Here is a 1,123,157-nt window from a genome sequence, read left to right as displayed (position 1 = left end):
CAAGATATATGTATAATATATTCCTATACAAATAAAAAATCTTTGTTTAACTTAATCTTTCAAATCGTAAAAGAATTACTTGATGACTCAGGATAACTAGACTAAATTGGGATTAGGAAATAAATTAATATTTGAAGTTTACGTGACTTCTGATCGTATTTAAGCATTGTCTAGTGTGAGCGATTGTCCAGTGGAGCCGGACCAATATGCTGCCAAGCATTTTTATCTTCTACTAGTGGTCGCCTAGTGGTCGATATTCGACCATATTATACGATTTAATTTACAATACCACTTAACATACGTTCAAGGATAATTTGTATTTAACGAATTGCTATTAGTTTTGTAAAATTCAAATTAATATATTCCGGCACATCATGAATAACCAAACCTCCTTCAATTAGAAACCTCTTTTCATATGAGACGTGAGAATATCATCGCAATGTCTATCGATTTTGACGTTTTGTCAAATACGATCAGATACTATGCATGTGTGTGTAATGTTTTATTTATTGATTTAATGTACTTTATAAGCAATTTTCGTAAAAAGCGGTCCAAAGTTTTTGCATCACGTATTAATATATAGACTAGTGGTCGCCTAGAGGCCGAAATTCGACCATATACGATTTAATTTACAATACCACTTAACATACGTTCAAGGATAATTTTTATTTAACTCAAACTCAAACAAACTCTTTTATTAAACTCTATTCATATAAGACGTGAGAATATAATCGCAATGTCTGTCAATTTTGACGTTTTGTCAAATACGATCAGATACTATGCATGTGTGTGTAATGTTTTATTTATTGATTTAATGTACTTTATAAGCATTATTATTGAAAAATATTAGCGTTCTCAACTTCTCCTACACATAAACTATAAGTGTACCAAATTTTATGCTCCTACGTCCGCGGAATTTTCGTAAAAAGGGATATAAAGTTTTTGCATCGCGTATTAATAATATACAATGTGATAGGGGCGAGACTTCTAACCCGTTAAGGCTGAGTTCTACACCTAATTTTATCGACAAAAGTCGGGGGTCGAAGTGGTCGAATCCCCTCCCCTAAAAGTTATGGCTATTTTAATATTTTTTTTACTTTTTTTGATATCAAAGGTTGTATGCGTCGTAGGAACAAAAAAAAACGACAAACGGTAGCTAATAACCTTGGCTAACTAATTCATTACTTTTTTCATATGTTTGATAATGTTTTGGTGAGAAAAAAAATCATTTGTGAATTATTTTTACCGAAAACATCACTATTTTTCAATATTTTCAATTAGGGGTTCAACCCCCATATTATTATTTTTGTCGATAAAATTAGATGTAGTACTCAGCCTTAACGGGTTAGAAGTCCCACGCCTATCACATTGTATAGATATAATCTGACAGTTTATAATATTATACCTGTTTACATAGTTCACGCTTTATATAAGATTTACATTTATTTTTAATTTTAAATACTTATAGGTAAATACAGCAAACGAAACATATGTAATAACGGTATTGAGTTTGGTTTTATATTTCGTACTCAGAATGCCATTTTAACAGCTACGATTGGAGTTGTTTTGACATTAAATAATTCTTGAGATTTTATTGAATTGAAATCGCATTGACATTGAGATTGGTTTCAAGAGTAAGCGCCCCGAACGTTTTATTATTATTTTTTTTTATGATTTAAGCCGGTAATCGAGCAGACGTATTACCTGATGGTAAGCAATCGCCGCCGCCCATGGACACTTGAAACACCAGAGGCGTTACAAGTGCGTTGCCGGCTTTTTGGGAGTCAGGAATTTAAGGGTTGTTGTTCGGGAATCGGGGATGGGGAAGATTGGGAAGGGGAGAATTGGGCCTCCGGTAACCTCACACACACAATGAAACACAACGCAAGCGTTGTTTCACGTCGGTTTTCTGTGAGGCCGTGGTATCACTCCGGTCGAGCCGGCCCATTCGTGCCGAAGCACAGCTCTCCCGCCGGTAAAGTACATTTTTTATCTACGTGAATCAGTAATTGGCGCCTTAATCCACAAACAGTAGATTGATGCAAATCAAAACTTATAATCGGAACTCAACAGATAAAATATTTATATAGAAAAAAGTTTATCTATTTACTGATAACTTTCTTTATTTTTTCCTGATTTATTGTATTGTAAATAATTATGTTTGATAAGATACTCCATAGTATAGTATTTGGAAATTGTGTTCAGAATGCGGTTACCGTACCATATTTTTTGTTCACCAAACAAACCTTAAGCTACATTTGCGCTATCTGGTGGCTAATAAACGGTAGCCCAAGTTTACGACTCGTCTCTACCTAGTGAAGAAGTTGAACTTTTCGTATCGTAAACTTGTGGCCTCTTAATTAATTATTATGTTATCGGCTTACTCACGTAACTGTTTGACGAGGAACTCGACTAGTTTCAAGCCATCCTAGAGGCTCATAAATATAATAATTAATTTAGTATGTCTTACGAAAGTTATAATAAAATTGTGGCATCTTATATTTTCTTCTAGTATTAACAAAATTTATTGATTCTACAAGTCCATCGTTCAGTTGTAGGAACTATAGTAAGTGCGGAACTAGTTAGCCGCTCATTAGGTGGTGAACACGGGCAAGGGGGCGGTTTGCCTACTGCTTAAACGTCATGGGCGACAAAAGTGGTCGGCGCTAACGGAGGATTTGCCTTCAACAGATTATATATTTTTTGGCAGTCAAAGTTTTAACTAACGTTGCAGTCAAAATGTAAATAAAAAAGGTGTACATTGAAAAAAAAAAACTCAATAGAATTTTAGATAATTTTTATTTTTGAATAACCTTAAAGTCAATGTGTTTACTGTCCCAGAGGATTGCCCAACCATGGGTAGACATTCGGGCACACGTTGCAGAGTTGCATCCAGTACGTCATCTGAAAAGAAAAAGAAATCAGTGAATTTTTATGTAAGCAATAAGTTTTTAAACGTTGTCCTACTCATACAAGTTCACATACACATAACACGCAGACCCGAAACCACAATTTGTGAATCACACAAGGAGTTGCTCCATGCGGGAATTTAACCCGCTACACGTCGGGTGGTAGCCGGTCGCCCAGACACCGCGACAACCGTGCAGTCAAATTCTGGTATGGTAGTAATTAGATTCAAGACAATTTTGGTATTTTTGGTCATTTAAAAAATAAATTGTTGTCGTCCAAATACGTATTTCTAAAACTTTCATCACCATTTCGTAACAAATACCACTTCTGACACACAGAAAAGACTGGAACTTCTGCAGTGGGTTGACGATTTCAAACATGTAATTAGAAATTATAAGTCTAGGTTTCCTCAACATATATTCCAACTACATGTCTGTAGTGTGTGAATAATCTTCGTAAGTACATAGAAATCAGAAAAATCCCATTAGCATTTGCCAGCTTTCGGACTCGCGCCTTCATGCGTGACTAGTGAATGTTTTAATCTAGGGCCCTAATGATATTGGCCACCACGACCAGCAGACTGTCTAAAACGTTGCATTCATAAGGCTACTGTGGCGACACCTGACAAGTGGCAGATGACAGAAGTCGCACATAGACTATCGACGAGCAAATCAACGGATGACGTCACAAATATCCTGCATCGCACATATGAAGTTTACATGCGAATTAACACGAATAGAAAATCCCAACGAACAACAGTTGGGCAGAAAGCCCGCCAGGCTGATCACCTCGCCTGGTCGGAGGATCCTCCTTTTCTTAGGGAACTTTACTACTAGCTCCTGTCAGCGGCTTCGCACGCGATTCCGTGGGATAAAAACTAGCCTATGTTCTGATCCCTTCAGCCGGTTTTTCGTGATTGGTCAACAAACATACACAAAGACTCTCTTATAAGCTTTCACATTTATAAGAGACCTTGTTAAGTGAGACATCAGGGGGTCTTTTCATTTAATTTTCACTTATAGAGGTATTCCACCAACCCAGTGTCTCAGATAACCAGGTATAAATAAACATTTGTCTCATTTACAGAGGGTTCCATTAATAGAGGTGAAAATAAAGGTTATTTCAGATAAAGAGGTGTGATTCTTAAATAAGACTATGTGTTATGTGCACATTGTAATTGAATAAGTCTTAGTTATTGAGGTTCATGTATTTAATATTCACTTGCTGTCTCAGTTACAGAGGCAACTACGATGATAAATCGAAAGAACGAATCCCATATAAAGAGGATTGTTTTTCCCACTAATAGAGGTCAGCAGTGCCAATGTATTGGGACCTCAGTATGAGTTCCAGTTGTGGAGGTTTCCCACTTATCCAGGTCCCACTTAACCAAGTTTCACTGTATTAGTAAAATTGAAAGAGGTACTTACTCCATTGTGGCTAGCGGTAGCAGAACAGCTACTAGCGGAACAGTGGGTTGGGATGAAGCTGCGACAGCTTTGTTTCTTGTACTCATCAACTGGAACAGGGTTCTTTACCCAGTCAACGACCTCGTGAGCGTTAACCTGTGGATGTAAAAATAATTTATTTAGCAAATAGCTTCTACCAGTGTCACTCGCATATTTGTGGAATAAAAAGTAGCCTACATGTTATTCCAGACCGTAATCTGCTATTGTTTCAAATTTCATTACAATTCCTTCAACCGTTTTGAAGTTATTGAGTAACAAACATACACAGAAATACACAAACTTTCGCATTTATAATATTAGTAAAATTTGGCTTATGTTAGGTTTTGATTAAAATCTTGTGACTAACTATTTCATACGATTTCTAAGACATATTGTTTGTCATTAGTACTTTTGAATTCTCGAATGTTTAAACGCTAATAAAAAACTGGTCGATCGTACTAATTATGTTACTAAATTACTTAACTTTGACTTTGGTCAATGTAAAACAATCATCTTCATTCAAGATTGAAGTCTATTAACAGCTGACTAAGCTTCAAACTTCTAAGATAACAAATATACTAAGAAGTCAACGTAAATATTACCATGAAGACGTCTTCCAAGTTGTTGATGACATCCATGAATCGGACAAAAGCACGGCGAACAGCGGGGTAGGCAGAGATGAAGGCTTCGTGGACGAAGAAGCCGAAGGGAGCGCGGTTACCGAAGTAATGCCTCTCGAAGTTAGTTAGGATGAACTGGAACCAGTCTTCCTCATTGTTGCGGTCGGGACTGTAATAGAACGGGCGAATAATGAAAACTTTTATTAAACATTTCAAGTTATAGAGGGCTAGCCAGTTGACTCATGTATAAACAAGTCAGGAACTCCTCATACACATATCTACTAAGAATTTTAAATCGAGTTTTTTGGCTGATAAGCTCGATCCAATCATTAAACTCAAGAACTCCTTATCAGCACTCACAACATTAAATCAAGTAAATTCAACCAAAAAATAAAATAATGTTATGCTTATAGATCCTATAGATTACACAGTTTTGATAAGTAATAGAAAAAAATACTTACATGAAGAAACAAGCATCCACCATGGAACAAGCGACTCCTTGAAGATCAGACCATGCAATCATAGGCTTGACCCAGACTCCAGGAATGGAAGAGGTTGGGCAGGGTGGTACAACGCAGTCCTGGGTAGACCTGTAGTCCAGAGTGTAGGGCCAGAGTCCAGGGTTGGTTTGAGTGGTAGTGGGCCAGGAGCAGTCGTACTCCAAACCATAATCAGCCATAACTTTGAAACTGTTGTCTCCAGCCAATTGGAGGAAGGGAAGACGCACGCCTGGAAAGTTATTAAGTGGACATATAAAAATGTTGTTTTTCTATTCGTGAGAACCGGTAATTAGGGCTTTGCCACTCATCGCATTTTTGTTAGTCAAAATGAATAGTGTAATGTAATAAAGAAAAAGAAACATACCTTTGATGGAATCAAGGGGGATATTGGCGAAATGAGCCATTTGGACTCTCTGGTCAGCTATTTCCTTCTTAATGTCATCATAAGTGGCTTCTTGCCAGTAGGTTTGAGGAGTCTGATGGGTGATGGAGTGGAGAGCGATTTCAAAACCGCGGTTGTAGAGTTCATTGACGAGGACGTAGTTGGTGTACTCATGGCTGACGTAGAAGGTAGCTCCTGCGGGGCAGCCGTTGGTGTTCACTCGGTTGTACAGGATGTCACGGTAGGTCATGATGTTGTTCACATTGACACCATCGTCGAAGGTAACAGTGACGAACTAGAAAAGTACAGTAATCATTATTCGATATCGTAGTTTGAAGATATAATTTGAGGAGAGAAAGAAATAATACAGAGAGAGATAGAAGAGATTGGAAGAGCTAGTATTGTGACATACCTATACATATATCAAAATTGATTGATATATAAAAATATCAATTTATGATTGTATTGACATTAAGATATAATAATAAATTAAATCAAATCCGAATCATCCAATTTATTTGTTGCAACTATGTTATAATATTGGTAACATAGCAGCGTTAAAAATATAATTTAAGATCCTAATATGTTACGTATGTTTACAATTTATAAATGAATTTGAATTTGAAAAGAAGGAATTAAAAATAGCTGTGATTGTATAATAATCTCTGAAGGAAAACGAAAATGTAGGTGAAAGATAAGAATAATATGTTTCTGATTTCATTTTTATCGTTGCTGTTCCATAATAACATGATGATGATGATAAACGTCACGCCTTTTATCCTCGAAGGGATAGGCAGAGGTGCACATTATGGCACATAATTCCAATTTCACCACATTTCACAATAATTTATGTTGTAAGTCCCATGTAATAGGTGGTGAGCCTATTGCCATGTACTGGACAGAATTCGAGACTCGAGCTCCTACTGAGAAATTTTCGAAAAGCATAATAATATTACATCGAGAGGTTTTAAAACTTATTCAAGAAGTTATGAGCTTTTTGCATTAGAATCCAATAGATAAATAATTTTTTTAGTTCGTAGTTAAGAAAATGTATGCAAAAGAAATAAAGGTAAGTGTAGACAGAGGTGCATGGCAGATACAATTTGACAACCTATTTTTATGGCATAGACCATTCGCCATCAACACCGCCCATTAACACCCGAAGAACCAAATGAGTTGCAGCCGTGGTCTTTAGAAAATTTAGGGATATGGTATCTGTTACCTTTGCATCCCAAAAATCTATAAATTGTCAGGGTATTTGAACCCAGAATCAAAGTAAAGTTCTTCAGCAGACGTAGACTGATTATGATGCTGATGGTGATGAGGTGACAAAACGTATTCTTTCAAACTTACCTGTGGAGTGTCTCTGGGGGCCAAACCTCCAGGAATGGCTTGGCTGGAACATCTGCAGGTTGGAAGCTTGCAAGCTTCCGGATCACACTGCTCAGCTTCTACAGGATCACCGTTTGCAAGTGCCACAGCGGACACAAGCAACAATGCGAGTAGACTAATGAACTTCATCGTGCCGGCTCCACCAGAAATGTATTCAACAATCCTGGTTGCTTCATTATATAAAGAACTGTGCTATCTTTCTGTATCAATCAACGCCTTTTGATACACTTTTCATGTATCTTATCTATATGCGACAGAGTTTCCATTAGTTCAGTTTCCGTTTAGGTAAAAGATTTTTGTTTTTGATTTTCGGCATCGTTTTTGATTTTACCGGCTTTTTCCTTGGAGGTTTCTGGAAAAACCACAGAGCGGCTTTTTTGGTCTTCTTCACTTTTAGTTGTTGAACCACAATTCAATATATTTTGCTCTTTATTATCCATATTTGCTGTATTTTATTGATCTGTTTCAGTGTTTTTATTTTGTGAACTCTCTTGACCAAATGAGCGCCAGCCTTTTGCACTGCGATGCATCTTTCATTTAATTTTATTGTGTTGTCAGTTACTTGTGTTCCTGTATTCTCAGTTACTTGTGTGTCGTAACGTAATAATCGGTTGGTTTTTTCTTTCTTTCTTTTTATCTGAACTTTCGAACCATATGACATAAATTACATTTTACAATTTTGCAGATGTGTGTTGTTTGGATGCAACTGTTACCTTAGTAGTTGCTTCTATCACACCAATCAACCGATCAGTGGTTAAAATAATAAATATAGCTGCTTGATCTCCCCATATTCAGTCACTGGCAACCCAATCAACGTCGACCGCTGGCGATTGATTGACTGGTGTGGGAACATTATAAAACTTATTTCATAACTATGTAATAGGGATAGAGATTTCAAATTATTGCTCTGAAAATAAATAGAAATATAAAAACATTACAAACTTGATTATAATCACATACAGTTGGATTTTCCATACCAATATTAACTTTTAACGTTAACAAAAAGATTTCTGTTATAAACAGCATTGATTAATTCGAAGAAATAACTATAGATTGCCAGATAACTTATAATCTTTGTATTGGATCTGATTGACATCGATAAATACTTAAATAAAATGCGCATACTCTCAGTAGAACTTTTCTTTTGTAAATTATATTAAGTTGATTAAACCTCTGATCAGATCAAAAATGGCTTTCAAAGGCTAGTTAAATCTGTTGAATATAGACTTTGGACAATTTAACGGGCTACAGTGGCTTCGGCTCGAAGCAGAAGTAGGAATGGGGTGGTTTTTAGTCAGTAAGAGTTTGACACTTGCCTCACCCCAGGTGGGAGAAGTCATTGGATGATTTTCCCCTCTCAAAAAAGATCAGTTGAGTGAGTGAATAAAAAAGTGCGCCATATATGCGATTGACAATACACTATATTACTGATGAATATATCAGTAACTACTGATGAATATGTAATATAGTGTACTCCCGCGCAGTTTCAGGCGCATATTACTTGTGACGTGAATTTTATAGACAAATGCTTTTCTCAATAAATTGAATTCAAGCCTAAACAAGGAGTCATTGCTGTAAATTCTCGAGGAGGCATTATCAACTGCCTTTTGGCTCCATCTCCAGATCTTATCAAGTTGTAGTGGTTTAAAAATACTTACATATACTGATCCGGAGCTGCGGACTACTTAGCGGGTTTATCGGGGCTCGGGCTCGAAAAGCGGGAGTAGGAACGGAGTGGTTTTTAGTCAGTAGGAGTCTGATTTTCTCTCGACTCGCCTAGGGCGGGAGAAGTAATTGGATGATTTTCCCCCCTTAAACAAAATCGTCATCATCAGTTCATCTACATTCAAATTTCTTCGCGCACGCTGATATTTCACTGTGAAAATGTCATTCGATGCATTGGTATACGTTACCCGTTGGTAACATTAAATCTACAAAATTGCATAATTATTTTATGATTCAACTCAACTGCGGTTCTTTACATTTATAATTATCTTGATCGAGATATTGATACGAGACTACTTAGTCATATGATACTGGGTCAATTTGCACTACGTCACTAATTAATGATGAATGGCCCTGAAAGATTACATGCAGGTAAAGGAGATTGTACTAGTTAAATCTGGTAAACGACAGTTTGATTCTATTAAGTAACCTTTGTTCACTTAATTGGATCTAATACATTTTGTACCTGGGTTAATATTAGATCGGTTGATACACATAATTATTACGAGTATGCATAGACGGCCTTGATACGCGGCGCTTACCATTAAATGTTCTATCTGCTTTTTTGCAATAATAAGTATGGGAGAGCCATACTTCGGCACGAATGGGCCGGCCGACCGGAGTGATACCACAACTTCACAGAAAACCGACGTGAAACAACGCTTGCGTTGTGTTTCGTTGTGTGAGTAATGTTACTTCACTCCCTTCTCTTCCCAATCTTCCTGATCCTCGATTCCCCAGCAATCCTTAAATTCCTAACCCCCAAAAGGCCGGCAACGCACTTGTAACGCCTTTGGTGTTTCGGGTTTCCATGGGTGGCGGCGATTGATTACCATCAGGTGATCCGTCTGCTCGTTTACCGGCTTACAGCTTAAAAAAACCTCCCTCACATGGCGAAATAGAACGCTAGCATTGTACGTTATTGTATTTACGCCGGTGTACTGTGAGGTCGTGGTACCACTCCGGTCGAGCCGACCCATTCGTGGCAAAACATGTGCTTATATCATTATTATACGTAGTAAGATAATATTATTCCTGTAACTGCTACTGATACCAATACAATATAATTAAGTTACTGATTCTGATAACGAATTGGTTTACTTCGTAGAAGTGAGTTTGATAATAATATTTTTATTGAAAACTGTGATTGGAGCGTTCAATTGTTTTGTGTTGTTTTGTTATGATTGCTTATAGTATTCGAAGACTGGAAATGACTCAAAAAGAAGTGTTTGTCACACAAATTTTTGTTGTCATAAAAGAGGTCCCATGAAAGATGTTTGGTCCCGTGCAAAGCTGATGGAAACTAAAAATATTGTAGTGAACATTCATACTATACAGTATGGAGATCACTCGAATATGACTTAAATGAAGCTACAAGTATTACTAGTCCACAGAAGCATAATACAACTAAATATTTTAATGAATCGAATTAAGAAATGATCAAACAAAATAAATAGCTCCAGCGTTTTCGGTATCGCATAAACAAGAACTACTAGCGTTCGTGTGTTTTGTAAAATATAAAACCCTTTATCGGCTTCTCCGATATTGCACCACACCTTCAAGAGGTGATAAAATAATTCTAATCAAGCGTTAGAGTAGGAATCATTATTTTGCTGTTGACGATTTTATTTCCAGCTCTCTACGTCATATTTATTAATACTTAATTATCTATTTATAATAATCTATTATCGGATGTTTCGTGATGTCATAGTATCGCAACTGGAAATCTGTATTGATAACCCGTAATATCATTTTCGTGTTTAGCTCTTTAGGTATCCGGTTGCATTGATTTGATTAAAGTAAATTAAATGCTGATTTCTTGTAAACGATATCTTAATATCTATGTGTGTATACAAACACCTACGTTGTTGTTGTGAACTCCAAAACAACTGGAGCGATTTTGTTTTTTTCTATGGTATAAGCCGGTAAACAAGGAGATGGATCATTTGATGGTAAGCAATCGCCTCCGCCCTTGGATGCCCGAAACACCAGTGGCGTTACAAGTGCGTTGTCGGCCTTTTGGGGGCTGAGGAATTTATGGGTCGTTGGGGAATTGGCGATTGGAATGATTGAGAAGAGGGGTAATAAAGTCTCCGCTAACATTACTCTCACAACGCAAGCGTTGTTTCACGTCGGTTTCCTGTGAGGCTGTGCTATCAATCTAGTCGAGCCGGCCCATTCGTGCCGAAGCATGGCTCTCCCACCCTTGTTGCATCGCATGTACAATGATGGTAATGATACCTATATTGCATAGCAATAAAAATGCAGTAGTCATTCTTATATCGCTCAAGATAATTAACATTATAAGTAGTCATATAATCGGTTGTTTTCAATCAACACGGCTAATTAGGCCAATCAAAATTGTTTTGATAAATATTGACGCTATAAATTGATAGTGGGTGTGTTCTTAGAATTTCGCCTGAAACAGTAATTTCGGGCTAGTGACAGATAAAATAGTAACTGCATATAACTGGTTGGTGCTGCTGCTGAGCAGCCGGCTACTCTAAAATAAATAAAAAAAACTTTGTTCAACATCAAAAGTATACAGATACATTCATGGAAAGATTGATTGAGTGTGACTTTGAAATCGACGCATTCCTCTCGGGAGGTGATAATACAAATATTTTTCTACAAAAGAATTTACATTGCTATTTTAAAACGATAAATATATCTACCATATTTATAAGTGTTAATAAATGTTTATTGATGTTTTGGCAACTGATGAAAACTAAAATAACTTAAATTAAACCAGTATTTTTTAATTTATTGATGTTTTTGTTGTCAGTTCGGGATTTTTTGACCAAAACCAAAAATGTTGAATATCTCAGTAACTAGCCACTTTCAAGGACGCTCGAAAGTGGTTAAGGACACCCGATGGTTTTAGGGTACTCCTATGGCCTATTTCAATATCAAATTCCTTTATTACTTCAGCAGTAAACGTAACCTGCCAAACTTTTGCATTTACAATAAATAGGATCGCCTTTTTTATTCTTTTGAGGGGGGAAATTCATTTTATGACTTCTCTCGCCTTGGGCGAGGCGAGACAGAGTGTCAGACTCTTACTGACTAAAAACCACCCCGTTCCTACTCCTGCTTTTCGAACCGGAGCTCTGGTAAACCCGCTAGGTAGTCCGCAGCTCTGGATCAGGCATCAGCCCTACTGGGCCCCATCTGTGGTGGTCTGATGGCTCTTTGAGGCGCGCGCGGAACGCGACGCGCCGCACGCACGCGTCTGGATCTGGTCGGGCGGCGAGCAACCCCTACTCGCCGTCCGCAGACCCGCACTTTCGGTGGCCGGAGAAAATAGGATCGCCTAAAAACTTGATAACTGTTATTTTTATTTTCGGTGAAATCAAAATTTCATTTCGAAGTTACCAAAAATATTATTCGTTTTAAAATAGAGAGCAAATTCTTATCAATTTTGATTTCTGTTACTAATTTGGTCAACATAATCATGGATTTATTAAAAAAAATGATATTACTCTAAACGTACAAACTATAAGGAAAACTTTCTTGGTTAATTGGCTACCCAGAGACGTTAAATTATTACGTTAAATTATTACATAGATGAGATAAGGACGCGTGTAATGCATTCACACGCTCACGGGGAGGTTACTGTAGATGTTTTTATAATAACTATCGTGAGACATACTAATTTAACTAAAAAACATGGTTTATTCGCGTAAATCAATGGAGTAAACTCTGTTCTCTGAGCAACGTCTGAAGAGTCGCCGCACATGTTTCCTTGTTCTGGATAAAAGCCCACGCAGGTTTGGAGGGAAATGAAAGGGCCGACTACCTGGCGAAGGAAGCAGCGCTGCGATCGAAGAGGAGGCCGGATTATGACCGATGCCCCGTCTCATTCGTCAGAGGGAGAATCCGTATGGACACGATCAGCGAGTGGGACGCGAGGTATAAATCCGGTGACACCGCCTCAATCACCAAGATATTCTTCCCCAGTGCAGCCGCGGCGTATAGCACTGTAAGGAAAATTGAAACCAGCAGCATCACCACCCAGCTGTTCACCGGGCACGGTGGATTCTCCGAATACTTGTACCGTTTCAAGCTTCGGGGGAATCCATCGTGTCTCTGCGACTCCGCCGTGGAGGAGACTGTCCCGCACGTCATATTCGCGTGTCCGGTGTACGCGCGTGCCAGACATGAGGTCGAACAGCGCCTGGAAGGAGAAAAGTTTAGTCCACAAGACATTCACGAGCATATTAAGAAGGCCAAGACAAGAAATGTAGTACCGGTAAACTATGGCAACTTTACCGGGCCCTTGGCAACTTTACCATACTATAGGTATTCGGTATAAACTCATTTATCTAAAAATCTACCCACTAGAATTCTGTTTTGTAATAGAAGTATTTTTTAGACATTAAAAGGAAATATTTACTATATTTTGCGTAGACGTAAGACTGCTATTATGCCAGTAATGGCCGTCACAATGTATGCGTGAAAATGAGCTAAAAGTTAGTTGTTCCTAAATTGTGCTTACAGAGCCTTAACTATTTGTCACAGGTGAGTGAAATTTTGATCTTGTATGTATATTATAGTTGGGATTACTGTTGTAATGTCAGCAATTGCTTTTTCTTTAATTTATTGATAAATAATCGCTTCGGTAATCTTGACACAGGTTAGGTAAAGTTGCCACGGCCTGCTTTGTGGCAACTTTACCTACAGTTAGGGTTGGCAATAAATGTTTTTTTCTTGTTTGTGTGTATGTAACCATTTTCGAATACCTAAATTTCACAGCATAATAGTGAATATCCTGGATGATAAGATATAATGTATTTAATAATACCTCTTGTTTTACAGCCAAAATGGCTCCCATGAAACAAAACCGCAGAAAACTCGGAGCTAGACACTATAAAAATTATACGGAAGTGATGTTATAATTAGCTATGGAGATAGTGAAGTCATAAAATTAAAAAGTCAAGGATTAAACATTATTTTGTAGCCTTTTTTACAATTTTAAACATAAATACTTAAAATTTTAGAACTTAATTTAGTTTAAAAGGGAATAATATTTATGTTAGAAATTTGTGCGTTTTTTTACTTTAGGTTTAAGGTTTATTATTTTTTTTTTAAATATACATGTCATAAAAAAGTTCCTCCTTTTTTGACAACCCCGAGCGTAACAAATTATTTGTATGTAAATTACGATGAAACCCGTGGCAACTTTCCCTAATGTCTGTGTAGCCGTTATCTTTATAGATTTCCTCATATTGTTTGCATTATAATACGAAGAGGTCCTAGATGAAGCCCTCTGTACCTCAACAACTCTTTAATATCCAATACACGATGAATACGGCGCGTAGGTAAAGTTGCCAAAAATTTGGTATCTTTACCCATGTTGTTTTTTCTTTACTATGGCTAAAATAAGTGTTTGTATTTAATGACGATTACGGTAAAGTGAGCCAGATAGACTACAATTCTAAATATATAGTTTTGGTTTCTATGCGTCTTATGGTTAAAAATATATTTCGTGTTTTGTTCTAAAATATGGTAAAGTTGCCATGTTTTACGGTACTTGATTTCTGTAAACAGGTAATCAGTCAAGTAATAGCAAAAAACAAAACATAGCTAAACATGTAACTAATATATTATGGTAACGTATATTGTAAGCGTATTGTACTTTGTTAAGAAAGATACGTTATAAATAAAAATCTTTGTAAACACTGACCTTGACCACGTCAGAGGTTTCAGAAACAGCAGGAGGGTTTTTAGCCGGTAAGAGTCCGGCAGTACTCACACCTCTCTACTCGTGGAAAGGTGTGAGTCTCCATGAGGATTTTCCCTCCTGCTGTACATAAAAAAAAACATCTTTCATTGCAAAATTTTATTCTGAGTAACCTCCCCGTGAGCGTGTGAATGCATTACACGCGTCCTTATCTCATCTATGTAATGGACACCCTTACACTTATTGAAATTGCCCTTTCCTCTTTACACTCTACTTATCACCAAGATTTTGATAATTTTATAAATAATTTAACGTCTCTAGGTAGCCAATAAACCAAGTATTACCGGAGGCCCAACCCCCACCTTCCCAATCTTCCCAATCCCCGATTCCCCAACAACCCTTATTCCTAACTCCCAAAAGTCCGGCAACGTACTTGTAACACCTCTGATGTTCCAAGTGTCCAATGGGCGGCGGCGATTGTTTACCATCAGGGGGCCTACTCCGGTTCTCGAATCCGAAGTTTCGTTTAATTTTCGGCCGTAGGTTATATATTATTAAAACCTATTTATTTATCTTCATTTCATTCGTTAATTTTTGTTCACAAAGGTTCGCAATAAATGAATTGTAGTACGAAATTAGCGAACTTTCGGACGAAACTTCGTTTTTCGTTGAATTAGAGTAGACCCCCTGGTGATACGTCTGCTGGTTTGCGTGTTGCATAAAAAATATTATCTTGATAAAATTTTTGATGGAATGATTGACGTTCGATTAATTTATTTCTAAATGCGTTCTCGCGTTAAACTATCTATGTATCTAAGATGGCGATTTAAGCAATATAGCGTGTTAGATGAAGATAATCAAATAAAGATTAAATCATGAATTGAATAATGCATTGAGTAAACAAAGTCTTAGTTTTCAAAGGCATAATATCTTTAAATTAATTGCTTGAGTGATTTTGATCTACAAATTAGATTGCAAGTGATTATATAATTATTTTGGAAATGCATTAATATGTTCTGGAGTTTCCGTTGCGTAAAATAATTAAAAGAAAATCTTGGGATTGTTTTATGCAGCTGTTCATAATTATCAGGATCTTAAAGGCGTCCATCGATCATTAGATTTGGCTTTAATGGTTTGGAGGTTTCAATTTGGGTGTTTAAGTTTTGTAATAAAAAAAAACCTTGCCCCACGCTAGGATTCTCTCCTGTGTCTTGGGTGTTTTTACAAACATACAAGTCACGTATATAGCAGAAAACTCGGAGCTAGACACTATAAAAATTATACGGAAGTGATGTTATAATTAGCTATGGAGATAGTGAAGTCATAAAATTAAAAAGTCAAGGATTAAACATTATTTTGTAGCCTTTTTTACAATTTTAAACATAAATACTTAAAATTTTAGAACTTAATTTAGTTTAAAAGGGAATAATATTTATGTTAGAAATTTGTGCGTTTTTTTACTTTAGGTTTAAGGTTTATTATTTTTTTTTTAAATATACATGTCATAAAAAAGTTCCTCCTTTTTTGACAACCCCGAGCGTAACAAATTATTTGTATGTAAATTACGATGAAACCCGTGGCAACTTTCCCTAATGTCTGTGTAGCCGTTATCTTTATAGATTTCCTCATATTGTTTGCATTATAATACGAAGAGGTCCTAGATGAAGCCCTCTGTACCTCAACAACTCTTTAATATCCAATACACGATGAATACGGCGCGTAGGTAAAGTTGCCAAAAATTTGGTATCTTTACCCATGTTGTTTTTTCTTTACTATGGCTAAAATAAGTGTTTGTATTTAATGACGATTACGGTAAAGTGAGCCAGATAGACTACAATTCTAAATATATAGTTTTGGTTTCTATGCGTCTTATGGTTAAAAATATATTTCGTGTTTTGTTCTAAAATATGGTAAAGTTGCCATGTTTTACGGTACTTGATTTCTGTAAACAGGTAATCAGTCAAGTAATAGCAAAAAACAAAACATAGCTAAACATGTGTAACAAATATATTATGGTAACGTATATTGTAAGTGTATTGTACTTTGTTAAGAAAGATACGTTATAAATAAAAATCTTTGTAAACACTGACCTTGACCACGTCAGAGGTTTCAGAAACAGCAGGAGGGTTTTTAGCCGGTAAGAGTCCGGCAGTACTCACACCTCTCTACTCGTGGAAAGGTGTGAGTCTCCATGAGGATTTTCCCTCCTGCTGTACATAAAAAAAAACATCTTTCATTGCAAAATTTTATTCTGAGTAACCTCCCCGTGAGCGTGTGAATGCATTACACGCGTCCTTATGTCATAATTATGTAATGGACACCCTTACATTTATTGAAATTGCCCTTTTCTCTTTACACTCTACTTATCACCAAGATTTTGATAATTTTAAAAATAATTTAACGTCTCTGGGTAGCCAATTAACCAAGTATTACCGGAGGCCCAACCCCCACCTTCCCAATCTTCCCAATCCCCGATTCCCCAACAACCCTTATTCCTAACTCCCAAAAGTCCGGCAACGTACTTGTAACACCTCTGATGTTCCAAGTGTCCAATGGGCGGCGGCGATTGTTTACCATCAGGGGGCCTACTCTGGTTCTCGAATCCGAAATTTCGTTTAATTTTCGGCCGTAGGTTATATATTATTAAAACCTATTTATTTTTCTTCATTTCATTCGTTAATTTTTGTTCACAAAGGTTCGCAATAAATAGATTGTAGTACGAAATTAGCGAAGTTTCGGACGAAACTTCGTTTTTCGTTGATTTAGAGTAGACCCCCTGGAGTAGACGTCTGCTTGTTTGCGTGTTGCGTAAAAAATAATTATTATCTTGATAAAATTTTTGATGGAATGATTGACGTTAAACTATCTATGTATCTAAGATGGCGATTTAAGCAATATAGCGTGTTAGATGAAGATAATCAAATAAAGATTAAATCATGAATTGAATAATTGCATTTAGCAACAAAGTCTCAGATTTTTCAAAGGCTTGTCTTTTATTTAATTGCTTGTGTGATTTTAATCTACAAGTTTGATTGCATTTGATTACCAAATTATTTTGGAAATGCATTAATATGTTCTGGAGTTTCCGTTGCGTAAAATAATTAAAAGAAAATCTTGGGATTGTTTTATGCAGCTGTTCATAATTATCAGGATCTTAAAGGCGTCCATCGATCATTAGATTTGGCTTTAATGGTTTGGAGGTTTCAATTTGGGTGTTTAAGTTTTGTAATAAAAAAAAACCTTGCCCCACGCTAGGATTCTCTCCTGTGTCTTGGGTGTTTTTACAAACATACAAGTCACGTGACACACAGACCCGAAACAACAATTTGTGAATCACACAAAGAATTGCTCCGTACAGGATCGAACCAGCTATGTACACGCTGCGCGGTAGCCAGTTGTCCGGCCACCACGCCGACTGTGCAGTCAATTCAATAAGATTCTCTAAACACAAAAGTTTAGGGAATGCTGCTGCCCATCTCGGTAGTTGGACTTATTTATTATTGTTTTACTTAGAATCACGTTTTTTACAATAGCTAAGCTAGGATACGGTAATATTTCAACGATAAATTATATCGTAATGCACTAGGTGCCATTCGAGTAGGTATAATGTAAAACAAAAGTTTCTAATTTAGGTAAAGCGCCCTCTTTTAATATTCGTAGGACATTCAATGGACGGTACTTAAACACAAAATATTTAACTAACTCAACATCCCTTCAGTTTACTGTAAAATCATATAGTAACGTCATGTTTACCATAGATGGCGTTATTTTTGTTACTGCCATCTAGCGGTTAATTGTGGTAGCTACCCTTTGGTAAGTCATAGAGAGTGGTGAAAGAGGGTTGGATTTGTATGAGTTGTAGTACTCTTTACTTACGTCAGATGGCACGTTTTAATATAACGGACACTAAACTTGCAGTACGTGAATTTTATAATTAATGCCGATATGTATAATTTTTAATGTTGATACGAGTTTGCAAGACGGTAGGTTGAAGTAATTCTTTTTGAATTCAAGAAATAATTCTTTTTGAATATTCATTTTGAATTCAAGTGTGACTGCATGCTTTTAAACTCCGAAGTGGTAGATAGAGATCCACATACTTACAATGATACACATAATTTTCAACAGTTAAGTTCTGACTCCCATGTATGTAATAGCAGAATAGTAGGGCTTCTCGCCTATCATCATCATCATAATATTAGTCATAACACGTCCGCTGCTGAACATAAGTCTCCCCAATAACTTCCAAATAGGCCAGTTGGAAATAACCTGCATCCAGCTGATCCCTGCGACCTTAATCAGATCGTCTGTCCTTGCGGGTGGATGTCCTACGCTGCGTTTGTCGGTACGCAGCCTCGCCTGTACTGGACATAAATCCAGATTTCTTTGACCGACCTGCGAATAGCCCCCTAGAGTTTAAGTTGGCTGACTAGCGACCACTTAATCAACGAGACCCAGTAAATAATTAACCTTATTCTTAAATTTAATCCTAATTTCACTGGACTTTAATTTTCACTACATACTATAAAATATCGCTTTCTCTGTCCCTATATCCCTTTGTATGCTTAATTCCTTAAAACTACGGAACGGATTTTGATGCGGTTTTTTTGATTCAAGAGGAGGGTTTTTACGTATAATATATCACCATTGCACCCATGCGAAGCTGGGGCGGGTTAGTTAAAATCCTCCCACAAGAGTAAAACCGCAATTATCATTCGGAATACCAATATCAGTCCGACCACGTATCAGTAAAGTTTAATATCAACCGCACAATAAATCCTCTTATCTATCAGAACAGAACATTCAAATTATGTCAGGAGCTAATAATTTACGGCCACAACTAAATACCGCTCCCTCTAGACTTATAATGTACCAAATAATTTTTATTACCTACATTTTTGTACTAAAAATTGGATCAGATTCATTAGATCAACCTATAAGTGGCACACTGCTGACCAAAGGCCTCTTCTCATACGGAGAAGGTTTGAACATTAATCACTATGCTTACTCGGGTTGGCGTTTTCAAATTTATAAATAGAAATTATAAGCTCAGGTTTCCTCACGATGTTTTCCTTCAAAAATGGTATTTGTAATTTGTCGTTGGTAGGTTTCGAATCCGCACTCTCATACATGATACGCGTGTCTTAAACCTACGGGCTAGCACGACACAAAATTATGGGAGTAAGAATAAATGGGATTGCCTTGTTGGTCATGTAGCTGCGATTGCCTAGCAACAATTCCAGGATCCGGCAAAGTATTATTAGAATCTATTCGGCTTTTTGGGAAAAAAATCTGTTGTAGTATGGAATCAACTCTGATGTAATATGACTAAATAGCATATTCATTTTTAAAAGGTCGTCAACGCACCTGTGTCTTCTCTGGTGTCACGAGTTTCCATGGGTGGCGCTGTTCACTTACCATCAGGTGACCCGTTTGTTCGGTTTCCCCAATTCCACAAAAAAAAAAATATTATTACTAAATATGTACAAATCTCTTTAGACTTAAAATGTACCAAAATAATTTTCATTACCAACATGTTCGTCCCAAAGACGGGACATCAATTATTTTGCCGTTTTATTGGGCTTGAAAGGAATGTGGATAGTGGGTATAAGGGTTTACACCTGGGACATCGTTACGGTGTGGCCAAAAGTCCTCGTTTCCTTAGAGATTTCCGGAATACTCTGATTGAAAACTAGGGATGTCAACTATTTGATAGTATGGGTATCTTTTTGTGTTGTAACATTGACTGTCTCTTTACTTATTGATGGTAATTTATTATGTGAATTGAAAACAAAGTGTTATCGTGCTTAATCGTGCAGTGTCGTTAGAGCTGCATACGGAACAGCATATTTGACAAATGCCTAGCAGCAATCTGATAAACCAGAATATTTTAAATTTCACTCTCCTTCTTTCATGGAAAGCGAGCAGATTATAACTTACCCCTACCTAGTTATGTAGAGGAGGCCCATGGTCCAGCAGTAGATTTATGTTGAATAGTTTATACAATATACAAGTATGGGGTAAAATACCAACAAACGACTTTCGGAATAGCTTTTATGCACATCATAATAATATAGTAGCCCAAAAAGGTGTGATATAAAAATACGTGAAATATTTTGTTGGATTTCAAAGACGTTTTTTCTAGCATTATTTTATACTGAAGTCATATTGTTTGGGTTTTTATAAGGTTATAACGTAAAGGAAGGGTTCTAAGCGCTGTTTATTTGCACCATGAGTTATTCATTCAATTTTCCACATTGCCGCCTAAACCGTCCTCTCCTATCATTTCGTATAACTTTGGACTTTATTAAAACAACCTGGTTGCTTTACGATGGGCCTTGGAAGTTTATGGCCTTATTTATATAATATTGTAATCTTACTGCTTCGTAAATCTTAGTACCTGTTGCTTTTGATTAAAAAGAGTTTCATAATTGATTGATTTTTTGAGTTGGTTGCTTGTCTTTTTCAGAAGTTTTAACAATAAGGAGTTAATTATTTTGATATCATCCAGAAAAGTGGCAACTACTGAACAAAAGTCTACTCTAAGTCAGCTACATCGTCCGGAGGTGCGGACTACCTAGCGGGTTTACCGGGGCTCCTAAAAGCAGGCTTTAAAAGCAGGAGTAGGAACGGAGTGGTTTTTGCTAGTAAGACTTTGATACTCCCTCTTGCCTCGTCCAAGGCGGGAGAAGTCATTAGATGATTTTAACCTTTAAAAAAGCAGCCACATCGTACTGCAATATACCATTGGCTTACATTACTCTCTACAATTCGGATGGAGTTGTAATTTTATCTCTCATGGTGTCATTAGATAATTAATTATTATTTTTTGTTTCATCAGATGGTGCATGTATAATCTGAGGTATTGTTCTCCAATTACTGTAGTTGTCAAAAATGTAATAACCAATGCAGTGTTTTGGTTCTAGTAAATATTTTATTGGGGAACAGAACTTAGTTTCTAATTCTATTAAAAAAAATTGGCGCTATAGTTTACATTGGAATACTTTAAAATTGGAAATTCTACGTACTTGTGGATTGAAGTATGAAATTGATATTTTAGGTGCTTGATCGGAGGTGGATCTCAAAATCAATTAACTGTCTGGAGGGCGAACCTAGGATCTCAATTTTTATGTCTAGACTGGGAACTAATATTAGTTTTTTTTTTATCTCAGAATTTTTCGTGATAGTCCTCAAAGAGTAAAATGTGTTTGCCCTATTGATAAAATTAACATCTCATCTGGGTTCCATCTCAAGAATAGTTCTTTCTACTTACGGTATTTTTAGTTTTAAGAAGTCATATTAATTATTTTTCACAGTATCCTCTAAAAATAAAGTGAGAATTATATTGTTTGTGCAAATTAATGTTCGTGCATGACAACTAAATCGATCTTTAATTTGGATACCTTTACCAACTAGCTTTTCTTCGACCACATTACACATCAACAGCCTATAAGTGGCCACTGCTAACCAAAGACCTCTTCTCACACAAAAAAAAGGGTCATCATCCTCACTCAATGCGGGTTGGCGATTTCAAACTTATAATTAGAAATTATAAGCCCAAGTTTCCTCTACCGTTTATCAGTGGTGTCTGAATAATCTTAGAAAGTATAGTTATTTCCGTATAGTAGTAGTATATTTTCCGAGTTGCCGCGATATGATGCGGACGTTTTAAACCTCCAGGCCACTACGACATATCATTTCTTCAACTACGCCCATTACAAATAATGGCGTATTATGCTTATATAAATCCTTTGTTATAGAGTCAACCCTACTTACGTTCGAAATGGTAGTCTAAGTGCCTGAATATAAATAAACTCGTATCGCCGATTGTGGATTGTATGCGTACAAAAGCGTCTGATCAATGCCAGTTTTTGGAGTCCCGCAGGGAACCCCGTAAAGTTTGTTAGAACTCGCATAGTTTGTGTTAGGGTTGTTGTGCATAGAACATTTTCGGATCCTGTTACGATTTTGGATGTTAGGATATTTTTGTACAACTATCAGAATGTGAGCTGTTCTGGTGGTAACTGGTGGACTTAGAAGTCTTGTTTATGAAAAATAATTGAGTGTTAGTTTTTTTTTTTAGCTTTATATATTATGTCTGTGATTGGCCACCAACCCGCTTTATGCTTGAAAGGCGAAGCAAAGAGTTTTTGTTCTGATTGGATTTTTCGGAAGTTGAAGATCTTCTTTTACACAATTGATTATTACACATATTTTAATACAATTACGGATTTATTGCAGGATATCTATCAGATACCATTCATATTTGCTACTGAGAAGATTTAAAACTTCGAAAGCCTTCTGACTTTCTTAGAAAGAATAATCTATCGGAACATGTGTCATTTAGTGTACATCTCTATCAATAGTCATCCTAAGCTAACCGGATCCAGTTACGGAAAGCATTTCATTTTCGGTTACAATCACGGATCTGTTCGACATCCTTAGTTCGATACAACTAAATGTAGGCTAGGAACAAAGGAAGATATAATGTTCAGAATGTATTTTAACTGTTTTAGTTTCACTTTTGTTATTTGTATACTTGTTTCTACTGGTATTTGATTTATTTCCATACTATGGATTCTACTATGAATGAATTATTTTGAAGTTTTAAATTGTTAGTAAAAGGAAGATTGTTATGATTTGGTAATTGATATTTATTATAACTTTCGTAAGACATACTTAATTGATTATTATGTTAACGGCTTACTCACGTAACTGTTTGACGAGGAACTCGACTAGTTTTAAGCTATGCTAGAGGGTCATATTCTTGGGCAGCATTCCTTACACACGACGCTGTGATGCTACAGTAGCAGCGCGATAGTCACCGCGTTGAGATAGCCGATAATATAATAATTAATTGATGTTGATAGATGTATACGTAAAATCTTATAAAATATTGTATTTCTTGTAGAAATAAGGTAGCTATGTTATATGTCATTCGACTGATTGTTTGCAAAAATGCCGCCTTCCAAGGAATGATTCTAGGGTTTGAACCTTAGATTCTAAAAGTATTCCGAAATTATCGGTATCTCACAGTACGGAGTTTAGAATAAAGCCCCATGTTTGGTTCGGTTCATTAACTCAACATTTTAGGGGCTAATTGGGTGCTATATGTATCTACATTCGGAGAATAAGAGGTGTGCTCGTATATGTATGAGAATATAATGAAATAGGAAGCCTTTATTCCAAAATATCGAGCGCTGTTCTAGGCTTTTAGTCGATTCAGTTCCACGAATATTAATGGGCTCGTCCACTATTATTTGGATCGAATAGCTGGCCAAATATACATACATACATAGATATCTGTATAATGCAAATATACATGTACGGCGTGTTTACCTTTTCAACAAATAAATGCGTGTTGTTTTGTTAAAACTGTCACAATATCCTGTTGTAACATACTATAATAGTCTCTCTGTATCTGTTGAAAAATAAAATAAATAAAACACAAAATCCCCGCACAAAACAAACAAACAAACACACACAAATAAATAAACAAAACGGTACTTATCGCACGCACGGAACACAATCCCCCAAAAAAATAATTCGCACGGTTTATAAATGACAAATGTAATATATATTTTTTAAGCAACAACGCCGTAACAGAATTCAACAATCTCGCAGGAACCGTGTTATAAAGGGGAGTACTAAATTGCGAACAACAAAAATTCGTAGCAAACGTTTCCCGTGCCCAAAGGGGGGACAGACAAAAAGGCTATGTTCACAGTGACACCGTGTTTTTGTCTCGTCCGTCATATGGCTGACAAGGGTCTCGGATAAGCCCGCCTGTGTGAGCACCTCTTTAATTATTCTCCCTTTTTGCACGAGTGATTTCAAATATGGGACGAATGAACTGTGAAGTTCGGCTTACTATGTGCTAGATTTTCGAAATAGGCTGAAGGGTTGGTCCGAGCTCAATACTCAAATTATGATTTCGTTCACTGAATTCGTTTGATTGTTATCGAGTTCTCTGGAGCTTCCATATTGTTTTCTGGTTATGTTAAAGTGTTTGTGATGTTGATTCTGATTAATTTTCACTGATTGTTTAGTATGTAGGATAGGGATCTTGCTTATAATGGTTTTTAGAATAGTGTTGTTAAACGAATATAAGATTTTGTATGGAAAAAAATGTACACATGTCTCGGTATCTGATTGTGCCCGGTATGTGACAAACATAAGTTACAAAAAGTGAATATTTCGGAATGTCACACCCATCTCTCATCTCATCATCTCTGCCCATTATTTGCTGGGAGTGGGCAGAAACCACAGAGCGCTGTACTACATACATCTATTCATATATATCTTCTTCAACTTCCTCATATTCATGACCGGAGCTGTGGACTACCTAGCGGGTTACGGGGCTCCGGCTCGAAAAGCAGGAGTAGGAACGGGGTGGTTTTTGTTTAGTAAGAGTCTGACACTCCCTCTCGCCTCGCCCAAGGCGGGAGAAGTCATTGGATGATTGTTCCCCACCAAAATAAATTAATATTATGATGTGTCACAGTGTTATATACCATCTTTTTACTCTCAACAGTAACAAAAAACTATACATATAATTACAATTTCAATCACCCAAACTTTTGCTTTCCATCCATAATTTCTCTCAACTAATATGCACTATAAACATAAAACCAGATGACACAGTTAATATTTCGAGCATAAACGTCGACCTTTCGAACTCCATATCACCTGTGTTAAACTATCAAACTCTCGCTCAGTTATTTAGAGTACATTAGCGCTATAGAGACCTCAATTTGTGAGTTCGCGAACAGTTTAAAACTACTGTGGGGCCCCAAGGCGCGGGTTGATGTTTTAAACAGGGTTGCAGGATAGGGTGGTGCGGAGATGTTGTTGTGTATTTTGTTTCGTTTGATTTTTTTATTTACAAATATTTTTAACAATGTTAATAATATCAAAGTCAAAGTCTAAAATATTTATTTCAAATAGACAGGAAAGCACTTTTCAAAGTTAAAGAAAATATTATAATTTAAAAATGTCTGTCTGTCGGCTGTGTGAGGGAAATGAGCAGCTCGAGTATGCGATGTATCAATAGTAGGGTTATCATCCATAGCACACATTCATAACACGCATCTTTCCATATAAAACACAGCTTAGCTGAGTCCGTTTTCATCAGTACTAAGCACGAATGGATATGATCTCTGGAAGCCAAACGCATCCACAGCAACGTAGCATAGGAAAAGCACTTTTGACAATCAATAAAAATCATATTATATGTATATCAAAATATTTGCAACCAACACCAAATAGCATCTCCACGCACCCCCCAAGCCGGGATGTCCGTACCACTTTTATGTGGTAACTGTTTAGTGTTTAATTTTAACAGTATTAGATTACCGCGAAACCGTAGTTACTATTATTTAACCAATAAACTTTAACGATGTCGGTGTTATTTCTTTCAGTTGTTGTAAAGGTTGTGATAAAAACGAATAGCGCTCATTATGCAGGTAATGTTTGAAGTTAGGATTGGATTTGGTTTTTCATTTGACTCTATTTGGGTTTGTTTTTTTTTAAATATGGCTACTTTATATGTTTGGGGTCTAGTGTTAAGTGACTAAGAGGGGTGTTTAGGTTTTTCTTAGAAATTATAATTTATTATTCAAAAAGCGAACTGACTTCAAAAAGTCTATTGTTTTATACTATCAGTTCTGCTAAAAGCGAGATAATCACGCACAAAATACATATCGTACATAAGTACAGGTCAAAGTGAGAACCTCCTTCTTTTTAAATTGTTTAAAAATTTATGTATTAATGGCAAAGTTTTTAGTAAATATAAAGGAATCTTTCAAAGATTAGATTGCACGGTGGGCGTGGTAGCTGGGCAACCGGCTACCGCACGTGTAACGGGTTCGCACTGAGCAACTCTTTGTATGACCCACAAATTGTTGTTTCAGGTCTGGGTGTCATGTGTATGTGAACTTGTATGTTTGTAAACGCACTCACGACACGGGGGAATATCCTAGTGTGGGACAAAGTTTTTGTCAAGAGAAGAGAAAAAGAGAGAACAAATGTAACAGGCTAGAAAAATAATTACAAGATTTTTTTCCGGACTACAATTTCTAATTAGAGAACAATGCGTTAAATAAAATTAAACTTAATTTTGTATACTTAAAGACTTAATTTCGTCTAACCTCATTTAGACATGTTTAGTCTAATATGTACCTACATGTTAATGTGTTGTTTTAAAGCATGACATGGTATTTCAGAGAAAGTATTTAGGATCGACCAGTTGATGATTTCGGGTCCGAGTTTGAAATGCGTAGGTTAAATTATTTCAGTAATTACAGTCTGTTTGTTATATGTAGCCGGCTCTGCAAGCTATATGTTATGTGCCTATTTCTTTTAGATTTTAAATCAATCTTCTGTTTTGGCAATAGAGTTCAAAATTTGAACCACTGGAGACTGAACTTCAGTAATTTTTTTAATGCTATGCTTCTAAAATTGTACCGAAAATCACGGTTAGCTCACATAAATTGATGGAGAAAAGCTCTAATAGTTTCAAGTCATAGAGGGACTCTTCGTCATAAGCAGCGTGCATGAGGCTTCCGTGCAGGGGGCGATGCGTCGTCTCTAATTGTCTCGCATTTAATCTCGAGTCGGGCAAAGTACTGCTGGTTTTTTTCCGGTTGTTAGAAAATTTCTCAGCAGAAGCACGGTGTTTGGAAATGTGCCCAATATATTTATGGCAATAGGCTCACCCCCGATTACATGGGACTTATTACATAAATAATGGAAAGTGAGTGTACATTGTATTTGTCTAACGGTATTGTCATAATGTGCATATCCGTCTACTCCTTCGGAGATAAAGCCGTAACGTATTTATACCTATTAGATTATACTATATTTTATATTATAGGCAGGCCTATATAATAAAGTTCTTTAAATTCAACACCTTTTTCAGTGCCCCTCAAATAAATGTAAATTCCGTTAATTACGGTAACTTGTCACTTTTAATCGCTGCTGTGGAGATTTCTTTTGGCTAAGTTTTATGCAAATCTCCTTCATAAACCCTGTATTTATCAGCGAGAGAAGAATTAGCTTAAAATCTGCCAGGATAAATATTTGCCTTGTAAGTTAATGTTTTAGTCTGATTTTCTCTTCCTAGTCTTTTTTTAGTTGGCTACGACAAAACTAAATAATGTTTTTTTGTATATACATAGGTATGAAAATGTATGTCAGTGAAAAATTTACTAGTACCTAGTCAGGTGAACTATTGTTAGTCGCTTTTCTATAGTATAAGCTAGTACACGAGCAGATGGATCACCTGGTGGTAAGCAATCGCCACTGCCCATGGACACCCGAAACACCAGAAGCGTTACAATTCTTTGTCGGCCTTTTGAGGATTAGGAATTTAAGGGTTGTTGGGGAATCAGGGCAATTGGGCCTCCGGTAATCTCAATTACACAACTTAAACGTTATTTCACGTCTGTTTTCTGTGAAGCCTATCACTCCAGTTGAGCCGGCCCATTCGTGCCGAAGCATGGCTCTCCTACACTTAACTTAGTACTTCACTAACAAAAACGATTTCAAAATTAAAATTGTGTACAACGCTATCTATGGTGACATAACTAACTTAATCTAGACCTTGCAACCATTTTGCAACCAACCTGCTAGGAATAATCAGTCCTAATCCGTAGTCCTAATGCTATGTTTATGATACAAACTTTTACTTCAAGAAAACTTTTTTTAGAACTTTTTCCGCCTGTCGTATAATTCGACTTTGATTACTGAATATCGTCACGCGAAATCAGAATAAATAACGTTACGTCTAACTAATGTGGGCTGAATGTTTGTTGTTAGTTAAAGTTTGAATTATTGTGACTACCTCATTACCTACCTGGTAGTAGGTATTTCTTGTTGGGTAGGTAATTTTGATGTTATAATAAAACTTCATATGTTTAATTTGATATACGTTTTAGGAAACTGGGAGTAAGGTTCCTAAGAAACGGATCTTTCGACCAGGCGAGGTGAACATGTCTGGCGGGCTTACTGCCCAACTATTCTTTGTTAGGATTTTCTATCTATGTCTTTTCGCATATAAACTTCATATGTGCATCATTCATTGGGGGATGGGCTATGTTCAGCAGTGAACATTGTATGATATATGTAAAAGTTCTAAAAGGCCTTACTTTTTTCCTTGGCAAATAGGTCGGATCAAGTTGAGGCTTGCATACTATCACGTGATCACCTACAGGAGAGTAGTTGTGAACGTAGGAAAACTATTCAAAGTCACTATTTCATATGGACGACGTCGCGAGTGTAGCTCAAAAGTCAGGGAATATTTTGCTATATTACGTTTACACATTCAGACATATCAAAAAACAAGATCATTCTTATCACAACCAAATCTAAGCTCTAAACACTCTCCTAAGAGGATAAAACTCAAGAGAAAAGCCCCGAACATTACACTGATACCTTCGATCTTCGATCAAAATCAACGGGCGAACTGATTCGTTCCCACACTAAGTTACAGCCTGTAATGCCTTTTGAGTTATTCTTGAGAATCGCACGCTTCGCCCGTGGGCCCACTCATTTCTCATTTGCTACGAAGTGAACAAATTACCAGTAGTTACTGCCGCACTAACGTCCGAACGATGGCCCTACTATTGAGTTTCTTTTTTGTTCTGTAGTTGTTTGAGGTGTTTATTTTTTTATGTATAAGCTGGTAAACGAGGAGACGGATCACTTGATGGTAGGTAATCGCCACCGCCCATGGACACCTGAATACCAGAGGCATTACAAGTGCGTTGTCGTCCTTTTGGGTGTTAAGAATGTAAGGGCTGTTGGAAAATCGGTGTTTGGGAAGATGGGAAACCTCCGGTAACCTCACTCACACGTTGAAAAACAACGCAAGCGTTATTACACGTCGGTTTTCTGTGAGGCCGTGGTATCTCGCCGGTCGAGCCGGTCCATTCGTGCCGAAGCATAGCTCTCCCATACTTGATGTTGGTCAATGATAGTTTTTTGTTATCTAATCAGTGATGCTGAATAAACTTCCTATGCTATTTCTTTGCATTTATATGCGGCCGTTCTAAGTTTTACAAAATACTTATACAAAAAAATTCAAAGTAACCAATACTCAAGAAAAAAAAAGAGGAATCAGTGAAAACCAAACGAGTTCCAATCGTAGAAGCTGTTGCCCTGAATGATGTGGAATAATGCGCGCAGGCTTCCGTCATTACGGAACCCAACGAGATTGTTTAGGCAATGAGTGGCGTATTGTTTGTTTGTTCGCTACTACAGCGGTTTTTTCTCAGGTGGAAATGAATGAGCCACTATTGTGAAGGTTTGTTGGAACTCTAGTTCGAATTAGTCTCGTCTTTTTACGTCAAATGTGGGAATGGATTGGACATTCCATACGGTTTTAGTGATGTGTGAGTATATTATTATGTGGAAGAGTCAAATAACATAAGGTATTTACTAAAAATTACGGTTTACTCACGTACATTAATGAACGGCGCGCTGCCTACTCCGGACGTCGCCGAGTCTGAGCATGCTGCTCATGATGAAGAGTCCCTCTGTGACTCGAAACTAGTAATTTTTTTCTCTATTAATGTATGTGAGTATACCGTGATTTTTAGTTAATTTAGTATGTATCACGATAGTTACCATTAGGTATTTCGGTATGTTAAGGAATATAATTCCTTGTCGTCAGTGTTTCCTGTAAAATTCAACTTGGGTGTCTTAAAGTCCCGAGTAAGAAGGTTGCTCATAGGCAAAAAAAAAATCGGAAAAGATTCAAGAGAAAAGGAAAATCATCTGGAAAACAGAAAATCATTTTTCACATACCGCGTCATCTCTGATACAAAAATAAGCGAAGTCATCTGGTGGCGAAACGGAGTTCGCCAAGGTTTGCTAATTGTAAATAAAGTTGTCTAGTTTAGTTGCAAATATTATGTTGTAGTATATTAAATGTAAATAGAATTAAATTAAAATTATAGAAAGTAAATAAATAAACACGTGAACTTAAAACTAGAAAACGTGAAGTAATAAAAAGTGGGCGTAGTGCCACGTCCTACGTTGTCCCTTTGTCGGCTTAACACACAACAATACTCCGTTCAAAGAGACATCTCACACGATATAGGGTAAGAGTCCCTAATACTATCCACGTGTAAGTTATGAATGTCTTAATTTTCCCAATATTTAACCCTTTACCGCACACGTGCTTTGTATTAATATTACTGATGCTTCCAACGCACGAATGGAATTTCTTATTAGAAGAAGTCTTGTGTGCTATTTACCGTATTATGTGAGGCATTGGCCCTGTATGCGTAGCTTTTAGTAATATCTGTTGTGACGTGATAAGTTTGTGTTATAACCTAGATTCTGTGTTTCGTGGTTATAATGTTGTAGTTTCGGTTTTGGTGTGAAAGTGAGTTAGTTATCGCTACACGTAATAGGACCTGGTGTACCGTTGATTTCTGATTGGTTGCTTATTCTAGTAGTCGCACTTATGATTGGCGAATATCAGATTAAAGAATTTGGAGTTGGAAATGAAAATCAAAGTATAAATCATATTCTCTATGTACTCTTTTTTAAAAGGCCGGTAACGCACCTGTGACTCCTCTGGTGTTGCGGTGTCCATGGGCGGCATTGATCGCTTATCATCTGGTGACACGAATGCTTGTTTGCTCCCTATTCCATAAAAAAAATAGAATTGTACCTGATGTTAGATAGACTTTCCATTTATTGCACAATAGGGCTTCTCATAAATCAAAATTGGTAAGTGTAATTTTGTTTAAACTAAACCTTACGATTATCGACCCTAAAAGAATTGTAAATAAAGTACATTTTATACAGTCAAGTCAATATTTATGTTCAAATTACATAGAAATTCTAAACTATAACGCTGCTCTTGACACTTCAAAGTTTAAACATATCCGCGCACTATAAGTGCATGTCTACCGTAAAATTGAGTTCCTTTCCAACGGAATGCAGTCGACGTACATCTACCAACATAGATATACACTTAAAAGCACTCTTAAACCATTATAATAAAACTCAGTTTACTTTGATCAAGTTACAAAATAACATTGCTTAGCGCTGGAGACGGTCCTAAGGACCAGTAAAGGTTGGTCCTTATTTTGGTCCTACGATCCCTTGTGACGCCTTGTAGAGGTTGTTTTGGGACGGGTGAGGTAGTTCAAGTTACAGTGGTGGTTCTAAAACGTTTTATAGTACACATGTTTGACACTTCAGCAGTGAATGACGTTAGGATATGGTCCGTATCTGGCGCCGGTCTGGAGTTTCCATGTGCTAATATTTTTGGACGGATTTTCCTATCAATGTTGAGAAGTTAGCCATTGTCGGCCAAACGGCGGTCGACCCTTTGTGGTTTGTTTTAGAGATTAATTTTAAGTAAATAATATTTTAGGAGTTGTTACGTTTTGGGATTGTAGTTAGGAATTTATTTTTATGTGAAGAAAAAATAAATAGTTGCTAGAAATAAACTTCATGTGTGATCATACTAACTTGTCTGTATGATACGTTTACAATACAAAAAAAAAAAAATACAAAATACATATTTTTTTTGTATACGTTTAATGTCATAATTTGAATCCTGAATTACAAAATAATAAATAATTAACAAACAAGAATTGTTGGACTCTTTTCGGTTTTACGAAAATTTCTCAGTAGTCAATATAGGCTCACACTGTAATACATGGGACTTATAACAGAAATGGTAAAAACTGTTTGTACATTGTATAGCAACATTAAGTGCCGTAATGTGTACCTCTGCCTACACCTTCAGGGATAAAAAGCGTAACGTTGCAAGCAAGAATTGTAGAACTATAAAGAACGACTTTGTCTAACACATTTGGAGGCAAGATTTACGAAATTTACACTATTTTATTTGCTAGAAACTCAATATCAACCGAATAAACTAAAATAAGACCAAAGTTTTCCAGCAAAGGATATCTATTCTAAGCTATTACTATCTAGAACATTTTAAAAAGAGAATTCAAATTGGCTCACTCACACTTCACATCCAGCCAATAACTGTGCCAAGCTTCCAATCCCTTTGAGCACCAAAGAGGCGAATATTAAAAAGTATACATTAAAGAAAAAAAAAGGGGGGAAAACTTTGTAATAAAATAGACGAACTTTTTGACAGCTGATGGTAGATTGTGAGGAAAAAATGTATACACAAAAAAAGGTTCTGTACAATTTCCGCAAAATAGTTTGGACGTATTTTTTTCTGAGTTTGATGGAAATTGATGGGCGTTATTATATAGGTATGTTGGTATAATGAGTTATACTATATTTGTTTGTTTTGATGATGTACTAAGATATAAAACCGTTTTAAATTTGTAATTTTCGTTCAGCGTGCATGACTAAGATCTCTTAGACCATTGTCCAGTAGTGGAGACCTTTGTCTAGCAGTGGATACCTTCTGACTGTTGATGATGATTATGTCAAATGTGTAGTACTGTGTCAAATATGTATTCAAGTTAAAGGTAGTAAGAAGGGTATGGGTCGAAGATACATATACTTTAGTCAGCACGGCCGGAGTGGAGTTAGATTTGTACGTCGTCGTGGAAAATAGGTCTGAAGACAAATTGGTCGTTGTATTCACTGGACCCTAAAATCTACGTAATTAAAGGATAGCAACAATACTTATTTTGTCCTTTCATATTTTTCTTAGCTAAAATCTTAGTCAACAAAGTCGAGTTTGAAAAGATGGTCGTAATCTTCGAGATACTTTGATGAGAGTTTTAATTATTTTCGTTCCCTAGTTAGGGCTTGCGATAAACTTTTGTTTTTGTTAGTAGCGATGGTCTTTTGGAGATAAGAAATTTTGATGTTCTAATCTATAGTAATAAATGTAATAAATGATCCCTTTTATTGTGTTTGTGATTTGATCTAATTTATGAGGTTTAATTACTGTTTTAAAGGACTGATTATTGTAAGTCGGTTGAAGTTTTTAGTGTTAATTCCAGGTTGAGTAAAAAATTTAAAACTTTTGGACGTCGTTGGTCAATTACGCCCACATTGATCGTTTCGGAGTACTATCTCGGAGCCTTTTTTCATTCAATGACTTCTCCCGCCTTGGGTGAGGCGAGAGGGAGTGTTGGACTCTTACTCCTACTCCTGCTCTTCGAGCCGGAGCCCTGGCAACCAGTTAAGTCATTCGCTACTCCGTATCGGGCGTTAGCCTTACTGGTTCCCATCTGTGGTGGTCTGATGGTTCTTTGAGGTGCGCGCGATATCTCAGGGTCTATGATTGTGTCAGCTGTATGGCAAGACTCATTCCCTATTACATGAATTACTTGACTTAAGGTTCTATGTCTCCTAGATGGGGCAGAGGACGTCCAAAGAGATCTTCCGTTTTGATCGGTTTTGAGCTTCCCAATTCACCTCGCTCCACCTTATGCCGATGCCCACCGCTTCCGCCATTACAGTACGGAGACGACATTTCCAATTACGTAGAACTCATTTAATGATTAGTGAAAAGTGGGCACTATATTGAAAATATGCACATATTGAATATTCGATTCTTATTTACTTACAAAGCAGCAAATACTTGCAGCATCCTACCGGCCCATTCTTCACGGCCTCAAATGTAAAGCACAGTATAAAAAATGCCTACACTTGACTTAGAGAATTTGTGAACATCTTAAACATTGTTTCAGATTGGATCCCTTGCTCCTATTATTTACATCTGTACCATAAATTGTGCAGTTACCAAATACAGTTGCGTGCAAATGTGTGTGAACAGTTGTGTTTATTGAAATAAATTAATAATTATGTGTGGGGTGCGAGGTTTTTAAATTAATATCTGTTTTTTTTATATCGGGATTTTTAATGTACAAATTTTAGTGAAAATACGATTTTATAGATCGTATAAATATTATTTCCATAAGGAAAAAATTATTGATTAATTTATGCATTCATTATTCTATTGCTTGTATTTTGTTTAATTATCAAATAAAACATAACGTAAATCTCCATCCTTCTTAAATAAAAAAGGTTTATTAGTATTCTTATTAATAACTAGCTTTTGCCCGCGGCTTCGCTCGCGTTAAGAAGTATTATTATTAATTAGTTATAGTTTTTGCGCCTTTACTTTTGTTTAGCGTGTGTAAAAAATTAGGGCATACAAAACTTCTTTGTACACAATATTCTTTGCTAATCTGTCATTAGGCGCTACGCCATAGTAGCTTTATGCATGCAAAGTCTCAGTCCGATTGGTTTAAAATTGACAAAGTTTCATACAAACTTTCATCCCCTATTTTATCCCCTTGGGGGTAGAATTGATCAAAATCCTTTCTTAGCGGATGCCTACGTCATAACATCTACCTGCATGCCAAATTTCAGCCCGATCCGTCCAGTGGTTTCAGCTGTACGTTGATAGATCACTATGTCAGTCAGTCAGTCACCTTTGAGTTTTATATATTTAGATGAAGAAAATTCACCGCTCAAATATCTTTGTCCGCAACTGTACCAACCAGTGAAGACATCGTTACATTAAAGTGAGTCATTTTTTAAACTCAACGATGTACAGATTTTATTTCTTTATTGCTGTACGTTCTGTTTTCATTTCATTAGGCGTGATGGGCGAAGTGAGGTTAACATTTTTATTATTTATGAAAATGGCCGCCTTTCGATGCTTGAGGCTGTATAAGGTATTTGTGATGTAAATCATCATTGTTTTTGTGAGGAAAATAAATTGTGTTTATTGACTTAGGTTAGATATTTTTTGCTCGTAAGGGTAGATTATGATTTGATTCATTTTTAATCATTAAATAACTATTATACAGAACTACTTCTTTTTCTTTTAAAAATCGGTGCCCCACACTAGTATTTTCTCCTGTTTCGTGGGTGCGTTTACAAACATACAAGTTCATATGCACATGACACCCAGTCCCGAAACAACAATTTGTGCGTCAAAGATTTGCTCCGTGCGGGAATGGATTCCGCTACACATTGCACGGCAGCCAGTTACCCAGCCACCGCACAAAACGTGTAGTCAAAATTATCTCTTACTTATTTTTTTCTTATATTCCTGTAATCAAATATTTAGTAGAAAACTGCAAAATTTACAATAATAAAATGAAACGAATATACGAGACGTAGCGTAACACTAAATAGAAGCACATGAATGCCACATACATTCAGTAATAATAAAACAAATAATAACAGTTAATCAAAAACGAATTTTGTTAACCTCACATTAGAATCTACATTCATTCAAACATAAAAATAATGGAACTCTAACTAGTTTTCTTCTAAACAAAATCCAAAGTTTTCTAAGGCAAAAAACAGCCCCACACCTGACTATCGGCCGATAGGATCTCTGAATGTGCCACTTTATTTTTATCAGAAAACATTAAGGACATTACTCCAGCCCTTACCCTTTCAAAGGTCTAACAAAGCTCTTACTGACGAAAGTTTGTTAGCTGCGCCCTTGAGTTTAGCCCTTAAATTTTCCAAAAGGGCACTTTGGAATAACAGTAATAAAACTGCCTTGTTGCCTCTGTGGTTAGCAGTAAAGCACATTAACTACTTAAAGCATTGTGACGGAAAAATAAAATAATCTATTCTATTATTTTATTTATATTATTTTCAGCCATGGTTGTCCCACTGTAGGGCAAAGGCCTCCCTACCCTTTTTCCACTCGTCTCTTTGTAGAGCTTCCTGTGGCCGATCCTTTTTATAGGCATCGAGTTCGGATTTATAAATAAAATTAATGCAACTGTCGTGGTTGCCCGGAGGTTTAAGACATCTATTCCTTATGCATGAGGGTGTGGTTTCGAAACCTACCAACGGCAAGTACCAATGTGACTTTTTCCGATTTATATGTAATTACTTTGAAAACATTGTGAGGAAACCAAGGCTTCTAATTTCTGATTATAAGTTTCAAATCGCCAATCCTCATTGAGTAAGCGTGGTGATTACGTAATGCTCAAACCTTCTCCGTGTGAGAAGAGGCTTTGGTCAGCAATGGTCATTAAAAGGCTGTTGACGAATTAATTAATTTGACGTGTCAGTTTGTAACATTCAAATACTTTTTACTACATGCATATGAATAAACGTATGATACTTTGATATATTACCAAAATATATTTTTTAAAGAACATCGGGCATTTTTGTATGGGACACTTACCTACGGCGAACAAAAATAAAATTAGGTACGGTGGATAGGCAATTAAATCTAGTTCACAATGGTATAGTTCCCATATCTGTGGGTCGTGGCAATAAGGAGAAATTGGACATTTAAAAAATATTTATAAATGTTTTTGGGCAATAATTGAAGAGGAAAAAGGGAATCAAAAATAATTAAAACAACATATTTTTCTCTTAACTTTTGGCGAAGGACTGCGATGATGATGACGAAGGACTGCGATGTAGCTAGCTACCTGCGCGAGCGCAACATATGTATACCAGTTTTAGGACTATGGGCGAGAGTGAGAACGAAACATGCACATCAACTTGACGGATTTAGTCTGATTGGGTTTATAAAAATACCACGGAGTGATATTTTAACTTACTGAGCGGTCGTTTAGTAATTAGGAAAAATAGTCAACTTAAAATATCATTTTCATTTTACTAATTATTTCCATTTTCCCATTATTGTGAATCAAAATAACTACACAATATTAAATATGATTGCAAACACTATCATTTAAAAATGTTTTGGTTTATGTTCGCGACTTTTAAAAAATCGGGTAAAAAACGCCCGATGTCCTTTTTGTCTGTATGTCTGTTTGTTCTGTGAAATGGCTGAAACGATTTCGACTGAATTGGTAGGTAGCTAATGTACTAAGAAGTCATTTAGGCTGTTTTTATTAGTCACAAAGTCCGTCATTCACGCTAGCGAAGCCGCGGGCATCAGCTAATACCAAGTAAAATAAGACAATCGTTTTAACCATAAGAAGAATGCAAGGATTTAATGCTTTAGTTTAGAATTTCTAGAAGATTCCCGGAATAATAAAACCACAAGGTATCGCGGCTCGAGTTCGATCCTGTGTGGTTTTCTTTGAACTGGGAGCGATGCAAAAAACTTCTTTTAATTTTGATAAATAATTAATTATCTTATTCTAATCTTATGTGATAATGCTAAGAAGCTGTTCTTAAGTGGTTGTTTTTTTTATGGTATAGTTGGCAAACGAGCAGACAAGTCACCTGATGGTAAGCGATAAGCTCCGTTTATGGATACCCGCAACACTAGAGGAGTCATAGGTGCGTTGTCGGCCTTTTTAAAGGGAGTACGCTCTTATCTTTAAGGTTTGAAGGTCGCATCGGATCGAAATTTTTATTCATGTCCTAAGGAGAAACTTTTCTTTTTCTTTTTAAAAAAAACGTTGCCCCACATTAGGATTTTCTCCTGTGTCGTGGGTGCGTTTACAAACATACAAGTTCACATACACATGACACCCAGACCCGAAACAACAATCTGTGGATCACACAAAGAGTTGTTCCGTGCGGGAATCGAACCCACGACACGTTGCACGGCAGCCAGTTGCCCAGCCAATGCGCCAACCGTGCAGTCCTAACTTATTTTAGTTTTACTTAAAAATAATAATACTTACTTATTTTAGAAAAAAATCAAAAACCCAAATTCAGTTGGAAATCATTATTCTATACAGACTTAGTCGCGGGCAATATCTAGCATTTATATACATAAAAACTAAAACACCGAACACTAATATATCCTTACTTAGGTGCACACCTCATTGAACTTTTCAGTCCATAAATATAGAAAATGAAAAATGAAATATTTTACTACGAAAAATTTTATATTCTAAGTTAGAAGAGTTTCTTTGTGTTCAGTGCAATGAACGAATGCAAACTTTTCTGCAATTTTCATTTCAAACGTGACGATATATTGTTTCTTCTAAGTATAGGTATATACGCGGTCACATATCGAGCTGTACACAACCAGTTTATTAGGGTATCGCTTTGTATGACCTATTCGTACAGTCAAGGATCACTTTATACTGGTTATATATACCTTGAGTCCATTTCGTCTTTTGTTTGTTAGTTTTATATTATTTTGACTAGACGACAAAGATGTGGATACTATAGGGAGTGTATATTAGAAGCAAATAAAATGTTAATATTTATTTCTGTGTATGTTACAAAAAGGGTAGCACTTTTACAGGTTCATATTTTTAAAAGTGCGGGAAAGCCATGCTTCGGCTCGACCGGAGTACCACGGCCTCACAGAAGACCATCGTGAAGCAACGCTTGCGATGTGTTTCGTTGTGTGAGTTAGGTTACCGGAGGCACAATTTATCCCTCTTCCCAATCTCCCCAAATCGTTGATACCCCAACAACCCTTAAATTCCTAACCCCGAAAAGTCCGGCAACACAATTGTAACGCCTCTGGTGTTTCGGATGTCCATGGGCGGTGGTGATTGCTTACCATCAGGCAATCCGTCCGCTCGATTACCGGCGTGTTCCATAAAAAACAAGAATATTATTCTCAAGACAACTTTTAGAAGTAAAACTACTAACAAAAGCTAAGAAAGTTGAATTCCACGGTGCGTTAGTTACTTCTCCATTCTACAAAGTACTGTTAACTATTATACAGGAACAAACATACCACTAAACATTATGACAAGAACCACACAACTCTATTCTACCTTAATTTTCTACACAAAACCTTGCCTTTTACTAAAACAAACAGGTAACTTAGATTTTAGAGTAAAACCAGCTAATGTACTGACGCACGCAGATCAATCTACCCTTTGCTATCTTATTCAATTTTCAACTCTACAACTTTTGATCTAAAGTCGAAAGTTGAATAAAAGGTTTGTAGTTTGGTGTAGGTTTATCTGCAGGCCAGTGTTCCGCTTTCAAGTCGAGGCTGGGCTAAATGCTCGGATCTCGAGTAGACGGACCGTGCATTGGTCGTTCAGCTACGAAGTACTTTGGATGTACTGTAAAGCCATGTAAATGTTAATTGCTGCGGTGTTAGTATGTTGTAAAAGATTTTGTGATATTTGTTCGTGATGCCTCTCTATGACGACACCTATGTTATAGTGGCCCAGAGGTTTAAGAAGCCCGCTTCTCATACATGAGAGTGCGGGTTAGAAACCAACCAACGGCAATAAAGTGACTGCTTCCAAGTTATAATGTACTTTCTAAAATTATTTAGGCACCACTGATAAACGGTTAACGATATTTTTTATATGGAAAGATGCGTGAAAGCCAAACATGTATCGATTTACATCGCATACTCAAGCTACGCATCTTTCTCGCACAGGTCTGATGGTAAAGCACTCTAAGACACCAATATTAATGAAGACCCAAATAGAAAAATATTAATCAAAGATCATTAAAAAAAAATTGCTGGAAATTAAAAATTGCTTAAACCCAGACAAACAGTAAAGCATCGACTGGACTTGTAACGATCGCACTGGGTAAATACAAATCGATAAGACTGCATTACAGACGTTAAAGAATTCGGAATAACCCCACGAATCGATTTGATTGTCGGAATTTACGTGATTCGAAATTCTAACGCGCAACACTATGGCTTTTAGCTTTACAGTTCTAAGAAATACTGGAAACTGGAAATTCAGGTGTTTAGAATTCTATGAAAATTTTGCTGTGATTGATTTGATTTAAATTGATTTCTAACATGGGTAATTATTTTAAATTGTCTTGATTTCAAGGAATTCTTAGATAAACCCTAAATGGGTTTGAAAACTGATTTGGTCATGCCTCCTCTGGAATAAGATTATAATAATTACAGTAAGTAGTTTCTTTTCACTTTTCCTTCTAAGATATTCTTGAAGAGACAATGCTTTGTGTTCTCATTTCGATATAAAAATATCATAGAAAAAAAAACTTGGGTGAAAGGATTTTTATCCCACGAGAACACAGGTAAAGCCGCTGGTAAAAGCTAATTTACATTAAATCAAAATTATCTCAATTTTTGAAACAAAAATCAGTAAAAGAAGAACATGAAACACGAACAATTAAACGAGAACATTTCGCCGTCCACCCACTTCCTATCTCCGGGACATCATTGGTCCGTCTCAGTTCATTAACGACGATTAATCACACCGCCCTCCCGGCCTTGAGCCACGCCGCTACTAATCTACTAAATGAGTGTTAACTTCAACTAATATTCCAACATACATCAAGATCTTAGCCATTTAGAACATTGATGTATTGGTCTTTCGAGTCGAACTGAACAACTATTTAGTTGCAAAATGGTCCTTTTGTTTTATTTTTGTTTTAGTCCATGGTCCTTTTAGCAGTGGGCTTGTTAGTGATAGTCTTTATCGCTTGTTATTTTGGTAGACTGTGTTGTGACCGCTGAGTAATAGATATATTTGTCACCATAATCCTCTCCTATGCTTGTCACAGGAGCCCAATAGAAATCACATTTAAAAGAAATCGGACAACATTTTAACCCTTTGATTACCAACCATGTAATATGCAATTTGCAACTTAACATACACACATCACACTAGTACACGGCTTAAAAATTTGGGGACTACACAACAAGCTGTTCCATGTGGATACTAAACGCGTAACCTGAAGCCAATATCCAAAGCGTTGCGTTTATAATTTGGTCACTTATAAAATTCCATCAGTAAATATCAACACTATAAATTCTAAATGTAAAGACAAGCGCTTAATATATTAGATTTACTTTCCACATAAGTAAATAAACTCAATTTAAACATGAACTAGTTATTCAATTTATATATTTTCTATTTTATCGCGTTCATTTAGCGAAAGAAGTTAGTATAATAAAATTTTATTTTTGCTGGAAAACCTTGGGAGTAATATTATATCTACTGTTAGCTTTGCTCTAGTCTATTCCTAATTTCACTTTAGAAATTGGACTCAGTATGAAGGGAAATAAAAGAAATGTCAATTTTATGATAGAAGTTTTAAGATTATTTTAAAAAGGAATGGATATTCTATCATTTGGTCTTTTTGATATTTCAGCGTTAAGTGACGACCCCTACTCAAACCACAATTTGTTTTGTTTTTTGGACAAACCCGCATCAATCTACCAACACCGCTGCAAGTCCTGTAAGCCAGGATCTACAGTAGATACAACCATAAAACACCGGAACACTGAAGTCCGTCGCGTGGCAATTACAGTAGGCCATATATAGCTCTTAGTCCACCAGAGATATAACGACGTACGGGGTAACACAAAATAATGTAGATTCTACTTTACATGCTTTAAGAAAATCGAAATTCAAATACTCTTACAATCAATTGTTTGACAAAATTATATAGTACTTATTACCAAAGGAATTGGTGAAGAGCTTTTTTTTTTTTAAAATACGTTAGCCCACATTAGGACTTTCTCCTGTGTCGTGGGTGCGTTTACAAACATACAAGTTCATATACACATGCCACCCAGACCCGAAACAACAATTTGTGGATCCCATAAAGAGTTGCTTCGTGCGGGAATCGAACCCGCTACACGTTGTGCGGCAGCCAGTTGCCCAGCCACTGTGCAGTCTATGTATACCACACATCTACTCAACCCCCACCGTCTTCTATCAAACCGTTACTAGATCCTACAATTTGCTATTAAACTGACAATGTAATTGTTTCTCGTAGTTACTTCCCTAACCGAATAATATCTAGACAAACAATTTAATTGTCATAGTTCAACAAGAACCGTCAGCCTCTAGCTATTGTTGACGCTCACAAATCAAAATATTGTAGTTCGATTCCTAGGAATCTGATTATTGCGTTGCTTGATAGGTATTTAGTTAGTATAAACAATTACAAAGCAATAGAAATGATGACGGGGTATGGAAATTAAAAATCTAGTCAGTTCGTTTGGTAGGTAATGAATTAATATTAGACACGTATTTTTTTTAAATTTTGTCGTATAATATAGCAGTACTTCAATAAAATAAATCAAAGTTTAGAAGTGGGAGTAAATACGTAATTTCTACGTATAAAACGTACCTAGAAGTGCCGTTATGTGGTAATTTAAATCGATATATCTTCGAAAGTTTTTGTTTCATAAGTAAGCTTAAAATACGACGTGTTTAGTGTTTTAAAATAATCTACAAGACGGGCATTAGAATAAAAATTAGTCACCTACCCTATTGTAAGATGTTGAATGAATTATCAGTACAGTCTGACTGCACAATTAAAGGATGATCCTTCAAAAATCAAAAAACATACAGAAAGTTAACAATACTGCCAATTGAAACACAAAATTTGGTTTCAATAAATAAGGCTTTGACACTGCTCGCAACCAATCCAATAAAAATAAGGATGATAATAAGCTACCACGATGCTTAATGACGCGGGAGAATAATGATTTGTTAAATAAAAGTTAAAGTTTTTTGAAGAAACACCCTAAAACTGTGCAGTTACGTACACTGCTATCTTCTACACGTCTGCCAAGGTTGGATATCAAACCTACTTAATAAAGGAGGCATATAGACCAGACAAGTTTGAAGCCCTACATAGTCAGATTGTATCTCCATTACAAATATTACACGTATACATTACAGAATTTGCCTCCAGTAATTAACTAGGTCAAGTGACAATCAACCTAAAAGGAAAGTATATAAATATCAATATGTATTGACAGGTTTCTATTCCAATAATTACGAACATTTCCTTATATTATTTTCTTTTCCATTCTTACTTAGCTTCGGTCCTAATGTACGGAAGTCATGTTTTGGTAATGATAGACGGAAAATGATATTTTCATACGTTCTGGGTTATGTAGAAACCGCAGTGCACCTAAGAGTAACCTCACGGGATATTTCAAATCGATATATCTTCGAAAGTAATAAAAATGCGTGTCTAATATTTTAAAATAATCTACAATCCGGAGTTGCGGACTACCTAGCGGATTTACCGGGGCTCCGGTTCGAAAGCAGGAGTAGGAACGGGGTGGTTTTTAGTCAGTAAGAGTCTGACACTCCATCCTCAAAAAAAAGACAGACATTCAAATAAAAATTAGTCATCTACCTTATTCTAATCTGAAACTTCTGGTTCAGCAGACCCACATGGAATTTACTTATCAAATCCAGTACAGGGGGGCACAGAATTCGCATATTATGTCCTTATTTTAAACAACAACCGAAACACTACAGTATTACGACCGCATATAAAAACCAGCCCTCACACAATTCAATTCCCTTCCCATATTATAATAGAAAAACTCCGTCCTTACTAACTCAGTAAACGAAACATTAGATTTACATACACACTAGCTCGCAACGGCGCGCGGTGGAGACGCGGTCGGGCAATCATAACGTCGTTAGGGAAGATGGACAGGCGACGCGATGCTTAGAGAGCTAGAGTAACTTGCAGTAGTACCAGTTGTATGGCGTCTTCTAAACTGTACGAGTAATAATAGAAACATGTTTTTGTAAGTTTTATAATGATTTACTTATTTACTAGCTGTTTGTTACCCGTTTCGTCCGCGTAGACAGCTGTTAATTGTCTGACTACTTACAGAACTTAGATTTGTTATTTTTATTTGAAAATAAAATATATTTAAAAATATAAAAATAGCCTGGATGCACGCCGGAGCTGCGGTCTACCTAAGGGTTTACCGGAGCTCTAGCCGGGGGCTTTAGCTGCAAATAGGAACAGGGTGGTTTATAATCAGTTTGGGTCTGGCATTCCCTCTCGCCTCGCCCAAGGTGGAATAAGCCATTGGATTATTTCCCCTTCCAAAAGAAACCTAAGAATCCTCCTTAGTACAAGGTCCAGCTACCTAGCAATAAAAGTTCAGTTAAAATTCATCTAGCCATATCAGAAATTACTTTGGTGAGTAAAAAGTATTTAAGATACTGTCAAATTATAACACATCATGCACATCAAAACGGTAATTGTAATAAGACATTAGGCTCTAATTGTAAGGACGAGAACTCCATATATTTGGATTTGGATAGTGAAAATCTCAATGAGACTTGACAGGACTCGAAGGGCCAGGAAAAAACAATTACGTTGTACGTATTAATATGCTTTCGTTTCTTTGCTTGAATGAATGAAATTTTAGTTACTCGTAGATACCACAAAGGGTACAATTAAGACTTTGACTCCATTACAGATTGTTTATACGTCCACTTATCATGTAGACACTCTTTCAAACATACTTAATACACTCTTTATCACCACGTCTGCGGTTTATTGGTAGAGAATGTTATTCAGAATTAAGCCCGTTATATTCGTTTTAGAAATTAGCGCCATTCACTTTTGCCCCCCATAGCGTTTAATGTGGTAATAATCAATCACATAAAACTATACACCCATTTGATCGGTCTACACTTACAATTCTTCTGTTAGTGTAAAATCTATTTCAAGACCGACTTGTCCCACTGTATCTCCATCACAATGTCCGTTGCCTGTCACATCTGTTTTTATTTTTTAGTCCCTCCGCACTTACTGTTTATGTTAAACGTAAACGTTCCCTACATTAGGCTCTTAAAGGGAGTAGGAAAGGACGATAAGGAAAACGATTGCAAGATATTTTTATTGTGCTATATACTTGTTGCAAAATTACCGAGGGATCGAACTTTTTAAAGTAATGGAAAGGAATGCATTGAATGTGAAGGGAATTCTTTAAGAGATCCGTGAAACAATTCAAATAATAATGCTGAAGTTTTTTTTTGTACTTTGGAAACAATGAATGAATGAAATATTTTTTGAATTTGAATACTTTTTTTTTTTTTGTTGGGAATAAGTTTGTGGAATCTTTGAAGGTCTTTAGGAGTTTTGTTTCCTATTACACGGTATTGTTTATAACTGGGTTTTGATTGTATTGTGGAATTAGTAGTCGAAATTGGAATGACTTGTAATGTTAAGGTATACTCTAAGGTTTGTTCGTTATTTTTTTTTTGTAATACTAGGATTTGTTATCATTAATTTACATGATGAAATTTTTTGTTTATAATAAATGGTTAAATTAAAAATTTTATATTTTTCTATCTTTTTATTCGTTCACCTTTTTAGTTTCACTTTTTTTTTTGTTAATACGAAAAAATAATATCTTTCAATATATTCTTTCAGTGCGGTTTAATTTGAGACCCCATCCCAGTATATTTGCAGACCTTCGGCTAATCTCCCCACTTTCACCGCCCATAACTTTAAAACGGCTCAACCGATTTTCATCAAACATGTCTAAAAACACTCGCACATAAGTCCCCTTTCATACGAAAAAAACTAAATTGAAATCACTCCATCCGTTCGGGAGTTATGATGCCACAGACAGACAGACAGACAGACAGACACGTCAAACTTATAACACCCCTCTTTTTACGTCGGGGGTTAAAAATTGTCTCTATTAGGAACCATTACCTACAATCTAACCACAGCCATAACCCTTTCTATAATGGAACTTCTATGACAATAGTTATTGTCCCCAACTCACCTTTTTGGTGACAGCACAAGCCTTGGTACCACCAAACCTTGAAGCCAAATGCACTGCAAAATATACAAAGCCTGTTCATCAAAATACACCACCTATACACCGTTAATCGATTGTAAACTTTATTTCTTTTGTGCTAACGGTGCCAATTCTTTAAAGTTAGGTTTGTGTTTTGGTCTAGGTTGATGTGCATTCGTCTGTACATTACACTTCATTTCTTTCCTTAGTTTGCGGAGTCGCGATCAAATTATATTGGAGCACGTCTGGTATCGATTCTTGCCTTCACGGAATTAGGGACCAGTGGGGTTTTGAAGCAGTTTGTGAGGTGGTTGGGTATTAACCTGTTTTTTTCCTGAATAGAGGTCCAAATTAAAGGTAAGCCGTATGTTCTCGTGAAAGTCGTAAGTGTTAGTAGACTACAAATTAGACACAGACTACGCACCAACGTTCTCTTGATAAATCAGAACTTTTTAATTACATCACCAATCCGTCTATCAAGAGTGAAGATAAATAAACCTTCTTTTGCATAGAAGACCATAGTGCAGTGAGCGAGAGTAAGTAGTAGTAATACATAAAACAGTTTAGCTTATGTTATTGGCAACTGCGTACTACTGGAGCTCTAGCTCGAAAAGCAGGAGTAGGAACGGCGTGGTTTTACGTCAGTAAGAGTCTGACACTCCCTCACCCAAGGCAGGAGAATTCATTGGATGATTTTCCCCACTTTAAAAAATGTTATTGGCAACACAAATGTTATGTAATTAACATCACGCGGTCTGTCTTCCTGGCCGCTACTGATACTAATATAAAAAAAGAATAGTTTTAACTATATACACAGATACAGTAGGAAAACAGACGAAAAATAAAGCAAAATAAAACTATAAGATTTTTTCACGCCAAAACTATTTCTTAGTATATTATCCTTGAATCTTATATTTTAATGGAAAAAACCTTTCTTCGCAAAAAAGTGATTTCCGAATAAAAATATTATTACTTACTTACATACATATATTATTTTATTACTATCCGTCCGTCTATTGAAATAAGTCTTGGCTATGATATCATATAGAGAACCAAATGAATGGACGTCTGTAGATAACTTAATACTGCCTTTAGTAATAAATTAGGCTTTCCCTGTCGGCTGGGTATAGGCGGGACGGGATTATTAAAGGAAAATCTTTTAGCCGTATATGGGAGACTAGATATGTCTCGCGGTTTCGTCTATTAATTCCGATGGATTAGACTCAAGATGCTTTTGGTGATCGATGTAGTTTGGCAATTAAATTGTTTAAATTTCGTCTTCATTATGATTGACGATTTTATAATCGTTAGTCTATAACAAGACGTTTCGTTATCCTCCCTCTATATGACAATTTATAAGTCTATCACAGTCTATAAGTGCCTACTGTTTTTTTTAGCATGCTGCTGCTTTACTACTAGCATGTTGCTAGTGGCTGACGCCTAATCCTGAGTTGCGGACTACCTAGCGGGTTAACCGGGGTGGTTTTTAGTCAGTAAAAGTCTGACACTCCCTTTTGGCTCATCTTGGCGATTTTCCCTCCTTAAAAATGCTGCAGCCTGCCTTGCAGGAATCAGGATTACGCTTCTTCAAGGCATGCGGAAGATACTACGTGACTGCTGCACATTGGTATCTTTTTGAAAATGACTTCCTAATCTGACGATTTAGAAGCATTCTGCACTTAGGAGCACTACAGATCTTTAACCAATCATCTATACCTTATGGACAATTTTTGTTTGAATCTAGTTGGAGTGGAATAGAATATTGTTAACAATTTACATATGACGATGATTAAGAAGAAAGATAACTTTTCTTTAAAGTATAGATTTTTTTGTCTATAGAAAGACATTCGGTATTTAGTATTAGTGAAGATATCATAATAGTGTTAATAAATTGAGTATATTCGTGTGAACGAAAAGTGATTTCATGAATCGAATACCGAAGATTTGGCTGGTCTCTCTATATTCAATCTTGCTTAGACTTGTTTATAGTATTGTTAGTATTGAGTGGATTGGAATGTGATGTCATGGTAGCAGACGAATTATTGTTAGTATTACAGTATATTTAAGAACTAAAACTAGTACATACTTAGTACATCTTTAGTGTGTGAGAGCCATGCTTCGGCACGAATGGGCCGGCTCGACCGGAGTGATATGGCCTCACAGAAAAGCGACTTGAAAAATGCTTGCGTTGTGTTATGTTGTGTTAGTGAGGTTACCGTAGGCCCAATTTCCCCATTTCAATCTTCCCAATCCCCGATTCCCCAACCACCCTTAAATTCCTAACTCCCAAAAGGTCGGCAACGTACTTTATACGCTACACTTGTAGGTACAAAACCTTCATATTCATACATCTAAAACTATACAACCAGAGGCAATTGTGTGCAAAAATGTATGTCAAAATGAATATCATTATAAATTAAAATCGTTTCTACCATTTTTATTCTCAAATTAAAAAACGTACAGAACCCTTTCACGCCAAACATTAAACTATTCTTCGTTGGAAGTCATTTTACTTGATTCCGTGCAAACTTTTATGAACGCCTTGCCTCAGTATTGATTTATTTTCTTTTTTTTTCGCTTCCCCTATTGAACGAAGTTCGGCAAGTCAGTGTGGCGTGCTGTGCTGTGTATGGTGGAGCGAATACCATTTTATTTTGTTTGCGAACACTGTATAAGTAAATTGGTAGTTTCGTTGCCGGTTCTGGAAAATTTTATAAGGTAAGGTGAGGTATTTGAATTTCTAGGTTCATATAATTTCATTTCGCAGTCGTTGCACGATTGAATGCATATTTCATTTCATAAAAGACGCCACGTAGTTTATAATAAATCTTTGTTCAATTCAGTGATCACTAGAGTAATTTGTATCTAGTTGGCCATCACTGTCTTCTCGGTCAATTGACTGTAAATGCCACTGCTGACCATGCATTTAAAGAGAGAGCAAATCTATCGCCAATTGCAGACACCATACTTCGGTAGAGATAATTGTAATTGTCTACATTTATTGCATGTGGTAGCTTGCAACTTGCAACCATTCAACGAACGAGCAACGGGATAATCCTAACACGTGCACCTGCCTACGTAGTCTGTGTTGACGGAGGTTAGCAAAACATATTACATTTAAAAGTTTTATGTCGTAGCCCAATAGAACTCTTAATGTCTCTTTTATTTTGTCAGAATTTAGGACGAATTCAGTAAAGTAAATTCACCGTGCGAACTGGAAACTATCGTTTTCTTCTCCTCTAATAATATGTTACGGGATCCAAGACAGTCATTCATGTCTCTGGGATGCGCCGGTCTTCAGTGTTCCGGTGTTTTCATGGTTATATTAACTGTAGATCCTGGGTTACAGGGGTTGCAGCGGTTTTGGGAGACTATGGCGAGCTTGTCCCATCAAAAATAAGACCAACAGAACTCTCAATGTCCCTTTAAATTTTCTCAGAATTTAAGACGAAAGTGAGTAAAATAAATTGTCATTAGCAACAACGGCCTTTTAAGAAGTGTTTCCTCGAAATAAAGATTTTCCAATTAATTATGTGCTTTATAATTATTGTTAAACGAATCATAATTGCAAAGCTGATTACAGATTCAATTTAAATCTTTTAGTCATTTTCTGTTCGTGTTCGTATCATTATCATTTTTTCATTTATAATGGCTTGAAGTTTCATCAAGGTTGTATCAGAAAACAAGTATAGAAAACAGAAACGTAATACAATAACATGTAGGCTCAAAATCGAATGGTAAAGGTGTCAAGGTCGAACTAAAGTGTGTCAGTCAACAAACATGATGAATCAACGTGCCCTAGCTTAGTATCCAATCAAAACATTTTAATCAATCTATCAATCATCGAGCACGCGTTGGTAACTATGATTGTTGTGCAATGTGCAGCTTATTAGAGTGGTGTGCTATTGGATAATGATGTAGAACACATGACTTTAACAGCCTGTAAGTTACCACTGCAGACCAAAGGCCGTACGGAGAAGGTTTGAGCACTAATCACCACGTTTGCTCAATGCGGGTTGGTAATTTTAAACTTATAATTGGAAATTATAAGGCCAGGTTACTAAAATCAGCTAAAAAGCCTATATATCTAAAATCAAAACATCGACAACGTCCCCCCATCGATAAAATTAAAACCCATCCCTACATCAGTACAGAAACTTTGGCATAGAGTAAGCAAACAGCGAGAATAGTTCCAACAATGATACCCTTATTTAATCAGACGCACCTGCTTGTCTTGTAAACGGTAAGTAGTATAGATAGGGTAATTGGACAAACATTTTCCTATTGTTTTGGGTAGAGGTGGTAATTGAATCTTATGGTATTCTTGGGTAATTCGGTGATTGTTATGGTGAGAATGGAATTTGCTGATGGTGGGATCAAAGTGCTTGTATGTAGTTATAGTTTGCATGATGTCGTAATATAACTCGAGTTAGAAAAATCTTTTGTCATATTGATATATGCATTGTAATGGAAAAAAACAGTATGAGGAAATGTTTTTTTTTATATTTTCTTATGTTTTTTATCATGGTTTCTTTGGTAAATTGGTTCATTGGCTTATTCCCAATTGATATTTACTTGTAATTTTCATACTAATACTGGCGACCCACCCTAGTTTCGCATGGGTGCAATGGTATTATGCATGTATTATACGTATAAACCTTCCTTTCGAATCACTGTATCTACTAAAAAATAAACCGCATCAAAATCAGTTGCGTAGTTTTAAAGATTTAAGCATACAAAGACACATAGGGACAGAGAAAGCAACTTTGTTTTATACTATGTAGTGATAATAGCCAGAGTTTTCATAGCTTCAAATCCTAGGATGAAGGATATAGGATACAAGGAAGGCAAAAGAGGCCACCTAAAAAGGTTTTGTTTAAAACAAGGCTTCATGCTCGTTTTTTTAATCATTCCATAAAAATCTGAGCAAAAGTCACATTGTCACTTTGACTATGTCATTTGAATTTGTCAATAAATGACATAAATAAGTAGGTTATATTTTAGGTTAGATTAATCTATTTATTGGTTTAGTTTCTTTATATTATTGAGCTAAATATTTCATGTCAATACTAGGAAAAATCTGGTAACGTTAGGTTATAAATTTTATGGAAGAATATAAATAAAAAGTAAAAGTGAATTCTTAAAATTTATTTAAAACGGGTTGGTCTAGTTTTTCGTGTGTTGGTCTAGACTTTTTGAAGATAAGTGTAAGTTGCTTATTATTCTATGTTACTATTTTTCTGATGTACGTTTTAAATTAGTACTCATTAACTTTAAAATAAAATTAGGTGCAAAATATAGCACTGATAAAACATGACTTAGCACGTTTGTTAGCTATGTGACCGTTTTCACTGATATTAAGCTCTGTAGCTGTATGAGGTAGATATGCAGCTCCAGTATGCAATGTATCAATACTAGGGAAGCCATCCATAGCACGCATCTTTCCACATAAAAAACATAGCTTAGCTTATTCCATTTCCACCAGTGCTCAGCTATGTGTACCAATGAATATGATCGGTGGAAGCCAAACGCATCCACAGCAATCTAGCATAGCACATCTCTGGCGGAAAAGCACCCTCATGGGCGTGTTGTTAAAGAGACCGATGACCAGGTAGACATAATACGCCAATGACACAAATGTTGAAACCCATTTTAATTAATTTAAAGGTATAATTATTTCAAAGGTGTATTTTATTTCAGCTAAACAATCATGGCGGTCAAAAACGACGCAGAAACATTAGAGAAAATGAAACTTCTAGAAGAAAGGATAAAGGCTCCGTCCATATGGGGCCGGGTTCCTTGTGGGATCAGGTTTGAAGACCTTCAGGATAGAAGATATGATGACGCTGTACGATTACTGAAGAAACACTATTTGTCTGAAGAGGTGAAGTAGTAATATTTATAGCATACTAGCAAATTGGACGAACTCTGTCTCGCCACAATGATTTTCCCTATTTTTCTGCTTTTTTCTTGATTTTTTCTGATTTTTTTTGCTATAGCAATAATTCCTTTATTTAAGACAACACAAGTTCAGTTTGTTAGTAACAATACATATTATAAACTATGTTAGTAAATACATACACTACACAATATTTACAACTTTAAAATACCTAAAACAAAACATAAAAATATAAAAAATAACTTAAATCTCGAAAAAAATAATTCTCTTTGGAGTCGCGTTAGTGGTTCTGGTGCTCAAAAGACAGGCAGCATTGCCATTTCTTACTCATTGGATTAGTCATCTTCTAAATTAGGAAAGACAATGAGTTCTTTAAAACTCTTTTATGTTTGTTGATTGGGTATGAATTAAACACCCATTTATGGCAGTTATATCGTGAATTTCATGTGAAAGAAAGCCTATTATGAATGAACCAATCATGTCTTATTAAATATCTGTTAATTTCAATCCAATCCAAGGCATTTTGCTCTATAACATCGCTTGAGACTATTCGATAATCAAGGTACACAACTAATAATATATAATTCCTTAGAATTTCAGCATTTTGATAAACATGGTTCAATACTACGCACTATAAGAGCTGTCACTCCTCATTAGTTTTCAGTTGTCGCTTAATTACATTTAGCTGTTCAATCGACTTCGTACCAAACTAGAATTGATAATTGTGTCAGGTGTCAAATAATCTTATGGAGTTTCTTGCTCGTTCTTCGAAGCTACTCTTTGGAACGAGCGCCTAGCTAATGTGCTTCATTAAGGATTAGGTGAAATAAATGCTTTGACTTTTAAGAGAAAATTTTCACTTTTTCCATTGAAACAGAGATAACATAGATATCATGGAATTAAAATTGAATGAACGAATTTCCCAATAAAATATTTTTTTCTATGATACACAAGGTGCTACGCCGTAGCTCTGTGCTACGAAAACGTAGTCATGTTTTTGTCATGCATGGTTGAATTTTTGAAGAAATAATTTTAAAAACGTACCGGTAACATCGGGTTAAGTAAGTAAGTAGTTAAGTATTTTGTTTCTAGCAGTGCTTAGAAAAATATATGGCCAACTACTTGGCCATGGTTTACCCAAAAAAAAAAAAAATGTTTTGTTCAAAGAATGTGGCAATCGGTTCGCAGCTGACAATTTAATTAAAGGCTAAAAACAAAAAAGATGAATCACCCCTTCGGAAATCTTAATTTACTTAATTAAAGCTTTGAGCAGACGCCACTAGGAATGGGAGGCGGCAATTTTATAGCTATTCTGTTAAAATTGATATTTTGTTAGAACTACCTTAATTAGAGTTGTTATTTAATTTTATTATTTGTCTGCCTCCTTGGTTAATTTGTGAGGAAAGTACTATTGAGAATTTTTCGATTCTTAGACAAAAATGGTTTTACTTTGCAACATATACCTACCATTTCATATGTCATTTGCCTGTGATGATGTCATTTGGCTTTAGTATAGTCCAAATAAAAAATCTTTAATTCAGGCGCCAGGTGGAAATTATTTCTTTTAAATCTAGAGAGTTTACAATAAACTATTTTCCTCCAAACTATTTTCACTCCACAGGATTGTCTCTTGTGTCGTGGGTGCATTTACAAACATACAAGTTCCCAAAAATACTCCCAGACCCGAAACAACAATCTGTGGATCACACAACAAGGAGCTCCGTGCGGGAATTTAACCCGCTACACGTTGCACGGTAGCCAGTTGCCCAGCCACCGCATCTACCATGCAGTCTAATTAATACAATATTACTATTATTAAACCAAATTACAAATTCAATGAGCAGCAATTTTTTAAGTCGGTTAAATGAGATGAATTGACGTGATCACAGTAAGATCCCGCTTACAATAGGACCACGTAACTCGTTCAAAAAATGATTGAAAAATACTTTAGAGATTTCTTTAATAAACCTCGCTTTAAACTTTATTAAATAAGCCTGTATACATTTTTATTTCTATGTCCAATTTCAACAATTCGCTTGGAGAATATTTTTTTATTTGATTAAAATACTTTTCGAATTAGACTATGTTGTTGTTGAAATTAAAAGTATTTTGCGAAGAAAATGTTTTAGAGTCTTAATCTTTATTTAATTTACTTTGGACTAATACTGTCTCAAATTTGTACGAGATTAAGACGAATAAATGCCAGTGGAATGCATTTAGGGCGTTGAACTTTGCGACTAGGGTCTTGTTTAATAGAAAATGTAACTTAAGTGAGTGACAATACAGTTGAAATTACAATGATAACGAAAGTGTCTGCATAGTTATTAGATCTCTATATTCTTGACATGTTGTACATAATGTGTATTTTAGTGGAATTTATGTCAAGTTGTAGAATTAATATTGCCAAAAAATCTCGGCACTGCCATTTCTTTCGTCTCCTTTTTTTGCCTTCTTGGGCTCATAACACCCTCTCGTATCGTACGCAACGGGTTTTAGTTTGTCTTGTATAGAAACTCATACAACTGCGTCCATTGATCCGCATCGTACGGACCTCATCATTAGCAATACCTACATGCGTTGCGTACTGATGACGTCATATGGAATGCGTACGATGTGGTCCTATGGAAGTTTCCTTTTAATAGACCACACAGTGCATTTAACACAGTTCCCATAGAAGCAAGATTCGAAAGTCGAAATTGAAGGATTTTAAACTCTTTCCCATGTTATGAACAATCAAAATCGTTTGACAGCCACTAACAATTACTCCTTTATTTGCAGATTACATACAGATCTGTGAAAATAGTAGATGATAAAGAGGGGACGGATGAGTTTGTACATAATGTCAGGATTTGGATGAAAGACAAGATGTCCATCGCTGCTGTTAAAGAAGGAACTGATAAACTGGTTGGAGTACTTATTATGAGGATTCAGGAGAAAAGTAAGTTATACGTTGTACATGTTCAAACATAGGTAATGCTTTTTCTGTAAAGTCAGAGCGTTATGTTTCAACAATCACCTCAAGTGCCATAGGGATGATGCCTGATCCGGAGCTGTGGACTACCTAGCGGGTTTACCGGGGCTTAGTAGGAACGGGGTGGTTTTTAGTCATGAGTCTGACACTCGTTCTCGCCTCGTCCAAGGCAGGTGAAGTCATTGGATAATATTTCCTCCATAAAAAAGTGCCTTAAGATTTCTCAATCGATCGTTTCAGTTTTCTTAGTATGTATAGTTTAATTTATATCTAGACTTGCTTAACACTTAACGAGTTGAATTCATCAAGTTGGTAAGGATAAGCCCATTATATACAACGGTCACAATATCTACTGCTATCTGAGAATTTCCAAAGAAGCTGTTACTCTGTTAGTATTTTACTTCACCTCTTATATTTGTGCCTATTATATTTGTTCTTTGATTTCAATAGTGCCTGTAACCTTTTCTACACAACCAGACAGTCGTACATATAATTCTCCTTACATTCTTACAGTAAGATCTTCTAAAAAATTACTATTCACTGAATAGTGTCGTCTATTCCGAATCTATTTGCGTATCAATCGGAACGAATCGAACTCGTTTCGGTTCGAACCGATGGCAGTAACATTAGGGGGCAGATTCTTTGAATGCTTCGAGCCTAAATTTTTACTGCATCCGTAAAAAGAATTCCCGATTCAGCTACAGGGGTCTTTGTTTGGTACAAGTTTTGAGAAAGGTAATTTAAATTTATTGGGCTTTAAGATGCTAGGTAACAAAAATCTTTTGAAGGCATATTCTGCGCTAGAGCCGGTCTCTTTTGGCATTTAATATGACCAGGAGCTGCGGACTGCCTAGCAGGTTACCGGGGCTTCGGCTCGAAAAGCAAGAATAGGAACGGGGTGGTTTTTAGCAAGTAAGAGTCTGACACTCCCTCTTTCCTTCCCTAAGGCAGGAGAAGTCAACGACTGATTTTCACACCTCAAAAAAAAAAAATTTGAATAAATAGAAAGATCAGCTGTATTGTGAAATAATCTTGTTCCTGCATATTTCATCGTGACAGTGAAGAATTCCAATAGTGAATTCCAGAACAGTTTTTGGGTACAAAATTTCGACTCTGGAAGTTTAAACATCACCCTGTCCTTCCCGTAATTGGAATTATTTGTGGATAACTTGCTCTTTCTGGAATGAAACAATATTTTTTTTATTTATGGGACTAAAAACTCGAATATCAAAAATCCTGAACCTCTTTTTTCAACAAAACACTAATTTTATTTTGGGAGTATCACCAAACGCTACCTTCTATCCCTCAAACCCTGTTTCTTGTACGTAAATTGGATTCCAAGTAGTAGATACGGGTAGGTCTATATTAGGGGCGATGATGCTATCAAGGCAAATACAGAACTACTGACTACAAACTCCACGTGAGGTGATGTTACGTCCCAATGCAAAGCTATTAGCCAAACAAAATAAACAGGCAAGCAACGTTTAAATTCTGATACAGCTGAATTGGAAACTGATGGCATTTTGAGCTTGGCTTTTCTGGAATGAGACTTGTCGATTTTAGTTTAAAACATAAGTTGCTAGAGAAGGTATTAGTGAGAAGAAAGCTGGAAGGGTTAGAAGTAACACAGTTTTAGGTTTCTTATTGTAGTTAAACAATTTTTTTATCCCCATAACTAGAGGTGTACATTACGGCACGTAATGCCGCTATAGAATGTACAACCACTTTTCACCATTATTTTATTTTGTAAGTCATGTACTGGGCATAGTTCCAGACTCCGTGTTACTATTGAGAAATATTTGAACAACCGAAAAAAACTCAGCAATACTTTGCCCGAGAATCGAACCCGAGACCTCTTGTCCAGCTGTCGCACTTGCGTCATTTCTACGTATAAAACTTAAAGTAATTTTTCCGTAAGAAACTAAAAAATACGTGTCTAATATTTTAAAATAATCTACAAGATAGACATTAAAATAAATACCCTATTTTAATTGCCATGATACTAAACTTGTATTAATATGTAGTAGTTCATTAAAACGCCAAGAGATGGCGCTTAACTATCATAAGTCATCTATTTTCTTCGTACTATTTATTAATTATTTTTTTGTCATCAGCTGCCTTCTCAAGGACATTCAGCCGCGTCAAGTTAACCCACAACCCCCTGTATTCCACTGTGATGAAGTTCTACAATGAAATTGAGAAGCCAGTTTGTGTCTTCGATAGATTGGGCGTCAAGAGATACTTCAAGATTTATATTGTCGCTTTGAAGAACAGGTATAGGCATCGAGGTTCGTTAAATAACTAAAAATATCATTGTAACTGCTTTGTTTTACCAAATAGAACTGTAGCTTATAGATGATAAGAATTTGTTTCAAATAACAAGTTTGGTTATACGAATATAATGTTTGATGTTTTCTATTGCCAAAAATATGTTTCTGAGATTTCAATAAAAGTTTTTTATAGGGCAGCAAAAAACGGACAGATCACTTGATGGTAAGCAATCTTCGCTGCTTTTAGACGTCAACGGAACCCCAGAGGAGATACGAGTGCATTTTTCTTATTAATAAAACGTTGCCCACATAGAATTTTTTCCTCAGTCATGGATGCGTTTACAAATATACAATTTCACATGCACATGAGATCCAGACCTGGAACAACAATTTGTGGATCATACAAAGAGTTGTTTCGTGCGAAACCGCGACAAGTCACACGGCAGCCAGTTGGCCAGCCACCATGTCAACACTACTCTCAATTGAACGGGCGTTGCCGTCCATTTGAGAGTAGGGATTTGAGGATTGGGAATTTGGGCACTGAGCATGTCTGGAGGGTGTGCATTGGGCCTGGATTAACCTTACATACACAATTTTAATACATCCTGGTTTTAATATGATAATTTCAGGCATCGCAAAAGAGATGTTAAAAGCAGCAACGTTACTAAGTGCAAGCGCTGGTGTGGCCGGGATCTGTGGTATATTCACAACAGCGAGATTGCACACAGTCGCCCAAGAATTAGGCTTCACGAAACTGAACGAAATTTACTATGTGCGGTACCTGATTGATGGGGAGGTAAGTCTTAGTATATTTGGTGTTGTAAGCAATTTTCAGTTCTATTTTTAAACTAGTAAATATCATTTTTGTAAACGTTAGTCAAGTAGCAGTAAGGACACTTATTGCTAATCGAATATCTTGCTTTGTTGTTATATATCTTATGTCATTTTCAGTATATAATAGGAAGCTAAAATGTTCACAATATATGTCTTGCTTATTGTGCTACATCTTCTTCGTACATAGTATAAAACAAAGTCGGTTTCTTTGTCCCTATATCCCTATGTATGCTTAAATCTTTAAAACTATGCAACGGATTTTTATGCGGTTTTTAATAGATAGAGGGATTTAAAAAAGGTTTACATGTATAATACATGCATAATATATCATCATTGCACCCATGCTTGGGACGGGTCGCTAGTAGTACAAGAAGCAAAGTGTTGCTCTAACACATTACTTGATCACTATCAACTGCAAATCAATTTTTACTCTACAAATATTGTTATCATACTTCAAGTAGAATTCATAGAACAAAATCTGAATGAACACACCATGTAGATTGTATGTCACGCCGTCATTCACAGTGTACTAGTGAAAAAGCTAGTAAAGCGCAACTCGTTCCCAGTTTACAACATATGCAAGTCTTTCATCCTATTTCGGTACTTACCGCTCCTATCCGTCGTTCCAAGTGATTGGTGGGCGCCACGGTGTTTGCCCATCAGATTTTTTGCTCTGGATTTAGTATGCATCGTTGATACTGATTGATTTCAACAGGTTGTGGATAGGATAGAGAAAGTTGGTGGAAATATTCTCCCTTTTTCTTTTTGTTGGGCGTTTACTTTTAGCTGACTGGTTTGTTGGGCTTTTGGTTCAGGGCTGTAGATTTTTTTTATTGAATAAGTAGGTAAACGAGCAGACGGATTACCTGATGGTAAGCAATCGCCGCCACCCATTGACTCTTGAAACAACAAAAGCGTTACAACTGCGTTGCCGGCCTTTTGGGAGTTTCGTATCGGGGATTCGGGAGATTGGGAAGGTGAGTAATTGGGCGTCCAGTTGTTGGTTGGTTCATGTCGGTTATCTTTGAAGCCGTGGTTTCTCTTCGGTTGAGCCAGCCCATTTGTGTCGAAGTATGGTTTTCACTTAACTAAGGCTATTCTTATAAGATATACGCTTTTGCCAACACCAAAAACATAGCTCATGTTATAATTCTAAACAAAATACTAAAGATTTTCTTCTATCCACAGATTGTCTTCTGGGACACCGGGCTCGGTAACTATGGAGCAGCGATCATGGCGCTTCGTATACCAAACGTGGAAGAAGTCCAAGAGTTGCAGACTCAGCACTCGTCCAGGTTCAATATTCCTATCAAAATGGATGATGAGGAGACTGAGGAGGATAAAGCACAAACTCCCGCGCCATCTGATGCTGCAGACACTGCTACTACCAAATCTGAAGCGACGCCAAAGAAATAAATTGTTGATTGATATTTTTTGGGATTTTTCTTTCCTCTCAAGTCAAAGTCAAAGTCAAGTCAAAGCATTTATTTCAATTAATCCTAAATAAGGCACTTTTGAAACGTCAAATAGAATTGTCCGTCAGTACGTCCGTCAGTGAAGCTAGGCGCTCGTTCCAAAGTTTATGTCAATTGAAATTTAAGCACGTATGACATCATTTGATAGGTAAGATATGGATTTTAGATATTTAAAATTGTATGTATATGTTTGTCGTGGAGCGAATTAAGTTTTGATTATGAATTAGAATCATATAATAATTGGGCCTCCGGTAACCTCACTCATACAACGCAAGCGTTTCACGTCGGTTTTCTGTGAGGCCGTGGTATGACTGCAGTCGAGCTGGCGTAGTATCACTCCTATCGAGCCGGTCCATTCGTAGCTGAAGCATGGCTTTCCCACACTTAAACTCCAACAATTATACAATTAATAAATCCTACAAAATTAGGACCACTTACAACGAAACACAATAAAGCAACCAATGTAACAAATTGTGACATAACAATACCGTTCACGAAAGCTATTTAGAGCCCGCGGTACGTGTTGGCAATTAGCCCCAACAATATAGTATCATATCACTTCACTCTACATCCTCACGCGAATTTTCCCGATGTAAAAAAAAAGATATTTAACGTCAAATTACACGCCATTTTATTACATGTTACGACACGTTTACGAGACGACCTTTTATGTTTAGGTATTGGTGTAGTGAAAGCGATTGGAAGATTTTTGTGTAAAAAAGATGCATTTTTTATGGTATAAGCCGGTAAACGAGCAGGCCTATCATCGACCTGATGGTAAGCAATCGCCGTCGCCCGTGGACACCCGAAAGATCAGAGGCGTTACAACTGTATTATCAGTCTTTTAGGGGTTAGGAATTTAAGGGTTGTTGGGAAATTAGGGATTGGGCAGATTGAGAAGGGCGGTAGTTGGGTCTCCGGAAACCTCACCCACACAACGTAAGCGTTGTTTTACGTCAGTCATGTTTGGATATTTGGTTGTCAATTACGCTGAAACTACTAAACGGATTTTGATGAAGGTATACAGATCGAGTATGTGCTGACTTGGGTGATAGGAGAATATTTTTTATCCCACGGCAGCACGGGCGAAGTCGCTGGCAAAAGTTATATATAAGCTATTGTAGCAGATAAAGAGATGGCATGTAGCTATGAAGGTACATGCCATCACTTAATGGAAGATTTTGGATTGGATCTGTGGCCAGCAATAGTATTCTAGAAAACTTAAACCAAAATACAGATTGTCTCACAAAAACTATCGCATTGCATATCTTCTGCAAGGCTTGTGTACAAAGCCCTAACAATTTTATGACACGTTCATAAAACTGGTAATCGTTGGGAATGAACGGATGGACGCTACTGCCAGTCGCCATTTTGTTTGTAATGCTACAGGTGGTGCTTACAGATGTCATCAAGGAATTTGAGTTACAGAAAAATGTAAAGAGCAAATTAGAAAAGTTTTGTAATGAGTAAATGTTTTAACCTGTGTCGCTGGTGTTTGTTAGTGATGAAGGGAAATTGTGTTTTGTTTTAGAATTTTCGCAAAGTAATATTGGTGTTATTTAGGCAATTAGACCTATTATTGCGTAACGACACTGTTATGAGAACATACATATTATTATTATCTAAAATGTTTTTATTTTGTTTTAAAAACCGTTGCTCTACATTAGGATTTTCTCCTGTATCGTGAGTGTGTTTACAGACATACAAGTTCACATGCACATGATACCCAAACCCGAAACAACAATTTGTGGATCACACAAAGAGTTGTTCCGTGCGGGAATCTAACCCAGTAAACGCTGCACGGAAGCCAGTTGTCTAGCCACCGCACCATTCGTGCAGTCATATTATGACACCTCTTCTTACATATTTGTTAAACGTTTTACTTTGCAATGGTTGGTACAAAACTATCTTTGATCATGATCAAATCATTGTCACTGGAAAAATGTACTCTGAAACTGAATTAAACTTTAAACTCAACCCTCTATAAAATGTCAATTTCTGCCTATCCATTTCAAGAAAACAACCATGGTGTTTCTTTAAGTATGCTTATTGTCTCCAAACGTCTTCCTAAACAGTAAACGATCGATTTCATACCTTCCTCCTCTCGAAATAAATTCCATAATGAGCTAAAGATGTTTATCTCTGACGCCTGTCCGAACTTTGATTAAATAAGTTATTTTTTTTATTAAACTTTAAATTGTTTTGACTTTTGATTTTGTTTTCGAAATTTGTAGTAATAACACGGAGTCTGTAGAAATGTTCGGCTCTTTACATGATAATCGCAATTTGAGTTACGTAGCTGTTAAATTTGTAAGTAATATTTTTAAAAAATGCTGAAATTTTTCGATAAACAATAAAAAAGCAACTGTTATGTTGTAATAATAGTATAGACGTATTTAGTATGATAAGTTTATTGTAGTTTTTTTATGGTATAAGCCGGTAAACGAGCAGACAGATCACCTGATGGTAAGCAATCGCCGCCGCCGGTGGATACCCGAAACACCAGACGCGTTACAATTACAAGTGCGTTGCCGGCCTTTTAGGAGCTAGAAATAGTGAGGGTTGTTGGGCAATAGTGGATTGGGATGGGGGGTAACTGGGCCTCCCTTAGGTCCAATGACTTCTTCCGCCTTTGGCAACGCGAGACCCGTGTCAGACTCGGACGGACTAAAAACCACCCTGTTCGTACTCTTGCTTCTCGAGCCAGACCCCCGAGAGTCCGCACCTCCAGTTTGGTGTCAGTTCTGCTGGGCCACTACCACTACAGATGGGCATCTGTAGTGGTCTGATGGGATCTAAATAATATTTACAGGTATCTTCGCAATATGGCAATAGATAGACCATTTCTCTCCCCTATAGCATGCTACTCAGTACAACATTAAAGTTACGAATAAAAAGAAGAGATTATGTAATATGCACCACTACCTACCTCTTTAGGGAAAACGACGATACCTTATGAATACATCGAAATGCCGGAAAATATATTTTATTTTTGGATAGAGACTCTATAACATTTTTCCCGGAAAAAAAAACTTTATCTTTCCCTAACGCGGCAGAGTATTTATTTTATTCTTACTCGATCAAATAATTCACTTTCCTGTTACTTATCGGAGCAATATTTTGTGACACACATCGTGAACTTTTTGAAGTTTCTCAGAAACGCAAACGATCATTATATGCTTTGTCAATACAAATACATATTATTGTGTAAGTATAAAGTAATCTTTAAATGTGTTGCTAAGCATAAAACTCAATGATTTTATTACCTTTCTGTCCGCAGCTTTATACGCACATTTTTAAGGGCAGATTTCCACAGATGATGCACAATTTTTATGTTGGTCAATATAGTCCACATACCAATTTTATAATAAGCTTTCTATCTTGATAATTGCGGAATGTTCTATACAAAATTTCACCCTACATTTAAGAAAAGTGAGGGTTAGAAAGAGACAAAAAGCAGCTTATATGACTCTCTAGCTCCCCAATTAACTTCACACAAAAAATCATGTCATGAACTCGTTCCGTTGCCATGTGAAGACAGGACAAACAAACATACTTTTCCATGTATAATATTAATATTACTATGGACAGTAATGAATTGATTCATAGTCATAACAATATAATAATTATAAGCACACCTACTTACCCCTTTTAGGGGCCAAAAGGCACAATATTTAAACTAACTGGCTAAGAAACAACGAATTTTGTAAAGTACTTCTCAGGAATCAAAGGGAAACAAACCTTAAACATTTAGCAAAGTAAATATACAGTTGCCATTCCTACTCAAAATGATCTTTTAGGATGATCGAGTGAGATAGCAACATGGAGAATTAGTTGGTTAGACAAGGACGGAGGATCGAAAGTTTAATCAAAAACAATCCATTTCAATATTATTAATTAGGCTCGCGAACGAGGTTTTGTTAGCTATGATGTTGGAAATTTTGGATGCGGTTTCTTTATTAATATTTTTTTACTACTTTACCGTCATGTTCATAAAAAAACCCTTGAAAACTCTAAAATTTCTCAGTAGTAGCACGGAGTCTGGAAATGTGCTCAGTATATGGCAATAGGCTTACCCCCTATTATATGGGACTTATAACACAAATGGTGAAAAGTTGGTGTACATTGTATAGAAGCATTATATGCTTTAATGTGTACCTCTCCCTACCCCTTTGGGGATAAAAAGGCGCTTTGATTGGTTGGTTTATTCGAGCCGGCCAATCAGAGTGCCGAACGCGTTCTCCTTTCGATTACTTTAAACGTAAAGCAAACTCATACTATAGGTACTGCTGTCATAACGAATTGGATGGTTGCCGCATCCAACCTCTAAAAATATTTAGACATCTCTAATGAATTTCTCAATTTATGTAAATTGATTGTATTTCGTTTTGCCCGAAACTGTCTGTCATTATTACGGAAATGATTCAATTTCATATTTCTATATTGATTGCAGACTATCAATTTGTTAGGCATAGGCGGCTTAGTAACGCTTGGAACCTGTATTAGATTTAGAACTTTATGTTTAAGTTGTCAGAGTATATATTTGTCTGTAGTTTCTTGAGAGCCTGTAAAGTATTGATTTGTGTAATAGATTTCGCAAATTCTGTCTTTATTTTTACCAATTTTCTCACCAAATAGATTCTCTTGTACTGTAGCAAATATGACAAGTAACAGATGACAGAAGTCGTACATACGATCGACGAATAAATCAACAAATGACATCATAAATCGTACATAGCACAGTATATGAAGTTTATATACGAATAAACATGTATAGAAAATCCCAACGAACAACAGTTGAATAGAAAGCCCGCCAGGCACGATTACCTCGCCTGGTTGGAGGATCCTCCTTTTCTTAAGGAACTTTATTCGCCGTTCCAAAAGCAGTACAGCTAATTTTAAAATATTTTTAATGTACCAATTAAAATTACCTGAAACCTATTTCTCCTCCCTACAAAGGCCAGCAAAACACTCGCAACACGTGTAGTATTGCCATGGGCGATGCCGATTTTTTTCCATCACTACCCTTACTACGATTTTACTTTACGTTGAACGAAAACAAAGCAAGACCGCGGTCGTTGCTTTAATTGGCCGGTACGAATGAACCAACCAATACGAGGGCGGAACGTGCTCTTGATTTGTTTTCGTTCAACTCAAAGGAAACACGTACTAACCCTTCAGGTGATAGGTCTGCTCTATTGTCACCTCATTACATAAAACGGAAAACCAACACATCTTTCCTCTTTCTAAAATTAAATGGGAAATGATTACGTGAACATTATAGCTATGCAAGTACGATTATACTCAATTACGTTAGAGTATTATTATCTCGAGGTATGTTCAGTAGATCGGATTAAGCTTAATTTAGAAGCTTGTTACTAGAGCTAGGTACAATCGACAGGATTGAATCGTGACCCAGTTCTACGATTAAAATGTTTTATATTGCCAGAAAAACAAAGTTTAAGTACCTACAGGATATTTGGATCTGGAGCTGCGGACTGCTTAGCGAAAAGCAGGAGTAGGAACGGGATGGCTTTATCAGTAAGAGCCTGATACTCCCCCTCGCCTCGCTCAAGGCGGGAGAAGTTATTGGATGATTTCCCCCCTCAAAAAAGGATATTTGGATGACGATGTGATAATTATCATAATTCATCAATAGTATATTATTTTACCCCTTAAAATGTATCTAAATACGTCCACAACATTTGTTCAAATAAAAATGATGTAGTAGATACCTAATAATAGTGAAAACATTAAACACACGCCCCAAATACCAAAATAACGTTCTAATAATTTTATCTACCCACCGATCCATAAACGCGAGCCCCTATAAAATCCATCCCCGTTATAATTCTGAGTAAATTAGTCCAGCTCAATGAGCATGCGTGACTCGATAGGGATGCAATTCTAACAGTTTGCTGTTTTAGCCTGCCTATGAGCTTGAAATATTGACAGTTCAGTTTTCACTGGGTGGCTTTGTTAACCCGCCATTGGTGACCTATATGTCTATGAGACCGGGTAATTTAAAAACTAAGAATAATTCTTAAACTGTTTATCAAATTAGGTTGCGATTTCGAGTAGCTGCTTTACTACACGCCCTCTACCATTAGTCCACCCCGCAACAGCAATGCGGGCGTTTTATTTTTTATGTCCTTTCTATGAAATTTTATCTCTTTTATTTTCTATTTGTATATTAATGTCATTTTGTGTCCTTCCAATGTCAATGTCCTATTTTATATCGTTTCTAATTCAAAATATCTATCTAAAAAATCTAATAATAATAAAAAAAAATACATAAACCACAAAATCACGGTGCAGGAGACCAGGGTCACTGACTATGTAAGACAAATACACGTCACCAGTGGCGGGTTAATCTAGATATTATCGGGGCAATTGTTATAGTGAATTTTAGTGGCAAGATAATAGGGTTGAAAATAATGTTGTGAAAATGTTCATTGTTAGAACGGGATGGAGTTGGTGATTGTACTTGGTGTACCTATTCTAATAGACCGAGTATATACTCGTATTTGATTTCTACAGTTAACTTGTATTATTATTAGTAGTAGTAGTAGAAATGCTTTGTTGTACTCTTCCTCTACTTTGCTTGCGGGTATCATATAAGCCGACTATGGTACTACTCATTTGACAGGGCAATAGAGCTCTCTGTCAAACGCTTGTCTTAGCTCCGCTCGGCTCTACTTCACCTAGCTACATAGCACAGCTCTACACCGCTTATCTCTGCGCAGCTTTAATGGAAACACCTATTACCCCGGCTCTGCTCAACTGAATTCTGCGCAGCTCCACATCTGTGGAAACGCACTCTTTTTTTTTTTTAGTTTCGAAGAGTATGATTAAGAATTAAAAGGAGAAGGTTTGAGCAAACCGTTTCCATGTGAGAAGAGGCTTTGGTCAGCAATGGTCATTAATAGGCTGTAGATGATGATGATTAAGAATCATTCGTTTATTGTTACGGCCTCACCGAAAACCGACGTGAAACAACGCTTGCGTTGTGTTTCGTTGTGTGAGTGAGGTTATCGGAGGCCTTATTCCCCCGTTCCCAATATTCCCAATCCCTGATTCCCGAACAAACTTTAAATTCCTAACTCCCAAACGGCCGGCAATTCACTTGTAAAGCCTCTGGAGTTTCAAGTGTCCATGGGCGTTGGCGATTGCTTACCTTCAGGTGATACGTCTGCTCTCCATAAAAAAAAACTCTAAACGAAAGATCCTTAGCAGAAATCTTAGTCATATATTTTCAAACCCATATAAGTTTCGTCCCCGTGTAAACGGTGTTTCGGTAGGTAATATATAAATAATATTAACGGTGTAATTCATGTCACTACTAGTAAGTTATGGTCCAATGTTGCCCTGTGTATTGTCAACGCTATACTATGGGTTTTTTGGGGATATATTATGTATTGTTATTATATTGTGTTGTAATATTTAGGTGTAGGTATTTAGTTGAACTGTTGTAAGCGAGGGATTGAGATCTATTTTGTTGTATCAAGTATTAAGTCCTAAATGAAACTTACCTAATTTAAATATGTACCTATGTAGACTTTGCGTCGGAGTCACATGTCATAGGGATAATGACGGGGTACAAAAAATCTAATTAGTCCGTTAGTTAAGCAATGAAAAACTATTAGACACGTATTTTTTATTTTGTCATAATTATAAGAAAACGATATTTAAATAAAACGAATCAAAGTTTAGGAGTGGGAGCAAATACATCATTTCTACATATAAACCGTTCCTAGAAGTGGTGTCGATATGATATTTCAAAGCGATATATCTTCAAAAGCCTTTGTTTCTATAAGAAAATTAAAAATACGTGTATAATGTTTTAAAATAATCTACAAGACGGACATTAAATTAAAAATAAGTCATCTCCCCTATTACTCCTGCATTTCCTTTCCTTTTAACCAGAGTACTACATACATCAAGTACCAGTTGACAATTCTATCAACACTACGAGATTGGTTGCTTGATTGGCCCAGTTGCTGAGTGATTGCTTATTGCACTGCCGGTCGCAGGATCAATTTCCGTACGTGCAACAAATATGTATGTCAAATTGTTTATGTTGGTCTGTCGGTTTTGGGAAGAAGGTTATACTTTTGTTGCTTTTACAATTGAAGGGTACAGGAAAAGAAGGCGCTCATTAACATTCTCATTGTTTTGAGTAATCAAGTAATTAGACCTAAAATCTCAATTTTCTCATAAAAAGTACATAGAATATCATATTTAATCATGTACACAATGAACCCCACATATATTTCTCAATTGCTGATATTTTTTTTACATTAACTTAGTTATTAAATTACACTTTAAGTTTTCATTGCCAAAGTCCCAAATGTAACTGGAAAGAAGGTGTTCATTGTCGCAATGAGCTCCTTTTTGTATATTATTGAAATGGTTATCACAAAAAATGTTATTGATTTATAATAAGGTAAAATGAAACAAAGTATTAAATGGCCACAATATTAAATATAAAAACAATGTTAAATATTAAATATTAAATAAATAAATATTAAATATATATTATATATCAAATATTAAATATATAACATATTAAATAAACAAAATGGCCACTATTGAGCGCGTTCTTTATTACAACCGGTGCAATGGTCGCGTTCTAACATTGTTTCATAGACAATGAGCGCCTTTATATTTGGTTTGAAATGAAATGAGCGCGTTTTATTCTAATGTTGGATATTTTTATATGGACTTAACGTGGAATCAGCCCCTTTTTCCATTTTTAAGATAACGTAGTTAGATTGGCCGTTTAAAAACAAGGTCATTGGTAAAGTTTAATACAAAATGGAAAAATTGTCGATGAGCTCCTTCTTTTCGTGTACCCTTCAATTACAAAGGGTAATTTACATCTTATACCTATCATACTTCTTGAAGACAGGAGAGATATCTATATAATATAGAATCTATTACTATACAAAGATACAGTTCCAGTCTTCGTCCTACCATCCGGAGCTGCAGACTACCTAGCGGGTTTACTGGGACTCCGCAGGAGTAGGAACGAGGTGGTGCTTAGTTATTAAGATTCTGACACTTCCTCTCGTCTCACCCGAGGTAAGAGATTGGATTATTTTCATACCTCCAAAAAAGAACTTCGTACAGTTACATTCTTTTTTTAAATCGAAAAAAGCACTATATCACTTTGATGCAGACAGAAATAGCGACCACCTGCTCGGTAGTCAAGCTTGTCACCGCTCGACCAACAAAACAGTCTTATAAAACTACTGACATGCCCTCAAAAATAATCTTTAAAGTGCACCTACAATATTTAAGTTTAAAACAAAACAGTGACTCAACGACAATGTCCCTGCATAAAGCTCTCATACAACTGTTTTAGAAAGCGTTACGTATTTGTATTCACTTTTCCATTCAACGTCTAAAGCAAACAAAATATATTTTGGACAGAAAATATTGAAATAGGATTGTAACGACATTTCGAAATTGTTTAGTTTTGAGAGAAGTTAAATCACTGTACTTTTGTATTGCAGACGTTCGGATGCTATGGTTACCGTTTTCCATCAGAAAAATAGTAAGCTTTTTTTTAAAGGGGGATTATCATCCAACGACTTTTCCTACTTTTCGAGTCGGAGCCCCGATAACCCGCTAGGTACTAGTAGCTTTTTAAAGGGTTCAGTTTTATCAGAGAGTGGTACTATCCGGTCTATGTCAAAGATGTATCTCCTTACAGCTGATTCCCTTAGTATAAATCCACCAATCTCTATTTAGTTATATGATGTTTCTGTCCAAAAAATATACAAATTCTGAGATATTTCCAAACTAAATTAGTTGATGCAGTTGGTGGGCATTTGGCTGCCGCATAACGTGTAGCGGGTTAGATTCCCGCACGGAGCATTTCTTTGTGTGATCCACAAATTATTGTTTCAAGTTTGAGTGTCATGTGTATGTGAACTTGAATATTTGTAAACGCACCCACGACATAGGAGAAAATCCTAGAGTTCGTCAAAGTTTTAATTAAAAGAAAAATAATCAGTAAACGTCTATAGAAACACAAAAACAAAGAAAATAACTACACAGGATAACATATCGCTAGTATTCCCAAAAGGGCTTAGCAGAGTTTACGACACTACATTTCACCAGATATAAGACCCATGGCTGTTTGGTTCAACTTATGGCTGCCATGGGGCTCGAGGCCTGTATCACAATAAAAGCCGAACTAAGGAATTATTTATTTGGATCCTATGGACTGATAACGTTAGTCAAGTTCTCAGTATAAAGGTCGGTTCACATCTGATGTAAAATACGACAAGCGTATCATCAGTCGTAATGACGTATCATCGGTTGAAAGTGAATGGTCAATTGTTTTTGTATACATTTGTCTGTTCTGGCGTTACGCGACCGATGATACGCGACGCATAGAATAGAATAGAATAGAATCAGTAACAGTGAAAGAAGGAAATTATAAGCTAGAACCAGGACTTAAATAAAATACTATGGTTGTCTGTCTTTTTCGAATGACTCAGACTAAGCCAGAATATGAGCCTCTAGCATGGCCTGAAGCTAGTCGAGTTCCTCGTCAAACAGTTACATGAGTTAGCCGATTTCATAATGATTTTATTGTAACTTTCGTGAGACATACTAAATTAATTATTATGTTATCGGCTTACTCACGTATTGTCTTGACGAGGAACTCGACTAGTTTCAAACCATGCTAGAGGCTCATATTCATGAGCAGCATTCCGCGACACACGACGCGGCGATTGTCGCGCTGCAAAACTAGTCGAGTTCCTCGTCAAGACAATACGTGAGTAAGCCGATAACATAACGATTACATAATAATTAATTTAGTATGTTTCAAGCAAGTTGTAATAAAAGGTATTGACTATATCAAAATTATTAAGAAATAGCTTCTGCAAGTGGCTTTGCCCACATTCCTCTGGGATAAAAATTATTTTATCACTAAATAAAAGTCAGCTCAAAATCTCTCTGTATACCAAATTTTATCAAATTCCGTTCTGTAGTTTCAGCGTAATTCACGGACAAACATTTAAACATCTAAAAAAAAATCACATTAGTATGATTGTGTGACGAAAACAACATTTTATAGAACATAAGAATAAAAATTAATTCCCGTTTTCCTATTTTTGTTATGATAATATCAAAGTCACAGTCAAAATTAGGACAGTACGAGTACAAAAAAACACCGAACATTCTACATGACAAACGAACCCCGAATCCAGGTCAAACCAATCAAAAAACTACCTTAACACAGTGAACATAAAAACGAAACTTATTAACGTTAGAGCTAATCAAATTAGTAGGCAATGGATCTATTCGTCACAGGGTTACGATACGAGAAAGAAGTTGGTGACAATAAAATGGCAACAGTGACTGAAGCAATAAAAACCTCGCCGATATCTGATAAGGGTTGTCAAGGAAAAATGTTCCTTTTTTTGTTGGGGATTAAGCTGTTTTTTGGTTATAGGGAAAATTGTTATTAATATGCCATTGAAATGTCTGTTATTGTGTTGAGTAATTGAAGGGGTATCTCGTGCTAGGTGTACTTGTATTGCATTTTTATGAATGAGAAAGGATTAATGTTAAGGATCTAATACACCTGGAATGACGCACACAGAAGATCCTTTCTTTTCCTAGTTTTTCTAGGGGGGAAAATCATTCAATGACTACTTAACTCCCACCTTGGGTGAGGCGAGAAGGAGTGTTAGACTGATTAAAACCACCTCGTTTCTACTCTAGTTTCAAGCCAGAGCCCCGGCAACCCGCTAGATTCTGTTTTTTAGCTTATAAAACATCACACCCTACATATTTATTAAATTACTACCTACATATTTTTAGGGATAAGCTGATTGATTTTTCTATAGCAATTATATCTGGCGTATTATTCAGAATCACCATCAATTGATCATTACATAACCAGCATTTTTCCTGGTGTTATCTCAATATAATAAAAAAAGCCTAAAGAAAAAAATATTTGAATATCGCCAACCCTAACACGGAACGTTTTGAGACAATCTCACAAGATTTAAAGGTATATTGGGTTTATGTAAATGTGGACATTGCAGCGCAGTAAAGAAGGTTTATATTTGACTGCAGTAACGAAGTGATGATTATTGCAATGTTTATTAGAAGGTTAAACGTGAGTTTGTTGTTATTTGAAACTACAATGTTTTGGGGTAGGCAGAAGTAGACATTTACTTTTCGCTAGTTAAGTTAAAATGTAATAGAACTGGAACTAAATAGTAAGTATTATTTCAGACTAGCTTCTGCCAGTGACTTTGCCCACGTTCGCGTTGGATAAAAGGTAGCCATTGTATTATTCCAGACCATAATGTACCCCTGTCCCAAATTTCATCCTTCAGCCGTTCTGACACGATTGAGTAACCAACATACACACAAATTTAGAAACTGTTGCATTTATAATATTAGTAAGATTTTGTGCTGTTATTGAAAATTTTAAGTTGAAAACTGCGCCCGTACTTTGTTCGAGCCCAATAGGCCTGATGCCTGATCGGGAGCTACGGAATACCTAGCGGGTTTACCGGGGCTCCAGCTCGAAAAGTAGGAGCAGGAACGGGGTGGTTTTTAGTCAGTAAGAGTCTGACACTCTATCTCGCGTCACTCAAGGCGAGAGAAGAAATTGGATGACTTTCCCCCCTTTAAAAAACGTACTTAGTCCGATCAGGAAAGCGAATCCGCAAGAATCGTATTATGTACTTCTAAAATAATGAATGGGCATAGTGTACCATATTCCAGCCTTTATTTTTAGTAAGCCTATTATTCATTATTTCTCCTTCCTTATCATTTTATTATTCCTATTTATAAAATAGGAATTTCTACGAAAAATAATTATAGCATGTAACCATTTTCATTTCTCAGAAAAAGTAATAAGACAGAGTTCTTAATTTAAAAAACATATAATCGAAATCCTTTAAAATGTTTAAAAATATTTCTTTCCTTGTTAATTTGCTTTGAGTTTTCCTTCCTGTTATAAAATCGGCCCTTAATGGTTTTGAGAAGGGGAAATATACATACTTTGGCTAATACGACTATTAATATTTTGGTTAACAAGACTATCGGTACAATGATAACCGAAACCACATTGCACATGTCGATAACCTCTCGAATCACGTTAAGATATTTTTAACCGACTTCCCGAACCGCAGGAGGTTCTCAATTTTTATGAATGAACATAGATTTTGTTAGACGCGAAATAGCCCGTGGTTGACCACATAAATAGTTTTGTTTAGAATGGGAATCGAACCCGCGACCCCTTGTCCAGCAGTAGCACTTGTAACCATTCAACCAATGATGCACTAAAAAAACTTAATCAGTATTTATTTCCATCTCTTAGCACCACGCTAAAACAAATCTCATTAAAAAAAAAAACTAATCCCAAACCTTAATTAAAGAAAAATAAATCCAATAACTTGGCAAATACAAGTCATAATTCGTTATCCAAAATAGATATAATTACTATGGGTCCTGTTTTGGCTTGGAACTGCAATCCTTATCTTGTCTTGGCACCGTTTGGGGTTAACTTCGGTTGTGAAATAGGCCACATATTTCAGTCTCCCCCATTAAAGGCAACCCCTTGGAAATCTGGAATTGATGGCACTTCATTTATATCTTACATCTGGCTTTCTAGGCTTACTAGAATGTTCTTTGGTACGTTAATACGGTATTTAGTGTTGGTTTTAAGTATTGAGTCTTAGATTTGTATGAGAATAATAATAATACCGATTTGATCGACCTATCCGTCATATTTATAGTAGTACTTATGACTACATGCTTATGATCTAGCTTCACTGACGGACAGACTGACAGATTATTATTTATTTATTTCTTTGTTGACGTTGATAAAGTATTAAGTACAAAAAAAGTTTGTAAGTAAGTATCCCACAAAAACATTTCATGTTAAATGTTGCCAAGACGAGACCATATAGCTCGCACTGTCAAAAAGTAATCAGATCCCGTGTAGAGCCAAGTTTCTAACCCTATACTTTTGAACTGGCGAGTCGGCCGCACGGACTTTTTGCTATTCGTCATATGGGCTTGAGCTTAAAAATCTATTCAATCTTCTAAACTCTTTCCGTGCGGCCAACTCGCCAGTTCAAAGTATAGGGTTAGAAACTTGGCTCTACACGGGATCTGATTACTTTTTGACAGTGCGAGCTATATGGTCTCGTCTTGGCAACATTTAACATGAAATGTTTTTGTGGGATTTCATTTCTTTTTGTAGGTTGCTTATGATAGAAAGATAAAATGAGCGACAAATTCACCTACTAAACTACTAAATTTATAAGAAAATTGCAAACGTAATCCTAATACTTTTTATCAATGAAAATTAAAACACTAGTATCTAAACCTTTACCTACTAAACTACTAACAATTAAATATTAGGCAAATGGTTTTTTTCTCCGCGATAGCAAACTTTTAAATCACCGAAATATTCCGAAAACTTTTCATTCAACGAGACAACCGTCAACGACGTCTGCCCTCGCGCGTCTGCCCGCGTTCGGGTGCCGCGCTCGCTGACGGGCCGATTATTTTTAGCTACTGTGCGGGGACGAGGGGCAGGCGGCGGGCGTTGGCGCATACTATACTTACGATGCTTATGTTCAAAAGTATAGGTTGATTAATAAACACTTACCGAAGTGAAGTGTAGTAATATTATTCATATCGAAGTACTTATGGGTAGGATAATGTTTTGATTTGATGAAAAGTTTGTGTTCTATGTACTTGTGTATAATTTTCAGATCTCAAGCAGGAAATAGGGAATTAAGTTTCCCTATTTCAGATTTTTACCCTCCGCGGCCGCATTCAGACCTCTAGCGTCAAAAGTTGCGGAAGTCTCGAACAAACTTTCACCCCCTAGTTTAAGGGGTTGGGGGTAAAAGTTCCAAGTTTTAGGATTTTTTTGTTGTTTGGGTACTAATACTAGCTTACATACCAAATTTCAGTTTTCTAGGACTTCAGGAAGTACCTTAAGAATTTTGTTGATCATCAGTGAGTGAGTGAGTGAGTGAGTGAGTGAGTGACGAAATCGGGGTATTTTAGATATCAATAAAATCTAAAGTGTAAGAGCTATGCAATTGAAACTTTAGAGGTTTATTAAGTCTACCACTGACATTATATCCTGAAAATTTTGTTTATCTGGTATAACCCAAACTCAAGTTATGAAGGTTCAAAAATACGACGAAGCGCTTCGAGAAAAGGTAGGTAGTGCCCTTGCGCTTGCGCTTCGCTTGGCTCGTCTTGGCGGGGGCACTACCGTGCCCCCAGATTTATGGTTTAATTGGAATAAATTTCCTGATATTTTCTATACTTATTTTATGGTCATTGTCCTATGTTACGCTTTTCTTCTGTGTGATGTATATAAAACATACATTACATAATTTCATGTACGAATAACGCTCAGACCTAGAACAAAAATCTGTAGATATTATTGTTTCGGTTTTCGTTATAGCAAGTTAGGACTAAGGCCGCGTTTCCATTGACGCGGAGCGGGGCGGAGAAGAGCGGTGAAGAGCGGTGAAAAGTTGTCAGTGTTTCCACTGACGCGGAGCTGGGCGGAGAGGGGCGGAGAAGAGCGGTGAAAAATGGTCAGCGGAGTGGAGTGAGGCGGAGCGGAGCATACTTTTGGAATCATATTGAGAGATTGACCATGTCTAAATACAATAGACCCTTTATCGATCAAATATCGCAATCGATATTTTCATTTAGAGTTTATTGTTTTTTTTTATATGATATATTAAATTAAATAAGATTTACAAATATAGTTAATTTTATAAACGATATTTCGACATGAAAATAAAACTAAAAGAAAGTATTTTCTCAATTGAAAGTTATGATTTACTTGAATATCAATTATCATTAACGACTATTTGAGTAACGACTGTTTAAGAAAATTTAAAACATCAATATAACATTGTTGTTGTTGAAAATAAATATATTTTTGTTTGATAAGTAATTTGTTTCGTAGTAATCGATTTTAAGAAAATCGAAAAACAACACCCTCACACACGCTACTTGGAATCCCTTTTTGGTTACTTCGTGAATCTTCGTGCTTATTCCACAATACTCGGTACTCGATTATATGTCTCTGTCACACGTTAGCATTGGCGTCGTGTTAGTGTCACTATCCTTGTCTTAAGTACAGTACAGTACCGCACCGCGCTGCTCCGCACCGCCCCGCTGTCCTCCGCATAGCACCGCCCCGCTGCCCTCCGCACCGCATCGTCTCGCTATATATTTTTATGAATATCCGCTCAGCTCTGCGCTGCCCCGCTCATGCTGATTCCATTGAAGCGGAGCGGAGATTTCGAGCATAGTGATTGGTCAATTCGTGCACCGCTAAGCTCTTCTCCGCCCCGCTCCGCTTCAATGGAAACGCGGCCTAAAACGTGATTTTTTTTTTATTATAATTGATTTCATCACTCGTGGACAGAGCACTTAATCTACACCATTATTCAAGTAACGTCAAAAATTCAAATCAATTCATTCATTCACCTAATCTAGCTTTTATCTTAAAACCACTTCCATTCCTTAAAACCGAACACATTATCTCAGTCAATACAATTTATATTTGATTCAAGAAACATAAAGGACCGGATTTCGTAAAAAAGGACCAGTTTTCTTTCGATCCGCGCAGATTGATTCTAAACAAGAAACTCCCTACTTAAGCCACATAGATTGTAGTACGTTCAAAGTAATATCCGGACTAGAACAAAAAAGATACGGCGCCAATCTCCCTTTGTTTTCGTTTCCTATTGATTGCTACGCTCATAACAGTTATGATGATGAGTTCATGACCTCTAGTTACGTTGTTATAAGGACTAGTTTTCTGAGGTTTTAGGAATTTTCTGGATAGTGTTTTGTTGGTGGTGAATGGCTGCGAATAATAATGTGGGAATGTTAGGTGGTTGGTATTAGATACACGTAACAAAGAAAATAATATCATGATTTTTGCTACACAACAGATATCATGGTAAGGATAGCAGTATGTGTGATTGTTTTCGTATATACAGTACCAAAAGACCAGGTTTGTTTAAACTTTTCAACCGCAATAGCAAAAGTAACTAATCTGTAGAAATCATCAAACAAACATCGGGCTGGGCTTCACACTAGATTTTATTCCTACGCGCTTACAAATCGACACCAGCAATTTATACTACGCTAACTCAAAAAAGCGTACTTTACAGTAGAGGCGTTTAAAGGGAAAAACGTGATAACTTTTACATTAATTAAGATACTTTTTTGAAATTTGGTATGCTTAATATTTAATTTATTCATTGTAATATCTCATATTTATATTTCCTTAATTATTTCTATTTTTTGATTTAGCGCAAGTTAGCCGTATATAAACGTAATTCATCAAAAAAATGTTACATCTTATACACGTCTAACTAATGTTAGCGTAGTGTAGTACGGGAGGTCGTAGTGCATGATCAATCATCTGATGCATATTTCAATAATTTTATAAATAACATGTACTTACTTACAAAAAGAATAGTCAACGTACCATTAATAAACTAATTAATACGTAAACACATAAGTATTTACCATTTAAAAGTCGCTAAGTCGTTCATTTTACATGCGATCAAGTATACACCCGAACGCACTAAACTACGCTAACTATGAGTTAGTGCAGTGTTGCACGGACTTTGACCAAAGTGATCGCCGCGCACACTCCGCTAATATTAGTTGGCGTAATATAAATCGAGTGATTTCAAAAAGTACCTTTACTTAGCGTTTTATAAGATTTGTAACTTTCTTATTTTTACATATTTTTTCTCAATTTTTTTATGACGTATGTAAACACACATTTTAAGCAACTTGGCATAAAAAAACGTTTTTTCCAAATTTCGAGTTAGCGCAGTATAAATTGCTGGTGTCGAAATATAAAGATTCACATACGTATCACACCCAGACCTGGGACAACAGTTGGTGGATTACACAAAGAGTTGTTCCGTGTATGTCGTTTAGTTACTGTGACACCGATGCCATCGAACATCCCAATTATCGCTATCATAGGAGAATAATCCAAACTACTAAGACATTAGGACCAATATTCAATAGCACAGTTTACCAAACCATAATTTGCTACCGAAACATTTTTCAAAACCTTCACTTGCATTCTGAAACCAAATGGAATTTCCAATTTGAACCTAAGCGTACGAAATAATTCTACAAATCCAAGATGTCTGCCTTGAATTATCGTTCGTTTCTGTTCACAAAAAAAGGGAATCGCACGTGTTACGATTGCACCTGCCACACTCCCCATATTCTACGTTTCCGTAGCCAGTGAGACGGTTAACCACATTGTAGGCAGCAACTACATTGAAAACTAAACTCCCTATATGCTCTGTTTGTGTCACGCACACAAGCTCAGTGCACATGTACAGGCAGCTGAAGAGAGATTTGAGGAGAATTCCGTGTGGCTTGATCGCTTTTATTCTGTCTTTCTATGTGTGTGTGAGCTCAGCATCTATAGTTTGTAGTTTCATTCGAACATTCACAGTTACACCCATGCATGGCACTGCAAACAAAGTACCAACGATATCAGATATGCAATGATAGATGTCTGGCAACTTGTTTGTGCAATTCTGCTAAATGCTAGATACAGGAGTTGCTTTCTGTCGGAATTTTGGCTCACATGCTTTCAAACCTCGGGCGGAATGTTTTACGGGAAAGTTTGTGTAGTTTTGATTTTGGTTCGGCGGATTGTGAATTGGGTGTTTAGTGATTACGAATGCAAAGGTAGTTATGGTACATGCTTTTTGGTAGTAGGACGAAACTTAGTTTCGAAAGTTAGACGATTTTAAAGTTGAAAGATTTGTTCGACGCTGAATACTGTCGCTGCTGCCAATGTAAATCACTTAATTTCTTACGGTCCCACTACACAAGAGAACATCCTAGAGTGAGGCAACATAAGTACCCAAAACTTGCAGTATTCGACGAATTTTGTCAAAACAAACAGATACTTCATTCCGATATACGTATATTGGTGTTCAGTATATTACTTGTAAGTATTGCGATGTATATGCATCATAAGTTGTCGAAGTGTTAATGATGATGTTGCAACCAATTTTAAACGGTCGAATGATTTTGAAGATAGAATTTAGAAAAATAAGTAAACATATCGACGGCCCCTACGTAAACTATCGAAACTACAAAACCTCTACTTTACAGGAGAGCGATTCTAAGTTTCGATTTAGATTTTTGTTAAACATGAAATTCGTATATTCAATATTACCAGTATATCTAACGTGGAAAATATTAGTGTTTTATACTATCTACTGTAGTTTTTCATAATTATCATACTTTTTCTAATATTACACACTCGATACTTTTCTTGGTTACTTCTGGTTACTTTTTTATCGAATGTGCCAGTTTCGATAGTGTTCTATGACAAAAAATTTTAATCTACTATCGAATGTGCCCGTTTCGATACTTTTCCACGACAAGTATCTCTAGTAAACTATTGAATGTGGTACTTTCGATTGTATTCATTGTTACATTGCTCAAGTCAAGGTAACATAAGACTAGTTTCGATATGAGATACCTTCCAACTATTTATTTATGTCAAGCTTTTACTGCTATTTTTTCTGGGGAATTAGTGACAAATGAAGAAAATCAATCAAATATTGTTAATCAAGCAATTTGTATTAAAAAATAAAGAACTTAAAAACGTAGTAATTGCACGGTTTTGCACTAAAGTTGAATCGAACTTCTGCCGCCCTTTACTCCCACCTCTCCTGGGGCCTAACGGGACGCTGGCACACACCGCGGTAGAGAAAACAAACCTGTTTGCTTCTCTATTTGCGGAATCTTCACGTCTTGATACTGGTGGCGCTTTGCCTCCTTCTCTCCATAGAGTTTGCGAGACGAATATGTCAAAAATTCGCATCCGATAGAAGGAGGTATATAAGACGTTGCGTAATCTTGACGTGAACAAGGCCAGTGGACTCGAAGGAATCTCAGCTGTGGTTTTAAAAACCTGTGCGCCTGAGACTGGTTAAGTGCCGGTGGCATGGAAGCAGGCCAACGTGCAGCCTGTGCCCAAAAAAGGTAGTCGTGCCGACCCTAACAATTACCGACCAATCTCAGTCACGTCGGAACGTGTACTTAACAACAGGCTCCTGGCATACCTTGAAGGTAACGACCTCCTCAGCGATCAGCAGTATGGGTTTCGCCGCAACCGATCCACAGAAGGTCCCCTTCTTGCGTATGCCACCCACATTTGGAGCGAGGCCATCGAGAAGCACGGGGAGGCATTAGCGGTATTGAAGGCCTTTGACAGGGTTTGGCACGACAGCCTTATCGGCAAGCTTCCTGCATATGGACTTCCCGCTGATCTGTGCAGATGGATTGCTGACTTCCTTAGGGGTCGGTCAATCCGAGTAGTCATTGATGGCTGCTCGTCTGACCAATTTGGCATCAACGCCGGAGTCCTCAGGGGACAGTACTTTCAGCAACGCTCTTTTTGCTGCATATCAACGACGAATTTGGGTATGCAGATGACAGCACAGTTGTTGAAAGGTATGTGTCCGATGCGCGGACTAGCGGAACACAGATCCAGTCTCTAAGAGAATCCATGGTCGAATGGTTGAACTCCTCCTTGAAGGCGGTCTCCGATTGGGGTGACGCCAACTTGGTCAAGTTCAATGCTACCAAAACCCAGGCGTGTCTATTCTCTGCCAAACGGAGCCAATTTCCGCTGACTCCTACTTTCCGAGATGTATCCGTTCCAATATCGGATCATCTTGAGCTTCTGGACGTAACTCTATCGCCTACCCTAAACTTCGGCTCGTATACAAGGTGTAACAAAATACCCATATACATCAAGAAGCCCTGATGAATACAGGTTGAATAGAATCTCTAGACAAAGTTTCAGCAAAAAATATGTTTAAAAAAATTAGTACCAAATACTTGGTATCGCATAGTTCTTGATTTCAAATCATACAAACGTGTCACACGCTAATATTACGAAACATTTTTTCTGTCATTCTGATCACCTAGTACCTGTCTACCTAATTTTGATTCGCGCGTCGGCGCGATTAGAAAAAATTCATAACATGGTACCATGAAAACATGAGTTTAAAAAACCCTTCCCGTATCGTTTGTTATGTTATCTAGAAACCGTGCAATTGATATGTATACCCTCTTTTTGTTACACGTTGTATAAAGTCGAAGGCGCATCTGGCTGGTAGGAAGTTGGGCATCCTCTGGAGGGTGAGACGGTATTTCACATAGGAACAGCTACTGAGCCTGTACCAAGCGCAGGTTCGGTCTTGTATGGAGTACTGTTCTCACCTTTGGGACGGCTCGGCTAAATACCAGCTCGATGCGCCAGAACAAATCGAAAGGCGTGCCAAGAAGCTCATCAACGATGATGCGCTTGTGGAGGCCCGGCTTCAAAGCCTCGAACACAGGCGTAAGGTTGCAAGCCTTTCCGTTTATTACCGGATACATTTCGGAGAGTGTGCGGGGGAATTGCACAACTTGATTCCCCCTAGTCCTTTTCATCATCGAACCACAAAACCACCGCTTCATGGTAGATATCCCACCCACTCGCACGAAGCGCTTTGCTTCAAGCTTCCTTGTGCGAACTGCTAGGGAGTGGAACTCCTTGCCGGAGTCTGTGTTTCCTGATGGGTATAACCTGGGTGTCTTCAAGGCCCGAGTGAATAGGTTGCTTATGGGCAGACGTGCTCCACCGTAGGCCGCATCATCACTTACCATCAGGTGAGATAGCAGCCAAACGTCTACCCATCAAATGTAAAAAAAAGGTTTGGTTTGTTGGACAATAAAAATCTTGGACAGATTTAGGAGATGGAACGATTTCAGAATCGTTATACAGAAAATCCCCGTCAACCGCATCAGTTTCTTTGTAAATATCATTTAAATATCTCCACTCTTCGTCGGTGAATTGACGCACAGGAGATGCTGAAAATCCAAGACAAACATATTATATCTATCGAAATTGTAGGACAATCTATTACTTTGCCGTAGTAAAGTATCGAAAGTGGTACATTCGATGTGTTCATAGCAGAGAAAAGTATCGAATGTGTCACTTTCGATAAATTGCTCAGTACAAATACCAAGGAATACTATCGAATGTGGTAGATTCGACAGTACAAATTTGCTCTTTGTACTAGAACAGTATCGAATCTACCACTTTCGATAGTATATTATATTTACCATGTGTATACCTCTCCTATTCATTTTGAATTAAAAGTAAAAAAAAAACACTAACGTAATCCTAACCTCAAAATACACGTGCGTCCTCACTCACATTTCGGGGAACACTGACGAAACAGGCAGTTTCGTGTCTCGCTCGCGCAGCGCTGACCGCGTATATCATCGAAAACGGCAGGTTCGATGTTTTAATGTGTTCATTTTATGCAGTTACGATTCTGTTCGATTGAAAAATAGTTGTAGGTATACAATTGGAACATAATTTATATATATAATAATAGATCTTTATCTCCACATACTATTAGTGCAATAAAATGAAAATGGTTTTTTTGTAGTTTCGATAGTTTACGTAGGGGCCGTCGATATATGATTTTGGATAGACAACGATACTACTAGCATTCAATAAACGACTTAATCCATAATACAGCCTAAATATCATAAAAAATATCATAACTCTCACTAAATACAACAACATTTTGAACTACACCTACCACATACATACTTCAGATCACGCCAAAAACTAACATAGTTTCAAATGAAAGAAATTCGCTCGCACAAATCCGGCTCTTGATTGGGGTTGTTGTCTCTAGTGCGTCCAGGGACGAACCGGACGCCGGACACGGCAGTCGGACGTGATCGATGGTGGTGTTGCGTCTGTGAGGTCTAAGGGACATACTTCCAAAGTTTTTGTGAACTTCTGCCTTCGATAAGACTGTGATTGAAGGGAATTTTGTTGGTGTATTGAGATTTATGTTATGGGGTTATTGTCTATTTGTGTGTTGGAAGATTTTGTTTGATTGTTTTCTCTGACTTAAAATTATCGTGAGATATATTATATTTTGTTGTACGGCTTGTTCACATTATTGTTAGACCAGACTCAACTAGTTTCAAACCACTCAAGGTCTCATCATTATGAGCATCAGATATTCGTAATTCTCACCGAGTCGACTGTAGAGACTTGGTGAGACTTGCGACTAGTTTCAAACCACTCAAGGTCTCATCATTATGAGCATCAGATATTTGCTTAGTAATTCTCATTATGTCGATTATAGACTCTTGGTAAGACTTTAAACTAGTCAAGTAACCGTTTCGATTAGATGTTTGATGCGCGTGCCTCATGGAACCATTAGATCACTATAAGCATCCGAAGACGCGGCCGAAGCATTTCTCTTTCGCCCTAAAGCTCTTGGTACCAGAGCTGCAGACTGTCCTCTGGCTCCAAAAACAGGAGTAGCAACGGGTCGATTTTAGTCAGTAAGAGTCTGACACTCCCTCTCGCCTACCTCAAGGTGGGAGAAATAATTGGATGAATTTCCCCCTCAAAAAAACCTCCTATATATAAAACAACATGTAAATAGAGATACCTGTGGTAATTGACATTTAAATAAATACTTGTTCGTCCTAATATTCTCATTCTTGGTACTGAAAAGTAATTATAAATCCGCCCAAAGCGACCGATTCATAGAATCTCTTGAGTTTAGCTTACAAGTGCCCTTAGTTAATATTATATTATCCCTGGAAACTGGTCTGTTTTTGTGTTCAGAAGAATGTTCCTTGAAATTGGATTTGCTTAATTGTTTATCCATTTTATGGCAAATTACTCTTCATACTTGTATCTTTGCGTTATCTCCTGTTTTGTTGTTGACTGGGTTTTCTTAATTAGCATGGGATCAGAATTGAGGTCGATGGATGCACAATAATATTGATGTGAAGCAATCCTTAACTCTTCGGCATTATTGTGGATATTTGGTTCAGCTTATATTTAATACTTTTTTAAATGCATTATATTACCTATAGTCCTTTGCGTATCAAAAACTGGCTGTTTGGGTATTGTATCTATTAATAAACTTACATTACGAGTATTATGACCGTGCCTAGACAATGAGTTACTGATTGAATTTTGAAATCTATGATATTAATTTTTTTCTTAAGTATGAAAGTTGTGATGTTTTTTTCTACGTAGTGTGGGAGAGCTTCCACCATGCTTTGGCACGAATGGGCCCGTTTGATCGGAGTGATACCACCAGTTATTCGTTGTGTGGGTGAGGCCTAATTATCCCCTTTTCCAATCTTCCTAATCCCCGATTCCCTTTTAACCCCCAAAAAACCGCCAACGCACTTGTAACGCCTCTGGTGTTTCGGGTGTCCATGGACAACATCTATTGCTTACCATCAGGTGATCCGTCTGCTCGTTTACCGGCTTATACAATAAAAAAGCAAGTGAAAAGCATGTTACCACCAAACGCAACTGAGAGATCACCAACAGTGAGTAACCACAAAGCCCAGTGTGAACCTGGGACCAACAAAATTGTGCATATATCCTTCAAGGATTCTTTTATTTAACATCTTCTTCAATATTTCTCGCGATCAGCTTATAAATTGAGTACAAATCTTTCTTGACTACGTAAGGATTATGAAACAAACCTTTACGTTGGCTCGTGACGTTGCGTCGCCTGTCATATGTGGAGCCTTCCGTTACAATCTAATAGTTGTAGCTGTAGCTGTGTTGCAATTTGTTGCTTGCTTCTACAATCTTGCTTACTGTAGTGGATTGAAAATTTTAATGTTTCTGCGATATATGGGTGTATAAAATTTTGTTGCTTTTTCTAGATTAGTTGAGTTGTGGTATGTGCGTATAGTGTTTTTTATATGCACATGCATAACGTTTCACACATGTCACGCTTTTAGTCCCTGAAATTGTAGACAAAGTTGTAGAACATAAGTATTTTTTTCTTTAAAAACGTTGCCCTACATTAAGATTTTCTCCGATGTTGTGGGTGCGTTTACAAATATACAGGGTGTATTTTTAAAAACGAGACGCATTCAAGGAGGTGACTCGGCTATCGATTCTGAGTCCAAATCAATAAAAAAAATGGGAATTTATTTTTTTGTAAAATTCGCAAATCCGTAAGTGAGAACTACGCCTATCACATTTCGAACGTTATGTAACTAGCTTAAAACGCGGCATTACACGCACACAAACTCAAACACGTATTTGACATTATTACCAATTCCCTAAAATTCCAATAAGAAACGCGAACGCACCACAAGCTCCGCCCCCTAGCACCCTCACCCTGTGGCGCGCACGCACACGCATTCAGTTTATGTTTTGGCACTGCCGGTGGCAGTCGCTTGCGAAATCTCTTATGCATGACCTTGAACTCCCGTCTTATTAATTATCAAAGTTTAGTGTTTATGATGATAACAGACACTTAGTCTAGGTAGTTTACTTTCCCGCCACCGGTAGAAAAATTCTCCGTCGAGTTATTCAAATGTTCGTCTTAACCAGAAAATACCTACACAGGCATGACAATTACGTATGCTGACTATTACCCAGTGACTGTAAGAAGTTTAGTGCTTGAAACACATTCAAAATAAGTGTCTTAGTGTTACAATAGTCAATCAGTGACGTAGTGCATACCTATGTTACTGTGCATAGGTAGATTACGAAGACGAACAAAATCTCCGGACTCCGAGTGACACAGGTAGATATTTATGTAATTTATTTACTTGTACATTCCGTCCCTAAGGATACCCACTGGCCCATTACTAAGTTTGAAATTGTTTATTAGTTACACCAATAGGAAACGCATTTAGTATGTACTTATTACGAATCAGCTGATCAGCTGGTAACTATCGTAGGTATGTATGCGGAATATCAATGCATAAATAGGAAAGACAAATCCGCCCCTAAGGCTACCCACTGACCGACAATTTTATAATCCACCGATTTAAAACACGAATAAACATTTGGACACTTACCTACTCGTACAATGCGTATTTTGATATTAACTTTCAAATTACGGTACATTAGTAGTTTTGGCTCTCTAAATATCAATTTTTACATAACTACTGAATTCACATAACTACGTCTCACCCAGACCCGATACAACAAATTGTGGATTAGGTACTTATACAGAGTTGTTCCATGCTGGAATCGAACCCGCGACTCGTTATGGTATCGGTTGTTGCCCGCCACTGCGATATTCTGATTAAATAGCTAGACCGCTAGCAGAAACTAGTTTATTTTAGATCGGATTAAGAACGCATCAATAGGATCGATGAATTTAAAGAAATTGTTCCAACACACAAAAATGAAACAAACAGCTGAGCGATATTCAGCAGGATTGCAATAAGACGTAATAAGCAAATCTTTACTTAACTAGTACCTACGATGAATCAGCTGATAACTACCGCAGGAACATACATGAAATGATAATAAGTAGGTAAGTAGTATACTAATTGTTAGAAGTTAGTTAGGTAATAACAAACTAACAATAAAGTAGGTGATAGGTACGTAGTACGTACGTAGGTTATGCGGATGAAACCATTTTTAGATTTAAAACTTTGAACTGAATGTATCTAGGTAGACAGAATACGTTAGTAAACTACTTATCTAACATCACGCCCGCAAACAGCTGAGCGCTTGGACTACCTACTTACCTATGTGTGTTTATTATCCCGATCTTACGATTCTAAGTTTGAAATTGGTTGTTTTACGTATTCAGCAGGATGCCAATAAAATTTAATTAATACATCATAATTCATTAGCTATTATGAATCAACTGATAAATACTGTACCTATGGCGCAGAATAATAAGTAAACTTATAGTCAGTTACTAATTAATGGTTAATAGTAACGACTTAATTCAAATAGGAAACAAAATTTTACATCATTCGATTTAAAACACGAATAAAACTTTGGGTTGAACTTACCTACGTACCTACAATGTGTTTGTTGATATTAGTTAGTAGGTAGTGGTACCTAAGATTATGCTCGCAAACAGCTGAGCGTTTGGATTAGATCCCTACCTACCTTTTCGTAGCGATGTGTTTTCATAATTCAGACCTTAAATAACTAAGTTTTAAATTATTAGTATCCAACAGGATTGCAATAAAACGTAATAAGTAAATCATTAGGTACGTAAGTGTTATGAATCAGCTGATACCTACGTTTTCTTTGAAGATACGAGTACTACTTTTTTATTGATTGTTTCTGCACTCTAAGATTATTGAAAATGTGTTAACAATCAAATCATTAATAAATGTTGGTGATTATTTTTCTTTTCGCTTTCTAACTGCCTACTCGCGCGGCGTCTCGCGTAGCCCCGCCCACTGACCTTCGACGCTGTCTTGTTACGCTGTGTGCGTGACATGTTGGGCGATTCTGAAATATTCAGAATCGCCGGTGACGAATTATTCTGAAAGACGGCCAATCTTAAATAATTTATTATAGCTGTGTTTTTAACTATTGGCCAGAAACCTTATTTTAAATTGAACATTTTTTACTTCCGTAACATGCTCCCGAGTTCTGTCATGGTTTCAAATCTGCACCCTGTATAAACCCATATACACAAAACACCCAGGCTCGAAACAACAATGTACGGATCACACAAAGAGTTGCTTCATTTGAGAATGGAACCCACTACTCATTGCGTGGCAGCCAGTTGCCCAGCCATCGGACCAACCTTGATTTTAAACCAATTATTATATTATAAGCATCCACTATTTGCACCAGTTATGTTATAAGTCCCAACAAATAAAGGGTTAGCTTATTGCCAACGGGCACAATTCTAGTTCTCAATTTCAACCCTAATAACAACGGAGTTTAACTTCCCGAACAAAATGCCAGAAGGGATTTTGGAAAACAAATTAAGTACTACAAAGAAGTTATATTCAAGCTTTAACATGACGTATAAATAGATTTTTCCGCTTCTTGAAGTAATTTCTACAAATTTTATACGGTACCAGCAATTGCCTAGCAGGTTACCGGGGCTCCGGTTCAGAGAGCAGGAGTAGGAACGGTGTGGCTTTTAGTTAGTAAGAGTCTGACACTCCCTCTCGGTTCACCCAAGGCGGGAGAAGTCATTGGATGATTTTCTTCCCTTAACAAAAAACAGTACCACTCGCAACTGCATGACATTGAAGCACAGGTTTCAATGTAAAGAGATGGGTCTTTAAATAATCTTTTAAACATTACCTCTAAAAATATAACTCACCAGAATCTGTCGTCAACATGCAGTGTAGTCTTTAAGTCTACGTCAGCGCTTTGTCAAGCAAACTTAATGTGTAGTGCTGTAACGACCGCGGGAATCCACCTAACTAGATACATTTACATATTCCGACAGTCTATTGTAGTGTTGTCAACATTGTGCTGTAAGCTAGTAATGTCGTGTTCACATTACTTTCTAGTCTTAATGCTTCAGGCTTTTTTGAAGGAGTATCAGACACTTTCTGACTGAACGCCGCCCTGTTTCTACTCTTGCTTTTTGAGTCGGAGTCTTAGTAGCCTGCTAGGTAGTCCGCAATTCAGGATCAACATAAGTGTTACTGGGCCCCATCTATATATGATGGTCTTTGAGTACGAATAGACCTCGTACCATGGCCCGAACCATTGCCTGATGTGAGAGATCGCCGTCGCCGACCAAATCCCTTAGGAGAAGGCAGTGCTCAGTCCTCGTTGCAGGCCGCATCGCCACCGTATGCTCCACCGTGTCTGAGAGTAAAATATAGAATAGAGCACTTTGGGTAAGACTTCGAGTATTGTATTTTTTTAAATACAGTATACCAGATATACCATATGGATATTCAGGTAGTAGAGTGATTTACACCACCCATGGACCAATGAAGTTACAAGTGCGTTACTAGCCTTTGAAAGGAAACCAATTTTGGAACTGACATGCATTAGAGTTTACTATGGCACCGTCCCAACGTTATTTGTAATTGTTGAGCTTCGAATTCTGAGCTCAGATAAATCAATAGGCATGGATAGGGTTAAAGACAACTTCGGGATTATTTATTTTACTTTTTACCATTTCTGGATCATTTATCTTACTAATATTATAAAAGCCAATGTTAGTGAGTTTGTTTGTATGTTTGTTACTCAATCAAATCAAAATGGCTGAAGGGATCGTGATGAAATTTGGAAAGGACGTTTTTTCCCATGAGACTGGGGGTGAAACCTCTGACAGAAGCTAGTTTTTACGTAAAATTGAGAACGATTCTCCTAAAATATTCCATCTGAACCAACCAGAATATGTTCACAATGGAACGAAACTTTGAATCACTTAGCGATTTCCCATTAACTTGCTACTAGTTCAGAGTTATTTCATGACGTCATAATTATTGCCCGCATTCAGGCAATTATGTGTACAATACTGCCAGTAAAGTATGCAGCGTTTTGAATACACAAACTATTCTGAACACTATTCTGTTTAAGTTTAAGGCTGATATTGGCGTGAAAGGAGAATGGTTATACCAGCCAAATATTAATGTTGATTTCACGAAAGCTGTTTCTGAAATTTGTTGAACAAGTATTAGAATCGACAGTTTAACAAGTGTACTTCTATTGTGTTCATTTTCATTGAAGTCTGGCTTTGTTTAAGAAGTTTTTCAAAGAATACTATGTTATACATCACTTCTATACCTTTCTGAAAGGATAATTGATAATTTAGTGTCTGTTTGTAATATTGAAGTAACCGCTTAACCGTGTAGTAATACGTGCAAATGAATATGTATACATACGATTCATACACCCAATTCACATTTATTAAAAAAAAATCTATGTTTGTCTGTTTCTTCCGGCTAATTTCTGAAATGGCTGCACCGATTTTGACTTTTATTGGCATATAGCTGATGAACTAAGGAGTAACTTAGGGGGCAACAGCTAGTGTACTATAATCTTTATGTATTCATTACACATAAATAATAGTATACAACTCATTTTACGAACCCCCTATTACATGGGACTTGTAACACAAATGGTGAAAAGTTGGTGTACATTGTGTAGCGGCATTACGTGCCTTAATGTGCACCTCAGCATACCCCTTCGGGCATAAAAGGCGTGACGATAAATAATATATTTATAAATATATAATTATATCATTTTACGAACTCTCTTACCAAAACATTAACACACATATTATTTCTAAGAACACATATATTTTCTGTAAATGTAAACATAAACCTTGACATTTGATATTACGAGTAGATCACAGCTAACACAGGATCATTTTCTAATATTTGTCCAAGAACGACCTTTTACAAAGGTTAATCAAATATATAAAAACATGATCTTAATGTTAGCTAAACTCTCTAGATCGTGGTTCCGTGGAAATACTTTTTTTTTCGCAAATTACTGCCTCGCGGCGCTTTGCTCTGAGCTAATGTTAAGTGAACGTTGTTCTGCGGATAGGTAATAATTATCATATATAATATCATCCCTCAAATTTTACTATGCTTACCGCCTTGTTACCGCCGTACTTAGAATCATTTAATGGTTACTTAACCCAGTCCTTTGCAAGTCGCTTTTTTCCTAGTCGATTTCGGAAAAAAAACATTTATCATCATTATTATATCAGCCACAAGACATTAATCAAATAATTAGTAAGGAGTAATTGAAATGTTTCTGAATACAGCGGTTGCAAACTCAACATAAAACAAATTATGTATATTAAAAAACACTATCAATCTCAAAAATATGATAATAAGTAAATAACGTTTTAGATAATATGTGCCACCATTTTTATTCTAATACTTTTCCAACGATTTTGACGAATTAAAATTTTCGAAAAACCGAAAACAGCCCTGTCATACATACTTTGCCCGACTCAGGAATTGAACCCAACGGCCGTCGCGGCAGTCGCACATGCCACAACTTATTGATGATGTTCATGAAATATAAACATTTGGTGCTAAACTAACGAAAGGTTTATTTATTTTCTTTCAAGAGACGGAACGCTAAAACTATATTTAGAATATTTACTATTTGTATACTTAGGATCGCTATACCGTCTTATTCGTTCTTACAACCCTATACCCTCCCTTGAAAAGGTATTGTACGAAAATGATATTGAGGCATCCACGGAATGGTAGGACCTGCCCATTATATGAAATCTTTGGAATTAACACAATTACATCAAATTCTTATTTCAGTATTAGTAGGAAATATTTCGGCCATGTAGTATTAGAAGTATGGGCATAGCAATGTATTTAATTGTAACGTAAAATACAACTAATACCTAAAAACATGATTCAGATTTAAAAATTATCACCCTTATTCCCTTGCTACAAAGTCATACATTTTAAGTGTGGTATAGCCATGCTTCGGCACGAATGGGTCGGCTCGACCGGAGTGATACCACGGCCACACAGAAAACCGACGCGATACAACGCTTGCGTTTTGTTGAGATTGCCGGAGGTCCAATTACTTCCCTTCCCAATCCCCGATTCCCCAACAACACTTAAATTCCTAACCCCCAAAATGTCGGCAACGCACTTATGTTCTTCAAAAATTATACAAATTTATATTTTATTATTATTTTAAACCATTTTACTATATGACAAACGTTACATTTTCTGAATACAACTTTGTACCTCCGATTCACACAGAAAACAAGCAACGAAACTAAAGCAACGTTTTACCAAAAAGACTCCGTTCCATACAGCAAAATATGCCATTACAGCTAAAAGCGCTGCATCGTTCTTTAAAAAGCAGCAACATCTAACAATCGCACACAGTATTAACCTCGAACGTAATAGTGAACATTAAGCGCTGTAGCGCTTTACTTAATTACGACTGTGTTTACGAGTTGAGTGCAGTTGAATCACATGCAAAATGCCACGATTATTTGGGAGCCCGAGAGCGAAGTTGTTTCGCCATCAACAAAGGTATACAGGAACATACATTTTGGACAGTCAACTTTACTAACTACATTATAACTAAATATTTACATAAGCTGCAGTTTCCTTTTGCAAATTAATTCACATAGAGAATTCATTTACCTTTATCTGGGGGCACGGCAGTGCCCGCCAAGTCGAGCAAAAAAAAAGCGGCACGGCCGTACCATCCTTTTCTCGAAGCAATTCGGGCCTTTTTCGACCCCCTATAATTCGGTTGTGGATAAAGCAAGAAACCTGAATCTTCAGTAACTAATCCGGCATTGTATAAACACGGAATATTTAAAATTTCAGTCAATTTGAACCAGTAGTTTAAGAATGACAACTTGTTAAAGTTTCTAAATTTTGTCACTCACTGACTCACCGATCATCAAAAGTCCAAGGCACTTCTAGCAGACTTAGAAGCTTCATATTTGTAATACATATAGAGTTTAGTGTCTTAATCATGGGAAAACTTAAATATTTTGTAATTTCGGTCCAGTTTTCCAAATACACCAACTGCATCAATAACTTTGTAATCCCATATAAATATATGGGATTACAAAGTTATTTATGCAGTTGGTGGTGGTTATAAATTTAATAGGTGTAGATAGGTACCTACCATATGAGGCAAGGGAGGGGGTATAGGGTGGGTAAGGGTGTGTTTAGCCCATGAAACTGAACAACATTATTACTTGTAAAATGGTCGACGTAATGAAAAACACATGATTGGACATGTCTTGAAGTACGAAAATCTAATAAAACAATATATTATGAGACAGGGAGTGGGCTTTGAGAAAAACTGTGGCTGAAGCTCAAGAAGTAGTACCGGAAAAGAAAAAGAGGAAGACTACATATAAAAATAAGAAAATATCATAAGACCTTTAACAAAATTCGTTAGAAGTAGATGGTATCAAAAAGAAAGGCTCTACAAAAAGAAGTGAGATCCCATCAAAAACATCCTGTAAAAAACCCAAGTCTCGCAGCTCAGTCTTTCTACCGTCAAAAGTTGTGAGATCCATGTAATACCAAGTCGGTTAATCTATTTAGTGTCTACTTGAAGGACCTTCTGTCTTAAGTTATTACATAAGTTATTATCATGCCAATATTAAAAATATTTAACGTTTTAAACAAATAGATCGACTTGGACATCGCATGAAAACAAAATGAATATTACAATATTATATTAGATTCTTTAGTCTCTCGCGCCTCACGCGATTGAAACTCTCGTTCCTGTTGGTCGCTGGCCCGTCGTGCTGTGTAGTGTGATACATACTAATAATCAAATCAAGCGATGTCCAAGTCGATCTATTTGTTTAAAACGTTAAATATTTTTAATATTGGCATGATAATAACTTATGTAATAACTTAAGACAGAAGGTCCTTCAAGTAGACACTAAATAGATTAACCGACTTGGTATTACATGGATCTCACAACTTTTGACGGTAGAAAGACTGAGCTGCGAGACTTGGGTTTTTTACAGGATGTTTTTGATGGGATAAATTGTTCTCAAAGTCTTGCACTGTGATGTCACAGTTTTCGAAACAATTCTCTGTCTCTCAAACGTTGTTGGCGTTTAGCTTATCAAACAAATGACAGTTGCTGTATGCAAACAGAAAACTGGGATAGTGTGAAAATGGGTGTCTAAGAATTTAATTTGGAAGTCTCTTTGAGATTGTTAACGGGCAAATCTAATACTGACTGGTCGATAAGGCTGAGTCATGTAATTACAGTTATTGAAGAAGAGTACTTAAGTATCAGGTTAGACTTTCTTGCAATCAGGTTTCTTAACCTTCACACACTTGAACGGTACATGCACGTCGTACAAGGGCGTTAGAATGAGACTCAATGTCGCTATCGACAGAAGAAGCACCACCACACAGTAGGATTTGAAGGCTTGAGGCGTTAATTACAGAAATCCTGATAAATAGCATAGTTTAAACTCTATGCTAGTATACGATTGCTAAAATTGTAAATTTTTAAACATGATTTTGCCAATCGTTTAAATCACACACAAATAAAAAATCCTCAAAAAAATTCTAAACCAAATCCTCAACTAAATATCTTAAGATGAAGTAACATTAAACGCATCAGTCTCCTAGACTATAGCCTCGAGCAATCGAGTGCACATGATCACTGCGCTCAGTCAGACGCGCCGGTATTTGCGAGGCAGATGAGATAAAGAAGTACTGTTTACTTGCTGGAAACGTGTGAAAGAATGGCTATACTACATTCCTTCAGTGGTAGCAATTTGAATATTTGCTGTGGAAGTGATTTTAAATTGGGTTATGGAGCTTTAACCCTTTAACCGCCTGTTTATATTTCTGCAACAGAAAACATGCAATTTTTTTTCCCAACAACCCCTAAATTCCTAACCGCCAAAAGACTTGTAACGCACTTCTAACGCCTCTTGTGTTTCGGGCGTCGATGGGCGGTGGCGATTGCTTGCCGTCAGGCTAATACCATAAAAAAATACTTCCTCTCACCTCACTCATGCGATTGCTCACGCAGTCGATTCACCAAGGATTACAAACATCCCAAAAACTTTTTGCACCGTTATTATTTCTTCAAATCAGACAGTTAGGTACCTACTAGATAACTACTCTACCATCCAACCACGGAAAAAGATGTTTAACTAATAAATAATAATATTATAAGTAATATCTAAAGGAAGCTCGATGAATAATAGTACGGATCACATTATTGAGGAAGGGCGAGGCCATTCATAGCCATACGTCCGTTTATTTGGCCGAATAAGGCCACATCTGGCTTTGACCAATTGGCCTTCGAAAGGCTCTGTCAGTTTATTTCATACGGTGTAATTTTGCGTAGTAAATAGCTCACATAATAAATTCGGATACGTAAATCAACCAATGACGGCTAAGTTTACAGTATTTTGCGGTTTTCCAAATTTTTTAATGATTGTCACGGAATCTAAAATTGTGCCCGGCTCATCCTCTATCATATGGGATTCATCACATAACTGGTGCAAGTTGGTGATACATTAAAATGTTCATGTTTTCGGGGCACAGAAAGCCATCCTGTTCCTACTCCTGCCTTGATTCGGAGCCCCGCTAACCCGATAGATAGTCCGCAGCTCCGGGACACAGACGTGACACATTGTTATATAGGTTAGTGTTATATATATCCCATCAAAAACATCCTGTAAAAAACCCAAGTCTCGCAGCTCAGTCTTTCTACCGTCAAAAGTTGTGAGATCCATGTAATACCAAGTCGGTTAATCTATTTAGTGTCTAGTTGAAGGACCTTCTCGCTTCTCGGAGTATCGCTTGATTTGATTATTAGTATGTATCACACTACACAGCACGACGGGCCAGCGACCAACAGGAACGAGAGTTTCAATCGCGTGAGGCGCGAGAGACTAAAGAATCTAATATAATATTGTAATATTTATTTTGTTTTCATGCGATGTCCAAGTCGATCTATTTGTTTAAAACGTTAAATATTTTTAATATTGGCATGATAATAACTTATGTAATAACTTAAGACAGAAGGTCCTTCAAGTAGACACTAAATAGATTAACCGACTTGGTATTACATGGATCTCACAACTTTTGACGGTAGAAAGACTGAGCTGCGAGACTTGGGTTTTTTACAGGATGTTTTTGATGGGATCTCACTTCTTTTTGTAGAGCCTTTCTTTTTGATACCATCTACTTCTAACGAATTTTGTTAAAGGTCTTATGATATTTTCTTATTTTTATATGTACCCCCTCCCTTGCCTCATATGGTAGGTACCTATCTACACCTATTAAATTTATAACCACCACCAACCACCAACTGCATAAATAACTTTGTAATCCGATATATTTATATGGGATTACAAAGTTATTGATGCAGTTGGTGTATTTGGAAAACTGGACCGAAATTACAAAATATTTAAGTTTTCCCATGATTAAGACACTAAACTCTATATGTATTCCAAATATGAAGCTTCTAAGTCTGCTAGAAGTGCCTTGGACTTTTGATGATCGGTGAGTCAGTGAGTGACAAAATTTAGAAACTTTAACAAGTTGTCATTCTTAAACTACTGGTTCAAATTGACTGAAATTTTAAATATTCCGTGTTTATACAATGCCGGATTAGTTACTGAAAATTCAGGTTTCTTGCTTTATCCACAACCGAATTATAGGGGGTCGAAAAAGGCCCGAATTGCTTCGAGAAAAGGATGGTACGGCCGTGCCGCTTTTTTTGCTCGACTTGGCGGGGGCACTGCCGTGCCCCCAGATGCCCCTCAATGCATACTTCCTTATAGAACAACAAACGCGAAACAAAATAAATCAGCGTCCATACAATTTGCTTGTACATTTCAATCTGAATTCCCCGTTAGGGAAGTGGCTCCATCTATCATCGAAACCCCTGAACGTCGATACGTTACATAGGTGTTGAGGTGTAGCGCAGTGCTTAACATTGATAGATGAACGCTTGCTTGCAATAAAATAGTACGGAGTTTACAATGGAGCGGTGGTGATTTGTTACTATGTTGCTTAGTGTATTTCCTTAGGTAAGAGGTATAGAGGAATGTGTTATAGGTACCAAAAATTTCTCGATCCTAAATTCCTTTGACAATAATTCTATTCTATTCATCAAATGGTTTAATAATTCTTATTATATGCTCCATCACAATGGTTTAAAGTACATAATCTGTTTGCATGTTTGATAAATGTATTTTATTAGATACACACATATTTTTTATTACATATTTTGTCAGAGTCGCGAGGAGCCAATGGATGTAGGTGGCTAGCAGCAGCTGTCGTTCTAGTGGAAAACCAAGTGGGAGGCTTTTGTCTAACAGTAAACGTTTTCCGATTATTGACGACGCGACGGCAATGATGATATTTTGAAAATAATACTAAATTATTTCCCGTCACTTATTTGTAAAAGTCCAAAAACCACCATAATGATAAAAACTTTTAAAATCCTCGAGAAAAACAAGCACAAACTAACAACTACATATATTTAACACAAGCTCTCAGATTCGCTTGCAATCTCTTACGTAACTCACAAAATACTTGATAGATTTACCAGTTCTTCGCAAATACACAGAGCGATAGATTCCAACGTTTTACTACCGAAAGTTTAAATGAGACAGCATTTTATGTTGCTCCACGGGGCACAGTTTTTTAGGTACTTTGATAGAAGTAGTTGGATGGAGTTTTGTCTCCTAACATGTAACATTTATAGATATTTAGTTTTTTTATTTTCGGTCTGGAGAAATTGGTGTTGTTTTTGGATGGTATAGATTAGGGTTTTGTAGAGTAAGTGTGATAATGTTTTTGGAAGTTAGGTAATGAGTTTTTTTATGATGACTTCAACTCATTATATGCCTGCTGAGGACTGCCTATCGGGTTACCCTATAGTCAACGGGTTACTAGCGGGTTCGGTCGGTAACCCTTCGGTAGCTAGAGCCTTCAGCTCGAGAAGCAAGAGTAAGAACGGGGTGGTTTTTAGTCAGTAAGAGTCTGACTGACACTCGCTCTTGCCTCACAAAAAGCGGGAGAAGTCATTGAATGATTCCCCCGTCTCAAATAAAAAAACACTACGATTTTCTCCTTATAGATCCTTTCCTTGATTGATTTCTATTGATTAGCGCGTTCAAACTAACAAACGAACAAACAAACTTCTCAGCTTTATATAATAAAAAAACTATAAGAATATGCGCTATTTTTTATTCATCCCAATACATTTTCAATCTTTGTAATCAGTGTACGTTATACAAGCTAAGTTCATCTCAGGAGACAAAACTAAACCAGAAACTTATTTCTTCTGGTCCTTTGAGACTCAACTTGTAATAGTGTTGAGACTAAAGACCAAATACTTAAGTCATTAATTAATTCTAATAGTAAATAAATAATATGAAAATAGCGTTGTATATGGTGATGGTGCATTTTTCACCTTCTCCACTCTTGTTGTGGGTGTGTAAGACTGACTAGGGGTACACATTTATCAAAGACCTGGCGGTAGCGAGCAGCCATCTAAAATTTATGATCTGAAGATGAATTATTTATTTTATTCATTATTTTAGTTTTTTTTTTTTTTATTAAACATGTAATTTTAGATTATTTTAGATGAATATAATATATGAATACTTAAAATGATATAACGTTTTCAGTTACTATTTAAATAAAATTAATTCTCAACATTTAATTAAAACCATCTTAAAATAAATTAAACCAAATTAATATAAACTAGAATAGAATATTCCTTTGGTAATAACGAAAAATATTCATTATATTTCTAATAATAGATCAAAGGGAAAAATCGTTGCGAAACGAAATCCAATTATTTCGACGTCCATTGCAAATCTTAGCATTTAACTTAAGATAAATTTTACGTGGGTCGTAGTCGTAGGTACTTCAAAACGAAAAATAGAATTTTGTGAAACTTCAAACTAGAAGTTTTTAACAAGAGTTCTATTTTTATAAGCAATGACGAGATCAAGTTTATTCTGTTCATCTGAGATTTGGTTGCAAACATCATTAAGGTAAAAAAGGACTTTAACAACAAGTTTGTTTTTGAGATTGGTTTAAAATAGATATTAAATAATGAGTACTGTTAAGAATTTGGTTACTTTATGTGGGCGCCAGCTCATTTCAGTTTTTTTCTTAACTATTGAGGAGATCATTTAAAAAACTCCACGGTCTAATTTGATAAAAGTTTGATCTAATTTCCATGTGGTGGTGGAGATTGCAGTTTAACTGCTATACTTAAAGACATTTAATGATTACATAAACTATTCCTTCATAATGATTTTGTATCGAAAACGTTTCAGAAAATGGCAAGAGTTTCAGGTTTATTAAACACCGCTGCTTCTCGGTTTCAGTCAAAATATGCAATTTCTTAATTAGTTCTGACGATACCTGTGAACAGAGCAGAGAAGTACAAAAGCATTACTATCTGCCATCCATTACAATACTGCTCTCTTATGACAATATCGTTAGTGATTATCAATACACTAATCACAATAAGAATTCATAAAATCAGTCAAATACAGAAAAAATACACAAATCTTTTTTCAAAACCTCATTCCATTCGAGATATGCTAACAGAGCGATCAATAAACCCAGTTTCGAGCTAAGAAACCCATATGGTCATATATTTACATATACAGCTTAATCTGGGTTTAAAATTGCACTCGAAAGCCGTATATAACGTAAGTTCTGTGGTTGGTCCGACGCTGTGCGGTTCCAATTTATGAGACTTCGTTGCAAGAGAAGCAAGATTTGTATCGACAATGATTTGATTAGTCCCGGGCTGGTGTAAAATTGGAATAGTTGTTTGAAATATGTAGTGAAGATTATAATTATAGAATTTGTTATAGTAACTTGTGATATACTTTTTAGAATATATAACTTTCTTTTGGGCAGTTAAAACTGTATTGATCTATTTATAAGATGGTAAAAAATTGCTTTGACAATAAAATTGTTGATTGATTTAGTCTTCATCAATGACATCATCATTAGCCGGAAGACGTCCACTTTTGAACAAAGGCTTAACCTCTTCCTCTCTAAGTTCTTCTTGTAGAATTTTAATCTCAACGATATAACACAACGGTTACTCACGCGCTACTCATGATGAAAAGTCTTTCTGTAACTCGAAACTAGTAGAGCTTTTCTCAATATATTTACGTAAGTAAACCGTTTAATTTAGTATATCTTCTTTTTTTAGTTTTTAGTAAACAAAAAAGTAAATTTTACTACTACTAAACTAAATTTAAATTACTACTTAAATACTCATTTACTTAAAACACAGTGTAAGGGTATCTTAAAACGCCCACACGAAACAGACCATTTTTTGTTCACAAAAACCTAATGAATACCAGTTTAATATATTCATTATACTTACTAACGAAAGCAATGTTGGTAATACTCTGTAGATTTATTAATAAATCAACCGAGTTTCTTGTTTAATGGACGCATAAAAAATTGCCAATCACCCTCCTTCGCCGCCTTCAAACTTTATAATCTTCATTTTAATTCAGTGAGAAGTTTTATCGTGGCTAATGAATTTACAAATCCTTCTGGATTATGTCTGGAGTTTCAGAACTTTGGTAACGCTTATTCTGGTCCTTTTGATACACTGCGACCTGTTTTTGTTATGGTCCTTTGATACGTAATAATTTGGGATTCGATTGTGATTTAATTTAGGACTGTTTTTGATGGAATGGGTAGCAATATTTAAAGCTGGTGCTAAATAAAAATAATTATGATTGCTCTAATAACAAATCGCTTAGCAAGATTATAATAATGATGAATAAGTAACGTGATGTTTACTTTTGGACTAATATGTTTTAGCTGCCACTGAATGTGAGTTCAAACCAAGCTAAACAAATAGTTTTTCTAATAAAACACAGGTGTATACTGTTTGAATTACAGTACTTTGAATTCTTACCATTTATATAAGGACCACGTATTCGGTAGTTAGTGACCAGCAGACCGTTTCATTGCTAATATCGTTCGCAGTTTGGAATCCAAAGTTTCTTTACGTGTCATCATCCCTATTATCATCTTTCGAAAACAAAAGCGATTGTACTCAAGTAATATTATGACTGTCTACATCCCTTCCCTACTATTATGACTCCAAACAACTAAGCTATAAGGTCGACTTTCGCTTGAAGCTTCAATAATCCATTTCCAATGTCCATCTCCTATTTAAAACACTTCATTTCTCTCGTCCCATAAACAGAGCAACGCCATTCCTTAACGTGATTACTTTTACATTTCGAATTGCAATTCTGAGATGAAAACAGCTATATATCCTCATAAAAATGTTACAAGTATCAATATATCAAAGGTTGGGGGGTGAACAATCTAATTGCTGGGAAAAACTAGGTCAAATGAGTAATGTTTGGCACAATGGACTTCGTTTGTTATCTGATTGAGTTTATGTTCTAGTATTTTGGTAGTTTTAGGATGTCTTTTTTGTTTTTGGTGTTTAGATACGGGGTGAATGTTTTTGGTCCTTTGAGTCGTGATTTGATTTTAGGGTAATAAGTAGTTTTCTTTGATTTTCCAGGCTATTATTTTATTTTTGTACAAAGTAGAAACGATTACTACATCTAGTAATTGCCTCATAGTATGACCTTAAGAGCGACCGTCAACATCAAAGTTTTGTGTTGAATACGAAAATCAATATAATTTAAAACTGAAATGGGGATTATTTTTAATTACAGCATGCATCACTAATTAAAAGCAAATTACCAAAATTATACGTCCAGTAAAAGAGAATACAGATACAGAAATCCCATTTCAACAAAGCAAACTAACAAATGAAAGTCCAAGAAATCAAAACCGTACATACAGAGCACACATTCACACCCCGACTGAAGGATTTGTTATTCAATTTCCTCTCTCTACTACTGACACATATTTTCTCCATACCTTTGTTATCCGATACTCTCTCAAGGATATCGACCTCAGAAAGCAACAAAAGAAAATATCCTTTATTCTTATACCCAAAAGATTTAAACTCAATTGCTTCTTGTTTTAAGATACTTATTCTGATACGGTCCATATAATTATTGGGCTTATGTGTGGCTAGTTAGTTCCACTGTTTGGGTCTACATTTGAGCCTAAAGGTTTTCTAGAAAAAGGTTTTGTTTTTGCTATCGCAGTCGCAATTAATTTCATGTGTACAATTTAGCATTATAATCTACATCATTAGCCCTTTAGACATAGTCATCGCCATTTACAAATCGTCTTCAGCTCTCTACTAGTTGGTGGTGAAGGATTGCCTTAGTGTTTTCTCCACTCCAGAATATGTCAACTCTAACGATTTACTTCTCTGTTATATAAGGAACCTACTTCTTTACTCACCAGTCCACTTAAAAGATACCTTCTTATACCTTACAAATCTCTTATGGTTGACTGTTAGGCAAATGCCATCAAACACTAAATCTACCAGAGCATATTTTATCTCAAACTGTAAAATAAATAAAACATACCAAGATACATTTCAGTTCCCCTTCCAAGTATTCTCATGATCCAAATAAAATGCAATAAACTAAAAAGGTGGCCCATAAAATGAGAGACAGAAACTGTGCCAGTATATACTGCTCTTTATAAACAAAGTTCTGACAGCGGTGCGACTCACGGATTAGATAAAGTTAGTTGGCCTTTGTATGTGGTCGAAGGTGTAGGAGGAAGCGGGTATTGGAGAATATTTTTATGTGAATAGAATATAATGGATTTATTGTGAAAACATGAGTATTTTAACAAGTGTGATTTTTCTATAGTATATCCTTCACAGGATAGAATGTTATTTATATTTTTGCAGGGGCTTTTTTAAGGAGGGAGAAAGATGCAATGACTTCTTAAAAATCATCCCGTTCCTACTCCTATTTTCGAGCCGAACCCCTCGACAGCCCGTTAGGCAGTCCGCAGTTCCGGGTCGGCTTCAGCCCTATTGGGTCTGGATATAATCGGCTGAAGATTCAGTAGCGTATTATTCAGTAGACGTGCCTACGTCCAGAATATGCTGATAATGAAGATGATGCTTGTTTTTCTTCCTGTTCTTAAGCTAAGTTACTTGGAGCCGGTAAATCACGTTACCTTTTCCAATTTCCCCTATGGAACATCAACTCAATACTAGCTCGTGTTTTTGGATCTCATCATGTTTAAATTAATAATTACTTTCTAAATCCTCTGTTGAGAGTAAATTCCCAAAACTAAACATGATATTCCCGTTATTTACACCACACACCTAAGGTACAAACACCATTCTGCCTTGAATCGGATGGCTACGGAAATTGAAAAGCAAGGGTCATCCAAACTTGATCCTTAACCGTTTGACAAGTCATTGTTGAATCGTAATGATTACAACACATGTGAGATTTAAGGCTACACGACGTCATGGTTTTACTTTTAAAAAGGTAGGGTTGACTATTGTAGAATGCTCAAGTAAGATAAAATAATAAAATGGTTGGTAATTAAATTCTGTTGTCCTTAATTTCACAATTTCTTTTGTGAAAATATAAATTATGGAAAGTCGTCTGATTTAAAACATTGTTGTATTATCCCAATGTGTTGTAAAATAAGCAAATTAGCTATGACGTCACGCGCAGTTGAATTTTTATATGGAAGTTGAAAGATCACAACGAAGTATGTTAGTCCTCTATTATACATTGTAAATGGAAGATAGTAAAACTACTACAAATAAATAATAATCTACATTCAAGTGAGTGAGTGAGTCTTAAATCTATAAAATATTTTTAAGAGTTATTATAATCGATTTCCAGTCCAATCATTCAAAAATAAGTACTTAATATACCAAAATATTATGTTCATCATCTTCGCTAAAATTAAAGTCGTTTTTCTGTGGCCGTAAAGGCACAAGTATGTTTGTAAGGAATCATATAGGGTGATGTTATTTCAGAAATCTTTTACATTTTATGTTAGCTGTTATTTTTAGAGGCTTTTCGGGGCTAAGGTTATATAAGAAGGGATATGAAAATATTTGAACGTTGTTAATAACTGTTGAGTATTAGGGTTCGGACTAGATTTAGAGGATCGGGTATGTTATTATAATTAAGGTTTATCTAGATTTAATAATTCAAATATAACACATGCAAAATAGCATGGGATTAAGAGGAATGATTGGTAATTTAGATTCTGGAAGTTTTCGAATTGAACTGTAAGATTTCGGGATTACATTTTGTTATGCGTCATAGTTTAATAATAATTTAATAGAAATACAAAATTCAGAACGATATCTCTGATTTCTGCTTACCTAGCGGGTTACTGGGACTCCGGCTCGAAAAGCTGGAATAGAAACGGGGTGGTTTTTAGTCAGTAAGAGTCTGACACTCCCTCTTGCCTCGCTCATTGTGAGAGAAATAATTGAATGATATTCCCCCATTTATCTTTTTATTTATAATTGATAATTTGATGTATAATCAGTGTTTCTATTTGAGTTTAAATAACATCGCACTCATAGCTATTTTACGAAGCGAGCCTATTGCCAAACACCGTTCATAATTTCAGACATCACTGAGTATATCAAAGTCCATGCATCTTTCTGTGCAATCCATCCATACTTCAAAAGGACTCAACTCAGGTGGAAATATTAAATTCTCGCGTCATACGTATTGGGAGCAAATACTTTAGCAATAGTTGTAGACTTGGTATAGGTGCGATCGAAGTATGCAAGTGTGTAGGAATATGTAATTTGTTGTAAAACTTGAATGAAGCATTTGAAAATTGTACGATGCTGATAAAGTATTTGTATACGAACAGACGAATCACCTGATGGTAAGCAATCGCCACCGCCCATGGACACCTGAAACACCAGAGGCGTTACAAGTGCGTTGTCGGCCTTTTAGAGGTTAGAAATTTAAGGGTTGTTGGGGAATACGGGATTGGGAAGATTGGGAAGGGGGATAATAATTGGACCTTCAGAAACCTCATTCACACAATGCAAGCGTAGTACTACGTCGGTTTTTTGTGAGGCCGTGGTATCACTCCGATCGAGCCGGCCCATTCGTGCCGAAGCATGATTCTACTTTTTAATAAAAAATCAAACTAAAAATACTATATTTAAATAAAGAATTCATCATCATCATCATCATCATCAGCCGAGAGACGTCCACTGCTGAACAAAGGCCTCCCCTTGGTCCTCCACGTAGAACGACAAGCCGCCACCTGCATCCACTGGCTCCCCGCCACTCTGACGATGTCGTCGGTCCACCTAGTGGGAGGTCTGCCCACGCTGCGTCTTCCGGTCCGCGGTCGCCACTCAGTCACCTTCCTGGCCCAGCGGCCATCAGTCCTCCGAGCGACGTGGCCTGCCCATTGCCACTTCAGCCTGCATATTTTGAGAGCTATGTCTGTAACTCTTGTTCTTTGGCGAATTTCCATATTTCGGATTTTGTCGCGCAAAGATACTCCGAGCATAGCTCTCTCCATCGCGCGCTGGGCGACTCTGAGCCTTTCTAAAAGGCCAGCAGTTAGGGACCATGTCTCGGTACCGTACGTCATCACTGGCAACACACACTGGTTGTACATCCTGGTCTTCAGACACTGCGGGATTTTTGACGAGAAGACTTCATGCAACTTCCCAAATGCTGCCCATCCGAGTTGGATTCTTCGAGCGACCTCTTTCTCGAAGTTGGACCTACCTAGCTGGATGATCTGACCCAGGTATGTGTAGTGGTCTACAACTTCGAGTATATCGTTCCCAACGACAACCGGTATAGGTGCAACATGGACATTTGACATGATTTTCGTCTTGTCCATGTTCATTTTAAGGCCCACCTGTTGGGAAACGGTATTGAGGTCGCTGAGCATGGTGTTCAGCTCTTCCAGCGACTCTGCCATTACGACTATGTCATCGGCGAAACGGAGATGAGTGATGTATTCGCCATTAATGTTGATGCCGCGTCCGCTCCAGTCCAAGAGCTTAAAAACGTCCTCCAGTGCGTTTGTGAACAGTTTCGGAGATATAACGTCTCCCTGTCTCACGCCCTTCCGCAACTGGATTGGCCTCGTAGTCTCTTCCTGGAGTCGGATGCGCATGGTGGCGTTGTTATACAAACACTTCAAAACCTCGATGTATCTATAGTCGATGTGGCACCGCTGGAGAGACTGCAGCACCGCCCAGGTTTCGATTGAATCGAAGGCTTTCTCATAGTCCACAAACGCCAAGCATAGTGGCAAGTTATACTCCTCGGTCTTCTGTATAATCTGCCGCAGCGTATGAATGTGGTCTATGGTACTGAAACCTTTTCGGAATCCGGCTTGTTCGGGAGGCTGGAAGTCATCAAGCCTGCGTTCGAGACGGTTCGTGATGACCCTCGAAAACAGCTTATACACATGGCTCAGAAGTGAGATAGGTCTGTAGTTCTTTAGCAGACAGTTGTCGCCTTTTTTAAAGAACAGAACCACCACACTCCGTTGCCATGCTACCGGCGTGGTTCCCTCGAGTATGACGGAATTGAATAGCTTCTGGAGGACTAAAAGTATCGGTTTTCCACCCGCTCGCAGAAGTTCCGACGTGATTCCGTCATCGCCCGGCGCCTTGTTGTTTTTAAGCTGTTTGAGAGCCATCCTAATCTCGTACAGGCTGATGTCTGGGATATCCTCAGTGTAGTGCCGCGTCAGTTTAGCTCTTGGGTCCCGAGCTGTACCGACGATGGGTTGCCGTGTTGAGGTGTATAACTGTCCGTAAAACCTCTCGAGCTCTCCGAGGATCTCGGACTTCGACGAGATGACGCTGCCATCCTCGGTCTTCAGCCTCGTCATTTGGCTTTGCCCAACAGACGAATTCTTTGCGAAGACTTTTGAGCCCTTGTTTCGCTCAATTAAGTCTCTGACTCTTGCGGCGTTATAGGCCCGCAGGTCACGTCGCATGTATTTCGAGATTCGTCTATTGAGCTTGCCGTATTCAGACATATCGTCTGAAGACTGCAGCCTCATCTCGCTACGATCCTTAAGAAGTTTTAAGGTTCCGTCGGAGAGCTTTTGGGGCCTGTTTCGGCGGGGGTCTTGAAGAAGTCTGACCCCACTGCTCGGACAGTTTCCACCAACCCATTATTTATCTCGTCCACGTTTCCACAATCAGCTAGACACTGGAAGCGATTTTGCAGTTGGAGTTGGAACTGCTCGGGGTTTTGGATCTGGGCACGTCCAGGGCGGAGCGTGGACTTCACCAGGCGTGACCGCTCTAGTTTTACATTGATGTTCAGTGTGCCCCTGACAATACGGTGATCGCTACCGGTTTTCACCTTCGCTATCACAGAGACATCACTGAATATACGTCTTTCGGTCGCCATGATGAAGTCGATCTCATTTTTGGTAGAACCATCAGGGCTTATCCATGTCCACTTCTTGGCCGGTCGCTTCTGGAAGAAGGAGTTCATCAAATAGAGTCTCTCCCTCTCCATAAAGTCGACCAGCCGCTGGCCCCGATGGTTTCGCTGCCCATATCCAAATGGCCCTATTCTCAACTCATCGCTATTCCGTGTGCCCACCTTTGCATTGAAATCCCCCATCACAACGGTGAAGTGTGTTTCGGAGGAGTGTATGGCTTTTGAAATTTCCTCATACAGAGCCTCTACTTCGTCGTCACAATGTGTCGAGGTCGGCGCATATACCTGTATGACCTTCAGCGAATACCGGTTAGATATTCTGAGTATAAGGTACGCTACCCTGTTCGACACACTGTCGACCTCACACACGTTGTTGACGAGAGACTTGCGGACGAGAAATCCGACACCACCCTGGGATTTACGGTCTCCTTCCCGGAAGAAGAGCAAGTTGCCGGAATCTAGGATTATCGTATCCTGACCCTCTCTTCGGATTTCAGATAGTCCCAAGATGTCCCACCGCATTTTGCTCAATTCTTCCTCCAGCTCGACAATCTTCTCATCAGTCCGCAGTGTGCGGATGTTGTGCGTTGCCAGGGCCAAAGTTCGTCGGGGGTGGTAGCGCTTTCTCTGCCGGGGATTCTTAGCACCCCCTGCTCCGCCGTTACCTGATCCGCTACCTAGATCAGGAATAGCGGAGCTGCCGGGGACTGGGGGCCGTGTAATTTTGTTGTCGCTCATAGTGAAAGGGGGGGGGTTGCCATAATCCCCACGCTTGGCAGGCGGCTTGGGGATCGCAGTTAGGTCACCGATAAATTTTGAGAATGCTGCTGCCCATTCCTCGGTGGCTGGTCGCAGTTTTAGGACGTACCCGGGTCCAAATAAAGAATTACTCATATTCAAATAATGTTTTTCAGAATGGCTTAATATCCTTGAGATTGAACACTGTGATGGAAAACTTGTGAAACGAATAACTTACACGCATCAAACCGTTTTATCACATTGAACGACGAATTTGAAACGATTTAAAATTCTAAAAGAGTTTTAAAAGAAAGCTCTTACGGATCCTGAAGGAGATTTGTCTAACATTGCAAACTCAACGAAAATAATGCATGTAAGTTGTCTTGTAGTTACAAATTGACTAAAATGTCAAAATAGATAGAAGATAAGAGTGATATTTTTTTTGTTAAATGTGTGTGGCTTTTTATGGGATTTATGTATGTACTGCTGATGAAAGTGAGAGAACTAATGCCATTTACCATAGTTTTAAATATGTGCTATGAAAATTTTAACAATATCTCGATTAATTTTGTTCGGCTCAAAGGACCAAGTTAGAAATTAAGGTATGTTTTTCTAGTCGAATTTCTTTAGTTTTTTTTCCGAGAATAGCCAAGACATTTTACTAGGTACTTGGTATCTATTTAAGATTTCGAATACCTTATGTCATTCAGTACAGTTCCAGATCTCCTAGTATTACTGAACATTGTAAGGTGAAAATCTCAATATTATTCGAATCAAAGGACCACATTCATACCAAGTCTTGTGCTCAATAATCGCATTTGCATCAACTACATCGTCAATAACCTTCTGCTTCTAAAGTAAACACGTTTTTGCTATTCAGTGCAGAGTGAAGCTTTTAATTATTTAAAAAAATATTACAACGCTTGTACCATAGACAAGTAAACTTACACTGTTCTATAAATCTATAGCCATTACAATTCACATTTAATATACTAGATGGCGGTAGTAGTTACATTTTGATACACAATTATATGCATTATCAACACCCCCACTTATCAAAATAAACTAAATATTACAATGTGCAAACTTAACATCTAACTTAACATCTTTAGAATACCCAATGATTCCATAAATTTGTAGTGTTTAACAGAACCCAGGCCCTTTGTCAACAAATCTGCTGGCATCTCATTTGTAGACAAATAAGTGATTTCTACTTTTCCACTTTTGACAGTTTCTCTTACAAAATGATGTTTAACATCAATATGTTTTGTCCTGTTGTGCCATTGATGATTAGAAGCCATCCGCAATGCACTTTGATTATCACAATACAATCTAATTGTTAACAAAGATCCAGTGAGTTCACACAATAGTTCTCTAAGATATACTGCTTCCCTACAAGCTTCCGAGAGTGCAACATATTCACTATCAGACATACTCATCTTTACTATCAGAAAATATAAGAAAGTCATCAACATAAACTGCTAATATAATTTTTACATCTTTACTCTTCTTCTTCTTCTTTCTACAGCCCATTACATCCACTGCAGGATATAGGCCTCCTCCAATGCACTCCATACACTTCGGTCTTTTGCCTTCCTTCTCCACATCGGACCTGCGGCTTTCGCGATATCATCGCTCCAGCGAGCTAGCGGTTTCCCTCGGTTCCTGTGGCCCGATCTTGGTCTCCAGTCAAGCACCTTTTGGCTCCATCTTCCGTCCTCCCTACGGCTTATGTGCCCGGCCCATTTCCACTTAAGCGAGGCTACTCTTTGAGCTATGTCGGTGAGTTTTGTTCTCCTTCTGATCTCGGTGTTCCTGATCCTGTCTCTCAGTGATACACCTAACATAGCTCGTTCCATAGCTCGCTGTGCCACCTTAAGTTTTTCCATGGCTTCCACTGTGAGGGTCCAGGTTTCACAACCGTACGTCATCACGGGGAGGACGCATTGGTCGTACACTCTCCGCTTTAGGCTCATAGGCAGTTTCCCTTTCAGGACATCCTCCAGTTTATTGAAGGCTGCCCATCCTAGCCTGATCCGCCGCTTTATCTCTTCCTTTTGAGCATTTTTATCGAGGGAGAGCATTTGACCTAGGTAAATGTAGTGTGGAACTCGCTGTATTTTTTGCCCATTTACCTCAATATGATCCACACCGTCCTGGGTCATAAATTGGGTTTTATTGATATTCATTTTTAGGCCGATTTTACACGAGGCTTGCTGCAAGTCCTCGAGCATACTTTGAAGATCTTCTACAGAGGTGGCTATAATAGCAATATCGTCAGCAAACCTTAAGTGTGTTAATTTCCCTCCGTTTATATTTATGCCTTTGTTGGACCAATCTATTGTGCGAAACATATCCTCCAGTGCCGATGTGAACAATTTTGGCGAGATGGTGTCACCCTGTCTTACACCACGAGACATTTTAATTGGGTCTGTCAACTCATGCAGGCTTATTTGTAGGGTAGCCTTGCTGTATATGTCTTTGATGACTTGAACATATCGATCGTCCACGTTGGATCGCTTGAGTGCATGAAATACAGCCCAATGTTCCACTGAATCGAATGCCTTCTCATAATCAACAAACCCTACGTGCACCGATAAGTTGTACTCCCTACATTTCTCGAACAGCTGCCTCATGGTGAAGATGTGATCAATTGTTGAAAATTTGGACCGGAACCCAGCCTGTTCTACTGGCTGCGCAGCATCTAGGCGATTGGCAAGTCTTGCACAAACTACTTTGGTGAAAAGTTTATATATGTGGCCTAAGATACATATGGGCCTGTAGTTTGCGATTTTAGCCTTATCTCCTTTTTTATGAATTAAGGTCCCTATGGCGTTTTTCCATTCATCCGGAGTAACTCCCTCGTGGATAACTTTGTTAAATAGGACCTGTAATTGTTTGAGTATAGCCTTGCCACCGTACTTTAAAAGCTCACTTGTAATTCCATCTTCCCCTGGGGTCTTTCCTGACTTCATTTTCTTCAGAGCATTTTTTATCTCATATATGCTTATGTCTGGCAAGTCCTCAGTGAGATGACGAATAAGCTTGGCTCTTGGATCAGAGTTCGATGGTATCAGTTCTTCGGTCTGACTGGAGTACAGTTTGTGATAAAATTCCTCCACAGCTCTGAGTATAGCTGGTCTTTCGGTTACTGTGGTTCCGTCCTCCTTTGTTATTTTATGTATCTGGGCATTTCCTTTTTGCAACTTTCTTCTGAACACTTTTGGGCCGCGATATTTCTCTATAGTGTCTTTAATGATGTTATAGTTGTTCTTCCTAACGTCATGCCTGATAGAAGTTCTAATTAATTTATTAAGATGGTTAATTTCTTGTAACGATTGTTGAGGAGTAAGGTTTCTTCTTTCAATAAGTTCCTTTGTAGAATCACTGAGAATCGTGCCATATTTCCCTCTTCGACTCGGTTTTTTCATCGCCTTAGCTACATCTGTTATCGCCTCATTGATGTTTTTACTAATTTCGTTCACTGTCTGGCCCAGGGGTAAAGTTTCAAACTTGCGTTCTAGCTTTTCCTCGAACACTTGTCTCTGATCTTCAATTGAACGATAGTCCCATCTTTTCGGCTTGTTGTAGCATAATGTTCTACGCTCCTTCCTTAGGTCGAGTTTGATCTTCCCTCTTACGATTCTATGGTCACTTCCAGCAGTAATTCGATTTAGAACCTCTACGTCCAGAAACATGTGCTTTTTGTTAGACAGGATATAATCATACTCGTTCAGAAGGCCATCTGGGTGTCTCCATGTCCATTTGTTTTGGGGCTTTTTCTTGTAGAAGGTATTCATGGCGTACAAGTTTTGGCTTTTTAGGAAATGAACTAGCATTTCACCCTTTCATTGCGCTTTCCAAGCCCATAATTCCCGATACAGTTCTCTTCCTCCGATCTTTCTCCTATTCTGGCATTAAAGTCGCCCATGATGATAGTGAAATGGCAGTAGTCCTGCTCGGTAGCTTTTTTGATGTCATCGTAGAAGGTTTCTACCTCCGTATCGTTATAGCTCATTGTTGGTGCGTAGGCTTGGATGACTTTAAGCTTGTATCGCTTGTTTATGGATAATGTCGCGTAGATAACCCTATCTGAGATGTATCCAGTCGATACTAATCTATTTGCCATGGATCTGTGAATAATTAGGCCTACTCCTCCTTCAGATTTGTCGTTATCTTTGCCCTTATAGTAAAACAAGTGTCCAGAGTTCAACTTAAAAAGGCCTTCTCCTCTCCAACGAGTTTCACACAATCCAAAAATGTGCCAATTTATTTTATTGAGCACTTGACTTTCTAGCTCAACTAGTCTTTCTTCACCTAAAAGAGTCCTAACATTATACGTTGCCAAGTAAATCGTTTTGTTTTGGCAGCCTGATCGAACCCAGAGATTCTTAGCACCCCCTGTCCTGTTGGTTGACCGACCGCTGCCTTGGCCGGGCCATACAGGACTGCTGGGGACTAGGGGCCTTTCTTTATTTGTCTTGTGCATGAGGGTTTTATTTGGCCTTGAAACACCACGCTGGCCACTGCGGGTTGGTGAGTCCACCTATTTTGAGGATATTTCCATGCCTCACGGCTTGTGGAAGCCGACCTGGTCGCTTCTGGTACCAAGTTGGTCAGGTTATTTACCGCCGCCCGATACTCGGCGTTTGTCTTTCGTTTAGCACCACCCGGGGGGCACGTGTAGGGTAACATTGGGTTTTCTACCTACGGACGCGAAAGACTCCACCCCCCACATCTTTACACATCTTTGTAAATAAACATGGCTCTTGTGTACAGTTTTTGTAATTATTTTTACATAAAACATCCCTAATTCTCTCATACCAAGCTAAGGCGGATTGTTTTAATCCATATACTGCCTTTTTGAGTTTAAGTACTTTCCCTGACATTTCAGATACAAAGCCTTCAGGTGCACACATATAAATGTCCTCTTTCAAATTACTATTTAGATAAGCAGTCTTAACATCTAATTGAGTAATGTCCAGTCCTAATTTAACACTTATAGCGAACAATAATCTTAATGTTGAGTGCCGCACCACTGGTGAAAAGGTTTCACTATAGTCCAGTCCATATTTTTGGGTAAAACCCTTAGCGACTAATCGCGCACGATATTGCACTTCACTATCACTATTGACCTTTCTCTTTAACACCTAACGACACTGCACAATTGTAGCTCCTTTTGGCGGATCGATGAGCTCGAAAACTTCATTCTTTCTGAACGATTCTATCTCCTCATCGATTGCCTTCCGCCATTGCTCACTTTCAGGACTTCTTAGAGCTTCTGTCACCGTCAGTTCTGTCTCCTCCATAGCCAACAAGCCCGTCTGATTGTACCTTGCTGGTTTACGTATCACCCTCTTTGGTCTATTTTTGATGTGTTCTGGTGATTCAACTGGGCTGCTATTTGATGATGAGTATTCAGGAACATAAGTCTCATCAGCTTCATAGAATGTTATCTGGGATGAGTCACTGTCATGGTTTTCTTCAGTATCTAGTTCTGATCGTTCTAGGCATTCCTCCCCCACTGAACGATTATTTCCTACAGGAACAGTTGAGCCTTCTTCTATACACCATGTTGTTTCATCAGTGGTGGACATTCCTGATTCAATTACCACTACATCTCGACTTGTAGTAACCACCTTCTTGACAGGATCATATACCCGGTAGCCCTTTACATGTTCTGAATAACCAACAAGAATGTGTTGTTGAGCTTTCTTGTCCCACTTGGTTCTTCTTTCCTTGGGAACATGTACCATAACTGGACTGCCGAAGATCCTTATATGGCTCAAGATTGGTTTTCTTCCATGCCACACCTCATATGGTGTCTTGTCATGGAGGCCGGACGCTATTGATCTATTTTTTAAGTACACTGCAGTGGACACTGCCTCTGCCCAAAACTTTTTATGTAACTTTGCGTCAAACAACATGCATCTTGCTTTTTCAACAATTGTTCTGTTGTTTCTCTCTGACATACCATTTTGTTCTGGTGTGTATGGGTTGGTTTTCGGGTGTATGATGCCAAATGTTTTCAAAAATCCCTCCATTTCCTTCGAACAAAACTCTCCACCATTGTCCGTCCGTAATATTTTAATATTGACATTTTTCTGGTTCTCCACCATGGATTTGAATTCTTTGAAGTATTTGTAAACCTCATTTTTCTCTTTCATGAAGTAGACGAATGACATGCGACTGTAATCGTCCACAAAAAGGAGGAAGTATTTCGACAATCCGATAGATTTAGTCTCCATTGGCCCACATACATCAGCATGCACAATTTCCAGCACCATTGTAGCTCTTGTGCCTGTGGGGAACGGTAGTCGGGATTGTTTGCCCTCACAACAAACCGCACAGTTTGATTTTGTCACTTCATAAGAGTCTTTATACTCAACACCTTCCACAGCACCACTCTTCATTTTGATTAAGTCTTTTGTGTTTATGTGACCTAACCTCCTGTGCCATAACAAAGCGTTATCTCTGGCAATCAAACATTTTGTCACTGGTGTTTTACATAAATCTAGTTTATAGACACCATCAATGAGGTTAGCAACAGCCACTAATTCATTATTTGCATTGTGAATTAAACACTGACTATCGGAGAAAGTAACACTGTTGTTGTTTTTTATCATTTGGCTTACTGATAATAAATTTGTAGTGAGGCTTGGTACACACAGAACCTCTTTAATTGTAATGTCATAACCTTGCTGTGTTGATATTTCTATACTGCCTTTGCACACTACCTGAAGTTTCTCATTATTAGCAATCATAATTTCTGAGCATGTCTTTGGACTTGATACATCCTGTAACCAACTTTGGACAGCAGTCATGTGAACACTGGCTCCTGAGTCCACGTACCACTCGTCTTTACTGTATCTAGCACTCAAGAATACAGCACTAAATGCATTAGACGACTTATTTCTGCTTGATTTTTCTAACATTGGACAATGATTGCGATAATGACCAGTATTTTTGCATTTGTAGCAGGTTATATTACTTTTATTTGCCACTTTGTCGTTTGAGTTTGATTTCCGACCGTTTCCGCTTTGATCGGTGTTGCCAGCTCTGGGTTTTGATTTCGCCCATTTTGAGGCAAACGCCGCTTCATTTTTCTGCGTTTCTTTCGCGGTCACTCCCATCAATTCTAACGGCTCTGAATCTAGTAATTTTGTCTTAATAACGTCAGCCGTAATCGCAATACCCGAATGTTCAATAGCCATGATCATAGGTGTGAATTTATCCGGTAATCCTGCTAGCATTAACGATCCAATCCATTGATCTGTAATTTCGAAACCGGTTCCACATAACCTTTGCGATGTCTCCACAATTTGAGTCACGTATGTGGTCATATCTTCACAATTTTCCCGTCGTATTGAAATCAAATGACGTAATAACGAAATCTTCCTCGAAAATCCTGAGTCGTCAAACAGAGATTTGAGTTTATCCCACAACTCCTTCGAAGTTTTCGTCGTCTTGATATGCACGTACAAAGTCGGGTCGATGGTTAAGCATATTTTGGCCCGAGCCTTCAGATCATCTTCGGGTTTAATGTCTTTTCCTACCACCGGCTTTACACAATGTAGCATGCCTTCCAACACGAGCACATTTTCAACTGCAAATGTCCACTCATCAAAGTTTTCCCGGCTTTTTAATTTAGGCACACTGGCTAAATAGTTCGTTGACATCTTGCACAGCACAATCGTGATCAAAAAACTAACTTCTATTACTATACTTTTATGAAACGTTTAAGCCCATAACCTCTAAAGTAAACACGTTTTTGCTATTCAGTGCAGAGTGAAGCATTTAATTATTTAAAAAAATATTACAACGCTTGTACCATAGACAAGTAAACTTACACTGTTCTATAAATCTATAGCCATTACAATTTACATTTAACATACTAGATGGCGGTAGTAGTTACATTTTGATACACAATTATATGCATTATCAACACTGCTAACTATCAGTTACAAAGCCGATTATACACAGATTTTGGAAAATTGGCTCCTAGTAGCCTAAATAGTACTTAAGTACCTATCACCATATACCGATGCCAGCAAATCAACCTATACTTTTCTGACAAATTTCTTTTTCAGCTTTATTGTATATGGCTATAAAGTCGAAAATCCAATGAATAAAACTGACAGATTGGAGTAAGATGATCTGCTAGCAACTATACTAAAATCCAGACCGAATATTCACTTGATAGTTTTGGGACCTAACCGAACAAGATTGTTAGGGGATGCCACTTCTATAAAAGTTTTAATTAACATTTCTTTACTTGATTTTTTTCTATTAAGAGCTTGCCTTTTTGTTATGGCATGTTTGTTGTAACAAGTTGGGTACAATAATAATAGTTTAACATTTTAATTTTATGATTTTATTATAACTTTACGGAACTGTTTGACTAGGAACTCGACTAGTTTCAAGCCATGCTCGAGGCTCATATTCGACGCGCGACAATTGCTGCGTCGTGTGATGCGCTTAATATACCTTAACCACTAAAGAACTGTAATGTTGTGTGTGCACTTTTTGGCTTACCTTCTGGGCCTACTTCGCTAATTTTTCATACATTGTCAGTCAAGATGATAACAAATATATGGTTTAAATTAAGTCATAAGATTTTGCCCCATACTGTATATTAATAGACCACATCCATCACCTCATTACTGCACGTCAGTTATTCGAAAACTGTACTATTATACATACAAGTTTACGGTAAAGACAGGTACATAATATGTATAAACAAGCCAAGCTTATCGTACAATTATATCGATGAGTTCCAAGTCCTCTGGGCGTCGTTTGTTTGACTTAATTAGTGTGCTATGTAGATGTGTAACTTCCAAGGGTTGTCTGTGAAGTTTCATACTAATAATTTGAACGGAAATTGTGAGTAATGGGTGCGAAGGGCCAGTGGATCGGTTTGGAAATGGATGGGTCTTGTAAGACGGGGTAAAGATGGAGATATTGCTAACTTCGTATAATGTTCGATGGATTTTCTTAGAGCAAGAATATTTGCCAATGTATTTATTGAGTGCGAACCCCTGGACAAAGGGTCTATTCCCGGCTCAGGCAAACTATTACTGGGCTTCTTTCAGTTTCGTAAATTTCTCAGTCGTAGCACTGAGACTGAAATTGTGCCCAGTAAATGGCAATAGGCTTACGCCTTATTACATGGGACTTATAACACAAATAGTCAAAAGTGGGTGTACATTGTAAAGCGGCTTTACGTGCATCGAAGTGCATCTCTGCCTAACCCATCGGGGATAAAAATCGTGACGTTGCTTATGTATTATTGAAAGAGGTGTTTTATGTGATTAATGAAAATATAGCTTAATAGTAAACATTTAAGATTTAGTTTTCAATAATAATCATTAGAATTTACTCAAGGTACAAGAAGATATAAATGAGAATTCAACCTTATTATGACAAGACTTTAAGGTTATTTATCGCATAACACCACCAACTCATAAAAACCAATGAGATCCAGTAGCGCTAAATGAAAGTGACGCAGTAAATAAAACAAATGTCCTGTGACGTCGTATCGTTATTCTCTTCTAGTATTCCTTTAAACTTTATACCATCAAAAACATCTTGTAAAAAAGCCCAAGTCTCGCACCTCAGTTTTCCTACCGTAAAAAGTTGTAAGATCCATATAATACCAAGTCGGTTATTTTATTTAGTCCCTATTTAAGGGACTTCTGTCAGAAGTTATTATGTAAATTGTTATCGTGTCAATATTACATTTATTTTACGTTTTAAATAAAATAAATCGACTTGGCCATCGCAGGTTATCATGTAATAGACCGTCGTAATTCGTAATCATGAAATAGACTAAACAATACAATACGAGAAATGTCAATAAAAGTAGGTATACTTGTGTTTCCATGCGTTATTTTTGCTCGACTTGGCGGGGCACTACCGTGCCCCCAGATGCATCAACAATTTTAATTTAGCGAACGAAACGTAAAACATTTCCCTAATTTAAAAAGCGAAGGAAACCGATATCCGTCCACATCCGACTTTAATCCAATTAGAATGAAAACTATCGAGAGAATAATATTCGATTCTCTGAGAAAATCCATCGGATGGAATAATTTCGGTTTCAATACGAATTAATATACGGACAGCTCTTCCTTCCGTTGGGTCAAATTTTTTTAAATTAAATTGCCTCGTACTGTCGCCTAACTTTTTTAATAAAGGTCCCACGACAGGTGGGCAGTGAACTGATTTATTGAGTTTTCAAATTCACTATGAAAAATGTCCGATCAACTGTTTTCTTATACGTTGGGAATTAATATTGAGTTTTTGAGGCTTTCAAGTTGTTTCAAGTGTGTTGTTGGTGGTTGTTTTAAAATTATGTTTAGAATAAATTGATGAGCGTGGAATGTTCCCTGTTGATTATATACTTTTGGGAATAAAGGTTATTCCTCTTTTTTTTCATCCAATGACTTCTCCTGCTTTAGGAGAGGCGAGAGGGAGTGTCAGACTCTTACTGATTAAAAACCACCCTGTTCTTACTCCTGGTTTTTGAGCCGTAGCTCCGGTAAATCCGCAAGGTAGTCTCCAGCTGCGGATCAGTGATCTGTGGTGGTCTGACGGTTCTTTCAGGCGCGTAAAGGCACAAAATTACAATAATCTATTTTAAAAAAATCTGTCGATATCGGACAATTTGTTGCTAAGGTTATTATGGGAAATAAGACTGATAACAAATATTTAGTTGCGTTACCTAACTGTTAACATGAGAGTTACCTGTACCTTTAGTACGAGTTTGCTATACGTTGAACGAAAACCAAACGAGAACGCGTTCAGTGCTGATTGGCCGGCGTGAATGAACCAACCAATTAGAGCGCCGAATGCGCTCTCGTTTTGATCTCGATAAACGTAAAAGAAACTCGTATTAAGCCCTTTAAATTTTAATTGTTTCTAGTATTAGTTCTAATTAATTTTATTATGGTATGCATCATAATTATGATAATTGTGATAAACCTTTAATACATTTCGCACATATTACGATATCTAATAGTACTAATTACTGCTACTTAGGTAACAATCAAACATTTTCTTCATCAAACCTGAAAACGTACTATCTCTCAAAATATAAGCAAAGAAAGATAACTCTTACCTCAAATGATTTAAAGATCAAAGTTACATGTAACGAGTAATGTGTAAGTTGTAAATCACAAGTTGAGCGTGGAAATACTCCAGGAGTAAATTTATGTGATGTTAATTAACTAGTTTAAATGTATGCACTTAATAATTTTAATAGTATGAATAATTAGTTTTAAGTGGTAGAACATAAAGTTTAAGATTGCTTGGCTTAAGCTCGGGAGAGATGTGCAGGAGATAATATTAGCATACGTGGAAGAGTTTTGTCTTAAAATGTGTTTCTAAGCGTGTAGTTGTTTAACGCTTGTTTTTTGTTAATAGATTGTTAAGATTAAAATTATTTACCTATTTTGTACTTACATGCAGTTAGTAGATGTAGCTTTTCCTCACGCAAAAAACTAAATCTTTTACACATTTCAGCTTATTGTCATGATAGAAAAATAAATGCAATATTTATAGAGGAATTAGCTAGCAGCCTCCGAGAATAAAAATGTGTTATTCCAGAATATAAATATGTGGTATCTCTATTAGAATCTCCATCCAAATACATACATCAGAAATTTTACCATTTTTCGTCAATGAGTAACATACATGCATACATCCTATCCTATAAATGCGAAAAATTTTCGCATAAGATTAAAAGTCCTTCGTCTGAATACAAACACAAATTCAGTTCTTTTGAAATAATTACAACTCGATCATTGTAACAATGGCTCTATTTTTCAACAATAAAACTGCATACAGTTATGAACTTTCCTTAACTCATTACTTTTTTAACTATCTGACGTTGCCAAAAAGTTTACATTTTGTCTGTTCACGATCGCCTTTGATCAGTTATTGATAGTGTTTTTATGTGTACGGTATATTGTATTTTGTTGCGGCTCATTGGTTGCATTCTTATTGTATACAAATTGCATATTCTCTTAAAAATACTTTTGCTTGTTTATCTTTGCTCTTTCAAATATATGCTTGTTTATCTGTCGATCTAGAAAAATGAAAGAGGGAATAAATTTCCATATGTTGTTCCCAAGTCATCCTGAGTAATTAATTCCCACTCAAAATTAAAACGTTAGGACATTCGCGAAGAACCATCAACGTCTTAATTGTTTAAAAAAAAAAGGAAATCTACCCCGTTCATACCCATATACATTAAAGAACCTTTTGAAAACGACAGGATATGTAATACATATACCAGAAATCTCCGCTTCTCGCCCACTTATATGAACAAAACCTTTTAAAGTGACGGGATAATATGTAAAACCCTCAAAAATTACGTCATGTCTAATGAATAAAATTTCACCAAACAGAAATACGAAATGAGAGAAAGTTCACGACAATGAATTACAACAAAAACGGCCAGAAATAGACGTTTAATTACGAAGCTCGTGCGCCATATTTAATTTGGAGCGTAAATCCAATGTGACGATGCGCATTAAAACATACGTTTTATGATATGTAACTCAGTGGGAATGACTGACACGGTTATGGAGGATTTCGTACCGAAGGACCAATAAAGATTGAATTTGTTAAATCTCAAAAATAAATTGTGTAAATGTCATAAGCTGACAAGATCAGCATGAATTGGTTAAAATATGAAAATAAATGTTGGAAATATCATCAACTGGCATGAAAATTATTATTATTATTATACGAAAAAAAAACATAAATTTATATTAACTTTTTTATATATATATTTTTTCACATTCATAATCATATTATGATTATCTTGCCCGATTCGAAATTCAACAAATGATAAACTATTAAAACTTAGTGGACTAGTAACAGCAAAAAGATCCGCCCAACGTGGGGCTCGAACCCACGACCCTGAGATTAAGAGTCTCATGCTCTACCGACTGAGCTAGCCGGGCATGTCCTAACATTGTTGTAATTGTCCACCTATTGATGCAATAGCTACAACTGTAAACCTATTTGGTAACTTATTCTTGTATTTTTATTATACTAGTAACAATGAAATCTGTTAAAACATTGTTTGCGGCAGTAAGTCTACACATTCAGTTGTAATGTGTAGTGCAATGTGAATAAAATAAAGAATTACAACGCTTTGTAGTTTGTAGTATACCAAAAGACTAGCTATTATACAATATAGCACTACTTATACTTAGTTTTAGTTTGTTCGCATATAAATTAAAATACGCAAAATATAAGGTTGTTTTAGATCAAAATGCTTAGAATTATTAGCAAAATTGCAAAAAGAATGCGCCCAACGTGGGGCTCGAACCCACGACCCTGAGATTAAGAGTCTCATGCTCTACCGACTGAGCTAGCCGGGCATGTCTAGTACTGATGAAATTGCCAACCACTATCGTACACCGCTGAAAACTTTACTTTCTAGTAATAATAATACCAATTGACATAATAGATCAACCATTTTCAACTGTTGGAATTACATATAAAGATTTATAGCAACATTTAAAGAGAAAACCTCAGGTTCTCAGGCATTCCGATTTTCTGCTGTTTTGAAGATAGCTAAAGGCTCGCTTTTGTAATATAATCAATATTTTTTCATGTAAAACTATCCTTTTTTCATCTGGTTATATTAATTACAAACACAATTACTATAAACAAAGCCATACAATTCCACATTAACACACACAGAGCTGCCTCATAAACTACACTTACATGCTGTCAAATTTTAACCACTCGCTGGTCCAAAGACATTGAGATATCGTACAAACAACTGAGTCACCTGCGTTCTGCGGTACGAAAATTTACGGTTGCAAAATGTACGCGGTCGACATGCAAAATGCTACCAGCTTAAATTTTAACGAGGAAAAACGTATGCACGCGGAACCAAGGACCACAAGAAAATAAGTGTTGTTACGTTAAAATTTTATTTAATGAGCATTTTAATTGAGTTGTTTAATTAAAATTTTATATTTTATTTTTACTGTGAAGGTACTTTTATTGGTTATGTTTTTTATAACTGTGTAATTGGAAAGTGTAACAATGAAGTCATTGTTATATCTACATGGAGAATAAAGCGAAGCTCTACCCTAATATAATAGAAAAATCCAACTTCTCAGGTACCAGTCTACAGTCTATTATTTGTATCTATTGTTCATTAGTCCCTACTACAGTCAAAGATACCGTCAGCTCCTCTACGATTCAAAAAGAAGTTACCTATTTTTTTACTGTTCCCGTTTTGTGGGTATCATCCAAATATCTAACTAAAAAAGTAGCAGATACGTGTGGTACAAAGTGGAAGTTGTTTACTTAACAGATTATTTAGAGACATTTTTTTTAAACGTTGATAATACTGCCTTTGGCCAACAACCCGCTTACTGCTAGGACGGCGAAGCGAAGATGTGGCCGAAGATGGAGCACACAGACTTAGAAAGTACTTATTCACTCTGACCTTGAAAAGACCCGGGTGGAATTTCTCAGAAAAAAAGATTAAAGAAAGATTTACAAATTTGCAGAAAAAGACTACTTGGCGAACTTTTCTATTGAATAAATTGACTATCATGTTGACCTTTACAACTGTTCAACAGATGAAACTAAATTATTTTTGCCTATTTTCAGTCTACGTAAACGTGTGTAAAAACTAGATTTGCCTCCAGAGAAACATATAATAGTTTTACTCTGTTATGAAATTACCTGCCTCCAACAAAGGCTTAGATTAATTGCCTCGTGTTGCCTAGTTCATAATTTCGCTCTAATTTAGGTTAGTCAAAACATGTGTAGGCTACATTTTGTAAAGGAACGCTGAGTGATATGAAGTTGTTTTAAAATACAATACCTTTTTGTTTAATTGACGGGCGCACTATCATTTGGTGGATTAGAAAAACAAAATATGTATGTATTTATTTAAGCTTGAATGTATAGCAAAACAAGTTAGGTGATGGTACTTAAGACATGAATGCCATATGGAATTCTCTACCAGTCAGAGGATAATCAGTAAATATGGGCACGTGTAATTATAAAGAACAATTATTAAACATAAATAGACTTTATAAAGGACAATGCTCAAAAATATGTGGAGCAAAAATATAAAATCCATAAAATGTAATAGTTGATTAATCATAACAAAATTAGGTATTGAATTATTTCACCTTCATTAGGTTCAGATTTGTGTACACAAGTGGTATACATTTGGTAATTTAAATAAGTAGTCTTAGTTACTATTTACTTTTAAAATAATAAACTACGAACCCAAACATATGGCGATATACAAACATCATTTATCGATTACCATCTTTTTCCGATAACAGAAGAAACGGGAAAGCAAGGAATTTTATCTCTCTAAAACCTCAAAGCACCAAGGTGGAAGGGAGAGATGAGTCTTTTATTTAGACCAGCTCCGGAAAAGTTCAAAAGTAGCAGTTTATTATTTAACTGAAATGAAAGCTTTGACTTAGGGATTAGCACCTAGCTAATGTGATTACTAAATTATGTCTACAAGTATATTGTGATCCCAGTAGGGCTGATTCGGAGCTGCGGACTACCTAGCGGGTTTACCGTGAAAAGCGGGAGTAGGAACGGGGTAGTTTTTATTCAGCGAGTTTGACACTTCCTCTCGCCTCGGCCAAGGCGAGAGATGTCATTGGACGACTTACACGCGTCAAAAAAATAAAATTATCATATATTCCCTAAAAATTTAAAAACTGTAAAGTTGTCTATGAGAAACAAATCTGCCTACCCTTTAAAATAACAACAGGCGTGACTTTATTGTCCAATAATTTCTAACAAAAGAACTCGTCCAAACAATTTGTACTTTTTATTCTATTTTTGTTGGTTTGACCCACTTTTATTCTTGTTAAACGATTGTGTCTATTTTTACTCTCGGCTGAATATAAAAACAGTTCATTTTGTAATAGTTTCTATGTCCATCGGTATTATTATTATTAGAAAGTTTTCAGCGGTGTACGATAGCGGTTGCCAATTTCATCAGTACTAGACATGCCCGGCTAGCTCAGTCGGTAGAGCATGAGACTCTTAATCTCAGGGTCGTGGGTTCGAGCCCCACGTTGGGCGATTCTTTTTGCTGATTTTAATGATTTTTGTGTACATTTTAATGTAAAAATCATTAACTTATTTTACCTATTTAATAAGATGAACAAATACTGGTAATTAAAATGGTTGGCCTTTCGGTACGCAAAAAGCGTGATGATATTTTAATTTTATTTTAAACTTCATGGCACATTAAAATTGAATAGACAGATTTACTCCTTTAAACCTTTCTCTGAGAGTCAATTATTAAGTAACGCAGATACCAAGGAAGTCTTTTTTGAGGGGGGAAAATCATCCAATGTCTTCTCTCGCCATTGGCGAGGCGAGAGGGAGTGTCAGTCTCTTACTGACTAAAATCCACCCCGTTCCTACTCCTGCTTTTCGAGCCGGAGCCCCGGTAAACTCGTTAGGTAGTCTGCAGCTTCAGACCAAGGAAGGTTTAAGACATATATTCAGTGATACCAGAAAAAAATGTATAAAAAGTGTTTTTGTAGCTATTTAATCAATAGGTTGACAATTACAACTTAAGTAAAACATGCCCGGCTAGCTCAGTCGGTAGAGCATGAGACTCTTAATCTCAGGGTCGTGGGTTCGAGCCCCACGTTGGGCGCATTCTTTTTGTATATTTTTACTAATATTGTTACTTAATTTTTTTTTTTTCTTGTCAATTTTTTTAAAAAAATTACAAATTATTGTTAACACATTAACCGCCCCGTCGGTTACTGGTGACCGACGCTTAGCGGAAGATTTGCCTTCAATAGTGTTCTTTTGGCAGTTAATGCTTTAATGATGTTTGATAAAATACTTTTACTAACAAAAACAAAACAAGTATGTAATCAACAATCCGGAAACGTCCATGAAAGTTTTACAAAATAGCGTAATATGTATAAGCACTATTATTATATAAACATTTGGCTGAATTGGTTTGTTCTTCTTGTGTCCGTGTGAATCAATCATTTGTTGTTTTATTTTTAAGAAGTTAAGTATTTATTTGAATGATATTATCAACATATAAGATTTTATTCAACTTATAAATTTTTTAGACTAGTGAGTCACCAGAAGAAGTGAGAAGAGGCTTTGGTCAGGAGTGGCCACTTTTAGGCTGATGATGATGAAGTAACGAGTTTTTATAGACATCACTAGTAAATAAATCTCCTGGTGGATTCCGATCATGGTGGCCAGTCTGTCTAACGAGACACCCACTACGCAGAAGATATTCTAGTGCACAAGTGTGTGCGCAAACACAGGTGTACTCACAGTTTACTCACTCTCATAACCCAATGGAACGGCAGACCGACACGAACAGAGAGAAGACAGACAGAACTAACGGCTTTGGACGCTTTCCGAGGTTTCCGAAATCGCCTATTGGTCTGGACCATGCGTGGTGTTTAAGTACTTTTGCTGTTCATATATTATAGGATGTCTTTGTCCAACACTGAGTTAGTGACAGACTGATCATGGTGGTGATTAAAGACACATTAATATTATAAAAATATTCGGTTTAAATTATATCATCGGAGAAAGCCGAGTACTACTATAAATATTCTAAAATAATATTAAATCAAATAGGTTTTTTGTAAGAATATAACTTTGTGCCATTTAAAAATACTTTAGTAAAAATGTAATATCATTTTACTTTTTTTTTCAAATAGCTCGTAATATTTTCGCCCGTAACCTATTTACCATTTTAATATAGACTCTTTATTACTATATTATTTTTAGCTACAAATACTTGGCAACGGAATTTTCTTCACGAATTTTAGTTCAAATTGCTTCTGAATATTTCTAAAACTCCTTCAAATATACTTACTTATCTATAAAAGTATACTTCAAGTAATGTATTAGAGTAAATAAAATTATATAGTTGCTTTTTCAATCTCTTACATAAAAAAAAAACTACTGAACAAATCGAAACGAATATTTACACAGAGATACCGAGGTATACCACTTAACAAAAAGGCTTTTATTTTATTGATCACAGTAACCATGGTATATTTGCAAAGCTTTGGCAGAATTTATTAACTTGACAATTGATGCTTCACAATAAACAAGAAGATTTTTAATCTCAAGATACTCAAAATCTTTTTGGTCCTTTAATATGTGGTCCTAACGTCCGCGGTTCAAAAGGACCATTCCATTTTGCGGCAAATTACGGGCCAAACTTCAAGAGTCGTTAGTGCACACTACCCCTTATCTTGTGTGCGCACCATCTTAGATATGCTTTTTCGACAATAATGAATGCAAGTTCCCCAAAGTTTGTTTAACTTTGGTAAAATTTTCGCTCGAAGAGTTAGTAAGGTTTTGTAAGAAAATAAATACATACACATGTATAGTAATAAGTACTTATATGGTTATTGAGGAGGTATATTTAGAGAAAATATCGTATATAAAGTAGGCATGTCGTAACAATAGTATACTATGAATATTTATTATAATTACACTATATATTAGTACGCGTTGTCGCGATTTCCATTCCAACGTGTAATGTGTAACCTTTTTTCAATAAGAAAACATGCAGTATTTTAATCACATAATCAAAATGACACAAGTAAAAGTATTAAAATATTCATACCAAAGAATAGATTATAAAGAAAAAAATATAAATTTTCGGCCTACTCACGCAATTACTTGACAAAGAACACGACTAGTGTGTATGTGATTCGTGTGTTGTGGATGGTCATGAATATGAGCCAACAACATAACTTGAAACTAGTCGATTTCCCCGTCAAATAATTATTCGAGTAAGCCGAAAACATAATAATTAACTTACGTAGTATGTATTACGAAAGTTATAATGTACTCGAAAATAAAGAAAATAATCAAACCTGACTCAACAACGTGTTTTCTTTCGGTACAAATAACATAAAAAGAAAATAATGTGAACACAAATAACATGTTCATCTGAGCACACTTTGATAGGAATCGTAAGTCATATAAAATGGTCTATGTATTTGGTTGGTTTCCATTCCCGTCCTCAATTGAATATGGAAAAAATAGTTCCGAGGTGCTTGACGATTGAGCTCCTCCCAGTTGTGTAGTCTCTTTTGTGCCTTTAGACTTAAGTCATTCTGTCTCCAGTACCATCACCGAGCGAAGTAGAAACTATTGTTTCTTTTGGCTGGTGTATCATGGTTGTATTTACTGTAGATTCTGACTTACAGGACCAGTGGTTTTAGTAGGTTGTAGCTTGTCTCACTTCAAAACAGAAAAGTAAAATCAAGAATAAATGTTGCTGGTTCTTATTATTCAGTTTTTGAAAATTCTCACTTAACGCATCAAATTTTATAAGTTACCGGGGCTCCGGCTCAAAGAGGTGGTATTTAGTTAGTAAGAGTCTGGTACTTCCTCTCACCTCGCCCAAGGCGGGAGTAATCATTGGATGATTTTCCACCCTTCAAAAAAAAAAGAGTAGAGAATTATTCAATAATTATTTTTCAATAATTATTCAATAATCTGAGTACGAGCAGTTAAAGGCATAGCAATAAATCACATCATAAAAATAAACCATCACATATATTATTCGATATACCCATAAAATACTCATACATCACCACAAATAGTCATTTTCAGACTTTATTGTTGAATTCTACGTTTTTAATAGGACATACAGACCATTTAATATGACATGGTCCGGTATAATTTCTCGTAGTATCTCCATGAGTTATGTGGGTAGATGACAGGTACAGCTTCGGTGTGTAATGCATTCACGTCTTGACTGTAATTCATGGTGTTGAAGTGGTTGGAGTATGGAGTTTACAGAGGGTGATTTGTGATTTAAAATCCTTAAAAATAATAGGGAGGTCTCAGTTAACATATATTATTATGATGATGTTGTGAGTCCCATGTAATTGGTGATGAGCCTATTGTCATAAATACGGGATATGGGTAATTAAAATCTCTAGGTTTATTACAAAGGTAAAAGGTAAGTAAAGTCTCTGAGCTAGTCTCTATTACATATATTTTTTTAAATATTGAGAAAAGAACATAATTGATTAATTGTTCTCCCTTTGTTACTTAATCATGGCACATTTCAGCTCAAAGCTAGATGGTGATACAATTGTAGTTTCATACGTGGTGCATAGGGTATGAATTTACTATGTGTATCATGTTATCATGGTTTATACGGTATCAAAGTAAGAAAAAAAGGCTTATAAAAATCGACTTAAAAAAATTGAGAGAAAAGAACCATTTATTTCATACTCTAAAACCAAGTTACATGTATCTACAGTTCATACAAAGATTTGATACGTAAGTCAGCGACGAAATGGGGCCAGTTCAGCATATACGAGACAGACAATCAAACATTATGAAACAAAGAATAACTATTATAAATAATTATGCTACAACCACGTACCAAAAAGGCTTTTGGTTCCTTTAATCTATTAGATTTTTGAAATTGTGGTCATATTTTAGGGATCTCTTATTTTGCGCATGATTCACAAGCCTCGGTGGCGCAGTAGGCAGCGCGTAAGTCTCATAATCTTAAGGTCGTGAGTTCGATCCTCACCCGGGGCATATCTTTTTGTAAATATTAAATTTTATGTATCAGAATTGATCTTACTCAAAAAGAAATCAAAACTAATGTTTGAAGTATAAAACATTACCGCAGTTTTTTTTATATAATTTATAAACTAAAATTGTCTGATTATAATCATGCAATTAAAAATTACTTGACAATTAGTGACAGTATCTAAGGACCAAATTGGTCCTTGCATTCAGAAACTTTTTGCACTTTTCAGACATCTAGCAAACAAGAATAGGAATACTATTTTGAAACATTTTAAAAAGCCATAAATCTTAGTCCAATACCTCTACCATGAGTTTGAAGCAATAGTATTTGTCGATAGTCGCTAGCGACGACATAAATTTTTGTATGTCAAATTTTACAACGCCTCTACCGGTCAACTGTAGAACTATTTGCCATACAAAAAATTTACGTCGTCGCTAGCGACTATCGATAAATACTATTGCTTCAAACTCATTATAGAGGTACAGATCTTTAATTTTAGTGGTTTCACCCTAAAATCAATCTCATTGACACAACAGTTCATTCTCAAAAACTATTTATCAAAACAAAAGCTAGCATTGTCAGCCGTAAACATTATATAGAACAATCCAGCAACTCTGATTACTTCTATTAAAACAAACTAAACACTATCTCACTTTGTTCCAAAGAGAAAATTTAATCTAAAGCAACATTCATAAACCGACCAATATTCAGAGACCGCATTAAAATAAAACGGGCATCTTAATCACGAGACTCATCTCATTATAAGCAAAAGACCTTTCATAAAATCTTAACCCGTTTAATAACTACGTTGGAAATGCACTCCCAAAGAAACCAAGGATATTAAATTAAAATAAGAAACGTAATATCTTTATAACGGGATTAAACGTACCGGGATTAATTTTCGAAATTAGTCGACCACTCCGTTAGTATAAATATTCTCGCAGTGATTAAAGGGTTAAGGGGTAATGCTTTAGATTCTGTGAATTCACTGCGGTTTGGCTTTAAGGCTAAGTAGTGGTTGGGAGTATTTACATTGGATGATTGTGGACCGATTCGATACCTTTAGATATAGGTGGCGTTTGTGTAGTTTATGAGGATTTGGGGCTTTTTTTGTTATTGAGAGTGTTTTTGTCTGCGAATAAGAGATTCAAATGAACGATAAACAACGTCTGAAATGACTAAAATAAAGGTGATCTTTAATGATTTACTGTATAAGCTGGTAAGCAATCGCCGTTGCCCGTGGACATCCAAAACACCAGTGGCGTAATTGTAGTGCAGTAATTTAAGGGTTGTTGGGTTGATAAAAAATTTAAGTGTGATTTGATTTGAATATTTTATTGTATTGAAAAGTCGAAATAATTTATTTTTGACTGAGGAAACTATCCAATTAGATCTACATTAAATCCTAAACAGTCTATTGCAATTACGTAACACTAAAATAATACGAAACCCATACAATTATTTTTATAGGAAACCACTGGCCAAACATTTTATATTTCAAAACACAGAACGAAACTCGAAATGAACTTAGAAGGAACCGCCAACTTCAGTCGACTTCAATTTGAGGGCCTTCCGTACCAGCATAAATATCAAATGTCCTTTTCTTTCTATACTGCAAAGTCCAGTAAAATAAAGTCGACTACCAAAGTTTTTGTAGATACTTTAAAAAGCATCTAAGAAACACCTTTCAATGTGCTGCAAGATATCGGGCAAAGTTTAAGACAACTTTAACTTGTCTCAAACAAGTTTCATAGTGTTGTGTTGGGTGTTATCGATGTGTATTTGGTTTGTGTTGTTTATTGAATACAAGCTACTTCCACACGGTTTCACCCGCTCTGCTTGGCTCCTATTGGTCATAGCGTGATGTTTTATAGCCTATAGCCTTCCTCGATAAATGCACTGCCCAACACAAAAAGAATAATTCAAATCGGACCAGTAGTTCCGGAGATTAGCGCGTTCAAACAAACAAACAAACTCTTCAGCTTTATAATATTATATATAGTATACATAATATTAGTATAGATTCACTATCACTGGTGACAGCAATACAAGGCCAGGATAATGGGATATCTTCTATTGTGTTGTAAAATTATTAATTAAGTCAGTAATAAAATTATTTAACTAAGAAGCTTTTATTAAAGGTGACTCATATAAAAAAATAAATATAACATTTACCATATTTTTTTTAAAATAGTTTAGTAGTTTCTTTAAAAATAGTCTTATGCATGTTTACAATCACTTGCATTCGGATAACAAAATAAATGATATCATCAAAACCAAACTGTTTAACCTTGCAAAGTTTTATAACCTTGACACATCGATAACCGAATATCGATAAGCAAATATCGAAACAAACACATCACTGGTTGTGCAAATAGAAAAAGATAACAGGGAATAGTGGCAGAGACATTTTAATGGAATTCCCCTCCTGTTCTTACAAACATCGTGGATAGAACAATTTATCTTAGCACGTTCTGTTTCAAAAGTATAATGCTGTATGTCAGGGGTAAAGGGTTATAAGGGAATTGTTTTTTTGGTTTCATTCGCATAACATATTTGATTATTAGCGTTATGTCGGTTACAGCTTTCAATATTTAGATTGTGTGTTCTCTTCTGTATGATATAAATATGGTAAATGAGCGGACGGATCACCTGATGTTAAGCAATTGTCGCCGCCTATGGACACCTGAAACACCAGAGTTATAAGTATATATTATGTATCACGTTATTACAAGTACGTTGCCTGCCATTTGGGGTTAGGTAGGAATTTAAGGATTGTTGGGGAATCGGGGATTAGAAAGATTGGGAAGGGGAGTAATTGGGCCTCCGGTAACCTCACTTACACAATGAAACACAACACAAACGTTGTTTCACGTCGGTTTTCTCATCACTCCGGTCGAGCTGGCCCATTCGTGCCGAAGCATGGCACTCCTACACTTCAAGATTTGCAAAGGTATTCAAGGAATGCAAAGAGTTAGCAACATTCTTTTTGACTTGACGTTTTCTACCAAATATACAAATAAATATTACAGGCAGTCTAGATTAATTTGAAACTGAGAAATCAGAACACATCTGCCCCACCTGATAACCTAAAAAAAATATCCTATAGGCATACCTACTTCCTCAAGCAAGCTACAATCGATTTTCACCTTTACCTCTTTTGGTATAAAGTAAATTTTACAACGACTCAAAGGACCAACGGCCTTGATGCTAATAATTTGGACTGATTAAACTATAATTTAACGTGATGATGGATTGGCTTATATCAGCTGTCCTTTACACCGGGGCTACAGCTGTTACATTCGACAATTTAATTTATTCCTGAGTGTATAAAGATTTATTACTTAGTAATTATATACCTAGGCTTTTGAGGTATTATCTAATGCATCATTATATTTTTAAAATTCCATTAAATAAGTACCTAGTAAATTATTATATTTTTTTTTTTGCTATGAATCACTTATCTAGTTGCCTTTATAATGTCATTTTCAAATTGCTTAACGTTATGTATTTTTATTCTTTTGTTAGTATAAGCTGACAAACGCGATTGAAAGCGGCCAGAATGGGATTCTTAACGAGCAGTTTATTACATTGATTATATGTTATTATATGTTTAGATGTCCTGATAGATTTCGATCGTGGTAGGAGATGCTATAGTGCACAAGTGTGAATGTAAACACAGGTGCACTCTGTTCCTTCACTCTCTGAACCCGATGGGAAGGTAGACCGGCACCGCCGGAGTGAGGATACGAACCAGCGGAACCGATTGGTCCTTCTATCCGAGTGTCGAACTCCCCACTTTGTGCTTAAAAGTGGATATAGAGACAAAATATTAAACAACCTAGACAAATAAAGTACATCCAAAAATAACTCCAGTTTGTTCAAAACACAAATAACTATATAAAAGACTTCCAAACACATAAAACCATTTACTCATTTATATACAAAATTAAATAGCTGTAGGGACATAGGCTCTAAACGAACGAAGCCTAACAAAATTGTTTGCATATTCATGAGAGGAGAAACGACGACTCTCATTAAAGAAATTAATTCCGTAAGATATTATTCAGTTTAAGACAATTTATTTTATGTCTAATAATAATTATAATATGTACTTTCTTTAAACATATATTTAACCTAGACGATCCTACTAAAATTATACATGTGAAAGATTGTGTGGATGTATGTATGTAAAAAAAAGTCTACCTAGTTACTAGTCTTCCGATAACGCGGGCGCGGACGTCTCGCTGCTAACAGCTGATCATGCGAAAGCATATGCGCGCGCGATATTTTGTTGTTTTGTTAGGGTACGCGTCCACAGGTCCGCATCGTACGCATCGCACACAACGGATTTTTGTTTGTCTTGTATAGAAACTCATACAACTGCGTCCACTGATCCACATCGTACGCATCGCATCATCAGCAATGCCTATATGCGATGCGTACTGATGACGTCATAGGGAATGCATACGATGCGGGCCTGTGGACGCTTACCTTTATTGTGATAAAAATAAAACTAATGAGTATACAAAGAAAGTTTCTTTGGGAAAGTTGTTTGTAATCATAAGTACAATTACGTGTTTAAATATCGTTCACTAATTACCAGTCACCCTATATACAAGACCAAGGAAAATAATTTATCACAGAGTTGATAATGGCTCATTCATTATGTTCCAGTTAAAAGGAGTAACTTTGAAAGGCCTAAGTTTTTAAGTTTTGACATTCAACTTCTTCTTGATGAATAAACAAAACTCCTTACTTTAGATCTCTTTAGGACATTAAGGTCGTCGCGTGACCTAGAAATTTCTTTTTCTAAAGTTTACGACTTATAAATAAGATTTTGAAGACTTAAGTGATTTTTAGATATGCCACTTTTAGTTTTATTTGCATATGATTTACCTAATCTTAGTTTAATTTTGTACAGTACCTATTTAATATAAGATAACAATACTTAGATAAAACGAATCAAAGTTTAAGAGTGGGAGCAAATATGTAATTTCTACGTATAAAACGTACCTAGAAGTGGCGTCACGCGATATTTCAAATCGATATATCTTCGAAAGTATTAGTTTCCGTAAGAAAATAAAAAAACACGTGTCTCATGTTTTAATAATAATCTACAAGACGGACATTAGAATTAAAATTAGTCATCTACCCTATTAACAAAAGTTCCTTAAGCAAGTCTCGGTAGACCTCATTCACTTAAAATGGTACCTAGCAACATTAAAATATTATCAGTAAAAAAATCTCTTTGTACAATCTAAAGTAGGTCACCAGTAGGGAACTTCATAGCACTGAGATAAGATTACTCTGTGACCCATAATATCATTGTGAGGCAACATGAACTTCTTACTATAAGTATTACAGTCAGTTTGTTCTTTTCTTGTGCTTTTGTTTGGTATTTGAATTTAAGTTCTGCAGTGACGGATAGTCATACATGTAAATTGTTTGCGATAATTTTTCCTATAGGGTAGTAGTAGGTTTAAAAATCTCATAAAAAAATAAGCTTTTTTCTTGTCTCAGTAGTAGCACGGAGTCTGGAATAGCGTCCAGTATATGGCAAAAAGTTCACCCCCTGTTACATGGGACTTATAACACAAATGGTGAAAATTGGAAACATTGTATAGAAGCATTACGTGCCGTAATGAACACCTCTGTCTACCCTTTCAGTTACCGTCCCTTACCGTTGCAACGTTGTGTATCTTATGTTAACAACCACTAGCAACACCAGACAGATATAATGTAGGATGTAATTATAATATAAAAAGGATAGTATTTAGTTACTGAGTACTATTCATAGGAATAAATATATTAAACCTCTTTCATCATTTCATAGACAATATAAACTGTTTTAAAATAATTGTTAGCTGAAATGGAACGTCAATTTTAAAAAGATGGCGGGAAATAATTAATTCGAATATTGGTCTATGAGACGGATTATTGTTTTATAATTGTTCTGTAAATATAAATTGTAATTCCTGAAAGTTATGAATTTCATTTAATCGTCTTGCATCTTGAAATAACACTTCAGAAGTGGGATCTTTTCAAATTGTCTGGACCTTACATCGGTGGATTGGGGAAAGGACAAAGAAAGTACAAGACAGAAAGTTCGGAAGATGAAAACAATGGAATTTTTTTTTCGGAAGACCATGAACCACGCACGAAATGTAGCATCTACGGTGAAAATACAATTTCATGTATAATTCGAGATGAGGGCCAATGCAAAGGCATAGTTGTGAAACTCCCGAACAACTGTACTATGGCTACATGTCGTCACTGGAGAACCTGATACCCGTGGGTTCAACTAGTACACGCAGAACTTCATTGTGCCCAATGGAACTTCGACTGTTCAACAACAGCCCAAGATTTACTACGTTTGCCGGCGTCCAGGACACGAAGCAAAGGATTGCAGACAACAACAGCGCTGCGAGAACTGTCGGCGCAGCGGGCACACCACGGCTACGTGCTAGTTTGCTCCGAGTTCTTCACACTTAGCGACAAAATGTTACCCAGGTAATGCTAACTTATAACTTATGACACATTTGTTACATTTATAAGAGAATTGTGATCGTAAATAATTGCCAGATCATTAGCAGCGTACGTTGATACAAACTGAATAATATGCTTTAAATTTTGCGAGCAAAAGATTTACAATTAGAGATTCAATCTAGCACTACAGTTATGAAAGGTTTTGGCGGCGCCTGTGTGAATTTATTATGTACATGTTATCTGTGTGTTTCAATAGACAATGTCGAACTAAAAGTGCAGTAGAATTGACTGGCTGTCTTACATTTGATGCTGATTTAATAATTGGTCAAACAATGATTAATAGTGACAATATAAGCTAAATAACTTCTGCTGCTTCTATTCGTTTTGTGCAAAAGAATGCCGTACAAGAAATAATTACTGACATTAATTTGAAATCATCCGACTTTAATAGAAAATACCCAATTTATTTAAAGCACTCCGTAAATATCCCTGTTGTAATATTATGTTGATTGTGATATAGAATTACGAGCAGAGTTCACATTTTTTATTGAACTGTATGGGTGCAAATAGTGACTTAATATACCTAACGTATTTCATACCTGCAGCTGTCATCAAACCGCACAATACTTATTTGAAAATTCTTAACTTAGGTAATGTTAATCTGTCGTGGGTGGGGCGTTGATAATAATTAGTAACCATGCCAGAGACGAGTAGTGAGCCTGTGGTCCTTAATATAGACAAGTATCATACAGATTACAAATTGATCTCTCAGACACAAACGTGGACCAAATTACCAACACAAAAAGAATTATTCAATTCGAACCAGTAGTTCCGGAGATTAGCGCGTTCAAACAAACAAACAAACAAACTCTTCAGCTTTATAATATTAGTATAGATTAGTATAGATAGATTTAGGATGCACAGACCTTATAAAAATGCATATTCGTACTAGTAATGACCAGCCAGTACATTGTAAGCCTTATACACGGTGTAACAAAAAGGGGGTATACATATCAAGTGCACGGTTTCTAGACAACATAAAAAAAAACATATGGGAAGGTTTTTTTTTAAACTTATGTTTTCCTGGAACGTAGTTATGAATTTTTCCAATACATAAAATTCCAAAAACCGAATATCAGAATTAGGTAGATACAGGTACTAGGCGATCAGATTTACAGAATAAATGTTTCGTAATTAGCGAGTGACCCCTGTAGTGTTGTGATACGTTTGTATGATGATTTTAAATCAAGAACCATGCGACACCAAGTATTTGGTAACAATTATTTTTTTAAACGTATTTTATGCTGAAACTTTGTGTAGAGATTATATTCAACCAGTATTCTTCAATGCTTCTTGATGTATATAGCTATTTTGTTACACGCTGTAGATTTCACAAGGAGAACGAAATAGTAAATAATTAAAAAAAATATTAGATGCAGGTATACTAAGGGAGTCAATGTTACATTACTCTAGTCCCGTAGTGTGTTAGTGTTAGTGAAGAAGAAGGGAGATGATCATAGGCTTTGTGTAGACTATAGGGCTCTTAATTCCAACACTATTAAGACCGTTATCCATTACCTCATATAGTAGATAAAGTAAATAAGCTGTCGGGAAAATATTACTTTACGACACTAGATTTAGCCCAAAGTAGGGATGCATAAGGATTCAACACATAATGCAATCGCATTCGTAACTCTGTCGAGTCAATATGAATTTCTTAAGATGCCGTTTGGATTGGCTAATGCCTCGGTTATATTTTCCCGTTTAATTCAAAGTAGAGACACTTGGTAGAGTAGATCAAAATATTGCCCTATATCTTGATGATGTTTTGTTGCCAACTGTATCTGTACAGGAGGGATTAAAGTTTCTGGAAAAATACTGCAACTACTAACAAAGGTTAATTTAAAATTGAACCTGAGCAAATGTTCTTTCCTTAAAAGTACTGCTTACATATTTAGGTCACGCAATTTCGGCTGGAACTATTCAACCAGGCGAAGCTAAAGTTATATGTGTCGCAAGATCAACCCGGTACTTTAGGAAATAAAAAAAAAAATGCTTAGGTTGCACGTCCCCTTACAGAACTGACTAAGAAAGATGTTAATTGGCATTGGGATGTTGATCATGAAAAGGCTTTTCAAACTCTTAAGCAACGTTTAATTTTATTGAAAGACCGGTTTTAGCCGGAAGCTAATACTGAATTACATACAGACGCCAGTATAATAAGCTTGGGCGGTATACTAATGCAATATCAGTCAGATGACAGTTTGAAACCAATAGCGTATTTCAGTAGAGTGACAAGTAAAGAGGAATCTAACTATCATAGTTTTGAACTTGAAACACTAGCCGTCGTAGAGTCCCTTTAAACGTTTCCGTGTCTATTTAATTGGTATACTAGTCAAGGTCATTACGGACTGTTCAGTATTGAGAACTACCATTATTAAAAAGGATTTAATCCCTCGTATTGCTCGACAGTGGCTCCCGATCCAAGATTACAACTTAGAGATTGAGTACAGGCCAGCTAATCGCATGAGACATACAGTCGCATTAAATAGAAATCCCATACCAAATACCTACTTACAGTGCTAATGATTAAAAATTCAAATTGGTTAGATACTCTTCAATTTTTCTTGATAATATCCAAAATGATACTAGGCATCGCGATAATAGTGATTGTAACTTGACTGCAAATTATATCGTTAAAGATGGGATCTTATTTAGGAAAACTGTTGCTGGAGAACGTTAAGCTTGCCAAATATGGGCTATTGCAGAAACTACATGATCAGATAGGTCATCCAGGACTTGAGAAATGTGAACAATTTATTTATTAAAGGGCATTTCTGGTTCGAAGGCATGGCTAAGTTTATTTGAAAATACTTTAATTCATGTTTACAATGTGCTTTTAATAAGAGAAATTATGGGAGGTTACACGATGAGCTCCATCTATTTGAGAAATCTACAATACCTATGCACACGATCCATGCCGACCACGTGGGTCCTTTCATTAAACGCAGACGCTTTTAATAAATTCGTGGTTGCCTGACCTGCTAAAAATTGTAGCTCAGTAGAAACAATTAGACTTCTTCTTAAATTATCATACAGTTTGGCTATCCGGTTAGAGTTATCACTGACAGAGGTTAAGTTTTTACTAGTAGGTATTTGAAACAGTTCCCCGAAGAAAACCAATTTAAACATGTTTTAAATGTTATAGGCAGCCCCAAACTCTGCTGTATTATTGGTGTTATCAGAAATATTTCAGCTAAAAGTCCATCCATTAAAATTTAAATCACGTTATTCAGTCTTTCTTCGTAAAGAAATTGTTCTGTGTGAATGAGGAGGTAGTCTTTTGATCTAATCCAGTCAACATTGGAAAAAATAACTGGGTGCTAGTCCTAAGCTAAAATAATATCTGCTGGATTAAAAGGACAGCTGTGTGATCAAGTCCATAATTAAAAGGACAGCTGTGTGATCAAGTCCATGATTAGAAGGACGGCTATGTGATCAAGTCCATTATTAAAAGGACAGCTGTGTGATCAAGTCCATGATTAAAAGGATAGCTGTGTGATCAAGTCCGTGATTAAAAGGACAGCTGTGTGATCAAGTCCATGATTAAAAGGACAGCTGTGTGATCAAGTCCATGATTAAAAGGATAGCTGTGTGATCAAGTCCATTATTAAAAGGATAGCTGTGTGATCAAGTCCGTGATTAAAAGGACAGCTGTGTGATCAAGTCCGTGATTAAAAGGACAGCTGTGTGATCAAGTCCATTATTAAAAGGATAGCTGTGTGATCAAGTCCGTGATTAAAAGGACAGCTGTGTGATCAAGTCCATTATTAAAAGGATAGCTGTGTGATCAAGTCCGTGATTAAAAGGACAGCTGTGTGATCAAGTCCATTATTAAAAGGATAGCTGTGTGATCAAGTCCGTGATTAAAAGGACAGCTGTGTGATCAAGTCCATAATTAAAAGGACAGCTGTGTGATCAAGTCCATTATTAAAAGGATAGCTGTGTGATCATGTCTTTCATTAAAAGGACAGCTGTGTGATCAAGTCCATTACTAAAAGGACAGCTGTGTGACCAAGCCCGTGATTAAAAGGACAGCTGTGTGAACAAGTCCTTGATTAAAAGAATGGCTATGTGAACACTGTCCGCTGCATTAAAGTGATTTGATTTAGATAGCTGTATTGTATGTAAAATGTAATTTACCAGGTTGGCCTCTTAAACTATTAGTACGATATACAATAGATACTGCTGGATGTTTTATTTGTTTCAGAAATTTGCATCTGCAACCGAAAATCACAGCGAAGACCGTGGGACACGTTCTGCACAGGATGGCCGAGTGTTAACAACCACTAGCAACACCAGACAGATATAATGTAGGATGTAATTATAATATAAAAAGGATAGTATTTAGTTACTGAGTACTATTCATAGGAATAAATATATTAAACCTCTTTCATCATTTCATAGACAATATAAATTGTTTTAAAATAATTGTTAGCTGAAATGGAACGTCAAATGATATTTTTAAAAATGGCGGGAAATAATTAATTCGAATATTGGTCGATGAGACGGATTATTGTATTATAATTGTTTTGTAAATATAAATTGTAATTCCTGAAAGTTATGAATTTCATTTAATCGTCTTGCATCTTGAAATAACACTTATGTATTAAGAGAGTACTAAATGTAACTTCAAACAATAAAGTTGTTTCTCTAATATCTCCGATGCATCACCTTACAATAATCCTAATTGTATTCGAAGAAATTTAACCCAAATCCTTTACTACCAATACGGACACTATGGACAGTGTAACAGTCCGTATTATTCCTTGTTCAGCAATCTATGTTACTGATATTCTAGTATTGTGTGCATTCATGTTTTGCTTTCGACGTTCCACTCGCCAATTTGCGTCTTGCCAGACTAGAACCATTGTCCTACTGCTGCATAGAAGTGTCTAGTGATGGTCGGATGTCGATGAAATTATTTGTAAATGTAATTTCGAAATTACATTTAACGTTTGCATCATATATTATTAGCTTTTTAAATAGACAATTGTGAATAGGTTGCTTATGGGCAGACGTGCTCCATCGTAGGCCGCATCATCACTTACCAGCAAGCGAGATAGCGGCCCCATGGCCCATCAAGTTTATGAAAAATGCAATAACTTTTTTATTTTACAAACCTCCCCAATCCCCAACAATCCTCTGACTTCTAACACCCAAAAATTATATGGCAACGAACTTATAACGCCTCTGTTGTTTTGAGTGTCCATGCGCCGCTGCGCATGTTTCTTGCACAGCTATATAGCTTAGTATCATCGGAAACGGTCACATGTTTTCAGAGCGTAGCTATTACACCTTCGTAGCATAGCTACATAGCATATCACAGTTACATAGCACATCTCTGAAGGAAAAGCAGCCTTATACGCATAAACTTACCACAGTCCCACAAAAGTGGCCTTATACCTTATACCACAGGCATGCTAATCTCCTGTCAAAAACATCCATTACCAAAACAAATTTCATTTCTTCACCTTTATTTTTGTCCACACTTTCATCGATATCATCTCCCTTCACTACTTAAGTTACATCTCGCGTGCCATAGGCGACACTTAATGGCCCGCTACTTCGCTCATTTTCTACACCACGTTATTTTATCGTGTCAAGAGCGTCGCATTCTTACTATTTCATTGTTCAAAATGTTGAATTTATTCTGGTCTTTTGATGTTCTTCCTGTATTCTTATGTTGAGTTATGTTTTTAGTTCGTACCTGCAGTAGTAATGGTTTCAGGAAAGAGGTTTCTTGTATCTTAATAGTCGTATTAATTATAAGAAAAGGGAAACCCGCCTTGAATTTTACTGTCTCAATTTTTTTAAGTCAGGTAATAAAGTCTGAAAAATACTAAGCTGAAAACCGCATCAAAATTGGTTCACCCAAACGCGAGATAATCAGGCACAAACAAACATACATACATACATGTCAAATAGGGAATCTCAAATTTTTACGTGGTTTAAAAAAGATTTTAAGACAGGGTAATATGAGTCTATTTTTGATTGACAATAAAGTTTGTATAGTAATTTGAAAGCTGCATAACAACTGCTGCTTTTAAAATCTAACAACTAGTGACAACGATAAGAGACCAAAGGATAATTTTTTTACAGACCAAATCACTTGAACTCCTTATTACTTCAACAACAATCAAACCATTATAGCCTATAGAAGCTCATCAAAAATACTCCCACAGACCTAAACTCCTAACAGCAACTCTAATAAAACTACACACCAAATAAAAACACGAACAAGCTGAGCTCCAATTTGTAACTCTATGACCTTAGCAAACATAGGACCCAGTACTTTGCCAAAGTTCGCGGTCCCATAGTACTACGAACAAATTGTAACTACGAACCGTTTATACGAGAAGTTTCCCTAACATGGTGCAGTTTTAGCACACAATTGTTTGCTGAAATTACATCGTAATAACTGTTCGTTAGTTATTGCTTATTTGATTTTGTAATAACATACGTTTCATATAGGAACCGGGTAGTTCGGTCCGAGTTTCTGAATGTAGTAGCGTTTGGTTTAGAGAAGATTGTTTGTTCTATTCTGTGTTCTGTTGTAGTGTTAGTTCTCTTATTTGGTAGATAATAGTTATACATGTTTTATTGCTATTTGTATTTGATTCTTTCTAGTTGCGTTTAAGTTTTAGTTTCTAGTTCCTGTTCCATGTCGTGTGTAATCAAGATTAATTGGAATTTGATGGCTATCCTGGTTTTTAGTAAATTAATCATGTGGGTTTGCTACGTTTTGGCTACTAATAAAAAAACAAGAATTGTATTGTGAACCTGATTGAAAAAGAGTAACCTATGGAGTTTCCTTCTCGTTCTTCTCTATAGGAATCTACACTTTGGAACGAGCAAATAGCTTCAGTGGAGGACTGACGGACAGACGGACATATTGCTTTTATGCATAATTTATAAATTATAATATTTGCTTAGACGTTCAAAAGTGCCTTCCCGGTCTATCTAAAATAAATAATTTTGACGTTGACTTTGAAAATTCTCCCAATTTTATAACTTAGCACCAACATGAAGAACAGTCCACAATAATGACATGAACCAACACAAAACTTGTAGTGCTTACACATTCAAAAGAGAATCCGAGCATTTTAAAAATACATAATTCAGACTAGAATTAATTCCAACTACGAAGGAGAATTTGAATGAAGTTACAGGTGGATGTTGCAAGGGAATTAGACTAGCTACCTGAACGGGACTCATTTAAATTTCATATTGAAGTTGCATCCTTTATTCCAAGACAAAGTTTGCCCGAGTTTGCGTTAGGACGAAGTGACTTTCTTTTTACGAATTCCTTTGCATAATAATTGGCTTAGTAATACTTTAAGACGTAGATTAATTCTTAGCGGTAAATGCGTTTACTGTGTTTTGTATAATCATTTAAATTCGCTTTAATTACTTTAAAGCAACGGTTTTAAATTGCAGATTTCTTTTGTTTGGATTTTTGGGATTCTTAAGTTTAATTTTGGTTTCAATTTTCTATTGGAGTGCTTTTGAAATTTTAGTTGGAGTAAGACTATTCTTGCGTTAGAAAGTCATTGATTAAGAGCACTCAAGTTTTGCAAGAATTGGCAAATAAATTCATTGTTATCAATTTTAGTTTGTATTCAATCAAGCGTTTCTAGGTATTCGATTTGGAATATATTTTTCGAATGTTATTTTTGTATTAAATGATATCAGTTTTCTATTTTATCTCTAGTACTTGATTTCATAAGTATTCTTAGGTCTTTAAATTTTATGAGTACCATTTTGTGTCTTAGTGCAACTTTAAAACCTAAAGAACCGAAAATATTGAAGGGTTCACTTGATAAAAGAACCCTTTTGTATTGTTGCTTAATTTTATCAGCCGTTTCAAAAGTCAAAGCTAAAATCTGAACCATCCACCACCATCCAACATCGTACTGAAGGATTTTACGCAATGCTGCGAAAAAAAAACAGCTTCTTTATTAAGAAGGGTGAGAGACAGTCAAAATAGCACCCTAAAGAACTGTAGCGGTGAGTATAAATTTTCCAATCTCGAAGCGTGATCGGCACCAACAATAGTTTCTAAGTATTTTTTTTTCTAACACTAACAAATTATTTATTATATATTTATTATAATAGTCAAACTTAATTATATCAATGCAAAACCAACAATTCACACATAAAAAATTGCTTATCAATAAAAAATACAACTAACTAAGTAATTTTCACATTCACAACAACCACATTAACTTTCAAACACAATTCATTCAACAATAACTCCACAAACTCCGAAATCACAGAAACACTCGACTCACTTGTACTTACAAAAAGATTTCTCAAAAACAACATGCACAAAGCTAGCATTCGTCAAGTAAAACACGACGTGTAATCCATTAAAGCGTTGTATGTTTTGGTAGAAGTTGGAGGAGAGAACTTCCGAGCAATTTGAGCGCCCGAGTCGTGTGAGCGCTCGCCGTAACGCGTGGTAGAAACTCGAAGAGATTGCGTGCATGCTACTCTGGTTTAAGAAGTAATTAGTATTTATGTTTAGTTATAATCACAATTATTGGTTTTTTCTTAAATCAAAATTATTGGTTTCTTCTTTCTCTCTTGTTGGTATAAGCCGGTAAATGAGCAGACGGATCACCTGATGGTAAACAATCGCCGCCGCCCATGGGCACCCAAAACACCAGAGGCGTTACAAGTGCGTTGCCGGCCTTTTGGGGGGTTGGAATTTAAGGGCTGTTGGGGAATCGGGGATTGGGTAGATTGGGGTATACAGGTAATAGGGTCACCGACAACCTCACTCACACAATGCAAGCGTTGTCTAACCCCCCAAAAGACCGACAACGTACTTTTAACGTCTCTGATGTTTCAGGTGTTCATGAGCGGCGGCGATTGCTTACCATCAGGTCGTTTACCGTCTTAAATTATCAAAAAATATTATAAAATACTTTCACGAAAGCACGATCAAAATATAGTACGGTATTAAAAATGTTCATTGTAGCTAAAAGCAAACTACAAGACTTCAATATTAGCTTTGATGGATTTTCTTTTATTTTACGACACTTGTTCAAAAGCGTCTTATTACGAGTATATATTTTTTTACATAAAAACGATTTTTCTTTTTATTTTTTATGAAACATTCATTTTTATACGCCTTTGGGTTATTTTTATAGTCTAAGTCTATCGTTGTTTTAGTTTATTTAGTTACACTTTCTTTGTACATATTTGTTTGACTCTAATAACATTTTATATTGTAATCATATGTGTAACATACTTGGAAGTAAAGAAAGGGGACCATTTGCAATCTGTATAACTTTAAAAATAAAAAATTGTTTTACAACAAAAAAATCTAATTTTAAAGGTAATACATTAATTTTTATTCAATATACGTTATCAATTAATATAATACCTACTTGTTTCACTAAATATTTATTAAGAAATAGTCCAAACGATACTAGACGCTTGATGAATATACATAAAGAGTCAAACACTGATTTGTGTCTGTCTTGAATCTATTCATATCTTCCATTAATTATACATACATACATGTATAAAGTCTATTTGATCATAAATAGTTTCCAAAATTACTTACTTGTTAAATTAATACCAGCGATATCACAATCAAACTGTCCGCCAACTCTCCTTGCGTACCCCATACGTGACAAACTAGATAAGTTAATATTTGACCCGACTGTAAGGGTCTGTGTACCAATGTCATAGGCAGGAATCCAGCTGATGCTCTTCTGTTTTCTATTAATTATGAAATGATGTTTGTTTTTAAGACATTTTGGTTTCGATTTTGTTGCTTTGCTAGTCGTTAAGGTTTATTTTTCTTGTTCAACTGTAATAAAAAAATTTATACGCTCGCTCTTTTCTTGAAGGTTTGATTGTCGTAATGGTTCGCAAAATACTGCCGTTTGCTAGACGATCTTTTTTTAAGTTATCAATTGTCCTACTGACAATTCAGTTACTAGTTAGTCGTGGTGGCCCAGGCTTTTTATGCATGAGAGCGCGAAACAATGTGACGTTTTCCGAGTTATATGTACTTTCTAAGATTATTTAGACACGACTGATAAACAGTGAAGGAAACCTGGACTGATAATTTCCAATTATAAGTTTAAAATGGCCCACCCGCATTGAGCGAGCATAGTGATTTATGAAAGTCAACATTTATTTGAATTAATCCTTAATAAGGCACTTTCGAAACGTCAAATTGAATTGTCTGTCAGTGAAGATAGGTGCTCGTTCCAAAGTGTAGCTTCTCAAACCTTTGTCGTGCGAGAAGAGACCTTTGATCAACAATTGTCACTTATATGTTGTTGATAATGATGATAGAAGCAGAAGCTGAAGAAATGAAAAACAAGTTAAATTAAAATTAAGAACCTTATATTTACTGAATTAGTATCTTACAGCAATTAAATAAAATCGTATGATTCAAAGGCGCCCAGTCGCTTCCAATTTGAAGACAGTTAAAAGATTAACGATCATAAGTTGTTATTGCAGAGTCAGTACGTGACTGTGGTGTATAAATCAGACAAGAGAGCATCGGACAACGATAAGTATAATGTACTGGATGCGCCACAAAAAAATTTAAGGCTCCGGCTCGAAAAGTAGGGGTAGAACGGGGTAGGTCTTAGTCAATAAGAGTCTGACATTCCCTCTAGCCTTAGCCATATATAATGCTCCGACTCTCTGTCTGTGAACGCAGGTGTCCCTCAAGGCTGCGTGCTATCACCTACCCTGTTCCTCATCCATATCAATGATATGTTGCAAATCAGCGGCATTCATTGTTATGCGGATGACAGTACAGGTGATGCCTATTATACCGGCCGCGCTAACATTTCTCGGGAAAACGTCATCGAAAGCCGAAACAGACTTGTGTCAGAAATCGAGACTTCTTTGCAGAGAATCTCAGATTGGGGTGAACTTAATCTGGTCCAGTTTAACCCTACTAAGACACAGGTCTGCGTGTTTACCGCTAAGAAACTACCGTTGGTCGTCTCACCTCAGTTTCAAAGTACCCCTCTGACTGCCTCAGCCGGTATTGGAATACTTGGCATCAACATTTCGAGCGACGTCATCTGGAGGATAAGGCTAAATTAGCCTCGAAAAAGCTTGGTGTGCTCAACAGATCGAGGCAGTATTTCACTCCAGCCCATCGCCTGCTTCTATATAAGGCGCAAGTTCGGCCCCATATGGAATACTGCTCTCATCTTTGGGCGGGGGCACCCCAGTACCAGCTTCATCCTCTGGACCGCGTTCAGCGGCGTGCGGTTCGGATTGTTGAGTGTCAGGAAGTTTTAAACCGACTTGACACTTTGGCAATGCGTAGAGATGTAGCTTCGTTGTGCATTTTCTATCGCTTATACCACGGGGAGTGCTCTGAGGAATTGTTTGGTCTTATTCCTGCCGCTTCTTTTCGCCATCGACCCACACGACAGCATTTCCATCCCCACCATATAGATGGTTGGCAGGCCACAACTGTGCGCTTCTCGCGCAACTTTCTGCCTCGCACAGCAAAACTGTGGAATGAGCTGTCGTCGGCGGTATTTCCGAACCGATACGACCTTCAAACCTTCAAGAAAAGAGCATACTCCTTTTTAAAACGCCGGCAACGCACCTGTGACTCCTCTGGTGTTGCGGGTGTCCATGGGCGGCGCTGATCGCTTACCATCAGGTGACTCGTTTGCTCGTTTGCCTCCTATTCCATAAAAAAAGCCAAGGCGGAAGAAATAACTGGACGTAGTTCCCATTTAAAAAATACTGCGCCGTTGGCCCGGTGCGTGGCTGCACGGCTGGGTAACTGGCTTTTCTTCATTAATGTACGTAAGTAAACCGTGATTTTTAATTAAATTGGTTTCCGATATTCTGTTAGTTAATAAAATATTATGGATTTGGCAAGTATTTTTCTATGGTATTGTACCAAAAGTTGCGTCATAGTAACATAGTACAGATACCCAAAACGATTTAATACCAGCAATTTTAGAGTCACGAAAAAATATATCTTATCTTATAAGAAATAAGTTGCACATTCGTGTCACTTCTTGTACCTATAAATCTGCAGCGAACTCTAACAAGAGTACACAATTAGGGGTAGCGACTGGCGCGGGCGACGCCGCGTGCTGCACTTGTGTTTTATCTCGTTATGTCGACACGAACAGATTTACTGCCTTCTTACACTAACGATATCAGTTGTTCAAGTTTACTTTATTAACTACATTTTAAACGTGTGTTTTATTTTCATACTAGTTTCTAACAGCGGCTTCAGTCGCGTTTCTGTGGGATAAAAGCAGCCTATCTGTTATTCCAGACTTTATTCTACCCCTGTTCCAAATTCCATACCGATCTCTTTATTAATGCTCTTACTTATATTCACTCAGATACTAATCTTGCAACTTTATTTTGGAATAAAACGGTAAACGAACCGACTTATCACCTGATGGTAAGCAATCGCCGCCGCCCAAAGACATCCGCAACACCAGAGGCGTTACAAGTGCGTTGCCAGCCTTTTGGGGGTTAGGAATTTAAGGATTGTTGGTGATTCGAGGATTGGGAAGGGAGGTGATTGGGCCTTCGGTAATCTCATTCACACAACGAAAAACAACGCGAGCTTTGTTTCACGTCGGTTTTTGTGAGGCCGTGGTATGACTCCGGTCTAGCCGGCCCACTTGTGTTGTTTGGCAGTTACACTCAAATCTATGACTGTTAAAGCAAACAGTTACTAGTAAATTCTTCTGAATAGTCCTTATTTGTACCTTTAGAATGAATTTGCTTTACGTTCAACGTAAAACAAACTCACACTAAGGATATATTGTACACAATTTGACAATATTTAAAAATAACTCCGTTAAAATAAATTCACACAAGTCTGGAATGCTATCAAAGGAATTTATCTCAACAACTTTCGACATTTAATACAACAATAAGAAGTTTTGCGGAAGTCAGTTCAGAACAGTGCTGCGATGAAATTCGGTACTTATAAATACTGGGCGAGTTCGCCAAGTTACGGGGTGGGTGTGAATTATAAATTCATTCATTATTATAACCTAAATATTGATAAAGATTTACTTTTTAAGAATGTTCTACGTAACATAATGTCACATGTCGGCAAATAGACCGACCGACAGGTGATCAGTACCCTTTTTATTTTTGAAGGGCGAAAATGATCCAATGACTTCTCCCGCCTTGGGCGACGCGAGAGGGAGTGTCAGACTCTTACTGACTAAAAACCACCCCGTTCCTACTTCTGCCCTTCGAGCCGGATAGTGTGAGCTTGCTTTATTTTCAAAGTAATCAAAACGAGATTCCGTTCAGCATTCTAATTGGCCGACTCGAATTAAGTAACCAATCAGAGCACCGAACGCGCTCTCGTCTCGATTAAATGATAAATAATAAATGATATTTATTTTGCAAATAGGTTATAAAATAACACGTCAATCTCTTAAATAACTAGATGAGGCCGGCATTTCCTATCCGACTACTCTGAGAAGAAATGCCGAAACAAACTCAGAGGTCATAGTCTCTTTTAAAGTCCAGACAAAATCAATTAAAGATTACTTTCATCACCTGATGATAAGCAATGGTTTGTTTTTATTTTAATTTTATTTATTTATTTTTAAAAAGCTTTATGCACAAATACATCGATGGACATAATGCCATTGGCAAAAAGAATCATTTTCAAGTTTTTTTGATTAATTGATTTGAAAAAAAAAACAGATTATTTTCAGTTTTGTTTTCAGGATTATTTTCAGTATTGTTTCATTCCCAGAAAACATCCACTGAACTTGTTTTAATGTTTCCCAAAGTAGTCCAGTCATTTGGTAGATAAAAAGGGGGTTACCTGGAATGTTTTCCGGGAGTTTTGAAAATTGGTGAATTTACAGATTTGGGTATGCTCTTTTCGAATTTCAACTTTGCCACCTCGTACACCCGCCGCTCGCGCCGCCATATTGAAAAAATTGCGCCTAAAAACGGTTTTTCATTAATATCTCCGTTCCGACGCATTTTATGAAAAAATATTTATCTACAAAATTAAACTAGAAAAAAATTCCTACAATTTATGTATTCATAACTTTTTCATAAAATCAATAGTTTTTGGCGTACGAGCGCCGCAAAGTATTATTAGTCCAGTCAAATTAGGATTTCACCTCGGAATTTGAGATACCCAGCTGTAATTTTGTATATACTTGTATATTGACTGCCTGAAACTTGTCTCAAAACCTACATATAGTAGGATGTAAGCAACTATTACATTTTAAGGTCCAAAGGTCCCAAAAAACGTTTTTTGCGGTTTTTTGGAAATATCTCATTTCCTATGGGTTTTTGGTATTTAATACCAATATTGTAAAATACAAAATTCTCTACAACTTTTGTCTAAACTTTTTTTATACGGTGCTCCGTTTCCGAGATAGAGGGCGGAGAGCGCGCGGTCACTGCACCTCTTGAAAAAATTTTTTTTCGTCTAACCTATCCGTGATGGTTGTCTATGGATAGGCCATTAAAAATACGTCATGGTTCCTAAAACCATTTTTCGTCAAAATCAATTGTTTGAAAGATAGACACTTCCAAAGTGGAAAAATGAGGTCTATCGAATGTGTCCTGCCCTCTAACTTTTAAAATAAGTGAGTAAGAAAACTAAAAAAAATATATGCTGTAGATTTTAATGGAAACTTTCAAAGAAAATTGGTTTGAACGAGATATCATAATTAGTTTTTAAGAATTGATACATTAAAAAAAAACACATTGTTTGTACACGTGGTGGTGCAGATGAATAACACTTTGCGGTGCTCGTACGCCAAAAACTATTGATTTTATGAAAAAGTTATCAACACATAAATTGTAGGAAATTTTTTCTAGTTTAATTTTGTAGATAAATATTTTTTCGTAAAATGCGTCGGAACGGAGATATTAATAAAAAACCGTTTACAAACAATGTGTGTTGTATAAACAGGGGAGTTTCGGTAGGTTCCTGTTTCTGATGTTATATGTGCTATGTTATATGTTCCACTGTGTCCTCCGGGCGGTCTTCGCAGTGATGACACCCGGGCGTTTCCTCCCGCCCAATCAAAAACAGGATCCTACCGAAACTCCTGTGTCCGGTAAGCACCTGTGTCAGGCGGTAGGTGAGGACGCCATGGCGCCTCTCTAGCCACTCCTCAAACAGGGGACTTACCTCTGCAATGACAGCGAGCCCAGCCCTCGGTTGCGACAGTCATTGCTGCACAACACACATTGTTTGTACACGTGGTGGTGCAGATGAATAATACTTTGCGGCGCTCGTACGCCAAAAACTATTGATTTTATGAAAAAGTTATGAATACATAAAATGAAGGAAATTTTTTCTAGTTTAATTTTGTAGATAAATATTTTTTCGTAAAATGCGTCGGAACGGAGATATTAATAAAAAACCGTTTTTAGGCGCCATTTTTTCAATATGGCGGCGCGAGCGGCGGTTGTACGAGGTGGCAAAGTTGAAATTCGAAAAGAGCATACCCAAATCTATAAATTCACCAATTTTCAAAACTCCCGGATAACTTTCCAGGTAAAACTACCAAATGACTGGACTAAAGGCTTTCTTATGTTATGTTGCATTAAAGTTAGTTTGTTTCCAAATATAACTTTGATTGCCAAGTTTGAAATTTTGTTTCTGTTAGTTTATGAAGTTTATTATAAATCACATTATTTTATTCCTTCGATGCAGAAATTGGAACACCTAGTTTTTGGACTATGTCACTATAGTAATGGAGGTAATAGGAATGATGACGGGATATGAAAATTAAAAAACTATTTAGTCCAGTTAAGTAATGAAAAAATATTAGACACGTGTTTTTTTTTATTTTGTCATATAAGATAACAATACTTAGATAAAACGAATCAAAGTTTAAGATTAACGGACAATACGGATAAAGTACGTCATTTCTACGTATAAAATGTACCTAGAAATCAATATATCTTCGAAAGTATTGGTTTCCGTAATAAAATAAAAAATACGTGTCAAATATTTTAAAATAATCTACAAGACGGACATTAAAATAAAAATTAGTCATCTACCCTATTAAAAAACTTCAATACGCAGCCCAACGCCAGAATCTAGTCTGAACCTCACAGCAGCTACACTCTGAGCCATCACAGTCACAATATGTCAGGCTTTCAAACATTCAAAACCGTTGAAGACGTACTTTTGTTTATTTATAGCACTTTGATGGAGTTTTAAGTCTATAGCCTACTAAAATTTGTCACATAACCAATTTAGATAGACCTCCCGATTTCTTCACAGCAGTTCTTTGATGTTTGTGATTTTGTTCGGTTGAAGGGGGCGGGGAAGGTCAAGTTAGTGTGGTGGTGATTTTAGAGTAAGGACAGAATCTGCGGATTGTTTGTTTCTCAGCGGTTTATGGTAGTAGATAATGGGGGCGTAGGAACTGCAGATGGGTCTTGATTGAGGCTATGAAATGTGCGGAAGAACTTAGTGTAAGAGTTGAAGGATTATTTTTGTGTGTTGGTTGAGTGACGCTGAGAGTGGTGTCCGTTTTCCAAGTAAAAAATTAAAACCAAGACTTTAAGAATTATAAGGGAGTAAATTATACGAATTTGTTTGATTTTCTCTACCACAATTCTAAACTTCATGCTGGAAACTGGCGATTTTTGGCAGTTACAATTACAACCCAGCTTCACTAACGGGCACACTGACAGACTATTATGTATTTCTTTATGTGTTGAAATTTCAAAGGTACCTTTTTATGGTTTAATTGGAATAAATGATTTAACTTTGACTTTAACTCACACCAAATTTCCTCTTACCCAACCAGAGAGGATGTATTATAATAATAATTTTAGGCAGTACTTCTGGACACGGCGCGTATTGTCCGGAAATTCGTCTCTTTAGAGCCCTGACTGCCGGTACCTTGGATTTATCCTGTCACTGGTGGGCTACTGCTTTTTATATTTTTAAATGTTTTTTTTCTAATTAAATATTTAAAAATGTAATCAACAAGTAAGGTAAATAAATAAATGATAATATTTTTGATATCAGCTTCCAATGCTCCCTCTCATTTCATGGCTCCAACCGCGAGATGTTAGTACATGCCTCAGCCCCGCACTGTTGGTCTTTATCTAGAACTTTCTTGTTTCTTCACTGATGTATTACTTGTACAACAATATCTTATGTAAAGATCTGCGTTTTCATTTGTTAAATACGACTAAATGTAGAACTATATGTCTTCGAAAAGATGGAGTGTAGTTTTCCCACACTATAATTTATAAGTTTAAATGTTATATTGACATGTTATATTGACAACCTATTTTCTTAGAAATAGGTGCTCTGCGGTAGTTTTGTTTTGATCCTTTTCTATTTTATATATATCCTATCTTAGATATTCTGTAGTAGCACAGTCTGTATTGAACCGAATACTCTAAAATTTCATTTCAATTTATATAATAGGAATCGGGAACCGCCATGTAAAATCGCTAAAGGATTGTTCTTGATGACAAAAACAACAAAATTCTAAAAATAACCAGTATCAGTACTGATAGGTTACCCAACCCACTGATAGATTATTATAAGTCGGTGGATGGGATGACTTAGGTGACGATTCATCCGCAAAATTTTTCATCCGCGGATGAAACGTCACCCTTTGAAAATTGTAAGGCGTCGAATCATCCGCAAGTTCGGATGAGTCGTCGCATAGTTAATATTGATGTGGTCATTTCGGCCAAATAGACAAACAAATATTTGTGTATAGGAACATTGTCTGTTCTTTGGTTTCGCCGGTTTCGCTAGCAGCTATGTGTAATAATATCGTGGTTAAATCGAACAAAAATACTTCTATGTATAAGAATCGTTTTTTATACTGGTAAATCAGAATAATAAGCAATTTACCTAATAATGAAATTAGCCTCGGACATCGTATAGAGAAATTATCGTATTAGTGATACACATAGTTTACTTCGAAATGTTTGATTTTTTGGTTATAAGTCGTTTATTTTGTACCTTAATGCTGAGATTTAAGTTAATGGATTTTTCGTTATTAGTAAATATTTTCTCCATAAATGTATAATTCTTAATACCAATATATTTGAATGTACTCATATTTATAACAACACTCAGTTTTCACAGTAAAACAGTAACTACCTGTAATTTATTTAGGTAAATTGCTTATTATATACTGATTTACACTGGTAAATCAGTAAATACTTCTATACATAGAAGTATTTTTGTACGATTTAACCACGATATTATTACACATAGCTGCTAGCGAAACCGGCGAAACCAAAGAACAGACAATGTTCCTATACACAAATATTTGGGAAATGACCACATCAATATTAACTATGCGACGACTCATCCGAACTTGCGGATGATTCGACGCCTAACAATTTTAGAGGTGACGTTTCATCCGCGGATGAAAAATTTTGCGGATGAATCGTCACCTAAGTCGATGGGATACCCCTTAGTTTCTCTAGGATTCCATTATCAAATCCAGACTTGGTTAAAATAGGACCCTCTCATGTCTATAAACTTTCAAAAAACATAGTACCTTCTCAATTTCTTTTAAAGTTGGTAAAAATCAATTTATACATTTATAATATGTTATTTAGGTGTTAAATATTGAACGTTCTTAAATTAAATAAAAGAAAAAAAAATATAAAAAGTAGGATAAGTTTTCATCCTAAAATTGAACAAAAGCATCTGATCAATGAATCAATACGAGTATTTGCTAATGTGCTGGAAGATGTCCAATGTGGTTGGTTTATTGGGAGTTTTATCCTTCTGCTGGCTATATCCCAAGTAGGTTAGAGGTCAGCTCAGATGTTAATGTATTCGATTGATTGTCAGTCTCTTTTAGACTGTATTATGGTTTAATGTTATGGGCTGAAAGCGTAAGGGTACTTTTATACCAGAGACGTGCTATGCTAGGGGTTGTGGATGCGTTTGGCTTTTACTAATCATATTCATTGTTAAAAATACCACAGTATATGCATATAAGCCATGTTTTTTATATGGAAAGTTGCGTGCTACTATGCTGCTATGAATGGCTTCTCATTTCTCACACAGCAACGTTGTTTTCTTCCTAGTAGTGGAAAGATGCGTGCTATAGGTGCGTCCTGTAGATGTGTGCTATGAATGGCATCCCTACTATCGATACACCGCATACTCAAGCAGCGCATCTTCCTCGCACAGCTACACAGCTTAGAATCAGTGGAAATGGTCAGATAGTTCCAAAGCTTACATCTAATTTGCAAATTTTAGTTGTGTGTATGTGTTTCACGAACTAAACAGAAGATATTTTGCTCCATATCTGAAGAAATTGAATATTTAATGAATGCATAATTGGATTTGAAATAAAAAAAAACTATACAGTTTTATTTAATTAATTTATTATTTGCAAAAAGCTGTTTAGAACTAATTAGATCACTAAGAACACTTTTTGGTTTCGAAACCTATTTACAATTTATTTACATTAAAATTACAGTGAAGAAAGGTATTGTACAAAATCGATTTCAGTTTTCAGTTTTAATACAATCAAAGTAAAAAAATATTTTTGTTTAGATTTTTGTAATTTTTTTTTCTTTATAGATATACCTAAAATACAAAATTATAAAATAACTAGCTGATAGTAATTCATTGTTTCCGTAACCTATTTTGTTCATCATATCATCCATTTAAGACGTCAACTGCTGAACACAGGTCTCCCCCAATGACATTTAGATAGGCCGGTTCGAAGCTACTTGCATCCAGCGACTCCTTGCAACATTAATCCGATCGTCTATTCACCTTGTGGGTGGACGTCCTACGTTGCGCTTAGCCAGAGAGCCTTTCTGCCAGCAACGGACGTCGGTTATATGCACGATATGTGTCCTGATAGTCATTTCAGCATTGCTTCTGTCACCTATTTTTTATTACTGTTAAAATAAAATATAGATGGCTGTGCGACCTCGTTATATACTTTTTTTATTTATAAAATCCAGCATTTTAAAAACAAATATATAAAAACTCGAGCTTAACAACTTAAAAATAAATAGCACAAATCTTGTAACAACACATCACTGTACAAGATCATTCAGCAGTGATTATTACTTTAGTCTCTAAATCTATTAACATAAAATTCAAATTCACTTTCATTTAACTTTACCCAGACAAGCATACAAGCACTTAAATACCTACTAAACTACTATAATCTTCCAGATCTGCTACTAGCACAACCACTCTGCCTCTTAGTTTGTTCCATAAAACAATATTTTCACCACACAGAGCTCTGCAATGTTATATCTGGAAGACATGTACAAACGAAAATTAAATCTTATTACATTTAAATTAAAGTTCTAATTATAACCAATCTTCCTTGATCATATCAGAAGCCTTTTCAGCAATCATTATCGTGGGAGCATTAGTATTACCTCTTACAATCAAAGGCATGATAGACGCATCAACTACTCTAAGCTTATGAATCCCATATACTTTCAATCTTGGATCCACAACTGCTTCTTTGTCCCATTCTGGACCCATTTTACATGTCCCTACTGGATGGTAAATGGTAGATGTGTATTGGATTAGGATACAAGTGTAATATTCATCTGTACCCCAAATGTACTGCGAACAAGCTTGAACTGGTATTCTCACATACCTAGCACCACTTGCTCTGAAGGCATCTGTCTCTTCTAAACTCACAGCGAATTTGATTCCTTCTATTAGATCTTCCAGATCTTCTCTCTCAGTAAAGAACCTTGAGTAAATCAAAGGTTGACCGTATATTGGATCAGTATTATTCAAAAGTATATAACCTCTACTTTTAGGAGTCAATAATAAAGGTCTGGCTGATAGTCCATCGTAGAATGCTAAAGGAAATATGTTTGTAGACAAATAGGTTGTGGGGTCCGAGTAAAATTCTCTAACATTTCTACCGTCGAAATGGAATTGTATGTTTGGTACGTCTTCGTGGTAATGTGTGCTTATGAATGCTGTACCTGTGAGAGTACCGGTAGCTGACAATGGTCCTTGTTTAGGCAAGTGTTGGCCATAAAACTCATGTACTTCATCCATTAGTTGATGTTCATCAACAGCTGTTGCAGTTTTGTTTGACAAAGCTAGAGTAAGAGCGTCGGTAGTAATATGGTCTTGGAGATTAGCACCAACACTTAAATCAGCCAACACGGGAATGTTTAAACTTTGCAAGTGATATTTCGGTCCAATACCAGACAACATCAACAATTTTGGAGAATTGATCGCTCCAGCGCTTACTATAACTTCTTTATCAGCGAACGCTCTAAATATTTCTCCATTTTTAACATATTCGATTCCATAAGCAGTCTTTGTAATAGGATCGATGAGGACCTTAGTGGTATAAGCGCTGCTAATAACACGAAGATTTGGTCTTTTGTATCTGATGGGAGTTATATAGGCTCTGTTGGCTGAATTTCGTTGCCCTTGTTTAGTTGTTGTTTGGGCTATGTCTGTTCCCATTTGGTTTTCTCCATTGAAGTCAGTGATTGGTAGTCCTTTTTCTTAAAGGCTTGGACTAGCATCATGACGTTGACGTCGAGGTGGTTTAGACGCTCGACGTTGATTGGTCCGCCAATACCGTGATGGTAGGTGTCGTGAGCTTCCACGTCTTGGTTGTTTTCTGCTTTCTTGAAGTATGGGAGAACCTGGAATGATAGTTTAGAATGATATTAATATATTATAAAAACTCTTCTCATGTTAAAATTCAGTAGGGATGATGACAGGGTATGAAAATCACGTATCTAATATTTTAAAATAATCAACAAGACGGACATATTGAAATAAAAATTAGTCATGACTGCCTCGTCGGTCGAGTGGTCGCAAGTGTGACTGCTGGGCAAGAGGACTCGGGTTCGATTCCCGAATCGGGCAAAGTATTACTGGGCTTTTTTCGGTTTTTCGAAAATTTCTCAGTAGTAGCACGGAGTCTGGAATTGTGTCCATTATATGGCAACAGGCTCATCCCCTATTACATGGGACTTATAATACAAATGGTGAAAAGTTGGTGTACATTGTATAGCGGCATTACGTGTCGTAATAGGCACCTCTGCCTACCCCTTCAGCTATAAAAGGCATGACGTTGCTTAAAATTAGTCATCTTCACGATATTTGGGATTGGCTAAATATTGGGCATAGGTTAATTTTCATAAAATTCTTGAAAATATTATCACATTTAAATTCAAAGAGAGTTTTTGCCGTATGAAATTAAAACATAAAGCTCAAAAAATATACCCCGCCGGTTTAGTCGCAAATTGGAAACAGAATTGTACACAATATTGTACGAAAAAATATATTTGAATTCACCAATATAGTGGTCTGTTGATAGTTTTCGAAACCGGAACAAAAATATTTTTTGAAAAATTTGAAATAACTTTCATCAATGGGAATGGAATCAAATCCTAGCTCCCTTACTCTATTCGACCCAAGACAGTAGTATTAATTATTATGTTAATATGCAAATATAGCATTAACGTTCTTATAACACAATTTTGTTTCCAACACTTTCATCTTCATCAGCCTATAAGTGGCCGTTACTGACAAAAGGCCTCTTCTCACGAAAAAGGGTTGAGCATTAATCACTACGCTTGCTCAATGCGGGTTCCAATAGAATTTATAGATACAACATGATCAAAATAGTCTCTAATAATTTATTACTATTGTCTTAAACGGCATTATCAACTTTCTATAACTCCATCCATGGTTGCCAAGTTCTGCCCAACTGTCGTAATCCCTCCTGTTCCCTCTCATATATATCATGTAGTTTATGGCACTCGATCCTCCCATAGTTTTCCCTCTGAAACAGTCAATTTCAAAGTTATTTAATTAAATATCACACAGCTTGTATTTGTCAAATTATGAAATCGTTGCCTTTTGTATGTATTTGTTTTTATGTGAAATGGTAAGGTTTGCCATATATTATGGCTACTCGTATTAAAACAAGATAGCATGAATATTAAAAATGTTGTATCTATTTCTAAGATGTGAATCATTTTATGTTAATGGATTTCATAATTTGACTGACAAGCTTATTTCGTTTGGGGTTAGGTAGATGGACAAACAAATAATAAAGTGCAGTAGTGAGATCTAAAACACAACATAAAACAAAACAAAAAATAAAAACACTGTCTAAGACTACAAACATTAATCACTACGCTTGCTAAATGCGGGTTCCAATAGAATTTATAGATACAACATGATCAAAATAGTCTCTAATAATTTATTACTATTGTCTTAAACGGCATTATCAACTGACCTCTCTATAACTCCATCCATGGTTGCCAAGTTCTGCCCAACTGTCGTAATCCCTCCTGTTCCCTCTCATATATATCATGTAGTTTATGGCACTCGATCCTCCCATAGTTTTCCCTCTGAAACAGTCAATTTCAAAGTTATTTAATTAAATATTACACAGCTTGTATTTGTCAAATTATGAAATCGTTGCTTTTTGTATTTATGTATGTATTTGTTTTTATGTGAAATAGTAAGGTACAGTAACCATAATCGATTATCAAACTAAACCTACGTATTAAAAAAAACCAGATAGCCAACAAATAAACTTATTAATTGATATTAAAAAACCAATTTAGAATTGAAACAGCATTTCTAAGATGTGAATCACTTTGTGTTAATAGATTTCATAATTTGACTGACAAGCTTATTTGGTTTGGGGTTAGGTAGATGGACAAACAAATAATAAAGTGCAGTAGTGAGATCTAAAACACAACATAAAACAAAACAAAACATAAAAACACTGTCTAAGACTTATCTACTCCGTTAACACAAAATACTAAATGTTTTATTATACGTGATATTACTTTTTTCAATACCTTGCTTACTATTTATTTACTTTTTTCGATGAATTAAAACAATAACATGAACCGAAGTCGTGTAACGATCGACATAGAATTATTTATAAATAATTTATTTCTTATTTTTATTTTTTGATTTTTGAAATAAAAATATATCTATGTCCTTTCTAAGGTTCTAAACTATATCTGTACCAAATTTCAACCAAATCCGTCAAATAGTTGCGGAGATTAATGGTATAAGCATAGAATGTTCGACGTGATTCTTTAATTTGACATAACTTTTTTATTTATGAACCGATTGACATGAAACAAACACTAAATGTAAATTTAAGCATCCCACAATATATTCGTGAAAACCGCATCCAACTCGGATCAGCCGTTTCTGAGATTAGCGCGCACAGACGAACAGACAAACAGACAAACAGACAAACAGACAAACAGACAAACAGACAAACAGACAAACAGACAAAAAAAAGTTAATTACATTTTTGGGTTCGACATCGACATAACAATAACCCCTGCTATTTTTTTTATTTTTATTTTCAATGTACAGACAGCACTTTTCTACGATTTTATTATATGTATAGATATCAAAAACATGTTCAAGTTTGTATTCTTCTAGAAAATGCCCTTTTTATATTTTTTTAATTGGGAGAAATAACCCAATGTATTGGGCAAGGGAGTATCAGATTCTTACTGACTAAAAACAACCCCGTTCCTACTCCTGCTCTTTCAGCTGGAGCCCTATTAAAACCGCTAAGCAGACCACAGCTCCGCCCTTAGAACTCTGTCAGTAAATTTCTTAACAGTAAAAATACGGATATTTGATCTTGAATCATAATAATATTTAGGACTTGTTTCACAATGCTTGGTTAGCCACTATATATCGGATAACTTTGAGTTAAGAACGGAATTTGTATGCACTATCTGTCATTTAAGTTTATCAGGCACTATGAAGGTGGTTAAAATTAAATAAGCGCCAAGTCTGGTTAAGTAGGCGTATGACTTTATGTACTATAGCCATAAGAGAAATGGCATTCATAGATAAGATAGTTTCTTGATTCAGACAATTGTTTCGCTAACGATATAACCAATCATACTTCATCAGTGATCGTTATTTTGACCACCACAAAAAGTATTTTCACAACAAATAATTAAATTAAAGTTATTGATGATAATATTGACAATATATTGGTCATGCTATTCATTATTTATTACGAATAATATATTTGCTGTATATCTACAGAGTCATGTGTTAAATTATTTTTTCCAATAAGTCGCGATCTTATAGGAATTTGGGAACAAAAAGAACCCTTCGTTATTATCTGTAAAGTAAACTTTTCATTATTAAACTGTCAAATTGGTTGTTGGCCCTTAGTTTCAAATTTGTCTTTAATGTAAACAAATAAACAATTCTCCCGTCTTTATAACATAAATACAGGATGTATAAAAAACGATTTAGTTAATGGCATTATGTCAAAATGTAACTGAAACGGACACGTGTATCCGAATATGAAGAAAAACACGAAGTTCTCTAAAAATTTGACGAAATCACGTCGTGCACCGAAGTGGCGTTTTCCCAATTTAAAAACTGTCAGCGCCAGAAGAATTTTGATGCAAAAACTTTGGTGTTGTACAGGTTAGATTCAATAGGTCCATTTAGGTAATTGACAATGGAAATAGTTTAAAAAGCATAGGATCTTAATACAACGATTTACAATAAAAGTTACGAAATTCATTGAAAAATCACGTTTCATTAAATGTTTAGTCAAAATCAAAATTATTTATTTCAAATAGACCTGGAAGGCACCTTTAAAAGTCAAAGCAAAGCATATAAAATTAAATAAAAATGTCTGTCTATCGGTCGATCCTCTATTGAAGGTATTTGTGAAGCTATAAAAATGTCATCTCTGAAATTCATCAAAAACTTCTTTTTATTATGCACATTAATGAACAATAAAATAATCAGTACAATAGAATAACAAACGTGCTACGACAATAGACAAAATTAGTAAAACACTAAACAATTCAAACTGATACTTCTACATCTTACCTGCAATATACTTGTAAATACGACACGTATTCTAAATTCTAAACACATTACGTAAAGTTAGAAAGCCCAAAAACATTTAGTAATACGTATACAACATAAATTACTTCTTCTACTAACAAAATCTAAGATTCTAAGATACTTCGATAGAAGAAGCTTCGTATTCACTAGGCAACAACAGATCAGCTACATTTTTCAAATAAAACTTTGTCCCGCACTAGGATTTTATCCTGTGTCGTGGCTGCGTTTACAAACATACAAGTTCTCATACACATGACACCCAGACCAGAAAACAACAATTTGTGGATCACACTAAGAGTTGCTCCGTATCGGAATTAAATCCGCTACACGTTGTGCGGCAGCCGGTTGCCCAGCCACCGCGCCAACCGATATTTGACGGTCAACATTTTGGGTAATGTTGCTGTGTTGCTAGTCGACATGCAACATCACTTGCACGTTTTTGTATGTTTCAGTGCAACATGTAGTTGAGCATCTAATATGGTTGAGTTGATACATGATGCTCATCATTAGTTTTCCTGGCGACATAATTGTGTGTAGATAAACATCTTTGCTGAACAAAACTTCCGCTCTGCTTTTAACAGGTAAAGTAGAGCAAGATTTTGGTCCTCAGGCCGCGCATCAAATGTTGCCTAGTAAATACGAACCTTTTTCTAAAAATACCAATTTTATTCTTTGACTTACCATTCCTTATAATCTCTTTCGGTTAATAGAAGGGGGATTTAGGATTAATTAACAAAATTAAACTCACAAATTCTTTGGCAATCTTTTTTTATTTTTATTATTAACAACGAATTGTTCTATTTAAAAATAGCTAGGCAGAAATATAAACGTAAAAAATCTCTAGATTAAGACTTCTCAGTAAAAATGAGGAAGAACCTTTGTAATAGAAAATAAACCTTGATTAACAAGAAACACAAACTATTTTCGAATGAGGTGTACCCTTATTTATTCGACCTTGTTCTTGTTCTATTTTCTTATTTTTGTCTTACGGTGCCAATACTGATCTCAGTTTTTATAGCTTTTAAGTCAAATTCTGTTTCTTACTCATAAAAACATGTTTTGATGTAATCACTGAACAATAGTTTGAAATAATCGAATGAAAACTTTATATGTAGCATGAGATCCAGCTCAGTGGTATATGCTATTCGAAATACCAATATCCAATATTACACAATTCATTGACAATCTTTGGTGAACAAAATACACATGAAGCGATAGTCTTTCACAATCTAAAAAAGGCCTACGAAGATACGAAAGAACTATTAAGACAAAAAGGTTGAATGATAATAAGACACTCGTTGTCATAAGTCTGCCATTATCGCCTGTATATATCATTGTACTAGGTTTTAGATACTAAAACGCTCCCTATATCTCCTAAGGCTGTCTGTACATTGTACCTAAATTAAAGTGTAGTTTCCATTTAACTTACATTAACAAAATTTGCTACTAACTATTTTCGCGCTAATGATTCGAAAAAGACAACATTCCAATCCTCTTTGATCATGTCAGCGGCTTTCTCTCCGATCATCATGCAGGGCGCATTTGTATTGCCTCTTACAATATGAGGCATGATTGACGCATCAGCGACTCTTAAATTTTGTACACCATACACTCTCAGTCTAGCATCAACTACAGCATTTTCATCGTGTCGTGGCCCCATCTTACACGTTCCTGCTGGGTGATATATCGTCCCAGTATAACTTTTAAGAACACAAGAGAAGTACTTAATAGTTCCCCAAGGATGATCATTACATGGTTCAACTCTTCTTCGTATAAACTTAACATTATTTTCTTTAAATGCTTTCGTCTTTTCCAATTTGACGACGTACTTTAACGCTGCTACCAAAGTGTCTAAATCGTCTTTCACAGTGAAAAATCGTGGGTAAATTAATGGCTGGCCAAAAACTGGATTAGTCCGGTTTAGTGTAAGGTATCCTCTGCTTGCTGGTTGTAGGAGAATTGGTCTGACGTTTATACTGTCGTATGAAGAAAACGGAAAAATGTTTGTAGCTAAGTATGTAGGAGGATCCAAGTAAAAATCTCTTCTGTTTCTGCCATCAAAATGGAATTGTATATCAGGAATGGTTTTATCATTTCCAGCAAATTTTGTTCTATAAAAAGCAGTAACTTGTAAAGGACCAGTAGCAGAAATTTCGTCAAACTTTTTTCCGAATTTTGCAAAATTGCTTATAGTTTTTAAAAACTCTTTTTTTGGTAGGAGTGTTGACGTCATATTTGTTAGTCCCATCAAAACAGCTTCTGTTGTTACATGGTCTTGTAGATTATATCCGACTTTTAAATCCATTATAACTGGTATTTTCATTTCGTCTAAATCTTCTTTTGGTCCAATGCCTGACAGCATTAAGATTTTAGGACTATTTAATGCCCCAGCACTAATAATTACCTCTTTAGAGACATATGCTTCATATATTACGTCTTCTTTGACATAGCGGATTCCGATGGCTACCTTCTTTTTGAATATTACTTCTGTTACTTGAGCACCTGTTAGTATGGTGAGATTTCTCCTTCTGTTCCGAATAGGTTTAATGAATGCATCATTAGCTGATACTCGTCTACCATCTTTTGTTGTTGTTTGAGTTGTCATAGTTCCTATTTGCTTATTACCATTAAAATCGACCAATGGTAGGCCTTTCTCGTGAAACGCTTTTACAAGCATCACAACGTTTGGATCGGTGTAAGCAAATCTTTCTACATTTAGAGGGCCTCCCACTCCGTGGTGGTCGATATCTTTGGCCTCAATGTTCTGATTGTTCTCGGATTTCTTAAAGTAATATAAAACCTAAAAATAAAAGAAAACTTTAACAAAAAATCAACTCAAGGAAAAATGTATAAATAAATGTTTTGCTTTGTATGGGAATATGTATTTTGTGTAGCAAACTGATTACGATTTTAAGCTGCCATGCGATATTAGACTTTATATGAATTATGCGTTAAGGTATGTCTTATAAGTTTCAAATGATCCTGTTCCTAATGTTTTACTCACTTCTCGATAACTCCAACCTTCATTACCGAGTGCGGCCCACTGGTCATAATCCTTTTTATTACCTCTCATGTATACCACATAATTAATAGCACTGGATCCCCCCATAACACGGCCACTGTAATGTCAAAATTAATTAGTAGCATTACATTGTATGATACCTGTTTGTTCCCGGAAGGGCTAAGATGATCTGTTGTCGGTTATGTTATCAGTTCCATATATTATGTAATAGAAGGTAGCTGTAATATAATTATGAAATTGGACTGTAATAGATAACTAATATATATGACACTAAAACTAAAGATACGCCTATAGTTTTTGCAAGCAATATGCAGCTCGCTTGCACTTTGCAATACCTAAAATGGCAATAAATTTTTGACGGACTGAGGACTACATGTTAAACCTGACGTCTTCTGTTTATGACGCAACCATGCTATAATATTTTCTTAAATAAATTATCACAAACCTCCTTTTGCTGGAGATATCTTAGTATAACGACAAATATGTGATCAAAAATGTCGATCTATAATATTAGTTTAAAGAGAAAAATAAAATAATTTGTTTGTAAAATTAACTTTATCATCATCATTAGCAGACTGACTGTACAACATCCTTTACAATGATATTTAACAGAATATTACCTAAACCAGCCCTCAATGGATTTCATTTCTCCCAATAATTCATTCAAAACCAGAGGTTATCTACTTCGCAGGACATTACACTCGTTACAATTTAATTCTAAATGCCCATTGCTATGTATTATTAACGATAATCCTAATCTTTATGTGAAGCAATAAGTAGCGTTTATTTAATACCAGGATTGATTAGAATAATAATGAAGAGGATTTATTTTGTTAGAAGGTATCGTACTGCCTTTTATCCCCGGAGGGGTAGGCAGAGATGCACATTTAGGCACGTAATGCCATTGTACAATGTATACCTATTTTTCACCTTGTGTAAAGACCCATGTAATGGGGGGTGAGCCTGTTGCCATATACTGGGCACAATTTCAGATCCCGTGCTACTACTGAGAAATTGTAGAAAAGCTGAAAGATGCCCAGCAGTGATTTGCCTGACCGAATCGAACCCTAGACTCCTTTACCGCCAATCGCATTTTTGACTGAGCCTGGAATTGTACCCAGTATATAGTAATAGGCTCATCCTCTATTACATGGGACTTATAACACAAATTGTGAAAAGTGGATATAAATTGCTCAATGGCATTACGTACAGTAATCTACACCTTTACCTTGCTTTCGGGGATAAAACGGCGTGACGATACGATACTATTAAAAATAAATAAATAAACAGAATTTGTTAGCAAAGATAAATTTCCAGTTCAATCGATGAAATTACCATTTCGTGTAATTTTGGATTCGTAGAACACAAAGCCTTAAAACAACTTGCTGTTACACTGCGACCTTTACAAAATAAACAAATAATTTGTATTTCACAGTATCAAGCACTTATTTCATCTCTCTCTTGTCTGCAATAGCGAAACCTTTCGCAGTAAATTTTAATTAAATTTAACATTTCATGAAAATATTAAGACAGTTTTCTTCCATTTAAAACTTTAATTATTCCATTTTGCTTGTCATAAATTTTAAATTGTGGCTAGTAGACGTCTGACGGCTATTTCGTTGGTAAATTGAGTATAAAACTACTAACATACGAGAATTATCAGAATATATCGTTCTGAACTACACTGAAAAAAAATCTCTACTTGAATGCATGTTACATTCAGTATCCTTAGAACAAGTTTGCTTTACGTTTAACAAAATCGAAACGAGAGCGCGTTCGGTGCTCTAATTGGCCGGCTCGAATGAACCAACCAATCAGAGCGCAGAACACGCTCTTGTTAAACGTAAAACAAAAGTGTACTAAGTCCTCTGATTATGAAAATCATCACACGTGTTTGACTGACTTTAAATGATACACCATTCTTTATTGAATTCGTTGCCCTGAGCTTTAGTCACCTCAATGCAGTAGACAGAGACATAACATTCATGATTATATCTTCACGTCGCATCTGCAGCACTTGACTACTAAATCCTGCAAAACCTGGGGGCCTCCTCTAATTCAACGAATGAACGAAAAAACTTCGCACATTGCATACTACAATTCTATTTATTACGAACATTCATGAACCGAAATTAACGAATGAAATGAATATAAACAAATAGGATAGGTTTTGATATGAAACTAAAATAAAACGTTATTTCAAGTAATTCTATTAGTACAACAATAAAACTTACGGCCGAAGATTAAACGGAACTTCGCATTCGAGAACCGGAGTAGGCCCCCTGATGGAAAGTATAATCTCTTTAAAAGGCTACATACCTCAACCAAGCGCAAGTCTGTCCCCTCTGAGCTCTGCAAGTCATTTCTTCTGGCTGTGTCCTGTAATTCCAGTCAATGCTAGATCTACCCAGAACTGGTGCGAATGATGGGACGCTGGTAATGTCAGGTTCTTCTGGACCAGCTTCTATTAACAGCACCTGCAGAAGAATAGAAATATAGGTAAGTGTAATTCCTGATTTAATTGTTTTAGAAGTTCTTTCTACACACATTGGAAAACTATTTGCTTCTCGATAGATAAATAAAAAAAATGTTGCGGTGCCTCGAGGATTTAAGACGTTCGCTTCTCATGAATGAGGGTGCAAGTTCGAAATCTTCCAGCGACTGGTACCAATGCGATTTTTTCCGAGTTATATATGTATTTCTAAGATTATTTAGATACCATGGTGAAGGAAAATGTCGTGAGGAAATCTCGGCTTATAATTTCTAATTATAAGTTTGAAATTGTTAACTCGTATTGAGCAAGCGTGGTGATTAATGCTCAAACCTTCTCCGTGTTAGAAGACGCCTTTGGTCTGCAGTGGCCACTTATAGGCTGTTGATGTGATGCGATGTGATATTTATTAAAAGGTCGTTACTCATGTACGATTATAACTCTCTAAACCACTATTCACAATAATCTTAACCAAATCGTGAAATAAAACCCATCTTACTTGATTACCCTTTAATAAAACCAATATAAACTCAAAGAATACGAGCATTACAGAAACGGGTGCCAGTGAATCATATACGAGTCAGCATAAACGAAAAAAACTTCGATTTTCTAAGAGAAAAATATTACCGTATGATTATTACCATACCATATTGATGTGCATGAAGAATCGTTGAAATATTTTATGTTTGGCAAGATTTATTTTGGGCCGCAGACTTAGTCCGACATTTCGGAGCCCCCAGACGTTACTTATATTCTGATGGACACAATGTACATATATGATAGCCTATTAGCTTAGATCGTCAGCCAATCTAAAGTACTATGGGCTACAGATACACAAAAATTGTATTCATAGTGTGAGCTCTAATTTTTACGTATAATTTCAATTATTAGAAATTAACTAGCTTCTGCCCGCGACTTCGTCCGCGGAAAATTAAAAAAAATTGGGTTGTACTACCCCTAACATTTAGGGGGATGAAAAATAAATGTTGGCCGATTCTCATAGATACCGGATAAGCACAAAAAAAATCATCAAAATCGGTCAAGCCGTTTCGGAGGAGTATGGCAACGAAAACTGTGACACGAAAATTTTATATATTAGATACTACTGACAAAAATATCTACCGACAGAAGATATCTTCTTCTGTTATATTTCGTAGATTATTTTATAAATCGATTACTTAAACATTTTATATCTAAATATCAAGTGTCATTAATATTCTTCTAAGCTAGCAGGTATGTATACATTCACTGTACAATCTTTTACTAGCTAATCACAATATGTTTTGTCCGTCAGAAAAAAAGAAAGATCTGTAGTCTGTGGGATCTTCGACTATAGTTCCAAAGGAATTGCCTCTTGGGTCGATTCGGTCAGTATTTTACGTTTACAAGATATTATCACATTAAGGACCTTGCTCCTCATAAATTTTAATGTAGGTCAACTATGTAACTTCAACTTCATAATAATATTGAACATCTTTAGTAGCCATGTTTATGAAGACAATAAAATTTACAATTCAGATTTTTTACTTTCTATTAGTAATTTTGTCTGAGCTCAGTTTTGTCTTTCATTCAACATTTGGAGACACAAACCAAGTATCTAGCTGTTTTACGTAAAAATAATCTTTAATTTTATTGTAACTTTCGTGAGACATACTAATACTGCTGCTACTGCTGACCAAAGGCCTCTTCTCGCATCAAGCATTAATCACCACGCTTGCTCAATGCGGGTTGGCGATTTCAAACTTATAATTCGAAATTATAAGCCCAGGTTTCCTCACGATGTTTTCCTTCACCGTTTGTCAGTTGTGTCTAAATAATCTTAGAAAGTACATATAGGTAACTTGGAAAATGTCACATTGGTACTTGCCGTTGGTAGGTTTCGAACCCGCACTCTCATGCATGGGAAGCGGGTATCTTAAACCTCCGGACCACTACGACATTTAATATTTTAAGTAGATGACTCAGATAGAAGATTCGGCGGTAAAAATACGTAGAAATGACATCTTAAGGCGCAGAACAACGGATATAAAATCACAACACACAACTGGTGAATCACGAACAATCATGCTACTCATGCATGGGCTTACTCGCGTAACTGTTTCACGAGGTACTCGGCTAGTTTCAAGCCATGCCTAGAGAGTCATATTCATGAGCAGCATTCCGTGTCACACGACACGACGCGGTGATTGTCGCGCTTCTGCTCTCTCGTCAAACAGTTACGTGAGTAAGCCGATAACATACCTAATAATTATAATCATCTATGTTTTAAGTCAAAAATATTTCCAATGTCTTTGTGATTTCACTGAGAAACTATGTGTCACATGGCAAGGTATGTTATATAAATCAATAGTTTATATATAACAAATAGAAAAAGTCTCATAATAAATGTTAGTCATCTATCCGGCAAATGATGGCAACAATTATTGTTCTATAAAGAGATAACTGAAGTTTCTATGCGACCAAAACCAGACTCGAGCGTACATCGCGTCGCATTCTGCGCTCGCCTTAAAGATACATCAGACCACCACAGATGGGGCCCAGTAGGGCGGATGTCCGATACGTTATGATACCCGTAGAGCCCGATACGGTGACACGGAAGACTTAAGGAGTTGCCGGGGATCCGGCTCGACGAGCAGGAGTAGGAACGGCGTGGTTATTAGACAGTAAGAGTCTGACACTCCATCTCGCCTCACCCAAAGCGGCAGAAGACTTTGGATAAAAAAACATAGTAAAAAGGTTTCAAATTCAAAATAATACGATACTATAAAAATCACTATAGAGACACCATCAGTACTAACTACCAATCTGTTAAAACCCTACAAAATAACACATTGGTACTCGTAAAAACAAAAAACAAACGAAAAAAAAGCAGAATCACTTTCTCCAATATTCAGGTTGCAGCTGCAAATGAAAATGTAATCCAATACGATACAATACAACACAATATTGGAACATAATGCCATAAAAATCGAACACAACCCGATTACACAGTTAACGTAGTCAAAAAATGGAATAAACTGACCGGGGTAGAATTACTCTTGAATAAAATTACCCATCGCGCGTTGAAAAGTTTGATTGGATCTAAACTATCAGAATTATATTAATTGGCTGCCAAGCCAGCCGTGCCTCTCATAAATGAAACTTGTTTATATTTTCATTTTACGTACATCCAGACCCTACCATGGTTGTTAAAAGTTCTACTCGAAACTGTTGGCGGTTTTACTCGTATAAACTTTGTTCGGTAGATATGTGTAGTTGGATAATAGAACGATGGAAATAGTGATATGGTTGATGTAAAGAGAGGAATGTGTTTTTGTTGTAACAAATATCTTAGACTGCCTCGTTGGTCGAGTGGTCGCAAGTGCGACTGCCGGACAAGAGGTCTCCGGTTCGATTCCCGGGTCGGGCAAAGTACTGCTGGGCTTTTTCGAAAATTTCTCAGTAGTAGCACGGAGTCTGGAATTGTGCCCAGTATATAGCAATAAGCTCACTCCTATTACATGGGACTTATAACACAAATGATGAAAAGTGTGTGTACATTGTACAGCGGCATTACCTGCCGTAATGTGCTTCTCTGTCTATCCCTTATATCTTACGAGCATGCATGAAAAGACTGATGACTGTCGATGAAGCGAAAGAGGTATGTAAGATTCGTAGCAATTGGCGTTCCATTATCTACTTCATGGGAGACAGGCGTGAGATTATGTATGTATGTAAATATCTTAGATTTGTTATAAATAGACATGTTTGTTATGCATTTTTCCATAACTTTGTAAACAATGTATTATTTAAAAGTTCAGTCAGTAAAACGCGATGTCCACTTGTCATGCATGACAAAGCGGGTTAGAAACCTATCAATAGTAAGTATTTATATGACTTATTCCGCATTATATTATGTAGTTTCTAAGATTATTTACACACCACTGACAAAAATTATGAAGGAAAATCGTTATAATTTCTTATTATGAGTTTGAAACCGCTAATCTTGAGGAAGCGTGGTGATTAATGTTTAAACCTTCTCCATGTGAGAAGAGGTATTTGGTCAGCAGTGGCCACTTATAGGCTGTTGATGTGATGTGTGTGAGAAACACATTATTAAAGAATTTAATTGCTTTAATGAAACTTGTTAATGAAATATAGTTGTGTCACGTATATGAGTGTTTTATGTCACTCTCGACTATCTTGCCAATGGTAGAGGCTTTATAGTTTCAAATTACGTCGCTTGTTTTCAAACTGAATTTATTCTAATTACGTTTCCAATGTTTTCTTTGTTAGAAATCTCTGCATGTACAAATTCGCAGCTGAAACTTTTGTATTCATGGAAATATTAATTTAATTATTTATCGTTTTCTCTCTTAGGTAAATTGAATTGAAATCACAGTTACTTGGAATTTATTAGTTAGTCAACTAGCTTCTACCAGTAGTATCTACTGTAGATGCTGGCTTACAGGAGTTGTAGCGGTAAGGGAGGAAGCGGTGGGCTTGTCCCATTAAAAAAAAATAGCTTCTGCCAGTGGTTTCGCACGCGATTCCATGAGATAAACGGTTCCATCCAATCACCAGTCAGCTCGTTCCCTGTCTTTATTCTTAATTTCATCAAAATCCGTTCAGTAGTTTCAGCGTAATTGACGGACACACATCCAAACAAACTGTGTGGGTGCTTTACCACCAGAGATGTGCTATGTTGCTATGCTACTATCGATACATTGCCTATTCGAGCTGCAAATCTTCCTCGCACAGCTACATAGCCTAATATCAGTGGAAACGGTCATATAGTTTCACAGCTAAGCTATTACTTCTATAAAAACTATACGCAAACTTTGTAACTTCCTTAATCAACGAAATTAATTACAATCAGACTTTGCAATTGAGACCATTAAATTAAAATTTGTAGTTCAATAACCTTAGTACTAGATTGTCTTAAATGAACGAGATCGAAACGAAACCGTGTCTGGCGCTCTGATTGGCCAGCTCTTAATGAACCGACCAATAAGAGCGCCGAACGCCGTACGAAACGAATGAACTCGTACTAAGTCCTCAGACATTAGATATTTGCTATTAATTTTTTAATTTATTTCATGGTTACACTTGCATACATTGGTTGTTCCGAATCATTTCAGAACAATTTAGCTAATAGTTTTTGTCAAGGAACTGTCAAGCATAATAATAATTAGAAAGAACAAAATCCGATCGATATTTTCCTATTTTTGGACATACACAAGGTACCAGCGACTTCACCAGACGTCACACGGTCTCAGGGTACTTTTTCACCCGAGATGTGCTATGCTACGTTGCTGTGTATGCGTTTGGCTTCCACCAATCATATTCATCGGTACACATAGCTTAGCACTGGAGGGAATGGATTCAGGTAAGTTATGCATTTTTATATGGAGAGATGCGTGTTATAGATGGCTTCCCTACTTGGTATATCGGTACTCGAGCAGCGCATCTTTCCCGCGCAGCTACATAGCTTAGTATCAGTGGAAATGGTCACATAGTTTCACAGCTTAGCTGTTACATCTTCGTAGCATACCTACATAGGACATCTCTGGTGGAAAAGCACTCTAAAGGGACGATTTCTGAATTCAATTCAAATAGTCCATTCAGGAAAACATGTTATCAGAATCCAAATGGATACTAAGAGTAAATTGTTCTAGAATCTTGCCATTAAGAGATTGGGATCAAGTCATTAATGTGCAAATTAACATGGCCATTATCATTACATTTAGTGTCTGCTCGTTTCATGTCTGTAGGCTTATTGACAGAAAATTTCCTGTTAGATATTCATTGGTTTTTGTTCTTAGTATGTGTAGATAAATATGGTTCTAAAAGTGACTATTTTAAGGTCTATATTCGAATACTACTAATAATACTATAGACTTTCTAAATAATTATGTGGTTGTTAACACCAGATTGATACCTACATGTTTTTGGTCATCGTAACGTTTCTATTAATTCACTGATGAGGCAGTTTTTCAATTGATATAAGTCAGTTTGCAAGTCTTTGTGCCAACCCAAAGCTGCGGACTGCCGAACGGGTTACCGGGGCTTCGGTTCAAAAAGCAGGAGTAAGGACGGGGTGGTTTTTAGCCAGTAAGAGTCTGACACTCTCGCTTGGCCCACGGCAGGAGACGTCATTAGATGATTTTACCTTTCAAAAAAGGCATTTGTGCTAGCGGTCAAGACTAACCCCTGGTCTACCAGACCTTAATTCAATTACCACAAGACATATTTTTTATTGTATCTCAGATAACAACAGTCGAGAAGTCAAATCAAGAACAAATTTCAATTAACTAGATATCCAAGTAACAAAGGACCAATTTGATTTCGTTATCTAATTTCCTAGTTATTTATCTTAGGGTTTCTATCGCCATTGAAGTACTAAACGAACAGTCGACCGCCATTCGCTTGCTTAATGTTAATTTATTAGTATGCACTTTGTTGTTTCTTGTCTCGACTTTGCAATAGTGATTTATACTTTCGATAGTATTTTGTTGTGGTTTCAGTTAGTGGAATTCTGTTGTGATAGGATCGTGAACTGATAATTTTAACTAAAGGACAATTATTTACTAACTTAGTCACGATTTCTTTCGAATGTTTTGCCATAACCACCAGCCGCGCCACGCTTAGCTTAAGGGCTATATTTCACCGGGACACCACGGTGGCGTGGCTGGCCACAGTGACCGTGGTGTTTGTAAGCTACCAAACTAGATACCATCCATAAAATACACCAGTGTCCCTACACCACACTACGACAGTATCAAGATGGACCTCTAAGTACTGGCGTCCAAACTGGTCGCGCCGCCAGATTGGTTGCTCAACCAAGCGGATACCAGGTGAGTAACTCTCTATAGAGCTGTATACATTTTTTGGTAGCGGCGACCAGGTGCGCCACTGTGGTGTCTCAATGAAATATGGCCCTAAGGGTTAGAAATCGCAGTTCTAAATGTTCAAGTTCATCTACGCTGACAAACGCTCTCTGGTCGCTGCCAAATATGTAATGTCTTAGGCGGTTCTATAGACGAAAAAATAAAGTATAATCTTTTGACACAGACTCCAAATCTCTCTTTATTTTTCTCTAATAATATCTTCTGATTTATTTCATTGCGGAATCCTTAACAGTGAATCTTTCCGAGGACGCGCCGGTATTTCGGTATGTTCATGGTTGTATCTACTGTATATCCTAGCTTACAGGAGTTGCAGCAGTAGCGGTCGTGTTCGTTTGTCCCAAAGTAAAAGAAAATCTGGTTGTACTAAAAATCTTTTTTCTGATGAGAAGTTTGAACCAAAAATCTCATACTCATCTATTTTACTAAGAACAACAACTGGTTGATATAAAACATATCACTTTTACTTAATAACTTTCTATCACAAGAAGATACAAACTTTAAAACGAAACTCTATTAGCCAAAGCGTACTTACAATTGTTAAACTTTTTCACTCAAAGACTGTTCCATTGTTTTATATATCTTTACCCACCAGCACTTCAAGCTATCCTAACCAGTCCAATAGATTTTATACCCTATCATCTTTCATTAAAGTTGAAATTAATTTACCGTTTTTAGCGATTTTGTAGTAATTCAATTTGCTATATCACCTGAGAATTAGTTTCACTCGTTCTTGTGTATTGTACGTTTCCTATTATAGCTGTGCATGATAGCTTTTTATGTGGTGTTGGGAGTATTACGACAATATGTTGTTAGGAATGTGTGAATTATGAACAAGATAGTCAATGTTAATTCCAACTAAAAGGAGTGATAGTTAAAGTCAGGAAGGCATAAAATAGAATAGAACTAATAACGTTTTAAAAAACCTAAAGATTTACAAACTCCTTAAAAAACTAGGGACCGGAAGTTTAAGTGTGAGCCATGCTTTGGCACGCATGGGCCGGCTCGACCGGAGTGATACCTCGACCTCACAGAAAACCGACGCAAAACACGAAACAACGCTTGCGTTATGTGAGTGAGGTGACCAGAGGCCCAAATAACACCCTTCCTACCCCTGATTCCCCAACAACTCTTCAATTTCTTAACCCCGAAAGTAACGCACTTGTAACGCGTCAGCTAACTGAGCTATATTTGGTACACATCTGATTATGTATTAGATACTGGAATATATTAAATACCACGAAGGTTACCTATGGGCAAGCATGCTCCATCGTAGGCCGCAGCATGGCTTAAGACCAGGCGAAATAATGGCTAAACGTCGACTCATTGCATTAAAAAAAAAAAAACAAACTAAGAACGTTGACACAGGCTAGTTAACCAAAAATAGCTCATAAGATTACAATCTTACGGTATTTTATCCATTAAATGGTTTTTGCAACTAATTCCCGTGAAATTCTTTGATTGAATGAAGATGTCTGTCTATTATTGCAATTATCATTGTGTCTTTATTTCTTGTTAATTACGATCTCTAGTTTCTTTAGCTATTGTTAGATTATGCTTTCAAATATCTACGTCTTACTTTCATATTATAACGCTTGTTAATCTTCGATGGGGTTGATAGAAGTACCAAACAAACCAGCACCTCAAGCTATCCCATCTTTCATTAAAGTTGAAATTAATTTAAGGTTTTTAACATTTTGTAGTTATTTAATTTGCTACATCACAATCAATTATACTTAACCAACGAGCATAGACTGATGACTGTTGATGAAGCGAAGAGGTATGTAAGAATCGTAGCAATTGACGTTCAATTGTCTCTGTCTATCTCCATGGGAGACAGGCGTGAGGTTATGTATGTATGTAGATGGAAGTACTTAAACTACTGAATGACCGATAGACAGACATTTAGATTTTTTAACATAATATTGTAATATTTGCTTTGACGTTCAAAAGTGCCTTCTCGGTGTATTTGAAATAAATAATTTTGACTTTGACCATTTTTAACCTAATTGCTACAAGTACTATTTTAGAAAATATACTTTAATGTTATTACTTCAAAGTATTTTTTTTTCTATTTAATATTTTTTTGTTATCAAAATTGAAACAAAAAGTTAAGAAATTAAAGTGAGTCCTATAAAACTCTTTACAATTTTTATCCACACCCGGGAATGAAACCTACTGCCCGTTACTCACTTAACCACTAAACCAAAAGTACACCATAACCATTTTAATTATTCACACCTTCAAATAAAAAAAAAATATATCACAAATCAAATCGAACAGAGATCACTTTTAAACCAATGTCAAATTGCGAAACACTTTTTTTGTTGATCCCGTTTCCATAGCAACGGTTGTCAAGGTCAATGTAACAAAGATGGCGGATGAGGCAACTAAGTGATTGTTTAATTACTTTTTTAAATGCATTTTAGTGCTTAAAAAGTTACGTGTCATGCAAGTAAAGGACGCTATAAAAGATAAATTTAATTGCTTTGTGAATGGCCAGGAATTTATTTTGTAATTTTGTGCCTGTGACTAAGTAATTCATTGTTAGTTTGTGATTAATACTTTTTATGCAAATGTTTAGATGTATGTATGTTTGTTAGTATTTAATGCTGAAATGGTTGTACAGATTTAGATTACATTATACAGATGGTTGATACTTCGATTAAAATTTTAATCAGTTTGTTTTTTTGTTATTATTTTTTTTTTCTTTTTTTCAAACGTTGCCCCACACTAGCATTTTCTCCTGTGTCGTGGGTGCGTTTACAAACATACAAGTTCACATACACATGACACTCAGACCCGAAACAACAATTTGTGAATCACACAAAGAGTTGCTCCGTGCGGGAATCGACCCCGCTACACGTTACGCGGCAGCCGGTTGCCCAGCTACCGCGCCAACCGTGCAGTCGAAAAAAAAACATGATGGAGAAATCATCTCTCTTTTTCTTGTTTTACGAATTTTAAAAAGCTATAAATTGGTCATGTTTTTACTAATCTAGATTTGAACCAAACATTTCGTACCTTTTAAAAAATTGCACATCCATTCAACCAGTTTAAAGTCACCATTTACATTATATAATTCCAAAATGACCCTTCTCGAAGAAATTATATGCAGGCCAACTTTTATAAATTCACTCGAATCCAGTTTACAAAAAATACGTTCGAATTTTTTTTTACGATCTCGTCACAATGCACTCCAGTGTACGGGCCATTGCAATACTTTCGCAAGACTTGCTCAACATAATTACACTGTGTTGCATTTTTAATTGGTCACCTTATAGCTGATGTAGATTTCTCGGCGATTGTTTTAATATTCTTATGGAAATGTTTGCAAATTGATTGAATTTTTGCATTTCATGCATTAGTACGTTATAATAGTTTGACTGCGGTGGCTGAGAAACTGGCTGCCGTGCAACGTGTAGCGGGTTTGATTCCTGCACGGAGCAACTCTTTGTTTAATCCACAAATTGTGTTTTCGGGTCTGGGTGTCATGTGTATGTGAATTTGTATGTTTGTAAACGCATCCAAGACATAGGAGAAAATCCTATAAGATAATATTTGGATAAAACGAACCAAAGTTTAGGAGTGGGAGCTAATATGTAATTTCTACGTATGAAACCTACAAGTGACGTCACGCGATATTTCAAATTAATATCTTCTAAGTTTTGAACGTATTTATCTCTAGATGTTTTAAAAAAATCTACAAGATGGACATTAAAACAAAAATTTGTCATCTACCCTTTGGCACATTATGTAGAGGAGGCCCATAGTCCGATCGTGGACTATCATGGACTATTGATGATGAATAGAATGATACAGCTAGTGTATAATTATGCAGACTTCTTTTTAACAGATTTTAAGTCATATTACGAAATAACAAAGCTGTAAATCGATTAACAATTATGGCATGCTGACGTCGGCAGTTTTTTATCGTAGTAAATATCGTTTTTATTATAATTATTGATTCATAGAGAAAACTGATGGGATCAAGGTTGAAGAGCGGTCAAGTGGGAAATCGTTATAGTCTAATAACTGATGTTGATGATCTATTAACATTGTTTGATAAATGGGTTCAAATCGGAGTAAGGCAGTAATTAGTCGATGCATATAATCTAGATTTTTAAAGACTTGTAACATGGCCTTAATAGGTATGTTACGCTCGCTTCTCATTTTTTTTTTATGGAACACCAGAGGCGTTAAAAATGCGTTGTCGGCATTTTGGGGGTTAGGAATTTATCGGTTTGCAAGCATTGTTTCACGACAGTTTTCGGCGAGGCCGTGATATCACTCCGGTCGAGCTGGCTCATTCGTGCCGAAGTAAAGCTCTCCCACACTTACATGCATGCATACTATAGCAAAGTACCAATGCGACATTTTCCGAGTTATATGTACTTTCTAAAATTATTTAGACACCACTAACAAGCGGTGAAGGAAAACATCGTGAGGAAACCTCAGCTCAAAATCTAATTATAAGTTTGAAATCGCCAACCCGCATTGAGCAAGCGTGGTGATTAATGTTAAAATCTTTTCCGTGAAGAGGCTTTTGGTCAGCGTGGTATCACTTCGATAGAGCCGGCCCATTCGTGCCAAATGATGGCTCGCCTATATTTTTTTAAGGAGGGAAAATAATCCAATGACTTCTCCCACTCTGGACGAGCCGAGAGGGAGTGTCAGACTCATTTTCTTTTTTTTTTTGAGGGGGAAAATCATCCAATGACTTCTCCCGCCGTGGGTGAGGCGGGAGGGAGTGTCAGACTCTTACTGACTAAAAACCACCCCGTTCCTACGCCTGCTTTTCGAGCCGGAGCCCCGGTAAACCCGCTAGGTAGTCCGCAGCTCCGGGCTCTCTCATACTTAGCTTTATCTACCACATTAAGAATACAATTACTATAATACTATTTAGTCATTGTATCTAATAAAGTAGGCAAAGTTTAAAATGTATCTATTACTGTGTTTTGAAAACGCGGACGGAGTACAATGCTTGATACAATTAGAGTGATTTACTATAACCTCACGTGTCTAAAGGTAATTTAAAATGCTCTTAAAACAAAAAAAAAGGATACGATGACTCATATGTTTAACACATAGTATGATATTCTTTTGTTTTATTTTTTCTTATTTTATATACTATTGACTCGATCGTATCTACTAAAGACTAGCTATTTTCTCATGTGATATGAGTTCGTTTATAAACTCATAGACGTGACATAACACTCGGATCGGAAACGACAATTCGTGGGTCACTCAAAGAATTGAAGTCCTGTGTGAAAATGGAGCAACACTCAGTGTCAGTTTAGCAAAATATTCTTGGAAAAAAAAGCAATAATAATCATGTCTGTATACCATTTTAAACTTATAGGCTTCTACCAGTGGCTTTGCCCGCGTACCCGTAGTATAAAAAGTATAAACTATCACCCAAATCAGCTCATACCCTGTCTGTGTACCTAATTTTATCAAAATCCGTTCAGTGTTTTCAGCGTGATTGGCTGATATGATGATGATAATGAAATAAATACTTTGACGTTGACTTTACAGGTACCATACAGGATTCGTGATCATGGGATATTAGAAAACGATAAACAATAAAAGAAATACGGAACAAAATATGATTGTCTAAATGTCATAATTATAAAGAATAAATGAAGATAAAGCTATGCTTTATTGGTTTGGTAATAAATTCTTAAGCGCAAAACACTATCTATTGCATAGTGTACTGAATTTTATAGCGTGACGTCGTTACTGCTGTAAACACTTCCATATTATAAAGATATATATTGGAATTCACGATTAATATAATATTTTCTAGCATTTTAAATAATTTGTCACATAAGTTTTGTCGCTAGGTTCTAAAAGTGCTGTAGGTTGAATAAATGCATAAAACTGAGAACGATGGCAAAAGCAGAGTGGTAAATATAGAATTTCAATACACAACGAAACACAACGCAACCGTTGTTTCACGTCAGTTTTCTGTATCACTCCGGTCGAGCCGGTCCATTCGTGCCGAAGCATGGCTCTCCCACACTTCAGGGACTTTGCTTATAAATTGATTTAGCCGCTGTGCCAACTGTTCAGTGAAAGACAATATAATTATGTAAATAAGTGTAAAAATGTATATTATTATAGAAAACATTTTATTGTTTTCAAAAGCAAAGAGAAAATTATCTCTTAAGAATTTTATTTCACACCTTTGTAGGTGTGAAAAATGTACCAGAATTATCGAAAAGAATGTAAACACGTGAGTAAACTGATTGTTTTATTACAATTATTTTTAAAACCGTGTGATACAAAGGTTTTATGTCATTTTGATTATAACATTCCATTAAGAAGTATCAATTGTTTTATTGTAAGGAATGATTGGCATTGTAATCATTAGCATGTATGAAAAGATGATATTTTGAAAAATGAATGTTTCATCACTACATAGTATAAAACAAAGTCGCTTTCTCTTTCCCTGTGTCCCTTTGTATGCTTAACTCTTTAAAACTACGCAACGGATTTTGATGCGGTTTTTCATTGATAGTTTTGGAGTTTCTTGTTCGTTCTTTTCCACGGAATCTACACTTTAGAACGAGCTAATTCCTTCACTAGAGGATTGACTGACAGAATAGACATTTTTAAATATTATAATATTTGTGTTCACGTCTAAGAAAGCCTTTGGTCTATTTGCAATAAATAATTTTGACTTCGACTTTAGCCATTTTTTTCTAGAACAGGTGAAATAAATAATGTCACATGTTAATATCATGACATATTATAATAGGGTTAAATTGATAGGTATAGGTTCTTTAAAGGTTTTAAAAAGTTTAAATAGAATCGAGTAGCATTCATGAATTAATTGATTATTGTTTATGTAGGTATCTAGATAGAGCGTGAGGGGTATGCTAGAATTGTACCATCTGACGTTCAATTATTTCTGCCTATCTTATTGAAAGACAGGCATGACGATATGTTGCGGGTCTGCGAACGGCGAGCAATTTATTTAGGGTAGCTCGCCACCCGACCAGAACCAAACCCAATCGCCTCAAAGAGCCAGACCACCACAGATGGGACCTCGGGACCAAGTATGGCTGATGCCCAATCCGGAGCTGCGGACAGCATAAATGGTTACCGGGGTCCCGGCTCAAAGCAAGAGAAGCCACGGGGTAGTTTTTAGTCAGTAAGAGTCTGATGTTCCCTACGCCTCGCCCAAGGCGGTAGAAATAATTGGATGATTACGCCCCCTCAAAAAAGGGATTAACGATACGTACGTAATTAATTATCATGTTATCGGCTTACTCACGTAACTGTTTGATGAGGAAATCGACTAGTTTCAAGTCATGCTAGAGGCTCATATTCATGAGCAGCATCTTACGTGAATAAGCCGATAATAACATAATAATTAATTTAGTATGTCGCACGAAAGTTATAAATGATACGTACGTATGTATGTATGTAAGTTGTATATAGACACATAAATTAATCATTCACAACAATGCAAGTAATCGATTTTTGAAAGTGAAACGTATATTTTAATGACTGTAAACTTTTATGCGATTGCTCCATTGAAGCAAGGTCGGAACAATGCAATATGTCCGGTCAAGTTCATGCAAGTTTTTGTGTGAAAACGTTAGTAGGCCGTAAAATACGAGTGTTTTTACAATGCAATCAATATTTTATTGATATAATTGTTATTGTGATGTCTTACGTAATTCGTAAATAGGGATGATGACGGGGTATAAAAATTAAAGATCGATTTTGTCTGTCAATTAGGCTATGAAAACGCATTTTTATTTTGTCATATAAGATACTTAGATAAACCCAATCAAAGTTTTAGGAGTGGGATCAAATGCGTCATTTCTACGTCTACGTATAAAATGTAGTCTAGAAGTGATGTCACCGGACATTTCAAATCGATGTCTTTGAAAGTATTTGTTTCCTTAAGAAATTTAAAATATACGTGTCTATTATTTTAATACAGTCCACAAGACGGGCATTAAAATAAAAATTAGTTATCTACACTATTATTTTATTGTAACTTTCGTGAGACATACTAAATTAATCTACACTATTAAAAAGTCGTCGAAGAAACATGCAAATAACTGCTGTCCACTACTTATCTTATGAGTCGTTTTGATAATACGAATTGATACCGATGATATACTATCTTGCATTACCTTCAATTCTTTTAACTCGGAACTAATTTTAATAATGATTAGGAACCCTCTTGTATGTTGTCGGTAGTTACGCATATTATTAGATTATAATTTGATCAAGGAGGAATCAATCAGGAATAGGTATAATATGCAACGTCACGCCTTTTATCCCCGAAGGGGTAGGCAGAGGTGCACATTACGGCATGTATATAATGTACACACACTTTTCACCATTTGATTTATCAGTCTCAAGTAATAGCCTATTGCCATGCACAGGGTACAATTCCACACTGAGTGTGACTGAAATTTATTTTGAAAAGCCGAGCATTACTTTGCCCGACCCGGGAATCGAACCTGAGACCCCTTGTCTGGCAGTTCGCACTTGCCACCACTCGACCAACGCGGCAGTAATAGGTATAATACTATGGTATTATTAGACTTCACAAGTAACGATGTATTTATCTACACTAATAAATAAAGCTCAAGTGTTTATTTATTTTAACCCGCTAATCTCCGGAACTACTAGTTAGATTTGAATAATTATTTTTGAGCTGGATAGTTAATTTATCGAGAATTTTCCTCTATAGGCTATAAAACATCACGCTATGATTAACAAAAGCCGGATAAAATCACACGGAAGTAAATAGCTAAATATAAAAGATGGAAGATCTGGTTTATTTAACAGAAACTTACCTTCCATTGTTTCACTTCAGAGAGACGATTTGCAATCACACAACCAGCAGACCCAGCCCCAACCACTATGAAGTCAAACTCTTCCGAAGTCTGCCTCTTTCGTCGTCTGTTTGAGCCAAACTCTTCCGAAGTCTGCCTCTTTCGTCGTCTGTTTGAGCCAATCTTCTTCATCTTCCTTATTTCAACCTTCTCACTCTTCGATGTCTCAGGCTCAGAATCAGTGAAGATCTCCTTCATAAAATCAAAGTCACTATCCCTGCGATACTTTGAAAGAGGACTATCAAACGATCCAAGATCCAAGTCTTCCTTTAGCTTCTCATTATTATTATTATCCAAAGCGAATCGTGCACGGTTACGGTTAAATTCCTCTTCTTCCTCGCTTTCCGTTTTTTTAATGAATTTTTCGAAATCAAATATAGGGAAATATGACGTCACCGTTAATCCTCGACTACCGCCCGGACCACGACTACGAACCCTTGTGACTTTCTCCCAATTCCTCAAAGGCGACTTATTATGGAACGTATTATGAAACTTATTCGTGAAAAACGTATCCTGTATTGACGAACTTAACGGTGGTAGCTCTGGACTAGGCTCTGGGTACTGGCTGACAACTTCTTCAAATCCTGGTGATATAGGCTTCGTATCCCGAAAAGCTGGTAATTCCCATGATGGAAAATCGTTCTTAGGTTGATCCTTTGATTGGCCGTAGAGTTGAGTCAGTAAGGAGAGAAACACGAATCCTGTGGTCGAGCATTGTGTCAACGGGGCCTGCTGCTCAGGGCAGATTTGGCCTATGTTAGGCGGAGTCCAGACTGTGTTTGACATTTTTCACACTTCACTACACTCGCGATCTCATCCGTGTGTACAGTGCAACCACTCGCGATACAATGGTTAGCGTTCGAGCTATGTTCAGTAAGTGGGAGTGCGACAACTGTCCTTAACAGTTGTACGCTTGTTAGTACATTAGTAACGCGTTTATTTATGTTTGTATTTCGAGAGTAAGGCTATAGTTAGTGACATTGGTCGGAGTAATTAGTTACGAACTTTTTTTCGCTTTTGTTAATCTGGTTTATTTTATATTTGTCATTAGGTTATGTATTGCGGTCAATATTTTTAATTAATGACACTGAAGTTGGTTGTTTCTTTAATGAGCGAAATGAGTGTTACTGGTTAAACAAATAACAAGGTTATGGAGAGAAATGATGATACAACAATGTGAAAGAAAAATAAAAAGACACAATGAGATTCTTTTGGTGTAAACACTTTTGATTAAAGAACATTACTGTTACATTTTATAAATTTTATTTCATAATAACTATCGTGAGACTTACTAAATTAACTAACGGTTTATTCACGTACTCAGACGCGTCTGCGCACGCTGCTCATGATGAAGAGTCCCTCTGTGACTCAAAACTACTAGATCTTCCCAATCCCCGATTCCCCAACAACCCTTAAATTCCTAACCCCGAAAAGGCCGACAACGCACTTGTAACGCCTCTGGTGTTTCAAGTGTCCATGGGCGCCGGCGATTGCTTACCATCAGGTGATCCGTCTGCTCGTTTACCGGCTTATTCCATAAAAAATAGTTTTTTTCTCCATTAATAATTAGTGAGATTGAGGAAACCGTGATATTTTTAGTTTATTTTATTTCATTGCAAAATTGTGGAAAAAGCCCCTATTACTGTAAAAACCTATCATTGGTAACTACAGCCAATTATGAATTTTGTGGTTAGCATTACTTGGGAATTTCAATATTAAAAAACCCAGCATTTTGCCGATTCAGGGAATTAAGAAACCTTTAAGACCTTGACCAGTGGCAACTTTTACTGGACAATCGTACTTAATGTCATTTGAATAGAGGTAGTAATTAAACAACAATAAATTGATAACAACATAATATGTACATACCTATACTAATATTATAAATGCGAATTGTGTGAATGTTTGTTATTTTTTTTAGTGGTTATTGTCCTTTCTTAACTGCCAACGAGCTAACTCTGTAGCCAGCCGTAAATTTTAAACTCTTTTTAAATAACTCCAAAAAAGAAAGTTCTCAGTTTGACTTGTATGTATGTTTGTGTGCAATCATGTCGCGTTTGACAGACCTGATTTCAATGTGGTTTTCATCATAGTATTTTATAGACTTTGGAAAATGTTTTAGGGATGCTACATACCAGACTTAAAAAAATGTAGTGATTAAGAAAAAGAAGATAAAGAAAATATAAAGCATTCATTGTTTACTGCTTTGTTGGTTGAATGGTTACAAATGCGACTGCCGGACAAAGGGTTCGATCCCCGGGTCGGGCAAAATAATACTGGGCTTTTTTCGGATTTTCAAGAATTTCTCAGCAATAGCGCAGAGTCTGGAATTGTGCCCAGTATAGTATGGTAATAGACTCACCTCCTATTACATAGGACAACACTTATGGTGAAAAGTGGTTGTTGTTATAGCGGCATTACGTTCAGTAATGTGCACCTCTGCCTACCGCTTCGGGAATAAAAAGCGTGACGTTGCCGCTTGCGTTGCATTCATTGTATCGCAAGTCTTTTCCCACAATTTTTCAAAGATACATAAAACGTAGATGTAAATACTTATACAACTTGTTTAATATTTACTTTTAGTTTCTCATTGTAAACTACTAGGTAGGCAGAGAATGTGTAAACATTATAATCATATTTATAGTACTTTTGCTTTTACTTTTACCTACCTAGTACCTATATCCATTGTCCTGTGAAATCCACTAGTCTGGTTTCAGACTTTGCATGGGACTGACAATTTTTTATTATATAGGGCAGCAATAAATACTTGAGTCACCTGATGGTAAGCATACTGAATTGACTGCACGGTTGGAGCGGTGGCTGCCGCGTAACATGTAGCGTTTTCGATTCCCGCACGGAACAACTCTTTGTGTGATCCACAAATCGTTGTTTTGGGTTTGGGTGTCATGTGTATGTGAACTTGTATGTTTGTAAACGCACCCACGACACAGATGAAAATCCTAGTGGGGGGCAACGTTTTTTAAAAAGGAAAAAAAAAGAAATTATATGCTGTGCCTGCCTTTGAGGAATAAGGGGATCTAGGGATTGAGAGTAGAGTACAATATAAGCATTGTTTTATTTTGTTTGTTGTGAGTCCGTTGTGTCACTCCGAAGCCGACTCATTGATACCAAGCATGATACTCCCAAGTCTTCTGAGACATCACACATCAGAACAACAGCCTATACGTGGCCACTGCTGACCAAAGGCCTTTTCTCGCATGGAGAAGGTTTGAGCATTAATTACCACGCTTGCTCAATATGCATTGGCGATATAATTAAAAATTATAAGCTCAGGTTTTTTCACAATGTTTTCCTTTACCGTTTATCAGTGGTGACTAAATAATCTTAGAAGGTACATACATATAACTCAGTAAATGTCACAAACTTACCGGTAGGTTTCGAACACTCGTGTATAAGAAGCGGGCGTCTTAAATTTAAACCTTCGGATTACCAAGACATTACAAACATGTTTTCTATAGCAATCAATTTTCCGGAGCTGCGGACTACCTAGCGGGTTTACCGGGGCTCCGGCTCGAAAACAGGAGTAGGAACGGGGTGGTTTTTAGTCAGTAAGAGTCTGACACTCCCTCCCGCCTCGCCCAAGGCGGAAGAAGTCATTGTGTGATATTCCAACCTCAAAAAAAAGTAATCAATTTTAATTATGTGCCTTACTTAATCCAACGCTTTGTAACATTGAAGAGTCAACATTATGCATTTAAAGTTTCACTATCTATTACACGGTATTAGTAAGAAACGTAGCAAAAAGCAGAACATTATGCTTACGGAACATTGCAATTATTTGTATGAAGAGTTTTATGTAAAATTCGATAAGTGTTTTTTGTGCATGCTTACTGCAGTAGGAAATGGCACGGTTATAATGTAAGTCAGTTGTACAATGAGTTGCGATTTACAAATTAATTTTAATTGTATCATTGATTGAATAATTTTGGTTTAATTTAATGTACAAAGGATTTTAAGATCGAATCCAAGGTCGGATGAAGTGTAGACTGGTATTTTTAATTCTAGTTTTTTTTTTTATTTATTTCGTTAGGTTTATAAGACACAACTTAAAATTATATTTAACTAAGAAATACAAAATGAGATTATGACTTACTGTGCTGGTAGGTAATTGGTAAAAATGGTTGTATTATACACTGCTTGACTATTCGTAGGTACAGAAAAAGTGTAAAGTGTTATGTTTAATTAATCGTGAATATCGAATAGTAATTATGACTGACAATAAGCTAACCGCCTATTACATGGGACTTATAACACAAAACACACATAATGGTGAAAAGTGGATGTACAATTGTACATTGTATAGCGGCATTACGTGCCGTAATGTGCACCTCTGCCTACCCTTTCGGGGATAAAAGGCGTGACGTTGCATCGTTGCAATTATGTTTTTTATAACACTTAATTATCGTCAGTTATGTTCGGAGTATCGTGTAATACAGGGTGTGGCTGTTACGGTGTGAATGATTATAGTTCCGACTAACTTCCGCACTGATATAATTAATTAGTAAAAACAGATAATAGACTAGTTTCCTGCTAGTAAAATTCAATATTTTTTCCAAACATCAAGTATGTATGGAATAGTGCGTTATGGCGCATGTCTTATTTCTAGAAAACTTGCTAGAAATTTTCGAAAATTAAGTAGATCATCAAATCTTTGAATGACAATGTGTTTATTTTATTGTATTAAAAAGTCGAAATAATTTATTTTTGACTAAGGAAACTACCCATTTATTTGTTCGGCAATAGCAAAAACAATAGTTTCTCTCTTATTGGACGATTGTTTTACGTAGTGTCACTGCTAGCTATGGTCGTGGTGGCTCGGAGGTTAAAGACGCCCACTTCTCATGCATGACGGCGCGGGTTCGAAACCCATAAACGGTAAGTACCAATGGGACATTTTCCGAGTTATATGTACTTTCTAAGATTATTTAGACACCACTGACTAACGGTGAAAGAAAACATCGTAACGAAACCTGGACTTATAATTTCTAATTATAAGTTTGAAATTGCCAACCCGCATTGAGCAAGCGTAGAGATTAATGCTTAAACCTTCTTCGTGTGAGAGGCCTTAGATCAACAGTGGGAGAAATAGACTGATAATGATACAGAAAAGTTTCAGTGACCGCAAATCTTAACAATACTTTGCCTGATTTCGAAATTATGCCTTATAAGCTTTGTTCGACGGTTGCATTTACGACCACTGATCCAATTGACCAATGAAACAGGTAATATGCTATCTATTATTACTCTCTGAAAATTTCATAAATCAATCTATGAACGTTGTGATTTTGGCTGAATTTAGTTATATATACTTAGAGCTCTTACATACGAGCGGAACGTTAAAAAAAGGCAAAAGTAAATTGCAGTCATTGACGCCCGTGTTGGAATCAACAGTCGAAGCGTCCATACGGAAGCAGTCGACCTTTAGTGACGCCTTTTTATGGTATAAGCCGATAAACTAGCAGACGGATCACCTGATGGTAAGCAATCGCCGTCGCCCATGAACACCCAAAACACCAGAGGCGTTACAAGTGCGTTGCCGGCCTTTTGGGGGTTAGGAATTTAAGGTTTGTTGGGAATCGGGGATTGGGAAGATTGGGAAGGAGGGAACTGGGTACTTGCTTGTATCATCTTTGCAGTTGAAATATCGACGGTTACCGTCGACGCATCAACCGTTGTCGCTGACGCGCGTCAAAAGCTGCAGCTATGCTTGGTTCATATCTGTCGTAATGCATGTCGAGCGCATCATCGGTTGCGTGTGAACGGTCAACTGTTTTTTTTTTTATACATTTGTCTGTTCTGGCGTTACGCGACCAATAATTCACGACGCATGTTCCGTCAGATATGAACCGAACTTTAAATCTGCCGTTGGCAATGAGCCGCTCGTCTGTAAGAACTCCTATTTGTCTAATAACAAAGAAACTAAGATTTCACCACATTGCCTAATTGCAGCAAAGAAAAGGCATGAATAATACAAAAATTTACGTGTCACACAATACAATGCATTTTCTAATAGTGCAACATTGTATTCAATTCTTTGGACCGTAACTAATATTAAAATGTTAGGTTACCTATTTATTGCAAAAATTCGCAATTTTATTCTTTATGTTAAAATGTAATGTATTTGTAATGAATAGGTCTTGTAAAATTTGAGTATTGGTTGCAGTTTTAGGTAATAAGTCAATTATTTATTGTGTCATCGTCATCAGAAGGAAGTATCAGGTGTTTCTTTCTCTGAATGCAATGGTGCAAGTTTGAAATTAAAAGTAAATTTAAATTGAATACGTAAATTTATTTCTAGTTTAAAATTGAATTAGTATAGCTTAGTTGCCATATTGCCGTATTCAGAGACATTTAGATTTAGATTTAGATTTCAGCCATGATCGTCCCACTGCAGGGCAAAGGCCTCCCTACCTTCCTTCCACTCCTCTCTGTTTAAAGCTTTTTGCGGCTAAACTATTTCTTAGTAACGATTTTGTTCCAAAAACAATTGCTAAGGACTAGGTTAAGTAATCATTAAATGTCTCTGAGTACGGCAGTTAATCCTATTTAGTCTTAAGGGAACATTAAAGAAATAATGAAATAATGGCTGAAAGAAAAAGTTGTCTGTTGTTACATTTTTGAATTTGATGTGGGAAAATTTATCAATGACTTCTTCCACATTAGGTGAGGCGAGAAGAAGTGTTAGACTCTTACTGACTTAAAAACACCCCGTTCCTTCTCCTGTTTTGAGCCGGTTGCCTAGCAATCAAACACAGACCTCATATTCGACAGTCGCACTTCCACCTACAAAACATCAAACACTAACATAAAAAAAATAAAAAAAAAACACTGCATAGTCTACTAACACAAAAATACTTACAAAGAGAGTTGACATTGCGTGTCATATTGTGAATCGAATCGAAATCGGATTGCGAAACATTGCTTCTACACCTATAAGCACTATAATGGTTGAATAGAATTTAGCAATTCGACCTTGACTCTTTGTATGCACGGTTCATAATTGCCTGCCTGCTGAATATAGATTAGAATAGGTTTTCACAGTGACGCAGCTTGTATAAAAAAATGTTTGGAGACCTATTTTATATCGTCACGCCTTTTATCCCCGAAGGGGTAGACAGAGGTGCACATTATGGTACGTAATGCCACTATACAGTATAGAACCACTTTTCACTATGCATGTTGTAAGTCCCATGTAATTGGTGGTGAGCCTATTGCCATATACCGGGCACATTTCCAGACTCCGTGCTATTACTGAGATATTTTCGAAAAACCGAAAAAAGCCCAGCAATACTTTGCCTGACCCGGGAATCGAACCCGAGAACCCTTGCTCGTCAGAAGCACTAGCAACCACTCGACCTACGAGGCAGCCCTTTTTTTACGGGGTGAAAATCACCCAATGACTTATCCCGTCCTTAGGTGAGGCGAGATAGAGTGTCAGTCTCTTACTGACGTTGTAAAGTTTTTACTTTTTGCCTAAGCACGTTGGCCCTGGCCCTGTGGCCCGGGGCCCCGTATAATTAATACGGCCGATACGGAGGCGCTAGCTACGTCTCTAGATTTTCACTGTTCAAACTACTGACAGAGATCTTAGAGAAGACTAGAGTAAACCTTATTGCAACGCGATGAGTGTTAATTTTAAATAGATCGAATGGCTTTGTTGACTACATTAGCTGTGCATATATAGGTACAAATAGAAACATTACGTTTTCTATTTTACTTAAACATTTACATGCATGTATGGATTTATAAAATTCTCTACAAATATTAGACCGTGCCTCACCCCACTGAACGTCAAACGAATTCAAGACTTACGTAACATGTATATAAGATTGAAATCAAAAACACATTTCGAGCACAATAAACCTATTTCATAGCAGTAAAGAATAATCTTGCAAAGGAAAAGATAAAGTGTATTACAACTGTTTCCTCTTCCGAACACTCTGTACCGTTAGCAAGCGACAAGTAAATATGTGGTGCGGTCGAATTTTATCGTGATCATTGCCGTTGCTGACTCTACGTTTGATACTCTTGAAGATTTCTTTTGGGATTAGCTTTTTTCCTTGAGATTTGGATACGTTTTTGAAGGATTTAAAGATTAATAGCATTCATATTATGATATCTATATTTTGTTCAAAGCATTGAGGAATAGTTTCATGTTGTCCTTTTTACCATACTACGATTTTGTCCTTTGTCGTGGGTGTATTTACAAATATACAAGTTCACATACACAAAACACCCAGATCCGAAACAATAATTTGTGGATCATTCAAACAGTTGCTCGGTGCGAGAATCGAATGCGAGAATCCACTACATATTTTTAACTGAATTAAAAAAGAGGTGTTTTCATAATTCGTTTGTGTCATGGATACGTGCGAAGGATGCTATCCCTACTATCGATACATAGCATATTCGAGCTGCGCATCTTCCTCGTTCAGCTCCTTGCCAGCGGCACATCTTCATAGCACATCTTATTCGCACAGCTACATAGCTTAGTATCAGTGGAAACGGTTTCATAGTTTCACAGTTTAGGTATTACATCTTCGTAGCATAGCTACATATCATATCTCTGGTGGAAAAGCACCCTTGATCTAGTAACAGAAATATAACAATCCACGTAATAAATACACCTACAATAACAATTATTCGCGAAATTCTGCAAGTGGGATAAAATCGCAATTACATTTTTAAAAAATAAATCGAGGAACGATTGAAATTAAGGTATTTTCCATAAAATATTTCTTTTTGTTTCAATTTCTGTTCGTAACGATACGATACGTGGCTTAATTATTTAATTCTCATTTCAATGGAAATCAGTCGATACGGAGAATTGTAATTATGTCGTTACGCACTGATTTACTTGCAAAAGCTGATATTCTTTATACTTCAATTAAAGATAAAAAAATAATAATAAGAGCTATCCCAATACTGGGTCTCTCTTCATGCCGATAAAGAGTGAACAATACTGGAGACAGTTTAGTGATTCACCGCGGAACTCTGAGAGGCCTTTAATGGTTTGCTACTTAACTCAGTACTTAGCAATTGTTTTCGGAACAAAATAATTACTAATAAATAGTTTAACTAATCCACAAATGTCTATGAGAACGGCAATTATTTTCTTATGTTAAAATACGTCAGAATAATTGAGCTAATTAAAGAAAAAATTTTGAAAGAAAGAAAATGTTTTATTTCTCACGCCAAATACAAGTGACATAATAATATCTACAGATTTTTTATGTTAAGCTTGGGTTTCGTCAGTTATGTAATTCGTCCTACTGTAGACGACCTCCTGTCTTTCACATACTGGGCGCCATTTTGTATGTTTCGGACGTATGTCACGTAACTTATACATATATGATAAGTATTACACGATAAATGCGAAATATTTGTATAAAATAAGAACGAATGGCTTTGCTGCAGCAATTTGAGAATATTTTTGTGTCTTCAGCGAATCCTTACCAATTAACTAATTACACATTTCATTTTTGTATGGGTTAGGCTAACAAGCGAACAGACGAATCATCGTATGTTAATCAGTCGGTGCCGCCCATTGACACCCACAATACCAGAGAATGCTGGCATTTTGGGGTTAGAATTTTGGGACATGGAAATTAAGAAAATTGAAGAGGGGAGAAATTGGGAATCCGGTAACCTTACTCATGCAACGAGACACGATGACTAACATTGAAACTGCAATTAGATTCAAGAGTTATTATCGAAATAATAGGTATTATAATCAGCTCTAACCCCAACACATTACCGCGAATGTCCTTGTTTACGAAAGTATACAATTTTTACAAGTTTATCTCGACTTCAGTGAGCCGAGTTTATGATACGTTCACCAATATATTCAATATCAGATGTTCTCGATTTATGCACGGCAACTTTCTATATGACTTTGTATTTTACGAGGTTTCAAAAGTTTGTATGATCTTAGTATTTTGTTGGCATTTTTAAGACTTCATACTCAAGGACCGAAGTAGGTAAGGAAAGTCTTGAAAGTCAAAATTTATAATCCGATATCGCTCTAAAGCTAAACTTCATTGGTCAGAGCCGCTCCGGCTCAAAGCTGCAGGAGTAGAATCGAGGTGGTTTTTAGTCAGTAAGAGTCTGACGTTCTCAATCGCTTCACTCGAGGCTGGAGAAGACATTGGATGATTTTCTCCCCTAAAAAAAAGCTTCATTTATGAAAATGAAGTCTCAGTAAATTGCAGATGAGGATAAAAATCATTATAATTATATTCTTGCTTGAGATGACGAGTCATCAAGGTTCATCACATTTCTAGGACAGTAATATTATGTTGTAATTCTAACATCAATAATTTTAAACGACAATCTTGCAAAAAAGCCACAATATAGCACCTATAATACAACCAACAACAAAAATAAAAACTAGATTATTTTTAATCAAAAATCTCATTTCACACAATCTGCGATGTTAAAAATAAAAAAAGTGTAGCATTTAAAATATAAATCCTGAGATACGTGATACAATGGTTGTCCGGGATACTGTAATGAGTGTCGGGACAATAGAACATGTGCTGTAGTGGGGGGTAGCCTGCCAGTTCTGTTTCTGTCCTATACACACGTGTAAGTGTATGCGTAATGAAACTGTGTGCGTAATAGGCGTTTGGCTATTACGTTTGTTTTTATGCACATTACTATAAAATTACCCACACATGTAAAGGTATTGCATAGCTATAGTTATGTTGGCTGTATACCGATTAATGTTGCTCCGTGTACCTATGTTTTTTTTATGAATGAGCAGACGTATCACCTGATGGTAGGCAATCGCCGCCGCCCATGGACACTTGAAACACCAGAGGCGTTACAAGTGCGTTGTCGGCTTTTTGGGGGTTAGGAATTTAAGGGTTTGGGAATCGGGGATTAGGAAGATTGGGAAGGGGGGAATTGGGCCTCCGGTAACCTCACTCACGGATGACGTGATGGTAAGCAATCACCGCCGCCCATAGAAACCCGAAACCCCAGAGACGTTACAAGTGCGTTGCGGCCTTTTAGGGTTAAGAGTTTACCTAAGGGTTGATGGGGAATCGGGAATTGGAAAGATGGAGAAAGGGAGTAATTGGGCCTCCGGTAACCTCACTCACAACGAAACACAACGCAAGCGTTGTTTTACGTCGGTTTTCTGTGAGGCCGTGGTATCACTCCGGTCGAGCCGGCCCATACATGCCGAAGCATGGCTCTCCCACACTAAACACATGTACACAGTACGAGTAGATATAGGTTTTATATTCAAGGTTTTTAATGTAAAGTATGAATTAATGGCTTAGGCTGGCTAAATGATATCAGTCCCTAAATAATTAATTACTGTTGCTTATTTTTGAGTTTCATTAGGGTTCGTTATTCATCTTATTTTTTGCTGGGTAGACCGCTTTCAGTCAGCCTGTCTGGGGGACATTTGAGTAGGCCTATGTTTAGTAGAAGACAGATACGATGTTGATATAATGATGACTAACTTTAATCAGTATCGTTGGCACGCCTTTTATCTCCAGGTAGGTAGAGGTGCACACGGCACGTAATATCACTTTACAATGTTAACCCACTTTTCACCTCTTGTGTTACATGTCCCATGTAATACAGGGTGAGCCTATTACCATATACTGGTCACAATTTCAGATTCCGTGCTACTAAAGAGACATTTTCGAAAAGCCGAACACAGCTCAGCACTTCTTTGCTCGACCCGGGAATCGAACCTGAGACTCCTTGCCCAGCAGTTGCAATTGTAACAACTCAATAAACGAGGCAGTCTCAATGCATGCAAATAAATTAAAGTCCATTTTACAGTACTTAAAAATAAAGTATATGACACTTTACAGTACCTAATTACTATTCTGGAATTAATCAACCACCAACCAAGGTAGATATTAGATCTCTAGTTAGCAAACAATTCGACGCAGTCTAGACAGAAAACCACCAAAACACTATCAAACTCCTTCTACAGCAAGTCAGCGACAACAATATACCGTACTGTCTTTATTTCATTCAGTGTATTTGGTCTTTATAGTACCTGTTTAAGGTATTACCAGTTTCTCTGGACAATAGCGTGCAAAAGTGGCTGGCGACTAGTCATTTCCCCGAAAACCGTGTTAGATCCACCAGGGACAGTTTACTCCTTACTATGAGTTCAAAGAATTTTGTAGTGAGTTCTGTGTGAGTTTGTTTAGTGTTAAGCTTTTGGGCTTGTTTGAGGAGTATGGTCTAAGTCCTCATAGGTTTGTTTATTCGATACAGTACCCTTAGTAAGAGTTTACTTTACGTTGAACGAAAACGAAACGTTCCCGTTCGGCGTTCTGATTGGCCGGTGTAAAAAATCTAACCAATCAGAGCGAACTCTTCGGGAATCGAACGTGTTCTCGTTTCGTTTTTGTTCAACATAAAGCAAACTCGTATTAAGGGTATATTGATTACATAAGTTGAACATAATCTTTATGTCCTTTGTGCCCAGTATATCGGAATAGGCTCACCCCCTACTACAAGAGATTTATAACATAAGTGGTGAAAAGTAGGTGTACATTGTACACTGGCATTACGTTCTGTAATGTGCACCTCTGCACACCCCTTCTGGAATAAGAAGCATGATGACACGATATAATAAATATCAGCTTTTCGAGAAACAGTATTTTGTTTTTCTGAGAACCACTAGTACTAGCTCAGAGGTAGATATCTCCAACCACTTTATATTGTCTCTGTTTGTAAAATGCTCTTCAGAAACCTTGTTTCAATAACTGCAGCGGTTATGTCCAAATGTGGACGTGGGAATATGGAACTTCACAGTCTTCTGGGGCCCTGGTACTTTTCTTTTACGATATAAGTTGGAAAAGCGGTTTAGAGTGTCGTTTGGAGGACAAATGGTGCTCTTAGAGATGCTTATATAGTGGTTCTAAAGGTTTATTTTGTATAGTTTTGTATAATATATTGAAATTATTCACTGTCATGTTGTTGAAGAAGTACCTATAAGAGTAATCAAGTGATTGTTGATTTTGATAAAAACAGGATTATCGTTATGCAAGAATACAAAATGTTATGTGTTTTATGCACCTCGTACTTTTCTGCATCTTTTACTTAACTTGCAATCTATGTATGTTTGTATGTGTGAAGTGAGTGATGTTGATACTCAATTTTGAAGCAGATATATTTAATCGATTGAACTTAAATTTTGTGTACACGTTTAGATTTCATAACCATAAATTTTAAGCTGCCGTGCAAAGTGTTGCGCTTCGATTCCCGCACGGAGTGACTCTTTGTGCGATCTATAAATTGTTGTTTCGGGTCTGGGTGTCATGTGCGTGTGAAATTGAATCACTATAAACGCACCCATTAAACTGGAGAAAATCTTAGGGTGGGGTAAGGTTGTTTTTTAATACGCTAGGTATTTAATAACGCAGTAAAATACGATATTTAATAAAGCCTACCGTGAAGCACGAAAGAGACTTAAAAAGACCACATAAAGTTCATTTTCCTCTACTAAATTCCACTCACAAACACATACACAGTGAAAACGAAAACGGAACCAAACAGATTATTTCTAATAGCCTTAGAAAAGCCATTCACATGTGGATTACCATAAAAGCTGTATTAATATTTACTTCGTTCACTCTTCGCCAGTGATTGCGTAATATATGCACAAACAATCGCGCTCAGTACAAACAGTGTATTTAATTGTTTGCTTAACCAAATGTTATTTCTCGGTTTACAGCGTCTTGCAGTGTTGTTTCATTGTAAGTAGTGGGTGATACTCTTGGAGGCGTTAATGCTGAATTTGGTTTTGGTTTGTGAAATTGTGTAAGTTTTATAAAGAGAACTTTTTGGGGCTTTGTGCCTAGTTAATTGGGTTAAGAGCCAAAGACTATTGGGCACAGTTCGAGTATGTGATGTCCGGTGATTTTGCAATTCGGTACACCAACTGTTATTTGTTGGAATTTTCTATGCATGTTTATTCGCTTGTAAACTTTTTATGTGCGATGTTTTTTTTATATGGAAAGACGTGTGATGCATTTGTTATGGATGTGCGCTATAGATATGTACTATGGATGGCCTCCCTAATATCGATACATTGCATACTAGAGCTTAGTATCGTTGGAAACGGTCACGTGGTTTCACAGTTAAGCTATTACATATTCGTAGCACCGTTACATAGCACATCTCTGGTGGAAAACCTCAAGTGGAAAAACAAACTCAAGCTTGAAGATATCTACTAAAAATATCTACACTTAATCCTTATTGCTTGCAATCAATAATGTGGTTACATTTTATGAGAACAAAAATACTCTCACTTAATCGTCATCGCTTGCAACCAATAATATGATGACATCTTAAGAAAACGATGTCATTTTCGTAGAAACCAGAACGACTGCTCTCCACAAACACAAATTCTAAAAATAAATGTTCACACAGAATTTTATAATATATCTTAAAAACTTTATTTCCCTCACGACTTGCATCCATTAGTTTAGTCGTTAACGTCATCCGATGCATTTATCCCATTATATAAGCCATATTTCTTTCTTTCTTTCTTTTTACTCATAATCTGTGTAGGAAATGTATGAATAAGAATTATGGGTTTTAGATTTTATTTACAGATAGTGCATGTTTTAGTCCTTATATGTAGATTTTGCTTAATATTTTAAAGCGGAGTAGTGAAGTGAATTGCAAATGCATTTTTGAAACTTGGTTTTAACTAGGTATACTTTTGTTATAACTTTCGTGAGACATACTTAATTAATTATTCTGTTATCGGCTTAATCACGTAACTGTTTGACGATGAACCCTAGTTCGAACGAAACGTCTTTCGTCCTAACGAAAGACGACTAGTTTCAAGCCATTCCAGGCAGAGGACGCTTTGGGCGCAAAACTTTTTTTAAAAAAAAAACGTTGCCCCGCATTAGGATTTTCTCCTGTGTCGTGGGTGCGTTTACAAACATACAAGTTCACACAAAGAGTTGCTCCGTGCGGGAATCGAACCCGCTACTCGTTGCGCGGCAGCCAGTTGCCCAGCCACCGCGCCAACCGAGCAATCAAACTCGAGTTCACTTGTTCCAAAACAATCCCAAACCGTTCTTTTCTTTATATCATTACGCCAAATTAAAAGTATCCTATAACCTAAGTCCGGCCGTGACAGACCCTGTGTGTATACCAAATTCCTTTAAAATTCGTTCAGTAGTTTCAACGTGGATGACGAACTAACATCCACATTTGTAATATTACTGTGATCCTTAACTCCGTCTACATATTTTTTCTTCGGCCATCCAATGCATTCTTACAATATTTTCCAGTTTCATACGAGTAACTAAAATTACATGTCAACGCTTGCAAAATGCACATTGTTCTCAGTCTCAGACACGAATGAATATTTTGTTGTGTTGCCAACATTTTTTGATATTTTCACGCTTGGTAACACTGGGAGTTCGTGTTTTGTTTTCATGGTATTGCCATGTTAAATGTTTAAAGTTTTTGTGTTGAAGTGCTGAATATCCGATGGATGCGTGGTATTCTTAAGAGGAGGCTATCACATCACATTAACAGCCTATAAGTGGCCACTGCTGACCAAAGGCCTCTCACACACAGAAAGTTTGAGAATTAATCACCACGCTTGCTCAATGCGGGTTGGCGATTTCAAACTTATAATTAAACTATAAGCCTAAGTTTCTTCACGACTTTTTCCTTCGGCAGTGATATCTAAATAATCTTAGAAAGTACATAATATAACTCGGGAAATGTTTCATTGGTAGATTTTGAACCCGCACCAATATACATGATAAACGGACGTCTTAAGCCTCCGGGCCACCATGACATCTCTATTATATAAAAATCTTGTGTCACTGTTTTCGTTGCCATACTCCTCCGAATCGGCTTGACCGATTTTGATGAAATTTTTGTGCTTATTTATGAGAATAGGCCTACATCTATTTTTCATTCCCCTAAATGTTAGGGGTAGTACAACCCTATTTTTTTTCATTTTTCGCGGACGAAGAGGGCAGAAGCTAGTATTTACTATAATAGAAAAAAAAACTTTTAGAAAAACAAAGTAAAAGAACTCATTGATGAATACTAAACCATATACCACCCACAAAAGAATCAAAATGACATTCCCGAAATCTTCATACACTAACAACCAAACATAAATGTTATTAAATTCTTCAAGCACCAAGAAGTTTGGAAGCACCTCATATTTTTCAGTAATGGTAGTAGGAATGTACAGTCGCTACCATTACCTCAAGTGCTAACTGTCGGTAGCGGAGTTTGCGTGTTTTTTGCTACATTTTCCAACAATAACAATATTGGGAACGCGGCCGGATTGTCTGTTTTATTGTTCGCGAATGTACCTGTTCTAAAGTGTTATGTTATGTGCTATGTTATTTGGTAGATGATTTGAGGTTTTTCAAGTGCTTTTTTTTTCTAAGTTTGTAACATGATATTGCTCAATTAATTTATAATGTAACTCTATTTATGTATCCAATATCTATTAAAGGGGGTTTAAGGTTTAGGTTTGAGGGCTACGAAGATATAATAGCTAAGTTGTGAAACTATGTGACCGTTTCCAACTATACTAAGCAATGTAGCTGTGCGAGGAAGATGCGCATTACAAACGTTGCCCCACGTTAGGATTTTCTCCTGTGTCTTAGGTGCGTTTACAAACATACAAGTTCACATACATATGACACCCGAAACAACACAATTTATGGATCACACATAGATGTTCCGTGTGGGAATCGAACCCGCTACACGGTACGCGGCAACCGGACCAACCATGCAGTCAAGCAGCAATTCACTTCTGTATCCATCTTCTTAGAAATAAGGACGAGATATAATTATGTAGAAATGTAACAATTTATAATCGACTAATAAAATTGTCCAAACAGGTCGTTATTATATAATACCTACTCCAATTTATACAAAATTTTGGAGTAAGTCGAATACCGGTTTATAAAACGTTATCTTTGTGAAAGTAGTTTTGAATTTTGCAATTAAATAAGGATAATTGCCCTCAATAACATCAGGTTTAACAAGTTGATGGTAATGTAAGAAGAAATTGTAACTTTCTTGTAGGGCGAGTGATTACAAGTGTACTGCCAAGTATGAGGTCCTATTTTTTTACGGTATAAGCCAGTAAACGAGCTGACGGATCACCTGATGGCAAGCAATCGCCTATGGACATCAGAGGCGTTAGAAGTGCGTTGCCGGGTTAGGAATTTAAGGGTTGTTGGGGAATCGAGGATTGTGGAGATTGGGAAGAGGGGTAATTGGGCCTCTGGTAGTCTCACTCTCACAACGAAACACAACGCAATCGTTATTTCACGTCGGTTTTTCTGTGAGGCCGTGGTATCACTCCGGTCGAGTTGGCCCATTTGTGTTCTCTCGCAGAATGTTCAGTATAAACATTCAATGTCCTAGCTATGTCCACTATTATACCAACTGTTAATGTCGTGGTGACCTAGAGGTACCTAAAGTACCTAAGTAAGTGCCCCTCCCCCCCTCTTCTTAAGCATGGAAGGGGCGAATCCAATACCTAACAAGTAGTACAAATGTTACTAATTCAAAGTTATTTACGTACTCATTATACTTTAAATGAAATATTTTTTTGTGTTTGACAATCCATTAATTGAGGAAGGCATAAAAAAATCACACTACGATCGGGTGAAAATACGCGGAAGTACGTCGTATTATAAACTTTCTAAGTTATTCTGGATACCACTAACAGTGAAGGAAACCATTGTAAGGAATTCTGCAACTCATAATTTCTCAGTAGTGGGCTATTTATAGACCGACAATGATGATGTTGTGATACTAACTTACCCTTTTACCAAAACTGAGATGTTGTTGTATGGCTTAAGACTTCACCGCCCTCGGGTTGAGGATAAACAATAACAAGTTAAAACTAACCAAAGTACACAATAAACTTGCAAATAGTTTTATGCCTGTAGCTAATTATAGGAAACAAACTGAACAATAATGTTGTAACGACACGTCATCAGCATCATCATCATCATCAGCCAGAAGACGTCCACTGTTGAACAGGGTTTAGTCCTCCACATAGAATGGCAGGCTGCCGCCTATACGTATACGTAATCTGATCCGGAGCTGCGGACTATCTAGCGGGTTTACCGGGGCTTCGGCTCGAAAAGCAGGAGTTGGAACGGGGTGGTTTTTAGTCAGTAAGAGTCTGACACTCATTCTCGCCTCGCCCAAGGCGTGTCAAGTCATTGGACGATTTTCCTCCCTCAAAAAAAAAATATACGTGATGACACCTATACCTTTGTAGCGACACATGACAAGTGACAGATAACAGAAGTCGCACATAGACGATCGACAAGCAAATCAAAGGATGACGTTTAATATCCTGAATCACACATGTAAAGTTTACATACGAATAAACATAGATAGAAAAAACTTAACGAGACGCTGTTTGACAGAACGCCCGTCAGACACGATCTTCTCGCCTGAACTGTTCCCAGAGGATACCTCCTGTTCTTAGGGAACTTAACTATCTGTAATGGTCGGGTCGGGTCTGGGTGTTATGTGCATGTGAACTTGTATGTTTGTAAACGCACCCACGACACAGGAGAAAATCCTAATGTGGGGCAACGTTTTTTTAACAAAAAAAATAAATAAAATAAAAATGAAATGTAATATCTATAATGTATTTGAACAATCTTCTAAAATTAGGATAAGCATTTTGAACGGACTACCAGTCTAGTTATTTAATTTACCCCCATATCCCAGAAAGGGAACTCTGTCATCTGTATTTCAAACAATTTTAAAGGAAATCTGCATAATATGTGATCTAATAATCAATCAAAAACTACCAACTAAGAATAAGAATGATTTATTTAAAAAATCATTCTCAAAATCTAAGGTGGTTATGATAATAATATACAATTAAAATTCGCTCTTATTCCATTAATCTTAGAGCCTACCATTTAGACCATCATGAAACGTTAACAGATTACAGTACTATATTCCATCAAGTCTGAACATGCCATTGAATACTCGTAGCCGTATGATTAGTCATGAATATTCAGATGCATATTACTCTTAAGCTACGATCACACCACAATTCGTATTGCGATTGAAATGTCTCTTCATTAAACTCTTGCTATTCCATAAGCGCCTGGTACTTCTGTCTTAATATAGGCTTTTCTTGTATTGTTTTTTAAGGGGGAAAATAAATTATCCAATGACTTTTCCCGCCTTGGGCGAGGCGAGAGGGAATGTCAGACTCTTACTGACTAAAAACCACCCCGTTCCTACTTCTGCCCTTCGAGCCGGATCCCCGGTAAACCCGCTAGGTAGTCCACAGTTCCGGATCATTTCTAGTATGTTTATGTTGATAATAAAGTAAGGTCTATCTAATCGCATATCTGGATAAAAATGGTCGCATACATAACTAGTGAGCAAGTGATTTAAGCTTTTATTCTCAATTTAGGTAAAAACATTTTAGCACTATTGCACATCACAATACGCATTGATATTGAAATGCTTCTTCAAACTCCTAGCACTTTATAAGCGCCTGGTACTTTTCTCTTAGTTTTGGTTTCAGGCTTTGAACTTAATAAGTATTAAATGAAGACATTATTTTAGTATACTTTGCAGTTCAATACTAGATGATGGGCTTCCTCTACATAAGAAAGGTTTACCAAAATCTCCGTAGGTGAAGTCCTTATGATTGTGTTGGAACTCGCAGTTTAAAAGGCGTAGGTTTTTCAGAGACCTCAGGAAGTGCCGTAATTGGCGTTGCACCGTGGGGGCTTCGGGGCAGGTATATTAAGAGGTCCCGATGCGGATTGGTTTTAGTGAGGTAAAAATCCCACAGTTCCTAGTATTTGTCTCCAAAAAGCTAGGTGCATTTTGAAGGTTTCCACTATCGTCAAAAAAAAGGTTAATCAAGGAGCGCTCTTAGTCAAAGGGCTTTTGTATTTTACTCTACCAGTAAATCTGCATACTGTCAATTTAAATGGTATGTGCCTAGAGTATGTATTAAAAAAAATATCGCCTGTTTGAACAAAAAGCAAAATTATTGCCTGTTTCACCACTTTCTTATAAGTGCCAGATAAACTTATGTGACAGATAGTTCATACAAATTACGTTCTTAATTCAAAATTACCAGGAACATAGCCGCCATCCAGACATTGTGAAACAGGCCCTTAATCTGAAATCATTTAAATTTGGAATCAGTATTTTTTATTGCAAGCTGAGAAGAGTTGCCGAAACCAACTACATAACATGAACATAATAATATGTACATAGTGTGGCGTAGGGAACTTCAAGAGTAATTAATTAGTCTGCCTAGTTTGACCCAATTAGTTCACATACTTTTCTCGGAGTTATTAGTAGCAAAAATAGGTATAGGAAAAGTACTTTCATTTTGGCCAAACTTATTCAATACGTGTTCATTGCAAATTATTATACTCACAGATCTTTAGGCATAAAACCACGACTACACCAGCGGAAATCATACCAATGAGGTAGTATAAGAAGAATATAAGAATGAAGACTTCAATAATGTAGACGTAGCCTAAGCGATTATCGTGGACACACATTGTAACAACGATTGTTGATCGAAGATGCGAGGTATTGTTCCATTGCTGCGTGTGCACGCAGTCGATCAGGGAGATCAGTGAATAGCACGCAATGGAACGCAATCTGGGACAATGAATATCATATATCACTTACCTATGTATAGATGTGGAGATGTGTAGAAGTAGATAGATATGTAGTGTCATGCATCTAGTTATTATTAAGGCATGCATTGTTTGAGGCTGTTTTAAGTACTTTCTAAATGTATTTGCAGCATTGCTGAATTGTGTAATAAAATTGAAAATTGTGAATTTAAAAAATGATTTAAAATATTTTAAAACAACATAGAACTGTTATGCCTATCTTGAGACATACTAAACTAATTATTAGGCTATCGGCTTACGATCGCCGCGTCGTGTGTCGCTGAATTTTGCTCATGAATATGAGTCTCTAACATGGCTTGAAACTAGAAAAAATTATGAGAGTAAGCCGATAACATAATAATTAACACAAACTTGCCTTTTATTATCCAGAAGATGCTAATCTAATGCATGTTATACACCTTAAATCTTACTACCTGCCCCGGAGCTGCGGACTACCCAGTGGGTTACCAGAGCTCCGGCTCGAAAAGCAGGAGTAGGAACGGCACCCAGTTCCAAAACCACCGCTTTTTAGCCAGTAAGAGTCTGACACACTCTCTCACCTCGCTCAATGCAGAAGAAGTCAAGTACAAAAAAGAGTTTGATACTCCCTCTCGCCTCGCCCAATACGGGAGAAAACATTGGATTATTTTCCAGCCTCAAAAAAATAATACATTTGCTATGTTCTTATTCTCTCATTCTCGTACTTATCCATTAGATCAAAATGAAATTAGAGTGGAAATTCCCCAATCAAAGATTTATCAAACTCCTCGATAACTCAATTGTCGCCCCAAATTACTGATTGACTATGAAACTTTACTTTAGATTCAATTACCTAATCAATCAATTGAGACTAAAAACTGAACTTAGTTTAATTGGCTTAAAGTTGAGTTTTGTTTAGTGTAGTGAAATTTATTTACGCTGTAGGTAGGTGCCGTATTGCTTTATATACCTGGTAACTTTTACGCTTCATTTCAATCGCATATATAAAATTCTGAGAAATCTTTAAATACTACTTCCCAAGCGATATTTAAAATATTTTTTTATGATTTAAGCCGGTAAACGAGCAAACGGATCACTTAAAACGCCCAATAAGGGCGCTCTTTTGGATTTTCGAAAATTTCTCAGTAGTAGCACGGAGTCTGGAGTTGTGCCCTGTATTTGGCTATAGGATCACCCCCTATTATATTATGGGACTTATAAGACGCTGAAATATGGGTCTACATTGTACAGTGGCATTATGTACGTGCCATAATGTGCACTTCTGTCTACCGATTCAGGGATAAAAGGCGTGACGATACGAGTTCCTTAACCATATCAAGCTAACTGTAACTGAGAACATCTGATATGGAAAACTCTCGCACATTTTATATAAACAAGAGCTCATACAAGACTTTATAATCAGCAATCTCTCTAGCAACCGCTCCACCAAAAAAAAAAAACGTAAACCACTTAATTTACCCTATTCAAACATACACACTCAGCAAAAAAATAAACCCATTTAATATATCTTTTGTAAATATTTTTCACACACACACTTAAGCACTCAAAACCTATGTTCAAATTCGAGGTAGACATTAACAAAAACATCGCTGGCCACATGTGCAGTGCGCTCGTAATGCGAGAACATTTATCATTTTTACGACCCCCCCTCCCCCCTCATACCTTACTGGTTTAGTTCATAATATTACCCACGGGCCACGGTTCGAAGGCAGTTTTTTCTGTTCCACCTTTATTTATGTGTTTAGGTCTGTAAGGTTTCTAATTGACCCTTTTTTGTGGTCAGTTGTTGCAAAATATTTGCAATTTTTTTGTTTTGTTTTGAGTGGTGAAGATGAGGGAGTGGATTACATTGAATGTACATACAGATCGGTATACAATACCCTTAGTACGAGTTTGCTTTAATTTAAAGAGATCGAAACGAGAACGCGTTCAGCGGTCTGATTGGCCGGTGAGAATGAACCAACTAATCGGTGCGGCGAACGCGCTCTTGTTTCGATCTTGGTAAACGTAAAACAAACTCGTACTAAGCCTTTCGATCTCTCAATCCGATTTTGATAGAGATAAATGTTCCAAAGAAGGAATTCTAAATTCAAACCACAATGTTTCTCAATTCTTCTTTAATTTAAGTGTGAAAGAGCCATACTTCGGCACGCATGGGCTGGCTCGACTAGAGTGATACCACGGCCTCACAGAAAACTGACGTGTAACAACGTGTTGTATCTTGTTGTGTATGTGAACTTACCACTGGACCAATTACACCCCTTCCAATTCCCCGATTCGCAACAACTCTTTAATTCTCTTACCCCTAAAAGGCCGGCAACGCACTTGTAACGCCTCTGATGTTTCAAGTGTTTCAGGTTTGTTTAATTCTGGCGCCCATGGGCGGCTGCAATTGCTTACCATCAGGTGATTCGTCTGCTCGTTTACCGGATTATTCCATAAAATCTTAATTTAGTTGCATTTCTTTGTTTTTCAAGTCACACAATAAAGTTTATTTATTACTAATCTTCCAATTCTTATATTTCAACACTTAAATAAAAACCCTTTTCAACCGCACAAGCGCGTTATACATCAACCTGTTCCCCACTTTATACAAATCAAGTGAACAAAAGCTCGCGAATTCATCTCAACTCGGAGCAATGTGTCCGAAGTAATACGATGCGCGATTGTGCATAAGCAGTGCCATAATTCAAATGGTCTGAACTGCTTGCTTTGAGTGAGGACTTGGGAATAAATTAAGCACCGGTTTTGCTTTAACTGTTGAAGTTTTGAGTGTTTGGAGAATGGATGTACGTATGTGTGAGGTTGTGATCATATTGCGATTATATCTGATGCATGATCCGGAGCTGCGGACTACCTAGCAGGTTTACCGGGGCTCCGGTTCGAAAAACAGGAGTAGGAACGGGGTGGTTTTAGTCAGCAAGAGTCTGATACTTCCTCTCGCCTCGCCCAAGGCGAAAGAAGTCATTGAAGTCAAGAAGTAAACAGGTAAGGTGCGTTGGGGTAAGATCGGCGCAGGGGTAAGAACGTACAAATCAAATATCTCACTCCGTGTTGACCGGAGCGAGTGGTGGTCACCGCGGGACGGAGCGGAATTTAATGACGTGCCACGCAATGTGATCAGCATTAAAAAATATAGCCAAATAAGTGAGATATTTGATTTGTACGTTCTTACCCCTGCGCCGATCTTACCCCAACGCACCTTACTAGACTCATATCACAAGCAAAAATAGGTAGGTATAACCCTTCTTTCCCAATCAGATAAAAAGTAGTTTGCAACATTTACTTACATGGGTCAATCTACTGGCTCGTTGGCTGAGTGGTTGCAAGTACGTCTGCCGGGCAAGGGGTACTAGCACGAAGAAATGTGTCCGGTATATGGCAATAGGCTCACCACATGGGACTTACAACATAAATTGTGAAAAATGGGTGTACATTGCACAGTAGCATTACGTGTCATAATGTGCATCTCTGATGATGGGTCAATCTTCAAAAGAGACGCGTTAGTGTAATCGCTCTGGCGCTTCTCAGATATATATAGATGTTTAATGGTAGTTATGGATCTCATTGAAAATACTGATATTAAAATCGTTATATTTTTTTTTTGTTTTTTATGAGATACATAATTGCCATTAAATGTCTACGTCTGAGCGCCAGAGCGATCACAGGAACGCTCCTGTATAACAGGCACACGCCTGTTTTAGAGATTGACCCACATAATACTTGTTTACCTCTATCTATTCTTAAGGGGAATAGAAGCCTCCGCCTCACATAATATCTTAATAACACATCATATCGCTGAGCCATTGCGCCAGCCATGCTCAAGCTTGTCTTATTCATACCTTGAGATCTAGTCCAATCACTAGACAATAAGGTTACAAGCGTATCTATTCAATGTTCAACGAACAATAGTTTATATTGTGCTCAAAACAATAACGTATGGGGAAAACGTTGTAGGTTAGGAAATAGAGTTTTCATGTACCGTACCTGATTAGTTACCTTTTAGTCTCAGTTAAGGGGCCATCCATAAATTACGTCACACAAATTTCATGACTTTTGACCCTCTCCCCCGTCTATGTCACATTTGTGAGACCTCGCCGGTAATCGACGTCACATTTACAAATTTATTGCCGGCTTTTTCGATAATTAGGAATTCCAAGGGTTCGTTGTTCGGGAATCAGTTAGATTATAATAGATTGGGAATGTGACGTCACGAAATTTAAATCCTCCGGTAACCTCACTTGTCACAACTTCAAGTCGTTACCCCACGTCGGTTTTCGTGTGAGGCCGTAATATAACTCCGGATCGAGCCGGCCTAACTTTAAATGCCGAAAAAAATTAGCTTCTATCACTGAACTAACACCTCTGGTGTTTCAAGTGTCCATAAGCGGCGGCGATTGTTTATCATCAGGTGATTCTTCTGCTCATCATATTAAAAATATTTGTCCCAAGGAAAGCTTATGGAGTAGCGGCAAGCCTGACGGGTTGCTGGGGCTCCGGCTCGAAGAGCAGGAGTATGAACAGGCTGGTTTTTAGTCAGTACAAGTCTAAAACTCCGGTTAGCTTCACACACGGTGGGAGAAGTCATTGGATGATTTTCCTCCATCAAAAACAGGGAAAGCAATGTTACTGATACGATTAAAAAGATTTCAGATTAAAACGCTGTATCACATCGAACGTAAGTTTTGTAACAAATAATTATTTAATTATACTTACTTATACTGATGACCGCCTCGTTGGCCGAGTGGTTGCTAGTGCGCCTGCCGGGGAAGGGGACTCGGGTTCGATTCCCGTGTCGGGCGAAGTATTACTGGGCTTTTTTTGGTTTTTCGAAATTTTCTCAGTGATAGCACGGAGTCTGGAAATGTGCCCGGTATATGGCAATAGGCTCACCACCTATTACATGGGACTTACAACATAAATTGTGAAATGTGGGTGTACATTGTACAGTAGCATTACGTGCCATAATGTGCACTTCTGCCTACCCCTTTGGGGATAAAAGGCGTGACGTTGCATATTACTTACTTATACTAGATACTTCAGACTAGTGGTCACTTACGGTTCTCATAAAGGAAAAGCTATAAGAAAAGTGCAACAGCATTTGGCTCGGAGTTCGGAGATTTATTTCTGACCCCAATACTGTTAGGAAAAATGCCAAGTGGAATACAATCTTTAAATCTTAATTCTCCATCCATTACAAATCTATGTTATATAAAATTACTATAAATCTAACGATGTCTTTTAATTCGTGCATTTACTCCAGTTCATCCGTGATCATGGCGCTTGCAACAGTGCCGAAATATCGGAAACTCATCGACATAAATAAACATGGTAAATATCCCGTCTCAAGTTCTAATAATATAGTTATTATTATTCCTACAATTGTAAAACTAGAATTCGACTTGGTTTCTGCGAAATTTGTCTGAGTACACAGAACTAGTCAATTACTTTATAACTTTAAATTAATTGGCATTTTGAATGTAATCAAATATCTGTTTTGATAATAAACTTAAGTGTTCACAGTTTGGTGTGCGTGGCTGGAATTGGCATTTAGTTTTAAAAAGGTCTATTTGGGCTCATTTCTTAAGTCTGACATTTAAAATTAGAAACTATTTATTTATTATTAGCTGATTTCCGCGGCTTCGATTTCAAGGATTAGATAGTAGCTTAGGCGTTATACAATACCAAAATTTCCCCCTGTTCCAAATTTTATATTATTACTTATATATTTTTTATTGAACGTGAGCAGCAAATGAGCAGACATATCACCTAATGGTAAGCAATCGCCGCCGCACACGGACACTTGAAACACCAGAGGTGTTACAAGTGCGTGCGCGGTTACAACCCTTAAATTCCTATCCCCAAAATGCCGTTTTGGGGTTAGGAATTTAAAGATTGTTGAGGAAACGGGGATATCGATCCTTTCAGCCGTTTTGACGTGTAGGAGTAATAAACATACACACAACAAAAGAAAAAGCCTTCAAGAAAAGAGCATACTCCTTTTTAAAAGGCTGGCAACGCACCTGTGACTCCTCTGGTGTTGCGGGTGTCCATGGGCGGCGCTGATCGCTTACCATCAGGTGACTCGTCCGCTCGTTTGCCACATAATCCATAAAAAAATCATATAAACTGTAGAATGGTATAAGTGGTTTCAAACAACGTTTGCAACATGTTTTTTCATGTAAGGGAGCATTCTATTATGACAATACTTTTGGATTTCATATTTTTATAAAGAAAATACATCTTTCTTAGAATCGAGATAAAACAAATCAATACTCCCATTTATTTTTAAACAATACCAATTTGTGAAACAATACTCCTCTTACAATTTCGAGACTTTTCTATGAACATCTTCAAAATTATTTCTATGAAACTATGACCGTTTCCAATAGACGTTTTTCTAGGAAATAGTAAATATTTACTACTAACAAAATGGATGAATAATGCTTAGCTTAAAAGATTCGGAGTTATTCTTAGCTAAGTATAGATTAGATTTAAAGGGAATAAAATGAATAATAATTGATTTTTGTTAGATAGTGCAAATTAACAATTAACAATCTACTATCTAACAAAAATCAACTATTCATTTTTTAGGATGCAGGAAACTCTTTACTGTTGTATGTTATAAAACTGGTAACTGCTTTTAGTAAAAGTAAAAAATAAAATCCTTTTACGGGAACTTATTAACGAAGAAATTTAATAGCAAGCAAATATAGTGAAACTGGTTGCTTGTTACAAGGTAATCATTATGGAGAATAATATGAAAGTGAAAAGGGATGGGTGGAGTGGATGCAAATGGCGGCTTGTTGTTGTATGTGGAAGACTAAGGGGGAGGCCTGTGTTCAACAGTGGATGTCTCCTGGCTGATGATGATGATGATGATGAATAAGAAAGTAATGTCATGGATAAATGACAGGACTATTATTTAAAATCATCATAAGCCTATTTACATCTACTGCTAGATATGCCTCTCATGTGAGACCCTCCAATAGCATGCACAGCTGAGTTAGGTCCACAGATGGGGCCCAGTAGGGCTGATGCCTGATCCGGAGCTGCGGACTACCTAACGGGTTTACCGGGGCTCCGGTTCGAAAAGCAGGAGTAGGAACGGGGTGTTTTTTAGTCAGTAAGAGTCTGACACTCACCCTCGCCTCGCCCAAGACGGGAGAAGTCATTGGATGATTTTCCCCCTCAAAAAAAAAAAGAAGCTGAGTTAGGTCTTCAGTTTGCCAGATACCGCGGCCCAACTGTAGGTCGCCTACGATTACTTAGTACCTACTTTTATTTTATTAATATTTAAATAAACGTTTTTATTAATATTTAATTTTGATTTTTCTTTTATTTTCACTGTTTTCTTCTATTTCGCTGTTTCTTGGAAAGAGTAACTTTTAAATTTGTTGTTTATTCTTTTGTATTATATTAGTATTTTTATGTTTTTTTTTTTCATATAATCTTTGCTATTATGTGCGTTTCTTTTGTCAAATAAATGCTTTTTTTTACTTTTTTAACTGTTATTTTACAAATTGCTCACATTTTAAACAAGGCCAGATAACAAAGTAATTTAGTAATCATAGTTGCTATTGTTAGAAGACGAAAGTCAACTAAATGAACATCACTAGTTTAATTTTCTTTCTCGTTGACGCTGTCAGCTGTCAGATGTGACAGATAAGTATATTTTCCCGAGCTTATAGAGGTAACCGTCTCTTCGGATTAGAAGTTGAACACGCATACGTTGTTTTGTGGAAGAATCTGTTTTAAGTTCTTTCCTATCTTTCATTTTCGTTTTGTTTTCTTATATTTTGGATTGGTATATATTTGGATTGTTAAAGTTCTATAAAACATAAAGGAGAAGATACAGTGTAAGCAAGTAGACGGATTACCTGATGGTATGCAATCACCGCCGCCCGTGGTTACCTGAAACACTAGAGGTGTTAATAACTCTTCAAATATTCAAGTATTGAGTTTTTACTTAAAACTTTATTGTTATCTTCGGTCAAAAACTACAAAACACACCAAAAATAACTTAAGAAACAAAAGACATCTACACTTCTATAAAAGTAAACACGAACCAATACAGACCATTTATCGAGTCGTTCACTTGTATCGATAATGTGTTTAGTTCACGATTCCCGATTCATACGTAGAAGTGAAATAACAAAATCGATTCGCAAGATTGATAATCGGGAAACTTGAACAATTCGGTGCAGAGGAAATAGGAACTACATGTACTGCTCTCGGTGGTAAACTAAATAAATTGTTGCTCGACGAGAAAAATAGTGTGTTTATTTGAAATGATATTTTATTTCTTAGAGTTTAAGATTTAAAATGTTTTAGACTGTGATTGGTGTAAAATGCATGTGAAATTGTATAAATAAGGCTGTATTATGTTTAAACGTTTTTAAGCCAATTAATTTGAAATTTAAGTTCGATGGTGTCATTGGTCATTGGAGCTTTAACCGGAGCTGTGGACTGCCTAGCGGATTACCGGAGCTACCGCTCGAAAAGCAAAATCATTGAATGACCCCTCCAAAGGGTAGCCCTAAAATGCTTCTCAATTCTCGTGTATAGCAACCCTAGGTTAGTATGTAATGTTTGGCTATAAGCATGGTTCAATAACAATTAGACACCAGCTATCACTAACCAAAAATCTACTGCAATACACTCTTCCATCTTCTCCTTTAAGGAAAATACACCTTAATAATATTACAATACAATACATTTTTCACAGCTCATTAAACAAAATGCGTCCATCCACGTCACCCATATCTCAGCTTCGTTCATATTATTCCCGGTTTTCTGATTAATTTTCATTTTTTCCACATAGTGCACCTGACAATGGTTTGCTTCAATGGAAACTTGTTATTTCCGTGAACAATACTGTGCGTCAGCTAATGGATGCGAAGCTGGACTCTGGGTGGTGGTCCAAGGCAAAGGATATAGGCTAGTACTAAGGTTAATACTTCGTACTTTGATACCTAAATATGGATTTCGAAATAATAGTCAATGATTGGGGTATTATGTCTAAATAGAACAAATTTTTAAATATAGTTTGTTAGTTGAGTAGTTTGTCTGCTGGCTCGATAAGAGTAGTAATTTGATGAAAAGCAAAATGTACTTACTATTTACAATAGGATGGATTATGTGAATGAGAAAATATTACAGGTGACATAATTTTTGGTTAAGCTTCCATGATACATTTCATCATAATCACAGCAACGTCTGTGGATGCGTTTGGCTTCCACCAATCATATTCTTTGATTTACTTAGCTTAGCACTGGAGCGAACAGGTTCAACTAAGATATGTTTTTCATATAGAAAGATGCCTGATGTGGATGTTTGGTATGGATGCGTGCTATAGATATACCCTATAAAAGGTCGCGGGTGATGTAGCTATGTGCGGAGCAGAGTGCCTACAGTAGTTATTTTGCGGCAGCACATTTTCATAGCACATCATACTTTCATAGCTACATAGCTTATTACCAGTGAAAATGGTCACACAGTTTCACAGCTGAACTATTACATCTTCGCAGCATAGCTTTATATCTCTGGTGGAAAAGCACCCCAAGGAGGCAATTCCTCTAAATATTTACCTTAACCATTTGACATTCGCAATACAAAACAGTTTATGAATTACACCACACTACATTTCATACCGTGATAGTGCATCGTGACGCACAATGAGTCATAACAGACCCATTATCTTACTATCACATAAGAATAGACCGTATATCTTGTTACATACGACACAATTTATAAAGTACGGTCTGACTATTTTGTAAATGTAATTTTATATTAGACATTTATTAGTTTAATACTTTTGATAATGTTTTTTTTTAAGTAAATATTTAAAAAAGAACACTTTTTACAGAAAGAAAAATAGCTACTTTTTTAAGGTTTCGAAACTAAAGGTCTTTTTAGAATTGGGAATTTAAGGGTTATTGGGGACTCAGGGACCGGGACGTTGATTGGGCCTTATTTAGCCTATTTCACGTAGGTTTTCTGTGAGGCCAGCTTTCAGATCGCCGTACAGGAGCCGACCCATAAGTGTCGAAGCATGGGTCTCCCATACATAAGTGACCCAAACTCTTGCAATCATACTCAACCTTTAGATCAAAATTGAAACCTCCTAATTTGGGCACGGTCTATGATTAAAATTATCTGTATTTTTTTCTGTCACTTGTACCACAGTCTAACGTACTCTACAATAGGGTATCGCTTTGTAGTTGAACCCAGTTATTAACTATACTCATCGGTGTCAATTGACATGAATTAGATCATTAGCGACTCTATTTGTTACTAATTAAGAGTGTTGTTACGCCTTTTGTCCCCGAAGGGGTAGGCAGAGGTGCACATTATGACACGTAATGCTAAGGTACAATGAAACACCCACTTTTCACCATTTGAGAATTAATCACCACGTTGTTCAATGCGGATCGAAACTTCAAACTTATTATTAGAAATTACAAAGCCCAGGTTTCCTCATGACGTTTTTCTTCACCGGTTGTCAGTTGTGGCTAAATAAAATCTTTGGAAGTACATATAACTCAAATTCACATTGGTACTTACCGTTAGTAGGTTTTGAACCCGCACCCTCATGCATGAGAAGCGGACGTCTTAAACCTCCGGGTCACCACGACAATGAATTAAACATCTTAAAAAAATCTAAGATGTATGTAAGATTCGTAGCAATTGCCTGTCCAATGTCTTTCCCTACCCCATGGGAGACAGGTGAGAAGTTATGTAAAAAATCTTCATACATTTTCAAACCGCTTCCATAACCAATCTAAATCGCTTAACAGACTAAGATACATAAACTACAAACACAGACAAACTACGTTTCACATTTAAAACATAAGTACTTCTTAGTACTACGAATTATCCGCCAAGCGATTTGCTTCCATTTTTATTTCTATAAACCTAACATTTCACTATGAAGTCTTTGTATAAATATTCTACAAAGGAGAAACTGTCCCCGAGGGCATGATAGTAAAATAAGATTTTTCTTTATTGTAGCGTAATATTTCTTTCGGTCTGCCACGATAACGCCTTTAAATCATAGTTTGTAAAGGTTATGCATTATTCTAGATTTATTTCGTGACTCGTCCGATGGAGTCTTTCGTTTCGTGAGTAAATAAAACTTGTTTGATAGTTCTAGAGATGTTCACACGTTGTTTTTTTGTGTTAATACTATATATTAGAATCCGATGAAGTTATGGCTGGTTTGAGAGATGACTCTATGAAAGTAGTGAATTTTGATTTGCATAACAACATTACATAATATAACTTCACGCCTGTCTCCCATGGAGGTAGGTAGAGACAATGGACCGCTAATTGCTATGAATCTTACATACCTCTTTCGCTTCATCAACAGTCATCAGTCTTTTCATGCATGCTCGTCGGTTATATGGCCAGTTATGGTAAAATACAGTTCGTAACGTTGGTACCTAATAAAAAGAAGATACTCTTTAATTACACAACTTATGTATATTAGAAATATCACCATACTTGTGTTATGAAAATTGGAAACATAAAACTTTTAAATGCCAGGTGATACTCCCTCAGACGTCACTCATAATGGCTGCCACAGCTAAGAGGTTCAAAGAAGTCCTTAAGTCCTTAATCTTGCGACTGCTTCACTAGAAGACAATCAAAACTGAACGATATTACACTCGATTAAGATGAAAAAACGATAAAAATCTAGTACCCCACTACCTCAGACCAAATGGAACGCTAAACGCGACCCCATAACTTATTCAGACCGTATGTTTAGACTAAATCGAAGACACTACCAATAGAAACAATTGTTCCCTGAACATTTATAGTCAGAAGTTCCAGAGAATAGGTTAAACTCAACATATACGGTGCAATAATGGCCAACAATGTTCACAATTTCAAATCCAAGGCACTATAGAGGAGAATGCAGAAGGCTCAGTTACAACAAGACTTCGATGAAACACATAGTAAAATTAGGTCTTATTTCTTGAAACGGTTTGCAAAGGGACCTTTTAGGGACAAACCAATATGTACCTAATCTTCTTTTAAGCTAAGCAGCTCAGTCATAAAAACACTGAAGGAAAAAGAAAAGTTTTCTATTTAAGATTAGGTAGAATGCCATGTATCTACTGCGAGTATTTATTACTTTTGCTACAGCTAAGCTTTTTCTAAGTATGTGAGCTCCATCTTCGACCACATCTTCGCTTCGCCGTTCAGTAGCGTAGCGGTAGTAAGCGGGTTGGTGGCCAAACGCAACGCTATAACAAAAGCTGCTGCTGCTAGAGAAACAACAACGCCCACCGTGATGTTTTGCAGACTTCCTGCAGTAACTTAGTAGTGGTCTAGTTAACGCAGATTTCTAAGAGATTCAAATCCAAGAAACTCGATTAAAAATGGGAAAATCATCGAATGACTTCTCTCGCCTTAGGCGAGGCGAGAGAGAACTGTCAGACTCCTACTGACCAAAAACCACCCCGTTCCTACTCCTGCTTTTCGAACCGGAGCCCTGGTAACCCGCTAGGTAGTCTGCAGCTCCGGATCAGGCATCAGCCCTACTGGGCCCCATGATAATTTTACCCCCACAAAGAAAAAACTCTAGACTGTTCTTTGATCTTTCTGGAAGTTCCCTGTCTCTTGCCCTAAGCCATGCCAGCAGACATGCAATCTCATTCCGTTTGCGATTACATAAACATGTAATACCGTACATTGTAAAGGAAAATGGAGTCGGTACGGGTTAGTCGATAAAACGCGAACGAACGACGTACCATTCACAATTCCACATCATCTATTAGAATAAAGCTAAAACAATGTTTATTTGTGTTTAATGCAATGCAAAATGATGCGCAATTCATCCTGTACGTATAGCAGGAGTTCTTTCAGTTTTTGCTATACCTCGTGTACTTTTATACAGAGGGCGAACACCTGTGCAAAATTGGTGATTATTAGGCCACAATTTTAAATTATCATTTTAAAATTATTTATAAACAGAAAATATATTTTAGTACATTTATTTATTCGAAGTAGATTATTATGATTACACATTATTTACAACTTAAAAACACCTAAGAAGGAATAAAATCTAACTTAAAACTAAAATAAAGAAATCAAAAAACTTCTTTAGGCGTCGAAGTACTCGTCCGCATTGTTGTCACTGGAGAACGTTCCCAGAAGAGAAGTACATATCTAGAAATTTTCTTACCTTGCTAACCCTTTTATAGAATAAAAAGATTAGTATCAGTCATCCACAACGCCAAAAAATCGTGCCATTTATCACCATGACCAATTAGTTTCCAATGACCTTAACACGGAAATCGACAGAAAAAAAGACCTTGCAAAAAGCCATAATAACAATTAAACCAATTTAGTAACCAATCACACATTATAAAATTCAATATGTGTTTCATAATTGCAACGTATGTAAATTAATACACACATAATTATTAACACACAACTTCCCAGTTTCCCGGAAAACGGTTATAATTAGAACAACGCTTTTTTGTAACCCTATAAGCCACGGTATAGTTCATAATAACTAGTTAGGCGTTATTCTCACGAAACTGATCGTTTTTATCAGTTTCTCAGGAAAACTGCTATATAACGTTAATCGTTGCACAACTCTTAATGTGGGTCATGTGAGATGTATTGTGTTTGAAGGAAACTTTGTAGATAAATATTGTATGGTGGTTTTGGGGTTCAGTGTATGGGTTATGAAGAACTCGTTGCAAAGGGCCTCTTTGGTCAAGACGATTATTGACAGTCACGGAGAAAGAATAGATTTAGCCTATTTTTAGATGGCAAGCATTGAGCACACGTTTTTGATAACGCGTGTTTACAGAATTCATGCATTTTCCATACATTTTATTGTACGGTTACCATCGGTTACCCTTAGAACGAGTTTGCTTCACATTGAACGAAAACAAACTGATGAACTTTGCCTTACATTGAACGAAAACGAAACGAACTTGCCGTTAAAACGAATCAGAGCAGCGAACGTGCTCTCATTAAACGTAAAACGACGATACGACCTTCAAGAAAAGAGCGTATTCCTTCTTAAAAAGCCAGCAACGCACCTGTGACTCCTCTGGTGTTCATGGGCGGCACTGATCGCTTACCATCAGGTAACCCGTCAACTCGTTTGCCCCTATTCCATAAACAAAACTAAATTGTAATAAGCCCCCAGAACCACTAACCGACTCGTACTTAACCAATAATATTCTGATATAACCAAGTATCTGGGGACTAGGGGAACATAACAAAGTAAGAAGCCATAATTTTACTAACAACCATAATAAGTATGTATTGGGGTAATTAATTATCTACACGCGATACTTACCATGACCGATGGTTATAATGTCTATAGAGGCTGTGTGAAATATTATGTGGCTTTCATTGTTTTCTTAGCAACTAACTAATTTTCTGATATCAACTTTACGCGTATAGAATTCAGGTTTCTCCAAAATAAGTTTACTCCTGTAAGATAATTAGGATATAAGAAGTTTATGGTTTCTTAATGATAAACAAGTTGTCAAAAAAAAACCACAGTCTTTTGCGAGTTAAACATTTAAGGGTTATTGGGGAATCAGGGCTTGGGAAGATGGGGAAGAAAATAATTTGGCCTCCGGTAACCTCATTCACACAACGAAACACGTCGGGGTTTTGTGAGGCCGTGGTAACACTTCGCTAGAGCCGGCCCATTCGTGTAGAAGCATGGCTTTCCCATACTTGTCTTAAGGACAGCAATCTTAGAAGTTTAGAACAAACAAATATCTCTGCCTTACCCTAAAATTAAACTCAAAAACTCTTTTCCCGTTTCACATTTTCACAACTAGACCAACGATACAGGAATTAACACAGAATATAAAGGCAAACTTTTTAATTCAGCCATCACACACCAAATTACTGTGTTAATCATCATTTCATTTAAAATGCACTATTTGTGCAGTCGACTCGCTTCGTTAGCGGCGAGCGAGCGCTGTAATGTTTGTTTTGTAAAAACAGGGATGTGGAGGTATAATCTGTTTTAATTTGAATTAGATAGGTCCTTGCTGTTATGTAGTTGTTTTTTGGGAACATTTTTTTTAATATAATGTCGTTTTTTGTGTAAAGTTTTGTTTTTGTTAGTTAATGATGCATGTTTAAGTAATTAAGTGTGGGATAGCTAAGCTTTGGCATGAATAGGCCGGCTCAACCGAAGTGATACCACAGCCTCACAGAATACTGACGTGAAACAACCCTTGCGTAGCGTTTCGTTGTGTGGGTGAGGTTACTAAAGGCCCCACATTACCATATCTTTCCAATTTCCAATTCTATAACATCCCTTAAATTCTTAACCCCTAAAGGTCGGCAACATACTTGTAACGTCTCTGGTGTTTCAGGTATCTATGAGCGGCGGCGATTATTTATCATCAGGTAATTCGTATGCTCGTATACCGGCTTTTACAATAAAAAAATAATTAACCAGGTTTCATCTCTCAATCAGGTTAACAGTTAAACATAATAAAAAGTATCACTATATATTTTATCAGCAGTCATTCAGTTGCTACGCACGGACAATCGTGATGATGAAGAAATTTCAAAAGCAATTAATGCATTTTATTTACATTGAGAATTTCATACGCACACGCAAGATAAAACATTGTAATGGGTGATTTTACACCAGTTTTTTTTTGATATCTCAATCGATAACCACACATACCTACACATCAACAGCCTGTAAGTGGCTACTGCTGTCCAAAGGTATCTCCTCACAAAGAAGGTTTGAGCATTTATCACTACGCTTGCTCAATGCGGGTTGGTGATTTCATACTTATAATTAGAAATTATAAGCTCAGATTTCCTCATAATGTTTTCCGTTTCAGTGGTGTCTAAGTCTTCTTAGAAAGGGTTAACTTGGAAAATTCACATAAATAATTGCCGTTTATTAAGTTTCAAATCCGCACTCTCGTGGGTTTCATAAACCTCAGAACAAACATAACTCAGTTATAAACCAGAAAGTTTGAATCAAAAAGACACGTATTAATTGGCGTCCTATTCATAAGTGGTCAACCACTTATTACCAGATGATAAGTTCGCTAGTTTGTTCCTTCAGAAAAAAAAACATAAATCAACTGTTACTATCCAGCCAGTTACAAATACCAACCATTATTCAAACTAGACCTTCCTATTTCCTGAAAACAGTTGAACCATTAAAACTGGCTTACCTTTGTTAGCACTGGAGTATTTGACCTTATTTTTGTGACCTACGGTATAGAAATAATGACGTACGGGCTAATATATCGGTAGGAGAAAAGCAGCGGTCCATAAAATGGGAAGTGGTGCAATTAAGTCGATTCGCTCTTGATAGCGCGTTGAGCGTGGTAAAAGTGGGGACAGAGAGCGGGTTTATAGTGCGACTTAGGAGAGGTAGCGGATTTATTACTGATGAAATTAATACCGATACGAAATTAAGACTGCCTCGTTGGTCGAGTGGTCGCAAGTGCGACTGCCGGACAAGGGGTCTTAGGTTCGATTCCTGGGTCGAGAAAAGTCAAGTATTACTGGTCCTTACTACTTCTTTTGGTTTTTCTAAAATTCTCAGTAGTAAATGGCAAAAGGTTTACCCCATAATAGCGGTTTATCTTCACTTATTAATTTCAACGTCACGCCTTTTATCCCCGAAAGGGTAGGCAGAGGTGCATATTACGGCACAAAATACCGCTATGCAATGTACACCCAATTTTCACCATTTGTTCGTTTAAAATAATAATGTGAAATATGTTATTACAAGACACAAAATCGCTGCCTTCTATAACTCAAGTACAATCAAGTGCAGGCGACGTCGTCGCTCACTCGAATCGATCGTTAAGTTTCGTAATCGATGCATTCTCGAATGCTGTTTTGTCACGATTGTTCGTTATGCAACTCGCTTGCAATTTTAATCGTTATTTCTGTGGTATTGTTATGATTGCATGCATTTTGTATAAGAATCGTTCGAGTGATGTATGAGGCACATTTTCATCTTTTATGTTTGTTTGAAATAAAAGTTGTATTGTTCGGGTATCGGTAGTATGGATGTTGCTTGATAAGTGGGTTTATGTAGTTGAAGTTATTTACTTGTACTTACGGTGTAACTTATTGGTTTGATGTAATGTATTACGGTTCATAATTGATAAATGATATTTATTTTGCAAATAGGTTACAATGTAACTCTTTTACACGTCAATCTCTTAAATAAATAGATGAGGTCGGCATTTCCTATCGGACTACTCTGAGAAGAAATGCCGAAACAAACTCGGAGGTCATAGTCTCTTTTAAAGTCCAGACAAAATCAGTTAAAGATGTCGGAGTCAATTAAAGTTCCTTTATATGGTTGATTGTCTGTTAACAAAAAATCAGGCTTTATTTATTTCAAATAGACCGAAGGCATTTTTGAATATCAAAATATAATGGATTAATAGATGTACAAATATTGTTACACCTTGAAAAAAATATTCATGTACAATAACTTTTTAACGGGTTTTATAGAGAAATAAGACTTTTTCCCATGTCTTGCAATCATACCATACTACCTAATAAGTAACGAAATATACCTATTTGAATTAAAAATTCTAGGAGCCATAATTACAGTAATTTCACCTTTTAAACTATATAAAAATAACAATCATAATCAGATAAACAAATAAAATTCAGTTCACAATTTGTATAAAAATTATTAAGTACAAATACTCATTCATTGTTTTCAATTCAATATCCGAGAGCTAAGGAATCGATTTCAAAAACCAATACTGGCGTTACCGATTAGTCTATCCGTAATCGAATCAAAAGTACTCGATACTGAAGTACAGACTTCCTTCAATTTTGTTCGCAAACAAACTTCAAAGCTTCGTGACTCACCCTGTACCTAGTGGGGTTTTGGAAAATCCTTTCTTAGTGTTCCAATACGGTGGGATTGAGACTTGCTTGTTTTAAGTTTTAAGGGGTGTGTTTTTAAACGAATGACTTTTGATAATGTTTTGTTCTTAGTCCATTTAGTTTTTAAAAGAGATCTGTAATTAGCACTGGCGTCTTAGAGAGATATGCAGCTAAATATGTAGCTATGCTACGAAGATGTAATAGCTAAGCTGTGAAACTATGTTGTACCGTTTCCACTGATACTAAGCTATGTAGCTAGTTGTGCAGCTCGAGTATACGATGTATCAAAAGTAGGAAAGCCATCCATAACACACATCTTTCAATATAAAAACAAATCTTAGCTGAGTCTATTTCCACCAGAGCTAATGTATGTGTATTAATAAATATGATTGGTGGAAGCTAAACGCATTGACAGCAACGGAGCATAGCATATTTTTGGTGGAAATGCAACCTTATAGCTTATATGATTATGACGATATATTACAAAACTTAAAATAAATAAATAACATACTGATAGGAATCGAAATAAAACATTTTTGGTTATAGTATTGGTAACAAAATCACAGAGTTTTTTAGACCCGTCAATCGGCCTTCTATCGAAGCACTACTAGTATATTTTATATACATTCTACCATATGAGATGTGCCAATTTACCTTCCATTAAGAATGTTCAGTACATTCACACAATAACTTATCGACTCCACTTCATCATGAACAAAGAAGCCATACTTTCGAACTTCAAGCTCTCCCATCCTGCTAATAAACCAAAGAATATTAATATACCAAAGACTATCAGAACAGAAATGACAACTTTTAACAGCGAGCCATCTCAGTTTAAGCTTATCGGCACAATACGAACTAGCAACTCAAGTACTTATAGTTTTTAACTCTGAACTAGAAGTTTGTAAAGACGAAAATCTCAGGGAGTTTCCAACTTATTGCTTTTCTTCTCGATAGCCGCTTACTTCAATAGTTTTATGGTAAGTAGCTCAAGTTGAGTCGTCGGAGTTTTTGAAAGAGTTACCCTACTTGCTTATTATTGGTCAATTCTCGTGTACTGCAACTGTGGACGCAGTGAGGCACAGTTTTAATGGGTACAAAAGTTTTGTATTCAGAGGTGTTACTGCAATATCTTCTTTATTTTTTTTTGTTGGTTGAATATTTGCAAGAGATTCCATGTTAAAAACAGTTACTGATATCTAAATTAAATAGTGAAATCACAAGAAAAGAGTTGGGACATGTCTTAACTATAATTATTGTGTTAATAAGTATTTCTATCGCACGCCTTTGAATGGGAATCCAATATTCGACACCGCTCTTATAGCTCAGCTTGTGTTTTGGGTATCTTTAGGCAGCGCTGGTCGTTTACCATCATGTGATCTGTCTTTGTCTATGGAATCGGAGACAAACGAGCAGACGGTTCACCTGATGGTAAATGATCAGCGCCGCCCATGAACACCCGCAACACCAGAGGAGACACAGGTTCACACCGGCCTTAAAAAGGAATACGCTCTTTTCTTGAAAGTTTGAAGGTCGTATCGGTTCGGAAATACCGTTGACTGCATATTGAAATATGTTTAAAATTTGCTATCATTAAAGTTTTAAAGAAAAATATTGCAATGCTCGTCGTAAAATCTCTACAAATTGTGGTCGAAATCGTCATGAATATTCTTTCAAATGGTACTTCGAAACCTAGATATTCCGATAAAGACCCATTTAAATGCAGCGTAGGTAAAATAAATCTTAAGAAACTCAAGTTTATTTAAAACGAAAACTGAGCTAGAAAATATTAGAGAAAAGTTAAAACACGGGCAAGCGAAGGAAATGCATTATACGCAACAGAAATTTAACATTATCGACTTACTAAAGTTTGGTTGAAACTAGGATCGGCGATACGGACTATAGTCTAAATATTTCAAGGAAGTTTTGCCTTTATGGCTTTGCTACTAAAGTTTATAATGGTGTATAGAGAAAGAATTATGTATGATACTGCGTTGAAAGTCGTAAGATATAACTTAGGTACGATATACGTGATATAGAGTTGGGAAAGTAACGGATAGGATATAGAGTTGTTCGGAAAGTTTGTCGCGGTAAAAAGGACGTTTTGTGCTAGTTATAGTGGGTAGTGTGGTTCGTTGAGTTGATCTAGATTTCTTATTGTTCTCTCTTACGGTTGAGAAACTACCTAATTGAAAACTACATACCTCATACTATCTGATTTTTGAACTCTGAATTGTAAATTATAATCACACTATAATGTTTGGATGTTTGTCCGTCAATCACGCCAAAACTTCAGAACGGATTTTGATGAAATTTGGTATACAGACAGAGTGTGAGTTGTCTTGGTTGATAGGATAGTTTTTAACCCACGGGAACGCGGGCGAAGCCGCTGGCAGAAACGAGCGATGATATTAAATTTACAAAGCATGAATCTTATTAACTTACGCATTTTATCGAATGATGTGAATACTCCAAATCAAAGAGCAATTTGATTGTTGGACGAGTAGATGGTATTCATAGTACTTTTAGTACTTACCAAAGAACTCGGAAACAAATCGGATTATGTCTCGTAACACCATAACATTGAATTGAACTACAAAAATTGGCCACATATGAACGCAACTTATGACATAAATTCTCAAACCACAAATCTTTTACGTAGATTTTAATGACTTAAGAAGTTAATAGGCAGGTAACTTCCCTGCCTCAAAAGCTTAGAACATATTGATCTGTGAAAAGGTCACTCAGGCATATAACGCAAATCCATTAAGCAAATTGTTAGTTAACGGTACAATGAATCTCTCCTCAGATAATTCCCAGAGGATAATATTAGCATCTGATTGATTAAGGGTTGGTGAAGGAAAACTTGATAATATATTTTTTTTTATGAAACACGCCGGTAATCAAGCAGACGTATTACCTGATGGTAAGCAATCGCCGCCGTCCATGGACAGAGACATTGTAAGGCTAAATATAGTAGACAACTAATTTTTATTTTAACGTCCGTCTTGTAGATTATTTTGAAATATTAGACACGTATTTTTATTTTCTTACGGAAACAAATACTTTAGGAGATTTCGAGAATCGATTTGAAATATCGCGTGTCGTCATTTCTAGATACGTTTTGTACGTAGAAATAACGTATTTGCTACCACTCTAAAAATTGTAGTATTGTTTCCTTATATGACAAAATAAAAAATACGTGTCTAATATTATTTCATTACCTAACATTACTGGTCTGAATAGATTTTTAAATTTCATACCCCGTCATCATACCCTATTATTGGGATTTGTAAACTTATTCTGACATAAATTTCTACATTTCTACTAACCAACAAACAAATCTTTTACAGTCCAACATTCTTAATAGTTTCTTTTATTCATCGAGATATTGCAAGCTAGCAGTTTCTTCATAGCAATCTTTTAAGACGACTATCCTCTAGTGTCGTATTTATTAGCCACAAACGCTTTGCTCGCGTCTTCATCTACATCAGTTTTCTTTTTAAATCTATTTCTTTATATAGGAATTTATCTGCATCAGTTTAGATCGAGTTCCATGGAAGTCTTGGTTGGTGAAAATGTTAAAGTTATATTATAGATTTTTGGTATATTGATAGCGTCAAGTCACTGTTCGCTGTATCATATAATGGTCATTTTTTTACATTTAATGGGTCGACGTTTGGCCGTCATATTTAATAGTCAGCAAGAAAATATTTCACTGATAACTGTCTCGTTGGTCGAGTGGTTGCAACTACTGGACAAACTCCTGGTCTTGGGTTTATTCCCGGGTCGGGCAAAATATTACTGGGCTTTTTTCGGTTTTTCAAAAAAAAATCCGTAGTAGCACGGAGTTTGGAATTGATGCCCGGTATATAGCAATAGGTTCACTCCCTATTACATGGGACTTATAACACAAATGGTGAAAAGTGGATGTACATTGTACAGTGGCAATACATGCAGTAATGTGCAAGTGCACCTCTGCCTACGCCTTTGGGGATAAAAGGCGTCACAATATTATTAAGATACCACCAAAACTCACGTACCGAAAACACCTTCCCAAATTCCATAGGAAAACTAAAACTGCGAGGCACTTACGCCAAATATATCGAAACTTGGACGATTCCGTTCGTGTCGATTTATTGGGCACGGTTCTCGAACGCAAACTTTAGCCAAACTCACTGTACGGAGGCGTAAATTCAATTTTAATATTGCCCGAATGCCAATTGGGAACGTTTAAAGCAATAGCTTACAAATAACACAGTTATAGTAAGTCACAAGTTAATTATTAAGACTAACTTCTATAATAATAGCTGATTCAACAAAGTTTATGTTGTGATTTGTTGCTGTGATTAAGTTTATCATCGAGTTGTTTGATTTTCGATTGTGTTTTGCTAAAAATAGGGTGCAAATTTGAACATTTGAGTCATAAAACTGCTTGATGTTATTAGGCCTACTTTGTACGATTCTTTCAAAGTGTCAATATTTGGGATGGTGTTCAGAGTGAGTAGAAATAGAACACTATTAAGTTTAATATTCCTCCTGGTTTTAACTAATAGACTAACAACAAAACGTGTATCGAGATTGAAAAGACAATGTAACCTACTTCAGATCCACTAACCACTTATAGATTCACTAGAGGACTGACCGACAGACAGACATTTTGATTTCTTTATTATTGTAATATTTGCTTTGACGTTCAAAAGTGCCTTCCCAGTCTATTTGAAATAAATAATTTTGACTTTGACTTTGATCCGGAATTCAAATAAATATCACATCTGCAAAGAGTCACCAAAATGATTCCATTGAGTCACCAACAAGAAAACACGACAAAAGACTAAATCAAAATTAACATAATTCGAACAAAGTCTATGCTAACGTGGAAGTAAGCACCGACTTTTTTGGAAGAGGATTTGCAGCGAAAGCAGTTCCTAATCCGTTCAAAGAGAGACCAGCAGTGTCCCAAAATCCTATAAAGAAACTAGCCCGTAGACCGCATTGCGGAGAATGGAAAAGAAATAAAACGTTTACGCCTTCACCGCGTGATTGTTAAATATTTTATGATCCCAAAAGATTTAGGCTTGTCGTGTCACACCAGGATATTAACACGAGTTTTTACGGCGACAAAATTGGTCTTAGAATTTGTTTTTTTACAAAGGATTCGTGTAACGCGAATTGGCCCTCGATTTAAGGTGGGAATGGCGAATGAAAATTTCAGTATATACGCGTTCTTGAATAAGTAATTTTGTAGTGTTTTGACGCATGACAGGTTTCTTCATGAGTAAAGAGAATTCTTGTTAAAGGTAGACTTTACAAAAGATTTAGTGTGAGTTATAGGGTAATGTTACTTTATGGGAGCTTATATTTCGTCAGCAAATCACCAAAATAAATAGATGGAATGATGACAATGATTGTTTTAATAAGAATCTATTGTATTAGATGCTCCTATGGGCTAAGGTAGATACATAGGTACTTAAGGAGTTTTTTTCCAATCATCCAATGATTTCTCTCGCCTTAGGCGAGGCGAGAGAGAGAGTGTCAGATTCTTACTGACTAAAAACCACCCCGTTCCTACTCCCACTAGGTAGTCCGCAGCTCCGGATCCGGATACTTAAGGGCTAAGGTATGTACATACTGGGCTAAGGTATGTAAATACTTAGCCCATGACACACTAACACATATCTAGACACTATGTACTCGTAGTTTAAAGTTTAAAATTTTATATCAGTGTTGCGGATTAGACGGCTGTAATGCTAAAGACAAGGTCTCAAAGGTCTGATCTTCAAATTGACAAAATAGGTTTATATCTATTTTATAAAAACAGTTATCTGTTTTTTTTTATTCAAGTAACGAATAAAAAACAGAAAAAAAATCTTCAAAATCATTTGCTCAAACGTACACACATTCACACAACCCCTTAAATCTTCGATTTAATAAAATGATTCCCTTATCCCCAAAAGGATAAACTTCAAAAGGTGAGGTGTTCCCATACTTTTTCTTTTTCTCATCTAAATTCCCTGAGATTGCATTCAATGATCACACCATATTTGTTTCTCAGCTTCAAAGCTAACGTTATTTGGTAATACGGCCCGTGTGAGTAATTCTTCGCGATTTACGAGCCCTTTTTTAAAATATTTTTTTGATGCTTTAGACCGGTTTCAGACTAGCGTTTTTAAGTCTGGGAGAGTCGTGAATGGGCCGGCTCAACTGATGTGATTATGCGGCCTCACAGAAAAATGACGTGGAACAAATGAGTGCTTTGTGTTTCGTCTTATGACTAAGGCGAATGAGGAATTGGGTCTCCTTCTCTAATCTATCAAATTCCAAAATGCTCAATTCTCAAACGCTAACCTCTAAAAGTGGAAACGCATTTGTAGCTCCTCTGGTGTTACGTGTATCCATGGACGATACGAACTATTTACCATCAGGTGATCCTCGTATTATAAGTGAGGTTACCTGAGGCCCAAAGAGGCATTGGGTTTCCTTCTCCAATCTTTCCAATCTCCAAATCCTCAAATCCCTTACCCATCAAAAGACTGGAAACACATTTGTAGCCCCTCTGGTGTTGTCCATGGCCGGCACGAAGTGTTTACCATCAGGTGATCCATCCGTCTGCTGGCATATCCCATAAAATAGGCATTTTACACGCGCGTGTAAGAGTACTGAAACGATCGTATACGCGCAGAAAAACACAATAATCAGAACCCGCCCTTAAATTTTTTTAGTGCTCCATCTTTGTTTTTTGTTTATTAGGATCTTTTTAAAAGGTTATTTTGGTAAAGTTTTTTATATGTATTACACGTTTATTTTAGTTGAATTTGTGTCTAGACCTATTTATCTGGCGTGTTTGTACTAAATTAGTTTAGTTATTGTTTTATTTTGAGGCCTTAATTTGACTGAATGTAAAATAATGTTCTATAAAAAGAAACTAACAGTACAATTGGTCGGACGTAGGTATTCTAAAAATATTGTCATTAAAAGGTCGTGCCTAAAAATAGGTGTGATATCTAATTATATTGGGGCTCCTGTTACATTATTATGATGTAAAAATCTATCATCATCATATCAGCCATAAGACCTCCTGAACATAGGCTCCCCCAATGACTTCCATATAGAAGCAGTAAGCAGCAAGTTGCCTGCATCCAGCGGATCCCTGCGACCTTAATCATCTCGTCTGTACAAGTTGTGGGTGGACGTCCCATGCTGCACTTGCAAGTATGCAGTCTCCACTCGAAAATCTTTCTGCCTCAACTCTTTCTCAAGCTATGTGCCCCGCCCACTGCCACTTGAGCGTGTTTATCGGCTGGGCGATGTCGGCGACTTTTGTTGATCCTCGTTTTTTATACGATAGTTTAAACTATATAATTCCTTTTAATTTGAAAGTACACAATAACAAATCAAAACATTTACCTCGGTACATAATAATAAAAAATAAATCAGCCCACACAAAATAAACAATAAACATTAAAAAACTTAAATGACTCGATTTAACACGTACAACACGAAAGCCACGTTGATTTCCATAAATGATTCTGGACCAATCAAACAAATGAGAACATGCATTACTGATTCGAGAGCATGTGATTAACATATCGATAAAATTTATCGAAAAACTTCTCCTGCACGCGACAATGACCCGTATTAACCAATTCATTGTTATATTTCACCTGACAAATTGCCTTGCACGCAAACGTACGGTGTCGAATAGATTTTTGCGTTGCACCAAAATTGAATTTTCTCTATTTTTTGCTGGTAGCAAATTTATTTGTAATGGATACGTCGAAATAGATGGATAATTTGTGATACTCGAGCTGGGAATTGAATGTAGCGTTGTTTTATAATATTCTATTTTATCGTCGGTGCATTGGTTATTGTTTTTGACAAGTTTGAAATATTATTTTTATGGATATATGACTTGTTATTATAGTAGTATATAACGCGTATTTTCTTTTATGTTGTGGGGGGAAAGTCGTCCCATTATATCTCCCACCTTGGGTGAGGCGAGAAGGAGTGTCAGACTCTTATTGACTAAAAACCACTCCGTCCGCAGCACCGGGTCGGCATCAGCCCTACAGGGCTTGTGGAGGAGTGCCTGTGCCTGGTGGTCTGATGGCTCTTTGAGCACGCACGGGTCTGGTACTGGTCGTGCGGCGAGCTACCCTTGCTCGCCGTCTGTAGACCCGTTCATTTTAAATAACTACTAATATAGGAATGTAAGCTTTGGATGGAAATTATAAATCAAAATTTTACCTGGCACCACATTTACCTTCTCAAAAGGCACTGAATTTATTATATCAATCGGAAAGACGCATGCACAGCAGCAACAAAAATAAAAACACCCCAAAAAATCTAGAACATACATACCAGCCCAACCAAAAAAAAAATCCAAACAAAAACAACAGTTTACTTGTAGATCGAAGCATTGACAATATGCCCAGGAATATTTCCCTTTGACAAAAAAAAGTTTGGGAAAAAAAGCAATATACACAAACGATTCCATTCCGATAACAATGCAATATGGAAGTCCCAAAAAATGTACCGAAGCCTATAGTATTGGAAGCAGAATGGCATCTGCGCCGCTGTTTGTATTGCCACTAAATCTTCCATGTAGCCTAAAGTCAGATGGGAACTTTATGTACGAATGTTATGGGAGTTTAGCCATATTATTAGGAAATAGGTTGTCAAATAAGTGAATCTTTTGGATAAATTATCAAACTTCTGTTAATCATTTTTTAAATAAACAATACATCATAGGACTAAGCACAATACCCTTTTTTGTGATAGGAATTTCATCCAATGACTTCTCTGTCCTTGGGCGAGATGTGAAGGAGTGTCAGACTCTTACTGACAAAAACCACCCCGTTCTTACTCATGCTTTTCGATCCAGAGCCCCGGAGTTAAAGTATATTTAACTAACTTGAATACCTTTGCATTATAGCTTTCGTAATTATATTCAATTGATTATTGTTTTTCGACTAACGAAAATTACTACTTTCAATCACGCAATATTGAGCGACATATGATGCACCAACCGCGCAGCGTGCAACGCGTTCTAGCGTTGTGTCGTGGTGCGGAACGGAGCGGAATATTTCTATGTAGGTACACCAATTACGTCGAGCTTTATGTACCGATTTGCGTGATTTTAGTACTTGTGGCACATGGCTTCTAAGCTAGCGGTGGGTAGACACAGGTAGTACAATGAATAATAGTTATTTTTTGGTTAATAATATAAGGGAATTTATGGAAGTCGGGTTTTTTTAAACGTCTTGTTTTATTTTTATTAGTTACTCCTAGAGGTCGCAAGCCTACGACTACGCATCATCTGTACCCAAAACAGGATCTCCCATTTAATAGATCCAAACAACAACATTTCAACCAACACCTTTACCATCTAAAGTTACAAAATCACCCAAAACTAAACCATCCATTAACCAAACACAGATAGTACTAGAACGATCTAAAAGCCAGCTTTTCAATAGAAAAACAAAAACTAGAAGCCGATCACCGAAAAACATAATTTAAATCGCAAACAATGGATAGGAGTTAGCACCTTCAATGTGGGTACAGGTAGGGAGACGAATTTGCATGTGTTAATCCCATAAGCCCCTTTCAATTCAAGTTAACGACTGAGCTACATTTTGATCGGCGGCATTAACGGGTCGGTGGGTGACATCAACGGGATGCTATTAAAGATTAAAATTGAATGTGTTAATAGAATTTCGTGTTGGATTTAAAGTAATGCGTTTGGGATTATTATTGAATTGACGTGATTTTTTTTTTGGGGCGTGATTTTTTTTTCTTTGGTATGCTACGTTTGAAATAGTGTGTAGTAGTCGTATTATATCATAGTTGTTGTATGTATTTGGTATTAGAGGTTTTGAGTCCTTATCTATATATTCCACGAGGTTTTTGTTGAACTTTATTTCAAGTCATTCATTGTATTTTGTGTTGGTTTAAATCTAAGTGAAGTTGTACTTCTAGTTCTAAGCATTTTTTTAATCCTCTTAAGTAAACCTCTATTTTTCAGCAAAGCCCAAAAATCGAATTCACCGTAACTATTAGTATAACTATGCACCAAAAAGTGTATCGATAGCTTCTAAGACACTTCTTTTCTACATCTCTAAAGACCAGCACACACACCAGAAAAACACCAAAATACAAAACAACTTTGCACAACAATAAAAAAAAAATCCAATAACAATTATCTCGTATAGCCAATAAAGATAATTCAATAAAGAATCAAAAACGTCCATCATGTTCTTTTTAAAGCCACTCATGCTGCCATAATCGATCGTAGCCATTGCTTATTCAGATGTCGGTACAACATTTGCATTCGAGAGCTCCGACTCTGCTACGAACATTCGTATCGGTATTTTTATTTAATTCGCACCATGTATGTAAATAATATTTGCGTTCGTCTGTCTTTTGTCTGCTAATTTTAACTTTCGTGAGACATACTCATATTCATGAACAGCGTTATGTCTATCTATTATATAAAAATAAGTCGGGTTTTCCTTCCTGACGCTATAACTCCAGAATGCACGAACCGATTTCCACGGTTTTGCATTCGTTGGAAAGGTCTCGGGCTCCGTGAGGTTTATAGCAAAAAAAAAACAGGATAAATTTAAGAAAAAAGCCAGAAGACAGGGAAATTGGTGGCGAAACGGAGTTCGCCTGGTTTGCTAGTTAGGTATAAGAAGTACTTCCCAAAATTCTCGTATTAGAATGTTTATGGTATTTGACACAATTTTAATTACTCGACAAGGCCTAGGACTCATCTTCTGGTAGGAGACAACAACAATGTAACTAAAATCAAACATGGTTAACAATTAATTATTTTTAAATTATATGTATGTCTTTTTTAATCATCCAATGACTTCGCTTACCTTGGGCAAGGCGAGAGGGAGTGCCCGACTCTTACTGACTAAAAACCATCCCGTTCCTACTTCTGCTTTTCGAGTCGGAGCCGCGGTCAACCGCTAAACAGTCCGGCAGTTTAAATATTACGTCTACGACTATAAGTCAATACTGAACTTGATTTTACATTACAAAATAATATCAGTCATAAAATCTTTCTGTCAACCTCTTCAGGGAATAAAATCCACAATTTTATGTTCGAAGGTCCCAAGCCAATCCGCGGGTAACTACGTATATCCATAAAATCTGGTAATTGATTAACGCTTGTATCGGACGCGTGTAGGCTGAATCAAGTTTGCTGTATTCATTTATATGCCCTGATGACTTTATTGTTTGCTATAATCAAGTTATTAATTTTTTGTTTGAGGTTAATAAGATTTTTTTCATTGGAATTAATTGTTTTTTTTTTTTGTTTGTTTAGTCATTGTAAGTATAATGGGTTATCATCTCAATCTCTATATTATATAAAAATCAATTGCTGTTCGTTAGTCTCGCTAAAACTCTGCACCGATTTGGCAGATTTTGGTCTTAAATTGTTTATGGAAAACCAAGGAAGGTTTAAAAGTTGAGAAAAATATTTAAGGCGGTACAAAGTTTACCGGACTAGCTAGTCTAAAATAAACTGCACTATAACAAGACAGGGCAATGACTGCACGGTTGGCGCGATGGTTGGGCAACTGGCTGCCGCGCGACGTGTAGCGGGTTCGCACGCACGGATCAACTCTTTGTGTGATCCACAAATTGCTGCTGCGGGTCTGGGTGTGATGATTTTGTAAACGCACCCACGACACATAGTTTTTTCTGTCACAGGACTTAGTAACAGAACAATATTAAAAATAAAGATAAATAGAAATAATCAATTTAACAATTCATTTATAACGCCTACCATTTTCTGCAGAGCAATAAGTTGCAGCATAGAGTGAAATGGAGAAATAAAAATAGTGCTCACGGGTAAAACTTAGGCGTTAAGTTGTATTTTTTTATATTCTTTAAGTATTTCTTTCTTTCTTCCGTATCTCTGTTTTCTTTCACGGAAAGCGGATCTTTAAGCTCTATTAGTTACGTAAATAAAATTCACTGTTTTTTTTTAATTCCGTTAGCAGTGTGCAGCACTTACTAAGAAATAAAAAAAAACATTGCTTGATCAACGCTTGTCTGCTCTAGAATAATTTTATATTAAGTTTGCATTATTTTATATTAATTTTGATATAATTTTCCTATTTAACTGTGTCTTTACCTGTCAATAGAAAATTGTTGAAGGCAAATCCTCCGCTAACATCGGTCACCGGTGACCCCCGTGGCGTTTAAAGCGATATTTTTTTTTTAAAAGTCGTTTTTTGGAGTTTCCATGGAGATACACATAATTATCTATTACAAGAGATCAGTATATGTATATGTCTTCTTATCTCATAAAAACAGCCAAAAATATACTTAATGTAGTCTAAATACGAGACATATTCCATCCAAAGCTGCCACATTTGTCTTAAAAAGTTTGTACCTAGGAAATTGTTGGAAACTTCGATTTATTCATTTGCATTGGACCTTATCGACATTGAATTCTGTAGTACAAAGTTTTACTAGCAAAACAAGACTTCAATAAACCGTACGAGTAAGGAAATGCTTTAAATATTCACGACTAGAGACGTAGAGCTGAAAAGAATGTGAGTGAAATTGGAAGGACATGGGTAAATTCGTAAGAAAATAATATATGGTATGGTAAAAAACTTCAAGTATTTGTTTTATTTTATTTTATTTTACACTTTAAGTACATTGAAACAACGGTGGGAAATGCCAATTTGGCATTCTCTTTCTTTGTTACTAGTAAAATGTTAATGTATTGGAGTTGGTCTAGTCTTTTTTTCGAGCCGGAGCCCCGGTAAACCTGCTAGGTAGTCCTCAGCTGGTCTAGTCTAGGTTTAAATAGACATTAAACTTTGTATGGCATGAGGCTTGAAAAAAAATAGTAATATAAAACAAAAAACAAAAAATCTCAAATCTTTCCAATAAGAATAAAATGTCTAAAGATTTCTTGTTATTTACAATTTATTCAATTTTATTTTTACCCCAGACCTCCCCATCTCTATTCACAAATGCTACGCCTCTTTCGTACAAGGCAGGAACCTTTTATTTCCCGAGTTTCGGCCTCTCGACTTCTAATTCACTTAATTCGATGTACGCCAATGCAGACTGTTCAGAATCGTACGTTGGTTCGTGACCAGAATTTTCTACTGACTTTTTCACCTGTACACCCATTATTTTTGCTTCTTTAATCAGTGTGATGTCTTGGGTCGTTGGATTGAGTAAGTAGTCAACTCGGACCACATACCTACGGCCCATTTGGGACGAGTTGGGGAAATTAAAAATAATATAAGTTTTTAGTGGTCAACTCGTCCCACTTTTTTTTTGTATGGATCTTTTAACTTTATCTATGTTTGGTACAGTTAGCAACACAAGATTAAAAATATTTTTTTCTAGTTTTTTTCTTTACTTTCGTATTGTTCATAGATTATTTCATATTAAAAAATCCTTACGAAGTAAGAACCTCTTTTTTTAGTGTCGGTTAAATAATTTATTACCTATATTTTTTTAGCAATCGCAAAAATTCATGTGTTATCCGAAATTACTAAGAAAAGTAAACATGGCGGTCACTTATGAAGTAAAAAATGATAACATAGATAGAATGAAGTTCCTAGAAAATCGTTTGTTTTTAACAAAGTAATAGAACTTTATTTTTTCCACACTAACCCTTTTGCTACTGACTGTACCTTATCTCATTGTGGTAGTGACGTGGGACGAGTTGACCACTAAAAATATTATTTTATTTTATTTTCTGCAACTCGTCCCAAATGGGCCGTAGGTATGTGGTCCGAGTTGACTACTTACTCGTTGGATTTGCGTCCAAAATGCGAATGTCGGTGTATGTTAAGTTTTTTTAGTAGGCTATATGATTATTGAGGTTATTTATGTGAATTGGGGCTTTTTGTTCCATTGTGGTATAATGTTTTAGGCTGGAATTTGAAATTTGTGGAATTGTAAAAGAGGTTTGGAGTTTTATCTTGATTATTTGGAATTGGGTAGATGATTACTTTTATTTTAATGTCCGTCTTGTTGATTATTTATTTAAAAACATTAGACACGTGTTTTTATTTTCTTACGGAAACAATACTTTCGAAGATACGTCACTTCTAGGTACGTTTTATACGTATAAATGATGTAATATTTTTACGATATAATATTTTTCATTACCTAATTGACGGACTAATAAAATTTGTAATTTTTATACCCCGTCATCATTCATATTGTAAAAACTTGGTAATTATTAAGAGAAAATTAAGAATATCAAGGTATTTATTTAATATCAAAATACGTTTTGCGGTTGGGTGGTAATAGCTTTTGGATTTTGGCTTACACACGTAATTATTTGACGAGAAACTCAACTAGTTTCAAGAAAAAAATATTCTAATGTGAACTTTAATGCACGTACGAAGTTTCACACTACACCTTATTATTTATTTATTTTATTAAAAGGTACATGTTATGAACTTATAAACTAGTATACAGTCCGATAAAACTATATATGTAGTTTGTCTGTCGGATCCAAGAGGTATATATTAGATAAATATTATGTATTAGTAGTAAATGTTTACACAGTAGTAATGTATAGTAAATATATATAATATGTAGTATAATATGTGTAGTATAATAAGTTTTATATTATATAATATAGTTAATTATACTACCTCCAACTACATATTATACATCAGAAGCCAGTTCCACTTTGATCCTCTCCTCATCCAACACTATCTCCCTAGAGTGCTATACGTTTAACATAATAAATCGATGGATAGCTACAACTTCTACCATGACCGAATACCAAACTGGGATCTCAATAGTTTCCAAGTCCATCGCCATGGGATTATAGTACTAAAGTGAATGTGTACAAGCATCTATTTTGGTTAAATTAATAATTTGATTGATTTCACGTTCGGTTCGTTAGTGTGTTTATGTGTTTTGGTGTATATTGTAGTAAAGTTTGTTTACAAGTCTGTGTTGTTTAAAGGTTGTATAGTAATGTAGGATTGTTTTGTTATTATTTATTAGGATTGTTGTTTCCATAAACTGGAGCAAAATTAAGATAGAAAATATAACATGTAGTTCAGCTTTATTTTTATATCCTGATCCACATCTTGATATTTCTTTGGGCAGGTCTATGCAGCAAGTACTAAGTGGAGATGCCATATTGTGATTGTATACTGTGGCACAAAAAACGGCTTTGCCCAATCAAATATAAAAAAAAATGTTGATATTAGTAGTAGACAGAAAATAGCTCATTTAAATGTAGACAATGTTGTAGTATGGGTTCGCTTGATGGAAAATAGAGAGTGGCGTGGTTTGTAACGATCCGCGTACCACGTAAAGTGTCACTAATTATGTTAAAAGGAAATCCAGTTATGACATATTTTCTTTGTATTTGCTTCTTTGGCAGGTCTAAGCATTTTAGAAACATCATAAATTAATTTTACAATCCAGAAACCCATACCATAACCTCTTTTTCACGAAGTACATTTGCTACCACTAGGAAAGATCCGGATAACCAAGCTGCTCATATAAAAATACATATTCCCAATCAAATGACTTCCCACTAGTCATAAAATTAATACACAAGCATTTTATTTCGCCGCTCGATATAATAAAATTTATTATGATCAAGAAGCTCTCATGGAGTCGTAAACCCGACTCCTGACATTAGCATTATATCGATAAAAAGTTACTCGAATAAAAACTTTGTTTATACGATTTATTCGATTTTTTTAAATCACCCCTCAATAAGATCTGGCTATCAATCTAAACGAGGGATGAGATCAGAATATACTTTTTTCTGTTTTATTTATAGCCTTCAGCCTAAATCTTGTTTTATATCTTTCACCTACTTTTTTGGCTAGACCTTTATTTGGTAAATACATAAAATTAACTCACTATTAATTTAGGGCCTACAATAAATCATTTTGCTTTATTCGACTCTGACTCGTTTATAAAAACAATAATTATAACTGTTTTTAGATTTTGGAAATATTAGCAGATAAGAAACATGAATATTGGGATTACCAATGTCTAAAGCAACTATTTAATTCTGAGAGTGCAGACAAAATCATCCCATGACACCTCCCGCGAGGGAGGGCGAGGTGAGAGGCAGTCAGACTTTTACTGACTAAAATCCACCCGTATCTACTCGTGCTTTTCGAGTCAGAGCCCCAGTAATCAGCGTTAACTAGACATTCAACAGCATTCCCAAAGTGCTTGGCAGCATAATTAAAGATTCTGTAAGAAAAATCTAAAAACTGATAAAACCCATGAATACTTGGCCTGACATAGGATTGATTTTAAAACCCCTTGCTAGACAGTTACACTTGACCAACAAAAAAGTCACATTATAAAGTGAACTTGTAAAAAGCGAGTGAAGTCACTAACAAAAACTAGCAACGTGTATTTGTAAATTATTTCAGACTAAGATATAAAAATTTCTTATACTTTACACGGTACATCTTAGTACCGTGCATTAAGGTTTCTCTTATACTCGTAAAATATGAGAAAGCTGTGTGAATATAATATTTTAGAAGGTGTTATGAAAATGCGGTGATGGCGGTCTGAGTAGCTATGTAAAATTTTACGTGTATCTTGGTGGCTCGTCTGTGAATTTGTCATGATGTAATCCTAACTTGTATTAAAGTAAAGTTAATTGATAGCGTGTGTGTTGTAGTGACCTGGAGGTTTAAGACACCCGCCTCTTATGTCAAGCATAAGCGTATTATATTAGCGTATGCTTTTTCCGAGTTATATCGACACCAGCAATTTATACTACGCTAACTCGAAATTTGGAAAAAACTTTTTTATGCCAAGTTGCTTAAAATGTGTGTTTACTACGTCATAAAAAAATTGAGAAGAAATATGCAAAAATAAGAAAGTTATAAATCTTATAAAACGCTAAGTAAAGGTACTTTTTGAAATCACTCGAATATTACGCTAACTATTATTAGCGGAGGCGGGGATCATTTTGGTCAAAGTCCGTGCAACACTGCACTAACTCATAGTTAGCGTAGTTTAGTGCGTTCGTGTGTATAGTTCGTTTGTAAAATGAACGACTTAGCGACTTTTACATAGTGAATACTTATGTGTTAACGTATTAATTAGTTTATTATTGGTACGTTGACTATTCTTTTTGTAAGTAAGTACATGTTCTTTATTTTGAAATATGCATCAGATGACATGCACTACGACGTCTACTACACTACGCTAACATAAGTTAGACGTAATAAGATGAATTTTTTTTGATGAATCTTATATACGGCTAACTTATAAATCAAAAAATAGAAATAATTAAGAAAATATAAATATGAGATATTACCAAATTAAATATTAAGCATACCAAATTTCAAAAAAGCAAAAGTTATCACGCCCTTTAAACGCCTCTACTGTAAAGTACGCTTTTTGAGTTAGCGCAATAAATTGCTGGTGTCGAATGTACTTTCTTATATTATTTAGATGTGACATCGAGGAAACCTGTGCTTATAATTTCTAATTATAAATTTGAAATCGCCAACCGACATTTGGTGATTCACGATCAAACGTTCTTCATGTGAGAAGTGGCTTTAGTCATTAGCCTATAGCTGATGATGAATTAGAAAGCAGTCTTACATAAATAACGCTTGTCTTTCATGGGGGTAGGTAGATGACAATAGAAAAGCTACGTCTCTTACATACCTCTTTCGTTTCAGTTAATGTTTTAAATTACGCTTCGCGTGCGTACCTGTGTGATTTGTTACAGCCACAGACCAAGTCTTGATAGCTAAATTAAAAATAATAAAGAATATTATAGTCTTAAAAGACTCCAGTTATTATATCAAATCGAGCCCTAAAAACTACATAAACGTGACATCCTAATAATATATCGGCATCAATAAAGCCGTCACAGTCAGCCCTTCAATTTGTCTGAATACTAAATCCGCCATTTTTCCAATCTGTCAATAACATTACTCTCAAGATCTTGTAGATTAATGTATAGAACGATCACTAAGGTTTTAATTTTTATCGAAGTATTTTTTCTTTTCGGTTTTATTTCAAGTGTCGCCAAAGTCACAGTTAGTGAAGAGTGAGAATGTTATACCCCTTACTTTAGCGTGGAAAGTTTGCGTTTGGCCACAAGTAAGACATGGCCAAGCGAAAATGTGACTGAAGGTGAAACATAGGACTTAGATAGTACCTATTTATTCTGACCCTGAAAAGACCCGGGTTAATTTCACAGGAAAAACCAATTCAACTTCAAAAACTGCTGTACTGTAGCTATAGCTGTATATGTATCTGCATCTATATTTGAACTGCCTCTGTATCTATTGCAACCTAGTAGCTGTACATAGAGACAAATACAAATAGATGGTAGGTATGTATCATTTTCTATGGTTTCCAAGAAAAAAAAAAATATGTTAACTTCTTCACTCCAATTAATCGAAACCCACAGTTATTCGCCCGGGCACCGCCTGCGAATTGTTTCAAGTAATTGAGATGCAAGAATAGGAATGCAGTATCTCAGTTCTGGTGAATTAAACGTAAGGCAATGCTCAAAGCACGTCGATTTTGTGGTCTTAGAGAATCCAAGGAGAATGTTTCGAAGCATAGAATTGTCTGTTATTTGAGATATAGGAACTGAGGAGAGGTTGAACAGTTGTGTATATTGATTGATATTTTCCTATGTGATAAGTAAATTAATATAAAAGTGATTATTATTTGAAATTAAGATAAAGAGACGAAGTTATAATATTGATAAAAGTGAAGCAATTACTATGTTATCGGCTTACTCACGTAACTGTTTGACGAGGAACTTGGCTCGTTTCAAGCCTCGCTAAAGGCTCATACTCATAGTAATTGATTATAACTAGTTGTTGAAACAAGCCTAAAACCGAAAAAGAAAATGTAATTGGCAATTTCGGTTTTGGCCGAAGAAGCAAAAATGGAGAGAGAATGATCAACATGGCCTTTGAAAACAATCTCGCATTTATGAATAGCTTCTTTAAGGTAAATACAAAAAAAAAATGGAAATGGCATTCTCCATGTGGTTCATACAAAAATGAAATAGATTATATAGCAACTAACAACAGAAAACTTATCCAGAACGTAAACATCCTTAGCCAATTTAATTTTAACACCAACCATAGAATGGTTAGAGCAGTATTAAATAAGACAGAACCGAAAAAAAGAGAATAGAAATAAATACAACGTACCAACTAATAATTTAAAGTAGCAAATAGAGATAAAAAGTAAGATAGATAGATAAATAAATGAAATATGTGAATCATCACAAAATATATTAAGGAAACCCAAGACAAATTATACGGAAAATGAAACCAAAACCCTTATAGAAGTAAGAAGGTTGCTTTTAAAATCGAAAAAAGACAAACATAAAAAAGACACCTAAAAGCCATCTCAGAAATAAGCAAAAAAAAAATAATAAGAAACAGCATTAAGAAAGACAAAACTAAAAGAAGAATAAATACAATCAACTACCATATAAAAAAGACGGGTGGAGTCAAAAAAGCCTTGAACGACCTAGTAGAGTTAAAAAAATGGATACCAAACATAAGAAATAAAAATGGACAGCAGGAGACAAAAAGAGGAAACATCATCCAAATAACTAACGATTTCTACAAAGCACTCTATGCAGCAGAACCCAACACCAAGGAAGCAGTTACAAATATCGAAGACGAGGATATAGAAGATATACCAGATTTCATACAATCAGAAATAGAAAAAGCGATACAGAGTCAAAAAACCGATAAAGCACCAGGGCCAGATAAGATAACAAACGAGATATTAAAACTAGTAATAACAGCACCTGATAAACTAAAAAACTCAAAGACATGTATAACACCATCCTAAGAACAGAGTTAATACCCTCCCAGTGGGCCAAAAGCACAATCATTCTACTACACAAGAAAGGAGATAGGGACAACATTGAAAATTATAGACCCATAAGTCTAATGTCAAACCTTTACAAAGTGTTCGCTAAACTGATCCTAAACAGACTTACAGGGCTATTTGACCAACAGCAACCAATGGAACAAGCGGGATTTAGAGCTGGGTTCTCCACGATTGATCACATGCATGTCTTAAAACAATTAATTGAAAAATGTGCAGAGTACGGTAAAGCTTTATATATAGCGTTCGTAGACTATAGTAAAGCCACTCAATATCCACTCAATATACCACAACTCGCTTTGGAAGGCTTTGGTCGAGCAAGGAGTCCCAAAAAAAATACATACGTATTATAAAAAACATAATTATTATATGAGGCAAGCACTGCACAAATAAAATTAGAAACAACTGGTGAAGAATTCCAAATAGCTAAAGGAGTCAGGCAGGGAGACCCGCTATCTCCAAAACTATTCTCTGCAATCTTAGAAGTGTATTTAGGGAAGTGGGAAAATTTAGGTATAAACATAGACAGCAAAAAACTCAATCACTTGAGATTCGCGGACGACCTAGTCCTAACTGCTGACAACGCTACTACGCTCCAACATATGCTGCAACAGTTGTCAGAGGTAAGCAGAACAGCAGGTCTCACTATGAATAGGTCTAAAACAAAGGTAATGACAAACAGAGAGGAAATAGCTATAACAGTGGATGACAGATATATTGAATATGTGAGAACCTATACATACCTAGGACAAGTGATTGCATTCAGAGACCAAACAACCATAGAAATCGAAAGAAGAGTAGCTAATGCATGGAAAAGGTACTGGTCACTGAAGGAGATACTCAAAAGCGATTACTTTCCCATGGCCGCCAGGAAAAAAGTGTTCAACTCATGTGTATTGCCATGTCTGACATATGGATGCCATACTTGGGCACTGAGCCAGAAACATCTTTTAAGATTGAGAACATGTTAGAGGGGTATGGAAAGAAGTATGGTAGGCGTTACAAAAAGAAATCACATAAGATCAGAAGATTTACGATCCATAACCAAGGTAGAAGATTTAATAAAGAAAATAAGACAGTTAAAATGGAGATGGACAGGACATATGTCAAGAGATAGTAGAATGAAATGGACCAAAATCATAACTGAGTGGTATCCACGAGATGGTAAAAGAAGAAGAGGCAGACAGGTAAAAAGATGGATGGACGATATAAGAGAAATCGGAGAGGCTACGTGGTCACGAAAAGCTAGAGACAGAGACGAGTGGAAAAAGCTGAAAGAGGCCTATGTGTCACAGGACACGCTGATCACTAATTAGGATAACTGATGTGTTAATTTATAAGTTAGATTAATGTATAGTTTTCAGCAATAAAGGCTTATAAAAAAGTTGTTGCAACGTCATGGCTTTTATCCCCGAAGGGGTGGGCAGAGGTGCACTTACGGCACGTAATGCCGCTATACACTGTAAACCCACTTTTCACTATTTATGTTATGAGTCCCATGTAATAGGGGATGAGCCTATTGCCATTATACTGAATTCAATTCCAAACTCCGTCGTACCGTGAGAAATTTACCAAACACCGAAAAAAAAAACGCAGTTATACCATGCCCGACCCGGGAAACGTACCCGATACCCTATGTTCGGCAGTCGTACTTGCGACTACTCGTCCAACGAGTCAGTCGTCGGCGATTATAACTAATCTCACAGTAAAAAAGTCAAAGCCACACATGTCAACCAAAACAAAAAAAAATCCTCTGAATTCATTTAACCCCAAATTCGACATACAAAAGTCATCACACAAACAATTCAGAGCCTTCAATAAAACTCCATTAATTTAGAAATTCCCTTCAAAAGCGTGCGTGACATCAAATACCGAATTCCTATTGACATTAACAAGGTCAAATGCTTTAAGCTAAATTCGTACGAATAATTTTCTTCGGTAACTCGTTATACACGGTGTAACAAAAAGGGAGTATACATATCAAGTGCACGGTTTCTAGATAACATAACAAACGACACGGGAAGGGTTTTTTAAACTCATGTCATGGTACGTACACTACGTACAGTTATGATTTTTTCCAATATTTTTATTTTTTATTTTTCATGCGAATTAAAATTAGGTAGATAGGTACTAGGCGATCAGATTTACAGAAGAAATGTTTCGTAATTAGCGAGTGACCCCTGTAGTGTTGTGACACGTTTGTATGATTTATAAAATCAAGAACCATGCGACACCAAGTATTTGTTACCAATTTTTTTTTAAACGTATTTTAAGCTGATCCGGAGCTGCGGACAACAAAAAGGTTACCGGGGCTCCGGCTCAAAGCAGGAGAAGGAACGGGGTAGTTTTTAGTCAGTAAGAGTCTGACACTCCCTCCTGCCTCACCCAAGGCGGCAGAAGTCATAGGTGATTTTCCACCCTCAAAAAAAAAAAACTGAAACTTTGTGTAGAGATTCTATTCAAGCTGTATTTCGATTTCGGGTATTTTGTTACACGCTGTATATGAACTCCGATGGAAATAAAATTGATGTTGATACAGGTCGTCGATTGACACGTAATTCGGAATGAGCCTAATCTGCATATGTACACATTGGATTGTACTCAGGGCGCGCAACGAGCTATGCAATACCAGTTTAGCATGACCTCGACTTTAAAGATCTTTCTTCATATTCAAAGTTCAGTTTATACTGGTTGTATAGTATGATATGTAGCCATGTGTAAGTCAGTTAATTTTGTCGAAGAGTTTCTGTAGTGTTTGCGAGTGTATGTCACCTTTATTGTGGGGGTAACAGACTTTACTTAACTCTACTTAAAGACGTGTTTTCTTACGTTCGCTCAAGTAGTCCCTCTTTGCATTTTGAGGCATGAGCCTTTGTGTGCGTTCGATGAAAATGTACTTCAGACTATTTGCTTTTGCTTACGTTTTTAAATTTGTTAGTGATTTCGTTGAAATTTGGTTTTTAATGGCCTGGTTAATGTGACATTCAGACAAAGTTATTGCTCAAAGTTTGGCTGATATTTCGGAGACTATTTAAAAATAATTATACATATGTTTTTAAATTATTTATAGGACTTACGTTGTCATTGGGGTAGGCTCATGTTCATCGTTTTGTGGCTGATATGATGATCATGATCAGGCATCAGGCTTTAGTCTTTAGGACAAATTACTACCTATATTTTTTTTCTGTCTTGATAAGATACTCAAATCAAACGCAGCTCGATTCGCTAGCTTCAAGACATAAATTCGCATGCAAACAAATTCAAAATTCTCTGTCAAACTGACGTTGGCGCAGTCCACAATTGCCGCCGTATTCGCAAAACTCAAGTATTTGATTACGAAAAGATTATTAAACAGGAAAATGGACCAACAGGCTGACACAAAACAAGATAAAGTTTCAATTATATAAATTGGAGGGTTAAAATTTCAAAGTGACGCCGGCGGGTGTACTTTATAGGGTTAAGATGTTGACGACCAATTAGTGGGACCTATTAAGACATTATTCTTTCTGTAACAATTTCTAGAGAAACGTTTTAATTAATGCGAGTGGGTTATTGAAAATTATTCTCTGGTTTAGTTTTTAAATAGGTATGTTGTTAGTTATGATCTGTGTGGACTAACACATTGTTAATACTAGCTGTTGCCTGTGACTTCGTCCGCGTAGAATAATCACTTCTGACGTTATGCAAATTTCTATATATTTTTTTCTGAAGTAAAGGTAGCTGAAGTTACTCCTTAGTAAATTAGCTACATGCTATTAAAAGTTCTGTCAAAATCGGTCCCGCCATTTTAGAGATTAGGCGAAACAAACTAACAGACAAAAATTGAAAAAAAATATGCAATTTGCGTTTATGTATCGTAATCTCTATATTTATATGCATGTAGTAAAAAGCTGTTATTTCAATATTACAAATAGACACTTCAATTTTATTTATTAGTCTAGACGAGATGGAGGGAGGCAAAAACAGAGCAAACGTTTTTAATACAAAGTTTACTTTATCGATCTAATAAACTGATGTAACAAAAATGATGGTAGCACTTGCTTCTAACTTCTTCTGCTGTAACTAGCTTCTGCCAGCGTCTTCACATGCGTTCCCGTGTAATGAAAGTATCACCTATCACCTAAATCAAGCCATACCCTGTCTGTATACCAAATTTCAACACAAACATTCAGTAGTGGTTGGATGGAGTTTCTTGCTCGTTCTTCTCCATTCGAAGCAACACTTTGGAACGAGCGCCTAGCTTCACTGACAGACAGACTGACGGACAATTCAATTTGACGTTTCAAAAGTGCCTTTTTTAGGATTAATTGAAATAAATGCTTTGACTTTGACTTTAGTTTCAGCGTGATTTACGGACAAACAACCAAAAAACTTCACATTTATAATGTTAGTTTGATATCATCATCATCATCATCATCAGCCGAGAGACGTCCACTGCTGAACAAAGGCCTCCCCCTAAGTCCTCCACGATATCATTTATCTAATCATATTTCTTCTATTACACACATTTAGGACCTTTCATTATATTTACATTTAAAATTCAGTGTCCATCGACTTTGAGACGAAAAATAAAATGCCCATTCAAATTTTTATGCTCTTCAATCCATGGGAAAAGAAAATCTGAAAATAAACTGTTCGTCCACTTTCAGTTGTGCGGTCAGTTACGCTAACGACCGGTAGGCCAGTCAGCAAGAAAATTCAATCATTAATACCCCACTAGGGTCGTGCGCACCGTGCGTTCTTTCCGCAGAAACTACAAAATAATTGATCCGTACCCCATGTTGTTTGGTTGGATGCTATTTTTTCCTTGAAACGGTGGTGCTGTCAGTCTTGAAGGTTTATTTTTCTTTGATGGTACCATAAAGAAAAGGGTGAAAAATAATATTACATATTAATAATGTGTTTCCTAAATGGCTGGATGGATGCAGATGAAATATTGTATAAAATAGCTTTTTCATTAGACGGTAACTAAAGCTTGTAACTTTGTAAACTAATTAATAAAATGGAAAACAAATAAGCAACGTCACGCCTATTATTTCCAAAGATGTAGACAGAGGTGCATCTGCACATTACGGCACTTAATACCACATTTACATTTTAATTATCACCAATTGTGTTTTCCGTCTTATGTAATAGGAGATGATCCTATTGCCATATACTGGGCACAATTCCAGTCTCCGTACTACAACTGAGAAAATTTTGAAAAACTAAAAAAAAGTCTACAGTACTTTGCCCGACCCGGGTATCGAACCTGAGACCCCTTGTCCGGCAATAGCACTTGCAACCACTCGACCAACGAGGTGGAACGGAAATCAATTATGTTATAAAATACGCCAAAAATACTTATAAGGGTAATTTTGTAAACTACGGTAACATCTTAATCTAAAGAAAATGCTTCTCGGAAAAATGTCTATAAGCACATTAACATTAAGCAGAATTAATTCATAATTAGCACATTATAAAGTTACCGCTAAACCAGCTATAGAGGATTTTCGTAGAAACGTTTCATTATTAAACGAAATTAATGTCTTTTATTCCCTAAAGAAGTATGCTAAGCTTTCCGTTTCGTAGAAAACATGGATTTTTTATGTAAGCTACTAGAATATTTATAAAAATTGTGGGACATTTTTTGGGTTCTACCGAGAAATAAAAGGGAGCTACCCAATAATGTTTTAATCGACTCGGGCACCGAGACCTTCAGCTCAGCAGTTGTACTAGCGCCTTATCGATTAAAAGGGTAATATTGTAACATAATGCTGTTATAAATTTACTAACATTCAATATACTATTTTTTTATGGAATAGAAGGCAAACGAGCAAACGAGTCACTTGATGGTAAGCGATCAGCGCCGCCCATGGACACCCGCAATACCAGAGGAGTCACAGATGAGTTGCCGGCCTTTACAACTAAACAAGAAAACTTAAAAAATTAAAGTTAACTAAAAATTATTTACTATTTACAAAGCATCAAAAATTCGTCCGCATCGACGTCAATAGGAAAAGTGCCCAGAAGGCTGGCAGCATTGCCACGTTGTATGGCAATGCTTATCCTCTGACCGAGGAACAGACCAGCCATTCTGACACAATTGTAATAGCAGACTAAGGTCCCTGGTCACGAGATATGTCGACGAGGCGTTTGTAGATAATATGTTATTAAACACACAGACACAAAACGTCACGCCTTTTTATCCCAGAAGGGGTAGGCAGAGGTGCACGTTACGGCACGTAATGGCACTGTACAACATACTTTTCACCATTTGTGTTATAATTGCCATGTAATAAGCCAAACTCCGGTCTACTACTAACAAATTATCGAAAAACCGGAAAAAGCCCTGTAATTCCTTGCCCGACCTGGGAATCGAACCCGAGACCCCTTGTCCGGTAGTCGCACTTGCGACCACTCGACCAACGAGATATTAAATATTATTAAACAATATTACAAAATAAATGATTTTATATTAATTTTGGGAAGAGAACTAAAAACCACATCGTTAGTGAAATCACTTCCATAGAATATAATTAATGCAATGATACGGAATGGTAACGAAGTAAAAATTAAAATGATTTTACAACAAGGAATACATTTTAAAATTAATTGGCACGTTATTTATATTATTATCTTTAGTATTAAAATTTACCAATGAATAAATGATGAAGCTTGAATGAGTGTTTGTCACTCAACATCACCTAAACAGCTTAACGGATCTGGATGAAATTAGGCATAGAGATAGATGAGCTAATTTTGTATCCATAGAATACGGATAAATCTACCACTACAAGCTTATTCGAGAGTGCTTATAATTAATTATTTAATTAGTTTCATTCACGTCACGACAAATTATCTTAAGGTACGATTTTTATGCCTGAAGATACATAGTTGGGTTGCTAAGGTGGCAAAATCATCCAATGCCTTCTCCCACCTTAGGCGAGGTGAGAAGGAGTGTCAGGCTCTTACTGACTAAAAACCACCCCGTTTTTACTCTTTTTTCGAGCCGAAACTCCGGTAAACCCGGTAGGTAGTCCACAGCTCCGAATCAGTAGTTAGGATGCTAGAGAAGCACATAGGTTACTTTGTATTTTAATGTTTTTATTCAACACGAATAGCCGCAGTTATAGGTAGTATTTAAATAAAACTTAATGTTAATTAATTTAAGGGTAAAAAGCATATTTTACCGCGGGTATGTAATTGTGTTATATCAGATTTTCATGTGAGTGTACACGAATTTTAACTTTGAGGAAATGTTTTTACGTATTGTTTTTCGGTAAAGTTTTTTAAATTAAAGTTAAAGTCAAAATTATTTATTTCAAATAGCACTTACCAGGAAGGCACTTTTCAACGTCAAAGTAAATATAGTAATAGAAAATAACCTTGAAGACAACAAAATTAATGCAGTAGTCACAATTGCGAACGTCGAGCATGATTTGTGAGATGATCAAACCCAACCATACTATATGTGACTTGTATAGAAGTTTCTTTTTATAAAACACTAGTACCATTGTTTTTGCCTTCTCCCATGGGAGACAGATTGTCCATAAAATACTGGACTTAATGTCTCTACAAATAGGGTAGTATCCTACATTTTTTTTGAATGTCCGTCTAGTTTCCGTATATAAGAAATTTTAAAATAATATACCAGACGAACATAGCGTGACGTAACAACCTCCCACTCCTAAAATGTACTCCGTTTTAATATAAGTACAGTAAACCTTATAATATGACAAAATAAAAAAGACGTGTCTTATATTTCTTTTATTATCTAACTGACGGACTAATTAGATTTTTCACTTTCATACCCTGTCTACTACCCCTTTTCTATGACTATAAAACAACAGACCTGTATAAACAACCCTTATACAACAACCGAGTTTTAATTCCATGGTAATTATCGTCGTATCGGCGTAAAAGTATGGTGGGTATAAATTGGACAAAAACCGCAGTGTCCACGTGTATCGGGCGTTAATGTCAGCACGTGTGTCGCTTTCCATCGCGTTAACGATTCAGCGATACACTGAGGTAAGGATGGTTGCATATGTGCGTTTAAATTGTATTATAATTGGGATGTGAGTGTACAGCTGAACTATAGGTCTCTTGTACAAAACAAGGATTTACTTTAATTATTCTTACTTTACTTGTACAGATAATCATTACCAATTAGAAGAAAGGAAAGTTCACAATTAAGTGTGGGAAAGTCAGTAATACCGAGGCTTCACAGAAACTGACGTGAAGCAACGCTTGCTTTGTGTTTCGTTGTTTGAGAAAGATTACTGGAGGCATTATTAACCCTCTTTCCCAATCCTGGATTTCGCAACAACCCTTAAATTCCTAACCCCTAAATGGCCGGCAACGCACTTGTAACGCCTCTGGTGTTTCGGGTTCGGTCCATGGGCGACGGCGATTGCTTACCATCAGGCGATACGTCTGCTCGATAACTAGCTTATAATAAATGAAAATTTCTAACGTATTACTAAAAAGTTGCCCGTAATAGGAATGAAAAATAATCGCCAATATGTCCACCACCCAACTATTCACTGTCTGTGATCTCCACACAAGAACGCGCCTGTGAACAGTGACATTTTTGCTATCGCTCTGCTAAACTATGAACCGGATTTTTTGGACCATTTTCAGAATTTCCTGCCCATTCTATGCCGGTTTAACGAATATTTCGACATTTCAATACGGTTTTTGTGTTAGAAAGTCTATTTTTATTTGATGAAAAAAATATTTTTTTTTTGGTCCTTTTGTCCGCATAAATGAATGATGAAGTGACCAATTTTGTTTGTTTTATGCATGATAGAATTTTATATATAATATCATATTTATTTTTTTACTAAGTTAAAACAACATGACTTAATTTTTTGGAGGTAACTACTATAATTCTGTCATGATATGCAATATTCGTAATCTAATCTTGCAAACTCTTACCCAAGGAAACTTATCGAAATACAAAACGAAAGAAATCTAGGCATATAACCTAATTATTGAAAATTGTATCTACGTCTGATACAAACGATACAATCTAACCTAAACACAACAGTCAAATACCGACTCTATTAACATTGACGTAAGTATCACTCTCTATCCAAGTATATACATAATCTAGTTAGATAACCTAACAGTGTGTGCTTACTTGGCCTAATGCAATGTGTCGTCTGAAAGCAATTTGCTACACCGCATGCGGTCTTTCTTTCATTACTGCCACCCATCTGGGTCCTTTCGAAACTTCCACAATCGCCTCAATCAATTTTCATCTTTGTCCTTGAAAATATCAGGTCTATATTCGATTGTTGCAATTTGTGTGATACGGTCTTTTGGTCCTAAGGTAACTGGTTAGTTCGGAAAGGGTGTGCTGTTTTTAAAGTGAATTATTTTAAAGGAATACTTAGTAGGGATGTAGGGAGTTCGATAATATACGATTTTGATGCTCGAGTTAATATTTCAGGGGGTATTTCGTGGGTTGTTTAGTAGGCTTTCCGTATATTAGGTTGGAGGGATCGTAAAAATCTGTATGTACGTGCATTTTATACGTTTTTTATTTCATGGGGTGAACGAGGATTCAATAAAATCGTTCTGATAATGTTAAGGTTACTCCTTGATATTTTATTGCTGTTTTTTGTGGGGAAGTTAAGTTTTTATGGAGTATGGAGTTACTAATCAGAATGTACTCGTTCAATATTTGGTCCTAAGTGAGAGTGTTGAGTAAGGAATCTTGGTTTCTATTGCTGTTTTGAGTAAAGTATTATTAAATTAGTTCATCGTGATTACTCTATCTAAGATTAAAAGATGTTATATATGTTGTATTATATGTTGTACGCTTAAAAAATATAAAGAACTCTTTATTTTATCAATTACTAGCAAACATAGAGCAATGTGGAAGGCCCGCGTTGCTTTATGTTAGCATAAGAACAATGAATTAGAATTGAATAACTTCTTGAAATAAAAGAAAATGCTAATACTTTAATAATAATACAGTTTCCAGAAAATAAACCATGGTGTTTGCTTACCGGTCTTAAACATATTATGCAACTTAACGACCCAAAAAAATATACTTAATAGGCATTCAATAATATTTTTCATTTCCCAAAAATTAATGACTTCCTTATCCGTGGATACGCTATACTTTATAATAACAAACCTATGTAGCACGTTGTCACGCTTGTCACCGAAATTTTAATTAACACGGACTGATTGACATTGATAAAATTAAACGCTTTCATCGCCTTTAGCGCCCTAATGATGCTGAACGATAAACTGTTTCAATAATATTAGCTTTTAGGCTTGTGTATTTTATATAAATATTATTTTCCTGGAATTTTTCCACTTCTTCTTACTTCACCAACATCTGTTTTTTACGGAACAAGCCCGCCACAACCTTCCAAAACCGCTGCAACTCCTGTAAGCAAGAATCTACAGTAGATACAACCATGAAAACACCGGAATACCGAAGTCCGGCTCATCACAGAGACATGAATATCTGTCTTGGACCTTGTAACGACATATATTATATATCGGAAGATATTATCAGAGGAGAAAAAAAAAAGAAAACGATCCACTTCAAAATCTGCGTCCGCCTTAATAACAACTCTGATTCAGAACATTTTTTATGTTAGTCACCTTAATTATCACTTATCGTCATGACGGCGATGATCAACAACACATGGATAGTCCACTGCTGGATTATTTAACCTTCTCTACAAAGAATCTCCATGCTAGGCATGCTAATTGGTGATTGTAGCTTAAAAGAATCAAGTTCAAAGCAGATCACTGTTGACCGGACTCTGTCAAATAAAAATATGACGTAGTCTCTTAGCGATACCCGCGGGAAGAATACAGGTGGTGTACTCTACCGCCATCACACGGCTTAACAAGTATCTATACTCAATACACAGATATACCGAACATCTCTCCTGATAGTCACCTTAATTATCACTAAATTCCCTCCATTCATGATGCCACTGTACACGAGTTACAGTACTTCTCATTGATTGCGTTGATGCGGTGTTCCCAATTAGTCCTTTTCAATCAACGCCTGACGCTGTAAGGTTTATTTAGCCTTTTAAAGGGGATAATTGCTGGTGACACGTATATGTAACTTGTAAGTGCGTGTAGTTGGGTGAGGTTATTTAATTATGGTATTGGTTTTTGTACTATATGGAGAAACTACATCATTTAAACCACATTAAGGAAAACCATCATTCATCATTTTTAAAATCTTGGCTGACAATAAACGGAAAATTATAAAAATAGGCCCAGTAGTTAAGCCAAAAAGTGTATGTTTGTATACTTCTTAAAGTATCTTTACCTACATAATTATGAGGCGGATTAGATTCATCAGACACAGATTCATGTAACATTGTGCACGCAGTATGTTAATTGTGATATATTTTAGTCAATCAGTTATCAAGGCAATATTTCAAGGTTCACATCATTACTTAGGGACAGTAATTCTAAATCTTTTTATGGAATACTAATAAGGTCATCATAGTTTAACGTACGGCTAAGTTACACACGCAAATCGCATACTGTTTTAAAAACCAATTTTATATACTAAAAATAAATTGAATTCGATCTAAAAATGTCCAAGAAAAGCGTTTTAGCAAATACACCCGGATCTTCCTTTCAAATGACATCAGGAAAAGAGTTGAGCATTTAAAAAGGAGCGATACAAATTTCGCATTTCCGTTCCCAAATAAACAAACCCAATAAATAACTCGGTGGACAAAAATATGCCTTTACAAAGAACCAGCGGAAAGGGCAATGTTTTTAACATCGTCCAAAACATTTAAGGTTTCCATAATCGTGCACGTACTAAGCGAAAAATATCGAATTTCAATTTTCGGACCAGAACGCCCATGTTTCGTCCCAAATTCCATACAAAAACCCTTTTTGGAACGGTCACAATAGACTCGTGACAAGGAATTATCGGTTGGAGCTTGACGACCCGAATGCTACACCACAATGAGCTCGAAGCTGGATTTTCCATGTGAAGCGTGGTCACTATTTTCGAAAAAAACTTTTTGAATTGTTGTTTTCTGTATAGATTTTAGATTAGTTAGTGAGCTAGTTTGAAGTCTATAGGTATGAGTTTTTAGTAAATTAGAATACATTTAAGTTCAATGTCTTAAGAACGATTGCAGGTAAATAAAATCTACTAAACTCATTCGTTTAGATAACTGTTACTTAGTACTTAGTTTCGTACAAAAGGACCAAAGCTTTCAGTCTAAGTACAAAAGGACCATATTTCCACATAATTTCGAAACAAACAGTAAAATCCTTTGGGCCAACTAATTTTTGTTCCAACCTTCTGAAAGTCATATTCAATGTATTAATTAAATGTAACACTAGAGGGTTTTATTCACACACTCGCCTTTCAAACAATGGACTTTGCGAAAATGTATTAAAATATACCCTCTACTTATATTTGAAGGAACAAAAGGAACAATTTCACACTAGTGAACATTAAAACTCACACATCTATGAACGAGTAAATGAAACAGACGCGTAAACTCACACATTAATTCTGGCTAGTGAAAAAGGTACAATCATAAACAAAAGAGGAATAAACTAAGCTTTCGACAAACAGGAAAAATAGTTCCACAGAATGGCCGAACAAAATCAGAGTTCGCTTAGTTTTTCCATTACAAGTTCAGCACGCAACCAACGGATTACATTGCAATATTCTATTTTTTCAACACTCCTTTATTTTATTTGGCTTTTGGTGGGTAGTGTTTTTGTTCGTGATTATACTAGATTATTATGTGTGTTCTTGGAGTTTGGTTTTATTTGCGCGATTCTTTGTGTTTTTATTAGTGAAATAGTTTATTTTGCTGGTATGGCTTGGTTATTTCTTTTGTCATTGTGGAATAAAGTTAGTGCTTTTGTGGCCATTTCTTAACCAGTTATTGTGTGTTGTTTGAATTTTTAGGGGTTTCACACTTATACCATTTGGATTTTGACGAAATATTTCAAGAAATACTAACTCTTTTTTTTATAGGACGGATTCACAGTAAGGATTTTTTAAGGTAGGAAAATCATCCAATGGCTTCTCCTGGGTTGAGTGAGGCAAGGTGAAGAAGTGTCAAACTCTTACTGACTAAAACTCACCCCGTTCCTATTTCTGCCCTTCGTAGCCGGAGCCCGCAGTCCGTAGCTCCGGATCAGACATCAGCCCTACTGGTTCCCATCAGTATCAGCCCTACTGGGCCCCAATAGTAAGAGTATGGAATCTTATCTCGATCCAGCCTATTATAAAAAATAGAATAGGTACTGTTATGAAATGAAACTTTCAATTGAAAGTCATACAGAAAATCTAGCGTTTGCCAGCCAGGAATTTCATATCCGCGTCGGAAATCCACTTTGATTGTGTGGACCGTAGGATTTTGAACCAAAAAATTTCAAAAGTCCCAACACTCTATGATGGTCATAAACATCTGTGTGTTAAGATTCAATTTCCAATATTAACATCGACAGGTTTTTTGATTGGGTGTATCAGATTTCGAAGTGATTTTACCTTTTTGTTGGTGTGTAGTTGGCTAGTAGATGAATAAAATTAAAAGGTTAAACAGTTAGTATGGTATTTTGTGTTCATAACCAGTTACAATGTGAGCGTAGATATGTATGGTGATTGGTGATCCTTAATGTAATTTAAAGGAGGATCATCTGCTATTTCTGCCTCGTTGGTCAAGTGATCACAAAAGCAACTGCCGGGTAAGGGGTCTGAGGTTCGATTCCCAGGTAGGGCAAAAGGTCGAAAATTTCTGTCTTGAATTATGTCCAGTACACAAAAAGTGGGTGTTAACAAAATGTGAAAAGTGGCATTACGTGGCGTGTATGTTGTGCTTCTTCCCCTTCGGGGATAAAATGTATGATGATACAACGACGTCTGCTCTTTCTTAACTGAAACATTGGATAACGAAGTATTTAAGGAGTCAGTGGGGAATATCTCTGCGTTTAGGAAAAGACGTTCTGTCATTTATCTGAAATATGACTATAAAAGAATAGACAGAATACCTGTACTTGTTTCTGTGCCACTTGCAAGCACCTCACATTCACGCTAAATAACAAAAAACTAGCCAACTCCCAACGGCTATTGTAACAATAATTCGATTCCACCATAATAACAAATCAACTCAACAACCAAACACGAATAAAATCAAACGAGAGATTTAAAAAACAACAATTTTCACACCTCATACACAGAGAAATAGAAAAAAAAACATAAAATTTTTTTCATTGAATTTTCTAGTGTAACAAACTGAAACTATCGTCAAAAAATCAAATGGCAAAGCGAAAATAATACGAGGAGTGAATTGAGTCAGTTAGTATTGAGAGTACATTGCTTGCACATCAACCTATCCCAATCTGTAAATTTTTCATTGAATTTTAGATCTTATATCTACCAAATAAAGTTGAAAATCAAATAAAGGATTTTTCAGAAAGGGGTATTTTGATCTGCTGGTGTATACATAGGTGGGAAAAAATAAGTTTAGATTTGAAAACTATTGGAAACGTTATGAACGTTCGTTACGTGTTATTCAAAAATGTTAGGTGTACTTTATTTTATAGAACAAATAATTAATTTGGACTTACTGGACTCTACTGCTTAGAACATAATGTTTAATTTACAAAAACATTTCGTCTCAAAAACTTCTAAGAGGATTTAAAAGCATTTCATCAAAAATGTTCAAAATAAATTTCAAGAGTCGTTACACTTGACTAGCCAACATAATACAGGGTGTCGTTTTGAAGCCGAGAAACATACAAGGAGGTAACTCGACTATCGATTATCAGTCCAAATCAATAAAAAAATGGAGGGCAATGTTTTTTTTGTTTTTTGTAAAATACGGAAATCCGTAAATGAGAACTACGCCTATCACATTTCGAACGTTATTTAACTAGCTTAAAACGCGGCATTACACACACATAAACTCAAACACGTATTTGATATTATTACCAATTCCCTAAAAACGTTTTTTTGATGGATTATTCTGAAATACTGCCAAACTTAAATAATTTATTATAGCCGTGTTTTTAACTATTGACCAGAAACCTTATTTTAAATCGAACATTTATAACTACTTCACAGTAGTCATAAATGTTCGATTTAATGTCATGGGCATGTCACCATACCCCTGAGTTTTGTTGTGGTTTCTCTTCTGGTAAAACTACAACCTGTATAGTGGGCAGACATTTTAGTTTTGCCATCATTATCCTTTTATGGCTTTGTAACTAGCTCCTAAGATAAATTGGGTACAAGTTTTATCATTTTGTCCAGTCTCTGCTTCCTTGTTGTTTTTTCGACCGTTTATTTTTCGAGGAGCAAGGAAACTTCAATGTTTTCGACGTAAATGTTAGTAATACCTTTGTAGGGTAATAATATATCATTTCTATGTTTTTATATTCAGTCCTTTTTTTGAGAAGGAAATATCATCAATTGGTTTTTCTCGCTTTAGGCAAGACGAGACGGACTGTTAGACAATTATTGACTACATTAATACCATCAGTCTTCCGCAGTCACTACTTGGTTGATCGAATGGATTGGCATGAAAGTTCCCGATTTTTAAATCAAATGAAGTATTATTGGAATTTATAAATTTCCAAATCAAATGGAGTGTTATTGGGCTTACTGAATTCTAAATTCCTGCTAAACGTAACTATAAGTTTCACCTGTGTTTAACTTTATCGTACCTATCCGTATTTTTATGTCTGTAATGTAAATCTAAAAACCTATTGTTCTTACTATTCAAAACAATACAAACTAGCCCAAAAGCAACAGTATTTTACTCTTAGTCATAGCACAAGTACTGTTCCGTCTTAAGCCACATTTATCACCAGGCAAGATAGGTACCTAAACACCGCCCTAAACATGTAAAATAAGTAACCTTTTCCCAACAAATCCTATAGTTGCAACATGTTTCCTTATAAAACCCATATGTCAGTATCCCAATACGAGTTCCTTCGAAAATCGTTCTTATCATGTCTCAAACCAAACCAAAATTTTCTAACGAAAGATTGCCAACGGTACTGGGAGCAAATAATAGAACGGTATTAGAGCGAAAAATATCACGTGAAATATATTTTGTAACACCCTATGGCCTTACAACTGCACTGGAGGCGCGGCTGGTACAATTTATAAGATGTTGGTAGTAATTCTTTATTTTTTTGTTCGAATTATTTTTGGTCCTTTGAGTCGAAGAAGGAAATTGGATATGGTCCTATGAGTCGTAGAATATGGCTAACTTAAATTTTAGTAGTATTTAATAAACTTTCGTCATACTTCAATATCATTTCAAAATATTGAGTACTAATAGACGAATAAGGGTTGTTAATGCATTATAATACCAGATGAGTTACAAGCGTGTTTTTGAAAAGGAGTAAGTATGACTATGATTTGTGAAGATTTAAAGTAGTCATAATGTTAGGTTTTAGGGAAATTGAGCAAGATACGATAGCTCTTCAACTTTGTTATGTGAATTTAGTATGCTCATTCAACATTTCATCTTTATTTATCTTTCTCCGCGAAATCTACAAAGTCACTTTCAAATTTTAATCCAAATTGAAGTACTACTACTATAAGCAGATGAAAATTAAAACAAAATTGTAACTCAAGAACTAATAATAATTTGAAAAATTTAATCCGTAAAGATTAAATTAATTTTGATGCAATCAAAACTATTGAAATTGAAAAAGTTACAATGGGTTTAGGCATTTTTTAAGAAATTTGAAGTCCAATGAGCAACATTGGATGAAAAAGTTGGCCAACAAATTATATTTGATGAGTTTTTGCTAAGCCACGAAGAAAATGATTAGTTTTAAACTGCGTAAGGTGCAGGTTTAGAAATTTCTACAAAGGTGAATGTTGTTACAATATTTGAATTAATAAATGAAACTAGAATTAATTATTCTCCAATTAACACAGTAACTACAAAGGTTGGATCTGTTTGTGAACTTTGAAGTATCTTTACAATAATAATAATATAACATTATTTAAATTTGAGAGAAGAACGATTGAATTATAATTAAATTGAACGATGAAAATTGATTAAACGATTGGCAGTTCAAGGTTCTTTACCGTTTCCACTGATAATAAGCTGTGTAGCTATGCGAGGAAAGTGCAGCTCGAGTATGTGATGTAGTGATAATAGGGAGCCATGTATAGCACGCACCTTTCCATATAAAAAACAGAGTTTAGCTGAGTCTAGTTGAGTTTCTACCAGTGCTAAGCTAAGTGTACCAATGAATATGATCGGTGAAGGCATTCACAGCAATGTAGCATAGCACATCTCTGGTGGAAAAGTACTCATATTGTAAATATAGTCTTACTTAAACATTTGAACTTCAGTCCATATTTTTTATGCTTTTAACGTAATCATGCCTACTTTAATGGAGTAACTAAATAAATCCCTACTTATAAAAAACTATTTAACAGCCAAGAAACAGTAATGAATTCTAAATAAAATTATAATTTTCAAAAGTTTTAATTTAAACGTCCTAAAATTTTACTGACCCCATTATTTATGCATTCATATTATTATGTTTCGAAATTTTAGGTTTTTATTTTCTAAAGGCTGTATTCTCGGGCTGTATGAAAAAGCTATTAAAATGGTAATAAAGTTTTACATGGCTAAAGTTTGGTACATTTTTGTTAATTACTCTAGTCTTCTTTTTTTCTGTTTGTTCTTAATTCTTGCTAGCTCCTTAATTACGATGTTTTTATAATGTAGATTAATGATCATTTCTATTGAAATGTACGTGTTAGTAATGGCAGACACCTCGTAAATTTAATATTTTTTAATGCTCACAGAACACCGACGTGAAACAACGCTTGCGTTGTGTTACGTTGTGTGATTGAGGTTCCCAATCTTTTCAATCTCCGATTCCTCAACAAAATCTAAATTTATAACCCTTAAAAGGCCGGCAACGTACTTGTAACCTCTGGTATTATGAGTGTTCATGGGGGTAAGCGCTTGCTTACCTTTATTATCCGTCTGCTAGTTTACTGGCTTATATCATAAAAATAACTAAAAATCTTAGTTAGTATCTTCAACTGTTACAACTAGTTCATTATGTACATATATAAATTTAGACAGACATTTCACGCTTAAAGTCGTAAAATAAAATTCAATTTGCAGACTTTATTCCATTGCATTAGCAATCCCTATCCTAACAAATCAATCCAATCACTCACGACCAATTTCTTCAAAGACGTAATCTTCATCTTCATCTCAATCCATTTTCACCCCTTCACCACATTCTTACCCAAAATTGTCACCTCATACATTTTTTACAAGCAGTGCAAATGCAATCTGCCCCAAACACGATTAGATTTATCGAAGCATCCGTCGCCCGCTCCTCACAGACGCATCGCCACATTAGGAATTCGCTTCAGGTACGAGTTTCAATACAGAAAATTGAGTTTCTCAGTGAAACCTTGGAAGTAAAATATTTTCGGACCAACCAGGTATCGCCTTTGGGGCAAGATCCGCAAATTATTGATGTTGTGGATTGAATAACGCTTCAAGTTCAAGGAATGAGTGCTCGTCTAATGTCGGTATTTGAATTGGTTTCATCTAGATCAGTAGGTATGTTTTCGTTTTCTGAATCTTGTATGTATGTATGTATGTATGTTTTATTGCACTGTTGGTTGAAAGATGGTCTCTATTTACACGAAGATGATTGCTTTCTTCTGTAATCATACAGTTGTACAGTAATCGTAGCAGCGCAACAATCGCGCAATACAATTGCGTTGTATGTCGCGGAATGCTACTCATGAATATGAGCCTCTAGCATGTTTTGAAACTATTTGAGTTTCTCGTCAAACAGTTACGTGAGTAAACCAATAACATAATAGTTAATTTAGTATGTCTCACGAAAGTTACAATAAAATTTTGTAAAGTTATATCCGAAAACGTTTTGATTTCATTAGTAGATGTAACTTAATTTTGAAATCATGTAGGTACATATAGAAATATGATAAGCATTTTCCTTACATTATATTTAATAAACAAAGAAAGCAAATCATCTTTGTTCCTATTTTGGAAAACAAAAACAAACGTAAGTTACAAGACAGTGAAACAGATTTAGAAACATCCCAAATCTTTCGAGTACAATACTCAATACTACGCTAAATTTGTCATCAAATATCATTGTACATGACAAGATAGAAATAAAATCCAATCTCGATGGAAAATTTACTGGAATAAAAGCAACAAAGGAATTCTAGAACAAAATAATATTATCTAAGATCCGAAAATGTTTGTTACCAAAATCGAATAGACTGTTCAATAAAATGAACGTTTAATTAATTTTATTTTGTACGAAAACGAAACGAAATAGCAATTACAATATTAATGTCGGTCTTTTGTGTAATAAGACCTTTGATTGTTTATAAATTCATTGATTTGAAATAAAATTTTGATATTACCAGCGGCGGTCTGGTCAAACAAGCAGGTCGTCGATTGCCGAGGGCTCTCAAATCACTCATGAAAAAATTATTAACTATTTTTAATTTGGTATTTTTAAGTAGATGTGCCTGATATTCGTCTGATAGGTGAGTCAATTTAAAGTGCGGTGGCTAAGGGCGGGGTTCTAGTATTGAAAGATATAATCCTTTACTCCAGGTAAACCGAATCTTAAAAAAAGTGCGGGGTCGCAATTTTTGGTACTCTACCCTTACTAACTGGCGCATCTTCATAGCACTATTTAATCGCACAGTTACATAGTTTAGTATCAGTAGATAATTATAGTCAGATAGCTTCACAGCATAACTGCATAACACACAACTGGTAGAAAACCACCCTTATTCAATGAATAGTTTACCCCCAAATAGTCGTCAAAAGATGTCGTATGATATAATCAGCCATACAACATTTTCCTTATAAACCAAATAAATATTCTTCGATACTCATTTCTATCACAAAAATAAACACCAAGGAGTATCAAAAATACACCAGCTAATAGTCAATGCTACGTAGTTTGCATGTAACGTGTAGGAATACCAAATACATTACACATTCTAGACGGGGCAGTTCGATACAACGTCGCTTCGGGCTACTGCACCGGTATTGATATGAAAAATACGATTGTATGTGTGTTCGTACGAATAAATGCTGAATAAGAAATGGAAAATGAACGTATAAATGGTTTAGAGTTTGATATTTCCTTTGCTATTCGATAATGTAATTTGGTGTGGTGCTTTTTACCGACTTCACAAAAAGGAGGAGGTACTATGTTCGGCTGTTTGTATGTTTTTTTTTTTTTTTGTATGTTTGTTCATCGAATACTCCGTCAATTGTCGACGGACTTTCAAAATTCTTTTTTTGTTCGAAAGTAGATAGTTCTGAGGTGGTCCCATTGTCACCAAGTTAGGATCTGATGATGGAATCTTAGAGAAATCGAGGGAACTCCTCAAATATTATAGGGAGCTATATAGTGATTTTGGTATATTTATCTAGAATTGAAGCATTTACAGTCAAAAAGTAACCTTTGAAGAGGTGGAACTGATGAAGAAGACCAGAAATGGCCAATGGAACTTCATACTCACATAGAAATCACAATAAAGTTAATTAATACTCCGTCAATTGTCGACAGATTTTCACAATTCTTTTTTTTGTTCGAAAGTAGATAGTTCTGAGGTGGTCCCATTGTCACCAAGTTAGGATCTGATGATGGAATCTTAGAGAAATCGAGGGAACTCCTCAAATATTATAGGGAGCTATATAGTGATTTTGGTATATTTATCTAGAATTGAAGCATTTACAGTCAAAAAGTAACCTTTGAAGAGGTGGAACTGATGAAGAAGACCAGAAATGGCCAATGGAACTTCATACTCACATAGAAATCACAATAAAGTTAATTAATACTCCGTCAATTGTCGACAGATTTTCACAATTCTTTTTTTTTTGTTCGAAAGTAGACAGTTCTGAAGTAGTCCCATTGTCACCAAGTTAGGATCTGATGATGGAATCTTAGAGAAATCGAGGGAACTCCTCAAATATTATAGGGAACTATATAGTGATTTTAGTATATTCATCTAGAATTGAAGCATTTACAGCCAAAAAGTAACCTTTGAAGAGGTGGAACTGATGAAGAAGACCAGAAATGGCCAATGGAACTTCATACTCACATAGAAATCACAATAAAGTTAATTAATACTCCGTCAATTGTCGACGGATTTTCAAAATTCTTTTTTGTTCGAAAGTAGATAGTTCTGAGGTGGTCCCATTGTCACCAAATTAGGATCTGATGATGAAATCTTAGAGAAATCGAGGGAAATCCTCAAATATTATAGGGAACTATATAGTGATTTTGGTATATTCATTTAGAATTGAAGCATTTACAGTCAAAAAGTAACCTTTGAAGAGGTGGAACTGATGAAGAAGACCAGAAATGGCCAATGGAACTTCATACTCACATAGAAATCACAATAAAGCTAATTAAGTGACTGTGACAATACAAATAAATAAAGTAGTTATTGAGATAGAGAATTTTAACCGACTTTTTTAGTTGCGATACTGAGTATCGCAACTAAAAAGTGTGAAATAAAATACTTTTTACAAAAAAATAAACCGACTTCACTAAAAAAGTTAAAAATAACTTTAATTTCGGAAGTCGGTGTAGCAACAAATACAAATAATACCGAGAAACACCGACTTCCGAAATTAAAGTTATTTTTAACTTTTTTAGTGAAGTCGGTTTATTTTTTTGTAAAAAGTATTTTATGGTTTGGAATTGATTGGAATTGGTTTTGTGTTCATGGTTTTTTTTTTATTTTAGTAAAAATGGTATTGCATAAGATTGCATTTTGTTTTTTTTTTTCTTCTTCTCTTGTAAAATATTCTGATTTATTTGGTTGCGGGATTCAAGACAGTAATTCATGTCCCTGTGACGCGACGGACTTCAATGTTTCGGTGTTGTCATGGTTGTATCTACTGTCCATCCTTGCTTACAGGAGATGCAACTTTGGGAGATTGTGGCGGGCTTATACCATAAACACAAATAGTATAACCCAATACTATTTTTAATCAATGGGACAAGCTGATATCTTTGGCAGTTCTTCTAACTGTCTTTTCAAAAGGAGTGAATAACCAACCAATCTTAGAAGCTTACCTGAAATTATGTTTTGTGTAAGAGAATATTAAAAATGTAATAATTTACTCAAATTTGTAAAAAAAAAAATGTGTAAAAATTTAAACAAAATAGTAACAAAAATACACACATGTACCTACGTCAAACTTTCCATTTATAAGTGCGTAGGTAACACAATATTAAAGTACAAATTCAACTAGAATTGAAAATTAACAAAAATATATTGTAAAATAATATAATAATGTGACAATGAAACCCACGCTATCTGTCTTGTTTCAAGCGACAGACAGTGAAATAAAAGGTTCATTGCACCCTTGAGCATATTGCCAACCTTCCGATCGACAGTGTGAGTCACTTTATAAAGGCCTTTTGTTGCAGTGTGAAATGCTTACAATGTACGTATTTTGTTCAAAAAAGGTTTCGTATGAAAGAATGTGCTACCAAAAATATTGCATCTTTTATCAGTAGTCGGCAGAGGAGTATAAACGGTACAATATCACAGTAATGTATACATAATATACATAACATAAGAGTCATGCTTCGGCATGAATAGGCCGGCTCGACCGGAGTGATACCACGGCCTGACAGAAAACCAACGTAAAACAACACTAGTGTTAATGAGGTTACCGGGGGCCTAATTATACTAATTCCAATCTGACTAATCCCCGATTCCCCAACAAACATTAAATTCCTAACCAGCAATGCATCCCGTCTTAAGTTCTAATATTAGCGGAGCTGCGGACAACGTAAGAGGTTACCGGGGCTCCGGCTCAAAGCAGGAGAAGGAACGGGGTGGTTTTTAGTCAGTAAGAGTCTGACACTCACGCCTCACGCAAAGCGGAAGAAGTCATTGGATGATTTTCCGCCCTCAAAAAAATCTCAAATTCCAATTTTAGTGTTAGTGACCATGTCACTTTAAAAACTTATACGTTTAACTTTAAAAACAGCCCATTTATCACTGCACCCCACAAATCCATAGCCTTAACAGTGCATAACTTGACAACAGTATCACTAAACACCGACAATACCAGCTCGTCTCAATGCTACTCAAAAAGCTTGATATATGGCCTCGGGAGCACAACTCCGCATCGCCGCGGTGTTTTCTTGCTGTCAGTCTTCATAAGCTCGATTTATGTACTTTTACATACATTTTAGAAAACTAAATGTATTTTTGAGTGAGTTACGTGTTATGTGCTAGTTTTTGGTTGGAGATTTATCATAATTTACGTTGGAGTTTGACTGTTGGTTTCATGTTTTGGTAGGTTAATTTTTTTTTTGAAACTCTGCTTCATATTTGTCCTATTTTCTCTTGTGTCGTGGGTGCGTTTACAAACATACAAGTTGACATACACATTATATTACACCAATACCTGAAACCACCCTGAAACAACAATTTGTGGACCATAAATATTAAAGATCTCTCCGTAATAAATTTTCTAGCTAAGATTATGAAAATGTATTTATTAAATCTTTACTAGTGGTCCTCATATTTATTAGTTTTCTAATCTTGAACAATTTTAATAAACAAGACGTTATAAGCATTAATTCTTTATTTCGGTCGAGTGTGGGAATAGTAGAATATGCGCAGCTCTAGTATACGATGTATCGATAGCAGGGAAGCCACATATATCAATAGTACGCATCCATAGCACGCATCTTTCTATACATAAAACATAGCTTAGTCCGGTCCCACTAGTAGGTAGGTAGGGTAGTGCTAAGCTATGTGTAGTTAAATATGATTGATGGAAGTCAAACGTAGCATAGCACATCTCTGGTGGAAAAAGCACTCTTAATCTACTGGTCCCAATATTATAAATTATAACACAACCCAAAACTCCACACTCACCAACCAAACCTAGAACGACTCGAACAACGAAAACCAATAAATTATACAATAATAACAGCCCTCAATTAATATTCTCATTCAACAGATTGATAAGGGTACACAACGTCTAAACTTATGTCAATCAAACTCCTTAATATCGAGTCAAAAGGTCAAGTTAAAGGTCATTGGAAATTTCTTCCCGAAGCTATATTGACTTTGAGTCCGTACGTTCCGTTCGTCACAATATCCTTTCGTAAGGGAAAATATTAGGATGTCAGCGATATGTTATATTTGAGGTGATTTCTTCGGGAGCTAGTATTATATTCAAAGGGTTATGATATGTGGGATATGATGTTCCAAGTTTATTACGTTCATTGAGTTTAGTTGACGAGTATTTATTATAATTTTTGATGATCCGACGTTTGGCCGCTATCTCGCCTGGTGGTAAGTGATGATGCTGCCTACGATGGGGCACGTCTGCCCATGAGCAACCTATTTACTCGGGTCTTAAAGACACCCAGGTTATACCCATCGGGAAACATAGACTCCGGTAAAGAATTCCACTACTTAACAATTCGCACAAGGAAGCTTGAAGCGAAGCGCTTCGTGCGAGTGAGACAACTACCATGAAGTGGTGGCGTTCCGCCGATTGTCTAGTAGTTCGATGATGGAAAGGACGAATTTAGCTATCTAAACGATTCTTAGCAGTGGTTGGATGACTGGCTGCTGCGCGCGTGTTGTCGTTTCGATTCCCGCGCCGGCCAAAAGAAGGTGATAGTGGCATTTTCTGAGTAAAATTTTCATTATTAGTCAGGAGGTTCAGTGGTGTATTACCCCCGTGGCTCGGAAAGCGCGTAAAAGCCGTCTCGCCTGATTTCTCTCCAGTCGTATTGGTCTGCCGTTCCATCGGGGATTTTGCATTTTAGGGACATAACAAGACTTAAAAAAATGAAGGCGTTAAAGAAAACTGAAGACGATCTCCTTTTTCTTAAAAAATGTTTTATGATATATTCAAATAATAGATTATTTAAAATATGTTTTATCCTTCCATCTTTATGTTGATTGCTCATCCCTCGCACCCTTCATAAACTCCAGCTAAAAGGTCAACGACCCCAGCCAGTACTAATTCAAACAGTGCGGAAATGAAAGCATCTATAATAATAACCTTATCTTTCAAATCCAAATAGTAAAACCTGTCCTCATTCTACGAATTTGTTAATGAAAAACATCCACTTTTCACAAGATTAAACTTTATTCTGTGTACCTAAAGACCAATCTTGCTAATCAAGGATTATAATAGAGAAAAATGGGTGTCCCCCTCGCGTTGTGAAAGCAAGCCAATTGTGAGATATTAGAGGAAATTCAAGGCTGCCTTTTGAGATAATAGATGTTCATATTTTGTTCTTATTTACAGAAGAAAACTGCTTACTTGATTTCTTTATGATTTATTAGGGGAAATTACTGGGTTCAATATAAATAACAGTCGAATTAAGATATTTGTCGAAGATGATTTAAGTAATTTTTGCGTTTGGAGAAAAAATATTGTTGATTTCGTTGTTGGTAAACGTTTTTATTTTCATGGCTCGAAAGACCAAATGGATGATTTATAGAGATAATCGCGCACAAACATAAACACATACATAAACACATACATTAAAACCGAGAACCTCCTAATTTGAAGTCGGTTAAAAAAATTGCTAGTTGCACAAAACTAAGTCAAATCTAGCCAAGTTTAAAACGTGTCTTACTCGATCACTGTTATTCTTAATCAACGAAAATAAATAAGACAAACTTACATACCAAAAACTTTTAATTCATCAGTCCATATTATTATCCACTATCTACATTGTATTTGAAACATCACATCGCATTTTGGATCTTACAGGCATAGTAATAAACTATAAATTAGGTAGCCATCAAGTAGCATTTCTAGAACGCTCCCGTCTCCCGTAGGTGAGATTTATCTCAATAATCGGTCCGAACTAAACTACCTCTATTTGTTTGAACATCTACCAATTTCCTTAGTTCTTATTTGGGAACTAAATCTAGGTTATTTGGGCTTTTGGATCAATCAAATACGAAAAGATATTGAAATGGCTAAAAATTCTAAGCTGATATAAGTTTTTAAACTGATATGGTCACTAACACTAGTACTATTAGAACTCGAAACGGGATATTTAACATGTTTTTCTATTTCTATGAGTTTCCGATATTTCGGCACTGTTGCAAGCGCCATGATGGGTGGTCCCTATCTATGCAGTAAACCGGTGATCGGGGAGGTGGTCACAAATCCTTGACGCCTAATGTATCTATAAACACTTTTAACTATTAAATGTGTAGATCCACCCAAAAAATTGAAAAAAAAAAGCGCCATGATCACGGAAGATATAGAAAAACATGGTGAATATCCCGTTTCGAGTTCTAATACTAATTCTAAACTTATAAATAGATTTATAAATAGAATTGTTAAATTCCTTATTTGTTCTGAGAACACTGTGTATGGGAATGTCGGTTCCATTTATGGTTTCACAAAGTATAAATTACATTTGGAAACTTCACAGAAATAGTCATTTATACTAAAATGGTAGACATTTATACGGTTGATGACGATAATCAAGAGGTTCCACGTTTGTTAGACGGATTGAGGATTGCAGGTTAGGTTATAGTAAATTTAAAAATACTTCTTTTAAAATTCTTTTTATAGTATAAGCCGGTAAACATGCAGACGGATCACCTAATGGTAAGCGATCGCCGCCGTCTATAGACACTCGAAACACCAGAGGCGTTAAAAGTGGGTTGCCGGCGTTTTGGTAGTTATGAATTTAAAGGTGGGTTTGGAAATCGGGGATAAGGAAGGGGGTAATTGGGCCTCCGGTAACCTCACTCATACAATGAAACACAACGCAAACCTTGCCCAAACTTCGGTCAAAATTAGTTGGAACTAAAGAATGGACTTACTATTTTAAGGAGCTTGAAATACAACTAACAATTCTCTCAAGTAAATAACATGAGAAGCATATACTGTTCCTATTATAATTATAATGTAATATGAAACAATAACCTCAATAACTTGTTCTGAGAAATTCAAAAATAATATATTAATACTACAATATGTCTTGATAACAAGAATAAGCCACAAACTAAGATAATACACAACTAACTAGAAATTTGCTATATATAATCTTTAATCTGTACTGTAAATCGTCACTGAAAAGCATCTCAACCTACACCAATCTACCATATTCCCTCAGTCAACTTCCAACCTTATTCTTCTTGAAATTGAATTCAAATTAGATTAAAATGTTTAGGGTTTTAGGGTAGCTATACATGCTGGTGTACCTACAATCAAGGGCGAGTAATTATCCGCGTTTACTTGAATGCCGTCTGCACGGAAAACTCAAAGTATCAACCTTTGATGTTTAATTAGAGAGCACGCGTTTCTAACATGGCCGCTGGATGGTCCAATTTTGAAGAACAGGTTGGAGTATTCACGGTAGGATGATAAGTGATTGCCTTATCTTTTTTATTTAACTTAAATATCGTTTAATGTAATTTAAGTCTTACTAGATCAATTCTAAAGTTGCAAATCATTTAAAAAAAAAAACGGTGTAGATTAGGTTTGAACATATAATCCAATTTTTTATATAGATGTAATATAAATGTGGCTCTGTAAAATTAATGATAAGAAAATAAATAAATAAATATCGGAAAGTTCATAGCCTTAATAACAGTGCTCAATAATTGATACCAAGATTTGGATACATAATTTTACAGATACTTTTCACTTAATCCAGAAATAAACAGCAACAAAAATACACAGAAGTCAAATAAATAAACGACATTATTAAAAAAAAACTGCGCAAAAAAATAATATTATAAAAGCACCGCTAACAGCAAAACCCGTCTCTAAGGACCACATATCAAAAGGACCAAAAGTAGATCATGCAACGTGTAACAAGGAGGTTTTCAAACATTATAGCATTAGGGTGACAAGCCAGGAAGAGTTGTTTTCCTTTGAACCCCACTCCCCAAATTATACAACGACCTTCAAAGTAATTTTGTTTGGTTTCAAAATAAACAAGGGCTGATGTTAACAGTAAATTGGTAATAATCTATTTATTGGTTTTAAGGGAATTTCCGAGAATCTTACAAAATTATATTAAAACCACACGAATGATGGTTTTCTTTTGATGTCGTTATTGTAATTATATGTATGGGCTTTTTATATTTACCTACCTGAATCATTAATATTTATAAGAAGGTTATGATTATGAGCGGAATAACGGTGAAGGACAACGTCGTAAGGAAACCTGGGCTTATCACTTTTTATTATAAGTTTGAAATCGCCAACCTGCATTGAGCAAGCGTGGTGATTAATGCTCAAACCTTTTCCGTGTGAGACGAGGTATTTGGTCAGCAGTGGCCACCTATTATAGGCTGTTAATGTGATGTGAAGATTGTGAGCAGATATTTATAATTTGGTCTTTCTGTTACTTGTGGTCCTTTTTCAGCGATGCTCTAAACTGCTTAGTTTCGTTTAACATTTTAAGTTTAAAGGTCAATGTTTAAATTTTATAAGAATTCTTTACATCGTATCGCATCATTTAAATCAAAATTGTGACAACCGAGAAAATAATTTTGTTTTCCAATAGGTCAATCACGATGGGATTTCGAGCGCCAAATTACATTAAACTCCTATTACACGAAACTAATAACATAACAGGTGAGAATTTAGTGTTACTTTGAAAACATACTCTGCTTACCCTTTCGGGCATTAAAAGGCGTAACTTGATGTAATTATGTTATTCCAAGTAATTTATGGAAAGCTTCAATGCAAAATTTACTTAGGATTAGAGGAAGGAGGAAGCAAAGGTTTGCTATTCAAAATTACAAGCACTTTAGTTGGGGGCTTTAAATAATAAATAGTTTATTTAAAGCATTATTAATTAGTCAGGTTTGAGTCGACAGTCGACACGTGTCATTCAAATTCCTGGTAAAGGAGATGTTATGAACAATCTGGCCACAATTTCCTTAAGGTAATTGGGATAAAAAATATCCTTTGAGGTAATCTAGTAAAATTACGCTTTTGGCTATTGACTGTGATCGTACTCATAAGATGACTAAAACTAATAGAAAGATTAGGAGTGCACAGTTGATAATTGTGGCTGGGCGACCAGCTGCCGGTCAATGTGTAGCGCGTTCAATTCCCACACGGAGCAACTCTTCGTATGATCGACAACTTGTATGTTTGTAAGCAGCAGAAAATCCTAGTGTGGAGCAACGTTTTTTTTTAAAGATAACCTGGTTTTGTTTTCAATTATGAAATAACCAATCTGCCTTGAGCAAGTGTGAGCCCATTTGCGAAATATAAAGATAGACCCGCAACAGGATGGGTTAATGATTGTGGGTCAAAGGACAAACAAAAATCATAGTGATATTAGGTTTTTACAACAGTGCTAGAAAATTAATGGTTACCTAAAAAACTTTTTTTAAAAGTAACCGCCTTCAGTTTTCTTAACCACCTAATTTTTTTAAGTCAGGTGATATCCCTAAAACCTTCTGCTAACTCTTAAAACTACTATCTCGAGATAATCGCGCACAAATATGTAATACATATAGGTAAAAATGCGAAACTCTTTTTATTGAACAAAGCTAATCAAAGTCTCATCAAATCATCAATTATTATGTATTTTTTCTCATTCAAATTTCGAACAGAAACATGAAAAGATTTTTCTTTTTCCCATTTTTTATTACAGGAATCTGCGTTTTCTCAAGGGAGTCACCAATTCCGAGTATAATTAAGGATTAAAAAAGTTAATTACCTTTTCCTACTTCGCTAACACCGATAGGATTTTGAATCTATTTTGATTGGGTTATATTCTCCAAAATCATTTTTCATAGTGACTTGAGTTTTAAAGGATTATGTAGGTATAACTATTCTATTTACTAAAAGATGATCGATTGTCAGCTATAAAATCATTTTTTTATGGTATAAGCCAGCAAACGTGCAGATGGATCACCTGATGGTTAGAAAACACCGCCACCCTTGGACACCCAAAACATCAGACGCGGTACAAATGCGTTGCCGGCCATTTAGGGTTAGGAATTTAAGGGTTGTTGGAGAATCGGGTATTGGAAAGTTGGGAAGGGAGGTAGCAGTGCCTCCGGTAACCTCACTCACTCAACGCAAGGGTTGTTTCACGTCCGTTTTCTGTGAGGCCGTGGCATCATTCCAGTCGAGCCGGCCCATTCATGCCGAAGCATGGCTCTCCCACACTTTAATGTCAAATTTCTGCTTCTTAGTTCAACCGCCAAAAATTGTAACGTTGTTATTGATCGCTACTACTACTAAACTACTAAGAATTTCCAACTCAAAAAGCACAGTAATTTGTTCCTTAGTTATTACCTATACTAGATGATCATTTGTAGTTTCATTACGAAAACATTATTACACAAGAAACGTTCTTAATTAAGTAGACAAGACTCTTAACAAACTAATTAACGCGATTATTGCTAGTAATTATGAGTGAGGGAAACAGTTACTTTGGTCTTAGAGAATATTGTTTCAGTGCTTTCAATGTTAGCGTGATTAGAGGATTATATTGATTAGAGTTGGATGCGTGACGTCACCGCGTCTGCGTACGCTGCTCATGATGAAGAGTTTCTTTGTGACTCGAAACTAGTAGAGCTTTTCTCCATTAATGTACGTGAGAAAAACGTGATTTTTAGTTAAAACTTAGAGCCGGCCATATCTTCTATACTTATAATAAATCTGTAGAGAGGTAATTTCTGTACATGAAATATATTTCCAAAATAACTATCAGCGGGTGATTAGTGATCGATACTGACGCCAAAAATGCAATCAGAATTTTTTTGTCTGTCTGTCTGTCTGTCTGTCTGCCTGTCTGTCCGTCTGTCTGTCTGTATGTTCGTTATAGAAACAAAAACCACTTGATTTCTACGAAACTTGGTACAATTGTTCTTCATACTCCTGGGCAGGTTATAGTATACTTTTCATCACGCTACGATAAATAGGAGCAGAGCAGTGAAGGGAAATGTTGGGAAAACAGGAGAACTTACTCCATTTTTTAGGCTACCGTCGCGTGTGCAGCCTTAATGATTAAAGCTACACAGAAATCATGTATACCGGAAATGTTCTCCTTAAAATTGTTAAAAAAATATTCCACGACAGCAAATGTCTATCTTTTATGGTTGACTCACAATAACACGTATAACTCCCGATAGCTTAGCAGTTCGGAGCTTTCTGATTATATTTGTCTACTCTTACGTTTATAACACTCTTATTCATTCATTCATGCATTCTTCATCATTCATTCATATTATAATAAATCTGTAGAAGGACAATTCTGTACATTGAAAATGTTGAAAGAATAAATAGCAGGGGGTGTTACTGGATCGATACCAAACCCAAATATCTGATTAAAATGTTTCTTTGTCTGTCTGTCTGTATATTCAGGCATCACGTGAAAACGAACGGTTCGATTTCGATGAAACTAGGTATAATTATACCTTATTATCATGGGCATAAAATAGGATACTTTTTATCCTGGAAAATATGTAGAAAAAAAATCTTAATTTTTCAGTTTTATTCTACAGAACGCGAGCTCAACAGCAGTAGCTCAATAGAGGGATCTCCTTAATTATTATTGGCCTCGCCGTATTTGGGTCCAATAGATATTTATAAGATGTCATTGTCCGAGTTACTCAAAATGAAGAAATAAAACTTCCACGTGAAGACCGACATCCGCGCGGACGGAGTCGCGGGCGGAAGCTAGTGTTGTATAAAATAAAATAAAAAGAACAATTATCAAAATAAAATGTGTCATCACTTACCATCAGGCGAGATAGTAGCCAAACGTTGACCCATCAAATGTAAAAAAAAAAAATGGGCGGTTACCTAATGTTACCGTGTTGCATTTCATTACTCCACAAAAGGTTAACTGCGCTGTGGATGCACGGTAACAAGAAAACACCCTAAACGCACGCAATATTTCCATAAATCTAACACAATAAAGAATAACCCCAATTTCTAATTTTACTAAAATATCCTCAAATGGAATGCATTAACTATTCAACCACTATGCACTACATAACTTGACCACGAAAGACATTGATAGGGTGACCTAACCTCCATAAATAAGCAACGTCAAATAAATTATTCCAAGTGCGTTTGTGCAGGGGCTCTGCCCACCCTCTAAGGGATACAAGCGCGATACAAAGAGATGAATTTCAAAAATACCGTACATATATTTGATATTGGAAATTCTTCTAAAGATTGCATTCTCGGAAATGCTACTGCGTTCTCAAAAGAGGTTGTGACGTAGCTTTAGACATATTTATTTTGTTTGTAGGTTATTTTTGGAACACCATTTTTGAAGGGGAATTTTTATTTAGATTTTTGCTTGCAATAAATAACAAAATTCTATAGATATGTAGGTAATACTAGTCAAATGAAATGCGTTTATTTGAAATGTCAAATAAGGTAATCGTATTGCACAATGGATTATTAAAAACAATAACTGCACTGTTGGCGCGGTGGCTGGGCAACCGGCTACCGCGTAACATGTAGCGGGTTTGATTCCCGCACGGAACAACTCTATGTGATCCACAAATTGTTGTTTCGGGTCTGGGTGTCATGTGTATGTGAACTTGTATGATTGTAAACGCACCTATGACGCAAGAGAAAATCCTAGTGAGGGCCAGCGTTTATTTTAAAAAGAAAAGAAAAGGTAATAAAAAGGAAAAGGAGATTATTATGAGCCAAATAAATGTGATTCCTTTGTGCCACCATTTACTATTTTTAACTACTTAGGCTATTATTCGTTAGAGCATTTTTAAATATACCCTTGCCATGTCGTAACTAATTGGTAGAAGTGTACTTAAAAAGTTTTTCATTTTAATGGATTTTAAATTAAAAAATACCAATTGAAAAATGTTTACAAAAAAATTGAAAAGAGTTAACAGATTTCATAGTAACGAATAAATTAAGAAAAATCCATTAAAAATCACTCAATGTTGAACAAAATAAACATAATAAATTTTCGATAGCCGAGAAAAAAAAACCGATGCAAAAACTATTTTTGCCACTAGCAACTTTAAAATTTTCAATTTTAAAATTGGAATACAAAAATACCGTTGTAAAAATAATTTTGAATACTAGCAACAATTCAAAATATTAAAAGTGGAACGTTTTGAAATTTTAAATGTAACGGTTATGTGGGAATTGGGGACTGGCCAGTTACACATTCTTTAGGTACGAACCAACTATTGCAATGGCATCTATATCTATTTTTGAATGCCATCCGTGAAATTGCGTTCCATACGAAACCCCGACTATTATGTCAGGGGAATGATTTATAAGTGCGGCTTCAGCCTGCGCGGTCTAATATTGCATTTTACTAAGGTTTTAATCTGAATTTTAAAGCGATATAAGGAAATGAAATTGAAAAATGATATATGTTTATGTTTCAAATACAGATATTAAATAAAATAGTTTTTGGGAGTATTATGGTTGAGGTATTAAAAAATCAACTGGGTATTTTCATATATATGGAAAAACTAGCTTTTAGCAGCGTTTCCGTGGGATAAAAAGTAGCCTATGCATTATTCTAGACCATAATCTATCTTTATTCCAATTTTAATGCCAATCCCTTCAGTAGTTTTTGCGTGAAAGAATAACAAACATCTAAGTCTAAATATTAACGTTTCTCGGTTCCTGATATTATAACGAGCACTTGCAATGGTTCAGATAATTACCGAATAAAGATTAAAATCTACCTTTGACTTCTGCTGCAGACTGCCCAACAGGGTACCGGGGCTCCAGCTCGAAAAGCAGGAGTAGGAACGAGCTGATTTTAGTTAGTAAGAGCCTGACATTCCCTTCGCGTCACCCAATGCAGGAAAAGTCATTAGATGCCTTTTCTCCCACAAAAAGCATCCCTTGACTTCTAACAACGAAATATAAACCAAATATCAATCACAAAAACTTGTACATCATTCCACACAATCACTTAGAAAACAGAAACAAGAAATAAATCTAAAAGCAGTTCTCTTTAGAAAAATCTTCGTTAAGCAACAAAGCAAAGAATAATGATAACTATTTAAAACCACAGGGAACCAGACCGTTCTAGACCATCGCACAGTCTAGATAATAGATCTAGGTATTTGTCTAGCTACGTCTAATATACCGGAACAGACTTATTTCTGTCGCCAAAGGATCTCGACGAAATAGTTCGTGAAGCTAAAGAGGCGAGGGATTTTTTAGGGCTCCGTATCTAAAGGGGTTATGTAGAAACTCTATTACTAAAATTTCAGGTACTTTTAGCAAAAAATGTGTATAATTTATAATAACTCTGTTATGAGTTTATATACAGATGCACAATAAATACCCTGTGAAGAGTTTAGGTATATTTTAATGCACGTGACGAATCTTACATATTTAAATGTATGGAGTTTTCAAAAATGTGATGTATTTACTTTGTTACGAATTTACAACAATCCGCTGTCTGTCCGTCTGTCTGTGTGTCTGTGACCAGGATATCTCATGAACAATCATAACAGACATAGACAGATGAAATTTGTACACTATAACAACATCAACTAAAAACACAATAAAATTAATAGGGGCTCTCATATCGAAGAAGACTTCAATGCCATGTTATTGCTCAAATGAATTAATGAAGGAATGGTACTGTACTATTCGTACACGAATCCGACTCGTACTTGGCCGTCTTTTTTTTTCAAGTCTGTCTTTAGCTTTATTATAAGTAATGGGTGCCTTAACTTGTAGTGTTTGCCCCATTTGCTTCTTTGTATCGTTTATTTTTTTGTCGTTATTATTTTTTGTGTGGTCCTTAGAGCCACTTATTGGGCAATGGTCTAGCTCCAAATGGTATTCGGACGAGTTTTCTAGTCCTTTGTTACCTTATCAAAAATCTTTTTTAGTATTTCTTTTTAGTTTAGCTGCTCGTTTGTTAGGAGTTTCATTAAGATTGTTATTTTATGTTGTTTAACAAGTGTGAAATTGTATCTTTACTACAAGTTTAAACTGGTTAAAGAATTATTTCTTGTTTCCCTGAATTGTGCTTATTCCTATTAACGCAACGTCGCAACCTCACGCCTTTTATCCCTGAAGGAGAAGGCAGAAGTGTACATTAAAACACGTAATACCGTTATACGATGTACACCCACTTTTCACCATTTGTGTTATAAGTCCCATGTAATAGGGGGTGAGCTTATTGTCATATACTGGGCACAATTCCAAACTCCGTGCTACCACTGAGAAATTTTCGAAAAACCGATAAAAGCCTAGTAGGTTTTCCTATACCTAAGGCGTTCAATGATTAAAAATTTTCCACTTACTGTCGCAATCGCAACATCTAAACTCCAGCATTTAGCAGATCATGGCAACTAACAAGATCAAATTAAACCGAAGCCCATTTTAAGAATAAAAATAACATCATCGAAAAATCTAGTCCAGAAAGGGTCGTGACATTTGAAATTTCTCACAGAATGTTGTCTAATAGCGTGGAACAAGCGTCTAAGTGGCGCAACCACAATTTATTTACGGGTCGTGCCTACAACACAGGACACATTTTTCTTAAGTCCACCGTCAAAAGGTTGGGGCGTAAACATTCCTTTGGCTGTGAAAGTCGAATTTTCTATTGAGAAAAATCGGGAGATTCTCATATCAATGTACTGTGAACCATTATGGATTATGGAAGCGAAGTTTATGGGCATTTAGTTTTGAAGTAGGTTTTCCGCAGTGATTGTGAGGATTTTGTCTTCTGGCTTTTTTCGGGAGCTCATATTTCTAACGTGAATTATTTATGTGTGAGGTAAAAAATAAAGTTTCATATAGTTTGGATGAAGTAGTGATTTTATATTGACTTTAGATACTAAGATCAAACAGGCACGCAAAATATTATTGTACTTACTGTTCCATTGCAATAAGTTCAAAATAGAACACTTAAAATATATCTTTTGAAGAGTTCAATAAACATTATGTCACATTACATTGAAGTTCCGTGCTCGTATTATTAAAACGGATCTTAAAACAACTTCTTATTCCCATTCCCACTTCAAACAGAACTCCTCATTGCAAAAAGAGGTCATTATTCCCACACTATAATCTCCTACCTATCGCGTCGGAGCTAGAGTGAGCACATTTTTCATCGCTCGCGAGGCCCATGGGACCGCTTTAGTTTCAATAAGAACGCGCGATAAGAGGCCGACTAGGGTAAAAAGAACTATGATGTATTTCTACGTGAAAGAACGGGTAATCTGATAAATTACATAGTTAGGCTTAGTAAAAATGTGTGTTGGAGATAGCTGAGAGCTTTACCAGGAATTTCTGTTGGTAGTTTTGTAGTAGGTTTCGTTTTGGTCCTAACGACTGGTACTTTGTACTGAAGGACCAGACGGTAATGACATGACAACATTTTTGTTCGTTAGTTTCAACAAATTTACTAAGACCTAACTAAATAAAAGGTCAAAAAACATAGTCTGAATTTAGTCCATGCTATATTATAAACTAACATTCGTAACATAACTTTCGTGAAACATACTAAATTAATTATTATGTTATCGGCTTACTCACGTAACTGTTTGACGAGGAACTCGACTAGTTTCCAGCCATGCTAGAGGCTTATATTCATGAGCAGTATTCCGCGACACACGACGCGCTGCTACTGGCGACTCAAGTTTCGCGCCCATCGCGCCCTCTGCCTGGAATCACGTCAAACAGTTACGTGAGTAAGCCGATAACATAATAATTAATCAATCATTTATAACACAAAAGTACCAAGTAAAAATATATGTAAAAAATACGTATAAGAAGTAAGACATTACATTAATACATCATGTTCATAATTAGCCTCATTCCTTCCCGACATTTCTAAGCCCTAAACCCTAAAACCCAATCAATACCCGCTGTTAACCAACCACATTCTAAAACTATTACTCAGCACACATAATATATCACACCCCAGTATTTAATATTAACAAGATAGACATAAATCATAGGCTACCTACATAGCCGAGTATAAATTTATTAGCAACCGTCCCTAACTTATGTTGAGTGGGAATTTAATCCAACTTATTGCATTTATAGAGTCCGTTCTGTTCACGAATATTGAGCCTCGATTTACGTGCTTGCCAAACTTTGGTTATTGATTTCCGATTTCAGTACAATCTGCCTGATTGGGGAAGTTTTATTCGTGACTAGCTGATGCCCGTGACTGTAGTGTAGTTGTTTTTGTAGCATTGCAGCTACTACTATATCCTGTGTTTGTCTCTGAATTATTGGAACGTAGATTGGTAGATAATACCTATGGTATTAAATCTGCCAGGCTGCGTCATTTTGGAATAACGTGTATCTTTTGATGATGTTGTGTAACTTTTAAATGACGCCTTGTTTTAAGAAATAAATATTGGAGAGTAATGCTTCAGCACGAATGTGCCGGCTCGACTGGAGTGATACCACGGCCTCACAGTAAAGTAAACCGACAAGAAACTACGCTTGCGTTGTGTTGCTTTATATGAATGAGAGTACCGGAGGCCCATTTCCCCTTTTCCCAATCCCTGATTCCCCAACCGCTCCCAAAAGGCTGGCAACACACTTGTAACGCCATTGGTGTTTCGGGTGTCCATGGGCGGCAGCGATTACTAACCATCAGGTGATCCGTCTCCTCGTTTACCGGCTTATACTATAAAACAAAAAAAAAGAACTATTTCCATTCTACTTGAGTGACGTATATATAAGGAAAGGCAACTTCAATGATTTATATTTACTTCTGTAGACAAAGGGACAGGAACTCGATGATTGTTTACGAGATGCAGATGAAGATAGCAAGAGACGTGTTTTGGTAACCAATGTTTGGGTCTCTGAGATTTGTTGGTACTATTATTGCTGTCGTTTAACTAGTTTGGGTCTGTTGAGGTGTAATAACGGTTATGATTCGGGTCCTAATATTACAATAGGTATGTCTATTATTGATTTGAAGGTAAAGATGCATAAATGTAATGTATGATTTACTTTTCGCCAGTTTTGTTAATAGTTTAAAATATTACGAGGTAAGTTTTTTTGAGGCGGGGAAATCATCCAATGACTTCTCTCGCCTTGGGCGAGGCAAGAGGGAGTGTCAAACTTTTATTGACTATAAACCCCGCGGGTATTCATACTCCTGCTTTTTGAGCTGAAACCGATAGGTAGACGGCAGCTTCAGGTTGGCACGAGAAGAGCCTATTGTCTAGTAGTACTGACATAGAATTTCGAAAATTGTACACTTGGTCACTTTTTCCAAATCGGGCATTAGTTAAATCGCCCCTTGCCAAACTATTAGCTAGCTTTGTGATATAAAAAATCTCATTAAAAACACATTATGATCATTACGGTTTCTAAAAAACCTCTGCTATAATAAAATATGCATAATTTACGCACTATAACAGATTTCTACACTATTTTGTATAACTTGAAACATATTTAATTCGACCTTCGACCTCCAAACACGTGATCTCAATAATAAATAAATGGATCAAAAAAAGTTTTTTTTTTCTTAATCTCATTTGTTAAAAGTTCAGTCCATTCGTTTATTGGTGAGAATCAGAACTTGAATAGTTTTTTGACTTTTATTTGATTAATCAATCTTAATGATTCATTCGTCTTAATCAATTACGTTATAAGGATTATTATTATTATTTGACATGAGAGAGGGTTCAGGGCAGTTTGTTTCTTTTTTGTTCGTGGCTTAATTAATGTTATTAGTCCCATAGTGACTTTACCAATGATATTAAAACACACGTACTAGCTTTTCATCGTAGTGTACATTATGAAACATGGTAATTAAAAGCGTATTCCTTTTTAAAAGGCCGGCAACGTACCTGTGACTCCTCGGGTGCTGCAGGTGTCCATTGGCGGCGCTGCCTGGTCGCCTATCATCAGGTGATCCGTCGGCCCGATTGCCTCCTATTCAATTATAAAAAAAAAATATCGACGCGATTATCATTATTTTGTAATCAGAGATAGCTATTATTTTTGATAACAAGTTTTGAGTTACTTATTATAAACAAAAAGTCTTTAATTTACTGTTTTCCAATCAACAAATATGTAGTTTTATACCACGGGGACGTAGGCAAAGCCGCTGGAAGAAGTTAGTATAATATAATATGATTGCGTTAATATTTATAGTTTTAAAATCGACTTTTCACTAATAATGTTTGGTTATATGAAAATATATCAAGCTTTGAACAAACTTATGCATAAATCTATCAGTATTTAGTTGCATAATATCTCAGGCTTAATCTTACGCCCGAAGACAATTTATCTAACTCAACTGTAATTGATTTCGATCAATTGACAAGACTTGAATTCTTCTAAAGATAGGTGAAATTGAAAATTCTCAGAAAATATAGTAAAAGAAAATTCGTATCTATTAAGGACTATTTGTATGTCTATAGATTTCAGTTTCCTTTGAAGATGTAAATTTTAGAGTCAATCTGTCACAATCTAAAATCAAATAATCAATCTAAAAGTGGATACGACTTCAAAATCAACCTACGGCAATGTACCAATATTACTTTTCGCGAGTTATAATATGTACTTTCTTATATCATTGAAATACCACTGACTAATCGAACAGTGAAAGAAAACATCGTGAACACCACTCGTCAACCCGCATTGAACAAGCGCGGTGATTAATGCTCAAAATATCGCCGCGTGAGAAGAGGCCTTCATATATTACATTATATAGGTAATAAACATAATATTAATGTTGATACGCAGCAATTACCGTAATTTTCCGAATGCATGATTATTAAAAGGTTTGCAAACCAACGACATCACATGAATGCATTCCACAAACGAATGATTTTTGAATGTATACAAAATGAATTTCAAACATAATTCATTTGAATTTTACAAAACGCATCCAAGTTTCAAATTATCAAAGCAAAAGAAGTGCTTTGATACATAAATGTTCATTCGTCTTCATTTTAAAAGAACAAGAAATATAAAAAAGGTAATATAGAAAAATGCTTTTATACTGAAAACTTTAGATAATAATTCCATTGCAGATGCAAATAGTATAATAATTTATTTCAGCAATGAGTTTTGTACAACTACAAAGTCCATAAACAGATAAAAAAGTTCTTAACTAGTTACAAGTTCTGAAATACCCAAAGGTTTGGCTGGTAGAATACGTCTATGACAGTCAGGCCGCCCTATGCACCCATTTATGTGCATAAAGAGTTAAATAAATCAATACACATGTTTATACGTTGATATTAAATAAATAAATACACATGTTGATTCGTTGATATTAAATAAATAAATACACAATTTTGATTCGTTGATATACATAAATCTTAATAATTTTCAAAAGACTTTGCCCCAACTATTACAAATCGCAATATATACAATCACTCTATCACACGGATCTTACAACAAAACTAACGAAAACTACACAGATAAACGGATTAAAGTTTAAGAGTGGAAGCAAATAAATCCTTTCTACGAATAAAATGTACGTAGAAGTGACAAATCAATATATCTTCAAAACTATTTATTTCCGTTACAAAATAAAAAATACGTGACTAATGTTTCCAAATAATCTACAAAACGTACATTAAAATATAAATGAGTCATCTATCTCCTACCAACCCTATTTCTTCAAAGTCATCGTTAAAGTTAAATGTTTTAAATATCCCGCCTTTATCATCCGCAACCATGCCATTACTTCTCACAGAACGTTGGTTCCTAAAAGCCCCTCAAATACTCCTTAGTATTTAGCTGTACGCCTTTCACATCATTGACTGTTACCATCATTTTAGTTACAACGGCTTAACCTTTTCCACGGCAATCCAGACAGAAAACTAGACATTGTGCTGGAACAAACTTAGTTCTACAAATAGGATGATCAAAATCCAACTCTTTGGGTGTAGGAATAAGAGTGTTTGCTACCTGCGTGAGGAGTTTTGTTTGATGCCATTCACGGGATCTTAGTGCCTTTATGAGAGGAGTGTCCTTTCATCTCTCCTTTTTAACCCGAGGCAGCAATTATAGTTAGCGTACCTCGAAAGGTTATACGACGTTCCTTTGGCGTATATTCATCGGAAGAAAAATATTCACGTTTTGAATTGAGCGAATTATTTGGGGACGTTTTCAGATGTAGTGAAGGCTTTATGTAGTTTATTTATGTGTAAATATAAATGGTACTTTATAAACTGCTTCCTTATTTCAGTTGATATAAATATCTTTAGTATTTTGTTGAGATGACTTTTTTGGCATTGTTGATTATAGAAGTCATTCAGAGCGTCATTGAGAATGCATAGCGTATAAAATATATTCGAGGAGATTTAGCCAATAATTGTTAAGAGTTCCGATCTTACTATATTTAGATATTAAACACTAAACTAACAATTAAATAAACAAAAGTTTATCATAAGTTATTTTTGATTGACGGTTGATGCGGTAGTTGGGCAACGGGCTGCCACGCAATGTGTAGCGGGTTCGATTTCCGCACAGAGCAACTCTTTGTGTGATTCACAAATTATTGTTTCCGGTCTGGGTGTCATGTGTATGTGAACTTGTATGTTCATAAACGCAAGCACGACACAGAAGAAAATCATCTAGTGTGGGCCAACGATTTAAAAAAGTATCACATTTCTACAAAAACATTAAAACAAAACAAAGACGTAAAAATAGCAATAACAACAAAACAAAATCACGTTGGAAAAGCAACAAAGATATAGAGAAATCGAATGCGACACGACATCGCATTATACAACCGTGGAATCAAATATTCATACTGAAGCTGTATACTGACAGAGAAAAGAATGCTCTTTGTTCGTACCTCGGAAAGCCGTGCCGGTTTTTGTTGATATAACGCTGTGGTATCGTGTTGAACTGAAATAATGTGAATGGTGAAATTCTACTGGTTTTTTGTTAGGTGATTCTGATGTAGAATGATTACTGTCTTCTAGACTATTATTGTAGTTTGTTCAATAATACTTAGGTTGGAAAAATATTTTGGTAATTCATTTTAGGTAATATTCACAATTTTATTATAACTTTCGTGAGGCATACTAAATTAATTATTATGTTATCGGCTTACTCGCGTAACTGTTTGACCAGGAACTTGACTAGTATCAAGCCATGCTAGAGGCTCATATTCATGAGCAACATTTCGCGACACATGACGAAATTTACCTCTAGCATGACTTGAAACTATTTGAGTTTCTCATCAAACAGTTACGTGAGTTTTCTGACAGTATTTCATTAAGGAAAACTGCCAATTACTATTTATGTTCTATACTAAATTAAAACGTTGAATTGAATGTACTTTACTAAAATTATAAATCGGACCTGAAGCTGCAGACGGCCTAACGGGTTGGAACGGGGTGATTTTTAGTCAGCAAGAGTCTGACACTTCCTCTCGCCTCACCCAAAGCGGGCGAAGTAATTAGACCATTTTCCCTCCTCAAAAATAAAGACCTTACATGTACAATCCCATTACTAACCACTCAATTAACTAAACAAAACACAATTTCCCAATCAATATAACAACTGACAAACTGGATTAAAACAAAATATTCAAGTTTTTATTTTATTGTCTACTAATGAATTTCGACTGATCCAATTTATTGTGGCAAATCCAATTAATTGGCAAACGGATAAATCTCTGGCCGAGACAGTTTTCAGAATTTGATGCTACAAATACTCTTTGAATATTATATCTCGCAATTAACCTGGAATTTTAGAATATTTGTCTGTGTATATAGGTATTGCCAACCCACATTAAGTATGCCTGGTGATTAATGCTCAAACCTTCTCCGTGTGAGAAGAGGCCTTTGGTCAACAATGGCCACTTATAGACTATTGATGTGATATAGTCTAATTTTCTTTATGGCATAGGCCGGTAAACGAGCAGACCGATCACCTGACGGTAAGCAATCTTCGCCACCCGCGCTGTAAGCCAAGATCTGCAGTAGATACAACCATGAAAACATCGGAACATGAAATAAATGATAAATGATATTTATTTCTGTAAATAGGTTATAATTTATACTAGCTTTTGCCCGCGACTTCGTTCGCGTGGAATAGTGACTTCCGGCAAATTTTTGGTTTTAACCACATAGTTCCCGATCTCGCGGGATCTCTTCAAAAATGAGATGTGGAAGATATTCCAGGGAACTCTTCAAAAATCAACATAATGAGCTCTGCGTTTGAATTTAATAGATGTATACTCACTTAGGGCATTGAAAAAATAGTTTAAAAACGGACTTAAACTAACTTAAAACTAAAGAAAGCTACGAATTACGAATTTATAACAATTAAAAAAGAAACTATATTACAACCTATCCTCTATGCTATAATAACCAAGCTTAAACTAAATAATTTAAAAGAAACGACTTAAATCTAATCTAATTAAAAAAAATTAGACTTACAATTTTATTAAAAAAACTAACTACAGTAACTACTAATAATCGATATCAAACTAAACCTACGTTAAATAGTTTAACCAAAAAACCAGGAAAACCCAACAAATAAACTTATTAATTGACAAATACAACGAAACCAATTTAGAATATACGAAACAGCAGGACCACTACAGACAAATAATCATACGACTGATAATACACTTTTTCTACGATAGTACCGAAGCGCTCGGCCGATACCCAACCAAATGAATGTAACGAAACCATAGCGCGATCTATTTCGATCCCAACGCCATCTATCGAGGATAAAGACAACTTGGATTATTTATTTATACTCCGTTCGGGCATTTTCTTTGTACTAAAAGTTTAATTATATTGATATTATTTTTTTCATACCTTTTTACTATTTATTTACTTTTTTTCGATGAATTAAAACAATAACATGAACCGAAGTCGTGTAACGATCGACATAGAATTATCTATACTCCGTTAGAGCATTTTCTTTGTACTAAATGTTTTATTATATTGATATTATTTTTTTCATACCTTTTTACTATTTATTTACTTTTTGTCGATAAATTAAAACAATAACATGAACCGAAGTCGTGTAACGATCGACATAGAATTATTTATAAATAATTTATTTCTTATTTTTATTTTTTGATTTTTGAAATAAAAATATATCTATGTCCTTTCTAAGGTTCTAAACTATATCTGTACCAAATTTCAACCAAATCCGTCAAATAGTTGCGGAGATTAATGGTATAAGCATAGAATGTTCGACGTGATTCTTTAATTTGACATAACTTTTTTATTTATGAACCGATTGACATGAAACAAACACTAAATGTAAATTTAAGCATCCCACAATATATTCGTGAAAACCGCATCCAACTCGGATCAGCCGTTTCTGAGATTAGCGCGCACAGACGAACAGACAAACAGACAAACAGACAAACAGACAAACAGACAAACAGACAAAGTTAATTACATTTTTGGGTTCGACATCGACATAACAATAACCCCTGCTATTTTTTTTATTTTTATTTTCAATGTACAGACAGCACTTTTCTACGATTTTATTATATGTATAGATTAGTTATAACTTATAAAATAACACTTTTACACTTCAATATTTCAAATAGCTAGATGAGGCCGGCATTTCCTATCCGACTACTCTGAGAAGAAATGCCGAAACAAACAAAGTCGGCGCGTCTAAGGTACTCGTACATGAATAGCTAGTAATATTTTGTCTAAATGGCGCTCAATCCCTAGTTTTTGCTAGTTAAACATGAAACCACTAGACCTATTCTAATAGTGGGTAGTTAATAAGACCTACTTCAGTTATCCTAATTTGTTAGTTTGTGAAAACTCTAAGTTTTCCCTTTAAGCTGATACGAGAATAAGGTCAAAATTTTAATTAAATTGTCAGAAATAACATTTAGGTCATGAAACGGTTTATGCTATATAGGGGTGATACCACATTTAAGTTTTTTTTGGAGAGACATTCAGTTATTTAAGATTTTCTTTAGAATTTGAGCATTTTGAAAAGAGTTTTATTTATATAGGACCAACTTCTGTCAGCGGCTTCGCTCGTTTCCGTGAAGTAAAAAGTTTTCTATCACCCAAATCAGCTTATGTACTGTCTATATACCAAATTTCATTAACATCTATTGTGTAGTTTCATTGTGATTGACGGTCAGAAACACAAATAAACAAATTTTCACGTTTAAAATGTTAGTGTGATGTGTATGTATCATCAGATCTTCTTTAACAATAGATTTTTCAACTTTAATTCAACCTGAGAATGTTGAGATTATTTTAAAAGTAACCTATTTAGTACTATTTGATATACTGCCGTCTAGTACTATATGAGACTTACATTTTTCTATAAGACATAATACTTTCTTGTAATATTTTCGTTTGAAACATATTATTATAATTTGTACCGTACCAATTTCTTATATTATTTTTACGTCTCTCCATAGTGAAATAAAAATGTTTTAGAACAGTATATAATCCAACATTTTACTTTATTTCTATCCAATAGAAACAGGAGAGAAATCTCTCTCAACAAACGACAAACGTTGTAGACGAAACCTAACAACGTGTAATTAGAAAGGATCGTAAAACTATGTGCTTGGGAAAATAAACGTTAACCACAAAGAATTTATGATCATTTTCGCGTAAACGCTGAAAATAATTTAGGGTCTAGATGTAACTATTTATTATTGTTTTTAAGTAATTTTTGTTTCGTTTGGAAAAATAGTGCTTATTGTATTGTGTTAAGACACGATTTTGTATACGAAAATCATTTATTAAGTTTTGTTTTGCTTTTTTGGGAGCAAATACAACTGTATATTTTTTTTCATCGATACAGAAGAAACCGATTGATGTGTTGTTTTCGTAGTTCATGAAGATAATTAACCTGATTCTCGTAAGAGTTCAGTTAGGTACATTAGGACTCATAATATGTGTAAATGGTGAGCCATGAAGCGTTTTGTTTTTGCATGCCAGTATATCGTCTGATGATCAGCTATAATACGGTATACGATGGAGCACGCCTATCCATTAGCAACCTATTCAATGGGGTTTCAAAGACACTCTACGGTAAACACAGATTCTGGCAAGGAATTTGACCCCTGAGCGATTTTTATACATACGAGATTATATTAAGAGGGCTTGTGGTTATTCTTTTGGCGATTAAAAGGTGTAAGGGTGTTTTTCACCAGATATGTGCTATGGTAGCTATGCTACACTACAAAGATGTAAGAGTTAAACTGTGAAGCTATGTCACCGTGTTCACCAATAATAAACTACGTAGTAGTGCGAATAAGATGTACCGTGGAGATGTACCGCCGCAAAGTAGTCGCATGAAGTAGATGCGATGTATCGATTGTAGGAAAACCATTCATAGCACACATCCATAGCACGCAGCTATAACACGCATCTTTCCATAAAAAGATACTTAGTTGATTCCATTACCACCATCTTACAAAGCTATGTTTACCAATCAATATGATTGGTGGAAGCCAAACGCATCCACAGCAACGTAGCATAGCACATCACTGGTGGAAAAACAACCTAAGGCAACGTTTAAGAAAGAAAAACCATATTATTATGTTCTTTCATACCTCAACATTGCTACCCACACTTACAATTTCACGGAAGTGTGAAACCTTGGTTTTATTAACAAGACTCTCTATTATCATACGCACACACATCCAGCTATACATCCAGTATAAACTGACCGCTGAATGTATGAAAAGATCATACAAGGCGAGGTCGTGATAAACTGGTTATGTGTAGATTGATGTGGAGCCGCTTTTACGAAGAAATAGTTGTCTGTTAATTATAGAAGAGTATAATAGGGCCTCTGATCACGTCACTTTGAAGTTTCTTGGAACTAATTAGTGGTTCCACGTTGATTATAACAGTGGTGTAGTTGAGAATGCTACGTCTTATGAAGATAGTTTGGAGATTTTTATAGAATATTCTGGTTGAAGCGGGGGTGTTATTAGTCGTGGTGGTGGATTTTTTGTGTTTTTGTAGGAATGCAAAGGGTAACTCCTTTTGCATTCCTACAAAACGAGATGATTGAATTGGCTGGTAGCTGAATAAACAATAGTCTGGATAAGTATGTAGATGTTGTATCGGTTTTTAAAGTTAAAGCACATGTAACAAGCACGGCTCCGGCATGACTCCAGCACGATTTGTGGTCACGACTATTGATGGGTCGAATGAAACGAAATTCTAAATTGATTATTTTTCTCACCCACAATGTTTTCAAAATAAAATCTTACCAGCTATATTTAATACAGACATAGTTTCATCACTACAAACGATTCAGACAACATAACTAACCGATAACCAATCCTTAAAATCCGAAAGTAAGTATCCTATTTTTATGACCTTGAACCAGCCAACCCCATTAACTTATCTCCCAAATCCCAAGGTCATATTAAGGCCTAAAAACCTAATCTAAGCCCCAGAAGTTTGACTCAAGACGACAAACGTCCTCTTATCGTAACCAAAGTGGTACTTGCACGTCTTACAAAGCAACTTTTAAGATAACACCAAAGAGTCCCGTATAATTTTTGGCTCCCAACCAAATTTTAACTTTGATTCTTTGGGGATAAAGTGCTTATTTCTTTGCAGAGTTTGTCGAGTTTATCTACTTATAAGGAGTTAATTAGAGTACGACGTATGATCAATTATGTTTTGCGAAGATGTGATTATGAAGTAATTAGCGTGATTAGAAGTATGTATAAGAACGTTATGACAATAATGATTATGTAACAAGGATTAGCAAAGAGGTTTAGATTAGCTCTCTTCGGTTTCTTTTTTCGGATTTTCGAAAATTTCTCAGTAGTATCACGGAGTCTGGAATTGAGCCCAGTATATGGCAATAGACTCATCCCCTATAACATGGGACTTATAACACAAATGGTGAAAAGTGGGTGCACATTGTATAGTGACATTACGCATTTAGTAATATGCATCTCTGTCTACGCCTTTAGGGATAAAAGGAGTGACGTTGCGATTAGCAAAGGGCTTATTAAAGAAGATATTGACTATGTTAATATATCATATATTTTGCTGTATTAAAACTGCCAGAAGAATATATTAAGGTAAAATTGGTACCGATTCATTTATAGACATTTTAAAGAGGATAAAGTATGTGAAATGTTCATAGTATATAAAAAAAAGAATACATAAAAATTAAAGGAACAACCTTTTTAGCTAATAAGTATGCTTGTGGTAGACGGACCTTCTTTACTTATGATAAGAACTGAACTTAGATAACAAACAAAAACAAATAGTACGAACGATGTTCCACACTATGCTTTTGTCACATGGCACCCAGACCTGAAACAACAATTTTAGTCAGCCCGCTGCCTAGCCACTGCACTAACAGGGCAGTCATTTGGACCAAATACCCAATTTTACCCAATTTTGTCCCATTCATCATTCAAATAAAACATTCAAAAACTTGTATCGAAACTCCGAAATAAATAAATTTTCTAAAACACCTACTGTACACTAACAAGCTAAAGTAAAATCTTATTCTGGAGAGGAAAATTTCCAATAATAAAATGGATGAACGATAAAATATTCCGAAGAGTCACAGGTGGTACATTTTATTTCAATTCATTAGACAAATGTTCGGCATCTGTTCATATAATTGGGTTAGATATAATTCGGTTGATAAGGCCTTCTACTGGGCGATATTGAAATTGGGGACGGGCGAAATAGATCGGTGATGTAATTGTGTTATTGGTGGTACATAAACAAGGTGTTTTCTTAGGTCTTTTTTATGTAAAAAGTAAGAAAATGTCTCATTGGTTACAAGCGTTACTGCTGAACAAGTCTGCGATTTCCGGGTTGATTAAGATGTAAGGTGAGGTCAGAAGTTTTGACTAGGTAAGGTAATACCAGAGGAGCCGTACCTCACATTACATAGATCTCATAACAAAATTGGTGAGAATGGCGTTACAGTAAAGCTATATCTCTACTTACCCCTTCAGGAATTAAAATATGGTAATCTCACTCACATCGTGAAAAACGTATCCGTTGTTTAACGTAATACATTCACCTTGGGGCAGTGGTTCATCACGCCTTTTATCCCAGAAGGGATAGGCTGAGGTGCACATTATGGCATGTAATGTCACTGAACAAGGTACACCTATTTTTCCACAAGTACTGCCCCTTGTAATAAGGCGTAAGCCTATTGTCACACACCGGGTACATTTCCTGTCATTTTTCAACATACCGAAAAAACATAGCATTGCCCGACCCGGAAATCGAACTTGAGATGCCTTACCTGGCAGTCAACGCCAACGAAGCCAACGAAGCAGCAATGAGGCCGTGGTATCGAATTATTTTGTATGCCTCTTCAACGTCTTTTTTAAATAACACTTAATATATAACTAGAAGCTATATAATATCAGTTATTTATTGGCAAAACACGTTCTTCCTCGCTCCACATAAACGGAATGTCGGTTTTACAACCGTTATACACCGTAGCAAGGCTTTAGCCTACGAGATTCGCGTAAGCTCTCGAGGAAATTAAATTAAATGGTTAAGTCGTTAAATCCGCTCTTAACATTATTCAATCGAATAAAATTTTGTATTAACACAGCAATGAATAAATTAAGTATATGTATAGTAGAATTAAATTATGTTTTATAGACTTGACTGTGAATGTATGGCAACTTAAATTGCCACTTGGGTTAGTTCTTCGTGGGAGTCCAAGTCGTGCAACTTGTTTGACTTTTCGTAGGGTGATTAAAATTAACCTATCAGTGTGGGAGAGCCATGCTTCAGCACGAATGGGCTTGTTCAAGCAAGTAACACGACCTCACAGAAAACCGACATGAGACGATGATTGCATTGTATTTCTTCGTGTATGTGAGGTTACCGGAGGCCCGATTAACATTCTCCCTAATCTCCCCAATTCCTGAATCCCCAAAAATCCGGTAACGCACTTATAACGTCTCTGGTGTTTGAGAATCCATGAGCGGCGGTGATTGCTTACCATCAGGTAATCCGTCTGCATGTTTACCGGCTTATCCTTATAAAAAACTTCAATCATTTGAGAAATTATCAAATGATCAAATTACGTGAGGGGCTCAAACACAGGGGACAAATTTTAATTACTATGTCATCATGAGGAATCATGATGACATAGTAATTAAAATTTTTGTATGTCTCCCGAAAGTTACAATGAAATATTATAAAAAAAATCATGTAATCGGTCTGCTTATTTACCGTACTGTATACTTGGTATATGTTTTTTTTTTATTATCGCTTAAACATTACTCCATCAAAACAAAAATTTAAAAATATTTACACCCTACATAAACTCTTCGTGGAACAAAAGACGAAATGTTTACCATATTATGTTGTTTAAATTTAACTCAAACAGAATGAAAGTGTTTACAAACTTATTTCACAAGCAAAATTCGTTTACGAAATTCACTGAAATATAGGTCTTCATTTCTCACGATCAGCGGCAACGCCGGCAATAATTTTGTAAAAGGATCGTCCAAAGAAAGTGTGGTTTTCAAAATAATTGGTAAAACGATAGCTTTAATTTTACGAGTCTCGGTCTTCATTGTGTTAACTAATGAATTTAATCTGTAAATAGTTTACGGTTTCCTTCTATCTCCTTCTGTATTTTGGAAGTAATTGTCTTCGTTAACGGCAGGTCTATTTTTTGTAAGAGCCGTCTATAGGACTTCAAATACATACATAGTCTCCCATGGGGGTAGGCTAGATCGCTTATTGCTAAAAATCTTATATACTTCTATCGCTTCATCGACCGTCATCACCATTTTTGTGCATGCTCGTCGGTTAAGGGTACCTACTTTTAATTTGGCCCTTATTTAATATATTTATCACTAATGCAGCAGATTACTTTTACTTCAAATATATTTGATATATTTGAACTTAAACTACTAAATACGCACTTAAATTATTGTAATCTTGTTTGTAGTGTAATGTAAACTTGTTATACTCACTTTTCAGCCACATAATAGCTATTATTTAACATTTTTCCTAGAAAATTAATTATGACAACACCAATGAAGTGTGAAATTTTAGAATTTAATGTAACACAAATGCCATTCAATTAATATTTTAACATTCAATTTGGTAATAAATTCAATTAAACTGCTGTTTAGAAGTGAATGCTAGAACTATTCTATCAATTTTATTCGAGTGTCGTTTTCATGTCACTATGAACACTGTCGAGGTGTTGGCAAACATTTTGTTATTAATTTGGCTTCGTTTGATATTTATACGATAGTTAGTAAATACATTTATAATAGGAACAGAAGTAATTTATGAATTAACTAAAGACTAAGGTCCATTTATACATATATTTATATGTATCATCCAGTAGCAGCGCGACAATCGCCGCGTCATGTGTCGCGGAATGCTGCTCATGAATATGAGCCTTTAGCATGGCTTGAAACTAGTCAAGTTCCTCGACAAACAGTTACGTGAGTAAGTCGATAGCATAATAATAAATATCCACCCATTTTCCCGGTAATATTATTAGCACCTTGGAACAAGAGGCTGTGGTCGTCGTATGCCAAAAAAATCTGAAGTCCGAGTTTCTATTTCATTCGTTTTAAAAATACCAAAAATTTCAAACGAATCGTTACTCAATTCAGGATTCAAACACAAGACCCTTTGTTATGATCACTTGACCAACAAGATACAAGATATAACTAACAATACAATACGATTTTTAGTTTTAATTCCGCTTATACGTTTTTAGTATATTTTTAGTATAAGCGGAATTAAAACTAAAAATCTTATTGTATTGTTAGTGTAGCATGGATTTCCGCAAAGTAACGCCTGATTCTATTCTATATACCATCTCTATAATCCCATAATAACAAGGAAGAACCTATAGCCAAACTCCGATCCCAATCCCATTGCGAAATCAGCGATCCAAACTTTGATTGTGGCCTCAACCAACGAGGCACGAGTCTGTAAATAGGGTAATTCTAATATTCTCACCTTTTAACATTAGGCGTTTCCCTAAACCGGTCAGTTCACGGAATTCCTTTATGCCTTACAACGGAATTTACATCTGAACCCTTTTTCTATATTTAGAATAGAATTCGCAATATAGAATAGGTTTTGGCATCAGATAGTAAAATGCCTTGGATGGTATTACCTAAAAGAATAGTTTTAGAGGACTAGAAAGGGTTGGAAAATGGTATCGTTCATTTAAAGTTTGTTGAAGTCATGATAGACCAGAGATTGGTAGCTCAAAGAGCCATTAGACCACCACAGATGGGTCCCAGTAGGGCTGATGATCCCGATACGGAGCTGTGAAAGACCTGCGATGCAGACTATGCCTAGTGCAGCTGTCAAAGCACATACTGAAAAAAATGTTACTAGTTTTTGAATAAATTATTTCTATTTCTGTTCCTAGTTATTTTTCTATGTGAGAATAACCGTTCATCAAAAGTGGAACAGTATCACACCGGTGATTCGTACATCAACCAATTCAATAAGCCCTTTTAATAAATAAAACCGTTCTAAAATTAACAGCTCCCATCTCAAAAAGATCTTTCTCGTAAATATTCTTAAAAGTATCTACTTATATACGCCTATAGCACAACAGTAAAATCCGTGGGGTTTCACTCAAAGGCCTTACAGCCTACGGGTGCAATTATAAAGAGACCCTTTGGCGGCTGTTTGTCAACGGTGTCTCCGTAGATTTACCTCTTCTGATTTTGTATTTAGCTGAAGAATGCGAATTTCTATGGGAGTGGGGCATGTTGCGAGTTATTTTTGGCCGTTTTGGTAGTACTGTTTTGTAAGTATAATGGATGGTATAGCTGTGTCTAACACGTACACACTAGTTGTAATAACTTCTAAGTAAAAAATCGAGATTTCTTGGATGCCTTTTTTAAGGAGAAAATCATTGTCTTCTCCCGCCTTGGGTGAGGCGGGAGGAAGTGTCAGACTCTTACTGACTAAAAACCACCCTGTTCCTTCTCCTGCTTTGAGCCGGAGCCCCGATAACCTGTTACGTTGTCCGCAGCTCCGGAATTTAATGGATACCTAGGAAAGGCAAAGTACCAAGACCTGTGAGCTACCCTTTCGATCAAGGAGTCAAAATAATGATGTTATATCATATTATTTTGACTATTTGCGTTTTAGTTTAGCTAGTATTCTGAGTGAAATTAAACAAATGCTTTGACTTTAATACGTATGTCTGAGTATAAAAGGCATATTGTATGGATAATACAAAGTTTACATTCAACGTGCACTTCGAATAAAACAGCCATATTCACACATAATGTAAATTTTAGTTTTTTATACAACCTAAGAGTCGATTTATAAATTTAACCTCCAAAGCACGTCTTTTCTTCTTCTTTAACGCTATAATAAATCATAAAATATGAGTTCGATCATAATAAAAACCTGATCATTATATTCTAAGCCCTAAGCCTATTTTTATGAGAAATAAATAATTTTATACACAAAATAAATACATTGAACCCCTGTCCACATGATATTTTGCCCATAAATACCCTTATTTCATAGAGATTACTTTTTTCTAGGCAGCAAGACATGAATTATTTATCTGGAAAAATGTTTACCTAACATATGAACTTTAGGCATAACATGTAGATGAAATATTGAATTTATAATCATCGACCCTTGTCAGAACCATGCTCATAGTTGCCTGCGACGGAGCTATGAGGATTCTATAAGGTTTTATATAACACTGCGTGTATTTTTAGTATGAATCTGTTAGCAGATTTGTACTTAGGCTTCGTTAAATTGTCACAGGTTGATTGAAATTACATTTATTTTTAGTTAATTTAGTATGTCTCATGATAATTATTAAATTGAGTGAGGAAGATGAGCAACTCGAGTATGCAATGTTGATAATAGGGGACCCAACCATAGCAAACATTCAAACTACGCATCTTTCCATACAAAAAATATAGCTTATCTGAGTCCGCTTCCATCAGTCCTATGCTATATGTAACAATGAACAGGAATCGGAGGTAGCCAATCGCATCTACAGCAACGTAGCATACCACATCTCTCGTAGAAAATCACCCCTATGATACGTCTGCGACAAAAATATCAATGACGTGCTACGTCACCACTGACTAATCACATTTGACACATCCAGAACTCGAAGCTACAAACAAAGAAACATATTCCTTTTGTACTCAAGCACCAATTTTACGCTGCAAGCGAAACGCGTCTCAAAGGACCAAATAGGACCATTCAACCATTTTCTAAATATAAATATAAATAAATACAATTGACTGAAATTTAATTACTGGGACTCTGGGCTCAGGAAACGGAAACTCTAGCTGCCGTACCGTACAACCGGTCTGGACAATAGCTGACACCATGTGAATTAAGTTCATTGCTCAGTTTAATGGCGGATTAAGGGGTTTTTATGGCACCCTTAACCAAGTGTGGGGATGATTTGTTTCTGGTAGTTAGTTTTACACCTCATTTTAGTTGGTGTTATCTTTAGCTGGTTTAATTTTGAAGAGAATGTTTAGTTACTGGTTATGTATGTGCTTTAATAATTCTACTATGCATTTTATTTAAAAACTGAAGTTCATTTTGGCAAGTTATTTAATTAAAAACTTTTTTTAAAAAAAAAAGGGTACCGCCTCTAGTTTCAAAATTACTATGCTGAAAAGCGTATCAACATTAGTTCAACCAACATGAGATAATTGTGCTCAAACATATCTAGGTCAAACTAAGAACCTCCTGTTTTTGAAGTCGGTTAATTAATAGTGCAAGATTAAAAATTTCCCAGCAAGCTCTTCTATAATTGGAACGAGCTTCACTACAACAAAGACAATAAATAATTTAATTCTGAGGTTTCAAAAATGCCCATATTTCTATAATTAATTGTGTCCTGATAACCTTTTTTTTAGTATAAGATATTTTCGTTTCTTAGTATCTGCTACCCACATGGGAGACAGGCGTGAGGTTATGTATGTATGAATTCTGTTTTCAATAAGGCTACACAAATAGAACACTATTTATTTTCAAAGAATTACAAGTAACAGTAGGTGAAAAACCCGACTAGTGGTCAAGGGAGAAAAACAAAAGAAATGCAATGAATCAAGCTTAAAGAGTCAAGTAAACTTTCTAGAACTGTTTGTCTACCTTTACGGAGTACACCCATTTGATAAATGTAGTCTTAAGGGGAGGTGATAAAGACTAATTTAGTTTGTTATTGTTTTTTGGGATTCACAGCATGTATGTAAAACTGGTATACCGGCGTTGTTTTGGTTGATTTTTTACTGGTCCTTCGATCCAAGATGTAATTTCTTTGTGAATATAATAATGAAATACAAACCAAGATTTCCTCACGATATTTTCCTTCGCCATCAATCAGTGGTGTCTAAATAATCTTAGAAAGTACCTAGTCAGTCCTAGTCAAATACTAATCTGAAAATTTTATAATGAAAAGTTGGTGCATTGTATAGTGGCATCATGTGCGGTGATGTACACCTCTGCCTACCTCTTCGGGGATAAACTATACGATTCGAAATTTTATATTGTAAAAACCCGTCAAAAATGTTTTTTCTCTTCTTTTATCCTTAAAAATTTTGGTAAAAAAACCATTGGTCAATATGAAATTTTTGTATTTTTTAGTGAAAAACACACTAGAAAAGACTGTCTAGACTTCGCTCCAAAAACGTATTAATGCGTAATGAGAAAATTGCTAAATTACTAAAATTGTACATCATAATAATGAAGCAGAAAAATCAATCAATATGTTGGTAAGGTCAGTCCATTTATCTGAAGATAGCTCACTATGTCCTTCTAGTCATTATTATACTTATATTACTACCAGCCTGTCTCGTTGGCTAAGTGGTTACAAGTTCGACTGCCGGGCAAGGAGTCTCGGGTTCGATTCCCGGGTCGAGCGAAGTAATACTGGGCTTTTTTCGGTTTCTCGAAAATTTCTCAGTAGTAGTAGCACGGAGTCTGGAAATGTGCCCGGTATATGGCAATAGGCTCACCACCTATCACATGGGACTTACAATATAAATTGTGAAAAGTGGGTGTACACAGTGGCATTACATGTCATAATAATTATGTATCTCTGCCTACCCCTTCGGGGATTAAAGGCGTGACGATATATACATATATATTATACTACCAGCTTCTGCTTCGGCTTTGCCCGCATTCTCGAGAGATAAAAGTGACCTATATAATATTCTAGACCATAATATAGCCCTGTTCCAAATTTCATCTCAATTACTTCAGCGGTTTTAACGTTAAGGAGTAACAAACAATAGTAGGATAATTCTTCATATTGTTCAAAACGACGAGCTTAGGAGGTCACTAACACATTTACAAGTTCCCAATCGAGACCTATTTAAACACTAATCAAAATTCAAGACCAGTCTAGAAAAACAAGTATGATTAATCGTTTCTCTCTAGTCTAAAATCTAGGCCTTAATCCACCTCACCTAGATTTACCATGATTAGCAAAATACGACTCTATTTGGTACGTAATCAATACCAATTCAACTAGTTCAGACACTATTCTAAGATTAATGTTCTACTTTAAACGTAGGTGTAATAAGATCTATTTTGCACCAAACATTCGGTAAACCAAATCGAAAACGAACTCTATTTCCAACTCATTAAAGCCCAAACTTCCATGTAAAGGATGCTGATTGAAGTTTTCATTCGGGTTGCCGCAAGCTGTGCGACGCGTAGTGAAGAATTTATTATTTGCAATTGATTTTCAACCAAATAGTTTAGAGTTTAAGGTTTTATATGCGTTGTCTGATTATTTGCATAGTGCAAAGCAATGTTTACTATTTATTTGTTTAATTGCTCTTGCAGTTTATAACATAAAAATTAATTAGCAGCAATAAAATAAGTAGTTTTATATTTTAAGTAACAAATAAATAAAAATAACTGAAACTGAATATTTCAGAAAGTAATCTGTAATTCTCAACCAATTCAAAAGTTAAATATTTTAAATATTCTGGAATTTATATACAATATTAAATAACAAGCCAATACAAAGAGTTTAAGATTGAGCTCAGTGCTCTGTCACCGAAGAGAACCAAGTCAAGGGAAGCCAAGTCTACCCTTAGCACGAGTTTGCTTTACGTTTATCTAAATCTAATTGACCGGTTTAAATTAATCAATCAATTAGAGCGCCGAGCACGGTCTCGTTTGAAAAGTAATACAAATTCGGACTAAACCCTCTGTACGGAAACAGGCTGACGCGTCACCGTTAGCCAGTTTCCGTTCAAACAGCTTCTCCACCATTAAATTAAACTGATATTATATCTAAAATAAAAGAAGTGTACAGAACATAATGCATATCTGCCACCTTCACCTTGAGCTAACACACGGACATTAGTCTATTGAATAATTCAAACCATCATCCCACAAACTACATAGCAACAAAGATAGAACAGGTACCAAACAGTTGGAACAGATACAACTATCAGAACCCAAAAGTTTCTCGATCCACATTTAACACCTTTGCCTGAGACGGGCAGAGTTGAATTGTTTAATTATATCGTAATGCCCACAGGTAGGGATCAAATTAATAGTAGTTGTGTGTTTGTTAGAAACCCGATTGAATGAGGGATGTGGAATTTTGAGGGTTGATTCTGAGTTTGAATTGAAATGTTATTATAATATGATGGTAAGTGCGAAGTAATGGTTACCGGGGCTCCGGCTAAAAGCAGGAGAAGGAACGGAGTGTTTTTTAGTCAGTAAGAGTCTGACACTCCCTCCCTCCTCTCGCAAGGCGTGAGAAGTCATTGGATGATTTTCCCCCCTCAAAAAGTGCAAAGTGTAATAATCAATTTTCACCAATAATACCTATATTTAGATCTAGTCTTCTGCATAATAGGGCTGAAGACGGACAGATTGAGAGAAATAGAGAGAGAACGATAGAAATTAAATCTCAATTTCATGATAGGTAAACGCGTGAAAAATTTACAATCTTTTATAACGTAAACAACCGATAAATCTCAGTCAGCGAATGCCCATGGCATTAAATCCGCCAATTACACACTGTATGTTAAATAAAGTTTTAAATAAACATATAATTTTAAATCTGTATTCTATCTATCACAGTCAAATCGTGTGATTATAAATTCAATTAACCTCTCAATTTCATTTTAAAATAACCTCAATTTGATAAAACCAAAATAACATTCATCATAATTAAACAATTTTCCCCAACATACTATCAAATATTCGACACTTGACTGTTAAAAATGTATCATTTTAAGCGTGATTTTCCACCAGAGATGTGCTATGCTACGTTGCTGTGGATGCGTTTGGCTTCCACCAATCATATTCATTGGTATACATAGCTTAGTACTGATGGAAATGGACTCAGCTAAGCTATGTTTTTTTATATGGAAAGATGCGTGCTATGGATGGCTTCACTACTATTGATACATCGCATATTCGACTGCGAATCTTCATAGCACACCTTATTTGCACAGCTACATAGTACTTAGTATCGGTGGAAACGGTCACATAGTTTCATAGCTTAGCTATTACATCTTCGTAGCATAGCTACATAGCACACGTCTTGTGAATAAAAATCCTAAATCAGATAAATGTATTTAAAAATTCGCTACATATCGATATTTTGAATTAAATAATAATGCACTGAAATATAAATGTGCCTAATTGCTTTATTGTTGTGTTCAATGGACTATAAACCACAAATGCCAGAGTTCAATTATTATGTCTAGTTATACGTTTTATTTTTTTAACATTAAATCACAGTTTTTAATATATACACGGTTAACGGACGATGAACAATGATAGCTCGCCGCCCGACCAGTGCGTGTGGCACGTCGCTTTCCGCGCGCGCCTCAAAGGACCATCAGACCGGAACTGTGAACTATCCGGGCACCGTCTGAATCTGGCTCGAAAAGCAAGAGTAGGAAGGGTGTAGTTTTAACTCAATAAGAGTGTGACAGTCGCCCGTCCAAAGCAGATGAAGAATGATTTTTGCCCCTCGAAAAAAAAAACTCACACACTTTCCACCATGTGTCCCATGTAATATGAAATTAAATGATTCCCAGACATTGGGTACAATTCCACTCTCTTTATAATAGTTGAGAATATCTCGAAAAACCTAAAAAAAAAACGATCACGTGAAAAGCTTCAAGTTTGTCAATCGCATTAATTTCGAAAATTGTCTAAACCAACCAACATGACACCAATATAAATTCAATTCCAACCACGAAACTCTTCTACTTACTAATCAATTTCAATAACACACATGCTTGCGACTGACATTTAGACAGCTCCGGCTTAATAAGCCCTGTTACCACCCTGAAAGATAACACGCAAGCGATTAACATTGATGATTAACGTTCTAATTTGACTTTGACTGCCTCATTGGTCGAGTGGTCGCAAGTGCGACTGCCGAACAAGGGGTCTCGGGTTCGATTCCCGGGTCGGGCAAAGTATTACTGGGCTTTTTTCGGATTTTCGAAAATTTCTCGGTAGTAGCACGGAGTCTGGAATTGTGTCCAGGATATGGCAATAGGCTCACCCCCTATTACATGGGACTTATAACACAAATGGTAAAAAGTGGGTGTACATTGTATAGCGGCATTACGTGCCGTAATGTGCACCTCTGCCTACTCCTTCGGGGATAAAAGGCGTGACGTTGTGTGTGTGTGATTAACGTTCTAATACCGTGATCCAATAACGTTGCCTACAAATGCACCATCGGACGCGGAGTGTCTCAATAAACTGAAGTCAGTATAATTAGCTCTATCAAAAGCAACGAATGGCGTTTCATTAACGGCTCAAAATGCTTTCGGTGGTTGTGGTGCAAGTCATGAATGGGAATGGATGTTTCTCTTGTATTTTCTTTCGTGTAATGACATTAGTAATGATGTTCAGCAGTAAAATTAATAAGTTGAATAAGTTAAGTTTTATTACCTTAGAACTTGAAACGGGTTATTTACCATGTTTTTTTTATCTCTATGAGTTTCCGATATTTACAGTTCATCCGTGATCATGGTGCTTGCAACAGTGCCGAAATGTCTATGAAGACATAAATAAACATGGTAAATATCCCGCCCTTAAGTTCTAATGTCAGTGTTAGTGAACATGTCAGTTTAAAAACTTAAGTGTTGTAAGTTTAATAAATTATAGTGTCTGACATTCCCTCTAGCCTCGCCCAACGCGGGAGAAGTCATTGGATGATTTACCCAATCTCTTAAAATGAAGAGTACATAAACCAAACCAATTACACCTACTAATATTTATGTAGTAGGTGTAATTGCGAATGGTACCAATAACCAATTACACCTACTACATATTTATGTAGTAGGTGTAATAAATTTGGTTTCCTAAAAAATCCACGCTATTATAAGCTTCAAACTTAGACCAAACCCTTACATGCCAGAGGCGGGTGATGAATACTTCATTACCACGGAAATAGGTTGAAGGTTGCCTTTTCAAACGTTTTTATTTGCTTTACAAAACATGTTAATACCATCGCCGATATTTGATACATTTACATTTTATTGTATGAAAAAAATTGGGCGTCTCCAACTGAATTGTAAGTGTGTATGATGTTTGCAAGATTAGCTTTACTTTTGACCGTGATATGAATTATTATTTTATTTTCAGTAAATGTCTTGACTATTTCTTACAAGGTACAAGCAGTATTGTAAGTAAGTAATAAGTCTAAAGTGATCACATCAAACGGATTGACTGCGGCCACTGTATCGGCAGCGTTCGGATTGCCGACGAAAGTATTAGCAATCGGATCGAAGTCACTTTCACTCAGATTTTTCGCATCGGCATTCCGTATAAGGCATTACCGATGAGCCGTCCGTACGATGCGGATTAGTGCACGCAGTTGAATACAAGACAAAAAAGTCAAGACAAGACAAAGTAAAATCCGTTGCTTGCAATGCGTACGATGCAGGCCTGTGGACGCTTACTTTAAAACACCCGTCAATGTAATGAAATCAATTAACAAACTTATTCTTTGTTTTTCATTTAGAATACCATTCAAAGAACACACAGGATCTCAGAATTCCACTTCAACCAGCACACAGGATAAAAGTTAACAATATAAAGGCAACAAAACCGGAGATTACACAGGGTAGGGAAGCGAAAAATTAAAGAAATTCAACTTAACACAAAACGTACGAACAAATTGCACCCACGAATAAGCATTTCTCAGCTCCTCTAGGATTCCGCATACAATTTTGTTTCGTAATATGAGCCACGGAGAAGCATTTAGTTTTAACCCTGGGTCTGCTAACTGGAGTCGATTTTGACCCCAAGCAAATAAATGTGCCGGAGCTGCGGATAACTTAACGGGTTACCGGGGTTTGGGCTCGAAAAGCAGGAGTAGGAACGGGGTGATTTTTAATCATTAAGACACTCTTCTCACCTCGCCCAAGGCGGGAGAAGTCATTAAAATTATTGGCAATAATGTGAATTAATTAATTTTATTACACGCAGACACTACACAGTGCACGAAAAAGTTTGTTTATCCATCAGTCACGCTGAATCTATAGAACGAATTTTGATGAAATTTGGTATACAGACAGAGTATGAGCTGATTTGGGTATAGGACTTTTCATCCCATGGGAAGGCAGACGAAGCCATTGGCAGAAGCTACTTAAGTTGTAATAGTAAATGTAACCTCATCTAAATTAAGTTTTACCTTTGGCACAAAAGTTAGTCATTTTAGTCTTATCACATTGATTTTATATAAACATAATTATAACAATGCGTGGGGTAAATATGTACCCTTGTTGTAAGTTCTAGGGTTGAAATATAAAACCTAGCCATACGTGCGTGGTGTTCCTGAAAATTCTCTCTTTCTGTAATGAATACTTGAAAAGAGAACAGATGTTTTGAATTTTGTATTCGCAACGATAAAAACAATTCAAGGAATGTTTTTATAAAAAAATATTTTTCAAAAATTCGATGTATTTCTTTATCAAGTATTTAATAAACTATTGAAAATTTGTTTTAATTGCTTTTATTTGTTGCCTTGAATTTATAATTCTTTTTTTTTTTTATCTTTCATTTTATGGGATTTTATTCTTAGAACACACCATCCCAGTTTATAATTCTTACTTACGACACTTTTGTTCCTTACCTAGGTGATAAGACTCTTGCAAAAGTATTGTACAACTTCATAATTTCACGTCGATATGAGATGCCGTGGGTCCACCTAGTGGGAGATCTGCCCACGTTACATCTTACGTCCAGGCGAGCCAGTGGATACAGGTGGCGGCTTGTCACTACATACATACATGTTACAATTCTATTTATTGCGAACTTTCGTGAACGTGAACTTTCGTTAATTTACGAATGAAATGAAGATAAATAAATAGGTTTTGATAATGAAATTAAAAAGTTATTTCAAGTTATTCTTTTAGTAAATCAATAAAACCTACGGCCGAAGATTAAACAAAATTTCTTCGAGAACCCCTGTTCCGACTGATGATGATGAGATGCCGTCAAATCAATCGGCTTAAACTAGAATATAAAGCAAAATTTTCAGGGTTTCACTAACATTTTTCACTTCAAAAACTTCCAACAATAACACAGACTAAAGAATTAAAACATCTACCTAAACAAAGTATTTATACAAACGCATTTAAACACGATTTTCTTCTAAGATCAACCGCTGCGAAGTTGGGTGAAACGCTCAGAATTGTTTTCTAGGGAATTTTAACGTGTAAAATGGTGGAATGTGGCCATAGCACGCGACTGTTCCGTTTCGCCATAGTATTCTCATTTTGTACACACAGTTTTATATAAAGCTACACAGAACCAGTATAAACTGACCTTTGAATGTGTAGAAGGATTATAGAAAGCGAGGTCTTGATAAATTGGTTTTGTATAGCTCCAAGTGTATCCGTACAGATGATAAAATGGTTTCTAAGATGGCTACGGATTCTCGCTACTCTGGTTTCGTGAAAGTTTTGGCTAAAATCGTGGTTTTAATGCAAGTGAAATTGTTTGTTACATTTTGTTAATTTATTTTGTAGATACATCTTTGTTTGTGGGTTTTTGTAATTAGTGAATTGCAGATCGTATTAAATGGAATTTGGGAATGAGTTTTTCTTAAGTTTTATCAACCTTGAAGAAACAATCAGATCGAGAGTATGGTCATTAACAGTTATATAACCACTGGGGTTCCGTAAGGACATATACTAATACAACGACGAGATCTAATGTTTGATCACCGAATTAGAACCTTAAGTCGTCCTCTAATTATTAGAGATTATGGCAAACGATCTCGAAGTGACACGTCTTTTGTTCAATCATTCATTAGTGCATATACAATCTGTTCCTGATGGATCATTATTGTATGAATACAATGCCACTGCACTGCCACCAAAACGCGCCGCCGCCACGCCGCCACCGCGCCGCCACCGCGTCGCCGCCGCGCCGCCACTGCGCCGTCACCATGACGCCTCTGTTTGATTCACTCCATTACGACATCATATGTAAGAACGCTTAATCTGAAAAAGGTGGTGCTCAGCAGCCATACTTACAACTACCCACCCAACTTCCCAGACTCAAATAATAAATCATCAAAGTCTCAAATAACAATAGCACAACTTAATTGAAATTCACTACCGTCAATTACATTCAGTGTTTAAGTTACAGTTAGTTCCAAGTTATTTTATATTAAGTGTCGGTCGGATAGCTTGGAGCGAGTTTTAGTTCACTTTGTTATATAATTTCTGTCTTTGAAAGTTTTTTGTTTGTTTAACAGTAGATGTACTAGGAGCCTTTTTGTTTTGATGTGATCACTGGTATGGATAAGTTTAGGGCTCTTCTAGGGCTGTTATTTATCATCAATCTGCTTATTATATACTAAGCTGGATTCTATCTATGATATCCTATGCGATTCTGTCTTTCTGTTTCTTTAAAAACTGGACTATGGGTATACATTGCAATTATGTCTTATTAAAAAACGTTACCCTATTCTAGGGTTTTCTTCTGTATCGTGGGTGCGTTTACAAGTTAACATACACATGACACCTAGACCCGAAGGTTGCTCCGTGCAGGAATCTAAACCGCTACTCGTTCTCTAATTTATATTTTAATCATTTAATTTATAATTCTAATTGTATATATTTTTCTTTCGGAACTTTTCTTCAGTATCATTTTTAGCTAACCCATACTTTTTAGGAACAATTCCCATGCTCCCAATCCCACCATAAATACACTTGAGGCCAAGCTCATCTGGCCCCAAAGATTTAAATTGTACGATTTAATATTCCCTCAAATCCTCAGCGAAACATGAACATTGAACATTACGAACAATGTACACATAAGTTAGATTAAATATTGCACCCAGTAGAACTTGTGAACTCACACATTGTTGCGTATATTACCTACTTATTTGCACTCCACTGTACGTTATTAAAACCATATGCAGTTGCCAAGTGTTCATTTTAAAAGCAATTCATTTTCTCTGTATTTTGTTGCTGTAGTTATACCTATAGTTCAATGTGAAATGAAGTTTGGGTGTGGAGCGTAAAGTACGTTATTGTTTTTCATAGAGTTGATCAGAGTTTTTGGCCCTACTTGGTACTACTATAGTAAGTCATCATCACGATCAGGCTGTAAACATCCAGTGATGAGAAATGGCCTTTCCTTTGACAAATAAGGTATTAGCATTAATCACCACTCGCTCATTCTAACCAGATTGGGTATAGCAGTTGACTTACTTGTCTTAATATCTTGCGTACCCTAAGCCTTCCCCTTCACTGAAGTTCTCCATATCAATCTATGTTGAGCTTTACACTTTACCTCAACTTGGTATAGCATTTATTCATCCCTAATAATTATAACGAAACTATCTGCAAGAACAAAATTTCAGACTAAAACCATTAGCTACAGAAAAAATTATACTCTATAAACTTAAATCTGTTGCACGGTCATAGGATTAAATGCTATTCAACAAAATAATCCTGACACATGTTTGTTACAATCAAAAACATTGGCTTCACAAACAATAAAACAATTTTAATTGCAAATGATATTGTTCTTAATTGAAATGTACTATAATATTAAAACAAAATAATTTTTAATTGTTTGTAATAAATTGTATTGCTCATGCAATTTATTAATTTGTGTTGCTGCTAATTGCTGATGACGGTACATGATTTTTATTTTAATTAAACTTAATGTTTGTATTAATTTAAATTGTTATTAATTAATGCTGAAAATTTTGATAAAGTATCTGGTATTGCATTGTTTGTGTGTAGGTTTTAAAATATTGATATCATGTAGCATATTATTCAGTTATGAGTGGCCTATTAGTGGCCACTCCTGACCAAAGCCTCTTCTTGTCGAGAAGGTTTGAGCATTTATCACCACGCTTGATCATTGCGGGTTGGTTCCCTTCGTGTTTAGAACTTTACACCAGGCATTTTATGGGTTAGCAGACACAGTTCTGTTAAAGTCTAATCCATTTTATGTCAACGCCTACCTTAGTTGAGTTTGTTGATTACTAAAATACAATCAACATCATCATCGGCAATAGTTCTTTGGGCCTTAGCTATAAACTTTGGAATACCCTATATCTACTAACAGTAATATAATTATCTTACTGAGATATTTTATGCGAATCGAAAGCCCCAATAATACTAATATCAAATATGAGAAAAGAACTCGCCACTTATAACCCCGCAGTTCGCTACTTCGTAACCTTTCGAATAACAAAAAAGTTACCAAAACAATTGATCGTAAAATACAAAAAAAAAATCGATTATAGGTAATCGTGACCTTACTTTCTCGATCTCGAACATAACATGAACACGTACAGAGGATAATAATCTTCACATCAATGGAAAAATCGCGATGCGAGAAAATCTTCGCACGTCCCCGTCTATTCGATTCATTCGATTGGTATTCGATGCATAATAATCGGTATGCGTTTATACGAATTCCATGCTTGCTAGCGATTCTATTCGATTCCGTGGCTTCGCTCGGAACCTTTTTTCGAACGCGGTCGGAATCAAGATGAGCGGGCATTAGTGATTATTTTTATGGTCCAAATGTTTAATGCGTATTTGAATATTGGGAGTGGATTAGGGAAAGGTAAAAGGTTAGGTGTGATTTAGGGAGCGTTTTGAGGTTTGTGGAATATTCCAGAAAAAGGTAGTGAGGTACATTTTATGAGTATGATTTTGTAAACTTTTGCCTTTACGCGAAGCTTTGCTTCTGTGAATTTCCTATGAAAAAGGGCCTATATTTTTCTCTGTACTTCCATTTTTTTTCCAAGAAGATTTCAAGAAGATTAAGCGTAAAGAGAAAACAAACGTCAGTAAGCATTATTATAAAATCCATATTCTGACTGAGAATTTTGAAATTGAAAATATCCAAGGAAGTACTTTTAGACAGCAAATTGATTCACAGAAAATTGGTAACAGGAATCCAGTGATTATCACTGAAATGGAAAAATCCAATAATAATGCGTCTGACTTACTTTTACGCCAAAATCCTGATAGTGACACCAACATAAAAAGACTTGATCTTAAAATTTCTAATTAAATAAAATAAAAAAATAGATACCTACAAAACGGCACAAAACTAACCGAAACCCATTAAAAGTCTTCAAAACAAAAAAAAAAAAATATGAGGAAAGGGTAAAGAAATATGAAACCCAAGTACCAACAAATAAAGCTCACTTTAGCAGCCAATTTAGTTAGAACTAATAGACTGTGAGTGGAACAAATTGTTTCAAAACAAAAGAAACGCGCTAAGTCCAATGAGTTGGTTGAGATTTTTCGAGGGAGACAACTTTCCTCATAGTTTCGTTTTGTGAAATCGATATAGATAGTATCATCAGGTGAGATAGCGGCCAAACGTCGGCCCATTTAACAATAAAAAAAAAGATTATATGAAGAAATTTTAGCAACAGATATTGCCACTAGTTGTAAATAATTGTAACTAGTTATTCAACGTTGTGACGCTGTACGACTCGGATTCGATCCCAGGGTTAGGCATCGTATTACTGGGCTTTTTGCGGATTTTCGAAAAATTCTCAGTTGTAGCACGGAATTTGGAGTTATACCCAATATAATGGCAATAGGTTCAGGCTTTATTACATGGGACTTATTATACAAGTGGTGAAAAATGGGCGTACAGTGGCATTAAGTGCTGTAATGTGCTCCTCTGCTTACCCCTTCGGGAATAAAAGACGTGACGATACAAGCACTGGAAACTACAGTATAGACGAAACACAACATTTCCTCAAAATACTATTTCATATCATTTCGTTTCCTACAAAAAATAGAACTAGCAATATTCTTTCTTTATAGGTACCACTCAAATCTGTTGCTCTCGGTTACAATAGCACTTGTACTCACTTTATCGTCTATCAAGCCATTCATCTTTAAGAGCTCTATTAATGTAGCGTATATGTAATAATAGTTCCATGAAACTCTCAAGTGGCTTCTTCAAAGAATTCAAAATTGGAGTCGATATTGGTTCAGCTATTCCGTGTTGTGAATATTTTTAGAAGCTATATTAAATATTGGACGAGGTCGTGTATCAATTGGTGTTATTTATAACTTAAAAAGAAAATTATATAGATATATTTGGTTTATTGTGAAAGTGCTTCAAGTGTGGGAGAGCCATGCTTCGCCAAAAATGGGCCGGTTCAACCGAAGTGATACCACAGCCTCACAGAAAACCGTCGTGAAACCACGTTTCGTTGTGGAGTGAGGTGGCCAAAGGTCCAATTGCCCTTCTTCCCAAACCCCCGATTCCACAACAACTCTTAAATTCATAATCCCTAAAGGGGTAGCTAGCCAGCCAAGCAACATACTTGTAACGTCTTTGGAGTTTCGGGTGTCCATGGGCGGCGGTGATTGCGTACCATCAGGTGATCTGTCTGCTTGTTTACCGGCTTATACCATAAAAAATCTTTAAATCAAAGTAAGAACTCTTTCTATGAATATAAGTGTAAAAAAAAACAAAACTGAAGATACTTAAGTACAGTCCGCCATTTAAGACGATTCTTACAATTTATTGTGTATCTTTTTGATACCCCACGAGACAAGACTTAGTTTAAAGAAGATACTTAAACTAATTTAAATTTAATTCGAAACTAAACTTTAGAACGAGCATCTAGCTTTACTGAAGAACAGACTGACATATTATTTCTTATTTATTTCTTTATTTGTTAAGATTTAGAAACCACAGACACATAGCGACATTATACAGACCAGATTGACGATATATTAAAGAAGGACCAAATTGAAAGTACCCTTAAGCGACCAGCATGCATGAAAAGACTGATGATTGTTGATGAAGTGAAGGAGGTATATATGATTCATAGCAATTGGCGGTCCATTGTCACTACCTACACACATGAGACAGGCGTGAAATTATGCAATATTATGTATGTATTTAGACATTTCAAAAGTACCTATTTATAATTTAATTGGAATAAATGCCCTGACTTTGACCAACATTACAAATTTAACTTAAAATTTACTTCAGGACTGCGGTCTGCGTAGCGGGTTTACCGGGCCTCCGGCTTGAAAAGCAGGAGTAGCAACGTGGTGGTTTTTAGTCAGTAAGAGTCTGACACTCTCTCTCGTCTCGCCCAAGGCGGGAGAAGTAATTGGATGATTTGCCCCCCTTAAAAAAACCCTAAAATTTACAAGAAAGAAGTACGAGTTTTATAACAGTACAGACTTATCAAGAAATAAGTTAACAAAGTATCAAATTCACGAAAGCACTTCTATTTTCGTTTGCCAAGCTTAACTCAGTTGTGTCCAACATTTGATCGATGGTCCAAACTCCAATGTTGGCTGTACAAACATTCGAGATTTTATTTGCTACTTCAGATGCTTGAAAGTAGGGATATTCACATATTTATTTTGGATCGACGTACTTTACAGCGGAGGATGTTTTTTTCTGGTATAAGGCTGCTTTTCTGTTAAAGATGTGCTGTGCTACGTTGCTGTGGATGTGTTTGGCTTTCATTAATCTTATTCATTGGTACACACAGCTTAGCACTGGTGGGAACGGATACAGCTAAGCTTGTTTTTGTGTGGAAAGATGCGTGCTATGGATGTGTTCTATGGATGGCTTCCCTACTATCGATACACCGTATACTCGAATTGCGCATCTCTCTCGCATACCGGCTACTTTGCGGTGCCGCATCTTCATACCACATCTTACTCTCAAAGCTACAAACATAGCTTATTATCAGTGGAAACGGCCACAAAAGCTTTCACAGCTTAGCTATTACATCTTCGTAGCTTAGCTATATGTATAGCAAATCTCTGCTGGAAAAGCAACCTTAACCTCTTCTCGGAAATTCGTATAGATTCTGAAGGGGGGTGTCTACTTTATTTATGTGTATTTATTGGTTGCTATCCGGTACAGACTGTAATAAAACGTAATGTACAAATAATTCTGCGAAAATATCGAGTGATGTGTGACTATTGTTGCTAAGGGGCAGATAGATAACAAGACGCTTGATATTAGCCACTTAACTTATTAGCTTTATGTCCAAGGACGTACAAGTAGTAATAAAGCATTCACTGTTAGTATGATTGTAATTAGTCCTTGGTTCCAAAGTGGATACTTCATTAAAAAGTTTTTGACTCCGTACCTGAGGTCTTAGTACGAGTTTATTTTACGTTTAATGAGATCGAAACGTAACTGCTTTTAGCCGTCTCATTGGTTGGTTTACTGGAGCAGGCCAATCTGAGCGTTGCACGTGGTAACGTTTTACAACCGATATGTAAAATAAACTTGCTTTAAGCCCTCTATAAGTTTATTAATCAAAAATCACTGTATATATCGACACCAGCAATTTATACTACGCTAACTCGAAATTTGAAAAAAACCTTTTTTATGCCAAGTTGCTTAAAATGTGTGTTTACATACGTCATAAAAAAATTGAGAAGAAATTTGCAAAAATACGAAAGTTACAAATCTTATACAACGCTAAGTAAAGGTACTTTTTGAAATCACTCGATTTATATTACGCCAACTATTATTAGCGAAGTGTGCGCGCGGATCACTTTGGTCAAAGTCCGTGCAACACTGCACTAACTCATAGTTAGCGTAGTTTAGTGCGTTCGTGTGTATACTTGTTCGTTTGTAAAATGAACTACTTAGCGACTTTTACATAGTAAATACTTATGTGTTAACGTATTAATTAGTTTATTAATGGTACGTTGACTATTCTTTTTGTGAGTAAGTACATGTTCTTTATAAAATATTGAAATATGCATCAGATGATTGATCATGCACTACGACGTCCCGTACTACACTACGCTAACATAAGTTAGACGTGTATAAGATGTAATTTTTTTGATGAATTACGTTTATATACAGCTTACTTGCGCTAAATCAAAAAATAGAAATTATTAAGAAAATATAAATATGACAATGAATAAATTAAATATTAAGCATACCAAATTTCAAAAAAGTATCGTAATTAATGTAAAAGTTATGGTGTCTTTGCCACATCTAGCTATTTGAAATATTGACTTGTAAAAGTGTTATTTTATAACCTATTTACAGAAATAAATATCATTTATCATTTATCACAAGCCGTCTATAAATAAAGTTGGTTACGACTTACATAGTAGGTATTTTACAACATGTTAGTATTTGACTGAAAAACTGTACATATTATTATGCTAATTTATGATACAGGAAGGTTTAAGCATATTAAACAATTTTATATCAAAATTAAGATTTTTTTGGTTTATTAATATAAAAATTAAGAGTTTTTAAGTCAAAATAATCGCTAATCTCCTTTATCCACAGCTTAGTATCAAATAATAGTGTTTGTCCAGTAACACTATGAAGGTCCTAATCACCATGTAGTATCCTAAAGCCGGTGATAACAGTTTCGGTGTTGACATTATTAAACCTCAAGCGCTGGGCTGATGTCGTTAATTTTCAGTTAAAACTTTATTCATTGCTTTCCTTAGAGTCTTTGGTGCTGGATAGTCGTATTTCAACGATGATTTTATGCTACGTGTTTCATATTTTTGCCAAAAGTTACTTTTTTGTTTAAATAAACTTTGCCCAACACTAAGATTTTCTCCTGTGTCGTGGGTGCCTTTACAAACATACAAGTTTACATACACATGACACCCAGACCCGAAACAACAATTTGTGGATCACACAATGAGTTGCTCCGTGCGGGAATCCTACCCGCTAACCGTTGCGCGGCAGCCAGTTGCCCAGCCACCGCACTAACCGTGCAGTCAGAAGAAAAGTAGATTTATTATAGTAAGCAATAGAATATTATGTTCTTGTAATAGCAAGATTGCTGGAATAAGGAACAATGAATTAAGACTAATTTATATTTTTACTGCCGCACTCAGATACATTTAATGATTAATCAAACTATTCGTACTAGACACAAACTATAAATAACGATTTTGTTCCGAAAACAATCATTAAGGACTGGGTTATGTAAACATTAAATGACTACAAATACGGCAGTTAGAGTTATTAAACAATGATAAATCTGTATAAGACATACATGGAATTTAGATTTTTTAAACCTGAATTCACTATATATAGTAAATGATAACATAACTTGCCGAACTACTAGATTGTAGCAAAAATATACTTTTTCTACTGCTACTGTACCAATTTAATGTAACTTTTTGAATAAAATTCCTAATTTTAGAACCACACAAAGTTAACAAGTTAGGATCAAATTAACAAGCAAGATACTTACACAAGTAAATATTAACAAGGAAATCAAAAACATATACACATAGATACCTCTATATGTATATTTATTTTGACTCAACTTTCGATACCATCGACCCACATGTTCGTAAATTCTTGATACTTTACGGAAACTTATTAATACAAACATTTAATGTTTATGAGGAAAATCAAACGTAGAGTTTTGAGAAGTATTTTAATAATATTGATTTGTCAACATATGGAAATCTTTGCGAAGTAACTCTCAGGTAGTCATTCAGTTGATAATAAAAGAAATACCTGTATCTATTTTTCTTCTCTTCTCTTAATGAATCTACAGTACCCTTAGTATGAGTTTGCTTTACGTTTAACTCTGCATGTGTGTTTTAACCGAATCAGAACGCCGATCGCGCTCTCGTTTCGATTACTTTAAGCTTAGTTTAACAAAATAAATGTGTTTTATATCGTACAATTTTATACATGTAACATAGTCCAAATCAAAGCATTTATTTCAATTAATCCTTAATTAGGCACTTTTGAAACGTCAAATTGAATAGACCATCAGTCTGTCTATCAGTGAAGTTAGGTGCTCATACCAAAGTGTAGCTTCGAATGGAGAAAAACGAGCAAGTAACTCCTTAATAATAATTGTCATGTTTGATTACTCAATGTAGTTTATAAGTCAATTGAAAATCTGGTAAAGCGAATCTGATACTATACCTAAATGTGTTTGAATAATGAAAACCTAAAACGCTAACCGACAAAGTCACTAAAGTTATATAGTTAGTTAGTAAAGTAATTCATTCTTTAGTTCTCTGATTACCTAACAACCAAAACAATAACTTTCGCAAGTCCTTTGTCTAGTATACCAGTACGCAGCTGTTTGTATACGAACTAACCGCACGTTTTCTCGAGAAACCCCTTACATATGGGTTTGTTATGAAACTTTTTGGACGCCATTCAAAAACGAGAAACTTTACGATTGGTCGACATACGTTGTCTGATGATTTAGCAATTTTTTTTATATTGTTGAAAGAAACTGAAGTTTTAGTTGCAGATGTTTATAAAATTATGTTAATTTTGGAATGGAATAAGCCTGGTGTAAATTAAGTAAGAAATGAGTTTTAAAATTATGATAATAAACTATAAATTATTATAAGCAAAAATCATTTTGAAGAAAAATTTGTTTCTATATCGCCTCTCAAGGGTGCTTTGCCTTTTGAGGATTAGGAATTTAAAGGTAATTGGGGAATTGTGGATTCGGAAGATTTGAAAGGGGGTGATTAGGGCTCTGACAATTTCACTCACATTACGAAACACAACGTAAGCGTTGTTTTACGTCAGTTTTCTGTGACTCCGTTGTATTTCTGTTAGCCGGCCCATTCGAGCCGGAGCATGGCTCTCCCACGCTTAACTCCATTTCTTTAAGTCGGGTAAAATCTGCAAAAAATAAACTAATTTTTGAAGCATCGATTATCACACCACATAATTTCTAATTAAAATAACACGCAATGCTTAGACAAGACTAATATTATACCATCATTACGTTTAACCATTCTGGTCTTGTATACCACTATTTAAGATTACATATTACGCCTATAAAAATATAACTATCTCGTATAATATTAACACATTATATTATAAATATGTAATTAGTTAATATCACGCTTTTACAACATAATTATTATTTAACTAATCTCTCAGTTGATGTAATAGTGTGTTAAATTTTCTAGATTAAGATAAAATTCTCCATTAAGTCTAGAGATGTAGTGTAGGTATTATGTTAAGGAGACTTTTCCACCAGAGATGTGCTAGGCTCGTTGAGAAATGTTTAATCAGACATAATTATATTTATGAAAGTTTGTTTGTTTGGATGTTTGTCCGTCAATCACGCTGAAACTACTCAACAGATTTTGATGAAATTTATCCCACAGGAAACTGGATGAAGCCACTAGTAGTAGCTCAGTGTTTCATAAAATTTTACAAACTAGACAGATTATTTTTTTTTCTAGAATTCTTATCCACAGTTCTAAAATCCAAGTAATTCTCATAGGAAGTTTAAATTCTGCATTACAAGTTTTGGCGTTGTAATTTTGAAGGGAAATTTTACTTGTACACATAATATCTGTTTAAGCTGTGGCGGAGTGTAGTTTCGTGTATTTAGTGAAGATATTAACGCCGGCAACATTGTGCGCTGTTCGCAGTTCGAAAGTTGGCGACCATGTTTTGATTTTGACGTTAAGTTGCTAGCTACACGTTGCGCGGTTTATTGAAGGGTAATAAAATTTGTAAGTGTTTAATTTTTTAAATTATAAATTCTAAAAATGTAAGGCAGAGTCATGCTTTGGCATGAATGAGCCGGCTCGACCGGAGTGATACCAAGGCCTCATAGAAAACCGACGTGAAACAGCGCCTTTTTTTGAGGGGGAAAAATCATCCAATGACTTCTCCCGCCTGGGTGAGGCGTCATTGGATGGCGTCCTGCCTTTCGGGCCGGAGCCCCGGTAACACGCTACGTAGTCCGCAGCTCCGGAACAGACATCAGCCCTACTGGGCTCCATCTGTGTTGATCTGATGGCTTTTTTGAGTTGTGTGTCCTTGTGTGAGTGAGGTTACCGGAGGTCCAATAACCCTTCGCAATCTTCCTAATCCTCGATTCCCCAACAACTCTCAAATTCCTCTAGTGTTTCGGGTGTCCATATTACGACACTGACGGTGTTCTAATAAACTGGACTCTTTGAACTGCTACAAGCTGTTTGCCAAACTATAAGATTATAATACAACTTCTAATTTGTAGATTATAATATTATTATTAAGGATCATTTTACCGTAGCAACCAATCAACTAATTCGTCTTTTAATTCAAATTCTTGCCATGTTTATGTCAAATATAACCTTCCTTATTAGAATGATTTATTGCTTCCACACATAACACCTGCTTTTCCGGGAAAGCGTAAGCATAGAAATATAAAAATAGAAAACATAAATTTTAAAAAATCTGACTTGGTAACCTTTGAGTTCTTTTCATTTGTGAAATTATTATGCATGTCACACAAATCGATGTTAAGATTTTATTCCGCGTACAGGCATACGTAATGTAACATGTAATGTCAAAATTTTCACAGACCGGACGACTTGCGAGCACGCATCGAGAACACTACGCGCAGAAAAAGAGTATTAAGGTAGGTCTAGGCTAGAAGAACTGAGCACAAGCGGAGCCGTTCTTGGCTTCGACTTTCGTGGCGTCAAGTGTGGATGTACCATGAACCTACAACGTCACTGTCCTCGAACTCTGTATGCACAATAAATGCCTTAATTAAAATACCTTGATGCCTGGATCCTGGAGGTCGGATACCTGACTTGGCCTTGGGACTACCTTAAAGGTATCCGTTCATACAAAAACAAGTTTTTTTAAATCATATAAATACGAACATCATACGAACGAATGTTTCATAAGAGGGTCTGAGCTATTTTCATAGCAGTTTTTTCATGTCATATGGTTTTTTATTTTTTCGGGGAATCCGGGATTGAGATACGTCGTTATGTTATAGCATTGTTTCACGTCGGTTTTCTGTGAGGCCGTGGTACCACTTCGGTCAAGCCTGCCCATTCGTGACGAAGCATGGCTCGCCCACACAAATAGACAAAGTAATCTTCAATAAGCTACATTCAATTGTTTCTCTGTAACTGCCAACAAAGGTCGTAACTCAATCGTTCTATGAACTACAAATCAAGTTTAACAATCCAATGCTAAATGTCAAAAGCGTAAATAATCGTTACAATAAACAACGATTCAACATTTAGTCAAATACTTTGATATAAACCGGCCTATTTGATCCGTTTCACTGTTAAAACTGTAGCACTTTATGAACCAGATTACATTTACTATTGACAAACACCTTATTCTTTTACCACTAAGAATCATTTTTGACTAACACAACTTCTGACTATTCAATCTTGATCAAGGTTTTACAACTTTATCATATCCAGTTGATATCAACCTTATATCTTTAACCTTAAGAGCGATAATCCTATAACACAGCTTACAAAAGAAAGCTAGTTTGCTAGCACGTTTTCCGTGTATCGTATAAGATTTATGAGTAACGTATGTATTTGGAAATCTGTTCCTCTAATTAAAAGGGGTACGTGTAAACAGCGCTATTGTTGTTTCACGTTTTCAAATAAGAATTAATTTATGTCAGTAAACTATGTGGTTTTGCCGCTAAATTTTATGGTCTGTTGTATTAAATAAGTTATAGGGCGATTTTCTAACAACGATGTGCTATGCTATGTTGCTGTGGATGCGTTTGGCTTCCATCAATTGTATTGATTGGCACATATAACTTAGCATTGTTGGAAGCGGATTCAGGTAAGCTATGTTTTTTATATGGAAAGATGCGTGCTATACATCTGTGCTCTGGATGCGTGCTATGGATGAGTGTTATGGATGCGTGCTTTGGATGCGTGTTATGCATGCGTGTTATGGATGCGTACTATATTTGTGTGTTATGAATGGCTTCGATATATCGTATACTTGAGTTGCGCATCTTTCCCACTCAGCTACAAAGCGGAAACATTCATCAGTGGAAACGGTCATCTAGTTTCACAGCTTAGTTATCATATCTTCGTAGCATAGTTACATAGCACATCTCTGGTGAAAAAGCACCCTTACCGTTGATAGAGCAGTTTCTGATTTGGGACTGCTGTTCTGGGAACGACGGCGTTCTGTTTTGTAACCAACTGGTTGTATTCTATATTATGTGTTATAGAAGTTTGTAGTGTATTGTAATTGATGGAGCAACATTGAGAAGAATGACTGTTTGGCTCTTTGGTACAACAAAGAACCGATTTTTTTAGGAGATTATTCTTATAATTAACTAGCGACTTTGGTGCGGTTTTACCTACTGTGTTCGGCGCTTATTGATTATAGGGTGATGCTTTATATACTATGACCTTCCTCGACAAATGGTAGCCCATTTATCAAGGGAATGTGTTGGATAGTTCTAACATAACAAGAATCATTCTAATAGGACCAGTAGTTCGGAAAATTATCGGGTTCAGACAAAGAAATAAACAAACTTATAAGCTTTATGTATTAAGTATAGATATATGTAGATTAACACATATCGAATGCCGTGGTGGTCACCGGTAACCGACGTTAGCAGAGGATTTGCCTTCAACAGTTTTCTATTGGCAGTCAAAGACTTAATAGTAATTCTTTATCCATTTCAACTTCATTATTAAAATTAATAGTAAGCAGCTTGTAAAAGGTTTGTGGCGACACATACTCTCTGTTCCCTAAAGGTTATTTATGTTTTATAAAATATATTATATACACAACTATCATAACACCTACCTAAAAATCCGGAACTGCAGACTACCTAGCGGGTTTACCGGGGCTCCGGCTCGAAAAGCAGGAGTAGGAACGGGGTGGTTTTTGTCAGTAAGAGTCTGACACTCCTCACCTCGACCAAGGCGGGAGAAGGAATTAGATGATTCATCCGCCTTAAAAAACACGTAGACGTTTTTAACAACAAATACAATACAATGCAGATACAATTTCCTAGTACTTTATTTTAATTCTCTGAATTAGATCGAAGTTTTTTCCCTAATACTATAGAACAGTGAAGTAGCTTTGTAATTTACGTTCTGCATTGGTGTAATTTACTACTAGTGTTCTAGAAACTTCTTTAAGTGGTCTAAGTAAATACTGTAGAGTATTTATGTAGTTGTATTAAGATAGTATTAGCCCAGTTTTGAATTGAAATGTAGGTCTATAATTGGAACTCGTTTGATTGATTTTATCCATGGTAAATATCCCGTTTTGATTTTCAATTCTAGTGTTAGTGACCATGTCAGTTTAAAAACTGAAATCTAGGTGACTTTTCTTTATACGTGGAGGATTAAGGGGGAGGCCTTTGTTCAGCAGTGGACGTCTCTCGGCTGATGATGATGATGATGATGACTATTTGTTTCCGGAGCTGCGGACTAGCTAGCGGGTTTACTGAGGCTCCGGCTTAAAAAGCAGGAGCCTGAATTGAACCCGTATCTCATTGCACAGCAGTCGGTCACCTAACCACGGACAATCGTGCAGTCGAAGTATATAACAGCTACTGTAAGTATCTACTAAGAGTACTTACAGTTGTGTAATATACTGTAAGTACTGTTACATTTAAACATATTATTTCCCATTTTGTGAGAAGATGGATGGCTGATGAATTAGTTTTAAGTAATTAAAATTATTATACTATTTTATTTTATCTTTAACTGCATGGATTAAGCTGTAAAATAATACATGTTTTTTTATAATAAATAAATATATCTCTTAACAAAACAGCCAAAAAACATGAAGTTATAATGCAATTTATCACGGACCTCCCAAAAGAATGTTTTAAACTGCAACTTTCTACCATATTATTCGCTTCGCCCCCTCCATTCATATTTCATTATTCCGTCACGAATTCCTTTCCTTACAACGGCCCTGCGTTTATTAAAAAAGTCTTCAGTACTTTTAATTTTAATATTTCTTTTAAGCACGCTACGGGTAGGAGTGCTATTTTGTGTCCGTTTGTTAAAGAAGGTTGAATAAACAAAATTATGGGTTGACTAGCTGATGTCCGCAGCTTCGTTTGCGTAGAATATGATTTTTAGAACATGAACTCAAGGTCTTTTCTTCTGCCAAGTTTCTAAAATTAAAGTAACTTAAGTTGCTCCTCAGTATATCAGCTACCTTTTAATAAAAGTCTCGTCAAAATTGGTTCAGCCATATCAGAGATTAGAACAAATAGACAGTCAGACAGACAAAAATTTAAGCTACCTGTCAATAAAAGTCCCATCAAAATCGGTTCAGCCATTTTAGAGATTAGCTAGAACAAACAGACAGACAGACAAAAAAAAGGTTATTTTCGTATATGTATGGTATTTCTATTCATATGTTTGTAGTAAAAAACGGTTATTTCAATATTACAAACAGACATTCCAATTTTATTTATTAGTCTAGATGTGAAAATGCATTTTGGTGTATTTTCTTGTTAACTCTCTGTAATAAAGCTGGTCTAGCTTTAAAACACAACCCTCCCCATTTATTTAATTTAGAATTTTTTGTAAGTTTTGGGAATCTAGTTGTAGTTTGACTGGTTATAAGAGTGTTTAATAGTACAAAGAATTGATCTTTGTTATTCACCAACATTTTTTAAATTAGGTAAAATCTTCTCCGAAGTCTGTAAAATATTAAATACTGCAAACCGCATCAAAATCGGTTCAGCCAAACGCGAGATAATCGTGCCCAAACTTACCTACGTACATACACGTCAAACTGAGAACATCAGTGTAAGTAACTGAGTAAGTCAGTGAAAAACAAGAACCGTTTGCAACACATTAAAAAACATTTCCTTATAGCAAAAATAAAAACAAAAAAGCACTGAATAAATGAACAATGTACGTACACAAGATCCCACAATGCGTCATGTTCTTCTAAACATCTGACGTTTTTAAGGAAAAATGTACTTAAATGTAAGTAAGAGGTAAGATAATGTGTGGGCTCAAGTGAAATCCAACATCTCAACATGAATATGCAATGGATTACTAGATTTGACGTATTACGACTTGTTTTTGCTGTTTAAGTAGGTAAATTGTCTTTTTTATAAAAAGGCTTTACGATTCGAAGGTTTGAAGATCGCATGGGTTTAATTAAGTTTAAGTATAGAACTTGCTACTTCTGCTAGTCCTTTTTGATCGCTGCGTGATGTTTTATATTTTTATTCTTGATAAATGCACTACCCAACACAATAAGAATTATTCAAATTGGATCAGTATTTTCAGAGATTAGTGCGTTTAAACACACAAACAACCGACTCTTCAGCTTTATGTATTAAGTATATATTATGTAGATTTGCGACATGGTGTCATCTACTTAATTTCTATGTATAGTAGTAATTTATGAAATTAATATGTATTAATACATAATTTATGAAATTCAGAATTATATTTATTGGACAATAGATTTACTGCATTACTGTTTTCAGTGACTTGTAAAACGCCCGTATAATATTCGAAGAGAAATGGTACGTAGTGTAAAGGCTGGAGACGCTATAATTTTTTTTGGTGATGTATCATCCAATATCTTCTCCCGCCTTGGGTGAGGCGAGAGGCAGTATGAATCTCTTTCGATGACAGTTGATGGAGTTAAACATGATAAATGGTGGTTAATACTCAAAAATAATTAAAAACCACGTGTCTCGAACCTGTTCAGACACGATGGACCGATGGTGATATGAAACACTACCACAATATACTCCGACCACAAACCGCTGCACTGTCACGTAGGTGTCCATAATATGCGGTCTCCGCTGTCCTGGCGGTCGGCGTGCAGTTGTTTATCAACTTGTCAACGATAGTTCATTCTTGTGATCGACATTTTTATTATTTAAGGTCTCATTTTCATTAATTTGAATATTTTTCGCAAGGAAGCTTATGAATATAATTATGTACTGTTTCAAATGTGAAAAAAATCGAAAAGGTATACTTCACCTGAAATCGTATGAAGTATTCTTCAAAAAACTATGCAGTGACTGCCTCGCTATGGTCGAGTGGTCACAAGTTCGACTGCCGAATAAAGGGTCTCGGCTTCGATTCTCGGGTCGGGCAAAGTACCTATTACTAATCTTTTTTCGGGTTTTCGAAAATTTCTCAGTAATAGCACGGAGTCTGGAATTATGACCAAAATATGGCAATAGGCTCACCCCCTATTACATGGGACTTATATAACATAAATGGTCACAAGTGGGTGTACATTGTATAGCAGCATTACGTGCCGTAATGTACATCTTCGTGCCTACCCCTTCGGAGATACATAGGCGTGATCTTGTGTGTGTGTAAAAAAAAAAAAAAAAGTAACAGCCGCAATTTTAACACATTTAATGACTATTTAAAATATTCCTTAGTAACGATTTTGTAACAAAAACAATTGCTGAGGACAGAGTTAAGAAACCATCAAATGACTCTGAGTATAGCGGTAATTACATAAACAATGGCTAAGCATATGATTTTAATACAACTACCACAAAATTACATCGATAAAAATAAATGACAGTCGTCTGCAATCGGACCAAATGACTATCAATTCACCAAGTTTCGAATAATAAAGTGTAATGAATGAATGAAATTCAATGCAATCAGAATTATCACAAAAGTAACGGCAAAACTTATTGCGAATTCGAACTAAAATTAATCCTTAAAACTGAAGGGCATTCGCCTTTATTTAAATTCAGTGGTCACATTAAATAATTGATAGTCCAAAGTTTACAATTAATGTTGAGTAGATTTTTATTTTCAAACTGTTATTGTGGCCTCTTTATTTACAATCTATGGTTGCAATTATTTGTTTTATTTATTTTATATGCATGAGAACAGGTTTTAGATCTTATTGCAATATGCAAATAGCATGACCAATAGGCGTCGCCCATTGCCGGCCTTTGGGGGGTTAGGAATTTAAGGATTATTGGGGATTTGCGGATTGGGAATATAGGGAATTTGTTAATTGGACCTTCAGTAACCTTACTCATAAGATATAACACAACGCAAGCAATGTTTCACGTCGATTTTCTGTGAGGCCGTGGACTCTGGTCGAGCAAGCCCACACGTGCCGAAGCATAGCTTTCCCACACTTAATGCTTTTACTTCTTGTAGTTTATATGGATTCCCATAAGAAAGTGCTCTAAAATGTTGCTGTTTAGCACGAAGTCTTGAATGAATTAATACATATTATATCACTATAATATAATTATTTATAATGATATAGCAATTAATAAGAAACAATAAAGTAATTAGTAGTTATTAATTGCTATATCATTATAAAGTACAGAAAGTACAGAAAAATTGGCAAAGATTCTGCTTTGAGCACGAAAGCACTACTGTTTGTATTAAAAAAGCTATTAAATTCATAAGTATCAAGATATCATTAACCTAGCTAATGGCGAACTATTACAAAAATCTAGACTCGAAACCGCTAGGAAATATTGTGGCACTGAACCAAAATATACAGCAGAAGTTCAAGTTGAAACATTTTGTATATAAATTAGAATTCATAGCTAGGTACTACGAGGTTGCTACGATCTGCTACAAAGTGCGTCAGGTGCTACGAGTCCTACGAGAGGCGACACTTTATAGAGATGCACGGTGTGATAGTATTGAAATGATATGATATTTTTCTCTTGTTATTTTGTTAATTATTATCGTTCCATTATTTCAATCAAGGGATTGACTAGGTTTTCACCGTTTTTAGTTGTTTATAGTTTTAGTATATTATAGTATAAGTTGTATATAGTTTTTTGCAAACGCCTTAATAGTGAGTTAAAAATGGTTTCATCTGAAATGAAGGAACTGAATCACAACAGAACTTAGGTACATAATTATAATCTGAAAGAAAATGTCAACATTAGTAATAAGTAAACACGTTATATTTGGAGCCTGTCTTTCCTCTGGCTGCTTATAACGCGCTCCATTGTACGCCGCATCATCACTTACTAGAGATAGTTGCCAATACCGACCTACTTTCTATATGAAATAATACAATCAATACACGATCCATGAACCTTTTGTATCATACCTGTACAATGCGACTAATGAGTGTACATAAGATTTATTACCGGGGAAGCTCATTAGCTTATGTGATTTATAGTTGAAAGTAACGTTGCCAGCACTTCGTATGTAAATCCCATTTTAGTACTCAAAGAAAACTGATGTATATTGAAAGAATTTGGGCCGTTTCATTTGTATGGAATTTCGGTAGTAAATAAGGTAAAATATTGCTTGAATTAACGTTCTTGTTGAAAGTACTAAGTGGGTACAAATTACTTTAGTAATGACCTATTAATGTAATATTATAAGGGTGTAGAATATAAGTTATTATTACATAGGACTTATAACATAAATTGTGAAAAGTGGGTCTACGTTATAGTGGCATTACGTGTCATAATATGCACATTTGCCTGATGAGGCCCAGTAGTGCTAATGTCTAATCCGGAGTTGCGGACTACCTAGCGGGTTTACCGGAGCTCCGGCTCGATAAACAAGAGTAGGAACGGAGTGGTTTTTAGTCAATAAGAGTCTGACACTCCCTCTCACCTCGCTCAAGGCGAGAGAAATAATTGGATGATTTTCCGCCCTCAAAAATAACCCTTTCGTGTTAATTTATCAAAAAATGGATAGTAATACTTTACCAGACCCAGGAATGGAACCCGAGGCCCCTTGACCAGCAATCGCACTTGCGACAACTTAGCCAATAAGGCAGTCAATAACATTCAAATGTTTCATAATAATATTATCTCCATAGATAGCTAACAATGATGGAATTGGAAGAAGTTTTCAAGGGAAAAAAATCATTTGGATTTTTCCTCGTTTTCCTTCGGCAAAATAACACGTTATATATCTACTACTAACAAATAACTGTGTGAGGCAAACTTCATACAAGTTTCTTGCTTCACAAAGGAGTTAGTATAAGTTAATGTTCCAAGTTTATTCTGGAACATTCTAGAACGTTTTCCGATTCGAAAATCATGCTTCTGTGAGTTTTAGCGTTATTTTTGGGAGCAATCTCATTATTATATGAGTAAGTTCGAAATTGGTGCTGTTATAGTTATAATGTAATTTTCCATATCACCTATCAATAATAATAATTATTTTTTGTGTCATATAAATATGTTTTTTTTTACTTAGGTCAATAAAAATGAAATTAAAAATTACCTGGTTGAATATGGACAAAATAAACCATTTATGCCTAATTGAGAAAGATTATAGGCTATATAAGAGCATACTCCTTTTTAAAAGGCCGACAACGCACCTGTGACTCCTCTGGTGTTGCGGGTGTCCATGGGCGGCATTGTTCGCTTACCATTAGGTGACTCATCTGCTCGTTTGCCACCTATTCCATAAAAACGAAAACATATAACATCATGCTACGATAAATAGGAGACAAGCAGACCGAGTGAATCCACGCAGAAGTAGCTAGTAGTTCAATAAAACCTAACTACTTCAATATTTTAACAGAAAGGAAAAGCGTTTAACCAAAAACATTTCATAACAAAAATATCATAAAACTCCAATGTCTCTGTCCGAGTCCTGATTTCTAGACACCATTTTATCAATACCTTCTATGCAATTTTATGACTACGTAATTCAGTTAAAGACCTCAAAAAGGCCAAGAAAGAACTATAACAATTTTACTACAGACCCCTAATAAGGACTGTATAAAATAAACCCCGTCCTTTAAGATCACACGAGAATCATAAAACAGTTGTTCCACTCAATCTAGACCGAACCAATATTTAATACTAAGTCGTATAAATGTTATATATTCGCTACTTTATCGACTGACTTTTAGGAATATATCGAAATTCGAAGCTTTGGTACACATGAGTACATATCAAGCTATACAGTACTAGTATAAACTGACCGTTGATTGTTCGTGAAGATCATACAAAGCCAGACCATGATTAACTGGTTTTGTACAGCTCATGAAACTATACAAATGATCAGATATGTTTAATTAATAATCAACTTTATTTACTAAAAGGAAAGGTTGAAAATGTAATAAGAAAATTGACAGATTGGTGCCTGTATGTGACTGAGTGAAATTTCGATGTAACGTTAACGTAAGATCGGCGGAGCTAACCATGCGAGCGAATTTTCTCGTTTTATATCGATTTTATGGGGCCCCTAATACGTTTTGGGATGTGTGGCTAGCCTTTATTATTTCCCGTTTTGGAGGTTAGTAATAAATCATCTTTCGATAGTACCGTAAGCGATACATAGGTATGTTGTACCTATGATACTGTTGTATATCGACTTTCGTACGTTCAAACCTTTTGTGTTTATGATATTTCTATTAGTAGGTTCTTGATTTCTTTTGACTTGGGTTTTGTTTTGTTATTATTGGATTTGCCTACACATCTTTGGTTAAAAAACTCACTGTGTAACGCAAATTCTTGAATTCAAATTTTATCGTAATGATATTCCATGAGAAATTCAATTTAGTGTGTTAATGAAAAGAGTAATTATATAAATATCACGTCACAATAAAAATAGAAATAAATTAAAACAAACAAACAGCAACAAAACTGCTGAACACGCAATACAGTCTACACTAATACACCATAAAACTAAAACAGAACATTTCTCCAATAAAAACAAAAAACTATAGCTACTTAAACACAACAAAGATCCCTTTACCTTTGCCCAAAACGCAGACTGAGCGAGAAATTTCAGCAATATCTTCGCCATGTGTTGTCAAACATGCAATATAAGATGTATTGCAACGTCTTACGGCATCTCGTAAACCTCTAAGGGTCACCTAAGGGATATATTTCACTTGGAATGTGTCAGTGTAGTGACGTCCAACTCGTAAAGTCGTCTCATAGTGGTGTCCCGATTCTGGTGTACGAGATAGTTCTATGGAATTAGTGAGATTTTCTTTTCTTAGTTTGTTTGTTTGAATGATTTTACTTAAATTGAGATTTTTTATTGTTACAGGCAGTTCAGACATCCTACTAATGTTATAAATGCGAAAGTTTATGGCGTTGACATTTAAAAAATAATTATTATAGTATGAATGTTTGTTTGTATACCACCAACTTATGAGAATTAAATCGAATTGTTACATCAAAGTCATACATTGGCTACCGAGTAACGCGTAGCGGGTTCGATTCCCGCAAAGTTTGTAAAAGTAACGAACGCTAAAAAATCCTAGTGTGAGGGCAACATTTGATAAATAAAAAAAAACCTATTCATCGAATAAAAATAAATCAATAAAGCAATCATGTAGCTCAAATACAATACACAATACAATTACGAAAAATTAATACCCATCTCGTTCAAACATTCCCCTTGAAAAAAGAAACCGTATTAACACATGAACAACAGAATAACCTCCTTTGTTAAACTAAAATTCCTTTCATTTGGCGCGTATGAATTATTTGAAGGTCATGTACAAAGGTCGTTGAACCCTGTTCTTAATTTATTTATTGTAGGAGATCCCTGATTTATTGAGCTTGCTTGTTCACGGTTGATAGAGCATATGGTCGGCAATAAAATAAGTTACAAGCGAACTGAGAATAATTTGTTTAGTGAATGTGAAATTGCATCGTTGGATTTTAGTATTCTTAGTTAGTTCTAATTTATGTATGTAATGTAGATCAGCTTAATAGGTGACAGGTAATTTGTGATGGATATTTAAACAGGTGATTGTTTTCATAATTACAAACAAAGGATTAATGAAAAATAATATTTATTTTTGCAAATAGGTTACAATATAATAGAGATTGGACGTGTAAAAGTGTTACACTTTTACACGTCAAATCTATTATATAAAAATAAGTCAGGTTTTCCTTCCTGACGCTATAACTCCAGAACGCCGAACCGATTTCCACGATTTTGCATTCGTTGGAAAGGTCTTGGGCTCCGTGAGGTTTATAGCAAAGAAAATTCAGGAAAAAATTAAGAGAAAATCAGAAAATCAGGGAGAGTCATTGGTGGCGAAACGGAGTTCGCCTGGTGTGCTAGTCTCTTATATAACTAGATGAGGCCAGCATTTCCTATCGGACTACTCTGAGAAAAAATGCCGAAACAAACTCAGAGGTCATTGTCTCTTTTAAAGTCCAGACAATCAAATAAAGACGTGAGAGAACAACTTTCCGATACTAATAAAACTAATGAGTATACAAAAATTATTTGGTCATCCGTTGATTTGCTTATCGAATCGTCTAGATGTGCGACTTCTGTTATCTGTCACTTGTCATGTATCGCCACACTCTCTTATGTAGAAGAACTCATAATCTAGCCTTAGACTAACAAAGTCAGCCGATTCTCTTACAACTGATTTAAAACATGAGTTGAACTTCCTACCCGTCAAACAAAACTTAAAATATATACCAAATATAATTCTGTTTTATTTAGGGACCGAAATAATAACATTTATTTTTCACTATAATTAGACATTAATCTGAAGTTCTTCAAGATTTTCATAAAACATTTTAATTTCTATCGCAGTTCTCATTCAAGGCATTTGTCTACGCAACCAGACTTTGCATTCCAAATTCAAACATTTAAAATCTCAAGGGAAATGTAGCTATCTGCGTTTGGTGATTAAAAAAAAGAAAAGACAAAAAAAAACTAACCAAAAAGTTCGCGTCGAAAGAAGGCTCTATTTCACAGTACTATGGTTTTTTGAACAAAGAATACTGGTGTAATGAGAAGAAATACACACAAAGGTTTTGTTTTCGAAAAAACGAAAATGTCTATTTTCTCAAGTTTTCTTATGACAGGTATCTAGTTGATATTTTGTTCTTGTTCTTATTAAATAATATCAAAATATTTCTTTGAAGCAAATTGTCTTAGGATTTATTATGATACTATAGTAAAATTTTTATCACCCAAAATGTAGACAAGTAAAAAGAGTAATTAAAGTTACCTGTACTATTACTAACACTATTACCATTACTACTGCTGTATTAGCGTACAGCAAATAAGTGCCCACGGCTGACCAAAGGCCTTTTCTCGCACGGTGAAAGTTTGACACTCTTACTCAATGCGAGTTGGCGATTACAAACTTATAATCTGAATGTGTGGACAAATTGCATCAAAGTTTGTATGTGTTAAACTAGCCCAAGTTTCCTCACGATATTTTTCTTTACCGTTTGTCAGTGGTGTCTGCTACTATGACTTAAGCCAGACCTTAACAATAGTTTTCGGAACAAAATCGTTACTAAGGATAGTTTAAGTAATATAATCATTAAACGTCTCTGAGTACGGCAGCATGTCACCTAACACCACACAAGCACATCAAGCTAGACCATACAAAAACAACATTAGCTAATAAACTTTAATCACACCCCTACTAAATTGATCACAAAATCTATCTTCACATATACTACGGTAACCGACAGCCGGCGACCAAGAACGGCTTTCTCGAGGTAATCCGGCATCACGGTTAGCGTGTCGGTTCGGATGTGTAGCATCTATATGTCGTACGTATGTGGTCACACCGCATACCGCTACCAATTCGGTGTACCTAGTCTGAATTAATTAAGATATTGGACTTAGTGACTAGTGGTGTAAGTAGGTATAGTGACATATTCTGTTTTGTGGTTCAAGGTTGAGTTGTGTAAGATTTGGGGTGGTTTTCTGAATTGGTTTTTTGAGTCAATGTGATAATTATGTGTGGTTAAAATTGTAGGCTTAAATTTGCACTGGTTACTATTATTATAGCGAAAGGGGTTTGTTTGTGCATTAATCATATAGGTACGTCGCGAACAACGGCGCAATGTTATATGATTTTTATTGGGTGTATCAAGGGGCCAGGGAATTATACTGGCTATGTTTTTACCTTGACCACATGGGCAAAGCTGGGGTAAATTACTCAAATTAGTGAATAAGCATTACCAGTTTATACATATAACATCACCGATAATAGTAAATACTAGCTTATGTCCGCAGCATCGCTCCCGTGGATTACTGATTTTGTGACTAATAAAAGTAGCCTTTTTTGAGGGGGAGAAGCCTAAGTTACTCCTTAGTACATATGTAAGTTACCTGCCAATCTACCCCTCAAAATTCGGTCTAGCCATTTCAGAGATTAGTTAAAACAAACAGGTGTGTGTATCATGTGAATAATTATATGCATGTTGTATAAAGGGGTTATTTCAATGTTTCAAACAGAAACTACAAGGAGAAGGCCTTTGTTCAACAGTGGACGTCACTCGGCTGATGATGATAATCATGATGAGTCTGAACTAGATTGTGCTAGTAAACGATCGTGAATCTAAGTAAAAGCAGCATCATCAACCGTTACATTTTCATTCATAATATTGCATCAACAATTTGATAACGAAACGAAATTCAAATAACATACAGACATTTAAAAAAAATAAAAACATATACCGCAGCACTCAAAGTAAAACCTTTTCTTGTGATATCTCAACTGTGACGAGTATACAGAAATGAATTCTTAGATGTAAGAACAGCATATGAAGACACCCCATTCGCCAAACCTCTGCAAATCATTATGGACTTTGTTCCTAAGAGAGATAGGGTTGAGAATCTAACGATGGAAGTTGGGGTAACTTGATGAGCAGTTCCACATTTGATCTTCAAATGCAAGCAGGTTATGCAAAAAATGTATTTAGAGACGTTGTCAGTTTGCAAATTACACGACGAAGGAGCAACGAGAAATGGAACTCAAGATCAAAAGAATATTTCACAGGAAATTATGGTATCGTGTGCGTTATCAAAATGAAAATAAGCCAAAATATTATTTACATATAATCATTCGCACGCGTAGATACTTCCATAATAATTATTATTTAAACACAGAAAGAAAACGCTTTGGGAATATCAAATTTTGTTTACGTTTTATAGAGACCTTGGTTTTAGAGCTTGCCTTGTTTCTAGGGCTTTGGGTAGGACATTTTATTACCTAATTATGTTACTAAGGGCATGACAATTATAGGTACTTAGTTACTAAGAGACAATGACATTATTATCTATTCTTTTTCTTCGATATACAACTTTGTTTTTTGGATTTCAAATTAAGATCAATTCCTACTGAATAAATAATTTTGAGTATTGTACAAGAGCCGTTAAGTTTGATTGTTCAACAGCAGCATTTTCTAGAAATCAACCAATTTGCTAGCTTCTCATACATAAGGGTGCAGGTTCTAAAGTTGCCAATGGCAAGTACCAATGTGACATTTCCTAGTTATAATTATATACTTTCTAAGATTAAAAACTAATTATTTACAAACGGTGAAGGAAAACATTGTGAGGAAATCTAGGAGTATAATTTCTAATTATAAGTCTGAAATGGCAAACCCGCATTGAGTAAGCGTGGTGTTTAAATGATCAAACCTTCTCCGTGTAAAAAGAGGCCTTTGGTCAACAGGCCACTTATAGGCTGTAGTTGATATAATGACGATTTTCTAGAAATCGACCAACATGCATTTAATTACAATTCTTCGGAAACTAGCCTTCACAACTCCTTCACATCCACAACAAACTAATTTGGAAGCAAACGACTCTAATAAAATACTTCAACAGAGCATTCAACAATGCACTATCAAATTCCATAAAATAGTACAGTGCTCTCACTGTACTACTCATTGTTCTAGTACAGCAGAAACCAATCCTTTTATTATGTCCAACTTATAAAATGGTATTCAAGCAAAAGCATTTTCTATTACGAGTGAATTCTTATTACAATAAAATGAGAGATATGGACCTAACAATGGGGAAGAACCTAATGACTATGTCAGAGAGCCATTCTATTCAGAATGGAGTAAAATCTGACACATTGAATATTATTCAGGGAAATTGGGCGGATATTTTTAAATTAGGTTTGAATTTGTTGCTTTGGTTTTGACTGATTTATTATTATTATTGAATGGTTTTATTTAGCTTTACCTTTCTTCTTTCTTTCTTTCTTTATTATTTACACAAAATAATAATACAATAAATAACAATAGCAACCAAAAAACCACTGAGGTTTAGAACCGTGCTATTTCTGTTTGGGTTAAACTTAGTCATCTTCGTTCTGACGACAGATCAATCTGAGATTTGGCACTCTTAATCTTGATGACAGTTGGAAAGACATGCTTCAGCATTAATGTACCGGCTCGACTGGAGTGATACCATGGCCTGCCAGAAAACCGACTTGAAACATCGCTTGCGTTGTGTGACTGAGGTTATTGATTCTCCCTTATTCTCTATTCCCCTAACAACCCTTAAAATTCCTAACTTCCAAAAACGGCAACGCTTTTGTAACGTCTTTGGTGTTTCGGGTAGCCATGGGCGGCGGCAGGCTGATCTGTTGGCTCGTTTACCAGCTTTTACCATAAAAAAAAAAACTATTCATTCACAACACTCATATCTATAATAAGAACTAAAATCGATATGTTTATTTCCATATTAATTACTACGTTGTTTATAGTAGAAGCATGTTAAGCGGCAGTATAATTTGAGTTATTATTAGGAGTTAACTGACCTACGATATTTTAATTAATTGCGTGAGAATTTTTGTTGAATTTTTTTACTAACATACTTGGGTCACGCTTCGGGCGGTTAGCGCTTGCGCTCGGTACAAATTAAACGTAGTATATGAAAATTGGATTTTTTAGTCCAGTCATTTGGTAGTTTTACCTGGAAAGTTTTCCGGGAGTTTTGAAAATTGGTGAATTTATAGATTTGGGTATGCTCTTTTCGAATTTCAACTTTGCCACCTTGTACAACCGCCGCTCGCGCCGCCATATTGAAAAAATGGCGCCTAAAAACGGTTTTTTATTAATATCTCCGTTCCGACGCATTTTACGAAAAAATATTTATCTACAAAATTAAACTAGAAAAAATTTCCTACAATTTATGTATTGATAACTTTTTCATAAAATCAATAGTTTTTGGCGTACGAGCTCCGCAAAGTATTATTTATCTGCACCACCACGTGTACAAAAAATGTGTGTTGTGTAGCAACGACTGTCGCAACCGAGGGCTGGGCTCGCTGTCATTGCAGAGGTAAGTCCCCTGTTTGAGGAGTGGCTAGAGAGGCGCCATGGCGTCCTCACCTACCGCCTGACGCAGGTGCTTACCGGACACAGGAATTTCGGTAGGATCCTGTTTTTGATTGGGCGGGAGGAAACGCCCGGGTGTCATCACTGCGAAGACCGCCCGGAGGACACGGTGGAACATATAACATAACACATATAACATCAGAAACAGGAACCTACCGAAACTAACCTGTTTGTACAACACACATTGTTTGTCAACGGTTTTTTATTAATATCTCTGTTCCGACGCATTTTACGAAAAAATATTTATCTACAAAATTAAACTAGAAAAAATTTCCTACAATTTATGTATTGATAACTTTTTCATAAAATCAATAGTTTTTGGCGTACGAGCCCCGCAAAGTATTATTCATCTGCACCACCACGTGTACAAACAATGTGTTTTTTTTTTAAATGTATCAATTCTTAAAAACTAATTATGATATCTCGTTCAAACCAATTTTCTTTGAAAGTTTCCATTAAAATCTACAGCATATATTTTTTTTAGTTTTCTTACTCACTTATTTTAAAAGTTAGAGGGCAGGACACATTCGATAGACCTCATTTTTCCACTTTGGAAGTGTCTATCTTTCAAACAATTGATTTTGACGAAAAATGGTTTTAGGAACCATGACGTATTTTTAATGGCCTATCCATTTACAACCATCACGGATAGGTTAGACGAAAAAAATTTTTGAAGAGGTGCAGTGACCGCGCGATAGAGGGCTATGTCGGAAACGGTTCACCGCATAAAAAAAAAGGTTTAAACAAAAGTGGTAGAGAATTTTGTATTCTACAATATTGATATTAAATGCAAATACCAAAAACCCGTAGGAAATGAGTTGCTTCCAAAAAAGCGCAAATAACCGATTTTTAGGACCTTTGACCTTAAAAATTAAGAGTTGCTTACACCCTACCATATGTAGGTTTTGAGACAAGTTTCAGGCAGTCAATATATAAGTATATACAAAATTACAGCTGGGTATCTCAAATTCCGAGGTGAAATCCTAATTTGACTGGACTAATAATACTTTGCGGCGCTCGTACGCCAAAAACTATTGATTTTATGAAAAAGTTATCAATACATAAATTGTAGGAAATTTTTTCTAGTTTAATTTTGTAGATAAATATTTTTTCGTAAAATGCGTCGGAACGGAGATATTAATAAAAAACCGTTTTTAGGCGCCATTTTTTCAATATGGCGGCGCGAGCGGCGGGTGTACGAGGTGGCAAAGTTGAAATTCGAAAAGAGCATACCCAAATCTATAAATTCACCAATTTTCAAAACTCCCGGAAAACATTCCAGGTAACCCCCTTTTTATCTACCAAATGACTGGACTATTTATTTAATTTTGTGTTTTTAGTCTGATTGGTGTGTAGAAAAATATTGTATCACGAAAAAAGTATTGAAATAAAATTTTAAATAACTTAGGCAATTTGGTTTCCAGGCAATTAACTAAGATATAAAACACTAAAGTTAAATTAAACGAATAAAATATTAACATCAATTTGAAAAAACCTAAACTCAATAAATTAAAAAAATACTAAACACAAAAAATAACTAACCTACCGGAGAACAGACTTTTGAATTCATCAGACACATTTCTTGTATCGTACTGTCACGCTTTTTAGCTCAGAAGGGGTAGGCAGACGTGTACAATATACATACACCCACTTTATGTTATAAGTCCCATGTAAGAACGGGTGAGCTTACTGCCATACTGGACATAATTCCAAACTCCGTGCTACTACAAAAAAAATCTATAAACGAAAAAAAGCCCTTTAAACTTTTCCCGACCGGGGAATCGAACTAGGGATATCTTGCCTGGCAGACGCACTTGCGAACACTCAACCAACGAAGCAGTCACTCAGACACATTTATTTGTCAAAAAAACTGCCTTACTAAGAACCTAAGCTAAAGCTGAGCTCAATAGACACAATAGTAAAAGAACCAGTCAAAGACGACAAGTAAGCAAATCATTAAAAAAAAAACAAGTGACACCCGTTGTTAAAACAAGGTAATTTGCGAGCCATAAATAGTCATACAAAATACAACGTCTGATTCAGCCGGCGGACATCAATCCAACTTTTTAAATTAAAGCGAGCAAAGAAACTCAGGATAAACGTGAAATGAAAGAAACACACTCAAGTTTTACAGAACAATTTATGGAATCGCGATTTTTTTTTGACGAACATTCCGTTTCCTTGTTCGAGGTTCTGTATATTTATAATTGTAAGAGGAAAATCTGCTTTAAGGATTCTTTTTGTTTGGCTGTCTCTTTGGTTTTGTTGCAAGCGTGATTGTGTAAGGTTTTTATTTGTTTAGTCTTTCTATTTTGGACTTTAAGTAGAATGGCATAAAATTTGGAATAGGTAATCGAATTTCAATTGGAATATTATTATTTTTAGATTTTACCCTTGGGACTGATTGGAAACACCGTTTGAATATTAATCTCCAGGCTATAATACAAGATTACCTAGCACTTTTACCGGGGCCCCGGCTTGAGAGCAAGAGTAGGAACGGGGTAGTTATTAGTCAGTAAGAGTCTGATACTTCTTCTCGTCTCGCTCAAGGCGGGAAAAGTCATCTGATGATTTTGCCCACTTAAAAAAGGCTGCAATACGAGTAAGTCTTGTATACATACATCCACTTTAATCCGGAAACCGTCCAAGGACTTTGTTATCAGCTTGTCAGCAATCTGTTAACTAAAGAAAGAGATATCTAAAAGCCAGTACTTACTAGACTATTCAAAAGAAAAAAACCGAGAAAGACCTATCTAGCCAAATGTAAAATGTTATTTTACGAAACTGTTTTTAACAGTAAGTATAGGCACAATTTTTCGCATTGAAACGGTTTAGAAAAATGAGTTCGACATAATAGAATTACTAAATCTAATCCCTCTTTCCCGGTTCATTTTACAGTAAAAACAATACAAAATCAATTACTCGTATGGAGCACCCTTAATTCAGATGTTAATGAAATGAAAATACCTACGTAATGTGTTTGAAAAATACAATAATTAAATTACCGTGTTTGTATGTTTGGCCCAGAGGTTGAAAGTATTATTTTGTGAGCTCCCCAATTATCTGACTAGATTATTGATTTCGAAAATTACAGTGCAGCAGATGTCAGGACCAAATCGATCCCCGGCTGTGGGCTGCGGACAACCTGACGGGTTACCAGGATCACTAATCGACGAAGACAGAAGTAAGAACGGAGTGCTTTTTTATTCAGTAAGACTCTGATGCTTTCTCTTGCCTAATCGAGGAGTAATTTGATGATTTTTATTCTCAAAAACGAAAAAAATCATTTGCAGTAGCAACTAAGGTAGGAGCAGAAGTGACATAATTTTCTTCGCCCAAAAAATCGGCAAATAATAGCAAGACGATTAGGAATAAATCCACTAATCACTATATGTATACACAAAAAATGACCAGCCCAATACTACAAAATACCAAATTTCCTTCAAAGTATTTATCGCTTTTATTTACAAAGAAAATATTGACACTACAAATTAAATCCATTAAACCGATACGCCAACAAAATTGCAAACAGCGACAACATTTTATAGCTTCCTTAAGAAATTTTCACACTAGTCAAGTGAGGAAGAAAAATATTTTTAAGGTCGAGAAAAAAATCAAATTTTTCATTTTCGGATTAAGCAAAGGATTATAGTAGATTGTTTGGTTATCAGGAGAACGTAGTTTGAAATTGTAAATGGTAATAAACTCACTAAATCACATTAATATTATAAATATGAGCTGCGGACTACCTGGCGGGTTTACCGGGGCTCTGGCTCGAAAAGCAGGAATAGGAACGGGGTGGTTTTTAGTCAGTAAAAGTCTGACAATCTCTCTCGCTTCACGAAAGGCGGGAGAAGTCATAGGATGATTTTCTTCTTTAAAAATATTATAAATATAAAAACTAAAATTACTTACTAGACTTACGATTTTTTGATGAAATTTGGTATGCAAACAGGGTACACAGGGTAAAGAGCTGATGAGTGATAGAATACTTTTTTATACCACGAGAACGCGGACAAAGCCGCTGGAAGAAGCTAATAGTACATAATAATAATATAGAACAACACTCATAATTGACAAACAGTTTATTCCAGTATAGGTATGTATGTACCTATAGTAACTGAAATAAACTAAAATATTTTTTAAGAAAAAGACGTATAAACTCAATTGCAACACTTACCTCACAAAAACTTCACAAACAGCATCTCGCAATGTACAAACGCTCTAACATCGTTCAAAGAACTTCTCAATACAGTTGCAATCCAGCCAGTTTCAAAAGCCATTAAATTATTTCCATCCTGAATGAAAGAAAAACTTGAAATGCTGTTCATCATTTTGAGGAAGTCGAAGGAAGCTTATACAATGCTTGTATAAACTCGGGACCTGTTGCTGAATCGCTCGGTTTAAAAAGATAGTCTTTCTGATTTAGTTTGTTACAACGATATGAACGGTTCACTACAGTTTGTTATTCTTGTGGGTGCCTTTATATTCTTTGGTTAACTTGTTGGGATTGTCGTTTTATGTTTGAATTTCGGTTAAAATTAAAAACGGATTTTAAAAAGAGACTTTATTGTAATTAGTTAGTTGTCTTTTTAGTCACGTAAATTGTTATTACGGCAAATTATTATTACTGACTGCATGGTTCGGTGGCTGGGCAATCGTCTGGGCAACCGACCTCCACGCAACGTGTAGCGGGTCTGATCTGGTCACACGTTTAAAAAAATCCTTAAGAACAGTCATACCAAAGGCAAAACAAATACCAAAGTGACATTTTTCAGGTTGGGACATTTTTCATATTGGGATATCGGGAATTGGGAAAATTTGGATGAGAGGGGGATTAATTACGAAATTGTCATAGGAATAACAACTAGACCTATGACTGATATAAAACAGTAAGTGTAATACCAAATATCATATACTCCACGATTATAAGCTTACCAGAGAGTCCTACATTTTCCCATACACCACCAAAAATTATGTTCATTATACTCATACATTTATACCACTAATCGAGTGTATAGATGAGCTAGAAGGAGCTATCTCCATTGTAGATAAATTGCAGATCAATTTGGCACACAGCCAAATCACAACGATAAGATCAAGTAAAGTTGATTTCTCGCTAGCACTGATACCGTATTGCTGAACCATCCTCCTAAAATACAATAGGATGGTAGAACATTCGTGATAATTTTAGCTTCCGTGGAAATTCCTGGAATATCTTTAGTTCTTGGTATATTTAGCTAAGTTGTGTAGGTAGTATTGATTGTTAGTGTTATTCAATTATTACTATTCATAGTTCTAGTTCCTAGTTTTTCTTCTAACAAGTTATCATGACTCATTATACAGTAATAATACTTTTGTTAATAGCCAGAATTCTGCGAATGCTTTCGATGAATTTTACTTTAATCTTCAAGTTAAAGATTTGAAGTCACCCATAGTGGATAAAAGAAATAAAAGTAGACTATGTGCTATTCCAGACCATAATATATCAATCCTTTCAGCTTTTTTCATGTGAAGGAGTAATTAATAAACGTACATAATTTCACATTTATAATAATTTTAGTCCGCTTATTGCCTGTTTGCAAACGTCTTTCTGCACAGCCCTGCAGAAATCTTACCCAGACACGAGAGTACCTATTATTACTACACATTCTAATACTATCAAACACAGGTTGCACTAAACTAAGCAGGTCTAACAAAAAAAGTAATTAAACTCTTTGATTCACCACTAAGTCCAGATGGCGCTAGTGTCGTTCAACCTCTCTGGACAAAGGCCAAAATGTGATACGTTATTGGACTTTAAACAAACAAATAATTAATTTAATTTAATGTTTTTAATTAAGTCCAACAAATCTCTCTAAAACAAAATACTTAGTTCTCACAGATGTCTTTTATAGTGCTAGTAATAAACAAAAGTAGTTCTAATTTATACTGAGCTACGGTGACGGATTGTAGTGGAAGGTGTATACTTTCAGGAGTACAATATTTATACAGATTTTTGTATTAATCATTTTATAGTAGAATTGTTGTAGTCGGTTTTCAGGGGAAAACTGAATAAATTGGTACTTATTAGTACTATTGTTTTTTTGCTTCTAAATATTAATTTAAATCTATAACTCTTTCATTACTCAAAGAGTGAGTCAGGAAGACAAGAGAAAGTCAGGAAGACAAGAGGAAGTCAGGAAGACATCAGAAGGAGTCCATCCTATATCCATCAATCTGAAATTAAAATTAAGCGTGTATATTATTATTTTGGGAGTATAGGCCACCAAGAGAAGATTTCCATAAATTCTCACTAGAACGAAAAAAAATTACAATCGCCAATTTGTGCATACAAAGTCACAGCCAGCAGTTAGTTTCTCCATATACCCAAACCAATTTCAAAAATAAATATTTATCACAAATTGAAAACGCTAACTCACGAACAACTATTTACTATAGAATACACCACTTCACATACCTTCGGGACTAAACGTGATACTTTAATAATACAAGGTTGACGCACGATACGAAAATATTTAAATTCAACACGACACATCGACTAAACAAATTCTAAAAAGCAAATTGAATAGAAAAGGTAACAAAACTACGAAACTGCTTCAATTTTTTTTTCCGTACGATACATTAAAATTCACAATAAGAATGAAAGTTGATATTCTGTGGCTGAGAACGTACCAAAATATTTGAGTTTTTGCTTTTTATGCTAGTGCCAAACATGTGCACGGCAAGTGTGGGAGAGCCATTATTTGGCTCGACCGGAGTAATACCACGGCCTTATAGGAAACCGACGTGAAACAACGCTTTCGTTGTGTTTCCTTGTGTAAGTGAGGTTACCGAAGGCCCAATTACCCCCATTCCCAATCTTTCCAATACCCGATTCCGCAACAACCCTTAAATTCCTAACCCCCAAAAAGGCCGGCAACGCACTGGCAACACCTCTGGCGTTTGCTTACCATCAGGAGTGCTTACTGCTTTGCTTACCACCGACCGTATGGTGCAGACATTATTTTGATGCCATTTTGTCCAAACCACACAATGTGAACAAAGAAGTGCGCATAAGTCTGGCGCCGGCATTAGAAATACACGTTCGCTAAAAGATTTTTGAACTTGGAATTTCATTTCAATATGACGTCGAAAAGAGAAAATTCTTGTACATTCCAAAGAATATATCCGAGACATTTGAAATTTATTGCCTGATAGTTTATAAAGCAAAGAAAACGTATTGGTATTTGCATAAGTTGTATATAAATCGACACCAGCAATTTATACTACGCTAACTCAAAAAGCGTACCGTACTTTACAGTAGAGGCGTTTAAAGGGAAAAACGTGATAACTTTTACATTAATTAAGATACTTTTTTGAAATTTGGTATGCTTAATATGTAATTTATTCATTGTAATATCTCATATTTATATTTCCTTAATTATTTTTATTTTTTGATTTAGCGCAAGTTAGCCGTATATAAACGTAATTCATCAAAAAACATTTACATCTTATACACGTCTAACTTATGTTAGCGTAGTGTAGTACGGGACGTCGTAGTGCATGGTCAATCATCTGATGCATATTTCAATATTTTATAAAGAACATGGACTTACTTACAAAAAGAATAGTCAGCGTACCATTAATAAACTAATTAATACGTTAACACATAAGTATTTACTATGTAAAAGTCGCTAAGTCGTTCATTTTACAAACGAACAAGTATACACACGAACGCACTAAACTACGCTAACTATGAGTTAGTGCAGTGTTGCACGGACTTTGACCAAAGTGATCCCCGCGCACACTCCGCTAATAATAGTTGGCGTAATATAAATCGAGTGATTTCAAAAAGTACCTTTACTTAGCGTTTTATAAGATTTGTAACTTTCTTATTTTTGCATATTTCTTCTCAATTTTTTTATGACGTATGTAAACACACATTTTAAGCAACTTGGCATAAAAAAAGTTTTTTCCAAATTTCGAGTTAGCGTAGTATAAATTGCTGGTGTCGAAATGTGTCGTCTCGATGTCAGTACTGCAAATGGTATTTGAGAAAACCTTGTGTTAAGAAAAAATTGAAATGTCAAAACATCGAAATATAAGATTACAAAGAGAATAGCAGTAATGGAGATTTTTATATCTCTAGAAGTCTATTTTAGTTATAATATTTTTTTTCAAATAAGTCCTTGAACTCGTCTATGAAACAATTATCTCAAAGGTTCTTAAACGTCACATTTTTATTAAATTTTAGCTATAAAATAATTTAAAAACCACTTAATTTTATATCATCATCCGCCTATATATAGCCACTGTTGACCAAAGGCCTCTTCTCACACAGAGAAGGTTTGAGCATTCATTGCCACGCTTGCTGAATGCGAGTTGGCACTCTACTCTAGCAGTAGACAAATACAAAAATACAATGAATAACAGCTAGACTGTTAACAAACACCCACCTAAAATCGACAAAGAGCTCCAAGCACTTCTCTAGGCCGTTAACCCTTTAAGCATTAAAACTCATAAAACTGACACTGACAAGTATTCAGGCTCTCCACGATGGAACTACAATGGGAGAGCAAAATCCTAATTAGTACCGAACACTTCTAGGTTTTCGGAGCAAAGAAAATTTCAATGGGACCGACGGGGGAAAGTCTCGTCTAAAATTTTTGCAAGAGCGCTACCCCTTGTAATAACAAAGCCAACTGTAATTGTCTGACTGTCGTATTCTTCAAATCTTAGAACTTGGAACGCTCGGCCTGAATAAGCCACTCGCGGTGGGATAACAGAAAAAATGCTCTTTTCAAACATTTTTATGATTTTTCTAAAGTAAGTCGTATGTACGCCTGGTTGTACATAATTGGGTATGTTTTTTGATTGTCTTCTTTTGTTTCGAGAATGTGTAACGTTTTTCGTTCAACTGTTTTCGTTGAAGTTTCTACCTTTAGATGTTTTTAGCCAATTAGAGCAATTACTTCTTTTGTGACGCTTGTTATTTTTTTCATAGAACAAACGAACGTATTAGAAAGAATAACTCTGATTTATTTTGTTCACCCAGTCTGTTGTTCTAAGTTTTAGCATTCTAAACAATGTATGTTTTGTCCAGACATTATCCCTTTTTTTAATGGGATTAGCCCGTCACATCCTCTGAAAACTGCTGCAACTCCTATAAGCCAGGATCTATAGTAGATACAACCGCGAAAACACCGTAACATTGAAGTCCGGTGCGTCTCAGGGACGTAAATGTCTGTCTTGGATCCTGCAACGAAATAAACCAGAAGATATTATTAGCGGAGAAGAAAAACTCCCTTAAGCTTATCGTCTACGATGCATGTAGGTTGCATGCATTCGTCAAATGACGCGTCATGGACCCTCAACTAATTACAAACACCACCCAAACATTTTTGCATCACACAACGTTTTCCAAAAACAAAAAAATACTAAAACGGACACTTTCCCATTCCCCTTTTAAAATTTTACCTACAAAAACAAAAAAGGCCTAACTGATTCCGTTTCAAAGGTAAATTACTAGCTGTTCTCGTTATTCGAGTATAAAATTAAACGAGGTCAGTGTTATAGCGTCAAAGTGAGTGTATAATATTAGGCGTACTGACTTCACGTTAATTAAAAAGAAATTGCGCCCAGCACGCGCTTTGCACAAGCGTGTGGCTTTTTTTCACAGAAATTAATAATTTTCAGCTAAAGGGCTGGGTACAGGTTATTTTGGAGTCCCCTACGTTAGTAGTGGGAGCCTTGATTACTTTAAGAGCTATTTTGCTGTGAACGTTTTAAGACTAATATTGAGTTCTTTGTAATGTTTTCTTTACAATAGGGTTTTTTAAGAGGGGAAAATCATCCAATGACTACTCCCGCCTTAGGCAAGGATAGGATAGATGACAAATTTTTATTTTAATGTACGATACTACAATTTTTTTTTTCTTGGGGAAACAAATACTTTCGAAGATGTATTGATTTGAAATATCGCACGGAGTCACTTCTAGGTACGTTTTATAGATAAAAATAAAGTATTTGATCCCATTTCTAAACTTTGATGCGTTTTATCTAAGTATTGTTATCTTATATGAGAAAATAAGAAATATCAATGTCAATGTGAAAACGTGGTCTAATATTTTTTCATGACCTAATTGATGGACGAAATAGATTTTTAATTTTCATACCCCGTCATCATACCCTATTGTCTGGAATGTCATGACTGTTATCATTGTCAGTATTTCAATTGTTCCATTTGATTCATTGTCTAGTACTAATTTATTTGAACAAAAAGGCTTTATCAAACATGTGTAACATTGAGTGATTGATGGTACGAGAATGCAATCAATGTAATTAATGAATGGAGCAAAAAAAAATCCAGTGATGACTGAAATAAAAGTGCTTTAGTAACAACGTTATAGGAGTTGCTTTAACCAAACATAAAATAATAGGTGTCGTGGTGGCCCGGAGGTTTAAAACGCCCGCTTCTCATGCATGAGGTTTAGAAACCTAGCAACGGCAAGTACCAATGTCACTTTTTTCATGTTAAATGTACTTTCTAAGGATGTTTAGACATTCATGAATGGTGAAGGAAAACATCGTGAGGAAACCTGGTCTTATAAGTTTGAAATCGCCAACCCGCATTGAGCAAGTGTGTTAATTAATGCTCGAACCTTCTCCGTGCGAGAAGAGGCCTTTGGTCAGCGGCAGCCACTTATAGACCGTTGGTGTGATAATATGATATAATATTATTCTTCTTTGTGCAGTAGTGAAAAAACGTGTACAATTTTATCAATTTTCACGGGGAATTCTTTTGGCTTAAAATTTTTTTGCGGGAAATATTTTATGGAATTTCTCGCGTACCCTTTTGAGTGGGATATAGGGTCTCTGAAAATCAAGTTGAGATTTCCTTTATGGGTCCCTTGAGTGGTGGTAGCATAATTTTCTGGCATGGGGTTCAAAGGATGATTTTTATAAAGAGTATAGGCATTTTTTATTCAATGTTCACCTTTCTTCACAATGACATTTTTCTTGGCTACATTTTATGGCAATATTGACGACAAAAAGACGTGTTTGTTAGTCGTGATTATAACATCTATCTTAATCAAATTATAGTTTTTTTTTTTTTTATCTTTTATTTAAGGGGCTTTTATTCTAAGAACATGCCAGCCCCGTTGATTCAGAAGTAAGAAATACATACAATAATACATACCTTATAAACTAGGGCATAAGTATCAGAATATCACTGACGCGTGAACACCTTAAATAAGTTGATGGCAGCAGACGAAACAGGATTTGCTAAAATCTTTAAAAGAGGCCCAACATCCATCATATTCAAATTAAATTCGCGCACCAGTGATTCCCTGTCACTTTTATATTTATCACATTCTATTAATATATGATATACATCATCAAGTACACTACACACATCACAATTAGGGGAGTCTACCTTTCTCATTAAGTATGCAAATTTCTTGGAGGGATAGTGACCTGAACGTAACCTATTTGCTATAGTTATAATATTTCTACTTATTTTATAATTCATAAACCATGGTATTCGAGCAGGCTGACACTGTATCGTTTTAAACCAGATACCTTTCTCTTTACTCCTCTCATCAAAATATTCTTTGAATGTGTTATAACATTTGTTTTTAGCTACAGTAAGATACTCCGGGTAAAATAACTTTAAATAATATTGATCACCATCCGTTATTGCTAGTTTGGCTAACCTATCCGCCTCCTCGTTACCAATTAATCCGACATGAGATGGAACCCATTGCAATCTAATAACCTGACCTCGACTTTTGAAACTGTATGTTTGGTTTAATATTGCATATGCTAGTGATGCACCTCTGGACGCAGAGGCGCAACGAGCAATATGTTGTAAAGCACTTTTACTATCGGTAAGTATAACCATTTTATTACACTGGAAATTACGTATACTTTTAATTGCTTCTAAAATTGCAATGAGTTCCAATGTCATTATCGATGCATTAACATTATCAATTTTGAACATAGACGATTCTTTCTGGCTAGCATTATAGTATGCAGCTCCTTGCCCATTAACACTTTTAGACCCATCAGTAAAAACTCTATGCCATCCCTCGTACTTTTCATTTAGTTCCTGGACAATCTCTGAGTAGGTCACTGAAATGTTTACATTTTTCTTACTCTCTTTTACACAATTTAAATTACAGTGAATAATTTCCTTTTCATCTATGTATGCAGTCCATATATCTAATGAGAACATGTCAAGTGGGTATGAGGAGTAAATATCAAAGGCTGTGCATTCAGTATATACTACACAAAGTAGCGGTTTTTTTTTATTGCGCCAGTAACGACTCTGTTCCAAGGAAGTTAAGTCTTTTTTAAATTTATTTATAGCAATGTTTGTCCAAGACATACATTTAATATAATATTTAAACGCAAGATATAATCTTCTATTGTGTAGAGGGGGTATAGCTAACTCAGCCTCCATGACATGTATAGGAGTACTCCTGATATAGCCGCCAATAATTCTGAGTGCCTGATTTTGAATTAGGTCTAGCTTGTATAGATGAGACTTTGCGCTAGTGTCATATAAAAACGAGCCGTAATCAATCCTACTTCTTAATAAAGCTATATACAGGTTACGCAAGTGTTTAGGGTGAACACCCCAGGAGGGTCCTGTTAAAATTTTTAGTAGATTCAAATTCTTTAACGTTTTCTGAGCAGTTTCGTTTATGTGTTTACTCCAAAGTAGGGACTTATCTAACCACATTCCTAAGTATTTAATATAATCAACACATGGGACAGTGTTACTATTTATTTCCACATTAATGTTTTGTTCACTGCGCTTTCGGCTAAATATACACACTTTAGATTTATTTGAAGATATCTCAAGTCCAATAGATTTTAATTTATTTACGACAGAATTTAACATAGTTTGTAAGTTTATTTTACAATTGTTTAGATTTTTATGGCTCATATAGAAGGCAAAATCATCTGCGTATTGGGATACCATAATTCCTAACTCCTCATTATCCTTACATATGTCATATGTTGCCACATTAAACAACAATGGTGAAAGTGGATCTCCCTGGGCCAAGCCCATGCTAGTCCAACGAGATCCAATAACCTTACCAGTAACTCTGTCCTTTATTGTTAAACACCGCGCACTTAGAAATGACGATATGTAATTGCAAATACGATATCCAAAATTCAATAGGTCTAACTTCTTGATAACTTTCTCTATAAGAACGTTATTATATGCATTTTCCACGTCTAAAAAACAAGCTACCGTGGACATTTTATTTGAGAATCCTACCTGAATGTGAGTTATGATTCTGGATAAATTGTCCAAACATGACTGACCTCTACGGAATCCTGTCGTATTTTCTGACAAAATCAAGTTTCTTTCTAGGTGCCATTCCATTCTTTTCAGCAACATATTATGAAAGATTTTACATAGACATGACATCAAAGATATTGGCCTTAACTTCATTTCGGCGCTAGGATGGCTTGAAGCCTTCGGTATAGGAATAATCCGAATGGTTCGCCATTGCTCTGGTATTATACCAGATGTAAAAATACTATTGAATAAATACAAAAGAAAAACCTTGCCGTTCTCTGGAAAATTGTATAACATGGAGTAAGTGATACCATCATCACCAGGAGCAGTGTCCTTCCTTTTTAAGCATTTGACTAACTCTGACATTTCAAATGGTATTTCCAATGGACTGTTTATGGATAAAATTTCATGACGCCTGTCCGAAGCCATATCTGGTGTCAGACTATGCAATAAGTTTTCACTTTTATCTACAGGCACATAGAATGTAGGTTTACGATGATTTTTTTGCCATTTCATTTTGCCCCACATATCCGATGCAGACTTACATTCATCAATACTTGAACAAAAATTCCTGTAATCTTGTGAACGAGCTTGTGTAATTAATAATCGCGCTTTTTCAGTGTTATTTTCTAATATTCTTAAGTTGTCGGGAGTAGGGTTTTGTCTAAATTTTTTAAGTGCTAGCCTCCTCAAGGCCACTGCCTCAGATAATTCGGGCTTCCAATATTTCTTTGGCCTAAAAGTGCTTGCTGGTTTATTACATATTTTAATTTTAGGAATATGTTTATTAGCTGAGATATTAATGTGTTTTTCTAAATAGTCATACATATATTGGACATTATCCATGGCAAAATCATAATTAGAGAAATACTTCTGAAGATCGTCAGTATACCCTTTCCAATTGGCCATCTTAAAGTTACGATGTTCTATGAGCGGAAACTGTTGCTCAAAATTAAATAATATCTTTAGAATAAGGTGATCGCTCCCCAAATTCTCGTTGAAAACTTGCCACTTGGATTTTATTATCAAATCATTAGAAACAAAGGTTATATCGGGTGAAGTTCTTTGTACGACTCCGCCAACTAGCTTGACTCTGGTAGCATCACCATTATTTAAGTAAGTAAACCCGCAATCAAAAGACGAGTCTAATATCTGATTCCCTCTTTGATCCGTTTTGTATGACCAATTACTATGGTGCGCATTAAAATCACCGGCGATTAATGTTTTCCTAGAAGAAATGGAAAATAAATTGTCCCAATCAGATTGTTGAGTACGAATTAAGGGTGAACAGTAAACAGCCATAATATTATCCAGATGATTACAATTATAAATTTTTACATGAACTGCCTCAATGCCTGGGTTGCTTACATTCAGCATAAGTGCTTTAGATTGTAATGTCTTATGAACAAATATTGCTACTCCACCATATGAATCGTCTCTGTCTCGCCTATATATATTGTAGTTATTGATATACAAGTCAGAATCCGAGTCTAACCAGGTTTCACTCACAATAGCTATATGTATTTTCTCTTGAACTAATAAAGCGTCGAAACTACTAAGCTTCGGCTTTAAGCTTTGTGCATTCCACTGGCATATGTTAATCGAATTTCTTTTACTACTTCTATCCATCTAAAAATTTAAAAATTGTCTGTAATACTCCACCCCCACAAAACATGTTCACAAAATATGATTTACACTCTTCATAAATAAATTTAAACACTAAAATGATTTTTTCCAGAAAAGTTTTGTTCTCGCAAAGTACTATTTCTTCAATTTTTTGCATAAGATATTGTACTTTCTTTTTCTTTTTTCCTTTTTCTCTGACACCTCTTCACCTAACCTCTGCTGTCTATCTGTAATTTCATTTTCAATTTCTATGATAGAAAAATCAGGATCTGTGTGTTGTTTACTATTTTTCTTACCTGCAGTATTTCCGTTTTTACGCCTGATAGACTTGTCATGTTCTGTTTCATTCTCCTGACTACTTTTTCTATTCAAAGACGTTGACTCTCTTACCACATCAGCATAAGTATTGATATGCGACTGTCTATTTGCATACTCACAGTTGTCAACAGTTTTTGGATACTCCTTTTGAGATATTGTGTTAGCTGTTTCAGGATTCTCGTGCTTTTCCTTCGCCAAGCTGAGGAAAACCTCATATGCCTCCTTATAAGATAAATCTTTGTCACCCATGATTGACCGGATTTCTTTTTCTTTCAAGTACACCTTACAGGATTTATCCAGGGCCATATGAGGACCTTTACAGTTAGGGCATGAAAAAGTAATGGTTTCACAATTCATATGATGATTACCGCATTTAGGGCATACGATACTTTTACGAGGACAAAACCTTTTAATGTGGCCAAACTTCCAACAGTTGGAGCATTGATTCACAGGAAATATATATCGTTCTACTGGGAATCTGCAGCCGTATGCAAATACAAAAGAAGGACGTGAACGACTGTTAAAGCATATTCTAACAGTTTCACTATTAACCCAATTTCCATCAGGATCCATGCGTTTGAGTCTTTTAACTGACGTAATTTTAAATGAACTAGTCAAAGAATCTAATAATTCTTTTTCAGAGGTTTCTAAATCTACGCCTTTTACAATTCCATATGATAAAGTAAGTTCACTAGTTAATTGAGCTCGCACTCCTAACTGTGCCAGTTTTTCGCATTTAATAAGATTTTCGGCCTGTGCTTTATCACTGAATTGAATAAATATCTTGTACGGATTTTTGTAGTGAATCTTCATAATGTTAAGGATGTTTTCGTTTCTAAGCATCTTCGCTAAGGCCATTTGCTTAGGTAGTACTTCCGCGGACGTTAAACATACCTCAATTTTTTCACAACTACCATCTTGTTCCATACTTTCTACCGATTTATTATCTGACAAGGAATCACTTCTTATCAATCTCTTCAGCTTTCTATTCCTTGTAACTGTAATAAAACCTTCTTCACTACTTCCTTCACTAATGTCTCGCAATCTTTTCATGCCTCTCGAATTTTGACTATTATTTATTTCTTTACTACCCTCAGCCGCACTCCAATTAAATTCTTGTGATTCTTGCATTCGTTGCAATTCTTGCTCACAGTCTTTAATTATCTCCGAGTCACTTTTATCACCGTCATCACTGTTCTCGTCAGACATTACTCACAACTCTTTATGAATGAAATATCTAACGGCAAACACGACAAATGTTTTTGCGATATAGATGTACGTGTAGCTAATCACTGAATCGATCTGAATTATAATTGTAAATACAATTAATTTTTTCTTATATTATTACCGCGTCGCATGGTGCAGATGACACATGTCAAAGTTTTGTCAAATTATAGTTGCAACTGATTGATAATTAGTTTTAGTCTCCAAATTTTTGCTTTAATTTTTTTCAATTCTTGGTAGTCCAAATTTATGTCCTAGACGTGATAAATAGATTCAATACATAGGTACTGTATTTTGGGCGAACAAAAGACATGATTAAAATTTTGTCTCCTTTGGGAGATAGATAGATAAGTAAATTGGAAATATCAAACAAAAAATACTAATACGTATCCACACAGAGAGATTTGAGCGAGAAACTTAATCTTCTTAAAGAAGAACTACAAATGGGGTGTACAACTGAAAATATTAGCAATCTTTCAAGCACATTGCTAGATACTGTCTTAAGAATAAAGGGTGGAATGCGATAGACATCTGTCAAGACTTACGACCTTTTGTAAGTAGACAGGCTTTGATTGTGCTGTTGTGAAGCAGTATCGTATAGAGGTGGTATTGTTATGTGAGTCGTATGATGGTATTGGTTTTTAGGGTACCGTATTTATTTTGCTACTAGCTTTTGCCCGCGACTTCGTTCGCGTGGAATAGTGACTTCCGGCAAAATTTATGGTTTTAACCACATAGTTCCCGATCTCGCTGAATCTCTTCAAAAATGAGATGTGGAAGATATTCCAGGGAACTCTTCAAAAATCAACATAATGAGCTCTGCGTTTGAATTTAATAGATGTATACTCACTTAGGGCATTGAAAAAATAGTTTAAAAACGGACTTAAACTAACTTAAAACTAAAGAAAGCTACGAATTACGAATTTATAACAATTAAAAAAGAAACTATATTACAACCTATCCTCTATGCTATAATAACCAAGCTTAAACTAAATAATTTAAAAGAAACGACTTAAATCTAATCTAATTAATTTATAAATTAGACTTACAATTTTATTAAAAAAACTAACTACAGTAACTACTAATAATCGATATCAAACTAAACCTACGTTAAATAGTTTAACCAAAAAACCAGGAAAACCCAACAAATAAACTTATTAATTGACAAATACAACGAAACCAATTTAGAATATACGAAACAGCAGGACCACTACAGACAAATAATCATACGACTGATAATACACTTTTTCTACGATAGTACCGAAGCGCTCGGCCGATACCCAACCAAATGAATGTAACGAAACCATAGCGCGATCTATTTCGATCCCAACGCCATCTATCGAGGATAAAGACAACTTGGATTATTTATTTATACTCCGTTCGGGCATTTTCTTTGTACTAAAAGTTTAATTATATTGATATTATTTTTTTCATACCTTTTTACTATTTATTTACTTTTTTTCGATGAATTAAAACAATAACATGAACCGAAGTCGTGTAACGATCGACATAGAATTATCTATACTCCGTTAGAGCATTTTCTTTGTACTAAATGTTTTATTATATTGATATCATTTTTTTCATACCTTTTTACTATTTATTTACTTTTTTTCGATGAATTAAAACAATAACATGAACCGAAGTCGTGTAACGATCGACATAGAATTATTTATAAATAATTTATTTCTTATTTTTATTTTTTGATTTTTGAAATAAAAATATATCTATGTCCTTTCTAAGGTTCTAAACTATATCTGTACCAAATTTCAACCAAATCCGTCAAATAGTTGCGGAGATTAATGGTATAAGCATAGAATGTTCGACGTGATTCTTTAATTTGACATAACTTTTTTATTTATGAACCAATTGACATGAAACAAACACTAAATGTAAATTTAAGCATCCCACAATATATTCGTGAAAACCGCATCCAACTCGGATCAGCCGTTTCTGAGATTAGCGCGCACAGACGAACAGACAAACAGACAAACAGACAAACAGACAAACAGACAAACAGACAAACAGACAAAAAAAAAGTTAATTACATTTTTGGGTTCGACATCGACATAACAATAACCCCTGCTATTTTTTTTATTTTTATTTTCAATGTACAGACAGCACTTTTCTACGATTTTATTATATGTATAGATAGTGACAAACGAAACGGTTAACAGAGATCCATGAAGTGAAAATTATTACCTCTTTGCTACTGACGCAATGGTGATGAGATGTTTGTTATCCAGAGTTTTATTATAAGACTAGCTTTTGCCTGCGGCTTCGCTCGCGTTAAGAAGTATTATTATTAATTAGGTATGGTTTTTGCGGCTTTACTTTTGTTTAGCGTGTGTAAAAAATTAGGGCCTACAAAACTTCTTTGTACGCAATATTCTTTACTAATCTGTCATTAGGCGCTACGCCATTGTAGCTTTATGCATGCAAAGTCTCAGTCCAATTGGTTTAAAATTTACAAAGTTTCATACAAACCTTCATTCCCTATTTTATCCACTTGGGGGTAGAATTGATCAAAATCCTTTCTTAGCGGATGCCTACGTCATAACATCTACCTGCATGCCAAATTTCAGCCCGATCCGTCCAGTGGTTTCAGCTGTGCGTTGATAGATCACTATGTCAGTCAGTCAGTCAGTCAGTCACCTTTGAGTTTTATATATTTAGATGCACAGCGCCATCTAATAGCGGTAGGCAGAACTTCTCAACATTTAGAACTAAACATTATTTTGTTCGTTCCATTACGTACTGATAGGTTCAAACTAATACATTTTACATCCTTCATCATCCCTTATTTTATCACCCGTGGGGGTTGAATGGGGGTTGAATTAATCAAAATCGTATTTAAGCGAACGTCATCATAAAATTCTGATTCGTCATCAGGACTTCTTCATAAAATCTAAGAAGAAGTATACAAACTTTCATCCCCTATTTTGTCCCCTTAGGTATGGAATTTATCAAAATCCTTTCTTTCGGGATGCCTACGTCATAGTAGCTTTATGCATGCAAAGTCTCAGTCCGATCGGTTTAAAATTGACGAAGTTTCATACAAACTTTCATCCCCTGTTTTATCCCCTTGGGGGTAGAATTGACCAAAATCCTTTCTTAGCGGATGCCTACGTTATAACATCTACCTGCATGCCAAATTTCAGCCCGATCCGTCCAGTGGTTTCAGCTGTGCGTTGATAGATCACTATGTCAGCCAGTCAGTCAGTCAGTCACCTTTGAGTTTTACATATTATATTTAGACTAGCTTTTGCCCGCGACTTTGTCTCTGTGGAATAATATTTTTTTGGGTAAAAAGTGCTAAGCGTGGTGCCCAGGATATTAAAGTATAATTATAGGTACCAAATTTTATCGTGATCGGCTCGGTAGTTTTTGCATCTTGTGTGAACATATAGACAGACAGACAAATATTTTTTTATCACATTTGTGACATTAATATATTTTTAATAACATCCCCTACTTTTTCCTTTTCAATATTTTCAATGTACAGAATTTCTTTTTTTTTTTATGGAATAGGAGGCAAACGAGCAAACGAGTCACCTGATGGTAAGCGATAATAATAGAAGAATAATAATAGAATAGAAGAAAAGAAGTGAATAGAACTGTAGAAGTGTTACTTCTACAGTGTTAGTTTATGTATAGATATTATAGAAATGAAATTTTAATCTTGCCTTATATTGGACATAGTTTCAAAACCCCAGCTCTATTAACATTTTAAAAATTAAATAATAGTAATATAACTGGCTTTAAATATAAATTCGAAGCAGCAATAATTGTAAAGACAAAGGAGAAAATGCGATTATTTTTGCATACGTACAAATTGTATGAATCATATTAATTTGCATGCATTTCACCAATGAGAGACAGGCGTAACGAACAGCTTATTGGTATGAATGAACATCATTTTAAGTAGCCAGTAGCACTAAACCCCTCTAAAAACAAACAACAAAGGATTTTAAGCTATTTATAGCCACAACACCGAGACCAATTTAGTGATCAGACTTGCAAATCAGCGGCTATCAATGAAATGCATACAAAATAAGAACATGATACGATGTCAGTTCGGATGACACTGATGCTCAATTGTTGGACAATTACGTCACGGGCGGCTACGGGAAGCAATCAAGTCGACCCTTTCCAAGTTGAGGGTCAATGTTCTGAACGTGCTGTATGAGAGACGTGGCTATGGGAGTTTCAAGTGGGAGATTGTATGTGTAGTAAGTAGTGTTATGGGAGTGCTGTTTGTGTATTGTAAGTGTTTGTTGAGGTTTATTTTTTAATATTATTTGGGGTTTAAATCTCTTGTTATTGTATCTGGCCTAATTTATTGTATCTGGCCTCAAATATTCTCGAAAGCCATAGGCTGAAGAAATACGAATTGCTTTTGGGCAGGAATCCAATATATCAAAGAAAATCTCAATAATTATTCAGTGTCCAGAATGCAGAATATAAAGTCAAAATCAATAGTATTTAGTTCATTTAATAGCAACGCAATACGGATGCAATGGGTGAGTAGTGTTGCAACTCAAGAGTACGAAATTTCACTGTCGATCGATCGGAATTGCATTCATTACCCCCATGTCTATTCAAAATATTTGGTACAGTAGCAAAGTGCACTTTGTATTTTACATCTAAATTAGTCAATCTTTTTATTATAACTTTCGTGAGACATACTATATTAATTACTATGTTATTGTCTTACTTACGTACGTACTTGACGAGGAACTCGACTAGTTTCAAGCCACGTTAGAGGCTCACATTCATGAGTAGCATTTACGTAGTCTAGTCCAACAGTTACGTAAGTAAGCCGATAACATGATAATTAATTAAGTCAATTTATCTTTAAATAGCTCATGGGATCCTTGGTTTCATCTTCATAAGCAGTAGCCCTTAACTACAACATAACCGACGATACAGTTTCCTTCATAAAATAATTAAATTCACTACAAGTTTATCTACTATAATAGTTCACATTCCTCTGGGATTGTTCTCTGTTTCTAGTTGACCTATGTTGCAGTCAAGTTTTGAAGTTTGTACTAGATCACAGTATAGGATCATGCAGTAGCTCAATGACTTTTTAATTATTAGTAAGCAATTTACATGTAAATGTGACAGAACCGGAGTGACACCACGGCCTCACTGAAAACCGACGTAGAAACAACGCTGGCGTTGTGTTTCCTTGTGCGAGTGAGGTTGCCGTTGGCCCAATTACCCCCTTCCCAATCTTCATAATCCCCGATTCCCTAACAACCCTTAAATTCCTAACCCCCAAAAGACCAGCAACGCACTTGTAACGCCCCGGGTATTTCGGGTCACTATGGGCGACGGCGATTGCTAACCATCAGGATCATCGGAAGGTCCTTTACCTGCTTATACTATAATAAAAATACATAAATTAAAAAAATTAAAAAACCCGACTGCATAAAAACACTTTAAATAAAAACTGAAAAGTAAAACACAAGCTTAAAAATCTTGTCTTTCTCTAGTATTTTCTCCTTCGTCGTCTCTTGTACGACTTGTCGTCGGTGCTATTACAAACATACAAATTCACATACACATGACGCCTAAACCCGATACAATAATTTGTGGATCACACAAAACGTTGCTCCGTGCATGAAACGAATCCGCTGCATGTTGTGTGGCAGCCAGTTACTCAGCCTCAGCACCCACCATGCACTCAGTCAAAATCAAATTGTCATCTTTCAGAATCACATTATGCTAATGCATACTCTTATCATTTATCATTTAAGTCGTCTTTTAAATGAAAAATAAAATCGTAAAAAAACATTTTGATTACACCATCCAACTTGATAGTCATAAAATTGAATTCTATCTTAAATTAATTAAAGCTTATTATTGCATATCTGTGTATCTTACACTATGACAAGATGCAGAAGTGATGAGAAGATGTAATACCCTCATGACCTTTATTAAAACTTTGTAGGAACTAGTTGAATGTTAGGTTAGGTTAGGAAACTTGTGGAGGTTTCTTACTTAACTTTGCAATGTAATTTTCTCTAACTCTTGTGGGTTTTGTAGTCAAACGAGACTTTTGGTTTCTTGTTTGATTCTGAACTTAAGAAATTTGAGTAGCAGACCTATCAAATGAGAAGAACACGATCGTCCTTATTTCTTCTTATTAGTTTTTTTTTTTCATGTTTGCAGCACCTACCAGCCCTAGGCTAGTACTAGGATTAACTCCTGTATTGTGGGTGCGTTTACAAACATACAATATTTCATATGCGCATGACACCCAGCCCTGAAACAACAATTTGTGGATCAATGGGACCCACTACACGTTACACGACAGGCAGTTGCCCAGCCACCGCGCCAACCGTGCATTCAATAGGTAACTGATAGATTAATAAACTTTGAACTTTAAAAGTTAACTTTACAAAATAAATAACAAAATATTTGCCACATGCTTTTACATAAACACGTCAAATTATCCACTAATTACATACACTAATAGAAACTTAATAGTCATTTTAGAATACACTTTATATTTCCAAGTCATTCTAAAATACCATTTATATACCAACGAATTTTTAAATAAAGCAATAAAGATGTACCAGATGGAGAAAATCCATATTGTGGGGCAGCGGTTAAAAAAAAAGATGATCCCCCAACCCTGTCTGATCTTTAAACTTAAAAAACCACTGGATATAAAGATATCCACATAAACAAGACATTTCCTCTCAAAATTTCCAATAACGCAAGGGTAGTAGATATTTGCCTAAAAACCCATACTTATCGTGATTTACAAAACGCTCTGTCATCAGGGAAAGGTTCTTACGCCAACGGAATTTAATTTAAGCTGTAGTTGGAAGAAATTTCAAGGGAATATTGAAGCTACTTTATTTTGAGAGCGATGACCTTAGTGTATTAGATTATTTTGAGAGATTTTAGATATCTTCTTCTTTGTAGTAACAGGGTCAAGTTGTGTTATTGATTTTTTCTATTTTCAGTAAACTGAGATTTGTACTAATATGTTTTTTTTATTCTTGTGTTTTATACTTATAAATTAGTTTAAGCCCATTTTCTTCACGACGTTTTCCTTCACCGTCTGTTAGTGGGTTTCGTTTTGTAAGCGTTGCCCCATACTAGGATTTTGTTCTAAGTTGTGGGTGCATTTACAAACATACAATTTCACATGCACATAACACCCAGACCTTCTCTCTGAAGAGTTTCTTCATACGAGAATCGAACACGCTACATGTTGCACGGCAGCCAGTTGCCCAGCCACCGCGCCAACCGTACATTCAAATGATGGTATCTAAATAATCTTAAAGAGTACAAATAACTCGGAAATAGTCACATTGGTATTTGCCAATACTAGATCCTGAGCCGTCTTAAACCTTCGGGCCATCACGACATATCATAAAATTTGTTTCTGTTTATCCTGATGTATGAACTATAATAAATATAATACTGCAAGATTGAGTAATTGATTGATTTATTGGTTTACCACAATTTTATTTTGTGTTTAAATATTTTGTTTATTTGATATACGTGTTTTTGTTCGTTGTATTATTTGTTAACGCCCATAATACCGTACGCTCCAAATCGCAGTTATATCTAACATTGTTTCTCAGTAAACCAATTTTGTTTGTGAATCTTCGTGAGAAAGATATTCTAAACCTATAATCTTAAATTTCGTTGAAATTCGCTGTATAGTTTGTTAGTTTGACCTAGCAACTATAATAAGGATTTTTTGTTCCTACATTTACGTTTTGGTAATGAAAACATTACAAATATATAATCTGATTAATCTTATTTTTTATAGTACTTGTGTGTTTATATGTATGTTTGTTACTCAATCAGGTCAAAATGGCTTAAGGGATCGAGATGAAATTTAGTATAGGGGTAGATTATGGTCTGAAATAATAATTTAATAATTTATAATTAAATGGGCCGACGTTTGGCCGCTATCTCGCCTGATGGTAAGTGATGATGCGGCCTACGATGGAGCACGTCTGCCCATAAGCAACCTATTCATTCGGGCTTTGAAGACACCCAAATAATACATAGGACACTTTTTATCCCACGGGGACGCGTGCGAAGTCGCCGGCAGAATCTAACCGCTGGTAGAATCTATATTTAAGGTGAAAATCTTAATGCCTTTAAAATGATTCACAGAAAACCTGTCAGATATGAAATCATCGTCTGTACTAAATCGTGTCAAAATGAACGAAATTTTTCTACGAACTGTTACGAAGCGAGGGATTTACTTAATCTCAATACCGTAAAACATGGCAACTTTACCATATTTTGGAACAAAAATCGAAATATAATTTTAACCATAAGACGCATAGAAACCAAAACTATATATTTAGAATTGTAGTCTATCTGGCTCACTTTACTGTAATCGTCATTATATACAAACGCTTACTTTAGCCGTAGTAAAGAAAAAACAACATGGGTAAAGATACCAAATTTTTGGCAACTTTACCTACGCGCCGTATTCATCGTGTATTGCACATTAAAGAGTTGTTGAGGTACAGAGGGCTTCATCTAGGACCTCTTCGTATCATAATGCAAACAATATGAGGAAATCTATAAAGATAACGGCTACACAGACAGTCGGGAAAGTTGCCACGGGTTTCATCGTAATTTACATACAAATAATTTGTTACGCTCGGGGTTGTCAAAAAATGAGAAATATTTTTATGACATGTATATTTAAAAAAAAATTATAAACCTTAAACCTAAAGTAAAAAAAAGCATAAATATCTGACATAAATATTGTTCCCTTTTAAACTAAATTAAGTTCTAAAATTTTAAGTATTTATGTTTAAAATTGTAAAAAAAGGCTACAAAATAATGTTTAATCTTTTGACTTTTTAATTTTTTGACTTCACTATCTCCATAGCTAATTTTAACATTACTTTCGTATACTTTTTATATTGTCTAACTCCGAGTTATCTGCGGTTTTGTTTCATGTGAGCCATTTTGGCTCTAAAACAAAAGGTATTATTAAATACATTATAACTTATCATCCAGGACATTCACTATTATGCTGGGAAATTTAGGTATTCGAAAATGGTTACATACACACAAACAAGAAAAAAACATTTATTGCCAACCCTAACTGTAGGTAAAGTTGCCACAAAGCAGGCCGTGGCAACTTTACCTAACCTGTGTCAACATTACCGAAGCGATTATTTATCAATAAATTAAAGAAAAAGCAATTGCTGACATTACAACAGTAATCCCAACTATATTATACATACAAGATCAAAATTTCACTCACCTGTGACAAATAATTAAGGCTCTGTGAGCACAATTTAGGAACTACTAACTTTTAGCACATTTTCACGCATACATTGTGACGGCCATTACTGGCATAATAGCAGTCTTACGTCTACGCAAAATATAGTAAATATTTCCTTTTAATGTCTAAAAAATACTACTATTACAAAACAGAATTCTAGTGGGTAGATTTTTAGATAAATGAGTTTATACTGAATACCTATAGTATGGTAAAGTTGCCAAGGGTCCGGTAAAGTTGCCATAGTTTACCGGTACTGAAAGGTAACGAGAAAACAAATGAAGGATTTTTGAACATTCTTGAATTCTTAGTACCTACCTACGTTTTCAATATTATACTTATAAGTAAAATTGGAGTGTATGTTTGTATTATTGAGATATCCGCTTTCTAATACATGCATATGAATGAACGATACATCATCATCATCATCAGCCGAGATATGTCCACTGTGAATAAGGGGGAGCCCTGTGTCCACCACACAGGCTTCCCCCTTATTCACAATAATAAATGAACGATACATATACCACAATTATATTTTTTACTATTTTTGTTTGTCTGTCTATTTGTTCTAGCTAATCTCTAAAATGACTGGACCGATTTTGAGGGGACCTTTATTGACAGGTAGCTGATATACCAAAGAGTAACTTTGGCTTCTTTTATTATTGAAAAGCATTTTATTTTAGAAAATATTGAAATTCCGTCAGAAGTCGTTACTCTACTCGAACGATATCGCGGACAAAAGCTAGTTTCTAATATAATGTCAAAATGCAATTAGGTAAATGTAAAAATGATATTGTTCACGTGAAAATTTAAGGCTAGATTACCGAGAAAGAGCATTAAAATGAAATTTATTAACAGACAAGGGCAATCAGTTTGACGGAGCCCAAATATTTTTCTTAGTAAAATAATTTCGCAATTTTGTGACATTGTAGATGAAGATTTATGTAGTTCACCTTCTATCTACATGATAAGAATAATTTAAACGTTTCTGATAATAATCATTTGACTGGCAAACATGTAAAGATTTTTGATCGTGTTTAGATTTTGCTAGTTAAGCTACCAAGAATTTACGTGATACAGTTTAAGCGTGGGAGTCATCTTTTGGCAGTTAGCACGAATAGCTCGACTCGGCGCGAGCGAAACCACGGCTTCACAGAAAACCCACGTGAAACAACGCTAGCGTTGTGTTTCATCGTCTGAATGAGGTAAACTGAGGCCCAATTACCCCCCAGTCCAATATCCCAAAGCCCCGAATTCCTATCAATCTTCAAATTCCTTACCCCCAAAAAGGTGGCAACGTACTTGTAACGCCTCTGGTATTTCGGGTATCTATGAGCGGCAGCGATTGCTTACTAATAAGTTGTCATGTGCGCGTTTACCAGCTTATCTCATAAAAAAGAAACGGAAAGTACTAAAATCCGTTTGTTTGTTTGTTACCAATAATTTTGTAACATATCTCTTGACAAAACTGAATCACAATGTACTCGACATATATTTCTCACGTAATCAGTAGCAGACGCATGATAGTTTTACTATTACAGATGTACTTTAATCTACGCCGATGATCCGTGACTAAAATTCAAAATCATGATGAAATCATATCAACAACTGAATTCCCAAACATACATTAATTTATATCGTTTCTAAAAGGTTAAAATTATCAATTCTGAACTTACCTAGGTGAGGCAGATAGTCAAGAAAAAGCAAACAAAAGAAAAAATAAGACAAAAGCAATAAAAAAAAAATCCTGACACGACACTATGAATGAATGGGAGAGAACCACTGGAAATAGTCCGATGCGCTCCCACTACATCGCCCGAAGGCTGGAGCGATCCATTTACCAATCTTTTATTGCCTCCAATTTGAAAGCATAAAGCCTTTGATATTTGATTTAGAAACGTAATTCAGTTTTATTAAAGTTGATTTTAATAATGGGAAGGTGAATTCGTAGTTGAGGAGCGATGGAAACGTTTAAATTGGTGAAAGTACGAACCATGTAATTGGTGTTTGTGGAATAAAGATAAAACAAATATGATGGTTAAATAAAAAGTTTATTATGGAATTTTCTGCGAATTGAATAAATTTAAAACAATGGTGGAATAACAACATAATTATGTGCTATACTACGTTGCTGTAAATGTGTTTAACTTCCACCAATCAATCACATTCGTTGGTACACATAGTTTAGCACTGGTAGTTTTTTACTTAGTTAAGTTACGTTTTTTTTTTTTTTTCAGTTATGATAACGTATACTATTATACTATACATTTCATACTCGAGCTGCACATTTTCTACGCACAACTACATAGCTTAGTATCAGTGGAAACGGCCACATAGTTTCACAGCTTAGCTATTAGATACATCTTCGTAGTATAACTACATCAAAACTTTGGTGGAAAAACGCCTTTATCGCTTTACTCCAATTTTATTCCTTTTCGCGTTCACTCAAGCAAAGTGTAAACTTGTACATATACATTGGCAATTTGCTAAAATACAATTATTATTGTCGATGTTTTGTTGTCTTTAGACAAAAACATTATCTTTAACTTCTACACCATTATCGATATTAACATTATTACAACAAGTCATTTCTACAACACCAAACTCGCATACACAAACACACACCCTAAAGACTTCCTCAATTTTGAGTGAACAGCTAAACCAAACACAAACAATACCTAATCCAGTTCCAACCTCAACGAAATTGAACAAAACCGTTAGGACTGAACCAACAAAATATCGGAACAAAAACATGCAGAATTTCACGGAACACCGTCAGACGATTCAGGTTCCGGCACGGAATATCGCGGGAACGAAATTTGAAATTCGATAGCAATCGCCGTCGCCGTGGCCGGACGTCACCGGCGTGTCCGGTTGCATCCGGGCCGGACGAATCGAACTAATCATTCGGTAAGTTTGACGGAACAGATAATTGAATCGTTGTTTTTCGTTGTTTATCAAGTGGTGGGACTTCCTAATGAGAATTTGGGTCAATGGGAGCGGAGGTACTTTAGTCAAGTTGTGGTTTAAATTAAAACAGTATTAGAAGTTAATTTTATTATAACTTTCGTGAGACATACTAAATTAATGTTTTCATCTAAAATGTTGCAATGCTTGTAAAAGGCCGTTAAGTCTTAAGCACTATAACTAATTCTGTGACGATCATTCGTATACTTAGTAGCAATAAACGCTTTCATTTTGCCATTGAATTATTTTACGTTATCGGCTTACTCATTTTCACGAGGCACTCGACTAGTTTCAAGGCTTGTTACACACTCATATTCATAAGCAGCGATTCCGTCGAGTAGTAGCGCGAGTATCTAAAGTAAGCCGATAACATAATAATTAATTTAGTATTAGAAGGATTTTTATTGCTGTGAGTATAAATATCGTGATGGCTTTCAAACCCAACTAATGACAACAGTATCTATATGTAAAGTAATTCTTATTTTTTGCGTTATTGCAATTGCCCTTTGCCACTGCCATTCAAGAAAGAGAAAGCCAAAAACATAAAACATAAAATAAGAAAACCAAATTGCATTATTCATAAACTCACTCAACACGAAAACTAATTAACAAAACGTTTACGAAATAAATCTAAATCAACACAAAACTCAATAATACATAGATGTAGAAAACTCTCTCACAGTTTCATCAAAATGTGACCGAAGAAAAAAAATAATAAGAAAGGAATCGATTCGGAATTAAACACATACGAAATTCGCTCAGATAGTGCTGGGGGAGCGAATTCTTTCAAACAGCCCTGTACCATTGTGGATATGAGCTGAAACTTTGATTACAGCGAGTCTCTTGTGTTTCAATGGAAATTACATTTGATTTTTGTTCGAGAGCAGCAAAATGTTCCATTGTTGAATCGACTAGTTTTTGAAGCTGATTGATTTTTTCATTCACGTTAATGGTAACACATAACATCACTATTTTTGGAGATATTTGCTCACAGAAATTGTTTCTTTGTTTTGTGAGGACAAATAACAATAAATTAACGAAATAACCGCCATGGGAAGCATAAATGACCAGCGATAGCGGAGGATTTACCTTCAACATTTTTTTGTTGGCAGTCAAAGTATTAAACTTAGTGATACTCTTTTTTTACTACTATAGATACAACCAGTCAAACAAAAGCAACTACCAACTACATAATATACAGATGATGAGAAAACTAATAACACGATTGACTTATACGTGCGTACGTCCACCAGATATATGCTATGTAGCTAGCTATGCTGCGAAGATGTAATAGCTGAGCTATGAAACATTGTGACTGTTTCCACCGATACTAAGAATAACTAACTAAGAATAAAAGATAGCAGGGAAACCATCCATAGCACGCATCTGTCCATATGAAAAACATATCTTACTTGAAACCTTTTCCACCAGTGCCAAACTACATATGTGTACCAATGAATTTGATTGGTGTAAGCAAAACGCATCCACGAGAACGTAGCATAGCACATCTCTACAGATGGGGCTTATTAGGGCTGATGCCTGATCCGGAGCTGCGGACTACCTAGCGGGTTTACCGGGGCTCCGGCTCAAAAAGCAGGATTAGGAACGGGGTGGTTTTTAGTCAGTAAGAGTCTGACACTCCCTCTCGCCTCGCTCAAGGCGAGATAAGTCATTGGAAGATTCTCCCCCCCCCCCCAAAGAAAAAAAAGCACAGCATAGCACATCTCTGATGGAAAAACAGCCTGAGTTCGAAAAAGATTACTCTCCGTTCCTCCATTTTGTCCTCAATCCAGAATCACTCGATGCTTTAATCAGGACATTGCATTGAGTCTAATTCGCAAAATCCTATTCCCAGTCCCTCATTTGTTGCGAATTACACTTTGCACTTAATGCTGGGTGATAAGTGAAATCGAATGCAAGCGTATGCAGATACAAAACAGTTATATTTACTCGTATTGAGATGCTTACCTATATTGTATTATCTTGGTAACCCGCTAGGTGATCCGCAGCTCCGGATCGGGGGTATAGACGGCTAAAACATCTGTCACTTAATGAGTAAAATATTATTAGTATTTATTTCATCGGACAAGCCGTCGCACGGCGAGTATCCATCCTTACGTTGTCGAAACTTCTACGGTTCGGACTAAGCGTTTCGCTTCGTCGTTTATTCCGCGTACATCGAAGGACTGGAACAATCTGCCTGCTGCGGTTTTTCCATCGGATTACAATGTGGGTGTCTTCAAGTCTAGAGTGAATAGGCTCTTAAGAAACTAGTGCGCCTCACCATTAACGATTACATCACTACTTACCATCAGGTGGGATTGTAGTCAAGCATTAGTTTTTATCGAATAAAAAAAAAAAAAGTAAAAATTTAATATTTTTTTAAAAACTCCCCAACTAATACACACTTAATGTTTTTGATATGAAAATTAGACTCGCCACATAGAACATACAATATAAGTTAAAAAGAAACCATAGCTCTACGATTTTAAAACACATAATTGCTTGTATACTCTTCAAGTACATAAACAAAAATATTTTCCGAGATTTCTTATTCAATGACCCTTTTGAACCTATTCTAGAACATTTAGGAATCTAAATATAATATCCTAAGCCCTTTGTTACATTCACAAATAAACGAAATTCTATTTTAGATCTTATTACGCAAAGAACAAAGGTTACATTTAATTGAACAAGGGTCAGAAGACGGTTTGTCATGCCTATTATTGAAAACAACAGTATTAAAATATAGGTAGTAAGCTTATTAGCCCATGACTTTGACTGTTCCCAGTTATAAAGCCTCTTTGCTTTACACTGGAATCATTATTGCATTGATTTGATACTTGGAAATTGACTTGAATCGAGTCACAGTTTATATATAACTCAGGACAAATTGGAAAACGACTGCCTCGTGCAAAGTATTACTGGGCTGTTTCTATTTTTCGATAATTTCTCAGTAGTAGCACGGAGTCTGGAATTGTGCCCAGTGTATGGCAATGGGCTCACTATTACATGAGACTTATAACACAAACGGTGAAAAGTGGGTGTACTGTGAAATGTTCACCTCTGCCTACCACTTTGGGTATATAACGCGTGACGTTGGTATTTGCCATTATTTGGTTTTGAAAGCCATCACGACATTTTTACTCACAGCTTTATAATTTAAATATATTATTATTTTTAATTCGTTAGATTTCACAGTGAATGTTCTTGCAATAAAAAAAATATCAATACGACTTTTGTCAACGTGAACTTATTAAGAAAATGTTAATATTCGTCATGTTTCTTCGTCAAATTAAAAAGTGAATATCTTAATATTCATTGTTATTTTTTTATCTACCTTGCAGTGGAAAGACAGTCTTAAATCATTATAATCTAAGTCTAAAGTCGTGTGAAAAATGAGAAATCAAACTAACACACGTAAATACTGAAATGAAAAGATGTCTCCACTTCAAGGTCATTGAACTCCGTCGGACAGATTTTAGTTTGGTTCATTGCATTGTAAAAGATATAATGAGTTTAATGGCCGGAATTTTATCTTCCACTGAAAATAAAATGAAATTATTAATATTTTACTCTTTCTTGGTAAAGAGAAGCTACTTTCTAGAATTTGAACTTTTCGATAAATAAAAGTGTTATTATTTATATATGTATTTTCAGAATTAATGAACATAATTCCGACGTTTGGTAGATGAAGTGAAGACTGCAGTAAATTAAGAGTATGCTACTGGTCTTTCCACAACCCATTATTATTTTATTGGGGCGATTGCAAACGAGTAAGAAAAGAGCATACACCTTTTTAAAAGGCCGGCAACGCACCTGTGACTCTGGTGTAGCGGGTAGCCAGGGGCGACGCTAATTGCTTATTATCAGGTGATTCGTCTGCTAGTTTGTAACCGATTCCATAAAAAAAGCAAATTAATCTTCTGATGGTAATAAAAGAGCAACGTCCATGGCCACTAGCAACAAGGGTATATTTTTTTACGGTAATGGGTGGCAAGCAAAGATGGTTCACCTAATGGTAAGCAATTTGCGTCATCAATAGACATTCGCAACATCAGAAGAGTTACAAGTACGTCACCAGCTTCGGATTCCCCAGATTATGATACTCGGCTCGGAGGTCTTAGACGCCCGTTCTCATGCATGAGAGTGCGGGTTCAAAACCTACCAACAGCAAGTCATATGTACTTTCTAAGGTTATTTAGACACCACTAACAAACAGTGAAGCAAATGATCGTGAGGAAACCTGACCTTATAATTCTTAATTATAAGTTTGTAATGACCAAACCACGCTGAGCAAGCGTGGTAATAAACGCTCCTCTTTTTCGTGTGAGAAGAGGCCTTTAGTCAGCAGTGACCACTTATAGGCTGTTGATAATATTGATGATGATGAAAAGAAATCTTCACCACTTAATAAACGTTTCTAAACTCACTACTATCAGTAACCTATGTCAATTTAGAAACTACATAATTCAGAGATTACCATCATAACTATGCAAAGGATTGCAATGCCATTAGTCTGGCTATGTACTTGATATAATATGCAAATATGCAGCTGGTAATACCTGATGTTACAGGTGGCGTGTAATTTATGCTAGCAAACATCATGACTGGTTTATGAAGACCTTTTATTAAAGGAATAGAACATAGTGTTACGTGTTCTTAGTTATTTGTCAAGCTGGTAGTAATTGTTGGAATCACACTACTTGGTAGATGACTTGGTGATTGCAGTTTTTTCCTTGAAAGTTTATACTAATATATAAAACTGAAGAGATTGTTGTTTGTTTGAACGCGCTAATCTCCGGAACTACAGGGCCAACTACGGGGGAATTTAATTATTATTTTTGTGTTGGATAGTCCATTTATTGAGAATGGAGATATAGATGGGGATAGGCTATAAAACATCACATCACGATTAATAGAAGCCGAGTAGAGAGGGTGAAACCGGACGAAAGTAGCTAGTTTAGAATACGTCACGTTTTTTTGATAAGATTCAATTAGCATGGTCCATGAACACGTACAACACTGAAGGAGATTCAAGACTTCTGCTTAAATAGCAAAAATTACATTACATTTGTATGTCGTGTCGACAAAGAAAAATACGTGATGTTAAATTTTAAAGATAAACACCTATCAATTTTATTGCACCCACAACAAATTCGATACAACGAAAACTTGTAAAATAATTCACAATCGTAAACAACAAACGTATAAATTGTCGCCGAACAACAAGATATTTCACAAAATATGAAACAAATTGAGGAAGTCACGTCAAAACTTGTTCAATAAATCGAATCAGTTAATTGAGGTGTTAAATACAATGGATTCTGTAACCCCCAGACGCTTTTCATTAATCCTAACTGTGGTATTTACATACTGACATTTTTGTTTGGCAGTAATTTTGATGCGTTTTTGTAAGCGTGGAAAATCATCCAATGACTTCTCCCACCTTGAATGAGGTGAGAGGTAGTGTCAATCTATATTTTTACCGAATACATTTCGGTAAATGTTGAGCGAGGGAATAGCACAACTTGGTTCCTTTCCATCATCAAGCCACCGCTTCATGGTAGGTATTCCATCCACTCGCACGAAGCACTTTGCTTCAAGTTTCTTTATGTGAACTGCAAGGGAGTGGAATTCTTTGCCGGTCTGTGTTTACAGGTTATACCCAAACCTAAGTGTCTTTAAGGCCCGAGTGAGTAGGTTGCTTATTGGCAAACATGCTCCATCGTAGGCCGCATCATCACACCACCAGGCGAGATGTCAGATGAGACTGATGAGTCGAGATGGCAGGAGAAGTCATTGGATGATGTTCCCCTCGCAAACAAAACCAATTAAGTCCTGGATAATCTAAAAAGGCTCACATCATGGCTACACATCCTCCAAAACAGTGTGTCCAGTAGAAACACGGCGGACTTTTCGTATAATGACCAGTTTTCGCTTTTGAACCGAACAATAATCGAACTCGTATTAAATAAAGCTATTAAAAGTTCCCCCAACGATACCCGGTTCATGCCCCGTGGTATATTTTTGGGCGAATCTAAATAATTTACACACACAGGTAGAGATTTCAGCTTATTGATAGAGATTTGGTACACAATGTTACTTTTTTCTGTTTCTATATTGTTGATCAAGTCGTTGCTTTTGAATTTGAGTATGTTTTGATTTACTAGTTTTTAACCGACTTCAACAAAGAAGGAGGTTCTCTGTTTGACTTTTACGTATGTATGTATGTAGGTATGTCGTGGACGCGATTATCTTAAGATTGGCCAAACCGATTTTGATGTGGTTTCTTACAAAAGTATTTTTGTTATTACAATTAAGACCAGGTTTGAGGTTTTCCTCAACATCACATTTTCTTTATAAGACTATCAAATTTTTATAACCAGCCTAGGCTGGTTAAAAAATATAAAAGCACGCTTCCATAGCATGTGCTAAGCTATGTGTACCATAGAATAAGATGGCAGCCAAACGCATGCACAGCAACGTATTCATATCATACGGTATCAACGTATCAGGCGGTACATTTCTGGTAAAAAAGCACCCTAACTGGTCATATATAAAATTTTCCATTATGTACAAAAATCATCGAGAATGCAAATCGAAAATACATTTCTCGAACCAAAATACTGACTTTAAACGATGCCATTCCATGGTCGTTAGATGAAATATTTTTTCTGGTTCCCACCACAATTCCGGTCGACCCCGTTTAAAAACCTATCACGCTTTTGAAAAATATAAGCAAAACAGTCCGTTGCTACAATTTGATTTTACCAAAACCTTAATTCTATAGCATTAAGGGTCATTTTTGTTGGGTATCGACAGATTTTTTAACTCTTTTGAGGTATTGTTTTTTGTATATTGACAGTTTGTTGGTGAAAGAGGTACAATGGAATTAAACAAAGGGTTGTATTTTGATAAATAGAGGTTGATTGACGTACAAAATTGGTGATTTATTTTCTAGGGATTCTCAGGTGTTTGACTAATTGTTTATTTTTTGTTCCTTTGATGGTGAAAATAAATAGAAGGCGTAGAAGATTTGTTATATTGTTTTAGAGTTTGAGGGGAATTAAGTAATCTCAAATAATGGGTAAGAAAAAAGAATTATGCTGTTGCGTCATCGTGTCGTCGAAAGCAAAACCTTGCGCTGTTATTAGAATATTCTATACAAAAAAATACTTATATTTTTATAATAAATACTTATTATTTGTGTCGTGAGACATACTAAATTAACTAAAAAAATCACAGTTTACTCATGTACATAAGCAGCGGGCGCACCACACTTGATGAAGAGTCCCTCTGTGACTCGAAACTAGTAGAGCTTTTCTCTATTAACGTACATGAGTAAACCGTGATTTTTAGGTAACAAAAAAAAAATTACAACCAAGTACTTTCCTTACTCTTATGACATCGCAAAACCTCATGCTTAAAAACGCAGTAATTCCAATAGATTTAGAACCAAAAAAAAAATACAACCTTAATATTAATCTATATTAAATTGTAAGTTAATTGAAAACAGTGGGGAAACTTCAATGCCATCAACGTTAAATCTTTATTAATTTCCTGAACATTTCAACAACTTTGGATATTTGATTTCGTTGAGTCCCACCAGTATACCGGGCTCGAGTCACCGTTTCCACCGAATGTTAAAGAACGGCAAAGTCAAAAGTAAGGATCGGGTCGTGTTGAAAGCGATTGTGCGAAGTAATTTTTATTTTAGTGTGGTAGGTTTAGAGTTTATTTTTGGTTAATATATGAGTGATTCTGTAACCCACAGACGCTTTTCAGTAATCCTAACTGTGGTATTTACATACTGACATTTTTGTTTGGCAGTAATTTTGATGCATTTTTTTTAAGCGTGGAAAATCATCCAATTACTTCTTCCGCCTTGGGCGAGGCAAGAAGGAGTTCAAGACTCCTACTGACTAAAAACCATCCCATTCCTACTCCTACTTTTCGAGTCACGGTAAATCCGATAGGTAGTCCGCAGCTCCAGAATAATTTTGATGCTGATTTTAATTTGAATAGTTACATGAGTAAGCCGATAGCATAATAATTTAACTGCTAATGATATTTGATTTCGTTGAGTCCCACCAGTGTACCGGGCTCGAGTCACCGTTTCCACCGAATGTTAAAGAACGACAAAGTCAAAAGTAAGGATCGGGTCGTGTTGAAAGCGATTGTAAATTGCAAAGTAATTTTAATTTTAGTGTGCTAGGTTTTGAGTTTATTTTTGATAAATATGGTGTCCGTTTCACGGTTCGAATTATTTAAAAAAAAAATTATTAAAATATAGTCACTAACATTATCTTACAAAAATAATTATACAAAGTGTTCCAAAACTATCTGCCACAGCTTTAATGGGAAGTAGTGTTGTATTTAAAGATAGTTCAGTTTGAGAACATAATGAAGTTAAATAAACATCCACTCTACTCTGCATAAAGTAGTTTGACAATACGCACGATGCGACAGACAGTGAAAGAGATAAAAAACTCAAACGTAGAATTTTTTGTATGAAAAAAAAAAATGTATGTTTAGTTTTATAATTTTCAAACACAACACTACCTCCCATTCAAGCCGTAACAGATATTTTAAGTGACGGTTCATACCTAACAGAACATGTGTCGCGTATTATCGGTTGCGTAACGTCAGAACAGACAAATGTATAGAAAAACACTTGACCGTCCACACTCAATCGATGATACGTCAGTGCAACTGATGATACCCTCGACGTATTTTACCTTAGATATGAACCAACCTTAATATGTATATACTCTAAATATTTTTTTCACTCTAAAACGCTTTGCCCGCATCAGCACCTAGCCTTACCTCGTGAAATAATTACGCAAATGTTCCAAGTTAAATATTTCTTCGAATTTTATGCGCTTTGATGTTTTCCTTTGAAAATTGACTTAAACTCGCTTAAATGCATACGAATAAGATTTTCCGTTTCATTTAACAAGTACACTATGATTTAAATTCAAATTTTAATCAAAATTGCGAGTGAGAATTATTGTAAATGAGCATTCGTTCGGTATTTATTTATAATTGGTTTAAGAACTTAACTTATTGGTTTCGTAGTATTTTATTTATTGTGATATAAAATGGTAAACGAGCATACGGATCACCTGATGGTAAGCAATCGCCGTCGCTAATGGACATTCAAAACACCAGAGACGTGCGCTGCGGGCCTTTTGAGTAATGATTATGTGTTATAACCTCCTAACGTTACTATATCGCCGTGAAAACTAAAAAAAAAATGCAAAAGTAAAAGGCCGGTAATAAACAATACGAATATTAATTCTCATTAACCAACTAGTTATTCCAAAACTGTCTTTGTTACACGTGTAAATATATCTAACATTTAATACTACAATATACATTTCAGTTCAGAGGGCCTAGTACATTTTGTTTTCCGTTAACACGTTTATGACACGTCAGCGCTCTGATTGGCCTACTCCAATTATCCAACCAATCAGAGAGCTAAACACGGATAATATTTTGATCTGGTTTACACTAAGGCCTCAGTGTTTACTATCATACAACCTACTCATGATACGCCCACTCCACATTCACAAAAGTAGGGACTAAAGCGTGGGCCTAAATAGGCAGTATGTTAGGTACATATTTACGAAACATTTCTGTATTTTACAGTATTCTTTTAGCTTGTATAATGAGAAAATATGATAATATTTTTAGACGAGGTATAAAATGTAATTGTGGTGGATTTTATTGTAATTGAGTAGCCCGTGTGTTATTTTTACGCAGTTTTACCTATGTTTTATACCAGTTATGTTATTATAGCGTCACGCCTTTTATCTCTGAAGGTAGGCAGAAATGCTCATTATGAGACGTAATTCCATTGTATAATGTAGGTGTACACCTACTTTTCACAATTTACGTTATAAGTCCCATGTAATAGGGGGGACTTATGTATGTCAATATAGTCTTATTTCAATAGTATGTAAACCTTACATACTGAACTGGAAAATATTTCAGATACCAATCGATAGCTTTAATCGATAGCTGACAGAGAATTAAAGAATAACGCAGAACCTACAGCAATCACTGCAAACACTTCTCCTAAATGTAAATATTCTAATTGTTAAGTAAAGTTTTTATTAAACGGTTTTATTTTTTGATCTATTTGTTTGTTTAGACCAAATTTAGTCATTGGGATTCTCCTTAAAATTTCCCCCTTTCCTGACGACAAACCAATCAGACTTTTGGTACACACTTTTATTCTCAATGACTATTCTCCTCCTTGCTGACGATAGATCAATCAGATTTTTGGTACACACTCTTATTCTCGATAACTATGCACATTAAAACCGTTTAACATATTTTTTATGTATTAGGTACTTTGTTACTCTATCAAAATTAAAAAAAGGTAATACACAGAGAAATGACGTCATGATCTCAACAAGACCTTATTACCCTAAAACTTATCTAATATCGTACTTATAAGTATCTATATCAAACTTCATAGAAACTAGAAGTCAAGTTACAATCTTGTACTAACAAAAATTTCTCTACAATATTCGAAGCAAGGAAGTTCTTTGAAATATTACCGTTAGCAAAAACTATAGATACAAGTTGGCTAAGTGCCCACTTATTAAGCCTCGAGAACAATGTGTTTGCGTATCGCGCAAACTTGAGGGTTAAAGATGGCCACCGGAAGTTTGGAGGGAGCAAACATGGCCGCCATCGTTTCCGGTTTAAGAGTTCTCTATTTATTGACACATTGATTGATACGAGTGGGGTTGGGTGGATGTACTTAGTATTTGTTTTAAATTTAAGAAGAATGATAAGATTTTGTAATTTAGTAATTAAAATTTTGGATTGCTTCTGTGATAGTGTAGGCTTCAGATGCAATTTCTGGATTCTGGGTATACCAGGGTGAGGTAATAATTGTTTCGTTTTCGTGAAAATACGAAGTCGAGAATTTTGTTTGGTAATTTTCGATAGAATACACAGATATTAAGGAAGCATATGTTATTGTGGTTTCAAAGAAGCATAACATTCAAGCAAATATTCTGTTCAGTCTGAAATCTAAAGTATACTCTTCGTCAAAGTAGTCTTCCTTTTTCTTTATCGCGATGGAAATCCTTAAGGACATCCCACTTTGTGGCGACGACGTACCGGATTCTTCTCGTCTGTTGCCTGGGATTGTGACCCGGGTTGTCCTTACGGAATCACAACACCCGGCCACAATACTTCAACCTAGCACTGTGTTTGCGGCAGGTCCCACCACGTTAGGGAGGTTGTTCTCTACCTCGCGTGGCGCACGTGGTACACTACGCTAACGCCTACTCCCACCTATACAACAGACGTCTAACTCTCCCAGTCAGTCGCCCGCAGGCCTCTCCTATTAACGTCGCAGATCGGCTACCGCCTCAAGGCAAGCCTAGGTAGTCTTAACTGAACCTGACAAAAATCAACACAACACCATTTACAAAGCTCAAAATAAACAATAAAACTAGCTATCTACATAAAAAATCAACTTCATAACCTCATAATAATGATGGAGATAGACCTCTAAATTAATTATTAAGCCCCAAGAAAGTGCGTTATAAGCGTTATGCCCCAAGTTTTAATGGAGAAAATTTTTCTTTCACTCTATAGGTAAGTAGCTGAGAAGTTTTTACAACAGCCATCTTTTTTGCAACCATTTTGGGTTATTAAGGACATTGGTCTGGTTAATTACGATCCTTGCTTTTGGTGAGTAACAGGGTTCAGCTTTCAGTTGAACAAGATTTGGATGGCTCTTGATCTTTTGTTGGGAGTGTAACATCTACCTATAGAAGTTGATAACTATAGCAATCTTTTTTAAAAGTTTATGATATTTGAGAAGTTTTATTATAACTTTCGTGAGACATACTAAATTAATTATTTATTGTTACCGGCTTACTAACGTAACTCGAGTCGCCAGTAGCAGCGTGACAGTCGGCGCATCGTGTGTCGTGGAATGCTGCTCATGAGTCTCCTCTCGAGTTCCTCGAGACAGTGAGGTTCTCCAAACAGTGAGTAAGTAAGTAAATAAGTAAGACAATAACAAAATAATTAATTATATTATAGTAGTTATTTCAGTTTTTACCGTCTCTAATAAGTCCGTATTCAGTTACCAATTACTGTAACAGATAAAAAAATAAGTTTGCTTGTTATATCTTTACACTTTATCTACATAACAACCAATCTTCGTAAGATGGTACATACATAAACGTAGTTCAGAGTACACAAAAAGACATAGGCAATACTTTTGGGCTGGTATTGGAAGCTCACGTAAACAAAGCTGATTTTAAAGGCTTCTTGAAAACGTGATAGCAGAACCCAGAAATTTCGATACGAGGAACTTTATCAGCATTATTATTAAGTGAAGGAAACCTTAATCAGCTCATTGAATATACACTAAACATAATACCTAACAAACTAATTGTTTCGATACAGTCAGCTGTAAACCCTTATTCTCAGTTAGCAGAAATTCAAACCATATTATTAGAAGTTGTTCAATAGTTCCAAACGTAGGTAACATGGTATCTCTCTTCGCAATTCATCAAACCAGGACCCTCAAACATTTACATTTCATTAAGGCACAAACACTATTCATATGTACTAACAAGATCAGCTTATCGTACTTAATAAATAGGTACAATCAGTTTGGTCCTTTCGTGCGCTCAAAGGTCGAAAGTTCGCGATTTTCCCGAGTGAAACTTGAGGTGTTAAACGGATTAGACTTTGTACGAAATTTCTGGGCTGGTTCATTAATCGGGTCGAAGGAACGCTGGCAGGAGATAGAGCTTTTTATAGTTTGAGGGTTAAGTGATTTTGTATTGGTTTTTGTGTGAGTTCCAGATGGGATTGGGTCGAAACGATTATTGTAGGTTGCTGTTGGTGAAGTCGTTTTTATATTATGTAATTGTGTTTGTTAAAATTTATCGGTTGAGTTACTCGATAGAGTGATTAAGATAATGTTTTGGTTGGAATATGAAAACAAAGCCTTATGACTATGAAGTGTAAGTATCTACATCAAAATTCAAATTTCAGCAATTGTTGCTATCATATATTAATCAAATATCATAATATATTAAGTAGATTAAGTAGATAATATTAAGTAAATCAAATACAATTTGGAACAAGTTACTTCGGAAATTGATTCTGATTCTTGTGTTTGGTTATTGTGATTTCATTGATTCTTGTGATTCCAAAGAAGTTATAGTTGGGTTGTACGCACCGATCATTTGAACAGTTGGATAGTTCCTCGAAACCCTTGAAGATCTACAAAGATAATAACATTAAAAGTTCGAAGATCATAATTCTTCGAACTTTGGGATAAATTTTATACGTAAATCCTTTAAGATTTTATACGTAAATCCCAACATATTTAACCTGATGATCCAAATCATAATCAATAATCACATCAGCAACCACTAACCTCCCAAAATGATAATCCAATATTCAGAACTAAACCACACAAGTACTTAAATCTTAATAGTTAAACTTACTAATCCATCTTAGTCCAGAAATCAATAAAATCCATTAACTCTAGTACAGTTAAGGTTACTGCTAAAGATCCCAGAGGTTAAACCTTAACTGTAGTTCAAGTTCTAGTGTAGCCTGCTTTTTTTGAAGGTACCTACCTATATAGTATGTTTTGGTTAACGACCTTTAAGTTAAATTATGAATTATGACGTATTGTTTTTGGAACTTTTGAAGTTAAGTAAGTTTTACTTAGGTTCAATGGAAACATGACTGCAGAATATGGATCGGTTCAGTTTCATGGATAATTACTTTTAAGTTTTCATAATTCCAATGAATAGTGTCAAAACTGGAGATGTCTTGTGTATGATTTAGACTCATTCTCATGTGAACCTTAATTCTATAGCCAGTTTATAAAAATGTGACCGTCTTTCTAGACAGATATCTTTTTGTTATTAAGATAGATACTATGACTGCACGGGTAGTGCAATGGCTGAAACGGCTGCCGCGCAACGTTAAATATTATTCCCTTTCGATTAAAATATGTGTGACCATTGTTGTTCCTTTAATGCATTACTAATGAGCTTTGCCTTAGATACATAAACATAACTCCACCAAATTATAACTTAGTCATACAATCAAAGGTCCATTTGCTTTTAGTTCAGTCAAACAGGGAAATTAAATAGATGAGAATTATCCTGGTTCATTTAAACTGGCATTTATTTTACATTTTGTTGAATTTCATAGATCCATTAGCTTTATAGTTCAGTCAACAGAACACTAAAGATGATGAGAATGCTACTGGTTGCTGTGTAAACTGGCATTTATTTTTCATTCAATTTCATAGGTATTAGTTATGATTGCTACACATAGCTTAGCGCTGGTGGAAACGGACTCAGCTAAGCTGTCTTTTTTATATGGAAAGATGCCTGCTATGGATATGTGCCATAAATGGCTTCCTTACTTTTGATACATCGCATACGCGAGCTGCGTATCTTCTTCCCACAGCTACTTTGCAACAGCGCATCTTCGTAGTATAGCTACATAGCTTAGTATCAGGTATCAGTGGAAACAGTCGACGGTCACTTAGTTTCACAGCTTAACTATTATAATACATCTTTGTAGCATAGCTTCATTGCAAAATCTCTGGTAGAAAACCAACCATCAAAATGGGATTTGAAAATAGTCTCCTACTTCAGTTGAAAATATGTATATCTGGGCGGATCTGATTATTTTGTACCTGTTCTAATAGAGAGGAATATTCTTCCTAGTATGACGTAATTAGTCAGTCAGTGACCTTTGATTCCACCATATACATACATACATACATACATAGGCCATCTCACAATACCTCACCTGACCTTTTATTTCAACAAAAAGGCCCGTATATTTATCAACGGAGGCTACCTCATTGTGTAGCCTATTTCATACATTCATCATATTTTTCTTCTTCTAACATAAGGTCGATGATTTACATTATGAACCTATATTTGGAATAATCTGACCTTAAAATATATCGAAGGAAATTTTAGGTAGCGATGGCATTATTCAATTTGTCAATGAAGTTAGGTGAATGAACGAAAGCGAATATGTTATTTAGGATTCTTTTCTAAATTGGTAATTCGTATAAAGTATTTACTGAATACCTAATATCGTTATTGTTGTTCATGGAGCCTCGATGTCTGAGCTAAGGACTTCAATGGTATAGATGTAGTAACTTTAAAAACGTTTCAACCACATTTTTGTTCGAGCACCGTAAATTTAACACACTTCGATCCAGCCATTTCAGAGATTAGCTAGAACAAACAGATAGATAAAAATATTCTTCAAATATAAATTCTAGTGTATGTATATGTAGTAAAAAGCGGTTATTTGAATGTTACAAACAGACATTCCAATTTTATTTATCAGTGTAGCTAGATACCTTTGTCAAATATAGGACAATCACATACACTTTCTGAAACTCTGACTTATTGACTATGGAATCAACTTAGGAATTAAATCTAAATCTAGAACTTCAACCTAAGTCAACCTACCTGCAAGCCACGACACAGCACTGTTGTTATTTAAATTACAAACCCGCATCACCAACTTAGAAATGCGGGCCAACTTGAGATCATATCGATTGCTATCTGTCTTGGTGACCTTTGTGTACATGACGTGAAACACAGGCTGTCAGGATAGATCCCATGGCCGATAAAAATATGTTAATTGTATATTTGTACAAAATCTAAAACGTATTTTGTTTTGAAGATGTTATTTTGGCTTCAAGTTTTATCTAGAAAGGAGTTATCTCTATCTGACCGTTCCCTCATGGCTGAGAATTGCGATTACTCTGGCATCATTCTGCATTAGATGAATATTGTCTCCATCGGCTCCTGTCTGCGGTCATATTATTGGTATTTTGATGTAGAACCTCGATGCTAGGTTGCCCTAAGCCTGTCAGTCCATCTAGTTGGAGTTAGTCCTCTTACCCTTCTTCCTTAGATATTTCCTACAACAATGAGTTTCTCTAAGCTATCCTCCCCGCGTCTCGCTACATATCCAAAATATCTCAATATGCGAAGATATGCAATTTCAAAAACGGCCTGAATTGTTTCGAAAAAAATAATAATATTACAATGGTACCGTCGTGCTGTTATTCTACCCATTGAGAATCAACTTACAAAGATACTTAGTTATGAAAATCAACATACGAAGACTATAAATGCGTAAACTTGGGAATTACTACATTTCTATTACATATGGTTAGTCCAATTAAAACCGGCCATTGAAAACTAATCTCAATGGAAACCATTCATAAGTAGATTTTACGGTATGAAAATATCCCCACATCATTTGATTCATCAATGTAGCCACGCGAGTTCTCATTCATTAAAATATTGACCTAGCTTCGTACTTCAAAGGACATTCTCTCTTCTCAAGTCTTAGTTAACTAATTTATTCAGAACTAGGATTCTATCACGTGTATGTTCACGTTCTAGTTTTGTTTCTGAATGAGAGTTTTGTTATCGAAACGTGTATCGATCACGACTTATTTATGATGTTAAATAATAATTAAATTATGTTTTAAAATATTCATTCTATATAATGTATTGTATGGGGAAACTTCTTATGACTTAATTTAAACCACATATTTGTTATCATCTTGGCTGACAATATACTAAAAATTAGCGAAATAGGCCCAGTAGTTAAGCCAAAACGTGCATTATTCTCTTTGCGATAATTTGAATATTTTTTAAAAAAATACGGCATCATAACTGTCGTGCCGCGTGTCCGTAATATTTCTACACAACCTACAACTCTAACAACATTACAACTCTTCTGTGGTCGAGTGCTACTTGTAGTTTAGTTCAAATCATATGAGTGATCTCCATACTGTGATATAAAAACATATTATGCCAATCTTACTACACGGATAGCTAAATTGCGAGTGCCAATGTTGATAACAAAATACAGGATGCTCCCATAAAACTGTCCAATCAAACGTCAGACTGACAGATTGTGATAGAAAAACGTCACCAGTTATCTTCATGTAGGATGCAATTGAATCAACAAGAGCTATTAGGGCGAGAACACAACATGTGGTGCGAACGTCTCATAATGCATTGTTGGAATAAATGATGCTCTTCACATAAAATATACTTTTTTTATGTGAACGTTGAACGTTACGTTGACGTTGGAGAAACTTCTAGTCTAGGGACACAAGGATTTTCTTCTATATCATAGGTGCGTTTTACAAACATACAATTTCACATGCACAAAACACTCCGACCCGAAACAACAATTTGTGGATCACACAAAGAGTAGCTCTGTGAGGGGATCGAACCGGTTACACTTTGCACGGCAACTAGTTGCCCAGCCACCGCGCCAACCGTGCTGTCAAATTTAGCAGCATTATTGCTTGCTTAAGACAAAGTATTTGTTAATATACGGGATATTAGTTAGTTTCTTCTATTTTGTTCTATTTATATTCTTTTTTCTCAACCCCTTATTTGGATTTGGCTATTCATTCAATTTATTAAGTGCAGTGTCTGTACCATTATTTCATCAAGGGGGGTTGAGCTAATAGTAAGCGTCTTGTCACACGATGTCCACATTTTTGCAATGCGTTACGCATCGTCGCAACCCAATGTTGTGGTCTCGCCCTAACATTACTATGCTGTCGCGTCGATACAGTATATTGTCACGGTCCAGTAACCATAGAGGGGTGAGCAGATTAATGTCAGTAAGAACAAATGAAGCTTTGCTGATGTAATATTTCAGTTTTGAAAATGAGGATGGTTAAGTTTATTGTGGAATCTAAGTTTGAGTTTATTTTAATTGTCAATCAGGCATTAAAATGTGATCATAACAAGAAAAAGTAAATAAATAAAAAAATCTTAATAGTATCCTTACATTTGTTGCCTATGTATAAATTAAAAGTGACTACAAGGTTGGCGCGGTGGCTGGGCAACCGGCTGCCTTGCAACATGTAGCGGGTTCTATTCAAACTTTACACACGGAGCAACTCTATGTGATCTACAAATAGTTGTTTCGGGTTTGGGTATTATGTGCATATGGATTTGTATGTATGTAAATGCACCCACGACACAAGAGAAAACACTAGTGTGACGTAATGTAATTTAAAAAGAGACTTACTTATTTTTCTTTATTATTTTAAGGGGTTTTTATCCAAGACTTACTTGTATTAAAATTTTATGTACTCTAGACAGAGAACGCACAAAGAGACCCTACATATCAATAATTTAGGATAACTGACTTTAAGGAGGTCTTACTTCTTACACGTCTTTTAAGTAAAGATAGAACGATGTTTTCACCGCAAAAACCCACTAGCCAGCTCCACCAAAACACTGAAACCGATCCGAACCGACGAAGCAAAAACGGACTCAATATTTCAAGTTTAAGCCGAAATATGAACTTTAAAACCTTCTTAAAGTCGTCTGACGTAACTCGAAGAACTTGCTTTGTAAATTCGTTGATAGATGAGAGTTCGCCACCAGTTTTCCTTCGCCACCTTTCAACGGGATTTCCGACTTTAAGTTGTTATTTGTTAAATATATTTTGCTGTGTTCCGCATGATTTATTTTGTTGCGTTTTATGATGTGGTTGCTGCCGCTTTTTAAGGATGGTACTGCAATTCACTGTTTACGGATCTATGTGCCAAAATGAAGATTTTCGTAACTTTACCATAACTTTAACATTAAACCATGGCTATTTGGCTACAATGGCAAATGGCATTAGAACGCTTGTCGTTATAGTGAATACAAATGTCATTATTCGAAATTAACACCGACATTCAACAAATTTAAATAGGCATGAGAAATCGGCACCTTTATTATTTATTCATCTTTGCTCCTTTTTCTCTTTTTGCTTCACGGCAATCTATTGTACAACAATAAGTCACTACTTTGTCTGATATACTATATAATAAATGTTTATTAGAAAGTCACTTTTTAGTTCTGTGTGTGATTTCATCCTGGTGAATCTATTCCGTAGAGTTGGAACACTGTGTCTCTTCAATCGTTTGTATTGAAGGATTTAATCTCCATACAGTCTAAGTACAAGCTCAAGATTTATTCCATACTCTAATTATCAAATAGATTATTTCTGGCTGTCCGTTAGTCCATACTATTTACAACCTATTGGCTCGTTCCAAAGTATATATACTTAAGGAGAAGAACGAACAAGACACACCAATCATTATATTCCACTGTATGGTGAACAGAAATCCATCGTAAACAATCATGTAATAGATACATAACATTTACTAATTACATCAACCGACCCGGACATTGAATCCTCACTACCAAAGTCTATTATTAACATTTAATAAATTATTTGAGTCCAGTGTTACATGGATATCAGCTTTTGTAGTTTCAAAGATAATCCTTTATCAAACTTTCGCTCCATCATTTTGTTACAACAATACATTTGCTGTTACAAAACTGGCCATCCCAACAAAATAGAACCTTATCTCAAGACCATACAGTATATTTTGAAAGGTTCGGGTAGTTTGGCAACTGTAGTTGTAACTTTGTCCCGTTGCTGGGTTTGGTCGCCAAAATTGGGCTTCGATTTTCGACGTGCTAAATATCGGTAACTCAAATTATTTTTCAATCAAGCAAGCTTGTGGGGTATGTTATAATTTTAGCGTCATTTATTATTCCTATGTCATATAGTTTTGTTGTTACAGAATATAGAATATGTTTGTAATAATAAACAATGGTATCAGGTTTTTGTGTGACTTTCCCAATGTGCAAGTGTTATAGCATAGGGTGCTTATCCACCAGAGATTCTGATGTTTTATGTAGCTATGCTAGGAAAATGTAATAGCTAAGCTGTGAAACTGTAGCTGTGCGTGGAAGATGCGCAGCTCGAGTATGCGATGTATCAATAGTAGAGACACCATCCACCGTCATAGCGTTTCCACCAATGCTAAGCTATGTATACTAATGAATATGATTGATGGAAGCCAAACGCATCCACAGTAATGTTGTATAGCACATCTCTGGTGGAAAAGCATCCATAACCACTGACCAAGGTTATCCTCATTAATATACTTACGTTAGTGATTTTAAACGTGGAGGACTAAGACTAAGGCCTTATAGCAGCAGTGGACGTCTTCCGGCTGATGATGAAGCCATTTTTATTTTTGTAGTCAAACTTATAAAAATCATTTATGTATTTTATTATTTAAATAGACTACTTTCATAACATCGTCTAAACAGAAACACCATGTTTATAAATTGAAAATATCTATCCTGTATTATAGAACAAAGCTTTGAATCCTTTAAGGTGACGCTACACAACATTCCTACAACACTTCACAGAGCACTAAAAGGCACCTTACACCCTCACCATAAGAGCCAACCTGAACACCACACAATAAACTTGATGGCGTGCAAAATTAGGAAATAAAAGTTATTCATATAATAAAGTATGGTATAACAAAGGCAGGTGCATCTGAAATCGGCGTTTTACGGTTGAGTATAATGTGAGCCGTCAATTTCTCTTTATGACCCCGTCTCGCATCGCCAGTGCGGGTGACTAGCGGAGCGGTTCGAGGGTTGGTTCCTAATGACAGGGTGTTGCGATTCAATCATAATATTGTGAAAATAAAGGGGAGTGATGGAAATAATGAATGGACAGAAATTGTAGTTGGAAAAACTTGTGTTTTGATGTGTAGGTGGGTTTAATTATGAAGTGTGAATGAAATCTAGTTGAGTTGCTAAATGGAATAAAGATGGAATGCTCTCTAAAAATATAGCAGTATACTTAGTAGATCACAATTGAATTAGGAATCCGAAGGGCCGAATTTAGCACTATTAACCGGAATATGCTAATATTATATAATTGCTCAGAATTTTGTAAATCGGAAAAAATTTAACCCTTTTGGCGACCCGTGACAAGTGACAGATGAAAGAATTTGCACATAGACGATCGATGAACAAATCAACGGATGACGTCTTAAATATCATCGCAAATAACATTTCGAACTGTTCTCTAAATCCTATTTTAAATCCGGATCGATTACTATCCATTGTTTTGTTATTACCCACAAAAGAACACATTAATATAAATCATATAAAAAGAATCAAAATGTCAACCTAGCATTTACAACTACAACGTTCAATCCCAATTTCGCTTACACAACGCCCTCCAACACTGGGACCCCAAAATTTAAAACAGCGTACATTATGATCCGCCGCTGTATACTGTATAGGCGTACATTTCTGAGCCTTTTTAACGTTATTACAAGTATATAAAGGTCGTCTACTAGAAACCGCTAAGTTTATGAGTTCTGCGACATTCCATAAAATCCCTGCGACCTTCGCAGGTTTTCCTTTCACAATAGAAATGTCAATGGTAATGAATTACGTTTGCGAGGCTTGGAGCAATTTATTGAGCGAGCTGGCGTTAGTAGGGTGGATATCAACGTGTTTGTTTGAAATCTTTTGATGTTGAGAATAGTTGGTTTATTTGAGTCTAGCGTGTTTTGGTGGGTTTTAGTGGGAAGGTTTATTTAAGACCTGTCTAACGGCGCAAATATGGTGTATTTAAAATACCTTGTTGGTATATCTTTGAGATGTTTGCTGTTAAAAAAAATTATGTGTGAGAGAGCCATGTTTCGACACGAATGGGCCAACTCCACCGGAGTGATACCACGGCTTTACAGAAACCGACGTGAAACAACGCTCACGATGTGAGTGAGGTTACTGTAGATATTATTAAGTATTGTTACCTTATAGGACAGAATAAAAAACACACGTGTCTTATATTTGTTTCATTACCTAACTGAGGGACTAAATATGATTGTTAATTTCCATACCCTACTAGCCTAAAAGATAAACACCAAAAATAAACACATTTTGATGTTATACCAAAACAAAATTATCTCCCAAACCCCGCAAGCGAAACTTAACATTGTAAGTAACCGTTGCTAAGCCAGAATTGCCTTATCCGACACAATAACACATAATCACCTCCAATTACTCACCCATCGTCCAATAAGAAGACATATAAAAGAATAAAACCATCCAATGTACATAAGAATCCATTTAGATCTTCCCATATTGACAGGAACGTCATTATTATAATCAGATTCGCCCGGATTTTGGATTCGGGAACAGCCGTACGCGTACAATGACCTAAAACCAGCCATGCAAATTGGCCTCGCGAATAGAGCCTATTTGGTCCTGTCGAACGGAATTAAGGAACGGGGATGGCCAAATTAGATTTTATGTTTGATTTGCCTGTGAATCTGTGAATGTGATATTATGACTTCTTTATCATCATCATCATCAGCCTGTTCTTGTCCAAGGCTGGACTATTGTGACTTTGTTTTCTAAAAATATACCTATACAACCCTTTTTTTGACAGGAGAAACCTTAAAAAGACGCCTAGCTTTTTGAGGAAGAGAGACTAAGGAGTGTGGCAATTTTAGCTTACTATATCCTCCCCGGTGGCCACTATCTGCATCTGAAAGACTGAATGACGCACCGGTCTTTTTGGTAGTAGACCAAACCCGGAGACCCCATGGTGCAACGCTTGTTATGAAACTCCCTTTGGAAATGATAAGATGAACCTTTCATACTTAATTATCACCATTCTTGCCCTTGCTCTTTGTTTTTTAGTTTATATTATAATTATCGTAAGACATACGAAATTAATTATAATGTTTTTCGGCTTACTCACGTAAATATTTGACGAGGAACTCGACTAGTTCCAAACCATGCTTGAGGCTCTTATTCATGAGCAGTATTCTGTAAAACACACGCGACTACTGTAGCAGCGCGATAGTTGTCAGTGGCATGGCTTGACACTAGTCGAGTTTCTAGTCAAATAACACATGATTACGCCGTAAAACATAACAATTAAGATTTCCAGTGTTTACACTAGATTATATTATATCAACCCAGATAATAAACAGCAACTTAAATACAACAAATTAATTAAACAATTCTAAAGCGACAATTATACGATTTCATATAATTAATATGAAAAATGGTTCATAAATAATTTCATTCCCAATATCCTAACAACACATGTTTACCAAAAGCCACAATTTATAGCCCGTCCTCTATAAAATACGTTTGATAGAACTAAATACATTTAATTACGACGCTTTCGTGTTTAATTTTGACACTCTATATTGTTTTAAACTGCCATATTAATGTTTTGCTTTAGGGTTTAGTAATAAAATCACTCGTAACAATCAGAAAATAAAATAGTGGAAATTGTCATTTCATGATGTAATTCGTACAGTATTTAGCATATAAATCTACTAGCGTCTTATCAATCAGTATTATTTTATTAAAATTAAATTTCTACAACGGATCTTGGTTTTGAAATCCTTCATTGCCTTTCAACAATCAGGATCCTCTTGAATAGACGTTGTATTACTAGACTATGGATTTTCTCGACCTAAGAAGGTATGTCATAAGCTACAATAATAAATTTTTTGGTTTAACGGAGAGCACTGTTGTCAGGTTTCTATCAAATGTGTAAGAATATTCGTCGGCTCTACGTACGCTTTGAATGCATGCTATGGATGGCTTCCCTACTATAGAAACATCGTATACTCGAGCTGCGCATCTTCTTCACTACATAGCTTAGTATCATTAGAAACTGTCACATAGTTTCACAGCCCAGCTATTACATCTTCGTAACATAGCTATATAGCACATCGCTGGTGGAAAAGTACCCCAATGGTGATATTTTTACGTATTATAAAGATTATGACGCGTATATTTTTTTCGTATTACATACACTAACAAACTTAAATAACCTTTAATCTTTCTCCGTCTCTTAGGGGAAATAAATTCACGAATTTTCTATTTAATAATGTAACGGTAATTACGAACGGGAAGAGGTCAGCTAATTCATATTATAATAAATTAAACTCCAATTAAACTAATTATGTTTCTAACTACGCAGTTTCGGTGGAGCATATAATTGAAATGTGGGCGCTTCTAACTTATGATTAGTTGTTGTTAATAATGTTTTATTATGTACATTTATTATTTTCATTGCGATACTTCATATATTTATTTAAAATCCTCTAAAATTATATTTTTAAATACTAATTATAAAATAAAATAATATTTAAAAATATAAAAATAGGAGCCGACCAGTAGCCGGAGTATGGAGTATGGTCAATATTATATTGTATCTTTTAACAATAAGCCTTTCGGGACTAGCAGAAGTTTTTACACTCACTACTTAAACTTATAACCCACGAGTTCACTACACTTTTTTAATGGTATAAACGAGCTGACGTATCACCTGGTGGTAAGCTAAGCAAGGACACTCAAAACACCAGAGGCGTTACAAGTGCGTTGCCGGTCTTTTGCGGATTAGGAATCGGGGATTGGAAAGATTGGCAAGGACCCTCCTTCACAATTTTTGGAGGAATTGGGCCTCTGGTAACCTCACTCACATAATGAAACAAAGCAAACGTTGCTTCACTCCGGTCGAGCCGGCCCATTTGTACCAAAGCATGGCTCTCGATAGCTCATACTTAAAAATACATAGCGAACTAATCGTAAATTAGTGAACAGTTCACTACACTGTACAATTATTAATTTATATCTAGTCATTTAATTAATTTTCTATTTACTAAATATTGGCAATGCAGTATGTTTTATTGGTAATTTAATGCACTAGTATTATGTATTTATTATCTGTGCGTAATGGCTATATAACTACTAGGTTTAGTGGTTGAGAATACAACTACTACACCACACATAATTAGAGAGTGAACTGGAAATCAATGTCTTGGTATCTTAGACTCTAGGTAGTATTATTATTAAATAGGTAATATTATTTTAATGCAATGTATCTCTTTTTTATGTTCTCAAATTGAATCACCTGGTCCGGGATACGAAATTTTTCACTCTTGTAATCGTCCAACACCACTTTTCATTAAAGTGGTGGCAGATAATTTTAGAACAACTTATATATTGATTTCGTAGTTAATTGACCGTGATTTAAATTACCACAAAATAATTATACCCAATTTAAACAGAACAAAGGCGGAACGTGTTCTCTTTTATCATTACTTTAATATCAACACCATATCACCACAATAACGACCCTCTATCAAGCAAATTAAATTACTGGCCATAAAATCATAGAACCCAAAAATAAAGGCACAAATTAATTAACATAAAAACGCAATTATTTCCTTTACAATCTGCCCTACGATCTCTTAAATACACTGATGACGTTCCTACTACATATACTAACATTGATATGTAATGTACTGGAGCTTGCAAGTTTCCATTCAATAGCAAAGAGTTAAGCTGGTTCCTGTCCATGCAAATAGAGGCTAGTTTACTGCAATACATCATGCAACGTCACGCCTTTTATCCCCGAAGGGGTAGGCAGAGGTGCACGTTACGGCACGTAATGCCGCTGTACAATGTACATCTACTTTTTACCATTTGTGTTATAAGTCTCATGTAGTAGTGGGTGAGCCTATTGGGTCTATTTGAAAGAGGTGAGCCTGTTACATACATATACTGGGCACAATTTCAAACTCCGTGCTACTATTGGTAATTTTTCCAAAAACCGAAAAATGCCCAGCAGTACTTTGCCCGACCCGAGACCCGACAGTCGTACTTGCGACAACTCAGCCAACGAGGCAGTCAATTTTCATGATTGTCGTTTACAATAAAAAAATAAAGTAGACATTCTGTATAAATAACAGATAAAACCTAAAAAAACTGACGGCCTCGTTGGCCGAGTGGTTGCAAGTGCGACTGCCGGGCAAGGTGTCTCGGGTTCGATTCCCGGGTCGGGCGAAGTATTGCTGGGCTTTTTTTCGGTTTTTCGAAAATATCTCAGTAGTAGCACGGAGTCTGGAAATGTGCCCGGTATATGGCAATAGGCTCACCACCTATTACATGGGATTTACAACATAAATTGTGAAAAGTGGGTGTACATTGTATAGCGGCATTACATGCTATAATGTGCACCTCTGCCTACCCCTTCGGGGATTAAAGGCGTGACGATATGTATGTATGTAAAAACTAAAAAAGTAATAATAGAAAGTCTGTCTCTACATTAATACAAAGCGCCATCCAGACAGCCTAATATCAACGTAACCTACGCAGTCAAAACTAGAATCGTATTTAATTAGGCGCGCCAATGTCGGGTTATTATTATAATTGTACACATAACCAGCCGTTATCACGCTACCTGCTTGCCTTTGATATTGATACACGCTAGGGAATACATGCTCGTTGCGTTTTGGATACGGCATGTTGGGGAAAATTTGATTTCGATATATTTTTTTAAACGTTGCCCCACATTAGGATTTTCGCCTGTGTCGTTGTTGCGTTTACAATCATGCGATTCATATAAACATATTAAAAGAATAACATTAAAAATAATAAACATAATACCGCTAGATTTTTTTTATGGTATAAGCCGGTAAACGAACAGACGGATGGTAAGCAATCGTCGCCGCTCATGGACGCCCGAAACACCAGAGGCGTTACAAGTGCGTTGCAAGCCTTTTGGAGGTTAGGAATTTAAGGAAAATCGGGGATTGGAAACAATGGGAAAAGGCGTAATTTGGCCTACGGTAACCTCACTTACACAACGAAATACAACGCAAGCGTTGTTTCACATGCGTGGTACATGATTTTAGACATGTGTAGTAATATAATGGTTCATTATTTTGTTTACATAGCTTTGTAAATAACGTTGTTTCTGTGATTATTAAAATAAACATAAAATCAACGAGATATGCTATCACAACTGTAGTACTAGTAAACACAAAACATTTCAATTTAAAACAAACTACGACTAACTTACAAACAAACAAAAGAATTTCCATTTTAAACTCGCAAGAAGGAAATATGGAACTTATATTTACAAATACAGGGTACATTTTTAAATACAGGATACATTTTTCGAAGTAATTGAGTGAAATCATCGTAGTGAAACAGACTCTCAGTTATAACTCCACATTAATAACCAACTCATTCAAATTCCCCAATAACAAGTTAATCCAATATAAAGCGGACAGCAAATAAAATTATCTGCGCCTGAAATTCATGAATCTATTAAAAATATTACTGAGTTATGCCACCCGGTTTTACTTGGACGTTTTATCCTTGTTTCTTTTAAAAAAACATTGAAATTGGCGATGACAAAATCAGGTATTTATTTTAGGCCTACTGTTCGTGACGCGTCATTTTATGAATACAAGGCGGCCTACAAATATTAAATGAAATACTACCTACAAAATGAACAACGAAAATAGTCCGAATATTGCAAATGATGCGTCGTAAACAGTGGGCATTAGTTTACATAGAAAATTTTAAAACACTTCGAACTGTCCATCAGTCAGTTTCTCAGTGCAGGTAAATGCTCGATGAAGTAGAAAAATAAATAAATACTGCAATAATATCGGTTGAGAGCACACAAATAAATAAAACCTATTAAGCTTTTCAAAGACATAAGTCAGGTGTACTTTCTGATTTCTTTTAAACTGACATTTCAGGCATTTCAAGGCTTCAAATAACTTATTCAAACCTTCACTAATTACTCCAATCACATGTAAGACGCTTGTACAAAAAAAGCAATAACAATTCCCATCGTTCCCATAATTACTGTCAATAACACATAAATTATAGTTTCTTTGTTAATTCATTTGGCCTTTTTTTTTCTAGGGCTGATGCCTAATCCGGAGCTGCGGGCAACCTAGCGGGTTTACCGGGGCTCCGGATCGAAAAGCAGGAGTAGGAACGGAGTGGTTTTTAGTCAGTAAGATTCTGACACTCTCTCTCGCCTCGCTCAAGGCGATAAAAGTCAAAGGATGATTTTTCCCCCTCAAGAAAAAAAAGGTGTGTATAGTGTATACGTTCACTGTAGTAGGTACATACACTAATATACTAACCTATATGTATGTTTTCTCCGTCAGAAAATAAGTTAGGTAGCGGAGGCTCTGCATCTTCGACTAATATTCCTTTTTGTAAGATCCCGTGTCCACGTTGTAGCTAATTCGTCCCTTTCGGCCCAATCCTTCGGGACAATTGGTACATAGAATAGAAATGCCAACATTAGTTCAGGAAGCATTTTGGTGTAGCAATTAAGGTGTTCTGTTATTTAGTAGCTAATATGTTTAATGTGAACCTAATTGAATTAAAGGAATAAGGTTTATTTTTGGTATTATGGAATATCCGCCTTGAGTTAAATATGTTGTAATAGGAACTGATTAGAACATTTTGATTTTGAAACAGACAAGTTTTTCAGGCATTTGTTTATTGAGTGGGAAAAAACATCAAAAGACATTATTCTCTCACTTTGGGCGAGGCGAGAGGGAGTGTCAGACTCTTACTGACTAAAAACCACTCCATTTCTACTCCTGCTTTAAAAGCTAGAGCCCCGGTAATCCGCTAGGCAGTCCGCAGCTCTACGAAGCTTGCTGGGCAGGCAGTAATTTGTACATCAGGTGTGCCCATAGACAGATTGTATTAACAAAGGTACCTATAGGATATCCTATATTTCGTCACGCCTTTGATGAAAATACGTGGGAAGTTTAGTCACGAATTTCCATAGAACTTTATTTGAAAACGTAGACGTCAAAAATTTCGTTTCAACGTTCTCGATCAAAAGCATTCCCGTTCCCATCACAAACCGTAATAAAAACCTCGTCACCGAAACGAATTCAGAAATTTTCGAATCTTAAAAACTCCCCCACAACGCGAAAGCAACTATCTCCCCGAAAAATCCATCAGTTGATTAATAGATTCTCGGAACGCTTTCCGGCATTCCGAGAATTCCGAATCTCGAACATCGAATGCCGTATTCACTCGCTTCGCACTTCCACTCCCCGTCGAATTGGGCCTCCCTTCGAATAGAAATGTGTTGATTATTACAAATGGCCCAATTCCGTGATTCTACGCCAGGTATTGTCCGATTGTTGGCTTATTTCATACCTGTTTGTTTATAAACGTTATGATGAGCCTTTCGAGTTTCATTTCCTTGTCAATATTAGTTAGAGCAACAGTGTTCTCGAATAATTCAATCAAAGTAAAGCCGTTACTTGGAATGGATGTTTCCAGTGATTTATTATTTGTTTACACAACAAACAAAGTAGGATGAAGTACAAAGGCATTTTTCTACTAAATCCTGGTTTGTTGTGATAATAAGGCTTTAGATTTTGGGTATTGAGAGGTCGAATTTATTTTTGGTAAGGTTGCGTTCGAGTAGTGTTTTTGTTTGTATGTTATACATTGGGAACAAACAACTAGTGATATTCAAGTGAATTTAAACGTTACGCCCACGTTTTACGTTCGAAAATTGAGTTAAGAAAAGAAAATATTATTTTCGATTTTCAGTAATGTATATTTTCAAATATCAAAACAATAATAAGTGGTCGTTGTTTTAGTAGTAGGTTCACCCCTTTAAACTAACATAACTACCAATCTGTATCCAATTATTGCCTTAATTGCTTAATTATAGCCTACAAACACGCAACCCTTCTTTAAAACAGACAACTAAGAGACTTAATAATCATTAAAATTGTGGAATGACGTATCGTCGGCGGTATTTCCGAACCGATACGACCTTCAAGAAAAGAGCATATTCCTTTTTAGGGTTCCGTAGCCAAATGGCAAAAAACGGAACCCTTATAGATTCGTCATGACTGTCTGTCCGTCCGTCCGTCCGTCCGTCCGTCCCTCCGTATGTCACAGCCATTTATTTCCAAAACTGCTAGGCCTACATAGTTGAAACTCTGTAGGTTAATGTATTTCGATAACCGCTGTTCGAATTTTAAATAAAAATTGATAAATTTAAAAATTAAAGGGGGCACTCCATACACGGAACTGGTTCAAAAAAAATTTTTTTTCAGCTAGCAAATCCGTGATGTGTGTCTATGGATAGGTCTTTACAAAAGGCATTAAGGTTCCTAAAACCATTTTTCGTCAAAATCAACCGTTTGAAAGTTAGACGCTTCCAAAGTGGAAAAATTAGAGTCCCCCCTCTAACTTTTAAAATAAGAGAGTGAGAAAACTAAAAAAAATATATGCTGTAGATTTCAATAGAAACTAACAACGAAAATTGGTTTGAACGAGATATCATTATTAGTTTTTAAGAAATAAAACATTTTCAAAAACCGCAAATATAACTTTGTCGTTCATACAAACACTATGTAAAACCAAGTTATTTTATAACTTTTATAATATGTCATCTACTTGCTGTTACGGAACCCTCATGGGCGAGTCCGATTCGCACTTGGCCGGTTTTTAAAATACTAGCAACGCACCTGTGTCTCCTCTGGTGTTGCAGGTGTCCATAGACAGCGCTGATCGCTTACCATCAGGTGACACGTTTGCTAGTTTGCCCCCAATTCCCTAAAAAAAAGAGTAAACTATAGTCCATTTCCATAAAATCCATTTTATTTGATCTACAATATTTTTCAAATTGACTCGTGTAACTCCGCTGGGACTGTGAATGCAGGTAAACATTTTACGGGCCATTCGAAAGTTGGCAGATGTCGTAAAATGCATTCAAAATTGGGGATTGCAAGTTTGTCTATAAAAAAGTTTTTGAGTGAAGCGAACAGAGAATTATTTAATGATGAAAACATGAATAATTAAGTGGGTATAAAAGTTGAGTACAGATGATGGTAATGGTGTGTATGGAGCTATGTAATGGGACATCTGCGTTGTTTGAATACTTTTTCTGAAGAGAAACTGCGTTTTACATGCTTTATAATCCCCAAAGGAAGGACAAAGCTGCTGCGGACTACCTAGCGTTTTTACTGGGCTCAACCAATCCATTTCGACTCCTGATTTTCGAGCTGGATCGAAAAACAGGAGTCGAAATGGGGTGGTTTTTAGTCAGTAAGAGTCTGACACTCCCTTTTACCTTAGACATGTATAATTAAATATGCACACTTAATCAATAATGTTATGACTCCCATGTAATCGGGAGTGAGCCTGTTCCAAATACCAAACACAATTTCCAAATTTTACTACGAAAAAACCCCGATGAATATGGGTACAATACCTGACTTTACATCCCGAAACTTCTTGCTCGATAGTCACTCAAATTACAAAAAAATATTTTAAAAAACAATATAAATTTTGCAATATATTCTGGTGAAACGTGATGTGGTCTCCTTTCGATTTCAAGATAAGAAATCACGAACTAGTGGCAGCTTCGGTACACCGCAGGACTTTGTTACTAGAACTTGAACTTTGGATAATGTATCTGTTAGAACTTTGAACCTTAGGGAAAAGAGATTTGTGACGATTTTGGCGTCACAACTTAACATAATAATACTAAGTCATGTTTTAAATTCTCAAAATAATAGGAATAGGATTTTATATTCAATGTAACAGCCACTTTTCTACTGAGCTTGTTGAGCTGAACGAATTTGAGCTCCAGATTTTGTGCTATTAGGTACTTAGAAATCAGCCTATGATAGTTAGTCCATTACAGAACTATAGACCATCGCTATATTAAAAAAATGCCATTATCTTCATGCTTTGCAGGGACAAACTACAGCCAACTACAACCAGCTGCCAGTTTAAATGCTTTAGGTTTATTGAAGAACACTACTGATCAGTTGCCGACAAATAAATAAATGTCGTTCTGTATGAGTTTGTAAAGTAATCGGAACGAACTGAAACTAATTGGCTGGCTCGAATAAACCAACCAATACAGAGCGCTCTCGTGTCGATTACTTTAAACGTAAGGCAAACTCATACTCCGGGTAGGTACTGTATTCGTTCTTGCGACACTGTCGCCGGAAAAGTGTTGTAGAGATGGTATCCAATTAATGTATTTTACCCTGCCGTCGCGCGTCGTTACTATGACTCAACATTATAATATCTGAACAAATTTTAATTGTTATTACTTTTCGCACTAGCCCTTTTGCTACCAAATTTTATCACCAGTCACAAAGCACTAAACAGCCTAGGCAGAATGACTGTGGGTACTTAAAACTTCATAATTCATAATGCGGGCTATTTCATTACCTCATGAATATTATATAGAGTAATACACAGTTTGAAAGCGTTAGGTAGCATTTTGAATCAGATACGGGTCATTAATGTTCTTTGGTGGCAGTAAAAATTATACGTTCATGGTACCTTTATGCCTCATTCTTTTTTAAATTATATGGGTGTGCTCGTATTAGGGTGCTTTGCTACAAAAGATGGGCTATCTACTATATGCTACGTTGTTGTAGATGAGTTTGGCTTCCACTAATCGTATTCATTGGTATCAGCACTGGTATGGTCAGCTAAGCTATGTATTTTGTATGGAAAAATGCGTGCAATGGATGCATGCTATAGATGTGAGTTATGGATGACTTCCCTATCGATACATACTCGAACTGCGCCTCTTCCGCGCACAGCTACTTAACGCATCTTTACAGCACATCTTACTTATTCAGCTACACAGCTGAGTATCAGTAGAAATGGTCACATAGATCCACAGCTTAGGTATTAAATCTTCGTAGCATTACTACAGTAGAAATGGTCACAAAGATTCACAACTCGCCTATTACATCTTCATAGCATAGCTACATAGCACATCTCTCGTGGAAAATCACCCTTATACCTCTTTCTTTTTTAATTTATGTGGGTATATTAGAGTACATTTATAGCACAATTACAGTGTTTATGACAGCTTAAGTGCATTTGCTTTTAATGGTATAGCACGACCAACTTATCTATGCGGGTGGAAAAATTGGTGCTATTGAAAATCTTTGCTAGGTAAATGTTTTGAAGTAACAATTAGTAAAAGACTAAGCGCTATTGCTGCTGAATTTTGGACATAATCCGATGGATTGTGAAAAGATATATTGATTAAATTGATTTTAAAAGTTTTGCGTTAATTAACTAAAAATCACAGTTATATACATCATGTATATTAAGGGAAAAACTCTCATTACTCTTGTCTTCACGCGGTGACATCGCACAGCCTAGTATTGCGTTTATTGGCCATGGTTCTTTTTTGTGACAAGACGAGGAGATCGTCCTAACAGATACGTGAAAATTTAAACACAACAGAATACGTGAAAATTTAAACACAAGCTATAACTTCATTTAGAAGATCGTAAGAACGACAAAAGAAAATGTTTCTGCTTTCCTGACCACTCTCCAACAATGAAGAATGATTTAATTAATTTAGAAAATGATAATATTAAAACGCATTAGTTTATAAAACTATAGAATTGACAAACTGCATTATTAACTTCGTTTGACAATAAGTCATTTTGAAATGCTGAATTGACGTTACAGCTTAACGCAATGAAGCGTAGTAATGCGCTCGATTTTTTCTAAAAAAGCAAAAATCGAATCATTGGTTTTACAAATCGTAAGCGATATTGATAAATTGAATCTCAAAGTTTTTTGAGCGGTCGGATTATTCTTTTAGTAAATCGAAAATGTGTTATAAAATAATGTTAGTTTAGGGCAGGTTTCACAATGTCTGGGTAGCCCCTATGTTTCAAATATTGAATTTGGAATGTAACAGGTATGGGTTCGATTCCTGCACGGAGCAACTCTTTGTGTGATCTACAAATTGTTGTTTTGGGTCTGGGTGTAATGTGTATGTGAACTTGTGTGTTTGTAAACGCACTCACGTTACAGGAGAAAATTATAGTGAGGGGCAACGTTTAAAAAACTAAGCTTTTAATTATAGAATGGTGGTGTAATATATGCACTGAGTATCAAAAACTATTGGAACAAAAAGTTTATTTTTGTTATTTCATTCAGTATACATAAATTTTAAAATCTTGTGGCTGTCTTCCTCCACTACCAAACCAAATGTGGCATGTGGTGAACATGGCAAGAAATGAATAGAATAAAAGTCAAATACTAATCTGAGAATTACATAATATGAAAGAAAAAATATATTATCTTTTCTTTTATTCGTAGAAATTTTGGTAAAAAAAAGCAAAATAAACAACATATTCTAGGTATTCGACGATCAACACGCCGAAATGGAGATAACAAAAGCCGTCATACTCGTACCGTATTAATACAAAGTTGGTATAGCAATATCGAATATCAAACGTCAGTAATTATTAAGAGGAGCCACAGAAAGAGGTACAAACAACAAAGCCTCTAGAGCATAGTTTGACTAATACGAAGACAAAGTATTTGACAACGATATCATATAGATAGCCTTCAATAACAATCATTCGAAACTTCATCATAATATTTCCCTGAAGGCATGAATTTAGGCAAGAGATTTGCAGCTCTATTCTTCTGTGATATAGTCGAGTATCCTTTGGAGAGTGTGGACAGTTTGGTGTAGGTTGATGAGCTGTGTACGTACGTTAGTTACGCATTGATCAAGGTTGTTACTTGAACTTACATTATGGGGCATTGGCACTTAATACTACGCAGTTTCTTGGTATGGTTCTTTATTGCCTCGTGTATAGGACAATCATCTGAAAGCTTATTCGCTTTTGTTTTTTTATGGTATAAGCCGGTAAACGAACAGACGTATCACCTGATGGTAAGAAATCGCCGCTACCCATGGACAAAGGCATTATAAGTGCATTGCTGGCCTTTTAGGGGTTAGAAATTTAAGGTTTTTGGGAAATCGGGGATTGAGAAAATCTTAAACTCACTCATACAACGAAACACAATACAAGCGTTGTTTCACGTCGGTTTTCTGTGAGGCCGTGGTATCATTTCGGCTGAGCCGGCCCATTCGTGTCATAGCATGGCTCTCCTACACTTTCTGATTAAATTCGGTTTAAACTTTCAAAACTGTCACTATACTATAGAACTCTGGCACAATGTCTTACGACATATTGAATTGTTCGTGATATACTATTAATTATTACGACCTTTGTTTAGTGAACTTATTTGACACCCAAAATGTTTTCCTAATATCCCTAATATTTTTATCGATACAATATACAATCGTAAAGTAGTATTTTTATCGATACAATAAAAATATTTACCCAGAAAAACCTACAAAAACTAATAAATCATATCCAAACAAAATTTGTTTGCAAATCATCAAGAGTCTGATGAAAAAATTGCTCGCAAGCTAAAACAAAGCGCGTTACTTTATAATGTAAACGGAACTCTCGAGTCAGACAATGGCTATCGAAGATTGGAGCGGACCACTCGTTAGCTTAGAGGTTTTGATTGGCGTAGTTCTATGTGAGATTTCTGAGGTAGCGATAGCGATTTGATACTATAACTAGATGTTAGGTCTTTTTTTGACCGAAAGGTTGGTATATTTACTGGGAATTAGTTAATCGTCAAGTCTAAAATAAATTTGACCTTGAGATCTGAATTGATTTCCAAACAAAATACCACTTTAGAAATACAATAGTGTCTTAGAAACTAGTGTGCAGTTTTTAATTCCTAGCATGTTATATTTTTATAAAAATGAATCATCAATGTAGGCTGCAAACACTGCTCATGATGAAGAGTCCCTCTGTGACTCGAAACTAGTAGAGTTGTACGTATGTACAATAAGTACTAGTTGTACGTATGTAGACCGTAATTTTTAGAGGGTTAATCTTAACTTGCTATTCAGATCAATCCTTCAACACACATGAGTCTCAGGGCAAGATGATGAGATATATTGTCAAAGTTAAAGCGAAGGTTGTTGAAATCAAAGCATTTATGTAGAAAATGTTGATGGAGAAGCAAGAAACTTCATGGCTATTCTAAACACCATCCTCACTTTGATAAGAGCCAAAATTTGTACCGCAGTCGTCTCTTGAAAACTTTGAATTGGTTTTTGTCTTGAACACCACTCGACGTTCAGTGCCGTCAACCTGCATTGTTTCAACCATTTAAACAGGCCTTTTATAGTTTCAGAACATTTTCGGCTTTCCTTAAACAATTTTCAAGGTTATCTGTGGATGTGTTTGGTTTCCACCAATCATACTCATTGGGACACATAACTTAGCACTGGTGGAAACGGACTCCGTTAATCTATGTTTTATATGGTATGATGCGTGCAATAGATGTGTGCCATGGATGGCTTCCCTACTAGTGATACATCGCATACTCGAGCTGTGCATCTTCCTCGCACACGCAATATGTAGCTTAGTATCAGTGGAAACGGTCACATAGTTTCACATCTTAGCTTCATATATCTGGTGGCTATGCATCCATAAAGTGCGACAGTGATGCAAGTGATCTTATGTGCGTACGGCGCGTCGCATCCTGAACGCGCCTTTAGGAGTCGTCAGATCACTACAGATGGAGTACAGTTGGGCTGATGCCCGATACAGAGCTGTGAAGGATTAAACGGGGTACGGTTTCAGCTTAAAAGGCAAGAGTAGGAACGACGTAGTTTTTAGTTAGTAAGAGTCCGACACTCCCTCTCGCCTCGCTCAATTCGGGAGTAGTGATTAGATGATTTTCCACCATCAAATAAGACCTTCTGCAAGGCAAATGCACAACATCCCTGCAGTAAATTGTAAGCTATTTTTATTGTTTCTACTACTCCTACCGTCATGCCGCCGTGCCGTCTCCGTACTTATTCTACTTTCCTAACTCAAGTTAAGTCAACTTTTTATTATTTTAGAACAGTTACAAGTTTAAACTTTCTCTTAGTTTTATACTGTTAGCCTTGTTTTGTTGGGAAGAGCCATAATTTAAATGGTTTTAGAATAAATAGATTGTGGATCGATTCGTTGCTTTGGGTTTTGATTTACCGTCGGTTTAAAAGAGCACTTTTCAAGCATGACGTCACAAATTTGTTTGGTAATCATCCATACCTATGATAGCAATAGCTTGAGAGAAACATGATTTCGGGGTTTATACTATTTTTACTAATATTTTTATCAGAATAAAAATTTAATTATCTATAAGATGTTCATTACATTAGTATGAAGTTTATTTTACGCTCAACAATATCGAAACGAAACCGCGATTTCAGCGCTCTTATTAGTTGGTACATTCGTGGCGGCTAATCAGAACCGAACGTGTTATTCGTTTCGTTTTTGTTCGACGTAAAGCAAACTCGTATTAAGGGTAGAGACTACGACTTGTGAATGATTATGATAACGTTGGATGCTTACTATTATTTCTTGACTTAGAAATTTTTTTCTGTAAATTTACTTGATTACGTGACCGTACTAAATAGAAGAATTCAGACTAAACTCTAGTCAAATTCAAATTTAAGTGCGGACCAATACCGGGTTATCAACGAATAGCTATGTCAGTAAACAACCCAATATCAAATTTATTATCTACCAATCTTTTCATACGGAACCAATTTAGTACAAAACAAATCTAATACAAAATCTGGTTTGATGAAATGATAACAAAGTTTGTTAATATTGTCCTTAATTATTGCTCTCTTCCCAATCTATCGTTGTTTAGTTTATTTTGATTGTTATTTTTCAATTGAGACCTATTCATTGGACTGGTTTATTATCAAAAATATTATGTTAGGAGCGCGTGTCCAAAACCTACCAACGGTAAATACCAATGTAACTTTTATTGAGTTGTACTACATTTACTAAATATCTAAATTATAAGTTTGGAATCTTTTTTATCGTTGACAAGTCTGCCTTTGTTCACCCGCTTACTGCTAGGACGGCGAAGCAAAGATGTGGCCGAAGATAGAGCACAAAAACCTAGAAAGTACCTATTCACTTTGCCCTTGAAAAGACCTAGGTTGTATTTATGGTTGGTTGGTTGGTTGGTTGTATTCTCAGGAAAAATATTCAGAAATCGTCAACCCGTATTGAGCAATCGTGGTGATTAATGCTCAAGTCTTCCCCGTGTGAGAAGAGGGCTTTGGTCAGCAGTGGCCACTTATAGACTTTTGATGTGATGATGTGTAACAAGCGAGCTTGGGTTCTGGGATACATTATACAAGTTGGGTAACTTTTTTATAACTTTCGTGCATATAAATGGGCAAAGTTAGCAAACTATTACATGGTAGTTGTAACATTATTACATTTGGGAGCAAAGAAACGAAGCCAATGGCGTTTTCATTTTCATTTCTCAATAACTATTTTCTGATACAAGTATTTTATTAATTGGTAACGTACGTCGTATGAAAGGCAATTTAAATACCTTTAAAATGAGAATATTATTTTTGTAAAACGATCATTTTTCGTAAAGTTATAGAGGATTCTTTAAAATAAAATATTCGCCAATGGCTTAATTTCTTCGCTCCCAAATGTAATGGAAAAATCAGGTGTAAATAATATTTTTGGTGTATGTGCAATGTGCATATTTACCTTACCTATTCTTAGCAGTAATACATATAATATACCTTTTTTTAATAACATAAATATTGAAGTATTACATAATAGAGTGACTGTCTCACTGGTCGCGTGGTCGCAAGTTCTACTGCCGGACAAAGGGACTGGGTTCGATTTCCATCTCGAGCAAAGTATTACAGGGCTTTTTTCGGTATTTCATGTACTTTGTTAACCATAATTATTTGCACTTTGAAATTAACTGAGACCTCTGAGTTTGTTTCGGCATTGCTTTTCAGAGTAGTTGGTAGGAAATGTCGGCCCCATCAGTAGCTTCATTAAAGTAATAGTGCAGTTTACGAAAATAAACGAGTTGTCGTCGGCGGTATTTCCAAACCGATACGACCTTCAAATATTCAAGAAAAGAGCGTACTCTTTTTTAAAAGGCCAGTAACGCACTTGTGACTCCTCTGGTGTTGCTGTCCATGGGCGGCGCTGATCGCTTACCAACAGGAGCCTCGTCTGCTTGTTTGCCGACTATTAAAAAAAATATAAACAATAATTTTCTTACGAACAATCTATTGTTTTACTTCTGCCAACATGACGCCCACACCCCTATCTCCTACATATGCTTACCAATTTGAGGAAAAATGCGTAATGTTATATGTATTGTATACCCAACGGAGAATAATAATTATTCTCGAGCTCGCCTCCTACTGTTTTAATGAGAAAATAATAACGGTACAAATAATAGTGATATTTAATCAAAGCAATATTATTAATAAGGTAAAGGAAAATACGCTTTAATGATAATATTAATTAAGTTTTATTTTCGTTTGACTTATTGGTGATTCTCGAAATAGTTTGCAAGATTTTGTTGGTAGTAAAGAATAGGACAATTTTCGTCTTCTTATTATGTAACTGATACTAATGACTGCATGGTAGGCGCGACGGCTGGACAGCCTGTCTGTCACGCAATGAGAAGCAGGTTCAATTCCCGCACGAAACAACAACTCTTTATGTGATCCACAAATTGTTGTTACGGGCCTGAATGTCATGTGTATGTGAACTTGTATATTTGTAAACGCACCCACGATACAGGAGAAAATCCTAGTGCAGGGCAAAGTTAAAAAAAATCTACCATGTCTACCAATTAGTACTGAGTTTAGTTGTGGAGTCTGAAATGCGTGCAATTTCACAAAGATTGGCCAAAAACCATAATCAGAATCCATAAAACACTTTGATTGAGCTAAACATTAAACCCAAGCTTTCAAAGAAAACTGAAAGGAATATTGTTTAAAATAAGAAGCATTTTATCAAAGATGCACTCTAGAATAGAACATCTAAACAGTACCTTTAGCTGTTCTTAAGACAGCCATACTCGATCACCGTAAGTGCGGATCTGTGGGCGGCGAGCAAAGGTAGCTCGCCGTCCGACCAGAACCAGACCAGTGCGTACGGCGCGTCGCATTCCGCGCGCGCCTCATAGAGCCATCAAACCACCAAAAATGGCCCAGTAAAGCCAATGCTTGATCCGGAGCTGCGGACGACTCGAAAAGTAGGAGTAGGAACGGGGTGGTTTTTTAGTCAGTAAGAGTCTGACACTCTCTCTCGCAGCGCTTAAAGTGGGAAAAGACATTGGATAATATTCCTACCTCAAAAAAAAAAGACGGCCATACTCCATATTTTAGTCCACAATGATTTACTTACAAGTTTTAGTAATAAAAAGTCGTGGATGAGGCCTTATGTGACCTTGAGTAGAGTAGAGTACTCGTAACTGAAGAGCGTGTAAGACTAAAAGTATGGACGTAAAGTAATCCAATCATATATGGAAGACCTGTTTTTATCAACCCTAGCGTAGAAACGTGTGGGCCTTACAAATCAAATACGTATTTATTTGCCGATATTGTCTCCTAAAACAAAGAGAAAGGAAATGAAATAAAATATTTTCCCAACAGCAAAGCGTACCGGAAAAATCATTAATTATCCCAAAGAAATATAGGTACGTAAATATTTTACACGGGATGTTCAAAAATGGATACGTTATACAAAATGTATTTTGATGAAAAGCCTCATTCGTTCAAATTACCCCCTTTGTAAAAACACACTGGTTTCATAATCTGTCGCTCGCATCAGTATTTAAATAGCGCGAAACACAATTTTATTTTTCGACCTCCTTGGGCATGCGCCGTAAACTCCGAACCGTTTTTCCCGGTTGTACTGTGCACCCACACTGAGAAACGCGTAGGTGATCGGCCACGCACACTGTAACAAAATTGTACCGCGACTCAAATCACTGACGCGAGTCTAGGATCACTCACACATCAGCGGGAGCTGTTTGTACATCGTGTACGGATGGGGTTCCACGCACACAGGGACAGTGCAACCCTGGCGATGCTGTGTTCGTTAGTTAGTTATCCGCAAGGTGTCGTACGGAGCGGTCGTGTTGTTGCTTTATTTATCGGGTGACGTACGTCGAGTGCAACGGGATGTGACGTCGCGACTCGTAAAACACGAAATATCAGAAAGTGATAAGATTTATGACACATTATCGGGGGATCCTGGTAAAAGTTTGTGAACAACTTTGTGTGTACTTATAAACTTTGTTTCGGCTTATAGTTTGTGTGAAGTGTTTAGTGTGGTGTACTGTTTTAGTGGAAATTGTAATAAACAGGAAAGTTTTGTTTTATGCTGTCCCGACTTCGAAATTTTATTTTTCTGGATTTTGTCAGGTAAGAGTGTGATTTTAAGTATTTTTGTAAGATCCGTCCCGGTTTTGGAAGACTATCGACCCTATTTTTGAAATAGGATTTATTTTAAATATTGAGGCTTTTTAAAAAGTGAACAATAATTAAACCTTTTTAAAATTAAAAATCGAACAGTATTATTAATTAAAACAATCATCATTGTAACTACATATTTCAGTACAATAAAAACCAGAATATAAATACTTCAATAATAAAAAAATATATTCACAAAAAAAATCTTAACATTTCGGCTTTTAAATCACGACAATGTAACCCCTAAAAGTAATCACCATTATATCAGTACAAAAGTAAAAAAAAAACTGTCATTACTTACAGTGAAAAAAAAACCTTAAACGAAACATAGTGATTGAGAGCGCACTTAGTTTCAAAATGAAAATTCACGAGTTACCGAAAGGAGTTTATCATTCGTGCAAACGATTTTACGAAGTAATTTTCAACACTCTCAAAGCACTGACATTATAACTAATGGGTGCGGTTTGAACAGCATGTTAAACCGTTTCAAAGAACATATTACATCTACATCGATTTTTTACAACTACCAATTTTTCTTGAATTGCAAAGAATAACTTCAATGTATAGCGCATTTCTTTATTTTATCGCGAATTACGAACTACGCGGCTTACTCGTAAGTCGCTCTGATTATTGCTTTTTACAAATAAAGTTTAACTATCGTCACTTTTATTGAAATTTTGTACTTCTATTTTAGATTGAAGGGTGCTAACAAGTTTTAATCTTATTTCTTAATCAATTTAAAGTTGGAATTCGATTGAGTTATAAAGATTGTCGTTTCTCATTTGCGTTGACTAGGTATATTTTTTCTTTTACGATTCGAAACCTGTAATTTCATTAATGATATGATTGATGATAAATAATAGGGGTAGTCAAAGGTACACCATTATAGTAGATGTATATTTAATTATATGGTTACATTATAAAGAGGGGACATATTACTACATACCAGGCATAACTACGAATTAGTGAAATTATGGAGCGTTTAAATCTCTTAACACAACGCACCTTTATCTAACCCTAAGCGTATCAGAGACTTTTCGGATGTTCCTAGTATCCTATAAAAAACATTGGAATATCCTAATTTGATAATTTACAAAAAGAAAATGATCTTTAACCATTTTCTTTGAAAGCAGTAATAGGCTTCACCTACTTTCACAGCATGGGGAAGGGAAGTATATTTATGCAAGCAATACTTATAGGCTTCTGTACATAATATCGCAGAGTAATATTAAAACCGATACTGATCGCCGTACTTAGAGTCATTTAGAAACCCAGTCCTTAGCTATTGTTTTCGATACAAGGAATAGTTTAAGTAATTATTAGATGTTTCTGAGTGCGACCCTGGACTCGGAATCATTTAATGGTTACTTAACCCAGTTCTTAGCTATTGTTTTCGATACAAAATCGTTACTAAAGAATAGTTTAAATAATCATTACAGAGCTTTTGAAAATTATCTTTACAGAGTAGACGACTTGGGAGCTATAATTTACTGAGGATTTCTGAGGCTTGACTTGTAAGTTATTTGTTAATATCAGCCACTGGATTTGTCTAAGAAATTCTTTGCCACTCAATCTTTGAGTATTTTGTATAAGGTAATAAATAACATAACTTTCCGTAACTAGATTGTATCGATTTATTGTTCTATTGTCTGTCTGAGGTATAGGAGTTACCGAGGCTCAGAAATGTGCACAATACTTTATATTTTGTTGTTGTAATTCGCGTGTTACTAGTTGCCAATTTTTTCGCGTGTTACAAATGCTATACGGTATTACAAGATTTTGGATTTGCTGGGGTACATGATAATAATAGATTTGAACTTTAAAACTTTTCAAATATAGAGGTCTACAATTCTTTAGAAATAATTTTGTTCATGACTGTAATATGATCAGTAGGTCTTCGGCTTACTACTTTATTTGCCTATACATCAGGAACCTACTGAGATTTCTGATGTAGAAATTGTTCAGTAGATGGGGTTTAAAACAGCGTCTCATACATATACTCATTATATGTATAAGAACTAGGTAAAATTGAAAATGGGTTTTGTTATCAGAGCCGGGGCTTCTGCTCGAAAAGTAGGATTAGAAACGGGGTAGTTTTAGTCAGTAAGAGTCTGATACTTTCTCTGATTTAACTAAAAGTAGGAAGAAACAAAAAGAAAAGTGCGATTCGGTATACCTACGGTAGATGTTGAGCAGTACTAAAAGGCGTAATGTAATGTATATTTAAGTGACCAAACAGTCACGGCGACACAAAGCCTAGCCAAAAAACATTTGATTATACAGTTTAAATGTACAAACTTGACATTAATAGTTTTGGTAATGAAAACTCCACGCGTTTGGCAAAGACGAACTTTTCAAATGAGATTTTTTCCTCACTTCATTGGGTATTCTTAAATCAAAATGATTTAGAAGTTTAATTTTAAATGATAAGGCAGTTTCTGTCCCAATTTTGGCGTGGTAAAGAGGTTATGAGTTTGAGAGAAGTTAGAATATTATGTGTTTTGAATTCATCGATTTTTTTGACATTCTGGAGCTATAGCATACCGTAGTTTAATTTCAATGGTGTGTAGTGACAGTTAGGTTTGTCAATATGATAACAAAGGAGATTTTAATATTACTAATGAATGTGAGTGTAATTTTAATCACTTATATAGTTAAACTAACTATCTCTTTGAAATATGAAGGTTATAAAGAAACTAAACAACCATAAAGGATCACATCAGACAACTCTATAGTTTTAGTATCACATCACTCACATATTATCAACAGCCAATATGTGGCCACTACTGACCAAAGGCCTCTTCTAACATTGAGAAGGTTTGAGCATTATTCACCACGCTTATTCAATGTGAGTTGGCGATTTCAAACTTATAACTAGAAATTATAAGTTTTGACAATGTTTTCCTTGACCATTTGTCAGTGTTGTCTAAATAATCTTAGAAAGTTTTAGTCTACCTAAAGAAAAACACCGAACGTATGTGTATGTGCTACGTTATCAAAGAACAACTTTATAAAGATACTGTTGCTCTTTCACAGAGAAATATCTTCACGTATTTTACATACAAATCGTTGCGGCGTCTAGACGTATACCTTTCTATACACACACATGATCGTCTCAAATAGCTAATCAAAATGTATAGGATAGACATAAGCTCACAAATATTACGCGATGGAACGTGACGAATAAACATCAATGATTTGTTATTATTTGAATGGATTTCGCTTGGAGTACTTGTAAATATATTATATAAAATACGTTTATTACGTTTGTATTCCTTAGATGGAATTTAAGTGTTATAAGGGTTTCTCTTTTCTTCTCCTGTGATATAATCTTCTGATTTATTTAGTTGTGGGATCCAAAACAGTCATTCATGTCCCCGTGGTCCGGTGTTCATGGTTGTATCTACTGTAGATCCTAGCTTACAGGAGTTGCAGAGATTTTAGGAGGTAGTGGTGGGCTTGTCCCATTAAAAATAATAACTAATATGTTCTAATTTATTTGGTCGCGGGATCTATGTCAATTATGTCGCTGGGACCCGCCGGACTTCAGTGTCCCGGTGTTCTCATGGTTGTATCTACTGTAGATTCTGGCTTACAAGAGTAGCAGTGGTTTTGGGTTACGCCATCTCAAAAAACTCAGTAAAATTTACGATTACCAAAATTGAGAACAAAACTAAATATTTTGACTTGAGTAGTCAACAGACGTTGAAATCAATACGTACAATACATAAATCTAGACGACCAAAATTTGTTTTCGATGATAAATAAAAATAAAACGTAGGTAAATGATATAAGTGTCAAAATACCACTGTCCAAATGAATGTTAAACGTATTTTTTTCGTCTTTTTTTTTTTGGTTTCTCACGCGGTTTTCTCGTTCACGTTCCCAGAAACATTGCATACACGACGCCGCGGTGTTTAATTAACGGGTACCTTGATTAAACCGTATTTTCCGAAAATAGGTTTGTTTAATCAGTGCACCTTTTTTATCGGAAAATCAACTCTATGTTCTGCCGAATAGATTTGATTATTGATTGTTTACCTGTGTGATATTTATATTTTGAATTTTATTCTACACTAGCTTTTGCCCGCGACTTCGTTCGCGTGGAATAGTGACTTCCGGCAAATTTTTGGTTTTAACCACATAGTTCCCGATCTCGCGGGATCTCTTCAAAAATGAGATGTGGAAGATATTCCAGGGAACTCTTCAAAAATCAACATAATGAGCTCTGCGTTTGAATTTAATAGATGTATACTCACTTAGGGCATTGAAAAAATAGTTTAAAAACGGACTTAAACTAACTTAAAACTAAAGAAAGCTACGAATTACGAATTTATAACAATTAAAAAAGAAACTATATTACAACCTATCCTCTATGCTATAATAACCAAGCTTAAACTAAATAATTTAAAAGAAACGACTTAAATCTAATCTAATTAAAAAAAAAATTAGACTTACAATTTTATTAAAAAAACTAACTACAGTAACTACTAATAATCGATATCAAACTAAACCTACGTTAAATAGTTAAAAAAACCAGGAAAACCCAACAAATAAACTTATTAATTGACAAATACAACGAAACCAATTTAGAATATACGAAACAGCAGGACCACTACAGACAAATAATCATACGACTGATAATACACTTTTTCTACGATAGTACCGAAGCGCTCGGCCGATACCCAACCAAATGAATGTAACGAAACCATAGCGCGATCTATTTCGATCCGAAATCGATTGGATTATTTATTTATACTCCGTTCGGGCATTTTCTTTGTACTAAAAGTTTAATTATATTGATATTATATTTTTTTCATACCTTTTTACTATTTATTTACTTTTTTTCGATGAATTAAAACAATAACATGAACCGAAGTCGTGTAACGATCGACATAGAATTATCTATACTCCGTTAGAGCATTTTCTTTGTACTAAATGTTTTATTATATTGATATTATTTTTTTCATACCTTTTTACTATTTATTTACTTTTTTTCGATAAATTAAAACAATAACATGAACCGAAGTCGTGTAACGATCGACATAGAATTATTTATAAATAATTTATTTCTTATTTTTATTTTTTGATTTTTGAAATAAAAATATATCTATGTCCTTTCTAAGGTTCTAAACTATATCTGTACCAAATTTCAACCAAATCCGTCAAATAGTTGCGGAGATTAATGGTATAAGCATAGAATGTTCGACGTGATTCTTTAATTTGACATAACTTTTTTATTTATGAACCGATTGACATGAAACAAACACTAAATGTAAATTTAAGCATCCCACAATATATTCGTGAAAACCGCATCCAACTCGGATCAGCCGTTTCTGAGATTAGCGCGCACAGACGAACAGACAAACAGACAAAAAAAAAGTTAATTACATTTTTGGGTTCGACATCGACATAACAATAACCCCTGCTATTTTTTTATTTTTATTTTCAATGTACAGACAGCACTTTTCTACGATTTTATTATATGTATAGATAACAAAACATAATATGCGTAAAAGACTACAAGTTAAATAGTTTTGTTTCACAAATAATTAATATTTTAACAAAACAACGTCACTCCTTTTATCCCCAAAGGAGTAGGCAGAGGTGCACATTACGGCACGTAATGTCATTGCACAATGTGCATCCACTTTTCACCATTTGTGCTATATAATTCCCATTTAATAGGGGGTGAGCCTATTGCCATATACCGGACTGTAATAGGGGGATAAATATTTTAATAAATCAATTATTTTATTTATGTGACTTGCCATAAATTAAATTTTAAATGTTTCCTTCACCGTTTGTCAGTGGTGTCTAAATAATCTTAGAAAGTACACATAATTAAGTCGGAAAATGTCACATTGGTACTTGCCGTTGGTAGGTTTGGAACCTGCACTTTCATGCATGAGAAGCGGGCGTCTTAAACCACCGGGCCACCACGACATATTTTCGGTAGTATGTGGAGTCCAAAAGACTGTCATTTTATTTTATACTGATGGTACGCTTACGTACTCATTGGCCCCATTTTTCCCTGGCTCCAAGTTGGAGATACTAAACAGCTGGCGTTTTGGTACCTATTTTACAGATGGTCTAGTATAATGTGGTTTTTGGGATGAAATTCTGATCGCACTTTATGGAGACTATCAATTTCATCACTAGCTTCCAGGAAGGTTTAATATAAGTCCTGGTGCATAATATTTTTGAAACAATCGTGTATTGTCGTGGTCGCTTAGTGGAGTTCGCCATCTATGCGCATAAACCTCGCCAATAGCGATGATAATGGGGTATGAAAATTAAAAATCTGTTTAGTCCGTCAGTTAAATATGTAAAAACTATTACACGGTTTTTTTATTATTTTGTCGTATAAGAAAACAATACTTAGATACAACGAATCAAAGTTTGGGAGTGGAAACAAATACGTAATTACTACATATAAAACGTACCTAGAAGTGATGTCTCGCGATATTTCTAATCTGTTACTGTCGAAAGTATTTGTTTCCGTAAGAATATAAAAAATACATGTCTAATATTTTAAAATTAATCATCTACCCATGTTTGGAACTGTAAATGTCATCATTCTTCTTTTTTTAAAACAAGATGCTTAGTATAGACCAGTTTATGCCATAGTCCCCAACCCCAAACCCTATTTAAAAGATAATAGATAAACCCAAATACCACTCCACAGCAATCCACTACTAAAACACCTAATAACACTTTGAGTGACCACATCAAAACCAAGATCCTTTGTGACTATTCAACCATAGAGAAAGTACAAGCAACTACTGGTCCGAGTTTAAGTCTGACTATTGGTGCAGAATCGATCGTCAAACGCCTTTGACACGACACTGTAGTGTTATCTGTAACTGGAGTGAATTTAGTAGTTTCACAGTTCATGTATTGTAGGTTGGGAAATACGGCTTTCCTTTTATATGTTAGAATTAGTTGAAAATGTAGGAAAAATGTTTTTAGTAGTGTTCATAGTGAATATAATATGATGTTGTTATTTATTTATAAAATCGTTTTTTTTGAGTGTCAGACTCTTACTGACTAAAATCCTTCCCATTCCTACTCCTGCTTTTCGAACCGGAGCCTCGGTAAGCCCGCTAGGTAGTCCGCAGCTCCAGAATAAAATCGTACTTGAAAACTAATCATTACAGATATTTTCCAAAGCGATAGTTAGGCCTTAATTCCGGAGCTACGCACTATCTAGCGGGTTTACCGGGGCCCCGATTCGAAAAGCAGGAGTAGGAACAGGGTGGTTTAGTCAGTAAGAGTCTGACACTCCCTCACGCCTCGTTCAAGGCGGGAGAAGTGATTGGATGATTTTCCACCCTTAAAAAAGCTCATTATTACATGCTAGAGAATATGAATGCCCAGTCAAAAATGTCTAACTCATGTTAAATAACATGTGATTTTTATGAAGCCTTGTTTATTTATTTCAGTGTTCTAAAATGAAACATGTATTATACTGAAGTTGGAAGTTTCGAAAAGCAACAGAAAGAAAATAAAGGGTGTTATTCTGTGAAGTAGATTTTCAAATCCCACTCGAGTGACCGCACTTAATTGCGGAGTGATCGAATTTCCACCGATTCCGAATTCTGATACAATTTTTTCCTGGTATAAGTTGTGGTAGGTGTATCCTCGTCAATTTTTACTTTGAAATTATTTCACGGTATTTTTTAACGACCAAAAATATTTTTGCCCAGAAAGTATGAATTATTTTGATAATCAAATAGACCAATCCCTGTAGAGGGACGACCATGGCTAAACATAAAAAAATAGACTAAAAGTGCGTTAACTGGAGTATATTAGAGGTATTATTTTGGTGACCTCTTACTACCACTGATACATCATCATTTTCATATCAACCACAAGACGTCCGAACGAACATAGGCCTCCTCTAGTTCCACTAGTACATTTTGATGAAATCCTTTTATACGACGAATACGGATAGTTGTTTCAGGATCCCAGAAACTGGCTTTGGATAGTCATTCTGACTATTTGACAGTTTCTTTGTGATCAGGAGCTGGAAAAATCTTTATCAAATCCCTCTCCCTAGAGATAGAATGGACTTGCTTTTTTACGTTGTTCACAATTATTTTTTTATTAATTTCCATAGATTACGTACAAAAGCGAGCACAAATTCTTTCTTTGGAATCGGTTAAGGTACTAAATTGTGCTTCTGAGTGTAACAAATATTTTTCAACTGCATCAAAATTGAATTTTCCAATCGGACAAATATACATACATATTTTTGACAAATCATCCAATTACTACTGCATCAAAATCTTTTAAAACAATCGGACAAATATACATATTCTTTTTATTTTTTGTGGAGAGGGATATGATAATGATTTCTCCCGCTTTGTGCTAGGCGAGACAGTATGTCAGACTCTTACTGCCTAAAAACCACCGCGTTCCTACTACTGCTTTTCGGGCCACAGCCCCGGTAATCCGCTAGGCAGTCCGCAGCTCCAGGATACATACATACATAGAGGTCAAACTGAGAACTTTCTTTGTCTTTTTTAGTACGGTATGGTTACGGAATTAAGTTATGGAATTTCTAAAGCTACGTTAGTATGTTTGGGGTCTGAATCGATATTCCAAAGATCCTTAGAGGATAGAATATACATTTTGTCAAAGGATTGAGTACTAGATAGAAATCTCAATAGAGCACTTTAATCTATTTAGGTCCGTCCAAACAAAGTGAACCTTTTGGGAAGCTGGAGGCTGGAGCTGGATCGGATAGGAATGTTTTGATAATCTTAATGATCGATTCTAGTACATTTTCGTTTTTACTTCTTTTTAGATCTGCCAGTAATAGTAGCTCAAAGTATTAGCAAGCTGAAGTGATAGTGGGCCGGTCACATTTGACGAAGAACCGATAACCGTTGGGGTAGACGTGTTTTAGAATGGAAATCGTGTCTAGGCTAGCTCAGTGAAGTTGTAGTACGTCTTCCAGCTATGTGTGTGTGTGTGTAGTGACGACATCCGCAAGGTGGCAAGTAGTGGTTGGAAGCTGAAGATCGAGCTCAGTGGTGTGCCATTGTAGAGGCCTATGTCTAGCAGTGGATGAGAATAGGCTAATGATGATGATGATCTGTCAGTAAAACGTAGGCTTTGTAGGTTTATTGTGTATTAAGTACTGAACGCTAACGTAAAAGAAGTTCAGAAAAGCAGGAAGTATTTCTTTGTTGTAAACTAAACACGGATTGTTGACTATTGACTGACTGCACGGTTGGCGTAGTGGCTGGGCAACCGGCTGCACCGCGCAACGTATTGTGGGTTCGATTCCCGCTGAAAACATTTTTTTTTCTGTGAATATGTATGTTTGTAAAGGCACCTACGACACAGGAGAAAATTCTAGTGGGGATGTTTAACCAAAAGGAAACATTTGCTAAAACTGTTAAGAATTTGTTCAAAGGATCACTTTCACAACACATTATACAGAGTTTGGGGTGATTACATTAAACTTCATCTGTTCCAAATATTCAACTTAGTACCAACTATAATACAGTCTCATTTATGACCACTACAAGTTTCACGTAAAAGCCTATCTTTGTTCTTCAAAATTATTAAACAAACTAAGAACAATCTCCATAATACAACTTAACATAGCACGTCCATGTTCCATCTCTGACCTCTCAAAATCTGTTCTAATTTCATTTTACCCTAGTGACGTCAGTCGACTACGTTTATCTTGTATTCAGCCTCAATTTGTGCTTTATCTCAACTGTAGGTTACTTAAGGTCTCATATCGCTAAGTGGTTTCGCTTCTTCAAGCACTTTATGCTTTATTTACTTGATGTATCAGCATTAGTCTTGTTAAAACACTGCTTAAATTTACCATCTCCGAAATCTGTTTTAGCATAATGTTTTCGCTGCTTTTCATCATTTTAGTTGTCATTAATCTTGTGAATTTAATTCTTTTGGTTATATCTCTGAAATGTTTTAGAAGCAAATAATACAACTATGGACTTTTGGTGTAATGTAAGTTTGAACGTGAAAATTATGTGAATCTGGTTTTATCTAGAGTTATCTAGTTTGTTTTTTGTAGACGATGACGATGTTAATATTGTCTAGTCTAGTCTTCTAGAATAATACATAAAATTTAACTGTCTGTCTGTAACATTAAAATAACCGATTTTTACTACATAGATATGAATATACATACGTTACATACACACATGAAATAGCTGGAGCGGTTTTGACGGGAGTTTTATTCCTCGTTTCTGCTTATGTTTTTCGAGCCGGAGCCCTAGTAACCTGCCAGGCAGTTCACAGGAGGTGTGAGAGCAAGGCTGTAGGAGATTTAAAACCTAATATTTTGTTTGTAGTTCCAAGTTTTGTTACTTGCCAAATAATTCAAAGCGTTCATCTTGTGGGCGTTGTACGGGATACACAAAATCGGTCACTACTGATAAATTACCCCGATTTGCCAACTGAATATTGGCAGGCAACAACTTAGCTCAACCCACGGCTTTTATAAAATTAATAATTTCATAATACTCATCTAATTTATTTCGTAATTGAATCGAAATTGAAAAATATTTTCCTCTTTCAACCTGGCTTCTTGCTTTTGAAGTATTTTTAAATAATTACGTATTAGATTTTATATATATATATTTTTTTTTGAAATGCTAAAGATAAAATTAATTCAAAAATTTTCCGTATATAAATTAAAACTTTTTGCATAGGTATTTTATGATAGATAATCTAACCTATAATTTTAATTTTAATGTCTGTCTTGTCATTTTAAAAAAATATTCGCGTTTTTTATTTTGTTAAGGAAACTAATAACTTCGATGATATATCGATTTGAAATATCGCGTGACGTCATTTTTAGGTACGTTTTATACGTAGAAATGACATATTTGCTCCCCCACTCCTAAACTTTGATTTGTTTTAATATCTACATAAGCATTGTTACCTTATATGACAAAATAAAAAATACATAATATTTTTTCATTACATTGTCGGACTAAATAGATTTTTAATGTTCATACGCCGTCATCATCCCTATTCTAAATAACTGAGCAGTAGTGTTAAGTAATATAACCTATTTCTATATGTACTCCTCACATCTCTCACACCTTAGTATTCATAACTACAATATTGCACAGTCATTGCAAGAAATTTCGTTATTATAGTTCTGTGAGCGATGAAAGTGCATACAGACGCAAGCGTTCCATTTTCACACTCAATTTGAGAAGCGGATCTCGTAGGCAGCGTGCAAATTGCATAGGATCCACCCGATGACTGTTATGGTAGTAACTTCAAACGTAATGGACTTGACTGATATTTGCTTCTATGGTATATCGAGCGGATCGTGTGTGGGTTTAGGTAGGACTTTAATATTTGGTATATTTTCATAATAACTGTCGTGAGAGATACCTAAAAATAGGAGGAATAGTTTATCTGTGACTTGAAACTAATAAAGCTTTTGTTAGTATATTTGCAAGTAAACCGTAATGTTTTAGTTAATTTGGTTACACATGACTTGTCCAGCCACGGGCAATTAATCGTCACGCTTGCTCAATGTCGGTTAGCGATTTCAAACTTATTACTAGAAATTATAAGCTCAGATTTCCACACGATATCATTCGTCACCGTATGTCAGTGGTGTCTAAATAACCTTACAAAGTACATATTACCTGCCGTTGTTAGGTTTCTAACCTATGTACACTTTCTTGTATGAGAAGCGGACGTATAAACCTCCGGGCTACTACGACATTCTGTTTTGAGATCTATTCCAATATCTGAAAGTATTACAATCATTCAACGATCCAACCCGAAACATTTATAAGCTCTCATCATCTAATCTACTTCAATCATGTTAGCCAGTACACATACGAACACACGTAACGTTTTATAGAAATTGAGGAAATACTAAATAAGCTGCAGAATATCTTTGGTTCGAAGCAATAACCATTTTTATTCTCTCCCTGCCCCAGTTCTTACTGCAAACGATGATAGGGGCTAACCAAGTGCTGAGCGTGTTACATCTTATATTCTTTTATATGGTCAATCATCTGGACTGGTTCGTCGGCCGAGTTGTCAAGAGTGAGAGATGAGGGATTTTGGTTTAGTTTCTGGGCAAAGATTCGGGGCTTTCGTGTTTTGAAATTTTTAGCTATGCGGTGGTAGTCAGAGTGCAGTGTGTGTGTAAATCGTGACTCCTTTTGTGTTATATATGATTTAGAATACATATGGTAGATTTTAGGTTTCTTTAAGTCTTTCTAAGACAATTAAAGCAAGTGAATTGAACTACATTAATCAAAAACGCTTTTATTTTTAAATAGCTTATTCTTAGAAATTATGCCTAGTTATGAGACTAACATCAAGTTATAAAACCAACTTCATTTCCAAATATAATATGCAAGATTATTTGAATATTTATTAGTTGACATTTAGTAGTACAGTTCATGACGTGATTCAGAAGTGAAGTAACAAAAATGGCTACTATTACTGTATATTTAATTTATATTGAATATAAATAAACTAACCTCATATCGATTCTTACACTATTGACCAAACAAACATCGACATTGATTCTACTTTCATACTAAAAGCACATACAATACACACGTCTGCTACGAAAAGTCTATAAACTTTACTTTCTGGCTGACGACTCCAGAGATAGGGTTCATCCTAATGAACGGTGTACCCAACATAGAGATTCGGTGATTTGGGTCCGCGTAACTCCGGCACCGAATCATAAGGGATTGCCATAGTGGTATTTAAGGGAATTCTCCGTTTTCCTCTTCAATTTATGGCAAAGGATACATTCCTACTGTATTGGTTGAGGGATCGATGGGTTTTGAGGTTGATATTATAAAAAAAGAAATATATCTTGTGCTAAAATATTGTTTTTAATACCTGATAGCCCAAACTCAGGTATGGTTGCCAATAACGGGGCGTATCCTTTAGAATATGGAGAATCCAAACACCAAAAAAATATAAATATGTTTTTCGGCTTACTCACGTAATTGTTTGACGGGGAACTCGATTAGCTTCAAGCCAGAGTAGATGTTACGTGAATTAGTCGAGAAACATAATAATTTATTTATTTAGGGTCTTCCAATAAATACACTATTATATTCACTCTTCAATTTGCTTTTATTGCTTAAAAAAACAACTTTTTTAGTACCGTATCAGTATGAAGTATGAAACAGCACGTTCTTAAGTAACCACTTCATCATTCTTAATTTAACTAGAACATAGAATAACAAGGAAACTACAACCACACCTCTGCTCACCCTCTTTAGAAATAACACGCTTGATATTATGTTCACTACATTGCTATTTCCTCCTCGTACAATGTTATTTTTTAATTTAGTTGCCAGCTCCAAGGCGGTTTATTCATGTCCATCGAGTTTCAACGGCTTCTTACTTTTTCTTGTTATTCGTCTGTATTCTAGGTTACAATAATTGTTAGTAGGTAGTTCTTTTACGTAATGTTAACAGTACAAACATACATCTAACATAATATACAATTTCCTTGTAAAAATGTTAGTTACCGTACTTCTTCGAAACGGCTTTACCGATTTTTACGAAATTTTATATTTTCTAAAAATAATTTATAAAGCAAAACAACGTTTGGATCAGTTATTATATACATACATATATATCAGTCTATAAATTAATATTCCACTGCTGGGTAAGCCCATACAAAACAATAATAAAAGAAAAACCATTTATTCACGTTAGAATACAGACAAGATACAAAAAAATGCGACACCACGAAAGAATAAACACTAACCTCCATAATGCTTAAGGCTATTTCTAAATCACATTTTTTTAAACGTAAAAATCATAACTTAGATTATATTTATTGATTTAAAAATTAACAACAACAATATAGACTTACAGTTAACAACCAATCGTCTACATGTTTTCAAAATTTCATTTCCTGAAAGAAAACTCAACGGTTTTTACGAAAAACCCAAATCTTTTACTAAATACTTTGGTCATTAGTTTACTTAACTATCAAACAAACCATACGTTCTATTTCGAACCAAGAAAATTGATGGCAGTTACACTATAATTTTCCGTCCGTAGTCGACTTGCGGTAAAGCTGCGGGCATTTTTTCTTCGAATCCATCAATGTTTTATGACTAATCGGTTCTTTCTGGTAAGGCGTATGCCTGTTTGGACTATAATCTTATTTGTAAAGACATTGATGGTTTCTTTACTAGTGACAAAAGGATTTCTTATCAATACAAAGTTATTATTGAAATGTTTAGAAAATAATGTTATGTAAATAGACAAAGCATGACCATTGCAGTCATCAGTATCGCTATCATATGTATCATGACCCGAGACGGTCCAAATCATCCAATGACTTCTCCCGCCTTGGGTAAGACTAGAGGGAGTGTCAAACTCTTACTAACTAAAAACCACTCCGTTCCTACTACTGCTTTTCGAGCCGGATCCTCGGCAACCCAGTCTTCTGCCTACACAGAATGCGATGCACCCTACGATAGGTAAACCTTTTCGAGATGTAGAAGGTTACCTATTATTTTCAAACTTAGAAAACACATTAAAAATCGAAGTTTAGTAATAGGTATATTAGAAAGTGTTACTACCTGGTCTCTGTTAAGTGTATGGATAGCGAAAACGATTTTTTTTTATAGTAACTCAGACGGCTTATACCTAATCGTGACCGTTATTACTAGAACGAGAAGGAAGTGTTTTATAGTCATAATGAATGGTAAATATGGTGACACCATTTTTTGACATAAAAGTACCTTAAATAATTAGTAGTTCTAACGGTGTGATATTGAAATTACAAATGCCATGTCGAGCTTAGTAATGAAAGTGATGGGTTGGTAGAAAATATCTGAATAATATAAAAAAGAAAATGTCAAGGTTTTGAGTATGAAATGGATGAGGAATTTTGGACTTGTAAATTAAGGGTTGTTAAAAAAGTATTGAGATTTCGTGTTGTAATGACAGAGTAAAATGCCTCATGCTTTCTTTTCTAGTGGGTATTGTAAGAGAGCACACAAAACTTTTGATAGAAAAAGAAAATTTTGAATAAATATTCGTTTGGTTTATTGTATGGCATAAGCCGAAATGAGCTGATCACCTGATGGTAAGCAATCGCCGCCGCTCATGGACACCCGAAACACCAGAGGCGTTACAAGCACATTGTGGGCCTTTTTGTGGGTTAGGAATTTAAGGGTGGTTTAAACCCAAACTATGCGCTTTAAACCCTAATTCCTATACTAACGTAAAAAGTATAATAAGCATTTAATAAACGAAATACTCTTTGCTTTAGCCTCAAAAATCTTTCTACAGGTTTCTTAAAAATCTCTACTATGAAATCTATGAGGAATTTTGGACTTGTAAATTAAGGGGTGTTAAGAAAGTACATGAGGTTTCATGAAGTAATGACCCAGTAAAATGCCTAATGCCTTTTCTTTTCGCGAGCATTGTAAGAGCCTACACTAAACTTTTGATAGAAAAGTTTGAAGAAACATTTGTTTGTTTTTTTTATGGTATTAGCCGAGCTGATTGATCACCTGATGGTAAGCAATCGCCGCCGCTCATGGACACCAGAAACACCAGAGGCGTTACAAGCACATTGCCGGCCTTTTGGAGGTTAGGAATTTAAGGGTGGTTTAAACCCAAACTATGCGCTTTAAACACTAATTCCTATACTAACGTTAAAAGTATACCAGCATTTAATAAACGAAATAGTCAAATTCGTTTCGACGGCAAAAATCTTTCTATAAACTTCCTAAAAATCTCTACGTTAAAGCTTGTATCAAACCTATTTTAACAAGTCAACGCAATATTTTCTATTTAAGTATGTATATTATTATTCGTTTTACGTAAATAATACATCAACGTTTAAACAACTTGAGATATTATATTCCCTACCGTTGTCTGTCAATGTAGGAAATTTATTATTATATATTGCTTATCGTATTTCTTTTATTTTTACGTTCCACATGTTGATATTGGTTTTGTATTTATGGAAAATGATCAAAGCTGCTTCAAAACATCGACTTTCCCCGTGCATCAAAAAGCTTGTATGTAAATACTCTCTCTCTAATGAGATACAAAATTGGCAAAATAATCTTGCGCTCATATGATGGCGCTTGGGAGACACAAAGTCCTATTAGTCAAATATATTATGTCTTAAATGATATAGGTAAGTGAATATTCTGTTAGTAAATCAACCTTAAATGTACTTATAACACATACTCTAAAACAGCATGCTTATAAGCAGTTTACATTTGCTAGCAATAGGCATGCATGTTTTAAGTATAACCTCCTTGAAGCACTTAAAGCACACTCAGTTATACCCACACTGAAAATGGCATGCTCAAAAATCGGTCGCCTGTCGATTTACATATGTGTAGCCATGTGTAATAGACTAGGTCATGAGAATACGTGTCTGTCTGTCTGTCTGTCTGTCTGTCTGTCTGTCTGTGGCAGTATGCTAATTTTGAGATACATTCCGACACATATGCTAGTGTGGAGCAAGGGCTCAATTGAGGCATGCTTTCGAGCTTAGTATGACCATGTGTAATAGACCCTAGCTCATACTAAGGCCTCTTAGTGAGAAAGAAAGCATACGATTATTTTATCCGTTAGAGGATTTAAACAAACTTCTCTTAAAAATTAAGGCTGTTTATCATTTTCAGGTGATAAAAAAGCAGCACATTCCAAAAGAAACGCTATAACTTTCATATTAAAAGCGCTATTTGCAATAATGCAAACTTCCCGAGAAGTAGATACTAAGATAGCAAAGCAAAGTTCTTTCAATTAACAGCTGTATTTCCTTTTACACTGACTATTATCAAGCCATAATGCTTCTTTATCTTTAAAGAGTCTTGCTTGAAAAGAACTTTTTCCTAGCAACAAATTAAACTAAAAAAAGTAAAGCTGAAGAGTCGATTTTTCTCGCTAATGGATGAATCTCTCTTTTATACCTTCAAAGAAATCAATGGAAACGTTAAGTAGTAAATGTCTGCAGATTACAACAAAAGAGTTGCAAATAATTTTAGCTTTCATTTCTAATTCAGTATTTTCTATTTCTACTTTTACACTGATATATAAAGCTGAAGAGTTTGTTTGGACGTACTAATGTCTGGAAATACTGGTCCGATTTGAACCATTATTTTTGTGCTTCGGATAGAACATTTATCGAGAAAGGTATTATACAAACACAGCCAAAAATAAAGACTATTTGTAATAATACCGTACCAATTTTGATTCAAATACTTCCTATAAATTTATCCAAACAGCTGGAGGGATATTCATTTTACTATTTCAGAATTTGGGAAATTTTTTAATAAAGTCAAAAACAACGATCAAGGTTTGACAATTATTATTCGTCCACTATCAAGTTAGACCCGTAACCTAAATTAAGTATTTCTTTTTATATTTAATAAAAAAATCTTTATTGCTTTTTGTGTAACAAAAGAAGTAATTTTAGAGTAACAAGAATCTAGTATTATCTTTAGACTGAGACTTAGATTGTAAGTAATTATAACAAACTTTGTGATTAATCTAGCCGGACACCGCCTACGGTCGCTCAAGAAAGTTTTGACACTGCTCAAAGATGATGAATTTGAACGAAACAAAATCTTTCTTTAATGTCCCTTTTTATCTCAAAAAATGCAAAACACCGATTCGAAATGTCCAGATTCGCCATAAAGATATGTAAATAAGGGACTTAAAACTCCTCGCTTTTGGAACGACTGTTGAAAATTTTACTTTGAAACTTTCCAGAATCGCTTGTTCTACACAAGTTGGTTCTACAGAATTCACATCTAACATACTAGGAGTCCTATCAAAAACAACCATCGGAGCAACGGCTAACATTGCTTTGCCATAATGAGAATTTAATTGCTTCCTACCTCAGCTCAGAACTTCAGTCCTATCAGGACCTCTCTCCTTATTAATATTAATTACTAGTTTATTTCCCTCCACAAAATCGATATCGTTGACCTAGATAAATTATCTGGCAATTAAGGTAGCCTTTTCTAAAGATAGACTAGCATCCCTGATTTGCAATTCTGAAGCTATTTTTGCTTTGGCTCTGTGTTCGGGAATGGAGCTGCCAGCCGCTTTTAGCCAAGTTCCAAATAAACTATGGGAACAGAACTTCGTTCATATGTCATGGTTCTTATTTGATACTTCGAGGACGATAATAAGAATTTCATATGATTTATACTTTGGGAGCTATGGTGTTTATTGTAATTAAATACGACTCATTTGCAGATCGACCAAGTTAATGCTTTTCCACCAAAAATTTGCTATGCTACGTTGCTGTAGATGCGTCTAAGTTCCACGAATCATAATTTTATTGGTAAACATAGATTAGCACAGGTGGAAACGGACACAGCTAAACTATGTTTTTTAAATGAAAACATGCGTGTTATAGATGGCTTTCCTACTGTAGACACACAGACATATACATCGCATTCTAGAGCGCATCTATCTAGCACAGATGTTTTGCAGCGGTACATCTTTATAGCACATCTTACTTGCACAGCTACATAGCTTAGTATCGGAGAAAACGGTCACATGGGTTCACAGCTTAGCTATCACATCCTCGTAGCATAGCTGTACAGCACATTTCTGGCGGAAAAGCGCCCTAAAGAAAAGAAAAAATCAGCAAATGCTTGGTCAAAGACCCTGGTGTCCGTAGAAATTTCTAGATTCTGAAGAAAATGAGAACATAAATAGTTAAACTAATGGCCGGTTCTGATTCGTTTCGTATGATCTGGGGGCACGGCAGTGCCCCCGCCAAGTCGAGCAAAAAAAGCGGCACGGCCGTACCATCCTTTTCTCGAAGCAATTCGGGCCTTTTTCGACCCCCTATAATTCGGTTGTGGATAAAGCAAGAAACCTGAATCTTCAGTAACTAATCCGGCATTGTATAAACACGGAATATTTAAAATTTCAGTCAATTTGAACCAGTAGTTTAAGAATGACAACTTGTTAAAGTTTCTAAATTTTGTCACTCACTGACTCACCGATCATCAAAAGTCCAAGGCACTTCTAGCAGACTTAGAAGCTTCATATTTGGAATACATATAGAGTTTAGTGTCTTAATCATGGGAAAACTTAAATATTTTGTAATTTCGGTCCAGTTTTCCAAATACACCAACTGCATCAATAACTTTGTAATCCCATATAAATATATAACCACCACCAACCACCAACTGCATAAATAACTTTGTAATCCCATATATTTATATGGGATTACAAAGTTATTTATGCAGCAAATTTAATAGGTGTAGTGAAGTAATGCGCTGATGGATATAGGTTCTGCAGTGTTCACATCCGGTCAAGCTTACGTGGCACTTTCGAGAGTTACAAGTCTGGGCGGTTTACATCTCATTAATGTCGACTTTGGAAGTATTAAAGCGCAGGAATCATCAATTTGTGAATACAACAGATTAAGAAGTATTTACCGTCCAGACTTGTCAAAAATTGAGACATCAAAGCCTCCGAGAAAAGCCCATAGAAACAGGGAGTGGGCTTTGAGAAAAACTGTGGCTGAAGCTCAAGAAGTAGTACCGGAAAAGAAAAAGAGGAAGACTACATATAAAAATAAGAAAATATCATAAGACCTTTAACAAAATTCGTTAGAAGTAGATGGTATCAAAAAGAAAGGCTCTACAAAAAGAAGTGAGATCCCATCAAAAACATCCTGTAAAAAACCCAAGTCTCGCAGCTCAGTCTTTCTACCGTCAAAAGTTGTGAGATCCATGTAATACCAAGTCGGTTAATCTATTCAGTGTCTACTTGAAGGACCTTCTGTCTTAAGTTATTACATAAGTTATTATCATGCCAATATTAAAAATATTTAACGTTTTAAACAAATAGATCGACTTGGACATCGCATAAAAACAAAATGAATATTACAATATTATATTAGACTAGCTTTCCGCCCGCGGCTTCGCCCACGTGTAATTCGGTTACATATAGCGTTTTTTAATGATCTCGACAGGGCTTTTTTTCCACAGGCTGAAATCTTGTTACAACTGGAATTAAATATAGCCGGTGTTACTCAGGGATGATGTAGCTTTCTAATGGTGAATGTTTGAAATCGATTCCCTTTGCGTTCCGGGGCCACGGTATCTCGTTAGAACTTTCCCGCAGCCCCGGCTCAGTTTATCCCGTTTCCCCCCCTTGGGGGTTGACATTTCAAAAATCCCTTCTTAGTGCTCACTTATGTTACTAAAGGAACCTCTGTTCAAAATCTCAGACTCCTATACCGAGCGGTTTCGGCTGTGCGTTAATAAATCAGTCACCCAATCGCACCCCCTAAATCACGATTGGAGGGTAGTTTGAAAAAACTTATAATGTCAAACATATTTACTTGCCTATGTACGTGTTCATGCCAAGTTTCAAGTTTATAAACCCAAGGAATAAGATTTTTCATAGAAACGTTTTTACCCCTTTTCCCCCCTTGGGGGTTGAATTTCCAAAAATCCTTTCTTAGTGCTCCCCTACATATCCCAAGGAACCTATATTCCAAATTTCAGCTGTCTACGACCAGTAGTTTCGACTGTGCGTTGTCTGTCAGTCAGTCACTCAGTAACGGAAGAGTTTTATATATATAGATTCTTTAGTCTCTCGCGCCTCACGCGATTGAAACTCTCGTTCCTGTTGGTCGCTGGCCCGTCGTGCTGTGTAGTGTGATACATACTAATAATCAAATCAAGCGATGTCCAAGTCGATCTATTTGTTTAAAACGTTAAATATTTTTAATATTGGCATGATAATAACTTATGTAATAACTTAAGACAGAAGGTCCTTCAAGTAGACACTGAATAGATTAACCGACTTGGTATTACATGGATCTCACAACTTTTGACGGTAGAAAGACTGAGCTGCGAGACTTGGGTTTTTTACAGGATGTTTTTGATGGGATAACTACATTTACACGTCTCCAAAGTTTCGAACACGATTAAACTATTTAGATTCCCAAGTTTTTCTAATTTGCTGGCTCTTATGACTGTGGTTGAGTGGCTACAAAATTTCTTTGGAATTTTTTTTAGTCTTATTTTTCAAACTTTAGTAACATTTTTTTTTTGAGGGGGCAGTGTCAGACTCTTACTGACTAAAAATTACCCCGTTCCTACTCCTGCCTTTAACCCGGAGCCACAGTAAACCCGCTAGGTAGTTAGCAGCTCCGGCTCTTGTGGCGCACGCGGAACGCGACGCGCAGCACGCACGGTTCTGGTGGCTTTAGTAACATAGGATAATATCTTAGTCTCTCATCATTTTCTCCACCGTATTCAATGCAAACATACAAAATGCTTATTCCTTTTTATAATACTAATATAGAGTGATTAAAGTTAAGCGCAACATCTAAACAATGCTTCCCACAAACACGTTTTTATCAAAATACAACAAAAAAAAAATCTCTCCCTTTCTTATATTTTTTTTCGATACCCTTATTACGAGTTTGCTTTACGTTGAACGAGAGCACGTTCAACACTCTGATTGGTTTGTTTATTTGATATTAGAACAAATTCTGGAATTTCTTTAAAGAATTTGATTGATGGTTAAGTGTTGTTCTAAGCCCCCTTTCCCGAATTGGCTTCTACATTCGAGTGGTTTTGACGATGGGAAATTGGGAAAGGGGAACGGAATTCCTGGTATTTTATAGGGCTTTATTGAAGATCTATGGCTTTTGAATTTTGTTTATTTTTGGTTATTTTATTGAGTCTTTTTGCATTATGACTGCACGGTTGGCGCGGTGGCTGGGCAACTGGCTGCCGTGCAGCGGGTAGCGGGTTCGATTCCCGCACGGAACAACTCTTTGTGTGATCCACAAATTGTTGTTTCGGGTCTGGGTGTCATGTGCATGTGAAATTATATGTTTGTAAACGCACCCACGACACAGGAGAAAATCCTAATGTGGGGCAACGTTTAAAAAATATATTTTCGGAATAACATTTTGTTGAAGGTTTTGGTGTTTTGGTAAAGGTGTAATGTAGGTGTTAACAATAGGACCCATTGTAATAATACTATATCGTATCGTAATCAGTTTTCAACAAATCGCGTGACACAGATTTACCTGTACATTTCAATGCCTTTATATTATTAAATAAGGTTATGTTACAATCGAGTAGGCTTAAGTATTTTTTTTACAATCAGGTAGTTTCCTCAGGAAAAAATAAATTATTTCGTCACACTTTCATTCATACATTTGACGATCAAGAATTTAATACGAAAATATCGTTTATGACGTTTCAAAAAAAGTATTAAATTTGAAGTGTAGAAATAGTTCTTTAAAAAAAATATAGCTTCTTAAAAATCATCCAGTTTAAAAGTAACATTTGCACCCAATTTCAAAGCAGATGTTTGTAATTAGTTAGAAATTATTACTCACATTTTAAAGGCTATGAAGCACACCAAAATATTATTTTAATTACTAAACTAAAATGCACGTGAAAACAGACCAAAATTACGTTAACATTCCAAGTAAATATATATCTTACGATTACAGTGCTTAGGTTTAGATTAAGAAATTAGAGATGTGTATTTAAAATTCAAATCGAAATCACTAGGGCTTAAGCTAAGCTTAGACGTATGTAGATCTTAAAATAATTTAGACATAAGGGTGAATTTAGTATATCATGAAAATTATTTCAGGTATATAAAGGTGAAATTAAATATAGACTCTAATATTATGTGTAGTTCGTGATGGATTAGCGTGGATAATTGTTATTGCATTGACTTTTGCCAGTTAGAAAATTAATTAAAATGATTGTGTATTTCAGCTGTAATTTAAGTTCATAATAAGGTTGACTGGATGGCAATTTAAAATTGTGATTTGTAAACTATTTTTAGGTTTCTCCAAGAGAGTTGTTGCTCTGTCTTTCCCAAATGTGTAGTTCAGAGATAGCAAACCTTTACGTAACATCGTGTCCTATTTTTTTTTTCAAGAAATGTTTCTTGAGGTGCTATCAATATAATTTGTTTGGTAGTTCGTCACGGAAAATTCCTGCTAAACTGGAATCTTTTAGGTATCTCTGAATTCTTATTGTTATTTATATCTGAATAGCGACAGACAAACATTTTCTCAGTAGTAGCATAGAGTCAGGAGTAAACACACCCACGACACGAAGTCTTTTGAAGAAAAGACTAGTGTGGGGCAACCACTAAAAAATACCAATATACTCTGCTATTAATCACCAAGGCTTACTCGTGTAATTTATTTGGGTAAAATAAACATAATCTACTTAGGTATCGATATGACCTTTGAAAATTCAATTCCAATCTATACTATTTCTTAGTACAAGAGGTAATTTAATACCCCGTCCCTTTTATTTACAGCACAATACATTTTCAATTAGCAACCAAGGTACTAGGAGCTCAGAGAAAAACAAGAGCTAAGGTAATTGGCTGAACAACTTTCGTTCGAAAGCAGAACTAAGCTGTTGCAAATAATGTTTGCTTGTACGGGAAAATCACACTAAGTCCTTTAAAATTCAATGTTACTGAATAAATTTTCGCTTAACAATGTTATTTTGTTGTTCGGCAGCTACTCGTATTTTCGTTTGTAGAACATTTGTTTTGTGTGTAACTAATTATGATAGCTTTTCTGGTAGTCTATAATATTTCATTTTCTATAAGATGTAAATCTTAAAGTGAGATTAAGATAACTCTACTTCCATTAGTGGTTTATGATTGACTTTCTCTTGCTTGTTTTTTGAGGTAGAAAATCATTCAATATCTTCTCCCGCTTTGGGTGAGGCGAGAGGTAGTGTCAGACTATTACTGACTAAAAACCACCCCTCCTGTTTTTTGAGCTGGAGCCTTGGTAAATCCACTAGGTAATCTACAGCACCGGATCGTGCATCAGCCCTACTGGGGCATATCTGTGGTAGTCTAATGGCTCTTTGAGGCGCGGAACACGGTGCAACGTACGCAAGGGTCTGGTTCTAGTAGGGCGGTGAGATAGTCGCAACCTTGTATAAAAAAAAACATATCTTATTTGAACCCGTTTCCACCAGTGCTAAGCTATGTGTACCAATGAATAAGATTGGTACCAAACGCATCCACAGCAATGTAGCACAGCAAATCTCTGGTGGAAATACATTTAGACGAAAGTCACAACAAATAAAATCTAGTCCAAACCAACAGAGATGGCAATCACTAAACCAATGTGACAGTACAAGACATTTCTATCTCTATGAACTAGAATATTCTATCTTGAACAAGTCTCAACTTGTTAGCTTAAAAGCTTAGCCCTAACTAACTTAGTATCGTTATCTATTTTTCACTATGATACGCTGATTAATCCAATTTGAGTCTTGCCTCGAGGCTCCATGGTTCAATATTAAATAACAATGTTGTTATAGTCGTCAGCTTCTTCTAGGACTAACTGGTTAATAGGGTTGTCAGTTGATCGTGTCGTTGGATGAATAGTATTAAGTTAAAAGGGGTTATTATGTAACCTGTTTACTTTTGTTTAATTAATTATTTTTTCTAGACAAATTCTCCTATAATAATATTGACAGTACGGTTAGTGCGGTGGCACGGCAACCGACTGCCGCGCAACGTGTAGCGGGTTAGATTCCCGCACGGAATAACTCTTTGTGTGATTCATAAATTGTTGTTTCGGGTCTGAGTGTCATGTGTATGTGAATTTGTATGTTTGTTAATGCACCCACGGATCTGGAAACTGAAAATCCTACAGAAAAGTTGGATAAAATATTTTAAATAAAAAAAAAGTGTGAGATGAGAATGAGAGTTAAACTATTTGGTTGTAAAGAAATACTAATCTTTGAAAGTGATAAACAGATTTCGATAAAGTTGATTTTCAATATCTTTTTTTTTACCACCATGATTTAATTTTAATTCTTCTTTAATATGGCAATAGTTAAATGTAAAACGAACAAAATAACACTCTAGTCCAGAAACCGAATTCAAAATTCCCAGCACAAATACGACTAACGCTTTAAACCACAAAATCCAATTCACTTCTTCACTCTCATATAAATTAATTCAACATATATTATAATCCGAGGCTTTGAATGTGAACTGAAACTGACGTTTGGGCCAACGTTGGACGACCCTTTGGCACAACGACCTCTTATACAAATGGAGTAGTGGACTTCTAAAGTGTGGCCAAACAGTGACATACATTGCTGCGTTTGAAGCTGTGCTATTGAGAATATTGCTACTCGAACTGTCAATGGTGGTTGTAGTTTTACCAATAAATGGTTGGTGCAAATAATTGGTCCAATTTGATTGTACGAAGTTGGATTAAAGTTTTTGAGGTGATGTGGTTTGCATTTAAAATTGGTATTTTTTTACTTTTACTTTTGATTTAGTTTCAGGGATACGTTGGTTTTAGTGTGGTTGGTAACCTTACCAAAAATACTGGTACCTTCACCTCAAAATTTCAGTTTTTTTAATGGAATATGGGGCAAGTCACATGAATGACTGTCTTGGATCCCGCAACGAAATAAATCAGAAGATATTATTAGAGTAGAAGAAAAAGAAAACTTTCACTTCCTATTATAAAGTTAAGAATTGTATAAGCAGCTGATTTTTTATTCCATATTCTAATATAACCTTTTCGAAAGAAACATTTTGTGATATTTACGCCCACACGTAAATAAAACTCTGTAATAACATACAAGTTATTTGTTTACGTAAAAAAAAAAACAACATACCAAAAATTAAACTCCATTATATCTAATATGAAATGTAAACAGATAAAATTAACCATAAAAATCCTACCAAGGTGCAAACAAACACGGGGTTCGAACATAGCTGCGGAAAAAAAAAATATTTTGACAGCAAAACAAGAGAGGGTCGTGGCGAAAATTATGTGGGTCGGACTCGTAAATGTTTTAATATGGATTTTTCAACGGGTTGGCAGTTGAGAATTTTTTGTTCAGACAAATTCTTTGGCTTAGCTGTTAAGGTCCATTGTTGGTTCGTAGTCGAAATTATTGCGAAGACTCAGGCCCTCATTGTGTTTCAATAGAAGTCGATATTAATGATTAAGTAGTTAGATTTTTGCAAATTATGCATCTGTTTCTTACATTAAATTGTAATGACGACGTAATTTAATTAATTAAAATATATGTATATGTGATAAACACACCCACTAATTATGCACGAAGAAACGGGTTCAAAATTTACCAACAGCAAGTAGTAAGGTGCTTTTTCTATTTATATGTATGTTTTTTAAGATTATTTAAACACTACTGACAAACAGTGAAGAAAAACATCGTGAGGAAATCTGGGTTTAAAATTTCTAATTATAAGTTTAAAATCGCCAACCCGCATTGAGCAAGCGTGGTTATTAATGCTCAAACCTTCTCCGTGTGAGAAGAGGCCTTTGGTCAGCAGTAGCTACTTATAGGCTGTTGATTATGATGAATCTCACACCTTTGTAATATAACCCTTTGTAATAATAGTAGGGGGAGTGTTCATTTACTTAATTCCCCTATTATTATTTAAAATTAAAATTAATTTTCATCACGAAATCTTTTAATTTCCTTTATATCAACCCACATTTCAAGGTCAAACTTTAAAACAAACTAAATCTCACTCAAAATTAGACATTTAAATTTTAATTTCAATTAATATTCTGTCCAATAGAAAGGTGTAGCATACTAAATGGTTTCAATAAAATATCCAATAACCGACTAGAATGTAATTTAGAATATCGCTCTCAATCTGCGTTATCCAATCACGGCTGCTATAATTAAATCAACAGCTGTCAGTTATATTAAAATGGGGATTTAAAATGGCCGCCTCTTTGGTTTTCACTAAAAAGTTGGTTTAATTTCTGGGTCAGGTAATGTGTTGTTTTGTTATGGTATAAGCCGGTAAACGAGCAGACGGATCACCTGATGGCAAGTAATCGCTGCCGCCCACGGACACCCGAAACACCTTAGGCATTGCTGGCCTTTTGATGGTTAGGAATTTAAAAAGTTGTTGGGTATCGGAGATTGGGAAGATTGGGGGTGGGGTAATTAGGCATCCGGTAACCTCACTCACATAACTAAACATAACGCAAGCATTATTTCACGTCGGTTTTCTAAGAGGCCATTGTATCACTCCGGTCGATTTTGCCCATTCGGGTACATGTTGTCCACACATTTGTTGTAAGAAGCTCGTTACCAAATTTTTAATTTTGTTTAACCATATATATACGTAGTCTAGAATGTGACCCGTTTTAATATCAATTGGTCCATCTATTATTTCTTGAGACTTTTAACAAAGCGTATACAAGACGACGCATCAAGCTCAACAAAACCAGTTTAACATAATCTCCTTTTGTATGATATTTCAGCACATTCAACGGTAATTCTATACTGGTTTTACATAGCTATAGATATAGCCGTATATACGCCCTCGTTTCAAAGCGAATGTTCATTTTCAATTTAATTACAATTTAAGGTTATCATAATTTTCCTTTTAATAAAACAACCCTTAAGAGACTTGTATTACCTACTTATTTGGGTGTAAGGGTGAATAAAATAATATTGCTTGTTATGTTCTTATTAAAATACCAATAAAGGGTGAAAAGTATGGGTTGTTGTGTTCAAATCTGCTTTAGGTAATTGGCTAGGTATATTGTATTACTTATGTATGTTGTGCCAAAATTGTTCATATAAAATTTTACAATTACATAATATCTGCACGAGTTAATGAAAATGATATTACTACATTACTAAAATTCAGAAAATTAATTTATTTTCTTAACCCTTAAGGTAATATCGTAACTTTACCTTTAGGAAACAGTGAGTAAAGTTCCTTAAGAAAAGGAGGATCCACCGACCAGGCGAGGTGATCATGCCTGGCAGGCCTTCTGCCAAACTGTTGTTCGTTGGAATTTTATATCCATGTAAACTTCTTATATTTGCGATGTAGAAATTATGACGTCATCCGTTGATTTTATTCGTCGATGGTCTATGTACAACTTCTATCATCTGTCACTTGTCATATCATGTGGCGCCACCAGTAAATGTCACTAAACAATTTATTCATCCAATTTTTTGTTTCGTACAATTACAAAACACAAATTAAAACAAAACAATAAATAAATAATAAACAGATTAATAGCAATTAAAAACAATATTACATTCTAATAGCACAATAGAACAAAATTAATTTACACCGATTCTTAAAAAAAAATACGTCTCAATTTTAAAAACAAAACAATCCTCGTTTCCCTTTGAATGGTGGGAAACGTAAAAAATGAATCGTTCTTTTGCGTCATCAAAATGATAAACATCTTCCTTCGAATTTCACCTCCAGTTAAAAAACAAAAAACAACGTAAAAATGGTTGGAAAAGAAAGTAAATGAGCAAAGGAAATTAAATACATTTTGGTTAATTGAAAGACGGTGAAAGAAATTACTTTTTCATGCTAATGACTCTAGAATTTTTTGGACGCTAGTTCAGGGTGCTTACTTTTAGTTTGGTGACGATAATAGGCGATGTAAATTGATTTTTTATGAAAATAAATTATGTACTTAGTTATTACTTTGTACCTAGGTAATTGAAACATTGTGATTTGAGTAAAAGATCTGGGGGCACGGCAGTGCCCCCGCCAAGTCGAGCAAAAAAAAGCGGCACGGCCGTACCATCCTTTTCTCGAAGCAATTCGGGCCTTTTTCGACCCCCTATAATTCGGTTGTGGATAAAGCAAGAAACCTGAATCTTCAGTAACTAATCCGGCATTGTATAAACACGGAATATTTAAAATATCAGTCAATTTGAACCAGTAGTTTAAGAATGACAACTTGTTAAAGTTTCTAAATTTTGTCACTCACTGACTCACCGATCATCAAAAGTCCAAGGCACTTCTAGCAGACTTAGAAGCTTCATATTTGGAATACATATAGAGTTTAGTGTCTTAATCATGGGAAAACTTAAATATTTTGTAATTTCGGTCCAGTTTTCCAAATACACCAACTGCATCAATAACTTTGTAATCCCATATAAATATATGGGATTACAAAGTTATTTATGCAGTTGGTGGTTGGTGGTGGAATCCTTCATCAATTTGTGAATACAACAGATTAAGAAGTATTTACCGTCCAGACTTGTCAAAAATTGAGACATCAAAGCCTCCGAGAAAAGCCCATAGAGACAGGGAGTGGGCTTTGAGAAAAACTGTGGCTGAAGCTCAAGAAGTAGTACCGGAAAAGAAAAAGAGGAAGACTACATATAAAAATAAGAAAATATCATAAGACCTTTAACAAAATTCGTTAGAAGTAGATGGTATCAAAAAGAAAGGCTCTACAAAAAGAAGTGAGATCCCATCAAAAACATCCTGTAAAAAACCCAAGTCTCGCAGCTCAGTCTTTCTACCGTCAAAAGTTGTGAGATCCATGTAATACCAAGTCGGTTAATCTATTCAGTGTCTACTTGAAGGACCTTCTGTCTTAAGTTATTACATAAGTTATTATCATGCCAATATTAAAAATATTTAACGTTTTAAACAAATAGATCGACTTGGACATCGCATGAAAACAAAATGAATATTACAATATTATATTAGATTCTTTAGTCTCTCGCGCCTCACGCGATTGAAACTCTCGTTCCTGTTGGTCGCTGGCCCGTCGTGCTGTGTAGTGTGATACATACTAATAATCAAATCAAGCGATGTCCAAGTCGATCTATTTGTTTAAAACGTTAAATATTTTTAATATTGGCATGATAATAACTTATGTAATAACTTAAGACAGAAGGTCCTTCAAGTAGACACTAAATAGATTAACCGACTTGGTATTACATGGATCTCACAACTTTTGACGGTAGAAAGACTGAGCTGCGAGACTTGGGTTTTTTACAGGATGTTTTTGATGGGATAAGTTTTATTAAAAATGCTTTTAGTACATTAGTTATTCTCGTTGTAGTACGATTAGATTTATATTGGTGTAAGCTTGCTTACAGATTATTTCAATAAGGTCTTTGCATATTTACATCATATTACATCAACAGCATAGTTGGTGACCAAAGGCCTCTTCTTGCACGGTGAAGGTTTGAGCATTAATCATTACGCTTCTTCAATGCAGGTTGACAATCATTTCAAACTTATAATTAGATATTATAATTCCAGGTTTTCTCACGATTCCTTTATTGTTAGTCAGTGTTGTTTAAATAATCTTCGAAAGTACGTATAACTCGGAAAAAGTCACATCGGTACTTGTAGGTTTCGAACCCATACTTTCATTCATGAGAAGCTTACCCTCTTAAACCTACAAGCAGCCACGACATCAAATAAATATTATTGCAGTTTTATCGCAGCATAATAATTAAGAAATCGTTTTAGGGAAGGCTTGAGAATCACAAACAATATTACAATATCGCAAACAAAAATCTAATTAAAACAATAAATACAACACTAAATTAATAATCTCGTCTAATTTCCTCACTAAACATGGCGCAGACTTTCTCCTATTAACAAATCAACTAAGCAAGTTACTTAGTAATATAAGCCCGAAACTACTAGGCTATGCCCCGAAACTTCTAGGAACAATTTCTAGAACATTCGACCATACAACAATTGTAATGTTATCCTTTGATTTTCAAGGTCTCTCTACTAACAGTATGTATTTGTTTTCAGCAACATCATGTATAATGTACGTCTGTTATTCTACGTAGAATTTGGGTCAACTAAGGTTTTACTGTATTTGAAAATAGACTTTGAGATTAATGATAAACGATTCAATTTGGAATGTTGTGCTAAATTCAGAAATAAAATTGATTCTAGTGGGAGAGCAGATACAGAGAAAAAACCAACTCTTTCGTCAGGTGTTTTTTTTAACTATTTATATTAGTTCTCCACGGACTCGTGCCCTTGTCTAACATTTTATTTTTAAAGTAGCCTTATCAATATTTGAAGTACCTATGTTACAAACTACAAATGGTCTTTTTAGCAAGGGATCTCAAGGTTTTTTGGAAATCAGAATATAATGTAGACAAAATTTTAATATAAGAGTAAAATGACTTGAGTTCTGCCCCCCCCCCCTTTATGAAATAATAAGTTCGGTGTCCTACTTTACAATGACCGGATGACCCCAGCAATATTTCAAGTACCCAATGACGCTGAAAGTTTTTATGGAGGCATATTCAAGTTAAGTCAGTTTTAATTGTTATAACCAAGTTAAAGCGCCATTAAGTAGTTAAAGATAATTTTGGTAATGTTACATGATTTCTTATACATACTTTATACTCAAAGAAGTTGAGAAATAGATAATGTGGTAGTCAAAGTTATTTTTATTTGGGAATTTCAAATAGACCAGGAAGGCACTTTTAAACGTTAAAGCAGATATAATATAAAAAATATCTGTCTGTCGGCCAATTCTCTATTGAAGATATTTGCTTGTTCCAAAGTGTAGATTCCTATGGAGAAGAACGAGCAAGAAATTTTACAGGTTGCTCTTTTTCAAAAGATTCACTAAATTATTTTTGATTGAGTAGTAAATAAGAGACGAAACTACACATGCTATAGTTCGAAATGTGCTTATTATGAAAACAATATAGCGCAAATCTCGAGAACTGCTAAACCGAATTCACAAATTCTATGATTGATGTTCTTTTAAAAATTGATATCTGGGGGCACGGCAGTGCCCCGCCAAGTCGAGCAAAAAAAAGCGGCACGGCCGTACCATCCTTTTCTCGAAGCAATTCGGGCCTTTTTCGACCCCCTATAATTCGGTTGTGGATAAAGCAAGAAACCTGAATCTTCAGTAACTAATCCGGCATTGTATAAACACGGAATATTTAAAATTTCAGTCAATTTGAACCAGTAGTTTAAGAATGACAACTTGTTAAAGTTTCTAAATTTTGTCACTCACTGACTCACCGATCATCAAAAGTCCAAGGCACTTCTAGCAGACTTAGAAGCTTCATATTTGGAATACATATAGAGTTTAGTGTCTTAATCATGGGAAAACTTAAATATTTTGTAATTTCGGTCCAGTTTTCCAAAATACACCAACTGCATCAATAACTTTGTAATCCCATATAAATATATGGGATTACAAAGTTATTTATGCAGTTGGTGGTTGGTGGTGGTTATAAATTTAAACATATAAAAATAAGAAAATATCATAAGACCTTTAACAAAATTCGTTAGAAGTAGATGGTATCAAAAAGAAAGGCTCTACAAAAAGAAGTGAGATCCCATCAAAAACATCCTGTAAAAAACCCAAGTCTCGCAGCTCAGTCTTTCTACCGTCAAAAGTTGTGAGATCCATGTAATACCAAGTCGGTTAATCTATTTAGTGTCTACTTGAAGGACCTTCTGTCTTAAGTTATTACATAAGTTATTATCATGCCAATATTAAAAATATTTAACGTTTTAAACAAATAGATCGACTTGGACATCGCTTGATTTGATTATTAGTATGTATCACACTACACAGCACGACGGGCCAGCGACCAACAGGAACGAGAGTTTCAATCGCGTGAGGCGCGAGAGACTAAAGAATCTAATATAATATTGTAATATTCATTTTGTTTTCATGCGATGTCCAAGTCGATCTATTTGTTTAAAACGTTAAATATTTTTAATATTGGCATGATAATAACTTATGTAATAACTTAAGACAGAAGGTCCTTCAAGTAGACACTAAATAGATTAACCGACTTGGTATTACATGGATCTCACAACTTTTGACGGTAGAAAGACTGAGCTGCGAGACTTGGGTTTTTTACAGGATGTTTTTGATGGGATATAATATAAACCTGAAGAGATTGTTTGTTTAATTGAGTATTATGGAAAACGCAGAAGCGCGAACGAGTAACAGAGCAGGAAGTCGGTAGTGTAAGATAAAATTAACAAAGATGTGTAAAAAATCCAAGGCGAAATCAAGTTCGCAGGGTCCACTAGTTACATACATAATTAAACAGCATACCTAAGAAACCACTAAGTAACAATAGCAAAAATTCAAACGAGAATTACGTACACGCAAGAATAGCATAATCTTAAGTGTCGCCAAAGGAAATAATATGTATGTAAATGCATGAAGTTGTTGGAACAAGAATTTGATTTAGTAGCAGGAAATTTAGTTTTGCAGTCGCAGCTATGAAAATTATGTCAGCCATTACTTTTTAGTGAACGTTTTAAGTTATCTAGAAGAGTAGGCTATAGATAAGATATTGTAACTGAAATTGAAAGTTTTATTTTGATAAAGGAATAAGAAATAATGCTTGCGTTGTTTCGTTGTGTGAGTGAGGTTACTGAAGGCTCAATTACCCTACCCATTCTTCTCAATCCCCGATTCCCCAACAAACCTTAAATTCCTAACCCCAAAAAGGCCAGCAAAGCACTAGTACCGCTTCTGATGTTTCTGGTGTCCATGGGCGGTGGCGATTGCTTACCATCAGGTGATCAGTCTGCTCGTTTACCAGCTTATACAATAAAAAATCTACAAAATCGAATATTAATAACTGCTTCGTTGCATTGGTCCGACAGTCAGCCGCAAGTGTGACAGTCAAAGTTGGTGTTGAATTCCATCTTGGCATAGAATTGGAATTTTCGTACATTTCTCTCATAACATGGAGTCTGGTATTGTGGTCAAACTCAATGGCGCGGTGCTATTGTTTCTAAGTTCAGTAGCTGACTGACGGAATTGAGCTAATGTTGATTCTTGTTCATGATAAATTGTCCGAAGTTTATGCACCGCTGTTGTTACCGAACAAAACAAATATTACAATCACACTATCACAATTTGTTTTTTGGATGTTTGTCCGTCAATCACGCTGAAACTATACTGAAAATATACACACAGGATATGAGCTGATTTGGGTATAGAATACTTTTTATCCCATGGGAACGAGAACAAAGCCGCTGGCAGTAGTTTTACATAACAGTTGATAAAAAATCCATCGAAATCCGTTTGTATCCTAAGCGTAAAAGCGATTCATCCTTCCTCTCTCACAAATAAAATTCAACCCTAATGTCAATAGGATTTAAAGTCCCAAATACAGTTCACCAAACAAACAGGGCTAAAACAACTAAAACTCTGTTCTTTTCAAACAGCTTAACTCACTAACTCAAGGCTTAAAGCGCCATAAGGTAAAAATATTGGACATAAAGAAATTCACCCGCGAAATGGAAGCCGTATTTCTCAGAGGATCGAGATGAAATTTGGTTTATAGCTTTGGTCCAAATCTTGGCTAAGCCGCCGGTGGACCGTACCGGACTTATACACATAAAATGGACTTGCTTTAAATTTTACGAAAAACAGTCGCAAAGTTGGCTTTACTTCTAAAGTCAGCTGCGATTTTGGGAGCTTGATTTAATTTTGCATTAAAATCTGTTTGTTTATCGTATAATGAAATATTTTAACTGCTGTATAAATACACTAAAATAAAAATACCCTTAACCGATGAGCATGCATGAAAAGACTGATGATTGCTGATGAAGCGAAAGAGGTATGTAAGAATCGTAGCAATTGGTGTTTCATAGTCTCTGCCTACGCTCATGGGAGACATGTGTGAGGTCATGTATTTATAAGTAAGTTTAATCATCATTTGAGCCTATGATCACCCACTGCTAGACTTTAGACGAAGATTTTAAGCATCCCTTAATACATAGTGAATATCAATAGTAATGATATCCACCAGAAATGACAGCTGAAAGCATCCACCAGAAATGACAGCTGAAAGCATTGCTAGCATACCATCTTATCCACAAGGCAGTCAAAATTTTAATTAACGAAGATCAATATATCATTGCTCGTACAATCAGTCTTAATCCAAGTGAGAATCTTGATCACCCTTCAGATATCATTAACGTAATAAACTACTTACTTAATTTAATAAATTGAGGACGATCTCGTCCACTCAATTCAATCTGTCAACTTGTGAGTGATTGAGAGGACAAATAAATGAAAAACACTCATATATATTGGGGCTGATTTAGGTCTGTGTCGCTCTTGACGTCGTAAAGGAATAAGTAGGCGTTTAGGGTTTTGTGTGGAATTATTTTTCGTGAGCCATGTCATGTTTGTTATCCCCTAGAGTATAGTCCATAATATTATATTTACTAATATCATTATACAGTTTGCTAAAAATATAGTGGAGCTATTTTTTGACTTTCATTTGAAGAGTGGTCTCTAGCGTGGTGACATTTTTGAGTCGTGCTGAAATTGTTCTGGCTGATTATTATGTTATGATATTTGCATTATCAGCTAGTGTGGGCTATAAAAGAAATTGCATGTCCTTTACATAAAAGAGTTTGCCATGGTCTCCAAACTTAATGAGTGGATTTGATCGCCATTTCAGAATATCAGGTACCTATGTTAGTAAGCGCCGCTACCCAGTGTCCTTAGTATGAGTTAGGTTTAGTTGGGTAACTTATTCGAGCCGGCCAATCAGAGCGCCAAACGCGCCCTCGTTTACTTTAAACGTAAAGCAAACTCGTACTAAGGATACAGTTCTTAATGAATGTGTGGTCTCTTAGTCAGGTTGCTACCACCCATAGAAATATGAGTGGTAGTGATATATCTGTATTCTATCCTAACTTCGATCTACAGCGTAATATCTGACCAAATTCTATATTTTAAGATACCAATACGAGTATAGTGACCGGCCGTAAAAAATATAAATGAGTTTATATCCTCGGGAGAGTGCTAGAATTACTGTTCGAAATCATTTCATCTCAGTTTTTTCGATTGAAAGCCATTTCCAGCCTAAGCTGTGTTCATGTTGGTAAAAGTATTCCTAAAATGAAAAGTATTGAAAGTATGGTTTTAAAATCGAATGTAATATGTAATATGTAATGTTTTAAATCCTATTTAACTATGAATCGTATTATGTACTTACATAATGTTGTAGTATGTAAGTACAATTTAATATGCTTATCTCAATACACACGCTTCCAGATAATTCTATTCCTACTTTAAATTAATTTAGGTTTGTGTATATTAATAGAGTCGCTCAAGGTATTGCTGTCTCATATTATTCTTTTAATCTCTTTGTATTTTCTTATTGAAAACTTCTGTTAGGTTGACTTGCTTTCTCTTCATCTTCTACGCCATTTGTACACTAGTAGTATATTATTACTTAGTAGTATAATAGTCGTCCATCACAGTTTAGTGTTGCTTTTGTAATATATCTTCCTTCACTGTTTTCTTCTATTTCGCTGTTTCTTTGTTCTTGTATTTACTCTTTTAAGTTTATCGTTATTATTTTGTATTATATTTGTATTTGTGTGCGTGACTTCTGTCGAATAAATGCTTTTTTGTCTTCTTTCTTTCTTCACCTAGCACTCTATAATTGGCTAAGTGAGAACTCTCAGCATTCCTCAGTAGAATAAAAATTGTACTGGTCAGTGAATAAACAAAGTAGCACTCCAATGTAAACGAGCCCCAAACAGAAGCAGTGTTAACATTTATCCGACCTTCAAGGTCACCTCCCACGCGAAAAGGACGGGATAAATCTTTCATTTTTAGTATTGATATTCTTTAATAAGATTTAGAATTTAGATTTTTGTTAGATTAGTCTTTTTGATGGGCGTATTTTTAGCACAAAATGCTTGAGAGAATATTTAGAAAATCTATCACAATAGAGTCTCAGCTATTTCAAGTTTGTCTCAAGTGTTTGAAAGTGGATCTCATTTTGGTATACGTGAAATGTTACAAAGGAATATTCGTAGTTTAAAGAGTCATTGATTCCATGTCTCTGAGTTTGATCACAGATGTAACTAGGATAACGCGAAAGTGTCTGCCTTTGTATAAGAAATCGAAATACCGAAATAGGTAGAAAGGGTTTCAACAAGAACTAAAATTACTTCAAAGGTGTTTCGTTTTACTTGAGGTGTCCTTAAAGAGAGCTGCTACTACTGAGAAATTTTATTTACCGTCTCCATTGTTTATGTCAGGAAGAACTCCTAAAACCTTCTAAGACTGAAAAATACTATGCTGAAAACCGTATCAAAATCGATTCAGCAAAACGTGATATAATTGCGCGCAATACATACATACAGGTTAAACTGAGAAACTCCTTTTTTAAGTGAGTTAAAAATCGCGAAAATCCCTAGCCTTAACAAATGGTAATCGCATTTATAATCACTGGAACTGAAAACAATACACATAATATAGTAGTTGCATTTATAATCACTACCTATGCTGTGAAAATATTCACACAATATCTTTCCTTAAACAGCCCTTGAACTTAAATCTCAACACCAAAACACCAGCAAGAAAATCTCTTAAGATAACACGCTATTACTTTTAATTATCATTTCTCAGAACATTAAAAAGCAATAAGAGTTAATGAAGGAATATCTATTGTTGTTGTACAAAGACAAGAGCTTGCTTCTAATGGAGGCAGGCGGCGTTATTAATTCACAATGATTCTTTTGTAACCGTCTCTGGACTAGTCTTGCGTTGTAGCGTAGAATACGATACCTGTTCTTTCAGTAACTGTTCCGTTAAAATAACAGTGCTTAGGGTGCTTTTCTCTGGAGCTGCGGACTACCTAGTTTACCAAGACTCTAGCTCGAAAAGCAGGAGTAGGAACGGGGTGGATTTTAGTCAGTAAGAGTCTGACACTCCGGATCGCCATTTGATGATTTCCCCCCTTTAAAAAAGGCGCTTTTTTACTAGATATGTGCTAAGCTACGTTTGGGTGGATGCGTTTGGCTTCAACCAATCATATTCATTGGTAGACATAGCTTAGCACTGATGGCAACTGGTTCTACTAAGATATATTTTTATATGGATATATGCGTGCTACAAATGCGCGCTATCGATGGTTTTCGTACTATCGATACAGCGCATACTCGAGATGCGGATCTTTCTCGTGCATCGACTTTGCGGCTCATCTTACTCTCACCGCTACATAGCTTAGTATTAGTGAAAACGGTCACATAGTACAAAAGCATTCTTAAGGGTGTGACAAGTTCTTTACCTGATTCCATCTAGTTGGTCTCTCGATCCGATCTCTTGCCTTCGGTAATGGAATTACCTAACGTGAATAAAATAAGCTCAGTGCCAAAAATAGGAAGTAAAACGGTAGACATGTTTGTTGTTTTCCATTAAAACCAATATAAGCCAACACGAACCGACATCAAGAAAGACGCAAAACAAAAAGAACATTACAGCTTTACGCTCTTTATATAGAGATCATTATGCCTCCAAAAACTTGTACCAGAAGATCAACTTCGATTTAACGCATCTCATAAAACAGAAGAGTATTAAAAAAATGTAAGAAAACAATCATTGACCATTTCTTTAAGCTGAGCTATAAAGCAAAATGGACCATAAACTTGACTGGATACAGTCTGCTTTTTATCTTGACGGCTTATGGGAGGCAGGGATGAGATTACTGGTGTTGTTTTAATAGGTATATTTATTAACATTAAGGTGGGAGATCAAGGAAGTTACCGTCCTTTTTAGAGCGGGATTAAAATTTTGCTGCTTTATTACTTTTTAAAGGTACCCTGATTCCTTGTGTTGATTGTTTTTCAGAAGATTACAGAAATATAATTCTTCTATTTACGATTGTAATTTTTCTGAATGATTTTTGTAGATGTTGTGAAAATGTAATTACGATTAAGCAAAAACGTTGTCTTTTTAATATTAGGGACTTTGATACCACAATGCGTAATCGACTTAACGCTCCAGTCCCATACTCCTTTCGTAGATTCGTAGCCTAATAAGAGTATAATTCAGATCCAGATTTCAATCAATCAGAGCCATGTTCAATTGAAGAACATTCTCGCACTATCAGTAATTGGCTCAGCAAAAACGTTGTTGTAAAAGACCAGCTACATACATCGTACATTTTGAAGCTAACTTAAAACAAATTCTACATTAAGTACAATGTCTTGGAAGATTTTCATCGCTTACTCACTGAAAATTTCCATCAAACATCTGCGAGTAGAGGCTTTATAACAAAATACCATTGTAAAGAATTCAGTTAAAATTTCTGTACCACAACCATTTCGCGTGTTTCGGAGAAATAAAAGATATCCAATAGCCTTTTGGGGACCTTTATTCTCTTTTCCACGACTTAACCGCAAAGAACGTATCATTTTTACAAAGATTTCTTTGAGTGTGATAGAAATTCTAGGAAAATTACCTATATTTACAAAAGACGCGTCGTTCTCACTCCTACGCAGATAAAACAAGCAAATTCTCTTGAAGCTAAGAAGGACAAAGGGACACAAAACAGTATTTGTTTTGCATCCATTTCGCTTTAGCGGTGGACGTAAAGAAAAAAATAACAAGACTATTATTATCTTCATCGGTCCGAAAGACCAAAAACGTGATGTGCTTTCATACGCACGATATTGGTCCTTTTAGCCTAAAAGAAACAAGCAAACAAATGGTATGTATCCCAGAAAAAATAACCATTATTCTTAAAAGAAATATATTCCTCTCTAAATAAACCTCTGTAGATATTTTTCTTTCCAATAACATAGTATATTGGTATATTGATATTTTTTTCTCGCCGTATCACAATGATATTTATTGACACGTGCCGTCAATAAGATAAAAATTTATCTTCTTTGTGATTCGTTGGATGTAATGAAGTTTAGAAAGCTACGGGCCTTGATCGAAATTGATTTTGATAGGTTTTTTCTTGCTTTTGTATAACAATATAAATTTTACGTCAGGTTGTTGACATGTTTAGATAGCCTTAGCTATGTTTTATGATGAACAAAAACTAGACATTTATTTTATGAAAGTGTCTTCGAATAATGGAGAAAGTCTGAAAAGGTGTTTGTTTATCAAAATGTAATAAACATTTTGATGAATGGAAGATAGGCCTTAAAAATACAAGTGTTATTATAAGATGAAGGTAAAATACTCGTATATGACGAGATGATTCAACAGCAAATAATAGAATGTAATAAGGTAGAAGTAGAACTGAGAAATATATTATTATTTTGTAAGATTTTAGAGCTAGAGAAAATAGAAAATGAAGATTCTTGAATTCGAAAATCTTCATCATTCTGTACAACTGAAATGGGAGACTGGGCTCACAGGTCGCCTGATAGAAAGAATTTGTCGTAAGATATTGCCTCCTTATTATGTTTTCCTTGTGATACTTTCTTAGATAATTATAATTATTATGTCCAGGATACCCAAATATTCTATTTCTTTTCTTTTCTATTGTTGTAAACCACCCAGCTGACAGATCACCTGATGGTGAGCAATACCGCCCACGGATACCCAAAACAGCAGAGGCGTTATAAGTGCGTTGGGGTTTTTGGTGGTTAGGAATTTAAGAGTTTTTGGATAATCAGGGAGATTGGGAAGATTGGGAAGGTGGGTAATTGGGTCTCCGGTAACCTCACTCACACACACGAAAATTAAATACAACGCCAGAATTGTTATTGATTTTCACTTTCAATTATCTTTTTTATTTTATTAAAATTTTATTCACTTTATTAAGAATTTCTCCAATTTTTAATAGAATTTTTTCCAAGTCTAATCGTTTAACCGCCAATGATTGGACAAACTGATATCTGTCCCCCGGGTTACTCTCTTGAGTGACTTGTCCGAAGCTCTCGTCTCGGTTTGAAAGAAGACAAATTAGTCCCGAGCGGTTGGAAGCCGGTCTAAAGAGGTCACCTAATTATTTTGATAGACTGTCTAACGTTAGCAAAGTACTGACTGACGACGGTGTTAGAGGGTAAATTGTTCGAGTTTGTTTTTTATCATTTTGTATTAGTAACTGGATTAGTCAGTTTGGATTTGATGGGCTTTATTGTTTTTGTGGTAAGGGTGATTTTTGTGTATTTTTATATTTTTTACAATTGTCGAGTCGGTAGTCCAATCACCATTGGACTACTTGGGTTGTAATGATCTGTTGGGTTATAGAAGCCATAGCTTTTTTTAAGGGGGCAAAATCATCTAATTTCTTCTCCCGCCTTGTCGAGACGAGTGTCAGACTCTTACTGACTAAAACCACTCCGTTCTTATACCTGCACCGGTAAACCCGCAAGGTAGTCCGCAGCTCCGGAAGAAACCATAGCTAAAACTCTATGTAGTAAAGTATACTTAGCCAAACCTGGTGAAGAATCAGTGATGACTCTAACATAAAAAGAGGTCGAAAAAAAAACTATTTTCTAGTTTTCCAGATTTATGGTGTAAAATTCCAGAAAATTTTAGAAAATATTTAAAAGATTTTAGCTTTCCCCAAAACAATGTGATTTTGATTGAAATCATTGCAACATTTAATTATTTTGACAAACCAGCTATTCCTATTTAAATCACATTAATTTCACTCCACGCATGTGGATTCACCACAAAAGTATTTCTTGCTAACGTAACTCATGAAAACAACTGTCAAACGTTCCGAACACAATTACAATACAAATTCGATTAATTAAATACGCGAATTGTAATCCTGTGCCCTTTTAATTAGAGTCCAAATTAGTTTTCCATTTTCAGATTGTCATTTGGTTTTCGTTCCAATACTGCGATTACTGTGTAATAATCATTTTGATCTGTGAATTCATTTAATTTTGATCACAAAAGTTTATGTGTTTGCGGTTACTGACTTTTGCTTGTTAATAGAATTCGTTTTAAAACTGAGATATATTTGCATAGATCGGTACAAAATCACACTTTACACTTAATATTATAAATGTGTTTAGATGTTTGGATGTTTGTCCGTCAATGACGCTAAAACTACTGAACGGATTTTGATGAAATTTGGTATACAGACAGGGTATGAGCTGACTTGGGTGATTTCCTACGGGAACGTGGGTGAGTCCGCTGGCAGAAGCAGCAGTTTTCTGATTCTTTCGTTGTTGGTGTCTTTTGTTGTTTTTAGACATGTTTGATGAAAATCGGTTGAGCCGTTTTAAAGTTATGGGCGGTGAAAGTTAGAATTACCAGAAGCACTAGAAAACACCAAGAGATGTGCCAAGAAGCTCATCAACGACGGTGTTATTATGGAATCTATACTTTGAAACGAGCATATAGCTTCACCAGGGGACTGACCGACAGACAGACATTTTGCTTTTTTTAGTGTAATGTTTGCTTTGACGTTCAAAACTTCTTTGCCGGTCTATTTGAAATAAATAATTTTCACCTTGACTTTGAGTTTGACTTTGAAGCTCGGCTTCATCAAAAAACAATATATAATCTAAGAGTATTTTACTCAAACCTTGAAAGGATCATCAGTATGTATTAGTAAGTCATATATTATGTATATTTTCTCACACATGACGTGTTAAATCTATAAGTAAACCTGTACTAAGCTGTCACGTATTTGGATCAAGGCAATCACATCAAAGGCAATTTTGGAAGGTTCAGTAATACTTCGTTGTGATCCTTACGAGGTATGAATTTTCATGAATGTAATCTTGGGCTTATATAGTAGCTGTTCATTATATGACTACTCTATTGGTGGAATGTTATTGGTTCGTTAGTTTAGTGGTTCTGTTAAAGGTATGGTAAGAAGATCAGGGTCAAAAAATCTTATATTTTTGTATTGATGTGATATTTTTGTTGTAATATGGATTTTAATCTGTCTAGTACGGTAGAAGAATTTTTGGTTTTTTTAGGGGGTGTTATTCAATGACTTCTGCCATCTTGGGCGAGGTGAGAGGGAGTGTAAGACTCTCACTGACTGAAAACCACCCAGGTCGTACTTCTGCTTTTCGAGCTGGAGCCCCGCGTACTCGCTAGGCAGTCCGCAGCTACAAAAGAAGGATTATAATTTTGATCATAATAGACAATTGTAAAAATCAAAACCTAACAGTAGGTACTTTATCTGACTTACCGGAGTTTGTCAAAAATACCGTACAATTTGAGTGTGTTTAGGTCCCGACTGAATAGTTTGTTGATTGGTAGGCGAGCACTATTGTCATCCACATCATCGCTTACCACTAGGCGAGATGGAGGCTCAACGCTATCCAATGCAAAAAAAAAAACTAATAAAACCATCGAGAATTAATTAAAAATGAAAGTACGTATACCTACGTAGGCGGTACCGATATAAAACTTACAATATAAAGTTATCACCCCCTATTAAAAGAAACCTAACAAAATTACTCTTACAAACTCACTCATTCTAATTAAACCTTTGTCTAAATAATAGCAAAAAACATATAAATAATACATAATTATAAAACCTAAAAAAATTATAACTCTAATTTTAAAGAAAAGGTTTTTGTCTAAAATAGCAAAAATGTACAAACACTATGTTCCTAATATTCTTTATCAAAAATTCTAAAATGACAATAATATTACTGTAAACTCGAAAATAAATTCATTCATTAAAATTTAACGAGGCAACACTAAATCAAGACGAAAAGAAAGATAAATTAACAAAATATAATTCTGACTCTCAGTATACAAAGTATTTGAACGTTTCTGCCTTTGACAAAACTGTCTCTATTTTAGAGTATTTCTGTAAGAGTATTAGCTTTTTGGAGTTAATTGTAACTAATGGGAGATTACAATGAAGTACTACAAAGTTTATTAAATTGTTATTTAGGAATACAGTAAGTAAAACTGTTCATTTTTTTATAGTATAAGCTGGTAAACAATCGCTGCCCACATGGACACCCAAAACACCAGAGGCGTTACAAGTACGTTGCCGGCCTTTCGAGGCTCAGGAATTTGAGGGTTGTTGAGAAATCGGGGATTGGGAAGGGAATAAATTGAGCCTCCGGTGACCTCACTCACATAACCAAATACAACACAACCTTTTTTTCACGTCGGTTTTCTGTGAGGCCGTGGTATCACTCCGGTCGTGCCAGCCCATTTGTGCCTCAGCATGACTTTCCCACACTTTCTTAAAAGGAAAAAAGTCTCATAGAGAAAACAAGAAAATAAGTAAAACAATTTTGGAACAAAATTATCACTGAAAACATTCTAATTGAAGTGTAATAATAATGGCCACGGACTGTACTTATCGAACGCTCGCGACGAGACCAAAAAGGTACTTAGAATTTCTCCAATGCTATAAATAGCATAGCATGCAACGACCTATTTAACTAATCGTGTTTAGTTCAATGGGTTTATCAATTAATGTAGCTGCAACCTGTCTTGAGGTTTTCCTGTACGAGTTAGTTTCACACATACAAGACATACATATCTAAGGTGGTTACAACCATTTCTATAAATTTTCCAGGGAAATATGTTACTACTCCATTTAGTTCTCCTCTCACTAAGGTTTCTTCCAATGTCTTGGGTGCGTTTACAAACATACAATTTCACATACACATCATATAAAGAGTTGCTTCATTCTCACATGTGGTATTCAGATGAATACCTATTTATGCAACAACTATTGCTGAATATCTATTCAGCAATAGTTGTTGCATAAATCGTTGCCTCTCGGATTTTATCCTGTGTCGTTGGTGCGTTTACAAACATACAAGTTCACATACACATGACACAAAGAGTTGCTCCGTGAGGGATTACATAAAAAATTAGATTAAACAACCATTGAGAGGTTGGCATAATTCAAATCAGCTGTTTTGATTGGCTGACGGAAATAATAACAACCAATCAATTCACTTGACGTGAGACTAAACTTGACGAATTAATTTGAAGTCTTCTGGGAAATTCGGATCAAGTTTTGAAATATTATTACGTAGATGAAGCCTATCAAATCAACGCCTACAAATGTTTTATTTATTTTGTAATGTTATATAATAATATTCAGTTAAACAGCTTCGATTGAAGTACCTTTTATAATAAGCTGTCTCAATAAGCGACTTTTATAGATTGTCTGAAACAGATTGTAGTCTATAAACGAACATAATAATTATAAATAAGTTTATATAAGTACATACATAGAAAATACAAAGGGTCTCCCATTATAATGCTCATCTCAAAAAACAGCTGTTTGTTTTTGTAGTATACTAGTAGTAATAAGAAAAAGGATTTTTTGTAAGATCTTTAACAAAAAAATAAATAGCAAATATTCGCGGATTTTACAGGAGTTGCAGCGGTTTGGAAGGTTGATTGGTTAAATATAATTACAATCATATGCTTAACCACTTTTTGGTATCGAGACTTTTGTCTTCTTTTAATGACAAATCAAATTGTGACCACCTTAGGCGAGACGAGAGGGGGTGTCAGACTCTTACTGACTAAAAACCACCACGTTCCTGCTTTTCGAACCAGAGCTCCGGTAAACCTGCTAGGTAACCCGGATAAGTACGCTAACTTGAAAACTCAGTTTGAACCTTAAAGCATTATACACAAAAATAAACTTAAGCAACTCTCAAAATCAATTTATATTTACAACGTTGAAACTAATCTCTTTAATATTTGTTCTCTTAATAAAATATTTACGGGTTTTATCGTCCTATAAACCTGCTAGTCACATAACCAATTTAATCTGCCGGCCTTTGATGGCTGCGAATCGTAATAAAACTGGATTAATGTTTGGTTAACAGTCCTTATTCGTTCAGTATCTTATCCGTATCTAAGGAAAGAAAGATTATGGTAGGAATACCAATGAGAATTTACACAAGATTTACATAAGAGATTTATTTAATGGTGAAGAAATTATTTATAGACGTGGTGACATTCAATAAAATTATTATTAAGTGCGGGAGAGCCATGCTTCGGCACGAATGGGCTGGTCGACCGGAGTAATACCACGGCCTCACAGAAAACCGACGTGAAACAACGCTTGCGTTGTCTTTTATTGTTTGAGTTAGGGTACCGGAGGCCCAATTACCACCTTTCCTTATCGTCGCAAATGATTTCCCAACCACTCTTAAATTCCTTTTATTACTAGCGCCAAAATGGACCCTATGGCTCAAATGGCTCAAAAAAGTAGATTGAAAAATTTACGCCGTTTGAGGGTCTTTGCCGCAGAAGCGACAACAGCGCATGTAGCGGTACTTAGAAGATGAGATGGCGGAAGGGTGTCTACACAAGTTGCGGACCACACCATAGGCCTACCTAAAGAGATTTAGTTTAGAAAGTAAGATTTTCCATTCGTTTTTCCTTGTGTTGTGAAGTGTGATCCGGTGGGAATTTGGTATCATTATTTTCTTGCGAATTTTGTGACTATTCAAGTGTAAGATTTTGTTATTTTGTTTGTTGAGTAACCTATTATTTTTTGTTACAGGTAAGGAATGCAATCAATACTGCGTATGGTTGATGATACAAGAAAGTGTCATCTGTGAACGCTACTAGTCTGAAAATTGAAGATAGATAAATAATTTTTCTAAGACATATTGAAAATTAGTATTGTGGTATTCCCCCTCACAAAAAAGCTTAGGTAATAAAAGAGTACCAGAATCAATTAATTTAGCACTATTTGTTGTTAGTTTAATTGTGATGTACGTCTAAACAGCTCGTTAAACGTTTCCTTGTTACACCTTATATATTTTCTTTGAATCATTTTTTCCTTAACACTATAAAACATAGACGATTAGACATAATATATTATAACTCATCTATTACACCACCCATACTCGTACTTACCACATTAAAACAATATGAGCCTCTACTTATAAAGTAAACGAAAATAAATTAATTTTCCTACCTATTTCGATGACTTACTCTTTCATTAAATTTATGGGAACTTCTCGGAACTAACTCCAATCATATTTATTTGTACACTTTACAGGTGACGTAGATAAGTGAATTTTCTACTCGGAATTTATTGCGGAAATTATGGTGAACATTAATTTGAAGTTTTATCAGAAACAGATCCATTTCCATTTTGGCGTTAATGGAATTTCCTAGAAGCTCTTTTATGGTGTTAATGAAACAAGTTTACTATGAATACTTAAATATGGTCACAAATTTTGGTCCACACTATAATTTTCTACTGTGTCGTGGGAGTGTTTACAAACATACAAGTTCACATACACATAAGACCCAGACCCTAAACAATAATTTGTGGATCACACAAAGAGTTACTCCGTACCTGAATCATACCCGCTACACGTTACGGCGCAGTCGTTTGCTCAGCTACCGCGTCGACAATGCAGTCATGGTATGAGTGTGAATGTACTAGAGGTAATAGCAAAGGGGCACCCCTTTGCTATTACTTACTCGTTTTATGTACTGAACCTGATATTGAGTTTTCAATAGCTTTTTTATGGAATAATGAATAGTGACCTTATGGTAAGCGATCAACTATCAGCCGCCCATGTACAGTCATGTTATGAATCCCTTGTATGTGAATATATTGCCATTAACGGATATATTCCGAAATTAGTAATATTTCACAGAAAATTTTATCTAAAGTAGTTCTACCTAACCCGTGAATGGAACTCCAAAAGAGACCTTACTTGGCTCTTAATAACCACAAGACAAGAGAGTCTAAGAGAACCAAAACTCTTAACAAAACAAAGAAATATTTCACATACAAACACATACTCAGAGTTAACCCACAACACTTTAAAGAAAGGACATTAATACCAAACAAATAATGGGAAATCGTCCACAAATAACAAAACTTTACCGTGTCAAGGCTTAAATTTGAATTTCAATAGCAACGCCCGTACAAAGAGAAAGGCAATCAATGGACCAAAACAAGCTATCTATAGGCTGTTCTTATATCTCGCCGGGCTTTTGTTCTGCGGTATTAATAAGGGCATCGTTTTTGCCTAGTCATTATTGATCGTCTGATTTCCCCCAGTCATAGCTTTAATGCTCCTTCCTTTTTTATCTTTCGTATACATATGTAAGGACTAGTCTGTTATCCTCTGATTTGCTTTCGTGTTTACTTTTGGTAGTTGTTTCTTTATATTTGGTTATGTGATGTTATTTTGGATTACAACGTCACGTCTTTTATTCCCAAAGGGGTAGGCAGAGGTGCACGTTACAACACCTAATGCCAGTATACAATGTATACCCACTTTTCACTATTTGTGATAGGGGTGCCTACGTAATAGGGGTGAGCCTTTTGCCATATACTGGGCAAAATTTCAAGCACCGTGCTATCATTGAGGAATTTTTGAAACACCGAAATAGTCCAGTCATATTTTGCCGGACCCAGAAATCGGAACCCCTTGTCCGGTAGTCTCACTTACGACCACTCGACCAACGAGACAGTCAGTATTCTTTGGATGTTTTTGTTAAATTTTAGTAACTAACAGCCGTATACTCAGAGACTTTTAATGATTACTTAAGCTATTTCTTAGTACCTAACGATTTTGTTCCAAAAACAATTGCTAAGAACTAGGTTAAGTAATCATTAAATTACTCTGAGTACGACAGTAAATGTTATTTCTCTAAATAGTTTTCCTACTTCTTAAGCCTCAAAATTGTTAATAACGAATTGTTTTCATTCTCCATTCTATATTATGAAACGTCATCCCAAACATTCTCTTCTATTATATTTTCCCATTTACCCCTTCAATAATTTCTAGTCACTACCTTTAATCTGCGACTGCTTCATTTTAGACACGTATTATAAAAGTAGGACGAAGGAGAAAGGGTTATTGACACCCTTTACTATAATGTTATAGGCAGGCCTTAAGCTGACCTAATAAAGCCGTTTCGCGTCAATAGATACACGGGAATTGAAATCAATCAAAATTGTAATAGTACGTGTGCCTAGGTGGCATTTAAATTTTCTAACTCCCAAAAGGCAGGCAACGCACTTGTAAAGCTTCTGGGGATTCAGGTGTCTATGGGCGGCTGCGATAGCTTACCGTCAGGTGAATCGTCTGCTCGTTTATCGGCTTATATAATAAAAAATAGCCTCTTCTTGTTATCTACCTAGTCTTTTTTTCTTCAAACTAAATTAAAATACACTTTTTTAAGAATATCGAATGGAGTTTCTTCCTTGTTCTTCTTCATTTGAATTTACATTTTGGAACGTACAACCAGCTTCACAGACAGACAAACAGACTGGTAGACTTATATTTATTTCTTTAATTGTAACTTTTCAAAAGTATTATTGTTAAGTGTTCATGGTTTAATTCAAATTAATGTTTTGACTTTGACTTTGTTTTAAACGCATTTTGCATGAAACGACTACCATCTGCCATGACCAAATTGGGGTAACGCGATGTTTTCGGTTTGGCTTTTTGTTAGATTTATGGCTTTCTGAGTAACTGTGAAGATTTATTGCCATTGTCTTCTATTCAGATTTCGCTAGTATTTTGCTGTTAATTGGCAAAGATGAGGCGATTGCTAAAGACTGTTTGATATTGTGATTTTACACAAGTGAAAATTCTACCATCGAGATAGACAAGGTCGTCTGTTACAGTCCTTAGAAAACACCTGTTTTCTTTGTTTGTTTGATATTTTAGAATTTAGATAAGTAAGTGAAAATTCTACCCCCGAGGTGGACAGACGAATTGATCGCTTCCAACTGGCCTATATGGAAGTCATTGGGGGAGGCCTATGTTTGGCAGGGGTCGTATAGCTGATATGATGCTGATGATGAATTAATGAAAATTAAGAATAGTACATTTTTGAACTGTTAATTAAACCTTTTAATTATTTGAATTACACCTTAATTAAAGCCTGTCTGCAATGTAGAATACCCCTTCTCTACTATTATTTAATGTTAAAGTTTCTATTCCATTAAAATACTTGACCTTTTCCAAATTTATAATAAACCCAATCCAGTCTTAAAATAAAAATATCGAATTAAAAATCATGAACTTCTATCGAGCGCCCACAGGCATTCATCGACTATAACGTTAAATATATTCTTACACTTAACAATTCTGAAACAGTTTAAAACAATCAAAGGCAGTAAAATATTTTTCAAGTTAATTAAAGTTTTTTGATATTAAAATCTTCTCATTTTATTTCTACTTTCACTCGGTCGCTTTGTTTGCGTGGTGTAAATAGTAAGATTTTATAAAAACAATTTTCCTTTCCTGGTACTAAGTTCTACATTAAATTGAAATCTTACTATAATTTAACATACATTTTGCTGTATGTAATTACATATCATAATCATCTTTATTTTCCCTGTAATGTACCTAAGTATTTTGTAACCGAAATTGTAATAACAATACGTTGCTAAGCCAAAGAAAAACATTACATAACACAAAAAATGATAATTAAGTTGTATGGCTTACTTTCGAAACTGTTCAAGGTTATTCGAATAGATTCAAGAATGCTTTTTCACCAGATTAATCAATCATGTAAGCTATGTTCAGCTGTAGCGAACTGAGAATGCTATGAAGACGCAGATATGCTGCTATGTAGCTGCGCAAGGAAAATGTGCAGTTCGTGTATGCGATATATCGATAGTAGGGAAGCCATCCATAGCACACATCCATAACACGCATCCATAGCACGCATCATTCCATATAAAAAAACATACCTGAGTTCATTTCCATCACATCACATCATCAAATAGGATTCGTGGATATCCACACCAACATAGTATAACACATCTTCGTAGGTGGAAAAGCACCCTAAGGATGATGGTCAAGCAATCTTACAAACCAAATCAAAGAAAAACGTAATTTAATGACAAAGACATTAAGAAAAAAATGCAATGACAACTGCAAAGGGTGACTTGTAGGACGTTGGCTCAGGAGTGCCGTAGACAGGGGTCGTACATGGGTTTAAGTGGACGATTGATTCGACTCGGCACGTGCGAGTATTGATGCTTGGGATAACTTTAATGCTTTCTATAATAACATTTGTGATCCAATCAATAATAACGCTAAAGGTTGTTGGAACTGAGTCGGTTTTTAAATGGTTATTGTTTTGGGTGTATTAGATTGTAGATTTGAACCTTTGGGTTGGTTTTTGATAATAGATTGGTAATTTGCAGTAGGCAAAGATGAAAAATGTTAATAATGAAGTAGCTGGACTCCCGATTACTATGCAATGTGTTGCGGATTCAATACCTGCACCAAACAATTTTTTGTCTGATTCAGACATCAATGTACGTTGTTAAAGAGATTTTCATCTTTTGTAATATAAAAATAAGTCGGATTTTCCTTCCTGACGCTATAACTCCAGAATGCACGAACCGATTTCCACATTTTGCATTCGTTGGAAAGGTCTTGGGCTCAGAAAATCAGGAAAACAGGGAAAAATTATTGGTGGTGAAACGGAGTTCGCCGAATTTGCTAATTTGATTTAAAAAAAGGTTTTAATATTTTTCTATTGCAATACAATTTCATTTACACTGTACATGGATTTAATCATAAACATCCATTAAAAATAAAATGAAATTTGACTTCAAAGAATAAGTAGTTACAAAAAGAAAAATCTACGACAAAGAAACTGACTCTCTTGACTTACACCACACAAAGCTACGCAGGGAAAATGTAGCGAAATGATTTGGCAAGCGTCCAAACCTCTGCTACCTACAGCCTTTGGGTTTGTCGTGTTTATTATAGACTACTTCTTACAACCAGTTGTGGCCTTTTGAAGTAAATGTTGAGTAAGTATAGAGCTCAATTGGTTTTTGGGAAAATAGATATTATGATAAATACGTTTTTGTTGATCAGTTTTGATTCAGAGATTGGAAAAAGTATTATGGACATATCACGCTTTAATAGCATCGCTCCAACCCAGCAATTGACTTGTCATTTAAATTTGAACATTAAATCTTATGTCGTATGATATATTTCATAACGTCAAAACAAAAAGGCTGTAAGCGCGCGGTCTGCGAGTTGTAAGTAGACACTAAACAATACAAGTATATCATTGAAATCAGCAATTTTTCCTGACAATCTAAGTATACAAAAAAACTGCAAGCAGTCTACTAAATACGCTGCGGACTGCCTAGCGGGTTACCGGGGCTCCGGTTTAAAAAGCAGAAGTAGGAACGGGGTGGTTTTTAGTCAGTAAGAGTATGACACTCCCTCTTTCCTCGCCCAAGGCGGAGAAGTCACTGCATGATCCCTCCCCCCAAAGTCTACTAAATAGAAAAGAAATTATATATTTCAACGTACCAAACGTAGAATAGCCTCTTGATTTTCAAATACTCTCGTTATCTCAAACGTAACTATCAAAGATCAACAGTGATTTAAATTCCTTTGAGCCGACGATATTTTTAGCTCACAGTCAGAATGTTACCTTAATATTATGTTATATTAAGGTACACATTTCATCTCCAAATTACTTGTACCTAATGACCAAAAGTTTCAAAGGTTACGACTTCAAAGATAAAATATATTTAAGTTAAATAGCCTGCGCCATTTATAGCTTGGATTATAACTATATTTTTCTAAATTGGGTATCTTTTTCATAGTTATTATATTTTTATTTTGATTAAATTGAACTGAGTTCTGACGCTAAGTTATATTTTCATCAGTTTTTTTATTTATTCATCTTTCTATTATTAACACGTTGGTTGCAATGGGGGGTCAAAATGACCGGCGCTAGCGGAGGATTCGCCTTCAACAGATTTTTGTTGGCAGCCAAAGTGTTAATTGTATAGAATTTTCAAGAATACATAAATACATGGGACTCATTTGTCTAAATAAAGACACATAGGATTTTCTCCTATGTCGTGGGTTCGTTTACGAACATAGAACTTTACATACAAATCACACCCAGTATCGAACTAATCATTTATGGATCACACAAGGAGTTGCTCCGTGTGAATCAAACTCGCTACCCATTGTGTGGCAGCCAGTTGCCCAGATACTGCACCAACCGTGCAGTCAAATGCTGAACCTTTCTTAGCAAAACACCATATCAAAGTTTAAAATAATGAACACAAGCAAAATATATTTAACAAAAATAAAATCAGAATCCGCAGAAAATAAATTACAAACCCGCGTGAATTCTCGAACCTACAAAAAACCAATTAACACTACATAGATCGCCGAAAAAAGGGTAACGATAGATTGAAAACCGTAGACGAGGTAAAAAATCCTTTTTTAATTTTACTTGCGTTCAGGGTTCATAAATAATATTCGTTTCTGTTTTTTTTTAATAGTTTTCTGATTAATGTGTTCAGTTTTGGCTCGAATTTATGTTATCACAACGTTTTCTAACCACTTTTTGATTGCCTTCAGTCTGTGCGTGTCTTAGGGTGTTTTTCCACCAGAAAATGTGCTATGTAGATATGTTACGAAGATGTAATCTGTGATACTATTTGATCGTTTTTAGTGCTACTAAGTATTTAACTATGTAGCTGTACGAGGAAGATGCTACAGCTCAAGTATACGTTGTATCGATAATAGTGAAGCAATCCATAGCAGGCATCTTTTCATATAAAAACATAGCTTAGCTGAGTTCGTTTCCACCAGTACTATGCTATGTGTACCGATAAATATGATAAGTGGAAGCCAAACGCATCCACTATGATGTACTATGAACATGTATACAACGATGTACTATGCTACGCTGCTGTGGATGCACAGCAACGTAGCATAGTACATCTCTGGTGGAAAAACAGCTTTAATAATTTTCCGTCATTAGAACAATGAATATTTTTTAAGATAATTTTATGTTAATCTCTTCTTTTTCTTTGTTCTAAATCTTAGTTGGTCCATTAAACTTGGCATGAATAATAAAATAACTAAGGACTAGAGGTCCGTCAAGTACCTATGCCGACAGCAGATCAACGTTTCTAATAAAAATCTTGATTCGTTTTATAATGTTGTTATTTTTTAATTGGATAGGGCGGTAAATGAGTATCAATATACAGAATGGTGAGACATTGGTGCCGCCAACAGGCACTCGCTACACCATAGGAGTTACAAGCGTGTTTCGTTTCCAGCCTTTTGAGAGTGTACGGTGGCGGTGTGCCCTGCGTGGGCAGAGCACCGCCAAGTCCTCAGGGATGTGGTCGGCGACGGCGACCTCTCGCGCCCGGCACTGGTTCAGGCCATGGTGCGGAGCGAGAGGGACTCCTTCTACGAAGCAGTCATGCTAGCTAAGGAGGAGGCGGGGCGCGTGAGAGAACAAACCTCCTCACGCCCCAGCCGTCGCGAGAGACACTCCGGGCGTAGGGGATCGCGAGACGATCTCCGGCCACCGTAAGTGCGGGCCTGCGGACGGTGAGCAAGGGTAGCTCGCCGCCCGAACAGATCCAGACCCGTGCGTGCGGCGCGTCGCGTTCCGCGCGCGCCTCAAAGAGCCATCAGACCACCACAGATGGGGCCCAGCAGGGCTGATGCCTGATCCGGAGCTGCGGACTACCTAGCGGGTTTACCGGAGCTCCGGGTCGAAAAGCAGGAGAAGGAACGGGGTGGTTTTTAGTCAGTAAGAGTCTGACACTCCCTCTCGCCTCGCCCAAGGCGACAAAAGTCATTGGATGATTTTCCCCCCTCAAAAAAAAACAAAAAAAAGCCTTTTGAGAGTGAGGGATTTTACGACTGAGAATTTTGGGACTAGGGGTTGCGTTACTGAGGACGAGCGTTGATTTATCCCGGAGCTGCAGATTCCAGTTCAAAGAGGAGGAGTAGCTCGAAGAGCAGGAGTAGGAACGGTGGTTTTTTATTCAGTAAGACTCTGACACTCCCTCTCCGCTCACCCAAGACAAAGGAAGTTAATGATCTTCTCCCCTGAAAAAAAAAGTGTTGTTTTATGTCGGTTTTCTGAATGCCATTTCAGAAGGCACAAATTTTTAGATTTTTAACCTTATTAATGGTTATAATAAGGTCAAAATTCCAATGAAAAACTTGTCGAATTGGTGTAGGTTAATCGGCAAGGGCCCGAACCTATTGGCAGTTTCTTTATTATAGGAAAGTTCAAGATGGTTATGGTTGCTTGTGATAGGTTAATAACGTTTTAGTAACAAGTTTTAAACTTTAAAAGAAAGTAATTTACTAGGATATGTACTAACTTTAAATTTACCTATTCAGTTCTTTACGACTAAATAAAGTACTCGTAATATAAGAATTCATCGGTGTTCTAAATTTTATGATCGTAAAAGCATGTTAGGCTATTAAAAACTTACTTTACGCAGTTTTCCTAAATGTTATTATAGTCTCGTGCTAAGTTTAATAGGATATGTATTTAATGTAGTTAAAAAGTTCCTTTTTTGCTAAATAGCTACTTAAAACTCATCCGTATCTGAATATGATACAAAAATTCACTAAGTTTTGTTTGTTTGTAAATCATTTTACGACCGATACGACCTTCAAACCTTCAAGAAAGGGCGTATTATATTTTAAAAAACTGGCAACGCACTTGTGGCTCTTCTGGTGTAGCGGGTGTCCGTGGGTGGCGCTGATTGCTTACCACCAGGTGACGCGTCTACTCGTTCGCCCCCTATTCTATATAAAAAATGTGGTAATTTAGTTTATAGTTTATATACCAAGAATATCTCCTGGTAATGACGTCAAGCTTGTATGGGAATTAAATAAAAAAATAAGCACTCAATAAGTCACATAATATTTTTACTTTTGGAAAGAAAGCCTTTACAAGCTTTCGCTATACATTTTCGCCGATCAAGTAAGTCCTTGACGCAGTAACAACACACGGATTAAGCCTCCTCCACGCCCATACATCAGGATTAAAGCACGATCTACCCAAAACACCCTCAAAAACGTCCTTGAAAATCGACACAAAACAAGGTGGAAACAATTTGAAGCAATAATGCTGGGCAGGGTCCCAATGTTGTACACATATAAATTACATCAATTAATATTGGCCCTGTTTACGCACCCCTATCAGGCACCCCCGTCAAAATCATTGTGAACGTGCAATAAATTTGTTTTTGTCTTTCCAACTACAAAAGGTATAGCTATGCGTGGTTTGGTTCGAAATAGATAGGAATTTTGCTGTGTAGTTCGCCTATTATTGTGGATAGTTTGTTGGCCTTGGTTCAAATTTTAGGTTGGGTTATGCGGACGGTGGAATTTTCTTTTGGGTGAGCTAGCTAGTTGAGTAGAGGATTTAGAGGTTATAGTTCTAGTTCTAGTTATTTCTGGTGAGAGTTGTATGTTTTGGTGACCCCTACAATTCTATATGTCATAAGAAATGTCTAAGAGATTACGTCATCATCATCATTATCAGCCACAGCTAAACATAGAGATTACATATTGACAGAGATTGGTCAGTAGGACTTTATGACAAACCTAAACTCCTACACATCAAGCAAGGAGGTTAAGGAAAACCTTCTAACAATGAGGATGCTCATAGTTCAGTTAAGAGCTTTATTTTTTAATATTTTATGTTATTGTAAATTCATCTCACATCACGCATCAACAGCCAATACGTGGCCACTGCTGACCAATGGCCTCTTCTCACACGGAGAAGATTTGGACATCGCCATTGTTACTTGCCGTTGGTAGGTTTAAAAATCTCATGCATAGGAAGCGGGCATCTTAAAGTCCTGGGCCACTGCAACATGTAAATGCATTATATTATGCGATATCTGAGAACAAACAAAAGAAAATATTAAATTCATTTATGTACGTGTAACATTCGCCTTTGTTACAAAGCCTAACAGAATACCACAAACAAGCATGCATATAGACAAATATACTTACACAATGAAATCTATGACAAAATCTACATACCATTGTAATTACCTTAATTAACGAGCTGTGCAGTACATTATTAATGCTCCCATCATATTCTCAATTACGCTACCTAGACGGTTTGACAAATGGCTTTAATCAATTATGAGATTTATTGCTTCGTTGGACCGGCAAAGGAAGGATTGTCGTTTTGGTGTTTTGATTTTTTCGAAATTTTGTGTATTGCAAAAACTAAATTTTGCTAGATTAATCAGTACATAGGTTGTCTAACGCAGGTTTAACATATGCGTAGCATTTGATCATCTTATGATTTTTTTCAGACGTTAAATATGTCATTAAGTACTTTGACTGCCAATAGAAAACTGAAGAGGGCAAATCTTTCGCTAACGTCGATCACCGGTGACCACCGCGGCATTCAATGTGTTAATGACATTCTTTGAAATCATAAAAATATAGAATTTGAAATTAACCAATCGATCGACCCAAAAGTCTTTGGGCAGGTTTGTGTTTACACGTGATCTTGTTTGGTTGATAATTATAATAATGATGATTAGGCAACAAACAAAATAGAAGATACACAATGATGATGATTTTGATGGCAGACACAGAGTACACGCAATTTTAAACCATAACAAAATTAGACAAGAAACAAAATCTTATAACACAAAAAAAGACTCCGAAAACCACAAAACAATTTCAGTAGAACATCACTTAAAAAAAGTTTCGTGTTCCCTCAGTACACAAGCCCTGATAGGCTTTTGTTTCCATTTTATTCCGTTTTCCGCTTCCCCGGTCAGGTGGTTGCAAATGTGACTCTTGACAGACAGACGGGTAAGCGATATAATTTGATTGTGTGCGTCTCATGACAGACCGTTTTAATACACAAAGCACAAATAGGATAATAATAATTATGAATAGGTGGTTCGTGTAGTGGAATTTTTAAATAGACAAGATGGAGTGTTTTGTTTGAATATTTGTTGGTTAAAGTGCTTGATATTTGCCAAGTGTAACAGCAATTCGCAGTTCGCATCTGGACTATGAGCGATCTCTATAAGATAAGGTTTATATCCAATCTTGACGAACAACCTGGAGATTACAGTTTAAAATTTTATCACAGCGCGCTGCTACTCGATTCCTGTTAAATGTGTTCATCTACCCATCATCAGCCTGTTCTCGTCCACTGCTAGACATATGCCTCTCTAATGGCACGCCACTGAGCTAGACTTTCAGCTCTACGCATCCAACCACTACCAGCCTACTTGATATTGTCAAACCACCTTGCTGGAGGGCGCCCTACACTACGCTTGCCTAGACGCGGTCTCCGCTCTAGAACACGTTTACCCCAACCGTCATCAGTTCTTCGATAAATGTGATTGCCACTTCAGCTTGCTAATCCTTTGAGCTATGTCCGTAACTTTGTCGACAATGTGTAGTTCCTTAAATTACTCTGGCAATACCCGTGTGAAGAGCACTAGCCACTTCCGCCCGGTGTCACCCGCTGGTGGGTGCTCGGTTCGTTTTGATTGTAGCGTTAAGTTTTTTAGCATATAATCTTCCTTGATAAATTGAAACAAAAAAAGTTTCCACATCTCTTCAGCTTTATATAATAAGTATAAGATGTTGAAATCCTACTTCCCCATTCCATGTTCCATTCCTTATAATAACATCTAAAGAGGTCAGAGGCCTAAAGACAGAATCTATAGAACATTCTATTACAATAACTTGAGGTTTGTTCAAATTTACGATCTCTAGTGAAGTATATTTAGGCTTGACTAGCCTACTAACGGTATAATACTATTACGTAACAGAATTTGATGATAATATTACAAGTTCCGACTTGGTCAACAAAGCATTTTGAGGTGGTTAAAATAGTAATTGTACTTGGGCTGTCGTTACTAATCCTGGACTATTTAAGACCTGATTTTTTTGAGGGGATAAATCAATCAATGACTTCTCCCGCTTTGGCCGATGCGAGAGGGAGTGTCAGACTCTTACTGAATAAAACCATCCCGATCCATCTCCTACTTTTCGACGCCGGAGCCCCGGTAAACCGCAATGGCAACGTCGTGGTCTGATCTAAGACCTGACTTAGCAGTTGAACTTGTGATCACTTGATATAATCAGCTGCAATAGTTTTAAAATTGAAAAAACAATCGCTTATAATATTTTTGACAATCCTTAGTTAAGTACAGGATCTAACTTTACTAACAACATACAAAAAATATGATTAAACAACTACAAACTGTTGAAAAGACTTAGTCTACTTCTCTAATTGAACACTGTTCTTGGAAAAAAAGCTAGAATTTTTACAACAACAGCGACTAAACTCAGTTTAGTACTTACACAAGAACTAAGCAAAAATGTTGAAACAATTTTTAACAATGATTATGTACTTACAGGAAAACATGGAAAGTTTTCGTAAAAAAAATGTCAAGTGATTATAATTTTTAAGGCACGGCAATATTACATTCTTTCCCGAGGCGTGGTGTGAGAGAGATCGTTGTTTTCTGTCTCTCTCTTTGGATGCTACTACAGATGTGGTCGGATGTGCTTTTGCCAAGCGGCAAACGCTTATCCGATGTCTTAGTTACGTAGCGCAGATTATATACAATGTGATAGGGTTCGGACTTCTAACCCGTTAAGGCTGAGTACTACATCTAATTTTATGGACAAAAGTCGGGGGTCGAAGGGGTCGAATCCCTTAAAATTATGGCTATTTTAATATTCTTAGAAACAAAAAAAAAAAAAACGACAAACGGTAGCTAATAACCTTGGCTAACTAATTCATTACTTTTTTCATATGTTTGATAATGTTTTGGTGAGAAAAAAAATAATTTCTGAATAATCTTTACAGAAAAAATCGCAATTTTTCAATATTTTCAATTGGGGTTTCAAACACCCATATTACTTTTTTGTCTATAAAATTAGATGTAGTACTCAGCCTTAACGGGTTAGAAGTCCCACACCTATCACATTGTATAATCAAATTAAAAAAATAAGAAGTTTGATCTCTCCGTTTGACCTGTATGTTTGTGCGCAAACCGATTTTGATGTGAATGTTTTAGGAACATTAACTGACTTAATTAAAACGGGGACGGTAAAGAAAATTGAAGGCAGTCCCCTATTTTTGGAAAAAGCTATTAAATAATACTAAAAATACACCAAATTCGTGTCAATCATCTCGCTCGGTCTTATCTGATTATATAACGTAACATGGGAAAAATAAATTAAATAGTAGACCTCTTCAGAAATTAAAGGGTCGAGAGACATGAACGATAAATGTTACATTTGAGTCAAATGTAACATTTATCGTTCATCATTTCCTTTTTTGCTCCAAACCTGATCCCACACATAGGATTTTCTCATATGTCGTGGGTGCGTTTACAAACATACAAATTAACATGCACATTACACCCAGACCAGAAACAACAATTGATTGATCACATAAACAGTTGCTACGTGCGGGAATCGAATCCACTACCCGCTAGCACGACAGCCAGTTGCCTAGTCAACCAAGGCCTTTAGTATCGATCAAGAGACATGAGCATTAAACGTTACATTTGACTCTACAGCAATAGTGTTAAAGAGTCTCATATGTAACGTTCCGATTCCGTTACCATAGGGTAAGCGATAGATTGGTCATAATATCACACAGACGTTCCCTCTGTGGTTTGAGCAATATTGCTAGCCAACAGGTCTGCCGCTTACACTGGAGCTTCACACGTTTATTATGCTCCAATGAGTATGAGCGAGCTATGTAGTTCCTAGCTCCATACGAGAGAGCGTACATACTACGATACATAGAAGCGTATTCCTTTTTAAAAGGCAATGCACCGGAATCACTTCTCTGGTGTTCCAGGTGTCCATGGGCGGCGCTGATCGCTTACCATCTGGTGATCCGTCTGCTCATTAGTCCTCTGCTCCATAAAAATCTTTGTAGTCAGTAACATATTTCAATGAATCTAAGAGAATATAAATAACCACTAATAAATATTGTATCATCGAAAAAACATAAGTGACGATTTTTAACAAATCAGTACACTATTAGAACGAATTTGCTTTACGTTAAACGAAAACGAAACGAGAGCGCATTCGGCATTCTGATTGGCCGGCACGAATGAACCAAGCAATGAGAGCTCCGAAAAAGTTCTCCTTTCGTAGATTACCCGGAGCTCCGGACTGCATAGCGGGTTACCTGAGCTCCGGCTCGTAAAGCAAGAGTAGGAATGAGTTTATTTTTAGTCAGTAAGAGTCTGGCACTCCGTTCAGCCTAAGGTGTGAAAAGTCATTGGATGATTTTCCCCCTCAAAAAAGGATACGGAGATTGAACAAACGAAACGTCCATAACCAAATTAGCAGCCATATATGAAATAAAATCAATACTAAATAATTATATTCATTAAGAAAATATTCTATACTCCGAAAAAGGATGTCCAACACAAAAAAGAATACACCGAACCAATGTCAGCTGTTCACGAAACTTGGCTAGTGGCTTGCCCCACTTGGCAGCCCACGGTGGCTCATGTTTCCCTTTTATATTTACTACCATCTAAAAGCTATCGCCTTGTATTAAAGTGGCTAAGGGTCATTCAGAGCAATTGACTAGAGAATATAATGCGTTTCTAGATTGTGTTTTGAAGATGATTTTATTGGATTTTGTGGAGAATTGTTCAAATTTTCGATCTTTTTAACAGTAGATACCTAATTAATAAAAATGGTTGCAAAAAGTTTATGAAACAAAATAGAGAGACTGTTTACTGCACGGTTGGTGTAGTGGGTTGGAAATCAGCTGCTGTGCATTGTGTAGCGGGTTTGATTCCTGTACGGAGCAACTCTTTGTGCGATCCAAAATTTGTTGTTTCATATCTCGGTGTCATGTGTATATGAACTTGTATGTTTGTAAACGCAATCTATCAAAGAATACTTATATTCTGAGTTTGCTTGCGAAGCATCGCATGACTCGACGTTATAAATCACATTAAAATCGGTTCAATCAATCGTGAGATACGCGTGCACAAACAAACATATACTCGTACCTACATACAGGTCTCACTGAAAACATTCTTATTAATTTTAAGTCGGTTTAAAAGAGGAATTGTATTTAAATAACATGATCCATGATACATATTAACACTCAGAATGACTATTTCCCCAATTTCCAGTTTGCTCAGAAATCAACCTGTAATAAACGAAACAGAGTCATAACCCTATTCTATAAATACACACATTTATTATCTCACTAATTAGTTTTACTTAACCGCTCAGTTCTACGATGGATTACGTTGGATTCTAATGAAAGACAGACAATTAAAACTCCATAAAAGAACGTTAAATTAATGGACGTTACTCTGCTAAACAATTCAGTCCTATTAGCAAAACAATTTACTAAACAAAATTACTACCAAAAATTAGAACGTAATAATGTTTATATGAGTTGTTTGAAATTGATGGAGACTAAGTTATAATCTTCAATTTGGGCTAATTCCATTCTAGTCTTATGACAATTTTATTATGAACTTTATAGACGTACTTTTGCTCGTGTAGTCACAAGATTTCGTTTGAGAATTTCGAGCTTAGATGAAGTACCTATTACATGAGAATGAAACAATTAAATTACATGACTTACACGCGCAAAATTCGACAGTGTTACTCAACTAGTTTCACACTACGTTGTGGATCTATAAATAACCTTTAGCAATCAATACGGCAAGCATTCAATATTCGGCCACCTAATTCAATATGCCTTACAATATTTTTAATACAAAATTTATTATTGGTTTATGGGTTTTCTAGATTATAATAATAGGAATTTTCTATTAGAATAATGAGAGTACTTCCCAATGTATACTAAATAATTGATGCTCCTTCTAAAGCATATTATTATTTCATAAAAAAATATTAGTTTTATATTTTTTTCTACATGTAAATTTTCGTAAAAAGGATCACAATATTCATTTTCGCTTTACATTGGTCATACGTTCTTATCGAGGAATTACGCTTAGTCCTTAGCAGTACACGCTACTTTTCCAACACTGGAGTCATATCATAACCCCAGAAAAGTATTTTTTACTTTTAGTATAGGCAACTTTGCCTATCCAGTCCTTAGCAATTAATTGTTTTCGGAACAAAATCGTTACTGAGCCATAGTTATTTCAAATAGACCAGGAAGGCACTTTTGAACGTCAAAGCAAATTAGTTATCGTTAATATCTCTGAGTACGACAGTTAAAGGCTTAAAGACGTCACATCACATAATATTTTAATTCTTGACATTTTTTCTATCTACATAACCCCTTTTCTCTTTATTCATATCATTCATCAAATAATCCTGACATTCGTCTTGGCGTTGTTGTGTTTTCCTCTTTTAGTCTCAGCGTATTATACATCGACTGTCATATCCATCATTCTTTATGTCAAACGCATTTCATTTCTATGTTAATCTCGTAAAGCTTTCCTGCGTACTGTATTGACATCAACATAGGTAGGTATGTGAGTTCAAAGAAGTACATAGCATAGTGGTTTTTGGAAAAGAATTTTATTTAATTTTCCATTTATAAATTGTAAAAGAAAAACAATGAATACTTATGGAGCTAAGGACTACCTAGCGGGTTTACCGGGGCTCCGGCTTGAAAAACAGGAGTAGGAACGAGATGGTTTTTAGTCAGTAAGAGTCTGAAAGTCCCTCTCGTTTCATCCGAGGCAGGAGAAACAATAGGTTGATTTTCCCCCTCAAAATAAGCCTTTACCCATAGAAGAACTATTTAAAAGAACCTTTGGATAAACAAAAACCGTTGGACTTTAACTTCCTTCTTCTCTTCTTATGAAATCTCACTTCATTCCTGAAGGTTGGCCATCAACTTCTCAAATTAGTCCTTGTCATTGGCCAGGCAGAAAAGTTGACTTCTCATTGAAGGAAAACACAAAACAAACCTCACATCAACAGCAATACCACATTCAGACACTGATAACCAACTTTGAAATATCCCTATAATGCAATCACATCACCATTAGGGATTAGGACTCCATATAATCATTATTCTAATGGTCTTTGATTTCAGGCATCACGGTGGTGGTTCTACTTTCCAAACTTATCAAGCTTTGTGTCATCCAAACACAGTTTAGTCATGTTTCCCAGTACATCACGATTGGATAATTACTCGTGTACCCGACAGTCCGAATAGAGCTTAGGTCTATCGAAGGATCTAGATTAATGTCGACGTGCATTTACGTGACACGCAAATATGGAACGTACGTGCATGGGAATTGGCATTTAGGATTAGTTTTGGAGACTAAATGGTGTTATGTGTCATGTTTGCTTGCAAGAGTTTTGTTAAGTGATGTTTGTGTATTATAAATGCGACTGTTATGGTTGAAGAAGATTTGTTTAGAAGAATTATATTTTCTAGTGGAGAGTATGGTCAGATTGGATTCGTTCGTTTCGTTAGTAAATTTTGTGGGACTAATTACTTTAGAAAAGTAGATGAAGTAATGTTATACGTTTCCTTCTCATTCAAAATGGTTATGTATTTATACTATATTAAAGTATAAAATTGATAAAACATTCACACATTACACATAATACTAAATCCTGTTACGTTTACAACAAAATCCTTACACCATGTTAAAGGGATCTCCAGTCTTAAACATAAACCATTTTAGGGTGTAACCAAAAACAACACGGACTCCGTTTCTGTGGCTAACCATACTACATTAAGCGATGACCGTCGACCGACGTCATCGGCCGTAACCTACACTAAGAACCCAGGCGATAAATTCGACAATTTATACACTCTGAAGTAGAGGTTATTTAATAAAGTTACGCCCAAACTTCAGCTGCGTACTAGTCAAGCGATAAGCATCGGCGGGGGCAAACTTTTGCTCCGATAACCATTAAATTCAGAAACAGATTTTCGAATTCCTGACAATGTATCGAATTATGTTGGAGAAGAAAAAGTTACGTAATCATGGGCTGTTTTTTGCGCAGTATTTTTAGATGAATCTATTGATGTGTATGGTTTTGTTTTTCGTAAATAAGGGCGTGTGAAGCTTATAAGTGTAATAACATCTATTTATGTTTATGCACTGTTTTCTTTGACTTTAATGAATATTGCAATCAAAAGTACTCACTTTGTTTTGAGTCAAATTACGATGGTGCTTGTCGACTGGGCTTTTCCCAGTTGTGCAGTCTCTTTTATGCCTTTTGGCTTAAGTCATTCTGTCTTCTGTATTCAATTCACCGAGGAAGTGGACACTGTCTTTGTTTTTCTTCTCCTCTAATAATATCTTCTGATATATTTCGTTGCGGAATCTAAGACAGTTATTCATGTTTCAGGGTGCGCCAGACTTCAATGTTATGGTGTTTTCATGGTTGTATCTAATGTAGATCCATGGTTTACAGGAGTTGCAGTGGTGTTAGTGAAGTGTGGTAGGCTTGTCTCAAATAAGGTAACAAAAGTAAAATCGAGAGTCTATACAAGAATATTAATAGGATAAAATGACAGCTAAAGCAGCATGACAGCTAATTGTAACCCAAAGCAAAGAAGTCCATAAATTCTTGATGCGAGGGCCCTAGCCCTCGCCCACGGTGACTTTTTGTAGCGATGCTGTCATGCTGTCGCGGGTCAGAATCTATATTATCGCAAAGTGCACATAAAAGTAACACGTGCTGTTAGAGATACTGTCACGCATTCACTAAAATAGGCGAGGGCACTTATATTATCTAAAAAACAACCTTAACAATGTAGCTTACCTTACACGTGTCTAATTTAGTAACTAAAAAGTGTTACAAAAGAGACAGAATTCTACAAACAAATTAATGTTGTTATACCAAACCTAATTATTTCGTGGAATTCGAGAACTGAATATCTGCTACTGATCCAGACAAAATTGGTTTTGTTATACCTACATCCATTAAAAATAAAATCATTAAAATTGTATATAAAAAAAGAATAAGACCTTTTGCAAAATTTTGCCAATCAGGGCGAAATTTGTAATATAAATCTTGTTTTGTCTTTCGTTCCTAATTGTGTTTGATATCTAAATTTATTTTTACAATAACGATTTTATTTTTATTTTCAGGTACTTATTGTCGGTTGGTGTATATTTTCTAAGGCTACGGTGAAATCGTATGTATGTTTATACTAATTTTATAAAGAGAAATGATTTGGTTGTTTGTTTCTATGCTACGAATAGACTCCGAAATTAATAGACCAACATGGTTATACTTTTTCTTATTTCATTAATTTTTATAATTCGATATTCATATATCAATGTAAACATAGATATTCAATGTTTTTGTGAGAAGGTCTTGGACTATTCCAAGCTCTTATCCTAGACAAAGAAATAATTATAGTAATAGTAAAACATTTAACAATGCTACTATTAATTTTCTTTGTCTAGTAACAATCGACTGAAAATTTCAGTTTTTAAATTAACTAAAAATAAATGGAGAGTCCTCCTCTTCTAGTTTCGAGACACGAGTAGGCTGCGCAACGTCACCGTGTCTACACACACTGCTTATGATGAAGAATCCCTCCGTGACTCGAAACTAGTAGAACTATTCTCCAATAGTTTATGTGAATAAACCCTATTTTTTAGTTAATTTAGTATCTCTTATGATAGTTATTATAAAAATATTTCCATTGTTCTTTTCAAAAATACAGAATGTACAACAAAAATCTTCAAACATTACTTCATGAAACTTAACAAAACAAAGAAAACGTAACAAGCTTCAGAGAGAATTTCAAAAGAATGTTAAAAAAATCTTTATAAAATAAATACTTTAAGTTAAGGGCTCAGCTACAAAGCAAAATACCCTAAGGAACATACGTCAAAAACACAAATCTTGTAAACCAAAGCGCTGTTGAAATTATACGAAGAAAATATTCGATATTTAATTCTCTAAGGAGTAATTAACAAACATGGACTTGTAGACTTTGTTTTTGATAAAAGGTATTTTTTGTAATACTCTAGGTATTGTGTAGACTAGTGTTTGCGTGTTATAGTGGCCCGGTGGTTTAAGGTGCCCGCTTCTTACGTATAAGAAAGCGTCAACCTGTATTGTGCAAACGTGGTGATTAATGCTCAAATCTTCTCCGTGTGAGAAGAGGCCTTTGGTTAGCAGTGGCCACTTATAGACTGATGCCAAATGGATCAAATAGGTACTACCGAGTAAAGGGTTTCGGATGCAAGTGTCAGGTTAAGTCCTTAAAAAGAAAAAGCCGAATAATACCATTATTATTCGGCTTTTTCCTTTTATATAGCACTCTAGTTTAAAGCTAAAATAGGGGCTCATAATTGAGCGATCCGTAGGCCCAACTGTAGTTTGATACCCTCTGGAGCTGCGGACTACCTAGCAGGTTTACCGGGGCTCCGACTCGAAAAGCAGGAGTAGGAACGTGGCGGTTTTAGTCAATAAGAGTCTGACACTCCCTCGCGTCTCGCCCAAGGCGAGGAAAGTCATTGGATGGTTCCCCTCCCCCTAAAAAAGCCTTATACCGTAACCAATAAAATGACCAAATACAGAAAGATTAACGTAATGAGATGCAAATGTGTAATTCAAAATCAGTTACAAAGTGTATATTTCATATCAATTACTTCTTGCACATACAATGATTTAATTACTCACACAGAATTTAACGAGACTAACCATCTCTAGGAACATTTACATATCCACATCACTCTTGATTCTAACCAAACGAGTTTCAAACATGCGCCTTTACATGCCGGAAGGCATTTAAGTTAATTCGATGATATATCAACTTTGCAAAAGTTCCAGCGTGGGTAAACTGGAGTAGACTTTGGAAATGAGCCATACTGGAACTCTTGACGATATTACTTGGAGTACACACGAGTACCTTCAAGATGGTAATGTATTAACTTGACAAGGTTTTAAAGTTATGCCTGTTGTCTCAATAAATTCAAAGTCAATGTCAAATCATTTAATCAAATTTTTTTTTAGGGGAAAAATCATGCAGTCGCTTCTCTTACTTTGGGCGATACGAGAGGAAGTGTCAGAATCGTATTTACTAAAAACTATCCCATTTCTACTCCTGTTTTACGAGCCGGAGCCCAAAGAACGAGAAAGACACTCCATTCGTTACTCTTTAAAATATTACTTATGTTTACAAAATCTCTGATACATTTTTCCAATAAAAAAGTTTAACAGAAGTGAATTATGTTTCAGTATATTTTTTATTGACTTTATTCTTTCATAAGCCAGTAGATTATACAAAAGAAATAAGATCAGTCCCGATAAAAATGTTGTATCCAGTTTTTGTTACAATTACTAATTTGTAGTTCAATAAGTCTCCAGATCCAGCCAGATCTTTACCTTAATATTCAAGCATATCATGATATTAATGAAAGTCAAAATCAAAAAGTCAATTAGGTTCAAAATTCTTTGGCAGTCATTCTTCATTCTGTGGCACTTAATCAACAATATAGTCAAAAGAACAAAATACATTTTCATTCGCTCTTACTCCTATAATGGACCACACGCTGTTACTAAGTTTGTTTAGGTTGTCCTTTCCTAGCCGGGGTCTGAACTAAATTTAATTTTGTATAATTTTACTTAAGGGCCTTATATTTGGCTGGTCCCATGAAGAAAACTCTGCCCCAGTCTCAGGGGCAATGTTTTTAAATAGCTTAATTTTGTTTTAAAGTGAGGTTGCTCGTTTTCTGTAGTAATCCGGAATGTATGGATTGTGGTCACAAATTGAGCGGCAATTGTCTAGACTGCGGGGTACAATGACCGAGAATGTGTATTTTTAAGAAGGAAACTTGGAAAAATGTGCTATGTTGTTGTGAGTTAGATTTGGTGCTGAATTGAGTCTGTGATGTTTAATTTTCTTTTTTTGGTCTGTTTATTGATTTTTCTGTCTTCGTCATTTCGTGTCGCATAGATGGCATAGACTATTTAATGTGAAAATAGCGTGGACATTACGATAAACTTCTTATATAGAAAAAACCCCGAATTTAGGAGTGCCCACTCCTAAATTCATAGTGAAAAGTAAGTCATGGCTATCATCAATAGATCATAGTGAAAAGAAAAAGTAATGGATCCTATATAAATAAAGAATTTCATCGTCAGTAGGTCTCGTCATCATCATTAACAGCTTGAAGACGGCCACTGCTGTCCATAGGTCTTCCCTTTAGTCACTGAATCCCCGCAACTCTGGCCATGTCATTCTCTGGTTCATTTAGTATATGGTCTGCCTACGTTTCATTTTTCGGACCACGGTTTCCACTCGATCACTTTCTTGGCCCAACCGCTGTCAGCCCTTCAAGCGGTGGTGTAGATATAGTGTACTTGTATAAAGAATCACTAAAAAACTTAGGGATAACCTAACCAGTCAAATAAATCCTATATTAAACATCAACCCAAATCAACAATTCGCAGCAATATATAGACTATCAATAACAACCAACAACTAAATCTATATTAATATCTCAAACAACACCAATTATATAACCCATGTCTGCAAATATATCATGTAGTATAAGCAAAATACACAAACCACGACACAGCCAAATCCCTCAGTTAACGACGTGTTACCAAATCATTAATTAAAGCCAGTTGTTTAACGAACATCAAAATTCACAAAACCATGTAACATTATGTATCTACAATCACAATCTGGAAAACGTTTAATATTAATTATATTATTGTGTAGTCTATTAATATGACAGTGATGTGCTTCTAATTGAGTGCCATGGTGAAGGCAGAGTGCAAAGAGTAGATGCCATAATGGAATTGTGCACTGTGACGCAAAACAGCGGCCCCACCCAATCATATTATAAGAAAAAAGGTGTAAATCGGTTTTAAAAAATGGCACATTTAAATGTGGATAAGTGGCCATGTTTTTGTAGTTACGGACAGCTTTTTTTTTTGATGGGGAAAAATTATACAATGATATCTTCGGTATTAGGCTTAAAACCACCCCGTTCCTATTCCTGCTTTTCGAGCTGAAGCCCCGGTAGAGAATAGCCTGGCGGGTGCCAGGCTGTCCGCTGTTCTGGGAGTTTCAGACCGCTAAATGGAAAATAGGGCGTAGTTTGTAGCGTCCGCTCCCCGTAAAATGTCACCTAAATGACTCGTAACATAACTAGAAAACAGACTTTTATTTTTGAGGCCTTCTGACTTCTCACGCTTTGGGTGAGGCGGGATGGAGTATCAGACTCTTACTGACTAAAACCACCCAATTGCTTCTCCTACTATGAGCCGGAGCCCCGTGTACCTTTACGTTGTCCGCATCTCCAGATAACTAGAAAACCGACTAGCATACTTTTATTAAATGTACAAGACATTTCTCTGCTTCAAGAAATAAAATCAAAACTCCGACATCATTAATACTATCTTCAAACTTACACACAAGTTGCTTGTTACAATCCACGTTTAACAGACATTGTTATCTACCCCTCTGAAGTAATCCTTTACAAGTTAAATTATGTCCTCATATCTTAGACTGCTCGCTTCAAAATGTTCTTGAGTAATTGTTAAAGTTTCTGTATCATTGTTTTGTTTAACAGTAACAGTAACTAGTTGTGAACTATTGCAATTTCTATGTGAATGTTCTATTATAATATATTTTGGAGTGTTCTCCCTCTCTGTTCTGTGATCTGAGATTTGGTTGCTATGTTAACTGTCTGATTTGATTTTAATTGTTGAGTGACAGTTTAATCTGTTCATATCTGACGGAACATGCGTCGCGTATCATCGGTCGCGTAACACCAGAACAGACAAATGTATACATAGAAAAACAATTGACCTTCACACTCAACCGATGATACATCAGTACGACCTATGATTTATGTTTGACGTATTTTACGTCAGATATGAACCGACCCTAAGGATATGTCATATTCGTGTGTCTTGATGATTTGACGTTGTTTTTTTGTGTTTTGGTGATATATTATTGCACATCTCGCTTTTGCATTATCATCATCATTTTGATGCTATTAAATTATTGGTTACATCGAATCAGCAAAATTTATAATAATCATGTATTGTCTTTATTTTAAATATCTTACTCATAGTTCGATTGCTATGTACTCGTACATACATTAAAATGACTGACAAGACGTATCACTCAATGCCTGTACAGTCCATACAACCCGCATTATACAATCCAATCCACTAGGTACCCAAAGTTACGTAATTCCACAGTCCACAACAACAATAACATCTAACTCGTCTTTCTCCACGTCAAACATTTCGACCTCATTTATATTTCTTTTATCTTTGTCCCACTGAACTTCACAAACAAACAAACGATCCTTATCAGTTTTTATATTATTATTATCTTTCAAATTATCTGTTACTTTATTTCTTTCTATATCGTTAAGTATATTTTGTCTTCCAAACTTCTGTTTGGAAGTGAAAACAAATTAAAAAGCAACGTAATACGGTGAGATAGAGTATATTTTCTTTTATCTAGCGTTTTTCTAATTGGCAGAATCTATTCTGTCTTGAATGTTATTATTTTGCTAAAAGTAACGTCTATTAATGCCATGACTTAAATATATGTCATATCACATCACAATATCAACAGCCTATACGTGGCCACTGCTGACTAAAGGCCTATTCTCATAAGGAGAAAGATTGAGCATTAATCACCACGCTTGCTATATGCAAGATGGTGATTTCAAACTTCAAATTAGAAATTATAAGCTTAGGTTTCCTTACGATGTTTTCGTTTACCGTATGTCACTTCTGTTTAAATACTCTTAGAAAGTACATACAACTCGGAAAAAGTCAGTTTCCGTTGAAACGTTTCATGCATGATTAGCAGGCGTCTTAAACCTTCAGGCCACCATGACTTTATATCCATAATTATCAAAATTTGTCTTACCATCATCATCATCATCATTATCATTTATACTAGACATAGTGTAATATAATTGACTACTATCGTTTATGCGAAAGCAATTGATGTACACAAGGACCAAGTACCAAGAACAACCTTCCACACAAAGCAAGCATCTTCAACATAATTGAGTCTAAATTACTAGTCCCCCATAAATCACACACAAGCTTCTATTACCACGATACACTCCTCATTATCCATAACAAAACAGAGTAAGAACACTAATAAAATTTTTACAGCGGTGAGAACACCATATATTTCTTTTATTAGTCCATCTTCCTCAACAGTACTGAATAGTACACCCTCTACACCTAAATCTACGTATAACCAGTTTATTCTGGTCTCGCGTTCTTTCCACTTTCTGCAAATTCGGAGGTCAGTCTATACTGGTTTTGTATAGCTCGATGTGTAACCGTGCATGTGGTCATTACAACGTGTTACTACTTCGCCTTTGAGATAAACTACGTCACATAGCAAAACAAACACATATAACACACAAAGTTGGTCGAAAACAAGAAATTTCTCGTCGAAAAATAACAATTTTGTTTTGACATGTGCTCCAGTGTGGCGATATCTCGTGGATTTATAATGTAGACTAACTTTTGCTTGTGGCTTTGCTCATGCTGTTTTAAAGGTACGGGACATATTTACAAAAATATATATATATATATATACGTGATTTTTCTTAACCAGAAATAGCCCGCATGCTAATTTTTACCGGAGCTGCGGACTACCTAGCGGGTTTACTGGGGCTCCGGCTCGAAAAGCAGGAGTAGAAACAGGGTGGTTTTTGGTCAGTAAGATTCTGACACTCCCTCTCGCCTCGCCCAAGACTGGATAAGTCATTGGATGATTTTACGCCCTTAAAAAAAATGCAAATTAGCGAACAGAATTCTACATAACTTGGAAATGGAGGATTAAAAAAAAGACAAAAGCTAGCTTATTTAATTTTCCATCTCATCAACAATCACCACTTAAAAAATTCACCTTAATTCGTTGCTCCGTTCTTCTATAAAAGACAAACAAACAGACACATTCACATTTACAACATCACCATGGCTAGTATGGATGAAGTTTGGACATAATAAACAGACTCGTAATCTTTTAATTAAATTTGAAGTCTTATCTCTCGTGATATAGTTTTTGTTCTATCTAATAAATCTTCGGAATAGTCGTGTTTGTACTTGGCTGTCTCAGAAAGAATAGTTTCAGTGTACTAGGGAGAAAAATAGTGACCTATATCGCGTAGTTCCCTATTATTACTTGGCCGTCTTCACGCACATTGTTATGTAGTAATATTACGAGTCCATTCGTTATATTTACTCAGTTCCTTCTTGTTTCTATGAGGTTTGATTGGGTAATAATTTGACTTTTTCTTGCTTTCCTTGAACTATTTTGAAAAATAGATTATCTTTTGTGACGTTTTGTTTTCTTTCTTATGTCTCGTTACAAGCTTAGAACACGTCTTTTGCACTCCTACGGAGATATGACACATCAATTTGTGATTTGTGAACCATATAAATAGCCGTTTCTGCTTCGAGTTTTGGACAAGGGGTCTCTAGTTCAATTCCCGGGTCAGACAAAGTATTATTTTTTTCGGCTTCTCGAAAACTTTCTCAGTAGTACAGAGTCTGAAAATGTGCCCAGTATATAGCAATAGGCTCACCCTCTAATACATGGGACTTATAACACAAATGGTGAAATGTGGGTGTACATTGTACAGAGGCTTTAAATAAAGATAATATAATGTGCACCTCTACCTACCTCTTTGGGTATAAAAGACGCGATGATCCTGGTATCAATAGCTTTTCTATTAAAATCATGACATACTACGTAGCAGCCATAGCAAGGTCTCAATAAAAAAATACATAATAATATAAAAATATTATAATAGTAAAATTCTGTTGACCAGTCGCCGACGGCAACGCCTTTCTTTAAACATTCTTGTTTGTTCCTTTTACAAAAATAAACTTATTATTTCAAAAAATATCTGCTGTTGTTCGTCGTGCGTCGTTTGTTTTGACAGCGATGACATCATAACTTTACAAGTTGAACTGTTTTCGATTGCTACGTTCAAGGATTTTTCTTTTTCTTTTGGATATTCTTTGGAGCGGTATTTGGATAACATTGCTGTGTTTATGGTAATAAGTTGGACCCCTATTACATGGGTCTAACAACGTAACTAGCGTAAAGTGGGCATGTGAATACTTCTCTCTTTTTTTCGGAAAAAATAGTGATAGTTGTTATTGTTTCAGTATTTATAGTATCTTTTCTTGAGTTTGTTTGAAATATTTAGACGCACATTAAAAAATGCAAAACTGTGTATGTGTCAACGCGTTTTTTATATCTCATTTACATTGATAGCTCATTTGTCAAGGAAGAGATATAAAGCATCAAGATGTGCCTATGCTACGTTGCTGTGGATGCGTTTGACTTCTACTAATCATATTCATTAGCACACATAGCATAACACTGGTGGAAATGGACTCACCCAAGCTATGTTTTTATATGGAAAGATACATGCTATGGATAGCTTCCTTATTATTGATATATTGCATACTCAACTTGCGCATCTTCCTCGCACATATACATAGCTTAGTATCAGAAGTGGTCACATAGTTTCACAGCTTAGCTATTACATCTTGAGCTGCGGACTACCTAGCGGGTTTACCGGGGCTCCGGCTCGAAAAGCAGGAGTAGGAACGGGGTGGTTTTTAGTTAGTCAGAGTCTGACACTCCCTCCCGCTTCGCCCAAGGTGGGAGAAGTCATTGGATGATTTTCCACCCTTTAAAAAAAAGCTATTACATCTTCGTTGCATAGCTCAATAGCATATCTCTGGTGGAAAACACTCATATGACGTAACCAGGAAATATAAGTCTAGCCGTTAGCAATGACAGCATTACTACAGCATTGCAGTATCAATATTGAACGTCATAAACAATCGAGCATCGAGTGACTTGTAATAACTTGTTTATGAGCACTTAACTAAAGGTAGTAACGTTTGAAATTTAAATGTTTACGTTTTAACCGATAAAAGTGGCATTAATCGTCACATTTATGTCGAATACAGGTTGGAATCGATGGTCGTAAAAAAATTTCAAGTGCTTCATTTGGTTGGCTTGGTAGATGCTTCAATAACTTTTAAACACATACTACCTCTTAGTTCTCAAAATAGGAGATCAAGGTGTACTTTTTGCCAAATATGACATATCTTATACACTGAACATATTAGGGATGATGACGGGGTATGAAAATTAAAAATCTACTTAGTCCGTCAGTAAGGTAATGAGAATTTTAGACAGGTTTTTTTTTATTTTGTCATATACGATAACAATACTCAGATAAAACGAATCAAAGTTTAGGACTGGGAGCAAATACGTAATTTCTACGTATAAAACGTACTTAGCAGTGACTTTTAAATCAATATATCGTCAAAAGTGTTTTTTTTTTTCGTAATAAAATAAAAAATACGCGTCTAATGTATTAAAATAATCTGCAAGACAGGCGTTAAAATAAAAATTCGTTATCTAGCCTATTAAAGGCTCTCTGCTATTTCTGAGAAGTTATCTAAAAGCCAAAAATTCCCTGTGATATCTTTTTCCTTAACAGAATTAAGAAACCCCGGATTATATTGTTGAAATACCAAGAAAATGACCTTGACGCGTTTAAACAGAGATCCCTAGGAATTCTCCGAACAAATCGACCAACAAAACAATTTTAGCAAAACAAAAACAATAAAATCGTATTTCGGAACTCAACGCCCGTAACAAAAAAACGTCCATTCTCTTTCCACGACTATTAAACTTTGTCCGGCGAATCTCCCAAGTAAACAATCCTCCTTTTGTCACAAATGTTACTTTTACTCGTTGAAATATTAATAATGATTGTATAAATTCCGTCCCCAATCCCTCAACCGATAACATAGTGAACAAAGTTTCCCTAAATTGCTTTCATTTTGTATAACTTGAGAATATATTGTTAGAAGTTTTGTATAAACGTTGAACAAGTATTATCCTGTTGTAATTTGTTCAAAACGCAAAAAGGACCGGAATAATTTTACTTAAAGATAATCGCAATACGAATTTTCTACAGAGACGTTCATGGGCGGTTCATTTAAGATGATTTATCATGGTCTAAGTGAGATGTTGAAACAGGGGTTTGAATGGCGATGGATCAGATTGGGAAAAAATGGGACAAAACGGCACAAAGGCAAGGAGTGGAGAATGGTGCACAATTAGTGAGGATGAAGGAGCAAGTGATTAAGTGGCGAGATTTTTTATTCAATCCTTCGTTTGTTGCGCTCGATTTCCGCGTTGGGAGAAAAATGTGGAAGTGACTGCTTCATTGGTTGTGAGTTCAATGTTCTGTATATGTTTACTTATACTGTATGTACGTACAAGGTTTTGTGATCTACCACTTTTTTTTGAGAGGGGAATGTCATCCAATAACTTCTCCCGACGACATCCCCTTGGGCGCGACGAGAAGGAGTATCAGACTCTTACTGACTAAAACCCACGCAGTTCCTACTCCTGCTTTTCGAGCCGGAGCCCCGGTAACCCACAGAAGTCGTAGGAAGATTTTCCCCTCTATAAAAATGCTAATGAGATGAATGACATAATATACTGGGGAAAAGTATCACGACCATTTTAAATATTTATTTTTGCCGAGAACAACGCGTAACTAAATGGATAAATAATTAAAAATTAATTCAGAAACAAAATGAATACATTTCCTTTGCTAATTTACGATAAAAAATTATACCCTTGAATAAATTAGTAGTCTGTTTCGGAGTACTTCGAAATTTTCCTGTTTTCCGACCAATTAGCTTAATTGAAAGAAGGATAGATTACAAAAACAACCCCTGTGTAGCCTTTGTAATATATTTGTTAGGGAATTGAGATGTCGTCAGAATCCTACCTTAGAATTTTAGATTGTATCATCATTAATGTACGGAGATACGTAAGTCCATTAGGGTTTAAACCTTATATTTTGACGTTTACGTTTTCGTTTCGTTGTTATGAGTTTTTGTTTGAATATGTTTGATTAACCAATCTATAATAATGATGTCAGTCACATAACATAAGTGCGTCTTCAAATTCTATGAAATGTCTCGATCTCATCGGATTTAATCTCTACGTCGTGTTAAAGATAAAGAGCATTATTCGTTTTTTATTTGCCATTACCATTTATTTACCGCGAAGTATTAGATTGCGCCCTGTGTAGGCGTTTTCTCTATATACCTCAGTTTTCAGAGATGAAAACTTTACGTTGTTAAAAAATGCATTAACTAGCTTCCAAAGAAATCTTATAACTAAACAACCAAAACTAATATATTTCTTAACACCAATAAGAATCAAAAATAGTCCAATCCAAAGTCTTAATAATTTCTACCACGCCAAAACTAGCAGCTTTACATGGTCTTCCACACAAAATGTTGTGAATGACCAACCGTCCACAAACCAGACTCGGCTAGCTTAACTTAACTTTAAGAGCGGTTTGAGCTCCGTGGCTGTAACTTAGCCAGGAGCTCTCACTTTAGACTTATACTATCTCGTTACTCGATTCTCGTACGTATTATTTTGGGTAAACTGAAAACTGTATTATGTGATTCATTAAAAGAATATGCTTAAACGAAGTCAGTTTGGTTTAATATGAAACTAGAACAGATTGTAACATATTAATAAAATATTACAATATTGGCTCAAAAATTTGGCTATTTTCGGACGTACTTATAAAGAAATTATCAAAAGTATGAATATAGCAGCGATATGTATGATGACGGCTCATACTATTCCCGCGGATTTCATAAGAATATGAGAGAGGCCGTGAAAATTTTACTCGATGTCTAACTCGCCTACCAAGTCCTCTATTGAGACGGAGCTCATAGTCTACGGTCATAACAGTAGACGGTCACCGGTCTCGAAGCTACGGACCGGTTCGAACAGCAGGAGTAGAAACGGGGAGGTTCGTAGTCAGTAAAAGTCTGACACTCCCTACACCCTATGCAGGAGAAGTCATTGGATGATTTTCCCCTCTCAAAAACAGTCACCGGTTATAAATAATGATTATCATTTTTATTATGAACAATATCTACTCACTACCAATAAATTCATCTCAGTTACTGGTCAATGGCTCTGATTATCATAAGCATAATTGACTGCTTCCGAAGCTTCGCAGTTTATGTTCCATTAGATTATATTGAGACGGTTCTATATTAATTAGTCATTCTAGGTCACCGAACGATATTAATCCTAAATACACAATATATCAAGTTATTGGTACCGTATATATGAGTAATGAATCGTCATCTGATGTTGTAGTAAGCGGTAGACCTAAATTGTGTTGTGGTTTTAGTACGTTTAAGTGTGGGAGAGCCATGCTTCGTCACGAATGGGCCGGCTCGACCGGAGTGATACCACGGCCTCACAGAAACCTGACGTGAAATAAAGCTTGCGTTGTTTCGTTGTGTTAGTGAGGTTACCGGAGATTCTTCCCATTCTCCCCAACAACCGTTAAATTCCTAACCTCCAAAAATCCGACAACGCACTTGTAACTCATCTGGTATTGCTGGTGTCCATTGGCGGAGCTGATCGCTTACCATCAGGTGATCCGTCTGCCTCCTATTCCAAAAAATATCCTGTATGTATGTTATACAATTATCTCACGTTTGGCTGAACCGATTTTGTTGAAGTTTTCAACATACTATTTTTCAGACTTAGCAAAAGGCTTAAGGCATATTTACACGACTTCGTGGAAGCCAGTGGAAAACAGTGGAAACCACCATTCCACTTTAGCTTGTTAGGCGAACCGCTTTACTATTTTAAAGTTATATTTTTTGATAGCAACCCCAAATAACCTACATGAACATTGCCAAGAAAACACAAGACTTCATAAACAATTACTGCGGCGTACAAATCTTGTTATAATACACTTAGAGCCAAATTAAATTTATGCGAGCGACATGTAAACACCGCGAGTATTGAGACAACACTCGTTGACGGATCGTAATCAAGTCTTCACTAATTATTATTGACTGAATTACATATATGTAACTAAAGGGTGTTTGATTGTTTACACGGTTATAATTTCTATTACAAATATAATCTAATTTTAAGTGTGGGAGAGCCATGCTTTGGTATGAATGGGCCGGCTTGACCAGGCTGATACCACGACCTCACAGAAAACTGATGTGAAACAAAGCGTTGTGTGAGTGCGATCGCTTACCTTCAGGTCAATAATCGTCAACAATCCGTCTATTCGTTTACCGGTTTATACCATAAAAATAACTCGGTCTGAGGAGCCCTGGGCTAATATACAATTATAAGTTTGAAATAGCCAACCTACATTGAGCAACCGTGGTGATTAATGCTTAAATCTTCTCCGCGTGAGATGAGCCCTTTCGTCTGCATTAATCACTTGTAGGCAGTTGATGTGATGTATAGAATAATGTTTATTTATTACTTCTAAATAACTAACTTTTTTCCTAAAGGAAGACGTTAGAGAAAATCTAACAATGAAAAACAACGAAAATCACTATTTATGTAATCAAAGGAGATTTGAGGAACAAGGAAAATGCTATTTATTGGTAGAATATTTTTATATAGGTAATAACGACAGAAAATCTTCTAAGTTTCATTGATAATGTTGGATGAGTATAGTTTGATTTGTTTATAAACTGTTTTAAGAAGATATAATTTATTTTCTCATTTTATTCTGGACCAAACAAGCACTCTTACACAAGAACTTCTTACACATGGAAGTTGAAGTAAGGAATCATACAACTTTCCTAACAAAATTAAATTTCCACGCATGCTTCAGACCACAGATGGGGTCCAGTAGGGCTGAAGCCTGAGCCGAAGCTGCGGACCACGTAGCTAGTTTACCGGAGCTCGGGCTCGAAAAGCCAGCAGGAACAGGGTGGTTTTTAGCCAGCAAGAGTCTGGCATTCCCCTTTGCCACGCCCAAAACGAGAGAAGTCATTGCATGATTCTCCCACCTGAAAAAAAAACAGTGAAAAACTTAATATAAGCACTTAACCAGAAAACCAAAACAACATATTATTAAACCATAAAAACGTCCGAAAACGCCAAAAAATGCATGCAAATGACGTCACGACCCAAAGCACCACTACATACAACATACATAGTATTGTTACTACTTAGGAACAAAAAAATTTACTATAACATTTTCAAAGAATAAAGCCAGCCTCTAGCCTCTAAAGCTACAGTTTTGTGCTAAGTAGCCTGTACTAACATTTTCATGAATACAGATTGCTTAATTACTGGCGTGAGAATAGAGAACAGGATTAAAAATAAATTAACTAGCTCCTAGTGGTAGGCAGTGGAAGTGGGGGGGCTTGATTGACCATTAGCGTCCAATGTTGGATGATGATGGTCATGTTTTTTGGAAATTGCTTTCTTTGTTAGATTTTGGCTAAGTTAGTTCATAGGTTGTATTGTCAGTTACTAAACCTGTACTGCCTCTTGAGACACAGACAGGCATTATCGGTTTTTTTTTTAAATGTTCAATAGTAGCACGGAGTCTGGAATTGTGATCTGGAAATATTACATGGGACTTATGACACAAATGTTGAAAAGTGAGTGTACATTGTATAGAGGCATTACGTGCCGCAATGTGGACCTCTGTCTACCCCTTCGGGGATAAAGGGCTTGACCTGATTGTGGCAACGAAATAACTAGTTAAAATAAAAAGGAAAGCGTTGAAGAACTTGATTTCAACGCACGGATACACAAGTAAGCTGTAGTACTAGTTGAATTAGGTGTGAGAGTTGAGAAACTATACATAGTTCCAGATATATATAGAGGGAGCAGCTACCAAATTAGAAGGGTCAGCGTAGCCCCGCCTAATAAACCGTGAAAAATTGAACAGTCCGACAAAATTTTGCTGGGTAGAAACGTGAACTTCTTTTGCTTTGAATATTTTTTATGCATCATTATTAGATGGAAAGTTGAAACTTACGTGATTAAGTGCGCTACAATCTTGTTAAATTGGTGTTATTGTATTATTCTTAAGGTGATGTTTTCCATGATTAGTTAGGGCAAAACAAAGACAAAAAAAAATGTTTTTAAGTTCCTTTTTTGGTGACTACTGGATGTATTGAACATTTACATACTATTTTAGGAAGATATCTTATACGTTATCTAAATATATAAAACTCAAAGGTGACTGACTGACTGACATAGTGATCTATCAACGCACAGCTGAAACCACTGGACGGATCGGTCTGAAATTTGGCATGCAGGTAGATGTTACGACGTAGGCATCCGCTAAGAAAGGATTTTGATCAATTCTACCCCCAAGGGGATAAAATAGGGGATGAAAGTTTGTATGAAACTTTGTCAATTTTAAACCAATCGGACTGAGACTTTGCATGCATAAAGCTACTATGGCGTAGCGCCTAATGACAGATTAGTAAAGAATATTGTGTACAAAGAAGTTTTGTAGGCCCTTCTATCTAAATATATAAAACTCAAAGGTGACTGACTGACTGACATAGTGATCTATCAACGCACAGCTGAAACCACTGGACGGATCGGTCTGAAATTTGGCATGCAGGTAGATGTTACGACGTAGGCATCCGCTAAGAAAGGATTTTGATCAATTCTACCCCCAAGGGGATAAAATAGGGGATGAAAGTTTGTATGAAACTTTGTCAATTTTAAACCAATCGGACTGAGACTTTGCATGCATAAAGCTACTATGGCGTAGCGCCTAATGACAGATTAGTAAAGAATATTGTGTACAAAGAAGTTTTGTAGGCCCTTCTATCTAAATATATAAAACTCAAAGGTGACTGACTGACTGACATAGTGATCTATCAACGCACAGCTGAAACCACTGGACGGATCGGTCTGAAATTTGGCATGCAGGTAGATGTTACGACGTAGGCATCCGCTAAGAAAGGATTTTGATCAATTCTACCCCCAAGGGGATAAAATAGGGGATGAAAGTTTGTATGAAACTTTGTCAATTTTAAGCCAATCGGACTGAGACTTTGCATGCATAAAGCTACTAAGGCGTAGCGCCTAATGACAGATTAGTAAAGAATATTGTGTACAAAGGAGTTTTGTAGGCCCTAATTTTTTACACACGCTAAACAAAAATAAGCCGCAAAAACCATAACTAATTAATAATAATACTTCTTAACGCGAGCGAAGCCGCGGGCAAAAGCTAGTTATATGTATAAATATGAAGAGTTTATTTGTTTGTTTTAACGCGCTAATATCCGGAAATACAGGTCCGATTATTTTAGTTTTTGAAATATTTTTAAATGCACTGACGTGAACGCACAAGAGAAAATCCTAACGTAGGGCAAGATTTTTATAAAGGAATAAACTGTTTTGCCAATTTCTCTTGTCAACCAGCTAAATATCTAAGCAAAATCACAAAATCCATACGTTACTCGACGCAAAAATTAGATTCCTTGCCTGTCAATCACACTGGTACACACCCATACAACAAGACAGTTCCCAGAACACAATAATGTTCAACTGAGAACCTGGTTCTGAACTGAAGATGACCACAACACTAAACATTCCAATAGATAATTGAATAGATTACACCAGTTCTAGACTAATAAACTTAGAGGCCTTTGATCTAGATAGATTGTAATCCAATTAAGGTTTCCCCTCCAATATTATTTATGGGCATGATGTCTAGTTCTAGTAGCAAAGACATTAATCAATATATTATCGTTTCGATAAAACGATTTATGATTCGCTTGTTAGTGGAGATTGGTCCAGTTGTTTTGAGAGTCAATGAACTCTAGTGGTCTATGTGGAGAGGCTGTCTTGTACTTTAAGCTATGCTAGTCAAGGAGCTGTTTTGTATGAGTGACCATTTTAATGAAGTAGGTTCGTATGTTTTAAAACTGCGAACTGGAGTTCATCCATGATCATGGCGCTTGTAACAGTGCCTAAATATCGGAAACTCATCGACATAAATAAACATGGTAAATATCCCGTCTCAAGTTCTAATAATGCGACCATTCACTTAGTGATGGAGAGCAGCATACCTTACATTATTTGGTGATATAGTTGCGAACTTTTTTTGCCCATGCATCACCTTTGTGCATTTTGTTTAGCTAGAAATGACTATCAAGATATTCGCAGCATACAGTGGAGTTCTGGGGAGGAAAATCATCAGTTGACTTCTCCTACCATGGGCGAGGCGAGAGGGTTAGACTGTTACTAACTAAAATCCACCTAGTTCCTACTCCTGATTTTCGAGCCGGAGCCCCGGTAACCCGCTAGGCAATCCGTGGCTCAGCGGACAGACGCCTTGGTATCAGAATTTGATATATTTCTTCAATGTTCACCCTGATTGTGAGATTTATTTGACATTGGTTTTGTTTTCCCTCAATTGTGTGTACCTTAGACCTTAAAAAAATATCAGACCTCTTCTACATTTCATGTATTCAGTTATGTAAATACCTTTATCTTTATTTCCAGAGATCCCTTCAACACTACCCGTACAAACCCTATTTTCATATTTCATATTAAAATTTCGTATCATGTTTCACGGACTCTTAGCACATATATAATGAGATGCTTTTTGTGACAGCCGTATCAAGGCCTGCTCAGATTTATGGCATAATTATTATAATATTCTCTGTAAGTGCTAGAGTAAGTTGTTTTCTGGGTTTGCGTGAGATGACTGTAATGTGTTGAGGGTGATGTGGTGTGAAGGTTTTTATGAGGTAGTGTTGGATTGGCATATCTATATATTAATACGTGATGCAAAAACTTTCGACACATTTTTACGAAAATTGCGCGGACGTAGGAGCATAAAATTTGGTACACTTATAGTTTATGTGTAGGAGAAGTACAGAACGCTAATATGGGATCCAGTAGGGCTAATGGACGATACGGATTAAATGCAATAAGAAAACATTAATGGTTTGTTGGGGTTTCGATTTGAAGAACGTCAGGAGTAGGAACGCGGTGTTTTTCACGTCGTTAGAATCTGAGAGTCTCTTATAAAAGAATTTGTTTCTCTCTGAGTCTAAATCGTTATCCTTGAACGTATGTTAAGTGATATTGTAGATTAAATCGTTATGGTCGAATTTCGGCCTCTCAACTAGTATCAATAGCCAAGTTTGGCCAAGCTAAGCTCAAGGAACCACGCTCTAGCCCCAGTATATAAAACCATACAAGACTCTATATACAACACAGTCTTGCACAGATATCCAGTATAATTTTTAAATTTCATATCTTGATCTATACGAGAAGGATTTCATAATATTTTGGCCACTTTCAAAGAGAGTTCCACATAATTTTCCAAGAATTTTTGATATGACGACAATAACATCGGAGAATTTGTTACTCTACTTGGAATTTCACTTCCATCACGAATTCTTTTATAAAGCAGAAAGTTGCGTTATAAATATATGTAATAATTCATTTTTTTTAATTTAGAGACCTAGGTATACATGTTGATTATACGATATAGGAATTAAAAATAACACGCAGCACTAAAAAAAAAAATTTTCAAAATTACCTAACTATACTGAAAAAAGCCCTACTAGTTTCGAGTCACAGAAGGACTCTTCCTTATGAGCAGCGTGCGTGTACGCAACGATGTTGCGCAGCCTATTATAACCAATATAGCCTCAGTATAATTATTTATGTTATTTAAATTTAATTTAGTATGTCTCACGCGAGTTATTACAAAAGAAAACCACTAAACTATGGACAAACAGAACGTATCAACGCGTTCGGCGCTCCGATTGGTTGATTTATTCGAGCCGGCCAATCAGAGCGAACGCGTTCTCGTTTCGATTACTTTAAATATAAAGCAAACTCGTACTACAGGTACAGGCCTATTTAAAACAGCATACTGTGAACTTTTTAATAACATTTCAGAATTCAAAATTAAGTCCTGCATCATAGAGTTTTAATAAACAAGCCAATATCAGCAAATTGCAAAATCATTCGGAACATTTTTTCATACATGAATACACAATTACTATTACATTTTATAAAATACAAACTAAATACTACAAAATTAATCAAAATATTCTCCTACAAAATAAAATTGGTAGTTAAAGTTTTTTAATACTAGCATTCCGCAAAAAATTCCATTGGTTTACAATATTTACAATGAAACAACTGATATACACGGATGGCTAAAAGCCAGATATGATCGGGTCTCCGAAAACCACAAACGTACAAAATTATCGAAAAAACCCCAATGCATTCGTGTGCTGAATTCAGCTGCAAATTTGACTAGGAATTTCCAACTCTATTCTGAAAGGTGTAAAACTGAATATTGGTTGGTAAGGCACGAGGTGTCGAAGTTAAAAATGTGTCAAGGGTTTTATTGCATGCCAAAATATCCAATCCACTCCGTTTTGCAAAACCTGTACTGTTTGGTAAGTGATAGAAACCCAATTCGTGAATCTCCTATAAAAGTGGTCGAAAATGTGACTTTTCGTATAAAGGAAATATGACAGTATATATTGGTATGTTGCTATAGTTTTGGTATGTATAGCTATGCGCTTGGCATACGAGAAGCGTATTTCTCGAGTTCATATTCCTTAAATCAATTAAGGAATTGAGGATTCATGTAAAAAGCGCTTGGAAACAATTTAGCTAGGTATATACGAGTTCGGTAAGTCATATTTTGTTACTAGCTACTTCCGCGCGGTTTCACCCGCTCTGCTTGGCTCCTATTGATCATAGCGTGATGTTTTATAGCCTAAAGCCTTCCTCGATAAATGCACTACCCAACACAAAATGAATTATTCAAATCGGACCAATAGTTCAGGAGATTAGCGCGTTCGGACAAACAAACTCTTCAGCTTTATAATATTAGTATAGATGAGGTTGTGGCACCGACTTCTAAACTATCAACTTACCAGCCGAATTAAGAACCTCCTTCTTTGTGGGAAGTCGGTCAAAAATGTAATTCCTTGAAATTACACAGATCAGAGTTCTATGTATAAAATAAATAATAAAACTTAAAATGATACGCCATGCATCGGTTGGCAATTTAAGGACCGTAATTAAATGAATAATTATGCTAATTTACTGAATAAATTGGTTATCAGAAATGATGAATTGAATTTTTTAATATATTCAATCATATTTTGTATTGCAATTTGAATTCCGGTTGCAATTTATCTGCATCACTGAGTTTGTGTACAGATTGATTGATTGAGTTTGTTTTGTTAAATACTCAAGTGTGACATTAAATTATATAATATTGCGAATGTTAATAAGCAGTAATTATATGTGTGTGTGTATGAGTGTCGTACTTAATATAGTAGATCAATTAATACACATATCATTCAATGGGCAATCTTTGGCATGACTATGTAACTATGACGATGATGTGTTAATTATGACAAATACTTTAATTTTGTCGCGGACGCGATTATAAACATACAAGTTTACATACACATAACAACCAGACCCAAAACAACAATTTGTAGATCACACAAAGAGTTGTTCCGTGCGGGAATCGAAACCACTACACGTTTCGCGGCAGCCGGTCACCCAGGTACCGCGCCTACCGTGCAGTGAAACTCGTGTTTATCAGACTGTTTAGGCGTTTAGGAGATGAATAGGTGTCTGAAGTTGTTGATGATAATGATTACTAGACTAATGTGAAACCAACCAATCGACTGCTTTTAGTAATAGGATCCTATGTATTATATAAGAATAGTTGTATTGTAATATTTGTGGTTGTAGTAGCATGTAATCCTTTTCGTAATAAGATCTAGTTTTTGTAAATTATAACTAATTGTATATTTGTATAACAAGGGCACGGACTCGAGTCCGTGGAGATTAATTTATATAATATAAAAAAAAAAAAATGCAACGACTGCCTCGTTGGCTGAGTGGTTGCAAGTGCGACTGCCGGGCAAGGGGTCTCGGGTTCGACTCCCGGGTCGGGCGAAGAATTACTGGGCTTTGTTCGGTTTTCCGAAAATTTCTCAGTGGTAGCACGGAGTCTGGAAATGTCTGGAAATGTGTCCGGTATATGGCAATAAGCTCACCCCCTATTACATGGGACTTACTACATAGATTGTGAAAGTGGGTGTACGCACCTCTGCCTACCCCTTCGGGGATTAAAGGCGTGACGATATGTATGTATGTGAAACAAACCAATCGCTCTCCCTTAGAGCTTACCTACTAATTTTCGATTGATTAAATAGTTACCAAGTCAGTAAGATATTATTATCCTATTTGGCTTTGTGGCCGATTTGGGAAATTATTAATGCTTGGTCGATCGTAAATGAGTTTGGTTTAATTTTGTAATCATTATTAAATTAACTTATATACAAATATAAATGTTATTAATTTTTATGGTATAAGCTGGTAAACAAAAAGACGTATCACCTGGTAGTAAGCAATCCCCGAAAAATCAAGAGAAAAGCAGGAAAACAGGGAAAATCATTGGACAAAACGCGAGTTCGCCGGGTTTGCTAGTCTAGTATACAAAACACTACATAAGTCATAACCAGCATAATCAGATCCCCCGTTGTGTACAAATCACAAAAATACCAAGGTCAACTAACTGGAACAGTATAATCTGATGAGGCGTCTGTACATCTCTCTCACCTGTCTTGTATGTGAAGTGTCAGAAGCATTCTGGTATAATATTTCAGCTGTTCACCTACATCAAAATATTTCAACCAATCGCTATGACGTTCCATTAGCGTATGTGTGAATGGAAGACAAAATATTTTCCCGATTTTTTTTTTGAAAAATCTTTTCCCTGTTTATTGGGAACGGATATTGTTTTATATGTATTTTTCTTTTACATAATATGATAGGAAAATATGTTTATAAAATGTATTGATTATTGGCTTTTTGGTTGGCACAGTGGTTGAACATTTCTCTAAATTATACAACAAATTGGTGTTCCAGACACGCGATTGATAGGTGAAAATTATTTGTTTGTAAACCTAACTGATATACAGAAAAAACAACTTAATAAGTGTGACAAAATAAAAATGGTTACATACATTTTTGTAGAACAGACTGTCAAATTGCCAAAAACTATAAAATCGAAAACACGAGTAAAAGATAATTACCATATATTCAAGGTGCTTGAATATTTTCTTTTCACTTATTTTCTTATGAGATAAAAAGTCTTCTATGTATTATTCTAGACTAATCTAACCGACTAATGTTAAAAATGTCATTCCGATCCCTTTAGCGGTTTTGACGTGAATGAGTAACAAACATACACGTCCATACTATTACATAAAAGTGAAAATGTGTATATCTGTCTTACACGGCAAACTGGAGCAACGAATTGACGTGATTTTTTGAATGGAGATAGTTAAAGGGGTAGAAGGAGCCATAATTATGCCATTTTTTGTCCGCTTTTAACCCCCATTTCCCTAAAAGGGGATGTAAGTTTGTATGGAGCATACCCCAATGTTCAAGGTAGAAAGCTAAAAATTGATTTGCAGACTATTCATATCTAATGAAAACATTGTGAATCATTTTTTTCATCAAGGGATATAAACTTACAAACAATTTGTAAGATTAAGGTGAACTTAGCCTTTTAACATTTGGTTATTCGAATATTGTTTTCGTCGAAAATTCCAGAATATTTATAAGACGCGTGACGAGCTTCAAAACGATCTAAATCTTCATAAATCTTGTTATTTCAACGTATTTAGGTCGTAAACAGTCAAGGTTTTTGGTTGCTTAGGTAACTGTGTTCAAATTTCAAAGAAAAGTCATGTTTTTGTTTTGTTATGATTATATTTTAAGTGTCTTACTGGCAACCGTCTTTTTTGTAGTATAAACCGGTAAATGAGCTGACGGATCACCAGATAGTAAGCAATCGCCGCAGATCGTTGTGGGCCTTTTGGGGGTTAGGATTTTAGGGGTTTGTAAGGCGTTTCATACAGAAAAGGTATTTGCTTTATACACCGTGCTTATAATGGTAGATTTGCGATTGATGCTAAACAATACATTGTGTTCTTTGGAATTAAAACAAAAAACAATTAATATCTATTCGATCTTTACTTTAAACAGTACCCTTAGTATGAGTTTACGTTAAAAGCAATGAAAACGAGAGTGCGTTCTTTGCTCTGATTGATCGGCTCGATGAAACCAACCAATTAGACCACCAAACACGCTCCCTTTCAATAACTTTAAACGTAAAGCAAACTCGTACTAAGGGTACTAAACAAAAACAACGTTTGGGTTCAACAATTTCATTAAAAAGTAAAAATTCTTCTCCTAACATAATATAATAAAAATATCACAACAACATGGCCACCACCATTATCAAGTCTCAAGCCATTGATTAGCAGAACGCCTGCATTATCTTCACACGTCTATTGTTACTCCAATCTAGACATTTCAACTCAGACGAGAACATAGTACACAAAGAACGTACCTCTTTTGTTTTCGCCATAGTTTTGTTCTAAGATAGTGTTCAAGATTCTTTCAATTCAACGTCATACGTTCTCCAACGAACATTAGTTGAAGACCTTTTGTTCAGACTTAGTTGAAAGATGATAAGTTTAGAGGACTTTGAACTGTTTTGTAAGGTGATAGGGTTATTTGTTGTTTGTTAAAAGTTTTTGTACTGGTTCTGGATTTTTTATAATAACTATTTAGTTTCTGTATTCTATGAAAACTATCATGAGACATAATAAATTAACAAAAAAATCACAATTTCCTCACTCAAATTAATGGAGAAAAGCTCTACTAGTTTCGATTCAGAAAGGGACACTTCATTATGAGCAGCGTGCACAGACGTGGCGACGTCGCCCCGTTTACGTGAGTGAACCGTGATTTTTAATTATTTCTGGATTGTTTCTGGTTTTTGGCCATGGATTTGGTCTCTATTGGTTACCGAAATAGGAGTCAGAACGAAATAGTTTTCAGTCAGTTAGAGTCTGACACTCACTGTCAATTTTCACCTCACCCAGGATGAAAAGAGCCATTTGATGAATGTCCTCTTAAAAAAAAATCTTTCACTACATTACGGTACTGATTTTGGTTTCTTAATAACCCTTTTGCACTTATGAATAACATTGACAGTTTTATTGAATAGTGAATTAATTATCTACTGAGCAAAAGATACTAAATAGAATGTGCTGAACAGTCACGTTAACACCCACATAATCAACGCAGCATTTCTATACTCAAAAGGTCAAAATTAATCAAGAATCCCATCTAAAACATATTCAAATATCAACTCCATGTTCTGACTAAGCAACCTCCTAAACTTCAACAGTAAACACATTCAGCAATAGTAAGACAAATATTATGGATAATCTAAATTTAAATCCTCTTACCTATACAATTTGGTCCAATTTCAAACAATTGTGGGGATTAAACCCAATTTGTATCAATACTAAATCTATATTTAGTTGAAAAAGGTCATTGATTCTGCTGATCATGGCAGATTCAATTTGATTTCTAATTTTGGAGATTATTTGTATAATTTTAATGAGTCTGCTGTGTGTATTGAACTTCATGTTATCCGAATCAATGGGTTAGCAGTATGAATACGAACGTCGTTTGGTGTGATGGTCAGAAAATCCCGGACACTGTTATGTAGAAGACATCTTTACTGTGTTTTTGCACCAGAAATGCTACGAAGATAGCTAAGCTGTGAAACTATGTGACCGTTTCCATTGATACTAAGCTATGTAACTGTGCCAATACGATGTGATATACAGATGCGCAGACGCAAAGTAACTGTGCAAGGAATATGCCCGAAAGATAGTAAGGAAGCCATCCATAGCACGCATCTTTTCATATAAAAAACATGGCTTAGCTGAGTCCGTTTCCACCAGTGCTAAGCTATGTATACCAATGAATATGATTGGTGGAAACCAAACGCTTTCACAGCAACTTTGCATAGTATCTTTGGTGAAAAAGCACCCTATAGCAGCCGCCGACTATAGCAGCGCGACGGTAGCTACGTCATGTGTCGCGGAATACTGCTCATGACTATAAGCCTCTAGAACGGTTCGAAACTAGTCGAGTTCCTCGTCAAATAACGTGAGTAAAGTGAAAAATATAATAATTAATTCTTCAAAATCATCTGGCTTTCAAAACATTGGAGAAGCATATCTATGCTTGATATTGTAGACGGATCTCCGTCTACAATATCTACAAATATTATTATTATATTAACATTTCAACCACGACACTAACGAAAACATAAAAAAAAAACATAATCAAAACCATTAAAACACAAACGTAGACAAATAAAACACTTTATATCTTCACCGGTACCGTACAATAATGACCATGATTTATGCCCAACCGAGTTGCCGAAATCAATACCGTTGTGTGCTGACGCGTTCATGGAATACGCAATGAGATACGTTTTTATCAACGTAATGTTGCTTTGATTTAGCATCGCCGTGCTAACGTTGAAGCCAGAACTGATTTATTACAACGGATTAGGAAATGGACGAATGAATTTGGTGTTTTACGGTCTGTTGGTTTTATTGTGATTTTTGGGTGTTTCAGGTTGTTGCTGTCTCTTTCAAAGTTTTATTTGTTCTTATTTAAAGTTGCTTTTATGGTTAAGGGGTCTCAGGTTCGATTTCCAAGCAAAGCATTAATGAACTTTTTTCGGTTTTTGTTCCCGAAGGGATTGGCAGAAGTGCACGCACCAAATGCCGCTATACAATATACACCCGCATTTTAACATTTGAGTTACAAGACCCATGTAATAAGGGGTGAGCCTATTGCCATAATATACTGGGCATAATTCCAGACAAATATTTTCGAAAAACCGAAAAAAGCCCAGCAGCCCTTTGCCTGCCCTGGGAATCGAACCCGAGGCCCCTTGTTCGGCAGTCGCACTTCCAACCACTCGACCAACGAGGCAGTCCAAAACTAAAACAAAATTAATATACTAGAATTTATATCTCATCTCATCCCAAGCCACGGTCAAAATAGCTAACAAAAGCAGCTAAGAGCAAATCCAACAGCTGATGCTAATGTTCTCGGTAACAAAGCTGAAACAGCATATTAAATAGCTACTGCCACTCGTTGTGACGTCATCGATGCAACATGTACTGCATTTACATAAGGCTGTGAATAAATTGACTTTTATTAAGTAACGTTACTTTAAAATATGGACTCCAGTTTGTTACTGAAGATTTTGTTTTCCAAGATTCATAAATAATATACGCAAGTAGTCTTGATCGAACCAAATATTTTTCACAATTTTGAGAGAATTTACTAATGATAGATGAACGACGCTCCCAGCAAAAACTGACTAGCAATACATACAAGCAAATTATCACGACACAGCGGATTTTTTTATTGAAAATTTTATTTAATACTAGCTTCTGCCCGCGACTTCGTCCGCTGAAAATTAAAAAGTTAGGGTTGTACTACCCCTAATATTTAGGGGGATGAAAATTAGATGTTGGCCGACTCTCATAGATACCGGATAAGCAAAAAAAAATCATCAAAATCGGTCAAGCCGTTTCGGAGGAGTATGGCAACGAAAACTGTAACACGAGAATTTTATATATTAGATTTTTTACAGCAATATAACAGCACTAGTGTGATTACCAATAATGGAGACTTTCCTTTATAATAGTATTTTTTCACAAAACCCATAATTAAAATTTTACAGATAGTAACTAACGAACCATAAGACTATCACACTTACTTAAAATTCTTCAACCACCACGCAATTTATTCAAGGATGACCTTGAACCGACCAAATGTGGAAGACCCAAAATTCGCCGACGTTACCAAACACCAAACCACCACCATAACTTAGGCTCATTATTCAGAAATAACCATACGCATCTGATAACAGCTTTAACATGTAGATGAGGATAATACACTATTAGTGTGGGTTAATGTCGAGTTATATGCGGTAAACGCCGTGTTAGTACCAAGTGGAGTGTATGAGAGTGATTAATACCACTCATGGCTAAGTAGGTTCGTTTTCCTAGCCGCTTAGGTTGGCTATTCATCTGGTTTACTTAGGAAGAAAGGTAAGAAGAATTGGGGTAGTAGAGTTCTGTTGCCAAGACGAAATTAGTGGTATATGTTTCTCTATGTTGCTATTTGTCTGGTTACTGAATTAGTTACAAGTGACTTTGTATTCTTTTCTGTAGGAAACAAGGTTTAGTTTGATTTAGAATGAAAATGTAAGCTGTAGATGAGACATAAAAAATATACCGAAGCGGAAATTATAAAAGTTACTCGTAGACAATGAGGCAGACATTACCAAATTTTACAACAAAGCCAAAGTTAAAGCATTTATTTCAATTAATCCACATACCGAGTTACTTTTGGAACGCCAAAATAGAACTTTCCGTCAGTGAAGTTAAGTGCTCGTGCCAGAATATAAATTATGTACATTTGTATAGAAAAGAACGAGTGATAGAGTTCCTCCATTGTTTTTTTCAACTCCTTCCATAGGTACTAAACTCTCAAGGGAAACAATTATGAATCCTTTGGAACATCGTACTTTTCCATGCAAGCCTATACCTAAATATGGGATTTTGTTATTATTATTTTGACAACATCACCTACCTTTACGCATAATCACACATCAATAGTCTATAAGTGGCTACTGCTAAGCAAAAGCTTCTTCTCGCACGGAGAAAGAATACACAATTACACATTAATCACCATGCTTGCTCAAGACTTTTATTTTTAGCTTGACCAGTTTATCTATTTGGGTGATATTATTTAGTATAGCTTTTACCCTCTTCCTGTCGTCCGATCATTCTGATATTTGGTACACACTCTTACTCTAAATGACCATACAAAATAGGTCCATAAAAAAAATATTTTACTACGTTTTCCTCACGAGGTTTTCCTTCATGGTATTCCGTGTTCTATATCAAAAGTAATCTAGAACGTGGTCCTCTGGTATTCAACATTCACGATTCTCCTAAATGCCAAATGTCGGCAGTGTAGCCATAAATCATTCAGGACACAAATGTTTGCCTAATTTCTGTGACGTCACATGCCCTTACATCGCCGCCTCCGCAACACTTTAGTTTGAACGCCCCTATGCATTATTCACCCCGAATAAAATTCACCACAGAACAGTCGAGGGCCATTACTGTTAAGAATATGGAAAAAGTACACAGAAGGTCAAGTTTGAGGTTGACTTATGACTGATTAAAAGCAGCAATAGGGATGATGATGGGGTATGAATATTAAAAATCTATTTAGATCGTCAGTTAGGTAAAGAAGAAATATTTGAAATGTATTTTTTATTTTGTCAAATAAGATAACAATACTTAGATAAAACGAGACAAAGTTTAGTAGTAGCGGTAGCAAATACGTCATTTCTACATATAAAACGTACCTAAAAGTGACGGAACGCGATATTTCAAATCAACATGCCTTCAAACGTACATATTTGTTTCCTTAAAAAAAAAAAAAATACGTGACTAATGTTTCAAAATAATCTACAAGACGGACATTAAAATAAAGATTAGTCATCTATGCTTTTGTACTACGAATTGTTTTTGAGTAAGGACGAGAACATCAGTAGCTTATCAAAACCATCCAAAACATGGATTGAGGGAGACCTATGATCTGTAGTGAATGCCTTTTAGCTGATATGAAACATGAAGTCCTGAATGATAAATATCGATCCCGTTTCCAGGTATTACGTTTGTACGACTGGCAAAGTGGCTGTATGACGGTCTGCTACACTATGTGTTGGACTTGATTTTCACATTGACGTCTCGAATAGTCATCGAGTGGATGACCCGAAGCTATTACTTCTGTGATGTGTCGATCTCGATGTAAGTATCGATGTGATATGTACATCTAAAGATTGTTTTATGACGTGTTGTACCTCTACTATGAGTTTAAAGTAATAGTATTTGTCGATAGTCGCTAGCGATGGCGTAAATTTTCTGTATATCAAATTTTTCAACGCGTCTACCGGTCACCCGTGGAACTAAAAATTGCCATGCAAACAATTTACGCCTTCGCTATAGAGTATCAACAAAACGTATTGTAATATACTCAGGTACTGGTAGCCAAATGTATCTTGTAAATGTTAAAAAAGAGAAACTTAATAATTTTTACACAGAAACAGATTGATAAACCAACCAACCTTCTGAATATAATCCGTAAATGTCGAGATGTCGTGCTCCTGACCTTGATTATGTAATGTCACGGTGTAAAGAAGTTTCAACGTGGCAGCCGTACGTTAAATTAGAGACGGGTTGGGCGGTCCATACATCTCCATTAATATTTCACGAAGAGTATTTTCCATTTCTTCTAATGTAATAGAGGATGGTGAAGATGTCGTTCTAGTCTTTGGAAGTTTGCATCTAAATACTTATTTAGTACATGATAACAAAGAAAAAAATAAAGGAAATAGCCTTAAATTTTTTACTGCCTCCATTTTTTTTAAGTCCGGTTATAACCCAACATCACATTCCCTAAGTCGGAAAAATACTATCACAAGCAATCGCCGCCGCCGTTGGAGACTTGAAACACCAGAAGCGTACCCCTTTTGGGGGTTAGGAATTTAAATCAGTAAGAGTCTGACACTCCCTCTTGCTTCGCCAGAAATCCTAGGTATCATAGAAAACTAAACAAACATGATTTTTCCGAGGACACGACAAGGTAAGTAAGTAAATGGAAGGCCAAGATGGAGTAAATTAGTGTAAGGAGGTCAAAGTGTTATGTTAATGAGAGAGTTTGCAGTTATTATACTCATAGTCGTTGTGCTTCATATTTAGTTCGTAGGAAGTGATATTAACCTTGGATATATGTTTATAGAGGTTTGTTCTTGTGGCTGTTGCGAAATGGGGCTTCTAAGTTTTAATGTGAATTTCTTTTCTTGTGTTAATGTTTTGTTTAATTTACTTTTTGATTGTAATTGTTTAAGTTGAGTGTGGATTGTAATTATAGTGGTGATGATGGTGTTGTAAGATGTATATTTTAATTCTTAAGTGCTTTTTTTCTCTTGACTATTCTTCCCAACAACCCTTAAATTCTTAAGCCCCAAAAGGCCGGCAATGCACTTATAACGCCTTTGATGTTTCGGGTGTCCATGGGCAGCGGCAATTGCTCCCCATCAGCTGATCCTTACCGGCTTATTCCATAAAAAAAAATAAGAAAGAAGTCAATTCAATGTTGCATAGCTCTAAGTTCCTTATAACAATAAGTGTTGACACTAAAAAAGGGATTTCTAGTTCTTCTGCCAAAAACACTTACATTTCATAACCTCCATAAGGCCGGCAACGCACTAGTAACGCATCTGATGTTTCGGGTGTCCATGGGCGGTGGCGATTGCTTACCATCCGATGATCTGGCTGCTCGTTTACCGGCTTATACCATTAAAACAGTGGGAGCTTATTAAAAATCAAAATGATTCCTATGACTAACAGAGCGTGGGCATTATTTGTCTATTTTATACCTATTAGGAGAACCAAAATTTAATACAAAGACACAACAACAAGAATAAAAATAATATTTAGCACGTGCATCTACTTTATCCTTCAGGGAACAAAAAAACGTCCTTCGTTCTCATAGCATAATATCTTTCGTCTAATATCTTGTCCCCAATCCACATATAATTACGATTCTGTGAACTCTTTCCTCCCACTCAGGTCTTGTCGAGTGTTATTCTACTTTAACCTTAACCTTTAGGTGATATGACAACTATATATGTACATAAATAATCATATGTATTAAGCCCAGTGTCTGTTATGTGCGTCAACACATATATGTCATGTAGGAAGTTACGTCTTGAGTAAATATTTTGTGTAGAGTAGAATGGATTTGTTGCCTACTCTTGTAGTAGGTATCGTAAGACATGATTTCATTGTCCAGTGCATGGGTTAGGTGAACGGTTGCTGTACAACGTGTCATGCGTTCAATTCTCTCACTGGCGAAAAAGTAGTGATGGCATTTTGTGAGTACAATGGTCATTATTAAGCTGGAGTCAGTGTCTTGTAAAGCATTTAAGGCTGTTGGTCCTGCCCCTGATCTCTCTTTGTTTGTTTCGATCTTCCGGGTTATGCGAGTGACATTAGAAATAGTCGAGTAAAGGAAAAAAATATAATAAGTATATATAACATAGTAGTATACATAAGCAGTAGTATATAACATTTTAATATAATCCTACGAGTATTATGGGAAACGCTCTTATTTAGAGTAGACCCATAGTCCAGTTGTGAATTATCACGAACTATATCGAGGAGTATCGCTAATGAGATTGTTAAAAATAAAATATATAATGAAAGAAAAAAAGATCCGACTGCGTTAACAACCAACTTTTTTCTACCACAAATTCGTGTGAACTTCATCGATTAATCTAACCAGTCGACTATGTAACAGTACCAGCCCTATTTCAATTTAGTTGAGAGTGTGTCATATAAAATGTATGAAACAAGAATGCGGACACACTTTTATGTTATTCTTTAATTCCCTCAGCGGAGTCTGAATATTATTCTTACGTATATATCGAGCTATGTATAGCCAGTTTACCATGGCCTTGCTTTGCATCATCTTTCTTTATAACCAACGGTCAGTTTATACTGGTGGTGAAGTACCGTGTGTGCGTATATATGACGTTGTAAAAGTCTTGTGGTATGAAAGGGGCGATCTCTGTGTACTGTGATGGTACTATAGGACTGTTAAGTGTAATGAGTAATTATAATTGATAGTATATTTTCTATTGATTTGATGGAAAAAGTAATTTTGGGATGGTAAATGTTCAAACAGTACTAGAGCTTTTCTCAATATATATTTAAGTGAGTAAACTGTTATGTTTAGTTAAATTCTTTCATCTCAAATGATTTGGAAATGAAACAAAACTTTTTAGGTAATAAATATAACATTTTGTAATAAAAGTTAAAACAAAATAACGACATATTTACTATCAAAATTCATACTACAGAAACTACGAGCAAAAGCTGTATAGTTATGTTATACTAATATTGTAACCTATCACGTCTAACATAGAGTCGATTTTCAATAGTATCAAGTTCCTATCCATTCTCATAATCATATCAAGCATATTAATTTGTTGCTTATATAACCTTCAGGATCGGTTGCTATGGTAACAGATAATTGTTGTATCGAGTTGCTGTATTATGAAGATATAATAGACAAGGATCAGACTGTCAGATTGTTGTGTAATTTCGGTATATTTAAGGTCATTGATTGTATTGCGTATCATAAATATTTTGAGGTGGTATTCATTGAAAATTACTAAAATCTTGAGAAAATATCAAAATTATATTCTAATAATTCTGACTTATTGACTTCCTTGCAACGTGTAGTAGGTTTGATCCCGACAGAGCAATTATTTTTGATATTTTGATCTTGTATGTTTGTAAACGCACCTACGATATAATAGAAAAATAGAGCTAAGGAGCTTAGTACAACACTGGTTCCATTTTCAGTTTCTTTAATATTTACAGAATATTTCAAAAACACATTACTATTTTTTCTTATCACCGTTTTGTCAAATGGTAAGAAAAACAGACAGGAAAATCTTTGAAATATTAATCATGTATGCAGAAATGTAGGTGTGATAGGCTCGGAAAAGAAGTATCATGAGAAATCTTCAAACCTACATATCACACCCACATTCCCTCAGTGGTATCATGACTCATCATTTATATACTCCGTTATAACCCATACTGATATTACTCGTATAAATGGGAAAGTACCTATATATAGGTATAATACGTATGTGTGTTTGTTTGTTTCTTTGTCCGTCTTACACGGCAAAATGGAGCAACGAATTGTCATGATTTTATTAAGTGGAGATAAATGAAGTGATGGAGAATGACATAGACTACAAAAACTACATGAGGAGTACAAATTTTTATGTATAAGCACATTAATCTTACTAATATTATAAATGCGAAAGTTTTTGAGTTTGTGTTTGTGTGTATGTTTGTTACTCAATCACGTCAAACTAAAGAGATCTAGATAAAATTTAGAATAGGGTTGATTATGGTTTGAAATATCACATAAGCCACTTTTTAAACCACGGGAACGCAGGCAAAGCCGCTGGCAGAAGCTAGTCTCACATAAAGTTTCACATCACCCACATAAATTAGAGGATTACGAGTATATTGCTTACGGACAGCTGCGGTCACTAATAGGTAATTAACAGATAGCCAATATCAATCAAATTTGCTATTTATAATCCTATAGCTAATAATATAGCCGACTACATAATATTATGTAGTGGGCTATTAAATTGATGGACTCTGGAGTGCGTGGGTGGTGATTAATTCTTCTTTTGTAGCTAATATATTGGGATTAAGGTAATAATTGTTATGTAATATTGTCATATTGATATACTAGATTCTGCTAACGACTATGCTCGCGGTACCATTGGATAAAAAATCTTATGAGTAATTACTGACTATAATCTACCCCTGTTCTAAATTTCATTGCGATTCGTTCGGTCATTTTGACGTGATTGTGTAACAAACATAAACACAAACTAACAAAAGATATTTATAAGCCCCATGTAATAGAGGTGAGCCTATTGCCATATACTGAGCACAATTCCAAACTCCGTGCTACTACTGAGAAATTTTCGGAAAGCCCCAGAAATACTTTATCCGACTAGTAAATAAAAAATATTCATATTTATAATTTGGAATCATTTCTGGAATCTGACAATAAACCCTTTTTTATAACAATGAATGTACCTACAATTTAAATATAAATTCCCATTCAAAGAAAAACAGAGTAAACATAATATTATTATGATATTGAATCAAAACAATAAACACATAGTATTTCCCTGAAATCGTACGCAAAACTAGTTTCAAACATAACATATAAGCCGATTTGTATTTCTAACAAAACGAGCCACCCATTCAACAATTGAATATTCCAAGAATCGAGCGTAATATTAAAAATCTACTACTGTAATGAAGTCTACCTTTCCTCTCAATATTTCCAAGTAATATTTTATTTTTAAATTGTTGAAAATATCCTCTGTGAGTACACTTTTATTGATATTTATGTTTCGTATTGAAAGGTTATATTTAGTATGACTGTTTGAGTGATATTTATTATGTATTTTATATCGAATGGAGTTGAGATGCAAATATTTAAAGATTTGTGCATTTTTCTTAACTGTTCTTAGTATGATGTGTATCATCGTTGGAACAGTCGTTATATTCTAAGATCAGTTCTATTTATAAGTGTGGGAAACCCATGCTTCGGCAGGAACGAGCCGGCTTAACCGGAGTAATACCAAGGCCTCACAGAAAACTGACGTGAAACAACGCTTGCATTGTGTTTCGTTGTGTGACTGAGGTAACAATCTTCCCAATACCCGATTCCCCAACAACCCTTAAATTCCTAACTCCCAAAAGGCCGACAACGCATTTGTAACGCCTTTGCTGTTTCGGGTATGGGTAGCGGCGATTGCTTACTATCATGTTTTCCAACTACTCGTTTACCGGCTTATACCATAAAAAACACAAACTTAAAACATTACAGACACACAAGACTGACAAGACATCAAACTCTTACAGAGTTCACATTTACGCCACTAATAAGCAGTGAAGATGACAAATGACAGTCGCTCGACATCCAATACTGACATTAAACTAAATGTGTTAGCTCAACAATCTTCAGAAAAGGTCAAAAGAACGAACAATTCTTATATCAAGACGTGTACAGTTAGCAAAGTTGTTTAGTATCACATCAACAGCCTATAAGTAGCCACTGCTGACCAAAGGCTTCTTCTCACATAGAGAATAATTGAGCATTAATCCCCACGATTGCTCAATGTGGGTTGGTTATCTTAAATTTATAATTGGTAATTATAAGCTCAGGTTTCCTCACAATATTTTTCTTCGTCCTTTTGTTAGTGGTGTGTAAATAATATTAGAAAGTACACATAACTCAAAAATGTCACATTTGTATTTGGCGTTGGTAGGTTTCTACTTTCATTACAAATTATAATAATAATTTTGTAAAACAACAGTTACTGTCTCTGTACTAAATTAATCTTTATTTTCTTACCTGCATACTAAATAACTTTGCTGCCTGTACCTGATGACCTAAACTGACAACGACTTATCCATTAAAACTGCAGTAAATCGATTCCTAACTTTACAACTTGAGCAAAGAACATTGTATTCACGACCTTATTGACCGCCTTTCCAGTAGATAATGAAAGTAAAATTGAGAACGTAAGCTACTTTCCTTGAGAGTTTTAGTGCTAAATTCCTCTGGGAATCCTTTAAGCTGTCAACTCGAGTACTTTCTTGGGAGGGCTTGAGGGAATGCGCTTAAAAGACAATCGAAGACAAATCAAACGTTCTGGACGATTCTAATTCGAAATTTCGTCTACATCTTGTCATTTCTTTTCGTTGTATTGGACACTTTGGAATATTTTATAATGATTGCAAGAAATTGGATGGTTCTTTTATTGATACATTTTGTATTTTTTTGTAAATTTTGTGTCATTATCATTGTCATAGATTGCTTTTTTATGGTATAAGTCGATAAACGAGCAGACAATGGTAAGCAATCACCGCCGCCCATAGACAACGGAAATACCAGAGGCGTTACAAATGCGTTGCCGGCCTTTTAGGGGTTAGGAATTTTAGGGTTGTTGGGAAGTCAGGGATTGGGTAGTCGGGGTAGAGCGGGTTAAAGGGCCTCTGGTAACCTCACTCACACAACGAAAGCGTTGTTTCACGTCGGTTTTCTCTGAGGCCGTGGTATTGCTCCGGTCGAGCCGGCCCATTTGTGCCGAAGCAAAGCTCTCGCCCACTTAAAATAATCCATCCCACACAAATACACAATGACATAATGTCTTCAGGTCGGACAGTTTATCGGTGTTTGTGTAATAATATCATAATAATATTATAATGTTTACGAGTCAACAAAAGTATAGAAAAATCTCTGTTAAAGGCAATGTAATATAATATTGAATAGAATATCGATTACAATAAAAACTACAAAATTCACCGAACATACATATGTAAATCCTATCATCGAATTGACAGAACAGTGATGTCATAAATTGCTTTTTTTTATACAGCATGTTATTTTATTTTATTTTTTTAGGAAAAACAAAGCGTTCTAGTCCAATTTACGAATGGACGCCAAAGCGCATTTTGTTTACTAGGTATCCAATACATTTTTTATAAAGGATATCGTTTGAAAGCTATCAAAACCTATTTCCTATGCAATCGCTATGAGTGATGGTTTCTTTTTTGTTTTTTAGAAGCACACCTGTTTTTGAAACCCAATAGTGTGTATGGTGTGATCGAGTACATACAAACTCAATTTAGAATAATTCATTGATATTTGACAATTTACACCAAGCTCACACATTCTTCTGACTGATATTATTAATATTAAAATGTGTTTTATCAGTTGTTTTTATGGTACATGAGTAGACAGATCACCTTGTGGTAAACAATGGCCGCCCATGGACACCCGAATCAACAGAGGCGTTACAAGTGCGTTAACAGCCTTTTGGGGGTTAGAAATTTAATTTACGTTGGAGAATCGTGGTAAGGAAGTTTGGAAAGGGAGGTAATAGGGCCTCTAGTAACCTCATCAATACAACGGAACATAACGCAAGCGTTGTTTCACGTCGGTTTTCCGTGAGGGCGTTATAACTCCGGTTGAGCCGGCCCATTCGTGCCGAAGCATGACTCTCTCACACTTAATCGAGATTCTATTATTTATTTCTTTAACAAACACCACCTAACCACTTACACCTCAACTAACACAAATTGACCGACAGTAATACCATAAAGAAATCAAAATACTACAAAATTAGTGAACCATACTCAAACAAGTTTCATATCTCCTATCTCTAGAGAAAATATTTTCCAATACGTAAATAAAAATTGCACATACATTTTGTAACAAGATGTTCGATCACTTCACCGCTTTTCAAACATATAATATTCACATTTAAAAAACTCGTTCACTCAAAAATAATAGGGAACTGTATAGAGTGAAAATAAAACGAATATGCGCTCATTCAATTCGAATCGTTTATGAACGAATGAAATAAATGAACTGAGTATCTGTCGAGTTTTATACAGCCGTAACAATGGTTTTATCGGTGCTTACTGTCTTATGGTTTAAACCTTTAAATGTTACTTTTTATGGTGTCATAAAATTGTGAAAAGCTATGAGTATGAAGTATGGGGTGGAAATGCAATGTAATGTGCGATTCTTTATTCAAAACTTGATGTATTAATATACACTGGCAATTGTATTGTAACGTATAAATACATAATAATGATTATGGTTAGGAAACATTGGATTTTTAAACAATATAATACCCATTTTTACTTGGTACGTGATGCAAGTAACAAATGTGAGTTTAGAGAGGAGATTTCAAGAGAGAAAGAGGAAAAATCTTTAATATTCTAATAAAAATCTTTATAATACTATTTCTAACCCTGAAATTGAATCCCAAACATGATTCTTGGCAGTAGCACCTGCAATAATCTGATTTACAAACTCTTTACAACAAAGCAAATAAAATAAAATGGAAACGATGATTGAAAACATGTAACTACAATTTGCTACAGCTTCGTAGTAAATCGTAGCACGTAGCGCTACGCCGTAGCCACTGCGTAGCACTTGATGTTAACCGACAGATTGACGATAATTTATCTCACCACGCTCTGCTCGTATCTGGATCGCTACCTACTACAATAATTGGCCTTTCACATCGTTTATCGTGTAAAATTTACACAACAATATTAAATTATAGTATTGTTTTCTTTGAATAAAAACCCATTTTTGTGTAGTAGATGGATATTATTGTAAGAGAAGTAATATTTTAGTCAGGTTAGCTTTTAAATTACATATGTTCTGTGTACATTTTTAAAAATATATGGTTTACGGAACCAATACATTTTTAACGCTTATGTTCAGTCTATTTTAGAAAAAAAATCCAAAATTCTATCAGAAGTCTTTATTCTACACGGGCAAAGTCACGGGCGACAGCTAGAACAAAAATAAAATGTACCAACTAAATGGAAAAAAACCCCTCTACCAAATTCTATAGAAAACAAAAGCCATGTCGATATGTTATTGACAAATTCTTTTCAAAGAAAATTGTATAAAAATACAAAAGACTATGGTTTATGATTTTTCTGGTTTTGACAGGTTAGGTACATATATTGTTTTACTTCCATTAATGGTTTTAGTTACTACAGCCTACAATGGAACCTGATAGATTGAATCGTTTACATCAAAGTCAAATCATTTATTCTAATTAAACCATAAATAGGTACTTTCAAACTGTCAACAAATAATGAAATAAACAATAGTCTGTCAATCTGTCCATCAGTGAAGCTAGGTGCTTGTTCCAAAGTTTAGCTTCGAATGGAGAAATTAAGTATAAATCATTCAATCATTTTCGATTTTTTAAGGTTTCTGGTGTTTTATACTGTAGTTTTTTTTGCGTGTAACGAAATAAATAGCTAACTCATTGTAGAAGGGATTTTGTTTATTATTTTTTAACGTAGCCCCTCTATAGGATTTTCCCTTGTGTCGTGGGTCTATTCACAAACTTACAAGTTCAGATACACATGAAACCTAGAACCGAAACAACAATTTCTGGATTACACAAAGAATTGCGTCGCGTGGAAGTATTTTTGTAATTGATTTTTGGGGCTAACAAGCAGACCTAGATTACCTGCAAACAAACAGTTATTTACATTAAAATTCAAATATATACAGCTTACTAAAATTAAAGAAGTCTAAAAATACATTTCTACTTACCCCTTTAACGAACAACAAACGCCATGTTATATTCATCAACGAACTCAGTAAGCAAAATTACTTTGAGTATGAACATTTTCCGACGCAATTAAAAGCTCATTTTAAAAGGGATGTTGGGTATCTATTTTGTAATACCCCGTACCCTTTCGGCACCCTGAAAAACGATATGTGATAAAATTTGACAGCAGATGTCGACACCAGCGGTCAAATGAAAACGAATTGTATATGTTTCGACATGTTTATAGATCGAAACGTGTAAAAGTCATGGTTCGGTGTGAATGGATCGGGTCAATCTGAGTGATACAATGGTTATACAGAAACGTGAAATAATATTTTGCCGTAAAAGTGAGGTTACTTTAAACCCAACTAAAAGTATTGGCGTCATACTTGTAACTTTGTGCGGTGTTGTGAGTGCTCTAGGTTCTTAGGTGACGATAAGGACTTATGATCTGGTTTCTCCTCTTTTAAAACGCTGCCCCACACTAGGATTTTTCCTGTGTACACTACACTTTGTGAATCACAAAGAATTCCGAGCGTGAATCGAAGTATCGAACACGCTTCCCATTGCACGGCAGTAAGTTTTTTTTTTTTTTTTAAAAAATTATTGCCCCACATTAGGATTTTCTCCTGTGTCGTGGGTGCGTTTACAAACATACAAGTTCACATGCACATGACACCCAGACCCGAAACAACAATTTGTGGATCACACAAAGAGTTGCTCCGTGCGGGAATCAAACCCGCTACCCGTTGCGCGGCAGCTAGTTGCCCAGCCACCGCACCAACCGTGCAGTCAAGTAGTAAGTTGCTCAGCCACTGTGTCAACCGTGCAGTCATAATACATATATTATACTGCTTTTTATCACATTTTTGGGTTCAGTATCTATATATACCTAGTCTGATTGCCCCTACTATTTTTTTTTTTTTATATTTTCAATCTACAGAATTAACACTTCATTAGTTTTATTACATGTGTAGATTTACAAGCAACACATACATACACAATATAGTAAATTCGACATGCTAAAAACTAAATGAGAAAGGCGACACAGAAATATTTTGAAACTATTGTTGACCTAACATTTAAATCAAACGAACCAGTTAAAACAATCTAGAAAGCAAATACAAACTGCATTATACGTATTTGTTCATACTTGTTCTGTTTATTACAAACATAATTACTTAATTAGGTATTGTATTTGATTTGCAGTTGTTATTATAAAAGTAAATATTCACATATTAACTTGATTGTAATATTTCAATGTGGGAAATGGAAAGTGTGTTTGTTACATAAAACATTTATTTGTGAGTCAAATTATTGTGATTATTATTGCTATCAGCTTTTGAGCAAAGGCTTGCTAAATAAAGCTTCTTAAATGGTTAAAAAGAAGTACATATTATTACAACATATTTTTTATGTCAAATCATTAAAATATACACGATATTTCGATATGAATATACATGATATACGATAGTGTATGATCATCAAGAATAAGAGTTTTTTAAGGGTGGATATCATCCCTTGACTTGTCGCGACTTGGGCGAAACGAGAGGAGTGTCAGACTCTTACTGACGAAAAACCAACCCGTTCCTACTCCTGGTTATCGAGCCGGAGCCCCGGTAAACCCGCTAGGCAGTCCGCAGCTCCGAAAAAATAAGAGTTAGCACCAAAAAACTGAAATTTCAATTCCAATAAACAAAAAACGGGTCAAGCCAAATAAGACCGTTTAAACATAGAGTGACAATGAGATAATCAACCTAGTAATCTTTAAAATAAATCAGGAATATAAATCATTCGCAATGCAAATCTATTTAAATTTTTATTAAAAGATGCTTATCAACAAGAGCGGTCGATAATTACATAAAATTGCACCCTATGTCATGAGGTATAAGATTCAAATTTCAAGTGAGCGTTACACCAAGATATTATGAGATATTGCTTTGATTATTTAATATTACCTATTCTTGGGGAAAAAATCTTTTTTATTACGATTTAATATGGAAGCCCTGCGTTTATCCTGCTTGCATGAAAGTGGTATTTATTGGGATGTAGACGCTTAATTTGATTTAAATTGTTATTTAAATCGTGTTGTGACAGTAATGTAGACATTTGTCACCTTATTTTTTCTTGACACTCGTATCGTAGAAACCAGTGAAGAGAATACACATTTGACAAGAAATGTACTAATGTACGAGTTGGTTTTACGTTTTAGCGAAATTGAAACGAGACCGCGTTCTGTGTTCTGATTGGTTGGTTTATTAGCAGCGGCCAATCAAAGCACCGAACGCGCTCTCATTTCGAGGGTACTGGGCAGTAGTATTGGATGATAAACTTGATTCTGATACCTGCAATATTTTGTGAATTCGATTCACGTATCATACTATTATTTTTGCTCTGTGTGATCCACAAATTCAGTTCTGAGCCTAAATTTGGCAAAACATATGATCCCCAACCTATCGACGACATATTGTGGACCGATTTGCGTACCAAATGATTATTTTTAGGCTCTGTGTGCACCACAAATTATTGCTTTAAATCTAAACCTAAAACAGCATAGGACAAAATTATTCGAAAATTAATTTGTTACTATTAAAATTCTATATTTATTTTATCATAACACACATAAACACAAAATCTCCTTACACAAACATGCATATCTTAGGATACAGCCCCCATTTTTTAAATAGACAGTGAAAAATTACAAAGACTGAATGATTGATGTGTCGGCCCGTACATTTAAAAAACGATTCCGATGCTTAATTCTTCTGTCGTCAGATGTCGGTAGTGTTGCCTTGTGATGGATTGAGTTTGAAAGCAATGAAGTTTGAACTCTCAATGGTACTGTTTCAGAGTATTTTTGTAATTGTTTTTTGTTTTTTCTTTCTTGACATTTGCAAGATATATTTTGGACTTTAACTTGATAGGGAGAAGGTTTAATTTTAGATGTGTAGAGCATGGAAGTTTGTTTTGTTATTTTCAGGGTGGTTCTACAAATGTATACTTTTGACTGATTTGCTGACAAGATGTTGTTTTCATGATTTTAATAGACTAAGTACCTAACAGATAGGTGGCAAGCGTTAAAACTACACGCATTTTAAACAAACATAGAAGTAGCCACTGCTGACCAAAGGTCTCTTCTCACACAGAAAAAGTTTGAGCATTAATCATCACGCTTGCTTAATGTGAGTTGGCGGTTTCAAATTATAAGCACAGATTTCCTCACGATGTTTTCCTTCACCATTTGTCAGTGATGTCTAAATAATCTTAGAAAGTACATATAACTCGGAAAAAGTCACATTGGTTCTTACCGTTGGTAGGTTTCAAACCCGCTCTCTCATGCATAAGAAGTGGGAGTCTTAAACCTCCGGTTCATCACTACAAAGAGCACCTCTCATTAATTACATTTAACCGCATTAACCACTGGTCACAACACAAAAAACTCCTTTAAACCAGCCAAAATTGTGTCCAAATATTTTTCAACATACCAGTTAAAATTCAGGAGTATCTAATATATTCAGTGCCGTAAATAAAACGGTCATGGCACCCCCAAACCTATTTGGAATTGGTCCAAATATGTATAAATATCGCACGATGTATGCTAAATAGCCCTGTTATGGTGACAGTACTTTATCTTACAGCGTATTGGACACTTTTGCTATTTGCGACACACTACAAACATTTGACAAATGTTTGTTGATATTGGCCATTGGATAGAGGGTTAATGTTGCATTGTTTTACAGTGGTGTGTACATAGGCTCATTTTATGTGGTGATTTGTTATAATTTGATACAGTGTGGTCTGGGGGTAAAATTTGGAATATGTGTTGTCTTTTTTGGTGTAAGGCGACCAAAAATCTGAATTGATTTTTATGGTCTTTATTCGATTCAAATGTAATCTTAGTATTAAATGTCAAGAAAATTATATTAAGGTCGTCAATCTCAAAAATATTAAAAGTTACGAATCTTTAATCAAAAATAAATTAGTTGCCCTATACTAGAATTTTCTCCTGTGTCGTGGGTGCGTTTACAAACACATAAGTTCACATGCATATGGTACCCAGACCCGAAACAACAATTTGTGGACCATACAAAGAGTTGCTCCATACGGGAATCGAACCCGCTACACGTTGGCACGGCCGCCACCGCGCTAATCGTTTAGTACGTGCATTCGTGCATAACTAAGTTATCAACTGATGAACAAACTTAAAAATTTTAACATACCAAAGACACCCCCAGCATAAGTCATACAAACGCACTTATATACATAACTCAAGCATCAGATCGCGCTATCGCCCTATGCTTTTGACATTCAATCTCGGAACGATCTCTCACAAAACTGATCCGCTTACATAATTTTTAATCTTCATAAATTCTCCCGATCATCCGATCTTCCTTATCCCATCAAATTATTTCTCGAAGGATCGCGAAGCTTCGATAGCAGACACTTCATATGGAATCGAAATTTTACCATAATCCAGGATAAATGAAGTCTCCATGACCATGCATTAATGAGGCTCGGGTCAATATCTTCGTGCAAAGTGAGAATCACTTGAATGGTGATACGAAATTATCATTTTCTTTACTTTCTGTCCTTGAGTTGAATTAATTTTGGGAGTAGTATTATGGGAATTGAATAAATAAGTGTAAGAGCCCACTCGTTTGTTTTTGATAGGATAGAAAGAGATGCATATATAGGTTTATAAGGGATTTAACTGAGATGCACTAGGTATATTACTTTTTAGCACATTTACGCGATAAGTTCACGTTTAATGAAATGCTACAAAGTACAAGACCTTACTAATATTATAAATGCGATGCGATATTGTGTATGTTTGTTACTTAATCCCGTCAAAACAGCTGTAGGGATCGGGATGAAATTTGGAACAGAAGTAAATGATGATCTGGTATGACACATACCACTACTATTTTTTGCTATTTGTCACATCGGAACACGGTCGAAACCGCTGGCAGAATAGTATTAGCATAGTTGCAATATTTTCAAACGTAGGGGTGGTCTTAAAGAGCTTTTTAATCTGCCGCATTCAGAGACATTTAATGATTACTTAAACTATTTCTTAGTAACGATTTTGTATCGAAAACAATTGCTAAGGACGGGATTAAGTAATCTTTAAATTACTCTAAGTACTGTGGTATATGGTTTACACAGTTACCCATTACCTTAAACCATAGCATCAATTACAATCCAACCACATATAAACGACATCTGAAACAATTAACCAAACATACATACCTACAAATATACGAGTATATACAGACGTTATATACATTTCTATCGAACTGCACCAGCCAATTATCGTCTCAGTACACAATTACGATCATCCTATTGTAGTATTAGCTTCATGCTTAGGTTTGATATATTCAATATCGTAATATCACATACAACTAGTCTGCTTCTCTGTAAAGACTTGAGTAAGACTTAGTATCTAGGAATTCTGATTAGTAAACGCTTTGATGAGAATATAGAATCATGTATGTATGTCATGTATTTCTATATGAGAGTAGCAGTAACTATTATAACTTAAAGGAACTGTTAATTTCTAAAATTATCAGTGTGCAATGTGGAGACTTTTTTAAGGGGCTAAATCATTCAATGACTTCTCCCGCCATGAGCAAAGCGAGATGGAGTGTCAGACTCTTACTGACTTAAAACCCGTTCCTACTTCTTCTTTTCGAACCGGAACCCGAGTACATCTGCTAGGTAGTCCGCAGCTCCAGGGAGCTAATGAGGATACGTCTGATTCTAATGATTACCTATAATTAAGAGTCTTATACAATTCACATACGTTACTTATAAGGGCGAGATGTCCCACACACTACAAGTGGTTTAAATAACGTTTTTTGCATCAAATATTTCAATCTATGATGGTTCTTCATATTACTATCTTAGAAATGACCACATGACTGAAAACGTGATGAACGTCTAGCGTATTTACATAAATATGAGACAAACACTTCTCAGAACAAAAGTGTGAAATGTATTGGAAAAAGTAACTTCTATGAATAACTTAAGACCTCCAGCAGCTGACTCAAACAATATCTTCCTTCATTTCTCCAGGACCCAACTTAGGCATCCCAAACTGTTACATAAGAACGCAAATATCACCCTTACAGTTTTCACACCCACATTGTCCCTAAGTGTCATATTCGTGTGAAAAATATTTTAGCCAAACAATCAATATTGCATGACGTAAGATTTTGAATATATGTGTCTTGCTAGTTTTTGTTAGCTGTCCGTCAAGTGTAGAAGAAAAACATTTTTCTCTTTCCCTTTGTTACGAGCATCATGAATAAATTCTCGAGATTCTTTAAGAGCGGCTTACTCGATCCTTTCCAATAACGTTTTGTGTACCCAACGAGCTAAGATGTGGATAGGAAATTTATGGCAACCGAAGCTATGTTATGTTATGTCATATTTTTTCTTGGATTCATTTTGGATGGAGCGAGATGAGAGCTTTAATTGGATCGATTTGGATATATTGTAAGGTTCTGGGATAACAATTTTGTTTGTTTTAAGAAGAGAATATGTGTTAGTAACTCTATGGATTTAAAGGAGACTGTGACTTCTAATTGTACCGATATTCTTACGACTAACAGTCACTTTGAATGATGATAAATAAAAGTTAGCAATGTCATAAACACAATATCGACTTTCACTAGTCCCTAAAGATGTAAATAACTTGAAGTATCTTTGTTCGGATAACCGATAAAAATGCCATTTTAGACTGAATAGCCGTGCCTGATCCGGAGCTGCGGACTACCTAGCGGGTTTACCGGGGCTTCGGGTCGAAAAGCAGGAGAAGGAACGGGGTGGTTTTTAGTCAGTAAGAGTCTGACACTCCCTTTCGCCTTGCCCAAGGCGGGAGAAGTCATTGGATGATTTTCCCCCCTCAAAAAAAAAAAAAAAAAGACTGAATAGCCTTAACTATAAGAGTTAGTCTTATTTGACTCACACATATCAAAGGGACACAGTGATCATTTGATAGCACATAACGACAAAGAAAGAGCTAAAAATGAAACAGCTATAAACAGAACAGAAATTTTCGTTTAAAAGCCCCCGGCAATACAGAGTCAAATGCAGTTCACGAAAAAAAAACGATAAAACTACTAACACAAAGACTGAAACTTGGATTTTCGGAAATTACAAAATGCATTCTTTTTAATGCAAGCGTAGTAAAGTGAGTAGACAAAGCCAGTCAAGTGCGATACTACCGTAGTGTAACTACGTTTGCTTTAGTGTACTGAGTTTTGTTCCCAGAAATAGTACGTGTAGAATTGTTAAAGTATATTAGGATATTTGAAATTGACAAAAGATCTTATATAATCGGATTTTGATAAGTGTATTGGCATTTAACCTTGACTGCATAGTATCAAACAAAGTCGTGTTTTTCTGTCCCTATGTCCCTTTGTATGCTTAAATCTTAAAAATTACGCAATGGATTTTTATGCAGTATTTTTTAATAGGTACAATGATTCAAGAGCAAGGTTTATATCTATAATATATACATAATATATCACCATTACAACCATGCGAAGCTGGGGTGGGTCGCAGTAATAGTATCTTTTAACCTAAAAAAATTACTCCAGCGCTAGACTTTAGAGAATTAGACCATCCGGAGTTGCGGACCACCTCCCAAGCTGTGGACTACTAGACCTAGCAGGTTTACCGGGGATCCGGCTGGAAAAGCAGGAGTAGGAACGGGATGGTTTTTAGTCAGTAAGAGTCTGACACTCCCTCTCGCCTCGCCCAAGGCGAGAGAAGTCATTACATATTTTACTCCATCCCGAATTCATAATTCTAATCCAGTTTCAAAAGACGAAATCCTGAACTTCAAACATTTCGAAGTCAGTTTAAAAACATCATAGTGCAACAGCTGACGGTATGGAACTTTTTAAAACAAAACAAAAGAAACTCCGCCATGTAGGTGGTCGCAATCAACTCAACCGCTTGTTAGTTTGCGTTGTTTTTACTCAAAACTTTTCTCTGAAGCCGACAGACATTGGAAGTCTCGTATTTATAAAGTGGGCTGTATTTTTCTATGGTACCTGGTGATTGGTGTTTTAATTGTAAAGTGTGAATTAAATGAATTGATGTCGTAGTGTCGTGAATTCGAAACCTACCAACGATAAATGACTAATGTGACTATTTCCGAGTTATATTATGTCCTTTCTAAAATAATTTAGACACCACTGATAAATGGTGAAGTAAAACAATGTGAGGACACCTGGGCTATTAAATTCTGATTATAAGTTTAAAATCGCCAACCTGCATTGAGCAAGCGTGATGATTAATACTCAAACCTTCTCTATGCGAGAAGAAGTCTTTTGTCAGCAGTAGCTGCTTATAGGCTGTAGTACGCGGAAAATTTTGCAGACAAATTACCGAGATTTCGAGTTTGGGGACTCTGGTTTCGATAAGTAAGATTAGTAATAGGGTACCTAGTTTTTAACCAGAAAGAGTATGACACTCCCTTTTTCCTCACCTAAGAGAAGTCATTTGGTGGTCCCCTCCCCCTTCCTCCTCAAAAAAAAATCATCTTTCCTTGGAAAGAGAGTTACAATAGGAATTTTGTGCAAAAAATTTGTCCCTTTTATTGTTGGTGGCTTCTTTCCATTTTTTGTCCTTGGGGTTACAAAAACGTTAAACGTCATTGTTCTGTTTCTCTTTTCATATTTTCCACACATTTTTTATATAATATACTTAATGGGATGGCATCTCGCCTGGTTTTAAGCAATAATTGTAGGTGACGATAATTTTAAGTTATATTAGTTCTTTTCTAATTATCTTTGATAATTTCTTACATGTACATATTATTGTTTACTGTACAAATATCTCTTAAAGCATTAACTACCCAAAGAAAACTGTTGAAGGCAAATCAGATTAGATTTCATAGATTTGTGTTGTTAACGTGTTAATATTACTTCGACGCACCCTGTTTTCACCCCTTTTCATCGTATTTTGAAAGTATGTTTTTTTTTGAGGGTAGAAAATTATCACATACCTTCGCCCGCCTTTGGCGAGTCGAGAGGGAGTATCAGGCTCTTACTAGTTAAAAACCATCTCGTTCCTACTCCTGCTTTTCGAGCCGGAGCCCCGGTAACACGCTACGTAGTCCGCAGTGTTTTGTCAAAACACTATGCGGTTGACAACCAAATGTCCATCATAAAGTTTTATGGAATGGTTTAACACGTGTCAAAACTGCAGTTTTGCACTCTTTTACGGTCATGTTAAATGGTTTAGCAAATAAATAGTCGGTTAGTTTTTGTTTTGAAGGGTCTGTCATAGTGTTTTACTTCAATGTTCACTTGAAGTGTAAACATTTTCTTCAGTAGTTTAGGAATTTATCTAGATGGAATAACTTTTTTATAAAAAAAAGGAACAACTTTTAATATTCTTTAGCCTTTTTTAGCCAGGTAACATCCTAATGTTTGAAAAATACTATGTTAAATACCCCATCAAAATCGGTCCAGCCATTTCAGAGATTAGCTAAAACAAACTGAGAGACAGACAGACAAAACTGTAAAAAATATGTTGAAGTATTGTATCGTATGTATATTCTACTATTTTATTTATAAGTATAGATGGATTTAGATGGAACGGCAGCGCCAACACCTGAACACCGTTAAAATATCTAACATAATAATTTCAATTAACATTACAAAGCTCATTAAAATATCTCATATGAGTAATACAATAAGAGGTATCTGCTCTTGTGAAAAACAAGCAACAGGGATGCAACAAAAATTTCATAATGCCATTTTGTTCGCATTTCTTTTTTCTTAAACGCTAAAATGAATGCGACTCACGACTCGCATTACGCTTGGATTTTTGTATATTTTCATATCAAAAGCCTTTGTGAGTTTATTTTTTAATAGTTTTACCCCTTTTGTTTTGTTACTGAGAGTGTTTTTAAATAATGGATGTGTGTTTTCTCTTTACATGGTCATCTGTTTAATTGGATGTCCGAACTTTTCAGTCTAGTTCAGAGTTGATATTTTTTTAGAGGAATAATATGTTTTTAGTTTGTGTTATCTTACTTGATGAGATAGATAGCATTTGCTAGTGTGTTTGTTTATTGTATGATGTCAGGATTTTATTCCTATTTTTTAATAATATCTATCGCGAGACATACTACCTAAATTAACTTAAAACAGTAGGCTGCGACAGTACTGCGTCTACGCGCGCTGTTTATGATGAAGAGTCCCTCAGTAACTCAATACTTGTAGACTTTTTCTCAATTATTTTACGTAAGTACGTAAGCCAACTGGATTTTAATTACTTAAGGATTTTATTTCGACTATGAGTCCATAAATCAAAGACAAAGAATTAGTTTTTCTAGCCGAAACAGTCACTTAAACCGAAGCCGGAGTAACTTGTTTTAGGTACCAATATTATTTTCACATAAAATGCATTAGGTACACATTAGCTCCACTGCTACTTCACCGCAAAATTATTATCCGAACATTTATTAAAATTAACGACAGTAAACCAGAAAACCATGCAAGCAATTCTAGACCGTAACTGCAAAACATTTTTACTCCACAATTGTGTAGCAGTTTCCTAACAACTAAAAGTGTTTACCACTGGAACTATCAAAACTTCAACCTTCCTTACAAAACTGTGGGATAAAGTCGTTTTCCCAAGAATAGTACATAAGACAGAATTCCCAATGGGAATTACCATCGCTTCCATTGGATGTCCGCGCCATCTAACCTCGTTAGGGTTCCGTGAGCGTCTGATTGGAACATTGTTTCTCACTGCGGTGATGTAACGAATCAATAATTTTAGCTGCCATATTTTGTTGTATAATCTTTGGAATTACACCGATTATTACCTGTTATAGTTCTTTTCACCTTATTAGTTGTGTGTGGTTAGGTTAGTGATAATTTTAACGCAGATATCATATATTTTTATAACAACACTCGTGAGACATACTAAATTAACTAAAAATCACAGTTTACTCACATACATAAATTAATGGAGAAAAGCAGGCAAGGTGCAGACGCGGTGTCGTCGCGCACGCTACTCATGATGAAGATTCCCTCTGAGGCTAGAAAATAGTAGAGCTTTTCGCAATTTATTTTCGTAAATAAAGTGTGATTTTTAGTTCATTCAGATGTCATATTTTGTAATTTTTTTTTCATTATAATATCCTCATAAATTTTTGTTTTACTTTGTCTTGTGGTTATAACGATTATGTTGACGATGATAATGTCAGTTCTTCAAGGCAGAATCAACAATAAATCTTATAAAACTCCAGAAATAAATTTTTCGTAAAGCATTGACAATAACAAACATCAATCACCAACACAAACGAATCCCTCCCTCAAAGAATTATACAAACAAATCTAACGGAAAATGACCAAATAGAGGAAAACACTTACATAGAGACCACTCAAAAGGAAAGTAATAAACACTCCAAACAAAATCGCCTCGAAAAACCCATCGAAATACACAAACACTCAACAACTCCCCACTTTAAAACAAAATAGACATTACTTAGACGCGGAAGAAGTAAAATATTCAGAGGCAGCACTTGACCAATTTTTTGTTTGGCCACCCAACCGACCAACACAAAGAGAATCCGCGAAAGACATTAAAACTTGTACTGTGGCGATTCTTAAAGACTGTTTTAATGGTTGGAAGAAAGTTGAGAGCACTCTTAGAAGCAGTGAACTTACTAATTGAAAAGTTTCCAGATTAGATGGCGAAACTGTAACGGCTTAATGTTGTTCGGGTAATATTTTGTATAGGGCACACGATTTTGATGGGTCCGTGTCAAGATTGAATTATGGGAGAACTTTCTATGAGGTTATTGATGAAACTTAACTTTAGGGTGTACTTTACATATAGTATAACAGTATTTTCTCCCCTTTTTTATGGTATAAGCTGGCAAACAAGCCGACGGATCACGTGATGGTAAGCATTCGCTGCCACCCATGGACACCCGAAACACCAAAGGCGTTACAAGTGCGTTACTGACCTTTTGGGGGTTAGGTATTTAAGGGTTGTTGGGGAATCGGGGATTGGAAAGATTGGGAAGGGGGTTAATAACTCCGGTAACCTCACTTACACAACGAGACACAACGCAAGCATTGGTTCACGTCGATTTTTGGTGAGGCCATGGTATCAGTCCGGTTGAGCTGGCCCATTCGTGCCGAAGCATATTGGTCTCGCACACATAGAAAAACACTTCCCTTATATCCTGAATCTAATTCTAAGAAAGGACATTATTGACTAATAGTTTCATCTTTTGAACATCTCAATAATCGCTCTTATTGATTCTTGTTGAAGAGGAAATTCCTAATAGTTTACTCTAATTACTAAGCAATAAGGATCAAATTAGCGTCTTTGAAACCTTCGAGGAAATGGATACTATGTGTATTCCCTCCAACTGTTTCTCTCATCTTTGACTATCTTATGCGTAAAATTGCTTTGAAACTCTGACCGCGTTTAAAGTCTAAAATTCATAATTAGTTCTGAGCTTGCATGATATTAAATGTATAGAGATTGTGGGAGTTTGCCTCTTACTTATAGTAATCCATGCTTTGAATATGAGTTTTGAACTTAAATATTCTTGCTTTGTTATATTTTTAATGTTTTAGTTTTGATCGTTCTAGATTTTGTACAAGGTTTTGAGTTCCACTTAGGGTTTTGAATAAGCCTGAAGGACTAGTTGATATGTTCGCATTTGTTAAATATAAGTACTTTGTTATCTATTCTAATTCTAGTTTCAGATTTTAGATTTTTTAATATCTTAGTCACACTTAAGTTACCGAGTCACAATCTCAATCTAGCACTCTTTTCATATCCGGACTGTGGCTGCGACCTTCCTAGCGGGTTTACCGGGGTTCGGTTCGAAAAGCAGGAGTTCAAGGCCGGAGAAGCCATTAGATGATTTTCTCTGCTTAAAAAAACACTCTTTTTATGTACCTCTGTCCAAATGAATTTAACGTATCATACTTTAGAAGAAAACGCCAAGAAAGATGCAAAACAGAAGCAAGAACTTCTTTAGCAAACCAAGCAGGTATATTTTATATCACAACTAAAATATTTATCTAAAACTTTAACACAATATTTCCTAGAAAACTAGTTCAGTAGTAAACCCAACACCTTTGATTTAAAATACTGTCAGTTAAGATTTAGTTTGAAGACGTACAAAATTCTCTTTGATAACTACTGAAGTTGACTGCAAGGCTTTCAGTGTTTCATTTAATTTAAAGTAAAATTGTTTTTGAACATTCTTCAAGTAATCAAGTTTTCAGGTTTGATTAAAAGATTTAATTTTCAAAGACTTGTTGAGTGGTCAGATCATTATAAGTAGTTCTAGGTATTTATCTAGACTTTAGACAAAGGTTTAAAGTTTTCTGGAGGCCATTTTCAACTGCCAATCTTTTTTTATTTTTAGCTATAGTGGATTCTTATTATTACAAGAATAATGGTAACTAGACATTATTAATTTAATGAGCACAGTTACACATTAAATTAAATAGATAATTAGTAATAGATCACGTAACAGTGTCAAGATTTTAGTCGATTAAGTTCGGACTACACAAGGGACCCATAAACGCAACGAGTGTGACGCAACCAACCCTTCAAACCTAACCTCGTCACACTATTACATTATGTGAGCTGTATAACCTAATGAATACTCAATAATATATTTTAAAAAAGAGTAAATGAATAGAAGGTATCTAAACGAAACACTAACTTTTTCTCATTAAACTATGAACTAACTAAAAAAGAAAAAGTTACACGCTGTCGAATTTAAAAAAGTAAAAAGGCAGCAGTAAAAGTTTTTAGACGTAATTAAAACGAAACTTACCTGCAATCTGAGTTAGGAACGAGACTGGAGGAAAGCAAGAAATATAAATGAGACATTTATTATTTTATCTGAAAGGAAATTGCCTAGTTCTCCGTTTCTGTAATAGACTGTACTACGAATATACTTATACGTATAAAAAGGACTGCCTCATCGATCATAATTATTATTGTGAGTGGGACAGGATCAGGGTCAGGCAAATTAATAAGGCTACATAGAAATCTCATGAGCCCATATAAAAAGAAATCTCTTACGCTACGTTCTACGTGAGTGATCTAAAAGCGAACGCGATTATGAAGCGGTAGAACGCGAATTTAATGCGATGCGGTGAGACGCAGCGGTTATGTCCTACGTGCATGCGAATTAAAAATCAACCGCATCCATTTCGCGCAGAAATATTAAGACAATTCATCGCGTTCGCTTCGCTTCGCGCCGCTTTGCACTGCATCCCATGTGCGTTTGGCCACCCAGGCCATTTCAATAGATTTCGACAGTTTGTTGTTTTTGCGCCACGCTGCACCGCTTCGCATACGCTTCTAGATCGCTCACGCAAGGCGTCGCGAGAGTAAAATCAGCTAACCCAGTATTGAATATAACAATATCTCCGTTATCATAGTCTATCTTTATCTTCAGTAGACGTAGATCTGATGGTAAGCTATAATATGTTGCCGCTTCAAGAATTAGGGATTTGAGAATTGGGGATTGAAGTGTGGGACAGCCCCTTATATTTCTAACCCCTAAAATGCCGGCAATGCACTTGTAACAACTCTAGTGTTTTGACTGTCCATAGGCGGTGGCGATAGCTTATCATCAGGGGTTCCGTCTACTCGTTTACCGGCTTACACCCTAAAAAAAGTTGGGCCAAATTCATTTATCTGACTTCAATCCTAATTAGCTTTCTCCATTGTTACAGATGATGCATTCAAGCACTAAAGAACAAGAGTACAGTGACGTCACGAAACGTTACAACGAATGGATGAGGCGCGGTTAAGTCATGTTGACGAAGAATTGGAGGATCGACATGCATACTATGAACTTCAGCTACCGACTCAAGATCGGTATCATTGTCATTGTGATTATGGTACTCGGGTTTTTTAATGAGAGTCAAGGTGAGTGACGCTTTTGTTTTTGATTTTATATATTGAAATTCTCTTCTGCACTTATAGAAAGAAATAAAGAAAGAAAAAAGGTTAGAAAGAAAAAAGGATAGAAAGAAAGAAGAAAGAGAAAAAGAAAAAGAAACAGAAAGAAAGAAAAATGATCTATTTAGTACCAAAAAAAACACTAAAAATAAAAACAGTACAAACATAACCTATTATCAACATCAACCGTTCCGTTCACTGCTGTACTTTAGGCGTTTAAGCTAGTAGACGAGTAAGAGATCGCAGTTCTGAAGATTCAGAGCGCTGCTGATTGGTCTCTGTCAAATATGTAGTCTCTCAGTTGGCTCTTTATGAAAACCGCGAAGAGCGTTGTGTAGGTGACGAAAACGTACTCTAATATATTTTAAACAGTTTTTATTCTGTCGAAAGTATGTCTTTACTTCATAATTGACGCAGACTGACGCAGTGACTCATTGACATTTGGTGTGATAATTTGAACTCTAACTCATATGTGGATCCATAATTTGTGTTTACATCTGAAATGACACACACACACAACGTCACGTCTTTTATCCCCGAAGGGGTAGGCAGAGGTGCACATGCACATTACGGCACGTAATGTCGAATGTACACCCACTTTTCACCATTTTGTGTTATAAGTCCAATGTAATAGGGGGTGACCCTATTGCCATATCCTGGACACAATTCCAGACTCCGTTTTACTACCGAGAAATTTTCAAAAATCCGAAAAAAGCCCAGTAATACTTTGCTCGACCCGGGAATCGAACCCGAGACCTCTTGTTCGGCAGTCGCACTTGCGACCACTCGACCAACGCGGCAGTCATAATATTTCAGAATTAAATTTTAAGTATACTGTATAGTTAAAACCCTTAGGGTCGGTTCACACCTGACGTAAAATAAATACGTCGAGCGTATCATCGATCTTACTGATGTATCATTGATTGATTGTGAACAGTCAATGGTTTTTCTATACCTACATTTGTCTCTTATACCGTATATGAGCCGATCCTTAGAGATATTTTAACTCTTGTTGAGCTATTTCTGATATAAATATTTAAAGCGGTGAAAAGTTTGATAATACAAACACAATATACGTAAAAAATACATGTGTATGAGTTACAGCGCAGTTGATATGGGTCAAGGATAAATAAGTTAAGGAACCGTCAGTGTTATGATCATCAGCATCTCTATTCCGTTAGCGATAAAGTTTAAAATCGAATGTTTCTCGTGATGCGTGGTTTACTGCAGCGTATAAAATATTGAAAGCGTCTAGTGTATGTCGTTTTAACTATTTATGGAACATAACTTCGTGCATGAAATATATACGGAACATTCCATGGGTTATTGGGTGCATTATATATCCGGATTTGGACTTGGATCAGAAATGTGGTATTAGTAACGTTTTTAGTATTACTTCAGAATTTGGCGCAATGCCTATCCGAGATGGTAATTATTGGGAATTACAAAAATTGAATAATATGAAATCAAATTCATTTAATTCATAGTTAACCAAAAACCCCATGTGGGGTATTGTATAAGTGTGCGCACCCTGATGGATGCAAAATACGAGTATATATATTCGTGTATGTTTGTGTGGCGTAAAACTTGTATGAATCATATTAAAACACTTAATATTTAATATACCTGAGCGTTTCACTTATGTATACAAGACCAATAAATGCCTCATAGCACCCTTAACACCCAAAAATATGAAAAAACTGTGTTAGATTGCTATCATCATGATCAACCGGTAGCTGAGCTACTGCTGGGCAAAATTTCTGAAATAGATGGTAACTAAGCAATTGGTTTTTTTTTTAATTGATAAGGAATAAACATTAACCATCATCACCATCATATCATCCACAAGACGTCCATTGTTAAACATAGGCTTCCCCCAATGACTTCCAGATAGGCCAGTTGGAAGCGACCTGCATCCAGCGGCTCCCTACGATGACATTCGAGTTTCTTGAGGTAAAGAATAGCGAAGAAAGATAATTTCTTCGCTATTCTTTACCTTTAAAAATAGTAAAAGGTGAAGAATTTCTTTATTTTCCTATATTATGTCACCAAAATTCAAACCACCAATGAATTCACTAGAAACACGAACAAGCTATACCACAAACTACACCCCCAAAGCACCCATACATAGTGTTTGCGAAACACAAATTCATAATCAAGGACAATAATTCTCAAAGTGAGTTTAGAGGCTCGTAGGGGGCAGTTTATGGGGGCTTAATAGGCAAATACGTTAGCCTACTAAATCTAAGTTATGATCTAATTAATGAGCTATTAGAGGACATTAATTACGGCAGTCTCAATGATGCGTGCTGAATGGATTTGATGTGTTTACATGAGGTGAGCGGGATTGGAGATACATGTTGAAGTGTAACTTATGGCAAGGTGATAGAGGTTTTATTAGATTGTTTTAAAAACTTATAAACATTGTCTCATTAGTGGTGGTCTTGGCTTATGAAGAAGTTATTGAATTGTATGAATGGTATTATAATTTTATTTAAACATATCATCATTAGTAATGCCTTGTTAGTAGAGACACTGCAATTACGACTGTCGATCAAGGGGCTTTGGATTCGTTTTCTAGTATTATTGTTGCAAGAATTGTAAAAAAATCTCAGTAATGGTACGGAGTCTGGGCTGGGGCGGGTCAGACAAAATATTATTGAGTTTACTCAGTTTTTCTCGTAATAACATATAGTCTAGAATTGTACTCCGTTTAACATCATACTCAAATTTTAATATGAAAGATTTTGTGTTTGGATGTTTTTCCATCAATCACGCTAAAACTTCTGAACGGATTTTGATGAAATTTACAATACAGTCAGGGTATGAGTTAATTTGGGTGATAGGTTTTATTCCACGAAAACGCGGACACCACCGATTGCAGAAGATAGTATTGTCATATGCTCAAAGATCACCCCATATTACATGGGACTCAAAAACATAAATGCATACATACGCAATGCTCTTCCTATTCAAGGCACAAAAGCGTAAAGCAATGCACAACAAACTGAGATATCACCAAACTCCAGTATAATAGCTCAGAATAATTGGTAGCTTTAGGTAAACTTGGTATTGTCCAGGCCAAGTTTGGGAGAGCCGCCAACTAATTTGGCACCTCACAACGTAACGAAGTTGCTGTTTAATCATACAACAGTTGCTTATCTGCGTTTAATGAACAAGATATTCGTTAAACTTTGACTGTGATGTACTGGAATGTTTCGGTATATTGTGTAAACTTTGGTTAAGGAATTTGGTTTTAGTAATATTTTCTTTTTATGGTGTAAGCTGGTAAACGAGCAGACGGATCACTGTACGTACATTTTAGGGGTTAGAAATTTAAGGGTTGTTGGGGAATCGGGGATTGGGAAGATGGGGATGGCAGTATTTACTCATACAACAAAACACAACACAAGCGTTGTTTCACATTAGTTTTCTGTGAGGCCGTGGAAACACTCCAGTTGAGCCGGCCCATTCATGCTGAAACATGGCTCTCTCTCTATACTTTACATTGAGATTGGTTTCAAAAATAAGCGCCCAGGCCTCAATACTCTCTGATAAACCTGAACCTTATGCACTACGATCTTCAACCCTCGTGTTAAATTATAGCATACCATTTTATATACCACGAATGGGTCTATAGTCAGGCAATCACGGATTAACAGACCACATATTGACAACGCATCCAGATTTCATATCATCCCAAATTTTGTCTGAGTGACCATTTTAATCACCTCTCAACCAAGTAAATAAAAAACAAAACGGATCCGAACAAAATATGGAAATCCCATTTATAGATAAAAAAAAAATAACAGCAAACATCAAATCGTTTTCATCAACAAATAACGAGTGAAGTGCTACAATATTTGTGCACCAATGTTTGTCCAACTAATGTGATTATTTTGTACAAATAGATTCGCTCGCAAACTACATACAATATCGTAGTGAGGGCCTTGTTCGGAATATTTTACTTCCAACGTTTGGATATTGTTTGTCACGTATATTTGTTGGTTTCAACTTGGTTTGCTATTGTTTGGATGGTGAGCCGCAAACAAGTTTAGCAGAATTGTTTTTCAATTAAAAGTTATATTTTATATTGACGCGTTGTGTGGTTTATGGGTGTTTTGTTTGAGTGTGTGCTTTTTATGTGGTTTTAAATTGGAATTATTTGTTTTGTGTCATTTAATTCTGTTTATATTCTCTCTTTAATGGTTTTCTTTTAAAAATTCTTAATATAAGTGCAAAATCTACGTGTGAGTGTGTGGGTGTGTGAGTGTACCCAATTTTAGAAACTGTCAGTCTATTTTCAATTAATAACATAACCGATCATAACCAGAAATGCTATTACAGTTTCTGTATGCAAATTAAAACCTTATGTACTTTACCGAAGAACAAGTTTAATATAACAAATTAACAAAAACAAATCACATCACCGATATCTTCCACGTTTACCAAACAGACAACCCCCATCATTAAAAATATAAAAATACTTAATACCACCTTTTTGAGGGCTGATAAAAATACAAAAGAACAAAAACAGGAATGTAAACGAAATCTTTTACTAAAACAGTAGATAAGGGCGAAACAGAATGATCAAAATGAAGTCGGGAGAGAGATAATTGGAACAATAAAACAATCAGGATATCCTGGGCCTTTTATGATATCAATTTTTCTTCCTTCTAATAATAATTATTTCGACCTTTCTAAATATCGCTTAATTAACGGAGTTTTCGAATTAAGTAATAAAGCTTTCGAATTCTGTGTTGGGAGTATTAAAATTGTAATTTTCATATTCGTTGAGTGTCCACCAGTTGTGTAATAGAAAGTCTCGGAATGAAAATCTAGGTCAAATATAAGCTCGTGAGATTTTCAAATTGTAAGATTATAATAATATGATCTAGAACTATCGCCAACATTTATATTTTGTTTATTCATTTACACCAGTTAACCAATGCCATATTAATAGAGTAATACTATACTAAAACATGTTAAATACTATACATACATAATTATGCGTTTAATTATTTAAGTCACACGATGTGACGGTGCATGGCGTCGTATCATGCTGGTCGCGGTCGGTGTCATTTAGCCTACCCCGACAACGTCGGTATCACACCCTTTGGCTAAAATTGTCCCATGAGGAACTTGTCGAGATATTGAGTTGGAACTCGCACCACAAACGACTTGAAGTTGACAATAGGATATTCAATTCTTTAAAGCATATTCCATTGTGAAGTACTGGTAACACATTTCAACAAACATGGATACATGTATCATCATCATCATATTATTATCAGCCATAAAACGTCCACTGCTGAACAATGACTTGCCTCTCCCAATGACTTCCAGATAGGTTGGTTAGAAGCTCCCTGCTTTCAACGGCTCATGTAATCTTAATTAGGTCGTCTGTCCGTCCTGTGGATAAAAACGTCCTACGCTGCGCTTGCCGGCACGCGGTCTCCATTCCAGAAATTTTCTGCCCCAGCAGTGATCGGTTCTCCGCGCTATGTGTCCTGCCCACTACAATTTTACCTTGCTCATTCGCTGGGCAATAAAGACTATATCATTTTATGATTAAGCTACAAAGTCCAGTATAAATTAAACCCTTTTGTAACTCCTTTGATGGTATCCATGGGTTTCGCTAATTTGTTAACATCAAGCGATCAATCTACTCCTTTATCCTCTACCCCAAAACTGCCAAATTTTGAGCTATAGATTCGCCATTATCATGACTACAATAATACAAACCTATACATATGTATTTGTACTAGATCTTACGTCGTCATAATGCAAGCAACATTTCACAAACATCCTATATAACTTAACACTTAAAACGCTACCCTACTTCCATACGTCCCCATTCATATTAAAATAGAATTTGACGCATAGCCATTTAGCCTACATTTGCAAAGGGACCCCTTACAGAAACGTATGCCATGTCTATATGTTTCGTCGAGTTATTAACCGAATGTAGCAAAACAAAAGAGGGGTACAATTTCCGAAATCGCAAGAAACAAAAGGCATTTTAGTTAGCGCAGATGTTATGAATGAGTTTCATTAGTGAGGTACATGGATCGTGTTCTATGGAAGTGGCATCGGATTATTAAAATTTAATGTTGAACGTAGTTTTTGAATTTTCGTTTTAGTTTTGGCTGTTTTTAATTATCTTGACTGCACGGTTAGCGCAGTGGCTGGCTGGCGACGGGCTGACACGTAACTTGTAGCGGGTTTAATTCCCGCATGGAACAACTCTTTGTGTGATCCACAAATTGTTGTTTCGGGTCTGGGTGTGTGAGAGCTTGTATGTTTGTAAACGCACCCACGATACAGGAGAAAATCCTAGTGCAGGGCAACGGATTTTTAAAAACAATTTCTATTCTTTATAAGATATTGATATACAGAATGAATTTTTGCTGGCAATTTTTTCTTCTATAGATAAAATCAGACGAATGTTCATCGGTATGAATGTCAGAGGAGTTTCTTTTTTAATTTCATAGTTATTACCTTTAAGTTACTTTGTTACGAGTAAATGTATATTTCTTAAAGTCACAAACGCGAGACGTTTCTTCAGTTTTCAATCAAAGTGGGCGAAATTTTCCACAATTTAATATGAAAGCAATGATTGCTTCGCTAAGAAAAGAAATACGTTATTTGATACAACAATTTCATTTAAAAAGAAAATTAAATTACACGTTACTTGGTAATACATTATATAATATTCACTGAGTAATAATAGCAACAGTGAAATTTTGACGCTTTTCCAAATTATTATATAAAAGAGAAAAATAAACTTAAACATCGAAATACCGAAGCTTTTCAACGAAAAATATAAAACGAGCAATATAAATTACGCAAAAATTATTTGACAGAATTCATTTGAAGTTGTCAGAGTTAAAGAAAATTTCGAGACTAACTCGTAGCGAAGCAATCAAAAAAATAAATTATTAAGAACTTCTAAATGAACAAGAAGGTTCAATTAAAAAGTAAACAGATTTTCATTCAGAATTCACGAAGAATTTCAAAACAGAAAACCCATTACTTACTAAGATTCGAGAAAAAATGGAATGTAAATTGGTTTGTAATTACAAGAGTCGATTGAACATAATAAGTCACATGTCACATCCAGACTTACTTTAATCTTCGTATGAGCAGTATTTATGAAATGAAAGAACGACTTATAAGGCAGAACAAACTCGACTAATTACTCGATTTGTTGAACAAAAGTCGATTCGTTTGAAAATTTTATGTTAGATTGCAATATTTTGATAAATATTGGAACTCGCTTTTGCGACAAATTTCGTAATTATTATTTTGAAAGAAGTTTATTTTCAATGGCGGATGGGAATTAATATTAATTGAAATAAGCTGCCTTATTAGTGTAGTATTTATGATTACAACTGTTTTGTTGTAAAATGGATTTTGAAATTTATGTTGTTTAGATTGTTTGTTAAATAAAGCTTTTATTTTATTTTCTTAAGCAATTATTTTAATTCGACTATTGTTTAAGGATTGGTCCTTTTGTATCGCATAGCCGTTTGCACTTGTCAATCTCGTCATCTTCACTCCTAATCGTCACATAACTAAAAGTTAATTCGCGTGAGTAAAGAGAATTAAGAATTTAAACTAACCCCTAACTAGTACTGTTACGTATCACTTGGTGGTAGTAAAAAAACGACGTTAAGTGCCACCTGCCTTCGGTTAGGGGTTCATCTAATTGAAGAGAGACAAACAATTTTTACTGATCGAAAAATGAACTCGAAAGGAATTGCACCCTATAGCTGCGGACTACCTAGCAGCTCAGGCTCGAATAGCAGGAGTAGGAACTGGGTGGTTTTTAGTTAGTAACAGTTTGATGTCACGGGGGAGTCATTGGATGATTTCCCCCCGCCCCCTCAAAAATAAATGTAACTACACTGCTTACAAAACCAACACAAACATTATTAAAAGCCACACAACATTCTCATTATTACTAAAACAAAAGCATATCACATTTCCCAAACAAAACAAAATGCGACAAAAAAGGACGTATCTCATTCATGGTATTTAAGACCCCACAAACTAGAAGAAGGGTTATTGTATCGATCACGCATGAGTACATTGACGCATCGTCGTTCGAACTACAAGTGGTGTATGCACGTGCTGATTGGAATGACACGTCATAAGGGATTGAAAGGGAGGCGAGAATGAGATGGTGATATGTTTATACAGTTCAAAATAAGGGATGGAGGTATTCCATTAACTTTGGAGCATGTTTGGCGTTTAATTGTTTTTTTTAATGGTATAAACTAGTAAACGCGAAGATGGATCACCTGATGGTAAGCAGTCGCCGCCGCTTAAGGACACCCAAAACATCAGAAGCGAAATATATTTATTGCCGCCCTTTTGGAGGTTAGGAATTTAAGGGTTGTTGGGAAATCGGTACCCATTTATGCCGAAACATGGCTCTCCCATCCTTCATATTGTTCACAATTACTACTGATTATATTCATTCCTTCTAAGGAGGCCGGCAGATTCGCAAAGCAAATAAGTACCAATCTTTAACACAGCTTCCGTCATGGAGCAATGTCTTACTCCATACTCTCAATTATGATTGTATCTACAAAATTCCAAGATTGGTTGAGTTTCAAGTAGATAAAGCATAAACAGACAACAAACAAATTTAAACCTTACTTTCGCATGTATTAAGTTGGGATTACATAATCATTACTAGCACTTTCAAAAACTACAATGAACCTCTTAATGTTATCAAAGAAAATTAGGCATTGAAGTTCCTATCTAACAATCAGAAGCAATGTTTAAAGTCCTAACCGCTAGTCATTATTTTTGATCGCAACTAGAAGTCTTTTAAAAGGCTCTAATGGTAGCCAATCTCCCAATCTTTGTGTCCAAGGTTTCTTCGTTTTAAGTCTACTCCATTTAAGATTAAATCCTAAGGCGTTAAGATTTGAGTGCCTTTTAGAAAAGCATTTAATTTTCTTAGATTTTTCCAGTAAATTGTACTTAGACGAGATTTTCTTTATAGTTATCGATGTTGCGTTTAAACAAAGGATGGTTAAATGGAATGTAGCAATTACTTTTTAAAGTTTTTATTTTATTTTTGTAATTTTTATATAGAGACAGAAATTGTATTGGACTTAAATATCTTAATATTTTGTTCAACAAGAGAACTGAATGAGATTTGCCACCCTACAAGGGAATCAACGTAATTTTTCTACACACAACGTCACGCCTTTTATCCGCACAGGTGATCCGGCAGAGGTGCACATTACGGCACGTAATGCCGCTATACAATGTACACCCACTTTTCACCATTTGTGTTATAAGTCTAATGTAATAGGGGGTGAACCTATTGCCATAAACTGGGCAAAATTCCAGGCTCCGTGCTACTACTGAAAAATTTTCGAAAATCCGAAAAAAGCCCAGTAATATTTTGCGCGACCCGGGAACAGAACCCGAGACCCCTTGTTCGGCAGTCTCACTTGCAACTACTCGGCCAATGAGGCAGTTATATTTTATTAATACTTTGTTCAATAAGAGAACTGAATGAGATTTGCAAGCCAGTACAACAGAATTGTTCTACATTTTAATGTTCTTCAAATATTTTTACTATAAAAAACTAATGCAGTAACTACAAAAATAAAAGTAATACGAGCGACTCGTAGTACTGAGCGCCATATAAATACAAAACCTCTTTCTAAAAATGTTCTAGTTCCCGATTTGACAACCCTTGCTATCGAATCAGTATGAATAAATGACGATACTTTCTCATCTCAGTAAGAGATCAGAGAACTTATACATTATTAAAGACGTTGCTAGGATTAGTAATAAAAATATTGACCACCTTTACTACAGTTGTGATACAAAAAATTAATATGAGATCTCAAAAACTCAAAGATCGAACTGACACTTTGCATGCATAAAGCTGATGAGACGTAAGCATCTCCGAAGAAAGATATTTTTTTATATCGTCACGCCTTTTGTCCCCGAAGAAGGCAGAGGTGTATATTATGGCACGTAACGCCCCTGTACAATGATGTACACTGACTTTTCACAATTTAAGTTGTATGTCCCGTGCAATAAGTGGTGAGCCTATTGCCATATACCGGGCACATTTCCAGACTTAGTGCTACTACTGAGAAATTTTCGAAAAACCGAAAGCCCAGCAATACTTCGCCCGACAGTCGCACTTGCAACCACTCGGCCAACGAGGTAGTCAATAGATTTCGATAAAATAGTTAAGAGAATTAAATAAATTCTATTAAATAATAATTCTTAACGCGAACAACGCAGCAGACAAAAGCTAGTCTATAAATAAATACAATCCGAAAGTTCCAGAAGTTAATCCCATCAAAACATAATTTCACAACGATCTTGGCTATTCGTGGCATTGTATGAAAATTGTTTCGATCCTAAAATGGAATGTTTCGACTTCCCAAACTTAACCCTTTAGATCTCAATTCTCGATCAGCATTTAAATTGGAAACAGAAAATTAAGTCTTGCATTTGTAGTAGCTAATCTTGCATTTACAGTGGTTTAATGGAATTGTTACTTTGGATGAAACGGTGCAGGGTTGTTTTTTGTTTGTCTGTTGTTAGTTTATACTTCATGGTTTTGTATAGTTTGGACATTTTCTATTGTAACCGCTTTATACATATATAAGTATCTACAGTTAGCCAAATTGTTTGATATACAAGTAAAAAAAAATACAGAGCAATTTTTACACTCGGTTGGCTATTGAGACATTTTGATACCGTTTTAACAACAGATATTATAGTTTCGAAAAATATACAATTTTTTATTTATATTAATTCTTTTATTTATTTATTTATTTAACTGAATAGAACGGTACAAAAAGCCAATTGCACTACTCAATACAATATAAGTTTTAAAAAAGAAACATACACAATTTAGACAATTGACATTAGTTCTTTCATCCATCTCTTTATCAAAACTTCAAGCAAACTTAAAGCTCCGACAAAAATATTCTTGTTTCACTGGAAAATACGTCACACTTTGGCTTTGAATTCAGGAATCGGTTTAAAGTGTAATCAAATCAATCTTTAATTTATCACATGCATACTAAATATTTTTACTGACTGTACATTTTTATCAAATACCTATATTATTATGACACCTTATCTAAAAAAATATATTTCTAAAAAACATAACCATCAACCGCGGAGTCTTCGTAATATGATCTAAACGGACACCCTTTAAAAAAAAGCACCCTAACAAGCGAAAAAATTGGACACTACAACATAACACACCCCAGTCCCAAAGGACATAATCAGGCATAATAACATCTAACTTATCAATAACACTACTAGACTGCCCCATAAAAAAAAACTTGCTCTCAAACTTAATAATCTCTATAAAGACCATGTCAAACATATTCAAAGTAAACGGGGCGTTGATAACTTCTTACCGAAAACGGTCGAGGTGCTGCTAAAAACGGCCATGATCATAGAAATTTGGCCATTTATACGTCACTGCGCGTTCCGTGTTACGACCGGTCCCTGGGGCGTACTGTACTGCGATACGATATAAAGGTTATCTATGTATGAAATATTCTCTGCCTTATGTGCTTGTATATTTTGAGTACGTTGAAATATTTGTGTTATCTGATGGTCTTTGTGGGTTGCAGTGGTAGTGTGATGATTTTGGTTAGTTTTGGTGAATGGTTTTGTGTTGATTTTATTCACTGAGCTTAGGTTTGTGCACGAATTTGGTTTTGTGTTTATTTATTTCCTTAATTTTCATCATCAGCTAGAAGATGTCCACTGCTAATTAAGGATGATGTCCTATATCCTTAGAATTTCCATTCTTTAGTTTAAGGCTTGATGATTAAAACTTTATTTTACATATATTATTGAAAGATAATTATATTTTAGATCGATTTAGTAGATAATAGAGCCGCCGCCGTAAGACCGTAACACCGTAAGCGTTACAAGTGCGTTATCGGCTTTTTGGGGGTTAGGAATTTATGGTTTGTTGAAGAATCGGGGATTGGGAAGATTAGGGAATTACCCCCTGTAATTGGGCCTCCGTACATAGAAATAATGGAGTATAATTATGACTAACAATTTTTTTGCCTTATCTATAACACTGACTAGTGCAATTCATAGTTAAACGTCCATCTTTTAAAACATAAAAAATGCAACAAAAACAATGTTTCTTGTTCCTTCAAAGAGAAAATAACGTGTCTAGAAAAACGCGGAACGCATACAAAACAATTTCTTTTTCTTTTAATTAAGTTACACCCTCACGACCCCATTTTAAGGAGAAATTTAAAGAACGTTGTTTATTTTTTAATTTAGAAGACGTGTTTATTTTGTTAGATTGAAGATTCACTCTGCTTTGTTCACGTGGAATTTTGAGTGCCTGTATTATTGTTAGATTCCAAAATTCCCCGTACTTTGATATATTTTTTCAAAAGATACACAAACATTGATGTTTTTATCTGGGGGCACGGCAGTGCCGAAACGAGCAAAAAAAGTGGCACGGCCGTACCATCCTTTTCTCGAAGCAATTCGGGCCTTTTTCGACCCCCTATAATTCGGTTGTGGATAAAGCAAGAAACCTGAATCTTCAGTAACTAATCCGGCATTGTATAAACACGGAATATTTAAAATTTCAGTCAATTTGAACCAGTAGTTTAAGAATGACAACTTGTTAAAGTTTCTAAATTTTGTCACTCACTGACTCACCGATCATCAAAAGTCCAAGGCACTTCTAGCAGACTTAGAAGCTTCATATTTGGAATACATATAGAGTTTAGTGTCTTAATCATGGGAAAACTTAAATATTTTGTAATTTCGGTCCAGTTTTCCAAATACACCAACTGCATCAATAACTTTGTAATCCCATATAAATATATGGGATTACAAAGTTATTTATGCAGTTGGTGGTTGGTTGGTTATAGCATCTCAAAATACTGTTCAGCTGTAAGCTTTTGTTTTTGGTTAACGCAATTCAAAAAAGAGGAAGACTACATATAAAAATAAGAAAATATCATAAGACCTTTAACAAAATTCGTTAGAAGTAGATGGTATCAAAAAGAAAGGCTCTACAAAAAGAAGTGAGATCCCATCAAAAACATCCTGTAAAAAACCCAAGTCTCGCAGCTCAGTCTTTCTACCGTCAAAAGTTGTGAGATCCATGTAATACCAAGTCGGTTAATCTATTTAGTGTCTACTTGAAGGACCTTCTGTCTTAAGTTATTACATAAGTTATTATGCAGTGAGGAGCAGATTTATAGTTTTATTTATAATTCAGTTAAGTTTTTTTTTTTTATAACAAATGAATTTATTATTGTTATAAGGTATGATGGGGTTGACATATCCTTGTTGGACAAAAACCCCAAAAAATTAAATAAAATAAAGATTAAAAAAAAAAAAAAAAGTTATTATCATGCCAATATTAAAAATATTTAACGTTTTAAACAAATAGATCGACTTGGACATCGCATGAAAACAAAATGAATATTACAATATTATATTAGATTCTTTAGTCTCTCGCGCCTCACGCGATTGAAACTCTCGTTCCTGTTGGTCGCTGGCCCGTCGTGCTGTGTAGTGTGATACATACTAATAATCAAATCAAGCGATGTCCAAGTCGATCTATTTGTTTAAAACGTTAAATATTTTTAATATTGGCATGATAATAACTTATGTAATAACTTAAGACAGAAGGTCCTTCAAGTAGACACTAAATAGATTAACCGACTTGGTATTACATGGATCTCACAACTTTTGACGGTAGAAAGACTGAGCTGCGAGACTTGGGTTTTTTACAGGATGTTTTTGATGGGATTTTGTTTACCATGACATACGATTCCAGTAGCTACGACTAGTCATAAAACAAAATCTCTGGCAACATATCTTATCATTGTTAGGAGATTATATCACACTATCACAAGTTTGTCCGTCAACCGCGCTGAAAGTACTGAACGGATTTTGATTAAATTTGGTATACAAACAAGGTATGAGATAACTTGGGTGATAAGATACTTTTTATTCCACAGGGACGCGAGAGAAGCGGCTGGCAAAAACTAGTTTAATCTAATTCAGAAATATTAAATCAAGGCTTAAAACTAACTCACTTAAAACTAACTTGGATTTTGTTGATGAAGAAACTGGTTCTGGTTATTAAATTACCACCTCAAGCTAATTACCTCAAAAAAACAAACTAGGGCTCAAGCTCGAAGACTCGAGTAGGTACGAGATGGTTTTAGTCAGAAAGTCTGACACTCCGTTTCGCATCATTCAAGACAGAGAATATGGAAGACTTTCCCCCACCTAACTATTATAGGAAAACCTCTCACACCAAAAGTACACACTCCTATCCACCATTACTCCTAACATACCTATGTTATATACAGACAAAATATCCTAAGACACTACAGAAAACAAACTAACAACACAAATTATTGTTGAACCCACTACAATTTCAGTACTTACTTTCCTGCCTGTTGAACGGACCGATTATGGCAATTACTCTCCCATTAAAGACTAGCTGCGTCTGCATTGGACGGTTTCCGACTACTAAGACGGACTGCAAAAGACGTGTTAATTAGTTGTTGTTAAATAATGGTTCTGTGACGTCACGGGCCAGTATTGCAATGTTATTTGTAGCGTTGTTAGTTGTGTTGAAGTTTGCTGCTAGTAGTGCTTGGGTTGAAGGTAGTTTTGAGTTCGTGTTGGGTTTGTGATGGGAATTTGTATTTTATGGTTATGTACTTTGGGTTTAGTCTCGTTTGATACTACTAGTGTTTTTGAAATTTTGGTTTTCTAATTGTACAGTAATATTTTCTTTTGACTGCACGGTTAGTGCGGTGGCTGGGCAACTAGCTGCAAGCGCAACGGCTAACGGGTACAATTCCCGCACGCACTCTTTGTGTTATCCACAAATTGTTGTTTCGTGTCTGTGTGACATGTGTATGTGAACTTGTATGTTTGTAAACGCACCCACGACACAGGAGAAAATCCTAGCGTGGGACAACGTTTTTTTAAGAAAAAAAACTTCACATTTCTCGTTTACTTCTGATAAGATGTTCATTCTTCATTAAAAGCATCCACATCACCTCTTTTCATCTATGTTTTGAACGAACAACAGTTAAGAGCTTAGCTTATTATGCTTAGTGAACAATCTAGCTATTATGTTGAACGAGCTAATTATCTAGTTCATTCACTGAACGTAATATAAATGATAACAAAAATCATCTAGAAACTAGACTTTCACTTTCAACCAGAACACTAAACTAGGTCTCACACGAATCTCCGCGTCACTCCCAAAAAACAAGTACCTACACAGGCGCAAGCAAATTACCTCCAACCTTCCCTACAAGCAGGTGTTTCCATTAACATGCCATCACATAAAGTACATTTTGAACTTCTCTTCTGGGATACACACCACTTACCGTACCATAGGCTTCCCACTTCAACCATCTTTAATATAAAAGTTGAGCTCGTTTCAACAGTAACGCATAGCAGTAATATGGCCGCCTTTATGAGCCCAGGACTAGGTTATGATGTTACCGAGTGTTTTAATGGAAATTTTATTTATGGGCAAACATTCCTTGGGTAGAAATTATGCAGTATGTAGTCCATTATCCTTTGAAATTAGTGGATATAGGCTTAATGGGTACATTAATTGAGAGTGCCGTGTTTGTTAGTTTATATTGTGTGTGTATCGTGAAATATGTTTTGGTGTTTGGTTAAATAATGTTTCAAGGTCGTCTTGGCTGGATTTTCGTTTGGATACAAGATATTTGAAATAATAGTTTTACTTAAGCAATAATGCAAGACAAGACTGTTAACCAATTGATATTATTATGTAGTTCGTTAACGATTATTGATTTAACTATCGATACAATCCCATATTTATTTATCTACAAAAAAATATATAAAAGTCGTGTTATAATTTATTATTTTAATATTTCGATGTTTAAAGAAGGGATTTTTTGTTCTATTTCTTTTGTTTTAATTGTTCATAAACATGTTGTTTCTTTTTATTCAAGTTCTTATTTCTAGTATAACTTATAGTCTAGGGGTACATCAAAGACACCCGTTCAAATGGACTCTTCCCTACAATATCTATCTAATGGATTTTTACTGGCAAAAGAAGAAATTCTAGACCTTTCCATAAACGTGTCGCGTCTACATGGACAGGTCCATAATTGAATAAGTCTGCCTTTACGTACAGCACTTTGTCAGGTCCGTGTTGTACATCGTTAAATAGCACTTAAAACTCTCAATGTGTGAAATGTACCTTTTTATTCTAATTTGTGTGCTAAAATGTGGACAGTCCCTTCGGAATAGAAGCTACTGTTGCCAGGGCCTCTTTTATGGAATGTTCTGAGAGTTTCTAATTTTAAATTGCGAATTTGCGATCTCTGGCTTTTTATTTTTTATGGAATACGAGCGAACATACGTATCACCTGATGGTAAGCAATCGCCGCCGCCCATGGACACTTGAAACACCAGAGGCGTTACAAGTGCATTGCCGGGGATTGGGAATTTAAGGGTCGTTGGGGAATCGGGAATTGGGAGAATTGGAAAGGGAGGAAATGGGACTCCGGTAACCTAACTCACACAACGAAACACAACGTAAGCTTTGTTTCACGTCAGTTTTCTATGAGGCCATGGTATCACTCGGTCGAACCGGATCATGGCTCTCCCACACTTAAGACACAAACTTATTGGGCAATATTAAATTAGGATATTCGATATGAAGACGTTTGAGATGTTTGGCTGTAGGACAAAAAGTCTAAAACAACAATGTAATTAAATTCATTACAAATGGTATGAAAGAACAATTAAAAAGCAATCAAAGCTTTGCTTTCATCAAACACTACAGACAATATCACAACACAATCTACCATCTATATCAGATTTCTTCATCAACTTATTCAGAAACAAACTTTATTTCTATCCCAATGGAAGTGATATTTGTTTAAAGAGGAATATTTATGTTCATTCCGAATGATGAATGTTGTTTAGCTTCTTTCTTACAAACTTTTGTATTCTACATATTAAATGGGTCAAACATTTCGTACAGATATAAGAGTTTCCTCATATTCGTAATCATTTTTGATTCGTCCCTGACCCAAGCTTTGCAACGATATATCATTGTTCTGTCAACATTTTGGATTCACGGCTGCATAATTTACCCATCCAAAGTATTTGTTTGCCAAAGGATATTATGCATTCAAATGACTGACACGCAAGTACAGAAACTGGTTTGATTTCTAAATGTCTTGCTGTTTTTCCTTAAAAGGGGGGGGGGGGCGACGTTACGTACAGAACTATTTTAGCCGTGTTTTTAAAAGAGGTCTAGTATCATTTCATTCAATACTAGCTTCTGCTAGCGATTTCGTAAGCACAAATAGGTGATTCCTGTATTTACCTTTCCCATGAGATTTTAGAGAAAACCTCTTTTAGTGCTCCTCGACATTCCCCAAAGAACATACATGCAAGTTTCAGCTTTCTAAGTCCACTAGTTTGGGCTGAGCATTCTCTGTCAGTCAGTCAGGCAGTCAATCATTCAACGAAGCGTTTTATATAAAGAAAAGATAAGTAATAACATTAATTGTTGCTCATAGCAAAAAACCTACTCATAAATTTCATTAGAAATATGATGTCGTATTTAGTGGGTTTTCTGTATGGATAAAGGTCTCGAAATTAAAATTAGCTTCAAAGCCAAAATTATTTGCTAACAAGTTTTAAACAGGTTGTAATATGTATATAAATAAGCTAGTTGATATTTCAGATGCACAAATCTCTATTCAGAAGGACGAGTGGTACATTGATCTTCCCCTTTTTTGTGATGCTTAGTTGAATTTCTAGAGAAACCACACTGAAATCACTCTGTTTATCACGACCAGACTCCAGAGGGAAGCTAATCTTAAGGAACCAGAGAATCCTACTGCAAAAGCGTAAACCACAACCCAAGGGAACTCGAATTCACCCCTTTACACAATAACAATCACGTCTCGTTAATTTATTTTATTAGTACCGTGTTATAAAGGGAGACTGGGGTACTAGGTGTGCCTTAAATGCATACATACCTAACTATGTCTGTACTGTTACTAACAGTATGTGTTAGTGACTCTTGCTTATGGTTTGGTAAATTAATTCACCCCTTTTCTTCCCCTTCAATTTGAAAACTTTACAAAATCGAGGTGGTTACGATTTTAGCATATCGTTATGTAGCTCTTTCTTGGAAATTTATCATCATCATCACTATCATTGTCACCCTGTTATATCCTTTGCTGGACAGCACATTATCGGCCTATAAGTAACTGCTGACCAAAACTCTCTTCTTGGATGGAGAACGTTTGAGCACTAAGCACCACGTTTGCCTAAGAAGATTTGAGAACTAATCACCATACCTGGTCAATGCGACTTGGCGTTTACAAACTTATAATTAGAAATTATAAGAGCATGTTTCCTCACGATGTTTTCCGTCATCGTTAGGCAGCGGTATTTAAATAATCTTAGAAAGTACATAATATAACTTGATAAAAGTCACATTGGTACTTATCACTGATCTATAAACTCTGGGCCATCACGACTATGCTACTACGAGTACATTGCAGGACATATCCAATATGTCTAACTAGCTTTTGCCCGCGGCTTCGCTCGCGTTAAGAAGTATTATTATTAATTAGGTATGGTTTTTGCGGCTTTACTTTTGTTTAGCGTGTGTAAAAAATTAGGGCCTACAAAACTTCTTTGTACACAATATTCTTTACTAATCTGTCATTAGGCGCTACGCCATAGTAGCTTTATGCATGCAAAGTCTCAGTCCGATTGGTTTAAAATTGACAAAGTTTCATACTAACTTTCATCCCCTATTTTATCCCCTTGGGGGTAGAATTGATCAAAATCCTTTCTTAGCGGATGCCTACGTCATAACATCTACCTGTGTGCCAAATTTCAGCCCGATCCGTCCAGTCGTTTCAGCTGTGCGTTGATAGATCACTATGTCAGTCAGTCAGTCAGTCACCTTTGAGTTTTATATATTTAGATAGCATGCTTCTAAGCTCAATCTTTAACTCCTCTCACACAGTTGTTGCCAGCCACTTTATGACTGCGGACTACCTAGCAGATTACCGAGGCTCGACTCAAAAAGCAGGAGTAGGAACAGGGTGGTTTTTAGTCAGTAAGAGTCAGACTCTCTCTCTCTCTCTTGCTCTCACATAAGGCGGGAGGAAGCATTGGTTGATTTTCTCCACTTAAAAAAGCCACATTATAATCACCTCAAATTGTTCTATAAAATATGGATAAGATAGCTCCCAAAATTACTCTAAAATAGTACACAAACACATTCACAACACTATAAAAATCTGACCAACCATGACTAACTTATAAACGGTGTAACGAACGCGCCTCTGTTTTCTGCATAGTACATACAATTTCAACCCACGTTATAGCCAGTGGTTATTCAAAACTCCCTAACAACCTAGTAACAAAGCTAGTACACATATACTGTCACAAAAAAATCAACCTAAAGCTTAGTGTTGACTGTAGGGTGTATTTTGCATGAAAGACATTCCCACTTTGACCACATTTATCTAGTGGCATGTTTACTTCTATTCGGTGTGAAAGTCAATATGTACGGTGACGCCTCTAGCTTTATTTTTTAGCTAGAATTTGCGTGTGTACCCTATGCACTATGTTTTTGTACATGGCTGTTGGTATTGGCTTTAAATAGAGGTAGAACGTGTGTCGGTTTTTGACTTCAAAATGTTGATGTTTATAAACAAATTCTTTAATTAGCTTTAAAAAGAATTTGGTTATAAACATCAACATTTTGATTTTTAATTATTATAATGATCACTCCTCTTGCACAACTGCTCAGGAATGAAAGATATGATTCTGGAATAAATTTTTTCAAGCAAAATCTTGCATTTTTGTAGTAATAATTAATTATACTTATTTCTATTATAATCATCAACATTTTCTTAAGATATAGCCCGCACAAAGGATTCAAAAATAAAATTAATCAAAAACAGACCTTTACAAGCCACCCACGAAGAAATAGAAACGAAAACGCAATCTGATTGTAAAATTAATAATTACAAGCCCACAGTAGAGCTCCTTCTATAATGATAAATGAGTTACGCACAAGCGTACTAAGTAGAGTAGTTAGTAATTAACGAAGGAATATAAATTATCTTCAGGCTAAAGTAACAATTTACACCCACCAGACTAAGATGAACTCTTGTGTAAAGTTCGATATATTGGCCTGATAGGTCAACTTATGATAGACAATCGTTTACAAATTACAAAATGATGGATGGAGATTGAAGAGAGACGAATCAACATTTTGGATAATTCTCAACTTTTGCTTTCAAAGACTTTTGATGTAGGTTTATATACACCAACTGTTGTCAAGGTCTTTGATTCTTTTTTTATAGTATAAGCCGGTACACGAGCAGACGGATCACCTGATGGTTAGCAATCGCCGCCGCCCATGAATGGAGGCCTCTGGTAAGCAGTGTTTCACGTCGGTTACTTTGGTCAAGTTCGCCCACTCGTACCGAAGCATAGCTCTCCCACACTTTAATCCTAAAGCAATGTAAAGAGAATTTTAGAAAGGATTCGCTTACGCGAATATATACAACCATGTGATTTAAAATGGTTTTGATACCACTATTCGATCTTTAAACCGCACAAAGATTTTTTGAAATAAATACAGCAACAGGCCTTTCGATTCCATTAGACCCAAAACACCAAAAAAGAACATCCTATAAATAATTCGGTTGGAACTAGAAACCGAAACTAAACGATTTGAGACCAGCCAAAACAAAAAATACAATATCAATAACAAGCAACCATGAAAAAATATTTCCACCAAAAATTGTACCGAACCTAAACCTAATGTACGAATTTGTACCGAAACCTAAACCTCTAATATACCAATACTAAATACACTTTGTCAAACTCTTTAGGACGCACAAACGTGAGTAGTATACCAAAAATTCGGTAAACAATTAACAATTTCCGACCAACTATTGATTATCAGACCTGTCGCTATAACTTGACCTTGAATCCTAGACGGCTCCACATCAATCTAAACAAAACCAATATAAACTGACCGCTAGATCTGCAGATAAGTCATACAATACAAGACCATGATAAACTGGTATTGTATAGCTTCTGTAGCTACCCAGAAAACTTCTCTGTTCCTTTGAGAAAAACGGTGATCTGTATTCAAAGTACGTTCTGTGGTAACCTTTCACTTGACCGGATAACCACTCGGGTTGATAGCTCTTCCTAAGTTCGGACAACCTTGGATGTTTAGGGCAGGTGTTCGAGGTTCCTACAAGTATTTTACTTTGGGCTTGTAAAACTTTTGCGATATATGTAGAAGTAACATGTGATTTTTTTTACTGAGTGTACACAAGGTTTGCTTTTCCGTAATCTATCTAGATTTTGTTGCTTAGGATTTTTTTTTTTTTGAGGGAAACGAATCATCCAGTGGCTTTCCCCGCTTTGGGTGAGGCGAGAGGGAGTGTCATACTCTTACTGACTAAAAACCACCTCGTTCCTACTCCTGCTTTAAACCGGAGCCCCGGTAACCTATTACATTGTCCGCAGCTCCGGATCGGGTATTCGCAGCTTCGGGTTGTTGCTTAGGATTGAAGATTTCTTTATTTACTTTTTATATCATTATGTCCAAAAGCGATGACTTATGGACTGCCTCGTTGGTCGAGTGGTCGCAAGTGCGACTGCCGAACAAGGGGTCTCGGGTTCGATTCCCGGGTCGGGCAAAGTACTACTGGGCTTTTTTCGGATTTTCGAAAAATTTCTCGGTAGTAGCACGGAGTCTGGAATTGTGTCCAGGATATGGCAATAGGCTCACCCCCTATTACATGGGACTTATAACACAAATGGTGAAAAGTGGGTGTACTTTGTATAGAGACATTACGTGCCGTAATGTGCACCTCTGCCTACCCCTTCGGGGATAAAAGGCGTGACGTTGTGTGTGTGTGTGCGATGACTTATTATATTCTGGAGACGTAACAGGCAAACATTTGTATGCCTCTGAGTCTATTCTTAAGTTCTATTTTATGCGTAGTTAGAAACAGTAATTAATCACTACCAGTTTAAAAGTACCTAAGTATTTATGGTTTAATTGAAATTAATGACTCGACTTTGACTTTGACTTTAGTATTATAAAAGTGAAAGATTGTATGTTTGTTTCTTAGTTACGCCTTCACATCAAAACTATACTATACTTATATATGACTATTACTTATATATAATAATAGTAGGTAGGTAGATAAGTGTTCCATATTTGTGCCTATTCCTAGCATACATATATAATGCTGAATCTACAACTTTCCTAATAAGATCAAGTCAAGATTAATTTCTAAAACTGACAAAATTACGTTACATTTCGAATTACGAAAACATTAGTGTCAAAAATCGTAAATGTAAAGTACGTACTTCAGACAGAAACGTCCTTTCTATACAATTCTCTATTTTCATTTTAATTGAATTACCTCTCGAGCAGAACTTCCAATGTTTGTCAAACACTTTAATGTCAAAACTTTTGTGAATAGAAAATTTTCTACAGAATAGATTCTGATCGTACCAAATGCAAATGTTTTTAATAACATTAAGAAACAAACAAGTAAAATAAAAGAAAATTTCACGACTAATAATAACGCTGTTCATATTTGCAATCTTACTTACTCGGTATAGAGTATAAAAATGCTTAACAGACATGTTTTGGTACGAGAAGATTTAGCCAATATTGAACGTAATATGAAAACGTGCGATGTTAATACTGAATTTGTTACTTTATTAACTTTATCCTAACCTTAGAATGGGTTAATAAAATCCGTTAAAATATTATATTTGGTAACAAAAAAGTTCATTTCGTTCTGCGATATCATGATCCTGTAACCAAGCAATTTGCTGAACGGTCCCTACTATTGCAATAAAAACTCTTTTCTCATCTATTTTATTTTTCGTGTCATCGTTCTGGATGTGGGTTTAATTTTCTTTATCCAAATGTAATATCAGAATTTAAACAATTTGACTATTTTGTTCGCGTATCTGAGGCTATGTTGGCGTGTTTTGTGGAAATTTTCTATTTCTCCCTTTTACTTAATTTTGTCTTGTTTCTCTACAAATGTGTACATTCTCAAATGTGTTTAACTGTTGTGTTTCCAAGTATTTTCATTTCAGTTGTGTCGAATTATTTAGATTGCTTTTTTATTATGATAACATAGATAACATGTTATTTTCTGGAGTCTTCAGTCTTCGTGTGTGAAAGAAAATTCTAAGAACCTAATAATGGGTCTCAAATTCAAATTACCATTTAAGTACTCGAATCAATTACCAAGAAAACCTAGCAAGCATAACAAAGTAAGTATACCACAGACCAAAGTTCTAACTTAAAGTACTAATTTCTCAGTCTCTAACCCCAAAAACCCAAAGGAATTTTCCAGAATATACACCGAATAAGAAGCTACCACAGAAATGCACTACTCGCCACGCCACCAAATCTCCGCATATAAGCCGGCAGACGCTTCTCGCCAGGATTCTTATTAATGTAACAGGCTTAGCTGGAAGCCACATACGACGGCCACTTGACCTAATAGCTTTACACTAAGTCTAGGCTTTAAAGGAAGTACTAATATCTAGCTATCTAAACGCATTAGAGTCGAGTGTGCGAATGCAAAAGGGTTTTTGCTCGTAAATTTTAATCCAGGACTTTTTTTCCTCTTTGAGGCTTTCCTGAGGACATCGTTAAGGTTGGGTTGTGAATCTTAGTAGTTTTGTTGGTTTATTTCTGTAATAGGGCCTTTTGGTGTATTCATTAAAGTTATACCCTAACGATGTTTGATAATAATGGCTTGCTATGAAGTCACCCCGACTCTTCCAGTGGGTATTGTGATAAGAGGTGTTTTTTTTTAGGGGGAAATTCATCCAAAATTTCCAGCTTTGTCCGAGGCAACAGAGAGTGTCAGACTCTTACTGACTAAAAACCACCCCGTTCCTACTCCTGCTTTTCGAGCCGGAGCCGATAAACCCGCTAGGTATGATCAATGGATACGATCTTAAGGGACTAAATATTTAACTAAGAGCCTAGAAGAGAAATGAGGTCTATATCGAGTAGTAGACTGTCCCAGGTTACTTTTAATGATTGAGTTTGTAAAAAACAAAAAAGTAAGTGGCAAGGTGCCACCCTTATATGGTTGATATTCTACCAATTCGCACGAAGCATTTTGCTTTTTGTGAACTCACTACCTTTTTCAAACCTGCAACTGCTAATGTTAAACCTACAACTTTACTTTCCTTGTGCGAACTGCCAACGAATGGAATTCCTTGCCGGAGTTTATATTTCCTACAAAATAAAACTTAGGTGTCTTCAGGTCTCGAGTGAACAGGTTACTCATAGGTGCTCCATCGTTGACTACATCATAGCTTACCACCAGGTAAGATGGAGGCCAAACGCCATCCCATTAAATATAAAAAAAAAATGTTTAATGTACTTCTGTAGTTTCATCTCTGTCAATCACCTGAAGGTTGTAAGAAAATCGAGTCTTTAAACTGCACCGCCTAATCTTCAGTTCCATAATAACCCCATTGTAATTACAAGCTTATTACTACATACATACATTTGTAAATCCATCTAACATTCGATATGTCAAGACCACCATTTAATAGGCTTACCATGTTTACCCCTGTGTAATCACATGAACGAGGAAGCCTTTGCAGTTCTATATTATACTTTCTGTGATCGGAGTAGTGGCTATTATTGTTTAATCAATTAGAAGGATTATCGTGGTTGTGTTTGAGGTAGTAATTAGTAGTTGTATTGGGCTGTTTCTTTGTGAGAAGGAAATAATGTATTTTTATGGTACGAAAGTCAAGGGTACGTATTTTTGTGTTTTTCCTTTTTTTGTATGTAATTTTGAACAAATAAAAACGGTGAGGTTGAGAAAAAAAAGGGATTTCTTGTGCAGAAAATAAGGCGTTCCTAAGTCTTTTAATGCGTGTGACGAGGGCTAAATAGATTACCATAGTTACTTCCCTATTTTACGACTATAAATTAAGAAATTGGGCAGCAGCACTCTTTGATAAATCTGAACCTTCTAAGTTGTGATCACAAAATTGTCTGTCATGCGTAGCGATTATGGCAAACCCTTTTATAAAGAACTATACATTTTTGTGGGAGAATATTTCTTGCCTTGAGCGGGGTGAGAGGGATTGTCAGACTCTTACTGACTTAAAACCACAACGTTAACCTACTCCTGCTTTTCGAGCCGGAGCCCCGGTAACCCGATAGTCAGTGCGCAGCTCCGAATCCTTGTGCGTTTTATTTTATTTAATTAAATTTCAATGGAAAATATTAATACACCATTATCCTTTTATTTTCCAACCTTTAATATCACGAAACGAGACCACACAAAACTGTAAATTACAAGCAAAATCAATAAAATATAGACATTAAAACAAAATACGGAATACATTCGTGAACACAATAATAAAGGTATATTTTACCTGAACACATGTGTAAGCAAAAAGACACCCAAACTGCATAAAAACAAGATTTTATTTCGATTAAATTTTTGTTTTTAAAACCGTATCATGGGATGGTAAATGAGATGTGAACGGTGCGATTTAAAGTCTGGCAATTTGGCAAAATGGCCGCATAATGAAAGGGTATCGTTGAAGCTTGATATTAATGTCGACAGATGCGGTAAACCGTTGATAAAATTCATCAAACATATATTATATTGATGTGCTTGGTGTTTGTTGGTGTCGTCTTAGTATTAAAATGTGTTTTGTGTTGTATTTTGTTAAATATGCCCCATAAGTCAAAATGCCTGTTCCCCCACCTTCATAATTATAAGTACCCGAGAAACTTGTCACGGATAGTACATACGAATTACGTTCTTAATTAAAAAGTTATCTGATACATAGCGCCTATCAAGTCAAGTCCTGAGATGTAAAAAAAATAATGTTTACTATATAACATTACATTACAGCTTATATGATTTCACAATACAACTTTTTGGCTACTACTGACCTCTTCTCCCAAAGGAGAAAGTTTACTATGTAAACCTATTGAATCAAACTCTAGCTAGTTGTAACAAATGTGACAGCTGATCAAGGGGTTCCGATTTGGTTCTTAGATTGCAAGAACCAACCACAAATCAGCAATACGTATTTATAATTACTAAAATGACCAAATTTTTTAATATTTTATCTTATTAACATCGTATTATACAGAACTGGAACCAATATCAGCATAATATACATAATACTTTGATTTCCGAATAAAAAACTCAATCAAACGATTCTCAGATAATACACATTATTTTCACATCACTACGAGCCATAATTTTAACAAAAACTGCGAAAATTACACATCACGTTACATATTAATCAGAAACGCGATATAAATACAGAATCGTTTAAACGGTAATGAAAGTTATGCAAATGATTGCATAAATATTTGAGTTATTTCATGCGGCGCTAATAAGCTGGGAACTGCAACTAGCAGAGCTCAAAAGGTTCCGGTTAAAATGTTCGAAATGACATTAATATGATGTTAATTTACGTCGGTTGTAAACGTAAATTACTCGTTTGGCAAAATATAATTAGGGATATGGTGTAGGGCGCCCTCTTGCTAGGTGGAGTGATGATATCCGCAAGGTGGCTGGTAATGGTTGGATGTGTAGAGCTGAAGATCGAGCTCAGTGGCTTGCCATTGGAGAGTCTTATGTCCAGCAGTGGATGAGAACAGGCTGATGATGATGATGATGAAGAATTTTAGATCTGGATACGGGTTTTAATTTCTTCAACTTTTCATTACCTTCATTATCTTATCAGCCGTAAGACGTCCAGAGCTGAACATAGGCCTCCCCCAATGACTTCCAAATAGACCAGTTGGAAGGAATCTGCATCCAGCGGCTCCCTACGACCTTAATCAGGTCGTCTGTCCACCTTGTGGGTGGACGTCTTACGCTGCGCTTGTCGGTACGCCGTCTTCACTGGAGAATCTTTCAGTCCCAGCGGCAATCGGTTCTACGCGCTATGTGCCCTGCCCACTGCCCCTTCAGCTTGCTTATCCGCTGAGCTATGACAGCGTCTTTTGTTTTTTTTGCCGATCTCCTCGTTTTCTTTTCGATCTCCCAAAGAAACTCCGAGCATAGTCTTCAACTTTTAATAGTAAACATTTAATTTTAATAACAGTAATTTAGAGTAAAATTAATATGTATTTACTATAATGTGCCTACATTATGAATAATTACAGGCTATGTGTCGTTGGTAATGATTTTCATCAAATTCAGTTTCATTCCAAATATTTGATAGATGTATATGATTAGAATTACTAATCTGTAGCATCGCTGATTCAAATCGTTTATTAATTAATCACCATTTTAATGATCGTTGATTTCATTGCCTAATTTATATTTTTAACTAGCTCTGCCCGCGACTCCGCCCGCACGGATGTCGATCTTCGCGTGGAAGTTTTATTTCTCCATTTTGAGTTACTCTGACAAAGACATCTTATAAATATCTATTGGACAGATATGGCTAGGCCCATAATAATTAAGGAGATCCCTCTATTGAACCACTGCTGTTGAGCTCGCGTTCTGTAAATACTGCTTATACATATAAACACATCATTAAAATACAATATTTTATTATTATTTACTACCAAAATAATAAAATCTAAAATTGTTAAACCATTTTAAATCCATATATTCTCGAATAATTTTGAATATTACACCAAACTTCAACACGTTCTCGAATATATACTTCTTGAATATTACACCAGACTCCTCCACGTTGTAACCAAATAGTTTAACCTTACCTTAAGTTACTCTTGTAGTAACTGAGTCTGAAACTTGAAAGTCTGACCACAGTCTGACCGTGTTCTAACCTTAGTATCGGTTCCAGTAATTGGATTGTGAACGGCGATCGCATGGTATAAAATACCTTTACTTATATGCACAATATCTATGTTACATAAATGTATGCAGTACTGAGTTTATTTATCTTGGGAAAGAATATTCGTACTCGTATTGTCGCGTCTTTTATCTCTGAAGAGGTAGGCAGAGGTGCACATTAAGACAAGTAATGCCACTATACAATATACACGCACTTTTTACCATTTGTATTTTAAGTCCCATGTAAGTCTATTGCCATATACTGGGCCCAATTCCAAACTCCGTGAAAATTACGTTAAACCGAAAAAAAGCCCAGTAACACTTGCATTGTACAGTTTAGTTGTAAATAGTCGCTTCCATTCTATTCAGCGGCGGTATAGTTTGAGTATGTATATGTAGTAATTTGACTACAGAACATAGAATATACCTTCCCTCATAATATTCAATTCACACAAAAATAACCCAAGAATTCAATGCCTAATTTTCGCGAGAACAATAATAGGTACTGAGCAATACTGCAACCTACAAATTACAGAATTCTCACACAAAAGAAACAATTAGCAAAATACCTAAACATTAGGATCATTCCAAAGGGTTTTTATCCACAAAAAAGGTCTTTAATGGCCTTTTAAAATTAGGCTATTCACCTGAACAACAGCATTAATTCACAGAATGTTGTTCCACTGAATAATTTCTTAATCAACAGTAGCCTTTGTGTTGAATAATTGTGCTTTCTTCTATTCTTTTTGTTAGAAAGAGAATCGCTAGGTATGATGTAATGAGCTACATTTAGTCTGCGTTTGAAGGAGTACAATAAGACGGGAACTTGTGGTGGAGTTCTACTTAAGGTTTTAAATAAGTTGGGGAGTGAGTGAACCTAGAAGAGTATAATATCAATTGAGAGGTTCGTGTTACTATACATGAAGTGGAAATTATTGTAATTAAAAATTTCTCACAGATCAAAGAAAATCTATATGTATAGTTCATTTATATAGTTCTGATAGAATTTTCATTTGTTTACATACCTAAGCGCCTGTTTCACCACCTTCACCCGATAAACTTGTATGAAAGATAGTTCATACAAATTACGTTCTTGATTCAAATTTATTTGGGACATATGACGGCTATCCAGACATTATGAAACAGCCCATAATAATTATCACTTGAGCAAAATGAAGGCGAATTAATACCGAAAGGAAAAGAAAAAGAGAAATAAAAGGATGAGAAAAAAGTAGCGTATGATGATGTTGTTCCAGTGCACGTGGAAGAAGAACAATTAGTCTTCTTCATCCTATCAATATTTAATCAATCAAAAGATACCTGCACAAAACGACCAATGATGTCCGAATAAAATTTAAACGTACAAATAAATAAATTGAAATCACAAATCGTGAAAAAGGGTATCGTTATAGTAAAAGGCGATTGGCTACAAATTCTAGCACCCGTGTATATCAAACGTCAAAGTGACCCTTTGAGCATAATTTATCAACGCCACCAACTTGCTCAAGCATTAGGAGCATTTCTTTCCCTTTTTTGACTTGCAAAGAAGATAAATTGGCCCAATTTATATAAAAAAGGATGCAAAATAATATGTAAATAGCAATTTAAAGACGGACAATCTTAAAAAGTGAGATGTTTCTAGGAAATACTTGGATAACTTTAATCGCTCGTTATGCTGTTTAAAAGAATTTTATTCAACTTGCAATCTTCTTTTAGGCAATAAACTAAAAGATGATACCAATTTTCGTCGACTTAATCTAAACACCAAGTGGTGCCATTTGCTTGCCATCAATACCCTTAGTATGAGTTTGCTTTACTTTTAAAGTAATCACAACGAGAGCGCGTTCGACGCTTTGATTGGTGGGTTTATTCGAACCGACCAATCAGAGGATTACTTTAAAAGTAAAGCTAATTCATTCTAAGGGTACAGATTTGCTCGTTTGTTCCCATCCCATAAAATAGACAGTAAAAAGATTAGAAAAGTCGCAAAAAGCATACCGAGGCAAGACTAAGACCAACAAATCTTAGTTCAAGGCAAACTAATCCAAAGTGACACAAACCTATCTCACTGATGCGAATCTCTAAAAGCATTTAGTCCATATGCCAGTTACACCTAGTCACATAAGGTTGAATTTACAACGAATAACTGAATGGTAAAACCACAGCCCTCGAATCAAGTCTCTATCAAGCTAATACAATCATGTTGGAGCTGTATGGGAACTGAGTTCAACTGACACAGGTTTATAGGACGTTTGAAGTCTAGTGCGTGTGTGTATGAATGGACTGTCTTGTCAATGTCAGTATGGAATGGATGCAGGTTGATTTTTTGGGTGTTCGTTGGTTAAGTTTGGTTGGAGATTGCTGGTTAAATAAGAATGATGATGGGGTATGAAAATTTAAAATGGATTTAGTTCGTCTGTTAGGTAATGAAAAATATTAGACACGTATTTTTTATTTTATCTTATAAGACAACCATACTTTGAATAAAACGAATCATAGTTTAGGAGATCCCACTCCTAAACTATTCAAATCGATATATCTTCGAAAGTATTTGTTTTCGTTTTCAAGTCATGATAGAATCATGCTGCATCGTGTGTCGCGGAATGCTGTTCATGAATATGAGTCTCTAGCACGGCTTAAAACTAGTCGAGTTCCTCGTCAAACAGTTACATGAGTAAGCAGATAATATAATAATTAATTTAGTATGTCTTATAAAAGTTGGAATGATAATATTAAGTTTTTTTTTATATAATAACAGTAAACAAAAATACAGACAACTTTACGCGACAATTGAAATCATGGAAGTAAAATGTTCACTCCCTCCAATTCCTACCACAACTAGAGAAAACTTCTATACAACTTAAACCTCAATAAAAAACCAACCCTAAACTTATACCTATATAAAAATAAAATAACAAAATACATTCTTTGGTCGCAGGTACCGCACACTATGGAGAGGACAGCGTGGGGTCATTTCCGTACTTCGAATACAATGTGCCTCGGAATGTGACTACCGTGGTCGGACAGACCGCGTTCCTGCATTGTAGGGTTGAACAACTCGGCGACAAAGCGGTGAGTAAGATAGTTTATTTTACTTTAGTTTATTAGATGAAGTTGTGAAGATTTTTAAGAAGTTTGAAAATGTTTTGAGTTTGGGACGATGTTTTGTCTATCTTTAAGAGAAATTGGAACACTGAACAATGGAAAAAAAGAGAAAGGTGACCGACTTGTTGTTGACTTAACTTATACTCGTAGTTGGCCGCTCCTTAGGCGGCGAGTGCAAACATTGGAAGGAAACCTGGGCTAATAATTTCTTATTATAGGTCTGAAACCGCCAATCCGCATTGAGCAAGCCTAGTGATTAATGCTCAAAACCTTCTCCATGCAAGAAGAGACTTTGGTCAGCAGTGGCCTAATAGGCTGTTGGTGTGACATATGTATATGGTAATAAAAACAGTTACCCGTTTTTACGTATCACTAATAACGTATCAATAACAAACATTGTACACCTTAAGACAAAAGATACGAACTTTCGCTTTTTTCCTAAAACGGATAACATAATATGTACCTAATTTTTCCTTCTAACAAAGCTTCGTGCAAATAGATACTTTTTATAGCAGTTTAGCTGGAGTCAGCTAAACTCATAAAAGACCATTGACGGTGCATCGTGTCTGGACCGGAACCTCACACTGTCTTCATCTGTTCATCGCCTGAATCAGCACTAAAGATCACGATACACTGGTCTTCAAACATAATCCAGTTGAACAGAGAAGAAAACTTGAACCACCAATGACAGTTGAGCTTGTATTTTCTAGACATTATTAAGATTTAGAGGTCAATTTATATTGGGTTATCCTGTTTGGTGCTCTCTGCAACATTTGTTGCATGGTTCGCAGTCCGGCAATGCTCAATGATGGTTTTCGTTAGTATAGGGTGAATAAGGAAAAATGTTAGGTTATCCTGTTTTGTATGTTTATTTTTTTCTGTTAAGAGTATAAACATAGTCGACAAACATAGTAAGTATTTTTGTATTTTGTATGCAACGACAAATTGTATTTATCCCGAGAATGCATAATGTAGATGTGACTTTAATAGTCTTGCCCTATAAAAGTAAAGTTTAAATGAGCAGAAGGATCACCTGATGGTAAGCAATCGCTGCCGCCCATGGACACCCGAAACACTAGAGGCGTTACAAGTACATTGCCGACATTTAGGGGGTTAGGAATTTAAGAGTTGTTTTAGAATCGGGGATTGGGAAGATTAGATAGGACATTAAAAATTATCTCAAAAAAATCATGTTATCCGATCAATTAAACACAATTACTATCACCACCAGTCCACCACGCATTACCAACTAGACATCAACATTCCTTACAACAGACTACCAACACGACCTATACCAACCATCCCATTTCCACAACACATTTCAATCTATGACCAATTTCGATTGAGTAATTCACCCAACATTTTACCATGGGGCCACGACCGAACCACTCTAGCGTGCTATGGCTCATACTACGCCATGCTTATAATACATGTTTCATTAGCCACACGCTCACAATTAGATCGCTCTATGGTGTATTATGAATCGAATTTATGAGGTGTTGTGACTGCTTTGTTGGTCTCTTGGGTCATTCCAAGTTATTGGCTTCATTGCTTGCTGTTCCACGATATATTTTAGTATCGTCTATTAGATATTTTAATGCTTTATCAAGATGAAAGAGGCGTATGTGATTCTCAAAGTTCATCATCATCATCATATCAGCCAGTAGACGCAGCGTCAGCAGTGGATGTCTTAACGTCCACTACTGAACATAGGCCTCCCCCAATGGCTAACAGATAGGCCGGTTAAGAGCGTATAGGTCGCTCTTAACCGGCCTCTAGCGGCTCCCTGCGACCTTAATTAGGTCGTCTGTCCACCATGTGGGTAGATGTCCTGTCCTACGCTTGCAATTGCCAGTACGCGGTCTCCACTCGAGAACCTTTCTGCCGCTATGTGCCCTGCCAACTGCCATTTCAGCTTGCTTATCTACTGGGCTATGTCGGCAACTTTTGTTCTTTTGTGGATATCCTCTCGGGTTCGGTTCTTTTGCGAATATTCTCAAAGTTATTCCTTCATGATTCGTGGCACTTTAATATTATTTAGGTCAAATGGCTTTACTCGTGTGACCAGAATAACAGTTGATGTGTTAGGTGTGAAACATTACGAAGTGATGAGTAACAAACATACTACTTAAATACACTTGAAGTATGTAGTTTCGATATAAAAATTAGTGTAAACCTATTTGATCTTTGCTTTACTTATACATAGCTCTTTAAACGTTCTAAGCTATTTCAAAAACTGTTACACAAGTCAATCAATTGAAGACCCTTTTCAAAATTTCCCTTATCTAGCTAAAACACCAAAATGTCTATCTAAATCTAAGCTTGTCTCCTGAGATCTAACTACTCAGCATCTTTGTCAAAACCTATTTAGCTTTTAGACTGACATGGTCACTAACACTATCATTAGAAATTGAGACAGGATATTTACCATGTTTATTAGATTTTTCAACTTTCCGATATTTCGTCACAGTTGGAAGCGAATGATCATGATCAGTTCATCCGTGATTTGGCTTTGGCCGTCTCAAGTTCTAATGATAGACCTATTTAGCTATCAGGAGGCGAAACTAGACAGAATTCCGAAATGCATTTTTATATAAGTCAGGAAAGTTCTACATCAAAAAAACGCCATAAACATCTGCAAGCCATAACGAGCAGTTTTCCAACAAACCCTGCAAAGCAAAATGGACCTTACACATCTCCAAACAAAGTCCTATCAACAGGATCCTTTTCTCTCCATAATGCGTCCCATGTCCCATATTACCGCACCGAAAATACACTAGTATCAGGAATGGCGTAAGTGACATCGCTAGTGACCCTGACCTCTTTCCGATACTGCGGTATAGGCCCAATACTGTTAATAATGTTTCAATTAAACGCGTCAATCAATATGGCAGCAATTCAGTCAAGTGCGGTTAGTCACGTGATTTGAAATTGAATGGAGGTTTTTTTCACGTTGTAAGTCTATTAAGTGGGCTTTTGTAGGCGTTCAAGGATTGTGTAGTTTTTTTTTTTTATTAAATGTTTTATTTTGTTTTTTGAATTTATGAGAGCAGTTGTGGTATTTCATACATATAATGTAAGTGGCCACTGCTGACCAAAGGCATCTTCTCGCATGGAGAGGGTTTGAGCATTAAACACTACGCTTGCTCAATGTGGGTTGGCAATTTTAAACTTATGATTAGAAACTATAAGCCCAGGTTACCTCACGATGTTTTCCTTCACCGTTTGTCAGTAGTATCTAATTAATCTTAGAACGTACGTAAAACTCAGAAAACTTCACATTGGTATTTGCCATTGGTAGGTTTCGAACCCGCACTCTCATGCATGAGAAGCGGGCATTTTAAACCTCGGGGCCACCACGACTTGTTGTGGTCTTTAATTAGGATTATATACTGAGTATTATATGTCGCGTAATATCGTTTTTTTTTTCTTCAAATAAAATAAAATGAGATAAACTATTGCAAACAGACTTCATCCAGCTACTAGGGAACAAACAACGCTACACGTATCATGAAAATAGGACCTTAAACAAACAAGTAATAAGGTTGCAAAATGTAAATTAATAGACTACAACCCATGTTCTGGATATTCATGGACAACGGAGTGACACAAGCTGTTGCTCCCTTGAGTATAACATATTAGATTATCGCATAACAATTGATACGTCCGCACTCAACCGTTAAGTTAGGTAGACCGTAGTCTGTAATCCAGAGAGCTTGTTACACAATTTTGAATACGTAGTGAAACATGGAGGTAATTTTCATTTTTGTTTTAATATTGAACGGATAAACAACTGAGGGCTTAGTAAGAGTTTGTTTTACCGATGAGACTGAAATGAGACGGCGTTCGGCGGCGTTCTGATAGGTCAGCTCCCAAGAACCAACCAAACAGAGTATCAAGCGCCGTCTTGTTTCGATCTCGTTCAACAAAAAACAAACTTATACTAATGGTACTGTATTCTAGCAGTTTCGCCATGTACGGTGGTGTGGGTAGACCGTAGTCTGTTATCCAGAGAGCTTGTTACACAATTTTGAATATGTAGTGAAACACGAAGGTAATTTTCATTTTTGTTTTAATATTGAACGGATAAACAACTGAGGGCTTAGTAAGAGTTTGTTTAACGATGAATGAGACCGAAATGAGACGGTGTTCGACGCTCTGATTGGTCAGCTCCCAAGAATCAACCAATTGGAGCGTCGAACGTCGTCTCGTTTTGATCTCGTTCAACGAAAAACAAACTTTTATTAATGGTACTGTATCCTAGCAGTTTCGCCATGTACGGTGGTGTAGGTAGACCGTAGTATGTAATCCAGGGAGCTTGTTACACAATTTTGAATATGTAGTGAAACATGGAGGTAATTGTAATTTTTGTTTTAATATTGAACGGATAAATAACTGAGGGCTTTGTACGAGTTTGTTTTACTGATGAGACTGAAATAAGACGGCGTTCGATGCTCTTGTTGGTCAGCTCCCAAGAACCAACCAATCAGAGTATCAAACGCCGTCTCGTTTCGATCTCACTTAACGAAAAACAAACTTATACTAATGGTACTGTATCCTAGCAGTTTCAGTAGGTAGACTGTAGTCTGTAATCCAGAGAGCTTGTTACACAATTTTGAATATGTAGTGAAACATGGAGGTAATTTTCATTTTTGTTTTAATATTGAATGGATAAATAACTGAGGGTTTAGTACGAGTTTGTTTTACTGATGAGACTGAAATAAGACGGCGTTCAACGCTCTGATTGGTCAACTTCCAAGAACAACCAATCAGAGCCTCAAAAGCAGTCTTGTTTTGATCTCGTTCAATAAAAAACAACACATACTAATGGTACTGTATCTTAGCAGGGTCGCCATGTACGGTGGTGTGTATTCGAATACAATATATTTATTACTGGAAAAAAAAAACAGATTACATACATAGTTATGTAGGGTGACTGGTAATTAGTGAGCGATATTTAAACACGTGATTGTACTCATGATTACAAACAACTTTCCCAAAGAATTTTTTTTTGTATTAGTGTTATTTTTATCATTTGCATTTGCAATCACCTGACAAAAGCATTAATGTTAAACTACACAATCAACTTTATAATAGGATAAATAAAGGTCAAATTCTTCTAAGCACTAATTCTCAACTACGACACACTTTCAACCACAAAAATAAACACCACAGAGTGATGAATATAGAGCGTTCTACTTTCACACAATACCAGTACACTAACAAAGAGCCTAGTATTGATTATTAGCTATTTTAGCGCCACAATCTGCAGTAGAAGCTTCGAGAAGTTTGTTCAATAAATTATTCATACAAATGTTTAATTTTAATTAAAACTGATCGAGTATTTGTTTAGTTATTTTATGATTGAGTGGGGTTGGGTGAAATTGTTTGGTTTACAATGTGACCTCACGTTTGTTATTGTGCAAATGGGTGTATACAAAATTAAGAAGTCTGGTCATTTTAGTATGTGTGATTTAATTTCTTTACGTTCAAAGCCTTTTGCTGAATAGGAACTTTTTACTTCTGTGACCTTTTTTGAAATTTAAAGACCTGACCTTTAAATGTGGGAGAGCCGTGCTTTGGCATGAGCTGGCTCGTTTGGAATGATAGCACGGCCTCACAGAAAACCGACGTGAAACAACAAATAACGCATGCTTTGTGTTTCGTAGTGGGAGTGAGGTTACCGGTGGCCCAATTATCCCCTTTCCCAATCCCCGATTCCCAAACAACCCTTAAATATCTAACTCCCAGAAGGTCGGCAACGCACTTATAACACCTCTAGTCTTTGGGTGTCCATGGGCGGCGGCGATTGCATACAATCAGATGATTCGCCCACTCGTTTACCGATTCTAAGTTTTATTATTAGCTAGTATTGACTGCCTTTGGTATGTGTGTGCAATAGTCCGCGTAAACTCACATTAAATTCTCAACATACACAAACAAAAACAAAATAAACAAAAAAAAGCATCTGTCCCAGAAAAAAACAATTGGAACTCCGACAAAAAGTTTGTTAGCATAAAATTCAACACGTTTCCTTTAAATTTGAAAACGATGAACGAATTTGCGAGCTCTGAATTAATAAGTAGCCCGCCTTGACGGGACGTGCTATGGCGAATTCAAATTGGGTCAAGGGAATAAAGAATGGGAAATGGCAGTAAGCAAGTTTTCCTTTTGTTACAGGTATCTTGGATTAGGAAAAGAGATCTGCATATATTAACTGCTGGCATCCTGACTTATACATCGGATCAGCGGTTTCAAGTAAGTTCCTTTTTTGTTAAATATTTAAATGGACGACCTTTGGAACGATGTGAACTACGTTTTGTATGCTTTGGATTGTTATATTTTTGTGGTCTAACAACTCTGAGGGGGCTTTTCCATCAGAGATGTAGCTATGCTACGAAGATGTAATAGCTAAGCTGTGAAACAATGAGACTGTTTCCACTGATACTAAGCTATGTAGATGTGTGATTCCTCACACATCTACAGGAGAAGCCATCTATAGCACACATTCATAGCGTGTATCCATAGCACGGATCTTTCCATATAAAAAATATAACTTAGCTGAGTCCGTTTCCACCAGTACTAGGTTATGTGTACCAATGAATATGAATGGTGGAAGCCAAATGCATCCATAGCAATGTAGCGTATGTAACGTTTTCTTCTACGATACTAAATTTTATACAGGGTGTAAACGGAACTCCCAAACACCGCAAACGGATGATGGTAAAAAATAGTTCTTATTTTCAAAAACTTAAAGAATTCAATGTTTATTCTATTTTATAATATGTAGTTGTAATCAACTGCTGTAAGACTGATGTTGCATGAATAACACTAAAACAAAAACGATTAAAATTATAATAACAATAAAATTTCGTAGCGTTTTTTTTTTCGAGAGCGTTCCGTTTATACCCTGTATACATGAGACACTAAATTTGAGCGGTAGTGTGATTTCCGCCGGTCAGGCCCGGCTGTCATCCTAATTTATGTACGGAAATTCAGTTTGCATACATACGAGTATAAGGTTGGACGTATATATGTACAGTAAGACATACAGACGATTTAAATTCTGTTCTTGATGTTGAGTTTTGCTTGACTAAAGTACAGCTGTAGTCTTAGTACAAGTTTGCATTATGTTGAACAAAAAAAAACGAAACTGTTCAGCGCTCTGATTGGTTGCTTCATTCGAGCTGGTCAATCAGAGCGCCAAACCAGCTCGCGTTTCGATTTCATTAAACGTATAATGGAAACTTGTACTAAGGGTAGGGGAAGTCCGGGAGAGTAGAACCACTTTTAATATAAAATACCATAATTATTTGTTTATTGGGTTTAGAGAATCGATTATACACTTATGTGATGCCTTACTTTAGTAGGTATATTTGTGCTTAATTATATTGCTAATAAATGCGCTAGTAACATTTTATTGGCATTTTACTAAAAAATGAAAAATGAGTCAAGTCTCCCTACCAACAGGGACACTTGAACCGAGGTATGGGGAGAGTTGACCATATTGTTTTTGTGGAAAATAAAAATCATTTTCGGCTTCAATCATAGTTTTAATATCTTATCTTATACACTAATTAACTTGTTTTTAATACTGCTATCAAAGAAAATGTAATTCTTATTTTCTTCTTATAGATTCGTCATGTCTGTCTGTCTGTCTGTCCGTCCGTATGTCACAGCCATTTATTTCCGAAACTGTTGGGCCTACATAGTTGAAACTCTGTAGGTTGATGTATTTTGATAACCGCTATCCGAATTTTGAATAAAAATTAATAAATTTAAATATTAAAGGGCACTCCATACATGGAACTGATTCAAAAAAAATTTTTTTTTCAGCTAACCTATCCGTGATGGGTGTCTATGGATAGGGCTTTAAAAAAGGCATTAAGGTTCCTAAAACCATTTTTCGTCAAAATCAACCGTTTGAAAGTTAGACGCTTCCAAAGTGAAAAAATTAGTGTCCCCCCCCCTCTAACTTTTAAAATAAGAGAGTGAGAAAACTAAAAAAAATATATGCTGTAGATTTCAATAGAAACTAACAACGAAAATTGGTTTGAACGAGATATCATTATTAGTTTTTAAGAAATAAAACATTTTAAAAAACCGCAAATATAACTTTGTCGTTCATACAAACACTATGCAAAACCAAGTTATTTTATAACTTTTATATTGTGGCATCTACTTGCTACTACGGAACCCTTCATGGGCGAGTCCGACTCGCACTTGGCCGGTTTTTTTTTATAAAATTGTTTCAAAAATGCCATATTTATTTTTCAAGTTTGTCGAATAGAAGCGCCTCCCTTAATTTCATCTATGGCATTTTGCAATTCCATTTTTGTGAGTTTTTTTCGTTTGCGAGCATTTTCAGGAGGCTTGTATTGAAAAGGCATCGTACAAGTTGGCACTGCAAAAACAATAAATTATATTAAGACAGAAAAAATATACTAAGTAGGTATAATTTCCCTGCACAGGGAGACATGAACCACTGAGCAAGTCTCCCGCAACCACCCTGGTGCAACTCTCCCGCTCACACTAATTCCCAATTTAGTTTATGACAAACAAAAACCGTTGATCGTAGAGAAAAAACACTAAGCACATGTCAAACTACATTTGTTTGGCAATATAATAATATCAACACACAATACGTACCTCAATAAATACGACAGCAATCACAAAACTACTTAAAACAAAAAAATATACTCCGCAGCAACAGAAACACGTTTTACATTGTCACTGACGAACCACACCACTAAGATGCAAAATGGTTGCATACTTATGATTGGCCTCTTGAGTGCGACCAATGAATGTTTTGACGTTTCGTTCGCACTAAATCCAAATACAATTTTGAAAGGTGGTTCAACTCTCCTACCTGGGCAAGTCTCCCGGTTTTCCCCTACTGACCACGAAATCTCTAACTACTTATTAATCACAACTAAGGCAGGTACTATAAATAATGATATACGATTAAAATAGGTACTTAAAGGTAAACATGTTATTTCCACAACGATTATAATTTACGTTCCAATCGCACCATCTTATAATTAAGACCTATATCATAAACGGAGGTTTACAACCAACACTATTAGACCTTCCATACAAGTTCAGCTATTCACTAAAGATAACGCCTAACTTCAATACGATATCTCCCAATCTGCAAATTGAATCTCCAAAGGAACCCTCACATAGCTCAAAGTGGAACTAGTGGTTTTAGAACTTATGTACTTAGCGATAGAGATCTGTTTCCGTTAACAAAAGTAAATCTGTTTCTCCCAGGTGATCAGGCCGGAGAAGTCAGAAAATTGGACGCTTCAAATAAAATTCCCACAAGAGAGAGACGCGGGGATCTACGAATGTCAAGTGAATACAGAACCGAAGATGTCTTTGGCTTTTCAACTGAACGTCGTTGGTAAGTCCAATTATAGTAATTACTTTAATTTCTAATCTTTTAGACGGCCGTACGTGACTGAAAGTTGAAGGAAAATGATTTTGTTAAACGTAGTTAGGGTCCAATTAATATTTTTGGGAAACTTTGCTTGGGGAAAGCGGGATGGAAAAAGTGGAATGAGAATTTTTCTTTTTTTATTGTTTTAAAATTTTTATTACTTTATTATTTAAGCCTACCATTGTAGTAGTATTAACATACACTTCAATAAAACTGGAATTTGCGTTAAAATTCTTAGAATACCATATTTTATTCCAAAATTCTCAAAATGGATTCCGACAAGACAACCAATTGTCTTCAAATACTTTAGGCCCTAATTTTGGGAATTTCACCTGAAGCCCGAAATCCTTGCCTTTGTTTTTTTTTTTCAATTTTGATATTATAGTGCAAACTACCAATAGAATCACTGGCAAACAATAAAAGAACCATAATTGACCCACCTTTAAAAAATTTACGATCAACAACGAACGAAACAATCTCATAAAAAAACAACGTAATTTCTCCAAAAAAAACTTATCAGAACACAATACCACTCGTTGAACAATCCCAAAGTATAAAGACATGACGATAATAAAAAGAAATGTTTGCTCTCTTCCAAATGAAGGTGACAACGTTCTTCAGAAGTCTAATTTTATCATCCGCAATGCAGAGTCGTTAACAGGAGTTTTTATAACAAAACATACAAAAGCCAGTGAACAATTCTTAGCAAAACGAAATTGTTTTGCTCTTATTTTCAAATATTTTGCTTCGGAATTTTCTTGCTTTACTCCCAGCTGAGGTCAATCGTTTGAAAAGCCATTTAAGTCGTCACGCCAGTCGTTTCCTGATTGATTAGAAACATGAAACTACTTTCGTTTGAAATTGTTTATCACCAAAACCATCTTGAGTGGTTGTTTTTGTTTTATGTGTGTTTGAATGGCTTTCGATTTTGACTTCCTCGGTGTAACAGGGAATTAAATTATTTCTCCCATTGTCAACTTCAGCTTGTTATTTGTTCCGTGGCTTCATTAAATTTTGTACGTCGTTAAAAATTTTAAGTGAAATACGAAATTTATTTCGAACTAGCTTTTGCCCGCGACTTCGTTCGCGTGGAATAGTGACTTCCGGCAAATTTTTGGTTTTAACCACATAGTTCCCGATCTCGCGGGATCTCTTCAAAAATGAGATGTGGAAGATATTCCAGGGAACTCTTCAAAAATCAACATAATGAGCTCTGCGTTTGAATTTAATAGATGTATACTCACTTAGGGCATTGAAAAAATAGTTTAAAAACGGACTTAAACTAACTTAAAACTAAAGAAAGCTACGAATTACGAATTTATAACAATTAAAAAAGAAACTATATTACAACCTATCCTCTATGCTATAATAACCAAGCTTAAACTAAATAATTTAAAAGAAACGACTTAAATCTAATCTAATTAATTTATAAATTAGACTTACAATTTTATTAAAAAAACTAACTACAGTAACTACTAATAATCGATATCAAACTAAACCTACGTTAAATAGTTTAACCAAAACACCAGGAAAACCCAACAAATAAACTTATTAATTGACAAATACAACGAAACCAATTTAGAATATACGAAACAGCAGGACCACTACAGACAAATCGACACCAGCAATTTATACTACGCTAACTCGAAATTTAGAAAAAACTTTTTTTATGCCAAGTTGCTTAAAATGTGTGTTTACATACGTCATAAAAAAATTGAGAAGAAATATGCAAAAATAAGAAAGTTACAAATCTTATAAAACGCTAAGTAAAGGTACTTTTTGAAATCACTCGATTTATATTACGCCAACTATTATTAGCGGAGTGTGCGCGGGGATCACTTTGGTCAAAGTTCGTGCAACACTGCACTAACTCATAGTTAGCGTAGTTTAGTGCGTTCGTGTGTATACTTGTTCGTCTGTAAAATGAACGACTTAGCGACTTTTACATAGTAAATACTTATGTGTTAACGTATTAATTAGTTTATTAATGGTACGTTGACTATTATTTTTGTGAGTAAGTACATGTTCTTTATAAAATATTGAAATCAATCAAAAAAAATGCATCAGATGATTGATCATGCACTACGACGTCCCGTACTACACTACGCTAACATAAGTTAGACGTGTATAAGATGTAAATTTTTTTGATGAATTACGTTTGTATACGGCTAACCTGCGCTAAATCAAAAAATAGAAATAATTAAGAAAATATAAATATGAGATATTACAATGAATAAATTTAATATTAAGCATACCAAATTTCAAAAAAGTATCTTAATTAATGTAAAAGTTATCACGTTTTTCCCTTTAAACGCCTCTACTGTAAAGTACGCTTTTTGAGTTAGCGCAGTATAAATTGCTGGTGTCGAAATAATCATACGACTGATAATACACTTTTTCTACGATAGTACCGAAGCGCTCGGCCGATACCCAACCAAATGAATGTAACGAAACCATAGCGCGATCTATTTCGATCCCAACGCCATCTATCGAGGATAAAGACAACTTGGATTATTTATTTATACTCCGTTCGGGCATTTTCTTTGTACTAAAAGTTTAATTATATTGATATTATTTTTTTCATACCTTTTTACTATTTATTTACTTTTTTTCGATGAATTAAAACAATAACATGAACCGAAGTCGTGTAACGATCGACATAGAATTATCTATACTCCGTTAGAGCATTTTCTTTGTACTAAATGTTTTATTATATTGATATTATTTTTTTCATACCTTTTTACTATTTATTTACTTTTTTTCGATAAATTAAAACAATAACATGAACCGAAGTCGTGTAACGATCGACATAGAATTATTTATAAATAATTTATTTCTTATTTTTATTTTTTGATTTTTGAAATAAAAATATATCTATGTCCTTTCTAAGGTTCTAAACTATATCTGTACCAAATTTCAACCAAATCCGTCAAATAGTTGCGGAGATTAATGGTATAAGCATAGAATGTTCGACGTGATTCTTTAATTTGACATAACTTTTTTATTTATGAACCGATTGACATGAAACAAACACTAAATGTAAATTTAAGCATCCCACAATATATTCGTGAAAACCGCATCCAACTCGGATCAGCCGTTTCTGAGATTAGCGCGCACAGACGAACAGACAAACAGACAAACAGACAAACAGACAAACAGACAAAAAAAAAGTTAATTACATTTTTGGGTTCGACATCGACATAACAATAACCCCTGCTGTTTTTTTTATTTTTATTTTCAATGTACAGACAGCACTTTTCTACGATTTTATTATATGTATAGATAAATTTACAAATTATATTTCGATATAAATAAAAGACGAAATAAAACGAGCCATATATTAATGTGGGTTATATTCATTTTACATACATCTGACTGCGTCGTTGGTCGAGTGGTCGCAAGTGCGACTGGCAGACAAGGGGTCCCGGGTTCGATTCCTGGGTCGGGCAAAGTATTACTGGGCTTTTTTCGGTTTTTTGAAAATTTCTCAGTAGTAGCACGAAGTCTGAAATTGTGCCCAGTATATGATAATAGGCTAACCCCCTATTACATGGGACTTATAACACAAATGGTGAAAAGGGTCGCGCAATGCTGCTATACAATGTACACCCACTTTGTACAGCGGCATTGCGTGACGTAATGTGCATCTCTGCCTACACCTGCGGGGATAAAAGGCGTGACGTTGCAAACCAAAATTTACACTCATACTCTCATGATCCATTTACCCTATTTACCTTCATCTCAAAGGGGTAGTAGAAACTACAGACACACTAATGATGACAACACAAGAAAACTTACAAAATAGACCCACTGAACTCCAAGATTGACATCTCAAATCCAGAACTAAAACATCAAGTAACTTGAATGAGCCATGACCTAAGCGAAATAGCGTTCATCACTGATGCAAGCTAAGTTTAACCGCAAACTTTACAACTACATACAATACAAAGGCTAAAACTGGCATCATTTGACATTGCAATTTTCCAAGCTTCCTTAGCACTTATGCCTTGTTTACACTACTCTGGTATCTTGGTCGAGTTGTGAGTATTTAGTTTCTCTTTTTGTATCAAAATCGAAGCGAGAGAGAGCTACTAAATAAATATTCGTAAATATTCTCATTATCATCATCATCAACAACCTATAAGTGTCCAATGTTGACCAAATGCCTCTTCTCACAAGGATTAAGCATTAATCACCAAATTTGCTCAATGCAGTTTGCCAAGTCCAAATTTTCACACGATGGTTTCCTTCACATTATATCACTGGTGTCTAAATAATCGTAGAAATTAAGTACATACAACTTGGAAGATGTACTTACTAAGTTTCAATATCGCTCGCTCGCTCATACATAAGAAGCGTGTGTTTTAATTTAAACCTCTTTTTAAATTGACGCCTCACTTTAAGATTTTATTATTATTTCCTGTGTCGTAAGTGCGTTTACAAACATACAAGTCCACACACACATTTATAAATACTTGCTACTCGACCAAAACACTAGCATAGTGCAAACAAGGCATTAATGTTGCGCTGTCTTGCCTTGCTTCGCCTCACTTGAGCCGTTCTAATGACACGGCAAAACATGCTACCAAACTTGAATATTTACGAAGTGGGTCAAACGCTAAAGATGTTTTTAGAGTCTTTGGGTGTCACAAGAACTTTTGATTTATCAGACTATTTTGGTAAGATCATAATGAAAGACGGATTCGGTGTTGAAATTATTAATGAAGATGAATTTGTTTTTGATGATGATTTTCTTGAATAAATCTTGTTTTGTTTTTGTTTTTGGAGTTAGCCTTTATAAAAGTTCGGATTTTAACCAGATTCATTATTGTGGAAACAATTGTCATTTGTCTTCCAAGACATATTAGCATTTGTTTTATTTTAAACGTTGCCCCACACTAGGATTTTCTCCTGTGTCGTAGATGCGTTTACAAACATACAAGTTCACATGCACATGACACGAAACTCAAAACAACAATTTGCGGATCACACAAAGAGTTGCTTCGTGCGGGAATCAAGACCGCTGCACGATACGCAGCAGACGGTTACCCAGCCACGGCGCCAACCGTGCAGTCATTCTTAGTAATCTTTTAGTTGAAAAATTGTATTACCTATTTATAGAAGTCTAGGCTAGAAGTAGGTAATCTAGTAGGGTAGAAGATCCTTTATACATTGTCTAATATTAGTGGTACAAATACAATAAATAAAATTGTACCTAGATTCAAGTGCTATGGATAAAACTACTTTTGGTAAGCTATTTTTATCTAACAAACCTAAATCCATTCAATATCCAATACAAAAATTGTCCTTTAAATCAAACAGAATAGATAAAACCAATGGCGATGGTTCTGCTCTAAATACCAAGGAGACCATTATTTAGTTAGAAAATAAAGATAAAAATATTAGACTTAGAAAAACATACTTATTTGCTCTCATATATAATGGAATAAAAGCAATATTATTACAAAGTAATGCTAAAGAAATCTGCAATCAAATATGAGTTTTATTCAATAAGTTTTTAGATACGAAATCTAATAAAAGCTTTTCAGCTGAGGGCACGCAATGATAAAATATAATTATGTTTCATGACGTCGTTATTTGAGATCACAGTAAAACCTATTTACACGTAAAATGATGGTAATAGTGTCGTAATTTAATTCATACTTTGGCATGCCACAATAACATTATATTTATGTCTGATATCTCACTTAAAATAAACGATAACATCAAAATAATGTATATATTCATTTACATCTCTCATTTTAAAAGGTATCTCTGGAAAAGGTAAATGATTTCTGCTTTCGAGTATGTTTTTTATGGTAAGCTAGTAAGCGAGTAGATGGATCACCTGATAGTAAGCAATCGCCGTCGCCCATGGACACCCGAAACACCAGAGGCGTTAAAAGTGTTTTACCGGCCTTATAGGGGTTAGTAATTTAAGGGTTGTTGAGAAATCAGGGATTTGGAAGATTAGGAGGGGGATAATCCGGTGACTTCACACACACAACGAAACACAACGCAAGCGTTGTTTCACAGCTTTTCTGCGAGGTCGTAGTATCACTCTTGTCGAGCCGGTCCATTCGTGGCCAAGCATGGCAGTTCCACACTTCATGTGTGACACATTTTCCGCCATACTCAGAGTCATTTGATGGCTACTTAACCCAGTCCTTAGTGATTGTTTTCGGAACAAAATCGTTACTAACGAAATTGAGTGTGGCAGAATGTCTTCTTATAATTCGTGGTTTAATCGAGTTCCTCAGTAAAGACTTGTTTTAATATTGCGTAGGTGTTACTTTTACCCAATAAAAGGGTAATCAACAAGAGAAGAATTCAGATATTTTCGCGACACTCAAAGGCGAAAAGTTTCCAAGATATCTTTGTTTACCCCTTTGAGAAAAACAAATCTTCTTTAATTATCTTTTTACTCTAACATTTCCGATCTTTTCCTCGCAAAAGTTTTTATAATAAATCCTTATTTTTTTCACCCTTGTTTATTTTATTAGCCGTGTCTAAAGAATCTATTTGCATGTACCCCTCTTGAACTTTCCAAATCCTCCGATAACAATGTGGAATGAGGGTTTCAACCTTGGCCAGATTTAATCTTGTCCTAATTTTTTCTTCATCGTTTTAAGAGGCGTTTTCTGTCTACTGTATACGTGCTGTATCACGGTTAGGAGGTACTTCATTGGCTCTTATGTCTTTAATATCTTAACAGACAACATCTTTTGCGAAATTAGGACGATGAAAGAGAAAGTTTGTTTTTTCTCTTTCACCGATTATACAATACCCTTATGTATTCATAGAATTATTATTGTTATGTAAAACACTTGGGTTATTAAGAATTTTAGCCGTAAGAGCTGAATGGATTTGGTGAACATTTTTCATATTACGATTGTGATTTGAATTTGAAATGTCCTTACGGTCTTAATGTTGTAGATTTGGTTTAATGGTAATTCCGCAGTACTTACCTAAGGCAAAATTTAGTCTCGAAATTGTCTACTCCGTAAAACACTCCGAACGAGTTGTTAAAAAATGTATGACGCTATTCTAAATGTATGAAAGTATTCTTACTTAGGTTGAATATTTTGTTCCCTAAATTACTCTTGGGAATAACTAAGTGAATTCATTAACGAATTTTCTGATGAATATTTTGTGACTTCGGGAAATTTCGGGGCTGAATAAAAAATCTTAATCCGATTTCATTTTCTAATTAGGAATACTTAATATTGAAAAATGTTTTTTAGTAAGCGTTGAGACTAGAAATATTATATTGTCAGTTTTGAATACAATAATGGTTTCCTAGAAACTTGTGTAGACTTAACTTGACTAGACTGCCTTTGTTGGTCGAGTAGTCGCCATTACGATTGCTGGGCAAGGGGTCTCGGGTTCAATTTTTTTTTATACTTATAAGATGTCATTTGGCCAACATCACCACGATTCCCGGGTCTGGCAAAGTATTCCTGGGATTTATTCGGTTTTCCGAAAATGTCTCATTAGTAGCACGAAGTCTGGGTTTATGCCCAGTATTATGGCAATAGACTCGCCCCCTATTACATGGGACTTATAATACAAACCGTAAAAAGTGGGTTTACATTGATGGAACTTATAATACAAATGGTGGAAAGTGTATGTATGTATGTATGTACAATGTACATTGTACAGCATTACTGCCATAATGTGCACCTCTGCCTACCCCTTCGGGAATAAAAGGCATGTCAACACAAAAAAAATAATAGAAACTTGTGTAATGGTAGAAATAGCAACAAAGTTCTTCAATTTAATTAGCTTGTATCTCAAACAACTAATTTCCCCAAGGATTTGTTCTACTTCCACTACATTTAATACAAATAGTGGTTTCATACTTACATCTGAAGTCCTTACAGTATGCTGTTCCTTGTTCATTATTCTGGTTTGGGTTAAACTGTAGCCTGGAAAAAGAATGACCACTTCTAAATTAGATGGTTAGTCTGTAAGACAAATACATATATGTGACAACATAATTATGCTAACGCAAATTGGTACAGATTTCAGATTGAACATATTATCCACATTAGTAGAGAAACAAAAGTCATCTTTGAAGTTCAAAATACAGGCATTATAACAGCCTGTCTCCCATGGAGTAGGCAGAGACAATGTAACGCCAATTGCTACGAATCTTACATTCTTCTTTCGCTTTATCAACAGTCATCAGTCTTTCAGGTCGTTGGTTAAAACTAATTTTAATTTGGCCCTTCTTTAATATATCGCCATTTTGGTCGCTACCACAAAATTGTACCGACCAAAATATCCCATTCCAACATTGTTCTTAATATTTATTTAATCCATTGATTGCTACAGTTGGCTATAGACGACAAACAATTTATACCTACTTAAGAGATGACACGTTCTTGTCGGTTATACCTGACAGTGGTGAAAAACAAATAATACTAGTATTGTGTTAACAAGGTAAATCTATAAATAAACTATTAATTAATATCTATTCTCTTTTCTTGTTAACAGAAGCGAAAGCGCACATCCTCGGTCCGGTCGACCTGTACGTGAAGACTGGCAGCTCTTTGTCACTAACTTGTATACTTAGCCAGGGCCCACACGACTTGGGCACGATATTTTGGTATAAGGGTAAGTTATTTTTACATTATTATTAACTACATTATGATAACCATATTTTATTAAATTAATTATTTATTCTGAGAGTTTTCTGTAAGAGCAAGCCGAACTCATCTGGTATTTTTTTAAGTAATTTTTGACGTGTAAAAGAGCACTTCTGTAGCCTATTTGCAAAATAAATTCACTGTATGACTACGTACTGTATGACTATAAAGACTTGCTCGCGTAATAAAGTAACTTGTCTAATTTCAAGCTAACATACGTTGTCTATTAGTCCCTAACGTGGCTTGAAACTAGTCAAGCTACATAGTCAAACAACAAACCAAATCGTATTTATTTCAATTAAAATATTGTGTATTATTGTTTTTACCATTGTTCAAATAGTAACATCTGAAATGCAAAAAAAAAGCGATCAAAAACATTCAATGTTATTGTTACATGTGACATCATATTGCAGTTTAAATAAATCTGTATTTTTATTGTCAACCAGTTAAATAGACTCTTGCTATTTATTTAGCTATATTCTCGAAAATTTAAAATAAAATAGTAATACATTAATTTTGTTGTATGCGGACATTATTTTATACGTTGTTTTACAAATACAGTACAATATTTCTAAACAAGATTTCAAACAGTATAACATTGAAGTAAAATTATTCATTTTTTTTTTAACTCACAGTTTACTCACGTAAAGCTCTACTAGTTTCGAGTCACTAGAGTAGGCTGCGCACGCTGCTCATGATGAAGAGCTTCTTTGTGATACGTGAGTAAACCGTGATTTTTATTTAATCTAGTATGTCTCACGACAGTTCATATGACATTATAACAAAATTAACCTAACCACTCTTTCAACAGGATCAAACATAATAGAATATAAGGAACTAGAAGAGAATGAGTTGGTTGAGGAACCGCCTCGAGTGAGGCTAAAGACGGAGTGGACGGAGCAGCTGACGTCACGGCTGACAGTGGAGAAGCTCTTGCCTGGCGACAGCGGGAACTATAGCTGTGTGCCCACTATGGCTGAAGCTGCTTCTGTTAATGTGCATGTTATAAACGGTCAGTAGAAAAAGAGTTTTAATTGGTAATTGGTGCCTTTGGGTGTTGCAAATGTCACTCAAATTCGCATCGATTCAATTTTCTGGGTCGTTGATAAACATTTGGAGCTTAGAGACGATACCAGCGTAATTGATAAAAAATACCTTTGTACCGACTACACAGTTGACTAGGTGGCTGGGCGACTGGTTGCCGTGCAGTTTGTAGCGGGTTAGATTCCCGCACAGAGCAACTTATAATGCCACAAATTGTTGTTGCATGTACGCACCCACGACATAGGAGAAAATCCTGGAGCAGGGCAAAAATAAAAAAAGAAATGCCCAGTAATATCCTATTAAAACCAATAGTGATTTTATTTTTTGGTGACTAGCCACACTACTTCAGCTCAACCCGAAAATCCCGTCACTTACAACCAGTTAATCAACGACAAAGTTACAAGTTTAACTTCAGTTTAAACAGCATCAGATTGATCCGATACGGATGGAGTGGGAAGCGAGTATTTAGGTCACATTATCTTAACAAGGGTGACGTAAGTGCCAACTTAGAGATTATATCAGATAGAGGGGGGTGCAAAGCCCTCAAGAAATGTCCCCTTGAGAGGACTATAAACTATAATAAGGCTTAATTTGGTACTTGTGTCGTTAAGCTGTTACTGAAGAGTTGATTGAAGGAAATGTTTTAATAGTTTATTGGTTTTGTTTGTTTAATTCGATTTATATGAGTATAGGGTGACTGGTAATTAGTGAACGATATTTAAACACGTGATTGTACTCATGATTACAAACAACTTTTGCAAAGAAACTTAGGTTGTATAGTTATTAGTTTTATTTTTATTACAATAACAAAACAACTAAATTTCGTTTGCATGATCAGCTATTAGCAGCGATGTGCCCGCGCCTGCGTTATCGGAAGACTAGCAAAATAAAACTAGTGAGTATACAAAAAAAGTTTCTTTGGGAAAGTTGCTTGTAATCATGAGTACAATCACGTGTTTAAATATCGTTCACTAATTACCAGTCACCCTATATAGAACATGGTACACGGATGATCTTTATTACTATGAAATAAGCAGAATAATAACCTTATATTGGGTGTAGTAGGTGGACCTTTGAGACCTTGAGGGAATACAAGCTATTTGTAACATACAAAACACACCACCCACTAGATATAGGGATAATTAGTATTCCTATTTATAGAGGTCGAAACAATTGTCATATGAATCTAGATCTTGTGCTAATGCTGAGAACATTTCGTGTTACAACAAGCTAGGGACCCTAGTTCATGCAAATCATTTATCCTAACAGTAGAATTGAGGGTGCGGCGTACAATTTTAGCTAAGAAGAGCTAGGCTAGGTTTTGAAATGTATGACAAGGGCATGAACGAAAATTCCGTGGAGAACTAATATAGATAGAATTAAAACTTTGAGCTTCTAAGGACATTCATACATACCATTAGAAAAAAGCAGAGGAACATGTGCAACATATAATACCTACTTTTCACCAGTTATGTTATAAATACTATGTAATAAAGGATGAATGCTATTACCATATGCAAGGCTATTCTTCTTGTAGCATGAATGTCCTCCGGAGCTGCAGACTATCTAGCAGGTTTACCGGGACTCCGACTCAAAAACAGGAGTAGGAACGGAGTGGTTTTTAGTCAGTAAGAGTCTGGACACTCCCTCTCGCCTCGTCCAACGCTGGATTAAACATTGGATGATTTTCCTCCTCCAAAAAATAGCCACATTCTCTATAACCATTGATTAATAGTTATTGTCTCTATACTCAACCAATCTTTATTTTCTTACCTACATAGTAAACAGCTATACTGATATTGTACGTTGTGTTAAGTTATGCTTAAAAATATTGTTTTTAACCTATTCTCTTTTTCTCAACAGGCGAGCAGCCAGCAGCGATGCAGCATGGGAATGCAAACACAGCATCACCGTGCGCGCTATCGGTTAATTTACTCATCTCATTATATTGCACTCTGGCTACTCTATACACCAGTACGGTCGACGGGTTTAGATGAAAATTACAAAAGTTCTGAAACAACACTTGCAATGAAAGCTGTTGTTATATTTGTATTATATAAAAAATGAGTCTTAATTAGATTTTGGTAAGACTATGCTGTGGTAGTTTCGGATGTGGATTTTTTGGAAGGGACGCTTGTATTTTGGTCTTAAAGACTATGAATTATATTGGTATTTTGGTTTTTAATACGAATTAGTTTTCAATAGAAGACCAATTGAAATGTTAAGGAGGATAAATTGCAATATTTTACACTGAGGGCTTAGTTAGTGTTTTTATTTTATGTTTAACAAACGAGAGCTCGTTTGGCGCTTTGATTGGCTTAAATGTACCAATCTAACAGAGCCTGACTGATAAAAAAATACCGGCCAAGTGCGAGTCGGACTCGCCCATGAAGGGTTCCGTAACAGCAAGTAGATGACATATTATAAAACTTACAAAATAACTTGGTTTTACGTAGTGTTTGTATGAACGACAAAGTTATATTTACGGTTTTTGAAAATGTTTTATTTTTTAAAAACTAATAATGATATTTTGTTCAAACCAATTTTCGTTGTTAGTTTCTATTGAAATCTACAGCATATATTTTTTTTAGTTTTCTCACTCTCTTATTTTAAAAGTTAGAGGGGGGACACTCATTTTTCTACTTTGGAAGCGTCTAACTTTCAAACGGTTGATTTTGACGAAAAATGGTTTTAGAAACCTTAATGTCTTTTTTAAAGACCTATCCATAGACACCCATCACGGATATGTTAGCTGAAAAAAATTTTTTTTTGAATCAGTTCCATGTATGGAGTGCCCCCCTTTAATTTTTAAATTTATTAATTTTTATTCAAAATTCGAATAGCGGTTATTGAAATACATCAACCTACAGAGTTTCAACTATGTAGGCCCAACAGTTTCGGAAATAAATGGCTGTGACATACGGACGGACGGACGGACGGACGGACGGACAGACGGACAGACGGACAGACAGACAGACATGACGAATCTATAAGGGTTCCGTTTTTTGCCATTTGGCTACGGAACCCTAAAAAATACGTGTCTAATATTTTTGAATTATGTAGCTGATAGATAGACAGTGGACTTATTAGATGTCTAATTACCCTCACTCTTGTTAGCCAATTTCGCCACCTAAGGAGCTGCCTACTATGTAGTACCGCGCGCTCTATAGTACATACAAAATACCTAGACTCCAATATATATTACTAACAACCTAAATTCGTACGTATTTCTAAATGTGTCCGACCCAGTCCAATGGGTTTTAAATTAAAGGATTTCGACGGATCAAAATGTAATGGGTGATTAAATATTCAAGTTACAAGATGGGTGCCCTGTCTTTGATTTTCGACTGTTAATTTCGATTTTGTCCGCCATTTTTGGACCAGTGAACATGCTCAGTGGTTTTATCGAATTACACTTTAGATTACGTTTTTGTATCTCGTCGTGTTTCTTTAAGAGGAGTTTTAAAATTGATACTGAGAAGAACGTGGTTTTTTATGGAATTTGTTCAAGGTTAAAGATATGGAAAGTGTTTCTAAGAATATGTAATATGGAATATGTAACGAGTAATCAGTGAAAAAAAATCCAATAAATAATTTAATTTATTGTATTTGCTATTTTGAATTAATAATTATTGTACTTGAAGTATAGAATACTTTTTTTAAAAGGCAAGCCTCCATTTGTTTAAATCAGGTAATGTCCCCAAAACATTTTTCTAAGTCTGAAAAATACTATGCTGAAAACCACATCAAAATCGGTTCAGCCCAACGCGAGATAATCGTACACAAACATATTTACATACAGGTCAAATTGGAGAGCCTCCATTGTTTTTTTTAAGTCATTTAATAACATTTTGTAATTTTAAACTTGATAATAAAATGAATTTGTCCCATCCAAACAATCCACGTTCGTCACTATTGTGTAAATTAAAAACCTTTTTCATTGAACTGTGTATAGAATAGCCTTCATTTTGATATGTTTAGGGTAAAATAAATTATATGGATATTGTAATAAAGTCGAATTTTAATTTCATTATATTGCCGGGATTTATATAAACTGTATCACATATGTAAGTATAGTTTCTTTATAAGAGACTTTACTAGGACTTGAAAATTATATGTATATTATGTCAAGAAATACTACAGCAATCTTTGTCATTTTACACTTTTTTATTTATTTACTAGCTAGAAAGAAAGAAATCAAAGAAAAGAAAGAAAAATCATTTATTTGGTACAAACAGTGCACGCAAAGTAAAATAAAAAATAAATAAATTTGGATATACACAAAAATTAAAACACAAATACATTCAAAATTATTGTTTAAGGTAAGCGTCCACAGGCCCGCATCGCACGCAACGCATTTTCGAAACTCATACAACTGCGCCCACTAATCTGCATCGTACGGACCGCATCATCGGCAATGCCTACATGCGATGCGTACCGATGACGTCATACGGAATGCGTACGATGCGTGCGATGCGGGCCTGTGGACGCATACCTTAATAGTGCTCGACGACTGCTCCAAATATGGACCAGTTCAGCATGAGTGCCAGACATCTAGTGCCTGACGCTATTCCCATTGAGTTTCAGCGTAATGTTTTACGGCACCTAGCCTTTCTCAATAAATGGACTAAACAACACAAAAATTCAATTCGTACGAATAGTTCTGGAAATTAGCGCGTTCAAACAAACAGACAAACCTATAAAGTATATTGATTTTAAGTTTTTAAACTGACATGGTCACCAACACTAATATCATAAGAACTTGAGACGGAATATTTCAGTTTCAAACAGTTCATCCGTGATCATGGCGCTTGCAATAATACCGAAATATCGCAAACTTATAGAAATAGATAAACATGGTAAATATCCCGTCTCAAGTTCTAATATTAGTGTATTGATTTTGTGAAAAAGATCTAGAATACAAGTATTATGACCTATTAAAGACGTTTGTCTATAAATAATAATTTGATTTCTTAACACAAAGTTACTTCATAATTTATTTCAACTTCATTTAAATTTAAACACAACAATTAAAATAAACTGACACAGAAAGCTTCTACTCGTAACATAAATATAAATTCTTAAAACAGTAACACAGTTTGAAACCGTCAAATATTTACAATTAGGCAGGTCGTTCTGGAAATTTCTGCGAAAACTCGACCCAAGTTTTTCTACTAAACTATTTAATTCAAGAAAATGGGCCTTCTAATTTCGGTAAAATGTAAATAAAACTTAATTTAACGTTAGATACATATACATAGTATACATACCGCAAAACCGTGGTATCATTTATAAGAAATAGCGATTGTATATTATTATATTAAAAGGAGAAAATACTAAGAACTAAAATTGTTTTGTATTCATTTCTTTGTCATAACATAATGAAATTCTAAGGTGCTACGTACACCAGTAATATATAGGTGGGGAAACTTTCAATGTACAGTCGACTCTCAATAATTCAAACCTTCGATAATAATTTGAACCTTTCTACTGAAAGGTTTAAAATGAATTACCATTGAAGGTTATCACGAGGTCCCTAGAAAATCTCTTTATATTTCGAACTAAATCAATACATTTTTATACACTTGGTAATTGGAATAAAACAATCGTTGCTATGTAATAAAATTATTCGTTAATTCGAACTTATTGGCTGCAAACTTTCTACAATTCGAATAAACAGAAAGAAAAAGTTAAAAATATTGCAGAAATTTAAGAGAACCTCAAGATTCGGATTAACGAGAGTCGATTGTATTTTTATTTTTATATAGTTTAAAAACATTAAATATTGACATTTCTAGTTTGTTTATATAACTATAATTTAAAATCATTATGTCATGATTACATTTATGTTATCGATTTTAAATGAATAATAATTAATTTTGACTTATTAAAATTTCAAATAATAACTATCATGAGACATATTAAATTAACTTAAAACAACGGTTTACTTACGTAATTAAATATATTGAGAAAAGCTAATGATGAAGAGTCCCTCTGAGACTCGAAACTAGTAGAGCTTTTCTTAATATATTTACATAAATAAACGTTGCTGTTAGTTAAGTTATATTTTAAAATAATTTTAGTTTATTTTACACAATAATAAACAAAACAATCATTTATTTATTTAAAAAATCGAATGTCAGTCTGTGAATATTTTTTTAACTTGTGACAGCAATCCCGCTCTATTCCTTCGAGAAATCGGTTTAGCTATTTAATTTAACTTTTTTTTATAATAATTTGATGTTTTCAATCCTGACGTATAATGAAAATAAAATAAAAGAAAGAAAACTATGTTTTAATAAATGGATTCATTTTGGGGAACGAAACCGTACTCGACATTTAATTTAATATTATCTTATTTTCGAAATCCTAGAAAGACTTGTAATTTTATTAGAAAATAAAATATTTTAACTTTTATTTCATTTCAAATATATTGTTAGATTCATTATTAAAATGTAATTATTGTTTACATAATTATATTATTAATGTTACATTTAATTAATGAATAGGAAATTTATTGTAAATAATGATATTATTGTAAACAGATTTTTAAGTACACGATCAAAAACTAAATAGCACTGAATTATTATTATATTGTTATTTTGTAGTTGTTTTTCTAGTCGAATGTTTAAATAAAAAATAAATAAAGATTGAAAACAAATTGTATAATAAAATGTAAATACAAAACTTATATTAATATATTATATGTAAATAGTAAATTTATAATAATTTATTGAATGAAAAAAAAAGATTTTATTTATTATATTAATGCAATAATGTGCGTTAGGCGATGGAAATGTTTGATATAAAAATATGTTTGGGTTGATTACTTTACGAAGTCATCATTACAAACTGTAGGTGGATGATACCTAAATAAAATGATTACTGTAACTATTGATAAGGTAAACTTTGACAAATAAAGATAGAAACATTTATTACGTGTTTTATTTTTATTCAGTGGCAATTTTTCCCTAACGGGTTAACGGGCCTAGCGGGTTGTCGCGACTCCAACTTGGAAAGCAGGACTAGCAACGGAGTGATTATAGTTACTAACGCCCGAATACTCAAACGCTACTCAATTTTAAGTTGTACTTAAATATCGTGCTATATCTGTCATTTTATAAAGAATTGATAGTGACAGTACTACATTTGAGAGCGTCTTAAAATTGAGTAGCGTTTGAGTATTCGGGCATAAGAATCTGATACTCCGGGGGAAGTCCTAGGATTATTTTTCCCACACAAAAAACAATACAGGACCAAACCAACTTACAATTTTCTCTCATTGTTAAGTTGACTAAGTAGACATACATAAGAGAATACGTTGACGACGGTATTTTGTCACAGTTATAAATACTGATATTCAGGATGTCCAGTCCATGGTGCGTAGTGAAAATTAGATAATAATTATCCTTAATAAATAAATATGAAAGATTATAAAGAATGTATAAGTGAAGAAAGTTTAAAAATAACATAAAAATATGTTTACATGCATCTACGAAATTGGAAGTCCTAATATGGAATAAAGTTTTATAAAGTTAATATTCTAACTACCAAAACATTCAAAAACTAAATTCACAAATGGAACCATTGGAAAAAGAAGTATAAAAATATTTTATACAGAATGTCACCAAGATTCCAGTCATAAAACGCAAACATAGGCACGTTTAAGTTCCTAGAATAGTAAAATAGTAGCGAAATGTCATAAATGTTATGTTTATAGCCTCATTCTGTGAATGCGGTTGCCGCATTCATACATAAAGCCATCCTTTGAACATCGTGGATGATAAACATTTTTACCTTTTGTTTTTTTGATGTTTACTTTCAAATATTGGATGTAAAAGAATTAAAGGGTAACGGTGTATATAAATAAATAAATAAAGTCTCCCCAATCGATTTCGACCACGGTGGGCAGTCTGTCTAACTAGACTAGCCCACTACACAGGAGATGTTATAACACACAAGGGTGTGCGCAAACACAGGTGCAGTGTGTGTTCCCTCACTCTCAGAACCCTATAGAATGGCAGACTGATACGATCGGGCTACGGCTTTACATGTTTTTCCCGAGAAAAGGAGCTGAAACACCGCCTAATTTCCTTTTGTAATTTGTAATGGGGCCTACAGCAACCTCACTCACACAATGGAACACAACGCAACCGTTGTTTTACGTCGGATTTCGGTGAGGCCGTGGTATCACTCCGGTCGAGCCCACCCATTCGTGCCGAAGCATGGCTCTCTCACACTTAAACTAACTAGACTAAAACATAAAACTTCACTATTAGTATTTTTTTAATCCAATGACTTCTCTCGACAGTTCGAGACGAGAGGGAGTGTCAGACTCTTACTGACTAAAAACCACCCTGGCATCATCCTTTATCGGACACTCAAGAATGTTTGATCGTATACCAATAGTTACCAACCCCTGTGAGAGATTGTCTTGAAAGGTTTTATTCTTACATATCTTATTATATTCTGATACTGCGAGTTATCGTATTGGATTTGCGTAAAGCTCTGTAGGGTTTGTGAAGTAGATATATTTTTTGTTTTAGTTTGAATAATGTAAGATTATGTATTTGGTCGAGCAGATCTACCTACGTTCGATCCAAAGCGGTGGTATTACAGAACTGTTTCTTAGTAACCGCAGTTTGGTTTTCAGTTCTCATCAGTTTCGTATTTTTATTCCGAAATTAAGCATAATGGTACTAAGATTTTTGACGAAGCATCTCTGAGTTGTAAAGCGTAGAACGCACAGTCTTATATTGTGGTTGGAAATTGTTCGACTTATATAACTACTCATTTTTACATCATACACGCATACACACACACACACATACATACGCTAGCGCGCACGCATAAACACATAACTCAGCCAATTTTACTCCCAAACATGAATTTTTTTACTGTTTTAGACGTTATCGTGTTCAGTTGAGGAGGACCGCTAGTTTATTACAACCTAGAAGTCTTCAAGGTCCGAGTGAATAGGTTACTAATGGGCATCAGCCGCATCATCGCAAACCACCAGGCTAGATACTGACCAAATGTTGAAACATAAAATAAAAAATAATTAGTTTGCAAAAATACTTTGTGGAGTAAAAATATTATGTTATGTTTTATAAAGAGTGTGTCATTAATCGTGGTGTAATTAAATAAATAACAAAATAATGTTTTGATTAATTATTTTAATGATAACACTTGACATTAAAATGAATCAAACCTAGCATGTAATTTTATATAATATTCATCTCATTTATTAATTAAATTAATGGAATCAGAATCCTTTGAAATTTAATAATATTTACTTATAGTGAATTATTTTTAGAAGCCTGTAATATTTTTAGACGTAATCGTACTATAATGAGCAATCATTTTATAATTATAACGATTACAATATTGAGTAAATTCTGAGAAATTTACTTATTTAAATTGATAGTAATAATTATTTTGAAAGTCGATGAACAAAGCATCGTCACGGATTTTATCCACGAAGGAGTAGGCAGAGGTGCACATTACGGCACGTAATGCCACTGTACAATGAAGACCCACTTTTCAACATTTGTGTTATAAGTTCCATGTAATAGGAGCCCATTGCAATACTAAAAAGAAATGCAAGCTCCGTGCAACTTCTAAGATTTTTTAGTAAAACCGAAAAGAGCCCAGTTATACTTTGCTAGACCCGGGTATCGAACGCAAGACCCCTTGCTCGGTGATGACACTTTCGAATACTCGACCAACAAAGCAATCAAAGTAAAATGATATAGAAAAAATAGTGATGATGATTTCAGTTAAATCAACCACAGGAGTCATGTCTATGCTAGCTAAGGAGGAGGCGGGGCGCGTGAGAGAACAAACCTCCTCACGCCCCAGCCGTCGCGAGAGACACTCCGGGCGTCGGGGATCGCGGGACGATCTCCGGCCACCGTAAGTGCGGGCCTGCGGGCGGCGAGTAAGGGTAGCTCACCGCCCGAACAGAGCCAGACCCGTGCGTACGGCGCGTAGCGTTCCGCGCGCGCCTCAAAGAGCCATCAGACCACCACAGATGGGGCCCAGTAGGGCTGATGCCTGATCCGGAGCTGCGGACTACCTAGCGGGTTTACCGGGGCTCCGGCTCGAAAAGCAGGAGAAGGAACGGGGTGGTTTTTAGTCAGTAAGAGTCTGACACTCCCTCTCGCCTCGCCCAAGGTGGGAGAAGTCAATGGATGATTTTCCCCCTGAAAAAAAAAAAAAAAAAAAAAAAAAAGGAGTCATGTCTATAGACACACAACACATCCTGTAGGTGCTGTCTACCTAGCGGGCATACCGGGGCTCCGGCTCGAAAACCAGGCATAGGAACGAGGTGGTTTTCAGTCAGTAAGAGTCTGATACTCCCTTTCGTCTCACCCAAGACAGGAGAAGTCATAGGATGATTATCATCCCTCAAAAAAGGGTTATGTTTTTAGACACACAACACATAAATACAATCTTGTTTACTACCAACTGAATGTACCAGCCACTTTTAATCCATCAACTATAGCAACAACACATTCCAATAACAAACATGTATCATACATAACACTCTACGTCCATAAAACATGTAAAATATCAAAAAAGATTACATTATGCAACATGCAACCATGAGGGTGCTTTTTCAGCAGAGTTGTGCTATATAGCTATGCTACGAAGATGTAATAGCTAAGCTGTGAAACTATGTTGACTTACTGATACTAAGCTTTGTAGCTGTGCGAGGAAGATGCGCAGCTCGAGTATGCAATGTATCGATAGTAGGGAAGCCATCCATAGCACACTTCTTTCCATATAAAAAACATAGCTTAACTGAGTCCGTTTCTACCAGTAGTTAGGAACTGCAGACTACCTAGCGGGTTGCCGAGGCTCCGGCTCGAAAAGCAGGAGTAGAAACAGGGTGATTTTTAGTCAGTAAAAGTCTGACACTTCCTCTTGCCTCACCCAAGGCGGGAGAAGTCATTGGATGATTTCCCCTCAAAAAATAGTACTTTGTATCCAAGGATTTCTCGAAAATTTTATGGAACTGGTAAAAAAGACTGACACTTCCTCTCGCCTCGACTAAGGCGGGAGAAGACACTGGATGATTTTTCCCCCTCAAAGAAAAGGGTACGGTACTTTTTATCCAAGGATTTCTCGAAAATTTTATGGGGCTAGGAAAAATCGGGATTGCGCGCACGAAGTCGCGGGCTGAAGCCAGTATATCATATAACAGTGTATAGCATCACCAATTTCAGTTATTGCATCTGTCTCATGCATGTTGTATAAGGTTGGAAACGCAATTATCTCGTTCATTCTATTTTGTATAACGTTAGAATTTTATTCGTGTTCTGTTTGATGCGATTTTAATGTCATTCATTTAGAGCGTAGAGTTGATTTTGACATGAATCTGTTTAGTGTTTATGAAATCACTTTGTGTTTTGAATTATTTTAATGTTCTATATAGCATGTTTGGGTGTTATGAATACTAAATGTAGTTGCAATGGCCGTTTATTTTGTTAGATAGTTACAATTTATTAATAGTTGATTAAAATTGTAATTATTATGAAAGTTATTATTAAAAACTTCCAATGAAAAATGAAACTAGGAAATGTGTCTAGTGTGTATAAACTCCGCGTGCACTTCAAAGAGCCATCAGACCACCACAGATAGGGCCCAGTAGGGCTGATGCCTGATCCGGAGCTGCAGACCGTCAAAAAAAAGTGTGTATAAACTAAACTTTGAACACATTTCTCTTCACTTAATTATCAAGAGCCCGTGACAGTCCTCTGCAGGACTATTAGGCCTCCTCCATATATGAGGTGTTGTAATCTTTAAACACAACACTACCTCCCATTAAAGCCGAGGTAATCAAAAGTAAAATAAACCATCTACTTATCGGAAAACCAGTATACTACGATGTATCTAAACAGTTTAAATGAAAATGCAGATTGCACGGTTGGTGCGGTGGCTAGGCAACCGGCTGACACGCAAGGTGTAGCGGGTTCAATTCCCGCACGAAGCAATTCTTTGTGTGGTCCACAAATTGTTGTTTCGGGTCTGGGTGTCATGTGTATGTGAACATGTATGTTTATAAACGCACCCACGACACAGGAGAAAATCGTAGTGTGGAGCAACGTTTTTAAAAAAAAAATACGTGAACAAGGAACCAATTAAGATAACACAAACACTTAGGAAATGTCCATCCATTTAGGAAAAGGGAAAATTGAAGTGCAGATGCCTGTTGGAATGGCAGGGTAACGTCGCGTTGCCAATTATGTGACATCAATTATGTAGAGCCACAATCAAACCGTACTGTATTGATGTCATGTAGGTGATGATATGTAGGCGATACAAAATGGCTTTATGTTGTATGGAATTTCGAGCCGCGGACTAGCGGGTTTAGCGGGACTCCAGCTCTAAAAAACAGGAGTAGGAACGGAGTGGTTTTTAGTCAATAAAAGTATGACACTATCTCTCGCCTATTTCAAGGTGGAAAAAGTCAGTGGAGGATTTTGCACCCCTCAAAAAAAAAAACAAGTAAGTTGTATGGAATTTGTGTATTGGTGTTAAAGTTTTTTTACAAGGTAATTTATGATTTACTAGCTGTGCCCGCGACTTCGTCCGCGTGGAATAGTTATTTTAGGCATTATAATTATTTATTTTTGCAAACAACTTTCTCAGCTTCATAAATTATAGCTGTTACCCACGGTTAATTTGTGCACTGAAAAATCGTGATAGCACTGGATTATGATTATAAGGAACAATCCACACTCATTTCTATACTATATGTGTTTCCACTGTTTTCCGGAAACCTGCGCCTATGGGTTGGATAACCGCCACCCCGGTTTGTGTTTCAGAAATAAAATTCCTAGGGTACTTTTTAGATGGGCTCGCTACATACGCGTTATAGCAGTGGTAAGTCCCCTCTTTGAAAAGTGGCTTGAGAGGCATCACGGCGTCCTCACCTACCGCCTGACGCAGGTACTTACCGGACACGGAAGTTTCGGTTGGTACCTGTTTCAAATTCGGCGGGAGGAAACACCCGGGCGTTTCGTCTGGGTGTCGTCATTGCGAGGACCGCCCGGAAGATATGGTGGAACATACAGAGGCGGTGTGCATTGCATGTGCTGAGCATCGCCATGTCCTTAGGGATGTGAATGGCGACGGTAACCTCTTACGTCCGGCTCTAGTTCAGGCCAAGGTGCGTAGCGAGAGGGAAAGGGACGCCGTCTCCCCCTTCTGCGAAGCAGTCATCCTAGCTAAGGAGGAGACGGAGCTCGTGAGGGAACGATCCTCATCACGCCCCAGCCGCCGCAGAAGACACTCCGGGCGTCGAGGATCGCGTGACGATCCCCGGCCACCGTAAGCGCGGGTCTGTGCGGACGGCGAGTAAGAGTAGCTCGTCGCCCGATCAAAACCAGACCCGTGCGTACCGTGCGTCGCGTTCTGTGCACGCCTCAAAGAGCCAGGCCACTACAGATGGGACCCAAGAGGGCTGATGCCCGATCCGGTGCTGCAACGTAAAAGATTACCAGGGCCCCGAAATCAGAACGGGGTGATTTTTACACTCCTTCTCGCTTCACCCAAGGCAGGAGTAGCCATCGGATGATTTTCCCCCCTCAAAAAAAAAGAAAGAGTACTTTCTAGAACAAATGTTTTCTTTCATACATGGTGATGCAAGGTTAAGAAATCCTTAAGGACCATATTTTTATACCCTATCATATTTTTATGACAATAAATTGAAGAATTGGATTTTTTTGTTTGTCAAATGTTTCAGCCAATATTATTGCACTATACGTAGAATCTGGTTGTACTTTGTTAGACAGTCACAATAATATGTGGGCGTGTGGTAAACCGCTTTTTTGCCATTCTACGCTGTAAACAAACGCTTTCGATGGTCAATGATCATAAAATGTTTTACTTCGTTAGTAAGACTATAATTTTTTTGAGTACATATCGTTACACCAGGCTCCACGTCGTTCGCAAACAATGCCTCTCCTCCTGTAATATCTTCTAAGATGTTTATTGAAGTTTAGTGATGTCAAAGACAATTTTTTTCACAATTAAATACTCTTAATGAACAACACATTTATTTCGATACAGATTAATATTTTTTCGTTAATACAACTCTTAACAAATAATGCATTAATTTCGACCCAGTTTGATTACCATAAAAACGATTGTAGTAAGTTAATCCTAAAAGATAGACATATACTGTCGCGGACTTTTTTTTAGATCATTTTAAGAGGAATAATTCTTTCACACATATAATTTTCGTATCTTGAACCATTTTCGCAGCGCACGCAACGGAAGCCCTCAAGAATTAATAATTGTCCCCGTTTTGTCCACATTTTCCTTTATTTCTTCGCTCCTAATAGTTATAGCGTGATGTTTTATAGCCTATAGCCTTCCTCGATAAATGGACTATCCAACACAAAAAGAATTATTCAAATCGGACCAGTAGTTCCGGAGATTAGCGCGTTCAAACAAACAAACAAACAAACAATCAAACAAACTCTTCAGCTTTATAATATTAGTATAGATTTCTGCACTAACATAGTATTGGTATAAGCAGAATTAAGACTAAAAATCTTACTGTATTGATAGTGTAGCATGGATTTCGGCAAAGTAACGCCTGTTTCTATTATTTATACATTTATTTATTTCTGCTACAAAATTATTGAGTGAGCCATTTTATATACCTTCTGTAGTATTGTATTATACTAATAAGCCATACATTTAAAGAACATACATTATAGCGCTAAAATTAACAGCATCTTAAACAATATTTGGTTAAATGACACACAATGACGATCAACCATCGATCATAGAAATGATTTAGAACAGTAGTTCCTAATGCAGCATCAGACCACTTCGAATTCTCACAACTGCCCTCGAACCTGACCACGGAAATTGACCACTAAGCTGTGAATACCAGAAGTCCAAACTGACTATTGTTCTTGAATATGTTTCTTCTTTTCTCGAGATTCAGATAGATAATCATAGAGATTGAGAAATCTAATATATAAAAATAAGTCGGGTTTTCACGAACCGATTTCCACGGTTTTGCATTTATTGGAAAGGTCTTGGGCTCCGTGAGGTTTATAGCATAGAAAATTCCTATGAAAACGAAAAATAATTAGTGGCGAAACGGAGTCTGCCGGGCTTGCTAGTTTTATTATAACTTTCATGAGACATACTAAATTAATTCTAATGTTATCGGTTTACTTACGTCACTGTTTGACGAGGAACTTGACTAGTTTCAAGCCATGCTAGATACTCATATTCATGAACAGCATTCCGCGACACGACGCGGCAATAGTCACGCTGCTACTACGACGAATCGACGCATTATCCGTATTTGTGAACCACGTTATGCAGAGTAGAGACAATGTTAATTTAACTTCTTTATGTTCTCAAATTGAATTAACCGGTCTGAGGTACGAAATTTCATTACTATTGTAATTTCCACATACAACACTACCTCCCATTAAAGTCGTGGTAGAAATTTTAGAACACCTTATACGGAGGCAATCTTCATAGCAGCTTAAGTAGGCCGCATCATCACTTACCATCAGGCGAGATAGCGGCCAAACGTCGGTCCATTAAACATAAAAAGGTACAGAATGGTATAATGCTATTATTCTATTGCACTTCTGCACACACCTTCTCACAGTCCCACCCGTCAATATTGCGTCGAACCAGCTTAAATGCGGTGACTGGTCTCCACCATTCAATGCTAATGTAAATCTAGGAATAGCTCAGAGCAGTAAGTGGCGTGAACCGTTTTGATAGTAGGAATAGATTTAATTAAGCGTTTATTGTCACTTGTGATTATTGAAAAGTGATTCAATGGACTGGAGTTAATCGGGCAAAAACAATGAAACGTTTTCAAGAACACTACGACTCCTATGCTCCTCCTAGGGAACTCCTCAAGAGGAAAGGACTAATTTTTATTTTTATTTCCGTCTTATAGATTATTTTAAAATGGTATATTATTTTCTTATTGAAATAAATACTTTCGAAGATAATTTCATCAAATTAAAATGTGACCACCTTTCCTTACCTTTTGGTCAGAAAATCAAATCCGAAATCTCATGGTCAATATTATAGCAAAGCTTTTTGATACTAATGAAGTATTACTCATGAAATGTATAATTTGATCCCTAATAAACGCCTAGTGAGTTACGGTTCAGCGCAGGCTATATAGCGGGTTTACCAAGGCTCTGGCTCGAAAAGCAGGTGTAGGAACGGGGTGGTTTTTAGTCAGTAAGAGTCTGATACTTCCCTCTCGCCTCGCCCAAGGCGGGAGAAATTATTGGATGATTTTCACCCCTCAAAAAAGTGTTACATACTTTGCAATAAGGAAACAACTTTTACATTATCCATTATATCACGTTTATAAGCAATGCAGTATATTCTTAAAAGAAACTATGAAACACCAGGAATCCATTTTTATAGTAAAGTTTCTAAACACGCTTTGGTACTATAGTAGAACCCCTGTAGCGTTTGATTAAAGACCTCTTAAGTTTACTACAATATTTTCTTTCATAAAATATTTCTATACTTATATTATAATAACCATATTTTACATCATTATTTCTTTAAACATGTATAAGTGTGGGAGAGCCTTGCTTCGGCACGATTGTGCCGGCTCGACCGGTGTGACACCACGGCTTTACAAAAAACTGACGTGAAACAACGTTTGCGTTGTGTGAGTGAAGTTACCGGAGAAATATAATTAGCTCCCTTGCCCAATCTTCCAAATTCTCGATTCCCCAATAACCCTTAAATTCCTTATTTCGAATCGTCTTAAAACTTCTACGGTACCTATCGACTCGCTACTTATCGCTCGTATAACAGACCGTCATAAACCCAGTCTCCTGAAAAATTCCGAAGCCTAATATTGTTTTTTACAACCCAAGAATTTAGCTCAAAATCAGAACTAGATGGATTGAAACAAACATAAAATTATCTAGCCATTGGTCACTTAACTTTGAATGTGTACGATAGCCTAACAAGACTTTATAAATCACCAGCGCCACTTAGTCATAACTAAATCGAAAATGTTCATTACAAAAGTCCGAAACAGTTCCCTCTCTGGATTTTAGTACTCCTCTATATAAAAGAGGAGTTTGCCACAAACTTCACGCTTAGTGAGCCGGTTTTTTTAGGGGGAAAACTCATCCAATGACTTCTGCCGCCTTAGGTGAGACGAAAGGGAGTGTAAGACTCTTACTGACTAAAAACCACCCCGTTCCTACTCTTGCTTTTCGAGACGGAGCCCCGGTAAAACCGCTTATCAGTCCGCAGCTCAGATTTATCAGGGAGTACTCCTGTGCTGTACCCATAGTACGAATTTGTTTTACATTTAAAATAATCGAAATGAGAGCGCGTTCGGCGCACTGATTGGTTGGTTTATTCGAGCCGGCCAATCAAATCGCCAAACGCGCTCTTGTTTCCATTTCTTTAAAAGAAAAGCAAACTTGTACTAAGTTGTACCTGTTGTTAAATGAGCTTCTTTCATTACGAATTTGCAATATTAGTTAGTACGCTTAGTTGGTGCCGTCTTACGCAAACCGCATCTACAATTGCGCTAATGTATTTATGAGTATGCTAAACACGGTATTATTTGAGTAATACATTTGTGTTCGCGACCACTAATCTTAGTATGTGTTGATAATGAATATAGATTACCTCTTTAGTGTACCTGTAAACAAAAGGGATCGTACTTGTTTACTAAGGAGAAATAGTTTGTATGTTGAGAGTAATAAGAAATAGTTTTGTGTAATTTTTTTCTCTAATCTTTAGGTTGTTAAAGGAATTGAAGATTCTTAACAAATTATATCAATTGTAGCTTTTTTAGATGGGTAGACTGTTACAAGATTTTCATCAGAATGTTTAAATAAAAAGTTTCAAAAATCAACTAAAAAGCAAAAATATTATTTTTATTTTTTTATTTATTTATTGATTTACATCAGGCAACGAAGGCCCATATTAATACAATAATACTATACTAAAACATATTATAAAATACTATAAATACATAATTATTATATTAATTATTGAGGTCACACGATGTGACGATGCGTGGCGTCGTATTACGCTGCTCGGTGTCACGTAGCCTGCCTCGAAAACGTCGGTATATGACACCCTTCGGCCAAAATTCTGCCTTGAGGAACTTCTCGAGATGTTGAGTTGGAACTCGCACGACAAACGACTTGAAGTTAGTATTTTGACGCGGTTCCAACCTTACGACCCTCAAGGTCCAGTTGGTCTTCACCTTCACATACTCCACGATGTCCTCAACTTTCGTGGTGTGGTGTAGTCGGGACACATACAGCAGCGTCGTAGGCACAGCTGGACGCAGCAGCATGTTAGGTCCAGTCAGTCCAGTACCGCACTGATTGCGAGAAGTAGGCTTCTTCTTCTTCTTTTGAACTTTGATGAAGCCATCCGCATCACACTCAGGCTTTTCTGGACAGCGCTGTACTGGAATCGTTGTTACGGATTCACAGCGCCGGTTCTGCTTACCCCTTTTCAGCTGCTTAGGTAGTGTAGCAGCTGTTGTGTTTGCGGCAGCAATTGCGGCGTAAGCTACTTTGGGGGTCGACGTAGCTTCGCGTGACGTGTTCTCTGCACGTGGAGAGACACGAGGAGCGGCGGGGCACGGTGCATCGACCTCATTATTTGCAATAGGCGATGAGTTCAGTTTCGCCGATTGAATACTGCTGACCGAAACATTTTGCGCCCCGCGACGTGTGTTCACGTTGGCTTCGTCATGAGACCTACTTTCCGAAACAGCATTGCGTAACAACACTATCTCGGCACGCAGCTCCTGGGTGGTAGTATCAGACGTCTCCAACTTGCACTGCATCTGGGCCAGGCTCGACTTCAATGATGTGATATCCTTCAGCAGCCTGGTGACATCTACGTGGTCGAAAGTGACGGGCAGCAACTTATGTAGCTCCTTCGCCACAAATGTCGGAACGTCGTCAGGGTCGGTCGCCTTCATAAAGGTGATGATATCTTGGACGCTCTTATCCGCGCCATCTCTCCTCCTCGATGGCATTTGGTCCAGCTTTCCAGTCGATTGGAAGAGTAGCATCTTGCCTTTGCTAATCTCGTCTTCTTTGAAGCTCGACTTGCAAATCTGCATGATGCTGATCTCGTCCATGGTGTCGATGGCATGTTGTATGAATGCCAACAGCTCGTTTGCGATAAGTTTTTGTGAACTCATTGCGAAATATCGGGCAGCGACTTATGCAACACGTCCGTACTCGAGCGCGCATCGCACTGCGATGATATATTCTATTATCAATCACTGATGGCTTAAGGTAAGCGTCCACAGGCCGGCATCGTACGCATTCTGTATAACATCATCAGTACGCATCGCATGTAGGCATTGCCGATGATGCGGTCCGTACGATGCGGATCAGTAGACGCAGTTGTATAAGTTGCTATACAAGACAAACTAAAATCCGCTCCTAATTATTTCTTACTTATCTACGATTTTTTCATAAGTATCACATGCTTGGTGTTAACATTAAAGTAAATTGATGTTTAAGTACTTAACTATAACGCAGAAAATAGAAATACAGCGGTGCGGGCGGCGGTGTACAGTCCGTATGAATGCGGTCCCCCAACGAGACGTATTTTTTTTTAGAATTATTAGTACATTGTTAGGTACTTTAAGATTAAGTTTCTTTTATTATTTTTTACTTTTTAAAGGGAAATTAAGTTTTTATGTCGGGGGTTTTTTAAATTTTTAATTTAATTTTTTATTTTATACCTTTTATAGGTAGGTTAGGTTAAGTTAGGCTTAGTATATTACATATACTTACTATAGTTTCGATTCTTGTTAAGGTAAAGATTACATCTAAGGTCAAGCTTGTTCGCTTTTATTTTTTTTGACTTATTAATTACTAGTTTTTGTTTCTATAAGTAGGCTAAAGATTACATTGGTGCAATATTTTTTGTTTATAATAAAACGTTAAATTAAAAATTTTATATTTTTGTTATTAAATTTTAAATTTAATTTTTTATTTATTTTTTATTAAATTTTTTATTTTTGTTAATACGAAAAAATAATATCTTTCTATATCTTCTTTCAGTGCGGTTTAATTTGAGACCCCATCCCAGTATATTTGCAGACCTTCGGTTAATCTCCCCACTTTCACCGCTCATAACTTTAAAACGGCTCAACCGATTTTCATCAAACATGTTTAAAAACACTCGCACATAAGTCCCCTTTCATACGAAAAAAACTAAATTGAAATCACTGCATCCGTTCGGGAGTTATGATGCCACAGACAGACAGACAGACAGACAGACAGACAGATAGACAGACAGACAGATAGACAGACCGACAGACAGACAGACAGACACGTCAAACTTATAACACCCCTCTTTTTGCGTCGGGGGTTAATAAAACACAAAGAACAAACATTCAGAAATTGACAGTACAATGGGCGGTAATAGTCATAATGATTGTACACTGTAACATAAAAAATCGGCCCTAGCCAATGATATAATAGCAACGTCACGCTTTTTTTCCCCAAAGTAGTAGGCAGAGGAGCTAATTACGACACGTAATGCCGCTATACAAAGTACACCCACTTTTCACCATTTGTGTTATAAGTCCCATGTAATAAGGGGTGAGCCTATTACCATATACTGGACATAATTCCAGACTCCGTGCTACTACTGAGAAATTTTCGAAAAACCGAAAAAAGCCCAGTAATACTTTGTCCGACCCGGGAATCGAACCCGAGGTCCCTTGTCGCACTTGCGACAGCTCGACCGACGAGGCAGGTATGATATAATAATATTATACCTAATGAATAAATGATATAATTTACATGACCAATATTTATTTTTACTTTTCAAAAAATGCCAGTACCTACTCATACAAAAATTAAAAAAGTAAATTCAGCTTTTCAATCCCACAATTCTCATAAAATATGGGTCGAGTATCTACCTACTGACAAAAATTTTTAATATTGACAAAACGTCCTTTATATTGCTCCAATTTGGAAAAGTAATTTTTCCTTTTTTGAGGGAGATCTCCTTTTGTAGCCTACCCATTGTAATATTGGTCTTCATTCCACCTTATATTGAATAAGTGTGGGTATTATGAGACAAATTCTTCCTGTTTACTGTCTACATTTATTCTTTTTAGAGTATTTTTGGACATTTTTGTTTGTTTTTTAAGATTGTCTGGCTGATGTCCGCAACTTGAATGATGGACTTTGTGAAAAATAAAAGTAGCCTAAGATACTACTTATTGGTCACAAAGTAGCTGGTGATAATTGGTGTACAAAGAGTACTTCAGTTACTTGCCAATAAAAGTCGATTCATATTCGGTTCAGCCATTTTAGAGATTTAGCCAGAAAAAACAGACTGACAGCTAAAAATTGAAAAAATAATGATATTTTGGTGTACGAGTATATATCATTGTTCAATGTTTGCAATAAACGGTTTGACTTTGACTTTGACTATTCAAATCACTATCTTAATTCCCTCAAAAACTACACACACAAATTCACATAAACACACACTCATCATAAAGTAATCATCAACTTAAAAAAAGGTAAATTCACAGTATTTAAAACCCTACAAACCATTACAGCAAATGGTCAAGCGAGTACCGAACAAAGTAATATCTATTTGCGAACACAGGTGTTCATTGCGACCCATCCGTAGGACGTAATCCCTTTTTACGACCCCATAGCGTCTATAGGGTTATCCAACTTTAAACTGTAAACGAAATGGCTTAAGGGCATTGTGAACTAGTTTCCTATCGATATAATTTACGGGGTACGGTCATCAGGACTTCAGATAGGTGGTATTAGTCATATGAATCAACATTTACCATGTAAGATGAGTAGTACGGTAGAATGGGGTTACTTTTAATCGCGGGGCGACATTGATCGAAACTTCTTTTAGAAACTTAAGTGCAAATATTGAGAAAACGGAACGCACTAGCCCACTTTTTTGTGTGTTGGCAACACTGATCGTCAGCCATCTTTCCCTTAGAAGCATAGGCGAGTGCAGCGGCTCATTTTGCATAAAACAATTGAAAAGGTGAGTAACTACCTAATAATATATGTATCTGTAATGTCACGACTTTAATCCCCGAAGGGGTAGGCAGAGGTGCACATTATTGACAAATAATGCCAATGTACGCCCACATTTCACAATTAATGTTGTAAGTCCCATGCAATAGGTGGTGAGCCTATTGCCATATACCGGGCACATTTCCAGACTCCGTGCTACCACTGAGAAATTTTCGAAAAACCCAAAAAAGCCCAGTAAAGTAGTATATATATCTATGATAATATTTCTTACCCCATTGGCCGACAGTGACTGTAGACTTGAGGTTTTAATTAGAGCAAAGTAATGATAGGCAGTCGTGTGTCAATCGTGGTAGCCTGAATGGCTTCTCATGCACGAATGTGCGGGTTTGAAACCTACCATCATTAGTAACGGGGTGGTTTTTAGTCAGTAAGAGTCTCACAATCCCTCTCGTCTCGCTAAACGCGGGAGAAGAAACTTAATGATCTCCCTCCTTGCTTAAAAAACCTTAAAACGTGTGGTTACAAATATGCGCATTTCATTCAGACCATTCTCATGTTAACGCGCGTTAACATATGAACGCAATGTCACATGATGTGAACTAAAATGCATGTAGTTGTAAGAACACATTGTCAAAACACGCGTTTAGCTAGCACGCGTGTGCTTTTCTACCAGAGATGTGCTTTGTAGCTATGGTACGAAGATGTTAGCTGTGAAACTATGTGACTGTTTCCACTAATACTAAAATATGTAGCGTTGCGAGTAAGATGTGCTATGAAAGTAGCTGTGCTAGAAGATGCGCAGGTCGAGTATGCGATCTATCGCTAGTAGGGAAGCCATCCATAATGCACATCCATGGCACGCATCCATAGCACGCATCCATAGCACACCTCCATAGCACACACCCGTAGCAGGCATCTTTCCATATAAAAAAAAAACAGCTTAGCCGAATCCATTTCCACCAGTGATAAGATACATATGTGTAACAATAAATATGATTGATGGAAGCCAAACACATTCACAGCAACGTAACATAGCACATCTCTGGTGGAAAAGCACTCTAACGCTTGCCATATGAACGTAAGCTAAGTTTCCAACATCCCTACCAATTCCACTTTATAACAGAAAACTGCTTGGATTAAAAACCCTAAAAATGACACTTTAATAAGTAATTTCATACATTTTTAAACATGACACACAATGTCACACGGTCGTATAATCCCGTCAAAAATATTGAAAAGAGTTACGAAAATAATGTTAATATTATTATCTTTTAATTATTGTAATTACTCTGTACAAAGGGCCCTTATCTTTCGTATTAAAAATAAATGGGTTGTGCTAAATATGTAATTTAGATGTTGAGGTTTGGTTTGGGTGGAGTTTGGAGACGGCGGGCAGGACAAATTGAGATTTTCATTGATACTTAACGTTATTTCTCTTGATATTTGGGATGATGATGATGAATTTGTGTCTTCGATATAACAGTGCTTTTTTTTTGAGGGGGAAAATCATCCAATGACTTCTCCCGCCTTGGGCGAGGCGAGAGGGAGTGTCAGACTCTTACTGACTAAAAACCACCCTGTTCCTTCTCCTGCTTTTCGAGCCGGAGCCCCGGTAAACCCGCTAGGTAGTCGGCAGCTCCGGATCGATATTACAATGCTTAGAAAGAAAAGAAAGAAAAACAAAATGAAAACTATCTTATTGGTGAGTATTTTACGAAATTTTAAGTGTGGGAGAGCCATGCTGCGGCATGAATGGGCCGGCTCGACAGAGGTGACCAAGACAACCAAAGAAGTACATACATACGTAACTTCAAACCTGTCTCCCATAGGGGTAGGCAGAGACAATGAAACGCCAATTGTGACTCTTACATACCTCTTTCGCTTCATCAACAATCATAATTCTTTTCATGCATGTTCGACGGTTAAAAGTACTTTTTACCAAAGAAGTGATAATACAAATCGCTCAGTCTACATCTAAGTCCACAGCCTTATTTCAACGTTACATTCCATTTAATTTATTCAAAACAAAGAGTTTGATATCACACCGCAGTTAAGATAGAGATACTATTTATCATTTTAAAATATTTAATGAAATTTGTATCCTGTTCCAAGATCATTAATGTTTGTTTTGGGTTGGCATGGATTGATGTCCAGTGTTTGGGCGATTGAAGACTTTGCTAAGTGCAATATACATAGAACAATGCTTTTTATGATCCACAAATCTAGAGAATGATTAGATTGTGTAATGCGTGAACATACTATATGCAATCAGAACTCAAGAAACACGCAAATGTGTGGGCCAAGTTTTACTACTTACTTTTTTTAAGGGGGGAAATCATCCAATAGCTTCTCACGCCTTGAGCGAGGCAAGAGAGAGTGTCAGATTCTTACTGACTAGAAACCACCACGTTCCTACTCCTGCTTTTCGAGCCGGAGCCCCGGTAATCCGCTAGATAGTTCGCAGATCCGATTTATTACTTACTTAAAGGTGACTTTTGATAGGATAGGAATTGTGTGTCGCAATCGCATCTCATAACAACTTAAAAAACCTGCACTTTTCTCCCCTCCTTCAATCCCAAACATCCTTATCATAGGAACACAGAAATAACTCTATCGAACCAAACCGCGAGGGAGAAGACTTTTAATATTTTTAATTTCAAAAACCCCTTAATTGCTGTGTCAGTCGACGTCGGAGTTTGCGTAAACATCGTAAATGTCTCCCTTGAGTTGACGGGGCTCGTTTTATTTAATTAAGTGGCCACCGCAACGGTTATATTTCATTGGCTAACCAGCCTTTTTATTTTAGATGACAAAGATTTTGGAATTATGTTTTGTTGGTTGGTGAACGTGAGCGTGACTGCTGAGCGAGAATTTGGGATGAATGTTTCGGACTTATCAATGTACTGTGACGAGCACATAATTCAGAATAGATATAGCTGGGCTTCTATTATGGCACTTATTGTTTTATTTTTTAGGAGGTAGTTTTCTTGTTAGGGGAAATTCATTCAATGGTTTCTCCCACTTGGGAGAGGCGAGCGGGAGTGTCAGACTCTTACTGACAAAAAACTTTTTTAGCCGGAACCCTGGTAACCCGATTTACCAAGTGGGTCCGTAGCTCCAGCCCTTCTGGGCCCTATTTGTGGATTGAGCCCCATCTGTGAATTAGACCCTATCTGTGGAATAAGCCGCATCCGAGGACTGAACCATATCTGTCGGCAATGCCATTTATTTGCTCACCGGATGGCTCAAATGTAGGAAGAAGATATTTCCAATCAAAGCAGCTGTCAAATATTGAACGTCCAATGGTGAGACACTAGCTAGCTTCCCTATCGTATGAAGAACGAGAGATTGACAATAGCAAAGAAAAGCCGCGGGCATCTACTAGTATTGGTATGAAGCGCAAAAAAATAAAAATATCACAAAATTTTATTCGCAGTTTCACCAGTAAATAACACGTATTTGATAACTACGAGTGATGTGTACTAAAACATTGATAGTGACATAAAAATACAACTGCGCCATCTGTAAAACAATTCGGCTCGAATGAATCGATTCCCTTGCTATACTCGACCAGTTTGACATGGTCTCGCTTTGTATGATCTTTTACACATTCAAAGGTCAGTGTACACTGGTTTAAGCCATGTATGCCTATCCCATGACCCTTATAATGTAAGTAAAGTCGGTAAGTATACTGACTTGTTTTACTAGGATATTTACTTTTAATTAGTTAATGGGTTTTATAGAGTCACCTCAAGTATGAGAGTGTGGTAACTTTTCTAATGTTGACAGTGAACTTGAATGAACGCAATGAGGTACTTTGAATATGAGAACTTTGTTTGTGCATATTTAAAGCTACTCAGAATTTGTCTAGTGCAAAAAGTCTACAGGAGGGTTTATTTTTTCACAAATGGGGCCCAGTAGGGCTGAAACCTGATCCGGAGCTGCGGACAACGTAACAGGTTACCGGGGCGCTAAGAATGCATCGGATGATTTTCTCCCCTCAAAAAAAAAGCCCCCTTTTGCAACCTCTGAACTAAAGTGGACTAGCATTAATTGTATACAGAATTAAGTTCACCAAGCCAATATTCAATATGAATTGTATGTGCACATACAATAACAAATGTAAACAGTAAATAAATAAATTAAAATATTACCTTATTCGATACCAACATTGAACAAACATACAACAGTCACAAAATTGGACCTTTCACCACTATAAAACACGGAATTAAATCTCACCATGGCACCAAAAGATTTTAATTAAATTTTCGTCCGTACTAAATTATAGATTGAGTGGCCATAATTCGCTCAAAGTATGTAATCCAGTCCGCCTTTATGAATATGCTAATGCTATAATTATGAACGAAAATTTGTTTTCCATTGGGGAAACTTAATTATACAATCTAAGTAACTTCGGTCACTGTCAAGATTTTTGTGAGTTTTTTTTTCTCTTTCATCTTTTGGTATATTTTTTTATAACTATCGTGAGTCATAGTAAATTAACTAAAAATCACGGTTTACTCGCGTAAATTAATTGAGAAAAGCTCTACTAGTTTTGAGTCACAGAGGGACTCTTCATTATGAGCCGTAGGTAGATGTAATAGGCTGCGCGACGTCGCCACGTCTCAAATAATATAATCATTGGGTGGTGTGTGGAGAATTGATGGGAAAGCCTTTGTTCAGCTATGGACTAAACTTTGAAATATTTGTCATGACCAAAAATTTACCACTAACATTTTCTCATGAGAGAAATCAAAAACCCAGACACTTTCTTTTTAAGGAGGGGAAATAATTCAATAGCTACTCCCGCCTTGGGCGAGACGAGAGGGAGTATCAGACTCTTACTGACTAAAAACCAGCCCATTACTACTCCTGCTTTTTGAACTGGAGCTCCGGTATCCCACTAGACAGTCCGTAACTCCTATGTTCATAATTACAAAATGTTAATCAATTTTCTTATACCATAAAACCGATCAACAGGAGCAAGTTTTAACTTAGATAAGTTTACTAAGAAATTTCCTCACAAACTACGTGTTTGAAACAAAAGTCTGAATTATCTAAGAGAAAGTTTTCTTGTACTAACTCATCACATACAGTTTTTCCCTCACTATAATCTTGCTTACATTTTCTCTACGCTTGTAGTCTTGTACCTAAGCTTCATCTTCATAACATTGTAAGACATTTTGCTAAGACTGCGGATGTAAAGTTGCTGGAAGGACCAAATTGAGTGTAGTTTTATTTTATGTTTTGTTTCCTTAATTTGGGAGTGCCATGCTTCGGCACGAATGGGCCAGCTCGACCAGAGTAATACCACGGCCTCAGAAAACAGACGTGAATGTTGATTCACGCCTGTTTTCTGACTTATTTACACAACGCAAGCGTTGGCTTGCGTTGTGTAAATAAGTTTACCTGAGGCCCAAATACCCTCCTTTCCAATCGTCCCTATCCCCGATTTCTAACAAACCTTAATTCCTAACCCGCAAAATGCCAGCAACGCACTTGTAACGCCTCTGGTGATTCGGGTGTCCTTGGGCGGCACCGATTGTTTACTATGCGTCAGCTCGTTTACCAGTTTGTACCATAAAAAAATGTACAACAATTGGCTGCAAAAAGCTTTACACAGAGTGGAGTGAAAGGAGAGTTGCCTTGCAATGGGACGATTATGGCTGAAAACTAAAACTTTCCTTAATGTCATTAACTTTAGAATTAGAAATTTTAGTGAAAGTTTGTAATGAATAATGTTTGAAGTGACGTATTTTTTTTTCTTTTTTTACAATTGTATGTTGCTATTTTTGCACAGTTACTTAATATTTATGTTCTTTTTTCATGCATTCTCGTTTATTATAGGTAACATAGAGGCGGCCTTTCAGCTAGGTGGAGTGAGGATATCCGCAAGATGGCTGGTAGTGGTTGGCTACGTAGAGCTTAAGATTGAGCTCAGGAGCATGCCATTGGTGAGGACTATGTCCTGTGGACGAGAACAGGCTGATGATGATGATGACGACTCATTTATTGCAGTATTTTTTTTCCGAAATTAAACCGAACAATTAAATATCTAAGTATTTTTAAGTATATAATATCGAATGGTTACGGCACATCTAGTCAGTGTGCTATAGATCAATGTCTAAGACCAACGAAATACTTTGTGTAAAATCTACAAAAAAAATCTAATAAAGTAACGTTTGCTGCACAGAAACGTAAGGTGGTTTATTTAACAAATAAAGTTTTTACTAACCTTCAAATTAAAATATTCAGTCCAGTGTCGGTTTACGTCGCTCGAAACATTCATTTTGTACCTTTTTACTACTTCTTTATGGCTCACTTTTGCGTTTCCACCTTTATTATAGCACACACAAATAGAAATTCATAGTTCATATTTAAATAAATTATTTTGTAATTGTGTTATTTTTTGCTTTTATTATTCCTAAAATAAAAAAAGAATTTGTAACTCATTAAACAAACAAAAAAGTAATTTATTTTCCTTGTACTTAGGTTTATATTTAAGTAACAAAGCTTAATAATTCTTAAAATCTTAGTTATCACCATCGTTCTATAATTTACGGATGTCAATGAATTTTCTCATTACTGGCTTTAAGTAATAAACTAGTAAGCGCCTGCGGGTTTTTTATGCTCTCTTTTGAGAGTAATTTTGCTATAAGAAATCTGTCAGGCGCAATTAATTAGTTTTCCACGGATTTATAATGTTTTGGTTCTGAATTTAGGCTCAGAAAGTTTATCGCATTAGTGGAATCGTTTGGAGCATTTTTTGATAATTAATATTTATTTTAGTAGACTTAGGTTTATAGTTATTAAGAAAACCTCATCTCCAGAATCTATCCTTTAATTAAACTAATTTCTAACTAGTGACCGCTTACCATCAATCGGTTCCAAACTTTTTCGCTGTCAAAAAGTATTGTAAAAATGAACGAAAAAAATATTTTCCTTATAACTCAATAGTTATTCTCGTCTTTTTTGGGTTTCCGGCTCATTTCTTTATGAATACTTAAAACTTTCCATTCCAATATTTATCATACGTTCACTTATACGAAGTATGAAATAAACATAAAGTACACCCACTTTTTACAATATTATGTTGTATATATGATACCTATACCGGGCACATTTTCAGACTCCGTGCAACTAGTAAGAAATTTTCGAAAAACTGAATTAGCCCAGCAATCCTTGCCCGGCCTAGATATCCTTCCCGAGACCCTTTGCCCGGCAGTCGCAACCACCACCACTCGGCCAACGAAGCAATTTGGCATTACGTGCCATAATGTGCACCTCTGCCTACCCCTTTGACAATGAAAGGCTTGACGATATAAAAACTAAATAAACAGAAAAATATAGCACATACACACGACATTACACTCTCCATTAAAACTCCAACTGAAATGACTTCAAACGAAATTTTTAAACAAAGGTTTACACATTCGTCATATAAACTGCGGTCGGCTAAAGGATCAGTGTGAATACATTGGACGGAATCCGACCATTACTGAAGCAAGTACTGATTAATTATGTACTTACATATGTCAGGGAATTTGGACTTAAGCTTACACTTGCATTACACGTCTCGGTTTAGTGAAGATCTTAGGTACTGGGGTTTCAATGTAAATGTAGAAGCTTGTATGGTAATTAGGGAAGGTGAGGTTGTCATTAAAATTTTAATGTTTTATCGTTTTCGTGGAATAAGAATGTTTAGAGAAAATAATACTGGAATATATCATGTTGTATTATGGGGATTTTAGGGACGTGAATCGTGAAATCGTGAGAAATACTAAATTATTTATAAATCAGGGTTTACGATGCGGCGACGTTTATAATAACGATCGTAAGACATACTAAATTAAATAAAAATCACGCTGTGCTGTAATGAGTAGGCTGCGCGACGTCACCGCTTTTGCGCACGCTACACATGAAGAAGAGTGACAAAAAACTAATAGTGGTTTTTCTCTAAATATTTACGTTAGTAAACCGTGATTTATCTATATAAATCACGGTAATTTATCTATACAAAAAGAGAGAGGGAGTGTCAAACTCTTGCTGACTAAAAACCATCCCTTTCCTACTCTTCATTGTCGAGCCGAAGCCCTTGAAAATCTAACTTCGAATAGAAGAAAAAAAACGTATTTTACAGTTAAAACCTACCTTAGTACCTAAGGACCAAATTTAACACCAAAAGGACCAAGTCTCAAAATCACTGCTTCTACTAAACAATCAATCCTCCTTATCATCTGTCATTAAGCATAATTTTTGGAGCAACAAAGGACGGTTTAACGCTAAATCATGGCGTAGTTAATTAGTCTCCAACAGACCGACTGATCATAATCAAACCTCAGGAGATATCCATCCGTTTGGTCTGCTGAAATGTCAATTAATCATAGTTGTAAATAGGTTATAATACCTTGTGACCGAGTGATGGTTCCGCAACAGTGTTCCGTTGCCATTGAGTTTGTGAATGATCTAGAAGAGACTGTTTAGTTTTTGTTCAGGTGTGATGCAAATAGCTTTAGGTAAGAAATTGAATAGAAAGAAACTTTTGATTCAATTCGTTTGTCACGATTTGTTGAAATTTTTGCTGTAGTGAACAGAGATATTATTGGGTATAAATTGATTTTCATTAGCATATTTTTTTTATATTTTTCCCGTCTTAAATTATGTTGAGAATAATTTCTCTACCGATATTTTTATTCTATGCCTGCTATCAAGCAGTTTTTTCTGCACCTGCTTTCAAATCACTCAAAAGTTACATACATGATTTAAATTAGCACTTACGATTATTCTTATGAAAATATAATATGTAAAAAATATGTTATAACAACATTATCCTTACATACTTTAATTTTTTGTATCACAAACCGCAACTACACATTTACTACAATTTAAAACATTCGGATCAAAGGACCAAATCTCCCATCCGCTTCCAGCACAAACACATCATCGTAATACACATAATTCCAAATCTAACATGCACTAATGAGATGGTTAACCGAGCATTAATTGGTGCTGCCTGGCCGTTAGGATTGTCATGATAAATTACACCAACTAATGAATTTGTTCGCACACCGTCTGCCAGTGATGGAACAGTTTTATTGAGTGATGAACTTCGGATGATACGAAGGTTGTAGAAGAAAAAGATTTTGTTGGCGGTTGAGGTCTAGACTGGTAATGTAAGGAATGTTTTTGTTAGAATGAGATGTAATGGAGGTTGGATATCTACTGTTCTTGCAAAAACAGGGTGCGTGAAGAAGTATAACGTCATATCTGTAATTATTTTTAACCCCCGACGCAAAAAGAGGGGTGTTATAAGTTTGACGTGTCTGTCTGTCTGTCTGTCTGTCTGTCTGTCTGTGGCATCATAACTCCCGAACGGATGCAGTGATTTCAATTTAGTTTTTTTCGTATGAAAGGGGACTTATGTGCAAGTGTTCTTAGACATGTTTCATGAAAATCGGTTGAGCCGTTTTAAAGTTATGGGCGGTGAAAGTGGTGAGATTAGCCGATGGTCTGCAAATATACTGGGATGGGGTCTCAAATTAAACCGCACTGAAAGAAGATATTGAAAGATATTACTTTTTTGTATTAACAAAAATAAAAAATTAAATTAAAAATTTAATAACAAAAATATAAACAAAAAATCTTGCACCAATGTAATCTTTAGCCTACTTATAGAAATAAAAACTAGTAATTAATAAGTATAAAAAAATAAATAAAAGCGAACGAGCTTGACCTTGGATGTAATCTTTACCTTAACAAGAATCGAAATTATAGTAATTATACGTAATATACTAAGCCTAACTTAACCCAACCTACCTATAAAAAGTATAAAATAAAAAATTTAATTAAAAATTTAAAAAACCCCCGACATAAAAACTTAATTTCCCTTTAAAAAGTAAAAAATAATAAAAGAAACTTAATCTTAAAGTAGCTAAGAATGTACTAATAATTCTAAAAAAAATACGTCTCGTTGGGGGACCGCATTCATACGGACTACACACCGCCGCCCGCGCCGCTATATTTCTATTTTCTGCCTAATAGGTAAGTACTTAAATATCAATTTACTTTAATGTTAACACCAAGCATGTGATACTTATGAACATATCATAGAAAAGTAAGAAATAATTAGGAGCGGTCCCCCAACGCGACGTATTTTTTTTTAGAATTATTAGTACATTCTTAGCTACTTTAAGATTAAGTTTCTTTTATTATTTTTTACTTTTTAAAGGGAAATTAAGTTTTTATGTCGGGGGTTTTTTAAATTTTTAATTTAATTTTTAGGTATTGTTTAACTATTATCAAGTTTTTTTTTATTTAGAAATAAAAATACAAGTTTTTTCGTGAGACATACTAAATTAACTAAAAATCACTGTTGACCCACGTAAAGGCTCTCTTCATCATGAGCAGCGTGAGCAAACGCAGCGACGACGCGCAGCTTACTTTTTAATTAATTTAAAAATACATGACTGAATCACATTTTTTATTGACATTAATTTTACGTGCACATGCTCAAAGGTGAACCAAAATTTTATTTCTTACTAGCTTTTGCCCGCGACTTCGTTCGCGTGGAATAGTGACTTCCGGCAAATTTTTGGTTTTAACCACATAGTTCCCGATCTCGCGGGATCTCTTCAAAAATGAGATGTGGAAGATATTCCAGGGAACTCTTCAAAAATCAACATAATGAGCTCTGCGTTTGAATTTAATAGATGTATACTCACTTAGGGCATTGAAAAAATAGTTTAAAAACGGACTTAAACTAACTTAAAACTAAAGAAAGCTACGAATTACGAATTTATAACAATTAAAAAATAAACTATATTACAACCTATCCTCTATGCTATAATAACCAAGCTTTAAATAATTTAAAAGAAACGACTTAAATCTAATCTAATTAATTTATAAATTAGACTTACAATTTTATTAAAAAAACTAACTACAGTATACTAATAATCGATATCAAACTAAACCTACGTTAAATAGTTTAACCAAAAAACCAGGAAAACCCAACAAATAAACTTATTAATTGACAAATACAACGAAACCAATTTAGAATATACGAAACAGCAGGACCACTACAGACAAATAATCATACGACTGATAATACACTTTTTCTACGATAGTACCGAAGCGCTCGGCCGATACCCAACCAAATGAATGTAACGAAACCATAGCGCGATCTATTTCGATCCCAACGCCATCTATCGAGGATAAAGACAACTTGGATTATTTATTTATACTCCGTTCGGGCATTTTCTTTGTACTAAAAGTTTAATTATATTGATATTATTTTTTTCATACCTTTTTACTATTTATTTACTTTTTTCGATGAATTAAAACAATAACATGAACCGAAGTCGTGTAACGATCGACATAGAATTATCTATACTCCGTTAGAGCATTTTCTTTGTACTAAATGTTTTATTATATTGATATTATTTTTTTCATACCTTTTTACTATTTATTTACTTTTTTTCGATAAATTAAAACAATAACATGAACCGAAGTCGTGTAACGATCGACATAGAATTATTTATAAATAATTTATTTCTTATTTTTATTTTTTGTTTTTTGAAATAAAAATATATCTATGTCCTTTCTAAGGTTCTAAACTATATCTGTACCAAATTTCAACCAAATCCGTCAAATAGTTGCGGAGATTAATGGTATAAGCATAGAATGTTCGACGTGATTCTTTAATTTGACATAACTTTTTTATTTATGAACCGATTGACATGAAACAAACACTAAATGTAAATTTAAGCATCCCACAATATATTCGTGAAAACCGCATCCAACTCGGATCAGCCGTTTCTGAGATTAGCGCGCACAGACGAACAGACAAACAGACAAAAAAAAAGTTAATTACATTTTTGGGTTCGACATCGACATAACAATAACCCCTGCTATTTTTTTTATTTTTATTTTCAATGTACAGACAGCACTTTTCTACGATTTTATTATATGTATAGATCAACTGCCTATACACACTATCAAAAACATATCCTGAACGTCCTACGATACAAATTCTTCGATTTTTTTTAGGATTGCTTTTCTTTTAGCCCCTTTACTTCTACTAGTTTTACGACGGCACAATCCATCAATCCCCCATTTATAAGGGAGTGTTGAAAGATAACTCGTGAATAAACTCGTATTTTTATTTCTCGATTGGAATGCGTTATCGGCAGCTACACTGTTTAATGGATTCCAGTTTTATGTTTCGTTTTTAACAACCGATGCGAATGGTATGTCTGGATAGATTGTGTTACTTTGTTGCTAGGTAACGCAGATACGGATCGATGGTTCTTTACGAAATTTTTAACATAGTACAAGGTACACCCATATTTCTTTTGCTTCATCGTAGTCTTTCTGAGATTACTCTTTTTATTATTACGAGTAATATTTCTTCAAATAATGTACGCATACTTTTCTTCATCATCATCAGCCGAGAGACGTCCACTGTTGAACAAAGATTTTCCCCTAAGTCCTCCACGTAGAACGACAAGCCGCCACCTGCACCCACTGGCTCCTGTGACTCTGACGATGTCGTCGGTCCACCTATTGGGAGGTCGGTCCACCTATTGGGAGGTCTGCCCTCGTTATGTCTTCCAGTCCGCAGTCGCCATACTCTATCCTCTATATTACTTGTCCTCTATCTTTCCTAGCCATACTTAATCCATCATCATCGGCTTTTGACACTTTACTACTCGATTATGGGTGTCTTCTAATGTTGCTCTAAAAGTCTTGAGATAAAAGAGTAGTTTCTGGAAACGTTTACATGAAAACAGCAACCGAATTAATAACAATTCATTAGAAATACTACAGAAAATTCCAGACACAATTAATAATAAGACGACCTATTAACACAATTTAACAACAAAACACCCAAAAACAATTCAAAGCTAAAGCCCTGCTTCACAACACCTTAAAACACGGAACGACAAAACAAAATATTATCCAAAGTCTCAAAAACAATTGTTTTAATACCGCCCCAAACAATTCTTTGTCCCGCCGTATATTGTCCTGTCTCTAAGATTTTTAATTAAAATAGTTTACAAGTTCTAAGGAGGTGCTTAACTTTTTGCTTGAATAAGATTGGAAAGTTTTACGCCATCGTAAACAGTGTGGGTATTAATTGCTGTACCATGTTCTTGCGAAACACGTTTTGAATTTAAGTATAATGGTTTATTAATTTCCTTCAGAGCCTTAGTTGAGGGAATGTGGGATTTATGCGATTATCGTTTTTGTTGTTTTTAAATTAGAGTTTTTTTTTAGTTTGAATCTAAATTTGCTTTATATTAATGACATAATGATACTTTGTTGGTTTGAATTCCTCAATTAGGATAGTATCTTTATCTTTTTTTACATGGGACAAGCCCACCACAACCTCCCAAAATTGCTGCAACTCCTGTAAGCCATCATTTACAGTAGCTACAACAATGAAAACACCGGAACAATGAAGTACGGTATCTCAGGGGCATGAATAACTGTCTTGCATCTTGCAATGAAATAAATCAGAAAATATTATTAGAAGAGAAGAACATGTGCCCTTGTCCATACAATGCAACGTCCACGTTTCACCAGTTACTTTATCAGTTCATAGTATAGGATAGTATACTGTTTTTTTTTAAGCGGGGAAATTCATCCAATTTTTCTTCCCGCCTTGGGCGAGGTGAGAGAGATTGAGAGACTCGTACTGACTAAAAACCATCCCGTTTCTACTCCTGAATTTCGGGCCGGAGCCCTGGTAAACCCGCTAGGTAGACTGCAGCTCCGGATCAGGCATCACCCCTTCTGGGCCCAATCTGTGGTGGTCTGATGGCTCTTTGAGACGCGCGCACGATAGGTTAGGTGTACACCTGCTTATACAATGTATCACCCACTTTTCACCTTTGTATTATATGCCCGTGCTATTTTACACCAACCAAAAAATCCAGTGATCTTTTCAACCTGACAGTGACAAAGGGTCAGCGCCTAAAACCAACAAACAAAACCTACCCATCTAAATCTGAACATCTTCAAAAAATAATCAAAAAGAAAAGAAAATAGCTAATATATTTTCTGTTTCCGATAAAGCGGCTCTTGGATCGAAAAGAACAAATACTTTCACGCAGGTTTGAGCTTTCCGAAATAACATTGGAATTGAATGGGGGCGGCTCTAGTACTTAGAACGATAACTAAGTTCTGGGTGAAAGGTTTTAACGTTAGGGCTCTCTGTAGGAGTAGGCAAGCATTATGTTTGTAGATATAAAGGGGTGAATGAACTGCGAATTTACTTGTGATCTATTTATATAGGCTTTGGGTCGCGCCGTAAGATAATAACCGTGATAGTCTAGGGTTGGTCGAACGCCTAAATAAGCAGACAATGGATGTCAATCTTAGTACGTTGTAGAGATCAAATGGCTTCAGGTATTAATTAGGACGTAGAGCTCTCTAATAGGAATAGGACAAGTGTACTTAATGAAGAACAAAGTAAAAGGTCAGAAAAAAGTAAAAATGTTATTATAATAATTGACTGCACAGTTGGCACGGTGGCTGGGCAACCGGCTGCCGCACAACGTGTAGCGGGTTCGATTGCCGCACATACCAACTCTTTGTGTGATCGCTGTTCCGGGTCTAGGTGTCATGTGTAGTGAACTTGTATGTTTGTAAACGAACCCACGATACATTGTAATGATTTTATAATAATGCTAATTATAGGTACTGCTTTGTAGCTCAATTACTAGTAAGTAATTCTTGAACATAATATCTCACCTTCGGTATCCATATTTCAGCGATATTAAAAACATGCTCAATAAGTTACAGATACTGAAGTTGCGATCAGATTTTCTTAATGTCATTAGAATTTATTTTCTAAATGAACGTCCCTAAGGTATGTTTTCATCTAAATCAACTTTAGAAACTCAGAATATTTTGACGACGTTGACCGAAACCGTTTTATGGAAATAGCGTTTAGTTTGGAAATCTCATTTTGTGAGGTCAATGACTTTTAAACTAATTTATTGCTAGAAGTCAAAGAAATTATGTTTGTGAGAAGAATCACCTTTGATGTGGACAGCTCATTAGGTTTTGTTTAGCTCGGTTCACATTTAAATAAAATATTTAATTAATTAGTCATAAATTAATGTAAGTAGATAATTTGATTTTGTGTGTAACTTTTTTCATGGTGAACAAAGGATTGCGATAAGCGATACTAATGTTTTAAAACTCATCAATATTATAAATGTGGAAGAGCCATGCTTTGACACAATTGGGCCGGCTCGACAGGAGTGATACCACGGCGTCATAGAAATCCGGCGTGAAATAACGCTTGCGTTGTGTTTCGTTGCTGAGCGAGGTTACTAAAGGCCCAATTACCCACCTTCCCAATCATCCCTAATCCCCAAAAGGCCGACAACGCACTTGTAACGCCTCTGGTGTTTTAAGTGTCCATGGGCGGTAGAGATTGCTTACCATCAGGCCGTCTGCTCGTCTACCGGCTTATACCACAAAAAATCTATAGTTATCTATGAGAACTACTATTGTCCCATATATTATTACGTACATATTTTAAAGTATATAAAAAAACAAAATATGTAAGGAATTCATTGCTCCAAAGCATTTTTTATTACAATATATTTTTATCCAATACCTTGTAGATCTCCGTAATAAATTTAATCAATACGGAATTCAACCTCGCTACATATTACACAGCACAGCAATCAATCGCCAACCCACTCAAATTTTATTACATCAACAACAAAATTTCATAATTGAAAGCGTTCAAAAGTTAGTCCACGATCGTTAAAACAACGACAAATAATTATGAGTTTACTAAATATATTAATTAATTAAGAACAAAGAGCGTGGGCGGAGTGCGGAGGGCGGAGGGCCATAACTAACGAATTAATACACAGAATTCATAAATATTGTTATTTCAATCTTTGAAGCTTATTGAAATTAATCCCACATAGTCAAATGAAATATCACATCTTTTAATCCGTGAACGATTAAATGTATGGGAACACATGTACAATGTAAAACCTATGGGCTTTTGCTTTGCGGCTTTATATTTTACTAGTGTAGGCTCCGTGACGTCACCGCGTCTGCGTACGCTGTTCATGATGAAGAGTCCCTCTGTGACTCGAAACTAGTAGAGCTTTTAGCAATATGCTAACCACCTATTACACGGGACTTATAACACAAATGGTGAAAAGTGTGTGTACATTGTACAGCGGCATTACGTGCCATAATGTGCACCTCTGCCTACCCCTTCGGTGATAAAAAGCGTGACGTTTTATATAATAAGAATCTCACGATAATTATTATAAAAATATACATATATTACTTACTAATCTTCACTAAGTCCAACAATAAATCATAGTAGCTCCTCCAAATACTCCCAAAACATAAACTTTACCAAAGATCACATAGTAAGATGTCATCGCACTTAAACCGCAGGGGGATAACTATTAATTTGATCAAGTATTTAGTATGAACCACTAGGGTTTAGCCACAAGACAGTACCCGCAAGAGATATTCAACACAACCTCAAGGTCATTGTTAGGTGTACATACATATGAAATTCTTTGGAAATTAAATACTGAAGTGTAACCAAGGGTTGAGTAGTAACTTAAGAAAATAGACGAGAAGATTTCAGTGTTCAAAATTCTCAGCAACAAATTGAATACAGCTTAAAATGTATTTTTTTTTATTTATACATGACACAACTATCAAATAAATAACACGTCATTTAATAAGTTATAAAAGTCGATATTAACTAACTATTATTATTATTAATTTTTTTAATCTAAATTTTTATTAGGGCTTTTTTCCTAATCGGAACATGACAGCCCCATTATATGATAACTAACTATTATTGTTAAAGTAAAATGAATTCCCATCAAACAATGACCGGTTTCAGCCTATAAATGGGACACTGCTGACCAAAGATCTCTTTTCACACGGAGAAAGTTTGAGCATGATGGTGATGCTTTGCATACTCGATGTGGGTTGGCGATGTCAAATGTACAATTAAAAATTATAGGCTTTGTCCCGATGTTCTACGAAGATGTAATAACTAAGTCGTGAAACTATGTGACCGCTTCCACTGACACTAAGCTATAAAGCTATGCGAGGAAGATGCGCAGCTCGAGCATGCAATGTATCGATAGTAGGGAGACCATACATAGCACGCATCTTTCCATATAAAAAACATAGCTTAGCTGAGTCCGTTTACGCAAGCACTATGCTATGTGTACCAATGAATATGATTGGTTGAAGCCAACCGCATCCACAGCAACGTAGCATACCACATACAGATGGAGAAGCACCCTTTTTATCAACCATCATTCTTTCTTCACAAAAATGTAAAGGTAAATGCACTATAGACAAAACGAAAAAAAATACCGGTTTCATGATGAAGTAGTGTCTACTACTTTTTCTCGAGAACAACTTTTTCTTTTAAAGTTTTCGAATAAAATCTTGTATTTCAAGGGCTTTTTGCACCATTTAAAGAAATGTTTCGTTTAGTTTTAAAACTCCTTACTACCTGAAATTTAATTAAATGTAGCATTTTAGATGGTCGTTTCAAATTGAATGTTTACTATTCATGTTTACTATTTTAAATAACTGACAAGTAATATTTTTTTTTGCAGAGGAGGTATAGAAGCTAATCTAGATAGTCCAGAAGCTAAATTCAAAGAGTATTTTTCGAGTAGTAAGATGACGAGATAACATATGTGACATATGTATTAATGATTCACCTAGTCTAAAGAGAGAATTTATATCACAAATATCTTTTTAATTTTAAGTGACCCCTAGAATAGGTGACTATTAACATTTTTTTTATTATTTAATTTTATATGTAATACCTAACATAACAAGTGAGGTATGAAGAAGAACGCTATGAGTAGTAAGATACATATCTTACCTCAAACACCTCTGTTAAATGAGTGTGAGAGTGAGAGTAAATCGATTTAAATGAATGAATACTTTGAGGTGAGTTTAGATGCTACCTATCGGTAAGTAACTCTTAAATTGCACATTTCAAATTCAGCAAACATAAAACAAAGCTATCATATAAGTACACATTAAATATGCCCGCCCAATTACACCAACATTTGACCCAACCTTCCAATCCAAATATTTGTCCAAACAGCATTCTTCAACAAGCTGATTAGGCCAATATAAGCAATGCGAATCGACCCTCCCAGTTCGAAAAGAGAAAACGGTCCTATTTGACCGTTGGGCAATTTTTCGCACTATTTCACCTGTCCGAAGCAACACGCGGCCTTTTTTACCCCCTTGGTGTTTAAGGGTTACACTGGATACGACAGTTTGTATTGTAAGAATTTTATTTTTAGAGAAATTGTGTTGGGTTCTTATTTTACAGTGTATTTTAAGACGTAAAAGTGGGTTTTTTTACGTCAATTCGTGGGTAGAATTATTTGTACAAAGTATTTATAAATTCTAAAAGTGTTGTTGGGCTCATTGTCAAGATTTTGTGAGATTACTTTAACTTAAGTTATATGAACATATCTAACCTCACGCCTGTCTCTCATGAGAGTAAGCAGAGAAAATGGAGCACCAATTGCTGCGTATCTTATATACTTCTTTAGTAAGAAATCAAGAAAAATAATGATCATTGTTCTCCCAAAAGTATATCATCAGAAAAAAAAAGATGAAAGCCTTATTCGCATAAAATACAACAGTGACTTTAAACAAACTATCATGACAACAAATATACAATCTTATTATCTTTCCAATTTAGTCTAAAATATATAAAAGAAAAACAGCTTTTCATTAATACGTTAAAAGCATAATTCCCATAAAATGTTGTATTTTGAACGAACTTGACTTTGAACGAACTATCATAACAATAGATATTCAATCTTATTATTTTGGCAATTAAGTCTAAAACACATGAAAGAAAAACAGTTCCTCATGAATACTGTACTAATACTAATACATACATCGATCTGTTGAATCTCATTATCAAGTAAACATCTATTATACATCGATCTGTTGAACTCACTGCAGAATACACTAGACATTTTTCTCCGTCGAACCGAACAAAATCTTGTTCCAAAAATAAAACAACTGACTCCACTGCTAATCCCAGAAAGACGGCTCCATATACCTTACTCTCTTACAAAGCAGAATATATTTAGATCATGGGCTGCGTCCCTTATATTTTTTTTTTCGAATGCTGATTGCGTACCGGAAGACGGTCTGTTTTTGTTCCTCGATCACGGTCAGATAACTTTTCTATTTTCAGCTCTATATAGTTCTATTTATAGAATAATTATACGTAGTAGTGTTGGCTAAAAGTTTAGTGTGTGAACGTGTGACGTACGTTGTTTGTATGAAAGTAATTAGAACAATTATTGAGATTATAATTTTGGTTCTACCTTTTGAATACTATTTTGTATTAAATTGTTTAGATTACTAGGTTTTATGTGAAGGAATTGATTATAATTTATTTGCTTGTATAGATTTAGCCTATGTCCTTAAGCTGCGGACTATCTAGCGGATTACCAAGGCTCCGGCTCGAAAAGTAGAAGTAGGGACGGGGGTAGTTTTTAGTTAGTAAATGTCTGACACTCCCTCTCGCCTCGCCCAAGGTGGGAAAAGCCATTGGATGATTTTCCTCTTTAAAAAAAAGCTTATGTCCTTATACATACTTTCAACTCTATATAAGCATAAAACATAAAAAGATATCAAACAAAATTACTTCTGCATTTACAAAACTAATTGAGATTTTTCACATAACAGTGAAAAAATCTTCATGCAAATAGAGCGACTGCATGTATAATATATTTCACGATTTTCAAATTCAATTTATTTCTAAACTTTCACATATTTGCTCTGCACTATATGTTATTTACCCCAGTACACACCTAGTATCGTCGAAATGCTACGAAGTTGCTACGGCGTAGCACTGCTCAAGAATGCTACGACGTAGCTAGTAAACGTAGCGCTGTCAACGGATTTAAAAATAAAATATGTTGCTTCGTAACGGTGTGTTCATAAGGTGCATTTTTCAATGATTTTTAAAGAAAAGATGCAATAAATGAATAAAATAGAACGATATGAGAAAGAGAGGTGTTTGAGTTAGAATACATTGATTTAAATAAAATTTAGGTTACCGTAAAACATGGCAACTTTACCATATTTTGGAACAAAAAACGAAATATATTTTTAACCATAAGACGCATAGAAACCAAAACAATATATTTAGAATCGTAGTCTATCTGGCTCACTTTACCGTAATCTTCATTATATACAAACACTTATTTTAGCCGTAGTAAAGAAAAAACAACATGGGTAAAGATACCAATTTTTTGGCAACTTTACCTACGCTCCGTATTCATCGTGTATTGCATATTAAAGAGTTGTTGAGGTACAGAGGGCTTCATCTAGGACCTCTTCGTATTATAATGCAAACAATATGAGGAAATCTATAAAGATAACGGCTACACAGACAGGAGGGAAAGTTGCCACGGGTTTCATCGTAATTTACATACAAATAATTTGTTACGCTCGGGGTTGTCAAAAAAGGAGGAATTTTTTTATGACATGTATATTTAAAAAAAAAATTAATAAACCTTAAACCTAAAGTAAAAAAACGCACAAATTTTTAACATAAATATTATTTCTTTTTAAACTAAATTAAGTTCTAAAATTTTAAGTATATATGTTTAAAATAGCAAAAAAGGCTACAAAATAATGTTTAATCCTTGACTTTTTAATTTTATGACTTCACTATCTCCATAGCTAATTTTAACATCACTTCCGTATAATTTTTATAGTGTCTAGCTCCGAGTTTTCTGCGGTTTTGTTTCATGATAGCCAATTTGGCTCTAAAACAAAAGGTATTATTAAATACATTATAACTTATCATCCAGGATATTCACTATTATGCTGTGAAATTTAGGTATTCGAAAATGGTTACATACACACAAACAAGAAAAAAAACATTTATTGCCAACCCTAACTGTAGGCAAAGTTGCCACAAAGCAGGCCGTGGCAACTTTACCTAACCTGTGTCAACATTACCGAAGCGATTATTTATCAATAAATTAAAGAAAAAGCAATTGCTGACATTACAACAGTAATCCCAACTATATTATACATAAAAGATCAAAATTTCACTCACCTGTGACAAATAATTAAGGCTCTGTAAGCACAATTTAGGCACTACTAACTTTTAGCACATTTTCACGCACTACACTGTGACGGTCATTACTGGCATAATAGCAGTCTGGCGTCTACGCAAAATGTAGTAAATATTTCCTTTTAATGTCTAAAAAATACTACTATTACAAAACAGAATTCCAGTGGGTAAATTTTTAGATAAATGAGTTTATACCGAATACCTATAGTATGGTAAAGTTGCCACGGGTCCGGTAAAGTTGCCATAGTTTACCGGTACTAAAAGGAAATGAAATATATATTTTATCCCGGTATGGAGTTCTGGTAAAATAATTTAGTGGCGTAAGCTAGTATAATATGAGTTTTATGTCAGTCACTCTTATTATAAATTACTAGTACTTCGCCACCTCTGAATTTCCCTGTTTTTTTCTTGATTTTTCTTTGCTATAATAAATGCGTGGAAATCGGTTCATACCATCTGGGGTTATAACGTCAGGAAGGAAAACCCGACTTATTTTTATATAATAGATAATAGAAGACAAGAAATTAAAATATATCCTCATAATACACAGAGATCAGATCAATGACCTAAGAATCCACGTGACCATTCAAATGCGAGCTCTTAAATCGTACAAATAAAAGCTTCAAGCACAAGATTTCCTTATTAAAAATCTCTTTCACGTCTATGGACGCAAATCGGCTTTTTATCTTCGATTGTACTAGAGACTTTTCAAAGATTTAATGGGCCAATAAATTCATTGCGATTCCGATCTTGAGAATATCTACAAGGTATTTTAGTTACATTGGCTATCGTTAGTTTTTAGTGCTCTTAAATCTTTTCTGAGGCTACTATAATGTGCGCTAGTGTATATAGATACATATACATATTATGTGTATATTGTACGGGATACTGAGTGTAGCTTTTTTATGGTATAAGCCGGTAAAGGAGCTGACGGATCACCTGATGGTAAGAAAACGTCACCACCCATGGACAATCGAAACACCAGAGGCGTTACAAAAGCGTTGCCGGCCTTTTGGGGGTTAGGAATTTAAGGGTTGTTGGGGAATCGGGGATGGGCTGGTAAAAACAGGTATCACTGATGCAAATGTATAAACGAAAGTGATATCAAAATCAAATTACACATTAAAAAAAAAAGACTAACACAGCTTAGGCTTTAATAAGCCAGTATATTTTTCCAATTTCCTTATTCCACAGATTCATTGTAATTCCATATTTATCATTAAGAACACCAAGCCCTATCACCGTGCGGCACGTTTTTGAGACGCCTGCGTGGATAAATTCTTTTTTTTTCATGAATAAGTGTTTTTGAATGGTAAATTATTATCTCTCCTGATAAGGGGACCTGCCTTTTGTTAGTGCGTGGGACATGACGAGGTTTTGTGTTGCTTAAGTACTTTTGTATATGTTTTTGATTGTTTTACCTAGATGCCTGTATGAGTGTGTGTGGAGAAGTAAAATGTCTATCAAATTCTGGGTTATGTCTCATAAATATGTTTTATTTATTGTAAATTTTTTTAAAGGGTGAAAATCATTAAATGACTTCTCCCACTTTGAGCAAAGCTAGAAAGAGTGTCAAACTTTTACTGACTAAAAACCATCCGGAGCCCGGTAACCCGTTATGCAGTCCGAGATATTTTTTTACCTACTATTGTTACAACAAATTTGATTACTTTTGACTGCAAAGATTAAGACACATTCAATATCTCTACTCTAAATGGAATTTGAACCCTCACATCACACTATAAGTTTGAAAATCGTAAGACTCAGACTACTTCTTGCCCTAATAATATTAAATCTGACAATTACAGTAGACAAATTTGTCTTCAAGAATACTAAAATGGAACATTTGGTCACCGTACTTTAGGACTGTGAGACGAAAGCGTTTGTCGCTCACAGGGTAGAATTATTTCATCTTGTTTCCAGAAAATGTTAAGCATCCTCGCAGATAGAATAAATTCTTTGTTTAAATTCATGTAGACATACCGTCGTACTGTAGTTGTTATGTTAAATAACATATGATATAAGTTCTGTGCCTTACATAAACGTCCTTATGTCTTGAGCCAGAAGGGTGCTTTTATTTAATTCATAGAACAAAGTCTGGAGTAGAAGTCAATAGTATTAAATAACGCTATCTTGAAAAGCTATGTAAATATACGTTTCTATGTAACAGAGATGGTTGAGTAAAAATATATTGAGATTGTATAACAGTTTGTTTTGTTTGCTGTGAAAATTGTTGTAGACAAGACTTAACCTTTTGTCTGTCAGTATACGAGACACAATATTATAGAAAACACAGTGTGTCTCGCGTAGATCTGCGATTAATCTAAAATATTGCCTTATTGACTCCAACAGACTTATCCAACAGACAAACTAGGCATATAGTGTGTTGGACTGTACACCAGTTTATAAGTTTTTAACATGTACCTTTTAACAAATAAATAAATAAAAAAATAATAATTTATTTTCTAAACACAAACTTCAAACCTTGCACTAAAGTCATGGGGCCAGACTCGTGCGTACGACGCGTCACATTCTGCGTGCGCCTCAGAAAGCCATCAGAACTCCATAGATTGGGCCTAAAAGTGCTGATGCTTGATCCGGAGCTGCGGACTACCTAGCGGGTTTACCGGGGCTCCAGCTCGAAAAGCAGGAGGCAGGAGTAGGAACGGGGTGGTATTTAGTCAGTAAAAGTTTGACACTCCCTTTCGCCTCGCCCAAGGTGGGAGATGCCATTGGATTATTATACCCAAAAAAAAACCAGGCAGTTAAATGTAATTGCAAAATTGAACTCTTAAAACAAGGAATTTAATTCACAATCCCAACACGGATAAGCGAAAGAAAAATCTAGAAGTAAATAAAAACATTTAATTAATGAAAAGACGAGTAATAAAAATTTTATTTACTGTAGCGCTGTCGAAACGAATCATTTAATCGGTCCGTTGAAAAACCTGCCCATGGGAATTAATCTAATTCCGGAGTGCTTTGCACTGGAATAAGTAAACTGCTATAAAACTAACTTTTTCGACGGTCTACTAGTGATGGGACGGAGAACTAGGATTGAGTTAGTCGATCAACTTGGACTTTAGGATAGTTATATTGTACGTGTTGGTAATTATTCTAATAATGTAGTTAACTTATGTTTATTGTGTAGTAATTATTCTAATTATGTAGTTAGTTATTACTTTTATTTAGTCTATGTATTTAAGTTTAAGTAATTGTAAGTATAATTTTTAATCTTCTTATATTGAAAAAGCTGCTATTAAACTTTGCTGTATTATGTAGTTATGTAATCAATGTAACAATATTAGGTACAATATAGAATTACACTTTGTGAGTGTATAAGTGTAATTATTTCAGATTTATTCTTTTAACATTTTCGAAAACAATAATTTATAATACAAAAGTAGGATAATAATATTATCCTGACAAAATGTCGCAAATATTTTAATGTGCTAGTAAACCATATTGTACTTTTATTTTTGGACATGATCCCGAATAGTTGTACTTTAAATAAAACATGAGTAGCTGTGGATACATTCTTTTTTCACACAAAATCCTATTTGAAGCCCACTCCAGCTCTATTGATTGAAGTTTACAAGACCGAATGGTGTTCAAATAAATATAGCAGCGAACAATTTGATTTAACCAACATTCAAATGTGCTTTTGATATTGTAGTTCTTAAATTAAAACTTACACTAACTGCCATACTCAGAGTCATTTAATGGTTACTTAACTCATCCTTAGCAATTGTTTTCGGAACAAAATCGGTTACTAAGGAATAGTTTAAGTAATCATGAAATTACTCTGAGTACGACATTAAATATGAAATATGCTAAAATGTGTCCTTGAATAACATATTATAATAAAAATACTACCCCAAAAAAATACGCGAATAAAAATTAATCCAATTGGTCGTCTACTCCCCGAATGATCCGTCATGTGGCAATTGAATCCGATCCATACAAATATATGAATCGAATCGAAAAAATATTCAATACATTAAAGATGAAAGAAAAACAGATCACCCAAACACAGATGACCTTTCCTGAATAGCCGATTCACTAAGCTGTATCGATTACAGATCCGATTATAATTCGACATCGGATAAATCGACTAGGGTTGAACGGTTGGTTCTGCATCATTACGTCACTAGCTCATCGCGTATTCGTTTCAGGGTTGTCTCGTAAAAATTGGCATTAGTTCACACTTAGCTTTGGCGCTTAAAATTCAAGTGGGTATGTCGTTTTTGCATTGAAAGTGGCAATTACCTTACTCCGTTGGCATGTGTGGACTTGATGTATGAAGTCTTTTGAAGTTTCGAAGTAGAAATGTATAGTTTCATTGAAGAAGTTGGTAGTTGTATAGGTATTTTTGTTAATATAACGTTGCTCTACACTAGGTCTTGTATGGAAAGTGTCTTCTTAACTATTGGCTTTGTGGTTGTAGTCTGTTCTGATGAGGTTTCAGGTTAAAATGACTTTCTAAATGCGACACTTAAGTATTGAAAAGCATGTTTATGTTTTTTTTATATAAAAATATTAGAAGAAAGTAAAACTCGTCTTTAAACTATATAACTCTCAAAAGGTTTAACCTACTGCATATAAGTTTATGACTATGGACGTTTGTTACTCTTTCTCGCAAAAACGACTGAAAGGATCGGGAAGAAATGACAATGCCAGAATCTCTATAGAGCTTTGTCCCACCAAAAAATATATTGTACAGGCATACCAAATGTAGCATTCTATTGCTGCTCTATTAGTGATAACTAAAAACATGATTAAAAACCTTTAGACCTTGCGGTTTCTATATAAATCTAAGAACAAAATATTACATTTAGGTTACGTACCAGTTTAGATTAATTGCAGTTATAATGGTAGAAATAATTAAATTAAGTGCTTTATATTATTACAATGCTATCATAGGGTGTTTAGCTATAAAAGGAAGGAATGTCATCACCAATATCACCTTTAGTAATCCTATTTTTAATTCATAATCATAACGAAACAACAATGTAAACAGAACAGACAGAGCGAATGTCAAATAATGACTTTTTGGACATAACTGACACACGCACGCCAATGACGTTTCGTTACATCTAATCACTAACGTTCAAACACGAAATAATAATTAGAATATGCATTCATTATAATATATATTATAAAAATAAATAAATTAACTAACAGTATGTATTTATACCAAATTCATATTAAAATCCGTACACATTACATTAATAAATCTTTTTTTTATTGAATGACTCTTTGTGTTCCTTGTGCAAGCGTACTAAGAAACGCAGATAGTCGCGATAAATACAGGAAGTAGGCCTTGGGTTTTTTTAAATTCTTTTTATTTCCTAATTTTTATCCGCAACTTTATCAGAATAATAATTAAGTAACCAAAGGTCTTATTTTCATTGCATAATATTGATTAATTTACATTTCTTGTACATTGATGAAATTAAGTGGGGCAGGATCTGGCATTGTCATTTGGAATAGGGATCGATTATAGTCTAGGATAACACATAAGCTACTGTTTATCCCATAGGAACGCGAGCAAAGCCGCTGGTAGAAACTAGATTTCCTTAAAATTGACACCAATGTGAACTCATCAAAAAACACAAAACAAAACCAGGTCCTTAGGTACGCAGTGTTCAAAACTACGCAAAAAACCTCGAAAGGCTTCCCAAAGCAGTTCCATCATAAATTCCCATCTGTTACTCCAGCAATATACTGATTAAGTCCAATACAGGGCCAGACACGTACCGGCCATTTCCTTAACAAAAGAGGAAGGAAAAATAAATCTACCATAATGTTTAGGTAAAATTCTTAAAGAAAACGAGGACCGCATTCACTGGGTTTAATCACCGGGTTCAGTATATATAAATAGTGGGACGTGAGCTAATAGATTTGAATGGGTTATGTAATGATGCGTTGGTGGTTTTTGCTGTGTCAATTTTTGGGGTTTGGAACCGTAATAGGCGTCGAATGGGATGATTTTGTAAAAGCGTGTGTTAAATCGACACCAGCAATTTATACTACGCTAACTCGAAATTTGGAAAAAACTTTTTTTATGCCAAGTTGCTTAAAATGTGTGTTTACATACGTCATAAAAAAATTGAGAAGAAATATGCAAAAATAAGAAAGTTACAAATCTTATAAAACGCTAAGTAAAGGTACTTTTTGAAATCACTCGATTTATATTACGCCAACTATTATTAGCGAAGTGTGCGCGGGGATCACTTTGGTCAAAATCTGTGCAACACTGCGCTAGCTCATAGTTAGCGTAGTTTAGTGCGTTCGTGTGTATACTTGTCGTTTGTAAAATGAACGACTTAGCGACTTTTACATAGTAAATACTTATGTGTTAACGTATTAATTAGTTTATTAATGGTACGCTGACTATTCTTTTTGTAAGTAAGTACACGTTCTTTATAAAAATATTGAAATATGCATCAGATGATTGATCATGCACTACGACGTCCCGTACTACACTACGTTAACATAAGTTAGACGTGTATAAGATGTAATTTTTTTTTGATGAATTACGTTTATATACGGCTAACTTGCGCTAAATCAAAAAATAGAAATAATTAAGGGAATATAAATATGAGATATTACAATGAATAAATTAAATATTAAGCATACCAAATTTCAAAAAAGTATCTTAATTAATGTAAAAGTTATCACGTTTTTCCCTTTAAACGCCTCTACTGTAAAGTACGCTTTTTGAGTTAGCGCAGTATAAATTGCTGGTGTCGATTAATGTATTTTGTTATTCGTGTTTTATGCAATGATGTTAGTATAACAGTGTTAGTTTTAAGGTTGCATCTTAGATATAGCTACTAAACTCATGGTCCTTTGTATCCTATTTTTAATTTAAGCAATAAGTGGACATCTTCATCGATGTAGTAGCAATTGTGTAGTGCTGAGCTCATAACATTTTGATTTCCAAGAAATATGTGGTTTTATTTTACAAATGACTGCACGGTTGGCGCGGTGACTGGGCAACTGGCTGCCGTGTGACGTGTAGCGGGTTCGATTCTTTGTGTGATCCACAAATTGTTGTTTCGGGTCTGGGTATCATGTGCATGTGAAATTGTATGTTTGTAAACGCACCCACGACACAGGAGAAAATCCTAATGTGGGGCAATATTTAAAAAAAAAATCAGCTTTTCTTACAACACTGGTGCATTTTTAGGAAATGAACATCATCATCAGTAATCATATCGAAGGCCTATAAGTGGCCACTGCTGACAAAAGGAAGAGGCCTTTGGTCACGCTGAATAGGTTTGAGCGGTAAGCACCAAGCTTCCTTAACGCGGGTTTGCGATTTAAAACTTATAACTGAAAATTATAGGTCCAGGTTTTCTCACGATGATTTCCTTTATCGTTTGTCAGTAGTGTCTAAATAATCTTAGAAAGGACATAATATATAACTAAGAAAATGTCACATTGGTACTTGCCATTCTAAAGTTTCAAACCTGGTGCCGCTGCTTGCATAAGAAGCGAGCGTCTTAAACGTCCAGGCGACCACGATATCTGCCCCAAACCCTTAAAAAGACGCGAGCAAAATCGCAGGCGGAAAGCCAGTAGCACATAATATGACATCAATGTAGATTAAGACCTCTAAAAATCTCAATAAAAAACAACTAAATCACAGTTGTTTGTTTGAAGGCTGTCCTGATATCAGCATCATTAATGTTTATGATTTTGTTTACGATATTTTTCGCAAAACTGACTGTTTTTTCTTACAAAGCCTCCGTTCTCCTCTTGATTGTACCTCGTTTGGCAAGGGAAGTGGTCACCTGATGTTCGAAATTAATCTTGTTTTATTTGCTTCTTAACAGCTTTGAGGTTGAATTTCGTTTGGCAGGTTAAGGTGTTAAGTACTTATTTTGGATGGCTAATATTGATATGTAAATGGGTTAGTTTCTAGATATTTTATGGATGGTGGAGACAGATTTCCAAATAATGATTGTCACGCCTTTTATCCCCGAAGGGGTAGGCTGAGATGTACATTACGGCACGTAATGCCACTGTACAATGTACACCAATTTTTCACAATTTGTGTTATAACTCCCATGTAATAGGGGGTGAGCCTATATACGGGGCATATTTCCAGACTCCATGCTACTACTGAGAAATTTTCGACAAACCGAAAAAAACCCTAGTAATACCGACCTGGTAATCGAACCCAAGACCCCTTGTCCAGCAGTCGCACTTGCGACCACACCACCAACGAGGCAGTAATTAATGAATTTCTTCATTCAAAATTACATTTATAGCTAAAATACGTATTATATCAATGGAAACATACATTTTATACCAAAAGGACCAGTAATTATGTCCATTAAAATCAATACATACAATATACTACCAAGATAATCTGGTTGTACATGATAAATCGATTGTTTCACATAATAATGTGACTTAATTGCTTGATTTATAGTTCAATTCACATTGTAATGAGAGTGTAGTCATTAAATGTAGGAGTATTAATTAATTATTCTGTTGTACGTATTGCTTCGCGGGTTAAGCGGTGAGTACGTGAATGAAATGATGTTATCGTAAGGTTTCGAGTTGGTTGAATCACTGTTCTATATTCTATTGTAGTCATTGGGAATTCGCAGGTTGATAAATATATGTTTTAAAGACTTTTAATGTAGAATCTATACTAATATTGCTGAAGAAAGCTGAAGAGTTTGTTTGACTATTTGTTTGTTTGTTTGAACGCGCTAATCTCCAGAACTACTGGTCCGATTTGAATAATTCTTTTTGTGTTGAATAGGGCATTTGTCGAGGAAGGCTATAGGCTATAAAATATCACGCTATGACCAATAGGATCCAAGCAGGGCGGGTGAAACCGCGCGGAAGCAGCTAGTTATCAATATTTCTACATTAAACAAATATTAAACACGTCAGGAAATGTGCCCAGTATATGGCAATAGGCTCACCACCTATTGAATGGGATTTACAACATAAATTGTGAAATGTGGATATACATTATACAGTGGCATTACGTGCCATAATATGCATCTTTGCCTACCCCTTCGGGGATTAAAGGCGTGACAATATGATGACGATTATCAATAGTTTTGAGTTATTACCATAAAGCGAATACAAAGAAATGATGTCATAACATAATGCTTGACACTTTACATACAGCGCGAGATGTTACAAACAACGCCTCTCTCTATTTTCCTACATGTAGTCCCATACTACAAACACGTTATTAATCGTTCACATTTTAATGTGCCACTTTTTAAACGACAACCCTTTTACTTACGATATCATTGGGCAGGGCCCATTTGTTTTGTCACATTGCACAATCACGTTATGGCATCTTCTCTCTGTACTTGATTCATGGTAACCACCAATCGTCCAAAACCGTTCAGTTTAAAGACGTGGTAAAAATTAAGGGGTATTATAAGATAAAAGAAGGATGTATAAAACCAAAAAGAATGGCAAGAAAATTATGTCAAGGTAGTATGATAATAAGACTCGATATATTTATTAATACCACTTAAGAACCCGGCCCACCTGATTGTAAGTGGTTACCGTGGCCAAATGTCCCATTGCTGAGAAAACACCTCTTGTCAAATAGAGAAGGAATAAAGAAATTTGCAAATACACACTTTACATCAAGATGCAAACTGTCCCCTTTCAGATGAAGCCTCGTATAACTATACATTTCGTTCACTCTGTATTTTCCACCTATTTTTTCCTAAAACAAGAAGTATGATATAGTCGACAATATGACAAAATAGTTTACTCCCAACATCACTCATAAACTGAAGCGGATCAGCTGTAAAAGGTACATAAACAAAATATTTCACAGTCGCGCCGTCAGTCAAGACACATTGTAACCGATAGGCGATATTTCAAAAGGTAAATTTTGTTATTGAACGGAAAATACCAGGAAAATCCTGGAGACATCACGCTCGCTTGAGCTTAAATAAGATGTTCTCGCGAGAACATGACGACGTTTTTGTTGTATGCCGTAAGTTGTGAGCATAGAGACTCAGCCTTGGATAGTTTTATGTCTCGTGTTGTCAGTAATGTAGAGGATATAGAATTTTCTTACTATAATTTGCTTAGCTTGCATAATATAACATTAGATCTGGTTTTCCTTTAAAGTCTACATATGTAGTCGCTACTAATTGTTCTATAGCCTCTTCTCATAAGTTGTATAAATAGAAAGTTTGTAATAACGACTAACTTATTGAGAAACAATGAATATTATTCTTTCCAAATTGTAAATGAAATTATACTACTAAAGATTCATAACAATGACATGGAATCTGAACATAAGTAGCGTCATTGATTAACCGAAAAAATATAACGTATTATTATTTTAGTTAGTAGGGCATTCCATGTAGAAACATTTTGAAATAACTATCAATCCTCAAGATCTTACACTTTCACCAAAACAAAAGTTTCAAGCTCGCTATCTCTCCTAACATAGACCACAAAAAATTCTCTCAGCCACATGAGGGAACCTGTCTGCTCTAAGCAAATGTGACGCGAACACACTTTGAGAGTAAATTTAAAATTTTACTTTTAAACCAACTGGTTATTGGTGTGTTGAATTATTCAGTGCCCTGTGACGTAGCGGACTTTGTCCGTATTATTGGGCTTTCCGGGAAGTCGAGAGTCTATTATTTTGCTTTCGTATAATAGTATGAGCTATGTAAAGATATGGGAAGTTATTGGATGAGGGAAAATTTTATATGGTTATGCTTGTAGTTATAGTTAGTAGGAACGGAAAAAAGGAAACATTGTGAGGAAACCTTGGCTTATAATTTCAAATCATAAATTTGTAATTGCTAATCTGCCAGGAGCAACCTTCTACATGTGAAGAGGCTTTACCTAGCAATGGCTGTAAATTATGATAATAATAAAACAAATTGCGCGTATGACGAATTTCTTTGTGGTCTTTCGATACCAGAAAGGACCAGAGGATTTCAATTAAATGTCTATTGCAAGCATCAAACATTAATGTAAGTACACTCTGAAGTACTAAAAAGTTTCAAGACATGCAGAACGATCACTATTCTTTGATAGTAAACGTAGTGTAAGCTTAACAACGGTTAGTCGGTCCTCAAACTTAGCTTGCAACTTTCCCATACTAGTGTAGTAAAAAATCTACTAACATTATAAGTGTGAAAGTTGGTGAGAATATATTTTTTAATATAGCGTGGCGACAGATGACAGAAAGTCGCACACAGACGATCGACTATCAAATCAACGGATGACGTCATAAAACTTACAACGCACATTTGAAGGTAAACATGCGAATAAACATGGATAGAAAATCTCAACGAACAACAGTTGGGCAGAAAGCCACTTCGTCTGCTCAGAAGATCCTTCTTTTCTTGGGAGACTTTACTGCCTGTTCCTTAAAATAAGGTGAAGGAAGCAGACCTCTCACCTGTTGGTAAGCATTCGACGCTACTTATAGACAGTTATTCGCAACACTAGACAAATTATAAATGCGTTACTGACTTTGGAAAAAATGTGTCTCAGCTAACCGCACCCATATGAACAAATAGGCTACGTCACTTTAACGTCACTTTTCTGTGAAGTCGTGGTATCACATTGATCGAACCAACCCATTTATGACAATGCTCTCCCATGTAAAAAATATACGGAGGTAAGTTTGTAATTTTACACGCAAAAACTACTAAATTTAAAAGACACAGTATTAGATTATAGCCTGCAATACATATGAGCTACATTTTACCCAGGTTATACGAGCGAAGCCACTGGCAAAAGCTAGGATCTCCTAAAGTACATTGTATAACTTTATTTCACTACGTGGCGTTTTTGGTCCTTTAAGGCGGATCCTTTTATGAGAATAGCCAGGTTTGGTCTTTATGTTACGTTTATAGCGACAACTGAATGTTTCTATTTAGTATTCATTTTTTAGTTTTATGTAGATAGGTATGTCACTTTGTATCATGTTTATTAAGCACTTTGACTCTTAATATTTTGTTAAATATTTGCCAAAAATAGATTGTCATAATGGTTATGTTTGATAGGTAAAATGAAAGTCAAAGCATTAATTCAATTTATCCTAAATTAGGCACTATTAGGAAACGTCGAATTGAATTATCCATCAGTTTTTCTGTTAGGTGCTGCTTGTTGCTGGTCCCTAAGTGTAGCTTTGAATGGAAAAGAACGAGCAACAAACTCCATCGTTACCTATTTTACGTACGTGTATGTTATTTGATCCTTTATTCTTTAGTATACACGGTCAAACTTAATAGGACTATAAAACTAAATATCATATTAAAGTCAAAACATATCCAACACTTATAAAACGATATTCATAATTTTCTCTAAATTGTTTGCTATCTATAGCATATAAATATTAACGTTCTCAAATGACAGTTACAGAAACGTGCACATTCAAATGAACAAAGCTTTAAAAATCCATTCTAAAAAATAAATAAAAAAGAACATTTTAAAAACACCTTCTATTCGAACACACAAAGACAGATGATCCGTTATTATCAAGATTTCAAAAATCAAGAATAGAATTCTAAAATCGGAATTTGAAAAATTCTAAAAATGCCGGCCGTATTTTGAATCTATTCTCGTTCATTCATGACGACATGGCGTAGATAACGTCAGTTCACTGAACGGGGAGGTGAGTGAACGAATGAATGATTTCAAGCAACTCAGGTGAAAGTATCGGGAAAATTTTAGAGATACGCACACATCCTCCTTTTGTATGGCGGCTTTGAATGTTTATGGGGTATTCAAAGCTAAAGTGTTTTGTTTGTATATTATCTTTATTCATTAATAATAACTGTGGAAGGCTTACAACAACAAAAACCGATGAGAAAAGCAAGAAAATGTTTTAGACTTTAACCAAATATATTAGGTTTTTTGTGATGTAAGCCAGTAAATGAGCAGATGGATCACCTAATGGTAGGCAAATGCCGCCACATATGGACACCCGAAACATCAGAGGCGTTACAAGTGCGTTGCTGGCGTTGCGTTTTTGGGGGTCGGGAATTTATGGGTTATTGGAGATTCGGACATTGGGAAGATTAGGAAGAGTGGTAATTGGGCCTCCGGTAACCTTACTCACATAACGAAAATATGTTGTTTCACGTCATTTTTCTGTGAGGCCGTGGTATCACTCCGGTCGAGCCGGCCCATTCGTGCCGAAGCATGGCTCTCCCACACTTAATTTACAGTCATAACACCAACACAAAACATTTTTCGAACACAAAAATAAATTATTCAAAAATTTTAAATATCGAATATAACAAACTTCATAAAAGCCACGATTACAACCATTAGGACGACGAACATTCTAAAAAAAGTACAATGTCAATTTTAAAATGCGAATAATGAAGAAGATTAAATACTCTTTGGATCTTAAAAAGTCATTAATGTCACTTGTATACTTTAGTTGTTTCGTTTTAACTATTTTTTGAAGGTTTCAAAGTAGACATGCTCTTAATGGTTTTTCAAATAAAGGGTAAAAAGCGATAGATAGATAAAAAGCAATCAATCTTTTAATGATGCATTCTTTTGAAAATAGCTGTTAAAATGTTTTTTGCCTTTAAACGGTTTAGAATAATAGATATAGCAAAATAACACTCCTTCTGGCGCAGTCGGGTAAAAACACGTAAATTTTAGTACAAAATATGAAGGTTTTTTTAAAGGAGATTTAATCCATCTTCTTCACCTTTTCTAGGTGAGGCGTGAGGGAGTGTCAGATTCTTACTGTCTCAAAACCGGAGTCCCGGTTCATTCCTACTTCTGCTCTCCGAACCCAACCTAGCAACCCTTTAAGTCGTCCTCGGCTCCGTATCGGGCATCAGCCTTGAAGGACCGCATCTGTGGTGGTCTGGTGGCTTATTGAGCCGCCTCGAAAATCGACACGCTCGGACTGCGAGTTACAAATCTGAAGAGGTACGCTTCGAACGTTAAACCCCATTCTAATGAGAGAGTGAGCCAATCACCACTCAGTGACCGATCTAATTCCCTCGTACCTATTCCTAAATTAATAATAACTTCGTTGAATAGAAGTCTAAAAAACTATAGATTCAAATCTAATGACAAATTCTAGAAAACTCGAAATATAAAGACATTTTTTGATACGGATTAAAAAACTAACCTTCATATAAATAAAAAACATGAAATCTCCCCCTATTTGCCTACTAAATGAAAAACGAACACGACATTTAGTAATAAATTTGAACCACAACACAAACTTCTTACTTCATGAAGTTACTTTCAGTATAATCCGCTTAATAGACCGGCTTTAGTTAAACTAACACCAAAACAATATAACTGTGATCCATTATAATCCCAATTGATGTAACTATAGAGTTTGTTTTACAACAAAATCTAGGCTTTTAGTTAGTTAAGGATCCCTTTATCTAAAACTATTTTGTTAGTACAAATCTGAAGCTTTGTGTTAACGTGTGTTAAGACCAAAAACATAATAGTTATGATGTATCAAAAATGTCTTATTGCCGCATTTAGAGACAATTTAACCTCTTGTCTACCGGTATATTATGAGACACAACACAGCAGATTAATGATTTTACGTCGAGGAAAAATAATGTGGATATATTGACCAAATACAGCTTACTGAAAATTTTAATAATATGTGTAATAACACATATTTCTGACGAAAATATGTTTTTCTACTTGTACCTTCTAAGAAATATCTCCATAATATAGCAGTATTTATAATATTATGTCGTTGCGTGAGTGTGTTAGGTATATTACGTCATAATTTCAGTCCTTCCAAGAAGACATTCCATTCCTTACAATACATAATTTCGTGCCCATTAAAATTACACAACTCAACTTAAGCCTTCTCCCTTACGTAATAAAGTCATAATTATAATAATCATCTCCGACGAAGTTAACTCGAAAAAAAATTAATTTACAACAAGGGCCTAACCCAAGAATTATGTGAGAACATATTACTTAAGACCTCTGTTCATTTGTTCGTCACAAAACCCTTTAAAACTGAACCTTCGCCTTTGAAGTTTAGGGTTGAAATTTACTCAGCTTTGTTGGGTCTCGTGAAAGCAAGTAACATATTAGAAGAAGTAATATTGTGTTATATTTATGATAGGGACGGTTGGGTAGGTCCCCAGTCTCATATTCAGTGGTTCTACGGGAAATTACTTATCTCACCTGCCTGTTCGGGATTCCAGTAAAGACTTTAAATCATCATGACTTAGTGGATTAATTTCTTCATTGGTCCTTTTGTGGTCTTTCGATACGTGGTTTTGTGGTGTGTTTAGAGGTAAGAGATTTAAGTTATAGTTATATAGATTTTAGTTATGAAGTTAGAAGTACATTATTTAAATATTAATATTAAATGGGCACACCATTATTCTTTGGCTTCTTTAATTACCATATTCATTGAATTTAATTCGAAACTTAATTAAATGAGCAATTTAAAAACAGAAATAAAACTGAAAGCTTGCTTTTGCTCAACTATCTCTTACTATCGAAACTGATAGCGCTTACTATATACATAACGTCACACCTGTCTCTTATGGGGGTAAGCAGAGGCAGGAACGCCAATTGCTACAAATCTTATATACCTATTAATGTTTTTTAAGGGCCGAAAATCATATAATAACTTCTTCCGTCTTGGGCGAGGCGAGATATGATGATACTCCCTATCAGACTCTTACTGACTAAAAATCACCCCGTTCCGCCCGGAGCCCCAGTAAACCCGCTAGGTAGTCCGCAGTTCCGGATAATTATTGATGCTTACCTCTATTATTGAGATAGTCAAGGTTTTTCAAAACAAAACCTATCCTTCGATAGCTAACCAACAAAAAAATTGTCTTCAACAACAAATTCATAGATAGAATCTATATTATAAATGAACATTAAATATTTATGACAGTCCACAATATTCACAGAATACCTACAGTACATTTGTACAGTAAGGACTAAAATGCCTAGCGACAGGCCCGTCATGTTTATTATGCGTAACTTAACAAAATGCCTAACGAGACCTTTGTAAAATTTCTCCAACAATTTCGCTTTTTAAATATATTATGTAGGTATAAAAATCTCTATGTTTTACAGAGCTAAGTTGAGTAACGTATTTTGATACTTATTTTTGTGTTAATAAGAACTAGTTTTCAGTGTTAAGTGACTGTTTAGTGTAGTGTAAATCTAGTTTAATATGTACATCGCCATGTATTTCAGATTACTGATTATGGCTGAAATATATTCGTTATATTGTAGACTAAGGCTTGTTTGCGCTGTATAAAGTTATAAAATGAGGTGTTTTGTCTGAATAACAAGATGATAACTGATAGAGAATGGAAGGAAAATTACATTTCTAGTAGTAAATTACGACAAGACACAAAACATGTGCTTTAGTATCTAGATAGCTATTTTATTTCGGCCTCGTTAGTTGAGTTGTTTGATGAGCAAATACGACAAAAGACTCACAACACAACTGATGAAAAGTGCATGTTATATTGTATATGTGCATCTCTAACTATGATTAGAAGGACTAAAATACAATATAATTAGAAAACTAACTTCGGCAATAGGCGGCAGATTATTTAATGGGGGCTGGTAATATAAATTAATTCTTCTTGTGGTGCCACTTCATTCCTGAAGGTAGGCCATCACCTTCCTAAATTGGTCCTTTTCATTGACCATATAAAATAAAATAATACTGATACTGTAAATGAGGCATCTTTTTTCTAACTCTATAGAGAATATAAGACAGACCATTAATGCCAATAATATGCCTGTATATTCTCACAAACATAAACTATATCGACGCACTTTAATCTAGCCTTCAGTTCAGAATATTAAACTTAATTTCTACAAGATTTACAAAACCCTAAACTTAGAACATGCTTCAAAGTACAAAGCTCTTCCAAAAGTCTAATCTCACAAAATTGTATAACAAATGCCGCAGTGTAACGCACCGAAGTATCTTCTGAGACTGAGATAAGTCTTGCCTTAGTGAAATCCCGAATTACTTAACTTCCTAATATATTACAAAGTTTTTGGTCCTTAGTTTGAGGAAAGGACCAAAGAATGCATGTTGGTGGATAAATAAATGGAGTTTCATTTTGTTTTATTAGGTTTCTCTTGGCTTTAATTTGACGTGAATAATCTTTCATTGGTGGAGTAATGGCATGCAGGAGAAACATCAATCCTTAAAGAAGTTGGAAAATTCTTTATAATAACATTAAGTCACCATTTTTGATGATGTTGAAAAAGATAAAATATACAACTAAATGTTACATGGTATGTACTAAAAGAGGCTAGAAAAAAATAAATCGATGTAAACACCATTTACCAGAATATTCTTTGACACTAAACCTACTTCAAACCAGCCAAATCCCCAGCCACATTAAAACTACCTGAACCGGTCTCTCAAAACAGTCGGATTGCCAGAAATTGAATTACGACGATCCCCAAAAAAAAACGGGATCAGGGCCGAAATAAAAATCTTAAAAGATCAAAGCTAATCTAACTTTTCTTTTTATCTTAAAGGTCGCAAAATTATAAGGCAGGGCCCCGAGTGTCCGTGGTGACGTCATTGAACATCGTAAAAAAGACAAATGTGACAATCACTGTGACACATAGGTATTTGCGGTGTAATCCGTTTTGCTCCGAACTGGGAATATTTTATTGGCTGTTTCAAAGAAGGTCAGTACTAAAGAAAATATATTTGCAACCTGATTGAAGGCTCATTCATAGTTTACCGACGTCCATTGTGCGTAGATAGGGTGATAGATGTACGCTATACATCAGCATGGGTTACGTTTATTTCGCATTCGGTTTTGTTTAGTAAATCACTTGAACGAGGCTATTTGTCTGCAGTTTATCCATAATTACAAGGGAAGGTGTTTTTTGTGGATAGAAGGACCAATTTTTGCTTCTATCTTGTAGACGATGTTTAATAAATCTGTAATAATAAAGTCACATATGGAAAGGCTAAGAAAAACTTGGTCCTGGAGGTCGCAAAATAATTTTAATTTAATATTATACTTCTAAAAACTGGTCCTTTACTTTACAAAACATTCTTACTCATAATACAATTGTATATTACTTTAAACATCTCATACCAGACAATATACAATTTAACAAAGCACCCTTGAAAAAGTGTATTAAATAAATAAATATCACGCACACACCCACACACATAAACTTTTCAATTTTATATTATCCAAGACGAAGATTGAAACTAAAACAAGTACAAGATCATTTACACAGGCATAATTTCGAATTAAGTCCACAAACCGACTTAAAAGTACTAAGTCAAAGTAAATCGTTTAAAACAAAGTTGAAAATTAAACAGTGGAGTTTAACAAAATTTCGAACGTATAAACTTTTGAACGATGTTCAATATTTCACATTTAATAAGACGTGACTAATGTGAATTCTGTAAATGTTCTTAATTTCCATGATTTTCTTATTATTTATTGGTGGAACGTGATTGTTTCATTAGGAACTGGGTCAATGGCTAAGGGGATATGGTAGTAGGGGGAAGAATTTGGAAAGTCTTTTGCTTTTTATCGGCCTTGAAATTTTCAAAAGTAACAGATGGTTTGGAGATTGGCAGTGCAATCGTTGAGTTATTAAGGAAATATGAGTATTTTAATTATATTCAGTTAGGTCTACAGAAGTCTTCCTTATAAGAGAAACTAAAGTCCGTTTTTACCACCCTGAGGAAATGATACAGTCGGGTCTTAGAACGGCGAGCAAGGGTAGCTCGCCGCCCGACCAGAACCAGACCTGTGAGTACGGCGCGTCGGGTTCCGTTCCATCAGACTACAACAGATGTGGCCTAGTAAGACTGATGCCTAATCCGGAACTGTGGACTACCTAACAGGTTTACCGAGGCTCCGACTCGAAAAGCAGGAGTAGGAACGGGGTGGTTTTTAGTCAGTAAGAATCTGACAATCCCTCTCGCTTTGAAGAAGGCGAAAGAAGAAATTGGGTGATATTCATTCTTCAAAGAAATTAATAAAAAGGATGTGACACAGAACAAGTGATGGGTAATTTAAGCACTACGTCACTCTTAGCAAAATTAATTAAGAGATTTCTTAGAGGTGGTTGGTAAAATCGACCAAATGTGTACTACCTACATTACATGTACCTCATAATAAGTAGTGAATTTTGCCACAAACTCAACAGTTGTACGACTCAACCAACAACTTAAAGACACAATAAATAACTTTAACATACCCACAAACATCACTTTCAATGCAAAATGAACGGACAAGTTGTAACAAGTCCATAAAATGGAGGGATTAAGTAAGAAATCAAAGTTTATAGTGTAGAGTGTGTAGCCAGTGACACTTGTTCACTTTCTGCTATAAGTTTCATTGCACTTACAACGCTTGTGTTAAAGTTCAATTTGCGATGATGTTTTGTATCGTCTAGACAAAGATTTGTTTTTTTATTTGATGCGTTGTTTTTTTTGATACTTATGTGGATACTTTTGTTGACATAAAATAGTCCTTAATACGTAATCGAAACGAATAAACTAACCAATCAGAGCATCAAACGCGCACTTGTTTCCATTCAATTCGAAGGACACTGTTTCCATAAGACAGTCAAGAAAGGTGGTTTTATATACCCTATGGGGAATCTTATATTACGCTACGTTAGTTACCATTTGGTTAGTTTGGATTACTTTCCTGATTTTAGATTCGAAAGTCTGGCATAAAATTCACAATTATATATTTTTAAAAGCTTTTAAAACTATTACGACCTTCAAACCTTCAAAATAAGAGCGTACTCCTTTTTAAAAGGCCGGCAATACACCTGTGACTCCTTTGGTGTTGCAGGTGTCTATGAGCGGCGCTGATCGCTTACCATCAGGCGACTCATCTGCTCGTTTGCAACCTATTCCAATAAAAAAGCCCTAATAACTTCTCTACCCACTACCAAATACATGTAATTATTAATTTACTTTATGTATACAATTCCAAAACTGTAACACATCAACCATTAAACAACATGGCTGACCAAACTTATAATAAGTTCATTCAGTCGCGTAATGACACTGATTTAATAACGACATCAAGTTATTAATTATTACATTAATTCATCATTTTGAATTTTAATTATTACACACACACGCAATATCGCGCCTTTTATCCCCGAAGGGGTAGGCAGAGGTGCACATGCACGTAATGCCGCTATACAATGTACACCCACTTTTCACTATTGGTGTTATAAGTCCCATGTAATAGGTGGTGAGCCTATTGCCATATCCTGGACACAATTCCAGACTCCGTGCTACTACCGAGAAATTTTCGAAAATCCGAAAAAAGCCCAGTAATACTTTGCCCGACCCAATACCTCTTGTTCGGCAGTCGCACTTGCGACCACTCGACCAACGAGGCAGTCATTTAATTATTATTCCGTTAGTTATTTTGATGCTGGGATTATGAATATTATAATGTTTGTTTATTTTCGGGGATAGAGTTGTGTGTTTATGTATGTTTGTAATGTGAATCAAATAAATAGTAGCTATTTATTCATTCAGTTTTGATTTGACTAGCTCTCACATAAAATACATTACTTATTTTTTAAAAAAACAACTTTGGTGTGACATGCTAAATTAATTATTATGTTATTGGCTTGTATCGCCAGTAGCAGCGTGACAATTGCCGCGTCGTGTGTCGCGAAATGCTGTCTATTTTATAGAGAAAATCATTTAATGAATTCTCTCGCCTTGGGCGAGGCAAGAGTGATTGTCAGACTCTTACTGACTAAAAACCACCTCGTTCCTACTCCTGCTTTTCGAGCCGGAGCCTCGGTAAACCCGCTAGGTAGTCCTTAGCTCCGGATCCCAATCGCGTGCTACAAGTCAGTAATAGTGTGGGCTCACCCTCTATTACAATAGGTCTGGTAAGTAACTAACGAAATGTGTTTGTTTGTTTGTTTATTTACTACTACATTTATTTTTGTCTAGAGTGTCTAGACGATGGAAGAAAAAGTCTTAGCCCTTCTAGACAAAATAAATAACATTTATAAACGCTAGTAAGGGTAAAGAAAAGTCGACGTTTTTAAAAAAAATACCTCATTTTAATGTTTTGATGCTCAAACTTGTTCAATCAATAACGTCAAGAGTATAGGGTGTATGAGAATAAATGTCAATTATAGGTAGATGATACATTAAAATGACAAAAAGTAAATATAGATACATATACTAAGATATATATGTATAGATAGATACTGAAAAATACGGAGGCGGGTAAAAATTAAATGATTGTATATGTTTCATATCAAGAAATTAATAATTACATAATTATTAAGTTATCTTATTCAACAACTTCATAATTACATAATTAATACTTAAGAACTATTAAGTATTAATTACATAATAATTATTCAATTAACTAAAAATCACGGTTTACTCACGTAAATTAATGGAGAAAAGCTTTATTAGTTTCGAGGCACAGAGGGACTCTTCATCATGAGCAGCGTGCACAAACGCAGCCAGCCATTGAAATCTTCCAATGGCCTCTCCCGCTTTGGGCGAGGCGAGAGGGAGTGTCAGACTCTTACTGACTAAAAACCACCTCGTTCCTTCTTCTGCTTTTCGAGCCGGAGCCCCGATAAACCCACAAGGTAGTCCACAGCTCCGGATGCAACGTTGTCGCTACTATTATATTTTTGATGGTCACTTTTTGTGAAATTATTTGCTTTCATAGACAACATTGAACAAGAACAGGACAGGACATTGAACAGGACTGTCTCGTTGGTCGAGTGGTTGCAAATGCGACTGCCGTACAAGGGGTCTCGGGTTCGATTCCCGGTTCGGTTTTCCGAAAATTTCTCAGTAGTAGCACGGATCCTGGTATTGTGTCCAGTATATGGCAATAGGCTCACCCCCTATTACATGGGACTTCTAACACAAATGGTGAAAAGTGGGTGTACATTATATAGCGGTATTTTACGTGTCGTAATATGCACCTCTGCCTACCCCTTCGGGAATAAAAAGCGTGACGTTACTCTGTTGCTGTTGCTTTACAACATTGAACCGAATTCTATTTTTCATGTGAGTTTTTTAGGAGCTTAGGAGAGCTCTAAGACAAGATTTATCGAAAATTCCTTTGGGCTTAGGAAATCCTGAAACGCTAGTATTTCATAAATTGAATTTTCTAACTATAGAACAACGTAAAATCTCACAAAAAATATACACGACGGATATAATCAAATGCCACTATACTAAACAATGTACACCGACTTTTCACCATTTGTGTTATAAGTCTCATGTAATAGGGGATGAGTTTATTGCCATATACTGGGCACAATTCCAAACTCCGTGCTACTACTGAGAAATTTTCGAAAAATCAAAAGAATCCTAATAATACTTTGCCCGTCCTGGAATTTGAACCTGAGACCTCTTACCCGGCAGTCACACTTGCGACCAATCTACCAACGAGGCTGCCGTAATGTACACCTCCGCCTACCCCTTCGAGGATAAAAGGCGTGACGATACGAGGATATAATCAAAGTGTTTGCCTCAATATATATTTCATTAACAGAAGAAAATATACTTAGAAATACCTTTTTTCCACCACAATATTTATGTACCAGGCTTTCTTAGTATTAAATTCATACTCCCAGTAAAATGTACGGGAAATATTCCTCAATAACGCAGGAGTTGGGAAGTACTTTCACCATTTAATAAAGACTAGGTTATGTTCTACAGTTTTGTTTGCGTTTTTAACAAATAACATTGATTTTTTTTTTTATATCGTCAAACCTTTTTCCCCTCGGGCAGGGCATTTAGGTAAGCAGAGATGCACATTAAGGCACGTCATGCCAATGTACAATGTACACCCGTTTTTCACCGTTCGTATTGTAAGTCTCATGTAAAAGGTGGTGAGCCTATTACCATATACCGGGCACAATTCCAGACTCTAGGCTACTACTGAAAAGTTTTCGAAAACCCAAAAGAAGCCCAGCAATCGCACTTGCGACTATGCAACCAACGAGGCAGTTGATTTACTTCTATCTGTTTTTATGATTTTTTAGAGTCGCGACATAATTATACTTTGTGTATACCAATAATGAGCCTACTGGGGATTGAAATATATGCTCTTCATCAAACTAACGTCCTGGTAACCACCCGTTCAAAATGGTAACCAAAATTAATAAAAAGGAACTTCAATGCACTCTGCTTGTGCTTACGTCATCTATCATTGATTCTAAACTACAATTAAGTTTACCAATACAAAGTTACGTTCAACTCTTAGTATGTACTAAGCAATGTTACCTACAAGAAATCATTTACCAACTTTTATTTGCTCAGTTCGTGTTAAATAAACGAGAAATACGATTTTATCGATGTTCCGTATTCCGACGGATATTACTTCGGATATATTGACTATTTGCGAACACGAGTTACTAGTACCCAGCTACACTTCGATCTACACAAAACCAGTATATCATGGTCTTGCTTTGTATAACCTTTTCGCACATTCTAAGGCCAGTTTATACTGGTTTGTATAGCTTGATTTGGAAGCTGTGTCTACATTATGTTATCATTGAAATATTGAATAGGAATAGTGAAATGCACGCGTTGTGCATATTCATTTTAGTATTATAACAGAATTTGTCTGTGTACAAAATATTGTGAGTGTACTGTAGTTAAGTTGCTGTATTACGTACGTTATATTGTTTTATGGTATAAGCGGGTAAACGAGCAGACGGATCACCTGATGGTAAGCAATGGCCGCCTATGGACATCCGAAACACCAGAGACGTTACAAGTGCATTGCCGGCCTTTTGGGTATTAGAAATTTGAGGGTTATTGAAGAATCGGGGTCTAGAAAGGGGCGTAATTGAGCCTCCGGTTACCTCACTCACACAACGCAAGTGTTGTGTCACGTCGGTTTTCTGTGAGGCCGTGGTATCACTCCGGCTGGCCATACGTGCCGAAGCATGGCTCTCCTATACTTACGTCGTTTGCTGTTTTTGTTATATCAAATAATTATACATGCACGGTTGGTGCGGTGGCTGGACAACCGGCTGTTACGCAACGTGTAGCGGGTTCGATTCCAGCACGGAGCAACCGTTTGTGTGATTCACAAATTGTTGTTTCGGATCTGGGTGTCATGTGTACGTGAACTTGTATGTTTGTAAACGCACCCACGACACAGGAGAAATTCCAAATATGGGACAACGTTTAAAAATGTAAATAAATAACAATATTATTAATAAGAATGGAAACGTCGCCGCAAATTCAGTAAGCATTGTTAATAAGTTCCGGGGCGGACCGCTGTTTTTAATTAACATTTTGTTTTAAAAGATCTACCAAGTCACGAAGTTGAGGCGTGGTTCCACTTCTAGCGAGTTTTAAGGGGCGAACATCGACTAATGACTTCTCCCGCCTTGGGTGAGGCGAGAGGGAGTGTCAGACTCTTACTGACTAAAAACTACTCCGGTCCTGCCGTACTACCTTACGTTTAACACACACAAATATTATTCGACCAACCCGTGTTACTGAGAAAGAGAAAAACCTTTTGATCCGACAGACAAACTAGATACATAGTTTTGTCGGACCGTACACTAGTTTATAAGGTTTTTAACATGTACCTTTTAACAAATAAATAAATAAACAACTATTGTATATAATTTCATTAAAAAAAGATTTGGAGGTTTTAAAAATGAACGTTTCTTTATAGAAGAGGGGGCAAATGTGCAGACCGAAATGAGCACGTGATGGTAAGCGATCGGTGCAGTGCTGCACATTCTCAAACACTGAGCTTATTACTAGTTTATAGTCAAGTAAAACCATGTAATAATATAATTTTATTTACATTTATATGTTAAAATTAAAATTAAGGAACTAAATTAAATATGCTCGCTTACACTAGCACAGTATCGCTGAACGCAGCAAAAAGTCAAATGCAAATAACGAAGAAATCAATACATTCTTTCGACTTCAGAAAACAAAAGCGGCCAAAGCAACATTGTTCAATATAATATTTTTCAGTGGTCGACGCTTTTCGTAGGTGCTTGACTAGTTTCAAGTCAAAATCATGATACGTATAAGTAAAACATGTTTCAATAATCACTTGACTTTGTCGAATTATATGTTGTGGTAACCTGGTGGTTTTAGATTCCCGCTTCTCATACATGAAGGTGTGGGTTCAAAACCTAACAACGGCAAGTACCAATGTGACTTTTGCCAAGATAATGATATATGGACTTTCTAAGATTATTTAGACACCGCCTTCTATTTGTAAGATTGAAATCGCCAACCCGTATTTAACAAGCGTAGTGATTAATGCTCAAACCTTCTCCGTATGAGATGAGGCCTTTGGTCAGCAGTGGCCACTTATAGGCTGTTGATGTGATGTGACGAATCTACTCTGCCTACATCCTCTGAGACAAAAGTTGTGACGACATAAAAAGAAACATCCATAAATTCTATCTCATCATTTTCTATGACACAGTTGACTCTAGTATAAAACTGTGAATAGGTTTTGATTCAAATATAAATCTGTGATAGATATACGGCAACCAATATGTGAGACACCATTAAATATTAAAACGGAATCGTCTTAGGTACATGTACATGTGTGTGTGTACTGTTTCTGTTCGTTGATAATTCTATACCTGCATTTCTCAAAGGAATGTGTTTTTTTATGGAATAAGACGGATCACCTGATGGTAAGCAATCGCCGCCGCCCGTGGACACTTGAAACACAAGAGGCGTTACAACTGCGTTGCCGGACTGTAGGGGGTAAGGAATTTAAGGGTTGTTGAAGAATCGGGGATTGGGAAGATTGGGAAGGGGCGAACGTTTCCACTGAAACTAATCTATGTAGCTGTGCGAGGAAGATGCGCAGCTCGAGCAGTAAGCCATCCATTACACACATCCATAGCACGCGTCTATAGCATGCATTTTTCCATATTAAAACATAGCATAGCTGAGTCCGTTTCCACCAGTGCTAAGCTATGTTTAGTGACTGTGATGGGTGAATGCCAAACGCATCCACAGCAACGTAGCCATTACTTTGAACGTCACGTTCGTATTACGTAAGGCCCGACAAGCCTATAACCTAAAATATATTCCGAAACAAAATAAACTAGAGCCCGTGACACTGTGGATCCAGTTAACTGCACGTAATGACTGGCCATTTGGCCCATTAATCTGGCCCTTTATGGCCCTCTTTGTAGAACATTCGTTATGCCCTCTTTCGCCTGTTGAAGTGGCTTTTGAATAAGAAAATTAAACGAAGCCAAAGGAACAGGCCTCATTTTTATATGCGACGAAGTACGTGTGTAATTATTGTAAAATGAATTTCAAGTTGATATTAATTAAGTTGATTTTCTCTTGTCCGTTACATTAGGACCGAATGGATAGATCAGCACGGCTTCTGTAATGGCGATAAAAGTAAAATTATTCCAATTAAACCATTAAATAAGGGTAGGTACTTTTAAAATGTCAACAAATAAATAATAGGCTTTCAGTTTATCCGTCAGTCAAGCTAGGTGCGCCTTCCAAAGTACACTTTGGAATGGCTTCGAATGGAGAAGAGCGAGCAAAAATTTCCATTCGTTACTCTTTCAAGAAATATATGTTTATAATTTATTTGATACATTTTTCCAATCAATAATTCTACATATTATATGTATGTAACAACAATGCAGAGACATTGCAACTATATATTTTCACAAGTGAAGTATGCAACCACAACACCGCCTAGAATTTATCGAAAAACTGTTTAGAAAAACTGCAAAAACAGGCAAGGATAGGTGTCCCCCGAGAAATTAATTCCTCGCCACCATTTTCAAACACGTTCAAAACATTATGCTAATAAAAAAACGTGACAAAAGCAGTAATCATGCGTTTGAGAATAATTATAATGTATTAACATTTTTGAAACTGAAACCAGTGTGGAATGCTTAATAGCTTTCTTTTTTTACAAGCAAATAAAAATGACATGACGTAATTTTGTTTCATTGTAAACAGTAGTGTAATTATTGTCAATTTGCAATTGGCAATTTGCAATTTTTTGTTCGAAAGTAGATAGTTCTGAGGTGGTCCCATTGTCACCAAGTTAGGATCTGATGATGGGATCTTAGAGAAATCGAGGGAACTCCTCAAATATTATAGGGAACTATATAGTGATTTTGGTATATTCATCTAGAATTGAAGCATTTACAGACAAAAAGTAACCTTTGAAGAGGTGGAACTGATGAAGAAGACCAGAAATGGCCAATAGAACTTCATACTCACTTAGAAATCACAATAAAGTTAATTAAGTGACTGTGACAATACAAATAAATAAAGTAGTTATTGAGATAGAGAATTTTAACCGACTTTTTTAGTTGCTGAGTATCGCAACTAAAAAGTGTGAAATAAAATACTTAAAAAGTCGGTGTTTCTCGGTATTATTTGTTTGTGACACCGACTTCCGAAATTAAAGTTATTTTTAACTTTTTTAGTGAAGTCGGTTTATTTTTTTGTAAGGACCATTTTTTATGCAGTTATATTTAACAAACACTATAGCTAGACAAATGTTAAAGTCAAATTCAACGTCAATGGTAAAGTCAAGGTCAAGATCAAGGTCAATGTCAAACAAAAATTTAGTTTAAATCGTCAGTCTATCTATCAGTGAAACTAGGCAGCAGTGCTCGTTCCAAAGTGTAGTTTCCAATGGACAAGAAAGAGCAAAAACACTCAGGCTTACCTATTAGAAAATACTGCTGCGTGATGTCTCAGGCCCTTAATCAACTATTAACTCAACCGCGGGAACGGTAGAATTGGTGTCAAATGTTTGACGGTTTAATCCAGCTCACAAACAACTATACGTCAAACAAATAGACCTTTAAGCTCTAACGCGTAATCAAACAAACAAACAAATAATGTAACGTTTCGTTTCATTCCATAGGACTCGACTTAGTACCCTGAACAAATTTTAGGCCGCTTAAGGTTTAAACACATAAGTATTTTATTTGGGCCTTAGTAGGTTTTGAGGTCTATAAACTTGTGAATATAAGTTAGTGGGGTTATAACAAATCGAGTACTATACATAAAGGAAGGGTTGTAAAATTCTGCGTTATACTAAGTACAGTATTAATTATTGTTTCATTCATTCATATTCTGTGGTAAGCATTCGCCACCGCCCATGGACATCCGATCAACAGAAGCGTTACAAGTGCGTTGCCTTTGGAGGCCTTTGGAGGTTTGAAATTTAAGGGTTTTTGGGAAATCGGGGATTAGAAAGATTGGGAAGGGGCGTAATTGGGCCTCCGGTAACCTAACTAACACAACGAATCCCTGCCGAGGTTTTCACAGAAGGCTACAATGTAAGATTCTTTAAGAAGGGAATAAATAGGTTTTTAAGGGTCGGTAAAGCGCATGTAATGCCCCTAGTTTCCAAGCATTCATAGGTCATGGTAATCACTTACCATCGGGTAGAACGTGTACTTTCTCACCATTTCAAAGAAACTCTAATTGAAAGGTGTAAGTTATTTAATATACTAAGGTATTTAAATATTGTTGTAGGCAATATATATTAGTCACGTTTACCAACAAATAGATTGAACTAAATTCGAAACACAAGCAAGAGCAAATGCCAAACCTCTTCAATCACAATGAATCAGTATGTTTGATCAAACTGAAATGATTGGATAATATCAAAACCACAAGTTTGCACATAGCAAACAAATTAGTTGGCAATAACACAAACCCCGAGTATTGATCACTTACTTAATAATACTAGTTCAATTCTCAGCTAACTGAATGTAAAATTAAGTTTAAATGTAACATAGTTTGTCTTGCAATGGTTAGGTTCTAGGTATCGTAAGAATTTTGGGTATTTAAATGTGGGACAGCCACGCTTGCCTTGCCTCACAGAAAACTGACGTGAAACAACGCTTGCGTTGTGTGAGTGAGGTTACCGGAGTCCCAATTCCCCTATTCCCAATCTTCTCAATACCCAATTTCCAAACAACCCTAAAATTCCTAATCCCTCTGGTGGTTCAAGTATCCATGGGCAGCGGTCATTGCTTACCATCAGGTGATACGACTGCTCGATTATCGGCGTGTTCCATAAAAAAACACCTATCCGTACTAATAATGGACTTATTTTTAGCTTCTAAGTTTTAATTATTGATGTTAGTTTTTCATTTTTTGAAGTCAGTTTTTCAAACGCAATTTTGTTTTATTTTTATACTAATACACAAAAATGAAATTAGATATTCTTTGTTCGATAGTCTTTCTCGTTTGCAAACAGTAATATTCTATGACGTTTCATTCCATATCAATATGCATACAATGGACCTAAAAATTCACAAAACCGGGAAGTCATTAAGCTAGATGTCCGTGGACATGTATGGGATGACACATGCAATTTGTCCGAACAATCGATTGTGACGTTTGTGTTGAACGCGAGCCTATAGATAGGTCTGATGAATTCAATCTCGTTTTTCATGGGGTTTTTTAAAGAGGGGAAGTCATCCAAAGACTTTTCCCGCCTTGGGTGAGACAAGAGAGGAATGGTAGACTCTTACTGCTAAACACCACCCTGTTTCTACTTTTGGTTTTCAAGCCGAAACCCCGGTAACCCGCTAAGCAGTCTGCGGATTAGACATCAGCCTTACTGGGCCCCCATCTGAGGTGATCTGGATCTTTGAGGCACGCGCGGAGCGCGACGCGCCGTACGCACTGACATTTTTCTACGGTTTGAGAAGACGGATAACCAAGTAAGTAAATAGTGCCAGCTATGGACACTCGCAACGACGCTGCACCCTAGGATTTACAAGGGTTTCTGGTAACTTTACTCAAACGGCGAAATGGAAATTTTCAAAATTCACGCCGGTTTTCAGTGAAGTTGTTGTATCACAATGGTTGATCCGGATGCATCCATTCGTGATAAACCATGACTCCTACATGTGCAATCCATCGATTTTAAGAGTTGCATAGTTATAAACTTCTATCATCATCATCATCCTCATCAGCCTGTTGTCGTCCAATACTGGACATAGGTCTCTCCAATGGCATGCCACTGAGCGATCTGCAGCTCTACGCATCCAACCACTACCAGCCACCTTGCGGATATTGTCACTCCACAGCTTTTAAACTTCTATGTACCAAATTTATTAAACAGAACGTATTTAATTTCTTAACGCAAAGATCTCACAATAAAACACAAGAACCTATCTATAATAATACAACATATAATACGGCCAAAAAAAGAATATCCGAAATCAGGTCAAATATATTGCGGATGGCGACGATCGTAACTCACCGGTTAATCCGATCGACCACCGCCTGATTTAGGTGCTAGAGAAAAATCGTACTCATTTAATATACAGAGAATTAATTCCGAGTCTTGTTCGAGACATTTGTCCTTTACAGATACTTCGAAACTCGGCCAGAGGGATGCTGATGCTAAGTCAAGTATTTCTGCGTTCTTTTCTAAAGTTTGTTTTGTTTTTGTTTTAATGGAAGTTTAATAATGTTGCATTGTGGTTATGTTTTTCATTTGATAAAGTGTTCTAGCCTTATATGAAATTGTTACACTTACTTTTATCAATTACTAGCTGGCCCGGCAAACTACATACTACCTCTAAGATTATTTTCTCTACTTTTAAACCTGCCCTGGAATTCCACAAATAATTCAAGACCAAAATTTGCCAAATTTGTCCAGCAGTTCAGGAGTTTTAGCGAGACTAACGAACAAACAATCATTCATTGCCAAATTTTTCGACTATTAGAAGTTAACCCTTAGCTTCTTTCAGACATACTATATCACCTTGAAGTACTCCATACCAAACTTGACATTAAACGACACAGGGCCTGCGCGACGATGATGGAAAGTCGCTCTATGACGCAAAACAAGGAAACCTTTTCTCCATTAATGTACATGAGTAAACCGTATTTTTTTATAGCTAAGTCTTTGACTGCCAATAGAAAACTGTTGAAGGTAAATCCTCCGCTAACGTCGGTAACCGGTGACCACCACGGCGTTCAATATGTTAATTTAGTATGTCTCACGATAGTTAATATTATAAAAATAAACCAAGATGTTTCCAATCCAACACATCTGAAATTGTAATTTTAGCCTCCACTCCACATAGGCCATTCACTTTTATAGAAACACTTCTGACAATAAATACGACATGACAATACAATATTATCGCGAAAATATTCCATGTCACGTCTCTAGTAATTTTGTTGAAGAAAACAAATGGAGAAATCATGACGTTTATCTATACCCCATGGGGTTATGGGAGTCATAGGAATTTGTTGGCGAGTCCATTTTTTATATGAGTGTCTTTAAGAATATCATATCACGGTTGTTTCCTCTTTAAGAGGATAGATATGCTTAGTTATAGTAGTGGGTTAAGCCAAAAGTATGTGTTTTTTTATGGTATAAGCCGGTAAACGAGCAGACATTACCTGATGGTAAGCAATCGTCGCCGCTCATGGACAACCGAAACACCAGAGGTATTACAAGTGTGTTGTCAGTATTGGGGGTGAGGAATTTAAGGGTTTTGGGAAATCGAGGATTGGGAAGAGGGGTAATTGGGCCTCCGGTAACCTCACTTAAACAACGAAAAACAACGCAAACGTTGTTTCTTGTGGGTTTTAAATATGATAAAAAAACTATACCAACAAAAGTCTTCCAACAATTCACTTACCTCAGAATATTTTCCAAAAAGAGAAAAGGACTAAACGAAAACTTTTTCCAGCATTTAATTCTCACGCAAAAATCGCGGTAAGCGCCCGAAAAAAATATAATAAAAGACGTTTACTTAGAGCTACATAACTTAAACACCCTACATTATGCCCTCTCATTCTATCTCGCGTTTTGGAGCAAAAATATCTAATGCCACTTCTCCAAGCGAAAATAGACCATAAGTTTAAGACCATAAGGTGTTTACAGCGGCTCGCTATTTGCGAAATGCGGATATGTTGAACGTGCGCTTAAAAAACCGCGTTCATTTGTCACCGGCAGATGCAGTCGAATCAGGAATGGAGTCACAGAAACAACGGGCGATCGTATGAATGTTGAAAAGGTGATAAATAAGTCATTAATGGACAATGCTTCTTTTGTTTTGACAAACGTGGCTGTAAATGACGTATTATTTACGCTAATACCCGTGTAATAAAGCAAATATAATTGAGATTTTGTATGTGGATTTCGCTGTAATAGCGTGCAGTCTAGAAAAGCTTTTACATTGTCTTGGTTGGTAAAACAAGATAGCAATTAATGTTCTAAACCCGCCTAATTATTTGGAATGGATCTGTCTTATCAAGCCTATTGTCAAAATCTAGTACCGTAGTACAAAACAGAACCCATTATTTATGGGGTAAAAAAAATGGTTTTGAAACTCAATAACAGTTTTCCGTCTGAACTGCAAAACTATTTAGCAGCCACAGTGATGATATACAATTATGGTGATGGTATCCACCTGACGAGTTTTCCTGATAAAAACGCTATCACGTACAATTTCTCCGGAGCTGCGGACTACCTAGCGGGATTACCGTGCCTCTGGCTCGAAAAGCAGGAATATGAACGAAGTGGTTTTTAGTCAGTAAGAGTCTGACACTCCTCTCGCTTCGCCCAAGACGGGAGAAGTCATTGGGTGATTATGACCCCTAAAAAAACGCTATCAGGCTTAACCTCAAAATCGCTTCTTTCCTAGCTCCACCGCAGTCGGCAGGTGATTGAGCACTGTCCTTTGACACAGCCCAGAGAAAAAATTACGCGGATTTTTTGTGAACAACCCAGGTAAGCATTATGGTACCAACTCAACGTTCGCTCATACAGCTCAGATTTTACAGATTAAAGTAAATTATGTACTTTTGTCTTTTTCAAAAAGATTTCAGCTGCGTATGACTTTGAGGTTTTTAAAAAAGATTTTTACGTTAGTAATGTCTGTGAAAACTGGAATTTTCAAGAGTTCAGTTATAGCGGTGGTGTGGGCCTGCGGACGACGAGCAAGGGTAGCTCACCGCCCGAACAGAACCAGACCCGTGCGTGCGGCGCGTCGCATTCCGCGCGCGCCTCAAAGAGCCATCAGACCACCATAGATCCCCATCTAGTAGGGCTGATGCCTGAATCGGAGCTGCGGACTACCTAGCGGATTTACCGGGGCTCCGGCTCGAAAAGCAGAAGAAGGAACGGGGTGGTTTTTAGCCAGTAAGAGTCTGACACTCCCTCTCGCCTTGCTCAAGGCGGGAGAAGTCATTGGATGATTTTCCCACCTCAAAAAAAAAAAGTTATAGCGGTGAATGTCAAGTATCCGATGTTTATACTACAGAAATTGGTACTCAACCATATGTGTATACATATTTAAACTGTTCTGGATTCCCATTTTTTATAAGTAATCTTCCTTCTTCCTTGCGTCGTTTGTCCTCAAAGCTAAGGGTCGTGACCTTGATGAGTCACTTTCTCGCGGAATATCGTTCGCTATCTTGTCCTGTCCACGCCGGTGTGGCATTGGCATTGCAAACTTTTATGTATATAAAGGCGCTGATTTGGTCTGTCCAGTTACAATTACAATTGTGTCAGAATGGTCGATCACTGATCAGTGCAGTGCAAGAGGGACGGAGCTATGTAGGTTGTATAGCTCCGTCCCTCTTGCACTGATCAGTGATCGATCATTCTGACACAATTGTAATAGCAGACTAAGGCCCCAGGTGCTGCGCATGGGAAGTGGCATCGAAGACTGTTGTGTTTAGAGTGGCACTGACAGCACTGATGGTCGGTGTTGCGCATGGGGCTTCGGGCTCTAGCTCTTTCTGTTCGCTTTGCCAGTCAGTAGCAATGTCTAAGTTACCACCCGTTAAATAAATAAACTTTGATAATGAAAATGAAGGAGACACGAACCGAGTTGTGCTTTAAATTTCTTCATTTACAATAGGATTCTAGTGCTTTTTTTGGGGGGAGGGGGAATCATCCAATGACTTTTCCGGTATTGGGTGAGGCGGGAGGGAGTGTCAGACTTTTACTGACTAAAGACCAACCTGTTCCTTCTCCTGTTTTGAGCCGGAGCCTGGATTCTAGTGCTAAAAATAAAATTTGATATCCATAAACTCAAACATTTTATAACATAAACCAAATCATCAAACCATTTACCTCATCTAAAACTCCTCACACTCAGTCCAATTTTCGACGAGTTTGCCATCCCCATTCAATATCTCACCGTATATTATAAACAAAACACATCCCTACTCGACCCCTTTTACAATGCTATAGCAAAATCACCGCCGGCTTCCGAATCCCATTAGCAAGATCTAAATGCTGAACAAAAACCCAAATTAATTTATACAGGACCGCCTTCTACAAAGAGATATAGGGATAAAAAACCGGATAAGTGCGCGGACTTGATGGCATTGGGTTCGGTAGCAAAAAACCGCGTTTACATTGCATTGATATATAATTTGTCCGTAGTATGTTAGTTTTGTTTGTTTAATTTGCAAGTCTGATTACTTTAGTTTAGACGTCGGTCGACATATTTATTGAATTTCACATTTGTAATTTCTTACGCTTTTGAAGACAATGAGACTACTAAGATTAGAAAAAACATGTGTGTAGGAGTACCAACGCTATGATAATGTCCTATATTTTAGAGAGGTAGTATTCTTAGTGACTTTCAGAGCAGTCCGATAGGAAATGCCGGCTTCATATAGTCATTTAAGAGATTGCCATGTAAAAGAGTTACATTGTAACCTATTTGTAAAATAAATATCATTTATCACAGTGTAACTTACCAAATAATTATTTCTTAGAAAATTTCAAAATCAATAAACTCATCAACAACCTTTTTTCAATAAAAACCATGCTAAGTCAAAGTCAAAGCATTTATTTCAATTAATCCTAAATTAGGCACTTTTGAAACGTCGAATTGAATTGTCCGTCAGTCCGTCCATCAGTGAAGCTAGGCGCTCGTTCCAAAGTGTTGCTTCGAATGGAGAAGAACGAGAATCATCCTACGCTATAATGACCTTTATTGTATAGAGGTAGTATTCTTAGTAACTTTCAGAGCAGTCCGATAGGAAATGCCAGTCTCATCTAAATATTTAAGAGATTGAAGTGTAAAACAGTTACACTGTAACCTATTTGCAAATGAAATATCATTTATCACAGTGTAACTTAGCAAACAATTATTTATTGAAAATTTCAAAACCAATAAACTCATCAACAACCTTTTTTTCACTAAAAACCATTCTCTATCACGTACACATGACTAAAACACACTCTATCACTCTCAACCTAGATACTACTTTACAACACACATACCAGCTTAATAACCAAGCCCTTGCTAATGCGATTTCACCCTTTTACCTACGGTACCCTGAAAGTACCCTGAGCTGAGTCCGTTTCCTTATTGTATAATTCCTCTACCCATTCGTCATTTCCCTTGTCGGATTTCGCAGATCACGGCTGGCCGAATACATTATCCATTTACTTTGGATGGGGAAAGAATTGAACTGAAAATCTGGGTGTAGATACATAGTATAATATGTGTTAGAATATAAGGTTCGAAGACATTTTGGAAGTGATCGGTATATTAGCGGCCGTGAAGTACTAGAAGCTGCGGGCTGCCTAGTGAGTTTATTGGGGCTCCGGCTCAAAAAGCATAGTAGAAACGGCTTTAGTCAATAAATAGTTGACACTACCTCTCGGGAAGGGGAAGTCATTGGATGATTTTCGCCCCTTAAAAAAAGATGTTGTGAAGTGTTGTTTTGAGTACTGGATAGGGATAGGGCTTAATTATGGTACATGAGTAGATTTAGACGTGCTAAAAAGTGATTGAAGCCGGCCGTATATTATTTTCGCAATACCGTTTTTCGTCTCCTCTTATAATATCTAATTTATTTTGTTGTGGGATCCAAGACAGTCATTCTTCATGTGTCCAGGAGGCAGTGTCCCTATGTTTTCATGGTTGTATTTACGGTAGATCTACAGGAGTTACAGCAGTTTCAGAGGGTTGTAACGGGTTTGTCAGAAACACCAAAAATGTGGCAAGCATGTGGTTGCTCTGGAGCTAGTCCCATTTTAAAAAAAAATACCAAAGGAGTTACAAGTGTGTTAGTTTAGGTTAGGTCTTATGGAGAGCTTTTAATATTAATTTTGAAAATTGATTGCCATACGAAATTATATCAGCACCAGATTTGGTATTGCCATTGAAATAATGATCACGTTCCAATCAAAATGTCAGCGACGATATTCCTATCACGTTGAATTTGATCCGTTGAGGTGTACTCTGATAATATTACGACCAATATAAGAGAGACTGCCTCATTGGTCCAGTGATCATAAGCGCGATAGCCGAGGAAAGTGATCTCGGTTTGATTCATATCGTCACGCCTTTTATCCCCAAAGGGGTAGGCAGAGCTCTTGCAACCGCTCGACTAACGAGGCAGTCGTTTTAATGATTTTGAATATTTAGTAAAGGAGATCGGGGTTAGTTCCGACATCGAAAGAGAGGTAATTCGCGTTTTTCGCCACGAATCTATGAAATATCTCCCTCACTCAACAGTAACACATCAATTATGATATTTAGTTACATAAATAACCTTATGCATGTCTCCCATAGGGATAGGTAGAGACAATCAAACGCCAATTGCTACGAATCTTACATACCTCTTTCGCTTCATCAACAGTCATCAGTCTTTTCATGCAGGCTCGTTGGTTACAGATATTTTTAATTTGGCCCGTCTTTAATATATCGCCAATCTGGTCTCTATCGCTCTTGGGCGCCTTCTACCGACGGCCCCATTCATTAGTCACACTCTATTACAATGCAACTACTAATGTTCATGATGACATCAAGCCTGCCGTTTATTACAAGAACACAAGATCACAAGAACCAAAAACCTTTTGGTCTACGAAATATCACAAATCACAAAATTGTATTTAAAAATAAAATCTAAAATTCCAAATCTTTCATAACAGACGTTCAGCAATAACACCCAAAAGAAAGTCTTGTAATAAAACTGATTCGCATAATTTTAATAAAGACTCTCCCGATATCGAAACACTAAGTTAATTTAATTTCGTAAAAGAATATCTTTGAGTTCATTACTCTATTGGTTTTCAAGGGCTTTCGTTTATATTGGCAAAGAATTCGTTAGGACACTACGTTGGTTAAATTGTCACAAGGAAAGACTTAAGAAATCTTAGGTTCGGTCCTCCACTCAAATCAGGTCATTTATTTTTGGTTAGATTGGTATCATTCATATACTTCATTTACCTAAAGCATATTTAAATTCCGGTAGGGCAGGCAAGCGTAGTGTAGGGCGCCCTCCAGCTAGGTGGAGTGACGATATCCGCAAGGTGGCTGGTAGTGATTGAATGCGTATAGCTGAAGATCAAGCTCAGTGGCGTGCCATTGGAGACGCCTATGTCCAGCAGTGGACGAGGACAGGCTGATGATGATGATGATACTTAAGTCCAAAAAATCATTTATCCGAATGAATACGGTACCACTATAGTTTCAAACTTTATTTGCTTGTTTTGTTGAGCGCCGTAATCTCCAGAATGACTGAATTTATATGAAGGCTATTGGATATAAAACATTACGCCATGACCCGGAGTCGGACAAACCTGGGTTGGGTGAGTTGAGTAAAACCACGGGTGCGGTGAACCGGTTGTCCTTACAACCCGGGTCACGGCCACAGGCAAAGGAGGAACACCGCGATGGTTTTAGCAAGACTCCGGTCGTCTCCACGGCGTGGGAAGTCCATGAGGATTTCCATCGCAGTACAAAAAAAAAGTTGGGTGGAACCATGCAGGAGTATTTTAAATAGTCGGTGTAGATCCTTACCTGCCCTTTCGGAGAATATCATAATTCTTTGTTATTCAGTAAAAGAAATATCTTCGAGTTCATTAAACTATTGATTTTCAAGGGTATAATATTCGCAAACACTTCGTTAAGCCAGCTGTGCTCCGGGCTAAGTGAACAGTATCGATATTATTGCGAATTTTCAAACCTTTATTTGAACGAGAATTTGTAATCACTTTGATTTCATCTAACATTTTTTATTACTTTATTTATTTTTATGTTTTTATGAAGCTTTATGCACACATTTAATGCCTTAGGCATTATCTATCAGTCTTTATTTAGACAAAACGTATTAAGTGTACAGGGGCTGCGAACTGCCTAGAGGGTTACCGGCGAGGCGAGAGGGAGTGTCAGACTCTTACTGACTAAAAACCATCCCGTTCTTATTCCTGCTTTGAGCCGGAGCCCCGGTAATTCCTTGAGTTGTCTGCAGCTCCGGAGCGAGGAGATCAAGCCTGGTGATGATAAATTAATAATGACTGGTACACAATAAGATGCCAATCCCAAAACACTGGCAGCCTTTCGTTATCGTTAAAGCCATAAAAAAGTTACTTAGAAACAACCCTCAGCTGGTATTCTGAATTTATGAAACACATTAAGAATAATAAATATTACATTTGGAAGCCATTAAAATATTATCTCGGCGGTTTTCAACTAATGCTCTGAATATGGTATTTTTTTCTAGATACTTCAAAAAGATTTTATAAGTAGCAAAATGGATATTCCATTTCAAATAGTTACTAGGTTAATCAAATTGTCAATCTATTAATGACAAGAGGAGATCTCTAAGGTTTAGATTAGTTATATTGATAGGCCTAATTACCTCCCCTTCACAATCTTCCCAATCCTCGATTCCCCAACAACCCCTTAAATTCATAACCCCCAAAAGGCAGGCAACGTACTTTTAACGCCTCTGGTGTTTCGGGTGTCCATGGGCGGCGGCGATTGCTTACCATCGTCTGCTCATTTACCGGCTTATACTATAAAAAACACATTGCAGACAAGAATATCTTACTTCTATCCGGAGCTCCAGATAACTTGATGGGTAACCGGGGCTCCAGCTCGGAGTAGGAGATAGGAACAGGGTGGTTTTAATCAGTAAGAGTCTGACACTCCCATCTCACCCACGACCATGGAACCATTCTAGGTAAATAAAAAGATTTACGAAAAGCATAATCAACAACCTATATACATATATTTAAGCACTGCTGAGTAAAGACCTCTTCTCACACGGACTCCTGTTTATCACAATCGCCACGATTGAATCCATTACTATGAGTGACTGCTTCCCATAAAGTGAACTGTAACCTTCGATACATTAAAAGTTCCTGCAAGAAAATTATTATGAATTTACAAAACTATCTGAAAGGTTTAGGCCAACCCTGACCAGAGTAAAACAAAGTACGTATAATTTGTGGCAATGAATTTAAAGAATTTGTTTAATTCTAAAATTATACTGAGCGTTAAGGATTTTTATTGCTTCAGGGTTATTAAGCTGTATTTAGAACTGAGAACTACTGAGATTTCTTTTAAAATGAGCCTTATAATGTTAATGTGATAAGGTCACTATTAGTCTGGTAGTTTTGTAAGCAAAATAATCTTGAATTCAAGCTCGAATCTTGTGAAACCCTCCACTTTTTATGTCAGTCTTATGTCATACCTAAAATCTTCTCCTATGTCTGATAAATATTCTGCTGAAAACCGCATCAAAATTGGGTAAGGCAAACACGAGATAATTGCGCACAAACATACGTAAAGGTCATCTGAGAACCTCCTTTTTTATATGGTTAAAAAGCACTTAAGTTCATTTAAGCACTATTGCATGAAATCGAAGACAAAATTGCGAATGCAATTTTATTAAACTAATAATAAATTACAATCTGAATTCACTTGACATACAACAATAACCCTTACACATCTATCAAAAAGGACCACAATTCAAAAGACTCAATCAAACAGCAATCCCTATAAATAAACAAATGCCAAACCCAACAACATAATAAAACAAGAATGAAAGAAACCATATTGTATGAAAATGAAAAAGAAAAAAAAAATAACGTGTTCACTTTTCACATAGGAAAGGAAAACAACATTGATAATGTTTTGTAAACAATATGACGTAGTATTTAGATAGGGTAAAGGAATGACGATCAATCATAAATAATTTATGTGCCATTAGACAATGAATGACGAAATACGAAGATGAAGAAATGGGGTTTTTTTGGCAAAGAAAACAATACATATGGCTGTTTAAGGCTGTGTAAAGCTGAAGCTTGTTTGTTTGTATGCGGTCTTGTTTATTTAGTCTCGCCTTTTTTTAAGAGGGGGATAATCATCCAATGACTTCTCCCGCTTTGGGCGAGGCGAGAGGGAGTGTCAGACTCTTACTGACTAAAAACCAGCCCGTTCCTTGCTCTTTGAGCCGGAGCCCCGGTAAACCCGGATCGGTAATCTGGTCTGTAAAGAAAAATCTTCGGACTTTTAAGTTGTTTTTAATTCTTCGGTTGGTAGAGTTACACTATTAGCAAATATATCAGCTACATTATGATATTCTTCGAAACAAGGCGTAATTGAATTCCTGCATGGCCTTTTTTAAAGCATTCGTGGTAATGTTAATAAATAAATAAAAATGTTTACTGAATTCAAGGAGACATATTTACAATCAAATATTTACAGAGCACACAAAGTAATACATGGAGTTGTACAAAATACATATTACACATTAATAATAAAAAAATACGTAGGTATATTCGATCTTAAGGAAATAAACTAAATCTTTCAAATTGTCACTTTTCTACACAATTAAATTAATTTTTGACACATTAAAGTCATAACATAGATGACGAAAATATCATTGTCATTTCGGCCCACTGTCAAATCCAAATAACAACATACAGATATAGCCTCTAGTCTCTCTCCCATGGGGGTAGGCAGAGACAATGGAACGCCAATTGCTACAAGTCTTACACACCTCTTTCGTTTCATCAACAGTCATCAGTCTTTTCATGCACACTCCTCAGTTAAAGGTACTTTCAAGTACATACCAAAAAACAACGTGGGCAGTTTTCCAGGTAACTCATAGATATTCAACATTTAAATAAAAGTAATAATGAAAACACGAAAATCAAAACGTAATTTTGTGAACAATCTAATTTTACTTTAATATTTCAGGGTAAAATATTGGACTCTTTGATATAAACCTCTGAGGTACACTAGGGAGTGCCCCAAGGACCTCAGTTTGTACCAAAGTTTAATTAGCTAAGTTTATGGCAAGCTCAAATGTTGGTGTTTAGAGGATTAGGTGGAACCTCATTATGGAATAATATAGATTATGTGAATTAAATACGTTGTTGTTGTTTACAATAGGGTCTAGATTTCATTGGCACGGTGCTCATGATAAAGAATCTCTCTGTGACTTGAAACTTGTAGAGTTTTTCTCAATATATTCACGTGAGTAAACCTTTTATTTTTAATTAATCACTACACTTAATAGAGTATATGAATAACTTTTATTTTATTTTAATGTCCGTCTTGTAAATCATTTTAAACATTAGACACGTATTTTTATTTTCTTACGGAAACAATTGCTGTCGAAGTATATGTCGATTTGAAATATCGAATGACGTCACTTCTAGGTACATTTTGTACGTAGTAATGACGTATTTGCTTTCATTCTTAAACTTTGGTTTATCTATAACAATACTATTATATAACAAAACAAAAAAATACGTGTCTAAATTTTTTTTATTACCTAACTGACGGACTAAATAGATTTTTAATGTTCATACCCCGCCATCATCCCTATTCGGGAACCAATAACTCATGCTTAACTATCAAACCTATAAACTAAAACAAGAACAGTGAACGATCGTAATTTTTAAATAAAGAAAAAAATATATATTAAATCAGCTCAGAAAAGATCTCTTCGCATTCGTTCACACTCCAAAAATCAACTTTAATCTTATAGAATTTCTTTTGCAAAATTTCATCAATGAGAGAGGACTCTTCCAATCTTCGTAGGCGAGCTTTCATATTGTTTTTTTTTTACTCCGCCTTTTTTTAGGGTTCTCTTAGGAGAGTTAGGTGTAACCCGTTGATGACGGTAAGATAAAAATTTAAAGATAGATCAATTATTATGTTATCGGCTTACTCACGTAACTGTTTGACGAGGAACTTGACTTGTTACAAGCCATGTTTTTTTAGGGGGTTAAAATCATCCAATTGCTTCTCTCGCCAGGCAAAGCGAGAGAATCTGTATAATGAAATTTGATCAAAATCCAAACAAACAAACTTTCACGTTTATCTTACTAATATTATAAATGCGAATATTTGTGAGTTTGCGTGTTCGTGTATATGTTTATTACTCAATCACGTCAAAATGGCTGAAGGGATCAGGATGAATTTTCTAACAGTGCTATTTACGATCTGCAATAACACATAGGACACTTTTTATCTCACGGCACTGCGGGTGAAGTCGCTGGCAGAAGCATTTACTAATTTTAAAGCAAAGTTTTTAAGGCTTTCTCCATAGAATTCAAATAAAAAATTACAACAAGCCTCTACTACTGAACCTTAATCCCCCAACCACGTCACACCTACCCAGTTTCCACGCCACTCACCCAAAGATTCCCCTCATTCGAAGATTAATAAAATGTAAATTTTCTGACACAGTTCGCGTTTCCGAACAATTTTGCCAAAGTGTTTCTTAAAAAATCTTCAAGTCTCATGGTAGGGTCTGATAGAGCTAATCTCTTCAACAAACTGTATATTTTAAAGTCGATTTTTGTCTGGCATTTGTGGGTAGATCGGTAACGCCAGTTGGTCATGAGGCAGGACGGTTTATGTAATCAAATCTTTAGCTAAGTCTACATAGCGTCGGATAATGAATATTCAGATTTATTCACAGTTAAAATGTTTAGTCAGTCATGAGCGTTATGAAAATGTTACACTAATGTTTTAAACTGTGTACTTCAGTTTGTATTGTGTTTTTTTATGATCGATAAATGTGATTAAATGCTGTCTTTTAATGGTGGTTAATTTTGCAGTTAGGGGCTGAAAGTGGGAACTATAGTTTGCCTTATGGAAATAACAAGCCAATAGGTGAATTTTACACTGATTGACCGTAGAGGATGTTTTGCTACACCAGCGCCATCTAATGAGAGCTAAAATTAAAGAAACTATTGTAACAAAACTGTAGGAATTTAATAACAGATTTCGTCTTCCAAAATAACCCTGCACCAGACAGAAAATATTTTTTTTATATAAGAAAGGATTAATTTTGTGAATGACAATTTGTCTCGTTGTGCACAAGTCACAATTAAGGTTTAATAGGTGATTCAAGGGTTCAATTATATTTTTCCCAAAGCATAAAATACAGTAATTAAAATCAAATGGACATTGTTGCAAATGTAAAAAAAAGCTCTCTTATTTAACAAAATCTCTCCGTAATTAATACCATTGTTAGAAGGGGTAACCGATTGCAATTTTAATTAAATTGATGTTACTAATTTGAAAGTCGGCAACCAACCTTAAACTTCTCAATTAATCAATCATAAGCACCAAAATAAAACCTAACTTAAGCTTCTCGGTGAAACAATGATTACCTACAAAACAAAAGAACAAATTCAACTCTAAATAAAGACACAGGAAAAAAAAAGACAAAAGAAAATCCCTAAAATTTCCATCCCACCTTTTAACACAAACACACACATACACATACACAAAACTGTGAATAAAACATAGGCAGCTTGTAAAACACCAATTTCCTTTACCTACGTCAAATGTATGAAAAGCATACATATATGGAGTTTACATAGAAACATGGCCGCACATGAAGCTACCCTGAACCATCAAAAGTTTACACAGCATTGTCAACTTTCACACTGAAATAATAATGCCCAATTTTGTTTAACAAGAGTTGACGGGTGGGGTATGTTGACGCGCGGCCGTGGAGTTGAACCTTTTAAAATGAAAGTGACCCACGGACGGGTGAGTGAGGAAATTAAAGATATCAACGTATAGAATTGCTCAGGAAACGAATGTGAGAGCCGAGACGAAATATTGGCAACTCATTCGTTTTGCTTGGTAGTAGTATAGATATATATAAGGTGTTCTAAAAGTATCTGCCACGGCTTCAATAAGAGGTAGTGTTGTGTTTGAAGATTACAATTGTAAATACCTATAAAAGATTGATTATTAGTTTTTTTTTTTTCGTACAAAAAAATCTAAGTTGTTTCATAGCGTACCAATAAAAAATTTTATGACCAAAATGTGCAGTTTTCTCTTTGAACTAATTTGTAGATACATTTTACAAATACGGCATTGCAACAGCCGTTTTATATAGCTTTTCTGTGTTCAAGGTACATGGAGCTTACACACACACACAATTTAATACTTGATGTATTCAATTAGACAATATATATTTTGTTTCAAACATAATTTTTTTTAATTCTCTGTTGTCGTTGAAATAATATTATTAATTGTATTATGCTTCTGTGGACGAGTACCAGTATGAGGACCTTATTATTAATTAATATTGTTACCTTATTTATGACAAAATAAAAAAATACGTGTCCAATATTTTTTCATTACCTAACTGACGGACTAAATAGACTTTTAATTTTCATACCCCGTCATCATCCTTATTATGCTATCATATAAACACACATACCGGGAAGAATCACCAATAAAAAGTAAATAAAATCATGTATGAAGTTATTTCTCATTTCTGTGTATGTAATCAATTTTCGATTTGTATTTATTTAACATCGAGTTTCGAATGTGTACACTCAATATAAACGAACGAATAGCTTCATTTTTAAGTCAGAAATGGAGCATTGAGTATTCATTTCATTGCATTTTATTCTCACCTATTAATTTCTCGAAAGGGTAGGCAAAATTGTCTGCTTGTAACATTTATTTATTTATTTAGTAAGTGTCACCAACATAAATACAGCAATATTGCACAATGAAAATAACATTTACATCCAAGCTACCTTAGGCTTATCTGTATTTAATACTATGGGTAACATAACATATTATGGGTAAAATTCATCATAGTTGTGTTAATAGGACATTGTAAAACAAAATGTAAGGACCTTGATTTCTATGATACATATTGTTATCTCATTTACCAAAATACCGTTCTTCCCAATCCCCGATTCTCCAACAACCCTAAAATTCCCAAACCCCAAAAGGCCGGCAAATGTTATAAACCGGTAAAAACCAAACGGATTACCTGATGTTAAGCAATCGCCGCCGGTGAAAAGATACCTTTAAACCAGAGGCGTTATAAGTGCGTTGCTAACCTTTTGGGAGTAAGAATTTTAGACGGTCTTGGGCAATCAGGGATTGGGAAGATTGGAAAAACTTAATTAGGCCTCCTGTAACCTCACTTACACAACAATATAAGCAACCGTTGTTTCATGTCGATTTTCTGTGAGGCTATCACTCCGTTCGAGCCGGCCTATTCATGTTCTCCCACACTTGGCAGTAATAGTTAATGTGTGATTAGAAAGACAGTTTTGAAGATATAACCACTTCCATCACTACATAGTGTAAAACAAAATCACTATTTTTGTCTGTTTGTCTGTATGCTTAAATCTTTAAAAGTACGCAACGAATTTTGATATGGGATTTTTAATAGATAATAGATAGAGTGATTCAAGAAGAAGGTTTATATGTGTAATACATGCGTAGTATATCACCATTGCACCCACGCGAAGCTGGGGCGGGTCGCTAGTCAATCATATATCAGTATTTAAGTTAACTAAGTTAGGTAAACATTTTTACTTGAACAAAATAATAAAACTGAAGACCGTTTAATCTTCCATACGAACGCACCCCAAAGGGCTTTCATAGGAAGTTGTTGAAAGTTTATACCGATTAACTAGTAATACATATTTCAACATTTAGCCTTATTTAGTGGGAGGCTAAATAATTCGAGATTAAAATAGCTGTGTTACTATGGAATTTTTGTTAAAACTTTCTAGTAGTTTCAAGTACGACCTTTTGTTAGATAATTTTAGGCCTTCTAGATACTACTGATAGCTATTTATAGCCAAAAATGTGCCTTAAAGGTATCTTTTCTTTGTAAACCGATGTAATATTAGGCTAAGAAGATTTTTTGCTTTGTTTAGTGGTGGCTAAAAATCTCCTCAGTAGCATTCTGAGAACTACTTTGTACAATACAGCGAATTGGTTTAAAACAATGGACATAGTAACTAATACAGATTCAAGTAAAAATCACGGTTTACTCACGTACATTAATGGAGAAAAGCTCTACTAGTTTCGAGTCACAGAGCGACTCTTCATTATGAGCAGCGTGCGCAGACGCGACGACATCGCGCAGGCAACTCTCTGCACAGGCAGTAGGCTGCGTGACGTTGACTATGTGACTTCTGAAACTAATAGAGGTTTTCTCCATTAATGTAAGTGATAAATGATATTTGATATTATTTGCAAATAGATTACACTGTAACTCTTTTACACGTCAAACTCTTAAATAACTAGATGTGGCCAGACTGTATGTGAGTAAACCGTGGTTTTTTTAGTTACGATAGTTATTATAAAAATACAGATTCAATAATTGTAATACAATCATATCATCAAATAAACCGATAAATCCCTCACCTAAACTTAAAACACATGAATTCTCAAACACTCACTCCAGCTCCATAAATTCCAACACACATAATTATAAACTTAAATTACATTCCAAAAAAAGGAACTGATATCAGCGCTAAAGACAGAAAAGCAAAGAAAATTTAAAAAAAATACGAATGAAACGTTAATCCAATTTCCGAAAATGACATGAGCCTATCAAAGGACCTATCAAAATACTGTTCTTCACATTTTTTTTAAGTTATAGTCCAAGAGCCACTGATCCTTCCAAGTAAAGTTCGTCTTGTAGGCGGAGCTGCGGACTACATAGCGGGTTTACCGGGGCTCGAGCTTACAGGGTGGTTTTTAGTCAGTAAGAGTCTGACACACCTTCTCGGGGTTCACCGGGGCTCCGGCCCGAAAAGGAGGAGTAGGAACGGAGTGGTTTTTAATAGATTAAAGTCTGACTCCCTCTCGTCTCACCCAAGGGGTATGAGAAATCATTGGTTAATTTTTTCTCTTTGGAAAAAAAGGGTGTCATGTAATTCCTAGCCTTACATAACGAACTTTATCCGAAAATGAAGCGGCTCTACTGCTCAGTACCTCTTAGACTATAATATTAAGATTTCGATATTTGACATGGTATGACGTTTTATCATCTCAATATCCTTTGTAAGAATCAGGATCCTATATAACTTAACGAAAATGTGTGGCTCGAATATGATTGGTTTTGTAAAAGTCGTAAATGTTGGAAAACAGACAGGATTGATGAGATGATTTTTTTATAGCTACAGTTGTATGATAAACTTCTCTGAACTTGTTTAAAAATCGTTGTTTTTGCATTCTTATAAAGTTTGTATTGTACTGAATGAAACGTATTTATTGCTAAAATGCAAAGATACATTAATTAAGGTATTGTTTCAACAGAGATATGTTATGTAGTTATGCTACGAAGATGTAATAGCTTAGCTGTGAAACTATGTGATCGTTTCCACTGATACTAACCTATGTAGCTGTGCTTTGAAGATACGCCGCTGCAGAGTAGCTATGCGAGGATGATGCGCAACTCGAGTATGCGATGTGCCGATAGTAGGAAAGACTCTTACTTACTAAAAACCACCCGCTCCTACTTCTGCTCTCCTGCCTGGTGGGTTTGCCGGGAATCCCGCAATTGCTAAGCACTAGAAAATCTGAGTACGGCCTTTTATTCTTCGTAAAATGACCTTGAATTGACAAAACACCATGGTGGTGGTCACACCAAAAACTCAAAAGTCAAATCATCAATTCCAATTAAATATTTTTATTTATTAAATATCCGTAAATAGGTACTTTTGAAATGTCAACATAATATCAGAACCAAATAGTAGCACTTTGATAATGCACGAAATATTTCAGACAAATAAATTTATTGGCAGGCATGGTCTAAACGGTGCTTGGAACGATGCCACAACGGATCAGCTGATTTGCAACTTCGTTGAATTGTAAGCGAGATTATCGACAATTTTCTTGTATATTCTCCTTCTCTCAGCGAAAGATAAAAACGACCTCATTTCAATACTTATGCTCTTTGGAATTATTCATGTTTCAAGTGAAGCAAGCGTTTTGGTGAAACTATTGTGTGATAGTTTTTCTATGTTGGCCATGCTCCCTTTTTTTTGCATTATCCACAAAAAATAAGTGCTTTTAAGTGCCTATAGCCAATTGTTTCACACGATATTCGATATTCTAATTAAGATTAAAATTCCAAAACTAGTGAAAAATTTCAATAATATCATTTCACAGTACAGAAAAATAAATGTAATTAGGCACCTCTACCTGCCTCTTCACATGACATTTCACAACGCGTCGTCTATTTTTAAATAACACCAATAACAACCTTCCTCCTTAAGATATAAAACTCATAATAATATGCATTCCGTTTCCCGACAAGGCGTAACTTTAAGCACCTCATCAGCGCCCATCAACAGGGTGATGTCTTAATAAATTAACATTCAAAGCGTTGTTTGTTAAATGACGTACTCGACCTTCGCTTAAATTATTAACAACGTTCCACGGTTAACGCGACTTCTCAAAACTTGGAATGTCCACAGAGAATTGTAATGAGAAGCGGTTTTGAGTTAGCTTCGTGTTAATGTACTTGAAGCATTCTGTGTGCCTTATCATGTAGGGTATGTGTTTATTATGTAAATAATAAAAAATGTGTTGCGTTGGTTGAGGTTTTTTAAGGGGAAAATCATTCAGTAACTTTCCTGAGTGAGGCAAGAGAGAGTGTCAGACTCTTACTGATTAAATACCATCCCATTCCTACTCCTGCTTTGAGCCGGAGTTAACTTTTTTTTAATTATCTCGTTAATAACAATACTGAATCTAAATCTAACCTAGCACATGGCCATGACCACCCGTTTTATGGAACTCAACATAATCAGAACTGGTAAAAGTGCATACCTATTAACTACAAAGAAAATATGCTCCTCTATCCTTCGCCGTCTTACAAGGAGTAACAATTCTATTTGGGAGTAACAACAGTTATCCAGCAAATGTTTTGAACTTATCAATATTCAGGCTATTTTTTTAGGGTGGGTAAATCATCCAATTACTTCTCCTGCCATGAGCGAGACGAGAGGAAGTGTCAGTCTCTTACTGACTAAAAACCACCCCGTTCCTACTCCTACTTTTTTTCGAGCCGGAACCTCGGTAACCCGCTAGGCAGTCCACAGCTCCGGGTAATATAATGGCCTAAGGGCCAAAGCTAAAGCTAAGGCTTTAGAAGGGAAAACCATAACAAATGACCTATAAAATCAATCACTATAACAAAATATATAACAGTATCTTACTCAAAACTCCTTGTATTGTGCCTTGCAAACCCATTTATAGTACATCAACTATAGTATTATGATATTCAATAGAAATAGTGATAAATTATAATACAGGGTCTTTAGAGAAACAGTCTTATGAACTACTGAGCTAAAAAACATCGCTTTTTATGAAAGAATGAGGCTAATGGAGTGTGTAAAGAAGTTTGTGAGATGGATATTTAAAGGGAATGAACATAAAAATGTACATCTATACACATATTGTATGTATATATTATACGGTATACATTAAATGCCTCGTTAACCTCATTGCAAAGGAATATGAAATCTTGAGTTCGATTTGAGGGTTAGATAAAGATGATAAATATAATAAGTTTAAGATCAGTATAGCTAGATTTTTAAATTAAAAAAGCTTTAGTATAGGCACCAATTGGTTTAAAACTAAACTAATCAAAATTATAAAAAATGCGTAATATATTCGACTTTAACGACACTGGCGTATTTAGAGATATGTGCTGTGTTCCGTTAATGATTACTTAAACTTTTCCTTAGTAACGATTTTGTTCCGAAAGCATTGCTAAGGAATTGGTTCAGTATCCATTTCTAAAATAAAATTTTGTGTGAGTGAGTTTGCCAGAGGCCCAATTTACCCCCCTCCCCATATCCCCAAAAGGCCGGCAACGCGGTGGGCGGTGGCGTTGCTTACCATCAGGTAATTTGTCGGCTCGTGTACAGGCTTATACCATAAAAGAAAATCATACATTTACTGATTTAATTCAATCATAAGACCATATAACCATTAGACAATACTAATGAGACTAAAGAAAAATTTCCTGACAACAATTAACAACATATTATATCACAAAAGAAACTATGAACACAAAAACAATCAAAAGCACTATCATAATCCACAAAATGCCCTTGACAACAAAAGCAATCGCGAAAGTCGTTACACAATTCATGAAACGTTGAGTTTACGTAAGAAAACTTAGATCTTAGAGGTGAGAGTGTAGCTTTTAATTTATTCACGTTCTAATTTGACTAGTAAAGTGGTTTGGATTACTGAGTATGCAGTGAATAGTAAGCTAAAGTAAATTCCCTATGGATGAGATAAACTGTAAGAGGTAGGTATTACTCATATTAAGGATGAGTTACTTTTTAATTAGGTGCTTAAGTATGATTAATTCTGAATTGTTATTATGATCTGCAGTGCGTTACTCTGCTTTCTTTTGAGGGAGACAAAACATCTAATGACTTTTTTATGAGACAAGCCCGCCACCTACTTTCAAAACCGCAGCATATAGGTACAACCATAAAAACACCGCAACACAGTCTGGCGCGTCTCAGGGTCATGATTGAATGTCTTGAATCCCGCAACGAAATAAATCAGAAGATATTATTTGAGGAGAAAACAAATACAATGATTGTATCCACTTCCCTCGGTAACATTAATGTAGGAGACACAATGACTTAAACCTAGAAGAACAAAAGAGACTGACTTCTCCCGTCTTGGGCAAGAGTATCAGACTCTTACTGAGTAAAAACTAACCTGTTCCTACTCCTTTCCGAGCCGAAACCCCGGTAAACGTGGTAAGTAGTCCGCAATAAAAAAATCATCATCTACACTACACAGCAACGAAACAAAAATTATTCGGGTTTTATTTGCTGAATAGTTATATCACTTACCATCAAGTGGACCCTGTGCTCGCTTGTAACACTGTTCCATAAAATGTCATTCCTGAAGGTCTTTTTAGTTGCTATACACAAATACCTAGGCAACTATGCTACTATTTTCATCCTACATGACAATTCTCTAAAGTGCTTCTCGGAAATGTGATCCCGGACCATTATAGCGCTAGTCTAGACAAATTTAATGACAAGCAAAGTAGTTATAAAAAATGTGAACATCGTGAAAGCATTTCATCGTCGTAAAACATTACTCGTACTATACGATTGGGTTTTGTTTAAAACTGATTGAAAAATGTTTGCCTGTTGTTTAATTTTTAAGTTTAGCAAATTACAAAAGGTTTCTATATTTTCAAATGCTAGAGGCATAATGACTAGACTTCTGTTCTTTGTATATTTTATTAACAATTTGCATAGAGGTATAAAGAAGTAGAAATCACTAATTTATTTTGATCCAAGACAGTCATTAATTTCCCTGTTTTCGCGGTAGTATATACTGTAGATCCTGGCTTACAGGAGTTGCAGCAATTTGGGAGGTTGTGGCGGACTTGTCCCATGTCGTCAGCAATCGCCCATGATAATCTTCTTCTGGACTATAAGGCTCCTCTAGTTTAGAAGATTTTCCATAACCTCCACACTACGACGAGTTAGAGATCGGTTCAAGTTTACTAGAGAGCGCTGCTGCTTAGTCTTTGTCAAATGTGATGTCCCTTAGTCGACTCTTATGAAAACCGGGTGAAAAATAAATGTATTTTACTCTGCCTTTTTTAACCCTAGATCACTAAACATTAGTCTCACAGGCGACACGACCTCTAAACATTTTCTGTTTAGATATGTTCCTGGCATTCCCCAGCCCCACCGCGCTCAGTAGCCTCCTTATTCATTGTTTTAGTGACCCGTCTGCATGCGTTTTGTTTGCACGTAGTTTACTTCCGGAGTTTTGACGAATTGTTAGTCTCTCAGACTAATATTTAGTGATTACGCGTGAAAAGTGAGTTAAGGTAAGCTTGGAATAATTTTGTTTATTTATTGACTTTTTGTACAAATATAGTTTTATTTTATTTCTTAGAATTGTATTATTTATGTTATATAATATATTAAAATAAATTTCATGTATTTTATTAGTATGAAGAGGAAAACCATATATTTTGAACATTATATACAGCCTTTTATTCTGTTTTAGATGGATTTAATAAGGGATGAAGACAAAATTCTGCACTTTTTGAATGAATCTGACAGTGAAAATGATGATCTAGAACTCGCATGTCAACCTGGTGAACTATCAGGATCTGAAGAAGAAGAAAATAACTTGGAGGTAGAACATCGCGTAAACACCGACGCAAGTGATGAAGAAACCGAAATCCAATAAAGTGATTTTTGGTCAGCCAGACATAAACTTCAGCACGAAAAAGCCTGAAATAATACATTACTACTATTGTAGAAATGTATTATATCAGGTTTTGGTACTATTGTACCAAAGGAGCCGTTGATACTGTTGACCAGGTTTGTTCTGCCATGAGCTGCAACCGCACAACAAATAGGTGGCCTCAGTGCATATTTTATAATTTGCTGAACTTATGTATAGTCAATGGATATGTTTCTTATGTGTCTAACGTGGTGCGGCAACGACAAAAACCTTTTAAACGCAAAGCATTCGTGCAAAAATTGGCAGACACTCTCATTAAGCCATGGTGTTGCGTGAACGATACACGGCTGTAACTTTGAGGAAGAATATCAGGACCAGTATCAAAGATATCCTGCAAATTGAAAATATTGAGGCTAGTACTAGTCATGCACAGCCAAAAAAACAAAAAATTTGCGCAGTTTGACCATACCAGAAGCATAGGATGCCAAAAGTGTCATGCCACTCCTGCAAGAATGCCATTAGTGGCGAACATACGATTCCTGCCTGCTCGGACTGCCAGGATTAACATTTTTTATATGTTTGTTCAATATTTTCTAAGAAACCTTAATAATAACTCATATGTCACCTACTTTTTTCATAAATAAATATAATTTCCAAAAAAAAATGCCGATTTATTTTGTTAGTCAAAATGACTAATGTTTAGTGATTGTGTAACTCGAAAATATGTTTAGTGAGCTAGGGTTAAGGGCTGAAAATCATCCAATGATTTCTCTCGCCTTGTCTCAAATGAGAAGAAATGTCAGACTCTTACTGACAAAGAACCACCTCGGTCCTACTCTTGATTTTCAAGCCGGAGCCTCAGTAAACCCGCTAAGTAGTCCGCAGCTCCAGATCAGGCATTAGCCTTACTAGGCCCCATCTGTGATGGTCTGAATTTTACTCTGCCTAATCCTTCTTGTAGATAAAATTAACAACATAATAAAACAAAAAGTGGGTTTACATTATACGTACATAGACATACATACATATAGCTCTTTCAACTCCTCAGAGTAATAAAAGCTATTACGCTACTTATTTCAAATTCATAACATATTATGTAGAGAATTTTATCACAAAACTCTGGCTTTGTATTCTCTTGATATGAGATCGCATGTTTTGGAAACCGATAAACTTGTAAATCTCATTTAATACCGCTTCAAACAAACGGCGGCGTTGGATCACTCTGGTGATTGTTGTCCTGTTAATGCTATGTAATATAGAAAGAAAATAATATGTTTTAAAAAAAAACGTTGCCCCACACTAAGATTTTCTCCTGTATCGTAGGTGCATTTTACAAACATACAAGTTCACATACACATATATGTTAGGCACACAGATACGAAACAACAATTTGTGGATCACACAAAGAGTTGTTCCGTAACGGAATTGAACCCGCTACGCGTTGCGTGGCAGCCGATGCAATAGTGACAATACACTGTTAAGCTCTTTACACTCTTTAGTGTGGGAGAGCCATGCTTCGGCACGAATGTACCGGAGGCCCAATTCTCCCCTTCCCAATCTTCCTCATCCCCATTCCCGAACAACAACCCTTAAATTCCTAACTCCCAAAAAGCCGGTAACGCACTTGTAAAGCCTCTGGTGTTTCAAGTGTCCATGGGCGGCGGCGATTGCTTACCATCAGGTAATACGTCTGCTCGATTACCGACATGTCTCATAAAAAAAGCAGTGTACTTTTTAGTTCGTTTCTCAATACATTCTCATAAGTATACATTGGGAATATGAGCTCACTTTAAACAGGTTTTATATAACCAACATCTTTAGATCTATCTAAATACTAGGCATTTTATTTTTGACAGGGGAAAATCATCCAATTCCTTCTCCCTCCTAGGGTGCGCCGAAAGAGAGTGTCAGACTCTTGCTAAATAAAAACCACCCTGTTTCTACCATTGCACTTCCAGGAGCCCCGGTAAACCCGTTAGATAGTCCGCAGCTCCGGTTCCCGTAGGTATACATTAGGCTCATTTTAAAGTTTTGTCTAGCCAACAACTTTTGATCTATCTAAATTTGTACTAGCCTAGCCTCGCCACGCTTCCACAACAAACCAGGTTCAAGGACCCATCAGATCAAAGACATGTAACCCTTCATTTTACGGCCCTCAAGTTTGTCATAAAACGTCTTTTTATGAGCTAACACACTCAGTTATATGTTTAGAGGTTAACTGTTTTCGGTCATTTAGTACATAAAATTTCATATACTTGTTGATAAGGGGTTTGAAGTAGAAAATTGTGGGTTTATGACCGCCAACATGATGGGGAGTGACGGACTGGGAATTTAGGAACTGGTTCAAACTGGATTTTCTTGGTTGTAAAAATTAAATATGATTTGGTGTGATAGAAAAAATAAATGACACACGTTTGTTTTTTGTCAGGCTTGGCCGATGCGGAGTACTTGTATGACTGATAAATGATAAATGATATTTATTTTGCAAATAGGTTATAAAATAACACTTTTACACGTCAATCTCTTAAATAGCTAGATGAGGCCGGCATTTCCTATCCGACTACTCTGAGAAGAAATGCCGAAACAAACTCAGAGGTCATAGTCTCTTTTAAAGTCCAGACAAATCAATTAAAGATGTCGGAGAACCGTGCAAGTTGATTCTGTAGTGGTCTTTTGAGAAAAGAACCACAGCAGTTTGAGCGGACCTGTTCAGATGGCAGCACGCATGTGTCAGTTTACAATCAGCTCAGCTGACGGCTGTTGCTGAATGATCCGACGAACAACACCAACCAAAAGAACATTTGGGTAGGCCACACAAATGCTCAAACTGTCAGAATATAATTTACTAAAAATAAAATGACTAGCAAAAGTCTCACACGGTCCTCAAACTAACAATTTTAAAAGGAAATATAAAAATATAAAAGGAAAAAAATATATATAAAACAATGTCAAATTAAGTTAATGTCAAATTGTATAAAAAATGTAACTATATGTTACAAACATGTCAGCAGTAGACTAGTATGAGGATCAGATTCCGGGTGCTTTTCCACCAGAGATGTGCTATGTAGCTATGCTACGAAGATCTAATAGATAAGCTGTGAAACTATGTGACCGTTTCCACTGATACTAACCTATGTAGCTTTGCGAGGAAGATGCGCAGTTCTAGTATGCAATGTATCGATAGTAGAGAAGTCATCTATAGCACGTATCTTTCCAGGAAAAAAACATAGCTGAGCCCGTTTCCACCAGTGTTAAGCTATGTCGACACCAGCAATTTATACTGCGCTAACTCAAAAAGCGTACTTTACAGTAGAGGCGTTTAAAGGGAAAAACGTGATAACTTTTACATTAATTAAGATACTTTTTTGAAATTTGGTATGCTTAATATTTAATTTATTCATTGTAATATCTCATATTTATATTTCCTTAATTATTTATATTTTTTGATTTAGCGCAAGTTAGCCGTATATAAACGTAATTCATCAAAAAAATGTTACATCTTATACACGTCTAACTAATGTTAGCGTAGTGTAGTACGGGACGTCGTAGTGCGTGATCAATCATCTGATGCATATTTCAATATTTTATAAAGAACATGTACTTACTTACAAAAAGAATAGTCAACGTACCAATAATAAATTAATTAATACGTTAACACATAAGTATTTACTATGTAAAAGTCGCTAAGTCGTTCATTTTACAGACGAACAAGTATACACACGAACGCACTAAACTACGCTAACTATGAGTTAGTGCAGTGTTGCACGGATTTTGACCAAAGTGATCCGCGCGCACACTCCGCTAATAATAGTTGACGTAATATAAATCGAGTGATTTCAAAAAATACCTTTACTTAGCGTTTTATAAGATTTGTAACTTTCTTATTTTTGTATATTTCTTCTCAATTTTTTTATGACGTATGTAAACACAAATTTTAAGCAACTTGGCATAAAAAATTTTTTTTCCAAATTTCGAGTTAGCGCAGTATAAATTGCTGGTGTCGATGTGTTCCAATGAATATGATTAGTCGAAGAGTCAAAAGAATATGAATATATATGGTAACAAACTAACTGGAAAATGTTATGTACTTTCATTTTTTTTTTCTTATCATACTTTTATGGAAATCAGTACGATGGTCTCACTTCTTAACCGTTTTAAAAGGCGGCAAAAAAGCATTCAAAAAAGAGGTACACACTAAGAAACTTCCTCACAAAACTACTCGAGGTACCTGTACATTTTTGCGAAACCAAACTACGTGCTACAACGATGTTATCCGGCAAAGCCCTGTCACTTCTGTTTACAGAGTGCGAACGAAATATTTCAGAGGGAAATTTATGAAAACCTTGCACCACAAGTCCACACACAATTTGTTTTAAGAGATTTCTTTAAAAATTCTTCCTAAAAGTTCATATCTGTGTTTGTATTGTTGTTTGGTTTTTTCTTCTTAGTTTCTGTTTGAAGGTTATAAAGTGTGAAGCGTGACCTTGAAAGAAGATATTTTTTGTCTTTAAATGTAGGAGTACCATGCTTCGGCACGAACGGACCGGCTCGACCGGAGTAGGACACAGAAAACTGACGTGAAATATCGCTTGGGTTATGTTTCGTTGTGAGAGTGATATTACCGGAGGACCAATTGAAATGATTTTTTCCCCCTTTTCAACCATTCTAATTCCAGATTCTCCCACGACCTCTAACTCCCAAAAGGCCGGCAACGCACTTGTAACGCCTCCAGTATTTCGGATGTCCATAGGCGGTAGCGGACCTGCTGCAACCGCGCCGCCGCGCGACCGCCACCTCGAGTTGCAGCTGAGCTAACGGATGCAGGGCGCAAGGCGAGTATTCTGCGCCTTAAAACAGAATCAACTCACTAGGGAGGAAACCCGACACAAAACTGAGCATATCCGCAGGCTCTGAAGCGGCAGCCCCGCTAGCGGATTAAGGCACAGTGGGCTAATCACCTGCTTGCCCGACAATCATCGATTAAAGAAACTGACACAGAGATAAACCGGACCGATCACTTACCAACGACTTTTGGCATGAAAAAACGGACACGAATTGCTTTTTGGAATGTGCGAACGCTTGTCGATGACAGCAGACTAGGCCAGGCAGAAGCAGTGATGCTTAGATACAATCTGCAGATACTCGGACTGAGTGAAGTTAGAAGAAATGGTTTCGGGGACCTGAGAACATCCGGGGGTTTGACCTTGCTGTATTCAGGTAAAGAGAGTGAGGAAGAGGTGCGTGAACATGGAGTAGGGTTCCTACTTTCAAATACAGCTAGGAAAAGCCTTTTGGATTGGAAACCGATCTCGGACCGGATCATATACGCTCGATTTAACTCAAACGTCCGCAAAATTTCAGTTATCCAGTGCTATGCCCCAACTAATGCAGCAACAGAGGATACCAAGGATGACTTCTACAATGCTCTGAATGCTACCATTAAGAAAATAAAGAAACAAGACATTGTCGTCGTCATGGGGGACCTAAACGCTAAGGTTGGCAGCGACAACACTAACCGCACGAGGCATATGGGTACACACGGACTTGGGGTGTGTAATGAGAATGGTGAGCGATTTGTCGAGTTTTGCCAGAACCATGATCTGACCATCGGAGGGACATTATTTATTCATGGCGACCACCACAAATATACGTGGAATTCACCCGATGGCACCACGAAGAACCAAATCGACCACCTAGCCATCAGCTCCAAATGGCGCTCCTCATTGCTAGATGTCCGCAACCGTAGGGGAGCCGATATTGATAGCGATCACCACCTGGTTGTTGCTGAAGTTCGGCTTAAGGTCGCGGTGGCTCGCGCAGCTGGAGGACCTGGCAGGGTTGGGAAGAGATTTGAGGTGGGCAAATTAAACGATCCAGATACGCGCAAATCATTCCAACTTGAATTGCGCAATCGTTTTGCCACACTCGACACGGCTACTGACTCATTGGACGAGGAGTGGAATCGGATCAAAGTGGCCTATACAGAGACCAGCTCCATCGTTTTAGGGCGTAAGAGCACTCACTCAAAGGAGGACTGGATGTCACAACGTACATGGGACCTGATAGAAGACAGACGGAGACTTCACCTGAGACGCCTCGAAGCCCATGATGACGCTGTTCGAGCCGAACTTAACGTGCAATACCGTCAAAAGCGCAAAGAAATCTATCGCAGTACCCGCAAGGATAGGAGGCAGTGGGCTGACGGTATTGCAGATCGTGCTCAACACGCTGCAAACACAGGCAACTTAAAGGAGCTATATAAAGCTACAAAATCCTTGGCGGGTGGCAGTAAGTCCAGGAGAAAAAAGCCGCTGAAAGATAAAGATGGGCAACTCATTGTGACACCAGAGGGGCAGCTGGCACGCTGGCATCAACACTTTGTAGAGGTCTTCCGGTTACCTACGACATCAACACCTGGCGAACTTCATTTTAATTCCCCACCACCACAGTTGCTCGATATTAATGTGGACCCACCTTCAGCCTTGGAAGTAGCTAAAGCAATCCATTCTCTGAAGACAGGCAAAGCACCAGGACTCGACCTCATCACTGCGGAGATGCTACAAGCAGACTTACCTTCCGCTGTCGATGTTCTGACGCCTCTAATCGAGAAAATTTGGACTTCAGAGGAGCTACCGGATGACTGGAACAAAGGCCTTGTTATCACTGTACCTAAGAAAGGAGACCTTAGTATGTGTGACAACTGGAGAGGCATCACATTGCTCTCGATTCCTGCTAAGGTTTTCTGCAAGATCATCCTGGACAGACTGGCAAGGGCCGTGGACCCTCTCCTCCGCAGGGAACAGGCTGGTTTCCGATCGAGCCGCTCGTGTACGGACCAGATCAACACTCTTCGTATCATACTGGAACAGGCATCAGAATGGCAGAGAGAGATTTACCTCACATTTGTTGACTTCGAAAAAGCCTTTGATACGTTGAAGTGGCCAAGCATCTGGTCTCGTCTACTGGAAATTGGAGTGCCACCGAAGATTGTCCGCCTGTTGGAGAGTATCTACAGAAAGTACTCCTGTAGAGTAACTCACAACGGTCTCATTTCGGAAGACATAACGGTGCACGCAGGTGTCCGCCAAGGCTGCCTTCTGTCACCTCTGCTTTTTCTGGTCGTCCTGGACGGGATTATGCTTCGCATCACAGATAAACGGCGCCGCGGGATAGAATGGGGACTGTCCAACACATTAGAAGACCTGGACTATGCCGACGATCTTTGCCTGCTGAGTCATACCCATGCCGACATGCAAGCTAAGTTGGACGATTTGCGACAGGAGGCAGCAAAAACAGGGCTTAAAATTAATACCCGGAAGACCAAAGAAATAAGATCTGGCGTGAAGAATAATTCACCGTTGCTGATTGGCACAGAGGCAGTGGAGCGCGTCCACAAATTCACATACCTCGGGAGCGTCGTGTCAGAAACTGGAGGAAGTGAGGAGGACATCGCCTCACGGATCGCCAAAGCTCGAGCAACTTTCGCGCAGTTGAGACCGGTCTGGCAGTCCCGAAAACTGACCCGAAGGATCAAGCTTAAGATCTTCGGGTCCAATGTCAAATCGGTACTGCTATACGGGTGCGAGACGTGGAAGGTGACAAAGGACATCTCCCGCCAAATCCAGGTCTTCGTTAACCGATGTTTGCGTCGCATTCTCGGTATTTACTGGCCCGAGACCATCTCCAACTTAGACCTGTTGGAGAAATGCCACGAAAGTCCTATCGATCGCCAAATAAAACGCCGCAAGTGGGGATGGATTGGCCATACTCTCCGAAGAGACCCCGACCACATTCCTAAACAAGCATTAGAGTGGAATCCCCAGGGGAAAAGGAAGCGTGGCCGTCCTCGGCAAACCTGGCGACGTACTGTAGTGGCGGAAGCGGCGGGCATCGGCATGACGTGGAGCGAAGTGAAGCGGGAAGCTCAAGACCGATCGAAATGGAGGACCTCTGTCGACGCCCTCTGCCCCATCTAGGGGTCATAGGACCTTAAGTCAAAGTCAAGTCATAGGCGGTAGCGATTGCTTACCATCAGGTCAATCGACTGCTCGTTTACCGGTTTATACCATAAAAAAGTTCCAATTACAGTTAACTATAGCAAGTTAGTTTAAAAAAACACGTTCAATCTTCCAACCAACGAAATATTCCAGTTAATATCTAATTTCCAGTTAAGTAATAAAACTTCTCAAAATATTGAGCACACGAGTACTGTAACGATATTGCAAAGTTTGTACGAACATAAGTACATTACAAAACTTATGTATACTTAGTAAGAACAAAATCGATTACATGGTATAAAGTTTAGTTTTTCTTGTAAATGCGATTAACATCTTTAGTGAGTTTCGAATAAGGTTAATATTCGTGTAATATTTTTTGGAAGTTACAAGATTTTGTTCGTGGATTTTTTTTATGGTAGCAAACTAGCAGACGAGTCACCTAATGGTAAGCGATCAGCGCCGTTCATCCACACCCGCAACACATGAGTAATGCTTATTGACGTAACTCAACCTCTTTTTTCTTTAAATAACGGGGCCCCTCATTAACTACCACACTCAGAGACATTTAATGATTACTTAAGCTGTTCCTTAGTATCAATTTTGTTAAAAACACAATCGCCAAGATTTGGGTTGGTTAGTAACCATTAAATGACTCTGAGTACGGCTGTTAATCTTTTTCCTGTGTTGTGGGTGCATTCACAAACATACAAGTTCACATACACTTAATCACGGTCAAACCCAAGAGACCTCGGTCGCCAGTCACATTTTACACAATTATATAAGTCTATTTAAAAAAAGTTTATTGACCATTTAACAAAGCATAAGACAGTTTTAGCCTTGGCTGAATTTAATATATTAACAAAGTATTTTATATTTTTTGCGCAATTCCATCAGCATAGAATATTATGAAGTTTTTTGTTGCAATTTCCTAAAATAAAAGTAGCCTAAATTTGTCCTTAGTACATCAGCTACCAGTCTATAAAATTCCCGTCGAAATCAGTGCAGTTATTTCAGAGATTAGCCGGAACAAACAGTCGGACAGACAAAAACTGTAAAACATATTATTTTGGTATATGTATCGCAAGTATATCCAATTATCCACATCTTACGCGTGTAGTAAAAAGCTGTTATTTCAATATCACAAACAGACACTCCAATTTTATTTATTAAGTCTAGATGAGATTTATTATATGAGCCAGAACCGACCCAGGTTCTGGCTCTGAATGAAAATCCATTGTAATTTTAATAAATTATTTCTATTTATCATTAATGAATCTTAATCGGATAGTTGAAAGTGATATTTTGATTTATGTAAAAATTCTAACATTATTAATAAGAATTCAGAATTAATATTGTTTTTTTTAGTATTATGCTATTTTTTAGCCATGATTTTCCTATGCGGGTTAATTCTGGCATTTTAACTGACATCCCAAAAAAGAGAATACACCGACTACTTACCTTTTTTTAGTGACGGGGAGAAACCTGCAAAAGACTTTGCGTTAAAGCTTTCTGGGAATAAAAGACTAGATATTCTGTATGATTTTTACCTCACTAAAACAACCCCGATGGTGGTCGCTCTCAGCACCTGTAAGGGGCACCGGGTCTTCTAATAGACCTGCTCCAGAGACCGTCTACTTGCCTAATTTTTCATTTAATTTTGAAGTCAATTATTAAACGGCAGTGATATTTTGTTAAATTTCAGTAGAAACTGCAAATAATCGATAGGGAATGTCAGACTCTTATTGACTAAAAACCGGAGCCCCGGTAACCCGCTAGGCAGTCCGCAGCTCCGAATTTTACAAATTGTCTAGCCTTCCCTAATACAAGCAAATTGAGCTTTCTACGTAGTGTTATCCATCACTCAATTACTAATTTAAAAGGACCCTTTAGTCCATTAATGAAAAAGAAATAATCCTTCTAAATGAAAACATTAAACATCACACATCTTTTCTCCAAACAAACGTCGAACCCTCAAACACGAATACTACAGTAGCCAGCATATCAACCTACTCAAATATAACAATCATTTCACTGAATTTTCGACCCTATATCAAAAAATAATACAGTTGAAAATCGGATAAGGAAGGAAAGATAGGTCGATCTGCTGCCGCTCTACCTACCAATCCTAAACGATAAAGGTAAAACGTTTGAAGTTTCGACTTAACAACTGGTCCCAAAATTACGTGCAAATCATCCGACCAGTCACAAACTACCCAAACTACAGCCAACACTATTTTATTTACTTTCGGGCCGAAAATTAAAAGGGATACCCATATTAAAGTAAACAAAACAGATTTTAGGGGTCCCCCTTTAAAATGTCACGTCGTTTACTGAAACGTAATTGGTGAACGTAAAATAAACGCTTGTCAGCCTTAGCAAATGAAGTTCGGATGAATAAAATGTCAAATCTCATTTTGGGGGCCTAAAAGTTAGGTATGCCTAATAGGGGTGATGACGGGGTATGAAAATTAAAAATCTATTTAGGCCGTCAGTTAGATACTGAAAAAAGATTAGACACGTATTTTTTTTTATTTTGTCATATAAGATAAACTAGACTTAGATAAAACGAATTGAAATTTAGCAGTGGGAGCAAATACGTCATTTCTACGTATAAAATATGCTTAGAAGTGACGTCACGCGATATTTCAAATCGATATATTTCAAATTGATATATTATCGATATATATTCGAAAATACTTAATTTAGTTTTCGTAAGAAAATAAAAAATACGTGTCTAATATTTTAAACTAATCTTTGAGACGGATATTAAAATAAAGATTAGTCATCTACCCTTTTGGCTAATGTTTCCCAACCCTAATGTAAGGAACATTTTTACGATATAATATGTTAAGTATATATAAATATATAGTGCGACTGCCGAACAAGGGGTCTCGGGTTCAATTCCCGGGTCGGGCAAAGTATTACTGGAGTGTTTTCGGTTTTTCGAAAATTTCTCAGTAGTAGCACGGAGTCTGGAAATGAGTCCAGTATATGGCAATAGGCTCACCCCCTATTACATGGGACTTATAACACAAATGGTGAAAAGTGGGTGTATAACGGCATTACGTGTCGTAATGAGCACCTCTGCCTATCCCTACGGCGATAAAAGGCGTGAAGTTGCTTTTTGTTGCTGTTAAGTATATGTATGTGTACGTGTGTATATGTCGACAGGTACATTGTTCAAAGTTGTGAATTTTCGTTGTTATTTATAGAGTTTGGAGGTTGAAATGTGAATATTTTAGGATATGTTGGCTTTGTTTAGCTTGTGCACGAAAAGAGGTGAAGTTTAAAAAAGTATCTAGAGTACTTGTAAATAGCTAATGATGAAAAATACGTATTTTTAGGACCAATTATCTTATGTCGAGATTGCAAAACTAACTGCATCGTGGTTTCGATTAGGTCTAAGTATCTCATAAAAAGGTAATTTAAATCGTATTGACGCCCGCTTCTTATGCACGAGAGTGCATATCAAAAACTACTAATGGCAAGTACCAATGTGACTTTTTCTGAGTTACACGTACTTCCTAAGATTATTTAGACACGATTGACAAACGGTGAATCAAAGCATCGTGAGGAAACCTAGGTTTATAATTTCGAATTATAAATTATAAATCGCCAACCTGATTTGAGCAAGCTTGGTATTTTATGCTCAAACCTTCTCCGTATAAGAAGAGGCCTATGTCAACAGTGGTCTAAGGTTAAGAGGCTTTTGATGTGATCATATTAAAACAATACATTAGCATTACTTTCACGCTGTATGTACTACCTACATTAAATAACATGAATTATTATAGTTGGTAATGTTAAATTATTTTACTCTATGCTATGTAGAACACAAGTACACATCAATCACACGACACTAAGATCAGACCAATAGCTTACATCAGATTACACAACTGCAATGAGCTCAGTTCAGCTCAAGTCAGCTCACACAGCTGACATTAGCTCGCGCACCACTTTGTACTAAATGAGCACCCGTAAAGCAATGTTCTCTATCCATACTAATATCATAAATGTGTGTGTTTCTTTAGCCGTCGTTGATGATATAAACGGAGCGATGAATTCACGTCATTTCTTGAGAGGAGATAATTGAGAGGATGGAGAGCGACGTAAGCTGTCTAAGCCTCGACTTCCCGACGTGAAATTCATATTATGTTACTCTTTTTTTATGGAACCTTTCACCTGATGGTAAGCAATCGTCGCCGCTCATGGACACTTGAAACACCAGAGGCGTTACAAGTGCGTTGCCGGCGCTTTAGGGGTTAGAAATTTAAGGGTTGTTGGGGAATCGGTGATTGGGAAGATTGAGAAGAGGGTAATTGGGCCTTCGTAACCTAACTCACACAACGAAATACAACGCAAGCGTTGTTTCACGTCGGTTTTCTGTGAGACCGAGGTATCACTCCGGTCAAGCTGGCCCATTCGTGCCGAAGCATGGCTCTCCCACACTTAGAATCACCGAATCCCTCAAAAGAGCGCGAGCAAACCCATGCGCAGAAACTAATGTTAATAAATATATAATTCGTATTTAAGTTCAAAGACTTTACTAATTGCAGACACAATTAACAATAGTGGCAAGTTCACAGTTTACTAAGTGTTGATGAACCAATATAATCAAAGTTACAAAGTAAATTATCAATTTACTAATTAGTCGGTGTTTTGTTGTGGTATCTAGTTATTTATAGGTAGTTTGTAGGTGCTAATATTGTAAACTCTTTGGTTAGGTTAAGTGGTTGTGTGTGCAACTGAGCAGAAGATGTTAGGTTGAACGTCTGAGTAAGACACTGGGACTTGAGAAAATAGATTTGAAATACTGGCCTTTAAATTTTTTACCGACTTCCCCAAAAAGGATGAGGGTCTCAATTCTGCCACTATATTTTTTCCTTTGTTTTCTATGTATGTACGGCGCTTACATCGAAGTTTATGGACCGGTAATACCGTATTGTGCGTGATTAGTTCTCACTTGAAGTCGGTTGTTTTACACGTAATTTTAGAATAATTATTATACTAATTGCAGCTGCGGACTACCTAGCCTAGGATTTACCGGGGCTCTGGCTCGAAAAGCAGGAGTAGGAAGCGGGGTGGATTTTAGTTAACAACAGTCGGACACTCCCTCTCGCCTCGCCCATAGCGAAAGTAGTCATTGGATGATTTTTTCCACTTAAAAAAAAAAGTATGATAAAAACTAATATCGGATAACTCCCTAACTTCGAATCGACATATCCCATAAAACAACTCCACACAAGACTCAAAAAGCTAGAATCTAAAACGAAAAAACAAAACAATAGGCACGTTCAAAACGAATGAAATCGAATAAAATAGCCCGAAGACACAGACTTCTAATGACCATCGGCAAACATAATATCGAGTCGATACAATCGTATCGATACTGAACTGATATCGATACTCGATTCCTGCACTAATGAATAGACTTATGTGATTGAAATGTGAATCGTTTTAGATATTACTGTATAATATGCAGTTTGAATCGAGGAGTAATTATCTGTTTTATATTAGGATTAGGTAATGCGGTACCTAATAGAATATTATTTACAAATTTAAATCGTTTTAAGGTACTTTTGGATACTAAAGAATAATAATAAACGTTTGTCTATTTGTATACCTCTTACCTCTTAGTGAAGCTAATTATATTTCAAACTGAAGTCTGGAAGAGCCATACTTCGGCACGAATGGGCCGGCTCATAGAAAACCAAAGTGCAACAACACTTTCGTTTTGTGAGTGATGATGTTGATGTTTCAAGTGTCCATGAGCGATTGCGATTGCTTACTGGTGATCCATCTGCTCGTTTACCGGCTTATACCATAAAAAAAACTGCAGATTAATATGGAGAAGAATGAAAAAGAAATCTAAGATAAGTCGAAGATTCACTACGAAACCAAAACTCTACTAAAAGAATGTTCGATATCATTCCCATGCATGACAGATAGCGTGAGAAACCTAGTCACATCACTAAAAGTTAAAAGAACACCACAACTCACTAATCGCTACCAAAATTACATTTATTTCATTGTCAATAAATAAAAAGTTATATTTTATTTATTATTACACAAAATTGATCCAAATTTCGTTCGACATAAACAAACACTAACTCAATTAGGCTGTTAATGATTGATTTCTCAACTTCTAAGCAACTTTATATTGAGTTTATAAAACCAAGTTATTTCGTATAGATAACCTTCGCTGGGGCTCGGGTCAATACACTTTACAGCGACCACGTTACGTTATATAATGGTACTTGACGCCTAGTACGTTTTTACGGGTAGGGTAAAAGTTGGGTCTTTACTTTTGAGGGGGGAAAATCATCTAATGACTTCTCCCACCTAGGATGAGGCGAGAGGGAGATCATACTCTTACTTCTACGTTCCTACTCCTGCTCCTTGAGCCGGAGCCCCGGTAACCCGCTTAGTAGTCCTCTATAAAGGTTTCTGAAGAACAGAGCCAAATGCCACTTCAGCGTTTATTAACCGACAGAGTAGTAAACTCAATGTGTGGGGATGATGCGTGTCTTTTGTGGACGAGCAATGTTTTGACATGAATGGGCCGGGTGGACCGGAGTGATACCATGGCCTCACAGAAAACCGACGTGAAACAATGCTTCCGTTGTTTTGTTGTATGAGTGAGGTTCCTGAAGGCCCAAATACCCCCCTTCCTATTCTTCCCAACAACCCTTAAATTCCTTACCTCCAAAAAGCCGACAACGCACTTGTAACGCCTCTCGCCACGATGGGCGACGGCGATTGCTTACCATCAGGTGGCCCGTCTGCTCGTTTACCGGCTTATACCATAAAAAAAGAACACGACAACAACCTGAATTATGAGGTTAAATATTTCCATTGAAACACGGAACCCCAAACACAATTTGATGGATGTTTTCTTCATTCGTTCGCCGACCCAGTTGGGCTCATAAATTATAATATTGATATATTTATGGGTAAAAAGCCCCGTACAAGTTTCTTCCTGGCATATGCGGAATAATTTAATTGTAGTTCGAACGTATTTTGTTACGTAAGAACGTTTTTTTTTTTTTCAATGGTTTTGGATAATGTGGTTTAAGTAACCTTTGATAACATGCCTTAAGGCATATATTATGTAAAGGTAATGATAGTGTCACTTAAGTTATTATAAATAATTGTCCAGTCATACAAGCGGTGGCGGTGTACCCTGCGTGGGCTGAGCACCGCCATGTCCTCAGGGATGTGGTCGGCGACGGCGACCTCCCACGTCCGTCTTTGATTCAGGCCATGGTACAAAGCGAGAGCCACTGAAATACCGCTTCCTCTTTCTACGAAGCATTCATACAAGATAAAACGGATACGCGGTGCGTGAGGGAATGAATGTTCACACACCCCTGCCATTGCAGGAGACACTCCAGGCATCAAAGATCACGCGACGTTTTGCGTGTCTGCCATGTGTACAGCAAGTTGCATTTCACGTGCACCTTGAAGAGTCATCAGACTACCACAGATGGGTCTCAATAGGGCTGTGCCAAGGCTCAGGGCTGTTACCAGTGCTCAGGCTCGAAGAGCAGGAGTATGAACGGGGTGGTTTTTAGTCAGTCAGAGTCCTTTACTATACTTTGTAGACCTTATGAATCAATTACCAGGCATTTACTTGGTCATCCCACCCCACAAACAAACTATCAACAATTAAGATATCTATTATTGAACACACTTAGTAAATTATATTATTAGCTTCTACCTACACACCTTTTACGCTTAGTTACTACAAAGTAATGACTATATAAGTACATATACAAGTAAACAGATATGTAATAACTGCTTAATAAAAATGTATAGAAGTATTTTTTCTCATACAAGGCATGTCAGTAGAGATTTCGCCGCGAAAGTATTTTCTTGAGAAGTATGTAGATATGTCGCGCTTTTATTTATTCCATCATGTTTGTGTTATGTATTTGCAAGTAAATACGTTTAACATTTTGGATAATACATACGTATATTTCCTAAAATAATAAGATTTATGTTCGGTGTTGTGGTTTGTTTCCTAGTCGTTGAAATACACAGAGATGATATATAGTACTAGACTTATATGTACAAAGAGTTTTTCAATCCTCATTATTGCAACGTGGTCGTGGTCGTGAGTGCGACTGCCAGTCAAGGGGTCTCAGGTTCAATGCCTGAGTCGGGCAAAGCATTACTGCCATTTATCAGATTTTTTAATTTCTCAGTAGCACGGAGTCTGGAAATGTGCCCAGTATATGGCAATAGACTCACCCTCTATTACATGGGACTTATAACACAAATGATGAAAAGTGGGTATACATTGTACAATGTTACGGGGCACCTCTGTACCCCTTCGGGGCGTGACGTTACTGAAGTTACTAAACTACAATACAACATTAAACTATTTCTCTTACATATTCTAGAACAAACAACGAACACATACTTGGATTTTCAGTTAGAACATTTACATAATCACAGTTGGAGTCTGGACTGGCGCTGTCCATCTAAACTGGGACATTAGCAAGTCTCCGGATCATGGCGCTTGCAACAGTGCCGAAATATCGGAAACTCGCCAAATTAAATAAACATGGTAAATATCCCGTAATAAGTTCTAATAATAGTGTTAGTGACCATGTCAGTTTAAAAACTTATAACATAGGATACCGTTGGATTTTCAGTTAGAACATTTACATAATCACAGTTGGAGTCTGGACTGGCGCTGTCCATCTAAACTGGGACATTAGCAAGTCTCAAGGACTTGGCTGACCTGTAAGTGGAAGTAGAGCATTTTGAGTACACCATTTGAATAGTTTAAGATGTGAGTGTAAAGTATAATCGTATGTAAGTTGCTTATCTTATGTATGTTACTCGTACGTAAGTTTTTTTATGGTATAAGCTGGTAAACTAGCTTACGGAGCGCCTGATGGTAAACAATCACCGCCGCCCATATAAGCATTCCTGCCGTTCGGGAATCGGGTATTGGGAAGATTAGGAGGGGGATAATTGGGCATCCAGTATCCTTATTCACGCAACCAACAAAAGGTCGGCAACGCACCAGTGACTCCTCTGGTGTTGTGGGTGTCTATAGGCGGCGCTAATCGCTCACCATCAGGTCATCCGTGCGCTCGATTGCTCTTATACCACAAAAAAATACTTTAAAATATAAATAAATAATTTTTCATCGAGAACACAAACATAGTTAAAACTTTGATTGGACCAAAAGCTAGTTTCAGTTTATCATATTCGTGATCAGAAACGTACAAACTATATAGGCGCATCGAGTCCACTATTCGATATATCGGATGACATGAAAAACCGATTTTTACCGGTTACACCCGGTCCGAATTGAACTCTTTGGTAAAAGGGGATTTTATTTTATTCCGCGCAGCGGACATGGTGTCAATCTTTGTTACTATACTTTTATTTGTTGGTGTTATTTAAAATGTATAAAGCAACTGTATTCAGAACAGAGCTGCGGACTACCTAGCGGGTTTATCGGGGCTCCGGCTCGAAAAGCAGGAGTAGGAACGGGGTGGTTTTTAGTCAGCAAGAGTCTGACACTCCCTCTCGCCTCGCCCAAGGCGGGAGAAGTCATAGGATGATTTTCCCACCTCAAAAAAAAAAGACACAAATTTTACCTTAAACAACGAGGTGATAAAGCCATTACCAACGGTATTACCACAAAAAATTCCACCCTTTCTAACTAAAATAAAGAAATTAAACACACAATCAAAGTCACATTTTCTTAGCGAAAAAATTCACAAAATTCAACGAAAATATTCACTAGTACTTCATTTGAACGTAAATTTCTTCGCTGCAGCCTTTCTGACTGTCCTTGAAGATAGTAGTCCGAGAGCTAGCGATACGTCCAAAATAAATTCGTTCTGGAAGGCTAGAAATTTGTAGAATGATAATTGATGATTGATGACGCTAAAGGCTAATAACCATCAGACCTGCACATCATCGTCTTTAAAAAATATATCATGCTCTTGCAAAATATCTCTTATCTATGATCATTCCGGGCATCAAGTCATTGGATGGATTTTCCCACTGAAAAAAACTTATTCTTAGCAATTGTTTTCGAAATAAAATCGTTACTAAGGAATAGTTAAAGTAATCATTAAATGTCTCTGAGTGCGGCAGTAAGTTTTAATTTTATGTAATGATAGTTGTAATCAACAGCTTAAAAAAATGTTGATAGTTAAAAAAAATATATAGCAGAATTTGGGAGCGGTCCGTGTACACCCTGTATAGTCAGCAGCTCTTAGACTATAGGGGGTGAGAACATTTTCATTCCGCGCCGTAACTTACGTAAATTTACAGGATGTTTTAATCTAAAGCTAAAGTGTGTTCGCTCGGAAAATCCAAAATTAAAAGGGCCCTGTAAGTAGGGATGGGAAGTGAGATTGTTTAAAGTTGGCTATAGTTTTTTGGATGAAAGTTTTTTATTTTTATTTTGATGAGATTATAAGTAGTAAGTTAGTAAGCAAGATTGTTAGTTTTTCTTTTATGTGTTTAGTTTTGATTGGATATTGAAAGTTGTTTAAGAATTTAAGTTTTAGGTGTCAGACCTAATTACATCGTTAAACTCATGGTGTAGACTAACTAGTGTAACTGGTATAGTTAGTAAACCTCTACTTGTTTCGAATCAAAGAGGAACTCTTCGTCATGAATAGTAGGCTGCGCGATGTCACCGCGTTTGCGCACGCTGCTCATGAGCCCCAAGGCTCAAGAGTCCTTTTGTGACTCAAAACTAGTAGAGTTTTTCTCCATTAACTTCGAATTCCGAAAACTTCTTCCCAATAGCACCCCATCACTAAAACATCGCCATGATTCTTAGAACACGAATTATGTCGGCGCTATACGGCCTCATAATGCAACCCTTTCAACGATGAAGCACTTATCGGACTAATTAAATAAACTGTGGCCTGTGTGGGCCTGCACTTGTTTTATTTTGATAGTCTACCTTGCTTATATATTAATAGAGGCTATTATTGTGTGTGTGTATCGTAACGCCTTTTATCGCCGAAGGTGTTAGTGTAGAGATGGATATTACGGCACGTAATGTCACTGTACAATGTACATCCACTTTCCACCATTTGTGTTATAAGTCCCTTGTAATAGGGGGTGAGCCTATTGCCATATACCGGGCACAATTTCAGACTTGCTACTACTGAGAAATTTTACGAAAAACTGAAAAAATAGCCCAGCAATATTGTGGCTGAACCGGAAATCGAAGACGCCTTGCCTGATTCGCACGACGACGAGGAGTAGTTAATTTTAAATTTTCATACCCCGTCATCATCCCTATTATACATACATACTAGCGGACCCGACAGACGTCGTCCTGTTTACACGTCTTTAATTTGAAAATTTGTCGGATCCAATGTAAAACATTGAAAATCAACAATTCTACTAATAAATTAAAAATTAATTAAAAAAACATTGTCCAGCGGACAAAATTGTGAATCTAAACCATTCTCAGATCCCGTTGAACACACACAAAAAATTTCATCAAAATCGGTCCAGTCGTTTAAGAGAAGTTCAGTGACATACACACTTACAGAAGAATTATATATATAAAGATATGAATCACCGCTTACCCATAAAGATGAGCTGCGGACTACCTAGCGGGTTTACTGGGGCTCCGACTCGAAAAGCAAGAGTAGGAACGGGGTGGTTTTTAGTCAGTAAGAGTCTGACACTCCCTCTCGCCTCACTCAGGGCGAAAGATGTCATTGAATTTGTCAATATATCACTTTAACTGTATAATGTATTGACTTAAGCTATAAAATTATGCATGTTTTTCTACTAAATAATTAATTAATAAATTTGATGATTTTCCCCCTTAAAACCCACATAGAAATGAAAAGATATAACATAACAGCAAGTTATGTTTGAATTAACTTTCATATACAAAAATATGTCTACATGGACACATTTCAGCTTAAAGACATTTTCTTCAAGTCTACATAAATAAAAAGAAATGCAAGACTTAATTCAATATTCTATTTATGTGGCAAACAAGGTACATAAAATAATATATCATATTGGAGTTTCTTATAATAAATATATCCCACAAATATCTAAGACAAATGTCCTATGATAATACTACGTAGTACGCACACAACCGACACATCAAACTACACATATCCAATTTATTATGGTCTCACTTTCTATGATCTATTTAAACATTCAAAGGTCTATTTATAATGGTTCTACCAACTTGATGCGCAACCAAGTGTACAAGCTATCAACATATATGGGCATACTTTTTCATTGACTAACACATGGCCATACAAACAGTAATTCATATAAAAAGCTTACATTACACAAAAACAAAACGACTTAACTACATAGGTACTTGTAAAACATGCTTTAGAAAAACCAATCTTATATGCTACGGGATAAAGTATAGTATAATAAAGTATGTTACTCGCAAAATAAATTAAAGGAATTTAGTGACAAACAATTTTATGAAGCCATTTATCAAGTTGCTACATGTAGATTTATAGTTTTTATATTAGAAGCGGTTCTTACAAATTAGTGAGATTAGCTGAATTAGGGATTTATGTGTTAAAATATTATATGTAATGGGTAAATTACCCTGTTAAGGTGCTTTTCCAGCAGAGATGTGCTATGTAGCTATGCTACAAAGATGTAAAAGCTAAGCTGTGAAACTATGGGACTGTTTCCACTGATAGTTAGCTATATAGCTGTGCGAGTAAGATGTGCTAAGAAGAGGCGCCGACGCAACATAGCTGTGCAAGAAAGATGCGCAGCTTGAGTATCCGATGTATTGGTACTAGGGAAGCCACCCATAGCACGCATCTTCCCATTTAAAAAACATAGTTTCCACCAGTGTTAAGCTATGTGTACCAATGAATACGATTGGTAGAAGTCAAACGCATCCACAGCAACGTAGCATAGAACATCTCTGGTGATACACCTTTATGGTAGTAAAATAAGAGTAAGCCTAAAACCTTGCGTATATTATATTTGGTAAATGTAATAATTATCTTTAAAAACACGATTAAAACCTCAAAATTACACGCAATTAATTAAAATGCGACTTAACGCCGTACTCAGAGTAATTTAATGGTTGCTTAACCCAGTCCTTAGCAATTGTTTTCCATACAAAATCGTTACTAAGGAATAGTTTAAGTAATCATTAAATATCTATTAAATTATTGATTGGAAAAATGTATCAGAGAAATTGGAAATATGTATTTTTTGAAATGAATGTCTTGATCGTTATTGTACATAAGAAGATACACGTTGGAACGTGCACCTAGGCCTAGCTTCACTGAAGGACAGACTGACAGACCATTTTTTCTTTATTTGTCGACATTTCAAAAGTAAGTAAGCAAAGTTTCAAAAGTATTCATGTTTTATTAAATGGTTTGAATAAAATTGTACTTTAACTTTGACAATTCCAGACCACATGTCTCTACTAACCAATTTTTCAAACACATACCCAGTAATGTTTAGCATGCGTCAAAAATAAAACCTGAACCTACGAGACAGACAGAATGAAGAACAAACTACAACATATTTAAATGACTACTAAAAATATATGTACAAAACATCTACCGACCTCTTACCGAGTAGAAAGCATAATGCTATGTTGTTTACAACCACACGCTGAAGACGCGCCGACTCTTGAAAACAAGACGGTGCACCTCTTTGTTACTGTAACCAATAACAATGTTACCGCAACGCCCTCTATGTCACAGGCCATTGACTATGATAATGTACAGAGTTGAAACTCCTTTGAGCTATCTGAAAAACTTTCAGATCTAGAGTAGAATGCATTCTTACCAATTTTTTTACTATTCTATTCGTTAAAGCCGGGATTACACATTTGACTAAGAGCCGCCATACACGCACTGCACAAATAGTTAGTTATCCAGTATATTTTAGTCCTACCTACCGGGGCTCCGGCTCGAAAAGCAGGAGTAGGAATGGGGTGATTTTTAGTCAGTAAGAGTCTGACACTCCACACAGGCGACAGAAGTCCCCCGACTTGTAGATTTATTTAAAAAATTAAACAGTTATTTATTTATTTTCTTACGGAAGCAAATACTTTCAAAGATATATTGATTGGAAATGTATCGTGACGCCACTTCTAGGTACTCCTAAACTTTAAGCAGTCCATGTATGGCGGCCCTAAAGCGGGCAACGTCCTCTAATATGCCTGAAGCTTTTAAACTACATACGTTAACCCTACCTACCATTTTTCCTACCATACATGAAAGGAATTCCAAGCATGCAACCGAATCTCACAACTCGACTAGTTTCAAGCCATGCTAGATGCAACTTTTATTTTAAACCTTTCCCCACATTAGGATTTTTTCCTATGTCGTGGATGCGTTTACAAACCTACAAGTTCACACACACATGACACCCAGACCGGAAACAACAATTTGTGGATCATACCGGAGTGGAGTTGCTCCGTGCGGGAATCGAACCCGCTAAATGTTGCACGGCAGCCGGTTGTCCAGCCACCGCGACAACCGTGCAGTCAAATTCATGAGCAAGAAACTATAGAAAAGTTGACTATCTGTTCTATTCCTTCGTCTTTGCCAGCATGTTATGACATTAATATACATAACGAGATCGCGCAGTCTCGAACGCGGTCTAATTTAATTATTGTGCATGTGTAGTGTTGCGCCGCACTACAAGATTATGGTGGAAAGCTACTGGAACGCTCAGTGATAATGGAAGAACTTTGTGGAATATTAATATCTTCATGTTATTTTACGTGCCATAATGTGCACCTCTGCCTACCTCTTCGGGGATAAAAGGCGTGATGATGTACTGTACTGTACTGTTATTTTTTTTAAATAAAATTATACCACTGACGGCGCCGGTATAAAGAAGGCACACGGTCTACCTGATGTTAAGTGGTTACCGTGGCCTATGAACCCTTGCAACACATAATTAAAGTTTGGTATGATTATGAGTCAATCTGTTACTGAAAATAAATCTTCAATTTTATCGAATGCATTGTAATTTTTAATTTAACACGTTCCCTGCTCTTTTTGCTGTACTTTCCATTAACGACATAGACGAGGTGTTATAGGCCCTGTTCCGCACTTAATGTGTTAAGGTATTAGTACTATAGTGAAATTAATACTGGACATTAAAAAATATAATGTAATAGTTTCTACCAGCGGCTTCGTCGATCTTAGACAAGGAACCACCTTATACACTCTAAAGGGATTGGTAGACATCTTGAAGGTTGTGCGCAGCTCCGGAGAATTATTAAAACTTATCATAAATGTGTACCTTAAAATCATATCAGTCACTCTTACCATCACTCGGTTAAAAAAACAATCGATTCTTTCATTTTATCTGGAGACTTCTTCACACCCCGATAAGCACATAAGTCATCCCTGACTGATGCCGTACAGATGCGACAAGCATCAGTATGACGTGGAACGAGGTGAAGCGTGAAGCTCAAGACAGATCGCAATGGAAAACTTCTGTGGACGCTCTCTGCCCCCTCTAAGGAACACAGGATATTAAAACAAGTTAGTCAGGTCATTGATCCCTATGTCATACAGACACCTATGAAAGTCGAACTGCGAGTGTTGTATCACCCCTTGCTAGGGGTTATAGAGGACAAATGACAGATGTTGCATATAAATTGTAATATTCAGTGCAATCTGCTTGTGTATTAGTTTAAGCTAGCTTCTGCCAGGACTTCGCCCGCGTTACCGTGGTTTAAAATATATAATAAGCTGTATGTTAAGTTTGTATACCCATCAAAATCCGTTCAATAGTTTCAGCGTGATTGACGGACAAACGTCCAAAATTGGTGAACATATTAGTTTGTTATATTCTTAAACTAGCGACTCCGGCGCGGTTTCAGAAGCTGCACTGCTCGGCTTCCATTGATTGTAGCGTGATATTTTGTAGCATAGGCTACGGATAAGAACAAGATTTGCTGTTTGACCAGTAGTGTCATAGATTAGCACGTTCAAACAAACTCTTCAGCTTTATATAATAAAGCATATACGTATAGTATATACATATAATTATGAGATATTTATTATACAATAATAAGTACATTGTACATAAACTACTTGAACATTTAACTTAACTATCAAGAAGTTGAAATTAAGTTCTTAAATAAAAATATAATACTTATTTGTTCTTATTATTTAACTTTATCACAAGTAAAAAGATAAGCGTGTACTAATAAATAGTAAAAGAAAAATAACAATGCTTTATATTAGGATTACAAGTTCTCTCACTATTTACTTTGCAATTCGAGACTTATACTTAGTTCACTAATTCTTTGAAGTGTTCTTACGAATATGTTGAATTGAGAATCTTCCATAGGGCGATAACCTTCAAAGATATATTAATATGCTTGGCCCAATATCTTTCATTTGCCTATTTTGCAGGTGGCGAGCTGTTATTCAGCGTGGAGGACTAAGAGTGATTTTCTACCAGAGATGTGCTACATAGTTTAGTATCAGTGGAAACGGTCACAATAGTTTCACAGCTTAGCTATTATATCCCGCAGCATAGCTACATGTCATATATCTGTTGGAAAAGCACTCTAAAGGGAAGACCTTTATCCAGGAGTGGAATTCTTACGGCTTTTGATGATGATGATGATGATTCACCACTCTATATGTTACCGTCTTCGATTGCATGTTACTTTAAATAAAATTATTTCAACCGTTCCTAAAAATAAATCTACCATATTTGTTTGAAACCAATGCTTTTATCCGTTCGTTTATAAGAACAAGAACAACACACATATTTTTTCTTTTTTATGCCCTAAAAGTCAAAGTTCTACACAACAACTTACTTTAAGCCTAAACAAAAACTTAAGGATATAGGTTCAGAAGTTTACGGAATACTTTTTTACAATTTAATGCTAAGACAAACTTAGGATAACAATACACTTTTTTAAGGGGGAAAATTCATCCAATGACTTTTCCCACTTTGGGCTAGGCGAGAGGGAGTGTCAAACTCCTACTGCATAGCTCTCCCACACTTAAATGATCATGTATCATATTCAATTGTCTAATCTCCAATTTACATAATATTACACATACCTAGGGAAGAAAAGTCTACATATATGCGATGCCCTTGGCAACAATTGAATAGGTAATACTACAATTTATTTTAAAAATCTTCCCTGCTTACGTAATACGCTTATACAAACTTTTTGGTCCTTACGTACGCAATACGTAAGTCTTTTGACTCTCTAATTGAGTTTCTTGGCTCACAAGACGTAGGTAAGCGTCGTTACGAAATAAAACGGAATCCAATAGAATAATAACGAGAAACGTGTTTTTTAACGAAAACGAAAACATGGATATTTATAAAACTACAAAGGGAACAACTAAATAGGAATTTGGAACACGTTTTACTTTCTTTTTTCATCTTTTTCTTATTAAATTTGGTTTTTCTATTAGAAACTTTATTTTAATTTATATTAACTGTTTTATCTGTAGTTCAAGTTGCTGATATATGATAGTTGATGGATAACAAGTGACCAACGTAAACGTCACGTCTTTTATCCACGAAGGGGTAGGCAGAGGTGCAGATTACGGCACGTATTGCCACTATACAATGTACACCCACTTATCACCATGTTTGTTATAAGTCCCATGTGAAGTGAAGGAAAGTGAGCCTATTGCCATATCCTGGGCACAATTTCAGACTCCATGCTACTATTGAGAAATTTTCGAAAAACCGAAATATGCCCGGTAATACTTACTTAATACATTGTCCAACCCGAGACGCGTTGTCCGGCAGTCGCACTTCTGACCACTCGACCAACGGGGTAGATTATTAAATAATAAGTTACTATATTATTAAATAAACGTTTCTATCCTAAAATATAACATATTTATTCTGAAAACGTTATGGCGATATCATCCTAAAACCAACCCTTCTACACAGTTTACATAAAACGAAAAAAAAACGAAACCCAATAATAAATCGTCATAATTTTTAACGATGGGCCGGACATAATAACGATAACAGTGCACAAATACTGTCAAAATAACGGACTATAAAATTTTACGCAAGACATAACTCGTTACCGAATTGAAGTGCACAAAAACCGCGCGGAATGGTACGGACGAAAGTGGGTTAGAGAATTTTGGTTTTTGGTCCTATGGTACGGCAAAAAGGTGACACAAGTTTTGGTCCTTTGTCTCTGCGACTGAACCATTGTCGGTGCTAAATGGATTGATCGATGGCGTGTTTTATTTCTAAGACTGAAATACGATGGGCTTTTTCGGTTCTAAATTCTGGTGTGAGGGAAGTTTATTTGTAGTGTATGTGTTAATTTCGAGTGTTGAGAGAATGTATTATTTACGATAATATAGAAAAAAACACAGTTGTTTTTAGTTGCATTTGGGTGCAAGTTGCAGTGCTCTCTCATAATCTGGAAAAATTTTAACAATCAATTTAACTAGCTTGTTAAACGTTAAGATTATGGGAAATCCATACGCGAACATGACGCACCGTACGTTGGGATCTAAGGCTCATAGTACTAGGAGTAGACTGTCACCGTGTAAGTCTCTGTCAATTATACAGTCCTTTGGTCAGATGGTCGGTACTTAAGTAGGTATTAACAAAATGCATAATCATCTTTAGGGTGATTTTCAACCACAGATGTGCTGTGTGACCGTTTTCACAGATACTAAGCTATGTAGCTGTGTGAGGAAGACGCGTAGCTCGGGTATGCGATATGTCGATAGTAGGGAAGGCATCCATAGCACTATTCATAGCACGCATCTTTCCATATAAAAAACATAGCTTAGCTGAGTCTGTTACCACCAGTTTGTATTAATGAATATGATTACTGGAAGCCAAACGCATCCACAGCAACGTAGCATAGCACATCTCTGGCCGAAAAAATACCCTTACTCTGCCACCAATCCCAATACGATCCTCTTAAACTCTACAAGTAAGTCCATCAATGTTCACACAACCGTGGGATCCAAACTGCAGACAGTATTAAGACAACTCTATCATTTTTCCAAGAAATTCCATCAACTACACGCTCCTTGAATGAGCAAAATGTTTGCAGATCGAGCTGAAGTGAGGTTTAAACTTTAAAGAGATCGTCTATGCAAACTGCAGTGTAAGCTTTGTGTGTAGAAGGATTTATACATTAAAATGTATTAGTATTATACACGTAAACTTATGGGGTACTTAGTAATATGACGATTGCTGGGGATTCAGAGACTGTGAAGATCGGGAAGGGGGGTAATTGTACCTCCTGTAACCTCAAAAAAGAACACAAGCGTTGTTTCACGGTGGTGTACTCTGAAGCCGTGTTAACTCCGGTCGAGCCGTATTGAGTATGGGAGAACCCATGCGTGCCGAAGCGTGGCTCTCCCACGGTCAAAACATTTATTACGTAATTGCTTTTCATTACGTGTTTATCTCCAAATATACTTTGTTAAAATAATAATATATTAGAGATTATTTAATCAAAACAATTACTTAATTAACTTATCAATATTGCTTGATACTCAGCAAACATCATAATTTGCTTGTCACAAATAAAATACTCGCTTACAAAACAAAATATATTTTTTGATTCATAAAGTAAATAATATAGTTAAGTTATCATCGCATAAAAACAAATATATATTTTTGAGCCATAAATAAAAATTCACGGTATTTATTTGTTTGCATTTTTTATTTTATACCTGTCAATATTATTTTATTTTTATGACAACACGTTGATTCGACATTTATTTTAAAGTTTTATACGAGTATTTCGCACGATTTCTGCCGAGTGACATTCCGACATTTATTTATCTTTGTCTTATTTATGACTGGCCATAAATGTAATATTTATGTAAGATGATTTATTCATGTTTTATTGTTAAATATGGATTTTAAAAGGTGTTTAATTGTTATATTATGTTTTTATTTATTTATTTTATAATGAATACGTCATCCGTAAAGCATTGCTGACGTCACAATATGTACATGAGGATCATACTTTTCCATCAAAAAATATCTTAATTTTATCATCAAGTATCGTCAATTGTCAAGAGTATGAGAGCCAGGCTTCAGCACGAATGGGCCGGCTCGACAGGAGTGATACCACGTCCTCACAGAAAACCGACGTGAAATAACGCTTGCGTTGTGTGAATGAGGTTAAATTACCCTCCTTCCCAATCTTCCCAATCCCCGATTCCTCAACAACCCTTAAATTCCTAACCCCCAAAAGGCCGGCAACGCACTTGTAACGCCTCTGATGTTTCAAGTGTCCATGGGCGGTGGCGATTGCTTACCATCAGGTGATCCGTCTGCTCGTTTACCGACTTATTCCATAAAAAAACGTAAAGCGAGTAAAACCATATGTGTAGTATAAATATATTCACTCAATCAGTTCGTCCCAGACAGAACAGAACGTCTGTAGGTCATGTACCTTTGTTGTATAACGCAAACTGTGAAGATAAAAGACTAAACTCCTTTCAAGTACTTTGAGATATTTTACATAGGTACCGTACTTAAATGTTTTACGTTGAACGATTTTGTTGGATTTCTTTTTTAATCTTTAAAGAGCAGGTAAATGGAATAGGTTTAGGTATTAAAAGTACAGCGACTTTTCACCAGTAATTTGTATGTTTTTCCATCAGAAATGTGCTATGTAGCTGTGCTACGAAGATGTAGCAGTTGGGCTGTGAAACTATGTGACCATTTCCATTGATACTAAACTATGTAGCTGTGCTAGGAAGATGCGCAGCTCGAGTATACGATGTATCGATAGTAGGGAAGCCATCCATAACACGCATCTTTTCATATAAAAACTGTAGCTGAGTCCGATTCCACCAGTGCTATGTGTACCAATGAATATGATTAGTGGAAGCCAAACGAATCCACAGCAACGTAACATAGCATAATATCTTTGGTGGAAAAGCAACCTTATTATTTTAATACAGCGAATCCAATTCGAAGTATCATAATCATAATCGAAATAAAATTTCTACTCAGAAATTAAACCCATGATTGAAAACCACACAATATTTTTTCCATTGACTTCTCCCACCTTGGATGAGGCGAGAGGGAGTGTCAGACTCTTACTGACTAAAAACCACCCCGTTCCTACTCCTGCTTTGAACTGGAGCCCCGGTAAACCCGCTAGGTAGTCCGCAGCTCCGGGGTAGTCCGCAGCTCGACTTTTAAACCACACCCACTTTAACTCTACAATTACACTTTAAAACAACATAGCAACGAAATACCCAGTAACTAAAAACCGAAAGACCTAAATTAATGAATACATACAAAACCTCTAACGCACACAGTGCTCGAATAAATGTTTTTTGTCTAACACGAGTAATAACGAGTAATTTCAAAAACTTTCCACCCAATTAGAATACACAAAATATCCATTACAAAAAATAGGTCCGTGTACACATATGTATATGTATTTATGTATGTACATTTTTTCCACGGCCTCGCTTCATCTGGCCCACTGTGTTGAACATTACAGCTGGGAAATACTGTATTTTTTGGTGAAATTTTTGTTTAAGTAATATGATAAAAATGTTAGCTATGTGGAAGAAAAATAGGTTAAATAAGCGAGATATCTTTTTTTACCGGCACGCCTTTAATCCCCGAAGGCCGGAAAGTGTAGGCAGAGGTGCACATTATGGCATGTAATGCCACTGTATAGTGTGTCTACACCCACTGTTCACCGAAAGAGCCCGGCAATTCTTTGCCCGACGTGGGAATATAACCTGAGACCCCTTGCCTGGCATTAATAAAATTAGTAGCAGTGCGACAATCGCCGCGTCGTGTGTCGCGTAATGCTGCTCATGAATATGAGCCTCTAGCATGGCTTGAAACTAGTCGAGTTCCTCGTCAAAAGATTACGTGAGTAAGCCGATAACATAATAATTAATAAAATTAGTGTGTCTGTTTGTAATATTGACATAACCACTTTTTACTACATTTCCAATAATATATTTTACAACTTTTGTCTGTCTGTCTGTCTGTTCCGGCTAATCTCTGAAAGGGCTAACCAATTTTGACGGGATATTGATAGGTACCTATTGTACTGAGGAGTAACTTAGGCTACTTTTATTAGTCACAAAGTCCTTAACCCCCTAAGCAAAGCTGCAGGCATCAGCAAGTCTTCCAAAACAAAATTCTCAAGACATAACCCTCTTCATAGACACATATATTTAATTTAAATCTGTTCACAAGTTTGTAGTCGAACTAATAAATGAGATAACAAGTACTGCTTGCTTGTTAACTCATTAGTCGCTAATTAAAACTTTACTGATGGGATTATTAAGGTTACATACACGTTCGCTGCAAATAGATGTAAGGAGGGTTTACATGGTAACATGCTGTTTAGATTTTTTTAATATGGCTCAGAATTTGAAGTCGCCCGCTTCTCATATATGAGGTTTTGAAACCTATGTGACTTTTTCGCGTTAAGGTACCCGTCCACAGGCCCGCATCGTACGCAACGGATTTTAGTTTGTCTTGTATAGAAACTCTTACAACTGCGTCCACTGATTCGCATCGTTCAGACCGTATCATCGGCAATACGACATGCGATGCGTACTGATGACGTCATATGGAATGCGTACAATGCGGGCCTGTGGACGATTACCTTTATATGTACTTTCTAAGATTATTTAGATACCACTGACTAAAAGTAAAGGAAGGCGTCGTATAGAAACCTTTTTTTTGAGGGGGGAAAATCATCCAATGACTTCACCCGTCTTATGCGTGGCGAGAGGGAGTGTCAAACTCTTGCTGACTAAAAACCACCCTGTTCCTACTCCTGCTATTCGAGCCGGAGCCTCGGTAACCCGCTAGGCAGTTCACATAAGCACTAAGCATCGGTACTAACACATGTTACTTTTATGTGCATTTCGCGACTGTAAAGACGCAGACGCGTGACAGCATCGCTGCAGCAAGTCACCGTGTGGGGAAGGGGCCTTAGGTACATTAATAAATCGAATATAATCTCCTTCCATGTAAACTCTGTCTTAATCTTGTTGTGTAAGACATTACAGGAAATTTATTATTGATTCAATTAATGTTTGAAGTTAATACTTAAAGGCTGCGATATGTTATCAGATAGTTTGAAAAGGCCTGCGGGAGACGTTCGTTTAATATTCAATCTTTTGACTGTAAACTTTAAGTGTAATTTAGATTAAGTTATAAAATGAGAAAGTGAGTTATAATCTTCTTTTATACTGTGGCGATATGCGTATGACAAGTGACAGATGACAGATGACAGATTACTGTTGACAGAAGTCGCACATAGACAATCGGTGTGAAGAACAAATACACAAGTGAAGTTTTCATGCGAATAACTATGGATAGAAAATCCCAACGAACAACAGTTGCAGTGTCTAGTGGAAACGGACTCAGCTAGGCAATTTTTTTATATGGAAAGATGCGTCCTATGAATTTATGCTATGGATGTGTGCTATGGCTGACTTCCTACTATCCATACATCGCAAACTCGAGCTGCGCACCTTCCTCGCACAGCTACATAGCGTAGTATAGTTGAAAACGGCACATAGGTTCACAGCTTAACTATTATATCCTCATATAATTGCTACATAGCACATCGCTGATGGAAAAACACTCTTATCCTTGGAAAAATCCGCTCTTCTTCGTAGTATAGCAGAGTTTCGTTGGAATGCACCCTGATCCTTAAATAAATCCGCTCAACTCATATATTGCTACATTTTCATACACGAATGAACAACAATTCCAAATTAATGCAAATAACCAAACATCTCTTCAATTTTGAACTTTAAAAACAAAATCGTAAAGTAACAGATTTATTTAGCAAAAGAAATAAAATGTCAGTATCAACCTGAGAACGTATGTACGTATTAAACAATGCATCCACATTACAGAGTCAACAAATGGAAATTTCCGTCATCCTGTTAGCTCGGGCGTTCAATATTTCCATAAGGGGAACGTTATTCTGGTAACACACGATATACTGCTTATGCTCATCAATAGATAATCGTGCGAGTTATTGTCGTGTGCGATAAAATAAGATGAGTGAAAATGATTATATTTTATTTGTGGCGTTAAGTGTTCGCTAAAGCGCTCCAACCCAGTAACTTGATTAAACCTGAAATTTGAACTTTAAATCGTATATCGTATGATATATTTCATAACGTCAATACAAAAAAAGCCGACGATGGGTGGCCAGCGCGCAGTCAGCGCGCCGTAAGCACGCTGGCAGCTAACGGTAGCCACAATTTGAAACCACGTAGTATGTGTTTTGACCTTCAGTCTTTACTTAATATTATAAATGCGAAAATATGTTTGTTTTTCCTTCTATCACAAATGAAGAGTTTATAGTCTGAGTAACAAATGCCTTTATGACATACCTGTTACAAAATTAAAATCTGTTTGATTTGGGCCTCAGACAAAACCATGTATATATTATATATTAGTGTGTTCACCTCGATTTCCGAATATAAAACAAAATTCCATTTATTACGGCTATAAAACATTCAAACAATATTTTCTACAACCACGATTCTAACCATAATAGACCTCAAAACTTTGCATTTACTTCGGCGGAACATTTCTCGCAATATTTGCTATGTAGTCCTAGTAGAACGCGCGGTGTTGTCTTACATAGCGTTTTATTTGTATACTAATGTACCCATTTGAGGATATTATGTGTAGGTGTATACTGTATATGTTGTGTGACGAATTTTAATAGAACCGCTAGACTGTTTGGTAAAGTAAATGTAACTTAATATGTACGTCGTAGGTACTAAATCTCATATTACTTGCATTTTTTTTTTTAAACATTGCCCCACACTAGGATTTTCTCCTGTGTCGTGGGTGCGTTAACAAACATACAACAATTTGTGGATCACACTCACACTCCGTGCGGAGCAACTCTTTGTGTGATTTGGGAATCGAACCCGCTACCCGTTGCGCGGCAGCCAGTTGCCCAGCCACCGCACCAACCGTGCAGTCATCTTTAGACGTGGTTATAAACATGTGACATAAATTCTTTACCATCATATTACAAATTCTTTGCATTCAGTCAACCTTCCCTAGCCACGTATCTATTCCATCAGCTTACTATGTTAGTATACAGACAGTACGTTGGCAACATGGCGTTTCCCAGTTAACCAGAACATCGACGGGCGGCACCATGTCGAGCTAAACTACGACCTGGCACCGATATTGTAGCGACACGAAAACATTTTGGAAATATAGGAAGCTATGTGCTGAATTCAGTTTTAAAAGGGAATATTAGTTGTGGTCTGTCTTGAAAAGGTAAGTAAAGGTATGTTATGTTAGACAAATTACAACTGATCATTAAAGAAATCCATCAATCATCAATTTAAGTGTGGGAGAGCCATGCTTCGGCACGAATGGACCGGCTCGACCGGAGTGATACCACGGCCTCCCAGAAAACCGACGTGAAACAACGCTTGCGTTGTGTTTCGTTGTGTGATTGAGGTTACTGGAGGCCCAATTCCCCCCTTCCCAATCGTCCCCATCCCCATTCCCGAACAACAACCCTTAAATTCCTAACTCCCAAAAAGCCGGTAACGCACTTGTAAAGCCTCTGGTGCTTCAAGTGTCCATGGGCGGCGGTGATTACTTACCATCAGGTAATACGTCTGCTCGATTACCGGCATTTTTCATAAAAAAATCAAATTCTTCGTCGTCATACTCTAAGACGTTGATGATGACGATGATACCTTTATTTAACACATCACATCAACAGCCTATAAGTGGCCACTGCTGACCAAAGACCTCTTCTCACTGAGACGAGGTTTGAGCATTAATCATCACGCTTGCTCAATGCGGGTTGGCGATTACAAACTTATAATAAGCAATAATTATAAGCCCAGGTTTCCTCACGATGTTCTCCTTTACCGTTTGTCAGTGTTAAATCTAAATAATCTTAGAAAGTATATAACTCAGAAAAAGTCGCGTTGGTACTTGCCGTCGGTAGGTTTCGAGCATGCATACATTCCTTTTATTTAACATTATGATTTAAAAATCGATTGTTACAAACGTGTGCTGTTTTGATCCCGGCAAGAAATTGACATTTGAATGAACTGTATATATTGATTCCTGTTCTAAGCCCAATGTACATATAGATATAGAACTTATATCTCTGAACAAACACAAGACAGAATAAAAGCATACATACATCAAGGTTTCGTTTTGTAAAAACGTCAATCCGTTGTTCGCCTCAAACCGCAAATCTATTCAGTATGAATATTTCAGTAAGACAAGGGAAATGTGTATAAAAAGCCTTCTTTAGACAAGAACGCAGAGAGCCTGTGGCGTCATCATAATATTAAAATATATGAGGTTGTTGAACCCACAAAAAGATATGAGGACCATGGATGTAGACAGTTAACTAGATGTGACATAATCGTTTGTCCTAGTTTTGCTTAACCTTTAAGTATGGACGTGGAGTCTCACAGGCTACTTAATGTTTACGTTTTCATAGTTTCGCCTATTTCCCCTCGCTCTCCGCGATTGAGCGGCTCAGTAGCTTTGGTTTTAGTTGCCAAGCTGCCAACGAGGGAGGAGGTTGCGTCGTCCGGTGAATATCACGTAAGTAATAACCATCAAAAAATTGACTGGAGCCTATCAGGCTACACGTCCATTGTTGTCATATAATATATTTTATAAAGGCGATTATGTTTGTTTCAGATTCTGTAGTACAAAATGTCAGAAATCAATAATGCCGGTACTTCTAAATCAAAACGACCGTCTACGGGTTGTGTTAAAAAATTTCGTGTCGTGATGAGGCTGACAAAAAATGTTCGGTTTACTCCAGTAGCCGTCGAACAAGGAGATGGCCCATGGTGTTGCTATATCGTGTCCTAGACTTGAGTGCCATGAAGCTGTGGAAAGAGGAGCTTTTCTAAAAAAACTAGCATGTGTGCTTGTAGTGCCTCATGTGCAAAGACGTGTTATAAATACACGTTTGCCAAGAGAACTGAGGTTTACTATGAATCGCGTTTTAGGTGATGATATGGTTACAGAAGGTGTCCAGGATCAAGAAACCATTCAAGGGTCCAGAAGAGCATGTAGAATCTGTCCCGCGAAAAAACATAGGATGACTATCTATGTTTGTGTTGGGTGCAAGAAACCTGTGTGTCTCCAATGTTCCAGACCTTTGTGCACTGACTGCCAATAAATTAGCGTTATTAGACTGTTGTCAATATTTTTTGTATTAGGTACCTGAAGTAGGTGTTTTGTGTTTTCGGTTCCTTGTTTATTATATTTTAAGAAAAAAAGACTAATTTTGTTATAGTAATTAGTTTGGCTGTTTTTAATAGCCAAACTGTAGCCTAAGTAAATTTTGATTTAAAAGTGCCATAATCTTAGATTTTTCACATTTCTATATTTTTTTAAATAAAAGTTGATTACATAAGCACGTTATTTCATTGCTAAACCCCTTACCTTCAATATCCAATCAGTTTTAAATCAACCTTATATCAAATTCTCAAAAAAAAAGTATGTGCATATAGGAGCCTGTGAGACTCCACGTCCGTAGTAGTGTTAAGAAAAAATTACGTCCATACTTAAAGGTTAAACAGTGACGCTGCATTTTTCTTTTGACGCACTTTCAAGTGGCTACGGGACACGTACTGTCTGTGATAAGGTGATAACGATCGACATTTAATCATCATTACAATTTATAGCTTGTGAAAGTCTACTGCCGATATATGGGCATCCTGGACATTTTCTGGAAAAGAGGGGTTTGCCATAATGTCCACCATGAGCAGGTGGATTGAAGATTGCATTTTAAAGGATCAGGTTAAACAGAGAGCGCCAATGCTTAGTCGCCATTGCTTAGTTAAAATTTCCTTTGTCGCCTCAGTATTTCTTTAGTCAGATAATATCACCTAAAGCCTTCTCCTAAGTCTGAGAAAAGCTTTGCTGTAAACCGCATCAAAAGCGAGTCAAGAGTCAGTCAATGTCAAACAGAGATCGTCCTGTATTTTGAAGTCGGTAAAAAAACTTTATTCGCCTAGTGCGAATAAAGTTTTTTTACCTAAACTTTTTTATCTAAACTTTTCTTATAAAACACATCTAGTTTCTCTATATCTCCGTTATATGCTAAGACTAAAAAGTTAATATATTCTGTACCAGGGGGTGTGTTATAGTTCTAATTGATGCGCACAAAAACTGGTTTGGACTATGACAGGGCAATACGGCTATTGCTATTAAGGTTTAATAGTAGAAAACATTAATAGTATTACGACTTTTACATTTCAAAGATGTAGAAAGACTATTTTTTCGCCTGTTGTGTTATGAATCCTGTGTTATTACGCGACGAGATTTTTTGTTAGATGTTTCTTTTTATGGTATACGTCGGTAAACGAGCAGACGAGTCACCTGATTGTAAGCTATCGCCGCCGCCCATGGACATCCAAAACACCAGAGGCGTTACAAGTGCGTCAGCGGCCTTTTAGGAGTTAGAAATTTAAGGGTTGTTGGAAAATCGAAACTTGAAGGAAGATTGAGGATGAGTAATTGGGCCTCAAGTAACCTCACTTACTCAACGAAACCCAACGCAAGCTGTTTTCTGTTTGGCCGTGGTATGACTCCGGTCGAGGCGGCTTATTCGTGCCAAAGCATGGCTCTCTCACACACTTTACCTACACGAAACATTGGATATGAAACCTTATATTTAAGAGTCGCCGTTCCTAACGCACGACTAGTCAGTAACGCAATCAGACAGAGTATATACGAAAAATACACACAAAAATACAGCTTAATAACGCTACCATTCACACCAGAAAGGTGAATTACATTTACCCGACCGAACCAGCCAGTAATACACGCATTCATCAAAATATTACTTATCATTATATTTTCCACATATTTTCAAAACAAAAGTATCCCATCAATCACTGTCAACCAGAAACGTGTGTTTGTTACAAACAAAAATGGGTTTTAAAAGGTTTTCTTTGCCTCCAAATGTATGAAACGCACATCAAGATATACCTACCAATATAAACTAAACTCTCAACTTTATCAACTTTGATAGAATTGAGAGGTCAACTTAGATTGGTTAGTTAATTCAGCTGTACCGTTTCGTCTATTAAATTATTAAAATTTTCTGTGTATGTTCTTAGAAATAAAGGCATGTTTTCGTGCGGTCCGTTTAAATGTACTCTGTCTTCTTTCGGCTCAAGAAAATATGTTCTTGGCGTACTTATTAGGTTTTTTTCTTTTAGCCTTAATGTATTTGAGCTCTGAAGAACGTTATCAATCATTTTCTTGGCTGAAAATATGTGAATTTTAATGTGGCTTTTGGCTTTTTTTTCTTGCGTAATGGTCCTTAGACAATATTTGTGTATAATGCGATGTGAACGTGATGTTAATCTTATTCTACTCTGAAATTATGATTCGATGTAGCATCTTAGACATAAATTATATTTTTTGGAAATAAACTTAAATATTTTACTTCAAGTACTTTGAACCGAGATGCAGTCTACCTAGCAGGTTTACTGAGGCTCCGGCTTGTAAAGCAGGAGTAAGAACGGGGTAGTTTTTAATCAGAAAGAGGCTGACACTCCCTTTGGCCTCGCCCAAAGTGGGAGAAGTCATTGGATATTTTCCCCCCTTAAAAAGCCCCTACATCAACCATTATGTACATTAAAAAAAATATACCAATTAAATCATAAATGTCAACAAATAAAGAAATAAATAATACTCTGTCAGTCTATCCATCAGTAAAGCTAGCTCGTTTCAAAGTCTACCTTCGAATGTAGAAGAACGAGCAAAAGAACTCCATTCGTTTATTCTTTTAAAGGAACATCCAAATCCAAATATCATGTTCCATACATAACGAGAATAACAAACAAAGAAAATACATAAAACACTATCCACACTCCAGTTATCCTTCGCTAAAAACTTCACCGATTATTCGAATCCTTATAAAACAGTAGTTCGCAGGTGCTCTCCAATCCACTTGACAAATTGCTTCAGACAGTTTAGTCACTAGCGAAACTAGCTTTTGTTTTTGACTCTTTAGATTGTTAGCTAGTATGATTGTGAATGAAGTTATTTGTGGTTGGATTAAAGTGGGTGATTTTTTTATTGTATAAGCCGGTAAACGAGCAAACGGATCACCTGATGGTAAGATATCGCCGCCGCCCATGGACACCAGAAACACCAGAGGCGTTACAAGTGCGTTGCCAGCCTTTTGGTTTGGAATTTAAGGGTTGTTGGGGAATCGGGGATTGGGAAGATTGGGAAAAGGGGTAATTGGGTCTCTAGTAACCTCACTCACACAACGCAAGCGTTGTTTCACGTCAGTTTTCTGTGAGGCCGTGGTATCACTCTGGTCGAGCCGGCCCATTCGTGCTGAAGCATGGCTCTCACACACTTAAACGATAATTAGGCGAAGTTTAACATCGCATAATACTTTACCCACCTCTTTTAAACCTTGAATATCCTCTGTACCGAACGACTCAATACAATCCTGCTACTAAAATAACAATGTCACACGAAACATTGTAACTTGGGCGTCAAATCGTTGAACCACAAAAAATGTGTCGAATCTCCTCTTTCAATATACGGAGTGCCAATAAAAAGGACATAGAATAGTTCAATAAAAGGATATCATACAAAAAGGTAATCTATAACTCGCCTTTCGTGTACTGTGGGTAGATATTGTGGTACAGGATGTGTTTCTCTGATACAAACGAAATTGTATTACTATTTTAAGTTCCTACTAAATTGTTGCGTTAATTGAGGAGTTAAGTGAAAGCCATGCTTCAGCACGAATGGGCCGGCTCGATCGGAGTGATACCACAGAAAACCGACGTGAAACAACACTTGCGTTGTGTTTCGTTGTGTGAGTGAGGTTACCGGAGGCCCAGTTATCCCCCTTCCCTATCTTCTCAATCCCCGATTCCCCAACAACCCTTAAATTCCTAACCGCCGAAAACGCACTTGTAACGCCTCTGGTGTTTCAAGTGTCCATAGGCTGCGGCGATTGCTTACCATCAGGTGATCCGTCTGCTCATTTACCGGCTTGTTCCATAAAAAAACCTTAACCAGCTCTTCAAGGAGTAAAAAGATGTGAAATATATTAACATTAGACTTACTTATATTCATAGTTTAGCACAAAGCAACAAAGTTACGCTTTAAAAAATCCAAAACATATTTCACTTAGCACTAACAAATAGCTACAAGAACCTTTTTAAAAACCTTTTTCGCTACAAAACCCCTTTTTGGCAACAAAACCTCTTTTTGGCAACAAAAAAGAGATAGACCATTTTACGCAGCCTGTATACACTGAGCTATTTGGTAAATAACAGTTCGTTTCACACATCGAACCATTAATACTTTCACGTGAAATATTTCAATTGCAGGGATCAAAGGATTGGGCGAGATTTAGTTTTTGTTTGGTCCTCTTAACCGTTTTTATGTTTTACCCCACCCAACCTCTGTCGTTTGAAAGTTTCAAAAAATAGGCTGGGTTTTCGATAAACGTATTTTTTTGTAAAATGTGTCGTATGTGTTTTTGAGACTTGTCTCTATATACTTAATTCGTACAATGTCGTAGTGGTCCGGAGGTTTAAGATGCCCGCTTCTCACGCAGGGGGGGTTAGAAACCTGCCAACGGCAAGTACCAATCATCGTGAGGAAAATATTTTTTATGACGTGATAGTAAGCAATCGACTCCGCCCGTGGGTATTCGAAACACTAGACGCATTACACGTGTGTTGCCGGTCTTCTGCGGGTTAAAAATTTAAGGGTTGTTGGGAAATCGGGGAATGGGAAGATAGGGAATGAGAGTAATTAGACCTCCGGTAACCTCACTCACACAACGAAGCACAAACGCAAAAGTTGTTTCACGTCAATTTTTTGTGAGGCCGTGGTATTACTCCGGTCGAGCCAGTCCAATCGGGCCGAAGCATGACTCTTCCACAATTGTAAATGTAGTATTGTATTGTGTATTTGCCATATAAAATTAATAATAAGTATTGTGAATGAATGTGAATATAAAATAAAAACATTCTCACCAAAAACATAACCGTGTTTTTCATTTACCTTTGTACTTACATATATCACGAATAAACCAAATATTGTAAATTCTTTACATTATACTTACTTTACAGATGTGTATTTGTGTAGGTGGCGCCACTATAGAATTTAATATCACAATATCTGTACACCCCACGTACATTTCTCAATAGCTATTGTTTTGAATGAAACGGAGGTATAAATATTACAATCCTACTTATATTATAACTGCGAAAATTAGTAAGGGTGTATTTTTATGATATTACCTGATTGAGAACAATGAAACAACTGTGCTCTTCTCACACAAATTTCTGCCTTGCATAGGGAAACTGTGGAATGAGCTGCTGTCGGCGGTATTTCCGAACCGATGCGACCTTCAAACATTAAAGAAAAGAGCGTAATCCTTTTTAAAAACTGACAACGCACCTTGGACTCCTCTGGTGTTGCGGATGTCCAATGGCCAATTGGCAACGTTTTTTAATGTGCCACTTTCTAAGCGCTTATAATATCATAATATCTACATCTTTTTACTTATAATACCATTTGGCAGGGCCGTTTTTTGTATCACAGTGCACAATCGCATTATGGCATCTCCTCTTTGTTCTTGCTTCATGGTTGTTTTACACCTATTTCAGTACATACTTGAAAATTTAGAAAAATCTTCTTAATTTTTCGCTGGTGAAGCCACAATCTTCGGGCCCTTAGCTCAAATCAAGTTGAAGCTAAATCGTTCGTCAGTTTAATTAATCATCTTTGTTTACATCTTGCTGTTTGCGAGTGGGGTCCTTGCCCTGTGACGTACTGACGTCGTAGGATTAATGTTGCTACTTGTCAAGCTATTAGGGATTGGTTCTTTATGAAATCTTAGGCATATCGTTAATTTTAGTGCTCTAATACTTTCATACATTTTATAATAACTTTTGTGAGACATACAGACCGATCTGAATTAATTATGTTATCGGTCAGTAGTAGCGCAATAACCGCGTTTTGTGTCGCGGAATGCTGCTCATAAATATGAGCCCCTAGCATGACTTGAAACTAGTCGAGTTCCTCGTCAAACAGTTACGTGAGTAAGACGATAAGATAATCATTAATTCACACATTTTTCTATTAAATTGCGAATATGAGTCGTGGTGGCTCAGAGGTCTAAGACGTCCGCTTCTCATGTATTGTATGAGGTGGCGGGTTCGACACCTACCAATATGGTAGGTAACAATGTGACTTTTTCGGAGTTATATGTACTTTCTAAGATTATTTAGATACCATTGACAAACGGTGAAAGCAAATATCTTGAGAAAACCTGGGCTTATAATTTCTTATTATAAGTTTGAAATTGCGAAACTGCATTGAGCAAGCGTTGTGATTAATGCTCAAATCTTTTCCGTGTGAGAAGAGGCCTAAAGTCAGCATTGGCCACTTATAGGTTTTGATGAAATTGCGAAAAATTTTTATACATCAATAGCACACATCAACAACACGCATCTTTTCACATAAAAAAACATATCTTAATTGAACCCGTTTCCACCAGTGCTAAGCTATGTGTACCAATTAATATGATTGATGGAAGCCAAAAGCATCCACAGCAACGTAGCATAGCACATCTCTGGTAGAAAAGCACCCTTAATCTGCCCTCAATTCTAAAACAAAACAATATCACTCATCTGAACACACATATCATATCAAATTGGATTACGTACATTGCTTGTCTAAAGTTAGGCAGTCGCTAATCTAATTAGACATAACCTGACATGTATACTGTACATATCAAATGATTCAGACTGTGGTCCTTAGAGACGGTGTACGGAGTTTCTTGTGTGATTCTGTTGTGGAGAGTTTGTAAGAGATTTTTTTTTATTTCTTTAAAAGATTTTTATGAAAACTACTAGGAGAAAGCATGAATATATCATGACGTCATATCTCTTAATCCTTGATGTAGACAGAGATGCACATTACAACGTATCATCCATATTTCATGTAAAGAAAGTGAGAAGTAAAGACTTAAAATAAAACTTGTATCTCGCATACAATGTACTTAACAGCGAAAAAAATAGTCCCACGTTGGGCGCCAGTTTAGTATGTGCATTTAACAAAAAAAAATTTTTTCTCTCCTGGCAGCTCCGTTATTGACACCGTCTCATGCCTAATATCTAATATCGCAGCCTGCCAGTATATATTATGAAACCTCATTCACTACAGTACGGTTACAGAAACCGACTTTAACCTCCTTTTTCTTTTGGAAGTCGGTTTATATACTAAAATCTGCTACTACGTGCAACAAACTGAAAAACGCATCAAAATTGGTTAAGCTAATCGTACGGTAATCGCGGAGAAACATATGTAAACTGAAAACCACCTCCTTTTATAGTAGTCAGTTAAAAGTTAACTTATCAGTTTTTTCAATACACAAGCCTTCTTGCAAAGTCGAGTAACAACACATAAAATAATTCAAAACATTTTACATTACTTATCTAAAAATTTATTCAGAAAGTGTTCAAATAAAAACTAAACAACTACCTAGGGAGTTATTCAAATGCTTTATTGTTACTTAAATCATAGCTTACGTCTGGAATTCTAGATTCTACAAGAAATATTATCTTTTGTACTCTTTAAATGTAGCGTACTGCAACTCTTGCATTTGTTTTATATTATTTAAATTCTTGAGTTAAATGTTACGGTCTTGTTAGTTTATAAGTATGAGTGGCAATTGTGGAGTTTTAGATTTTATTTCCATACTAGCTTCTGCCAGCGGGTTCACCCGCGTTCCCGAATGTACCCCTCTTTCAATGTACTCGTTTCAAATTTCATCATGATCCTTTAATGATCCTTTCCTAACCGTTTTGACCTAATTGAATAACAAAGATACAATATACTAAACACATAAACTCACAAACTTTAGCATTCATAATATTATAGCACCATACTTAGGAACTGAGACCTAATACCCATATTTCGAGGGGGAAATCATTCAATTCATTTTCTGGCCATAGGCGAGGCGAGAGGTATTGTCAGACTCTTACTGAATAAAAATCACGCCGTTCCTACTCTTGCCTTTTGAGCCGAAGCCCCGGTAACCCGCTAAGTAGTCCGCAGCTCCGGATTAGGCATCAGCCCTAATGGGTCGTCTAGTGTACCATTTTTAATACATATAACTATATGAAATACTACATTCATAATTATTACTAGAATATCTTTATATCTTACTAGAAAATATTATTGCACAAACTCTATGCAATACATTTACAAACAAACAACTTGCATCAAAACTACTAAAGCCCATACATTGATATACCTTCTGAAACCACGTACTGTTGACAAATAGAAGCGAGAATCTATATTAATTGAGAGTTGGAGTATCAAAGAGTATCCTCCGAGCTATCGGGACCTAAGTCTCTCGGATAAGTTGCGATCCTCTGAGATATGTGTGTGTCTGCGCTGAGATGTGAGAGACTAGGATTTGTTGCGGTGGATAAGAAATGTATTTGTGTTTGTAGTTTATAGTTTGAGGAATTTTCGGTTGTTTTAATATTAGGGAATTAATATCCAAGTACAAGGTTTACTTCAAAAAACCTTTACTTGTATTATATTCTTGTACTGCTTCTCATGCATGGGGGCAAAAGTTCGAAACCTATCAACGGCAAGTACCAATGTTAATTTTTCAGATTTATATGTATTTCCGTGTTATATGTATGTACTGTCTAAGATTATTTAAACACCACTGACAAACGGTAAAGGCAAAGATCGTGAAGAAACCTCTTTTTTTTGAGGGGGAAAATCATCCAATGACTTTTCTCGCCTTGGGCGAGGGAAGTGAGGAAACCTCTAGGGTTAAAATTTCCGAACGAGCAAACATTCCGCATTCTCCGTGTGAGAAGAAGCCTTTGGTCAGCAGTTGCCACTTATAGGCTGTTAAAGTAAAAATAAATAAATAAGAATATTTATATAGAGTGTAATAAAGTAAACCTGCACCAGATTTGATATCTAACTTAATAATAAAGTTACAATTATCCTAATAGTCATTATTTGAAACGTTTACTAATATAGGTATTTTACTATTGTCACTTTAAAGTTGACACAGGTGTGGAATATTCAATTCATATCCACCATTCTTGAGTCCTGGGCGGTGTGAAGTCAAAGTAAATGATACAGAGCATGCATGGCGAGGATCCAAAATTTGTGCACACTTCACTCAAAACCATTGATGTATATTAAGCAGAAATGGGTATAGATAGTTTAAAGTCTTTTAGTATATAACCATAAAAAAGTAACGTTACGCCTTTTATCCCCGAAGGGGTAGGCAGAGGTGCACATTAAGGCACGTAATGCCGCTATACAATGTACACCCATTTTTCACCATTTGTGTTATAAGTCCCATGTAATAGGGGGTGAGCCTATTGCCATATACTGGGCACAATTACATACTCCGTGCAGTAGCACGGAGTATGGGATTGTGCCCAGATCAGTAGTACTGATCCTACCCAACATAAAACAATAATAACATAAAACAGCCCAGTAATACTTTGTCCGACCCGGGAATCGAAACCGAGACCCCTTGTCCGGCAGCCGCATTTGCGACCTCTGGACAAACGAGGCAGTCAAACATCACCCATAAAAACCGTACCATCGAAATATCTTGCAACCAAACTCGAACCACCATTGCACGCTCCACATATACAAATAATAAATCCTCACATTTTAAAGTATTCCATGTTTCTGAAATAAGTTTACAATGCTATAAAGGCAACCGGCATGCAATTCGTGCAGTTTTACTGGTTCTACCTATATACCGTATGGAGAAACCTCTTATGACTTAATTTAAACCACATATTTGTTATCATCTTGGCTGACAATATATGAAAAATTTGCGAAATAGGCCCGGTAAGTAAGACAAAAAGTGCATTATTCTCTTTGAGCTATTTTGAACACTCTGTACAAATACGGCTTATAACAGCCGCGGCGCATGTCCGTAACATTCCTAGACAACCTACAACATTACAGTGCTTCTGTGGTCAAGGAACATGGAGCTATTCATACAGAATTGAATACTTTTTTTATATTTTAATTATTTAATTTGTTTGAAAATTTATTTTTATTAATTTTCTGTTTTATTGCCGTACTCAGAGACCTTTAATGGACTAATACTAAAATAGTTTCATTTAAATCATACGAGTGATCTCCACATACAATAAATCCTCACATTTTAAAGTAACCATGTTTCTGAAATAAGTTTACAATGTTAAAGGCATTATGCTTATGTGGTGCTAGTACTACTTGTAGTTTCATTTAAATCATACGAGTGATCTCCACATACAATAAATCCTCACATTTTAAAGTATTCCATGTTTCTGAAATAAGTGAACAATGCTATAAAGGCAACCAGCATTGCAATTCGTGAGCTATTTTGAACAGTCTTTACTACGGTATTATAACAGCTGCGGCGCATGTCCGTAACATTGCTAGACAACCTACAACATTACAGTGCTTCTGTAGTCAAAGTACATTAGCTGTTCATATGAAATTGAATACTAGATTTATTTATTTAATTTGTTTGAAAATATGCTTTCTTTTCTCGTTGTAATATTTAGTTGTATTATGCTTATGTGGAATAGTACTATTGTAGTTTCATTTAAATCATACGAGTGATCTCCACATACAATAAATCCTCACATTTTAAAGTAGTCCATGTTTCTAAAATAAGTTTACAATGCTATAAAGGCAACCAGCATTCAATTCGTGCAGTTTTACTGGATATACCTATATCCCGTATGGAGAAACCTCTTATGACTTAATTTAAACCACATATTTGTTATCATCTTGGCTGACAATATACGAAAAATGATCGAAATAGGCCCAGTAAGGCAAAAAGTGCATTTTTCTCTTTGAGCTTATTTGAACACTCATTACAAATGCGGTATTATAACAGCCGCGCCACATGTCCGTAATATTCCTAGACAACCTACAACATTACAGTGCTTCTGTAGTCAAAGTACATGTAGCTGTTCATATGAAATTGAATACTAGATTTATTTATTTAATTTGTTTGAAAAAAAATTTTTTCTTTTCTCGTTGTAATATTTAGTTGTATTATGCTTATGTGGTCTAGTACTACTTGTAGTTTCATTTAAATCATACGAGTGATCTCCACATACAATAAATCCTCACATTTTAAAGTATTCCATGTTTCTGAAATAAGTTTACAATGCTATAAAGGCAACCAGCATGCAATTCGTGCAGTTTTACTGGTCCCATACTCGTATATTATTACTAGCTGTCACTCGCGGTTTTAGTCGCACTGCTAAGGAGATGTTACAACGGATACGTTTTAATGCAACGTAAGATATTTTATTTGTTTTTTAGGGTTAAAGTGTACTTTCAAAATGTGTACCTATTTTTATTCATTATAATTTTATGTGTCTTATGTAATCAGGGGTATGCATTATTTAAGCTAGTTGGACAGGCAAGAGATCACAGTTTAAAAGTAGTAGATTTATCAAAGAGCGTTGCTTTCCGGTGTCAATTAAATGAAAACCCCCATAGGGGGGCTTAGGTATCCTACAAAGATATACCTAATAGCTAAGCTGTGAAACTATGTGACCCTTCCCATTGATACTAAGCCATGTATTAGAGTAACATGTGCTATAAAGATGCGCCACCGCAAAGTAGCTGTGCGAGGAAGATGCGCACCTCGAGTATGCGATCTATCAATAGTGGGAAAGCTATCCATAACACACATCCATAGCACGCATCTTTCCATATAAAAAACGTAGCTTAGCTGAGTCCGTTTCCACCAGGACCGCGCTATTTGTACCGATGAATATGATTGATGGAAGCCAAACGCATCCACAGCAACGTAGCATAGCACACTAGTGGAAAACCCCTATAACAGTCATATTTCTAAACGACACTACGAGTTTAACATCCATACCTTCAACTACTCAACCAGCAAACCAGTCACGTTCAATATTTTGATCCAAAAATCATTTTGCTAACCAAAAGAGATTTTCCTTCGATTTTTCACCACATAAAATATGAAGGTGGTTTAGAAAAAAATCTTTACGGCACCCAAGGAAAATCCCTTACGAATTTTGGAGGTCCGTTGAGCAAAGAAATGTGAACAAATTTCGGTTTTGGAACCGAAACGCATTTGTTTACCTGTCCTTTTGGGCGTATTCAAAAATTCTACCTTCTTGGGATAGCCCATGGGTTCTTATGGGAGAAAAGCTAAATAGATGGTGTAACATGGCATCACGCACACCCCTTGGGTATAGATAGAAATGTGTAGTCCATTTACCTTCATGTTGTAGTGACTAAGATTGAGAAAGGATGGGTACGGTGTTTTGGGTATTTTGTAGGGGTTTGATACATGCATAATAGGTACACATATACATTCTGATCATTCTACAAATATAAATTATGCCAAAACCCTTATTTTTAAGACTATATTATACATATTCAATATTTATTTGGTTAAATGGCCCCAAGCAAAAGGCCTTAAATTATATAAAGTTTTTTCGGGCTTTCGAAAATTGTGTAATATTCTATGAGCAAAATGAACCTTGTAACCGAATAGTTTGAAATTAACATGTTAAACAGATTTTACATATGTTCTTCTTTTTTTCAATTTGGGTGTATCCAACACATATAGTAGTTTAAAGTGCTTATAGATACATTAGGCGTCAAGGATTTGTGACCAGCTTCACCGGTTTACTGTATAGAAAAGGACCACCATGTATTATTGTAGTAATTATTCTATAGGAATGTTCCTTACCTACTAAAATTCCTTTACATTCCGCTACAAAACCTAACAAAAAAAATTGACAATCCACAAAAACCCAACAATACAAAAACATTCAAAAACACACCTTATTTCAATAGAAAATAATTCACAATTTACTACAAAACAAAATCTATTCAACACGTTTACTTAAGAAACACAAACAAACAGCCTCCGAGACGTTTCGTACTGATGTTTATCTTCAATTGTTGACCTTCGCGAAACAAAGGGACACTTTAGGCACTGAGCAAGGTCTAGGGCAGGGGTTGCAAACCTTCACGTATCTGTGTGCCATTTTTCAAAAGAAATGTCTATTGAAGTCGTAAATGAGCCAAAAATAAATATTTTGAATTTTTCAACTACCTAAAAAACCACCTACTCCTGCTTAGAGCCGCAACCCCGGTAACCCGTTAAGAAATCTGCAGCTCCGGATCGTGCATCAGCCCTACTGGGCCCTATCTGTGGTGGTCTGGCTCTTTGAGGCGAGCGCGGTACGTGTCGCACCATACGCACGGGTCTGATTCTGGTCAAGCGGCGAGCTACCTGAGAAGACTGTATAGTGTGTCACTTTTAGATTAGTGACCGATAATACGCGACGCATGTTCCGTCAGATAGTAACCGACTCTGAATTTTATCTACATTACCTCCTTAAAATTTAGGAAATTTTAGAAAAATTGAACATACTACTTTAAAACTGCAATCTCCGACCCGCTTCTCAGGTGTAGCGATTATGGCAATTTCCCATTTCCAGCAGCTCAGTCCATCTCATTGATTGTTAAAAATAAAAAACTACACGGCGAAAATATTGTGTTAATTGTCAAAGGTTCGCCACCCCTGACCAAAGACCTACATTGTTTGGTCTGGCTATTTTCAAACCTTTCGGCCTACGAGTATACGTTAGTATTAAAGTTGACACGAAAAAGGATTTAATCTTAATTTCCAAATGGATTCGGTTTAAAAAGATTTTATGCATTCCTTTTTTAGTTTGAATGAGTAACGGTATTTTTTGAAAAAGGAATTCGAAATGAAAGAAATGGTTGTGTGTGAAATATTTCGTGAAAATATTTATGCTTTAAAACGTTTATTACAAATAAAAGTGTTTTAGAAGAAAATGTTTTACACTCCATATTTCATAAATGCAATTTTAATAAAAATTCGGGAAAGCAAACAAAATTTAAAAGAACTTTACACATTTTTCGGAGCATCGCCTGCATAAATTGATTAGAAACTACAAGTTGGTCAAAAAATATCTTAATTGAAACTAGAATAAGGTGCATTTTACAATACCTTTTAACGATAAATATAGACATTTTAATCAAAATAATTTCAAATTTTTATGCTATCCTATTCAACAACAAAATAGCTGTTCTTTATTCAAATATTTTTAGAATGGCATAGAATAGCGATGCGATGTAAAATAAAATAAATAAAAAAAAGCAAAAAGCTCTCTTACCGGCCAGTGTTTCAGAAAACCCATTCACTTTTATATAAAAACAGTGGCATCACAAAAGAGTTTTGGTCGAAACAGTCTGCATGCGTTAAAAACTAAAAAATATCAACGTGTAACTGTGCCTCTTTTGGAATAAAGTTCTCTTTTCAAACGATAGGTACGTATATAGAAAACTAGCCTTTGACATTAGAAGGATTTAAGGATTTTTTTAAAATCGTTAATGGAATTTGGAACCTTTTACTCAGAACATTAGGATGAGTATTGGATGATAAGACCAGCCAGAATCATCCAATCCACTATCGGACACGCGATTTAAATCTTTCAGTATATTAGAGAATGCTACTGTACAGTAGCGACCCGTCCGGCGCGCCTCAAAGAGTCATTAGGCCACCAGACAGATGGGATCCAGCAGGGCTGATGCCAACCCGGAGCTATGGACTACTTAGCGAGCTTACCGGGGCTCCGGCTCGAAAGGCAGGAGTAGGAACGGGGTGGTTTTTAGAGTAAAAGACTAACACTCCCTCTCGCCTCGCCCAAGGGCGGGCGAAGTCATTGGATGATTTTCCTACCTCAGAATAAAGTTTTTATCAAAAAGCTACGCCTTTTATTCCCGAAGTAGTAGGCAGAGATGCACATTACTGTACAATGTACACCCACTTTTCACAATTTGTGTTATAAGTCCCTTGTAAATAGTAGTAGTATTGTATAAGTTTCTTACTAGTAGATAAGATAATATTCAACAAAACAGCTGAAGCCGCTGTTTGAAACTAGTATTACATATAAGAACAAGCTAAGATCGATTAACCCTCGTGAGCAAGCAACTCAGGGCCATTAGTGTGGGCAAACATATTTGTGTTATTGAGCAAATGTATACCAAACTATGATACGCGGGCGGTGAAGGGTTGCATTACGTAGGGAGTGGGTATAAGGTTGTCGGGGGTTAAAATTATTTTGTGTCTCAAGAAAGAGGATTTTTCTATTGTTTTTGTGTGTCGAACTGATGTGTTGGTGTTGAGGGTCGGTCAAAGGACAATTAGGCTATTTCGATTTTTTTAATTTTTAGTAGTAATACGCTGTCTGAAGGTGTTCCCTATGTTTACTCTGCGGACTGCCCAACTGCTCTGACTCGAAAAGCAAGAGAAGGAACGGGATGGTGTTAAGTCAGAAAGAGTCTGACACTTCCTCTCGCTTCGTCCAAGGCCCGTAGCAATTGGATTATTTTGACACCTGAAAAAAAAATTACTGATAGCCTCACTGCAAATAGGTTAACTTGAAAAAAAATAATATTTCTTTGCCTAACCAAGTATTCTTAGCCGAGACTACTCAGCAATCACACTTAAATCACTCAACAAACAGCTCAGTCATTTCCATCAAAAAAATGCAAGCAATCTAAAGCAGAAACTTTATCAATTCATCATTTCAGTACAATTTGTAGCGAACTACTAAATAACAGAACTTCTAAGCTACTCTATGTATAATGCTCTCTGCAAAGGATAATTTCGCTAGATTAGTTTTCTACCCGAATTTCGTATTTACTAACATAATAAAGAAAAAAGAATAGTCTGTTTGTTTGTCTCGAAGACTGAAACTAGTGTATCGAATAAAATTTCTTCACCATTGTATGTTTTATCTACCTATCAACATACGAAAACTGCTTTTATCCCGATATCATCACAGGATCAATAATCTATAATAGTCCATTGCATAGAATATGGGCCTAACATACTAAACTGATTTTATTTCGGTATCCTCACAGTATAATAATCTATAATAGGCCAATGGATGGAATATGGACGTTATCTACAAAAGAAGGTTGAACAAAATCTTCACGATTACGGTTAAAACACATATGTATAACAAGCACGGCTCCGGCACGGCGTGGTTTCGAATTGTGGCTACCGCTAGCTGCCAGCGTGCTTACGGCGCGGCGACTGCGAGCTGCAAGCTGGCGGGCACTTGCTGTCGGTGAGCAGTAAGCACATAGCTCGCCTAAGCAAGTGGGCTCGTTAGTATTGTATTGACATTAAGGAATGTATCATATGACGTACGACTTAAAGTTCAAATTTAAATGATAACTTAAGCAAGTGGGGTCGTCAGTATTGTATTGACATTATGAAATATATTATACGACATACGATTTAAAGTTCAAATTTAAATGACAATTTAATTGCTGGATTGGAGCGGTGCTCGTTAAGTGTGCTTAGCTTTAGCAGGCAGGTTGGTTACGACAGCTTAAATAGTTATAATGGTTTATTTAAATGATGATGCGCTGATGCATGATGCATATCTGTTAAATCTGTAGTCCCTCAGTCGACTCATACGACATTCGCAAGAAGAACACGGGCAATGACAAATGTATACGAGAAAATAGATCTAAAGTCCACACAGGCATAGCCGCAGGCTGCAAGCTAATTTAGACATACGAGTAAGCTTATTCAGGAGTAATTAGGGTAATTATTGTGTGCTAATTAGCTATATCTTAATTCATTTCGATTCTGGGTCATCTGGCTAAGAGTGCTTGACGTTTTTAGGACTGTTGTGTTAGACGCAAGTTTATTAAAGTAGAACGTTTTATGAAATTAGTTTTATTTTGTTGTTCCTGAGTGATGGTTCTCAGTATTGTTTTGTTTGTGTTTTGTGTTAGGAGTTATTAGTAATTAGTTTTCGTTCCAGTTAGATCATAACCTAGTTTGGCTGGAGTAAATGTTTGAAGTCAGGAACTGTGACTGGCGTCTGGTATTAAAACTCGCCCCTTATTTTGTGAAAATGAGAAGTTATTAGGTGTACTATAAAGTACAAGCCTGCTTGCTTCTTTTAGAAATAAACTATAGAACTTCTCTACACGATTTGCATTACAATGTTCGATAATCATAAACTGCTAAAATGGCTACGGTAAGATTCCATTACACCGTCATTCAATTTGAATGCCACTTCAGTACTACAAAAAAAAATTATGTTTCATCACTCAATACTGGCAAGTAGATACTTGTAGTCGACAACTTTGTATTGGAGAAGAAAAACAGTAGGCTTTGCCATCAAGGCGAAGAAAAAAATGAAAGTCCCGTACTAATAACTCTTCCGACAAATACTTCTTCATAAGGCATGAGTTAAAGATGCTTTGTATAATTATGGCGTCTAAAAGACGCCTGCAACACCAGAAGAGCTACGAGTGCATTACCAGGCTTTAGGACGGGAGTTGGGGCAAGCGATGTTTCACACCAGTTTTCGGTGAGGCCTTGGCATATCTATTTCTCTAGTACATACTCCGGTCGAGCCAAAATGTTTACCAACATCTAAATATCGAAGTTAATTTCCATAATGCTAACTATAAAAACTTTAGCTCTACTCCGCCGGTTGATTCCGTATTCCAACAAAAACCATTAGTTTACTGTTTTTGCGGAATTCCGGCCAACTTTCGTTTGTCAACACGGGGCACGGATTAAATAGCATATGGAATACTAACGTTGTTACGGTACGTATGTATGGTGTGGTTATAAAAACAAATGGCTACCCCTTGCCTTTGCAAAGCCTCATAAAGTTAACCTTTTTTGTCTTTTGTTGTGCAGAAGAAGGTTGAAGATTGGTACGTGCGTAATGGAACCCGTTTTCCGTTTTCGTTGATTACCAAATGTTTCGTTTTGGTGCAATAATCACAAACGCGATTGTTGAGAGGGGAGTCCGAATCAAGAATTATTTAAATTTTGCGTTTTTTTTTTTACTTTACTGACATTTGTCTAATTTCAATACAACTACAGACGCCTTGAGTATCGTGCATGTTGCCCTTGATTATAAACAAGTAAGTAAGTGTGAAGAGAGTCACGCTTTTGCACGAATGAGCCGGCTCGACCGGAGTAACATCAGTACCTCACAGAAAACCAACGTGAAACAACGTGAACGAGGTTACCGGAGGCCCAATTCCCCTGTCACATCTTCCCAATCCCCGATTCCCCAACAACCCTTAAATTCCAAACCTCCAAAAGGCCGGCAACGCACTGTAACGCCTCTAGTGTTTCGCGTATCCATGGGCGGCAGCGATTGCTTGCCATCAGGTGATTCGTCTACTCCTTTACCGTCTCATACCATAAACTTGAAACTAACCGAATAACCTAATCAAACAATAGCATGAATAACCAAATTCGACTAATCAAAAGCCAGTGCAATAATACGTAAGTAACATATTTGACCTTCCCATTAACACTCCATTACCTCACCAATCCCGAACCTAACCTCAACTATTAATTAATATAAATGTTGTAAAGGGACAAATGTACCATGAGTACGAACTAACCCCTTATCTGAATATCTGTGAACCTTCAAAGTTATCTGGACGGAGTAACACTATCTGACAAGGGTCCATTAAGTTAGACGTTCGAGTTTCTCTTTGAAACAACTCAAGTAATCATTTTTAATAGGGTTACGTCATTTTCGAGTGAATAATTATCATTTTAGTAACGGAAATAGTTGGATCTAGAAGTCACTTTGTTCTTGGTTACTTTATTTCAACATCAGTCTCTTAATGAATGCAAGCATGCAATGCATAACTCAGTAGATCTTTGATCTGCACCTTTAGTATGAGTTTGCCTTTCGTTTATTTTAAAGTAATCGAAACGAAAGAATTGATTAGTTAGTTTATTCGAGCCGGCTAATTAAAGCGCCACCGTTACATACATAATTATCATAAATAATTGATCAAAAATAAAAGTATACACGGTGCAAAAAGCTAGTACATTTACTATCTGCTACATTGTGCTACGCAAATGTTTATTTAATCAGACTAAGTGTTATTTAGATCTTTGGGTAAAAAAACGTGACGTCATACTATTTCAGCATATTCTAATTCCATTAATGATGTGGCCAACATTCAAAAAATTTAAATAAATAAAGGATTATAACCAACAAACACAAACTCTCAAACGAAATTGTTCCTCGTATTCTAATTAAGAATTCTTGTCGTTGACTACGGAAAATTCAATGTCATGTAACATCGTTATCTAAATAATCATTTCCATTAAATTATTCGAAGCTAAGTTTCAAGGAAAATTCCTGACTGCATACTAAAAGAGGGTCACTCGGTTAGCTAGGGATGTCATCTCAACTTTGAAGGCGAACCTTCCTAATTGAATATAGGGTTGTGAGAAATAGTTGATGTATTATTTTCTGTTTTTAAAATGACAACGTTTTTATTAGTGAGATCTAAAGCCTGATAATGTATACCCTTGTTAGTGTGATTTTCCACCAGTAATGTGCTATGCTACGTGGATGTCAATGCGTTTGGTCTCCACCAATCATATTCATTGTGTTACCTTAGCACTGGTGGAAATGGATTCAACTAAGATGTGTTTTTTATATGAAAAGATGCGTGCTGTAGATGTGTGCTATAGATGTTTGCTATGGTGAGTGGCGTAGCTAGTGCAGAGCAGAGTAACTACAGCAGCTACTAAGCGGCGGTGCATCTTCATACCACCTCTTACTAGTACCGCTACACAGCATAGTATCAGTGGAAACGGTCACACAGTTTACCTATTACATCCTCACAGCATGGCTACATAGCACTTAATCATTAACCGTTATTAAATGGGACTCATAACTCATAACTGGTGAAAAAAGGGTATTACACTATTATTTATTTTTAATCGTACATTATATTATGTACTCATCCATCTACGCATTCAAGTATTAAAAGTATGTAAACACATATAGAAATTACTCAAGTTGTTTATCTTTACTTACTCAACCATGATTGAGGTTTAAATGCAATCTTAAAATAGATAACTGTTTCAACTAAAACTAGATTAGAATTCAGACTGAAATATCAAATTTTCTAGACTAAACTGAATCTACATAACAATTCATTAGACAGATTTGATCAGGATGATTAGTAAATTAAAGTGCAGAGAATTAGCGATTTAATTTTGACTAGTCTAGAGATTTTTTATATAGTATAATAACGAAAAGACGGATCACCTGATGATACGCAATTGCCGCCACCCATGGCCACCCGAAAACACCAGAGGCGTTGCAAGTGCATTGTCGGTATTTTGGAGGTTGAGATTTTAAGGGTTGTTGAGAAATCGGGGATTGGGAAGATGGGTAAGGGGGTGATTGGGCCTCCGGTAACCTCACTCACACAATGAAACACAATAAGCGTTGGCTCACGTCGGTTTTCTGTGAAGCCGTGGTATTTTAAAGGTTATTTAACTGTTCACCTAAGTACAACTTTATTTAACACAGTCAAAAGACGTTTCCCTTAATGTATTCCTATAAAATTCACCAACAAATTCTTACATTTTCTAGTTTCCAGCTATAAAATGAACGCAGCGACTACACTGGACGCCAAATAAATGTATACATTATGAATTGTTTTGCGCATTTTTGCAAACACGACACCGTACGAGCAATATGGAGATTTTAAAATTGAAATTTATATTCCTTTAGGGGCAGTTAAAATTGTGACTGTAGGTGTGCCGGTAATTTTGGCACGAACTGTACTTCGCTGTGGTGTTAGTGTGGTTTTAGAGTTTGGACGATACGACTGGATAATGACCTTGGTGAATTTTTGTATTTTTTTATGGTGTATAATATAAATGAGCATGGATCACCTAATGGTAAGCTATCGCCGCCGCTCATAGACACCTGAAACATCAAAGACGTTACAGGTACGTTGCGGCCTTTTAGAGGTTAGGAATTTAAGGGCTGTTGGCGAATCGGGAATTAAGAATTATGTAATTGGGTCTCGGGCAACCTCACTCACACAACGAAAAACAACGCAAGCGTTGTTTCACGTCGGTTTTCTGTGAGGCCGTGATGTCATTCCGGTCGAGCCGGCCCATTCGTACCGAACCATAGCTCTACTACCTACTTAAGCTACTTATAAGTATGCAACTTATTAGTCGGTTATGTGGACTATTATAACTTTATAATAACCTAGGTTTCGAAGATATAGGTCATGTCCCCTTTAAGGGCTGGAATAGCACTTATTACTCCTGTGGCTGTTTGCAGCTTGCTTACCATCAAGAAATCTTACAGCCCTATTCTGAAACACTACTTTCGATTAAAACCATAATTATAGAATATTTTAAAACAAACCTTAAACTTCCCGGTAACCATACAAAAAGTCCCATTACCTACCATTCCGGGAACCTATATTATTATTAAAAAATTCTGTGTGTATTGCAACATTTTTCGGTGTGTTTCATTTTCCCTCATTACGGGTGCCGCGTGCATTATTGTATTTTTATATTACACAGCCAATTTTGTTCACAAAATTATGTAATCACGAATGAATATTGTTTAAAAATGTATCGGGAATAAATTGAGGAAGATCTTGTTTTATTAATGAGTTTGTGAACAACGTTTGGTCGATGTTTTGGGGTTGTTTGTGTATTTTCTATTTTTAAAATCGTTGAAGACGGATAAGAATCTATATTAAATTTATGTTCTAATACACCTTAAAACCTTATACTGAGCACAATGACTATACAATTTTTCCTGCCTCTGACCTGTGTCCTGGTTGCCCAGTCACGGTGCCAACCGTGCAGTCAGATTGGCGTGGTAGCTAGGCAACTGCCTACAGCGCAGCGTGTGGCTGGTTGGATTCCTTCACGGAGCAACTTTTCGTGTGATTCATCAATAGTTGTTTCGGGTTTGGGTTTGATGTGTATGTGAACTTGTATGTTTCTATACAAACCCATGAACACAGAAGAAAAGCCTTGCGATTAAAAAACAATGCTAGATTTATCCGCAAGTCACGGAAATTTTAAAAGCCAACAATGATTTGGTTGAGCTGTAGACCGTGGATTAGATTTGATACCAAAGATTTTGATTCATGCGATATCGCGATAAGCTCATCTACTGAACTTTCCAATACAGTTTTAACTAGGCCATCAAAGAAATTTGACCTTAATGTAATATTTAAATACAGCCTAATGTTGCGAGTAAGATGTTGGGCATCAAAAGAACGTAATGTACAAATTCGATGCGCGTTGCTGTAATGACCGCGTTTCTCATTCGATCCGCGCGCCTGCTACGTTGTTCTAACGTTGGGCTAGGAAAATCGCGAAATACCAGTATATTATTCTTTTATCACACACAAATATTGGAGCAGACGGATCACTTGATGGTAAGCAATCGCCGCTGCCCCTGGCCACTTGAAACACCATACGCGTATGGTGTTTCAAGTAGTAACGCCTTACAAGTGAGTTGCCAGCCTTTTGGGGGTCTGAAATTTAAGGGTTGTTGGGGAATCGAGGATTGGGAAGTTGGGAAGAGGGAAATAGGCCTCCGGTAGCCTCACTCACACAAAGAAACACAAAGCTGCTTCACGTCTGTTTTCTGTGAGGCCGTGGTATCACTCCGGTCGAGTCGGCCCATTCGTGCCGATGCATGGCAATGGGATGTAAATCTCTTGCAATTCGACATACAAGAAAAAATCGCCACGCTATCCATCGCTGGTTTCACACCCCAACTGTTAGGGCTGCAAGAGAAAAAAACCAGCAATATACAAGCAACAACGCACGTGACCGGGCGGAACGATTGTGTCTAATGACGTTGTAATGTTCGTACGAACACAAACAGATTTAACGAGACTTTGACTAATGTTTTGACGTACATATGAGCTGGAACAACATGGGTAGAACGCTTTGTCTGTACTCTGTTATTCCGAAATGTCTAGCTGTAGTATTGCTTTTCTGTATTTATTATCAGCTTACACATTTGGGCTAAGCCTCTTCTTGAACAGAGCAGAAATGAGTGTTCCCCAGTATTTAAAAAAGGAGAATCAAATCAAATAGTATTTATCACCAACGACAAAATGTACAGATTAATATGTAATTTACGTTGGCCCTAAACTAAGAAGATTAGATCGAAAGCTTTTTTTTTTGAGGGGCAAAATCATCCAAGACTTCTCCCGCCTTAGGTGAAGCGAGAAGGAGTGTCAGATTCTTACTGACTAAAAACCACCCCGTTCCTAGTCCTGCTTTTCAAGCCGAAGCCTCGGTAACCCGTTAGGTAGTCCGCAGCTCTAGGTTGAGAGTAGACTAGTCTGATGTTGCTATCAGTTAATCTAGATGCTTCATCATCATCATCATCAGCCTATGACTGGCTACTGTTTACCAGAGGCCTCTTCTCATACGGAGTAGATATGAGCATTAATGACCACGCTTACTCTATGTGGGTTGGCGATTTCAAAATTATAATTAAAACTTATAAGCCCAGGTTTCCTCACCGTTTATGATAAATAAATGATAAATGATATTTATTTCTGTAAATAGGTCATAAAATAACACTTTTACACGTCAACATTTCAAATAGCTAGATGAGGCCGGTTTGTCAGTGGTGTCTAAATTAACTCAGAAAAAGTCACATTGGTACTTGGCGTTGGTTAGTTTTGAAGACGCTCTCTCATTCTTAAAAAGCTCATCTTAACACAACGCCAACACGACAAACATCTAGCTGCTTATTATCTCAATAAAAGACCATCCCATAGCCATACTCAACTGCATCGCAAAATAAATAAATCTGTCTTAATGAATTTACAACCTCTCTCTCTAACAAAACAAGCAAGGTTACAAGAAACCAAGTATTTGCCCTGTACACCATAAAACCTAAATGCGAACACCCCACAGCAATACCTCCATGAATTTGTTTAGTAATCGTTTTTTCCAAACATTTTAACCGTAGACTTTAAATACAAATTGTCTGATTAAAACAAATTACTGCGTTGTTCGTTGAGGAAGTAAGCTTTACTGTCGAGTAAGTGGTTTTCAGTTCGAGTTTGGATGTGTGAGTTTTCGTTCCTTTATAGGAAATCACGCTTTTAATTCTTTAAAGAGTTAGGGTGCTTTTCTACCAGATATGTGCTATGTAGGTATGCTACAAAGCTGTAAAACAATGTGACCGTTTCCACTGATACTAAGCTATGTATCTGTGCGAGGAAGATGCGCAGCTCTAGTATGCGATGTATCGATAGTAGAGAAGCCATCCATAGGATGCATCTATCACACATATTTATACAATGTGATAGGGGTGAGACTTCTAACCCGTTAAGGCTGAGTTCTACATCAAATTTATCGACCAAAAAAAATAATATGGGGGTTGAACCCCTAATTGAAAATATTGAAAAATAGTGATTTTTTCGGTAAAAATAATTCACAAATGAATTCACCAACAAAATCAGGTAGCAAAAATATCCAAAATGGATGATACATAAAATAATCCCTCTACCTAGTCTACCAACAACTGTTTATACAATAAAATTTACCAATATTCTAACCATGCAGTTAGTCTTACCATTGTTCTAAGAAGTCTATTAATAAACACAGAACACAATAAATTTCAAACTCCACAAAATTTCTAACAATTCCAATATCCATAAACGCAAAGCCATTAGCTTCGGTTGCAACCCTCGACCAATGAACGTGTCGTATTTATTCACACAATTCCAAATACATAAGTAATAACTTAAAGGTACATTTACATGAAACCGTTTTTTTTTACAAAAAAATCACATTTCGTAAAGGATATACAAGAGCAATACGTACAATTTAATTCAAATATTACCTGTAAACAACTATTTTTACTTGTTATGTTGCACACGTAACTGTTTGATGAGGAACTCGACTAGTTTCAAGCCATGCTAGTTTTGCGTCGACTGAGATTCAAACCTAATACCTACGCAGCCGCCGGCGAACGAGTTTAACATACCAACAGATTGCAAAGGGCAAAGAGCGCGATGGGCGCAAAACTCGAGTCGCCAGTAGCAACGCGATCGTCGCGTCGTCTATCGCAGAATGCTGCTCATGAATATGGCTTGAGTCTCTAACATAACCTAACTGACGGACAAAATAGATTTAATATTTGACGAATTTATTATTATTGACGGAATAATTTAGTCCGTCAGTTAGGTAATGTATCACGATACTGTCTCATCGGCCGTATTGTTCAGACCATGAAAGTCATTTATATTGCTTTAATTAAGTTTTAAAACTGACTTGGTCACTAATACTAGGATTAGAACTTGAAACTTGAGTTCATCCATGATCATGGCGCTTGCAACAGTGCTGAAATATCGGAAACTCATAGTCAAAATCAAATTCAAAGCATTTTTTTAAATTAATCCTAATTAAGCACTTTTGAAAGGTCAAATTGAATTGTCCGTCAGTCTGTCTGTCAGTGAAGCTAGGCGCTCGTTCCAAAGTGTAGCTTAAAATAGATAAACATGATAAATATCCCGTTTCAAGTTCTAATAATTCAATTAATTATACGCCACAACCAAGCATGCATCATGTGAATGTAGCTTTACTCGTATTCATGCAATTCGAAATATACAAATAATAACTTAATACCAGATTCTGGAATTCAAAACTAAAATATTACACTCGAATGAATGAACGGAACTATTTAATAATTGTTCAGAACTTGTTCAAACAAAGATGGCGTCGGCAACGTTAAACCTCGCTACAAATTAAACTACGAATTAAAAGCAACAATGTATATTTAATTATTTGATACTCTGCTTTATTTGACATTAAATAGAGTTTAATTTCGTTTACAACTTGAGTTAGCAAGTAACGGGATCTTGTTTAAAATGAGTGGCTTTTCAGCTATTTGTGACTTTATTTTGGAGAATTCTGCTTGATTTTTGTGACCTTTTTGGACTAATTTGTACTAAATATTTGATAAGGACTTAATAAATCAAGATTGTCGTTACGATAAGTATAGAAGAATAAATGGGTACCTAGTTTATCTGTAAGTCATTATGTCCTGGTAGCCCGGTTTCGAAAACTACCAAGAACAACTAGTATTGGAACTTGAAACGGGATATTTAACATGTTTTGTATTTCTATGACTTTCCGATATTTCGGCACTGTTGCAAGCGGCGCCATGATCATGATCATTTCATTAAAAACTTATAGGTACCAAGAACAAGTACCAAATGTGACATTTTCCGTGTCATATGAACGTTGTAAGATTATTATTTTAGACACCACTGAAAAATAGTGAGAGAAAACTGGGCATTTTTCGGTTTTTTGAAAACTTCTCAATAGTAGCACGGAGTCTGGAATTGTGCCCGATATATGGCAATAGGCTCACGCCCTATTACTTGAAATTTATAACACAAATGGTGAAAAGCGGATGTACATTTTACAGTGACATTACGTGCCGTAATGTGCACCTCTGCCTACCCCAACGGGGATAAAACGCGTGACATTATAAAAAAAATCTAACTACTACTACTTTGTCAAAACCAAAGATCTAATTCATATATCAAAAAACTAACGACAAAGTATCCAAAATAAAAAGGCGACATTCTACACATCACTTGACAACTTTTAAATATTTACATTACCTTCTTACATCTATTGCAATCTTACGCAACAGTAATATACAACGCAATGTATACTACATAATATTATTATATCGGGTTCCTGGTTGTCGACAAACAACTACGTCTTCACATTTATCAGTGTTTTGACCTCTCGCTGCAGACATTTTGGCGTCAGTGACGTCATGAGCAGCAAAATAAAACGTGAGATACTTTTGTGAAGAGAAGGATTTGTTTTGTTCGTGTTTTAAAATGCTGTGGTCAAGTTTGAGGAAAGATCTTTAGTGCAGAATGTTTTATCTAAGTACGATCGAAAAATCTATGAATCAATCAAAGTTATACCGTACTTTTCCACCAGAAATGTGCTATGTCGCTATGCTAAGAAGATGTAATAGCTAAGCTGTGAAACTATGTGACTGGTTCCATCGATAGTATGCTATGTAATTAGCCGTGAGAGGAAGATGCGCAACTCGAGTATGCGATGTATCGATGGTAGGGAAGTCATCCATAACACACATCCATACCACGCAGCTTTCTATATAAAAAAACATAGCTTCGCTGAGTCCGTTTCCACCAGGATTGTAATGTACACTCCGGCCTACCTTTCTGGGATAAAATCATGTTATAGTATGTATTTTTGATGTTATTTAAACAATATTGTCCATTCTATCTTTGTCTTTCTGTTTCTAAATATCACCTCGAGATCATTGCTCCCATCTGCAAACAATGTTCATATTAATTTCATACATTACAATTTACAACAAACGATTTAACTTTAAAATTGAGCTTAAAATGCAATAAAACAAAGTTCTTTTTTGAACAAAACATTTACTTTTATTTGTTTTCAACTAAACTGCTTTGTAACTCTTAAATTTATATTAGCAGAGATATAAAAGGATTTTTCACCTGTTTGTTGAAATAATTTGAGCAAATATATAATAATATTATGAGTACAATAAAACTGAAGATTAGTTTGTTTGCACGTGCTAATTATAGGTATAACAATATAAGCTACACTTTAAAAGAAATAACTATTTATAACTGTACCGTTACTTACAATAGTATACTTAATTACAATAGTTAGCAATATGAGAGAAAATTCACGTTTATCTAATCTATGCGTGTCAAAGTGAAAATTATTTATTCCAAATAGACCGGGAACGCACTTTTAACATCAAAGCAAATATTACACTAAAAAAAAACAAACGTCTGTCTGTCGGTCAGTTCTCTAGTGAAGTCATTTGCTCGTTCCAAAGTGTAGATTCCTATGGAAAAGAACGAACAAGAAACTCCATATACTCTATACTCTTTTTCAATAACACGTTCAATATTTTCTTCACATGGAGTAGAAAATATAGAAAAAATTTAATGCATCAACCTACTTCTAATGTAAATGAAATACATATTTGCTAACTAACTGCCGCACTCAGAGACATTTAAAGATTACTTAAACTATTCCTTAGTAACGATTTTGTATTGAAAACTATTGCTAAAGATTGAGTTAAGTAACCATTAAATGACTCTGAGTATGGCGATAAGACTATAAACATCACGACCTACATATAATTTAGGTCAACAGTTAACTAATCCACAATCAAAGTTAAGAATTGAACCAAAGGTGTACGAGTTAGAGCATGATAACTTGATAACTAAACTGTCCGATACAAGTAACGAACCAGCGATGTGTAGTGGTAATTCTGAACATTGTTGAGAGACCAACTGGTGGGACATACGGCTTCTAAAAGTAGCTGATTTGTTGGTCAAGTGATAGAAAGCGTGACTCATCTCGTGATCAAATGCATATTGGCCGGCTCGAATAAACCAACCCACTTACGGCTACACCTAACAACAGGCTTATTACAAGTTTTATTTTACGTGTAACGAAAACTAAACGAGGGGGCGTTGATTGGTTGGTTTATTCGCGCCGTCCAATCAGAGCGCCGAACCTACTACGATTCCAAATTCTGTCCTATTATAAAAATCCAAGAATACTTTACTAGACACCTCGATTGCCGTCTTAACCTTAACATTAACAATAAGATCGCCGTCTTGACAAAAACGACCTCAACAAAGAAAATCTAAACTAAATAAATAAAATTTTAGTAACTGTTAGTGTTTTACTTCATGTATATGAATATAACATATATGTTATCGGCTTACTCACGTATTGTTTTGACGAGGAACTCGACTAGTTTCAAGCCATGCTAGAGGCTCATATTCATGAGCAGCATTCCGCGACACACGACGCGGCGATTGTCGCGCTGCTACTCTAATAATTAATTTAGTATGTCTCACGAAAGTTACAATAAAATCATAACATATATGCATCAAAATATTTTTTTTCAATTGTTATCTGTCTGTTTGTTCTGGCTAATCTCTGAAATGGCTGGACGGATTTTGACGGGACTTTTAGCTAATGTAATTAGGAGTACGTTAAAATACTTTTATTATAGAAAAATATGGCTAGTATAAACTGTTCATAACTATTTCACTTCGCTTTCCATCCTCACCCATCCGTAGTTCACACAACAAAGCAAACCCCCCCCCTTTCCTTCACCCGCAGGAATTTGTCGTTGACAGTAGTCCCAGCTGCAGCTTGTTCAACCTCTCGGCTCACAGATAAAAAATGAATTAATTTATATATGAAAACTTGGATTTTAACGAGATGCAAATCGGCTTGTTTATTGTGGGAACTGGTTCTCACTGGTTAGCACTGGTTTTGCTCCGTGGCGTCGCCTGTGTGGGTGAGAGAGATAAAATGGTTAGGTTTTGTTGTGATGTGGTAGTGTTTGAGTGTGAAATTTTATTTTATTGTGTTTAGTGATTTTTGTGTTTGAATGTAACAAATTGTTTCGTCGTTACAAACATTTTGATCAAAATTTTGAAGTATTGGACTACCAACCAAAAACTGTTGAAGGCAAACATTAGCATAGTGTTTCACGTCTTTTAAGAATGGTGACTTTTAAAACTATGCTTTAAAAAACTGCCTCGTTGGTCGAGCAGAGATTTACTGGGCTTTTTCTTTCGGTTTTTCGAAAATTTCTCAGTCTCACGGTGTCTGGAATAGTGCCCAGTATATCGGCTCACCCCCTATTACATGGTACATATAACACAAATGGTAAAAAGTGGGTGTACATTGTATAGCGGCATTACGTGCCGTAATGAGCACCTCTGCCTACCCCTTCAGGGATAAAAGACGTGACGTTGCATTGTATTACAACTCTGACAAATGTAATAAAAAAAGCAAATTCAAATACTCTCTCAAAAATTAGCCACCAAAATAAAACTGGCCAGTAACATCACACACATACAAGTAAATGACCTTCTTACGAAATCATATATGTACGAACTAACTAGCGGCGTCCCTTCCCCATCTGTTCACCTTAAAACCTCCTTGTATTTAGTCAGCCATTTTGTTCCAAACATCTGTGCCCATCTCAGACTTTGCAACGCTTATCTGGCGTAATTAAGCTGAATTAAGATTGTGCATTAGTGTTTCTTTATTTAGTTTATATTTGTAGTTAATTTTGCTCTTATTCTACAAGTACATATAGGAGTAGGTAGCTTATGTATGTTTTCTCAGTTTCAAAGTCTTAGTAGGAGAATAGAATATTACAAGAATATATTTTTATGAAACAGGGCTGTTAACGAGTAAGCAGATCACCTGATAGTAAGCAATCGGCACCACCCATGGACATACACAACAGCAGTAGAGTTAAGTTCAGACCATATTTAACAAGCACGGCTCCGGCACAGCTTGTGGCTGCCGCAAGCTGCCATTGTGCTTACGGTGCGTCGCCTGCTAGGTGCAAGCTTGCAATCGGCGCGCCGACGGCGAGCGATCCAACGTTGTTTCGTGCGGGTCATGTCGGCGAGTAGTAAGCAGAGAACGCCTCAGCAACTCAAGAGGACTGTACGCTGGCCACCCACAGTCGCCTTTTTTGTATTGATGTTATGAAATATATCATACGACATACGATTTAAAGTTCAAAAAATTATAATGTTATGTGTATTAAGACCTTTACACGGTGCGTTACTTGCCACTAATATTCAATATCACCCCAGTGGTTGCAGCCTTTTCGTGCCGAAGCATAGCTCTTCATGAAGTAATTAACCTTTGCACACAATATATTCTATCTCAACTTATACCCTTATCGCAATTCGATTCAAATTCATTCATTCATCGAATCAAACGATAACACAAAAAACAACATTATTACAAACACAATCTAACCTCTTCATCAAATCAATACCATCAGAGATCATCAAAAATAAATACAATAAAATAAAAACGAAAACATTACAACACAATATCACATTTCGTTTGAAAATTACATCGACTTCGAAACGAATAATCGTGACAATAAACGCGAATCGGAAAACGAGATGAACCATGTAAACGAAACCAAACAATTTCTTTTGACGAAACAATAACGTTACTTCTATATCAATATATGTAATTTCGGCAATTCCATATATCATATACAGCGTGTTTTTTTGATGAAACACGCCGGTAAAAAAGCAGACGTATCACCTGATGGTATGCAATCGCCACCGCCCATGGACACTTGAAACACCAGAGGTGTTACGAGTGCGTTGCCGGTTTTTTGGGGGTTAGGAATTTAAGGGTTGTTCGGGTATTGGGTAGATTGGGAAGCGGGGAATTGGGCCTCCGGTAACCTTACTAACACAAAGAAACACAACGCAAGCGTTTTTTCACGACAGTTTTCTGTGATGCCGTGGTATCACTCCGGACGAGCCGGCCCATTCGTGCCGAAGCATGGCTCTCCCATACCCCAATGTAACAAAATACCTATATACATCTAGAAGCACTGAAGATTACACCAAAATTGGTACCAAATACTTGGTGTCGCATGGTTCTTGATTTTAAATCATACAAACGTATCACAATACTACAGGGGTCACTCGGTAATTACGAAACATTACTTAATTTTGATGTTCGGTTTCTGGAATTTGATGTATTGGAAAAATTCATAACTTCGTTCCATGAAAGCATAAGTTTAAAAACCCTTCCCGTATCGTTTGTTATGTTATGTAGAAACCGTGCACTTGATATGTATATCCCCTTTTTGTTACACCGTGTATATGTAATTTCGGCAATTCCATATATCATATATATTATATGTATGTAATTTTAACATATACGTATATGTAAGAACAATGTTAAAAGGTATGTCTGTAATGTCGAGATAAAAAGCTTTGTATTGAGAGAACTTTATTTTATTTACCTTTCACATGAATTCGGACGAGTTAACAATGTTTTTGCAGTGAGAGGTAGAACGTATCGACGTGAAACAACAAATTGTAAAATTCTTATTCGTAAAATGGAGATTAGAATATCATAGATCGGTATTAAGTGTGAGAGAGCCATGCTTCGGCACGAATGGGCCGGCACGACTGGAGTGATACCACGGCCTCACAGAAAACCGACGTGAAACAACGATTGCGTTGTGTTTAGTTGTGTGACTGAGGTTACCGGAAGCCCAATTACCCCCCTCTATAATCTTCCCAATCCCGATTTCTTAACAACCCTTACATTCCTAACCCTCAAATGGCCGGCAACGCACTTGTAACGCCTCTTGTGTTTTGGGTGTTCATGTTATAAGTCCAATGTAGTAAGGGAGTGAGCCTATTGCCATATACTGGGCACAATTCCAAACTCCGTGCTACCACTGAGTAATTTTCAAAGTGCTCAATAATATTTTGCCCGAACTGAGAATCGAATCCAAAGTCGTAATTGCAACTGCAATTACGACCAATTGACCGAAGAAGCAGTTAAATAGATACAAAAATGTACCCTAACAGAAGTCACGATATAAATCTAGTCTTCACATCACTGTAACACAAACAGAATACTTATCATGCGAATCTTTTTGTCTCTTTCGCTCACAATTTGTTTTTCCAACCATTTATCATTTTGGAACCCTTTTTTCTTGAAACATTACTATGTCGTCGTCTACGTGCTGTGTTATGAATGGGTCTCCGTCTAAATAAGCTTCGGTAGAGATCGGAAATATTCGGCAATGAGCCTTCGTGTAACTATACTTTTTTTTATGAAACACGCCGTAAATGAGCAGACGTATCACCTGATGGTAAGCAATCCCGACTACGGAGGGGCTTTACCCCTCCATCCATGACTCCGCCCCCTGCGGTGCCCAATGCGGGCCACAGCGACGACGACGACGACATCGTTCCGGAGGTGACCGAGGCAGAACTGAGAGCGGCGGTGCGCCGGATGGGCGCCAAGAACACCGCCCCAGGACCCGATGGCCTGCATGGCAAGGCGTGGGTCCTGGCCTCGGAGGCTCTCGGGCCTCGATTAATAGGTCTCTACAGCGCATGTTTGAAGAGGGGCCAGTTTCCACTTCAGTGGAAGACGGGAAAACTGGTCCTCGTGAAGAAACCAGGGCGCCCTGCGGACTCTCCGTCCGCGTACCGGCCCATTGTGCTGCTCGACGAGGTGGGAAAAGTCTTCGAAAGGATAATTTCGAACCGCCTCGTCGCGCACTTGTCCGAATTTGGGCCGGACCTCGCGGATGGCCAGTTCGGCTTCCGCAGAGGGCGCTCTACGGTGGACGCCATCATGCGCGTAAGGGACCTCACGACGGGGACTGCAGTGTCCAGGGGTAAGGTCGTCGTGGCGGTGTCTCTAGACATCGCCAACGCCTTTAACTCCCTACCCTGGAGCTGCATACTAGGGGCACTTCGGTACCACCGGGTGCCTACCTACCTCCGTCGTGTAATCGAGGCCTACCTGTCAGACAGGTATGTTACGTTCCCCGGTCGCCAGGGCGAGTGGAACAGGCGAGAAATGTCGCGCGGTGTTCCACAGGGTTCGGTTTTGGGGCCGCTCCTGTGGAACATCGGTTACGACTGGGTGTTGCGCACCGACCTCCCGAACGGCGTCAGCGTAATCTGCTACGCCGACGACACGCTGGTGCTAGCGCACGGGAGGTCGCACCAGGCGGCGGCCAATTTAATGACGACAGCGGTTGCGATAGTCGTTGCAAGGATCCGGCAATTGGGACTCGAGGTGGCGCTCCACAAGTCCGAGGCCATGTGCTTTCATGGCCGCGGGAACGCGCCACCTCCAGGTGGGTCCCAAATAACGGCAGGAGGGGTTACCATCGGCGTCGAGACGACGATGAAGTACCTGGGACTCGTCCTCGACAGTCGATGGAACTTCGTGGAGCATTTCCGACGTTTGGCTCCTAAGTTGGAACGGACGGGGGCTGCGCTTAAGCGGCTCCTGCCCAACCTCGGGGGGCCAAATGCCTCCTGCCGGAGGTTGTATGCGGGGGTCGTGCGGTCCATGGCCCTCTACGGCGCCCCTGTGTGGGCGCCGAACCTGATGCGGCGGCCAACTCGGACGCTGCTCACGTCCCAGAGGGTCATGGCCATCCGAGTGATCCGTGGATATCGCACGATCTCCGGGGAGGCGGCGAACCTCCTTGCCGGATTACCGCCGTGGGATTTGGAGGCGAAAGTGCTCGCGCGCGTCTTTAGTCTGCGCGCCGACGCGCGTCGCCGGGGCGAAACTCCGCTGCCGCGCCAGATTAGTGCGTGGCGGGACGAGCTCCGGCGCGATCTCATGGCGGATTGGCAGCAACGACTGTCGCAACCGAGGGCTGGGCTCGCTGTCATTGCAGCGGTAAGTCCCCTCTTTGAGGAGTGGCTAGAGAGGCGCCATGGCGTCCTCACCTACCGCCTGACGCAGGTGCTTACCGGACATGGGAGTTTCGGTAGGTTCCTGTTTTTGATTGGGCGGGAGGAAACGCCCGGGTGTCATCACTGCGAAGACCGCCCGGAGGACACGGTGGAACACACGGTTGCGGTCTGCCCTGCGTGGGCTGAGCACCGCCGTGCCCTCAGGGAAGTGATCGGCGACGGCGACCTCTCGCGTCCGGCTTTGGTTCAGACCATGGTGCGGAGCGAGGGGGACTGGGATGCCGTCTCCTCCTTCTGCGAAGCAGTTATGCTAGCTAAGGAGGAGGCGGGACGCGTGAGGGAACGAACTTCCTCACGCCCTAGCCGACGCGAAAGACACTCCGGGCGTCGGGGATCGCGTGACGATCTCCGGCCACCGTAAGTGCGGGTCTGCGGACGGCGAGCAAGGGTAGCTCGCCGCCCGACCAGAACCAGACCCGTGCGTGCGGCGCGTTGCGTTCCGCACGCGCCTCAAAGAGCCATCAGACCACCACAGATGGGGCCCAGTAGGGCTGATGCTTAATCCGGAGCTGCGGACTACCTAGCGGGTTTACCGGGGCTCCGGCTCGACAAGCAGGAGTAGGAACGGGGTGGTTTTTAGTCAGTAAGAGTCTGACACTCCCTCTCGCTTTGCCCTGGCGAGAGAAGTCATTGGATGATTTTCCCCCTGAAAAAAAAAAAAAAAAAAAAAAAAAGCGTTGTTTCACGTCGGTTTTCTGTGAGGCCGTGGTTGGTATCACTCCGGTCGGCCCATTCGTGCCGAAGCATGGCTCTCCCACACGCAGGCTTCGGTAGAGTTCGGGAGTGTTCGGCAATCTTCGCGTTGGCTTATGAAAGTGTACATAGAATTTGACGCTCTCATTAATTTTGTTTGTTATTTTATTTTAACAGTTTTATTTTTAGATTCTTTGCTTTTGAGGGGTGGTAATGTTTGAAGGTCAGTTCGTAATTAATGGTTTAGTGATGTATAAGGGGATAATGGTCCATTCATTCAATTCATTGAAGATGTTTATAAATAATTTGATTATAATTTTGAGTACCTAAGTCTTGTATGGCAGAGTTGACTGCGCAGTTGGTACGGTAGCTGGGCAACCGGCTGTCGCGTAACGTGTAGCGGGTTAACTCTTTGTATAAATTGTTGTTTCGGGTCTGGGCGTCATGTGTATGTGAACTTGTATGTTTAAAAACGCACTCACGACACAGGAGAACATACTAGTATGGGGCAACGATTGAAAAACAAAAGAGAAAATTATATTTTTCGCAACCACACCTCTTCCCATGGGTGTCACAAGAGTCGGAAAGACTTTTAAACTGCGATCTTCTGTGTACCTGTCAGATTAAGCGCCGTGGGGATGACCTATCCATATAGGCACAACGCCAAAAGGGTCCCGACTACATACCCAAGCAAGCCTTGGACTGCAATCCCCAAGGGAATAAAAAGCGTGGCCGTCTTCGCTAAACCTAGCGACGGAACGTACTGGCAGAAGCAACAAGCTTCAGTATGACGTAGAACGAGGTGAAGCGTGTAGCTTAAGACAGATCGCAATGGCAAACTTCAGTAGACGCCGTCTGCCCCCTCTATTAACGCAGGATATTAACGGATTATTGGAAAATAATTTATTGTATAAATAAAATAAATATCTTCAATAACACTCATACAGCATTCGATATCTTCCGTTCGTTTTTTAAAAATAAAGTTCGTTCGAATCGAACAAAGCGACATTAAAAAAAAACAATTTCAGTTTGTCCACTTGATATTGAACTTTAAAACGTAGTTACATAGAGTAGATTACTGCATGCAGTTTCATAGTATAGTAGCAAATGAAAAAATGACGTGTATCTTCTATGTGTACACTTGAAATTGAACTTTAAAACTATGGAGCATAGAGTTGTATTGTGTGTAGTTTTATGTTACAGTTACAATCGTTCGATTGGACACTTTCCCTGAGGAGTCTCAATGCAAACGGCATTAACTATGAATTATTTCTTCATTTTCATATTTTATTTATTTTAAAGATTGTTTTGGTATTTTATACGTTTATCTCTTTCGAGGAGCATTGGACATACAAGTCACTACCCTTAGTATGAGTTTGCTTTACGTGTAAAATAATCGAAACGAGAGCATGTTCGGCGCTCTGATTCTCTCAGGCTCGAAGAAACCAACCATCATACCAAGGGTACTGATTTCGACACTTTACCAGTTTGGTTTTATATTCACGGTAAAGAGAAACGAACCTATATTACCATACTTACCAAATATAATGCTAGTAGATACCAAGTATATACTGAGGTTTGTGAAGTTTGTTGAAAAACCCAACCATTTTTGATTGGGGTGTTTTTCCGCCAGAGATGTGATACGCTACGTTACTGTGGATGCGTTTGGCTTCGACCAATCATATTCATTCGTAAACATAGCATAGTACTGGTGGAAACGGACTCAGGTAAACTGTGTTATTTATTATATGGCAAGGTGCGTGCTATGGATGGCTTCCCTACTATCGATACGTCACACTCGAGTTGCACATCTTCCTCGCATAGCTACATAGCTTAGTATCATTTCACAGCTTACCTTCTACATCTTTGTAGCATAGCTACATAGCAGATCTCTGGTGGAAAACAGCCTTATATCCGTCTCGAGAATTAAACTCAATATTTTTTGCATGGCTATCGCACTTGCCACCACGTAACCTACGAGCCAATTGCTCATGAAATAACTGAAAGAGTTAAGTTTCAAAGGGTACCAATTGTATGTAAATTTTCAAGGTATGATCTATTTACATAAATCATCGAAAATTAAATGGAATGCCCGAAAACAAAATAAATATCATAATTTAAGAGTTCACTGACTTTACACCATAAAAATTCACCTCCACCCAGCTCGACGTAACTCGATCACCACGCCCCTAGCGACATAAATCCGAACTAACCGAAACTTATACTCACTCTGTGCAAATCTGTCGTCAATTGAACCGTTACTTGCAGACTTATCGATTTTGAATCTTATTTATATTTGACTAAGTGCTATATTTCAGGTTCTTTCTGTTTGCAATGTCTTTACTTTGAAAATTTTGTTCTGGGTAAATATTCCGTAGTATTGTGTAGAGGATTTCGAACTTATTTTTATTACTAGCTCAGGCCCGCAACTTCGCTCGCGTGGATTACGGACTTTGTGACTTTATTTTCAATAATAAAAGCCTGAGTTACTCCTCAGGACATTAGCTATCAGCCAATATAAGTCCCGTCTTAATAGGTCCAGTTATTTCAGAGAAAAGCTGGAACAAACAGACAGACAGACAGACAGTAATAAATATCTTTGAATTTCACATCACACCAACATATTATAAATCCGAAAATTTGTGTGTATGGTTGTTACTCAATCACGTCAAAATGGCTGAAGGGATCGGGATAAAATTTATAACAAGGGGTAGATTATGGTCTGGAATATCACATAGGACACTTTTTATTGCATGGGACCGCGGGTGAAGCCCGACTAGCAGACGTCAGTATAATATAATACTAAGAAGAAATACAAGTTCTGAATTAGATTTTTCTTAGCTATTCCTCGACAAAATGAAGTCGACACAGGTTTCCGTGTCTCACGTCATGCCAGCATTACAGATTCATATTTTGTTCTCACGTTTTCAAGATAAATATATCTCGGAAATATACAAGAAACATGGAAATCTTCCGCTATGTACAGAACGTGTCTATGATAATATATTTGGGAAGATATATAACAACAACATAGTCTTTTATTTTTCACATCACATCAACAGCGTAATAAGTAGCCACTGCTGACTAAAATCCTCTACTTGCACGGAGAAGGTTTGAGCATTAATCACCATTGCTCAATGCAGGTTAGCGATTTCAAACTTATATTTAGAAATAATAAGCCTTGATTTCCTCACGGTGTTTTCTTTCGCCGTTTGTCAATGGTGTGTTTTATTTTTAACTGACTTCTTTTTGATTGAAGCAAGCAATTGGAAGCAAACATACATTTTTTATGCAATAAAGGTTAATGATCAGATTCTTCCAGAGTTTCCAAAACTATGAGTCGCGACCCTTTGGAGGGTTGTTGCAATCACGTCAAAACGGCTGAGGGAATTGGAATGAAATTATGTAGAGCGGGGGTAGATTATATCAGAGTCTGGAATAACAGAGAAACTTTTTATTCCACAGAAACGTGAGCAAATCCGCTAGCATAACCTAGTTTTTACGTAGGTTTTCACAACGCTTCCATCTACACCTATTAAATTAATTCTCATCGCTTTCGCTTAAACTATCTAGTATCCAATAAAAATAACGAGATGATTTCATGAATTTATGACTTGATTCACTAAGGGTGCCTTTCCACCTGAGATGTGCTGTGTAGCTATGCTATGAAGATGTAATAGATTAGCTGTTAAACTATGTGACCGTTTCCACCGATACTAAGCTAGGTAGCAGTGAAAGAAAGATGTGCTATGAAGATACGTCGTGCCAAAGTAGCTATGCGAGGAAGATGCGCAGCTTCGGTATGCGATGTATCGATAATAGGGAAGCCATATGCAGGCATCATGCCATATAAAAAAACATAGCTTAGCTGATTCCGTTTCCACCAGTGTTAAGCTATCGCATCCACAGCAACGTAGCATAGCACACCTCTGGAAAAAAAGCACCCTAATTCACTAAAAGATAGACGGTATAAACTTCTTTAAACACGTCACGAGAATGACAGTAATATGAAATTTTAAAATAAATTTAAAATCGTCATAGATATGTATGTGAAAATTTATGATCACTTAGCAAAATGAAATATTTTGAATTTAATTTAAGTTTTTCTTGGGAATTACTGGCGCTTTTACTGGGTGATTTGAAACTTATATTCCGATTATACTGTGCTACTTTAATAATCCATATAATTTTTATAATATCTACTCGTATCGTGAAACATACAAAATTAAGGCTCACGTACATATATTAATGGACGAAAAACTCTAATAGTTTCCGCAGTCGCCGCTAACTTATCGCCAGCGCACGTCTCTGCTTCATTTAGGAAGAGTAACTTGTAAAGGAGATTGAGAACCTAGAATATTGAGCGCATTTCTGTTAACATTAGCCAAAGTCAAAGTTTCAAAGCTATTTGATTTCAATTAATCCTAAATTAATGGCACTTTTGAAACGCTCAAATTGAATTGTCCGTCAGTCTGTCTGTCAGTGCATCGCTAGTGCGTGCTGCGTTCCAAATGTGTAAGCTTCGAATTTGAGAAAGGAAGCGAAGATTAGGAAAGGAACTTCCCAATCCCCGATTCCCCAACAACCCTTAAATTCCTAACCCCCAAAAGGCCGGCAACATCTCTAGTGTTTCGAGTATCCCTTACCACTAGGTGATCCGTATTTTGGTTCACCGAATTATATCAAAAAAATCGATTGCTATTTGAAAATAACTAAAACTGTTGACACAAATGTCATTTTATTTTAACACCACGATGGCACCACAGCCAAATCGACACGCAAAGCAACAATCATCACATTACACAGATAATAAATGTCACATTCAATTCTAATCCCAAATTATTTGACAATTGACAGCAACATTAAAATCAAAAACAGAATTCCAATTTCAAATTCCAACCGTCAAAGACATGCGTCCCGACGTCAACTATCAAATTCAAATAAATCAACGTACGTGTCGATTAGATTGATCGACAATCGAGAATCGTGATTAATCGATACGCTGTACAAGTGTACACTGCACTAGTAATTAATCGTCGTCAGCTAATTGATTTTCGTCGCGGTACACCGATTACCGATAGAATCGATTATTACGTAATCAGTTTCGTGATCGATTTGGTTTTGATGGTAAAAAAAATTAATTAACTAGGATGTTAAAAGATTTCAACAAAGTATTTGAAATCGATACTTCTGTTAATTAATTATTATTATAATCACATTATATTATATACCAACGGAAATTAATTACAACTTTGTTAATGGTGCTCTCACGTGTCCACTCTGTGGCAGAATATTTGTAAACAGTAAACAAGGTTGGAGGATTCCAGCCACATGAATGCCCCATGATAGACGCCAGTAGACATTGAAACGGTCACCGTAGCTGAAATCGACATGAAAGGATGGAAGGATAATCACATAAAACTTATTTTTGTGTTTTTTTTTTGTTTGTAAAGGTTTCGTATCACATATTACTCATTCCTTTAAACAACAACAACAACAACAACGAGACGCATTTTATCCCCGAAGAGGCAGGCAGAGGTCCACATTACGGCACGTACTGCCGCTATACAAAGTACACCCACTATTCACCATTTGTGTTATAATAATAATATGTAATAGGGGGTGAGTTTATTGCCATATACTGGGCACAATACCATACTCTGTGCTAATACAAAATTTTCGAAAAACCGAACAAACCCCAGTAATACTTTGCCCGATCCGGGAATCGAACCTGAGACCTCTTGTCGCACTTGCGACCATTAGACCAACGAGGCCGTCCCTTTAAATTAATACTCAAATGTCATTACACCATAGCACCAACACCTCATGCATTGATTCAGATATAAACTTTTGTTTACTTTTAAAACCAGATAATATATTCGAAGTAGATTATTATGATTACACATTGTATACTACTATAATAAAGAAAAATAAATTAAAATAAAAAATAGATATAAACCATTTTGCATAGTAAAAAACGATTAAACTTACTAACGCCTTAAGAAATCTCTTCGGACTAATTTAGCTTCCTTTCAAGGCAGCCTACCGTCCCAGTGGCATTGAAGTTTAATTGCATCGAGTTGCTAACGCTGTTGATCTTAGACTGCGCAGACGAGAGACTTTTGAGGAACTGACTTTATTCAACGAAGTCACAGAAAAGTCACCACATAAGTACGAATCTCCAGATACGAAGCAGGCGTGGTGGTTAGTCAGTAAGAGACTACACATTTGACAAAGACTATGTGTTCATAAACGTTAACTCGCGGGTGACGTTTTTCTTTTATTTTGTGGGTGCGTTTACAAACATAGAAGTTCACATACATATGACACTAAGACACGGAACAACAATTTGTGGATCACACAAAGAGTTGCTCCGTGCGGGAGCATCGAATCCGCTACACGTTACACGGCAGCTGGTTGCCCAACCACCGCACTAACCATGCAGTCACATGTGGCACGTATAAAGTCGTACGGGTGTTCAGGGGGCCTACTCCGGTTCTCGAATCGGAAGTTTCGTTTAATTTTCGGCCGTAGGTTTTATTGATTTACTAATGAAATTACTTAAAAAAACGTTAAATTTTTAATTTCAAATCAAAACTTATTTATTTATCTTCATTTCGTTTGTTCATTTTTGTTCACAAAGGTGCGCAATAAATGGAATTGTAGTACGAAATTTGCGAAGTTTCGGACCATACTTCGTTTTTCGTTGAATTAGAGTAGACCCCCTGATCTCGAACTAGCGGTAGAACGTACATTCCCAAGTAACTTCACGCGGTTTGAACTTATCGCCCCCACGCACGAGTTCAATGTGAACAAAAACTCGCGAGGTCCTTCGTGCCCGCTCACTTCAACGTGAACAAGCACTAAGTACATCTCCGGTAAGGGCTGATGCCGAACCGGAGCTGCGGACTACCTAGCGTTTACCGGGGCTCCGGTTTGAAAAGCAGGAGTAGGAACGGGGTAGGTTTTAGTCAGTAACAGTCTGACACTCCCTCTTGCCTCGCTCAAGGCGGGAGAAGTCAATGGATTATTTTCCCCCCTTAAAAAAAAGCGTTGAAGAATACGCCTGTATCAGTGAAATGATACGAGCTGTTGACAATGCTGAATGATGATTGACGATAAAGATACCCCAGGATACAGTTTATTGACACAATAGTTCTCTTTTCCACAGTCTTATATTTTTTCATTATATATAAAAGTTCCCCGTCTGTATTACTCTTGGCTGGACAAGAGTTACGATAGCAGAGAAATGGTCCTTATTATATGAACCCCAGTGACGGCGTGATGCAGTGCTGAACTAGTTGTGGTTGTTATTTATTGTTGAATAAACCTATTTGTATTCGATACGTACATATTATATTGTTTGACTGTACAGTTGCGTAAAAAGTGATTGTGTTTTTCGATACAGAAAAGTTGGTCAGTCGGTTTAAAATTGACAAAGTTTCATACAAACTTTCATCCCCTATTATATCCCCTTTGGGGTAGAATTGATCAAAATCCTTTCTTAGTGGATGTCTACGTCATAACATCTACCTCTATGTGAAATTTGAACCCGATCCGTCCAGTGGTTAGGCCTATGCGTTGATAGATCACTATGTCAGTCAATCAGTCACCTTTGTTTTACCTTTAAGGGAAAATCTCGTGTAGCTCACATAATTTTAAAAACATTTTTATTTCCATTTTGAATTTCTAATTCATCTTAAAAACTGTAAATTAAAATATACATCGTCATTCTCTTTATAATTTCATAGTTTTAACCCGAACACGTGTCACCTATTCATCATTAAAGCCCGCCTGAAACTTTCAGCCCTGAAGCCTGTAATATCTGGACTTTTAATAGTTTCAGTTAAAAAGTTTCAGCGCAAAAAAAAGCGAAGGACATTTTTTTGTTTCAAGAACGAAAACTTTGTCTATACTTTTAAATAATATTTTTTTTATCGATATTCGATAAAAATCTTGTTATGGCTTAATATTCTTGCTGAAGTAGGCTTATTTCAGAAAAGACGAATTAGTTTCATGTTTTTTACCGACTTCATTTAAGTATTGTAATGAGAAAATGATGTCTTAAAAAATTGTAATGTAGAGTTTATCTATCTTAAGCTTATTGACCACGTTTTATCATTTGACGAATACAAGCATCCTACAAAGACTGCCCAGTTGGCGCGTGGCTATGCAACTGGCTGTAGCGGGTTCGTTTCCCGTACGAAGCAATTCTTTACGTCATCCACAAATTGTTGTTCTGGGTCTGAGTGTCATGTGCATGTGAACTTGTATGTTTGTAAACGCACCTATGACACAGGAGAAAATCCTAGAGTGGGGCAACGTTTTTAAGAAAAGAATGACGTATGCTTGCCTCTTGCTTAGAAACAATGAAAACTGTTCATGAAGCGGCAACATTACGTCAATCACTCTATATATAAATTCGTCTAACGTAATTTGTAGGTTGCAATGTCTCCGCCAAAGGACGCGTCGTGAACAGTAGGCCTTACCTTCACATTCAACATACTTGAGATCAAAAATCGAATTGCCTAATAACACTTTATCAACCCAAGATTAGAACCGAAGAGATCCGCAACCACCAAACCAACAAAGTCATCACAAACCACCAATAAATACCCAATCCAAAAAAAAGAGACAGCAACATCTCCATCCCTCTCTAAAAACACATTTACCTCAATAAAACTAGACACACACCTATTTATATTCAAGTACCCACATATTGTTGCGGAAACACATCATAAATTCAATCGGTCGCAAGTGTTACATCACCGAATGTTGATTTGTAGCGATGACGTCACTGTACTAGGATTTATGACGTAATAGAGTGAACGTGCTCTATGTACTCATGTGAGTTTGTTTGTTTGTCTGGGTAAATGTGTGAAGTTTCTATGTATGTATGATATGTGGTAGATTAGTCAATATACCTCTTTTGTCTAAGATATTGTTTACTAGCAGAAGCTAGGCAGAAGCCAGTGGCTTCGCCCGCGTTCCCTTGGTATAAAAAGAAGCATACGATTATGTGTTAATCTAGAACATTATCCACCCCTTTCAAATTTATTTTTTCAAATTTCATCCCGATCCCTTCAGTCGTTTTCACGTGATGATCACATGAACGCATAAATATACAAATTTAAAAGATTTTACATTAATGATATTAATAAAATAAAATAGTAAGATGACTTTAGCACCTCCAGTAGTCTCACGTCCTGGATAGCAACATAACTATCTTATGTAAACACAACGCAAGTGCTGTTTCACGTTGGTTTTCTGTGAAGCCGTTGATCCGGTCAAGCCGGAACTTTCATGCCGAAGTGTGTATCAAAAATTTAAAAAAAGATTTGTATCAGACATTTGACTGTCGATGAAGCGAAGTGGTATTTAAGATTTGTAGCAATGTGCATTGCATAGTTTCCGCCTGGGGTAGGCATGGGAGATAGGCGTGAGGTTATGTATGTTTTTTTAGATATAGTTAAGATAATTTTAAGGTATTTGTTAAGTAGATGAATCGTTAAGAGGTAACACCTTACTTACGCATTTTTAATACAATATGAGGCAGCAAAAATAACCTAAAAAAACAATAGCCTAACTCTCGAAGTTAGAAAATAAACAGTTAGTACAATAAGCCCTGAAAGTTTATGTAGCAAGTGGAACTTTTCCATTTTAAACAAGATTTTGCTACGTAAACTGCGTAGCACGCTACGCCGTAGTCACAACTGCTACGAACGACCAATTCATTATTGGATTTTATTTAACTTGCTTTAATATGCTTTAGTTAAGTTTACCTGTACGTATAATTTGGAGGAAACATAATTAGAATTACAAATATTATTGAACAGCATAATTCACTAACTACACCAACGACCTATTCGAAAATTATGCCTTACCACTTACTACCTTCTCTCGACTACTTTCAAGCTACGACTGGGACTCATCATAATTATAATCATCTTGTATAACGACTAATATCGCGCAGTCGACTGATAACCTACTAGGTTAAATTGATGTTTGAATTGTATTAAAACCAAGAATAATTTCTAAGCATTTGAAACTGACGTAGAAATATCGTACCAACGACTTTTATTCAGGAAATCTTTTTTCTTTTACACGTAACAACAATAATATCCTTTACAAATGACACAAAAGGTTATTTCTTACACCATTTATCAGAGGTCAAGCAAGGCACGAGCACAAACAAAAACCCGGAACGAGATTCGGTATAACTCGGAAACATGTTTCGATAAGTCGGAAGAAAAGCCGCGAATCCCGGATTAGTTACGTTAGAATTGATTTCGAAACAAAGTAGCTGAAGTTTCAGCGAGATTATGACGTAATCGCTGAACTTCATGAGATTGTTCGCATATATTTTGAAGGCTTCAACTGTTCGACGATAAAGGAGGTACCTACAAAATTTGATACGCATGAAACTTTTCGGTAATGTATGAGATTCTATTTAGCGAAGTCATCTGTTTCAGAGTTAAATTATTGTTTATTGATATTAAAGGAGGGTTTAAGGAGTTATACAAGTTAAAATTTTGTCTTAAAATTGTGTCTTCATTATGTTCGAAGGTATTTAATGTGATTTTTGTAACACAGAGAGATGTGATGTTAGCTAAAAGATGTAATAGCAAAGCTGTTAAACTGTATGACCATATGCACTGATACTAAGCTATGTAACTATGCGAGGAAGATGCGCAGATCAAGTATACAGTGTACCTATTATAGGAAAGTTATCCATAGCTCATATCTTTCTATATAAAAAACATAACTGAGTCTGTCTCCACCTGTGCTTAGGCTATGTGAACCAATTATGTTTGGTGGAAGACAAACGCATCCATAGCAACGCAGCATAGCACATATATCTTGCAAAAGCACTCTTATTCTCGAAAATATTGAATGTGATGAATGTCACAATTTTTATCCATTACTATGTGTAAAACAGGACAAAAATAAACACTGTTACAAAATAATAAGATGCATTTTACCAAGACCGACAATTAATCCTTCATATATTTCAAAAACATATAATGTTCAACAAAAACCTATTGTGTTCTCTGAAACCTATCACATTCAATATCAGTACCACCTCGCTACGTACTACGCAATATACTACGGCGTAGCATATTCACTACGGCGTAGCAAGTTCACTGCGATTTTTAGCGAAAAATCCAAGTGCCCTTTTCGCTTTTTCAAAGAGCTGTTCCTGGTGTCACATAGAGTTCCTAGAATGAAGCATTTTATGATACAGTATTATGTGAGATAGAATCCTTTGTTTTTGATTTCTTTGTAAATGCTATCAACTGTCATTACAAAGAACCTTTTAAGAGAAAATTTGAACTCTATATTAGATATTGACTTCATAAAATGGCATAAAAAGGTGTATTTGAAAATACATTTAGTAATAAGGCAGCCATTAAAATATTGCAATTACTATTCTTTTTTGCATCTCTTACTGATGTCCGCTAGATCAAAGGGCCGGTGAAACATATTAATCAAAAAGGCACACATATCTTGATGAAGTATTAGTTAATTTATTTTCGAATTAAATTGTTGAATAATTGGCAGAAAGCGGGCTGGTGACTAAACGCAGATTATCAACACTAAAAAAAAGTACGGTAACGTTGTTGAATAAAATTTCAGTATAATTCAACCAAAACTGTAGACACACGACATGACTGCACGGTTGGCGCGGTGGCTGAGCAACCGGCTGCCGTGTAATCTGTGGCGGGTTCGATTCCGGCACGGAACAACTCTGTGTGTAATCCGTAAACTGTTGTTTCGAGTCTAGGCGTCATGTGTATGTAAACTTGTATGTTTGTCAACGTCGTAACAGGAGAAAATCCTAGAGTGGGGCAACGTTATATATTTAAAAAAAGCAAAAAATCATCAACTATATTAACTCTGCTCTTCAAATACCCTTGAGAAGCTCCTTCAAACATCCTTACACACACATACTTTCAAAACTATACACCCATGTAAGCAAGCCCAAAGTGGCTATTCTTAGTGTGAAATGTCGTAACGATTTGAATACACCCTGTATAATGCTGCGATCAAGACTATTACTCATATAAATCCTTCATCCTCTCACAGTTGTGATCCTTATGAAATGGGTCCACTTTCCGTTTGGGACGCTGTGTGTTTTCATATGGATTTTGAAGGTATTTTGTTTAAGCTGGTCGAGGTATGATGTTATGGCGGATTGGGGGATGTTTTTGATGTATATTTACGGTATGGTGTTTTGTTTTTTTTTTTATAGGATAAGTATGCCGTGAATAGATTATGATGTTTGGTGGCCCGGTAGTTTAAGACGCTCGCTTCTCATGCATGAGAGTGCGGGTTAGAAACCTACCAACGGCAAGTACCAATGTAACTTTTTACGCAATAAAGTGTACTTTTTAAGATTATTTAGACATCATTGACAAACAGTGAAGGAAAACATCGTGAGGAAACCTGAGCTTATAATTTCTAATTATTAGTTTGAAATCGCCACCCCACATTGAGCAAGCGTGGTGAGTAATGCTCAAACCTTCTAATATTAATGCTCAACTCGTGTGAAAAGAAGCTTTTGGTCAGCAGTGGCCATTATAGGCTGATAGTGTCGTGTATCTCTTGAAAAAATAGCACCACTAATCATCAAGCATGCTCAAAGCGGATTGGCAGATCAAAACCTTTTAATTACAAATTACTACATACTCAATTCCTAACTCTGTCTGATTACTAGTTGTTTTGAAAACAATCAACTTCGTCGTATATTGAAGCAATTTTTCAAAAACAGTATTATTTAATATTCGTTAGACCTGATAATTTTGCTCAGCAGTAGCAACGACTCTACCAAACTAACGAAGCAAACACTCACACACTCTTAAAACACTCATACTAAACTTAAAAAAATAAAACAACATCACAAAAACACAAAACTGACCCAACACCCTGACGATTCCCACATAAAACATTACTCAGTAACAACTCACAACGCTCTCACGTTACGACCACCAAAAATTACCGTGTACATTAAAAATGTACTTCATAATTGATAACCTGACAAGAAAGTGCCCTTTATACTCAAAATGGTACATTACTTTGATTATATGGCGCAACCGGCCCTAATGCGAACGTGCTCCGAAAATTTTATACCCTATATGCAGGTGCCGCTGACAGCATGTGAAATACGACATCTCGATAATTGACTGGAATTATTTCTAAATGACAGTTGCGTTTTGTTATTGGTTTAAATCGGTTTATTGGTTTTAGGAGCGGTGATTAGGCAGTGTCGGTTGTATGTAGATTTATTGGTTTTAAAAGCAATGATTAGGCGGTTGTTAATGAAATATGATTGTTTTATCTGATCTCATTTATGGATCTGTTTAGGAGTAGGACATGGTTTGAATGAGAAAGTGAGTGGTACTAAGCTCACTCGTTTATTTTCTATCAATGATATATGTAGTTACAATTACAATAGAATTTAATGTAAATGTTACTGCAGATAATTATAAGGCAAGTTAGGAAAAGTTGGAAGCTGTGTTTGATAAAAATAGGTTTTTAGCAAATGGTATTTTGAAACGGCCATTTGGACAAAGAGTTTTAGCGGAAGAATCAGCTACGGGCATCAAACGGCTGATTAGTTTTTAACCACCTGATAGTATAACCTGGATAGTTTAACAAAACAACGATCTCCAACCAAAACTACAACAAAGCGTGTAACGGCGCTGAAAATCGATATAGTTAGGTCATTCGGACATGGAATCTAATGTCTAATGCCTTTAGAACTTATATTTTATTGAACATTTCTATCTTTTACTTATTGCCGTTTCGCAGAAATTGCTATTTGTTTGTACGTGAAATTGGTCGGTGATTCCGATTTCGAACAACGTTGTTTTACACAAATGTTCGTTTTTTGTTACTTTATTTATGTTTATATGGCGTTGGTAGTCGTCCATTAGTGTGTATATTGGCAAACGCAATGCAAGATATCACACAACATAATCTACAAGGTGAATAGAGGAACTAATAAAAAATCAATGGGAGCCGAGTATTAATGCCCCAAGTGTTACAAGCAGTCATAAGCCACGATAACCACAGGTAGGCCGTGTGATTATGTGCCACTATATATATCGTAGTATAAAAAAAAATCATTGAAATATTACATACTTAAAAAAACTCTTTTTTAAAAAAACCGAATCATCTGAAATTTTCTTTACCGCCTCAATTTTTTTAAGTCAGATAGTTTTCCTATAACCTTCAGTTAAGTTTGAAAAATACGATGCTGAACACTGCATCAAAATCGACTTACCAAACGCGAGATGATCCCGTACAAACATACACACATACATACATATGAAACTGAGTACCTTTTTATTGCAGTCGGTTATAAAGGTGTTATGTTACTGTATAAAATTATCACTGCAGAACTACATACATATCACTATAACAGTTCACTCTGATGTACCCAAATGCATGGTGTCAACGGTATGTATAGTTATGTATAAATACGTATGTAGATTAATGGTACTCTGTCCTTCCGTAATAGATAATGTTGGATACAGATATTATTAATGTGGGTGTATGATTCGTGTATATGTATGTATTAATCATTATGTTAGGACTACTTCATAGATTGAATAGTCGCAAAAACTTAAAAGTGCTTCTCCATCGGGGATGTACTATGTAGCTATGCTACGAACCGGAGCTGCGGACTACCTAGCGGGTTTACCAGGGCTCCGGCTCGAAAAGCAGAAGTAGGAACGGGGAGGTTTTTAGTCAGTAAGAGCCTGACTCCCTCTCGGCTCGTCCAAGGCGGGAGAAGTCATTAGATGATTTTTCTCTAATGTACCTAAAGGTGACGTTACGCGATATTTCAAATCGATATATCTTCGAAAGTATTAGTTTACGTGAGAAAATAAAAAAGACGTGTCTAATACTATAAAATAGTCTACAAGATGGACTTTAAAATAAAAATTCATCATAATAAACTCATCATAAACTGCGAGTGTCGTTGATCACTTACAATTTAGAGGTCGGTTCATATCTGACGTAAAATTCGTTGAGCGTATCATCGGTCGTACTGACATATCATCGGTAGAGTGTAAACGGTCAACTGTTTTTCTATACACTTGTCTGTTCCATATTCCGTCAGATACGAACCGACCCTTAGATGATTCGTTTGCTAGTTTACCCTCTAACAACCAAAAGATATAAACTAAAGAATAAATCCTAAAGAAATACACAAAAAACTAATACACAAACTTTCACAAAACACATACATCACTTTCCAAAACAAATCTAGACCACACATCCAAAGTTGGTACAAACATTTGTCACTGGGAGAACTTGGCCGAAGTTTTTGGCAATCCATTGCTGGTTAACTATCGAGAACGTTGCGCTACCATTAACAAAGCCATCAAGGGAATTGCAGTAATTAACACGACCATGTATCTTCGATGGTTGTCGAGCCTAAGTTTGTGAAGTGGGATGATTACAAGTATCTCTTACGATTTAATCATTTTAAGTGATGGAATGTTTTGGTTGATGTGAGAGTGTTGTTTATTCAGGGGTTTTTCTTTATAAAACTATAACATGTATATATTAAAATTAATAATTGCAAATGTTTCTGTTTAAAGGCTTTCTGTCTATTTTTTTTTTATTGGAAAACATCAATGAATTGGATGAATGAATCATTATCCCCTTATACATCACTAAGCCTTTAATTACGACCATCAGTTTGAAGAGAATGTACTTATTGTATTGTATGTCCTCTCTTTTGTGTTACTGTATGTAGCAGGTTACGATTTGAAGGTATACTCGAGATATGGCAATACTCGCACCCTCTACTATGACACCCACAACGTAACTGGTAAAAATTTGGTGTTATGTTATGTAATGTAATAAGAAAACTATTTTATTTATTTCTCCTAGTCTTTTCTTTTAAGGTCAATACTGATTCATAACTAAATCTGATTTTCTATCGTAATGTTACATGAAACAAAGGCTCTCTAGAATATTATGTGTAGACATTAACATATGTCTGATAGCTTTTATAGATAAAAATAAAAAGCCTGAAATCCTTACACTCTAGATAAAGTAGGCGTTACAATATATTCTCTGACATACATTTCGGTCCTCCGATACTATCTAAGTACTTAAGGACCGAAGGACCAAATAAAAGGACCAGAAAACATACTCCTCTTACATTATCAGTAATTGAGTTCCTCACAAATAAACGTAATATCACGCACTCAAAGTAATTGATCCTTCCTAGAAACATATATTTAGCTGTAAAGGCCTTCGTTTGAATATTCCTTAGCAAGCAAAAATATATTAATTAACATCGATTTTGATGCTAAATTTATGATTTGCTTTAGTGGAAGGTCAGTTTCTTATATGCCTATTTCCAGAAATGATCGTATCGTAACAGAAGAATATTTTTTTATGGAACAAGCCGGTAAACGAGTAGACGTATTACCTGATGGTAAGCGATCGCCCCCGCCCCTGGACACTCAAAACACCACAGACAAGTGCGTTGCCGACCTTTTGGGAGTTAGGAATTTAAGGTTTGTTTGGGAATCGGGGATTGTGAAGATTGGGAAGGGGGGTAATTGGGCCTCCGGTAACCCCACTCACACAACGAAAACAACGCGAGCGTTGTTTCACGTCGGTTTTCTGCGAGGCCGTGGTATCACTCCGGTCGAGCCGGCCCATGGCGGCCCGTGCCGAAGCATGGCTCTCCCACACAAAATATATAACATTTATTAGACTCCAATCCACCTGCCAACGGAGGTGATTATCACGGAGCTGTGGACTACCTAGCGGGTCACCAGGGCTCCGGTTCGAAAAGTAGGAGAAGGAATGGTGTTTTACATTTATTTTTCCATTTCAGAATATTTACAACGATTTTAAAAATATTATTTCATATGTATTTCAACACACATGTATTTCAAATTATCGTACATTCAATCATTTGGTAAAAATATTTAAATCATATGTTTACAGTCATAATACCAAAAACCCTGTACAATACTAAATGAAACGAATTTCTAGAAATGTTTTTATTAATTCACATTTCCATTCATGTAGATATTAAAAATTCTTTCATAATGAAATGTTTATATATTTATTTTGAAATGTTAGTTTAATTTATATATTTTGAAATGTTAGTTATACTCGTACACATATCAAACATATTTTTTAAACTTCACCCCACACCAGGATTTTCTCCTCTGTCGTGGGTGCGTTTACAAACATACAAGTTCACATACACATGACACCTACACCCGAAACAACTGTTTGTGGATCTCACGAAGAGATGTCCCGTACGGCTGCTTTTAAACAGAACCTATTCGCTCGAGACTCGAAGACACCAAAGTTAAACTTCTGGAAACACAGGCTTTGGCAAGAGCCTACATCAAACTAACTAGACACAGTTTTATATTCCGGGTATTATCTCAAATTCCTGGCTTTCTGCCCACCGCATCCGTTCATAGTATGGTTGCGACTTTAAATCCTTGAATACACAACAAGCGTAGTTTGAACTTGTTGTAATTTAGGACCTACATTCAGTAGTATACCTGACTTCCTTTTTTTTAGTTTTTATAAAGCATTTCCCTACACTTGGATTTTCTCCCGTGTCGTGGGTGCGTTTACAAACATTCACACACACATGGCACCCAGATCGGAAACAACAATTTGTGGATTATACAAGGAGTTGCTCCGTGCGGGTCTCGAACCCACTACACATTGCGCGGCAGCGGGTTGCCAGCCACCGCACCAACCGTGCAGTCAGTAGTAATATTTTGTTATTTAAAAAGTAACTAGATAGATTTAGGTAGATATTTTGACTTGTTATTGTGCTACTGTTATAGATATTTTTGTATTAAAAAACTATACATCGAATCTAATAATTGATACTTATCATGTTAATCGAGTTTACTATGACTTACTAGAATTGACTTAAGGTCCTATGCCCTCTATATGGAGCAGAGAGCGTCCACAGATGTCCTACATTTTGACCGTTCTTAAGCTTCCCGTTTCACCTCGCTCCACGTCATGCCGATGCCCGCCGCCTCTACCACCACAGTACATCGCCAGGTTTGCCGAGGACCCGGAGCTGCGGACTACCTAGCGGGTTTACCGGGGCTTCGGCTTGAAAATCAGAAGTAACGGGGTGGTTTTTAGTCAGTAAGAATGTGACACTCCCTCTCGCCTCGCCTAAGGCGGGAGAAGTCATTGGATGATTTAGCCCCTTAAAAAAAAGGTTTGCCGAGGACGTCCACGGTTCCTTTTCCCCTGGGGATTCCACTCTAAGGCTTGTTTTGGTATATGGTCTGGGTCTCTTTGGAGAGTATGGTCAATCCATGCCCACTTGCGGCGTTTGATTTGCCGGTCGATGCGGCTTTTGTGGCCTTTCTTCAACAAGGAGAAGGAGGATAATGGACACAGTTTTCTTATAATAACTAACTTATCAAATTAAGGGCTTAAAATTTCACTCCAAACATTTTTACACGGAAACATTTCCTCTTACAAGTTTCGACCTTCGACAGCAAAAAACCTTCTATTTACTTCCAAAATTAATTATTTTAAAGGGCCTCCCATTTTTGTGCCTAGAAAAAAATGGTTAAGCATTTTCATTTTGTGTTTCTTTACGGCCCCTTAGAGGAACTAAGGCCGCTACCTAATCCCAGCTAGTTTGAGAGCCACACTTGTGAATTAGACAAAAACCCACATTAGTCTGGATCCAGACTAGGTGCTTGGGACCTAATATTGTAAATTGCGGTCAGCACTATAAATACGACGTTCCAACATACTTTATGGCTTACATACAGATTTAATACTTTTAGGTTATGGAGTATGCTTTAATGGAGTGTCAACAAATAACTGCAGTTGATTTTTTCACGACATATTTTTTTTAATTATCTTTTTCTTCAAAGTGTGGATAATCTCATAGTACAATACACACTATTTATTCCTAAAAATCATTTTTTGGCGGATGGGAATATATTACAAAGAATTTGACAGTTTCCTACCACCTAATACTTACTGATTTACCCGCACATTTTGTGATTAAAGTAAGAAAACAATTACTCATCTCTCATCATCGCACCAACATACACGTGTCTTGCAACTTTACATGCAAACTTACCAAACTAGAACTAACTAACAATCACACACAGTTTAACTTGAAACGTGAAACTTCATACACCGTTTTAAAAGTCCAACTGAACTCTCCTATGTATCAATCATCCATGTCAGGCAAAAAGCTCGTATATGAGAACTGAATATATTAGAGATATTTTTTCACTCTAGCCTTCTTTTATTATGACAGTAAAATGTTACGTTCAAGCCGTTTTGGGTGTGATGTATGTGTTTTAACAAAATCGTATAATCCTCGTGCTAATATTATATATTTGTTATTCGCTGAAGTAGAAATGTGTGTAGTGTATTATGTATACAGATATTTATGTTTTATATAAGGTAGAATATGTAGAATCGAAAATAAATTAATAGGTATTTAATAGACGATCATACACAATGAAACTGGTAAATAAGTAGTTAAAACGTTACAATATATCTCATAACACATTTTCAATAAAAAACAAGTTCAATGATGAATAAACAGCTGCCAAAACAAAATTCTATTATTAATAAAACCTCAACTTAGTTACGCGGATCAAAGGACCAATCACTTTTAAATTATATAACTGTTTATAATAAGTATAATATACAAAAAATACTTTATGAAGTTCCCTAGTTAATTCCAACTTCATTCGCAGAAACAATAGGGATGCAAATAAAGACATAACTTAACAACTAGCTGTTCAATAAAACATCTGCAACACAACCAAACTCCTGAACCAAGTAGAAACGCATTACATATAGAACACGGTACTTTAACACACCCCATTTTAAACCGAAAAGTCATGCAAACACCATATGTCATTTAGCAATGAACAAAAGGAATATTGGCAGCACGTATGTGATCTGAAAACTACAATGTTATAGGAACGTAGACAGCCAATTGAGGCGATTCAGTTTTATGCCTCCCTAGCGATATAGGCAAAACTTCGGGTACGCATGCTTTGGTAGGGGGAAGGATATTTCGGAATTTGGTTAGGGATTTTAGTAGGGCATTTGTGTGTTATATAGGCCGTTTATTGAGATTTCTAAGATAGTGATCACAGCCATATAGGCTTTGAAATCCATTAAACTTTTTAGTTTAATAGCCTATGGCTGTGGCCTATCAAAAATATGGCTATGTCGGTTGTCGCAAGTAAGAAGCAGGGAACAACTTTTTATGCGATGTGTACACATACGTTGTTTGTACGTAGGAATATATGAGAATATGAACATGAAAACACATGCAAGGCACACAGAAACTCAAAGGTGTGGCCACGATCCCTGTAAAAAAAACCATACATCATGCATTTAAATTTTTCAAAGCACGTGTTACCACTAAAATATCTAATTGAGATTTTACTAATAACTACTAAAAAGCATTGGTTTATCTATTACTGTCTTTAAACTCTCGTACAAAAACTGACCATTCCCTCTTTATCCCTCTAGCATGCAGCCCCCACAGAACTGGCTGTGGTACCGGCTACTACGTAAAGGACCTCTATAAATATTTATGTAAGAACATTCACGACGTCTCCCGTTTAATATATATGTATCCACGGCTACATATATCTTATTTTGCATACATTTTTATTCTGTATATTTTGTTATTCATATTTATGAAGATTTTTTTGGAGGAAATTCCATGAAAGGCTGGTTTTCGTTGGTCGAGCAGTTACTAAGGAGGATTATTCAATATCGAGTACAGGAAATTGTTAGTATAACCTGAGTTCATCATCAGCTTATCATAATTCATGCATGCATGGCTACTCTCTAAAATCATGCTGCATATAAAATCGGTTATGTACAACAGCTCTCTCTCTCTGTCTCTATAAGTCATACTTTAGTTATTCTCGTATAACCACTACCACGCTTATTACTTTTGCACCAATCAAAATATTCAATACAATTGCCAATTCAAATCTAGCCCCTACCTATTTACTAATCCCAAGAAACAATTCACATATCAAAATTAAGTTCTACCACGACTACAAAAAGATTCAAAATTCTCTACCAGACCTTTTATTACATCAAATCTATTTATATTGAACTAAAATTCCGGTCATCATACAAAATTACTGGAACTAGTAGACAATTGGTTGTATTAGAACGAAACTCCCTTGTTAGGTTGGCTACCTTCCAATTTGCTTGGAAAATTGCCCCTTTCTCGAAATACTAGCTTCCCTGGACATTTTCTAACTCACGTCTCATCTTTAAATTGAAAATTTTAGTATTTAGGTTAAGATTTGTGCTATAACAATAGCTATTATAACATCAAATAGGTAAATAGATTACTTAAAAAAAAACAACCTTTGTAATTTATATTGAGCCTTGGACTAAATCTTTAAGTCGCTCAAAATATCATTGAGACCTTTTTGCGTCCTAAGAAAAACTTGATATTCGTTAGAACTGTCAAGTTCTCCTGAACTTATCAAGTATCAAGCGTCCGAATCCTTAGTCCTCTAAGTCCTTAATGTCCTTAGTGCTACATAATTGTAGATAAATATAATTTAAATAATAAAACAGATCAAGATAAAAAGAAACAATTCATTTTAAGCAATAAATAAATTCTACTCCAAACCAAAACTTGGTCCTTCAATCCGCGAAAGGACCACAACACAAAACGAAGCGAATTTCTCGAACAATTCAAATAAATAAAGCTACAATCCATTAAAATGTTTTATATCCAAACTATTTCAACTCAACGAAAAGTGTGAAACTTAACATTTTGAAAATCATTAAGAAGCTGCAAGTCTTATCAACTAAGTTTTAGCGGTCTCAACTGTACAAGTAATAAATTGAGATCTCGTAATTCTTGAGCCATTTCATCTCGTTGTTGAAGTGATATTTAAATTGGAATTGTAAATAATATCGCGTCTGTCTTCTTCAAAGGAGGAGCTAGTTTACGTATAAAGTTATCTACATTTATACAGATAATTTCTTTATAAAAGTTTATGATAAGTTGTGTGCACGGTTGACACAGCTACTACTAGGTAACCGGCTACTATGCAACGTGGAATATGAGACTTCGGCAGTCTATCTTTTATTTATTAGGCTCATCAACAATTGTTTACACTTAGACATAAATCAAAATATTCACACAATTAAAGGTTAAGTGCAATAATCCTTTGCAGATAAGCACCGCGTCATCATCAAGAAAAGTAAATAACATAAAATTTTTAACTGCACATTTAACGCGGTGGCTAGGCAACTCTTTGTGTGATTCGCAGTTTGTTGTCCAGGGTCTGGGTGTCATGTGTATGTAAAATTGTACGTTTGTAGACGCACCCACAACACATAAGAAAATCCTAATAGCAACACGTATTAGACAGAATTACACTATTACAAACTGAATGAAAAATAATCATACTGATGTTTTTAAAAAAAGGTGAATGTCAATTCACATGCTAAGACACAACCAAAATTGTGTAAAGCAGAGTCAACCCCAACTTTGTACCATAAGACCACGAAAGAAACGAATTAATCTCAATATCTCTTACATTCCCGCGCCCCATTTACCTTGTAAATTTTCTTTTTCATTCAATTATTTTTTTAAATGGCTTCAAATTCAATTTGTTAAGGTTGAATGTTGCAGTTTTAGAATTCCGCAGCTAAAAGGTGCTTGAAAGGTATCTGTTACTAGACGTAGTTCGTTTGTCCAGTCTGTTATGAATATAGACTGTATGTAGGTACATATGGGATTCTATCCACACCATCCAACATAAATAAGAATGTCCAATATCAGTTTTACAGGTGTTTGTATAACATTAATAACTTTACTATGTCTGGCTAACCGACCGAGCAGACCTCATTTAGATTTTTTTAATAATAATATTGTAGTGCAAAAGTTCTCTTTTGTAGCCAATTTACAAAAATAAATTCATTGTTTCATTGTTTAACAAGGCACTGAACTTATACAAAATTATTGATCTGGTTGTATATTAAAATTAAATGATATAATTTGAAATTATTAAATATCAATTAAGGTTTTTTTATATAATGGAGTTTACATAATATTATGAAAACATTTAATGATTTATTATATTTAAAAAGAAATATTTGGTCCTTCAGTACGAAACCTCCTCTCTTATGCTCAACTCTGTCACATACACATATTTAATGTTTTGTAATTTTCTCACATAGTCACAGAATTACTATTGAAAATGCGGTGAGCTGTTGAAATGGAATTAATTTCGTAGAATCGTAATACTGAAGTCACGTGCACTTTATTGAGGTTACTTAAGGTCGAGAATCGAATAAATTTGGCCTGTGGCGTAATTGTAGAATAGTTTAACTGAAGTTGTAACTTGCAAATTACTCAAATATAAATTATACTTATTAGTATAATGATACTAACTAAACATAATGATGAAGTAAACGTGGCGATAATACATTTGTTCCACGCCTACTCTTCTTGTGTGTGTATGAGAGTACTAGCCTCCCAAAGGTACAACAGGGGCCTGCGGACGGCGAGCAAGGTTAACTCAGCGCCCGTCTACAACTGTACCCGAGCGTATGGCGCGTGGTGTCAGTGCGCGCTTCTAAGAGCCATCAGATCACCACAGATGTGGCCCAGTAGGGCTGATGCCCGATAAGGAGCCGCGGATAACCAGACGAGTTGCCAACACCCCGTCTTGTCTGACACTCCCTCTAGCCTCATCCAAAGCAAGAAAAGTTATTAGAAGACTTCCCCCTTCAATAAAAGCCTCCTAAATCGAAAACCTTTTTATATAGAAGGGGCCCATTCGTTGATAAGTTGACCGACTGGCCTTGCTTTCAGAAACTAAATCTCCTTTCAAAAAGTAAAAAAACAAAAGTATTAATAACACGGAATTAGTACAGCAACTGAGCTCAAACCAGAAATGTTCCTACTAATAATATTGAACGTAACGTTACCGTTTTGTGTTCGTAAAATTTTATTGTGGACGCTTCCAGTGGCTACGGTTTAGTATGCCATGTGTATTCGGATATCGTTGGTGTTACTGCAAATATGTTGAAGAATTCAAATGATGGTAAATATGGACATGGTTATGGAGATATCTTGTCTTAAGTCTCAGAAAAAGGTACTAAGTTCTAATTATAAATCATGCATGACATTGTCTTCAGTCCCAATGCTGTACATAAGCCTCTCATGAGTTTGATCTTCGACTCTTTGTATCCAATGTTAATTACTCCTTTAGTTGTATAGTGTTTTATGCAACACCAGCTTTTGTCAGCATCTGCGGTTCCGTGGGATAAAAAATGTCATTCCAGAAATATAAACGAAAATCAGCCAATTGCTTCTCCCGTCTTGGGCGAGGCGAGAGGGTCTCTTACTTAATGATGCCCATTACCATATATTTTTTTTTAATAATTTCATTGTACAGAATTTACCCTTCTGCAGTTTAAAACTAATCGATTTCCTCGTCAAACAGTTACATGAGTAAGACGACAACACAATAATTAATTTAGTATGTCTCACGAAAGTTATAATAAAGCCACCAGTAATGATTTAAGCTAAGTTTTACAACAACTATTCTACAGAAGCAGCTGCTCTCTAAACAAAAACTTTAAAAGTCCAAAAATAGTATACAGCCCTACACATCAACCACACTTAAGCTCTCCATCTCTAACTAAACAATCACTCTTACAAACGCGCACTAAAAAAAGTACTTCAAACACGAAAAAAACAACGAAAATTAGGCCTCCAACACACTTAAGATTAGTCGTAAAAAACGTTGTTAAGAACGCTAGACGTTGACGTCACAAAGTGCCATCATATATCCGTTTTATATGCTAATCTTGTGTTTAGGTGCCATATAACTTTGTAGTGCGAACAGGTACCACAATTATTTATTTAAGTTGATACCTAAGTTAATATTACATGAGAACGAGGCTTCATGTGAAATTACATAAGTAATGGAATGTGAGATGTTTTGTCGCGCTAGGTAATCTCTGTTGGTGTAGGTAGAAATGAAACTATTTTATGTACATTGATTGATATGTAATTATAGGATGTTATAAGTCAAGGACCAATTTTTTAGCATTTCTGTAAGGACAGGGACCATTATTACTTTTTTTTTTCATGTGAACCCACATAACATTTTATCCTGAGTAGTGAGGTTCGTTCTCATTAAAATAGTGACTTATTTATTATTAAAATCAATTATTGATCCTCTCAGTTGTGTGACATATATTTTATTTGAGCTTTAATCGTGGTATTTTTATTAGGTGTTGTCTTGTGTATCTTTCTTATTTCGCGGACTATATTTTGCCTTCTGCGGACCACTGGGGTCACGGACTACCAGTTAGGAACCACTGTTATAAGTAATTTGGCGTGTAACCTTTCCGTGAGGGTTGTAAGATTCGACTAAGGGACTTGACAGTGACCATGCATCATCGCTCTCTAAAGACCTTGCAAATAGTAAAATGCTTTCTTCAACCTACCTGCTAAGCATGGAGACTAGGGTAAACCGACTGAATTAGGTACATAGTACAGCGGTGAACTGTTCACGATGATACCCTATGATAGTAAATCTACACTGTTATTTCCAAAAAAAAACAACATTAATAAAATAAAATGTCATGAAATAAGTAATACGAATCCACCAAAACCAACATTACCTTCCCCTTTCATTCGTAAATTAGAATTAAGCCAAGTTCAATTAAATTCACAATCGATTTTAATTGAGTTAAATCGATTACCGGTAACCGATTAATCGTTAACGCTGCAAACCGCGATCGGTATTACGGGCTGATACGCTAACGTCGCCTTTCCCTGTAATTGCAAATTAGTGCACATTGCTATTATATGTAGAGAGAGAGGTAAATGATGTCACGCGACTGATGTGCGCTTACATAACTGATGAACTAATCTATCTATATCATAGCTTCTTATTACTCGTATATCAACATCAAAATGAACAGCCCGCACAGAGTCACAATCCTTTGCAAAGCTTTTATTCAAATGTATCCTTAAACAGGTGATTTTGCTGAAGTATATACACATTATAGAGTGACTTGTAATTAGTGAAGGATATTTAAACACATAATTGCACTTATGGTCAAACAATTCTCACAAAGAAACTGTTTTTTTTGTATACTCATTAGTTTTATTTTTATCACGATAACAAAACAACCAAATTTGACCTATTTACCTCGCGAATTTTTGTTGTTTTGTTATTGTGATAAAAATAAAACTAGTGATTCTCCTGCTTTTCGAGCTAGATTTCAAGAAATTGAAAAAATCTCTAGAAACATCATTCTAATTCAAAAGTTGAATTCTATAAAATCAGTCTCCAAAGACCGAATTCAAATTCGTACCAAAGGACCAGTTTTAAAAGTACCCAAGTCTCGATCAATATAGGGCTGACTCGACAGTTTTTCTTTATAATTATACCCGGGTCTGTAACAAGCCTAAACAAAAACGCGTCGCTTGCTAAAACTCTTCGGCCTCGTAATTACAAATTAGTGCACACCCCTACCTGTGCTGTCAAAAGTGCAGCTAAGTGTGACGCGTGGATCGCGGTATGTGAATTGGGACCACGAAAAAAATTGAAGAAACAAATTGTTTTTTTTTTCTTTAGTATTCAATAATTCAGTTCAATCTATTTATTACAAACATAGTTACAAAATTAAATGTCAGTTACACAATACAAATAAATAAAATTTCTATGTTACAAATTCAAATAATGTAGCAAAAAGAAGTATAATATGTCAATCAGTTTAGTCATCTTAATAATACATATTATATTGTTATAATATATATTTTGTTGAGTATGCATTAAATTCTTAATTAATTGACATGTCTAGTATCGAATTTCAATCAAATTCTTGTGTTCTATAAAGCAAGTAAGTAGACGTGTACCGATCAGAAGAGACGGTTCTCAATTCATTTTCTATACTAACTATACTTCATATTCTACATGCGAAACTTCGTCTGTTTGTTTGTTACTTCTTCACGCAAAAACTACTAAAGGGATCAGGATAAAATTTTAAACAGGGGTAGATTACTGCCTGGAATAACACTTAGGCAACGTTTTATCCAACGGGAACGCAGGCGAAGCCGCTGGCAGAAGCTAGTTTTTCATAATAGCAAACAATCTTTTGTAAATAAAAAAATAAAACAACTCGAACCATTTATAAAAAACGGTCCTCCAGACCTAACTTTTCACATTCACATTAAAAAAATCAAACTCACACATTAACATGAAAAAAAAAACACATCTCAATCACTCATTCTTAAACAAAATATCAAGAGACATTTGACATAAAAAACACATATCAATCTTGGAGTGTCTGAAGAAAATGGGGGCTACAAAGAAAGACATTGCCACGCAAAATATGTATGCCAAGAGCCATATATCTGGATGGCATTTTTCTCTATTGTAATGCCTAAAAAGAGGGTTAGGGGAGTCTGGATTGAAAAAATCGAAGAGAACTTTTTCGAAGTTCGACATTTAACCTACGAAGTGGCTCTTCAATTTTGAATATGAATAGCCTCTTTACACAGTTAGGTCTTATTTACATAGTGGAAATGTAGAAATAGATCTTCCTTTTTTGGACATTTTTGAGGAGTTGTTTTAGTCGCGTGATGGGTGATGAGCTTGTTTTTTTGGTTTTATGCTTCGATATCAATATGAATTTAATATAATAATGTACACATACAACGTCACGCCTGTTTATCGCCGAAGGTGTAGGCAGAGATGCATATTACGGCACGTAATGCCACTGTACAATGTACACCCACTTTTCATATTGAGTTTAATATAAAAAAATACTTTATTTTATATTATTGTCTAAATGACAGACTTTAAAAGAACGAGGAAGATTATAAAGAGGGCAGAGATTAAAAAAATAGTTAGTTTCGAAAACAATTACTAAGTAGTGAGTTAAGTAACCATTAAAATAACCAAAAATAAAGATGTTGAGTGAGTATTAAGTAATTCAATTAAGCACCAATTATTTATTAATTAGTTTTTTTCTTCTGCCTCTCTCTTACATAAACCTATCGAAAAACCACATAGGTGTACCACAGCTTCGAATTCGGACCGCCTAATTAAAATATTTCGCTGACTTCATACAAGAAAAGTAGGGACTTAATTATTATTGCCCTAAATTGCACGTCGAGAATAATTATTTTTTCGACGCAAGTAAAAAAATTATTATGCGAAAAATTCGAAAATTCGAACGCCAAACGGCCGGTGTCGTACTGAATTTGGTGGCTGGAAGAAAATAATTAATATTTTATTATTTATTTTATTTTTTGTGAACAGTTTGTTTTTTATGAGCAAAGTGATATTTACGAAATTTGCATACCGTATGGGGAAACCTCTTATGATTTAATTTAAACCACACACTTCTTATCATCTTGGCTGACGATATACGATAAATGATCAAAATAGGCCCAGTACTTAAGCTAAAAAGTGCATTATACTCTTTGAGCTTATTTGAACACTCAACAAAAACGGTTTTACAACAGCCGCGCCACATGTCCGTAATATGCCTGGACAACATACAACATTACAGCTGTTCTGTGATCAAGAAACTAGAGCATGATCCCACATAATAAGGAAAAAGTCACATTGCTACTTTACCATTGGTAGCTTTCCAACCCTTACGCATGAGAAGCGGGTGTCGTAAACTTTTTGGCCACGATGACATTTTGTAGAAAGCAAGAAAGAAAGAAACAAAAGAAAAACATATACAGCGTGTAACAAAATACCCATATACATGAAGAAGCCCTGATGAATACAGATTGAATAGAATCTCTACACAAAGTTTTAGCTTAAAATAGGTTTAAAAAAAATTGTACCAAATACTTGGTATCGCATAGTTCTTGATTTCAAATCATATAAACGTGGATACACTACAGGGATCACTCGCTAATATTACGAAACATTTCTTCTGTCAATCTGGTCGCCTAGTACCTGTCTACCTAATTTTGATTCGCGCCGATGCGATTGGAAAAATTCATAACTTGGTACCATGAAAACATGAGTTTCAAAAACCCTTACCATATCGTTTGTTATGTTATCTAGAAACCGTCCACTTGATATGTATACCCCCTTTTTGTTACACGTTGTATATAAAGATCATCCATCTTCTTCATCAGATGATGAATTAGTTTTGATTAATTAAAATATTGTCCGTTTTTTTTGTTGTTATCACTATCACTTTAATGTATTGGCTTAAGCTGTAAAATTATGCATGTTTTTCTACTAAATAAATAAATCAGATACAACAAAAAAAAACCACATGTTTTATGAAATTAACCTATTAAACAACATACCTAACGAAGCATAATACATTTAAATTAATAAATACACATAAAATGTTCAGCTGAGTGCCTCCAACTAAAGATTAATTACAACAACAATTAATATTCATAGAATTATAATTATTTCGCGAATTATACGTAATAGGATCATGTGTAATTGAAAACAGCGGAACACGGGCTGTATTTGAACGTGAATATTACGCACACAGCTACATATATGTATCTACAGATATGTAGGTATATGATATAGCGAAGTAAGTAGAAGTACCCAGTATACAGTGAAGTACGTAGAAGTTATTCTGTGGTAGAAGTACCCAGTATATAGCAAAGTACCTAGATGGTAATAGGTAAAGGGCAAAAGATCAAGTTATAATATAATTTTAAATTTTGTTATTTTGTAATTAGGTCGAAAATCTATTAAAATTGTGCAGATTGAAGTAACTATCTAGCATGATGTATATGCGCTATACCTACATTTATTTCTTGTGATTTATCTGAATACCAAAAACTATAGTAAATAACAATGTCACGCCTTTGATCCCCGAAGGTGTAGGCAGAGGTGCACATTTCGGCACGTAATGCCGCTATCCAATGTAAGTACACCCTATTTACACCATTTGTGTTATATGTCTGACACTCCCTCTCGTCTCGCACAGGGCCGGAGAAGACATTGAGTGATATACTCAATAACTCTTAAAAAATTGAGAATAATAAAAAAATACAAATAAATAAATTGCAATATACTTTCTTGAAAAGATAATTAGCTACTAGATACCTACTAAAACTTAAACAACTAATCAACACAAAAAACTTCAGTCATAAAAATATTTGAATAAATAAATTATAATAAGTACTAAACAAAAATACATTTCAAATCTGTTACACAGTAAAATAACGGGAGGCAATAACCAATAAAAAACTTTTTTAAACATTTTACAATTTAATTTTTATTATAAAAAGCGGGAGCAACAAATTTTACGATTGCAACAGAATGGAAATAGCTACAAACTTACAAATGCGGCTCTGAAAATTACAATTTAACAAATGTAGACTTTATGTCGTTGGGATAAGGTTTAAAGATTTGCTATGATTTGTTATCCAAGTGTAAAACTTAAAAATGCAGCTCTGAAAATTTCTATTTAACAAATGTGGACTTTAATACGTTGGTATAAGGTTTAAAGATATGTTATGATTTGTTTTCCAATTGTAATGTTAAGTTGGTTAGTCAAGTAGCAACTCTGTTTTCAGAACTAACTTCGAATGTAGACGATTAATGAGAGTCGATATGATTGCTAATATTAAAATGTTTTTAGTACAAAATGTTTTGTATAGGTAATCGAAATTTATATTGAAAGTGAAAGATTTCTAATATTATTTCTTTTAAATTTCATTTCAATGTGGTTGAAATGAAATAATGTCAGGAAAAAATAATTCTTTAAAATATGTAATTGAAACGATTTCTGGGTTGGGCAAAGTATTACTGAGGTATTTTCGGTTTTATGAAAAATTCTCAGTAGTAGCGCGGAGTCTAGAATTCTGTCCAGTGCAGTGGCATTACGTGCCATATTGTGCAAGTGCCCCTAAACCTACCCCTAAGGGGATAAAAGGCGTGACGATACGAAAAAAAATACAGATTTAAATTAAAACTTAATGCAATGTAATTAATAATTTTTACCGACTTCACAAAAAGGAGGAGGTACTATGTTCGGCTGTTTGTATGTTTTTTTTTTTTTTTGTATGTTTGTTCATCGAATACTCCGTCAATTGTCGACGGATTTTCAAAATTCTTTTTTTGTTCGAAAGTAGATAGTTCTGAGGTGGTCCCATTGTCACCAAGTTAGGATTTGATGATGGGATCTTAGAGAAATCGAGGGAACTCCTCAAATATTATAGGGAACTATATAGTGATTTTGGTATATTCATCTAGGATTGAAGCATTTACAGTCAAAAAGTAACCTTTGAAGAGGTGGAACTGATGAAAAAGACCAGAAATGGCCAATGGAACTTCATACTCATCATAGAAATCGGGTTAATTAATACTCCGTCAATTGTCGACGGATTTTCAAAATTCTTTTTTTGTTCGCCAGTAATAGTTCTGAGATGGTCCCATTGTCACCAAGTTGGGATCTGATGATGGGATCTTAGAGAAATCGAGGGAACTCCTCAAATATTATAGGGAATTATATAGTGATTTTGGTATATTCATCTAGAATTGAAGCATTTACAGTCAAAAAGTAATCTTTGAAGAGGTGGAACTGAAAGAAACCAGAAATACCAATGGCACTTTTCACATAGAAATCACAATAAAGTAATTAAGTGACTGTGACAATACAAATAATAAAGTAGTATTGATTATGTTAACCGACTTAGTTGCGATATGAGTATCGCAACTAAAAAGTTAAATAAAATACTTTTTACAAAAAAATAAACCGACTTCACTAAAAAAGTTAAAAATAACTTTACAAGTGGTGTAGCAAACAAATAATACCGAGAAACACCGACTTTCGAAATTAAAGTTATTTTTAACTTTTTTATATGTAATTAATTTAATGATTATGTAATTAATTACAAAATAAATTAACAACTAATTAATTAATTTTATAATTAAAAACGTTTTGTTTCTAGTAACTCTGATATGGCATAATGGCACCACAATAAATTCTTTAAAGTACCTTAACCAAGACAGAAATAAGTTTAAAATCGATCGAACAATTCCAGCACAACTCCAAAATACTCAGGTATCCTAAAATACGGACTAAGTTCCAAGGATTAAGGTTAGGCAACACTGATTCAACTGATTGTGGTCACCGTTGCAACCACTAAAGCTAAGCCACCACGAAATAGACCTTATTTACATCTAGTTTAGTTCGGTTTTAGCTTGCTAATTAGGACCAACCTGCTATTTGTGGAGTATTGCTGTTTGCAGCGAAGTATAGTATTTGTATTTGGAGCTTCGGATTGCCAAGCGGGTTACCGGGGCTCCGGCTCGAAAAGCAGGAGTAGGAACGGGGTGGTTTTTAGCCAGTAAGAGTCTGACACTCATTCTCGCCTCGCGGTGGGAGAAGTCATTGATTATTTGACCCCCTCAAAAAGGAAGTGAGATTTATGGGAGCCACAAATAGACTTGCCATTACATGAATAGATTGACAGAACGGATTTATACACATTTTTATTATTTTCCAGCTGTAACATATTAAGGTTTTTGAAAAATATGAATAAGTTTTCTAGTCTTTTGCGTTAAGTTTGTGTTTTTTTTAAATTTTCTCGATTGTAATGCCTAAGTATTTTATTGTGTCGGTTTTGGATATATTTGGACAGGTGGAACAATTCAAAAACAAAATACATAGAATTGTTTTTTTTCCTAAACTTTTTAACAAACAAAACATGGATTCAGGTAATTGCTATATTAATTGTCACAGGGGCATTTTTAATAAAAAAATATTAGTATTATTCACTATAATTTTAAAAACAAATAATTAATATGTTTACAGTATTTCTTACAAAATTGTTTTAAATTAAAAAACAATCGATTTTAATAGAAAAATAAACAGTGATTGTCGTAAAAAAGTTAGGTTATATTTTTACAGCATCGTGCAATAAATTAAATTTAATGAATACTTCTTAATTTAATTATAATGTAATTTTAATTATAATGTATTTTTTAATTTTAGTAATAGTTATTATTATTATTTAATTAATTTATTACTTGGTTAAGTTTTTATTTTATCGTAAATATTTATTTAATATCACCATGTGTATATATTAATAAAAAATCCTATTCCATATAAAATTAAATAACAACTACATTTTAATCAGACTAACTATTCATGCTATGCTAATACTAAATTTCAATATGTTATTATCAATTTATCAAGTATCTATTATAATTATACGACCAATTATAATTATTTTCAAAGTTTTAAAATGTGGCCAAAAACAGCGTCAGTTATTCAACCCAAAAGTCTGCGATAGTTGACTTTTGAGAGAGCGGAGTAGAATCACAGAGATTCATGTCCCGGGATCATCACCCGCTGTTCAGTCGAGTCAGTTAAGACCCTCCTGATGGCACCGAGTCATTGAGCGCGCCGGCTATCTATACTCCGAGCGGTAACGAAACCATAGCGCGAATTTAAACCGGGCAACGCCATCTATCGAGCTATGAGACAACTCGGTGTAATTTTTTTTTTCGTGTTAATTTTTTTTATGTTTGTTTTAAGAAATTGGTGTATAAAAATGTGTTTGTTTGTAGAAAAATATTTATGTTCATATTTTTTTAAGATACTGTGTGCTTTTCTTGTTCTTAGTGTCAATCTTGGGAGCTTTGTCTCTTGTATCATAATTTTAACTTAAATGTTAAATAAAATATAATAAGTATTAAAATATATAAAGAAATTTGTATTTAATTATAAATTAAATATTTAAGCTTAAGTTAAAGTTTAAAAATGAATTTAACTGACAATGAATAATATCTATTCTCAATAATACCATGCAGCACTTGTGTCATATTTTTTAGGCTTAAATATCAATTATATAAATAAATCTTGTGGCATACTAAACTTAACATTTTCGTGGTTATATTAAAGTAAATTTAATCGAAATCAGTACAACAATATAACATTTAAAAACTTCACACAATTTATTTGTTAAGAACTATCAAATAGTTTCGTATGTAACGATGGTAAACATTATAATAAATACAGGGGAAAATGATGGTGTACCATGGAATATAGAAACTAGTTTTCTCTATACCATGTCAGTACCATAACTCATGTTTCAACCACAATCTCCTTACACAAAACCATTGATAACAAAACCGAAAAAATCAACACAAAACGTCAAATTGTTATGTCAAACACCGCAACATTCATACAAGATTTATTTTAAATATATTTTCTTTAAACAAATACAAATGGTACGCAATCTTTGATGGACAACGACGAAAAAAATAAAACAACAGATGGGGACAACACAACTACGGTCGATTTGAAACCGAGCGATGTTAAAAGTCAACGTTCTAACGCTAATATTGAGGATGCAGGACCGTCAGGAGCCAATAATCTGCCTGGAGCAGTCCAGCAAGCTAAAACCTGCTTACAAGCTAAACCTGGCCTATCAAAATCCGAACACAGCATGCGACATATCATCACAAGCAAAGACGTAACGAACGCACTCAAATCTCTCAGCTTCGGCACACCAGCCCAAGCAATTAAAAACCTTAACCTAAAAGAATTAAAGATACCAATCCTAGACAGAGACGAAAATGCTGACAATTCTGCTACATTCATAGACTTGAAGAAATTCATGGCTTCGTGTTTTAAAGTCAATAGAGAACCAGGTGCTATGGTTTTGGGTGAAATACCGACGGTGCCAATTACCAATGTGCCAATAGCTACTATACCAATCACCACTATCCCAATAACCACTATCCCAATCACCACTGTACCAATCACCACTGTGCCAATAACTAGTATGCCAGTTGTTCATCCAGTTATTTCAACTGTACCCGAACCTACTGAAATGGCTAACCCAAGTTATAGTAATGTGACTAATGTACAAACTGAATGCCGGTCTATAAATACGAATGAAGTTATAGTAACAAATACTATTGAACCTAAAATATCGAAACCAGATAAAAAGAAGACTTCGGGAACGCTCTCTGAGAAATCTGATTTGGGTATTACGGCTAGAGATTCTCTGTCCAGTATTGGATCAAATGTTTGCAGAATATGTATGACGCGCGGAAGGGAAAGGTTGGTAGACATGTAATAGAGAATGTTGGACAAAAATATTTGTTTGTGTTCCTACGTTTATTTGGCAAACGTAATGTCTTCCTTCGTTAGACTTGGTGTATTTTTGGAATGTAAACCTGTATCTATAACGTGTATTGTCGTGTCTGTTTTGATTTGCCTACGCGTCAAACTGCCTTGAGCAAGCGTGTTAATTAATGCCCAGATTTTACCTACCATGTGAGAAAAGATCTTTGTCCAATATTCCGACCATGATAATGATGTTGATGATGATTGGGTCAGTCATAGGCTTTTTTTAAGGGGAAAAATCATCCAATGACTTCTCCCGCCTTGGGCGAGGCGAGAGGGAGTGTCAGACTCTTATTGACTAAAAACCACCCCGTTCCTACTCCTGCTTTTCGAGCCGGAGCCCCCGTAACCCGCTAGGTAGTCCGCAGCTCCGGATCGGCATCAGCCCTACTGAGCACCATCTGTGGTGGTCTGATGTCACTATGTCATATGCTGGTGATGATGTTATTAATTTTTTGTCTTCAGATTAATTTCCCCATGCAACTGTAAAGGCTCCCTGGCAAACGTCCACCTGAGCTGCCTCGAGCGATGGCTCAACCAAGTTGGAAGGAACCATTGTGAACTGTGTGGGTTCAGGTGAGTAACTAAAGAGTTCTTTTAGAAGAATAATGATATATTCAACCTTGTTAAAGGTCCTATTACCTACTTAACAATTACTGTATGCTAATCATTGTGAAACATTACTATTACTACTATCGTTGACCGCACGACACACACAGCGTTGGTTGTCGCACTTTCTTCTGATTTATGGGCTCCTGATGTGGTTGAAACTATTCAAGCAAACTTGTCAAACAGTTACAGTTGTTTTAAATTAATTTTAAATGACGTGAAAACGATATAACATTGATTTTTAATTGAATTTAATTTTAGTGAATAGTTTTCTAAGGTCTGGTATACAATAGTACTCAAAGCGCCTTGAAAAAATTTATTAGCAATACGCTTACTTGCAAAAAAAATACGAAAATCGGCTAGGCACCGGTAATTAACAAAAACCGATAAATATCCTCAACGACAAAAACGGTTGGACCAGAAGTTTCCAATATCCGATTGTTAAAAGTTATTTAACGGTTTCAAATGGAGTGGAACAGTCGGCTAACTTGCCTCGGGCTTGTTCCTACCTTGATCGTCCAGGTAGGGCTGTGTCTTGCTTAACCACGAAATGGATACAATGATGGGATACGAAAAAACGGTATGTTATCCGCGAATATGCTTAAAACGTATATTGTGGACTATATCTGTATCCTTACGATGAGTTTGCTATACGTTTAAAATCGAAACCAACCAAAAATTGTTGTTTCGGGTCTGAGTGTCAAGTGTATGTCAACTTTATGTTTGTTAACGCACCCAAAATACAGGAGAAAATCCTAGGTGTTACTGCTCCTAACAGTTGGGCAACGTTATTTAAAAAAATAAAGAAAAGAATGAAAGGATATGATACCTACTCGTGGTTAAAAGGTGGAACTTAATATTATGTTATGTTCATTAGATCGTAAGACGGAATATTTACCAAGTTTAATGTTAATATCCCGTCTTACGTTTTAATGGTAGTGTTAGCAACCATGTCAGTTTAAAAAGTTATGTTATTTTAACGTGATTTATGTTCTTTCATGTTAGTTCCTACACCGAATAGTTACAAAATGACAATACAGCAATATTGGGCCTTTTCCCGCAGCGTTGCATTCCGCGGAAATGTTTTTAATACACCACTGCCCCCGATTTTTATGTTTTAGATTTTATAGGGTTTCATTTTCAAATTTATAAAGCTGGTCCATTCAGTTCAGGTTTATTAGTGAACGCTGCTTCTCAGTGCACTGTCAATTTTTTTGTCATTTATTCGGCTATTTAATAGCTAAGCTAGTTGACAAAGTAACTTAACTTAGTTGACAAAGGAAGAGTGACTTTCCACCGGAGATGTGCTATACTACGTTGCTGTGGATACGGTACACATAGCTTAGCACTGTTGGAAACGAACTCAGATGAGCTATGTTTTTTATATGGAAAGATGCGTGCTATGGATGTTATGGATGCTCATGCATCTTCGTAGCACATCTCACACACACAGCTACATAGTCACATAGTTTCACAACTTAGCTATTACATTTTCGTAGCTACGTAGCACATCTCTGGTGGAAAAGCACCCTGAGAGTGCGTATTCTACTATGACATCCCTAGTAGGCGACTAGGTAGTAGGTACATCTAGAAAAAGAAGGCTAATAAACAAATAATGAAAATTAACCAAACAACTTAATTATGTTTACGGGCAACCCTAGTCCCAGGTAAATTCTGGTAACAATTTAAATTTAATTCCATCAACTGCAATATTGCGGTACTAGATTACTGATGCCTTCGGCTTCGTTCGGGCGGAATCGGAATTATTCGGGACAAACAACTTATTTTTCAAATGTTCCTGGAGTTGTTTGAAAGTTGGAACTGATTGTGTTTTGTTATGCTAGAGCATGGATGCTGGTGTTATTGGAGATAAGGTCGACAGACGATAATCTTTACAATGATCAAAGATTTTGGGAGAGCCATGCTTTGGCACGAATGGGCCGGGTCGACAGGAGTAATACCACGGCCTCACAGAAAACCGACGTGAAACAACGCTTGCGTTGTGTGAGTAGTACCGGAAACCCAATTACCCCACTTCCCAATCCCCCAATAACCTTTAAATTCCTAACCTCCAAAAGGCCGACAACGCACTTGCAATGCCTCTGGTGTTTCGGTTGTCCACGGGCGGCAGCGATTGCTCACCTTCAGGTGATCCGTCTGCTCGTTTACCGGCTCATACCATAAAAAAGAACCCATCAATGAACAAAATCATTTTTAATTAACAAAACCAACTTAAAATAATATTCTCTTATCTATTCCCTAAATTTTTTATCGAAATCACACTAAAATCAATCAGGATTTATAAATAGGTACTCAATCGAAGCGAATAGCTGAAATAATTCAACCGGAATTTATATTCTCATAAAAAATAATCTCAATCCATTATTGAGCTGTACAATTCGTACGTCCTTTCCTTTTTTTATCTACGATTCGTACCATCGATTAAAAAAGAGGAGCGGTTGAAAAGAGGAAATAATAAAAAAAGTTGATTCCAATAATGATTCGAATTACGAAGGCGTCCAAGATAAAGAATCCTATTCAATGTCCGACCCCATTCCTGTGACGATGAATTTGTCAAAGAATTTAATATTTCAACCGATTTCGGTTTTGCAAAAAGTTGATTGAGCTCTTTGACGAGTTACTGGCTGTTTGTTGGTCAAGTAACCGCAAACGCAAAGAATCTTTACGTCGTATTTTTTTTTGGATTTGGTAAAGTAATAGCATTCATTATTCCGTGATGAAACCCAGTATAATTAACAAAATTGGTACCAAACAAAATAAATGTTATTTTATTGTAACTTTCGTGGGGCATACTAAATGAATTATTGTGTTATCGGCTTACTCACGTAACTGTTTGACGTGGTACTCCACTAGTTTCAAGCCATGCTAGAGGTTCTTATTCATGAGCAGCATTACGTTACGTCGCAGCAGTCAGTAAAACTCTAGCACTCCCTCTCGTCTTATCGTAGGCGAGAGAAGTTCTTGGATGATTTTAACCCCTCAAAGAAAGAAGATCTATCTGTAGATACTCCAGAACCCGGAGCTGCGGACTACGTAAAAGGTTACCGGGGCTCCGGCTCAAAGCAGGAGAAGGAACGAGGTGGTTTTTGGTCAGTAAGAGTCTGACACTCCCTCTCGCCTCACCTAAGGCGAGAGAAGTCATTGGACGTTCTCCCCCCTCAAAAAAAAAAAAAAAAAAAAAAAGATACTCCAGAACACCAATTTTCCTTTTACATGTGCGAAATCCCGTTCCACAAACGATTCGAAAACACCAGTGCGAACCCAAACACATAATTAAATGCATCTGCTACCCGATCAAGATGGCTAATATCTCTCATTGAATTATTGCTACTATCAATCATAATCGTGACGTCACACCTGTTAGCCCGAATAAGAAATGTGCATCACAATCAATCAATGTCGGTTTCAAAACGGCCGCTTGAAGGCTTGAACCCAACCCTTCTTAATAGATTGTTATTATAAGGGTATTAGGTGTAGGTAAATATTGCAGAATTGCCTTCAGTAATGAGGCTTTTAGACAGGGTACGGAGAGTCTGGGTAGGTAAGTGCCAGGTGCATTATAAACAATTTGAAATAGGTACTTCTCATCTACCTAAATAAATATAAGTATTATAAGTTCTTTGTAGTGAGACGTCAGTCTTTTATATTAAGAACAATGTTAACCATTCTTTGTTTTATTACTGAGTTTTACTCAAATTTTGATAGAACTACGAATGAAATCAAAGACCGCTTAATCCAAAGTTTATAGCTGAAATTTATTGAAACTTCATTTGTTACTAGCATTTAATATCTACCTCATATAACGAATAAATGGATTACCCGATGGTAAGTGATTAGCACAACCCATGGACACTCATAACACAAGAGGAGTTACCAACCTTTTTGAGGGCGGGAAACACAATGCCAACCTTTCACGCCGGTTTTCTATGAGGCCGTGGTATCACTCCGGTTGAATTGACCCATTCGTCCTAAAGCATGGCTTTCCAACGTGTTAAAATGATATAACGCTTACAAACCATCGTCGGTCCTTTGATACGGAATCCAACTGGTTCCTACACTCGCCTAAAATGTACATTTTTTCCAGTTACCCAGCTATTCGGACGCCGAGGTACACAGTGTTGCAAGCGCTACGGCTGTGGTTCGGTAACCCTAGGAATAGAAGCCATTTGCAGGTGAGCAATACGTTTTATTCTATTAAAATTGAAGGGAATCCAATTGGTCCTTTTGTACGGACAGTTTTCTGCTTGAAGGACACCGTTTGTGATTCGAGTGCAGAAAACCGTTTACACATCAACAATCTGTGACCCCGACTGTCCACTATTGGCCATACAGTTTGCCAAATTTCCTTATTAGACAGAGGTTTGTAAAAAAATTATAATTATGTTTTAAAAATATGTACAATGGTAATCACATACGGTTGACCGCGAATAAAGCGGTATAGTGAGCGGTGCCGCTGCCATCGCAGGTAGCTAAACAACATCAAACGCGGCACTGACTGAGAGATTACACGTGTTGTCACTAAACTACGATGTTGTCGCTTTTCTATTTGATGAGACATTTATGGGCTATAGTAAGCTATATTGCTCGGATCAAGCAATAACATTTTAAAATGATCAGACGGAGATCCGTCTGATCATTGGATACACAACGTCATCGCCATACGGTTGAAATATAATAATAACAAAAAAACTAAATGGCTATCAATTAAGTATAATCTGACTCTTTTCTTAAGAAAAACAATTTCAATCTTTCATAATCACTTACTTCAGTTGTACAGAACTTGGAAAGATTCCCAAAAAGTTCTGTTGTAATTGTAAACCGCATCAAAGTAATGAATTGTAAATGTTTCTATTTAAAAGCTGTCTGTCTAAGTTGTGAGAGTTTGGAGAAAAATCTTCAATCAAAATGAAAGTTTGGGCTCAGACTTGAATATCATTGCTGGATTATTTTTACTTTGATCTCAAAAAAATGCTGCTTTCCGAAAGAAAAGATGTTTTGGGTATAGATCTAAGAGATTTGAATTGACATTTCATAGACTATGATTCTAAATCGAGAAAGAGTTGGGTACGAAAGATATAAGTAGATAAGAGATAATACGTATGTTTGCTTGTGCTGTGTTTACCTAATATTCTATAATCAACAAGTAAAAAGCCAAAACCTGGTATATTAACAGTGGTGTTAGGTAATCTCTTTTGGGTAATATTCTATTAACCTTTCTATGAATAGTCCAATACATGTAATACATACATGTAATATATCACTTTCCCGTGCGTACGGCACGTCGCGTTCCGCGCTCAAAGAGCCGTCAGACCAGTCCACACCACACATTGGTCCCAGTAGGGCTGATGCCGACCCGGAGCTGCGGACTGCCTAGCGGGTTGCCGGGGTCCCGGCGGACTATTCCGTTCCTACGAACGGGGTAATTTTTAGTCAATAAGAGTCTGATACTCCCTCTCGCCTCGCCCAAAACGAGAGACTGTCTCTAAAGACAAACCTTACATTACATTACCTACACACAAGACGTCACTCCAAAATCTACAAACGTAACATTAATCTTTCGACCCAGAAAACATCGAAAAAAAAACATATTTTACTTTCGACATAAACATTAGACAAGGAACGTCCTTTACAAACAAATGTTCATCCAGAATGTCACTTCGAATCGGCAGTTACTTCGATCGATTATAATCACGATTTTGACTGACGGCCGTTGACGGGGCGACAAGGTCGGATCGGGACCCGTCTGCTAGATTTAAAAGGTACTTTGTCCCAATTGAAACTGGCTTTCTTGAAAGCCGTTGATTACTTCCACGTTTTAAGTTTGCAATGAAGCGGATGGAAGGAATTTTGTTGAGTTATTTTTGGAAAAGGTGAGGCGGGTGAGTGTAAATGGTAGACGGTGATGTGTTTTTTTTGGTAGGTACCTTCTTGATCTGTTGTCGTTGGATGAGGATGTGTGTGTGTTTATTTGTGTGAAGACTGTGTGTGTGATAGTTTATCCAAATAATCACACTAATATTATAAATGTTAAAATTTGTTTGTTTGGATGTTTGTCCGTCAATCCGCTCAAGGTGAAGCCGCTAAGCGAGCAAACGGATCACCTGATGGTAAGCAATTGCCGCCGCCCATGGACACCCGAAATACCAGCGGCGTTAGCAAAGGACAGAAAAAGGGAGATCTGAAATCGAGCTATGCACTATAGATGATATGTCAAATAACTTATATTTTTAATTTTAAAAGCTGTAATGATAATCTCTTACGATCTTCTAAAACCGCCACTTATCCACAATTTGCCTCTTCTAGCCACCTCAAACTCTTAATATCTGGTTCTAAGCTCAGCCTTTGTTATTTCGATGGAAATTTATCCGGGTTTCAATTGACCCTCGAGATGTTTGACGCAACCAAAGTCGATTAACATTAAAATTATTTGATTAGGCTTTGGATTGTGGCTTTTTATTAAGGAATTTATACTCCTGTTTCATACTAATATTTGCCAGCAGTGACGAAAATAAATATGATAAAAGAAAAAAACTATGGTAAATTTTATTTTGTAACTACAAAAAATACCCTTATCATCTATATCCCTATAATCCGAACGCTCCACCAATCCGAACGGGGGCTAAATTTTCAGAGTTCGGATTAAAGAGGTCCTGCTGTAGTACCTAATTTCGGCTGCGAGTCGCCTAGATCGCCACCGTAAGTGCGGGTCTGCGGGCGGTGAGCAAGGGTAGCTCGCCGCCCGCAGGAGCAGGGGCCTTAGTCTGCTATTACAATTGTGTCAGAATGGTCGATCACTGATCAGTGCAAGAGGGGCGGAGCTATACAACCTACATAGCTGACACAATTGTAATAACAGACTAAGGCCCCAGACGCGCGCGTACTTAAAGAGCTAGACCACCACAGATGGGGCCGGAGCTCCACAGCTCCGGCCCACAAACCCCAACGTAACAGGTTACCGGGGTTCCGACTCAAAGCAGGAGAAGGAAATGGGTGGTTTTTAGTCAGTAATAGCACAGGTAATAGTCAGAATAGTCTGTCACTGGAGAAGACATTGGATGATTTTCCCCCCTCAAAAAAAGGACCAACTGATTTATTTTCAACGACGAGTTTAGATTTTCAACGACAGTACTTAGGTAGGTAACAAGTTAGGTACAAAATGAAACAGTCTGCATCGTTCCTCAGTACCAGTCAATTTATTAAAAGCAAAGAGGTTGGCTAAAAGACTGGATTGAAATCATTTTCTTTCATTTAGATATCTAAACGTCTGAACAACTCTTTGAAAGAGGAAAGACTTTACCAAGAATTTTGAATTTATGAAAGGTACTAGAAGTATCTTGTCACTTGAAATATAAATGTAAATCTCTCAATTCTAGGAAACAAGGTACCTAATATAAGCAGTTTTGAACTAAAATATGTCTTACTGTCATATTTAAATCGGAATGAACTAAGATACAAATAGCAAATCGTTGACTAACTGCCGTACCCAGAGACATTTAATGATTACTTAAGCCTTTAACTGCCATCAGAAAATTGTTGAAAGCAAATCCTCCACTAACGTAGGTCACCGGTGACCTACGCGGCATTTAACGTGTTAATTTTCTTCTATTCCTTAGTAACGATTTTGTTCCGCAAACAATTGCTAAAGACTGAGTTGAGTGACCATTAAATGACTCTGAGTACGGCAGTAGGTACATTTTTTCAACCCCTGCCCTGTCCATTGTTGCGTGGAATAAAAGAAATACTCATAAATGAAGTAGATCGGTACCAACTAGGTATCGGAAATCGGACCACTGTTTTATTGTAGACGCAGTTGGTCCTTTGATCCGAGCAAGCAAAAAATGTATTATGGCTTGTAGCTTAAGTGCATTGAACTTCGAAATGGCTGAACCGTTAATCGTGAAACTTCAAATTAGGGAAAGATTTATGAACTAAGGTAGACATGGTTAATTAAATTTTAAGAACGTGAGTGCGTGAGCAGAGGACTACAGACATAAACAAGGGTCTTTTAGAAAATTAAATTCAACAACATACGATGTGACATCGTTCAAAATGAAACCGTTTCTCGTACGTTGACAATATTTCACGCGACGCGTTGACCACAAAATGGCGGCTAAGCAAAGATGGCTGACGAGCCCTGACGTGACACGACACGCATATATTGGATTTCTGTTGTCAGTCTGTCATTTATTGAATTACGGAGCGTCTCGCCCGGCTTCTGCTTTGTTGTGTTCGAATAATATTAAACTTACTCATCTTCGTACGTCAATTTTTTAGCTTCATGATATTATTATTGAAGGGTTTATGTGGTTTTCCCGTTGTGTTCGATCCTTTATGCTTATTAGATATGGTACCGTTATAAATTGGGATGAAACAGTCAATATTAAGGTTTTGGAATTCGTTGTTATGTCGGCAATTGTTAGGCATCATGTTTGAGTAAACGAATTTGGAGGTTGTGATTGTGAAGGCTATTTTATTCAGAAGAGAATATGGAAAGTACATTATATAGTAATTAAAAACATCATACTAGAGTCCGATACTTTTAGTCACTCTGATTCTCAATTACAAAAGTCTACGTATGTAAGTACCTACCTACCTAACGTACCTATATCATAACATCACTTCGGTAGGTAAAGAGGTACTTTTGTACCCGCCTACACCCACTTTCCAGTAGACGTATAATTAATCCCATTGTAATAGGGGCAGACGGGTTTCTAAAGGTTTTCGCGCAATTCAAAACTCAGTAATGTTATCTTGAAAATAAAAAGATCTTTCAGGTACGTACTATTTATAGCATACAAATGGACGGATCACCAGATGGGAAGCTCACAGTTTCCCACAATCGATACTCAACTCACAACACTTGGACTTTAGACTGCACGGTTGGTGCGGTGGCTGGGCAACTGGCTGCCGCGCAACGGGTAGCGGGTTCGATTCCCGCAAGGAGCAACTCTTTGTGTGATCCACAAATTGTTGTTTCGGGTCTGGGTGTCATGTGTATTGTGTATGTGAACTTGTATGTTTGTAAACGCACCCACGACACAGGAGAAACTCATAATGTGGGGCAACGTTAAAAAAAAAACACACTAGAGGAGTTTCTTGTGCTTTGCACGTCTTTGGTGGTGACAACCTCTAGTGGTAGATGAAGTGTCACATCACATCGCATCAACAGTCTATAAGTGGCCACTGCTGAAAGCTGAAAGCTAAAAGCCTCTTCTCACACGATGAAAGTTTGAGCAATCACCACGCTTGCTCAATGCAGGTTGGCGATTTCAAACTTATAATCAGAAATAGTAAACTCAAGGTTTCCTCACGAAGATTTCCTTTACCTTTATCAGTAGTGTCTATCTTAGAAAGAACGTATAACTCAGAAAATGTTACATTATTACTAGCCGTTGGTAGGTTTCGTTAGTGGACAAACGCAGACTTTTGATCGCTAAAAAACAAAGCCAAATCTCACACACATAATCACGTACCTAATACCAGCATACGGAAATCGATTCGCGACTCGCGACACCCTGTCATGAGTCTTCCTAAAATCTTACTGTTCCAAAGTGGATGATGAAATATTTGCGCCATATAACACTGTCGTTTCAAATCTTCGCCACTTGCCCAGAATTCCAAGGGCTGCTACCGCTTTTGACAAATATCCTTTTGACGGGAAGCTTTGGGGCCTTCGTTAGTTTGTGCTATAATTCATTCGGGTGCGCTGAAAAACAGTTCTCAAGTTGGTATACGTTGTGAGCGTTGTAACTGATATTTTTGGGGGACGTCTTCGTTTTTGGAGATAATCGTTTTATTTTTTTAAATCTTTTTATTATTCTGGCTCCTTGGTTCTATGATCTCTAGTGCGAATGTCAAACAAAAGGTTTCGATTGTGATTCCTGGGTATAGTTTCTTTTTTTTGAGGGGGGAACATCATCCAATGACTCCTCTCGCCTTGGACGAGGCGAGAGAGAGTGTCAGGCTTTTACTGACTAAAAACCACACCGTTCCTCTTCCTACTTCTACTTTTCGAGCCGGAGACCCGGTCGGACATAGCGAGATAAATCGTTGGATGATTTTCCGCCTTACAAAACAAGCCAACACATATCAAACTACAAAAAAAAAAAAATACTGAAATGTCACTTACCTGCTCCTGCTAAAAAATGCCTAATCTACAAAATAATATTCATCCCCCTAAACTTTTATTCCGCAGTCGGATTGTCTGATATTCTGGCTGCTATCGACCGTGACCGCTGGCCTTCTAGCTGTATGCATCGTCGGAACTCAATACTTCGTGATTGAGGGAACCAATTTTGGTAAGCTCGACGCAACAGTGCGAAAAGAGGAAGGTGTGTTTTGTTTTTGCTTTTTCTTTTTTTATTAATTTTAATTTTTGCCTTTTTTGTTACTGCGGATCGAAAAGGAAATTTTGCTGGTTGATTGAAAAATGAAAAAGAATGTGTTTTATTTTTTTTTTAACCGTTACTAAAAATTTGATATTTTATTTTATCTGTGCTCGTGTGTGAGTTTTTTTTTTAATTGACCATAAATGCAAAAGCAAAATTGCCTTTTTTATGTTTTTGTTTTTTTTCTTTATTTAGGTCTGTTCTGTATTTTTTTTTACTTCTTCGTGTAAGAAGAGGCCTAATCTCAGCAGTGGGCTCTCATAGGATGATGATGATCACGATGATGTGATATAAGGTCGCATCTTTTCAGGGATATCGCACCGCATCACCGAAACTGCCATGGATTTTTTCATGGCGATCGTATTGTGCGGTTACTCTGTCACTGTCTACCTTCTTTGGAAGGACCATTACGTGATGTGGAACCGATGGCGCAGGGCCAATGTGAACGTGAGGCTACTCCTCACTCCTGACTCCCATCCCGTACCATTTGTACCACGGCCAAGGTATAATGTGGTTTAATGATTTTATCGTCTTATTTAGCAACTTTGTGTGATCAGTACCTTTTAAATATTATATGGAAGGATTCTTAGTTTGAACTTTGTGTTTTTTTTTTTTTTCTTTTTTAGTCTTTTCTTTTTACTATGTATTTAATATTGTCAATGGAAAGTTGGTGAGGATGTTGGTACATTCTTAAGATACCAACTCTTTCATGTCAAAACTGCAGAATGGTTTAATGTATTCTGGAATAATAAATAGGCTACCTATCTACATTTCCGAATACGGAAAGTGAAACTAGTTAGTGATACAATAATTTTAATTGGAATTACCTATATCATAAAGCATAAGGTTCTCTATTAACTATTTAATAAAGTTTTCGAATAAAACAACCAGTTGTCTTCTGAACTCAGATCTCACCTCAATTTCAAAGCAATTTAATCATTTTATTTAATTAAAGATCGTCACATGCATTAAATAAAACATAAAGGATGATAAAGGTAATCCACAGGTCCTCATCGTACGCATCGCACGCAACGGATTTTAGTTTGTCTTCTATAGAAACTCATACAACTGCGTCCACTGATCCTCATCGTACGGACCGCATCATCGGCAATGCCTACATGCGTTGCGTACTGATAACGTCATACGGAATGCGTACGATACGGTCTGTGGACGCTTACCTTAAATGTGTAGCTTTCTTCAAACTCTCGTAGTAAAAAATGTTCTTGTTTTTCACATAACACCGTTTACTACCAGTTACAGGAAAACCAAACGGCTATGATTTGCAGCCTGTGCCGTTTGGCACCTTGCCAGCCCCGAATTTACCTCTTATAGGTGCATGTTGAGTGGCTTTGTAATTCACCCAATGAAAAGATTAGATAGAGAATTTATGCAAAAGCAGGTGTGTTAGCAAATTGGCAAGAAGCCATTTTAGATTAGCTCGAGAAACACTTCTCGCTGAATGACTTATTCCGCTTGTATTAGCCAGATTATTTAATTATTAGCTATTCTAACGCTACTAATTATTATAGTGTTGTAAGAAGCATTTCATCTTGTAATTAAAATAATATTGTAATTAATGTGTTTTGTAAAACATCAAATCAAACTGATTATTGATGAAAACTAGAACTCAGTGTTTCACAAATATGTAGGGTAAACTTTGGTCATTATTATTGTACTATTAATCTGACAAAGTAATCAAATAAATAATAATTATTATGCACACATTATCACGTACCTACATAATAATATCAATTGTCACAAAATTATAATAAAAAACTTTTAAATTGAATGCAGCCATAATCAAAATTGAACGGATAACGGAACGTTTCCGAACGTAATTCGTCGTTCGTCAAATTCAATGGCGGGCTACGTTTGTTGACTTTTATTTGTTGTTGTAACGGAAAACTTAAATTTTATTTAAAAATATAGCTTAAATTAGATATATAATATTTGAGGACTGTGTTTTATTAGTTACGAAAGAAATTTAAAAGGTTTAAACATGAGTTTCAACTTTGGTTCTGCTACTACGACAGCGGGAATCACGTTCGGCACAAATTCACCTTCTACAGGTAAGTTTGGCTTCGTTACTCAGTAATTTAATGTAAAAATGTTTAAAAAATTTCTTATTGTACAATAAGAACTCATTTTCGATAAATTAAAAGAACAACAATGCCTAAATTAAGTTATTTTTCTCATGACACTTTCTAACCTATATTTTTTTGTAATTGTGCAATTTTTACATGAATTATCTACTTTTAAGTCACATTTCTTTACATATGATTCATCACTGTATATAGAGATAGCAAAATTGTCACATTGTATATAGTTTTATAAACAAAACAAAACAATTTTGAATATCATACCTTTAACATAAGAGATAAGGTATCTAATAAATTGACATGTTTTTACAGGTGGTACAGGATTTGCATTTGGCAGCGGGGATGCTGCTAAACAAGGACTATTTGGAGCTGGAAATGCAGGTGATTAGTACTAAGTCTAAACTAAGTTTTGAAATATCATATTAGAATAAAATTGTGTGTGTGTCCAGTATATGGAAATAGGCTCACTTCCTATTACATGGAACTTATATAAGGACATGGGAATAGAGGGTGTTTATTGTATAGCGGCATTACATGCCGTAATAAGCACCTCTGCCTACCCCTTCGGGCATAAATGATATGATGTTACTATGTTACTCTATACAGGGTTTACGCGGAACACTCCTGGCCGGAATACTGTATAGACGCACACACAAATCCTGGCAGACTTTTTTTATCATTTTTGTTTTCATATTATTCATGCAACATGAGCCTTGATCCAGTTGATTACAATGATTATTACATAAAAGAAACATTTAATTCCTTAGTTTTAGTACACAGTAAAGTATTATTGTATCCACAGAAAACAAGCCAGCATTTAATTTCTCGAGTCCTTCAGGTGGGGGTTTCTCGTTCGGTGCTGCTAAAACTACAGCGGCTGCTCCTTCAGTTTGTAAGTTTATTTTGATATTTGTAGTTTTACTATGATACACTAGCTGCTTAATTAATTATACACCTCAACTTTCCTTAGGAATCACACTATCAATCCATCCTGTACCTTCAAGTTTATTAACACTAAGATCAATAATATTTCCTGAGACAAATGTGTTTTTTTTCTATATTTTCATAATAACTATTGTGAGATATTTACTAAAAATCATGGTTTACACACATACATTAATGGAGAAAAACTCTACTCGCGCGACGTTGCCGCGTCTGCGCACGCTGCTCAATCAAATGATGAAGAGTCAGTTCCTCTGTGACTTGAAACTAGTAGAGCTTTTCTCTATTAATTTACGTGTGTAGACTATTGTTTAGTTAATGATTTTTTCTTGCGAGTCTAACTTGCACTTGGCTGGCTTCTTTTTACAAATATGTCACCTCTTTAAAAGTATTATGAATACTGTAATACTTCACTTTTCCATAAATATTAAGCTGTACATATTCTCATTTACAGTTTCAACACCAGTGACTAGTACTGCGGCTCCAGCGTTTGGTGCTTCAAAACCAATAAGCTTCGGTGGCTTCGCATCACCACCCAACCAGACTGTTGGCAGTCCAGGATTTCCACAGGTACTAAACATAACAATTAATGTCTTGGTAAATATAACTTATTCTAAAATTATCTGGGCCTCGGCCTTAATGGGAGCTAGTGTTGTGTTTGAAGATTACAATAGTGAAGAAATTTCTTACCCCAGATCAGTTAATTAAATTGAGAACATAAAGAAATTAAATAAACATTCATTCTTCTCTGCATAACATACATAGTTTACAAATACGCATGATGCGATGCCGGTGCGAATGAACCAACCAATCAGCAGTCTTGTTTCAATTTCGTTAAACAAAGTCGTACTAAGCCCTGTGGAACACCCTCTGGGTGTCATTATTGTCAGTGACCAATGTTGTATTGGTTTAAAACATATTAATATTAAAGTTACTCTTCTTTTCATTTTAGAGTGGAGCTACAGCGGCACCTACATTTGGTACACCAACCACACAAGGTAAATATGAAATAATTTATTTATATTATTAAAATATCCACATATCTAGAAGTCATTAGGAGGAGCGCTATTCAGCAATGGACATCTTGTGACTGATATGATGATGTTGATAGTTAGATATTGACATATCCCTTTTTAGGAATCAGATTTTGTTCTTTTGTATAAAATCCAAAAGAACAAGACAATAAGACGGACAAAATAGTTTATTTTCTTGCCTGTTCTCTAGCATAGCTTGTTGTTTCGATTACATTAATTTGTCGTAGTGCGTTTAGGCTTAAGATGCCAACACTTACTTAGCTTTAAGCTAGAAGACAGAAAGTAATAATGGCACAATACCATTTATTCCAGCTACAACCGGTTTCGGCGCATCACCTGGTACCGGTTTCGGTTTCGGCCAATCGGCAACCACACAGCCGTCTACAACGGGTTTCGGTGGACAAGCAGCTACAACCGGTTTTGGTAGTACACCGGCTACAACTGGTTTTGGCAACCAACCTGCTGCGGCAACCACCGGTTTTGGTTTCTCTACACCTGCTTCTGGTTTCTCTGCGGCTCAACCTCAAGCCAGTACTGTGAGTAAATTATGTAATAACATAGTGGTTTATTTTTTTAGCTTTTTAACTAATTTTTATCAGCCATGTATGTCCCACTGCTAACCAAAGGCCTCTCTACCCTCCTTCCACTCGTCTCTTTTTAGAGCTTTCTGTCACCAATCCTTTTCATAGGCAATTAGGCATCAAGTTCATCACGCTATCTTCTGGGCCTATCGCGAAGTCTATTGAAGTTGAGGGGTTCCACAAAGTAGTAAGTTTTGCCCACTGCTCGTCCGACATGCGGCAGACATGTATTTTTAATTTAACAATACAATTTATTTTAGATTTCAGCCATGATCGTCCCATTACACTCTGTTGCTTCTTGCGGCCAATCCTCATCATAGATGTCAACTTCATTATTTTAGCATTTCCAAGAATGTTTTGTTGGGTCCCCATACTCCCCGTGCTATGTGTATTTTATGTAAAATATTAATTTGACTGCACGGTTGGCGCGGTGGCTGGGCAACTGGCTGCCGTGCAACGTGTCGCGGGTTCGATTCCCGCACGGAACAACTCTTTGTGTGATCCACAGATTGTTGTCCGGGTCTGGGTGTCATGTGCATGTGAAATTGTATGTATGTAAAGGCAACGTTTTTAAAAATAAAAAAAAATATTTTCTTTCTCCAACAGGCTGCAACTACAACATCAGCTGCTCAACCAACCCAGTCGTTCATGGGCGGGGCCACAGCCGGTTTCGGCCAATCAGCGTTCGGCGCTAAACCAGGCTCCGCCTTCAGCTTCGGTGGGGGTAACGCTGCAGCGCCTGCGTTTGGTACTACGCCTGCTACTACTAGTAAGTTATTATACCGTAAAACGGGGTGAATAGGGACAGAAGAGAGGTGAATAGATACATATAGGGAAATTCTTCATAGTATCTATTCACCCCTCTTCTGTCCCTATTCACCTCTCGATCCCTATTCACCCCATTTTTAACCGACTTCAAAAAAAGGAGGAGGTTCTCAATTCGACCGTATATATGCTTTTTTTTACCGTACCAATATTTATAGTTTTCGAAAAAAAATTCTAAAATTCATACTTTAACACATATTGAACGCCGTGGTGGTCACCAACGTTAGTGGAGGATTTACCTTCAACAGTTTTCTATTGGCAGTCAAAGACTTAAAAAGTTTTTTTATTATCATTAATGCCTTGTTAACACTGCACTAGTATTGTAGTCAAGTAGCGTAGAGTATTTAGTTGCTGTCTCTCGCTTCGATTTTGAGTCAGAAGCGGGAGAGAACTACTATGTATTTCGCTACTGGACTAAAATACTAGTGTAATGCAAACAAGACACTACCAGATAGTCCACTATCAGACTCTAAGCATTCTCTACTAAAGAATATTTGCAATAATCTTCACGCTTAGCCAGAGGATTGAAAAACACAGTTTAAAAAGTATAAGAAGTGTTTTTGATTAATCAATTTTTGCCATACCCTTGCTCAATGCTTGTAGCGATTTTAAGCTTATAATTAGAAATTATAAGCTCAGGTTTTCTCACTTTTTTCTCCAGTTTGTCATTGGTGTCTAAATAATCTTAGAAAGTACACATAACTCGGAAAAAGTCACATTGATACTTGCCGTTGGTAGATTTCAAACCTCTCTTGCATGGGAAGCGTCTTAAACCATGATATACCACTTTGAAACATTCAATGAATATAGCCTCTTCCCCACTACGACTGTGCGACAAGGAACAGTTTCAACAATGTCGCCCGGTATCGCCCGATGTCGCCGGGGACAAATGTCACTATACGAATATTTCTAATATAGACGAGGCTTAAAAATACTAATTTATTCCTTCCAGCAACCGCATCAAGCGCATTCGGTCAGAAACCAGCACTAGGTTTCGGTTCCATCAGTGCTACTACAGCGCCTACAAGTCAGACGACCACTGCGCCGGGACAAACCGGGCTTAGTTCTGGAATTAGCTTCGGTCAGACCACTACAGCTACTACTGCGCCTACATTTGGTACTGCGACTCCAAGCTTCCAGACTGGGCAGTTCGGCGGCTTGACTGGTGCACGTGAGTTTAGTTTTGTGATTTGTTGTTAATAGTCTCCGGTGTACTTAGAGTTATTTAGTGGTTACTTAAACCAGTACTTTGTAATTGTTTTCGATACATACAACATTGTTATTGAGCAATGCTGTAAGTGCTCAAAGTCTGAGTGCGGCAGTAAAATTAAATTAATGAAAGTTCTATTTTTAAGAAAGTAAAAATGCATGGAAAAATTTATGACCAATACACGTTATTGCGAAGATTTTCTAATTTACGCATTTGATGCCAAAGTAAGAAAAATAAATCTTATGTCAACCTTAAAGTCTAAATCTATTGTTAAAAATCTTGCGTTCATTCTAAAAACTGAAAAAAGCCCAGTAATACTTTGCCCGACCCTGGAATTTTAACCCGAGGCCCCTTATCCGGTATTCGCACTTACGACCACTCGACCAACAAGGCAGCCATATAATTACATTTTCTTATACAATAATTACCTTATTTCCAGAACAATCAACGCCCATAAACTTCAGCACGCCAAGCAGTCAACCACAAACGGGGCTTAACTTCGCGCCAGCCTCAACCGCTGCACCGACTACCTCGCTTGGTTTCGCCACAACCCAATCCGGGCTTACTTTCGGAGGAAGCTTAACCACCCCAGCAACTACCACTGCTACTTCAGCACCGACCTTAAAACCACTCCTGGGTCAAGCATTACCTGCTGCACAGTTTCCTAAAACAACTGGGTCTTTAAGCTTCACCCCAGCTACAACACCAAGTTCTACAGCAACTACTTCAGCCGCGCCCGGCCTTGGTGCGTGGTCTTCCCCATTACCGACCACCACTCAACCTGCTACCGGCCTCAGTTTTGGAACAACTGCAACTACTGCAACCCCGGCGCTCAGTTTTGGTACGACTGCAACTACGTCGTCGTTGCAGACTGGTTTTGGTTTGACGTCGACGGCAGCGAAGCCTGGGCTTAGTTTTGGGAAGCCTACCACTTCGGTTGCTGCGTCTTCTGCTGGTAAATATATCATCTATGCTAATATTATAAAGCTGAAAAGTTTGTTTGTTTGTTTGTTTGTTTGAACGCGCTAATATCCAGAACTACTGGTCCGATTTGAATAATTCTTTTTGTGTTAAATAGAGCATTTATCTAGGAAGGCTATAAGCTATAAAACATCACGCTATGAACAATAGGAGCCAAGGAGAGCGGGTGAAACCGCGCGGAAGTAGCTAGTCGTTAAATAAGTGTAGCATATTCCTTCCTTTTCGACGTTTTGTTAACATTGCCATGTAAATGTTCTTCAACCTTGTTTTGCTCGTGAAATGGTTCAAATTTAACCTAAGGATAGTCTGATTTGTCCAGTAGAATATCAGTCAGTATCAAACCATTGGACATTAAAATTTTGACAGCTATAGTGATTGGACAAGACGACATTACGCTACATTATACCAAAAAACGGTAGCCCTTATAATGGACGATGATATATCATGATGACTTTATGTTATAAAACACTTATGGTTAGCGTCCACAGGCCCGCATCGTACGCATCGCATGTAAGCATTGCTGATGATGCGGTCCGTACGATGCGGATCAGTGGACGCAGTTGTATGAGTTTCTATACAAGACAAACTAAAATCCGTTGCGTACGATGCGGGCCTGTAGACGCGTACCTTTATGCAATATTTGAAACTCTTCTCTTATTCTGAAAATTAAAATTTGAATATGATTCTAAAATTAAATAATTGATTTTCATGTCAATGTGACGGTTTACGTTTTACAATTATTTTTTAATAAAATTACTTTCTGTAAGAAAATGTTCTAAAAAAATTACTTCATCTACAAATTAATGGTTTATTAAAAAACAAAAAAAATCCAAATGATACCTACATTCTTTGGTACATGTTCTTTTGTCATATTTAACATGCAATTTGACGATAATTTTTTGCCCTAAACACACTACATCTTGCTTATTTTGACTTGACTTAGAAAGGACGCCTAAAAGCAACAATTGCTAACACATTAAACACCATGGTAGGGCAAAAGTGACCGGCGCTAACAGAGGATTTGGCTTCAACAAATCTTTCAGTCAAAGTCTTAAGCATTTAATTTTTGATCAAGTCGTCTGTCCACCTTATGATAGTAAACTAACAATGTAAAACATTTTTGTCGTTCAAAAGTGCCTTATATTAGATTAATTAAAATAAATGATCTAACTTTGTCTTTAATATAATACTTTCATTAATTAAGATGTAATAAATTGTACTTATATTATGTTAATTGGTTCCAGCGTCCACAACAGCTCCGTCCGGCATCATAGCTCTCGGTAAAACTACTGCGACCACTACCATGGCGTCGTTGACTACAGCTACTACGTAAGTATTACTATTTGATTCTTTGGTCATTTAGCCAAATGTTAGTTGATATTTATTTTTTTTGGACGGTTGTTAAAAGAGTACACAGATCACCTGATGGTAAGTAATTCGCGCCGCCCATGGATACCCTTTTGGTCTTGGATTGGGTCTCCGGCATCAATAAATCAATCACATGTTGAAGACGAAACAACGCAAGCATGTTTCACGCCTTTCGGTCAGAATGTCCCCAAGATTAAGAACTCTAAGGATGATTTTCCACTTGAGATGTGCTGTGTAGCTATTATAAGCTGCGCGACGTATCAATATTAGGGAAACCATCCATTACACCCATCTTTCCATATAAAAAAAAACATAGCTGCGTCCGTTTCCACCAGTGCTATGAATATATATGGTGGAAGCCAAATGCATCCACAGCAACGTAGCATAGCACATCTCTGGTGGAAAAGCACCCCTAACATCAACCAACAAAATACATTTTAATTTAACCTCTTTAATTTATTTCAGTACAACAGCCGCGGCGCCTCCACAGCCGGTGACCTCAATAACGTTTGCCCAGCTCGAAGAGAACATAAACAAGTGGACGCTAGAGTTGGAAGAACAAGAGAAAACCTTCATCAACCAAGCTACGCAGATCAACGCGTGGGACCGACTGCTTATTGCTAATGGAGAGAAGGTGAGATTTGAGCTTTGTTTCAGTGGGAATAGTGTTTAATTTGCTGTGGAGAGAGTAATTTTAAAGGTAGACGAGATTACGTTAAGCTCGATTTCTGATTTTATTGGGATTGGGGGACATTTGAGCAGTCGATCTGTCTACTTAATAATGGTAACTAATCAGCTCTAATGAAGCGTGAGAGAAATTAGAAATCGAGGAATGATACACAGAAGATTTTATTTAACTATCCCCTATAGTGGAGCGCCTGGGGGTTTTCACCTCGGATTAGAGTTACAGTGAATGAATTAATATGATCGATGTGGGATATTGTTTTTTAAACTATAAATTGCAATGTTTACCCAAAATTTTTTTGTGCACTCCATTTTTTTATTGTTTAAACAAATTATTATAAAAAATTAATGTTTGACCATATATTTTCACTTTAAACAGTATTTTTTTTATTTATATGTTAAATCTTACCTGAGTAGACATAGGAACATTTTTCAAAGATACCTGTGTATAAAAATAGCAGTATCTCGAACAGGTAGAAAAACGTGGAGGGGAGAGCGGAGCAACAGCTGCTATGTACAATGGAACTTCTTGGCCAGTTTAATTATAAATGAAACGCACTCTATTGTGTACCTACATTGAAAAAAATACGGTAATTAATTATGACTAATGAAAAGAAAAAAAAAATATTTGTACAAAATCTGTTTATTTAAATATATAACATGGTTGTCTACATCAAATATTTTCTTCTACTTCATCTATCTGTATAATAGGTGAAGTATTGGAACAACTATTTCCGCTGCACTGTAAACATGATACACTGCAGTATAAACTACACTCGCGAGCAACCAAATCGACTCAACCTACATGTGCGCATTCGAATATGTTTTCTTAAAAATATACTGAATTGCTTTTAAAAACCGATATACCATTAGAAAGCTTACAACTTCAGCTTTATATTGGTACCATTATTATAAAAATTGTATCAGTACTTTTTAAAATATTTAACTTAATTCAGCGGACTAGAGTATTTGCTCACTACGACTCCAACAGGTTATAACACAAACTACCCCTATAAAACCTCCACATTAAGGTTAACTTTATCTGTGGCTTATCGAAAGTTGATCGTACACATCTCCGCAAAAACGCTTCATTTTATTTCCAAAAATTTTGGATACGACACCAGAAGAAGCCGCTCAAATCGTTGCTCTACTGGAACAAGGACTAAGTCAGCGAAGAGTTGCTGCTCATCTGAGTTTGAGCCAATCTGCAGTATCAAGAGGGTACAGGTAGTATCAAGATACTAGTGCCTTCAATCGAAGACCAAGAATAAGCCGCCACCGGTCCACCTCGGAGAGAGACGACCGTTTTATTATTTCAACTTCACTACGAAATCGTCACTTAACCGGTGTCGATGTTCAACAGGAACTCAGAAGAGTTCGAAGAGTGGCTGTCAGCGAGTGGACAGTACGGAGATGGTTGAAGGAAGCCAACCTCACCCCTAAACGGCCTACCACAGGCCCGAAATTGACGACCCGCCATCGGCAAGCGCGCTTTCAATTTGCCCGAGAACACCTGGCCAGTTCGCCCGGGCGTTCCGTACGACTACCGTGCAGACACATTCTGCATTCGGCAGTTAATAAGACTGGCCTCCATTGTTCTATGCTCCAATCGAGGTGTTCTATTCTAATGCGCGCTTGCCGATGGCGGGTCGTCAATTTCGGGCCTGTGGTAGGCCGTTTAGGGGTGAGGTTGGCTTCCTTCAACCATCTCCGTACTGTCCACTCGCTGACAGCCACTCTTCGAACTCTTCTGAGTTCCTGTTGAACATCGACACCGGTTAAGTGACGATTTCGTAGTGAAGTTGAAATAATAAAACGGTCGTCTCTCTCCGAGGTGGACCGGTGGCGGCTTATTCTTGGTCTTCGATTGAAGGCACTAGTATCTTGATACTACCTGTACCCTCTTGATACTGCAGATTGGCTCAAACTCAGATGAGCAGCAACTCTTCGCTGACTTAGTCCTTGTTCCAGTAGAGCAACGATTTGAGCGGCTTCTTCTGGTGTCGTATCCAACATTTTTGGAAATAAAATGAAGCGTTTTTGCGGAGATGTGTACGATCAACTTTCGATAAGCCACAGATAAAGTTAACCTTAATGTGGAGGTTTTATAGGGGTAGTTTGTGTTATAACCTGTTGGAGTCGTAGTGAGCAAATACTCTAGTCCGCTGAATTAAGTTAAATATTTTAAAAAGTACTGATACAATTTTTATAATAATGGTACCAATATAAAGCTGAAGTTGTAAGCTTTCTAATGGTATATCGGTTTTTAAAAGCAATTCAGTATATTTTTAAGAAAACATCTTCGAATGCGCACATGTAGGTTGAGTCGATTTGGTTGCTCGCGAGTGTAGTTTATACTGCAGTGTATCATGTTTACAGTGCAGCGGAAATAGTTGTTCCAATACTTCACCTATTATACAGATAGATGAAGTAGAAGAAAATATTTGATGTAGACAACCATGTTATATATTTAAATAAACAGATTTTGTACAAATATTTTTTTTTCTTTTCATTAGTCATAATTAATTACCGTATTTTTTTCAATGTACACAATAAAGTGCGTTTCATTTATAATTAAACTGGCCAAGAAGTTCCATTGTACATAGCAGCTGTCGCTCCGCTCTCCCCTCCACGTTTTTCTACCTGTTCGAGATACTGTTATTTTTATACACAGGTATCTTTGAAAAATGTTCCTATATGTCTACTCAGGTAAGATTTAACATATAAATAAAAAAAAATACTGTTTAAAGTGAAAATATATGGTCAAACATTAATTTTTTATAATAATTTGTTTAAACAATAAAAAAATGGAGTGCACAAAAAAATTTTGGGTAAACATTGCAATTTATAGTTTAAAAAACAATATCCCACATCGATCATATTAATTCATTCACTGTAACTCTAATCCGAGGTTTTACGGTTTTGAATGCTCCAGGCACTCCACTACTATCAAAGAATTTGCATTCAGGGGCCTATGTTCAAATTTACTTTAAGTTTAGCGACATTGAAATGAGAGCGCGTTCAGTACTGTGATTCGTTGGTTCATTGGAGCCGGCTTATCAGAGCGCCGAACACGGTTTAGATTCGATCTCGTGAAACGTAAAGCAAACTCGTAATAAGGTACCAGTACTTACTGAAATTTTAATAATAATGTTTTCCATGTCAAATTCCTTTACAGATAGTAGAACTAAACGACGCGGTACAAACAGTGAAGAACGAGCAACAAAGCTTGGAACACGAGCTCGACTTTGTACTAGCGCAACAGAAAGAGCTAGAGGATCTACTAGCGCCTATGGAGAAACAGTTGTCTGAAGAAACTATGGATAGGCTCAGAGATCCCGAGAGGGAACACATGTAAGTGGTTTTTATTATTAAATCTTGCACTACAGATAAGTTAGTAAATTGTACATTTAACACAGCCCCGGGTTCTGTGTTTCCTGATGGTTATAACTTGGGTGTCTTCAAAGTCCGAATTAATAAGTTGCTTATGGGCAGATGTGCTCCATCGTAGGCCGTATCTTCACTTACCATCAGGCGAGATAGCGGCCTAACGTCGAGCCATTAAATGTAAATAAAATTCCGCCCATCACGTGTGAAACAATTAAATTCTTCTTGTGATCTATAAATTCAAGTTCCAAGTCGAGTATTTGTCGATATTTGTAGTGTATGTAAAGTTTACATACACTACAAATATCTACAATTACATTGTAAACTCTACCAAAAACATAAAACTGTTTTTTTTTTTATTAAGTTGCAGAGTCATTTGTCTACTTGGTTAAACATTACATGCTAAAAAAAACCTATAAATTAATGTTGTACTTTTACATAAGTGATCAACTGAAGACTACCACTGTAAAATACTTATTTTGTATATTTAATTAAACATGCCAATATAAAATTTCCAGGTATTCACTAGCAGAAAACCTAGACACACAACTGAGACAGATGTCAGAAGACTTGAAGGAGGTCATTGAACATCTGAACGAGACCAATAGGAGTCAAGATAGCAATGATCCAGTAAGTTACATACCTTTACTTACTATATTCTCGCAAAATCAGTATGGGAGAGCCATATGAGTGATACTCGCTGCTCGTTTACCAGCTTATTGGATAAAGAAAAAAAATTTGTTGCTGGATGCAGATCGCTTCCAACCGGCGTATCTGGAAGTCTTTGGGGAAGACCTATTTTCAGCATTAAAAGTCTTACGGCTTACATGATGATCCGAAAAATCGTTCATCTCTATACTCAGTCTATGACCTGCCCGCCCCATATTATATGGAACTCATAACTGATAACAAGGATGTTACAAAAATGGAAAGTATAGAAACGTGTTAAAGTAGCATTATCAACAGCAAATCCTCCTCAAATTTAATTTACTATATAACTCCTAACGATAGTAAATATGACGATAGCACATCTGTATCTTGCATTGCAACTTTTCTCATACTTAGTACCATTTCTTTTCGCAGATCGTCCAAATCGGTCGCATCCTCAACGCTCACATGTCGTCCATGCAATGGATAGACAACTCCATAGCCCAAATATCCACAAAATTGGACCAATTAAAGGCAACACACGATACACTACGGCGAGACAACGAGAGATCGTACCAACTAACCTACAATTGATTAGCAACTCTATTACATGTAATATAGAATTAAATTTTGAGTAATTCCGTCAGTTGTAAGGACGTATGTAACATCTGTAAGATGATTTTTCCATTTAAAAAAAGAAGAAGCTAGATAGAACAAATTAAAGTTTAGTCATTGATACGTCGATGCGCTAAATTTTCAATAAATAGTATCGTCGTGTTTTTCCAATCCAGAAAAAAAACGTAAACAAGTCAAATATTTTTTAATTTCATTTACTTGATGGACATTTAAAAGAGTGTCCTCTCTATTGCAGCCTATCATACCAATTGTAAAGCAGTATTGAGATAAATTATAGACCAGTTCTTCCCATATAGCATCCAAAGAAATGCTCCCCATATAGCATAATGAAAACTAAGCACTATACTAGACTAGGCTATATCTTTGTCCAATAAACCACGGTTAAATCTCAAATTAATTTATATCAAAGGAGACAACTGAGTGAAGCAACTGATTTCAGTAATCTTAAAGTCACTATTGTAATGAGTGAATGAGAAAATCGAGGGGACCATATGAAAAAGTTGTAGTAATAGTGGTCCCTAAAGGTACGCGTCCACAGGCCCGCATCGTACGCACCGAATCATCAGCAATGCCTACAGGCGATGCATACTGATAACGTCATACGGAATGCGAACGATGCGGGCCTGTGGACGCTTACCTTAACTCCAAGAATTATAAAATTGTACCAGGAAAAGACTAGGAACCTCTGGTATAGACTAATAATAATTATTGTGATTTTTAAATTGTAATTAAAAAAATGTTAATGAACACAATAGACTTAAATACTTCTCTTTGTATTGACATAAAAATTGTTTTTTTTTCGTTATGAAAATATTGTAATTTCTAGTACTTACATACATATTTCTTCATTCATCTCTTTGATTTAGTTTTTATAATTTAATACCAGTGCAGACAAAATTGTTTGAAATTGATTGTTGAATTCTTTTTATTTATGTAAAAAGTTCTACAGTGAAATAAAAGTGATAATTATTTCATATTTAAGCAGATTTTTTATTGAATGCAAAACCACACATCTTATCTTGCTAATATTATAAATGCGAATGTTTGTGTGTATCACTGAATCACATCAAAATGGTCGAAGGGATTGGATTCGAATTTGGAATGATTTTATATTTTGAAGTCATCCAGAGACTTCTCCCGCCTTCCTACAACCCTATAGTTAACTTTGACAGAAATTCTATAACCAATAAGAATCCAGAACATAGCGGACATTAGTGTTTCATTAGTCTAAAAGTTTGGGTCAAAACAACCTTGTAAGAGAAACTCGATGTAACTGTATATAATCCAGTATATGATTATTCGTTTTATAATCAAAGCATAGGACTCCCACGAGAAGAAAACAAAATAAAAACAACAAGAACCCAGGTATTTTCAAGGTCAGGGTGAATAGGTACTTTCTAAGCCTGTGTGCAAAGCGAAGATATCTTGTGTCCACATCTTCACTTTGCCGTCCTGGCAGTAAGCGGGTTGGGGGGCAAACGCAAACTTATCAACGTTAAAAAAACTTACCTATAAAACAATAATAATAATTTATTCATCAATACACAATTCCACTTATAAAACACTGTAGTTTAATATTCTCATCTGTTTGCAAACATAGAATCACTAGTTTCTTATGTACTATACTGCAAACTGTGCTGTTGGTAGATATTTGTTCAGCACTGAGGAACATTGATAGTTTCTTTGCGTCCACACGACAGTAGCATACTCTGGACATATCCTCGTTTATTTGAGTCTCCGTTTCTGAATCTGAATGTTCTATGGGCCCTGAAAATAAATAATACAAATTATAATCATCATGAAAGTATGTGACTATTGACCGGTCTTCCTATACAAAAGAGGAGTTTTAGGGTGTTTTACACCAGAGATTTGCTATGTAAGTATGCTACGAAGATGTAATAGCTAAGCTGTCAAACTATGTGACCGTTTCCACTGATACAAAGGTATGTAACTGTGCGAGGAAGATGCGCAACCTGAGTATGCGCTGCATCAATAGTAGTTAAGCCAACCCATAGCATGCATCTTTGCATATATAAAAAACAGCTTAGCTGAGTCCGTTTCCACCAATGCTAAGCTATTTATACCAATGAGTATGATTGGTGGAAGCCCACTACACGAATCTTTCACTCACATTCACATACACTCAATAATTATTCCTATTTGCAGAACACAAAAGTCTAAAATCAATTACCTCCAAAGGCTTCTACTCGTAATCCTTTAAACCTTGTGGAGACTTTAGCCATATCAGTTTTAATTTGTAATGTGAGTCTTCCTTCCGCAGACGCCCTGATGACCACCTCTGATGCCATTGTTTTCATTCTATCTATGGTCGTCCGAAGCTGCTTTAGTGGTGGTAATTCTATTGATATCTGAAAACATAATTAGTCTCTTAAAAATGTTAAAGAAAGAATGAGTTTCTTAGTAACAAAACACTGATTCATGTCATTGTTCTAGAAAAATTCCATCGTTAGTCCTAATCTTAAGCTAATTAGACAGACTTGAGGCTCAAAGCTTCACAAACTAGACTATGCTCAAATAGAATATTTTACAACATTTTTTATGCAATGACAGTGGCAAGAAAGCACACGGCCCACCTGATGGTAAGTGATTACGGTGGCCTATGTGTGCTTGCATCACTTGAGGCATCACATGCGCTTTGCTGACCCTTAATAAACCTATAGAATAGAGTCAGGTGTTACTTTGCTGAAACTCATGCTACACTAACAATACAATGAAGTTTTAGTTTATTACTACATGCGGAATAAAAACAAAAAATTTATATGTAGTATTTTGCCTTAAGAAACCTATTTACACTTACATCAGGGTCAGGAACCCTTGGCTCATGGAAGTCACTCCACAGTTTCCTCGGCACCACTGTCACAGGTATATCATGAGTCACTTGGCGAGTCTGCTGCGATACTGTGCAAGGCTGAAATAGGAGGAATATACATTGTAATGTTTGAGTGTAACACCTTCTTACAGCATACCATCACGGAACAGAGATAGAATGTAACTTTTTATTTATTTAACTTTTTGCCACTTCATGTACAACAGTGGGCTTAATGCCATAGGCATTCTTGCTAGCCAACCAACCAACACTGTGGTTGGTGCAACAAAGCGGTTGATAAGAATAAAATATGTAACAAATTATATACTTTTTCAAGACCCTACCAGAGACAATAGTGCAACTTTAGTTTTAAATTAATTTTAAGTATATAGAGAAGGATTTATGGTACTTTTCATGAGAAATTCACAAGGGGAATTAAGAGCTACATAGAATAATATACTTTGACTGATGTTTTTACACAAAACATGACTTATACTCACCGATTCAATTTCTAAAGTAAGGCACGGACATTGTTTCTTAGTAAGTTTCATCTTTAATGACTTAGCCGTTTTCAATGTGACTAGGGATCTCGCTAAGTTACCTGAAAAATATAGTTACATGATTATTACTAGGAGTTTACAAAAGAAAGGTTTACATATTAATCAGTTAGAACTCGCAAGAAAGAGGTAAATCTTATTGGATTTTTTAAATTGGAACGGTACCTACTTAAAATTGGATATATTTAGAATGGTTAATAATTAATATCAATACATATTTATGGATTCTACTAAATACTAACATAATAATAAACATCTTGTTATGAAAGTTTTAGGTTGGTTTCCTACAAGCAGTTTGTTTTAAAATGTATCAATACTACAGAAACATTAGCTATTTTAAGTTTTACAGGGATTGTAATGTCTAACCTGAATTTAAAGCTAAATAAATATCCTTATGTTCTTCATCTAAGCCGATTAATTGGTACTCTGAGCATATCATTGCTTGAGGTATTTCACACCATAGTATAGGCGGACTTGGCCCGCTATTTTCTTCACTCACAATAAAATATATCAGATCATCACTCAGTCTTAATACACATTCTTTGGATAGCTTCGATATAATCGTTACAACATCTGTAAATAAAAATTTTGGTAAGATACAACTATTAGACCATTGCTTATTATGATGTGTATGTTGTTATTGTGTATTGTATATACTTGAAAACTCCCGCATTGGCCCAGCATCTATCATTACAGCCCGGAATTTCATGTTTAATATTGAATTTTATTCAGTAATCTATAATAAAAATACGTGTTTGTAATGTAACAATAAATTCGCGGGTTGTGCCACTTTTGTTATTGTTTTTGACAGTTTGAAATTCAGCATAGACAATAAAAACGTCTAGGGATGTAAGACTATTACTAAAACTGTTTGGAGTCAAAAATAATTAATTACTATTTATGTTATTTCAAGATTTGATATTGTTAATTTTAATAATTATATAAACATACTTACATATTTCTTACTGGACAAAAGACAAAGACAAGACATTTACTATATTTTTTACACTGATAAAAAAGTATCAACTATTGTGTTTTGTAAGTGTGACAGTTGTGTATTTATGAGACCTATTATATTTTTTGAAAATTTTAATTATTGCCTTCTAGTTTCAGATTTCATCGAGAATTAATTAAGATTCATACATAGTGTTAGTATTTAGTATTCAATAGGTCATGTAATCAAGCTCTATATTTTAATCCCTTTTTAAGGGGTTAAAATCATCCAATAACTTTTTCAGCCTTAGGCGAAGCAAAAAGTTAAGAGTCTTACTGACTTCCCCGTTCCTATTCTTTTTTTGAGCCGGAGCCCTGGTAACCCGCTAGGCAGTCCTCAGCTCCGATATTTTAATCCTTTGGGAACGAAAAGGTATCATGTCATAAGGTTGAAAAAACTTTAATTACTTATCACGTTCTGGAAAATAAAAAATTACTATTTTCGACACATACACGTATAAAGATATTACCTGTGAAAAAAGTTGGTATCAAACAGATACAAACCATCTGTCCTTGATAAGGTAATTAATAAAAACAAGATTCTGAAAAACGGAAATCTGAATTAAGCTGTCACTTTAATAGGCTACTTTCCTACTAGTCAAATTTAATACTTTTTTCGAAACGTCAAAAACGATATTTTCTATGAACTTTGTATGAAATAGTGCATTATGACGTCATAAGTTTTTGACGTCAAATAGCAGACTTCTAGAAATTAAGCTAGAAAAAATCGAAAATTAAATAGTTCATCAAATTTATGAATGAGAGTGTGATTATTTTTTAATATTTTATTGTATTGAAAAGTTGTAATAATTTATTTTTGACCGAGGATAGTACCCAATTTTAATTTCAATGGGTTCAAGAAAAACATCTAATTTTTAACCATTTTATACTTATCTTTAACACGAATATTTATTTTCGAGTTAGTCGATTATTTGTTTGTTGAATGATATCAATTCCACCATAGACAACGATCCATGTGTTCTCGTTTCCTACAAAGATGGCTCTGAATGGTGCTGTCGCGTTGATAAAGTTCTATTTACGGTACATCATCGCTCTCTTTCTCGCATTAACGATTTTACGATAGTATGAATGAAACAGACGATGCTCCATTTTGATTGTAACGAATACTAACGAATTGTGGTTATATGACTTGAAAAGTTTTTATTTATTTATACTAAATTATTGTGCAATTTAAAGGTTTCAATGCCTTGTTACAGTTAATATATTCATCATAATTTTAATTCTTAATTTTATTTTCGTAATATCTCAAGACGAGACGGACAAATGGAGAAAAATGAAGAGTCAAGGTATGTGTACGATCGATAATGTCGTCATTACGGATGTGTTTATGTATTATAACCACAAATACACTTTCTTTCACACATCTTTTTCACTTCTACCTCGCTTATTTGTCGCACACAATGTTATTATTGCCATTCATGTGGGTATTTAATGAATCAATGTCACATGGACTGTTTATTTTGGAAAAATATTGGCACACATTCCACCGTTGGCCATAACGTTTTCCCTTCGAATTTGATCTTCGAATGTTTAACGGATTCTTATTTGAAAGAAAATCGTTATTTCATGTTTCAATTATAGGATTAATTGACACGGTAAATAATATCAGCCAGGTAGCGAGCAGTATTGATGTATATTTCCTTGAGTTAAGAGTATTTTAACGTGATGCAACTACGTAATACGGTTCAATGTCGCCCGTGATTAGGTAGGTGCGTTGATTATGCAATGTTAACTTGTCCATTTTATACGTTCGGATTTTAAACCTTAGAAGACTTTTCATTCATTATGTTTTCTTTTCATAAGTAAGTATACAGGTGGTTGCGAAATTAGGTTAAGATTTGGTATGAATCGGTTCTGGTCGAAAGATAATCTTGTTAGAGAAAGATAGCATATATTTCAAGTAGGTAAACATAGTGTTGATAGCAGCGCTGCGTTCACCTCTATTATCTCGTATTGTTTACTGCAACTTTTTTATTTTTAACGTTGATTCAGACGCACATTTTAAGTGCAAGAAAATGTAATAATGATAGCGATGTAATGATACCTAAGGTTAACTATACATGCGTAATAGCTTGTCCTTGACCGATTTTTTATCTTATTTTGCTATATTCAGACAGAATGGGAGGATAAATTCAGGAAATTAATTTTTTTATTAGTTTTGTCGAAAGGTTAGGTTCGGCTAACCTAACCCTTCACAAAAAAATCTTATTCAACAGTTGATACAGCCTAATAACCTACTACTAATGAGACAAGCTTAATTATTACGAGTTTACGTAATTGTAATAAGCTGGTTGGTATGTACGGCGCTTAGGAAAAAGAGATTTTTCAGTGTAATAAAAAACCTTTTGCCAAATAAATAACTGATTTTTCATTCTTTCCCTATACTTACCTAGGTAGGGACTCACAAACAGTCAAATCGATTGGATTTGCTTGCTTCGTGCATCTACCACTGGTTTGTCTTTGCATCACCCAAAGGTTTGGCTGATAGAAAATGCCTACGGCATTAAGCCTACTTTGTGTACACATTAAATTTATGTGGGTGAAGAAGTAAATCACTACATAGTATAAAAAAAAGTCGCTTTCTCTGTCCCTAGTCCGTTTGTATGCGTAAATCTTTAAAACTATGCAACGGATTTTTATGCGGTTTTTTTAAAAAGACAGAAAAAATATAAAAAAGACAGCACCGGGCATTATTTTTAATCGATAGAGTGATTCAAGAGGAAGGTTTATATCTATAATAGTTCCATTGCACCCATGCGAAGCTGGGGCGGGTCGCTAGTAAATAATAAAATAACAGAAGGTATTTCATTAGTTATTTCAATGTCGGCAGCATTCAGAGAACATACGAGTAGCATACAAATAATAATTTCGGGATTATTGATCGGTTCTCTTGGGTGGCAATATATCGCACACATTTCAAGGTAAGCAGGATACTCCACCAGAAATGAGGTCATCAGAAGCATATTATCAATACGTGCTTGACTGCTCGATAAAAATAAATCCCAACTTAATTCGCTACACAATAAAGACTATATTTAAATTACGTTTTTAGTAGATTCTGACTACATTTTCGAAGGTAATGAACTTAAATGAGGAGGTGTTGTATTACGAAAGTCTGATCAATGGTAATTGTGATAAGAACGGTCGAAAGTTCAAAAAATCTATAACGAGCTTAACCAAAAATATTATTGTATATATATTTTTTGAAAGAAGATCACAGTCGCACCACCCTCCATTTGAACATCAATAGTCCGTGGCAGTACACTGCTGGTCTACTGGCCTACTGGCCTCTTCTACAAAAAAGAGTACCATAATCTTCACGTTTGGCAAGCGGGTTTTTTAAGGGCGGCTACGCGATCTCTGAAATCAATAAAAAAATTCATGAAAATAGGAAATAATGCAGAAAACTTCATTTATCACCATATTCATGAAGTTCCTGAATCCTTTTCAAGTTTTGGGGCCTTTTTTGAGGTAGCAAAATCATCCAATAGTTTCTCCCGCCTTGGGTGAGGCAAGAGAGTGTCAGACTCTTACTGACTAAAAACCACCCCGTTCTTAAAGCTACTCCTGCTTAAAGCTGGTGCCGCGAACTTTTGGGAATTGATTCCTAAATGTCACAATCTGAGTAATGAACCAAGAAACAAAACAAATCGATAAAATTAGTCAAGCCGATCATAATGGATGCGTTCGCGGCATCCATTCATAATGGAAAGAACTTTAATCACATCAAGGACCGGTTCAACATGAATGTTGAAAAACAGCTGATGTTATTCTTACATTTTGTGAGAAGAAAACATGTTTAAATCCTGGAGGATTATCATAATTTATTATCATATGGATGAGTGCGATATAATGACGTCATTTTTATACTTATGCACAAGTTGTTATGCGCCACGCTCGCCTGATACCTATTTTATTTTAAAATAGCCCAATTAAATCTTGGTTGTTCTGTACCCTTAGTATGAGTTTGCTTAACGTTGAACGAGATCGAAGCGAGAGCACGTTCGTGGGGTCTGATTGGTTGATCCATTCGCACCGGCAGCACAGCCGGCACACCAGCCCATCAGAGCGAACCTGTAGCCGAACGCGTTCGTTTTCGTTCAAAGTAAAGCAAACTCGTACTAAGGGTACTGTTAACCGGCGTCAAGTTGAATGGACCAAAGAACCCTGAATTCTGCCATCACTACCATAGTGATTTTGTTCCATTCATGCTTTGAAACTTCCTCATATTAGAATTTTCGGCGTATATTAGCCCCTTAATAGGTCATCAACGCCATTTTACATAATATTTGAATTACCAACTCACTACACAAGCCAAGACATGTTCAAAGTATTATTTTCACGGTCCCTTCACTCTGTAATTGGTACTTTAAATGACATCGGCACCAGGTGCATCCATAAATATAATTCCAAGCCACATGTCGATTGAGTGTTGATTTAATGTCCGTATCGTGACTATAACACACTAGAATTTAATAGGGACTAATAAATGTTTTGAACTAATTATTAAAAACCCCTTTGCGACATGCAGTTAAAAAAATGTAGTTTCTGTTCATTAGTCTAGTGGGTAATTAAGAAAATTATTCGCTTCAAATAGAGCTTTTGTGACCCGGTTCGAAGCAAGAGTGGGAACAGGGTGGTTTTTAGTCTCACACTGTCTCGTCTCAGCCATTGTTGGATGATTTTCCCCTCCCAAAAAAGCTCTATTGTCATTACAAACTAAGAATAAACTATAAAAGATAGTCTTATTTTCTAGCCCAGCTATAAACTGCATACGACAAAATCCATAAAATTAGTCATAGTTTTATCATTTAAATGCCATAATTTGCTCCAGTAAATATCTTAGTTTATCCTCTATAACAAATGTTCAAGCACGGTGGTCCCATTTAAGTTTTAATTACACCTTTGCTCAAACATCTCGCGTCTTCATCTTGTACCTGTCGCGTATCCCTTTTATTACGTCCCTCAAACTGGTTTACTACAATCAATCAAAATTACAGGACACTTGGTAACTTCTATTTCTAGATTGAAGAATCTTGATGACGTATAATCAAAGGCAGTGGTTTTTGCTGCGTTGGCGTGCGACTTACGTCCTGTCATCAAGTTGATTGTCTCTTGATCTGTTTGCCTGGTAGCATGGTTAATGCAGTGTAGATTAGTTAAAGGAATTATAGTCTATAGATAGGAACTGTATTTGGGGAATAATGTGATGCTACCACGATTGTTAAAAGCTTTTTGGTATCCATAATTCATCTCGATAAATCTGAAAGTATTAAATTGAGATCTCTAGCCTACGTTTTTTTTTGGGGGCGAAAATCATCCAATGACTTCTCCCGCCTGGGGTAAGACGAGAGGGAGTGTCCGACTCTTACTGACTAAAAACCACCCCTGCTTTGTTCCTTCACCTGCTTTGAGCCGGCCTGCCCACCAATCGTAATCATAAAGATTATTAAAACCCTCTTATGTAGCTCTTTGATTATAGGTAGGTAAATAAGTATTGAAGGCAAATCTTCAACTGCGAACACTTTAAAGGGTAGAGGAAACCCCATAGTCAAAATGGACAGACATTATCTGCTTACGATAATGTTCCATCTTCAAAATTAGTCTATAAGTTTTTAAACGGACATGGTCACTACAATATCACGGGTTATTTACCATGTTTATTAATGTCTATGAGTTTCCGATATATCGCGAACGTCCATGGTATAACTTAGCCTATTTAATTTCTATAATTTTTATGAATCAAGCACTGGACCGATATAGTTTACTTATGATAATGTTCCATCGTCAAAATTAACTTCATCTTTGCAATATTTTGTTCACAGCATGGACGAAGAAAAAGGCACAAAATCATACCTGCAGCTGCAGATTGAAAGACTAAAGGTCTTACAAGCGAAGCTGTCGACAGAGGCTGAAGAAGATTATGTTATTATCAAAGAAGAGTAAGTACTAGATGTAAGCTTACCAGAAAACGCAGCGGAAATATTGCTTTCTTTTGTTTAGGTTGAAGATGGATGAGAAAGGATGCTCTCAACGTTAAATTACTAGATAGCTAGATACTTATCTATAGATAATAGGGATGATAACAGTATAAAAATTAAAAATCTATTTAGTCCGCAATTTAGGTAATGAAAATAACAATACTTATATGAAACGAATAAAAGTTTAGGAGTACGTCATTTCTACGTATAAAAATGTTCTTAGAAGTGACGTGCCGCGATATTTCAAATCGATATATTTTCGAAAGTATTTGTTTTTGTAAGAAAATAAAAAATACGTGTCTAATATTTTAAAATAATCTACAAGACTGACATTAAAATAAAAAATAATCATCTACCCTATTATCCCATGCTACAGATGCGATCAAGATTCATTATTGAATGTCCATCGCAGAATCTATAAACTACGTTAAAGTCTACCTCAATTACCATCATTTTGTTCCAATCAGACTCTTTGACGTCGTACAACGATTGATAAAATTAACATACTGTCTAGATACACTAATTGCGAACGAAACATCTTACTTTTAAATCCAGACTAGAGCTATCACAGCTACAGACATAAGTCTATCCTCTTTTTATCATGAATGCTAATGTAGTTCGTGGGTTTACTACTAGATGTCGCTGTATTTCTAAGGGTACAGTGCCCCTTACGCAGATTAGTTGACTAGGAGAAATGTGAGAAACATGAATTATGAAGAAAGGGGTTTGTATAAGATTTCTTTGGAATACCGAAATTTTTCGAGTCAATTATTTCGTTTCCAATATTGTTATTTATTAGGTTATTTGATTCACGTAGCACAAATGACACAAATCTTTGGGATTAGTGCTTAGTTACAAGAACATTTTTGCAATGGTGTGTGCAACATCACTGACTAACAATGTCTTTACATAAATACATATGTATATCTATGCCCATCGGGTAATATCATATCTGCTACTACTACCATGCCTGAGTTTCCTTGTACATTAGTAAAAATATATATAAATATTGTGTGTCAATTTTAACGATTAAAATAACATACTATAACATCGCGTGTAAGAGCACCCTTTGCAATCTAAGGAAGCTCATTCATTAGTCTTGTAGGCTTTTGACATTGCGATATCTAGTAAAACGCGACATTCTCGTACGCCCACACTTACTAGTGAATTAAATGCTAAATCTGTTGGTCTGTTTGTTCCGCTCAAGCACATAAACTGATGAACAGATTTTGATGTATTTTGACACTGATCTGTACCCTTAGTATGACTTTGTTTTCGTTGATCGAAACAGATACGAGAGCGATCTGATTAGCCAGCCCGAATGAACCAACCAATCAGAGCGCTGAACTGAGCGCAGAACGTTCTCTCGTTTTGCGGTCTTGTTTCGTTTTCTTTAAGTCTTGCTTTCGTAAAGCAAACTCGTACTAAGGGTAAGTATAGAGCTAGACAGACTTTTTGTAGGGTCACAAGTTATTTTTACCCGGGCTAAGACGAGAGGGAGGTTTAATCTTACCATTGGTAAGTTTGGTAAGTTGCGGAACTCTTCAGCCCGGGTCAGGTGTATAAAGTCATCTAAAGCATTTTACTCGAATTTCAATGAGGAGACAAATCGAAGGGCAATGTAGAATTTTATATGTTCAATATTTTTTTTAGCCATGAGTGAAACCGCGGGCAAAACTTAGTTTTGTACAAATTAAGTTGGGCGTGGAGTCGTGGAGCCTGTTTGGATATAAATTCGCACGTTTAATTCTTCTGGGTGCGTCTCTGAATGACGTCATTACTATGTATTGTGATTGGATAAGAATGTATTGTCACGATTTCTCAGTACAAATTATTAATAATACATAACCTGACGTCCCTTTTTTTCTGCTTAAGGGGTAAGTAGAGGTTTGTAGTGTTAGCAGATTTGATAATACTTATATTCAAACAGTTTTTAGGAAGTACGGGCTACACAGTAACTTATCTATATCCTTTTTTATGTATAAAGCTGAAGAGTTTGTTTGAACGCGCTAATATCCGGAACTACTAGTCTGAATTGAATTATTATTCTTGTGCTGGATAGTCCATTTATTGAGGAAGGCTTATAGGCTATAAAACATCACACTGCCGTCAATAGGAGCAAAGCAGACCTGGTAAAAAGCTTGTAGCTAGTTAGAGCGCGAGCCTGCGAGTCCCAGACCTTCCTTAAATTATAAAAGCTTTCAAAATACCTACTAGTATTCCCGCGCACAAATTTTGTTGTTTTGTTATTGTGATAAAAATAAAACTAATGAGTATACGAAAAAAGTTTCTTTGGGAAAGTTGTTTGTAATCATGAGTACAATCACGTATTTAAATATCGTTCACTAATTACCAGTCACTCTATATACAGCTTTACAATTTCAGTAAAGTCAGGAAGTCGCGGACTCTTAGTCTAACTGCTACACTCAGAGACATTTAATTATTACTTAAACTATTCCTTAGTAGCGATTTTGTTCCGAAAACAATTGCTACAGACTGGGTTAAGTAACCATTAAATGACACTGAGTACGGCACTTATCATGTATCATGACTATAAAGTAGAAATACAAGCACAGAACAGACGCCCTACCTCCTCTAGGGTCACGATACTATTTAAAGAACTTCGAATCAATATAGAAACTAGGTCAGAATCGCTCGCATATTACTGATAGCCTTTTGTTTAACCTGGATGTAACCTATCCGGTATTTAAAGGGACAAACCCTACACACATTGTGAACCTTATGCTTAAATGAATAGAGATGATTTTGTGACTATTATGTGGCTGGTTTTACAATGAAATACGCCAGACGTCATTGTATATAACACTCGGTTTCTTCCTTTGTTGCGAACAGCTGTGCAAAAATGTTTGTTGGACAATTTTGGGTTTTGGTAGTGTAGGTAATAGTATAAAATACTGTTAAGAGCAGGGGCATTTCTTGTTGCTTCTATGAATCTTTTTCTTGCTATGCTAGCAAGAAAAAGATATTTTATCTTCATTCAAAATCTAATTAAATAAGTAGGTAACAAGAGTATTATTATTTTAAATACGTTGTCCTATACATATTAGGATTTTCTCTTGTGTCTTGGGTTCGTTTACATACATATACGTTTACATCATACTTAGATCCGAAACAACAATTTGTGGATCACACAAAGAGTTGCTCCTTGCGGGAATTGAACCCGCTCCACGTTGAGCGACAGCCGGTCAATCAACATTATTTTCTACGTTTTTGCTAAATTTTAAAACTATCTCTAAATGATCAAAACCCTAACTCAAGTCTCCTATACAATAGGGTAGATGACTAATTTTTATTTTTATGTCCGTCTTGTAGATTATTTTAAAATATTAGACACGTATTTTTTACTAGCTACTTCCGCGCGGTTTCACCCGCTCTGCTCGGCTCCTATTGGTCATAGCGTGATGTTTTATAGCCTATAGCCTTCCTCGATAAATACACTACCCAACACAAAAAGAATTATTCAAATCGGACCAGTAGTTCCGGAGATTAGCGCGTTCAAACAAACAAACAAACAAACAATCAAACAAACTCTTCAGCTTTATAATATTAGTATAGATAGTATAGATTTTATTACAGAAACAAATATCTTCGAAGATATATCGATTAGAAATATCGCGTGACGTCACTTTTAAGCACATTTTATACGTAGAAATGACGAGTAGGATTGGATAATGAATAGGATAGGAGTGGGAGCAATCCCACTCCTAAACTTTAATTCCTTTTAGCTAAGTATTATTATCTTATATAACAAAATAAAAAAATACGTGACTAATTTTTTTCATTAAGCACCTAACTGATGGATTAAATTTAATACCCCGTCATCACCCTATTCTATTGGAGAACACAATTTTGTCGAAAATATACAAAATCAACGCAGTAAAAAACCGAAATACCTACTAAAATAAATAATAAAATTAAAATGACACGGCGATACCTAATTATAAAAAAAAAAAATGAACAAATTACGTACCAATTTAATATGTTCACGAATTTAAATTCGAAAACTTGTTCCAAAGAGGTCGCGTATCCTAGACTGGAGGTAGACTCTTTCTTTTCCCTATTTAATTATTTACACCTGCATCACACTCAGAATCCCACATCTCTACAATAAATTGAACTATTAAGTATGGAATTCCATGGTCATTATAGCACGGCCCTGAGCATAAAGGGACGAGGTGGTGTTGCAAGGAATAATATTTAAACTTCCCCATTTATTTAATAAATTTTAATTTTTATTATGCCATTTTTAGTATTTAAGTGAGGTGATTGACCAGCCTTGACGGATTTTAGTTGGAAATTGTAAAATGTCAGTCTTAAAAACGATGAATAAAGATTATTGTTATGTTTTTGCTGTTCATTTGAATAATTTATAGTCTTGATTTTTAAGTAATAGGTATCTTTTATGTAGTGGGTTACTTCTTTCTTTCATTTAATAGTAATTCTTATTAATAATGATTTCTAATAATAAAAATGCGGTGTTAGACCTGATGACATAGTCATAGGTTTGATAAAACTAGTTTCTATAAAGTATTATACTATAACAAAATCAGCTGAATACTAAAACTGCCTAAGTTGAAGATATTAATAATTTAAATTAGTAGGATAAGATAGTAGCAATAGATTTTTATTAAAATAGTGTAAAAGAATATACTTAAGCTAGAATAGAACGACCTCAAGTCAATTACTCTTCTCAAGTACATTTAAAAAGGGATGCATATATTTAAGCATACGTCCGGATCCCTTTCCAACTATGCTTGCATAAGGATCTCTAATGCCCGAATACTCAAACGCTACTCAATTTTAAAACGCTCTCAAATGTAGTTCTGTCACTATCAATTCTTTATAATATGATAGAGATAGCACGATATTTAAGTACAACTTAAACTTGAGTAGCGTTTAAGTATTCGGGCGTGAGATTTTATTAATTAATTTTTTTTTAAGTAATTAATTAAATATTTTTATTAAGTAATTAATTAAATATTTTTATTAAGTACCTCCTCGGTTCCTAATTCATATTCATCCCAATTCGTCGTTTAGTGTTCTTACCACTGCCAAGCCAAGGCCTCTTACCATGCGGACTACCAAGAAGGACGCTTACTTTATATTTATTACATGTATCAGAATTATAAGTTCACAAGTTTACTCAGAGTTTTCTTTCATCATTCTTTATGTGGTGTCTAATTAAACTTCCAAAACTGTATTGTCATCTAATTATCAGAATCTTAACTATTTTAAAATTTATCTGCTATAAAAACGTTTATACATTTCATCATAATTATAACTATGAATTTGTTATACAAGATACGATTTCCCATTTATTAGTGGAGAATCTACCGCGTTGGCAACACCATAGCTGAGGGTAAACGCGCCGGGTTCCCGCGATCGCCACACGTTCAGTCAGTCCGGCTTCGCGCGCGTAACAGCCGAGATTCATCGCGTCCGACGCTCCAATAGAAAAAAAAAAACAATAAAAAAAATTAATAAACCATTTATTTATCTGTATCATTTTGGCGGTAACGTAGCCATTAGTGATGTTCGCGTTAAAATAAAAACAGTGTTAGAATAATGCTTTACAACGATGATTCTAAGATCAAATAGTGATAAGGGTGTTTTATTTATTCAATACGTAGTAATTTGTGTGTAAGAGATGCAATATCAAAGTAATGACGACGACTTACAATATCGGATTTTTGGCGAATCCTTCAACTTTCCCATCGAGAATAAAACTATCGGGGGCCGGCGTAGAAAGTAAGTTTTACTTTTTAAATGTATTTTTTAATGTTTCTGTACGTATTTACGTCCAATGAGTATCCTTTTAGACCTTAGTTCATACCTTTCTGCAATTCGGTTGGGGTATGCGCCTAAAAACCTGTTTCGCGTGAATGTCAGTAGATATTTACGCGAGCTGACCATATGATCTGCATAAACAGACTTGTCTGGACTGTACGACATTCCTTTAAGCATACCTAATACATTTTATATCAGCGAGATGTGACTCGTAGGTATTTTATTGTAGATACGAATGAACTTGCGAGTTAGCAGGAATGATTAATATAGTAGGTAGGTATTTCACTATTTATTTCGATAACAATAAATCGATTTAGTTAATCGATGTTAGTTAGGTTAGTTACTGACCTTTTCAGTGATCTAATTGGAATTTGGTTACCTTATTGTTTTGTGAAATAGGAAAACTAGAACCCAAAACTTTGTACCTACCTAGTACCTGGTGCGGGATTTTCACCTCATTTAAAACGCATGCATGATGGTAATCGTCAACACCTACTTGTGTTACTAAGTTACGCATGTGTGTTACTTGCTGTTTAAGAGGCATTAGCAATTAGGTCCTCTAAGTAGACCAGTTCTAGAGGCCAGTAAAACCTAGTTACTAGTAGATTGCCAAGGTTTACTAATAAGAATTTTACTTATGTTAGATGTAAATACCTAATACTTTTGTTTACTATGTCTTTTTCAGCAACTACCGAGTATGAGACCATTGTTACTAAGTACCTATCTTAATTCCTAAATTAACCTATTCCTAAATGAGTAAATCTAGATTCGAGCCAAAACCAAATCACCTACTGGAGGCAAAATGCCTCCAGCTTTTCCGAAACAAACTATTCTTTTGAGACTTAAGACATCTTATGATGTTAAGAGTTTAGTTCCTATGACTGTAACCTGATTCCGATTGCACCAAAAGCATCGGTCATAGCTCATAATAACATTTTGGCTTAAAATATTCAAGCACGCAAATACCGAAGCTACTTGCAAATTCAATTCAGCTAGGACCACGGCCTAGGTCATTCGATACGCCTACTAAACTGCTCTAAGCCCCCAAGCTTAAGTCACAAAGGTTCTATTTGTAGAAGTTTCAACATTACCCATGTATGGCGAATATTAATGGCGCCGTAAAAGCAGTGAAAAGTGTTAACTGTAAAAGATTTACGTTTCACACTTATAATTTTAGCTTATATTAGTGCGAGGAGGCTAGGTTTCGTTGTCATAGAGGTTATAATAATAGCTTGTCAAAGGAATATCGAACATTAATCGGCGTTGAGTCAAAAAAGAGGTGATTCTTTACCGCCGATTTGACCTGATCACCACAAATGGGTAACTGTTGAAACAACTAACTTTGGTCTGTCTAGCTGCTGTATGTAGATATAAGTAATTTTCCTTGATAGAGAATAACTATGGCGATATTGAATAGAGGAATAGAATTTGTATCACTCTAGGCTTTGCACTCATCTCATACACTACATAACATAATTGTTGCGATACCTATTCTATCACGCCAATCATCGATACAGACTGTTCCAACTAACTAGTGCAGTTTAATTTAAACTAATTTACTAGGTATAAAGAAAACTCTTGCCGTTCTCCAATTAGTATTCTAATAATCTCTAATGTTCAATTTGTCTATCATTAAATTCCTTTTTATTCCATAAAATGGAAATCAACTGGTAAAGACCAAACTTTGTCGGTAAGTCCTTACGTTCGTTCATTCGTAGGTACCTACTTAGTTACTTTACATAGTAAACCGGCTAAGTACATATGTACCGAGTCTGTTGAGGTTAAGGAAGTATAGATATATGTATAAATAGATAGCCACATAATATACCTTTATAGTGACTGTATCTTTGAACTTGAAACATTTTCCTTCCCTTTTTTGAATGCAAATAGGTACCAGATTAGTTTATTTTTAACTAACATTTACCTACTTAATTCAAATCTTTTATGCCGGAATCACTATACCAATTTTGATAAAATTGAGGTATTCTCCGAGAGAAAGATCGCAAAATTGTTTGACTAAAATTTTGCGCGACCCAAGTCTCGAGTAAAGACTAACTACTACAAAATAAAATATTTCTCGCCGATTACCCACTATCTAAACAAATTAACTGAAACTGGTTCTCAAAAGTATTTTTATCCTCGTTCCGAACAATTTTATTAATCAATCGCTTTATTGCTATTAATATTAATGAAATGAAGATGTCAGATGTTATTAAAAAAAGTAAAACAAGAATATGATACGGTCTTGTCACAGAAAAGTACTTATTCGTTGATCTAGACTAATAATTAAAATTGGAGTGTCTATATGTAATATTGAAATAACCGCATACATACTAACTATACATGTAACAACATATTTTTTTACAATTTTCGTCTATCTGACTATCTGTTTGTCAGTTTGTTTTTGCTCTGAAATGGCTAGACCGATTTTGACGGACCTAATTGGCAGGTAGCTGATGTACTAAGGAGTATCTTAGGCTACTTTTATTTTAGAAAATGTAGTTACTAAGTCCATAATCCACGATAGCGAAGCTGTCAGGGCATCATTTAGTAGAAAATATAAATAACAAATAACGATTAATGAAGGTCCATCTTGCACCGTAACCGGAGGAAAAATTAGAATCACATACATTAAACTGATGACTGTTTAATGATTCCTTTACTTTGGATCATAAGTGTCCGTTTCAAGAATTTAGCGAGGAAGAATTTATCGCCATAAATACATCTTTTATCCAATGGAATTTGCGACTTAGCTAGACAAAGGTTTATGAGTAACTGTAATTGATTCCGTCAGAGAAAATTCTGTAGTTATTATCCTTTGAAAAGGTTATTAATACAAATCAGTGTTTAGAAACCAGTTTTTTCTTAAGCATTTTATGGTCATCATTGATAAAGCCTTTACAAATTAAAGTCACAATAGTCCAAGAGAGAATTAGTTCTAAAGTTAAAACTACGCAATCCAGGAATCCATATTGGCTTATCTACCACGCTAAGGACCACACGGAACGAGACAACCACGTGATATTAAATCACCTATGTTAAACCGAGACCTTGATTACAATCACAGTGGACTTTAAGGCGGTATTTGTATGCGGCAACTAAGAGGAAGCAAGCTTGTTAAACCTCCTTGAACTTTGTAACCTCGCAAATTTTTCGGCTGGGGCCCAAAGTTGTTTGAGACATCCCAATTAGTGTTCATTGAAAATGTAGATCAAATAGTTGACAAAGGAATTACTGAAGCTGCAGTTGCTACCGAAGAGAACAGAAACGCCAAAGGTATCAAATTAGACCAAACTCGTCGTGTGGTTAACAAAGAGTAATATGTATTTGTTAAGGGAACAACTCGTTTCTCTAAGAATGATATTATCTAAATGCTCTTGAGAGACCAAGGTCATGTTTTTTTGTGTAACCGGTTGGAATTTAAAAAAGTCTTTATCAGCTGGGATATTTACTCGTAAGTCAGAAAGAGCACCGCCATGATAAATTTAGAAGCTCAAAAAAACACGAGGATAAAGATGAGATGTCACGAATTAGGTATTTTGCCATATTTTAAAGTCCTTAATCATCAGAGGTGTGACAGAAGATGGTAATACTATAGAAAAGGAAGCGATAATTTACAAAGTCAAGCTACATGCGAATAAAATTTAAATATTTAAGTTGGTTACGACTTGACTAGCAAATGGTCCGGATAATCCTGCGTGCTTTCGGGGACCTTGAGGTGTAGCCAAGGTCGCACGTAGCTTTTCGAGATGCCTTCGCAAAGCGTGGGCAGTGTAACTAGTTGGGTGGTGTACTCGTTGAATGAAGTCATAGTCTGCTTCATTCAAAATTTTCGTACCTACTATTTGCCGACCTTGTTAGGTTATTGTTTTAGGGGCCCTGAGCAATAAATTATTCTGGATGGATTCTAAGGATGTTGTCATAGACAGTTTTTTTAGTTGGTTGCAAATATTTCGGTTTTTCAACAATGGTCGTTTTGTTATATGCTAATGAGTGATTAAAGGATTAATGTTGTGTATCGGAATTCGTTTAAGTGCCAATAATAATTTTACTATCGACTTAAAGGAAATATTTAGTTAGTTTTAAGAAGGTTCCACTAGCTACGAGTACTATTGCGTCATCTAAATTATTTTTCTCACATACTTTTTACGTCTATTACATCAATCATGTTTCAATTATAATACTCAATCTATACTTATTACAAAAATGGGTTACTTGTTATTCAATTTGTATTCATTCATATCAGTAGTTCCTCTAATCTCACTTCTCACCTTGCATTACCATAAGAGGGTCGAACTCGAAAATTCTTCCACGGTCTACCTCTTTGTCTCCCGTGGGAGTCTAAACATCAAACAATGGAACCTGGTGCATTGACCACGGTGCAACCCCTCTGTACTGAGGTAAACGACCATTGTACTGAGGGTGGCACCCCCAAAGAGCCGATGGCCTTAATTGCCTCACGTGCATCGCGGCAGATGGCTAGCAAGGTGCGAGTTAGTGATGTCCCTTCCTTATCGATAAAATGCGCTTGCGACTCGTCCTTTTATTTTGTACAATTTCTGTATTTGCTTTCTGGTTAGTAGTTTGAGTTTTTATTTTTGTTTTTTTTTGTATAATGATTTGTGCATTGCGTGCTGTCGTGTTTTAGAAGTTTTAAGGACATAATAAAATAGACTTGTGCAGTCCACGAGATATTTGATGCCGCTTTTACATGTTATGTCATGTTATTTGCTCGATTCTCTTCCATTTCTTTTTTTAGATAACATAAGAAAAAATATTTTATAAAATATATTTTATTAATATTAATATGATGTTGGTTCGTGACTTTAAATTGTATCTCTTTCAGTTTTTACTTTTTTCTCAAGCAATTTAGGTTTTTAATTAAAGTAAAGATAATAGTTACATATTTTTACAATATTTAACTATGAAATCATACAAAATATCTTGCTTACCGAGTTCTACGCATTGAATAAAAATCAATAAAATTATCGATAACTGAATCGTCCAGCCGTATCTAACGCGCCTTTCCTATGAATACCAAAGTAATTGGGGTGACTGTAGGACTTGACTTTCACACGATTGCAACTGCACCTAATGCTAGAACATAACAATATTCTTTACGAGTTTATTAAACCAGCCAGTGAACTTTTTATGGGCCTTTGCTAAGTTGACATTTCAGGAAGGAGTTTTTTCACGTAATAACACACTAATAAATTGCTACAAGGAACACTTAAATGAATTATTTATTACCATACGTAGTCATGACAAAATAACTTTGAGTCACCACTCGAGCCTTTTAATAATAACTATCTATGAAGAACCAGTCGAATTTCCGACCACGTGGAGACAAGGTTTTTTTTTCTTATTTTAAACATTCAATAGACCAGCTGGTTTGATGTCAGAAGAAATATTGTATAACATTTTAAAGGGGAGCCCAAGGAATTGAGGGAGCTATTATTTTTCGGAACCGTCTTAACAAAAGTTCGTATGAGCCTTCTTTGTTATCCACGAGACGGATTCGCAATGGTTGACGAGTAGGTACCTTTTTTTGGGCCATGAATAAGTAACATGGGTCGGTTCTGTATTTGTGTCAAAGTTCATCAAGGTCCTTTAAGTAGTCCCAAGAATTGCGGAACGAGATCGAAATTTATTGACACTCCCTAAATTTTTACGAGCTTTAAAATCGTGTAACATTTTATACACGTCTTATTGGGTACAAGAAATTTATAGCCATAGACGATCGATGTACTGTAACGACATTTTTTACGATCTATGGAGGCTCCAAAGAATTTTAAAGGAATCAATAAACTTACCTGAAAATGTACAAATATGACAATAAGATTTTGATATTGAATCATCGTTCCGACAAGGCTCGATTCAGCAAAAACATCGATTGTGTACACAACGGATGAATGAATCGATTTATGCCAGTGATGCGTAGGTGTTTCGATAAGCTGCACCCGTGTTGGCGCGTGCTATGCCTTCGAGCCGGGTGCATTTAGAATTACTTATGCACCGAAGATGTTTAACGTCGTGAGTTTATTCAAATGAGGTTTTTGCTACCCTCACGGTGCGTCAGAATATTTCTTCGCAGTCGTTTGTAAAGATCGACGATGTTTATCAAGTACCCCCTTTAGTTTGGTCAAAAAGTTTGCTTTTGTCTCATAATATTGGACCGTGAAAGGCAAACAACCAAATACTTTAAGAATGAAATACCGGTTTATAATAAGAATTGAATTCGTGTACGGGTTTTTGGACATTGGTTACTAATAATACATCCATCACTCATACTTTTCATATCTTGTGCCCTTTGCCATTGTTATAATTATGTCCAGGATATTCGTCATTGTTTTGTTTTTATCAGTGGTTTACAGGAAATTCGACACATTGTCGATGTATTTTAATTGCGTTTATAGTTTATTTTTCTTTAAAAGTTTCTTTAAGTAGGAAAATAGAATACTTCAAGTCAACCACGATATTGTAATTCTTTTTTCAATCCTGGCAGATGTTTTGTCGTTGTACCCTCTTCCTTTGCATGTAGACTATATTTCCTCGTCTGCTATTCCATTAATTTGTTTAACTAAATGCTGGTATTAATTAGATGTTTTTGTCTATCACAGCTGTCGAGTTTTTTTAACATAATGTATGAGGAAATTATTCTAGACCACACCTTTGCATCAGCAATACCTGTATGATAATGTTTAAATTTTTTATGACCAATGTTTCACCGTTTCCATTGCTAAATAATCTTGCAATTGTCAAAACCACAACTATAAACTTGAAACAGTAAAAACTGCGTACGAAACTAATGCGGGTATTAAGTTCAATGGAGAAATTCTCAAGGGCCCCTATGTTTTAGATAATTTCACTGTTTTATGGAAAGCATTGTTAGTTTCCCATTATCATGCATGAGGGTTTTTAAATAGTTATCAATTCTTTTATTTCCGTCCGCCATATGTCGATCGAATCGATTTTATGGATCTTCGGCCGTATTACATAATATTTTATTAAAATAAACCTCTGATATCATTATGGTGTTAATTTTTTTTGGGACCGGTCGTACCGGATATTTGTTGAGCATCCTTTTCATAATATTTTTCCTTTACTTTAAGCCAAGCGATCTTACTTTTAATAAACATGTTAGCCTCTTTGTAAACGTTCACGTCTCTAATTTCAAGATCACGTAAATGTTTTAAGAAAACACTAAACGTATCCTTCTTGGTTTGCAAATCATCAAGGAATGTGTATTTACCTTTTCTGACACTTTATAGCACCTCACGTTTCTTGAGATATTCTGAGTCATTTGAAATACCCCGTACCTAAGATATTCACATATATGTATTTTAAGACTTCAGTATTATTAGTCGTTATCTTTTCCCTCTCTATTTAATCCGATACATTGAAACTCGAGAAGCTTATGATAAAAATCGGTTCGTATAATAATGTTGATAGAATCAAGATTTGCATCAACTGCATAATGTTATTCCCGTCCTTGATCACCATTCCTAAGCCCAACAACCATGTAATCGGTTCTCATTGCTTATTTATTCATTCCTAATTAAGTAGTAATGGTATCGTTTAGTTATCAGGCAGCGTGAACGCCATATTGTCCATGAGTCACGGTCCTGACATGCTCTGATGCGTTGCGAAGATGTGGGCCTATGGGAACTGGAATATATTAAAAGTCTTGTACTAATTCTGGTTTCGTACGAGTTTTTTCAATAGCAATTTGCCTATTGATAGCATCTTGATCATTTATCATAGTAATGGTTTTGTTAACCTTTGTATTGTTCTTATTGGTTGTAATTCTATTTAGGTTTTTACGTACGTTTTTAGAATATTTATTTGGATCATCTATTTTATTAGACTTTTTTAATTCGTATCAAAGTTTATTCACAATAGCATGTCTTGGCTTGGGGAGTGAGCTTGCAAGCATTGATCTGCATTCATAATTCAAACTTTTTATTCAATTCACAATAAGATTTGATATATTCGATGTAATTCCCGCATCGAATTACCCAATCACGCGTGAATGGAATCAAAATACTGATTGTAATTTATTGCACTTATAATTAACGTAAGGGTAGTCGTACCACCCTATTTTACAGGTAACCATGACATATTCCCACGACTTTAAAAAACAGGGGGCTTGCATAGCTTCGGACAAGGGGCTAAAGCATTGGTGCATGTCCTTTCTGATCTTTTTATCTAAATTTGTAAACGATGAACAAGCAGATGTGGTGATGTTTATTAAATTTCCGATGTTCCCAAGGATTTTAACCCCAGAATTGGATTAAGTTGATTGAAGTGACTTGTTAAAGAATATTGAATTACATACACCTAGTAGATGTTAGTTGTACAGTTATCGCATGGCAACTAAAACTAAAATACTTGCTCTGGTTGACCTAGTTCTTTTGTGGTGTTATTGAAAAGACTAGACATTTGGTCTTTCTGTCCCCTTTTATATCCTCCATTCATAGCACTAGACGTCGCATTAACATTATACAGGATTTTTTCAAAATGTCTAGTGTTATGTTAGTACAAAAAGTCGCTGTCTTTTATCTCCATTTCAACACTACGATTAATAAAAGTTTCTTACATCCATTAGGAGGGACTCACGGTTCTTACCGAGATTATACACAACAAATGTTCCTCGAAACCTGTTTTGGGACTTGGAGAAAAAGATTTTTTTTAATCACCCCTTTGGTTTCAAAGGGAGACTATTGTTAAGATTTTTAAAGTGCATTGCCCTTTAAATGGGTCATTTGCTAAGGGGTTTTAAAGTACACAAGCAAGTTGTAATCACCTATTGTTTATTTCGCTTTCAATGCAAATAATAAAGTATGCAAAAGACTGTATATTATGTCTATAGAACGACGCTTTCAGTTTGTAGTTTCGTACAAACCACACAAAACATCAAAAACAGATACGAAGACACCAGAATTCATCAAACAATTTGTTATACCATCAAAAACTATGGCGAAAGGAAATGATAACACCATAAAATAAACATAATACTATACACAAAAGCTACCCCAACTTTAATCACTCTCCATTCAGTTGATCCACTACCAAAAGGCATTACGTTCTTGCTTTGTTATTGGTTCGCTGCGCGCATCCCTCGCAGGCGCAGCTGCGCAATAATCAAGCGGTGCGTGGGGGGCGCAGATGGCGCACACGCACTCCCGTCCGGAATTCAAATACATAGTACCAAAAATCGATATTTTGTTACTCGTTTTTTTACTTTGATGTGAGTTTAGTTATCTTTGTCGTGTGTCTTCTGTTGATATTTCTATTTGAGTATTGACAATAATCTCCGATGATTTTTTTAGGGATCTTAGGTGCCGTCGACTTTTTTATTTTTTATGTAAAATACAGACTATTGAACTGTTAGGTATTGTCTAACTTCACGTAAAGATGTCTAGATATTGTGCAAAGATTTAAAATAGCGTGACCTGACTTATCGCTAAACAAATCCCAAAATACTCAAACTTCAAGGAGGTCCGTCCACCCAAGTGTTTCTATTGCCTTATAATTAGCAACTGTGAACAAAATAATCGATGGCCAATAAATAACTCATTAAAAATCGATAAAAACAAAAAAGAGGCTCCCGTTTTCGAACTTTACGGGAATCGATAATTGCAAATCGGTATCGGTATCGTGAATTCGCCGTTCGTTGACACGTGGCAAGCCAGATGGCGTATCACCTGCCGTCTGAGGTAAAGAGGTGTAGTCCTGTATGGGTTTGCGGAACAAGACCGTCCGGGACTGCATTCTTTAGTAAAACGAATTCCCATCACTACTCGGTCGTTGACTTGTTCGATTTCTTATTAAACTCCTTTTTTTTTTGCTTTTATGGTCTTTCGGTACCCTTTTGCACTTGCTAATTAGTTCAATGTATGACTTTCGTGTTTTTTTATCCCTATAAACGATGAAGTTTGATTGCGCTTGTCCATAAGTAGTCTTAATACATCAGGAGATATTCTGAACTATAGTTTACCATTTAGGACCAAATAATCCCTGCCAATCTAATTTACACCTTCAAAACAAAACCTATTCATAGCAAAATAGTACTCCAAAACACAAATGAAAGCAAGGACCAAAATAAATCAAGCAGTGTTTTCGCAGCCCATAACTCTGCAATAATGTAATAAACTGAAGCAATTTAGTGGCGTGGCTAGGAACAATGACCTCATACAATAATACGGTCCTCCAGAGGCCGCCCGCAATCTGTTTCTCATATGCTGTCACGTACTTACTTATTGTTTATGGTATCGTAGGCCATCCATGAGTATGCTCTTGTTTAGGGAGATAAAAAAGGCTAAAAATAAGTCTGATGTTATTATGGAAATGGAGGATCGGAGAAATAGAATGCTATGACTGTTTTCTTCATCTCTTAGGTAGTCACAACATTCTCATTAGATCAATTTGCTAATAGCAATAGTAATGACATTGATACCAAACATTTTGATGATCGGATGTTAGATTAAGCTACTTTGGGCTAATGAGTTCTTAATCGTCTTTAAACTTAATGAGGTAATATCAGGAGAAAGTCTTACTGTCGTACTCAGAGGCTTTTAATGCTTACTTAAACTATTCCTTAGTAACGATTTTGTTCCGAAAACAATTGCTAAGGTCTGGGTTAAGTAACCATTAAATGACTCTGACTAGACGTTATTTGAGAACTAAGTTGAAACTCGTGTTCATTTCATCTTCACTAACAAATATCTTATGTCAGTAAAACAATCTTCTTACTCTCATTACACTCATATTTGTATCCGTGCTACCATCAACTAGATGTTTTCTCACCATACTTGTTCTACATAAGTGGATAGTAACTATTATTCAAGTAACTATGATTAACTTCGATATCAAAAAGAAATCTGCAATGCAATATTTGCGACGTAAAGGACCAAAAAGGGTTTTGATCCGAAATGAAGCCATAAACAGCGTTCGCTGAAGTTCTTTTAGCATTATTGCCATTTATGCATCGTTTATTTTTACGACAAAATGTTTAGTAACATAAAAGTAGTGTAATTTTAAACTTTACAATGTAAAAAAGTCATTCGTAACATAATATTTTATGGGATTTTAAATGGTAGAGGAATTGTAATACTTACCCACTAAAAGTTTAACAAAATTCAAGACGTATACTGTACAATACTTCCATTACAAAATGTATTAATGTACACCAAACGTACATTTGGATACGCGAAAAAAGTAAATAATTGTACAGCTATATTTACTCTTACTTCCGACACAGAAGCACAAAAGGTTGTTAACAAAACTGCACATTTTCTAAGCACGCGACATTAAAAAAAAACAGGATAAAAAAGGTCAATATTATTAATAAAAAAAATCCTTATAAATAAATGGTTCATTAGCGCTTTCTCTAAACACCTTTCGGGCGCGTGCGTAATTATTGTAAGACGATATAATAAGGGAGGAAGTGAAAAAAAATACAAGTCGGGGTGGAAATGTCAGGCCATGTGTGCGGGGGCGAGCCGTAGCCATTGTACTGCCCCAAGACATTAATCTTAAGGGGTGGCCAGGTGAACACCCTTGAACTTTTGTGCTTCCGATAATACACGAAGCTGGCCGAAAATTCGACAGCTGATTTTTTTTCACTATGCTATAAACATGGTCAGTCGGCTGTTTGAATCTAAGAAATATGTACTGATTAGGTATTTCTACCTATTCTATTCCTGATTGTATGGAGACTTGTTTCCTCAAAATTTCCTAAAAGGAAACTATTACTACTTGTTAGAACAAGGTATGTATTAATAATAGTTACTTATAATTATTAATACATACCAATTGAAAAATTTCCAGTTACTATGGGACGTTTGATAATCATGAGTTAGAGGTTAATTCAACATTAATTACTAGAAACTCAATAAAATAAATTAATTATTACTTATCTATCAGGAATTATGATCCTGCTAAGTCAGTATATTACCAAAGAGGTCCATAAACTTCCAGCAAACTTCTACCTAGAAGTACCCTGAGAATTAAATTGAAAGCCAATGTCCAAGTACCTTTCACTAAATAAAAAAAGATTCCATCGACTCCTCAAGTTGGAGTCTCTAAGTAATTTCATACATGTTGCAACATGTACTGATGCTAATCGTTTCAAAGGTAGCAGCTGGTCCTTTTGTACGCTCCCCTCATATGCGTCCTAATGTCATCTATGTATAACTGAATTTAATTATGACCCTCACTTTACTTAGTTTTTTTTAGCGTCGTCAGAGTTTCGCTTTAGATTAAATGGCATTTCAAAAAATTGATAGAATTTTCTTTAAAATTTGCGAGATTCCTAAATGTTTTTGAAATCTGACCTTTGCAAAGTCGGCTAAACTTTATCCAATACAAAAAAATACAGATAAAGAACCTCGATGTTCTGGTCCGTCTAACGCAATTAATTTTTATCAATACGTTGATAAAATTGAGACGATCGACAAACAGACGCTAAATGGTACCGGGGTTCAGCAAAAAGTTCACATATGTTTTTAATGTGTCATCCACGACATATGGCTGTACGGCTGTTGCCTTTGACACATCGAAATAGTTATGAAAAAGTCCCCTCTATTTGACTAGCAAGTCGGAAGTCGCTTCCAGATTTTAGGAAAAGATGTTTTGTAATCTACAGATACCTTATCCAAATTAACAATGTTTGCTTTTCTTCCGTGCAAAAAAAAAAAGATAAAACATTCCTTTTAAAAGATATATGGCAAAAGTTTATCCATCTTAAAGTAACCTTTAAAAGTGTCCACTTAATTACAGAAATGTATGTCGCAGATAAGACTGATATAGGTACTACTAACAATAACGGTGATGAATCGCGCATGACCACGCAAGACCTTTATCCATTGCGTGAGAAAGTACATTAAAATAGTCAAGGGTTTCTATTTTCGCATGCATCCCCTTCAAATATGTCTACCGTCCATTGTATGAATACGAGCCATCCTTTCATCTAATGTCTATTTATCTATTTGTAAAGGATAAACCTGTTTCTAACAATTATAACCCCTGTCTATGAATTAGAGGGAATCTATCTTAGTTCAGGTGGACTAAGCTTTGTGTAGCATGATTAAATAGTCTCAAGGGTGAGATCGGAGAGACTGTGGGTAAATTATAAGTAATAGACGATGGTGTATCAAGGATATGCTATTATGAACAAACTGGTCTAGTTATAAGTTTTCATCTAAGGGTGCTTTTCCAACAGAAATGTGCTATGGCTATGATACGTTGCTGTGGATGCGTTTGGCTTCCACGAATCATATTCATTGGTACACATAGCTTAACACTGGTGGAAACGGACTCAGTTAAGCTATGTTTTTCATATGAAAAGATGCGTGCTATGGATGGCTTCCCTACTATCGATACATCGCATACTCGAGCTACGCATCTTCGTAGCACAGCTACATAGCTTAGTATCAGTGGAAACGGTCACATAGTTTCACAGCTTAGCTATTATAACTTCGTAGCATAGCTACATAGCACATCTCTGGTGGAAAATAACTCTTAATGTGTCTAGCAGCATGGCACCATCTCCAGATTGAATGCGGATATGGTACATACAAATCAATTAGAAATGTCTACATTGCCAATTGTTGCCAATGAAAGTTCTTAATGATCAATGAAAGATTCTCCATCACATTCAATGCTTATGGATAGTTTTGGACGGTTTGCTATCATAAATATTCATACGTATCCAAATTCCCAGATTGAATTCACCCTAAAATAATTCCTTTTATAACCTACACTAAAGTTCCTAACAACTATATTCCTCGCTCTTTCATTCCTCATAAATTTCAATTCTACATAGCAAAATTCACTAGCCTCTACTAGATCATTCTTGTCTCTCGATTATAAAACTTCCTTTTATGATTCAACGACGATCCAATTTATTTCCAGACAGTGTGAGAACACCGCACTAATTTCGCAAAGGGGTGTTTAAATAATAAAAGTCTCATATATACTTCTATGACTCTAAATAGAAAATAGCGGCCATTGAATAAGCAATCATTCATTTAGGTCGTCTCGTTTAAGACTATCATCACTTGAATGGAAGCACTTGAGTTGATATCGGTGAATTTTAATGTCTTGAACAAAACTAGATCGTAAATGAAAATTATAAGGTCCAAACTGGTTTTTAACTTGTGTTCGGATGTACAATAAGAAGTAATTTAAATTGAAACACTAGTTTTTAATGTGTCTGCGATACTTATTTCACTTTTTTGCATATTTCATCATATCCATGGATGTAAGGTTCATTTGTATTGTGATGCAATGTGTTTTAAACTGCTTTTGTCGTTTTTTTTTTTTATTTTAGTAGACAAGGACTTTCTCTCTCTTTCTTTCTCACCAAATTATGTTCCTTTACATTATAGACATAATCTAGCCCAAGATTTTCCTCATTTTACCCAAGAGCCTCTTAAATCTTTGTCAAGCTTCACAATATTTTTTGCCATTAATCTAAAGGACGACAAATTAATTCCTCCTGATTGCTCTGTATTGAATTACGCACTGGGCCACCGCATCGAATTGACTTTCCCAGTTCTCATCGGCACAGATTCCGGTGTCATATTCCTTGGCAAAAACAGTATGGTTATTTGAGTTCCTACGAGTTTTATGGGCCTTGTATTTCATATTATGTATACCGTTCTCATTATGTAACGAAAAGTAATTTGTTGTGACGGTAACACAAATATAGATGACAGAGACTTCAATGGCGCGATATCGCAAAATTTAACGACTGTTTAATGAACCAAACTTTGATAGCGTGACTCTTGATAGTGATTAAAACCTATTCATTAAGTTTTTGATAATCACATTTTCCTTGTAATAAATTTACTTGTCTTTATACTGTAGCTGTCTTCATTAAACATTCCTTGCTTTATCTACAAATTGTCGTGCGTCATCCATTCACCATTCCTCGTCGAATGCATATGTCATCAAGGCATCTTATTCAACTCGTAATAAGACCTCGTCATGTTTGTCTTAATTACTTTTGCTGTAAACTTGACTCTTTACAGCTTTGTCTTAATTGTGCGAGATATCGTTTTGTAACACGCGATAGACTTCGAAGAAATTATTCTGAACTAGAATATTATATGAATCTGATATGGAACAGTGTTTTGTTCTGATTATTTTATAATATAATCATGGGAAAATGCATTATAGGAGATATGTGAACGACCGTTTATGGATTCTCTCATTCATATTGTTGTGGAAATAGGCGAATAAGCAAATATTACTTCTTCGATGAGAAATAGTTTGTACTTCTGCTAGTTGATCGTCGTATACTTTTAGTACTGTCGTTTGTTTTATTTTTATGAGTATGAAAGTAGTTTAATGTTCGTCTTTCATCTACTGAACCCTATTCAATTGGCGTGATCTTATTAATAAAAATTAATTCAGAAAGCTGTCGTTTGTGACACTAGCGTTTTGGGAACTTATTCAAATGAGACGAATCGTTGAGTAACTATTTTGGTTTGCTGATATTCTTCAAGTCTGTTTTAGGATATAAATATTCATAATTGGCTCTCGAAGTAAAGTAATCTTTTATTGTTTGTTTCTTTTATATCCTTCTTAATGCTGACTTTCATAGAACTGTGTTTTGAAATTGGTAGCCTTAGCCCAAAATATTGGGTCCTTTAATCACCACGTCATCACTTCCAAACATTTTATTGCTGCGATTATTAAATATACCTACTGAATCACATGGGTGACCTGAAAAAACATCCTTAGCGCATGTTACGTACATGTCTAGACTTTTGGCGCCACAGGGTTTATAAACTTTATCGTTCATTCCTTCCCACGGGATAGGTGTATGCACTTTCGTGTTGATATGACGCGGAAACGAAATATGGTGTAGATATCCTTGAAAGTTGTGCGATATCAGGTTTTCATTCATAACTGAATTGATATAGTTATTATCTTATTTAATGCAACGAAGATTTTACTGTATATCAACAAGTTAGTTCAGTTTTTAAGTTCCAAATTCACAGTGAAAAGCGATCAAAACCACTTGTGTCAACTTATTGTCCAAATACATATTCATTAGTCCATTTTTGACAGTTTAATTAAACATTATAAATGCATGTAGATTGTGGGTAAGTACCCATGTTTTCAATTTCATACCCAGATCAGATTAGGTTTCATTTATTTATTAATATGTATTCGATATACTTTGCTTATCGGTTGACCTATATGAAGCGGTATTATGAAATGTTTAAAGCTTACCGATAACTTTAATTGAATCATTTGCATGTGTTTGTGTGTTATTTCCTGTGTCGTAGTATTTCGATCTGACCCCATCTTTGACTCGTGTATAATTGTTTTCTTTGTAGCCAAGGCATATTACCGTCCTAATTTTATTTTTTACTACTAAAACTTGAAAGGAATGTAAAATTTGCAAATATCACAGAATAAAATAATAATTTATCCGTACAGGATGCCAATAGTCCAAGGCTTTGGATATGTTTAAGCCTATGATGCAATCTCATTCGTAATTCGATATGAATAATGAATGAGCTGCAAAGTTAGTTCATTCTATTTGAAGCATTGCCATCCGTTCTATTTGCGGCTTGTAATAATTTCTCTTTTGAAATGAACTATAGGCAATTAGGTACGGCTGAAATTAATTGCATTCGTGATCTAATTAATGCCTTATTACTATTTGGACCAAATGTATATAGGGAAACTGGTCCTTTGATCCGAACAGCCAAACATTTTGCTTACAAAATTGTATCGTACCTTGATTCTCAGTCTTGACATGACATAAATATTAAATGATTCCTTATATGCTGCTCACAAACGGGGAATTGGAACAGAATAATAAACACGTTTTCCTCCTATAAAACGTTGCAGTAACAAATCGACTGAAAATCAAAGCCACGTGGAAGGCAATGTCCAAATGCAAGTCACTGACCACGTAAAGAAGTTGTAAATTTCTAACGGGCGCTTAGAATGTTTTGAGTACACCCGAAGTGCTAATAAGCAGGTCATATAGAAGGGGACAGAACACAGGAAACACGGGCGATGCGTGAGTTAACAGGACGTTTCCTCAAGGAACCCCTTGACAATTTTTTTCATTTCTTTGTCCCCTTTTTCAAATTGGCGATGTCCATTCTTTTGTTTTGGTTTGAAGGAAATGGTTTATTAATTGCTTGCCGTGAATGCAATCTAGGTTTGCTACTGGAAGTGGGTGGTCCTTGTCGAGTAGTAAGTAATTTGAGAATGCGAAATTATAGGTGAATACTGTTCTGATTGTAGGGATAGTATAATTATGTGATTGAGTGCCTTTTCATGCTGTAATTTATGGTTACTTTCCTTTGTGTTTTCTGCTGTGCTTTTGAGTGTGACACTGCTTTGAAATCAAACAAAATTAATTAAGTTCTAGTTAAGATACACATAGATTCAGAAGTAAAAGACATTTTTGTTAGTCCAAAATCCAAACAGCAAAATAAGAACTGGTCTTTTATCTGCCATTCAGTTGAGGATAGTTTCCTTGCTTGCCCAACAATGTTGCTTTGATTTTATCTTTTGGCCAAGAAAGCTCTTGAAAAATTAAATAAAAATAACGGATTCACGGCCAGCTTACGCACCTTTCGATAGAAATCTTGAAGGAACATAATTTACTTTTAACAAGGTTATAGGTCCCTGTTTTTTCGTTCCGTTTCCCGAAATAATCGTTCGTGAAATCAAATGTACTACATCAGGGGGTGGTCACGAGTGGACAGGTGAAATGACGACACAAAATGGCTACCACTTCCTCATTTTAATTTGTTATGGCTCATGTGTGATTAAAATGTAATCTAAGATGGTGGAAGTTATTAATAATTATTATTATTTGCCCCTAATACTTGTAATGCCATTTAATTACGACATTTCCGTCGCAATCACTATAACAATACAAAGAAAATATACTAAAACATATCTTTCTTATTTATAAGAAAATTATGAAGGGAAAGATCATCCTACGCCCTAAGTCCTGAGTCCAATACCTATCCATATTCTTGTTTTTGTTTTTTCAAAACCACACTATGGTTTTCTTCTGTGACGTGGGTGCGTTTAAAACATACAAATCTACACGCACATGTTGGATAAAAACGTAACAAAATTCTAAAGATGTTTTCGAAGTGAACAGAAGTCTCAAGTGGAGGATGAATGGACAACCGTAACTTCAACAATTCTAGGAAACTGAACAGTGAAACATCTTCCTTATCGAATATATCTGATTACATAAAATTTCGTATCTGACATTGCCCTTACATTAAACATGATCACACCGCATTCACAGTATTCTTATCATTGTGTGGCTGCGGAAGTAATGTAGATAGCGCTTATTAATTCAGAACTAATATTTGGACGAAATTCCAGACGTCTGTTCAAATAGTTGACGAGTAATTGACAAATTATGTAGGAAATGGTCATCAATGGAATTCCTAAAACAAACCCCTGAGGGACTCCTTAAATTAGACTATGACTTTTATGACTTCCTGGGAATACTAAAGCCCAAATATAACTTAAGTCCATTGAAGACTGCAAGACATAACTCATCAACAAAATTGCATACGGTACGGTTAACTGCCGTTGCTCCAGAATCATCACGTTCGACATTCGCAACACCCATCCCTGCAAAAACCGCGTCCCCGTTATCCAAAATTAGTTTAGCATCCGGCACACGTTCCTACCCTCTTTCTTGAAGATTTTTTGTTAAAATGGAAAGTGCCGTTCATCCGAAACATGTGGTTTAGTTTGAGTGTCTTGGTTTTGCAGAATTCCTTTCATTTCATCATCATTAGTATTGTTCGGTTCGATCAAACTTAGTAGTTATATTGTTTTGACCAGTTCTAGTCTGGTCTGTCCATGTTTATTCTATTCCAAGGTGTGATGTTCCAAGGTACATATAATTTATAGTCGCTTGAAGAAATATATGCATTTTAAAGATTACAAAGAACTTTAATGTACCATGAGTGTTGTAATATGTTTGCTTTATTGCCTAAGGCTTTGAAATATCACCCTTACCTTTCCTTTGGGAATTTTAATACCATATGATTACTTTTCTTTATGTGGACTACGCTGACCTATCCTATAAAAAGATCAATTTTTCTTTGTACCTTTCTATTACCAGCCTACACCTGCTTACCTTTGCCTTCGTTGCGTCACATTCCCACTGCGGGGTAATGATTTCTATACCTGATTTTCCATCCTTTTCTTTCTTGTTGTACGGTGTATTTGTTGTCTCTGTCGATGGAATTGCCGCGTCCCTTACAGGGTTTTTGTTGTTCCCCACACCCTTATTACGTGCTGCGTATGCGCCCAATGTGGGTGTGTTTGTGAATATTCATGTGTGCGTGTGGGAACTTGTACGAATAGAATTTTTCTTCGGCAGTATTGTTGTAGCTTTCGGTGCGTGTGAGTCGGGTTCCCGAAATGTGATTTGGGTGCAATTTTGGCGGGAACATTGGGGTATATCATAACCTGAAGATGTATTGTTAAATTGTACTTAGTTGTATTGTGATTTTAAACTGTGGTGATGTTTCAATGTGAATGATGGGGTTTTGGATGTCGGAGCTTTTTATAAATCGTCGTGATGTTAAATGTGTAAGTAAGAATTTTGTTTTACCAAACAATTTTCAAGAAAAGTTTTTGTATGATACGTAAAGCAAATCAATAAATTTTATTCTACCGAACATTCCATAAACGAAAGACAGATCAATGCTGCAAAAATCCAGTTTTTCTTTTCAAAGACAGTCGATATTCGATAAAAGTATTACCAAAGAATCAAGATGGATCGCTTTATAAAATTCCTTAAAATAAGTTTGAAACTCGAATCGGCTCATACCTTTCCTTATTCCGTCCGTGTATTTGCAATGAATGAGAACACGAACTGGTTTCCATATCAGCTGATAGCTTGAGCACGGTATGCATAAATAAGAGCACAGGTTTTGCTCCGCCGAAACATGCCGATTCAAGAATTATTAGTCGTCTTACATAGGTTCTTCTACACGAAACTCGTTCTTCGAAGAAATGTTACTTGCCAATCGACTTTATATTCTACGCCTTTCAATATAAAGTTGTTTTTCATATGGTTCCCAACATCAAGGGCTGGTTTACTTCGTCGAATTTCATTGTGTGTCTACGGGGGATTCTGGCGCCAACATTTTTTTCTTCTTTTTTAATAAGTCTGTGGTGAATAATAGGAACAGTGAGAAGTAATTGTTTACGTAGCAGCATTGGCTGTAAAAAGGTTGGCAATATTTTTTATTACAAAGAAGGATAATATTGTGTCGAATTAATTCGTAATCGTTGGTGGCCATTACGTTTTTGGTCTTAAAACTATATTTGTATAACGTTTTTGCCGTACTAATTAATATTGTAGGTAGTCTGTTTGCCTTGTGGCTGCAGTATCAGGTTATTTGAAACGGCGAGGCGTTAATATTAATGATCTCACTAGTTTTGGTTTTGATAAATAATAACTGTAGTCTGTACCTACAGACAAACAGCTGATTTTCCTTATTATATTTGCCTGCACTTGCTATCAAATTGGATAAAGTTGATTGTCTAAATTCGGAACAAAACCGTTACTAAGGAGTACTTTGGGAGTAATGATTTACCTCTCGTATACAGGTATATGAGACACAATATAAAAACATTGTGTCTTGCGTGGATCTGCGTTCAACACACGATACTCCCTATCGCCTCACCCAAGACTGGGACAAGTACGTTTTCGGATGATATTTCTTATACCTAAAAAAATCCTTGATCTCCGGCTGGTTGCTGGCTTTAGAATTCCCAGGGATACCATTTTTAAGCCTGACAGGAAATTCAGAGATTAGCGCGGTGAAGCGACCTCAAATGATATAACGTAATATTCAATGATATCATTAACAAAAAACTACTCAATACGATTTTAGTTTTTATCAAGCCGCTTTATTATACTTTATTATAGTAAGGTACCTATTTAGGTACATTCTTGAGTCGATAAAAGTAGTGTGGGTACTAGCAATCTGTAAATAACAACGCAGTGTGTGGTCGTATTTTGGATTACGTTTCAAAACATATTTTGTTAGGGTATGATTAGAATTAGAAAATACTATACGTAAGGAAGCCTAGATATTTTATACCAATGAGGCTTTAGAACTTTATACACATTTAGTCATTCATTTGTATATTTTAGATAGATTTAGAAAATACTATATGTTAGGAAGTCTGGACATTTTATAACAATAAGGCTTTAGAACTTTATACACAACTTTATACACATTTAGTCATTCATTTGTATATTTTAGATAGATTTAGTACGAACTTGGAAGTTTTCCGGAGCTGCAGATTAACTAGCGGCTTTATCGACTTCGGCTCGAAAAGCAGGAGTAGGAGGTCTCGCCTCGCCCAAGGCGCTAGAAGACACCTTATGATACTGGCCCATTCAAAATAAACATGGGTGATACCGCAAAACAAAAACTATAGTGTCCAGATAAAAATAATTAATATCTTCTCTATTATATCATTATCTTATCCAATTAAATAAATGCCGTACACACATACATAATAATGTCATATTTATTTTTGGCTGTTTATTTTTGCCTTTTTTGCGGCTTTTGATTAAGTAGACTTTAATTAATGGGAGTCGACAGTAAACTTTTTTAAATCTTAATTAATGGGAGTAGATAGTAAATAATCTAGTTCTTTTAGCGCTTGTTGTTCTCTTGTTTACCTAGGTTTAGTTTTCTTATGTGTACCTAATACTTATTAATGTAAGTAACATATGTATATGTAATTATATTAAACGTCGAGTTTCACAACAATGGATTTTTGGATCACGTGTGATCAGTAGCACGATGTTATACACCTTCGGTCTTACTAATAAAAATATGTTAAACAACTGTTTAACGTCTAATTACTTATTCAATGAATAAGGCGTGAATAGCTAGATATACACTACTTTACTAATAAACAGTGTATAAGCCTTGAGTAACTATTTAATTGTTATAACACTAACCGCTGGTAACATTTTGAGAAGTGTTCCGAAACCATAAAACGTAAAAAACACCACATTTTCTATTTCTATTTTTCTTTCATATTTACATGATTTTATTTACCAGTGACTAGAAAATAAGAAATGAACTATTTCTGTTTATTACAAAATATTTTCAGTATACATACGTGTAGATATTTAAATTATATTATTTAACATTTTCCAATCAGTAAAATGTCATCTATAAAGAAGAACATGTTTTGAACGCGCTTTGAAACGTCAAATGTCATTTTCCGCAAGAAATGTAAAAAGATAAATACAAACCCAGGTCGTGTTGTTTTTCGTATTTATATTTCTTATGCATTCATTTTATTATTGATAATAATGGGAAACGGAGTCGTTTGTATCGTAGCAATGAACAGGAAGCGTGCTACTAATTGGGATCCCTTGTGATTAGGTGTAAAGTAAGTATTATTTACCAAATTTTAGTCCAGTTAATTCTCAAAACTATATATTTTTTTAAATTACTACCTATTTGTTTCAGCATAAGGATGAGCAGATGATAAGAAATCAAGTTCTCAATGAGAACTGTCGTAGACTGAAAATGAGGTAACAAAGAAACACATGCTAGAAGCCTATGCGTGGACGCGAGCTAAGAAATTTAAAATAACAAAATATTTGACTAGAAACTCAAATAAATAAAATACATTCTCAGTATAAACTTGTTATTTTATTTTAAGGAAATGTTTGTTAAAACTGTGTTCTTATAAACAATTGTCTTGCAATTTGTCCAGTAATATTGTATGATGCCTGACCCTGTTGTTGATGACCACCATTTCATCAACAACAGGGTCAGGCATCATACAATATTACTGGACAAATTGCCAGTTTCAAACATTTAAAGAATGTACAGTACAGCAAGAGGAAATAAAAGTTTGATTTTTGACTCTTGCCATGTATGTTGGTTGCATCGTCTTGTACTTCTTATTGCGCCCATACCCTGAGAGCTACACAAACTGCTGCTGCACAGCTGAAGCTCCACAGAGAAGCCGCCAACCTTATTTGTTTGTTCTATGTCTTCTCGGATCAAGTCCACCACTTCTCTGACATATCTCTTAGTAAACCTGTATTTACCTTTACATTCATCTTCTTCGAAAGAAAAGAAATCAATACGTGTTTTATAAGGTTTTGTCTTTCTTGCTCGTTCCTCATTGTCCACCTCAAGAATATTAAAATGGCGCAGATATCCGAAATAATCCATAATAACCACTAAATTAAAATATATTACGAGATAAACCACGACAATAAGTTATTTGTTGGTTATTCACACGCTAAACAAGCTCATTTGACTGAATAAGGATTGTGTAAAATGACATACACTTATACAACTGTTATAACGGGTGTATAAGATGACAACCCCTATACATTGATTATTAGTAATGAATATGCTATAACACGTGTATACAGCGTGTATACAGCGTGTATAAATGTTTATTAGTAAGACCGTAAATAAATAAATAGGTATACAGCTTAGGCAGTTGTCCCACCGGCAACGATGAACGAGTAACGAGTAGAGCTAGAACTAGAAACGAGTGAAAACGAGTGAAAACAAAAACAAACAAGTGAAGCGAGCACTCGCCGGCAGTGTGAACAGTCAGCGATCAACTATTTGTATATGCATCTCTTTTGTTTACACGGAAAGTATATCTATTGTACGTTTCTTGAGCGAGAAAATAGCCGATAGTTAGTCGTTCACTCGCCGTTGGTGGGACAACTGCCTTACTTATAGATAATTTTGTAAACGTAATCGAAACCGCTCGAAGCGAATGAATACATCAATTCCTGATAACAAAATGACACCGATAACTTTATATTCAACAAAAATCGATTACAATGCCATTATTTATCATTGTTTATTTTTGTTTACGAGTGAAAAAGAAAGAAACAGAAGTGCGAGCGAAAAGCAATGTAAAGGGGAGACTTATTTCGCCGACTCAAATACATGCTTCGATAGCCGTGATCGTCTAGTGGTTAGGACCCTACGTTGTGGCCGTAGTAACCCAGGTTCGAATCCTGGTCACGGCAGTGATTAACACTGTCATGGCGGAGCTTACTTTTTGTTTTTCGTATTTTTATTTGCATTTGTTTTCGTTTATTTGTTGTTGTTAAGGAAAAAATTATAAAAATAAGATTTGTTTTTTGGATTAATTAGGAGTTTTATGATGTTTTTAAAAGTGTATTTTTGTGTTTTATTAACTCAGTTTCCTGTTATTGGAGATAAAAATAAATATTTGGCTAATACACACACAGATATTTGACAGTCTAATGGCTAACATAAATTAATTAACATTTATAATGTCTTTTGTTTCTTTAATTAAAATGATTACGGTAAATATAATTGTACTTATTTGTTTTTTTTATATAAAGAATCAAATTTCGTAATTAGGTAGGTAACTCTACACTTTCCTTCCTTATCTATAAAGATTGCAAAAAACAATTTCACAAACACAAGTTTATTTCAAACTCCATAACAAGCCTAACACCTTAATATTTATTTATGAGGAGAAAAACAAAAAAAAAAAAAAAACGGGAAAAGATTACTCAAGTAATAAATAATTCATAAAATAAACTACAGGGCCGTACTCGGGATCGTTTTATTTGAATTAAACTCTGATGTGGAATGTGGAGAGGAAATCGGGGGCGCGTACCACGACGTGTTCGAAATCCATGAAGGAGAGCCTCCCGTCTCCATCCACGTCAGCTTCATCCAACACGCTGGCCACGATCTCCTCTCTCTCCTGAGGATGAAGTTCTCCCTTAGTGAGGAGCCTTGTAGCTTCGAGGAGGTCGTCCCGTCCAATGTACATGTCGTCATCTAAATCGTAGATGCGGAATGCGTACCTGGAAAAATTGTGAAGGTTGTTTTATACTGTAAGAAGCTGTAAGCCTAGGATTCTATAGAGAAGTTTTCTTGTGCTTAAAGTTCTGTTTTTGGGTACGTAAATAAATGCTAAGTATGTATGTACGAGTATATATTAGGTATCTGGGGGGCTAAAGTGGTTCCTTGAAACGAGTGCGCGTTTAGTGCTCTGATTGGCAGCTCGAATGAACTAACCAATCAGCGCTTACGTTTCGTTTTCGTTTTACGTAAAGCAAAGTCATACTAAACCCCCTGTACAAGATAATATAAAAGATAAGATAGTATAAGGGACTTTTTACAGTAAGTTAAATTGATAAGCTAAATTCTTACGGTCTTACTAATAAAAATATGTTAAACAACTGTTTAACGTCTAATTACTTATTCAATGGATAAGGCGTGAATAGCTAGATATACACTACTTTACTAATAAACAGTGTGTAAGCCTTGAGTAACTATTTAATTGTTATAACACTAACCGCTGGTAACATTTTGTGAAGTGTTCCGAAACCATAAAACGTAAAAAACACCACATTTTTTATTTCTATTTTTCTTTCATATTTACATGATTTTATTTACCAGTGACTAGAAAATAAGAAATGAACTATTTCTGTTTATTACAAAATATTTTCAGTACACATACGTGTAGATATTTAAATTATATTATTTAACATTTTCCAATCAGTAAAATGTCATCTATAAAGAAGAACATGTTTTGAACGCGCTTTGAAACGTCAAATGTCATTTTCCGCAAGAAATGTAAAAAGATAAATACAAACCCAGGTCGTGTTGTTTTTCGTATTTATATTTCTTATGCATTCTTTTTATTATTGATAATAATGGGAAATGGAGTCGTTTGTATCGTAGCAAAGAAGAGGAAGCGTGCTACTAATTGGGATCCCTTGTGATTAGGTGTAAAGTAAGTACCTATTATTTACCAAATTCTAGTCCAGTTAATTCTCAAAACTATATATTTTTTTAAATTACTACCTATTTGTTTCAGCATAAGGATGAGCAGATGATAAGAATTCAAGTTCTCAAATGAGAAATGTCGTAGACTGAAAATGAGGTAACAAAGAAACACATGCTAGAAGCCTATGAGTGGACGCGAGCTGAACAAGAGCTAAGAAATTTAAAATAACAAAATATTTGACTAGAAAATCAAATAAATAAAATACATTCTCAGTATAAACTTGTTCTTTTATTTTAAGGAAATGTTTGTTAAAACTGTGTTCTTATAAACAATTGTCTTGCAATTTGTCCAGTAATATCGTATGATGCCTGACTTTGTTGTTGATGAAATGGTGGCTGATTACCAGTTTCAAACATTTAAAGAATTTACAGTACAGCAAGAGGAAGTAAGTGTTAGATTTTTGACTCTTGCCATGTATGTTGGTTGCATCGTCTTGTACTTCTTACTGCGCCCATACCCTGAGAGCTACACAAACTTGAAGCTCCACAAAGAAGCCGCCAGCCAACCTTATTTGTTTGTTCTATGTCTTCTCGGATTAGGTCCACCACTTCTCTGACATATCTCTTAGTAAACCTATATTTACCTTTACATTCATCTTCTTCGAAAAAAAGGCATCAAATACGTGTTTTATAAGGTTTTAGTAAACCTGTATTTACGTTTACATTCATCTTTTTCGAAAGAAAAGAAATCAATACGTGTTTTATAAGGTTTTGCCTTTCTTGGTCGTTCCTCATTGTCCAACTCAAGAATATTAAAACAGCGCAGATATTCGAAATAATCCATCATAACCACTAAATTAAAATATATTACGAGATAAGCCACGACAATGAGTTATTTGTTGGTTATTCACACGCTAAACAAGCTTATTTGACTGAATAAGGATTGTGTAAAATGACATACACTTATACAACTGTTATAACGGGTGTATAAGATGACAACCCCTATACATTGATTATTAGTAATGAATATGCTATAACACGTGTATACAACGTGTATACAGCGTGTATAAATGTTTATTAGTAAGACCGCTTAAGTATAGTTTTCCTCGATAAATGCACTATCCAACACAAAAATAATTATTCTAATTGCATCAGTAGTTCCAGAGATTAGTGCGTTCAATCAAACTTTTCAGGTAACTAGGGGACTAGCCATCGCATTGAAAAGATTTTTTACTCTTAGTAAAGGTTACTTCTGTCTACCCTTACATTGAACATTCGTCTAATAAACTCTTAAAAACTATAAGAAAAACTATAACATGTAACTACAACAGTCTAATTACTATATTTGTCCGTCAAATGCTCACCATAGCTAATAATATCACGCGCTTAACCCAAACATGGCCTCAGGACAACTCTGGTGATTACGTAATTCTAAGACGTAGGATAGGATCAGGATTTATTCTAGTTATTTATTTTATACATACGAGTAGTATCATGTCAGTGTTTGTTCTCGAAACAGCACAGTACCGGGACTAAACGTACTTAGCCCCTGTGCTTAGCCACTACGGCAATCTATTCAAAAATCGACCATAATTCACAAACTTTACATTGATTTTAGATCGGTTAATTATTATTAATTTTAGCCGTAAGTTTTTATGGAATCGACCACTTTTAAACTACATAGTTTATACATGAGTTATCAGTACACTACGTTAGTCCACATTTGAAATCGTTCCACTGCAGGGCAAAGGCTTCCCTACTCTCCTTCCTCTTGACTCTTCGTAATGCTTTCTGTGGCTAATCCTTTTCAAAGACATCCAGTTCATTTAAAATACTTCCAAAAATGTACATTTGCTTTCCATCAATCAATGAAGAATAATGGCGATATTTTGAGTAAGTTTCTTGTTATAAAAACTTTGGAAACAATCCATAATTTCATTGTAAACAGCATTGTCATCTAACGAATGTATTTTGGAATTCTGTACTTAAATGTTTTGATACATGTCTTTATGTGGTAATTTTGTACGTGACTTGTTTGAACGTGGCGTATTTTCCTTTATTTTAAGGCTTTATTTGTTTCTTAAACATGTTATAAATCATCTTGGATGTAGGTACATGATTGCAATCGCATCTAAGGATATTTGTCTTGGTATAATTTGTCATTGAAGAGGACTGCTACATAATACTTATTAAAGGCAGAATGGTTCCTTACGTACAATTTTTTTCAATACTAACTGCTACTTTATTACCACTGAATACGGTTCATCGAATTAAAACTTTGTTTACGTCTCCTGTATTCCCAAAAAATCTCATTAATCTAAACAAAAACCAACTCTTTCGTCTATAAAATAAAGTTCTAAATTAAAATCCTAACATAGTACCAAAAACCTGTATATCTTTAAAAACAAATCTCTCCACTAAGTACTTTCGTGCATCCCATTTATTGTTAGTACAACGGTACCTTGTTGAAGCAAGGTTCAAAGTAAATAAGGACATCCTTCTGTAAACGTGAAGATGTAGGAATGTTTAAAAAATAAGCGAGACGAGATAATTAAATGTTTGAGGAGATATCTTCAGAGGTAGGATTTAAAAAATATGGAGGCTTATTTTATAAAGAGAGTTCTGCACAGAGGGCAGTGGAAGGAGGGTAGACGATCATGGCTAAAAATAAATGTTATAAACCATCACACCTTTTATCATAAGGGTACAATTCTAGATTTCGTAGGAAAACGAACTTCTTCATCAACCCTAACTACCAAACACCTAAACCCCTAAAGCCTCTGGTGTCTTAAGTGTTCATGGGTGCAGTTTTTTATGGTGTAAGCTGGTAAACGAGCAGTCGGATCATCCGATGGTAAGCAATCGCCGCCGCCTATGGACATCGAAACACCAAACGCCTTACAATTGCGTATACCTTTTAGGGGTTAGGAATTTAATGGTTGTTGGGGATTCGGGGATTGGGAAAATTAGGAAGGTAATTGTGTAGGTAGTATACCATAAGAGAACGTAGTACTTAACCGATCCGAAAGATGTCTTTATTTGGTAGTTGCACTCGACTGTTATCCTTGCCAAGGACCAAGATCCCTTGCTACTATTAACACTTTATTTTAAGTATGTAGTTAGTAGGACAGTAAAATACCAAAGTTATTTGACGACCCTATGAATTTTATGCTCCGACCAAGATAAAAGAAGCTCATAGATAAAACTTTAAGTGTCTACCGCTTGTTTACAAAGTACACAGCTTAATTATCTGTTAATTACCCCCATATCTACACTGCCTGTAACAAAATCATTAAGTCAACAAATCTGATAAACTATATTAGATCTTACAGTACTTTAGATAGTGGTTATTTTCCTATAAAATATCAGGTAACCACTATGAAGCTCAAAAGATTGTTTAAACGGCAACCTGTTTTGAACTCTTATGTTTAAGTTTTAAAGTCACAATTTCTCATTTCAGTACATTATCAACTTAATGTGAAATGTATTCAGTTTATATTAAAGTCTAATTTCCTTCAACAGACGTAGCGGCTATGATTCAGAGACGAGCGAATATTCAGAGGATTCGGCGGCGGCCTACGAAGATGTCCAGGCTGCAACCAAAAGCTCTGGGCCGCGGAAGAATATTAATAGGGGAAGGTGGACTAAGGAGGAGGTGAGGATAATTCGTTTTCATTCTTAAATCTACTAAGATGCTTGATCCAAACTACTACTACTGAGTTTACCGGGGTTCTGGCTCGATTAGCAGGAGTAAGAACGGGGTGATTTTATAGTCAGCCTTGCCTAAAGCGAGAGAAGTTATGGGATTCCTTCATTAAGGCCATCTTCGATTTAAGATGTGGAATTAATGGGTAAAGCAATTTTTCAATCACGTTGGTCAAGTTGTTCTAGAAAGTTGTGTGTCGAATTGCAGTACCTAAATACGTAGTTGTATGTACGCCTCTCCCAGGTTAGACTAGAAATTATTACTGTTTTTATAAGATTTTTTAAAAGAAGAACTAGTTTTCTTTATATTTTAATGTTCCCTTTATTATTTCCTTGCTTCGATCACGTTATTCTAGAAAACATGCGTAAAAGTTGTGTCTCAAATTGTAGTGAGTAATTATTATGTTATCGGCTTACTCACGTATTGTTTTTGACGAGGAACTCGACTAGTTTCAAGCCGATAACATAATAATTAATTTAGTATGTCTCACGAAAGTTACAATAAAATTGTAGTGAGTAGTTAGTTGTACGTCGTTGCACCTCAAGATCGACTAGAAACTATTATTTTTGACAGATTTTCATTTTTCTTTTTAATTTAATGTTCCCTTTATTTATCTCCTCTATCTCTAATTCCAGGACAAAAAGCTAAAAGCATGCGTGAATATATACAATGAAAACTGGGACCTGATATCGGCGCAGTTCGCTGATAGGTCGGACGTCCAGTGCCAACAGCGGTGGACCAAAGTCGTCAACCCTGAACTAGTCAAAGGCCCTTGGACGAAAGAGGTAAGTTATTTTAACCCTTTTGCAGTTAGAGGGAATATTTTTCCCACCAATGAAAACCAATAAAAAAGGAACAAAATTTCTATTTGCAATTTTATTTTTCGACCTGAAACCAAATCTTTCTATCTCATCTAGATCCTTATAACCGTTAAAGGGTTAATCTTTATTTTTTACTAGCTACTTCCGCGCGGTTTCACCCGCTCTGCTTGGCTCCTATTGGTCATAGCGTGATGTTTTATAGTCTATAGCCTTCCTCGATAAATGCACTATCCAACACAAAAAGAATTATTCAATTCGGACCAGTAGTTCCGGAGATTAGCGCGTTCAAACAAACAAACAAACAAACTCTTCAGCTTTATAATATTAGTATTGATGGTATAGAGTGCCAAATGGGTAGACATATCACTTGTACCCTTAGTGCGAGTTTGCTTTACTTTGAACGAGAGCGCGTTAGGCGCTTTGATTGGCCAGCGTAGATTAACCAACCAATAAGAGCGTCGAACGCACTCTTGTTACGATTTTGTTAAACGTAAAACAAAGCCTTCTGATAGTCACCAACCGGCGCACCCAATGTACACTAGGAACACTAAAGCAGGGCTATAGAAGTCATTTGATAATTTCCCTCCTCAAAAAATGCCTATAAAAACAACACAATAGAACTTTCTTTAGCAAATACCTTCTGCAACGATACAAAATATACTAAAATATACACAATCGTCCTACACATAAGGTTTAAATTAGATATCACGTTAATAAAACTTCAAGATATTCAATAAGGTGGTAATACATGCTGAGTGTGGCGCATCCTACTGCGGTTAGAACAAACAGTTGAGAGTTTATTGAACGTGGTTGCGTCATTATTTATGTTAAATTGTATTCACATAACATATGTTGCAATAGTCGTAGGGATCTATAACTAAGTTACAATACAATATGGCTTATAGGAATCCAAGTCACAAATTCGCTTGAATTTACACCAAAACAGAAGCTTTGCCACTTGCAATATTTCGATTAATATAAGTAATAATAATTATGTGCTACCCTATCTATTTCTTCACGAAATAAAAACATCTAACAAGCTAAAAGCTGGACCTTAAAATTGGAGTTTTCTAAACATTTTAACACACATTATTTTCTTTAAAACATCCCCCTTTATCCAAACTCCTTTGAAACTCCTCTCACTTGTAAATCCAAGTACCCTTAGTATGAGTTAGCATTACGTTGAACGAAAACAAAACATGAGCGCGTTCGACGCTCTGATTGGCCACCTTGAATGAACCAACCAATCAATCAGAGCGCCGAACGCGCTCTCGTTTCGATCTCGGTGAGCGTAAAGCAAATTCGTACTAAGGTCCCTCTACATTTTCAACAAAGGCTATGATTTACTATAATGCTGGTGCGATGTCTTTACAAGCTCTCATGAGGAGCAAATTACTGTTAAATGGCTTCCGTCCATGTACAGACCGCAAAGCATTGTTGTTCAACCACGATATTATTAAAATATACTATATTTCTCCATAAGAAATGCAGGTAATTGAGCTGGTTTGAGGCTATTCGTGAGGTGGTTAGTGGTTGAAATGATGGGCAGGATTTTTTGTACTTAGAATGGTCATTTCTCTTGAGATATGTGGCTAATTTTCGGCTATGCAGACGTTTGTTACCGTCTTGTGTAAAATACGTTTCAGTGTTTCGGATAACAAATTATAGCTCAAAATGATTGTTTCTAGTTTTGTATTTTATCCTGGATACAGGTGACGTCATATTAACGAAGGATATTTGCTTTTAACAGTTTTATTTATTTAATACTTAAGCACAAAAAATTGTACAAGGTGGACTTAATGCCTAGGGTATTCTCTCCCAGTCTACCTTAGGGTGGTACGGTTTTCAATCCGCTGTCTTTAAGATAAATCTGGCTATAATAACAGCAACGCGGTCGGTGACTGGAGATACCGATATTTTCGGGACCTGTTTTCGACCATACATTATTTGAATTATATCACACACACAACAACAGCCTAGAGCCTGCTGACCAAAGGCCTCTTCTCACATGAAGAAAGGTTTGAGCATTAATCACAAGGCTTGCTCCTTGCAATCACACCTTTTCATAAACTTAGTACATAGCACATAAAAATAAACGCACGTATCTTAGTGTCGGACAATTCTCGCCAATCAGTCTATCATTCTGAGGAAGCAGCGTTGAGTCACCGGTCGTTGGTACTGCACGCGTGCGCGCATAGAATGTGCATAATTAGGTAATGTTCTCATGTCTTCTTGTGTCATGCTGTTTGGAGAAATGGTTTGTTTTTGTTGGAGAGGAACTGATACTCTTTATGAAATTAAGTGATCTTTCATTTGATGGTAAGCAATCAGCATCGCCCATGGACACCCGCAACACCATAGCAGTTTCAAGTGCATTGCCGGCCTTTTAGGGATTGGGAATTTGGTAATTATTGTGGCGAGTCTATTCTGTATAAGGCTAAATTAGGAATTACCCTTAACCGACGAGCATGCATGAAAAGACTGGTGGCTGTTGATGAAGCGAAAGAGGTATAAAAGAATCGTGACAATTGGCGTTCCATTGGCTCTGCCTTCCCCCATTGGAGACAGGCGTGAGGTTATGTATGTTTGATAAGGAATTTCCGTGTCCTAGGAATCAGCGTGTTGAAATTAGTGCTTCGACTAGTTTTTAATTGGACCTATCTTTAATATGGTGTTCATTTTTAAATCGTCTTTAAAATAAAATTATCTTCATCAACTTATACCTAGAACAATTTAAATTATCCTGACCGATCACAAAGGCGTTCCTTGTTATCCGAAATCGGGCACGCATGGATATAAAACCTATAAAAATAGCAACTCCATAGTAGCTTACGCCACAAATTCTTAGATTTTATGAATGAATCCTTTGTTGTATACGTACCATGTATGAATACTAATGTATATGTATGGAATTATATGTACTTATACTAGTTTCGTTCACCGCTTCACCTGCTGCTCGGCTTCTATTGATCGGAGCGTGATCTTCGTCTATAGCTTTCCTCGATATATGTATATGTGGTGTGGGTGAGCCATGCTTTGGCACGAATGGGCCGGCTCGACCGGAGTAATCCACGGCCTCACTGAAAACCGACGTGAAACAACGCTTGCGTTGCGTTTCGTTGTGTATGTGAGGCTACCAGAGGTTCAATTACCCCCCTTCCCAATCCCCGATTCCCCAACAACGCTGAAATTCCTATCCCCCAAAAAACCACCCACAATCGAAAATGTTCTACGGTCAATGACCTCACAGATATTATCACTACACCCTAAACTTATGACCTAGTATTGTAGTATTTTAAACCCACGTACTTTAGTCCCCGTTATATAACAATTAATTTTCCACTCAAACCTTAATATCATCGCAATAAGGTTTATATTTGTTTGAAAAATAATTTCGGCTTAGAACAAATTAATTTCTATTCCAACTTTAAGGCGTCGTAATAAGGTTGATATTTGTGTAATCTCTGAAGGACAATAGTCAACAATGAAGATTTTATAGTATTAGAATTCTTTGAAAGGAACTTTTTCACACTTTTAATGGCTTTGGACACCCATTGAGAAGGATGTTTGACAATTAGAATATTTTTTAAATTTTAAGCCTACGATACTAGGAGTAATAAAAAGTATTTACGCTTTTTGTCATTTTTAGCGATGAATGAATTAGTATGCTTTTCCACTAGAGATGTAATAAGGCCGGCAACGCACCTGTGACTCCTCTAGTGTTGCGGGTGTCTATGGGCGGTGCTGATAGCTTACCATCTGGTGACCCATCCGCACGTTTGGCCCTTGTACGATAAAAAATATATTTATTTACGATATTTTGTAATACTAAACACTCAAAAAACGCACACGAACAATTACAAACACGTTTTATCTAAGTACATAACGATTAAATACTAAAAATATAACAAAAACACTATATAAAGACCGCCATATATGATTTATGGATCAATCATTATAAATATGCTAATAGGTTATTTTTTGTTTTAGATTTTCCCACACTAACATTGAATGGGCATGTTTTAGGTATTAGATCATGAACGAATATTGTCATCTAAGATATCTAGAAGCTAGATTATTATTAGCAATAGTTAGTACTTACATATTGGTCATTATTATGGTACTAGCTTCTACCAGCGGCTATGTCCGCGGTCCCGTGGGATAAAAAGTATCCTATGTTAAATTCCAGACTATAATATACCCCTGTTCCAAATTTAATCCTGATCCTTTCAGTCATTTTAAAACGTCCCTGGAAACAAATGTTTAAGACCAAAATCAGCCAAATCAGTCCAGCCGTTTTATTAATTAATTTTTACCATTCCCTGTCCCTGATTCCCCAACAACCCTTAAATTCCTAACCCCCAAAAGGTCGGCAATGTACTTGTAACGCTTCTAGTGTTTCGACTGTCCTTGGGCGGAGACGATTGCTTACCATCAGGTGATTCGCCTTCTTCTTTTGTCGGTTAATACCATACAAAAAATAATGATAAGTCAAACTTTAGAAACTTTAGAAGAAGTGACAAAAAACCTATTTGTTCTAACTTCTAATTACTTTCTTAGAATAAGTTTTTAGGCACTTCAACCAGACTTAACTAGATAGGCCATGTACTTTAGTAAAGTAAAGTAGGTACTATAAAACAAAACACATGTCCCAGTTTCATCTCGGTCCCCATTCAGCAATGACATCATCAATTACAAACAAAATTTGTTCTAGTTAATAATAAGCGCTAAAACATCTTAGTATTGTATATGTTTTGTGCGGACAAACAGACAAAAAATACCCAAGTCCAAGGACAAAGATATTGACATGAGGCCGGCTGTGAGATAAGCACAGAATTCCGGTTTCAATTAGGTTTAATATTTAGTTATTGTGCTAGTCTTTCTTGCCTGGAGTTTGGTGCGAGTGAGATTACTAGAGATCCTCTCATCTCCCAACACACTTGTAAGTCTTCTGGTCTTGCGACTTGTGAGTGTCAATGGGCGATACTGATAGCTCACCATGACTCGCTCGTGTGTCTCTCCATTCCTTAAAACACGGACTGCTGAAAGAAAACTGATGAAGGCATATTCTCGGTTAAGCGGCGGTCACCAGACCAACGTGACGGTTAACGTGTTAAAAATACACTTCCCAACGCTTAATAATAAAAAAACTGATTTTTCCAGGTTAGGAGGTAAAATGTCACCATTATCTATATTTTTATCATGTTTGTCTTTATTTTTCTGCCAATAGATTCCCATCGATACTGAGTACTAGTTAAAACTGAAATGTATGTTTTTTTCTATACAACGAAAGAAAAAAAATTGCTAAGATTGATTTTGTTGCCAAGACCCATTGAGCTACACTAACAAGTCTCACAAAAAATACTATTGAACCTATTGTAATAGAAACCAAAGATTATACCAAATACATCTTCAATTAACAATTGACCAATCGTAACCTTGATTTTAACCTTTTTTTAACTAAATTTTTTACTAACACCTATTGTTAGAATCATACCACATCCGATAATGTGGTAGGTGGCACAATACCGGCAAAAAATGATATTATTTTAATTGAAAGGGCCCGCAAATTGACAGTTCGTGACTCTTGATTGGATTGAGATATCAACTAAGTACTTTGGTTCAATAAAAAATAAAAGTAATATTTGTAATTGATCCGTGTAACTATTAAGGTAATTACATGGTATCTAGTGTGAAAGGATCGACCCGGAGCTGTGTACAACCTAGCGGGTTTACCGGGGCTCCGGCTCGAAAAGCAGGAGTAGGAACGGGGTGATTTTTAGTCAGTAAGAGTCTGGTACTCGTAATTATTTGACGAGGAACTCTACTAGTTTCAAGCCACGCTAGGGGCTCATATTCATGATCAGCATTCTGCGACACACGATGCGGTGAAAAACATAAGTATTAATTTATTATGTCTCACGATAGTTATAATAAAGAAAACATTTTAAATGTCACATTAGTACGAGTATATCACCTCACCTTTACACAAGTAAATAAACAAAATATCAATTAATCACCTCAAAATAGCTGATTACTAAATCAACAGCTGATTAAGTTGTTCTATTCATATTTTTTCGCCCACTCACTCGTTCACCTTGCTTCGTAACGTATTTTCGCACGCCACGCCACGCGGCAATCAGATGGTCATACTACCTTTTATTGTTTTTTTCACACAGTTTTTGTTTATAGAGGTCCCATGAAGGATGGTACCCATACCTACCTAATACCCGTTCGCAATAAGTTGAGACCAGTGTGGAATTTTATACATAATTAATTAATTAATTCGACGGGTGCAAAGTAAAAAAAGTCAACTGCAATTTTGAGATTTTGGTTTTTTTGTAAAAACTAACTTAAAATATCATGTTCTACAACATAGCAAAAACAAAAACACAAAAATCATCTAATTTTTGGTACTTTTTTTACGTAAAAGAAGACAACTACACCTGTTTTGTGAAATTGCGCGATGTAGATGCGGGTAGTTACCGCTGGCCGTTTATACGCGGGACGCGCGGGGGGCCAGCGGTCAGTCATATTTCGTCATCAGTCAGATGACATGTGCTTCGCCGGCCGGCACGATTATTTGTTTCTTTTGATTTGTTAAGTGATAAAGTTTGTCGAAAAGTGTTATCATACTAGTAAACAGTTTGCATTTAACACAATAGACATGGAAAGACGTAAATTATTGGTGAATTTGGGCAAAACGAGACGACAGTGCGCTATTATGAACCGAGAAGATCTGTTACAACTTATTGATAACAACCGTGAAACTAGTTCTGGTACGTATTTCTGTAATAAAAGTTGAATATTATTGTTATTTTGAATTTAAATTATATTAGTTGTTTTAATAATGAAAAAAATAGGTTATCATTGAGTTTTTTGTTACGAAACGACGCATAAACGGCTATCTGCCATATAGCTTTTTTTACGTTGCGATTGTGATATAGAATTGTAGATGTCTCAATTTACTTTTGTAAATTAGTGTTATTTTTAGGGTTCCGTACCCAAAATGTAAAAACGGGACTCTATTACATTTCGCTGTCAGTCTGTCTGTCTATCTATTTGTCTCCCGGCTGTAGGTATCTCAAGAACCGCTGTAGCTAGACGCTTGAAATGTTCAAAGATTATGTATTTCTGTTGCCGCTATAGCAACAAATACTAAAAACAAAAAAAAACCTAATTTTTACCTTTTATTTTTAAACGGATGGTACGAAAGCGAAACCCTTTGTGCGCGAGTCCGACTCGCTCTTGCCCAGTATTTCGTATGTTTGTGAGTATGTTAATTCTTATTTTTAGCTATATTAATTGACTTTTATTGAATGATATTTTCTTATTTTTATTTTTCACTATTGTTTCATGTTCAGAGAGTCCGAAGCGACCTTTTAAAGAAGATGAAAGCTTACAGAACATAAGCGATGGTTTTTTTGAGAAAAATGCTGTGTTGGCCGATGAAGTTATTGAACATCTTATAGAAGACCTTGATGTGTCAGCAATGAAGACAAATGAGTATCAGTTAACTTCGCAAGATAAGTCTCCATGTACTGTGTATTCTAGGTCGGTCACACCAGTTCACCCTCAATCTGACACACAAATTAATTGTGAAAATTTTGATATTGGTAATAGAGATTCTCCGAGCAAATTATCGGATAATACACCAACACCCTCAGAATACAATTCATTTACTTCAAGTCCGCCGTGTCCATTATCAGAATTAGATCAAAATATCTGTTTATTAAACTCAGGGAGGCCATCGAGTATGTCACTTTCAAACTGTCAATCTTATACAAGCAACACCAGTGATGCTTCTTCGGCTGTGGAGGCATCAAGTGAATGTTCTACGCCTTCCTCCTTAAATGGTAGAAAAAGACGTCAGTTCAGTATAGATAGAACGAAGAAAAGGCGATTGAGAAATAAAGACAAGTGGATTGATACGAGACGTAAATTACTATTAAATTCAGGTAAACAACATCAGTCCAGAAATGGAAAATTGCAACCTGCTAAACAACTTAAGCCGTCATGTGGTATTTGCAAATTTAACTGTAGCGCAAAAATATCTCACGAAGATAGAAAACTTATCTTTGATCGTTTTTGGAATCTCTGTGATCACGAAAAGCAATGGGTTTTTATAGGTAAATATACAAAACGTTGTATGAAACGAAGAATTACTACAGAGAATGATTCTAAACGCCAATACAGTGTAAACTATACACTTCCAACAAATTTAAAAGAAACCAGCCCTAGAACTATAAAAGTGTGCAAAACAATGTTTAAGAATACGCTGTCGGTAAGTAATCAGTTTATACAGATAAATATGATAAAAATACTAGTAGCTGTGAAAAAGATTTCAGAGGTCGTCTGGCAATAAAAACAAGGTTTGTACAGCCGCCATAATAAAAGGAGTGTGTGATCATGTCAACTCGTTTCAACCAGTGGAGTCACATTATACAAGAAAAGACACAAACAAAGTTTACTTGGCTGATTTAAATTTCTCCACAATGTTTAAGTTGTACCAGACTTGGGCAGAGGAAAATAATATTGTGGAGAGAGTACAAACAGCGCGCCAGTACCGAGATATAGTTATCAAGGAAATGAACATAGCCTTTTATATTCCTAAAAAAGATCAGTGCGACGTCTGTATAGCATTTAAAAATTGCCTTCCTTCACTAACCTCACAACAAGATGAGTACAATAAACATATTCAAGATAAAAATATAGCGAGATCTTTAAAGAAACAAGACAAAAATGAAGCATCTTCTAATCCTGAAACTATAACTTCGGCCACCTTTGATTTCCAAAAAATTTTGTCGACACCACACGGAGAAACCCGTTCGTTTTATTATAAGCGTAAACTTTCTGTTTTTAATTTTACTGTTTTTGATATGGGACTTAAAAAAGGAATATGTTATTATGTGGCCTGAAACTATAGCTAAGCGGGGTTCGAATGAAGTGGCTAGTTGCCTTTATAATTTTATACAACAGTCAACTGATAGAGGCATCAAAGATATCCGCCTGTGGTCCGATAACTGTGGCGGTCAAAACAGGAACCGTATTGTATTTCTGATGTATGTATACTTTTTATTTCCAAAAATGTATAAGAAGTTACGTTTTTTTTATTATAATAAATGAATGATTCATAAATAAATATTTCATTTAACCTCCTTCTTAATCATGTTCCTGGCACCAAATCGACGACGTAGAAAAAGACATCTGCGCAATTAAGTTCAAAACTTGGTGTATTTAAGATGTAAAACTGTCATTAACTAATTTTAATAATAGGAAGTGTTACACTTTTCGTTTTACTGAAATATACTAATCATACTTTACTAAATCTAATTTTTTAAATTCCCATGTAGAAACGACCAAGTGGTAGTTAACACAGTTGTCTTTTTTTGAAGAGCAAAGTAGATACAGACAACTACAATATCTCGAAAATTAAACATAATTAGAAAAAACGAAACATACATGTGGATATATTATTAAATAATAAAGCAATGATGAAAATTTCAATAAATTTGGTTTAAAATTGACAAAATGGGAGCATTTTTTCCTATTATGCGCTCTCCTGTAAAGTAGCAGTTTTGTAGATGACTCTTTTTACTTTGCACCCGTCGAATTAATAATACTAATAATGTCGGTAATTAATATTAATTTAACAACTGCATATTATTACATACCGTAAAACGGGGTGAAAACAAATCAGGGGTGAATAGGAACAAAATTTTGTTGTTTTCACGTAATTTAGAACTGTTTACACCATTTTAATATTTTTTATTAATTCATTATTAAAACCAAAAATGCTCTTTTAAAACCAAAAATATGAAAACAAACTAATAATCGTAATTTTTTTTTTTCTATTCACCCCCTGAGTTTCTATTCACTCCATTTTACCGTTACATAATTATACATATCGCCAAACCACCATTCGTAATTATTTTTATATACTATGACGTATCCGCACAGAGGTCTCATCTTGTCGCGCACGGGTTATACCTACCTACCTACCTATACGTAATTGTTTTCCAATTGCTTTAAAAAGTTTCGTTTCGAAGTGTGAAGTTTTTAAGTACTTTATACCCATTTAACGTGAGAATTAAAGATTGGGTTTTTTGCAAGTCGAGTGTTGATTTTTGTAGTTTAACATTCAGCAGTTGTAATAATATTGGTTTGGTAGCTTATTCTTTGAAAAGTTCTCATAGAATGTGTGTACTATGTAGTCATCTTTCGCAGAAATTGGTATTAGATACAGGAAAAGATGTTGGTAGGATTTTATTTTAATGACTGAGTTTCCCGAAGTCAAATCATTTATTGCAATTAAACAATACATATATACTTAGGTACTTTTGAAACGTCAACAATAGTCAGTCTATACGACTTGGTACCTAGTCAACTGATCACAAACAGTTCCATTCAATATCCCTATTTTTCACGAGTTAATAAAAAAATAATTCAATATTATAAGAACTTATGACGGGATATTTACCATGTTAGTGACCATGTCAGTTTAAAAAAAATAAAAATAAGGTCGTCGTTTTATTAGCGCGCTAAAATATCCCTCCAAAATTATTTCATTACTTAGATTTAATCTTCATAGAAAACTGATAGGTACTTAAGAATCTTACCGTACTTCAGTCATTTAATGGTTACTTAATCCTGTCCGTTTTCGATACAAAATCGTTACTAAGAAATAGTTTAAATAATCATTAAATGCGGCAGTTATTACTAAGTAATTTTCTACTCGTATGTAACTCTAATTCATATTATGTTTATCTATTACAGGAGGATGAGAAGGTGATGGAGCTTGTCGCCAAATACGGGCCGAAGAAGTGGACGCTCATCGCGCGCCATTTAAAAGGAAGGATAGGGAAACAATGCAGGTGAATATTCAAAACATTTTCATTTAGAAGTTCTTATATAATACAGTTTGAATACTGCAAAAACGTACCTACAAGGACTTATCTATTAGATCCAGTAATTTTATTGGGTCTGAAGAATTCCGTTTGTTAAATATTTCAGGATAAAAATTGAAAAGTTTTTTATTTTCTTCTCTCAAAATCTTCAAAATTAACCAAATACAACCTTTTTTTTATGGTATAAGGCGGTAAATGACTAGACGGATCACCTGATGGTAAGCAATCGCCGCCGCCCATGGACACTCGAAACATCAGAGGCGTTACAAGTGCGTTGCCGGCCTTTTGGGGGTGAAGAATTTAAGGGTTGATGTGCAATCGGGGTTTGGGAAGATTGGGAGTTGGGCCTCCAGTAACCTCACTCACACAACCAACACAACGCAAACGTTGTTTCACGTCGGTTTTCTGTGAGGCCGTGGTATCACTCCGTTCGAGTCAGCCCATTCGTGCTGAAGGATGGCTCTGCCACACTTAAATATCGCTGTATTTAGGAAGTAAAAGCATCTATTTATGATACCTTACTAAATATTTCCTTCTTCAACTTACAGAGAGCGATGGCACAACCACCTCAACCCGTCCATAAAGAAGACAGCGTGGACGGAGCACGAGGACCGAGTCATATACCAAGCACACAAACAGTTGGGGAACCAGTGGGCTAAGATTGCCAAACTATTACCCGGCAGGTGAGTACATGCATATTTATTTTTCCTTTTTTATTCATTTTAATGCATTAACTGTCGAAACAAAGCTGTTGAACACAAATCCTCCGCTAAGTGTGGCGACAATGTACAAATGGTTCATATTTTTATCACATTGTTACAAAGTCTTGTTTCCACTATTAATATAATAGTGTAGTCTTCTTTCTACTTAGTTGGTCGAGTCATCACAAGTGTGACTGCCAGGCAAGGGATCTCGGGGTCCATTGCCGGGTCGGTAAAGTTACTCGGCTATTTTCGGGTTTTAAAATTTTTCTCTGTAGTATCACGGCGTCTGGAATTGTGTCCAGTATAGTAGAATATTCTGTAAAATCAGCACATCCATGTGTTAGGGGCTAATGCCGTAGGCTAATAAGCTATGGCCGTAGTAGATAGCGTTTCGTAGTTTTTTCATATGGAAAAATAACCATATAATTGTAGTACCATATCAGACCTTCTCAGACTATAGACGCCATGATATCCTTACCATTAGATATCTACCGAAACTAACTCTAAACCCCTTAAAATTCCAGGACCGACAACGCAATAAAGAACCATTGGAACTCCACAATGCGAAGGAAGTACGAGCCGGATCTCCTGGACAGTTTCGAGACGCTGCGCCGCAAACAGTCGCGGGTAAAGCCGCGGGAACTAACTGACTCTAGTGTTATGCAAGAGAAGGTGCAAGTCGCGTATAACGATGTTAGTTTGCTGCTTTTTATGTTGTTTTTTTTTTCATTTTTCTTTTTAATGGTGTGTGACATGATGTACTTTTATAGTTAGTTGTAAACGTTGATGGTCAGAGGGCTTAGTAGGAGTTTGTAGTACGTTTTAACGAAATAGGAACGATAGTGCATTCGGTGTTCTGGTTGGTTGGTTCATTCGCGGCGGCCAATCAGAGCGCTGAATGTGCTCTTGTTTCGGTTTCGTTCAACGTAAAACAAACTCATACTAAGCTTACAGAACGCTCGTTCAACGTTTTATAACAATCTCGTACTAAGTGTACCCCACACTGTTGAGTCCCACGATTCACATGTGTGTTAAATAAATAAATAAATAAATAAAATACATTTATTTCGAGCAACTTTAGCTTATAAGTTAAGTACACCAAAATAAATAATCGGATGAATTGGTTCGTATTAGAAATTGGATTTTAAAGTCTAGGATCGGGTTAATTTACTCACGAAAGTTATTAATAAAAACATGATGACGATAGATTACATTTCCTAAAAGTTATTAATAATTATAATATCCCATGTCACACATTATTCTCGTCAAATTGGTTGGTGATTAGGATAATTTAAAATAGTAATATTTTGAGAAATTCCTTCCTTTTATAATGGGCCTAGTAATATTACTGTTGAATAGTAGGTGCACTTAATAATATGGCAAATGCACATTCCGTTTATACTTGTAACGCCTCTGGTGTTTCGAGTGTCTTTGGCGGGCGGCGATTGCTTACCATCAGGTGATACCCCTGCGCGTTTATCAGCTAATAACATAAAATATAATCAGACTTTTCGTGTAATAGTTTCGCAATTAAATCAAAGGCTGGACAATCATATATTAGCTATTTCATAAAACAGCTTGCTAAACACAATAAAACATTTTTTTTTTTATTAAATCAGGAAAACAATACGCTCTTGTGTGGTCACCCACAATAAATAACCACCAACCAATTCGATTTAATGAAAATATGGCATTATTTAAAATAATTTTCTATATAATATAATGGGATCATTATTATAATGCCATATTTTCATTTGAAATGTATTTGCTGAATAATTACCATCCAAAAATTTGTGATAGTCAATCCGACTGCACGGTTCGACAATCAGCTGCCGTGTGACGAGTAGCAGGTTTAATCCCGCACGGAATAACTCTTTGTGTAATCCACAGACTGTTGTTCCGGGTCTGGGTGTCATGTTTTTGAATCAAAGAATGCTGTTGCAATGTATTGTATGATCAGCATATAAATTGATGAACACTAATAGTAACTTACTCCGCAATTCAGCAAATACATTTTATACCCTTTAACATTAATTTGCTCTATTTTTTTGTTTTCACCATAAACATACATGTGAATAACACCACCATCAACAATTTGTCTCATTAAGGTATTCATTTTATGCTGGTGTGCTTTAAGCTTATGTAGACGCTATCTATGTATTGTTCACTGTAAATATTTTAAAAGGCACTTTGAGGTAAGCGTCCACAGGCCCGCATCGTACGCATCGCACGCATCGGACGCATTCCGTATGACGTCATCAGTACGCATCGCATGTCGAATTGCCGATGATGCGGTCCGTACGATGCGGATCAGTGGACGCAGTTGTATGAGTTTCTGTAAGAGACAAAAATAAAATCCGTTGCGTGCGATGCGTACGATGCGGACTTATGGACGCTTACTTTTGTTAGTTTTTGAGGTGATTTGATTTGTATCTAAGTTTTAGGTGTGTCTTTGTGTGTTGTTTTTGTGGATATGTTTATGTGGCTAATTGTTTCGTTATATTATTGAGATTTTAGTTCATGTTTTTAAATGTCGTACAGTGAAAGAGAAACTCTGTACAACGTTTAAACTTACTGTGTACTAATGTGACAAAAATTACAGATTTATTCGATTGATCCTGAGATTGGTTCAGAAAAAAATAGATTTTAAATTAATCATTGTCATTAGTATAACAATTAACTCTATTTAAACCAGTTTCGAACTTTTTTGAAATTCCGGAATTAATTTTAATATATGTTTACCACCACACATTTTACCATACATCACGATTAATAGGAAATAGGACGTTAACCCAATATGAACAGTATTTTATACCAACATGAATAGGGGTTTATCCCAATATGAATAGGTGTTTATCTCAATATAAATTGGACTTCATGCCAAGATAAATGGGACTTTACGCCAAGATGAATAAGACTTTATACCAAGATAAATAAGACTCATTACACACCCTAAAAACCCACTTTAACACTGTAACTAACAAAAACTTCTTCCACAGCAATCCTGGTCGGATCCCTTCAACGAATCAGCCCAAAGCAACTCGTCGAATACCAGCCAACCTCCTTCCAAACATGTCCTGCATTTCCGTCAGCTGTTAAAAGACCAACTAAACAGTTTGACCAACCAACACCAAGTCATACCTAAGTCGCCCGATAGAGGCGGGCTAGTCGCCGCAGATGAAATGGAAATCGTTGATACACCTTTTAAGTAAGTTCTTTTTTATGTTGTTTGTAAAATTTATGTAATATATTTAACTTAAAAACATGTTTGCTAGTTTTTTAAGCACACACACGTAGTTAATTCAAGAGAAAATGTGTATGAATGTAATGGGGAAACAATAAATTGGCTTGTAATCCAGAAATGTAATACTTGAATAAACCAACCAATCAGAGCAACCGAACGCGTTCTCGTTTCGATTACTTTAAACGTAAAGCAAACTTCTACTAAGCTTACTCTTGTTAGTGATTACTCAACAAAAAACAGTTTTAAGATTCTCAATAATATTCATATTATAATGCGAAAAGTCAAGTTACACTTGTCGAAAATACATAACTATTATTTCAATCGTTATTTCTTTCTATCAACTCCCACTAATGTGTACTTTTCAATTTCAGATTCGTAAACATAGAAACACTACCAACAGACTCACCGCTCAGAAACTATCTGTCATCAGCCTCAGCGGGCACTGAGAACAACCAAGATACTGGTAAGTATTTATCTTCTGGTAACTCTTAGTAAATCTTGGTAACTTTGACTGCACGGTTGGCGCGGTGGCTGGGCAACTGGCTGCCGTGCAACGTGTCGTGGGTTCGATTCCCGCACGGAACAACTCTTTGTGTGACCCACAGACTGTTGTTCCGGGTCTGGGCGTGATGTGTATGTGAACTTGTATGTTTATAAACGCACCCACGACACAGGAGAAAATCCTAATATACTCTTTTGAGACATTAAATTACTTAATTATATTATACGCCTTACTTTCATTTCTGATTCAAGTCACGCTAAGGGCTCAAACTCAAACTCAAATCATTTATTGCATTCATGTGTACATTAAGATGATACATAATTAGGAGCATTTGTCTCAACATAGTCAATAGTCTCATAGTCAATAGCAGTCATACACAACGACAACCATTTCAATTCAATATACATCTACCAACATCACATTACATACTAACATTATCTCTTTCCCACAGTAACGTACGCCGTACAAGCAGAAGCGAGCAAGGAAATAGAAGTTCCCTCAGCTATGTATACGTCGCCGCGGAAGAAGGGGGGCGAGACCAGCAGCCCACCCCCCATACTCAGGCGAAAGACTAAGAAGTTACCCGTAGCTACTACCAACACCAACAACACTAATGTGAGTTTTAAGTATTGTATCGATGTTTCTATTTATTTTTGTATGAACTGAAACAGCAATATGTGGTATGTAATAATGGGATAATGTTATGGTATTCAAGTTCATCTTCCGGAGCTGCGGTCTACCTAGTGGATTTACCGACGCTCTAGCTTGAAATGCAGGAGTAGAAACGGGGTTGTTTTTAGTCAGCAAGACTCTGACATTCCCTCTCGCCTTACTGAGAGAAGTCATTGGATGATATTCCCCTCATTGTTCAAAAGCACGTTGAACAAAACATCTATTATTATAGTCACTAGTTTATATTTCATGATCTTGTTAGTCAGTTCATTACTGACATATTTTCTTTGTGTGATTTTACATGGTTTCATGACTGCCCGGTTGATGCGGTAACTGGGCATCCAGCTGCTAGGCAATATGTAGCGGTTGGCTTTTCTAAATTTTTAACATGAATGTGTACATATTAAAAGATTTTGTGTTTATAAATATCAGCTCGAATTAATGATTTAATAGGAGCTCTAACTTAACTAAAAATCACGGTTTACTCACGTATATTAACGGAGAAAAGTCTTAATACTTTCGAATCACAGAAGGACTCTTCATCATGAGCAGGAGCATAGGATCTCTTACTATTGAAACAAACTGAAGCACAGATTCTCTTACTATTTAAACCAGTATTAACTCTTTGAAATATTGACGTGTAAAATTGTTTTTTTTTTTAACCTATTCACAGAAATAAATATTATTTATCATTTATCATAAATATAATTGTAATTTCCAGGCATGGACAGACACGTTATCGAAAGCGCTGGAGTACCGCGAATCAGGCGTGACCCCGATAAAGGCGCTGCCGTTCAGTCCGTCCCAGTTCCTCAACTCCCCCGCCGGCATATCGTTCTCTACTATAGACGCTAACTCTACGCCGCTGCGACATGCTGCCAAGGTAAGAAGTTCTGTAATATTGTTGGATATGTGGTTTTTAATCTTATTGCAAAGTTATTTTGATTGAAAATCTATTTAATAACTAGCGACCCGCCCCAGTTTCGCATGGGTGCAATGGTGATATATTATGCATTTGCATATATTATATTTCTAAAACTTCCCTTTGAATCACTATCTATTAAAAAGCGCATCAAAATCCGTTGTGCAGTTTTAAAGATTAAAGCATACAAAGGGACATAGGCGTAGAAAGCGACTTTGTCTTATACTATGTAGTGATTTTGTTGGAGTTTTATCGTCGTTGACAACAACTCCGGTTGTATGTACTTGTAGGTTGTAGGAAATAATTCAGACTCTGAATTTTTTTTACGTTTATTGATTTATTTGCCGACTACCAATTAAACGTACTTTACGTATTTTAAGTTACTCCTGATTATGGTAGTATGTACAAAATCTAAATTAGACAATAAATAACATTTGTCCGCAGGAATGGAGTGCGAGTCCTCTGCTGCAGACGCCTACGCCAGTCAACCATGTAACGCCTGGCGGACCCAACCCTGTCAAGAGTAATACACCAAAGTAAGTTCTACATACATACATACATACATACATATATGACTACACGGTTGGTGTGGTGGCTGGGCAACCGGCTGCCACGCAAGGTGTAGCGGGTTCGATTCCCGCACGGAGCAATTCTTTGTGTGATCCACAAATTGTTGTTTCGGGTCTGGGTGTCATGTGTATGTGAACTTGTATGTTTGTAAACGCACCCACGACACAGGAGATAATCCTAGTGTGGGGCAACGTTTAAAAAAAAAAAAAAAAATATTTTTTAGATACTGGCAAACCCGGCGAACTCCGTTTCGCCAATTATTTTCCCTGTTTTCCTGATTTTTTCTTGAGTTTTCCTGATTTTTCTTTGAGAAATAAACCTTACGGAGCCCGAGAACTTTGCAACGAATACAAAGCCGTGCAAATGGGTTCGTGCGTTCTGTAGTTATAGCGTCAGGAAGGAAAACTCGACTTATTTTTATATTATAGATACAATCTTACATACATCACTTCTCTACATAAAAGCAATGTTCAACTCAAATTGAGATGTTTCTTTAGTCCTAATAAATATTACTATCTCATTGTTTTTGTGTGTAATATACACTTTAAAAAATATATACGAATTTCAATACCAAATTGTAAACCTTTACCTTCACCTTTTACAGAACTCCAACACCCTTCAAAATTGCTATGGCGGAACTTGGCAAGAAGTCGGGTCTGAAGTATGAGCCATCAAGTCCCGGGTTACTAGTCGAAGATATCACTATGATGATGAAGCGAGAGAACTCCGATAGCACCGTGCAGCTGAACGACTCATTACTGTCCACGGTCGCCGATCAGGAGAATGGGAATGTGCAGGTGAGGATCTTTAAAAATGATGATCTTTTTTTAATAAAATTTTCTTATAAGTACTAGTGACCCGCCCCAGCTTCGCATAAGCGCAATGGTGATACATTATGCATGTATTATACCTTTCTTTTGAATCACTCTATCTATTAAAAAAACCGCAACAAAATCCATTGCGTAGTTTTAAAGATTTAAGCATACAAAGGGACAGAGAAAGCTACTTTGTTGTTTTATACTATGTAGTGATACGAGTTTATGGATTAACTGATGGTATTGAACACCAGCTACATAAGAGGAGTTATAAATGCATTGCAATACTTATGGAGGTGATTTGAAGATTAGATAGGAAGGAATTTGACCTCTGGTAACCTCATTCACACGGCGAAACCCAACGCAAGAGTTGGTTTTATACCAGTTTTCTGTGGGCTGTTTAAATGTTACTACTTGTAGTATCCGGTACTCCGGTCGAAATGATTCTTCCGTGCCGAAGCCTAGCTTTCCCATACTTAAAAACGATTTTAATTACATCTCCATTCCTTCTCACCCAGTTTAACCGTACTTCACCTTAACTTAATCACTAACAAAACAACTATTCTACCAGATAAACGACTCCGGCATAGGCAGCCTGAAGCGCGGCAGTGAGGCGGGCAAGGAGAACGTGCCGGGCCACAAGAAGGCGCGCAAGGCGCTGGCCCCCGCCTGGGCCGCGCTCACCAGTACCCCGCACGCCCGGGAACATACACCCACGCTCGTGCCCGACGTCTCTTATATTGAGACTCCTGTGAGTATACGCATTATTCTAATCTTTTAAACCTTTTGAACACACAGTGCCCTTTAACCAAAGTACCCTTTACCAATAAGTGGCCACTGCCTCTTCTCAAATAGAGAAGGTTTGTTTCGAACCCGCACTCTCATGCATGAGAAGTTGGCGTCTTAAACATCTAAGTCACCACGACGTCAAACACCGTCACAGTACAAATGACTCTGAGTTCTCGTAAACTATGTGTGATGTCGATCGTGGTGACCGTGTCGCTCATAAAGTTATAAAACTGGGAGGATTTGCTCTTTGATAATTTTAAAGAACGGGGAATCAATTAATTTGTTGTTGTTTTTTTATAAAATCTTACTATTACTTTAAAACTCATACCATCACTAATTAAAGTCAAAGTCAAAGCATTTATTTCAATTAATTCTAAATTAGACATTTTTGAAAGGTAAAAATATTTATTTTGCATGCTAAGTATAAACTTAGCGTTTATTTAACAACTTACTTCTTCTAGATAAGGTCTCTGAAGAGATATACAATTTATATTATCAGTAAAAACATTAAAACATTTTCAACTTGAAAACGCAAACAAATATTCACAAACTTATTCTAAATTGTTCCAGAGCAAAACCTTAGCCGGAGACAGCTCAGTAATGTTCTCACCGCCATCTATCGTGAAGCATTCCCTTCTAGAAGAGTCCACAAGCCTACACTCCCTTATAAGCGCAGAAAACACACCAGACACAAGCAAATACGAAGACATTGATATTGAAGCCGTCATCACTGAGAAAACTAAGGTACAACACAGGTCTTTACTCCTTACTAATCCTGAACCTAACACCTTAGGCCCTACTGATATCATTTACCCAGAATATGAAATCACACCATTCAAAGATATCACGAATTTAGACAACCCTAGCTTCTCGCGATTGAACGCAGATAGACTTAGAACCATTACTACGGGCAACGAATTAGCTTGCGACACCCTTATCGCACCAAAACAGGTCTTGGCTAACGCATTAGCTGACCATATTTATAAAGTAACCAATCAGAAGCCGTCTACGTCACGTATAGATGAGATTTTAACCAATAAGATTATGAATAAAAATGATTATGCGCAGAAAGAGAATCAGTGGTGGACGGTAGATAAAGATACTGGACAGACGGACGATGTGTTTAGTAATGATTATTATATGTTCGCTAATATGTAGGTCGGGATTACGCTTATTGAATTAGGTATGTCTTGTGGTCGTTTGTTAGTCGATTTATTACATTTTTATTCGATAACAATATCGATATCTCTAGTTTTGCTATCGAGATGTTACTCGAATCAAATTTTCAATAATCAATCTTTGATTTTTTTTCCGGAGTAAAATTGGTTTTCCCCAATTTAAACGTATCGACTAAACATAATATTCGAATATAAATTCATGTTATCGATTAAAAATCGAATCTTCTAACAAACTATCACAAGATCTAATAACGGACTGTGAATAATAGTAATTATAAGTAAAAGACACGCTTAACTAAGTCATAACATTAACGGTTTTAATTAATTTAAAATGTGGGTTACTTTATAGGCGATTTTCAGTATATGACGGTAAAATCGACTAAACTGTTGATTACCTCGAGTTTTAGAGAAAAATATAAGTATTGCTTACGATTTCTTTAGGGATTACAGTTTATGTATATAGTCACGGTTTTTTGGTAATTCTTATAACATTTAATTCGGCATTTTGCTTTTCAAAACATAACTATAAATGTTTCCTTTAGTAACCCACTTAAAATTAAAAACTAATCATAAACTAAACTAATTAAAATTAACACAAATAACATTGTGATTTATTACTAAAAAACTAAAACGGAAATCGTTAATTAAAAATCGACTAAATAATTAACTACTCGACTAAAATTTTATTGATATAAATAAAATAATCATGACAAAATCGGGATCTAATTCGAATGTTTTCGATACGAATCGGATATTCGTTTCTAATAATCGTGTAATCGATTATCGGTTGTAAATTTTACTAATTTTATATAATTTTTTGAATCTTTTAGTTAGTATTCGCACCAAACTAATGTAAACGTTAAACGGTATTAGAAATAAGGTACCAAAGATGAGGTTTTCATCAAATGAACTATTCGTTTTTTTCTATTATTAATAATTATCTATTAATTTAATATATTCCTTAATTTCTCTAGTTAAAAAAAGTATAGTTGTAGGAAACGTCAAAAGTATACCTCAAGTTTACCATGCACCAAATTATTTAAGTGTTACTAGTTGTAATAATTTCAAGTATTAATTTGTTTAGGTTAAAAATAATCTTGTTCTTAGTGACAAAAAACAAATGAGTACAAAGTAAATCGTGTTTTCAACAGTATTTAGGAATCGTTGCGTTCCGATATTGATGGAGAATTAAAAGTAATTTAAAAAAATGGTGTTTCGTTCGCACGAAATTCGTTGAAAAATCGACCTTATGGTTGTAGTGAAAGGGCGCGTTTTCTTTCGATCTACTAACGACCCTAATAGGAACCTTTCCCATCCCTGTATTTATTTATTTAGAAATTCTATTAATTATAGTATTTTCGCTTTGTATTTTTGCATTTAAAAATATTAACAATTTAATTTAATTGTCATTCGAATTTCGACTTTAACGCTGTCGCATAGGTTGTGGAATTGTATTTATATAAAAAGACACATTTTTTTTGTTAAATTTTTGTAACATTTTTATATCGGCAGCTACTTAAGAGTACTTTATTTGAAATAAACAAATGACATTACCTTTTCTACCCATTCCTACCATTTTGTATGACATTCCTACCAATCCTTTCCTACCACAATATTGACAGGCCAGTGTTGAATCTTCATAAAAAATACTTATTTATTTATATCTTGTTATAGAAATTGTTTTTTGTTACTATTTATGTTTTAAAAAGAATGTTTTAATTTATTCTGTAGCTGTAGTTTCTTTTTGTATTATGGCAACATTTTTTTTTGTATTTCGATGTGTTTTTTTTTTTTTTTTTATAGTAGAGTAGTTTAGTGTCTCTGTCAATATTGTTTGTATTCCAATCCAATCCAAAAGAGATCCGATGTCATTTTTTATTTCAATAAATGTATTTTGTACATTTTATTTTTTGGATTTTTTTTTCTTTTCTTCCCTTTTTTTTTGTTTGTAGATTTTGGTCAGATGCACTTTTAAGTTTAAATATTACAACATCATTATGATGCACAAATTAGTGTTTTAACAAACACAAGATTAACATCTGAATTATTTAACAAAATGACTGTTACTTAGTAGAAGAAGAAGAATAGCATTTAATTTTGATTTTAGTTTTTAAATGTGGCAGTTTTATAAAACTAAACTACCAATATGGGTTAAGGGTGCTTTCCCACCAGAAATGTGCTATGCTACGTTGCTGTGGATGCGTTTGGCTTCCACCAATCATATTGGTACTCATAGCATAGCAGCTTAGTATCAGTGGAAACGGTCACATAGTTTCACAGCTTAGCTATTACATCTTCGCAGCATAGCTACATAGCATATCTCTGGTAGAAAAGCACCCTAATAGTCATATAAGTAAGATATCTTTTAACGCAACCATACACAAGCAGATAAGGGTTCCGTTTTTTGCCATTTGGCTACGGAACCCTAAAAATGGAATGAGAATACCATTTCAAAATGTTACAATATTCATCATAACATTTGATAATGCAACATAAACTTTACTACCTTAGTTACAAGGTTTACTTTACAACTACAAACATTCACATTCATTCCCAATTCAACAAAAATATAAAGGTTTCATACAAATTCCCTATGAAATTATCTCCCTTATAGATTACAAGGGGTAACGAGCCAATAGTGGTGAAGAAGTCCGCCGTCCGCTCCATCAAATTCGACCGACTCGAGGAGCCAGTGGAAGTCAAGGATGAGAAGAACCAGTCTCCTTTCATTATGGTTAGTATTTGGTTTTATATTGATAGGAACTGTATGCAGTGTTATGGCTTACCACCAGGCGAGATAGTGGCTAAACGTCGACCCAGTACCAAAAATTATAATTATTAAATTAATCATTAGAAAATTTTAAAACACTCGTTGAAAATGTTAGTTGATTCTAGGAACATAGGTTATTTTATTCAATTCTATTTTCTATCCTACTAATATTATAAATGCTAAAGATTGTATATTCGTTTATTACTCCTTCACTGAAAAAAAAAACTGCTGAAGGAATCGAGATGAAATTTGGAACAGGGGTAGATTATGGTCTAGAATAATAGCTATTGCTTCTGCCAACGGCATCGCCCGCGTATTATTTATAAGACTATTTTTTCAACGGTTTTTGTCTAAGGAAGGGTACAGAAATTGTGTGAACGCAACTGCAACGCAACTCGATTCGTAGCAAGCAGAATTTTAATGGATTTTAGTAACAGTTACAGTACGCTTTTTAAAGTGTATTTGGTATAAGACACAATTATTTTTCTTCTAGTAATGTAATACGCATGATTATGAAATTTTTGAGTAAGTGATATTGGGTACGATAACTGAGTGGAGCAAAGCATTTTATTAGAAACTTCTTAGTCATATCACGGAATTTAGAATTACTTATTAATTAAAAATTATCATCTCATCTAAGATAGGTCCAAAAGGGTTTTTGGACCTATCTTTTTATCTCTTCGAGTTTCTACCGAGGATTGCAATATAAGGTATGACGGTATATTTATATTATGTTATTTTGTTTACAGGGCTCATATAAATGGCAAACATTTGCTTGCGGTATGACACAGGACCAACTGGACCTCACGCAACTAGCACACCAATACTTAAGGAAAACTGCTTTAAAACCTCGTTCCCTCAACTTTTTATGAGCAAAGCACTAATTTGTCATAGTTTATGGACTTTTGTGGACTTGGCCTTGAAAATTAATGGACTTATTCTGGAACTGGGACTGCATTTTTGTGGCTTTGGCCTGAAACAATGAACTGGTACAGTGTTTTTGTGGGCGCGGCCTTGAAATTATGGACTGGGACAGTTTTAAGGCTTTGGTTTGGAAAATTTATGGACTTAAGGACTAAGGCAGTTTAGACTGGATTTGTGAAATTTTAAATTGATGTAGTGTTGTGTGATTTTGTGTTTCAATCTTCTGCTTTTTTTATCATTATTATGGTCTGAATTTTGAGGCCAAATTTGTAAAAATATGGCCTCATTTTTAATTTTGTTTATTATGAAGCATTTTTTTTAAATGCGTCTTATAGAAACTATCGTGAGACATACTAAGTTAACTAAAAATCACGGTTTACTCACGTAAATTAATGGAGAAAAGCTCTACTAGTTTCGAGTCACAGAGGGACTCTTCATCATGAGCAGCGAGCGTAGACGCACGACGTCGCATAGTCCTTGTAGGCAGCTCTAGAGAAGAGTCTCTCTCTGTGACTTGAAACTGCTTTTGTCCTTTAAAGTACGTGAGTAAACCGTGATTTTTAGTTATTTGATTCTTATAGAATTGATAGACCATAATTATGATATGGATGGATGATCATGTAGATGAATTACGCTTATTATTTTAGATGTATCTTTATTAAATAAGTATATATAGGGTAACTGGTAATTAGTGAACGATATTTAAACACGTGATTGTACTCATGATTATAAACAACTTTCCTTAAGAAACTTTTTTGTATACTCATTAGTTTTATTTTTATCACTATAACGACACAACAAAATTTCACGCGAGCGTGCTTTCTCATGATCAGCTGTTAGCAGCTAGACCCTCGCGCCCGCGTTAAATGAAGACTAGTAGGTATTTTAAAACTTTACGCGCGCGTGCCTATGAAATTTTGTTGTTTTGTTATTGAACTAATGAGTATACAAAAAAGTTTCTTTGGGAAAGTTGTTTGTAATCATGAGTACAATCACGTGTTTAAATATCGTTCACTAATTATCAGTCACCCTATATATCATAATTATGTATTGTATATACAATAGGAACAGTGTGATTTTAGTATAAGAGAACTAATTCGTAAGTAAATATAATAAGTAGATAGAAGAAAAAAATTAAGAAAAAAATATATTATTATAATAGGTAATGTCTTTTTTGGAATGTTTGTATTTTAGAATATGTTTTTTTTTTAGAATAATATTAAATATTATGTCAGTTCTGTATTTAGTTTGTTATTAATTTTATGTGTGAAGGATTCTATTCTAATTATGATTTAAATACATCTTTAATATTGCAGCAATAAGGTTCAATTTGTAATAATTAATTTTGGTGTCAGTATGTAAAGAATTTGTAACCGTTACGTTCATTCAATTCTATACCTTGTAATATAGCACAAAAGGCTGATTTTAGCTTATTCAAAATGCCACACAACTCCGCATCAAATAATAAGCAATATTTTTATAAATTGTTACCCGAAATTACATTTTTAATTCAATGCAATAAAGTCTATTTTCGCATAAAATAATTATTGTTGGATTATGCATCAAATAAATACATATTTAGTAGCTTAATATCTCTTTTTAAGTCTTTATTTTAGTTTGAAAGAGTACAAATGTAGCGATAAGGTTTTAATTCAATGTAGAATTCAGAAATATTGTTTTTAAGTAATTTTGTAATAGTGAAAATTGTAGTAAAACCAACAAGCAAGGGTAATTTTCGATAGTACGGTGCCTAATATATGGCAATAGACTCACCCCCTATTACATAGGACTCATAATATAACTATTAAAAAGTGAATGTTACATTGAAAATCTACACATACATACAAATCTGCACCTCTGCTTACTCCTTTGGGAAGTAAAACCCTCCTCCTTTTCAGAGAAGTTATGTTATAATTTTATTATAGTTTCAAATTATTTTAAATTTTAACTGTTAAATGAAGAATTGTGTGTTTAAATGTATACTAGGAAATTAAAATGCGAAACAATTGGGTAGTTTCCTCAGTCAAAATAAATTATTTCGATTTTTCAATACATTTTCAATACAATTTCATAGATTTGATGATCTATTTAATTTTCGAATTTTATAGCTAATTTTCGAAAAAGTAAGTCTGCTATTTGACGTAAAAATCTGATGACGTCATAACGTATAGTACGTTATCATACAAAATTCATAGAAAATATCGTTTTTGACGTTTCGAAAAAAGTATTGAATTTGACTAGTAGGAAACTAGCCTATTATAGTTCTGCATTAAAATTAAAATAATGTTTTAATTTAAAATTTAAGTTTTTTGTATATTTTTTTTAAATATAAATGTATGTAAGTGGCAATATTTATGCGAATTATGTTTTTTAAAGAATACTTTTATTGCACGTTTTTCTTGTGAGGTCTATTCAATATTAATTTATAAATGTTCTCTTACGAAATTTCGCCTATTGACTGCTGAACAAAACTCCTAAAACAAATTATTCATAAAAAAATATAAAGAAATAAAATTAAGCGTATTTTCTTCAAATTAAATCACATCACTGCAACGAAAATTTTCCTGATTTCCACCTTTTTCTATGAAACCTTTAAAGGTCTAGATTTTGGGGGGGAAAAGACTAGGAAGGGTGGGATTCTTACTTCGTCAAAACCAACCCCGGTGGCATTTTTTTTTATATAGGGAAATCATCCAATCACTTCTCCCACTTTAGGTGGACAGAGGAAGTGTCAGACTTTTACTGACTAAAAGCACCCCGTTCCTTCTTCTGCTTTGAGCCGAAGCCCCGGTAACCTGTAACGTTGTCCATAGCAACAGCCTTACTGGACCCCATCTGTGGCGGTCTTTTTTTTTAGACGCGCACGATACGTCATCTCAGATCGTAAATTCAAGTAAAATAATTTCTAAACACAATCTCGATTTTAACCTTTCGGTTCGGTCAGTTTTCTTGTGTACTTATACATAGTACCAACATTGCAATCAGCAGTCAACATTTTAATTTTAAAGATTTCTAATCTAACCAGAAAATTTAATACAAATTTTAAAACAACTCCAATGTTACGGATTTTAGGAGAACTAAATAAAAGGAAAATAAAATTCTAAATACGTTCGTGTGTCGGTAAAATATTCTATTTTCTTGAATTATAAATTGTAAAAAATAAAATTAAGTATTTAATCAAAACGTTTCGCCCTCTGATTGGTTGGTTCATTGGAGTAGACCAATCAGAGCATCGAACGAGGTATCGTTTGGTTCCCTAAACATAAAACCAAGTCGTACTAAGCCCCTTGTATAGTCACAATCCTCCAGTAACAAGAACACAGAATAAAAATGCTTCTATAAGATGGAAAAAACACACATTCATATTAACAATATCATAATATATTACCTGACGAACTAAGTATATAGAATTTTACTTTCCGTACTTTATCATAACACTATTGGATTTAAAACGATGGCAGCGCCACCCCAGTTAAATTTCTGGTTAGAAAAATATATTTTAAGTAAGTGTAAATTGTAATAAAACTAATGTATTTATAAGATTTAAGTTAAAAAAGTCGTAGTTATAAGCAGCGGCCATGTTTTATTTTATAGAAAAGACCACGGATGTGTTTTTATTATGTGACCACGAGAACAATATTATTTTAGTGTACATAGTAGCTAGTGTATCTAGGTTTATGGTTGTTTAAGGAAAAATAAATGGTTTTATAAAAAATATTCTTATATTTTTTTATTATTGATCCTTTTTTGAGCATTTGAATAATAGCAGTGCATTTACACATAACATAGAACATTTTAAAAAGAAACAACTTCAAATGTAGATATCATATTTAAAAACGAAACGAAAAACGGCCCTTTGTATTTGCTTCATGTTTTTAACCATGAAACGCTATACATCATACATTTTATTCTTCAGAAGTCATAAGACGGAGACTTCTGAAACTACAGAGGTACTTTATTTATAAAAATCCCTGTATGTATTAAAAGCAGAGTCGGATTAAACCTAGAGAGCACCCTAGGCAAACACCTCACAGGCGCTCCTATTTTTTTGGGCCTCGTCTTCGGGATCCCTTCTGTAACCTAGCACCCTAGACAGTTGCTCAGTTTGCCTTAGGGATAATATAGCTTAGATTTAAGTATAAATTCTTCTTTAGTAATAATTTTGTTAGCTCACACTTGTTACTTTGCACGTAACTAGCCAAGCGATTAAAATTACTTATAAATGTGCCCGCCACAACATGAAGATCTAAAACTGTAGCTTGGTACGACGTCTTAATGGCATCAGTAACTGAAACGTCTTGCGAAATTGCCTCCTGGCTCGACTCCGGAACCTATTAGCATGAGGACGAATTAAATTGTGGGATTAGGTTGTTGATTGTCATAGGAGGAGCGGGAGCGATTTTGTAGATGTTTTAGGGAACAGGCTGTAGAGAGAGATACAATTGTGAAAAGGATCCTTCGAACAGGTGAGGTGATCGTGTCTGACGGTCTTTCTGCCTAACTGTTGTACGTTTAGATTTATTATCCATGTTTATTCGCATGTTATCTTCATAATTATGTGCGATGTAGGATATTTATGACGTTATCCGTTGATTTGATTGATTTGTTGACATGATTATAAACAACATTCCCAAAGAAACTTTTTTGTACACTTAAATATCATTCACTAATTACCAGTCACCCTATATAAGGGTTTGCCATAAAATACACACTCGGGTGGCGGGTTGGAGATTGTAGTTTAAAAGGTTCAGGCGTTCAGGTTATTTAAGAGGAATTATGTACTTTACCTATAGTTGAATTTTAAGACGCACGTGCGATTACATTTTCGCTCTGTAAAGGATACTAATACGCATAATAATTTGTATGTTTATATAGCTTTATAATTATTAAATTATGATCAAAGATTCCCAAAACTGCTAAATGAATAAGCTATAAAGCGAAACAAATTCGATTGCAAATTCAATTTACTCATCTTTCAATTTGGTAAGAGACCTATCAAAAACACCCATTACACATCCGTGTCAATTCCACATAATGAAATATAACTCATCTTAATGAATAATATAAAACACAGCCATTACAGGGGCGTGCTTAAACACCCCACTGGCACATTTACCATCCGAATAAATCTCCACATTAATTCACCCAATTAATCCCGAAAAGGCAATTATAATTTCCATTCCAATCCCATACACATACATCATAAACACACATCACTCTCAATACATAATTTATTATTATTATTCATTATCACTAAGCCCACACCCTTATTCTGCCGCTCTTCATGCCAAAATCAACGTTCACCCAGCTAGTTAAAGTTCTAATTGCCATGGTTTCAACTCTAACCCCAGTCGAACGGTTGTAAATTGGAGTAACATCGCTTGGAGCAATTAAGATTGCATGTCACTGGTCTAAATTTGGTTAAAGTCCTACGAATTTATCGGTGAGTTTGTAGTTAAGGGGTCTGAGTGGCCAAATACCTACTAAATATACCAACTTATAGTATAGAAAAGACATTCATATAGGTAAACTGAAGAGAAAGTATTATAAATCCCTGTGAATAGGGATGATGACGGGGTATGAAAATGAAAAATCTATTTAGTCCATCAGTTAGGTAATGAAAAAATATTAATTATAAGTCAAGTTTTCTCACGATGTGTTCCTTCACCGTTAGTCAGTGATGTCTAAATAATCTTGGAAACTTAAGTACATACAATGAAACCAAATACCAAGTAGAAGACTTTATTTTTTGAGTGGAGAAAATGGTCCTGCTTTTCGAAGCGGAGCCCCGGTAACCCGCTAGGCAGACCACAGCACCGGGTCGCATAGTACATTTGCCTTATTAATTTTAATACCCCAATCAATCCACATATGTTACTAATTTACTAACGAAATTAGCTTTGTAATAAGCTAGCAAATATTAATACAATGTAATAAATATCAGGCTCTCAATAAACAGGAGTACTCTCTCATTGAACTTGCAATATTCCGTCTACTCCGCCTCCATATTGGCAACTGTTGGCAATTAACGCGCTCTATAAGTGAGGTAGGGTGACTGTGGCTTTTGTGAGTGTTTGGGAAGTTTCCTGATATAGAATGTGATTTTTTTATTAAAAAATTTGTCCCAACATAAGGATTTACTCCTGTGTCGTGGGTGCGTTTACAAACATATAATTTTACATACACAAAGGGTTGCTCCGTGCAGGAATCGGACCCGCTACCTGTTGCACGGCAGCCAATTGCCCAACCACCGCGCCAACTATGTTAATGTTAAACATGTAATTGGTATGCCAGTTTATCAGTAATCTCCAGGTTTGGCAGGGTTGGCAGGAGTTTAAGGGGTATCGGGGATTGGGAAGTTTGGGAAGGGCAGATAATTGTGCCTCCGGTAACCTCACTCACACAACGCAAGCGTTGTTTCACGTCGGTTTTCTGTGAGGCCGTGGTATCACTCACATTGGCCATCGGCCCATTCGTGCCGAAGCATGGCTCTTCCACACTTAAATAACATAACAATATCATGTCTTGTTCCTAAAAGAAGGGGCAGATAAAAGTATGCCTACTTGTTTTGAACCTCGTGCAATGCGAGGTGTACGTTTTGGTACTAGGCCACAACAGTGCGCTTCTCGCGAAACTTTCTGCCTCGCACAGGAAAACTGTGGAATGAGCTGTTGTCGGCGGTATTCCCGAACCGACATGACCTTCAAACCTTCAAAAAATTATAGCATACTTCTTAATTAAATATAAGGGCCGGCAACGCACTAGTGACTCCTCTGGTGTTGCGGGTGTCCATGGGCGGTGCTGATCATTTACCATCAGGTGACGAGTCTGTTCGTTTGCCCCCTATTCGAAACACCAGAGGAAAGACAAGTTCGTTGCCGGCATTTTAAAAAAAAAGAATACGCGGAATTCACGTCGCACTTGCGACCACTCAAACATTTTTTGTAATAGATACGTATTTAATTTTAGCTTTATTTACGCACTGTAATAGAAATACCTAACATGAACGTACTGTAGCATGGCTTGAGTCGAGTTCCTCGTCAAACAGTTACGTGAGTAAGCCGATAATATAATAATTAAATTAGTATGTCTCACGAAAGTTATAATAAAAATTAAATAAAATCAAATTAAATTAAATCCAATTTACTTCTAACACTCAGTACCAGATTACAACAACTCCTTACTTCAACAGAGCTCTAAGTAAATGAGCTAATTATGCGTAGAACTCACAGTATCTCAGTTTATACGGAACATAATACATGTAATAATATTAATAAGCCTTTACCTTCCTGCAATGTATTTACTGCGGCAATTAGCGTGTAACTCACACTGGGAATACTGTGTAGAGTGGCTGTGAATCTTTGGGAAATTTTTAAGGACATTTTTCTTTTGATCGGTTTATGAGTGAATGTATAGTTTAGTGGTTGATTTCCTTTTTGTTGGGAAAGGTAACTGTAAGTGTTTGGGAAATTTTGAGGACATTTTCTCGTTTGATCGTGTTTCAGTTAATGTGTTAGTGGTTGATTTTGTTACCGTATAAGCCGGTAAACGATCATACGGATCTGATGGTAAGTAATCATCGCTTGCTGTAGTGTTGTAGTAGTTCTGTAGTGAATCTATTTGCTCGTTCCAAAGGGTAGAATACTATGGAGAAACTAGAGAACGAACCATTGCACGTATCTTTCCATATAGAACATATATCTTAGTTAAATCCTTTTCCACTATGTGTACCAATGAATATGATTGGTGAAAGTCAAACGCATCCACAGCAACGTAGCATAGCACATCTCTGTTAGAAAAACACCCTTAGATACTTCAGTAAACTAACAAAAGAACTCGCTTAACAGAATTTAAACAACCACATTTATAAATAGTGTATTAAACATTAAACAAAAAGCAATAACATAAAACAGTTTCAATTGCTCGACAACGCAGCAAAAACTAAAACAAAGAAACTAGAAAACAAAACTGATGCCGGCTAATCTTCAACTACTTGATACTGTTACATCTTTCCAAACTTCATAACAAACTTCACGAGACACTACTCGTAAAATGCGATGGAAAATAATATGATGAAAAACAATTTTATAACTAAAGTTTCGTTTGCACTAGGCAACAGTACCTCTTTTTTTTTGATGGGGGAAAATCATCCAATGACTTCTCCCGCCTTGGGCGAGAGGACTCAGTGATCAACTGGGCGGCAATAAACTGGGCCACGTGGACCAGTTGTACAAAATTAATTATGCCTACTATTTTTGTGGCCAACTGGGCCGAACGCACTTTGGTCTCGTGGACAAGATTTTATTATTTAATTTGCTGTGGTTAAGTGGGCCGAAAGTATCCAATACAGGCAGATACAGAGTGTTTCAGTAATTTCAAATATAATAAATATTTACCTTGTGGGTACCATTTTGTTTTACTTATATGTATACAGTATCTACAGCCGTTACGAAAGTAAAGTGCGCTTTCTTCCTCTGTCTTGTGCGTTTCTTTATATTTTGTTGTCGTTATTAGGGTTCCGTAGCCAAATGGCAAAAAACGGAACCCTTATAGACTCGTCATGTCTGTCTGTCCGTCCGTCCGTCCGTCCGTCCGTCCGTCCGTCCGTCCGTCCGTATGTCACAGCCATTTATTTCCGAAACTGTTGGGCCTACATAGTTGAAACTTTGTAGGTTGATGTATTTCGGTAAACGCTATTTGAATTTTGAATAAAAATTAATAAATTTAAAAATTAAAGGGGGGCACGCCATACATGGAACTGATTCAAAAAAAAATTAAGTGCAAGTCGGACTCGCTCATGAAGGGTTCCGTAACAGCAAGTAGATGATATATTATAAAAGTTACAAAATAACTTGGTTTTACATAGTGTTTGTATGAACGACAAAGTTATATTTGCGGTTTTTGAAAATGTTTTATTTCTTAAAAACTAATAATGATATCTCGTTTAAACCAATTTTCGTTGTTAGTTTCTATTGAAATCTACAGCATATATTTTTTTAGTTTTCTCACTCTCTTATTTTAATAGTTAGAGGGGGGGGACACTCATTTTTCCTCTTTGGAAGCGTCTAACTTTCAAACGGTTGATTTTGACGAAAAATGGTTTTAGGAACCTCAATGTCTTTTTTAAAGACCTATCCATAGACACCCATCAAAAAATATATGCTGTAGATTTCAATAGAAACTAACAACGAAAATTGGTTTAAACGAGATATCATTATTAGTTTTTAAGAAATAAAACATTTTCAAAAACCGCAAATATAACTTTGTCGTTCATACAAACACTATGTAAAACCAAGTTATTTTGTAACTTTTATAATATATCATCTACTTGCTGTTACGGAACCCTTCATGAGCGAGTCCGACTTGCACTTAATTTTTTTTTGAATCAGTTCCATGTGTGGCGTGCCCCCTTTAATTTTTAAATTTATTAATTTTTATTCAAAATTCGAATAGCGGTTATTGAAATACATCAACCTACAGAGTTTCAACTATGTAGGCCCAACAGTTTCGAAAATAAATTGCTGTGACATACGGACGGACGGACGGACGGACGGACGAACAGACAGACATGACGAATCTATAAGGGGTCCGTTTTTTGCCATTTGGCTACGGAACCCTAATAACGACAACAAAATATAAAGAAACGCACAAGACAGAGGAAGAAAGCGCACTTTACTTTCGTAACGGCTGTAGATACTGTATACATATAAGTAAAACAAAATGGTACCCACAAGGTAAATATTTATTATATTTGAAATTACTGAAACACTCTGTATCTGCCTGTATTGGATACTTTCGGCCCACTTAACCACAGCAAATTAAATAATAAAATCTTGTCCACGAGACCAAAGTGCGTTCGGCCCAGTTGGCCACAAAAATAGTAGGCATAATTAATTTTGTACAACTGGTCCACGTGGCCCAGTTTATTGCCGCCCAGTTGATCACTGAGTCGGCGAGAGGGAGTGTCAGACTCTTACTGACTAAAAACCACCCCGTTCCTTCTCCTGCTGTTAGAGCCGAAACCCCGGTAAACCCGCTAGGTAGTCCGCAGCTCCGGATCAGGCATCAGGCCTACTGGGCCCCATCTGTGGCGGTCTGATGGCTCTTTGAGAGGCAATAGTACCTCTACAATGAGTTTGAAGCAATAGTATTTGTCGATAGTCGCTAGCGACGACGTAAATTTTTTGTATGGCAAATTTTAGTTCCACAGGTGTCCGGTAGAGGCGTTGTAAAATTTGCCATACAAAATATTATTTATGTCGTCGCTAGCAACTACCGACAAATACTATTGCTTCAAACTCATGGTAAAGTCAACTATAGTGGATCCGTAGCTGCGGACTACTTCAGACCTAGAAAAGCAGGCGTAGGAACGGGGTGGTTTTTAGTCAGTAAGATTCCGATGCCCTCTCGCTTCGCACAAGGCGGGAAAAGTCATTAGATTTTTTACCCCTCATGAAAAGCGGCTGGCGTGGTGGCTGGACAATCGGCTAACGTGTAGCGGGTTCGATTCCTGCACGGAGCTCTTTGTGTGATCCTCAAATTGTTGTTTCGGGTCTTGGTGTGTTGTGTATGTGAACTGGTATGTTCCATACGCATCCACGACATAGAAGAAAATCCTAGAGTGGGGCAACGGTCCGTATCCATATCGTCACGCCTGTTATCCCCGAATAGGTAGGCAGAGGTGCTACGGTACATTGTACTGGGGCAACGTTTTTTTATTTAATAAAATTAGACAAACAAAAGTTTCGCTTGAACTATCGGATCTCAACATGTAGAGCAACAAGTTGCGCGACAACTGTTGCGTAGTGGACACGAATCTTTAAGTCTACGCGAACTACTCCAAGTTGGTAGCAAGATGTACTCTTTTTGTTCAGTAGACAGCGAGTTTGTCCCATTTCGCGCTTCACCGAACGTTGTACGTTGAGTTGGTGACGCAATGGGTGTTTCTTTGTCAAGATTATAATGTGCAGTGTTTAGGGATTGGTTGAGAGATGATTTATGTGCGTTTACTGTGTGTGACGGCTGGGTAGAAGACATTTGATACCACCTCTAATCTTCCTGCGGGTGTGCGTAAGAGTAAGTTAGGGCCATGACACTCATAAATGGCACGGATACGACACAGCGTTTTTGCTTTGAAAATAATACAAAAGGGCTGTAAGCGCGCTGCCTACGCGTGGGCGGCACGCTTATAACCTTTTTATCATATGTTTCGTAACATCAATACAAAAAAGTTTACAACAATACAGTAAGATTTAAAGTTCTAAATGATATGTCTATCGCTGGGTTGGAACGGTGGTGTCAAAATTACCCCCCTTCTCAATTTTCCCTATCCCCGATACCCCAATAACCCTAAAATTCCTCACCCCCAAAAGGCCGGCAACGCACTTGTAACGCCTCTGGTGTTTTAGGTGTCCATGGGCGACGGCGATTGCTTACTATCAGGTGATCCGTCTACTCGTTTACCGGTTTATACCATAAAAATGTCATAGAGTAGAGTCATATTCTTCTGATGATGATGATGATGTTCTTTTTTATCACAAATACAAAAATTGCACGAGCTAAACGCACAAATATGAAGTCAGAAACTTATGCTCGGCAAGTTGGCAGACGACCAAAAACTTAAAACACAATAAATTATTTTACAGACAAATAAAATAAATATTATAGAACTCAGTGTATCCCATGATTGTTTCCACTTATTTTCATAAACTCGGCTATCTTGCGAGCCGTACCATGGACTATTTCATTAAAGTTTGCTAATAAATATTTTACGCTGCTTGTTACTTTCTTGTTATGATTTTTATTGTCTAGTCTTTCTGACGGAGATCGTCTGTGGTTAGGATTGAATTTAATGCTGTAAATATGTGTTTTGTTTAAGTTTCAAACCCATCATCGTTATCAACTTCACGTTTAGAGTGCTTTTCCACCAGAGATGTGCTATGCTACGTTGCTGTGGATACGTTTGGCTTTCACTAATCATATTCATTGGTACACATAGCTTAGCACATAGGAAACGGACTCAGCTAAGCTATGTTTTTTTTATATAGAAAGATGCGTGCTATGGATGTGTGCTATGGAAGGGGTTTCCATTTACAAAGCTCCGTACCCTTAGTATGATTTCGCTTTAAAACAAAGTCGTACTAAACCTCCATGTTTATTATAGAATGCCGCTGCTCACTCTGCCTGAACATTTTTTGCTGTGTCTACGTCACCCGCATGAAGAATAGCTACCTATGGTAATAAAAGTATTCTGCCGAACCACAGGGCTTATACAACTTTACACCCACACACACAAACATCTATCTATAAGAACAAAACAAACATAGACATAAGAAAAATATTTAGCTTCCCCAAATTCACTACAGAAAACAGAATTTTAACTCAAAATTTTAACCGCGGTACGAGTACCAACAAAACATACTTGTATTATGTTGGAAGTGAAACAAAACCAATCTACGTTCAGTAGATTCCTTAGTATGAGTTTGCTGTACCTACCTATGTATTTAAGGGTCCATAAGATACGTAGTAGCCAGTTGCCCGAAGCTGAGGAAAGTGTGGGAGAGCCATGCTTCGGCACGAATGGGCCGACTCGACCGGAGTGATACCACGGCCTCACCGAAAACCGACGTGATACAACGCTTGCGTTGCGTTTCGTTGTGTGAGTGAGGTTACCGGAGGCCCAATTCCCCCTTCCCAATCTTCCCAATTCCCGATTCCCCAACAACCCTTAAATTCCTAACCCCAAAAAGGCCGGCAACGCACTTGTAACGCCTTTGGTGTTTCAAGTGTCCATGGGCGGCAGCGATTGCTTACCATTAGGTGATACGTCTGCTCGTTTGCTTGTGTTTCCTTCTTGCCGAAGCACGACTCTTCCACACTTAAAAATGTGTATGTCAATACTACATATAAGGTGTTTTAAAATTTAACCGCCCCGGCTCGAATGAACCAACCAATCAGAGCGCCGAACGCGCTCTCGTTTCGGTTACTTTAAAACGTAAAGCAAACTCATACTAAGGATACAGTATACCGACTCAATTTTGATTAAAACGCGAACTTCTTACAATACGAAAGTTATTTAATAAGCCGACGTTCACAGTACCTTGGTATTAAGACAAATATGAGGATACAAGATTCTTGTTTGAGTATTAAGTATTAGGGGAATACTGAGTATGCGTATTGCGTTTATCTTTTGTTACATACGGTAATATTGTGCCTTCTAATCTCCAAAGGGGTAAGCAGAGGTGCACTTATACAATGTAACCTAAACTTCTAATATGTTATGGTATGAGTACTATGTAATAGAGTGTTTCGAGTGCCATACATCAGATTTGTCGTAGACTTCAAGCCAATTTTTGAAGGCGAAAAATCATTCAATGACTTCTCCCGTCTTGGGCAAACAGCGGGTTTATCGGGGTTTTGATTCGAAAAGCAGGAGTAGGCACGGGGTGGTTTTTAGTCAGTAAGAGTCTTGACACTCCTTCTCTCGTCACTCAAGACGGGAGAAGACTTAGGATGATGCCCCCCCACCTCAAAAAAGGTATACAAGGAATCGAAACTGAGTCTCCTTGTTTTCTTTTGTAGAGGAGGTCCATTGTTCATTACATTGTTGTGGACGATCGATATGTTCAAGTCATCAAAGACATATACAGCAAGGCTACCCTACAAATAAGCCTGCATGAGCTGACAGACCCAATTAAAATGTCTCGTGGTGTAAGACAGGGTGACACCATAAAATTCTTCAGGCACTGGAGGATATGTTTCGCACAATAGATTGGTCCAACAAAGGCATAAATACAATACGGAGGGAAATTATCCATTTAAGTGTCATCTGACGTTTTTGCTATTACGTAGCCACATCTGTAGAAGATATTCACAGTATGCTCGAGGACGTGCAGCAAGTCACGTGCAACATCGGCTTAAAAATGAATATCAATAAAACCCAATTTATGACCCAGGACAGTGTGGATCATATTGAGGTAAATGGGCAAAAAATACAACGAGTTCCATTTTACATTTGCTCTAGGTCAAATGCTCTCCCTCGATAAAAATGCTCAATTAGGAAGAGATTTAAAGCAGGCGGATCAGAATTTTTGATGGGCTGTCTTCAATAACCTGGAGGATGTCCTGAAAGTGCAAACTGCCTATGAGCCTAAAGCGGAGAGTCTATCGACAATGCGTACCTAGCTTAGTATCAGTGAAAACGGCCACATAGTTTCACAGCTTAGCTATTACATCCTCGTAGCATTTTTTTTAAGGGGGGACAATCTTACAATGACTTCTCCCGCCTTGGGTGTCAGACTCTTACTGACTTAAAACCACCCCGTTCCTACTCCTGCTTTTCCGGGCACATAAGCCGTAGGGAGCCCCGGTAAGATGGACCCAAAAGGTGCTAGGTAGACCGATCAGCTCTGGATCCGGGAAACCGTAGCATAGCTACATATATAAATAACATCTCACACTAATAATGCTTTTGATTACAAGCAAAGTTAAGTATTCTCTAAAAAGATCCCCAGTGAAAAGCAAGTTACTATACTGTATTGTAAACATTTTTCGACCACCGTACCGTACACAAATAAAAAAAAAGATAAGCGAAAAACCTTTACTTCCCTATTCCCTACGTGGTCAACATTAAAATATTACATCTAGACGAGTTTTTGTCACAGCAACATTACTTAAATGAAGGAATTACCATTTTGAAAGGCAGACAGATAAATGAAGTACAACTTTATTTTTCTTTGCTCTATACATATTCATATTTTAATTCTAATTACTCTTTTCTTTTAACAAGTTAAACTTTTGATGACTGTCATGTAGGCGTAGTGCAAATGTCGAGAAAGTCTATCACAGCTACCTAGTAGTAGCTGTGGTAACCGGCTACATACGTTTCACATCGTGTTGTTATTACATCCTCGTAGCATTAAGTGTGGGAGAGCCATGCTTCGGCACGAATGGGCCGGCTCGACTGGAGTGATACCACGGCCTCACAGAAAACCGACGTGAAACTACGCTTGCGTTGTGTTTCGGTGTGTGCTTGAGGTTACCGGAGGCCCAAATAGCTTCTTCCCCAATCTTCCCAATTCCCATTGCTCTAACAAACTTTAAATTTTAGCTGACCCCCAGAAAAGGCACGGCAACGCATGATTGTAACGTCTTTGGTGTTTCGGAAGTCCATAAAAAAGCATATTACAATTAGGCGATTTTTTTGCGAGTTTTTCAAAAATTTCTCAGTAGGAGCTCGGAGTCTGGAAATGTGCCCGGTATATGGCAATAGGCGCACCACTTATTACATGGGACTTATAACTCAAATTGTTAAAAGTTTGTGAACATTGTACAGTGGCATTACGTGCCATTATATGCACCTCTGCCTCCGCTAATTAGGCGAATCTGCTTTACGCATAAGGAATCCAAAATTATTTAGAATATTATAGCCGGCTCTTCAGCCTCTTTTAGAGAATCAAAATCAGTACTACCTACATTATACAAATACACCACACACCGAACAGAATCTCCGTTTAAAACACAGAACTGAGTTTAAATTTGAAAAGCAAAACCTCAGAGAGTTGTATTGAAAGGAAACAATTCAAATTGAAACATAAATTACAGGGTGCTCAATTTAAATGACCCTTTAGATTAAATAAGGGTTGATGGGGAGTTAGGTTGTGTTTCATGGGGCACGCTGTGTTTTAGACGAACGATGGGGTTGACTTAAAAGGGGTTTTTAGAAACTGTTTCAAGTTGTTTCGGATTGATGACCAAGATGTTTAATTTTTCTAACTTAGAATTTTCTCCTATATCAGGCGTTATTTTTTAAGGGAGAAAAACATTCAATGGCTTCTCTTGCCTTGGGCGAGGCGAATGAGTGTGTGAGACTCTCACTGACTAAAAATCACCCCGTTTCTACTCTGGCTTTTTGAGCCGGAGCCCCGGTAACCCGCTAGGTAGTAGCGTTTATAAACATACTATTTCACATTGTAAAAAGGGCATTAAGTGCCGTAATGTGCACCTCTGCCTACTCCTTTGGGATAAAAGGCGTGAAGATACGACGGGGGAACCAAACATACGGATCATCCATTAGTAAGTGATTAGGGCCGTCTTCCGTCTATACTAGCAACAACAGAGAAGTTACTTAATGTGACCTAAGGATAAGTACTTTAAGTAGATTAAGTACTTTTGCGGTGCCCAAAATGGCCCATAGTTGGGACATATTACTTAGTATTGGAATTGTAGACCACACTGTACACTATGGATGGATTATGACAACGCTTACGTTGTGTGTTATGTTCCCAATACCCGATTTCCCAACAACCCTTAAATTCCTAAAAAAATTAAAGTGATTTGACTTGATTTCATTTAGATTTAATTAAAATCTTTTACTGAATAGTACATACATACATAACCTCACGCCTGTCTCCCACGGGGGTAGGCTTACTCAATAGTCTTACAACCAAGCATACAAAAGTGATTGTAAATAATTGCCCTTTGCAGGTTTCTTAAAGAAAATCCTTTACCTACTTCGGTAGATGAAGTATAAGATGAAAGGACCCTCAAATAATATAGAAAACGAAATTCCCTAGAGTTCTCAAGTAAATCAGATTCCAAAGCTAAAGGGAATGAATGTAAGGGCATTCAGAGACACGGATAATGGTATTATAATATATATAAATAAATAAATAAAGCATTTTGCTGTATCATTGCGACTGTTGCTTTCTAAGAAGATTGGTAGAAGTGTACTCAATGGGGTTAGTGAATCTGTTGTTGGTAGATAGCAAGTGTTTTATTGTATGGGAGACAAATGAGCAATCAAATCATTTGATTTTTTGCCGGTTAACGAGCAGATAAATTACTTAATGGTAAGCAATCGCTGCTGTCCATGGACACCCGAAACACCAGAGGAATTATAAGTGCGCGCATCACGCTATGATCAATAGGAGCTGAGCAGAGCATGTGAAACTGCACGGAAGTAGCTACTAAATAATAATACTTCTAGTTGGCAATTTTGTTTGATCAAGTTGTCAATGGAAATTATCTAACTTCCCATTTAATCGTAACTCTACTTACAAGGCAAGTGTCATCCACACTGATATCCGATAATTGATAATGTCAAGTCCATTGACGTCACTCTTTCGTTGAAAGTTTAAGTGTGCATCCACCAGAGATGTGCTATGTTACGTTGCTGTAGATGCGTTTGTCTTCCACTAATCATATTCATTGGTACACATAGCTTAGCACTAGTGGAAACGGACTCAGCTAAGCTATGTTTTTGTATGGAAAGATGCGTGCTATTGATGGCTTCCCTACTATCGATACATGCGCTGCACATCTTCCTCGCACAGCTATAAAGCATAGTATCGGTGAAAACGGTCACATAGTTTCACAGCTTAATTTCGTAGTAAAGCTTAGGGTGCATATAAAAAACATAGCTTACTCGTAACTGAGTACATTTTCACCAGTGCTTTACTATGTGTACGAAATAATATGATTGGTGAAAGCCAAGTGCATCCACAGTAACGTAGCATAGCAACATGGTGAAAAGCAAGCGCATGTCTAAACTGGCTTAACAGATAATAAAACCGCTATCTCAAGAAGAACACCTCAATAAAGCAATAAACTCGACAAGCCAAGTATTATCCAAAACAAACACAACCGAACGATAGAAAGTAGTGTCAAGGTTCCCAAAATCGGTGCGATTCTGACCCTTATCCCCTTTTAGGAAGCAATTTATGTCCTCAACTGGGAAGGGCGTAAAAATTTTCACATTCCGCGAACGATTTACGCAATGTCAGTTGAGATCAAAATAAATAGCCCTGTACTTACGAGTAGGGACCTTTGCGCCCTTTTCCTGATTTCAATAGAGGGATACTAAGGTTTTTAGACTAGGAGATGTGGTTAAGATTTTTGAATGTGGTTTTTTGAATATGAAATATGTTTTTGGACCTATTTGACAACAGTAAGATGATGATGATAATTCTATTGCAAAATAAATACATACATACATATCGCCACGCCTATAATCAACGAAGTGGTAGGCAGAGGTGCACATTGTGGCACGTAATGCCACTATGTACACCCACTTTTCACAATTTATGTTGTAAGTCCCATGTAATAGGTGGTGAACCTATTGTCATATACCGGGCACATTTCCAGACTCCGTGCAACTACTGAGAAATTTTCGAAAATCCGAAAAAAGCCCAGTAATACTTCGCCCGACCCGGAAATCGAACCCGAGACCCCTTGCCCGGCAGTCGTACTTGCAATCACTCGGCCAACGAGGCAGTCCTTAGTCCATTAGGCTTTATCGTATCTTCACGCCTTTTTATATGTAATACGCAGGCACGCATTATGGCACGTAACGCTTGTACAGTACACCCACTTTTCACCATGTCTTTTATAAGTCCCATGTAATACGGAGTCCCATGTGTTCCAGACTCTGTGTTACTACTGAGAAACTTTCGAAAAACGAAAAAAAGCCCAGTAATAAGTTCGACTCGGGAATCTAACCCGAAACTCTGCCGACTCGACCAACCAGACTCTTTTCCTAACTCAATGCCATTATTTTATGATTATAATTAAAAAAAGCGATAAATAGGCTTCTCTAGTAATTTTTCCACAAGACTTACACCTAAGATAATTTAAGAAATTCTTAATCCACTTCGAAACAATAAGCAATTAGTTATATTTATGTCAATTATACAAGTTCACTGTTTATTAATAAATTAAATTATTTAATAAACAGCTTAAAGTACTTTAAACTTAACGTTCGGATTATACATTTAAGTTTTAAACCCAAAGTTTAATCCACGGAATACGCGAAGGAATCTCGATGTAAAACTTTTTGGTTTGAACCTCTTAAAACACTGTCATAGTCGTTTCAGCTTGACGTTTCATTATGAGTTTTGAAATAGGAATATGGTACAGTCCACTATAATACTTATATCAATGGTGATATATTATGCATGTATTATACATTTCTGGGAATGTAAAATTGTGAAATTTTGTGACAATAAACAATTTTATTTATTTATTTATTTATTTATATAAAACTTCCTCTTGGATCACTTTATCTATTAAAAAACCGTATCAAAATTCGTTGCGTAGTTTTAAAGATTTAAGCATACAATGGGACATAGGGATAGAAAAAGCGACTTTACTTTATACTATGTAGTGATTACACAGTTTGATCCATGAAACAAACACAAATAGCACGGCACGAATGGGCCGGCTTGACCGAAGTGATACCACGGCCTCACAGAAAACCGACGTGAAACAACGCTTGCGTTGTATTTCGATGTGTGAGTGAGGTTACCGGAGGCCCAATTACCCCTCTTCCCAATCTTCTAAATCCCCGATTCCCCTACAACCCTTAAATTTCTAACCCCCAAAAGGCCGGCCACGCACTTGTAACGCCTTTGGTGTTTCGGGTGTCCATGGGCGGCGGCGACTGCTTACCATCAGGTAATCCGTCTGCTGACCAGTTCCTTAACACCTAATTATTTTGTCTAATTGAACATTGAACATGATCCAATAGATAGATAACAGATTAAAAGTTCTTGCCAAAAATATAAAAAATGATGAGTGGGTGATTCATAAATCATAAAGTATGTGCACTTTTGTGTATTTTTTTCGGGGAATAACTGTGATTAATATATGAATACTTAAGAAAAATGTTTTCAAAGAATAATATGTAGGTACAAAGATCTGACAAAAGAGTTTTTTAAATGCAAATTTTATAAACGGTGGTTTAAAACCTAACGTTTGAGACGCGGGATTCACACAATTGGTCACGATCTATTTAACTTTTGAAGCAAAAACCATACACAAAGTACGTTTAAGGAAAATCGTTTATTAAAATACGATCCATCTCCTAACCTATTCACTTATTTTGGCTTACATAACATTTTTGCGTGACCCTTGTACCTTTGTAATAAGGGTCACATTCGCATGTAAACGTTCACAGAATCGGACCTTTCTGGCTTTTGTAGAAGATTTTTATCATGACGTTAAAGGTTTTTTTATTTAGTACGATACCGGAACGACCAGTGTAAATAGGTACATTCGAATTGAAAATTGCTTTGAATATGGACTTTGTGTGAATGGGAATTGTGTTTTTATTAAATGTATTGGAGGTCTACTTATGTTGGTCGGTGACTAAGATATTTTTATACAAGCTTTTTGTCAAAGAAAAGGCTTAGATGTTTCCTTTCGTGATAATGTTCTGAAATGGTGTGATGGGAAGAGGCTGCTATTAATTTGTAGGAAAATGGACCTACTGACGGGAAATTCTTGAAAAGGCTTTTCAATAAGAAATGTTTGAAAGATATTATAGCCCTTTGAGGCGTTATTGGCTTGATAGGGTAGAAAGTCATTTTACCGGAACATTATTTTTAATGTTTACGCAAAATTGAATGTAGTTCTGTTGGTATGAGTTTTGGAACATAAATGTATCATCGTATCTCCATTATATCCCTAAAGAGTTATGTGACTCTTTCCGTGAGTGTCGTAAGAGCTGACTAGGTATCCCTTTGTCTACGCTGTTATTGTACCGGTAAGTCCCCTCTTTAAGGAGTGGGTTGAGAGGCGCCACGGCGTCTTCACCTATCGCCGGGTTTACCTAGCGGGTTTACCGGGGCTCCAGCTCGAAAAGCAGGAGTAGAATCGGGGTGGTTTTTAGTCAATAATAGCCTGCCACTCTCGCCTCATTTAAGGCAGAAGAAGTGTGTGAATTTGATGATATTACCCCCTTAAAAAAAGGTATCCCTTAGTTGTTAAGTTTGATATACTTAGTATAGTTATAGGATACTCTTAATCCCACGGACACGCGGGCAAAACCGCTCGCAGAAGCTACTATCAAATTATTCTATTTAAAGGAACGAAAAACGTAATAAACATGATAACACATAGTATATAAATAAACTTATTATTATCGGATATCGCTCATACTAAGAGGAATCCCCTTTACCGTCACGTGCGATACAGATATGACCTCAACTGACCCTAGTATAAGATTAATCACATTTCAAAGTTATCAAAACTGAGCTTGCAATTATCATCAGTAAATTAAGTACAGTGAAACCTTGTTAAGTGAGACATCAAGGGGTCTTTAAATTCGTATCACTTATAGAGGTATTCCACTAACCCAGTGTCTCAGATAACCAGGTATAAATAAACATTTGTCTCATTTACAGAGGGTTCCATTAATAGAGGTGAAAATACAGGTTATTTCAGATAAAGAGGTGTGATTCTTAAATAAGACTATGTGTTATGTGCACATTGTAATTGAATAAGAATAAGTAAAACAAAATGATGTATCTCAGTTACTGAGGTTTATGTATTTGATATTCACTTGCTGTCTCAATTATAGAGGTAACTATGATGATAAATCGAAATAACGATTCCCAGATAAAGAGAGTAGGGACCTCAGCAGTTGTGGAGGTTTCTCACTTATCCAGGTCTCACTTAACCATTGTGTAGGGGATTTTTGTGAGAGTGGCCTATAAGAACGAAGTATTTTTGTTTCCTAAACGCTTTGACCTCTTAACCTTCAAGAAAAGAGCACCTTTGCCGGGCAAGGGGTCTCGGGTTCGCCCCGGGTCGGGCGAAGTAACACGAACATTTCACAATAGCAGCACGGAGTCTGGAAATGCGCCCTGTATATGGCAATAGGCTCACCATCTATTAAGTCCCATACTTACAACATAAATTAAGAAAAGTGGGTGTACAATGGCATTACGTGGCATATTGTGCATCTCTGCCTATCCCTTCGGGTATTAAAGGTGTGACGATATGTGTATGTAATATTTTTTTAAATCAGTAAGGTAACAAATGAAGCAAGGGTAATTTAAATAAAATTGAATACAGTTACAATAAACCAATATTTATTTCTTAATAATATTTACTTACAAGCGTTATTTAAATTTAAATGCAATAGAATACAACGCTCCTAATAATAATATTTGGCAATAATACTTCAATTTTTACAATACAATATACAAAACTATGAACTATAAAATGCATTAAACTGAAAAGAATCTTAAATCTTAATAAGAATATGGTTGATATTTCAATAATAACTTTCGTTTATACAAAATCGAGACTGCTGGTCGTGCAAATCAATTTCAACTGTACGGTGATTAAAATAAAGAATGAAATCATTTGGCATGTAATGAGAAAGGATGAATTTAAATTTGGAAGAACAGAATTCGACCACAGAATAGAATAGACTCATTGAGAGAAGACGATCAAATGTGAACTCTAAGTCATCAATTTCTTTATGGGATTCCCAACTGTATTACAAAAGCATACGCTTGAAAATTGAATAAAGAGACTGATTTAGCAACCGTTTGCTATCCAATGAAGAAAAAAAGAGTATGTTTAAAAGAAATTCCTCAAAGTAAATGCAAGTAATGAATTTGTTTAACAGATTCCCAACTATATTACAAAAGCATAAGCCTGAAAATCGCATAAAGACACTGATATAACAACCGTTTGCTATCCAATGAAGAAAAAGAGTATGTTTAAAAGAACTTCCTCAAAGTAAATCCAGTAGAAGGCTCCCATTTTGAGTTTGACATGAAGGGTGATACAGACTTGCTTAAACCAGCGTTGAAGTCCAGAGACGTGTCTTTGTTTCTGAACAAGTTGACTATCCCATTGGCTGAGTAGTCCGTTCTTTGCAAGAATGGTGTGTGAGCTACTCCCAAAGATCCACCAACTTTGTTCCTGTGAAGAAAATAGACAATTTTTAGAAGGCCTTTGAGAAGGGAAAGTCGTCCAATGCCTTCTCCCGTCTTGGGCGAAGCGAGAGAATCAGACTTTCATTGACTAAAAACCACCCCGTTCCTACTCCTACTTTGCGAGCCGGAGCCCCGGTAACTCGTTAGGTAATCCGCAGCTCCAAGTATATTGTGGAGGCCTGGAGTACATTATTATGGCCTCTCTTAACACGGTACACACTCAGATCGATCATTTACTCTTCGTTTTCAACTAATTGGGTGGTATTGGTTTTTTTATGGAATAGGTGTCAGACGAGTCACCTGATGGTAAGCGATCAGCGCCGCTCAAGGACATCCGCAACACCAGAGGAGTCACAGATGCGTTGCCGGCCTTTTAAAAAGGAGTATGCTCTTTTCTTGAAGGTTTCGGATTGGTGAAACAAAATGGCCCTACAACATCTCCTAATCCAGAACCCGAATGGGTAGAAGAGTAGAGAGAGTAGAAAGCTACTTACTTAAACATATAATCAACACCACCACCAACAGTATTGAAGTTAGGCACTTGTGGGATGGTAGGCATGTTTCTCGAGAGAAAGGCGTTAGCAGTCAGGTCATGGTTCTGATTGTGGAACAGATTCGCGTGACCGGCAGCTGTGATCCTGTTGCCGAAGTTAGGGATACGTGTGTTGGTTAGCGAGAGTCCGTGTCCGGCCCTGGAATAAAAGCAAAGATTGAGATTGGTGTTATTTTGGATATTGTAAATTTTTGAGCGATTTTTCATCTCCTCTAATAATATCTTCTGATTTATTTCGTTGCGGGATCAAAGTACAGTCATTCATGTCTCTAGGACGCGTCAGATTTTAGTGTTCCGGTGTTTTCATGGTTGTGTCTACTGTAGATCCTGACTTATAGGAGTTTCAGCGGTATTGAAGGCTGTGGTGGGCTTGTCGAAATTTTTTTTCTGTGCGATTTTGCACTGCACAGAAACAAGCTTCATCACTTATTTCTAACAATTAGGTACACTTATTATATATATATTATTATATAAAATACCCATTATCTGTAGATGTTCCATTTAAATAATGTAATTTATTATAAACAATTATAATGGGGTCTCGGGTTCGATTCCCGGGTCGGGCAAAAGATTACTGAACTTTATTCGGTTTTTCGAAAATTTCTCAGTAGTAGCCCGGAGTCTGGAATTGTATCCAGTATATGGCAATAGGCTCACCCTATATTATATGGGAGTTAAAATACAATTGGTGAAAAGTGAGTGTAAATTGTATAGCGGCATTACGTGTCGTAATGTGCACATCTGCCTACCCCTTCGGGGGTAAAAGGCGAACAATTGTATTACTCACTTATTATCCAAAGCCAGACCATACGTTGCGGATGACAGATGCCTGTTGGCATCGAAGTTGGCTCCTCCAATGGCACTGAACACATTATTGTTGGTTGACGCGAACGGTAGTCTTGCGTTGAAACCTGGAATAAACAAATTACTTCATTCAACTGCAGATTCAATCAACTCTGGTCCCTATTCTTTACAAGATTAGGTAATTTTTGGAGTGTTTTGCTTTTTAGCTAACGATGATGTATAATCAAATGTACCTATGTATAGGTATATGTACAAGTATGTGTCGAACCCGTGCTCCCCTAATTTTTTTAAACGTTGCCTCACATTAGTATTTTCTCCTGTGTCGTGGAAGCGTACAAATAGTTCACATACACATAACACTCAGACCCCAAACAACAATTTCAGAGTTGATCACACAAAGAGTTGCTCCGTGCGGGAATGGAACCCGCTATACGTTACACGGCAGCCGGTTGCACAGCCACTGCGCCAACCGTGCAGTTATAGAATTGTTTAAACAATGGGAATAGTGTAAAAAAATAAATAAAAACTCACCAGAAGTCTTATCCGAATTGAAGAAAGTGCTTCCATGTAGCTGTCTAGTTTGCCTGTGATGGCTCGGCGCATGTAGATACTGGTAGAAGTCTGGCGCCTCCACATACTGCTCAGGACTTGGGACAGTCTCCCACGCCGCGGCACTCGCCAGCGCGACAGTAAGGAGCAGAGCAGAGTACATGGTTGTTGCGTTCCTACACACCGAATGATGATTTCAATGAAGATTGAGGGACTTTTATATAGGAAAGGAGTAGATAGTGTTTTGTCTCGGCCCCGGGACTTCACTCAGATAAGTTTTGCGGTAACATTTTATCAATATGTTTGTTACGTATATTGTAATGTTATTATGTGTTTATGTTGTTAATATGATTAATTATATTGCGGTTTATTTAAACTAGCTTTTGACTGCGACTTTGCGAGTGTGAAATGGTTGTGTTGAGCTTAATTTAAGTTCGTTCCCATGGTCTATCTTATTTACTAAGTAGGGATGATGACGGGGTATGAAAATTAAAAATTTGTGTAGTCCGTCAGTTTGGTAATGAAAAAATATTAGACAAGTATTTTTATTTTGTCGTATAAGATATCAATGCAAAGATAAAACGAATCAAAGTTTAGGAGTGGAAGCAGATACGTCATTTCTACGTAAATGTACCTAGAAGTGACGTCATGCAATATTTCAAATCGATATATCTTCGATTGTGTTTGTTTCCGTAAGAAAATAAGAAATGCTTGTCTAATATTTTAAAATAATCTACAAGACGCACATTAAAATACTAATTTTATTGTACAGAAAGGGGTATAGAAGTTTACCCGCTTTTCACGTAATTTCTTTTCAATCATAATTTTATGTAAGTAATGCATCACCTTTATAACCAAATTGATCTTTAACAATTACTAACTTTCACATAATTTCATTCTTCTTTAGTAGTTTTGGTTTGAAAGCGTAACAAACAAAAGGGACATAGTTATTTCTACAATTGTAGGTATCATTTATAAGGAATTCTATATACGTAATACAGTTACGATTACCTATTTAAGTACCTACAGTTATTTATAGTAAAGTTACAGATTATTTTGGCTGTTTTGATTCTGATCTGAATTCAGATGAACCAAATATTTCAAATTAACTTTTGCCCGCGACTTCGTCAGCGTGGAATATTGACTTTTGGAAGCGTCTGGTATCGTAGTATCGTACCCTACCGTAGTACCAGACGCTGCCAAAAGCCTATACTTTTTCGGGATAAAATGCACCCAGTGTTGTGCCCAGGACATGTATTTTTATGGAATTATCACCTGATGCTAAGCAATCGCCGCCGCCCATGGACACTTGAAACACCAGAGGCGTTACAAGTGCGGTCCTTTGGGGGTTGGGAATTTAAGGGTTCTTGGGGACTTGGGGATTGGGTTCGTTGTCTGTCTAGTAACATCTCATACATTTTTTTTTAATATTATCAATGTACAGAATTAAAACCTCTACAGTTTTGTTATTGTATGTGTAGATGGATACTGTTCATTCTATTTAAATAATTTCATATGTTCAATGAATGAAAACGATTAGCATTTTGTTAGAATTGGAACTGAATTCGCCACTCGTGACTCAACAGTCAATCAATCCAGTCATTAACACTAATCATGTAACAAAACATGCAAATAAAACTAAGGGGAAGTACAAGCGCTTTTTGTATGAAGACAAAGAGTAAATGAATCCTACAGGAAAATCATAAACTTTATTGTTTTTATTCAATTAAGTAACTGTGGTTAACCTAATTGATATGTGTGGTAATTAAAAACGTTTGTTAAAATAAACATAACATAACCAGACAAACTGCTATTGACTTGCAAGGCAGAGAGACCGAAGCGTTGAAGACAACAAATCATCACCACTCTAAACACAAGTCTCTTTTTCAACGGAAAAAATAATTTAATGACTTTGCCCGCCTTGGGTGAAGCGAGAGTGAGTGTCAGATGTTAGGTCGAGAGGTCGTAAGTGCGACAGTCGGCCAAGGGGTCTCGAGTTCGATTCCCTGGTGGGGCAAACATTTACTGAGATTTTATCGATTTTTCGAAAAATTTTCTGTAGTACCACGGAGTCTCGAATTTTAAATTGTGACTTCGCCTATTTATTCGAGAATTAATACACATGATATGTGTATATACCGATAGTTTCTAAATATAACCACAGCACGTCACACTTATGCATAAATATACAAATTATCAACAAAACAAAACATTGATAAAAGAAGACGCCGCTAATTTATCTCAGTAAAGCCCCGGGTCCGAGACAAAACGCTATCTACTCCTTTCCTATATAAAAGTCCCTCAATCTTCATTGAAATTATCATTCGGTGTGTAGGAACGCAACAACCATGTACTCTGCTCTGCTCCTTACTGTCGCGCTGGCGAGTGCCGCGGCGTGGGAGACTGTCCCAAGTCCTGAGCAGTATGTGGAGACGCCAGACTTCTACCAGTATCTACATGCGCCGAGCCATCACAGGCAAACTAGACAGCTACATGGAAATACGTTTTTTAATTCTGATGGGACTTCTGGTAAGTTAATTATTATGTTATAGGCTTACGCACGTAACTGTTTGACGAGGAACTTGTGTTGTTTCAAGCCATGCTAGACGTTCAAATTCATGAGCAACATGACGCGGCGATTGTCGTGCTGTTACTAACTTCTACGTAGTGTAAACTTTTTTTATTGCTTACTCACGTAAATTAACATTAGAACTTAAATCGGGATATTTACCATGTTTATTTGTTTTTGCGAGTTTCCGATATTTCGGCACTGTTGCAAGCGCCATGATCACGGATGAACTGTTTTATTTAAAAACTTATACTCACGTGAACTTAAAGGCCCTAAGCGGCTTAAGTTTAAAGTGGTTGAGGTACCTCGTCAAACAGTTACGTGAACAAGCCGTAAAACATACTTAATTTAGTATCTTTCATGAGAGTCTAAAACATAGGGATCCGGAGATTAGCGATCAAACAAACTCTTCAGCTCTTTATTAAAAGAAAAAACGAAGTGTAGTTTGAGAACATATTTGTTGTTTTCCAGGTTTCGGAGTATCAGCACCATTCGGAACAAGCCAGAAGAATACGTTCAGCGCAATCGGAGGAGCCAACTTCGACGCCGCTAGTCGTCTGCAATCTGCTTCCTATGGAGTAGCCATGAATAATGCGTGAGTACCTTCTTTTGTCTGTGATTTTCCTTTATTACTTTTTGTTCAGAACAGAGATGACGAACCTTTACGTGACAATGTGCCATTATTTAAAGAAATGTTTTTTGAGGTGTTACATGCACAATGCACATGTAAATGTAAATAATGAAACAACGCTTGCGTTATGTTTCGTTGTGTAAGATAGGTCTATAGAATACCGGTGACCTAATTACCGCTCTTCCCAATCTTCCCAATCCCCGGATCCCCAACAACCCTTAAATTCCTAAGTTTCAAAAAGCCGACAACACACTTGCAGCGCTTCTGGTGTTTCTAGTGTCTATTACTTTAGCTACCAAAGATCTTCAAAAAAGATTATAACAATAAACTATCAAATTTATTCTATCATACTGTCTACTAAAACTGTTCAGTGTCGAAAAGAACATAAATTATTATAAAAACCTTATCATTAATTTCAGCAACGGCCATGGACTCTCCGTGACCAATACTCATATTCCTGACTTCGGTAACCAGTTCAAAGCAGCTGGATATGCGAATCTGTTCCGCAATCAGAACCATGACGTGTCCGTTAATGGCTATTTTGCTAAGAACAGGCCGCAAATGCCACAGATTCCTAGTTACAATACTGTTGGGGCTGGACTAGACTATATGTTCAAGTAAGTATCCATATTTCTATCTATTTTTAATACTAGATTAGGACTAGGGTGCTTTTCCACCACATGAACTATGTAGCTATGCATCGAAGATGAAATAACTAAGCTGTGAAACTATATGACCGTTTCCACTGATACTAAGCTGTGCGAGGAAGATGCGCATATCGATAGTACGGAGGTCATCCATAGCACGCATCTTTTCATAAAGGAAACATAGCTTAGCTGAGTCCGTTTCCACCAATGCTATGCTATGTGTATCAATGAATATTATTACTGGAAACCAAACGCATCTCTCATCATCTCATCTGGAAAAGCACTCTTGGCCACAATTAGGCTAGTTCTCAGCATATGTATGTATAGTTACTAAATATTTTTTTCTACTCCACAGGAACAAAGTGGGAGCATCAGTAGGCATAGCTCACACTCCATATTTTGACAAGACAGACTACTCGCTCAGCGGCAATGCCAACTTGTTCAGAAACAAGGGCTCGTCCTTGGACTTCAACGCTGGTTTAAGCAAGTCTGTATCACCCTTCATGTCGAATTCGAAATGGGAGCCTTCTACTGGTTTTACTTTTAGGAAGTTCTTTTAATTCTTATTTTGAACTTTATATGTCTGTGTCGTAAGGTGTGATTTTGTGTGTAGCGTAATTTTAATAGATGTTTTGAATTTTTTTGTATGGAAAATGTGTCAAATGATTTGTTAGGTAGACTAATTGAGACTTAAAAAGACATTGTGAAAAAGACCCTAAACTTCGTAAAAATAGAATTCAAAATTCTTTATCACTATTATAAAGTAAAACGTTCTCAGAAGACTGGTACTGCCTCGATGTAAAGTATTAAGTATTATTATAAAATTATTATTAAGTATACTAAATTAGTGTTTTCAAAGCACTGAAAATGTTGAATGTGTTTGTAAATACTAGATATTATTTAATAAATAAATATTATTATTTAAAGATTGAGTTTCAATTACCTTAGAATTTAGCATACAAAAATACAATTATCCCACAAAAACATTTCATGTTAAATGTTGCCAAGACGAGACCATATAGCTCGCACTGTCAAAAAGTAATCAGATCCCGTGTAGAGCCAAGTTTCTAACCCTATACTTTTGAACTGGCGAGTCGGCCGCACGGACTTTTTGCTATTCGTCATATGGGCTTGAGCTTAAAAATCTATTCAATCTTCTAAACTCTTTCCGTGCGGCCAACTCGCCAGTTCAAAAGTATAGGGTTAGAAACTTGGCTCTACACGGGATCTGATTACTTTTTGACAGTGCGAGCTATATGGTCTCGTCTTGGCAACATTTAACATGAAATGTTTTTGTGGGATTTCATTTCTTTTTGTAGGTTGCTTATGATAGAAAGATAAAATGAGCGACAAATTCACCTACTAAACTACTAAATTTATAAGAAAATTGCAAACGTAATCCTAATACTTTTTATCCATGAAAATTAAAACACTAGTATCTAAACCTTTACCTACTAAACTACTAACAATTAAATATTAGGCAAATGGTTTTTTTCTCCGCGATAGCAAACTTTTAAATCACCGAAATATTCCGAAAACTTTTCATTCAACGAGACAACCGTCAACGACGTCTGCCCTCGCGCGTCTGCCCGCGTTCGGGTGCCGCGCTCGCTGACGGGCCGATTATTTTTAGCTACTGCGCGGGGACGAGGGGGCAGGCGGCGGGCGTTGGCGCATACTATACTTACGATGCTTATGTTCAAAAGTATAGGTTGATTAATAAACACTTACCGAAGTGAAGTGTAGTAATATTATTCATATCTAAGTACTTATGGGTAGGATTATGTTTTGATTTGATGAAAAGTTTGTGTTCTATGTACTTGTGTATAATTTTCAGATTCAAGCAGGAAATAGGGAATTAAGTTTCCCTATTTCAGATTTTTACCCTCCGCGGCCGCATTCAGACCTCTAGCGTCAAAAGTTGCGGAAGTCTCGAACAAACTTTCACCCCCTAGTTTAAGGGGTTGGGGGTAAAAGTTCCAAGTTTTAGGATTTTTTTGTTGTTTGGGTACTAATACTAGCTTACATACCAAATTTCAGTTTTCTAGGACTTCAGGAAGTACCTTAAGAATTTTGTTGATCATCAGTGAGTGAGTGAGTGAGTGACGAAATCGGGGTATTTTAGATATCAATAAAATCTAAAGTATAAGAGCTATGCAATTGAAACTTTAGAGGTTTATTAAGTCTACCACTGACATTATATTCTGAAAATTTTGTTTATCTGGTATAACCCAAACTCAAGTTATGAAGGTTCAAAAATACGACGAAGCGCTTCAAGAAAAGGTAGGTAGTGCCCTTGCGCTTCGCTTGGCTCGTCTTGGCGGGGGCACTACCGTGCCCCCAGATTAGGTATATACAGGTAATTTGGTACGTTTTGCAATTCCAAAAGATAATCCAGATTTCGATCACTTTTAATGCGAGGTAGCCTATTGATGTATAAAACCCATAAATGGGCTGAACAAACTTTGCCCGATCCGGGAATCAAACCCCAGACCCCTTGTCCAGCAGTCCCACTTGCGACCACTTGACCAACGAGGCATTTAGCAGCAGCAGTAATTTGACTCATTTCACTATAAACTTGATGGTATTATATTTTTCAGCCACAAAAAGTCAGTTATATCCTCAATTCCCTTAAACGTCTCTAATCACAAAACATAATACAATTTGTATCGAGCACCTCTTTACTTTGGTGTCTCCAAATAACGTATTTCTCGAATAAACATTGTCTTCAAATATTTTGTTGAATAAATCTTTTGTTTCGAACCCAATGGGCCGAGACTGCAATCATAACAGACGGTTGACAATATACGAGGATGTACGGATACTAGATGCGGTAAGGATGTGGGTATTTTTTATGGATTAATGGGACATAAGCAGATGGTGGTAGGCGTTAGTGGAGGTTATTGACACACTCAACATCAGAAGAGTTTCAAATCTGTTGTCACCCTTTTCAGCATTCGGAGTTCCGGACTGCCTAGCGGGTTACCGGGGTTTCGGCTCGAAAAGCAGCTGTAGGTACGGGGTGGTTTTTAGTCAGTAAGAGTCTGACACTCCCTCTCGCCTCGCTTAAAGCAGGAGAAGACATTGGATGATCTTTTCCCCCTAAAAAAAGTCTTTTCAGGAAGCGGTTCTCATCATTATTGTCATTAGCCAGAATACGATCACTGCTGAAGAATGACCTCTTTGACAGAAAATTACTCGACATGGCGTTGTAGACTCCTGTACGTAAAGAATTCGAAAGGAAAGCTCCGAACGCACTCTTGTTTCGATTACTTTAAATGTGAAGCAAACTCGTACTAAGGGTACTTATATAAATCAGTGTTATTTATTTTGTTCCATTTTGAAACTTAATTAAACAGAAATATAAAGCTTACTCATATACGTACACTATTCTAGCGGTCTTACTAATAAACATTTATACACGCTGTATACACGCTGTATACACGCTGTATACACGTGTTATAGCATATTCATTACTAATAATCAATGTATAGGGGTTGTCATCTTATACACCCGTTATAACAGTTGTATAAGTGTATGTCATTTTACACAATCCTTATTCAGTCAAATGAGCTTGTTTAGCGTGTGAATAACCAACAAATAACTTATTGTCGTGGTTTATCTCGTAATATATTTTAATTTAGTGGTTATTATGGATTATTTCGAATATCTGCGCCATTTTAATATTCTTGAGTTGGACAATGAGGAACGACCAAGAAAGACAAAACCTTATAAAACACGTATTTGATGCCTTTTTTTTCGAAGAAGATGAATGTAAAGGTAAATACAGGTTTACTAAGAGATATGTCAGAGAAGTGGTGGACTTAATCCGAGAAGACATTGAACAAACAAAGAAGGTTGGCGGCTTCTCTGTGGAGCTTCAAGTTTGTGTAGCTCTCAGGGTATGGGCGCAGTAAGAAGTACAAGACGATGCAACCAACATACATGGCAAGAGTCAAAAATCAAACTTTTACTTCCTCTTGCTGTACTGTACATTCTTTAAATGTTTGAAACTAGTAATCAGCCACCATTTCATCAACAACAGGGTCAGGCATCATACAATATTACTGGACAAATTGCAAGACAATTGTTTATAAGAACACAGTTTTAACAAACATTTCCTTAAAATAAAATAACAAGTTTATACTGAGAATGTATTTTATTTATTTGAGTTTCCACTAAAATATTTTGTTATTTTCAATTTCTTAGATGAAGCTCTTGTTCAGCTCGTGTCCACCCATGGACTTCTAGCATGTGTTTCATTTTTACCTCATTTTCACCCTTTACGACAGTTCTCATTGAGAACTTGATTTCTTATCATCTGCTCATCCTTATGCTGAAACAAATAGGTAGTAATTTTAAAAAATATATAGTTTTGAGAATTAACTGGAGTAGAATTTGGTAAATAATACTTACTTTACACCTAATTACAAGGGATCCCAATTAGTAGCACGCTTCCTCTTCTTTGCTACAATACAAACGACTCCATTTCCCATTATTATCAATAATAAAATGATCTTATGCATATAAGAAATATAAATACGAAAAACAACACGACCTGGGTTTGTATTTATCTTTTTACATTTTTTGCAGAAAATGACATTTGACGTTTCAAAGCGCGTTCAAAACATGTTCTTCTTTATAGATGACATTTTACTGATTGGAAAATTTTAAATAATATAATTTAAATATCTACACGTATGTATACTGAAAATATTTTGTAATAAACAGAAATAGTTCATTTCTTCCTTTTCTAGTCACTGGTAAATAAAATCATGTAAATATGAAAGAAAAATAGAAATAGAAAAGTGTGGTGATTTTTACGTTTTATGGTTTCGGAACACTTCTCAAAATGTTACCAGCAGTTAGTGTTATAACAATTAAATAGTTACTCAAGGCTTATACACTGTTTATTAGTAAAGTAGTGTATATCTAACTATTCACGCCTTATTCATTGAATAAGTAATTAGACGTTAAACAGTTGTTTAACATATTTTTATTAGTAAGACCGTAGAAATATTAAATATACACACCGGGACTGATATTCATGAGCAGCGTGTTCTATGCGGCAACGTCGCGCAACCAACTCAATTGTGAAATACGTCCTGTCTCTTCTAGTCACAATACATCCACGTTGAAAGGAAACGAGCGAAGTTTTCGAGACATTATCAAGAGCTTTCAACGTTGGGAAATTGTCGTGAAAATTCGTACAGTTTGGAGCAATTCTCGTGCACTAGATAATAACTCTTGTAATACGAAAACAAAAGGAGTTTTTGGGTTGTAATATTGGTAACGAAATAGTCTTTTGTAATTGTCTATTTGAAGTACTTAGTTTTTACTCTTGAATTTACTTCTTTCTGAGATTTTACTTTACTATAAAAAAGAGATACGTAAACGTAGATTTTTGGGGAACAGTGAGTAAAGTTTCCTAAGAAAAGAAGGACCCTTCGACAAAAGATACAATGCCTTTTCAATTCTTTTGCTTTCTAGTGTGCATAGGCAGCGCTAATCGCTGACAATACCCGTATCTAACAAAAAATATAACAAATTACTCATTATACTGTCTCAGGAATTCCAAAATACTGCATTAACTAATCACTAGTACTAGTATTCGACCACTAGGCACCTTATAGCGTACTCAAAAAATACCAACCTAAATGCGAAAATACTCGAACATTTTCACCGAATTAAAAACCGAGATTTACCGAAACGTAACGCATTGCCATGCCAGTGGTCGACGGAACTCTGGCTTTTTTAAAAAAACATTTTCCCAGCACTAGTTTGAAAAATATGACTGTTTCGTAAACATTATTACTGTCGATACTATATTAAAGTAAGCGAACCTTGATTTAGCGCTGTGAGACGGAAAAATGGGGTGTATTCTGGTGTCCGCTCGAATTGGTTCGACTGGTAATATTTTTGCGCTGCGTGTTTTATTAATGTTTAGCTTAAGTGGATCAATAATTCTGAAATATTGGATTGTAAAAAAGAAACACGAAATAATAAAAAAAAAGTGTGGGAGAGCTTTTGGTGTTTCGGGTGTCCACGACGGGCGACGTCAATTGCTTACCCACAGCCTGCTCGTTTACCGGCTTATATCATAGACAATACACTTATAACTCTATTAGAGTCCGTAGACGGCGCTGATTGATTAAAGTGATCTGTAGGCTAGTCCGCCATCCACCGATTTATTAAAAAAAATCACACCAACCAATAGGTACGAACACCATATCAAGATTGAATCCAACAAAAAAATAGCTAACCAGAAACGAAATACCCAGACCAATTTTCTACGAACACTCTTAAAAAAAAATCGCTCGTAAAAATATTTCTCTCAATATCGAGAATAGTGTTGTACGCGCGCATTTCATTCCCACTGCCATTAAACAGATTGGGGCTGAAAAACAAGGATCTAAAAACTTGTGTCCCCACGCTAAATATACGGCTGTGGATGCTACACGGGTAAGTTATGATTGGAATGCTAACTTGATATTTTTTTTGAAGCGAAATAAATATGTGAAATGTAAAATTTAATAAAACGTTAATAATTCTTGATTGTCTAATTGGTCGAGTGGTCGCAAGTGTGACTGCAGTCACACACCGAGGCAATGGGTCTCGGGTTCGATTCCCGGGTTGGACAAAGTATGTATGTAAAATTTCTCAGTAGCACGATGTCTGGAATTGTGTCTGGAATATGGCAATAGGCTCACCCTCTATACCTCTATTACATCGGAATTATAACGCAAATGGTGAAAAGTGGGGTGTACATTGTACAGTGGCCTGATTATGTCGTTCGTTCTATTTGTAAGTTGGAATTTAGAGGTTATTGAAATTGGTTTAGTTTTTTAGAGATTATTATAAGTATTATAGTTCTATCTAATTGAAGCACTTGTTAAAGTGTATTTAACTCTTTAACAAAAGAAAAATAAACTTACAGTTAGTTATTACTTACTAGAAATGTTACAAAACTGAGTTCTCCATTCACTTCCGAATCAGTGACATTACACGCAGAAATAAAAATTCGGAGTAATTTTAAATTTTTAATTAAAGTAGTTACTTAGTGGTCCTGGAATCGAGCTGCCTGCCGCTCGGTTCGTGGGTAGAAGAGTGCTGCCGTTACCCCTGGGGCTACAGGGATCTTGGTTCAAACATTCTTTTATTAACTTTTTAAGGATTCATACCGAAAATGTACTAGATGTGAATCTTAATAGGCAAGTTATACCAATTTTTCTTACCCAACTACTGCTTACTATGGCTGCTATAATATTTCATAAACTATTTTCTCAGTGCGTGGATAAAGTAGGGTTCCTGCCTAGGGTGAGGCGGTAGGGAGTGTCAGATTCTTACTGAATAAAAATCACTCCGTTCTTACTCTTGTTTATCGAGCCGGAGCCGTGGTGGGGTTTAAGATCCCTGCTTCTCATGTATGAGGCTGCAGGTTCGAAACCTACTAACGGCAAGTACCAATGTGACTTTTTCCGAGTTATATCTACTTTCTAAGATTATTTAGATACCCCTGACAAATGGTTAAGGAAAACTCGTGAGGAAACTTGGGCTTTTACTCACGTTAATATATTGAGAAAAGCTCTACTAGTTTCGAGTCACAGTGGAACTCTTCTTCATGAGATGGGTAGCGTGCGTGGATGCGGTGACATCAAGCAGCCGTTTGGTTAGATGGTTTTTAGTAAATAACGAGTCTGACACTCCTTCTCGCCTCGCCCAAGTCGGGAGAAGTCATTGGATTTTCCCCCATAAGAAAAAACATGATAAGAGGCCTTCGGTCAGAAGTGGTCACTTATAGGCAGTTGCTATATGCCAATGTAAGTAAGAATTAAAGCACCTTCTTCTAGATATAACAAGGGTGATACCTATATCTGTATATGTACGATATGTAAGTAGACACGTTTGCATAGTTATCAGTTTACAAAGGAACATGCATACAGTTGTTGTGGATCCACACGTCTTGTGGCTAAGGGCGTAATCGAGACTATTGTGTTATATGGATGAGGTCGTGAGCAATGCTTTGCAATGCTAACATAAATATTTTACCCTACCCCTTCGTGGATAAAAGGTGCGACGATGAGTTTTATTCTAATATCTAATTTTACAATAATATAACTTTATTTTTATAATACCTAGTTGAAGTAGATAAATGACAACAAATCAAATTAAACTTTAAATTGAAAAAAAAAACTAAATGCGAAAAGAAAAAAAACTACATTAAATATTAACATCATCTCAATATTTGTTCAAAAACTTACCTAATTATGTAAAGAACAGAACTGCATTTCTAATGAGAGATGAACACAAACGATTTAAAAGAACAAACTTAAATAAAAACAGAGATAGTATTAAAAACGTAATAAAACTTTGCCTCTATGCTATGCTTATAGCCTCTCGTCATAAAAACGAGAAAATAAAAAAAAGATGAACGCGGCAAAAAAGTTTTGCTGTATAAGCAACATTGGAGTACACTCGGCAACGCAAGTCCTAACTTTAAGCTGGTACAATGGTGCACAGCGGTGGAAACTTAATTGAAGCGCCGCCGACCCTAGGAGGATTCGCTGAGCGTTTTTTTTTTCAAGAGCACAAATTCGTACTCCATTTTTTCATAGTTTCCTTGGATTTTTTTTGGGAAAAGGAAAAAGTATGGTGTTTGTGAAAAAATATGTGTAATGTGCCATTTTCTGAGCGCTTATAAACTATCTACATAATATTTGCTTTATAATATCATTGGACAGGGCCGTTTTGTCAAAGTGCACTATCACATTATGGCATCTCTAACCCACAGTATTTAATTTTTATACGCTAACGCCGACGCATTATATCAGTTTACGATTTTCTTAGAGACCGCCCGAACCGGCCCATTCGTGCCGAACCATGACTCTCCGACACTTAAAATCTTTCTATACGAGGGAAAAAGCAGTGTCTTGAAATTTGTCGCTTTGTAGAAGCATGTCACTTATTTGTCAGTCCGTTCAGGTAACAGCTCCCAATACTAGCCATAGGCCTCTATTATAATTTGTCGGAATATCCACAGTTATCTCACCTCATGGCCTCCCTTCTCAAGACGGTACCTAGGTTAGGTACAGCTAAGTTTTTTATCTTAATGAAGGAAAAGTATAGAGAGGTCTTCAATTGTTTTAGTTGAACAATCCACTACTGGGGCGGTTGAAAACTGTTCGAAGCAGGATTAATTTTATAAAGAAGAATAATTTAATTAAGCTAGTTAAGTTTGGTAGGAGAGATCGTGAGCCAATTTCTTGGTAGGTAAAGCAAAGAGTAATCAATATTGGGTTTGGGATACGATAGTGATCAGGTATATCACCAGTTCAAGATATTCCTCTGCTGGTGTAGGCTTCCTCTTTAAAAGAGGGTTTGCTTTAATCTCTTCTCGGATCATTAGTACAAGTCCAATGCTGGACAATGGGTCTCATCTGCCTAAGAGGGCTTGCTATAATCTCCTCTTGTGGAGTTGAAGATCGTAGTTTAAAAAGTCCACGTTTATCAGAGAGCCCACTTTCTGTTAAAAATGTCAAATTATGCGGTCCCTAGACTATTTCTATGATACCCGCCGCAATAGTAGGGGTAGCCACTGGAGCTAGATAAAAAAAACAATAGGGATGATGATGGGGTATGAAAATTAAAAATCAATTTAGGTAATCAGTTAGGTAATGAAAACATTTTAGATACGCATTATATGTTGTAAGATAATAATTGAAAGAACAATATTTAGATAAATCACAGTTTAGGAGCAAATACGTATAAAATGTACCTACTTAGAAGTGACGTCACGCGGTATTTCAAATCAATATATCTTTGAAAGTATTTATTCTCGTAAGAAAATAAAAAGATACGTGTCTAATATTTTAAAATAATCTACCAGACAGACATTGAAATAGAAATAAGGCATCTACCATATTGTACCTAGTACCTACCTACAAAATAACGTAGTCACAAGACATCATAAGTGACAGCAATAATCTACACAAGTCCTTAACGCATAAAACGTTATTGTCTCCTAAACGTCTCAAGTTATATTGGTGGGTCGTAAAGTTGAGGGTAATGGTGTTTTACAACTGCGCACAGTGTTTTAGAAACCCTTGGGGGAGGACATTTTTAGCTAATAGCGTATATCGATGTAGTTAGTCCTAATAACACAAATTGCAAAAGAAACCCCATGTCAATTATTTTTAGTTTTCGAGAAAAAAAATACTAAAGTTGCTAATTTGGAGTGTGGTTTAAATAGGATTTTTTAAAATTTTTCTTTTATCTTTAAAATAAAGAGCAAAATTTGATATCCGGATTTTATCACATATATTTATGTGTTATTCAAGCTTTACAACACGAATGAATTGTAACTAGGTACAAAGATATTTGCAAAAAATCTAATTTTAGTTTCTATTTTTTATTTTTTTATTGACATAGTTTCCGCACGAAATCTTCATGGTAAATGATAGTTAGCCTTTTGTACTATGAGCTTAAATTAAATCAGCCACATAATCCGTGGTATTACAAAATTATGTACAATTGAAAAAAATCTTAGCGCCTTTATTATTACAAATAGCAAAGTCAACAATCAGCACTTTGCTTTTTAAATGATACAATAATTTTATCTAGAAAAGTCGATATTTTAGAAGATGATGCTTAAAATAAATTCTTATTTAATCTACCATATAAAAAAGCTGTGGTAGGTAAATAATGTAAATCTTGTAAACGTTCTTAGTTAAACATAATCATGTTATCTGTTAACATATAGGTAAAGAAATTGTGCGGGTCTGCGGATGGCGAGCAAGGGTATTCACCGGCCGACTAGAACCAGACCCGTGTGTCTCAAGGAGCTCTTAGACTACCAAAGATGGGACCCAGTAGGGCTGATGCCGATCTGGAGCTGCGGACTGCCTAGCGGGTTAAAGGGGCTTCGGCTCGATAAGGAGGAGTAGGAACGGGGTGGTTTTTAGTCAGTAAAAGTTTGACACTCTCACTCGCCTCGTCCAAGGCGGGAGAAGCCTTTGGGTGAGTTTTCCCCCTTAAAAAAAGATAGTGAAATTATTTATTTAAATGATTAAGCTCACAGAACTGTACCCTTGGTACGAGTATGACCTTTACATTTAAAGTAATCAAAACGAGGGCACGTTCGGCGCAAACAGAACAAAATGGACTATGAACAGTGTGGAGATCGCATATCTATGAACAGCAGTAGTTTTCAATTATGTTTGTACTTAATTTATAACGGGTGAATGAGGTGGGTGAGGGTATTAAATTATATTGATCGTTCTATCGATTCCAATAAAGATTTCATCAACTTTTTCATTATTTTTGTGTTCTTTATGAAAATCAAAAAAATACCACTTAATAATCACCCGTTACAATGTAAGCATAACATATAAAGGTTTAAATAGATAAACAAATAAAAAAATAACTGTCTACTATACAGATTTACACAGCAAAACTACAACTCCAAAACAGCTGTACATAATACCTAGATGTACCTAGCCCACCTAGTATCTACACTACACTAGGCACTCATAGTCTCATACATCAAGCATATATCTAATGGAGGTTGTCAAAGCGTCGGCTACTAAAAGCATGTGTTGACCGACCATGCGATCGTGCCCATGAATTTAGAATCATACTCTGAGTGCTAAATGTTGCTTTGAAGTGCATAGTGCTGTGAATTAATTGTGTGAAGGGCGATTGGGTGTTAAGAAGTTTTTTTTTTGTTGTATGTGTAAGCAAGAGTGGATTCATTGTAATAAAAAAAAAGTTTTATTCCATACTAGGATTTTCTTGTTAAAATGTCGTGGGTGCGTCGTTGGTCGAGTGGTCGCAAGTGCGACTGCCGGGTGAGGGGATCTCGGGTTCGATTACCGGGTCGGACAAAGGATTAAGTACTGGACTTTTTTCAGCTCTTCGTAATTTTCTCAGTAGTAGCACGGAGTCTGGAATTGTGCCCAGTGTATGGCAATAGGCTCACCCTCTATTACATGGGATTTATAACGCAAATGGTGAAAATTAAAAATTATACAGTGGCATTACTTGCCGTAATGTGCGACTTTGCCTACCCCTTCGGAGACAAAAAGGCGTGACGTTACGTTACGTATTAAAGTCACACATATCTAGACCCGGAACAACAATTCTAGATAATATAAAGAGTTTCTTCGTGTGAGAATCAAAACACGCTACACGTTGCATCGCAGTCGTTTGCCCAGCTACTGCGTAAAATGTGGTTTTAAATATAATTTAGTTTTTTATCTTAATCTTGCCACGTACCTAGTAAGTACCTACATCTTCCGAATTATTATTTGAAAATCATTTCAACAAAGGAATATCATTAGTATTTATAACTTAAATTAATCAATGAACATAATGCGGTTCATTGAATCTTTAATCTTTAAGAGCGCTTTTCCACCGATTTGTGCTATGTAGCTATGCTACGAAGATGTAATAACTAAGCTGTGAAAATATGTGACCATTTCCACTGTTACTAAGCGGTGCAAGTAGGGTCTGCAGCTCGAGTACCTATGCCATGCGTATCTATCGATAGTAGAAGCCAACCATAGCACACATCCTTAGCACGCATCCATAGCACGCATCTTTCCATATAAAAACCATAGCTTAGTTGAAGCTGTTGAATATGATTGGTGGAATCCAAACGCATTCACAAAAACGTAGCATAGCACATCTCTGGTGGAAAAGCACTCTAAAGGTCACATAAATACGAAATCTGTCTTTTACATAATTATATAACACAATTTAATTCCATTGCTTAATAATTTCGTTTACTCAATGTTCATATGACGATGATATCTATAAATCTATAGTTCTATTTTGGGGTCGGGAAAAGTATTTTGTGTCTGATTCCGTTGTGGAGATTCCGTAGTTAGGTACTTACTTCCAGTGAATAGTAATAATAGTTTCGCTTCCTAGTGTGTGGGACTCATAACATATAATAATGTTAAACGGCAAGTTGACTAACTTATATGTGAAGTTGATATAACTTATAAGTACTTAAGTGAGCGCTTGTTTAGCGTAGCCAATAAGGATGATGACGGGGTATGAAAATTAAATATGTATTTAGTCCGTCAGTTTGATAATGAAAATATTAGACAGAACCAACAGACAGATAAACAAAAATTGTACAAAATGTTATTTTAATGAATGTATCATATTATGTATAATATTTATATGTATGTAGTAAAAAGCGATTATTTCAATATTACAAACAGACACTCCAATTTTATGTATCACTGCAGATGTAGATAACACTTCTACCTCTACATACCCTTTTAAGAAATAAAAAGACATGTCATGCTTACATATTCTCACCATACTTATATACTCAGTTACCTATACATAATTTCACCATATACTTAGTTACCTAACCCAAAACACCTCCGTACCTTATTTCAATCACTTACAAGATTTTCAGATTGCGCGTACGGAAATGAGCCGTGTTCTCTTACCCGATTACGTGGGAAAAAAGGGGGGTAACGTGTTTTTTTTTATCGGTTCCGCTACACACGTTAAGGAGTGCGGAAATTATTCGACTAAGGTTATCTCTCAAAGATTGTTGGCTGCGATTATTTTGGGAGGGTATTTTTAAAGAGTGTTTTTGGGATTATAGGTAGTATGTCTGTGTGTGTGTGTGTGAGGTTTTTTAGGGTAAATTGTTACGTTATGAACTGGTAAACGAGTAGATGGATCGCTTGATGGTAGCAATCGCCGTCGCCCGTGAACACCTGAAACAGCAGAGGCGTTACAATTACAAGTGCGTTGTCGGCCTTTTGGTAAGATTGGAAAGGGCCTCCGGTAACCTCACTCACACAACACAAGTTAGAATTAATGTGTCGTAAGAACGGGAACAAATGTTACGAGGAATTGTTGACTGGTCACGTTTTAGAACTGGCTGATTGACTCCACGTTGAAATGCATCTCCCGAGGTTTTTTAAAACTAATTACACTTTTTTTATAACGTTTCTCCACACTAATATTTTCTCTTGTGTCGTGGATCCGTTTACAAATATACAAATTCACATACATACACATGAAACTCAGACCCGAAACAACAATTTGTGGATCACACTAAGAGTTGCTTCATGTCGGAATCGAACACGCTACACGTTGCACGGCAGCCGGTTGCTCAGCCGCACCAATCGTGGACTCAACAACAATATTATTAGTATGTTGTGATAAATACCTAAAAATGTGTACATAAGAGAAACCGCAACCCACAACAAGTCACCTATAGATACACATTTCCTTGTTGTCAGCATGTGATGTGATATCAATCGCTACGGTAATGACGGCGCGATACGTCGCCCGTGACGTCACCGTCGCCGTATCATAACCGAATATTGTTCGTGTGAGCTAGACATGCAAGAGACTGGAAGAGATTGGGTGGGTCCTCTAAGGGAAGCTTAGTTGCTCTTAAAGAGCCATCAGACCACCACAGATGGGGCCTAGTAGGGCTGATGCCTGATCCGGAGCTGCGGACTACCTAGCGGGTTTACCGGGGCTCCGGCTCGAAAATCAGGAGAAGGAACAGGGTGGTTTTTAGTCAGTAAGAGTCTGACACTCCCTCTCGCCTTGCCCAAGGCGGGAGAAGTCATTGGATGATTTTCCCCTCTCAAAAAAAAAGGGTAGCTTATGTTAGAGTGTAGTAATTGGTGGTCCATTGCCTATGTTATTTAATACTTCATTTATTTAATTTTTATTTATTTTTTAATTTTCTGTTTTCGTTGAAATATTTAGTTATATTGTGCTTCTGTGGACTAGACTAGTCCACTTGTAGTTTCATTTAAATCATATGTGAGATCTCCATACCGACTGTATAAAAACTTGAACATTTTTAACAGCTATCCTGTATCTGCTTCCCAAACGTGGAGAATCAAACATTTCTATGAAGCTGATAGACACGCATTGGCATATCATGACTTCTTGATGAATTAGAAAATATCGTTAAAATCCTTGCAGTCTTTATTAAACTGTCCTTAAAAGCCTTACTTTTTAAACCTAGCGCCAGCGACCCATCCACATCAATTCCCTTCCCATTAAAAATCATTACCGATTACCGAAATGTCACAGAACCGATAGATAGGTACTTAAACGACTTTAATTTGCTTGTCGCTTCCATTAAATCTTATAAAAGTTACTTTGACTCAACGTAGTCTATAAATCCATACTCCGTAGCCATCGGTGCGAACTGAACGTATTAGTGATTGTCATATTTTTCCGAGTCACCGATTTCCGAACCGATTTTCAGGAACTCGGTTGATTTCGTGTTTGAAAGGTGAAAGGATTTCGGTTAAACTGTAGGGGTGAACTGAACATCTTGTGGGAGGGTGAATAGTTTTAGTAGGGGTTAGGTCAGAATGGGTAGTGTAAAGGAGTGTTGGGTTAAGTGAGATTGGGGAGAGTTTAAGTGATACATGAAGACACGAGCACTCCGGTTGTGTTTTTGGGATTCGATGAGCCGTAGCCGTTATTGACGGTGGCTGTAGACACACACCCACACATAACGTCACGCCTTTTATCCCCGAAGGGGTAGGCAGTGGTGCACATTACGGCACTTAATGCCGCTATACAATGTACACCCACTTTTCACCATTTGTATTATAATTCCCATGTAATAGGGGGTGAGCTTATTGTTTTTGTTGTTGTAGGTTGTTGTAGACTTGCTTTTTATTTTAATGAGAGTACTGCCATAAAGGCAGGTGTACTAAACTGTTTTGTTTGTCAAATTTGGTAAAGCATTATTGGGTTGTTAATCTTTTTTATTTCTTGTAATTCTTTTTACTTTGAGTAGTAGACAATATTTGAGATAAAAATACTCTTCCTCACATTTTATGTAATTTACTAACTATTACTTTTCTAATTTTCTTTATTTTAGTTTTAAATTATAGTAAGTTAGTCGTAATTATAGTAAGCTACATATTTATTAATTATTTATTTAAATTGTTATTTATAATGTAGTTTATTAAATCCGCATTTCCTAACTATGCGTTAATTCTTAAGCGATTCAAGATTTATCGAGACAGCTAATAGACTTCTATAAAGACTAATTCAGACAAGAAAACCTTCATTCACGATCTTCAAGGTAAGTATCTACAACACATCTACCAGAATACCTAAGACCGAAGTGTAAATTATTAACGAAGCAGCTCAGTCACAAATCTAATTCGGCGGGTACGACAACCGGCCGAACCGTACGGTCCGTCCGACGCATAAATCTGCGAAGACGGAAAACCGGAACGGTAATAAATCTCATCGCGGATCCGGAATATTCATGAGACCACATACGTACGCTTAGCGGATGTTCTACAGGCTGTTTAAATTTTGTAATTGTACATAGTTTGTTTAGTTTTGATACTTGTAGCGGTTATTGTATTGTTGTTAGTCTAGTTTTGGTACTTGATGGTCTTGTTATTACAGTTTTGATATTTTAATGGTGTGTTCTGAATTATGTTTATGATTGTTGTTGTATTGTGGGTCTTAAATTGTTTTGTGGTTGTGAATGGTTTACAGATATAACAGTAAATATCTAAGAGGAGAACTAAGGAAGAGGATTTCAATTTTATGAAGTGATTTAAGGTCGGTTCATATCTGACGGAACATGCGTCGTGTATTATCGGTCGCGTAACGCCAGAACAGACAAATTAGAGAAAAACAATTGACCGTTCACACTCAACCGATGATACGTTCGACATAGTTTACGTCAGATATGAACCGACCCTTAGATTCGGCAAAATACTCGTAAAAGTAATGTACTAATTTTTATCTATACTAATATTATAAAGCTGAAGAGTTTGTTTGTTAGTTTGAACGCGCTAATCTCCGGAACTACTGGTCCGAATTGAATAATTCTTTTTGTGTTGGATAGTGCATTTATCGAGGAAGGCTATAGGCTATAAAACATCACGCTATGACCAATAGGAGCCGAGTAGAGCGGGTGAAACCGCGCGGAAGTTGCTAGTATGAAATATTTTTATTGTTTTAAAAAACGTTGCCCTACATTAAGATTTTCTCCTGTGTCGTGGGTGCGTTTATAAACATATAAATTCACATACACATGACACCCAGACCCGGAACAACAATCTGTGGATCACACAAAGAATTGTTCCGTGCGGGAATTGAACCCGCGACACGTTGAACGGCAGCCAGTTGCCCAGCCACCGCGCCAACTGTGCAGTCAGTGCAGAAATGTGCTTTTTAAATTAATTTCGATAGATTTATTTGCAACTGTAATGAACAATAGTTACATAGCACTCTACAAACGTACAAAAGTTACAAACAATTCATTAAAAATCACGTTTTAAACGTTAAATCCGATTTGTGAGAACTCAAAAACTAGGTCATGAGCTCTCGAATAGTTGGGATTCCTGAAAAAAATACTAATTCTGTTTGCATTCCCGTACTACTGCATAGACGCCGAATGTTGTAAGCGAAAAAAAGAGAAAAAATGCCGTCAGGACGAAATGGTTGTCTGATTTTCACAAAAATCTGTCTATACTTTTTAAAAACTTCGAGTCTTTCTGTACATTATCTTTTATAAATAATAAAATCTGGGCCGGTGTGAAACAACGCTTGCGTTGTGTGAGTGAGGTTACCGGAAACCCAACTATCCTAATCCCCGATTCCCCAACAATCCCTTATATTCCTAAACCTCAAAAGGCCGGCAACACACTTGTAACGCCTCTGGTGTTTCAAGTGTCCATGAGCGGCGGCGATTGCTTACCATCAGGTGAGTCGTCTGTTCGTTTACCGGATTATACCATAAAAAAATGCTCCATTATATTTTGTCAACACCAAACTCCGACGTTGTTCAAGAGTATAGTTTTAAAAAAGCCCTTGATTAAAATAAAGAGAATAAAATAATGAAAAATATGTCTACAATCAACTCAATAGCTCTTAACTATAAATTAAAATATCTTTCATATTATAAAACACACACATATTTTACAACACTGCATTTAGAAAAACACTACATTACTTACAACACAACAAAAAGAAAAAAAGTACAGAAAACACTACGAAATAAAAACGCATATACCAAATTTAATTTCAACCCATATTTCACGTGGTACTGCGATGCGAATGCGACGTTTTTTCAACACACTGTGTGTATGGAAAATGTTAGTAGTGGCCCAAAATATTCTCGCGCGACACTATAATAACTTTATTGCTGTATACGTCGTCAAATAGTGCAAAAAGGTTCTGTTTGATATCAGTTCTCCTCTATTCAGTACATTTGGGTACAAAGATGGAAAGGGTTGAAAGGAAGAATATTTATTTAGAGTTAAAGTCATCGATCATTGTCGTGGTGGCCCGGAGGTTAATGGTCCACAGGCCCGCATCGTACGCATCGCACGCAACGGATTTTATGTGGTCTTGTATAGAAACTCATACAACAGCGTCCACTGATCCGCATCGTACGAACCGCATCATCAGCAATGCCAGCGTGCGTACTGATGACGTAATACGGAACGCATACGATGAGTGCGATGCGTACGATCCCGTCCTGTGGATGCTAACCTTTAAGACGCCCGCTTCTCACGCATGAAACCTACCAACGGCAATGACCAATGTGACTTTTTCCGAGTTATATGTAGGTACTTTCTAAGATTATTTAGACACCGAACTGACAACCGGTGATGGAAAACATCTTGAAGAAACCTGGGTTTATAATTTCTAATTATTAGTTTGAAATCACCAGTATTGAGCTAGAGTGGTGATGCTCAAACCTTCTCCGTATGAGAAGTTTTTTTTTGTTTTTTTTTTTTATCACGGGATTCGCATTGCACGTAATACATTCCATCTGCCCGAATTCAATTATTTTAAAAAATCTTTTTTTTTCTATCCTAGTGACATATTTCTCTTGTTGACTGTACATTACATAAAATGTTTCAACCCCCTGAATTAATGATACGGGATCAGTTTATGTTTGGGTCGTTTTCGAGAGGGGGTGAACGGGTTATAATATGTCCACTACTGCAAAGGATTGTACTAGACTTTTTGTTAGAGGTTTTTTTGTTACAAATCTGTGGAAATTATTTTTTGTTTGTTTTTTAGCTAAGGTAAGGATTAAATCTTACTTTTAAAGGTTCAGGTTTGTCATAGAGTGCTGCTGCACGGTCTCTGGCTATCGTATAGTTCCTAAGTCATCCTTAGGGAGTCCTGCAGGGAGACTAACGGGAACCCTATTGCAAGTAATAGTAACATAACTAGTGAAAGATATCTCAGTAGTAGCACAGAGTCTGGAATTGTGCCCAGTATATGGCGATAGGCTCACCCCCAATAATTATATGGTACTTATAACACAAATGGTGAAAAGTGATCAAAATGTGCACCTGTGCCTACCTCTTCGGAGAGAAAAGGCGTGATGATGCATAGTAGAATTAAGTATGAATGATGTGTAGGCCTATCGCTTGCTATTCTATAGATATATCCCCAAAACACACACAGGCCTATTAAAACGAAATTCACCGCGTGGCGGCACAAATTAATTTAAAATTTAAATAATCCTCGAGAATTTAGTGTTCAATTAAAATAAGATGTTATAATCATTACTGGGGGCTTACAGTCTTCTTGAGAAGTTTCTCCGAACTTAATTAAATAAATGAATTTTCTCAGCGTCGAAGCTAAGTCGATTATTATACCCAGTGAACCCGGGAGGTCGGTTTTGTCATGAAACCTTTACTAGGAGAACTCGATTGTGATTTGTTGATATGCGAGTGAGTTATAAATACTCTACTCATGATGAAAAGTCTTTCTGACTCAAAACTAGTAAAGCTTTTCTCCATTAATTTACGTGAGTAAACCGTATTTTTTTAGTTAATTTGGTATGTTTCACGATAGTTATTATAAAAATATAATTGACAACTGCACGCGTAACGCGGTGACTAGAGGCAGCCAGTTGGCTTCGATTCCCGCACGGAGCAACTCTTGTGTTATCCGCAAATTGTAAAGTTGATAATATTATACATAGGTATGACACCCAGACCCGAAACAACAATTTGTGGATCACACAAAGAGTTGCTCCAAGTTCATATTATGAACTTGCACGATATAGGACAAAATCCTAGTGTGGGGCAACGCTTTTTTTAAAAGAGTGAGTTTTTCGACGATCCTTTAAACAACAAATAGTAGTGGTCCCTATATTATCAGAACCGTATCACAATGGTTTTGCATCGCCCGCCAGCTATCGATATCGGTATCATTTCCGAATTTACATGAAACGTTATAATTTACTAGATACCGGCATTTAGTTCGCTGTACAACAGTTCATTATTGTGATAGTGTTAATTGATGGAGTTTTTAACTGAATATTGTGTGATAGTGTGTGAAAGTTGTGGATTTGGATCATTATGAGTTAATTTGTCATTATCAAGAAAGCCATATCCGATCCGGAGCTGCGGACTACCTAGCGGGTTTACCGGGGCTCCGGCTCGAAAATCAGGAGTAGGAACGGGGTGGTTTTTAGTCAGTAAGAGTCTGACACTCCCTCTCGCCGTTATACAAAGTACACCCACTTTTCATCATTTGTGTTATAAGTTCCATGTAATAAGGGCTGAGCCGGATACATTTCCAGACTCCGTGACATTTTTCGAAAAACCAAATAAAGCCCAGTAATACTTTGCCCGACCCGGAAATCGAACCCGAGACCTCTTGCCTGGCAGTCACAATTGTGACCACTCGAACAACGAGGCAGTCAAGAGAAGACATTGGATGATTTTCCCCCCTTTAACACAATGAACGCCGTGGTGGTCACCAGTTACCGACATTAACGGAGGACTTGCCTTCAACAGTTTTCTATTGGCACTCACTTAAAAAAAGACAAAATATGAAACCTCATGCATACACATTAATAATGAAAAGGCCGCAGAAACACTTCAAATACCTAATAAATAGTTTCTCTTCAGAGTAATATAAAAGAAATATTTTAATATGTTCCCTTGGCAAACAGAAGACCGAATTTTCCGGACTAAAGCGTTCTTTAAGTATAAAAGCAAATAAACTAAGCTACGATCGAGGTGGAACTTTTTAGGGGTCTACAATAAAAATGATATTTTATTTTTTACTGGCTAAGGTAGGATTTCGAGTGTGTTTTTTATATAGTTTGATATGGGAAATGGTTTTATTACGGTTGTATTGTTATTGGAGTAAAATTGTATAAAGTATGTATAGTGGCAGTCTTCTCTTCTAATAATATCTTCTGATTTATTTTGTTGCGGGTTCCAATACAGTCATTCATGTCCCTGGGACGCGCCGGACTTCAGTGTTCCGGTGTTTTCATGGTTGTATCTACAGTGCTAAGCTATGTGTAGCAACGAATATGATTGGCGGATGTCAAACGCACCGACATCACCGTAGCATAGCACATCACTGGTGAAAAAGCATTCTTACACGCCAACCCGTGCGTGCTGCGCGTCGCGTTCTGCGTACACCTCAACGATCCATCAGATCACCACAGATGGGGCCCAGTAGGGCTGATGCCTAATCCGGAGCTGCGGACTACCTAGCGGGTTTACCGGCTCGAAAAGCAGGAGTAAGAACGGGGTGGTTTTTAGTCAGTAAGAGTCTGACACTCCCTCTCGCCTCGCTCAAGGCGGGAACAGTCATTATAGGTAACATAACTGGTGAAAGATTGCTATCGTTGTAAAAAAAAAACAAAATAAAATCGATGCACGATTAAATTCGAAAAAAATTAAAGAATTAAAAAATATATATACGCCTGTTTTTTGAGAGAAGGCATTAGATGATGATCCCCACTTAAAAAAAAACCTTACACGGAACCCATTTCAATAAGACACGACATGCTTCCCATCACTAACTAGGCGTGTTCAGTTTGTATGTTTTTCAGCTCAGTGGCGTCGCTATGCGTCCGTCGACAGTTTTTATTGCCGCTTAGCTTCATTACCAGTCTGTGTGTAGGAAGGAACGATTTGCTGTTTGGGCATTTTATTTAGTCTTTAACGCTTTTTAAAATTACATGCTGTATAAGGTGTGCTTAGTTAATATACTTTTGCCTGTGTGTGCGGAATATAGTCAATGTCAAAGTCTTATTTATTCCAATAAGAAATATCAACAAATAATGAATTAATGGTCTGTCAGTATGTGCGTTAGTGAAGCTCGTTCCATATACCTATAATATAGCAATTATGTTCTTATCGATATTTTATATTACTATATAATTAGCTTTAAAAGTAACAAATTAATTATTTGATTGTTGTAAACTGTGTTGAAATCAGCACGCACGACAAGGGATGACCAGACCAATTGCTGACACATATAATGTCTCTCCCAGTGAATTGGGATATGATGATTAAATTATTTTATTTTTTGGTATAAACTGGCAAAGGAGCGGACGGTTCACTTGATGATGATGCGCAATCGCCCGGAACTCCTGAGAGAAGAGACCTTTGGTTAGCAGTGGCCACTTATAGGCTATTGACGTGTGATGTGTGCTTTTTTGGTGGAGAATCGATTCATTTTTGCAGTAAAACATTATTTTTTCACAGAAAAAATACAAGACGATGGTTTGATTACACAAAACGGTAAAGAGGTAACAGGCAAACTTACTTTCACATTTATAATATTAGTCGAGATATAGAACAATACAGACATCAAACTTAGTACCGACATATATTGTATAGTTTCGCTACCAAAGTTTTCCAATAGATAAGTATTTAGCAAAGTTATTGGCAGACCGGCTGAGATACTTGCTTATATTGGCAGAACGGCTGAGATGCCCGCTTATATTCCCACGCAAGTCATGTCGAGAATAAACTCATTTAGGAAACTAGTTAGCTACGAGTATTTAATTATAACTAGTAGGTATATGATGAGTTGAGTATTTAGTAATTGGTTGTTATTATGATCATATAAGTGGTACAGAGAAGGCAGAGAGGAATACATTTGACGCTACTCCTATTCTTCTCGTGGGTTTCGTCGAGTTGATTAAAGGGATTAGGCGAGTAGTACCTAGCCAGTAAAGTTCTCTGATAAACTTGTGCCTTTTGAACTGGGTATTCAGCCTGTAGGCAAAGCGTGCAGGTGAAGAGCCATCAGACCACCACAGATGGGGCCCAGTAGGTCTAATGCCTGATTCAGAGCTGCGGACTATCTAGCGGGTGTCCGGGGCTCCAACTCAAAGGGCAGAAGTAGGAATGAGGTGGTTTTTAGTCAGTAAGAGTCTGACACCGCCTCGCTCAAGGCGGCATAGCATGTTATCTAGAGACGATGGACGACACCGAATTATAATATTTTGTAATAAAAGTTCAGGAAATGGAAATTCAGCAGTGGATTGTCACAGACTGGATTTTGATGGTGTTTTTGATGAAAGGGAACCTTTCAAAGGCAGACAGTTTTAGGGGAGAAAGTCTAGAGACTGTGTATCTCACGAAAACATCCCTTTCACCGCTATTAGCACCAATAAATCGACATCCCGAACCTATACATAGCTCATCAAAAACTTTGTAACAAACTTAAGAATAATGAATAACATTGACATAAGAAATTACACAAACTGTACAGAAGACATCAAATCAAGTCCTGTGTCGGCAACTTGATTATTGCGAGACTCGATCCGTAGTTTGTGTATCTACGTGACGGCGCGGCGAGTTCATTTAGTAAACGCGGTTACTAGTGATGCTTTGGAGCTGAGACAATTTTCGACTTGCCCTGATTAGTTTTATTAGATTTTAGATGGAACACGGCCGGTATATGAGTAGACGAATCACCTGATGGTAAGCAGTCTCCGCCGCCCGTCGGCACATGAAACACCAGAGGCGTTACAAGTGCGTTGCCGGCCGGAAAAAATGCAGGTTATTTGAATACAGATAATAAATGAATTCATATATTACGTTCCGTGACTTATTTTGTATGGAATTTTTGTTCAATGACAATAATAATATAAAGGTCAACCGAAATTCCAACCTTTCATTAAAATCATAAATAAATAATTGCATGAATTCCATAAACAATTAAATTAAAACATGATTGATTCTGATTAATGGACAAAATTGTTGAGGGCAGTAGAACGCTGTGACGTGTGGTTAGTAAATATTTTAACAAAGGAATTTGGTTCCTGAGCAACATAACACCATCTTTTGAGTATTTATTTTATGAGATAAACTGGTAAACAACCTTACGGATCACCTGATGGTAAGCAATCGCCGCCGCCCGAGCTTGCACGCTTGTTGTATGCTTCGGCACGAATAGGCCGGCTCGAAAGGAGTGATACGCCACGACGTCACAGAAAACTGACGTGAACGCTTGCCTTGTGTTTCGTTGTGTGCGTTATGTTAGTTGAGGCCCAATTACCCCCCTGTTCCAAATTTTCCCAATACCCAATTCCCCAACAATTCTTAAATTCCTAATCCCTAAAAGGCCGGCAACACACTTGTTAACTCCTGTGGTGTTTTACGTGTCCATGGGCGACGGCCATTGCTTACCATTGGATGATCCGCCTGCTCGTTCACCGGCTTATACCATAAAAATAAAAATAAAAAAATACAAAATGTACCCAACTCCAAACTAGCACAAGTCACACTGCTCTGCGTAGAAGAGTTTACCAACTTTCAAAGTGGGTTCCGCTTATTGATTTACCGGATCGAAGCGCCCTAAAGAGGTTTGCTGAGGGCCTCCAAGATAGATTGAAAGGAAACTTCCTTACACAACACAAACTTTTGCAACACAATTAAAGGTTTTCGGAGAATGGCGAGAAAAAAACTTCGTTCCCACCAAATAGGTTTCGGTTTTTGCCGAAAGGGTTTAATGTAATGTATTTGTTCGGTTTGCTTCGAGACAAATCTTCTTAAGCTTTGGAAGATTTTGCGCGTTTTTTTAGTTGTAGGAGACGGGTTGTGGTGTACTTTAGTGTGGACTGTTGTTGTTGGTTTTATTTAAGACTACTTTGTGGTACAAACAGAGAGTGCTAGGTACTAATAAATTCTTAGGACTAAGCTGGTGATTGTTCTATACATTTGACACAGATACCAGGTAGCAGCGCTCTTTGATAAACCTGAGCGATATAAACTGCCAAGAGATAACGACATTGTCCAGCAGGGGATTTGTATCGCATCGTCACGCCTTTTATCTCCGAATGGGTAGGCAGAAGTGCACATTACGGCACGTAATGCCGCTATACAATGTACACCCACTTTTCACCATTTGTGTTGTAGGTCCCATGTAATAGGGGGTGAGCCTATTGCCATATACTGGACTCAATTCCAGACTCCGTGCTAATACTGAGATTTTTTTTAAATACCGAAAGAAGCCCGGCAATTCTTTGCCCGACTCGAGAATCGGACTCGAGACCCCAAGTCCATTATTTAATATGACAAAATAAAAAAAAATACGTGTCTAATATTTTTTCATTATCTAACTGACGGACTAAATAGATTTTTAATTTACATACCCCGTCATCATCCCTATTCAATTAAACTAACCTAACCAGTCGCACTTATTTTCCGACGAATCCGATCGCTCTACAGATACCCTTCACAACGGACCCCGTAATAGTGAATCCCTTGTTTCAATTGGATAGCTACGGTGCCTCATAACTTATTCATAGTGTTCCACTATGGAAAACGCGGAAAAACATTGCATTAATTCTATTCCATGACCTTTTCGTTATTGATACGTAGGTACATACATATGTATGGATGCCCGTATTGTTTGGGAGTTTGTGGGCTATTGGTCTCTGGTTTGGGATATTTGGGAGATTTTTTGTGCATATACCGTATCTATGGGAAAACATCTTATGGTTACATGGGACTTATAACACAAATGGTGAAAAGTGGATGTACATTGTATAGCGGCATTACGTGCCGTAATGTGCACCTCTGCCTACCCCTTCAGGGATAAAAGGCGTGACGTTGTGTGTATGTGTGACTTAATAATTGAAACCATATATTTGTTATCATCTTGGCTGATAATATACGAAAAATGAGTTCGGTAGTTAAGCGAAAAAGTGGATTTTTCTCTATGAGCTAATTTGAACACTCTTTACAAATACGGCATTGCAACAGCCGCGCCACATGTCCGTAATGTTCTTAGACAATCTACAACATTACAGCTCTTCTGTGATCAAGGGACATGGTGCTGTTCATACAGAATTGAATACTTGATGATTTTTTTTTAACGAAAGGGAACCGCCTTCAATTTATTTACCGCCTCCATTATTTTTTAAGTCAGATAATATTCTTATATCCTTCTCCTAAATCTGATAAATACTATACTGAAATCGCATCAAAATCGGTTTAGCCAAACGCGAGAAAATCACGCACAAATATACATACATACCTGTATGTACAAGCGGCGAACTTCCTTCTATTTTTAAACCATTTATAAAAAGATCTAACTAAAAAGTTCACGATTACCAGCCGAACCTCACTTCAATTCAAAAAATCGAACTACAAATTCTTTATTCAAATTAGCTCAATACTTTCGAACATCAAGCCTTAAGGTACCGTCCTTACCTTCAGTCTACAAGTGCCAATAAAGGTTTCAAAATGAGGGGTATTTCGGTACTTTTTGGGCCATTTCGGGGTCGTCCGTAACTTGTTTGAAAAGAAAGTATAAATTGCGGTAATTTGTCAGGATGAGAAGCTACACGGCCTCCTAGTCTGTGACGAAATGTACGATGGATTGCCTCCGGTAGGCTATAAATAGTTGGCTTGTTATAAATGGGGCAATCCCAATTGTCCCTTTGTTTTGCTTTCGCTGAAGTTTTTCCGTGAGTAAGAAAGTTTAAAAGAGATAGCGCCGTGTCGTGATGGTCGTCGATCTTTTTCTTGCTGTTAGAGGAAAATGTTTGATACTTTTACTCATTTTTCTGTTTTACCTGTTATGTTAGAAGTCTAATGTAAAGATATGGTGAGATTCACAGATGACATTGACAATAGTTATTATAAAAGTATAATTGACGACTTGGCGACAATGGCGGTTGGTGCAACATGTTGCGGTTTCGATTCCCACACGGAGCAACTCTTTGTGTGATCCACAAATTGTTGTTTCGGTTCTGGGTGTCATGTGTATGTGAACTTGTATGTTTGTAAACGCACCTACTACACAGGAGAAAATCTTAGTGTAAGGCCGTTTTTTTTTAAATTAAGATCATCATGTACTGCTCTTGAAACTATACTCTTTATATACCGAAACTAAAACACCCAATAATAATTTATTTAATTTAATAACAATTTATAATAATTGATTAACAAACCTGCCAACGGGTGATTTTTCAAAAAACTCATCCTATTTTTATTGGATTGGTTGAGAACAGTGTTACAGTTTAATTTAGCAATCAACAGAATTGTTAACTTTTGGTTGAGGATAATGACGTCATTAACATTTTGTGATATTTTTTGAAAAGTCAACCCACCATTTACACGACTAACCCAACCAACTTTCAGGAAAAAGGAGTAAGATAGCCAACCATCTGGCTACACTATAAATAATGTATCCGAACCTTTTAAGGGGCAAAATGTATTAAAAATTTAAAACGGATACATTTGCTAATCCTGCACAAGAGAGTACCTCTTGGGAGTGAAATAAATTGTTCACTCTCCTGACGTATAAAGAATTCATAGTCTTGTAATAAGATCCGTGCAACTGAGACCTCTTTTCTAACACTTTTTGAAATTCACATAACACTGTTGAAGATGAGTGCAGTCCCTATAGTAGGTGAGTGTTAAATGTTACACCTTCCTTTTTTTTTTGAGGGGGAAAAATCATCCAATGACTTCTCTCGCCCTGGGCGAGGCGAGAGGGAGTGTCAGACTCTTACTGACTAAAAACCACCCCGTTCCTACTCCTGCTTGTCGAGCCGGAGCCCCGGTAAACCCGCTAGATAGTCCGCAGCTTCGGAAAATTTTACACCTACCACCACAAGTCATGCTCGTGAGTGGGTGCCTTCTGCTGGAGCAGGTCGGCTCGCTCATCGTGCTGGTGGGCTGATCCAGTAGGGCCAGTGTAATGTATGTAATGTAATAAGATATTTTACGACGTCCGTACGTCATCGCAGGGATCCAGCAGAATACCAGCGTCAGGTATTGTACCTGACACATGCTGAGCTGGACTACCATTCGGTGCAAACTAAGACACACTGAACCGCGCCGTTATTTTTTTATTGTGTACCCACTTATTTTTTATTCTATTTTTTAATAAATGTTTTATCTATCTATCTATCTATTTTGTATTGTACTTACACAAAGGTAGTTTTTAAGGTAAGCGTCTACAGGCCCGCATCGTACGCATCGTACGCATTGCCTATGACGTCATCGGTACGCATCGCATGAAGGCATTGCAGATGCGGTCCATTGGTGATACGGTCCGTACGATGTGGATCAATTGTATGAGCTTCTATACAAGACAAACTAAAATCCGTTGCGTACGATGCGTACGATGCGGGCCTGTGAACCGTACCTTTAGGTACAGTAATTCATTTTCTGATAAAAAAAGAACACGAAAAATTCCAACGCTTTACGTTGTAACCTCTTACAAGCTGAAATTCCTTAAAAAAACTTTTCACTTAGCAGGCGAAAATAATTCTAACAAAAGTGTAAAAAAGTATTTAATAAGTCAAAGTTGAGATTAAAAGAAAAACTGACCAGATGTGAATGAGACTCAAAGACAAATGGTCCCGTACAATAAAAAAAAGTTTAATCTAATTTTGAGTCCCATACTTAATGTCTCATCATCATCAGCCGTAAGACATCCACTGCTGAACTAAGGCGTCCCCATTAGTCCGCCAGGTAGAACCAAAATTCACCACCTGCATCGACTGATGCTTTGAGTTATTGTCTATATTGAACGAATTCTTACTTATTAATGAATATTCTTACACGCCCAGAAGCTTTTAAAGTATGCTTACTTCAAGAGGCTAAGTTTATCAATCACTAACAACTATAAATGGATGAAAACAAGTATATGTAAATGGAGTTTCCTGCTCGTTCTTCTCCATTCGAAGCTACACTTTGGAACGAGCACCTAGCTTCACTGATTTCTTTATTTCCTGGCATTTCAAAGTACCTATTTATGGTTTGATTGGAATAAATGATTTGACTTTGATTTTGAAAATTATAACGAACGAAAAGTCTAATTCTAATAACTTAAAGCTTTGGTTAATCTTCCAGGAGGAAATAGATATTATAATTTTGTTTTAGTTCAATTTTGATAATGCTACAACTTTCTGTCAAAGTATTTCCTAGGATTGAGAGCCTTAGCAGCAATTTTAGAAGGAACCCTTTACCTAAGGGACTCTAAAAAGGGTGGAAAATTTTAATGATTGATATTCGTCTGAGGTCAGTGAGACCCGCTAAAGCGCTCAATGTTAAATTACCCTCTACTTAAAATTATATGGATTAACTAGCTTATGTTGCCCTGAGTTTGCTTGTTTCATTTCCTTTGTTATAATTATTATTTTCTTAGACGAATGATCATACGATTGAAGAGATTTTGAATTGATAAGATTCACTCTTCTACATAAGATGGTTTGTCGTAACGACCAAGCAGTTTTAAATGTAGGAGAGCCATGCTTCCGCACGAATGGGCCGGCTTGACAGGAGTGATACCACGGCCTCAAAGAAAACCGACATGTGTGAGTGAGGTTACCGAATCTTCCCAATCCCCGATTCTACAACAACCCTTAAATTCCTAACTCCCAAAAGGCCGGCAACGCACTTGTAACGCTTCTGGTGTTTCGAGTGTCCATGGGCGGCGGTGATTGCTTACCATCGGTTGATCCATCTGCTCGTTTACCGGCTTATAGTGCCGTAATGTGCGTCTCTGCCTACCCTTTCGGGGATAAAAGGCGTGACGATATTTAAATATTAACAAACAGACATTTGGAATCACTATTATAATTACTATTCGTTAAAATAGAATCGATTTATCAGTTTTGTGGTTCCAAAATTTCGTGAAGTTTGATTGAAACGCCCGACTTTACTGAGGTTTATCGAGATTAATATAAAACTTTTGTTTCCATTCATTAGGGTACTTTGCCACCAGCGATGTGCTATATAGCTATGCTACGAAGATGTAATAGCTAAGCTGTGAAACTATGTGACTGTTTCCACTGATATTAAGCTATGTTGATTTGCAAGGAAGACGCGTAGCTCGAGTATGCGATGTATCGATAGTAGGGAAGCCATCCATATTACGCATCTATAGCACTTTCCATCTAAAAACATTGCTTAGCTTAGTCCGTTTCCACCAGTGCTAAGCTAAGCTACGTGTACCAATAAATATGATTGGTAGATGACAAACGCATTCACATTAACGTAGTATAACACATCTCTGGTGGAACCCTTACACTCTCTCTCGCCTCACCCAAGGCAAGAGAAGGCATTGGACGTTATATCTCTCAACATCATTAGAACTCAAATGTTTTTAAGTTTTTTCGAGTTTCCGATATTTCGGCTCTGTTGCAAGCGCCATGATAACGGATGAACAACTGATACTTATATTAAAAAAACTGATATATTTCTCTCAAAAAAGTAAATTATGTTTTGGCATAACACGTAACCTACTTTTTATCTCAGGGGATCGCAAGCGACGTCTCTGGTAGAATCTATGTAGTATTCCATAATACGATAGTCGTCAAGACAATCCTTCGTTAGCCTATGTACACACAAATCTTACATAAGTAGTTAGTACATAAGTAGGCAGATCTCCCCACTCTTCCAAATTGCTTTCCGAAGACAATTTGTCTCGATTCATCACCGGAGTAGTCCCAGACGGGCTATAAAGGAAATTTCGACTTGGAATTAATGGATTATCTTATCCAATGATACTCGTTTGTTTTTCCCTTAGTTCCCGATGAGGATCACTGTGATATAAGTACTTATATGTATAGATGTATTTGTTTGTGTGTGAGTGTGAATTAGTATTGAGTAAAGTTTTAAGTTGAATTTTGGGGTAGGACAAACATTTTTTTTAATTATTTATTTCTGTTAGTTATTTATAAAACCTAACAATATGATATCTTAAAACTAATTTATATACAATGCCGTATTATTTATCACTAACTACAAATAGCTGTTCGTTAGTCTCGCTAAGAGTCAAGAATTGCTGGACTGATTTGGCAGATTTTGGTCTTTAATTATTTGTGGAAGTCCAGGGAAGGTTTAAAAGGTGAAAAAAAAAATGTTGGAGGCAGTACGAAGTTTGCCGGGCCAGCTAGTTTAAAATATAAAGCATGACTTTACAAAAACAGTTAGTGTCAATACGGTGATTTTCAATATGCCCTTGTAGCTTGTTTTGGTAAAATATTTCTTGTCATTGCCTCTATTATCAGACGAAAAACGTCCACCGCTGAACGAAAGCCTCCTCTTTACTCCTCTCGCGATATTTTTATTTATTCTATAACTGACGAAACTTAGGAAAACGCCAAAGTAACATTGCTTCTATCTGTCCATTTAGAAGGAGGTAGCTACTATGATTATATCAAAATTCAATTACTTCCTAAATTATTACAATACATACGAAAATCTCCCGAAAGTACCAGAAAATTGGGCAATTCACCCAAAATGGCTATAAATAATCCAATGCCTTCAAAAGATTGTAATAAACAACATGATCTACAGATTGAACTGTACCCTATACCTATAGATATATGTTTGAAAATCAATTGAAACGGTAGAATTGTCCGCCAGTCCTTTACTTTGATGTTCAACGGTTCGGAATTAAGTAGGAATGCCAGCCGTATGCAAATACTAAGAGTATTGGTTGAATGTACAATCGGCAAGTTGACATTATGACCCATCTCTGCGATGACGACAGAATACAATATACTCCCCCTTCCCAATCTTCTCAATCCCCGATTCCCCAACAACCCTTAAATTCCTAATACCCAAAAGGCCGGCAACGCACTTGTAACGCCTTTGGTGTTTCAAGTGTCCATGGGCGGCGGCGATTGCTTACCATCAGGTGATACGTCTGCTCGCTGCTGGAAAAAAACTTCTTACAATTACTATGTAACTTACCGCCGTATTCAGTATCATTTACTGAACCCAATTCTTAGTAGTTGTTTTCGATACAAAATCGTTAAAGAATAGTTTAAGTACTCAATCATTAATTCAGTTAAGGTTCAAAATACACACGACAGCACGGTTCCGGCTCTGCTTCAGCTTGGGGTGAGTTCGAATTGTGGCTACCACTAGCTACCAGCTTGCTTACGGTGCACCGACTGCGAGCTGCAAGCATCATAAGTTTATAGATTGGAGTTTCTCGTTCTTTTCTATAGGAATCTATACTTTGGAATGAGTAAATAGCTTTACTAGAGGACTGACAGACAGACTGCCATTTTTAGGGTTCCGTAGCCAAATGGCAAAAAACGGAACCCTTATAGATTCGTCATGTCTGTCTGTCTGTCTGTCCGTCTGGCCGTCCGTCCGTCCGTCCGTATGTCACAGCCATTTATTTCCGAAACTGTTGGGCCTACATAGTAGAAACTTTGTAAAATGGTGTATGTCGGTAACCGCTATTAGATTTTTGAATAAAAATTAATAAATTTAAAAATTAAAGGGGGCAGTCTATACATGGAACTGATTAAAAAAAAAATTTTTTTCATCTTACATATTCGTGATGGGTGTCTATGGATAGGTCTTTAAAAAAGACATTAAGGTTTCTAAAACCACTTTTCGTCAAAATCAATCGTTTGAAAGTTAGACGCTTCCAAAGTGGAAAAATGTGTGTCCCCCCCTCTAACTTTTAAAATAAGAGAGTGAGAAAACTGAAAAAAATATATAATGTAGATTTCAATGGAAACTAACAACGAAAATTGGTTTGTACGAGATATCATTATTAGTTTTTAAGAAATAAAACATTTTCAAAAACCGCAAATATAACTTTGTCGTTCATAAAAACACTATGTAAAACCGAGTTATTTTACAACTTTTATATTATGTCATCTACTTGCTGTTACGGAACCCTTCATGAGCGAGTTCGACTCGCACTTGGCCGGTTTTTTTAGTTATTATTTGTTTGATATTCAAAAGTGCTTTCCTACCTTGAATAAATGATTTTGACTTTGACTTATTTTCCTACCGATTTTCAATTACCTACAATTAGTTAATTGATCATTGTAATTTTGATAATTTCAAACAATTTGTCGATAAGTGGGTCATGTTCCCAATGTGTCGATTGTACATCCTAACCGAAATCCTTTTTCTTTTTATACAATGAGTAAATAATATATAGCTATCTCTTATTTACATATGGAAGGGAAAAGGGATAAAGAGTACTGAGTATATTCGTTTGAAAATTCGGCTTCGATTTGTTTCGTATTTAGAGTTTCCTTGGGCCTAGTCTTTGAGTATGACATTTTACAGTTTTAAACCTTAATTGAGTTAATAATGGGTTTATTTTGGGTTGAACAAGTGCTAATAGATTTTTCTTATGCAGTAGATACTAGCTTCTGCCCGCGGCTTTGTCTGTGTTCCCCTGAGACGATAAGTACCACCCAAGTCAACTTATATCCTGTCAGTATACCAAATTCCATCTAAATCCGTCCAGTAGTTTAAGCTCAAACATCCATACAAACAAACTTTCACATTTATAATATTAGTCCGATTCCGACATTTAGAAACACTAAAACAAGACTAAGACTAGTCTATAAAACAGATAATTGATTAACTAAGTAGTTTCAGCCAGCTGTGTCGTGTGCCGTAAAAATTCTAGTCATTAAATTAGGTTCTTTAGTAGGTACACTTAGGAGATAGTTTCTAAATGAAACCTTGATTTCTTTGAGAGCCGATAAATTACTCTCCTACTTTTACGATTTGATGGCTACGTTGAAGTAGTGTAGTCTGGATGCGGCATTGTAACCTTATTTATTTACACACACACAACGTCACGTCTTTTATCCCCGAAGGGGTAGGCAGAGGTGCACATTACTGCACGTAAATCCGCTATACAATGTACACACACTTTTCTCCATTTGTGTTAATAAGTCCCATGTCATTGGGGGTGATCCTATTACCATATCCCGGGCACGTTTCCAGATTCCGTGCTACTACCGAGAAATTTTTCGAAAATCCGATAAAAGCCCAGTAATGCTTTGCCCAACACGGCAATCGCAGACCCCTTGTTCGGTAGTTGCATTTGCGACCACTCGACCAACGACCGATCGATACCATCGACCGATGGTAGAATGGATTATTGACCGCGATCGATAATTCCTACCACACCAATCGATCGATAGCCGATAGATACGAACGATCGATGGTGGAATGGAATGGTCGATGTCGATCGATAGATTCCAGTCGGAATATAATAAATCTACCGGCTGCCATCGACCGGCTCTTGCCATTTCTAGTGAGCTTTGGGTCTACGTCGCCGTCACTCTCTGGATCGGTCGACTGATGAATTAATCCGAAGCAAGATGTGAGTGAATTAATAGTGCGCTGTGAAAACTCACGCATTAGCCACGGGTTTGTTGCTATTTCACGCTTGCCCTACTTTCACGTTTTCTGCTAAGTAATAAGGACGATTTTTGTGTGGCAATTTGCGTATCTTGTGACATAGCTATGGTATTGTAGATGTTTTATCGATTGTATTGGGTGTCCTGTATTTAATTTTGGTACTAGTTCGATCTAGCCATGGGCAAAAAACTATATTGATCTTGGTTGGGCTTTGTAGGTACCTATGGTTTTTAATAGTATGTACCTACTAACCTTGACTTTAGGTATTGAATTAAATCAAAAGATACAAGAACATAAGTAAATATGCAACGTCACTTCAATAGCCTCATATTTCCATTTATCAATTTAAATAGAGCTAAAAATAAAAATATAACAAGCAAGCGCCTACAATTTTTGTCATAGCAACAAATCGTAAATCAGCGCTACTACCAATTGCTCTGACAAAACGGGCAGTGCTATAACACCACAATTATCTTTCGCGCGCCCTCAGACTAACCTAACCCACAGTATTGGCTTCGTAAATTATCGGGTTCACGCACAGATGTCCCGAATAGCCCCGAGGTCGTTTTTACGACTTAAATTGACTTTTAAGATTAAAATGCTCGCATTTTCCGAATCATATGTGGTTGTAATAAAGTTTTATGTTGGAAATATCGTTATTGGAGAAAGGTTTTTTGTTTTTAGTGATTATTTGTTCTAGCAGCTAGATTTTCTTGTAGGTTAAAGGCTTTTAACCGGTTATTTCGTGGGTTTTTATTGCCTATTACTCGTAGATAGTAGTAGGAACAACGTTATTGTTATTAGGTCTGGTATCGAAATGATTATAGGTAGCTAGGTTTTTTCAGTGGCGGTTTATAGAGTGCCCTAGAGGACCTGATAGTTGGGCACGTGCGTCATCCGGCATCCAATGAATTCTCCCGCCTTGGGTGAGGCAAGAGGAAGTGTCAGACTCTTACTGACTAAAAACCACTTAGTTCCTACTCCTAGTCGGAGCCCTGGTAACCCACTAGGCAGTCTGCAGCTCCGAATCGACGTCACTACCCTACTGGATCCCAACTGTGTTCTGATGGCTACTGATACTGAAATGACCATAGGAGTGGTTTTAGTGTGGTAAAAACTAGTCTATTTTCTCAAAACCTAAGCGCCTTTTAAAAGCTTCAGAAAAAGGTAAGTATAAAATATTTAGTACAGATTTTTATTTAAGGAACACAAGCTGAATTTTCTAGTGAATTTTAAAACGTCCAAAAATATTCCACTTTCCCCCAGTAAATTGTCGAATCCAATATCCGAACATTGGCTCCAAAGTTGGCGCAAGTTGTCACACAAAATGACCTTGTTACTTCGAGATTTGACCCAAATTGGAACCAACCAAGCGACAAAGAAAATCTACAATGACTGACACTGACAACCAATCGGTTATCGTTTTATGTCTGTGCTTCCCTTTCGACAAAAATCAATTTACAGTTCATTCAGACTGTATTCTTGTTGTCTTAAGGTTGAAATTCGTGTGTTTAGTGGCGATTATTGTTGGTCAAAGATTGCTATAGGGTCGTCCATCAAACAGCACCCTTTTAACGTCGAGTGCACACTATAAAAATGATACATGACGTCATAGATGAGTAAAGAATGAAACGCTAAGACAGACTGTGGTTCGTTTGTGTTCAATCATCGTTTGATGGGTATATCAAGATGAATGGGGTAAATGAGGAGAGTAAATATGATTTTGGTGAAGTTTAACGTATTGTTGTTGGGTTAAATCGGGAAGTTAGGACGTATGTCTGTAAGCGCCTGATAAAATTTTGTTAGCAATTATTAGCTGTTGTGTGTAACTTGCGGTTCTTTCAGAAGGGACTACTTAGGTTTTTTATAAGTCGCAAAGCGCATGTAATGCCCAAAGTGTTGCATGCGTTCATAGGCCACGGTAACCACTTACCATCAGGTGGGTTGCGAGCTTAATTGCCACAGTCGTAGTGTAAAAAAAATACTTGCGTCATACAAAAATCTTATCTCATTGTTAGTGTTTTATCATGAATCTGAATTCGCCTATAAAATACCAAACAAGTTAAGAGCAGATTAGTTATTAATAACGCCATCTATCGACCAACATACGCAAACTATCCACTAATTTAAACAATACATAAAAACCAGTTTAAACAAACCCTACCTGATGGCGTGACCAGCAAACAAAACGAACAAAACACTATAAAAACAAAACTAGTTCAATATCTCACCGGGTGTCATTAAAAACTGGTTATTGATATTACAATTAAAAATATCCAAAGAGAGAGACATCGTTAGCGAAGTATGAAAAGTTGGAGTAAGTAACTGTGGAAATTTTCTTACGAGACTTTCGAGTCGGAGACCTTGTTACAGAGAGCAGTAAGAAGTTTGTTTATACCCATAATGACCGATGCTTTAAGTTTATAATGACGAAGCAGGGCCGGATTGGGGGTTTATGGGGCCCTGGGACACTAAGCCGGTAAACCAGAAGATCGGACTCAAAATGATTGTACTGCAATACTGCCGCCGCTTTATGGTACATAATATTAGAAACACTAGAGGCGTTACACAGTGCGTTGCAACAAGAAACCTTATTGGGGTTACTTAATTTAAGGGTTGTTGGGGAATCGGTTTTATTGGGAAGATTGGAACAGTATCGTGATGCCGTCTGATCTCCGAAGGGGCAGACAGAGGTACAAATCTGTTTTCTGTAAGGTCGTGGTGTCATTCCAGGCGAGCCGGCCCATTACCCCGATGTAGCACGGGGTAACTATGCTCTGCTACATTGCAATACAATGAGCATGATATCCGGGCTCCGTGCTATTACTAAGTAATAGTACCCCAAAAATACTTTGTTGGACCCGAGAACCAACCCCGAGACCTTAAAAAAGACAGGCTACCAAGTGGCAATTTACACCACACTTCTCTAGAGTTGCAGGGGCCCATATGTGACGCTGATCAGTCTGAATAATTAAGCCCCCATATTATCAAGGGGCCCAATGTCTTCTAAAATAAGATGATCCACGATCCGTCCCTGTATCCATAGTTACGAACTTTAAGCAAGGAGTTTCCTTGCTTAACTGTCTTTAGTCTTTTGTCTTTGACAAGTATTTAGTTGACAGTAGTTGTACTTTAGATAGTTTGTATAGTCAACTACATAAAGATAAGGAAAGTTGTTTAGTTTTTCAAAGTTATTAGTTTATATTGAAAATTGAATGGGATATTAGAGTTTGGGTGTTAATTTTCTGTTTTTGAGATGAAAATTAGTTTTAAAAAGGTGTTTGAATATTATTCTAGTAAGTGTATTTAAGTGTGGGAGAGTGACCATTTGTTTAAATAGCTCAACCGGAGTGTTACCACGGAATGAGTGATTATATGACAGGTACGTTTTTTGAGGAGTGATAACGCATCCAATGTGTTTCTCCTGCTTTAGGCGAGGTAAGAGGGAGTGTCAGACTCTTACTGGAGGTTCAAATACCACCCCGTTCCTACTGCCTGATTCCTCAACAACCCTTAAATTCCTAACCCTCAAAAGGCTGGCAATGGACTTGTAACGCCTCTGGTGTTTCAGGTGTCATAGACGGCGGCGATTGCTTGCTATCAGGTGATCCGTCTGCTCATTTACCGGCTTATACCATAAAATAGTGTTTTAGGATTGAGTGATTATTTGAATACTAATCTTTAGTTTAAATAAATAAATAATAGTTATTTTTGTATTAGCTGAATTCACAAAACAGGTTTTAATCATTTAGAACCAGTTTTCAAGTAGTGATTATAAGGTTCATAATCGCACACATTAATTTCTTAGAAAAATATTGATTAAGTATCTTAAATAGTATTTTAAGCAGCTGATTAAATAAATATAAGGTAACATTCTATACAATTATTTATTAACCAATTTGTAACATCAAATGTTTATAAAATGTTATAAAAGAATATAATTAAGGTCTCAAAGCATTTAATTTTAGCTTTTGGCTTTAAAAAAGTCTCATTTTAAAATAAAAGGAACTATGACGTCATATTAAATTATATCTTGGTTTTTGTTACGTATGGTATGTACCGCTATTTCGCCAGCTAACATCAAGTCTTCGGTAGTATAGTGGTCAGTATCCCCGCCTGTCACGCGGGAGACCGGGGTTCGATTCCCCGCCGGAGAGATCCCTTTTTGTCACTTTTTATGATTTAGTTTTGTGGCAAAATGTTCAAAATGTATTATTTCTCATAGAAATTAATATTATTTTAAGAGTTTATATTTATTTGAACATTTTAACCGACTTCGGAACAGTGATGTTTTAAAATTATTTTTGATTGAAATATTCTGAAAAAAATTGGAGTTGAATATTTTACGCTCTAGTTACAAGTCTTCGGTAGTATAGTGGTAAGTATCCCCGCCTGTCACGCGGGAGACCGGGGTTCGATTCCCCGCCGGAGAGAAACTTTTTTACTTTTTTTTTAGGGTCCGATATTCGTTTGTATTAATTTATTTGATATATTTAGTATAGTATATTTATTTTATATATTTTTTATGAACGCTTACTACCATCCGTCTGCTAGTTTGCCTCCTATCCCATAAAAAAAATCGTCTTACTTTTTCATTTTCGAAGAGGTAGGCAGAAGTCAGCGTAATGAAAAATTGTATTTTAAATCCGATGTATAATGAAACAAGCCTTTTATGACTATATAAAATCACATAACAAAAAAAATAATACTTACCGGTAAGAAAAAAGAAATAGTACAGCACCAAAACACATTTTAACTTAGTTACACGTCCCAAAACATAGATGGCGTGCATTCCAAGTTTCAACATTGCAGTATGTAGCGCTTACGGGTTGAGCTAAATGGTCTCAGTCGGTAGCTATAAATCTTCCCCGCTCTGATTCACATAACGTTCCCTCTGGTATATAGCTTGTATATAACTGAGCTTGTATTTACTTGCTTGCAATGTACCTAGTACCTATGTTAGATTGTGACGGTCAGATGTAGGTAGGAAAATGGAAATGCTTGTGTTCCGTATAACTAAGGTTCTGTTTCACAAAGTCTGATTCAGTTTAGTTGAAGGACATTTTCACGTAGGTATATTCCGTAATTAAATTCGTAGCGTGGGTTTCCATTAGGTGGACCGACGATATCGGCAGAGTTGTGGGGAGCTAGTGGAAGCAGGTAGCGTGTTGTCGTTCTAAGTGCAGGACTAAGGGGAAGATCTGTGTTCAGCAGTTAACGTCTTTCGGCTGATGATGATGATGATGATGAGGTTAAAATGTGTCAATCAGAAAAATTATGGTTTTATTGTAACTGTCGTGAGACATACTAAATTAATTACTTATTTACTAGCCCTGCTAGCAAGGGTTAAAACTAGTCGATTTCCTCGTAAAACAGTTACGTGAGTAAGCCGATAACATAATTATTAATTGTAAAATTTGTCTTTAATGTACATACTGTGTACAAAGGCTAAATTCGAACAGACAAAGTAATAGTAAGCTAATGCCAATCACAAATGAAACTGTTGCAAATTCCCCGTAGTCCGAAATTTCCTATAAATCCCATCGCATTTCGGTTTCCTCTCTTCAAATCAAAACAAACATGATATAATTACGAAAACAAGTCTTACAACATTAACAATTCTCATTACTACTATTATTATTCCAGACTAGTTTTGTGTCTGTGGCTTTCCCTGTTTTGGAATTTATTATATACTAGCGACCCGCCCCAACTTCGCATGGGTGCAACGGTGATAATATATATTATGCATGTATCTATACTAATATTTTAAAGCTGAATAATTTGTTGGTTTCTTTGAACGCGCTAATCTCCAGAACTACTGGTCCGATTTGAATAATTCTTTTTGTGTTGAATAGTGCATTTATCGAGGAAGGCTATAGGCATAAAACATCACGCTATGACCAATAGGAGCCAAGCAGAGCGGGTGAAACCGCGCAGAAGTAGCTAGTTATATACATATATAAACCTTACTTTTAAATTAATCTATTTATTTAAAAATACCACATCAAAATCCGTTGCGTTGTTTTAAAGATTTAAGCATACATAAGGACATAGGGACAAAAAAGCGACTTTGTTTTGTACTATGTAGTGATATTCCTGTATAAATTTTGAGATTTAAGTAGCGTATATTACTCTTTTAAAAGTTACCTTTTCTAGATGTGACTTTTATAAATCGTTCAATTAAAAAAAACAACACATTGTTTTTATTCGATAAGTCATTGTAAGCGATCTGCACCATTCATGAACAACAACACTGAAGTAGGTACAAGACTACAAGTGCATTGCCCGCCTTTCAAAAATGTATGCACCCTTTTCGGGAAAGGTAAGATACACTCAAATCATTCCACTTTATAATATAAGTACGAATAAAGAGCTTTGATTAAATAGAAATAAATAAGTACTTATTCTTTAATACGAAATCATTTGATGATTGCAACTTGTAAGATTAAATTAATAGAGGAATTGGTACAATTCCAAAGCTGTTTCAAGAAATTACATAAAGTTCAAGGGATATCTTCTGTAATCAAGAAACTACCTATTACTGCCAAGTGGTCGCAGGTGCCATTGCTAAAGGGTATCGGGTTCGATTTTGGGTTTAAGCATTATTGGATAGGCAATTTTGTAAACTACCATGGTGTATAAAATTATAATCATATTGGAAGTAGTGAATAGTGAATGCAAAACGTTAATTTTTATCGTTTAGTAGTTTCGTAAACAATTCATAGATGTCGCTAATACGTTTTAACATGCATAAGTAGATTTTAAATGCGGGAGAGCCACGCTTCGTCACCAATGCGTTGGCTCGACCGGAGTGATACCTCAGCCTCTCAGAACACTGACGTGAAACAACGCTTGCGTTATGGTTACCCGAGGCCCAATTATCCTCTTTCGCAATCCCCGATTCCCCAACAACCCTTAACTCCTAACCCCCAAAAGGCTGACAAAACATTTGTGTTTCGGGTGTCCATAGGCGGCGGCAATTGCTTACCATCAGGTGATCAGTCTGCTCGTTTACCGGCTTATACTATAAAAAAAAAACACTGGAATGGCATTTCTTCTACATTATTTTGTTGAAAATGTATAAAATAGATAGAGATACCATTAACTTTTGAACCAGACAGTCCATTAGTGGCTTCAGTGAAAATAGGCTTTCTATTATTAGACGAAAATAATGTACTGACTTTTAGACATTTCGCTTTTTGCGACATTCCCTAAGTGGACGTCAGAATACTTTTTAGATTTTTATAATAACAGGTACTTACTTACGTAGTGTAGATAATGCTTCTAGGTATAAGTCTGATTCTGAAAGTTTTATAGGACATATTTTTGTATTGTAGAAAACTTTTCGAATAGAGTAGATGACTATAATTTTCGTCTTGTATATTATTTTCAAATATTAGACAATAGGGATGATGACGGGGTGTGAAAATTAAAAATCTATTTAGTCAAGTTCAAAATATTAGACACGTATTTTTTATTTTCTTACGGAAACAAATACTTTTGAAGATATGTCGATTTAAAATATCGCGTGACGTCAGTTCTAGGCATGTTTTATACGTAGAAATAGCCCAGATCAATTTGCACCCACTTCTAAACTTTGATTCGTTTTATCTAAATATTGTTATCTTATATGACAAAACAAAAAAATACGTGTCGAATATTTTTTCATTACCTAATTAACGGACTCAATACATTTTTAATTTACATACCCCGTCATTATCCCTATTGTGTCCCAATTATGACAATAGGTTTTTCCCTTACTACACAGGACTTATAACATAACTGGTAAAAATTTGAAAATATGAACTCCACACTAAAATACGGTTTTGGAACGATAAAAACAACAGTATGTTATACTTGTCGCTATTTTTTGTTATTTTAGAAAACAACGTAGGTATGGTAGGTGGTCACATAAATATAACATTTTGTTGCGTGGTTTTAACTAAAAAATATTGGTTGTGATAATATTTATGCAATATATATGTATGCAAAGTCTATCATTCAGCCATATTTTGTGTAGGCTTAAAAATGTGGTATGTGACAAATAATATTATGAATGCCAATGGGGTATAAAGTAGCCCTTTAAATCGGAGCTGCGGTCTACCTAGCCGGTTTACCGGGGCTCCGCCGGCTCGAAAAGCAGGAGTAGGAATAAAGTGGTTTTTAGTCAGTAAGAGCCTGACACTACCTTTCGCCTCGCTCAAAGCGGGTGAAGTCGTTGGATGATTTTTTCCCTGGCAGAAAAAGATTCCCAAACTATTGTATAAGTAGAAGTGATTCAAGGTGTCAGTCTAGGTTTGATTCTTGGGTCAAGCTACGGTTTCTTTGGTTTTGATTGCCTCGTTGCTCGAGTGGTCGTAAGTGCGACTGCCGGACATGAGGTCTTGGGTTTGATCCGTGGGTAGGGCAAAGCATAACTGGACTTTTTTCGGTTTTTCAAAAATATCTCAATAGTAGCACGGAGTCTGAAATTGTGCCCAGCATATAACATTTTTTTTTATTTCTTTATTTCTTTTAAAAAACGTTGCCCCACATTAGGATTTTCTCCTGTGTCGTGGGTGCGTTTACAAACATACAAGTTCACATGCACATGACACCCAGACCCGAAACAACAATTTGTGGATCAAACAAAGAGTTGCTCCGTGCGGGAATCGAACCCGCTACCCCGGCAGCCAGTTGCCCAGCCACCGCACCAACCGTGCAGTCAAATAGACTCACCCCCTATTACATGGGACTTATAACATAAATGGTGAGAAGTAAATGTACGTTACGTGTAGGTACCTTTGAAAATAAAAGGCGTGACGTAGCTTTTAACTGACCAAAAAATCAAAGCCAAGTAAGAATAAATGAAAATAAATCGAACATGATCCGGAATTCATACATAAACATCAATGTACGTAAGATTATTCATTGCTGCCCAGGTAAGGGCTGGTAGGGGACTCATGTTTTATTCCTGCACCTTGTTAGTCCGCCTTGTATTGGGTGCGGCGATAAATTCCATGTTTATTTCCAATTCCATTGGTCCTTATACATCTTAATTTGGGATTAAGAATGAGATTTTTTTTACTTTTTGTGTTGGTATTGGGTCAAATTCAAGTCATTTATTCCAATTAAACCATAAATAGGTACTTTTAAAATGTCGACAGATAAATAATAGTCTGAAAGTCTGTCCGTCAGTGAAGCTAGGTGCTTGTTCCAAAAACATTACTGTAAAGTAATGTTTTGTTTGATCCAGAATTCGAACTGGGACCCAACTAAACGACTGCCTCGTTGGTCCATTGGTAACAAGTGTGACTGCCGGGCAAGAGTCTCGGGTTCGATTCTCGATCCGAGTGTCAAGCAAAGTATTACTGGACTTTTTTTGGTTTTTCGCAAATTGCTTAGTGGTAGCACGGAGTCTGGAGTTTTGCTCAGTATATATAGTAATAGGCTTAGGTACCTCTTATTACATGGAACTTATAATACAAATGGTGGAAAGTGGGTGTACATTGTATAGCGGCATTACGTGCTGTAATATGCACCTCTGCCTACTTTTTCGCGGATAAAAGGCGCAATGTTAACCAAACCAAACAAGTCAGTAAAGAAATTGAAAGAAAGTAAAATGACCCCCGAAAAATGACCTAAAAACGGGGTTTCTCGCAAAACGCAGTTTTATGAACCAAACCCGTTTCCCTAGCTGATTGCTGTGCTATGTACGTTTCTATTTGAGTATCCTTCGTGCCGGTGATTGGATTACTCCTAAATCCCTGTTGGTTCGAGTGTAAAGCTTTTTCTAGCGTTGATTTGATGGTGTTGCGAGTAAGCGAAGTTCTCTTTCACTGAAATATATTTTGAAGAGTTGTCTAGATATTTAGGTAACTGGACTGAATTTTTTTTAAACGTGAGACTGGGTTTTTTTCCAGTTTCGTGAGTGCGTTTATAAACATACAAGTTCACATACACACGACACCTAGACCCGGAACAACAATTTCTGGATCACACAAAGAGTTGCCCCGTGCAGGAATCGTTGCGCGGCAGTCGGTTGCCCAGCCCCCACGTCAACCATGCAGTCATAGCTATTGTTTAGCTAAATCGTGTGATGATAACAAATAGAATACATTATTTTGCCACTATACCTGCTCTTGCCGTGGGTGCCGTTAGAGTAGATTAAGGGCACCGAAAGCAGCAGCGCTCTCTGATAAACCCGAACTTTGAACACTGCGATGTTCAAACTCCATCCCGCTTCCCAGCCTGGATATTATCCGGAGCTGCGGATTGCTTAGCGGGTTACCGGGGTTCCGGCTCGAAAAGCAGGAGTAGGAACGGGGTGGATTTTTAGTCAGTAAGAGTCTGAGACTCCCTCTGGCCTCGCCCAAGGCCGGAGACCTAATTGCATGAATTTTCCCCCTCAAAAAAAATGCCTGGATATTATAGCACACCTTCTTGTAATGTATCTGCCACGGCTTTAATGAGAGGTAGTGTTGTGTTTGAAGATTACAATAGTAATTATTGATTACGAGTATTTTTTCAATTTAAAACCTTATATACATATTATATAGAGTTAAATTAGTTTGTATATAAAATATATAATGTTTTAAAGAAACTAGTGACAATATCTCGTAGAAAATTTGCGACAAGGAAGCCTGTTAAAAGTTTAGTTCAATGTACGAATCTTGCCTTTCATATGAAGTTGTATAAGTTTGTAATGGGAATATGAGCAAGTTTGTATGCAGTGTTATCTTATACAATAGTTTATTATACTTACTACCTAATAATAGTAAGTTAATATTATGGTTTTTATCCTCGCAGAGGTTTCTACAGTTTCTTTCGAAATAGTTTGCCTCATTGGAGAAAAGGGTTTTATGTGTTGGCCAGAACTGCGCACTGCCTAGCGAATTTACCGCGGCTTCAAAACACAACGCAAGCGTTGTTTCACGTCGGTTTTCTGTGAGGGCGTGGTATAACTCCGGTCGAGCCGGCCCATTCTCTGAATTATGGTTTTATTTTTAAATTTGTTATTGTCGTTTAATGCATCCCTTAAACTAAGATCGTTAAGATTCTTTTGGGTCGTAAGTTATATCTTTATCCAGCTGAATTCAAGCTAATCTAGCAAAAATCTGGCTGGATTGAAAATGTTGTTAGATTGCAATTCCTAGTTCGCTTGTTTGTAATGGTCCCACTTTAGTAACTGTTGAAAAGTGGGTGTTACACTTTAGTTATAATATACACCTATTTTTGTCAGGAGTTAATTATATACATAAGTAATGTAATTCGACTCTACGCGTGACCAGAAGGCTGGCTATTTCTTCGGTCAGAAGATAAGCATTGCCATTCAACGTGGCAATGCGGCCAGTCTTCTGGGAACGTTCCCCAGTGACAGCGATGCGGACGAGTACTTCGACGCCTAACCACGCCTAACGCCTTTATTTTAGTTTTAAGTTAGTTTTTATTCCTTTTTTTTTTGGTATTTTTAAGTTGTAAATATTATCTGTAATTATTATGATTAAAAGTAATGTAATTTAAGACATAAGATGTGCCACCTCAAATCTTCAATGAGTATAAATCTATGCTGTACAGCACCCATTACTGCGGTGTTTGCGGGTTGTTTCAAACCACGAAGCTGCTCCTATATCAACGTCACTAAATCTTGTGTTAATTACCTCACCAGTCTCTCTACTACTATTTATTGTATAACACGCTTGTTTTAGGGTAAGCAGAGATGTAAAGGACACCGAAGTTTTGCCAAATTTCTCATGTAAATGACAATATTCATTACACTACTTTACTATGCTATATGTGCTATTGCTTCACAGGCAATTTTTTCTGATTTTAAAATCAAATCTGCCATGTCCAGCTTTATTTGGCTCTGGAATCAAATTCAAAACTCTCTCCCTAAACGATCAGGGCAAACAGATCCGTACGTTTCGCACGTCGCGTTCTGCGCGCGCCTCGAAGAGGCATCAGGCCACCACAGATGGGGCCCAGTAGGGCTGATGCCTGATCCGGAGCTGCGGACTACCTAGCGGGTTTACCGAGGCTGCGGCTCGAAAAGCAGATGTAGGAACGGGGTGGTTTTTAGTCTGTAAGAGTATGATATTCTCCCTCTTTAAATGAGGCGATTCGCTTAAAGAGGGAGAAGTCATTTGATGATTTTACCCCCTAAAAAAACCATACAAGGCATCATAGATTACAATTTTAAGTATATTAACCCAGTTAGAGCAATAGGTAAATGCAAGTACCAAATAATTTGTACAACTCCAAACTCTATTAGTTCATTTCCGCACAGTTCCGTTCCGCTTCATTGGAATATCGACCTTATGGCTGAAGCATGCAAATACTATCACAGCTGGTTTTAGTGTGCACGAATAGTTAGTGTTACATCATCACTTCTGTCGGTTATACGATTTCAACAATCAATATTTGTCTTTCATTTGCGTCGTGAAATTTGAATGCTGTTTGAATCTAATAATTTTTTATTCATACTAATATTATAAAACTGAAGAGTTCGTTTGGATAGTCCATTTATCGGTGACGGTAAGGGCCGAGCAGAGCAAGTAAAACTGCGTGGAAGAATGTTTAAGAGTAGTTTACACATGATATTTGATAGGAATCATCATAATCAGCCATAAAATTAAATGTCCTCTGCCACGACCCTCGGCATAAAAACCACGTGGTCAACAATGCACTTGTAACCATGGACCCTCTGATATCCAAGGACGGCGATTACAAGTACGTTACCGACCTTTTAGAGACCAGGAATCTGAGGTTTGTTGGGGATTCAAGTATATGTAGTATGCATATGTAAGTTAGTTATAAGAGTTTTAGTAATAACCGGGTCTTTACTGGAAAAAGTCGTGCATTCTAGCAACTTATTTCCCACGTTCCAAACTTCACAAGGATTGAGGAGATAGGGGAGGGGGCTAATTGGATCTCCGTTAACCTCACTCACAGAACGAAACACAACGCAAGCGTTGTTTCACGTCGGTTTTCTGTGAGGCCGTGGTACCACTCTGGTCGAGTCGGCCCATTCCTACTGAAGCTTGGCTTTCCCACACTATATGCTTTTAACAACTACATTTTACATTACATTAACAGCCTATAAGTTGCTGAACAAATGCCTCTTCTCACACGAAGAAGGTTTGAGCATTAATCACAACGCTTGCTCAATGCGAATTGGCGATTTAAACTTATAATTAGAAATTATAAGTCCAGGTTTCCTTACGATGTTTTCCTTCACCGTTTGTCAGTGGTTTCTAATGCCCGGTTTACATTATTCCAGTCCAGCGATCCAGTCCAGTTCTGGATTACTTACTGGACTGGATCTGTACGTCTACATTATTCCAGTTATTTAGAAGCCGTTGAAGTGTGAACACTACAGTGACAATGATTTCAAGAAGAGATCAGTTTCGAAAATGTTTTCAACGTGCTCAATCACTCTTGCTACAAGAAGTTATTAATGAGGTTGATAAGGAACTAAAAAAAAAGGAACACAACAATTTGCGGAAGACTGCCTCGTTATCAGAGTGGTTGTAAGTGCCTGGCAAGGGGTCTCAGGTTCGATACCCGGGTCGGGCCAAGTATTACTGCGCTTTTTTCGGGTTTTCGAAAATAATTTAATTATTAGCACGGTGACTGGAAATGTGCCCAGTATATGGCAATAGGCTCACCACCTATATTGTCCTTCTTCTGTGTATAGAGACAAACTTTATAAGTTTCGTCTTCAGATAACTTCTTCACCATTGTTAAATCCTTTTTCTTCGCAAAAAAAGTCCGCAAAAACAACCAACACGTGTGTACTTCGTCAGCACTGGAATGGCACTGGATTGGCCGTCTACATTATTCCAGTTGCACTGGATTGATCGCACTGGACCGAAAAGTAGACCGCGAATCCAGTTACTGGACTGGAATGCTTACTGGATTCAGTTCATTCCAGTGCCGGTTTACATTTTTCCAGTAAGCAATCCAGTACTGGACTGGATCGCTGGACTGGAATAATGTAAACCGGGCATAAATCTATAATATAAAAATAAGTCGGGTTTTCCTTCCTGACGCTATAACTCCAGAACGCACGAACCGATTTCCACGGTTTTGCATTCGTTGAAAAGGTCTCAGGCTCCGTGAGGTTTATACAAAAAATAATCAAGAGAAAAGCCCTTCTGGTAGCGAAACGGAATTCGCTGGGGTTTGCTAGTAATCTTATAACAACTACATTGCCAAATTATAGCAAGTTCGTATATGAAATTGTCATGTTGTAATCAAATACACTAGAGACTGGATATTTGTCGAGAATATTCTGCGTTAGTACTAATGACTACGTGTCTCTACACACACAACTGTAGATGCTGTAGGTAAATAGAGAGGTAAGGATTTATATTATATTATAGTGCTAGGTGGATACTATTACATAGTGCTATACATCGGTTGTGCTAGATTTTAGATGTGGTTGCGAATGATTAATATATTTGTAATCTGAGATTTTGTCTTTGAAGGATAATGTTGACTAGATAAAGGATCGATCGGTTTGGTGTCATGAAGTTTGAAAAGGTCATTGTTTTACTACAATGATAGTAGTCCAAGACAGTCCACAATGGATTGAGACAGTCCACCATTCACAGACAGACATGACTCTGGGCCTCCTCTAGCCTTTACATTAAAATGGTTTGTTACTATCTCCACACTTTTTTTTGAGAGAGGATAGTCTTGACTTCTCCGTCTTGGGTGAGGCGAGAGGGAGTGTCAGACTCTCACTGACTAAATACCACGCTGTTCCTACTCCTGCTCTTGGAGCCGGAGCCCCGGTAACAAGTTAGGTCTTTCACAGCTCCGTATAATCATCTCCGCACTTGGCAGACTGAACTGAGCCGACCTCATCTAGATTTTTTTATATAATTATTTTTGACGCGAAAAATCTCTTTTGTAGCCTATTTTCAAAAATAAATTCATTTCATTCATTTCATTGTTTAAACATTTTATAGGTTCAGATTTATAAGAAAAATCTGCTAATCGATGTCTGTTTATGATAATTTTTTAATAGCTTCTTACAACACCCACAAGAAGACTAACCCCCGAATACTGAAATGCTACTCAATTTTAAGTTGTACTTAAATATCGTGCTATCTCTGTCATTTTATAAAGAATTTATAGTGACAGAACTATTTTTAAAAGCGACTTAAATTGAACGGCAATTGAATATTTGGACATAAGATTGGCAACAAATGTTATTCTAGTCATCAAAACAATAGCAACCATATATTTCCAGACCGTACAAGAATCACAGTGAAACCCAATCTCCTAACAGCGTTAGTAATTAAGCAGGATACCTAACTACCTACACATAGCTATGTTAAGTTCATTTTCTTAAAACGCCCCAGTTCAGGTTAAGCCGTACGATTCGCAAAGTAAGCACCCTTGGATCCTCTCGCCTTAACAAATTGAATGAGGGCTACCGATGGTAGTACTATTTGATCTCGAATATATGGGAGACTTAAACCCGAGATTTTAACAATCATTTGATGGTTTGATAGGCCATGAAACCTTCAAGAAAAGAGCGTATTTCTTTTTAAAAGGCTGGCAACGTACCCGCGACTTCTCTGATGTTGCGGGTGTTAATGGGCGGCGGCAATTGCTTAGGTAAAACGAAAAACGTAAACGACTAAGGCCTAAAATTCACATGCTTGGAAGTAAAATATTATAGTTTTATTCACTTGTTGTCTACACGTGAATAATCGTTTGTTTAAATAATTGTACTACCGGTTAGTCATTTTTAAATGTTTTTTTTAGTTACGTGCACATCTAAAATTAGAAAAAACTATATTCTTAGTATATAGGATATATTATGGATAAAAACTGCAACAATTGCAGTACGTTATTCCCACTAAAACTCGAGAATAGCTGGACTGATTTGGCTAATGTTGATCTTGAATTATTTGTGGAAGTCCAAAATGTTTGAGGCGGCGCGAAGTTTGCCGGAGCTAGTTTCAAACAATTTTTTGCTGAAACTAAGCATAAAAAAATCTTTTTTTATTGTTCTGCTCAGTTTGTGTTACTGAATGAAAGCGGTAACAATTTGTTAACAATGTTTATACTTGACATTGAACCCATTGTAATTGACAAGAGAGTCTCTTTGTTATTGAGAATGGGCCTATTACCAAACACCAGTCATTATTTTCATTTCCATTATATTACTCCGAAATTAACTGCACGGTTGGTAACTAAGCAACTGGCTGCCGTGCAACGTGTAGAGGGTACGATAGCCTCACGGAGCAACTCTTTTTGTGAACCACAAATTGTTCTTTTTTTATGGTATAAGTTGGTAAACGAGCAGTCGGATCACCTGATGGTAAGCAATAGCCGCCGCCCATGGACACCTGAAACACCAGAGGTGTGTACAAGTGCATTGCCGGCCTTTTGGGGTTAGGAATTTAAGGGTTGTTGAGGAATCGGGGATTGGGAAGATGGCGAATTGGAGTAATTGGGCTTCTGGTATGTTATTTCGGGTGCTGCGTGTCATGTATTGTGTTTGTGAATTTGTATGTTTGTAAACGCACCCACGACACAGGAGAACATCCTAATGTGGAGCATAGTTTAAAAGTACTCATAAGAATCAAAGAGAGAGAGATTAATAGAGATTTTTGCACCATTAAATTAATGTTTTCGCCATCGACTTATAAGTGTGAGTTCGAGTTCCGATAGTAATTTAACGTAAATGTTTCACATTAATTAGCCGATGTTCCTCGTTCCCTTTTAATCTATTGGCTTTTGACGGATTTTTACTATTCCTTCATCCCTTTTACTTTCATCACAAAGAAAAATATCTTAAATGGATTACTTCGGGGAAGTTTAAAAGGGAAAATTGGGTTATTATTGTATAGAAATACGATCAAAGAATTTGTACAAAAGAAAAACAAAATATATAGAAGGTAGCTTATGAAGTTATACCGTTCTTACAATACCTTTGTTTAATTTTCAACTTTATCACAAAGGTGTAGTGTTGAGATTCTATTGATGAAGATAGGGTAGCTTGACGTGCGTATTATGTTCATTGTGTTTGTATTCATTGTATATGTTTTATTTTAGCGGTTGTTTTGTTAAGAAAAATAACAAAGAATTTTGTTTGTATTGATCTGTAAATATTTGGTCTAAAGAGTGTTTACTTGATGGGAATACTAATTCTAAATGCTTTTTATATGTTTCACCGGAGAAAGTCTTACTTAATCCAACATAATACGGTGCTTCTCCACCAGAGATGTGCTATGCTACGTGGCTGTGGATGCGTTTGGCTTCCACCAATCATATTCATTGGTACACATAGCTTAGCACTGGTGGAAACGGACTCAGCTAAGCTATAGTTTCATACGGAAAAACGGCGTACTCTGGATGAGTGCTATGTGTAGCTTCCCTACTATCGATACTTCATATATTCGGGCTACGCATCTTCCTTGCACAGCTACTTTGCGGCGGCGCATCTTCATAGCACATCTTACTCGCACAGCTACATGGAAACGATCACATAGTTTCACAACTTAGCTATTACATCTATTTTATACGCACAGTTTACAAGTGCGAACGAAAATTTGGCGTGGTGTAAGCATGTCTTCGGTAGTATAGTGGTCAGTATCCCCGCCTGTCACGCGGGAGACCGGGGTTCGATTCCCCGCCGGAGAGATCTCTTTTTGTCACTTTATAAAAATAAGTTTAATTTTTTTTTCAAATTTTTATGTTAAAATTAACATGTAGGTAGTACATTAAAAAACTTTTTAGGCGCTTTTATATAGAGATGGGTGATTTTTAGGATAAACACTCAAAATTGATAAATTCTGGATGTTTATCATTTTTTTGTCCATTTTGAGTATTTATCTGGAAAATCCCTGTGAAATCTATATTTCATTCTAAGTACCTATCTAAATAGCTATGTACTAACATCAGGGTCGAATAGTGTCTACTGACTATCTACCGGGTTACCGGGACTCCGGCTCGAAAAGCAAGTGTAGGAACGGGGTGGTTTTTAGTCAGTAAGACTCTGACACTACCATTGCATACTAGTCATTGGATGATTTATCCCCCTTAAAAAAACACTCTAACTGACTAAAAACCACCCCGTTCCTGCTTTTCAAGCCGGAGCTCTAGTAACCTGCCAGGTAGTCCGCAGCTCCAGATTAGGAGGATCACAGTACAGTCACAATGGATTATCAAATAGAATTTATATAGATGTATTTATTTGTGAAATCGAATATTTATAATGTTAATCGTAACTACTTACGTAGGTGAAATACCCAATTAATGAATTATCTTTATTTATTCAGCCGTTTTCGAGAATTAAGCTGATAATAAACCTTTCAGCCTTATATATTCCATAGATACATTAGATAATGTATAAGAAATATTTACTTGTTATTCAGTTTCTTATTGATAACCCTTATTTCGCTAATGTTAAGCAAGTCTTCGGTAGTATAGTGGTAAGTATCCCCGCCTGTCACGCGGGAGACCGGGGTTCGATTCCCCGCCGGAGAGATTTTTGTATTTTTTTTCTACAATGTATCCTAGGATTTCTTTTCAAAACTTATGTTGCATGGTTGTTGTTAATTAAACAATACTTATCTTTTTTCTTTTGTAGGTTTTGTTTAAAAGCGTTTTGTCAGTTTTTACTCATAAACACCAGACGCGTTACAAGTTGCTGGCCTATTAGGGGTTAGGAATTTAAGGGTTGTTGGGGAATCAGGGGATTGGGCCTCCCATAACCTCACTCACACAACAAAACACAACGCAAGCAGTTGTTTCAGGTCGGGTTTCTGTGAGGTCGTGGTATCACTCCAGTCGGGCCGACCCATTGCAGCATGGCTCTCCTACACTAATACGTACGTACGTAAGTCACATACTTGGTGTAAGTATTATGGTATTTTACTAATAACGACAAAAAATATTCAACAAATTGTACACCATTAAAATATGTCCAGTCATTCTTCAGTTATAAAAAGGATGATAAAAGAGAACATAGTTTCATTGTTATACAAGAAAAAAAAACAATGAACTACCCTTATCTCTTTCGGTAAGGACTTTCAACCTTATACCATGGCATTAAAGTTTATATTTAAATAAAGAATTTATATGCTTTGTAGTATGTACAATTACACCTTGTAGTTTCTAGAAGATCAAACATTTCACTTCATGAAAACAAGTCTTCGGTAGTATAGTGGTAAGTATCCCCGCCTGTCACGCGGGAGACCGGGGTTCGATTCCCCGCCGGAGAGACCCCTTTTTTGTAACTTTGACATTACTTTTCAAAAAGTTTTTTTTTTTCATAAGTTTTTTATAATTTTGGTATTTTACTAATCACGACGGAAACATTCAATGAATTGAATACTATAAAAATATGTTCACTCATTCTTCAGTTAGAAAAATAAATGTTGTAAGACAAGAAGGTTTCATTTTATATTAGTTACTAGCAAACCCGGCGAATTCCGTTTCGCCACCAATGAGTTTTCACTATCCTGCTTTTCTCTTGAAAATTTCTTGAATTTTCTATATTATATTGCTATAAACCTCACGGAGCCTGAGACCTTTCCAACGAATGCAAAACTGTGGAAATGGGTTCGTGCGTTCTGGAGTTATAGCGTCAGGGAGGAAAACCCGACTTAATTTTATATTATAGACTAACGACCCGCCCCAGCTTCACATGGGTGCAATGGTGATATGTTATGCATGTATTATACATATAAAACTTCCTCTTGAATCATTCTATCTATTTAAAAAAAACGCATCAAAATCCGTTGCGTAGTTTTAAAGATTTAAGCATGCAAAGGGAAATAGGGACAGAGAAAGCGACTTTGTTTTATACTATTCTATCACTAAGAAAAAAAAATTGAGCTACCCTTATCTCTCGGTAATAGACTTTCAACCTTATACCATTGTGTTAAAGTTGATAATTGATTTTCGTACTTCATGGTAATTTAATGTTAAACCATCTGTACTATATTACAATAGAACTCATATTTTGCTTCTAAAGATCAAGTCTTCGGTAGTATAGTGGTCAGTATCCCCGCCTGTCACGCGGGAGACCGGGGTTCGATTCCCCGCCGGAGAGAAACTTTTTTGTCACTTTTTTATGTATTTGGTACTTGCTTATTTATTTTTCTTCTTAAATTATTTATTCACTTGGATACTATAACCAATTTTATAACTGCAGAAGACTGCCCAGTAGGTGCGTTGGTTGGGCAACCGGCTGCTACGCAACGTGTAGCAGGCTTAGTGGGCTCGATTCCCGCACAGAGCAAGTCTTTGTGTGATCTACAAATTGTTGTTTCGGGTTTAGGTGTCATTTGTATGTGAACTTGTATGTTTGTTAATGTACTCACGACACAGGATTTTCTCCTGTTCCAACGTTGAAAAATAAAATTAATAGGTTATTTCACGAATAACAATTGATTAAAAAATATATAATTGAAAATTGCCTTTTTAAGGCATTGCTAGGCATAGGCTATCGGATGTGTTCGTTTTTTGTGTGAATTAATTATTTAATAACTTTTTATAATCTGTTTAAATCATCTGCTTATTTGCACAATAAAAAAATCACCTTCATCTACAAAATAAATAATTCACTCACCCACGGTAAGTGTAGAGTTGCTGTCAAAATGTTCCACACCATTCTGCTCTCATTACATAATTAAAAAAACTAGTGGTCGCGTAGTGGTTGAAATTCAACCATATACAATACCACTTAACATACGCTCAAGGATAATTTTTATTTAACTCAAACTCAAACAAACTCTTTTATAAAACTCTATTCATATGAGACGTCAATATCATCGCAATGTCTATCGATTTTGACGTTTTGTTAAATACGATCAGATACTATGCATGTGTGTGTAATGTTTTATTTATTGATTTAATGTACTTTATAAGCATTATTTTTGAAAAATATTAGCGTTCCGCACTTCTCCTACACATAAAATATAAGTGTACCAAATTTTATGCTCCTACGTCCGCGCAATTTTCGTAAAAAGCGGTCCAAAGTTTTTGCATCACGTATTAATATATAGATGTACTAAGGATTTCAAAAGAAAAATTAAGTTTGATATTTCGCCGTTGTCACACAAGTCTTCGGTAGTATAGTGGTAAGTATCCCCGCCTGTCACGCGGGAGACCGGGGTTCGATTCCCCGCCGGAGAGAAACTTTTTGAACCTTCACCAGAGTTTTATTTGGAATTTTATATATTTTTTTCTTTTTTTTTTTCTTAAAGAATATTGTTTTGTACTTATATCAGTTCAAAATGGTTCTTCAATTTTAACAATGGTACCTAATTTGTTTTGATTTTTCTTAAAAGGCTTAAGAGGTTCGAGGTTGACGCTGACGTTGTAAAATATATCATACGACATACGATTTGAAGTTCAAATTTGAATGACAATTGGCAGCTGACTTGGAGCGGCATTTGTTATAATAGCTGATGTAAAATATACCATACGACATACGTTTTGAAGTTCAAATTTGAATGACAATTTAATTGCTGTATCCTTTATAATTGTACCCACTCAACCAACAGTCTCATTAAACCTTATACAATTAAATAGAAAATGTAATTTCATTGAGAGAATGCCGATTAATCATTATTATTAATTCCTTAAGGAATTAAACCCTGAGATTCCTAATCTTGCTAATTATTTTCCAAATCAAAAGCCTTTCGTTTTCGTTCGAAGTTTCGCCTCAATTTGAAGACTTTAAGGTTAAATCGTTGAGTTAAGACTTTGTCTGTTTTACGCGGACATTTTATTACACAAATTGAAAAAAAAGTTTCAATTGCGACTGTACCGTTGGTGCGGTGGTTAGGCGACTGGCTGCCGCGCAAAGTGTAGCGGGCTCGATTCCCGCACGGAGCAACTCTTTGTGTGATCCATAAACTGTTGTTTCGCGTCTGGGCGTCATGTGTATGTGAAAATTTATGTTTCCCATGACACAGAAGAAAATCACAGTGTGGGACAAAGTTGGGTTTAAAAAAAAACTTGGGTTTTCATACATTTGTTACTTAGGTATAGATACTTCGCGGTCGATATACATATATGTAGAAGGGTTTGCCTTATTCAGTTGCCCGGTTTTTATCTAATGTGAAGTCCCAATCGACTCTTACGACACCCGTAGAAAATATAGGCGTTGTTACAAAATGTATTCTAGTTTGCATCACCACATGGTGTAATATCTAGGCTTATATTCGTACAATCATATAGACTGGTCAAACAAATTTCCTGGCCCTGATCACGCAATTAACAAGGTTTGGCAAGCGATTCGATGACCAATATGACCATAGTATGACGTCATTAGTTACTGAGCCAATGTTATTAGCTGTTCTAGCTAATGGACATACTTTTTCAAAGATTTTGAACCAATATTTGTATTAGTCACCATGACCTGAACCAATGTCGGACGTGAGAAGTCACCGTTACCGACCAGATCCCTAAAAACACAGCGGTGCTCAGCCCATGCGGGGCACACTATCGTATGCTCCTCCCTGTCCCTCGGGTGATTATTTTTCAGACCTAGGAGAAGATTTTAGGGATATTACCTGACTTAAAAACCTGGAAAAGTAAAATGAAGGCGATATACTTTAAAAGATAAACAAAGATTTTTTTTTGTCTAGAAGCATAATTTCTAATTGTAGAGATTGTAAGAAAACATTTTTTTGAAAAGAGTAACGATGAAATTTCTTGCTCGTTCTTCTCCATTCGAAGCTACACTTTGGAACGAGCACTTAGCTTTACTGACGGACAATTCAATTTGACGTTTCAAAAGTGCCTAATTTAGAATTAGGTAATTTAAATAAATGCTTTGACTTTGAAAAAGTTTTCTTTCTTTCTTTCACATAATATATTTTTTTTCACTACAACTCAACACCACATCTCATTAATAATATCAACAAAACAGTTTGCATTGTACTGCGGTCCGTCTGTTAACTGGCCAGAATGTGTTTTGGCAATGATTGCAGCCACAACGAGATACGCATGGTTAACTGTTTCATTATAACCGCATTTAGAGTCAATATTACAAGTTTGAATTATTTGTTGTGTTGCCTTGTTTTCATGTAAATGTAAAGTTATTATGACTTATAAGTTAAATTATGACAAATGGTTGTTTGTAAGAAGTTTCGTTTGTTGTTTTATGACTGCGTTTTGTCCGTTTGCGTTGTGTTTGTGAGGTTACCGCTGGCCCAATTACCCATTTTCCTAATCTTCCCATTTCCCCAGCAAATCTTACCCCTAAAAGGAATCAAAAGGGCTCGACCGGAGTGATACCACGACTTCACTGAAAACCGACGTGAAACAATGTTTGCGTTGTCTGAGTGAGGTTACCGGAGGCCCAATTAGTCCCCTTTCCAATCTTCCTATTACCCAACAAACCTTACCCCCAAAAGCCCTGCAACGCACTTGTAATTCTCCATACCTCTGGTGTTTCAGGTGTCCGGAGTCTGGTGTTTGGTTTTTTAAAACCAAAAATCGGAATCCAACACACAAATACGCGTAAAACAAAAACCAGTTTAACGAATCATTGAATTTGTTAATAAGAAGAAATAATAATAATTTTCGAAAAACATTTAAGTAACTCATATTCTTCGAAATAAAGTTTCGCAGTTTGCGAAATAGCTGAAGGAATTTAATTCGCAACTCTTCATTGTTAGGTTCAACAGTAATAATTACTTGGCACCCTAAGGCATATTTTTGAATGGGTCCCTTTCATTGGCTCTCTAGGTTAAAACAAAAGGTACCTAGTTTTTATTTGTTCTCCTCTTAATTAGGAATAGAATAGACTTTATACTGTTGTCGTTTTTGTTAATTAAAACTATAATAAGGTGGTATTTTTTAGAGGATTCTCCGGGATTGTCAATATGGATGATAACGGGGTATTAAAATTAAAAATATATTTAGTCCGTCATTTAGGTAATGAAAAAATATTAGACACGTATTTTTTATTTAGCCATTTAGGATAACAATATAATACTTAGATAAAACAATATTTTCCTTAATTAATTTGTCAGCGGTGTCTAAATAATCTTAGAAAATACATACAAATAATCGTAACTCGCAAAAAGTCACATTAGTAATTTACCGTTGCTACGTTTCGAACCAGCACTTTCATGTTAGAGAAGCAGGCGTCTTAAACCTCCGAGACATCACTCACTAACAAACACGTAAAATAATATTACCACCAAAACATTATTCATAGGTATTCACCCTACATAGCTTATGAGCAATACAATATACATAGCTGACCCTACATAGCCTACGAGCCTACATTACTACCTACCCCCTAAATGATATTGCGCGGCGCGTGGCGGTCTCTCGCTATCAATTACGACTAGTCATGCAGACCACATGAATATGGAAACGACACTCAGTGAATTCGGTCATTAGTCTACTGCTGTGAGTCGCGGTAATGGTGCTGCGTTTGATACTAAAGTTTTTTAGATTTTTTTAACACGTTGCTCCGCATTAGGATTTTCTTCTGTGTCGTGGGTGCGTATACAAACATACAAGTTCACATACACCTGACACCCAGACCCGAAACAACAATTTATAGATCGCACAAAGAGTTGCTCCGTGCGGGAATCGAACCCGCTACACGTTGCACGGCAGCCGGATGCCCAGCCACTGCACCAACCGTGCAGTCAATTGAAAGAAAATTATGTACATGTGGAGAATGGCTATTGTTCCTAATTACGATACACTGCTATTTATTGGATTGGCTGTAGTCGTAAGTAATGAGCAAAGATATTTTTTTTATTTTTCTAACAATTAAAAATATCACGCATATACTTACCTGTCTATTTTACTATGATAGTAATAACCCCCTCCAAGAAATAACACCTTGTATATCCAAGAAAAAAAAACATAATTAAATAAACCGTAAGCAACGAGAATGTTTCTAAAGTGCTTTGCTTACGGTACGCCCCTGAGAGTAAATTTACTGTCTTTTTTATAAAAAAAAACACGTTCTTAATTGTTTCAAAATTACCTTTGTAACGACGGAAAGTTCTTGACTAAGTATCTGAAGCTCGTTTTGTTTTTGCAAATCGTTAGAGTCTATTTTATTTTGTTTTTGTATTTAGGTACAAGATAAGATAATGTTTGCTTAGTCTAAATTGACAATAAAGAGTGCTTTTCCACTAAAGACATGCTATGTAGCTATGCTACGAATTTTATTATAACTTTCGTGAGACATACTAAATTAATTATTATGTTACCAGCTTACTCGCGTAACTATTTGACAAGGAACTCGACTAGTTTTCAAGCCATGCTAGAGGCTCATATTCATGAGCAGCATTCCGCGACAATAGCCGCGTCATGTGTACAAGCGACAAACCGATAACATAGTAATTAATGCTACGAAAGCTGTAACTATGTGACTGTTTCTACTGATACTAAGCTATGTAGCTGGGCTACCAAGATATGTCGCTGTGCGAGGTAGATGCTGTATCGAAAGTAGGGAATTAGAAGTTAGGGGTTGTCGATTGCATACATCTGTAGCACGCATTTTTCCATTTAAAAACATAGCTTAGCTGAGTCCGTTTCCACCAGTGTGTACCTTCTTATTTTCTTACGGAAACAAATACTTTCGAAGATATATATATTTGAAATATTGCGTGACATCATTTCTAGGTACATTTTATACGTAGAAATGACGTATTTGCTCCCACTTCTAAACTTTAATGTGTTTCATCTAAGTATTGTTATTTTATATGACAAAGACAAAATAAAAAAAATACGTGTCTAATATTTTTTCATTACCTAACTGACGGACTGAATAGACTTTTATTTGTCATACCCCGTCACCATCCCTATTAATAATAAACGATGACGTATCAAATACTTAGACATTAATGGAAGTTTCTAGTTGCTGTTAATTAGTGTCAAAACTAGATCATCTGTTGCATTTATAATTACCCACACTGGTGAACTAGTGGTAAAGTTTTACGAACATACTGACTGACTTTTCTATTAGATATACTTACATTTGTATCTATACTTATAATATGTAAAGTTGAAGAGGATTTTTGGTTGTTTGTTTGTTTGAATGCCTTTGGAAATACTGGTTCGATTTGATTTTTGTTTTGTTTTGGTTAGTGTATTTATTGAGAAAAGCTATTGCTAAGCAAATGCGCTATGTCTAGTAGGAGTTAAGCAGAGTGGGTGAAACAGCGTGAAAGTACCTAGTAGATAATGATAAACTAAACTTTATTTTTACATTTGATGGGTCAACCTTTGGCCGCTATCTCGCCTGGTAAGTGATGATGCGGCCTACGATGGAGCACGTCTACTCATAATATAAGCAATCTATTCCCTCGGGCCTTGAAGACACCCAGGAACTATTTGCGAAAATGCAGTCTTTAGACATTACATTTATTAACAGCTACAGTGATTAGATAAACAAATCTTTAGGTTACATCAGTACCATCTGGTGAGCAGAAAAACATTATTCCTCATAATGTTCTGAAGGGTTAGTATAAGTTTGCTTTACGTTTAGTGTAATCAAAACGATAGCGCGTTCAGCGCTCTGATTGGTTGCATTATTCTAGCCGGCCAATCAGAGCGACGAACGCGCTCTCGTTTCGATTTCTTTAAACGTAAAGCACACTTGTACTAAGGGTACTGTGTCACCACCACCATAGAAAATGTCTATAACCAAAGATCCCATTCTGCCCGACCCCTCGCTTCGCAGTCGCACTTCCAATCCTTAAACCATCAAGGCAACTAGCTTTTAATTATACACTTCTTGTAACATCGACATTATGATCAAATTCCTGTTCTCTTCATTGAATTCTTTCTTTCATATTTTTTTACGAAGCCTTTCAATAGAATTTCAACCCTATCCATTAAATTGGAAGGTTAATTTTACAGTAACATTGGTAAAAACTTGGAAACTCAGCTTACAGGGGTATTTTCTCTTTGATATCGTTTGGCGAGTTTAAATTTAAATTCATTAGAGTATTTCGATCGAGTTATTTTAGTAGGTAGCTCTTTAGTTAGTTAATTTATAAATAAAGTTTGGACGTTGGTTATGTGGTGGGATCCTTTTAGTATTATGGTAAGGCATAGTAAACTAAGTTTTCCCACTATTTTGTATACGTATAATACATATTTTAAAAAATGAGCGAGCTCCATAATGATTAGAGTAGGTACGGTATTATGATAGCAAGCTAAAGTAAAAAGGCTATGTTTTAATATTTTGTTCTTCAATGTGTTATTTTTTAGTAAATTTTTAAGCTAGGCATTATTTATTTACTGGCTTCTGCAAATGGCTCCACGTTCATGACCGGGGTAAAATATATAAAATTGGTTATCAGGTGGACCAATTACAAAGTTTTTTTTATAATAGAAAATTTTGGTATCAACGGGAAATAGACACGGATTTATCATAATATCTCTATTGTCGAAGACACTTTAACAAGTGACCATAAACCTAAAACCTCAGTAAAAAATATTTGACCAAGCAATTACGCTCCTAGCCTCTTATCCGGATTTGCGGACTACCTAGCGGGTTTACCGGGACTCCGGCTCGAATAGCAGGAGTAGGAACGGGGTGGTATTTAGTCAGTAAGAGTCTGACACTCCTTCTTACCTCGCCCAAAGTAGGAGAAGTTATTGGATGATTTTTTCCTAGCTAGGATTTCTGTTTTATCTAAGAATTTATCATCGTTATAGGAATTGCAGGGGGGTTCTCTATATATTAAAAAAAACCTGGCGTTTTTAAGTCATTGGCTGATTTTTCCCCCTAAAAAAAAACTAGCCTCTTTATTTGGCTCGTGTTTACGATTAATCAACGAGCGATCCAGTTATCTATAGGAGGTGTTATTTTTAACGCCTTCGTTCGAATCAGTCCTCTAATTAATCAGATTACTCGTTCCTTGTGAAATTCAGTTTACATTAATTGAGTTGTAAAGGTTTGTAAATCCCAAACCTGGATATATACTTAATTATATTTTATACATAGCTTTGATATCCGAGTCGAATTAAATTAAATGTATTTAGACAAATCTTTTAATAAGAATTGTAACGTGAAATTTCGAAAGACATGCTTTTGACTTATGTTTGAAAATAATAGAATACATTCTACAAACGACAAACTAATATTATTTTGTCTGTTGTTATGACTTGCTACGGAGCTATTTTTTTATCTGAACATAGTAGCTTATTTTTGTTTTATCAAATCGACACCAGCAATTTATACTACGCTAAGTCCAAAAAGCGTACTTTACAGTAGAGGCGTTTAAAGGGAAAAACGTGATAACTTTTACATTAATTAAGATACTTTTTTGAAATTTGGTATCTGCTTAATATTGGGAATTTATTCATTGTAATATCTCATATTTATATTTTCTTAATTATTATATTCTTTGATTTAAGCAAGCTAGCCGGATATAAACGTAATTCATCAAAAAAATTTACCCTTATACCGTCTAACTTATGTTAGCGTAGTGTAGTACGAAGGTCGTAGTGCATGATAATCATCTGATTGCATATTTCAATATTTTTATAAAGAACATGTACTTACTTACAAAAACATAGTCAACATACCATTAATAAACTAATTAATACGTTAACACATAAGTATTTACTATGTAAAAGTCGCTAAGTCAATTTTACAAACGAACAAGTATACACTAACGCACTAAACTACGCTAACTATGAGTTAGTGCAGTGTTGCACGAACTTTGACCAAAGTGATCCCCGCGCACACTCCGCTAATAATAGTTGGCGTAATATAAATCGGGTGATTTCAAAAAGTACCTTTACTTAGCGTTTTATAAGATTTGTAACTTTCTTATTTTTGCATAATTCCTTTCAATTTTTTTATGACGTATGTACACACACATTTTAAGCAACTTGGCATAAAAAAAATGTTTTTAGACAAATTTCGAGTTAGCGTAGTATAAATTGCTGGTGTCGAAAATAATTGAATACATCTCGCAAAGTACAAACTAATATTGTTTTGTCTGTTGTTATGACTTACTACGGAGGCAATTTATGCTATGATTTGTTTTTCTACTCCTTTTTTTTAGAGAGGAGAATTATCCAATGTCTTCTCCCGCTTTGGGATCGAGACATAGTACATAGGAGCTTGATAAATGATAAATTATATTTATTTTGCTTGAATAGTGGTATTACTTTTTACCACAAGAGCGAAGCTGCGGTAATCGATAGTCCTTAAATATTTCCTTATTTTCCTTCTCGATTATACATTGTATAACTAATAATATGACTATGTATATGATGATATATCTTAATAGCGACCCTTTCGGGTACTTAATAACCGTAATGTCTTGCCCTCACGGTAGAAAATCGGTTTGTATATTATATAACTATATGGAAATCGTTATTTCTCACGATATTTGCTCATATAGTAGTATGGCTGCACATAATTAGAGAGCCAAGCTTACCGCGTGGCATGTCTGTAATATTCCTAGACAACCTACAACATTACAGCTCTTCTGTGGTCAAGGTACATGGAGCTGTTCACACAGAATTTAATACTTGATTTATTTTGTTTGAAAATTGCAATTTTATAATTTTCGATTTTCGTTGAAATATTTAGTTGTATTATGCTTCTGTGGACGAGTACTACTTGTAGTTTTTTTTTAAGTTATATATAAGTGATTTCTATACTGTATATGTATGTTAAGTGTAAGAGAGCCATTTTTTAACACTGCTGGGCCGGCTCGACCGGAGTGATACCACGGCCTCACAGAAAACCGACGTGAAACAACGCGTTGTTGTATGAATGAGGTTACCGGAGGCCGAAATTGCCGCCTTTTCAATCCCTGATTCCCCAACAACCTTTAAATGCCTAACCCCCAAAAGGTCAGCAACGTACTTGTAACGCCTCTGGTGTTTCAGGTATCTAATTGGCGGCGGCGATGGCTTACCATTAGGTGATCCGTCTGATCGTTTACCGGCTTATAACTTAAAAATATATATATAAAACCCTACTACAACACATAAAATTAAATAAAATTTTACTCGTTGAAAAAGCGGCTTTATGAAATGCATATTATAGTTTTTATTAAAATATCAAAAGCTAGTATGTGAATAATTGATAGTTCACATTTATAGAGCATACAGCATTCATTTAATATTCTTTTAGTGAATTACAATTACATTCATTATGCAAATAATGTAATTTGTATTATTGTGTAGTTTATTAAAATATAATAGAATGATAATATTATTTTGATGTTTTTTTTTTTACGTATGTCATAGATGTAAAAATAGATTAATATAACATAACACACTGATAATAATAACAATGAAATCAATTAAGTTAAATGAAGTATGATACCACGGCCTCACAGAAAACCGACGTGAAACAACGCTTGTGTTGTGTTTCGTTGTGTGATTGAGGTTACTGGACGCCCAATTACCCCTCTTCCCAATACTCGATTCCCCAACAACCCTTAAATTCCTTAAACTTAAATACCATCCATAACATTGCTTACCATCAGGTGACCCATCTGCTCGTTTACTTACCATAAAAAATATATTATAACTTTCGTGAGATATACTAAAATAATTATTATGTTCCGAAGCATGGCTCTCCCACACTTAAAACAAACATTGATAGTCTGTGTTAATAACTTTAGCTCTTGTTTCCTCGTTTAGCTATTAATGTTTTTAATCTATCCATGTTTTATTACTTACAATATAAAAGCAAGAACTATCTTAGTATTAGATTACATCGTTCGTTTAATCTAAAGCAGCTCATGTTTAAATTAACACAAGAATTTTTGTTCCCTCTTTAATTATACATCTTTCATAGTCCGTCCATCTCAAAGAGCTTCTTCTAGTTTCTCCAAGAAGTAAATTAATAGTCAAGTTTTTCTTTTTACTAATTCCATCATCTTAAGAAACGTTTACATGGAATTTTTTAAGTCCTTTAAAAAAATATTATGTATTTTACGAGCTCCAGAATGATTTGAGTATTATGATGGTGAGCTAAAGTAAAAAGGCTATGTTTTTAATATTTTATTTTTCTTTGAAACAATTTTTTTAATGTGTTTTTTTTTTCGTAAGTTTTTTGGGCGTAGATTTATTCGACTGCACGGTAGGCTTGGTGGCTCGATAACTGGCTGCCATGTAGTAATAACCCATGTAGTGAGTTCGCTTTCCGTTCTTACTCCTGCGTATAGTATTTATGCAACAATTTGTCAATCAGACAAAGAGTTGCTCCATGCGGGAATCGAACCCGCACAGTCAATTATAACTCAAGAACAGCTAAGTCGGTTTAACTGATAACAGTAACTGGTGGGTTACCTTAGAACCAGAAAAATGAACGGGGTAGTTTTTAGTCAATAAGAGTCTGACAATCCTTCTCGCCTCGCCCAAGGCGGGAGAAGCCATTGGATTATTTTCTCCCCTTAAAAAAGTGTGTTTATATTTGTATCTATTCCATGACCTAAATTGCTTTTACATAAGTCCAAAATCTCTACTAGTTACAAGCAACGGTTCTCTCACTTGAAAGCTGGTGTGAAAGGATTCTATCTTTGCCCGATGCCATCGATCGATCGCAGCGCATCTACGCAGTCAAAGCTTCATGAAAATCTAATCGCTGTGTGATCAGTTTGCTGTACTCAATAGGGATGTTACTGGCGAATTTAAATGTTATTTGAACTATATGCCATTTTAGAAGGTTAATAGATATCGTACTATCCGCAGTCTCTGTCAAAATAATGTGCAGTCCCTTAGGGTCCCTTAATTTAAACGCATCGCACGCAACCGATTTTAGTTTGTCTTGTATTGAAACTCATACAACTGCGTCCACTGATTCGCATCGTACGGACCGCATCATCGGCAATGCCTACATGCGATGCGTGCTGAAGACGTCATACGGAATGAGTACGATGCCGACTTGCGATGCGTGCTGAAGACGTCATACGGAATGCGTACGATGCGGGCCTGTGGACGCTTACCTTTAGTCGGATCACGATACCCGCCAGAAGAGTGTGATCATAAGTATATCAATTAATATTATTCAAAATTGCAGATAACTATATGCCTTTTTTGAGGGATGAAAATCATCTAATATCTTCCCCCGCCTTGGATGAGGCGAGAAAGAGTATCAGTCTCTTACTGACTAAGAACCACCTCGTTCCTTCTCTTGCTTCGAGCCGAAGCCTCGGTAAACTGTTACGTTGTCCGTAGCTCCGGATCAGGCATCAGCCCTACTGAGCTCCTTCTGTGGTGATCTGGCTATTTAAGGCGAGTGCGCGGAACGCGACGCGCCGTACGCACGGGTCTGGTTCTGGTCGGGCGGCGCACCACCCTTGCTCGGCGTACATTAAGATTATAAGGGCTTCTTGTAAACATGTCACTAGATTAATTAATGAAACAGTCCCTATACTAATCGTATACCTAAATGAAAATCCCTGTGGCCCAGGCACCTGGAAATGAGGTGATCAATAACAACGTATGTTCACATCTGTAGTGCTGCTGTATTAGGATAGAACGCCTGTGTTCGTATTCATAGTTCAAATAGTTGTTTGGTTCTAATTATCCTTGATCTAGGGTTGGCGATGTTTCTTTTTTATTTATTTATGTATATACTGGTGAAAAGGTTTCTAAATATACGCAGATTTTAAAGTATTTCTCTACTAAAAGATATTTATGTAATTTTCGCATGAATTACATTATGGAACTGAAAATAAAGTGCTTTTACTTGTTTGTCACGTGTCAACATTTAAACTGAAGCGATTTTACTTATGATAATTTTGGAAAAGTATTAAGTTGTCTTAAGAACGGGTCCATCGCTGTATTAGTTTAGTAAAATACACAAATGTTAGAATGTTATATTATCGGCTTACTCGGCGATTTGCGCAGGATTTAAAGTACGCCTTCACAGTCCCGCATCATACGCAGCGCACGCTACGGATTTCAGTTTGTCTTCAATAGAAACTCATACAACTGCGTATACTGATCCGCATCACACGGACCGCATCATCAGCAATGTGTACATGCGATGCGTACTGATGACGCCCTACGGAATGCGTACGATACGGGTCTGTGGACGCTAGCCATTACGTGACGATTGTCACAGAATGCTGTTCACGAACATGAGCCTCTAGGCTTGAAACTAGTAGAGTTCCTCGTCAAACAGTTACGTGAGTTAGTCAATAACATGATAAACAATTTAGTATGTCTCACGGAAGTTATAATAACTGATGTCACATAATCTACATAAGTTGAAGAAATATATATATATTTTTTATTATTTTATAGAGGAAAACCAACCAACAGTTTATGCATTCGATTCGGTTATGAAATGATAACTACGGACACAGCATCCAAAACATCCACAGCGACCCACAAAATTTTGCTCCGAAAATTCCAATGTATTTTCTAACTCGGCTCTAGCAGCCCTGTATCACCTCGCAATATTCACTGACATGCATTATTCAGTTTCATTACTCCAAGCTACTGCGGACAATAAATTGAAAGATAGCATTTATTCATCGAATGGATTTTTTATACGTTTTCATTCGTTTTAGGAACTGAATTGGACGTTTTAATGACTGTTTTGGCGTTGGTCCTTTTGGGCGTAACGGTCCTAAGTTTGGTGGTCGTAAGGACCAGATTTTTGTGTCAATTTGAAAAGTAATTTAATATGTAAATGAGGCTAGTATAATAGGGACGATGACGGGGTATGAAAACTAAAAATCTGTTTTGTTCGGCAGTTTGGTAATGAAATAATATTAGAAACGTATTTTTTTGATTTTGTCATATAAAACGAATCAAAATTTAGGAGTAGGAGCGAATATATCAGTTCTACGTAGAAAATGTACCTAGGAGTGACGTCACGTAATACTTCAAATTAATGTATAGAAATCTGTTGAATAGAATTGTTGATGATTTCGTGAGCCTATTTCATCCTTGAAATATGTACAGATGCATATATTTCAGTTTAAGTTAATATTCGTCCTTTCAGCTTTACTATTTACCAAGCGATATATCTCATTACCAACGAGTAACTATGTCCGCAAGGTGGCTGGTAGTAGTTGGATGCGTAGAGATGAAGATCGAGTGGCGTGTCATTGAAGAGGCCTATGTCCAGCAGTGGACGAGAATAGGCTGATGATGATGATAATTATGATGATGATTTACCAAAGCAACTTATCACAACTTACACCCAATCCTAATTAGCCAAAGAAACATACCACAACTATCCAATTTCCAAAGCAAATACCCAACAAAAAAAGCCAATCTTAATCCCAAAGCTGACGTAATTGATTACAACTTAATCACCGACCGATATACCAAGTAACTAAACGAGGATGTTCCTTAATTGATTCTGTCTCTCAATAAAAACTAAACGCACCAAAGAAATACCCTTAATGTTGGGGAAAGGAACGCCGATTTGTTTCACCATTCAATAGAAAGAACCTGTAGAAGCTATTAAGTTAATCCTCTTACATATGTACCACGAAACTCCCGACCTTACGACACAAAAACAGCAAACGCTATCCATTGCTGCGTTCATACTAAAATACTTCAAAGGCGCTTTGACAAAACGCGCAATGGATGTCGAAATGGTGTAGTAGCAAGATTTTTTTCGTGTAATTAATAATGTTTCAGATTCGCAGTGTAAGGGGTGAAGAGGCGCTGCCACGCACTGTAATCAGCGCTAAGTCATTTCATTGACCGATAAAGAGCTACTTTCGTCGGATAAATTAATATTACTCGAGATCGGGCTAGTCTTGAATGAGATAACGTGGGCTGGTACAACCAAAGAGGTTTTATTATAACTCGACGATGACTATTAGTTTCGCTTGTTCTTCTTTTATTAGGGATTCTGATGTTGATAATGTTTTGAGATGAGTTTGAGTAGAGTCAAGTGGGTTTACTGTGATTGTCCTGTGTTGTGATATTATGTATTATCTTTGTTGGATGGAATGAGGATTATTTATTGTTTTATGTTGCCTTTTATATTTGGAAGGATATATAGATGAGTTTTACAAACTATTTTTGTTGGATTTAAGATGTGCTATAAAGATGGGCCGCCGAAAAGTATCTGTGCGAGAAAGATGCTGTGCAAGGAAGATCGCAGCTCGAGTATGTGATGTATCGATAGTAGGTAAGTCATCCACAGCATGCATCCATAGCACGCACGCATCTTTCCATATAAAAATAGTTGAGTCCATTTCCACAAGTGCTAAGCTATGTGTACCAATGGATATAATTGGTGAAAGCCAAACGCATCCACAGCTACGTAGCAAACCACATCTCTGGTGGAAAAGTACTTCTATTCTAGTCTTAAAAAATACTGTTTTCTTCTACCTCTAATCGGATACAAATTCTGGGTATTAAATAAGTGACAATCGCCTCGTAGTCCCCTCGTGTCTATTCTATAACCATTGGTATTTGAATTAGGTCACACTTCGTAACGTGATATTTGAGAAGTCTCATACATTTTGATTAGTGCCACAAAATCTATCATGAATATGGAAAGGTATTTCCCTAGATTCACTGGCTTGTTGGTCGAGTGTTATGTGACAAGTTCAACTGTCCGATAGACAAATGTAATACTGGGACTTTTTCTGGAAATTGTAAGCCATAAAGTCGGAATATCTGCCTGGTACATGGTAATAATCCTGGTTTTTATAATAAAAGAAAAGAACTTGTAAACTACTTATTTTGCCATTTATCTATTTGCGATAAATTCAAAAACTACGAAACACATTTTCATGCGGTTTTTACTTAAGATTATTTATTTAAGATTTGATGATGGTTAAGATTTGATTTGATTTGATGAAGCTATATAATATACATTCAGAGTAACTTCTAAAACTTAGACCAAATATCTATGTCATCACAGTTGACCAAAGTTTTAATATCAGCTTCTCTACGATAGCGAATGTACACCAGGGTCTCAAACACAATAAATTATATGAGTATCAATTTTATAGACGGAAATTGGTAACAGAATTACCTGACAGAATCCTTTTCGAAGATTTATTAGGGTGTTCTATTCATAGCTATTTGGTCCGCGGCTAAAACTTGAAGATTGGAAAACTTGAGATATTCCGTTGGATCGCGTCAATTCTTTGGAAGTATTTATGATGAATGAGATCTATATTATAGTGGGGAAGGTTCTCTGTAGAGTTTATTGTTTGAGGGCTATATTTGATTTTGTTCTTGAGTTGTTTCTTTAGTAAGAATGTTGGTTTATGTTGTATGAACTTTATGCGGTAATGGATGTGGTTGGTCATAAGCGTGTATGATGATCAAAAAGTGTAGATGCAAATGTATTGTTTATAGTTGGTTAGGAATTGTACCTATTGTGTGTTATTATTGACCGCCTAGAATAGTCTTGGTGTAAAACAAGTTACAGAGATGTGCTATGTAGATATGGAACGAAGATGTAATAGCTTAGCTGTGAAACTATGTGACCGTTTCCATTGATACTAAACTATTTTGTTGTCATCCGTCAATCGTGCTATGGATAGCACGGATCCATAGGACGCATCTTTCCATATAAGAAACATAGCTGAGCTGAGTCTGTTTCCACTTGTGTTAAGCTATGTGTACCAAGGCCTATGATTGCTGGAAGCCAAAGGCATCCACAACAGCTTAACATTCCCCATTTCTGGTGGGAAACCACCCTAACTCCGTATAGAGCCCTTTAAAAATCATACTTTGGCCCAAAAACCTACAATCTCCAATTCCATTTGCTAGGAATAGGAACACAACTAGCGCAATCAACCGCTCGCCTATTTCCCCAACACTCGACAGCTTGCTAGACGCTAGACGTTCAGTTTCAAACTGCAATTCAAATAGGGCCTACAGTAGCCTCGGTGTAAAACAATAGATTCACCTCTTACTACATTCACTCTCATTAGCTAGAAGAATAGCTGAACGGACACCTCTGTCCCTCTTAATGAAATAAAGTGTGCTATAATCCCCACTTTTGGTTAACAGTTTGGAGATTGCACTCGGATTATCTAAACTTACAAAATAGCTGCTGCCGATCTCTTCGTAACTACGTAGTACGAGTACCAAAACAGAGTGGAGCATTTTTGGGACAACCACATCGTAGTAGCATTCTAACTCCGTATTGAGCACTTCAAAAATCATACTTCGCCCCAAAAATCTACAATCTCCAATTCCATTTGCTAGGAATAGGAACACAACTAGCGCAATCAACCGCTCGCCTATTTCCCCAACACTCGACAGCTTGCTAGACGCTAGACGTTCAGTTTCAAACTGCAATTCAAATAGGGCCTAGAGTAGTCTCAGTGTAAAACAATAGATTCACCTCTTACTACATTCACTCTCATTAGCTTGAAGAATAGCTGAACGGACACCTTTGTCCTTCTTAATGAAATAAAGTGTGCTATAATCCCCACTTTTGGTTAACAGTTTGGAGATTGCACTTGGATTGTCAAAACTTACAAGATGGCTGTGGGTAACTAACGTAGTACCAAACAGAGTGGAGCATTTTTAGGATTACCACATCGGAATAGCATTCCAACTCCGTATTGAGCACTTTAAAAATCATACTTTGGCCCAAAAACCTACAATCTCCAATTCCATTTGCTAGGAATAGGAACACAACTAGCGCAATCAACCGCTCGCCTATTTCCCCAACACTCGACAGCTTGCTAGACGTTAGACGTTCAGTTTCAAACTGCAATTCAAATAGGGCCTAGAGTAGTCTCGATGTATAACAATAGATTCACCTCTTACTACATTCACTCACATTAGCTAGAAGAATAGCTGAACGGACACCTCTGTCCCTCTTAATGAAATAAAGTGTGCTATAATCCCCACTTTTGGTTAACAGTTTGGGGATTGCACTTCGATTATCAAAAGTTACAAGATGGCTGTGGGTAACTACGTAGTACCAAACAGAATGGAGGATTTTTAGGACAACCACATCGTAGTAGCATTCTAACTCCGTATTGAGCACTTCAAAAATCATACTTTCGCCCAAAAACCTACAATCTCCAATTCCATTTGCTAGGAATAGGAACACAACTAGCGCAATCAACCGCTCGCCTATTTCCCCAACACTCGACAGCTTGCTAGACGTTCAGTTTCAAACTGCAATTCAAATAGCGTTGCCACGAGCGCTGGGCAAACAGTCGGAACGGTGAATCCGTGTGAGAGGGCTCTTAATGTAACCGGGTTTAAAAATTGTATGTGATTACAGGGAATGTTGTTTGTTTGTGTGTGTATGTGTGTGTGGATTGATTGTGTTTTATGTGGGTTAGTGTTATATTGTAATGTAGTATGTGACGTTTAAATATTAGTTTAATATCAGTTTGGTCTTCGGAAGGTTAAACAGAGATGCATATTTTCAATGTAACATGCAATTTTTATAAGTATTGTTGTGATTCTTTATATGTCGCATCATTAGAATGAAAGTGACCGAATCCAAAAACAAAAACAAGTTCTGGGAAATGAGCTATAAAGTCTCAGAAAATTATCGTAATGAATACATTTTAGTATCTCTTCCGTATTCCATGTCATACGATTGATTTTTACTAGATTTATGGATTTGTTCTTTGGTTGAAGAGTATATTTTATATCGTCAGTTTATGATAAAATCGAATGTTACAGTCGAGTTAAGTCACTATCATTCTAAGGGCCCTTTGACCATGATACAAGAAAATAAGAAGCGTGATTGTATGTATGTATCATATATATATATATATATATATATATATATTTTCCATCCAACAGATTTACACGTGTTGAAAATGTTAAAATTCAAATAAAATTATCAAATTTAACACGAAACTAACGAGTAGAGAATTACAGTCGGAATTGGGAAACGGTACCGTCTTTGGGGATTTCAACTATAAACGTAAATTCCAACAAACCTTAATTTATTTATTTACTTAGTTTCAAGGGTCGAACAAAGATATAGTGGGGCTAGAAGTTTGCCAAACTATTTTGTAAGTCATCGAAGTTTGTTCGGTAAGGTGTTACTATAAATACCATTTATAGATAATGGGAGTTTGTGCTATGAGCCTCCTATATGTGCATACAGCGTGTAACAAAATGACCATATACATCAAGAAGCGCTGATGAATATAGGTTGAATAGTATCTCCACACAAAGTTTCAGTTTAAAATACGTTTAAGAAAAATTGGTACCAAATACTTGGTGTCGCATGGTTCTTGATTTTAAATCATAGGTACAAACGTGTCACAACACTACAGGGGTCACTAGCTAATTTCGAAACATTTCTTCTGTAAATCTAATGGCCTAGTACCTATCTACGTAAATTTGATTCGCATGAAAAATAAAAAAAAAATATTGGAAAACTTCGTTCCATGAAAACATGAGTTTAAAAAAATACTTCCCGTATCGTTTGTTATGTTATCTAGAAACCGTGCACTTGATATGTATACCCTCTTTTTGTTACACCGTGTATAAGACTGCATGGATGGCGCAGTGTTTGGGTGATCAGTTGCTGTGCAAAGTGTCGGCGGCTAAAAAGTCATATTAACAATTTCTGATGAAAATGACCGCACAGTCAGGAGTCTGACTGATCATTTCCTGGATATTTCTAGGACCACGCATGGAATCCTGAGTTTTGGTGTCCCATCCGAGGCTAAACTGTAAAATTAGGAATTAAGTAGGTACCTGGAACTCACTCTTCCCATCCCTCAACTTACGCAGCGTCACTTTCGAGTATGTTACAAGTTTGGTTTGACTTTTGTAGCCATAGTACTGTATTTTTGTGAAAAAAAAAACTAGTATTTTTTAATTTTGGGACAGCAAAGTAAAATTACTGGGCACGGGGCAGCACACAACATTCTGGGACAATCCGGAAATCCCGGTCATCTGGCAACCCTAGGCGTGATAGATATCATAGTTTAAAAGGTTCAGGTATATCAAAGCACACCTTGTTATTGCGACCGCAGTGTAAAAGGTTCTAGTTTGTCACAGATAACGTTGCAGCCCGGTCTCTATCAAATGCCGTGTTCTTTAGTCTACTCTTCTTACAATACCCACAAGAAGTAGTAGTTTTCTTCTCCGCCTGCACCACACGGCTTAAGTATCTTATGTAAAGTTTCTTTTTTTAAAAAAGACGTTGCCCCACTCTAGGATTTTCTCCTATTTCGTAGGTGCGTTTACAAACATACCCCTTCCTATTGTTCCCAATTCCCGATTCCGCAACAACCCTTGAGTTCCTAACCCCCAAAAGGCCGGCAACGCCCTTGTAACGCGTCTGGTGTTTCAAGTGTCCATTGGCGGCGGCGATTGCTTACCATCAGGTGATCCACCTGCTCTAAAACTTGCATGTTTATTTATTCCCTAATATTTTGCTCGCAACAAAATGCGATATCCAGCAAACATCTACATCTGTGTTGACCACAACGGACTTGAAATACGACACGACCGTGTCTAAAGTTTCCTATAGAAAAACAAGTAACCTAAATGTTACTGTATCTAACTTGGTTAACTAATAATTCATTTTAACATTACATCTAGTGGTTTCCCTAGAACTCCTGCCAAAACTATCTGTACCTATAAATATAAAGTTTTCATCAGTTAGGTTTTTTGTCTCATTTTTGAGGGAGAACGTGGTAAGTTATTGTATGAGTATGTATGCTTCGTTACTGAAGTTTTAAAGATGAAGTTTCTTATATTTTTTAGTACATTACGTTAAACTGTAAGTTTTTTGAAAATTATAACTAACTGTAAACTGTAGGTATTGCTTTCGATACTTTTATTTTTATAAGGAGAATCATTCAATGACTTCACTCGCTTTGGGCAATGCGAGAGTGAGTCAGACTCTTACTGACTAAAAACCACCCCGTTCCTACTTCTGCTTTTCGAGCCGGAACTCCTGTTTACCTGCTAGGTTGTCCCAAGCTCCAGTTCAGCATCACACCTACTGTGGGCCCCATCTGCGTGTACCGTCGGTACTGCACTTTAACCAGTGCACTTCTGGCGCCTTTGGTGTTTCGGGTGTCAATGGATGGCGGTTATTGCATCAGGTGATCCGTCTGTTCGTTTACCAGTTTATACCATTAAAAATACAGTTGATATGTTGATCATGCTATGTAACGTTACGTTGCAAACAAGTCGCTTTCATTGTATTTCGCAGTTGTGTGAATGAGCTTAATAGATCTGATCGATCTAGTATTTGATACACTCATTATTATCTTCATGAACATATTACAATATAAGACTATTTAAACCGTTTGACATAATAAAAAATGTATTAGGTATGTACTTGTTGTATAAAAAGGCAACTCATCCATCCATTTCTACAAACTTCTATTCAGTCACTAGAACAGAGTGGGACTGTTAAAAATGTTAATTTAAAAAGTAAAAACGTGACTTGTTTTCATAAAACCTAAGTCTTAGTTCTTATTATTTTTCTAATCTCAGCAAAATGCCTGGGGAATTTAGTAATATTGTTATGTAATTGTGTAAGACGATAACAGGGCAGATGTGGACAGAAAACATTTTATTTAGTAGACTGAAGGTCAAGTTTAGTCTGTTTATGTTTATGAAAAGAATATTTACTTATTGCTACATCACGCCACAGGCAGAGGTGTACATTACGGTTTGTAATGGCGCTATACAATGTACACCCACTTTCCACCATTTGTGTTATAAGTCCCATGTAATAGGGGGTGAGACTATTGGTATATACAGGGCACAGTTCCAGACTCCGTGCTACTACTGAGTAATGAAGATTTCTGCGTGAAATTCAGTTGCAAGATTCTACTTTACCCTCTCTCTTTCTCTCTCTCTCTCTCTCTCTCACACACACACACACACACACACACACACATCCATACATAGTAAGTTAAATAAGAGGTTGTACAAAACTTAATTACAAAATAAAACACACCAAAAAGATCCTTCAAACATTTATTTCACATTTCAATGACTAGAATGAACATAAAACTTATTGTATACCACATTTAATTTACTGTAAACTATACCTCCAATGTACACTCAGCCGAATTATTTAGTATGTAGGCAAGAAGTTCAGTATAGAACATCGATTCAAAACTAAGTATTCCAATGGTTAAAATAGATTTGGTTTCTTTAACCAGTCGATCATTTTCTGGTTTGACGTTTCTTACCTAATTACCATGACAACCTGACTTTTTCAATAAAATTATTAGTGATAAGTGTGGGAGAGTCATTAAATTTCTAACCTTTCTTTAACCACATGTCTGCCTTTATAAGATACATCATAAAAGAAAATTCATGTCTCGCATAGATCCGCGTTCCGATACCACATTGTTACGGTAATTAGAAACGTCAAACCAGAAAATGTCTGAAGTACACAAATTAGAAAATAGAAAAGCGATATGTACGCGTCTGTGTGCTGTCTCAATCTCTATTTTCTCACCTTTATACCAAACTAGCTTTTGCCCGCGACTTCGTTCGCGTGGAATAGTGACTTCCGGCAAATTTTTGGTTTTAACCACATAGTTCCCGATCTCGCGGGATCTCTTCAAAAATGAGATGTGGAAGATATTCCAGGGAACTCTTCAAAAATCAACATAATGAGCTCTGCGTTTGAATTTAATAGATGTATACTCACTTAGGGCATTGAAAAAATAGTTTAAAAACGGACTTAAACTAACTTAAAACTAAAGAAAGCTACGAATTACGAATTTATAACAATTAAAAAAGAAACTATATTACAACCTATCCTCTATGCTATAATAACCAAGCTTAAACTAAATAATTTAAAAGAAACGACTTAAATCTAATCTAATTAATTTATAAATTAGACTTACAATTTTATTAAAAAAACTAACTACAGTAACTACTAATAATCGATATCAAACTAAACCTACGTTAAATAGTTTAACCAAAAAACCAGGAAAACCCAACAAATAAACTTATTAATTGACAAATACAACGAAACCAATTTAGAATATACGAAACAGCAGGACCACTACAGACAAATAATCATACGACTGATAATACACTTTTTCTACGATAGTACCGAAGCGCTCGGCCGATACCCAACCAAATGAATGTAACGAAACCATAGCGCGATCTATTTCGATCCCAACGCCATCTATCGAGGATAAAGACAACTTGGATTATTTATTTATACTCCGTTCGGGCATTTTCTTTGTACTAAAAGTTTAATTATATTGATATTATTTTTTTCATACCTTTTTACTATTTATTTACTTTTTTTCGATGAATTAAAACAATAACATGAACCGAAGTCGTGTAACGATCGACATAGAATTATCTATACTCCGTTAGAGCATTTTCTTTGTACTAAATGTTTTATTATATTGATATTATTTTTTTCATACCTTTTTACTATTTATTTACTTTTTTTCGATAAATTAAAACAATAACATGAACCGAAGTCGTGTAACGATCGACATAGAATTATTTATAAATAATTTATTTCTTATTTTTATTTTTTGATTTTTGAAATAAAAATATATCTATGTCCTTTCTAAGGTTCTAAACTATATCTGTACCAAATTTCAACCAAATCCGTCAAATAGTTGCGGAGATTAATGGTATAAGCATAGAATGTTCGACGTGATTCTTTAATTTGACATAACTTTTTTATTTATGAACCGATTGACATGAAACAAACACTAAATGTAAATTTAAGCATCCCACAATATATTCGTGAAAACCGCATCCAACTCGGATCAGCCGTTTCTGAGATTAGCGCGCACAGACGAACAGACAAACAGACAAACAGACAAACAGACAAAAAAAAGTTAATTACATTTTTGGGTTCGACATCGACATAACAATAATCCCTGCTATTTTTTTTATTTTTATTTTCAATGTACAGACAGCACTTTTCTACGATTTTATTATATGTATAGATAGCTCGGTTGACTGTACGTGGGGTACAAGTATTGGGTAACTTATTTACATTCAGTTATTCGAAGATATTCCCTACTAATTCTATTAGAATTAATATTGTTATACTCGTATATGGCAGTTACAAACTACTGACTGGCGTGTTTCGGTGATTACATGCTTAGGTAATTAGTAACAAAGTTATGTGTTGTATGGGAATTATAATTGTCTTATGTATGCCTAGGTTTAGTAAGTGTAAGTTACTTTTGGTTTTCTTGGAACTGATACATTTTCTTCAGTCATATACTTAACTGAATTCAATTCCAAGTCAAAATACACATAACAAGCACGGCTCCGTCTTGGCTCCGGCACGGCGTCGTTTCAAATTGAGGCTACTGCTAGCTGCCAGCGTGCTTACGGCGCGCCGACTGCGAGCTGCAAGCGCACTGTAAGCGCGCTATACGACTGTTTCAATTGCAACTGGCGGGCGGCTCGCTCGGTAAACAAAGTGAAAGTTTACAATTGTTTAAGTCTTTGACTGCCAATAGAAAACTGTTGAAGGCAAATCCTCCGCTAACGTCGGTCACCGGTGACCACCACGGCGTTCAATGTGTTAAAACTAAACAATACAATTTTGTAAACTTCTGAACTTGTAAATCACCGAAACACGTAAATAGTCTTATTAATTAAAACATTTACTTTTTGACACAAACATTCAAAACTTAATTCATACTTTAAAACATCAGTCTTTTGATAAAGATACTTTGAGACGAATACTTTTTATGTTCTTATTCATACATTATCATTTTTCTTTAGAAATCATAAATTTTCGTTAATAAAAAAGCGGCAGTGAAGACATTCTTTATCAAAAACGTATTATGTAAACGGTAAGATATTTCAAAATTAAAATCTTCTTAGAAATATAAATAAAAGTTTGTAAATAGACAAAATAATATATGCTATTGTAAACTATGACACAAGTAAAGACATTTTTAATCTTAATGACACATCAATGTTATGTAGGTAGTTGAATTATATCCGCAGTTGCGGACGACTTTAACGGATCACCGAGGCGTCAGCTTGGTAAACTAGGCATTCTCACACGTCATTGGTCAAGATAATTCTCACAACCAATGACATGCCGCTCCGCGATCGAGCTCACTTCGATTGTTTCGAATCGATAATTACAAAATAGCGTTTTTTTGAGGGGGCAAATCATCCAATGACTCTCCTGTCTTGGGTGAGACAAGAGGGAGCGTCAGACTCTTACTGACTAAAAACCACCCCGTTCCTACTCCTGCTTTTTGAGCCGGAGCCCCGATAACTTACTAGGCAGTCCACAGCTTCGGGTGATTACGAAATAGCCTATCAGGAGTAGGAACGGGGTGGTTTTTAGTCAGTAAGAATCTGACACTCTCTCGTTTCACCTAAGATTGGCGAAGCCATTGGATGATTTTCCTTCTCCAAAAAAGTGGTTGAATTTACACATAATCGGTTTTAAGAATTAACTTTTTGCGTTTATTTCAATGTCCAATTAACTTCTTGTAACATTACTGTCAATATAAAACAATTTGGTTTTGCTAATGATGTTTTGTTTCAAATTGTTAGGAAATTCTAAGAAAAACAGACAATAGAAATTAATGAAATTCTATGAAAACTAAACTAAACAACAGATTAACCTTAAGACGGTCGTTATTACGGTTCATTATGGCTTAACAGGTGTATTTGGTTTGAATATTAGTCGTTTGGCCATCTTATGATAACAGATTGATATTGTCTTCTAGACTTCTTTACAATAAGTAATACTTTCAAAAAATTATACAAATTAATTTTATATCTAAAGAATAAATAAATATGATTAGGCTTTTATATATTATCCGTTGTAACTCATGTAAGCCAAAATATAAGGTAAACATTTTTTTGAAGACGATGCGTCCCGAATACATAAACAAACTGTTATAGACCCCGCAATGTTTATTGAATAAACTATTTTTGTAAGCAATATTTAAAAACAAAAACGTCATTCAATTTTCAATTAGAACATACGACTCTCTGACAAAACTTTTCGAACGTTCGACTGGTTTCAACCCACGAACGGGATTCATAATCACAAGCAGACTGCGTGGTGACAAACTTCATGTACTCTAATCAATTTTAGTAAGTCACAGAATAGTCATTTATTTAACCTTTAATGTATTTCACAGTATTACAATAATTATTTCAGATACTATTGTTGATATGCCTAAAGTAAAAATTTACTATTACCTAAACATTTTCTTGATAAATTAGGTTTCAATTTAATGCCTAATTTTCTTGTTATCTATGATGCGGCGTTCGACAGTGACCTGTAACAAAGAAATATGGGATTTAAGTATGAGTATTTAAAGTTTTTTTTTGACTTAGTTTTAGTGAGGTTACCGGAGGCCCAATTCCCCCCTTCTCAATCCCCGATTCCCCAATAACCCTTAAATTTTTAACCCCGGCAACGCAATTGTAACGCGTCTGGTGTTTCAAGTGTCCATGGGCGGCGGCGATTGCTAAGCATCAGGTGATACGTCTGCTCGTTTACATGTTCCATAGAAAAATACTAAAATTACTTTATTATGCGACTAACTCCTAGATCAACCCGATACAAACAAATGTAAATCAAGGAATTTAAGATTTTTTGGTAGAAAAACTATTCTTGATGTAGCATGTGGCAACGGTAACCACTCGCGTTCGTCATTGGTTCAGGCCATGGTGCGGAGCGAAGACGAACACTTAGGGTTTGTTCACACAGACCGCCTCGGAAAGGAGAGCAGATTTTTGTCGCGTTGAAAACAGAGTTTTTAGTATTGGTAATAAGGTTTGTTTTTTCATGTGCACTGCTTTTGTCATTAAAAATGCTTGAAGGCAAGCGCCGGCTCCGGCTCCGACCGCGTGCTCTTTCTCACTCGCGCAGCCGATCGGCTCCAAGCGCATCCGCTTTTAAGTCGCTTCTAGCCGGTCTATGTGAAATAGTTGGCGACTCCACTGCGACCGACTCTAAGCCTATACGATCCGGTCTGTGTGAACGGTCCTATAATGTATTTTACTCTGCTTTATCACAAAACATCTAAAGGTCAGTACTCACGTACGGTATTACTTAATCGAGCTAAACTCGATTGCTGATTCGATTGAGCCACGCCGTTCAGTATTCACCAAACAGTTTGAGCCAAAGGATGTCTATCCTTTGAGTAGGCTCGAAGGAAATTACTTTAAACTAACTCCATCGAGCTGGCTCGGTGCGAGCCTTCGAGAATTTAAGCTGTGAGATTTGCGGTCCATACTCTTAAGTAAAAACTCAAAACTTAAACAATTTTAAAACTTTATTAGAAAAATCGCCTTTACATTGCCTAGCGTGGGAAAATATACTCATCTGTCACATTTGATAGCTGTCAGCTGTCAACATGACATTGACACTAATGACGTTAATTTGGTTGATTTTCGTCATCTAACAATAACAAGTGTGAGAGAGATGCTTCGGTACGAATGGGCTGGCTCGACCGGAATGATACCACGGTTTCACAGAAAACCGACGTGAAACAACGTGCGTTGCATTTCGTTGTGTGAGAGAGGTTAGGTTACCCCCAATTACCCCCTTCCCGATCTTCCCAATCACCGATTAACCAACAACCCTTAAATTTATAACCCTCAAAATAGCCGGTAACGTACTTGTAACGCCTCTGGTGTTTCAAGTGTCCATGGGCGGCGACGATTTCTTACCATCAGGCGATCCGTGTGCTCGTTTACCGGCTTATTCCATAAAGAAATTATACTCGACTTCGTGTAATACCGTATGTGAATACGGGCCCTAATTATTACGGGCTATTGATGCTACATAATGAATATTATATCAATTACCCAACAACAATAATAGACTTCGGAAACAGTAATTAAATTAGACATGAATGTAAAACCACTGTTCATCTAATTAGAGGATGCTGTCTGAAATTATTGCCTAAATGATTTGTTACATTATATGATGGGCTAGTTAGACAGGCGCATAGCTTGTAATTAGGATATAATTAGCTTTGATAATAGATGCTGTAATGGTAGTGGACGTACGTACTGAAGGCAACGTACGTAGTTACTAACGGAAGGTTGTTAGTAAGATTCAGGTTTTCAGGTTTTCGAAAAAGCCTTTTTGTTACTTACGAATATAATTCTCGAAGAGAAATTTTAGGGTCAATCTGCATATGAAGTGTGATTCTGCCATTCTTAATATTTACATTAAAGACACTCAAATAATGAAGCATCTAGATATTATATTATTATTATTATATATAGGGGTTAAACAAGCTGACAGATCACCAGTAGGTCTACTCCGGTTCTCGAATGCGAAGTTGCGTTTAATCTTCCGCCGTAAGCGTTAGTGGGTTTTATTAATTTACTAATAAAATTACTAAAAATAACGTTTTATTTTTAATATCTAAATCTATTTATTCATACTTATTTAAACCTATTTATTTGACTTCATTTCATTCGTTCATTTTTGATTCCAAAAGTTCGCAATAAATGGAATTGTAGTATGAAATCTGCGATGTTTCGGTTGAAACTTTGTTTTTTGTTGAATTAGAGTAGACATCCTGATGTTAAGCGATCGGCTCTACTTTGAGGCATAAGTCCGTTGCCAGCCTGCCAACAATAATTCATAAAGGTTTAATAATAACTTACGTCTTGGTACCGCAGTGACTGTAGCCTTTGACGTACTATCACTGTCATCTGACTCCGAACGATTCTGGAAACTCGTTTCTGTGGACAAAGGTACAGAATTAATACTATCATAATATAATCAAACATTGATCTGACTAGTATTTTTTTTCTTTACATACGTTGCCCCACACTAGGATTTTCTCCTGTGTCGTGGGTGCGTTTACAAACATACAAGTTCACATACACATGACACCCAGACCTGAAACAACAATTAGTTGCTCCGTGCGGGAATCGAACACGCTACACGTTACGCAGCAGCCGGTTGCCCAACAACCGCGCCAACCGTGCAGTCGATTCGATTAAAGTGTCTGTTTGTAATATTAAAATATCCGCTTTTTGCTGCATGCACCAAAATTATATTTTTGTCCGTCTGTTTGTTTGTTCTGGCTAATCTCTGAAATTACTTGCACTGATTTTGACGTAACTTTTATTGGCAGGTAGCTGATGAGGTGGGAAAATCATCCAATGACTTGACATTTTAGGCGAGGCAAAAACTCTTCATCTTACTGTCAAACTCTTACTGACTAAAAACCACCCCGTTCCTACACTACCTACTTAGGCTACTTTTAATAGTCACAACGTCGAACGAAGCCGCGGGCATCGTCTAGTTCATAATCTTAATAATCATTAAGCCTCATCACTTCCCATAATCCGTTGATCTGCATGAGATCACCGAGACACTCAATTTTAAAACTAAATAGAAGTGGGGGTATCATCAATTTTATTAAATTACATCAAGATTAATGACCCAAGGAGACGATGCTTGGGGCTGCAAAGTTGGCGATAAGAGATTTATACTGTACCCCTTAGTACGAGTTTGTTTTACGTTTAAAGTGGTCTTAAGGAGAGCGCGTTCGGCGCTGTGATTGGTCGGCTCGAATAAACCAACCAACCAGAGGGCTTAGTACGAGTTTGGTGCGCTCTGATTGGCTGGCTAGAATAAACCAACCAATCAGAGGGCTTAATACGAGTTTGCTGCACTCTGATTGGCTGGCTAGAATAAACCAACCAATCAGAGGGCTTAATACGAGTTTGCTGCACTCTGATTGGCTGGCTAGAATAAACCAACCAATCAGAGGGCTTAGTACGAGTTTGTTTATCGTGTAACGAAATCGAATGAGAGCGCGTTCGTCGCTCTGATTGGCCGGCTCGAATGTACCAACCAATCACAGCGCTGAACGACCTCTCGTTTCGATAAGTGTTCACTTAGTACGAGTTTGCTTTACGTTTAAAGTAAAACAAAGCGTGTTCGACGCTTTGATTCGTTGGTTTATTCTAACCAGCCAAATAGAGCGCAGAACGCGCTTTCGTTTCTATTACTTTAAACGTAGAACAAATTCTTATTAAGGGTACTGATAGGCCGGCTCGAATGAACTAACCAATCAGAGCGCCGAACGCGCTCTTGTTTCGATTACTTTAACCATAAAACAAACTCATACTAAGGGTACTGAGAGGGTTTAGTACATACAATAAAGTTTAGTACATTCTTAGGTACTTAGGATTTGAATTTGGAGTTTGTCGTAAAATTTCTAGTATTAAATATGAAATGGTTTATGTCAATCGTTGAGTGGGGAGTCCGATTTGAAGATTTAAAAGTCGAAGTAACTTAGGCTTATAAATTTTAAACTATAATACTTATATATGTTTAAATTCGTCGTTTAGTCAATTCGACTTAAGCAAGGGTGGAGATTACTACTCAATTAATTCCAACACAAATCTATGTGGGTTATACGGGACCCCGTGACTAATACAGATATAATTGTCTTTTTTATGGAATAAGCCGGCAAACGAACAGACGGATCACCTGATGGTAACCAACGCGCCGCCGCCCAAGGACAATTGAAACACCAGAGGCGTTAGAAATGCGTTGTTGGCGTTTTGGCGGTCAGGAATTTAAGGGTTGTTGAGGAATCGGGGATTGGGAAGATTGGGGAGAGGGGTAATTGGGCCACTGGTAACCTCACTCACACAACGAAACACAACGCAAGTGTTGTTTCACGTCGGTTTTCTGTGACGCTTTGGTATCACTCCGGTCGAGCCGGCCCATTCGTGCCGAAGCATGGCTCTCCCACACTTAAAATGTGTCTGACATTTATGTCGAAGTCTATTCGTACCTTTAGAACAGTAACAACAGTTCTCCTGGCCCCACAAAGTCAGACAGGAAGAGTAATACATAAACTAATTAAATTAAGAAATAAATGTTTCGTCGACTCCGTAATAAAATTGTTTACGGAACAAACACAAAGCGGGAATGTGAGGGAGATGCATGATATAACTGTCTCTGTTCTGCACGAGTGAGCAATAATAAATCATAAACGTAGATAGTAAAGGGGGTTTGTCATAAACGTACGTTTTTAGTTTTTTCTGAGTTGTGTAAGGAAACAGTAGGCTATTCTGTAATAGGGATGATGACGGGGTCCAAAATTAAAAATCTATTTTGTCCGTCAGTTAGGTAATGAAAAAACATTAGACACGTATATTTTTATTTTGTTATATAAGATAACAATACTTAGATAAAACGAATCAAAGTTTAGGAGTGGGAGTAAAAATGACTGACTGCCTCATTGGTCTGGTCGGGCAAATAATAACTGCACTTTTTTCGGTTTTTCAAAAATTTCTCAATAGTAGCACGGAGTCTGGAATTGTGCCCAGTTTATGGCAATAGGCTCATCCCCTATTACATGGGACTTGTAACACAAATGGTAAAAAGTGGGTGTACATTGTATAGCGGCATTACGTGCCGTGATGTGCAAAGACCACTGCCTACGCCTTCGGGGATAAAAGGCGTGACGTTGGTACTTGCCGCTGGTTGTATCTTAAACATTTGTGCCACCATAGAACACAAAACAACAGTGACTAATACTATACGCAACTAAAATAACCATCTAATTATAATTAAAACCAATAATCAATTTCAAAACATCCTGACTGCGTGACAGAGACGAACTTTGATTATCAAAACCTGCATTTGAAGCGACAATTTCAAGTTTGAACCGAAAATTACTTATAGACTTAAAATATAAAATTTTCGCCCAACAAAACTTTGATTAATAATCTTGGAAAGCAATCTAACTTGAGACGAACGGTAATTAAAAAAGATTTATGAAACTTGAACGTTTGAAATTGATTAACATAAATGTCAAAAATTGTCTCTCCGTATTTTCGTTTGAGAATATTCGGTCGATTTCTACGAATTTTTTTGAAGTTATCTTTTGAATTTGTGGATTATATTGTAGTGAATTAACATATATGTTTGGCTTTTTGTCTGTGTAGGGGTGGGCAGAGTTAGACAGAAGTACAATGTAATAATCCACCAGTTATGTTATAAAAAACTACTACAGATTTTGTATAATAATAATATATCGTCACGCCTTTAATCCCCGAAGGGGTAGGCAGAGGTGCACGTTATGGCACGTAATGTCACTGTACAATGTACACCCACTTTTCACCGTTTGTGTTATAAGTCCCATGTAACAGGGAGTGAGCCTATTGCCATATACTGGACACAATTCCAGACTCCGTGCTACTACTGAGAAATTTTCGAAAAACCGAAAAAAACCCAGCAATACCTTGCCCGACCCTAGAATCGAACCCGAGTCCCCTTGTCCGGAAGTCGCACTTGCGACCACTCGACCAACGCGGCAGTCAGTCAGTTAAACTTTTTGCGTTTTAATACTGTTTCAATATTGTACATTTAATATTAGTAAAATTGAGTAATTTAATTTTAATAATTAACGTTATACATAATAACTGCAATACAAAATCACTTTAATTAACAATTGACGATAAATTGAAATGAATTAAATTATGACTAAAATAATACATATTATTAATTTCTTTAATATGTTATTTTTGATAGTTGGATGTTTAACGGATGGATAACTCTTATGTGGCATTACACTCTACAAACTCACGACCAATTACAAGGGGCTTACAACAAAAATTGTGAAAAGTGGGTGTACATTGTATAGTGGCATTACGTGCCATACTGAGCACCTCTGCCTACCCTTTCGGGGTTAAAGGGCGTGACGATATAAAAAAACTCTACAAACTCCAAAAGACTTTAAACTGCTGCGGACTACCTAGCGGGTTACCGGGGCTCCGGCTCGACAAGCAGGAGTAGGAACGGGATGGTTTTTAGTCAGTAAGAGCCTGACACTCTCTTTCGCCTCGCCTATGGCAGGAAATGAAATTGAATGAATGTCCCTAAACAAAAGACCCGTTTTTTTAAAAAAAGATCTGATTGTGATGATTGAAATACTTAAGTAAATCAAAATGTTCTTGAGATAAAGAGTTTTGACATATAAACCCAGAAATTGATGAACTGGAAGACTGGTATAACGGGTAGACCAACAGTCCAACACACCGACACATCACAGACAGACACACGTACAAGGTCGCAGATAAAAGCTACCTCAAAAATGTAATAGACTTTACAAAAATATATCTCGAACTACATACGAGTACAGATAATTTTAGAACACCTTATATAAAATATGTATAAGGTAACAAAATATACATAACAAAAATGATTTACAGAGAATCTTCTCCTGTACCTACCAACTAAAGGAATTCAATTAATGATAACAACGTTCTAGAATTTGAATGGCTTTCATTTGAAATGTCAACTTGAAATATAGGAGCGGGCTCTGTCTCATAATTCAAACGAAATGCGATAACTGGCGCCGATTTGTTAACTTTCTCTAGAAGTGTCGTCGACTGTTTTAAATTTTGAATGACTTTTGTTCTGTTTTTGTAAAGGGTATTTTGTTTTTTGCTGAAGGTTTTATTTATAAAATGTGTTAGAGTGACTGGTATTTGCTGTTACACTTTTTACCAGTTATGTTATAAATATAAAACATACTGTATGTCTTATGAAAAAATTATGAATGAGTTGAACGAAAGAAGTATCGTAGGTAATATTCGTAGCAATTTGCGTTCCATTGTAGATATATGTGTGTATGTATGAATTAATTTAATGTAATAAAGGATTAGCTACAACTCCAGACTTAGTGCCACCACATGATTTTTCCAAGAAAAGACGAAAACTCTCAGACTTTTAGTGACTAAAAACCACCCCGTTCCTTGTCCTGAATTGAGCCGGAGCCTAGGTAACCTGTTACGTTGTCCGTAGCTCCTACGTAAACGACAATCTTGAAGTATCTTTCACAAAACCTTAACAATAAAACAATGTCTTATCCAGTCTCAAAACAAAGATAATCCATGTGAACAATACACCCGAGCGATTGCAAGCTCAGTTACATAACAATCGTTAAATCGCCTCACTTCGAGTCCTGAATATTGAATAGGATGTACTGGAACAGATTTATATTGTCTGTCCAAATCGTATTGTTCCAAATTAATCATTGTAGCCTCACTTTCATGTATTATATTAAAATTGTTATTATTACCTAGTTGCTGTTCGTGACTTGGGTCGCGTGTTAAAATTTATATGTAGTTCTGATGAAGTTTTGGGTATTTTTAAAGAGTAACGAATGGAGTTTCTTTGTCTTTCTTCTCCATTTGATGCACTTTGGTACGAGCTTCATTGAGAGACAGACTATTTATTTATTTGTTGACATTTAAAAAGTACCTATTTATTGTTTACACACCAGAGGCATTACAAATGCGTTGTCGGTCTTTTGAGGGTTAGGAATATAAAGATTGTCGGTGATCGGGCATACGTGAAATTAACACTTACTTTCATCAATAAAATTATGTTAAGAATATATAATAATGTAAAGTAATCCTTTTGTCGTATACCACAATTACCTACAAATACTTACCTACTACAGGCGTTTGAAGCTTTAAATTCAAACGCCTGTGCAAAATCCAAAAATACACAAAGCCTTTCTTGAACCAAAAATTTGAACCTCAAACACTATTTTGCAGTCTGCCTATGAGCATTCATCTAACACTGAGACATTAGTTGCCTGTCCAACTGCTACTCTGTAGAATAATTAATCACTCTAGCCAACACAATATGAATTCTAAAGATTTAGGCACAGTGACGAAATTTCAGGAATTCCTACAATCTGCTTTTGTATGTCGATTTTAATTAAGGATATTAAATATTTTGTTGAAAGGGCGATGTCTGTAGGCTTTGCTATTAAGATATTCTCAGAATTCAATCTTGAGTTTTAGGTATGGGCTTATGCTGGTGATGTTATTTTTGGTATTGTGAGATGAGATCGCTGCCATTTTGTTTAATGGAATCTTGAGACCTTTTGGGAATCATATATTTGATTGTCTTAGATGACATAAGTGTTTGGTTATATTAGCTTCAAAAGTACCTGACACGGCTTTAATGAGAGGTAGTGTTGTGTTTTGAAGATTACAAAAGTAAATATTAATTATGAGTAATTATTATTTTCATACAAAAAACAATATGTTTGTATTTGTTATGAAAGAGCTATCTCTTTCACTGTCTCTGTGACACGCATTTGTGAACCACTTTACGTAGAGTAGAGTCGATGTTTATTTAACTTATTTATGTTTTCAAATTGAAATAGCTGGTCCGGGGTACGAAATCTACTTCAAACACATTCACCACCTCCCGTTAGAGCCATGGCAGACGCCGAGGTACTTTTAGAACACATTATATGTACACACACATTAGACAGATATTTTTGAATCATGCAAAAGATGTTTTAAACGTTATTCATTTGACTGCTGTAGACAGTTATAAAATCGATAACCACATAGAAACGTTTCAAAAACTAACAATCAAAGCTGACCAAAGCTAAGTCAGACTAAGTAATAATATATTTAAAAAAATAACTCAAATAATTCAGACAATAGAGAGTATTACATCTAAAAGTTAACATGCGCGGTCAGACAAAACATACATTACGATTTAATTGCTTTTGTGTAACGCAGAGTATTCGCAAATACACACAGAAGTAAAATACATATATTTTAATGAACACAAAGCACTATTATAATTATCTAGCTCAGTAGCCAATTAAGTTATTCAAAGCGAAAATTTTCATATTTCATTTTAATTTTCAAAATTTCATATATTTTGGAGCTGGTTGTAAAATATTATTTGGTTGTTTGTTGAGTGTATATCAGAGGGCTTAATATGAGTTTGCTTTACGTCTAACGAGGTCGAAACGAGACTACGTTCGGCGCTCCGATTGGTTGGTTCATTGGAGCCAGCCAATTACAGCGCCAATAACAAGAAAAGGTGGTACTAAATGAGTTTTATCTGTCTGTATATATAAAACTCTTCTTTTAATGAGTGACTCAGTCAGTCGACTGACAACGCCCAGCTAAAATTATCGACCTTTTTTTTTTTTTTTTTTTTTTTTGAGGGGGGAAAATCATCCAATGACTTTTCTCGCCTTGGGCGAGGCGAGAGGGAGTGTCAGACTCTTACTGACTAAAAACCACCCCGTTCCTTCTCCTGCTTTTCGAGCCGGAGCCCCGGTAAACCCGCTAGGTAGTCCGCAGCTCCGGATCAGGCATCAGCCCTGCTGGGCCCCATCTGTGGTGGTCTGATGGCTCTTTGAGGCGCGCGCGGAACGCGACGCGCCGCACGCACGGGTCTGGTTCTGTTCGGGCGGTGAGCTACCCTTGCTCGCCGTCCGCAGGCCCGCACTTACGGTGGCCGGAGATCGTCTCGCGATCCCCGACGCCCGGACTGTCTCTCGCGACGGCTGGGGCGTGAGGAGGTTTGTTCTCTCACGCGCCCCGCCTCCTCCTTAGCTAGCATGACTGCTTCGCAGAAGGAGGAGACGGCATCCCAGTCCCTCTCGCTCCGCACCATGGCCTGAACCAGTGCCGGGCGCGAGAGGTAGCCGTCGCCGACCACATCCCTGAGGACTTGGCGGTGCTCAGCCCACGCAGGGCACACCGCCACCGTATGTTCTACCGTGTCCTCCGGGCGGTCCTCACAGTGATGACACCCGGGCGTTTCCTCCCGCCCAATAAGGAACAGGAACCTACCGAAACTCCCATGTCCGGTAAGCACCTGCGTCAGGCGGTAGGTGAGGACGCCGTGGCGCCTCTCTAGCCACTCCTCAAAGAGGGGACTTACCGCTGCGATGACAGCGAGCCCAGCCCTCGGTTGCGACAGTCGTTGCTGCCATTCCGCCATGAGATCGCGCCGGAGCTCGTCCCGCCACGCACAGATCTGGCGCGGCAGTGGAGTTTCGCCCCGGCGACACGCGTCGGCGCGCAAACTGAACACGCGCGCGAGCACCTTCGCCTCCAAATCCCACGGCGGTAATCCGGCAAGGAGGTTCGCCGCCTCCCCGGAGATCGTGCGATATCCACGGATCACTCGGATGGCCATGACCCTCTGAGACGTGAGCAGCGTCCGAGCTGGCCGCCGCATCAGGTTCGGCGCCCACACAGGGGCGCCGTAGAGGGCCATGGACCGCACGAAAAATTATCGACCTAGGAAGGTGAAACTTGGCACGTATGTTTCTTGAGGAGTGTAGGGGGAAACGCGAGAATCACCTATATGAGTGTTCTAAGAGACGCGTCCGCGACACGTTGCGGGCAGAAGACAGATATTATTAAGAATAGCTAACTAATAAGTGTACTACTTAATTTAGCCCTTTAGGGAATAAAAATAGTCGATACATTTTCCATTACAAAATTTTCCTATGACATCTACCAGGAAATCCATTATGCGATTCTATTTCATATATGTTCACTTTGTAAATAGATAAAGTCTCATTAATGGTACATACGTCTGTGAGTGGTTGGACGAGAAATTCATTATTATTTGAAACGCCTAATTATGCACATATATGAATTAGTAATGAACGAACGAGTCATTTATTGTTTTCGCTTTGTTACGTAATTTTGTGCATTGGTGATTTCGATTCATTAGTAAAGCCTTCCATTACTGTTTCGTTATTAATTTATTTGGTCGATTGTTTTAGTTCGTTTGTAGCTTTGCTGGTTGATTGAAATCTGTGACTACTTTTTATTTTTATGGGATAAGCTCGCCACAACCTTCAATAACGCTGCTACTCTTGTAAACCAGGATCTACAGTAGACACAACCATAAAAATACCATAATACGGAACACTAAGAGCGGCGCATCTCAGGGACCTGAATGACTGTCTTAGATCCCGCGACGAAATAGATCAGAAGATGTTATTAGAGAAGAAGAACAAGAAAACTGTGACTACTGTTTGGAAGTCAAAATATGGCAAATGTTTTTGATTATGTTTTGGTCCCAAAATCATTCCTTGTGGAACTTCACCCAATTCATAAGGATAACCTAATACACTGAGTGTAACACAGGATCTTATAAGTCTTAAAACGTATTTATAATACTGATAATTCACTTACCGGTATCAAATCTAGGCCTACTAGGTAATCTGCTAGGCAGGTCTTGATTTTCCACGTGGTCAAACGTTCTGAAGCCCAAAGCGAATTCCGCATATGGACTTATCTCGAACATTTCTGGGAATAAAATGAATTTTTATAGTTCTTGTATGTTATTTAACTATTACATAAATCAACTATGTAAGGTTTTCTTAAATTATCTGCCACGGTTTTAATGGGAGATAATGTTGTGTTTGAAGATTAGAATGGTAAATATTAAATTATAGATTATGAATATTTTTTTTTTCATACAAAATAATTAAAGAGTCTCTTTCACTATCTCTGTCGCATCGTGCGTATTTGTAAACCACTTTGCACAGGGTAGAGTCAATGTTTATTTAACATCTTTATGTTCTCAAATTGAAATAACTGGTCCATGATACGAAATTTCTTCAATATTGTAATGATCAAACACAACACTAGTTTTCATTGAAGCCGAAGCAAATAATTTTAGAACGCCTTAGATAAATCATAATAACCTAGATTATAATGCATTTAGTAAATATATTAATGAAAATACTGATAGTACGTTAAAGTATACTAGTCTCAGACTAGTCTCAGACTAGTATAGATAGTACAGTTTCTAGCCATTTGTCCACCGTTTCTGCCAGGCCAACTTATTACTCATCTAACAATGAAATTTGAACATTGAAGTATCACTAATAAAGTTTAAATTACAAGAACACTATTCCAAACCTATCATAGAAAATTTAATAATAATAAAATAGTAGGAGCTATGAAATGGAAAAGACTGGATGCGGCGATAAAGGAGATATTATGACAGAATTTATGAAGGATATAAGTAGTAAAATGTGAAAAGTGGATTTGATCAAAGTAGTAACTTAGATGGTCCTTGAAATGGTGAGATTTGATCATTTTGAGAAACCCTTAGTAAAAAGGTCTAGTTTTCGAAAATAGTTTTTCCGTATAAGACGTATCTATTTTGTGGCAAAGTAAAAGAATCGTAGAGGTAAAATCAAAACTTAGGACTTTTAAATGTCAGTTATAGCATCTCAAGAGAATTATTCTCTACCGTTGCGCCAGTGAAAAGTGATTATTGATACATCATGTAAATATATTTTTTTTTTGCGTTGAAAAGCCTGCTTTTTTGCCAACAAGTTTTAGTTAATACAATTGTTGACAAAAATACAGGCTATCTAAAAACTAATGCAGATGAGATCCAATTTTATTTTCCCGTAATGACAGTTGAATCAGTGACAGCTACTTTACATACTAAAATTAATTTCACGCATGCGCAGTGGATGCGGAAGACTAAGGGGGAGGCCTTTGTTCAGCAGTGGACGTCTCTCGGCTGATGATGATGACTATGCATATTATTCTGTCTTTCTTGGAAATTAAATTCCTAACCCCTAAAAAGCCGGCAACGCATTTGTAACACCTCTGGTGTTTCAAGTGTTCATGGGCGGCGGCGATTGCTTACCATCAGGTGATACGTCTGCTCGTTTACCGGCGTGTATCATTTTTTTTTGTATATTAGTTTATTATTCTATATGTATATTGTTAAAACTTACCATTTTTGCTAGATTTCCTATTATGTACTGGTGATGTGTATATTCTTGGCGCATGCGCGTACCGCTCCTTGTGTTCCGATTGAGACGCTACGCTCTCATTCCGGGACTTGACTTCGTCGGCGATGGAGTGTCGGTACTGCGATGTGTAGTTTTGTCTGTTTAGACAAAATAACGATAGATTAATTACAAATATATACATCTTATATATATAGCAAACCCGAGCGAACTCCGTTTCGCCACCAATGATTTTCCCTGTTTTCCTGTTTTTTCCTGAATTTTCTTTGCTATAAACCTAACGGAGCCCGAGACCTTGCCAACGAATGCATAATCGTGGAAATCGGGTGGTGCTTTCTGGAGTTATAGCCTCAGGAAGAAAAACCCGACTTATTTTTATATTGTAACAAATTATATATTTAGTTATAGTGTAACAAAAAGGGAGTATACGTAACGATACGGGAAGGGTTTTTTAAACTCTTGTTTTCATGGTACGAAGTTATGAATTTTTCCAACACGTAAAATTCTGGCAGAAGAAATGTGTCGTAATATTAGCGAGTGATCCCTGTAGTGTTGTGATACGCTTGTATGATTTAAAATCAAGAACCATGCGACACTAAGTATTTGGTATCAATTTTTTTTAAACGCATGTTAATCTGAAACTTTGTGTAGAGATTCTATTCAACCCGTATTCTTCAGTGCTTCTTGATGTATATGGGTATTTTGTTACACGCTGTATAAAATACATTTTGCCAATCAAATCGACGAATTTATAACGAGTAATTACATGAGTTCGTATAGGAGCATAATTAATTTTTGTTTGTGGATAATGTGAGCGTGTAAACACAAATTATAGTGTTTGTTTGTAATTATTGAATATTATATTAAGTGAACTGTTTTGTTCTAGTTAATTGAATGTAATGTACCTATTGTTGGGCTATGGCTTGTGTAACAGTAAATTGTGTTTTAATAGAGCATATTGGATTTCACCACGGTAGCTAGCTATGCCAGTCTGAATAAAGGCATAAAATAAAAGGTAGAAAGATGAAATTTCTTTAAAGATCTTCTTTTTTCATTACAGTTAATTACTCATATTTGTCTATACAAACACTAAAAAAAATCTTCTTGAGAATTGAGACTTCTTGTTGGACATTCGCACTCGTTATAGATCTACTAAAATTGGGTTTGTTTAACCCTAGTGGGTAATTTTGACCCCCCCCCCCTTTCAACCCAATAAAAAACGGAAACTTACGCTTTATTCTAGATTCCTATTGATTAGATTGTTCTCACATAGTTGAAGTAATCAAAACAATGTTAAACAAGAATTGTATTTGGAATCTGATTGAAAAAGAGTCCTATGGAGTCCTTTTCGTTCTTTTCTATAGGAATCTACACTTTGGAACGAGTAAATAGCTTCATTAGACTTACTGACAGAGATATTTTTAATATGATTATATTTGTTTTGACGATCCAAAGTGCCTCCCTGGTCTATTTGAAATAATTTTGACTTTAGATTGGGATCAAAAATAACTAGAATTTACCCGGGACGTACTTTTTTCCTCAAATCTATGTAAAGGTAGAAACAACAGTAAAAGAAATACATAAAGAAGGAACAATTACTTACCGATGTCTTTTGAAGAGTATACAGAAGAATGCCATGAGACATATGACAAGGAGTATGGAGCTGCAGATGATGACCAGCATGTTCAAGTCGAACAGATCTGATGGTGGACCGATTTCCTCTGTAACAAAGATAGGCGTTATTTTGCTGCTTATTATTCTATTTTTATTATTGCTTTGTCTTTTAACACATTAAACGCCGTGGTGACGTTAGCGGAGGATTTGCCTTTAACAGTTTTCTATTGGCCGTCAAAGACTTAATCAGGACGTTAAGACGTCGGTAAGATTAATAAGTTTTTATAGGATGACTGGTAATTAGTGAAGGATATTTAAACACGTGATTCTACTCATAATTACTAACAACTTTCCCAAAAAATCCTTTTTTGTAAACTTATTAGTTTTGATTTTATTGTAACTTTCGTGAGACATACTAAATTAATTATTATGATATCGGCTTACTCACTAAGCTAGTCGAGTTCCTCGTCAAAACAATACGTGAGTAAGCCGATAACATAATAATTAACTCATTAGTTTTATTTTTATCACAATAACAAAACAACAAAAAATCATTAGCAGGCACATTTAGTTCAAAAATACCTACTACTCTTTCGATACCGCGGACGCTGCTAACAGCTGATCATGCGAAATGAGTTAGCCGATAACATAATAATTAATTTCTTATGTCTCACTAAAGTTTCAATGAAAAAATGGTTCACTAAATATTCAAGCCAAGAACAGAACCTTATTTATTTACATGCTATATTGTCATTCATATATCACCGTATATTTACTATGAATATATACCATGTAACAGTTACGTATGCAACAATATATTGCAGACATCAATCTAACCTCAAGATAGTGCGATAATATCGCTCCCAGTTGCCTGTGTCAGTAGTGTTCAGAGAGAATACGATATTTGTATGTTAGTTTCAATAGTTCTTGTGTAACATGTATATTGATAGTGATAGTATTACGTAAAATAACGTATCATATAGTAATGTATTTTGTTCTCAAAGGTGACGTGTCACGGTGCAAGTTTGCTCTCAAAATCAAAATCATTTTATTCACATTTAAATAGAGTATTTACAATTGATGTTTCTCGTGTTTCATTATAGTATCTCTAAATTCTATTTAGCCTGTGATATGGCATGTGAACCTAATTTGATAGGTATTTAATTTAGTAATAAACCAGTTAAATTGTCTGTGTGGCGAAATATGTACATTCAAATACAAATAAGAATCAAATATTTTTATAACCCATGTGGTTTATAATCCTACTAGCCAGCCAGCGGCTTTCCCCAATTTGAGTGGGATAAAAAGTAGTCTATGTGTTATTATCATAATCTATCAAAATTCCAAATTACATCTCGATCCCTTCAGTAGTTTTTGCGTGAAAGAGCAAGAAACATTCATACTCACAAACTTTCGGATTTATAATATTAGTTTGATATTGTAATACTCCAGGCAAAGTTGTAGAATATTTTTTAATAGAACTGTGAAACTTGACAATTTGCCCAACTTTGAAGTCAAAAAATTGTTACTCTATCGTGATAACTACATCAAAATATCAAAATGTTACTAAAGCCAACCATTGCCTAGTATTTATTTATTTATTTATACTAGTGGTCGCCTAGTGGCCGAAATTCGACCATATATTATTTAATTTACAATACCACTTAATGTACGTTGAAGGATAATTTTTATTTAACTCAAACTCTTTTATAAAACTCTTTTGATATGAGACGTGAGAATATCATCGCAATGTCTATCGTTTTTGACGTTTTGTCAAATACGATCAGATACTATGCATGTGTGTGTAATGTTTTATTTATTGATTTAATGTACTTTATAAGCATTATTTTTGAAAAATATTAGCGTCCTGCACTTCTCCTACACATAAACTATAAAGTGTACCAAATTTTATGCTCCTACGTCCGCGCAATTATCGTAAAAAGAGGTCCAAAGTTTTTGCATCACGTATTAATATATAGATTCATTTATTTCAGGCTTCATAGGCCCATATCAAATACTATAAACTAATACATTAGAATTTATAAATACTATACATACATTACAAATAATATTACAATAATAAGTTGTGCTTAATAACTACTAATATCAAGGGTACACAGTGACAGCCAAAACAAAATTGGGACTTTAGGAAAAAACAAGGAATTATTATAATAAACAAAAGAACGAACTTGCAAAAGAAATTACGAACTTGTTTAAATCACAAGGCTTTTGGAGAGACCTAAAGAAAATCCCATCAAAAACATCCTGTAAAAAACCCAAGTCTCGCAGTTCAGTCTTTCTACCGTCAAAAGTTGTGAGATCCATGTAATACCAAGTCGGTTAATCTATTTAGTGTCTACTTGAAGGACCTTCTGTCTTAAGTTATTACATAAGTTATTATCATGCCAATATTAAAAATATTTAACGTTTTAAACAAATAGATCGACTTGGACATCGCTTGATTTGATTATTAGTATGTATCACACTACACAGCACGACGGGCCAGCGACCAACAGGAACGAGAGTTTCAATCGCGTGAGGCGCGAGAGACTAAAGAATCTAATATAATATTGTAATATTCATTTTGTTTTCATGCGATGTCCAAGTCGATCTATTTGTTTAAAACGTTAAATATTTTTAATATTGGCATGATAATAACTTATGTAATAACTTAAGACAGAAGGTCCTTCAAGTAGACACTAAATAGATTAACCGACTTGGTATTACATGGATCTCACAACTTTTGACGGTAGAAAGACTGAACTGCGAGACTTGGGTTTTTTACAGGATGTTTTTGATGGGATCTCACTTCTTTTTGTTGTTGTTCAGTTTCATGGGCTAAACACACCCTTACCCACCCTATACCCCCTCCCTTGCCTCATATGGTAGGTATCTACACCTATTAAATTTATAACCACCACCAACCACCAACTGCATAAATAACTTTGTAATCCCATATATTTATATGGGATTACAAAGTTATTGATGCAGTTGGTGTATTTGGAAAACTGGACCGAAATTACAAAATATTTAAGTTTTCCCATGATTAAGACACTAAACTCTATATGTATTCCAAATATGAAGCTTCTAAGTCTGCTAGAAGTGCCTTGGACTTTTGATGATCGGTGAGTCAGTGAGTGACAAAATTTAGAAACTTTAACAAGTTGTCATTCTTAAACTACTGGTTCAAATTGACTGAAATTTTAAATATTCCGTGTTTATACAATGCCAGATTAGTTACTGAAGATTCAGGTTTCTTGCTTTATCCACAACCGAATTATAGGGGGTCGAAAAAGGCCCGAATTGCTTCGAGAAAAGGATGGTACGGCCGTGCCGCTTTTTTTTTGCTCGACTTGGCGGGGGCACTGCCGTGCCCCCAGATTTATAACAAAACAAAGCATTAATATAAACAGAAAAATAACTTTTTCCAAACACGCCTTTTGCTACGGTTTTGTTCATTTGAATATTTTGAACCTAGCCGAGTTCCTCGTCAAATAATTACGTAAGTAAGCCGAAAACATAACAATTAATTCCTAGGTCCCATGTAGTACATGACTCACTAGGAACTGAACTAACTGTTAGCTTCTTGTTATACGATGTCGTATGCGATGAAATTTTTGCCTTGTATCATCGTATTGTATTGCAATACGACGCCGCAACGCAGTGTTGTGTCCTAAAATTACTTAATGCATTCTGCTCTCCTATTATCACGTTTATTTTTTATTTTTAGACAAACGAGCAGATGTGTCACCTGATGGTAAGACACCTGCAACACCAGAGGAGTCACAGGTGCGTTGTCGGCCTTTTAAAAAGGAGTACGCTCTTTGCTTGAAGGTTTGAAGGTCGTATTGGTCGGAAATACCGCCGACGATAGTTTAATTCACAGTTCTGCGGCGCGAGGCAGAAAGACACGTGGCTTAAAAAGACAAGCTAAATTAACACAACCAATATACTTAAGCGAAAACCAAACTTCTAAGTAGAATCTGTACTCTGCGCCCATGCTTATAAAGTTATTACTCAAAGTTGAACTAAACTGAATGAGACAATTTCATCTCAAGCATCTGAGATAATAACTTTTGATACTCAACTTCTAAGTTTCGATCAAACTTCTGTCATTTGTTAACAATTATGTCTTGCGAAGCGTAAGGGTTCTGTCACATTGAACGGTAATCGCGCGATTTTGTTACGTAACATTATAGTATTACGTTCGCTTTTCCTGGAAAGGCTTTATCTCCATAATTTGGTTGTTTTTCCCAGAAACAGGGGGCCTACTCTAATTCAACGAACGAACGACAAAACTTCGCAGATTGCATACTAGAATTCCATTTATTGCGAACCTTTGTGAACAAAAATGAACGAATGAAATGACGATAAATAAATAAATTTTGATTTGAAATTAAAAATAAAACGCTATTTTGAGTAATTTCATTAGTAAATCAATAAAACCTACGGCCGAAAATTAAACGAAACTTCGGATTCGAGAACCGGAGTAGGCCCCCAGATTTGAAATTCGTTGTTCGACCCGGAGTTGCGAACTGTCGTGCGGGAATCGAATCCACTACTGGTTGCACGGCAGCCAATTGCCCAGCCATCGTGCCAACCGTGCAGTCATATGCACTTGTATGTTTTTCAACGCACCCACGACATAGAAGAAAAGCCCAGTGTTTTTGAAAAACATAAAAATCATTATCTTTCAACAAACATTGTTAAATAGGACAGTTCTTAAAATCGCTACAATCTTCAGTGTAAAGTACCCCTAACGCCAATTTGTTGTTCTACAAGAGAGGGTGATCGATCATGGCTTCCCAACTATTTACATTAAGGAAATAAGTGAGACGGCCGGGTCAGTGACCGGCTTCCAAGCATTCTATTTGTACTAAACTTGTAATGGGTTATTTTGTAAGATATTAAATTAATCATGTCATAAGTTTTTGGTATACTTTGAAAGGACTGATCCGGAGCTGCGGGCTACCTAGCGGATTTACCGGGTACTCCGGCTCGAAAAGCAGGAGTAGGAACGGAGTGGTTTTTAGTCACTAAGAGTCTGACACTCCTTCTCGCCTCGCTCTAGGCGGGAGATATCATTGGATAATTTCCTCTCCTCCCCACAAAATACTTTGAAAGGAAGAACTGAGACGAAGATCACTGTAATAGTATGCTTTAATCCCTAATGCGGTAGACCAAAGTAAACACAAACAATGTGACCCCCACTTCTCACTAGTTGTGTTATGTTAGTCCGATATTCCGAAATGACGATAGGAACAGAGTGTATTTACCAGATTTCGTGCTATTATTTGGCCATTTTCGAAAAAGCAGTAAAGCCCAATAATCCACTACCGCCATAACCACCAGCTTATAACTAGCCACTGTTGACCAAAGGTGAACGTTTGAGCATTAATCACCACGCTTGCTCAATGCAGGTTGGCGATTCCAAACTTATAATTTGGTTGCCTCACGATGTTTTTCTTCACGGAAATCTCTCTATGATCGGCGACAGTCCTAATCAAAGAAATCAACCAACGACCCAGTTGTACAAATAGTTACTTAGAAATGTCCACTCATATATATCTAATATTTTGAGCAGTTTTGCCAATCTCTCCGATGATTAACAAGGCGTGACATCCTATTACGTATTTATGAGTATCAAACTCACTAGACAGAATTTAGTTCGCTTCACCCACGACCGAAGCAACGAGACAGTCCAACTAAATGAATATTAAATGACCGTTCACTTCGCACCGTCAAACTTTGTCCACCACAAGCTATACAGAACCAGTTTATCTTGGTCTCGCTTTGTATAATCTTTCCGCATATTCAAAGGCCAGCTTATACTGGTTGTTCATAGGTTGATGTGTAGTAGGTACACATTAATATATCTTGTCCAACTAAAGTTGGCAGTGGGTCGCCAGGTGTGGAGAGAAACTGTTTATTTAGGGCATCTAGTTTTGGAATTGTGTTACTAAGTCAAAATTGCTGACTACCTAGCGGTTTTACGGCTCGAAGGGCAGAAGTAGGAATGGGGTGGTTTTTAGTCAATAAAAGTCTGACACTTCCTCTCGCCTCGTCCAAGGGAGCAGTTATTGGATGAATTTCCCCCTTAAAATAAAAGTCAAAATTGTTGTTAGGCAAGTCTTCACGTAGGAGAGCCATGCTTTGGTATGAACGGGACGGCTCAACTGAAATGATATAAGCCTATCGCAGTTTGAGTTGTTGAAGGCTCAAAAGACCTGTATCAAAAGGTCCACAACCACTTGTAACTCTTATTGGGTATTTCTAGGCGGCTGTATAGTTGTCTGTTTATCTCAAAACTTGGTACTTGCCTTCGGTAGGTTACCCACCCGCACTCTCATGCATGAGAAGCTGGCATTATAATCCTCCTGACCACTACGCCACACAGCAGACTACGATATACCACGACATATCTCTATTACATAGGACTTTTACATTACATTTTACATAGGACATTTCATGACTAGCTAAATAGGCGTGTTACAGTGAATATATTATTATGCATCTTTGCCTACCCCTTCGGGGATTAAATACACATTATGTCATGTTTACAGTTAACATTAACTAACTTATAAACTAATGACGTTATGTAAACAAATTTCCAGAACTAATAAGTTTTGGTCCTAAAGGAATTATTGAACTTGGTCTTTACATAATTGGTCCTTTGGGCCTTGTAATTCTGTAATTACAAATTAATAAGCTGAATTGGTTACAGAACGTGAATTGATTTGTAAACGGTACAGCAGTTATGTTTTGATAATCTAATAAACATGACGCTTGTAATGTCCCCTGGGATATTATATAGATTTTTAAAAATTTACGTTATACATCCATACTACATATTTAATAGAGGACTCGCTTATTTTGAACATGTAACACTATATTATTATAATTCTCTGTGCCATTAGATATAGTTTACTAAAACTGAAAAACTAATCATACTTCTCTCTATTAATACTATATGGCAAAAGTTTCATAACCTAACATGAGACGTATAACATAACTGGTGAAATGTATGTGTAAACTATGCCCACTGCATAGTTTACACATAAATTACGTGCGATAATGTGCACCTTATGCTGCTGCCTACATCCTCAAGGATAAAAGGTGTAACGATATAATACTTCAAAAGAAATCGAAAAAGTTCCAAAACAATACTTTGCCTGACACGAAAAAGCGGCCAAAACTCAACTGGACTTTAGATTATTCAATTAACAAAGGGATTGTAGACAAAAATTAAAATCACTTACCTCCCTCCAAGGTCTTCGTGGCATAAGTATAAACGGTAGAAGCTGAGCCAGCGTCGTTTATCGCAGTCACTCTTAGCTGATACCAGTGTGCGGGAGCGAGAGATCCGACGGCGTAGGAAGTTGGTATGGAGCGTAGTGGTGGAGCCTGGTAGTGACCCTCGATGTAACTCCAGCCGAGGTTTAAGTCCATGGGCTAGGAGGTAAAGAATATACTCAAAATATCTGTCACAGATTTTTTAAAGGTATTTAGTGTATAGAAATTTGGCCAGGAAAGTAAAGCAGCCCTTATGGCTATGTTATTAAACACTACTGTTATTAAGCATTATTGAAAATTACGAAATAAAAGCCCTGATATTTATTTTTTAGGCTTCCAACTGCGGACCACGTAACAGATTACACACACAGGTTACCGGGGTTCCAGCTCAAAGCAGGAGAATGAACGGGGTGGTCTTTAGTCAGTAAGAGTCTGATACTCCCTTTCGCCTCACCCAAGGCGAGAGAAATCATTGCATGATTTTTTATTTAAAAAAAGACCACTTTAGTTCCAGGTTAGCCAATTGTTCTTTAAAGGTCTTTTACAAATTGAAATTTGGTATTCTCCGTCTTTCAAGTAGACATTGGTTACGGTGACCGATTTGCTTCTATCGCTGATAATTAATGTACCGAGGGTTTGCGGTTGCGGAAGATTACGGTTACCCAATTCGGTCGAGTTAAATTACAAAGTGTATTGTTAAGCAAAAGGTTTCAAGTTAGCAATTCAAGTTGGAAGCCTTGTTGAGGGGGGAAAATCATTAAATGTTTTCTCCCGCCTTGGGTAAGGAAAGAAGGAGTGTCAGACTCTTACTGACTAAAAACCACGCCGTTCCTACTCCTGCTTTTTGAGCCGGAGCTCCGGAAAATCCGCTAGTTAGTCTGCAACTCCGGAATTATACGATAGTTAAATGCGTAACTTAGTTCTACATATATAATTTTAATTCATTGATTGTTTTTTACTACAAAAATGCTCATAGGTGGATTTTGCCATAAATGTAACATAGACCACATTAGTTCCAGGTTACCCAATTTTCCGGAGCTGCGGACGACGTAGCAGGATCCCGGGGCTCCGGCTCAAAGCAGGAGAACTAACGGGGTGGTTTTAGTCAGTAAGAGTATGACACGCCCTCCCTCAACTAAGGCGGGAGAAGTAATTGGATGCCTAAAAAAATACACAAGCATACTCACAGCTTTATTCTCAGCCCTTTGCCATACGTTGGATCCCAAGAGTCTATAGTCTACCTCCCATCGTGTGACGTCACAGCCGCTGTCGTCCCAGCCGCTGAGCTGAATGTAGATGTGAGTGGCATTGCTCCAGAGCCAGTCGGTTGATGGTGGGGAGACCGGTGCTGTATGGAAAAGAAAAGGCGATTGAAGAAAAGAAGGGCTTTAGTGGTAAGACGACACATTTGGTAAAGACCAGACAAACCAAATAAGTGTGGGAGAGCCATGCTTCGGAACAAATGGTTGGTTCCATCGGAGTAATAATCAAGGAGGAGAATAAAATTATAAAATTAAAATTACTAACTAGTGCGACATACTAAGCAGGGACTTAGTCTGCTGCACTAAATTCCACATTAGTGGACAGTCGTACCTGTCAGCTATAGCACTCAGGATGCTGTAACGACTTCCACGTAGGCGACTGATGAATGATGCAGTCTTTTTGCGCCATAATGCTGTGAAACCATCCGTGTGAGCATCAGCAAACATTGCTGATACACTACAGAAACGTGGAAGCCGCAACAACGCCCTGAACGCATTATTGTACTGGATCCGCAGAGCATTGTACGCTCTCTAGGTGTAGAGACTCATCCTACAGACTTCCCGTAATATAACGACCTGCCAGAAAACCGACGTGAAACGACGACCTAAGTTTCATTGTGTGAGTAAGTTTACCGGAGACCTATTCCCCTATTCCCTAACAACCCTTCCTAACTCCAATAGCCCGGCAACGCACTTATAACGCCTCTGGTGTTTCAGGTGTCCACGGGCGGGGGCGCTTGCTCAACATAAGGTGATCCGTCAGCTCATTTACCGGCTTATACTATAAAAAAGAACAAAACCTACTCCTTTATCCAGCTGATTAATCCCCAATTCCCTATTTAGATAGAAGAACAAATAAATAAACAAAGGAGTAACAATATAACAGTCTTCATTTACCAAGATCTAAGTCACGTACATACATCAATGTTGATTTAGATTCCTATATAAACAGATTGTGGCCTAATTTCCTCGACGAAGCGATTAGCACGTAGGGAGTATGTAACGAGACCACTATTTATCTGAACTAATATAATAAAGTTGAAGGGTTTGTTTGATACGAGTAGTAGTAATGAGAGATTAGCAGAAGTTTTGGGTATATTCGTATTAGAGGCTTTGTGAGTTGAGGTTAGATGTTTTTTGGTTATTTAGTTTTGTGTATTTTGTTAAATAACACTGCTTTTCTCTTTGTCACGTTTACACGGTGGCTGCGCAACCGGCTGCTGCGCAACGTGTAGCGGGTTCATTGCCATTGCGGGTTCATTGAGAACCTCTTTGTGTGATCCATAAATTGTTGTTCCTGGTCTGGTGTGATGTGTATGTGAACTTGTATATTTGTAAAATCACAATTGATAAAAGGAGGTCATTGGGCATCTGGTAATCTCACTCACAAACCGAAACATAATGGAAGCGGTGTTTCACGTCGGTTTTCCGTGAGGCCGTGGTATCACTCCGGTCAAGCTCACCCATTCCTGCCGAAGCATGGCTCTTCCACACATAAATTCTGTTACAAAATAAACTTAAACATAAAACTCACCTCCACCCAACGTCGTAACATCAATATGTGCGGGTGCAGAAGTCCCAACACTGTCAGTAGCGGTCACTCGTATTGAATACTTGGTTCCACACTTGAGACCAGCTAGTGTATGGGTCTGGACTCCTGGGAGACGGTTCTCTCTGGACACTGGCCATGCCTCTTGCCAGAGACCGTCGTTTTCTCTCCACGTGAGGTTGTAATCTTCGAAAATGAAAGTTGTCTTGATATACCAATAAAGAGCAGAGGGTCTTTTTTGTATTACATGCACTTTTGTTTTTACATTTTTAATTACATATTCATAAGTGAAAAACCACTAATCAGAAGAAAATCTAACATTAACAATACAATAAATCTTTAGTTTTTAATCTGCTTGTAGTTGTATATAGCAGGAGCCGTAGAGTCAACACCTCCTGAAGATGCTCCGTAAAATGTGCAAGATGTTATATTTCGAGTATTTTGTAACGTGTCGTGTGTGTGTTTTTGTGTTGAATCTCTGCTGCGTAAGCAAGCTGAAAATTGTTCTAAAAGCGGAATAAAAACTAAAGATTTATTGTACTGTTAGTGTAGCATGAATTTCGGCAAAGTAACGCCTGATTCTATTCCAAAATATACAAAATGTAACCTAAACTTTGATACTTCGATATCAAATCCCCTTGATAAAACTTTATTTTGATCAGAATTTGTAGCTATAAAACATCGTGCATAACCGTCATATTTGAAATCACCTCAAAAATTTACTTGAACAAAAACATATACACACAAAATAAAACCTTACTCTAATAATATTAAATCACAAATCGACTCACTTATACCAAATCCCATGGAATCGTTGCCATAGGACCTGATTTCGTCCCATTCCACAACAATATAGTCTTTGTAAGGCGTAGCTCTCAACGTGGGTGGGTCTGGTAGGGGTAGTACCTTGACCGTGAACACCACTGAGTCAGAACCGTACAGGTTTTTAGCTAAGCACGTGTAATTCCCGCTTAGAGATTGGTCGATACCTAGAAAAGAAAAATGTATTATAATAAAAATGTAATAACAACAACATCATGCCTTTTTATCCCCGAGGGGTAGGCAGAGGTGCACATTACGGCATGTAATGGCACTGTACAATGTACAACCCGCTTTTTACCATTTGTGTTATAAGTCCATTGTAATAGGGGGTGAACCTATTGCCATATACTACTGGGTACATTTCCAGACTCCGTGGTACTACTGAGAATTTATTTTTTTGAAAAACCGAAAAAAGCTCAATACCCCTTGATTGACAGTAGCACTTGCGACCAACGATTTTAAACTATACCATTTATTTTAAAACAAAAAATTCAATAATTCACTTACTCTTAATCAACAAACTGTCATCTCTATTCCTTGTGAACCGAGGATGATGTGTGATGATGTTCTGGTTGTGGTACCAAACGGTCCTTGGAGGCGGCGAGCCGACACTTCGGCATTCTAACAGCAAGGAGTTCCTTACCGCTACTGTGATCTCTCCACCGAGCGATGCTACTCCTGCCACCACTGGGTAGAACGAAAAGGGTTGTTAGTAATTGAAGAATATTGTTGTGAAGTAAAAATAGTACATGTGTAAAACAAGGCAGTTCATTTACTTTTCATAAGCAGCTATGCTCTAGTAGGTAGATTTCGGATTATTCTTATGTTATATGTTTGTAATACCAACAATAAGTATCAAGATATGATGCTTATTGTGTTATTATGTATGTTGCTGTGCCCTAACCGGGTTTCATGTTGATATGTAAAAGTATTTTTTTTTCTAATCCATTTTACATTAAATGCCATGTAATAGAAATAGAGCCTATATTGTTCTGTAATTTATTTATTTCACTAACAACTATCATTACAGAATAAATCCAATACGATAGTGTAGCAGTCTTACAAGATATTCAATTATTTGTTGTATTTCAATTTTGAAATCAAAACAAAACATAATATTATTATTGGTATCTGGTCCTTTCGTATCGAAGGTCGAAGCCCCAAAGCTACGAATAACATGAAATAATCCATCAAATTCTGAATACAGTACAATACACACAAATATGTCGAACGCACCTTTTCATCTTTCAAACAACCTTACATCAAGACAGTCACGTATTCTTTCATTGAACGTTTTAAAATCTAGTATAAATTGACCGTCGAATATTTACAAACGTCATATAAACAGATACCATGATACATTGGTTTTGTATAGCTTGATATGTAGCCGTGTGCTATTCTAAACCAGTATAAGCAGACCTACGAATAAGCTGAAACGTCGTACAAAACGAGATCATGACAAACTGGTCTTGTATAGCTTTTTATGTGGCCGTGCGCTATTCTAAACCAATATAACATTGAACGTCGAATGTTTACAAACTTCATAAAAACAGAGACCAAGACAAACTGGTCTTGTATAGCTTGATATGTTACCGTATGCTATACAAAACCAGTATAACCTGACCGTTTAAGTGTGGAGAGCCATGCTTCGGCACGAAAGGACCGGCTCGACCGGAGTGATACCACGGCCTTACCGAAAACCGACGTGAAACAACGCTTGCGTTGTGTTTCGTTGTGTAAGTGAGGTTACCGGAGGCCCAATTCCCCCTTCCCAATCTTTCTAATCCCCGATTTCCCAACAACCCTTAAATTCCTAACCCCCAAAAGGCCGGCAACGCACTTGTAACGCCTTTGGTGTTTCAAGTGTCTATGGGCGGCGGTGATTGCTTACCATCAGGTGATACGTCTACTCGTTTACCATAAAAAAAAACCTTTGAATGTGCAGAAAGATCCTAATATATAAAGCAGGACCATGGTAAACTGGTTTGTATAGCTTGATATGTCGCCGCGTGTGAGAGTATGTTGACAAACAATCGTAGGTATATGGGTCGGAACGACTACTTGTTGGGTATACAAATATTTGTCGATGTGAGTGTAAGAATATGTTATGGTATGCGCTCTCGATTTTCTTTCGTTTTATTTTTAGTAAATGTATGTTCGTGGTCCTATAGAGCGCGGTGGGTTGTTTTTGATGGTTTGTTGACTTTATGTAATAACATAACTGTATGATTGTGTATGTAGTGTTAGGAAGAGGTTTAGTAACAGTTTAATATGTACTTTTTCTTCTCACCACGTCTGTTTATGTAATTTACTATATTTTGATAATAAAATGAAAGATAACCTAAAACAATTTTGTTTCTAAAGCTCTTAAATATTTAGCGGGATATTTCGATTTCAGTATATGACTAGACTATTTTTATCACTAAAAACGGACAGACATGTCAAGTATAATTTAGAAACAAACAAAAAGCTACAATCAGATCTAAACCATTTTCATCATATCAGCCATAAGACGTCCATTGCTGAACATAAGCCTTCCCCTAATGACTTCTAGATAGCCCGGTTGAAAGCGAACTGCATCCAGTGGCTCCTTGCGACTTTAACTAAACCATACCATTCACCAAAATACGCTCCATTTTCCAAATCCCCGGAATTCGTACGTTCTTCTCCATTCGAAACCACACTTTGCAACAAGCGCCCAGCTTCACTGACAGACAATTCAATTTGACGTTTCAAAAGTGCCTTAGGATTAATTGAAATAAATGCTTTGACTTTGACTTCGTACCAAAAGACCAAATAACACTTACCTCTTTGCGAAGGAGTGTTAGTAACCCTTCGGCTTTCTGGTCCTTCTCCCACCGCAGTGCTGGCAGTCACCCATACATCATACTGACGACCTTCCATGAGGCCTTTTAGCTCCAAGGTCTGGGACTTCTCATAGGCTTCTGTTGTGCTTTGGACGTCCACTCGTATTGCTTGTGGACCGTCGTTGCTGGGTGGGAGAAAATTATGATGAAGTTCTTTCTTCCCTTCTTTTTTTTAAGCCCCACTCTAGGATTTTCTTCTGTGTCGTGGGTGCATTTACAAATATACAAGTTTACATACACATGACACCCAGACCCAAAACAACAATTTGTGGTTCACACAAAGTGTTGTTCCGTGCGGGAATCGAACCCGCTACACGTTGCACGGCAGCCAATTGCCCAGCCACTGCGTCAAACGTGCAGTCAGTTAGTTATGATTTTAGTTTGGTTAATGTTTTAGAAGATTAATAAGTATTCTCGTAAAGTAGTGTCAATAGGAATTTATTGAGACAAAATTATGTCCCAGTACCCTTAGTACGAGTTTACTTCAAGTAATCGTAGCGAATCGCGTCCAGCGCTCTGATTAGTTAGTTTATTCGAGCCGGCCAATAAAAGCTCTGAACGCGATCAAGTTTTGATTATTTTAAACGTCAAGTAAACTCGTACTAATGACACAGTTCTACTATAAGTCATAAAAGCTTACAGGAGCTTTTAGGAGCTTTTAGGAGGTTCAAATAATCCAAATGAGAATTGAAATTTCCTTGACACAAAAATTCATAGAAAGACACAAAAATAGTTATCATAGATAGATAATTTAGTTGGTCCAATACTGGGATGTTAAGGTCAAAAATATGATCCTATTTCTAAAATAAATCTTCACTTCTTCACGCTAGTAGGTAATTTATACATACCTAGCAGTAGGTTTACAATACACAGTATAATGCAGCAGTCTTCCATTGGGTTGCCGCGGTCTTTTCCAGCTTACTAGTAGAGTGGTCGACGATTGTGCCAGTAGTTTGATCTCCGCTGGCGCTTCGGGCACTAAAATGAAGATTGATGTATTGGAATAGGAACTTTAACGCTGTGAAATAGAATCGAAAATAAAATACAAAGAGAAAACAAACAGTAAAGATGTACAGGATGGTTTTATTGATTTGATATCACAACTTCACCGGGGTAGGCAGAGGTGCACATTACGGCACGTAATGCCACTGTACAATGTACACCCACCTTTCACCTTTTGTGTTATAAGTAGTAGCTAGTATGCCCCCTGTTACAGGGGGTGAGCGTATTGCCATATACTGGGTACGATTCCAGACTCCGTGCTACTATTAAGAATTTTTTGAAAATCCGAAAATAGTGCCATTAATACGTTGACTGACCAGGGAATCGAACCTGAGACCCCTTGTCCGACAGTCACACTTGCGAACAACGACGACGCGACACAAAAATAAAATATTTCATTTTCACTTCAATTTTTACATTAAGCATAAGCGACAGTTTCACAATAAAAAAAAAAAACATTTTCAAACTCTACATAGAGCTGAAAAAACTTACCATCTTGCAGCGTAGAGCAAATAATTGGGAAAGAGAAAGGCCCAAGTCCATAGTTAGAGAACCCAGCCACTTTGACCGTATAGTTAGTGAATTTGTAGAGTCCCTGCAGCCGAAGTTCGGTCACAAGCGATGTAGAGTTCATCCAATGCCGACCTGTTGGATTTACATAATGATAGAGACAGTATGGCTGACTAGTGATTGCTTTGTGTTGTAGAGTTTGGTAGAGACCCTGTTTTTGTTTGTGGGCAACGGTGTGGAAGTGATCGTAATATGTTTTGTTTTGTCGGTATTGGTAGAGTCGGTTTGGGTTATTTTTGTAACGGTATCGCGTGCTCTACATTTGGTTTCGGTGTTTATGTATGGAGATAGTGATACGATGTTTATTTGTGTGCGGTTTTTTTTAGATATGGATAATAATATTACACATTCTTTCCGATGCAAATGCACAGCAAATGTAGCATAAATGATGAGTAACACTTAATATTAAGACATTTTTTTTTACCTAACCCAGTCCTTAGCAATATTTCAGAACAAAATCCTTACTAAGGAATAGTTTAAGTAATCGTTAAATATCTCTGATTACGGCAGTTAGACTGGAAAATACATAAAAAACTTACAACCAATAAGTAGAAAGAATAATAAAATTCCAACCAATCACACTCACCCTGCGCAGCGTACAACACGGTGTAGCCAATCAGCGCGCCCGCTTGCTTGTGTGGAGGTATCGGCTGCCAGCTCACGCGCAGAGCTGTTGACGTCACTCCTCCACATTCCACTGATGATGGACCTTCTTCAGGAGCTGTTATCAAAGAAATGTGTATATAGCATGACACTGTAAATATTTTGGTATGATTAGATTGAGCAACTGACAGAAGTGAGGGCCCTGCTCTTTCAGCAGGTATAAAAGTCGATTAACCTGTGGTATCTGAAACGCAGATATAAGCAAGATACAGTATGCTTTCTATTGTGTCTCATATACTGGTAAACAAGAGGTTAAGGTACTATATAATTATTTCAAAGAGATTTTAAAAGTGTGGGAGAGCCATGCTTCGGTACGAATGGGCCGGCTCGACCGGAGTGATATCACGGCTTCACAGAAAACCGACGTGAAGCAACGCTTGCGTTGTTTCATTGTATGATTGAGGTTATTGGAGGCCTAATTATCCCTTCCCCAATCTTCCTAATGTCCGATTCCCCAACAACCCTTAAATTCCTAACCCCCAAAAGGCCGGCAACGCACTTGTAACGCTTTTGGTGTTGCAGGTGTATATGAGCGGCGGCGATTGCTTACCATCGGGTGATACGTCTGCTTGATTACCGGCGTGTTTCATAAAAAAAATACGTTTTGAAACTTAGTTAATAGATTACTGACTGATTGATATTATTACCCGACTGCGCCAGAAGGAGGGTTATGTTTTTTTATCTTTGGTAAGCGAGACCTATAACATACGTATCCAACGAAAACAATTATTATTCTACTAAATACTGCCTACGTAACCTAACTTAGGTTGCTCCTCCACCAGAGATGTGCTATGTGTGCTATATGTAGCTAAGCTATGAATCTAAGTGACTGTTTCCACTGATACTAAGCTATGTAGCTGCACGAGGAAGATGTGTAGCTCGAGTATGCGATGTATCGATAGTAGGGAAACCGTCCATTGCACATATCCATAGCATGCATCTTTCCATATAAAAATAAAAATATCTTAGTTAAATCAGTTTCCACCAATGCTAAGCTATGTGTACCAATGAATATGATTGGTGGAAGTACTCGATGAGATTAACTCTAATTCTGGCACTTTTGGTACACGCTTCATTTAGTTAGGAAACTATTTTTTGAAATTGAAAACTTGATCGCCAGTCGTAGCAACGTAGCATAGCACATCTCGTGGAAAATCACCCTTATACGTAGAAAACCAGACGAAGATCTTAAATTCAGTTCAAAACTCATACATATGTAACAGAACTCAAAAGCTAAACAAAACAGAACAGAATGATAATTATTATAGTAAAGTTTGTCTTAATAGCAGAGTTTCAGTTGAAACTGTAAGTAAATTCAGGCATTCCAAGCAAAATGTATGGAACAGTGAAGTTTTGCGTAATAAAAACAATTACTTTGAAGTTATTTGACTTGAGAAATGTTTGTTATACGCATTTGCTAATTTAGTGTTTGTTTGTTTATTTATTTAATGAAAAGTGAATCGTATTTCTTTTGGTATAATGTCGGTTGTTTACCAAAGGGTAAATAAATAGAAGTGTAGCAAAAAAATAATTATCTATCAATTTTAGATAGTTAAACAAAGTGAATCGTATTTCTTTAGGTATAATGTCGGTTATTCACCAAAGGGTAAATAAATAGAAGTGTAGCTAAAAATTATTTATCTATCAATTTTAGATAGTTAAAGAAAAGTGAATCGTATTTCTTTAGGTAAAATGTCGCTTATTCGTCAAAGGGTAAATAGAAGTATACCGAAAAAAAATTTATCTATCAATTTTAGCTAGTTAAAGAAAAGTGAATCGTATTTCTTTAGGTATAATGTCGGTTATTTATTAAAGGATAAATAAATAGAAGTGATGCTAAAAATAAATAATTTATCTATCAATTTTAGCCAGTTCAGTTATGAATCTCGAGTGCGTTTAATTAATTAAAGAAAAGTGAATTGTATTTCTTTAGTTGTAATGTGGCTTATTCACGAAAGGGTAGATAGAAGTCTACCTAAAAATATTTTACTATTAATGAATCCCGAGTGTTTGATTATTTCAAGATAAGTGAAACATATTTTTTTTATAGAATCACTAGATGGTAAGCGATCAGCGCCGCCCATGGACACCCGTAACATCAGAGGATTAACAGATGCGTTGCCGGCCTTTTAAAAAGGAGACGGCCTTCTAGTTATAATGTTGCTAATTCACCAAAGGGCAAATGTATCTAAAAATATATTTTACTATAAATTTTAGCCAGTTAAGTTATGATTCCCGAGTAATAATGACTAAACCTATTACTGTTCCCTGGTCACGATTGATTGATGAACCGTCTAAAATGCTAGGGTAGGCATGTCAACGAGTACATACGAGTAGGAGATTGATGAATAATCATATACCTACAAGTATATATGAAGCAAAGAGGTCTGATAGAACCGTACTGCCTTTAAACGTTAGGTGGTTTTTATACCTATAAGCATAACATATGGAGCAAAGAGGTCTGATAGAACCGTACTGCCTTTAAACGTTAGGCGGTTTTTTACCTATTAGGTTGTTCGACTGCCTCTTTGACCGAGTGGTTGTCAATGTGACTGCTAGGCAAGGCGTCTCGGCTTTGATTCCCGCGTCGGGCAAAATATTGCTGAGCTTTTTTCGGGTTTATGAAAATTTCTTAGAAGTAGCACGGAGTCTGGAAATGTGTCCGGTATATGGCAATAGACTCACCCCCTATTACATGGGACTTACAACAAAAATTGTGAAAAGTGGGTATACATTCTGCAGTGACATTTTGTGCCATAATGCGCACCTCTGCCTACCCCTTCGGGGATAAAGGGCGTGAAGGGTATTTACTGGTAAACGAGCAGACGGAACACCTGATGGTAAGCAATCACCGCCGCCCATGGAGAACTGAAACACCAAAGGTGTTACAAGTGCGTTGCTAACCTTTTTGGGGATTAAGATAAATTCTTAATCCCCAAAAACGGTTGTTGGGGAATTGGGAAGGGAGGTAATTAGGCTTATCCGGCAACCTCACTTACAGTACGAAACACAATGCAAGCGTAGTTTCACGTCGGCTGTGGTATCACTCCGGTCGAGTCGGCCCATTCGTGACGAAGTATGGCTCTCTCACACTATTATACTAATATTGTTACTGCATGACAATCGTGTCGCTTCTGGATGATTGTGGGTTCCAATTTTAGTTTGAAACTAGTCGAGAAACCTCATCAACATAAATAAATAAAATTAAGATTTTATTATACATACTAAAACGATACTCTTTCACTCATATTAAAGCAACAAAACACAAACTAATAAAGCCCTTAAAATAACTACCAAAAAGTATGATTTTCAACAACCTGCCTAAAACAGTGGACATGTTATGTTAATGTCAAATTAAAGGCGAAATTAGTTGACATTTTACAACCTTAGTTAAACTTGAAAGGACAAGTACTATGAAAAGGATCGTAGGAAGAAAAACTGTTTCCAACTTTTCCCCTTAAAAGCAAAAGGCGAACTTTTGATAAAAATGAGTGAAAGAAAGAAAAATTCCAAAGTGTTACAGCTAAAGTTTGCTTGATAGCAGCTACCGTTGACATTATGTGATGTTGTTCTCTTCTAGATTGTTCTAATGCAGAGCGATTTAATTTCTTTGTTGTAGTTGGGTCATTTTAAAGGTGCGCACGTGAATTACCTGATGGTAAGCAATCGCCACCATTCATGGAGACCCGAAATACTAGAGGCTTTACAAATGCGTTGTACGCCTTTGGGGGTTAGGAATTTAAGAGTTGTTGGGGAATCGGGAATTGGGAATTAGTAATTAGGCCTCCAGTAACCTCACTCACATAACGAAACACAACGCAAGCGTTGTTTCACGTCCGTTGTCGGTGAGGCCGTAGTATTACTCTGGTCGAGTTCGCGCAGCATGGCTCTCACACTTATTTCAATGAGAAGTGTACCATAACTGCCATTATGGTTAATCCCATCAAATATTCACCTTATATAAGTTTTTAAACTGACATGGTCACTAACACTAACATCAGAACTTAAGACGGGATATTTACCATGTTTATTTATGCACTGTTTATATTTCGGCATTGTTGCAAGCGCCATGATCACGGATGAACTGAAATATCGGAAACTCAGACATAAATAAATATGGTAAATATCCCGTCTTTAGTTCTAATGTTAGTATTCACCTTATATTTCAACATATTTTATCCTAGCAACAGAATTTCTGTCTTGTAAAACACGTGTACACAAGACCAAAAGCCTTTAAGAAAGGTGAAAATAGTAATTATTAATCGTCATCATAAATCGTCACGCCTTTAAGCCCCGAAGGGGTAGGCAGAGCTGCTCATTATGGCACGTAATGCAATGTATACCCACTTTTCACAATTTATGTTGTAAGTCCGATGTAATAGGTGGTGAGCCTGTGAAAAAAGCCTAGTGATACTTCGCCCGACCCGGGAATCGAACCCGAGACCCCTTGCCACGCAGTCGCACTTGCAACCACTAGGCCAGCGAGGCAGTGAAGTAATTATTAAAATGACATAAAAGTAAGCGAGCATTGTAAGGAACATGATAAAGGTTTACGACTCAACTTTGGAGGAAAGTTGAGCATATTTACATAGTCAATGCGTATGATAAAATCAGGCTTATAAACCTGTAAGTTGCTTTGTCTGGATGTTTGTCCGTCAATCACGCTGAAACTACTGAACGGATGATGATGAAATTTTGTTTATAGGCAGGGTATGACCTGATTTGAGTGATTGAATACTTTTTATCCCACAGGAACCCGGGCGAAGCCGCTTACTGAAGCCTGTATTTTTATAAAGAAGAATGATTTTGTTTGTTTGTTTGCATTTAATGAGATTAATTCTTAACACCAAAAAGACCGGAGCTGCGGATTACCTAGCGGGTTTCCCGGGGCTCCAGCTCGACAAGCAAGAGTAGGAACGGGGTGGTTTTTAGTCAGTAAGGGTCTGACACTCCCTCTCACCTTGCCCTGGCGAGAGAAGTCATTGGATGATTTTCCCCGCTTAAAAAAACCCCTAAAAGGCCGGCAACACCTCAAGTGTTTCGGGTGTCGATGGATGGCGCCGATTGCTTACAACCAGGCGATACGTCAGCTCGTTTGCCAATTTATATTTAAACAAAAATCCACCAGGTAAAGTCACAGGCAAAAAGCTGAGTTTAGATAAAATTTCTCTCATAACTCTGTTTGGAACGGGGTGGTAACGCGATCCTTTATCAGTTGAAGACTAATTTGGTGATTTAGAATTCTGAAAGGGAAATCGTTTTGAAGAAGGTGCGAAATGGTTTGAGAACATCTTGATTGAAAAGGTAAAGCTTTTTTTGCAAGCTTAGCGACTAAGGCCAAGCTTGGCGACTTAGGCCAAGCTTGGCGACTATGGCCAAGCTTGGCGACTATGGCCAAGCTTGGCGACCATGGCCAAGCTTGGCGACCATGGCCAAGCTTGGCGACTATGGCCAAGCTTGGCGACTATGGCCAAACTTGGCGACCATGGCCAAGCTTGGCGACTGCCAAGTTTGGCGACTTAAGCCAAGCATGGCGACTATGGCCAAGCTTGGCTACCATGGCCAAGCTTGGCGACTTTGGGCAAGCTTGGCGACCATGGCCAAGCGTAGTGACTTAGGCCAAGCTTGGCGACTATGGACAAGCTTGGCGACCATGGCCAAGCTTGGCGACCATGACCAAGCTTGGCGACTTGAGCCAAGCATGGCGACCATGGCCAAGCTTGGCGACTATGGCCAAGCTTGGCGACCATGGCCAAGTTTGGCGACCATGGCCAAGCTTGGCGACCATGGCCAAGCTTGGCGACCATGGCCAAGTTTGGCGACCATGGCCAAGCTTGGCGACCATGGCCAAGCTTGGCAACCATGGCCAAGCTTGGCAACCATGGCCAAGCTTAGCGACCATAGCCAAGCTTGGCGAATTAGGCCAAGCTTGGCGAACATGGCCAAGCTTGGCGACTATGGCCAAGCTTGGCAAACATGGCAAAATTTGGCAATCATGGCCAAGCTTGGCGACCATGGCCAAGCTTGGCGACCATGGCCGAGCTTGGCGACTTTGGCCAAGCTTGGCGACCATGGCCAAGCTTGACAACCATGGCCAAGCTTGGTGACAACGGCCAAGCTTGCCGACTATGGCCAAACTTGGCGACTTAGGCCAAGCTTGGCGATCATGGCCAAGTTTGGCGACCTTGGCAAGCTTGGCGACTTAGGCCCAGCTTGACCATGGCCAAGCTTACCGACTTAGGTCAAGCTTGGCGACTATGACCAAGCTTGGCGACCGTGACCAAGCTTGGCGACTTTGGCCAAGCTTGGCCAACGCACAACGCACTTGTAATGCCTTTGGTGTTTCGAGTGCTTATGGGCAGCGGCGATTGCTTACCAGTAGGTGATCCGAATGCTTTACCGGCTTATATCAAAAAAACCTGAGTTTAGTAAAGAAATCAAAAGCTCCTACAGTATGTCAAGTCAGTTGATACAATTAACGACCTTAGTTGATTGATTATCCATACACCTTAATGATGGTTTTCCTGTAAACTAAAATAAATAAGGAAAAGAAAAGACAATCGGGGTGGACAAGGGCCTAATGAAGAGTGATTGATCTTTATGGGATTACGGGCGCGTCGACCAAATAGGTAAAATGTATATTAAACTTTTTGTAGAAACTTGGACGTTATAAATCTTGATTTTGTTTTTGAAATGTTGGTAGAAAACATGGAATAGAGCTCAGAATCAAAGTCAAATAGTTTTGAAACGTTAAGAATAGAATGACCCATCGTACCCTTAGTACGAGTTTGCTTTACGTTGAACGAAAACGTTTTGTTTAACCCGTGCGAATGAATAAACCAATCAGCGCGCCGAAACGCTCTCGTTTCGATGTCGATAAACGTAAAACAAACTCGTACTAAGCTCTTTGTTCTTCCATCCGTCAGTTTATTAAGTGAGCTACAGACAGTCAGTCTGTGAATTATCAGATTTATCTATATTTATCATACTAGCTGATGCCCGCAAAGTTTTTTACTATTATGGCCTATTATATATTTGGCCAATATGGAGGAATGACATAATTATTGCGCCGATTCAAAATAACTTTAAGATAGGAAGGTCAACAAATACGAACAATTTTCCAAATAATAACACACAATTGGAATTTTAACAAAGTAAGTTTACTTTCAACCTTAACTAACTAAAAATAAAGCTCACACTGCATAAAGTATCTCACATTAAGATACGATTACATTTTCGCAATAATCCGTATCCAAACACAACTAAGATTACAAAACCATTGATTGATGACCCAACCAACTTCAGACACATGCATTTCAAATTAATCTTTATCTCTGCACCCTTACAGTTCTATTTCATTTGTATCATCAATATCACTTACCTCCTTCTCGCGTGTCTTGAAACAGTGGGATTGAGAAAGGTCCGGATCCGGCGCTGTTGAACGCCGCTACGGATACCGCGTACCTGTGCAAATAAGATTTGAACGAAGATTAATGTTAGGAATATTCATTTTAAAGCATGTTTGTGTATTATGATTATTTTGTACCCTTTATAGGATGTGGTGGGGTTGTTAATTGGTTTTTAATTATGTTGGGTGAAAGTTTTTGTAACATATTCGTGTGTTGGTCGCTATTTGGATCAATTTTGGTATAAGCATAAGATTTTTTAAGCGTTTCTACACACTAAGTGTTTGCTCTTGTGTCGTTCGTGGGTTTACAAATAATTTAACTCATATATGACACCTAGACCCGAAACCACAATTTGCGGATCACGCAAAGATTTGCTCCGTGCGGGAATTGAACCCACTACACGTTTTACTTTCGCATACACGTTTGATGTTTACTTAATTTAATGTTTTATCCCAGTTAGCAACGACTTGCTAAGAACTGGGTTAAATGACTCTGAGAATTGGAAAACATTTTGTCCACAACTATTAGTACTTACCTAACGCCCTTCAGTAGTCCAGAGACGATCGTCTCTTGTTTTGCATACAAAGATGTAGTTTTTATTGTCTTGTCACTCGTTTCTTCGGTTTCTAAAAAGATTTATCAAAATTAGCTTAATACCTAGACTTTTCACTAAATTGAACCTTTATGAGACTTAAAAAACTTATGCGTAGTCACGATATGAAAAGCCAAATAGCCAAATTGGCATTAAGTCCACCATTGTATGCTTGTACATAAAGTGTAAAATAAATAAATAAATAAAAGAAAAAAACAATTTCTCCAATCCATCAAATTCCTAACGGTCCCAATCCCAAAAGGTCCCAAAACACCGCGCTTGTAACGCCTCTGGTGTTTCGGGTGTCGTTGGGAGTCAGCAATACCTTATCAGGTAATCCGTCTGCTCGTTTATCGAATTATACCACACAAAATAGAACTAATGGAAAAATGCGTTACTAGTTTCAAATCTAGCCGTTTCAATTAAATAAATATTAAATTAAATAAATTTTTCACGACAGTCAGTATATAAAAAGTTGGTCCTTCAGGAAAGACCAAGTAATTAAATAATAATAGGTCTTTCTTCTTTGTACTTCTTTCTACATACCTTTAATTCCAGTCAATTGTGGAACAGCTTTCAACCGATATCCTATGATCAGTCCATTGTGAGTGTCAGCTGGTGGTGGTAGCCATCTTACTCGGAGCTCTCCCGGAGATTCTGTCTGCTCTAGTTGGACTCCGAGTGGTGGTGAGGATGGTGCTAGGAGACGAATAAAAATGAAAGAAGACGGATCACAATCCATACAAAACTACCGCAAGTCCTATAAATATGCACACAAAGTTTTATGTCTCATATATTAAAAAGGGTGGAAGCCTCATGCTGCGATACAAATGGGCTAAGATCGACCGGGTGATACCATGGCTCCAGAAAAAACCAACGTGAAACAACGCTTGCGTGTGAGTGTGGTTACCAGATGCCCAATTAATTGGTAATTGCTAACGCCCTCAAAAGACTCACAACGCAATTGTAACGCCTCTGGTGTTTCTGGACGAAGACGGCGACGATTGCTTACCATTAGATGCTGCGTCTGCGCGTTTACCGGCTTATCCGAAACAAATCTTATAAAAAAAACTTGATGACGTGCAATAGCACGTCATCAAGTTTTTTTTATAAGATCTACAATAGTAGAGGACAATACCCAGTACAGCCTATTGTGAATTAAACGAGGTTGATACAGAAAAATTGTCTGCAGACTCTCTGTGAAACACTTCTAGATCCTCTATTAATCTATCTAGATATTCAAAAAGAAGTTTAGAGTGTTATGTCATACCTTCTTCTGTAGTAGTAAATCGGACTGGAGTTGAGAAGTGGCTGAGATCTGCTTGATTGCCTCCTGCCACTCTTGCAGTGTAACTCGTAGCTGGGAGGAGATCCTCCACTTCTATGCTGTGACGTAATTCTTCTAACCTGGACGGATAAACAATCATTTTATTGAATGACACAAAGAATTGACAGAATTTGACTGCACGATTGGCTTGACTTGACTTGACTGCAGTGGCTGGGCAATTGGCTGCCGTGCAATGTGTAGCGGGGTTCAGTAGGGATCAAGTTTAAGTGTGGGAGAGCCATGCTTAGGCACGAATGGGCCGGCTCGACCATTGAGATACCACGGCCTCATAGAAAACCGACGTGAAACAATGTTTGTGTTGTGTGAGTGAGATAACTGGAGGCCCAATTTCCATATCCCCAAATCCCCAACAACCCTTAAATTCTTAACCCCCAAAAGGCCAGCAAGGCACTTGTAGTAATAGTAACACTTCAGGTTTTTCGGGTATCAAGTCAAGCAAGTGTCGAGTCAGGCAATCACCACCGCTTAGAATAAAATATAAAAAATCAAATACAAACCTCGTAATATTGATAACTTTAGCATTATTCCAAGAGAGTCTCTGGCTGCTACTGATCTGCAGGCTGTAGAACTGTGCCAAAGACCTGGTCATGTCTCTCCAGGATAGCTTCACTGATCTACTTCTTATGGAGTCCACTGATAGGTCCGTTGGTGGTGCTGGTGGTTCTAAGACAGAAAAGGCGTTTGTGAATTGTGAAATATGAAGATTTTGTATTGACTGTTTTGTGAATGGCTCGCAAAGGATTTCAGGGTCATTACCAGTTTAAACTGGTAAAAAATGGATTGTACATTGTACGATGCGCTTCAGCCATTCTTTTGAGGTAGAGCCGAAAACCCCAATAACCCTTTGCCCAAACGGGGTATCATTTCTGGAAGTTTTTGCTCAGCAGTCGCACTAGCGACCACTCAACCGACAAGGTGCTGAATATCACAATATTATAAATGTAAGTAACTTTTTTTGTTTGGTTGCGTGTCCCTCAATCACGCTGAAACTACTGAACGGATTTTAATGAAATTTGTATACAGATAGAGAAGAGCTGACTTGGGCGACAGCACACTTATTATCCCACGGGAACGCGGGTTAAGCTGCAGAAGTTAGTAATTATTTATAATAAAGGACCAAACAAAACTACCAATAATCCAGAAGGACCAATTTCACAAACCAGACAATAATACCTAGATCGAAATACACAATAATAATCACGCAAATAATACAATCAATTAATCACTAGAAACCTATAAACTACGCTACATCGGCGAAAGCAATTAGCAGTGGTAACCACAATTATTGGACTACACCTAAACCAGTAATGTGGGCTTAAATCATAGCAAAAATTGTGATATATATGGTCCCAATATTTTGTAGTACTGATAGGTTTGGGAATTGGAAATGAAATTACTAGTTTCCCATCTTTTATTTAAATGTAAATGGTTTGTTAGATTAAACCATGGTATGACAGTTGGTGTCTCGAAGGCTTAAGACGCTCCACCCCACGCACCCTCCTGCATAAAGGTGTGGGTCCGAAACCTACCATCGGTACTTTCTAAGCATATATTTTAGGTACCACTGATAAACGGTAGTAGAAAATATCACGAGGAAACCCAGACTTATAATTACCTACTAATTATAAGTTTTAAATCGCATTTAGGAAGCGTGGTGATTTATGCTTAAACCCTTCTCCGTGCGAGAAGCGGCCTTTGTCAGTAGTGGCCACTTATAAACTGTTAATGTTTATTTGAAACGGGTTGACATTTGCACACTATCACGCCTGATAGTAAGCAATAATGTGGCCTTTTTTTTTTGAGGGGGAAAATCATCCAATGACTTTTCTCGCCTTGGGCGAGGCAAGAGGGAGTGTCAGACTCTTACTGACTAAAAACCACCCCGTTCCTACTCCTGCTTTTCGAACCGGAGCCCCGGTAAACCCGCTAGGTAGTCCGCAGCTCCGGATCAGGCATCAGCCCTACTGGGCCCCATTTGTGGTGGTCTGATGGCTCTTTGAGGCGCGCGCGGAACGCGACGCGCCGTACGCACGGGTCTGGTTCTGTTCGGGCGGTGAGCTACCCTTGCTCGCCGTCCGCAGACCCGCACTTACGGTGGCCGGAGATCGTCTCGCGAATAATGTGGCCTACAATGAAGTAAACCTGTCATAAGCAGCGTATTCACTCGAGCCTTGAAGACCCCCAGAGAGCTTCAGTACGAGTTTGTTTTACGCATAACGAGATCGAAACAAAGACGCTCTGTACCTCTACAATGAGTTTGAAGTAATAGTATTTTTCGATAGTCACTAGCGACGACGTAAATTTTTTGTATGGCAAATTTTACAGCGCCCTTTACCGATCAGCTGTGGAACTAAAATTAAAATTATACTGTACTCTAAGTATGAGTTTGCTGGTTATGAGTTGGTTGGTTATTTCGAGCCAGGCAATCAGATCATCAGGTTACATCGTTTTGATTACTTTAAATGTAAAGAACTAAGTAAGGTACTGATTACTTCTAAAAACCTCATCAACAAAATTACGCAACGTTACATAACGCATGAATTTGCGGGAGTTATCGTCCATAACCTAATTAAAGGCCGGTATCGGGGGCAGAATGTTTGTCATTAAATCCGGACCGATTATGTGGAAGCGAGCCAATAAATCCACCTGGACCAGCTACTAGCTAACTAATAATGCTAGATAATTTATGTACTAGCGTTTGTTTACTGGTTATGTAATTGTGCTTAGGTCGGCAAAGGTGGTAGTTCAGTGAAACCCGAAGCCGAAGTTGTATATCGGTTGGAGAAGAATATTGTTGGTTCGTTTTTTTTGTTTTTTGAGAGGAAAATATCGGTGATTGTTCTCTCGCTTTGAGCGAGGCGAGAGGAAGTGTCAGACTCTTACTGACTAAAACCACTAAGTTTCTACTCCTGCTTTTTGAGCCGGAGCCCCGGTACACCCGCTAGACAGTCCGCAGTTTACGTCATTATCATTACGCTGTTACAGTCTACTGACGGGTTATGAGCCTCTAAAATATAGGGCTTGCCATCTCCACTTTTGGCAGGCAGAGTTTAAAAAAACAGAAATTAATTATACAAGTCATACTGCCGCACTCAAAATTATTCAATGATTACTTAAACTATTCCTTAGTAACGATTTCGTTCCGAAAACAATTGCTAAGGACAGCCCCGGATCTACATTTTTTTTCACCCGGGGCAAAATTTGAGAAATGCCGCCCCCACCTACTTTTTTTTTTTTTTTTTTTTTTTCATTAGGATTTTGTCCTGTGTCGTGGGTGCGTTTACAAACATACAAGTTCACATGCACATGACACACAGACCCGAAACAACAATTTGTGGATCACACAGCCCCGGATCTACATTTTTTTTTGCCGGGGCAAAATTTGAAAAATGCCGCCCCACCTACTTATGTTTATTTTCACCTTTATCACCCATATAATTGTAAGTCTATGACTTCTATGACTTCTACGAATGAACTCCATACTTCAGATTCATCCTGGGTCATTGTATTCTAGAACAATCTATCCGATTTTAAATTTCGAATTTGAGGGCCTACAAAAGTTCTTCTTTAAGTTGAGCTTAAGAAAGTGCAGGAAATTTGTCGCATATGTATTAGCAGTCACCTTGTTTATTTTAAGCTTTGACAAAACTGCTACATCCATCCTAACTTTATGTGAAGGGGAGGTGAAAGAACTGACTTTGGGTTGGTGCACATTTTTTTGTCCCAGTACAAGTCTTTCTCTGAAAGGCCATTCTTTCTTAATGTAATGTAAATTTCGTGCTCGACTGTCCCACTCGCACAAAAATCATGGATACTTTGTAAATCCAGACTGCTGACCCAAAAGCATAGATATTATTTTGAGGTCTCCACAGAGTTGCCAACAATATTCGCTATACTTTGAATTCGACGTATTCCTCTCGGGAGGTGATAATACAACTAATTTTTGAATTCAACGTAATCCTCTCGGGAGGTGATAATACAACTAATTTCCTACAAAATTAGCCCTGAGGTCCTTGGGCGAAAAGTGGCTAGTTTCTGAGATATTCAACATTTTTGGTTTTGGTAAAAATATCCCGAATTGATTACAAAAACATCAATAAATAAAAAAATACTGGTTGGATTTTAGTTATTTTAGTTTTAATCAGTTGCCAATACATCAGTTATTATTTATAAATACTAATCATGGCACAAATATCATTCGTTTTAAAATAGCAAGTAATTTCCTATCAAATTTTGTTTTGTGTCACTAATTTGGTCGATAGAAAACTGGATTTATTTAAAAAAATATATATGACACTAAGCGTACAAACTATTAGAAAAACTTTCTTGGTTTAGTATCTACCCAGAAACATAAAATTATTTACAACATTCTCAAAGATAAATGAATTAATTGATGATAAGTAGAGTGTAAAGAGAAAAGGGCAATTTCAAAAACATCTTTATTTGCAAAAAAATTTTCAAAGTAACCTTCCCTACGACGAATACATGCCCAAACACGCTTCTTTATCTCTATGACGGTCACTCTTGGACTGAATATGCGTCTAATTTCGTCATTATCTTCAAATATGTTTTGGAGAAGAATTTCGATACACGGCCTATTCCATCCGTATAAACAAGAGACTTTATGTAAAAATCAACCGGCGTTAGGTTCTGGTCATTGTGCATGCCATGTAGTCATGTAGTGGGACCGCCCTGTCAATCCAACGCCTGAAAACGATGTATCCAACCACTGACGCACAGTAGTTCGATAGAGCACTAAACAATCGTCATGTTCGAATAAACTCATAATCTTGTTTCTAAATTCATATTTAAAACTAGCTTTTGCCCGCGACTTCGTTCGCGTGGAATAGTGACTTCCGGCAAATTTTTGGTTTTAACCACATAGTTCCCGATCTCGCGGGATCTTTTCAAAAATGAGATGTAGAAGATATTCCAGGGAACTCTTCAAAAATCAACATAATGAGCTCTGCGTTTGATTTTAATAGATGTATACTCACTTAGGGCATTGAAAAAATAGTTTAAAAACGGACTTTAACTAAAGAAATATTATAATCTTTCCGAACTTAAGATGAAAACTAACTTAAAACTAAAGAAAGCTACGAATTACGAATTTATAACAATTAAAAAAGAAATTATATTAGAACCTATCCTTTATGCTATAATAACCAAGCTTAAACTAAATAATTTAAAAGAAACGACTTAAATATAATCTAATTAATTTATAAATTAGACTTACAATTTTATTAAAAAAACTAACTACAGTAACTACTAATAATCGATATCAAACTAAACCTACGTTAAATAGTTTAACCAAAAAACCAGGAAAACCCAACAAATAAACTTATTAATTGACAAAAATACAACGAAACCAATTTAGAATATACGAAACAGCAGGACCACTACAGACAAATAATCATACGACTGATAATACACTTTTTCTACGATAGTACCGAAGCGCTCGGCCGATACCCAACCAAATGAATGTAACGAAACCATAGCGCAATCTATTTCGATCCCAACGCCATCTATCGAGGATAAAGACAACTTGGATTATTTATTTATACTCCGTTCTGGCATTTTCTTTGTACTAAAAGTTTAATTATATTGATATTATTTTTTTCATACCTTTTTACTATTTGTTAACTTTTTTTCCATGAATTAAAACAATAACATGAACCGAAGTCGTGTAACGATCGACATAGAATTATCTATACTCCGTTAGAGCGTTTTCTTTGTACTAAAAGTTGTATTATGTTATATTTTTCATTGCTTTTTACTATTTTGTAAAAACAAATTTCCAATGAATTAAAACAATAACATGAACTGAACAATTGTAATTACACCATTGCGCGATCAACGCCATCTATCTACGGAGTATAGGAACAGCCCGACATTGTTCAATTCCGTACTATAAGTACGAAATTGAACAATAGCGCCGGAATAAATTTATTTTTATTTTTATTTTTATTTTTATTTTTATTTTTATTTTTATTTTTATTTTTATTTTTATTTTTATTTTTATTTTATATTTATTTTATTTTTGTTTTTATTTTTATTTTTATTTTATTTTATTTTATTTTATTTTTATTTTTATTTTTATTTTTATTTTTATTTTATTTTTATTTTATTTTTATTTTATTTTATTTTTATTTTTATTTTTATTTTTATTTTATTTTTTGATTTTTGAAATAAAAATATATCTATGTCCTTTCTAAGGTTCTAAACTATATCTGTACCAAATTTCAACCAAATCCGTCAAATAGTTGCGGAGATTAATGGTATGTATAAGCATAGAATGTTCGACGTGATTCTTTAATTTGACATAACTTTTTTATTTATGAACCGATTGACATGAAATAAACACTAAATGTAAATTTAAGCATCCCACAATATATTCGTGAAAACCGCATCCAACTCGGATCAGCCGTTTCTGAGATTAGCGCGCACAGACGAACAGACAAACAGACAAACAGACAAACAGACAAACAGACAAAAAAAAAGTTAATTACATTTTTGGGTTCGACATCGACATAACAATAACCCCTGCTATTTTTTTTATTTTTATTTTCAATGTACAGACAGCACTTTTCTACGATTTTATTATATGTATAGACAATGATCCTAGCTCATTCCTTAAAAATTAATTTTAATTCTCACCATTTAAATTATTGGGTAAAAAGTAGAGCCCAATCAAGTCATTATAAATGATACCTATCCAAACATTTGAATCAAAACCGTATCCGTGGACCTGTTGGTTTTGCTTTTTTAGATTTCGTTGACTGTTTTGGGGCTAATAATGGATATTGTGATAGTTTGATCAGAGCACTATCGATCTACTGTGCGGCAATGGTAGGATATTTCGGTTCCCACGTATATATTGACAGGGCGGTCCCACTACATGACTACATGGCATGCACAGTGACCAGAACCTAACGCCGGTTGATTTTTACATAAAGTCTCTTGTTTATACGGATGGAATAGGCCGTGTATCGAAATTCTTCTCCAAAACATATTTGAAGATAATGACGAAATTAGACGCATATTCAGTCCAAGAGTGACCGTCATAGAGATAAAGAAGCGTGTTTGGGCATGTATTCGTCGTAGGGAAGGTTACTTTGAAAATTTTTTTGCAAATAAAGATGTTTTTGAAATTGCCCTTTTCTCTTTACACTCTACTTATCATCAATTAATTCATTTATCTTTGAGAATGTTGTAAATAATTTTATGTTTCTGGGTAGATACTAAACCAAGAAAGTTTTTCTAATAGTTTGTACGCTTAGTGTCATATATATTTTTTTAAATAAATCCAGTTTTCTATCGACCAAATTAGTGACACAAAACAAAATTTGATAGGAAATTACTTGCTATTTTAAAACGAATGATATTTGTGCCATGATTAGTATTTATAAATAATAACTGATGTATTGGCAACTGATTAAAACTAAAATAACTAAAATCCAACCAGTATTTTTTTATTTATTGATGTTTTTGTAATCAATTCGGGATTTGTTTACCAAAACCAAAAATGTTGAATATCTCAGAAACTAGCCACTTTCCGCCCAAGGACCTCAGGGCTAATTTTGTAGGAAATTAGTTGTATTATCACCTCCCGAGAGGAATACGTCGAATTCAAAGTCACCCTGTATACTTAATTTAATTTAGCAAGACTCTCGTTCGTTTCTTTGAGACAGGCACCGAACCATAGGTATTACCATTGTACTCGATCAATTTATAATCTTAGTCCGAGGCACTCTCTTAGGGAACTATTTAAAGAAATTAATATATTGACTGTTGCTTCTCAATACATTTATGAAAATGTAGTGTATGCTCACAAAAACATTAATTTATTCAAAAAGTATTGTGATATACATAATATAAACACTAGAAGTAAAAACAAATATATTGTTCCCACTACTAGACTTAAGAAAATAAGTGGTTCGTTCAGATGTCAATGCATACGCTTTTACAATAAAATTCCCAGCGATATTCAAAGTTTGAGCCTGAATAAATTTAAAAATGTTATTAAAGAAAAACTGAATAGTAAAGCTTTTTATAAAATTAAAGACTACTTAGATGATAGTCAGGCTTGGGAGTGAGCCGCTATAATGTCCACACAGGTCATGTTGACATGTTTGTAACACAAGTTACATTTTTATACAATTTGACATGATATACATTAATATCATTCGATATTTTTTTTTTTTTTTACATATTGTTTTTAAAATTGTTAGTTTGAGGACCGTGCGAGAGTTTGCCTAGTCATTTCACTTTTAGTTAATTATATTCTGACAGTGTGAGCATTTGTGTGGCCTACCCAAATGTTCTTTTGGTTAGTATTGTTCGTCGGATCATTCAGCAACAGCCGTCAGCTGAGCTAATTGTAAACTGACACATGCGTGCTGCCATCTGAACAGGTCCGCTCAAACTGCTGTGGCTCTTTCCTCAAAAGACCACTACAGAATAAACTTGCACGGTTCTCCGACATCTCTAATTGATTTTGTCTGGACTTTAAAAGAGACTATGACCTCTGAGTTTGTTTCGGCATTTCTTCCCAGAGTAGTCAGATAGGAAATGCCGGCCTCATCTAGCTATTTGAAATATTGACGTGTAAAAGTGTTATTTTATAATCTATTTACAGAAATAAATATCATTTATCATCATCATTTATCATTTATCATTTACAACAAGACACCCTTCAGACTTCTCTTAGAAGAATCAATAAATAACCTCCATGATGTGGAATCTTAATTATCAGCTCCCAGTTTCATGACTACTTCAGGAATATTATTACAAAACACCAGTGAACCCTCTTGAGAGAAATATTTCGCGAACTCTTTTTCACGATGCCTGTACCACGAAAATGTGGTTCTTGGAGCCAATAGATTTTTGTCTTTCAGTCGTGATCCTAGGATTTGTGCAGCATCCTTTGATAGACCCAAATCTCTCACTAAGTCATTTTAATCATCCTGGATAAACTGTTGAGGTGAACCTATATCAGGATTGAATTCATCTTCAACGGTTCTTCCGTTTGAACTTTCATCTGATGATTGCTGTTGGATGGAATCGAAATTCCTGGTCCATGAGGTACAGGTCGTTTAGCAGACGGTAAATTAGGATACTGAATTGTATGTTTGTTTTTCGAATGGACACCCTTTACATCACAAGAGCAAAAGTAACAATCGACAAGTGCTAAATAGTAAACATACAAACTACTTACGTTTTTAAAACAAAACACTGTCGTGGAGACAAATCGACGAGGAAGTTTTCGAACATAGCTTCATCTCACGGTAATCAAACGCGTGCTGCCCCGATCTGCGATTCCTGCAGGCGAGCAAGAGCCGGGCGCGTATTTCTAATCGACTTTATGTACTTTTTTTTCTTTTTTGATGTCGGGGGGAATCCTTCAAAAGGCGCCTAGCTTTTTGGGGAGAAAGACTAGGGAGTGCGGGATTACCTCACTAAAACCACCCCGGTGGCCACCTTCAGCACCGATAAGGGGCACCGAGACCTCTAACTAGACCTGCTCCGGAGCCCCTATGGTGCAACGCCTGTTACGGCACATCCCTAGGGAGACATGTACCTCCCATTAGCCTCGTTGTGCAAGTTGCACGTGACCACTGTGCCACCGTCTTCCCTAAGGTCGCTAGATGGGCATCTAGAGTCCCTACTCTAGGTACCCGCGACCCCAAAGGTATACCTGCAGTTGACGCAGGCGGGATTAGGCGTCAAGACTGTTGCCACCTCGACGCCTTCTATGAGCAGGATCGGCCCTCTCACGATCCCGCTCAGCAGCCTCCTTTTGGGACATTACAGTCTCACAAAAGGAGGCCACCTCCCTCCAGTTTTCTGTATCTGCCAGCATAGCCTCTACTACTGCTGGCAGAGACAGGTCTCGCCCGATCTTGGTAACCAGGACCCGCCGCTCCGAGACCCACGCCGGACACTCTTCGAGCATGTGCTGTGCGGAATCCAGGTTACCTCCGCAGTGGTGGCAATTTGCCGTGGTCTCTCGCCCAATCTTGTTCAGGTACTCGCCAAAGCAGCCATGTCCGGTCAGTACCTGAGTGAGCCTGAAGGAGATGCGCTCCTCTCTTTTCAGCCAGGCTTCGAAATGCGGCAAAATGGCTTCGACAACGCGCTTGCGTGAGATCTCTGGCTGTTGTAGCCGCTCACGCCACCGCTCGAGCGCGTGTCGCCTTTCTTGCCGCCTCAGCCTAACGAACGCTGCTCCTGGCACTCTACCACTGCCGTTTTGACGGACGGAACGGATTTGGTCGTAGACCTTCGCGTCCATATCCGCCAGGATATCCAACGGCGGAAAGCGAGCCAGGAGAGTTGCCGCCTCAAAGGACACCGTTCGGTATCCTCGTGCGTTACGTATGGCCATTTTCCGCTGCAGACGACAGATTTTCGTTCTGCAACGTCAGACGCCTGACAGTCGAGCTGACCAAACAGGCGCCCCGTAAAGGACCATCCATCGCACGACACCCGCGTAGAGGCGGCGAACTTCTTCTCTTATGTACTATGCCTACGCACTTAGCGAATAATAAAATGTTCGAGCAGCACGTCTCACTCCGCGCTCAGGGTATCGGTCAAGTTGATATGGCCATGAAATTCCTGTACTTGTAGGTACTATATTTATTCCGTGGTCAAAATTAAATAAATGATTTTGTTGTCCACTGGTCCGTGAAGTGTGAATTTTGCCGCCCCCTAAATTTGCCGCCCGGGGCATGGGCCCCGGCTTGCCCCCCCCTAGATCCGGGGCTGGCTAAGGATAAGTAACTATTAAATCTTTGACTGCCAATAGAAAACTGTTGAAGGCAAATCCTCCGCTAACGTCGGTCACCGGTGACCACCACGGCGTTCAAAGTGTTAAATGACTCAGAGTACGGCGGATAGTCTTAAACCCTCCTCCTCCTCGCGTCATTATCCTCATTACTGAGGGTCGTGATTCCCTATTTGAGGGATGATCTTGCTGCGAACAGTTGTACGTCACTTTTTCCTGTCCTTGGCCGAATGGAGGGCAACGTGTAAGTTGGTCTCCAAGGTTGTTCGGATCTGGTCAGTCCACCTAGTTGGGCTACGTCCTCTTGGTCTCCTGCCGTCAACCTTTCCGGTGACCATAAGTTGCTTGAGGTTGTTTCCTTCTTTTCTGGCGATGTGACCGAAGAACTCACGTACTCTTCGAAGGCAAATAGAACAGTCTTAAACCCATACTTACCCAATATAGTAAGCTGCACACTAAACACATCAGCTCCGAACGGATTGCCCGCCCTGCATTGGTACAGTGCACCGTCACTTGTTTCTGTTTGCAGCAGTTCAAGTATGCTCGTCATGCCATCTTCCGATTTGGCTTCGGATATCTTTACTCTGTAACAAAATGGATTAGTAGAGAATTTGGAATTGGAGTCCTATTTAAAAAAGAGTACGGACTTTTCTTGATTGTTTAGTTTGGGCATCGTGGACAGATTTAAGAATTACCGCTATCTATGCTTTGCTATTTTGTGATAATAATGTTAATGTAATTTGGCCGAGTAACGAAGAAGGAATCACAATATCGATTACCGGAATGGGCATTTATGTTTAACTAGATTCTGCCAGCGGTTTCGCCCACGGTTCTGTGGATTAAAAAGTATCGTGTCGGCGATTACAGACTATAATCTACTCCTGTTCCAAATTTCATTCCGATCCCTTCAGCCATTTTGACGTGATTAAGTAACAAACATACACACAAACTCACAAACATTCGTATTTATAATATCTTATCTTACTAACGCTCGAATACTGAAATGCTACTCCTGAAGTTGTTTTTAAATATCGTGCTATCTCTGTCTTTTACAAAGAATTTGTGGTGACAGAACTATTCTTGAGAGCGTCTTAAAATTTAGTGACATTTGAGTATTTGACCATAAACTGTAGTTATATTATTGATCAGTATACTACACTAAAACGTCAGTTACGAAATATAATGAACTACATGTTTTAAACATAAGTTACAGCAAATTGATTGTGAATTTACAAAAACATTTATTATGATCAAAACACAAACAATATTGTACTGAATAAACAGAAGCGAAATTTGTTAGCAAAACAAATATTCAAATTGTAATGAGAATTTACATAGCAAACCATCACGTTCGTTATATTTTAAAGAGGAAAGTAAATATGGTTATACTAATCGTAACACATTGTTGGCTAGATATGTTTTTAATCGGATTTTAACAGAGAAACTTAATCGTTGTGCAGTATTTTGAAGAAAAAAGACTAAAGTTTCGTCTTCACTAGGAACAGTGGGCGATGTCGGACGATGTCGAGCGACATCGCACGATGTCTCTGGGGACATATGTCGCTCGACAAATGTTCCTAATGTTCCTAGTATAGACGAGGTTTAAAAGTCTAATGATATATCGACTGACCTATAAAACAAGTACAAAGAGGAGATGCCATAATGTGATTATAAACTGTGACCCAGGCCCTGCCCTACAATGATGTTATAAGTAAAACGTGTAGATAGGTTATAAGTGCTCAGAAAGTGGCAGATTAAAATCTGGACAATTGACAACGTTTTTGTAGTACTTATGGAAAATAAAAAATGGCGTAGTTTGTAACGTTCCACACTCCCCGTAAAGTGTCACGCATTATATTAAATGAAAATCCAGTTATGACATCTCCCAATTTGATTTGCTTGATGGACTGACCCAAGAGTTTAAAAAGACAACATTTTGATATTTTTGTTGAACTCTTAAATATTTTTTGTTTCGAGTCGATTATTTCAATGAAATTGCTAGAAAATGTAAAGAAAATAGAAAACATACCTCTGTGTAAGTGGATTGATAGGCTTCCCATTCCTCGTCCACATGATCCTGATAGGGTCATCTCCTTTCGCTTGACACTCTATAGTGACTTGCTGCCCAAGCTTAGCAGTCATGTTTCTTGATAGTATATCAAATGTTACTGGTTCTGAAAGAAAAGCAAGTATTAAGAACTGTAACCTTAGTACGAGTTTGCTTTAAGTTTAAAGTAATCGAAACAAGATTCTCTGATTGGTTGGTTTATTCGCGCCGGCCAATTAGAGCGCCGAAAGCGCTCTCGATTCGATATCGTTCAACGTAAAGCAAGTACTAAGTACTGAGGGTAATGATTGCGATGATGTAGGTTAATGTGGTATTGCTGGTGAGTTTCACTATTACACACCCCTCGAAAATCTTCATTTTGTTAGTCAAGATAATGAAATTATAACTTTCGTGGGACATAATAAATTAATTAATATGTATGTGTATAAAACACAAATGTAATTTGGACGTAAAAATAGCATTACTTGATTACTGATACAACTCTGGTATCATCCTTTAATTGGTCAGTACCCTTAGTACGAGTTTAGTTTACATTTAACAAAATCGAAAAGAAAGCGCGGTCGACGCTTTGATTGGCCGACTCGAATGAACCAACCAATCAGATCGCCGAATGCGCTCTCATTTCAATCTCCTTAAACATAAAACTAACTCGTACTAACTCGCTTTACGTATACAGTCAAGATTTTTTGCCTTGACAACGGCTATTCAGAGATAGGTAACGACCAAAAATAACTTTACATTTTAGTCTTTTTTACCAACGAAAGAACAATAGCAACATTAGCATATTATATTATAAAGAACAATGAATAATTGCGTAACTCTGTCTAACCTCTGAAGATTCACTAAGATTAACTGGCAAAGAAAGTTTAGAAAAGTTTGTCTTTCTTTCAAGAAGAAGAGATAAACAAACCACGTTTAGAAAGTAAGTTGGTAATTTGTTGAAATTAATTAAGAGGTGCCTTGGAAGACGTTGGCTATGAATTTAAATCGCGAAGAAGTAAAGTTTTTGTTGTCTACAAATGGTTTTCTAAAGAGGAAGGATTTGGTTGTAATAAATCTTGGGTAGTTTACTTTACTAGGGGTTTAGGTAAGATACTGAATTCGTAAGATTCTAGACTAAATAAATGGCTGTGACATACGGACAGACGAACGAACAGACAGACAGACAGACATGACGAATCTATAAGGGTTCCGTTTTTTGCCATCTGGCTACGGAACCCTAAAAATGGTGAATCGTATCGTATCTTTGCATATTTTTTTAAGTATAAACTGGTTTGAAAAGTACATGAAATGAATTAGTCTTTATTGAGATTAAATCACGAATAAAAGAAAAAAGTTTTTGAATAATCATTGTATTAAAAAAGTAACAATCTCTGCAACGTCACATCTTTTATCCTCGAAGGGGCAGGCAGAGGTGCACATTAACTATTTTACAATATACACCCGCTTTTCACCATTTATGTCACAAGTCCCATGAAATAGGGAGTGAGCCTATTGCCATATACTGGCTACAATATCAGACTCCGTGCTAATACTGAGAAATTTTCGAAAAACCGAACAAAGCCTAGTAATACTTTGCCCGACACAGGAATCGAACCCGGGCCACCTCGCCGTCGCACTAGCGACTACTTGACAAAAAATAATAACAATAATTATGAAAAAAGTCAACTTACTATTAACAGATATCCAAACAGTTTTACTGAGCGCTTCTCCGACTCCGTTCTCAACGTGGCACGTGTACAGTCCAGCATCAGAGAGGGCCACCGAGTCGAAGATCAGGGATCCATTGGACAGGCTCAGCACTCCCCCTCCTGCCACTTCCAGAACTGGTCTCCATGTTTCTGATACAACTGTAACAAAAGAAATGATGTAAAACTGATCAAGAATTAGATTGATTTTGACTTGCACGAAGGGTTAAGGAAGAAAAAGGAAGGTAGTGAGGCGCTTGAAATGGTATAGCTAAGGTAAGGTTAAACCGGTGCTGCGGACTACCTAGCGGGTTTACCGGGGCTCCGGCTCGAAAAGCAGGAGTAGGAACGGGGTGGTTTTTAGTCAGTAAGAGTCTGACACTCCCTCTCGCTTTGCCCGAGACGGGAAAAGTCATTGGATGATTTTCCCCCTCAAAAAAAGGTAAGACTAAAAATTATGGGATTAAATTTTTGTGTGAGCAAATTGCTCATAGCGCGCCTTCTCACGGGTTAAACTGATATGGTCACTAGTAATATCATTAGAACTTAAAACGGGATATATACCATGTTTATTAGTTTTTGTGAGTTTCCGATATTACGGCATTGTTGCAAGCGCCATGATCACGGATGAACTGAACCCACAAAAACTAATAAACGTGGCAAATAATCCGTTTTAAGTTCTAATGATATTACGAAGGTTTTTAGTTATAGCCTCAATTTTTCCCCTCTCCAATCTTCCCCATCCCCGATTCTTCAACAACCCATTAAATTCCTAACGCTAAAAGGCCGGCAACGCACTTGTAACGCCTTTGGTGTTTTGGATGTTCATGGCCAGCGGCGATTGCTTACCATCAGGTAATACGACTGCTCGTTCACCGGTTTATGCCATAAAAAATGAGTTCAGTTGAGATAACTAGTCTAAGTAACTTAAGGCTTCATTTCACATTTTGCCGATTTTGGCCGTTTGTTCGTTTGCCGATTTATATCATAAAAAAGTAACCCTCCTTCTGGCGCAGTCGGGTATAAAATAAGACCCCCCGTATATATATATATATATAAAGATTGTAAAAATATATACCACATCATTAAATATCATTTTCGTATTTTTTCGTTTTTATTTAAGTAAATTCCAATAAAGTCACTTGTCAGAAACGAAAAAAAAAGAAAAAATTCGCCACTTCATCCCTCTTGATCGTTACAAAGTACAAAAATACAACTGTCAGGAAATTAAAATACGTACAAATTCAGCTTTTGGAAGCTAAATGAAATATTCATTTGTACGAAATGGGAATTTCATGATTTGATACTGAATAAAGTATGTTTTAACCTATTTTTGTTGAAGTCATACTTCTATTGTTTTTATTACCTTACCTCATAATATATGTTTTTTAAGTCATTTTTAAGTCTTTGACTGCCAATAGAAAACTGTTTAAGGCAAATCTTCCGCTAACGTCGGTCACTGGTGACCACCACGGCGTTCAATGTGTTAAATAGACGAGCTCCGAACTTTTTTTTTTCAAAATAACGTTGCCTTGCACTAGGATTTTCTCCTATATTGTTCACATACACATAACACAAACATTTCTGGTTTGGGGACCAGAAACATTACATAAAGAGTTGTTTCGTGCGGGAATCGAATTCGAATCCGCTACACGTTGCACTACACTTTTGTAGCCAGTTGCCCAGCCAACGCGTTAACCGTGCAGTCATCTATGTATGTATCTCCTACACTAGGGTTTAATTTACCTCATAAAACAAGACAGACTCGAAAAAAAATGCCCAAGTATATTTTCAAATAAAAAAAAAACAAACATTTAAAAAAATTTCGAACATCTAAAAAGATTATGGTTATTAAACAAAAACAAGAAAAGAAAAGAAGAAAAAAAAATAACATTATAAAAAGGCTTGTAAACCTCCTTTGAGAAAATAGAATGAGCCGAGAAATTCTAAGTATTTTGGCAAAGTTTCAGCGTTCCGTTTGTAGTTTATTTTTTTTATTCTGTTTGTTTAAAAAAATATTGTTGAAGAGAATATAGGGTTTTGTGTTAGGATTGTAGTAGTACGGAGGCCGTAATACACAAGTCTGTCAAACAGTGAAACTGTTAACTATATACATACATGTGAAATGGAGCCTTAAGTTAACTGGCAACTGAAGTCGTCTCATAGTAATCTTAACTGATATATTTTTTTATTGTAGAACCCAGTAAACGAGAATATGGATCACCTGATGATAGGCAATCGCCGTGGACACTTGCCCATGGACATTGGAAACACCAGAGGTATTACAAGTGCGTTTCCGGCCTTTTTGGGGTTAGGAATTTAAAGGATGTTGGGAAATCGGAGAGTGTGAAGATTGGGAAGGGGGTAATTGGGCCTCCAGTAACCTCACTCACCTAACGAAACTAACGTAATCGTTATTTCACGTCGGTTTTCTGTGAATCACTCAGATTGAGCCGACTCATTTATGCCGAGGAATGGCTCTCTCACACTTAAAAGTGAAAGTCTGACACTCCCTCTCACCTCATCCAAGGCGGATGAAGTAATTAGATGAATTCCCCCATCTTTTTAAGAGGCGGTCAGCATATAGTTAGTACTCACCGTCTTTCTTGAGCCAATGTGTTTGAGGTTGTGGGTATCCATTGGCACTGCAAGATATGTGACCACTACGCCCAAGTAGAAGGGATGAATTCTGAGGCTCCTCACTCCATTTCGGTGCAACTGCAACAAACAATCATTATTATAATAATTATCGTGATACAATAAATTTACTTAAAATCACGGTTTATTCACGTACATTAATGGAGAAAAGCACTACTAGTTTCTAGTAGGCTGCGCGACGTCTGTTCACGATGAAGAGTGTCTCTGGGACTCGAAACTAGTAGACGCTTTTCTCCATTAATGTACGTGAGTTAACCGTGATTTTGACAGTGTGAGCGAAGTAGTTAATTAAGACTAGTGTAAATCTAGAATAAACAGATATTGTACACTACTAATTTAGTTCTTGTAGGTACAATGATACTTATTGATAGGTACAATGGTACTTATTAATTTCTGCCTGGAATCACGCGCACTATCCGGCGTGCGCGACGATGTTGGCTCGTTAGACTCGTTGTGTTCGATTGTGTTGGGTTCGATTCTCGGCAATCGACAAATGCCCCGTCGTGTGTCTCGGAATGCTGCTCATGAATATGAGCCTCTAGCATGGGTTGAAATTAGTCGAGTTCCTCGTCAAAACGTTACGTAAGTAAGCCGATAACATAATAATTAATTTGGTATGTCTCACGAAAGTTACAAGAACATTATTGATTTCTGTTCAATTTCAAACTAATATCTAAAACAAAATTTCGAAAGAGGTATAGTCAATCGACGGAGAATCTTAACACCGCGATTTACATTATCACGTCATCTAACACCGCCATCTAGTTTAGTTCAGTAGAACTACTTAACTACGAACAGATAATGAATGGGGTTCCGGGAATAATCGGTATGATATAACATGAATACGAATATTAAAGTTTCTGATTTTATTATAATTTTATTAAATTGAAGTATCACTTCAATATTGCCGTATAGAGTTCCTAGAAACTGTTTCATTTTATAATATGGAACACAATATTTTGTATATTAATATGATATTATTATTAAAATTTATGATGTAAATAAATTAATTTATGATATAAATGTATGATTTATTTTTGATGTTATTATTAAAATTCAAGCTAATTTAATTAAAATTTATTTGTTTAACTCACAAGCGGTATATTTTATCCATGAAGCAAATACAAAGAGGAAATGTCATAACTGGATTTCTCTTTAACATAATGCGTGACACTATACGGGGAGCGCGGGACGTTACAAGCTACACACGTCACTATTTTCCATCTAGCCACAAAGATTTTGAAAATTTTCCACATTGGCCACAAAAAGCTTTAAACAGAGAAGAGTGGAAAGAGAGCAGGGAAGCCTTTGCCTTGCAATGGGACGATCATAGCTGAAATTGAATTGAATTGAAAATAAATACATACTAAGTTTTTGAAATACTAAAACCAAATTAATGCTTTTCCTAGCCAAAAATAAACAATAACCTCTATACGTGACATCTATATATTAATACGTGATGCAAAAACTTTGGACCGCTTTTTACGAAAATTGCGCGGACGTAGGAGCATAAAATTTGGTACACTTATAGTTTATGTGTAGGAGAAGTGCAACACGCTTATATTTTTCAAAAATAATGCTTATAAAGTACATTAAATCAATAAATAAAACATTACACTCACATGCATAGTATCTGATCGTATTTGACAAAACGTCAAAATCGATAGACATTGCGATGATATTGACGTCTCATATGAATAAAGTTTTATAAAATAGTTCGCTTGAGTTTGAGTTAAATAAAAAATATCCTTGAACGTATGTTAAGTGGTATTGTAAATTAAATCGTATACGGTTGAATTTCAACCACTAAGCGACCACTAGTTATAATAATTATACACAAAAGACTTGCTACACGTGGCTGTTACACTCCACTAATAAATAAAAGACGAAGCATTTTCTATTGAAATATGAGACTGTGTACAAAATATTAATAATACGCCGCGTAAAATAATAATACGCCACATAAAATCATTTACCTATTTTATATTTTGCTCTCGGAAAAACCATTAAGTCAACGAAGCCGTATAATATTGCCAAATAAAACACGTAGCAGTTTATTATTAAAACACCTAGTGAACATTTTAATTAGTCGAACCGAATAATGAAACTCAATATCGCTGCAGGAATAAAGAGCGAATAAATTTTATCGTGAGATTTTTTCGTGGAATTAAAATATTATTTTATTTTATTTTGTTTTGGGCGCGTCGTATTTATTGCGCGTATTATTAATTTATTACGTATTATTGAAGATTCTTGTTTTAATTTTAAATTAAATTAAAATATTAGTTATTTTTTATTTTGTACTTCGTTTTTGTTATGATTGTGTATTTTCTGAGGAAATTAATAAGCTATCAGTGTTCTGTTTAAATATCGTGAAAGTCAATTGCTACTAGTTACTGAGAAATTTTCGAAACTTGGGAGTCAAACCCGAGTACCCTTGCCCCACAGTCGCACTTGTGATCATTCGGCCAATAAGGCGGACATTTAAATTTTTTTTTCGAGTATATAATACATTAGGTATTAGGTATAATAATTATTAGGGTTCTAGCCTCTAGCGTGGCTTGAAACTAGTCGACTTACTCGTCAAATAATAACATGAGTAAGCCGAAAAACACAATAATTAATTTAGTATGTCTCACGAAAATTATAACATAAACATAATAGGAATAATCTCCAAACGGAATACATTAAAACTCAAAAATACAAAATATAAAACATAAAAGAATACGATAATAAGAAAGGAGATCAAATAATTTATTCTATTTTTAAAGGGTCCTAAAATAAAATCATCTTGACTTTAAATCAGATATAACGCGATCCGGCGTCCATTTAGAATCCGATAAAATAAAACCTCCGCAATTTGAGAGTCGTATTTGACGAATAGGTTCTGCAGCTCTCTGGAATATTTAGATATATAATTTTGAGATGATTTTAAATAATAATAAAGGATAGTGGCTTAAATAAACTTAAAAATAGTAATATACTAAAGGAATTGTGACTTAAATAAAATTAAAATATTCTAACTTCCTTAAGTGGTAGGAAGATTTCCACACATATTTAATGAAACAGTAGTTATGTTATGAGCCCCAAGTAATAGGGATGATAACGGGGTACGAAAATTAAAAATCTATTTAGTCCGTTAGTTAAGTAATGAAAAAATCTTAGACACGTATTTTTTATTTTGTCATATAAGAAAACAAAACTTAGATAAAACGAATCAAAGTTTAGGAGTGGGAACAAATACGTCATTTCTACGTATAAAATGAACCTAGAAGTGACGACACGCGATATTTCAAATCGATATATCTTCGAAAGTATTTGTTTCCGTAAGCAAATAAAAATACGTGTCTAATATTTAAAAATAATCTACAAGACGGACAATAAAATAAGAATTAGTCATCCAACCTATCGGCTAAGCTATTCGAATTCAAGTACGATTTTATGACTAGCACAAGCGTCAATTAAAATATAGACTTTAATGCCCAAAACTTAAGATCGAACGGTTTTATTGGGCCATCGGTCACAAGTGTGATTGATTATCCTAAATTTAGGCCATTACTGAAGTTATCGGTTCTGAAATAACTAGGAGTAGTTAAAGAGAGTATATCTTAATGACTCTACTGAAGTGAAGTATGTTATTGTAATTACATCTAATTCGTCTTTGGGAGATCCTAAACTCGACTGTAATTGTATCTTTGAAATTGATTTTTATTAAGATTTGACCTAATGCCCTTTTATAGAATAAGCCGGTAAACGAACTGACGGATCACCTGATGGTAAGCTATCACCGCCGACCATTGACACTCGAATCATCAGAGGCGTTACAAATGCGTTGCCGGCGTTTTGGTGGTTAGGAATTTAAGGGTTGTTGGTGAATCGGGGATTGGGAAGGGGGTTAATTGGGCCTCCGGTAACCTCAGTCACAACGAAACAAAACGCAAGCGTTGTTTCACGTCGGTTTTCTGTGAGGCCGTGGTATCGCTCCGGTCCAGCCGGCCCATTCGTGCCGAAGCATTACTCTTACCATAACATGTTACTTATTTATGCCTTAGAACATAATGTGTTACTTGTATCACTTACTTATAGATCAACGGGGCTGGCATGTTCTAAGAATAAAAACACCTTAAAATAAAAGATTAAATAAATCATTCTCAGAACCGATGGTCCCACCGAACACGGGACCCTAGAAATCGGGAAATAAAATTTGAATACCACCTTTGAGTACGCACTCCGGTAGGATATTAAATATTCATAATAAAACTCATTCCGTTGATTGTCTTTGTTACAGTATCGAATCGGGTAATATTTTAGCATTGATTCGGAACTTTTTGTTTTAAATAGAATCGGTAGAAGGTCTGAAGAAAATCGAAGTAAATTGTGAATTTTGATTGAAGATTTCCTTTATACACGGTGTAACAAAAAGGGGGTATACATATCAAGTGCATGGTTTCTAGATAACATAACAAACGACACGTTTTGTGTCATGTTTTCATGGTACGAAGTTATGAATTTTTCCAATTTTTATTTTTTTTTCATGCGAATTAAAATTAGGTAGATAGGTAATAGGCGATCAGATTTACAGAAGAAATGCTTCGTAATTAGCAAGTGACCCCTGCAGTGTTGTGCCACGTTTGTATGATTTAAAATCAAGAACCATGCGACACCAAGTATCTGATCCCAGTTTTTTTTAAACGTATTTTAAGCTGAAACTTTGTGTAGAGATTCTATTCAACCAGTATTCTTCAGTGCTTTTTGATGTACGAGTATATGGGTATTTTCTTACACACTATATAGTGTAGTAAGTATTTCATCAACAATCATAATACATAAACACTTGAAAGCAAAGAAACGGAGCCACTATTGTTTTATTTTTCATTTTACCGAACATATAGTTTTAAATTAAATATTCGTCTCACAAAGACACACTGTAAAGTTAATTTAATTACCTTTTTAAGGTAAAATAACTATCAAAATCAACCTTAACTTCAACTAAATAAAACTTAAATTGCATTGGCAACATGTTCAGCATAAACTATTACAACTAAGATACAAGCAATACTATACCTTTTATATACAGGTTTACAGTCCTATTTACTTTGGCAACATGGTTCGCTGCGACACAGGTGTAGGTTCCACAGTGGTCTAAGGATACGTTCTTGATGATAAGAACACTGAACACTTCTAGACTTCTCTCTGCAATCTGTAATAGGATGAAAATTGAATGTAACTGTTAGACGAAGAACTAGACTAGTTTCAAGCCATGCTAGAGGCTCATATTCCTGAGCAGCTTCTGGACTGCACGGTTGGTGTGGTGGCTGGGCAACCGGCTGCCGCGCAACGTGTAGCGGGTTCGATTCCCGCACCGAACAACTCTTTGTGTGATCCACAAACAGTTGTTTCGGGTCTGGGTGTGAACTTGTATGTTTGTAAACGCACCCACGATACAGGAGAAAATCTTAGTGTGGGGCAATGTTTAAAAACAATCCAAAGTCGTGTGTCACGGAATGCCGTCATTAGACACGTATTTTTTTCATGTCTCCGTCATGAATATGAGCCTCTAGCATGACTTGAATCTAGTCGAGTTCCTCGTCAAACAGTTACGTGAGTAAACCGATAACATAATAATTATTATGTCTTTGTCTCTGCCTGTAATTAGTATGTCTCACGAAAGTAATAATAAAAATAGAGAATTGAATTGTTTTGCTATAAATATTCAGAGAAATTGTGTTAACATGCTTTATCATGATGTTATAAGTTCTATGTAATGGAAGGTGAACCTTTTACCAGTCTGGGCAAAATTGGAAACTTCATAATCATCAATCATCAACAGCCTATTTGTGGCTACTGCTGATCAACGGCCTCTTCTCGCACTGAGAACGTTTGAGCAATAATCACCACGCTTGCTCAATGCGGGTTAAAGTAATACTTTGCCCGACTCGGGAATCGGACCCGAAACCCCTTGTCTGGCAGTCACACTTGCAACCACTCTACCAACGAGGCAGTCATAATAAAAACGACAGCAACAAATTCTTCTACCTTTATCTCACAGAACAAATGTGCAAAAACCTAAAACGGTAACATTTACCTTCAAATGCGTAGGAATCTTCTTGCCATCCTTCAGCCAAGAATAATAAACTGGCGAATCTCCACTCTTGAGATTACAATGTATCTGAACTATTTGTCCCTCTTGTAAATCCGTCGGCAACAATATTTCTTCCAACTGCGGAGCCTCTACTACGTGCAACTCGAACGATCTTTTCGCCATCTCACCTGATGGGCTTCTGACAATACAGGAATAAGCGGCCCCATTATCACTCTTCGACACTTTAGCGATATTCAAAACGCCGTCATTTGAAACCGATGGTACGTCCCTTTTCTCTCTTAATTTCGGTTTTCTGCCAAATATTTCGATACTCGCTGTTTTGTTCGAAGATCTCTTGTATCGATTGTTTTGAGCTGTGTCCGTGTTTATTTCTTTTCCTTTATATTCCCAAGTTAATTCTCTGTAAAGAAAATGTGCTTGAACATTTTGCTATTGATGTTTTCTTAAGTTTAAGTATACATAGATTAGAAGGCGAAGATTGTGTTCGTTTATCTTTTTGTTGTTTAAGAAAGATAAAGTTATTCAGAAATTTGGGAAAATAGCACAAGTTTTTGATACAATAATATTTATTCTGTAAGCTATTTTGGTACTGTTACTTTGATACAATGAAATAAAATAGATGTTGTGTCGTTCGTGGTTTCCATTATGGTAAGGAATAAATATTTTACGATCTACAGGTCTCGGTTTATTGTGATTGTACCTAAATGAAATAATATGAATTTATGAAGTCACGAAATGTGAAAGAAAGTTTAATATGAAATAATGGTGTGGGTTTTCGACATAGTCGTAAAAAAAGTTGATAATATTTGATACCAATAAAACTTTTTTTTTTTAAAGGGAACCTGCTTCATATTTCTTTGCCTTTTCCATTATTTTTAAGCCGGGTAATATCCCTGAAAAATACTATGCTGAAAACTGCGTTAAAATTGGTTCAGAAAAACGTGACATCATCGCGCATAAACATACACACATAGAGGTCAAACTGAGAACCTCCTTTTTTGAAGTTAATTAAAAATGCTAAAATTACTTTTCGATGAATTTAGAACAGAGATAGGCAGATCATCATAATCGTTTCGAAACTAAAGCTTAGCTCAATAAATTCATAGCTATAAAAAGTAAATTTATACTTTTACAAGAAAACAAACAAAATAACAAGAAACCCAAACAAAATACACACACCAAGAGATATTTTAAAACAAATACTAAACTTAGAAAAAATATATAAATCGTTATCGAAAGCCCTAACGATTTTTATGCAATCATTCGCTTTTCCAATTAGCCACACGACTATCGCGATACGGGTACCGAAAAGACAAAAGACAGCGGCCATATTGGATTTTTTGTGTCAAACAAAAATGGCACACGTTCGTCCTTTACTTGTCATAAAAATATTTGATGGAGTTCTCGAGACGGGATCGTAAAAACGACATCAAAAACTGGAAGTATTCTTCGTAAATATATTGTTAATAAATTACGTTTTTCATGTGGAACAAAGGTTAACTTAGTCTTGGTAGATAAAAGAGCTGCTATTTAGTAAGTTTGATGTGTTATGAAACATACTAATATAAGGTAGATGATTTTTATTTTAATGTCTGTCTTGTAGATTATTTTAAAATATTAGACACGTTTTTTATTTTCTTACGGAAACAAATACTTTCAGAGATACATTTGAAATATCGCTTGACGTCACTTCTAGGTACATTTTATAAGTAGAAATAACGTTTGGAAAATAAATAAGTAATTATTTAATGTCAAAACTATACAACCCCAATCGTAACTTTTAAAATTTGATTCAGAGTACCGAATATAACGTCCCGCCCAGAGAAAGGCGAGAGGGAATGTCAGACTCTTACTGACTAAAAACCACCCCGTTTCTACTCCTGCTTTTCAAGCTGGAGCCCTAGTAAACCCGCTAGGTAGTCCGCAGTTCCGAGCAAGGGAGTCATAGCGGTTCATAAAATTATACTTAAGTGAATAAAACATAAAGTTTATTTTACAAAACCAAATACTAAAGTATACAATTTCACAATTAAATTCCGGTTTCTTTGGTACATTTTAAAACAATAGCTTTCATCTCCATTCATAATCTTAATGACAATTAAAATCAATCAATTGATAGCTGTCGGCTCCAAGCATTTTACCGTCCGATGGGATTCAATTCACTTTTCTCATAACCGATGTGCTTTTGTCTTTTTTTTATATGTTTTTTTTTTTATTTAATGTCATGCTTTTTTTACTAACAAATAAAGAACTTTATCAATGTGTAATGCACAATGGCAACGGTAATTTAACTGTGCAGTCGGACTGTACAATTAAATCGTAAGGTGTTTAGTCTAAATGGACCAACGATTTAACTGTACAACTGAAACTGCACAGTAGGTACAATATATAGGTGTTTAGAACCAACAATTGAACTGGATAGTTTTAATTGAAACGAATCAAAAATGAAACGAATTAATTAGTAAGGTGTGTAGGCTGTATGGACCTACGATTTAACTTTTTTTTTATTTTTTAAAATAATTTGGCCCAAACAAAGATTTGTTCCTGTGTCGTGCGTTTCCAAACATACAAGTTCACACATACACATGACACCCAGACCGAAACAACAATTTGTGGATCACACAAAGAGTTGCTCCGTGCGGAGATCGAACCCGCCACACGTTTCGTGGCAGCTGGTTAACCAGTCACCGCGCTAACTGTGCAGTTAACAGTCGTACAGTCGAATTGTACAGTTAAATCGTAAAGTCTGTAGCGTGCATTAATTTATTATTTCAAAAGCTAAAATCTTCTTATACGTTCCTACTAAATACCTCTTGAACAACTATCTCATCATTGCAACACATTAAACTTCATCTATTTAATAAAAACGTGAACTTAAGCGTAAATTCAAAAGAATACTTCTAGACCCCACGTTTCGCTGAGCGCGCTGCATTTCAGCGCTTATTTTTATTAGGACATTTAAGAGGCGCTTTAAGATTGCTGCTGAATTCGCTGTATTTTACTGAACTTTGAAATTGGCTTTCTTACCTTGTTTAAATAAATTTGTATGTAGTTTCGTCTATGTATAATTTTGTGTTTTAAATGGTAAGAATTGAGATGATTGGGTAGTACAGACTTTACTGTTTGCGTGTGCGTTCATGACTTGTTGATGTGTTTTTTACTTTTTGCCAATCAATATAATATTATCATAAGTTTGACTATAATAAAATACGACTAGAAGAACTTGCTGTACAGTCAAATATTCCAGCTTACTGATTTCGTCCAATAATTTTTACACCATTTAGTTTTTCCAGTATTATAAGTATGATGACGGGGTACGAAAATAAGACAAGTATTTTTTTTTATTTTGTCGTATAAGAAAAAAATACATACTTAATTCAAAGTTTAGGAGTGGGACCAAATATATGTCATTTCTACGTATGAAATAAACGCGATATTTCAAATCAATATATTTTCGAAAGTATTTGTTTCGATAAAAAAATAAATAAATACGCGTCTAATATTTCAAAATAATCTACAAGACGGACATTAAAATAAAAATTAATCATCTACCATATTCTTGCACCTTCAAAACGTATCCATTAACCAGATTTTCTTAAAAAATAACACTTTTTCACCCTCACATTTTATAAATACACCAAATAAATAAAAATATCACATTACCTCACTGGATACCCGTAGTAGGGGCATTTCAGTGTGACACTCTGTCCACTCTGCACTTTGAAAGGCGGCAGCGTCCGGATATATGGCGGCCCTAGAACAAAACATATTTTTATGTTACATTTTGCACAACACGTGTAAGAATGACGAGGAAATTTGTTGCAAGATAAACTTAACCTTTCATCTACGGGTATATGAGACACAATAGAATACACATTTTGTCTCGCACAAATCTGCGCTTCAGCATAGACGGGATTAGTGACGAAGAATATTGTTGGACAAACCAGTAGAATGTGAAGGTAACTTTTTTTGAGGGGAGATAATCATCCACTTCTCCCGCCTTAGGTGAGCTTTTCGAGTCAGAGCAGTCCGCAGCTCCGGGTCGGCATCAGCCCTACTGGGTCCCATCTGTGGTGGTCTGATGGCTCTTTGAGGCGGGACGCGCCAAACGCACGGGTATGTGAGGGAAACTTAGGCTGTCTTTTTTATTTAGTTTCGGGTTTCCTTTTATTGAGTAAGCCAATAACATCATAATTAATTAGTATGACTCACAATAGTTATAATAAAATAAAAGTACATACATATAACTCGAAAAATGGCACATTGGTATATGCGCGAGAAACGGGCGTCTGGCGACTGGGTACGATTTCATGCTAATATTAAAAAAAAACATAAATCCGAAAGATACCTAGTAACACTGCCCCATCAGATAGAAATAGTCTTCTATAAATTATTACTTGTTACAAACAATTCCTTTTCCCCTTTCACCCTACTCTTCTAGTAAAATTTTCCTCCTACAAACATAGCTAGGTATATGGACGTAAAATATTACTAAGGCTGAGGAAAATGGGCGAAGTCGGGTGCACTTCACAACTCATACTGTTGAAGAGTTTTATGTTAATATTTGGGAACAAAAACAACGGGTCAGGTTTGGCTAGAGTTTGGTGGATACTTCAAGAAGGGTGCTTCATTAGTAACTAACTTTTGGAGAGGTAATTTATGATTGGTAGTCGTTACTGGATACATTTCGGTAAGTGTGCGAGGGAATGTGGTAGGTTTTTATAAAAACTATCGTGAGACAGACTAAATTAACTAAAAAAACACATTTTAACCACGAACGCGACGACGCGCAGCCTACCGGTAGGCTACCGGTAGGCTGTACACGAAGCCTAACGTGAGTAAACTGCTGTCTAATATGTTTCCATTACCTAACTGACGGACTAAATAGATTTTTAATTTTCGTACCCCGTCATCGTCCCTATTGTTCAACCGAGCTTACACGTACGATGCCTAAAATGGACGAAAAAGATTGTACAAAATAATATATCAGTTCAACGTATTTTGACTAGCATTTTTTTATGATTTCTAGAGACTGTTGCATACAGCAATTAGGTTCCAAAGATTGGTGTGAAATGGGTGGATACTGTATTTGACTGATTACTACTAATATTAACTAGAAGAAAACTAGAATACAGACAGAGAATGCAGACTTTCTCTTTGAACCCTAAGGTTTACTGGTAGAGAATGCCATATGGCATTAAGTTTGCCTTATGTACCATTATTTAATTGTATTGTGTACATTAAAGATTAGATAAATTAATTAATAAATAAAAAATATACAATGCGGCTGCCCCGAAGTGAGGTCTATAGCGATTGAGGGAATCGTCTCGATCACGCCCGATGATGACCGGCGCTTGCACCGCCCGTAGCTTGCACAGCATTGACGCCGACCAGTGCAGCCACGCAGACTTAGCGATGTTGGGGCCCGATAACCGACAGAAACTTTTAAGAATAGAAACCGAAACTTCTCCCTTAGTAGGTGTGTTTCTGTTATTCCATCAGAAATAATGTTACTTAAATATTATAAATAAATTTTTCTTAAGAAGCTAGTAACTGGTTCTCTAAATTGTCCTGATTTGCTCGGTAGGGTACTATTCCATGTGCCACATAATCTGCCAAGAAGTACTAATAGGAAACTATTTTGTTTACCAAGATCACATTCCAATTTGAGGCGTCACTGTCCACTCTCTAGAATGTGTGCTGCGTATAATGAGCTGGATGTTGACATTGACCTCTTTATTTCATCGGTTCCAGCTTTAAAAAGGTCATACTTACTGCTAACTGTTAATAATTGAGTCCTAGTCAAAAATTTTATTATAATTTTAATTTAAGTTTAATTTACATCATTATATTTTTGAATTTTATTATTTTAATTTTATTATAACATATTATAATCAAATTTAAGTAATTATAAATGTATTTTTTATATAATTTATTGCAATGGTTTTTATATTATTTTTTATTAATTATCGCATCGTATTGTAATCAATTTTAATTTAATAATTTTAATTAATCATTTAATTTGGTTAGGTTATTATTTGCGCATAAGATAGTGCATGCTGTGCTTTTCTTTAAGTGATGAGGCGCTTAGACGTAAGTTATTAATGTACAAATAATAATGTAATAGCGTACTTATTGTTGAAAAGCCTAAAATAAATAAATAAATAAATAAATAAATATACTATAACAAGTTTTATTTTAGAACAATTTTGCCTCACGATAGGAATTTCTCCTGTGTCGTGGGTGCGTTTACAAACATACAAGTTCACATACACATGACACCCAGCCCCGAAACAACTATTTGTGTATCACACAAAGATTTGCTTCGTGCGGGAATGGAACTCACTACACGTTGCACGGCAGCCAATAGCCCAGCCACCACGCCAACCGTGCAGTCGAAGTACCATCCCTATGTAAAGAATAAATGCAAGAACGAGAAAAAAGACACAAAAAATTAACGCCACGCTAATTAGAACCTTAAATACATTACCGTTGCATACAAAACTGTAGAAAATAATGAGGGAAGAAGAGAATTAAAATGTCCATTCTATGAAAATCTTTTCAATGGAAACTGAGCTTAATTTCGCCTCGGCTGTTTCGAGCGCAGTCCAGATTTAGCCCAATTAGCCCGAAGATAGCTGAGTCGCACGTATAATTTCACTATATCGCTGTAGAGGCTAAATATGCAACTATTCTGCGAGAAAGACTTAATCCCATGTTAATAATGTAGTTGGATCATTTGTTTGGATGACTATCGCCCGAATACTCAAATGCTACTCAATTTTAAGTTGTACTTAAATATCGTGCTATCTCTGTCATTTTATAAAGAATTGATAGTGACAGAACTACATTTGAGAGCGTCTTAAAATTGAGTAGCGTTTGAGTATTCGGGCATGTGACTATTTGTTTGGTCATATGCACTTATCCTAATAGTCAGAATTTTGGGTAAACGTAGTTCACTGCGTGAATTTTGAGCTTTTTTTATGAAGCCTATTAGAGATTGCGTTTTATTTTCATTTTATATTTATCTGTTTGTTAGTGGTGTTTAAATAATCTTAGAAAGTACATATAATTCGGAAAAAGTTTGGATGTTTGTCCGTCAACCACACTAATACTTCTGAACGGATTTTGATGAAATTTGGTTCTCGAACAGGGAATGGGCTTGGGTGATAGGATACTTTTTATACCACGGGAACACTAGCAGAAGCTAGCCCAAAATAATTTTAAAAATCAAAACGTTTAATTAACTTATTTACGACACCTGGATCTCTGAAAATCAGGAGGTGGAAACTATTTTTCAAAAGAGGCAATCAACAATTAAAATCTCTAATAATAATACTCAAAGTAGATCCTAAGATTCAAGTTACATAATGCAAGACTAACTCTCAGTTCAGAGAATTAGCAAACATGATACTATAGGAACAAAACGTTTAACTAACCCGCCTTGCACTGCAAAATCAACCTTATTCAATTGTTACTGGAGTTCCATTTAACTAAATTCAATTAGTTCAGAGTTAGTACAAACACTAGTTAGAGAGAAGCCCCGTTAATTTCCGTGTTTCCCGATAATCTTACAATTAAAATGGTATCGCCCATGATTTGGTATCGCCCTAGTTTCTGTTTTGGGTAACGAACTTGCACGGTTCCCATAAATCACCTTTTATTTTTCAAATATTGTCTGGACTTTAAAAGAGACTATGACCTCTGAGTTTCTTTCGGCATTTCCTCTCGGAGGAAATGTCGAACCCATGTAGTTTTTTTTATATACCCGGCTCGGGCTCAAAGTAAGAGTCTGACACTCTCTCCTGCCTCACCCAAGGCGGGAAAAGTCTTTGGATGATTTTCCCCCTCATAAAAAAAAAAAATAGATTTTTTATAATAATTGTGATGTGTGAAAATTATCTTTTGTAGCCTATTTTACAACAAAAATAAATTCATTGTCTCATTGTTTCGTCATTGTTTTATTGGGTGTAAATCTTTTGACTATCCTGAATTTCATCCAGTGGCCGAAATAAGGGGGCCTTGTAGTCGATTTCTGGGTTGGTCGAAAGTGTTGTTAACCGTTTCGAATTTGAAAAAAGGAGACACCAATGATAAGTTGTTTAACAAGCAAAGAAATCAAACATTATGTTATCGGCTTACACGACTAGTTTCAATTCCATGCTAGAGGCTTCTATTCATGAGCAGCGTTCCGCGACACACGAAGTGAAGATTGTACGTGTTAATTAAGAAATTAAACGTTGATTCATCACAGCAATAGTAATCTCTGAAGGCTACTGAACCATGGAATACCTATAAACTCAGTCTGTTATTTATATATATACCAATAGGCTCACCCTTTGTTCAGAAATGGCTACTTGTAGGCCTACAAGAAGTACCTCTTTCAAAATATCGTTGCAGAAGAATTTCTGGATTTTTTTCGGATTTTCGAAAATTTCTCAGTGTACGGAGTCCGGAAATGTGCCTGGTATGTGGCAATAGTCTGCCCCCTATTACATGGGACTTACAACAAAAATGTTGAAAAATTAGTGTACCTCCATTGTATAGCGGCATTACATACCGTAATTTGCACCTCTGTCTACCCCTTCGGGGATAATAGGCTTAACGTTGTATTACATTGCATTACAGTTCATATTACTAACATTATAATCCCAAAAACAAACCCTCTAGTTTACTCGCTACACTAAAATTTCGCAAAGACAAAAAAAAAAGAATATGAAAATGTCAAAAACTCATTATCTCACAACGTGCTGAGTCCAGATTTGAGCCGGTTTATGGCAATAAGCTCGTCCCTTATTACACGGGACTAATGAACTAATAACATTACAGACGAAAGTAGGTGACTAACTATGCTTTGTTATAAAGATGAGAAAATATTTTGTTACGTTTTTATGTTTAGATAAAAATGTAAACATTAACAACTCGTGGTAGGCTATCGCACGATTGTGTATCACGTAGAAAAGAGGGTTTTAAAGTCAAAAGTCAAAATTATTTATGTTAAGTAGACGGGGAAGGTACTTTTTAGCGTCAAACCATTTTTTGTGATGGGACAAGCCCGCCACAACCTTCCAAACTGCTGCAACTCCTGTAAGCCAGGATCTAAAGTAGATACAACCATGAAAACACCAGAACACTGGAGTCCAGCGCATCTTAGGTAAATGAATGACTGTCTTGGATGCCGCAACGAAATAAATCAGGAATATAGAGATAATAGTCTCTGACTGACAAACCGGATAGTTCCATATTAGTCATTTACCTATCTGAAGAGAACACCGTTCAAAGGACAGTAAAATTTCAATTTTCCATCTCAGAACGGGATTGAGACTTGTGTTCACTAAAATAAAAATTCTCATTCCAATATTTATTTTAATGGACCTTAACTTCGAGTTGTGCAATAAAATCGTGAGAGTGCTCCATAATTATAATAAATTCAATTTTATGTGCATAGCCATAAAGCGTAATTTACTATACGTTATTTTAAACGTGATAGATGGTCTATAAAGTCCAAGTACTTAGGATTATGATAAAGAGGTAGTAGTAATATAGTTCTAATGGTTGACTCCTCTCTGTTGGGTGATATACGCTATGCAAGACGGGGTCATTGCTACCTAATATTCTGAATGCGAAGGTAAGTTGGTTTATACCTGAAACTGCGGACTACCTAGTGGGTTTACCAGGGCTCCGTTTCAAAAACCAGGAGTAGAACGAAAAAGAAAAACAATTGATTTGCACCGTTACAAGATATTGCAGGCAAAACAAGAACCATTTAAACCCAAACTCATTTTAAAATAAATAATCGACGCGTACAAAGACCAGTGCTCAGCTAAAATGCCGTAGCCCGAGCACGATCAGACAGACCACCATAGATGGGGCCCAGTAGGGCTAATGCTTGATGCCTGTTCCGGAGCTGCAGACTACCCAGTAGGTTTACCAGAAATCCTACTTGAAGGGCAGAAGTAGGAACGGGGTGGTTTTTAGTCAGTAAGAGTCTGACACTCCATTTCCCTCCTTAAAAAAAAAACCGAGCACGATGGCTCGAGTCATGTTGCTGATTTTCACTACTACTCAGTAAGAGTCTGACACTCCCTCTCGCCTCGCCTAAGGCGGGAGAAGTCATTGGATGAATTTCCCGTCTCAAAAAGCCCGATTGCAAGCATTATTTTTGTGACACACAAATTGTTATTCTGTCATACAGATAAATGATGTCAAGTGGCGATTACTGAATGCATGCAATTCTATACAAAAACAAAGCTCTGATCTGGCTTCAATTGATCTAAAATTCCTAGAGCAACGTTAATATCAATATCGTCTTCAGTTCCTAGCAGAAGCCAGTTTTTTATACATGTTATATGTATAAAAAACTAGAACAAATTTCAGCATAACAGGTCTTAGGATCGTTCGATCTGTTTCTGATCCATCATGCATCATGAGTGCAATCACGTGTTTAAATATCCTTCACTAATTCCACCAGTCACTCTATTTATACGTGTGTTTTTTTTTTAAACCGTTGCCCCACAATAGGATTTTCCCTTGTGTCGTAGGTGCGTTTACAAACATACAAGTTCACATACACATGACACCCAGACCCGAAACAACACTTTGTGGATCACACAAAGAGTTACTCCGTGCAGGAATCTAACCCGCTGCACGTTGCGCGGCAGCCGATTGCCCAACCACGCACCAACCGTGCAGTCTTACTGCCACACTCAGAGACATTTAATGATTACTTAAACTATTCCTTAGTAACGTTTTTGTATCGAAAACAATTGCTAAGGACTAGGTTAAGTAACCATTAATGACTCTTAGGATGGCAGTTAGTTATATTCTTTATATTAGTTACAGCATAAACATAAATGCCATCAAATACTGTTTACAAAATACGCCTCAACTTCATATCTTCAGTCTAAAGTTTCTATGTGCAAAACAAAGCATTGACCTGGCATCAATCGACCGTTTCCTAGAGCCACGTTATTTGTATAGAATACACTTCACTTCTGAAACATGCCTGAATTTCAGGAAAGGCTTCAGTGCAACCAATTCAGCCGAGTAACGAACATTTGATCCGTGAATTTTAGAAACTGAAGACGAGTTTGATATTGTCATTTGTTGTTTGAAGTGTAGGGTTTAAAAGGCTGGTTGAATGCTAGCTTTTTAATACTCGTAGTCTGTGGGGATTTTGAGTTTTATCAATTTTTATTGAATGCTTTAGATGTCAAAACGAGGGTCGCCATACCATAATGTATGCTTTTTTTTTAAGGGCAACCAATCGCCTTGGGCGAGGCGAGAGGGAGTGTCAGACTCTTACTGACTAAAAACCACCCCGTTCCTACTCCAGCTTTTCGAGCTGGCGCCCCGGTAAACCCGGTAGTTCGCAGCTTCGAATCAGAATATAATGTTTGCTTAAAGTAGCCTTTTCATCGCTAATCGCTTAAGGGGTAGGTAGTAGGGCAGGAGTAAGAACCGGGTGATTTTAAGTCAGTATCAGACTGACACTCTCTCTCGCCTAACTGTCTTTCCCCTCATATAAAGAACAAAGAGTATGACATTTTTATTCTAAACACCAAAGAAGTTGTTGATAGAAGTGGTTATTTCCAATGTATAACTCACTTTTCACCAGTTATCTATATATTAATACGTGATGCAAAAACTTTATATTCTTTTTTACGAAAATTACGCGGACGTAGGAGCATAAAATTTGGTATACTTATAGTTTATGTGTAGGAGAAGACCATAACGCTAATATTTTTCAATAATAATGCTTATAAAGTACATTAAATCAATAAATAAAACATTACACACACATGCATAGTATCTGATCGTATTTGACAAAACGTCAAAATTGACAGACATTGCGATGATATTCTCACGTCTCATATGAAAAGAGGTTTTTCATTGAAGGAGGTTTGGTTATTCATGATGCGTTATAAAAGAGTTTGTTTGAATTTGAGTTAAATAAAAATTATCCTTGAACGTATGTTAAGTGGTATTGTAAATTAAATCGTATATGGTCGAATTTCGACCACTAGGCGACCACTAGTTTGTATAATTAGGTAATCAAAGATTAATAAAGACATTTGCTTACATATTTTTAATGTCCTAAAGAAAAATTCAAAACAATTGTTCCGTAGTATATTATACTCTTTTTGTTAGCTATAAAACGGTCAGTACAAAGAAAAAGTAATTTGAACAGAAAAAATAGACCTTCACTCAGTATTAATAGAGGTTGTTTTAGGTTGTTTTTGTAGCGATTAGAATGTTAAATCGTCTGGATTTTACGAGGAAGATTAGACAGGATTAGGATGTAAATAAGGTGAAAAAAATGTTAAGAATTAACACTGATTTTAAAATATGTAGAGAAGCTTGTAATTAGGACCTTATTGTATTGTAATTTAGGTACTATTTTAGCTTGTAAACTTTGGTAAGTAAATTAGTAAGTTAAGTTTCAAGTCTATATTTTAATTCAAAGTTACAGCACTAACTGTATAAAGTTTGGGCTCACGGTCATTGCAGCGGTAAGACGCGCACGGATAGCTCACTGCCCGACCAGAACTAGACCCGTGCGTACTCAAAAAGCCATTAGACCACCACAGATAGAACCCAGTAGGGTTGACGCCTGATCCGGAGCTGTGGACTATCTAGCGGGTTTACCGGGGCTCCGGCTCGAAAATCAGTTAAAGAAACGGGGTGGTTTTTAGTCAGTAAGAGTTTGACACTTCCTCTCGCCTCGCACAAAGAAAAATTTATTGGATGAATTCATTGTCTGATACTGACACTCTCTCTCGTCTCTCCCAAGGAGAAAAAGTACAAACAATATTGTTAATACCAAAAAATTTATGAAAAAACTTACCATACACATTAAGCCGGTCACTATGAGCCACCATGTTGTCCCCATGGTGAGCCACGCACGAGAATAATCCACCATCATCCACCCTCAAATGTGATATGTTTAGTTGCGTTACTACTCCGTTATCTGGTGCCATTGTTTGGCCTATTACGTATCTGAAACAACAGAGTATTTTCATACCAGTTCATAATAGTGATGATGACGGGGAATGAAAATTAAAAATCTATTTAGTCCGGTAGTTATGTAATGAAAAAATATTACACACGTATAGGCAGGTAAAAATACTTAGATGCAATGAATTGAAGTGGGAAGCAAATACATCATTTCTAGGTATAAAATGTACCTAGAAGTGACGTTACGCGATATTTCAAATCAATATTTTTGGTATTTGTCTCCCTAAGAAGAGAAAAAGTACGTGTCTAATGTTTTAAAATAATCTACAAGACGGACATTAAAATAAAATTTAGTCATTATGACAACGCACTTGTAACATCACTGGTGTTTCAAGTGTCCATAGACAGCGGCGATTGCTTACTATCAGTTGATCCGTCTACTCGTTTACCGGCTACCATAAAAAAAACATTCGGTCATCGATACTACCAGCAAAAATTAAAAACCAAAAGTCAATAAAAATAGTGGCTATAAATTAAACAAGATTTACGTACAAAGATTTAAAATTAAAATAAACATTGAATTTCGTGTATGTGTGATATATTTAAATTCCCGTAATATTTACAGATGCAAATAATGTTTGCGAAGTAATTAACAAGTTCGCGTTTCAATAGGTTTTCGCAAATAACGTAAATTTTTTTTTTTGGTTTTACTCGATTTTTTGCATATACTGTGTATATTGGTTGGATTTATATCAAAGGAAATCTTTGGTAAACCAATGTTTGGTTATACGTGGTTGTTAAAAGAATATCTGCCGTATCCAGACACATTTTAAGGTTTAAAAAAAAATCACGATTTACTCACGTATATCGTCATGCCTTTTATCCTCGAAGGGATAGGCAGAGGTGCAAATTATGACACTTAATGCCAGTGTACAATGTACACCTACACGTTTCACAATTTATGTTGTAAGTACCATCTAATAGGTGGTGAGCCTATTGCCATATACTTACCGGGCTCATTTTCAGACTCCGTGCTACTACTAAGAAATTTTCGAAACACCGAAAATTGGACAACTATATTTCACCTGACCCAAAAAACAAAACAAACGGAACCCGAGACCTTTCCAACCTTTTTAGAGTTATGGCGTCAGGAAGGAAAACCCGACTTATTTTTATATTATAGATTTACTCATTATTATAGACTAGCTACTTCCGCGCGGTTTCACCCGCTCTCCTCGGTTCCTATTGATCGTAGCGTGATGATTTATAGCCTATAACCTTCCTCGAAAAATTCTCTATCCAACACAAAAAGAATTATTCAAATCGGACCAGTAGTTCCTGAGATTAACGCGTTCAAGTATAGATTAATTCAAACTAATCCTTAGTACCAATTTTGTTTGTCTATCTCTGTCTCATACGGGTCATCTGCAGGTCTCTTTCATCTATCTGTCTCATGAATGGACGGTACAATATAACTGAGTTATTTGGTATCGAATAGTAAACTCTATTCGAGATATAAATTTAAAATCGATACTCTCGAATGCATCCCAGAATGACTCGGATACGATTCGGTACTGTAATCGAATCTATTTCTGAAACGTGCTGAAATCGTGTGAAGGATACCTTTTTAAGCGTGCAGTCTTCTTTTTTTAATAGTGTTGTGTTTATTATACTGGGTGTTCCAATTCCATATTTTTTATTTGCTTTATTTTGAAATACGTAATAAAAATTACGTGTTGAACTTAATAAGCACTTTTGACAATTTAAGGAAATGTAAATTACTGTTTAAAAAAAGGCTGCCTTCAATTTTCTTTACCGCCTCCATGTTTTTTTAAGTCAGGCAATATCCCTAAAACCTTCTCCTAAGTCTGATAAATACTATGCTCAAAACTGAAAACAAAATCAAAATCGATTCAGCCAAACGCGAGATATTTGCCTACAATCTAGACACACGGCAGTGTGTCCGCCAAGTTCGAGCAAAAAAACCGACACACCGGCCGTGGGTTATATTACACGAACCATTTCGGGCCAAGTTCGACCCACCTATAACTCAAAATCTATTTTATCTACGCATATGAAATTTCTAGTATCTATCGAGATCTACTTACTTATCTAAAATACAAAATTTCATTAATGTACCTATTGTAGATCTTGAGATATTGACGTCAGAAAATCGCTATTTTTACTATACACTCACTGACTGACTCACTCACTCACTCATCAAAAACCTAGACCACTTCCAATAGTCGTATTGACTTGAAATTTGGCATGGAGGTAGGTCTTTAGGTCAAGGTAAAGGAAAAAATCTGAAAATGGCCAAGTGTGAGTCGGTTTTAAAAATAATGAAGGTGTAAATTCATACCCCTAAGGAACTAAAACAAAAAAATTATCTATATCTTCCAATGGTCGTACCGACCTAAAATTCGTTACGAAGGTTTGTATTTAGTCAAAGTAAAGTAAAATAAGAAAAAAAGAAAATAAACCTTACAAAAATAAATGAAATCCCACCCAAAACATAAATGTGAAAGGATGCCAAGTTCGATAATATTGGAATGCTTCGCCTATAAAAGAAGTGAGATCTAAATAAGTACCAAGTTCCATACACAGACCTCAGTTAAAAATGATATAACTTGGCAAGTTTTAATAGAAAATTATATACTTGACTCATTGCGTTTAGTAGGTTTATAACAAAGTGTGTGAAAACTTGCCAACTTGTTATATCATTTTTAACTGAGGTCTGTGTATGGAACTTGGTACTTATTTAGATCTCACTTCTTTTATAGGCGAAGCATTCCAATATTATCGAACTTGGCATCCTTTCACATTTATGTTTTGGGTGGGATAATACATACGTGCATATATTTGACATATGTACAAGTCAAATTGAGAACCTCTTTTTTTAAATAAATTGATTAAAAATATCTGGTGTTACGTAAACTCAAAAGGATAAATTACGCAATTTCTCTCACCTGGAGTCAGTATTAGAAGATATAACAATACCATCTCTTTCCCAAACAAATCTTCCAGGATGCGGTCCGTTCAAAGTGCACTGCAGACTAACCTGCAACCAAAAACCAACCTTAACACCCACAAAATATGAACGAAATTTAACTGTATATAGTAGTAAAAGGATTAACCTTTAACCAATAACCAACTTTACAGCGAGGGGAATACGATAGAAATTCAATTGGATTATAAAATTGAAATGGTGAAACAAAGAGCTTTGTAGAACATAATACAATGTTGAATTTAAAATGGCGTTGAATTGAAAGACTAGAGTTTGAACTCTGTTTTCATATTTGAGTTTGTTTTTGGTTGAATATGAGCTCGTAATAGTTTATATTCAGGTTTCAGAGTAATAGCAGTTATTTACATACTGAAATGTAGTCAGTATTAAATGTAATTTGAATTGAATAACGTATACTAAATTTATTTCATGAATTTTCACTAATATAAGGAGCTTTAAAAGTATCTGCTACGGCTTTAATGAGAGGTATTTGAAGAATATATTAGTAAATATAAATTATTGATGAAGAGTATTTTTTGTTTCATACAAAAAAAAATACGTATGAGTTTGTTATGAAAGAGCTATCTCTTTCACTGTCTCTGTCACATGATTGATGTATCGTATATCGTATCGTAGTTATTAAAATAATACAAACTCAAAGAATCTCAAAATAATAAAAAGGACAAAACCCCAATACTTAACCGTACTGTACATACTTGTAGCTATAAAAATTATTGGACCCAATAAAAGACCCTGAGGAATCCCCAATCCCTTACTCAATGTTCAATCACGTTTGAAAAAAAGCAAAGAAAAATAATTAAATTCTATAAAGGAAGACATGCAAATTTTTCCCGGGAAGCTTATGGATCCCTTGGGTTTGGGTACAAAGAGACGTAGCGGCCCATTTAAATAAATAAGGTAACACTTTACTTGATTACATAAATATTTATTGAACAGTAATAACTGAACCAATAAGAGATCGACAATTTCTTCTGTTTTTACTATTTTTAAAGGAAAATAAACAAATCAAATGGCACAAAATCTCTCTAATTGGCTGTTTTTAGTAAAAATGTTACTCGGATATCTGCTACGCGTACTTTGTCGTCGAAGTACTACGGCGTAACCATGCTACGGCGTAGCAGTGCTACGGTGTAACCTACACCGACGGACTACGTGTTATGCTATTGCTTCAAATTGCATTTAATAATAAAATTTATTTATTCATAAATTTATGAAGATATAAAATAGTTTGAGACCATACAGTCTAAATGTTTTTTTAATTACAATACGCCTTGACTAGACAATAGATATAATACAACTAGAGATATAACACGATGTTAGAAACCAACCCTATTTTCAAGAAATTCTCAAAGTAGTCAGTGTTTTGCTAAGACAAAACCCTTGAAAGAAAATATCCCCAAGTAAAAACTCGAATTACGTAATATTTCTTGAGAAAAAGTCTTGAGCAGAGTAATAAATCCTTTACATACTTACATCAACGCCAGGCATTACTGTAGTCTCGCTGAAATGCTGTGATATCATCATTTGTAAACTTCTTCTGTATCGGTGTTGTGTGTTTGTGTCTGTAAAGAAAGAAACCGGTGAGTCTTACTCGTACTATCACTACATAGTATAAAACAGTCGCTATTTTTTCTGTTTTGTTTGTCTGTATGCTTAAATCTTTAAAATTACGCAACGGATTTTGATGCGGTTTTTGTTATAGGTAGAGTGATTCAAGAGGAAGGTTTAAATGTATAATGCATGCATAATATATCACTATTGCACCCATGCGAAGCTGGGGCGGGTCGCTAGTAATATTATAAATGTGAAAGTTTATGTGTTTGTGTGTATGTTTTTTACTCAACCACGTCAAAACGATTGAAGTGGTCGTATTAAAATTTGGAACAAATATAGTTTATGGTCTGGAATAACACGTAGGAAAAGGCGGGCGAAGCCGCTGGCAGAAGCTAGTATAGCATAACTGGTGAAAGTCATATACAAAGTGAAAATTCTGGATATTCAGCTCTATGTTATTGTAGAGACATTTTTAAAATACTTTGTCGAATTTGGGAATTAAACTCGAGGTACTTAGCTAGGATATCGATTTTGCAACCAACCAACAACAAGGCATCGGTTCGATCGAACTGGTTATCGAATCAATACAGAGAGAAATATTAATTAAGTTTAATCATATTGGGTAATATTTTCATTACTTTATTACTTCCCCCAACAATTATATTATAAATAAAATGAAGTGGTCTTTAAAACGTGATACGTCTGCCGGCTATTATTCAGGAACTTGATATCGGATCGTATTGATTTAGTCGCCGACGTGATGGTTGATTCTATAATTGGAGAGTTATTCAAGAGTGGCGTCAATGTAGAAACTTTTATTAATTGTGTGAGAACTAAGTGTGGGAGAGGCATAATTTGCTACGAATGGGTCGGCTCGACTGGAGTGATAGACCTCCCAGAAAACCAACGTAAAATCACGCTTGCATTATGTTTCGTTGCGTGAGTGTGGTTACCGGAGGCCCAATTATCATCCTTCCCAATCTTCCCCAACTACCCTTAAATTCCTAACCCCCAAAAGGCAAAGCATTTGTAACGCTTCTGGTGTTTCAGGTGTCCATGGACGGCAGCGATTGCTTACCATCAGGTGATCCGTCTTTTTTATTCTTTGATTGGATGGGACAAACAAATTCTTCAGCTTCATACATTAGCATAAATATAGATTCTATTCTGGAGTGTTCCGTTTACACCCTGCATATCTCATACTTTCTTTTTCTGCGTATGATGTGTATACCACATGTTCAAAAGCAAATATAATAATAGTCAAGGAGAATTCATCCACAATTAAAAAGAAAACCAAAACTCAATCGCTTCGTCTAACAACTCTTGTTAACCTACTTACCTTGTAAAGCAACATCGTCGTGTAAACTCCGAACCTCCTCATCGTTATATGATCTGAAAAAAAAAACGACTATAAGAAACCAATTATTTTTAATGAAGGGAAAAATGAAACTTTAGCCGTAACGAACAGGGTATTTTTTCCAACGAACATTATTTTTGATATGTAAAATAAATGTTTAATAAGGATATTCCGAAAAAAATGTTAGTTTAGTGGTAAGGGCTAGGACATAATGCCAGAGGGTACAGTGAACGTCAGAATTAAGTTTTAAAAACAAAACTTCAGTATTATTTTTTATATTTGACTAGTGGACCCGACAGACGTTGTCGTGATGAAGAAAACATTGTCCAGCGGACAAAATTGTGAATCTAAACCATTGTCAGATCCCCTTGAACACACACAAAAAATTTCATCAAAATCGGTCTAGTCGTTTAAGAGAAGTTCAGTGACATACACACTTACAGAAGAATTATATATATAAAGATGTGTCGACGTTTGGTCGCTATCTCGTCTGGTGGTAAGCGATGATGCGGCCTAAGATGGAGCACGTCTATCAACTGCACGTTACTTATGCTGTACACAAAATTGTGAATTTGTCTTCACATCAATATCAACAGCCCATAAGTGGCCACTGCTTACCAAAGGCCTCTCCTCACACGGAGAAGGTTTGAACTTTAATCGCCACGCCTTCTCAATGCGATTTGGTTTCCTCACTATATTTTCCTTCACCGTTTGTCAGTGATGTCTAAACATGCAAAAAGTCACATTGGTACGTACCGTTGGTAGACTTCGGACAACCCTAGTATACTTCAATTTAATCTGAGACAAACCTTACATACATCTCTTTGGCCTTCATAACATTCATGCATCTGACCATATAAGCCATGGTTAAGAGTACTTCAAACCTGGCCTTGATCCAATATCTCGCCAATTCTATTTAACGTCTTTCCATAATAAATACCATAGTTTAATGTAAGCTATACATTTTCAAAGCTCCTTATTAATAACTGTCCACAACTTAGTCTTTGAAACCAAAGTTTCAAGTCTAATACAGACCCTTTGTAGCAAAGATCAGTTAACAATATCAGGCACAAAACCCTAATAATAGAATCAACTATCTTGAAACAATAACTAAGTTAGAAGATCCAAGAGACTGACCAGTAGACAATGGAATTATTAACAAAGGTCCTCTAGTAGAGGCAACAGCTATAGATAACAAACACCTTCAGATAGGGCCCCTGCTTTAGCAAATAATTTCCCAAATTCACTGAGTTGAAAAACCTTATTACTTCCCAATAACCCTTTGAAGTCTTAGAGTACTTTGAGACCCATGGAACGGTTTAACCTTAATATACAACATACTATCGTAAACTATTCCATAATATGATTAGTCTTTGATGTGAGCCTTTGGCATTTATAGCCTTCGTGGGTACGGGTGAACGATTTCCTCGGTATAATCCCAAAATATCTGGAGAATTAAGTCGACGTATAATTTTTGTAATTGAATTGTGTATCTCATGGAATTGGACATGTAGTAAATATTATTGTCATTTCGTAGAATCTGGTAAACGATGTTGATTAAATTATAACTTTCGTGTGACATACTAAATTAATTATAATTTTTTCTGCTTACTCACGTAATTATTTGACGACGAACTCGACTAGTTTCAAGTCTTGCCAGTAGCAGCGCGACAGTTGCGCCGTTGTGTGTCGCAGAGTGCTGCTCATAAACATAAGCCTCATTACTCGTCAAACAGTTACGTGAGTAACATAATAATTAAGAGGTTTACTTATCAAAAAACTGAAATCTTTAAATAATAATTAGTTAAAATTACGAGTAAACAAGCTTAAATTACATAGTTCAATTCTTACTAACAAAACTATTAATTAGCACTCTTTATCCGTTCCTATAATTTGACCATAGACTTAATCAGACAAAATGTCTACTGAATCCACAATCACCCAGTCACATCACACCAGTTTTAAAAAGAACCTACAGGTAGGAAGCAATAAATCTGCATTGGAAGTGCACAGGCGTAGCCAATAACGAAGTTATTGTATAAGTGAGTTTAGGTGGAAGTGCATGCTATGGTGCAGTATCCAACATAGGTTCATGGATGATAACATTCTTGTTAGGTCTTCGGTAAAATATTGAAGGTAGGTAGGAAGGTTTCTTGTATGATATAAGCCGGTAAACGATCAGACGGATCACCTGATGGTAAGCAATCGCCACCTATGGACTCCAGAGGCGGTAGAAGTGCATTGACAGCCTTTTGGAGATTAGGAATTCAATGGTGATTGGGTAATCGGGAATTAGAAGGATTGGAAAGAGGGGTAATTGGACCTCCGGTAATCTCACGGTGATTCGACTTCGATTTACGACGCAATCCTAATGCAAAGCAATTAATATATACTAATCCTAATTAAAAAAAGGAAAGGAACAATTGATTTGTAATTTATTGTAACAGCCACTTTCATCATTAAGTGCCAGTGATCTCTATGCCTAACGCAAAAATATAACGTGGCTAAAAATCTTGACTCCGCGTTACAAAAACCGATAAAAACAGGTATGAATACATAATACCAACTTTGGTATTAAAAAACCTAATACAAACTATACCAAGAGTCAATTTCCATATTTCAAATTATTCAATATCACATTAAAAACAACCTCTAGATTACTTAACAAAACATTTCCCACAAACACTAAGGATATATAAGAGAATTTCCGAAGCCCCATTTTACCAGATTGCTTTTTTATTATTCCATGTCCTCAATCTCTAAAAGCATCGTTTAGAATTTCATTTAAAAGGTGGTAAATTGGAGAGGCGACACAGGCTATCGGGATAGGCCGAATAATTAAATTATTGCCTCCTAGCCTAGGATACTGGTTCTAAATTAAGTAAAGCTCACGTATTTTAGGTAACATTAAATTTATGTTTCGTTTCTGTATATTTTATTACTAAACTCATTATTGATTACGATTTTATGCCATGTAGTTTGAGCAGAGAAGAATACATTTGTCATCAAGCATTGTACGATATAACTCCGAGGCTATTTAATTTCGGGTAAATGTGAAACAGCCATGCTTCGGCACGAATGGACCGCCTCAACCGGAGTGATACCACGGCCTCACAGAAAACCGACGTCAAACAACGCTTGCATTGTTTCGTTGTGTGAGTGAGGTTACCGGAGGTCCAATTACCACCCTTCCCAATCTTTCCAATAGCCAATTTCCCAACAACCTTTAAATTCCCAACGCACTTGTAACGCTTCTAGTGTTTCGGGAGTCATGGATTGCTTACCATCAGGTGATCCGCCTAACATAATAATTAACCAAAAACCCGAGTCATTTCCACAAAGGATGTGGAAATGACTCGGGAAATGACCTTTCAGTGTTTCAATAAAGACATTACTGTTTTAATATCCCTACCTTACCTTACCAAGAAAAATCACCGCAACGCTATAATTCGATCGAAATCCCACGTAAAAGCCCGTGCAATATTTCTCCCCATTTCTCGGTCAAGCAGCTTGATGCTTTGCTACACGAAATTGCTTTTTAACCCGTATATAGCACGATCGATTTTGCTTTGACGCCATCAGCCTTGCAATGCATTCAAGCGACATATTGGTAGCATGCGGTTGGAAGTGTATCAAAGTCGGCATCAAATACTCGAGCCTCAGTTTCTGAGAGGAGTTTGATCACTGTTGGTTATATGAGACCAATCGATGTGTTGGTACTTGAATCAAATTTGAATCATTGACCTATTTTGATGGTGAGTTGTTTCAAACTATCAACGTTTTATGTTCTCTAAAGTATATAAAATATATCGTACGGTATGAGTTTTCATATTTAGAAATAACAGGAATTGTCTGATATTTTTTTGTTAAATATTAGACATCTGCTTTTGTTGTTAAATATTAGGCAGACATCTAAAATGAGAATTATTATGAACATAAAACAATTGTTGTTTCGGGTCTGGGTGTAATGTTGCGTGTAAAATTGCATGTTTGTAAACGTATCCATAACACAGGAGAAAAATATCTTAGTTTGGGATCAAAGTTTTAACTAAAAAAATCTTATTATATTACTTACTCAGCAGTAACAGACTCTTTACCCAGCAGTCGCGCTTCTTCCCACTCAACCAACAAGGCAGTCATAATAAAGTTATGGCTACAATAATTCCTTTCAACTTTAGGAGGGATTCCACAGGGGACTATTCTTGGTCCCATACACTTTTATGGTAAACAGTTCTTTCATCATAATGTCTTTTTGATCTCTCTAAATTATGGTTTCATGTTACTTCTCCATAAATATTTAAGTGGTAGGAACAAGCTATGGCATTTTAAGTATCTTGTGTCCAAGTTAAATTGTTGATACATTTATGAAGTCCATTGTGTCAATTGCGCCAATAGGGTAGATGGCTAATTTTTATTTTAATGTCCGTTTTGTAGATTACGAGTAGGTATTTTAAAATATTTGACACGTATTTTTTATTTTCTTCCAGAATCAAATACTTTCGAAGATTTATTGATTTGAAATATCGTGAGACGTCACTTCTAGGTGTTTTACGCAAAATAACGTATCGTTCCTTCTCCTAAACTTTGATTCGTTTTATCTAAATTTTGTTATTTTATATGAAAAAAAATACGTGTCTAATATTTTGGTCATCACCTAACTGACAGACTAAATAGATACTTAATTTTCATGCCCCTCATCATCCCTATTATTGCTCGCAAATATAAGTCGAGGTATAGGAATATCCATGTTCGATCACCAGTCACATCATTTATCTACTGGCCTATTTAACTTGACAAAGAATTTTCATGAGCCCTAAACAAATCCTTGCTCTGCGATCAATAACCCACCCACACAAATAAAAGAACACCCAATATTTAAATTAATTCGATGATGTTCATCCATTAGTATTTTAGTTCTAACAATAAAAAAGCCTTACCACCGACCTAGTTGGGCAACAGCCAGTAGAAAGAAGTATGGAATTAAAGAGCGATTGTTTTAAAAGCGCAGCTAAAACATTACTTTTTGAGTCTGTCTGAAGAAACTTAGTACGGACGCGAGTTTTATCTTGTGAATGTAAGCAAAAGAAAGTACGTACATGCGGCACTTGTTTTATTGTTGTTGGAAAACTTCGCGGGTTCTTGAAAGCCCCTACTTTTGGTGTAGAAGTGTTGTGAACTTTTGAGTCGATTCATTGTTTTAATTTTTGTGGTAGGATTCTAAAGACTTTTTATTCAATTCATTTAAGCGTAAGGATTAAATATGATATCGTTTATTATGGAAGAAGTAATGAAAGGTGATATATCATATAAAAGAGAAATGTGTTTGTTTGTTTTACTGCAGTCTGTTTCACATTGCTTCACTTTCTAGGTTTTCTAGCCGCTAAATGAGCAGACGGATCACTTGATGGAAAGCAATCGCTGCCGCCCGTGGACACTCGAATGACCAAAGGCGTTACAAGTGCATTGCTGGCCTTTTGAGGGTTAGGAATTTAAGGGCTGTTGGGGAATCTGGGACTGGGAAGATTGGGATGAGGGGTAATTGGGCCTGCGGTAACCTCACTTGTACAACGTGTGAGTTCTAGTATAATATTTATGTTTCGAGAAATAATCAGAAAGCTTAACAGTGATTAAGCTAGTTTCATTCTTTGACATAAATTTCGGATAGCAGGAATGGATGAGAATCTTAACTGGAATTTACAATCAAGAATATTGAACCTAGATTAATAAACAATCCAAGATATTCACTCAAACTTCGTTCGAATTCACAAAAAACCTCAGCACCCTTAGTAGGGGCAACCCTCGCAGATGTTTAGAGTGCTTCCTACTTTCACCTACCACTTGCTAAAATGCCCATGTACCATTATATATTATATAGATATACACGGTGTAACAAAAAGGGGGTATACATATCAAGGGCACGGTTTCTAGATAACATGACAAACGATACGGGAAGGGTTTTTTAAACTTATATTTTCATGGAACGAACTTATGAATTTTTCCAATACACAAAATTCCAAAAACCGAACATCAAAATTAGGTAGATACAGGTACTAGGCGAACAAATTTACAGGAGAAATGTTTCGTAATATTAGCAAGTGACCCCTGTAGTGTTGTGATACGTTTGTATGATTTAAAATCAAGAACCATGCGACACCAAGTATTTGGTACCAATTTCTTTTTTAAACGTACTTTGAGCTGAAACTTTGTGTAGAGATTCTATTCAACCCGTATTTTTCAGTTCTTCTTGATGTATCTGGGTATTTTGTTACACGCTGTATATACAGAAATCAACTTTATTACCCTCTCATATGTATGACGTAATAGAATTCCAAGATTTCTTTCTTATTTGTGGAGTTACCCTCGGGAAGCTTTAACTGTATGTAAATAAGGAAAATGCGATACAAAGAATTTGGGGGCTTTTCGTTCCCAAGGACTGTTTTAGGGTTTCACAGGTCAAGATTGGTTGGCATTTAGAAATGAGGTTGTCTTTACTAATATCGTAAATGTTTGAAGATATAGAGAGAAGGGTTTCGTACTTGTACTTTGTTATTGAACAAAATTTAAAACAAAAATTGTTTATCGACTTATCAATTTTTTTTAATTATTGTATTTAATCATGTATGTCGGACATTTTTCGTCGTGGCCCAGATGTTTAAAGGTAAGCGTCCACAAGCCTGTAAATGTACGCATCGTACGCATTTCGTAGGACGGCACCAGTACGCATCGCATGTAGGCATTGCTGATGATGTGGATCAGTGGACGCAGTTGTATGAGTTTCGTGTGAGTGAGAAGGAGTGTCACACTCTTACTAACTAAAAATCAACCCCTTCCTACTCTTGCTTTTCGAGCCGGAGCCCCGGTAAGCCCGCTGTTTTTTTTTTTTGAGGGGGGAAAATCATCCAATGGCTTTTCTCGCCTTGGGCGAGGCGAGAGGGAGTGTCAGACTCTTACTGACTAAAAACCACCCCGTTCCTACTCCTGCTTTTCGAACCGGAGCCCCGGTAAACCCGCTAGGTAGTCCGCAGCTCCGGATCAGGCATCATGGTCTGATGGCACTTTGAGGCGCACGCGGAACGCGACGCGCCGCACGCACGGGTCTGGTTCTGTTCGGGCGGTGAGCTACCCTTGCTCGCCGTCCGCAGGCCCGCACTTACGGTGGCCGGAGATCGTCTCGCGATCCCCGACGCCCGGAGTGTCTCTCGCGACGGCTGGGGCGTGAGGAGGATTGTTCTCTCACGCGCCCCGCCTCCTCCTTAGCTAGCATGACTGCTTCGCAGAAGGAGGAGACGGCATCCCATTCCCCCTCGCTCCGCACCATGGCTTGTACCAATGCCGGACGCGAGAGGTCACCGTCGCCGACCACATCCCTGAGGACACGGCGGTGCTCAGCCCATGCAGGGCATTCCACGACCGTATGCTCCACCGTGTCCTCCGGGGGGTCCTCGCAGTGACGGTAAGCCCGCTAGGTAGTCCGCAGCTCCGGAATGTTGTAAGTAGGAACGCGTATATATTATTTTTCTTGAGCAGAATATTTTCGCCATTAGTCCCGGAAAAGTGGAAAATTATATTACCTACATATGGCCAAAGTGCGTCGGCTACATTTCGTATTAATGTGAGCGAATGTACTCGTAATGTGGAAGTGCTCAAGGGTTTTGGAACACCATGCTTGCTTTTTGATTGGGAATTATGTAAGTATGTGAAGAAAATGTAGTACTTATTATACGAAACGTTGTTTGAAAAAAATGCAATAAAAATTAAAAAAAGACACTGTAAGAAAAATCGTAATAAAAATCTTTTTTATACGTATTTGTGGTCTCATAAAGCCATTTTGATGATATGTAAAATTATTTAATTTAAACTTTCACCACCAAACAAACCAATATTCCTATTACCCAACACAGACACCAAACATGTTCATTTACATCATCATCCAAATCAACATTTTCAAATACAAAAACATCTACAACAAGAACTAATTTTACCCCCGAAGGGTAGACAGAGCTGCACATTACGGCGTGTAATGTCACTGTATAATGTACGTATTACAGGTTACCTAATAGATAGCGCTACTAGTTTATAAAGTAATACAAAATAACAGGGCGCAATTCCACACTCCGTGCTACTACTAAGAAATTTTCGAAAAACCGAAGAATACTTTGCCCGCCCCGGGAATCGAACCCAAGACACCTTTTCCGGCAATCACACTTTAAACCACTCGACCAACGAGGCAGACATACATTCAAAAACACCTAAAAAAAATATAATAAATCATGACAATGCAGTTTCAAATCTCGAGTCAATTTGTGTACCAAATATTCCTTACTTACCGTTTGTTATTCGTCCTTGCAGTTTCAGGAAATCGAGCGCTCGCTGTTCGGAGTACGACTGAAACAAGGAAATTGACTCAGTTAGAAATCATTGGCGGTGGTTGAAGAGAATTTGTTTTGCCAATCTTACCAATGTAGGGAAGTTGGGTTATGATGTGATTTTGTAGGTAGAGGAGAGCGGGGCTGAAAGTGCCGGGGTAAATTGTGCCGATGCGAATATAACTCGAAAACAGAAAGAGATAATTCGTCATGCCCAACAGTCGGGCACACGCACGATGCACTACGATCGTATATTCGCATCGGCACAATTTATCGATTAGATATCTCTTTCTATTTTCGAGTTATATTCGCATCGGCACAATTTACCCCCGGCACTTTCAGCCCCGCTCTCCCCTAAACTAAATGCGATATGACTAAGGTGATGTTGTATAATGTGAATGTCTTTTTTATAGAATAAGCCGGTAAACGAGCAGATGTATCACCTGATGGTAAGCAATCGCCGCTGCCCATGGACACTTGAAACACCAGAAGCAAATGCGTTGCTAGCCTTTTGGGGGTTAGGAATTTAAGGGTTACTGAGGAATCGGGGAATCGGGGAATCGGGGATTAGGAAGATTAGGAAGAGCAGCAATTGGGCCTCCGATAACCTCACTCATACAATGACACATCGCAAGTACTTTCACGTAGAATTTCTGTGAGGCCGTAACATTACTCCGGTCGAACCGACCCGTTTGTGGAAAGTGAACGGTGATGTTTTTAATATGAATGTCTAGATAGGGGTGGTTTTTAGTTAGTAAGAGTCTGACACTCCCTCTCGTCTCGCCCAAGGCGAGAGAAGTCATAGGATGATTCTTCGCCCTTAATAAAGGAGTAGGAACGGGGTGGTTTTTAGTGAGTAAAAACATCGAGAGAAAACATTGGATGACATTCCTCCACCAAAAAAAGAGAGAATTTTGGCAAACCGAAGACCATTTTCCTAACAAACGCTAAATTAAACCTTAACCTAACCAACATAGGACACAACACTTTATCCCTCACAAACTTCCCCAGTAATTACCAACTCATTTCAATTTCTTAAAACAAACTGTTACACTAACTGTGGATCTCAAAGAGCCAATAACCGTTGCGATGACGTCACTAGCGCGCGTCGTTAAAACTTACTCAATTAACTGGAATGTTCCAGCGTATGGCTGTAACTACTTTGAACTAGTACAATCTGGTTTGAACCAGATTATTGCATGCGGGATTAAGTTTTGGATTATTGGGTTTTTAGTATTTATTTATTTGTTTTGTGTGTTTTTTTTTTAATAGAGGTCTGTTGTGTTTAATTTTTTTTTTGGGGGTTTCTTCTAATTGACTAATATACAGAATCATTAGTTATTATAGAGCACTATTTCGTATGCGTCAAGCGCTTAATTTCTTTTTTGTTTTTTTTTTTCAGTTTGAGTGGTTGCGTGGGTGATTTTTTTAAAGGAACATTAAAAGTTAAATATTACATTAACTATTCATTCGCTCCTATAGTTTGTTCGAATAAATGATTAAAGGAGATGGCTAAATGACTGACCCAGGCATAATAACAAGAATACGAATTTCACGCTAACTCGTATCATTTAAATATTCACTTATGAATTATTTTGTGTTTAACTAATTCTTATAACTTGGTGAACAAAAATTAACAAAAATAAGTTTCATAATTGATTTTTTTCTGTTGTGGTTTGACATGATAACACGGAAGTAAGTACTGCAAGCTATTATTAGGACATTAGTTTCCCCGAAAATCAATTCGAAATAATTAAACGAACATCAATTTTTAATAACGGTAATATAATGACTTTTTTCTAAAACCAAATAATTGTAAATGTTTTGATCGACACAAAATATTTATTTTGTATAAGATTGCACAATCTTACTATATATTTTGTGTCTGTCCTTGGTTACTTTGTGTTAATTATCTAGTATAAGCAGAACTGTTTACCTATCTACCTCATATATAAATAACTTTCGGCTTAGGTACCTCAAAACGCCTTGGAAAAGTTCAGAGCAATGTTATATTTTGAAGTTTTTGTAACGTTGTTTGACGTAGGAGCGCTACTTTATTTTCAGGATTGCGCAGATATGCCAAGTTTCTGGACCTTCTTAACTACAAAATATCAATCTTTAATTATGCGGCTTTATTTATTGCTAGGTACCATATTTATTCAATATTTATTTGTACGGGTTACGACGTCCATACTTTGGTTTAGCCATGTCCTTTTCTCTTCTATAAACCCTATACAAGTTTGTATTCTAATAACAACCCCACCTGTACCTATATAGCCTGTATACAATGTGATAGGGACGAGACTTCTAACTCGTTAAGGCTGAATACTACATCTAATTTTATCGACAAAAGTCCTGGGTCGAAGGGGTCGAATCCCCTCCCCCTAAAAATTATGGCTATTTTAATATTTTTTTTGATATCAAAGGTTGTATGCGTCGTAGAAACAAAAAAAAAGACGACAAACGGTAGCTAACTAATTCATTACTTTTTTCATATGTTTGATAATGTTTTGGTGAGAAAAAAAATCATTTGTGAATTATTCTTACCGAAAAAGTCACTATTTTCCTATATTTTCAATTAGGGGTTCAACCCCCCATATTATTTTTTTTGTCGATATAATTAGATGTAGTACTCAGCCTTAACGGGTTAGAAGTCCCACGCCTATCACATTGTATATAACACTTTCCAAATTCGTTTAAAAGATAGGGTCGGTTCACATTTGACGTAAAATACGTCGAGCGTATCATCGGTCGTACTGACGTATCATCGGTTGAGTATGAACAGTCAATTGTTTTTCTATACATTTGTCTGTTCTGGCGTTACGCGACCGATGATACGCGACGCGTGTTAAGTATGTTATGACGTCAAAATAAATATGAAACGACCGTTAGGAATCATTTAAATATTCCAAGTTTGAAAATTCTTTTTAACTGTTTGGTTTTGCAGTGATGTCGGTAATTTTTTTTTTTGTATTTTTTTTTTATTTGAAAATGGAATGTTTGAATGATACCTACCTAACCCTCGGTATGTAGATTTGCTTTTGCTTTGAATGTTCCCGACTATAATTTTAATTTGCAACTTGAAATTTCGACCTAAATTAAAACAAACTAGAGTCGTTATTACAATGTAATAATTCAAATATTAAATGTTTGCAACTAGGGAACGCTTGACGTAACCACTTGGAACTCTACTGACCCACTTTAAACACTAGGTCATGCACCGAAAACGTATGAACCAATATCACATATTTAAATTATACATTTGTGGCTGACCTGTGCGTTAAAGAGGTAAACAGAGTTGTATATACCTGATCCGGAGCTGCAGACTACCTAGCGGGTTTACCGGGGCTCCGGCTCGAAAAGCAGGAGTAGGAACGGGGTGGTTTTTAGTCAGTAAGAGTCTGACACTCCCTCTCGCCTCGCCCAAGGCGGGAGAAGTCATTGGATGATTTTTCCCACTCATAAAAAAAGAGTTGTATATACCTATACAATGTAGCAGTACCATGTAATAGGGGGCAAGCATATTATTGTCATACAATAGGATCCATAAATTGGTGTTTCGGGTCTGGGTGTCATTTGCATGTGAACTTGTATGTTTGTAAACGCACCCACGACATAGGAAAACTCCTATTGTGGGGCAACGTTTAAAAAAATCAAGACATAACATTAAAACAAAATAATTAAAATCATACATTTCACATGAAGTGATAATTGACGGTACTTTAATGACGTCACAAACACGTGGTACATATGAGCTCAGTTATTACGGTACAGTATCATCTATCACGTACTGTTGCGTACAAAAGCTGTTCGAAATTATTAATGGAACTATTGTTGAAATATATTGAGGATGAATTGTTTTTCTGTTGATGAATGTACTTGATTGGGGTGGTGATTTAAAAATATAATAAAAAAGGAGTTCAAACCTATCGATCATCAAAATCTACACAAGAATGTCCTTCAATGTCATGGGTCTTTTACAAACAGTTTGTGGATCATACAAACAATTCTGTTTCGTTGTATGAGTCAGGTTACCAGAGGCCTAATAACCCCAGAGCTGCGGACTACCTAGCAGCTTTACCGGGGCTCCGGCTCGAAAAGCAGGAGGAGGAACAGGGTGTTTTTAGGCAGTAAGAGTCTGACACTCCCTTCCACCTCGCCCAAGGCAGGAGAAGTCATAGGATGAATTTCCCCCTCAAAAAAAGAGGCCTAATAACCGTTATTCCGATGATCCCCTATTTCTCAACAACCCCTTAATTCTTAACTCCCAAAATGCCTTTAACGCACTTGTGACGTCTCTGGTGTTTCAGGTGTCCATGCGCGGCGGCGATTGCTTACCATCAGGTGATCCGCCTGCTCCTTTATCAGCTTATACCATATTCAATTTAAGGTAAATATCATTCTGGACATTTATTACTACCTCCAGCTCTTAATCACAGTTTGCATTTTAAAATCGAGAGAAGCGAACATTTTCAAATCGTTTGAGTACGAGTGTACTCGTTTATTTTTGCAAATCGAAAGCTATCGAGATATCGGATTCGCTTTGCAATCGTCCGAACTATTTGTTTATGTCCTATAAAGAGTGTAGCTACTTTTGCTTTGTTTATTTTTTTGTAGATTTCCTTTGAATATTTACATTTTATTTTTGTATCGTAAAGCTTTGTATGTGTATCATGGGCGAAATTGCTGTAGAACTAGTTATCATCATCATCGATAATAGTCTGTATCAATCCACATTTGTACCCTTATATGAGTTTGCTTTACGTTTAAAGTAATCGAAACGAGAGCGCGACGACGCTCGCTTCGACGCTTCGACGTTCTGGTTGGTTAGTTTACTCAAGCCGGCCAATCAGAGCGCTGATTTTTTTTAGACTTTAAACGTAAAACAAACTCGCATTAGGGGTACTGGACTATGGGCTTTCTCTTCATGAATAGGAGGATTTGTCATGATATACATGCTTGGCAGGCAGGTTGAAGGTTACCGATTAAAAAGTTTAACTTCTTCAGAACTGCTGTCTGACTGCTCGGTTGATGTGGTGGCTGAGTAATCGGCTAGCGCGCAACGTGAAGCTGGTGCGACTGTTGCACAAAGAAACGGTTTGTGTGATCCACAAATTGTTGTTTCGGGTCTGGGTGTCATGCGTATGTGAACTTGTATTTTTTAAAACGTACTCACGACACAGGAGTGAGAAAGAAAAGGAAACACTGCTACCTAATTTCTGTTAAATGTGAATTCTTTTTGTAGGCTCTGATGATGCTGTAGTATGAAGGTAAAGACAAGTGTATTCTACTCTACCATTAACATTTCTTCTTCGCTTCTTGATTACTGAAGGTCGTGTCTACATAGGAAATCCCTCTCCAAGGTCTTTACCATAGCCTTCCATGAGTTCCATCTACATCTTTAAGAGCGATGTTGATGTAAAGGCCTCTTAGGCTCCTAATTTGGTCCGACTATCGCGTTGACCGACAAAAAGTCTTCTTTTTGGGGACCGAAACGTTCTAAGACGAGTTCTTATTTGGTCTTCAACGTTAGAAGCTTTTAATGCTAGTATGTCTAAGAGTACTTTCCATTGAAGAGTGGGGAGATGTAACCTAGATAACGGCATTCAGACCCTTTGAGCCGGGTAACCGGCCGTACCTTGAGTTTGAACACAAAAGACTCCGTAACTAGGCCTCTTTAGAATTTTTGTTGCCAAGATTTTTTCGCCGAAATGAAATTAGGTACATGAATGTTTATGTTTTAGTGGCTCGTTGTAATGTGTTCATAATAGTTTAGATGACATTGTAAGTGCTACATTGTATTAAATACAACATCATCATACCAGTCTACAGTCCAGTAGTGAAAGGATCACGTAAGGAGGTTTAGTTACCATTGTTTCCTAACCGGTGTCTGTCAAATGTGCAGTCCCTTTTTTATGGTATAAGCCGATAAACGAACAGACGGATCACCTGATGGTAAGCAAGCGCTGCCGCCCATAGACACCCGAAACACCAAAGGCGTTACAATTGCGTTGCCAGCCTTTTGGAGGTAAGAAATTTACGAGTCTTTATCGCTGATTGGGAATTGGGGGTAATTGGGCCTCCGGTAACCTCACTTAACGAAATACAATGCAAGCGTTGTTTCACGTCAGTTTTTTGTGAAGCTATGGTATCACTCTGGTCGAGCCGGCCTATTCATGCTCCGCGGCTCACACTTTGGAAGATCTCTTACAACTAACCGCAAAAATTATGAAATAGGACTTTTTTGGTAATATATTTTTTTGTTTTACTTTAGGTGTCTTCGTGGAGCAATTGATTCTGATTTTGTTGGTTCTTAATAAAAATAAAAGGGGACTAAAATTGTCCAAGGAATTGCAATTAATGTCAGAAGACGTCTACTCATACAACATACTTTAGCGAATAAGAATCTCGAAGATCAAAAGTAATAAAGATCTTATATTGCCATATTATATTTTTGATCCCTCGCTACACAACAAAAGATGTCGACCCACTTTCACTCATAAAGTGCCCCAAAAATTCTTAATTTCAATTTCTTTCCCTAATTTCCTCAGTTCCTTGCGCCTGCCCTTCAATTTAGCTTATTAGTCCCGAATGCAAAATCCTCATCGCTTTACTTCGGACGCGATCGAGCAGTAAACAAAAAAATGGAAGTGAGCAGAATTTTTAGTAGGATCATTGATTTATAAAAATAAGTTTCGTCGTTCGGAATTAAGTTTTTCTGATTTAAGTCTGTACATTTTTTTTTAAAAACATTGCCCCACACTAGGATTTTCTCCTGTATCGTAGGTGCGTTTACAAACATACAAGTTCACATACACATGACAAGACGTACAATTAAAGTGATACGTTTTCTTCAGACTTATTGTTATTTGTTAATTGCTAACAAGGGTGTGTTAAATGAGAAGAAAAACATAAAATAAATAGGAGAACTGATGGAGTTTTTACTGTAGTAAAACTGTAGAAACAAGTAGCCGGTAAACGAGCAGAAGGATCACCTGATGGTAAGTAGTTGCCGCCGCCTATGGACACCTGAAACACCTGAGGCGTTACAAATGCGTTGCCGGCCTTTTGGAGGTTAGGAATTTAAGGGTTATTGGGGAATCGGGGATTGAGAAGATTGGGAAAGGGATAATTGGGTCTCCGCTAATTTCCTCACTCAACGAAATACAACGCAAGCATTGTTTCACGTCGGTTTCCTGTGAAGCCGTGTATTACTCCGGTCGAAGCATGGCTCTCTCACACATTAAATATTATAACCGTAATTATATCCAATTGGCGCTCATTAAAGTATTAATTCATATTTAATTGAAATTGTATAAGCCTATTTCAACTTTAATCATTTGGTTTATTCATTTATTTTATGGATATAAAAAAATATATTGGCCAGGAATTTATTCGACTCTCTAAAAGAGAACCATATTGTAACATTTCAGCTACCAGGGTCTCGCTAGTAGCCGTACTTAGAGACATCCAATGATTACTTAAATATTCCGATTTTGTTTCGAAAATAATTGCTAAGGACTAGGTTAAGCTAAGACTCTGAGTGTGGCAGTAAGTCTAGGATTGTACCCGATGTACATTTTTACCTCTAAGGGTCGGTTCATATCTGTCGTAAAATACGTCGAACGTATCATTTGTCGTACTGACGATGACGTATCATCGGTTGAGTGTGAACGGTCAATTGTTTTTCTATACATTTGTCTGTTTTGGCGTTACGCGACCGATGATACGCGACGCATGTTCCGTCAGATATGAACCGATCCTAAAATAAATCTTCTGTGTTCCATTACTAAAAAAAACAAACGAAAAAAAGAACATTTTCAAAAATTTCCAAGATGGCGAAACTTGATTCCCATTTTGAATGAAATGACGACCATTTTATTTAACGCACATCTGTCGCTAAAGCGCTGTACAGCTTAAGCAATCTCCCGAGAATATGAGTTCATCAGCTTCATAAACAAGAATGATAAACATTTGTATAAAAAGCGCTGCAACGCTTAAATCTAACAAAGGATTTTATAGCGCCACAGACGTTTAGGCAATGTTTAGCTGGAATCGCTCCCGAGAGTCATGAATATCATTCTGAGCTTACATCGTCGACCAGAGAATTGTGTCCATAACAATAAACATTTATAGTTATTTTTTTCTCGTTTTCCAAGGGTCTTGATAAGTTTTTTAGGGTTCTTTGTGTGTAGAATGAGAAGGTTGATGTTTTAAATAGCTTTCTGTTGATTGGCTGTTTGTTAAAGATTTATTTTTGGAAAATAGTCCATACTTTTTGAATTATCCTGTGTCGTGGTTAGGCCTTGTTGTAATTTTTTCAATAGTGTTATTTTGTAAGAAATATAATACTGAAATTAAAGGGGTGAATGTAAGTGCAGTGCATCCTGTCGTAAGTGCGACTACCGGACAAGTGGTTCGATTACCGGGTCGGGCAAAGTATTACTGGGTTACTTTATTCGGTTTTTAGAAATTTTCTTAGTAGTAGCACGGAGTTTGGAATGGAATAGCAATAGGCTCACCACCTATTACATGGGACTTATAAGACAACTGGTGAAAAGTGGGTGTACGTGTACATTGTATAGCGGCATTACGTAATGTGCGCCTCTGTCTACACCGTTGCAAAAAAATTAAGGTAAAAGTATATCTAAATTCTGTGTTGTGAGTTTTCTTACTAAAAACATGATAATTTGTGTAATCATCTTAAAAATTGTAGTGAAACAAATATTTTATTATTAACAAGAAATTTTGGTATCATAAGGTTGACTTTTTAACAACAGCCACATTGACTCGTGTTACTTTTCTAGTTTCAAAGGCCATTGCCTTATTTGCTGTTTGTTTGAAAAACCTATTGTTTTGATTTTAATTTCTTTTAGTAGCTACACGGAATTTAGTGCTATTGGTATGTGAAATAAAAGTGCTAAAATAACAAACAAACACACAAACAACCATCACACTAAAATTATAAATGTGAAAGTTTGTTTGTTTGTCCGTCAGCCACGCTAAAACTACTGAACGGATTTTGATGAAATTTGTTATACAGACAGAGAATGAGCTGACTTGGGTGATAGGATACTTTTTATCCCATATAAACGGGCGAAGACGCTGGCAGAAACTAGTAAAAAATAACATGAAAAACGAAAATCAGTTTGAAATTCCTATTTAAACTAGATATAAATGTAGAATGAAGAATGGAGAAGAAAGGAAGTTTAGTTTTTTCCGTTACCTTTTAAAATTTTTAAAAGCAGGGATAGATGCCATCTTTAATACTAGTATTCAGTTATAAAATGACACGATTTTTTAAACGTCTCTATTTAGTTTGACCTGTTTGTGTCCAATTTAGTGATTGGCATTTCTCTCCTTCCTAACGACAGATTCATCTGATTTTTGTACACACTTTTAGTCTTGATGACCATACACCTTAAAACTATTTACATTAAAAAAAATATTTTTCTGACATACAGAACCTGCTTCAATTTCTAATACGTACTCCATTGGGCTTTGTAGTACTAAAGTTTGATGTAACTACATATATTTGTAAAAATAGGGAAATGTCAAGTATGTCAGACTTTTATGGTACAAAAATAAGTTAAATTTTATTTCTACTTTTTTGTTTTCTCGGTTTTAATTTATGTATTAAACCGATTAGTTGGATTTTTTATTTGTTGTAGACTTAGTTTTTTAACTATATATTGTAATTTGTTATTAACTACACAAAGAGAACATAAAATATTTTGTATGTAATTTTGGTTATGTAATTTTCATCTAATCTGATAATATCTAATATCATTATAACATAATATTTTTTTTAAGAAAATTTAAAGTAAACGTAGAGGTAAGCATGCTCAATGAAACAAAACGAATCTATTATATTATTAGTCTCTTTGTTTGAGGTTTTCAAACAAAAAGCAAACTTAAAATAAAATCTCCTCGGAAATAAATTAACACGACAAATTGATTCTAAAAACACTTCTCTTCAAGTACATTATGAATCTCATTTCACGATAAAATTTAATATACTGAGACAATGAAAGCATTATAATTATATCGCCCCAGTAACTTGACGGGAAATAATTTAATCTAAGATGTAAGATTGACATGAAAAGCGGTGTACAATAATGAAATCATAAATAAATTATTTCATATTATAAAAAGTGAATTAATTAATAACAATAACAATTACTCACCAATAAAAACCAAAAAGGAACACCTCCATAATTTGAAATCCATTTTCGAACACTGATTTTATAAAAACAAAAATAAAATAAACAAAAATAACTGGACACGAATAAACAAACTCATTTTTTTAATAATAAATTAATTTATGAACTCATTTTATCACTCATTCATATTTCACATGAAAAGAACAAAAGGCGTTCTTTTTTTGAAGTCGCGAGGTTTAGTTCGCGCGTTTCTCGATGTTGTTCAGATACACGTCTGCCCTGTGACGTGGTTCGCGGCAAACTGAGGGTGCTAGGGTGGGTGGATAGTAGACTCATCTGTAGTACAAAATATAGGTAGGTACATTCTATCCTGTACATTTGAAATTGATGAAGCAATAGTTTTAGCACAGCCTGTACGGTTGAATTTAGAATATTTGCTGAATGCGGTCGAATATAGGTTATTAGCAGATGAAGTTGGGTTGGGCAAATGTAGTTGGAAATTTAATTGAATAATGTTTTCATTTGTAAGTAGTATTGATTACTTTAATGGTGTGTTTGATAATAGCTGATTAAGTTTCTGTTAGTTTAAACTGATTGATAATTTGGAGTATTTTTATACAACATTTGTTACTTATACCTAGCGGTGTGTAGGCTGTAAGTATGGTTTATAGAGCAAACAGTTGAACTGTATAGTTTTAACTTAATCGAATCAAGAATAGATACACTATACAGTTGAAACTTAAGCAACGTCATGCCTTTCATTTGTGAAGGGGTAGGTAGAGGTACTTGCACATTACGGCACTTAATACCACTGTACAATGTATACCCACTTTTCACAATTTGTGTTATAAGTCCCATGTAATAGGGGGTGAGCCTATTGGCAAATACTGGGCATAATTCCAGACTCTATGCTACTATTGAGTAAAACTACAAACAAAATTTCCGAGAAACTGATTATAGCCCAGCAATATTTTGCCCGACCCGGGAATCGAACCCGAGTACAGTTAAATCGCGCATACCTTAGTGTCTAGCGTGCATTAATCATTCTTTGTGAATCAAGTCCTTTTATTCACAAAACCGTCCAAAATTCGAAGAGACAGGCAGAGCAAACGTGTGCTTCTTTTAAAATTAACTCATAAAAGAAAACTTCTTCACTAGTTATAAGGTCCATTTAATACAGCACCCACGCTCACTGTACACACCATAAGTTTTGTCACATGCAAAAATCGACTTTAACTACTTCATAACAGTACCTATCCCAAGGGCCAAGATTGCGTAAAAATAAACATGTCAGTACCTACTGTACAATTGAAATTGAACAATAAGATCTGTCCCATAAGGTTTTGTCTTGGGAATCAAGTTGCCTTCCTCGGTAACATGTCGACGGGATTATAAGGTGTGTGTAACAGTTCTATATTTGTACTCCCAAGGGTATAGAAGTCTGAATCGTTTCTACGACTCCCAATTGCAATGGTAACAATAGGTGTTATTGCAGAAGTTTTACAAGTGTGGTTTAGATTTATAATATATTTTGTGAGTTTCGAGATTGAAAATACTTGTGACAATAAAGTGACAAACCATAATAACAATACTAGCTGTCGATATTATTTTAGCATATTATAAAGAATTTTCATGGCCGTTTTTTAAAACACGAGTCTTTGATTTAGGTCTCCCACACTTGGCCGGTTCGAATAAACCAACCAATCAGAGTGTCCGACGCGCTCTCGTTTCGATTACTTTAAACGTAAAGAAAACTAATGGTACTGAACATATTAATTTTGAGCCGGTTGAAGACAAACAGCTTAGTACTTAAAACAAGCGATTATTTGCTTAAAAGGTGATATCCAATAATTTGTATCCTATGTAATCGAAATAAACTTTTTAGTTAATTTAGCTTAGTTCACATAGCCGATGAAGATTTCAATACGTCTTCTGTGTAGATCGCAAACTATGCGAGTACGAATACGAGAACGAAGTAGAAATAAGTACGAAAAACTACGTCAGTTTACTTATTTATCATTCATATCAGTCACAGTTTATTCACTTCCGCGTATAGATTTTGCCTTTATTTTGCCACACTTCTTTAGGTTTGGAACATACACCAATAAAATTTTTAGATTCTAAGTTATTAATAAACGACCTGAAGCTGCGGACTACCTAGCGGGTTACCGGTGCTCCGGTTCTAAAACCAGGAGTAGGAACAGGGTGCTTTTTAGTCAGTAAGAGTCAGACATTCCCTCTTGCCTTGCCCAAGCGGGGAGAAGCCATTGGATGATTTTCCCCTCTCAAAAAAAAGATTTTATGAAAAATCTAACAGTTCTTTGCAGGATTTTACTATCGTTCCCGACAGATTATACTCGACAATCACACTTGCAAGTGTATGTAACAGGAATACTAAAGTAGCCTTCTTGGATTTCCTGAATGCAACATTCTCGATAATCGGGTGAAACTATCTTTACTAAGCGAATTCAAAACCATGAAGTGGCTTATAAATATAAGAGCAATAATTGTGCAATAATGTAGGTATACAGGGTGTAACAAAATACCCATATACATCAAGAAGCACTGAATAATACAGGTTTAATAGAATCTCTACACAAAGTTTCAGCCTAAAATTCGTTTAAAAAAAAATTGGTACCAAATTCTTGGTGTCGTATGATTCTTGATTTTAAATCATACAAACGTGTCACAACACTACCGGGGTCGAGACATTTCTTCTGTAAATCTGATCGCCTAGTACCTATCTACCTAATTTTGACTCGAGCGGCGACGGTGCGTGCGTAGGTACATTAGACGCTTTGTTTGCCTAGTACCTGTATGCTAAAATTTGCCTTGTAAATATTAAAATGAAAAATTTATTTAACTTACATTTTTAAAGAGTGGTTCGATGTGACTATACCGTGATAGTGAATACACATAACACAACACACTTTTGCTTGCTTGTAAAACAAATCTCAATCACAATCACAACAATAAAAAACACCTTCTGAATGCAACGTTAAATTAATCTTCTCTCTTACAAACACTGTTACAATACCAACGAAAGATAATGCAACTCCACGTTAAAGAAATTGATAATATTTTTTCGTAAAAACTAAAATTCTAATATTTTTCCGAAATATTCATATGACTGAAACGTTCATGATGACAATATTATGTCAACACTGACAACTAGGGCTGGCGATCTGAGATCTTCTTCCCGCGAACCAAAAAGTTTGATACCTATTTTAAATCGGTTCACATTATTATTGAATCGGTAATGTAAATTAGATTATAAATGATATTTCTATGTATTCCACTGTAAAGAAATGCATTGAATAGTAGCCTATTAAAATACAATATGTGTGTTTTATCTATTAAGTTAATCAAATACGTATTTTAGAAATAAACGTCGAATTTAACTAAAGACTCTTATTAGCCCTGAAAAAGTTAACAACTTAGCCTTAGTTTACAAGTAACTAATGTAGTTACAAATAATATTTGATTTTTAGTGTCCTTTTAACTATTATGAAATACATCGAACCAATAACGATTAATCGTATTTTCTTTAAATCGGTTTCTTTCGGGGCGAGTCCCCCATCCTGAATGACAATTCCTATGTACAGAGAGAGAGACATCCAAAGAGAGTAGCCAACAGACGATGACAACATTTCCATCTCTCTCACATAATACACTCAAGCAACGCGTGCGACTGGGAAACAAGATGTTATCCTATTTAATATGAAATTAGGGATCTGTGAGTGAGCAACCGTTTTTCAATTTATGTAATGACAATTCTCGTTTCTTATGGATTCCTAGTACTTTTGCATGTTTTTCTCATTAAGACTAAGCTAATTTGCTGAGTTTTTTTTTTAATTCTGTCAATCTCTCTAAACGCCTCCAAGTAAAAATGTCCATTAAAAATTTATTCGAGAACGGAACCCACTGGGAGTTTTTTGTACTAGGACACACATAACTCGCATAGAATTGATATTTAGGGTTCATTTGAACACAATATTATGATATGAAACCCTTTTTCGTAACGTCTTCAATTATTGTAATAACAATTCTCGTTTCTTATGGGTTCCTAGTATTTTTGCATGTTTTTCTCATTAAGACTAGGTAAGGTAGGTAAGAGTAAGGTACCCACAACAGAGAAAGAGGAGACAGAGATTGACAGAAGTTCACGAAAAGTTCAGCTAGTTGTTAGTTTAGTCTTAATGAGAAAAACATGCAAAGGTTAAGATTACTTCACTCATTTGTTTGAGACCATCTTATCTAAGTAAAACAAAAAAAAATGGTATCTCTTTGTATCACGTAAAGACCAGATAGGTACCTAATTATTTCATATCCTTACGGATACCCTTGTCTATGTACTTAGCGTAATTTAAAATTGGTGCGGGTCGCACGATTCGCATGCTAGCGTGTCTATTAAGAAAAAAAAAATAAGCATCGCGCTAACGGACACGTATGCGGCCGACGAGATTTTCTTTACAAATGTCCGGTGCTTGTACTCGCTCGAGGTTTTGGCTTAGTTTGTCTACAAACATATTCTTTGTTTTTTATGAAAACCTTTCTTCTTAAAACAATTTCCAGAAGAAAAAAAAATGTTACGAAAAATAAATATCCGGAACCCTTTTTTCTTTATTCGAAGAAATACCAGGAGTAAGCGTTTTGATTTTATTTAAGTACATTGAGTGCACTTGCACTGACACCGATCAGCTGATTTCTTGCAAGTGATGTAATGATTTAATTTCCAAATGTAGGATTTCATGTATCTTATGTATTGGAAAAATTCATAACTTCGTTCCATGCAAACATGAGTTTAAAAAACCCTTCCCGTATAGTTTGTTATGTTATCTAGAAACCGTGCACTTGATGTGTATACCCCCTTTTTGTTACACGTTGTATATTATGTGCAATAAATGTGTATGTGAACTTGTATATTTGTAAACGCACCCACGACACAAGAGAAAATCCTAGGGTGGGACAACGTTTTTTTAAAAGAAAAAAAAAATATGTAAGGAATAACTACCTATATGTAATGTTTTTAGAAACTGTCTCGTTTTTTCAGCGCAGTGATCATAAGTGTGATCGATGAGCGAGGGAACTCAATCTCAGATCAAGTGAAGTGTTATTGATACAAAATGTAAGCGTTGTTTCACGCCGGTTTTCTGTGAGGCCGTGGTATCAATCCGGTTGAGCCGGCTCATTCGTGCCGAAGCATGGCTCTGCCACACTTAAATATAAATATTTATAGGTAAATATTTAATTTTGTTTTTGCAAGCCTGCCTACCTCTTCTAGGTTTTTTAAGACGTGACATTATGTACATTACAGAGTAAACTAAGTAACCATCCCACTCAAAATATATTCTCAACAACATAGTACATCCTCCCACATAAACACGGAACCCACTCTAAAAATTTTAATATTCATAAAACTACAACCTAGGCTTTTTAGCTAAAAACCTAATGCATTATAACAAACTATAAAAATAGTACACCTGCACCACTTAAGTTCAGCACTTAAGCTGACAACCTTTACTGAAACCAGTCCCTTACACGTGAAGGAATAAGAGTCATAATCGCGCGATCTAATTAAAATATCACATGTACCAATTCTGCTATAAAGACAACCACGTTGTAATGTCGGTGGCAGATGTTGCAGGCGGCCATTACTGTATGTCATCTTTTGTAGGGATGGGGTAGTGTCGATAGAGGGTTTAATTATGTTTTAAAATCCATACATACACATGTATATGTGGTTTGTAACAGGCAGACAGACGCCTGTCTCCCATGGAGGTAGGCAGGGACTATAGAATGCCAATACCGTAATAATATGGAAAAAATCGGATTTGTTTGACCGTATAGGGTAATTATGACTCAAACTTTTAGACTAATGAAAGACTAATACACGCTTTGTTCTGGATTTCTATTGGTTATAGAATTTGCATGAATGTTATTTAGACAAGGGTACCTGACAGATAACCTGAACTTACATACATAATAACATTATGTATGTCAAGCGGACGGACACTTTTATCATTGAATACTTAGTTTGACTTTCAAAACCACCTTAAACTGAACTAATTGCAATAAACGCGTTGATTTTGAAAACTTAAACAGCAACATCCACAGTCAACACACCAAACACCAAAAATATCGATACCTACACTTCTCCTCAAAAAACTATCGACAACCCCCCATCCCTAAGCCATCTAGCTGTCTAAAAGCTATTAGCAGTTGGCGACGAAGCCACCTGTGTCTGTCATTTCCTTACGAGAGATTACGTACAAGCATTAAGTCGCATAGTCGTTGTATAGACGTGTTTCAACCAATTACTTGCTCCATACGACTTGGGGAAATTGCTTGAAAAATCATGGATTTTCTACTTGGCTGTTTTGGTTTTTGTTTTTTTTTTTTTTAATAGTGTGTTTGGTTGTTTGGTGGTGATTTTGGATTTTATCGATTTGTTGAAGTGTTTGAGATTGTGGACTGGATAATGCCTTGTGCAAGGAAATAGATGTGTATCAAAGATTTAATTCGGTAAAAATTTCAACTGTAAGCTATCAGAAAAATACGGATATACGTACCTATATTAAGTTAAGCTACTACCAAAACCAGTAGCAGTTTTATTGTAATTTTACACAAGTTTTCCGAAAAAAGTGTGACATTATTGAGTTTCGTTGTGTGAGTGAGACATTTGAGTTACATTTCATACGTAGAAATGACGTTTTTGTTCCCACTCCTAAACTTTGATACATTTTATCTAAGTATTGTTATCTTATATGAAAAATAATAGAAAATACATCCTAATAGATTTTTAAATGTTCATACCCCGTCTTCATGCCTATTCTCTTTACATTAATATTAAAATCATCTACACTACACACATCTCTTTAAAACTAGCGTAATACTTATCAAGCACGTACTCGTATCATTTTTCGCAGCATTGCCTGGTTAGTATGCCAAAAAATCCGACGGAATCCATCTAGTCTGCGCTTTGAAGCTTTACCTAAAAAAGGTACGTTGCAAAAACTCCCTTTCAAAAATCCGGGCGATCTAGAACGTCCTACTCGTACGCTACATTTTTGAAAGAAATCTCTTCAATTTTTGAGATGTAATGATGTGTTCTACTTTTATAGAGGCTTGTTAAAAATATTCGTATATTGGTGAATGATATGTTTTTGCAATTATGGAAAACGTTTCTATGTAAAGGAATTCTCTATAAGTGTGGGAGAGCCATGCTTCGGCACGAATGGGCCGGCTCGACCGGAGTGATACCACAGCCTTACAGAAAACCGACGTGAAACAACGCATGCGTTGTGTTTCGTTGTGTGAGTGAAGTTATCGGAGACCCAATTATTTCCCCTTCCCCGTCTTCTTGATCCCTATTTCTCTTAAATTCCTAACACCCAAAAGGCGGCAACGCATTTGAAACAGCTCTGGTGCTTCGGGTGTCCATGGGCAGCGACGATTGCTTACCAGCAGGTAATTCGTCGGCTCGTTTACCAGCTTATACTACAAAAAAAATGAGGATGCCCGTAGACCATCAGTGGGCCATCACCAGTTACTCTCCATGATGATGATGATAAAGTAAGTAACAAGGTTCCAACGTAATATTCGGAAAAAAGAAATTTTTACTTCTTTGTAGCCTTAAATTAATCGACTAAAAACAGACAAAAAAGTACCTAATATACAAAGACGTAGAGTATAAAATACAAAGTAGACAAAATAGAAAGTAAACTAACGTAGCTAATATTTCGGTATTATTCCCTTCTTGCAACCAACTTCTCTCTGTGCTGCTAACAGAATTACGCAATAGTTACACTTAGCTGCTTTCCTACGAGCTCTAACGAAATTGTATTATTTTACCAGCTAGTGGTTGCTTCATTTCCACAAAACGCACGCGTTTACGTTAAGTTTGCGTTAGGGCTATATTTCACTGGGCCATCATGGCGGCGCTACCAGTCGCGCCACCATGGTGTCCGGAAGCTACTAAACTAAACATTTTATGTTCGACGGTTTTTTGTTTATATTGTACAGTCATCAAGATTAAGAGTATGTACCAAATATCAGATCGATCGGACGACGCAATGGGTTTAAATTCCAATTACTAAAGACAGACAAACAGGTTAAGCTAAATAGAACCGTTTAAAACCCTGTTCTTCAAGCCGGAGCACCGGCAACCCGGTCTTATGCACCTCTGCTTACATCTTCGGAGATTAAAATGTGAAACCTCATATTATGTCCGGAGCTACGGTCTACCTAGAGGGCTCCGGCTCGCAAAGCAGCTGTAGCAACGGGGTGGTCTTTAATCAGTAAGAGTCTGACACTCTCACTGGCCCAAGGCGGGAGAAGCGATTGAATGAATTTCCCTCATCAAAAAAAAGTGCTAATTTTCTTCTGCGAAATATGTATCATGAGGCTTTGTCACATTATCATTTTATTTTATGTAAGCAGTAAGCACCTTATGTGCGTCAAAACACTCTTTTCAACGATCTTCCTAATATCGTGTCATTCGCTTACAACATTTTTTTAACAAAACTTACTCGATAACAGAGGTATAACGATTATTGCTACCCCTCAGCTTAATGCTAGAAAAGTTTCTAGAGAACCAACTAACTTTATGTACCTATTTACTGGGTGTAAGAAAGGTTTAAGTTTTTCAATAGAAGTTTAAACTTTTTAAGTGAATTAAAAATGGAAATTAGTTTTTATTTTTGTGGCTGTACTATGTTCGTTACTTTTATTATAAGTTTCGTGAGACATACTGAATTAATTACTATGTTATCGACTTCCCCCGCCTTTGGTGAGGCGGGACGAAGTGTCAGACTCTTACTGACTAAAAACCACCCCGTTCCTTCTCCTGCTTTGAGCTGGAGCCCCGGTAATCTGTTACGTTGTCCGCAGCTCCGGAATCGTGAGGAAACCTAGGGATATATTTTCAAATTATAATTATTATACTATCGGCTTACTCACGTAGGCTGTTTGAAGAGGAACTCGACTAGTTTCAAGCCATGCTAGATGCTCATATTTATTAACAGCATTCCGCGACACCCAACACAGGCAGGAGGTTTGATTTCATTTTTTGTCTTATTATAAAATAATATTATGCTCTGACTGCGAACAAAGTCGCAGGCAAAAGCTAGTTAAAAACAAAGTTAATTAGGATAAAAAGCCGTATGCCAGAGAGCTGGTCCCTAGTTTTGGCGTAAGATTTAAAAGCTGCATAAATCTGAACCGTAGCATATTGTTTTTAACAAGATGACGGTGTGTGGCGCAATCCATAAGCGAATGTTGGATTTTATCTATATTTCTGAGCTAATATGTATATGATGAAAATTCTGCATCGACAGTTGAGTGGGTACAAGTTAGTCTGCCAAGGAAAGGTAAAGTGAAAAGTCATTTTTTAAGAGGGGAAAATCATCCAATGACTTCTCCCGCCTTGGGCGAGGCGAAAGGTAGTGTCCGACTCTTACTGACTAAAAACCACCCCGTTCAATCAAACGTCTCTTCACGCACGCAGAAGGTTTGAGCATTAATCACCAAGCTTCCTTAATGCGGGTTGGTGATTTCTAACTTATATTCAGAAATTATAAGCACAGGTCGATTGAGCCATTGGTTTTTCAGTAAGAGTCTGACACTCCTCGCCCAAGGCGGGAGAAGTCATTGGATGATATTCCCCCTCAAAAAAACTACAAAAAAGGTTGATCGAGCCCATTCGTGCCAAAGGATGATTTTCTCGTGGGAAAACTAATTTATTCACATCGCCACTCTCCATCTCTTACAACTTGTACCACAAACGAAGGAATTGCGAACTCAGACGAAGTTAAGGTCGTGATTATTCAATAATTAAGATAGTTAACATTCGTAGCGGGTTCATAGTTAAAGAGAACATTTAATCAAATATACAGAACCTGCGCTATACTGGGTATTCTGTTGGTACACCTTTGGAAGCGTAGTCTAATATTTATTGCATGAAGTAGCTTACGGTTTTCTTCTGGTGCTCGCATTATGGCGCATGGTACAATCCTGTGTTTAATTTTTCAACAAGACAGCAGGGTAGAATGCTGTTGTCACTAGCCTCCGTCCTTTCAAGGGTTTTATAAGAACTAATTAAGGTAATATAATATTTTTTGACATAGATAAAGACCAGGCAACCGTGGTTTTTATAATCTGAACCTGTTCGAACCGAAGTTGCACTTTAGAACGAGTACTTTGCTTCACTGACGAACAGACTGACAGACTTTTATTTCTTTAATTGTTGACATTTCAAAAGTACCTATTTATGATTTGTCTTCGACTTTGATTTTGTGATCTTCAACCCAATACTTAACTAATTAACTATTATTCTTTAACATCCTATCTTAACTTATATCTGTCCTACATTAAACAAGTACAACAGTACACAGCTGGACTCCATAGTCAAGCTGTGGCCTCCATGATGATTAATTAAAAGGAGTTCATACCTGAAAAGGGTTGGTTTTTAGTCAGTAAGACACTCCCTCTTGCTTCATAAGGCGAGAGAAGTCAATGGATGACTTTCCAGACTTAATAAACTGATAGTCGGCTCACAATTTTACAACTTAAAAAATAAACACAAAGAAGTTAGGGTATGTTACATTTTAACTTTACATGCATTGTGCACATCTACCGACCTCCTCGGAGATTTAAACCATAACATAACCCAACCAAATTCAAATTCATAACAACAAAACTAATAATTCCATTCCATTTCTAAATTCAAAACTTGTATTGTCTTCAAAAACTTACGAGTAGCGGTATGTTGAAAATACCTCTACCATGAGTTTGAAGCAATAGTATTTGTCGATAGTCGCAGTATGTCATATTTTACAACGCCTCTATCGGCAATCTGTGGAACTAAAATTTCCCTTGCAAAAAACGTACGTCGTTGCTAGCGACAATCGACAAAACGAACAAGCTTCAAACTCATGGTAGAGCCATCAGACCACCACAGTTGGGCTGATTGTTGATCCGGAGCTGCGGACTACCTAGCGGGTTCACTGGGGCTCCGGCTTGAAAAGCAGGAGTATGAACGGGGCGGTTTTTAGTCAGTAAGAGTTTGACACTCCCTCTCGCCTCGCCCAGGGCGGGAGAAGACATTGGATGATTAATGCCCCTTAAAAAAAAAAAAACTCATGGTAGAGGTACAGAACTACCCACTAACTTATTACTATAATCTAAAGTTTTAAGCTCCGACTTCTCAGTTGTGAACATCAAACCCGTTCAGTAACGATGAAAAGTTTTCAAGCGTCTGAAAATTTCAATATCACTAAAAGGATTTTGCGATTCGGCTGTTTTTGAATGGCCCTTATTTTGAGTAGATTGGGGATGGGGAAAAAAGTGCGGAGATTCGTTTTTTTTTTTATTTTAAAATGTAAATGGTTTTAGAAGGTTTAAAAAAGAAAGGTTTTGATACAGAGTGGCAAGATTTGGTTGTTTAACTGTTTGTATTGAGCTTACTATTGGACTACTTAACTCGTATATTGAATTTAAACCAAACGTATTTGGTTTTAATTCATTCTATTTACACACAATCTGCAAGCTTGTTTTTTAACCGATTTAAAAAAGGAGGTTCTCAGTTTGACCTGAATATATGTTTATGCACGATGATTTGAACCGATTTTGATGCTGGTTACATTATAGTATTTTTCAGACGTTTTTTTACACGGGAAATAATTTAATGGCTTCTCCCGCCTTGGACAAAGCAAAAGGGAGTGTCAGATTCTTACTGATTAAAAACCATCCCATGCCTACTCCTACTTTTCGAGCTAGAGCCCCGGTAACCCGCTGGGTAGTTCGTAGCTCTAGATCAGTATTTTTCAGACTTAATTATTTTAAAAAACTGCAAGTGAAACCGCAGGCTACAAGTTAGTGTATGCTTTATTTACTCTTTGGTTTTTACGTGTTTATTTTGTGAACTATTTTGGTTTAATGGGAAGGTTCCCGGAATATTAATTACGGGATTTTTGTAAAACATTTTCCGGGTATTTTGTAATAACTTTTTAACCGATTTTCCAAAAAAGGGGGTTCTCAATTCGGCTGGTGTTTTATTTTTTTCTATGTATATACACCGATTATGTCGGCGTTTATGAACCGATTTGCGTGATCCTTTTTTTTACTTTCGCGAATTTGGTACACTTTCAATTTTAATTTTTAATTCGATAGTCATATCCATTTCCTTGTTACCATCGTATTGCATATTAGGTATTTTCGTCTGGACGCCATTTAAACCCACGAAATTGATTATAAATAAAATAAAAATACGTATAGAAATAAAAACTTCGGTTCACATTGTTTAAGGAACCCACTTGCCTCGTCTAAATGATATTATTTTTGCAAATAGGTTACAAATAACTCTTTTACTCGGTAATCTCTTAAATAATTAGATTAGGCCGGCATTTCCTATCAGAGTACTCTGAAAAGAAATGCCGAAATAAACTCAGAGGTCTCTTTTTAAGGCGTGAGCAGTCACTGAATGATTTTCCCCCTCAAAAAAAGTCATGGGTATGTTTACAAACATAAATATTCTACACAAAAATACACCTCAACACAAAACTATCTTACTAAAACATTTTTCCAGATAAAAAGTGGAAATAACATTGGTAGAAACAATCCATTTTAGGGATGGCATCAAATCCCTGCCTCGAGTGCTATCGGTCGCCTCGGGTTCCTTTCATTCATCTTTTATTCATTCCACAACTTTTTTTAACCGTACATCCCTATTCGTGATACCAGATATCTTCGGTCGGAAATAAAATAATTTCGCGAAGATATCTAATTACTTGTAGATGTTGGTTTATTGATTTGAATTATTTTTGGATGTGTAAAAATAGATGTTTTTTTTTTATAGAAAAGGTGTGATAAGAAAATAATATAAATTTCTCAGATGAGGGGTTTCGTCAAGGAAATTTCTAGCCAAGAGATTGAAGGTGTTTTTCCACCAGAGATGTGCTATGTAACTATGCTACGAATATGTAATAGCTAAGCTGTGAAACTATGTGACCGTTTCCTCTGATACTAAGCTATGTAGCTGTGTGAGGAAGATGCGATGTATCGATAGTAGGGAAGCCATCCATAGCACGCAATCTTTCCATATAAAAACATAGCTTAGCTGAGTCCGTTTTCACCAGTGCTAAGCTACGTGTACTTATGAATATAATTGATGGAAGCCAAAAGCATCTACAGGAACTAAGCATAGCACATCTCTGATGAAAAAGCAGACTAATTTAGAGAAAAACAATCTTATTCTGTATACCTAAGTCACTATATAAAACACAAAACCCTATATCGAACGCACCTAAATACACTACATTTTTTTTTATAATTTTAAGCGGTTTTAGTTTTCGTGTTATTCATGCGACATCAGCCTTAAGCAGTAGATAGCCACTATTATTACACAAAATAAACATTGAATTCCTTATTTTTAAAAAAAATAATACTCCTTTTTTACCATCACCTATTTGCGGCGTTTGGGAGCGTTATATTAACACCCTATACAGCAATAGTCGCCAAAACACAATACTAAAATCTAGATATCTTTAAAAAGCAGGGAGATCTTGTCACATGAACTCTATACCTACATAGGACACCCCTCAGCCGCTCTAAGAGATCCTTTAGACCTTATGGGAGGGGAACATTTTTCTGAAAAGTGATAACTTCGCTTTTATGGTACTTTTTTGGTGGCGACCATCAGCTTTTGCGGCGTTTAAGGATTATTATTAATTAGCGTTGTAAAAAATTAGGGCCTATTCTTTGTTCACACCCTATAGGCGCTAGCCTTAGTATATGCATGCAAAGTCTCAGTCCAAAACACAATACTAAAATCTAGATATCTTTATCACAAAGCCTAGGGAGATCTTGTCACATAATCTACACGTACTCTATACCTACATAGGACACCCCTCAGCCGCTCTAAGAGATCCTTTAGACTCGTTAAGTGGGAGGGGAACATTCTAAAGTAAGCGAGATTTGATCTTTGACGTTGTAAGTGATAATCTTCGCTTATTATCTACCTGCATGCCAAATTTCAGCCCGATCCGTTCAGTGGTTTCAGCTGTGCGTTGATTCACTCAGTCAGTCAGTATTTGATTTTATATATTTAGATAGAAGGGCCTACAAAACTTCTTTGTACACAATATTCTTTACTAATCTGTCATTAGGCGCTACGCCTTAGTAGCTGATGCAGAGTCTTTGGTGTAAGTTTTTATTTGCAATTTTTGCGTGTGTTATTAAGAATAGTAACCTTACCTACTAGCTAAAGGTGACATTTGCATGGCACTTTTAGTTAATTAAACATATTACTAGCTGTATATTATAGGAAATGCTGCGGAGTGTTTAGCATCTTCATAGCACATCTTAGCACCTTTGAGTTTTATATATTTAGATAAAGTGTGAGTTTCTGATGCGAGTGAGCTTATCAGTTTTTTTTTGGATTAACGGTCACTATTAGTTTCATAGCAATTTTTGCTTAGCTATTACATCTTATATAGAACTTCTCTGGTGAAAAAGCATCCTGAACCTACTACAATCTACAAAAACAAAATGAACTCATTCACAAGCCTTTCAAACAAACAAAGAATTCGAAACACAATAATAAAAGTTAATAAAAACAAAAAAAAAACTCTCACCCGTTTTAACACCAAAATTCCAATTAAACATTTTATTTTTCTCCTTTAAAACAGTTGTATTTTTTCGGTTTGGCAACACAACACAAGTACTGGGAAGCTGGCCCAATAAATCCGATATAAAATACGAATCGGTGTTTACCTTGTTTTCTTTTATTTTCCCACTTTTTTTTGTTTTGTTTTTTTCACTTCTGCTCCGTGTAGCGTAGTCTAGATAATGTCAATACATTCGTGTTTTTATTTAAAAACCTTTTTTTTATTGATTTTAAAACGTAGTTTGTGACGTTGTACTGTCGTTTCTTCTACTGCTGCAAGGTTTTTTTTAAAAGGGGATATCATCCAACGACTTTTCTCGCGAGGAGCGCGCCTTGGGTGAGGCGAGAGGAAGTGACTTTTTTTGACAAGAAACTACTCCTGCTTTTCGAGCCATAGTCCTAGTAATCCAATAGGCAGTCCGCAGTTCCGGACTACTTCTAGGTATGAGATTCTTAAAAAAATGAAAATGTTGAAAACGATTAAAAAAACGACTGTTTGAATAGTAAACTAATAAGCTTGACTTGATGATTCTAGGATAAGGAAATATTTGCATTCATTGTAAATTATTTAGTAGCAATTATAAATGCATCTAGTATTAAACCAGTAAATGGACGATGCCATAAACCAAACACTCAAAAGCCCAGACACATAACATAAAAATCCTATTTCCATTATGGCTGAAATTGGCAAAAAACACAAAACAAACCTTCGAATATGAGTCTGCACTTTAATCCCATCCCAATAAAATATTTCACAAAACGAGATCTCTACATTGAACAGACGCAAAAGGACCAGAAAGGACCATTATAAAAGGACCAAGACAATGTAATAATGAAACCGACACGGCGTCGCGGCGTCCAATTGCAATTTTTCATACGATTGGCTCCATTCCAATATGATTAACGCGAATGCTGCACCAGGTGAAATATGTATGAACTATGAACAGAATAAAATCTCGCCTCTGGATTGTTTTCGTTGATTGGGAACCTTGATTTTATACGATTTTCGGTCCGGATCAGGCTTATGCAAGGAATTAAGTCGCTAGATATACTTATACTTGGGAAAACGGTTGCATAAAGAAATTATTTTCTCTTTCTACATTTGCGGTTCTTTGTGATGCAAATGTGTAATTTGCTATTCAATGAAAGAGTAGATTAAGGTTTTCTTTTATTACCTATCCTATTTATAGTTATGGCATTGTTCCATAGTTATTTAGCAGTTTCACATATGTAACTAGGTGATTAGAAACTAAACCTAAAAAAAAGAAAAGAGAGTAAAAACATCGTCAATCACCATCCATCATTCCTACTCTTCTATGCCTTAAAAGCTAAGAGGGACTACGCATTTGCCAACGACCAGCCACCAGCGCTCTCCGATGAGAAAATTTAACCTTTAAAATTACGATTTCCATATTATCTACCTAGTGAAAAATTTATGGGAAACCCTCTAATGTATAGGAGACACATAGTCCAGCAATAGACTATCATAACCTGCAAAGTAATTTTTTAAGCAATTCAATAAAATTATAAACATGCCATACAATTAAAGAAAATTACAACAGTAGCAGTCTATACTACAACGCAAGCGTTGTTTCACGTCGGCTTTCTATGAGGCCGTGGTATCACTCCAGTCAGTTCATTCGTGGCTTGCGATATTCAGCTCTCAAATATCCATGTTCCTAACAACATTTTCAAAGGTATATTTTTGGTAGCTTATGCCGTTATCTCTTTTATGAGGGGCAGTTATTAGATTTCTCGGAAAAAAGATTTTTGTTCTAAATAATTTTGTTTGGTCCTTCGATCCAATGGGTCTATTCATTTGTTTTTTTCTTTAGCTGTGTTGTAGTCATTTACAGATAGATTTGGGGTCGTAGTTATACGGTCAAATGGTAGTATAATGTGCCGCTATTTAGATAATGTGTTGGGTTTTGGCATAGGTACATAGGTATTAAGCTCTCGACTATGTATCGGTTTGTGTTTGAGGGTTTACTTATGATGTTTATGTGAAGTGATAATGTGGTCAGATGAGGTTAAATCATATTGATGTGATTGTTTTTTAGAGATAAAAGATAGTCAAGAATATTTAAGTGACAAAAAAATGGCAAGAATTTTTACATTGTACTTTTTTTGTATACCAATCAGTTGGTTCACTATTATAATTGGACTAAAATAAGATACTTAATGAGAACCTCCTCCTTTTTGGGAAGTCAGTTAACAAGTAAAACGTGACGGCATTGTGGACAATTGCACATACTTTTGATAATTAGGTATAATAATGACGTAGATAGAAAAATCCAGCGCCGTAGACAGCAAGATAGCAATAATTTAATAATTTTCATATCAAACTCTTTTATCATTCTAATGGAACCCAATCACCACAAAATAGTCATTATTAACAAACAATTAACCGAAAAAGATCCACATAACTTTCACCAAAGTACGTTATAATCAAATTTTTCGGCTACCATATCATTCCAGTGTCAATATTGGTCCTAAGTCCTCTATTGATATAATTTTGCGGTACAAAGGACCATAATTTATTGTTCTCCGCTTTTGTTCGCCAAAGCCAGGCCTTACAAAGCTTAATTGTAAGGGCTGTTTGAGCATATGTCTTTATTTACTGTTGGACTTTATACCATGTGTAACTACTCTAGCCTTTAATTTTGGATTTTCGACTTTGTATTTTGGGTAATAAAGTTAAAATTTCAATGATGGAATTTGTTAGAAAGGTGTAGGTTGATTTGCGTTTGTACTGTGTATAATATTTGATCTGCGTATGTTAATTTGTCTTTGGAGTTCGTTGTGAATGGATTGTAAGTGTTGTTTTGTTTGGACTTCAATAGCATAAACATACATAGTTTAGACTGTTGTTAAATTTTAGTTCAAAGAATGAGTATTTATAGAGTTAGTAGTACGAAAATCTTGTGTGATATTTAAAGCGTGAATATGAATTAGTCATTAAATATTGAATGTTTTATAAGCAGTAGGCGTAGGTTAAAATGGATGAGACAAAGCGTGGGCCTGGTTTTCTCATCTGGTGAATAGACGACATTATTAAAGTTTAGAGTTACTTTTGCTTACTTGTAGCGAATTAAAAATAATACCGAGTGAATATTTTAGCTAAATGATGACTAATTTAATTTTAATCAAATTAGACTTTTTGTCTAATATTTTGGAAAAGGGGCGTGTAATGTAGCGGTCGTGGTATAGTGCGGAATATGCTAACTTGCATATTGTAGTTGTATCAGTTGGTAGAACGAGGATGGCTCGCCAGTCGCTTACCTACCATTGCCCTACCACGTCGTGTCCCCTTATTTGTAACATGTACTACTATGATGATTCTAACGTATCTTCATACTAACGAGTCATCACACCACTGTAGAATGTACACCCACTTTTCACCATTTGTATTATAAGTCCCATGTAATAAGGAGTCAGCCTATTGCCATATTATACTGGACACAATATCTAACTCCGCGCCATTACTGAAAATTTTTCGAAAATCCCAAATTAACTTTACTAATACTTGGTCCAACCTAACACTACAACTGCAACCACTAGACCAACGAGGCAGTCTTTACTTACGAGTATTGGAAAAACGACGCAATCACCTTCAATATTTTTTCAGTAGAGACTCAGACTAACAGAAAAAATTCCATCTCCCACACAAACCTCGCTTATTATATTAAGTAAGAGGGAAGTGCTAACTAAAAATATCGCTCTGAAGTTTTATCCAAACACTCCGCTAGATGGAGCCTCTTATCCATCCGTGGAGCTACAAATGAAGGTACATTATACCTTAACACTGAGTAATAAAGTTCATTTTAAGTCAGCTGCAAGCGAGAGGAGAGCAAATAGCATTAGTTAGCGCTGAGGTCTAAGAGTAAGCAGACTTCAGGGGGCAATAACTTCGTATGTATGGTGGCTCATCGAGCTATATTAAATTGCTTTTGTTCGGTTTTCCACTTTATTGATAGAGTAGAAAATCTATTTAGTATGTCTTCGTACTTATTATAAACAAAGAACTACTAATATATCTAAGTTATTAAGCATTTTTTTACCCGACTGCGCCAGAAGGAGGGTTATTTTCACAATTCGTTCTTAATTTATTGGTTTTAAATTCTTAATCACACACACAACGTCACGCTTTTTATCCCCGAAGGGGTAGACAGAAGTGCACATTACGACACGTCATGCCGCTATACAATCTACACCTACTTTTCACCATGTGTGTTATAAGTCCCATGTAATAGGGAGTAAGTCTATTGCCATATACCAGGCACGTACATTACCAGTCTCCGTGCTACTATTGAGAAATTTTCGAAAACCGAAAAATACTTCGCCCAGTAATACTTTGTCCGACCTGGGAATCGGACCCGAAACCCCTAGTCCAGCAGACGACTTGCGTGTAATGGCATTCTTAATCATCATTAATAATTACAGCCCGTGAAATACTGACCGTTCAGTATATTACTTCCATAAACTTTTAACTTATTCGACAGTTAAAAGAGTTGAGTGAAGTATGCTTTTAATATTTTCCAGCCAGTACTGGCTTCTCCAATATAAAAAAAGAAGTATGGACGTCATACCTTTCATTATTATGCAGCAAACTACACTCTTTTAAGTGCAAGAACTAAAAGAATGCCCCAGACACCATTGTATTAAAGAGAAGCGTCGATTTTCGATAAATATCAACACCTACCTATCTACCAACCCCTTCCCCCTATTTTTAATCTAAGATAAAGGGTACATTGAGTGCTTAACCATCGTGTCTGACTGAAACTACGTTACATTTACACTCTATAAGCACCTTAACACAAAGTCACAAAGTTCATTTTAGAAAGTTTGGAGCGAATTTGATAAGTTTGTATCGTGATACTTGAAGACTGTTTTAGTGGTGCGTTTAGGATGGGTTTTATTTCAAGGACGTTAAGGTTGGTATTCCTTTGGTTTGGGTGAAGGGTTTACGTGGTTTTTTCCGTATCTGTAGATAGTAGACTTGACAATAGGGCCTCTTGTTTCACCGGTCGGTGAACGGAGAGGTGGTTGTTATGTTGTGTGAGAGGAAGCGATACGTCTTCCACAATCTTGATTGGCTCATTCAATAGGTTTTGGCATAGGTGCTATGTGTGGAAAATCCCTTGTAAAGATTCGTTATGCGTTTGATTGATTGGGTTGTTATAAGTTTGGGTAAGTTATACCTATCTTGCCATAAATATTGTATGGTTCTCTTTATCATCTCACTCCATTTTAATATCGCAAAATATTGTACAATGTATTGGCGTCAAAATTAGAAAACACAATTAATAATCGTATAAAAATGACAGATTCGAAATTCAGATGTAATATTTATTTTTATTTTTAAGTGTAACAGTATTTATGGCCAGACTAAGTATATGTTTTTGGAAAACTATATCTACTCTTTGAGCGGGTGACGTAAGAGTTGATTGAGAGATAATATTTGACAGAGACTGTACAGTAGCACTCTCTGATAAACTTGAGTCTGTTTTTTTTTTAACATTGCCCCACACTAGTCACTCCTTTTTCTCATGTGTCGTGGATGCGTTTACGAACATACAAGTTCACATACACTTGACACCCAGACCCGAAACAACAATTTGTGGATCACACAAAGAGTTGCTCCGTGCGGGAATCGAACCCGCTACACGTTGCGCGGCAGCCTACCCAGCCACCACGCCAACCGTGCAGTCTTATTTAACCTGCTTGCTAAGGATGGAGATTATCACAATCCTTTTTATGTCGAGGAGGCCCACAGTCTGTAACAGCTAGCTGATATCAACACGCAAGACCAACGCACTTTTAACTTCATTTCAACCACCTTAACTTTGCAAATCGCTCCTCTCATCACTAAAACCTCTACCCATCCATCTGCCTGTCCCCTCTTCATTGACATTAGATTATCTATGAGCCGGACACTTTATTATACTGCACTATATTCACAAAGTAAGTACGTTCAAAACGACCATGTTTCAAGTACTGAAAGATAGGAAGAACAATGAGTAAGAGAATTTGTTTACTGATATTACTGTGAATGGAGTTCTTGTTTCAGTGTGCCTATGTAAGTAACTGTTACATAGGCGTAGCCAGGTTTTAGTATCGGTAGGGGTTTACGAAAGTAAAACGACCAAAACTCCCTTCATGAACTTCCTTCATTCATTAAAAAAAAAAACAATTTATCTATACTAATATTATAAAGCTGAAGAGTTTGTTTGTTTGATTGTTTGTTTGTTTGAACGCGCTAATCTCAGCAACTACTGATCTGATTTGAATAATTCTTTTTGTGTTGGATAGTGCATTTATAGAGGAAGGTTATAGGCTATAAATCATCACGCCACGATCAATAGGAACCGAGCAGTGCGGGTGAAACGGCGCTGAAGTAGCTAGTGTAATATGTAATGAACAAATTTTATCTTAACTTTTCGGGGAGGGTTTGAACCCCCAAACACCCCCTGGCTACGCCTATGAACTGTTTAATTTTGTAACATTGCATTCAAACGAAGCATGGAGAATTTTCACTATGTATTATGAAGACCTATGTTTGGAATAAATGTATTGAATTGAATTGAATTGGTCCTTTTTTTACACGTCCTACACAGGATTTTGTCCTGTGCACAACTACACAGGCGAAAATCCTAGTATCGGACATAAACATGTGAACTTGTGTTCCATCCACACCCACAAAAAATAGTTTGAACAATTTGTAGATCACACAAAGAGTTGCCCCATACGACAATTGAATACGCTACACGTTGCAGGGCAGCAAGTTGCCCAGGCGCGGTTGCAACAGTACAGAATTAAATTGAAATATGTATGTTTAACGTCTTTTAATCGGCCTTTTATGATGCCCCCTAAAATAATAGGTTTTGTAATAAATGTATTCTCTAATCTACCATCACTCCATAGCTTAAAAGTTAAACATAATAAGCATTCAAGAAAATGGAAGAAAATTACCAAATAAAATATTCATATCAAGAAGTATGCTGTTAAACCCCTCTGCATACTTTACCGTACATACTTGTAATCACACGTGGCATGACGTCATTATATAAATTTCAATGTAATTTGTTATACGCTGTTGTTGTTGGAGCTATAGAATCAGCGGTTTTCCCATTATACTTTTGTATTTTATGTACCAAAAATTCGCCCTATAGATCTGTGTATTTTATCTACCAAAAAATATTTTCTGTACTATAAGTTTTTAAACTAACATGGTCACTAACACTAGAATTGAAACTTAAAACGGGATATTTACCATGTTTTTCATTATTTATGAGTTTCCGATATTTCGGCACTGTTGCAAGCGCCATGATCACGGATAAACTTTATCCGTGGACTTTAAACATGGTAAATATCCCGTTTTAAGTTTTAATTTTCTGTACTGTAACTTAAATGGCTTCAAAGTTACTTAAAAGGTGTGATAATAGCATCATCCTATCATCACGTCTTTTAACCTCGAAAGTTTAGGCAGAGGTGCACATTGTGGCACTCCATGCTCACTTACTTTTTATTATGCATCCAACGGGTTTGTATGAGCTACATACACCATGGGTGAAATTTTCCACCAGTACCGATTCACATCAACAGCCTATTAAGTGGCCACTGCTGACCAAAGGTAGCGTCTCGTACGGAGAAGGATTAAGCATTAATCACCACGCTTGCTCAGCGCGAGTTGGCGATTTCAAACTTATAAGTAGAAATTATAAGCCCAGGTTTCCTCACGATGTTTTCCTTTACCATTTATTAGTGGTGTCTAAATAATCTTAGAAAAAAACGTATAACTTCAAAAAAAAGTCGCGTGAGAAGCGTTCGTCTTAAACCTCCGAGCCACCACGACATACCCCCAGTACCCATTAATAAATTTTAATAACAAAACCAGTAATAAATGTCAAGAAAACCACCAACTCCCCTTCTACCAAAGGACCACATTTTCAAAACAAACTCGCGGCTTTCGAAACCACACCATAATGCCATGTTTACGGAAATGAGAGGAAATGAATTTTATCATAATCTTTGTAAGGAGATGAAGAATTAATGAACGTTGAGACAGGCAAATTACTTTGCTAATATTGTTTCAAAGAATATCTTCTTTGTAAAGTTTCTTGTTAGATTGATAGGGGAATTTATTGAGTAGGTCGTGATTATGATGATGATGCGGATGGAAGGACCAATTATTTTAACCTTAAGCTCTCTTCTAGTATTAGAATTTCAGTATATATTAAAGTACGCTATAAAACTTTATATGATCTTCTGGGGATTGAACGTGTAAAGTTCGAGAACTCTCGAACAAACAAATTTCTCAAGTATTGTAATTATTTTCCAGCGAGTCTTTGCTACATTCACATATTTCTTACAAAGTCTTGGCTTCGCCTATCCGCCTCCTCCTACTTTGAAACTGCGAAATAAAACTTAAGATCTTATTAACAAAAATCATAATCCAACGAATCTCTGAGATTCGGAACTTAGGACCAACAGCTAAAAAGGACCAAATTATTTTCAATATACAACACCCACGCGAAAACCTTTTCAAACATAACCCATAAATGTATTACGTACGTGACAATGAATATTTTAAAACTTATTAAAGCCTTAATGAATCCCTATCTACGAGAGCGATTATAAACTTTTCAAAATGTAGTATAACTTTTCTATTGAAACAGAAACCGTTATTTACATTGGAACATCCAATTTGTTTACTCTGCATTATACATACACCTATGTACGAGTGAATAAAATTATAGAAAATGTTCAATGTTTGTTGGAATTAATATTTTGCATTTAGTGCATTGTCACGCCTTTTATCCCCGAAGGGATAAAGAAGGTCAATGTACAATGTACAACCACTTTTCACCATTTGTGCATGGGACTTATAGTCCCATGTAATAGGGGATGAGCCTATTGCCATAATACTGGGCACAGTTCTTTGCCTGACCTGAAAATCGAACCTGAGAGCCCTTGTCAGCAGTCGCACTTGCGACCACTTGTCCTACGAGACAGTCGAATTTTACATTTAGCTCACAGCATATTTATTGCTGGGTTGAAGCGGTGTCGCTAATATGTAATATGTCCTAAATAGTACACTTTCAGGATCTTTTGACTATGACGATGATGATGACATTGACAAAATATTAAAATCTAGTAATCGCCACATTAGACGAATAGAATCTAGTGTGACAATTCTAAAGAGGGAAGGTTTAAGATGACCATCTATGTGCAAAACGGACTGGCATGTAATCCGAAACAATCTGGACTGATCCTTCTGACCTCAATAGTACTTTAGTCGTGTGTACGGATAAACGGACCGACATCGGACAGTGAAGCTTTAGCCCCCTTTGACACTCTTCTCTGTTGGTACAGAAATATCTGCTAAAACAACAGAACTGTGAAAATTGTTCTGATTTTCTTTGCTGTTGAGTGATTTCAGCACGTAATTAAGCATTTACTTATACGGTTTTTGAAGAATAGGTAACTATAATAAGCTTTACTTAAAGATTAAGTAAACATTATTGTTTGCTTACCACACTTATGGATAGAGAGCCATGCTTCGGCACGAATGGGCCGGCTCGACCGCAGTGACACCATGGCCTCACAGAAAATCAACGTGAAACAACGCTTGCGTTGTGTTTCGTTGTGTGAGTGAGGTTACCGGAGGCCCATTTCCCACCTTCCTAATCTTACCAATTCCCGATTCCCCAACAACAACCCTTAAATTCCTAACCCTCAAAAGGCCGGCAACGCACTTGTAACACCCCTAGAGTTTCAGGTGTCCATAGGCGGTAGCGATTGTTGACCATCAGGTGATCCGTCTGCTCGTTTACCGACATATACCATAAAAAACCTACAGTTTAAAATACATAGCTAAACAATGAACGCACATCTAATAAATACTTTTTTATTGTCATACTGCAACAACGTGAGTTTCAATACACTTGAGGACACTAGAAACTGGCACGTGGTTTCTAATAACAAAGTTTTATCGATGCAAATAGAAATGCCATAGCTTCTACCTGCGGTTCTGTCCATGTTCTGAGTTATAATTATTCAAGAGATATGTAAAGGAATAGAATAGTCTGTTTTTATGCCAATCTTTTTTCCAAATCTGTTCAATGAGTATCTAGACATTTGATGAAGTGCTTTATATACTACTCCTTAGTCATAACTAGGTATTTAATAATATTATGTATACTACTTTTTAGTTATTACTAGGTATCAAAATAAAAACAATCTAAAAAGTTATGGTCAATATAAAAGACATCCTCGGCAAAATAAAACATAAAACCTCTAAAATTGCCATATCATAAACAAAAAGATAAAAAAACTTGTTATAAAAAATAAAAAGAAAATTGAATAATTTATATTATTTCACTTATTTTTTTGACACCACAAATCATTTTCATTTCACACAATACATTGCGTAAACCACACTTAAAAAAAATACTACAACAGCACAAAATAAATACAAACTTTAACTATATAAAAAACACAGAAAACAAAATACTCAACTCTCTTTCGCTGAATAAAATGGAATAACAGTACAGGCAGTACAGGCAACAATTTAAAACATTGTCGTACGTTGTGTAGGGGACCAATTATTTTGGCTTCCACTGCACGTTTGTACAATACACGTCACATCCAGATTTCCACTACTGTTTCACCATGTTTTGTTTCTCATTTTATTTTATTACTAGTCGTTTGTCGTGGATTCACCTGCAGGGGAAAGAAGTGCTTAGTAGGGAAGTGATATTAATATGAAGATGTGTATGGTTTGTTAAATAGGTAGTTCAAGCTGGTTCAAAACTGCCATTTAGGCAATAATATTTTTAGATCTTGAGATATACAAAATTTACTAAAAATCACGATTTACTCACGTACATTAATGGAGAAAAGCTCTACTAGTTTCGAGTCACAGAGGAACTCTTCATCATAAGCAGCGTGCGTAGAAGCGGCGACGTCGCATAGTCTAACTAGTAGATATTTTCGCCATTAATGTACGTGAGTAAACCGTGATTTTTATAAAAGTAATCTCGGTAATTTAAAAACATTAATATTTGCTATCAGCAAAATGTCCATACTAAAATTACCTTTTTCCTTATACCATATTACTGCTTTTTCATTCATCTGAAATAGCGTGTCACTTCAATATGAAATGTTTATTTTCATACATACAAAAACAAAATACGTGAAAGATGGACAAACAAACAATCATTAACTTTTCTAGTAATAGTGTTGAATCTCAAGTTTATTTATTGAAAACTATTATAATTTTATAGGTAAAAATATAAGTGCTACTGCTGTTCCCACCTCGTATCGATATTTTAATTGAGTTTTATTGTTTATTAAAATTAAAATATTGCTCTTGATTCTTACTTTTAAGACTTAAAGTGTTTGTCGATAGTACCCAGACGTATCGTTTATTTTTTAAGTTTCCGACTTCAAATAAGAGGTTTTCAGTTTGACCTGTATGTATGTAGATATATGTTTGTGCGCAATTATCTCGCGTTTGTTGAACCGATGCGGATTTTGATGCGGTTTCCAGCATAGCATTTCTCAGGGTTTGGTGATGGTTTAAGGGATAGTTTCTGACTTAGAAATACAGGAAGTGGTAAAAAAAATTGAAGGCGGCTCCCTTTTAATATTTTTATATTTATTAAGTTGAAGAATGAGAAATGTCTTTTATGTACTTTAAACTAAACATGTCTATCACTGCTCTGACACCGATGTTTAAAACATATTATAATACTTATCTATTGTGAAAAAATAGCCTAAAAATCTAACCTAAAATAATACGTATAAGTAAGTAAGTAGTATCAAAAACGATTCCCCAAATACATAGTACCTACGTACTAAGTAAAAACTTAAAATATCTACTAAATATTATGTAGTTCAATAACGAATCTAGGTAAGTAGTATCGAAAACGAATCACCAAATAGTACCTACTAAGTACTAAGTAAAAACTTAAAATATCCACTAAATAGTTCAAAAAGCCCCACAACGATTGCAGACAATTCACCTTAGAGCACCGAGTAGTGATTAAAGGCTATACGAAATGTAACCAGTGCTTAGCCGGAGTACGAACTGTACCCGCTTAAATTACCCTGAAGGATTCAGTACGGAGGTTGGAATGGGTTGAATCGGTATTATAATATGTTTTTGTTTTTTAAACCACCCAAAACACAAATGGGTGTAAGGTAATCGAATCAAGTTGTAACGTTCGCCTATAAAAGAAGTGAGATCTAAATAAGTACCAAGTTCCATACACAGACCTATGTTAAAAATGATATAACAAGTTGGCAAGTTTTCACACACTGTTAAAGGGTACTAAACGCAGAGATGCACATATAATGTTTTTTTTTATATCAATTGGGTGTAGGTAATCGAATCAAGTTGTAACGTCACGCCGTTTATGGGATTTCATTTATTTTTGTAAGGTTTATTTTCTTTTTTTCTTATTTTACTTTACTATGACTAAATACAAACCTTCGTAACGAATTTTAGGTCAGTACGACCATTGGAAGATATAGATATTTTTTTTGTTTTAGTTCCTTAGGGGTATGAATTTACACCTTCATTATTTTTAAAACCGACTCACACTTGGCCATTTTCAGATTTTTTCCTTTACCTTGACCTAAAGACCTACCTCCATGCCAAATTTCAAGTCAATACGACCATTGGAAGTGGTCTAGGTTTTTGATGAGTGAGTGAGTGAGTCAGTCAGTGAGTGTATAGTAAAAATAGCGATTTTCTGACGTCAATATCTCAAGATCTACAATAGGTACATTAATGAAATTTTGTATTTTAGATAAGTAAGTAGATCTCGACAGATACTAGAAATTTCATATGAGATAAAATAGATTTTGAGTTATAGGTGGGTCGAACTTGGCCCGAAATGGTTCGTGTAATATAACCCACGGCCGGTGTGTCGGTTTTTTTGCTCGAACTTGGCGGACACACTACCGTGTGTCTAGATTAGGTGTAAGTAATCGAATGAAGGTTTTTTATTGTATAAGCCGGTAAACGAGTAGACGGATCACCTGATGATAAACAATCGTCGCTGCTCATAGACACCCGAAATACCAGAGGCGTTACCAGTGCGTTGCCGGCCTTTTAGGGGTAGGAATTTAAGGGTTGTTGGGAATTTGGTGATTGGGAAGCGGGGTATTTGGGCCCCCAGTAACCTCACTCATACAACGAAACAATGCAATCGTTGTTTCACATCGGTTTTTTGTGAGGCCGTTGTATCACACCGGTCGAGCCGGCCAATTCGTGCCGAAGCATGGCTCTCCCACACTTAAAATACGTAAAAATAATGACTAATGAGTATACAAAAAAAGTTTCTATGAGAAAGTTGTTCGTAATCATGAGTACAATCACGTGTTTAAATATCGTTCACTAATTACCAGTCACCCTATACCTACATATAATTTCTTGACAGTAACCTACAGCGCCCTCCACATATTCGCAGCTCAACGTTAAGTTCTAGAGGAGAACGCCATTTTAAACTTTAATTGTGTGTGACCCCACTATCGGGGGGGGTTTCATTGTACCACCGCCCGCAAGTGTAGGTACTAATTAGTGATTTGTTTGCTTTCTTACTTAATGGCCTCTAGCTTACTGCTTGTGGTAAGTACTTAAAATTCTACATGACTACAAATAGCATAGTAAAGCCAGGCCTTTTATCCTCTAAGAGGTAGGCAGAAGTGCACATTATGGCACGAAATGTCACTGTACAATGAACACTCACTTTTCAACATTTGTGTTATAAGTCCCATGTAATAGGGGGTGAGCCTATTGCCGTATACTAGGCATAATTCCCAGACACCGTGCTACTGCCGAGAAATTTTCAAAACACCAAAAAAGCCCAGTAATGCTATGTCTGAACCGAGAACTCTAACTCTAGCCCGAGAACTCTAGCCCGGCAATCGCATTTGCAACCACTCGACCAATGAGACAGGCCTTTTAATTCCTGAAGAGATAAGAGGAACCTTCTACGTAATAATATCCTCTTTTCGCTAGCAATATTTTATTTCTGCCTAATGCTGTTGCGGCGTAGCACCTATGAGTATAAATACATTATACAGTGCTTAGATGTGAAACATTGCAAGTGAATTGTCGTAGGCGTTATATTTTTCTTTATTCAACCTTTGGGCTACCACATGACACATGCCATATAATGTATTGTAATTAAATAAAAACTCAATTAGAAACGTATACAATGCAACTGAATTAGATTTAGAACATGTAAGCACTCGATACCGCAGTTATCGCCTAACTTAACTTAGGGTTTTCTTATGGTAGGTATAAGGTGAGGAGGGCACTCGATAACACAATTATCGGCTAATTTAACTTAGAGTTTTTCATCTTACAAGCCGGTAAACGAGCAGACGGATCACCTGATGATAAGCAATCGCTGCCGTGCCTAAGCAAACCCATGGACACCCGAAACACCAGAGGCGTTACAATTGCGTTGCCGGTCTTTTAGGAGTTAGAAATACATCCAGTTTAGTTACCTACATCTTCATCATTCAATCCTAAGATAAAAGACTAAAATATCAGAATACGCAAAACCAGCAATATATTAGACAAACTCTAAAACTATTCTAGAATGGGTAAGTATACATTTCTTAGCTATTTCCAAGCTCAAAGGCAAAAGCGATTTTCAAGTGGATACGTTTTGAACTAAATTGTCCGTGAACCTCTGTCCTCTTCGGTTTAAACTGAAAAATAATATTTTATTTTCTATTTCAAACAGTTTTACATTAAACTTGTATTATAGTAACTGTATGCCATTCAAAATGATGTTTGTGAGTACATCGAATTAAATTAATAAACGCCTGATCGAATTTTGAGAGCAAATACTTTTCTAAAATTAATTTAGCTTGTCATAAATGTTAAAGGCGTTCTTAATTATATTACGGCTATTATAGGTAATCATAATCAACCTAGTCAATATTTTGTCATAAGATATCTTCCACTGAACCTCTTTCAACCTCGAGAGTAGTCCCACTGGCTGGAAGCATCCTCCATCCAGACGTTCATTACGATCCGGAGCTGTGGACTCCGCTAGGTAGTCCACAGTTTACCGGGGCTCCGGCTCGAAAAGTTGGAGTAGAAACGGACTACCTCGTTGATCGAGTGGTCGCAAGTGTGAATGCCGGACAAGAGGTCTCGGGTTCGAATCCCGAGTCGGCAAAGTGTTGGGTACTGGGCTATTTTCGATTTTCGAAGTCAGTCTGGAATTGTGCCCAGTACTTATATGGCAATAGGCTCACCTCCTATTACATTGAACTTAGATCACGAATGGCGAAAAGTGAATGTACATTGTATACCGGTATTACATGCCGTAATGTATGTGTGCACTTCTGCCTACCCCTTCAGAGACAAAAGGCGTGACGTTGCATAAATACTTGAATAATTTTTCCTCAAAAGCAGTTTTGTAATCGCTTGATCCCAGCAATCGGAGCCATCAATATATTCATGCCGTCTTCTTTCTTCCAGTGCTAGTACTGTGTAACAATATTTCCAGCTATTTCTCTTCCAAGAGAATTCTGTTGGAGTTTTCTTTTTCAATTTCAAACTGTCTCTAGTCTGGGGCTCGCGAAACAAGTGCGGAAGCTGGGGTTGAGACGGTTTTAGTGTGGACACGCCGTTAGTAAAAAACGCTTATTTTTTTTTAATACAATTTATGCTTCTAACTTTAAATTTGAAAGATGGAAGTGAACTCGATCTCAGTCGGCCTTGTAATTGGTTGTGAGTAATCTTTACCAATGACACAATTAATGTTTGAATTATTGACTGTTACAAAGACTATTGTCCAGTAGAAGCATCAAAATGAGCAGCCAGTGTCTATCAATTGCTTATCTACCTACAAGTCGCCACTATATACAAGTTTTTCCATAATTTCGACACTAATATCACAACATTTGATCAGGGACATTCAAGTGTGGGAGAGCCATGCTTCAGCACGAATAGGTCGGCTCGAACGAAGTGTTACCTACTGAATCTCATCTGTGGTAATCTGATGGCTCTATTATTTTTTGAGTGATTTATAAGAGCAAAATTATAGGTATACAAAACAGTTACTTTAAAAATTTCCGAAAATAATTTGCTGTACTTGGGTATAAAACTATTCAACCTATGAGTAATATAATTAGTAAGTATCAATTCTTCTTAGTACATAAATTAGGTAGAGTCATTCTTAAAGTTTCGTAAACAATTTTTTTATAGCACCAAGGAAAAGGAAGCCAGTCAATCAATTACCTTTTCTGTGAAAATCAGTAAAGGAAAACTCCAAAAATAGACGCTTTGCCGTATTCGTTTCCCAATACGAAGAAATGTTCTAAATCTAATTCAGTCGCAAAGGCAACGAAAATGTCCCTAATTGTTTATCAGTATCACGTGACGTTCCCAGAGGAATAGGAAATTAAGCGACATATTCTTATTAATTCACTTTCTATCGTATTATATCTTTTTATGGTACCTATAAGCCGTTAAACAAGCAGACGGAACACCTGATCAGCAATCGCCACCGCCAATGGACACTTGAAACACCAGAGGCGTTACAAATGCGTTGCCGGCTTTTTGGGGGTTAGGAATTTAAGGGCTGTTGTTGGGCTTTCGGCAAGTGTGGGAGAGCCATGCTTCGGGGACGAATGGACCGGCTCGACCGGAGTGATACCACGGCCTCACAGAAAACCGACGTGAAACATCGCTTGCGTTGTGTGAGTGAGGTTACCGGAGGCCCAATTCCCCCCTTCCCATACCGGCATGGCATACCATGTTTCATAAAAAAAACCTCACTCAACTCAAGCCGGGAAAAGTCATTGGATGATTTTCTCCCTACAAAAAAGATACTTCCAATTCTTCGACAGTTACGTAAATGTCTTATCCATACAAAACCATCAAGTATCAGAGCGACGCGATGTCTAAAATTCGCTGTTATAGGACGGAGCTTGGAAAAAAGACCAGCTCGACATTTCTGTCTAATAGAATTTAAATTGTTCCTCCGGCAGTTTGTTTATATTTTGTCTGATTTGCATGTTGAGACTGTTTTGATTTAAGCACTGTTGAAATGCCGACGATGTTTGCGAGTGTTTAGTGTCAAATTAACTGGTTTAAGAGATGATTTTTGTCGCGTTTGTTTGCTGTAGATAGAGTTTAGAAAACCTATATGGATAGGTCTAGTTGTAATTTTGGTCATTTGAAGCAAAGGAAGAAGAAAGGGCTTATCTTTGATTATTATTAAGTCCTAAAGTATCTAAATCGGTATCAACTTCTAAATAAGTCAGGTATAATAAATTTATAAGTCCAATGCGGGTATGTATAGGTGTGTGTCTAACTGCCGCAATCAGAGACATTTAACGATTACTTAAACTATTCCTTAGTAACTATTTTGTATCGAAAACAATTACTTGTATCGAAAACAATTACTAAGGACTGGGTTACGTAATCATTAAATGTCTCTGAGTAGGTCCGGCAGTAAATAATATGTACCTATGTCCTATGTATAGCCAGCTCAATACTTAGCTACTTAGGTATTTCTCTAGATCGACTGATTTACCCAGTAGCCGGTTTTTTTAAAGTTTGCTAGGTATATAAGTAACTACTTGATACACAGTAGGTACAAACGGTAGTTACCTACCAATTTATATATGAGATAAAGTTAATACTATCATCCCTATTATAAGTTAGAAAGAAAAGAAAAAGAAAAAAAAAACAAAAGGCAGTATGGGTGCTTGTCGCTGTCACCGAGAATCGGGAGAGTATTGAAAATTAAATTACCGTCAGACGTCAGTCGTCAACGGAGTTCGAAATGTTTTGTTACGAAACTCACTCTATATTGGAACGAAGATTTGTTTGTGACTGACAATATAGAGAAAAAACATCACATAGTTTATTTGGTTAACGTATTCTTTATAGATTTCCTTTTTATTATTGAAAGAATAATAAAAATGTAAATAGAATGCAAAGTTCCTGATAGTTTTGTATTGGCAATTTTAGTTGCAATATGACTGTACGGTTGGTGCGGTGGCTGGGCAACTGGCTGCCGCGCAACGGGTAGCGGGTTCGATTCCCGCACGGAGCAACTCTTTGTGTGATCCACAAATTGTTGTTTCGGGTCTGGGTGTCATGTGTATGTGAACTTGTATGTTTGTAAACGCACCCACGACACAGGAGAAAATCCAAATGTGGGGCAACGTTTTAAAAAAAAAAAAAAAAGTTCTGCTTACGAGATTGCTATTTTTTTCTAATAGGCGCGAGAAATCATTCGAATTGACTACACTTCACCGATTGCACGGTTGGCGCGGTGGTTAGGCAACTGGCTGCTGCTTAACGTGTATAGGTTCGATCCCCGGAGATCCCAGATGTTTTAGTAATATTCATTTTAGTACTGCTTACGAGATTGCTATTAGTTTCTGATAGGCGCGAGAAATCAGTTAGAATTCGAAACGAGTGTCCGTGCATTATAGGTACTCACAAGTAAGCTACTAGGTACTTATTATTGAAAGAATAAAAATGCTAATAGAATGCAAAGTTCCTGATGTTTTTGTAATGTTAATTAGTACTGCTTACAAGATTGCTTCATTTCTAGTAGGCGCAAGAAATCAGTTTGAATTCGGAACGAACGTCCGTGTATTTTACTTGTAGGTACTCACAAGTTGGTTACTAGGTAGGTACTTATTATTAAAAGAATAAAAATAAATAGAATGTAAAGTTCCTGATGTTTTTGTAATATTTTAGTATTGCTTACGAGATTGCTATTTTTTCTGTTAGGCGCAAGATATGAAATTAAATTCGGAATGTTCGTCTGTGCATTACAGGTATTTAAAAAAAATAGTTTTACACTTTAATTACCTAAATGAAACCACATGTTAAAAATAATCACAGTCTTTTATTAAAATAATCTTGTTCCTATTCATCATCATCATCATCATCAGCCGAGAGACGTCCACTGCTGAACAAAGGCCTCCTCCTTGTTCCTATTAAAATTACTTAACATTAAAAGTATTTTTTTAAATCAAACAATAAAAATTACATAACATTATAAGATTTTTTTTTAAATCAAACAACAAAAATTGTTTAACAATATCAGTACTTACATCTAGGTACATAAACATACAATATTTGATTAAACCTTATAATAATCAAAGCGTACAATGTGTGGAAACATATTGGGCTTACATGGGTGGGACTAATAAATATGCCTAGCTACTGCCAGTGGCTTCGCTCGCAAGCAGCTTTGAGTAACAAACATAACATACAAACTCACAAACCATATCATTTATAATATTAGTAAGATTGAATTACCACCATTCTCAGTAATTTATTGGTTAATTAACCTAGTCCTTAGCAATTAATTTTTCAAAACAAAATTGTTACTAAGGAATAGTTTAAGTAATCATTTACAACTTAAAAAGAAATAAATAGTACCTAAAAAGAATTAAAAACTAATTTAATACTAAAATAAAAATAAAAAAAAATGTAAAAAAAATAATAATTAAAAACAAATACTTAAATTACAATTAAATAAAAGTAATCATTAGTTAAATGTCTCCGAGTATAATGAGTATTATAAAGACTCTGCTACCTCTTTGGGCTGTCAAATGCTGTAACTATAGGTAGTTGTTAAAAAAAAGTTCTACGCCAAAGGATCTTCATTAACTAGAACAATATCACTATCATCACTGTCATAATCGACATTACCAAATGAACTTATACCAGATGTAGATGGCTTAGGACTATCAGGCTTAGTTGTTGTAAGACTAGGCCTAGGATCTGATTCTGTAGGCTTTGGGCTACCGACCTTCAATCTACCATTTACTTCTTCATAATTTGCTAAATCATCCATTTCTATAACAGCTACTTCTTGATCTTTATCGAGTATTATATTATTTGGTTTTTCTGTCAATCTGTGTTTGGAAGTCTCATCATCTAATGTAGCATTCGCTTCTGTTTGCCTTTCAGCACATTTTGAATCTATACCGGTTACTATCGCCCCTGAATCTATATCCATTTTATCGCATTTTGGATTGTCTTTATTTAGTATCGAAACAGTTTCTTCTATAACTTCACCGTGTTTTAAAATGTTGTCATTCAATGTCGCATTTGTTTGCGTATCAGTAGATATCGGATCTTTATCGCTTATTATAGTTACTGGGTCTATTTCCATTTCATCGCCTTTAGAATCGTCTGTTACTACATCTAGATTTTCTCTTATTTCGCTATTGTCATTCAATGTTACATTGGAGTCTGTTTTCATTTCTACATCACCTTTATCGCTTAATATTCGCTTTGGATCGTTTTCTATTGATTCAGGGCATATAAGATCAATGATATTTATTATAGCATCTGGCTGTGTTGCGTCAGGCGATACAACAACTGTTTCAGCTCGTTTTGGATCGTCCTCATCTAAAATGGATTCAGATTCTTTAGTCTGTTCATCGGGTTTTGCAATATCGTCATCAATCACTACTAGCTCTGTTGGTACCTCAACACCTTTTGAAACATTATCGCTCAATATTCGTTCTGGTTCTTTATGTACGAGTATTTCAACACTATTCAACGATCCTACATCGTTCTCGTTTAATATCGCATCGGATTTTTCTGTCAATTCACTGGAATTAGAGTTTTCATCAACTATCGCAATTGGTTGAGCAGTTTTTGGAATCTCTTCTTCATTTTCTGATTCTTTTTCTAATTCACTAGTTATTGCATTTTCATCTTTCAATATCATTATATCTGGTTCTTTAAATTCAACAGATTTCGAATCTTCATTATCATCTAGCGAGACATCTGAATCATCAATTTCAATGCATTTTGGATATTCAAAATCCACGATATCATCATCCAAATTAGCACAGTTTGAACCATTTGATGATAGGTCGGATATCATCTCTTCCTTTTCTTGAAGTCCAAAGTTTTCTGGTATATCATTTGTTTCTTTTGCCAAGTCATCACATTGTGTACCGACATCAACCGACATCACAACTGGTTCTTCTCTTGATTTATCAGTTTTTGAACTGCTTGCATACAATTTAGTATCTAATTTCTCTTCCGAACAACTTTTGTTACATTTTACCATATTCATAAGTGGTCCATTGTATACAAATACATTTTCAAAAGCCGCACTTTGAGGGTTACCTTGATTTTTACTATTTAACTGATGTTGCACCGCATAACATCCAATTGCCCAGTTATTACTTTTACTATCTGCAGACCATTTATATAATGAAGATTTTATATGTGACATTTGCTTTTCTCTATAATTTTTTCTTACTATGTTTATATGAAAGGGTGTGATCGCAGTAAGCTTATGGAATTTATTAATGGCAAATTCAAAAATTGGGTTGCTTATGATCAACTTTTTAGGTGGTCCAAAATCCATGAAGATTTTAAATAGTTCCAAACATATTTGGTTGTCCGTATTGTGTGCAGTTAGTGGTCGTAGGTGAATAAAGTTACTGTGTACATCTTGGCAAACCATTATTGTTTCGAAACCATGGTCATTTGTGTCCATTATAATAAGGTCTAGATTGCAACAGTAATATGGTTTGGCTGGTGTCTGTTTGGGTTTACAAATGGTGCAATATTTGTTTAATTCAAGAATGGCACTTTCAGGTACAAAATATTTTCTTTGTATTGCATCTATAACTGTATCTGGTATATCATGATTATGTTTAATGTGTATTGGCCACACTGTATTAAAAAGCCGTTCGTAGGGAATCATTAATTTATATTTGCCCTCATGTTTCACCTGAACATTGAACAAACCGCTGTGAGTTACGACTTTATACTTATCATCGAAAGGATTTTTGTAATTTTTGTCACTTAAATTGGTATTGTTTGATTTAATTCCCTCTTTCCATATTGATTTGATCAAATCCTGCTTTTCGGCCATGCTTATTAAATATGGGTCCTCGTCCTTAGATTGGGTTAAACACATTTGTTTTAATGCATTTGTGTATTCAGTTTTAATTTTTTCCAAGTTTTTCTTGCTTTGGGCACTAGAGCTTACCGGGTCCTCTCCGGTAATGGATGCCATTATTACTTAATATAATTTCTTGCACACACTCACACAGTCACAATATAATCACTTATTATTGTTTTGTTTTTCTAAAATGTTATTATATTATTCGTTCACCACTTGTATTTAGATTAGAATAGAAGCTCAAGCAGCTGTCAAAAGCCATACCGAAACGAACGGAGAGTAAGTAAACACAGTCGATTTGCTAGAGCAGGATGCAAAATCATCCAGTTGTGAAGAAGATGTAAAGTTAAGTGTTAGAGCGAGCGAGATAGAAACATTTGTACGTATGTTCAAAAATGACAATGGCAGCGTTCCATGTTCACTTGAAAAATGTCAAATTCGTCAAATGTCATATGTAATGTAAACAAACGCAAATGTTTTGGTTATGTATTTAATTTAGTTTTTCGTTACAGAAAACCAGAATTTATTGTGAATTAGTTAGGTAATTAAGTAAGTGCTAAGTAAATAAAAGATAAATAAAAGTGCAAGGTAAATTGAATGTACCATTTATAATATTTTGTCCATAATTAAAAAATATAATATGAATTTTGATAAACAAGTGTTCAGACAAGTAAGAATTAATTTGTTTAGAAATGGCATTTTAGTACTGCAATAATAAACTTTAGTTTATTATAGTTTATTAGAGACATAGGTACTTAGCAAAGCTTTGACTGTGGTTAGGGTTTTCTGTCAATTTTATTTAGGTATTCCAAGAAGTTAATATACTTACCTACTTATTTTTTTTAAGATTTGACATTGCTACAAAAAGGGTAGGCAAAAAAGGGCAGTAGCTCACTAGTTACCTATTATATGAGTTAAAATACAATATGGGCAAAGTTAAAAAAAAAGCTCAATCTTTTGCCCGGCTCGGGAATCCAACTCGAGCCATATTTGGGAGGCCTAGTTATGTACTTACTTACATAGTAATTGTCAATGTGAGGAAGGTGGTACATATTATAATAAAACTGTAGAAGTGTGAATTCTGTTTATTAAAATAAAAAAAAAATAGTTTTACAAACTTAATTGTGTAACCAGGTGCGGCTCCAGCTCAAAGCAGGAACAGATAGGAACGGGGTGGTTTTTAGTCAGTAAGAGAGACACCCACCTCACCCAAGGCGGGAGAAGTCATTGGATGATTTTCCCCACTCAAAAAAAAAACGCGAATGCGTGTGCGTGTGTGTGTGCGGGTGTGGGTGTGGGTGCGTGTACGGGTGCGGGTGCGAGTGCGGATGCGGATGCGGGTGCGTGTGCGGGTGTAGGTGTAGGTGCATAGCCGTCCAAATGCTGCCAGAAGTCATTATTCCACGTCGACGAAGTTGCGGACAAAAGCTAGTAAAACTAATATAAGTCTTGCATTGACTCTCTCTCTACTCTACTCTATCAATAGACAAGCAAAGACTGCCAATGTTTCTCTTTCATTTCAGCCTTTCGGACACAGAATAAAAAAGAAATAGTTAACTAGGAGTAATAAAAACTTTTTTTAAAACGAATTGATTAACCGTCGCGTCGCGTTTGGAGTAAAAATTTCACTCATTCGGTCTTCTCGTATGAACGGAATAGAAAGCAAATATTTTTCTCTAGTACCTATCTATCCATGGAGGTTTTAAATAAACTTGAATGTGGTACTTTTTCGCTATCACGAATGGGATTATTTTTTACCGATTACGCGAAAAGGGGTTGTGTGTTTCCTATTGTGTATGTTGTAGTGATTGCTTTGTTGGTGAAGTGGGCACAATCGGGTAAGGCCTAAGGCATATTGTTTGACTGCACGGTTGGCGCGGTGGCTGGACAACCGGCTGCCGTGCAACGTGTAGTGGGTTCGATTCCCGCACTGAGCAACTCTGTGTGATCCACAAATTGTTGTTTCGCGTCTTGGAGTCATGTGTATGTGAACTTGTATATTTGTAAACGCAACCACGCAACATTATTAAAAAACAAAAAGCTACCTTTTCACTATTTAAAAATTCCTACATTACGAGTACCTACATTTAAAAAGACCGACATTACCTTCCAAAAAGGTAAATAGCCAAAAACATGGCCCATAAAAAGCAATAATTTAGCCAATTCCAGTCCATCTCGACGCTATTTATCCCCCTGTTATGTCCCATGTTTAATTTAATAGTCTGACGTACTCCTGGGGATTTATTTCGGAGAAAAACGAGATGGGTAGACGGATAACCGTAGACACACATAAAGCTATACAAACCAGTATAAACTGATCGTCGAATGCGCGGAAAGATTGTGTAAAGCGAGACCAAGATAAACTGGTTAATATAGGTTGATGTGTGTTATGTGTGGACAAATGTAGGTTTTTCTAGCAACCAGTGTTACTTTTGCAAGATGGTGGTAGCTTTTGTTTAGAAGGTGTTTTGTTTCTGCAGTTGTTAATAATATTCTTCGATTGCTGCGTCACCGCCGTGGAAAGAAAGAGAAGCAGAATAGCAGTTATTTTAGTCAATAAGGGCATTTGAAGGTTCGAGCTGCGGTCTACCTAACGGGTTACCGGGACGTGTCACGTTCCGCGCGACTCAAAGAGCCATCAGACTACCACAGATGGGGCCCAGTAGGGCTGACGCCTGATCCAGAGATGTGGACTACCTACCGGGGCTTTGGTTCAAAGAAAAGAATTAGGAACGGGGTGGTTTTTATTCAGTAAGAGTCTGACACCCTCTCGCCTCGCCGTAAGAAGTCATTGGATGATTTTCCTTCCTAAAAATGGACATAAGAAGTGGGAAAGATTTCGCCTTTTGTTTTTCCTGTTATTACGAAAATAATGGTTGCCTTAAGGTCTCAGCTTTACAGTATTTCTTTGTTTCATTCCTCATTCTTGGAATGGGATGATAACCGTTTAATCTCTCTTTCGCCTCGCTGTCAACCAGGTGTCAACCTACCGTATGCACGTAACGAAAGCGTATCAGCAGCGCCTGTACGTCAACTCGGCTACGGCTAGGCGACACCGACTAGACTAACACGATAGTTAGTCGGTACGCAGAGACGTCTAGACACACGGACAGTGTGTCCACGTAAGTTCGAGCAAAAAAAGCCGTAAGCGCGGGAATTCAAGTTCGGAGCCTGTTCCGAGGCGAGGCGATTACGTTATTATTCCAATTAGTGTGCGTTGCAGTAGGGAGTTTAATACAAACCATTCTGAACGGCTCGAGGCGATACGGTGACGATCCCTTTCCGATCCCATATGTGTGCTGAGACCCTTATTTAGCTTCGTGTATTTCTTTGTTTCATTCCTTATTCTTGGAATGGATGATGTTTAATCTCTCTTAAGATCTGTCGGAAATGCTTAAATGTGTCCATCATCGTTAAATTTTAAATGGGGATACTTAATAACGTTTAGGGAAAATTATATTATTGGTTCCTGTGCATCTCATTAAAGTCTTACTCACAATTGTATTAAACTTACGATGAATGATACTTACCTTTTTTTATGAAACACACCGGTAAACGAGCAGACGTATCACGTACCTGATGGTAAGCAATCGCCGCCGCCCATGGACACTTGAAACACCAGAGGCGTTACAAGTGCGTTGCCGGTTTTTAGGGGTTTAGAATTTAAGGGTTGTTGTTCGGGAATCGGGGGAATTGGGCCTCTAGTAACCTTACTTACACAACAAAACACAACGCAAGCGTTGTTTCGCCTAGAATCTACTCTACATCTGCGCTTACAAGCAAAACCAATCAACTTCGGTAGTTAGGTTTCCATTCTCTCAAGCATCCAATCAAATCAGACCTAGCCTATCAAAAACTCCACTCAACAGCTAAAAACTCCAGCTCCTAAACAAAAAATCTACTCGAACATGTGGGTACTTGAAAAATAGAACAATGGTATCAAAATTCCAAGTACCCTCAAATCACGAATCATTTGTTACAGAATCAATAGATATCTTTTAAAGGGCCTAGTCCGAATATGTTTTAAAGTTAACGTAATCGAAACGTCACTGCGTTTAGCTCTCTGATTGGCTGCCCCATAATTAATCAACCAATCAGAAAGGCTAAACGCTGTGGCGTTTCGATTACGTCAGTGTTGAAACAAACTTGCAATAGGTCTTCTGAACTAAATACCGTTTGGTAGTGGATGCAAATCCGGTGGTATTTGAACAAGTTGCGGAGTGTACTATAAACTTCTATTGTTTCAACACATTTGTGGGGTGACAAGGCAAAGTTGGCACAGAAATACCACTTTTATGTTCGGGAGTTGATTACTTATTTTACTATGCCGAAGGGGTTTTTCCGTATAGGTAAATAGTCGTACCAGTAATCATAATAGTAATCTTCTCATGTTTAAATAATAGATGTACGTTGTCTGATTTATTAGAAGCAGAAACATTTGAACTCGAACATGTGGGTTCTTGAAAAATAGCCACAATGGTAACAAAATTCCAAGTACCCTCATAGATTCGATGTCATGTCTGTCTGTCCGAATCTATAGATCCGTATCTTATGTCACAGGACCATATTTCCGAATACTGTTGGGCCTAAAAGTTGAACGCAATCGTAAGATGGTGTATTTCGTTAAGCTCGCTATTGGAATATTGAATCAAAATAATCAACCATTTAAAAAGGCTAAACGCTGTGGCACTCCGATACACGGAATTGGTTTCGAAACAAACTTGCAATAGGTCTTCTGAACTAAATACCGTTTCGTAGTGGATGCAAATCCGGTGGTATTTGAACAAGTTGCGGAGTGTACTATAAACTTCTATTGTTTCAACACATTTGTGGGGTGTCAAGGCAAAGTTGGTACAGAAATACCACTCTTATGTTTGGTAGCTGAATACTTAATTTACTCAGCGAAGGCTTTTTTGTGGTAAATACTCGTACCAATAATCATATGATGAAGCTTATGGATATTTTATAACTGGCGTTTGGTGGTGTAGGCATTTGCATTTACCAAACAACATTCTTCTCATGTTTAAATCTTGGATGTAAGATGCTGATTAATTAGAAAGAGAAATACTTGAACTCATGTAATATTTTGCATGTACTTAACATTTTTTTCACGTTATTGTCATTTACCAGCTCTGGTAAATACATTAAACAAATACTTTAAGTAAGCTTACGGCGAGCAAGGGTAGCTCGCGGCCCAATCAGAACCAGATCCGCTCGGCGTGTGGACTACCTAGCCGGTTTTCGGGGTTCCGGCTCGAAGGGCAGAAGTAAGAACGATGTGGTTTTTAGTCAGTACGAGGCTGAAATTCCCTCTCGCCTCGTCACCTTAAAAATAAGTAAGTCTCTCCTCACGTTCGAATTATGTTATGTTATCTACAATGTTCCATATACTACGACTACGCTACCCACTTACTCAGTATACACAGATAATAAACACTCTTAAAAAATATTCCAGCCAGTATTGACCTTTCCTCCAATATCTGTCTAACCACACGAGTAAACCTTCTAAATTCAAACCCTCACAGTTTCCGCTCAATAGAACTCAAACTATACTCGTTGTTGCGTGACAGAGACAGCGATACTTCCATCCCTGTCTACCAATGAACAATGTTAGGTCTCTGAACTCTGAAACTTTGCGGTGAAGAGTTTTAAAAGCACTTTAAAGGGTTTGAAATTGTCCTCACACATTTCAATTCTTTGTATGTCAATGTGTTTCAAGTGTAATTTTGGCATCAAAGTGAGGGACTAACTACGTAGTTAAATATGTAGGTTTGGTTTGGTTAGGAATGAGCCGGATCGACCGGAGTGATACCACGGCCTCACAGAAATCCGACGTGAAACAACGCTTGCCTTGAGTTTCGTGTCCAAATACCCTTTCCGAATCTTACCAATCCCCGATTCCAGAACACCTCTTAAATTTCTAACCCCCAAAAATCCGGCAACGCACTTGTAACGCTTTTGGTGTTTTGGGTGTCCATGGGCGGCGGTGATAGCTTACCATCAGGTGATCTGGGTAGCACTGGTGGAAATGGGTTCAACTAGGATATATTTTTTATGGAAAGATGCGTGTCATGGATGCGTGTTATGGATTAATGCTATGGATGGCTTCCCTACTATCGATACATCGTATACTCGAGCAGCGCATCTTCCTCGCACTGCTACATAACTTAGTATCAGTGAAAACGGTCACATAGTTTCACATCTTCGTAGCATAGCTACACAGTACATCTCTGAAAAGCAGCCTAATGCTTAAGCATAATCATCTCTATTACAAATGGAAAATGATTTAAATATGGTTAGCACTAAACCCCGGTCTCTTTGTGGGTCACTAGGAGATTTGAAGGGTATTTAAGGGATTATATCAGCTTCGTGCGTAGATATTATTTGGAGAATGAAGTTAGTGGCAAATGTGCCCACTGTTTTGTGTATTCAGTAGTTATAGATTTGTTTGTAAATTGTATTATTGTTTGGGGAGGATTGTGTTTAAGTCCTTTTGCTTTAGATATGGATCTACTAGTTTATTATCTGAAATTAGACATTATGCTGCTCATAAGAATGTTTCCAACTCAGTATTTTTGACAAATGTCGTATCGTCACGCTTTTTATCCCTGAAGTAGTAGGTAGAGATGCACTATATGGCATGTAATGCGACTGTACAATGTACACCCACTTTTTACCGTTTGTGTTATAAGTATACGCCCCATGTAGTAGGGGGTGAGCCTATTGCCATATACTGGGCTTGTGCCCACGCAGTACGGAGTCTGGAATTGTTTCCAGACTCCGTGCTACCACTACGAAAAAAGCCCAGTAATACTTTGCCCGACCCGGGAATCGAACCCGGGACCCCTTACGTGGCAGTCGCACTTACTCACTCGACCAACGAGGCAGTCATCTTGTCTTTCATTTCTTACTCACTCCGAATCGAAACAATCCAATAATACTTTGTCTGACTACTAAATCTAACACACCCATTGCGGCCAGTTGACCAACGAGGCAATTTGAAGCAGTGTGACAATTACTACGGACATTTAGTCAGAAGCCAGCGAGCCAGAACTGCAACAACGGTCCGGTGGGAGCGACATCCTCACAAATGCTACTCATAAGCTTGCAACTATTATTCTGTTCTAGTCGTTAGTTAACTAAAGACATCCCTTAAATAAATTGCGTTTAAACACTACTAGTCGAACAAATTAAGTGATAAATAGAAAAGTCACACACATACAATGTCACGCCTATTATCCTCGAAGGGGTAGGCAGAGGTGCACATTACGGCATGTAATCCCGCTGTACAATGTACAGCCACCTTTCACCATTTGTGTTATAAGTCCCAAGTCAATCAAGGGTTTAAGTTTTGTCAAAATTTGTTGAATATCTGTGTCATCTCGTACATGGAATGTTGTATATTATTTAATTTGGTTAAATTAAAAGCAAGTCCAGAGCCTGTGTAAATTCTCAGTAGCATATAAGTACTCAGAATTTTGTAATAATTCCCAGTAGGGAATTAATGACACACTACACTACACTACACTACGGTACACTACGGAGTACCGTAGTGTAGTAAGGGTTCTTAAAAATTGTGGGCCAAATGGCTAAAAAAGATGTGATTTTATTTGTGTTGTGCATGGGGGTATAGTTTTTAACACTGCTTGATTAGTCAGTACTTAAACCTATTCCTATTATTCCTAGTAAGGCATCCAAATAAAATCACAACTCTGTTACATTTAGCCCACAATTTTTCGCCTACAATAGATAACTTAAAACAACACCCATAATACATAGTTAAGGGTGCCCATTTATATGAATTTACTTGCTCAGAACTTTAGGTCTAGTGCGATAGTATATTCTTCTTATTGTGACTTAGGTATTGTGTTTTGCGCTTAAATTTTTGTTTAACTATTTTATAGGTTGAAGTGGTTGTACAAATAACTGCTAGGCACTAGCACTTTCAAAATGATCGGTAATTTTATCCTATCATCGTATAGGTTTTATAGTAAGGACCGAGTAAAGTATACCCACAAAAACATTTCATGTTAAATGTTGCCAAGACGAGACCATATAGCTCGCACTGTCAAAAAGTAATCAGATCCCGTGTAGAGCCAAGTTTCTAACCCTACATGCCCAGACCTAAATCGATAAGCCCTAATTTCACACTCAAGTTACGGGGAAATTCTACAGCCATAGCTCGTACTGCGTAGTTCGTAGCGCGTAGCAGAGTTTTTACGCTATAATCTCGTAGGCGTGCAAACCTTGGACGTAACTGGCGAGTCGGCCGCACGGACTTTTTGCTATTCGTCATATGGGCTTGAGCTTAAAAATCTATTCAATCTTCTAAACTCTTTCCGTGCGGCCAACTCGCCAGTTACGTCCAAGGTTTGCACGCCTACGAGATTATAGCGTAAAAACTCTGCTACGCGCTACGAACTACGCAGTACGAGCTATGGCTGTAGAATTTCCCCGTAACTTGAGTGTGAAATTAGGGCTTATCGATTTAGGTCTGGGCATGTAGGGTTAGAAACTTGGCTCTACACGGGATCTGATTACTTTTTGACAGTGCGAGCTATATGGTCTCGTCTTGGCAACATTTAACATGAAATGTTTTTGTGGGATTTCATTTCTTTTTGTAGGTTGCTTATGATAGAAAGATAAAATGAGCGACAAATACAAGTATTTTTTTGTCGCTCATTTTTTCTTTCTTTTTTTGGGGTATATCAAATTATTCTCACTAAGTCGTACCTACATAAACAACTATAAACATATTATACCTACTAACCTATACTACTTAATTGCAAATACCTACTTATTCAATCTTTGAATTTCTTAATTAAATTTGTGAGAAAATTGCAAACGTAATGCTAATACTTTTTATCAATGAAAATTAAAACACTAGTACCTAACTAAACCTTCACCTACTAAACTACTAAATTTATAAGAAAATTACAAACGTAATCCTAATACTTTTTATCAATGAAAATTAAAACACTAGTATCTAAACCTTTACCTACTAAACTACTAACAATTAAATATTAGGCAAATGGTTTTTTTCTCCGCGATAGCAAACTTTTAAATCACCGAAATATTCCGAAAATTTTTCATTCAACGAGACAACCGTCAACGACGTCTGCCCTCGCGCGTCTGCCCGCGTTCGGGTGCCGCGCTCGCTGACGGGCCGATTATTTTTAGCTACTGCGCGGGGACGAGGGGGCAGGCGGCGGGCGTTGGCGCATACTATACTTACGATGCTTATGTTCAAAAGTATAGGTTGATTAATAAACACTTACCGAAGTGAAGTGTAGTAATATTATTCATATCTAAGTACTTATGGGTAGGATAATGTTTTGATTTGATGAAAAGTTTGTGTTCTATGTACTTGTGTATAATTTTCAGATAAAGCAGGAAATAGGGAATTAAGTTTCCATTTCAGATTTTTACCCTCCGCGGCCGCATTCAGACCTCTAGCGTCAAAAGTTGCGGAAGTCTCGAACAAACTTTCACCCCGTTTAAGGGGTTGGGGGTAAAAGTTCCAAGTTTTAGGATTTTTTTGTTGTTTGGGTACTAATACTAGTTTACATACCAAATTTCAGTTTTCTAGGACTTCAGGAAGTACCTTAAGAATTTTGTTGATCATCAGTGAGTGAGTGAGTGAGTGAGTGACGAAATCGGGGTATTTTAGATATCAATAAAATCTAAAGTATAAGAGCTATGCAATTGAAACTTTAGAGGTTTATTAAGTCTACCACTGACATTATATCCTGAAAATTTTGTTTATCTGGTATAACCCAAACTCAAGTTAAGAAGGTTCAAGAATACGACGAAGCGCTTCGAGAAAAGGTAGGTAGTGCCCTTGCGCTTGCGCTTCGCTTGGCTCGTCTTGGTGGGGGCACTACCGTGCCCCCAGATTTTGTCACCTATCTATTCTTCCCATGAGTGTTGGAGGGCCATCTAAGGTAATTGTAGGAATTATGGGATGTTTTCCTATGTAGAGAATGCTTATTTACAGTCCAGCTGTGGATTGGTAAGCTTTGCTATTCATATGATCATCCAGAATACGTCGGCATCAATAAAATGAAGAGTGGGAGAGCCATGCTTCGGCACGAATGGGCCGGCTCGACCGGAGTGATACCACGGCCTCACCGCAAACCGACGTGAAACAACTTGCGTTGTGTTTCGTCGTGTGTGTGAGGTTACCGGAGCCCCAATTACATTCTCTTTCCAATCTTCCCAACCCGATTCCGATTCCCCAACAATCCTTAATTTTCTAACCCCCAAAAGCCGGTAACGCACATGTAACACCTTTGATGTTTGAGGTATCCATGAGCGGCGGCGATTGCTTACCATCAGGTGATCCGTCTGCAAGTTTGCCGGCTTATTACATAAAAAATAATATTATTAAAAATGACCCAAAACGATGATTT

At 36.2% G+C, this 1,123,157-nt stretch overlaps 14 protein-coding genes, 6 long non-coding RNA genes and 13 other non-coding genes across 46 annotated transcripts; 22 read left to right on the top strand and 11 right to left on the bottom strand.

Annotated features, from left to right (window-relative positions):
• Positions 1–2,780: 2,780 nt before the first annotated feature.
• On the bottom strand, positions 2,781–7,448 carry LOC118279197 (chitin deacetylase 8). The gene is made up of 6 exons (XM_035598759.2): positions 7,211–7,448; positions 5,840–6,152; positions 5,437–5,704; positions 4,958–5,144; positions 4,338–4,472; positions 2,781–2,904 (listed from the first exon to the last, which is right to left on the bottom strand). Exons 1-6 carry the CDS (start codon positions 7,376–7,378, stop codon positions 2,830–2,832), a joined length of 1,146 nt encoding a protein of 381 aa, XP_035454652.2. The 5' UTR covers positions 7,379–7,448; the 3' UTR covers positions 2,781–2,829.
• A 41,182-nt stretch (positions 7,449–48,630) lies between these two features.
• On the top strand, positions 48,631–59,430 carry LOC118279133 (uncharacterized). 2 transcript variants are annotated; one of them, XM_050698504.1, is made up of 6 exons: positions 48,631–48,744; positions 51,727–51,910; positions 54,704–54,863; positions 57,011–57,184; positions 57,796–57,962; positions 59,189–59,430. In XM_050698504.1, exons 2-6 carry the CDS (start codon positions 51,737–51,739, stop codon positions 59,414–59,416), a joined length of 903 nt encoding a protein of 300 aa, XP_050554461.1. In that variant the 5' UTR covers positions 48,631–48,744; positions 51,727–51,736; the 3' UTR covers positions 59,417–59,430. The 2 variants fall into 2 exon arrangements, with proteins under 2 accessions (XP_050554461.1, XP_050554460.1); XM_050698503.1 differs by lacking the exon at positions 48,631–48,744 and adding an exon at positions 51,132–51,233.
• Positions 59,431–119,802: 60,372 nt separating this feature from the next.
• On the bottom strand, positions 119,803–119,875 carry Trnak-cuu (transfer RNA lysine (anticodon CUU)). Its single transcript has one exon. It is a non-coding gene; the product is annotated as a tRNA-Lys (tRNA).
• Positions 119,876–120,225: 350 nt separating this feature from the next.
• Positions 120,226–120,298, bottom strand: Trnak-cuu (transfer RNA lysine (anticodon CUU)). The gene has a single exon. It is a non-coding gene; the product is annotated as a tRNA-Lys (tRNA).
• Positions 120,299–122,929: 2,631 nt separating this feature from the next.
• Trnak-cuu (transfer RNA lysine (anticodon CUU)) lies at positions 122,930–123,002 on the top strand. Its single transcript has one exon. It is a non-coding gene; the product is annotated as a tRNA-Lys (tRNA).
• A 513-nt stretch (positions 123,003–123,515) lies between these two features.
• Trnak-cuu (transfer RNA lysine (anticodon CUU)) lies at positions 123,516–123,588 on the top strand. Its single transcript has one exon. It is a non-coding gene; the product is annotated as a tRNA-Lys (tRNA).
• Positions 123,589–127,420: 3,832 nt separating this feature from the next.
• On the top strand, positions 127,421–127,493 carry Trnam-cau (transfer RNA methionine (anticodon CAU)). Its single transcript has one exon. It is a non-coding gene; the product is annotated as a tRNA-Met (tRNA).
• Positions 127,494–153,957: 26,464 nt separating this feature from the next.
• LOC118279366 (glucose dehydrogenase [FAD, quinone]) lies at positions 153,958–182,292 on the bottom strand. Its single transcript, XM_035599047.2, is given in 5 exon segments — positions 153,958–155,526; positions 155,529–155,667; positions 157,275–157,389; positions 165,243–165,400; positions 181,130–182,292. Coding segments are annotated over 5 exon segments (2,415 nt in total). The 5' UTR covers positions 181,955–182,292; the 3' UTR covers positions 153,958–154,348.
• Positions 182,293–259,822: 77,530 nt separating this feature from the next.
• LOC126911422 (uncharacterized) lies at positions 259,823–639,986 on the top strand. Its single transcript, XR_007705974.1, has 3 exons — positions 259,823–260,407; positions 260,700–260,838; positions 639,756–639,986. It is a non-coding gene; the product is annotated as an uncharacterized LOC126911422 (long non-coding RNA).
• On the top strand, positions 400,124–571,700 carry LOC118279290 (zwei Ig domain protein zig-8). Its single transcript, XM_035598943.2, has 8 exons — positions 400,124–400,429; positions 519,105–519,300; positions 550,195–550,328; positions 556,542–556,619; positions 559,635–559,767; positions 568,303–568,422; positions 569,266–569,466; positions 571,362–571,700. The coding sequence occupies exons 2-8, from the start codon at positions 519,186–519,188 to the stop codon at positions 571,493–571,495; spliced, it is 915 nt and encodes a 304-aa protein (XP_035454836.1). The 5' UTR covers positions 400,124–400,429; positions 519,105–519,185; the 3' UTR covers positions 571,496–571,700.
• On the bottom strand, positions 587,423–588,735 carry LOC118264332 (uncharacterized). Its single transcript, XM_035576808.2, has one exon. The coding sequence runs from the start codon at positions 588,712–588,714 to the stop codon at positions 587,533–587,535; it is 1,182 nt and encodes a 393-aa protein (XP_035432701.2). The 5' UTR covers positions 588,715–588,735; the 3' UTR covers positions 587,423–587,532.
• Positions 602,082–972,000, bottom strand: LOC126911421 (uncharacterized). Its single transcript, XR_007705973.1, has 2 exons — positions 971,646–972,000; positions 602,082–602,381 (listed from the first exon to the last, which is right to left on the bottom strand). It is a non-coding gene; the product is annotated as an uncharacterized LOC126911421 (long non-coding RNA).
• LOC126911424 (uncharacterized) lies at positions 699,395–700,231 on the top strand. The gene is made up of 2 exons (XR_007705976.1): positions 699,395–699,556; positions 699,656–700,231. It is a non-coding gene; the product is annotated as an uncharacterized LOC126911424 (long non-coding RNA).
• On the top strand, positions 769,153–781,769 carry LOC118279256 (uncharacterized). 4 transcript variants are annotated; one of them, XM_035598899.2, is made up of 5 exons: positions 769,153–770,089; positions 770,621–770,731; positions 774,870–774,957; positions 780,981–781,083; positions 781,484–781,769. In XM_035598899.2, exons 1-5 carry the CDS (start codon positions 769,266–769,268, stop codon positions 781,690–781,692), a joined length of 1,335 nt encoding a protein of 444 aa, XP_035454792.1. In that variant the 5' UTR covers positions 769,153–769,265; the 3' UTR covers positions 781,693–781,769. The 4 variants fall into 4 exon arrangements, with proteins under 4 accessions (XP_035454792.1, XP_035454791.1, XP_035454790.1 ...); XM_035598898.2 differs by having other exon boundaries at positions 781,469–781,769; XM_035598897.2 differs by having other exon boundaries at positions 780,981–781,116.
• On the top strand, positions 783,008–796,544 carry LOC118279300 (nuclear pore glycoprotein p62-like). 2 transcript variants are annotated; one of them, XM_035598956.2, is made up of 14 exons: positions 783,008–783,242; positions 783,585–783,653; positions 784,111–784,164; positions 784,669–784,784; positions 785,167–785,212; positions 785,561–785,784; positions 786,436–786,598; positions 787,607–787,825; positions 788,304–788,819; positions 790,090–790,174; positions 790,679–790,847; positions 794,076–794,251; positions 794,803–794,914; positions 795,368–796,544. In XM_035598956.2, the coding sequence occupies exons 1-14, from the start codon at positions 783,173–783,175 to the stop codon at positions 795,524–795,526; spliced, it is 2,178 nt and encodes a 725-aa protein (XP_035454849.2). In that variant the 5' UTR covers positions 783,008–783,172; the 3' UTR covers positions 795,527–796,544. The 2 variants fall into 2 exon arrangements, with proteins under 2 accessions (XP_035454849.2, XP_035454848.2); XM_035598955.2 differs by having other exon boundaries at positions 783,009–783,242; positions 784,075–784,164.
• Positions 797,079–799,747, bottom strand: LOC118279287 (checkpoint protein HUS1). Its single transcript, XM_035598938.2, has 6 exons — positions 799,610–799,747; positions 799,319–799,525; positions 798,896–798,996; positions 798,387–798,497; positions 797,760–797,937; positions 797,079–797,335 (listed from the first exon to the last, which is right to left on the bottom strand). Exons 1-6 carry the CDS (start codon positions 799,659–799,661, stop codon positions 797,106–797,108), a joined length of 879 nt encoding a protein of 292 aa, XP_035454831.2. The 5' UTR covers positions 799,662–799,747; the 3' UTR covers positions 797,079–797,105.
• LOC118279242 (myb protein) lies at positions 801,043–869,813 on the top strand. Of its 9 annotated transcripts, XM_035598870.2 has the most exons (17): positions 801,047–801,252; positions 805,792–805,908; positions 841,095–841,227; positions 841,914–842,063; positions 852,876–852,973; positions 853,555–853,689; positions 854,235–854,403; positions 856,710–856,918; positions 857,326–857,417; positions 857,908–858,071; positions 858,850–859,011; positions 859,495–859,586; positions 860,225–860,417; positions 861,007–861,186; positions 861,795–861,968; positions 865,017–865,136; positions 865,922–866,535. In XM_035598870.2, the coding sequence occupies exons 1-17, from the start codon at positions 801,230–801,232 to the stop codon at positions 866,042–866,044; spliced, it is 2,334 nt and encodes a 777-aa protein (XP_035454763.2). In that variant the 5' UTR covers positions 801,047–801,229; the 3' UTR covers positions 866,045–866,535. The 9 variants fall into 9 exon arrangements, with proteins under 9 accessions (XP_035454759.2, XP_035454761.2, XP_035454758.2 ...); XM_050698501.1 differs by lacking the exons at positions 801,047–801,252; positions 805,792–805,908 and adding an exon at positions 811,354–811,716 and having other exon boundaries at positions 854,235–854,337; positions 865,922–869,813; XM_050698500.1 differs by lacking the exons at positions 801,047–801,252; positions 805,792–805,908 and adding an exon at positions 811,354–811,716 and having other exon boundaries at positions 865,922–869,813.
• Positions 835,757–835,828, top strand: Trnah-gug (transfer RNA histidin (anticodon GUG)). Its single transcript has one exon. It is a non-coding gene; the product is annotated as a tRNA-His (tRNA).
• On the top strand, positions 837,043–837,852 carry LOC126911420 (uncharacterized). The gene is made up of 2 exons (XR_007705972.1): positions 837,043–837,579; positions 837,664–837,852. It is a non-coding gene; the product is annotated as an uncharacterized LOC126911420 (long non-coding RNA).
• Positions 848,365–851,734, top strand: LOC118264473 (uncharacterized). The gene is made up of 2 exons (XM_050698502.1): positions 848,365–848,878; positions 849,464–851,734. Exons 1-2 carry the CDS (start codon positions 848,767–848,769, stop codon positions 850,462–850,464), a joined length of 1,113 nt encoding a protein of 370 aa, XP_050554459.1. The 5' UTR covers positions 848,365–848,766; the 3' UTR covers positions 850,465–851,734.
• Positions 887,952–890,939, bottom strand: LOC118279240 (attacin-like). Its single transcript, XM_035598863.2, has 4 exons — positions 890,715–890,939; positions 890,167–890,290; positions 889,321–889,518; positions 887,952–888,812 (listed from the first exon to the last, which is right to left on the bottom strand). The coding sequence occupies exons 1-4, from the start codon at positions 890,893–890,895 to the stop codon at positions 888,608–888,610; spliced, it is 708 nt and encodes a 235-aa protein (XP_035454756.1). The 5' UTR covers positions 890,896–890,939; the 3' UTR covers positions 887,952–888,607.
• LOC118279268 (attacin-like) lies at positions 893,037–895,380 on the top strand. Its single transcript, XM_035598911.2, has 4 exons — positions 893,037–893,261; positions 893,773–893,896; positions 894,352–894,549; positions 894,935–895,380. The coding sequence occupies exons 1-4, from the start codon at positions 893,081–893,083 to the stop codon at positions 895,137–895,139; spliced, it is 708 nt and encodes a 235-aa protein (XP_035454804.2). The 5' UTR covers positions 893,037–893,080; the 3' UTR covers positions 895,140–895,380.
• LOC126911423 (uncharacterized) lies at positions 898,720–899,563 on the bottom strand. The gene is made up of 2 exons (XR_007705975.1): positions 898,996–899,563; positions 898,720–898,915 (listed from the first exon to the last, which is right to left on the bottom strand). It is a non-coding gene; the product is annotated as an uncharacterized LOC126911423 (long non-coding RNA).
• Trnad-guc (transfer RNA aspartic acid (anticodon GUC)) lies at positions 933,092–933,163 on the top strand. The gene has a single exon. It is a non-coding gene; the product is annotated as a tRNA-Asp (tRNA).
• Positions 933,368–933,439, top strand: Trnad-guc (transfer RNA aspartic acid (anticodon GUC)). The gene has a single exon. It is a non-coding gene; the product is annotated as a tRNA-Asp (tRNA).
• Positions 946,578–946,649, top strand: Trnad-guc (transfer RNA aspartic acid (anticodon GUC)). Its single transcript has one exon. It is a non-coding gene; the product is annotated as a tRNA-Asp (tRNA).
• Positions 947,424–947,495, top strand: Trnad-guc (transfer RNA aspartic acid (anticodon GUC)). Its single transcript has one exon. It is a non-coding gene; the product is annotated as a tRNA-Asp (tRNA).
• Trnad-guc (transfer RNA aspartic acid (anticodon GUC)) lies at positions 948,161–948,232 on the top strand. The gene has a single exon. It is a non-coding gene; the product is annotated as a tRNA-Asp (tRNA).
• Positions 948,994–949,065, top strand: Trnad-guc (transfer RNA aspartic acid (anticodon GUC)). The gene has a single exon. It is a non-coding gene; the product is annotated as a tRNA-Asp (tRNA).
• Positions 950,079–950,150, top strand: Trnad-guc (transfer RNA aspartic acid (anticodon GUC)). Its single transcript has one exon. It is a non-coding gene; the product is annotated as a tRNA-Asp (tRNA).
• Positions 972,001–974,921: 2,921 nt separating the features above from the next.
• LOC118279332 (cell adhesion molecule Dscam2-like) lies at positions 974,922–1,076,440 on the bottom strand. The gene is made up of 32 exons (XM_050698506.1): positions 1,076,161–1,076,440; positions 1,065,935–1,065,992; positions 1,057,590–1,057,642; positions 1,056,170–1,056,258; positions 1,054,638–1,054,729; positions 1,051,559–1,051,710; positions 1,042,375–1,042,465; positions 1,038,694–1,039,111; positions 1,037,673–1,037,808; positions 1,032,549–1,032,668; positions 1,029,936–1,030,112; positions 1,028,224–1,028,368; positions 1,026,630–1,026,778; positions 1,015,906–1,016,071; positions 1,015,331–1,015,467; positions 1,014,607–1,014,759; positions 1,014,004–1,014,094; positions 1,013,441–1,013,523; positions 1,005,983–1,006,117; positions 1,005,319–1,005,471; positions 1,004,673–1,004,802; positions 1,003,765–1,003,949; positions 1,001,465–1,001,644; positions 1,000,927–1,001,124; positions 1,000,121–1,000,321; positions 998,512–998,672; positions 997,291–997,483; positions 990,021–990,138; positions 988,403–988,557; positions 986,835–986,948; positions 977,484–977,561; positions 974,922–975,133 (listed from the first exon to the last, which is right to left on the bottom strand). Exons 1-32 carry the CDS (start codon positions 1,076,201–1,076,203, stop codon positions 975,105–975,107), a joined length of 4,383 nt encoding a protein of 1,460 aa, XP_050554463.1. The 5' UTR covers positions 1,076,204–1,076,440; the 3' UTR covers positions 974,922–975,104.
• LOC126911425 (uncharacterized) lies at positions 984,816–1,017,406 on the top strand. The gene is made up of 2 exons (XR_007705977.1): positions 984,816–984,966; positions 1,017,339–1,017,406. It is a non-coding gene; the product is annotated as an uncharacterized LOC126911425 (long non-coding RNA).
• Positions 1,076,441–1,109,689: 33,249 nt separating the features above from the next.
• Positions 1,109,690–1,112,998, bottom strand: LOC118279378 (uncharacterized). Its single transcript, XM_035599065.2, has one exon. It carries the CDS (start codon positions 1,112,857–1,112,859, stop codon positions 1,110,457–1,110,459), a length of 2,403 nt encoding a protein of 800 aa, XP_035454958.2. The 5' UTR covers positions 1,112,860–1,112,998; the 3' UTR covers positions 1,109,690–1,110,456.
• Positions 1,112,999–1,123,157: the final 10,159 nt, after the last annotated feature.

The sequence above is a fragment of the Spodoptera frugiperda genome, chromosome 14, assembly GCF_023101765.2.
Source record: "Spodoptera frugiperda isolate SF20-4 chromosome 14, AGI-APGP_CSIRO_Sfru_2.0, whole genome shotgun sequence".
In the NCBI taxonomy this organism is placed as follows: Eukaryota; Metazoa; Arthropoda; class Insecta; order Lepidoptera; family Noctuidae; genus Spodoptera; species Spodoptera frugiperda.
This window is presented reverse-complemented; position numbering and strand designations above follow the sequence as displayed.

Bases quoted from the DNA above. Each gene is read 5' to 3' on its own strand.
- LOC118279268 (XM_035598911.2), top strand. From the start codon at position 893,081: ATGTACTCTGCTCTGCTCCTTACTGTCGCGCTGGCGAGTGCCGCGGCG. The intron at 893,262-893,772 runs GTAAGTTAATTA...GTTGTTTTCCAG, and splicing joins TAATTCTGATGGGACTTCTG to GTTTCGGAGTATCAGCACCA. The intron at 894,550-894,934 runs GTAAGTATCCAT...TCTACTCCACAG, and splicing joins GGACTAGACTATATGTTCAA to GAACAAAGTGGGAGCATCAG.
- LOC118264473 (XM_050698502.1), top strand. From the start codon at position 848,767: ATGGAAAGACGTAAATTATTGGTGAATTTGGGCAAAACGAGACGACAG. The intron at 848,879-849,463 runs GTACGTATTTCT...TTTCATGTTCAG, and splicing joins CAACCGTGAAACTAGTTCTG to AGAGTCCGAAGCGACCTTTT.
- LOC118279332 (XM_050698506.1), bottom strand. From the start codon at position 1,076,203: ATGGATTTCAAATTATGGAGGTGTTCCTTTTTGGTTTTTATTG. The intron at 1,057,643-1,065,934 runs GTAAGTAAGGAA...TTTTTTTTTCAG, and splicing joins GCAAGGACGAATAACAAACG to ATCATATAACGATGAGGAGG. The intron at 1,056,259-1,057,589 runs GTAAGTAGGTTA...CTTTCTTTACAG, and splicing joins CGACGATGTTGCTTTACAAG to ACACAAACACACAACACCGA.
- LOC118279290 (XM_035598943.2), top strand. From the start codon at position 519,186: ATGTTGACGAAGAATTGGAGGATCGACATGCATACTATGAACTTCAGC. The intron at 559,768-568,302 runs GTAAGTCCAATT...TCTTGTTAACAG, and splicing joins TTTTCAACTGAACGTCGTTG to AAGCGAAAGCGCACATCCTC. The intron at 568,423-569,265 runs GTAAGTTATTTT...CTCTTTCAACAG, and splicing joins CACGATATTTTGGTATAAGG to GATCAAACATAATAGAATAT.
- LOC118279133 (XM_050698504.1), top strand. From the start codon at position 51,737: ATGGCGGTCAAAAACGACGCAGAAACATTAGAGAAAATGAAACTTCTA. The intron at 51,911-54,703 runs GTGAAGTAGTAA...CTTTATTTGCAG, and splicing joins AACACTATTTGTCTGAAGAG to ATTACATACAGATCTGTGAA. The intron at 54,864-57,010 runs GTAAGTTATACG...TTTTGTCATCAG, and splicing joins TATGAGGATTCAGGAGAAAA to CTGCCTTCTCAAGGACATTC.
- LOC118279256 (XM_035598896.2), top strand. From the start codon at position 769,266: ATGGACAACGACGAAAAAAATAAAACAACAGATGGGGACAACACAACT. The intron at 770,090-770,620 runs GTTGGTAGACAT...TTTTGTCTTCAG, and splicing joins ATGACGCGCGGAAGGGAAAG to ATTAATTTCCCCATGCAACT. The intron at 770,732-774,869 runs GTGAGTAACTAA...CATTTTTTCCAG, and splicing joins TGTGAACTGTGTGGGTTCAG to TTACCCAGCTATTCGGACGC.
- LOC118279240 (XM_035598863.2), bottom strand. From the start codon at position 890,895: ATGTACTCTGCTCTGCTCCTTACTGTCGCGCTGGCGAGTGCCGCGGCG. The intron at 889,519-890,166 runs GTGAGTAATACA...CTTTTATTCCAG, and splicing joins GGTCTGGCTTTGGATAATAA to GGCCGGACACGGACTCTCGC. The intron at 888,813-889,320 runs GTAAGTAGCTTT...TTTTCTTCACAG, and splicing joins GGTGTTGATTATATGTTTAA to GAACAAAGTTGGTGGATCTT.
- LOC118264332 (XM_035576808.2), bottom strand. From the start codon at position 588,714: ATGAGTTCACAAAAACTTATCGCAAACGAGCTGTTGGCATTCATACAA.
- LOC118279197 (XM_035598759.2), bottom strand. From the start codon at position 7,378: ATGAAGTTCATTAGTCTACTCGCATTGTTGCTTGTGTCCGCTGTGGCA. The intron at 6,153-7,210 runs GTAAGTTTGAAA...GTACTTTTCTAG, and splicing joins CCCCCAGAGACACTCCACAG to TTCGTCACTGTTACCTTCGA. The intron at 4,473-4,957 runs GTAATATTTACG...TTACATCCACAG, and splicing joins ACTTGGAAGACGTCTTCATG to GTTAACGCTCACGAGGTCGT.
- LOC118279300 (XM_035598955.2), top strand. From the start codon at position 783,173: ATGAGTTTCAACTTTGGTTCTGCTACTACGACAGCGGGAATCACGTTC. The intron at 783,654-784,074 runs GTGATTAGTACT...TTGTATCCACAG, and splicing joins ATTTGGAGCTGGAAATGCAG to AAAACAAGCCAGCATTTAAT. The intron at 785,213-785,560 runs GTAAATATGAAA...CATTTATTCCAG, and splicing joins TGGTACACCAACCACACAAG to CTACAACCGGTTTCGGCGCA.
- LOC118279378 (XM_035599065.2), bottom strand. From the start codon at position 1,112,859: ATGGCATCCATTACCGGAGAGGACCCGGTAAGCTCTAGTGCCCAAAGC.
- LOC118279287 (XM_035598938.2), bottom strand. From the start codon at position 799,661: ATGAAATTCCGGGCTGTAATGATAGATGCTGGGCCAATGCGGGAGTTT. The intron at 797,938-798,386 runs GTAAGTGTAAAT...TTATGTTTTCAG, and splicing joins CAAGGGTTCCTGACCCTGAT to ATATCAATAGAATTACCACC. The intron at 797,336-797,759 runs GTAATTGATTTT...ATTTATTTTCAG, and splicing joins ACGAGTAGAAGCCTTTGGAG to GGCCCATAGAACATTCAGAT.
- LOC118279242 (XM_035598865.2), top strand. From the start codon at position 801,230: ATGGAGAAAAATGAAGAGTCAAG. The intron at 842,064-852,875 runs GTAAGTTATTTT...TATCTATTACAG, and splicing joins AAGGCCCTTGGACGAAAGAG to GAGGATGAGAAGGTGATGGA. The intron at 857,418-857,907 runs GTAAGTATTTAT...TCTTTCCCACAG, and splicing joins TGAGAACAACCAAGATACTG to TAACGTACGCCGTACAAGCA.